General features: G+C 37.7%; 3 protein-coding genes and 1 pseudogene across 3 annotated transcripts; 2 read left to right on the forward strand and 2 right to left on the reverse strand.

Moving 5' to 3' along the window:
• Positions 1 to 16,527: 16,527 nt before the first annotated feature.
• On the forward strand, positions 16,528 to 406,409 carry LOC150080774 (beta-galactosidase-like). The gene is made up of 16 exons (XM_090380816.1): positions 16,528 to 16,559; positions 17,925 to 18,037; positions 42,097 to 42,266; positions 98,368 to 98,518; positions 121,800 to 121,863; positions 153,347 to 153,441; positions 171,980 to 172,160; positions 195,923 to 196,103; positions 236,153 to 236,193; positions 277,293 to 277,411; positions 303,561 to 303,635; positions 320,844 to 320,924; positions 330,211 to 330,318; positions 358,281 to 358,415; positions 381,705 to 381,926; positions 406,140 to 406,409. The coding sequence occupies exons 2-16, from the start codon at positions 17,972 to 17,974 to the stop codon at positions 406,407 to 406,409; spliced, it is 1,959 nt and encodes a 652-aa protein (XP_090236942.1). The 5' UTR covers positions 16,528 to 16,559; positions 17,925 to 17,971.
• A 28,915-nt stretch (positions 406,410 to 435,324) lies between these two features.
• Positions 435,325 to 942,723, forward strand: Nup160 (nuclear pore complex protein Nup160). Its single transcript, XM_090382015.1, has 33 exons — positions 435,325 to 435,465; positions 448,410 to 448,521; positions 476,363 to 476,570; positions 484,689 to 484,920; positions 503,123 to 503,201; positions 517,236 to 517,350; positions 529,153 to 529,219; positions 530,699 to 530,862; positions 556,058 to 556,155; positions 564,308 to 564,476; positions 576,781 to 576,876; positions 599,286 to 599,390; positions 620,124 to 620,189; positions 635,078 to 635,186; positions 640,752 to 640,917; positions 655,478 to 655,605; positions 669,936 to 670,096; positions 674,015 to 674,148; positions 705,780 to 705,838; positions 741,374 to 741,530; positions 751,667 to 751,736; positions 768,192 to 768,419; positions 774,484 to 774,579; positions 806,158 to 806,252; positions 839,725 to 839,927; positions 852,184 to 852,350; positions 855,792 to 855,870; positions 859,710 to 859,950; positions 876,688 to 876,801; positions 883,438 to 883,576; positions 913,797 to 913,922; positions 923,872 to 923,976; positions 942,531 to 942,723. Exons 1-33 carry the CDS (start codon positions 435,387 to 435,389, stop codon positions 942,627 to 942,629), a joined length of 4,266 nt encoding a protein of 1,421 aa, XP_090238141.1. The 5' UTR covers positions 435,325 to 435,386; the 3' UTR covers positions 942,630 to 942,723.
• A 32,182-nt stretch (positions 942,724 to 974,905) lies between these two features.
• Positions 974,906 to 991,503, reverse strand: LOC150080776 (uncharacterized). The gene is made up of 4 exons (XM_090380817.1): positions 991,495 to 991,503; positions 983,756 to 983,815; positions 981,410 to 981,493; positions 974,906 to 975,266 (listed from the first exon to the last, which is right to left on the reverse strand). Exons 1-4 carry the CDS (start codon positions 991,501 to 991,503, stop codon positions 974,970 to 974,972), a joined length of 450 nt encoding a protein of 149 aa, XP_090236943.1. The 3' UTR covers positions 974,906 to 974,969.
• Positions 991,504 to 1,000,166: 8,663 nt separating this feature from the next.
• On the reverse strand, positions 1,000,167 to 1,076,700 carry LOC150080777 (myophilin-like; annotated as a pseudogene).
• Positions 1,076,701 to 1,153,433: the final 76,733 nt, after the last annotated feature.

A 1,153,433-nucleotide genomic window follows, 5' to 3' on the forward strand; every position in this document is an offset into this window, starting at 1 on the left:
CTTAAGTTTTGCAAATTACAGTGTCTGGAGACTAGGCACCAGCGAGGTGATCTGATAGAGGTGTATAAAGCCTTGAATGGTTTAAGCATGCTCAATGCTGATGGGATTCTTCCTCTAGCTCAGAAAAATCACCTGAGAGGGCATAAATTCAAATTGAGGAAAGACAGATGTAGGATAGACGTGCGGAAATTTGCCTTTACCCAGCGGGTGGTTGGTTGGTGGAACAGACTTCCATCCCTTGTGGTGGAGGTTGATAGCCTAAATAAGTTTAAGGCTCAGCTGGACAGGTATTTTGAACGAACAGAGGGGTGAAGTGGAAGTGGGTTTTTTTTTTTTTGGCTGATGCTGCATAAGCTTGCTTTCTTGCATCAAATGCCTCTACTAATGCTAATACTAATGCTAACACCACAACCCTTTGATATACACTGCTCGACAAAATTAACAGAACACATAGAAATTGTGATGCTCTTGAAGCTTGCGATGAAGAGGGACAAAATTTGGTGTGTTGGTGTACCATAGAATGATGATGAAATGAGAAGACAGTGAGAAACTTCGGACAGGTATTTATAAGGGTTATATAAGAATTACAAAAAAGGTCACATTACAGAAGTCGATACAAGATGCTCGAAAAATATGGTCACATGACATCAGTACGATGATCCCCTCTGACTGCTAAACAGGTCTGACAGTGGTAAACCATGCTTGATATAAGGATGCTTATAAGATTCTAAGGCAGCAAATCCCATTCTTTCACCAGCGCAGACCTTAGCTCACCAAGTGACTGAGGAGCTGGCTGTTGGCGTACAATGGGACGCCCTTGGGCATTGCATGCCACATCCCACGCATGTTCGGCCTGATTTAAGTCTAGTGATCTTGCTGACCAAGGCAGTCGTTGTATATCATCAATTTCAAGGTAATCCTCCACCACTTGAGTTCTACGTGCAGTGGCATTGTGGTGCATGAAAAGAAAATCTGCACCAACCATTCCCCTAAAAAGTTGCACATAGGATCAAATGTCCACTGTAAGTGTCCCTTTGTCTAATATTGAAGGTATGGGGCTGCATTCCTCGTTGTCTCCAGATGAAATAACGTCTAGATCGCTTTGTAGGTTAAAACGGGTTCGTCAGAGAACAGAACTGTACCCGCCCCCCCCCCCCCGATTTGTCAGCACTCCAAGTCACATGTTTATTCACCAGTTTCAATGAGCTCTGCATTGGTTTGGGGTTAATGGGATAAAAACTACTGGCTTCCTTGTGTAGAGTCAACTTGAATTGAGCCTTCTTAATGCAGTCCAGTTGGAAATATTCACCAGTGGCCACGGCAACCCTCAAGAGACAGTTGATGACAGGACATTATTATTATTATTAGCCACATTGTGCAAGGAAGCCTGAGGCTTATGCTGCACCAGCTAAAAAAATTTCCAAGTTACCCTGAGAGAGAGAGAGAGAGAGAGAGAGTCGGAAGTAGAAGGGAATCACCAAGAAAGAGAAGAATTATGATATCCAGCTCAGGACCCTGGGTGTGCCAAGCCCATACTTACCAGATGTGAGCCCCTTGGGTTATCATAGGGTTCTGATTTGCTGTTAGACCAGATAGCGGTCTGTTCTGGTTAACATGGACCCTGGGCAACTTTGGCTAGTTCTCCTAGTAATTACTACCACCTAGTAATGGTTCTTGTCTCCTGAAGCTGTTTCCTTACCAAACTGTTATTTTTAGGCCACCCGAATAATTAAATTCATCTGCATTGCTGTGTGTCTTATGTCTAATTGCATGTGTTTTTTGGTCGATTTGTGTGTTTTACTGGATGAAAAACCTCAGTTTCTGGGGGGGGGGCCTTACTATCTATGTATGAGACCGGCTAACTCAGCCACGGAGTAAAAAAAGCCCATCAAAGTTCCTCGTGTCATCGATGGGATTTGAACCCGCGCCTTTTCTACCCGGTGTGGGGAGGATAGTGATGATACCACTGTGCTACCCGCGCAGACAAACTGTTTCCATTGTGCCGCGACGACACAGCATAACACATTGAGCCAATGTGCCACCTCTGCGACTGCTCGGCTTCAAGTCATCCAAATCATCATTCTTCGCTTTCTTGGTGATTCCCTTCTACTTCTCTCTCTCTCTCTCTCTCTCTCTCTCTTCAGGGTAATTCAGAAATTTTTTTTTTTTGGCTGGTGAAGCATAAGCCTCAGGCTTCCTTGCACCATATGGCTAATAATAATAATAATAATAACTACCCATCATCTCAAAGAATCATCTAAACCAATGTCTCCCAAATTACTGAGATCTACGGACCCCTTCAAAAAAGAAAATAAAAAGTTTGCGAACACCAATATATATATATATATTACTTTATGTTTTTCTGAACGTTTTGTGGATCCTCTGGAATTGGTCTACGGACCCCAATTTGAGAAATGCTGATGACTTGCCATCCTGAGTACTGGAGATGTGGCTATCCCACAGAGCAACCGAAAAAAAAAAAAAAAAAAACGTGAATGAAGTGATGTGGTCGAACCCATGTTTTTATAGGTGATTAATTCGCATATGTGCAGCTTTATAAGGTGGTAGATAAATTTCTATTGGATACTCGCCAGGATGCCTATTACATAAAATATTTGCCTTTGGCTACACTGTTCCCAATAAAATATTGATGAAAAACATTTTGTTCTGTTAATTTTGCCGAGCAGTGTATCTCGGCAATAAGCGTTGGTACTTAAAAATAAAAAAGGCTAGTTACTATATAAAAAAACTATTTATGAATTACTGAAAATACAGCAAATCCCTGAATAGGTTTTTTGTTATAGTAAATAAATAACTGAACCTCTATTGCCAGAGTCAGTGATATGTCCGAGCTGATACGCTAGGAATAAAGAGATGCCATATAAAGATTACCGAAACATTTTTGAAATTATTATTACTGTACTTTCCTTATCGAACTGTTACCCAGACAACTAGGCACAGAGTAGTAAGATGTTACTACTCTGTGCAACTAGGAATCTTCAAATATTAAGTTTTTCTAATAGAGAAAATGGGTCGGAGCAGTTGCGCTAATAATTTCTAGAATATGTCCCCTCTGGGAAAATGCCAATATGTCCCCAATGGGAAAAGCCAGTGAACTGTTGTGGAATATCCAGGGGCTCTCATCTGGTGAGTATGGGCTTGGCACACCCAGGGTGCTGAGCTGGATATCATCATTCTTCTCTTTCTTGGTGATTCCCTTCTACTTTTAACTTTCTCTCTCTCTCTCAGGGTAACTTGGGAATTTTTTTTGGCTGATGCAGCATAAGCCTTAGGTTTCCTTGCACCATGTAGCTAATAATAATAATAATAATAATCTAATATCTTTATTGCAATCAGCAAAAATAAGTAAATTTTACATGTATGCTTAGTGCAATAGCCTTTAACAGCAAAAATTCTAGGGGTTTAACATAGAAACGAACTAAAACTCTAATAACAAAAAAATAAGTTGTAAACACATGAAAACAGATTTTTTTTTTTTACAATATCAACAAACCAATCAAGGAGAAATAGAGACAGTCACTCGGTTGAAGATGAGAGGTGCGCCCTGATGATATGTCTTCTGTAGGCTTTGTCCTCAATGTATTTCTTGTCGTCAGCATCCATATCTTGGACGTTTTGGAGCATCTCCATTGGTAGGAATCTGCCGTTCTTCCTGAGCCTCCCCGCCACTGACTGTAAAGAAGGGCGGGCCCTTAAGGGTCTCGGGGGAATTTTCCAACTACAAATCTCCCAAAAAATTGGCGTGTTGATTTCACCCGCCATCATTTTAATGGTGAAGTGTAAGCGGAGGGTGAAGATCTGTTCTGAGACTTTTCTGTAGTTTAGAAGTTTGGTCATTTCTGAAGTATGTGTGGGGGTGGAAGCTTGTGCTTGAAGAGCACCCACCGAAGAAGCCAGTACTCATCAGATGAGGTGGTTTTTGCTGCCGACGCCCAGATTTCAGATCTGTAGGTTGAAGAAACCAGTAAATATATTGAATGGTGTACTGGGACTCTGTGACATGAAGGAGGTATTCTTTGGCAAGCAATCTGGATCGGCAGACCTTGTTGTGAATATCTGCCACACGGTGTTTAAAGCTGAGCTTAGGGTCAAAGATGACCCAAGATCTCTGTGCTTGGTTACTGGAGGGATGGAGGTTCCATGGATAATAATAATAATTATTATAGTGAAATTTATGATTTAAATATAATATATTATTTTAAATTGAATGAATTGTTAATGTGGAATGGTTTATTATTGTTACCCTTTTCAGATTGTTACTGAACAACTTTATGGGGATACATGGACTTGTTTAAAAATCGGAAAAATGAATGAATCATTAATCTTCAAGATTTTTGAAATTATCATTATTTCCCTTTTCAGAAACCAAAAACAACATTATATAAATGTACTGATAATGAAATTCGTACTGATAATGAAATTTTTACAAATCTAATATCGTTGTACTTATATTTTAATGATAACCTTATATTTTACCATATGAAATATTAAACTGATAAATAGAGAAAATAAAGCTATCATAATTAATAGATAATTTTAAATTCAGTTAAAAAAAAAAAAGGTAAAAATTGAGTTTTCATAAGAGAAAAGAAAAATTTATTACTCATGGATGTCACCAAAAGAGCGTCATTGATAATTAAACCCTTTAGTATTGCTTTAACTGAATTTACTTTTGATCTGTTTAAACCATACCCCAATAAACTGTTGCAACATCGAATCGGGTAAAGCTTTCATTGTATGTTAATTGCATATGATACCTATGAATTTTATATGTATGTCTTTATATTTTTCAGGTTTCTTTCTCTCCTTTTATTAATTCAAATGGTTTATGTATTGCTGTACTATTTTTAATTTAAATGTTTTTCTTATATATAATTTATATATATGACATATATTTATAATATATGTATATATAATATATAAAATTTATAATAATTTCTATATATTATGTATATGACATTAAGAATAGGAAATCTATAGACTTACTTAACTGAAGTTTAACATAGACAATCTGATTGAGGTGTATAAGGCCTTGAATGGGTTGAGCAGGCTCATTTCTGATGGGATTCTTCCTTTTGCTCAGATTATGAATCTGAGGGAACATAAATTCAAATTGAGGAAAGACAGTTGTAGAATAGATGTGCAGAAATTTGCCTTTAGCCAGCGGGTGGTTAATTGCTGGAACAAACTTCAATCTGTCGTTGTGAAAGTCAAGATATAGAAATTCGTTGTGGAAGTCAATTCAAGAATGAACTGGGCAAACTTTTAGATGGAATGGATGTGTGAATTTTTTTTTTTTTTTGGGCGATGCTACATAAGCTTGCTTTCTTTCATCACATGCCTCTACTACTACTGCTACAAGTTACAAGTATGGGCACTGTTGAAAAATAATTGAGTTAGGGTTATATTTGAAAGTGTCTGCAATTTTGTCCAGACACAAGAGAAGGGGAATATATGATGAAAGCCTTATCAATCAGTTCAGACCTGGAGAGTTTGTGCAAGGCTCAGGGGGTAGAAGTTTTCTCAGTGTGGTCTGTGCTTGTTAACAGGAGACACTGCTTCTACAGGGATGGGATACATTATAGAAAGGGTGCAAGAATATTTGCTGATGCTGTTGAGGCGGTGTTAGGTCTCTCGGCAGAAAACTGATAGCTTGGAGTGTACAGAGACTAATAGATTAAAAATAGCCACAGGAAGAGGTGAAAGTGATTCTTGCACTGCTTCTATTGGAATGAGCAGAAGACAGGAAAGCAAGGTGCTGGGCAGGGTCGTCTTTAGGGTAAGGTTGAGTAGGCACTAGCCTAAGGGTGCCAAGGTTTAGGGGGCGGCACTGTTGCCCCCTTCTCTGAAGAACAAAGTCCACAAGAAAAATTTTATGTATTTTATGTGTTAACATATTAAAAGCAAACAATATTAAATTCAAAATCAAAACTTTTAGGAATTAGCTTTACATACTTTTAAACAATATTTCAAAACAACCTTCTACAATCTAATTTGTAACTCCTATTTTTATTTATGAGACTGAATAGGTTCAAAGAAATTTATTTGTGAATCTGTGTTTTCTTTACTTACTCATGTGTTTATTGTTACACTCATATTCTAAAAAATGAAAATCTTCACATCGGCGGGAGGGGAGTGCCATCAGTCAATGTGGCCTAGGGACACAATATACCCTTGAGCTGGCCCTGGTGCTGGGGATTTCAAGGATAGGTGAGAGTCATCATGGAACAAGTAACTGCATGGGCTGTGTTAAGGATAACTAACAGTAAGAACAGGTGCACATTTACTTGCATGTACACCAGTGCTAAGAGCATAATAAATAAATTTGATGAATTTGAAGTGTTGGTCAAGACATCAGATGTGGACATTGTTGGGATACCATTGAGGTGGTGTCACACAGGGCCAGCTCAAGGGTATATGGGGTAATTGACTAATGGCATCTCCCTCCCTCCTGCCAGTGCAAATATTTTCATTTTTTAGAATGATTAATTTTACATTTTATTTACTTACAAAAATTAGATAGTATGAATCAGAGCTGTAATATTCAATACGTTCTACATTGATATTAATATTTGAAAAATATTAATATCACCGGAAGTGTTCTACGTACTATATTGAGGTAAACTCCTCTTATTATTTTACAAATATTACTTACAAAAAACTTTGCAGGCCTTGTTTTTGGGAAGGGGGGGCAGTGTTGGTGCCCCTAGGCCAATGCTACTTGGCCTTAACTTAAAGGTCGCCCTGGTGTCACACAGATATAAGGAATGCAGAATTTGAATACAGGTAGTATAATTTGTAGAGAAAGGATGCTTATGCTCTTAGTTAGCAAGCACATTGGAACTAATGATATTAAAAGTAAGAGATCTGAAAACTTACTTAACAAGTACAGGGCAAATAGGGCAGATAAAAGTCTTGAGTTAGAGTTGAATTTGGAAGTGTCTGCAATTCTGCCCAGACACGATAGGAGGGAGTATATATGTTGAGAGCATTGTCAATCAGTTTGGCCCCAGAGAGAATGTGCAAGGCTTGTGGGGTAGAATTTTTTGCAGCATGGTCTGTGCTTGTTAACAGGAGGGATTAATTTTACAGGGATGGGACCCACTTGAATAGTAGTAGAAGTAGTAGTAGTGGCATGTGACACAAGAAAGCAAATGTATGAGCTTATGCAGCATCAGCCAAAAAAAAAAAAAAAAAATTTACAAACAATTCCCCCTAAATGTGATCTTGACTTTCCTCTTCATCCGAATTTGCTTCACTTGCACTTAGTGTTTCTTGCTTGGAATATCAACATTTTGGACAGGTGTTGACATTCACGTGTTTCAATTTCTTCATCAATAGTAGTAAAGCCAGAGGAAATCAAAGTCGATGGACCTGGCTGTGGCTGGATGTCCAGAACATTGGTAATCGAACTTGTTGCTTTTTTTATTTGGTCGCTTTTAATTTTTTTCCCTTTTTCTGTATTCATAACCAGAGAGTCATTTCCTTCCATCAGACATGGTGTACTGACGTGGGATTTACTTAAAGATTTAACTACTATCAGGGGTAAAGGAAAGGGTTTTTGCTTCCGTAAAGGCGAGTACAGTGGTCTCCGACAGTTTTTAGTTTCTGTATAGTGGGATCAACTGACGATGTTACCAACAGTAAATTCTAAGTGGGAAGCATTCAAGGAATTAATCGTGGAAGCTACTAAAAGGTTCATACCTATTAAGAAATATTGTTCAAGGTTAAGGCCTAAATGGTTGTCAAATGAACTAATGAGACTCGTAACAGAGAAGAAAAATGCATGGGATGCATATAAATTATCAAGCGACTCAGAAGCATATGGCAGATATAAGTTAATCTGTAATTAGGTCACAAAGGAGGTTCGGCAGGCGAAGGCAGATTACGAGAAATCCTTGGCAAAAGATGCTAAGAAAAACAGCAAGGATTTCTTTACTTATATAAACTTTAAAAGGAAGGGGATGAATCTGATCGGTCCACTTGACATCGATGGTTCGACTGTTGATGATCCTGCTCAGATAGCAAACAAACTGAATGAGTATTTTGCATCTACATTCACATGTGAGGAATTATTAAGGTTTGAAAATGGCAGCAGGTTATCAAATTGTAGCAAGATACTTAATGATTTTGTAATAACCGAGAGCAAAGTGGAAGAGAAATTGTTGAAGTTAAACGTAAGAAAAGCACCTGGGGTGGATGGGATCTATCCAGTTATATTAAAGGAGACGGCAAAGCAACTAAGCAAACCCTTAGCCATAATTATGAGAGCATCCTTGGACTCAGGGGAGGTTCCCACGGACTGGAGATGTGCAAATGTATCCCAAATTCACAAAGGGGGATCGAAGGGTGACACGAGTAACTACAGACCAGTTAGTTTAACTTCTGTTCCGGGTAAAATAATGAAGTCGCTGGTTAAGGATGCATTGCAGGATCATCTAGACAAGACTGCAGCAATAATTCAGACACAGCATGGGTTTGTTAAGGGAAAGTCTTGTCTGACAAATTTGATAGAATATTATGATGTGGTTACAAAGGAACTGGATGCGAAAAATAATTTTGATATCATATACTTGGATTTCAGGAAAGCTTTTGACACTGTTGCGCATGGAAGACTACTGTACAACTTGGAGCAGAATGGTATTAAGGGGAAGTTGCTACAATGGATAAAAGGATGGTTAAGTGGGAGAAGACAGAGGGTGGTAATCAATGGGTGCTGCTCTTCTTGGACTAATGTTATTAGTGGAGTCCCACAGGGTTCGGTGTTAGGTCCACTGTTGTTTTGTATATTTATCAATGATATTGATGAAGGTATATCAGGCTTAATGTCGAAGTTTGCAGATGATACAAAGGTTGGCAGGGTTGTTAATGACAGTAATGGCAGTGTGCTACTGCAACAGGATCTAGAAAATTTGGGCAGATGGGCTAAGAAGTGGCAACTGAAGTTTAACCTTGACAAATGCAAAGTACTATATATGGGTAGAAGTAACCCCAGAGAAACGTACCAACTGTGTGGTACTACACTTAAGGTGGTAGAAAATGAAAAAGACCTGGGAGTAATTGTGCAGGCAGATATGAAGTTTTCTGAGCAATGCAGACAGGCTGCCAGGGCAGGTCATGGGGTTTTGTCAATGATATATAGGAATTTTGCTAGCAGGGAAAAGGAGGTGATTATCCCTCTGTATAAGGCAATGGTCAGGCCACGGCTTGAGTACTGCGTACAGATCTGGAGGCCTCATTTTAGGAAGGATGTAGATTTACTTGAGCGTGTACAGAGAAGGGCAACAAGATTGGTGAGGGGAATGAAGGGATCCTCTTACCAAGAGAGGCTTAAGTTCTGCAAATTGCAGTGGCTGGAGACTAGGCACCTGCGCGGTGATCTGATTGAGGTATATAAGGCCTTGAATGGGTTGAGCACGCTGAATTCTGATGGGATCCTTCCACTTGTTCAGATTACGAATCTAAGGGGGCATAAATTCAAATTAAGAAAAGACAGATGTAGAATAGATGTGCGGAAATTTTCCTTTAGCCAGCGGGTGTTTAATTGCTGGAACAAACTTCCATCTGTCGTTGTGGAAGTTGATAGGTTGAATAAATTTAAGGAGGAACTGGACAGGCATTTGGAGGGAATGGTGTGATTTTTTTTTTTTTTTTTTTTGCTGATGCTGCATAAGCTCATACATTTGCTTTCTTGCATCACATGCCACTACTACTACTACTACTACTACTACATCTGAGACATATTGGGAAAAAAAAAAAAAAAAAAAAAGTTTTAAATTTGACATTAATTTTTTGTTAATTATATAATATCGGTGTAAATATACCATAATTAACCCATATATTTGAGCTACGATTGTAGCGTAGAAGGCATCGTTTTAATTGTATCTCATAATGTGGTTGCCTTCACAACAAGATAGCTACTATTGAATTACTTCAAATAAATAACGCTTCTCTAGTAGAGAAGACTACTGTTATTTATTTTCAGCGTACCACCACCCAGACGATCGTTTCGAAGCTTTTTGGCTTCGTCATCAGTGGGCGGGTAGGTAATACAATATGCCATCTCAGTTGCGAAGTTATATCCACATTATGAGAGATGCCAGAAGGGTGTGGTGGTAATGTATTTGGAAAATTAATTTTCCAAATTTTTTGTTAATATGAAATACAACAAAATACATTCTTCGATACATTGAACTTTATCTCCTTAGCCTTTGCTGTTTCTTTTAGTGTTTACAGAACATTGGTCTTTACCACCTCTTAGTCTCTGCCGCCCTGGTGCGGTACACCACTTGCACCACTGGGGTGGCATCGCTCTGATTGCATTCATGGGCTGAGAGATGGCAATTGAAGTTTAACATTGCCAAATGCAAGGTACTGCACTTGGATAGCAGTAACCCCAAAGTAATGTACCAGCTGTGTGGTACTACACTCAGGGTAGTGGATAATGAAAGACCTGGGGTAAATTGTTCAGTCAAACATGAAATTATCTGAGCAAGGCAGACATGGGCAATCATAAAAACCAGGTCAGCTCATGGGGTTTTGTCAATAATATACAGCAACTTTGCTAGCTGGATTAAGGAGATAATTATCCCTTTGTATAAGGCCATCTTTATGCAGTGTCTTGAGTACTGTATTCAGGCCGTACTTTAGGAAGGATGTGGATCTGCTGGATTGGGTGCAGAGAAGAGCAACTAGATTAGTGATGTGTGCTCTTAGAAAGGCTTCAGTTCTGAAAATTGCAGTATCTTATGACCAGGCACCTGCAGGGAGATCTGATTGAGGCTTGACTCTATTGAGTAAGCTGAATGTTAATGGTATTCTTCTACTTGCTGAGACCACTCATGTGAGGAGGCATAAATTCAAGCTGACAAAGAATGGATGCAGGATAGATGTGTGGAAGGTTGTCTTCAGCCAGATGGTCATTGATTGTTGGAACAGGCTTCTGTCTGTTGTTGTGGAGGTGGATGGGTTGAATAAATTCAAGGGAGAACTAGGCAAATTCTAGGCAAAAAAAACAATTTGCCCAAATTCTTGGGCGAATTGTTTTTTTTTTTTTTTTGTGGCAAAATCTATATAAATTAGCTTTCTTGTATAATTTGCCATTACTACTACTATTACTACATGAAATCTTAGGCAGTGCATCCAGTTGACATGGGTGGCTAGTGTAATGTTGAGTCAGTTTTGTGTGACAAGCACTGAGAGAGCAAAAATGAGAGTAGGATTGTGTTATAGGCCTAATGACTGTGATGAGTATACCAAACAGAGAGGTGCCTCTGTAGCCAGGTGGGAAAGAGCAGCAGTGCATAGCACACACTTCTTGATTAGACCGGGGTTCGAGCCCATCACCACCAAATACGGAGGATGCGGAAAGGTCAGGGAATGACCACCGCATATCCCGGAGCAGGCCTTAGTTGCTAATGCTCCTAAAAACCAAATTACAACAACAATTTCGTTGTCTCATAATGGGGGGATGTTAACTAACCAGATATTGAGTAGAACTTGTGGGTTGGACACTCATGTACTGGATGGACTTTTGTAGATTTCTTGGATGACTGATTTTCTACAGCAGCATGTTAGAGAGGCAACAAGATGAAACAGTACTACTACAACCACTGCTCTGACTTACATAAGGGCTGCGTTCCACAGAATTCTACCTGTCAGAATTTCCCTAAATGCTTATGCAGCACTCACAAATTTGATTGAAGCAAAAAAGAAATTTCCAAGAACATGTAAATAGAATTATTTATTCAATTTTTTTATCTCGTGCACAGGAAAAATTACCAAAAGGTAGAGACAGGCATAGTGTCAGCAAGTTTTACCTTTCGATCATCATTGCCAGAATTAACTCTCCAGCTGATAAGCATGCCACTGCCTAAGTTAAGGGCTGTGGAGATTTAGAAGGGATTTTTTCAAACACATCACAAATTTTTTTGCAGCTGCAGAATCGGAACTGGCGACTTCACCTCATACTTTAATGTTTTGGAAATCAGTGTGATGCTTGAACCTATTAAACGACTCGTTGCTTGCTAGGAACTTGGCTTGGGGTTCACCGTACATATCCTTAATATCTTCATAAATATTTCTTGCTTTTGCTTGAATGGCCATTGGATTCATTGCACTTACTTCTGAATCTTATTTTCCATCCATTTTATTAATAACTTTTCTATCTTCGATATAGCACCTGAACGCTGTTTTGTGATCTCTGTTGATTTTAAATGCATTGATCCTTTAACATGTTCTTTTATATGCACACTACCCCTTAAAATAGTATTCACTGTTGAAGCAGTGAGAACTAATTGCATGCAACTTTGTCCTGCTTCGTACTTCTTAATTAATCATCTTCATTTCTAAATCAGTTTTGTTTCGTTTCCTAGCACTGCCATCACTTGAACTATCCATTGGCCCCTTTCCCTTCACCATTGTAATAAGTAAATAGGAACGAAGAGAAGATTCTGAAAATTTATTTTTGTTTTTTATATGATTGAAGATTTCACTAAAGGGGAACTGAACTCATTTAACCATAATACTGTAATGTAAAAACCTACAAAATTCCCATTATCGGTATTATTTCAAATGCAATAAGATCAAGTCAATAAACCAGAAAGTGTAAATTTTTTTTATTGTTTTATGGTAGTGACCTCCAGAAATGTGTTTTAGAAAAATATCACAAAGGCATTCAAAATTGATTCTTATAACGGAACATATGAAAGCGTAGTGCAATTTCCATTATTAAAATTACCTTATAGAGAGATAAATAGCATAGTTATATAGCGAAAATTTCAACTTTTGAGGTCTTGGAACGAATGCCAAAAAAAAAAAAAAACAATGTGCTATTGGGTTCACATTATGATATTTTCATGATACGTCCATTTATTCCTACGGGATGCAAAATACGTTTCCACAATTTTTTAAAGTTTGCACTGGCCAGCAAAAACTACTTAAGTCGGATTTCCATAAGTCAAGTATTACGTAAGCTGGGGCTTGCCTGTAATCTGGTTACAGCAATGATTCTTCTTGCATTAAGAATCTGTAGGTAAAAGACCCATGGGTAGCAACAATCATAGTGTACTAATGTGGAATTTAATTGAAGAAATAACTACTGTCAACTGCATTCAAGGGAGAACTAGGCATTCAAGGGAGAATGCAATAAGGCTCAGGACCTTGCATCCAGCTCAGGACCTTGGGGATGTATATTGTATAGGTGAGTACAGTGTTCTCAGACAGTTTTTAAATTTTGTGTGTTTGGACCAACTGATGACGTTACCAACAGCAAATTCTAAATGAGAAGCATTCAGAGAAGTAATTGTAGAAGCTACTAGGCTTGTCATACCAATGAAGAAATACTGTTTAAGGTTTAGACCTTAATGGATGTCAGATGAACTATTGAGATATTATTATTAGCTATAGGGTGCAAGGAAGCCTGAGGCTTATGCTGCACCAACCAAAAAAAAAAAAAAAAAAAAATCATCCCCAAGAGAGAGAGAGAGTCAAAAGTCGAAGGGAATCACCAAGAAAGAGAAGAATGATGATATCCAGCTCAGGACCTTGGGTATGCCAAGCCCATGCTCACCAGATGCGAGCCCCTGGGGTTAAATATATGGCAGAGAAGAAAAGTGCATGAAATGCATATAAATTATAAGATGATATAGAATCTTATGATATATATAAATTACTCTGTAATCAAGTCACAAAGGAGGTTAGACAAGCTAAGGCAGATAATGAGAAGTCTCTGGTAAAGAATGTAGTGATAAGCAGCAAAGACTTCTATGTTTATATTAACAGTGGAAGGAAGCAGTTGAATCATATTGGGCCACTTGATGACAGTTGGTTAACTGTTAATGACTGTGCTGAGGTTTCTGACATGATTAGGCATTTTGCATCTACATTCTCACACCACATGAGGAATTCTTTAGTGGAGGGAATGCCAGAAGTTTATCAGACTCTAAGGAATATTAAATTACTTTGTGATTGAAATGAAAGTGGAAGAGAAATTGTTGAAGCTGAACATAAAATAGGTGCCTTGGGATGTATATTAAGGGAGGCAGCAAAGGAGGTAAGGAAACCCTTTGCTATAATTATGACAGAATCCTTGGATTGACAGGAGGTCCCATTGTTCTGGTGATGTGCAAATATATCCCTGGTTCATAAAAGGGGGAGGGGGGGTCAAAGGATGACATGCATAATTATAGTCCTGATAGCTTAATGTGTACTTCAGGAAAAATACTCCATGCTGTGGAGTATAATTTCACATCATGGAGTATATTCAGGATGAACTACTGCATATAATCAGGATGAACTACTGCATCAAATTGGACTGAGAAATGGTAGTTATAGTTTACCATTTCCAAATGCAAGGTATTGCATGTGGGTAAAAGTAATCCCAGAATAATTTATTAACTATGTGGTACCACGCTCATAAAGTCGAAAATGAAAGAAGACCTGGAGGTAATTGTGCAGTCAGATATGAAATTCTCTGAGCAGTGCAGACATGCTGTGAGGACAGCTCATGGGTTTTTTTCTATGATATACAGGAATTTTGCTAGCATTGATTTTGCTAGCATTCCTTTGATTATTCCAAGTCCACGGTTAGACTGCATTTTGAGTACTGTGTACAGGAAGGACGTGCTAGAATGGGTGTAGGAAAGGGCAATGAAAAATTGTGAAGGAAACAAAAGGGGTGCTCTTATCTAGAAAGACTTCAGTTCTACAAATTGTATTGTCTCTAGACATGGTACCTGCATGGAGATCTGATTGAGGTGTATAAAGCCTTGAATGGATTGAGTAAGCTAAATGTTAATGGCATTCTTCTTCTTATTCAGACTACACATATGAAGGGGTATAAATTCAAGTAGACAAAGGGTGGTTGCAGGTTAGATGTGTGGAAGTTTTCCATTGGCCAGTGGGTGGTTGATTGTTGGAACAGGCTTCCATTTGTTGTTGTGGAAGTGGATGGTTTGAATAAATTTTAGGAAGATCTAGACCAGGGATTCTCAGCGGGGGCAAAAATTGGGTTTGGAAAATTGGAAAAAATCATGGGTATTACAATGGTTTGTGGCCCTCCAAAGTTCAACTTTACCCAACGACATTTTTATTCCTTCATATATAATTTCTCTCATTGGGTTTGCTTTTCCCCTGAGACAACTGATTTTTAACATATAGGTATATTATATTAGGAGGGAGTGATAAATTTGGTAAAAGGAAATTTCACGCCCACTATTACCAAATTTGGATAAATTTGGTAATAGTGGGCGTGATTTAATTCAACCACCTTTGCTTTTCTTAGGCATTAAACGTCTGAGCTTTCAGAGGTAATGTCTCTGCAGTCCTTGGCATTTGCACCTTTCCGACAGCTGCGACCTTGGCGGCAGCGTGGTGTGGTTTATTTATTTGTTCTTTTGTTTCATTGGTTATTATATGGATGGGATGAGGAAATATTTCAGTGTACTGTTTCTACTAAGTCTGTGTGCGTAGCATAGCAATATCATCACCGTCCTCCCCACACTGGATGGAAAAAGCCTGGGTTCAAATCCTGTCACTGACAAGAGGAACTTTAATGGGCGTTTTTCACTCCATGGCTGAGTTAGTCGGTCTCAGGAGTAGATAGCAAGGTCCCCCCCCCCCGGCAATTGACCATAGAACACATGCAATTTGTAGACATAATACGCAATGCACGGCAGATGAATTTAATTATTCAGGTGGCCCAAAAATAATAGTTTTTTTTTTGTTTTTTTTTTACTGTTTCTACTTTCTAAGCAACAATTAGTATTGATTTATTGTTTCCTTGTGGAAGCTGTTTATTTTTGATCCACAGTGCTTTTGTGAGTGACATGGACCATGAGAGTTAAATAAAAATTGTTTATAATTTATTATTTAATTTTTTGTAGTTATTCAATCCATCACCAATCATGGCAACTGCCGAAAAGAAAAAGTGTCGAGAGTATCTGGATGAATATTTAGCTTATGGTTTTATTGAAAGCCCATTCGACTCAAGACAGTCTGTGTCTTATGTGCAATAGTTCTTTTTCAAATGACGATATGAAACCAACAACACCTTTAGATCACTTAAAATGGAAACATCCTGATAAAGTTGGTAAACATATCGAATATTTTAAAAATTTAAAACAGAATTTTGAGCAACGTAACACTGTTACTTCCTTATTTAAGAAGAACACACAAACAAATGATGATGGAAATTCAGGAAGAACTCATTGAATTAAAATTTAATGAAGAATGCAAATATAAATTCGAAAAAGGTGTAATGGTTGAGTTGTGGGGATAAAAAACAATTAAACTTCTTCATCCAACAATATGGTCTGAAATGGTCAAAGTACTTTGTTTTCCAATGTCTTATATGGTTGAAATTGGTTTTAGTTCAGTAAATAAAATATTAACAAATTTTTAAGTTTGTTTATTTGGAAAGAAAGAGAAGTGATATATATTCAAGAGGAGACATTAGAATTAAACTTACTAACATCATACCAAACATTGAACTTTTAGCTAAGAAGCATCAGGTTCAGGGATTCTGTTGAATAAAAAGAGTAAGTATAAAGTATTTTCTTGTTTAAAATTTCATGGGGAGTGATTAGGAAAAAAAAAAAAATGTCTAAAAAAGCTCTTTGGGGGGAGGGGCGATAATTAAAAAAAGGTTGAGAAACACTGATCTAGGCAAACTCTTGGAAGGTATGGATGGCTGAAGTGTGTTTTTTGTCATGTCTGAATGTTAATTAGATTGACTGAATTACAAGAATATTAATTAGAATGATCGCATGATTTTTGTTTCTCTTTTCCTTGGATTACTGTTTTTAATTCCTAATATTTGCTCAGACCATGTCACTGAAATTATTCTTGTAGGGATGAAATCTTTTATGCCTCACTTCACTCTATGCCTTTCTTCTTTATCTAAAGTATGGTTCCACCAAAAAATGTGTGAAAGACATTCAGGAAAAGAATATATTGTAGTATAATCTAGTTGGCTTGTATCTGAATGTGCAGTTTATTTTCTTCTTACACTCTAAAGCTCACAGCAGTTGTATACAACTTATTTATAAATCCAGACCGAAAATTTGCATTTTGTTCAAATGGTAGTTGAGTCATTTGGTCTCTCTCTCACTCACTACAGCGACTTTGACTTCTGTCATTCACTTTAGTTGCACTGCATCATCTTTGATGGTTTTATTGCAACTTCATCTTTTATTGCAATTTTATGAAAAATAAGGATTACTTATTTAGTATCTTATTTTTTCTTTAACTCTTGTATTCATGATCTTGGTCAATCTCTTCCTACTATTATGAAACAAATTCCCTTCAGTACTTCATATGGTTTTCCAGCAGGGAAAAAAAAAAAAAAAAAAATTAGAAGTTCAGATAAGCTTGAAGCTAAGAAATTTTCCATTTCTCCACTTAACTTTAAAAACTTGTGATCCAGAGTTAACTCTTGTTTTGTGTCATATATTTATATTAAAAAAAAACCCTTTTTATTCTATTCATGTTTCCTGTTTTGCATGAAATTTTCTCATGTCTTGCCTAAAAACGTTCATAAATATCTCCCTTCTGTTATTGTGTGATTGTGAATGGTTTTTGAGTAAGAAATAACAGAAAATAACATGAAAGTCAAAATTAGTTCATAAATATGAACTAATTTTGACTTTCAATATATCCCATGTTATATTAACATTTAAGAATATAAGAAGGAATTTACCTTTATTCTGTTTCATAGCTATTATAGGAGAGTAGGATAAGAAGAATTCCTATGAGACAGAATAAGTGTAAATTCCTTTATATATTCTTAAATATAAATTTATCCCATAAATTAAATATCTGAGGTTGTATTTCAAATAGAAATGTTTTTTTTTTATTGTTTTAATTTAGTCAGTTTTAATAAAATGCAATTATTTTTATTACAGGTGGAACTGGAATGTGTTATAGCTGTTTAGAAATTCTTAAGTAGGACATGTTGGCTAAGAATTTAAAAGTTATTCTAATTCAGGCATTTCTGACTTTATACCTTTTTTCAGTGGTATGATATGTTATATTAATAAAGATTTTCTCATTTTTAAATAAATATTATGAAAGTTAGTGATATAACTTTTTTTTAATTACAGGCAATTATAGCTAATAATTATTTTGTGGACATTCACAAAATAAGGTTTTCCAGTTCTTGTTATTATATGAAATTACAGCTTATATCACAGCTTATAAAAAAGTTATTGTTTATACTCAAGTGTTACCACTGTCAGAAGAGTTGAAAATGAATTATTTTGACAACGAATGCAGTGATCAAGTGCTACAATTAGTGACTGTGGGACACCTCTCAGGTGACCAACTTGACAGGAGTCTAATTTTCTTTTAAAATTCTGGAATAAATTTTGGGTTTTTTGAATTCTGGAAAATGTTTTGGGTCTTCTTCAGCAAAACCAGTATTTCATCCTTTCTCAATGTATTGAAATATTTATTGTATGTAAATTTAAATTTTTAATAAAAAATTAAATATTTAAAAATTGATTTTCATAGCTTTTATTTTCGTGTAAAAACACATAAAAAAAATATATATTAATTGTGATCAAAATTTAAAATAAAAAATATATATATATTCGATACTATTATTCAGTTCCATTTTAAATTTTTTTTCAAAATTTATTTCAGATTTGCATACTTTGCTAACTGACATCTTGAGAGAATGTCGGATTTAGTGTTTCTGCCATTACTAGGTGCAAACAATGGTAAATCTTTCATTACAAAACCAGGGGAAAGGCTAGCTTTTTGCACTACTGTGAACCTCTAGTAACACGAAACTAGTCTGTAACCAAGTCACAAAGGAGGTTAGGCAGGCAAAGGCAGATTATGAGAAACCTTTGGCAAATGATGCAAACAAAAACAGCAAAGAGTTGTTTATTTATGAAAACTCTAGAAGGAAGGGGATGAATCAGATAGGTCCACTTGATATCGATAGTTCAACTATTGATGATCCTGCTCAGGTAGCTAACAAACTAAATGAATATTTTGCATTGACATTCACACATGAGGAGTTATTCAGCGAGGGGAATGCCAGAGGTGTATTCAACTCTGGCAGTAAACTAGAGAATCTTGTAATAACTGAGAGTAAAGTGGAGGAGAAATTGTTGAAGATAAACACAAGAAAGTCACCCGGGGTGGATGGGATCTATCCAGTTATATTAAAGGAGGCAGCAAAGGAAGTAAGCAAACCCTTCGCCATAATTATGAGAGCTTCCTTGGACTCGGGGGGAGGTACCCATAGACTGGAGATGTGCAAATGTGACCCCAATTCACAAAGGAGGATCAAAGGCTGACACAAATAATTATAGACCTGTGAGTTTAACTTCTGTTCCAGGAAAATTAATGGAGGCACTAGTTAAAGAAGGACTGCAGGATCATCTAGACAAGACTTCAGTTACAGCTCGGACACAGCATGGTTTTGCTAAGGGGAAGTCTTGGCTGACCAATTTGATTGGATACTATGATGGAATCATAAAAGAGCTGGATGCAGGGAATAACTTTGATATTATATACTTGGATCTTAGAAAGGCTTTTGATACTGTTGCACATGGAAGACTGCTGCACAAATTGGAGCAGTGTGGCATTGGAGGCAAATTGCTGTTATGGATAAAGGGATGGTTGAGGGGGAGAAGGCAGAGAGTGGTAATCAATGGACACTGCTCATTGTGGACTAATGTTATTAGCAGAGTTCCTCAGGGTTCAGTGTTGGGTCCATTATTGTTTTCTGTATTTATAAATAATATTGATGATGGTATATCAAGCTTAATGTCCAAGTTTGCAGACGATACAAAGGTTGGCAGGGTGGTTAAGGACACTACTGACGCTGTGCTGCTGCAACAGGATCTGGAAAGGTTGAGCAGATGGGCTGAGAGGTGGCAAATGAAGTTTAACATTGACAAATGTAAAGTACTACATATGGGAAACAGCAACCCCAGAGCAACGTATCAACTCTGTGGTACTACACTGACAGTGGTAGAGAATGAAAAGAACCTGGGGGTAATTGTGCAGGCAGATATGAAGTTCTCTGAGCAGTGCAGACAGGCTGCAAGTGTAGTTCCTGGTGTCTTGTGAATGATATACAGGAATTTTTCTAGCAGGGATAAGGAGGTGATTATTCCCTTGTATAAGGCAATGGTCAGGCCACACTTTGAGTACTGTATACAGGTCTGGAGGCCTTATTTCAAGAAGGATGTAGAGCTGATGGAACGAGTACAGAGAAGGGCAACAAGATTAGTGAATGGAACAAAGGGGTGCTCTTATGAAGAAAGGCTTAAGTATTGCAAATTGCAGTGTGAGGAGACTAGGCACCGGTGAGGTGATCTGATAGAGGTATATAAAGCGTTGAATGGTTTGAGCATGCTCAATGCTGATGGGATTCTTCCTCTTGCTCAGAATAATCACCTGAGAGGGCATAAATTCAAATTGAGGAAAGACAGATGTAGGATAGATGTGCGGAAATTTGCCTTTAGCCAGCGGGTAGTTGGTTGGTGGAACAGACTTCCATCCCTTGTTGTGGAAGTTGATAGCCTAAATAAATTTAAGGCTTAGCTGGACAGGTATTTCGAACAAACGGAGGGGTGAAGTAGAAGTTTTTTTGTTTTTTTTTTTTGGCTGATGCTGCATAAGCTTGCTTTCTTGCATCATTTTCCTCTACAAATGCTAATGCTAATTTTCTGGAACAGAAGTTAAAACTCACAGGTCTATAATTACTTGTGTCAGTCTTTGATCCTCCTTTGTGAATTGGGGTCACATTTGCACATCTCCAGTCTATGCTTACCTCCCTTGAGCCCAAGGAAGCTCTCATAATTATGGCTAAGGGTTTGCTTACTTCTTTTGCTGCCACCTTTAATATAACTGGATAGATTCCATCCACCCCAGGTGCCTTTCTTGTGTTTATCTTCAACAATTTCTCTTCCACTTTACTCTCAGTTATTACAAGATTATCTAGCTTACTGCCAGAGTTGAATACACCTCTGGCATTCCCCTCGCTGAATAACTCCTCATGTGTGAATGTCGATGCAAAATATTCATTTAGTTTGTTAGCTACCTGAGCAGAATCATCAACAGTTGACCCATCGATATCAAGTGGACCAATCTGATTCATGCCGTTCCTTCTAGAGTTTCCGTAAGTGAAGAACTCTTTGCTGTTTTTCTTTGCATCCCTTGCCAAAGATTTCTCGTAATCTGCCTTCGCCTGCCTAACCTCCTTTGTAACTTGGTTATAGATCAACTTGTATCTATCATAGGCTTCTGTGTCACGTGTTAATTTGTATGTATCCTATGCATTTTTCTTCTCTGCCATATGTCTCATTAGTTCATCTGACATCCATTTAGGTTTAAACCTTGAACAATATTTCTTAGTTGGTATGTAAAGCCTAGTAGCTTCCAAGATAAGTTCTTTGAATGCTTCCCATTTTGAATTTGCTGTTGGTAACATCATCAGTTGGTCCCACTGTATAGAATTTAAATACTGTCTCAGTCCATCGTAGTCGCCTTTACGAAAGCAATAACCCTTCCCTTTACCCTTAATGGTAGTTACCTCTTTGAGTAAATCCCACTGTGATCACTGCCACCTAGTGGTTCATTTACCTGCAGATTCTTAATGCATGAAGAATCACTACTGTTAATTAAATCAAGAGTATTACTCCCTCTAGTTGCCTCCCGAACATGCTGATGTAGAAAACAATCATCTAATAAATCCACAAAAGCCATTGCTAGTGTGTGAGTGACCAGCTCCCAAATTCCAGTCAATATCTGGGAAATTAAAATCACCCATTATAAGACTCTCTGATTTACTGGCCCACTCTATTTCCCTGTACAATTTCTTATTATACTCATCAGAGTCATTAGGCCTATAGCACACTCCTACTCTCAGTTGTGATCTCCCAATGCTTATGTAACACCAAACTGACTCGACACTGCACTGTCCAACGACGTTGACTGGCTTCACTTCCTTGGATTTTATGAGTTTCTTAACTAATAGCATAACCCCTCCTCCCTTCCTATCCTGTCTATCCCTTCTGTAGACATTGTACTCCCCAAATTCCAGTTCTGCATTCCTTATATCTGTGTGACACCACGTCTGTGATATCCCAACAATATCTGCCTTTGATGTTTTGAGCAATACCTCAAATTCATTAAATTTATTTACTAAACTCCTAGCATTGGTGTACAAGCAAGTATACATGCACCTGTTTCTAATCTTAGCTACCCTAACACAACCCCGATGTTTACTTGTACCGCAATGACTCCCAGCAGTCTCTGAAATATCCTGCATCTTGTTTTTCAGGCTTCTGCTCATTCGAATAGAAGCGGTGCAAGAATCTCTTTCACCTCTGCCAGTGGCTACTGTTAATCTATTAGTCTTTGTCTCCCCCCAATTAGCAGTTTTCCGACCCACCTAACACTGCCTCGACAGCATCAGCAAATATTCTTGCACCCTTTCTCTTTAAGTGTATCCCATCCCTGTAGAAGCAGTCTCTCCTGTTAACAAGTACAGTCCAGGCTGAAAAAAATTCTACCCCTTGAGCCTTGCAAAATCCTTCCAGGGCCGAATTGATCGACAGGGCTCTCATCACATACTCCCTCCTATCGTGTCTGGGCAGAATTGCAGACACTTTCAAATTCAACCCTAATTCACGGCTTTTTTTCAACAGTGACCTGTACTTGTTAAGTAATTCTGCTGGTCTCCTACTCTTGATATCATTAGTGCCAACGTGTACAACTATATCACCTTTGATGCCCTTAAAAGGTAATATCCTCTCTACAACCTCATCAACCTTTGCCCCTGGCAGACATACCCTGGTCCTGTTCCACCTATCCTTTTTACAAAGCATGTTCCCCATTTCCCTGACAATAGAGTCACCAACAACTACTAGTTCCTGTGTGACAAGTGCATTCTGCCTTCGGGGTTGCCGCTGTGTTGCACGATGACCAAGTGCAAGCTCTGGCGTTGATGTGGGCAGCTGAGAGTTTGATGGGCCCCTCAGTTTAGTTCCTTCGAGGGCATCCACCCTGTCCTTCAAGCTCTCACATAGGCCCATAACAACACTGAGTTATTGCCTGATTTCGATACACTCCTTGCATCGCGCACACACAAAGACATCTTCCACAGCAATATCATGTTCCGTATCTGAATGCTCCACAAACATCATGCAAGCAGTGCATTTTAAAAGGCTGTGATTCAGAAGGCAACTGCCCCCCCCAGTTCTCCTCTGAGCCACAGTATTTCCATTAGTTCGAGCCTTTTGCTTTGCTGCTCTGGTCTGAGTCATGATTTCTATTAATTTCAATAAAATTTCAATTTCAGTTCAAAATTGTAACCCTAAACTTGTATCCCAACACAGTTATAACAGTATATATATTTTTCAATGTCAAGTATTAATTATCTACGAGTTCCCTTTATAAAACTTCCATATCAGTTATTTATTAATTAATTTTGTTACATTTGTAATCTAAGTCGTTATATGTATTTAGTTAAAAGTATAATTTAATTGACTACGAAGTTCAACAAGTTTAATTGATTTTACCGATCAACTGACAATATTATAACCTATACTATACTAACGCTATTTAGTTCGGTATATAACGTATCGTATGACAAAGGCGGAAAGTTACGAATGGTAAATCTACGGACACTTAAGTGTTAATTAACTTTCAAATCTCGGTGTCTCAATTCAGAATAAACTAACGATTCTGAATTTTAATGATCCGACCACATGGAACTTTATTACCGACAAAAACAGATCTCTTATGGTACAACATGGTCCCGAACATGTAATCTTAAATACGTATCCTGTCACTAATCGAAAATGTTTCAATAATTCATGGAAATACAAAAATGAAGGTATTGAAAAAAAGAGAGAAGAAATTAGCATTAACATTAGCATTAGTAGAGGCATTTGATGCAAGAAAGCAAGCTTATGCAGCATCAGCCAAAAAAATAAAATAATAAAATAAAATAAATAAATAAAAAATAACCACTTCCACTTCACCCCTCTGTTCGTTCGAAATACCTGTCCAGCTGAGCCTTAAACTTATTTAGGCTATCAACTTCCACGACAAGGGATGGAAGTCTATTCCACCAACCAACCACCACCTGGCTAAAGGCAAATTTCCTCACGTCTATCCTACATCTGTCTTTTCTCAATTTGAATTTATGCCCTCTCAGGTGATTATTCTAAAGCAAGAGGAAGAATCCCATCAGCATTGAACATGCTCAAACCATTCAAGGCTTTATACACCTCTATCAGATCACCTCGCCAGTGCCTAGTCTCCAGACACTGTAATTTGCAAAACTTAAGCCTTTCTTCGTAAGAGCACCCCTTTGTTCCATTCACAAATCTTGTTGCCCTTCTCTGTACTCGTTCTAGCATCTCTACATCCTTCTTGAAATGAGGCCTCCAGACCTGTATACAGTACTCAAGGTGTGGCCTGACCATTGCCTTATACAAGGGAATAATCACCTCCTTATCCCTGCTAGAAAAATTCCTATATATCATCGACAATACAACATGAGCTACTCTTGCAGCCCGTCTGCACTGCTCAGAAAACTTCATATCTGCCTGCACAACCACCCCCAGGTCCCTTTCATTCTCTACCACTGTCAGTGTAGTACCACAGAGTTGATACGTTGCTCTGGGGTTGCTGTTTCCCATATGTAGTACTTTACATTTGTCAATGTTAAACATCATTTGCCACCTCTCAGCCCATCTGCTCAACCTTTCCAGATCCTGTTGCAGTAGCATAGTGTCAGTAGTGTCCTTGACAACCCTGCCAACCTTCGTATCGTCTGCAGACTTGGACATTAAGCTTGATATACCATCATCAATATCATTTATAAATACAGAAAACAATAATGGACCCAATACTGAACCCTGAGGGACTCCACTAATAACATTAGTCCACATTGAGCAGTGTCCATTGATTACCACTCTCTGTCTTCTCCCCCTCAACCACTCCTTTAGCCATAGCAGCAATTTGCCTCCAATGCCACACTGCTCCAATTTGTGCAGCAGTCTTCCATGTGCAACAGTATCAAAAGCCTTTCTAAGATCCAAGTATATAATATCAAAGTTATTCCCTGCATCCAGTTCTTTTGTGACTGCATCATAGTATCCAATCAAATTGGTCAGGCAAGACTTCCCCTTAACAAAACCATGCTGTGTCTGAGCTATGACTGAAGTCTTGTCTAGATGATCCTGCAGTGCTTCTTTAATCAGTGCCTCCATTAATTTTCCAGGAACAGAAGTTAAACTAACAGGTCTATAATTATTTGGGTACTTCCAAATAATTACTCAGGGGAAGTACTTCCATGGGTACTTCCCCTGAGTCCAAGGAAGCTCTCATAATTATGGCTAAGGGTTTGCTTACTTCCTTTGCTGCCTCATTTAATATAACTGGATAGATCCCATCCACCCCAGGTGCCTTTCTTGTATTTATCTTCAACAATTTCTCCTCCACCTTCCTCTCAGTTATTACAAGATTCTTTAGCTTACTGCCAGAGTTGACTACACCTCTGGCATTCCCCTCTCTGAATAACTCCTCATGTCGCTGAATGTCGATGCAAAATATTCATTCAGTTTGTTAGCTACCTGAGCAGGATCATCAACAGTTGACCCATCGATATCAAGTGGACCAATCTGATTCATGCCCTTCCTTCTAGAGTTTACGTAAGTAAAGAACTCTTTGCTGTTTTTCTTTGCATCCCTTGCCAAAGATTTCTTGTAATCTGCCTTCGCCTGCCTAACCTCCTTTGTAACTTGGTTACAGATCAACTTGTATCTATCATAGGCTTCTGTGTCACGTGTTAATTTGTATGTATCCCATGCATTTTTCTTCTCTGCCATATGTCTCATTAGTTCATCTGACATCCACTTAGGCCTAAACCTTGAACAATATTTCTTAGTTGGTATGTAAAGCCTAGTAGCTTCCAAGATAAGTTCTTTGAATGCTTCCCATTTTGAATTTGCTGTTGGTAACATCATCAGTTGGTCCCACTGTATAGAATTTAAATACTGTCTCAGTCCATCGTAGTCGCCTTTACGAAAGCAATAACCCTTCCCTTTACCCCTAATGGTAGATACCTCTTTGAGTAAATCCCACTTCAGCACACTGCGATCACTGCCACCTAGTGGTTCCTTTACCTGCAGATTCTTAATGCATGAAGAATCACTACTGATAATCAAATTAGGAGTATTACTCCCTCTAGTTGCCTCCCGAACATGCTGATGTAGAAAACAATTATCCAAAAAATCCATAAAAGCCTTGCTAGTGTGTGAGTGACCAGCCCTCAAATTCCAGTCACTATCTGGGAAATTAAAATCCCCCATTATAAGACTCTGATTTACTGGCCCACTCTATTTCCCTGTACAATTTCTTTTTATACTCATCAGAGTCATTAGGCCTATAGCACACTCCTACTCTCAATTTTGATCTCCCAATGCTTATGTCACACCAAACTGACTCGACACTGCACTGTCCAGCAATGTCGACTGGCTTCACTTCCTTGGATTTTATGTATTTCTTAACTAATAGCATAACCCCTCCTCCCTTCCTACCCTGTCTATCCTTTCTGTAGACATTGTACTTCCCAAATTCCAGTTCTGTATTCCTTATATCTGTGTGATACCACGTCTCTGAAATCCCCACAATATCTGCCTTTGATGTTGTGAGCAATACCTCAAATTCATTAAATTTATTTACTAAACTCCTAGCATTGGTGTACACACAAGTATATATGCACCTGTTTCTATTCTTAGCTACCCTAACACAACCCATGTGTTTACTTGTACCGTAATGACCCCCAGCAGTCTCTGAAATATCCTGCATCTTATTTTCCAGGCTGCGGCTCATTCCAATAGAAGCATTGCAAGAATCACTTTCACCTCTGCCAGTGGCTACTGATAATCTATTAGTCCTTGTATCCCCCCAATCTAGCAGTTTTCCGACCCACCTAACACTGCCTCGATAGCATCAGCAAACATTCTTGCACCCTTTCTATTTAAGTGTATCCCATCTCTGTAGAAGCAGTCTCTCCTGTTAACAAGTACAGTCCAGGCTGAAAAAAATTGTACCGCTTGAGCCTTGCACAATCCTTCCAGGGCCGAATTGATCGACAGGGCTCTCATCATATACTCCCTCCTATCGTGTCTGGGCAGAATTGCAGACACTTTCAAATTCAACCCTAATTCACGGCTTTTTTTCAACAGTGACCTGTACTTGTTAAGTAATTCCGCCGGTCTCCTACTCTTAATATCCTTAGTGCCAACGTGTACAACTATATCACCTTTTGTGCCCTTAAAAGATGATATCCGCTCTACAACGTTATCAACCTTCCCCTGGCAGACATACCCTGGTCCTGTTCCACCTATCCCTTTTACAAAGCATGTTTCCCGTTTCCCTGACAATAGAGTCACCAACAACTACTAGTTCCTTTGGGACCAGCGCATTCTTCCTTGGGGGCTGCCGCTGTGTTGCGTGATGACCAAGTGCAAGCTTTGGCATTGGTGTGGGCAGCTGAGAGCTTGATGGGCCCCTTCTCTTTTAATCCTTCGAGAACATCTACCCTGTCCTTCAATCTCTCATATAGGCCCATTACAATGCTGAGGTTTCGCCTGATTTCCTTACACTCCTTGCATCGCGCACACACAAAGACTTCCCCCATGGCAGTATCATGTCCCGTACCTGACTGCTCCACAAACATCAAGCAATTAGTGCATTTTAATAGGCTGTGATTCAGTGGGAAACTGCCCCCCTCAGTTCCCCCATGAGCCATAGCACTCCCATTAGCTTGAGCCTTTTGCTTTGCTGCTCTGGTCAGAGTCATGATTTCGATTTAATTTCAATAAAATTTCAATTTCAGTACAAAATTAAAACCCTAAGCTTATATCTCAACACAGTTATAACTCTATATTTATGTTTTAGTATCGAGTGTTATCTACGAAATCCCTTTATATAACTTCCGTATCAAGTTAAGTATTAATTATTTATTTTTTACTAATTATTTATGTTATGTAACCCAAGTCGTTATATGTATAGTTAAAAGTACAATTTAATTGACAATGAAGTTCAACAAGATTAATTATCTGATTAATTGACAATATTATGTACTATACTATACTATATTAAGCTTATGCTATATATTTCGAGATATTTTGTATCGCGTAACAATGGCAGCTATTTACGAACGGTAAACACGTGGATTTGATACCCTTTCCGATACTAAGTAATACCTACAAAATCTCAGTCTAAGTTACTTTAATCTAAGTATCGTAAATAAGAATATAAAACTACTCAAGAAAATAAGTTAATATGCCAATTTAAGCTAATAAAACAGAAAATAAATCAGAAAAAACTTCTCTGTTCCAGGAGCGGCAAAAATGTACGTCTCGCACAGGCTACTCTCAAATAAATGGTTATTTTATTGCAAAAACAAAGATGCAGTATATTGTTTTCCGTGCCTCTTATTTGTATCTGGCACAAATAATGTTCCATTTTGCAGCTCAGATGGATTTAAGGATTGGAAACATCTAAACCCAAACATTCTTTTTCATGCGAATTCATTACAACACATAAACAATTTCACAAAATGGAAATTATTAGAAAAGGTTCTTCAAAAAGGTGGACTAATTGATGACGCTGCACACGCAGCACTAAGAAGCAAAATTTCAAAATGGCATCATACATTGAAAATAATATTGAAATGTATATTGTTCTGTGCTGAAAATAATTTGGCATTTTGTGGACATGCTGGTAATATCAATATCGAAGAAAAAAAATGTGGCGTATTTTTAAACTTGATAAAATTTGTTAGCGAATTTGACCATTGTATGAAAAATGCTCTGGAATTGCATATTAAACACCACACTAATTATTTATCTCCAGAAATTCAGAATGAATTTATTAATTTGTTAGCAACAACAGTACAAAGTGAAATAATTTAAAATAACTAAATGCAACAAGGCATAATATGTTAAGAGGAAGAGTTTTATATTTATATAATATTGGTGTGGATACACCATAGATAACTCTTAAGGAAAAACTACGATAGTAGTGTGGGAGGCATCATTTCATCTCATATTATGCTCGATGGTAAGCCAATAGCTTTGAAACGGTGCTGTTTCACTTCCACGAAACAACAGATGACCACTTGTCAAGATAAAGGGAAACTACTCTGTTCTAACAGGGTGCTTACAATAGAAGATTGACCAGAGCCTTGGTCTGCCCACTGGCTATGGATACACAGAAAGTAGTTGACCAGCTCGACTTCTCTGTATGTGGGACAGGTAGTCAGATAGGTTTTATGGGTCCCACTAAGTTGCAGATGGTAATCTCTTTATCTTTTAATTCGGGCATAACAACAGCACTATGCTTGCTTGAAGGCCGTGGATGCGAACGATGTGTACCCAGTTAAATCTTGTAATGCAGTTGTTATATGAAAATTTTCGTTTCCATAAAACGAAGAAATAAAAAAATTCGGTAAAGAATAAAATTCTATTTAGCAAATTCTAAAAAAATTCGGTAAAAAGAAAACATTTATCTTTAAACAGAAAAATTCACTATAAAGAAGTTTGTTAAACAGAGGTCCGACTGTTCTTATTATTTATTATGATTTTACCATTTATTGAAAAAAGGTGCATAGCCACGAATTTGCCAAGGGTGCTGAAAACCTAACTATGCCTCTGCTCTTGGGTTACTGCTACCCACATGCAGTACTTTACATTTGTCAAAGTTAAACTTTAGTTAAACTTCTCAGGCCATCTGCCTAAATTTTCTAGATCCTGTTGCAGTAGCATACTGTCCTTACTTTCATTAACAAACCTGCCAACCTTTGTATCATCTGCAAACTTGGACATTAAGCCTAATATACCTTCATCGATATCATTGATAAATACACAAAACAACATTGGGGCCAGCACGGAACCTGGGGGACTCCACTAATAACATTAGTCCACATAGAGCAGTGTCCATCTAATACCATTCTCTGCCAATAATGCTCTAATTTGTAAAGCAGTCTTCCACGTGCAACAGTATTAAAAGCTTTCGTGAAATCCAAGTATATGGCATCAAAATTATTTTTGCATCCAGATAGATCGTTTACGTCCACATTATAATACCCAATCAAATTGGTCAGACAAAACTTCCTCTTAACAAACCCATGCTGTGTCTGAACTATAATTGGTCTTCCCCAGATGATTCTGCAATGCTTCTTTAACCAGTGACTTTATTATTTTCCCTTGAATAGAAGTTAAACTAACAGGTCTATAATTATTTGTGTCACCCTTTGAATCCCCTTTGTGAATTGGGGATACATTTGCACATCTCCAGTCCATGGCAACCGCCCCTGAATCTAAGAATGCTCTCATAATTATGGCTAAGTGTTTGCTAACTTCCCTTGCTGCCTCTTTCAATATAACTGGATAGATTCCATCCATTCCAGGTGCCTTTTTAATGTTTAATTTCAACAATTTTCCCTCCACTTTGCTCTCCGCTATTACAAAATCATTTAGTAATTCACGAAGAGTTTAGTAAACTTCTGTCCTTCCCTTCCTTACAGAATTCCTCATGTGTGAATGTAGATGCAAAATATTCATTCAGTTTGTGAGCTATCTGAGCTGGATCATCAACAGTTGAACCACCAACATCAAGTGGACCAATCTGATTCATCCTCTTCCTTCTAGAGTTTACGTACGTAAAGAAGTCTTTGTTGTTTTTTTTGCATCCTTTGCATAGGATTTCTTGTAATCAGCCTTCGCTTGCCTAACCTCCTTTGTGATTTGATTACAGATTATATTTACCATAGGCTTCTGTGTCACCTGATACTTTATATCAGTGTTTTTCAACCTTTTTTTAATAACAGCACCCTTAAGTAATTTATTTTGTGGCATCCCTACTCAATTTTCTTCTTGTTAGATCTGATTCCCTCTCTGTATGTGTATATATACAGCCACTCCCTGGCTTATGTAATACTCGACTTGTGGAAATTCAACTTTACGTAGGTTTTTGCGTCCGGTGCAAACTTAAAAAAATCATGGAAACGTATTTTGCATCCTGTAGGAATAAATGGAGGTATCGTAAAAACATTCCAATGTGAACCCAATAACAGATTGTTTTTTTTGGTAATTCGTTCCAAGACCTTGGAAGTTGAAATTTTCTCTATTAACTAAGCTATTTATCTCTCTATAAGTTCATTTAATAATGGAAATTGCACTACAATTTCATATGTTCCGTTATAAGAATCAATTTTGAACGCCTTTGCGATATTTTTCTAAAACACATTTCTGGAGGTCACTACCATAAAAGAATAAAAACAATTTGCACTTTCCAGTTTATTGGGCTTTTTTGTTAGTGCAATCTATTATAAACGGGTAGTAAACTTGATCTTATTGCATATGTATTCTGTGGGTTTTTACGTTATAGTATGTGGTGAAATGAGTTCCCCTTCGCTGAAATCTTCAATCATATAAAACACAAATAAATTTTCAGAATATTCTCTTCATTCCTATTTACTTATTACAGTGGTGAAGGGAAAGTGACCAACGGAAAGTATAAGTGGTGGCAGTGCTAGCAAACGAAACAGAATTGATTTAGAAATGAAGATCATTAAGAATTACGACGCAGGACAAAGTTTGTCATCTTATTGCATGGGAATTATGTCTCGCTGCTTCATTATTGAATACATTTGAAAGGATATGTGCGTATAAAAGAACATATTAAAGGATCAACGCATTTAAGATCAACAGTGATCACAAAACAGCATTCAGGTGCTATATCGAAGATGGAAAAGCTGTTAATAAAATTAATGGAAAATCAGATTCAGAAACAAGTACCCCTGAGTCCAATGGCCATTCAAGCAAAAGCAAGAAGTATTTATGAAGATATTAAGGATAAGTATGGCGAACCCCAAGCCAAGTTTCTGGCAATCAACGGGTGGTTTAATAGGTTCAAGCATCACGCTGGTTTCCAAAACATTAAAGTATGCGGTGAAGTCTTCAATTCCGATTCTGCAGCTGCAGAGAAATTTTGTGATGTGTTAGAAAAAACCCCCTATAAATCTCCACAGCCCTCAACTTCTGCAGCGGCGTGGTTATCACCTGGGGAGTTAATTCTGACAATGATGCTCAAAAGTTAAAACTTGCTGACATTATGCCTGCCTCTCCTCTCTTTTTGTAATGTTATAATTTTTGTAATTTTGTATACTTTTGTAATTTTTCCTGCACATGAGATAAAAAAGCTGAGTAAATAATTTTATTTAAATATTTATCAAGCATTTCGTTTTTGTTCCAATCAAATTTAGCATGCATAGTTGCGAGTGCTGCATAAATAAACATTTAGGGAAATTTCAACTTACGTTAAATTTGACCTACATAGAGGTCTGCGGAACGCAACCCTTACGTAAAGCGGGGAGCGGCTATATATCTAATATTAAAAAAATATGTTATATGATAGTTATTACAGTAATACAACTATAAACAAAATTACAATTCATTATACAGCTTATATATAATAATTTTATTCTTTATATAAAGGTACTAAATAAACATCAATGCGGCACTCCGGTTGAAAACCACTGCTTTAGATGCATCCCACACATTTCTCTTCTTTGCCACGAGCCTTATTAGTTCATCTCACATCCATTTAGGTCTAAATCTTGAACAGTATTTCTAAGTTGGTATGAAAAGCCTAGTAGCTTCCAAGATTAATTCCTTGAAGGCTTCCCATTTAAAATTCGCTGTTTTAAACATCATCAGTTGATCCCACTGTACAGAATTTAAAAACTGTCTGAGACCACTGTAGTCACCTTTATGAAAACAAAAACCCATTACCCTTGATGGTAGTTACATCTTTAAGTAAATTCCACATCAGTACGCTGTGATCACTGTCATCTAGTGGTTACAGCGTACTGATGTGGAAATAGAGGGGCCAATCCACAAGTTCAGTCAATATCTGGAAAGTTAAAATTCCCCATTACAAGACATTTTGATTTACTGGCCCCTCTATTTCTCTGCCCAACTGTTTATTGTACTCATCAGAGTCATTATGCCTATAACACACTCCTACTGTCAATTTCCCTTTCCCAGTGCTTATATCACACCAAACTGACTCAACTTGTACTGTCCACCCATATCAACTGGATGCACTTCCTTAGATTTTATGTGTTTCTTAACGAACAGCACAACGCCTCCTCCCTTCCTACCCAGTCTATCCTTTCTGTACACATTGAAACCCCCAAATTCCAATTCTGCACTGCCTATATCTGTGTGACACCATGTCTCTGATATCCCAACAATATCTGCGTTTAATGTCTTGATCAGCAGTTAAAATTCATCAAATTTATTTACTATACTTCTAGCATTGGTGTACATGCAAGTATACATGCACCTGTTCTTACTTTTACTTACTCTAACACAGCACATATATTTACTTCTTCCATAATGACTCCCAGCAGCTCTTGAAATCCCCAGCAACCTGCTCTCTAGGCTTCTGCTCATTACAATAGAAGGAGTGCAAGAATCATTTTTGTCTCTGCCTGTAGCTGCTGTTTATCTTTGATTCTGTGAATTTCCCCAAGCTAGCAGTTTTCCAACCCATCTAACACTGCCTTGATAGCATCAGCAAATATTCTTGCACTTTCTATTTAAGTGTATCCCATCCCTGTAGAAATAGTCTCTCCTGTTAGAAAGCACAGACCACACTGAAAAATTCTACCCCACGAGCCTTGCACAATCTCTGCAGGGCCGAATTGATTGAGAATACCCTCATCATATACTTCCTCCTATCATGTCTGGGCAGAATTGCAAACACTTTCAAATTTAACCCTAACTTGCGACTTTTTTTTCAACATTTACCTGTACTAAAGCTGCAGATTTCTTACTCTTAAGGTAATTCATGCTAACATGTTCAAGAATATCACCTTTAGTGCCCTTAAAAGGTGATATCTTCTCTATAATGTCATCAACTTGGCAGATGAAATTGTACAGAAGGCAGACAAACCCTAGTCCTGTTCCATCTAACCTTTTTGCATAATATATTCCCAGTCTCCCTGACAATAGAGTCACTGACAATAACTATCTCCTGTGGGACCAGTGCATTCTGCCTTAGAGATTGCTACTGTATTGCCTGATGCACAGTAGTGAGCTCTGGCATTGAGTTGGGCAGTTGAGAGCCTGATGGGCCCCCCCCTCATATTAATTTCTTCGAAGGGCATTCACCCTACAAATGCCAAATGAAATTGCCGAATCAAACTGAATTTATCTGCTGTCAAAACTTATTCTTCCATTGCATCTGCTAGGGCTCATTGTACAAATTTATGTTGAGTTGATTCTCCTTTCACCCATGTTACAGCTGTGTTTCGTGGTATATTTTTGCAGCCCACATCGGCAATTACAAGGTGATGTATGAATTTTTACCAATGGCATAAGAGGCTATCGATTGTTTAATATTTGTTTCTGTATGTAAGATTGTTGTTAAAAAAATTCTAAACGGTATTTACTTCTTTATTTTTAATTGGTGCTGTTTTATGTGTGAAAGTTGGGTACTTCTTTCTTGTTATCAGAGCTGTTTTTCTCTCCATGAATGTTACTGCTTTGCTTCACACATTTTGTTGGCAACCCATATTGTCAATGGCCAAGTAATGTGTCTAATTTTTACCAATGGCATAAGAGCTAGCTTTTAACATTTGTTTCTGTATGTGGTGTTGTAAAAAAAATTTCCAAGTAGTATGTAAGAGAAGAGAAGGACTTTTTATTTTCAGTTGGACCTGTGTTGCTTATGAGAGTCAGACACACCTCTTTCTTGCTATTGGAACTGGCTTTTGCTCTGCATATATTATGGCCATTTTTGCCACTCACTGTACTTGATGTAACATTAAAGTGTTGTGCCAAAATTTAACAATGACATAAGAGGATAACTCATCTCTTTTGTTCATCCATTCTGGATATCCTCCTGGCCCATTATAAAAAAAGACTCAGTATCCTCTTATGCTGTAGGTATAAATTTTACACATCAGTTTGCCATTACTGCTGAGCACAGTAGACCAAAAAATTTGCTGTCAAACATGGCTGAAACACATACAGAGGGAAAGCCAGTTTCAAATAGCAAGACCAAGGCATGCCCAACTTTCACACATAAAATGTAAAAATAAGAAGTCGAATACTTTATGGAAAATTTTTTAACATTGACTCCACATACAGAAATAAATGTTAGAAGCTGGGTGTTCTCTTATGCCATTGGTAAAGTGAAGAGAAAAAACAAGGGGAGTGAGAGACAAAACAAGGTATATTGCAAAAGCCTATCATGGCCACAAGGCCAGGGATTTACAGGTTCAATCAAGAAACTAATAGGGGGTTAGTGTATGAATAAAATTTTTCAAATATTTTATTTTATAATATTGATAAAATAAATAATATTGATAATTGATAAAATTAGATTGTCTAATTGGAAATATACATAAATTAGAGAAAAAGTACATATGCTGTGATAATACAATAATAATATTTGCCATTTCACTTAGTATTACCATCAAGCTAATATACAGTAATCAGCACATTAATTAGATTGGTGTGAACAAGAAAATCTATCTATATTTATATATTTAGGAAATTTACATAGATACTAAATACGAGGTCATTTATTATTTACATTACTCTGTAAACAGAGGGCTTTCGTTTAACAAGCAGCAACTGTTGTGAGCCTGTCTGCAGACAAAATGGCAACAGTGGGCAGTCATCCAGGTAGTAGTAGAGATAGGTTCTAACACACTGTTGGTGATCCATAAGGGGATCTCTCTGCCTCTATCTCTTTTATGTTGAATTTCAGCGCCACTGTAGATAGGTACCCTCCAGGTCATTCATGCAGTGTTCCTCTAGGAGTCAGCTGCAAATTTGTTATGATTTTTGTCAAGATCTTGCACCAATGCTAAAGCATTCCAAATGCTTTAGCACTGGTGCAAGACCTAAATAAAAATCTATTTAGAAATTTTAGGAGTTAACCCTAGGTGGGAGTATCAAGGAGCTAACATTGAGATATTCCAACAGCAGGGAGAAGTCTCCTGAAATAGATTTCTTGCACTGGTGGAGCAGACTAACTTCAGTAAGTTCACTTGAACAGCCAAAACTCCACGTCAAGGAGAGGGCTTTGTAGATGGGGATGTAGGCACCCAGCTTTCTACTGCTTAGAGAAGAAGTGAGTAGATTATGGTCTGATGTATCTTCTGACAATTATAGGGGCTTTTGATATATAAGTGATGCTGCTTGGCCATCCACTGAAGTGCCGTGATGTAAGGTTTTTAAGATGTTGATGAAACTGAAGCTCTGAATCAAATGTTATGCCAAGATCTGTAAGGGTCTGAGGAGATCTTGGCTGTTCAGAATCAGTGGTGCGATAAATAATAATCCACAAAAATACTCCTCCTTGAGGGATCCCAGTATCAATCATCCTAGTAAACACTTCTGTTCACATTAAGCTGGATAATTCTTTTGTGAAGGAGAGAAGAGAAGGACTCAAGAAGACTCACGAGTGCAGACACTTGCACAGCATTAAATGCTACCTCGATATGTAAATAGGTGATTGCGAGCTCCTTTCTATATTCCAAGGCACACCAGAAACTACTTGTTGTTTCAAGCAGGTTGGTTGGTGGGGAGTGGTTGTTAGTTCATAATGGATTTGTGATGGTTTATATGGTACAGCAGAGAGAGAGAATTTCTATAGGAAGATCAGGGTCATTCACTAGCTATTCCATGACACATTATTGCTACAATTTCACCCCTTCTTGTCAACAGACTGTTAGTCTGAGAAACATAGTGCTAATTTAAGTGGTCAGTACTACAAATTATATGGGTGAAAGATGTAAGGAGTGAGAGAGGCGAGGGAAACTGATGAATGATCTTCAGCTGCCTATAGAATTTCTCTCCACTATAGCAGGTGGTTAGTATGATATGTTGGATTTTCTTGAAAAGTTTAAGTAGGCTTGATGCATTACAGATTGGTTAAAAATGTTTAGTCACTGTTAGATTCAGCAGTTTTGCATGAAAACCCATTAATTTTATATAGCTGTTCCATTCATGTATGGAAGACTCATTTTGTCAAGATGGCATTATAAATCACCAAGAAAGGTTGTTGTGTATAAGAGCTTGAACAATTAAGCATAAATTGTGGAATGTTATCTGGGCATACTGTTACAGAGGTTGATTGCTATTACGAGCTCTTGTCTTGAGATGAAAATTGAGTGGAGAGTGGGCACCTCCGTAGCCCGGTGGGAAGGAGCAGCAGTGCGTAGCACACGCTTCTTGATTAGACCGGGGTTCGAGCCCGTCACCACCAAATATGGAGGATGCGGAAAGGTCAGCGAATGACCACCGCATATCCCGGAGCAATATGGCCTTAGTTGCTAATGCTCCTAAAAAACCAAATAACAAACAACAAACAAACGAATGGAGAGTATCATATTGCAGCTGGTTATGGGGTAGGAATAGCAGTAGGTCATGGTGTTCATTGAGAACTTCAAATCTAGAAACATGATCTAGCTACTTTTTCATGTCCAAATAGCCTGGAAATTTAGAAATATTCTGGCTATAAGGGATGTTTACTACATATGGGTTGACAAAATCATTGATTGCATTGGATCTTTGACAGTTAAACTGAGCATGAGCTCTAGAGTAGGTTATACAGTCATTAACATTTTTGTTCTGTTTCCAGATTTTGTGCAGCCTTTCAGTAGAAATGCATTGTATGAGATTTCTTTTCCACCAGACTTTGAAATGAGCAGTGATTATTATCTTTTGGTGATGCACTTTCTGTACTGGTGTAGATCCACTTCAAGATTAGAGTAATTGAGAGAGTGGGTTTGCAGGATTCTTGGAAATACTATGGAATGCTTTAGGTGATCTCCAGAGATTTTTGAATATTCAGACATTTAGGGTTAGTTATTTTACCTGATTTAGTGGAATCATCACACCATTGTTGTACTGTGCTGTGCTGCAGTTTGGTTAATTGTGACCTATGTATTGTACTGCATGATTGTTTTCACTTTCTGGCAGTCTGTCACATCACTGAGTTGTCTCTGGCCACAGGACTGCCATTGGCTGTTTGATTTTTAGTTGTTGGACCATTATGTACTACCCTCTAGGTATTATTTTATATTGGTGCCTCTGTAGCCATGTGGGCAGGAGCAGCAGTGCATAGCACACGCTTCTTGATTAGACCGGGGTTCAAACCTGTGACCATTAAATGCGGAGGATGCGGAAAGATCAGGGAATGACCACCATGTATCCCCCTGAGCAATATGGCCTTAGTTGCTAATGCTCCTAAAGAAAAAACCAAATAACCTCTAGATGTTGTAGTGCAGGACAGAGCAACTATATCCACGATACTTGCACTGACATGTTTGATGACAGTTATCAAATTGCATTCAAAGGCATTTGTGTCATTATGAGTGCCCATTATCTCACTGAATTGCACACACAATCTCACAATCTGTTCTTGAATATTTGACTATTTGCATTGTGTAGCTTGATCATCATCATCATCATCATCAGCCATTTTCAATCCACTGCAGGATGAAGGTCTCTCCAGCAACTTTCCAGTTCCTTCTGTTTTGAGCACTGGACATCCATTTACTACCCACAAACTCATGAATTTCATCTATCCATCTCCGCCTTTGTCTTCCAGGTTTTCTTCTAGCTCCTCTTGGATACCATTCTGTTATTTTCTTAGTCCATCTGTCATCATGTCTTCGAGCTATGTGTCCTGCCCAAGACCATTTTAGTTCTTTAGTTTTGATAAGAATGTCCTTTACTTGAGTTTGTTGCCTAATCCATGTGTTTCTCTTCTTATCTAACAGTCTTATTCCCAATATGATTCGTTCCATTCTTCGCTGTGTAGTTCTCAGCTTCTCTTCCATTCTTTTGGTGAGTGCCCAAGTTTCACTTCCATAAGTCATGATGGGGAGTATACATTGGTCCATTATTTTACGTTTCAGACAAACTGGGATATTGCTCTTCAGTATGTGACTATATTTCCTGAATGCTATCCATCCAAAATTTATTCTTCTCTTGACTTCCAGCCATTTATCATTATTACAGCTAATAACTTGTCCCAGATAAGTATATGACTCCACCTTTTCAATTACTGCTCCTTCAATCATTATTTCCCTTTCTGTGGCATACTTGTTCATCATTACTTTTGTTTGAGCCATATTCATCTTTAGTCCAAAATCCTTACTAGCTGTGCATAACTGATTAAGATTTTCCTCTAATTCTTTGGGATCATGGCTTATGACCACAATGTCATCTGCAAATCGTAAATGGTTTAGGTACTCTCCATTCACATTGACTCCTTTCTGCGACCAGTCTAATCTTCTGAAAGCTTCCTGAAGGGCAGCAGTAAACAGCTTCGGAGATATTGTGTCTCCTTGTCGAACTCCTTTCTCAATTTTAAATTTCCTACTGTCTTTGTCTAGTCTAATAAAGGAGGTAGCACTCTCGTATATTTTCTTCAAAATCATAATATATGGGGTATCAATGCCTTGTCTTTCCAGTGCCCGAAACATTGCCTTATGCTGTATGGAGTCAAATGCCTTTTCATAATCCACAAATGCCAGGCATAATGGTGTTTTATATTCATTTGCTTTCTCCATTAGCTGTGATATTACATGAAGGTGATCCATAGTTGAGAATCCTGTCCTAAAGCCAGCTTGCTCTTTCGGTTGATTCTCATCCAGTATTCTTTCTAATCTGTTAGTAATGACCCTTGTGAACAACTTGTAGATGTGGGATAACAAGCTAATTGGTCTATAATTTCCAATTTCTGATTTATCTCATTTCTTATGCAGCAAAACTATGATTGCATTATTCCACTGCTTAGGCGTCACACCTTTTCTAATGCACTTTGTGAAGAGCCTTGCCAGTTTTTGTGTTATGTCTCTTCCTCCCAATTTTAACAACTCTACTGTAACTTCATCTTCCCCCGGTGCTTTCTGATTCTTCATTTTCTTCAATGCATGCTCTACCTCATCAGGAAGAATATTGGGTATGTCGTATGTGTTGCTACTTTGCAATCCATCTTCCCCACTGCTGGCATCATTCCCCTGCTCCTTGTATAATTCTCTATAGTAGTCTTCTGCTATTTGAATTATGCCTTCTCTGCTGCTTAGTAATTCCAATAAGTACACCATCGCTATTCTTCAGTTTCAGTATCATTTGTCTTTCTGTATTACTGCTCATGGCTGCTGATTTAAATCCTTTGTTTTCCCTTAATGCTTGTTCTACTTTTCTTGTGTTAAATCTTCTTATGTCCTCTCTGAGTCTCTTTCTAATGGCTTTGCATAACTCAGTATACTCAATTTTCTCCCTGTCAGTGTTTTTCTTGCTTTTCATTTGTCGTCTTCGGTTCATCATGACAAGTGTTTCTTGACTAATTTTTTCTTCTTTGGATTTCTTTTTCCCTATAGGTTTCTTGGGCTTTATAACTTTCAAAAAGTTGTAATATTCCTCGTCGATATCTTGGTCCTCAGCAGTCTGCAGAAGCTCAAACTTGTTCTTAAGTTCCAGTACATACTGCTTTTTCTCCTCTGTTATTTCAAAGACCTTTGTATTATTTACTCGGGTCAGTTTTTCCTTTCCTTTCCTACATCTATATCAAGTGTACATCTTACCATTCTGTGATCACTTCCAACATTTACCTTATTCAGGACGGTAACATCATTCACAATATATCTTCTGTTAGTGAGGATGAAGTCGATTTCATTAGTAGTTAATCCATTTGGACTCTTCCATGTCCACTTTCTGTTCACCCTTTTCTTGAAAAAAGTGTTCATTACTGACGGTCCTTGAGATTCTGCAAATTCCACAAGTCTTTCACCTCTTTCATTTCTTTCACCAATTCCAAAATTTCCTATAGTTCCCCTTTCTGTGCTGTTTTGTCTTTTTCCAACCTTAGCATTGAAGTCTCCCATAATAATAGTGTAGTGGGTTTTCTGCTCATCTAGAAGACTCTCAATTTCAGTGTACATTTCTTCAACCTCTTCATCATCATGGCTCGATGTTGGTGCATAAATCATTATAATCTTTAGCTTTTATCTCTTAGAAATCTTGAGTATTAGTCTTGACACTCTTGGTGATGTACTTTTGAATTCCAAAATGTTGTTTTTAAAATCTTTATGGACCAGAAACCCAATTCCACCTTCACTCCTTTCACTGTTTCCATTGGTGTACAGCAGATTTCCACTTGATAAACTTATAAGTGATTCATTTCTTCTTCTTGTTTCAGCCAAACCGATGATATTCCAATTCACATTTTCTAATTCCTTTTCCAGCTCTAATATCCTGTCTTCACCGATGAGTGTTCTTACGTTATAACAGGCCAAGTTCAGTTTCCGTGCATGGCAGCCTGGTCGTACCCAGAGATTCTTAGCACCCTCTGCTTCCACTCTAATCCTCTCGCTGCCGTAAGAGGGAGAGTGAAAGCTGCTGGGGACTGAGGGCCATTTGTTTCGTCATGCTTTCATATTGCTGGAGGGGTTGGTCTTTTCCTCTTCATGCTGACCAGGCATCTTGAAGAGAACCACTCTACACGTTCGTTGCCACCTAAGTGATGTAACAGGGCTTACCATCGAGAAGGTGTGCATGAGTGGATTTTAGGGAGGCAGGCCAACCGGACTTCTCCTAAATCTTCTGTAATAGAGAGATATTGGATCCATCAGTGTTTTAGGCTGAGTGTTTGATAACACACAGGATACCTGTTCCCCTCTAAGGCCCGTGTAGCTTGATATGGGCACGTAATGCAGTGGTCTATTTTATGGATGGTTGGATTATATTTAATATGGCCACTCAGTGCATACATACATATATCTATATTTACTCCTTCAGTTAAGGATATATAATGGTTGATGGTAAAATAAATAATTTTAACTCTAATAATTTTTGAAGCTTTTAACACCTAACTATATTTAAAAATGTTAATTTAAGGTAATACAAATGAAAAAGAATGTGCATGAAATCCATGTTTTAAAATGTTGCAGAACTAATATTTTTAATAAGACAATTTTTTTTTTTTATTCCATAGGTGTTTTCTGAGAGAACTTTTGTTGTTGATCATGAAAACAACCGTTTCTTGAAAGATGGCAGACCATTTCGATATATTTCAGGGTCTATGCACTATTTTCGAGTACCATTTATTTATTGGAAGGATCGGATGATTAAGATGAAGGCAGCTGGATTAAATGCTATTCAGACGTAATTTATAATATTTGTTAATTTATAATATTTGTCTTTCATACTCATAATGTTTTATAGATAACAATTTATTGTTCAATGATGCATTAAATATATGGGTGTGTTTTTTGGATAGTTAGAAATTCTTTGATGCATTGATCGTTTTGATCATAGTACACTAGCTCATGTGGTTTAGCATTAGCATTAGTAGATGCATATGATGCAAGAAAGCAAACTTATATAGCATCAAAAAAAAAAAAAAAACTTACCGTGTCACCCATCCATTCACTCCAAAAGTTTGTCTAGTTCAGCCTTGAATTTATTTATGCTGTCAACTTCCACAACGACAGATGGAAGTTTCTTCCAGCAATCAACTGGTTCCAGCAATTGACTGGCTGAAGGCAAATTTCTGCATATCTGTTTTACAACTGTCTTTCCTCAAATTTGAATTTGTACCCCCTCAGGTGTGTAATCTGAGCAAGAGGAAGAATCACATCAGCATTGAGCTTTCTCAAACCATTCAAGACCTTATACACCTCAATCAGATCACCTCTCAGGTGCCTAGTCTCCAGACTCTGCAATTTGCAGAACTTAGCCTTTCTTGGTATCAGCAACTTTTGTTCCACTCACTAATCTCGTTGCCCTTCTCTGTACTCTTTCCAGCACCTCTACATCTTTTCTAAAATGAGGCCTGCAGACCTATATGTAGTTCTAAAGGTGTGGCTGACCATTGCCTTATACAAGGGGATAATCACCTCCTTATCCCTGCTAGAAAAATTCCTATATATCATTGACAAGACTCCATGAGCTACTCTTGCAGCCTGTTTGCACTGCTCAGAAAACTTCATATCTGACTGCACAATAACCCCCAGGTGTTTTTCATTCTCCACTACCCTGATTGTAATTCCTCACAGTTGGTATGCTACTCTAGGGTTAAGGTTACCCATATACATAAAGTGACCAGATCCTTAGTATTCCAATACATGACATCTTGGGGGGGGGATTTTACAACCCTCTAAAAACAATATACACATTTTAAAAAAAAATTATTTATAAAAAAACATTTACATACAAAATATAAATTAAATACATACAATTCTTTGAACCAAATTTATAAAAAAATATATAACACTTCTTAATAAACAAAAAAACAAACAAATATAGTGTATATATATATATATTGAAGTTGTGTCTGATGACTTTTAATTATTAAGGGGTGTTAATGGAGTTATTATGTGCCACGTTAATGCTGTTGTATAGGGACAATTAGCCATTATACGTGCATAGTTTTTATTTGTACTAAACTTATATTTCTTATTATTAAATTTGGTTCTACATGGGAGCATCAGGTTTGTGGTGATCCCAACCAACCCACTAGTAATATATAAACTAGCCCTGGAATGGATAGCCTAATGTACTATAGATACATATAAATATATTAATATATAACACATCGAAATTAATGTAAAATTTTAAGAAAATTAGAGAAATTTAAAGAAATTAAAGAAAATTAATGAAAATTAACATTCTCCCTCTTGGCCATACATACATCTGCTACTTCCTCAGGGGCTTTGAGCAGACACAAAGCCAAACTAGAAGACTGTTTCAAACATACCCATTTCTGTAATCTCTATACCAGTTTTGCTAGGATAACTTTAGGTCATAACTTGGTGGAAATATTTTTTAGAATAAGGTAGGTAAATTATATGTACTTCAATTATGTACTTAAATATTTTTAATTAAACAGGGTAGTTTATGTAAAAGACAGTAAACTGTGATAGGAGATTCAAAGCCCTACAGGTATGTATCAGATTAAAATACCATTGTACCTCACCTCCATATCCTGTGGTAGTCAGACTGATAATGTTCATTTTTTTCACCTTCTTTTGGTTTTATGTGTGTGGTTCTATTTGTTACGCAGTCGTACCAGGTTTTTTTTTTTTGTCCCATGGCATGGTAGTTAACTTGCCATAGGCAAATACTAATCTTTGTTTTCATGTGAATGGTCTGGATGTTACTTATATTTTATAGTTTGGAAAAGGCATATTATATTTACTTGTTTTTATGTAGGATGAAGATACAATATGATCAATATGTTTATAATAAAATTTTAATAATAAAAAATAAAAGGTATTAATATTTAGGAATTAAAATTAAAATTAAAGTAAATCATGCTATCCATAAGACGTGGACCGGCAACACTTTTATAAGACATGAAAGCCCAGTATGTGCCCTTGGGATAACTATATACGTATTAGCATTAGCATTAGTAGAGGCATACGATGCAAGAAAGCAAGCTTATGCAGCATCAGCCATAAAAAAAAAAAAAACACTCCAATTTCACCCCTCCGTTGAGGCCTCCAGACCTGTATACAGTACTCAAGGTGTGGCCTGACCATTGCCTTATACAAGGGGATAATCACCTCCTTATCCCTGCTAGAAAAATTCCTGTATATCATTGAAAAGACACCATGAGCTACTCTTGCAGAGCGTCTCCACTGCTCAGAAAACTTCATATCTGCCTGCACAATTACCCCAGGTCCTTTTCATTCTCTACCACTGTCAGTGTAGTACCACAGAGTTGATATATTACTCTAAGGTTACTGTTTCCCATATGTAGTACTTTACATTTGTCAATGTTAAACTTCATTTTCCACCTCTCAGCCCATCTGCTCAACCTTTCCAGATGCTGTTGCAGCAGCATAGCGTCAGTAGTGTCCTTAACCACCCTGTCAACCTTTGTATCGTCTGCAAACTTGGACATTAAGCTTGATATACCATCATCAATATTATTTATAAATACAGAAAACAATAATGGACCAAACACTGAACCCTGAGGGACTCCACTAATAATAACATTAGTCCATGAAGAGCAGTGTCCATTGATTACCACACTCTGTCTTCTCCCACACTCAACCATCCCTTTATCCATAGCAGCAAATTGCCTCCAATGCTGCACTGCTCCAATTTGTGCAGCCATCTTCAATGTGCAACAGTATCAAAAGCCTTTTTAAGATCCAAATATATGATATCATAGTTATTCCCTGCATCCAGTTGCTTTGTGCCCACATCATAGTATCCAATCAAATTGGTCAGACAAGACTTCCCCTTAACAAACCTATGCTGTGTCCGAGCTATAACTGAAGTCTTGTTTAGATGATCTTGCAGTGCTTCTTTAACAAGTGAGTCCATTAATTTCCCTGGAACAGAAGTTAAACTAACAGGTCTATAATTACTTGTGTCGCCCTTTGATCCTCCTTTGCGAATTGGGGTCACATTTGCACATCTCCAGTCCATGGGTACCTCCCCTGAGTCCAAGGAAGCTTTTTACAGTACAATAACATGCGTTTATTCTTCCTAATCAAGAAGCAGTGCGTAGCACATGCTTCTTGATTAGACCGGGGTTCAAGCCCATTACCACCAAATAAGAAAGGTCAGGGAATGACCACCGCATATCCTCAGAGCAATATGGCCTTAGTTACTAATGCTCCTAAAAACCAATTAACAACAACAACAACAACTCTTCCTTTTATGTTTTCTTTTCTTGTGACTCCAGCTACTTCACTGCTGTCCCAAGGTAAAGTTTAAATGTTATGGTATATAACAATTTTTTTTCATTCTTCTGGGATATTATGTGGTTTTTGTAATTTTGGCATTTCAGGGATATAGTAGCAATATTTTATTAGTCATTCCAGAGTTACGTAAAAATCAACTTATGTAAGAAATCCTGGAATGTATCTCTTACATATGTCAGAGACAGACTATATAAATATATATATATATATATTTTTTTTTTTTTTTTACATCCAACAAATTTAATTAAAATTTTATGTTGAAGATGACAAGAGCAAAAAAAACAAAAAAAAACACATTTTTGAATTCTTCATTAAAAAACGTTTAAAAAATATTGCAATTCAATAGCAAAAGGACAAGAATTAGTATACTGCGAACAGAATTAAAAATATCTGAAAACATTTTGGACACAGAAAAGAAACTGATGGGGGCCTGGGAGGTCCCATGCTGTGCCTTGTATGTTACAATTAGGATAGATACCACTGCTGGGTTAACTTATCAAACAATGTAAACTAATTAGTCTTACAGGAAAGATAAGGTTAGAATAAACAGCTTATTTTTAAGCAATATCTAAAATTAAGAATAACCCTAAATCAAAAAATAAAGTGAATTAAAATTTAACAGCCTCTCTTAAATCTCATAGCGTTACTTAAAAAAATGACAATATCATAAGCAATAACACAAGACTGTTATCCATATGGAAAAATTATGGATGACAGTCTACCTTGAATGAATATATTCTTAATTTACAGTGATTATGAGAGATCATTCCTCATAAGGAATCTACATTTGTTATAAAAAGCAAATATCACTTATGCGTCTTCAATAAATTATTATAGCTTACTTATTTTCTGGATGGCAGCATTGATGTATTATGCCATTCATATCAAGATAACGATTATCAAATTCAACTCTGTTAGGATTTGGCTTTGATGAATCCACTGGAATGGTTTTGCCATCAATAATTGCACCCTTTACAGCCTCCCTCATGTGAATTTGTGAAACTTAACCCTGTGGATTCTCGTTATATTCCGTGTTTGCCATGATGCTGTAATAATTAATTAATTCTATTTGTTAAATTTTGTGGAAAGTAATATTCTCGCATAGTGATAATGTTCTGTGTCTACTTTTTATGGTTTATAGTCCTGAAAGTAGGGATTAGAATTTGGACATCCAGGAGCTTGTGGATAGGTTACTAGCCTTGCCTATGTCCAATTAACCTGCAGTTCAAATGGGGGCTAATTTTTAGCTCTAATAGGAGCATTTATATTCCATGGAAAAGATTTTTTCTATGACACTATTAGGATTAATGTTCATTGGTTGCTGTTTGAGTTTTGCTTGTGTGGCAGTGTTTATATGGTGTCTGATGTAATTTTCAGGAATATTGTTATCATTGAGGGTATTTTTCAGTGTTTTTAAAGCTTCTATCATATTATCTGGGTTATTGCATATATGTATAATTCTGATCACGTTTCTGTGTATATGCCTGGCTAAATTAGTTTCCCAGTTTGTTATTTTAATAGCTGGGAAGCTGAATTAGTCTCTTTTGTTGTAGTGGTTGGTGTATACTATGTCGTTTGCTGTATCGATTTGACTATTGAGGTAGGTGGCTTGTAGGTTGCTTTCTGTGTTGGTTCTTTCTATGGTCAGATCTACGGAGTAAATCTTTTTAGCCCATAGATCTGATTTTTTGTTGTCGAAATCTTACAGGATTATAAACACCATAAAAAGTAGACACCGAACATTATCACTATGCAAGAATATTACTTTCCATAAAATTTAACAACTAGAATTAATTAATTATTATAGCATCATAGCAAACACGGAATATAATGAGAATCCACAGGGTTAAGTTCACAGATTCACATGAAGGAGGCTGTATATATGTATATAGTTATCCCCAAGGGCACATACTGGGCTTTCATGCCTTAGAAAAGTGTTGCCGGTCCATGCTTTACAGATAGCACGATTTACTTTAATTTTAATTTTAATTCCTAAATATTAATATCTTTTATTTCTCATTATTAAAATCATATTGTATCTTCATCCTACATAAAAACAAGTAAATATAATATACCTTTTCCAAACTATAAAATATAAGTAACATCCAGACCATTCACATGAAAGCAGAAGATTAATATTTGCCTACGGCAAGTTAACTGCCCCGCCACGGGGAAAAAAAAAAAAAAAACCTAGTACAACTGCACAACAAATAGAACCACACACACACATAAAACCAAAAGGAGGGAAAAGTGAACATTTTCAGTCTGACCACCACAGTGGATATGGAGGTGAGGTGCAATGGTATTTTAATCTGATACATACCTGTAGGGCTTTGAATCTCCTATCATAGTTTACTGTCTTTTACGTAAACCACCCTCTTTAATTAAAAATATTTAAGTACATAATTTAAATACATATAATTTACTTACCTTATTCCAAAAAATATTCTGTGAGATTATAGAAATGGGTACGTAGTAAACATTCTTCTTGTTTGGCTATGTGTCTGCTCAAAGCCCCTGAGGAAGTAGCAGATATATGGCCAAGAGGGAGAATGTTAATTTTCTTTAATTTCTCTAAATTTCTCTAATTTTCTTTAAATTTTACATTAATTTCAATGTGTTATATATTAATATATTTATATGTATCTGTGGTACCTTAGGCTATCCATTCTAGGGCTAGTTTATATATAACTAGTGGGTTGGTTGGGGTCACCACAAATCTGATGCTCCCATGTAGAACCAAATTTAATAATAAGAAATAAAAGTTTAGTATATATATATATATATTTTTTTTTTTTTTTTTTACAGAAAGGCTGAAATTCAGTATACGGTACCCCTCGTGTTACCCCTGCATGACGAACAGAAGGTTGCGTGAGGGACATGTACTGAGCAAAATAGTTATAATTAGAAGGAGAAAAAAAACATTTATTAGAGGGGTCATGTTTTTAATCAACTTTCATTTTTGTTTAGGTTTATTCTGTGAAATAATACTAATAATAACAATACATACTTCTTTTAACAATAAAAACAAGAGAAATTAAATATTTTTCCGCTGAGTGAATTTTTCTTCATAATTTTTCATTATTTGCTATTTCTTCATAAAATTCTTAACAAGAATTAGAAAAATTGCATTTAACTTGTAGTATTGCTTTCAGCATTTCTTTGGTCAGTTGTGTTTTTGTTGACGTCCACAACTTATTTACTACCAAAAAAACTCTTTCCGCTCTACCACTTGTTCCCAGCAAACATAATGCAAATGATATGCATTATGTTTGCCATTAATTATGGAGACAACATGTCCAATCTGGGACAGTTTTTAATGCAGAATAAACAAATTAAAATCTGGGACTGTCCTGCATAATCCGGGACGTCTGGTCACTTTACATATACAGCCCTTTGCATTATCAATGTTAGGCTTCAGTTGTCACCTCTCAGTCCATCTGCTCAAATTTTCCATATCCTGGTCCAGTAGCATACTGTCCTTACTGTCATTAACAACCCTACCAACCTTTGTATTGTCTACAATCTTGGACATTAAGTCTGATATACCTTCGTAAATATCATTGATAAATACAGAAAAATGGGCCCAACCCAGACCCCTGGGGAATGCCAACAATAACATTAGTCCATGAAGAGCATGTCCATTGATTACCACTCCTGTCTTCTCCCACTCAGCCAGCCCTTAATGCCATACTGCTCCAACTTGTACAGTAGTTTTACATGTGGAACAGTATCAAAAGCTTTCTGAAATCCAAGTATATGATATCAAAATTATTTTTTACATCCAGTTCCTTTGTAACCATGTCGTAGTATCCAACCAGATTTGTCAAACAAGACTTTCCCTTAACAAACTCATGCTGTCTGAATTGTTACTGCAGTCTTGTCTAGATGATCCTGTAGTGCTTCTTTAACGAGTAACTCCATTATTTCCCTGGAACAGAAGTTAAACTAACAGGTGTGTAATTACTAGTGTCACCTTTTGATCCCCCCCTTTGTAAATTGGGGATACATTTGCACATCTCCAGTCCTTGGGGACCTCCTCTGAGTTCAAGAATGCCCTCATAATCATGGCTAAGGGCCCTGCTTACTTCCTTTACTATCTCCTTTAATATAACTGGATAGATCCAGTTCACCCCAGGCGTCTCTCTTATGTTTAACTTCAACAATTTCTCCTCCACTTTGTTCTCAGTTATTACAAAATCCTTTAGCTCCCCGTTACAGTTTGGTAAGCTTTCAGCATTCTTCTCCCTTAATAACTCCTCATGTGTGAATGTAGATGCAAAATAATCATTCAGTTTGTAAGCTACCCCAGAAGGATCATCAACAGTTGAACCATTGACGTCAAGTGGACCAATCTGATTTACCCCCTTCCTTCTAGAGTTTACATAAGTAAAGAAGTCTTTACTGTTTTTCTTTGCATCTTTTCGAAAAGATTTCTCGTAATCTGCCTTTGCTTGCCTAAACTCCTTTGTGATTTGATTACTGACAAGCTTATATCTACCATAGGCATTTGTGTCTCCTGATAATTTATATGGATCCCATTCATTTTTGTTCTCTGCTATGAGTCTCATTAGTTCATCTGATATTCATTTAGCTCTAAACCCTTCAACAGTATTTCTTATTTGGTATGAAAAGACTATTAGCTTCCAAGATTAATTCCTTGAATGCATCCCATTTAGAATTTACTGTTGGTAACATCATTATTATTTGTTCCCAATGTACAGAATTAAAAAATGTCTGAGACCACTGTAGTCACCTTTACAAAAGCAAAAAGCCTTCCCTTTACCCCTGAGTAGTTACATCTTTGAGTAAATCTCACATTAGTACACTATGATCACTGCCACCTACTGGCTCCTTTATCTGCATATTCTTAATGCATTAATAATCACTGCTGATAATCAGATTATACTCCCTCTGGTTGCTTCTTGAACATGCTGCTGCAGAAAACAATCATCCAATAAATCCACAAAAGTCTTGCTAATGTGCAACTGACCAACCCACAAGCTCCAGTCTATATCTGGGAAGTTAAAATCCCGCATTATAAGACAATCTGATTTACTGGCCAACTTTTCTGTACAGTTGTTCATTATGCTCATCAGAGTCATTAAGCCTATAACACACTCCTACTCTCAATTTTGCTTTTGCAGTGCTTATGTTATGCCAAAGTGACTCAGCACTGTTTTACGGGAGTTCAGCTGTAGCGGAACATGCCTGGGAAACTGGGCATGGCATTACTACTAAATAAGCTGTGATTGTGGATAAGGCACATGGCTTTTGGAACCGGAAATGGCTGGAGAGTTTAAGAATATGTTCGTCCGAGTGCTACAGTCTTAATACGGATAAGGGCTGTCGCATTCATCCACTCTTTGAAGTGCTTATCCTACGAAGAGACGAACGGTTTAGAGTGGCCTGTCCATTTTCTGGTTCCAATGCACGAGAAGTGAACTGTGCGCAGACCTGCTGAGATGTGTGGTACCTATAGATTGTCGGTCATCCTGCAACCACTATAGTTGATGAAGGCAGCCGCTGCTGCCGGAAGCCCCTGTATTAGTGGTTTTAAACAACTTTTATCGCTTTTAATTTTATATATTTTATTGAATTTTATTCTTGTTATACAACATTTATTTTATTTTGTTTTAATATTTTAACATATAGTTATACAATCAGTATGCATGTATTTTATTTTATTTTATCATAATAAAGACGTTTTACAGATTCGAATCAGTGTTATTTAGTAGCATTACAGATGAATGACTGAATACTGCATTGTCTATCCATGTCAACTGGATGCACTTCCTTAGATTTTATGTGTTTCTTAACTAACAGCTTGACCCCTTGTCCCTTTTTTATTCTTTCTATACACATTGTACTCCCCAAATTCCAGTTCTGCATTTCTTATATCTGTGTGACACCACTTCTTTGACATCCCAACATCTGCCTTTGATGTCTTGACCAGCACCTCAAATTCATCAAATTTATTTACTATTCTCCTAGTACTGGTGTACATGCAAACATACATGCACCTATTCTTACTCTTAGTTACCTTAACACAACCCATGTATTTACTTGTTTAATGATGACTCCCAGCAGTCCTTGAAATCCCCAGCATCTCGCTTTCCAGGCTGCTGCTCATTCCAATAGAAGCAGTGCAAGAATTACTTTCACCTCTTGCGCTACTGCTAATCTATTAGTCTGTGAATCTCCCCAAGCTAGCAGTTTTCTGACACAGCTAATACTGCCTCGATAGCATCAGCAAATAATCTTGCATCCTTTTGCTTTGAGTTAATCCCATCTCTATAGAAATAACTCTCCTGTTAACAAGCACAGACCCCGTGAGCATTGCACAATCTCTCTAGGGCTGATTTGACTGACAAGTATATGATTGATCATATATACCCTCCTATCATGTCTGGCCAGAATTGCAGACACTTTCAAATTTAACCCTAACTTGTGACTTTTTTTTCAACATTGACCTGTACTTATTAAGTAAGTCTGCAGATCCCCTACTCTTAATGCCATTAGTGCCAATGTGTACAACAATATTACCCTTTGCACCATTGAAAGATGATATCTGCTGTACAACGTCATCAGCTTTTGCCCCTGGCAGACATATCTTGGTTCTATTACACCTATCCTTTTTTGCACAATATACACTGGTGTGCAAAATTTAAGGACCAGTCAGGTTTTCACCTGTAGCTTCTCATAGGAGTGGCCTGGATATGGGAAAAGCAACCTCATGAGGTACAGAAATGATGAAGGAAACAACACCGACACAACAATGGAAACAAAACGGTACAGAGGGACTTTATTCAAAAATGGCAACATAGCACTGGCTGCCACGATACAGATGCATCACTGCCAAATATGGAACAAAGGAAGAAGTGGTCCTCAGTAGGAGATATGGCCACCACTAATGTCAATGCAGGCTTTGCACTGCCTATCCATACTTAGAACAACGTTGTTGATAAGTTCTTGTGGTAACATCGTCCATTCCTCTGTCAGCACCATCTTCAACTGGTGAACATTTTCTGGTGGTTGTGGACGTGCTGCTAGGTGTCTCCCCAGAGTGTTCCATATGTGTTTGATGGGATTTAGATCTGGAGGAATGGGCAGGCCAATCCATATGAACAATGTCCTCACTTTCCAAAAGCATATCAACAGCTGCAGTGCGATGGGGTGTGGTGTTATCATCCATAAACATGAACTCGGGGCCAGTAGCACCTGGGAACAGACACACACACACGGGGAAGGATTACCTCAGCACAGTAGCGTGCACCGGTTACAGTACCACCTTCCAGTATCTGGAGTTGTGTACGCCCATCCAAGATAACGCCTCCCAAGATGAGAACACCTCAACTGCCGTATCGATTCCTTTCAGTGATGTTTGTGGGGTGATACCATGTGCCAACCTCTCGCCAGATTAGCTGACATTCAGAATCACTGCTGAGACTGAATCTACTCTCATCAGTAAAGAGTACTTTAAGTAAAGATTTTGTGGTTGCAACCTTTAGAAATAGTGTTGGTCCTTAAGTTTTGCACACCAGTGTAGTATAAGTATAGGCTTATACTAGTTTATTTAAAGAACAGGAGTAAGTTCAGGAGCACAGGTTTTGAGAACAAGTGGAGAAATACCATCAGGACCTGGAGCTTTCTGAGCATCAAGTTTCGTTAAAATCCTTCTGCCATCCTTTTGACGGAAAACCACAGGAGGCATTGAATGGAGCATGCTGGGAATGGTGAGAAGTGTTTTACCAAGATCATTAATAAATTAGTTGGAAGAAAAATGGAATGCTTGCAGGTCAGCATTTTCTGGAACCAATTATCCGTGGATAATTGGTTCCAGAAAAGCATTGTCCATGAAAAGCATTGTCCATTTATCCATGAAAAGCATTGTCCATTGATAACCACTCAAACATCCCTTTATCCATAGCAGTAGCTTTCCCTTAATGCAACAGTGCTCCAAGTTGTACAGTAGTCTTCCATGCGCAACAGTGTCAAAAGCTTTCCTGAAATCCAAGTATATGATATCAAAATTATTTTTCGCATCCAGTTCCTTTGTAACCACATCATAATATTCTATCAAATTTGTCAGACAAGACTTTCCCTTAACAAACCCATGCTGTGTCTGAATTATTGCTGCAGTCTTGTCTAGATGATCCTGCAATGCATCCTTAACCAGCGACTTCATTATTTTACCCGGAACAGAAGTTAAACTAACTGGTCTGTAGTTACTCGTGTCACCCTTCGATCCCCCTTTGTGAATTTGGGATACATTTGCACATCTCCAGTCTATAGGTACCTCCCCTGAGTCCAAAGAAGCTCTCATAATTATGGCCAGGGGTTTGCTTACTTCCTTTGCTGCCCCCTTTAATATAACTGGATAGATCCCATCCACCCTGGGTGCCTTTTTTATGTTTATCCTCAACAATTTCTCCTCCACTTTCCTCTCAGTTATTAGAAAATCATCTAGCTCACTGCCAATGTTTACTTCACCTACGACATCCTCCTTCCTGAATAACTCCTCATGTGTGAATGTAGATGCAAAATACTCGTTTAGATTGTTAGCCACCTGAGCAGGATCCTCAACTGTTGAACCATCAACATCCAGTGGACCAATCTGATTCATCCCTTTCCTTCTTGAGTTTAAATAGGTAAAGAACTCTTTTCTGTTTTTCTTTGCATCCTTCGCCAAGGATTTCTCATAATCTGCCTTTGCCTGCCTAATCTCCTTTGTGACTTGGTTACAGACCAACTTATATCTATCATAGGCTTCCATGTCACCCATTAATTTGTATGTATCCCATGCATTTTTCTTCTCTGCCATATGTCTCATTAGTTCATCTGACAACCATTTAGGCCTGAACCTTGAACAATATTTCTTGGTTGGTATGTAAAGCCTTGTAGCTTCCAAGATTAGTTCCTTGATTGCTTCCCATTTTGAATTTGCTGTTGGTAACATTATCAGTTGGTCCCACTGTATAGAATTTAAATACTGTCTCAGCCCATCATAGTCGCCTTTAAGAAAGCAAAAACCCTTCCCTTTACCTCTGATGGTAGTTACCTCCTTGAGTAAATCCCACTTCAGCACACTGTGATCACTGCCACCTAGTGGTTCCTTTATCTGCAGATTCTTAATGCATGAAGAATCACTACTGATAATCAGATCAAGAGTATTACTCCCTCTAGTTGCCTCCCGAACATGCTGGTGTAGAAAACAATCATCCAATAAATCCACAAAAGCCTTGCTAGTGTGTGAGTGACCAGCCCCCAAATTCCAGTCAATATCTGGGAAATTAAAATCACCCATTATAAGACTCTCTGATTTACTGGCCCACTCTATTTCCCTGTACAATTTCTTATTATACTCATCAGAGTCATTAGGCCTATAGCACACTCCTACTCTCAGTTGTGATCTCCCAATGCTTATGTAACACCAAACTGACTCGACACTGCACTGTCCAACGATGTTGACTGGCTTCACTTCCTTGGATTTTATGTGTTTTTTAACTAATAGCATAACCCCTCCTCCCTTCCTATCCTGTCTATCCTTTCTGTAGACGTACTCCCCAAATTCCAGTTCTGCATTCCTTATATCTGTGTGACACCACGTCTCTGATATCCCAACAATATCTGCCTTTGATGTTTTGAGCAAAACCTCAAATTCATCAAATTTATTTACTAAACTCCTAGCATTGGTGTACACGCAAGTATACATGCACCTGTTTCTATTCTTAGCTACCCTAACACAACCCATGTGTTTACTTGTACTGCAATGACTTCCAGCAGTCTCTGAAATATCCTGCATATTGTTTTTCAGGCTTCTGCTCATTCCAGTAGAAGCAGTGCAAGAATCTCTTTCACCTCTGCCAGTGGCTACTGTTAATCTATTAGTCTTTGTCTCCCCCCAAGCTAGCAGTTTTCCGACCCACCTAACACTGCCTCGATAGCATCAGCAAATATTCTTGCACTCTTTCTATTTAAGTGTATCCCATCCCTGTAGAAGCAATCTCTCCTGTTAACAAGTACAGTCCAGGCTGAAAAAAATTCTACCCCTTGAGCCTTGCACAATCTTTCCAGGGCCGAATTGATCGACAAGGCTCTCATCATATACTCCCTCCTATCGTGTCTGGGCAGAATTGCAGACACTTTCAAATTCAACCCTACTTCACGGCTTTTTTTCAACAGTGACCTGTACTTGTTAAGTAATTCCGCTGGTCTCCTACTCTTAATATCATTAGTGCCAACGTGTACAACTATATCACCTTTTGTGCCCTTAAAAGATGATATCCGCTCTACAACGTCATCAACCTTTGCCCCTGGCAGACATACCCTGGTCCTGTTCCACCTATCCTTTTTACAAAGCATGTGGCGTCTCCGTAGCCAGGTGGGAAGGAGCAGCAGTGCGTAGCACATGCTTCTTGATTAGACCGGGGTTCGAGCCCGTGACCACCAAATACGGAGGATGCGGAAAGGTCAGGGAATGACCACCGCATAACCCCGGAGCAATATGGCCTTAGTTGCTAATGCTCCTAAAAACCAAATAACAAACAAACAAACAAACAAACAAAGCATGTTCCCCGTTTCCCTGACAATAGAGTCACCAACAACTACTAGTTCCTGTGGGACCAGTGCATTCTGCCTTGGGGGCTGCCTCTGTGTTGCAAGATGACCAAGTGCAAGCTCTGGCGTTGATGTGGGCAGCTGAGAGCTTGATGGGCCCCTCAATTTATTTCCTTCGAGGGCATCCACCCTGTCCTTCAAGGTCTCATATAGGCCCATAACAACGCTGAGTTGTCGCCTAATTTCCTTGCACTCCTTGCATCGTGCACACACAAAGACATCCCCCATGGCAGTATCATGTCCCGTACCCGATTGCTCCGCAAACATCAAGCAAACAGTGCAACTTAAAAGGCTGTGATTCAGAGGGCAACTGCCCCCTCAGTTCTCCCCTGAGCCACAGCACTTCCATTAGCTTGAGCCTTTTGCTTTGCTGCTCTGGTTTGAGTCATGATTTCGATTTAATGTCAATAAAATTACAATTTTAGAACAAAATTAAAACCTTAAACTTGTATCCTAACACAGTTATAACGCTATATTTATTTTTCAGTATCAAGTGTTATCTACGAGTTCCCTTTATATAACTTCCGTATCAAGTAATGTATTAATTATTTGTTACGTTTGTACTCTAAGTCGTTATATATATATAGTTAAAAGTACAATTTAATTGACAATGAAGTTTAACAAGATTAATAGATTTACTGATTAATTGACAATATTATGTTATGCACTATACTATACAAAGCTAATGCTATCGAATTCCTGATATGCTGTATCGTGTTACAATTACGAACGGTACTTCTACGGACTCTTAAGTATTGATTAATGAGTTGCCCATGTATTGCACTACCTCGAATAAGTAATGCTTCACTAATAGAGAAGACTATTGTTACTTATTCTCGGTGAGCACACCAACCAGATGGCACTGTTTAAAAGCTAGTTGGCTTTACATCGGAGGGTGGGCAGGTACCCTGATATTGCAAGTGAAGCGTTACTTATTCGAGGTAGTGCAATACATGGGCAACTTGTTATGAAAGATGAGTAGATATGGTGTGTCTACACCGATATTATATAGTAATGTTTATTATGTACTTGTACATAGTAAAAAATGGATGAAGGAACTGAAAAATGGGAAAATTATTTTTTTAGACATTTTTTATTATAATATGTTACACAATGTAAGGTTAAGTAAAGTTTTTGAAGTTACACTATTTTTCAGTTGTACGAATAAAGAATGAATCCAGAGTTGTTGGTGTTTTCTTTTTTTTGTTGTATTTTTTCAGATAAAATTGTGTTATAGCATATAGTTATGTTTTTAACTTCGCGCTTAACATTTGTTGCATGATCATGAAGAAGATCATTCTTACAAAAAAATATTCAAGTGCTTGGTCAATTTTGTCAAGGGAAAAAGCTTTAATTCTTTCATTTTCAAATCCTCATAACTGCAGGGACTCGGATAACGGGGACTCCTTGTACATTGCTGTGTTAGGGTTATTAAGAGCAAAACCAGGTGCATGTATATCTGATTGCTTGTATACATATACCAATGCTAGGAGTATAGGAAATAAATTTTATGAATTATTAATGTTGGTTATGTCATCAAATAGGAACATTCAGGGATATTTGAAACATGGTGCCACTCAGGTATAAGGAATGCGAAATTTGAATATGGTGAGTACAATGTGTACAGAAAGGATATATCTGTGTGTATATATATAGCTTTGTTATAGTGGTTCTCAAAGATTACCTCAAATCACCTTTGCGTTTCTGTGTTGAGCATCTCTGCAAGCTAGTTATCTATGTTTTGTTGGTTTGTGATGTGTTGTATGACTGGCCTCTTAGCAAACAGCCAGCAAAATTCACCTGAAAATCTGCTGTCTGGCTCCTGTCCTTGTTATGAGGATGGGGAAGGAGTTATTCATGCTCTTAATTAAGAAGTACATAGAATCTACTCACTTAATTAATCTACATTATGTGTCCAGTACAATCTTGAGTCAGTTTTGTATGACATGAGCACTGGGAAAACCAAAATGAGAATAGAAGTATAATGCACAACTAAACAGACAAATAGAATGGACCAACAAATCAGAATGTCTTATCATGGGAAGTTTTAACTTTCCAGATATTGACTGGAATTTGTGGTTTGGTCACTTATACAGTAGTAAACTGTGTCTGTATTTATATATATATATATATATATATATATATATAAATTCTTTATTATTGCTGATAAGTACAGAACATGTACTAGAGACAGTAATACTCATCACGGCGACATGGCCAGGAGTTTTACATTATAAATGAGATTAATTGGCAAAAAAGTTTTTACCGTTACATGGAAATTATTAGTTACACAAAATTAAACATGTAAAAATGAAATTATAATAATGAAAATATGAGGACTTGAACGTCATATGGAGGAAATTATCCCAGTTCCACAGATGTAATCCACTCGAGGAGCATGTGACGGTATTTGTAGTCGGTAGCCATTTTTTGTAGGTCGCCTCCAAGATGGAGCAGTGCCTGAATTTTGGGGAGTGCCTGGGCAGGTAGGAACCGACTACACAGTTTCAGCCGGTTGTATTTGAGGGTTAGTATGGGCTCTGACCTCAAGGATGGCGGAGGATTGTGCCACTGACAGAAATCCCAGGTAATTTGGGGTGTTTATCACTCCTGTGTACATTTTTACTGAGGTCATTAAATGCCTGTTGTCAGTTAACCTCGGGAGCCTGGGTACATTTAGCTGCTCAGCCATGTCAGTTGTTCTCAACTGAGGGGGTCGCGATGGTTATTTGTGGCTCATTTCAGGGTCCAGTATTCACACGAGAACACCGGTTTTTGAAGTGAGGATGACACAGATGCCCAAATCTCAGCAGCATATAAAATAGCCGGATAAACAGTGGTTTGAAGATATCTGGTAGTGGTTGGGGCATCGTTGGAATGAAGTAAGTGTTGCTTCGCTCTCCAGCGTAGGGTGTTAAATCGCTTCCGGAGGTATTCTGTGTGAACATTAAATTTCAGCTTCGGATCAAAATAGACCCCGAGGTCTTTATGGCAGGTAACTACTGGGATGGGAGTGCCTAAAACTGAAGGTTGAATTATTTATTATTTTATGACAGTTTTTCACAGCAGCTCATTAGAGAGGCAACAAGAGAAATCAATACTCTTGATCTGATTATCAGCAGTGACTCTTTTGATGCTATATGAAACTGTCTCTCTCTCTCTCTCTCTCTCTCTCTCTCTCTCTCTCTCTCTCTCTCTCTCTCTCTCTCTCTCTCACCACAAAAAGAAATATGTAAAAAATATGTTGCATAGAGTAGTGGAAATTGACTTAAAAGAAATTGACAATTTTTTTATAGGACATGTACTACTCTCTTGAAATGCTTGAATTAACATTATTAATCACATAATCAAGAAAATCAAAAATAACTTTGTCCAGAAAAATAATCAAGAAAATCAAAAATAACTTTGTCCAGAAATATAATAAATTACAAGTACAAAATTTCATTAATAATTAATGAAGCAGTAGTACTTGGGTAAAAGTCTGTGTTAATTCTGTACATTTATATATTGATTTCAGATTGTGTGAAGACTAAAACAGTAAATTTATTTATGCTGAAACAAATCTCAAATCGTAAAAGTATAAAATGAAACTTTATTAAAAGTGCAGTAAAAATAAAAGTAAAATACAATATACAGAAGATTATTAAAAATAGAAATAAAAAATATATATACTGATAAATAATAATAAAAGTACTAAAAGTGATAAGAACAAAATATACATTAAGAAGCTTTCAGAGTGATGTGCCCCTTTATCAACTTAGAAGACAAGTAGTATGACATACATCAATATATTTCCCAGAGACTCAACATATATACAAGCACTAACAAACTAACGGAGATCATGAATGGTGAAATAAAAAAAAAAGGGAGGAGAGAACAAAACATCATTTGCAAATATAATAATAATCTTAATGGAAAACATCACTCATCAGATTCTGCAGAAGTAGGCCAATGTACATTTGCCATGTTATAGGCCCAAGTGTTGGATTAGCTTAACTTCTGTTTCAGTGAAAATAATGGAGTCACTGAAGTTATACTTCAGTCACAGCATGGGTTTGTCAAGGGGTGATCTTGTCCGACTAATTTGATTGGATACTATGATGCAGTATCAAAAGAACTAGATGCAAAAAACAATTTTGATATCATAAAAACTTGTATTTCAGGAAAGCTTTTGAAAACTGTGGCATTAAGGGCAAGTTACTCCTATGGATAAAGGGATGATTGAGTGAGAAAAGACAGCGCAGTTATCAGTAGACACTGCTTTTTTGTGAACTAATGTTATCATTGGAGTTCCCCAGGGTTTGTTACTGGGCCCATCGTTGTTTTCTGTATTTATTAAATGATATTGATGAGGGTACAGGTAACCCTCAGTTTACAAGAAGGTTCCGTTTCCATTGCAAAAAAAAAAAAAATCTGTGCAAAATGAACCTAATTATATCATGTAAGTCTATGAGAAGTCTGAGTTATGTCCAGCACCTCTCAAAATTGGCATAACTAATATAATATTATTATATTTAAAACTCTGAAATGAATGCTATCAATGTAAAAACAGTATTTTTATGAATATAAATCAATTAAATGAAATACAATATAAAATAACCAAATAAATTTAATCAAATAAAAAAATTAAATTTTCTACATTTATTTTGATATGTTTTAAGCCCAGGCTGAAAGTTTTTATAAGTGCCAGTGTAAGGTCCCTGCATTGATCTTTTTTGATAGTGGCATAATGCAGAGATTTTACTTCTCTGATGAAGTCTCTAGTTAAGGATCTTCCCTTTTTTTTGAAGAAAGCATGCAGTGTTGACTGTCAAAATTTCCTCTTTATTTCTTTGAGGAATCTGAATAAGGGCTAATGGATACAATTATGCTCCTTTTCCCTTTTGCACTTCACTTCTAGTCGTGGTCAGTCTCACAGAGCTCATCAGTGAGGGTCTCCGTGGCATGGCTGAAAGGACGTGCTGTAGATCATTTGTTTTCATAGATTTCAGAGGAGGCTCTTCATTTTTTTCTTTCTCCTCCTCCTTCTGTTGGCTTAGTAGTTTAGCCAATTCTTCCAAGTCTTCATTTTAAAGCTACTGTCCTGGCTATCCAACAGCTCTGTAACATCTTCAGCTGTAACCTCATTCAATCCCGCCTCTTCAGCCAGTCTGCTAACGTCTTCAACAGTGTTCTCTGCTGGCTCTGTGAAGTCATGCATAAATTGTGGGAGACATTTATGCTACACTCCATTCAAACAGTTCACTGACACTTCCTCCCAAGCTGCATTGATGTTATTAATGTCCTTCAAAATGTTGAATGAGCACCAATAATCCCTGATAGTTGTCTGTGACCTGTGCAAAACTCTCACCATTAGCATTAGTAGAGGCATATGATGCAAGAAAGTGAGCCTATGCAGCATCAGCCAAAAAAAAAAAAAAAAAAAACTTCCACTTCACCCCTCCGTTCGTTCAAAATACCTGTCCAGCTGAGCCTTAAATTTATTTAGGCTATCAACTTCCACAACAAGGGATGGAAGTCTGTTCCACCAACCAACTACCCGCTGGCTAAAGGCAAATTTCTGCACATCTATCCTACATCTGTCTTTCCTCAATTTGAATTTATGCCCTCTTAGGTGATTATTCTGAGCAAGAGGAAGAATCCCATCAGCATTGAGCATGCTCAAACCATTCAACGCTTTATACACCTCTATCAGATCACTTCGCCGGTGCCTAGTCTCCAGACACTGCAATTTGCAATACTTAAGTCTTTCTTCATAAGAGCAACCCTTTGTTCCATTCACTAACCTTGTTGCCCTTATCTGTACTTGTTCCAGCAGCTCTACATCCTTCTTGAAATGAGGCCTCCAGACCTGTATACAGTACTCAAGGTGTGGCCTGACCATTGCCTTATACAAGGGAATAATCACCTCCTTATCCCTGCTAGAAAAATTCCTGTTTATCATTGACAAGACACCAGGAACTACACTTGCAGCCTGTCTGCACTGCTCAGAGAACTTCATATCTGCCTGCACAATTACCCCCAGGTCCTTTTCATTCTCTACCACTGTCAGTGTAGTACCACAGAGTTGATACGTTGCTCTGGGGTTGCTGTTTCCCATATGTAGTACTTTACATTTGTCAATGTTAAACTTCATTTGCCACCTCTCAGCCCATTTGCTCAAGCTTTCCAGATCCTGTTGCAGCAGCATAGCGTCAGTAGTGTCCTTAACTACCCTGCCAACCTTTGTATTGTCTGCAAACTTGGACATTAAGCTTGATATACCATCATCAATACTATATATAAATACAGAAAACAATAATGGACCCAACACTGAACCCCGAGGGACTCCACTAATAACATTAGTCCACGATGAGCAGTGTCCATTGATTACCACTCTCTGCCTTCTCCCCCTCAACCATCCCTTTATCCATAGCAGCAATTTGCCTCCAATGCCACACTGCTCCAATTTGTGTAGCAGTCTTCCATGTGCAACAGTATCAAAAGCCTTTCTAAGATCCAAGTATATAATATCAAAGTTATTCCCTGCATCTAGCTGTTTTGTGACACCATCATAGTATCCAATCAAATTGGTCAGCCAAGACTTCCCCTTAGCAAAACCATGTTGTGTCCGAGCTGTAACTGAAGTCTTGTCTAGATGATCCTGCAGTGCTTCTTTAACCAGTGCTTCCATTAATTTTCCTGGAACAGAAGTTAAACTCACAGGTCTATAATTACTTGTGTCAGCCTTTGATCCTCCTTTGTGAATTGGGGTCACATTTGCACATCTCTAGTCTATGGGTACCTCCCCTGAGTCCAAGGAAGCTCTCATAATTATGGCTAAGGGTTTGCTTACTTCCTTTTGCCTCCTTTAATATAACTGGATAGATCCCATCCAACTACCCGCTGGCTAAAGGCAAATTTCCGCACATCTATCCTACATCTGTCTTTCCTCAATCTGAATTTATGCACTCTCAGGTGATTATTCTAAGCAAGAGGAAGAATCCCATTGGCATTGAACCATTTCCATGGAGGTTTTGGTAGAGGTAATAGGTTTTAAAAGTTGCTATTACCCCCTGGTCATTTGGTTTCAAAACTGAAGTAGTATTTGGTGGCATGTAAACAACATTGACATCCAGAGATGTTCCGACTTTAGCAGGGTTTGCAGGATGGCCAGGGGCATTGTCCAAGAGAAGAAGAGCCTTGGCTCGTAACTCATTCTCTTGATAAAAACAGAGCACAATAGGGCAAAAATAGTTTGTATACCAATCCAAGAAGATTTCTTGTATCACCCAAGCCCTCCTGTTCCATTTCCAGTAGGCTGGCAACATGCCTTTGTTTAGGCCCTTTAGAGTACATGGTGTCTGTGAATGGTACATGAACATTGGTTTTAATTTTAAAGTGCCAGAGACATTTGTGCCCAGCAGAAGCATTAGCCTGTCTTTTGCAGCCTTGAAATCTGGTGCAGACTGCTCTTAATGGGCAATGAAGTTTTGTGATGGCAATTTCTTCCAATAAAGCCCAGTCTCATCAACATTAAAAATGAGATTAGGTGATTAATTATTTTCCTCTACAGTGAAACTCTGCAAGAAATTCTACAGTTACCTCAGCATATGCATTTGCTGCCTTACCACTTAATTTTACACAGTGGCACTTCAAGATTTAAATCACATGAACTATCCCTTGCTACCTAAAAATGTCTCATCACCCCCCCCCTCTTTTTTCTTAAGATCTTCAAAAATGGATTTTTCATGATCAGTAATAATAGCTTGAGTCAGTGGAATATTTTTTTGATTTAAGTCATCCACCCACAATGACAATTTCTTCATTTTTTATAAAAGTTTTCTTCTGCTATAACTCATTTGCGTCGCACTTACTGTCATAGCATGTTGCTTTGACTGTTTTATTTCATCTGCACTTTTAATTATGGTACTCTCAGTTGATGGAGGTACTTTCATACTTCTACACACATTGAGACTTGTCTGACCTTGTAAGACTTGTTCTCTTTGAATGATTTGAGCAACCTCAATTCGTTCAAAGAGTCAGATATGAAGTTTTTTGAGCAGTGCAAACAGGCTGCAAGAGTAGGTAATGGGGTCTTGTCAATGATATATAGGAATTTTGCTAGCAGGGATAAGGATGTGATTATCCCCTTGTATAAGGCAATGGTCAGGCCATACCTTGAATACTGCATACAGGTCTGGAGGCCTCAGTTTTGGAAAGATATAGAGCTGCTGGAACGAGTACAGAGAAGGGCAATAAGATTAATGAGTGGAACAAAGGGTTGCTGTTACCAAGAAAGGCTTAGTTCCGTAAATTGCAGAGTCTGGAGACTAGGCACCTGCAAGAAGATCTGATTGAGGTGTATAAGGCCTTGAATGGTTTGACCAAGCTCAGTGCTGATGGGATCCTTCCTCTTGCTCAGATTAAGCACCTGAGGGGGCATTAATTGAAATTGTGGAAAGATAGTTATAGAATAGAAGTGCGGAAATTTGCCTTTAGCCAGTGGGTGGTTGATTGCTGGAAGAAACTTTCTTCTGTTGTGGAGGCTGACAGCTTAAATAAATTCAAGGCTGAACTAGACAAACTTTTGGAGTGAATGGATGGGTGAAATGGGAAGTTTTTTGTTTTTTTTTTAATTTATTGGCTGATGCTATATAAGCTTTCTTTCTTGCATCATATGCCTCTACTAATGCTAATGGTAATTTGCATTAGCATTATTAGAGGAAGTTGATATCTTGAATAAATCCAAGGAACAATTAGACATACTCTTGAAGAGGATTGATAGGTGAAATTGGAGGAGTTTTTTTTTTTTTTTTTTTGGTTGATGCAGTATAAGCTTGCTTTCTTGCATAATTTGCCACTACTAATACTAATTTCAGAAAAATTTATTATTTTGAAACTGTTGTCATCATTCCAATTCCTTCATATGAGTGTGAAATAGGATTTGAAATAGGAGATGAATCGTAACTCCATTAAACTCATCATTTCATTAAAATAATCAATCAAACAAAGTTCACTGGATCTTGGTTACTTTGTGATCATTGTGCAGTAGATTCCAAAAGAAACAATAGAATTGAGAAATTGAACAACCTGAAGTGATGAATTAAATTTGGAGCAAACTGTGAAACTTGCCTGAAAGTGAATTGGCGAACTTTATGTTACATATAATTTTGTTATTCAGCTTCCTATCATAACTTATCTAATACCAAAACCACTGTTATATAACAGGAAAAAATGTATAATGCCATCATAAACTCAATAAATGTTTTACTTCCACTTTCTATAGTATACCATATATAAAACGTCAGTCATTATTGAAATACCTATTTTAAATTTTAATAAATAAAATTTTATTAAAAGATACGTTTACATTTTTAAAGAATTGCATGCATATCCAGGGTTATGCATGCAATTCCATGGCACCTCCAGAATGCAGGGTTTCTTTTACAGAATTAAGCCTGATCCTGTCTACAGCATCAAAAAAAAAAAAAAAAAAAATTCAGAGATTTTACATGAAGTTTTGAGGATTATCTTATATTTTCAAGTATTTTTCCAGCCAGCAGGATTTAAACATGTTTCATATATATAATGCGATGGTTATCTTTAAACAACTTACAGGTATTTCCTGAGTATTGTCACCAGATAATATCAGATGAAAGGCCATTAAGGCCTGAAACAGACTGTCATCTAAGTATCTCACATTAAAATATGCAAATTTTGGCATGTCATTTGTTTGAAAGTAATGTAATTCCAGAGAAGATAAAGGGAAGGTAAAGTTTGTTCTGCTGTGAGCAATAGCCCCATTGCATTAACCAAGCATTTTAAATTGTGCTGGCTGTAAAAAAAAAATTAAGAGCCAAATAGCATTAGGTGCACCGATGAGCTAAAACGTTATGACCACCTACCTAATATGATGTTGGTCCTCCATGTGCAGCCAAAATAGCTCGTACTCGGTGAGACATGGATGCTACAAGATTTCTAAATGTGGCTTGTGGTATCTGGTACCAACACGTAACCAGCAGATCCTTTAACTCCTGTAAGGTCCACAGTTGAAACGTGCAGATCAGGCAGATCAGAGTTGCTGTTCCAACACAAACCACAGATGCTCGATGGGATTGATGTCTCAGGAATTTGGAGGCCAGGGCAATACCTAGAAATCTTCCTTATGTTCCGCGAACCAGTCTCGAACAATCCGGGTGGCATGGCACATTATCCTGCTGAAAGATGGCACCACCACCACCACCACCAGAGGGGAAGACCGCTTCCATGAAAGGGTGTACTTGGTCAGTAATGATGTTTAGGTAGGAGGTGTTAGACATCAGAGTGCCCAGCACATTGGATGAGGCGCCTCCGTAGCCAGGTGGGAAGGAGCACCAGTGTGTAGCACACGCTTCTTGATTAGACCGGGGTTCGAGCCCGTCACCACCAAATACGGAGGATGCAGAAAGGTCAGGGAATGACCACCGCACATCCCCGGAGCAATATGGCCTTAGTTGCTAATGCTCCTAAAAACCAAATAACATAACAACAACATTGGATGTCTGGACCCAGGGTATCCCAGCAGAGCATCACCCAAAGCATGACACTGCTGCCACCTGCTTGTTTTCATCCCACAGTGCATCCAGGTGCCATCACTTCTCCAGGTAAATGATGCACACGTACCTGGTCATCCACATGGTGCAACAGGAAACATGATTCATTGTACCAGACGACCTTCTTCCAATCACTCAAGGTCCAGTTTCGATGCTTGCATGCCCATTGTAGGCGCTGTTGCTGGTTTAACCATGGTTAGCATGGGCACTTGGAGCTGCCTGCAGCTACGCAGTCCCATTTTCAGCAGGGTTCGATGTACTGTGTATTGTGACACATTACTCCCATCACCAGCATTCCAATTACCAGTGAGTTGTGCCACAGTCGCCCTTTTATTGCCACATACCATCTGGGAGAGTCTTTGCTCACTTCGGGCATCAATGAGCCATGGTCGTCCAACACCTCGCCGGCAGTTCGTGGGTTCCCCCTCCTCGGACCACTTTCAATAGGTACTAACCACGGCTGACCATGAGCACCTCACCAGCCGTGCTGTTTTGGATATGCTCTGACCAAGTCATCTGGCCATTATAATTTGGCCTTTGTCAAACTCACTTAAGTTCGCTGCCTTTCCCATCTGAAGAACAAGAGTAACACTGATTAACAGAGCTCAGTATCAGGTGTTTTTTTATACCGTGTCCTGACCTGTGCACGTGCCATAGTTCACCTGCAGTTGCTGCAATTTGCATAATGACTTGCTGGTCATAATGTTTTGGCGCATTGTTGTATTTTATAGTTTTGAAGTTCAGAGACTTTCTGGGCAACAGGCAGCCCATGTAGATCCACAATCCAATGGTTGATATTTTATTTTATCGACTAGGTTGATATTTTGTTTTATTGGTATCAGCATTAAACTTGCAAGCCAATTGTGATATATACATTTCTTATCTTGAACTAGTCATAGCACATTTATCAGAAAACCAAAGTTTACCTAAAGGACAAGCTTTTAAGGTAGAGTGTCAAATAAAAGATTTCATCCCTAAAAGAATAATTTCACTGACAGAATATCAGAAAAAAGTTTGGATCAGAATATTTAAAATACTAATCCAGCTAAGGAAAAGAAGAATAAAAATCTCATTGCATATTGCAGTTGGCTTGCTAGCTTTTTCCTTTGTGATTTTAACATTTAAAACTATAGCTGGCTTCACTTTTCTACTTACACAGATCCAGCTGGTCGAAATGCAGAGGCTTTTGTAATTATTAATGATTCCACTCAATTTGTTAATTTTCATACCAGAATATTAGACACTCTGAAATACACGATCCAATGTCTTTGATCTTTATTTCACAAACAATCCTTCAAACTACACAGCCAAAGTTAGTGGTCATCTAGGAAAATCAAATCACAACTTGGTGAAGGTTTCCATTGAATACTTTAGTTGCTGTGTTCGGCCATTTATCCCAAACCCCCTAAGATGTTATAAATACCAGAAATTTGGCCACTTCCAGACAGCATGCTGTGTGTAGATGCAAAATGTCCAAACCGTGGGTGCAAAACTCACACACAAACAGAATGCAAGTCATCGAACCACAATGTCTTAATTTCAGGGGCAACCATTCAGCTTACTCCAAAGATTGTGAAATCTGGCAGTTAGGGAAAAAAATACAAAAATATAAAATTGAAAATAAAGTCTCTTATTTAGAATCAAGAAAAGAGGTTAAGTATGCCAAAATGCACTTATACTTCTGCTACCCACAGTCACCAATCAAAGGCATGTCAGACAGAAGTGTCCATCTGTCCAGACATATCGACTGGGCTCAATCAGTCCTCTCAGTCCAGCATTCATCTAAACTGAACTTAGTAGACCAAATTTACCACTCACAATTCCATCCCAGAATCCTCCACTGTCAAGTAGCAGAAAAATTGCAAAAATCATATCCTGTTTGGGTGAAGCAATCATACCTAACAAACATGGATACAGATGATACTAAAGTCAAGAAGAACTGCTTGAAATAAATGCAGCTGATGATATGGATGATAGCAATTACTGAGGACATTCCACATTTCACAGAAAAGAAAAATCAATCAAACCTTGACTATTACAAGCAATCTGCTCATAGAAAGCAGACCGATTCATTTTTTACATACAAAACTAAATAATGGAACACATTATCCAATGGAATTACAGAGGTCTTCTCAGCAACATCAGTTTTATCCATGAACTAATTCACTGCTTCAATCCTGTTGCCCTGTGTTTACAAGAAACTAATTTGACACTTCAAGACTCCCCCTCAGTCAAAAATTATACTATCTACAGGCAAGATCAGACACTAATAGTTCTCATGGAGGAGTAGTCATACTGTTGTACTCAAGTGTCCACTGCAAACCTCTTTAGAAGCCATTGCAGCATGTATAGTAATTGGTATTGCTGTTACCTTGGTCTCGATTTTTCTTCCACCTAATCATCCCTATACTATTCAGGAAATCTAAGATCTTGTTTTTTCAGTTACCACCTCCATTCTGTTTACTAGGTGACGTTAATGCACATCACCCTTTATGGGGTTATTCAGCCTCAGAGCATGGAAAGCTTATTAAAATGCTGATTGACAGACAGAATTTAATGTTATTGAACACTGACTCACCTACCTATATCCATTTCCCTACTAGATCATTCTGCAATAGACTTTTCCATTTGTCCTCCAGTCCTCTATCCAAGTATTGATTAGGTAACTCTTAATGATCCTGACAGCAGCAACCATTACCCAATAATATGTAAAATTCAAACATCCTATTCCTTACCAACAGATAATCCAGTAAAATGGAAATTTTCAAAGTCTGACTGGATAAAATATAGCAGGCATGTCTTGTTTGACAACCATACCATTAAGTCCTCCTCCATCAACTGGGTTACTGAACACATAACAAATCAAATACTATCAGCTGTGATTGTTGCCATTCCACAATATCATGTCAGAAATCATCAAAAATTAAATTACTGGTGGAATAAGGATTGCAACAATGTGGATAAAAGAGAAAAACAAAGCATAGAACCTATTCTGCAACCATCCAACCACTTCCAGTCTTATTAATTATAAGCAACTTAGAGCCTATTATATCAGACAGAAAGCGAAGAAAGAATCTTGGATTAAATTTGCTTCTTCAATTAATAAAAATACAGATATCAGACCGATCTGGAGAAAAATAAAACAGTTAAATGGAATTTTCCTCCGTTATCCACTCTACTGCTTAACCGGAATGGACAAGAGTGCTCTACTCCTACAGAAATCTCAAATGCGCTAGGAACCATATTTGTTCAGTTGTCCTCCTCAACCACTTATGACCAATTATTTCAAAAAAATTAAAGATTAAAAAATTAAAAAAAAATTAAATTAAAAAATTAAAGTAGCTGAGAAATTAAAACTGAATCTCACTGACACCTGTGTTTTGCATTATAATAAAGCATTTGGCATGTCTGAACTGCAGCAATCTGTTACCCAAGGCTCAAGGGTATATGGTGCCCCCCACCAATGCAAAGATTTTAATTTTTTAGAATGATTAATTTTACATATTATTTACTTACATAAAGCAAATTATACACAATACATTATGTAAATTAATAATTATAAATTATAATTATGTAAATTAGTAAATTATGAATTTAATATTGTTTGTTTTTAAAATGCTAACACATGAAATACACAAAATTTTTCTTGCAGGCTTTGTTTTCGGGTGCAAGAATTCTTTTCTTCTTTCCTTGCTTGGATTGCTGTTTCAAATCTTCTGATGTCAATGTTTGCTCGGATCATGTCATTAAAATTATTCTTGTAGGAGTGAATTCTTTATTCCACCTTAACACCTTGTTCATTGATATAAAGCTTGGTTTTCCAATAAATGTGCTAAGGCTGTTCAAGATAAGAATATTGCATATGGCAGTTGGCTGGCAAACAAATCTCCGCTGCATTTTCTTACTTCAAGTCCTTTCGATGACAGAAGGAAATTTTATGGGCCTTTGTCACAATGTGGCTGAGTTAGTTGGTCTCAGGTGAAGGTAGCATGTTTTTTTTTTTCCTGGAAACTTGGGCTTTTTGTCCAGCAGACAGAAAATTGACCTCAGAACACACAATTTACAGAAAATAAACAGAACAATATGGCCTTAGTTGCTGATGCTCCTAAAACTCCTTAAATAGAAACGGTGCAAGAATATTTGCTGATGCTATCGAGGCAGTGTTAGGTGGGTCGGAAAACTGCTAGCTTGGGGGTAGACAAAGACTAATAGATTAACAGTAGCCACTGGCAGAGGTGAAAGAGATTCTTGCACTGCATCTATTGGAATGAACAGAAGCCTGAAAAACAAGTTGCAGGATATTTCAGAGACTGCTGGGAATCATTGGGGTACAACTAAACACATGGGTTGTGTTAGGGTAGCTAAGAAAAAGAACAGGTGCATGTATACTTGCGTGTACACCAATGCTAGGAGTTTAGTAAATAAATTTGATGAATTTGAGGTATTGCTCAAAACATCAAAGGCAGATATTGTGGGGATTTCAGAGACGTGGTGTCACACAGATATAAAGAATGCAGAACTGGAATTTGGGAAGTACAATGTCTACAGAAGGATAGACAGGATAGGAAGGGAGGAGGGGTTATGCTATTAGTTAAAAAACACATAAAATCCAAGGAAGTGAAGCCAGTCGACACTGCTGGACAGTGCAGTGTCGAGTCAGTTTGGTGTGACATAAGCATTGGGAGATCAAAATTGAGAGTAGGAGTGTGCTATAGACCTAATGACTCTGAGGAGTATAATAAGAAATTGTACAGGGAAATAGAGTGGGCCAGTAAATCAGAGAGTCATTTAATGGGGAATTTTAATTTCCCAGATATTGACTGGAATTTGGGGCTGGTCACTCACACACTAGCAAGGCTTTTGTGGATTTATTGGATGATTGTTTACTACATCAGGATGTTCGGGAGGCAACTAGAGGGAGTGATACTCTTGATTTGATTATCAGTAGTGATTCTTCATGCATTAAGAATCTGCAGGTAAATGAACCACTAGGTGGCAGTGATCACAGTGTGCTGAAGTGGGATTTACTCAAAGAGGTAACTACCATTAGGGGTAAAGGGAAGGGTTATTGCTTTCGTAAAGGCGACTACGATGGACTGAGACAGTATTTAAATTCTATACAGTGGGACCAACTGATGATGTTACCAACAGCAAATTCAAAATGGGAAGCATTCAAAGAACTTATCTTGGAAGCTACTAGGCTTTACATACCAACTAAGAAATATTGTTCAAGGTTTAGGCCTAAGTGGATGTCAGATGAACTAATGAGACATATGGCAGAGAAGAAAAATGCATGGGATACATACAAATTAACACGTGACACAGAAGCCTATGATAGATACAAGTTGATCTGTAACCAAGTTACAAAGGAGGTTAGGCAGGCGAAGGCAGATTACAAGAAATCTTTGGCAAGGGATGCAAAGAAAAACAGCAAAGAGTTCTTTACTTATGTAAACTCTAGAAGGAAGGAGATGAATCAGATTGGTCCCCTTGATATCGATGGGTCAACTGTTGATGATCCTGCTCAGGTAGCTAACAAACTAAATGAATATTTTGCATCGACATTCACACATGAGGAGTTATTAAGTGAGGGGAATGCCAGAGGTGTATTCAACTCTGGCAGTAAGCTAGAGAATCTTGTAATAACTGAGAGTAAAGTGGAGGAGAAATTGTTGAAGATAAATACAAGAAAGGCACCTGGGGTGGATGGGATCTATACAGTTATATTAAAGGAGGCAGCAAAGGAAGTAAGCAAACCCTTAGCCATAATTATGAGAGCTTCCTTGGACTCAGGGGAAGTACCCATGGACTGGAGATGTGCAAATGTGACCCCAATTCACAAAGGAGGATCAAAGGGTGACACAAGTAATTATAGACCTGTTAGTTTAACTTCTGTTCCCGGAAAATTAATGGAGGCACTGGTTAAAGAAGCACTGCAGGATCATCTAGACAAGACTTCAGTTATAGCTCAGACACAGCATGGTTTTGCTAAGGGGAAGTCTTGTCTGACCAATTTGATTGGATTCTATGATGCAGTCACAAAAGAACTGGATGCAGGGAATAACTTTGATATTATATACTTGGATCTTAGAAAGGCTTTTGATACTGTTGCACATGGAAGACTGCTGCACAAATTGGAGCAGTGTGGTATTGGAGGCAAATTGCTGCTATGGATAAAGGGATGGTTGTGGGGGAGAAGACAGAGAGTGGTAATCAATGCACACTGCTCATCGTGGACTAATGTTATTAGTAGAGGTATATGTTATTAGTAATGTTATTTCAATACTGAACCGTCAGGGTTCAGTATTGGGTCCATTATTGTTTTCTGTATTTATAAATGATATTGATGATGGTATATCAAGCTTAATGTCCAAGTTTGCAGACGATACGAAGGTTGGCAGGGTTGTCAAGGACACTACTGACACTATGCTACTGCAACAGGATCTGGAAAGGTTGAGCAGATGGGCTGAGAGGTGGCAAATGAAGTTTAACATTGACAAATGTAAAGTACTACATATGGGAAACAGCAACCCCAGAGCAACGTATCAACTCTGTGGTACTACACTGACAGTGGTAGAGAATGAAAGGGACCTGGGGGTGGTTGTGCAGGCAGATATGAAGTTTTCTGACAGTGTATACAGGCTGCAAGAGTAGCTCATGGTGTATTGTCGATGAAATATAGGAATTTTTCTAGCAGGGATAAGGAGGTGATTATTCCCTTGTATAAGGCAATGGTCAGGCCACACCTAGAGTACTGTATACAGGTCTGGAGGCCTCATTTCAAGAAGGATGTAGAGATGCTGGAACGAGTACAGAGAAGGGCAACAAGATTGGTGAATGGAACAAAGAAAGGATTATATGGAACAAAGAAAGGCTCTTACGAAGAAAGGCTTAAGTTTTGCAAATTACAGTGTCTGGAGACTAGGCACCAGCGAGGTGATTTGATAGAGGTGTATAAAGCCTTGAATGGTTTGAGCATGCTCAATGCTGATGGGATTCTTCCTCTTGCTAAGAATAATCACCTGAGAGGGCATTAATTCAAATTGAGGAAAGACAGATGTAGGATAGACGTGAGGAAATTTGCCTTCAGCCAGCGGGTGGTTGGTTGGTGGAACAGACTTCCATCCCTTGTCGTGGAAGTTGACAGCCTAAATAAGTTTAAGGCTCAGCTGGACAGGTATTTCGAACGAACAGAGGGGTGAAGTGGAAGTGATTCTTTTTTATTTATTTATTTATTTATTATTTTTTTTTGGCTGATGCTGCATAAGCTTGCTTTCTTGCATCAAATGCCTCTGCTAATGCTAATGCTAAAACCCTACTACAACAACAACAAGAACTTTTTTTTCCTAGATTAAAGCTCACAACAATTGTTAAACATTGCAAAACTAAGAGTATAGTGGGAAATTACCGAGCAGTCAGTCTAACTTCAGAAGTAGGGAAAATCATAGAGGCAATCATCAAGGGTAGAATTCAGGTTCATTAGATAGAAATAAAATTCTGAAGCGATATATAACATGGTTTTGTAAAGGGAAAATCATGTTTAACAAATCTTCTTAGCTATTTTGGCCCAGTCCCATGTGGGTGGTTACTTTATTATTATTATTATTAGCCATATGGTGCAAGGAAGCCTGAGGCTTATGCTGCACCAGCCAAAAAAATTTTTTTCTGAATTACCCCGAGAGAAAGAGAGAAAGTAAGTAGAAGGGAATCACTAAGAAAAAAAAAAAATGTTATCCAGCTCAGGACCCTGGGTGTGCCAAGCCATACTCACCAGATGTGAGTCCCTGAGGTTAAATATAGTATCACTTATAAAAAACAAACACAAATCAGTAATTAAATAATAAATATAAATCAGTAATAAATGCCAAAATACAAAAAGGATATTCTTTTTTATTTTTCAGTATTATTGTGGCAGTGCCATTGTATCAGAGTAGGGGTATTGTTTGTGCACTTTGGAAAGCCAATACAGTCAGTCCTCGTATAATACGTGTTTACACTACACGAATTCGATCATACATGATTTATAAATAGGGGACCGATATCTTATATAACACGAACCGAATTCGCTTATGCATGATTCGCCTTTGTGTTTACAAGAAATGGCAGTCGAATGCGGAATCACCCCAACTGAACGCAACATGATAGGAATGAAGAGAAGATCCTAAAAATGTATTTATGTTTTTTATATCAGTGAAGAGGAAACGCATTTCACCATAATAACGTAAAAACCAACACAATTCCAGCTATCGGTATAATCGCAAATGCAATTAGATCGAGTTTACTACCAGTTTATAATAGATTCCACTAGCAGAAACACAACTGGAAATTGTTTTTATTGTTTTATGGTAGTAACCCCTAGAAATGTGCTTTAGTAAAATGTGAGGTGTTAATAGTGTATTTCTGCCTTTACGGTGTTGTTTATTCAGTTGCTACACGCGCCCAGTTTTGTTTATGTGTATCAAGCGTGCCTCCTCATTTTGTAATTGTGCTTTATTCCCTAAAAATGAGTAAAATACTTAAAAGGTGTGAAAAGGAAGCGTCCTGGTGAAGACACTGCAGATTCAGAGAGAAAAAGAAAAGCAATATTGATAAACAGAGGTGGACTGGGTCAAAAATTCTTACCCGGGAAAATTTATAGTGGCCTCATACTATGGTTTATGGCCAAATTCACACCGGCCCACTGGGATTTCCCCGGTAAAGCTTATGGCCAGTCGGCCTCTGTCGATAGAGAAAAAATATGAAATTGTGAAACGCTTTGAGCGAAATGATTGACCATGTGATATTGCACGTGCTACAGACCTAAATGAGGCAACGCCGAGAATTACAAAGAATGCAGAGAAAATAAAAACAATTTTTATAGCAGGAACAACCTTATACACCTCAATTAGATCACATTGGAGGTGCCTAGTCTCTAGAAGCTGCAATTTACAGAACTTAAGCCTTTCTTGGTAACACCAACCCTTGGTTCCACTCACTAATCTTGTTGCCCTTCTCTGTACTCATTCCAGCAGCTCTACATCTTTCCTAAAATGAGGCCTCCAGACCTGTACAGTACTCAAGGTGTGGCCTGCCCATTGCCCTATGCAAGGGGACAAGCACCCCCTTATCCCTACTACCAGAATTCCTGTATATCATTGACAAGACACCATGAGCTACTCTTGCAGCCTTTTTTGCACCGCTCAGAAAACTTCATATCTGATTGCACAATTATCCCCAGGTCCTTTTCTTTCTCCACTACCCTGATACATTATTCAGGGGTTTATCTCTACCCATATGCAGTACTTTACATTTGTGAATGTTAAACTTCAGTTGCCATCTGCTCAACTTTTCCAGATCCTGTTGCAGTAGCGTACTATCATTACTGTCATTACCAACCCTGCCAACCTTCATATCGTCTGTAAACTTAGACATTAACCCTGATATACCTTCATCAATATCATTAATAAATACTGAAAACAACAATGGGCCCAACATCGAACTATGGGGGACTGCGCTAATTACATTAGTCCATGAAGAGCAGTGTCCATTGATAACCGCTCTGTCTTCTCCCATTTATCTAGTTGCTACAATGGATAAAAGGATGGTGATATTGCACGTGCAATATCACCATCCTTTTATCCATTGTAGCGACTTGCCCTTAAAGCCATACTGCTCCAATTTGTACACTAGTCTTCCTTATGCCACAGTATGAAAGCTTTCCTAAAATCCAAGTATATGATATCAAAATTATTCTTTGCATCCAGTTCCTTTCTGACCACATCGTAGTATCCAATCAAATTTGTCAGACAAGACTTCCCCTTAACAAACTGAACTATAACCACAGTGTTGTTTAGATGATCCTGCATCACTTCCTTAATCATTGACTCCATTATTTTCCCTGGAACAGAAGTTAGATTAACGGGTCTGTAATTACATGTGTCACTCTTTGATCCCCCCACCCCCACCCCTTGATTATCTAATAAGTAATAAATAATGTATTTCAGTATTCTTTAAAATATTGTTTATTGCATTGTACACTTAAACATGATTATGTTACACTTTTTTTTAATAACTTAAATAGCTCACATCTAATATTCCATAATACAAGAATGATAGGCATATCTTTCGTACACATTATTATGGTTTGCTTACTCATACATCTCTTCTTTATATTTTTATTTCAAACGTTCATATTTTAATTTTTTTTAATGAAGCAATATTCTTTTTTCTATTGTAATAAACATGTAAAAATGTTTTTTTTTATATTGTTAAGTGATTCACAGTGGTTCAATGCATTGCCACTTCTTATGGAGAAAGGTACAAAAATACATACTCCTTAAATCAGAACTTTGTATAGGGAACCGGTTGTTAAGATTTTGGCAACTCATCACTGGTTCAAGGCCTTACACACCTCAATCACATCTCCTTGCACTTGTCTAGTCTTCACATGCTGCCATTTACAGAACTGAAGCCTTTCTTGGTAAGGGCATCCTTTTGTTCTCTTCATCAATCTCATTGCCCTTCTCTGCACCCGTTCCAGCAGATCTACTTTCTACCTAAAATGAGGCCTCCAGACCTGTATACAGTATTCAAGATACAGCCTAACCTACAAAGGGATAATCACCTCCTTATTCAGCTAACAAAAATCCTATATATCATTGACAAAACCCCATGAGCTGGCAGCCTGTCTGCACTGCTCGTAGAACTTCATATCTGACTGCACAATTACCCCATAGGTCTCTTTCATTTTCCATTAAGCTGAATGTAGTATCACACAGTTAGTATGTTAATCTGAGATTACTGCTACCCATATGCAGTATCTTGTATTTGTCAATGTTAAACTTCGACTGCTGTTTCTGAGCCCATTAAGCCTAATTTTTTACATTACATCTTTTTGCTGTAGTTTACCTTGGTTACTGTGATTAATCACACTCACTGCCAACATTTGTATCATCTGCAAACTTAGCCTGATATACCTGATATACCAAATATGATTGGTTATTATGATGTGGTTACAAAGGAACTGGATGCAAAAAATAATTTTGATATCATATACTTGGAATTCAGGAAAGCTTTGACATTGTTGCGCATCGAAGACTACTGTACAAATTGGAACAGAATGGTATTAAGGGTAAGTTGCTACAATGGATAAAAGGATGGTTGAGTGGGAGAAGACAGAGGGTGATAATCAATGGGTGCTGCTCTTCATGGACTAATGTTATTAGTGGAGTCCCACAGGGTTCGGTGTTGGGTCCACTGTTGTTTTGTGTATTTATCAATGATATTGATGAAGGTATATCAGGCTTAGTGTCGAAGTTTGCAGATGATACAAAGGTTGGCAGGGTTGTTAATGGCAGTGTGCTACTGCAACAGGATCTAGAAAATTTGAGCAGATGAGCTGAGAAGTGGCAACTGAGGTTTAACCTTGACAAATGCAAAGTACTGCATGTGGGTAGAAGTAACCCCAGAGAAACGTACCAACTGTGTAGTACTACACTTAAGGTGGTAGAAAATGAAAAAGACCTGGGAGTAATTGTGCAGTCAGATATGAAGTTTTCTGAGCAATGCAGACAGGCTGCCAGGGCAGGTCATGGGGTTTTGTCAATGATATATAGGATGTTTGCTAGCAGGGAAAAGGAAGTGATTGTCCTTTTGTATAAGGCAATGGTCAGACCATGCCTTGAATACTGCGTACAGGTCTGGAGGCCTCATTTTAGGAAGGATGTAGATTTGCTTGAGCGTGTACAGAGAAGGGCAACAAGATTGATGAGGGGAATGAAGGGATCCTCTTATCAAGAGAGGCTTGAGTTCTGCAAATTGTAGTGGCTGGAGACTAGTCACCTGTGAGGTGATCTGATTGAGGTGTATAAGGCCTTGAATGGGTTGAGCATGCTGAATTCTGATGGGATTCTTCTACTTGTTCAGATTAAGAACCTAAGGGGGCATAAATTCAAAGGAAAGACAGATGTAGAATAGATGTGTGGAAATTTTCCTTTAGCCTTAATGTGGTGGTTAATTGTTGGAACAAATTTCCATCTGTAATTGTGGAAGCTGACAGGTTAAATAAATTTAAGGAGGAATTAGACAAACATTTAGTGGGATTTGTTTTGTAAACTTTTTTTTTTTTTTTTTTGGCTGATGCTGCATAAGCTCATACACTTGCTTTCTTGCATCACATGCCACTACTACTACTACTATTAGTACAATTGTACTAATAGTAGTAGTACCTAGGTGGTAGATGACTCTCATCAACCGGTGAAATACCACCACTTTGCTTATTGGAGACTTGAAGTGGTGGAACCCATGTTCAGTCTCTAGAGCTAAGTTCCGGTCAACCCTTCCCTATCTCTTCCATCATGCAGTATGATTGATGACTTTTGAGGTTATGATGAACGTCGTGGCGAGATCCAATATTCCTTACATTTTGAGGGTACAGCTCTAAAATGGTGTTCGCAGGCCGGCCGCTAGTTAGTACACCGGACCGAACCTATTGGTAACTCTCTAGGAGGCTTCCGGATCAGCTAGTGTATAATCTTGCTACCTCTACTCTGCCAGATAGTGACTGGAGGGAGTCCGAGTAGTGTGTATGCGGGGAGCATTGTCGAGGCCACGTTATGTCAAGGATCTGGGTATATTCTTACCATATGTACGCCATATCCAAAAATATCATTACTTTACAGCATGTCCCACCCACCTTTTCTTACTATTGAATACACCATGAATTGTCAAACTAATAAAGCAAGCTTATCTGCGAAAAGATCTAAACCTCCCAAGGAATTCCTAATTCATTTCACAAATATACGTGGTCTCAATTGTAATCTCAACGATGTACATTTCGACTTGCAGTCTGCCAAACCCCATGTACTTTTTCTGACAGAATCTCAGTTATCGGTTGATTCAACTACTGCTCATCTCAGATGCCCAAATTATTCGCTTTATGATTCTTTTCGCCTCAAAGGTGGTACTTGTGCATATGTCCGTTCTGATATTCCCTGTCAGAGACTTGGCAATTTGGAATCTCCTCTCTTTGATCTTCTCTGGCTTAAAATCTCTCTACCTCATTATGTCAAATTCATCTGTTGTCTCTACCGTTCTCCCAACTCCACTAATCACTTGGAGCTCTTTGACTTCCTCTCTTTGCAACTTGACTTTCTCCAGTCCAACTTTCCTAACAGTGAGGTAATTTTACTTGGTGATTTTAATGTTCACAACTCCAGCTGGCTTCCGTTTTCTAGTCACACCGACCAAGCAGGTCGAGATGCTGAGGCTTTTGCAATTACTAATGACCTAGCACAGATTGTTCATTTACCTACAAGAATACCGGACAATCCTAATCATACAGCCAATATGCTTGATCTTTTTCTCACAAACAACCCTTCTAAGTACATGGTCTTTAGGCACTTCAGATCACAACTTGGTGATTGTCTCTTCTCCAATGGAACCTTTATCTCATGGCTATTCCCAACCTCGTGTTGTTTGGCATTACAAGAATGCAAAACGGGATGACCTGTGAGACTTATTTTCTTCTTTTCCTTGGTCGGATTACTGTTTCAAAACTTCTGATATCAACGTTTGCTCACATCGTGTCAGTGAAATTATTCTTGCAAGAATGGAATCCTTTATCCCACACTCCACTCTAAAATCTCGTCCTTTATCTAAACCTTGGTTTTCCAATAAATGTGCTAAGGCTGTCCAAGAGAAGAATGTTGCATATCGTAATTGGCTTGTTTCTAATTCTTCAGTTTCATTTTCTGCCTACACCAAAGCTTGCAACAATTGTAAAGCAGTTATTAATCAGTCCAAACAAGAGTTTGAACAGGTTAAGAGTAGAAAACTTGCTTCTTGCCCTAATGGTAGCTGAGCATTCTGGTCTCTTGCCAAAGCTATTGGCCGCAACTTTTTCCCATCTCTTCTCCCACCTCTGTCCAAACCAGATGGTTCTGTTGTCACTTCAGCCAAGGATAAAGCTGACCTGCTAGCATCCCATTTTTCTTCCAGCTCATGCATTAATGATCTTGGTAAAACACCTCGAACCATTCCCAACACGCTCCATTCAATGCCTCCTGTGGTCTTCCATCAAAAGGATATCAGAAGGATTTTGATGAATCTTGATGTTAAGAAAGCTCCAGGTCCTGATGGTATTTCTCCACTTTTTCTCAAAACCTGTGCTCCTGAACTTACTCCTATTCTTTGCCGCCTTTTTTCACTTTCTTATTCCAAAGATGTTTTTCCTTCTGCTTGGAAATTTGCTCATATCCACCCAGTTTCTAAAAAGGGTGACAAATCCCTCCCATCCAATCATCGTCCCATTGCAATTACTTCTACTCTTTCTAAAGTAATGGAGAAATCAATTAACCGCCAACTCTTAAACTACCTAGAAACCTTCCGTCTGATCAACGATCGCCAGTATGGATTCCGTCAGTGTCGATCCACTGGTGATATTCTGGCTTATGTTACCCATTTATGGACTAATTCAATGGAAAGGTTCAGTGAAACACAAGTAGTTGCTCTTGACATCTCAAAGGCTTTTGATCGTTTTTGGCATAAAGGTGTTCTAAACAAGCTTCTATCTTATGGTTTGCCAACTGTTTTTAGTAGTTGGTTTTCCAGTTTTCTCTGTGTTCGCTCACTGAGGGTGATGGTAGATGGCTTTCTGTCTTCTAACTTCTCCACTAATGCCGGTTTTTCCCCCAAGGTTCAGTTCTTTCCCCCACTCTTTTCCTCTTGTATATCAATGACCTTCTTCCATTGACTGGAAATCCTATCCATAGTTTTGCTGATGATAGCACATTGCATTCAACTTTCCATTTTGAGAAACCTTGTCCTGCTCAATCAGCTTCAACTTCTCGAAAATCTGCTACCAATTCCTTAAATGCTGATCTTCAGGTAATTCTCCAGTGGGGCAAAGACAACTTAGTTGATTTCAACCCTTCTAAAACTCAGTCTTGTCTTATATCTCGCAAAAAGGATTCTTCTGCTCCTATGCTTATCTTTAGTAACACTCCGATTTCTAGGCAAAATGATATCTCTCTTTTGGGGGTTACCCTGACTTCTAATCTCTCTTGGCACAAGCACATTGCAAATATTGCTTCCTCTGCATCTAAAAAACTCGGTTTTCTCTTTCGCTCTCGGCGTTACTTTTCTTCCAAACAGCTGCTCACTCTGTATAAATCGCAAATCCGCCCTGCCATGGAATATTGTTCCCACAACTGGGGTGTGCTGCCCCCAAAACCTCTCTCAGGCTTCTTGATTCCATTCAGAAGAGGGCAGTTAGGTTAATTAATGATTCATCTCTAACAGAGTCTCTCCACTCGCTTTCTCATAGATGCACTGTTTCTGCTGCATGCCTATTCTACAGATACTTCCATGCACTGTTCTTCTGAATTGGCTTCTATAATTCCCGCTCTCTCTTTGAAAACAGTCCGAACACGTGCCACCACCAGCCAACATCCATTTACTGTCCAACTTCAAACCCACAGAACCAACTTTTCATCTTCCTCATTTATTTATTCAACTGCCGTTTTCTGGAACAACCTTCCTTCATACATATTTCCTGAAAATTACAATCTACAGAAGTTCAAGTCCAATGTCAACAAATATCTTCTTTCGTCTTCTCAACCTCCAACCCAAGCACGGTACTAAGTACTATAGGTTCTAATACCTCTCGTGTTTGGGGTTCATATAAAAAAAAAAAAAAAAAAAAATTAATAAATATTGAAAACAATAGTGGGCTAAGCACTGAACCTTGGGGGACTCTACTAGTAACATTAGTCCATGAAAATCTATGTCCATTGATAACCACTTTCTGTCTTCTCCCACTCAACCATCCCTTTATTCATAGCAGTTACTTGCCCTTAATGCCACATTGCTTCAGTTTGTACAGCAGTTTTTTATGTGCAACAGTAGTCAAAAAATTCCTTCCTGAAATTCAAGTATATGATATCAAAATTATTTTTTGCATTCAGCTCTTTTGTGACTGCATCAATGTATCCAATCAGATTGGCCAGTCATGACTACCCCTTAAAAAATCCATGCTGTGACTGCAGTGTAATAGCATTCCTCTGTAGATGGTCCTGCATTGCTTCTTTAACCACTAACTCCTTTATTTTTCCTGGAAGATATGTTAAGCTAACAGGTGTGTGATTACTCATGTTACCTTTTGATCTCTTTTTGTGAATTAGGGATACATTTGTACATCCCTAGTCCATAGGGACCTCCCCCTGAATCCAAAGATTCTCTCCTAATTATGGATAAAAGGTGTGCTTACCTTCTTTGCTGCCTTCCTTAATATAATTGGATAGATCCTATCCACCACAGATTCCTTTTTTTTTTATCTTTAGCTTTTCACTTCCACTTTTCAGTTTCTCTTCCACTTTCTAGTCTAACAATTTCTTTTCCACTTTCCTTTCAGTTATTAAAAAATCATTTGCTCCCAATTAGAGTTTGATAAACTTCTGGTACAACCTTCATGAAAGAATTCCTCATGAGTGAATGTAGATGCAAAATGTCTATTCAGTTTGTCAGCAACCTGAGCAGGGTCATCAACATTTAAACCACTGACATCAAGTGGCCCAATGTGATTCAACCTTCCTTCTGCTGTTAATATAAGTGCAGAAGTCTTTACTGCTGTTCTTTACATTCTTTGCCAGAGACTTCTAATAATCTACCTTAGCTTGCCTGTTCAGTTTCTGCTGCATGTCTTTTCTATAAATGCTTCCATGGGCAACGTTCTTCTGAAATGGCATCTGTAATTCCCCCAACCTGTTCCAAACTAGTCCAAACGTGGACTACAACCAGTCAGCATCCATTCACTGTCCAACTTCTCGGCTTTCAACTCAAGCCTAATACTAAGTGCCATAGGTTTGAGTTCCTTTTGTGTTTGGAGTTTTCATTATAAAAAAAATCACAGGTAATAATTAGACTGAGTATATTATGCAATTCTGCTGTGTTAGTCTGCTTGAAGAGTAGTTTGACTACTCTTCAAGCAGACTAACATAGGAGAATTGTATTGTATATATTCTAAGTCTAGTTTAATTGTTTTAAACTAGACTTATAATGTATAAAAATTGTTTCTTATCCATGTTAAGATGCTGAAATTTAGTACAGGCACTGAGAGGTCAGTTTTGTTAGGTATTAGCAATAGCAAATTAGCAAATAATGTAAGGAAGCAACCTTATATATAGGCAAAAAAAAACCAAAAAACTCACCTGTCAATTGAAATAAGACTTCCTGACCTGTATTCAGTACTCAAGATGTGGTCTAACCATTGCTTATACAATGGGACTATCAGCCTCCTTGTTCCTGCTGGCAAAATTTTTGTATATCATTGACAGAACACCATGAGTGTGCCAGTAGCTTGTCTGTAATGCACAGAAAACTTCATGTTGGTTTCTGCAGTTATTCCTAGATCTCTTTTATTTTCCACCATACAATGAGACTATCAGCTCCTTGTTCCTGATGGCACAAATTTCTATATATCATTGACAGAATCTCATGAGTATGCCAGTAGCTTGTTTGTTTGTTATTTGGTTTTTAGGAGCATTAGCAACTAAGGCCATATTGCTCTGGGGATATGTGGTGGTCATTCCCTGACCTTTCTGCATCCTCTGTATTTGGTGGTCACGGGCTCAAACTCCGGTCTAATCAAGAAGCATGTGCTATGCACTGCTGCTCCTGCCCACCTGGCTATGGAGGTGCCAGTAGCTTGTTTGTAATGCTCAGAAAACTTCATGTTGGTCTCAACAATTATTCCTAGATCTCTTTTATTTTCCACCACCTTGAGCTAGGTAACACCCAAATGGGATTTTATTCTGGGATACCTGCTGCCCATATGCTACTGTGCATTTATCATGTTAAACCTCAATTGTCACTTTTCAGCTCATCTGTCTAATTTTTTGGGTCTAGTTGCAGTAGTTTGCCTTGTATAACCATGCTTTGTATAATTCAACCTTTGTATCATGTAAGCTTGCAGATGATACAAGTCATCAGTGTTATAATAAATATTGAAAAAGAAAAAAAAAAATAGTAGGAACAAAGAGAGACTCCACTAATAATGTTAGTCCAAGAAGGGCAATTCCCATTTATAAACACTGTTTTCTGCCACCTCACCATCCCTTTATCTACAGCAGTAACTTTCTCCAAATACCACACTGCCCAAATTTTTTAGAATTCTTTCATGTGGAAATCTATGATGTCAAAATTATATTTTGCATTTAGTTCCTTTGTTATTGCCTCATAATAACTATTCAGTTCATTCTGACAAGCTCTCCCCTTAAAATATATATGTTATATCATACGCACCTTGTCAAGATGGTTCTCCATTACTTCATTATTAATTTACTCCTTTAGTATAAGTGTCAGTAAATGCATATGATGCAAGAAAGCAAGGTTATACAGCAACAGCCAAAAAAAAAAAAAAAAAACCCTTACGATTTCACCTATCCAGTCGCTTTAAAAGTTTGTCCAGTTCTTCCTTGAATTTATTTAAGCTATCAACTCCCACAATGACAGATGGAAATTTGTTCCAGCAATCAACAACCCTCTGGCTAAAGGCAAATTTCTGCACATCTATTCTAAAACTGCCCTTCCTCAATTTGAATTTATGTCCCCTCAGGTGCATAATCTGAGCAAGATGAAGAATTCCATCAGCATTGAGTTTCTTAGACCATTCAAGGCTTTACACCTCAATCAGAAAAACTCGCAGGTGCCTAGTCTTCAGACACTGCAATTTGCAGAACTTAAGCCTTCCTTGGAAAGAGCAAAACATTGTTCCCCTCACCAATCTCGTTGCCCTTCTCTGTACTCATTCTAGCCCAAATTGAGGCCTCCAAACCTGTATGCAGTGCTCAAGGTGTGGCCAGACCATTGCCTTATAGAAGGGGATAATCACCTCCTTATCCCTACTAGAAAAATTCCTGTATATCATTGACAGTGACCTGCTCTGGCAGCCTGTCTGTGCACTGCTCAGAAACTTTTATATTTGACTGCACAATTACCTCCAGATCTTTTTCATTCTCCACTATCCTGAGTGTAGTACCCCACAGTTGGTTCATTACTCTGGGGTTAATGGTAACAGTATGCAGTACTTTGCATTTTTCAATGTTAAACTTCAGTTGCCACCTCTCAGCTCATCTGCACAGCTTTTATAGATCCTATTTCAGTAGCGTACTGTCATTAACAACCCTGCCAACCTTCTTATCGGTCTGCAAACTTAGACCTTAAGCTGGACAGCTGCCTTTGTTGCTGAGTGGTCAGTAGCAGGAGTGCAGTAGTACATGCTCTTTGAGTAGACCAGGGTTCAAGTCACTGCTAAATATGGTCACTGCTAAATATGGTCGATCTGCCAATCTGCACACTGGATCAGCATGACAGATTATGGTCCATTTCCCTCAACATGAATCATTGAGAGAGAAATGGATCATAAGTTTAAGGAGGCTTCTATCCTGTAGTGGATTGATAATGGCTACAGTTTGCCTTTTACCTTTACGTACCTTAATCAATATCATTGATAAATACAGAAAACAACAATGGGACCAACACCGAACCCTGGAGGACTCCACTAATAATATTAGTCCACGAAGAGCAGTGTCCATTGATTACCATTCTGTCTTCTCCCAGTCACCCATCCATTTATCCATACAGAATTTACCCTACACTTAATGCCATACTGCTTAAATTTGTACAGTAGTCTTCCATGTGGGACTGTATCAAAAACTTTCCTAAAATCCAAGTATATGATATCAAAATTATTTTTTGCACCCAGATAGATCCTTTGTGGCGACATCATAATACTCAATCAAATTGGTCATACAAGACTTCCTCTTAACAAACCCATGATGTGTTTGAATATAATTGGTCTTCCCCAGATGATTCTGCAATGTTTCTTTAACCAGACACTACATTATTTTCCTCCGAACAGAAGTTAAACTAACAGGTCTGTAATTACTCATATCACCCTTTGTAAGTTGGGGATACATTTGCACATCTCTAGACCGTGGGGACCTTCCCTGAATCCAGGGATGCTCTCATAATTACAGCTAAGGGCTTGCTTACTTCCTTTGCATTAATATAACTAGATAGATCCCATCCACCCCAGTTTCCTTTTTTATGTTTAACTTCAACAATTTCTGTTTTACTTTCTCTTCAGTTATTACAAAATCATTTGGCTCACTGTTAGAGTTTGATAAGCTTCAAGCCTCCACTTCCCTACAGAATTCCTCATGTGTGAATGCAGATGCAAAATACTCATTTAGTTTGTCAGCTACCTGAGCAGAATTATTAACAGTCAAACCATTAATATCAAGTGGACCAATTTGATTCATACCCTTCCTTCTAGAGTTTACATAAGTAAAGAAGTCTTTGATGTTTTTCTTTCATCCTTTGCCGAAGATTTCTCGTAATCTGCCTAACCTCTTTTGTGAATTGATTACAGACTTGCTTATATCTACCATGGGCCTCTGCTCTCCTGATAATTTATATGCATCCCATGCATTTTTATTCTCTGCTATGAGTCTCATTAGTTTCTCTAACATTGATTTAGGCCTAAACCTTGAACAGTATTTCTTAATTGGTATGAAAAGCTTAGTACCTTCCAAGATTAATTCCTAGAATGCTTCCCATTTAGAATTTGCTGTTGGTAATATCATAAGTTGGTTCCACTGTATGGGATTTAAAAACTGTCTGAGATCACTGTAGTCGCCTCTACTAAAGCAAGAACTCTTGCTTTTACCCCCGATGGTAGTTACATCTTTGAATAAATCCCACATCAATACACTGTGATCACTGCCACCTAGTGGTTCCTTTTTCTGTAGATTCTTAATGCATGAATAATCACTGCTTATAATCATATCAAGAGTATTACTCCCTCTAGTTTCCTCTTGAAGATGCTGCTATAGAAAATAATCATCCAATAAATTCACATAAGTTTTGTTAGTGTGAAAGTGACCAATCCACAACTTCTAGTCAATATCTGGGAAGTTAATATCCCCCATTATAAGACAATATGATTTACTGGCCAACTCGGTTTTTCTGTACAGTTGTACATTGTACTCATCAGAGTTATTAGGCCTATAACACTCCTACTTTCAGTTTTGCTTTCCAAGTGCTTACGTCACACCAGACTGACTCAACATTGCACTGTCCACCCATATCAACTGATTGTCCTTCCTTAGATTTTGTGTTTCTTTACTAACAGCATAATCCCTCCTCCCTTCCTAACTTGTCTATCCTTTCTGTATACATTGTACTCCCCCAATTTCCAATTCTGCATTCCTTATATCTGTGTGACACCATGTCTCTGATATCTCAACGGTTTGATGGCTTTACGAGCACCTGAAATTCATCAAATTTATTTACTGTATTCCTAGCATTGGTGTACATGTAAGTATACATGCACCTATCCTTACTCTTAGTTACCTTAACACAACCCATCTATTTACTTGTTCAATGATGACTCCCAGCATCATGCTTTCCAGGCAGCTGCTCATTCCAATAGAAGCAGTGCAAGAATCACTTTCACCTCTGCCTGCGGCTACTGTTAATCTATTAGTCTGCAAATCCCCCAAGCTAGCAGTTTTTCCACCCATCCAACACTGCTTTGATACCATCTGCAAATATTCTTGCACTCTCTCTTATTTTCTCTGACTTGGAAATTAAGCTCACACGTCTGTAATTAATTATTTTGCCCTTTGAACTTCCTTTGTGAAAAGGAGTTATATTTGGACATTTCAATATATAGGGCCTCTCCTCTTTAATCCATGGATACCCCTATAATTAGGGCCAAAAGTTTGCTTATTTCTCTTTGCTGTTTCTTGTAACATTATTGGGTAGATTCAGTCAGCCCCATATGCCTTATTTACTTTTAATTTTAACAGTTTCTCTCAGTTATAACTTGCTTTACTTCTGTTATCCCCATCTTTATAAATTGATATGCAGGTGAATGTCAATACAAAATATTAATTTAGTTTGTCAGCAACATGAACAGGATCTTAAATACTTATACCATTCCTATCTAGTGGTTAATGTAGTTTATCCCCTTCCTTCTAGAGTTATAAAAAGCAAAGAATAGTTTGATGCTTTTGTTTGATAATGAGAAGCCAAAGACGTTTCGTTATCTGCTTATCTTTTCATAGCTCCCCCCCCTCACTTTAGTGACTTGAATTCAGTCAATTTTTTACTTACTGTAGGTTTCTATGTCCTCTGATAATTTATAATCATCCCATGTGTTTTTCATCTCTGCTACTAGTCTCATCAGTTCATCTGACATCTATTTAGGTCAAAACTTGAACAATATTATTTCTTGGTTTGTATAAAAACTTTAGTAGTTTCTATAATTACTTCCCTGAATGCTTTCCATTTAGAATTTGCAGTTGATAATATCATCGGTTAGTCCCACTGAAAATTATTTAAAAACTATCTAAAACCATAGTCAACTTTACACCACTGTTAGCTTTTGACACTGTTGCACGTGGAAGACTACTGTACAAATTGGAGCAGTATGGTATTAAGGATAAGTTGCTACAATGGATAAAAGGGTGGTTGAGTGGCAGAAGACAGAGAGTGGTAATCAGTGGATGCTGCTCTATATGGACTGTTATTAGTGGAGTTCCCCCAGGGTTTAGCATTGGGTCCAATGTTATCAGGGTTACTGTCGAAGTTTGCAGATGATACAAAGGTTGGCAGGATTGTTAATGACAGTAATGGCAGTGTGCTACTGAAACAGGATTTGGAAAATTTGGGCAGATGGGCTGAGAAATAGCAACTGAAGTTTAGCATTGACAAATGCAAAGTATTGCATATGGGTAGAAATAACTGCAGAGAAATGTACCAACTGTGTCGTACTCCACTTAGGGTGGTAGAAAATGAAAAGTATCTGGGAGTAATTGTGCAGTCAGTTATGAAGTTTTCTGAGCAATGCAGACAGGCTGCCAGAGCAGGTCATAGTGTCTTGTCAATGATATACAAGAATGTTTCTAGAAGGGGAAAAGGAGGTGATTATCCCTTTGTATAAGGCAATGGTCAGACCACGCCTTGAGTACTGTGTACAGGTCTAGAGGCCTCATTATAGGAAGGATGTAGAATTTCTTGAGTGTGAACAGAGAAAGGCAACAAGATTGGTGAGGGGAATGAAGGGGTCCTCTTACCAAGAAAGGCTTAAGTTCTGCAAATTGCAGTGGCTGGAGACTAGGCACCTGCGAGGTGATCTGTTTGAGGTATATAAGGCCTTGAATGAGTTGAGTATACTGAATTCTGATGGGATTCTTCTGCTTGCTCAGATTATGAACCTGAAGGGGCATAAATTCAAATTGAGGAAAGACAGTTGTAAAATAGATGTGTGGAAATTTTCCTTTAGCCGGCTGGAACAAACTTCCATCTGTTGTTGTGGAAATTGATAGCTTAAATAAATTCAAGGGGGAACTGGACAACCTTTTAAAGGAATGGATGTGTGAAATTGTTTTTTTTTTTTTTTTTTGCCTGATGCTACATAAGCTTGTTTTCTTGCATCACATGCCTCCATTACTACTACTACAATATCCTTGAGAAAATCCCACATTATTATTATCATTGTTGTTGCTCTTATATTATTTCTCCCTGATTGGGGGATTCCACTTTGTGACGGGTACTGCTACCAAGTACACAAGGTGGTTGTAATGTCTGGTGTTACTGTTGGTCGAGGAAATCTCTGACTATCCTACAAGTGTTCAGGATTGCAACTTTCTGGAGTTCCTTGTAGGTGTTCTCTGGGAGACCTATTGCTGCTCGGCTGCTATATAGAGTCTTTGGCACCATACCTGTGGTTGACACGATGATTGGGATGGTCGATACGCCTTGCATATGCCACAACTCCTTGACTTCATGTCTCAGGTTTGTGTACTTCCTAATTTTTTCCTCATATGTTTTCTGGACATTGCAATGTTGGGCACCGCTATGTCAATCAGGTAGGTTGTGTCTATGAGTGTATTCAGTCTGAGTGATCACCTTGCAACCTGCGGTGATGTGTTGAATCGTTTCTGAGGCCAGGTGGTATCGTTGAAATGTGTCATCTGACATTCCGGGCTCCTTTGTGATGTATTTTCTATAGTTTCTGGTGTTGATTATCTGGTCTTGGATGGCCAGCATGAATCCTTCAGTCTCGGGGGAAGAGCATCCCGCATGTGAGCCATGCGTTTGAAGCAATGTTATCGATATGATCTTGATGGAAGTCATTGTAGTGTCTGCCATGGAGTGTCTTCTTTGCCCATCTTTCTAACTTCATTTCTTGTGCCGTCTGGGTGGGTGGGGGTCTCATCGCTTAGGTTGAGTGGGGTATACCACTTATCTATCTTCCTTATGGCCTGGTGGAGTGGTGCTGTGTTGTTCTTGAAGTAATCCTTCAGGTTAACTATTGCTGTTTTCTGTTGCTCTATCAGGTCTATCAGGCCCCTTCCTCCTTCTTTCCGAGCTATTGTTAGTCTCTCCACTGCTGACTTCGGGTGGTGTTTGCTGCTCTTGGTCATCATTGTCCTTGTCTTTCGCATGATATCTTCTAGCTTGGTGTTAGTCCGATATATGACCCCGAAGGTGTATGTTAGTACTGGAGCTGCATAGGTGTTTATGGCTTTAACTGTGTTCCATCCATTCAGTTTTGCTTTCAACAGTATACAGCTCTGTGGATAGCCTCCAGCGTTGCACCATTGTTGTCAAGGTAATGTGGCATTATTTGTCGATTGAGATGGTCTGTTACTCTCCCCAGGATTTTATTTGGCCTCTGCTTAGGTATCACATGGGTTTTTGTGGGGTCTATTCCTTCGAATTCTGTTAAGGCCTTCTTCCACTCGTCTTTTATTCTGAATATTATGACTTCGTCTCTTTCCACTTCATCTACTCTGGGTTGTATTTCTTCTTGCTGTTCCTCCTCTTGTTCCATGGTATGATGTTCCTCCTCTGGTTCCATATTGACCATATTCTTTGTGCTTTGTAGTTGATCGCTGACAGCCTGCTTGATTTTTTCCAAGATGGCAGGAGCTATTAGGTTCTTTGTGATGATGGTCCTTCTTTGGCCTGCTAATCGCTGTTCCATGACCTGAATATCCAGGTATCGTTCCAACCACTTGGTATGTAGTCGCGACCTGTACATTGTCATATCAGTCTCTATCCTGGTTATTTCATAGTATGCTCGCATGATGTATATATTCATTTCAATGCTCCACTTCATGCATTTACGTTTTCTTCCTTCCTGGGTGGTCACTAGCGCAGTTGCACAGGAAGCACTTCCAATTGGTGGGGCTGGATGGTTTTTGCCCTTCTCTTGTGGTAGCCTTATGGAGGACAGCGCCACTTGCTCCACTGTCTTGCTCAGGAGACTGTCTCCAACTTTTCGAACCGACTCCTCTGCCTTATTATTATTATTTCACATCTATTTTCGTTCATTCTCTAGTACATCTAGTTTTTATGATGGGACCGATTAGTATTAGATTAGCCATATAATGCAATGATACTGCAGGCTTTTGGGGCACTGGCCAAAAAAAGAAAAAGGATTAGAAAAGTGCCAATATGCAAAGGTGGTTTTAGGAGTGAATTGAGCCATATGGCACAAGAAAGCCTGAAGCTTATGCTACACCAGCCAAAAAAATTCCCGAGTTACCCTGAGAGAGAGAGAGAGAGAGAGAGAGAGAGAGAATTAGAAAGGAATCACCAAGAAAGAGAAGAATGATGATATCCAGCTTAGGACCCTGGGTTTTCCAAACCCATACTCACCAGATGCACTCACTGTTACCTAGTGGTTTGCCTACCTGGATATTAATGAACAAAGAGTCACTGTCAGTAATAACATAGTCAAATATGCATTTTCATCAGAAAGAGAAATATATGTAGTAGATCGATCTTATGCTAATTTCACATCTATTTTCATTCATTCTCTAGTACGTTTAGTTTTTATGATGAGACCGATTAGTATTAGATTAGCCATATAATGCAATGACACTGCAGGCTTTTGGGGCACTGGCCAGAAAAAGGATTAGAAAAGTGCCAATATGCAAAGGTGGTTTTAGGAGTGAATTGGGTAACTACAAACTGATCATGGAAGTAAATGATCAAAACTTCAATGCATGGTCATTGAGTTGGAATTTCAAAGGAAACACAACATGGTTTTATAAAGAGAATATCATGTTTAACCAACCTGATTAGTTATTTTGACACTCACTCATGAGATGGACACAGGAAATAATTTTGACATTGTTTATTTGAATTTTAGCAGTGCAGTTGCATGCAGCAGGTTAGTATTGGGATCACTGGGAAGATTCTTAGGTAGATCATAGGATGGCTGCAGGGCAGTGGGCAGAAGTTTGTGATTAATGGTTACTCTTGAGATTGGTCTGACATTAGAAATGGGGGTTCTCCAAAGGATTGATATTGGGACAGCTATTGTTCTTATTTTCATAAATTAGATCAGTGAAGGGAGATAGAAGGCATCATATCAAAATTTGCAGTGATGTGAAGATTAAGTGGGTAGTTAATGATCAGTGTTAAGGGGACTCCTTCAGGATGGCTTGGAATGGCTTTAAGGATAGTCAGAAAAGTAGCAGCCAAATGAAAGGCCTTGCACTTGGGAAATAGCAACTCCAAAATAAAATATACATTTGGTAATGTTGAATTAAAAAAGTGGAGGGAGGCATTGATTTGAAGGTTAAGATATGAGCATATTTCTCTATACAGCATAGACAAGCAGCAGAGAAGGGCCGTGGTGTCTTACTGTTGATTTTTGAACATTTTCTCATAGAGATGGTAAAGATAGAGCAGTAATAATCCCGCTATATAAGGCAATTCTAAGGCCACACTTGAAATACTGTGTCCAAGTATGGAGACTGTTCTCCCCCCCCCCCCAAAAAAAATCAAGCTTCTCGAAAGATTCCAAAGACACTTAACCCACTGGATGAGATTTGCAGAAATGTGCCCACATGAGGAAAAACTGAGTATGCCGGCTATAGAGCTTGGTAATCAAACACTTTAGAAGGGACCTAATTAAGGCTCTGAGAGGAGAAAGTAAAATGAATCAGATTGAAAATTTCACTGTTATAAATGATTCCAAAACTAGGAGCCATAAATTCAAATTATGGGGAAGAGTTTTAGTCAGCAACTGTTAATTACTGAAATAAATTGCTTCCATGGTTGGTTTTGCTGTTAACTTGGGGGAAATTCAGAGGTCAGTTGGATACCTTCACGAAGAGAAAATCATACAGATAGTTTATTTTTTTTTTGACTGCTGCAGAAAACTCATGACTTCCTTGCGTTGCTGGCTAATACTAATATTAATTCATTTTCACATTTAATTAAGCATCTTAAAATTAAAAAAAAATATATTGATAAGAATATTGCAACTACTGACCTGAAAACATTAAACAATTTATTTAAAAATAAAATACATAGGCATTAAAATAACCATGAAATAAAATCATTATAAGCATAAAAGATATAAAAAGAAATAAAAATGCAAGGTATAGCAGTTAAGAGTAATAAGAATATAATATATGTGAAACAGCACATGAATGATAAAATAAACATACAAGAAGCTTTCAAGGCATAGGGACCTCTTTTTCTATTTAGACTGAAGGAACGATAACAGCCTTTCTTATACCCCAGGAGCTACACCAGTTATACAACACAATGCACATCAAGCCTGGCAGACAAAAGAAAAGAAAAGAAAAAGAGAAGGAAAAAAGAAAAGAAATGGGGTAATGTAATTTAATCGGCTAATCATTCATCAAACACAGTACACGATGACTACCTGCTCCATTATTTACCTGCCATCTCTGTAAAATATTTACCTGCCATTTCTGCTATGTAAAATAATGGCCTCCATAATAGGATGTATTTGTGCCTCAGAATTATGATTAGTAATAGGACCCACAACAGCTATATGGAGGGCCTCTAACCATGAGAGTTAGTGTGCATTACGAGCTACATCCAATATTTCAATTCATCTGAGGGTTAAGATTACAATGCTGCCCAACACAATGCCCCATGACAACAGAGCTGCTAAAATCAGCCTGACAAATAGCCCCCTTCATGCTCAGAAACATGATCACAAAGCCTGTGCTCAGATTCGGCAATGTAACCTACCCCACAATCTGGGCAAGCAATATGGTATACCACCATTGAACAATGCAACAATGGAAGGGTCAGTTTTGTCCTAGGCATAACCAATTGCAATACTCTACTGGGAAATTGTACAGAGCCAATATGGTAATATAAAATCTTGGCAAGATGAGTGGAGACACTTGGATAGTAGGGGATGTACACAGTGGCAACACGAGTTGTCGTGGGATGGATAGTTGCATTTGGACAAATTGACCTGAATTCTAGCGAAGTCAGCCTCTCTGTCAGTGATTTTGTCAGTATGTGTCCAAGCTCAGCAGAACAGTGCTTGTGCTGTACTATACAAGTGTCCTGGCGTGGGCTGATTTATAATTAGTAAACTGACCCCGACACATGGACTTCCGATACATCGAGGTAACCAATTGGCCATTGTTTAATACAGTGTGAGGCTGTCCTGCCGAGCTTAAATACATACTTACAACATCAACAACGGAGAGGCTGAGTTTGCTAGAATTCAGGCTGATTTGTGACTACTCCTCTCCAATTCTGGATGTAATACAAATTCAGTTAATGAAATTGGTTTCCATTCTAGGCACAACTATTCACGTGTTTCCACTGCATACATTCCCTACTATCCAGCTGTCTTCACTTGTCTTGCAAAGATTTACAGTATTACCATATTGATTGTGTACAGCTTCCTGGTAGAAGATTGTGGGGTAGGTTACATTGGCGAATCTGAGCACAGGCTGTGTGATTGTGTTTCTGAGCATGGAGGCACCATTCACCGGGCCGATTTTAGCAGCACTGCTGTCGCAGAGCATTGTAATCTTAACCCCCAGATGAACATCGAAGTATTGGATGTGGTTCATAATGCACGTCACCTCTCATGGTTAGAGCCCCTCCATAGATCCTCTGTTGCTGATCCCATTATTAATCGTGATTCTGAGGCCCGCTTATATCCTATCATGGGGACTGTTGTTTTACATAGTGATGAGAGATAGCAGGTAAATAATCAAGAAGGTGGTCGTTATGTGCTTCATTCAGAGTTGGATGAATGATTGTCTGAAGATTAATAAGATGTGATTTATTGTGCAGTCAGATATGAAATTTTCTGAGCAGTGCAGACAGGCTCCAGAGCAGCTCATGGGGTCTTGTCAATGATAATATACAGGATTTTTCTAGCAGGAATAAGGAGGTGATTATCTCCTTGTATAAGATGATGGTCAGGCCTTACCTGGAGTGCTGCATACAGGTTTTAAGACCTCAATTTAGGAAGGATGTAGAGCTGCCAGAACAAGTAAGAGATTGTTGAGGGGAGCAAAGGGTTGCTCTTACCAAGAAAGGCTCAAGTTCTACAAATTGCAGTGTCTGGAGACTAGGCACCTGCAAGGCGATCTGGCTGTGGTGTATAAGGCCTTCAGTGGTTTAAGCAGGCTGAATGCTGACGGGATTCTTCCTCTTGCTCAGATTACGAACCCTGAGGGGACATAAATTTAAATTGAGGAAAGACAGTTATAGAGTAGATGTGGAGAAATTTGCCTATAGCCAGCTGGTAGTTGATTGCTGGAACAAACTTCCATCTGTCATTGTGGAAGTTGATAGCTTAAATAAATGCTAGGAAGAACTGGACAAACCTTTGGAGCAAATGGATAGGTTAAATGGGAAGTGGTTTTTTTTTTTTTTTTGGCTGATGCCATATAAGCTTGCTTCCTTGCATCATATTTCTACTAATGCGAATTTGTGTCCCCTCATGTGTGCAGTCTGAGCAAGAGGAAGGATTCCATCAGTGCTGATGGAATCCTTCAATCCATTCAAGGCCTCAAAGACCTTAATCAGATCTCCCAAATGGCTGGTTTCCAGATGCTGTAATTTGCAGAATTCTAGTCCCAGCATCAATCAGCATCTTTTCCAGTGAATCCACATCCTTTTTAAAATGAGATTTACAGAATTATACACCAAGATGTGGCCTAAACCATTGCCTTATACAACACAATGATCCCCTCCTAACCCTGCTGGCAAAATTCATCTTTATCATTGACTGAATCCCATGAAATATAATAGCATCTTGTTTACATTGCTCACAGAACTTCTCTAACTATGCAGTTATTCATGGGTCTTTTTCATTCTCTGCTACCCTGAGTGTGTTGCAACCAAGTTGGTATGTTATTCTGAAATTACTTTCACCTATGTGCAGTACTTTGCATTTTTCAATTTTAAACCTCAGTTCGTATTTCTCATCTCATCTGCCTAAATTTGTCTAGATTTGCCCTGATTACTGTCATTAACTACCCAACCAACCTTTGTATCATCTGCCAATTTAGACATTAAGCCTAATATGCCTTCATCAATATCATTAATAAATAAAGAGAACAAAAATGGACCCAGCACTCATGGGGCTCTGCCAGTATGAGTACCATTAGGCCAAGAAGAGTGGCAGTGTCCATTGATAACTACTCTCTGTCTTTTCTCATGCAGCTATTCCTTTATTCATAGTGTCAACTTTTCCCCGTGATGCCACACTGCTTCAATTTGTATAGCAGTCTTTTATGTGCAACAATATCAAAATTTTCCGAAATCTAAGTATATGATGTCAGAATTATTTTTTTCTGACATCATATACTTAGATACATCATATTATTTTAGTTTCTTTGTTACTGTGTCATAGTATCCAATAAGATTGGTTAGACAAGATTTCCACAGTCACAACATGGATAAATCCATGTTGTGACTGCATTCCTGGTCATATAATTTTGCCTTACTTCTTTATTGAGCAACAATGTTGAAGATTTCGAATTTTGTGTAGAATTGCAACAAATTTATCAAGATTTATTTATTTATTTATTATTTTATTTAATTAAATTATTTTAATTATTTAAAATAATTAAATAATTTAAAATAGTTTCAATTTAAAAATTTAAATTCAATAATTTAAATTGAAAAGAATTCTATTTAAATTAATTAATTATTTTATTCAATAATTTAAATTTAAAAGAATTCTATTTAAATTAATTAATTATTTTATTAAATAATTTATTATTTATTAATAAATATATTAAAGATTTATTATTATTTTTATCTGAAATTAAATGATACATGATTTTTTTTTTTTTACTAGATGAAATTGAGTAATATGGCAAATATTCCTAATTTATAATTGCTATTAAACTAAGATTAATATTATAATGCCTGTTGAGGAAAGGCTGTTTTATTCAGTTATTAATTATACATCAAGTATTTAAAAAAAAAAACTTGAAAACTTTCATTTAAAAAAATAAATAACTGTTTCCTTTTCATTTTATTTAGTTATGTGGAATGGAGTCAGCATGAGCCTGAACCTGGAATATATAACTTTAATGGGAATAATGATTTGGTGTCATTTCTTAAAACTGCTGCTGACCAACAGCTTTTGGTGATTCTGAGACCAGGCCCATATATTGATGCTGAAAGAGATATGGTGAGAATATTCATTTAAATATGATGATATTACTGTTTACATGCAAATATTTGACATGCACAGGCTAGTAATGCATCGCAAGAGGAGGAGAGTGATTTAATAAAGCATACATTTTTCGAGCCATACTTGCAATGGTATAGCTCAAAAAATGTATGCTTTATTAAATCTGTTTTTAGCTTTTTCCTCCATTATAACTGGTCATACAACTTGTTAGCTGCACAACAAGTTATAATGCACTAGAATTAACTTTTCAGTCTTTATAAATGTTTACAGGTGTAAATAAATTCAGTTGTTAGTGCTTAGTAATGTGCTTCTCCAAAACTGCTCGACCTCTCATGAAATCCAGAAAATTCAAATCCAGAGCCTCTCCTGATCCCCAAGACATTTGTTGTATTTTCAAACCAGATTTAAAGAGTTCATGTTTCTTTTCATTGTTAGTCCTAAATTTTTTTATCTGTGAAAAACAACTTTTCAAAATATCTATTTTAACCAAGTTAATTACAAATTCCACTATTATTTCAAGTTTTAGTAACAGAGGGAAGTACTTTTTCATATCTTAAAATTGTAAAAAGAATTATATTCAACAGTTAAAAAAATTAACCAAGTAGAAGAAAGACTAAGCTTCATAATGATTGCAATAATTTATTATTATTATTATTAGTAGTAGTAGTAGTAATAGTGACAAATGATGCAGCCAAAAAAAAAAAAAAACTAACACTTCCCATTTTGCCTGTCCACCTTCTCTAACAGTTTATCCACACACACACACACACACACTGTGTGTGTGTGTGTGTCTGAGCAAGAGGAAGGATTCCATCAGAAATGACCTTATCCATTCAAGGCTTTAAACACCTCAGTTAGATCTCCTCATAGGTACCTAGTCCAGATACTGCTGTTTTCAAAACTGAGGACTTTCATGGTAAGTGCATCCTTTTGCTCCCTTCACCAATCTTTGCTCCTCACTGCACCCATTCCAGCAGATCCACATCCTTCCTAAAATGAGGGTTCTAGACCTGTGTGCAATATTCAAGATGTAGCCTAACCCATTGCCTTGTACATTGGGATAATCACTTCCTTATCCCTGCTGGTAAAATTCTATATCATTGATGAAACCCGATGAACTGTCTTGGCAACTTGTCTGCAATGCTTAGAGAACTTCCTATCTAACTGCACAGTTACCCTCAAGTCTTTTTTCATTCTTTGCCACTCTGAGTGTGGTACCACAAAAGCTTTATGGTACTTTAATCTGGTATTACTGCTCCTCATGTGAAATACCTTGCATTTGTCAATATTAAACTTCAATTACCACTTCTCAGCCCATCTGCCTAATTTCTCTAGATCTTAATGCAGTAGCATACCCTGATTACTGTGATTAACTGCCCTTGCCAATCTTTTTCGAAAAAAGTCCAAAGTGAAATTTCCCTTTACAGACTGAAGGTGTTTTCCATTTTACACTTAGGACTGTAATAGTGTCAATGCCTTGTGGCCTTATTTATCTTAGCACTTACCTTAAGCAATCCAAATTACAAATAATCAGGAATAAAAATTAAATATTATAAAAAATCTTCTGTAATACAATATAGGGAAATTTTTGATTTTTAAAAATCATATTCATATCCATATTTCGAATCTTGTTAACAATAAAATATCACTTTTAACTTATTTCACAATAAACATATACATATATACATACATATACATATAAGTATATGTATATAAGTATATATATATATGCCTATATATATATATATGCATATATATATATGCATATATATATATACACATATATGTGTATATATATATATATATATATATATGTATGCATATATATATATACACATATGTGTATATATATATATATATATGTATGCATATATATATATACACATATGTGTGTATATATATATATATATATGTATGCATATATATATATACACATATGTGTATATATATATATATATATATGTATGCATACATATGTACATATATATGCATGTATATAAATATATATGTATATATATATATATATAAGTATATGTATATTTCAGTAAAAAATATTTGCATTTTTTTTTTGGCAGATATTACTGTTTTGGCATCTAACTCTCTTGCCTTCTTTAACTTATAGCATGTATAAATACAGAATTACAAATCAAATGCCTTATTTGAAATTATATCCAGTTTCAAACATTAATGCTTTTCATATTTCATAAATTTTCCTCACTTAGTGATCACTCTCTTTTCTATTTTAGTTACCAGCTATTCATTTAAAAAAGTATTCTCTCTCTCATAGCTACTTTTTATCTTTGGCACTATTGTACATTGTGATGTGTATTTGTATTTAAGCTGAACTGGCAATGACTTTTTATTGCAATAACTTAACAGCTTAACAATACCCAAATATTGCACAATTATAATAAGGATATATTACTATAGTGAAATTATAGTAACCTTTGTTGGATATATTACTTTAATTATGCTCATAAATATGATAAGATAATACCTCACTTTTTAATTAACAGATGAAGTTGATTAGCCTCAAAATTTATTAGCAACCTTAGCTTTCAGTTTCACATTGTTATGTCTACTTACAACGTTATGATATTGTTCTTTGCTTTGGTAATATATACACCTTTCTATAATAGCATCCAATATAATGGATGTTATTCTATGCAATGTATCTAAGATGAATTTACTATAAGTGCTGCTTTAGTTATAAATATTTTGAATGGAATCACTTTGAATAAAAAGGCAATTTCAGTGTAATTATTAATTAAGAAGAACATTGATCATTGATAAAAGCATTCAGAGCAGCACTTTTAATTAGTAAAAAACTATTTAATATTTTATGAAGTATTAGTAATTTAGTTCATATTTGTATTATATTATTATTTTCAAATTTTATTAATCAACTTTCTTTGCAGTTGTGATATAAGTCCCTCATATATATCAGTAAAATGACTGATTATTTATCTTAAATATAAAATGTCTGAAAGCTTATTTTTTTTTTCCATTATATTGGTATTAAAGACAATTTAGCATGGCGCCTCCATAGCCAGGTGGGCAGGAGTAGCAGCAGTGCATAGCACACGCTTCTTGATTAGACCGGGGTTTGAGCCCGTGACCACCAAATACAGAGGATGCGGAAAGGTCAGGGAATGACCACCGCATATCCCCGGAGCAATATGGTCTTAGTTGCTAATGCTCCTAAAAGCCAAAAAAAAAAAATTTAGCATATCAGAAATAATGTCTTTATTTCTTGTGGTAAAATTATTGTTTTGTTGCATTATTTCATTTAATTTGCTTTTGTGTTACATAAACATATTCCTGAAAATGTATATTTAAAAACTGGTTTCACAAATTTAAAGTAATTTTTTTTAACATCATGAGATTATGTACTATTAGTAGTAGTAGTGTTAAAATAATGCAACAAAGCAAACTTATCCAACATAAACAAAAAAAACAAAAAACTACCCAATTCATTTGGCCATCCCTTCTAATAATTTTTAATCCTTTAAAATTATTTCAAACTATCCCCACTCTACTCCCATCAACCAGATGAAAGAATTTCTGGCTGAAAGCAAATATTTACACATCTACACCAGCCATTCTTTTCCAATTTAAATTTATGTGCCCTCAATTCAAGAACTCAGTTCAATTCAAGAATTCAAGTCCTTCTTGCTAAAGGTACCCTTTTGTGCCCCAGACTAACCATGTCTCTCTTCTCTGAAATCTTTCCAACAGATCTGTGTTCTTCCTGAAATGAGGTTTCCAAACCTGTATTTGGTATTCCAGATGTGGTCTAACCATTGACTTATGCAATGATATGATTATCTCTTTGTTCCTGTCAAAGTTCCTGCATGTCATTAACCAAATTCAGTGAGCTGGCCTTACAGCCTAATTGCACTGCTCAGAGAACTTCATGTTAGACTGTACAATTACTCCGTCTTTTTCATTCTTCACTAACTTGAATACAGTACCACCTAATTTTTCAATGATCATGCCAGCTTTTGCATCACCAGCAAATGTGACATTAAACTTGTATGCCTTCAAAATCTTTGAACCTTGAGGGACTTCACTAATAACATTAGTTCAAGAAGAGCAGCACCATTTGTGACTACCTGTCTTCTGCCACTCAATGACCATCCCTTTATCCTTAGCAGTAACTTGACAATTTAAAAATTGATGTTCACAAATTTAAAGTGCTGCAATTTGTTCAGCATTCTTTCATATGGAACAGTATCAAAAGGTTTACTGAAATAAAAGTATATGATGTCAAAATCATTTTTTGCTTCCAGTTCCTTTGTGACTTCCTCATGATGACAAATCATATTGGTCATGCAAGATCTTCCCTTAACAAATCTGTGTTGTAATTGCCATATGATTGCATTCCTGTCAAAATGATCCTGAAATACTTCTTTAACCACTGACTCCATTATTTTCCCTGGAACAGAATTGAAGCTTACAGGTCTTTAGTTAATCACTTCACCCTTTTCTCATTCTTTTTTGAATAGGAATGACATTTGCACATCTGCAATCTATAGGGACTTTCCTGAATCCAGGGACACTCTCATGTTTTGCCTCATACTTTTATCCTCACAATTTCTCTTCAAAGTGAACATAGATGCAAAATATACAAGCATGAATGTAGGTATAAAATATTTATTCAGTTTGTTAGCAAACTGAATAGAATCGTAAAAAGTTATACCCTCCATATCTAGTGGACTGATGGTTTATCCTTCTGTTTTTAGTGTTAACATAAGCAAGAATTCTTTGCTATTATTCTTTATATTTTTAGCAAAGGCTTCTCATAATTTTCTTTATCTTGCCTAACCTTCCTAGTGACTTGATTGCAAACTAGTTTATACTTACTGTAGATTTTTGTGTACCCTGATAGTTTATAATATTCTTAATAAAGAATATTATAAAAACTATTAAACTTTTGCTGCCACCATTTAGCATCTGTGGTTATTAACATCAGTTGGTCCCAATGAAAAACTCTCTGTGACCATTGCAGTCATTTTTGTTCCATTATATTATTATTAAACACAATTTATCACGTAAAAATCTTGAGGTATTTTGACAAACTCAAATTCAACAATCCATATAAAAACTGCATGTCATAAATACAGTAACTCCCCAACTTATGTAATACTCGACTTACGCAAATTTAACTTTACGTAAGTTTTTGCCAGCTGGTGCAAACTGAAAAAAATATGGAAACATATTTTGCATCTTTAGGGATAAGTGGAGGTATTGTGAAAATATCGTAATGTGAACCCATTTGTGTTTTTTTTTTTTTTTGTAATTCGTTCCAAGTCCTTGGAAATTGAAAATTTATCTCTCTAAAGGATCATATTTATAATGGAAATTGCAATACACTTTCATCATCGTATGTTCCCGTTATAAGAATCAATTTTGAACGCCTTTGTGATATTTTTCTAAAGCACGTTTCTGAAGGTCACTACCGTAAACCAATAAAAACAATTTCCGGTTAGCACAATCTATTATAAATGAGTAGTAAACTCAATCTTATTGAATTTACAATAATACCGATAACTGGAATTCTGGGGCTTTTTACATTATCGTATTATGGTGACATGTCTTCCCCTTCACTGAAATCTTCAATCATATAAAAAACAAATTTTCAGAAACTTCTCTTCATTCCTATTTATACATTACAATGATGAAGAGAAGGGGACCAATGGAAAGTGCAAGCACTGGCAGTGCCAGGAAACAAAACAAAATTGATTTAGAAATGAAGATGAAAATGATTAAGAAGTACGAAGCAGGACAAAATTTGTCATCTATTGCAAGGGAATTAGGTCTCACTACTTCAAAAGTGAATACTATTTTAAAGGACAGTGCACACATAAAAGAACATGTCAAAGGATGAATGCACTTAAGATCAACAGTGATCACAAAACAGTAAAACAGTGTTATGGTGCTATATTGAAGATGGAACAGCTTCATTAATATGGATGAAAAATCAGATTCAGAAGCAAGTGCCCCTGAGTCCAATGGCCATTCAAGCAAAATCAAGAAGTATTTCTGAAGATATTAAGGATAAGTACGGCAAATCCCAAGCCAAGTTTATCACGTAAACTTGGCTTGGGGTTTGGCGTACCTATTAAGCAACGGGTTGGTTAATAGGTTCAAGCATTGCGCTGGTTTTCAAAACATTAAAGTGTGGTGAAGTCGCCAGTGCCGATTCTGCAGCAGCAGAGAAATTTTGTGATGTGTTGGAAAAATTATTGATGAAGGCGGCTATTCAATGCGGCAAATTTTTAACATTGACAAGACTGCTCCATATTGGAAAAAAATGCCAAATCGAACATACATTTCCAAAGAGGAAAAGACAATGCCAGGTGGCTTCAAAAGATAGGACCACACTCTTGCTTGGGGCTAATGCAGGGGGGGGGATTACAGATTAATACCACTGCTTGTGTACCATTCTGGAAATCCTTGTGCATTTAAGCAATAAAGCCACCCTACCTGTGCATTTCTGATCAAACCAGAGAGCACGGATAACAATATCTCTCTTTGAGAATTGGTTTAAATGCTGCTTCATTCCTGAGGTTGAAAAATATTGTAAAAACAACAATGTTCCTTTCAAGATTTTGCTTCTATTAGATAATGCTCCTGGACATCCTTTGCATCTAGATGATTTCAATTCAAACGTGAGAGTCATATTTCTACTGCCAAATACGACTTCACTCAGCCAACCTATGGATCAGTGTGTTATTTTGAATTTAAAAGCATACTATTTATGCACAACAATTGCTCAGGCATTTTCTGCAGTAGATGGGGAGAAAAATTTTACATTAAGATACTTATGGAAATCTTACATTATTTACCACGCCATCTTAAACATTAATAAGGCCTGGGCGGAAATTATTAAAAGTTGTTTAATTGGCGCATGGAAGAAAATATGCCCATGGCACGTAAAATTCTTCGAAGAGTTTGAAAAAGGCGAATCATATGAAGAGGTTACAGAGAAGATTGTAAAGGTTGCAGAGCTACTTCAGTTGGAGGTTGTTGCCAAAGATGTGGAGGAATTAATAGAGGAAGAAGAGAAGGAATTATGTCACGAAGAACTTATTGACTTGCAGGCATTGATAATGAAAGAAGAAAATGCTGATGAAGCTCAAGATGAACCAAATGAGGAGTTGAGATGCTTCATCACCACAGAGATGGCAATGGCATTTTGTGAAATTGCATCAGCAATGGCGAGGTTTGAGAGGATGGATCCTGACAGCGATCGATTCTTAAAAGTTAACAGGGGTTATTGATATGCTTGTTTGCTACAAAGAAATCTATGATGAAAAGAAAAAAGCCACCGTCCAGTCATCCATTAATATGTTCTTTTGTAAGGTTGAGCGGCTGACCCCTTCTAAATCTCCACAGTCCTCAATCGCCGCAGCGGTGTATTTATCAACTTGAAGACGTTGATTCTGTCAACGATGCTCGAGAGGTAAAACTTACTGACGTTATGCCTGTTTCCTCTCTTTTTTTTTGTAAGTTTCTAATTTTTAAATTTTTTAAATTGCACGCTTTTGTAATTTTTCCTGCACATTAGATAAAAAATTGAATAGATACAATAAATAATTCTATTCACAGGTTCGTCAAACATTTCATTTTCGATTCAATCAATCCAGCGAGCACAGTTGCAAATGCTGCACAAGCATGGGGGAAATTCCGACTTACTTAGAGCCATGGAATGCAATCCTTATGTTAATCAGGGAGTGGCTATAGTCAATTAGGAAAATTGTCTCCATTTCATTAGGCTAAATTATTGTTTTGGTTTGTTTGCTTTCATGCTGCACGCACATTTTCCTAAATATGCGGCACCAAAACTGGTTGTTCACATATTTAAAATAATATTTCAACTAAATGAATCCTCAGTATTTTTGAACTCTTCTTTGTTTATGGGTAGTCATTGTTGAATGTTTCCCCAAAATATCTGAATTACTTTTATGCACTGAATTATAGAAGTTGTATAAATTTTAAGTAAATGATTTTTAGTTAATTGACAATAAATTAAGCAGTATCATAGGAAAGGTCAAGTTAAAGTTAAATGAAGAATGTCATGATATGATATCTGTATCATAGGAAAGGTCAAGTTAAAGTTAAATGAAGAATGTCATGATATGATATCTAAATGAACTTAAGCGATTTTTTTTTTTTTAAATATATGAAAGTGATTCAAATGAAAACCGAAAAAGTAATAAAAATAAAAAAAAAACTTTAAATAATGCAATGAGTAGAATATATATTTTCTTCAGAGTAGTCTCATTGATTCTGTGCACTTTTTCCAGTATTGAACAAAGTTCTTATGGGCCTATATGAGAGCTTGAGGGACAGGGTGGATGCCCTCGAAGAAACTAAATTGAGGGGCCCATCAAGCTCTCAGCTGCCCACATCAACGCCAGAGCTTGCACTTGGGCATCGCGTGACACAGAGACAACCCCCAAGGCAGAATGCGCTGGTCCCGAAGGAACTAGTAGTTGTTGGTGACTCTATTGTCAGGGAAACGGGGAACATGCTTTGTAAAAAAGATAGGTGGAACAGGACCAGGGTATGTCTGCCAGGGGCAAAGGTTGATGACGTTGTAGAGCGAATATCATCTTTTAAGGGCACAAAAGGTGATATAGTTGTACACGTTGGCACTAATAATATTAAGAGTAGGAGACCGGCAGAATTACTTAACAAGTACAGGTCACTGTTGAACAAAAGCCGAGAATTAGGGTTGAATTTGAAAGTGTCAGCAATTCTGCCCAGACACGATAGGAGGGAGTATATGATGAGAGCCTTGTCGATCAATTCGGCCCTGGAAAGATTGTGCAAGGCTCAAGGGGTAGAATTTTTTTCAGCCTGGACTGTACTTGTTAACGGGAGAGATTGCTTCTACAGGGATGGGATACACTTAAATAGAAAGGGTGCAAGAATATTTGCTGATGCTATCGAGGCAGTGTTAGGTGGGTCGGAAACCTGCTAGCTTGGGGGGAGACAAAGACCAATAGATTGACAGTAGCCACTGGCAGAGGTGAAAGAGATCCTTGCACTGCTTCTATTAGAATGAGCAGAAGCCTGAAAAACAAGATGCATGGTATTTCAGAGACTGCTGGGAGCCATTGCGGTACAAGTAAACACATGGGTTGTGTTAGGGTAGCTAAGAATAGAAACAGGTGCAGATATACTTGCGTGTACACCAATGCTAGGAGTTTAGTAAATAAATTTGATGAATTTGAGGTATTGCTCAAAACATCGAAGGCAGATATTGTTGGGATATCAGAGACGTGGTGTCACACAGATATAAGGGATGCGGAACTGCAATTTGGGGAGTACAACGTCTACAGAAAGGATAGACAGGATAGGAATGGGGGAGGTGTTATGCTATTAGTTAAGAAACACATAAAAACCAAGGAAGTGAAGCCAGTCGACATCACTGGACAGTGCAGTGTGGAGTCAGTTTGGTGTGACATAAACATTGGGAGATCAAAATTGAGAGTAGGAGTGTGCTATAGGCCTAATGACTCTGATGAGTATACTAAGGAACTGTACAGGGAAATAGAGTGGGCCAGTAAATCAGGGTGTCTTATAATGGGAGATTTTAATTTCCCAGATATTGACTGGAATTTGGGGGCTGGTTACTCACACACTAGCAGGGCTTTTGTGGATTTATTGGATGATTGTTTTCTACATCAGGATGTTCGGGAGGCAACTAGAGGGAGTAATACTCTTGATTTGATTATCAGCAGTGATTCTTCATGCATTAAGAATCTGCAGATAAATGAACCACTAGGTGGCAGTGATCACAGTGTGCTGAAGTGGGATTTACTCAAAGAGGTAACTACCATTAGGGGTAAAGAGAAGGGTTATTGCTTCCGTAAAGGCGACTACAATGGACTGAGACAGTATTTAAATTCTATACAGTGGGACCAACTGATGATGTTACCAACAGCAAATTCAAAATGGGAAGCATTCAAAGAACTTATCTTGGAAGCTACTAGGCTTTACATACCAACTAAGAAATATTGTTCAAGGTTTAGGCCAAAATGGATGTCAGATGAACTAATGAGGCATATGGCAGAGAAGAAAAATGCATGGGATACATACATGACACAGAAGCCTATGAAAGATACAAGTTGATATGCAACCAAGTTACAAAGGAGGTTAGGCGGGCGAAGGCAGATTACGAGAAATCCTTGGCAAGGGATGCAAAGAAAAACAGCAAAGAGTTCTTTACTTATGTAAACTCTAGAAGGAAGGGGATGAATCAGATTGGTCCACTTGATATTGATGGGTCAAGTGTTGATGATCCTGCTCAGGTAGCTAACAAACTAAATGAATATTTTGCATCGACATTCACACATGAGGAGTTATTCAGCGAGGGGAATGCCAGAGGTGTATTCAACTCTAGCAGTAAGCTACAGAATCTTGAAATAACTGGGAGTAAAGTGGAGGAGAAACTGTTGAAGATAAACACAAGAAAGGCACCCGGGGTGGATGGGATCTATCCAGTTATATTAAAGGAGGCAGCAAAGGAAGTAAGCAAACCCTTAGCCATAATTATGAGAGCTTCCTTGGACTCAGGGGAGGTACCCATAGACTGGAAATGTGCAAATGTGACCCCAATTCACAAAGGACGATCAAAGGCTGACACAAGTAATTATAGACCTGTGAGCTTAACTTCTGTTCCAGGAAAATTAATGGAGGCACTGGTTAAAGAAGCACTGCAGGATCATTTAGACAAGACTTCAGTTATAGCTCAGACACAGCATGGTTTTGTTAAGGGGAAGTCTTGCCTGACCAACTTGATTGGATACTATGATGCAGTCACAAAAGAACTGGATGCAGGGAATAACTTTGATATTATATACTTGGATCTTAGAAAGGCTTTTGATACTGTTGCACATGGAAGACTGCTACACAAATTGGAGCAGTGTGACATTGGAGGCAAATTGCTGCTATGGATAAAGAGGTGGTTGAGGGGGAGAAGACAGAGAGTGGTAATCAATGGACACTGCTCATCGTGGACTGATGTTATTAGTGGAGTCCCTCAGGGCTCAGTGTTGGGTCCATTATTGTTTTCTGTATTTATAAATGATATTGATGATGGTATATCGGGCTTAATGTCCAAGTTTGCAGACGATACAAAGGTTGGCAGGGTTGTCAAGGACACTACTGACACTATGCTGCTGCAACAGGATCTGGAAAGGTTGAGCAGATGGGCTGAGAGGTGGCAAATGAAGTTTAACATTGACAAATGTAAAGTACTACACATGGGAAACAGCAACCCCAGAGCAACGTATCAACTCTGTGGTACAACACTGACAGTGGTAGAGAATGAAATGGACTTGGGGGTGGTTGTGCAGGCAGATATGAAGTTTTCTGAGCAGTGCAGACGGGCTGCAAGAGTAGCTCATGGAGTATTGTCAATGATATACAGGAATTTTTCCAGCAGGGATAAGGAGGTGATTATTCCATTGTATAAGGCGATGGTCAGGCCACACCTAGAGTACTGTATACAGGTCTGGAGGCCTCATTTCAAGAAGGATGTAGAGCTGCTGGAACGAGTACAGAGAAGGGCAACAAGATTAGTGAATGGAACAAAGGGGTGCTCTTACGAAGAAAGGCTTAAGTTTTGCAAATTACAGTGTCTGGAGACTAGGCACCAGCGAGGTGATCTGATAGAGGTGTATAAAGCCTTGAATGGTTTAAGCATGCTCAATGCTGATGGGATTCTTCCTCTAGCTCAGAAAAATCACCTGAGAGGGCATAAATTCAAATTGAGGAAAGACAGATGTAGGATAGACGTGCGGAAATTTGCCTTTAGCCAGAGGGTGGTTGGTTGGTGGAACAGACTTCCATCCCTTGTGGTGGAGGTTGATAGCCTAAATAAGTTTAAAGCTCAGCTGGACAGGTATTTTGAACGAACAGAGGGGTGAAGTGGAAGTGGTTTTTTTTTTTTTTTTTTTTTTGGCTGATGCTGCATAAGCTTGCTTTCTTGCATCAAATGCCTCTACTAATGCTAATGCTATGGAATGTATTAATTGAAGGAAGAATTTTTAGGCTTGAGTTGAAGCCATTTGTGCATTGTCATCTTGGCCCCTTTATTTGACAAGAAATGATGTCCTTGAAGTGTATTTTTTTTCAATGGCTGTAAAAGGTTAAAAACAATATGGACTGTTAGTGCTTGATCCAGCTGCTGGAGTAACCTTTTTAAAGGTTACCAGAATTCATTTTTAGTGTTATTTTAATCGTTTTCTGGCGCAGTATAGCCTTAGTTGTTTTTGCGCCAATAAACACCAAATCAAATCAAATCAAATCCAGCTGCTGGATGAAAGAAAAGCTTCAAATTATCAGCCTGCAATATCATGTTTTGAAACTTTGCAAGAAGTTCCAGGTTTCGAAAAGTTACAAGTCTTGTGTACCATGATGTTTTCATGGGAAAACACATGGTAGACAAGACTCCACCTGTGGAACTCCTCTTGAGACAAAAAAGATCACAATAATATGTTGTGAGTTATGAAGAGATGTCACTGCTGTAAAGTAATTTTACTTCTGTTAAAGAAGTAATTTTCCATGTTGTTGAGTAAAACTCTGAAATACTGTCACTTGCATATTTAAATCGGAAGAAATTATGTTCAGTTGTGCTTTCTAATTCAATGTTTCTATATGTGAAAGAACATTTGAAGCAGGTTGATGGTGATGGTAGATCTATCAGAAATAACAGTGAAGTAGCAAGGTATACGACAAAAGTAATTTTAAATAAATAAATTAGATGGCTTTTTCAGATACCTTAAGGAAGATGCAGCCCACCGGGATCAGGTGAAAATCCTTTATTGTTTTAGTTTTGGATCCTTTGGAATTGATTTCATGTAGTAATGTATTCAAATTTGAGGAACAGAAGCCATTCTTAAAAATTTCATTTCATTTTTTGGTGTGTAAAAGTTCATTTCAAGGTGTGTAAAAGAATATCCACAATGAAGACACAATGGATATTGCTTTTCATATCAAAAATGGTGATGATCATATAATGCTTGCCAGCAGACTTAATAGACTGTCCCTAAGAAGAGGTGGAAGTGTACTGTTCTTCCATTGTAAACTTTGTTATTTTGATTAAGAGTTATTCCCAAGTACTTTCAAAATGTGGCTAAGGTAAAGAAAGCCTGCACGAGAACGACGAGAAACGTCGGATAACTTACATGGAAAATCAGTTTCCCGACACTGGACTCTAGTGCTGCTCGCTTGGTAAACAGATGGTAGATGTTATTGGTCTGGAGCAGAAATCGAGAAGGATATATTGATTGACAGGTAGGCTTGGCAAACGATGAAATGATTGATGGTGGGTGCGACAGACGGCAAGCTACTGTATAGTCATTGGTTGGCATTATGATGTGTATTTAATGCCATTAAATTTACCAGTAAAGAACGGTGCATAATTGTTTTGTAATAAACGGTGAACAGGTAATAGTAGTGATGAATCTTTTAAGGTACTGATTGACGTTATGATATGGGTGTATCCGCACGAGTGTCTTTAAAAATAAAAGTACAGTAATAAAAAATTAATATTTTGTTAATAAACAATTTATGTGCTAGCCCACCCATGATTCTAAAGAAAAAAGGTTAGGTTACCCCTCCATTTCGGGAGGGGTTCAAGCTCCCATGGGATTCAAGTGGAGGTAACCTGACCTTTTTTCACCATTAGGGCATATTATTGAACAAGAAAATAAAAATACAGTCATAAAAAAAATTTATTTTTTTATGAATGTATTTCTAAATATGACTGATTCTAAAGAAAAAAAGGTTAGGTTACCGCCTACACTTCGGGAGGGGTTCAAGCTCCCATGGGATTCAAGTCGAAGTAACCTGACCTTTTTCACCATTAGGGCATATTATTGAACAAGAAAATAAAAATACAGTCATAAAAAAAATTTATTTTTTTATGAATGTATTTCTAAATATGACTGATTCTAAAGAAAAAAAGGTTAGGTTACCGCCTACACTTCGGGAGGGGTTCAAGCTCCCATGGGATTCAAGTCGAAGTAACCTGACCTTTTTCACCATTACGAAATACTGTAATTGTGGAAAAAGGTTAGAGCATGTGCGATTAGGACAAGTTACCATTAGTGCTGCTAAAGTGATACTAAACCGATGTTATCGTGTGTTGTGTTCGTGCACCAATCAGCACATCATTTGCCATGCCTACCTGTCAATCAATATATCGTTCTCGACTTTGCTCCAGACCGATAACATCTACCATCTGTTTACCGGGTGAGCAGCGCTAGAGTGCCGTATCAGGAAACTAATTTTCCGCGTAAGTTATCTGACGTTTCTCGTCGTTCTCATGCAGGCTTTCTTTAGCTTTGCCCAAAATGCTTCATGCATTCTCATAACTAATACCCAAGACTTTGGCAAGTTTTCTGATTGTAATTCATCTGTCTTCAAGGATGTAGTAGATGCTGTAGTCACAGTAGTCCATTAGTCATATCAGTTATAAATTTTCATGGATGGCCTGGTGTAAGATCATTTCTGTGGATATTATGTAGGAGGATCATGTTCTGTTCTGGTTCTATTTTTGAACAACTTATGCCATCTAAATACAGCAAATCTGAGTTCACCAGATACCCCATAGCTTTTTTTTTTTATTTTATAGAAGTTCTAATGTTTCTGTTGGTGTTCTGTCAGTAGAATTTCATATTGACTTGCTCTTTGTTTATTATTTTTCTTGTGCGTATATTATTTTTGTTTGAATTTATTGCTGATTTTCAGAAATTATTGTGGACCAGCAGAGACAAAAACAAAATACATTAGAGATGAATATCAGTTAGGTTTGTATATACTTTTTCTTAATAATCATTCTAATGTATTTCATTCATGTGTGAATATACATTTTGTATAGTGAAAATAGCCTCAATCCTTTTTTTAACATTCTACCTTATGAGAATGAGCCAAAAAGTAATGCCTGTTACTTCATAACCTCAGTTCTGGCTGTTGCAGAGGTTCCAACTAAGTTTTCCATGTAACTAGTATTTTCTAGTTAGTGCATGCAGAGTGCATTTTTCTGTGATTGTTCATTCACAAGGTACGCCATTTTAAATATTTGAACTGCAATTGAGAAAAAAAAAGAAAAGAAAATGAGTGGAAGTTTAACAACTTTTGTCCCATTGTTTTTGCAGAAAGGATGCATTTTTAGGCACATTAGCAGACATATATACATATTGCCTATTGTGTTCACCATGTCCATCCATCCTTCTGCATGTTAAAACTCAATTCCCAATGGATGGATTTTCATGAAATTTTATATTGGAGCCTTTTAGAAAGATTTGTTGAGCAGCCTAAATTTCATTTAAATTGGACCAATACAAATTTGACAGTATTCCTTTGACCTTTCATTCATGTGTGATAACTTGACTCCCAGTGGATTGATTTTTATAAAAATTTTATAATTTGTTTTCATATATATCACATAGGCCATCCACATACTGTATATTGCAGCTGAAGCAGTGGATATATGTTGTTGCTGTGTTGCTGGCTGGAGCAATGAATGGGCAATGTGGCAGATATATAGGAACAAAGTTTTCTCAGTTCATGCATAAACCTTGTTGCTTGCTTTTTTCTCACTTTTTTTTTTTTATTATAGATCATGAATTATTCATGATCATGAATAGACCATGAATTCAAATTGAGGAAAGACAGTTGTAGAATAGATGTGTGGAAATTTGCTTTTAGCTAGCTGGTGGTTGATTGCTGGAATAAACTTCCATCTGTCATAGAAGTTGATACGGCACAATATGGCCCAGGAGGCTCTTGTGCCAAAAAACCCAACAACAACAACAACAACAAGAAGTTGATAGGTTAAATGAATTCAAGGCAGAACTAGACAAACATTTGGAGTTAATGGATGGGTGAAATGGGAAGGTTTTTTTTTTTTTTTTTGCTGATGTTATATGAGCTTGCTTTCTTGCATGTTGCAACAGATTTGACTCTGAGGAAGAAGTTTGAGCAGCCATGAACAGATGGCTTCTCAGCTGAAAAAAATTTACCTGAACAGCATACAGAAACTTTATAAGTGCTAAACAGAACATACTGAATTAGGTGGCACATGTGTAGAAAAAATTATACATCAAATTAAAGATAACTTTTTTTATCTACAAATATATATTTTTTTCTTTTTCAATTATGGAATGTATTTCTTCAAAATTTATACAGTAAGAGGCATTACTTTTAAGTCCACCCACACAAAAAATTAGCCTGTAATATTTTAGGTTATTAAAAATTAACTTTATATGCCAGAGATGAGTATTATTTATAGCTTGTGCGCACGCACACACACACACACACACACACACACACACACACACACACACACACACACACACACACACACACACACACACACACACACACACACACACTTAATTTAATTTAATACAGGCATATTTGAAAAGAGAGACTTGTAAGTGAAACATGTTTGAATTTAACAATTCTCTTTCTTGTTTGACTTCATGGTGAGGGGCCACTTACCAAACTCAAAGTTGTCTTACCATCTCTTATTCCTTGGCTTTCTGCTTGACCTGAATTTTTTGGATTCATAATGCATTCTATTTAAGCCATTTGTTGTTTTCCAGCTGATACCTTCTATATGTGACAATTTCTTCTATTATATATACCATTTTTTAATTTACTGCAAATGGCGATGTTCTCAATTTCATCTAGCCTTGAGTTTACAACAGTAGGTTTTGGAACTTTCAGTTTCTACTATCACTGTCTTTTTCTTATCACTTTCCCCATGTCCATGTTTCACTTCCATATCTGCCAAATACGGAGGATGTGGAAAGGTCAGGGAATGACCACCGCATATCCCCGGAGCAATATGGTCTTAGCTGCTAATGCTCCTAAAAACCAAATAACAACAACAACTTCCATATCCAGTGATAAGTTTTAAGAGTACTTTATACATTTTCATAATATGTGCATGTGATCATTTTCTTGCACAGGTTTTTTGCAATATTCCATTGTGCGAAATAATTTTAAAGTCTTTTTTAAGTCTTTCTCACTATCCAGGATAATTATATTTCCCAAGTTATTTGAATAAGAAATTGGAGAAGTTTGACTTCTGGGAGGGCTTACTGGTGGAACGTCACTGACAATGCTAAGACCCACCCTGGGTTATAACGCCAGAAGAAGAAGTTATTTGAATTCCTTTACTTGTTCAATTGATTTATTGTTCAGGACCAGTAAGCATCTTACCATTTCTTTTCCCATAAAGGTTGTTGATTTAAGTGAAGAATAATACAGCAGGACCAGTGGAGGCAGTAACTAAGATAATTTAATAAGTTAAAATTAATACAAGAAGTTTTAAGGTGACGAACACCTTCCTCAGCAAGGAAAAGTAAAAATATACTTACATACAGAATTGCAAACATAATATAAATGTTAAGAATAGAATAAATACTAAATAGGCTGTGTGTGCTCGGATGACTTGGAGAGCATGCACGTGAACGCGAGATTGTACAGACATTCATTCACTAGATAGGGTGCTTATTGTTGGTGAACACGGCGTATATGGGATTGCTGTCAGCGTTTGTCGTACTTCAAAACTATTGACTAAAATAGGGTGTGGCCTTGTACCTAGCAATTTAAGACTTTTGGACAGCTGGATATATTTAATGATTCTAACCATAGGTGGTGACGGTAGTGCCGAGATTGGTCGATTACCTCACAATCGCATCTGGGGTTGAGGTCATGATGAGTTGACCAAAAATGTTCTGCGATTGTGGAGTGCTCAGTATCACCCAGGCAGATAGACCTATCATGTTCCGTGAGGCAGTCCTGAAGACGTCTGGAGCTCTCCTCTATATAGCAATTGTCACAAATTACGTGGTATACAATTCCGCTGCGTAAGAGAGGGGGCGATGGGTGTTTTTATGCTCAAGACCAGAGATCGTAAGCTCCTACTAGGGAGTTGTATGCATGAAACTCACTCAGGATCTTAGAAATCTGGTCTGAGGCGCCCGAATAATAAGGAATATAGGCAGTAGGTACACTGTCACCGGGGGGGGGGGGTATGAGGGCGCTGGGTGAGTTGCAAACTCTTGTGCTTGTAGCAGGCACCTGTCTAACACACAGGCTGGGTATCCACAGTTGGCACAGTTGGTTAGATCAGCTTTTACTCTAGAAACCTTGGTGTGCCTGGCTTCCTCTGAGCTGGAATGGCTCCAAGCTCGAGAGAGCAGAGTGCGTGCGGTACTGTTTAGATGACAAGGGACATGGACTTACCTGTAGTTAGTGAATTGCCCACAGCACATTGACTTTAGCAATATTAGCAGCAAGTGATTAACCTCTGAACAGATCAATGTTCTCGCCTCTGGTAAGAAGTTTGCCATTCTACCGTCAACACTGCCAATCACACAAATTGCCATGGGAGTAGAGGCATCCTTAGCCAACCTCCCTGAAGAGACTGCTAATGACATCCACTTCAGAATGGCCTCTGTTCTTCATGCACAGTCTGCAAACTCTAACCTCAACTGCTAGCAACACGCTGCTCTTAATTCCATCCAGAAAGACAACACCATCATTGTGCTTCCCACCAACAAGGGACATCGCACGGTTATACTGGATCGTTTGGAGTATTTGAACAAGATCCCAATGTTTACGAGCCTGTAAGTGACCCACCCATCAAAGTCTTAGGGCGACTAGAATCAAACATTATCAAGTTGATCTGTGAGTGGTTCAAATCGGACAAGATCTCAGTGTCGACAAGATGGTAGTTGCATGCCACGGGCTGCCAGTTTCCGCAATTCTATGGCCCGCCAAATATTCATAAGCCGGGAATTCCTCTCTGACCCATCATGTCCTGTTGCAATTTGCCGACATACGAACTATCAAAACATGTCGCCTGTCTCCTAACACCCATAGTGGGAAATAATGCCCATATGGTCTCCAACAGTGAGGAGTTCCTTTGCCTCATCAAACAGGTTACAGTTCCTGATGATGAGATCATGGCATCCTTCGATGTTGTCTCTCTATTTACATCCATTCCAGTCCAACAGGCCGTCCTTTGTACCAGATGGCTTCTAGAGAATGATCCCAGCCTATCGGATAGAACATCACTATCTACAGAAGACTTCTGTGCAGCCCTTAACCTATATTTGTCAGGTGGTGTCATCGCATTTGGCGATTTTCTGTACAAACAGATACATGATACGGCTATGGGCGCCCCTGTCAGCTCCGTCGTCGCTAACATCACAATGAAGGAGTTAGAGGAACACATATTCCTGAACCCGCCTGTACCAATTACTATGTGGTGCAAATATGTTGATGATATTTTCACCATCATCCCCCCGTGGTTCAGGTGCGGCACTGTTGGAGTACCTTAACTCCTTATCCCCCTTCATCCAGTTCACTGTAGAGTTGGAAGCAAACAGGTTCCCTTCATTTCCTGGATAATTTGGTGAAACAAGCAGGCCAACACCTGGAAACCTCAGTATACCGAAAGCCAATATGGTGCGGGCAATTCACTAACTACAGGTCAGCCCATGCCCCTTGTCAGCTAATCAGCACCGCACTCACTCTGCTCTCTCGAGCTTGGAGCCATTCATTCCAGCTCAGAGGAAGCCAGGCACACCAAGATTTCCAGAGTAAAAGCTGATCTAACCAACTGTGAATACCCAGCCTGTGTGTTAGACAGGTGACTGCTACAAGCACAAGAGCTTGCAACTCACCCAGGGCCCTCGTACCCCCATGACAGTGTACCTACTGCCTATATTCCTTATTATTTGGGCACCTCAGACCAGATTTCTAAGATCCTGAGTGAGTTTCATGTGTACAACTCCCTGGTGGGAGCTTACAGTCTCTGGTCTCGAGTGTAAAAACACCCATCACCCCTCTCTTATGCAGCGGAATTGTATACCACGTAACTTGCCATGATTGTGGCAGTTGCTATATAGGGAGAATTCCAGACGTCTTCAGGACTGCCTCACAGAACACGATAGGTCGATCTGCCTGGGTCGATCTGCTCTCACTGAGCACTCCGCAATCGCAGAATATTTTTGGTCAACTCATTATGACCTCAACCCCAGACACGATTGTGAGGTAATTGACCAATCTCGGCACTGTCACCACCTATGGTTAGAATCGTTAAATAGATCCAGCTGTCCAAAAGTCTAAAAACGCTGCAGAGGTACAAGGCCACACACAGTATTTTAGAGTCAATAGTTTTGAAGCACAACAAATGCTGGCAGCAATCCCATATACCAACAATAAGCTCTAGTGAATCAGTAACAATAAATGAATCAGTAATAATCAGTGAATCAGTAACAATAAGTGAATCAGTAATAATCAGTGAATCAGTAACAACAATAAGATCTAGTGAATGAATGTCTGTACAATCTTGCATTCATGTGCACGCTCTCCAAGTCATCTGAGCACGCACAGCCTATTTAGTATTTATTCTATTCTTAACGTTTATATTTTGTTTGCATTTCTGTATGTATGTATATTTTTACTTTTACTTGCTAAGGAAGGGGTTCGTCACCCTGAAAGCTTCTTGTATTAATTTTATCTTATTAAATTATCTTAGTTACTGCTCCTCTGGCCCTGCTGTATTATTCTTTACTGGCCCTGGTGTATTATCCTGCTGTATTATTATTCTTCACTTAAACTATGGAAACCATTGCCACAGGCCCATTCTCTTTCGGTTATTGATTTAGTTTTATATATTACAATTTTCATATGTTTTCCTCTTATATTAGTACTAGCAGTAGTATTGACAGCTTTATGCAAGGAAGGAAAGTTTATACAGCACTAACCAAAAAAAAAATATATATATATATATTAACTCACTTTTTTCCCCATTCCTGTCAGTAGTTTGTTCAAACCTTCTTTAAATTTATTCAAACTACCCACTTCCACAACACTGTGGAAAGTTTATTCAAACAATCAGTTAATCTTTGACTGGATGCAGATTTCTGTACATCTGTTTTCAACTATCCTTTTCATTTTAAATATTTATCCCCTTATGTGGGTTATCTCAGAAAGAGTAAAGATGTCATCAGCATTAAGTTTACTTAACCTTTTTAAAACCTTATGCACTTCAATTTGATTGCCATGCCGATGCTTTGTTTCCAGAGATTGCAATTTACAGAACCCTGTTCATTCTTGGTAAGAATATCAGTATCCTTTTGCACCAACTAATCTTGTTGCTCTTCTCTGTGCTCTTTCCAACAGATTTATGCCCTTCCTAAAATGATGTTTTCAAACTTTTATGCAGTATTCCAGATGTGGTCTTATCATTGCCTTATACAATGGGATAATCACTTCTTTGTATATTATTTTAGTTGATAAAGTTTCTTTGAAATTCATTGCTATTTTTTAACAGAAATTGCCATCTTACAGTAAGTTTGCCTGTTATCTTCTTTTTAGTCCTTTTATATTTCCTTCACCCCACTCTATTCATTTCCTCCATTTAAATATTAGAGTACCAGTGAGCATCCACTTTCCTGTATCAGTCCCTTTCCTCTTCTAATTTCCTTTGAGTAATTATTATTTTTTTGCTTAATTTTTATTCCTTTGAGTAATTATTATTTTTTTGCTTAATTTTTATTCTAGTGGCCTGTAGCATTATCTTAATTACTTGAATTACATGTGAGGAATATTTGAGTTCAATCAAATCATTTATCGATTTCTATCTATTAATTCTATTATTTTTTCTCATGTGAATAAAGACCGTTTGTGTTTACAAATCGTACTCAGTGGATTTTTCCATAATTTTTTTTTTAATGTAAAGGTTGGGTTTATGCATAATCATCCTTTCTTGAATCTGTGTTTTTCCTTGTCCTAATATATTTTCTATTTGAAGAGTTATTTTATTTAATTTTTTTTAATGTTAAGATAAATTTAATAGCATGCATTAAGAATAAAAATGCCTCTTATAGTTATCACAGTCATATTCTTTTCTCTTCTTGAAAATTTTTAATACTTATTGAGGTCCTCCATTTGTTTGGTATATTTTTCTTTTTCCATACGCAATTTAAAAAGTCCATTCCTCTTGATTTAAATTCTTTAGAGCTATATTTATATAATTCTGCACTGATATTATCCTCTCCTACTGCCTTTGTATTTTTTTATTTTATCACTGTTTACCATTTCAACCATACTAATTGTTTCTTGGCTTTTATCATTGTTTAGGTTTAAATTTTTTTTGTCTTCCAAGTAGTGTCCTATAATGCTCTACCCATATTTATTTCTTGGGTTCCATAGACTTATAATTTTCTTTTGTATCTTATTGATTTCATTTGTTTATGACTTTGTATTCCTTTCAACTGTAGGCCATTTATATTATTTTCTAGTTTACTGGAAAATTTTTGACAATCATTCCTTACCCTTCTAGTCACTCTTCTTACTATTGCTCTAATACATTTATATTCTGTTTCATTATACTATAGTAGTTTCCATCAGTATTCTTCCAGTTCCTGTTGTTTTGATTTGTAATTTTGTAATGGAGATTGAGGTGTCGTTTCAGGTAGACCACTTTACATTCTACCCATTTTTGTACAGTGACTCACTCAGCACCAGCATATTTTCTCCAATATATATTGTAGAGATGACATCAGAAGTTTTGGCTCAATCAGTAACCATGAGTACATCATCCATCATCACCACTCTTTGATGCTCACACTGTTGTCTATGTGGTAAATTGTCTTGACAATTTCATTAAGCCTTGTTAAAAAATGTATACATGTAATGTATATATTTTTTATTGTATATATTTTGTATATATATATACAAAATATACATTGCACATATATTTTATATATATATATATATATATATATATATATATATATATATATATACAAAAAAATACATGTAATGATCTCAAGGAACACTAAAAGAGTATAGTTTAAAGTGAATAACCTGCAATGGGCAGTGTTGAATTATGTTTAAAATTTCTCAGAAACACTTTACAGCTGGTTAAGATATTTGACATGCTGAGTACGAGTGATTTTACAGAGACCAAATATGTAATTTTTACACATGCATGAAAAAATAGTGGCTACATATGACCATGCACCAATGCAGCTTACGTGGAACATTACTGTCAATACTGTATCAGTGCAGGAGGTGAACTACTATGAAGGAAACTTTGAATATTAGTACATTTTTTATGTAGAAATTTTTGTGGCATTGACCAAAACATCCATCTTATACGTTTTGATATATATTTTGGAATATAATTTTTCTATAAATTTATTAACATCAGTTATATACACAGGGAGGCCTACCTTATTGGTTATTAAGAAAAAATTCCAATATGCAACTACGAAGAAGTGACCCAGGTAAATTGAACTGTTCATTTTATAATATTTTAGGATATAATTTGCAGCTTACTTTTATTTGCATATTGAGAATTTCATTTAATGGTTTTAATACAAATATAAGTTAATATTGTAGGACATTTAAAAAAATATAAAAACCATAGGTGACTATGGTTTCTATAGCTAATATGGAATATAAAAAGAGTAAGCTTTTCTTTAAATTAATATATATTTTAACTTAAGAATTGTCACATCATGTCAGAAGTTAGTATTAATAGTATTAGTAGTGGCAATGATGCAAGAAAGCAAGCTTATTATACAGAATCGGCAAAAAAACAAACAAACTCCCATTTCATCTATCCATCATCTCCAGTAATCTGTCTAGTTCTGCCTTGAATTTATTCAGACTATCCATTTCCACAACAACGGATGGAAGCTTGTTCTAGCAATCAACCACCTGTTGGCTGAAGGCACACTTCCGCACATCTGTTCTCAACCATCCTTCCTCAGTTTGAATTTATGTTCCCTCATTTGCATAGTCTGAGCAAGAGGAAGAATCCCATCAGCACTGTAGTAGTAGTAGTAGTAGTAGTAGTAGTAGTAGTGGCACTTGATGCAAGAAAGCAAGTGTAGGAGCTTATGCAGCATCAGTCAAAAAAAAAAAAAAAAAAAAAATCACACCATACCCTCCAAATGCCTGTCCAGTTCCTCCTTAAATTTATTTAACCTATCAACTTCCACAACGACAGATGGAAGTTTGTTCCAGCAATTAACCACCCGCTGGCTAAAGGCAAATTTCCGCACATCTATTCTACATCTATCCTTTCTTAATTTGAACTTATGTCCCCGTAGGTTCGTATTCTGAACAAGTGGGAGGATCCCATCAGAATTCAGCGTGCTCAACCCATTCAAGGCCTTATAGACCTCAATCAGATCACCGCGCAGGTGCCGAGTCTCCAGCCACTGCAATTTGCAGAACTTAAGCCTCTCTTGGTAAGAGGATCCCTTCATTCCCCTCACCAATCGTGTTGCTCTTCTCTGTACACGCTCAAGCAAATCTACATCCTTCCTAAAATGAGGCCTCCAGACCTGTACGCAGTACTCAAGGCGTGGCCTGACCATTGCCTTATACAGAGGGACAATCACCTCCTTTTCCCTGCTAGCAAAATTCCTATATATCATTGACAAAACCCCATGACCTGCCCTAGCAGCCTGTCTACATTGCTCAGAAAACTTCATATCTGACTGCACAATTACTCCCAGGTCTTTTTCATTTTCTACCACCTTAAGTGTAGTACCACACAGTTGGTACGCTTCTCTGGGGTTACTTCTACCCATATGCAGTACTTTGCATTTGTCAAGGTTAAACTTCAGTTGCCACTTCTTAGCCCATCTGCCCAAATTATCTAGATCCTGTTGCAGTAGCACACTGCCATTACTGTCATTAACAACCCTGCCAACCTTCGTGTCATCTGCAAACTTCGACATTAAGCCTGATATACCTTCATCAATATCATTGATAAATATACAAAACAACAGTGGACCCAACACCGAACCCTGTGGGACTCCACTAATAACATTAGTCCACGAAGAGCAGCACCCATTGATTACCACCCTCTGTCTTCTCCCACTTAACCATCCTTTTATCCATTGTAGCAACTTACCCTTAATACCATTCTGCTCCAATTTGTACAGTAGTCTTCCATGCGCAACAGTGTCAAAAGCTTTCCTGAAATCCAAGTATATGATATCAAAATTATTTTTTGCATCCAGTTCCTTTGTGACCACATCATAATAACCAATCAAATTTGTCAGACAAGACTTTCCCTTAACAAACCCATGCTGTGTCTGAATTATTGCTGCAGTCTTGTCTAGATGATCCTGCAATGCATCTTTAACCAGTGACTCCATTATTTTACCCGGAACAGAAGTTAAACTAACTGGTCTGTAATTACTCGTGTCACCCTTCGAACCTCCTTTGTGAATTGGGGATACATTTGCACATCTCCAGTCCGTGGGAACCTCCCCTGAATCCAAGGATGCTCTCATAATTATGGCTAAGGGTTTGCTGTTGAGCTTGCTCAAACCATTCAAAGCCTTAAGCACCTCAATCAGATCACCTTACACATGCCTAGTCTCCAGACACTGCAATTTGCAGAACTGAAGCCTTTCTTGGTAAAAGCACTTCTTTGTTCCCCTCACCAGTCTCACTACCTTTACCCCTGTTAGCAGAATGCCTGTATATCATTAATAAAAAAATCCATGAGCTGTTTTGACAGCTTGTCTGCACTGCTCAGAGAACTTCATATCAGACCTGCACAATTATCCCCAAATCCTTTTCATTTTCCATCACCCTGATTATAGTACCACCCCATTGATATGTTAATCTGGGATTACTGTTACCCATATGCAATATTTTGCATTTGTCAGTGTTAAACTTCAATTACCATTTCTCAGCCCATCTACCTAATTTTTCTAGATCTTGTTGAGTAGTGTACCTCATTACTGTCATTAACCACCCTACCAACCTTTGACATTAATCCTCATATACCTTTAACAATATCATTAATAAATACAGTAAACAACAATTGATCCAGCACCGAATTCTGTGGAACTCCACTAATAACATTAGTCCATGAAGAGCAGTGTCCATTGATAACCATTCTCTGTCTTCTCTCACTCAATTATCCCTTTATCCATAACAGTTACTTGCCCTTAATGTCACACTACTCCAATTTGTGGAGCAGTCTTTTGGGTGGAACAGTATCAAAAGTTTCTCTGAAATCCAAGTATATGATGTACACGTATACTTAAAGGTGTAACTACCATCAAGGGTAAAGGGAAGAGTTTTTGCATTCATAAAGGTGACTGCAGTGGTCTCAGATAGTTTTTAAATTCAATACCATGGGCCATATGATGATGTTACTGACAGAAAGTTTTAAATGGGAAGTATTCCGGAAAGTAACCATAGAAACTACTAGGCTTTTCATACCAATAAAGAAATACCGTTACAGGCTTACACCTAAATGGATGTCAGATTAACTGATGAGACTTGTGGCAGAGGAGAAAACAGCATGAGATGCATATAAATTATCAGGTAAAACAGAAGCCTATGGTGGATATAAACTAGTCTGAAATCAAATGACAAAGGAGGTTAGGTAAGCTAAGGCAGATTACAAGATGTCCCTGGCAAAGAATGCAAAGGAAAGTAGCAAAGACTCTTTACTAAAGTAGCAAACCACTTTACTTTACTTTCTGTCAAGCTACTTTAGTAATGTAGCTTGACAGAAAGTAAAGATTCTATAATAACAGTAGAATAAAAGGGTTGAATCACATTGGCCCACTTGATGTTGATGGTTGAACTGTTGATGATCCAGCTCAGGTTTCTGGCAAATTGAATAGGTAGTTTGCATCTAGATTGATATGCAAGGAGTTCTTTAGTAAGAGGAATGCCAGAATTTCATCAGAATCTAATGGAAAGCTAAGTGATTTTGTGATAACTGAGTGGAAAGTGAAGAAAAATTGTTGAAGCATAAAAAGATGCCTGGTGTGGATGGGATGTCCCATTATATTATATTATGGGAAGCAGCAATGGAGATAAGCAAGCCATTAGCCATAATTATGAGAGCATCTTTGGATTCAAGGAAGGTCCCAATAGTTGATTCAATTTTGGGTTTACTGGAACAACAGCAACCTAGGCTATAATGTGCCAACCATGAGTCCCATTAGTCTGGAGTTGACCAAATGTATCCGCCAGTTCAGAAAAGTTGATTAAACAGTGACAAGAATAATCACAAACCTGTTAGTTAACTTTGGTTCTAGGGAAAATAATGGAGTCACTAGTTAAAGAAGTGATGCAGGACCATTTAGATAGAAGTGCAATTATAGTTCAATCAGAGCATATGTTTGTTAAGGGGAGATCTTGTCTGACCAATTTGAATAAACAAAGGAATTGGATGCAAAAAATAATTTTAATTTAATTTACGTGGATTTTAGGAAAGCTCTTGATACTGTTGCACATAAAAGACTGCTCTACAAATTGGAGCAGTATGGCATTAAGGGCAGGTTACTGCTCTGGATAAAGGGAAGCTGGAGTGGGAGAAGATAAGAGAGTGGTTATTAATGGACACTGCTCTTCATGGATTAATGTTTTTGTCAGTGCTAAGCACTGATTCCTGTGGAGTCTTCCAGGTTCAGTGTTTGGCCCTTTTTTTTTTTTTTTTCTTTTTCTATATTTATTAATGTTATTGTTGAAGATATATCAAGCCAAATATCTAAGTTTGCAGATGATACAAATGTTGGCATGTTGGTTAATGACAGTAATCAAGTAATCTACTTAAGATCTAGAAAAATTAGTTAGATAGGCTAAGAAATGGCAGTTGAAGTTTAACATTGACAAATGCAACATACTGCACATGGGTAACAGTAATCTCAGAATAACTTAGTAACAATGTGGTACAACACTCAGGCAGTAGAAAATAAAAAATACCCGGTAGTAATTGTGCAGTCAGATAAGAAGTTCTTGAGCAGTGCAGACAGGCTTCCAGAATGGCTCATGAGGTTTTGTAGTAGATCTGCTGAAATGCAGAGAATGGCAACCAGATTAGTGAATGGAACAAAATGGTGGTCTTTAGTGTTAGTATTAGTATTGGTAATATGGTGCAAGGAAGCCTAAGGCTTATGCTGCACCAGCCAAAAAAAAGAAGAAGAAAGAATAAAATAATATTAATAAAAAATTAAATAAAATAAATAATTAATAAATAATAAATTAAAAGGAAATTGACAAATTATGTGTTTCCCTCCTCCTTAGGTAACTATCCAGCTGACCTTTGAATTTCCCCCAACTGTTGGCCTCTATCACCCATGTAGGTAACTCACTGGTTAAAATAAAACTTCCTGCAATCCAGTCTAAACATCTTCTGCCCATAACTTTAATTTATGGCCCCTAGTTCTAGAATTATTTATAGCTGTGAAAATTTTGCCCTCATTCATTTTACTTATGCCACTCAGAGCCTTAAACACCTCAATCAAGTCTCCTCTAAGGTGCCTAGTTTCCAAGCTGTGCAACCCACATATTCAAAGTCTTTTCTTATATGGACTCCCATTTGCTGATCTCACCAGGCCAAGTTATCTGCATTTGGACCCTAGTCTTATCAAGGAAGACTCAGTTCTGAAAATTGCAGATTCTGCATATGCACCCCCAAGGTAGTCTAATTCAGTTGCTTAAGGCTTTGAATGGATTGAGCAGTCTTAATGCTGATGGCTTTCTTTCTCTTTCTCAGACTACACATGCAACTGGATATAAATTCAAATTGAGGCAGGATGGTTGCAGAATAGTTGCAGAATGTGGATGGTTGGAGAATTTTTCCAACTATAACAATAAGGTAATTATCCCATTGTGTAAGGCAATGGTTAGGCAGCATCTTGAGTACTGGCATACAGATTTGGAGGCTACATTGTAGGAAGGGGTTGTAGATTTTTTTGGAATGGGTGTGGAGGAGGAACAAGGTTAATCAGATGCATAAATAAGCATCTGAATGCTGAGCATCTGTGAGGAGACCTCTGATTAAAGTGTTTAAGGCCTTTTAATGAGTCAAATAAACTAAATGCTAATGTCATCCTTACTCCTTGGACAATACACACAAAAGGACATAAATTTAAACTAGAATATATGATTGCAGGGTTAAATGTCTAGAAATTTTCTTTCAGCTAGAGAGTAACTGATTGTTTGAATAAACTTCCATTTGTTTGGTGGAAATGTGACAATTTGAATAACTTTAAAGGAGGACCAGACAAATTATTATTGGAATGAATTGACTGAAAGAATAAAGAAGTAAATTTTTTTTAAACACCTGGTGCTCTGTAAGCTTGCTATCTTGCATAATTTTGTCACTCCTCATACTAATATTTCTGTGGTTTGTTTAAGCAATTTTTTTTCTTTTCAATACAGCTTCATATGATAATACAATTTCATACTATAAGTGTAAGAGAATGATGAATCCACCAAGGAAAGAAAAAAAGTGACTTGCCAAGAACAAAGACAATGTTTATTGCAGAATGAAAGCTGACAGTGCTAAACAAAAATTTCATTGAAAGCTTTATAAATTACAATAGCACTATATCACTTGCTATTGCAATATTCATTATTTTTGTTATAGATGTGGAAGTTATGTTGTCCTCAAGTAAAGACAAGATATGATAAAATTTGTAAAAATGTGTATTATTCTTATTTTGGAGGAAACTCAGTGACCAAAATAAACAACAGGCTAAACATAAAGTTTGCCAGACCTGTGTTGAAACATTGAGATTTGGGAAAAATGGTAAAAAGAAGGCTATGAAATTTGAAATTTCCATGATTTTGGCAGGAGCTACAAACCACTGTGATGACTGTTACTTTTGCTTAGTTAATGTAGAGGAATACAATGCAAAAAAAAGTAAGAAGGGCATTGTGTATCCTAATATTCCATCTAACATTAGACCAATCCCATATGGAGATATTTTGCTGATTCCATGCCCTCCACTTATATTGGAGAATCTAGCAGCAGAGAATACTGAAAGTGAAGCTTCTGAAGATAAAACTGAAGTATACACTGGGAGACATTGGGTCCAACCTTCAAATGTTTTCACAGCATGAGCCCAATGATCTGGTAAGAGATTTAAAGTTACCAAAGGAATCTACAGAATTCCTCGATTTGACTTTAGTCAGAAAATTTTCTACCACATGGGATGTTTTTCTCATAGTACAGAGAATGATAACTAATCCCCCCCACTTTCCTAATGACAATTTTTCCCCCCAGTAATATAAATGCCTTAATAAACTATTTAGGAATTAGTTACAATTCTACACAGTGGATAAATTTTATTGATTCAGCAAAGAGGAATCTCAAAGGTGTGTTTCTCCAAAATGGAAATAAAGATGTGTCAATTCCAGTAGCTCATTGTCTGCATTTGAAAGAAACATATGAGAACTTGAAGAAGTTGTTGACAAATATTAAGTATGAAGAACTTGGTTGGTTTGTGCTGACTTTAAAGTAACAGGCATGATACTTGGACAGCAACCTGGCTACAAAAAATGCCTTGCATTTTTGTGTGAGTGAGACTGGGATGTCAGGGTCTGGCTAAAGAGGGGCAGTTTATTGCCAAGATTAAAGAACACAGTCCATAAATGTTCTTTAATCTGGTAGACCCCAAAACTGTCCTCCTTCCACCCTTTCACATCAAATTGGTTTGATGAAGCGGTTTGCGAAAGCTTTAACTCAGTCAGGAGGTAAATTGATAAATTCTCATCAATCACCCAAGAGAAGCTAAAACAAGGTATTTTTGTTGGATCTCAACTTCCAAACTGATGAGAGACTGAAATTTTCAGGAAGGTATGAATAAAAGAGAAAAGCAGACATGGATTAGCTTCAGGTCCATCGTTGAGAAGTTCAGAAGAAAAACAAGAATCCATACTACAAGAATATAGTTGAAAATATGTTGGCAAACTTCAAGAAGCTTGGCTGAAACATGAGTGTCAAGGTAAATTTTTTACATACTCACATAGACAAGGGGTAGAATTTTTTTCAGCCTAGTCTGTACTTGTTAACAGGAGAGACTGTTCTACAGGGATGGGATACACTTAAATAGAAAGGGTGCAAGAATATTTGTTGATGCTATCGAGACAATGTTAGGTGGGTCGGAAAACTGCTAGCTTGGGGCGATACAAGGACTTAGATTAACAGTAGCCACTGGCAGAGGTGAAAGTGATTCTTGAACTGCTTCTATTGGAATGAGCAGCAGCCTGGAACACAAAGATGCAGGGTATTTCAGAGACTGCCTGGACTCAGTGCGGTACAAGTAAACATATGGGTTGTGTTAGGGTAGCTAAGAATAGGAACAGGTGAATGTATACTTGCGTATACACCAATGCTAGGAGTTTGGTAAATAAATTTGATGAATTTGAGGTATTGCTCAAAACATCAAAAGCTGATATTGTTGGGATATCAGGAACGTGGTGTCACACAGATATAAGGAATGTAGAATTTGGGGAGTAAAATGTGTACAGAAAGGATAGTCAGGATAGGAAGGGAGGAGGGGTTATGCTTTAGTTAAGAAACACATAAAATCCAAGGAAGTGAAGCCAGTCGACATCGCTGACCAGTGCATTGTCGAGTCAGTTTGGTGTGACATAAGCATTGGGAGATCAAAATTGAGAGTAGGAGCGAGTTATTGGTCTAATTACTCTGATGAGTATATTAAGAAACTGTACAGGGAAATAGAGTGGCCAGTAAATCAGAGAAAGTCTTATAATGGGGGATTTTAATTTCCTAGATATTGACTGAAATTTGTGGATTGGTCACTCACACACTAGCAAGGCTTTTGTGGATTTATTGGTTGATTGTTTTCTACATCAGCATGTTCGGGAGGCTACTAGAGGGAGTAATACTGTTGATCTGATTATCCGTAGTGATTCTTCATGCATTAAGAATCTGCAGATAAAGGAACCACTAGGTGGCAGTGATCACAGTGTGCTGAAGTGGGATTTACTCAAAGAGGTAACTACCATCAAGGGTAAAGGGAAGGGTTTTTGCTTTCATAACAGCTACTACAGTGGTCTGAGACAGTATTTAAATTCTATACGGTGGGACCAACTGATGATGTTACCAACAGCAAATTCAAAATGGGAAGCATTCAAAAAATTTATCTTGGAAGCTACTAGGCTTTACATACCAACTAAGAAATATTGTTCAAGGTTTAGGCCTAAATGGATGTCAGATGAACTAATGAAACATACGGCAGAGAAGAAAAATGCATGGGATACATATAAATTAATGGGTGACATGGAAGCCTATGATAGATATAAGCTGGTCTGTAACCAAGTCACAAAGGAGATTAGGCAAGCAAAGGCAAATTATGAGAAATCCTTGGCATAGGATGCAAAGAAAAACAGAAAAGAGTTCTTTACCTATGTAAACTCTAGAAAGAAAGGGATGAATCAGATTGGTCCACTGGATATTGATGGTTCATCTGTTGATGATCCTACTCAGGTGGCTAACAAACTAAATGAGTATTTTGCATCTACATTCACACATGAGGAGTTATTCAGGGAGGGGAATGCCAGAGGTGAATTAAACTCTGGCAGTGAGCTGGATGATTTTGTAATAACTGAGAGGAAAGTGGAGGAAAAATTGTTGAAGATAAACATAAAAAAGGCACCCGGAGTGGATGGGATCTATCCAGTTATATTAAGGAGGCAGCAAAGGAAGTAAGCAAACCCTTAGCCATAATTATGAGAGCTTTTTTTGGACTCAGGGGAGGTACCCATAGACTGGAAATGTGCAAATGTTACCCCAATTCACAAAGGAGGATCAAAGGGCGGCACAAGTAATTATAGACCTGTTAGTTTAACTTTTGTTCCAGGGAAATTAATGGAGGCACTGGTTAAAGAAGCACTGCAGGATCATCTAGACAAGACTTCAGTTATAGCTCGGATACAGCATGGTTTTGTTAAGGGAAAGTCTTGCCTGACCAATCTGATTGGATACTATAATGTGGTCACAAAGGAACTGGATGCAGATTATAACTTTGATATCATAAATTTGGATCTTAGAAAGGCTTTTGATACTGTTGCACATGGAAGACTGCTACACAAATTGGAGCAGTGTGACATTGTAGGCAAATTGCTGCTATGGATAAAGGGATGGTTGAGTGGGAGAAGACAGCGAGTGGTAATCAGTGGACACTGCTCATCATGGACTAATGTTATAGTGGAGTTCCCCAGGGTTAAATTTTGGGTCCATTGTTGTTTTCTGTATTTATAAATGATATTGATAATGGTATATCAAGATTAATGTCCAAGTTTACAGACGATACGAAGGTAGGCAGGGTTGTTAAGGACATTAATGACAGTACGCTGCTGCAACAGGATCTAGAAAAATTGAGCAGATGGGCTGAGAGGTGGGAAATGAAGTTTAACATTGACAATGTAAAGTACTACATATGGGAAGGAGTAATCCCAGAGAAATATATCAACTCTGTGGTACTACACTGACAGTGGTAGAGAACGAAAAGGACCTGTTGGTAGTTGTTCAGGCAGATATGAAGTTTTCTGAGCAGGGCAGATGGTCTGCAAGAGTAGCTCATTGTGTCTTTTCAATGATATACAGGAATTTTTCTAGCAGGGATAAGGATGTGATTATCTCCTTGTATAAGGCAATGGTCAGGCCACACCTTGAGTACTGTATACAGGTCTGGAAGCCTCATTTTAAGAAGGATATAGTGCTGTTGGAACAAGTACAGAGAAGGGCAACAAGATTAGTGAATGAAACAAAGGGTTGCTCTTGCAAAGAATGATTAAGTATTGCAAATTACAGTGTCTGGAGACTAGGCACCTGCGAGGTGATCAGAGTAAGGTGTATAAAGCCATGAATGGTTTGAGCATCCTCAATGCTGATGGGATTCTTCCTATTGCTCAGAATAATCACCTGAGAGGGCATAAATGCAAATTGAGGAAAGACAGATGTAGGACAGATGTGCAGAAGTTTGCTCTTTAGCCAGGTGGTGGTTGTTTGGTGGAACAGACTTCCATCCTTTGTTGTGGAAGTTGATAGCCTAAATAAATTTAAGGCTCAGCTGGACAGGTATTTGGAACTAACAGAGGGATGAAATGGGAGTGTTTTTTTTTTTTTTTTGGCTGATGCTGCACAAGCTTGCTTTCTAGCATCATATGCCTCTACTAATGCTAATGCTAAATGCTAACTTCTTAAAAAATTTAGGAAGTCTTAGTAAAGAGCAAGGTGAGAGGTCTCAGGACATTAAAGACATGGAATTAAGCTGTCAATATAGGTGGAATATCAATGTGATGGCTGACTGTTGCTGGATGCCGAAAAGGAACTATAAAATAGAAGGATCTGCAAGAAAATCAATCAAAGAATGAAAATTTGACCCATCATAGGTCAGTTTTTAAAATGAGATGTGTGTGTTTAGTGGACTTTTCACCATACTACCCTTTTTAATATTGGTTTTAATGTGTTTTAAACATAAAAGTGTGGTTAAATTGCATTTTGTTATAATTTCACTGTACAAATTCTGCCAAAATTAATAAAAATTTGTGAACAATCAAATTTTCTTTCATGATTTTTGAAGACATTTGAGTTGATGGAAAAAAATGAAGTCATTTTTGAAATCAGCATTAGAAAATGATTCCGAAACACCATTTTCTGACAAAACATCAGTGAATTTTTCCAAGTGCAGCATCAACCCCCCAAAAAAAAGGCTCTTTCACCTATTCATCCCCTCCAATTGTTTTTCTAGTTCTTCATTGAATTTATTCAAACTATCCACTTCAACAACAGTGGATTGAAGCTCGTTCCAGGAGTCAGCTATCTGTTGGCAGAACGAAAACTTCCACACGTCGACTCTGCAACCATCCTTCCACAGTTTCAATTTATACCCTGCCAGGTGCAAAGTCTGACCAAGAGGAAGAACTCCATCAGCATTAAGTTAGCTGGGCTATTCAAAGCCATAAACACCTTAATCAGACTTGCAGGTGTCTAGTCTCCAGATGCTGTAATTTGCAAAACCAAAGCCTTTCTTGGTAAGAGCACACCTTTGTTCCCCCCCTCACTCTTCTTTGTCCCTGTTCCAGCAGCTCTACATCATTTCTGAAATGAGACTTTCTGACCTGTATTCAGTACTCAATGGCCTGATCATTGCCTTATACAATAGAATTATCACCTCCTTATCCCCTCTATCAAAATTCCTGTATATCATTAACAAAACCCCATGAGCTATTCTGGTTGCCTGTCTGCAGAGAACTTCAGACAGGCAACCAGAGAACTTCATATATGACTGTACAATTATCCCAAGTCCATTTCATTTTCCACTTACCTGAGCATAGTATTGCACAGTTGGTATGTTACTGGGGAGTTACTGCTATCTATGCAGTACTTCGTATTTGTTAATGTCAAACTTCAATTGCCATTTCTCAGGACCATCTGTCTAATTTCTCTAGATCTTGATGCAGCAGTATACCTTCATTACTGTCCTTAACCTCCTGCTAACCTTTGTATTATTTTCAAACTTAGACATCAAGCATTATATACCTTCAGCAATGTCATTAACAAATGCAGAAAACAAAATGGGCCCTACACCAAATCCTGTGTTACTCGCTTATAAGATTTATCCATGAAAAGCATTGTCCATTGATAACCACTCAAACATCCCTTTATCCATAGCAGTAGCTTTCCCTTAATGCAACAATGCTCCAATTTGTACAGCAGTCTTTTATGTGCAGTGGTATCAAAAGCTTTCCTGAAATCCAAGTATGTGATATCAAAATTATTTTTTGCATCCAGTTCCTTTGAGATTTTGTCTGAACTAATCTGGCACCTCCGTAGCCAGGTGGGAATGAGCAGCAGTGCGTAGCACACGCTTCTTGATTAAATCGGGGTTCGAGCCCGTTACCACCAAATACGGAGGATGCGGAAAGGTCAGGGAATGACCACCGCATATCCCTGGAGCAATATGGCCTTAGTTGCTAATGCTCCTAAAAACCAAACAACAGCAACAACTGAACTAATCTCTTCTTAATGAACCCATACTCTGACTAAAGTATAATTGCACACTTCTGTCTAAATGGTACTGCATTATCCAGTGACTCCAATATTTTTCCAGGAACAGAAATTAAGCTAACAGTTTGTAATGAATTACTCATGTCATCCTTATCTCCTCTCCTTTTGTGAATTGGGGATACATTGGCACATTTTCAATCCACAGGAAACTCCTAAATCCAGGGATACTCTCATAATAATGGCTAAGGCTCTGCTTACTTCCTTTTGTGCTTCCCTTAATATAGTTTGATAGATCCCATCCATCCCAGGTGTCTTTCTTATGTTTAATTTCAACAGCTTCTCTTCCACTTTCCTCTTTGATATTACAATAAATTTGCTCCCTGTTAGAGTTTTATAAACTTCTTGGATCCACTTCCCTAAAGAATTCCTGATGTGTTAATGTAGATGCAAAATACAATTTCTCAGCAATCTAAGCAGCATCATCAATAGTTAAACCAATATGATTCATCCCCTTTCTTCTAGTGTTTATATAAGTGAAAGAAATGTTTACATCCTTTACCAAAGATTTCTTATAATCTCTCTTGGCTTGATTAACTTCCTTTGCAACTTGATTCCAGACTATTTATATCTACCATAGGCTTATGTATCAACTGATAACACTACTCTGCATTTTGAAAAAAAATTCACTGATATTTTCTCAGAAAACACCAGTGAATTTTTTCTGAATAATTTTCTAATACTGATTTCAAAAATCACTCCTGTTGTTTCCATCATGTCAAGCGTCTTCAAAAATCACAAAAGAAATTTTGATTTTTCACAAATTTTTATTAATTTTGGCAAAATTGTTCAGTGAAATTATAACAAAATTTCACTGCACAAATTTTATTAATTATAACAAAAGCCAAAAAAAACAAAAAAAACTACCCATTATACCCATCCATTCACTCGAAAAGTTTGTCCAGTTCTTCCTTGAATTTATTTAAGCTATCAACTTCCTAATGCATTAAGGGCCTATGCCTCAAGCTGCGAAAAAGTTAGACTATGTATATCTTAGTGCACTTGCATCATTAATACACAGCCAATTATAGATTAGCAAATATTTGCAATAGCGGCATTGTTTAAGTTACATCTCATATTGTGAATACCTTCACGACGAGTTGCCATGACATTGCATGGGTAAACCCACCGAAGAAGGGCCAGATAGCCCTGAAACGGTGCCGTCTGGGTGGTGGTATCCACTGAGAATAAGTAACAACAGTCTTCTTCTTCTTTGGGTGGAACGTTACTTATTCGAAGTAGTGCAATGTCATGGCAACTCGTCGTGAAGGTATTCACAATATGAGATGTAAATTGAACGATGTCGGCATTTCAAATATTTGCTAATCTATAATTGGCTGTGTATTAATGATGCAAGTGCACTAAGATATACATAGTCTAACTCTTTCGCAGCTTGAGGCATAAGCCCTTAATGCATTAGAGTCCTAACTTATATTGTACACCATCAGGCATCTCTCATATTGTGGAGATATACTTCACAACTGTTTTGTCATCAGTACATCACTTGGGTACCTACCCGCCCACCGAAGAAGAGCCAAATAGCCCTGAAACGGAACTAGGATAGATCGCATTTATGCAACAAGTCAGTTGAAGGATAAGATAACAATGATACGGCATGTGAAATTTGCGGGAGGTCGACAAGTTTCAGATCACATGGCAGTAATGTGGAAGGGAGATTTATTTACGAATGTTAGTCTGGGTAAAGGCTATTGGAAGCTCAACCCAGCAGTTCTGGAGAGAGAGGACTGGGACTTTACAACAGTTATTAAAAAGATAGTTATTTATTTTATTTTTGGTTTTTAGGAGCATTAGCAACTAAGGCCATATTGCTCCGGGATATGCGGTGGTCATTTCGTGACCTTTCCGCATCCTCCGTATTTGGTGGTGACGGGCTCGAACCCCGGTCTAATCAAGAAGCGTGTGCTACGCACTGCTGCTCCTTCCCACCTGGCTACGGAGGCGCCTAAAAAGATAGTAGAGCAAGGTGGAAATGAGTGGGAAATGTTGGCGAAAATTAAAGAAAGTGCTAAATCATTTTATTACTCCAAAATTAAGGAAAGAAACGAACAACGCAGAAATAGACTGAAAGATCTCTTACAAGAAAAAAGAATTTACCAACGGTGTGGGGATGAAAGGGCAACAGCACAAGTACGAGTGATTATTGACGGTATAATATTGGAAGAAGAGAAAGAAAAGGCGCGAAAAATACAGCTGAAATTTAGGGAGGCTGATAGTCCTTCAGCTGCATTTTACCAAAGAAGACTAAGGCTAAATAATTTAGCCAAAACGGTTCAGGAAATTAAAGATGATGACAACACACATTCAACAACGCTAACTATTATGAAAAAGAGCTTGCTTTGCAGAAAAAAGAGAGAGACAACTCCATTTGGACGATTGGACAATTCACTCCCGAGCAAAAAGCATTACAGGACAGGGAAATAATTATGGGAGATCTAACTGTGGCTCTAAAATCATGTAAATTACGACGCGTGCCGGGACCGGATGGTTTGGGGGTTGAATTTTATAAGAAAATTTGGAACTTGTTAGTGCTTATTCTTCTGGCCGTCTTTAACAAATTTTTTCAGGAAGGGGTTGTACCCGAAAGCCTTTTAAATGCCTCTACTACTTTCATTCCGAAGCATGGACAGGATTTAACGAAAATTGCTAACTGGAGACCTATAACGTTGGCTAATTGTGACTACAAAATATTCGCAAAGATTTTGACAACTAAGTTAAAACGCAACATAACCCAGGTAGTTAGAAGCACACAGGTTATATTCTATCAGCCTAGAATCCGATAGAATATAACCTTTGGCTATTAAAAGATATATTAGAATATCGGAAAAGAAAGAGTTACAATTTAGCGTTAGTGGCAATCGACCTAGAAAAGCTTTCGATAGAATCAACCACGACTACCTTTTCTCTATAATTAAAGATACGAACATAGGATCTTAGTTGTTTACAGTCCTGAGAAATCTATATACACGTAGTAGCACACGACTTTTGATAAATGGAGAAATTTCGAAAAACATTAAAATTGATAGGGGAGTAAAACAAGGATGTCCACTTAGTCCTTTGTTATTTACGTTAGCACTGGAACCACTATTGGGAAGAATAGACAGAACTGAGGCCATTCAGGGGATACCGTTGCCAAAAGGCGCTTCCGTAGCCAGGTGAGAAAGAGCAGCAGTGCGTAGCACACGCTTCTTGATTAGACCGGGGTTCGAGCCTGTCACCACCAAATACGGAGGATGCGGAAAGGTCAGGGAATGACCACTGCATATCCCGGAGCAATATGGCCTTAGTTGCTAATGCTCCTAAAAATCAAAATCAAATAACTAACCGTTGCCAAAGCCGGCAGAGCAGTGTAAATGTATAGTGTATGCGGATGATGTTACCGCCACTCTCACTACGAGTTATGCTGTGGAAGAATTTATGTCACTCATTACTTCTTTTGGTAAGAAGTAGTGTTAAACATAAATGAAGACAAGACTAGGATCAAATTGCTAGGGGAATGGGTACATCGGCCTTTACCACAACAAGAAGTGGAGTCGGATAAATCGATCCAAATATTGGGAGTTCCATTTAGAGAGAGAGTCCCATGCTACCCATAGGAGGGCTCACCACTAAAATACGGTAAAGTTTAAAAGAGTGGGAAGTGGGACAATTTTCTTTTGAGAACAAATCCATTATTGTTAAAACCGTAATTCTTCCTATAATCTTATACACGGTGTTTATAACAGGAATCACAGCTAGGACAATGAGACGATTTTACATTCCAACATTTCAGTTTCTACGGGGAGGAAAACGGCAAGAGATAGCGCAGAAATTTTTATTTTTACCGTGGGAAGATGGGGAAATAAGTATTCCAAAAATTAATATGAGGTGTAGCTGTAAGAGACTGCTGGATGTGGCTAATATGGTGCAATCTAACCATTTAGTAGCGGTACTGATAAAATATTTTATGGGATTTAATACAGCCTTAATTAAAGGTGGCAATTATCTAGGGCCAAAAGCAGAGACAATTCCTATATATTACAAAAAAATTCGGGATATGTGCACGCAGTTAAGGGAGAAAGATATAGATCCTTTTAAGGGTGGTTTAAAACGACTCTACTGGGCACTGTTTAACTCAGAAAATCTAGAAAAGCCAAATTTAGGAAACCATAATGCGCAATTGTTTTTTAAAAATCTAAAAATTGGCGGAAACTACCCATCGCGTATTGATTTTTCGTGGAGGGTTGGTTACGGAAATATACCAGTGAACGATATTACGTATAGATTTAGTCAGACAGGCAACAGATTATGCAAATTTTGTACCAAAATTGAAACAGTGTACCATTTATTTTATTACTGTCGATTCGCGCAGGAAGTTTGGAAAAGAATTTGTAGATTTTTGAGGATAAGACAATTCGCAGTAGAGGAGGTAATTTACTTGCAATTCGATCATCCCTTGGGCAAGAAAAAATGTTCACGATATTTTTAATTACAGAGGCAAAATATCATGTGTGGAAGCTTCGAAAACGGAAAAGGTTTGGGACCTTTAGGGGATATCTTTGGGACTTGAAACAAACAATGTCTGCTTCCATGCAAAGGTTTTTACAGTTGGAAAAATGGCGTTTAGGGTCTGATAAGTTTCTGAAAATGTGGGGGAGAGCCACCTCTTCTGTGCAGTTTGGTTGGAGATGAGGTTCATCTCAAGTACTGGTTTTAGTTATTTGGAGGGGAAAAAAAAAAAAAAAAAAAACACACCTGTGTTTTTTTTTGTTTATTACAAAATTCAGTTTTCTTGATAAAAATGTAGATCTCTTAGGCTCTCATCAAAACAGTTCCATGATATAGGTTTAAATTTTAGACCTGGTCCAATGGGTTATTTTTCACATTAAATTCACAAATAGCTTTGAAATGATCGTCTGAATTAAGATTTTTCATGATTTAGGTTTGGATTTTATAATTCATTTGTTTGATTTAATAGATCTGGTCCAATGGGTTTTTTTTCACATTAAATTCAAAATAGCCCTGAAACGGCATCACTCAGGTACCTAGCTACCCACCGAAGAAGGGCCAGATAGCCCTGAAACGACACCAGGGGGAGCCTGGTGATGTCTGGAGTTTCCAAGAATAGGTAACATCAGCCTTCTCCACTGGGGAAGCATTGCCTATTCGAGGAGTTTGAGTTTTTGAGTGGTGTGAGTTGGAGTTACTGTCCCTTTCATTCTTCTACACCGTTTCTTTTCCTCTTCCACTCCTACTATTACTTTCCCTCTACCTTTTTGCTTTTCTAAGTCTAATAGGGACAAGTGGATAGTCGAGTTATTATCCCATGCAAATACAAATAGCCCTGAAACGGCACCAGGGAGAGCCTGATGATGTCCGGAGTTTCCAAGAATAGGTAACAACAGTCCTTCTCCACTGGGGAAGCGTTGCCTATTCGAAGATTTTGAGTTTTTGAGTGGTGTTGAGTTAAAGGAGTTACTGTCCCTTTCATTCTTCTACACCATTTCTTTTTCTCTTCCACTCCTGCTATTACTTTCCCTCTACCTTTTTGCTTTTCTAAGTCTAATAGGGACAAGTGGATACTCAAGTTATTATCCCACACATAAACAAAATAGCCCTGAAACGGTGCCATCTGGGTGGTGGTATCCACTGAGAATAAATAACAAGTCTTCTCCTTCGAGTGAAGCATTACTTATTCAAAATAGTTCAAAACCTCAGGGGCTCACATCTGGTGAGTATAGGCTTGGCACACCCAGGGTCCTGAGCTGGATATCATCATTCTTCTTTTTCTTGGTGATTCCCTTCTCTCTCTCTCTCTCTCTCTCTCTCTCTCTCTCTCTCTCTCTCTCTCTCTCTCTCTCTCTCTCTCTCTCTGGGTAATTCAAAAAAAAATTTTTTTTGGCTGGTGCAGCATAAGCCTCAGTCTTCCTTGTACCATATGGCTAATAATAATAATGTCTTGGCAACTTGTCGTGAAGGTATTCACAATATGAGATGTAACTTAAACGATGCCGCTATTGCAAATATTTGCTAATCTATAATTGGCTGTGTATTAATGATGCAAGTGCACTAAGATATGTTATCAACTTCCACAATGACAGATAGAAGTTTATTCCAACAATCAACCATCCGCTGGCTAAAGCCAAATTTCCCCACATCTATTCTACAACTGTTTTTCCTCAATGTGAATTTATGCCCCCTCAGGTGCATTATCTGAGCAATGCTACTTTTACCATTTATTAAAAAGGATAGTGTGGTAAAAAGTCCAATAAACATTCACATCTCATTTTAAAAACTGATCTATGATGGGTCAAATTTTCATTCTTTGATTTTCTTGCAGATCCTTCTATTTTATAGTCTCTTTTCAGCCTTCTATTTTATACTCCTTTTCAGACTAATAACATTAGTCCACGAATAACGTTCATGGACTAATGTTATTAGTCCAGCAATAGTCAGCCACGACGTTGACATTCCACCTCAGTTGATAGCTCAACTCCATGTCTTTAATGTCCCGAGACCTCTCACCCTGCTCTTTACTAACACTTCCTAAATTTTTTGAGAATGTAAAAAAATGTGGGAATGTAAAAAATTTACTTTGACACTCATGTTTCAGTCAAGCTTCTTGAAGTTTGCCAACATATTTTCAACTATATTCTTGTTTTTCTTCAGAACTTCCCAACAATGGACCTGAAGCTAATCCATGTCTGCTTTTCTCTTTTATTCATACCTTCCTGAAAATTTCAGTCCCTCATCAGTTTGGAAGTTTGAGATCCAACAAAAATACCTTGTTTTAGCTTCTCTTGGGTGATTGACGGGAATTTAGTACAAAGGTGGAAGCTTTAACTCCTGACTGAGTTAAAGCTTTCACAAACCGTTTCATCAAACCAATTTGATGTGCAAGGGTGGAAGGAGGACAGTTTTGGGGTCTACCAGATTAAAGAACATTTATGGACTGTGTTCTTTAATCCTGGCAATAAACTGCCCCTCTTTAGCCAGACCCTGACATCCCAGTCTCACTCACACAAAAAAGCAAGGCATTTTCTTGTAGCCAGGTTGCTGTCCAAGTATCATGCCTGTTACTTTAAAGTCAGCACAAACCAACCAAGTTCTTCATACTTAATATTTGTCAACAACTTCTTCAAGTTCTCATATGTTTCTTTCAAATGCAGACAATGAGCTACTGGAATTGACACATCTTTATTTCCATTTTGGAGAAACACACCTTTGAGATTCCTCTTTGCTGAATCAATAAAATTTATCCACTGTGTAGAATTGTAACTAATTCCTAAATAGTTTATTAAGGCATTTATATTACTGGGGGAAAAAATTGTCATTAGAAAAGTGGGGGGATTAGTTCTCTGTACTATGTACATTCTCACAGTACATTCTCTGTACTATGAGAAAAACATCCCATGTGCTAGAAAATTTTCTGTAAAAGTAAAGTAAGTAAAGTGCAGCCATTATCAACCCACTGCAGGATGGAAGCCTCCTCAACAATTCATGCTGAGGGAAATGGACCATAATCTGCCACACTGGTCCAGTGCGGGTTGGCAGATCGACCGTATTCAGCAGTCAGGGGCTTGAACCCCTGTCTACTCAAAGAACGTGTGCTACTGCACTCCCGCTCCTGACCACTTGGCTACGGATTTTCTGACTAAAGTCAAATCAAGGAATTCTGTAGATTCCTTTGGTAACTTTAAATCTCTTACCAGATCATTTGGCTCATGCTGCGAAAACATTGAAGGTTGGACCCAATGTCTCCCAGTGTATACTTCAGTTTTATCTTCAGAAGCTTCACTTTCAGTATTCTCTGCTGCTAGATTCTCCAATATAAGTGGAGGGCATGGAATCAGCAAAATATCTCCATGTGGGATTGGTCTAATGAGCTCAGTATATTTTTGAAGTTATCATATCAAACTTGTGCTGAAAAGTGAGTAAAATGTCTTCACATACATGTGTTTGAACAATTTGAACCAATTTTGTTATATTTGGAGAATTTATTTTGTCCACAATCAAAAACAAGATATGACAAAATTTGTAGAAATTGTGTATTATGCTTTTGTGTATTATTGAAATTGTGTATTATTTTTGGAGTGAATTGTGTATTATGCTTTTGTGTATTATAGAAATTGTGTATTATTTTTGGAGTCAAACTCAGTGACCAAGATGAATGGCAGGCTCCACATAAAATTTGCCCAACCTGTGTTGAAGCATTGAGATTGTGAAAAGCTGGTAAAAAGAAGGCTATGCAAATTTAAATTCCCATGATTTTAGCAGGCTCTTACAAACTGGCCTCATACTGATAAACACTGCTGCATGGAGCTCTCAAGTTCAAGAAACAAATGACTGAAGGCATTGTTCCAACATGTGAATATTTATTTTATAAATTCCCAGCATTTACTCCTAATTTAATACATTCAATAATACAACTCATGACATCAACTTAAGTGATATGTGAAAAACAATACATGATAGAAAAAGAGGAGAACATTTCTGAAATAAGTGTAAGAAACTGAGTTAATATCAGCTATTACATTACAAACATTGAAAACCATGTAGAGTGGTGTAATTTATATGTATCTCATGCACTTTTCTTCCACACGGATTACTGGTAGCTTCTAAGATGGTTTGCTGGGTGGCTGCAAGGCAGAGAGGGTTGTGATTAATGGATATTCTTCAGATTGGTGTAATGTCAGGAGTGAGATCTATAAGGTTCAGGTCTTGGACCACTGTTGTTTTTAATTTCTATAAAAGACATCAACGAAGGGATAGAAGGCGTGATGTCAAAATTTGCAGATGATGTAAAGATTGCAGAGTAATTAATGATCTATGCCAAGTAGTGCTCCTTCAGTATGACTTGAACAGATTACAAGAATGGTCAGAGATCATTAGTTCATCTGATATTCATTTAGGTCTAAGCCTTGAACAGTATTTCTTCACTCACCCCCACATCTTCACTTGCCTTAGTTCCTTATATGGACTGCAAACCTATTATAAAACTTTAATGTATTGATCAATGGGCATAAGTATGGCAGCAACAAAACCATAATAAGCTCTTCCAAATGAAGAAAATGCCACAATACTGGAAATCTAGTTCACGGTTAAACAGATGAGAATAGTTTGTCCTTGGAAGGACTCACATTAGGCATACTCATCTCACCACCCTTCAATTGTTTACAGGTGATGATCCTCCTCACTGTCCTCGTTGTTCTGCCCTACTAACAGTGAAACATATCCTCCTTGACTGTCCCCGCCATTTAAGAAATAATTTTGACATATTTTATTTGGATTTTAGCAAAGCATTTGACTCAGTCCCTCATGAGAGGTTATTGCAGTGGTTTTCAACATTTTTTTTAATAATGGCACCCTTATGTAATTTATTTTATTTTGTGGCACCCCTACTCAATTTTCTGCTTGTTAAATCCAATTCTCTCTCTATCTCTGTATATATATATATATATATCTAATTTCAAAAAAATGTTATATTAATAAGGATGTATCTTTTTATAATGAAATAAATACTTAAATTTAAAAAAATAATAAGTTTAAGTAACTTAAACCCAAATTACATGGCACCCCTGGAATGTTTTTGCAGCACCCTAAGGTGCTGTGGCACCCCAGTTGAAAACTACTGGGCTATTGTATAAGCTTGAACAAGTTGGGATTACTGCTAAGCTTCTAAGATGGGTGGCTGCAAGGCAGAAGGCAGGGAGGGTTGTGATTAATGGATATTCTTCAGATTGGTGTAATGTCGGGAGTGGGATCTCTAAGATTCAGTTCTTGGACCACTGCTGTTTCTCATTTTCATAAATGGCATCAACGAAGGGATAGAAGGCATGATGTCAAAATTTGCAGATGACGTAAAGATTGGCAGAGTCATTAATGATCAGTGCCAAGTAGCACTCCTTCAGTATGACTTGAAGAGATTGCAAGAATGGTCAGAGATCAGAGAAGTGGCAGCTATGTTTTAATGCTGCTAAATGCAAGGTCTTACACTTGCGGAATAGCAACCCACAAATAAATTATACACTTAGTGGGACTGAATTAAAAACAATGAAGGAGGAAAGAGATCTGGGGGGGGGTTACAATACCAGCAAATATGAAGTTTCCTGAAGAGTGTAAACAGGCAGCCAGGAAAACCTATGGTGTCCTGTCGATGATTTATTGAATGCTATCATGTAGAGATAAGGATGTCATAATCCTACTGTGTAAGACAATTGTAAAACCACATTTGGAATACTGTGTTGAAGTATGGAGACCTCATCTGAAAAAAGACATCGAGCTTCTTGAAAGGGTCTAAAGATGTACAACTCAAATGGTGAGATCGGCAGGATGACCATATGAGGAAAGACTCTGATCATGTGATCTACAGAGCTTGGCAACCAGACACCTCAGAGGTGACCTGAGGTTTATAAGGCTCTGAGAGGGTTTAGTAAAATTAATAAAGGTGGAATTCTCACTGTTCTAAACAATAAGAATTCATGTGCGGACACAGTAGCGAGTGGATGTGTGAAGGTGCGCTCTGCTTGACTGGCAAACGGAGGATTCCGCTCCATTGTGACTGTAAGGATTTTGGATTTCTCTACTTTTTCAGTTATGGATTATGGGCATTTCAGGTTGTTTCCAGATGAATGTATCTAGCAATATACAGGTAAAATTATTTGTACTTACTTTTAGCTGTTTTTGGACTTTTGAACTTGTTTTTGTGCAGCATGATCACTACAGTGCTAGTGGTTGCGATCCCACTGTTACAACCTACTATCTTTCAGCAGCTCCAAAGTCAAATAAATTTGATTATTTAAGTATAAAAAAAAAGCTGGATATATGTTATTTTGGACAGGAAACCTGTGTTTGACCTCCAATTAAACATATTCTTAGAATTAAGACTACTTTTCTTTGTTTACGAATTTTTTCCCGCCAAAACAGAAATCTCCCCAAACTTGGGTCTTAATAAGTTAATGCAACAAAAAATATATCACTAGAGTGCTCTGATCATCTATAAGTAAGATATTTAGCACATCTATTCTACAGCTGTGGAATAGACGTGCTTTAGATGTGCTGAATAGAATAGATGACATTTGCCTTTAGCCAGCGGGTAGTTGATTGGTGGAACAGACTTCTACCTTTGGTTGTGGAAGTTGATAGCCTAAATAAATTTAAGGCTGAGCTGGACAGGCATTTGGAATGAATGGAGGGGTGAAATGGGAAGGGTTTTTTTGGCTGATGCTGCATAAGCTTGCTTTCTTGCATTGTATGCCTCTACTAATGCTAATACTAAGTCTAAATGGGAAGCATTCAAGGAAGTAATTTTGGAAGCTACTATGCTTTTTGTTCCAACTAAGAAATACTATTCTAGAATTAGGCCCAAATGGATGATGAACTAATGAGACTCGTGGCAGAGAAAAAAATATGCATTGGATGCACATAAATTGTCAGGCTACACAAAAGCCTGTTGTAGATACAAGCTAGTCTGTAATCAAGTCACAAAGGAGGTTAGACAAGCGAAGGAAGATTATGAGAAATCTTTGGCAAAGTATGCAAAGAAAAACAGCAAAGACTTCTTTACTTATATAAACTCTAAAAGGAAGGGGATGAATCAGAGTGGTCCACTTGATATCAATGATTTGATGGTAGATGATCGTTCTCAGATAGCTGCCAAACTAAATGAGTATTTTGCAACTACATTCACACATGAGGAGATATTCAAGGAGGAGAGGGCCAGATGTTTATCAAACTTTAACAGGGAGTTAAATGATTTTGTAATAACATAGAGGAAAGTGAAGGAGAAATTGTTGAAGTTAAACATAAGAAAGGCACCTGGTGTAGATGGGATCTATCCAGTTATATTAAAAGAGGTGGCAAAGGAAGTAATCAACCCTTTAGGCTGAGAAATGGTAAGTAATTCCAGGGTGTCGTTCCAACTGTGTTGAACTACACTCAGGATAGTAGAGAATGAAAAAGACCTGGAGGTAATTGTGCAGTCAGACATGAAGTTTTCTGAGCAGTGCAGACAGGCGGCCAGAGAGTAGATTACGGGGTCTTGTCAATGATATACAAGAATTTTGGGGGTAGGGATAAGGAGGTGATTATCCCCTTGTATAAGGCTATGGTCAGGCCACACCTGGAGTACTGTGTGCCCTTAATGTCTGCAAATTGCAGCTTCTGGAGACTAGGCACCTGCGAGGTGATCTGATTGAGATGTTATAAGGCCTTGAATGGATTCAGCAGGCTCAATGCTGATGGGATTCTTCCTCTTGCTCAGATTACAAACCTGAGGGGGCATAGATTCAAACTGAAGAAAGACAGTTGTAGAATAGATGCGCGGAAATTTGCCTTTAGTCAGCGGGTATTGTTGTGGAACTTGATAGCTTAAATAAATTCAAGGCAGAACTAGACAAACATTTCGAACGAATGGATGGGTGAAATGGGAAGGTTTTTTTTTTTTTGGCTGATGCTGTATGAGCTTGTTTTCTTGCATTATATACCTCTTCTAATGCTATTGCTAAACGTTTAAAAAATTCTAAAATAATGGCAGAAAAATCTTAAAGGATACTAATACTGGAATTACTTGGATGATCTCCCTGACTCCAAAGTCATGATACTTACGGAGAGAACCCATAACAAGTAACAAAGAAGTAAACGATGACCTTAGACAATGCCTCGCAGGCCTCCCTTAGCACTAGTAAAGCAAAGAATGGGAAGAACCAAGGGGAAAGTAAAAAAGAAAATGAACCACAAAAAACTGAAGAAAAGTTTCAAAACATAACAAATGACAGATCCCATAAAGCAGGCTAAGGAAGCAAGAATCTTCCTAGAGCAATTGATGCATAAGCAAACAATCAAATTACCTCATCAATAAGGCTCCAAATTGTGAACTGATGGGCATTTCACAATTTGGAGCCGAGATTAATAGAAGTAAATACAGAGATGGGAGATCTAAAATAGAAGAAACTTCATAACAGAAGAAAAAAACAATTATAAGACAGTGAACACACTGACCTATGCTCAGGCACCAAAGGTGCAAAAAATGTACTAACAAAACCCAAATAAGTAATCAATATACAAAGTACAAAGAAGGATACTAATGTGATTATTCTAAAGGATAAGGGCGACTCTGCCCTGAAATCAAGTGACGAAGTGATGGAGATAGTTGTTAACAAGCTGAAACCTCACCTAAAAGAGATGTGAGTAAACAGCATGTGTAAAATTGGGAATAATGGGGTGCTGATAGAAGTTGATAGCAAGGAAGACTTACAAAAGATAGAAAATCATCTAGAAGTGACAAAACTGGGATTACAGTCAGAAAAACCAAAGGGGAGAAACCCCAATATTATTATATTTGATAAACCTGAAAGAGATTGAAAGAGATCTTATGACAGATATCGATTACAAAAAGTTTAATCAAATCATGACTATTGATGAGTTTTGATAGTGAATTTCAGCTGAAAAGAAACACCAAGATTCGAAGAAATGGACAACTAATTTTTTTTTCATCTACACATGAGGGGTTATTAAGGGAGGAAAATACCAGAAGTTTATCAAACTGTAATAGGGTGCTTAATGATTTTGTAATAACTGAGAGCAAAGTGGAGGAGAAATTGTTGCAGTTAAACATAAGAAATCCTGGGTGGATGTGATCTATCCAGTTATATTAAAGGAGGCGGCAAAGCAACTAAGCAAACCCTTAGCCATAATTATGAGAGCATCCTTGGACTCAGGGGAAGTTCCCACGGACTGGAGATGTGCAAATGTATCCCCAATTCACAAAGGGAAATAGAAGGGTGACACGAGTAATTACAGACCAGTTAGTTTAACTTCTGTTCTGGGTAAAATAATGGACTCACTGGTTAATGATGCATTGCAGAATCATCTAGACAAGACTGCAGCAATAATTCAGACACAGCAGGGATTTGTTAAGGGAAAGTTTTGTCTGACAAATTTGATTGGATACTATGATGTGGTTACAATGGAACTGGATGCAAAAAATAATTTTGATATCATATATTTGGATTTCAGGAAAGCATTTGACACTGTTGCGCATGGAAGACTATTGTACAAATTGGAGCAGAATTGTATTAAGGGTAAGTTGCTACAATGGATAAAAGGATGGTTGAGTGGGAGAAGACAGAGGGTCGTAATTAATGAGTTCTGTTCTTCGTGGACTAATGTTCTTAGTGGAGTCCCACAGGTTTTGGTTTTGGGTCCTCTGTTGTTTTGTATATTTATCAATGATGTTGATGAAGGTATATCAGGCTTAGCATCGAAGTTTGCAGATGATACAAAGGTTGGCAGAGTTATTAATGACAGCAATGGCAGTGTGCTACTGCAACAGGATCTAGAAAAGTTGGGCAGATGGGCTGAGAAGTGGCAATTGAAGTTTAACATCGACAAATGCAAAGTACTGTATATGGGTAGAAGTAACCCCAGAGGAACGTACCAACTGTGTGATACTACACTTAGGGTGGTAGAAAATGAAAAAGACTTGGAGTAATTGTGCAGTCAGATATCAAGTTTTCTGAGCAATGCCATCAGGCTGCCAGAGCAGGTCATGGGGTTTTGTGAATAATATATACAGGAAGTTTGCTAGCAGGGAAATGGAAGTGACTATCTTTTGTATAAAGCAATGGTTCAGGCCATGCTTTGAATACTGTGTACAGGTCGGTGGCCTCAGTTTAGGAAGGATGTAGATTTGCTTGAGCATGTACAGAGAAGGGCAACATGATTGGTGAGGAGAACAAAGGGGTCCTCTTACCAAGAGAGGCTTAAGTTCTCCAAATTGCAGTGGCTGGAGACTAGGCACCGGCAAGGTGATCTGAGGCCTTGATCTGAGGTGTATAAGGCCTTGAATGGGTTGAGGATGCTGAATGCTTACGAACCTAAGGGGGCATAAATTCAAATTAAGAAAAGACAGATGTAGAATAGATGTGTGGAAATTTGTCTTTAGCCAGTGGGTGGTTAATTGCTGGAACAAACTTCCATCTGTTGTGGAAGTTGATAACTTAATAAATTCAAGGAGGAACTGGATAAACTTTTAGAGGGAATGGTTGTGTGAATTTTTTTTTTGGCTGATGCTATATAAGCTCATATGCTTGCTTTCTTGCATCACGTGTCTCTATTACTATTTAATTCTGCTGTAGAGAACAATCATTCAGTAAATCCACGAAAATCTTCCTATCTGAAAAGTTAAAAATCCCCCGTTATAAGACATTTTGATTTACTGGCCTACTCTGTTACTCTGTACGGTGTTTGTTGTACTCATCACAGGCATTAGTTCTATAACACACTCCTTCTCTCATTTTTGTTTTCCCTATGCTTACGTCACACAAAATTGACTCAACAATGCACTGGTTACCAATGTCAACTGGTTGCACTGCCGTAGCTTTTATGAGCTTCTTCACTCTGAGCATAACTCATCCCCCTCTTCCTCTCCCATCTGTCCCCTGTACACCTTGCATTTTCTGTGTTTGAATCCTGCATCTTGTATATCATAGTGATATCACGTGTCTGATATCCCACAATCTGTGTATATAATGACTTGACCAGCACTTCAAATTAGTAAATAATAGTAATCTTATTAAATATTAGTAAATAATATTTATTTACTAATATTTGAAGTACTAATGTGTATATGCAAGTATACATGCACCTGTTCTTACTCTTAATTACCTAACACAGCTCATGTATTTTCTTGTTCCACGATCATCCAAAGCAGGCCCTGAACTCCCTAGTACCTTGCTTTCCAGGCTGCTGCATGTTCCAATAGAAGCATGGTTCACTTTCACCTCTGCCTGTGGCTACTGTTAATCCATTAGTTTGTGTATCTTTCCCATGCTGGCAGTTTTCCAGCATACCTAGCAGTGCTTAAGTAGTATCAGCAATAATTCTTGCACCCTTTTTTCCTAAGTGTATCCCATCCCTGTAGAAGCAGTCTCCTTTTAACATACATAGACCAAGCTGAGATAAATTCTTCTCCACAAGCCTTGCACAATCTCTCTGCAGTTGATTGACAAGGCTCTCATTATGTACTCTCTCTACTGTTATATCTGGGCAAATTTGCAGACACATTCAAACTTAACCCTAATTCGTGACTTTTTCTCATCATTACTCTGTACTTGTTAAGGAAGTCATCATATCTCCTACTCTTAATGCCATTAGTGCCAATGTGTACAACAGTATTATTTGTTAGGTCTTTAAAAGATGCTATTTGCTCCACACTATCATCAACTTTTGCCTCTGGCAGACATCCTTCTCCTATACTTTTTTTTTACAATATATTTTCCATTTCCCCAACAATAGAATCACCGGTGATAACTACCGCCTGTGGGACCAGTGCATTCTGCCTTGGGGGTTGCATGGTGTTGCTTGATGCACAAGCGCAAACTCTGGAATTGAGGTGGGCAACTGAGAACTTGATGGGCACCAGTTTAATTCCTTCAAAGGCATTCACCCTGTTCTTCAAGCTCTCACAAATCCCTATCAGAACTCTGAGTTGATGCTTAATATCCTCACACTTTTTACATCGAACTCATACAAAGACATCCCCATGGCTGTATCATGTTTCATTCCAGATATATCCATAAATATCAAACAAGCAATCTATTTCATTAGGCCATGATTTGGAGGACAACTGCCCTTTCCCCAGTTCATCCCTGAGCAACAGCACTCCTACTACTTTGTTCCCTTTGCTTTGCTGCTGTGGTCTGAGGCATGATTTCCATTTAAATTCAATTTAACTGAGAATACTACACCAAACTACTATATTAAATGCAATAATAACACTGTGCGCTGGTTATGCAGCAATAATATGTATTGTCTTCAAATTTTCGTTATCGAGTTTACGCTATATTAGCATTAGCATACGTTGCAAGAAAGCAAGCTTATGCAGCATCAGCCAAACCCCTCCATTCGTTCCAAATACCTGTTCAGCTCAGCCTTAAATTTATTTAGGCTATCAACTTCCACAACAAAAGATGGAAGTCTGTTCCACCAATCAAATACATGCTGGCTAAAAGCAAATTTCTGCACATCTATTCTACAACTATCTTGTAAAACAGAACACATTTTGAATCCCATGGGAGATTGAAACCCTCCCGAAGTGGAATGGATAACCTGACCTTTTTTCTTTAGAATCACTGGTGGGCTAGTGTATAAAATGTTTATTAAGAAAAAAAAAAAAAAAGACAAAGGAAGCCCACACAAGAAGCATGGCAAACTTCGAAAACGTTTACTGGTGAAACTACGTTACGAACATTTTTTACAATGCCAGAACTTCCAATATGACTCTGTTCGTGATTCAATTAGTTAATTCAATTAGTGATTCTAAAGAAAAAAGGTCAGGTTAGCCCCCTCCACTTCGGGAGGGTTTCAAGCTCCCGTGGGATTCAACTTCTACTCCACACCCACTGTCTATTTACCGAGCGAGCAACAATACAAATGCCGTTACGGCAAAGTACTTTTACCGGTAAATTTCATCAAACTTTTGCATGCTTCTCGTGCAGGCTTTCTTTACCTTAGCCAAAAATTCCTAAAAATCCATCATTACTTTGATGCAATAATATTCTCTACATCTGTTTATGTATCACTTGATTCAGTATTATTAAACTCTTGGTCCGAATTCCAGAATTTCATCAATTTCAACTTTTTTTGTGCAGTTCAGTAAACCTAAACTGGATAAATGAGGTCAGAAGGTGTGATCTTAAATTTTCAAAGCTATTTTTGTTGGAATAGTTGGAAACATAGATAAGCGATGGCAACATGTACTTACCATTTACCTAAGATGGTAAATGCAAGACAGTAAAGAAAGTTATTACTTTGTTTCTTCAAATACTGGTTAACAGAACATAACTATAAATGCTCTCTCTCAATTCAGAAATTGAAACTAGATCAATAATTTCCACTTTCAGCTACAATTTTAAGAATTACATTAAAAAAAAAAAAAAAACACCTTTTCTGTGTTCTTAGTTCTTTTAGTACTAAGGAATTGATAAGCCAATAAGTTGCATAAAAATGATGTTACCTTGGATAGCATCTAAATTATCCACCTTTCTTCTCCAGTTGGCAAAGTAAATTTCATTTCTCTTTTTACTGGAGGGGATTCATCTGGAGTACTAGCACTCAAATCATATGACTCAATCATATAAACAAATCAAATCATATAAACCAGCAGTCACATTTAAAGATGTGACTGCTGGTTTATAATCAGGAATGAGAATGCTATACCTTTATGCTTGTGAAGTTGAAAGTTTATTATAATAGTTTATAAAATTATCTATCAAACTTTCAAGATACCTATTTACCTTATTAAAACACTAGAATTCCCCTACCATGCATATAGTGAAAGTTACGAGATATGATATTCTCCAAATCACCAATACAGGGGTTCTAGGTATATTAAGTCGTAACTTACAAAATCTCTAGCAAAATTTAAAAATAGAGTAACAAAGTGAGTAGAACTATAAATCTGTTTAATATGCTAATTAAGTCAATAAAACAGCAAAACTTTTCAAAAACTTATCTGTTCCCAGAGCTCAAAATTCTTTGAATTCACAGTTCTTAATCTCAAATGCACAATGAAGATTATCCATAAGGAAATTCTGTCGGAAGTAATTTGAATCCCTCCCTCAGTACAGCCATATAAGGGAGGTGGAAATTTCACAATATAAAGCTACATAAAGAAAAAGACTAATTTAAAAAAAAAACAACTCTGTTTTATGACAGATTTACACAAAAGTTTTCCTCTCATTGTAGGATGGGTTATATATTAGTGTAAAATGAAATGTGCATTATTTCCTTATTTTGTTGTTTTTGTTAAAATTTGTAATATTTTTTGATACACACTCTATTTTATTTTTATATGTAAATGGCAGCTTGTTGAAAATAATTTTTTTAATTTGCACTAGATTATTTGAAATATGTTAATCGCTGGTTTAAAGTTCTTCTTCCAATGATTAAACCACTGTTGTATGTTAATGGAGGACCAATTATTACTATTCAGGTAAAATAATTTTTTCTAATGCATGCACACATTTTTAGTCATATATATGTGTATATACACACATGGTAGGGTCTCAGAGTATGTTACATTGGTCATACACAACTGGCCACCTGATAAATACTTATATTGACAACTCATAGTTATAGCTTGTCTGTTTTAAGATGACAGTTTGTGATGTGTGAGAGGGGAAGCAAAGGAATGGAAAGGCTAAAAAAATCCTAAAGAAGGCCTCTCCTAAAAGTTCACCCTCTATGAGAATAGACTGATCCTGACTGTACTTTAAGATTTAGGTACATTCAATTTACACATGTTTATGGTTATAGTACAGTAGTTTTCTATACAGAAACCTAACCTTTGTGTACTTTGAGACCTTACTGTATTACACTATTTTTGTTAAAATAGTGTAAAAAAAAAAGAAGTTTGTATTACTTGAAAACTGTTAATACTTATTACTGTTGTTATTATACTAGCATATCACATAATGTTACTGTACTAATAGTAATATAGTATTCAGGTATATTACTATATCTGAATACTATATACTATGCCATAGGGTTAATTTAAAGTTATGGAATACTATGCCATAGGATTAATTTAAACTTTTTAAATGAAATTATGAATTAGACTACAGAAAAAAGCATATGCCACAAACCAGTGAGGATGCCTTGGCTCTGAGGGGGCTTCTGTGAATGTTTGTCGCATGTAATTTGATATTATGCCAGAGGAGATACCTTTGCCTTAGTGTATGCACTGGATGCAGAGAAAGAGAGAGACAGAGAGGAAATTAAATGGAAATTTGCCTTTTTTGTCTAGTGAATTTGAGTGCTTGAAGAAAAGGATCATTGCCTTTGAAAGAATAAATCAACTGCTCACCTTGAAATTACAGCTTACCCTCATGCATCTGGCTGCATGGCAGGATGCACTGGTCCCACAGGAGGTAGTTATTCATAAAGGTGCTACTATTGTTAGGGAAATGGAGAAGGTTTTAGGCAATAAGGATATGTGGAATAAGACCAGGGTTTGTCTGCCAGGGGACAAAAGTTAATGATATTATAGAATGCTTATCAACTTTTAAGGGCACGAAAGGTGATATTGTTGCATGATAGTACTAAACTAATGATATTAATAATAGGTGATCAGAGGATTTATTTAACAGGTATAGGGCAATGTTGAGAAAAAGCCATGATAAATTTTAAAGTGTCTGGAATTTTGTCCAGTAATTATAGGAGGGAGTACATGATGAGAACTTTATCATTCAATCTGATTCTGGAAAGATTGTGCATGGCCCAATGGCAGAATTTTTATGTATCTCAGAAACATGCTTGTTAACAGGAGAAGCTGTTTTTACAGAGATGACATACACTTAAATAGAAGTGGTACAAGAATTGCTGATTCTATTGAGGCAATATTAGGGTTATCGGAAAACTGCTAATTTGAGGGGATATACAAACTAATTGTTTAATAGTATTCTCAAGCAAAGGTGAAATTGATTCTTGCAATACTCTTATTGGGCTACTTCAGCCTGGAAAGCAAGATGTGTGGGAGATAATAAGGCATACTTGGGTTTCACATGGGATTAGCAATTATATGAGCTGTGTGAAAGTTACTAAAATGCTAACATTGTAAGTATAACAGAAACATGATATCACTGTGATGTTGAGAATTTGAATGTGCCAGTTATAATGTACACAGAAAAGATAGCCATGACAGTGCGAGGGGAGGAAGTTAGGAGTTTAATAGCTAGCTGATTTTTTAACTGAATTCATCAATTTGTGGACTTCATACCATTCCTTCAATTGTCCCATAAGTGCTGCTGAGAGTTCTTCAATTTCCCTTCTCATGTTAGAGAGACCACTAAGTGGTTTATACAAACTAAGAGATATATATTCAATGTTTAGACCAAAATGGGCATCAGATGAACTGATGAACTTAGTGATACAGAAGAAATGTTATATTTATGACTGTGTGTACAGAGTTATATTTATGACTGTGTATATCCTGACAATTTATAATCAACCCATGTTTTTTTCTTCTCTGCCACTAAACTAATCAATTCATCTGACATCCATTTCGATCTAAACTTTGAACAATATCTCTTGGTATGTATGAATCAATTAGTAGTCTCTCCAGCTTTGGTTGATTATAAATTTCCAGGAGGTACAGTCATACAGTAAGTATAGACTAATTTGCAATCAAGTCATGAGGGGGTGTAAGACAAACTAAGGCAGATTATGGAAATTCCTTGCATATGTTAACATAGAAAGAAAGGGTTGAATCACTGGATATAAATGGCATAACTGTGATAAATTGCTGATAAACTGAATAAATATTATGTATCTATTTCACACAAGTATTTAAAGACAGAGTTAGCAGAAATTTGTCTAATATGGACTGAGAATTAAGTGATTTTGTAATAAGCAGAAAGGAAGATGAAGCAAAACTGTTTCTAATAAAATAGGACAGTTCTATCAGTTCAAGGTACTCTGGGGTTGATGGATCTGTCCAATTTTATTAAAAGAAGCTATAAAAGAGACAGTTAAGTCTCTTTTACAGCTTATGTTCTTATCATTTTCAGAGACAATGTCACAGACATTCTCTCAGATATGCCAGACAAGCTGTACTTGCTACCTGGGAGTCTAAAACATTGACGGAACTGATATTCAGATGACGCTTAAGTCAAGACACACAAGGATGCAATTTGGGCGAGGTCCGGATGGTCTGTGACAGCCAGATCCTCTGCTTGCATCTTCACGATGGTAGGACTGTCAGTAATCCTGGGTATAACCCCCATGCAGAAGCACACTATGGACAACCATGCGGGTGTGAACGTAAGCAGGGGTCGAGGTGCGCCACACGACATGGAGGAATGCCACCCATCTGTGTTACCAAGCAATATTAGGTGGTAGATGACTCTCATCAACTGGTGCAATACCACCACTTTGCTTAGTGGAGGCTTGAAGTGGTGGAACCCATGTTTAGTCTCCAGAGTTTAGTCTCTTTAGAACCCATGTTAAGTTCCGGTCAACACTTCCCCATCTCTTCCATCATGCAGTATGACTGATGACTTTTGAGGTTATGATGGACATCGTGGCGAGATCCAATCTTCCTTACATTTCGAGGGTACAGCTCTAAAACGGTGTTTGCAGGCCGGCCACTAGTTAGCACACTGGATCGAACCTATTGGTAACTCTTTAGGAGGTTCCGAATCAGCTAGTGAATAATCTTGCTACCTCTACTCTGCCAGATAGTGACTGGAGGGAGTCCGAGTAGTGTGTATGCAGGGGGGCATTGTTGAGGCCACATTATGTCAAGGATCTGGGTATATTCTTACCATGTGTATGCCATATCCAAAAATTTCATTACTTCATACAGCATGTCCCCCACACTTTTTCTTACTATTCAATACACCATGAATTGTCAAACTAATAGAGCAAGCTTATCTGCGAAAAGATCTAAACCTCCCAAGCACTTCCTAATTCATTTCACAAATATACGTGGTTTCAATTCTAACCTCAATGATGTCCATTTCCACTAGCAGTCTGCCAAACCCCTGTACTTTTTCTGACAGAATCCCAGTTATCGGTTGATTCAACTACTGCTCATCTCAGTTGCCCAAATTATTCGCTGTATGATTCCTTTCGCCTCAAAGGTAGTACTTGTGCATATGTCTGTTCTGATATTCCCTGTCAGAGACTTGGCAATTTGGAATCTCCTCTCTTTGATCTTCTCTGGCTTAAAATCTCTCTACCTCATTGTGTCAGATTCATCTGTTGTCTCTACCGTTCTCCCAACTCCACTAATCACTTGGAACTCTTTAACTTCCTCTCTTTGCAACTTGACGTTCTCCAGTCCAACTTTCCTAACAGTGAGGTAATTTTCCTTGGTGATTTTAATGTTCACAACTCCAGCTGGCTTCCGTTTTCTAGCCACACCAACCCAGCTGGTCAAGATGCTGAGGCTTTTGCAATTTCTAATGACCTTGCACAGATTGTTCATTTACACACAAGAATACTGGACAATCATAACCATACAGCTAACACGCTTGATCTTTTTCTCACAAGCAACCCTTCTTTTATTGTTCATTTATACACAAGAATACTGGACAATCCTAACCATACAGCCAACACGCGTGATCTTTTTCTCACAAACAACCCTTCTAAGTGCACGGACGAAGTGAGAGGTCCTTTAGGCACTTCAGATCACAACTTGGTGATTGTCTCTTCTCCAATGGAGCCTTTATCTCATGGCTATTCCCAACCTCTTGTTGTTTGGCATTAAAAGAATGCAAAATGGGATGACCTACAAGATTTCTTTTCCTTGGTCGGATTACTGTTTCAAAATTTCTGATGTCAACATTTTCTCAGATCGTGTCAGTGAAATTATTCTTGTAGGAATGGAATCCTTTATCCCAAACTCCACTTTAAAATCTCATCCTTTATCTAAACCTTAGTTTTCCAATAAATGTGCCAAGGCTGTTCAGAGAAGAATGTTGCATATCGTAATTGGCTTGTTTCATTTTTCGCCTGCACCAAAGCTCGCAATAGTTGTAAAGCAGTTAATAATCAGTCCAAACTAGATTTTCAATAGGCTAAGAGTAGAAATCTTGCTTCTTGCCCTAATGGTAGCCAAGCATTTTGGTCTCTTGCCAAAGCTATTGGCCGCAACTTTTGTCCATCTCTGCTCCCACCTCTGTCAAAACCAGAAGAAAACCATTTTTCTTCCAACTCATTTATTACTGATCTTGGTAAAACACCTGCCACCATTTCCAGCATGGTCCATTCAATGCTGGCTGTGGTCTACCATCAAAAGGATGTCAGAAGGATTTTGAGGAATCTTGATGCTAAGTAAGCTCCAGGTCCTGATGGCATTTCTCCACTTGTTCTCCAAACCTGTGCTCCTGAACTTACTCCTGTTCTTTGCCACCTTTGTTCACTTTCTTATTCCAAAGGTGTTTTTCCTTCTGCTTGGAAATTTGCTCACATCCAGCCAGTTCTTAAAAAGGGTGACAAATTGATTGGGAGGTGTACATTCCTCCCAATCAATTATCGTCCCATTGCAGTTACTTCTACTCTTTCTAAAATAATGGAGAAATCAATTAACTGCCAACTCTTAAACTACCAAGATTCCGTGAGTGTCGATCCACTGGTGATATTCTGGCTTATGTTACCCATTTATGGACAAATTCAGTGGAAAAGTATGGTGAAACACACGCTATTGCTCTTGACATCTCAAAGGCTTTTGATCGTGTTTGACATAATAGTCTTCTAAACAAGCTTCCATCTTATGGTTTGCCAACTGTTTTTTGTAATTGGTTATCCAGTTCTCTCTCTGATTGCTCACTGAGGGTGATAGTAGATGGCTCTCTGTCTTCTAACTTCTCCACTAATGCTGGTGTCCCCCAAGGTTCAGTTCTTTCCCCCACTCTTTTCCTCTTCCATATGACCTTCCATTGACTGGAAATCCTATCCATAGTTTTGCCGATGATAGTACATTCCATTCCACTTTCCATTTTGAGAAACCTTGCCTTGCTCAATCAGCTTCAACTTCTCGAATATCCTCTACCAATTCCTTAAATGCCGATCTGCAGGTAATTCTCCAGCAGGGCAAAGACAACTTAGTTGATTTCAATCCTTCTAAAACTCAGTCTTGTCTTATATCTCACAAAAAGGATTCTTATGCTTATCTTTGGTGACACTCCGATTTCTAGGCAAAATGATATATCTCTTTTGAGGATTACCCTGACTTCTAATCTCTCTTGGCACAAGCAGATTACAAATATTGCTTCTTCTACATCTAAAAAACTTGGTTTTCTCTTTCGCTCTCGGCGTTACTTTTCTTCCAAACAGCTGCTCACTCTGTATAAATCGCAAATCCGCCCTGCCATGGAATATCGTTCCCACATCTGGGGTGGTGCCCCCAAAACCTCTCTCAGGCTTCTAGATTCCATTCAGAAGAGGGCAGTTTGGTTAATTAATGACTCATCTCTAACTGAGTCTCTCCACTCGCTGTCTCATAGACGTACTGTTTCTGCTGCATGCCTTTTCTACAGATACTTCCATGGGCACTGTTCTTCTGAATTGGCTTCTATAATTCCCACTCTCTCTCTCTCTCTCTCTCTCTCTCTCTTTCAAAACAGTCCGAACACATGCTGCCCCCATCCATCATCCATTTACTGTCCAACTTCAAACTCACAGAACCAACTTTTCATCTTCCTCGTTTATTCATTCAACGGCTGTTTTCTGGAACAACCTTCCTTCATACCTATTTCCTGAAAATTACAGTCTACAGAAGTTCAAGTCTAATGTCAACAAATATCTTCTCTCGTCTTCTCAACCTCCAACCCAAGCATGGTACTAAGTACTATAAGGTTCTAATACCTCTCATTTTTGGGGTTTTCATAAAAAAAAAATTATTTTTTACGGCCATTATTATGGCTAAGGATAAACCTTTAGCCATAACAATGAGAGCATTCTTAAATTCAGGAGAGGAACTATTCATGAGGAAATTCAAAGGATAATTTGGGTAACTGCAGACCTGTAAGTTTTATTTCTGTGCCTGGGAATATAAAGTTAATAGTCAAAGAAGCAAGTCAAGGTCATCTTATTAGGAGTGGCAACCTAAGGCAATCACAGCATGTATTTGTTAAAGATGGATTATGCATGACCATTTGGATTAGCTACTGTGAAGTCATCACATAGGAACTAGAATATGTATGAAGGGATGGTTAAGAAGTAGGAGACAAAGAGTGGTTATAAATGGCCACTGCCCTTCATGGATTAATATAATGAGTGAAGTACTACAGGGTTGACGTTGGGTCCCTCAATGTTTTTAATATTTATTAATAGTGTCACTATAGTTATATCAATTTATCTAGCTCTTCATGAAGTAGATGTAATCAGGGTACTTCATGAAGTACTCTGATTACATTTACTTCATGAAGAGCTAGATAAACTAAGTAGATGGGCCAAAAAGTGCCAACTAAGTTTTAATATTAATAAATGCAGGGTACCGATTTAGGTAGTGTAATCCTAGAATAACACATCATGTGGGTAGCACCAAATTCAAGGTAGTTGTTAAGGAAAAAGATTTGGGATGAATGTACATTGACATGAAATTTTCTGAACAGTGCTAACAAGTGCTAGAACAGCTGATGGGGTTCTGTCAGTAATATATAAGAACTTTGCCTGAAAATATGGTTAGGCCATATTTTCAGGCAAAATTATAAAGCAATTGTTAGGTCATATCTGAAATACTGTATACAGGTTTGGAAACATCATTTTAGGAAAGACATAAACTGTTGGAAAGTGGACAGAGAAGAGCAACAGGATTAGTTGAGGGCATAAAAGACTAAAGATAAAGTTCTGTAAATTATAATCTCTGGAAACTAGGCATCTGCATGGTGAGCTAATTGAAATGTTAAAGGCTTTAAAAGGATTAACTAAGCTGACTGCTGATGGCAATTTGCATCTTTCTCAGATGACACACAAGGGGGTATAAATTTAAATCGAAAAAATTCAAATTGAGAAATATGGTTCCAAATTAGATGTACTTAAATTTGCATTCTGCCAAAGAGTAATTGATTTTTTGAATAGACTTGTACCTAACATGTTATGTAAATGGTGTGTTTGAATAAGTTTAAAGAACGTTTGGTCAAATTATTGACGGGTATGATCAAATGAAGTGGTTAATTTTTTTTTTGTTGGTGCTAGCTAAGCTTTTTTTTTTTTTTTGTTGGCTGAGCTTTGCTTCTCTGTATCATGTTGCCAATACTAATGCTAATACTAAAATATATTCTACATAACCTCTAGTCTTGGACACATACGACCAGAAGAAGGAAGGATTGATTTTTGCACTGCACTCAACAGTTCAAAATTTTTGATAATTTTATTTCATAATTGAGTAAAGTAAAATGGTTGGCCATGTCTCTGCCATAATTGTTCCCTCTATATATAAAATTGAATGTAAGGTGGTCGATATTCTTTGATTAACACTAGGGATATCACATGCTCGGATCCTATCAGTGACCACAGAGTGGTGTGTGAAGTCTACAAAGTATTTTTAATAAAAGTATAGATGCGCAAGACAGCTTTTGAAGAAAGGTAAATTTTGAACTGTTTTACTCAAGTTATATTTATTAATATTAATAATTTTTTAATCAACTTATTTCTACTGTCATCATCATCATCAGCCATTTTCAATCCTCTGCAGGATGAAGGCCTCTCCAGCAATTTTCCAGTTCTTTCTGATTTGTGCAATGGCCATCCATTTACTACCCACAAACTTGTGAATTTCATCTGTCCATCTCCATCATTGTCTTCCAGGTTTTATTCTAGCTCCTCTTGGGTACCATTCTGTTATTTTCTTAGTCCACCTGTCATCATGTCTTTGAGCTATGTGTCCTGCCCAAGACCATTTTAATTCTTTAGTTTTGATAAGAATGCCCTTTACTTGAGTTTGCTGCCTAATCCATGTGTTTCTCTTCTTATCTAACAGTCTGATCACCAAGATAATTCATTCCATTCTTTGCTGTGTCGTTCTCAGCTTCTCTTCCATTCTTTTGGTGAGTGCCCAAGTTTCACTTCCATAAGTCACGGTGGGTAGTATACATTGGTTCATTATTTTACATTTCAGACAAATTGGGATATTGCTCCTCAGTATGTGACTATATTTCCTGAATGCTATCCATCCAAAATTTATTCTTCTCTTGACTTCCAGCCATTTTTCATTATTACAGCTAATGACTTGTCCCAGATAAGTATATGAATCTACCTTTTCAATTGCTGCTCCTTCAATGATTATATTCTTTTCTGTGGAATACTTGTTCATCATTACTTTTGTTTTAGCCATATTCATCTTTAGTCCGAAATCCTTACTCTGCATAATTTATTAAGATTTTCCTCTGATTCTTTGGGATCACGGCTTATGATCACAATGTCATCTGCAAATCGTAAATGGTTTAGGTACTCTCCATTCACATTGACTCTTTTCTGTGACCAGTCTAATCTTCTGAAAGCTTCCTCAAGGGCAGCAGTAAACAACTTCGGAGATATTGTGTCTCCTTGTCGAACTCCTTTCTCAATTTTAAATTTGCTAATGTCTTTGTCTAGTATAATAAAGGAGGTAGCGTTCTCATATATTTTCTTCCAAATCATAATATATGGGGTATCTATGCCTTGTCTTTCCAGTGCCAAAAACATTGCCTTATGCTGTATGGAGTCAAATGCCTTTTCATAATCCACAAATGCCAGGCATAATGGTGTTTTATATTCATTTGCTTTATGTGTTTTAAATGAATATAATAGTGTTTTATATTCATTTCTACTATATCGAGAATAAAAATTAACTTGCTTGTTTTGAGGTACTAACTTATGCATTTCCATCTCTCTGTTATAATCCTTCCCCCTCTGTTATGATTCTATGTAATAAAAGTGTGCAAAAATTTACCTTGCCATGTATCCATGTTGTGCCTGGCTACTGCTAGTTTATTTATAAATATATAGGCTTTGTAAGACCTAATTAATTAAGAAGAAACTTCTTACTAGAAATTCATAGAAATCTGAAAAAAATCTCATTGCATCTGAGATTGACCATATTGGGTTGGAGGGGATAATATGATTATTGCTTGTGCAAAGTTGTGGGCGTGTGCTAAGGCTAACCATTTGAGCCTGTTGAAGCCATTAGCGACTGAGAAAATTGAAATAGATATGGCAACTCCAGAAGAGGGGATTGCAGCATTACTCAAGATTATACTGTCAAACATGATATTAGAGTATCAGATGTTATCACGACTATCCATAAGTGCAGGTACCATCTGTAGTGAATTTCAGATAGTGCCTGCAGTTATGGATAGTCATGTTGGACCTTCTTATTCTGCTTTTCATGGAAGAGCTTCAGCTTGTAAAACATCATTTCAAATGCCAAATGTTTTGAGTGGTGTGTTTGCCCATTGTCTGTAGATGGAAACAATGGAGAAAGAGGTCCCATGGAACAACAAATTTTTTCAGTTGAGAGAAGGTCTGTAGAATACTATCATTCCAGCAGCAAAGTTCAGAGGAGGAAACATGATGGCACAGGACTGTTTGTGGTTTGAACTGGTATCGTCACTCATAATGCTAGAAACCTTTAGTGCTGCATTATTGATATTTTGTGTGTGTTGGTGTGAGTGTTGACATTGTAAATGTCTCTCTCTCTAGGTATCTGTCTGTCTGTTAATTTTTGGTTGGGCTTTTCATGCTTCAGCATGGCAATGCCTTTTGCATGAAGCAAAGTTTCATGCAAAAATTTGCTTCCCTTCATAAACCAGTGGTAATTTTCCATTGTGGTAGTCTCCAAGTGACATTGATACCACTTTTCTATCATGGATAGATCCTGATGAAAGCATTACCATTGATTAATCACTTAAATTTCATAAATTTAGAGTAAAATAAAACTGAGATGGCAATAAGGAAAAGGAATTTTCAAAGACATTCGGCAGAGCACATCTTTATAACATTGCACTAAAGTTGACACTAAAGATTCATAATTATCTTCCTTCCTTCTTTCAAGAAATCTGAAAGACCTGTTGAGACAAGTGGCAGAGAAGAAAAATGCATAGGATGCTTATAAATTCAGGAGATAAAGACACCTACAGTAGGTATAAACTAGTCTGCCATTAAGTCACAAAATGGGTTAGGCAAGCTAAAGCAGATTATAAGAAGCACCTGGCAAAGAATGCAAAGAAATAGCAGACCTCTTTACCTGTATAAACACAAGAAGGAAGGAGATGAGACATTGGTCTGCTAGATATGAATGGTATAACAGTTGATGATCATGCTCATGTTGCTGACAAACTGAATAGATGTTTTGTATCTATGTTTACACATGAAGTAGTTTTTAGGGATGGGGTTGCCAGAAGTTTTTCAAGTTATGGGGAGCTAAATGATTTTGTGATAACTGAGAGGAAAGTTGAAGAGAAATTTTAGAAGATAAAAAGTAAATAAGGCACATTAACAGATGAGATCTATCTAATTATTTTGAGAGAGGCAGAAAAAGAGTTCAGCAAACATTTAGCCATAATTATGAGTGCATCCTTGAATTCAGGGGAGGTCCTTATGGACTGCATTTGTGTAAATGCATCCCCAATTCACAAAGGGAGATCAAAGGGTGACATGAGTAATTACAAACCTGATAGCGATATAGTTTAGGGCTAAAGCCTCAGGTTACGTAAAGAGTTTAACTAATGTACAAGTTAGTGCAATTGCATCATTCTACTTTGCAACTGGGTTGTTATCATTGCATCACAAGGTACTTGCTTCCCCACTGATGAGGAGCCAATAAGCTCCAAAACGGTGCCATATGGGTGATGGTATCTGCTGAGAATAAGTAACAATAGTCTTCTCCTGTGGTGAAGCGTTACTTATTCGAGGTAGTGCAATATAATGGCAGCTCGTTGTGAAGGTATTCACAATATGAGATATACTTAAGGATGCCAATTTATAACTACTTAAGTAGTTGGCCATGTACTGGAATGATGCAATTGCACTAACTTGTACATTAGTTAATCCTGATAGCTTAACTTCTCTTTCAGGGAAAATAATGAAGTCACTGGTTAAAGAAGTGATGCAGGATTGAGTCATACAGTTATGGCATGGATTTGATAAGGGGTTGATTTTGTTTAGCCAGTATGATTGGATACTGTGATGCACTAACAGAAAAAATGAATGCAAAAAATAATTCGACATCTTATACTTAGATTTCAGAACAGCTTTTGATGATGTTCCTCGTAAAAGACTGCTCCAACGTACTGCTCCAAGACTGCTCCATGCTGCTCCAACGTGTACGTTGGAGCAGCATGGTATTGGGGTAATGTTACTGCTATAGATAAGGGGACAGTTGAATGGGAGAAGACAGAGTGGTTATCATTGGGCACTTCTCTTCTTGGACTATTGCTATTATAGTGGAATTCCCCAGGTTTAGATGCTGAGGCCCATTGTTTTTGTTCTCATATTCATTAATGATATGAAGGCATATCAGGTTTAATGACTAAGTTTGCAGTTGATACAAAAGTTGGCAGAGTGATTAATGACAGTAATAAAAGTATGCTACAGGGTATATACGTTTTTTTGCAACAAGGTCTAGAAAAGTAGGCATATAGGCTGAGAAGTTGTAGGTGCTACATGCAGGTAGCAATAATCCAAGAATAACATGCCAACTTATTGTCTCATACTGAGGGTAGTGGAGAACAAAAAAGACTTCAGTGAATTGTGCAATCAGACATGAAGTTCTCTGAGCAGTAATAGTGGCTGCCTGGACAGCTGATGGAGTCTTGTCAATGATATACAGGAATTTTTTCCCTCACTGAAAAATTCCTCTATATCATTGAATTAGGTAGGTGATTATCCTGTTGTTTAATGCAGTGGTTAGGCCACGTCTTGAGTGCTGCACACCCATCTCGATATTTCATTTTAGGAAGGTATGATTTGTTGAAATGGGCAAATTTAAAGAGGGGATGCAAAAATGTACTCTTACCAAGAAATGCTTCAGTTTTGTAAATTGCAGCATCTGGAAACTAGGCAACTGCCATGCAATCTGATTGGTGTAATTAAGGATGTGAATGAATTGGGTAATTTAAATGCTGATGGCATCTTTCTTCTTACTCTGACAACACACACACACTCACATGTGGGGTCATAAATTGAAAATGGATGGATGTAGGACAAATGTGTGAAATATTGCTTTCAGCCAGAGAGTGATTACTTGCCAGAACAAACTTCTATCTGGTGTTATGGAAGTGGGTAGTTTAAATAAAATTAAGGAAGAACTAGACAAATTATTAGAGTTGTAGGAAGAGTTTTTTTTTTTTTAATGCTGTATTATGAGGACTGTTCAATAAAGAATGATCATAAATTTGTTTTTTCACAATGTACCTCTATTAATCATACATATTTTGATGGTCTTTTTCAAATCAGACCCAATTTGATAAAATACATTTACTCCAACACATGGTGGAAGCCATTTTTTGATATGCATTTTAGAATCACCTCTGATGTCTTTACAACTTCTGCTAATGATTGGAAACGTTTTCCTTGCAGATCCTTTAGCATTAGCAGCATATAATGCAAGACAGCAAGCTTGTACAGCATCAGTCAAAAAACCCTTCTCATTTCACCTATCTATTTGCTCCAAAAGTTAGTCCAGTTGTTCCTTGGATTTGTTTAAGCTATCAACTTCCACAATAACAGATGGAAGTTTGTTCCAGCAATCAACTAGTCACTGGCTAAAGACAAATTTCCACACATCTATTCTGCAACTGTCTTTCCTCAGTTTGAATTTATGCTCCCTCATGTGCATGATCTGAGCTAGAGGAAGAATCTCATAAGCATTGAGCTTGCTCAAACCATTCAAAGCCTTATACACCTCAATCAGATCAGATCACCCTGCGGGTGCCTAGTCTTCACATGCTGCAATTTGCAGAACTTAAGCCTTTCTTGTAAAAGCACCCCTTTGCTGCCCTCACTAATCTCACTGCCCTTCTCTATACTCATTCCAGCAGCCCTGTATGCAGTACTCAACGTGTGTCCTTATACAAAAGGATAATCACCTCCTTATCTGTGCTAGCAAAGTTCCTGTATATCATTGACAAGACCCCATTTGCTGCTCTAGCAGTCTTTCTGCACGGCTCAGAGAATTTCATATCTGACTGCAAAATTAAACCCAGGTCTTTTTCATTCTCTTACTATGCTGAGTGTAGTACCACACAGTTGGTACATCACCCTGGGTTTACTGCTACACATATGCAGTACTTTGCATTTGTCAATGTTAAACTTCAGTTGACACTTCTCAGCCTATCTGCCTAACTTTTCTAGATTCTGTTGCAGTACTGTCTTTACTGTCGTGACGGGTGCTTGCCCTCGAGAATAATGCATCTGGGAGCTCATCAGGGACTCAAGACTCCAGCAATCTACTGAGTGATGCACACACGATTTGAGCCTCAAAACAGAAAAACCAAGTGCAAACTACTCTGGTTAAAAAGGACATTGTTTTATTAGGAGACTCCATTGTCAGGGAAACGGGGAATATTTTTTGTAATAAGGATAGGTGGAGTAGAACCAGGGTATGTCTGCCGGGAGCAACTATTGATGATGTCACCAACAGATTGTCAGATTTTAAAGGGGGTAAAGAGAATATTATTATTCATGTGGAGACTAATGATATTAAACGTACACGATCTGATGATTTGTTGGAAAAATACAGGACCATGCTGAGGAAATGTCGCGAGCTAGGCTATGTGTCTGCAATTCTGCCCAGACACGAAAGGGGGCAGATGCCCTCTGAATCACAGTCTAATCAAGAAGTAATCAAGAATCCCAGTTCCTGTCTAATCAAGAAGCACAAGCTTCTTGATTAGACCGGGGTTCGAGCCCATGACCACCAAATATGGAGAATGCGGAAAGGTCAGGGAATGACCACCGCATATCCTTGGAGCAATATGGCCTTAGTTGTTAATGCTCCTAAAAACCAAATAACAAACAAACAAACAAGCTTCCTTTATCCCATGATTTTAGTGGATCAGGTATTGGCAGATCTTCATTATGTGGAACTGGTCTTATTGCAGATGACATTAGAATATTTGATGCTGAGCTTACTTTTTCTGTACCCCTGATATTTTTGTCATGCAGAAATAGTAATCATCAGTGTTGTAGTATGTTCTCATCACACCATAAGAACAGCAAAAGGCATATTTTTAATTTGCCAGTTAGTCACATCCTCAGATTTGTGGGGCACATAATATAACATATGTGTGGACCCAAAGTTTTGTCCTGATTCTCAACCTTGTAACCAAAGTACAAAGAATATACACATTTAGTGATGCTGTAGATTTTCTTCTTCTGATTTTTCATAATAAACCTTCCACATATGACAGAGAAATTTTCAGGGTGATACAGGCACTTCCTTTGATTCTGCTTAGACATTTTAACAATACAGTGCTAAGCAAAAGACTGTATTGTTAAAATAAAGGAAAGGAAAAACACATGCAGATATTGTGCATCTATGCAATAGATATGCAGGTGAAATGTACACATATATGTATTCACACTTACTGTCTTTCCATTACTGAATGAGAAAGGTGAGAGACAGACAAGGCTGAACGTGTTAATCTTTCCCAGCATTACTGCCATCTATGAGCACATGCAAACATTATTATTTGAAGGTAATGCAACATATTTTCTTCCCTAAATTGTAGGAATATATATATATTATTGGTAAACATAAAAAAACCTGTATATATGTACAGATGAACTAATGAGACATGTGGCAGAGAAGAAAAATGCATGGGATACATACAAATTAATGGGTGACATGGAAGCCTATGATAGATATAAGTTGGTCTGTAACCAAGTCACAAAGGAGATTAGGCAGGCAAAGGCAGACTATGAAAAATCCTTGGCAAAGGATGCAAAAAAAAACAGAAAAGAGTTTTTTACATACTTGAACTCGAAAAGGAAAGGGATGAATCAGATTGGTCCACTGGATATTGATGGTTCAACAGTTGAGGATCCTGCTCAGGTGGCTAACAATCTAAACGAGTATTTTGCATCTACATTCACGCATGAGGAGTTATTCAGGAAGGAGAATGATGTAGGTAAAGTAAACATTGGCAGTGAGCTGGATGATTTTGTAATAACTGAGAGGAAAGTGGAGGAGAGATTGTTGAGGATAAACATAAAAAAGGCACCTGGGGTGGATGGGATCTATCCAGTTATATTAAAGGAGGCAGCAAAGGAAGTATGCAAACCCCTAGCCATAATTATGAGAGCTTCTTTGGACTCAGGGGAGGTGCCCATAGACTGGAGATGTGCAAATGTAACCCCAATTCACAAAGGAGGATCAAAGGCTGACACAAGTAATTATAGACCTGTTAGTTTAACTTCTGTTCCAGGTAAATTAATGGAGGCACTGGTTAAAGAAGCACTGCAGGATCATCTAGACAAGAATTCAGTTATAGCTCAGACGCAGCATGGTTTTGTTAAGGGCAGGTCTTGCCTGACCAATTTGATTGGATACTATGATGTAGTCACAAAAGAACTGGATGCAGGGAATAACTTTGATATTATATATTTGGATCTTAGAAAGGCTTTTGATACTGTTGCACATGGAAGACTGCTGCACAAATTGGAGCAGTGTGGCATTGGAGGCAAATTGCTGCTATGGATAAGGGGATGGTTGAGTGGCAGAAGACAGAGAGTGGTAATCAATGGACACTGCTCAACGTGGACTAATGTTATTAGTGGAGTTCCTCAAGGTTCAGTGTTGGGTCCGTTGTTGTTTTCGGTGTTTATGAATGATATTGATGATGGGATATCAAGTTTAATGTCCAAGTTTGCAGATGATACAAAGGTTGGCAGGGTCGTTAAGGACAATACTGACGCTATGCTGCTGCAACAGGATCTGGAAAGGTTGAACAGATGGGCTGAGAGGTGGCAAATGAGGTTTAACATCGACAAATGTAAAGTGCTGCATATGGGAAACAGTAACCCCAGAGCAACGTATCAACTCTGCGGTACTACACTGACAGTGGTGGAGAATGAAAAGGACCTGGGGGTAATTGTGCAGGCAGATATGAAGTTCTCTGAGCAGTGCAGACGAGCTGCAAGAGTAGCGCATGGTGTCTTGTCAATGATATACAGGAATTTTTCTAGCAGGGATAAGGAGGTGATTATTCCCTTGTATAAGGCAATGGTAAGGCCACATCTTGAGTACTGTATACAGGTCTGGAGGCCTCATTTCAAGAAGGATGTAGAGCTGCTGGAACGGGTACAGAGAAGGGCAACAAGATTAGTAAATGGAACAAAGGGTTGCTCTTACGAAGAAAGGCTTAAGTTTTGCAAATTACAGAGTCTGGAGACTAGGCACCGGCGAGGTGATCTGATAGAGGTGTATAAGGCTTTGAATGGTTTGAGCATGCTCAATGCCAATGGGATTCTTCATCTTTCTCAGAATAATCACCTCAGAGGGCATAAATTCAAATTGAGGAAGGACGGATGTCGGATAGATGTGCGGAAATTTGCCTTTGGCCAGCGGGTGGTTGGTTGGTGGAACCGACTTCCATCACTTGTTGTTGAAGTTGATAGCCTAAACAAATTTAAAGCTCAACTGGACAGGTATTTCGAACGAACGGAGGGGTGAAATGGGAGTGGTGTGTTTTTTTTTTTTTTTTTTTTTTTTTTTGGCTGATGCTGAATAAGCTTGCTTTCTTGCATCATATGCCTCTGCTAATGCTAATGCTAATGCTAATATGAAAATTGTTATGATGTGAAACTTTAAGAATTATTTTCAAATTCTCTGCATAAAAACTGACTGTAAACAGCTGGTATATTAGGGGGGGGGGAGATGAAAATCATGTTGGCCAGTGTAGTGGAGTCAGTGATTATTGTTGTATTAAGGATGATCTTGACAGGAATATTATTCCACATGAAAGAATGTTATGCAAATTAGTAGCATGTTACTGCTATGGATAAAGGGATGGTTGAGTGGCAAAACACGGAAGGTGATTATTAATGGGCACTTCTCTTAGACCAATGTCATTAATGGAAATCCCTTAGGGCTAAGTGCTGGGTCCCTTACCGCAGATATTGTATTTATTGCAGTATACATTGTATTTATTACTGATGTTGATGAAAGCATATCAGGATTGATGTCTAAGTTTGCAGATGACACAATGGTTAATGACAAGAATCAAGACATACTGCTATACAACAAGACCTAGAAAAATTAGGCAGATAGACCAAGAAGTAAATGTAAATGCAAATGTAAATGCAAAGTGCTGAATACGGACAGCATTAATCTAGAATAGCATATCAGTTGGGTAGTATAGTATTCTAGGGTTGGATGGTATCATACATTTGATTCTATAGGTAGATACATGATGTGGATATGAGCTGTTATGCTGTTAAATAATAATTTAAATTTGATTTTGCCATCATGTTTCACATTAGCTTTCATTTGTTGGTGAATGGTGATAGGCAAAATGTCTTATGCAGTTGAAAACTTAATAAATATATCACCCTTATTTGTTTATAATATTACTGCCATAGAGCATCTCAACTAGCATAGTTGAAGACTTGTGGCAGCAAAATCACAATCCTGGCTCAAAGAATAGAGGTATTGATTGCACTTTTGTTCATACCCCTGTTTTTCAAATAATTTTCGAGAAATAAGAAATAGCAAACATTACTTTTCAGCATGCTACCATATCATTCTGTGTTAAGTAATATTTAGTATACCTTATTATGAGCTTTTAGATAGTACATTCATTCATTCATAAGTTACACAGGATTAATACAGTAGTCACATTATATGAAATCACTCTTTTATATTAAATGAATATGTAACCATCAACTACTATTTGTGAGTATATGTTTTCAAATAACAATGTTACTTATATCATATTTCAAATACTATAATTTATATTATTAATATTTTAAAGTTTGAAGTTACATATTGTATAATATCTTATTTCTTTCTGAATTAATTTGATAAGATTATTTATATGTTAAAGGTAGAAAATGAGTACGGTAGCTATGAAGCCTGTGATTTTGCCTATACTGCTCATCTACGTGACCTCTTTTGGCAATATTTAGGTAAAAATATAGTATTGTTTACAACTGATGGTTCCAGTGATTCATTCCTAAAATGCGGAAAAATAAGTGGTGTATATTCAACAGTTGATTTTGGATCAGGTGTGTATACATTTCATCTAATATGCTGTTATTTAATAAAATTTTATAAATTGTGTAATATTATTAACTTTTGAAACAGTATAACATTTATTTTAAAAAAATTTTATGCCTTTAAAACTTGATTACACATTGTCAAATTCCGGAACACTAGCCCCGATACTCTTCTGTGTACATGTGCAGGGTAAATCTTCTGAGCTTATATTACACATTTTTTAGTATTAAATCAGATCACACACCAACCATAAGAGTAAGTATTTACTGTAACTAAAATATTTACATATTAAAATAAATAAATATTTACAAAAACTGCTATTATATTAAATTAAATTATATACATATAAAACATTAAAACTGTGATGAAATCCTTGAGATAAAATACACTAAAATAAACCGGATTAAAAGCGATAAAAACGATAAAAATCTCTGGAGCTTTCGGAGGCATCCGCCTCCTTCTTCAGCAGTAACAAAACTTCCTGCAGCACGTCCATATATAACAGGCTCACGGTACCTATACACGTGGTGCAGTCGGCGCATGGTCTGAACTGGAAGCGGAAATAGCTCGGGAACGTGTTAAGCAAAACCGTTCATCCTTACTTAGGATGATAGTTTCAAACAGAGGATGCATACGCATACCTCTGTCCCTATTCATAATATTGTGGTCGGATGAACAGATTCGTAGGCTCTCGAGCCATTTACGGTTCCAGAACCCATGCGCTCGATCCACGATAACCGCATCCTGTGGGGAAATTTGATGCTGCTTCTCCCAAAAATGCTCGGCCACAGCAGACTTATTGTAATCAGCGGTTTTTATAGCATTTGCATGCTCCCCCAGACGATCCTTGAGCCGTCGTTTTGTCTCACCCACATAACATTCCCCACAATCCGGGCATTTTATCCTGTATACTACCCCACTACTCAGGTCCTTTGCTATTGGGTCTTTTACCTGAGACAACACTGTGTGCAACCTCCGCCCTGGAAGCTGCACACAGCGTGTTTTATAACCCCGCAAAACTCTAGCGAGATGCTCAGTAACGCCCGGATAGTAAGGAATGTATGCGGTAGCCACAGGAACAAACGGTTCCTGACGGTTAGACTCTATTCCTTTACTAAATCTGTCTATGATCCTCTGGGGGTATCCGCATTTTCTAAGGTCTGCTGTGACCCGTCTAATTTCACATTCTTTGTCCTCAGAGGTGGTGCAGTGTGACCCTGCTCTATCTAGTAGAGCTTTCACTACACTAATTTTATGCTGCCCAGCTTGTGCTGAACTATAATGGGTGTACTGGCCTCTGCACATAGGTTTAGCGCCATCGTGGCCAATCTGGCTAGGGAGGAGTTAGAGGACAGGGTTTTTAGTGGATGTCAGTTTCCCATAAAGAAATGGAAAAGGTATGTTGATGATACCTTTACCGTGGTCCAGAAGGGGAGAGAGGATGATGCACTCCATTGGCTTAATAGCTTCTCCCAATTTATACAATTTACCTCAGAGGTGGAAACTGGAGGTACCCTTCCTTTCTTGGATGTACTGGTCTCTAGGATAGGCCCTAGGCTAAAACCTTCTGTGTTTAAAAAACCTATGTGCAGAGGCCAGTACACCCATTATAGTTCAGCACAAGCTGGGCAGCATAAGATTAGTGTAGTGAAAGCTCTACTAGATAGAGCAGGGTCACACTGCACCACCTCTGAGGACAAAGAATGTGAAATTAGACGGGTCACAGCAGACCTTAGAAAATGCGGATACCCCCAGAGGATCATAGACAGATTTAGTAAAGGAATAGAGTCTAACCGTCAGGAACCGTTTGTTCCTGTGGCTACCGCATACATTCCTTACTATCCGGGCGTTACTGAGCATCTCGCTAGAGTTTTGCGGGGTTATAAAACACGCTGTGTGCAGCTTCCAGGGTGGAGGTTGCACACAGTGTTGTCTCAGGTAAAAGACCCAATAGCAAAGGACCTGAGTAGTGGAGTAGTATACAGGATAAAATGCCCGGATTGTGGGGAATGTTATGTGGGTGAGACAAAACGACGGCTCAAGGATCGTCTGGGGGAGCATGCAAATGCTATAAAAACCGCTGATTACAATAAGTCTGCTGTGGCCGAGCATTTTTGGGAGAAGCAGCATCAAATTTCCCCACAGGATGCGGTTATCGTGGATCGAGCGCATGGGTTCTGGAACCGTAAATGGCTCGAGAGCCTACGAATCTGTTCATCCGACCACAATATTATGAATAGGGACAGAGGTATGCGTATGCATCCTCTGTTTGAAACTATCATCCTAAGTAAGGATGAACGGTTTTGCTTAACACGTTCCCGAGCTATTTCCGCTTCCAGTTCAGACCATGCGCCGACTGCACCACGTGTATAGGTACCGTGAGCCTGTTATATATGGACGTGCTGCAGGAAGTTTTGTTACTGCTGAAGAAGGAGGCGGATGCCTCCGAAAGCTCCAGAGATTTTTATCGTTTTTATCGCTTTTAATCCGGTTTATTTTAGTGTATTTTATCTCAAGGATTTCATCACAGTTTTAATGTTTTATATGTATATAATTTAATTTAATATAATAGCAGTTTTTGTAAATATTTATTTATTTTATTTTATTTTAATATGTAAATATTTTAGTTACAGTAAATACTTACTCTTATGGTTGGTATGTGATCTGATTTAATGCTAAAATATGAATTTTCCCAACCTCAGAGGCCTTTTTCAGGATACTTATATTACACACATTGTGCACAGATTACACCAGCTACTGTTATGGTTCTGCCTTGTTCTACAAACCATATGCAAACAGATCTAGCATAATGATTAGATATATAGTAGGCTCTCAAGACTTTGATTTTACTGCTTTCCTGCTTAAAATAAATTAATGTATAAAACTAAACTACAAAAACTACCATTTTTGTTTGGTTTATTGGTATATTGTTTTACCATTTGTATTTTAACTAAAATAATAATAAAAAAAAAAGATACTTTTATAACTACAGAATTGGATTATACTGTCTTAAACAAATGTTGACAAACTTTAGTACAGCCTAACCTCCAAATCCACCAGTTGATTACCCAGCACCACCCATTTTCTAGCTATATTTAGAATGTGCAAAACCAGCAAACCACCCAAGTTAATTAACCCACTCCTTTAGTCATTCACTATATAGCCAAATCAATGCATTACAGCAGATCATGCAGGGTAGCAATTCCGCCTCAGTGCCGTAAGTTTTTATGGCACTCCAACATTGAAAAATTAGTTAAGTTGAGGAATTTTCTAATTGTCATTCATGAACAAGATTAGTAGCCACTTTTAAGTGACATTTTACTCACTTTTATGAGTTATATGATTCATACACGAAGCATTAGATTGAGGTAACAGTTCACTGAACACATATTTAGTAAATGTTTTTCAAACTTTTAGATTGTCATTTTTAAATACATCAACACAACAACTTTCATCCATTTTTATTTTTCCACATGTTGCCTAAAATAAAATTTAAAAAATGTTCTTGTTTATACTCTGGCATGACCACCAGGTCAGAGGAGTTTACAATAAATCAGGAATACAATTGTTAATCATATTTAGCAGCCACAGGCTTGAACTATGGTCCACTCAAAGAGTGTGTACTACTACACTCTCACACATGACCACTTGGCTACACCAGGCCTAAAGTAGCCCAGAGGATTATAGCCTTTCAAAATGCAATCATATTTATTTATGATTTATTTATTATGCTAAAAGTTATATTGTCAGATGCTCAACATTAGTTGTTTTTGTTAGGGTGAGAGAGTTTAATGGTGCAAGAGCTGCTATGGACAGTTTGCATCTGCTTGATGTTAGTATTTTGGTGAAGCAGTTTTGGTATTGTAAGATTTTCTATATTGCTGTTAACATTTAAGGCTTCTTCCCTATCCAAAAGTATACTGGACACAAAAACACAGTATATTTTGCAAAAAAAGTAACACAGTATCACTGTATATTTACTGTACTTTTTCATGTACTGTATTTATATTTACCTTTCTCTAAAAGAGGCTATATGTACAATGCGTTGCAGTACAAGGAGAGATCTTGTCCGACTAATCTGATTGGATACTATAATACAGTGACAAAGGAACTGGATGCAAGAAATAATTTTGCTATCATATACCTGGATTTCAGGAAAGCTTTTGATACTGTTACACCTAAAAGACTGCTGTACAAATCGGAGCAGTGTGGCATTAAGGGCAAGTAACTGCTATGGATAAAAGGATGCTTGAGTGAGAGAAGACAAAAAGCAGTTAACAGTGGACACTGCCCTTCGTGGACTAATATTATTAGTGAAGTTCCAAAGAGTTTGGTGCTTAGCCCATTATTGTTTTCTGTATTTATTAATTATATTGATGAGGGTATATCAGGCTTAATGTCAAAGTTTTCAGATGATACAAAGGTAGCCAGGATGATTAATGAGAGTAATGAAGGATACTGCTGCAACAAGATCTAGAAAAATTAGGCAGATGAGCTGAGAAATAGAATTTGAAGTTTAACGTTGGGAAATGCAAGGTACTGCATATGGGAGCAGTATTATATCAACTGTGGAAAATGAAAAGGACCTGGGGTAATTTTGCAGTCTGATATGAAGTTCTCTGAGCAGTGCAGACAGGTTGTCATGGCAGCTATTGGGGTTTTGTCAGTGATATGCAGGAATTTTGCTAGCAGAGATAACCATTGCCATATATAATGGGCAATGGTTGTAAAATTGGGAGAAAGAGAAATGGCACAAAAACTGGAAAGACTTTTCACAAAATGCATTAGAAAAGGTGTGACGCCTAAGCAGTGGAATAATGCAATCATAGTTTTGCTGCATAAGAAAGGAGATAAATCTGAAATTGGAAATTATAGACCAGTTAGCTTGTTATCCCACATCTACAAGTTATTCATAAGGGTCATTACTAACAGATTAGAAAGAATACTTGATGAGAATCAACCGAAAAGCAAGCTGGCTTTAGGACAGGATTCTCAACCATGCATCACCTTCACTTAATGTCACAGCTGATGGAGAAAGCAAATGAATATAAAACACCATTATGCCTGGCATTTGTGGATTATGAAAAGGCATTTGACGCCATACAGCATAAGGCAATGTTTCGGGCACTGGAAAGACAAGGCATAGATACCCCATATATTATGATTTTGAAGAAAATTGAGAACGCTACCTCCTTTATTAGACTAGACAAAGAGAGTAGCAAATTTAAAACTGAGAAAGGAGTTCAACTAGGAGACACAATATCTCCGAAGTTGTTTACTGCTGCCCTTGAGGAAGCTTTCAGAAGATTACACTGGTCGCAGAAAGGAGTCAATTTGAATGGAGAGTACCTAAACCATTTACGATTTGAGGATGACATTGTGGTCATAAGCCACGATCTCAAAGAATCAGAGGAAAATCTTAATCCGTTATGTAGAGTTATTAAGGATTTTGGACTAAAGATGAATATGGCTAAAACAAAAGTAATGATGAATAAGTATGCCACAGAAAGGAACATAATGATTGAAGGAGCAGTAAATTGAAAAGGTGGAGTCATATACTTATCTGGGACAAGTTATTAGCTGTAATAATGAAAAATGGCTGGAAGTCAAGAGAAGGATAAATTTTGAATGGATAGCATTCAGGAAATATAGTCACATACTGAGGAGCAATATCCCAGTTTGTCTGAAACATAAAAAAATGAACCAATGTATACTCCCCACTATGACTTATGGAAGTGAAACTTGGGCACTCACCAAAAAAATGGAAGAGAAGCTGAGAACTACACAGTGAAGAATGGAATGAATTATATTGGAAATCAGACTGTTAGATAAGAAGAGAAACACATGGATTAGGCAACAAACTCAAGTAAAGGGCATTCTTATCAAAACTAAAGAACTAAAATGGTCTTGGGCAGGACACATAGCTCGAAGACATGATGACAGATGGACTAAGAAAATAACAGAATGGTACCCAAGAGGAGCTAGAAGAAAACCTGGAAGACAACGGCAGAGATGGATAGATGAAATTCCTGAGTTTGTGGGTAGTAAATCGATGGCCATTGTACAAAACAGAAGGAACTGGAAAGTTGCTGGAGAGGTCTTCATCCTGCAGTGGATTGAAAATGTCTGATGAGGATTTGGCAATGGTCAGGCCACATCTTGAGTACTGCATACAGGTGTGGAGGCCTCATTTCACGAAGGATGTAGAACTGCTGGAACAGGTACAGAGAAGATATTGATGAAATATCTTTATCACAAAGGGATGCTCTTACCAAGAAAGGCTTCATTTCAGCAAATTGCAGTGTCTGGAGACTAGGCACTTGTGAGGTGATCAGATTAAGGTGTTTAAGGTTTGGAATGGCTTGAGAAAACTCAGTGATGGGATGGATAGGTGAAATGGGAATTTTTTTTTTAATGCTATATAAGCTTGGTTTCTCAAATCATTTGCCACTATATAATATTATGTCCACCTGGAATACGTAAAATTCCAAGTTCTGGTAAAATTCTGAGATTTGGCAGTTTGACTGATTGTCTACATTTCATTTAAAGATCCAGTATTAGTACTGGTATTGGCAAACTGATGCACAGTAGCAAAGCTTATATAGCTCCAACCAAAAAAAAATATATATATATTTACCAGGTTGTTATAAAATAAGTTTCCCTATTCAGGAGACCCTAGTGTCAAAACGGTTAGAGTTAGTGCTGTGAAAATCGGTGGGTATGTCATGGGGAAGCGATTTGGAGAACAAAAAAAAATAGTTCAAATTTCTGCCACCAGAGGGAAAATGGCGCTGAACATATGTAAAAGTTGTCATTTACTTCAAGTCTCTACTTACGCAAATGACATCCTGTTAGATAAAAGCAGAAAGTCCACCGTCAATAACCATTATGGCTCTTTCAAAAAAGGAAAGTGCTATTTTAGTAAAACTGTTCTACCAGAATAATAGTAACGCTAATGCAGCACTATGTGAATATTGGAAACTTAGAGGTTTGCATAAAGGACCTTTGACATCAGTGGAGCTTCGAAAACTAATAAAGAAATTTGAAGCAACCGAGGAGTTAGGTGAATTCCAGGCAGGGGACAACCACATATCAGAACGGAGGTAGTGGATGAAGCGGCAGTTGCAATGGTCAGAATGCGAAACACTACCAGTTAATAGTGCCAAAGGTGTGTCAAGAGACTTGAACCTTCCTTGGTCTACTGTACATAAAGTGCTTCGAATAATTTTACGCTGGTTCCCCTACAAGATTCACTAATCTTGTTGCCAGTCTCTGTACTCATTCCAACAGCTCACATCCTTCTTAAAACGAAGCCTCCAGACACAGTTGTATACAGTACTCAAGGTGTGACCTGACCATCGCCTTATATAAGGGGATAATCACCTCCTTATCCCTGACAGAAAAATTCCTGTATATCATTGACAAGACACCATGAGCTACTCTTGCAGACTGTCTGCACTACTCAGAAAACCTCATATCTGCCTGCACAACCACCCCCAGGTTTTCATTCTCTACCACTGTCAGTGTAGTACCACACAGTTGATACATTACACTGGGGGTTACTGCTTCCCATATACAGTACAGTAAACCCCCCTATTTGCGGGGGTTACGTTCCTGAGAAATGCCGCAAATACCGAAAACACGAATACTGAGTTATGGCTCCCATAGTAATAAAGGGGTTCCATTCCAAAGTATGAAATACAGTATATAAGAAAAACTAGTCTAAAATTGTGTTTATGTATGTATTATATGTACCTTCATAATATGACTATGTACATAGACAGTACATAGTGAAATGCACGCATATGGCATCGAAATGAAAATAAGAAACAATTTAATATTAAATGTAATATTTATTAGAAATTTCAAACAAATCTTTCAAACCAGCGCCTTTGCTAGCTAAAAAAACTTATCCCGCCAGAGCTATCACCAGTTTTGCTAAAGTGTTGATAAAGGAGTTTTGCCTTTTCACGAATGATGAGTGAACTTAACGGAATTTTATTTTGAGTTCGGTCTTCTATCCACAGATTTAAAGCTTTTTCTGTTTTTTCTAATTTAACATCACAAGTTATAGAGCAAATTTTTGAAGCAATTAGCACGTTTTCACGGACACTACGGCGGATTTTTTCTTCTGATTTTTTGATTGATCGTACGGTTGACTCATTGATTTTATAATGTTTTGCTACTGAGGAGACACTTTCACCATTAGAAATTTTGTCTAATAACTCAATTTTATTCGCTAATGTCATCACCTTCTTTGATCTTTTCACATTTCCCTTGTTATTAGCAGCCATATGGGTTAGAAAGAACTTGTCCACAATAAAGTCACTTTCTTCCGTTAACACACACTCGAAAAAGTCTGTTTTACACTGCAAAACGGTAGATTTATCACTTTTGTAAGCATATCAATTTATAAATTGATAAATTTATTCAATTTATAAGCATATAAATTAAAAGCAAATGACGAAACCTTCCATGACAAGCACATAACACACACTGAACAAGGATTAGCAAGAAACATCCACGCCGGGATTTTGTCACCCCTCTCCCCCCACCCACTGAGCGCTGTTTTGACCGGGAAAGATAATTTTAGCCACGCCCATCTTTTTTATGGCAGAAAATGTTCACGGCGCTTTAAAATTCACATTTTTTTAGGTTTCATTTTATATTAAATCAGCGACCGCAAATACACGAAACCGCGAATACAGATACTGCAAATAGCGGGGGTTTACTGTACTTTACATTTGTCAATGTTAAATTTCAGTTGCCACCTCTCAGCCCATCTGCTCGACTTTTCTAGATCTGTTGCAGCAAATACTGTCATTAGTGATACTAATTAATAACCCTGTCAGCCGTTGTATCGTGCATGAAAACTACGGTCTCCAAGCATTACCTTTCTTGCAGCGTGGAATAATGTGATCTCTTAGAAGAGTGCAGTACCATGCACTAGTTACCATACACCTTAAAGGCCATGAGGTGTAGCCTCTTCAAAGAAAAATGGTCCGATTATAAACTCTGCTATGAATTGACACCATACTGTAATGTATGGACTTTGTAGTGATCTTTCATGCACAGCAGATGGATAAGAAGTTCCCCATATTTGGCATTTACAGCCCCATGAAGAGTGAAATTGCCTCATCAGACCACAAAATCGTTCGAGCCCATATATTGTCAAGTTCCATATGAGCCAGAAATCATAGAGCAGTCTATTCGTTGTTGCTGATCACAAGACTTTAGTTCTTGCACTACTTGTATAAAGCCTTGAATGGTTTAAGCAAGCTGAGTGCTGATGGGATTCTTCCTCTTGCTCAGAATAATCACCTGAGATGGCATAAATTCAAATTGAGGGAAGACAGTTGTAGGATAGATGCGTGGAAGTTTGCCTTTAGCCAGCGTGTGGTTGATTGCTGGAACAAATTTCTATCTATCATTGTGGAAGTTGATAGCTTAAATAGATTGAAGGCAGAACTAGACAAACATTTGGAGCCAGTGGATGCATGAAATTAGATTTTCTTTTGGCTGATGCTATATAAGCTTGCTTTCTTGCATCATGTGCCTTTACTAATGCTAAAAATGGTGCCCCTCCCCATGTTGATCGACAAGTGAGGGAACTGCTCCATTCAACATTCGGAAATGATTGCATCATTTCTAGAGACTTTCCGCAGTTCAGGCCAGCCTGATTGGCAGATCTCAATCCCTGTCATTTCTGGCTATGGGGATACCTGAAAGACAGAGTTTACTGTGGCAGCATACAGATTCTTGTCGATTTGAAAGCAAGCATTAAACAGCATGTGGTCAACATCCCCATTGAGATGCTACATGAAACTGTGTCGCATGCAGTCCTCCGTTTTCAGAATGTCATCTCAAGTGAAGGAAAGCACATAGAATAGTATCTGTAGATTTCTAAGTTCTGATATTAAAATCTAATCCTAAGTTAAGTATTTCATCTCATGTTTACAGTGCTAATTTCTCCCCTGGTGGCAAAAAAATTAGTTTAAAAATTTTTAACTAATTTTTTTTCTTCTACAAATTTCTTTCCCATACCCTAAATAACATACTCACCGATTTTCACAGCATTATCTCTGGCCGTTTTGACACTAGGGTATCCTGAATAATGAAACTTATTTTATAACCAACTGGTATATTCATTTTCTCATTTTGTCTAATTGTTTATCCATTTCTTTAAACTTAATGAAACTACTCACTTTCACAGCACTGAATGGGAATTTATGCTGACAATTAATCTCTGTTCTGGTTGAATGCAAATTTCTGTATATCTGTTCCAGCCATCCTTTTTCAGTTTGAATTTGTGTCTCTTTATTTATTTTATAGCTGTATTTATTTTATTTAACCCTTTTAAAGCCTTTGCACTTCATTTAGGTCACATGCAGATGCCTAGTTTCCATGACTGCAATTTACAGAACCCTCCAGTCTTTCTTTGGTAAGATTATCCTTTTGTGTCCTCATCTAATCTTGTTGCCCTTCTGCACATCATTTCCAAGATCTATCTCCTTCTTAAAATGAGGTTTTCAAACATATATGCATTATTTCAGATGTGGCTTAACCATTGTTTATACAATGGAATAGTCACTTCTTTCTCCTCACAGGCGCCTCCGTAGCCAGGTGGGCAGGAGCAGCAGTGCGTAGCATATGCTTCTTGATGAGACTGGGGTTCGAGCCCGTGACCACCAAATACGGAGGATGCGGAAAGGTCAGGGAATGACCACCGCATATCCCTGGAGCAATATGGTGTTAGTTGCTAATGCTCCTAAAAACCAAAAATAACAATAACAATTCTCCTCACTAACAAAGTTTCTGTTTTATATTGACAGAACTCCCATGACCTGTTCTAGCACCTGTCTGCACTGCTCAGGGAACTCCCCAAGATTTTTTTCATTGTTGATCTATTTTGAGTGTGGCATTACCAAAATGGTATGTTATCCTGGGATTATTGTTGCCAAAATTCAGTACCTTCCATTTGAGCAGGTAATTGAGAAGTTCCATCTCTTGATGTTTATACCTCACTTACTATTTATGAGCCCATCTGCTTAGTTTTTCTAGATACTCTTGAGATAGCATACCCTGATTACTGTAATTAACCATTCTACTTACCTTTTCATTGGCAAAAATAGACATAAAACTTGAAATTCTTACCCCAGTATCATTAATGACTATTAAAAATAGTAAAGGGTGTCCAACAACAACCCCTCTCAATAATTTGTGAGTAACAGTAGCTATATTAGATCTACTCTTTAACTCTTATCACTTAATTATTCATTTATCTAATATTTATCTTTAATAATGCATCATTGCACCAGTTTATAAAATAATCATTCATGTGGTGCATTTGAAAGGCTTTATTGAAATCTAAGTATGTGATGTCAAAATTATTCTTTGCACCCAGTTTCTTTGTGACGACTTCATGTTAACTGATCACATTAGTCAGCCATGATTGTCCCTTAATGTTGTGACTGCTTTATAGTTCCATTCCTATAGACATGACCTTGCACTACTCTTTAACTCTCTGTTCCATAATTTTACCTGGCACAAGTAAAATTTTCAAGTCTGTTACAACCTTTGAACTACCTTTGTGAATACGAGATGAATACATTTTCACATCTTCAATCTGTAAGGATTTGTTCTGAATCCATGAATATTCTCTCATTGTTATAATTGAATATTTGATTACCTCTTTTGCTGCTTCTTTTAACATTATGTTGAATCTGGCTACCAAAAAAGTTTGTGGGCAGACCAAGCTAAAATTTACTTAGACAGCCTTTGTCATCATGGAAAAGTGTAGTATAAAATCAAAACCATTAGAAATATCAGCATAGCTGTTCTTGAATTTCTCCGCACTTTTCCATAGAATTCGTTGTAACATAATTCTAATTTTCATTAATAATATTGATGATGGTATTACAGGTTTATAAGAAAATTTGATGCCAATAAGGTGAACAAAGCTGCTAACAATATTAAACAGGCAGATTATTAGTTATTTTTTCAGAAATTAGTTGTTCCTTCATTATTCATCAAAATTCAATCTCATTTTTAAATAAAAATAGATTCCAAGAATAGAACTACATCCATAGCATATCTGGAAAGAGTGGGTTTTAAAAATCTGAAAGTTATGTATAAAGTTATGTATAAGAAGGGCAGTGCCACGTAGTAAGGTTGTATCTCTGTATTATTATTTTTTATAGATATTTGCCTTTCAGTAAAATGAATATTAGGTATACATTACTGAACTTTCTAAACTGTATTTAGTTAGGATTTCAGCCCCTTTATGTTACGGTTTTCTTGCAGATTTCTCCAATGTATAATTATTTGCTCCTCGTTGCTCCTTAAAGCTCTTCAAACAGAGAAGTTTTTCCTGATTTATTTTCTGCTTTATTAGTTTAAATTGTCATATTAACTTATTTTCTAGAGTAGCTTTATATTCCTAGTTACATACTTAGTTTAAAGTTTAACTTAGACAGAGATTTTGTAGATATTACTTAGTATCGGTAACAGTATCAAATCCACGTGTCACAAACCAAATTTTTTTTTAACCAAATTTAGTCGATTTATTAACCAACTGTTATATCAAATTATCTTCTATAAGTAGATTATAGAGCTAGTCAGGATCCTTAGTTTATTCTAAATTGAGATAGCGAGATTTGGAAGCTAATCAATACTTACGAGTCCGTAGAAATACCGTTCGTGAATTCCCGCCATTTTTACACGATAGCATAAGCTTAGTGTCGTATAGTGCATAATATAATATTGTCAATTAATCAGTAAATCTATTAATCTTGATAAACTTTATTGTCAATTAAATTGTACTTTTAACTCTATATATATATATATATATATATATATATAACGACTTAATCTAACAAATAATTAATACATAACTATAGTGGTACACGTGATACGGAAGTTGTATAAAGGGAACTCGTAGAAAACACTAGATACCGAAAAAAATATATATATAACATAACTGTTTTGGGATATAACTTAAGGATTTAATTTTTGTTTTGAATTTTATTGAATTAAATCGGAATCATGACTCTGACCAGAGCAGCAAAGCAAAAGGCTCAAGCTAATGGGAGTGCTGTGGTTCAGGGGAGAACTGAGGGGGGCAGTTGCCCTCTGAATCACAGTCTATTAAAATGCACTGTTTGCTTGATGTTTGCGGAGCAGTCGGGTACGGGATATGATACTGCCAAGGGGGTTGTCTTTGTGTGTGCACGATGTAAGGAGTGCAAGGAAATCAGGCGACAACTCAGCGTTGTTATGGGCCTTTATGAGAGCTTGAAGGACAGGGTGGATGCCCTCGAAGGAAATAAATTGAGGGGCCCATCAAGCTCTCAGCTGCCCACATCAACGCCAGAGCTTGCACTTGGTCATCAGGCAACACAGAAGCAGCCCCCTAGGCAGAATGCGCTGGTCCCACAGGAACTAGTAGTTGTTGGTGACTCTATTGTCAGGGAAACGGGGAACATCCTTTGTAAAAATGATAGGTGGAATAGGACCAGGGTATGTCTGCCAGGGGCAAAGGTTGATGACGTTGTAGAGCGGATGTCATCTTTTAAGGGCACAAAAGGTGATATAGTTGTACACGTTGGCACTAATGATATTAAGAGTAGGAGACCGGCGGAATTACTTAGCAAGTACAGGTCACTGTTGAAAAAAAGCTGTGAATTAGGGTTGAACTTGAAAGTGTCTGCAATTCTGCCCAGACACGATAGGAGGGAGTATATGATGAGAGCCTTGTCGATCAATTCGGCCCTGGAGGGATTGTGCAAGGCTCAAGGGGTAGAATTTTTTTCAGCCTTGACTGTACTTGTTAACAGGAGAGATTGCTTCTACAGGGATGGGATACACTTAAATAGAAAGGGTGCAAGAATTTTTGCTGATGCTGTCGAGGCAGTGTTAGGTGGGTCGGAAAACTGCTAGTTGGGGGGGATACAAGGACTAATAGATTAACAGTAGCCAGTGGCAGAGGTGGAAGTGATTCTTGCACTGCTTCTATTGAAATGAGCAGAAGTCTGAAAAACAAAATGCAGGATATTTCAGAGACTGCTGGTAGTCATTGCGGTACAGGTAAACACATGGGTTGTGTTAGGGTAGCTAAGAATAGAAACAGGTGCATGTATACCTGCGTGTACACCAATGCTAGGAGTTTGGTAAATAAATTTGATGAATTTGAGGTATTGCTCAAAACATCAAAGGCAGATATTGTTGGGATATCAGAGACGTGGTGTCACACAGATATAAGTAATGCGGAACTGGAATTTGGGGAATACAATGTGTATAGAAAGGATAGACAGGACAGGAGGGGAGGAGGGGTTATGCTATTAATTAAGAAACACATAAAGTCCAAGGAAGTGAAGCCAGTCGACATCGATGGACAGGGCAGCGTCGAGTCAGTTTGGTGTGACATAAGCATAGGGAAATCAAAATTGAGAGTAGGAGTGTGCTATAGGCCTAATGACTCTGATGAGTATAATAAGATTTTGTACAGGGAAATAGTGGGCCAGTAAATCAGAGAGTCTTATAATGGGGGACTTTAATTTCCCAGATATTGACTGGAATTTGTGGGTTGGTCACTCGCACACTAGCAAGGCTTTTGTGGATTTATTGGATGATTGTTTTCTACATCAGCATGTTCGTGAGGCAACAAGAGGGAGCAATACTCTTGATCTGATTATCAGTAGTGATTCTTCATGCATTAAGAACCTGCAGATAAATGAACCACTAGGTGGCAGTGATCACAGTGTGTTGAAGTGGGATTTACTCAAGGAGGTAACTACCATCAGAGGTAAAGGGAAGGGTTTTTGTTTTCGTAAAGGCGACTATGATGGTCTGAGACAGTATTTAAATTCTATACAGTGGGACCAACTGATGATGTTACCAACAGCAAACTCAAAATGGGAAGCATTCAAGGAACTAATCTTCGAGGCTACCAGGCTTTACATACCAACTAAGAAATATTGTTCAAGGTTTAGGCCTAAATGGTTGTCAGATGAACTAATGAGACATGTGGCAGAGAAGAAAAATGCATGGGATACATACAAATTAATGGGTGACATGGAAGCCTATGATAGATATAAGTTGGTCTGTAACCAAGTCACAAAGGAGATTAGGCAGGCAAAGGCAGACTATGAAAAATCCTTGGCAAAGGATGCAAAGAAAAACAGAAAAGAGTTCTTTACATACTTGAACTCGAAAAGGAAAGGGATGAATCAGATTGGTCCACTGGATATTGATGGTTCAACAGTTGAGGATCCTGCTCAGGTGGCTAACAATCTAAACGAATATTTTGCATCTACATTCACGCATGAGGAGTTATTCAGGAAGGAGAATGATGTAGGTAAAGTAAACATTGTCAGTGAGCTGGATGATTTTGTAATAACTGAGAGGAAAGTGGAGGAGAGATTGTTGAGGATAAACATAAAAAAGGCACCTGGGGTGGATGGGATCTATCCAGTTATATTAAAGGAGGCAGCAAAGGAAGTATGCAAACCCCTAGCCATAATTATGAGAGCTTCTTTGGACTCAGGGGAGGTACCCATAGACTGGAGATGTGCAAATGTAACCCCAATTCACAAAGGAGGATCAAAGGCTGACACAAGTAATTATAGACCTGTTAGTTTAACTTCTGTTCCAGGTAAATTAATGGAGGCACTGGTTAAAGAAGCACTGCAGGATCATCTAGACAAGAATTCAGTTATAGCTCAGACGCAGCATGGTTTTGTTAAGGGCAGGTCTTGCCTGACCAATTTGATTGGATACTATGATGTAGTCACAAAAGAACTGGATGCAGGGAATAACTTTGATATTATATATTTGGATCTTAGAAAGGCTTTTGATACTGTTGCACATGGAAGACTGCTGCACAAATTGGAGCAGTGTGGCATTGGAGGCAAATTGCTGCTATGGATAAGGGGATGGTTGAGTGGCAGAAGACAGAGAGTGGTAATCAATGGACACTGCTCAACGTGGACTAATGTTATTAGTGGAGTTCCTCAAGGTTCAGTGTTGGGTCCGTTGTTGTTTTCGGTATTTATGAATGATATTGATGATGGGATATCAAGTTTAATGTCCAAGTTTGCAGATGATACAAAGGTTGGCAGGGTCGTTAAGGACAATACTGACGCTATGCTGCTGCAACAGGATCTGGAAAGGTTGAACAGATGGGCTGAGAGGTGGCAAATGAGGTTTAACATCGACAAATGTAAAGTGCTGCATATGGGAAACAGTAACCCCAGAGCAACGTATCAACTCTGCGGTACTACACTGACAGTGGTGGAGAATGAAAAGGACCTGGGGGTAATTGTGCAGGCAGATATGAAGTTCTCTGAGCAGTGCAGACGAGCTGCAAGAGTAGCGCATGGTGTCTTGTCAATGATATACAGGAATTTTTCTAGCAGGGATAAGGAGGTGATTATTCCCTTGTATAAGGCAATGGTAAGGCCACATCTTGAGTACTGTATACAGGTCTGGAGGCCTCATTTCAAGAAGGATGTAGAGCTGCTTGAACGGGTACAGAGAAGGGCAACAAGATTAGCAAATGGAACAAAGGGTTGCTCTTACGAAGAAAGGCTTAAGTTTTGCAAATTACAGAGTCTGGAGACTAGGCACCGGCGAGGTGATCTGATAGAGGTGTATAAGGCTTTGAATGGTTTGAGCATGCTCAATGCCAATGGGATTCTTCATCTTTCTCAGAATAATCACCTCAGAGGGCATAAATTCAAATTGAGGAAGGACGGATGTCGGATAGATGTGCGGAAATTTGCCTTTGGCCAGCGGGTGGTTGGTTGGTGGAACCGACTTCCATCACTTGTTGTTGAAGTTGATAGCCTAAACAAATTTAAAGCTCAACTGGACAGGTATTTCGAACTAACGGAGGGGTGAAATGGGAGCGGTTTTTTTTTTTTTTTTTGGCTGATGCTGAATAAGCTTGCTTTCTTGCATCATATGCCTCTGCTAATGCTAATGCTAATGCTAATGCTATTTATTCTTAAAATATGAACTCAACACTATATATGGTATTATTGCCAAACAAATATTAATGCAGCTATTCTGTTTTAAAAACAAACTTCCATCTGGTGTTATGAATCTGGGTGGTATGAATAAATTCAAGAAAGGATTAGACAAATTGGTAGAGGAGTTGTGCAGATGAGGTGGTTAGTTTTTTGTGGCTGACACTGTATAAGCTTTCTTCCTTGCATCATTTATTCTACTAATACTAATAGCAGTTGCTCTCTTTGCATAGAAAGCACTGAGCAAGTGAGTTGTAAAACAAAAAATTGACTTTATAATGCTATACAAGTAATGTGTTTTAATTGAAAACATATATATTTTTAAATTTAAATACATTTTAAAATGAAACTATGCACTAGCATATCTCATATTTCACGTATCAGCATGCCTACTTAAGATAAACTCCTCTAGTAACATGCAGCAGAAAATTGTTATGCAAGCAACATGTATGCGTCACGTATGGCTTGCACTATTTCCTAAAATTGGTAGAGATCAGTTTCAATCACAGAGACTATACTTGATTTTTTATGGGAATACTTTACCAGTTCTGTCACAGTTAAAAAAGAAGGTTTCAACCTGCTTTTTTAACTGTGAATCATTTTTAAGTTTAATTAAAATTGTTTTTTAGCAATCTGCATGTTATGGTCATATTTTTTGCAATTATTTAATTCTTCATTTACACATATATAAAAAGTTCAGTTTATTTCAGTTGGAAAAAACCTATGATACCAAAACTTACCTACTAATTGTTTTGATATGATTGGATATTAAGAAATTGAAAAGAATTAAAACTTAAGTACTTTAATTTCTTTCATCCTTGGTTCATCATTAAATCATTTAAAAACAACTAGGCAGATAAATAGTGGAAAGGACTCAAGACAACAAACTTTCTTGATAAACATATCAGTTCATATATGAAAAGAGAAGAGTGATACTGCATTAAATGGAGATCAGTATTAGTTCCCACATTGCACTGTTGCCCCAAGATTTGGAAACTCTTTGTGTTTGAGTTGCCATTTCAAAAAAAAAGTTCATTAGTAATTTGATATTAAGAACACAAAAACATAAGTTTTTGGTAGTACAGTGGTACTACCATTATAACAGGAATTATAGTTTAGCTGGAATTGTATCATATAAACTATATTATTAATATCTTGGATGGTATATCTGAAGCTGTCCTTACAGCTGTTGAAGAAGGTGCCAAGTTTATTTTAAGAGAGAAAAGATTAGAACTATACCTGTGTTTTTAAAAATATTTTTTAACTTTCTAGTAAACAGTTATTTCCATGTCCTGTCCATGTGTGCCATGGGTAATGGCCAACCATAGTCTAACTTCAACAGTGAAATGTGCAGGAGTGCCATCATGTTGGAACCAATTGTCCTCCTTGTTGTCAGTATGATGTCTTCCAATAGTACAGTGCATTCAGTGGTGGCAGTGCATTCTCCTAGAAATTTAAGTAGGTTGGACCTAAGAGTCCATTTTATGAAAAATGGACTCTTAGGCAGTCTGGAAAATGAAATGGACCAATTACATATTCTCCAAGAATGAAAGCTGAAATATTCACAGAAAATTGTTCCTATATATGCTGAAGATAAACTTCATGAGGATTTTCAATGACCTGCCTATTTCTATTCTGGTAATTAAAGATTCTGTTGTGAGTGAATGTGCACTCATCTGTGAATAATCAAAAACATAAGATCATCGTTACATTTCTTTAGAAGCCAAGTACAGAATTCCAACTAGGAGGCTGGATCACGAGCAATTAATTCTTGAATGTGTTGGAAATGGAATGGGTACGGCTCAGCTTCATGTAACGTCCCATGTGGAACATTCTTTGATACTCTCCAGTCTTGCGAACAAATATCTTGCTCTTATTTCAGGCTATTCCACAGTATTTTTTTTTCTATTTCAAGAGTATATACATGACATCGCTGTGTAGAACCCTTGGTAGAACTTTGCATTGATTGTCTGGCCAGGAGGGACAAATTCCTTATGGATAGTCCTGTCAATGTCCAAAAAACAAATCAGCATGGACTTCACATTGCTCCTCACGTGTCGGGCTTTCTTCAGTCGGGATGAAGATGGGCTCTTCCACTGGGATGATTGCTTGGTTTCTGGGTTATACCCATATACCCAATTCTCGTCACCAGTGATGACCATAGAAAGGAAGTTTTGATCACTCCTGGCCTGTTCTTGAAGATCTCTGCTAACTTCCATGTGATGCTGCTTTTGGTCTTCACTCAGTAACCGTGGCACAAACTTGACCGCAATCCTTTTCATGTTCAACTCGTCTGACGAAATCTGCTGACACGTGCTGTACAATAATCCTACAATGCCACAAATGTCATTAATGCTCTGCCGGTGGTCTTCACGGATTGCCGCCTGAACTTTTGTGATATTTTCCGGGGTGGTGCTCGATTATGAACACCCAGAATGATCGTTATCATCAACTGACATTCAACCTTTTTTAAAATGGTTAAACCAGTAGTAGGTCTGCATCTGGCCTAAAGCATTGTCACCAAAAGCTTGTTTCAGCTTCTTATGGGTTTCTGCTGCTGTATTGTTAAGAAGGAAACAAAACTTGATGCAGACACTTTGCTCTCTCACATCAGCCATCGCAACAATCACAAACTACGCAAAATACCACAAAAGAACGGCGCATAAAAATTCAGTGACTCTATCCAGCCCGACGCCACATTGCACACTGATTCACAAAGGATGCATGCAGTGTTACCTAGCACCACAAGTCCATACTAGACATAGTTCCCGCGCAACATTCAAATTTCAGGAACATTTGGGTAGCACCTCTTATCTATTCTGCAACCATCCTTCCTCAATTTATATTCAGAATTGGCCAAAAAAATAAATAAATAAAACAAAATACTTTCCACATCACCTGTCCATCACTCCTAATAATTTGTCTAATTTTTCCTTAAATTTATTCAAACTACTCGTTTCCACAACAACAGCAGATGGAAGTTTGTTCCTACAATTAGTTACCTTCTGTAGTGTTCTCCCCAGAAAATTTTGCCATCTGGGTGGCATTATGAAGTAGCCGAGTGGGGAAGTGTAATTCTTCGGAGTATTATAAAATTTTCTTTTATTTATAAATGTGACTTAAGCGATCCAGAGCAAAAATTAATTGCATTATTTAACATTATATGCTCCTGTCACATTGACCTTGATTGCATAGTATGTTCAAATCAATATTGATAGAGATCAGTGAGTAGTACCATACGGTATTGCGAGAATTGCATAAATTTTAGCCGGGCGGTCAGTTAAATTCACTGGGCGGTGGGTCCATTCAATGGGTCCTGGGGAGAACACTGCTCCAGCTGAATGCAAATTTCTGCTTATCTATCCTGCAACCATCCATCCTCAATTTAAATTTATGCTTCCTTATGCATGCTATCTGAGAAAGTGTAAGGATGACATCAACATTTAGCTTATTAAATACATCCAAAGCCTACGGCACCAAAAAATCAATCTCCTTGCAGGTGCTTAGTTTCCAGACTTTGAAATTTTCAGAACTAAAATCTTTCTTGGCAAGAGTACCCTTTTGTTTCCCGTCACTAATTTGTTGCTCCTTTTTTGTGCCTGTCTACAAGATTCACACCCTTGTTGCACATAGGATTCGAGAATCTGTTCTAACTACTTCTGCACAGTTTGGTACCACTATCAAAAATAGGAAGAGGGATGCGACTGTTGATCATTATTCCGCCCCACACGAGAATGCTGCCACCATTGTAAATGTCCCTTTCTCTGATGTTGGAGGGATGGTACTGCATTCCTCATTGTCTCCAGATGAAATAACGTCTAGAATATGTTTGTAGGCTAAAATGGGATTCATCAGAGAACAGAACTGTACCCCACTTGTCGGGGCTCCAAGTCACATGTTCATAGCACAGTTTCAATAAACTCTGCAGTGGTTTGGGGTTAATAGGAAACAAACCACTAGCTTCCTTGCATAGAGTCCACTTGAGCCTTGCCGACCGGGCTGGCTGGGTGTGTAAAGTGCCTGCCTGCCTGGCAACCTAAAGGTCGCGGGTTCGAATCCCACCTCGGGCTTGGATCAAAGTACTGCAAAATGCAGTACGGCCATAATGCACCTTGGCAAGTGCATTATGGCCACAGAAACCGATGTGCCAACAACTAACTGAAAAAAAACTTGAGCCTTCTTAACACAGTTCGGTTGGAAATTTTTCCACCTGTGGCCACAGCACCCTCAAGAAACAGTTGATGTACAGGGATGTAGGGACTTGCTGTTAGACCACATAGTGGTCTATTCTGGATGATGTAGTCCTCGGGCTTCCTTAGTCAGCTCTTCTTATAATGGTTCTGTCTCCTGAAACTGTTTCCATAGTGCTGAGATGACACTGCATAACACATTAAGCCAGTGTCGCCTTCATAGCTAGGTGGGCAGGAGCAGCAGTGCGTAGCACACGCTTCTTGATTAGACCAAGATTCGAGCCTGTGAGCCACCAAATACGGAAGATGTGGAAAGGTCAGGGAATGACCACCGCATATCTCCGGAGCAATATGGCCTTAGTTGCTAATGCGCCTAAAAACCAAATAACAAACAAACAAACAATTAAGCCAGTATGCCATCTCTGCCTGTGACTACCCAGCTTCGAGTTATCCAATGGCTGGCCATTTCAAAAAATCATCTAAATGACGATGACTTGCAATCCTGAGTACTGGAAATGGAGAAAAGCCATGAATGAAGTGATGTGGTCAAACCCATATTTTTATAGGCATGAATAATTTGCATAATGTGCAGCTCTATAAGGTGGTAGATTATTTTCTATTGAATACTCGCAATTTGCATACCAGGATGTCTATTATATCAAATATTTGCTTTCGGCAACAGTTCACAATGAAATTCATGAAAAACATTTTGTTCTGTTGATTTTGTTGAGCAGTGTATGTTAATTAAGAAAATACAACAGAATTTTCCCAAAAAACATCTGTTTTAAAGAGCTCTAAATTTTCCAACTTCACTGTTGTTACTCAAACCCAATTTTGTTTACAATACCATTTGACAGTATTCCACTTCTCCACCTGTTGAAAATGTCCACCTGTTCTCAGTACTATTGTGAATAAGTGAAGATTGTTGCAGCATGCCAGCACATTTAAAAATGGTAAAGCCTGGTCTCATTCTACCTTGAGGTGTGAATTTCATAAAGGGAGAAAGACTACTTAAATGACTTAAACTTCCATCTCTCATTGAGGAAGTCGATAGCTTAAATAAATTCAAGGAAGAACTGGACAAACCTTTGGAGCAAAAGAATGGGTGAAATGGTAAGGGTTTTTTTTTTTTTTTTTTTGTCTGATGCTGTATAAGCTGGCTTTTTTCCATCATATGTCTCTGCTAATGCTGATCTACTTTAACTTGCTTAACCTTGTTTAGGACATGATTACAGACTAGTTTATATCTATCAAAGGCTTCTCTATCACACTGTTAATTTATATGGATGCCAAGCATTTTTCTTCTCTTTCACAAATAGTCGCCTCAGTAACAGCAGTGTGTAGCACATGCTGTTCTCTAGCTACTGTTTTCTAGCTATCCTAGCTGGTAACTTCGCCAATTGTAGGGGTATACTTTTTCTCTTTACTATATATATAAGGTGCCTCCGTAGCCAGGTGGGCAGGAGCAGCAGTATATAGCACATGCTTCTTGATTAGAGACCGGGGTTCAAGCCCATGACCACCAAATACAGAGGATGCGGAATGGTCAGGGAATGACCACCACATATCCCCGGAGCAATATGGCCTTAGTTGCTAATGCTCCTAAAAACCAAATAATAACAACAACTTCCACAAATCTCATCACTTCATCTCACATTCTTTTTTTTTTAGGCCTTGAACAGTCTTAGTTGGTACAAAAAGCTAGCAGCTTATATGATTATTTCCCTAAATGTTTCCCATTTAGAATTTGCTGTTAGTAACATCATCATCAGTTGGTCCCACTGCAGAGAATATAAAAACTGTCTGAGACCACTGTAGGTATCCCTATGAAAGCAAAAGCCTTTCACTTTACCCTTGACCATAGTTATGTGCTTAAGTAAATTGAAATAAGTAATACTTGCAAAAGGCAGTTAACCCTTATGTGTTACGTAACTGATGCATTTGGTAAACCAGAATGTCATTGTGGTTCTTTTGGAGAGTATTGCTTGTGTCAATGAAGAATTTTTTTCTACTGACCTTCATTGATACAATGCAATGAAATTTAAACTTATTTCATATGAAAAGTAATGATGCCTGCAGGAATCTACAGCTGCCAACTTCTGAATCTTAAGTTTTAAATTATATCAATTTGATTGAAGGTGATTTACCCTTCAAGGAGTAAATTTTACTGATTTAAACATGTATGTTTAAATCAGTAAAGTTATGATTGAACTAATTTTTATTTGGTGTTTATTTATCTATTAAACAGATAAATAAGCATCAATAAAAGCAATTTGTTGCTCAAGGTCGTGACTTCCCTTGAACCAAATAACATTAACGCACATGAGTCCTTTGCTTTTTATCTGTTACTTTTAAGGAACCAGTTAACAATCAATATTGAGGACCCACTATATTGTACTTCACATCTGTCTTGTTGCTCTACTTTTATAATGAATTTATGGATATAACAAAGTTTCCATCGACCCCTGCGAGTTCATCATAAGCAGGTTTGACTGTATTATCAAAGTGCACCTCAATAAATCCTCTTTCTCATGCAACTTACTTTCTTGCTAGGTTCCAATGTTGCTAGTGCCTTTCATATTCAGCGAATTCATCAGTCTAGCGGACCACTTGTAAACTCAGAATTTTATGCTGGTTGGCTTGATCACTGGGGAGAGCCTCATGCTAATGTTAGCACTGATAGTGTTTGCAAAACTTTAAATCAGATCCTGGTTTTTAATGCATCAGTGAATATGTGAGTCTCATTTATACTGATTTATGTATGTAAATAAATATTGTAGTAATGTATATAAAGTGATCATCAAAACAGAACTTTTAATTGTAATTTATAAATTTCAATTGTAATTTCTATTTTGAATACCTTAAGAGAGTTTTATAGTTTTTTTATAGATTTATAAAATTTATTATACCAAAATTGTACAAGTTTTTCATTGCATACTTGACCAAATGGCTAGTGATATAGCCTATAACTCTATAAAAAAAAAAAAAGATATATATATATATATATATATATATATATTACTGAAATTACGTATATATCATTACTCATTCATTATTCATAAAAAAATAAAGTGCAGCCATTATCAACCCACTGCAGGATGGAAGCCTCCTCAACAATTCATGCTGAGGGAAATGGACTATAATCTGCCACGCTGGTCCAGTGCGGGTTGGCAGATCGACCGTATTCAGCAGTCAGGGGCTTGAACCCCGGTCTACTCAAAGAGCGTGTGCTACTGCACTCCCGCTCTTGCCCACTCGGCTACGGAGGCCGTTTCATTATTCATATATATATATATATATATATATATATATACGTTCCTCAGAATTATTAGCATACTATGTAATTAGCCATTTGAGCACCAATACTACTGCTAACCTATGCTCATTTAGCTCAAAGCATTACAGTAAAATTTCAGTATAATGAACTCTAGAGTAATTGAAGTATTCAGTACAATAAAATCGCTTCCGTTCTTTTGCCAATTTACTGTATGTCTTTGTGTAAAAAATATATGTTTAATGAAAATATCAGTTTAATGCAATAAAAATTCATACTGCTACAAAAAATAACCATTATAATGATATATTTTAAAAAAGAAAATTCTGAAACAATATGATATACATTCTTTTATCTTTGAACTTTAGCACTTGGCAATGCTGTAATAATTTATTAATTGAGCACTTAATTGCTATTCAAGATTAGTGGTTTGTAGACTACAGTCCTAAAATCATACTTGAGTAATTTTAGAAGTGACGGGTTTATATAGAATTGCATATTTAGGGAAACGTGCTGGTAGATGAAGTGCCAGCATTGAAATTATGTTTCAGTAGTTTTATGGAAAGAATTACAATTATTAATATCATTCATTTGGTGATTGTGCTTATGGTTTTATAAATTTCAAAATGGTAAAGACCGTAGTTACGTGTTTATAATGGTTTTTCTTTTTTCCCAGTTGAATTAAAAAATGTTTTTTTTTTTTTTGGTTTAAAATAACAGGCATAATAAACAACATTTTTAAATTTTGAATTTTCATTAAAAATATAATGTTGAATTTTATAAGTAAGTTCCATTATAATTATTTTGTAATATGTAAATTATTGCTCTGCATATTTTTTTACTGCATTTGAGTGTAATGAAATTTTATTATAACAAATATATTTTGTTTCCCTTCACAAATTCCTTATACTGACATTTCACTGAATATATTTACACAACAAGAAATATCACTTATGTTTTACTCCAATATTCCTTACATTTCGAGGGTATAGCTCTAAAACAGTGTTCGCAGGCCGGCCGCCAGTTAGTACACCGGACCGAACCTATTGGTAACTCTCTAGGAGGCTTCCGGATCAGCTATTGTATAATCTTGCTACCTCTACTCTGCCAGATAGTGACTGGAGGGAGTCCGAGTAGTGTGTATGTGGGGAGCATTGTCGAGGCCATGTTATGTCAAGGAACTGGGTATATTCTTACCATGTGTACACCATATCCAAAAATTTCATTACTTCATACAGTATGTCCCACGCACTTTTTCTTACTATTGAATACACCATGAATTATCAAACTAATAGAGCAAGATTATCTGCAAAAAGATCTAAACCTCCCAAGCACTTCCTAATTCATTTCACAAATATACGTGGTCTCAATTCTAACCTCAACGATGTCCATTTCCACTAGCAGTCTGCCAAACCCCATGTACTTTTTCTGACAGAATCTCAGTTATCGGTTGATTCAACTACTGCTCATCTCAGATGCCCAAATTATTCATTGTATGATTCCTTTCGCCTCAAAGGTGGTACTTGTGCACATGTCCGTTCTGATATTTCCTGTCAGAGACTTGGCAATTTGGAATCTCCTCTCTTTGATCTTCTCTGGCTTAAAATCTTTCTACCTCATTGTGTCAAATTCATCTGTTGTCTCTACCATTTTCCGAACTCCACTAATCACTTGTAGCTCTTTGACTTCCTCTCTTTGCAACTTGACTTTCTCCAGTCCAACGTTCCTAACAGTGAGGTAATTTTCCTTGGTGATTTTAATGTTCACAACTCCAGCTGGCTTCGGTTGTGTAGTCAAACCGACCCAGCTGGTCAAGATGCTGAGGCTTTTGCAATTACTAATGACCTTCCACAGATTATTCATTTATCTACAAGAATACCGGAAAATCCTAATCATACAGCCAATACGCTTGATATTTTTCTCACAAACAACCCTTCTAAGTACACGGTCGAAGTGAGAGGTCCTTTAGGCACTTCAGATCCCAACTTGGTGATTTTCTCTTCTCCAATGAAACCTTTTTCTCATGGCTATTCCCAACCTCGTGTTGTTTGGCATTACAAGAATGCAAAATGGGATGACCTGTGAGACTTCTTTTCCTTGGTCGGATTACTGTTTCAAAACTTCTGATGTCAGATCATGTCAGTGAAATTATTCTTGCAGAAATGGAATCTTTTATGCCACACTCCACTTTAAAATCTCGTCCTTTATCTAAACCTTGGTTTTCCAATAAATGTGCTAAGGCTGTTCAAGAGAAGAATGTTGCATATCATAATTGGCTTGTTTCTAATTCTTCAGTTTCATTTTATGCCTACACCAAAGCTCGCAACAATTGTAAAGCAGTTATTAACCAGTCCAAACTAGAGTTTGAACAGGCTAAGAGTAGAAAACTTGCTTCTTGCCCTAATGGTAGCCGAGCATTATGGTCTCTTGCCAAAGCTATTGGCCACAACTTTTGCCCATCTCTGGTCCCACCTCTGTCCAAACCAGATGGTTCTGTTGTCACTTCAGCCAAGGATAAAGCTGACATTCTAGCATCCCATTTTTCTTCCAACTCAAGTATTAATGATCTTGGTAAAACACCTCCCACCATTCCCAACACACTCCATTCAATGTCTCCTGTGGTCTTCCGTCAAAAGGATGTCAGAAGGATTTTGATGAATCTTGATGCTAAGAAAGCTCCAGATCCCGATGGTATTTCTCCACTTGTTCTCAAAAACTGTGCTCCTGAACTTACTCCTATTCTATGCCGCCTTTTTTCACTTTCTTATTCCAAAGGTGTTTTTCCTTCTGCTTGGGAATTTGCTCATATCCAGCCAGTTCCTAAAAAGGGTAACAAATCCCTCCCATCCAATTATCGTCCCATTGCAATTACTTCTACTCTTTTTAAAGTAATGGAGAAATCAATTAACCGCCAACTCTTAAACTACCTAGAAACCTTCCGTCTGATCAACGATCGCCAGTATGGATTCCGTCATCTGATCAACGATTGCCAGTATGGATTCCGTCAGTGTCGATTCACTGGTGATATTCTGGCTTATATTACCCATTTATGGACTAATTCAATGGAAAGGTTTGGTGAAACATGAGTGCACAACTTTTGCCTATCTGTGGTCCAAAATCACAACTTTATGCCAAACATCGTGTTTGGCATAAAGGTCTTCTAGAAAAGCTTCCATCTGATGGTTTGCCAACTGTTTTTAGTAATTGGTTATCCAGTTTTCTCTCTGATCGCTCACTGAGGGTGATGGTAGATGGCTCTCTGTCTTCTAACTTCTCCACTAATGCCGGTGTCCCCCAAGGTTGAGTTCTTTCCCCCACTCTTTTCCTCTTGTATATTAATGACTTTCTTCCATTGACTGGAAATACTATCCATAGTTTTGCCGATGAAAGCACATTGCATTCTACTTTCCATTTTGAGAAACCTTGTCCTGCTCAATCAGCTTCAACTTCTCGAAAATCTGCTACCAATTCCTTAAATGCCGATCTTCAGGTAATTCTCCAGTGGGGCAAAGACAACTTAGTTGATTTCAATCCTTCTAAAACTCAGTCTTGTCTCATATATTTGCAAAAGGGATTCTTCTGCTCCTATGCTTATCTTTAGTTACACTTCGATTTCTAGGCAAAATGATATATCTCTTTTGGGGATTACCCTGATTTCTAATGTCTCTTGGCACAAGCACATTACAAATATTGCTTCCTCTGCATCTAAAAAACTTGGTTTTCTCTTTCGCTCTCGGCATTACTTTTCTTCCAAGCAGCTGCTCACTCTGTATAAATCGCAAATCCGCCCTGCCATGGAATATTGTTCCCACATTTGGGGTGGTGCTCCCAAAACATCTCTCAGGCTTCTTGATTCCATTCAGAAGAGGGCAGTTAGGTTAATTAGCATTAGCATTAGCATTAGTAGAGGCATTTGATGCAAGAAAGCAAGCTTATGCAGCATCAGCCAAAAAAAAAAAAAAAAAACCCACTTCCACTTCACCCCTCTGTTCGTTCAAAATACCTGTCCAGCTGAGCCTTAAACTTGTTTAGGCTATCAACCTCCACCACAAGGGATGGAAGTCTGTTCCACCAACCAACCACCCGCTGGCTAAAGGCAAATTTCCGCACGTCTATCCTACATCTGTCTTCCTCAATTTGAATTTATGCCCTCTCAGGTGATTTTTCTGAGCTAGAGGAAGAATCCCATCAGCATTGAGCATGCTTAAACCATTCAAGGCTTTATACACCTCTATCAGATCACCTCGCTGGTGCCTAGTCTCCAGACACTGTAATTTGCAAAACTTAAGCCTTTCTTCGTAAGAGCACCCCTTTGTTCCATTCACTAATCTTGTTGCCCTTCTCTGTACTCGTTCCAGCAGCTCTACATCCTTCTTGAAATGAGGTCTCCAGACCTGTATACAGTACTCTAGGTGTGGCCTGACCATCGCCTTATACAATGGAATAATCACCTCCTTATCCCTGCTGGAAAAATTCCTGTATATCATTGACAATACTCCATGAGCTACTCTTGCAGCCCGTCTGCACTGCTCAGAGAACTTCATATCTGCCTGCACAACCACCCCCAAGTCCCTTTCATTCTTTACCACTGTCAGTGTAGTACCACAGAGTTGATACGTTGCTCTGGGGTTGCTGTTTCCCATGTGTAGTACTTTACATTTATCAATGTTAAACTTCATTTGCCACCTCTCAGCCCATCTGCTCAACCTTTCCAGATCCTGTTGCAGCAGCATAGTGTCAGTAGTGTCCTTGACAACCCTGCCAACCTTTGTATCGTCTGCAAACTTGGACATTAAGCCCGATATACCATCATCAATATCATTTATAAATACAGAAAACAATAATGGACCCAACACTGAGCCCTGAGGGACTCCACTAATAACATCAGTCCACGATGAGCAGTGTCCATTGATTACCACTCTCTGTCTTCTCCCCCTCAACCACCCCTTTATCCATAGCAGCAGTTTGCCTCCAATGTCACACTGCTCCAATTTGTGTAGCAGTCTTCCATGTGCAACAGTATCAAAAGCCTTTCTAAGATCCAAGTATATAATATCAAAATTAATGATTCATCTCTAACAGAGTCTCTCCACTCGCTGTCTCATAGACGTACTGTTTTTGCTGCATGCCTCTTCTACAGATACTTCCCTGGTCACTGTTCTACTGAATTGGCTTCTATAATTCCCGCTCTCTCTTTCAAAACAGTCCGAACACGTGCCGACACCAGCCAACATCCATTTACGGTCCAACTTCAAACTCACAGAACTAACTTTTCATCTTCCTCGTTTATTCATTCAACTGCCGTTTTCTGGAACAACCTTCCTTCATACCTATTTCCTGAAAATTACAGTCTACAGAAGTTCAAGTCCAATGTCAACAAATATCTTCTTTCATCTTCTCAACCTCCAACCCAAGCACGGTACTAAGTACTATAGGTTCTAATACCTCTCGTTTTTGGGGTTTACATAAAAAAAAATATAATAATAAAAAAAATAAATAAATACATACTGTCAGGTAAAGTTCTTGTTGGGCACTTGCCAAATTACCACTACTGTTATTATTTTGCAACCGACCAGTGAAAGCTTTACTCGATAATATTATTTGTTTGTGTCATGATTAAATAAAGTTAAGTAGGCTCACATCTGGTGAGGATGGGCTTGGCACACCCAGGGTCCTGAGCTGGATATCATCATTCTCTTTCTTGGTGATTCCTTTCTACTTCTGACTCTTGCTCTCTCTCTCTCTCTCTCTCTCGTCTCTCTCTCTCTCTCTCTCTCTCTCTCTCTGTCTCTCTCGCTCTCGCTCTCAAGGGTAACTCGGGAATTTTTTTTTGTCCAGTGTAGCATAAGCCTCAGGCTTCCTTGCACCATATGGCTAATAATAATAATAATAATAATAATAATAAGGCTTAATGGAAGAAAAGTGAGAGACCAGCAGCAGAAGAACTGAAAACAGAAGGAACTTCCAGGTTGGGAAAGAAGACTTCAGCAGAAGATAAAAGAATTAAGAGTCAAGATAGGCCAATTGACCCAGTACCAATAGGGAAATAGGAGTAAGAAATTAATTGGAAAAGTGAAGAGCATCCTCAAGAGAGACTGCATCCACAGCAAACATGAGACAAAAAATCAGAGAATAGGAAAGTACTTGGACACATTGAAGCAGAACCGCCTTGTACTCAACAAGAGACTATGCTGATAAAAAGAGAGCTCCCAGAGGAAAATAAACAACCGAATCTTTGATGAGGACCAAAGAGGCTTCTACAGGAATCTTGGAGAAGATGGGAAAGAAGGGAACAGACCATCTGAGAAGAAGATGATTGAGGAGTTCTGAGGAAACATATGGAGCAGGGAAGTAAGACATAACAGCCGAGTGCCATGGATAGAACTAGAATGCAAGAAAACCAAGGATGTACAAGAAATGAGAGGGCGGGAGATTTGCGAAGAAGAAGTAAAAGAGACGATCAAGAACTCTCACAACTGGCGAACTCCAGGAATAGATAATGTCCACAACTACTGGTACAAAAAAGCTCACTTGCACACACAAGCACCTGGCAGAGCAGTTCACCCAAATGATAAGGCACCCAGAGACAATCCCGAATTTTCTCACTTAAGGAATCACATATCTGAAGCCTAAAGATGAAGATACAAGAAACCTAGCAAAATATAGCCAATCACCTCCTCCCAACAATGTACAAGATCCTGACCAGCTGCATAACCAGGAAGATATCAGACCACTTGGAGAGCCAGAACATAATGGCCGAACAACAGAAAGGATGCAAGGAGCAATTAACCATAGATGCCGCGGTTATGGAGCGAGCCAACAAGAAGCGTCACAACATTTATACAACCTACATCGATTACCATGAGACCTTTGACTTCGTGCCTCATAGCTGGCTAATAGAGGCGCTGACCATCCACAAAGTCAATCCGATAGTGACAAACTTCCTAGGAGAAACGATGGCAAAATGGAGTACCACCATTAAGGTCGGAAACATCACAACCAGGCCAATCGCCATCAGGAGAAGAATCTTTCAGGGAGATGCCCTGAGCCCATTGTGGTTCGGTCTAGCACTTAACCCGCTATCTACCATGCTCAACAGTAGCAAGTACAGATATAACCTCAAAGAAGGAAGGAGGAACCTGTACACCCTCAGCCACCTGATGTACATAGATGACATCAAGCTCTACGCAGGAATCGAGAAGCACCTTTAGCAACTAGTCCAGATCACCAAAGAATTATGCAATGATATTAGGATGGAATTTGGTCTAGACAAATGCAAGACCCACGGATTGCATCAGGGAACATTAGTCAACCAAAACTACCAGCTGCAGAGTGGTAAAGAGATCGAAGCCATATCAGAGGGAGAGGCCTACAAATACTTAAGGATGATGCAGGCTCAGCAGTTACAGCACAAGGAAATTAAGGCCTGCCTGACCAAAAAATACCATCAGAGACTCAGAAGCCTGCTGAAAGCAAAGCTAAATGGAGGGAACACAGTTAAAGCCATAAACACCTATGCAGTCCCAGTGCTAACGTACTCCTTCAGGGTCATAGATTGGACTAACACTGAGCTGGAGGCTATCATGAGAAAGACAAGGACAATGATGACCAAGAGCTGCCAACACCACCCGAAATCTGTCATGGCATGACTGACAATTTCCTGGGAAGGAGAAGGAAGGGGCCTGATAGAACTCATTGAGCAACAGAAGGCAGCTATTGTTAACCTGAAGGATTAATTCCAGAAACACACAGCAGCACTCCACCAGGCCATAAGGAAGATAGACAAGCGGTATACCCCACCAACCTAAGTGAGGAGTCCTCCCCCAAATGGCGCCTCCGTAGCCAGGTGGGCAGGAGCAGCTTTGTGTAGCACACACTTCTTGATTAGACTGGGGTTCGAGTCCGTGACCACCAAAAATGGAGGATGCGGAAAGGTCAGGGAATGACCACCGCGTATCCCCGGAGCAATATGGCCTTAGTTGCTAATGCTCCTAAAAACCAACACATAACAACAACATCCTCCCCCAACCAGGAGGGCCAAACAAAGCTAGACAGATGGGCAGAGAAGACACTCCATGGTAGACACTACAATGATCTCTATCTAGATCACGTAGATAAAATTGCTTCCAGTGCATGGCTCACGAGCGGGACACTCTTCCCCAAGACTGAACGATTCATGCTCGCCATTCAAGACCATTTAATCAACGCCAGGACTATAGAAAATATATCACCAAGGAGCCCGGAGTGTTCGATGACACAAGTCGACGATGCCACCTGGCCTCAGAAACGATCCAGCACATCACTGCGAGATGCAAGGTGATCACTCAGACTGAGTACACTCATAGACACGACCAGGTAACCAGGATAATACATCACGATCTAGCAAGAAAATACTAGTTGGTCAAAGGAAGTGTACCGTACTACAAGTACGAACCCCAGGCAGTACTAGAGACCCCAGCCCGCAAGCTATACTGGGACCATGCCGTAATAACTGATAGGACAACCCTGCACAACAGACCGGACATAACCCTTGTGGACACGAAGGAAAAGGCTACCTATCTGATTGACATAGCTGTACCCAACACTGGCAACCTGCAGAAAACCCATGGGGAGAAAATCATGAAGTACACAAACCTAAGACAGGAGATCAAAGAGATGTGGCATATGCAACAAGTAACGACCATCCCAATCATCTTGTCAACTACAGGTATGGTGCCAAAGACCCTACATAATTGCCTAGAAGCAATGTCTCCCAGCGACACCTACAAGGAACTCCAGAAAGTTGCAATCCTGAACACGTGTAGGATAGTCAGAGTTTCTTGACCAGTAATAACACCAGACATAACAACAACCACCCTGTGTACTTCGTAGCAATACCATCACGAGGTGGAACCCCAATCAGGGAGAAATAATATAAGAGCAACAACAACAATAATAATAATAATAATAATATCTGTTTATTTGCTACTAGTCAGAAATACAAAGCAGTAAGTCATGTCAATACAAAGTGGACTAGAAATTGCGTTTGGCCAAGACAGACTGGAGGATTTCTGGGAATTTTCCATATCATTGGTCAAAATGCACTTGAGCAGAGGCCAAGCATAGATGCGACATATTGCAGATAATGACAAGCAAAGCATGCCCAGAGATAGCCATGGAACAGCTATGAGTACTTACATAGACAAGTAAAAAGATAAGTGTAGGGGAAAAAAGCATTAAAAAATAAAACATAAGTTACCATTTAATACAGTAGGTATGTCATGCAATATTATTATTGCTTAGTAAAAAGAAAAGATTATAATATGAAATCTGGGTGTGGAGGGAGAGAAAGGATGCATTGAGTGTGCTTTTAGCCTGATTGAGATTCATTTGACTTAGTTTTGCTATATGCAAAAGAAAAGTTTTATTGCAAATTAATTAGATAGGGTCTAAATTCAATGAGTTAACAAAGAAGATATTGCAATATTGAATGGAAAGTGTTTTTCAGCCAATTGCAGTTAAATGAAGAGGTAAGAATTTCTTTAACTGGAGGATTTCTGGGAATTTTCCATATCATGAATTCCCAAATTGGCAATTGGCAATTCATTGCCTTGACATTCAAGGCAATGAATGTCAGAATTATATAATTTGCAGAAAAGTGAGGGATTGTTGTACCAAATAGAATAAGCAATTTTATAATAATTGAGGCAGTTGACAATGAAAGATTACAGACTTATAGCTGGAGTTGAAAAAAAAAAAAAAAAAAAAAAAGCCCAACTGAGAAACTAGTATTCAATAGATGTGATTTTTATGAAGTTTGAGTTAGAAACACCTGTCCAGACTGATGAAGCATAAATCTTTTACTCTACTCATTGTTTACTCTACTCATTTCACTCTACTCATTTTTACTCTACTCATTGTTGAAAAATATTTGATAATAATATGGGTTGAGTGAATATATTGCATTTTTTGCTTAGCATACCAAACTGAATTTGTGAGTGTTTTTGAAAGATAGTGTACATGACTAGAGAAATTGAATTTGGAGTTGAAAAAAATTCTGAGATCTTTATGTTTATGGACAAGAGGAATAATTTGAGAATCGAGAAAGGCAATGATTAGAAGGATGTTCTTCTTAAGAGAGGCTTGAAAATGACTAGATTTTGATAGGTTAAGGGATAAATTGAAAGAATGAAGGTATGAAGAAAAATCTTTTAGAGTTTTACATATGAGGTCTTGTATAATGTTGGAAGATTGAATTGCATGTGAGGTAACAAAGATTTTGATATCATCTGCATAAGAAATCACAAGTTCCCATGATAATAAGAAAGGTTAAAGGAGAGCAGAGAATAGTGTCGTAAAAAGGGTGTCTCATTGAGGAATATCAGCAGATCTGTAGTATGATAGGATATAGCAGAATCTGTAAATACAAACTTGGTTTTTGCAAAATTCTCACTTGTAAGTACATATCATTCCCTAGTGAAAGGATAGTCTTTGGTTGCAAACATATTTGTTTATTACAAAATTAAGTTAATGTGTATTACAAAGTCCATTTTTATGCGGTGAGAAATTAATAACATTCTATTTATGAGTAATACAAAGCTCAGTAAAGTTGTCCTATTATTGCCTAACCACCAGCATATGTGTGACCACCTGGTTCTGTATTTCCTGAAAGATAGCACTGACTTGTTAAATTACTTTTTCATAAATGTAGCCAGTTTATGGTAGCTACAACATAATTATGCTAGTCTTGGCGCATTATAGCCTTAGTTGCTAATGCGCCAAAAAAACCCAAACAAACAAACAAACGTAATTACACTTATTTACAACATATTTTAGGGTTAACCACTTCAATGCAATTATGAGGCCAATTGTGAAGTGCTTGGCTTTTGGTCAAAATTTTCAGTCTTGGTTACGGAGAGTGTACAAAATAATGGCTTCAGAAAATGGAATATTTTGATGATTCTAGATTGTTGCACAGCACATTCTGCTGAGGTACTTAAGTTAACAAATATATGCTGTCATTTTTACCTCCCAATAATTTTTATTTCATCACCAGATTTATGCAGCCACTGGATCAAGGCATTATTTATAATCTTCAGAGAGCATATAGAGCCCATCTGATAAGGAACATGATCTGCAACATGGAAAGAGGGAACAAATTGCAGCCAAAGTGGAATATCTTGGATGCTTATTATTATTGCTTGAGACAGTATTGCATTGGGTGTAATAATCTCTCTGAGATTATTACACAATTACTACTCAACTGCATAATTAGCATTAGCATTAGTAGAGGCATATGATGCAAGAAAACAAGCTTATGCAGCATCAGCCAAAAAAAAAAAACCCCTCCCATTTCACCCCTCCATTTGTTCCAAATGCCTGTCCAGCTAAGCCTTAAATTTATTTAGGCTATCAACTTCCACAACAAAAGATGGAAGTCTGTTATGCCAACCAACCAACCAACCAACCACCCACTGGCTAAAGGCAAATTTCTGCACATCAATTCTACAACTGTCTTTCCTCAATTTGAACTATGCCCTCTCAGGTTCTTAATCTGAGCAAGAGAAAGAAACCCATCAGCATTCAGCTTGCTCAACCTTCAAGGCCTTATACAGCTCAATCAGATCACCTCACAGGTTATTTATTTATTTATTAATTTTTATTTCCCTGTACTTTAGTGTCGCTATCGGTGGCCATTGTTATGGTTTTCATACAGCATATCCCCCCAAGGATTAAGCGGCAGAAATGCCGCTTAATGCTTGGGGGGGGATATGCTTCCTGATGATGCTACCTGACTGCGTTAAAAAATTAATATTTCTAGGAGTCGAGGGATATTCCCCCGACACACACACGAGTATATATATATATTATATATTGTATATATATATATTATATGTGAGCTGTCAGTTTCTCAAGAGCAATGACTCAAATATAAAACAAAAGTCATTTATCATACAGTTCTACTTACAATTCATAACTGGTTTTAATTTACATCTAATCTATTCATTTTTCTCATTTAATCTGTTAATACATGCTATCATTTCCATAAAATTTCTCTCAATTAACAATCTCAACTTTCTCTACAGCTTTTTAGCTGTAGAGCTTCAAACACTAAACTAATTCAATCTTAATCACTTCCTCATATTTCTCTTAATCACCAATATCAGTTCTCTTCACAACAGCAATCCATAAGTCAATAACTTAATGCTAACAATTCATGTAATCTCTCTTAATTTAGCATTATCAATTTTCTTTACAACTTCAACCAGTAAACCAACCCAATACTGAACATTTCCTTATTTCTCATGTTTCTTCAACTTCAACCTTACCTAAAAATAATCTCCCACTTTATCTAAGTACCATTTCCAAAACAACACAGTTCAGAGGACTTACCTTCCTTCTCTTTCATGGTGGGATCCTTTGTGCGGCTTCTTCCATAGAAGTGCGGTGATGACTCTCTCTCTCTCTCTCTCCTCCCTCCCTCCCTCCCCCGGATTAACTTCTAGCACAGAAACATTCTGTGTGGAACCCTTCACTATATAGCTGGACACTCCCAAAACAGAACCCAGAACTACCACTGGAATTCTTCAACACCTCCAAACAACAACCACAAAACCCTCTTTTGTGTGAGCACCTTATTTATTTCCTTCTCATTATTTATTTATTAAATTGATTACAAGTTACAATAGCCCCTGCAAATCTATGTGCAAACCCCCAGAGGTTTGCACGCAGAATATTTTTCCCACACAATGAAATGCTTTCATCTTTACTTCAAGATCACCTGTTCACAATACCTTTGAACTGCTCCGTACAGATACTTTTTCCAAAAATGCACTGTGTCGCATCCTCAAGTAGCGGTGTAATAGAGGGATTAAATGATTGTTCAGAAGCTTTTAATTTTAACCATTCCGCACCTGTCAATTACCTATTGCTTCACGACCATATTCCTGAATGCACTACAGGAACCTACTTCACGTAATCGAAATATTTACGTAATGATGTTTACGTTCCACACTCACTAATAGCTTTACTTCCACACACACTATACTTACTAAGAGAAATTATGTAAGATTTTATGTCTTACAGTTTCATGACGTTTTCAAGTTTCTGTTGCATTTGTACTGTGTATAATAATCTCTCATTTGCAAATTGAGCAGTATTAATCATTCATTGTTGTTGATTTTATAACCTTTATGTGAATAAATTAGGATAATTATTTTTTAAATTAGTACCAAAAAACTGGTATTTTTGTATCAATACTGGGATTGAATACCAGGAAAAAAATGACCGGATCCCAGAATCTCGGTATTGTAAGCCCTAAGCCTGTCTGCACTACTCAGCAAACTTCATATTTGACTGCACAATTACCCCCAGTTCTTTTTCATTTTTCACTTCTCTGAGTGTAGTACCACACAGTTGGTACGTTTCTCTTGGTTTATTGCTACCCATATGTAGTACTTTGCATTTGTGAATGTTAAACTTCAGTTGCCACTTTTCAGCCCATTTGTCCAACTTGTCTAGATCCAGATCCGTTGGAGTAGCATACTGTTTTTAGTATCATTAACAACCCTGCCAACCTTTGTATCATCTGCAAACTTGGACAATCCTGATATACCTTCATCAATATCATTGATGAATATACAAAACAACAATGGGGCCCAACACTTGTCTGCCCTCCCTTTGTTAAACAAAAGCCGAGAATTAGGGTTGAATTTGAAATTGTTTGCAATTGTGCCCAGACACGATAGAAGGGAGTATATGATGAGAGCCTTTCGATCAATTTGGCCCTGAAAAGAATGTGCAAGGCTCAAGGGGTAGAATTTTTTTCAGCCCTGGATTGTATTTGTTAACAGGAGAGACTGCTTCTATAGGGATGGGATACACTTAAATAGAAAGGGTGCAAGAATATTTGCTGATGCTATCGAGGCAGTGTTAGGTGGGTCGGAAAACTGATTGCTTGGGGGATACAAGGACTAATAGTTTAACAGTAGCCGTAGGCAGAGGTGAAGGTGATTCTTGCACAACGTCAATTAGAATAAGTAGCGACCAGGAGCATAGGGTTGGGGATTTCAGAGACGGATGGCAGTCATCCTGAAATAGGTGGGTATATGGGATGTGTTAGGGTAACTAGGAATAGGAGTAGGAGCATGTATACCAATGCTAGAAGTATAGTAAATAAATTTGATGAATTTGAAGTGTTGGTCAAGACATCAAAGGCGGATATTGTTGGGATTGCAGAGACGTTGTGTCACACAGATATAAGGAATGCTGAACTGGAATTTGGGGAGTACAAGTGTACAGAAAGGATAGACAGGATAGAAAGAGAGGAGGTGTTATGCTGTTAATTAAGAAAAACATAAAATCAAAAGAAGTGCATCCAGTTGATATAGATGAACGGTGCACTGTTGAGTCAGTTTGGTGTGACATAAGCACTGCGAAAGCAAAAATAAGAGTAGGAGTGTGTTATAGGCCTAATGACTCAAATGAGTACAATGAACAGTTGTACAGAGAAATAGAGTGGGCTAGTAAATCGGAATGTCTTATAATGGGGGATTTTAACTTCCCAGATATTGACTGGAACTTATGGGTTGGTCACTCATACACTAGTCAGACTTTTGTGGATTTATTGGATGATTGTTTTCTGCAGCAGCATGTTCAAGAGGCAACCAGAGAAAGTAATACTCTTGATCTGGTTATCAGCAGTGATCATTCGTATATTAAGAATTTACAGATAAAGGAACCACTAGGTGGCAGTGATCACAGTGTACTGATGTGGGATTTACTTAAAGATTTAATTACCATCAGGGGTAAAGGAAAGGGTTTTTGCTTCCGTAAAGGTGAGTACAGTGGTCTCCGACAGTTTTTAAATTCTGTACAGTGGGATCAACTGACGATGTTACCAACAGTAAATTCTAAGTGGGAAGCATTCAAGGAATTAATCGTGGATGCTACTAAAAGTTTCATACCTATTAAGAAATATTGTTCAAGGTTTAGGCCTAAATGGTTATCTAATGAACTAATGAGACTCGTAACAGAGAAAAAAAATGCAGAAAAAAAATGCATGGGATGCATATAAATTATCAAGCGACTCAGAAGCCTATGGCAGATATCAGCTAGTCTGTAATCAGGTCACAAAGGAGGTTAGGCAGGCGAAGGCAGATTACGAGAAATCCTTGGAAAAAGATGCTAAGAAAAACAGCAAGGATTTCTTTACTTATATAAACTCTAAAAGGAAGGGGATGAATCTGATTGTTCTACTTGACATCGATGGTTCGACTGTTGATGATCCTGCTCAGATAGCAAACAAACTGAATGAGTATTTTGCATCTACATTCACACATGAGGAATTATTAAGGTTTGAAAATGGCAGAAGGTTATCAAATTGTAGCAGGATACTTAATGATTTTCTAATAACTGAAAGCAAAGTGGAGGAGAAATTGTTGAAGTTAAACATAAGAAAAGCACCTGGGGTGGATGGGATCTATCCAGTTATATTAAAGGAGGCAGCAAAGCAACTAAGCAAACCCTTAGCCATAATTATGAGAGCATCCTTGGATTCACGGACTGCAGATGTGCAAATGTATCCCCAATTCACAAAAGGGGATCGAAGGGTGACACGAGTAATTACAGACCAGTTAGTTTAACTTCTGTTCCGGGTAAAATAATGGAGTCACTGGTTAAAGATGCATTGCAGGATCATCTAGACAAGACTGCAGCAATAATTCAGACACAGCATGGGTTTGTTAAGGGAAAGTCTTGTCTGACAAATTTGATAGGATATTATAATGTGGTTACAAAGGAACTGGATGCAAAAAATAATTTTGATATCATATATTTGGATTTCAGGAAAGCTTTTGACACTGTTGTGCATGGAAGACTACTGTACAAATTGGAGCAGAATGGTATTAAGGGTAAATTGCTACAATGGATAAAAGGATGGTTGAGTGGGAGAAGACAGAGGGTGGTAATCAGTGGGTACTGCTCTTCGTGGACTAATGTTATTAGTGGAGTCCCACAGGGTTCGGTGTTAGGTCCACTGTTGTTTTGTATATTTATCAATGATATTGATGAAGGTATATCAGGCTTAATGTCGAAGTTTGCAGATGATACAAAGGTTGGCAGGGTTGTTAATGACAGCAATGGCAGTGCGCTACTGCAACAGGATCTAGATAATTTGGGCAGATGGGCTAAGAAGTGGCAACTGAAGTTTAACCTTGACAAATGCAAAGTACTGCATATGGGTAGAAGTAATCCCAGAGAAACGTACCAACTGTGTGGTACTACACTTAAGGTGGTAGAAAATGAAAAAGACCTGGGAGTAATTGTGCAGTTAGATATGAAGTTTTCTGAGCAATGCAGACAGGCTGCCGGGGCAGGTCATGGGGTTTTGTCAATGATATATAGGAATTTTGCTAGCAGGGAGAAGGAGGTGATTGTCCCTCTGTATAAGGCAATGGTCAGGCCACGCCTTCAGTACTGCGTACAGGTCTGGAGGCTTCATTTTAGGAAGGATGTAGATTTACTTGAGTGTGTACAGAGAAGGGCAACAAGATTGGTGAAGGGAATGAAGGGATCCTCTTACCAAGAGAGGCTTAAGTTCTGCAAATTGCAGTGGCTGGAGACTAGGCACTTGTGCGGTGATCTGATTGAGGTATATAAGGCCTTGAATGGGTTGAGCACGCTGAATTCTGATGGGATCCTTCCACTTGTTCACATTACGAACATAAGGGGGCATAAATTCAAATTAAGAAAAGACAGATGTAGAATAGATGTGCGGAAATTTGCCTTTAGCCAGTCGGTGGTTAATTGCTGGAACAAACTTCCATCTGTCGTTGTCGAAGTTGACAGGTTAAATAAATTTAAGGAGGAACTGAACAGGCATTTGGAGGGAATGGTGTGATTTTTTTTTTTTTTTTGGCTGATGCTGCATAAGCTCATACACTTGCTTTCTTGCATCACATGCCACTACTACTACTACTACTACAAGTTAATGTGTATTACAAAGACAAGACTTTGTAATACACATTAACTTAATTTTGTAATAAACAAATATGTTTGCAACCAAATTTTCTAGATCCTGTTGCAGTAGATGTCTTCTTCATCGAAATCTTTCCTGATTTTTGCCCAAACACGGTCAATCCATTCATTTGCCATTATTAGATTTGCAGATCAAGATTCTCCCCTAATTTTTGCATAAATGATGTTATGTCGGTTTTTAAATGAATCCAGCCAAATTGTTTAGCAAATTTTTCTGCTTGAGCTTTCAAGATTGGACCGTCTATTGAAAATCTAATGCTTCTTTGTGTGGTGAACCATTGAAGCAATGCTTCCTCAACATTTGCGACCTCGCAGTTTCTAAATTTTTTTTTTTGGTTATGTACTTTTCCAATGCCGATATATAAACATTTTGTTCTTCCACAATGTCAATACACTTGAAGAGGACAAAGAAAACATTTTACACACTTCAACATTTTTTGCATCACCTTTTAACTCATGAATATTTTCAACTTTTTTGCAAATCGAGAGATGCAACTTCTTTTGTTAGTAGACATGTTTCCGAAGGAAGGGTTCATTTTTAACTTATTTTACTTTAAAATGATAAAGTGATCTACATACAAAGTTCTTAGAAGCCTGAAATGCATACAAAGTTCCTAGAAGTCCCGAAATGCATACAATGTTTCTAGAACTCCCGAAATGCATACAATGTTCTTAGAAGTCCTGTTTCCAAAATTCTTAGAAGTCCTGAATAGGCGCCTCCATAGCCAGGTGGGCAGGAGCTGCAGTGCGTAGCACATGCTTCTTGATTAGACCGCGGTTCGAGCCCGTGAGCCACCAAATACGGAGGGTGCGGAAAGGTCAGGGAATGACCACCGCATATCCCCAGGGCAGTATGGCCTTAGTTGCTAATGCTCCTAAAAACCAAATAACAACAACAAGTCCCGAATTAAATTTATGGTTCAGTGAATACGAGACAATCTGTAAATAAGGTAATGCAACAAGCAGAATGCCAATATGCTATTGTGTAAGTCGCCCTATTCATTTTAATCTATTCGAAGAATTGGGTTTTTTCGACTACCCGAGCAATTAAGAATGTTTGCATAGTTACCAAAATTTGTTTGGTATATCCGTTTGTACACTCGTTATAATATGAGTGGTTGTATGAGAATACATGTAAATTAAAATCATTATGGCTTTTTCCTCGTTACAGCCATGATCTCGTTATTTTCGTGCTCATTATAACCAAGTTTGACTATATTTGAATATATATACTTTTCTTTGAATATATATGCCACAGCTGTACAAATGATGACACATGTGACAAAATACTGAAGTTTGCATATCAATTCCAAGTTTTGCTCAAAGGTCAGTTCACTTTCTTATTCATTCTTTTAACAATAAAAAATAATATTCACTGGATTTTTGGATACTTTGAAACTTTGAAAAAAATCAGCTTCATCAAACTGGCCAATACATTTGACATTTTAAAGCTAATATAAATATAATTTAATTATGATATAATCTTAAAAGCCTTGCATCTTTAGTTCTTTCTATATGTTCTTTTATCGTCTTATGGAAAAAAATAGTATCTATAACACCATTCAAACATGGAATAATGTAGTCAATAATTTGAAATTTTTAGGCTTTACGCTGCTGCCCTCCCCTGCCACCTGACTCAGTCAGAAACTTGACAGGAGTTTTTCAAACAGTTCCCAAGGTGACATTGGTGAAGCAGATACTAATTATTTTAACTTTGACCACTTTCCTTTACTCTTCTCCTTCAAACTTGTTTTCCTGGGGCCAAACTAATGTAGTGCCTGCCCATAAAGACTGTCCCATGATAGCCAAAAAGATTTTAAACACCAAATTCATCAATTTTTCAATGGCTAGATTTCTGTTTGGAGCTCTCATGAATTTTCTCCTTCTCCAAACTGCCATAAGTTGGCTTTTGAAATGGATTAGTATAAGTATTTAAGCTGTGTTTTTTGTATGGAGAAAGCAAACAGTAATGTTTACAAAAAGTTATTGCCCATTTTCTTTTCTTTATATGTCAGTGAAATAATCATTACCTGATCTGAGTAGCAAATAAGATATTCCAAAATGGATAAACACTTATTCTGGCTTTATTTCGTATGATTTTGTTATTTTGAAACTAATAAGGAATACTACCATGGTTTGGATTTTCAAAATTTCTGAAGACCTCTTAAACAAGAGTTATAAATAACTGATCTCAGGTGGTGGGAGTAGGTTTTTCCCAAGAGTTATTTTAGGTTTTTCAGCCTGTACAACATGCAAATCAACCCATGAGCACATGTTTGTTCAGACATAATACACAGTAGTGGACTATGGTGTAAGTTGCTCATGTACCTAAATTTTTTTCTCAGTGTGGTGTGTGCTTGTTAACAGGAGAGACTGTTTTTATAGGGATGGGATACACTTGAATAGAAGGAATGCAAGAATATTTGCTGATGCTATGGTGGCAGTGATAGGTGGTTGGAAAATGGCTAGCTTTGGGGGGGGGGAAGCACAGACTAATAGTTTAACTAGAGCTGCAGGAAGAATTGAAAGTCATTCTTGCATTGCTTACTATTGGTGCATGCAGCAGCCTAGAAAGTGTCTGGGATTTCTGGTTTTTTTTTGTTTTTTTTTTGTTAGTTGTTGGCACATCAGCTTCTGTGGCTGATGCTTCCCAAGTTTTTGCAATTTACTCTGATCCAAGCCCGAGGCGGGATTCAAACCCGCGACCTTTGGGTTGCCAGTTAGGCACTTTACCCACTTGGCTAACCCGGTTGGCCTGGGATTTCAGGCTCTACTGTGGGTCACCATAGACAAATGAATACTTGGGCTGTGTTAGTGTAACTAAGAGGGAACACGTGCATGTATGCTTGCATGTACACTAATGCTAGGAGCATTGTAAATAAATTTGAGGAACTTGAAGTACTGATTTTGTCCAATGCAGACAATGTAGGAATAGCAGAGTTGTGATGTCACTCAGACATAAGTGATGCTGAATTTGAATATGGGAAATACAATATAGACAGGAAGGACAGACAGGAGAGGTGGAGGGGTTATACTCTTAGTTAAGAAGAATATTAAATCTAAAGCAGTGCATCCAGTTAACTTTGGTGACAAGTGCAATGTTGAGTCAGTTTATGTGATATAGCACTGGGAAAGAAAATTGAGAGTAGGAATGTATTATAGGCCTAATAACTGTGGTGAGTATACCAAAAAGCTATACAGGGAAATAGGGTGGGCCAGCAAAGCAGAATGTCTCATAATCAGGGATTTTAACTTTCCAGATATTGACTGGAATCGTGTGCATTGGGACCAACTGATGATGTTACCAACAGCAAATTCTAAATGGAAAATATTCAAGGAAAGTTAAAGAAGCTACTAAGCTTTTCATACCAACAGAGAAATACTGTTCGAGGCCTAGACCAAAATGGATGTAGTAGTAGTAGTAGTAGTAGTAGTGGCATGTGATGCAAGAAAGCAAATGTATGAGCTTATGCAGCATCAGCCAAAAAAAAAAAAAAAATCACACCATTCCCTCCAAATGCCTGTCCAGTTCCTCCTTAAATTCATTCAACCTATCAACTTCCACAACGACAGATGGAAGTTTGTTCCAGCAATTAACCACCCGCTGGCTAAAGGCAAATTTCCTCACATCTATTCTACATCTGTCTTTTCTTAATTTGAATTTATGCCCCCTTAGGTTCGTAATCTGAACAAGTGGAAGGATCCCATCAGAATTCAGCGTGCTCAACCCATTCAAGGCCTTATATACCTCAATCAGATCACCGCACAGGTGCCTAGTCTCCAGCCACTGCAATTTGCAGAATTTAAGCCTCATTTGGTAAGAGGATCCCTTCATTCCCCTCACCAATCTTGTTGCCTTCTCTGTACACGCTCAAGTAAATCTACATCCTTCCTGAAATGAGGCCTCCAGACCTGTACACAGTACTCAAGGCGTGGCCTGACCATTGCCTTATACAGAGGGATAATCACCTCCTTTTCCCTGTTAGCAAAATTCCTATATATCATTGACAAAACCCCATGACCTGCCCTGCCAGCCTGTCTACATTGCTCAGACAACTTCATATCTGACTGCACAATTACTCCCAGGTCTTTTTCATTTTCTACCACCTTAAGTGTAGTACCACACAGTTGGTACGTTTCTCTGGGGTTACTTCTACGCATATGCAGTACTTTGCATTTGTCAAGGTTAAACTTCAGTTGCCACTTCTTAGCTCATCTGCCCAAATTATCTAGATCCTGTTGCAGTAGCACACTGCCATTACTGTCATTAACAACCCTGCCAACCTTTGTATCATCTGCAAACTTCGACATTAAGCCTGATATACCTTCATCAATATCATTGATAAATATACAAAACAACAGTGGACCTAACACCGAACCCTGTGGGACTCCACTAATAACATTAGTCCAAGAAGAGCAGCACCCATTGATTACCACCCTCTGTCTTCTCCCACTTAACCATCCTTTTATCCATTGTAGCAACTTACCCTTAATACCATTCTGCTCCAATTTGTACAATAGTCTTCCATGCGCAACAGTGTCAAAAGCTTTCCTGAAATCCAAATATATGATATCAAAATTATTTTTTTCATCCAGTTCCTTTGTAACCACATCATAATATCCTATCAAATTTGTCAGACAAGACTTTCCCTTAACAAACCCATGCTGTGTCTGAATTATTGCTGCAGTCTTGTCTAGATGATCCTGCAATGCATCTTTAACCAGTGACTCCATTATTTTACCCGGAACAGAAGTTAAACTAACTGGTCTGTAATTACTCGTGTCACCCTTCGATCCCCCTTTGTGAATTGGGGATACATTTGCACATCTCCAGTCCGTGGGAACCTCCCCTGAGTCCAAGGATGCTCTCATAAATATGGCTAAGGGTTTGCTTAGTTGCTTTGCCGCCTCCTTTAATATAACTGGATAGATCCCATCCACCCCAGGTGCTTTTCTTACGTTTAACTTCAACAATTTCTCTTCCACTTTGCTCTCAGTTATTACAAGATCATTAAGCACCCTGCTACAATTTGATAACCTTCTGCCATTTTCAAACCTTAATAACTCCTCATGTGTGAATGTAGATGCAAAATACTCATTCAGTTTGTTTGCTATCTGAGCAGGATCATCAACAGTCGAACCATCGATGTCAATTGGACCAATCAGATTCATCCCCTTCCTTTTAGAGTTTATATAAGTAAAGAAATCCTTGCTGTTTTTCTTAGCATCTGTGGCCAAGGATTTCTCGTAATCTGCCTTCACCTGCCGAACCCCCTTTGTGACCTGATTACAGATTAACTTATATCTGCCATAGGCTTCTGAGTCGCTTGATAATTTATATGCATCCCATGCATTTTTCTTCTCTGTTACGAGTCTCATTAGTTCATTTGACAACCATTTAGGCCTAAACCTTGAACAATATTTCTTAATAGGTATGAAACTTTTAGTAGCCTCCACTATTAATTCCTTGAATGCTTCCCACTTAGAATTTACTGTTGGTAACATCATCAGTTGATCCCACTGTACAGAATTTAAAAACTGTCGGAGACCACTGTACTCGCCTTTATGGAAGCAAAAACCCTTTCCTTTACCCTTGATGGTAATTAAATCTTTAGGTAAATCCCACGTCAGTACACTGTGATCACTGCCACCTAGTGGTTCTTTTATCTGCAAATTCCTAATACATGAATGATCACTGCTGATAACCAGATCAAGAGTATTACTTTCTCTGGTTGCCTCTCGAACATGCTGCTGCAGAAAACAATCATCCAATAAATCCACAAAAGTCTGACTAGTGTGTGAGTGCCCAACCCACAAGTTCCAATCAATATCTGGGAAGTTAAAATCCCCCATTATAAGACATTCCGATTTACTAGCCCACTCTATTTCTCTGTACAATTGTTCATTGTACTCATTCGAGTCATTAGGCCTATAACACACTCCTACTCTAATTTTTGCTTTCGCAGTGCTTATGTCACACCAAACTGACTCAACAGTGCACTGTTCATCTATATCAACTGGATGCACTTCTTTTGATTTTATGTTTTTCTTTATTAACAGCATAACACCTCCTCCCTTCCTATCCTGTCTATCCTTTCTGTACACATTGTACTCCCCAAATTCCAGTTCGGCATTCCTTATATCTGTGTGACACCACGTCTCTGACTCTGATATCCCAACAATATCCGCCTTTGATGTCTTGACCAACACTTCAAATTCATCAAATTTATTTACTATACTTCTAGCATTGGTATACATGCAAGTATACATGCACCTATTCCTATTCCCAGCCACTCTAACACATCCCATATACCCACCTGTTTCACGATGACTGACATCCGTCCCTGAAACCCCCAACACCCCTCGCTCCAGGTCGCTACTTATTCTAATAGAAGTTGTGCAAGAATCACCTTCACCTCTGCCTACGGCTACTGTTAAACTATTAGTCCTTGTATCCCCCCAAGCTATCAGTTTTCCGACCCACCTAACATTGCCTCGATAGCATCAGCAAATATCCTTGCACCCTTTCTATTTAAGTGTATCCCATCCCTGTAGAAGCAATCTCTCCTGTTAACAAGTCCAGTCCAGGCTGAAAAAAATTCTACCCCTTGAGCCTTGCACAATCTTTCCAGGGCCGAATTGATCGACAAGGCTCTCATCATATACTCCCTCCTATCGTGTCTGGGCTGAATTGCAGACACTTTCAAATTCAACCCTAATTCACAGCTTTTTTTCATCAGTGACCTGTACTTGTTAAGTAATTCTGCCGGTCTCATACTCTTAATATCATTAGTGCCAACGTGTACAACTATATCACCTTTTGTGCCCTTAAAAGATGATATCTGCTCTACAACGTCATCAACCTTTGCCCCTGGCAGACATACCCTGGTCCTGTTCCATCTATCCTTTCTACAAAGGATGTTTCCCGTTTCCCTGACAATAGAGTCACCAACAACTACTAGTTCCTTTGGGACCAGCGAAATCTGCCTTGGGGGTTGCCGCTGTGTTGCGTGATGACCAAGTGCAAGCTCTGGCGTTGATGTGGGCAGCTGAGAGCCTGATGGGCCCCTCAATTTAGATGTCGGATGAATTGAGATATGTGGCAGAGAAGAAAAGTGCATGGAATGCATATAAATTATCAGGTGATGTAGAGGCCTATGGTAGATATATTAATTAGTGTGTAATCAACACAAAGAAAGTTAGGCAAGCTAAGGCAGATTATGAGAGGTCTCTGGCAAAGAATGCAAAGAAAAACTGATGCTTATATTAACTGTAGGAGGAAGGGGTTGAATCACATTGGGCCACTTGATATCTGCGAGTTAACTGTTGATGACGTTTCTCAGGTTGCTGACAAATTGAATAGGTATTTTGCATCTACATTCACACATGAGGAATTCTTTAGGGAAGGGGATGCCAGAAGTTTATCAAACTTTAACAAGGAACTAAATGACTTTGTGATAACTGAAAGGAAAGTGGAGGGGAAATTGTTGAGGATGGACATTAAGAAAAAGGCACCTTGGGCAGATGTAATCTATCCAATTATATTAAAGCGGGCAGAAAAGGAGGTAAGCAAACCCTTAGCCATGATTATGAGAGCATCCTTGGATTCATGGGAGGTCCATGTGGACTGGAGAAGTGTGAATATATCTACAGTTCATTAAGTGGGGGATCAAAAGACAACATACTTAATCTGATAGTTTACTATGGTGCAGTGACCAAGGAACTGGATGCAAAATATAATTTTGATATCATATACTTGGATTTCAGGAAGGCTTTTGATACTGTTGCACATAAAAGACTGCTATATAATATCAATGTAGATACACCATAGTTTACCCAAAAATTTAAACTACATATGTAGTGTAAGAGGCATCATTTTAATTGTATCTCATGTAGCCGGGGTGGTCAGGAGTGGAAGTGCAGTAGCATACGCTCTTTGAGTAGACTGGGGTTCAAGTCCCTGACTGCTAAATATGGTCGATCTGCCAACCCACACTGGACCAGCATGGCAGATTATGGTCCATTTCCCTCAGCATGAATTGTTGAGGAGGCTTTCATCCTGCAGTGGGTTGATAATGGCTGCAGTTTACCTTTTTTTTTTTTTTTTTTTTTTTTTTTATTGTGGCTGCCTTCACAACGAGATACCTTGAATAAGTAATGCTTCTCTAGTAGAGAAGACTACTGTTATTTATTCCCAATGGATACCACCATCCAGACGGCACCTTTACAAAGCTGTTGGCTTATCATCGGTGGGTGGGCAGGAACCCTGGTAATGCAAACATGCCATCACATTTGCGAAGTGATTCCACAATGTGAGAGATGTCAAATGGGGAACAAATAATGTATTTAAATACGAAATGCACAAGGCATAATTGTATATGGGTTTCAGTAATTAACTATATAATATCGTTGCAGATACACCATAGTTTACCCATAAATTTAAACTACGTATGTAGTGTAAGAGGCATCATTTTAATTGTATCTCATATTTTTGGCTGCCTTCACAATGAGATACCAGATATTGCACTACTTTGAATAAGTAATGCTTCTCTAGTAGGGAAGACTACTGTTATTTTCATCTTCATCTTTAAATACATTATTTGTTCACCATTTGGCATCTCTCATATTGTGGAATCACTTCGCAAATGTGATGGCATGTTTGCATTATCAGGGTTCCTGCCCACCCACCGATGATATGTCAACAGCTTTGAAACAGTGCTGTCTGGGTGGTGGTATCCACTGAGAATAAATAACAGTAGTCTTCTCTACTAGAGAAGCGTTACTTATTCAAAGTAGTGCAATACCTGGTATCTCGTTGTGAAGGCAACCACAATATGAGATACGATTAAAATGGTGCCACTTAAACTACATACATAGTTTAAATTTATGGGTAAACTGTTGTGTATCTACACCGATATTATATAATAAAAGACTGCTGTACAAACTTGAGCAATGTGGCATTAAGGGTAAGTTACTGCTATGGATAAAGAGATGGTTAAGTGGAAGAAGGCAAAGAGTGGTTATTAATGGGCACTACTCTTCATGGAATAATGTTATTTAGTGGAGTTCCCCAGGTTTTGGTGCTGGGCCCATTGTTGTTTTCAATCTATATCAGTGATATTGATGTAGGTATATAAGGCTTAATGTCTAAGATTCAGATGAAAGAAAGGTTGGCAGGGTGGTTAATGACAGTCATCAGGGCGAGCTACTGCAAGAAGATCTAGGAAAATTGGATCAATGGGCTGAGAAATGGCAACTGAAGTTTATCATTGTGAAATGAAGGTACTGCACATGGATAGCAGTAACCCTAGAGTAACTTATCAACTGTATGATACTACACTCGGGGTAGTGAAGAATGAAAAAGACCTGTGGGTAATTGTGCAGTCAGACATGAAATTCTCTGTACAGTGCAGACATGCTGCCAGGACAGCTCATTGGGTTTTGTCAATGATATACAGGAATTTTCCTAACAGGGATAATGAGGTGATTAATCCCTTTGTATTAGACCATGATCAGGCTGTATCTTGAGTATTATACAGCTCTGGAGGCTTCATTTTAGGAAGGATGTAGATCTGCTGGAACGGGTGCAGAGAAGGGCAACCAGATTGGTGAAGGGTAAAAAAGGGTGCTCTTACCTAGAAAGGCTTCAATTATAAATTGAAGCATGTCGAGACCAGACATTTGTGGGGAGAAGACTGAGGTGTTTAAAACCTTGAATGTATTGAGTAAGCTGAATGCGGAAGTTTGCCTTCAGCTAGTAGGTTGATTGTTGGAACAGGCTTCCATCTGTTGGTGTGGAAGTTGATGGGTTGAATATATTCAAGGGAGAACTGGACAAATTCTTGGAGGGTATAGATGGGTGGACTGTGTTTTTTGGCTGATGCTTTATAAGTTTGTTTTCTCGCATCATTTTCTGTTACTACTACTACTAATACTACTACTGCTATACTACTATTATTCCATCCTATTCAATATATATTATATCTTGAATAGGATGGAATACCCAAGCTTTGACTCTGCCACCCCTTTATTTTATTTACTTATATCCTGTATCCCTTCTTCATTGGGAAATCGAACCCATTTAAGACTTCACTACAGGCATGAAGAAAGACTGTTTTAATAGAAGGAAACAACCAGTGCACTACCAGGTACATAGAATGTTTTCAAGTCGATATAGCCATTTGAAACAGACACTAGAAATATTTTATGCTAAATTCAATTATTTCCTGCATAATGGACATTAACTTATGCTTTCTTTAAATAGATGTTAAATTTTTTGGTGTTAAATTATATTATATATTATGTTAACTTTTATTAAAATTGACCAAATTATTTCCTTGTAATACTTGCGCTATATGCTTGTGTGTCCTTGCAATACTTGTATTATACTTGTGTGTCCTTGTAATACTTGCGTTATACCAGCGTTTCATTGTAATACTTGCATTATGCCTTTTTAGGTACACTCTTCTGGCCAGACAGTTGTATATGGCTGAAATCAAGATTAAAACAGATTAATAATAATAACTTGTTCATGCAGCCAATAAGGGCTAACTTAATAAAGGGAAAAGGCAAAACTGTTTCAATTTTATCCATTGTATGAAATGATACCAGTATCATAAGATACTTTTTTATTATATATGAGAAGGAACGGAAAGACTCCAAACCATTTCTCTTGGATGACCAGAATTCTGACTGTGGCCCTCTATATTGGCTGTAAAAATACTATATGTTTTAAGTCAGTGGTTCTCAACCTTTTCGTTGTTGTGACACACTTTTAAAGATGCTAAAATTTTATGGCACATTACAATCACTATTATACTCATACATGTATATATAATATATATTTATAATATTATATATATTATAAATATATATAAATAAAAATTATAAATAATATATATTTATAAATATTTGTTAATATTTATAAATATCAAAATATGCTAATATTAGTGCTATTAAAGTGAATTTCCATTGACTGGTCACTACGGATCTCAACCAATTCTTCTTCCTCTTGCAGATTAAGTTCTAACATGGGAAGGTTTCTTGTTACAAATGGGTCTCTTATCCACAAATATTTTTTGTTATCAAGGGATGGAAAGTAATACTCAATTTTTGTCTTTAACAGCTCTGTTTCACTTATTACATTAATTATTTTAGTATAATTCATTTAAATTGTAATATATCTAAATTACCACTTTTATGCTATGTGGAGTTTTTAATATATTTTTATTTAGGTGTTACCTAAACTAATATACATTGAGTAATGCTTCAGGTATCTTTCCGATACCCATCATCAGACCTTGCTTGTTGGGAGACAAAAATAACTTATATATATATATTTTTTACATTGAACAGATCTAAATAACAATCGACTAAGATGTATTTTCATATGATCAATTCTAATTTACAGAAGCTAGATGAAACGTTCTAGGTTATAATAACAAATTAGCAAATTAGATAGAAATCACATTAACGTCCTTCCCTAACCATATTAGTATAATTCGTTTTGGCAGTCAAGGGAAACAAATTTTTTCATTGACATATTTTTTCCATACACTCAACATTTCTTTAAAGGTGAAAACTTGTCAGGAGAAGTGAGTAAATTTTCCTCTGGACCTTGCATACTGATATTTAATTTATTAAGCTGCACAAATAAATCTGCCACAAAAGCTAATTTGCAGCACCAATACACATTTCCTTTTAATAGCCATTGAACTTCAGTATGCAGCATTAAAGAAACTGATGCAGACTTCAGTTCCTTGCATAATTTTCAAAAATACGTATATTTTTGTGGTCTATTTTTGATATAATTGACCATTTTAACCGCTTGAGCAAGTACAAGTTTTAAATCGGGTAAGACTGTCTCCACTACTAGAACTTCTCTCTGTCTAAAACAGTATGTCGGAATAATTTTTGAATTGTGTAGTTTTACTAAGTTTACCAATCCTTTTAGTACTCCTGTCATTGCAGGAGCACCGTCAGTAAAAATGCCAACACACGACTTCCATAATATACCGCACTTTTGTAAATAATTATTCATTTCTTTGAAAATATCTTGGCTGGTTGTTCTTTCAGTGAGTTCGTCACAACAACAAAAACATAATAATAATAATTGTGTCATTTTCGATAAACCTGACAAATGCTATTAATTGGGCTTTCCTGCTAATATCTGTAGAATTATCTACTTGCAATGCAAACAGTTGCCCAAAATTATTAATATTTCGAACAACTTGTTCTTCAATATCATCGGACATTTCTTTTATTATTATTAGTATTTCTCCCCGATTGGGGTTCCACCTCGTGACGGGTATTGCTACCAAGTACAGGGTGGTTGTTGTTATGTCTGGTGTTACTGTTGGTCGAGGAACTCTCTGACTATCCTACAGGTGTTCAGGATTATGACTTTCTAGAATTCCTTGTAGGTGTTCGCTGGGAAACCTTTTGCTGCTAGGCTGTTATGTAGGGTCTTTGGCACCATACCTGTGGTTGACACGATGATCGGGATGGTCATTACTTGTTGCATCTTCCACATCTCTCTGATCTCCTGTCTTAGGTTCGTGTACTTCCTGATTTTTTCCCCATGGGTTTTCTGCAGGTTGCCAGTGTTGGGTACAGCTATGTCAATCAGATAGGTAGCCTTTTCCTTCTTGTCCACAATGGTAATGTCCGGTCTGTTGTGTGGGATTGTCCTATCCATTATTATGGCATGGTCACAGTACAGCTTGTGGGCTGGGGTCTCTAGTACTGCCTGGGGTTCGTACTTGTATTACGGTACACTTCCTTTGATCAACTAGTATTTCCTTGCTACCTTCTGATGTACCAGGATATCTTCTGATATCCTGGCTACTTGGTCGTGTCTATGAGTGTACTCAGTCTGGGTGATCACCTTGCATCCCGCAGTGATGTGCTGGATCGTTTCTGAGGCCAGGTGGCATCGTCAACATGTGTCATCGAACATTCCGGGCTCCTTGGTGATATATTTTCTATAGTTCCTGGTGTTGATTACCTGGTCTTGGATGACAGGCATGAATCCTCCAGTCTCGGGGAAGAGCATCTCGCTTGTGAGCCATGCATTGGAAGCAATTTTATCTGTGTGATCTTGATCTAGTGTCTACCATGGAATGTCTTCTCTGCTCATCTTTCTAGCTTCGTTTGGCCCTTCTGGTTGGGGGGGGGAGGACTCCTCGTTTAGGTTGAGTGGGGTATACCGCTTGTCTACCTTCCTTATGGCCTGGTGGAGTGCTGCTGTCTGTTTCTGAAAGTAATTTTTCAAGTTAACTATCGCTGTCTTCTGTTGTTCAATGAGGTCTATCAGGCCTCTTCCTCCTTCTTCCCGGGCAATTGTCAGTCTCTCCACAGCAGATTTCGGGTGGTGTTGGCAGCTCTTGGTCATGTCTTTCTCATGATATTCTCCAGCTCAGCGTTAGTCCAATCTGTGATCCCGAAGGAGTACGTTAGCACTGGGACTGCATAGGTGTTTATAGCTTTAACTGTGTTCCGTCTGTTCAACTTTACTTTCAGCAGGCTCTCAGTCTCTGATGGTATTTTTCGCTCAGACAGGCCTTAATTTCCTTGTGCTGTTAACTGCTGAGCCTGCATCATTCCCAAGTATTTGTAGGCCTCTCCCTCTGCCATGGCTTCGGTCTCTTTACCACTCTGCAGCTGGTAGTTTCGGTTGACTAATTTTCCGTGATTCAATCCGTGGGTCTTGCATTTGTCTAGACCAAATTCCATCCTAATATCATTGCTGAATTCTTTGGTAATTTGAAGTAGTTGCTGGAGGTGCTTCTCAGTTCCCGCGTAGAGCTTGATGTCATACATGTACATCAGGTGGGTGAGGGTGTACAGGTTCTTCCTTCCTTCTTTGAGGTTATATCCATACTTGCTTAAGTGCTAGACAGAACCACAATGGGCTTAGGGCATCTCCCTGAAAGATTCCTCTCCTGATGGGGATTGGCCTGATTGTGATGTTTCCGACCTTAATGGTGGCACTCCATTTCGCCATCATTTCTCCTAGGAAGTTTGTCACTATCAGATTGACTTTGTAGATCTTCAGCACCTCTATTAGCCAGCTATGGGGCACCGAGTCAAAGCCCTTGCGGTAACTGATGTAGGCTCTGTACATGTTGCGGTACATCTTGTAGGCTTGCTCCATAACTGCAGCATCTATGGTTAATTGCTCCTTGCATCCTTTGCTCAGCCACTTGCATTCTTTCTGCTGTTCGGCCATTATGTTCTTGCTCTCCAAGTGGTCTGATATCTTCCTGGTTATGCAGCTGGTGAGGACCTTGTACATTGTTGGGAGGCAGGTGATTGGCCTATATTTCGCTGGGTTTCGTGTATCTTCGTCTTTAGGTTTCAGATATGTGATTCCTTGAGTGAGAGACTTCAGGATTGTCTCTGGGTGCCTTATCATTCGGGTGAACTGCTCTGCCAGGTGCTTGTGTGTGTGCAGGTGAGCTTCTTGTACCATTTACTTCTTGTACTTATATTCTTATTATTAGCCATATGGTGCAAGGAAGCCTGAGGCTTATGCTTCACCAGGCAAAAAAAAATTCCCAAGTTAGATAGATATTTTTTTTTTATTTTTTTTTTTTTATTAAAACGTGAACAGTAGATACATTTTCAACAACAACAACAACAACTACTGTATTTACATTCTATGTACAAAGCAAAAAGGAAAGATAAAGGAAAACTTTTTAGAAAGAAATACAAAGGTTTCAATATTTTAATTTCAGGAAATAAGAAAAAAACAGTTTCTTGGGGTTGGGTCGTTCTCCTGTTAAGTGTCACACGTTGAAGGTGATGGACTGTTCAGTGATGGTGAAGAGGTGACCGCCACTGTTCCATTCGCTGTTAAGATGATCCACAGTTTCTGGTCTTTTGCAGTGGAATTCGAGTAGGAGTCTGCTCTGCAACTTCCTCCGTAGGCTCCACTTCAGATGTTGCGCCGATGTGTCGACAGGTGGCACGTCATCACTGCTTCTTGTGTGCTTCACGTAGAAGCTGTAAATGACGGCCTTGGCCGCAATGAATAGGAAGTTGCAGGTGGTGTGTGCTGTCTGCTCAGAGTGAAGTAGGTACCAGTAGTCCTCCGGAGTGTGGGCGTGGTTGCAGGCAAGCTTTGCTGCATCCAAAGCGTATTTGACGAGTTCCTTGTTCACAGGGCATGCCAGGTATATGTGTTCCAGGGTACCTGGGGTGGCGCAGAAGAGGCAGTAGTTTGAGGAGCGTAACCCGAAGATTTGTAGCTTGACTGGGGTGGGAAGGATGTTGTGCCACAGTCTCCACTGGATGTCTGCGTCCGATTTGGAACATTTCGTCCTGTACGGAAGGTTCCACTGAAAGTTTGATGGTGGCTTGTGTTGAGTGGAGAGGGGTGCAGGGATAGCTTGGCAGGTGGATGACTGGAAAATCGTGGTTGCATGGCGAGACATGATTAGCTGATAGACTTTTTTGGAGGGTGCAGGAGACAGAGGTACCGTGTCTTCTGGTGATGTGATGACGAAGGTTGGTGTAAGCGAGGATCCAGTGACATTTCCAATCCCTTTAGTTGTAGTGATGTCTGGAAGAGCTTGTGTGATCGCTGATTTTAGATGTATGTGTTGCTGCTTTGCATTAATGGTTTTAATGGGCAAATCTTCTGATCCTTTCCATTCAAGGCTTGGTGTCAGGAGGTCGCCTATGGTTCTTATTCCTGCCCAGTTCCACGTAGGGAAGAAGAGAATATCATCATTTGCAGGGTCTATTATTCTTTTATTGTAGAAGAGCGGTTCTGAAAGTATTCCGGGAAGGGATGTTCTCTCAAGATTATGATGAAGGTTTAGCTTTTTCCAGCGGTATAGTGCGTCTTTATAAAACGGCGGTAGTTTGAGTGGTACTGGTGCCATGTCCATTCTCAATATTGTTGAAAGGGATAGTCCTCTAGTGGCTGTGGCTAGTAGTTTATCCGTAGTGTTGGATTGTGCGTATTTTGTTTGCAGCGTCTTAAGAAGAAAGGTGATCCGGAATGCTGTGATTTTGTCGTCTAAAGAGACCAACCCTTGACCCCCGTGAGTAAGTGGTTGGCTAAGTTTGGAGCAGGACATCCAGTTGGTTTTGTTCCAAAGGAAGTTTCGGATAGATGCCTGGATTTGGTGGAGGAAGTCAGCAGGTGGAGTGAGAATTTTGAAGGTGTGCCAGAGAACGCTTGCCGCCATATGATTGACCACAAGCACTCTCCCTCTCAGCGAAGATGTGGCGCACACGCTTCTCCATCTTCCGAGTACTTTGTTGAAACGACTCAGCAATTCGGGCCAGTTCTTCTGGGAGAAAAGGAGGGTATTGCCGAGGTACACACCTAGGTATTTCTGTCCCTCGCTGGACCATGTGCCTTGGATGGGGGAGTCGGTTCTAGTTTTCCAGTTGCCAGCCCACAGGCCGCTGGTCTTACAGTGGTTGAGTTTTGCGCCTGATGCTTGAGCATAAAGATCATGAGCCTTTTGAATGACTTCAAATTCACTCTCGTGTCGTATTGCAATTGTGACGTCATCTGCGTATGCTGAGTAGGTTATATTTAGGTGGGGTTCTGGTAGCAGCGTTCGTCGGGATTGTATACTGGTGGCAATTTTATTAAGGAATGGTTCTATGGCAATTGCATAGAGTTGTCCAGAGAGTGGGCAGCCTTGTTTTATCCCTCTGGAATACGGAAAGTGGCAGGTGAGCTGGTTGTTGAGTTTCAGGCAGAATTTGGCTTCCTTATATAGCAGATGGATTGTTCCGATGATGTAAGGTCCATATCCAAAGGCTTTCAAGGTTTGAAATAGGTAGCTGTGTTCAACGCTGTCGAATGCCTTTTCCTGGTCAAGGCTAATTAGTGCTAGGAATTCTCTTTGGCTGTTTGCAGTGGAGAGGAGGTCTCGGATCAGATGTAGATTGTCGTGAATCGATCTTCCAGGTACAGAATATGTTTGTTGGTGATCGATGATATCAGGGAGAGTGGCTTTTAATCTATTGGCGATGGCTTTGGAAATGATTTTACAGTCCATGTTCATTAAGGAAATCGGGCGCCAGTTTTGTAGATTGGCGCGATTTCCTTTCTTGGGAATCAGTCGAGCGACAGAGGTGGTGACCGAAGCTGGTAGTCCATGGAACTGAGCTTCTTCAAGCATTTCAAAGAGTAGCATTCCGAGTTGATCCCAAAACGTTTGGAAGAATTCAGAAGTCAGTCCGTCCAGACCTGGTGATTTATTTTTGGAAAGGGCTTTGCATGCTGCTGTTAGTTCTTGTAGGGTGATTTGTTTCTCCATGCTGCAATGGGCCGTATGGGAGATTTTTTTAAGTCCTGAAAGGATTTCCTCCGTTGCCTTTGTAGAGGTTTCTTGAGAACTGTAAATTTCTCTATAAAATCTTGTTACTTCAGAGAAGATTTCCTCTGGGTCTTCAGTGATGTTTCCGTTTTGCAGCTGAATGGCAGCGATGGTGGTTGATTTCTGATGTCTGCTTTCTAATGAGAAAAAGTATTTGGTCGGGGCATCAGATAGATTTATGTGGGTGTATCTTGATCGGAGCAGGGCGCCTTTTGCAGAGTGTTCTAAGTGGGTTTGTATGGCTTGTAGTGTTGACTGGTAGGTCTGACTTTCAGATGGGAGATTTTTCAGCCTTTGCTCAAGTTGATAGAGGTTATTATGCTTTTGTTGACTTTTCTGATGGCTGTAGGTTTGCGAGAATGATTTCAGTTTACTTTTAAATCTAGGCCACCATGTGTTCATGGGCTCCAATCTGTCTTTGGATTGGGCAAGGTTGGATATCAGGTCTTGCAGCTTAGAGATGTATTCCTTGTCTTGAAGAAGGCTATTGTTGAACATCCAATAAGCACCTCTACTTTTGTAGTGATTGGGTGAGAAAGAGAGCTGTAATTTGATAAAGGAGTGATCTGAGATATAAGATGGCAAATGTGTGATGCTTCTGACCAGGGGGATGGTGTGTTTTGGGATGTAGTATCTGTCCAGTTGGGCTTGGTAAGGTAGTCTTGTTGATGCTGTATTTGCTGATCTCCAGGTGTAGGACTTTTCTTCTGGGTGCTGGTGTCTAAATACGTCGACCAATTCATTGTTGTTTATCAAGGCTTGCAGGTTATTGATTAATGTTGTGCGGTGCTCAGTGCATCGTGCTCTGTCCATTTTTGGGTCAAGAGTGCAGTTGAAGTCGCCAGCAAGAATGATATGTTCTTGATCTATGGTAGAGAGGTGGCTTTGTATGAAGTTGGTTATTTGGATAGCGAGTCTGTCCTGCTGTGGCATGTAGATGTTAAAAAGGTGCAGGGTTTCCTTCTGGGGTGTATCCAGGAGGGCGTAAATTGCGTAGCCAGCGATCTCTGCTATCACATTGAGCTTGCAGGCTGACCTTTGATGAAGGCCGATACTCACTCCTGCCCCATGATGTTGTTGTGTTGGAGAATGATGAAATACATATGGCCAATCTGCCCATTTCAAGGATGGCCTTGTGTCTGTTTTAATATTTGTTTCTTGTAGGAAGAGTAGGTCGGCATGATGTCGTTGGACCTGGTGAAGGATCAGCTTATTGCGCGATGCAGAGGAGCATCCTCTTGCATTAAGTGATAGCATGCTAAGAGTCAGCATTATCTGCAGGGATAAAGATAAGGGTTTTGCAAGTTTTGGGGCGGTTAACATCCTGATTGATGATATTGCTGTTCAAGCCCGTTAATCAAGTAGTACAGGCGTTTGGATCTATTCACATCTGCTCTGTCTTTCTTTCCTTTTAGTTTGGAACGCAGACCCGTAAGTTGTGAGATCAGCTCGGGTATGTTAGAGGTGAACTTCAGAGCTGTCACCAGCTTCTGTGGCGAGCCGCGTACTTCCCGTAGAAAGGATCGTAGTTTCTCCACAGTTAAAGGACCTTTAATGTAGGGAAAATCGGTTTCCTCGTCCTCTGAAGCACTTGAATAGTGAGAATCACAGTTGGTCTCTTCTTCAGTGCCCAGAAATTCGGGTTCTTCTTCATTTGGATCGTCAGTAGTTTGTAGCTGTTTATTTATTTCCATACTCGGTGGTATGATGGACTTACTTGAGATCTGGCCGTTTATCTTCTGTGGTGTTCTGTATTTATTTTCGTCGCCCCTGTTGTTTTTGTTTGCGGTTTGCTCTTTTCCTGCCGCCGTGTGCGTTGTCTTCTTCTGTTTTGTGGCTTTGGACGTGGTCTGCCTTGGGGGTTGCTTTTGAGATAAAACTCTTCGGTCTCCTGAAGAGATTGCGTCCTGGTCTTCTGTGGTTTTTGAATTTTCTTTTTCTAAAGAGTTTGTTGTGGGGAGCATCTCAGACTGTTGGACAGTTTCTTCAGCATCCCCATTTTCTCCAACAGTCAGCTCGCTTTGTGCATCTGGCCTGACCCAGGTTGGTGCCGCCTGAATTTCGGTATTACTTTCAGAAGAGTTAGAGATATGCGGGCAGTTTTTCCTGATGTGACCCTCTTCGTGGCAGAAGAAACATTGTGAGGAAATGGAGGTATAGAAGGTGTAAGTTATTCCGTTTAGATCGGTGTTGATGAGTTTTGGGATGTTTGCTGCGTCATTGTTGGCGAAGTGCATAAGTGCTTGCCTGCTGAAGCTTTTTATATGCGAAAATTCCGGTTTCGTGGTTGCTGCAGAGAGTGTGCGTATTTTTCCGGTAACTGATCCGTATTTGGATAAAATCCCTCTCAGAAAGTGATGAGGGATTTCAGGTGGGACGTTTGAAATTGTGACTTTCGTTGGTGCTAAGGCAATTGGCGCCGCTTCTAGGTGATGAAGACCGATGTCTACTCCATTTTGCAGGATAGTTTGCGCCCATGAGGGGTGGCTGAAATACACCTGCACAGTTCCCGCCACACGGGATGCGTGGGTAATATTTTTCGGTGGTACTTTCTCCGCGATCGCTGTAAGGTACTGTTCTAAGGGAGTGTTTTCCTTGGTAGCGAAAATTACTATTCCATTTTCCCGGGAAGTAATAGCGGTTGCTTCATTTGTAAGAGCGTTGTTCGACCGCGTATGTACTATTGTTGGTCGCGAGAGAGAGGTTTTTGCTGGCGTCAAGCATAATCCATTAGATACGGTATTAGCATAAGTATTAACAGTTACTGACCTTTTGGACCTTGAAGTATTCACCTGTTGTCGCAGGGTGTGGTTTCCAGTATCTTGGTCACCGCTGGCAGTAGCTGTAGGTTCCGTTGCTGTGGTTGTTTGACCTTCGCTGGCCATAGCTGGAGGCAATAGATGGGGTGGACGGGGAGTGGAATAAGCCGCTATTGGAATGTCCAGCTTTCCATGGCTGAAGTTAATAAATTATTTTCTAACCTAACTGAAACTCCGCTAAATCTACACACACAAAATTATTATTACTCGAAAGCTCTTCCGAAGAGGAATCGAAATATATATATCTTGACTGAGGGTTCTCGCAGACAAACGTTGAAAGGGGCAAAAAGGCGGGAGCTCAAAAGCACGTGTCCGATCGGCGTGGACACCTAGATAGATAGATAGATAGATAGATAGATAGATAGATAGATAGATAAAGAGAGAGAGAGAGAGAGAGAGAGAGAGATAGAGAGAGAGAGACAAAAGTAGAAGGGAATCACCAAGAAAGAGAAGAATGATGATATCCGTCTCAGGACCCTGGGTGTTTCCAGCTGATACTCACCAGATGCGATTCCCTGGGGTTAATATATGCCTGCTAATTGTGCTGTTCGAAAGTGGTACATTCATTCTTTTTTCAGCTTCCTCTCCCAGAATACTTTTCACGATTACCTGACGTACTCGTAAAATCAGACTTTCTGCAATCAGGTGAGATTTCTTTCTTTCTTTCTTTTTTTTTTTTTTGCCACCATTTTGGCTACTAAATAGCTGGCTTCTTGCACTTTATCAGATATTTTAACTATATTATAAAATTCTGTACCTTGTTTTCTAGTAGAGGCCAGCAGTCTTAAAATATTCCACAGGTTTCACAGAAAAATGACACTGCAATTTACTCAGCACCATTTATTCATTCGACAATTTTAAACCACATGCCACAAAAAGGTTGAAGACAATCTTGGGTACCAGTATATGAAAATCCCATTCCCAAATAATCATCATCATATTTATGATAATGTTTTTTCTTCTTTTTTTTTATGTTGATGATTGCTCGTTTTTGTTTTTGTCATTTTCTCCAAGCTTGTTATCAATTTGCCTCTTCTGATTTCCTTTCAATAAGAATTTATCCATCGCTAATAATTTCTAAAAAAAGTTAAAATTACTTCTAGAATGTATACTATTACAGTTAATTTAAAATATGTTAGTTAGTTAGTTATTTGGTTTTTAGGAGCATTAGCAACAAAGGCCATATTGCTCCGGGATATGCGGTAGTCAATCCCTGACCTTTCCGCATCCTCCGTATTTGGTGGTGACGGGCTCGAACCCCGGTCTAATCAAGAAGCGTGTGCTACGCACTGCTGCTCCTTCCCACCTGGCTACGGATGCGCCTTAAAATATGTCATATCCTGTTAATTCTATACGAATTAACAGGATATGACGTTTTAGAGATATAAAAGCACAAAAAGTACTTTAAAAACACAAAGGAAATTTCTTATTATGCTGCTTACACGTTGCGCTTATACAACTGCAGGGTACCTGGGAGAGACCCTCAAGTGATAAGAATATCCAAATAAAGATGAACAGATCTACTTCTAGAAATCAAAAGGTGAATAAAGCTTTAAAGGTGAACTGATCAAGTACTAGGAATCAAAATATGACGTCACATTGACTGCTGGAAGGGGCTGGGATCAGTGCAGCGTAAATAAACAATTTTTTTATTTGAATTCATTTTTATTATGAAACTTTGATTTATTCATTTTTTTTATTTTTTTTATTTTGAATTTTCTGCGGCACACCTGAAGCATACTCGCAACACACAGGTTGAGAAACACTGCTTTAAGCTATTGTTGTGGGCTGGTGTATGTTGTCCCTAGTAATAGTTAAGAAGTACTGAATGAATGAAACTACTGTTTAAATAATAATGTCAACTTCATTGCTATTTAACTTTATGTAAGTGGTGTACATTATTAATTAATATTGATATGTCACAATTTTGTTTCATTTCTATTTTTGTTCTACTCGTATAACCACTTCATTGATAACTTTAAAAATATGTAAAGGGGATAAAACCTAAAACATTTAAGTGAACTTGTTAAAAAAAAGCTTAAAAATTCTTATATTAGGGGATAAGGACCTATTCATTTTCATGTAGCATAAACAAAAGAAACAGTAATATAATTAAATAGTAGTATACCTTCAGCAATGTAAATTTCACTTATGGAGCTTATTTATGAAATTATTCCATACAGAAGGAGTTAAAAAAAATTGGATTAGTTGACAGTTGTAGTCCATCCTCATGACATAAATAAAACAAATTTTCAAAATTTTGTCTTCAAATAATGTATAGTTCATAATTCCTGAAGGTTAGCTATAATACTCTTATTATTTTTAGCTACATGTTTCATGGAGGAACATCTTTTGGATTTACCAGTGGTAAGTTTTAATTACTGAAATAAATCAAGATACATAATTTCAAGGTTTCTATCATTTCCTATCAATAGTAATACTGAAATTAAGAATACCTATAATAAAATTTTGAAATAACTATCCAAATTCTGTTTGCAACATACCAATGCTTGACCTTTTAATGAATTGAAATACTTATTAAATGAAATTTAATAAAAAAAATTAATTGAATGGAATACTAATTAAATGAAATTATTTTTAACGAAAAATTTAAATTTAAAAATGTGATTTTACACTAGTTATTTTCAAAAAAATCCATAATTTTGATCAATTGTGTTGGAAAAACTATAAACAGGAAACCTAAATATGAAACTATTATTCATGCCTATCTTCAAGTCCACAGAAACATTAAAGGCACAAAGATTCAAATGAACATATGCATATGCATTATTATATTTTGCCAATTTCACTTAATAATCATTTATAAGCAGTACTGTCACTTCCAAGGCTACCCAAGTAAAACTTGGTATACACATTTAGAAAGCTAGATAGAAGAACCATCACTAATCTTGAACTGGCAATTAACACACAACAGATATTATTCAGATGGGCCAATAAAGTTTAGGGTATACTTTTTCTCTGTACTATATATATATATATTTATTTAATTAATTTATATATATATATATATATATATTTACCACCCACTGTTATTTTATTTAGGTAACTATATGTTATCCTTGGGCCTCTGACTGCCTATACAATTGCTGAGATTTTGGGTTAGCTAGAATAGAGTGAGACAAACTGACAAATACACATAGATAATTGCAACATTTGGGGAGTACAACGTCTACAGAAAGGATAGACAGGATAGGAAGGGGGGAGGGGTTATGCTATTAGTTAAGAAACACATAAAAACCAAGGAAGTGAAGCCAGTCGACATCGCTGGACAGTGCAGTGTTGAGTCAGTTTGGTGTGACATAAGCATTGGGAGATCAAAATTGAGAGTGGGAGTGTGCTATAGGCCTAATGACTCTGATGAGTATAATAAGGAACTGTACAGGGAAATAGAGTGGGCTAGTAAATCAGAGAGTCTTATAATGGGAGATTTTAATTTCCCAGATATTGACTGGAATTTCGGGGCTGGTTACTCACACACTAGCAGGGCTTTTGTGGATTTATTGGATGATTGTTTTCTACATCAGCATGTTCAGGAGGCAACTAGAGGGAGTAATACTCTTGATTTGATTATCAGCAGTGATTCTTGATTAGACCGGGGTTCGAGCCCGTCACCACCAAATACGGAGGATGCGGAAAGGTCATTCAGGGAATGACCACCGCATATCCCGGAGCAATATGGCCTTAGTTGCTAATGCTCCAAAAACCAAATAACAACAATAACAACAGCATTAAGAATCTGCAGATAAATGAACCACTAGGTGGCAGTGATCACAGTGTGCTGAAGTGGGATTTACTGAAAGAGGTAACTACCATTAGGGGTAAAGGGAAGGGTTATTGCTTCCGTAAAGGCGACTACGATGGACTGAGACAGTATTTAAATTCTATACAGTGGGACCAACTGATGATGTTACCAACAGCAAATTCAAAATGGGAAGCATTCAAAGAACGTATCTTGGAAGCTACTAGGCTTTACATACCAACTAAGAAATATTGTTCAAGGTTTAGGCCAAAATGGATGTCAGATGAACTAATGAGGCATATGGCAGAGAAGAAAAATGCATGGGATACTTACAAATTAACACATGACACAGAAGCCTATGATAGATACAAGTTGATATGCAACCAAGTTACAAAGGAGGTTAGGCAGGCGAAGGCAGATTACGAGAAATCCTTGGCAAGGGATGCAAAGAAAAACAGCAAAGAGTTCTTTACTTATGTAAACTCTAGAAGGAAGGGGATGAATCAGATTGGTCCACTTGATATTGATGGGTCAACTGTTGATGATCCTGCTCAGGTAGCTAACAAACTAAATGAATATTTCGCATCGACATTCACACATGAGGAGTTATTCAGCAAGGGGAATGCCAGAGGTGTATTCAACTCTAGCAGTAAGCTACAGAATCTTGAAATAACTGGGAGTAAAGTGGAGGAGAAACTGTTGAAGATAAACACAAGAAAGGCACCCGGTGTGGATGGGATCTATCCAGTTATATTAAAGGAGGCAGCAAAGGAAGTAAGCAAACCCTTAGCCATAATTATGAGAGCTTCCTTGGACTCAGGGGAGGTACCCATAGACTGGAAATGTGCAAATGTGACCCCAATTCACAAAGGAGGATCAAAGGCTGACACAAGTAACTATAGACCTGTGAGCTTAACTTCTGTTCCAGGAAAATTAATGGAGGCACTGGTTAAAGAAGCACTGCAGGATCATTTAGACAAGACTTCAGTTATAGCTCAGACACAGCATGGTTTTGTTAAGGGGAAGTCTTGCCTGACCAACTTGATTGGATACTATGATGCAGTCACAAAAGAACTGGATGCAGGGAATAACTTTGATATTATATACTTGGATCTTAGAAAGGCTTTTGATACTGTTGCACATGGAAGACTGCTACACAAATTGGAGCAGTGTGACATTGGAGGCAAATTGTTGCTATGGATAAAGGGGTGGTTGAGTGGGAGAAGACAGAGAGTGGTAATCAATGGACACTGCTCATCGTGGACTAATGTTATTAGTGGAGTCCCTCAGGGCTCAGTGTTGGGTCCATTATTGTTTTCTGTATTTATAAATGATATTGATGATGGTATATCAAGCTTAATGTCCAAGTTTGCAGATGATACAAAGGTTGGCAGGGTTGTCAAGGACACTACTGACACTACACTGCTGCAACAGGATCTGGAAAGGTTGAGCAGATGGGCTGAGAGGTGGCAAATGAAGTTTAACATTGACAAATGTAAAGTACTACACATGGGAAACAGCAACCCCAGAGCAACGTATCAACTCTGTGGTACTACACTGACAGTGGTAGAGAATGAAAGGGACTTGGGGGTGATTGTGCAGGCAGATATGAAGTTCTCTGAGCAGTGCAGACGGGCTGCAAGAGTAGCTCATGGAGTATTGTCAATGATATACAGGAATTTTTCCAGCAGGGATAAGGAGGTGATTATTCCATTGTACAAGGCAATGGTCAGGCTACACCTAGAGTACTGTATACAGGTCTGGAGGCCTCATTTCAAGAAGGATGTAGAGCTGCTGGAACGAGTACAGAGAAGGGCAACAAGATTAGTGAATGGAACAAAGGGGTGCTCTTACGAAGAAAGGCTTAAGTTTTGCAAATTACAGTGTCTGGAGACTAGGCACCAGCGAGGTGATCTGATAGAGGTGTATAAAGCCTTGAATGGTTTAAGCATGCTCAATGCTGATGGGATTCTTCCTCTAGCTCAGAAAAATCACCTGAGAGGGCATAAATTCAAATTGAGGAAAGACAGATGTAGGATAGACGTGCGGAAATTTGCCTTTAGTCAGTGGTTGGTGGAACAGACTGCCATCCCTTGTGGTGGAGGTTGATAGCCTAAATAAGTTTAAGGCTCAGCTGGACAGGTATTTTGAACGAACAGAGGGGTGAAGTGGAAGTGGGTTTTTTTTTTTTTTTTTTTTTGGCTGATGCTTCATAAGCTTGCTTTCTTGCATCAAATGCCTCTACTAATGCTAATGCTAACATTGTTTAATACAAGGATTCAAACTCATGTACATACATTGTTGTAATTAATAATAAGGGTTTAATTTTTCCACTAATTGTCCAATACAAGCAAACTCCACAGGGATTCACCGTTACCAAAGTTTTTACTAAATCTGATTACTATGAAGAATAATTACAGTTCTCAGTATTTTTAAAGACATCAGTTGGGTTTTATCCTTCCGTTGTACAGGTTAATCATATTATTCACAGATAGGAACACAGAGTGCCTTATTTTTTCATTCTCTTTAGTTCCAACATTCCGTTACTTCTCTCCCTAACTGTATCTTGCACTAGGTATAATAAGGATAAAGGGTACTCACTGTTAATTGTCCGCTTCTCCAGGTTGGGCCAGCTCCTTGGTTTTAAGGCGACTTTCCATTATGGTTTTGATTTTCAGGATTCCTTTGTTCTGTACTTCCTCAAAAAAACTCACCACCCAACTCACTCACTAAAACGACCAACTTACTCCTTAAACGACCTACTTGCCCACTCTTTCCCACCGACCAAATCCTTATATACCCCATTTACTTCTAATTTCTCCCCCTCTTTATTTTAATATAATCCCCGATAAATTCCTTTGTCCTTGACCTTCTCTGTTTCTCCCTATACTTCTCCTGGCTCGGTCCTTTTCGAGGAATTCTGACCTGACCTGTAAGTTGAAGTTCACCATCCTTCTGAGAAATTTGCCTCGCTCTTAAGTACATTCCTAAATCGTTGGCGTGTTTAATTAAATGTTTACTGAACCAATCTAATTTTTAAGAATATTTCCAATGTTAAATGTATATATTATTATTATTAAATTTTGTTACTAGTAAGCCAAAGCTTACAATCTTTCCTTCTCAGCTGTAGAAAATTCCTTCTAAGGAATTTTCTAAGATGTCGTTTTACTTTTCAGCTTCCCTATCAAAAATTCCACCCCCTTATCTTTGTTTTAAATTTGGACACAGAAATCACCCCCTGTTCAATCTAAAATAGTTGGTCCCTCTGACCGCTCGGCACTTACCAAGGGGGTTTTTTTTTTTTTTTGCCCTCTTTCCTTCTGGTGCGTTCCTTGACTCTTAAGTTCTCCTGGGTTTCTCCTCTTATCTATGAAATCCCTGAAGTATCCTCCTCCCCTGCAAAGATAGCTCTTTAACCTGTCCTCGTGTTCCACTCTAGTTTCTCTACTTCGCCTGAGTTCCCTTACTTTAAACGTAATGCCCGATAGCCTTTCCATTATTCTATACGGGCCCCTAGCCCCCCCCTGTTTCTAACCTCCCTTCTTCCGGTTGCTCTCTTTAATTAATAACCAATCCCCTGAGAATCCCTTATGTTTCTGCCCTATGTTTAACCTATCCCTTTGTTTTTGACTACATGCCTCTCTTTGTTCCCTTTCCAAATCTCTGGCCTTCTCATACCTAACTTCATGCTTTTCATTCCTTTCTGCTCCCCTATGAATGCCCACCTGATGACCTTTCTTTCTTTCCTCCAGTTGTTTTCCCACTTTTTCATCTCTTAATTCCTTTCACAATTTCCTTTTCTCTGCATATCTTTTCTGGCACATCCCACAAGATTTATCGTCTCCCTCGGCACTTACTATGCATGTGGAGTCACCCACAGTTACTAGTAGGGTTGCCACCTCCTCTTTTCTTTCAGGTATCTCAATGCTTCTCTCTAGATATTGCTTTGGGTCAGTCTGGTCTCTGCTTACCGGTGGTAGGGTATCCCTTGGTCTGTGTTGGGGAGCCCCCTGTCTCCATGATCCTTTATTTCCTCTTTCCCTTCTGTCCTCCATTTATTTCTGGGGCAGAACCTGGCTGGATGGCTTAAGCTATTGCATATATAGCAGCCACCCTCTCTTCTCCACTTTTTCCTTTGCTGCCAGTGAGGTGCTGCCATCTTGTTTTCCCTTCTCTCCCCCCCTTGGACTTGCCCCCTTGTGGTTGGAGCCATCTATGTTCTAATTCCATAAATTTATTAATTATTGCCTCTAATTTTTGTTCTAGCTTGGCTACTCGGGTTTCCCATTCCGCGTATTTATCTTCAATATTCTGTGGTTCCTCCCCCTTCTTTCATCCCCCTTGCTCACATTTATAGTGTTTGTTTCCCATCTGGTTTCATTCTTACATGCTATCTCCAAATTCTACTGTTCTTCAGCATACAAAAAGGCCTGGTTCAGGTTTTCTGGTTTCCTGCACATAACTTCTTTTCTAAATTTATCGTTTAAACCTTTTATAAACTGCCCCGTCAATAACTTTTCAAATGCTGCTTGTTCCGTGGCATCAATCTTCGTGTTCATTTTTACCACTTTTAGCCTCTGTAGGAATTTCGCTACCGATTCCCCCTTTGCCTGCGTATACCCCCTAGTTTACTTACTGCTGTGAGAAATGATTCTCTCTTTCCAAATAATTTTCTCACGACTCTGCTAAATTCTCCCAGTGAATTTACCCTTTCGTACAAAGTTTCCTGTTGATATTTATTTAACACTGTGCCTTCCAATTTAAATTCTGCGAAAATCAATATCTCTTCTTCATTTAAATTGTCTACCCTCTTTATCTTCTCTAATATATTTAAGAATATTTCAAGGTTTTCCTGTTTTTCCCCCGTATGCTCTTAAATAATCATTCCCTCTAAAGTTATAATTTCTTCCCTCCCCATGGTATAGTGCCTGAGGCCCTTCTACCATTTCACCTCCAACACTTGTGGACAGTTGGTCTAGGTGCGCTGGCCCTTCCTGGCTCCCGTTTCGGTTACTTCTATTAACCCCAGACATTCTGTCTTCCTTTACAATTCTTTCACAATTTAATTATTGTACAATATATTACACAAATATTTTTCTGGCTCACCAGCTGGTTTATAAGTCCAGCAACTATGGTAAAATTTCAATTTACAATTCCTACGTTTACTATTAACAACTCTTTTTCTAACTGTTTTACTTTACACTTCTTTACCGACCATCATAATATCTAATTCTTATTTTAACCACATAAATTCATAAATCATTACTAACAATTAACCACATCAATTCATAAATCATTACTAACCATATAACCTTTCAAAATTTACTAATCAATTTCTTTATATATAAGGTGCCTCCGTAGCCAAGTGGGCAGGAGCAGCAGTACATAGCACATGCTTCTTGATTAGAGACCGGGGTTCAAGCCCATGACCACCAAATACGGAGGATGCTTAAAGGTCAGGGAATGACCACCACATATGCCCGGAGCAATATGGCCTTAGTTGCTAATGCTCCTAAAAACCAAATAACAACAACATATATATATATATATACATATTTCCCACCTACTGTTATTTTATTTAGGTAACTATATGTTATCCTTGGGCCTCTGACTGCCTATACAATTGCTGAGATTTTGGGTTAGCTAGAATAGAGTGAGACAAACTGACAAATACACATAGATAATTGCAACATTGTTTAATACAAGGGTTCAAACTCATGTACATACATTGTTGTAATTAATAATAAGGGTTTAATTTTTCCACTAATTGTCCAATACAAGCAAACTCCACAGGAATGCACCATTACCAAAGTTTTTAGTAAATCTCATTACTATGAAGAATAATTACAGTTCTCGGTATTTTTAAAGACATCAGTTGGGTTTTATTCTTCCGTCATACAGGTTAATCATATCATTCACAGATAGGAATACAGAGTGCCTTATTTTTTCATTCTCTTTAGTTCCAAACTTCTGTTACTTCTCTCCCTAACTAGTCCTCATTCCATTAGCCCATAGTCCTCATTCCATTAGCATATTAGAAATCCCTGAACACCCCCCCTTTGTGATGAGGATACTGACGGCCTGTGGGAGGGGGCTCTAATGGTTACCCATAGTGTGGACAGGATAATTCCGCTACACCCTACTTCATTTAAATAGAGCATATCCCACACTGTGGGTGCACATCCGCATTTAACTTTATGTTTTCTTCCCCAATCTCTTCATCCTCTTTAGTATTGTATCTCTTCCCTCTTTTATGGATTCTCAGAAGACCTAGGGAGAGAAATTACCCAGCATATTAACCAATGAAATTTATCTGTATCAGTATGAAACAATCAGTAGTAGTAGCAGTAGTAGTAACAGGATAATTCCACTACACCCTACTTCATTTAAATAGAGCATATCTCACACTGTGGGTGCACATCCACATTTAGCTTTATGTTTTCTTCCCCAAACTTTTTTTTTTAGTTGTTGGCGCATTGGCTTCTATGGCCATAATGCACCTCCCAAGGTTTTTGCAGTACTTTGATCCAAGCCCGAGGTGGGATTCGAACTGCGACCTTTGGCTTGCCAAACGGGCACTTTACCTGCCCGGTTGGCCTTCCTCAATCTCTTAATCCTCTTTAGTACTGTATCTCTTCCCTGTTTTATGGATTCTCAGAATACCTAGGGAGAGAAATTACCAGCAAATTAACCAATGAAATTTATCTGTATCAGTATGAAACAATCAGTAGTAGTAGTATGCAAGAAAGCAGTGTATGAGCTTATGCAGCTTCAGCCAAAAAAAATTTTTTTTTTACACAACCATTCCCTCTAAATGTTTGTCCAGTTCCTCCTTCAATTTATTTAACCTATCAACTTCCACAACAACAGATGGAAGTTTGTTCCAGCAAATAACCACCCACTGGCTAAAGGCAAATTTCTGCACATCTATTCTACATCTGTCTTTCCTTAATTTGAATTTATGCCCCTTAGGTTCGTAATTTGAACAAGTGGAACAATCCCATCAGAATTCAGCGTGCTCAACCCATTCAAGGCCTTGTACACCCCAATAAAATCACACACAGGTGCCTAGTCTCCAGCCATTGCAATTTGCAGAACTTAAGCCTCTCATGGTAAGAGGATCCCTTCATTCCCCTCACCAATCTTGTTGCCCTTCTCTGTACACACTCAAGCAAATCTACATCCTTACTGAAACGAGGCCTCCAGACCTGTAAGCAGTACTCAAGGCATGGCTTGACCATTGCCTTATACAGAGGGACAATCACCTCCTTTTCCCTGCTAGAAAAATTCCTATATATCATTGACAAAATCCCATGACCTGCCCTGGCAGCATGTCTGCATTGCTCAGAAAACTTCATATCTGACTGCACAATTATTCCCAGATATTTTTCATTTTCTACCACCTTAAGCATAGTACCACACTGTTGGTACGTTCCTCTGGGGTTACTTCTACCCATACGCAGTACTTTGCATTTTCCAAGGTTAAACTTCACTTGCCACTTCTCGGCCCATCTGTCCAAATTTTCTAGATCCTGTTGCAGTAGCTCACTGCCATTACTGTCATTAACAAACCTGCCAACCTTTGTATCATCTACAAACTGCGACACTAAGTCTGATATACCTTCATCAATATCATTGATAAATATATAAAACAACAGTGGACCCAACACCGAACCCTGTGGGACTCCACTAATAACATTAGTCCACGAAGAGCAGCACCCATTGATTACCACCCTCTGTCTTCTCCCACTCAACCATCGTTTTATCCATTGTAGCAATTTACCCTTAATACCATTCTGCTCCAATTTGTACAGTAGTCTTCCATGCACAACAGTGTCAAAAGCTTTCCTGAAATCCAAATATATGATATCAAAATTATTTTTTGCATCCAGTTCCTTTGTAACCACATTATAATATCCTATCAGATTTGTCAGACAAGACTTTCCCTTAACAAACCCATGCTGTGTCTGAATTATTGCTGCAGTCTTGTCTAGATGATCCTGCAATGCATCTTTAACCAGTGACTCCATTATTTTACCTGGAACAGAAGTTAAACTAACTGGTCTGTAATTACTCGTGTCACCCTTCGATCCCCCCCTTTGTGAATTGGGGATATATTTGCACATCTCCAGTCAGTGGGGATCTCCCCTGAGTCCAAGGATGCTCTCATAATTATGGCTAAGGGTTTGATTACTTCCTTTTCTACCTCCTTTAATATAACTGGATAGATCCCATCCACCCCAGGTGCCTTTCAGATTCAGCTGAAATGAAAAATTCAGTGCAATTTCAAATCTTTGAATGTGTGAATGTGCCTTTTTAAACTTGGGATAAATAATAGGAACTTTTAAAAACAATTTTGCTTCTGTAGTTTTGGGGTTTGTTGTGCTGCATTAAATTCAGTTCCTCTTTTACCTCGAAATGGCAGGGGACAAAAGAAAAATTTTGATAGCCATTGAGAAAGTTAAAATTATTCATGACTTAGGGAATGGAACAAGCATTGTGTCTGTTTGCAAAAAGTTAAGACTGAACTTATCAACTATGTCAACAATTTGGAAAAATTGGGAAAGAATTACTAGTGCTTTGGAAAAAACATCATTGTGAAAAAGTTGCATAAGTGTGATAAAAAATGATCTGAATAAAGCTCTTTTGAGTTGGTTTACATTGAAAAGAAATTGTGTTCCTATTAGTAGCCTTCTATTGAAATTTCAAGCTGAATAATTGGTTCATCAACTTGGATAGGCAGATTTCATTTTCAATAAAAGGTGGCTTGATAGATTTAAAAAAAGAACTAGTATTATTTATGGTAAGATAAGTGGCAAATCTTGTGGTGTGAATGAAGTGATTGATGACTGGATTGAAAATGTGTGGGAAGGTAAAAGAAAAAGGTTTCTAGTAAATGTAGTGTCAAGTGCAGAGGCACAAACTGCTTTAAAAACTCTTTCTTTGTTTTGTGAAACCAATGACATTGATCCTAAATTTCGATTTTATCTAGTAAAATGAAAAACATTATGCATAAATTTCACCTTAAAAGAAATTTTAAACAAATGACATTGGAAGACCTTTTTAGAAAAGTAAAAACAATGCATTATATGAAGACTTTTAATAATGAAATTATTTATATAGTTCATAAATATATTGAATGAATTATTAATTGTGTAAACATGAATTGTTGTTATTCATTGTTGTTTTTATCCCTTTTTCATAGGTACTGTGTGTGTGTGTGTGTGTGTGTGTGTGTGTGTGTGTGTGTGTGTGTGTGTGTGTGTGTGTGTGTGTGTGTGTGTGTGTGATAAATGTAGAGAGTAACAGCAAAAGTAACATATAGCATACATATATTACAATAATGGATATAATAAGTAACGGTAATTATGAGCCGTGTTCTTCAGAGTCTTGGATCTTATTATAACTGAGTTTGACTATACAGACAAATTTTTATGAAATGATTCCCTTTAAACTAGATTTTTCTCAACGAAATGAAGGGGCTCACATCTGGTGAGTATGAGCTTGCCACACCCAGGGTCCTGAGCTGGATATCATCATTCTTCTCTTTTTTGGTGATTCCCTTCTATTTCTCTCCCCCCCCCTCTCTCTCTCTCTCTCTCTCAGGGTAACTCGGGATTTTTCTTTTTTTTTTTTTTGGCTGGTGCAGCATAAGCCTTAGGCTTCCTTGCACCATATATCTAATAATAATAAATGTCCCAATGTTTTTGCTACGTCTAAAAACGTTGCTCGTAGGGCCTACAAAACCGAGATCCTGAATACCGGGATCCCGGTAATTTTTTTCCAGTATTGATACAAAAATATCAGTTTATCGGTAATAATTTAAAAAATAATTGTTTATGATTTAATCATATAAAGGTGATTTTATAACCACCAACCAAAAATGATAAATATTTACAAAAGTATACTGCAGCATAATTTGGCAAATACATTTTCATGCAATTAGATTCCAAAGCTCATTGGAACAGTTTATTGTCCATGCTTGAAAGATTTTGAGTTAAGATATTGTGTGCAGAAAGCTTTAATTGATTTAGATTCAAGCATTTATTTTTGTGAAGGTGAATTTAATTTATTATCTACAGCTCTATCAACATTAATTCCTGTAAAGTTAGCGGTAGATGTGCTATGCTGCAAAGAAGCAAATCTTTTAACTGCAGATGCTAACATAAAATTTATGATGAAACTCTTAGCAATCAAAATTCTGAAATAGCTACAGAATTGGATACAGCATTGAAACTCCGTGCTTCACAGAGGCATACACATTTATCACAGGTTCTTCAGTATTTGCAAAGTGGGACACAATGCAATTATTATTATTATTATTATCCATATGATGCAAGGAAGCCTGAGGCTTATGCTGCACCAGGAAAAAAAAAAAAGTTCCCGAGTAGCCCTGAGAGAGAGAGAGAGAGAGAGAGAGAGAGAGAGAGAGAGAGAGTCAAAAGTAGAAGGGAATCACCAAGAAAGGGAAGAATGATGATATCCAGCTCAGGACCCTGGGTGTGCCAAGCCCATACTCACCAGATGTGAGCCCCCAGGGTTAATTGGAAATCATTTAGTATTAGTAATGGCCATATATGGTGCAAGAAGGCCTAAGACTTATGCTGCACCAGCAAAAAAAAGAAAAAAAAAGTAAAATAATAATAATAATAAAATAAAATTAAATAAATAATTAATGAAAAAAGAAAGAAAATCGAACAGACAACCTATGCATTTCCCTCCTCCCATAGGTAACTATCCAGCTGACCTTTGAATTTTCCCAAACTGTCACCCTCAACCACTGATGTAGGTAACTATCCAGCTGACCTTTGAATTTTCCCAAACTGTCACCCTCAACCACTGATGTAGGTAACTTATTCCAGTAATTTATAACTCGCAGGTTAAAATAAAACTGGTTAAAATAAAACAGGAGAGATTGCTTCTACAGGGATGGAATACACTTAAATAAAAAGGGTGCAAGAATATTTGCTGATGCTATCGAGGCAGTGTTAGGTGGGTCGGAAAACTGCTAGATTGGGGGAGACAAAGACCAATAGATTGACAGTAGCCACTGGCGGAGGTGAAAGAGATTCTTGCACTGCTTCTATTAGAATGAGCAGAAGCCTGAAAAACAAGATGCATGATACTTCAGAGACTGCTGGGAGCCATTGCGGTACAAGTAAACACATGGGTTGTGTTAGGTAGCTAAGAATAGAAACAGGTGCAGGTATACTTGCGTGTACACCAATGCTAGGAGTTTAGTAAATAAATTTGATGAATTTGAGGTATTGCTCAAAACATCGAAGGCAGATATTGTTGGGATATCAGAGACGTGGTGTCACACAGATATAAGGGATGCAGAACTGGAATTTGGGGAGTACAATGTCTACAGAAAGGATAGACAGGATAGGAAGGGGGAGGGGTTATGCTATTAGTTAAAAAACACGTAAAAACCAAGGAAGTGAAGCCAGTCGACATTGCTGGACAGTGCAGTGTTGAGTCAGTTTGGAGTAACATAAGCATTGGGAGATCAAATTTGAGAGTAGGAGTGTGCTATAGGCCTAATGACTCTGATGAGTATAATAAGAAACTGTACAGGGAAATAGAGTGGGCCAGTAAATCAGAGAGTCTTATAATGGGAGATTTTAATTTCCCAGATATTGACTGGAATTTGGGGGCTGGTCACTCACACACTAGCAGGGCTTTTGTGGATTTATTGGATGATTGTTTTCTACATCAGCATGTTCGGGAGGCAACTAGAGGGAGTAATACTCTTGATTTGATTATCAGCAGTGATTCTTCATGCATTAAGAATCTGCAGATAAATGAACCACTAGGTGGCAGTGATCACAGTATGCTGAAGTGGGATTTACTCTAAGAGGTAACTACCATTAGGGGTAAAGGGAAGGGTTATTGCTTCCGTAAAGGTGACTACGATGGACTGAGACAGTATTTAAATTCTATACAGTGGGACCAACTGATGATGTTACCAACAGCAAATTCAAAATGGGAAGCATTCAAAGAACTAATCTTGGAAGCTACTAGGCTTTACATACCAACTAAGAAATATTGTTCAAGGTTTAGGCCAAAATGGATGTCAGATGAATTAATGAGGCATATGGCAGAGAAGAAAAATGCATGGGATACTTACAAATTAACACACGACACAGAAGCCTATGATAGATACAAGTTGATATGCAACCAAGTTACAAAGGAGGTTAGGCAGGCGAAGGCAGATTACGAGAAATCCTTATCAAGGGATGCAAAGAAAAACAGTAAAGAGTTCTTTACTTATGTAAACTCTAGAAGGAAGGGGATGAATCAGATTGGTCCACTTGATATCGATGGGTCAACTGTTGATGATCCTGCTCAGGTAGCTAACAAACTAAATGAATATTTTGCATCGACATTCACACATGAGGAGTTATTCAGCGAGGGGAATGCCAGAGGTGTATTCAACTCTAGCAGTAAGCTACAGAATCTTGAAATAACTGGGAGTAAAGTGGAGGAGAAATTGTTGAAGATAAACACAAGAAAGTCACCCGGGGTGGATGGGATCTATCCAGTTATATTAAAGGAGGCAGCAAAGGAAGTAAGCAAACCATTAGCCATAATTATGAGAGCTTCCTGGGACTCAGGGGAGGTACCCATAGACTGGAAATGTGCAAATGCGACCCCAATTCACAAAGGAGGATCAAAGGCTGACACAAGTAATTATAACAAGTAATTATGACACAAGTAATAACCTGTGAGCTTAACTTCAGTTCCAGGAAAATTAATGGAGGCACTGGTTAAAGAAGCACTGCAGGATCATTTAGACAAGACTTCAGTTATAGCTCGGACACAGCATGGTTTTGTTAAGTGGAAGTCTTGCCTGACCAATTTGATTGGATACTATGATGCAGTCACAAAAGAACTGGATGCAGGGAATAGCTTTGATATTATATACTTGGATCTTAGAAAGGCTTTTGATACTGTTGCACATGGAAGACTGCTACACAAATTGGAGCAGTGTGACATTGGAGGCAAATTGCTGCTATGGATAAAAGGGTGGTTGAGAGGGAGAAGACAGAGAGTGGTAATCAATGGACACTGCTCATTGTGGACTAATGTTATTAGTGGAGTCCCTCAGGGCTCAGTGTTGGGTCCATTATTGTTTTCTGGATTTATAAATGATATTGATGATGGTATATCAAGCTTAATGTCCAAGTTTGCAGACGGTACAAAGGTTGGCAGGGTTGTCAAGGACACTACTGACACTATGCTGCTGCAACAGGATCTGGAAAGGTTGAGCAGATGGGCTGAGAGGTGGCAAATGAAATTTAACATTGACAAATGTAAAGTACTACACATGGGAAACAGCAACCCCAGAGCAATGTATCAACTCTGTGGTACTACACTGACAGTGGTAGAGAATGAAAGGGACTTGGGGGTGGTTGTGCAGGCAGATATGAAGTTCTCTGAGCAGTGCAGACGGGCTGCAAGAGTAGCTCATGGAGTATTGTCAATGATATACAGGAATTTTTCCAGCAGGGATAAGGAGGTGATTATTCCCTTGTATAAGGCAATGGTCAGGCCACACCTAGAGTACTGTATACAGGTCTGGAGGCCTCATTTCAAGAAGGATGTAGAGCTGCTGGAACGAGTACAGAGAAGGGCAACAAGGTTAGTGAATGGAACAAAGGGGTGCTCTTACGAAGAAAGGCTTAAGTTTTGCAAATTACAGTGTCTGGAGACTAGGCACCAGCGAGGTGATCTGATAGAGGTGTATAAAGCCTTGAATGGTTTGAGCATGCTCAATGCTGATGGGATTCTTTCTCTAGCTCAGAATAATCACCTGAGAGGGCATAAATTCAAATTGAGGAAAGACAGATGTAGGATAGACGTGCGGAAATTTGCCTTTAGCCAGCGGGTGGTTGGTTGGTGGAACAGACTTCCATCCCTTCTCATGGAGGTTGATAGCCTAAATAAGTTTAAGGCTCAGCTGGACAGGTATTTTGAACGAACAGAAGGGTGAAGTGGAAGTGGGTTTTTTTTTTTTTTTTTTGGCTGATGCTGCATAAGCTTGCTTTCTTGCATCAAATGCCTCTACTAATGCTAATGCTAACTTCCTGCAATCCAGTCTAAACTTCTCCCCCCCCCCGTAACTTTAATGTATGGTTCCTAGTTCTAGAATCATTTATAACTGTGAAAATTTCATGCTCATACACTTTACTTTTTCCGGTCAGAGACTTAATACCTCAATCAAGTATCCTCTAAGATGCCTAGTTTCCAAGCTGTGAAACCCACATATTCGAAGTCTTTCCTCACACGTTTGCACTTTTTCCGATCTCATCAGGCGAGTTACCAGCCTTTGGACCCTTTCAAGAAGCTTGATGTCTTTTTTTAGGTTATTTGTTTTTTTAGGAGCATTAACAACTAAGGCCATATTGCTACGGATATGTCCCTGACCTTTCCGCATCCTCGGTATTTGGTGGTGATGGGCTTGAACCCCCTTCTAATCGAGAAGCGTGTGCTACGCACTGCTGCACCTGACTACGAAGGCGCCCTTTTTTTTTTTTTTTTATGTGCGGTCTCTATACTTGAACACAGTATTCTAAGTGTGGTGTGGTGTAACAATAGCCTTATATAATGGGATTATGACATCTTTATCTCTACTAGCAAATGTTCGATAAATCATCGATATGACACCATGGACCTTCCTTGCAACCCACAATGCTCAGAGAACTGTGTCTGATCTTATTGTAACTCCCACGTCTCTTTCTTCCACTACTCACTTTAGTTCGACTCCACAAATGTAAAAGTTATTTTGGGGTTGCTCTTCCCCAGGTGTAAGACCTTGCATTTTGCTGAATTAAATCATAGCTGCCACTTTTATGACCATTCCTGAAGTCTATCTAGGTCACTGAAGAAGCTCTGGTGGTCATTAACTACCCTACCGATCTTTACATCATCTGCATATTTAGCATCATGCCCTCTATCCCTTCATCGATGTCATTTGAGTAAATCTAAAACAACACTGGTCCCAATACTGAGGGGACCATATTCCTCAGATTGATTTAATGTAAGAAGTGAGGTTCCTTGGAGAACCCAACATTAATGGGGGAAACCCACATTAACCCCACTTCTTACATGGGGAACCTCACTTCTTACATTAACCCAATCTGAGAAATAACCATTTATCTCAACCCTCTGCCTGATGCCATCCTGCTATCCATCTAAGGATTTTCCCTGTGATTCCAACCTGTTCCAGCTTATAAATTAACCGCTCGTGTGGGTCTGAGTCAAATGCTTTGCTGAAATCTAAATATGCAATATCGAAATTATTCCCTAACTCCAGCTCACAAGTGAGCCTGTAAAAATAGCTAACCAGATTTGTTAAACATGTTTAATTTCTTGCATCATATGCCTCTACTAATGCTAATGATTTTCCCCTTACAAAACCATGCTGTGTGTCCTTCAGAATTCTATTTCTGTCTAAATGATCCTGAATTCCACCCTTGATCATTGCCTCCACGATTTTCCCCTACTACTGAAGTTAGACTGGCTGGTCAGTAATTTCTCACTTCACTCTTAGAACTGCCTTTAATTGATTTAGATTCAAGCATTTATTTTTGTGAAGGTGAATTTAATTTATTATCTGCGGCTCTATCTACATTAATTCCTATAAAGTTAGCAGTAGATGTGCTATGCTGCAAAGAAGCAAATCTTTTAACTGCAGATGCTAACATAAAAGGCACCACACTCTGTGCATGCTGTTTAACAGTGTTACATGAGCGGTTTAATAATCACTTCTGTGCAGGTATAAAATTTTCTGTTTATACTCCAGCACAACAACCAAGTCAGTAGAGTTTACAATAAATCGTGCCTTTATGTATTGGCGATACATGGCAGTTTTCCAATCCAATGGAATCTCTCCGAGCCTAGTGATGCTCTCATTATTAGCCTTAATGGTTCAATACCCACTTGCCGCTCCCTTAAGATTATAGGGTATATGCCATCAACCCCAGAAGCCTTACTCGCCTGTAGGCAAGAAAGTTTTTTCATTAAATAATCATAGAAAATTTCAATTTAATATCATTAATTACATATTTTTTCACTTTATTCCCATATTTGATCATTGACATAAAGGGTTTTTCTTCTGTAATATTGATGCAAAGTAACTGTTGAGTTCATCTGTAACATAAGTTGTGGTAATACTATCCTATGATATGGGGCCGATCTGATTTGTCCTCTTCTTTACATTTATATATGTGAAGAATTCCTTATCTGCACTCTTTGCTCTCTTCTTTATTTCTTATCCCCATTCTTTGCTTTCTTCTTTATTCCTTACCCCTACTCTTTGCTCTCTCCCAGACTCAGTAAAGATACTATAGTGAAAATTATACTTTGCTTAATAAAATGTATTTCTCCTTCAGAAAATGACAAACAGAAGTTCCATGTTCAACTTCAGCCTTGGAAGTTGAACATGGAACAGAATATCAGCATTCCGCAAATTCTGTCCAATATAAAGAAATTTCTTGACTCTAATGAGATTTTAAAAGATAAAACTTGCAATTAGCAAAAATACTTTTAATTATTCCTGCTAAAAAAAAGTTCAAAGCCTAGAAAATATGAACTGAGATCATCTACAACTATCTCAATACATCATCCAGCATAGAACCTGAAAGGGCATTTTCTGCCACTAATCAAATATGTACCAAAATTAGATCCAGTTTAAATGATAACTCTATTGATTGCTTATGTTTCTTAAGAGCTCACTTTATTCGGACTGATATATGAATGCTTAAACATTACTAAACTTTGTAGTATCAAAATGTATTTTTGATGTGTAAACATATTTGGTGGCATCTACTAAATTTCGGACAGTAGTAAAATCAATTTGTCACGATTTTGCAATGCGGAAATGATAACATTTGACGTCATTCTCGTTTCAAGACAAAGAAAAACAGAATCAGGAGAAGCAATTGTGCAAAGGATCGTGGATCATTTGCGTGATGGATGTGCTCAGAGCTGGCATAAACCAGTGGGTGACAGAAAACATTTATGATTCAGGGCATACCACTTAGGTGGCTTTGGGCTAACCATTGCTACCCATAGCAGAAACCTTTTGGTAACCAGAAAAATGGATATCTTGAGGGCAGTGATCTTGGATGTGCTCAGAGCTAGTTTATGCCAGCTCTGAGCATGTCCAAGATCATTACATTACATGCGCTTCACCCTTACCAGTTGAAGTTCATGTAATGTGTAGGTGTTGCAGTACCTGTCTGTATTCCCTCAAGAGGCGAATCATGAACGTTTTTCTGCAACCAACTGGGCGGTCAAGAATATTTGAATTGGTTCTCATTGGGAGATAAGAGACTCCCAATTACATGTATGAGTAGAATCTTTTGTTCATCATTGACTATTCTCCTTAAGTTGCAGAAGTCCTCTTTGGTCATCAAGTTTCGCCTTTCTTTGCAATTGATGATTTGAGTCGGTTGAGCATGGCGAGCTTTAGATCCTCATTCATCTCACTGTTTGGGTGATTGTACAAGTTTTGAAAGGGTTTTTCTTCTCCCAGTCACTTTACAAGGTTATGCAGGTCATTACTACATGCTCCGTCAGGGTCACCATCGTCGTTGCCTTAACACATCATCTTACATATTTCAATTGTTTTGCAAATGTCCAAGTCTGATTCATACAATTTACCATCTAGTATGAGCTCTTCATTGTCGTCATAGATCTTGACATATTTCATGTCTGACAGTACCTCTGTTTCCTCATTACAAAATGGAATGTGCGGCGTTACCATATCGTGCTTGTACTCGTTGAGATCCTGAGACAAGTCATAGTTTCGATAGCGTATTATGCGTGGATACTATCATTTCTTGCACATCTCATAGCCCTGCATGTGTAATTTCAACAAAGCCTGACAGAATAACATGATAGTATGAGTAACAATACAAATACTTGTATTGTTGCAATCATACTATTCAACAAATGGCTACAATCAAATGGGTAATTAGGCTATTGGGCTAACCTCTTCCAAACGTTGAATCGGTAGAATAAGCAGTAGGCACGTGTTTATGATTTTGGTTCTAGCTGTTCGAAATGTAGAGGTGTCACCAAAGATGTTTTACAAATAAAACACCTTTTGTGCATACAGGGTACATGCGATTTTTTTTTGTTTTTAGATTAACTGTGTTTTTAATAATTTTTTTCAGAATTATTGTAATAAAAGTTTTAAATAAACATGAATTCAAGTAATTACAATACTTGTTTTTTTCATACTTTTTTGCACCTAATTGTCATCGAAATTTATGGAGAAAAATGTTTGTCTTTGGAATACTGGTATTAATACCAGTATCCTGGTTTCATAAATTAAAAATACGAAAATACCGGTATTAAGATTTTTACCTCAGTGTTTTCAATTGAAAACTGGTTGTTTTACTGTTGCATTCTTTCGGTTAGCATTAGTACTAGCTATATAGTGCTAGGAAGCCACAGGTTTTTGCTGCACTAGCCAAACTGCACTATTTTTTGCTGCACTATTCATTATAAAAAAATGAATAATAAAAATAAATAACAAAAAAAAATTTTTAAATAAAAAAGAAAATAAATGGCATGCGAGTTTCCCTTCTCATATACATAACTACAAGGAGCTGTAAAAAGTAATACCTCCTATTATTTCTCAGAAAATTTGATTCCTACATCTCTGCCTTTTACATCAATTAAGCCTTAATCATTAATAAACACTTATTTTTCCACAAAGTCACCATTATTTTCTATGCACTTCTACCATCTCTGAGTCAGATGCTGTATTCCAATCCTGTAAATGTCCTTACTCTTGCTCTAGAGGGCTTTGCAAACACTGTGCTTGAAGTGGTCATCATCCGCAAAATGGGTTCCACGGAGTGCATTCTACAGTGGGCCAAAGAGGTGATAGTTGGAAGGTGCAAGATCTAAGCTATAAGAGGGGTGAGGAAGACAATGCACCCTAGTTTTGCAATGGCCTCCATCATGCATGGACTGGTGTGTTGTCATGGAGAAGAACCTCATTAAAGTTTTTTTGAACTCTACAGTTGTGGGCTGTCAACATTTTTAACATTTTCACATACCAATCTCAGTTGGTTGTGGTGCCATGCTCCAAGAAGTCCACAAGCAAGAGATGGGATTAAATTTGTATGGAACTTTGAACAGACATGATAGGAGGGAGTACATGATGAGAGTCTTGTCTACCAGTTTGACCTTGGAGGAATTGTGCAAGGCCCATGGTGTAGAATTTTTCCTTAGCACGGTTTGTGCTTGTTAACAGAAGAGACTGTTTTTGCAGGAATGGGATATATTTAAATAGACAGGTGCAGGATTATTTGCTAATGCTATCAAAGCAGCATTAGGTGAGTCAGAAAATTTTTGGAGGATATACAGAATGATAGTTTAATGGTAGCCTAAAGAAGAACTGACCTATGCTGCTTCTATTGGGACATGCAGCAGCCTGAAAACCAAGGTTTTCTAGGGGTCCTCATGAAAGAAGCACTTATATGGGCTGTGTAATGTTTCTAAGAGAAAAAACAGGTACACGTATACTTGTTTGTACACTGATGCTAGGAGCATAGTAAATAAATTTGAAGTACATGAATTTAGTTGAATCATCAAATGTACACATTATGGAGTATCAGAAACATGGTTCCACTCAAACAAGAGATGCAGAAATTTAATATTATTAGTACAATATGTATAAAAAGGATGTGTATTTGTAGCTTTGTTAATGCAGTTCCAAAGGTTTGCCTCAAACTCACCTCATGCCCTTGTGTTAAGAATTTCTGCAAAGTCAGTCATGTATGTTGTGTTGCTTTGTGTGCTTAGTGGTGTGTTTTGCTGGCTAGCTCCTGGCCTTATCATGAGAAGACAAACAGTCTTCTGCACATTAAATCATAGTATTTGAGCCTATTGCCCCAACCCCAAGGTTGCATTGAGAGGGTCCAGTGAAGGAAAAGGCCCCGGGTGCCAAGCGATAGTGTCCAAGCGATTTTCCTAAGTGATATATAGTGCTCTTTCTAAGTGATTTCGTTATATTTTCTTTCCAGTGCTTTTCTCATCCTTATTTCTTTATAAGTGGTTCTGTACTTAACAGGTTCTAAGTAAGAACCCAGAAAGGAAAATTACCTTTCTTTTCCTAGTATATTTATTAATTTTCGCACTAACAAACTAACCTCTCCAACCGCTTGGCCACTAAGTGGCACTGCTCCTGCCTCCACGTGGCAGGGCTGGAAGTCTGGGAGAAGAAATCCACTCTCCCAGGACTAAAAGGAGCAACGATGGACAAAAATAAACAGTCCTCGTGTGGATCTTATGATTCAGAACTAGACAAACATAATCCAGATCATGACGACACAAATGTATCCCATGCCAAGAGACAAAAAAAAGAAGGAATGGATAAGATCACACCACTCTTTCTAATACTACACTCCTCCACAGACCAACCACTGAGTAAGCTGTCCCCATTTTTGATACAGAAATGTCTCGAAAATGTGGCTGGCCCTCCAAAAATGGTTCGGCGATTAAGATCCGGAGATTTATTGATTGAAATGACCGAACATCGACATGCTGAGAGGCTATTGAAAATTTCTACTTTCGGTGGAATTCCCACGAAGGTTACCCCACATGCCACCTTAAACTCCTCTAAAGGGGTAATATCAGAGTGGGATTTATTAAACGTATCAGAGGATGAACTTGTGCATGAACTAAGAGATCAAAACGTAGTACAAGCCAAAAGAATTGTGATTAAAAGAGATGGAGAACCTACTCCCACACGCACAGTGATCCTAACATTCAAAACACCAAATCTGCCTACTTCTATTAAAGCTGGTTATCTTAGATGCCAAGTAAGACCATACATCCCAAATCCAGTCCGGTGCTTTAAGTGCCAAAAATTTGGTCATTCCCAAGCTGTCTGCAGAAGTGTAGCCACTTGTGCTAACTGCGGATCAAAAGAGCATACACACACAAACTGTAACACTGAAGTGCAAATTTGTCCTAACTGCCATGGTAACCACTCTGCCTTCTCTAAGGAATGCCCTCAATGGAAAAGAGAAAAGATTATTCAAAAATATAAGATAGAGCAGAAAGTATCCTATCAAGAAGCTAAAAAACATTTCGCAGCACCTGCTAAGTCACCTACATATGCTTCAGTTACCCAACGGCTACGCTCAGTAGAAACTCAGACAGACTGCTCAGTCCCTCCAAATATCTCAATATCTGGTTGGGCTAAATCGCTCCTCTCCTCATCAAAGGAAAAACCTACTCCTAAATATGCTACTCGAGAAGCAAATACTCCTGTAACAATACCTCCAGATAAGAAGCCTAATGAGCAACCAAATGAACGAGCCAAGACTCCTGAAAGAAGCAACACTACTAAATTTATACCCGATACCATGGATATTGATGAAAAGATAGATGAAGATGATTCAATTCTTGAGATTCATCCAGAGGATGACATTGACACGGGTAGGCCAGTCTTCCCAAAAAAAGAAAAAGCAAAAGTAGACAAGCGCAAACAAAAAAATCCGCCCTAAGAAACCAAACCCTCCTTTTAAAACCAAACAATGCACACAGTAATTCAATGGAATTGTCGCGGATTTCGTGCTAATATCGATGACCTCTACGATCTCCTAAGTGAATATAAGCCCGTCGCAGCATGCATACAAGAAACAAACCTGACGAATGCAGTATCTATAACAGTTAAACACTTCACCATGTACAGAAAAGATAGAAACTGCTCTAATACAGCACACGGAGGAGTGGCGCTGTTAGTAAACTCTTCAATTCCCTCCAGACCTGTTCCCTTGCAAACACCGTTGGAGGCAATTGCAGCCCGTATCACAATAGGCATAACAATAACCTTAGTCTCATTGTATCTGTCACCAAACCACGCTTACACCCTTGCTGATTTAGATGACCTAGTAGGACAAATACCCGCTCCTTTCTGTATTCTGGGTGACTGGAATGGCCATAACCCTCTATGGGGTTCTCAACAACTTGACTGCAGAGGGAAAATAATTGAGAAATTCCTGGATAAACACAATCTAACTATTTTAAACACAGGTGATCACACATATATTCATGTACCATCTGGCTCAAGCTCTGCCATTGACCTAACAGTATGTTCTCCAACAATATTTCCTCTCATTGACTGGACAGTTACTGACAATCCTCTTGGTAGTGATCACTTTCCAATCATCTGTAATTTCTGTACAAGTTCTCCTCCGATCAACAGAATTAGAACAATTTGGAAATTTGACAAGGCCAACTGGGCTAAATATCAAGAAATAGCTCATTTAGATTCCACTATCATTGCTACTGACAAGATAGATTCTGCAGTAAGCTATATCACAGAACGAATAATGACAGCCGCTGAATCCGCTATCCCAAAATCATCATTTAAAATCCTACTCCATCCAAAAATGTGGTGGAACGAAGCATGTAGCATTGCTAAAAGAGAAAGAAATAAGTCCTGGAATCAGTTTAGAAAACATCCAACCACAGCTAACCTCCTACAGTTTAAAAGAGCAAGGGCTAAGGCTCGTTATATAAGACGAACGAGTAAAAAAGAAGCATGGTCACGCTATGCTGCCACAATAAACAGATTCACAGATACTGCTACAGTCTGGAAAAAAATCAAACGTATCAATGGCAAATACCCACTTGTTACTTCCCCAATTCTATTTCTGAGAGGAAACGAAATTTCTGAACCCGAAGAACTTGCTAATGCATTTGGCTCGTCTTTTGAATCACTCTCAGCTGTCTCCGCCTATGAACCAGCCTTTCAGATGCTAAAACGCAATACAGAAAAGTATAAACTGAATTTTAATTCCGCTCTCCAACATTCATACAATCTGCCGTTGACCATGACTGAATTGCTTAATGCGCTCACAAAAGTGAAACACAGTGCTCCAGGTCCTGATGGAATTTATTACTCAATGATTTCCCATTTAAGTGAAAGATCATTAAGTGCTCTCTTACTACTCTATAATAGAATTTTCTTAGAGGAATATTACCCCACCAGCTGGTGCCATTCTTATGTGCTAGCCTTCCCGAAACCAGGAAAAGACCACACAGACCCAGCAAACTATCGACCTATCTCCTTAACAAGTAGCTTGGGAAAAACAATGGAAAAAATGCTTAACACCCGACTAACGGGGTATTTGGAGACTCAAAACATTCTGAGTCCAAGCCAATATGGTTTTCGGAGAAGTAGATCGACGCTCGATCTCATTATCAAAGCAGAAGCAAATATTCGGAACGCCTTTCTAAGAAATGAGCACTTTGTTATGATATGCATTGACATCGAGAAAGCATTTGATACAACTTGGCGTTATGGGATTCTTCGGGACTTACATAAATCTGGTCTTCGGGGTCATCTCCCGAAATTCATTCAGAACTTCCTATCTAACAGATCCTTCCAAGTCCTCTACCACTCGTCACTTTCTGGCACATATGTTCAAGAAGAGGGAATTCCCCAGGGCTCAGTGCTGAGTGCAACACTTTTTGCCATCAGGATCGATTCTATAACTAATAGTATACCTAACACAGTTGATGCATACCTGTATGCTGATGACCTTGCCATCTCATGTCATTCTCAAAATATGCGACTTATTGAGAGACAACTACAAGTCACCATTAATAGAATAGTCTCTTGGGCCAAAAACAATGGCTACAGAATTTCTAAACCGAAAACAACTGCAGTACACTTCTGTCGTAAACGTACATTACATCCTGATCCAAACCTCCAGTTAGACTCCCATTGTATTACATTTCAACCAAGCACTCGTTTTCTTGGTATAATACTTGATAAAAAATTAAACTTCCTTGAACATATAAAATATATTCGTACCAGCTGTCTTAAGAAACTAAATATTCTCAGAGTAATCTCCTCTATGTCATGGGGTGCAGATCGGTACATGTTGCTACATTTATACCGCTCATTAATTAGATCCCGCTTAGACTATGCATCTCCTGCATACGCCTCAGCCAGGCCAAGTGTACTGAAATGGCTTGATCCCATTCATCATAGCGCACTTCGAATAGCACTGGGTGCCTTTCGTACATCTCCCATTTTAAGTCTATATACGGAAGCCAATGAACCGCCGCTAGACCTTCGGCGACAAATTCTTCTCCTAAACTATGCCGCAAAAATCAGCAGCCTTCCACATCACCCTATATGGCAATATCTCTTCAGACCAAAATGGGAAAACCTCTATCGTACTAAATCACGTCTCAACAAACCATCTGGCATTAGGCTTCAAGTTCTAAACACTAGCTGGGGAATCAGCATGAATAACATAATGCAGGATACTAGCATGCAAATCCAGCCATGGCAAATACCCACAATATACGTTGACAGATATTTCCAGAAATGGGGGAAGAATAATCTTCCAGATATTAACATCAGATAATTACATCTGGCACACTCAATTCAGTTTAGGAGTTATATGCAGATATATACAGATGGATCCAAGACTGCCAGTAAGGTTGGTACAGCTGTAGTCCTGCCGGATGCTATCATTGCTGAACAGCTTCCCTCAGAATGTAGTAATTATACTGCTGAGTTGTATGGTATTTTACTAGCCCTGGAGAAAATAAAAGAAGCCTCATATACTCAATCCATAATATATACCGATTCATTAAGTGCCGTCAATTGTATGCAAAGTAAACGCCCCAACAGTCATCCTCTGGTACAACAAATCTGGACTCAGTTAATGGCAATTCATGCACGTGGTCACCGCATTATTTTTTGTTGGATTCCTGGTCACTCTGGAATCCCAGGAAATGAACAGGCAGATTTAGCTGCCAAAAATGCTTCAAACCCTATTTCTTACAATTTCAAGACACCTTATGTTGACTATAAATCCATTATACAGCAGACCTCTAAAGAACAGTGGAAACATATATGGGAAAAAGAATTACATAACAAACTTTTTGAAATAAAGAAAGAACCCAAACAGTGGCGCTCCAGTCTGAGAGGAAATAGAAAAGAAGAAACTGTACTAGCACGACTGCGCATAGGTCACACATACCTCACTCACAGTTATCTATTAAGAAAGGAAGATGCCCCACAATGCAGTAACTGTTCATGTCCACTCACTGTAAAGCATATCGTTATCGAATGCCCGCTATATCTAAGAGAACGAAAAACTGCTTTCTCCTTACTTTCCAAAAATTGCAATCAATTAACACTACGTAATATTCTGGAAGATCGTCAAGATATGGATGACGTTTTTGTTTTCCTAAAATCAATTGATAAATATCACCTTGTTTAAATTTTTATCAGAATCAGCATCAACAGCAAAGATATACTAGTCAGAAATCAGTGCATTATAGCCACAGTTGCTGATGCACCAACAAACCTAACAACAACAACAACAGTGAAGGAAAAGAGAAGAGGTAGTAGGAGCTTAGGGTAGTTGGAAACACACTAAAAAAAGAAAAATAATAATAATGAAATGAAATAAATAAAATAAAAATTGATTTATAAATATAATAAATATAAAACACAAAAATTGCATAATATGCAATATGAAAGGAAGCACTTGGACAGGAAAGGTATCTTTGCATTTAATATTATTGGGAGAGTACAGTATTAGGGGATGATAGAAGAGGCATTTCTTATGCATTTCTTATTGGAGAAGATTTGCAAGGTAAGTGTTAGAGCATGGTACCACACTCTGTGCATACTGTTTAACAGTGTTACACGAGCGATTTAATAATCACTGCTGTGCAGGTATAAAATTTTCTGTTTATACTCCAGCACAACAACCAAGTCAGTAGAGTTTACATAAATTTGCCTTTACAAATATTTATCATATTTAGTGGTCACGGGCTTGAACCCTGGTCCACTCAAGGAACACATGCCAATCACTCTCGCTCCTGACCACTCGGCTACATCAGGCCTAAAGCAGTGTAATGCAGTGCTGCTTGCTGTATGCTGTATTCAAGTGTATACAGAGAAGAAGACGTGACAGGATTGGGGCACAGAGCAGTTATGCTTTTTGTTAAGAAGCATATAGAATCAAAGACTGTATACTTGGTTGACATGAATGGTCAGCACAATATTGAATCAGTTTGGCATCACATAAATTCTTGGAAAACCAAAATGAGAGTGGTATTATGTCATAGGCCAAGTGACTGTGACTTTTCAACTTTTCAGATATTGATGGGAACTTGTGTTTGTTCACTTGAACAGTAGCAGCAGAATTTTTCTGAATTTATTGGGTGACTGCTTTCTACACCAGCATGTGAGCAAGGCAGCAAGAGAAAGTAATACTCTTAGTCTTATTATCAGCAGTGACTCTTCATGCATTAACCAGTAACTGGTTGCACCAATGTATTTTTGTTCTTCGCTTGTCCACTGAGTTAAATGTGCTAGAATGTAATCCCATTTATAACCTTAAAGACTGGTATGAATATGTAGGTTAGTGCAAATGCATCATTTTAACATAGCTACCAAATTAGTTAACATTATCAACATTATCTACCAAAGTAGTTAAATTAATTAATTAAATTGGCATCGTTTTGGTTATATCTCATATTGTGACTGCCTTCACAACGAGTTGCCATGGTATTGTACTACCTCAAATAAATAACCACCAGTGGAGAAGACTATTGTTATTTATTCTCAGTGGATACTACCACCCAGATGGCACTGTTTCAAAGCTTGTTAGCTTCTCTTTGGTGGGTGGGCAGGTACCCTGGTGTTGCAATAGCGACAACCCAGTTATGAAGTATAACTTCACAATATGAGAGATGCCTGATGGTGCGTAGTGATATAGGCAGGTACCCTGGTGTTGCAATAGCGACAACCCAGTTATGAAGTATAACTTCACAATATGAGATATGCCTGATGGTGCGTAGTGATATAGGCAGGTACCCTGGTGTTGCAATAGCGACAACCCAGTTATGAAGTATAACTTCACAATATGAGAGATGCCTGATGGTGCGTAGTGATATAGACTATAAAGTATTTAAGGGCAAAGGCTTCAATTAATTAATTTAACTACTTTGGTAGATAGCTATGTTAAAATGATGCACTTGCACTAACCTACATATTAGTCATTCTACCTTGTAGCATGAGGCCTTTCCTCTTAAAATACTTTATAGACTGGTAAGAAATAATTCAAAATTGTTTACTTTTTGATGCCACCTTTTTTCAATCTGTTATGAACAGAACTATGAACAAGTTAGTTAATGTATGCAGTTCATTACATTTCAAATGCATTAGCAAATAGTAATAATTCGTGATTTATAAAAAAAAAATAGCAAAAAGCAGCACCTTTTTTTTTTTTTTGTGAAACTGAGAATATTTCATTCTGTGCATATGCTATATTGTCCATTCATTCCTCCAATCAGCACATAGCAACAAACATAATAACTAGTTCAGCAACAGTATATGGTAAATGAATAGTTTATGTGATGTGTATGAAAAAAAAATTATATTTTCCAGATTTCTATTGGTTCAATTTTTGGGAAAGCTCAACAAATTATTCTAAAAGAGCTAAATATGAAAATCTTTTCAACAGGTGTTGAGTTATTACATCTGGGAAGATGGACAAAAAAAATTGCTGGATTTCTATTGATCTGATTTTAATGAAATTTGGGATGACTCAAGAAATCTTGCTAAAAAAGCCAAATATAAATTAAAGTTTATTATTATTTTATTACTAGAAGTTGAGTTTTTACATGCTGACAGGCAGACAGATGGGTGGATGTGATGACAATATTAGGCTCTTTAACCATCTTGCCTAAAAATTCATTTTTTATATTAAAAACACAATTATTTTTTGAAAATCAAATATACCCTCCTTCAGGCATGAGCTTTAGACACTTTTTACCTTATCCAAATAACTTTGAATATTATCTCATCTTATTATCTTGGCTGACAATGAGTAAAATGCCAGTTGAAAAACTTGTGCACTTCAACAATTGTGTGCCAACCAGCTTCTTCCAAGATCTGAAGACAGAGAGCGTAATTACTGGATGTCCTTCTATAAAGTGTGAAGAGCAAATGCTTCAATAATTGGATTTGAGAGATGCCTCAGTTTAAATTCATGTTTTTCAGCACATGCATATAATTCTCAAGAATAGTTGTAACTTTATCCTTAATTTTTCCTGTTTACATGATAATTAACAGAGATTTCTGGAATTTTTAGTGGAAAAAATCAAAGAAGACATTTGCTAAAAAGTATTTGGAGGTTCAGCTATGTGGGCCGAGTAGATGAAGAGCACTAAATTGCTGAAATCATGCAGGCTTATAAAGATCCTGCATGTTTGGCTCCAGGTTAAGGATCTCCAAATAAAGGAACCACTTGGTTGTAGTCATTATTGTGTATTAATGTGGGATTTACTTAAAAGTATAACTACCATCAGGAGTACGTGAAAGGGATTTTTTTTTTCCATACATGTGACTACAGGTGACTCAGTGGGAACACTTGCTGATGTTGCCTGGCGCCTCCGTAGCCAGATGGGCAGGAGCAGCAGTGCATAGCACACGCTTCTTGATTAGACCGGGGTTCGAGCCCGTGACCACCAAATACGGAGGATGTGGGAAAGGTCAGGGAATGACCGCCGCATATCCCCGGAGCAATATGGCCTTAGTTGCCAATGCTCCTAATAACAAACAAACAAGCTGATGTTGCCAACTGCAAATTCTAAGTGGGAAGCATTCAGAGAATTAATTGTAGAAGTTACTTAGGCTTTTTTTTACTGTTTTTTCTTTTTTGTTCTTTTAAAAATGCATGTGATTGATTATAAATTAACAGGGGACAGAAATTTTTCATTAAGCACACACTGTTTGGCAATCAATTTGTGAATATCTTAAGCAAGCTGAGGCTGATTATGAGAAATCTTTTACTAAGAATCAAAAAAAATTAGCAAAGAATTCTTTGCTTATGTTAATACTAGAAGGAAAGGGATGAACTACATTGGTTCACTAGATATGAATGGCATAATTATTGATGATTCTCCTCAGGTAGCTGAAAAACCAAATAACATATATAAATGCAAACTGAATAATCATATTTGTATATAAAAAAGCTATTAGGTATTCCAGAAAAGTTTTAACTGGGAGTTAAATGATTTTGTGATAACAGAGAGAGAAAATAGAAGAGAAATTGTTGAAGCCAAAAGTGATTAAGGCACCTAAGACTACAGAATCAATACAGTTTATTAAATGAAGCTGAAAAAGAGTTAAAAAGACCATTAGCCATCATTACGAGAGTACATTTGGATTTAGGGGAGGGGGGGGGGGATTCCTTAAAGATTGGAGATGTGCTAATGTCTCCTCTATTTACAAAAGGGAAGCAAAGTGAGTTATTATTGGCTTAAGCTTAACTTCTGTTCCAAGAAAAAATAATGGAAAAAATAATTGTTAAACAAGTAATTTCAGGATCATCTTGACAGGAATACAGTTATACAGCAATCACAATGTGGATTTGTTAAGGGAAGATTATCAAAGGAACTAGATCAAAAAATAATTTCAATTTCATACACTTAGATTTCAGCAAAGCTTTTGATACTTCCACATGAAGGACTGCTATACAAATTGGAGCACTGTGGCATTAGAGGCAAGTTACTGTTGTGGATAAAGATAAAGGTTAATGGTCACGACTCTTCACAAACTTTTGTTATGAGTGGAGCTCCACAGGTTCGGTGTTTGGCCTCTTCCTGTCTTTAATATTTATTAAGAGTATTCATGCATGTATTCAAAGTTTATTGATGATACACAAAGCATGGATAGGTTGATTAATGACAGTATTCAGAGTATGCTGTTTCAAAAAGATTTGGATGAATAGGTAGTATGGGCTGAGAAGTGGTAGTTGTTAGGTTTAATATTCATAAATGCAAGGTACTGCATTTTGGTAGCATTTGTTCCAGAATAAAATAAAAATTTACTCATACTACACGTATGGTAGTGAAGAACAAAAGAGGCCTAGGATTAATTATACAGTCTCACATGGATGTTTCTGAGCAGTGCAGACAGACTGCTAGGACAGCTCATAGGGTTTTGTTAGTTATATATAGGAATTTTTCTAGTGCAGACAAGGAGATGATCTAATTGTTGCATGAGGCAATGGTTAGACTGCACCTTGAGTACTGCATACAGGTCTGGAGCCCTGCTGCTGCTGCTGGTCTCATGGAATAACTAAATACACAGGATGTGTTAGTATTAGCATTAGGAAAATGATGCAAGAAAGCAAGCTAATACGATATCATTCAAAAAAAAAAATTTCACCTATCCATCCCCTCCTGTAGTTGGTCTAGTTCTTCCTTGAATTTATTCAACCTATCAACTTCCACAACAATGGATAGGTTGTTCCAACAATCAACCACCCAATGGCTGAAGGCAAATTTCTGCACGTCTCTTCTGCAACCACCCTTTCTCAATTTAAATTTATATCTCATCATGAATAGGCTGAGCAAGAAGAAGAATCCCATCAAAATTGAGCTTACTCAACCATTCAAAGCCTTAAACACCTCAATCGGATCACCTTACAGGTGCCTAGTTTCAGATGCTGTAATTTGCAGAACTGAAGCCTTTCTTGTTAAGAGCATCCCTTTGTTCCCCTCACCAGTCTCATTGCCATTCTCTCTGTCCATTACAGCAGCTCTACAGCCTTCCTAAAGTGAGGCTTCCATACCTGTATTCAGTATTCAACGTATGGCCTGACCATTTTCTTATACAATGAGATAATCACCTCCTTATCCCTGCTAGCAAAATTCCTGTATATGATTGACAAAAACCAATGTGCTGTCCTGGCAGCTAGTCTGCACTATCCAGAGAATTTCATATCTGACTGCACAATTATCTCCAAGTCTTTTTTATTTTCCATTACCCTGAGTGTAAGTAACACCACATGCCTTTCAGATTGCTGCTACCCATATGCAGTACCTTGCATTTGCCAATGTTAAACTTCAGCTGCCATTTCTCAGTCGATCTGCCTAATTTTTCTAGATTTTGTCGTAGCGGCAACATACCTTCATTACTGTCATTAACCACTCTGCCAATCTTTGTATCATCTGCAAAGACATTAAACATGATATACCTTCACCAATGCAGCATAAACCATAGGCTTCCTTGAACCATGTGGCCATTACTAATACTAATGCCATTAATTAATTCAGAAAACAATAATTGGCCGAGCACCAGACTTTGTGGAACTCCACTAATAACATTAGTCTATAAAGAGCAGTGCCACTGGTAACCACCACTCTCTGTCTTCTCCCACCAAACCATTCCTTTATCCATAGCAGTAATTTCCCTTAATGCCACACTGCTCCAATTTATGTAGCAGTCTTTTTTGATCCTGAAAGGTAAGCACAGGTGTGTATATATATATATATATATATATATATATATATATATATATATATACACACCTAATGATGGGGTCATAGTAAATAAATTCAAATTCTAACAAGAAGCTTAAAGGTATGTAAACTTTATTTCTTTAAGTCTTGCTGATCTACAGTAGAATTTATTGAAAAGCAAGTAGGTGTCTCCGATGATGTTTCACATTTAAAAAAAAAAAAAAGTCTGTCTGATAGTTGTTCATATTTAGGTGCGTCTATGTCCTGTCTGTGTGAATGACAATGAATGCAGGAAAAATGAATGTGTGGCAAATATGTGTGAGAATGCAGTCCCATGTGTATGTGCTGATAATAATCTGTGCCTAGATATGTCTGAAAAAAAAAACTTATACTTGTGTGTGTAGTATATCAGGTGCGTAAATAGACCAAGTACATGTAAAGTGAGTGTTGTTCTGATTAGACTGCAATGGGAAACCTATTAGGAAATCTCCCCTCCCCACCTTGCTGTTGTCATGCTTCCTAGTTCATGGGCATCGCTTGAGATCTGTTGACAATGGCTTCAGCTGACACCTGGTCAGTGTGGGATTTGTAACAGAGAAATACTCTGTGCCCGCAGTGTGAACTTGTTTCACATAGGGAATTCTGACCTTATGACTGATGGATTGGATACAGATTTTCATTTATCTATCCGTTCAGCTAATGATAACGACTTCACCAATGAAAACTCAGAGCTATTCAGTATTGATGAGATCAACTCATTATTTAAAAAAATAAAATTTTCTAAATGTCCTGGTTTGGATCTTTAAGAAAATATCTTTATATTAAGATTTTACAAAGAAGAGACCAAGGATTTTGCTTGTACTATACAATAATTGTTTGTGTGAGGATTTATTTCCTACTAGTTGGAAAACAGCATTATTAAAACTTATTCCTAAGCCTGGAAAACCAAGAAATGATGCTAATCCTTATAGGCCAATTGCTCTCTGTTGGCTAATATGGGGAATATTCTTGAACACCTTATGACTTCCAGAATAACTTTCCTCCTTCATGAGGCTAATTTAATTTCCCCTCAGCAATATGGATTTTGTCCTGGAAGATCTAGTGAGGAAGCGCTAGTGGACTATTAGTCACAGAAAAAATTCTTCTTATAAATATGTACTTGCTATTTTTGTGGATTTTGAGGGGGCTTTTGACTCCCTTTGGTTGGAGAGCTCCCTCGCAAGGCTACGTCAAGCTGATTGCCCTCAGCAGTTATATAATTTAGTATGAAGTTATTTTTCAATGGTTATTATCTTAATTACTAATCTTAATAACTAAAGATTAGTTATTTATCTTTTGTTCTATACAAAAAATTTTTGTGTGTAGAGCAAAAGGTTACTCGAGGGTGTCTTCAAGGCTCAATTTGGGACCGTTAATGTGGAATATGGTATTACAGTTTAGCACGAACTTTTGACAGGACTAGACTTATTGCATATGCCAATGATTTAACTATTTTAAATGAAGGTAATTCCCAAAGGGCTTTAGAGTCTTCTGCCAACCATGTATTAAAGGATCTATATACATGGACACTCCAGAACAAGCTTATCATTAGTTCTTCTAAAACTAAGATGATTAGATCTAAACAGACCTCCCCAAATTAAAATTAATGAGACTCAACTTCCTCTTGTAACTGAAGTGAAATTTTTAGGAGTGACAATTGATTCCAAGCTAAATTTTTCTGCACATCTTTCTTATTTATTTGGTAAAGTTAAGAAGTTCACTGCAGCTATTTTTTAGGACATCGAGAACAGAGTGGGGATTGTCGAGGAAAACTTTGAAGTTGTACTTTTCTGCAGTCTTCCTCCCTATGGTGCTGGTGCATGGTACCATAGGGCAGTATTGTTCGATTTTGACTAAAACTCATGTTATTGCAAAGGATAATGCTGTTAGCCATTCTACATGTTTGTTTAATAGTATCGACGGCTGCTTTGCAAGTATTAGCTGCGGTGTTACCATTGCACTTTTACTTAGTATTTCGAGGGCTATACTTTCATATCCGTAAACAGATTCCAACTGCATTTATGGGGATTGAGATTGACACACAACAAGATGCTAAGAGAGCGAAACAAAGATGTTGAAATGAGTTAGTGAACAAATGGCAGGACAGATGGGATACTTCTGAAGCTGGATTAGTGACTTAGAAATTTATTCCTTGGGTTTCTTATTTAATGGAAAAATAAGTGGTTCTCTATGAGCATGTTCAACTCTTATATTCTTACAGAACATTGTTCGTTAAATGATAAACTGTCTAAATTCGGCTTGAGCAATACACCTGTTTCTGTGGAGAGGCCGAGAATTGGAGCCATGTTTTTTTATGACTGTCCACAATATTTGGACATCAGGACAGAATTTTAAGCTACTGTGGGAACAATTTCTCCTGGTCAAGAGACTAAACTTATTGAAAGTCCCTTTAATCTGAATGGGCTTCGTATGTTTGCCAATCAGGTGTTTAAAAGGCGAAAGTTTCTGCTGATTCGAATGGCTTTGGACAGGTCTAGAGTTTATGAAGACAGTGTATAAGAGTTCAGTGAAGGAAAGTGACAATTTCTCCTCTTTTTTATATTTTATTTTATTATTATTATTTTTTTAACTCCTGTTTTTTCTTTTTTTTTTTTTTTTTCTTTCCTTTTCTTGATTTCTCTTTATTCTTTTTCTTTCACCTCTGGAGTGGGCTCCCAGATGTGTATTTTTTTTTTTTTTTTTTTTTTTTTGTTGTCTCATAAACTGAAACCCTAAGTGTCCTATCTATTGGAACTGGTCCACCTTCCCATGGTGTGGACATGTACTCAGAAGCACCTTTCCAGGTGATTGCTGCTTCTGGGTAGCCAAGTGGCCAGCACAAGCAACACAACATGCACTAACTACACAAACTTTACACTACAATTGTCTGGCCTAATTTTGCAGAGTCTGTAAAATTACAGTGATACTAGATGGATTTGAACTAACGTGCTAGAAGCCGCCCTTAACAATAACACATGTCCATGTGACCCTATGACTTTACTACCCCCTTATGTGTATGGGCTGAAAATTTATCTGTGCCTAGATATGTGTCTAGGAAAAAAAACTTATACTTGTGTATGTGTAGAATGTCAGGTGCGTAAGTAGACCGAGTACATGTAGTGTGTGTGTGTTGTTCTGACAGGCTCCCACCCCCAATTAGACTGCAATGGGAAAACTTATCAGGAAATGCCCCCCCAACCTTGCTGTTAGGGGAGCATTTCCTGATAGGTTTCTCAAGCCATGCCTATGAACTAGGCATGGCTTGAGATCTGCTGACACTGGCTTCAGCTGACACCTGGTCAGTGTAGGATTTGTAACAGAGAAATACTCTGTGCCCACAGTGTGATCTTGTTCCGCATAGGGCATTCTGACCTTATGACTTTACTCCCCGCTTAATACCAGTATTCTTTCCTCACCTCCCACCCAAATTTTTCCCTTGGTGAGCTCTACCACTCCAAACCCTTTTTTCTGCTCTTAACAGTTTCCCCCTCTCTGCGGAGGATGGTCTCCCTCCCACAGGTGTCCCATCTATCCTTTTAACTTCCAATTTTCAGATGGAAAGTCTTCCTGTCATACCCCTTTTTCCCAAAACTCAACTATCATTCCTATGCCCCTTTCCAATAAAAACATGCAGTTCCCCCTCCCCCTTTAGGACCCTCCCTGGCAAGCTCAGGCAACGTCCAAGGTTTGCCCCTGACAGAGTGTTTACCTATACCCTACATCAGGCATACCCTACATCATAGTGGAGGATGGGCAACAGGGGTCTCACTAGGAGCCCCACTGCTGAACAGCCAGAGGAACAACATACAACCCAACACTCATGCTATCTCTTGCCTTTACAGAGTTTTTATTGCAACACAGAGTATACTACATGGAGTTGGAGGGGGGGGGGGTGCATGCTGCTTGATGAAACACTATACACTGCACTACACTGTCCTTTCTGCATCCCTTATATCTGAGTGACACCATGTCTCTGATATCCTCACAATATCTGCATTTGATGGCTTGACTGGCACTTCAAATTCATCAAATTTATATACTATGCTCCTAGTATTGGGCTATATGTAAGTATACATGAAATGCAGCCCTAATGCAGCCCATGTATTTCCTTGATACATGATAACCTGTAGCAGTCCTTGAAATCCCCATTACCTTACTTTCTACGCTGCTCCATGCTCCAATAGAAGCTGTGCAACAATCACTTTCACTTCTGCCTGTGGCTATTGTTAATCTATTAGATCTATTAGTCTGTATATCTGCCCAAGTTAACAGTTTTCCGACCCCCATAACACTGCCTCATTAGTATCAGCAAATATTCTTGTACACTTTCTATTTTAGCATATCCCATCCCTGTAGAAGCAGTCTCTCCTGTTAAGAAGCACACACGATGCTAAGAAAAATTCTGCTAATATTCTGAAATAAATTGCACAATCTCTCCTGGCTGAATTGATTGACAAGGCTCTCATCATATACTTCCTCGTTAAATTGCTTACGATCAAACCACTCCATAACTGAACTTAGCCAACATGCACAATCTTTCAGTCACACGCCATTAATAGATTTGGCAATAACCCCTAATCAGATTAAATTCTAATTACAAATTTCTTCAATATGAAGCTTTAGCCATAGAATAGTTTTGACAGAATACATCATATAAAATTTTAAATGCTAAACTACCAGAAAACCTCTCGCCAATATAGTGCTTAACATGGGTTAAGTTTCCCACATGTGATACAGTAGTGCATCCTGGGAGATTCAAAAAAATCACTATAAAGTCAACTACATTCTTCTATAACCATGATAACCAACTGGTGATGATAATTTTGAAAGTCTTATGTCAGGACACTTGGTTTTTAATTTGGTTTTAAATACACAATTCCAAATTCTCCTTTTACAGACAACTTGGGAAAAAGTAATGCACTTCTTTCTCCTTAGGACATGTTTTTAAATAGTTTAATCTTAATTCATTTTACTTTTCACCTTCTATGAATTCAAATTTTTAATTATGGATTTTGAGGTGAATACTACAACAATAAGCCAATGCTAAGCAATTTAATGAGAAATTAACTGTACTTTAAGCCCTGGTTAATTAACGCAATTGTCATATACTCACTCCTATTGTGTCTGGGTACTTTCAAAATTAACCCTAACTCACAAGTTTTTCTCAACATTGTTCTGCACTTGTTAAGTAAGTCCTCAGACCTCTTACTCTTAATGTCATTAGTGCCAACATGTACAACAATATCATCCTTTGTGCCCTTAAAGGATGATATCCGCTGTACAATATCATCAACTTTTGACCCCTGGTAGACATACTCTGGTCCTATTCTACCTATCCTGTTTTGCACGATTTATTTCCAGTTTCCCTGACAGTCACCGACAATTGCTAACACTTGTGAGACTAGCACATTCTGCCTTGGGGTTGCCCCTGTGTTGGTTGATGTGGAAGCTCTGGTATTGAGGTGAGCACTAATATCCTCACACTCTCTACATTGAACACACCCAAAGTGTCCTGTTCCTGATCGATCCACAAATCAAATAAACAGTACTTTTGTGAGGCCATGATTCAGAGAACAACTGCTCCCCTCCCTCAGTTCTCTCCTGAGCCACAGCACTCCTACTGCTTTGAGCCCTTTGCTTTGCTGCTCTTGTCTGAGGCACGATTTCCATTCAAATACAGTTTAATTGAGAATACTACATTAAATTAATATATTTAAATGCAGTAATAACACTATGCACTGGTTATGCAGCAGGAGTTATGAGCGGGAGTGCAGTAGCACACACTCTTTGAGAAGACTGGGATTCAAGCCCCTGACTGCTGAATACGGCAATCTGCCATCCCGCACTGGACCAACGTGGCAAATTATGGTCCATTTCCCTCAGCATGAATTGTTGAGGAGGCTTCCATCCTGCAGTGGGTTGATAATGGCTGCACTTTACCTTTTTTTAATACATATTATGCTAACAAGTTTACGGCCGACCGGGCTAGCCGGGTGGGTAAAGTGCCTGCCTGGCAACCCAAAGGTCGCGGGTTCGAATCCCACCTCGGGCTTGGATCAGAGTAGAAAATGCAAAAAAAACCCTTGGGAGGTGCAATATAGCCACAGAAGTCGATGCGCCAACACCTAACAAAAAAAAAAAAAAAAAAAAAACAAGTTTATGTTATTAAATTTTTATTATGATATTGAGTTTACTTTATATGTATTACTTTATCGAGTTTATGTTATACATATTACATTATCGAATTTACACTATACTTTTACATTTGTGAAGTTATAAGTTAATTATAATAGTTAATAAAATTATCTATTAATCTATGTGATTTGAACTTTAGAGATACCTGTGTACAAGAATTCAGACACTATAATTCTCCTATCACACACTGCAGCACAAAGTTATGAGATACAATATTCGTGCCAAATTACTGATACAAAGATTCTACATATACTAATTAGTAACTTACAGATCTCTAGCTAAATGTGACTTGGAATATAAAGCTATTTATAGAATATGATTTAATATGCTAAGTAGGTCAATAAAATGGCAAAATTTTTCAAAAACTTATCTGTTCCCAGCAACTCAAAATTCTCCAACTAGTACTGACAAGTGTAGAGAAAACTTGAAATATAATAAATTATCCCAAGTCACACTTGGCATTTTAACAATTTCTCATAGCAGTGCCAAATTGGAATGGTCATTCAGCCAGGTGAAAATAACAAGAATTCAGATCAGATCTTCTCATTTTGTTGAAACTTTGGAAATTCTCTTGGTAGGCAATTCTAAATAGTAGGCCATTGTTATAAACAAATCTTTAAGTTAACATTTCTGAAGAGGCCAAAGTGTGCAACAATATTTTCCCTGAAGCAATCATGATCAGGTGGTAGTGTTTAAGAGCCAACCTAAACAGAAATCCACAGATTGAAAAATCCCAGGTGTGTTAATATTTGAAAACATGCTGTGTAGTGGTGAACAATTGTAGGACTGTGTATTAATATAAACTATGTATGTTGTGAGTTAAATTTAATTTCAAGTTCAAAGTCTGAATTTAAAAAAAAAAAAAAAAAAAAATTTGCTTTCCTCCTGCCTTTTCCAATAATCTTGTGCTTTCCTTCTGTTTTCTTCTGATAAAAATTATCTCCTATTCAAAAGTTGAAGGTTGGCAGCTATGGAGACGGCTGTAAATTGGAAATAATTGTTAGTGGAAAGGGTTTAAAAAGAAATTATTTTTCCTCCACCCTTAAAAATATAAACTATGTTAACAATAAAGAAAGTGGGGCAAGCAGTTGTCCCTGAAGTTTTCCCGAAGTCTTCTTACACTTTTAATAAGGTTTATGCTTAAGATTTTGTAGCAGTAAAAAAAATTTGAAGTAATTGTAATTGCTAAATTTATAATGCAAAAATTAAGATTTTTGAACTAAATTTTCAAAGTGTAGAAAAGAAAAGTAAAATAACTGAACCAAAGGAAGGGATTATGTCAGAAAAAAGTGGAGAATTATTGAAAGAAAATTTCAAGTCCTAGATTTGAAGCACATTTAGAAAGTATAATTTACAATGAATTTATCAATGGTATTAATTAATTCATTTAAAAATTTCACTTATGTTTTGTGTAAATGGTCATTTAAAATATTAATTAATTCTCTTCAGTACAAATGAAGAGAGTTTTCAAATGTTTTTAACGGCTTTCAAGAGTTTTTTAAAAAAGATGGTGAATATAATCACATTTTACAAGGTGGAACCCAGTCTCATTAGGTGCCTAAAACTGTTATATCTACTACTGCTGGACAGAGTAATTTCCAACTGCTCAATTTGAAATCTTATGAAATACAAAGATATTAAATAAAGGAATGAGATTATATTTCAATGCAAGTGTTGAAGTAAGATTATAATTAAAGCCTTTCTGCATTTTATTTTCTGTCTTATTGTCTTAAGGCCACTTTTGTCCAACCTCTAGTGACGTCAATATGCTTATACTGACTTTAGAAATGACATCATTATCCACAAGTCAGCCTAAAGTTACAAATATCTTTTTTTTTTTCTTGAAATTTTGAATAACAGCAAAGAATAATGAATTCAGTATTTGTTAATGAATTCATTAATGATTAAAGAATCGGTTATTCATTTTATCATTAATGAATTCATTATCTGTTAAAATTTTAGTTTGAGCCTATTGGTTACTCATCAGACAGCAGTTAGCCTCAAGTAGCAACTTTGTGTTGTTATTTTTATTATTATTTTATGACTACTTTTATTAAAATCCAAAATTATAATTTTCATTCATTAATTTATTTGATTTATGGCATATTTTTAACATATAATGTATAGTTTTTTTGGTTTCTTGATTTAGGATCAAATTTAGGCAATGAATTTCAGCCATGTCCAACAAGTTATGATTATGATGGTCCTTTAACTGAAGCAGGAGATCCTACCCCAAAGTATTTTGCAATTCGTGATGTTATTAGCAAGGTGAGGTAGTTTTGCTCTCTCTTTTTACTGCCCTCCCTCTCTTATTTGTTCATAAGAGAAGGAAGTATACTGACCTGCTCTAAATATTAATATATAATTATTTATTAATTTTTAGAGCAGAAAGCTCTAGGTAACCTAGCTATGATCATCAGTCACAAACAAGATACAAACTACTTTATACATTACTTTGTATTAGAAGGAATCCTTTCATCTAATGGTATATCTTTCTATTCCCCCCCCCATTTCCTTCTCATGGACTCGCTATGGTAATATGTCTGTGTATCCTTCATTTAAGAAAGATAAAAAAGAGGTCAAGAAAAAATTATGACATTAACAATTAAATAAAGAAAAGTCAATGAATTCTGAATAATAAAGAAGAAATATTATATAATTAAAACATTTTTTTTTTTTTTATGAAAACCCCAAGCACAAAAGATATCAAAACCTATAGTACTTAGTACTGTGCATGGGTTGAAGGAGAAGTATTGTGTGTGTGTGGGGGGGGGATGCCGGAAACTTTGCTCTAGAGACTAAACATGGGTTTCACCACTTCAAGCCTCCAATAAGCAAAGTGGTGGTATTGTACCAGTTGATGAGAGTCATCTACCACCTATAAATATGACGTATCTTAATGACTATCAAAAAGCTTATTGAATTTTCCTATCTGATGACTCAATTGCTCAATAATTAACCTTTTCACAAGGGAGTTTCTGGATAGTATTAGGCCAGATAGAGGAGTGAGTTTTTTTGAGAAATTTGGAAATTTTCTAAAATTTAAAGAACTACATGCATAAATACTTTTAAATATTAATTATTTCCTATTTTGGCTTGAGAGCTGAACATTACCCATAATCTCATTCTAGGTAACCTAGGTTACCTAGAATGAGATTATTGTCAAAATTAGACTTATTGTCAGCATTAGAGTAAAACTAAGTACAGTACATGAACTTTAACTTGGATATTCCAGAAGATCTGCTGCTGTGTATTCGTGATAAAGACTTCTTAGTTATGCTTCTTTGAAATTTCTCAGAATTTTTCTAGATCCAAAGCTTGCCTTTATGAGTCATTTTAATGCCATGAGAATAAAGATTTTCAAAGTCTTCCATAATTTTAAGCTTTACATGGCCAAAGTTATAGAACAGCTTTCATCTTTTAAGGTGATATTGTACACATTTGTACTAATAATATTAGGAGTAGAAGACCTGAAGATTTAATTAACAAGTACAGGGTATTGTTAAAAAAAGTCTTGAGTTAGGATTGAAATTAAAAGTCTGCAATTCTCCCTAGATTCAATAGGAGGGAGTATATGATGAGAACCTTGTCAGTTAATTTGGCTGTGGAGAGACTGTGTGTGACTCATGGGGTAGAATTTTTCTTAGCATGATCTGTGCTTGTTAACAGGAGAGACTGCTTCTACAGGAATGGGATACACTTAAATAGATAGGGTGCTGATGCTTTCAAGGCAGTGTTAGGTGCTTTGGAAAACATCTAGCTTGGGGAAGGGGATGTACAGACTAATAGATCGACAGCAACCACAGGCAGAGGTGTAAGTGAGTCTTGCACTGCTTCTATTGGAACGTGCAGTAGCATGGAAAGCAAAGTGTTAAGTATTTCAAGGCCTATGGATCGAGGGGGGGGATGTCTCCAAATGTGGATAGACAATCCACTAAACAGCTGTTCTGGTGGATTGCCTAACCACATGTACAGGAATCTCTGTGTTAGTTGGGAGAGAGGACAGTGATAAATTCTATGGAATATCATTTCACTGCTCCCCATGTTTTGCTAACAGGGCATCTCTGTTATACTCTCGTTCTGATACTCACTTTATTGAAATACTGTCTAAATTTTTCCACTGAAAATCAACCTGGTGTGCTGTGTTTCTGTAATCCAGGCATGGAAACCAAAAGAACTTCTGAGAGTTTCTTTTAACAGTTGAATTGATGTGCAGGGGAGAATAGTCCTCCAGCATGTTTAAAACTAACCCACAATAGGTATTTGCACCTAAAGGGCTGGAGCTCTTAGTGCTTTCCCTAACTCATATTTTCTGTTTGATTTGAGTTCTTCTGTGGGTCAGTAGTCTAAATAAAATGTGCCCAAATTGATGAGGAAGACAATAGTCCTCCATTCATCCGCTCAGCATGGTCTGTGCTTATTAACAGGAGAGACTGTTTTAGAGGGATGGGATACACTTAAATAGAAAGGATACAAAATATTTGCTGCTGTCATGACAATGTTAAGTGGATTGAGAAACTGCTATATTGTGGGAGGATATACACTGGTGTGCAAAACTTAAGCACAAACACTATTTCTAAAGGTTGCAACCACAAAATCTTTACTTAAGGTACTTTTACTGATGAGAGTAGATTTAGCCTTGGCAGCGATTCTGGACGTCAGCTAATCTGGTGAGAGGTTGGCACATGGTATCACCCTGCAAACGTCACTGAAAGGCATCAATATGGTGGTCGAGGTGTTCTCATCTGGGGAGGCATTATCTTGCATGAATGCACACAACTCCAGATACTGGAAGGTGGTACTGTAACCGATGCATGCTACTGTACTGAATTAATCCTTCCCCATGTGTGTCTGTTCCGAGGTGCCATTGGCCCCTAGTTCGTGTTTATGGATGATAACGCCACACCCCATCACACTGCAGCTGTTGATATGCTTTTGGAAAGTGAGAACATTTTTCGTATGGATTGGCCTGCCTGTTCTGCCGTCAATGTCAAGCTGTAAATCCCCTCGAACACATATGGGACACTCTGTGGAGACGCCTAGCGGCACATCCACACCCAACAGAAAATGTTCACCAGCTGAAGATGCCACTGGCAGAGGAATGAACAATGTTACCGCAAGAACTTATCAACAACGTTGTTCTAAGTATGGACAGGCAGTGCAAAGTCTGCATCGACATTAGGGGTGGCCATATCTCCTAGTGAGGACCACCTCTTCCCTTTGTTCCATCTTTGGCAGTGATGCATCTGTATCATGGCAGCCAGTGCCATATTGCCATTTTTGAATAAAGTTCCTCTGTACCGTTTTGTTTCCGTTGTGTCGGTATTGTTTCCTTCATCATTTCTCTGCCTCACAAGGTTCCTTTGATATGCTTTTCCCATATCCAGGCCACTCCTATGAGAAGCTACAGGTGAAAACCTGATTGGTCCTTAAATTTTGAGTAGTAGTAGTTGTAGTGGCATGTGATGCAAGAAAGCATGTGTATGAGCTTATGCAGCATCAGCCAAAAAAAAAATCACACCATTCCCTCCAAATGCCTGTCCAGTTCCTCCTTAAATTTATTTAACCTATCAACTTCCACAACGACAGATGGAAGTTTGTTCCAGCAATTAACCACCCACTGGCTAAAGGCAAATTTCCGCACATCTATTCTATATCTGTCTTTTCTTAATTTGAATTTATGCCCCCTTATGTTCGTAATCTGAACAAGTGGAAGGATCCCATCAGAATTCAGTGTGCTCAACCCATTCAAGGCCTTATACACCTCAATCAGATCACCACACAGGTGCCAAGTCTCCAGCCACTGCAATTTGCAGAACTTAAGCCTCTCTTGGTAAGAGGATCCCTTCATTCCCCTCACCAATCTTGTTGCCCTTCTCTGTAAACGCTCAAGTAAATCTACATCCTTCCTAAAATGAAGCCTCCAGACCTGTACGCAGTATTCAAGGCGTGGCCTGATCATTGACTTATACAGAGAGATAATCACCTCCTTTTCCCTGCTAGCAAAATTCCTATATATCATTGACAAAACCCCATGACCTGCCCTGGCAGCCTGTCTTCATTGCTCAGAAAACTTCATATCTGCCTGCACAATTACTCCCAGGTCTTTTTCATTTTCTACCACCTTAAGTGTAGTACCACACAGTTGGTACATTTCTCTGGGTTTACTTCTATCCATATGCAGTACTTTGCATTTGTCAAGGTTAAACTTCAGTTGCCACTTCTTAGCCCATTTGCCCAAATTATCTAGATTCTGTTGCAGTAGCACACTGCCATTACTGTCATTAACAACCCTGCCAACCTTTGTATCATCTGCAAACTTCGACATTAAGCCTGATGTACCTTCATCAATATCATTGATAAATATACAAAACAACAGTGGACCCAACACCAAACCCTGTGGGACTCCACTAATAACATTAGTCCACGAAGAGCAGCACCCATTGATTACCATGAGTACAAACTAATAGGTTAACTACAGCTGCAGGCAGAAGTGAAAGTGATTCCTGCACACCTTCTGTTGGAACATGCAGCAGCCTGAAAAATAAGGTGTCAAGGATTTCCAGCTCTGTTGTTGCTGGTCTCGTGGAATAACTAAATACACAGGATGTGTTAGTATTAGCATTAGGGTGGAAAATGGTACAAGAAAGCAAGCTAATACGACATCATTCAAAAAAAAAATTTCACCTATCCATCCCTTCCTGTAGTTGGTCTAGTTCTTCCTTGAATTTATTCAACCTATCAACTTCCACAACAATGGATAGGTTGTTCCAACAATCAACCACCCAATGGCTGAAGGCAAATTTCTGCACGTCTCTTTTGCAACCACCCTTTCTCAATTTAAATTTATATCTCATCATGAATAGGCTGAGCAAGAAGAAGAAGAATCCCATCAACATTGAGCTTACTCAACCATTCAAAGCCTTAAACACCTCAATCGGATCACCTTACAGGTGCCTAGTCTCAGATGCTGAAATTTGCAGAACTGAAGCCTTTCTTGTTAAGAGCATCCCTTTGTTCCCCTCACCAGTCTCATTTCCATTCTCTCTGTCCATTACAGCAGCTCTACAGCCTTCGTAAAGTGAGGCTTCCATACCTGTATTCAGTATTCAACATGTGGCCTGACCATTTCCTTATACAATGAGATAATCACCTCCTTATCCCTGCTAGCAAAATTCCTGTATATGATTGACAAAAACCAATGTGCTGTCCTGGCAGCTAGTCTGCACTATCCAGAGAATTTCATATCTGACTGCACAATTATCTCCAAGTCTTTTTTATTTTCCATTACCGTGAGTGTAATACCACATGCTAGCTGGTACATTCCTTTCAGATTGCTGCTACCCATATGCAGTACCTTGCATTTGTCAATGTTAAACTTCAGCTGCCATTTCTCAGCCGATCTGCCTAATTTTTCTAGATTTGTCGTAGCAGCAGCTTACCTTCATTACTGTCATTAACCACTCTGCCAACCTTTGTATCATCTGCAAAGACATTAAACATGATATACCTTCACCAATGCAGCATAAGCCGTAGGCTTCCTTGCACCATGTGGCCATTGCTAATACTAATGCCATTAATTAATTCAGAAAACAATAATTGGCCCAGCACCAGACTTTGTGGAACTCCACTAATAACATTAGTCTATAAAGAGCAGTGCCACCACTGGTAACCACCACTCTCTGTCTTCTCCCACCAGACCATTCCTTTATCCATCCCCTCGACGTGGGCACCTGTACGTGGTGAGGGGACCTCCCAGTGACGCTGCTGGACTTCCAGACTAGCATCACTGGGATCCAACGCCCACAGCCCAGGTTCCAGGCTTACATCAATGGAATCCGGCGTGTTTGCCATGCGCTGCGACCCGTGGAAATTCGGAAAGGGGAATCCTGGTGGTTGAGGGGCCCAGCTTCAATACACCACTTTGGCCCCTGCTTCGACAAGACGGGTGGTCCTGGAAGGCCCGGCTAGGATCAATCGGCTAGTAGGCTCGCCTGCGAGGGTCAACCGTGTCAATGGCCAGCCCCTACCCTCATGGTCCGAGGGACAGGATTCAGGCTGGCGGCGGTGCGGGTATAGTGTCTGGGTAGCCGTGGCGTTCCACTCCCGAGCGCATTTATTGCATGCCGGGTAGTGGGCGTCCCTTTGGGCTCCGTGGTGGGTGGGGAGCCTGGGCACTGAACAATTTAAAAACCATATGAATCCTGATAAACATATTTCTTCAGGGGCCCCAACCCGGTCCCTATCTGCAAACATGGACGAACACACAGATAGCATTATTAGTACAAAGAGGCAGCGAACCGAAGTACCATCAGGGCCTGTTCCAAGGTTCCTAATTATACACTCCACCGGTGAAAAACCGATTGGTAAAATGTCGCCCTTTTTTATTCAAAAAGGGTTAGATGGGTTAGCAGGTTCTCCCAAATCAGTTAAGAGGCTCCGTTCTGGAGACCTCTTAATTGAAACTAAAAATGACAGGCAATCTGAACATCTAGTATACTTGCAGGTATACTTGCGTGTACACCAATGCTAGGAGTTTAGTAAATAAATTTGATGAATTTGAGGTATTGCTCAAAACATCAAAGGCAGATATTGTTGGGATATCAGAGACGTGGTGTCACACAGATATAAGGGATGCAGAAATGCAATTTGGGGAGTACAACGTCTACAGAAAGGATAGACAGGATAGGAAGGGGGGAGGGGTTATGCTATTAGTTAAGAAACACATAAAAACCAAGGAAGTGAAGCCAGTCGACATCGCTGGACAGTGCAGTGTTGAGTCAGTTTGGTGTGACATAAGCATTGGGAGATCAAAATTGAGAGTAGGAGTGTGATATAGGCCTAATGACTCTGATGAGTATAATAAGGAACTGTACAGGGAAATAGAGTGGGCCAGTAAATCAGAGAGTCTTATAATGGGAGATTTTAATTTCCCAGATATTGACTGGAATTTGGGGGCTGGTTACTCACACACTAGCAGGGCTTTTGTGGATTTATTGGATGATTGTTTTCTACATCAGCATGTTCGGGAGGCAACTAGAGGGAGTAATACTCTTGATTTGATTATCAGCAGTGATTCTTCATGCATTAAGAATCTGCAGATAAATGAACCACTAGGTGGCAGTGATCACAGTGTGCTGAAGTGGGATTTACTGAAAGAGGTAACTACCATTAGGGATAAAGGGAAGGGTTATTGCTTCCGTAAAGGCGACTACGATGTACTGAGACAGTATTTAAATTCTATACAGTGGGACCAACTGATGATGTTACCAACAGCAAATTCAAAATGGGAAGCATTCAAAGAACTTATCTTGGAAGCTACTAGGCTTTACATACCAACTAAGAAATATTATTCAAGGTTTAGGCCAAAATGGATGTCAGATGAACTAATGAGGCATATGGCAGAGAAGAAAAATGCATGGGATACTTACAAATTAACACATGACACAGAAGCCTATGATAGATACAAGTTGATATGCAACCAAGTTACAAAGGAGGTTAGGCAGGCGAAGGCAGATTACGAGAAATCCTTGGCAAGGGATGCAAAGAAAAACAGCAAAGAGTTCTTTACTTATGTAAACTCTAGAAGGAAGGGGATGAATCAGATTGGTCCACTTGATATTGATGGGTCAACTGTTGATGATCCTGCTCAGGTAGCTAACAAACTAAATGAATATTTTGCATCGACATTCACACATGAGGAGTTATTCAGCAAGGGGAATGCCAGAGGTGTATTCAACTCTAGCAGTAAGCTACAGAATCTTGAAATAACTGGGAGTAAAGTGGAGGAGAAACTGTTGAAGATAAACACAAGAAAGGCACCCGGGGTGGATGGGATCTATCCAGTTATATTAAAGGAGGCAGCAAAGGAAGTAAGCAAACCCTTAGCCATAATTATGAGAGCTTCCTTGGACTCAGGGGAGGTACCCATAGACTGGAAATGTGCAAATGTGACCCCAATTCACAAAGGAGGATCAAAGGCTGACACAAGTAATTATAGACCTGTGAGCTTAACTTCTGTTCCAGGAAAATTAATGGAGGCACTGGTTAAAGAAGCACTGCAGGATCATTTAGACAAGACTTCAGTTATAGCTCAGACACAGCATGGTTTTGTTAAGGGGAAGTCTTGCCTGACCAACTTGATTGGATACTATGATGCAGTCACAAAAGAACTGGATGCAGGGAATAACTTTGATATTATATACTTGGATCTTAGAAAGGCTTTTGATACTGTTGCACATGGAAGACTGCTACACAAATTGGAGCAGTGTGACATTGGAGGCAAATTGCTGCTATGGATAAAGGGGTGGTTGAGGGGGAGAAGACAGAGAGTGGTAATCAATGGACACTGCTCATCGTGGACTAATGTTATTAGTGGAGTCCCTCAGGGCTCAGTGTTGGGTCCATTATTGTTTTCTGTATTTATAAATGATATTGATGATGGTATATCAAGCTTAATGTCCAAGTTTGCAGATGATACAAAGGTTGGCAGGGTTGTCAAGGACACTACTGACACTATGCTGCTGCAACAGGATCTGGAAAGGTTGAGCAGATGGGCTGAGAGGTGGCAAATGAAGTTTAACATTGACAAATGTAAAGTACTACACATGGGAAAAAGCAACCCCAGAGCAACGTATCAACTCTGTGGTACTACACTGACAGTGGTAGAGAATGAAAGGGACTTGGGGGTGATTGTGCAGGCAGATATGAAGTTCTCTGAGCAGTGCAGACGGGCTGCAAGAGTAGCTCATGGAGTATTGTCAATGATATACAGGAATTTTTCCAGCAGGGATAAGGAGGTGATTATTCCATTGTATAAGGCAATGGTCAGGCCACACCTAGAGTACTGTATACAGGTCTGGAGGCCTCATTTCAAGAAGGATGTAGAGCTGCTGGAACGAGTACAGAGAAGGGCAACAAGATTAGTGAATGGAACAAAGGGGTGCTCTTACGAAGAAAGGCTTAAGTTTTGCAAATTACAGTGTCTGGAGACTAGGCACCAGCGAGGTGATCTGATAGAGGTGTATAAAGCCTTGAATGGTTTAAGCATGCTCAATGCTGATGGGATTCTTCCTCTAGCTCAGAAAAATCACCAGAGAGGGCATAAATTCAAATTGAGGAAAGACAGATGTAGGATAGACGTGCGGAAATTTGCCTTTAGCCAGCGGGTGGTTGGTTGGTGGAACAGACTGCCATCCCTTGTGGTGGAGGTTGATAGCCTAAATAAGTTTAAGGCTCAGCTGGACAGGTATTTTGAACAAACAGAGGGGTGAAGTGGAAGTGGGTTTTTTTTTTTTTTTTTTTTGGCTGATGCTGCATAAGCTTGCTTTCTTGCATCAAATGCCTCTACTAATGCTAATCTACTCCGAACAACATCAATCGGAGGAATACCTATAACAGTGACATCACACAGAACACTCAATTCATCGAGAGGTGTCATTTCGGAGTGGGACCTTCTCGACGTAACCGAGGAGGAAATCTGCTCCGAATTAAAACCCCAGGGAGTTATTGCCGTCAAGAGAATTACTGCGCGAAGGGATGGAAAAATTGTTAAAACCAGGAGCGTTATCCTGACTTTTAACTCTCCTAAACCTCCTGATGAGATTAAAGCTGGATACATCAACTGTTCAGTGCGTCCATACGTTCCGAACCCTTTACGGTGTTTTAAATGCCAGAAGTATGGACATTATCAAATGGCCTGCCGTGGAGTCCTTGCATGCGCTCGATGCGGTGCAAAGGACCACGAAACAACAGCATGTTCAGCCGCAAAACCCACCTGTGAAGGCGAACACCCGGCCTACTCACGAGCATGCCAGAGGTGGAAAGAAGAAAAAGAAATTCAACGGCTGAAGGCAGAGCTGAATATATCATACCAGGAGGCAAGGAAATCGGTCAAACCCCTCAATATCAACAAACCTACCTACGCCCAGAAGGTAGCAGGGAGATGTTCCGTCGGAACTCAGACGGACATGACCATTCCTCCAAAGGAGTCTTTCACTCCCATCGCGCGGTATCTCTTAAGTTCTCAAAAACCTGCACAAAAGGACCAATCAGCTGCCACTCCTATATCGGTACCTCCTAATGCTCCACAAGTAACAAAGGTAGTTATGAAAGAAAAGAATAAGAAAGGGAAAGTCCCCCCAGTACCCAAGAAAAGATGGATGTCGAGCAGAAGGAGGTACCTGAAGATTCAGTCTTGGAACTCTTTGCGGAAGAGGAAATGGACACGGGACAGCGTCCATTCTTCCCCAAAAAAGATAAATCCAAGACTGATAAAAGTAAGCCCTCAGCACCTCGGAAGCCACCTGATGGACCCACCAAGCCAAAATAATGGCTAAATTCCTACAATGGAATTGTCGTGGATTCCGGCGAAATATTGATGACATCAAGGCCCTCCTGCAAAAGCACGAGCCAGTTTGCTTTTGCTTGCAGGAGACATATCTAAAGGCAAATGATGATCCCACCATGCACAACATCACAGTTTTTCGAAAGGATAGAATTGCAGATGGCTCTGTACATGGGGGAGTGGCTATCCTTGTGGGTAACCAGACCCCAGTGCAGCCCTTGCTAATTACAACCAGCATAGAGGCTGTTGCAATTCGCCTTTCAGTGGGATTTTTATTAACTGTGTGCTCCATTTATTTGCCACCTGGGAAATAACCAAACCAACCCAGGCAGACCTTGATGATCTTCTAACGCAGCTGCCTCCCCCTTTCCTTCTTCTTGGGAATTTTAACGGACATAACACCCTGTGGGGTAGTGGTAACATCAACGGAAGGGGACGAGTCATAGAGCGTATGCTCAATGACAATGACCTTTCCCTTCTAAATACTGGAACAAACACCTTCTTCTACATGCCTACCCGTACTTTTTCTGCCATTGATCTCTCTATCTGCTCCCCTTCTCTACTCCCTTCACTCACTTGGGAAGTGGAGGAGAATCCATATGGAAGTGATCACTTCCCCGTGATAACCTTGTTATACAGTGGGAGACCATGTCTTCCCTTCAGGTTACCACGGTGGAAGATTGATCAGGCTGACTGGACTGCCTTCCAACATCAGGCAAATTTTGATCTTAGCACGGTCAGTCAAGGGCCTATCAATGATGCAGTTAAGTACATCACAGAAAATATTGTCCAAGCAGCTGCGAATGCTGTTCCAAAAACATCTGCCCGGTTTCCACCATTTCCCAAACCTTGGTGGAATTCACAATGCACAGCGGCAAAAAAGGCTCAAAACAAAGCGTGGGGGATATTCCGCCGATATCCTACCACGACCAACTTTATAGCCTTTAAACGTGCACGAGCCAAAGCACGATATATCCGTCGTCAGAGTCAAAAGGAATCATGGATCCGTTTTACCTCATCTATTAACCAGGCTACCAATTCTAAGATAGTCTGGGATAAAATCCGTAAAATGAAGGGAAAATATACATCCCACCCTTCTGCAATCCTAGATTATAATGGATGCGCTATTGCAGATCCAACTGCAATAGCCAATTCTCTTGGGGAAACATTCTCTAGCATCTCTGCAACATCTTCGTATTCCCCAGAGTTCCTGGTCCTGAAATATAAAATCGAAAAACAGGCACTTAACTTTAAATCTAAGAGCATTTATCCCTACAATGGGGATTTCACTATTCTGGAACTGAAAAGAGCCCTCGCTCTTTCCAAAGCAAGTGCCGTTGGACCAGATGGCATCCATTATGAAATGATTAAACATCTTTCATCAAAATCTATGGATTGTCTGCTCCTTCTGTATAACAGAATCTTTACTGAAGGGCAGTTTCCGGACTCCTGGCTAAAGGCAATCGTTCTTGCCTTTCCTAAGCCAGGAAAGGATCCAAAAGTCACCACCAATTATCGTCCTATTGCTCTGACTAGCTGTCTGTGCAAAATCCTGGAGAGAATGGTTAATTCCCGTTTAATATGGTACTTAGAATCAAACGACCTTCTCTCCAAAATCCAGTGCGGCTTCCGAAGGAACCGGTCCACTTTGGACCATCTTATTAGACTGGAAACATCCATCCGGGATGCTTTCCTAAAATGCGAACACTTGGTGTCGGTGTTCTTTGACATGGAGAAAGCGTATGACACAACTTGGAGATTTGGCATCTTAAAAGATCTGAATAGCCTTGGCCTTAGGGGGTAACTCCCCATTTTTATTAAAAACCTTTTAGCCAATCGAACTTTCCAAGTTCGTGTGGGATCCTCACTCTCTCGTTCCTTCAGTCAAGAGAAGGGAGTACCACAAGGATCAGTATTAAGTGTCACACTTTTTGCCATCAAAGTAAATTCCATCACAGAACAACTTCCTCCAACTGTAAACAGTGCCCTCTATGTTGATGACTTTAGCATATTTTGTCAGTCATGCAACATGAGGGTTATTGAAAGACAACTGCAGAAAGCTATTGATCGCCTCAACTCCTGGGCTCTTGCTAATGGCTTCAGGTTCTCGCCGGAGAAGACCGTTTGCGTACACTTTTGTCGTAAGCGTAATCTTCATCCTGAACCTGAATTAAAGCTCGGACAAAATGCAATTCCAGTAGCAGCGGACACAAAATTCTTGGGACTCGTATTCGATAAAAAGCTGACCTTTCTGGATCACATCCGTCAACTCCGCACAAAGTGCACAAGAGGGCTGAATATTCTGCGCTCTCTTTCTTCAACATCTTGGGGTGCGGATCGATGCACCCTACTACGCATCTATCGTGCACTTGTACGATCCAGACTAGATTACGAGTCCCTGGTATACAATTCGGCCAGAGACAGTGTACTTCGATGGCTGGATCCCGTCCATCATCAGGCTCTCCGTATCGCTATTGGAGCATTTTGAACATCTCCTGTCCAGAGCTTATACGTCGAAGCAAACAAACCACCGTTATCCCTTCGACGTAAGCAGTTGTCTCTAAAGTACGCCTTAAAACTGAAATCCCTGCCAGACCATCCTACGTGGCCATTCGTTTTTGAGCCACGATGGGAAAATTTGTACAACACCAATAAGACTGCCAATCGTCCTTTTGGTATTCGTCTCCAAGAGCTACTCAAAGAACTTAATATTAAGGTAGACAAGGTTGCCCAAACACCAAAGCAACCCCTTCCACCCTGGCATGCTCATGTTCCAACATGTGACTTGTCCCTTAGAAATTGGGGAAAGTCGGACACTCCATCGTCTGTCTACCTGCAGCTTTATTCAGCACACCGAGCTGAACATTCTGACTTCGCGCCAGTTTACACAGACGGTTCGAAGTCGGAATCATATGTGGGATCTGCTGCTGTCTTTACAGACACTACTACATCGGAGCAGATTCCCCCTGAATGCAGTATATTTACTGCAGAGCTGCATGCTATAGAGTTAGCCTTGGATCACATTAGTCAATGCCAATACCAACGGTTCATTTTATATTCTGATTCTCTCAGCATGTTACAGGCTTTAATATCTGTGAGATATAATCCTCATCCAGTTCTGTCTAGTATTCAGCAGAAGATTCACTTCCTCCTCGGACGTGAATATGATATCCGCTTCTGCTTGATTTCCAGCCACGTTGGGATTAGGGGAAATGATTTGGCTGACGCCGCAGCCAAATCAGCAATTCCTAATAATAACTGCTGCCTGTCAGTCCCCTATACAGACTACAGGCAAATAATACACCAAAAGATATATTCCCAATGGCAGGATTCGTGGAATAGACAGACTGCAAATAAATTATATCGTATAAAGCCTGTTATTGAACCGTGGCAGTCTAGTCTGCGCAGGAATCGTAAGGAGGAAGTTGTTCTTGCCCGGACCCGCATAGGATATAGTCATTTAACTCATTCGTTTTTGCTGAGGGCTGATGACCCTCCTATGTGTGTGTGTCCTGTGGCACAATTTTAACGATTAGACACCTTTTAATTGACTGTCCAGATTTTAGCAATATCCGTCTTACCGCTTTTAACCATCTGACTGAGCCGTATACACTCAGTCAGATTTTATCTGACAATGACAATGTGTCTGCTGTTTTTAGCTTTTTTAAATCAATAAAGGTTTTTACTCGTATTTAAAATTTTTACGTTATTGTTATGTCCTTTATTATATATCTGGACATAGTGGCCTAACTACTTAGGTCACTGAGAGAATAAATTTTTATATATTATCTTGTTTTGGTGCATTATAGCCTTAGATGCTAATGCGCCAATAAAATCTAAATCAAATCAAATCACCTTTATCCATAGCAGTAATTTTCCCTTAATGCCACACTGCTCCAATTTATGCAGTCTTTTTTGTTCCTGAAAGGTAAGCACAGGTGTATATACAGTGTATATATATACACTGTATATATATACACTTTCAGATTGCCGCTGACAATCTGAAAGTTCTGAATTTAGCAAATTTTTGCTCTAAGAACTAATAGTTTGTGAGCCTATATTCTTTTTTGCTTGATCCCTTCCCTCCCCATCTCCTTCAACCCATGCATGGTACTACTAGTACTAATACTAACATAAAATAACACTAATCATATAATACTGAATGGGTTAAGCACGCTGAATTCTGATGGGATCCTTCCACTTGTTCAGATTACGAACCTAAGAGGGCATAAATTCAAATTAAGAAAAGACAGATGTAGAATAGATGTGCAGAAATTTGCCTTTAGCCAGCAGGTGGTTAATTGCTAGAACAATTGCTATTTTTATTTGCATTTTTAGTTAATTGCTATTTTTAGAATTACAGAACTAGCAAACCTTTGAAAAGCAACAAAGTTATTATAATCTGACAAGTAATTATTTTCATTTCCATACCTCAAATCACTAATTACATTCTTTAATTCAGCTCTGTAATTCTCATACAACAAACAATCATATAATACATGGCACCAAGTTTCTTCAATACCACATACACAGTAAGGGTTTGACTTTAAACAAAAATAATATAATTTACTATTCAAAGAACTATGCTCTATTAACAAAAAAGAAGTCTCCATACTAGGAATACTAGGAAAAAACCACTTATTCAGTTTAAAACATGCAAAAGAAACATTTGGAAAAAAAAGTCTGGTGACCGCACCAGTAATACTGTCCATCCATCTGGCTTGCCAGATTTCCATTAACTTAGCATATATTCTTTTCTTTTGAACCTTTGCATCAATGTTAAGGTCACATACAATGTTTAAACATTTGGAATTATTATGTTTCCTAATATGGTAACAAATGTGTCCCACTAATACTTGCAGGGCATTTGTTGACACAGGTCTGCAAACCCTCTGAATTGCAAACAGATTTGCTCTTTGCACAGAATTTAACTTGGCTTTAAACTTAATCTTATTCACCTAAGTTACCAACACTGATGATACATAAGTCACTATTGGCAGAAAAACTGCCATATAATAAAGATTTAAAACTGATCTACATAACCCCCATTCTGATCTAGAAATCCATATTACTGCTGCACTAAAACGCTTAATTTTATTCATCAAATAATGCAAATGTGGAACAAAAGTTAACCTAGCATCTAATAAAACACCTAGATACTTAGTTTGAGTAACAAATTTAATTTGCTTACAATTTAACAAAATTTTTGGTGGTCGATTGATATCAAGGTGACCTTTAACTAACATCATAACTGTTTTTTCTTCTGAAACTGTTAATTTATTTACAATAGCCCATGATGTTAGACTCTGAAGAACCATTTCAGCCTTCTCTTCGATATCCCTTCTTGAGTTACCAGGCACACAGATAAGCAGATGATTTGCTTATCTGTGTGCCTGGTAACTCAAGAATCCTATTTTATGGCAAACTGTTTGTCTCAATTTAAGCCATATATATAGGGGACCCAACACAGATCCCTGTGGGCATCTCCCAGACACTAATTTCCTGTAAGTTAAATGCTGTGCCCTTACAATTATCTGCCTTGAAGTTAAATAGCTTATTACAACCCAGTATATTTTCCCTGGGCAATGGAGCTGTTTTAACGAGTAAAGAATACTTTCGTGCCAGACTGAATCAAAAGCTCCTGCAAAGTCAATGAACAGAGCAAGAACATATTTACTATCGGCATTTTTAACATAAAGCACCAAATCATTAATCGCATCCTCAGTAGATTTGGATTTTCTAAAACAATACTGAAATGGCAACTTAATGTGATGTAAATTCATAAAGTCACTTAATTGCTGGAAAATCAATCTCTCAAACAACTTGCCTAGGTTAGGTAACAGCGATATTGGTCGAAAGCTCTTGGGGCTTGTTTTTTCTTTACCTGGTTTTTGCAACAATTTCAGAAGGGCACATTTCCAGAAAACAGGAAATGTCTTCCAATAAACATTTGTTATACATATTAACCAGAACTGGAGGATATATCTATAATAACTTACTGATACTGTTGTTCTCAATTAAATCAGTCCCCAGAGTTTTATCAACATTTATCTCTTTACTTCTCTGCTGTAAAAAGAGAGATATCCCCATCGTTGCCATAATCTCTATTATCTGCTCTCATCTCACATTGTTCAAGAGTATCATTACGTACACAATCCTCAGGAAACAGTTTGTCTATGACAACTTTAATAGTTGTCCCCAACTAACTGTTTTCCTACCATCTACAATTACTGTGTGAAATACATCCTGCTCTATATTTTTATTAATAGTCAATTTATACAGTAGTCCCCAAGGGTTACTCTTTCCTGCAGTTCTTACCAAATTCTGCCATGATCTTAACTTATGCTGATAAATAACCCTATGATATTCCCTCCTTTTACACCTATATATTTCTTTATAATAATTAGCCTCTTCTCTATCATGAGACCTATATCTTTGAAATTGCTTCCCGGCCGAAAAAACATCTCACCTTAAAATTTTCAGTTATTCAGACCACCATGGTACCTGCTTATCTATGGCTTTCCTATGCCTAGCTGCATACTTCAAAGCTTCAACAAGTACATTTTGAATATAAAATGCATATTATTATTATTATTATTAGCCATATGGTGCAAGAAAGCCTGAAGCTTATGCTGCACCAACCAAAAAAAATAAAAATTTTCTGAATTACTGAGAGAGAGAGAGAGAGAGAGAGAGAGAGAGAGAGAGAGAGAGAAGTAGAAGGGAATCGCCAAGAAAAAGAAGAATGATGATATCCAGCTCAGGACCCTGGGTGTGCCAAGCCCATACTCATCAGATGTGAGCCCCTGAGGTTGTTTTATACTGGACACTAAGAAATCACAGTGAAATGTTGATTTGAGGGAGTGTTCTGTGGTATTCATAGTGTTCAGAGCCAGATACTTATCATTACCAAAAACCAATTGCAAGGAATTGTTAAATTTTTCTCAATTTATCTTTTTGTATGCAAACCTCATCTGCTCATTGATTTTAATTGTTATTGTTATTTGGTTTTTAGGAGCATTAGCAACTAAGGCCATATTGCTCCGGGAATATGCGGTGGTCATTCCCTGACCTTTCCGCATCCTCCGTATTTGGTGGTGACGGGCTCGAACTCCGGTCTAATCAAGAAGCATGTGCTACGCACTGCTGTTCCTTCCCACCTGGCTACGGAGGCGCCATTGATTTTAATATAATAAGTCTTACTATATATTCTCAATTTACATGAAACAATATAGCCCGATGGTCACTGATTGTTGCATTCTCATCAACAACCCAGTGACACACTCTTTACAAAATCTGGTGAAACCAGTGTCAAATCAATGTTCGATTGTCCATGTACATTGCTAAAAGTATACGGTTGTGATTCATTTTGTACAACTAAATTATTTGATATTATAAAGTCCTCCATACACATTCCCCTGTTATCAGTCATACCACTGAATCACATATTGGATTTAGCATTTATGTCAAAAGCCAATAATACATTGCCATAACCTATTTGTGGCAATGCACCTTCCATACATGAAATGAAATATTCATTATTATCTGTTGGAGAACAATACAATGACAATAAATAAAATGAAATGTCAGGCATAACAACATGAATGCAAACAATATCTTGATTGCACAACCCTGATACTACAGTTATATTTAAATTCTTATTAAAAATAACTATTGCTACTCTTGGCCTCACTCTAGTAACCTAAACTGACTTAGCAGTTACAGGAAAACCTACCAATCTATAACTCTGCTCATGCTGTAATGCCTATGGCTCCTGCAAACAAAGTATGTCACACTGGTTTTCCATTGCATATAGTCATTACCATGTGAGACCTTTGTTCATTCAACTGAACTATGTTTAATTATTTTTTTTTTTTTTTTTTTGTTAGTTGTTGGTGCATCGGCTTCTGTGGCCATAATGCACCTCCCAAAGTTTTTGCATTTTTACTGTAATCCAAGCCTGAGGCAGGATTCGAACCTGTGACCTTTGGGTTGCCAGGCAGGCACTTTACCCACCTGGCTAGCCCGGTCGGCACTATGTTTAATATCTGGTTATTATCACTATTATGTGCCAACCACAACTGTTTAATACAATTGCTATCATCATTATCGACAATTTGTGCACATACTTGCTAAATCAAGGGCTTTAACATATTCTGGACAATTTACATCTTTTACAGAGTTTATAGTCACGACCTCTACACTTACAGTTAACACAATTTGGATGTTGGTCCCTGTGCTGACGGTCAGCATAAAAATGTCCCCCCCCCAATGATATACAGAAAAATTCCTGTATATATCATTGACAAGACACCATGAGCTACTCTTGCAGCCTGTCTACACTGCTCAGAGAACTTCATATCTGCCTGCACAATTACCCCCAAGTCCTTTTCATTCTCTACCACTGACAGTGGTACCACAGAGTTGATACGTTGCTCTTGTTATATGTTACTTGTTAATATCACCAACACAGAACAAATAATTTGATATTTAAATTAGTTAGGAATAAAGCAGGACTGAAACACAGAAAACTGTCCAAAAGTATAGATGTTGACAGACAACTTCGACTGCATGAACAATGAAATCAACCGAATATACAACGGTGGCCCAAAGCACAAGTCCGAACTGGTGGCTGAGACTGAATAGTGCAGATGACCCACCTCTTCATAGAAATGGACAGGAACTAGCCAGTGAATTTCCAGGCGATATTTTGCTTGCTGGTTGTTAAATGACTAGCCATACAACACAACACAATGCTGAAGGCACAAACCTACACAGCATACCTGCAGAGATGTAACAATGCCCAAGATAACAGCAGATTTTAGAGTGATCCTGGAGAACTGCCCGAACAGAAACACATACATACATGCATACATATTTGTATGTGTGTACATATGTGCTACACACATATTATAATCGCCACAATGAAATTTATCATTCTCAATATCATAATGATACCATGTTTCTGTTTTGTCTATAATGTCAGCATTGTCATATACAAAGATGAGCCAAAACATTATAACCAGCAAGTCGTTATGTAAATCTAATCAACTGAAGGTGAACTACAGAGCATGCGCAGGTCGGGACATGGTATAAAAAACACCTGATACTGAGCTCCATTAATCAGTGTTACTCTTGTTCTTCAGATGGGAAAGGCAGCGGACTTAAGCGAGTTTGACAAAGGCCAAATTATAATGGCCAGATGACTGGGTCAGAGCATATCCGAAATGGCACGGCTGGTGGGATGCTCACGGTAAGCCGTGGTTAGTGCCTACTTGGAAAGTGGTCCGAGGAGGGGGACCCTACAAAACGAGATGTTGGACGACCACAGCTCATCGAGGCTTGAGGTGAGCGAAGGCTCTCCCGGATGGTATGTGGCAACAGAAGGGCGACTGTGGTGCAACTAGCCAGTAATTGGAATGCTGGTGATGGGAGTAACGTACACAGTACATAGAACCCTGCTGAAACTGGGGCTGTGTAGCCGCAGGCCACTCCGAGTGTCCATGCTAACCACGGTTTACTGGCACCAGTGCCTACAGTGGGCATGCGAGCATTGAAACTGGACCTTGAATGATTGAAAGATGGTCATCTGGTTGGATGAATCACATTTCCTGTTACACCATGTGGACGGCCGGGTACGTGTGCATGTTTACCTGGGCAAGTGATGGCACCTGGATGCACTATGGGACAAAAACAAGCCAGTGGCGGCGGTGTTATGCTTTGGGCGATGTTCTGCTGGGATACCCTGGGTCCAGTCATCCATGATGTCTATCACCTACCTAAACATCATTGCTGACCAGGTATACCCTTTCATGGCAATGGTGGTGCCATGAAAGGTGCACCAGAGGGGTAGTGCCGTCTTTCAGCAGGATAATGCACCATGCCACACCACCTGGATTGTTCGAGACTGAGGAAGTGAGGAAACATGAGGAAAACTCCCAGGTATTGCCCTGGCCTCCAAATTCCCCAGACATCAATCCCATCGAGCATCTGTGGTTTGTGTTGGAACAGCAACTCTGATCTGTGGCATCTCAACCATGGACCTTACAGGAGTTAAAGGATCTGCTGGTTATGTGTTGGTACCAGATACCACAAGACACATTTAGAAATCTTGTAGCATCCATGCCTTGCCAGGTATGAGTTTTGGCTGCACGTGGAGGACTAACGTCATATTAGGTAGGTGGTCGTAATGTTTTGGCTCATCGGTGTATATAATGTCAGACGATTTGACCAAAACTTGGTACAAGTATATATAAGCAAGTAAATGTATGCCTGTTTGCATTTTTAGTAACTCTTAGACAGCTCCTGTAATTGCTAGTCTCCTGTAGGCCCTTGTCAGGCTGGTAATTCTCCCACCCCATCCTTCTTTTTAGGGTACTAAAAGAAACTCTTCCACCTCTGCTTTTGACTATCATTAAATTATTATTTCGCATCTCTCCACAAACTAAGAGTTTTTAAACCCATCTAACACTGCTTCAATAGCATTAACAAATATATCCCCTCTCTATAAAAGTCCCATCTGTTAACAAGCAATGACCATACCAAAAAAAATATTCTAACCTATGAACCTTGTACAGTTTCCCCAGGGCAAAAGTGATTGACAGTGCTGTCACTATAAACTCTCTCCTATCATTTCTTGGTAAAGTTCCATTTATGTTTGAATTAAGTTCTAATTCTCTGCTTTTTCTCATCATTCTCGTGTTTGTTTGTTATGTAATGGCTAGTGCTGAATGTTTATGTTTATCATAATTAGTACCAACTTGAATAACAAATCACCTTTTGTATCCTTAAAAGATGATTATTTTTCTACAATATTACCAACTTTTTCCCTGGCAGACATAATATGGGTCTATTCCACTTATCCTTATTACATAACATATATGCATGCCAATTTCCTAACTATGAGGTCAACTAACTCCTGCATCCTAGTACATCCTATGTGTGGTAATCCTGCTATGTAGCACAATGCAATAGGGTAGGTTCTAATGTTAAGGTGGGCAGTTGAGTGCTTGATGAGCCCCCCCCCATTTTAATTCCTTCAAGAGCAATAACCCTTTTCTTCAACCCCCAATTTTTTGTCTAACAAAACATTAAATAAATTTTTGTTTAATTTTCTCACTTGTTTAGTTTTTGCACTCTGCACCAAGTACACACAAAGTTTTCTCCCGTAGCACTGTGCCTAGCTACAGTGAAGTCTGCATGCATCCCACACGCACAGAGTGCATGTAATCAGGCTTTTATTCTTATGTGAACTGCTTTTGGCGATTTCTCTCTCGCCTCCAAGCCAATCCATCTCTTTCTGATCTGGGTCATATGCTTTGCTACTGTAGTCCAAGTACTCAGGGTACTTCAAAAAGATATAGATAAATTAGGCAGATGAATACTGCATACAAGTTGGTTTGGATAATCTAGGAAGGATTAGATATGTTGAAAAGGGTGCAGAGAAGATCAATAGGATTAGTTGGTGGCACAAAAGTGTATTCATGTCAAGAATGACCAAGATTCTATAAGTTGCAGAATCTGAAAATTTGGCTCCTGTGTAAACTAATTGCTGATGGCATCTCTACTCTTTCTCAGATGTCAGGGGCTCACATCTGGTCAGTATGGGCTTGGCACACCCAGGGTCCTGCACTGGATATCATCATTCTTCTCTGTCTTGGTGATTCCCTTCTCTCTCTCTCTCTCTCTCTCTCTCTCTCTCTCTCTCTCAGGGTAACTCAGAATTTTTTTTTTTTTTGCCAGGTGCAACAAAAGCCTCAGGCTTGCTGGCACCTTATGGCTAATGATGATAATGATAATGTCACGTGTATACATGCACACATTGCTATACAATTGGAATGAGTAAAAAGTTTTTGTTTATTTGTTTTTTGGCCTATGCTTGCTTCATTGCATTATTTTGCCAATACTAGTGCTAAGAGATGTATAAAAGAAACTGAAGAAAATCCTTGGTAGGATTTTGGGAATGTTGTGTGTGGAAAACAACTATCAGAAAATTATTAAGTTGTTTTGACATTCAGTTGTAATCTGTGATGGTATTGTGGTTTGAAAACACCCACCCACACACTCTCCTCATTTGAAGAAGACTCTATTTGATTCCTGACAGAAACTTGAAGAATTTCTAAAGATCATTTTGTTCAGGGCTGCAGTTAGGCAATTACAGGGGTGTGTGTGTGTGTGTTAGAATTACCCCTCTGAAGTATTCTATGTTTTCCAGTCCACATAAAATTGGCCCGTAAATAGACTTGATATGCATCATATGCAGTATTGCTTAGATGCTACTGCATTTTTGGGGGCACCTGAACCGAGTAAATCTGTTTGGTCAAGAAAAATGTAATGGACAAGTGATGTTATCTACAACTTCCACCAGAGGCGAATTATTGTAACTTGTATTGTTGCAACAATACAATTTGATTTGTAATCAAACACTGCAACAGTACAAGTGTTTGCAATCAAATACTTGTATTGTTGCAATCATACTTCCTGCAGTTGCCATTTGATTTTAGATGCCACTATTTGATTTGTAGCCATTGAAATGGCTACAATCAAATTTTTGATTGTAACCATTTGATACAACCATTTTATTTGATACTACAATTAAATTGGTAATTACACTATTGGCTTGAATTTCGCTAACTTCTTCCAAGTCAAGGAGGTTCACATAAAAAACCAGCTACCATGCATGCTCAGCACACATGTCATTTTATTAAAATAATAATACCAATAACTAACAACATTTCATTTAAAAATCTCAAAGCAGGTAGTAAAACAATAACTGAGTTAATGATGAAGTTAAAACAAAAGGAAAGGATATTTTAGAAGAATATAGTGTAAATACTTAAAGAAATTGCTAAACAAAGGAGCAGAAGACATTGCTGGAAAAAGAGAAAAAGATTAAAATGGAGGATATTTTGGATTCTACTATTGAAGAAGAAGAAGAAAAGGTCATGGAATATATTGTGTAGAAATGTCACATGTATATGATATTAAATTTGAAATATGGAAAGCTGGAAGAAAATAGAAAAGAATGTGATGTGACCACTAGAGGAATTTAAGAAAAGATTGGAGGAATTGCATCTATCTCATACTGTGGAGGCAGTCTACCACGTGTTGCCATGGTATTGCACTACTCAAAATAAAATGCACTGCTTGGAGAAGCATATTGCATTATCTATAAACCCTTTTCAAGAGGAAAATAAAGCATAGTAAAATTTAGGTACAGGTTGAAATACCTGTTCCAAAAAAATTTAGGAACAGGTATTTCAACCTGTCCTTTTCATAGGAATAAATACTGCAACCCCAAACTTCCTGAACTGATCTATTTTGCTAATTATTTCCTTAACTTTTTATTATTTTTTTTTGTGTTCTTTTTATTTCTTGTGAGCCTTTAGTTTTACAAACATATAACAAGAAGCTGTATTCTTCCTATATTAACTTTCTCTCCTTCACAAAGGTTTGCATCCTTTATTTTGCTACTTTGTTCATTCTTAATTTCCTTTTCTATGCTGGGCAGACAAAAATTTATGACAAAATACCTTTTGTTATGAATTCAATTAAACAATAACAGCACAAACTTATTTCCATTTTCCTTCTATAATTTACTGGTTCTTCCTATTTTCTCCACCTGAGGTTGTTATAGTCTCTTAGTTTAGGCACTAATAATTTCTCATGTTTTTAGATGTATGTTTGACATTGAAAATAGTAAGTTCTTTTTTATTATTTTTGTTCATATTTAATTATCCTCTGTTGGATCAACTGGTAATCATCTGAATCACAGAAGCCTATGGCAGATATAAGCTTGTCTGTAATGAAGTCACAAAGGAGGTTAGGTAGGTGAAGGCAGAGAAAGAAATCTTTGGCAAAGGATGCAAAGAAAAACAGCAAAGAGTTCTTTACTTATGTAAACTCCAGAAGGAAAGGGATTAAACAGATTGGACCACTTAACATAGATGGGTTGACTGTTGATGATTATGCTCAAGTAGCTGATAAACTGAATGAGTATTTTGCATCTACATTCATACATGAGGAGTTATTCAATGAGGGCAATGCCAGAGGTTTATCAAACTCTAACAGGGAGCTAAGTGATTTTGTAATAATTGAGAGCAAAGTGGAGGAGAAATTGTTGAAGTTAAAAGTAAGGAAGGTACTTGGGGTGGACAGGATCTATCCAGTTATATTAAAGGAGGCAGCAAAGGAAGTAAGTAAACTCTTAGCCATAATTATGAGAGCTTCCTTGGACTCAGGAGAGGTCCCCATGGACTGGAGATGTGCAAATGTATCACCAATTCATAAAGGAGGTTCAAAAGGTGACACAAGTAACTATAGACCTGTTAGTTTAACTTGTGTTCCAGGGAAAATAATGGAGACACTGGTTAAAGCAGAATTTCAGGATCATCTAGACAAGACTGCAGTAATAGTTGAGCCATGGTATGGGTTTGTTAAAGGGAGGTCTTGTCTGACCAATTTGATTGGATACTATGATGTGATCACAAAGGAACTGAATGTCAAAAATAATTTTGATATCATATACTTGGATTTCAGGAAAGCTTTTGATACTGTTGCACATGGAAGACTGCTGTACAAATTGGAGAGGTATGGCATTAAGGATAAGTTGCTACAATGGATAAAGGGATGGTTGAGTGGGACACTACAATGGATAAAGGGATGGTTGGTGGGACACTACAGTGGATAAAAGGATGGTTGAGTGGGACACTACAGTGGATAAAGGGATGGTTGAGTGGGAGATGACAAAGAGTGGTAATCAATGAACACTGTTCTTCGTGGACAAATGTTATTTGTAGAGTTCCCCAGGGTTCGGAGCTGGGCCCATTGTTGTTTTGTGTATTCATCAATGATATTGATGAAGGTATATCATGATTAATGTCCAAGTTTGCAGATGATTCAAACATTGTCAGGGTTGTTAACGACAGTAAGCTGCTCCAACTGGATCTAGATAAGTTGGGCAAATGGGCTGAGAGGTGGCAACTGAAGTTTAACAAAGTTCTGCATATGGGTAGCAATAACCCAAGAGAAACTTACCAACTGTGTGGTACTATACTCAGGGAAGTGGAAAGTGAAAAATACCTGGGGATAATTATGCAGTCAAATATGAAGTTTGCTGAGCAGTTCAAATGGGCTGCCAGGGCAGGTCATGGAGTATTTTCAATGATATATAGGAATTTTGATAGCAGGGACAAGGAGGTGATTATCCCATTGTACAAGGCAGTGGTCAGGCCACACCTAGAGTACTGTGTATAAGTTGGAGGCCTCATTTTAGGAAGGATGTAGAGTTGCTAGAACGAGTACAAAGAAGGGCAACAAGATTGGTGAGGGGAACAAAGGGGTGCTCCTACTAAGAAAGGCTTTAAGTTCTGCAAATTGCAGCACCTGGAGAGTTGGCACCTGCGAGGTGATATGATTGAGGTGTATAAGGCCTTGAATGGGTTGAGCAAGCTGAATGCTGATGGGATTCTTCCTCTTGCTCAGATTAAGAACCTGAGTGGGCATAGATTCAAATTGAGAAAGATAGTTGTAGAATAGATGTGCGGAAATTTGCCTTTGGCCAGCTGGTGGTTGATTGGTGAAATAGACTTCCACCTTTTGTAGTGGAAGTTGATAGCCTAAATAGATTTAAGGCTGAGCTGGACAGGCATTTGGAACGAATTGAGGGGTGAAATGGGAGGGTTTTTTTTTTTTTGGCTTATGCTGCATAAGCTTGATTTCTTGCATCGTATGCCTCTACTAATGCTATTGCTAACTTTAAACTGCCTGCCTGTTACCAGTTGTATTTTTTTTCATGTTTTTGGAATTAAATTTCCTTATTTGCTAAATTCAAAATTCAAATTCTAATAACATAACATCTGTGTAAGAAACAGAGGTGTACGTGATGTGTTTTCTCCCAATTTTGTTAGTTGACTCTTGATAACGACATTGAGATTATGCATCATACAACTTTTTTTTTCTGTGTGTGTATGTATTGTTCCTTACCACTTTTATACAGCCTTCTTTTACAGCTTGTGTGTATATATATATATATATATTTTTTTTTTTTTTTTTTCCCTATGTTTTTTTTAGTACTTGCCTTTACCACCTGTGCCACCTCCTATACCAGTTCCCAAAATGGAAATTGGTCCTATTTCAATGAAAAAAGTAAGTATTTGTTTTGTTTTTTCAATACAACAATCTGTTTCCTATTCTGGATAATCAAAACACAGAAAAATAAAAGATACAGGAAAAAAAAAACAGAAAAATGAAAGATATCCATATGCTGATACTTTATTATTCAAAATATTAATAATAGTATTAAAACGGCAAAACAATACAAAGATGCAAAGCTTATGTGAAATTTGCTATTCAATAAAATAGAATAATAAATGAAAAGGAGACAAAATGTCTCTCTAGTTTTATATTTTATCTACTTCCAAATATATATCTAATTTCTCTTTAAAACTACATAAGTTCTCTGGCTCTGCAAGGCTTGGTAGTATCTTGTTCCGTTAGTAGAGTACTGTTTGACTAAAAGCAAATTTTATTGAATTTATTCTACTACAGTTATTGTTCCTTAATTTGAATATATGTCCCTTGTTTGTATCCCGAGAGAGAGAGAATATACCCCAGCTTTATTTGCTCAACTTCTAAGATCTTAAACAACTCAATCAGATTCCCCCCCCCCCCAACCCCATGCAGATGCCTAGTTTCCAAGCTTTGCAGCATACAGAACTGGAGTTTCTTCCTAAAAGAAGATCTCTTTGAATCCACAACTGGTCTTGTTTTACCTTTCTTAGAAGGGGAAACAAGACCGAACATAACCTTAGTACTCTTACGAGTCAATATCTTTCCACAAGAAATGAGGTCTCCTCAACTGTGTACAGTATTCAAGATCTGGTCTGACCATTGATTTATGTGATAGGATAATTACTCCCTCTATATCTATTGGCAGACTTTCCATATACTATCCTTGCAGCCATACTACACAGTCACAGTTGAGAGAGTTTGTATCAGACTGTAATACATTCCCAAGTCCTTTCCTTTTTTACAGTGTTGAATGTCTTTTTCAAATGAATTCCATCTTTACAGAATAAATTTCTTATATTAATTAGGGCAGTACAGGTTGATAAAAACTTACCCTCATAAACTTTGCAAAGTCCCTCCTGTCTAGGGTTAATTCACAAGTCTCATCATAAAATCCCTTCTGTTATGTCTGTTGTTATATGATGGTATATTATAACATCATATTTCCTGATAAAGGAAATATGATGTTATATTTCCTGACCAAGTCATAAGTTCACTTATACTTCATCATTAATTTCCAACAAATAATCATATGCCCTTTAGTCCGCTTACAAACAGATAGCTGGTTTATTACATCATCAAGTTTTGCATCCAGCAGACATAATTTGCTTCTGTTTCCTATATCCTTGCTGCAAAATATATTTGCAATTAACCCTATGGTTCAATTCCCCAGTAAGACTACCTCCTGTGGAACCATTTGTATTGCCTAATCCTTACCTCGGGTTGGACTCAAGAGAGCATTGCTCAGTATAGAAATAGATTATTGAAATGAAAAAATTATAATTCCTCAGAGCAGTTTAATACAAGAACATACATACAAAGAACGGTTAATATACAAAAGAGCTTTCGGCTGAGTAGACAGCCTTCTTCAGTCAAACAGAAAAATATATTAAATGACAGTTAGAATGGAGATATGCACTGCCAAGTTGGTGCGTGAGGCGCGTGGCTAATTGTTTGAGATTGAAGTTTGTGGCTGTGACGTATGGTGGTGACGCGGCCAGCGTTTGTCTATGGACAGAATTATTGCTTCTGTGATGGGGTTAACTTAACAACCACTGTTCCTGTTCAAAGAGGTATCCGAGCATTTTATGTTTAACGATTCCAACCAGGTGTGCCATAGGTAATGGTGGGACCTGTCCACAACCACGACATTGCGGTGTGGGTCAATGTCGTGGTGGGTTGTCCAGACATGCTCGGCAATAGCTGAGTGTTCCACATCTGCCAAACGGATCGCCCTTTTATGTTCTGAGAGATGTTTCTCGAGCCGACGCCGTCTCTCCAAAGTAGCAGCTAGTGCAGTCACGGCAAGAGATGCGATAGACCAAACCGCTCTGCAGAAGGGTGGGGACAGGTGTTTTCATGTTGGAAAGGAGAGAACGCAGTTTCTTGCCTGGGAGTTGGATGCACTTTATCCCATGTGATTTTAGGATTCTACCAATCTGTTGTGACAGGTTGGGGTAGTATGGGATAAATGCCCTCGTGGATGACTCACCACTGTTGACGTTACTGTTGGTCGCTACGTTGTCGCATGCCTATAGGTCACACCTGTCAAGGATGTCGATGGGATAGCCACACCTCGCAAGGCCCACTTTGACCCTGGTGATCTCTGTGCGTCTTTCACCTGCAGAGCTAGAGTGTGTCCAGGCGCGAGTTAGCAAGGTTCGGGCAGTGGTGAGGAGGTGACCCTGTGCATGTGCTGACCGGAAGTTGGTAAATTGGCCAGCACACATAGGTTTACGATAAACTGTCGTCTTCAAGCATGTGTCTTCGCGCCGGACGAGGGTATCTAGGTATGGTATGGTGTTGTTCGACTCCAGCTCAATCGTGAATTTTATGAAGGACGATAGTGAGTTGAGGTGGGTTACGATTCGCTGACCTGAGTCTCTAGGGATAACTACGAACACATCGTCTACATAGCGACACCAAAAGGCAATGTGATCTGGTGCATGTGTAAACGCACGTCCCTCTAACTCCTCCATCACGATGTTTGCCGTGACCGAACTGACAGGGGAACCCATGGCTGTGCCATGCACCTGCTGGTAAATTGAGTTCCTAAACATGATTGCACCCCCTGTTAAGCACAGTCTGAGGGCGGTGGAAATGTCATCAGGTGTCAGTCTGGTTCTGTTGCTAAGGGTTTCATCATTGTCCAAGAGTTGTTTTCCACAAGAGATGGCAAGTTCCACTGGGATGGAGGTAAAGAGTGATATTACATCGAACGATGCCATGACTTGATCTTGTGAGATGGATATAGTGCGGATCCTTTCTATGAACTCAATACTGTTGGAGACGGTGTAGGTGGTCTTGCCAACTAGAGGAGAAAGAAGCCTCGAGACAAACTTAGACAACTCGTAAGTCGGTGATCCACAGCAGGATACAATTGGTCTTAGTGGTGTGTCTTCTTTGTGTACCTTCGGCAGGCTGTAAAACTGTGGGATCTGACACCCGGAGGCACGGAGGTGATTACGGGTTGACTGTGTTATCTTCCCCTGTTTGAGCCAACTATTGATGAGGATATTCATCTCTGACTCCCATCGTTCCAATGCTCTGCTGGGGGTAACAGTTAAGGGTTTGTAGACGCAAGTGTCTCGCAAAAGCAGTAAGGCTTTCGCCACGTAATCAGCGTGGTTCATTACAACCATACGACGGCCTTTGTCCGCCGGTAGAATGACGATGGACGAATCCCGTTTTAGTGCCTTGAGGGTAGAAATCTGCATACGGCTGAGGTTTGAAGAGACGGGGCGAGCATGGTGTAGAACTGCTGCAGTCTTTAAGCGGATTGCGTTGGCCACATCTTCTGGGAGGCGTGATAAACATGTTTCCACGCCTAAGGCAATGTCGGTGATCGGGTACTTTGGAAGAACAGCAAATGCCATGCCAAGAGTCAATAGGTCTATTTGTTCTGCAGATAACTGCTTGTTGCTCCAACAAGCAGTTATCTCTTGGCATGGCATTTGCTGTTCTTCCAAAGTACCCACTGATCACTGACATCGCCTTAGGCATGGAAACATGTTTATCACGCCTCCCAGAAGATGTGGCCAACGCAATGCACTTAAAGACTGCAGCAATCCACTTAAAGACTGCAGCATACTACCCCAACCTGTCACAACAGATCGGTAGAATCCTAAAATCACATGGGATAAAGTGCATCCAACTCCCAGGCAAGAAACTGCGTTCTCTCCTTTCCAACGTGAAAACACCTGTCCCCACCCTTCTGCAGAACGGTTTGGTCTATCGCATCTCTTGCCGTGACTGCACTAGCTACTACTTTGGAGAGACTGGACGTCGGCTCGAGAAACGTCTCTCAGAACATAAAAGGGCGATCCGTTTGGCAGATGCGGAACACTCAGCTATTGCCGAGCATGTCTGGACAACCCACCACGACATTGACCCACACCGCGATGTCGTGGTTGTGGACAGGTCCCACCATTACCTACGGCGCACCTGGTTGGAATCGTTAAACATAAAATGCTCGGATACCTCTTTGAACAGGAACAGTGGTTGTCAAGTTAACCCCATCACAGAAGCAATAATTCTGTCCATAGACAAACGTTGGCCACGTCACCACCACAAACTTCAACCTCAAACAATTAGCCACGCGCCTCACGCACCAACTTGGCAGTGCACATCTCCATTCTAAATGTCATTTAATATATTTTTCTGTTTAACTGAAGAAGGCTGTCTACTCAGCCGAAAGCTCTTTTGTATATTAACCGTTCTTTGTATGTATGTTCTAGTATTAAACCGCTCTGAGGAATTATAATTTTTTCATTTCAATAATATGAATCCGGAGTGCATAGGCCTCTTTCACCATAGAAATAGATATTTGACTCTCTGTCAAGTCTCCTTTTGGTACAACTTGCACACAGATACAAAACATTTGAATTACTTGCATGCAATAAAAGTGGGGGTTTTGATAGATAGAGGTATAAGATTTTGGTGTCACATTCTCTATACTTTCAGCATTACTGAATGATCATGCTCAAATCCCTTCCTTTTATTTTTCTGCAGTACTCAATGATGTCTAACATCTTTCACATATTTTTTTCTTTTTTGCACAGACATCATCTTACTGATTTATTCTGTGAGAAAAAAAAATACTGCTACACAAATTAACCACCTTATGGATTCCATTATCAAGTCAAAGGAAACACAAAAGAGCATATATGAGACCATAATGAAAGAAGGCTTGTGTTTTCATAATTTCTTATCTTTTGAAGGCACTAAATCATGATAGGTGCCAAACAGAGTTAAAGAAAAAATTATGACCATGATTGTTATTATATAAATTAGTTATTATAAAAGCCTGTGATGGACATGTTATGGCTGCAATTTTTATTTTTTCTTTCAGGCACCAGCACCTATGGGCATACTGCACATCATATGTAACATATAACACTAAGACAAAGAAATTTATAGGTAAAGGCCATTATCTTTTGTGTTATACAGAAAAATGTTTCTTCTCCCCACCCCCACCTTACCCATAAACATCAAAAAGTATACTGCTGTTTTGATAGTTATTGCTATTTCCTCAGCCAATAGCCAGATATCATTACTAGATTGTCATGCAGCACATGAGTCTAGCAATGATAGAAATCTCAAGTGATGTGTGCCAGGTGGTTACAGAAAATTCCAGTTTAGAAAAAACAGAGCCAAGTTTTACATAGAACTATGTTAATACAGGACAATTCAGAACTGATATACACTCTAAATTGTAAGTAATTTATCTTCGACAATTTGATAGAATTAGATTCTGAATGTAGCAGTGGTGCCATTCCAGATGTCTAGCGACTTACTTTTGTAGTAGTCGCTCAATCACTCACTAGTAATGTTTTGTTTACAAGAGCAGCACATTGTTTTCTTGGGTATTTACATGTTAATAATTGAATATTTTTTTATATATTGGTCATTTTCAAAGCACCCAAGTGGATTTTCAGATGACATCTCTCAACTGAATAAAGGAGTTGAACTAAAGCCCAATAGTGGAGGAAAGTGACTTGGGTATTACAATACAATCGGACATGAAGTTCTCCAAGCATTATAGACTGGTTACAAGGAAGGCCTGTGGTGTCCTATTGATGATTTATCGAACAGTTGCGAATAGAGATAAGGATATCATAATCCCATTATATAAGGCTATTGTTAGCCCACACTTGAAATACTGTGTTCAAGTATGGAGACCGCACCTAAAGAAAGATATTGTGCTTCTTGAAAGGTCCAAAGACGGGTAACTCGCCTGGTGAGATTGGCAAAAGGGCATCTATATGAGGAAAGAGACTTGATTGAGGTGTTTAAGGCTCTGAGAGGCATTTGCAAAATGAATAGGGATGAAACTTTTACAGGTATATATGATTCTAGAGCAAGGGGCCATAATTTCAAGTTACGGAGATAGATGTTTAGACTGGATTTCAGGAAGTTTTATTTTAGCCAGTGGGTTATAAATTACTGGAATAAGTTACCTACATGGGTGGTAGAGGCTGACAGTTTGGGGAAATTCAAAGGTCAGGTGGATAATTACCTATGAGAAGAGGGAAATGCATAGGTTGCCTTTTCTCTTATTATTTTTTTTATTATTATTATTATTTTATTTTTATTCTTATTATTTTATTTTAATTATTTTTTGTTATTTTATTTTATTTTATTTATTTTTGTTATTTTATTTTATTTTATTTTTTGGCTGGTGCAGCATAAGCCAATAGCTTCCTTGCACCATGTGGCCATTGCTAATACTAATGCTAATTCTTCTATTCCATGTTGAAAGAATTAAAAGCCAGTATCAAATTGGAAATTTCAAAGATGACTATTCAAACACTACATGAAGTCTCATCAAACATTCTGTATCCCCTACATCAGAGATATGGGGGAAATGCAGTATTTGATTACAGTGAGATATAAATTCTGATATTGTCTCTATTATGACTGACTCAGGTTCTGTTATTATCACTGTTTTTTTTTAGATGTCATTCACTGCAAAGACAATACACAACACATGCATGTATGCATGTATATTTAATTAAATATATATTTAATTTAGTATATAATATCAGTGTAAATACACCATAGTTTATCCATAAATTTAACTACATAAGTAGTGTAATGGCATCATTTGATTTTATCTCATATTATGGCTACCATCACAACGAGATACCAGGTATTGCACTACTTCAAATAAATAACGCTTCTCTAGTAGGAGGAGACTACTGTTATTTATTATCAGTGGGCACCACCCAGACACGTTTCGGGGCTTGTTGGCTCATCGGTGGTATCTCGTTGTGAAGGTAGCCACAATATGAGATAAAATCAAACTACACTACTTATGTAGTGTAGTTTGATTTTACACTACACTATCTATGTAGTTAAATTTATGGGTAAACTATGGTCTATTTTCACCGATATTATATAGTTAATTTCACCCATAACATATTATGCCTTGTGCATTTAGTCTTCAAAATATTATCATTATCTTCACCATTTGGCATCTCTCATATTGTAGAATTAACTTTGCAACCGTGATGGCATGTCTGCATTATCAGGGTACCTGCCCACCTACTGATGAGTGACCCAACAAGCTCCAAAATGCATCTGGGTGGTGGTGCCCACTGAGAATAAATAGTAGTATCCTCTACTAGAGAAGCATTATTTATTCGAAATAGTGCAATACCTGGTATCTCATTGTGAAGGTAGCCACAATATGAGATAAAATCAAATAATGCTGTTACACTACTTATATAGTTAAATTTATGGGTAAACTATGGTGTATTTACGCTGATATTATATAGTTAATTTCACCCATAACATATTATGCCTTGTGCATTTAGTCTTCAACCTATTTAACTTAGATACATGTGTACGCTTAAACACACACATTCATATTTTAATAAGCCTTGAGCAGCCAAACATGTACATTGTTTGAAGAATTTTTTTAAATGCATTTCGATTTACTATCACTAACTTTATTGTTACATTTTGTTTAATGGTCTCTTCACCATTAAATCATCATCCTTTCACCATAGATTTTATTTTGGGGAACAAGTAGCAGTAAAGTCCAGGGAAAATAAATCAGAGTTTGGCTCTATAGTCTTGTAGTTTGCCAAAAACGCTTGTGTTTGAGGGTTTCATTAAAAAAAAAAAAACTCTTAACCTGCAGTACTGTTTATAAACAATATTGAGAATCGCTATCGTAAAAAAAAGAAAATAAGAAAAATGGTTTACAAGGTATCCCTTGTCTATAAAAATTTACAGATGCTTTTTCTGAAAATTCCTCAACAGAGAGAACACTTACTATTCATCTTTTAACAATTTCTTTTTACTCTTCTTGAGTTTTCAATTTGTATTTCTGTTTTCTCATGGCATTTCTTTCAGTTTCTTGATTTTCTAGTGTATGTGTCAAATTGTTTTACCATATCTTATACCTCTCCCAGCTGTTTTCCTGGATACCTTTGGATACAGTCTTACTAATTCAAAATAATGTAATCCTTTTTCCTCTGATTATTAACCTAAATCTTTAAGCTAAACCCAGAAAAATAATGGAAGATTTTCATCTGAAAAACACCTTTTCAACAACTGAGCTGTAAACACAGATTACACTTCCAGGCAACAGTGAAATGAATGTCTCATACAGCCCTTCTGGTGATAGATATTCGGAACTGAAATATTACTAGTAAGAAATAAATGCACAAGCCATAATATACTACAAACTTGCAATTTACTATAGAACTATCAGTGTAAATACACAATTCTTCCTTTGTAATAGCAAACTACAGTAGTAGTGTGAACGGCATCGATTTAATTGTATCTCATATTGTGACTACCTTCAAAGCGAGTTACCGTGTATTGCACTACCTCGAATAAGTAAAGCTTCACCAATGGAGAAGACTATTGTTACTTATTCTCAATGGATACCACCACACAGATGGCACTGTTTCAAGGCTTGTCGGCCTATCATCGGTGGGCTGGCAGGTACCCTGGTGTTGCAGTTATGCCAACCCAGTTATGAAGTTGTTGTTGTTATTTGGTTTTTAGGAGCATTAGCAACTAAGGCCATATTGCTCCGGAGATTAGTATTAGTATTAGTAGAGGCATTTGATGCAAGAAAGCAAGCTTATGCAGCATCAGCCAAAAAAAAAAAAAAAACCCACTTCCACTTCACCCCTCTGTTCGTTCAAAATACCTGTCCAGCTGAGCCTTAAACTTATTTAGGCTATCAACCTCCACCACAAGGGATGGCAGTCTGTTCCACCAACCAACCACCCGCTGGCTAAAGGCAAATTTCCGCACGTCTATCCTACATCTGTCTTTCCTCAATTTGAATTTATGCCCTCTCAGGTGATTTTTCTGAGCTAGAGGAAGAATCCCATCAGCATTGAGCATGCTTAAACCATTCAAGGCTTTATACACCTCTATCAGATCACCTCGCTGGTGCCTAGTCTCCAGACACTGTAATTTGCAAAACTTAAGCCTTTCTTCGTAAGAGCACCCCTTTGTTCCATTCACTAATCTTGTTGCCCTTCTCTGTACTCGTTCCAGCAGCTCTACATCCTTCTTGAAATGAGGCCTCCAGACCTGTATACAGTACTCTAGGTGTGGCCTGACCATTGCCTTATACAATGGAATAATCACCTCCTTATCCCTGCTGGAAAAATTCCTGTATATCATTGACAATACTCCATGAGCTCCTCTTGCAGCCCGTCTGCACTGCTCAGAGAACTTCATATCTGCCGGCACAATCACCCCCAAGTCCCTTTCATTCTCTACCACTGTCAGTGTAGTACCACAGAGTTGATACGTTGCTCTGGGGTTGCTGTTTCCCATGTGTAGTACTTTACATTTGTCAATGTTAAACTTCATTTGCCACCTCTCAGCCCATCTGCTCAACCTTTCCAGATCCTGTTGCAGCAGCATAGTGTCAGTAGTGTCCTTGACAACCCTGCCAACCTTTGTATCATCTGCAGACTTGGAGATTAAGCTTGATATACCATCATCAATATCATTTATAAATACAGAAAACAATAATGGACCCAACACTGAGCCCTGAGGGACTCCACTAATAACATTAGTCCACGATGAGCAGTGTCCATTGATTACCACTCTCTGTCTTCTCCCCCTCAACCACCCCTTTATCCATATGCGGTGGTCATTCCCTGACCTTTCTGCATCCCCTGTATTTGGTGGCTCACGGGCTCGACAGTTATGAAGTATAACTCCACAATATGAGAGATGCCAAAAGGTGTACATTAGCATTAGTAGAGGCACATAATGCAAGAAAGCAAGCTTATACAGCATCAGCCACAAAAAAAAAAAAAAAAAAACCCTTTCCATTTCACTGATCCATTTGTTTCAAATGTTTGTCTAGTTCTGCCTTGAATTTATTTAAGCTATCAACTTCCACAACAACAGATGGAAGTTTGTTCCAGCAATCAACTACCTGCTATCTAAAGGCAAACTTCCGCACATCTATTCTACAACTGTCTTTCCTCAATTTGAATCTATACCCTCTCAGGTTCTTAATCTGAGTAAGAGGAAGAATCCTATCAGCATTGAGCCTGCTCAATCCATTCAAGGCCTTATACACCTCAATCAGATTGCCTTGCAGGTGCCCAGTCTTCAGAAGCTGCAATTTGCAGAACTTAAGCCTTTCTACATAAGAGCACCCCTTTATTCTCTTCACCAGTCTTGTTGCCCTTCTCTGTACTCGTTCTAGCAACTCTACATACTTCCTAAAATGAGGCTTCCAGGCCTGTGTGCAGTACTCAAGGTGTGGCCTGACCCTTGTCTTATACAAGGGGATAATCACCTCCTTATCCCTGCTCACAAAATTCCTGTATATCATTGACAAGATCCCATGACCTACTCTGGCAGCCTGTCTGCACTGCTCAGAACACTTCATATCAGGCTGCACAATTACCCTCAGGTCTCTTTTACTCCCCAATACCAATATTACTAGTAAGAAATAAGTGTACAAGGCATAATATACTACGAACTTGCAATTTACTGTAGAGCTATCAATGTAAATACACCATTCTTCATTCATAATAACTAACTACAGTAGTATTGTGATAGGCCAACAAACCTTGAAATGATGCTGTCTGGGTGGTGGTATCCACTGAGAATAAGTAACAATAGTCTTCTCCATTGGTGAAGTGTTACTTATTCAAAGTAGTGTAATACATGGTAATTCTTTGTGAAGATAGTCACAATATGAGATACAATTAAATTGATGCTGTTCACGCCACCACTGTAGTTTGCTATTACGAACAAAGAATTGTGTATTTACATGTTTTATAGTAAATTGCATGTTTGTAGTATATTATGCCTTACATAGTAATATTATTATGTACACTTTTTGGCATCTCTCATATTGTGGAGTTATACTTCATAACTGGGTTGGCATGATTGCAACACCAGGGTACCTACCCCCCCCCCACCGATGATAGGCCAACAAGCCTTGAAGCAGTGCCATTTGGGGGGCCCCCTTGTTACTGCAAATAGGTAACAACAGTCTTCCCTAATGGGGAAGCATTGTCTATTCAGGAGATTTATGAGTGGTTTAGTTCAGTGAGCGATTGTGAGGAGTAACTGTCCCTTTCCTCTTTCGATGGCATTTCTTCTTCCTCTCCTGCTATCACTTTCCTACACCTTTTTGCTTTCCTGAATCCAATAGTGACAGTTTGTGGATAATACAGTGTTTAATCTCATACCATTTTTCAAACAGTGCTGTCTGGCTGGTAGTATCCACTGTGAATAAGTAACAATAGTCTTTTCCACTGGTGAAGCATTACTTATTGGAGGTAGAGCAATACATGGTAACTTGTTGTGAAGGTAGTCACAATATGAGATACAATTAAATTGATGCCATTCACAATACTACTATAGTTTTCTATTACGAACAAAGAATTGTGTATTTACACTGATAGTTCTATAGGAACTGAAAAATATATAACACAGTTCAAATTATTAGGTATGCCCAAATCCATCTGTGGTCCATTCCTGTCGTTATTTGGTTTTTAGGAGCATTAGCAACTAAGGCCATATTGCTCCAGGGATATGTGGTGGTCATTCTCCTGACCTTTCCGCATCCTCCGTATTTGGTGGTCCATTCCTGCACTTTCTTCCATATTAGCATTAGTAAAGACATACAATGCAAGAAAGCAAGCATATACAGCATCAGCCAAAATAAAAACTTCCCGTTTCACCCATTCATTCGTTCCAAAAGTTTGTCCACTTTTTCCTTGAATTAATTTAAGCTATCAACTTCCACAACGACAGATGGAAGTTTGTTCCAGCAATCAACCACACGCTGGCTAAAGGCAAATTTCCGCACATATATTGGACAACTGTCTTTCCTCAGTTTCAGTTTATGCCTCCTCAGGTTTGTAATCTGAGCAAGTGGAAGAATCCCATTAGCTTAATCCATTCAAGGTCTTATACACCTCAATCATATCACCTTGCAGGTGCCTAGTCTCCAGATGCTGCAATTTGCAGAATTAAGCCTTTCTTTGTAAGAGCACCCCCCTTTGTTCCTCTCACCAATCTTGTTGCCCTTCTTATTGCATGAATAATCACTGCTGATAATCAGATCAAGAGTGTTACTCCCTCTGGTTGCCTTTCTAACATGCTGCTGTAGAAAACAATAATCCAATAAATCCACAAAAGCCTTGCTAGTGTGCGAGTAACCAACCCACAAGTTGCAATCAATATCTGGGAAGTTAAAATCTCCCATTATAAGACACTCTAGTTTACTGGCCACTCTATTTCTTTGTATAATTGTTCATTGTACTCATCAGAGTCATTAGGCCTATAATAAACTTCTACCCTCATTTTGGCATACCCAGTGCTTATGTCACACCAAACTGACTCAACATAGCACTGTCCATCTATGTCAACTGGATGCACTTCCTTAGATTTTATATGTTCTTTAACTAACAGCATAACCCCTCCTCCCTTCCTATCCTGTCTGTCCTTTCTGTATACATTGTACTCCGCAAATTCCCATTCTGCATTCCTTATATCTGTGTGTTTTTTTTTTTTTTTTCTTTTATGTGAACCCCAAACATGAGAGGTATTAGAACCTATAGTACTTAGTACCGTGCTTGGGTTGGAGGTTGAAAAGACGAAAGAAGATATTTGTTGACATTGGACTTGAACTTTTGTAGATTGTAATTTTCAGGAAATACGTATGAAGGAAGGTTGTTCCAGAAAACGGCAGTTGAATGAATAAACGAGAAAGATGAAAAGTTAGTTCTGTGAGTTTGAAGTTGGACCGTAAATGGATGTTGGCTGGTGTCGGCACGTGTTCGGACTGTTTTGAAAGAGAGAGCGGGAATTATAGAAGCCAATTCAGTAGAACAGTGACCAGGGAAGTATCTGTAGAAGAGGCATGCAGCAGAAACAGTGCGTCTATGAGAAAGCGAGTGGAGAGACTCTGTTAGAGATGAATCATTAATTAACCTAACTGCCCTCTTCTGAATGGAATCAAGAAGCCTGAGAGAGGTTTTGGGGGCACCACCCCAGATGTGGGAACAATATTCCATGGCAGGGCGGATTTGCAATTTATACAGAGTGAGCAGCTGTTTGGAAGAAAAGTAATGCCGAGAGCGAAAGAGAAAACCAAGTTTTTTAGATGTAGAGGAAGCAATATTTGTAATGTGCTTGTGCCAAGAGAGATTAGAAGTAAGGGTAATCCCCAAAAGAGCTATATCATTTTGCCTAGAAATCGGAGTGTCACTAAAGATAAGCATAGGAGCAGAAGAATCCTTTTTGCGAGATATAAGACAAGACTGAGTTTTAGAAGGGTTGAAATCAACTAAGTTGTCTTTGCCCCACTGGAGAATTACCTGAAGATCGGCATTTGAGGAATTGGTATCAGATTTTCTAGAAGTTGAAGCTAATTGAGCAGGACAAGGTTTCTCAAAATGGAAAGTTGAATGCAATGTGCTATCATCGGCAAAACTATGGATAGGATTTCCAGTCACTGGAAGAAGGTCATTGATATACAAGAGGAAAAGAGTGGAGGAAAGAACTGAACCTTGGGGGACGCTGACATTAGCGGAGAAGTTAGAAGACAGAGAGCCATCTAACATCACCCTCAGTGAGCGATCAGAGAGAAAACTGGATAACCAATTACTAAAAACAGTTGGCAAACCATAAGATGGAAGCTTGTTTAGAAGACCTTTATGCCAAACACGATCAAAAGCCTTTGAGATGTCAAGAGCAACTACTTGTGTTTCACAGAACCTTTCCATTGAATTAGTCCATAAATGGGTAACATAAGCTAGAATATCACCAGTGAATCGACACTGACGGAATCCATACTGGCGATCGTTGATCAGACAGAATGTTTCTAGGTAGTTTAAGAGTTGGCGGTTAATTGATTTCTCCATTACTTTAGAAAGAGTAGAAGTAATTGCAATGGGACGATAATTGGATGGGAGGGATTTGTCACCCTTTTTAGGAACTGGCTGTGGATATGAGCAAATTTCCAAGCAGAAGGAAAAACACCTTTGGAATAAGAAAGTGAGAAAAGGCGGCAAAGAGTAGTTGTAAGTTCAGGAGCACAGGTTTTGAGAACAAGTGGAGAAATACCATCAGGACCTAGAGCTTTCTTAGCATCAAGATTAATCAAAATCCTTCTGATATCCTTTTGACGGAAGACTACAGGAGGCATTGAATGGAGCGTGTTGGGAATGGTGGGAGGTGTTTTACCAAGATCATTAATACATGAGCTGGAAGAAAAATGGGATGCTAGCAGGTCAGCTTTATCCTTGGCTGAAGTGACAACAGAACCATCTGGTTTGGACAGAGATGGGAGCAGAGATGGGCAGAAGTTGCTGCCAATAGCTTTGGCAAGAGACCAGAATGCTCGGCTACCATTAGGGCAAGAAGCAAGTTTTCTACTCTTAGCCTGTTCAAACTCTAGTTTGGACTGTTTAATAACTGCTTTACAATTATTACGAGCTTTGGTAAAGGCAGAAAATGAAACTGAAGAATTAGAAACATGCCAATTACGATATGCAACATACTTCTCTTGGACAGCCTTAGCACATTTATTGGAAAACCAAGGTTTAGATAAAAGAAGGAGATTTTAAAGTGGAGTGTGGGATAAAGGATTCCATTCCTGCAAGAATAATTTCACTGACACGATCTGAGCAAACGGTGACATCAGAAGTTTTGAAACAGTAATCCGACCAAGGAAAAGAAGGAAAGAAGTCTCGCAGGTCATCTCATTTTGCATTCTTGTAATGCCAAACAACACGAGTTTGGGAATAGCCATGAGATAAAGGTTCCATTGGAGAAGAGACAATCACCAAGTTGTGATCTGAAGTGCCTAAAGGACCTCTCACTTCGACCGTGTACTTAGAAGGGTTGTTTGTGAGAAAAAGATCAAGCATATTGGCTGTATGATTAGGATTGTCCGGTATTCTTGTAGGTAAATGAACAATCTGTGCTAGGTCATTAGTAATTGCAAAAGCCTCAGCATCTCGACCTGCTGGGTCGGTGTGACTAGAAAACGGAAGCCAGCTGGAGTTGTGAACATTAAAATCACCAAGAAAAATTACCTCACTGTTAGGAAAGTTGGACTGGAGAAAGTCAAGTTGCAAAGAGAGGAAGTCAAAGAGCTCCAAGTTATTAGTGGAGTTGGGAGAATGGTAGAGACAACAGATGAATTTGACACATTGAGGTAGAGAGATTTTAAGCCAGAGAAGATCAAAGAGAGGAGATTCCAAATTGCCAAGTCTCTGACAGGGAATATCAGAATGGACATATGCACAAGTACCACCCACCTTTGAGGCGAAAGGAATCATACAGCGAATAATTTGGGCATCTGAGATGAGCAGTAGTTGAATCAACCGATAACTGAGATTCTGTCAGAAAAAGTACATGGGGTTTGGCAGACTGCAAGTGGAAATGGACATCGTTGAGATTAGAATGGAGACCACGTATATTTGTAAAATGAATTAGGAAGTGTTCGGGAGGTTTAGATCTTTTCGCTGATAAGCTTGCTCTATTAGTTTGACAATTCATGGTGTATTCAATAGTAAGAAAAAGTGAGTGGGACATGCTGTATGAAGTAATGAAATTTTTGGATATGGCGTACATGTGGTAAGAATATACCCAGATCCTTGACATGACGTGGCCTCGACAATGCTCCCCACATACACACTACTCGGACTCCTTCCAGTCACTATCTGGCAGAGTAGAGGTAGCAAGATTATACACTAGCTGATCCGGAAGCCTCCTAGAGAGTTACCAATAGGTTCGGTCCGGTGTACTAACTAGCGGCCGGCCTGCGAACACTGTTTTAGAGCTGTACCCTCGAAATGTAAGGAATATTGGATCTCGCCACGATGTTCATCATAACCTCAAAAGTCATCAATCATACTGCATGATGGAAGAGATAGGGAAGGGTTGAACGGAACTTAGCTCTAGAGACTAAACATGGGTTCCACCACTTCAAGCCTCCAATAAGCAAAGTGGTGGCATTTCACCGGTTGTGTGACACCACATCTCTGATATCCTAACAATATCCGCCTTAGATGTCTTGACCAGCACTTCAGATTCATCAAATTTATTTACTATACTCCTAGCATTGGTGTACATGCACCTGTTCTTACTCTGAGTTACTCTAACACAGCCCATGTATTTACTTGTTTTATGACTCCCAGAAGTTCCTGAAATCTCCAGCAATCAACCGGTGAATACCACCACTTTGCTTATTGGAGGCTTGAAGTGGTGAAACCCATGTTTAATCTCTAGGGCAAAGTTTCTGGCATCCCCCCCATCCCACACTTCTTCTTCAGCCCATGCAAAAGTACTAAGTACTATAGGTTTTGATACCTTTCGTGTTTGGGGTTTTCATGAAAAAAAAAAAAAAAAATTTGTTTTCCGGGCTGCTGCTCATTCCAATCGAAGTAGTGCAAGAATCACTTCCACCTCTGCCTGCAGCTACTGTTAATCTGTTATTCTCTGAATTCACCGAAGTTAGCAGTTTTCTGACTCACCTAACATTGCCTTGAGAGCATCAGTAAATATTCTTGCACCCGTTCTACTTAAGTGTATCCCATCTCCATAGAAGCAACCTCTCCTGTTAACAAGCACAGACTACGCTGAGAAAAATTCTATCCCATGAGCCTTTCACAATCTCTTTAGGGCCAAACTGATTGACAAGGCTCTCATCATATACTTCCTCCATATATCGTGTTTGGGCAGGATTGCAGACACTTTCAAATTTAACCCTAACTTGCAACTTTTTTTTAACGTTGACCTGTACTTTTTAAGTAAATCCTACACTTAATGTCATTCGTTTAATGCATATTTCATGCCCTTCAAAAGCACTAGTCGGCAGAGTAAGGAAAATAATCTTAGTAAGCTTTCTGTACTTTCTTTACTACTGTACAATAATTTTATTCAGATTCAATGTAGTGTGGTATATAATATGTACAAATTCAGAAACTTTATTTTACTGAAAATAAAAAAAAAAACATTTTTTTTAATTTACATTCTGCTTGTATGTTGTAATTTTTTTACATGCAAATAATATAAAATGCTAGATCTTTTCCTTTTTAATAGGTTGCTAGCATATGGCACATAATGACCAGATCTGAGGCAGTAACGTCTTTGTATCCATTGTCTTTTGAGGACATTGGTCATGTAAGTTGAAGTAAAATTAAAATGTCATTCATGATTTCTCACTTTTTGTTGTTTTTTAAACATGTAGGAATTCTTCTGGAATAATTTTTTAAGAATTTATTTTATGAGAGATATGATTATCATAGATCCATTATGTTGTTAGAGAACCAGCTGATTAATTATTGCCAATATGGTTTGTGTATGTTTTGATCAATCAATTAGTAATACCTTTATTTATTAGATTCATTATTAAAATGGTCAAACGATGCAAAGGAGCAAGCTTTTTTTCTGACTCTACCAAAAATAAATATAGATTCCCACTCATCCATATTTTTCCTATTGTAGAAAAACAAACTTTTCACTTCAGCTACCTTAGGCAATAATTTATTAGCGAGGTGTGTTTTTATTAAATTTCTAAATCAGATTTTCTTCTTAAAGTGAGTCTGGTTGCCAATCACTTCTTCCTCTAGTCTGCCTTCTGATTTTTCAATTTATTATACAGTTTGCATACTTAACTGTCCAATGCATATTGATGGCTCTCTTTTAATCGTAATCTCTGAACTATTGGTGTAGTTCTTCAAGATGTGATTGGCCCCAGATGCCAAGTGTTTTTCGAGGCCAAGCGATATTACTGAAACTTAGAGTGCTTTTGATAAGTGAATAACATTATTTTTAAGTTCCCGTCTTTCTCTCAACAGTTCCATACTTGAAAACTACAAGTCAGAATGCAGAAAGGAAATTCACCTTTCTTTTCCTTTTTCATATATTTTTACTAACCAACTAACACTTCAACCACTTGGCCTCCTAGCGACACTGCTCCTGCCTCCCCATGGCGGGGCCGGAAATCTTGGCGGAAAAGTCCTCCAGCCAAGAGCCAAAAGGAGCAAACATGGCAAGCACAGACCATATTTCTGCTACTCAAACTAGCAGAAAATTAGACGAAATGGGTTCAGGTACAGCTAAGCAACAAAAGACAGAGACTCTCCCTCTAGTTGCATCACTGTTCTTAATTATTCATTCCATGAACGAACAATCCATAGGAAGTTTGTCACTATTTCGAATCCAAAAAACTCTCGAAAGCATAGCTAGTTCCCCTAAAATAATCAGAAAACTAAAATCAGGGGATCTGCTGGTAGAGATGACAAAACAAAAACAAGCTGAGCATCTAATGAAAGCAAAAACTTTTGGAGATATTCCAATAACAGTTACTCCCCATTCCACTCTGAATACCTCGAGAGGAGTAATTACTGAATGGGACCTCCTTAACATTCCCAAAGATGAAATCAAAGAAGAGCTGAAAGATCAAGGGGGTTATTCAAGTCAAAAAGAATAATAATTAAAAGAGACGGAGAAATTATCCCAACGAGGAATATAATTCTGACCTTCAACACTCTAAAGCCACCAAAAACTGTAAAAGCTGGATATCTAAACTGCCCACTCAGTCCATACATTCCAAATCCTGTCCGATGTTTTAAGTGTCAGAAGTACGGACACTCTCAAGCAGTATGCAGAAGTTTCGCTATCTGTGCAAAATGTGGCTCACAAGAACATACCCAACAAGACTCAAGATTCAAGATATCCCAACTGCAGCGGAGAACATAATGCCTGCTCGAAAGAATGTGAAGAGTGGAAGAGAGAAAAGAGAATACAGAAATATAAAGTGGAAAACAATGTAACATATCAAAAAGCTAAAAGAACAATACAACCACAAAGAACAAATAGAATATCTTATGCACAAGTAACACAAATTTATAAAACAATAGAAACACAGACAGAAGTAACGATTCCACCAAAAAAGTCCATGCCAGATTGGGCACGCTCACTGCTCATTGACCCAAAACCAAAACAAAAAGCAGAACAGGCAATAAACACACCCATTATGATACCACCAACTAGAGAAACCAGCAAATCCACAAAACAAGATAGAACCACTGAAGTAAATAGGAATAAAATGGACAACAAGGAAGTATAAGAAAAGAATTAGACAGAAGCAACAATACTAGAAATTTTTGCAGAGGAAGAAGAGATGGATACCAGAAAGCCATACTTCCCTAAAAAAGGAAGACAAAAAAACAGAGAACCCTAGGCCAACCACCTCAAGAAAACAAGCTGAAAATACTAACAAAATCAAATAATGAATACATTTTTTACATTGGAACTGTAGAGGATTCCGCAGCAATTTTGAAGATATCCAAGATCTCCTATCGCAGTACAATCCGATTAGTCTATGTTTGCAAGAAACATATCTTAAACCTCAGAATAAAATAACACTAAAACATTATAATATATACAGAAATGACAGGATTACCAACAGTGCAGCACATGGTGGAGTAGCAATCTTAGTAAATTCCCGTATACCTACCCAACAAGTTCCCTTGCAGACTAATCTAGAGGTCATAGCAGTACGCATTGCAGTAAGCTTTCATGTAACAGTCTCCTCCATGTACTTGCCATGCCACCAAACCAAGATATAAGTTATACAGAACTAGAAAACCTGATAGTCCAACTACCCCCTCCTTTATGTATCATGGGAGATATGAATGGCCATCATCCTCTATGGGGAAATGTAAACATAGATAAAAGAGGGTCAAATTCTAGAAAAATTACTAGATAAACTAACCTAACACTCTTAAATGACAGGACACCCACATATATATGTCTATCCACAGGAACTAGCACAGCAATAGACCTTTCTATATGCACTCTATCATTATACCCTCTACTGGAGTGGGCAGCTCACAGTAATCCACTAGGAAGTGATCATTTTCCGGTAAAGATTACTTTAAACGAGTCCACCCCTTGTCGACCGGAAAGAATTCCAAAGTGGAGATTAAATAAGGCAAACTGGGTAAGATATAAGCAGCTGGCCATATTAGAAGAACAGCAAATCCAACAGGTTTCAATTGACATTGCTGTGAAATATGTGACTGATAAACTCTTTCATATTGCAAAACTAACAATACCAAAAACCTCTTCACAGTTTCCCATACATCCAAAGCCGTGGTGGAACGATGAATGTGCTCTAGAAAAACGAGAGAAAATCAAAGCATGGAATAATTTTCGAAGATACCCTACCACAACTAACCTGATTCAATTCAAAAAAAGCAAGGGCAAATGTCAAATGCATTTGACAAAAACTGCAAGCTCATAAATTACCATTGAAGGTCCCGATGTGACTTGTCAAAGTCAGAATGGCATCCTCTGCTGATTTGCTACGCTTGAATCCATACTGGTCAGGGGAACATAGATTATGCTCTTTAAGTAGCTCCTAGATGTGAGGAGTGAAAAGTCAGTCAAAGACCTCCCCCAAGTTGGCAGCAGGGAGATGGGTCAATATATATCTGTGGGTCCATGGGGGTTTTCCTGGCTTTTGAAGTATTTTCAGAAGGGCTATCTTCCAGGATCCTGGGAAAGTGCCCTCAATGAAACATTTGTTGAAAACTGTAAGCAAAACATCAGGAAATTTTTCTGAAACTTTTATAATAATTGTGTTTTCAATCAAATCAAGGCCAGCACATTTTTTGACATTCATCTGCTAATTGCTTTTCTTAAGTCAATTGGTGTGAAGAGATTAGTATTGTGAGTGCCCTCATATCCTACATTAACACAACGAATGCAAGCTTGAGTTGGAGTATCCAGCAAGGAATCATCTTCTGGAAACAAATGCCTAGTTATCATTGTAATGGTTGAAAACCAATTGGTTGACTCTTGTTCATTAACCATAACCATGCAGTATATATATCCGCTATGAATTTTGTCCCTTACAATCTTAATAAATAATGCCCCAAGGATCAGAGTTGCCAACCTGAGAGACAAAACTTTTCCTGCGATATGTTTTATGTTTAGCAATAGCTTTGGCGTACCTTTTACAAGCCTCAATATATAAAATTATGATATTTAGAAAGAATATCTTGTTCAGGAAGATATTTGCGATGCTGAAAGGATCTTCTTGCAATATGTACCTGGTTTCTGAGACTAGCAAGCTCCTACGACCACCAGGGAAATAAATTCAGTTTGCTGTACTTTTTCTTGATGGACCAACTTGTAGCAAGGTGCAATTGAGTTTGGACATAATTAGTATATTCTTCTGCTGAAAGACTATTTAGATTTGCTTGAACATTTGGACCAAGTTGAGGCTGAAAAACCCCAAAAACACATTCCAGTTAACTTTCTTCATGGAATACGTTATCAAATCCTGTAGTTTGATAGTTGGGTTATCACATTGTCTTGTGAAACCAGGAACTTGATGGCTCTGCTATCACTGTTTGTTAAGTTGGTCTGTACCTGCCAGAGATGTAATTAGAAAGCCTAAATGAAGTCAATGTTACTTCTGTGTTAGATTCTCCATTTACAGTAGAAAAAGTATATGATTGATTTAATTTATTATGGCCACTCAAGTTGTGGGACATGATGAATCCCTCTAATAAAAACCCTGAAGATTAGTGAAACCACTATTCCAGAAGTGAGATTTTGCATTAAAGTCAGCTGTTATGATAAGATTTTAGTGCCAAATCTAACACATATTTCCTCCAAATTGTGCAAGGAATCTGTCAAATCAAAGTTTGGTGGACAGTAAAGGGATACAATACAAAAGGAAAGCATAGGGTAGAGATCAATACACAGGTTGCTGTCTGTGTACATAATCCCAAAATCTTAGTAACAACTAAGTTGTTGTTGCAAATAATGATGGCTATTTTAGGAGGTGCCAATCCAAAATAGATTACTGTGTGGTCATTGAAAACTCCACAACTTTGTGCACCAAATCTCCAACCTGAGAGGAATAATAGGGCTTCTATAGACAGATCGCACCAAAACTGTTTTCATAGGCTGCTATACATACTTCATCCATTACAGATCGAAAGCGTTGTCAAATAAGTAAAATACTTATTTTTTTTTATCTGAATCCATAAGTGCACTGGTAGTTAAATTAGAAGACCAACTATTCATGATTAGTATGCAGTTTTGCTAGGTCCACTGCTTTCTTATATTCCGGGCATTGTACATCCCTAACCAAATGGTGGAAATTTCAATTTCTACATTTGCAATTTACTCATTGCAACGGATCATCTTTATTCCGGGCATTGTACATTCCTAACTGAATGGTGGAAATCTCAATTTCTACATTTGCAATTTGCTCATTGCAACAGATCATCTTTATGCATACAGTCAGCATAAACTTGGCCACCATTGGCCACAAGATACCATTTTATGAGCGCACCTTTGAGCAGTGTGGCGATATGCCAAGCATCTTTAACACTTGGTGACGACTGTGAATCTTCGAAACTTATGAGACAAAAATCATAGGAATATCTGGTCATTTTGAGATAAATACCTAAGAATACGAGGGCTAAAGCCGGTTATCCAGTTGATCAATTTGTTATTGGTTCCTGAGTTGAACCTGAAGGCAGTCTCTTCTGGAACTTCCTCATAGTCTTTACTTGAAGCCATAATCTTTTAAGTTTTCGTGGTAGAGGTCATCAATAATATCCTCTTAAGAACACTCCTTTTGGAACCCTATATATCAGTATTGTTGGGTCAGTGAGTTTAGGACGTTCATGGGCCAATCCTGCAGAAGACGGAAGCCGAATTTGCAATTTTATTTAAGTCATCCGGTAAAACTATCTCCACATGCAAGCCCTTGTTTCTTATCATACGTATATTCTTGATTTTTATGTCCCAATCTTCTTTTCGGATCATATCTGTAACTGTGTTTTTAACATCCTGACTAGATGTAAGATTGGAGTCAATTTGGGGTCTAAATATGATTACATTGTTTGGTTCACTAAATCCAAATCTTGTAGCAGTCGCCAAGAAAGGCATCTTGTCAATTGGCCTGTCAGGAGCAGAAACTTGCTTTTTTGTCCTTCCTCTGAGGTTGCAATTTTGTGGCCGCAGCATATGACAATGGAGCTTCGTGTTGGCCTTTCATAAGTAGGTAAAATGATGGTTTTTTATTGGCACATTAGCTGCTATGACTATAGAGCTAGGTAAAATAATTGGCCGTTATCTGAATTTCAGGTGTTTGGACTTCTAGTTGCTGATTGTCAATAATTAACACTGTAGTGATGGCTTCTAAATCAGCCCATAAGCCCTGAATAACATTTGAGGCTATTTTTGTAATCTTACTGGTGTCTGCCACTAAGAATTCACTAAAAGCTGCTGGTAGTTAGGAAACACATAAAATCTTAGGAAGTACAGACTTTGCTCTTCTTGGACTAACGTTATTAGTAGAGTCTTCCAGGGTTCGGTGTTTGGCCCATTGTTGATTTCTATATTTGTCAATCATATAAATGAAGGTATATCAGGATTAATGGCCAAGTTTACAGATGATACAAAGGTTGGCAGGTTTGTTAATGACAGTATGCTGCTGCAACAGGATATAGAAAAGTTGGGCAGATGGGCTGAGAAGTAGCAACTGAAGTTTAACATTGACAAATGCAAAGTACTGTATAAGGGTAGCAGTAACCTCAAAGTAATGGACCAACTGTGTGGTGCACTCAAGATAGTGGAGAATGAAAAAGGCTTTGGGAGTAATTGTGCAGTCAGATATGAAGTTTTCAGAGCAGTGCAGACAGGCTGCCAGAGTAGTTCATGGGGTCTTATCATTGATATTTGAAATGAATGGATAGGTGAAATGGAATTGTTTTTTTTTTTTTTTTTTTTTTGTCTAATGCAATATAAGCTTGAGCAGCCAACCACTGCTCAAACTTATATAGCATCTTATATATTTGAAAAACTGAGATGAACAGTCAACCACTGCTAACTGAGTTTTTCTAATTATTTGCTGTATGATTCCTTTCACTTCAAAGGTGGTACTTGTGCATATGTCCACTCTGATATTTCCTGTCAGAAAGAGAGATTCAGTAATTTGGAATCTACTCTTTTCGACCTTCTCTGGCTTAAAATCTCTCTACCCTATTTTGTTAAATTCATTTGTTGCCTCTATAGTTCTCCCAACTCCACTAATAATTGGAACTCTTTGACTTCCTCTCTCTTGAAACTTTACTTTCTCCATCCAATTTTCCTAAAATTGAGGTAATTTTCCTAGGTGATTTTAATGTTCATAACTCCAGCTGGCTTATGCTACCCATCTATGGGCAAATTCAGTTGAAAAAGGTTGATGAAACTCAGGCAATTGTTCTAGATATTTTAAAGGCTTTTGACCATGTTTGGCATAAAGGTCTTCTAAATAAGCTTGCATTTTTTGTAATTGGGTATCCAGTTTTCTCTCTGACTGCTCACTGCAGGTGATGGTAAACAGCTCTCTGCCTTCTAACTTCTTCACTAATGCAGGTGTACCCATGGTTCAGTTCTTTCTCCCACTATTTTCCTTTTTTTATATTAATCACCTTCTTCAATTGACTGGAAATTGTATCCATAGTTTTGCTGATGATAGCACATGCATTCCACTTTCCAGTCCAAGAAACCCTTCCTGGCACAAACAGCTTCAACTTCTCAAACATCCACTACGAATTCCCTAAATGCTGATTTCCAGGTAATTATACAGTGTGGCAGAGATAACTTAATTGATTTCATTTCCTCTATACTCAGTCCTGTCTTATATCTCACTGGGATCTCTAGACAAGATCACATATCTCTATTAGGGATTACCCTGACTTCTAATCTCTCAGTTGTTTGACATAAGTACATCACAAATGTTGCTTTCTCTGCTTCTAAAAAGCTGAGTTTTCTCTTTTGCTCTCTGTGTTACTTTTCTTCTAAACACTTGCTCATTGTTTAGGTGGATTTGTGATTTGTACAGTTGTACAAATTACAAATCCATCCTACCATGGAATATTGTTCTCACATCTGTGGCAGTGCCTCCAAAACCTCGTGAGACTTCTAGATTCCATTCAATAGAGAGCAGTTAGGTTAATTAATGACCCATCTCTAACAAAGTCTCTCCACTCTCTGTTTCTGCTGCATGCCATTTCTTCCATGGCACTCCTCTTCTGAATTGACTTTTATAATTCCCACTCTCTCTCTCTTGCAAACCAGTCTGACCACATGCTGCATCCAGTCAGTGTCCTAATATTGTCAAACTTCAAAGTCACAGAACCAACCTTTTTTCTTCCTCATTTATTCCTTCCACTTCCGTTTTAGATTCCCTCGATTCGTATTTCCTGAAAATTACCATCTGCAGAAATTCAAGTCTAATGTCAACAAGTATCTTTTCTCATATTCTCAACCTTCAACCCATGCTCGGTTCTAATGCCTCTCATTCTTGGGATTTTCATAAAAAAATAAAATAAAACTATTACTAGAATGTTTAATGTATTAAATATTATATTAATTTAATTTTGGTATATTAATATATGAAAAGTTGTATGGCCTAGTTAATACATGGAATAACACTTATCTGAATTTGATTAATTGAACTTTTTCCACCAGAATTAAACTGTGGTTAATATTGCAGTGGCCTTAGTATTCGCTATAAAGACCCTACTCCTATTAACTTGCCATACAGGAGGTTGCTCTATTGTGAATGCTATGCCCATTGCAATTTTAATTGCAGTGTAAAACCTGTTGTCTGGAAAAACACATACGTGGACAGAATAATCTAAGTGCTTTTCCAAAGATTACATTACTGGAATAACCTTGGCACATTAGTGTTACAAATATTACTTCCTCTGCTTTCTCTTTCATTTTTAACATTACTTTTGTTAGTTGTTCGGTTTTTGCTGCATGCCTTTTATACAAATATTTCCATGGGCACAGTTCTGAATTAGCATCTCTAATTTATTTTGGATTTGTAATTTACTTTATTTACATATATTTACCTATATATAACATATGTTGTTTATCTTAATCGATGGAAACCATGTATCATCATTTACTTACTATGTTACATCTGTAATTCCATTTCATTGTTTTATAAATTCTAACCTTCTGTATTATTTAGTAACTATCCATTAATTGTTCTGCTCCAAACTTTTTGTTTTTTTTTTGGTCCTTTCTGCCTCTCTTCTTTAAATTAACCTTCCTTTTCATATATGTCATGAAAATTACAATATGGACATTCAAGTAAATAACCAAAAAGTATCTTCTGTCTTCCCAACCCATATGTGTTACTGTTGCACTATACATTCCAACTTTTCTTGTTTGGAATCACCACAAAGAAAACATGTTAATTAATTCTTGGCATTTGGGATATGCATCTTATACCATATCAATTATTATGTAAAATATTGTTTGGAACATGTTCACTCTTCACTGCTGTGTTACCAAGTGTAGAAGAATATCTTTATCTATAAAATTTATTTTTTAATATAGATACCAAATAATAATAACTTATTATTACTTTCAGCCCTATGGATTTGTTATGTATGAGACAAAAATTCCCTTCATACCTTCAGATCCAGCAGTATTAGATATTCCCGGACTCAGGGATAGAGGTTATGTTTTTGTTGATAAGGTAAGTGTGTCTATCTGTTTATAGCTACTTAAATATTGTACAGTGACAGTTCAAGAAACACTCAGAATGAATTTTTGTTGTGAAAATGTTTATTCTTCAGTTGTTTTACTGTCATTAGTGTGCATTGTTAGTCATGATTAACTGAACCAAGTGACAATCTCTTCTTGCTATTTGGGAGCACTACTTCAGAGTGGTTTGGAGGGGTGGGGCAAGACAATAACAGCCACAACACTATCCGACTGGTAACTATTCTTTTCCCTCAGCTCTCAGAAGATTCAAGTATTTTAACTAAATGAAGTGATAGAGAGAGTGCATACACATAAAATTTAACACCAGAACAATTTACACATAAGATTTGATGCCAACCAAATTAGTCATTACTCCAATTCTTTCAGCTAAACTCAGTGTGAAAATGTTTCACATTATGAATTTGTTCACTCTCTTTAGTTATACATCATGCATCTCTTTCACAGGTAAACCCTCTAGCTTGAATGCCAAATTCAGCAGGCACTGGTGAATTTTATATACCAATCATTTGGGGGGGGGATGACAAGAAATAGTTTAGAATGGAAAACTTACATTGTATAATAACATAGTCAAGTCTTGTGGTAGTGAAGCAGGGGTAAAAAAAAAGGAAAACAAAACTATTTTTGGAAAATTAATTAACATAGGAATGGGTGTTTTTTGATGAACTTGGTGTTGTAAAGAATTCTTTTTATGGCCACACTTTTCCAGTTAAAAAATAATTAATGTTGCCAATTACTATAGTAAATTAGTATTTAATTTTATCTGTTTTTTGATAAAAATTACATTAGAGTAACAGCTAATGGGTTAATTATCAATATATTCTATATTCTGTTGAACTTAAACAGATTATAGAATATATGCAACATTTTCAGCTTATACAAATGACATACATAAGAATTAGATGTGTATATTCTACTCTTATTTTTTTATTCTTTGTACTGTACTAAATATATTTTAACTCATATACTCTATCAGTGTTATCTAAATACAGTTAAACCTCCCAAAACTGGCAACCTACCTGATCTTTGCCATATCTTGGAATTTTTGGATTTCAGGTTGTCATATTATAGTTGTAAAAAAAAAGCTATGAAAAATGTTACATTTCTATACAGCAACTTTTGTACATAGTGCTGTAGGGATGTTGCCCTTTTTTTGAGAGAAAGTAACATACAGTATTACAGTACATAAAATGTACAGTAAATATATGGTACATATTGTACAGTATGTAAAAATAAATTAATTATTTCTCCTTCTGAAACAATTCAAAATGAAAAATAACTGGTTTTTAATCGGGAAAAATAAAATAATTTAAAAAATAATTAAAAGTAAAATAAATAAATTTTATTTTCTCCTTCCAAAATGCTGCCAATCAGACAGCACATCATATGCATTTTATTTGTTTGCTAGGATATTGGGAGTATCCAATTGCACTTTGCTGTTAAATACAATATTGAGAGTATCCTCTTTAACTGTACAATCATTTTCACATAGTGACATAGGAACATAAGTATGCATTTTGAAAGGGCTACTTAACTTAATTTTCTTTACTCAATACAAACAGATGGAGGTTGCTGTAAATGTTGTTCACAAGGAGAAGAGGATATGTATTCAAACAAATATGCTCTTCTTATAAAAATTAATTTTTTAATTTTTAATTTTAATTTTTTAAACAGTGGCAACATATGGTGATATTTAAAATTTTTATATTTTAACAAAAAACTTTACTCATGTTCCAGCTTTATTATTAGTATTAGAGGACAAATAATGGAAGGAAATGGACTTTTTCTGCATCTTCAAAAAAAAAAAAAAAAATATATATATATATAAAATACAATTGAATTGCCAATTAATAAAGCATACCAAATCAGCATAAATTTCTAAAACTGCCAAATTAATAAAGTCAAAGTGGGGTGCCATTCAATTTCTATTAATTGGCATTTTTACATATTTATACTGATAGACATCTTTTATCAATTGTCAATTCTAAATTATCTTTGGAATACTTTCCTTCTACAACACCTTATCTCAGTTTCTTCCCCCACTTTCTTCTTTTGTTACTATGGTTATTTATTGGTTTATTTTTTTGCTGGGCTTTCCTTGACATAGTCTTACTTTATGTATATTAGTTATATTTTCACAACATGTGGTAGGTAATGCTTTGCAGCCACTGATGTTTGCTTTACTATTTTTCATTCTTCTTTTTCTTACTTATTTATTTTCTTTATTTGTATGTTACAAGATTAGTATGGAGTTGAAATGCTAATAACTCATACTGCCATCCGCAGTTCAATTTCTTTTCATGTATTCTTATTTAACCTCTGTTCTTTGTAGGTGGTTTGGTGTTGCTTTGTATGTGCTCTTAGCTGTTATTGTATAATGTTTAAAACTGCATAAGGGCCGCCATTATTCAGATCTGGATTTGAATGTTTGGATTCATTTGGAACATGGATTTGTTTAATATTTGAAATGTAATGATTCCATGGCCACTGTTAGCCTTGTGGCCCTCTTAAGAGATGGGGACACAATAATTGATCTTGTTTGTTTTTATTTTGCTAATGGTCACATTATTATGGTAGGTTTTCATTTCCATTTATAGTGATTTTTCCCGCAATTTGGACCTGGTGCCATCAAGAGAGAGTGCCACGAAATTTTTGTCAATTGGCATTTTTTTTAAAATTTTTACTGATTGGTATGTTTTACTAATTGACAGTTCTAAATTATTTTTGGAACTCATTCCTTCTGCAACGCTCTTATCTCGATTTATTTCCTCCCCCACCTTCTTTTGTTGCTATAGTTATGTATTGATTTATTTTTTTCTACTTACTGGGCTTGCCATATGACGCATATTCTTACTTTATGTATATTAGTTATGTTTCCACATGTTGTGGAAACATAACTAAATAATGGTTTACAGTCATTGATTTTTCCTTTACTATTTTCCATGTTTCTTTTCCTTACTTATTTTCTTTTTTTACTCATTTAATTAAAAAAAAATTTTGTGTGTGTATATATATATATATATATATATATGTGTGTGTGTGTATTTGTGTATGTGTTCTATATACTCTTCAGTGTCCTGTTGCAAGCCCTTTATTTAAAAAATTAGTTTGATAAAATTGAACAGACTATTTTTAACTGGGATGAGTATAAGCAGAAATTCTTTTTGAGTGAGTCCCTTGTTAACAAATATGCAGCGCAATCCTAACTGTGTATCATCAGTGCCCAGTGAAGCATATATACCAAATCCTTTAAGGTACTTTAAGTGCCAAAAATATGGACATGCACAAATGACCTATTCTGATGCCATTGCATTTGCATCATACTGAGTGCATTGCATGCACTCAGTATGGTGCAAATAATGACCATGAAATTACAAAGTATGTTCAGATCCAAAACCCACATAAATTAAATTTCCAAGGACAGCATCATTCATACTCTTGGACTTGCCAGAAGGGGAAAGGAAAAAAATAAATACAGAAACTTAAGGTACAGCTGAACATCTTATAGTAGAAATCAAGAAAACCAGTAAACAGTGATTCAAGTGAACCTTGAATGTTTGGATTCTGAAAAGTATGCTGAAAAGGTTGCTGGGAAATATTCCAGTGGGACACAAACAGAAATGGCTATCCCACTGAAAGAATTATTTTCTCCAATTGCCTGTTATTTACTCAATTCTCAAAAATCTATACAGAAAACTTAGTCAACTGCTATTCCAATATCAGTAGCTCCTAATGCTCATCCCTTGCTAAAATATAGTACTAAAGAAAAAACACAAAAAGCCCAGGTACCAATGGTAGTACAAGAAAAAAATGGATGTTGAAGCTAAGGAAATACCTGAAATATTAGTCTTGGAACTCTTTGCAGAGGAAGAAATGGACACAGGATAGCATCCACACGCTCCCAAAAATGAAATATCCAAGATGAGGAAAATAAGCTCTCAGCACTATTGAAGCTAACTGATGGATCCACCAGGCCAAATAATGGGAATTGTTGTAGATTCTGGCAAAATAGTGATGACATTGAGGTCCTTCTGTAAAAGAATACTGAATCAATTTTCTTTTGCTTGCATGAGACAAAATCAAAGACAAATGAAGAGCCCTTCCTTGCATAATGGTACTACCATACTTAAAGATAGAACTGGATGAACCTGCTCATGAAGGAGTTGCCATGCTTGTGAGTAAGCATGGCAGTAGTAATTAGTAGTAAGTAGCAATTAGACTTACAGTTAGGTTTCTACGAATGGTGTGTGCTACATCTATTTGCCATGGGACAGACAAATACCCTTCTTCTAGACAGATCTTGATAATCTTATTATGCAATTGCCTTCCCTTCCCTTACTTCTCGGGGATTGCAATGGACATAGCACTCTGTGGGATAGTGCCGAAATTAATGGAAAGAGCTATATTATAGATTGTATGCTCACTGACAATAACCTCTTTCTTCTAAACATGAGAGCTAACATGCTTATCCATACGTTTTCTGCCATGATCTTTCTATCTACTCCCCCTTCACTTTTTTAGGAGGCAGAACTGAACCCCAATGGAAGCAATCACTTTCCTGTGATAATCACCCTACTTAGTAGGAAACTGTCTCTCTCTTTTAGGTTATCGTGTTGAAGATTGATCAGGCTGACTGGGATGTCTTCCAACATCTGGCAGAGTTGACATCACAACAGTCACTCAGGAGCCTATCGATGATGTATTGACGTACATCACAGAAAGTATTTTCCATGCAATTGTAATTGCAATCCCAAAACATCTACCTGGTTTTTAGCATTTCCATAACCGTGGTAGAATATATAGAAGGTATAGCAGGCAAAAAAGCACAAAACAAAGCTTGGGGGGATATTCCTATAATAGCCTACCATAGCCAATCTTCTAGTTTTTAAACGTGCATGTGCCAAAGCATGCCATGTTCAACATCAGAGCCAGAAGGAATTGTAGATCATTTTTACATTTCTGTTACCCAGTCTACTAAATCTAAGGGTGTCCAGAAAAATGAAGAGAAAATATATATTGCACTTTTATCCTTTAACAAGCCTGTTATATAATCAGTGCTATTGCAGATTCAATTGTAATAGCCGGTGCTCTTGGGGAAACTTTTTCTGGCATCTTTGGTGTAACATCACCTTGCTCCCCAGAGTTCCTGGTCCTGAAACGGAAATATGGAAACAAGAACTTAACTTCAGATCAAAGGGTTTTCAGTCTTACAGTGAGCTATTTACTATACTAGAGTTAGTACCATTTTAATTCTTACTAAGGCAAATGTTGTTAGATCAGATTACATTAGCATTAGTTGAGGCATATGATGCAAGAAAGCAAGCTTATACAGCATCAGCCAGTCACTCCAAATGTTTGTCCAGTTCAGCTTTGGATATTACGATATGGTCAGATATGAAGTTCTCCGAGCATAGTAGACTGGTTGAAAGGAGGGCCCATGGTGTCCTATCGATGATTTATCGACCAATCACTAGTAGAAATAAGTACGTCATAATCCCATTATATAAAGCTATTGTTAGACCACACTTGGAATACTGTGTTCAATATGGAGACTGTACCTAAAGAAAGACATTGTTCTTCTTGAAAGGGTCCAAAGATGGGTAACTCACCTAGTGAGATCGGCAAAAGGGCATCCATATGAGGAAGACTTTAAATATGTAGGTTGCAGAGCTTGGAAATTGGGCACCTTAGAGGAGACTTGATTGGGGTGTTTAAGGCTCCAAGAGGCATAAGCAAAATGAATAAGGACAAAATTTTCACGGTTATAAATGATTCTAGAACTAGGGGCCATAATTTCAAGTTACGGGGGGAGTTATTTAGACTGGATTGCAGGAAGTTTTATTTTTAGCCAGCGAGTTATAAATTACTAGAATAAGTTACCTACATGAGTGGTAGAGGCTGACAGTTTGGGAAATTCAAAAGTCAGCTGGATAATTACCTAAGGGAGGAGAGAAATGCATAGGTTGTCCATTTCCTTTTCTCTTATTAATTTTTATTATTATTAATTTGTTCTTATTCTTATAATTTTATTTTATCTATTTTTTTTGTTTTTTTATTTTATTATTATTATTATTGTTATTTATATATTTTATTATTTATTTATTTTTATTTTTTGGCTGGTGCAGCATAAGCCATAGGCTTCCTTGCACCATGTGGCCATTACTAATACTAATACTAAATTTATTTAAGCTATCAACTTCCACAACTACAACAACAGATGGAAGTCTGTTCCAGCAATCAACTCCTAAGGTAGCTGATTGCTGTTTTGTTGAATTGTTGATTCCTAAGTTGATTGCTGACTAAAGGCAAATATCCACACATCTATTCTACAACTCTCTTTCCTCAATTTAAATCTATGCTCCCTCAGGTTCTTAATCTGAGCAAGCGGAAGTATACTGTCAGCATTGAGCCTGCTCAAACCAATCAAGGCCTTATAAACCTCAATGGCGCCTCCGAAGCCAGGTGGGAAGGAGCAGCAGTGCGTAGCACACGCTTCTTGATTAGACCGGGGTTCGAGCCCGTCACCACCAAATACGGAGGATGCGGAAAGGTCAAGGAATGACCACCACATATCCCGGAGCAATATGGCCTTAGTTGCTAATGCTCCTAAAAACCAAAAATAACAATAACAATAAACCTCAATCAGATCAGCTTGCAGGTGCCTAGTCTGCAGATGCTGTAACTTGCAGAACTTAAGCCTTTCTTTGTAAGTGCATCCCTTTGTTCCTCTCACCAACCTTGTTGCCATTTCTGTACTCATTATAATAACTCTCCATCCTTCCTAAAATGAGGGCTCCAGACTTCTACGCAGTACTCAAGGTGTGACCTAACCATTGCCTTATACAAAGGGATAATCACCTCCTTGTCTATGCTAGCAAAATTCCTATATATTATTGACAAAATTCCATAACCTTCTCTGGGAGCCCAGCTGCACTGCTCAGAGAACTTCATATCTGACTGCACAATTACCTCCAGATCTTTTTCATTCTCCACCTCCCTGAGTGTAGTACCACACAGTTGGTACGTTTCTCTTGGGTTACTGCTACCCATATGCAGTACTTTGAATTTGTCAATGTTAAACTTCAATTGCCACTTCACAGACCATCTGCCTAACTTTTCTAGATCCTGTTGCAGTAGCATACTGTCTTTACTGTCATTAACATCCCTGCCAACCTTTGTATCATCTGCAAACTTGGACATTAAGCCTGATATACCTTCATTGATATCAGTGATAAATACACAAAACAAAAATTGGCCCAGCACTGAACCCTGGGGGACTCCACTAATAACATTAATACATATTGGGCAGTGTCCATTTATTACCACTCTCAGCCATCTCCCACTCTCGGCCCTGGGTGCCAAGCGATTATTAGTGTAGCCAAGTGATTTCCAAGTGATCTATATATTGTGTGTGCAAAGCAAATAGTTTTCTTTAGGTTTTAAACACAATTTTCTTTCTTTATTTGTATTGAGAAACTTTTGCACTACTAAAAGCAGGCAGAGTTCCAGGAAGGAAATTCACCTTTCTGTTTCTTGTTAATCTTACTAACCAAGCTAACTCAGCCGCTTGGTTACCCTTGTGGCACTGCTCCTGCTTCCCCGTGGCGGGGCTGGTAATCTGGAAAGAAAAGCTTTCTTTCTGGGGCTAAAAGGAGCAAAATGATTTCCCCTACAGGACATAGGGATCCTAATATGGCTGCTCATGAGATAGAAGACTCTAACTCATGCATTGCTAAACGTCAAACAAAAAACTGACAGTGTACAAAGAAGGCATCAATGCACCTTGTATTGCATTCGACTCAAGAACAGTCTCTTGGTAGTCTCTCGCCTTTTAAAATTCAGAAATACCTAGAAAATCTAATAGGATCTCCGAAAACAACTAAGCGTCTGAGATCGGGTGACTTGCTCGTTGAGGTCTCAGATGAACGGCAATCACAACAGCTCCAAAAACGAACATCCTTTGGAGGATTATCGATTACTGTCTCCCCTCATGCTACTCTAAACACCTCCAGGGGTGTGATAGCTGAGTGGGATCTCATAAATCTCTCAGAAGAAGAGTTGAAAAATGAATTGCAAGACCAGGGAATTGTGCATGTAAAGCGCATATACACAAAACAAGACAATGCTCTAGTTCCAACTCGGAATATAATACTAACATTTGATAGTCCCAACCCTCCAGTGTCCATCAAAGCAGGTTATCTGAATTGTCAAATAAAATTGTACATTCCTAACCCTACATGCTGTTTTAAATGCCAAAAATTTGGGCATTCTCAAAACGTGTGTAGAGGTTCAACCACTTGTGCCAATTGCGGTTCACGCGAGCACAATCACTCCAACTGCAAAGCAGAGCAGCACAAATGCTCAAATTGTAATGGTCCACATACTACCTACTCCAGAGATTGTCCCTTTTGGAAAAAAGGAAAAAAACATTCAACGGGTCAAAGCCAAAAAAAAACATCTCGTACCAAGAAGCTAAAAAATCTGTACAGGCTCAATTTAACACTCGACCCAGCTTCGCTGAAGTAGTACAAAAGCCATATGCGGTAACCAGTACTGTGCAAAGAACAATAACGACTGGTACTCAAACTGAGGTAACGTTTCCTCCAGACAGATCAATGTCAGATTGGGCTCGGTCAATTTTGAGAGCTGTGCCCCTTTCTGGTAAACCATATAAATCAAACAAGGCTGTTAACACACCAATCACTGTTCCGCATTCTACCAATAACCCAATGTACTCAAAAAGTGGTGATACTACTAAAACTGATTCGACAGAAATGGAAGGAAACACTGACCGTGAAGACTCTGTTCTCGATCTCTTCCCCGAAGAAGAGATGGAAATAGGAAGACCATACTTCCCGAAAAGAAAATCTGGTCACCATAAGCCAACAGTACCTCGGATAGAAACTGAGGACCACACTTCACCCAAATAATGCCCAGTTTTCTTCAATGGAATTGTAGATGGTATCGCACCAACCTTGATGACATTCGGGATCTCCTTCTCTGGTATAATCCAGTTACCTTCTGCCTCCAAGAAACTAACTTAACAGCTTCCGTTGCTACCTCACTTAAACATCATGTTATCTACAGAAAAGATTGAGTTTCTCATGTAAGCAATTCGGCTCATGGAGGGGTTGCACTTGTAGTCAGCTCCAATATCCATTCCCGACCATTAATGTTACAAACAAATCTAGAAGCAGTAGCTGCTCGAATATCCTTTCGTTTTTCTTTTACCATTGTCTCCTTATATCTTTCCCCTAACCAAGACATTTCTTACACTGATCTTGAAACTGTTGTATCTCAGCTCCCTCCTCCCTTTTGCATCATGGGAGATTTTAACGCACATAATCCTCTATGGGGTGATAGAATACACAATAAACGAGGAAAAATACTAGAAAAGCTTTTAGATAAATTTAATCTGACACTACTGAATACTGGTTTACCCACTTATTTTCATCCACCTTCTGGGTCAAGCTCAGCAATTGATCTCTCCATATGCTCACCAGTCCTTTTTCAGCTGTTTGATTGGTCTGTTCATGACAGTTTACTGGGTAGTGACCATTATCCAATAGTCTGTCATGTAGAATCAAATTCACCACCTTGTCATAATGAAACTGCCAAATGGAACTTTGCCAAAGCTGATTGGGTGAAATATAGGCAACTAGCCATCCTGGAAAAAACAGCTGTTTCAAATGTGTCAATAAATAATGCGGTTGATTATGTAACAAATCAAATATTGCTGGCCACCGAAGCAGCAATACCAAGAGTGTCCACAAGTCATAGAAGATCAAAACCCTGGTGAAACAATGAATGCAATCAAGCTAAATGAGAGAAAAATAAAGCCTGGTATAAATTTCGCAAAATCCCTACTGCTGCTAATCTAGTACACTTTAAGAAAGCCAGAGCCAATGCTAGATGCATTCAGCGTGCAAGTAAAAGAGAGTCATGGAAACGCTTTGCTTCAACTATTACACGGTCCACTAAAACACAAACCATCTGGAAAAATATTAGAAAAATGTATAATAAATATCCTCCTTTGCATCTATCAATACTGAATATAAACGGCAATGATGTTTCACTACCTCAAGACATAGCTAACACTCTCGGAGAATCCTTTGCTGAAACCTCTGCCGTATCCTCGTACTCGCCAAACTTTCAGAAATTAAAGTCCCTTGCTGAAAAGCAGACCCTAAATTTTAACACAGACCACCATCAAATGTACAACTGCCCCTTTACCATAATTGAACTACGGCTTGCTCTTAACAGCTCGAAACACAGTGCTGCTAGACCTGACAGAATTCACTATGTCATGTTGAAAGAGCTGAGCGAAAAGTCGCTTCATGTCTTACCCCAGCTATATAACCGGGTTTTCACAGAAAATACTTTCCCTGATAACTGGCGACACTCGTATGTCATAGCATTATTAAAATCTGGAAAGGATCCAATCAACCCGCATCACTATCGACCTATTGCCCTCACCAGCTGTATGGGAAAAATAATGGAAAAAATGGTAAACTCTCGTCTCACCTGGGTGCTGAGCAAATACAACCTCATCAATTCACCGCAGTGTGGATTTCATACAGGTAGATCAACTTTAGACCTCTTGATACAAATGGAAAACCAGATTCGCAATGCCTTCTTAAGGAAGGAACATTTGACTACAGTTTATTTAGATATTGAGAAAGCTTTTGACACATCTTGGCGATACGGAATTCTCCGTGATCTATATGCATTAGGCTTCAGGGGTAATATGCCAAGATTCATACAGAACTTTTTGAAGCAGCGATCCTTCCAGGTCCGTATTCAATCCACTTTTTTCCCGAAAATTCATCCAAGAAGAAGGTGTTCCACAGAGCTCAGTTTTAAGTGCCACTCTATTCATTATAAAAATCAACTCAATTACCAAGGTCATTACGGCCACTGTATTTACTACCTTATATGCAGATGATGTTAGTATATCTTGTCACTCACAGAACATGAGAATGATTGAGAGACAACTGCAAGGAGCTGTTAATAAGATTACAACGTGGGCTACAGATAATGGGTTTTGCATATCACCTGAAAAAACTGTTGCAGTTCATTTCTGTAGAAGATGTAATCTCCACCCTGACCCACTACTAAAGCTGGGGAACCATGATATACCTGTTGTGCCTACCATTCGATTCCTTGGGTTAACTTTAGATAAAAAATTGACCTTTCTTGACCATATTAAACAACTTAGAACCACCTGTTTCAAGAAATTAAACATTTTGAGAATATTATCAGCTACAACATGGGGTGCTGACCATCAAACGCTCCTTCATTTATATCATGCTATTGTAAGATCAAGGTTAGACTATGCATCACCAGTTTACAACTCTGCTAGACCTAGCATTTTGAGGGCTTTGGACCCTATTCACCATAGTGGCCTTCGCATTGCTCTTGGAGCCTACCGCACATCTCCTGTGCAGAGTCTGTACGCTGAAGCTCACGATCCCCCACTCTCTCTCTCTCTCTACGAAGACAAATTTTACTGCTAAATTATGCTATTAAAATAAAAAGCCAATCCATCGTGGAAACATCTATTTACACCAGATTGGGAGAACTTGTATGCCGTTTATCCATCAATAAATTGACCGGCTGGCATACGTCTTTGCTCACTACTTGATAATTGGCAGCTTGACCTTTCTAAAATAGCTACCACTAATTTCACAACTCCTCCATGGGTTTTTTGCCCTGTCACCTGTGATCTGTCCCTTCAAGAATGGGGGAAAAGTACTCTTTCTTCACAGAATGTAAACCAGCTTCATAAATCTCTACTTAAGAAATATGAATCTTATACCAGGATATACACAGACGATTCCAAAACTGATCACCACGTTGGTGCTGCTGTTGTTCTTCCATCATCTATAATCTCTAATCAGTTACCTTTAGAATACAGTATCTTTACTGCTGAACTTCATGCCATTCAAATGGTGCTAGAAACTATAAAGTTGCAACAGTTTACCCATAGTATTATTTTTACTGACTCTCTGAGTGCCCTTCTCACTTTACAGCAACCAAGAAAGCATCATAACTACCTACTTGGTAATATTCAAAACTTGCTGGCTCATCTAGCTAAGAACACGAAAGTAATAAAATTTTGTTGGGTCGCTAGCCATGTTGGCATACCTGGCAGTGAGAGTGCTGACCATGCAGCCAAATCTACTGTGCAACCAATTGATGACTCTTTCAAAATTTCTTTCACCGATTTCAAAAGTCTTATAACAAAGCGAAGTATGATTTACTGGCAAACCACTTGGCAAAACCAAGAAGGCAACAAACTCCTTCGGATTAAACTGAAACTCCAGTCTTGGCCATCTAGTTTTCGCTCAAACCGAAAGGAAGAAGTCACACTTGCAAGATTACGAATAGGACATACACACCTTACTCACCTTTATCTTCTCTCTTCCTCAGACCTGCCTTCTTGTCCGAACTGCCATGCTCAAATCACAGTCTAGCACATCATTGTTGACTGCCCTCTCTATAGTGGAGTATGGCAAACCACCTTCTTATCAAACTATGCAGCCCAAATCACACCTACTTTGCAACAAATATTAGATGACAGATCTGACAGTTATGCAGTTTTCACTTTCATAAAAAGGATAAAATGCTATGACAGAATATAATGCTTAAATCTCACATAATGCACATATCTCACTTTTAATAAAGCCTGTTACCTCCTACCATTGTTTGGTGCATAATGACATATAGCTGCCGTAGTGCCGTAAAACATACAACAACAACAACAACAACATATTTTCCCCCAGGGGCTCACATCTGGTGAGTATGGGCTTGGCACACCCAGGGTCCTGAGCTGGATATCATCATTCTTCTCTTTCCTGGTGATTCCCTTCTACTTTTGTCTCTCTCTTTCTCTCAGGGTAACTAGGGATTTTTTTTTTTTTTTTTTTTTGGCTGGTGCAGCATAAGCCTCAGGCTTCCTTGCACCACATAGCTAATAATAATAATAATCTCCCATTCAACCATCGCTTTACCTATTGCAGCAACTTCCACTTAATGCCATACTGCTCCAATTTTTACAGCAGTCTTCCATGTGCAACAGTATCAAAAGCTTTCTTGAAATCCAAGTATACTGATATCAAAATTATTTTTTTCATCCAGTTCTTTGCATACACATCATAGTATCCAATCAAATTGGTCAGAGAAGACTTCAACTTAACAAAATCATGCTGTGTCTGAACTATTACTGCAGTCTTGTCTAGGTGACCCTGTATCACCTTTTTAACCAGAGACTGAATTATTTTTCCCCGAACATTAGCATTACCATTAGTAAAGGCACATGATGCAAGAAAGCAAGCTTATATAGTATCAGCCAAAAAACAAAAAAAAATCTAATTTCACCCATCCACTCGCTCCAAATGTTTATCTAGTTCTGCCTTGGATCTATTTAAGCTATCAATTTCTACAACAACAACAGATGGAAGTTTGTTCCAGCAATCAACCACACGCTGGCTAAAGGCAAACTTCCACACATCTATCCTACAACTGCCTTTCCTCAATTTGAATTTATCCCCTCTCATGCAATTATTCTGCACAAGAGGAAGAATCCCATTAGCATTGAGCATTCTCAAACCATTCAAGGCTTTATACACCTCAATCAGATCACCTCGCAGTTGTCTAGTCTCCAGACACTGTAATTTGCAACGCTTAAGCCTTTCTTCATAAGACCAACTCTTTGTTCCATTCATTAATCTTGTTACCCTTCTCTGCACTCGCTCCACCAGCTCGACATCCTTCCTAAAATGAGGCCTCCAGACCTGTATACAGTACTCAAGGTGTGGCCTGACCATTGCCTTGTATAAGAGGATAATTACCTCCATATCCCTGCTAGAAAAATTCCTATATATCATGGACAAGACACCATTAGCTACTCTTGCAGACCGTCTGCACTGCTCAGAAAACTTCAAATCTGCCTGCACAAATACCCCCAGGTCCTTTTCATTCTCTTCCACTGTCAGTGTTGTATCACACAGTTGATACATTACACTGGGGTTACTGCTTCCCATAAGCAGTACTTTAAATTTGTCAATGTTAAACTTCATTTGCCACCTCTCAGCCCATCTGCTCAACTTTTCTACATCCTGCTGCAGCATCATACTGTCATTAGTGTCATTAACAATCCTGCCAACCTTATGGTTGGCAAACTTGGACATTAAGCCTGATATACCACATTCAATATCATTTATAAATACAGAAAACAATAATGGACCCAACACGGAAGCCTGGGGGACTCCACTAATAACATTAGTTTATGAAGAGTGGTGTCCATTGATTACCACTCTCTGTCTTCTCTCAATCAATCATCCCTTTATCGATAGCAGCAATTTGCCTCCAATGCCACACTGCTGCATGTACAACAGTATCAAAAGCCTTTCTAAGGTCCAAATATATGATATCAAAGTTGTTTCCGGCATCTAGTTCCTTTGTGACCACATCATAGTATTCAATCAAATTGGTCAGACAAGACTTCCCCTTAACAAAACCATGCTGTGTCCAAGCTATAACTGGTCTTGTCCAGTCCATGGGTACCTCCCCTGAGTCCAAGGAAGCCTTCATAATTAATGGTAAGGCTTTGCTTACTGACTTTGCTGCCTCTTTTAATATAAATGGATAGATCCCATCCACCTAAGGTCCCTTTCTTATGTTTATCTTCGACAATTTCTCATCCACTTTGCTCTCAGTTATTACATTTTCATCTAGCTGATGATATTGTAATATCATCATGTTACCAACAGCAAACTCAAAATGGGAAGCATTCAAAGAACTTATCTTCGAAGCTACTAGGCTTTACATACCAACTAAGAAATATTGTTCAAGGTTCAGGCCTCAGTGGTTGTCAGATGAACTAATGAGACATATGGCAGAGAAGAAAAATGCATGGGATACATATAAATTAACATGTGACACAGAAGCCTATGATAGATATAAGTTGATCTGTAACCAAGTTACAAAGGAGGTTAGGCAGGCGAAGATAGATTACGAGAAATCTTTGGCAAGGGATGCAAAGAAAAACAGCAAGGAGTTCTTTACTTATGTAAACTCTAGAAGGAAGGAGATGAATCAGATTGGTCCACTTGATATCGATGGTTCAACTGTTCATGTCCTGCTCAGGTAGCTAACAAACTAAATCAATATTTTGCATCTACATTCACACATGAGGAGTTAGTCAGGAAGGGGAATGCCATAGATGAAGTAAACACTGGCAGTGAGCTAGATGATCTTGTAATAATTGAGAGTAAAGTGGAGGAGAAATTGTTGAAGATAAATACAAGAAAGGCACCTGGGGTGGATGTGATCTATCCAGTTATATTAAAGGAGGCAGCAAAGGAAGTAAGCAATCTGTTAGCCATAATTATGAGAGCTTCCTTGGACTCAGGGGAGGTACCCACAGACTGGAGATGTGCAAATGTAACCCCAATTCACAAAGGAGGATCAAAGGCTGACACAAGTAATTATAGACCTGTGATTTAACTTCCGTTCCAGGAAAATTAATGGAAGCACTGGTTAAAGAAGCACTGCAGGATAATCTTGACAAGAATTCAGTTATAAGCTCAGACAGAGCATGGTTGGTTTTGTTAAGTTAATGTCTTGCCTGACCAATTTGATTGGATACTATGATGTAATCACAAAAGAATTGGATGCAGGGAATAACTTTGATATTATATATTTGGATCTTAGAAAGGCTTTTGATACTGTTGCACATGGAAGACTGCTGCACAAATTGGAGCAGTGTGGCATTTGAGGCAAACTATTGCTATGGGTAAAGGGATGGTGAGTGGCAGAAGACAGAGAGTGGTGATTAATGGACACTGCTCATCGTGGACTAATGTTATTAGTGGATTCCCTCAGGGTTCAGTGTTGGTTCAATTGTTGTTTTTTGTATTTATATATAATATTGATGATGGTATATCAAGCTTAATGTCCAAGTTTGCAGATGATACAAAGGTTGGCATAGTTGTTAAGGACACTACTAACACTATGCTGCTGCAAGAGCATCTGGAAAGGTTGAGCAGATGGGCTGAGAGGTGGCAAATGAAGTTTAACATTGAGAAATGTAAATTACTACATATGGGAAACAGCAACCCCAGAGCAACGTATCAACTCTGTGGTACTACACTGACAGTGGTAGAGAATGAAAAGGACCTGGGGGTAATTGTGCAGGCAGATATTAAGTTCTCTGAGCAGTGCAGACGGACTGCAAGAGTAGCTCATGGTGTCTTATCAATGATATACAGGAATTTCTCTAGCAGGGATAGGGAGGTGATTATTCCCTTGTATAAGGCAATGGTCAGGCCGCACCTTGAGTACTGTATACAGGTCTGGAGACCTAATTTCAAGAAGGATGTAGAGCTGCTGGAACGAGTACAGAGAAGGACAACAAGATTAGTGAACGGAACGAAGGGTTGCTCTTACGAAGAAAGGCTTAAGTTTTGCAAATTACAGTGTCTGGAGACTAGGCACCTGCGAGGTGATCTGATAGAGGTGTATAAAGCCTTGAATGGTTTGAGCATGCTCAATGCTGATGGGATACTGCCTCTTGCTCAGAATAATCACCTGAGTGAGCATAAATTCAAATTGAGGAAAGACAGATGTAGGATAGATGTGCGGAAATTTGCCTTTAGCCAGTGGGTGTTGGTTGGTGGAACAGACTTCCATCCCTTGTTGTGGAAGTTGATAGCCAAAATAAATTTAAGGCTCAGCTGGACAGGTATTTCGAACGAATGAAGGGGTGAAGTGGAAGGGGTTTTTTTTTTTGTCTGATGCTGCATAAGCTTGCTTTCTTGCATCATATGCCTCTACTAATGCTAATGCTAAGCTCCCTGCCAGAGTTTAGTTCACCTCTGGCATTCCCCTCCCTGAATAACTCCTCATGTGTGAATGTAGAGGCAAAATACTCATTTAGTTTAGTTTGTTAGCTACCTGATCAGGATCATCAACAGATCAACCATCCAGTGAAACCATCGATATCCAGTGGACCAATCTGATTCATCCCCTTCCTTCTAATGTTTACATAAGTAAAGAACTCTCTGCTGTTTTACTTTGCACCCTTTGCCAAAGATTTCTCGTAATATGCCTTTACCTGCCTAACTTCCTTTGTGACTTGGTTACAGAACAGCTTCATACAATGTATCTACCATAGGCTTCCATGTCACCCATTAATTTATATGTATCCGACACATTTTTCTTCCCTGCCACATGTGTCATTTGTTCATCTGACCTTCATTTAGGCCTAAACCTTGAACAATATTTCTTAGTTGGTATGAAAAGCCTAGTAGCTTGAAATATTAATTCTTTGAATGATTCCCATTTTGAATTTGCTGTTGGTAGCATCATCAGTTGGTCCCACCGTATAGAATTTAAATACCGTATCAGACCTCTGTAGTCACCTTTACGAAAGCAAAAACCCTTTCCTCTACCCCTAATGGTAGTTACCTCTCTGAGTAAATCCCATTTCAGAAGTTAAACTAACAAGTCTATAATTATTTGTGTCACTCTTTGCACCCCCTTTATGAATTGGAGATACATTTGCACATCTCTAGTCCATGGGGACCTCCCCTGAATTTACGGATGCTCTCATAATTATGGCTAAGGATTTCCTTACTTCCCTTGCTACTTCCTTCACAAAACTTGATAGTTTCCATCTGCCCCAGTTGCCTTTTGTTATGTTTAACTTCAGCAATTTCTCCTCCACTTTGCTCTCAGTTATTACAAAATCACTTAGCTCCCTGTTAGAGTTTGATAAACTTCTGGCATTCCCCTCCTTGAATAACTCCTCATGTGTTAAGGTAGATGCAAAATACTCATTCAGGTTATCAGCTGCTTAAACAGTATCATCAGTAGTCGACCAGTCTATGTTAAGTGGACTAATCTGATTCATCCCCTTCCTTCTAAAGTTTACTTAATTAAATAAAGAACTCTTTGCTGTTTTTCTTTGCATCTTTTGCCAAAGATTTCTTGTGATCTGCCTACACTTGCCTAACCTCTTTTTTATGACTTGATTGCAGACTAGCTTATATCTGCCATAGGCTTCTGTGTTGCGTGATAATTTATATGCATCCCATGCATTTTTCTTCTCTGCCACAAGCCTCATTAATCCATCTGACATCAATTTAGGCCTGAATCTTGAACAATATTTCTTAGTTGGTATGAAAAGTCTAGTAGCCTCCAAGATTAATTCCCTGAAGGCTTCCCATTTAGAATTCACCTTTGGTAACATCATCAGTTGAACCCACTGATATTTAAAAACTGTCTGAGACAACTGTAGTCACCTTTATGAAAACAAAAACCCTTCCCTTTACCCCTGATGGTAGTTACATCTTTGAGTAAATCCCACATCAGTACACTGTAATCAATGTCACTTAGTGGTTCCTTTATCTGCAAATTCTTAATACATGAATAATCACTGCTGATAATCAGATCAAGAGTATTACTCCCTCTGGTTGCCCCCTCGAACATGTTGCTGTAGAAAACAATCCACCAATGAATCCACAAAAGTCTTCTTCGTGTGCAAGTGATCAACCCACAAGTTCCAATCAATATCTGGAAAGTTAAAATCTCCCTTTACAAGACATTCTGATTTACTGGCTCACTCTGTTTCTCTGCACAACTGTTCATTGCACTCATCATAGTTATTAGGCCTATAACACACTCCTACTCTCATTTTCCCCTTCCCAGTGTTTATGTCACACCTAATAGATTCAACATTGCACTGTCCACCCATGTCATCTGGATGAACTTGCTTAGTTTTTATGTTTCTTAACTAACAGCATAACCCCTCCTCCCTTCCTACCCTGTCTATCCTTTCTGTACACATTGTACTCCCAAATTCCCATTCTGCACTGCTTATATCTGTGTGACACATGTCTCTGATATCCCAACAATATCTGCCTTTGATTTCTTGATCAGCACTTCAAATTCATCAAATTTATTTACTATACTTCTAGCATTGGTATACAGGCAAGTATATATATGCACCTGTTATTACTCTTAGTTTTCCTAACACAGCCCATGTATTAGCATTAGCATTAGCATTAGTAGAGGCATTTGATGCAAGAAAGCAAGCTTATGCAGCATCAGCCAAAAAAAAAAAAAAAAAAAACCCACTTCCACTTCACCCCTCTGTTCGTTCAAAATACCTGTCCAGCTGAGCCTTAAACTTATTTAGGCCATCAACATCCACGACAAGGGATGGAAGTCTGTTCCACCAACCAACCACCCGCTGGCTAAAGGCAAATTTCCGCACATCTATCCTACATCTGTCTTTCCTCAATTTGAATTTATGCCCTCTCAGGTGATTATTCTGAGCTGGAGGAAGAATCCCATCAGCACTGAGCATGCTCAAACCATTCAAGGCTTTATACACCTCTATCAGATCACCTCGCTGGTGCCTAGTCTCCAGACACTGTAATTTGCAAAACTTAAGCCTTTCTTCGTAAGAGCACCCCTTTGTTCCATTCACTAATCTTGTTGCCCTTCTCTGTACTCGTTCCAGCAGCTCTGTATTTACTTGTTCCATGATGACTCCCAGCAGCTCTTGAAATCCCCAGCAATTTGCTGTCTAGGCTGTTGCTCATTACAATAGAAGCAGTGCAAGAATCACTTGCGCCTCTGCCTATGACTACTGTTAATATTTTAGTCAGTGAATCCTTCCCGAGCTAATAGTTTTCCAACCCACCTATCACTGTCTTGATAGTATCAGCAAATATTCTTGCAACCTTTCTATTTAAGTGTATCCCATCCCTGTAGAAGCAGTCTCTCTCTCTCTCTCTCCTGTTAGCAAGAACAGAATTTGCTTAAAAAAATTCTACCAGTTGAGCCTTGCACAATCTCTCCAGGGTCGAATTGATTGACAAGACAAGGCTCTCATCATATACTCCCTCCTTTCATGTCTGGGTAGAATAGCAGACACTTTCAAATTTAACCCTAACCCTCGACCTTTTTTCAGCATTGACCTGTACTTGTTAAGTAAATCTGCAGATCTCATACTCTTAAAGTCATTAGTGCCAACACGTATAACAATATCACCTTTTGTGCCCTTAAAAGATGATATCTGCCCTACAATGTCATCAACTTTTGGCACTGGCAGACATACCCTGGTCCTGTTCCATCTATCCTTTTTGCATAATACAGGGTGTTTCAAAAATGATGGTCAGTAATTTAAAGGTGAAAAGTACAAACTAAAATAAGCAAAAAAAAAAAAAGTCCCAGTGAACATCAGGCCACAAATGAACCGTTTTCGAGATAATGCATATTTTCTGGATCCACCACTGATTATGGGAGCACTAGTTTAGCAAAAAAGCTGTGAATCCTTTGCTAAGGTGGTTTTATTAAACATGAGATAATACATTTTTAATTTTTGGTTTCAACACCACGGGATTTTACAGATGTTGCATGTTACAGGATGTTACAAAAGGTGTTCAAAATGCCGTCCAGTGATGTCGACTGGCTTCACTTCCTTGGATTTTATGTTTCTTAACTAATAGCATAACCCCTCCTCCCTTCGTATCCTGTCTGTCCTTTCTGCACACACTGTACTCCCCAAATTCCAGTTCTGCATTCCTTATATCTGTGTGACACCACGTCTCTGATATCCCAACAATATCTGCCTTTGATTTTTTGAGCAATACCTCAAATTCATCAAATTTATTTACCAAACTCCTAGCATTGGTGTACACGCAAGTATACATGCACCTGTTCCTATTCTTAGCTACCCTAACACAACCCATGTGTTTACTTGTACCACAATGACTCCCAGCAGTCTCTGAAATATCCTGCATCTTGTTTTCCAGGCTGCTGCTCATTACAATAGAAGCAGTGTAAGAATCACTTTCACCTCTGCCAATAGCTACTGTTAATCTATTAGTCCTTGTATCCCCCCCCAAGCTAGCAGTTTTCTGACCTACCTAACACTGCCTCGATAGCATCAGCAAATATTCTTGCACCCTTTCTGTTTAAGTGTATCCCATCCCTGTAGAAGCAGTCTCTCCTGTTAACAAGTACAGAACAGGCTGAAAAAAATTCTACCCTTTGAGCCTTGCACAATCTTTCCAGGGCTGAATTGATTGACAAGGCTCTCATCATATACTTCCTCCTATTGTGTCTGGGCAGAATTGCAGACTTTCAAATTCAACCCTAATTCACGGCTTTTTTTCAACAGTGACCTGTACTTGTTAAGTAATTCTGCCGGTCTCCTACTCTTAATATCATTAGTGCCAACGTTTACAACTACATCACCTTTTGTGCCCTTAATATTCCTGAATAGATCACAGCTTTGTAGAGATCTTGTTTGACCAATCTGATAAATTAATATGATAAGATTATACAAGAAAAGATAAGATCAAAAGGCGCCTCCGTAGCCAGGTGGGGAGGAGCAGTAGTGCGTATCACATGCTTCTTGATCAGACCGGGGCTCGACCCCATCACCACCAAATACGGAAGATGCAGAAAGGTCAGGGAATGACCACCGCATATCCCGGAGCAATATGGCCTTAGTTGCTAATGCTCCTAAAAACCAAAAAAACAACAACAACAACAATAAGATCAAACAAGAAACAATTTAGATATTATGTACTTGTACTTGAAAAACAAAGCATTTGATGTAGAAAACTTGACAAATATGCAAAGCATTTGATGGTGGGTAAACTTGATGAATACAGAATGCATTTGATGTTACAAACTTGACAAAAATGCAAAACACATAATGTAGTAGTGTAGTAGAGAGAGGCATGTGATGCAAAAAAACCAGCTTATGTAGCATCAGCCAAAAAAAAAAAAAATTTCACTCATCCATTCTCTCTAAAAGTTTGTCCAGTTCCTCCTTGATTTATTTAAGCTATCAGGCTTCCACAACGACAGATAGAAGTTTGTTCCAGCAATCAACTGCACAATTGCTCCCAGGTCTTTTTCATTCTCTACAACCCTAAGTGTAGTACCACACAGTTGGTATGTTTCTCTGGGGTTAGCTCTACCCATATGCAGTACTTTGCATTTGTCAATGTTAAACTTCAGTTGTCACTTCTTAGCCCATCTGGCTGCACCTCCTGGCAGGGCCTCCCTAGAAGAATCACTACTCTGCATAATTGTACCAATGAGGCATTAGAATGGCTTGATTCACTTTAAATTTTTGGACTTGGTCAGTTCCTATTTTTTGTATTAGTATCTGTTAATTCTTATTATTTAGTTGTCCTGTAGTATTTACTATTTATCCTGGATATTATTAATTATTGACTTTGATTAATTACAACCTATAAATGTTATTTCATTTTTATAAACTTTGTGCACACATCTTTGTACTCAATATCATTGATATTGATGAAGGTATATTCCATTGATTACCACTCTCTGTCTTCTCCCACTCAACCACCCTTTTATCTATTGTAGCAATTTCCCTTAATGCCATACTGCTTCAATTTGTACAGTAGTCTTCCATGTGCAATAGTTTCAAAAGCTTTCCTGAAACCCAATATATGATATCAGAATTAATTTGTGCATCCAGTTCCTTTGTAACCACATCATAGTATCCAATCAAATTTGTCAGACAAGACTTTCCCTTAACAAACCCATGCTGTGTCTGAATTATTACTACAGTCTTGTCTAGATGATCCTGTACTTCTTCTTTAACCACTGACTCCATTATTTTCCCCGGAACAGAAGTTAAACTAACTGGTTTGTAATTACTCCTGTCACCCTTAGATTCCCCTTTGTGAATTTGGGATACATTTTCATATCTCCAGTCCATGGGGACTTCCTCCTGAGTCCAAGGATGCTCTCATAATTATGGCTAAGGGTTTGCTTACTTCCTTTGCCACCTCCTTTAATATAACTGTATAGATCTCATCCACCCCAGGTGTTTATGTTTCTTATGTTTAACTTCAACGATTTCTCTTCCACTTTGCTCTCAGTTATTACAAAATCATTAAGCTCCCTGTTAGAATTTAATAAGCTTCTGTCCTCCACCTCCCTACAGAATTCCTCATCTGTGAATGTAGATGCAAAATACTCATTAAGGTTCTACATTTGTTTTATGAAGGCTGTCGTGCAGTGTCAGCAGGTTGTCAAGATGGCCACAGTATTTTTTAGTATTACTCTACTTTTGCAGCTAGGGAGAAGAAGGTTATAGTTCTATAACTTTCTTCTATACTACTGTGGTTCTCTACCACTAAATTGTATTCCTCATTTTGAATTCTTTGTTCATGTTTGGAGGCTGCAGTTGAGGAACACATTGAGTTTCTTGAAGGGTCCAAAAATAGAGGACTCACCTGCTGAGAATAATATTAAAGGGGATAATCATATGATGAAAGACTTCACTTGCTGAGAATATTAAAGGCGATAATCATGTGAGGAAAGACTATGAAGATGTGAGTTTCATAAATCTTGGCAACTAGCTACCTCATGAAGGATAGAAAATATAGGATCATGCTGAAAAAATACCACAAGTTGGGTCAAAATGTATGTGTCTGCAGTTGTTCCCAGGTCCGGTAGGAAGAACTATATACTGAAAGCCTTATGGATGAACTTAAGACTTGAAGGGCTCTGCAAAGCTTTTGGGGAGAGGGGATTTTATCAATGTGGCCTGCACTTGTAGGTAGAAGGAATCTAGTTTTTAGAGACAGGGATATTTTTTAGCAAAAATACTGCAAGGGTTTTTGCCAAGGTCATTGAGGATATCTTAAGGGTTTAGAGAAACATCTAGTTTTGGGGAGAACACATATAGTTATTAACTGTGTGTCCTTTATGTGTGTGAAGCTTTGGCCAGTGGTTGTCACCAAAGCAGTTATTTGTTCCTTCCATTGAAGACAAAATTTGAGACATATTCTAGTTGACACATCAAGTTGGAAGAGAAGGTGCTGTACATATACAGCCACAAGAAGTTGAGGAGTTGTTTGTGTCTCACAGTTAGGAATTGTCTTAAGATGATCTTGTTGAACTCATCAGTGAGGACAATCAGGATGAAGTAAAAGAAATCAGTTCAAAATCTACTCTCAGTCTGAAATCTCTGGAAGAAATAATGAAATTGCAGAGAACGTTGATACAGAAACTAATGGAATATGATTCTGTAATGGAGAGGAGCCTCAAATTCAAAAGAGAGAGAGATTGAGCCTGCATGTATTTATTACATGGAGATACAAAATGAATTGCAAAACTTAAAAAGGAAAACCAATCACAGACTTTATCCAGCCCAGTAAGTGTTTTGTCTTTTATTTAATCTAGTGTTTTAATATAAGAATGTTTTTGTTTTGCTTTTTGTTTATAATAAAAATTTATTTATTGCTTGTTGTTGATTTTTGACAAATTCTTTAAAATTTACATCTAATTTTCTTGTTTTTTTTTTTTTTTTTTTTTAATTATGTCCCTAACACTACTTTTTCCCATTGAAATGTAGGTTCTAGATTTGCGAATTCCACATTTGAGAACATAGAACATAACCCTCGTGAATGTGGGGGATTACTGTAATTGTATACTTCATAATTTGTTTAACTTTGGCCATATGTTTTATACACCGTATACAATCTAACTACCTTTCTTCCTACTTGTATGCTTATGTATCAATGCCAGGGCCTCCAATTGGAGGGTAGGCTTTATGACATCAACTTACCCAACTATTACAATCTTTCAGCAGTTTACTGCTTTTTAATTTGCTATTTTAAGCAATATTGCCTCCTCTATTCTTTGCCTTCTTTATCATTAACTGGTTATCACTTTTTTCTCCTCAACACATTATACGTATAAACTAGTCCTTCACACTATTATTAGCATTAGCATTAGTAGAGGCAATTGATGCAAGAAAGCAAGCTTATGCAGCATCAGCCAAAAAAAAAAAAAAAAAAATAAATAAATAAAAAATAACCACTTCCACTTCACCCCTCTGTTCGTTCGAAATACCTGTACAGCTGAGCCTTATGTCATATATCTGGATATGTAATTTTTTTGTATATGCCATTTTGCATGAAATTTAATTTAATTAGTAATCTGTAATTTAATTTAATTAGTAATCTGTAATTTAATTTCTTTTATTTTAATATTTTATCTGTTAATATATCAACATTCAGTCCCATTAACATCCAAGCCTTGATAATAATAATAATAATAAGCTGATAAGAAGAATTAAGAGTCAAGATAGCCAATTAATCCAGTATAAACAGGATAATAGGAGTAAGAAATTGATTAGAAGAGCATCCTCAAGAAAGAGTGTCCACAGCAAACATGAAACTAAAAATCAGAGAATAGGAGAATACTTTGACACACTGAAGCAGAACCTCCTTACACTCAACAAGAGACTACACCAATACAAAGAGAGTTCCCAGGGGAAAATAAACAATTGAATTGTCGATGAGGACCAAAGAGCTTTCTACAGGAGTCTCTAAAGACAGAAATGGACCACCAAAGCAGAAGACAATCGAGGAGTTCTGGGGCAACATATGGAGCAGGGAAGTAAGACATAAGAGCCAAGCTCCCTGGATTGAATTAAAAAAGATGAAAACCATGGTCGTACAAGAGATGAGAGACTGGGAGATTCAAGAGGAAGAAGTAAAACAGATCGGGAACTCCCACAACTGGCAAACACCCAGGAATAGATAACGTCCACAACTACTGGTACAAGAAGCTAACTTGCACACACAAGCATCTGGCAGAACAGTTCACCCAAATGATAAGGCACCCAGAACAATCCCGAAGTTTCTCACTCAAGGAATCACATTCTGAAGCCTAAAGACGAAAATACAAGAAACCAAACCGGCGAAATACAGGCCAATCACCTGCCTCCCAACAATGCACAAGATCTGACCAGCTGCATAACCAAGAAGATATCAGACCACTTGGAAAGCCAGAACATAATGGCCAAACAGCAGAAAGGATACAAGGGGATGAGCAAAGGATGCAAGGAGAAATTAACCATAGATGCTGCGGTAATAGAGCAAGAAGTGCCACAACCTGTAAATGGCCTACGTTGATTACCACAAGGCCTTCGATTATGCCTCTTAGATAGCTAATAGAGACGCTGAAGATCTACGAAGTCAGTATGATAGTGACAAACTTCCTAGGAGTAGCGATGGTGAAATGGAGTACCACCATTAAGATTGAGAACATCGTGGCCAGACCAATCCCCATCAGGAGAGTAGCCTTTCAGGGAGATGCCCTGAGCCCACTGTGGCACTTAACCCAGTATCCACCATGCTCAACAGCAGAAAGTACAGATACAACCTCAAAGAAGGAAGGAAGAACCTGTACAGCCTCACCCACCTGATATACATGAATGACATCAAGCTCTATGCGGAAACCGAGAAACAACTCCAGCAACTACTCCGGATCACCGAAGAATTCAGCAATGATATTAGGATGGAATTTGGTCTAGACAAATGCATTGCACGGATTGCACCAGGGAAAATTAGTCAACTGAAACTACCAGCTGCAAACTGGTAAAGAGATGGAAGCCATGACAGAGGGAGAGACCCACAAATACCTTGGGGTGATGCAGGCTCAGCAGTTAGAGCACAAGGAAATCAAAGCCTGCCTGAGCAAAAAATAAATAAATTTAAATAAATTTTCTGTTTATACTCCGGGATGACCAAACAGTCAGAGGAGTTCACAAGATAGACATAATACAAGAAACAGCACTGTATTCAGTAGACAGGGGCTTGAACCCCGGTCACTCAAGGCATGTGTACTTATACACCCGCACTTCTGACCACTAGGCTACGGTGGCCAAGTACTATCAGATACTCAGAAGAGACTCGAGGCATGTGTACTTATACACCCGCACTTCTGACCACTAGGCTACGGTGGCCAAGTACTATCAGAGACTCAGAAGACTGCTGAACGCAGAACTGAATGGAGAGAACACAGTTAAAGCCATAAATGCCTATGCAGTCCCAGTGCTAACATACTCCTTCAGGGTCATAGATTGGACTAACACTGATCCAGAGGATATCATGAGAAAGATAAGGACAATGATGACCAAGAGCTGGTAACACCAGCTCTTGGTCATCAGCCTGATAGGGGCCTGATAGGCCTCATTGAGCAAAAGAAAACAGCAATAATTAACTTGAAGGATTACTTCCAGAAACACACAGCAGCACACTACCAGGCTATGAGGAAGATAGACAAGCGGTATACCCCCACCCAGGGGCTCACATCTGGTGAGTATGGGCTTGGCACACCCAGGGTCCTCGGCTGGATATCATCATCTTTTCTGATAATTAATCTTAACTCTTCCTGCTTAAATTTATTCAAACTACCCTACCTCCACAACTCCAGATGACAGTTTCTTCCAATCACTCTCTGGCTGAAAGCAAATTTTCACACACCTATCCTACCACTATCCTTTCTTAGTTTTAAGTTTTTTCTCCCTTATGTGTGTTATCTGAGACTTAGGATGCCATCCATATTTAATTGAAAACTGTCTTCAATTTCACAGAAATATCAGAAAGATGACCAAGACTAGTGATAATTCTTAGCATTCCTTTGTGAGCCATGTGAAATATTATATATCAGACCTGGATCACTGACCATAGTTAAGCATTTTTGATATAATCTATTCATTATTCATTGTTATTCAGAGCCATTATGATAAAAAAAAAAAAATTTGTTGTGCTTCAGCGTATTTTATGTTTGATAAATTATAGTAAAATTTTATTTAATCAACTGTTGTTATATCATATGCAAAATAAAATGAATTCAGAAGTTTGTATATATTAGGGAATTAAAGTTTTATATATTATAACAAAAAAAATTAAGGCTCTTACAAGCTTTAAATGAAATATAAAACTATTAATTGAAATAGTATATAATGAATTTGAAAGCAGGATTACTGCATTTCTAAAAATTTTTAATTTTGATAATTTCTTATCTTATTTATTTGTTTTATCTCTAAAACATTTTTACTTGTTGTTTTATGCACAGATGATTCAAGGTGTACTAAGCAGAGAACAGAAAAGTTATACTATATCAATTCAAATCCAGAAAGGACATGAACTTGCAATTCTAGTGGAAAATCAGGGTAGAGTGTGCTATGGTTCAGGCTTGAATGACCGCAAGGTCAGAATGACATTAGTTAAAAAATCACATATGTATTCTAAATGTTATTCAGAGTCATTAATCTTATTGAAATATCCATAATTTATTTCTAGTGTTAAGTGTTATTTTTAATACAAACATACACATATATTTATAGGATGGTTCAAAAGTGAAAATTCTAAGATGCACTGTAGGATACAAAATAAGAATTAAAAGTCATAAACATCTGTCTAAAAACACTTCATTTTAGAATTATTACACATGAAAAGGAAAAATCATTTCTCTCTATTTCTGTGTAATGCAATGTTATGTGAATAGACAGTAGATTTTCAACTGTTTAAGTTATAGCCTTAACCCAGGATGAAGGAATATGCAAACACAGTAAATAAAACATTACTATGTTCAAAAGAAAGCAATCTACAATTAAGGGGGAAGCCTTTGCTTGCATTTTTCCCTTTGATCTCCTCACTAAGAGCTAACATATTAATCATTCACTGGGGCTCGCTTAGTGACAACATTGTTAGGATTCACAGCAGTGGATTCATTTTCTGATTTTGTAGATATGCATCTTGTACAATAGCATAAGCATTAGTGGAGGCATATTGGTCCTTGAGGTTGTCACAGACATTCTCTCAGATATGCCAGACTAGCTGAACTTGCTACCTGGGAGTCTAAAACGCTGATGGAACTGATATTCTGGTGACACTCAAATTAAGTCGACCCAATTTCGGCAAAGTCCGGACGGTCTGTGACAGCCAAATATCCTGCTTGCACCGTCACGAAGGTAGGACTGTTAGTAATCCTGGGTATAACCTCCATGCACAAGTACATGGTGGGGACCACCCAGGTGTGAACCAATGTAAGCAGGGGTCGAGGTGTGGCGCCCACACCACATGGAGGAATGCCGCCCCTCCATGTTACCAGGCAGTACTAGGTGGTAGATGACTCTCATCAACCAGTGCAATACCACCACTTTGCTTATTGGAAGCTTGAAGTGGTGGAACCCATGTTTAGTCTCTAGAGCTAAGTTCCGGTCAACCCTTCCCTATCTCTTCCATCATGCAGTATGATTGATGACTTTTGAGGTTATGATGAATGTCGTGGCAAGATCCAATATTCCTTACATTTCGAGGGTACAGCTCTAAAACAGTGTTCGCAGGCCGGCCGCTAGTTAGTACACCGGACCGAACCTATTGGTAACTCTCTAGGAGGCTTCTGGATCAGCTAGTGTATAATCTTGCTACCTCTACTCTGCCAGATAGTGACTGGAAGGAGTCCGAGTAGTGTGTATGTGGGGGCATTGTCGAGGCCACGTTATGTCAAGGATCTGGGTATATTCTTACCATGTGTATGCCCTATCCAAAAAAAAAATTTCATTACTTCATTCAGCATGTCCCACTCACTTTTCTTACTATTCAATACACCATGAATTGTCAAACTAATAGAGCAAGCTTATCAGCGAAAAGATCTAAACCTCCCGAACACTTCCTAATTCATTTCACAAATGTACGTGGTCTCAATTCTAATCTCAGTGATGTCCATTTCCACTTGCAGTCTGCCACTTTTTCTGACAAAATCTCAGTTATCGGTTGATTCAACTACTGCTCATCTCAGATGCCCAAATTATTCTCTGTATGATTCCTTACGCCTCAAAGATGGTACTTGTGCATATGTCCATTCTGATATTCCCTGTCAGAGACTTGACAATTTGGAATCTTCTCTCTTTGATCTTTTCTGGCTTAAAATCTCTCTACCTCATTGTGTCAAATTCATCTGTTGTCTCTACCGTTCTCCCAACTCCAATAATCACTTGGAGCTCTTTGACTTCCTCTCTTTGCAACTTGACTTTCTCCAGTCCAACTTTCCTAACAGTGAGATAATTTTCCTTGGTGATTTTAATGTTCACAACTCCAGCTGGCTTCAGTTCCAACCCAGCTGGTCGAGATGCTGAAGCTTTTGCAATTACTAATAACCTTGCACAGATTGTTCATATACCTACAAGAACACGGGACAATCCTAATCATACAGCCAACACGCTTGATCTTTTTCTCACAAACAACCTTCGCCGACCAGGCTAGCCAGGTCGGTAAAGCGCCTGCCTGGCAACCCAAAGGTCGCAGGTTCGAATCCCGCCTCAGGCTTGGATCAAAGTACTGCAAAAAAACTTTGGGAGGTGCATTATGGCCACAGAAGCCGATGCGCCAATAACTACCAAAGGAAGGAAAAAAAAAAAAAAAAACAACCGTTCTAAGTACACTGTCGAAGTGAGAGGTCCTTTAGGCACATCAGATCACAACTTGGTGATTGTCTCTTCTCCAATGGAGCCTTTATCTCATGGCTGTTCCCAACCTTGTGTTTTTTGCATTACAAGAATGCAAAATGGGATGACCTGCGAGATTTCTTTTCTTCTTTTCCTTGGTCGGATTACTGTTTCAAAACTTCTGATGTTAACGTTTGCTCGGATCGTGTCAGTGAAATTATTCTTGCAGGAATGGAATCCTTTATCCCAAACTCCACTTTAAAATCTCATCCTTTATCTAAACCTTGGTTTTCCAATAAATGTGCTAAGGCTGTTCAAGAGAAGCACGTTGCATATTGTAATTGGCTTGTTTGTAATTCTTCAGTTTCATTTTCTACCTACACCAAAGCTCGCAACAATTGTAAAGCAGTTATTAATCAGTCCAAACTAGAGTTTGAACAGGCTAAGAGTAGAAAACTTGCTTCTTACCCTAATGGTAGCCGAGCATTCTGGTCCATTGCCAAAGCTATTGGCCGCAGCTTTTGCCCAACTCTGCTCCCACCTCTGTCCAAACCAGATGGTTCTGTTGTCACTTCAGCCAAGGATAAAGCTGACCCGCTAGCATCCCATTTTTCTTCCAACTCATGTATTAATGATCTTGGTAAAACACCTCCCACCATTCCCAATACACTCCATTCAATGCCTCCTGTGGTCTTCTGTCAAAAAGATGTCAGAAGGGTTTTGATGAATGTTGATGCTAACAATGCTCCAGGTCCCGATGGTATTTCTCCACTTGTTCTCAAAACCTGTGCTCCTGAACTTACTCCTATTCTTTGCCGCCTTTTTTCACTTTCTTATTCCAAAGGTGTTTTTCCTTCTGCTTGGAAATTTGCTCATATCCAGCCAGTTCCTAAAAAGGGTGACAAATCCCTCCCATCCAATTATCGTCCCATTGCAATTACTTCTACTCTTTCTAAAGTAATGGAGAAATCAATTAACCGCCAACTCTTAAAAACTACCTAGAAACCTTCCGTCTGATCAACAATCACCAGTATGGATTCCGTCAGTGTCGATCTACTGGTGATATTCTGGCTTATATTACCCATTTATGGACTAATTCAATGGAAAGGTTCGGTGAAACACAAGTAGTTGCTCTTGACATCTCAAAAGCTTTCAATTGTGTGTGGCATAAAGGTCTTCTAAACAAGCTTCCATCTTATGGTTTGCCAACTGTTTTTAGTTGGTTATGCAGTTTTCTCTCTGATCTCTCACTGTGATGGTAGATGGCTCTCTGTCTTCTAACTTCTCCACTAATGCTGGTGTCCCCCAGGGTTCAGTTCCTTCCCCCGCTCTTTTCCTCTTGTATATTAATGACTTTCTTCCATTGTCTGTAAATCCTATCCATAGTTTTGCCAATGATAGCACATTGCATTCCACTTTCCATTTTGAGAAACCTTTCCCTGCTCAATCAGCTTCAACTTCTCAAAAATCTGCTACCAATTCCTTAAATGCCGATCTTCAGGTAATTCTCCAGTGGGGCAAAGACAACTTAGTTGATTTCAACCCTTCTAAAACTCAGTCTTGTCTTATATCTCGCAAAAAGGATTCTTCTGCTCCTATGCTTATCTTTAGCGACACTCTGATTTCTAGGCAAAATGATATATCTCTTTTGGGGATTACCCTGATTTCTAATGTCTCTTGGCACAAGCACATTACAAATATTGCTTCCTCTGCATCTAAAAAACTTGGTTTTCTCTTACGCTCTCGGCATTACTTTTCTTCCAAACTGCTGTTCACTCTGTATAAATCCCAAATCCGCCCTGCCATGGAATATTGTTCCCACATCTGGGGTGGTGCCCCCAAAACCTCTCTCAGGCTTCTGGATTCCATTCAGAAGAGGGCAGTTAGGTTAATTAATGATTCATCTCTAACAGAGTGTCTCCACTCGCTGTCTCAGAGACGTACTGTTTCTGCTACATGCCTCTTCTACAGATACTTCCATGGGCACTCTTCTTTTGAATTGGCTTCTATAATTCCCACTCTCTCTTTCAAAACAGTCCAAACACGTGCCGCCACCAGCCAACATCCATTTACTGGCCAACTTCAAACTCACAGAACCAACTTTTCATCTTCCTTGTTTATTCATTCAACTGCCGTTTTCTGGAACACCCGTCCTTCATACGTATTTCCTGAAAATTATAGTCTACTGAAGTTCAAGTCCAATGTCAACAAATATCTTCTTTCGTCTTCTCAACCTCCAACCCAAGCACGGTACTAAGTACTGAAGGTTCCAATACCTCTCGTGTTTGGGGTTTACATAAAAAAAAAAAAAAAAAAGTTTTTTAGAAGCAACCAAGGTGAAATGGAGTGCCACCATCAAGATTAAGAATGTCATAGCTAGACCAATCTCCATCAGGAGAGGAATCTACCAGGGAGATGAATTGAGAGTACTGTTGTTCTGTCTAGCACTCAACCCACTACCCACCATGCTCAAAAACAACATGTATGGATATACCCTCAAAGAAGGAAGGAAAAACCTGTACACCCTCTTCTACCTGAAGTATGTGGATGACGTCAAGCTCTATATGGGATCTGAGAAGCAACTTAAGCAGCTACTACAGATCACTGAAGAATTCCATAATGACATCAGGATGGAATTTGGACTAGACAAATGCAAGTTCCACAGATTGCAACAGGGGAAATTAGTCAGCCAAAACTATCAGCTGCAGACGTAAAGAGATCAAAGCCATGACAGAGGGAGAGAACTACAAACACCTGGGAATAATGCAGGCTCAGTAGTTAGAACTCAAGGAGATCAAGGTTTGCCCGACTGAAAAATACCATTAGAGATTCAGAAGCAAAGCAAAGGTGAATGGAGGGAACAGAGTCAAAGATATAAAAACCTATGCAGTCCCAGTGCTAAAATACTCCTTTGAGATCACAGAATGGGCTATCTCCAAGTTGGAGGAGATCATGAGAAAGACAGGAAAACGATGGCCAAGAGCTGCCAACAACACCCAAAGTCGACTGTGGAGAGACTGACCATAGCTCAGAAAGGAAGATAATGGGGCTTGATTAACCTAATCAAGCCCCTTTCTCTTCCTTTTTGAGTTAATCCTTTCTTGATTAACCTAATCAAGCCACAGAAGAAAGCAAAAGAGAACCTGCAGGAATACTTCGAGAAAAACACAGCACCACTGTACCAGGCTTAAGGAAGATAGATGAAGCAGCATAACCCCAGTTATAACTAAGTGAGAATACTCCTCCAGCCCAGATGGAACAAACAAAGATAGAAAGATGCAAAGAAGATACTCCATGGCAGACACTACAATGACCTCACGAAGAGCACATAGATAAAATGGTTTCCGATGCATTGCTCAAGAGTGGATGCTTTTCCTGAGACTGAAGGAATCATTGCCAGAAACTATAAAAAATACATTGCATGCCTCTTCTACAGATACTTCCATGGGCACTGTTCTTCTGAATTGGCTTGTATAATTCCCACTCTCTCTTTCAAAACAGTCCGAACACATGCAGCCAACATCTATTTACTGTCCAACTTCAAACTCACAGAATGAACTTTTCATCTTCCTTGTTTATTCATTCAACTGCCGTTTTCTGGAACAACCTTCCTTCATACGTATTTCCTAAAAATTACAGTCTACAGAAGTTCAAGTCCAATGTCAACAAATATCTTCTTTCGTCTTTTCAACCTCCAACCCAAGCACGGTACTAAGTACTATAGCTTCTACTACCTCTCTTGTTTGGGGTTTACATAAAAAAAATATGATGCAAGAAAGCAAGTTTATGCAGCATCAACCAAAAAAAAAAAAAAAACGCTTCCTATTTCACCCATCTATTCACTCCAAAAGTTTGTCTGCTTCTTCCTTGAATTTATTTAAGCTATCAACTTCCACAATGTCATATGGAAGTTTGTTCCAGCAGTCAACCATCCACTGACTAAAGGACATCTATTCTACAACTGTCTTTCCTCAATTTGAGTTTATGCCCCCCTCAGGTTTGTAATCTTAGCAAGAGGAAGAATCCCATCAGCATTGGGCCTGCTCAAACCATTCAATGGCTTATTCACCTCAATCAGATCACCTCGCAGGTGCCTAGTCTCAAGAGGCTGCAATTTGCAGAACGTAAGTCACTCTTCATAAAAGCACCCCTTTATTCCCCTCACCAGTCTTGTTGCCATTCTCCGTACTCATTCTGGCAACTCTATCCTTCCTAAAATGAGGTCTCCAGACCTGTACGCAGTACTCAAGGTGTGGCCTGACCATTGCCTTATACAATGGGATAATCACCTCCTTATCCCTCTAGCAAAATTCTTATATATCATTGACAAGACCTCATGAGCTGCTCTAGCAAACTATCTGCACTGCTCAGAAAACTTCATATCTGACTGCACAATTACCCCCAGGTCTTTTTCATTCTCCACTAACCTGAGTGTAGTACTACACAGTTGGTACATTTCTCTGGGGTTACTGCAACCCCTTTTCAACAAATGCAACCCTTTGCATTTGTCAATGTTAAACTTCAGTTGCCACTTCTTAATCCATCTTCCCGACATTTCTAGATCCTGTTGTTGTAGCATACTGTCATTACCAATCCTACCAATCCATGTATTGTCTGCAAACTTGGACATTAAGCCTGATATACCTTTATCAATATCATTGATAAATACAGAAAATAGCAATGGGCCCAACATGGACCCCTGGGGGACACCACTAATAACATTAGTCCATGAAGAGCAATGTCCACTGATTACCATTGGCTTCTTCCACTCAACCATCCTTTTATCCATTTTCCAATATCGTCATATTGGAGGAATTTCACTTGAAGCAAGATGATTATTGAAGATTGTCAAATCATTGAATATTTGGACCAAACAGTTGCCCCACCAATGGTATCTCTGCCTTGACTTGGTGGGTGGGGCTTGTGTGCTCTAGTGATCCTGAGATCTGTCAGTGTTAGCTTAGCTACTGGTAGAGCCACCCAAGCTGGACAGGTCGAAGGTGAAGAGACGAAAGGAGATACCCTGGTCCACCAGGTTGGGCGCAGGGCTGACAACCCTGCCATGTAAAAAAATTTAACTGTTATGTATAACTTGTCGAATGAAACTGGACAGACCTTATGGAAACAGACCAGTCCTGGAAATAAGGACATGACTTTGGTATTGAGATTTGGAACTTGGAATGTGCTTACCCTGTTGCAAGCTGGAGCTATGAACAGCATAGCAGAGGAAGTTGAAAAGTTTAAGATGGATATTGTTGCTCTCCAAGGAGTTACATGGAAGGTAAAGGTGTGTTGCTCTCCAAGGAGTTACATGGAAAGGTAAAAGTCGAAGTTTACAATGTATTACTCTGGAATTGAAGACAGGACAGGGAGAATGGGGTGTAGGATTTCTGATTTCTAAGAGAATATGCAATCAGTGCTTGCCTTTACACTAGTATCTGGAAGAATTTACAGCCTTTGAATTAAAGGAAAATTATAATCTGACCTTTATTAATGTGTATGTTGCAATGAAGGTGCTGATGATGATGTTGCAGGTGGATTTTATGATTAACTCCAGGCTTTGTGTGAAGAATTCAAAGACATGATGCTTATATAACTCTTGGTGACTTCAATGCTAAACTAGGCAGGAAGAAGTTTTTATGGGTCTATTTGGGAGACACAGCCTCCATGAAGAAACATACAGTAATGGTCTTAAGAGTAGTACAATTTGCTGCTGCCAACAACTTTAAGGTCACAAGTACTGGTTTCCAAGAATAATATTCATAAAGGTACAAATCATGCTAATCAGATTGATCATGTACTGGTCTCTAAGAGGTGGGCTATGCAATTGAAAATGTCCTTTTGTGGGGGGGGGGGCACCAGCTCTTATTCTGATCATTTTCTAGTGGGAGCCAGACTGAAGTATAAATAGCCCTAATAGCAAGAGGAAAGGCTGAGAAAACTAAGCAGTGGAATGTAGAGAAATTGAAAGATAGACTTGTCGAAACAAAATATCAGTTTGAGTTGGCCTGAAGACTGCAGAACAAGAAACAGACAAGATTGAAGATGGATGGACTTGCTAGAGGAAGCAATTCTGGGTGCAGCACACCTAATCTTGGGTGAGATCTCAAGACCGAGAAATGAGGAATTGTACAATAACGATGCCAAGAAGCAGTAGAATTGAAGAGACAAGCCAGGGTTAAATGTTTACAGCAGAATAGCAGAGCAAATAATGAACACCACATGTAAAAAACGGATTGCCACAGCTAGGATATGTAGAAAGAAAAGAGAGAAGCTTTGAGGAGGAAGGTCGACAAAATGGTGTAACTTACAACGAGAAGGAAAGTAGAAAGTTTCATAAGAAGATTAAAGAAAGTACACACGAATTTGTCAACAAGTTACTGCATGTAGCAGATAGTGAAGGAAACCTGTGACAGGAGTAAGGAGTTCTGCACTGGTGGATGGAAGAGATTTTGAGAGCATCTTGACAGAAAGTAGACTGAAACAGAACAGCCATTGTACTACACAGTAGAACAGTTGCATTGAAGACCCTAGCTTCAAAGAATTCGAAAAGTTAAGTGCTTAAAGAACTTTAAACCACCAGGAGTTGATGAATAACTGCAGAGTTTCTCAGAATGATGGAGGTAACTCTATGGAGAAGATACATAATCTGATACTATTAATGTGGTCTGAGGAAAAATTCCCGGATGAATGGACACTTGGAATCATACAGCCATTCATAAGAAGGGTGATAAACTGCAAGAAGGGTGATAAACTGCTTTGTTCTAACTACAGGAGTATTACATTACTGAACATTACTTACAAGGTTTTGTCAGGAGTTATTTATAACAGAATGGCAGCACATTCAGAGAAAATCATTGGAGAATATCATTGTGGTTTCAGACCTAATCGCTCAACAACTGACCAGAATTTCATCTTGAGGCAGATACAGGAAAACACATTTGAGTACAATATACGCTTATTTAACCTATATGTAGATTTCAAACAAGCTTTTGATTGCCTCATCAGAGAGCAAATGATAAATGATCTTCTTCTCTTGGGCATGCCTGCAAACATTCATAAAAGCAATCCTGGCAATTTCTAAAGCAGTGGTGAGAATTTACAACGAGTTGAAAACTCCCTTTGGCATTAACGCTGGTGTTTAGACAAGGCATGCACTCTCTATGGTTTAGAAGGTGGCTGTCAGAAAATTAGAAGTGACTGGGCACAAAGGCAGTACAGGTCTGTGCATATTCTGATGATGTCACTATTATCAGTAAGACTAAAGGAGTCCTACTGATAATAGTGACAGGAAATAGTGGAGGAAACAGTGGCCAGGCTGGATAGTGAAACACAAAGGAGAGAACTTAGGATAAATGGAGCGAAAACAAAATATACGGAAGTCCGGAGAATGGCAGATAACATGGAAAATTTAAGAATCAGTGGCCGCTCATTTGAGCATGTTCAGAATTTTACCTACCTAGGTTCACAGATAAACCAGTCCAACTCTGTTACTAATGAAATTAAGTCCCATATCCTGAATGGAAACAATGTTTCTATGAAAAATAATGAAGTCTAGAGTATTGAATAGACATTTAAAATTAAGGATATACAAAAGCCTCCTTAGACCAGTTGTGAAGCTTGGACATTAACGAGTAAAGATGAGGAGTCATTGAGAGTGTTCGAGCATAGAATTTTATGGGCCCGAGTTTTTGGGCCCATACAAGATGTTGATGGATCCTGGAGGATCAGAATGAACCATGACCTTGACCATTTTATTCAGAGTGTGGACATCATCAGATTTGTGAAGAGCGAGAGACTTGCTTGGTTGGGACATGTTATGAGAATCGATGACAGAAGAACAACTGAGAGTATAATGAAATGGAAACGTACTGGGAAGAGGGTGAGAGGATGACTTCTGGAGGGCTTATTGGCAGAATATTGTCAAGAAAGCTAAGACCCACCCTGGCTTATAATGCTAGAAGAAGAAGAAACAATTGAGGAGAAAGCAGCACATTTCATGCTCCTATTGTGCCATGGCAATTTCATGTTTACCATCTGTGCTCCGCTGTTCTGGTCTTCATCAAATCTGGGAAAATCCCTGGTAGAGCCCTCAGAAACCCTCCAGTGCTCTGTTGTAACGTGCAGAAGCTCTTGACCTTCAAGCAGCACTTTCCGAAAGGCATCATCGGTGCGCTGAATTCCCACATCATTGATTTGGATCTGTGGTCCAGAGATTCGGCCTACAGAGGAGAAAAGCGCAAATCCATATTCAAATGCCATCAACATTCCAGCAATTGTCAGTGGAACTAGTCATAACTTCCAGTGAAAGATTTTCAGATTGTCCCAATGTTTTGTATCATGTTATATAATAACTATATAATATAATATAAGCCTCTATAATTTCAGGACTAGCTCAAATTGTAATTAGCTTAAATTCAAATCTGATTATATTAGCTTTTTCTATGTATTTGCTATGTACCTATGTAGTTTTGTATGTACTCATGTAATGTGTCATTAATTGTTAGATTCCTCTAGTTGCCTGTAGCGGGAATTGTGTCCCTGTACATTTCTATTAATAAAGAATTTTATTATTATTATCAAGACATTGAAGATAAAATTCTTCACATGATATAACTGTGCCCATTAAAACACTGTTACTTCTTAGTGGCCTGGGGCTGAGTAGATTTTGTGGCCCTAGCTTTCCTGAATATATAAAAAATATATTTTGTGGCCATGGCTGTAAAACAGGGACCCCCCCCTCCCTCTTACAGCCATGGCCTTGGGCCTTTCCCCAAATGGGCCCTGTAGTAGAAGATCCATGGACAAGCACCTGAAAAATCTCCACAAGTCTTTTTTGTACATTCTTCATTGACAGCAGTTGTATCCCTTTTATCTGGAAATTACAATCACTGACTCCAGCAGACTACTCCAAGTATTCTGTTCTGTTCTGTCTGTGGCTCTTCTGTTATCATGCCCAGGTTCCTGGTTTTGAGGGTAAGATACTATTTACTGATGAAGTTAGCTTTGTGCAGGATAGAATTATCAGGTTGCACAATTTGCATAGGTGAGCAAAATAAAATCTTCATGTGTAATGGTAAGGGCCTGTAAAGAGCAATTCTCAATTAAAATCTGGAAAGTGCAGTCATTAAAATTGCAGTCCCCTATTATCTGAAAGTTCCAGATAATAGAGGACTGTAGTGACTAATAGAATATGACTGAGAAACAATTGACACCACTGAGATTTGTGAAGAGCGTATATGATTTGTTCAAGCATATATTACAAGAATGTGTTTGGGAGTGACTAATCCTCAAGAATTGTGTGAATAGTACATGGATAAATGAATTCTTATACAGAGTGTCTCATAAATATTGGTACAAACGTTTAGGGGAGGTAACATCTAAAGGAATGTGAATCGCATAGGAACCCATAACCGGAAACATCACCGTAAGTCCATAGACGGTGCTGTTCATCAGTTCGCGAGAGGGAAAATTTCTGGTTTACTCATTCAAGCAGTAGTCGCCGCACGAAGAGCATTCATCGATATACGAATTGTGAACTGGCAGACATGCACCTAGTGAGCAATGGACGAGCCACTCAACGAATTTATGGAGAACGCTTCCCAGACAGACATGTACCAGACCACCATTTGTTTGTGCGTGTGCATCAAAATTTGTGCGATTATGGGTCATTTAGAGGTAACAGGAGTAGTGTGGGCAGACCACGTTCGACGCGAACTCCCGCCATGGAAGAAAGTGTGTTGAATGCCGTCCAGAATAATCCTACTGCCAGCACACATGCCATTGCCTCTGCCTTAGGAGTGTCTCATTGCAGTGTACAGCGTGTCTGGCACAACGATTCCTTACACCCCTTTCATCTCCAAAGGCTTCAGTTACTGCTCCCCCAAGATCATCCTGCACGTGTGGCTTTTGTGCAGTGGTTTCTCCAAGAAAGTGTTCGAGACCTAAATTTTACAGCCTATGTTTTGTTCATGGATAAGGCTTATTTCATTCAGGTAGGCTTCTTCAATCGGCACAATGCTCGTGTGGGCTCACGACAACCCACACGGTGTGCGCCCCATGTGGCACAACATCGCTTTACAGTAAATGTGTGGGCAGGTATGGTCGGTGACTGCTTAGTCGGCTCATACCTGTTACCATCCCATATGAACTCCGCTAAATATTGGCTCTTTCTTGAACAAGTTCTACCAGGATTACTTTACGATGTTCCAGCAAATGTGAGACGCAACATTTGGTTTCAACAACATGACGGGGTGCCTGCCCATTATGGAAGGTGTGTTCGTGACCATTTGAACAAGCGTTTTGGGCTTCGATGGATTGGCCGTAGTGGACCCGTTGCCTGGCCCCCACGTTCACCTGATTTATCGAGCCTTGATTTCTTTCTGTGGGGGGCCCTCAAATCTATCGTGTATGAATCGCCTGTGGAGACGGAAATGTGGTGAGACTCGTCTGCACTGCTACTACTGTCAAAGACACTCCAGGTGTATTCAACCATGTCTGCCAATCCATGCTGCGTCGGTGTCACGCATGCATTGCATCTCGTGGAACCTTCAAGCATCTGTTGTAACATCATGAAATGCATCCATCTCATACTCCATTGTTAATATTATGTCAAATGAATGTTTGCTACTAATTACTGCCATGTCATTTCTGCTTCTTGTGCCTCTGCTACTACTACTTTCCCGTGACGTTTCCGGTTATGGGTTCCTGTGTGATTCACATTCCTTTAGATATTACCTACCTCCCCTTAACGTTTGTACCAATATTTTTGAGACACCCTGTATAATTAAATAGATTAAAGACACTAAAATCCATCTGAAATGGTAAATAATATTGTGAATTTTATTGAGGTTCAAGCATATATTACAAAATTACATTTAATACAACACAATTAAATAATGTAGGTTTCTGACAAGATACCCAACCACTCAACAATACTGCCCAACTTTGGCAATATTTCAGTTCTGCTTTCGGAATTATTATCAAGTCTAAAGAAAAATAGAAAACTAATTATTATTTGATGTATGTTATGAAACACAAAATTGGTATCATGTTAATTACCTCTGAGTAATATAATAGCTGCTTTTAGTTATTGTAGAATTTACCAATAAATTAAGAGAATTAGAACATGTGTTAAATATAGATTGAATTTCTAAAGGATACCAAAAGAATTATTAATCTTTGCTTAAATTTCTTCAAAGAGCTGAGAAACAAAAATTTTAAAACCTGAGACAGGTAAAAAAATGAAAACCTCTGCAGCGATTAGAAGATATTTTAGAATTTCTAATATTTTGGGGAGGCCTATGACTAACATTATCATTACTGGTATTGGCATATTTTTTTTTTTCATGCCAATCATGTGTTTAGCTGTTTACCTTCATTATGTCCTGTTTGAATAAGCTGTTTTTAAATTACATCTACTGAACTTCATTAATAAATTTCCTTTGTCAAATAGAGATGAAAAAAAAAAATAAATAAACGATTAGTCAACTGTACATAGAAAATAGTAATCCTTCAATTTATTATTGCAAATTACAGGAAAGTAAACTCAGCATGATGCAACTATTTGTGAGAGTGTGAGGGTGTTGTGATGTTCAAAATAGCAATATGGTTTAGTTGTCTCTGTTTTGCATTTAGCATTAGCATTAGCATTAGTAGAGGCATTTGATGCAAGAAAGCAAGCTTATGCAGCATCAGCCAAAAAAAAAAAAAAATAAATAAATAAAATAAATAAATAAAAAATAAATAAATAAATAAAAAAAAATAACCACTTCCACTTCACCCTTCTATTCGTTGGAAATACCTGTCCAGCTGAGCCTTAAACTTATTTAGGCTATCAACTTCCACGACAAGGGATGGAAGTCTATTCCACCAACCAACCACCCGCTGGCTAAAGGCAAATTTCCTCACGTCCATCCTACATCTGTCCTTTCCCAATTTGAATTTATGCCCTCTCAGGTGATTATTCTGAGCAAGAGGAAGAATCCCATCAGCATTGAGCATGCTCAAACCATTCAAAGCTTTATACACCTCTATCAGATCACCTCGCCGGTGCCTAGTCTCAAGACACTGTAATTTGCAAAACTTAAGCCTTTCTTCGTAAGAGCACCCCTTTGTTCCATTCACTAATCTTGTTGCCCTTCTCTGTACTCGTTCCAGCATCTCTACATCCTTCTTGAAATGAGGCCTCCAGACCTGTATACAGTACTCTAGGTGTGGTCTGACCATTGCCTTATACAAGGGAATAATCACCTCCTTATCCCTGCTAGAAAAATTCCTATATATCATCAACAATACACCATGAGCTACTCTTGCAGCCCGTCTGCACTGCTCAAAAAACTTCATATCTGCCTGCACAACCACCCCCAGGTCCCTTTCATTCTCTACCACTGTCAGTGTAGAACCACAGAGTTGATACATTGCTCTGGGGTTGCTGTTTCCCATATGTAGTACTTTACATTTGTCAATGTTAAACTTCATTTGCCACCTCTCAGCCCATCTGCTCAACCTTTCCAGATCCTGTTGCAGTAGCATAGTGTCAGTAGTGTTCTTGACAACCCTGCCAACCTTCGTATCGTCTGCAAACTTGGACATTAAGCTTGATATACCATCATCAATATCATTTATAAATACAGAAAACAATAATGGACCCAATACTGAACCTGAGGGACTCCACTAATAATATTAGTCCACGATGAGCAGTGTCCATTTATTACCACTCTCTGTCTTTTCCCCCTCAACCACCCCTTTATCCATAGCAGCAATTTGCCTCCAATGCCACACTGCTCCAATTTGTGCAGCAGTCTTCCATGTGCAACAGTATCAAAAGCCTTTCTAAGATCCAAGTATATGAAATCAAAGTTATTCCCTGCATCCAGTTCTTTTGTGACTGCATCATAGTATCCAATCAAATTGGTCAGGCAAAACTTCCCCTTAACAAAACCATGCTGTGTCTGAGCTATGACTGAAGTCTTGTCTAGATGATCCTGCAGTGCTTCTTTAACCAGTGCCTCCATTAATTTTCCAGGAACAGAAGTTAAACTAACAGGTCTATAATTATTTGTGTCGCCCTTTGATCCTCCTTTGTGAATTGGGGTCACATTTGCACATCTCCAGTCCATGGGTACTTCCCCTGAGTCCAAAGAAGCTCTCATAACTATGGCTAAGGGTTTGCTTACTTCCTTTGCTGCCTCCTTTAATATAACTGGATAGATCCCATCCACCACCCCAGGTGCCTTTCTTGTATTTATCTTCAACAATTTCTCCTCCACTTTACTCTCAGTTATTACAAGATTCTCTAGCTTACTGCCAGAGTTAAATACACCTCTGGCATTCCCCTTGCTGAATAACTCCTCATGTGTGAATGTCGATGCAAAATATTCATTCAGTTTGTTAGCTACCTAAGCAAGATCATCAACAGTTGACCCATCGATATCAAGTGGACCGATCTGATTCATCCCCTTCCTTCTAGAGTTTACATAAGTAAAGAACTCTTTGCTGTTTTTATTTGCATCCCTTGCCAAAGATTTCTCGTAATCTGCCTTCGCCTGCCTAACCTCCTTTGTAACTTGGTTACAGATCAACTTGTATCTATCATAGGCTTCTGTGTCAAGTGTTAATTTGTATGTATCCCATGCATTTTTCTTCTCTGCCATATGTCTCATTAGTTCATCTGACATCCACTTAGGCCTAAACCTTGAACAATATTTCTTAGTTGGTATGTAAAGCCTAGTAGCTTCCAAGATAAGTTCTTTGAATGCTTCCCATTTTGAATTTGCTGTTGGTAACATCATCAGTTGGTCCCACTGTATAGAATTTAAATACTGTCTCAGTCCATCGTAGTCGCCTTTACGAAAGCAATAACCCTTCCCTTTACCCCTAATGGTAGTTACCTCTTTCAGTAAATCCCACTTCAGCACACTGTGATCACTGCCACCTAGTGGTTTATTTATCTGCAGATTCTTAATGCATGAAGAATCACTACTGATAATCAAATCAAGAGTATTACTCCCTCTAGTTGCCTCCTGAACATGGTGATGTAGAAAACAATCATCCAATAAATCCCCAAAAGCCTTGCTAGTGTGAGTGACCAGCCCCCAAATTCCAGTCAATATCTGGGAAATTAAAATCCCCCATTATGAGACTCTCTGATTTACTGGCCCACTCTATTTCCCCGTACAGTTTCTTATTATACTCATCAGAGTCATTAGGCCTATAGCACACTCCTACTCTCAATTTTGATCTCCCAATGCTTATGTCACACCAAACTGACTCGACACTGCACTGTCCAGCAATGTCGACTGGCTTCACTTCCTTGGATTTTATGTATTTCTTAACTAATAGCATAACCTCTCCTCCCTTCCTACCCTGTCTATCCTTCTGTAGACATTGTACTCCCCAAATTCCAGTTCTGCATTCCTTATATCTGTGTGGCACCACGTCTCTGAAATCCCCACAATATCTGCCTTTGATGTTGTGAGCAATACCTCAAATTCATCAAATTTATTTACTAAACTCCTAGCATTGGTGTACACGCAAGTATACATGCACTTGTTCTTTTTCTTAGCTACCCTAACACAACCTATGTGTTTATTTGTACCCCAATGATTCCCAGCAGTCTCTGAACTATCCTGCATCTTATTTTCCAGGCTGCGGCTCATTCCAATAGAAGCAGTGCAAGAATCACTTTCACCTCTGCCAGTGGCTACTGATAATCTATTAGTCCTTGTATCCCCCCAATCTAGCAGTTTTCCGACCCACCTAACACTGCCTCGATAGCATCAGCAAACATTCTTGCACCCTTTCTATTTAAGTGTATCCCATCCCTGTAGAAGCAGTCTCTCCTGTTAACAAGTACAGACGAGGCTGAAAAAAATTCTACCGCTTGAGCCTTGCACAATCCTTCCAGGGCCAAATTGATTGACAGGGCTCTCATCATATACTCCCTCCTATCGTGTCTGGGCAGAATTGCAGACACTTTCAAATTCAACCCTAATTCACGTCTTTTTTTCAACAGTGACCTGTACTTGTTAAGTAATTCGCTGGTCTCCTACTCTTTGCTGTGGATTGTAAATAGGTCTTTAGACTGCTTAACATTTGGAAAGTTTATTTTGCCAAAGAAGTAACTGGTACAACTTAAACAGCCTCAAAACATAATCCCAAAAGAGCATATTTTTGAGATTACTGATGTTGGTGACTTTCTTTTTCCAAGTTTGAGGATGATGATCTCCAATGGTTCTTCATAGCAAATATCAATAAGCATCATTGGATGTAACTTCAATCTTTCAATGTCTATGTCATCCCTAAAATATTTGTTCAATTAGAGACCCTAGATTAACCATATGTATTTGTCTCTTATTTCCCATACCAAATTACATCTTTAATTATTTCTTGTTTTCATGAGTATAAGAATGCTGGTGAAATTTTGTAGTACTCTTCTGAGGTGTGCATAATTGTAATCACAATTTCAAGGTAAACCATTCTGTAATAGTGTGTTGTTCAGACCTAAAGTATTTAATTTTCTCCTCAGTGTCACACCAAAATGATTAAAAAAATTTGTTCTTCCAGAGAGAGACTGATCATTCAGCAGCTATTCTCTTTTCTAAGTGAAAAATTGGGAGATTGAATTTTTTTATTGACTTGTTTTGTATGGCCTATGCTTTTGATAATAGCTTTCAGGGGAAATGAAACTCAGATTTCAATCAAAAAAGCCATTGCAGTTTGTAGCAGAGTCCCATTTGTTTATACTGTTTTCTACTTCTTTAAAAAAAATAACCAATCCATTTCAGTTTTTAAAATTGCTTTTAATATTGCTCACATGCATTAACAACCATCAGGTGGGACATAAAGGTAGTAATTCCTTACCTTCTTGAAATTTCAAACTGTGAAATGTAAATAGTTGTGTTGGTGACTCTTTCACAAAATTGACTGTCTTTGATTGTGTTCGTTATATTTCTAACAAGAACAACAATTTGGATGGAATACCGAACCGAGAGACTTAAATGATATGCAGAACAACAAACAAAAGATTTTATACAGCTGTTGTTTTTTAACTCAAAGTTGAACACCAGCAACATTATTGTCTCCAACATAACATTGACCATGGCAGTTTTTAAAGCAAGTCAAACCTTTTCAGTGCATCTTCTAAAGATCAAAACTGATCTACTGAAGAATGGTACCCTCCTTTACATTTAGTCACACCTAGCAGTGTTGAAGCAGAAAGCTTATTCACTAACTGATCAGGGTATTTGCTGAAATATTACAATTAAATTCAGTTCCAGTGGTTTTGCAATTTGACCTTCTAGTGGTCAAATTGAAAAACCTGTTTTAAAACAATACTCCTAAATGTAAGGAATGTTGAATCTCATCTCAATATATGTCATAATCTCAAAAAAACATAACTGCATGATAGAAGAGGTTAAGAAAACCTGGAGATCTGTTCCCAAATCCAAGCACAGTTTTGGAAACTTTGGGCATCCATTAATTAAGTGTTAATATATTTCAGGGCAAACAGTTCAATTGTCTGTGGCAGTTTGTTCTATGGTAATTTGATGAAAGAACATGGAGTAAGCAACAATTTGTTGTGTGATGATGCTTGACCATGATTTTAAATTACCTTCCATTTAGCCATTATCAATCCACTGCAGGATGGAAGCCTTCTCAACAATTCATGTTGAAGGAAATGGACCATAATCTGCTATGCTGGTCCAGTGCATGTTGGCAGATCAACTGTATTTGGCAGTCAGCCACTCCATCTTTCATCTCTTCTAAAAGCAAATTTTCACACATCCATCCCGCAGCCATCCTTTTTCAATTAATTTTATGTTACGTTGTGTATGTGTGTCTGAGAAAGAATAAGAATACCATTAGAATTTAATTTACTCAATCCATTTAATGCCTTAAATGTTTCAATCAGGTGTCCTTGCAGGTGCTTAGTTTCCAAGCAGTACAATTTGTAGAACCAATGTCTTTTGTGGTAAGAGTACTCCTTTATGTGCTTGACTAATCTGGTTGCTTTTCATTGTACCCATTTAAAGAGTTCTGTACCCTTCTTAAAAATGAGACTTCCAGTCATGCATGCAGTGTCCATGATGCAGTCTAACTATTGCCTTATACGATGGAATAACCACTGCTTGTCCCTCTGGCAAAATTCTTGTATATCATCAACAGAACACCATGAGCTGCCCTAGCCTGGCTGCTCAGTGAACTTCATACGGATTGTACAATTATCCCTAGATCTCTTTCATTCCCCACCACCTTAAGTGTTGTCTCACTTAAATGATATGTTATTCTGGGATTACTGCTGCCTGCATGCAGTACCTTCCATTTATCAATGTTGAACCTCAGTTTTCACTTCTCAGCCCATCTGTCTAATTTTTCTAGGTCATGCTGCGGTCAAATAGCTTTATTTCTGTCATTATCCACCCTCCCAATCTTTGTACCATCTACAAACTTAGACAGCAAGCTTTATATGCCTTCATCAATATCATTAATAAATGATATTGTTGAAGGCATATCAAGAAAATGGTAAGTGACCCAGCACTGAAGAACCCTGAGATTGGAGGGAGCATCACTAATAACATTAGTCCAAGAGCAGTGCCCATTTATAACCACTCTCTGTTTTCTGTGACTCAACCATCCCTTTCTTTGTACCAGTAACTTGCCACACTGCTCCAATTTGCACATCAGTCTTTCAAGTGAAACAGTGATAAAATCTTTATTGAAATCTAAGTATATGACGTTGTAGAAGGAATCCTCCTCTACATTTAAAAATTGTCAATATTGATGTAAGTTTGTTATATATATATTGATTGCTTTATTATTATATGTTACAAGACTGTGGTTACATGATATAGATTAATTTCAGTAAATTGTATCTTAAATTCATCATTATAGTTTGTCAGATAATAGATTTTTTTTTTATTATAGATAAATCTTTTTATTGTTAGGTGAAGCACAAATCTTACTTTGTAAAGACTTTCTCAATAACAATTACTTTTGGTTTCTCAAGTATGAGCAGTTGTAGCTCATCATGTGTAGTGCTGCCTGAGTGCATGGATAGAGATTCCTTGGCAAGGCTTGAAGGCCTGTGGTGATTTTGGGGAAACTCAATCCTGTTAAAGTTATGCTGTGGATAGTTTAGTTGAAATAACTTAGGATGTACACTTAAGGAGACGAAATAAATAAGAAACTATACTCCATATACAAAGTCAAAATTATTTTTTTGCATCCAGTTATTTTGTTACTGTCATAGAAGCTAATCAGATTGGTCAGACAGGATCCCCCCCCCCCCTTAACAATCCCATGCTATGGGTTCCATATAATTCCATTCCTATCAAAATGATCCTGCAATATTTCTTCACTCTCTGACTCATTATTTTCCTGAGAACAGAAGTCAAGCTTACAGCTCTATAATTGCTCACTTTGCCCTTCGATTTCCCCTCCACCTGCACTTTATGAATAGGAGAGACTTTTGCACATCTCTAATCAATGCAAACCTTCCCTGAATCCAAGGAGGCTCCCTAATTATGGCCAAAGGCTAGCTTACCTTTTTTGCTGCTTCTTTTATTATTCTTATATAGATCTCATCACCCCCAGGAACCATATTTACTTCATCAATTTCTCTTCCAATTTCTTCTTGGTTATCACAAAATCATTTAGCTCTCAGTTTTAACTTGGTGTAGTGCACTTCTAGTGTTACCATTCCTAAAAACTTCTTCCTGCATGAATGTAAACAAAATATTTAATATGTGAAGCAATCTGAACTGGATCATCAATAGTTATGCTATTCATATCTGGTGGATCCATAATGACCCACCAGATTCTGTTTCTGCGTTAACTTAAAAAAAAAAATTCTTTAATACTTTCCTTTCCATTTTTAGCCAAGGGCTTCTCATAATCTGCCTTAGCTTGCCTTAATACCCTTAGTGACTTGATTGAAGACTAGTTTGTACTTACTGTAGGTTTCCATGTCCATCTCCTGCATTTTTCTTCTCTGCCTCTAGTCTTCTCAAATCATCTGACATCACCCATTTAAGTCTAATCCTCACACAGTATCTCTTAGTTGATATAAAAAGCTTACTAGCTTCCATGATTACTTCCCTAAATACATCTCATCCCAGTGCTTATGTTACGCCAAACTGATTCAGTATTGCACTGGACACCCACATCATCTGGATGCACCGCCTGAGATTTTGTGTACTTCTTTACCAAGATCATTACCCCCCCACCATCCTGCATCTTCCTGTACACATTGTACTCACCATATTTCTGATATCCCTACAATGTCTGTTTTAGATGATTTTACCAGTAATTCAAATTCATTAAAGTTGTTTACTGTACTCTTAGTATTAGGGTATAAGAAGTATATGTGCACCTGTTTTTGTTCTTGTCTCATAAAGATCCTCAGTAGGCCTTGTAATTTCCAACATCTTGCTTTCCAAGGTGCTGTATGAACTAGTAGAAGCAGTGCAAGAATCATTTTCACCTCTGGTTTTGGCTGCTGTTAGTCTATTAGTCTGTATATCCCTGCAAGGTAGCAGTTTTTTTGACCCATCTAACACTACCTTGATAATGTCAGCAAACAATCTTGGAATCCTTCTATTTAAGTTTATCCCATTCTTATAAAAAGAATCTTTCCTCTTAACAAACTCAGACCATGCATTAGCATTAGCATTAGCATTAGTAGAGGCATTTAATGCAAGAAAGCAAGCTTATGCAGCATCAGCCAAAAAAATAAATAAATAAAAAATAACCACTTCCACTTCACCCCTCTGTTCGTTCGAAATACCTGTCCAGCTGAGCCTTAAACTTATTCAGGCTATCAACCTCCACGACAAGGAATGGAAGTCTGTTCCACCAACCAACCACCCGCTGGCTAAAGGCAAATTTCCTCACGTCTATCCTACATCTGTCTTTCCTCAATTTGAATTTATGCCCTCTCAGGTGATTATTCTGAGCAAGAGGAAGAATCCCATCAGCATTGAGCATACTCAAACCATTCAAGGCTTTATACACCTCTAGGAAAAAAAAATATGCTAGGAAAAATTTTTCCCCATGCTCCTTGCACAGTCTCTCCATGGTTGAATTGACTAATGAGGATCTCATCATGTATAGTCCCTCCTGTTATGTCTGGGTAGAATTCTAGATACTTTCAAATTATGTCCTACTCACAGCTTTTTCTCAATGATGCCATATACCTGTTAAGTAAATCCTTAGATCTCCTGTTCCTCCTAGTATCAATGTGTATCTCCATTAGTACCAGTGTGTACAACAGTATCATATTTTGTACCCTTAAAAGATGATAACTGTAGAGCAGTTATATTTTAAGAGTTGTCATCTACAGACATACCCTGTTCATGTTCCATCTATCCTTTTTTTACACAACATATTTCCTGTTTCCCTGACAGTAGCCACTTTGTGCGGGACAAAGAGTTGTGCTAGTGGGGATGTTGTGTTGTTTGATGTTCAAGTGTATGCTGTGGCATTGAGTTGGGAAGCTGGGTGCTTTGTTCTTTGTGTCCTCATATAAACCTCTCAAAATGCTGAATTTGCTTTTAATATTCTCATACTGCTGTAGTCAGAAGCATGATTCAAAGTCTAAATTTAATTTAAGGATATAATAATGTTACCTTTATCTAGATTATGTGGTAGTTGTATGTACTACAATATTTTCAGTTATGTTATGTATTATTTTATTTTATATTGCTTTGTATTATTTTTGCTGTCAAGGCTAATTCATTAATTCTATCAATAAATTAATTAGGGAATCCATCTTAATTAAATATTAAAAACTTTAGACTTAACTCAAGGGGTATTTAAAATTTTGAGGCAGTTTTTAAAAAAAATTATCTAGAAGTGTACAGAGAGCAAAAAGTAATTCACATCTATGATAAATCAACATTTATAGCTTCAGACTATCACATTACTACAGCCTTGGTCTTGCATATTAAAAGGAATTGTATGTTAGTTTTTCATTAGTCATACATTTTATGTAATTGCAATTTTTATATATATATATATATATTTATTTATTTATTTTATTTTTTCAGGGAATAATACAGAATGTTACCATGGGACCAAAGACTTTAACTAATTGGACTATAACACCAATACGCTTAGATCGGCCAACTTTAGACTATATTGGTAAATTAGAGAATTTTCATTCTGAAAGTGGGATAAATGATGATGTGCCTGCATTTTATGTTGGCAAATTTGTGGTTCCTTCTGCTCCACTTCTTGACACTTTCTTGAGGCTAAATGGATGGCATAAGGTATGATTGTATTAATATTAGTATTAGTATTAATAAAAGAAAAATGATGTAAGGAATCAGGTTTATTCTAGGTGTCTGTCAGATGCTTCCATAAATTTACACAAGTTCTTTACTTTTTACAAGATTACTTAGATCACAAGGTGTTTTGATAGTTAATTACCTTTGGTTTAAAGAAAATTTTCTTGCATTCAGTGTACAATTTTTCTTCCTAAATTTAAATACATGATTCTTAGTTTATGCTACCTATGAAAAAAAAAATCATTTATTTAACCTATTTAAGCCCTTTTAGGCCTTAAATAACTCAGTAAAGTCCCTATGCATGTGTATTGGGCTCAAGACAAAACAAATGAGAGAAAATTTTTACAGCAGTTATTTTATAAAGTAACTTTTAGCAAGCATCTGAGCCAATTTACAGACGGAATCATTCTATTTCCTGTGCATCCACATGTTAACAATCAGTTCAGGTCAAAAGATGCAGTGAAAGACATTCAGACAATGTATATACAGTCTATTGAAAAAAAAAAAAAAAAAAGCTTTAAAAGGCAATTATTTCTCTTATTGCCTCTAGTTCCTTTACGGTTGAGTGTGAGAACACAATAAATGGGTATTCATTACCAATCAAGCACAAACAGTGAAAATTGAGTTATTATTGAGGGGGGGGGGGTTCCACCCCATTATGGGGTACTGATACCAAGTGCATCAGTCCATCTGTTGTATGGGATTGTATTGTCCTTTATTATGGCATGGTCCTAGTACAGCTTGTGGGCTCAGGTCTATAGTATGGCCTAAAGTTCGCACTGGTAATATGGTACACTTTCTCTGATCAACTGATATTTCCTCACTAGCTTCTGATGTGTTGTTCTGGCTATCTGGTCATGTCTGTACTCTGTCTGGGTGAACACCCTTCATACTGCAGTGATGTGTCGGATAATTTCTGTGGCCAGGCCGCATCATCGACATGTGCAATCACTTTGTGTTCCTTGGCAATGTATTTTTTATAGTTTCTGGCATTGAATCCTTCAATCTCAGGGAAAAGCATCCCACTCTTGAGCAATGCATCAGAAACCATTTTATCTATGTGCTCTTCGTGAGGTCATTGTAGTGTCTGCCATGGAGTATCTTCTTTGCATCTTTCTATCTTTGTTTGTTCCATCTGGGCTGGAGGAGTATTCTCACTTAGTTATAACTGGGGTTGTAAGGGTTATAACTGGGGTTATGCTGCTTCATCTATCTTCCTTAAAGCCTGGTACAGTGGTGCTGTGTTTTTCTCGAAGTATTCCTGCAGGTTCTCTTTTGCTTTCTTCTGTGGCGCCTCCGTAGCCAGGTGGGAAGGAGCAGCAGTGCGTAGCACACGCTTCTTGATTAGACCGGGGTTCGAGCCCGTCACCACCAAATACGGAGGATGCGGAAAGGTTAAGGAATGACCACCGCATATCCTGGAGCAATATGGCCTTAGTTGCTAATGCTCCTAAAAACCAAACAACAACAACAGCTTTCTTCTGTGGCTTGATTAGGTTAATCAAGAAAGGATTAACTCAGAAAGGAAGAGAAAGGGGCTTGATTAGGTTAATCAAGCCCCATTCCCTTCCTTTCTGAGCTATGGTCAGTCTCTCCACAGTCGACTTTGGGTGTTGTTGGCAGCTCTTGGCCATCGTTGTCCTGTCTGTACTACAGGATTTGGCCATCGTTGTCCGTCTGTACTAAGTTGTCCTGTCTCTCTCATGATCTCCTCCAACTTGGTGATAGTCCATTCTGTGATCTCAAAGGAGTATTTTAGCACTGGGACTGCATAGGTTTTTATATCTTTGACTCTGTTCCCTCCATTCACCTTTGCTTTGCTTCTGAATCTCTAATGGTATTTTTCAGTCGGGCAAACCTTGATCTCCTTGAGCTCTAACTACTGAGCCTGCATTATTCCCAGGTGTTTGTAGTTCTCTCCCTCTGTCATGGCTTTGATCTCTTTACGTCTGCAGCTGATAGTTTTGGCTGAATAATTTCCCCTATTGCAATCTGTGGAACTTGCATTTGTCTAGTCCAAATTCCAACCTGATGTCATTACTGAATTCTTCAGTGATCTGTAGTAGCTGCTTAAGTTGCTTCTCAGATCCCATATAGAGCTTGATGTCATCCATATACTTCAGGTAGAAGAGGGTGTACAGGTTTTTCCTTCCTTCTTTGAGGGTATACCCATACTTGTTGATTTTGAGCATGGTGGGTAGTGGGTTCAGTGCTAGACAGAACAACAGTACTCTCAAGTCATCTCCCTGGTAGTAGTAGTAGTAGTAGTGGCATTTGATGCAAGAAAGCAAGTGTATAAGCTTATGCAGCATCAGCCAAAAAAAAAAAAAAAAAAAATCACACCATTCCCTCCAAATGCCTGTCCAGTTCCTCCTTAAATTTATTCAACCTATCAACTTCCACAACTACAGATGGAAGTTTGTTCCAGCAATTAACCACCCGCTGGCTAAAGGCAAGTTTCCGCACATCTAATCTACATCTGTCTTTTCTTAATTTGAATTTATGCCCCCTTAGGTTCGTAATCTGAACAAGTGGAAGGATCCCATCAGAATTCAGCGTGCTCAACCCATTCAAGGCCTTATATACCTCGATCAGATCACCGCGCAGGTGCCTAGTCTCCAGCCACTGCAATTTGCAGAACTTAAGCCTCTCTTGGTAAGAGGATCCCTTCATTCCCCTCACCAATCTTGTTGCCCTTCTCTGTACACGCCAAGTAAATCTACATCCTTCCTAAAATGAGGCCTCCAGACCTGTACGCAGTACTCAAGGCGTGGCCTGACCATTGCCTTATACAGAGGGATAATCCCCTCCTTTTCCCTGCTAGCAAAATTCCTATATATCATTGACAAAACCCCATGACCTGCCCTGGCAGCCTGTCTGCATTGCTGAGAAAACTTCATATCTGACTGCACAATTACTCCCAGGTCTTTTTCATTTTCTACCACCTTAAGCGTAGTACCACACAGTTGGTACGTTTCTCTGGGGTTACTTCTACCCATATGCAGTACTTTGCATTTGTCAAGGTTAAACTTCAGTTGCCACTTCTTAGCCCATCTGCCCAAATTATCTAGATCCTGTTGCAGTAGCACACTGCCATCACTGTCATTAACAACCCTGCCAACCTTTGTATCATCTGCAAACTTCGACATTAAGCCTGATATACCTTCATCAATATCATTGATAAATATACAAAACAACAGTGGACCTAACACCGAACCCTGTGCGACTACGCTAATAACATTAGTCCAAGAAGAGCAGCACCCATTGATTACCACCCTCTGCCTTCTCCCACTTAACCATCCTTTTATCCATTGTAGCAACTTACCCTTAATACCATTCTGCTCCAATTTGTACAATAGTCTTCCATGCACAACAGTGTCAAAAGCTTTCCTGAAATCCAAATATATGATATCAAAATTATTTTTTGCATCCAGTTCCTTTGTAACCACATCATAATATCCTATCAAATTTGTCAGACAAGACTTTCCCTTAACAAACCCATGCTGTGTCTGAATTATTGCTGCAGTCTTGTCTAGATGATCCTGCAATGCATCTTTAACCATTGACTCCATTATTTTACCCGGAACAGAAGTTAAACTAACTGGTCTGTAATTACTCGTGTCACCCTTCAATCCCCCTTTGTGAATTGGGGATACATTTGCACATCTCCAGTCCGTGGGAACCTCCCCTGAGTCCAAGGACTCTTTCATAATTATGGCTAAGGGTTTGCTTAGTTGCTTTGCTGCCTCCTTTATTATAACTGGATAGATCCCATCCACCCCAGGTGCTTTTCTTATGTTTAACTTCAACAATTTCTCCTCCACTTTGCTTTCAGTTATTACAAAATCATTAAGTATCCTGCTACAATTTGATAACCTTCTGCCATTTTCAAACATTAATAATTCCTCATGTGTGAATGTAGATGCAAAATACTCATTCAGTTTGTTTGCTATCTGAGCAGGATCATGAACAGTCGAACCATCGATGTCAAGTGGACCAATCAGATTCATCCCCTTCCTTTTAGAGTTTATATAAGTAAAGAAATCCTTGCTGTTTTTCTTAGCATCTTTTGCCAGGGATTTCTCGTAATCTGCCTTCGCCTGCCTAACCTCCTTTGTCACCTGATTACAGACTAGCTTCTGAGTCGCTTGATAATTTATATGCATCCCATGCATTTTTCTTCTCTAATACGAGTCTCATTAGTTCATTAGATAACCATTTAGATTCTTCTAAATGGTAGATTCCTCTCCTGATGGAGATTAGTCTGGCTATGACATTCTTAACCTTGATGGTGGCACTCCTTGGTTGCTTCTAAAAAATTTTTTTTTTTTTTTTTTTTGTTATGTAAACCCCAAACACAAGAGGTATTGGAACCTACAGTACTTAGTACCGTGCTTGGGTTGGAGGTTAAGAAGACGAAAGAAGATATTTGTTGACATTGGACTTGAACTTCAGTAGACTGTAATTTTCAGGAAATACGTATGAAGGAAGGGTGTGCCAGAAAACGGCAGTCGAATGAATAAACAAGGAAGATGAAAAGTTGGTTCTGTGAGTTTGAAGTTGGACAGTAAATGGATGTTGGCTGGTGGCGGCACGTGTTTGGACTGTTTTGAAAGAGAGACTGGGAATTATAGAAGCCAATTCAGAAGAAGAGTGCCCATGGAAGTATCTGTAGAAGAGGCATGTAGCAGAAACAGTACGTCTCTGAGACAGCGAGTGGAGACACTCTGTTAGAGATGAATCATTAATTAACCTAACTGCCCTCTTCTGAATGGAATCCAGAAGTCTGAGAGAGGTTTTGGGGTCACCACCCCAGATGTGGGAACAATATTCCATGGCACGGCAGATTTGCGATTTATACAGAGTGAACAGCTGTTTGGAAGAAAAGTAATGCCGAGAGCGTAAGAGAAAACCAAGTTTTTTAGATGCAGAGGAAGCAATATTTGTAATGTGCTTAGAAATCAGGGTAATCCCCAAAAGAGATATTTCATTTTGCCTAGAAATCGGAGAATCCTTTTTGCGAGATATAAGACAAGACTGAGTTTTAGAAGGGTTGAAATCAACTAAGTTGTCTTTGCCCCACTGGAGAATTACCTGAAGATCGGCATTTAAGGAATTGATAGCAGATTTTTGAGAAGTTGAAGCTAATTGAGCAGGGAAAGGTTTCTCAAAATTTAAAGTTGAATGCAATGTGCTATCATTGGCAAAACTATGGATAGGATTTACAGACAATGGAAGAAAGTCATTAATATACAAGAGGAAAAGAGCGGGGGAAGGAACTGAACCCTGGGGGACACCAGCATTAGTGGAGAAGTTAGAAGACAGAGAGCCATCTACCATCACAATCAGTGAGAGATCAGAGAGAAAACTGCATAACCAACTAAAAACAGTTGGCAAACCATAAGATGGAAGCTTGTTTAGAAGACCTTTATGCCACACACAATTGAAAGCTTTTGAGATGTCAAGAGCAACTACTTGTGTTTCACCGAACCTTTCCATTGAATTAGTCCATAAATGGGTAATATAAGCCAGAATATCACCAGTAGATCGACACTGACGGAATCCATACTGGCGATCGTTGATCAGACGGAAGGTTTCTAGGTAGTTTAAGAGTTGGCGGTCAATTGATTTCTCCATTACTTTAGAAAGAGTAGAAGTAATTGCAATGGGACGATAATTGGATGAGAGGGATTTGTCACCCTTTTTATGACTGGCTGGATATGAGCAAATTTCCAAGCAGAAGGAAAAACACCTTTGGAATAAGAAAGTGAAAAAAGGCGGGAAAGAATAGGAGTAAGTTCAGGAGCACAGGTTTTGAGAACAAGTGGAGAAATACCATCGAGACCTGGAGCTTTCCTCGCATCAAGATTCGTCAAAATCTTTCTGACATCCTTTTCATCCTGACGGAAGACCACAGGAGGCATTGAATGGAGCGTATTGGGAATGGTGGGAGGTGTTTTACCAAGATCATTAATATATGAGTTTGAAGGAAAATGGGATGCTAGCAGGTCAGCTTTATCCTTGGCTGAAATGACAACAGAACTATCTGGTTTGGACAGAGGTGGGAGCTTAGATGGGCTTTGCCAAAGCTATTGGCTGCAACTTCCATTATGGCTAACTTCACTGCTCCACAGGTTTCCCCAGAATTCTTTGAGTACCTTCTGTTTGGGTTGGAGGGGGGTGTTTATTACTTTCCTTCTCCTCTCGTCCGATGTTCTTGTAGAAGGCTCTCTGGTTTTCATCAAATACCCTGTTGTCTGTTTTCTTCTGGGCATTCTTCATGTAACAGCAAAGTCTCTTCTGAGTGCCAGGAGTTTCTGCTTGAGAGTGCCAAGGTATTCTTCTATCCTCTGATTATAGGTCTTGTATTTGCTGTGGATGTGGATTAATCACACCCTTATTATTATTATTGGCATATGATGCAAGGAAACTAGCATATGAAACAGCACCCAAAAAAACCTCCTGCATCACTTGTCCACCCCTCCAATAATTTGTCTAGTTCTTCCTTGAATTTATACGAACTGCACACTTCCACAATACCAGATGGAAGTTTGTTCCAACAGGCTGAACTCTTCCCGCTAGCTGAATGTAAACCTCACATCTATCCTGCAACCATCCTTCTTCTATTTGAATTTATGCTCCCTCATATGCGTAGTCTGAGCAAGAGGAAGAATGCCATCAGCATTGAGGTTGTTCAATTCATTGGAAGCCCTAAAAAACTCAATAAGGTCACATTGTAGTGCCTGATCTCAACATCTGTGATTTGCACAACTTAAACCTGTTTTGTAAGCCCACCCTTTCATTCTCTTCACCAATCTTGTTGCCCTTCTCTGCACCCATTACAAAAGCTTCACATTCTTCCTAAAATGAGGCCTCCAGTCCTATATGCAGTACTCAAGATGCAGCCTAACCATTGCCTTATGCAACAGGATAATCACTTTCTTGTTCCTGCATATTGTAGACAAAACACCTTGAGCTGTTCTGGCAGCTTGTCTACACTGCTCAGAGAACTTCATATCTGACTGTACAATTCATGAAATCCCAGGTCTTTTTCATTTTCAACTGCCCTGAGTGTAGTACCACATAGTTGGTATGGGTTTGTTAATCTGGGATTACTGCTACCCATATGCAGTACCTTGCCTTTATCAATGTTAAACTTCAACTGCCATTTCTCAGCTCATCAGCCTAATTTGTGTAGGTCTCGTTGGAGCAGATTTTCCTGATTACTGTAACTAACCTTCCTACCAGCCTTTATCATCTGCAAACTTAGACTTTTAAGGTTGATATACCTTCATCAATATCATAAATAAACGTGTAAAACAACAATGGGCCCAGCACTTTAACTCGGAGGGGATTCTGCTAATAACCTTAGTCCATGAAGAGCAGTGTTCATTAATAACCACTCCTTCTTCCGTGAAACCCTCCCTTATCCAGAAAAGTAACTTACCCTTAATGCCACATTGTTCCAATTTGTACAGAAGTTTTTTTATGTACAATAGTATGAAAAGCTTTCCTGAACTCCAAGTATATGGTATCAAAATTATTTTTTGCATTTCAGTTCCTTTTTTACTGTATTATAATGTCTGCTCAGATTGGTCAGAAAAGATTGCCCCTTAATAAATCAATCCAGTGACTGCAGTATAAGTTCATTCCTGTCTAAATAATCCTGCATACTTCTTTAACCAGAGATTTTTTTAAATTTATTATTTTAAATAAAATAATATCCATTATTTTCCCTGAAACAGAAGTTAAACTAACAGGTCTATAATTACCTATATCGCCTTTTGATCTCCCTTTGTGAATTGGAGATACTTTTCCACATCGCCAGTCTATAGGGACCTCCCCTCAATCCAAGCATTCTTTCATAATTTTTTTTTTTTTTTTTATGAAAACCCCAAACACGAAAGGTATCAAAACCTATAGTACTTAGTACCGTGCATGGGTTGAAGGAGAAGTATAGGGGGGGGGGGGATGCCGGAAACTTTGCTCTAGAGACTAAACATGGGTTTCACCACTTCAAGCCTCCAATAAGCAAAGTGGTGGTATTTCACCAGTTGATGAAAGTCATCTACCACCTGTGACTAAGGGTTCCTAAGATGGGTTGAAAAATTCCTCCCATAATTGTTCTCATGGTCTTGAAATGGGACCTCAATTAAGGCCTCATTTGTCTTAATTTTGTATATAATCTATAACTGAACAAAAAAAAATAAATAAATAAACTTTGTTTTTCTCCCCCTCTGGAGTGGGCTCCTGGAGGGATCTGGCCCACCTTTTGGCTACATCAGATGGGTCAGTGTCTCGAAATGGGACAGTACAAGCACTATTGGAACTGGTCCGCCTTCCCGTGGTGTGAACAAGTACCCAGAATCATCTCTCCTGGCGATTGATGCTTCTGGGTATCCATGAGGCCAGAACACACACACACACACACACACACACACACACACACACACACACACACACACACACACACACATGCAACCACACGCACACACACACACACACACACACAACCCTACATTCCCACATATCTGGCCCTTTTCCAGTGGTAGTGTTCTTCACAGAGATACGAGGCAGAGTTGAACTGACATTCTAGGAGCTGCCCTTTACATATACACATGTCCACACATGGTATTCCTGTAGGTAAATGTTCAATCTGTGTGCAATCATTAGTAATTGCAAAAGCCTCAGAATCTCAACCAGCTGGATCTGTGATTATAAAATGGAAGTCAGCTGGAGTTGTGAACATTAAAATCACCAGGGAAAATTACCTCACTGCTAGAAAAGCTGGACTGGAGAAATGGAGAAAGCTGAGTTCCAAAGAAAGGAAATCAAAGAGTTCCAGTAATTAGTGAAACTGGGGGAATGATAGAGGCAGCAAATGAATTTGACAGAATAGAGTAGAGAGGTTTTAAACCAGAGAAGATCAAAAATTGGAGATTCTAAATTACTGTCTCTAACAGAGAATATCAGAGCAGATTTAAGCAAAAGTACCACCTATGAACCAAAAGGAATCATAGAGACACTTAAATAGAAAGGATGCAAGAATATTTGCTGCTTCTGTCAAGACAATTTTACGTGGGTCGGTAAACTGCTAGTTTTGGGGGATTCACAGACTAAAAGATTAACAGTAGCTGCAGGCAGAAGTGAAAGTGATTCTTGCACTGCTTCTATTGTAATGAGCAGCAGCCTAGAGAACAAGTTGCTAGGGATCTCAAGAGCTGCTGGGAGTCATGTAACAAGTAAATACATTGACTGTGTTCGGGTAACTAAGAGTAAGAACAAGTGCATGTACACTTCTACTACACTAATTCTAGAAGTATAGTAAATAAAATTTATGAATTTGAATTGCTGATCAAGACATCAAAGGCAGATATTGTTGGGATATCAGAGACATCATATCACACAGATATAAGAAGTGCAGAATTGGAATTTGGGGAGTACAACGTGTACAGAAAGGACAGACAGGGTAGGAAGGGAGGAGGGGTTATGCTGTTACTTAAGAAACACATAAAATCTAAGGAAGTACATCCAGTTGACACGGGTAGACAGTGCAATGTTGAGTCTGATTGGTGTGACATAAACACTGAGAAAGGGAAAACGAGAGTAGAAGTATGTTATAGGCCTAATGACGCTGATGAGTACAATGAACAGTTGTGGAGACAAATAGAATGGGCCAATAAATCAGAATGTCTTGTAATGGGGGATTTTAAATTTCCAGATATTGACTGAAACTTGTGGGTTGGTCAATCACACGCTAACAAGACTTTTGTGGATTTATTGGGGGATTTTTTTCTACAGCAACATGTTCGAGGGGCAACCAGAAAGAGTAATACCCTTGATCTGATTATCAGCAGTGATGACGCATGCATTAGGAATTTGCAGATAAAGGAACCACTAGGTGACAGTGATCACAGTGTACTGATGTGGGATTTCTTAAAGATGTAACTACAATCAAGGGGAAAGAGAAGGGTTTTTGTTTTCGTAAAGGCGACTACAGAGGTCTCAGACAGTTTTTAAATTCTGTAGAGTGGGATAAAACTGATGATGTTAAAAATGGTGAATTCTAAATAGGAAGCCTTCAGCGACTTAATCTTGGAGGCTACTAGGCTTTGCATACCAACTATGAAATACTCTTCAAGATTCAGCCTAAATGGATGTCGGATGAATTAATGAGGCCCATGGCAGAGAAGAAAAAACATGGGATGCATATAAATTATCAGGAGACGCAGAAGCCTACTACAGATAAAAGCTTGTCTATAATCAAGTCACAAACAAGGTTGGGTAGGCGAAGGCAGATTACGAGAAATCTTTGGCGAAGGATACAAAGAAAAATAGCAAAGAGTTCTTTAGTTATGTAAACTCTAGAAGGAAGGGAATGAATCAGATTGGTCCACTTAACATCGATGGTTCAACTATTGATGATCCTGCTCAAGTAGCTGATAAACTGAATGAGTATTTCGCATCTACATTCACAGATGAGGAGTTATTTAAGGAGAGGAATACCAGACATTTATCAAACTCTAACAGGGAGCTAAGTGATTTTGTGATAACTGAGAGCAATGTAAAGGAGACATTGATGAAGTTAAACATAAAAAAGGCATCTTGGGCAGATAGAATATCCAGTTATAATGAAGGAGGCAGCAAGGGAAGTAAGCAAACCCTTAGCCATAATTATGAGAGCACCCTTAGAATCTGGGGAGGTCCCCATGAACTTGAGATATTCAAATGTATCACCAATTCACAAAGGGGATTCAAATGGTGACACAAATAATTATAGTCCTGTTAGTTTAACTTGTATTCCGGGGAAAATAATGGAGTCACTAGTTAAAGAGTAGACAAGAGAGCAGCAATAGTTCAGACACACTATGGGTTTGTTAAGGGGAAGTCTTGTATGATCAATTTGATTGGATACTATGACGTGGTCACAAAGGAACTGGATGCTAAAAATAATTTTGATATCATATACTTGCATTTCAGGAAAAGCTTTTGATACTGTTGCACATGGAAGACTGTTGTACAAATTGGAGGGGTATGGCATTAAGGGCAAGTTACTGCAATAGATAAAGCAATGCTTGAGTGGGAGATGGCAGAGAGTGGTAATAAATGGACACTGCTCTATGTGGACTAATGTTATTAGTGGAGTCCCCAGGGTTTGGTGCTGGGCCCATTGTTGTTTTGTGTATTTATCAATGATATCGATGAAGACATATCAGGCTTAATGTCCAAGTTTGCAGATGATTCAAAGGTTGGCAGGATTGTTATTGACACTAAAGACAGTATACTACTGCAACAGGATCTAGAAAAGTTAGGCAGATGGGCTGAGAAGTGGGAACTGAAGTTTAATATTGACAAATGCAAAGTACTGCATATGGGTAGCAGTAACCCAAGAGAAATGTATCACCTCTGTGGTACTACACTCAGAGAGGTTGAGAATGAAAAAGACCTAGGGGTAATTATGAAGTCAGATATGAAGTTCTCTGAGCAGTGCAAACAGGCTGCCAGAGCAGGTCATGGAGTTTTGTCAATGATATATAGGAATTTTTCTAGCAGAGACAAGGAGGTAAATTATCCCTCTGTATAGGGCAATGGTCAGGCCACACCTTGACTACTGTATACAGGTCTGGAGGCCTCATTTTAGGAAGGATGTAGAGTTGCTAGAATGAGTACAGAGAAGGGCAACAAGATAGATTAGTGAGAGGAACTGAATGGGTGCCCTTATGAAGAAAGGCTTAAATTCTGCAAGTTGCAGCATCTGGAGACTAGGCACCTGTGAGGTGATCTGATTGGGGTATATAAGGCCTTGAATGGTTTGAACAGGCTCAATGCTGATGGGATACTTTTGCTTGCTCAGACTAAGTACTCAAGGGGGCATAGATTCAAATTGAGGAAAGACAGTTGTAGAAAGATGTGCTGAAGTTTGCCTTTAGCCAATGAGTAGATGATTGCTGGAACAGTCTTCCATCTGTTGTTATGGAAGTTGATAGCTTAAATAAATTTAAATTAATTTAATTAATTTAAATTTAAATTAAATTATTTAAACTTAATTTAATTAAATTATTTTACTTAATGTAAACTTAATTTAATTTAATTATTTTAACTAAATTTAAATTTAGTTAAAATTTAGCACAATGCTGATGGGATTCTTCCTCTTGCTCAGACTACAAACACGAGGGGACATTCCTTGAAATCAAGAAAGGATGGCTAAAGGAGTGATTGATTGCTGGAACAAACTTCCCTGTATTGTTGTGTAAGTGGATAGCTTGATTAAATTCTAGGAAAAACTATAAAAATTATAGGAGGGTTGGACAGGTGAATGGAACAGGTGTTTTTTTTTTTTTTTTTTTTTCTCTAATGCTATATAAGCTTGCTTTCATGCATAAATCCCCTATTAATACTAATATTTCCTTTTTAACATATTTGCTGCTGCATGATGCACATATGCAGATCAAATGATATCTAAATTAATGTGTCAGTGATGCATATATGCATCCTTCTTAAGCAGTTAATTAACAAGTGTAAAAGCAAGTGCACATGAAATTAACAACTGTTCAATGTCTGCACACTGATTGAAGTCTGTGTTGTTTGCAGCAGTGTGTGGGTTTTGTTTATTATTAACTGCACAGTCTAGTGGCACTGTAAAGTCATATTCTTGGTAGTACACAATTTGATTTTTCTTTGCTTGTGTCAAGTTTAGCTTATGTACATGGGATGAAAAACTTTTTAGGCTTGTTCTGATTTACACCTTAGCTCAAAAGTTCCTGCCTGCTTTTAGCCATGAATTCCAAAGTTACTTTCAACCATTATTTATTTTTAGACAGATATCAACTGTCTAAAAATACTTCTCAGGTATCAACTTATTAAAGTTGATACCTGAGAAGTTGCTCCTCAAGTATCAACTTATTAAAGTTGATACTTGAGGAGCAACTCATTTGTATTGTGTTGCCCCTCAGTATTTCAAAAATTATGGCATATTATTATTGGCCATATGGTGCAAGGAAGCCTGAGGGTACCCTGAGAGAGAGAGAGAGAGAGAGAGAGAGAGAAAAGTAGGAAGTAGAAAGCAATCACCAAGAAAGAGAAGAATGATGATATCCAGCTCAGGACCTCTTGGGTGTGCCAAGCCCATGCTCACCAGATGTGAGCCCCTGGGGTTGAATATGGACTGCATTCGCTCAAATATAGGTGGCAGTGAATGTGACTTCCCCATTAGACTCAGAATTATGAATTTTAGGAATATGAAGAGAGAATATTCAGAGAATGGCATGGCTTGCTAGTCCTTAACCCTATAGAACGTAACTGGGATGCTTTGTATAGGTGAATTGCAAGTCTTCCCCTCCTCAAGAACCTACACAATCTAACACCTACCCACTAAGAGGAAAAGGATTTATTGCTTACTGATCTTCTAAGGAACCTTGGTAACATAAGGGTTGTGTAACCCTCATGTTTGTATAGCAGAGTTATATTTAGCAGTGAAGAGTGCTCACATCCTTTATTATTAATTCTTGTATAATCCTATGTTTAAGTATGAACATAGGATTACATAGGTTTGGTTGATGATTATTCTTTTGTAATATTCACATTTACTGTGTTTTTGAATGGTTTTATAAATTATTTGTTTATATATATCTACTCAGTTTTGTTGAAATCCCAACAGGTGGCAATTACATATTTCTAAAAATGCAACTTCCTTAATTTTTGAACACAAATATATTTTGTATGTATAATACAACTTAGTACATATATGTGACTAGTTTATGAAGACAGTGCCATTTTTAATTACGTAACCCATTCGTGATACATATTTTAACTCATTACTGATGCTAAAACAGCAGTAACCATGCATAAACGATTTACATTAACTAACTTAAGTAGAAAATTAATTGTATAATAAATCAATATCTCCCTGTAATTTTTTTTAAAAATGTAAATGATTATACTCTAATTATGTTCCAGTCTATATGTTTGCAGGTTTTCTTCTGCTGTATTAGAAATTTGGGGAATCAAAGGTATCACTTGATATCGATGGTTTAGGATTATCTTATGGTATTAAATTATTGTATTTATTGACCATAATGAAAATAACTTGCTTGACATTTGGTTTTACAGTTCTTACTAAAATAAAATAAGTAATAAAAAAATAATGGTTCCCATGGTGAATGACTGCTCTGGTTATCCACTGTAAGAACTGTAACTTTGCTAAGAGATTGATAAGCCACTTGCTTTGAAATTACCATTATGAAGAAAAAAATTTCAAGGCCAGACAGATATAACTCTGGCAAGAGCAAAAAGAATTGCTTGCTGCCTTCAAAGTATCATTTGAACATTAGTGAGGTGCAGCTTCAGCAGAGGTGACACAGAGTGTCAGCCAAAAGATAACACTTTCCTTATTTAAGTTAAAATTGATAGATTTGGACAAAGTGAAAAGGAACTAAGAAATACTGTTCAAGGTTTAGGCCTAAATGGATGTCAGATGAACTAATGAGACTTGTGGCAGAGAAGAAAAGTGCATGGGTTGTATATAAATTATCAGGCGACACAAGCCTATGGCAGATATAAGCTAGTCTGTAAGTCACAAAGGAGGTTAGGCAAGCAAAGGCAGATTATGAGAAATCTTTGGCAAATGATGCAAAGAAAAGCAGCAAAGACTTCTTTACTTATGTAAACTCTAGAAGGAATGGGACGAATCAGTTTGGCTCACTTGATATCGATGGTTTGACTGTCGATGATTCTGCTCAGGTACCTGAAAAACTTAATGAGTATTGTGCATCTATATTCACACATGAGGAATTCTCTAGTGAAGTGGAGGCCAGAAGTTTATCAAACTCTAACAGGACCTAAATGATTTTGTAATAACTGAGAGCAAAGTGGAGGAAAAATTGTTGAAGTTAAACATAAGGAAAGGCACCTGGGGCGAATGGGATCAATCCAATTATATTAAGGGAGGCAGCAAAGGAAGCAAGCAAACACATAGCCATAATTATGAGAGCATCCTTGGATTCAGGGGAGGTCCCCACAGACTGGAGATGTGCAAATGTATCCCCAATTCACAAAGGGGAATCAAAGGGTGACATGAGTAATCTCAGACCTATTAGTTTAATTTCTGTTCTGGGGAAAATAAAATGGAGACACTAGTTAAAGAATCAATGCTGGATCACGTAGACAAGGCTGCAGTTCAGACAGACACATGGGTTTGTTAAGGAGAAATCTTGTCTGACCAGTTTGATTGGATACTATGATGTGGAAAAAAATCTGGATGAAAAAATAATATCGATATTATATACTTGGATTTCAGGAAAATTTTTAATACTGTTGCACATGAAAGGCTGCTGTACAAATTGGAGCAGTATGGCATTAAGGGCAAGATGCTGCAAGATAAAGGTAGGGATGTCAAACCGGTTATAACCGAAAATGATTAACCAGTTATTTGAGCAGATTTATAACTATTCGATAAACCAGTTATTAATGTCTGGTAACCGGTTGTTTCCCTTTTTTGGTGTGTTATAAAATTTGAATGGTACTCTACTACATAATTGACAAGATTGTAGTTTTTGATAACATAATTTTCTGAAAGAGCACATATTTTATGTTATACTGTTGTTCAATGCTACAAACGTCACTGTCGTGTTTCAATATCTTTTAAGAGATAACAAATAAAAAATAAGTAATTGAATGACAGCGAATATTTATACACAAAAATATATCTAAAATCATTTCTTTGTTTTATGTTTTATTATCAAGTACATAATAAATTCATTAGATATTTTGACTGCAGTGAATTTATTTGCATATCGCAACAAGATCATTTATTAGTCCTTGATTATTTTCCATTTAATTTTTTTGGAACAGAGTTTCAATTTATATCAGTTTTATATTTTATTATATTAATTTATTTAAAATTATTTTAGGGGTTTTTCAAGATGAATTCAAAGAAATCAGAAGTATGGAATTATTTTTAGATAGTATGAATCCGAGCTGTAATACTCAATATGTTCTACGTTGATAATAATATTAGTAAATTAATAAGAGGAGTTTATCTCAATATAGTACGTAGAACACTTCCGTATGATACCCTCCAGAAATTAAAACGGAAAAAACGAAAAAATCGACAACTTACCGGTACATTAAAGTAAAATATAAATAATTAAATAATCAATTTAACACAATGGGAGATTTTTTGAATGGCTTGGTACAAAATTACATTAAATCTACACTAAGGTACTCGGCCCAAAGTTACCATATTTCTTTCCTAAAATATTGCCTTCAAAACAACATCGTTCCGAAGTTTGCCAGGGTGAATTTAAATCAAAAAATTTCAGGCATAAAACAACTAACACTGGCGACATCGCATAATATTGTTAAGCTTGCCTTAAAATCTCGATATTCGATGAAACAAAAATACCTTTCCCAGGTTAGGAAGCTTCGCGATAAATTAAAAAATTATCTACATCCGAACGATTGGTCTGTATTGAAGACCTCCATAGATTTGCGACGGGAAGCACTGGCCTCAGAAATAAAAAACAGACACGTTAATAAGTTGCAAACATTATCGAATAGTTCAAGACACGTTCATGCGAATTCTAACACATTGTCGCGGGCTTGCGACCAAGTTCACACGAGTTGGGTGACATCCCCCCCACAGACACATAACGTACTACCACAGAATATGTCGGCTAGTTCACAAACACCCCCTCACCAGTATCCAACGAATAAATTATAATTTAAACCTTTTATCCAAAGGTTTAAATTATAATTTACCACCTCAAAAACTGCCAAAAAAACAATGCATAATTGATATTGAATTTGGACTTCATAATGTTCCACAAAAAGATGTATTTATTCAACAAGTTAACCAAGTAGTGAATAACATAAAAGAAACGCGACTTCCTAAATTGAATACACATGACAGTTCAGCTTTACGAGAACTTCGGGAAAATAAGGACATTATTATACAGAGGGCAGATAAAGGAGATACAGTGGTAATACTAGATAAACATGATTATATTAATAAGTTAGATTCAGTTGTGTCTGATACCTCCACTTATCGTGAAGTAGACCTGGCACTGTTTTCCAATTTGGTAAATCAATACAATAAAACGTTAACCACATATCGTAAAAACGACTACATCACTATGGTTCAGTTGAAGGAATTGAAGTCCAGAACATACAATATTCCTGCACTTTTCGATCAGGTAAAATTACACAAGACTGGATTTCCTATTCGACCTATTGTTTCCTACAGGAACTCGGCATTTTCAGCCTTAGCCACACATGTATATAACATTTATAAAACCTTTTAGACAGGTTATACAATTTGGGATTAAGAACTACGATACATTATTTAATAATCTTAAAGACTGTAGACTCGGCGACAATGACAATTTATTCTCACTAGATGTTACCTCATTATATACAAATGTAAACGTTGAATACACATTAGATATTATTTGGGATATGTTAAATAAAAACTCGACACCGATTAATTATACGAAGCTGCCTATTAAGGAAATTTTTCACTTAATTAAACTGTTAGTTGAGGCTAACTACATCACCTTTCGAGACAAGGTGTACAAACAAATTTTTGGATTACCAATGGGTTTGAGCCTGAGTGGCTTAATGTCAGAGATCTATCTCTCAACGATTGAGCAGATACATTTGACACCTTTTCGTCCCCGTATCACATACTATGGGAGGTATTTAGACGATGTTCTAGTTATTACCGATAGTAGTACTATCGAAGACATTTTACATTTGTTTAATAATATGCATTCTAGACTCAAATTTACATTGGAAAGGGAAGATACGGATACAAAGTCATTAAACTTTCTAAATTTCACGCTTACCCGGGACTCGAACAAAATACAATTTAGCATCTATCGAAAACCCACAAACGCCGGTATTCTTCTACATTATAATAGCTATCACCCGTTCACCTACAAAAGATCGATTATCTTTAATCAATTTCTAAATGCCTATAAATATTCAACGACAGATTCTGCTTTGGACTCAGAAATACAAATATTAACTAGCAGATTTTTAAACAGGGGTTATCCCATTAACACAATAAATCGAATTAGGGTACAAGCTAAGGATAGGATACAAAATACTACACCAAGCAACAATAGTAATATCAAAAAATACTTTATTTCTGTCCCATATGTTGAACAGTGGCACAAACAGCTTAACAGATTCCTTAAAGATACCGAATTTAAAATTATAACTAGGCCTATACGGAAGTTACACACTATATTGAACAATCACCCGGTTCTTTCCGCGTTCGCAACACAAATTAATGATCTGGTATACAACATTTCTTGCGGTGATTGCGACTCGTCTTACCAAGGTTCAACACGGTTTTCTCTTAATATTCGTGTAAATCAACACGAAGCCTCAGTTCGTGCTTCTCGTTCAGCAGCGTCAGAATTAGCCTTTCATGCCATTAACGAAAAACATACTTTTTTATTTAACGAGGCCAAAATACTTAACGTTCAATGTAATTATACGCGACTATTAATTGCAGAAACCGTTGAAATTAAATTACACGAGAATTCTGTTAATGTTTGGCGGCCATATTTGATCTCTGATGCGTGGACCTTTATGCGCATGCGCGAAGACATATAATCACTATTTAAGTTGCAGGTTTAGCCTGATTTGGTAATTTTCATTCCTGTGATCACGACAGTCGGTCGAAAAGCATTGTCAGCTTCAGGAAGGAAAATCGTTTTGAATATTTTTGTTAGATTCGTTTAATTGCGTTAATTTGAATTTTAATTGTTTTAAATTGTGTTAAATTGATTACTTAATTATTTATATTTTACTTTAATGTACCGATAAGTTGTCGATTTTTTCGTTTTTTCCGTTTTAATTTCTGGAGGGTATCATACAGAAGTGTTCTACGTACTATATTGAGGTAAACTCCTCTTATTAATTTACTAATGGAATTATTTTTAAAAAAACCGATCAGCATTCTGCTCGCTGTTCTCAATGTTCTGTCACTATACAGTGCAAAGGAGGTTCCACAACAAGACTGTGAAATCATCTTCGCAAACACAACATTACATTTGAAGACAACAATGCTACTCCTGACTCTGCAAAGAAACAAAAAATTTAAAGCGGTTCTATATTGACATATAAAATGCAAAAGTTTAGGCGAACTATTTTCTGAATGTGCGGCGAAAGATAACTTTTCAATTAGTGCAATATCTATTTCTAGAGCTGTTTGCAAATTTATCATGAAAAGGGGCTATGAAATGCCAGAGTCAAGCAACAGTAAGAAAGTTAATCGTTTCATTTTGTAAGGAGGTAAAATTGAAACAGAAAGATGAATTCATAAAGTTAATTAACGATAATGTCAAGCTTTCCCATAATGGTTGATCAATGGACTAGCGTTACTATGAAGCATTATCTTAATGTGTCTTTACACCTAGAAAAAAAGTAATTATAATTTGGGACTGATTTTTATAAAAGGTAGTTGCAACGCCCTTCACACTAAAGAAATTGTCAAGAATAAACTACAAGAATTCGGCATTGAATTTGAAAATGACATTGTTGCATCTACACATGACGGCGCAAATGTGATGCAAAAGTATGGTTTGCTAACTGGAGTTGAGAACTATTTATGTTATAGTTACGCTACTCACTTAGCTGTTCTTGATGTTTTTTATCAAAAGAAACAGGAATCACTTCATGAAGAGGTTAATGAAGATGAAACTGATGACGTATCCAATTCCGATGATGACTTACAATTAGAAAATAGTTTAGATATTTCGTATCAGAATAATAATAACTGGAGTTAACAGAAAATTTAAATACAGTTGTAACGTGTTCCTGAGCACTTATAAAAGTTTTTAAAAATTCAATTGTGAAAAATTCAATTCTTCAAAAATATATAGTTGAAGAAAAGGGGAAAGAATTGTCATTACTTCTAGATGTGAAAACTAGATGAGATTCATTAATTCCAATGTTTTAAAGATTAGTTCTTGTTAAAAATTGTATTAAAAAAAGCTCTACATGATATGGGACAAAATCATGTATATTACGAGAGTGATTTCAAATCTATGGAATTATTAATAAAAATTTTAAAACCGATAGAATTAGGTGTAGTGGAACTTAGCAAATAAATGACGACATTGATGACTACAGAAGGTATTTTAAAATTTATGTTTGAAAAACTTGAAGAAATAGACAATGATTTAAGTATCAAAATGGTAGAAGCATTAAAAAATAAAGTTTTTAAATGCAGGAATAAAAAATTAATATCTCTAATGAAATTTTTACAAACAGGAAACCTGCCTAAAAATTATCAAGATCAAGATGATCTAAGCTTTGTTCAAAAGTCAGTCCATTTGCAAAAACATTAATTATGAGACTATTTCCTAATAAAGATACAAGTCTTTCTGAAAATAATGTTACTATTATGGATAGAACCAAAACAAATAGTAACACTGACATAAATATGTCGCTTGTCGATGAATATTGACAGCTGTTTTAAGTCCACTAATTGTTCGAAAACTGATGACATTCAGAAAGAAATGAAATTCTTTGAAAGTATAGGACAACACACGAAAACTTTGGAAAATCTTCATAATGCTCTATTAACAGTAAAGCCAACTTCCACTGCCACAGAACAAATTTTTTCTACATGCTCCGCTATACAAACTAAGATTAGAAATGTAATTAATCCTGAACTTTTAGATGCACTTGTTTACTTAAAGTACTACTTTTTGAAAAAATAAAATTTCAAACTTTATATTGTTTGTTTTAATTGTAATAATTATTTAATAAGCAACAAATGTGATTAAAAAAGAAATATTTTTACTTACTTTTTTTTTATATTATAAATTTTTTTCTGTAATTCATATTATTAATAAAAAAAATATGTTGGTTAACCAGTTATCTAGCGCAAAAACAATCGGATAACCGGTTATTAAAAACTCTGGTTATTTGACATCCCTTGATAAAGGGATGGTTGAGTGGGAGAAGACAGAGTGGTAATCAATGGACCTTGCTCATTGTGGACTAATGTTATTAGTAGAGTCCCCCAAGGCTCAGTGTTGGGCCCATTGTTGTTTTCTAAATTTATGTAACGATGATATACCTGATGAAGGTATATATCAGGCTTAATGTCCAATTTTGCAGACAATACGAAGATTGGCTGGGTTATTAATGATAGTAATCACAGTATGCTACTGCAACAGGATCTAGAAAAGTTGGGCAGATGGACTGTGAGGTGGAAACTGATGTTTCACATTGACAAATGCAAAGTACTGCATATGTGTAGCAGTAACGCCAGAGTAATATACCAACTGTGCAGTACTGTGCTCAGGGTGGTGGAGAAGGAAAAAGACCTGGGGTTAATTGTGCAATCAGATATGAAGTTTTCTGAGTAGTGCAGACAGGCTGCCAGAGTAGCTCATGGGGTCTTGTCAATAATATACAGGAATTTTGCTAGCAAAGATAAGCAAATGATTATCCCATTGTATAAGACAATAAATAGTCTGGCCACATCTTGAGTACTGCAGCCTCAATTTAGGAAAGATGTAGAGTTGCTGGAACAAGTACAAGCTCAACAAGAATGCTGAGGGGTAAAAAAAGGGTGCTCTTTCCAAGAAAGGCTTATAAAAGTTCTGTAAATTCCAGCATTTAGAGACTAGGCACACGTGAGGAGATCTGATTGAGGTGTATAAGGCCTTGAATTGGTTGAGCATGCTGAATTCTGATGGGTTCTTCCGCTTGCTCAGGTTACAAACCTGAGGGGGCATAAATTCAAATCGAGGAAAGACAGTTGCAGAATATTTGTGCAGAAATTTGCTCTTAGCCAGTGAGTGGTTGATCGTTGGAACAAACTTCCATCTGTTGTTGCGGAAGTTGGTAGCTTAAATAAATTCAGTTAAGAACTAGACAACAAACTTTTGGAGTAAATGTATACGTGAAATAGAAAGTTTTTTTTTTTTTTTGCTAATGCTCTATAAGCTTGGTTTCTTGCATTATATGCCATTAATAATACTAATGCTAACTGAGACCAGTGCTGAGTTATTATTATTATTAACCATATGGTGCAAGGAAGCCTGAGACTTATGCTGCACCAGACAAAAAAAAAAAAAAAAATTCTGAATTACCTTGAGAGAGAGAACAAGGGTCAGAAGTAGAAAAGAATCACCAAGAAAGAGAAGAATGATGATATCCAGCTCAGGACCCTGGGTGTGCCAAGCCCATACTCATAAGATATGAGCCGCCGTGGTTATGAATAGTTATTGAAAGCTGTTGTCTTATGTGATTCTGTATCTGTAGTCATCAGATAGAAATGGAAACATCCATTTATGACTATAAAATGTGATTTTTGGGTCTATAAGGAATTAATGTGAAATAGGTATGATACTAATTAAATCATGAGAATTAAACTTGTGGATATTATTCTGGCTTGTTTGGACTTGGTGACAGGATTCAGTAGTAAATCCAGAAATGGTATATCAACTGTTACATGTTCCATTGTATTTCAGTTTTGGCTTACTAATTGTAAACTGTAACCCTTTCTCCATACTAAAATTCACTTTAACTAGTGCCATAAAATCATTCTCAATATATTTTTAGTCTGTGTTTGGATGATGGGGTCATAGCTATTTACTTCAGGATCTTTTGTCTTCTCAGTCAGTTAAACACAACCATTCAGTGTTTTCAAGAAAACGGTTAGTCAATCAAAACTGCCTTTATAGCAGTTTTTATTAACTAATTTTAAGTCATATTTTAGTTAGCTCCTCCCTCTCTCTCTCTCTCTCTCTCTCTCTCTCTCTCTATATATATATATATATATATATATATATATATATATATATATATATATATATATATATATATATATATATACAGTAATACCCCGACTTACGCTACCCCGACTTACGCGAACTCGGAGTTACGCGGTTCTTGATTTTTTCGTTTGGCAACGCTGCCGCCCACTATCTTCAAGGTCGTTTTTCATATGTTATCGATATACGGTGCGACGGCGGAGAATGAGAGCGAAAGATGAACAAAATTCAACTTTGCTGCTTTTATGTTTTTTATATCAGTGAAGGGGAAACACATTTCACCATAATAACGTAAAAACCAACACAATTCCAGCTATCGGTATAATCGCAAATGCAATTAGATCGAGTTTACTACCAGTTTATAACAGATTTCACTAGCAGAAACGCAACTGGATTTTTATTGTTTTATGGTAGTAACTCCTAGAAATGTGAGGTGTTAATAGCGTATCTCTGCCTTTATGGTGTTGTTTATTCAGTTGCTACATGCGCGCAGCTTTGTTTATGCGTATCCAGCGTGCCTCCTCGTTTTGTAATTGTGCTTTATTCCCTAAAAATGAGTAAAATCCTTAATTAAAAGGTGTGAAAAGGAAGCGGCCTGGTGAAGACTGCAGATTCAGAGAGAAAAAGAAAAGCAATTATCGATAAACAGAGGCGGACTGGGTCAAAAATTCTTACCCGGGGAAAATTTATAGTGGCCTCATACTATGGTTTATGGCCAAAATCACACTGGCCCACCGGGGTTTCCCCGGTAATCGTGATATTGCACGTGCTACAGGCCTAAATGAAACAACGGCGAAAAGCACATGACAATTGCAAACTTGACAGGGTGAAAATTGCAAAGGGCTCAATTGTAAAGGGCTTAAAAGTTTTAGAAAACAGACTCCAACGAAGAACGCGTTATAGCTACAAAGCAAGGAATAAAAAAATTATTAGCTTGCTACGAAGAAATTCTGCGTGAAAAAAAAAGAACGCGCTGTGTCGTCAGACGAATTTGTTAGATTTTATGAAGCCATCGACATCGAAATAACTTTTTAACGTAAGTCATTTGTTTTTTTAATACATATTTTGTATTAATATGTATAAAGAACTGCAATTTTATTAATATTTTTCTTCTAAACTAGTGTTTTTGTTAGTCCTTGGTCCCAATTAAGCAAAATTTATATGTATTTATATGCAAAGTTGTACCCCGACTTACGCGAATTCGACTTACGCGATTTTCGTCGGACCCGCCTATCGCGTAACTTCGGGGTATTACTGTATATATATATTTTTGAATTAAATTTTTGAATCTATATTTTTGAATTAAAAATAATATGTATTTTTGATTTAAATAAACACTTATAGTCCATTTTGCAAAATTCATGAATTTTATTATTGATTGTATTGCTTTCAGGGTGTTGCATTTTTGAACGGACTCAATCTGGGACGTTATTGGCCTATAGTTGGTCCTCAGCAAACTCTGTATGCTCCAGCATCAACTTTTTATCCTCCTCCATCGGCTATGAACACTCTTGTTTTGTTGGAATTGGAGAATGCACCATGTGATTTGTCATCACTTTGCATTACAGATTTTGTCAAGAAGCCTGTTGTTAATGGACCAACACCATATCATAACAATTGTAACATGTTTTGGAAAAGCCAGAAAAGATTATTTTATCACTGAAGAACAAATTATTTTACACTGAAAAAATTTATTTTTTTGTTGTAATTATATTTACTTTTGCAGTGTAATTATTTTTATACTGAAACTTTGTTAATTTAAATTTAAGAGTAAAATAGATGTGATTAATTAGTCATTAACTGCTATATGCATGTACATTAAAGAACATCTATGTATATGTTCAGAATTTTATGTCAGTAAATTGCCACAGTATTTCATTTTTCAGAAAATAGCCTTTTTACTTAGCTGTGAGCACACTATAGTCTATTTCAGATTGAGTTGATGCCACTAAGAAAGCTACATAGTCTCATCACACAGAAACCTGCATAATGTATTAATCAGCTCACCTCCAACAATCTACTTTTTTTTTTTTTTTTCAGTTTTTTTGTCCACTTCTGCAATAGCTATATTTATTTTTTTTATAAAAAACTATTGTACAAGTAGTGCAATAGCTGCAATTTGCAAATAACTATGAGAATTTTTTTTTTTTTTTTTTGCTCACAGCTTTTTTTTTTTTTTTTTTTCTATTTGTACAATATGTATATTTTTTTTATAGAAAATGTCTATTGTTACAAGTAGGGTAATAACTTTAATTTGTAAATACCTATGAGCAAGTCAGGTTTGCTATGAAATGAATCAATCTCATATCGCATCTATGAATCAATCTCATAGACACATAACGAATTATCTCATTATTGCACTATACACTTTAAATAAAAAGCACCCACTTCGCAGGAAGAGGTATATTGCTAAAGCAATATTATTTGAAGTGAGTAGTCTTTTTAATTTGAAGTGTGTAATTGATATAGTGTAATTGTTAATTGTAGTGCAATACCGAGGCAGCTCATAGCAAAGTGTCTCTGTAATTGATGCCTTTTCTAATAAATAGTTTGCTAATAGCTGTAGCTCTCGGCAAGTCCCTTGACAGAGATGTGGCAAAGGAAATATGACTTTTAGGCTTCCAGTTGTTATTTAAAGGGGGGGGGGGACATTAATTCTCATTTCCAGTTGTTCTTGCAAATTTTCTTATTTTTTAAGGGTAGCATATACAATGATTTCATCTTCCCACTAGAAAATAAAATTTTTCTAAATTTAATGCCTTTATTGAAATTTTCGTTATTTAAATAATTCAGTGAAATAAGTAAATATCTTAAAAATCCAAATAATAATTCAGAGGAAAAGTTTCATGCTATGAGTGAGTTTAATGAAATTATTGTACTTTATATATATGTTAATGCCTTTTGATCTTCTTATGGGTGTGGGTTTTTTTTTCCAGGCAGCTGATTTTAAAGTGCGATGAATATTGTGATGGTCTTAGTGCTCACGATAGAGCAGCCCACTGCAGAGCCTCAGTACCTAGAGTGACCTAGGTATTGCACTACTAACAGAGTTCAGGGATTGAGCATGGTTAATCTGCCAAATCTTTCAAAGATGAGACGTAATGAGGCCAATAAAAAGAAAGATGAGAGAAATAAATAGTAGATTAGCTTTTTTGTGATGTTATTTGTTTGAAAGTTGCAATACCTAAGCAGCTCTTTTTATATTTGTGCTGCTGTTGTGAGCTAAGATATTGCACTATTTACAGGTTTCATGACACCTCCACCTTTTATTTCTTATTTGATGCGTATTTTGTATAGACAACCAGCCATTGTCATTACAGAAATCCTTTTGAAAGGATTTCTGTAATGACAATGGCTGGTTGAAAAGGAGAATTGTAGTCTTTTCATTTCAGCTTCCTTTTCACAAAATTTTATTACACAAGAATCGGATTCTCTTCTTTGATTAAGTTAAACTTTATTTTTAATCACATAATCACTTTTTTACATATTTTAATTCCAAAACAAATCATTGCACTTTCAGCTAACAAAGAATTCCAATATACAAATATTTCAGTATTTACCCCTTTAAGTATGAATTATTATCCCTTTCAATATGAACGACCCAAACTATAAGCTCAAATCTGATTGGATAAACTTCTGCACACTTTTGTTTTGCCAAAAGAGAGTTGGCGCTATCCATACTATGTACAAACTGAAGCTTTTGCCCTACTGAGTAATGGCATACTTTTCAAATAAATAGCAATATACCTCTTTGTATGGAGTGATGCTTTTTATTTGCAGTGTGTAGCAATTCCTAAATAACCCATTGTGCAGTATGAGATCAGTACATTTCCTAGAAAACTAGATTTCCTCAAAGCCACAAACTGAGATTGTTGTGTTATTTATACAATAGGGTTACCAGACATCACTGGAATTAATTATCCCAGAATGTCCCCAGTTTTTAGAATATGTTCATGAAAAGTTGACTCATAAGAATTGCAAACAATCATGTACTTCAGACTACTCACTTTCCAGGTCATTATTCAGCTCATTACATCATGAGCTCTCACCAGATATTCAACAGTAAGATTTTCACTTTACAGCTAGTTGGATTTATATTACTTTGTTAATGTTAATCTCAGTGTTCACAGCAGAACAAAGTTGTGTTCATAGGGAATTGCTCTGCTATTGCACTACTACCAAACACATTTTTTGTAATAGACAGATTAATAGAAAAGTGTAATAGACAGATTAACCTTTTAGATGTTATTGGATCATCAAAAGTTTAATCTGCCATGTAGCCACTGTCTCCCCTTTTAAATAAATGGCAGAAGTCATTTGTTTTAAAGTAGTTTAATACAGGGCAGCTCATTAGAAAGGCAGAATTTATTCTACTATTAGTATTAAAACCATTACATTAGGTGGTATAAGCAGTTTAAATGCATTTGGTCCTGAAAAGAAATGAGGATAGGATAGTCCTCCTAATATAACCTAATATAACTTAATAACTAAATACCATTAAAATAAAATTTAATTATAAAATAGTTACTTTTCATCAGCAGGTAAAAATAGGTCACATCTATTAAAAATTAAAACAGCATAAGAAAGAAACCCTAAAATCAGAACACCAAATTACAGTACCACCACGCTCTCTGAAATTCTCAGAAATCTACACAGTTGTGGTTTGCTGGGCACTCACTCATTTTCAGTGAGAACTTTCTAAGACATACTACTTTCCAGGTCTGTGTTTAAACTTCATTATTAAAAACTTCTACCAAGAAGAGAGTCCCTCGGGGGTTGGTACTCAGTGCCACCCTTTTCACAGTCAGAATAAACAAATAGCAGGTGAACTCCCCATCACAGTCAGTTCATCTTGTATGCAGATTTGTATGTTATCTTTCATTGCTAGATTTGTATGTCGTCATTGTATGTATGAACAAATTCAATGTAAAAGTTTGGTGAACTCAAGCTGTTGCTCTTGATCAAATGATCAAATACTATTGATCATGTTTGGTATAAAGGTCTTCTAAATGAGCTTCCATCTTATGGTTTGCCAACTACGTTTTGTAATTTGGTATCCAGTTTTCGCTCTAACTGCTAACTGCACATGATGATACACGGCTCTCTGTCTTCTAACTTCAGTAATACGGGTATTCTCCAAGGTTCAGTTCTTTCTCCCACTCTTTTTCCTCTTGTATATTAATGACCTTCTTCTATTGACCAGAAATCCTATCCATAGTTTTGCTGATGACAGCACATTGCATTCTACATTCAAGCCTGAAAAACCTTGTCCCGCACAAACAACATCAACTTCTCAAATATCCACTACCAATTCCCTAAATGCTGATCTCTAGGTAATATTTCAGTTTTATTCCTCCTAAAACTCAGTCCTGTAGTCCTGCCTGTCTTATATCTTGCAAAAAGGATTTGTCTGCTCCTATTCTTATCTTTGACGACACTCAAATTTCTAGACAAGGTTACATATCTCTATTAGGGATTACATTTGCTTCTACTCTCTCTCTCTTGACATAAGCACGTCACAAATATTGCTTCTTCCTCTGCATCTAAAAAATTGGGTTTTCTCTTTCACTTTCAGCATTCCTTTTCCTCTAAATAGCTAATCACTCTGTACAAATCGAAAATCTACCCTACCATGGAATATTGTTCCCACATCTGAGGCAGTGCCCCCCCCAAACCTCTCTTAGGCTTATAGATTCCATTCAAAAGAGGGCTGTTAGGTTAATTAATGACCCATCTCTAACAAAGTCTCTCCACTCTCTCTCATAAATGTTCTGTTTCTGCTGCATGCCTTTTCTGTAGCTACTTCAATGGGCACTGTTCTACCGAATTGGCTTCTATAATTCCCGCTCTTTCTCTCTCTCTCTCTCTCTCTCTCTCATCCCAACCAGTCAGGATCCTTTTACTGTACAACTTCAAACTCACAGAACTAACTTTCCTTCTTCCTCATTTATTCTTTCAACTTCCTGGTTTCTGGAACACCCTCCCTTCATATTAGGGTTTACAATGCCGAGATCCCGAATACCAGGACCACAGTAATTTTTTTCCGGTATTCAAATACCAGTATTGATACAAAAATACTGGTTTTTCGGTACTAATTTTAAAAAAATAGTTGTTTATAATTTAATCACATAAAGATTATAAAATCACCTTTATGTGATTATGACATTCTTATCTCTACTAGCAAATGTTCGATAAATCATCGATAGGATACCATGCAACATTGCAACCTGTCCACAATTCTCTATAATGTCTGACTGTATGTAACTCCCAAGTCCCGTTCCTCCACTACTGACTTTAGTTCAACTCCAGCAAGTCTGTAAGTTATTTTGGGGTTGCTGTTCCCCAGGTGTAAGACCTTGCATTTTTCTGAATTAAGGCATAAGGCTGCCACTTTTCTTACCATCCCAGAAGTCTATCTAGGTCACTCTGAAGAAGTTCTGCTTAGCGGCGATCATTAACTACTCTAATGATCTTTACATTATCTGCAAGTTTAGACATCATGCCCTCTATCCCTTCATAGATGTCATTTAAGATAATCAAAACCAACAGTGGTCCCAATACTGATCCTTGGGGAACCCCACTTCTTACATTAACCCAATCTGAGGAATAACCATTTATCACAACCCTCTGCCTGGTGTCCTCAAGCCATCGTGCTCGTGCTATCCAGCTAAGGATTTTCCCCACGATTCCAACTTAAGTAACCACACATGTGGGACTGAGTCAAATGCTTTGCTGAAATCTAAATAATATTGAAATTATTCCCTAAATCCAGTTCACAAGTGATCTGCCAAAACGGCTAACTAGATTTGTTAAACATGATTTTCCCTTTGCAAAACCATGCTGTGTATCCTACAGGATACCATTTCCATCTAAATGATCCGGAATTCCACCCTTGATCTTTGCCTCCATGATTTTCCTTACTACTGAAGTTAGATTGACCCGTCGGTAATTTCCTGTTACACTCCTAGAACCGCCTTTATGTTCCAATTTACACCAATCCAACGGAATCTCTCCTGAGTCCAGTGATACTCTCATAACTAGCCTTAATGGTTCAATGCACTCACTTGCCGCCTCACCACCAAATACGGAGGATGCGGAAAGGTCAGGGAATGACCACCGCATATCCCGGAGCAATATGGCCTTAGTTGCTAATGCTCCTAAAAACCAAAAATAACATAACATAACTTGCCGACTCCTTTAAGATTATAGGGTATATGCCATCAACCACAGGAGCCTTACTTGCCTGTAGGTGCAAAAGTTTTCTCATTAAATGATCATTTGAAATTTCAGCATCATTAATTATATTTTTTTTCAACTTCACTCCCATGATATCTCATTGACACAAAGAGTTTTTTTCTGTAAATATCGATGCAAATTAACTGTTGAGTTCATCTGCAACATCAGTTTGGTTATTTAATACTATCCCACGCAATTACATATGAGTCCAATGTGATTTGTCCTCTTCTTTGCATTTATATATGTGAAGAATTCCTTAACTGCACTCTTTTCTCTCTTCTTTATTCCTTATCCCCACTCTTTGCTCTCTCCTAGACTCAGTAAAGATACTATAGTGAAAATTATACTTCGCTTAATAAAACATCTTTCTACGTCAGAAAATGATGAACATAATTCAACCATGGAAGACCAACATGGAACAGACCATCAGTGAGCAAATTCTTTCCAAAATAATAAATTGCCTGACTCCAATGAGATTTTAAAAGATAAACTTGAGTCGGAAATTAATGAAATACTTTTTAAACTATTTTTACTAAAAAAGTTCAAAGTCTAGAAAATATGGACTGAGATCGTCTATGATTATCTCAGTACAATAGTACCAGAATAGAATCCGAAAGGATTTTCTGCCGCCAATCAAATACTGTATGTACCAAAATTAGATCCATTTTAAACGATCATATTATTGATTGCTTATGTTTCTTAAGAGCTCACTTTATTCGGATAGGTAGTGTGGATGCTTAAACATAACTAAACTTTGCTGTAACAATATGTATTTCTTTGTTTTTAGAATAACTGTATTTTTAATTTTTTTTTTTTTTCAGAATATTTATTATTGCAATAAAAGTTTATTTAAAACATGAATTCAAGTAATTACAGCACTTGTTTTTTCCTTACTTTATTGCACCTAATTGTCATCAAAATTTATTGAGAAAAACTTTTGTTTTTGGAATACCGGTATCACGGTTTCATAAATTAAAAATACCGGTATTAAGATTTTGACCGGTATTGCAAACCCTACTTCATATGTATTTCCTGTAAATTACAATCTACAAAAATTCAAGTCTAATGTCAACAAACATCTTCTTTCATCTTCTCAACCTTCAACCCATGAATGGTATTAAGTACTGTAGGTTCTAATATCTTTCGTGTTTGGAGTTTTCAAAAAAAGAAGCCTTTAACACATGGTGGCACAGTGATCCTCCAGTAGGCTGACAAGTTGCAAGTAACAACTAGTTTCGTTGGTAATGTTAATGTTACATGTCACAATTTTGCAATGGAGCAACGAACAATTAAAAAATTTTGTTTAAACTGGGAAAATCTGCAACAGAAACAGTTGAAGTGTTGAAAACTGTTTATGGTGATGAAACTTTTAAATCACACCAGTGTGCTTGAATGTTAATAGCAGTTCACAGACGGACATGAGGATGTTTGTGATATTCAAGAAGTGGGTGTCCGTCAAACTCTTAAAATGTGGACAGAGTTATAAAAGTGGCAATTTTGTGGCAAGAGATCGTTGTTTAACCTGAAAAATGATGGCCGATGATTTTGACATGACTAAGATAATTTGTGAAATTCTGCCTAAAGATTTGGGGAAAGGAAGGTCTGTGAAAAACTTGTGCTGCACACAGCCTCAAGGAATGAGCAGGGGCAATGAAGAATGTCATCATGCAAAGACTGCATCCGGACTTGTCAAGACAATCCTAATTTCAGTATTGCCAAATTTATTGCCACTGTTGTTGAGTATTGGGCGTTTCAGTATAACCCAGAGACAAAGCATCAGAGCATGCATTGGACTTCAAAATCATCTCCCAGGCCAAAAACGTTTTGTTTAAAGAAGTTCAAGGTCAAGACGATGCTGATCATGATTTTGACAAATGGTGTGATTCACAAGAAATTTGTATTTGTAGGGTGAGAGTCAATGCTGCGTCCTACATACAGGTTCTTCCCGAGGCCACAATTTCTAGGGAATGGCAGCTGGTTCTTGTTGCATGACACTGTTCCTGCCCACTCCACTCTTGTGAAGACATTTCTGACAAAATATAGAAGTGTACAGATCAACCATTCACCCTACTCTACTAATCTAATACCAGTGTCTTTTTAATGCAAAATAAAAATGCATAACCGAATAACTTTTGATCTGAAATCACAGTTATATATATGATGCCCTTATATAAAAAATGTGACATTATGTGGGGAGAAATACCATTGTGAAATCAACTCCTTATGCCAAGGAATTTTTTCCATTCTAAAGGATAATAATGCCAACTCAGCAAGATGAAGACTGGAGTTTTGTTTGGCAAATATTTATGACTATACAGAAGTCCCACACTTACGTAAGCCCGAGTTACATAACTTCTTAAATTTTTTTCACTCAAATATTTTTTTTTTTTTTTTTAGAATTGTAAAATCTAAAACAGTAAAAAAAAATAATAATAAAATAATAATAATAATAATACAAAATAAGCAATCAGTGGCAACGAACACAGCACACACAAATTGCATAAGTGAGATATGGAGCAACAAGTTTACAAAGCTTAAAAAATAGGAATGAAGAGAAGATTCTGAAAATTTGTTTTTTACATGGCTGAAGATTTCAGTGAAGTGGACACACATTTCGCCATAATAATGTAAAAACCCACACAGAATTCCAGTTATCGGTATTATTGCAAATGCAATAAGATCAAAGTTACTGCCCTTTTATAATAGATTTCATTAACAGAAAAGCCCAATAAACCAGAAACTACAAATTTTTTTTATTGTTTTATGGTAGTAACTTCCAGAAATGTGCTTTCTGGAAGTTACTACCATATGATCTTATTTTATGAGAATAAGTGACAGCAGTATTAGTAAATCTACCAAGAAAAAAGAGATCAATCTGAATCAGAAAATTAAAATAATAAGAATATAAGGAAATGGTCAAACATTAACAAGTATCGTGCAGAATTTAGATTTGTCAGTGTTAACAGTGAACACAATAAAGAACAAAGACAATACGAGAAACATTGAAGGGATCGGCACCAATGAAGTCAACTATAATAACCAAGGCTACAAAATACATAGTTTTTACAGTGCAGTAACATTTTTTCTTCCATTTATGTTCTTTCCTTATGTGCCACTCTAGCTACTTCACTGCTGTCCCCAGATAAAGTTTTTACTTGAATTAATTAAAAATATATAACTTTTTCTATGCATATAACTACTTAATTGAAAATATATATATAACTCTTTTTCTTCATTCTTCTGAGGATATGTGGTTTTTGTAATTTTAACATAGCAATATTTAATTAGTCATTCCCAAGTTATGTAAAACTCGACTTACATAAGAAGTCCTGGAATATATCTCTTACGTATGTCGGGGACTTGTACTTTCCATCTGATGGTATTGGTTCATGGGTGAATAAATGGATCAAGGACATCAAATCAATATTATTATTATTGTTGCTGTTATATTATTTCTCCCCGATTGGGGGATTCCACTTCGTGACGGGTACTGCTACCAAGTACACAAGGTGGTTGTAATGTCTGGTGTTTACTGTTGGTTGAGGAACTCTCTGAGTATCCTACAGGTGTTCACGATTGCGACTTTTTGGAGTTCCTTGTAGGTGTTCTTTGGGAGACTTATTGATGCTAGGCTGCTATATAGGGTCTTTGGCACAATACCGGTGGTTGACATGATCAGGATGGTCGTTACTTCTTGCATATGCCACATCTCCTTAATCTCAGGTTTATGTACTTCCTAATTATTTCCTCTTGGGTTTTCTGGATATTATTAGTGTTGGGGACTGCTATGTCATTCAGGTAGGTAGCCTTTTACATCATCTTGTCCACAAGGGTTATGTCTGGTATGTTGTGCAGGATGGTCTTATCCATTATTATGGCACGGTCCCAATAGAGCTTGTGGGTTGGGGTCTCTAGTACTGCCTGGGGTTCGTACTTGTAGTATGGTACACTAACCACTGGGGTTTGTGTACCATATTACAAGTGCCAAGCCCATGTTCACCATCTGGTGAGCATGGGCTTGGCACACCCAGGGTCCAGAGCTGGATATCATTATTCCTCTCTCTCTCAGGGTAATTGAGAATTTTTTTTTTTTTTTTGTCTGGTGCAGTGTAAGCCCAGGCTTCCTTACACCATATAGCTAATAATATTAATAATAATAACTGGTATTTTCTCGATAGCTTCTGATATATTATCATGGCTACATAGTCGAGTCGTGTCTACGAGTATACTCAGTCTAGGTTATCACCTTGCATCCCCGTGTAATGTGTTGGTTTGTTTCTGAGGCCAGACAAGACCAGGTGGCATCGTCGACATGTGTCATCTGAAATTCCTGGCTCCGCAATGTATTTTCTATAGTGCTGGCGTTGATTACCTGGTTTTGGATGGCCAGCATGAATCCTTCAGTCTCGGGGGAGAGCATCCCTCTTGTGAGCCATGCATTGGAAGTGATGACGTGGTCTTGATGGAGGTCAATGTAGTGTCTGCCATGGGGTGTCTTCTTTGCCCATCTTTCTAGCTTCATTTCTTGTACCGTCTGGGTGGGAGGGGCCTCTCACTTAGGTTGAGTAGGGTATACCACTTATCTATCTTCCTTATTATGGCCTGGTGGAGTGGTGCTGTGTTGTTCCCTCCATTCAATTATGCTTTCAGCAGGCTTCTGAGTCTCTGATTATGTTTTTTCGGTCAGGCACTTCTCTATTTCCTTGTGCTCTAATGCTTCAATTTCTTTACAAGTCTGCAGCTGGTAGTTTCAGCCAACTAATTTTCCCTGGTACAGTGTGTGGGTCTTGCATTCTTTCTTTCTTTTGTCTAGACCAAATTCCATCCTGATGTCCTTTCTGAATTCTTTGGTGATCCAGAGTAGTTGCTGGAGTTGCTTCTCTGTTGCTGCATAGAGCTTGATGTCATCCATGTACATCAGGCATGTGAGGGTGTACAGGTTCTTTCTTCCTTTTCTGAGGTTATATCCATACTACTGTTAATCATGATGGACAGCTGGTTGAATGCTAGACAGAACCAGAGTGGGCTCAGAGCATCTCCCTGAAAGATTCCTCTTCTGATAGGGATTGGCCTGGTTGTGATGTTCTCGACCTTAATGGTGATACTCCATTTCGCAATTGTTTCTCCTAGGAAGTTTGTCACTATCGGATTGACCTTATAGATCTTCAGCGCCTCTATTAGCCAGCTATGAGGTATGGAGTCGAAGGCCTTGCGGTAGTCGATATAGGCTGTGTACATGTTGCAGTGCTTCTTGTAGGCTTGCTCCATAACTGCGGCATCTATGGTTAATTGCTCCTTGCATCCTTTGCTCCTCTGCTTCCATCCTTTCTGCTGTTTGGCCATTAAGTTCTGACAATAAGTAGTTTGATATCTTCTTGGTTATGCAGCTGGTCAGGATCTTGTACATTGCTGGGAAGCAGGTGATTGGCCTGTATTTTGCCGGATTTTTTGTATCTTCGTCTTTAGGCTTTAGATATGTGATTACTTCAGTGAGAAACTTCAGCATTGTCTCCGGGCGCCTTATCATTCGAGTGAACTGCTCTGCTAGGTGTGCGCAAGTGTGCTTTTTGTACCAGTAGTTGTGGATGTTATCAATTCCTGGGGTTCACCAGTTGTGGGTGTACCTAATCGATGCTTTACTTCTCGAATCTCCCACCCTCTCATCTCTTGTACGTCCTTGGTTTACTTCCGTTCTACTTCTGTCCAGGGGCTCGACTGTTATGTCTTACTTCACTGTTCTTATTATTATTAGTCGTGTTGTGCAGGGAAGCCTGAGGCTTGTGCTGCACCAGCCAAAAAAAATTTCTGAATTATCCTGAATTATACTTCCTTTCTACTTCTATCCAGGAGGCTCGACTGTTATGTCTTACTTCACTATTATTATTATTATTATTAGTTGTGTGGTGCAAGGAAGCCTGAGGCTTATGCTGCACCAGCCAAAAAAAATTTCTGAATTATCCTGAGAAAGAGAGAGAGAAAACAAGAGTCAAAAGTAAAAGGGAATCACCAAGAAAGAGAGGAATGATGATATCCAGATCAGGTCCCTGGGTGTGCTAAGCCCATACTCACCAGATGTGAGTCCCCTATATAGCTTAAGGAGTTGAAATTTCTCTCTGGATCATTTGGAAATCTACAAGAGAATTGACAATTAAATCACCACTTGACATCACTCTATCTATAATGCTAGTGAGCAGAAACTGGTGCCTTTTCCATCTAGATTAAAGTGTGAAAATTTAATGGAAAGCTATTCCTCTGATCTTCACTGAAAGTAACCATGACTCATATCTCCTGAGCCTGCTGACCAGACCTAGGAGAATTGATTCATGGTCTCTGGTCATTAGACTCCTGTTCCATCATGATCTAGAGATGATATACAGAATAGCACTTCCTCAATGGATTAAAAAGAATCTTTTTTTATAGAGTTTTAGAAGAATCATCAGCTTAGACCATACTTTGCCTTAGATAATATGTCTATAAATTACAGATGTTCTCTGATCGAATTTTTCTTTCTCATTTCTATTTTCTTTTCAGTGTCCTTTCCACAGTTGTGAAAAATAATACAAAAACTATTTCTACCTTAATAGTAATAACCTTAATAGTAACAGTATTAGTACACTGGTTAGCAAAATTAACAGAACATAATGTTTTTCAATAATATTTTATTGTGAACAGTATTGCAGAATAATAGGTATATCCTGGCATGCAAATTCCGAGTATCCAATAGAATTCGATCTATGGCCTTAGAGAGCTGCACATTATGTAAATTATTCATGCCTATAACATCCCAGGTTATGACTGCATCACTTTATTCCCGTTTTTTGGCTTGCTCAGTGGGGTAGCCACATCTCACAATGGGAAGTATCATTGTTTAGATAAGTCTTTGAGATGGCGGATCTGGGCCTTTGGATGACTTGAAGTCAGCAGTCACAAGCAAAGGCGACATGTTGGCTTGTGTCACATTGTTTTCTCGCCACTATGGAAGCAGTTTCAGGAGACAGGCACCATTAGAGATGGCCTGAGGGCTATGTCAACCAGAACAGCAATACAGAACCCTACAATGAAATTTCATCAACTACCCTGAGGTTGTGTGACCGCAGGTGAAAACATTTCCAACCAGACTGTGTTAAGAAGGCTCAGTTTAAGTGGACTCTACAAAAGGAAGCAGTGGTTTGTATCCCATTAACCCGAAACCACTGAAAAACGTGAAACCGGTGCCATGACTTGGAACATTCAAAAACGGAGTAGAGTTCTATTCTCTGAATTAGTCCGTTTTAGCCTACAGAGTCCAGATGTTATTTCATCAAGGAACAACAAGAAATGTACCATCCCTGCAACATCCAAGAAAGGAACACTTGCAGGGGAGACAGTGTTCTCGTGTGTGACGAAATAATGATCAACGGCCACACACCTCGTCATGTTTTTTATAAGACTATCATAACTGCGCAGAGGCACTGAATACAGAACCTCGCGCCCTATGTTTGACTTTTTGGAGGTGCAATTGTCTCAGACTTTTTTTCATTCATGACGCCACTGCACATAAATCTGAAATGGTGAACAAATATATTTAAACTGCAGATATCCATTGACTGCATTGGCCATTACGATCACCAGACTATTAAACTCAATATCTTTCTTTAGCTGAGGTTTCCATATTTGAACACAGTATTCTTTCCAAATGTGGTCTTACAATTGCTTTGTAAAGTGGGTTGAAGCCCCCTATCTACACAGGATAATTTTCGATAAATTAGCGATACGACCCCATTGGCGTTCCTGGCTGCCTGTTTACATTGCTTAGAACACTTCACATTTGCCCGTATCATAACTCCAAGATCACTTTCTTCACTTTCCCTCAAATTTCAGCTTTCACTCAATCTGCTGCGAGACACTGCAGTGTGAGGTTGCAGGCATTTATTTATAATCACTGAAGTTCGAGTTTTTGTTTGTGGCTATTTCAAAGTGAAATATTATGTCGTTTTGCTTTTTAATTTTAATTGCTGCCCTTTGTGTTAATAACAGGCAAAAAAAAAAAACCGCAGTGTATTGTCAATAGAAGACAAGATAACAATTATTAATAGACTGGAAAAGGGCGAAACCGTGTATCCCTTGCTACGATTTTTAACGTTAGTAAAACAATCATATCTTACCTAAAGTGCAAATCAAATTATTATATTAGGGCCAGCCATAATTTCTTACATATACCCGTATATATATATATTATGTCTGTAAATTGCGTGTGTTCTCTGTCGATTTAGCTGTTTTCCCCAGAACTGGAGGTTTAGCTGTTTTCTAGGAGAGGGGTCCCCCGAAAACCCCCCAGTTTCGGGGCGCCACCTTGCTATCTACGCGTGAGACCTAACTAAGCCACGGAGTGAAAAAAGCCCATTAAAGTTCCTCATGTCATCGACCAGATTCGAACCCGGACCGTTTTCGCCTCGTGTAGGGAGGATAGTGACGATCCCATGTGCTACCGCGCAGACATTGAAATAAAGAGCAGAAAAAAAAAAAGAAATTTTTAAGTTTACTTCAAAGTTAGACAATGAACATGGCGCTGTTTATTTATTGTTTCTACAAAAGAGAAGTCAACGCGAACCTATTTCTGGACCTCTGTTAAGTGAAAACGCGCTACAATTGAATCAAAATTTTAAAAGCCATCTGAATTTAAAGCCAGATCAGGATGGCTGAAAATTTTCAAATCTCGCCACAGTATAAGGGGGCTTGAAATTGAAGGAGGAGCTTTATCTGGTGATGTCCCAGAAGCAGAAGTTTTTAAAGAGTCTTTTCGGAAAATGGTGGAGGACGAAAGTTTTCCAAGGATGACGTTTACAATGCAGATGAAACTGGTCTTAATTGGAAGTCGCTCCCTCTTAAATCACTTGCAGTACGACACAAAATGGCTGCTTCTCGTTTCAAAGCTAACAAACAGTGTGTGTTACAGTTATGATGTGTGTAAATGCAAGTGGACTTCATGTTTTGCCATTGTTGGTGATTGGGATATCCACTAATTCAAGATGCTTTAAAGGTGCAAAGTGCCTACCAGTACGATACAAAGGACAGAAAAATGCTTGGATGAATTCCAACGTTTTTTTTGGATTGGTTTAGCCAAGATTTTATTCCAAGTGTGAAGAAGCATTGGGAATATTAGGGTAAAGCTGATCAAGTTTTCTTTATTATCGATAATGCGCCATCCAACCCTCCTCTTGAAAAAATGAATTCAATTGACAAGAACTTCATTGTTAGGTTTTTACCGCCAAATGTTACAGCCCTGCTGCAGCCCAGGTCAAGGTTAAACTTATAGAAAAACTAAAAAGGATGTACAAAAAACAAGTCTTACATCGCTTTCTGCTACCAGATGGAGATGAAGAAAGCGTGGTTGAGTTTTCGAAGAAGCTCAACATTAGGGATAGTGCTACATGTTAGCAAATGCCTGGAACATGTTGTGGGAGGGAAATCTGAAAAAGACATGTCATAAACATGAAAAAGACATGTTGCCAGGGCCGCATTTACCATAAGGCGCATTAGGCGCAAGCTGGGGGCCCCACTCTAAAACCTAACTCCTCACAAACAACTATATAAAAAAAATGTAGTTATAGTTGCAAAAAAAATACTTATTTTTAAATATATAATTCATAATATAAAAACTAGAGTCGCTGAAAAATTTGTGAGCCCTCCCGCCTCCATTTGAAATTTGTTTTATCGCATGGTCGTAACCGATCGAAGTTAACCGTCGTTCTAACTAAACTAATGTAACTAAACTCTCTGTCGTCACGCGTGCGTACGACTGAAAGTTTAGTTACCATTGGTATTTGGTTAGTATTTGCATAGCAGTAGACGAGTACATATACCTAATTATATGGTTAAAGTAGCTGTCGGAGTCGGTAAGAATATATATTTTTAAATAAATTTATTATTGTTATTTTAACAAAACTAAGATTTTTTTTTTTTTTTGGACAGAAAAATACTATTCTTTCTCTTTTTATATTTTTTAGCTTTTAACGTAATTATTTTTAATTTGAATTGGTTTCTTGATCTTTCCGTGTAATTTTTATAGTGAGTACTAAATTCTTGAGTTTTTAGATCTATACTTATTTCTTTATAATTGTATGTAACTGTAATACATGTATAGTATGTAAAAGTAACATAGTATATAAAAGTAATTATATGTAACATATAAAGAAATAAATATAGATCTAAAACTGAAGAATTTAGTACTCATTATAAAAATTATTTTTAATATTTTGGATTTTATAAATATTTATTTCGCTTTTAATAGTATAACACACGTAACGATGCCAAGAAAGTTTGAATCTGGAGCTAATAAAAGAAAACGACTCAGAGAAAAGGCAAAACAGCTAAATAGTCAAAAGGGGCCAATTTTGTCTTTCTTACGTCCTTCTGAAAAGGAAGAAAATGAAGAATTTCATAGAACTGAAGATGTACTTCAAATTACTCGAAATGAAAGTGAAACATTGTTATCAGTATCAGGAGACGAAAATGAAAACGAAGAACAACAAAATAATGTGCACAATGTAGAAGAAGTAAATGAAAAAAAAATCAACAGAATTTTGAAGAAAATTTTCAGTCGGAGTCTGTATTTACCAGAAAGCAAGTTATCTCTTATCCTACTGATCGTGCGGCCAGTTAGTATTGATGAAAAATTTATCGAACATATTTTAATAAATACGCCTCAGAATGTTGGTAAAATCGAAAATTTTAAAAATGAATACACAGAACGCAATAGAGTATATGTCAGAAATGTAAATGAATCAAATTTTTACTGTAAAAAGACGAATGGTACAAAAGAGAAACGAGAGTGGCTAATTTTTTCAGAAACGAGCAAATCAATTTACTGCTTTGTTTTCAAATTGTTTTCTAAGTCAAATAATAATAGGACCAGGGTATGTCTGCCAGGGGCAAAGGTTGATGACGTTGTAGAGCGGATATCATCTTTTAAGGGCACAAAAGGTGATATAGTTGTACACGTTGGCACTAATGATATTAAGAGTAGGAGACCGGCGGAATTACTTAGCAAGTACAGGTCACTGTTGAAAAAAAGCCGTGAATTAGGGTTGAACTTGAAAGTGTCTGCAATTCTGCCCAGACACGATAGGAGGGAGTATATGATGAGAGCCTTGTCGATCAATTCGGCCCTGGAGGGATTGTGCAAGGCTCAAGGGGTAGAATTTTTTTCAGCCTGGACTGTACTTGTTAACAGGAGAGATTGCTTCTACAGGGATGGGATACACTTAAATAGAAAGGGTGCAAGAATTTTTGCTGATGCTGTCGAGGCAGTGTTAGGTGGGTCGGAAAACTGCTAGTTGGGGGGGATACAAGGACTAATAGATTAACAGTAGCCAGTGGCAGAGGTGGAAGTGATTCTTGCACTGCTTCTATTGAAATGAGCAGAAGTCTGAAAAACAGGATGCAGGATATTTCAGAGACTGCTGGTAGTCATTGCGGTACAAGTAAACACATGGGTTGTGTTAGGGTAGCTAAGAATAGAAACAGGTGCATGTATACCTGCGTGTACACCAATGCTAGGAGTTTGGTAAATAAATTTGATGAATTTGAGGTATTGCTCAAAACATCAAAGGCAGATATTGTTGGGATATCAGAGACGTGGTGTCACACAGATATAAGTAATGCGGAACTGGAATTTGGGGAATACAATGTGTATAGAAAGGATAGACGGGACAGGAGGGGAGGAGGGGTCATGCTATTAATTAAGAAACACATAAAGTCCAAGGAAGTGAAGCCAGTCGACATCGATGGACAGGGCAGCGTCGAGTCAGTTTGGTGTGACATAAGCATAGGGAAATCAAAATTGAGAGTAGGAGTGTGCTATAGGCCTAATGACTCTGATGAGTATAATAAGATATTGTACAGGGAAATAGAGTGGGCCAGTAAATCAGAGAGTCTTATAATGGGGGACTTTAATTTCCCAGATATTGACTGGAATTTGTGGGTTGGTCACTCGCACACTAGCAAGGCTTTTGTGGATTTATTGGATGATTGTTTTCTACATCAGCATGTTCGTGAGGCAACAAGAGGGAGCAATACTCTTGATCTGATTATCAGTAGTGATTCTTCATGCATTAAGAACCTGCAGATAAATGAACCACTAGGTGGCAGTGATCACAGTGTGTTGAAGTGGGATTTACTCAAGGAGGTAACTACCATCAGAGGTAAAGGGAAGGGTTTTTGTTTTCGTAAAGGCGACTATGATGGTCTGAGACAGTATTTAAATTCTATACAGTGGGACCAACTGATGATGTTACCAACAGCAAACTCAAAATGGGAAGCATTCAAGGAACTAATCTTGGAGGCTACCAGGCTTTACATACCAACTAAGAAATATTGTTCAAGGTTTAGGCCTAAATGGTTGTCAGATGAACTAATGAGACATGTGGCAGAGAAGAAAAATGCATGGGATACATACAAATTAATGGGTGACATGGAAGCCTATGATAGATATAAGTTGGTCTGTAACCAAGTCACAAAGGAGATTAGGCAGGCAAAGGCAGACTATGAAAAATCCTTGGCAAAGGATGCAAAGAAAAACAGAAAAGAGTTCTTTACATACTTGAACTCGAAAAGGAAAGGGATGAATCAGATTGGTCCACTGGATATTGATGGTTCAACAGTTGAGGATCCTGCTCAGGTGGCTAACAATCTAAACGAGTATTTTGCATCTACATTCACGCATGAGGAGTTATTCAGGAAGGAGAATGATGTAGGTAAAGTAAACATTGGCAGTGAGCTGGATGATTTTGTAATAACTGAGAGGAAAGTGGAGGAGAGATTGTTGAGGATAAACATAAAAAAGGCACCTGGGGTGGATGGGATCTATCCAGTTATATTAAAGGAGGCAGCAAAGGAAGTAAGCAAACCCTTAGCCATAATTATGAGAGCTTCCTTGGACTCAGGGGAGGTACCTATGGACTGGAGATGTGCAAATGTGACCCCAATTCACAAAGGAGGTTCAAAGGCTGACACAAGTAATTATAGACCTGTTAGTTTAACTTCTGTTCCAGGTAAATTAATGGAGGCACTGGTTAAAGAAGCACTGCAGGATCATCTAGACAAGAATTCAGTTATAGCTCAGACGCAGCATGGTTTTGTTAAGGGCAGGTCTTGTCTGACCAATTTGATTGGATACTATGATGTAGTCACAAAAGAACTGGATGCAGGGAATAACTTTGATATTATATATTTGGATCTTAGAAAGGCTTTTGATACTGTTGCACATGGAAGACTGCTGCACAAATTGGAGCAGTGTGGCATTGGAGGCAAATTGCTGCTATGGATAAGGGGATGGTTGAGTGGCAGAAGACAGAGAGTGGTAATCAATGGACACTGCTCAACGTGGACTAATGTTATTAGTGGAGTTCCTCAAGGTTCAGTGTTGCGTCCGTTGTTGTTTTCGGTGTTTATGAATGATATTGATGATGGGATATCAAGTTTAATGTCCAAGTTTGCAGATGATACAAAGGTTGGCAGGGTCGTTAAGGACAATACTGACGCTATGCTGCTGCAACAGGATCTGGACAGGTTGAACAGATGGGCTGAGAGGTGGCAAATGAGGCTTAACATCGACAAATGTAAAGTGCTGCATATGGGAAACAGTAACCCCAGAGCAACGTATCAACTCTGCGGTACTACACTGACAGTGGTGGAGAATGAAAAGGACCTGGGGGTAATTGTGCAGGCAGATATGAAGTTCTCTGAGCAGTGCAGACGAGCTGCAAGAGTAGCTCATGGTGTCTTGTCAATGATATACAGGAATTTTTCTAGCAGGGATAAGGAGGTGATTATTCCCTTGTATAAGGCAATGGTAAGGCCACATCTTGAGTACTGTATACAGGTCTGGAGGCCTCATTTCAAGAAGGATGTAGAGCTGCTGGAACGGGTACAGAGAAGGGCAACAAGATTAGTAAATGGAACAAAGGGTTGCTCTTAAGAAGAAAGGCTTAAGTTTTGCAAATTACAGAGTCTGGAGACTAGGTACCGGCGAGGTGATCTGATAGAGGTGTATAAGGCTTTGAATGGTTTGAGCATGCTCAATGCCAATGGGATTCTTCATCTTTCTCAGAATAATCACCTCAGAGGGCATAAATTCAAATTGAGGAAGGACGGATGTCGGATAGATGTGCGGAAATTTGCCTTTGGCCAGCGGGTGGTTGGTTGGTGGAACCGACTTCCATCACTGGTTGTTGAAGTTGATAGCCTAAACAAATTTAAAGCTCAACTGGACAGGTATTTCGAACGAACGGAGGGGTGAAATGGGAGTGGGTTTTTTTTTTTTTTTTTTTTTGTTTTTTTTGGCTGATGCTGAATAAGCTTGCTTTCTTGCATCATATGCCTCTGCTAATGCTAATGCTAATGCTAATGCTAATGCTAATGCTAATAACTTAATGAAGAGTTTTAATGACTGGAGAAATATAACGCAAACCTTATGTGATCACGAGAGTTCTACTGAGAACTTATGAGCGATGTCCACATATCGCAAAAGAAAGTCAAGTTCTTCAAATAGTCGTATTAATTCTGAATTGATGAAACAAATACAATCTGAAGAAAATTATTGGAGAGAAGTTTTAAAAAGAATAATAGCTACCGTTAAGTTTCTGAGTAAATTGGGACTATCGTTTAGAGGCAATACAAATGATATTTTTTTCTGATTCTTGCCGAAATTATTTATCGTGTCTATCATTATTTAAGTCAATTTGATGATTTTTAAAAACATCACATTAAAATGTACGCCAACTTGGTTCTGGCACATCAAATTATATTTCTTACCACACTTGTGATGAATTTATAGAGTCAATAGCTAACACATCTGGTGAGTATGGGCTTGGTACACCCAGGGTCCTGATCTGAATATCATCATTCTTCTCCTTTTTGGTGATTTCCTTCAACTTCTCTCTCTCTCAGGGTAACTCAGAAATTTTTTTTTTTGGCTGGTGCAGCATAAGCCTTAGGCTTTCTTGCACCATATGGCTAATAATAATAATAATAATAATAATAACAAGAGAAATATTAATATCAGAAATTAAGGAAGCTGCTTATTTTGCAATAATCTCGACTCAACACCAGACGTTGCCCATATTGATTAACTTTACAGCAAATTCTGACATTAGAGAAACATTTATTGGGTTCATCAGTATTACACAACATAATTCATTATATTTAGAAGAGGTAGTATTAAAAAAATTAGAAGAATTATTAGCATTAGCATTAGTAGAGGCACTTGATGCAAGAAAGAAAGCTTGTGCAGCATCAGGCAAAAAAAAAAAAAAATAAATAAATAAATAAATAAATAAAGTAAAATAAATAAATAAAAAATAACCACTTCCACTTCACCCCTCTGTTCGTTCGAAATACCTGTCCAGCTGAGCCTTAAACTTATTTAGGCTATCAACTTCCACGACAAGGGATGGAAATCTGTTCCACCTACCAACCACCCGCTGGCTAAAGGCAAATTTCCGCACATCTATCCTACATCTGTCTTTCCTCAATTTGAACTTATGCCCTCTCAGGTGATTATTCTGAGCAAGAGGAAGAATCCCATCAGCATTGAGCATGCTCAAACCATTCAAGGCTTTGTACACCTCTATCAGATCACCTCGCTGGTGCCTAGTCTCCAGACACTGTAATTCGCAAAACTTAAGCCTTTCTTCGTAAGAGCACCCCTTTATTCCATTCACTAATCTCGTTGCTCTTCTCTGTACTCGTTCCAGGAGCTCTACATCCTTCTTGAAATGAGGCCTCCAGGCCTGTATACAGTACTCTAGGTGTGGTCTGACCATTGCCTTATACAAGGGAATAATCACCTCCTTATCCCTGCTAGAAAAGTTCCTATATATCATTGACAATACACCATGAGCTACTCTTGCAGCCCGTCTGCATTGCTCAGAGAACTTCATATCTGCCTGCACAACCACCGCCAGGTCGCTTTCATTCTCTACCACTGTCAGTGTAGTACCACAGAGTTGATACGTTGCTCTGGGGTTGCTGTTTCCCATATATAGTACTTTACATTTGTCAATGTTAAACTTCATTTGCCACCTCTCAGCCCATCTGCTCAACCTTTCCAGATCCTGTTGCAGCAGCATAGTGCCAGTAGTGTCCTTGACAACCATGCCAACCTTCGTATCGTCTGCAAACTTGGACATTAAGCTTGATATACCATCATCAATATCATTTATAAATACAGAGAACAATAAAGGACCCAATACTGAACCCTGAGGGACTCCACTAATAACATTAGTCCACGATGAGCAGTGTCCATTGATTACCACTCTCTGTCTTCTGCCACTCAACCACCCCTTTATCCATAGCAGCAATTTGCCTCCAATGCCACACTGCTCCAATTTGTGCAGCAGTCTTCCATGTGCAAAAGTATCAAAAGCCTTTCTAAGATCCCATTATATAATATCAAAGTTATTCCCTGCATCCAGTTCTTTTGTGACTGCATCATAGTATCCAATCAAACTGGTCAGGCAAGACTTCCCCTTAACAAAACCATGCTGTGTCCGAGCTATAACTGAAGTCTTGTCTAGATGATCCTCCAGTGCTTCTTTAACCAGTGCCTCCATTCATTTTCTGAGAACAGAAGTTAAACTCACAGGTCTATAATTACTTGTGTCAGCCTTTGATCCTCCCTTGTGAATTGGGGTCACATTTGCACATCTCCAGTCCATGGGTACCTCCCCTGAGTCCAAGGAAGATCACATAATTATGGCTAAGGGTTTGCTTACTTCCTTTGCTTCCTCCTTTAATATAACTGGATAGATCCCGTCCACCCCAGGTGCCTTTCTTGTGTTTATCTTCAACAATTTCACCTCCATTTTACTCTCAGTTATTACAAGATTCTCTAGCTTACTGCCAGAGTTGAATACACCTCTGGCATTCCCCTTGCTGAATAACTCCTCATGTGTGAATATCGATGCAAAATATTCATTTAGTTTGTTAGCTACTTGAGCAGGGTCATCAACAGTTGACCCATCGATATCAAGTGGACCAATCTGATTCATCCCCTTCCTTCTAGAGTTTACATAAGTAAAGAACTCTTTGCTGTTTTTCTTCGCATCCCTTGCCAAGGATCTCTCGTAATCTGCCTTCGCCTGCCTAACCTCCTTTGTAACTTGGTTACAGATCAACTTGTATCTATCATAGGCTTCTGTGTCACGTGTTAATTTGTATGTATCCCGTGCATTTTTCTTCTCTGCCATATGCCTCATTAGTTCATCTGACATCCATTTAGGCCTAAACCTTGAACAATATTTCTTAGTTGGTATGTAAAACCTAGTAGCTTCCAAGATAAGTTCTTTGAATGCTTCCCATTTTGAATTTTCTGTTGGTAACCTCATCAGTTGATCCCACTGTATAGAATTTAAATACTGTCTCAGTCCATCGTAGTCGCCTTTACGAAAGCAATAACCCTTCTCTTCCCTTTACCCCTAATGGTAGTTACCTCTTTGAGTAACTCCCACTTCAGAACACTGTGATCACTGCCACCTAGTGGTTCATTTATCTGCAGTTTCTTAATGCATGAAAAATCACTACTGATAATCAAATCAAGAGTATTACTCCCTCTAGTTGCCTCCCAAACATGCTGATGTAGAAAACAATCATCCAATAAATCCACAAAAGCCTTGCTAGTGAGTGACTGACCAGCCCCCAAGTTCCAGTCAATATATGGGAAATTAAAATTCCCCATTATAAGACTCTCTGATTTACTGGCCCACTCTATTTCCCTGTACAGTTTCTTATTATACTCATCAGAGTCATTAGGCCTATAGCACACTCCTACTCTCAATTTTGATCTGCCAATGCTTAAGTCACACCAAACTGACTCGACACTGCACTGTCCAGCGATGTCGACTGGCTTCACTTCCTTGGATTTTATGTGTTTCTTAACTAATAGCATAACCCCTCCCCCCCTTCCTATCCTGTCTATCCTTTCTGTAGACATTGTACTCCCCAAATTCGAGTTCTGCATTCCTTATATCTGTGTGACACCACGTCTCTGAAATCTCCACAATATCTGCCTTTGATGTTTTGAGCAATAACTCAAATTTATCAAATTTATTTACTAAATTCCTAGCATTGGTGTATACGCAAGTATACATGCACCTGCTCTTCTTCTTAGCCACCCTAACACAACCCATGTGTTTACTTGTACCCCCATTATTCCCAGCAGTCTCTGTAATATCCTGCATCTTATTTTCCAGGCTGCTGCTCATTCCAATAGTAGCAGTGCAAGAATCACTTTCTCCTCTGCCAGTGGCTACTGTTAATCTATTAGTCCTTGTATCCTCCCAATCTAGCAGTTTTCCGACCCACCTAACACTGCCTCGATAGCATCAGCAAACATTCTTGCACCCTTTCTATTTAAGTGTATCCCATCCCTGTAGAAGCAGTCTCTCCTGTTAACAAGTACAGACCAGGCTGAAAAAAATTCTACCCCTTGAGCCCTGCACAATCTTTCCAGGGCCGAATTGATGATAACGCTGCCAATATGAAATGTGTCTATGCAGGTTTACAAGCTAGGCTGAAAAAACATAGCCCCTCTGCACATTACACACCATGCTCTAGTCATTCCTTAAATTTAATTGGCAACTATGCCGTGGAATCTTGTCCGGAAACAGTGCAATATTTTTGTTTTGTTCAAAATGTATATAATTACTTTTCATCTTCAACAAGAAGATGGGACACACTCCTTAAACATTTAGAAAAAAAATCTTCGACAGTTAAATGAAGAAGCGAATTTACTATCAGATGAAACACAATTTAAAGATGGGAAGAAAAGAATGAAAAAACCGAAAACAAATGTGTGATGAAGTTTCACAATCCGACGAAGACATTATTTTACACGGAAAAGAAAATTTCATTGTTAATACTTTTAATGTCATTTGCGATAAGCTAATTTTGGAAATTAACGAATGGACGAAAAGCTATTTAGACATATTAGATATGTTTGACATATTTTTAAAGAAAGATATAGATCAAGACAACTACATGACTAGTATTAGCAAAATTTTACGAACTTATAGGACTGATATTGACTTGGAAAAATTTATTGACGAAGTTAAGAAATTTTTAATAACGATGAGAGAAGAAAATTTTCAATTAAAAATATGCTCCAATTTATAAACGACGGGTTAAGGTCTACCTTCCCGAACCTAGAAACTATTTTAAAAATATTTTTGACTATACCTATTTCAATCGCACGTGCTGAACGCTCATTTTCAGTGTTGAAACGAGTAAAAATTATTTAAGAAGCAACTTGCAACAAAATAAAACAAGTGCCCTATCGTTATTATTCGTTGAATCAGATGCAATGGACTCAATTACTTTTGATGATAGCATAGATATATTTGCTAAGACCAAAGCCAGAAAAAAAATTTTTTTCGTTATTTTTTTTAAAATTTAATACATATATACTTATGTATGTATACTGTAATACTTTTAATACTTTATTTTTAATACATACGGTATATACTTATGTTTGTATACTGTAATACTTTATTTTTAATACATATATACTTATGTATGTATACTGTAATACTTTATTTTTAATACATATATACTTTTACATGTATACTGTAATACTTTATTTTTAATACTTATATACTTATATATGTATACTGTAATACTTTATTTTTAATACATATATACCAGTGCTATATTATTTTTATTTTATTAAAATGAGTTTTTATAGAAATGTCGACTTTTATTTTCTATAAATTAAAAAAATATATATGAATGATTAACTGAAATAAACGTATGAAGCAATATTTTTACTTTGTACTGATTTGAACTGACATTTTGGGGCCTCGTAATTGTGTTGCGCTTAGGGCCTCCGAATGTGTAAATGCGGCCCTGGGTGCTGCCAAAGAGATGGTCACACATGTGCAAGATTTGAATGAAGACGTGGGTGAGATTGTAACTTTAATTCAAAGGATTACTTGAATTAACCCCTTGAGTACTGCGTACAGGCCAAGAGACGCTTAAGTTCTACAAAATGCAGTGGCTGGAGACTAGGCACCTGCGCGGTGATCTGATTGAGGTGTATAAGGCCTTGAATGGGTTGAGCACGCTGAATTCTGATGGGATCCTTCCACTTGTTCAGATTACGAACCTAAGGGGGCATATATTCAAATTAAGAAAAGACAAATGTAGAATAGATGTGCAGAAATTTGCCTTTAGCCAGTGGGTGGTTAATTGCTGGAACAAACTTCCATCTGTCGTTGTGGAAGTTGATAGGTTAAATAAATTTAAGGAGGAACTGGACAGACATTTGGAGGGAATGGTGTGATTTTTTTTTTTTTTTTTTTGGCTGATGCTGCATAAGCTCATACACTTGCTTGCTTGCATCACACGCCACTACTACTGTCCCCTGCATCATCTTGACCAGACGGGTTTTGTGTAGGCAAGATGATGCAAATGGTTAAACAACGATTCTGATAATCCTGGTTATCCATATTTTAACTAAAGAAGAAATTGTTGCATTAGTTCAGGATGAAGAACGTGCTGACTTAAGCAAGGTGATTCTATTGACGAATAAGAAGAGGGAGTCGGCCTGCTCACGCAGAGGCCTTCACTGGCTAGAAACTGCAATGGCATGGTGTGAGCAACTGTCTGAATGCAGTTCTACGGAGTTGCTATTAAAGAGGATGAGAGACCTCGAGACGAAAAAAAGACAATCTCGCATGGTTCAAAGAAAAATTCAAGATTACATATTTTAAAAAAATACCTCCCCAAGATTCATCCTAAATCAATTTTGGATTTTTTATAATACTTCATATTATTATTATTTATTTATTTTTTTTTACAATACAATACAATTTTACTATTATCATTTACTATTATTATTATTTATTATTATTTTTTTTACAATACAATACAATTTTACTATTATTATTATTATTATCTCTGTGTACAGTGTGGAATGTACTATGAATAGTGACTTCATTGTCTTTTCTGGTAGTAAAAGAATTTGTATACAAAACTGTTTTAAATGAAGAATTTCAATTTATTGTCAAGAAATTCACTTTTCTTAACAAATTAATTTATTGTAAACATATTCTCTTGAAAATAAATTGTATTGTATTGTATTGTATTATTATTATTATTATTATTAAATTGTATTGTATTGTATTGTATTATTATTATTATTATTAAATTGTATTGTATTGTATTGTATTATTTTTGCTGCTCTTATATTATTTCTCCCTGATTGGGGGTTCCACCTCGTGACGGGTATTGCTACCAAGTACACAGGGTGGTTGTTGTTATGTTTGATGTTACTGTTGGTCGAGGAACTCTCTGACAATCCTACAAGTGTTCAGGATTGCAACTTTCTGGAGTTCCTTGTAGGTGTTCGCTGGGAGATCTATTGCTGCTAGGCTGTTATGTAGGGTCTTTTGCACCATACCTGCGGTTGACACGACGATCGGGCTGGTCGTTACTTGTTCCATATGCCACATCTCTTCGATCTCCTGTTTTAGGTACGTGTGCTTCCTGATATTTTCCCCATGGGTTTTTGTGCAGGTTGCCACTGTTGGGTACCGCTATGTCAATCAGATAGGTAGCCTTTTCCTTCTTGTCCACTAGGGTTATGTCTGGTCTGTTGTGCGGGATTGTCCTATCAGTTATTATGGCGTGGTCCCAGTACAGCTTGTGGGTTGGGGTCTCTAGTACTGCCTGGGCTTCGTAATTTTAGTACGGTTCACTTTCTTCGACCAACTGGTATTTCCTTGATAGCTTCTGATGTATTATCCTGGCTACCTGGTCGTGTCTATCAGTGTATTCAGTCTTTGTGATCACCTTGCATTCCGCGGTGATGTGTGGATCGTTTCTGGGGCCAGGTGGCATCGTCGAGATGTGTCATCTAACACTCCGGGCTCCTTGTCAATGTATTTTCTATAGTTCTTGGTGTTGATTACCTGGTCTTGGATGACAAGCATGAATCATTCAGTCTCGGGGAAGAGCGTCCCGCTCGTGAGCCATGTACTGGAAGCAATTTTATCTTTGTGACCCTGATGGAGATCATTATAGTGCATGCCATGGAGTGTCTTCTTTTTTTCCCATCTTTCTAACTTCGTTTCTTGAACGGTCTGGGTAGGACGGGGTTCCTCGCTAAGGTTGAGTGGGGTATACCACTTATCTATCTTACTTATGGCCTGGTGGAGTGGTGCTGTGTCGTTCTCGAAGTAATCCTTCATTATCATTATTATTGTTGTTGCTCTTATATTATTTTTTCCTGATTTGAGGGGTTCCACTCCGTGACGGGTACTGCTACCAAGTACTCAGGGTGGTTGTAATGTCTGGTGTTACTGTCGGTCGAGGAAATCTCTGACTATCCTACAGGTGTTCAGGATTGCGACTTTCTGGAGTTCCTTGTAGGTGTTTTCTGGGAGACATATTACTGCTAGGCTGCTATGTAGAGTCTTTGGCACCATATTATTATTATTGTTATTATTATTATTATTACTGTGCAAGGGAGCCTGAGGCTTATGTTGCACCAGTGAAAAAAAAAAAAAAAAATTCTGAATTACCCCGAGAGAGAGAGAGAGAGAGAGAGAGAGAGAAGAAGAAGAAGAAGAAGTGAATCATTATTATTAGTGATTCACTTATTATTATTGTTAGCCGTGTGGTGCAAGAAGCCTGAGGTTTATGCTGCACCAGCCAAAAAAAAAAAAAAAAAAAAAAATTCTGTATTACCTTGAGAAAGAGAGAGAGTGGTAGAGAGAAAACAAGATTCAGAAGTAAAAGGGAATTACCAAGAAAGAGAAGAGTGATGATATCCAGCTCAGGATCCTGGGTGTGCCAAGTCCATTCTCACCAGATGTGAGCCCCTTGGGTATTATGCTTGACTTTTAGTTCGGGGATTTGGGCAAGAGCATCAATCGGCTATGTTTTATATACATTTAAAGGCTGGATTTACGTAGATGCAGTACCAGAATTGTTTCAGGGCTGTAATGTAGCGGGATACCTCTGGACAATGAAAAGATTGTTGATCTGAGGACTTTTCCGACGTTTTTGTTTTAGTCCCTCTAAACTTATTATGCGTGGGTCACAGAAATTTCTCTATCCGGCTCTAAAAAATGTATTAGCCTCTTTAGCTTAATTTTCTGTCTTTAATTAATGGAACGAATTTGAATAATTGGGGTGCGATTAAACCTCTGAATACGAAGAGAAATAGTTTAAATTATATACTGATCTAGAATTGTGGAGATTCCGTATTTACGTGATGGCGGTAGTGTTCATCCTTTCTTGGCGCTAAAATAAGTATTTCATATTTGAAAACGTGGTGTTTATGAGCATTATGGTATGAATTATTGAATGAGTATTATTATAGTTCATATTATCATCAGACGTGATTTTCTTAAGATCTCCCAGAATGGGAGAAGTTTTATACGTCGAAGTAACACCTTATCCTGATCCAGCTTCAAGATGGAAAGATATTACTATAAATGCCGGTGAGTAGTCTACAAGTTAAAAATAATGATGTGTGTAAGGAAAGTAAATTATAACTAAAATAAAAAAAAAAAAAAATAATAAAAAAAGGCATACTTGCATTATACGGGGTATATCAATGCGCCTGACGTCATTTTTTCAAATCTAAGTTTAGTGTAGTGTCACTTATACATAGATTGAGAAAACACTTCCGCAGTGAATAAACGTTTGAATTTAATATAACGGCATATGAGGGAAAACCATTGTATTATGCTTGTTAACGTAAAGTTATAAAAAAAAAAAAAAACCGTTGTATTATGTTAATAAAAGTAAAATAACGGACAAAAAAAAAAAAAGTTAGTCTTTACAATCTAGTGAGTATAGGCATGACACACCCAGGGTCATGAGCTGGATATCATCATTCTTCTCTTTCTTGGTGTACCCTTCTACTTCTCGGCGCCTCCGTAGCCAGGTGGGAAGGAGCAGCAGTGCGTATCACACGCATCTTGATTAGACCGGGGTTCGAGCCCGTCACCACCAAATACGGAGGATGCGGAAAGGTCAGGGAATGACCACCGCACCGGAGCAATATGGCCTTAGTTGCTAATGCTCCTAAAAACCAAATAACAACAACAACAACAGCCCTTCTACTTCTCTCTATTACTCTCCCGGAGTAATTTAGAATTTTTTTTTTTTCTTTTGCCTTGTGCAGCATAAGCTTCAGGCTTCCTTGCACCATAAGGCTAATAATAATAATTAACCCCAGGGGCTCACACCCAGGGTCCTGAGCTAGATATCATCATTCTTCTCTTTCTTGGTGATTCCCTCTCTATCTCTCTGTTTGTCTAACTGAAATTTTTTTTGGCTGGTGCAGAATAAGCCTCAAGCTTTCTTGCACCATATGGCTAATAATAATAATCTGATACCTCTTCCGATTGGTTGTTGCGAGTGATTGACATGCCTAGGTTGCTATAGTTAATCTTAGTTTTGGTGTTTATCCCCCACTAGCCACTGTTTTAAACAGCGCCAAAGGGGGGGGGGTTAAAAAACCCCACGACTAATGGATTCATGTGTAAAATGGTTTTCGTAATCTATTGTAGAGAAGATTATGGACCAGGGTTGGGCCACCCTGAGAATCCCCAGGGTGCACTGCACCCAGCCGCCAACATTCCTAGGGTATGTGGCGCCTGAAAAAAACTTACATACCCATGAAGAAAATTTTAAAGGGGGATCCCAAATTTCAATTGGCATCCAGGCGCCACATATCCTACAACGCCCCTGTTATGGAGACACCGTTTTTTTTTTTCGCTTGAATTGGTGACTTAAACTAATGTGTGGGCTTGGCACACTCAGGGTCCTGAGCTGGATGTCATTCTTCTCTTTCTTGGTGATTTCCTTCTACTTCTGATTCTCTCTCACTCAGGGTAATTCAGGAATTTTTTTTTTTTTTTTTTTTTGCTGGTGCAGCATAAGCCTCAGGCTTCCTTACACCATATGGCTAATAATAATAATAATAATATTCTTCTTTAAGTAGTTCAAAATGAAAATCTATTAAAAAAACTATTTCTTTTGCTTGAGTAATCCAACACTAGGAGGCAGAAAAAAAATTGTTTTCCCGATCTATGTATAAGTGAGCTAAACTTAGATTTGCAAGAATGACATCAGGCGCATTGATATACCCTGTATAATGCAAGTAATGAACCAGTGGAGTTGTATAATGTTACCTGCATATTGTGTAGTTTTTAATTTTTTTATTGTGTTAAGTTTATTTTGCATTGCCTTCTGATGGAGCTTACTTTCTATATTCAGAAAGAAAACAGTTTTGATGAAAATATTGTTTTTTAGTAAATAAAATTTTTGTTAGTCTTTAGTACAAAGTTCTTACACATAGATCTTTGTGATAAGTGATGGACAGGTCTAACTCCACCTACTGCTTTGCAGTAATTGGAAGATCTTGGGAGGAAAAACAGCTTCACAAATTTAAACCAGCACCTAAGGGGGATAATGGGAATCGACTTTCCTCCTTTGCCATTGATTTTAAATCAGAAAATGAAATTACTCACAGAAATAGATAGCAAAACGGTATTCACTCTGAGCAAAACAGGTGATTCTTCATATGGGCACCCAGATCACAGGAGTTCATAACGTTTCTGTATTTTTTTTAAAACCAGTACAGAAACATTTGTTAAACTTTAGAATAAGGCTCTTATTCATGGGTTTTTGCAACAAGTAATGGGCAGGTCTAGCTCTGCCTACTGCTTTGCAGTGATTGATTGCTTATTCCCCAGGGGCTTACATCTGGTGAGTATGGGTTTGGCATACCCAGGGTCCTGAGCTGGATATCATCATTCTTCTCTTTCTTGGTGATTCCTCTCTCTCTCTCTCAGGGTAACTTGGAAATTTTTTTTTTTTTTGGCTGGTGCAGCATAAGCCTCAGGCTTCATTGCACTATATAGCTAATAATAATAATAATCACCACAATCGTTATTGTAAATGCTGTTTTGCAAGCGAGTACAGCCAGCAAGAATTACGATGTACAGCAGGGAAACCTAACATTTGTTTGTACTAGACTTACAGTCTCGATACTCTTCTCTCCTGGTGTGGGATTATTCTAGTGGAAGGAGTGTTTTAATAGGCTTTCATAGGCTTTCATTTTGACTAGCAAAAAAAAAAAGGTCAGGTTTGTTTGTACAACCAAATTGGGACTGATTCAAGCTTTTTCCTCCTGTAGCATTGGATTGTTCAAGAGTGAAAGAGTAGTTTTTTCAATAGATTTTCATTTAGACCAGTGAAAAAAGGTCAGGCTAATTTATGCTACCAATTCAAGATGGATTTAAGTGAAAAACAATGTCCCTAATCTTCTGAAGATTACAGGCACTTTTTTGTTTGAATTCATTCTAATTTGATGGCATAAGCTAACCTAAATTTTTATAACCATTAGCACTTATCTCAACATAAAATAAGTGGTAAATTATGGAAAATTAAATCCAAAGCAATTGATTGGTAAAATGATAACCTATGAAATGAATTCTAATACAGTATACTCACAAAACTAGACCTACCAATCACTGCTAAGCAGTGAGCAGAGCTAGACCTGTCAATCACTTGCCACAAAGATCCTTGTGTAGGCTCCTACACAAAGATCCTTGTGTAGGAGCCTTGTTCTAAAGATATAATCGAAACCTGTAACAAATTGACTGTGCATTTCTTGTGACAATGTATATGGGCTTGATCTCCCATGCGCGCGCGTGTATGTGTACTGGAGAATAAGAAATGACCACCGCATATCCTCGGATGTGTGCCTGTATTCGGGTATGTATTCCAGCTCTGTGTAATAGTAATTAGGAGCACTGGCGCATTGCATTTTTCAGAGGGTGGGGTAGTGGTGAATAAAAATCAAAAAATAAACTAGTCAAACATAAACAACATAAAAAAAAAGTCCAACAAAGATGCAAGATAAGAATTTAAAAAAATAAGATTCATAAATGCTGGTTAAAAGGGGAGAGGCATTTGTGTGATCAAGGGATTGTTATAGGCCCTGGAACTTGATGTCCTTCATACAACTAAATGCTACGGAGTAACAATGATTTCTAATTGAAGTCATGTCCAGAAAAGGCATTTATGACTTTTAAACTGATTTAATGGGTGCAAGTCTAATTAGTAGAGAATTACTGTCATTCGTTACACGTAAGAATTTTCTTAAAAATTTCAAAATTAAAACTTGTGTTTAATGAGGGAACATATATTATGAGCGAAAATGTTGCTTCAATTTCAGCTGATGTGACTGGAGAATACAAAAACTTTTGACCTTCACACTGGGATCTGACAGATACCACTTAAAATTTTCAGGGATTTTTTTAAAATTTTAGAAATAAAATCAAATCTTCCCATATGTATTTCCCCATAACCATTTTCTAGATTATGATTTAATATTTTAAGTTTTTGGTTTTTGTTTTGATTTACAGGTTGAGAGGTTATCTGTTTGGCCTCTGACACGTGCCAGCTGCAGAATGTGAATTTTTTTTTTTTTTTTAAGAATTAGGTATAGTGTACAAACTTAGTTCATTTAACAAACATTTTGTACCCCTACCCAGCCTTCAGGATGGGTGATGTATAAGTTATGGGTAATATATCTGCATCAATGGAATATTATAATTTTTTTTTTTTGCTCATTGTATATATTTTTCTGAAAATCGCTTTTTTTTTTTTTTTTTTTTGAAGGGGAGAGGAGGAGGTATAATAGAAGATGGTTTAAAAAATGAATACAGCACAAGATCAAACAAAAATAATTTATGTTACTCTTAATTAATAAAACACCATTTTCAATTCAACAAAAAAAACTACATCTACCAGGTGCCACGTGATAGGATGTTTTTCTTTTTAGGGATGGCTAAAACTTGATATATTTACTTAATAGATAATCACTAATTAAATTGTTAAATAAGGTTAGATTATCAATTTTAGGTAAGCTAACCTTATTTAACTAAATAAATAATTTTATTTTTATACTTGGTATAGTGGCGCCTCTGTAGCCAGGTGGGCAGGAGCAGCAGTGCGTAGCACACGCTTCTTGATTAGCTTGGGGTTCGAGCCCGTGACCACCAAATATGGAGAATGCGGAAAGGTCAGGAAATGACCACCGCATATCCCTGGAGCAATATGGCCTTAGTTGCTAATGCTCCTAAAAACCAAATAACAACAACAACTTGGTATAGTTGTTTGTGGGCAGCAGAGTTTACAGCCTCATGGCATCCAGTGTACCAGTGCAACTGTTAATAGCGTGCCATGCATTTTTTGTAGGTGTGGTGTACAGATTTGAGTTCTTATTGTGCATACCTCAGGTCGTGTGTTACTCTGGGATGATGGCTAGCAGCCTCCTTGTCAGGTTTGCTAGGTTAGCCACTAAAATCAGTGTCTAACTTAGCATTATAGTAAACTTAACCGTAATTAATGAGGTAAAAAGAAATCTGCAGTTAAAATTTGTTTTGACCGATGTATTGCAATCCACATTTTGACTACTGGTCAAATTATGGGTTGTAGTGCGTTGGAAATGAATTGAGAAATGAGGTATAATTGTCAAGTATAAATTTTCCGTATATTCTTGAATACTCACACCTTTGAATAACTGCACACTCTGATTTTTTAAGACACAAAAAAAGAAGAAAAAGAATTTGAATTTTTTCCTACTAGTAGCAAGATTTCTAATTTTTTTGCCTTGAATTATTTTCAGTTTTTCGCTAACAGTGAAAGATTGTAATTCATGTTTAGCAGAACGTATACAAAATAACTTACAGATTACATTCACTAATCAAAGGTGCTGAACTTAAATTTCATGGTGAGGGCAAATACTTATTGACTGCCCCTCACATTGTATAATGTAAAGTGAACTACGTTAAAGAACTACTACATTGTTTCATTGAAATATTATTTGTCTGCTAAAGCAGTAGATATTAGCATTAGTAAAGGCATATGATGCAAGAAAGCAAGCTTATACAGCATCAGCCAAAAAAAAAAAAGACTGATTTCACCCCACTTTCGTTCCAAATACCTGTACAGCTCAGCCTTAAATTTATTTAGGCTATCAACTTCCACGAAAAAGATGGAAGTCTGTTCAACCAATCAACTACCCGCTGGCTAAAGGCAAACTTCCGCACATCTATCCTGCAACTGTCTTTCCCCAATTTGAATTTATGCTCTCTCAGGTTCGTAACCTGAGCAAGCGAAAGTATCCAATTAGCATTTAGCCCGCTCAAACCATTCAAGGCCTTATACACCTCAATCAGATCACCTTGCAGGTGCCTAGTCTCAAGATGCTGCAACTTGCAGAACTTAATAAGCCTTTCTTCGTAAGTGCACCCCTTTGTTCCTCTCACCAATCTTGTTATAGCAACTCTACATCCTTCCTAAAACGAGGCATCCAGACCTGTATACAGTACTCAAGGTGTGGCCTGACCATTGCCTTATACAAAGGGATAATTACCTCCTTGTCTCTGCTAGCAAAATTCCTATATATCATTGAAAAAACTCCATGACCTGCTCTGGCAGCCCATCTGCACTGCTCAGAGAACTTCATATCTGACTGCACAATTACCCTCAGGTCTTTTTCATTCTCCACCTCTCTGATTGTAGCATCAAACAGTTGGTACATTTCTCTTGGGTTACTGCTATCCATATGTAGTACTTTGCATTTGTCAATGTTAAACTTCAGTTGCCACTTCTCAGCCTATCTTCCTAACTTTTCTAGATCCTGTTGCAGTAGCATACTGTCTTTACTGTCATTAACAACCCTGCCAACCTTTGTATCATCTGCAAACTTGAACATTAAGCCTGATATACCTTCATCGATATCATTGAAAAATACAAAATGCAACATTTGCCCAGCACCGAACCCTGGGGGACTCCACTAATAATATTCACATATAGCAGTGTCCATTTATTACCACTCTATGCCGTCTCCCACTCAACCATCCCTTTATCCATTGCAGTAACTTGCCCTTAATGCCATACTGCTCCAATTTGTATAGCAGTCTTCCATGTGCCACAGTATCAAAAGTTTTTCTGAAATCCAAGTATATGACATCAAAATTATTTTTTGCATCCAGTTCCTTTGTGAACACAATGTAGTATCCAATCAAACTGGTCAGACAAACCCACGCTGTGTGTGTGTGTGTGTGAGCTGTTACTGCTGTCCTGTCTAGGTGATCCTGCATCACCTCTTTAACCAATGACTCCATTATTTTCCCCGGAACAGAAGTTAAACTAACAGGTCTATAATTATTTGTGTCACTTTTGGAATTCCCTTTGTGAATTCGGGATACATTTGCGCACCTCCAGTCCACGGGGGCCTTCCCGGATTCTAAGGGTCTGCTTACTTCCCTTGCTGCCTCCATTATAACTGGATAGATTCCATCTGCTCCAGGTGCCTTTTTTAAGTTTAACTTCAACAATTTCTCCTCCACTTTGGTCTCGGTTATTACAAAATCACTTAGCTCCCTGTTAGAGTTTGATAAACTTCCACAACAACAGATGGAAGTTTGTTCCAGCAATCAACTACCCGCTCGCTAAAAGCAAACTTTCACACATCTATTCTACAACTGTCTTCCCTCAGTTTGAATCTATGCCCCCTCAGGTTTCTAATCTGAGCAAGAGGAAGAATCCCATCAGCATTGAACCTGCTCAATCCATTCAAGGACTTATACACCTCAATCAGATCGCCTTGCAGGTACCTAGTCTCTAGAAGCTGCAATTTGCAGAATTGAAGCCTTTCTTCATAAGAGCACCCCTTTGTTTCCCTTCACCAGTCTTGTTGCCCTTCTCTATACTTATTCTAGCAACTCTACATCATTCCTAAAATGAGGCTTCCAGACCTGTACGCAGCACTTAAGGTGTGACCTGACCATTGTCTTATACAAGGGGATAATCACCTCCTTATCCCTGCTAGCAAAATGTATGTATATCTCTGATAAGACCTCATGACCTACTCTGGCATCCTGTCTGCATTGCTCAGAAAACTTAATATCTGACTGCACAATTACTGCCAGGTCTCTTTCATTCTCCACCAACTCGAGTGTAACACCACATAGTTGCAGTACTTTGCATTTGTCAATGTTAAACTTCAGTTGGCACTTCTCAGCCCATCTGCCTAACTTTTCCAGATCCTGTTGCCGCAGCATGCTGTCATTAACAACCCTGCCAACCTTTGTATCATGTGCAAACTTGCACATTAAGCTTGATATACCTTCATCAATATCATTATAAATATACAAAACAACAATGCTCCCAACACCAAAATCTGGGGGACACTACGAATAACATTAGTCCACGAAGAGCAGTGTGCATTGATTACCACCCTCTGTCTTCTCCCGCTCAACAATACTTTTATCGATTGTAGAAACTTCCCCTTAATGCCATACTGCTCCAATTTGTACGGGACTGCCACGTTCAACAGTATCAAAAGCTTTCCTGAAATCCAAGTACAGTCACTTCCCGGCATACGTAATACTCAACTTAAGGAAATTCGATTTTATGTAACTTTTTGCCAGCCGGTACAAAAAATAGTGGAAACGTATTTTGCATCCTGTAGGAATAAATGGAGGTATCGTGAAAAAATTGTAACTTGAACCCAATAATGCATTTTTTTTTTTTTTTTTTTTTTCTTTTGGTAATTCGTTCCAAGACCTCGGAAATTGAAATTTTCGTTATATAACTAAGCCTGTTTATATCTTTAAATCTTTAAAGTTTATATCTTTAAATATCTCTAAAAGGTCATTTTTATAATAGAAATTGCACTACACTTTCATCAGTATCATATGTTCTGTTATAAGAAACAATTTTGAACGCCTTTGTGATATTTTTCTAAAACACATTTCTGGAGGTCACTACCATAAAATAAAAACAATTTTCACTTTCCAGTTTATTAGGCATTTCTGTTAGCACAATATTTTATAAACGGGTAGTAAACTCCATCTTATTGCATTTGCATTAATACCGATAACTGGAATTCTGTGGGTTTTCATTACAGTATGATGGTTAAATGAGTGAAATCTTCAATCATATAAAAAACACAAATAAATTTTCAGAATCCTCTCTTCATTCCTATTTCCTTATTACAATGCTGAAGGGAAAGGGACCAACAGAAAGTGCAAATGCTGGCAGTGCTAAGAAACGAAACAAAATTGATTTAGAAATGAAGATGATTAATTACGAAGTACGAAGCAGGACAAAGTTTGTCATCTATTGTACGGAATTAGGCCTCACTGCTTCAACAGTGAATACTATTTTAAGGGACAGTGTGCGTATAAAAGAACATGTTAAAGGATCAACGCATTGAAGATCAGCAGTGATCACAAAATGGTGTTCAGGTGCTGTATCAAAAATGGAAAAGCTGTTAATAATTTGGATGGAAAATCAGATTCAGAAACAAGAGCCCAATGGCCATTCAAGCAAAAGCAAGAAGTATTTATGAAGTTATTAAGGATAAGTATGGCGAACCCTAAGCCAAGTTCATGGCAAGCAGTGGGTAGCTTAATAGGTTCAAGCATCGCACTGGTTTCCAAAACATTATGCGGTGAAGTCGCCAGTGCCAATTCTGCATCTTCAGAGAAATTTTGTTCCAAAATTTCCTATAGTTCCCCTTTCTTTGCTATTTTGTCTTTTATCAACTTTAGCATTGAAGTCTCCCATTTTCATAGTGTAGTGGGTTTTCTGCTCGTCTAGAAGACTCTCGTGTACACCAATGCTAGGAGTTTAGTAAATAAATTTGATGAATTTGAGGTATTGCTCAAAACATCAAAGGCAGATATTGTTGGGATTTCAGAGACGTGGTGTCACACAGATATAAGGAATGCAGAACTGGAATTTGGGGAGTACAATGTCTACAGAAAGGATAGATAGGATAGGAAGGGAGGAGGGGTTATGCTATTATTTAAGAAACACATAAAATCCAAGGAAGTGAAGCCAGTCGACATCGCTGGACAGTGCAGTGTCGAGTCAGTTTGGTGTGACTTAAGCATTGGCAGATCAAAATTGAGAGTAGGAGTGTGCTATAGGCCTAATGACTCTGATGAGTATAATAAGAAACTGTACAGGGAAATAGAGTGGGCCAGTAAATCAGAGAGTCTTATAATGGGGGTTTTTTTAATTTCCCAGATATGGACTGGAATTTGGGGGCAGGTCACTCACACACTAGCAAGGCTTTTGTGGATTTATTGGATGATTGTTTTCTACATCAGCATGTTTGGGAGGCAACTAGAGGGAGTAATACTCTTGATTTGATTATCAGTAGTGATTATTCATGCATTAAGAATCTGCAGATAAATGAACCACTAGGTGGCAGTGATCACAGTGTGCTGAAGTGGGATTTACTCAAAGAGGTAACTACCGTTAGGGGTAAAGGGAAAGGTTATTGCTTTCGTAAAGGCAACTACGATTGACTGAGACAGTATTTAAATTCTATACAGTGGGACCAACTGATGATGTTACCAACAGCAAATTCAAAATGGGAAGCATTCAAAGAACTTATCTTGGAAGCTACTAGGCTTTACATACTAACTAAGAAATATTGTTCAAGGTTTAGGCCTATATGGATGTCAGATGAACTAATGAGACATATGGCAGAGAAGAAAAATGCATGGGATACATACAAATTAACACGTGACACAGAAGCCTATGATAGATACAAGTTGATCTGTAACCAAGTTACAAAGGAAGTTAGGCAGGCGAAGGCAGATTACGAGATATCTTTGGCAAGGGATGCAAAGAAAAACAGCAAAGAGTTATTTACTTATGTAAACTCTAGAAGGAAGGGGATGAATCAGATTGGTCCACTTGATATCGATGGGTCAACTGTTGATGATCCTGCTCAGGTAGCTAACAAACTAAATGAATATTTTGCATCGACATTCACACATGAGGAGATATTTAACTCTGGAAGTAAGCTAGAGAATCTTGTAATAACTGAGAGTAAAGTGGAGTAGAAATTGTTGAAGAAAGGCACCTGGGGTGGATGGGATCTATCCAGTTATATTAAAGGAGGCAGCAAAGGAAGTAAGCAAACCCTTAGCCATCATTATGAGAGCTTCCTTGGACTCAGGGGAGGTACCCATGGACTGGAGATGTGCAAATGTGACCCCAATTCACAAAGGAGGATCAAAGGCTGACACAAGTAATTATAGACCTGTGAGTTTAACTTCTGTTCCCGGAAAATTAATGGGGGCACTGGTTAAAGAAGCACTGCAGGATCATCTAGACAAGACTTCAGTTATAGCTCGGACACAGCATGGTTTTGTTAAGGGGAAGTCTTGCCTGACCAATTTGATTGAATACTATGATGCAGTCACAAAAGAACTGGATGCAGGGAATAACTTTGATATTATATACTTGGATCTTAGAAAAGCTTTTGATACTGTTGCACATGGAAGACTGCTGCACAAATTGGAGCAGTGTGGCATTGGAGGCAAATTGCTGCTATGGATAAAGGGGTGGTTGAGGGGGAGAAGACAGAGAGTGGTAATCAATGGACACTGCTCATCGTGGACTAATGTTATTAGTGGAGTCCCTCAGGGTTCAGTTTTGTTTTCCATTGTTGGGTCCATTATTGTTTTCTGTATTTATAAATGATATTGATGATGGTATATCAAGCTTAATGTCCAAGTTTGCAGACGATACGAAGGTTGGCAGGGTTGTCAAGGACACTACTGACACTATGCTGCTGCAACAGGATCTGGAAAGGTTGAGCAGATGGGCTGAGTGGTGGCAAATGAAGTTTAACATTGACAAATGTAAAGTACTACATATGGGAAACAGCAACCTCAGAGCAACGTATCAACTCTGGTACTACACTGACAGTGGTAGAGAATGAAAGGGACCTGGGGTGGTTGTGTAGGCTGATATGAAGTTCTCTGAGCAGTGCAGACGGGCTGCAAGAGTAGCTCATGGTGTGTTGTCAATGATATATAGGAATTTTTCTAGCAGGGATAAGGAGGTGATTATTCCCTTGTATAAGGCAATGGTCAGACCACACCTAGAGTACTCTATACAGGCCTGGAGGCCTCGTTTCAAGAAGGATGTAGAGCTGCCGGAATGAGTACAGAGAAGGGCAACAAGATTAGTGAATGGAACAAAGGGGGTGCTCTTACGAAGAAAGGCTTAAATTTTGCAAATTACAGTGTCTGAAGACTAGACACCAGCGAGGTGATCTGATAGAGGTGTATAAAGCCTTGAATGGTTTGAGCATGCTCAATGCTGATGGGATTTTTCCTCTTGCTCAGAATAATCACCTGAGAGGGCATAAATTCAAATTGAGGAATGACAAATGTAGGATAGACATGAGGAAATTTGCCTTTAGCCAGTGGGTGGTTGGTTGGTGGAACAGACTTCCATCCCTTGTCGTGGAAGTTGATAGCCTAAATAAGTTTAAGGCTCAGCTGGACAGGTATTTCGAACGAACAGAGGGGTGAAGTGGAAGTGGTTATTTGTTATTTATTTATTTATTTTTTTATTTTATTTTATTTTATTTTATTATTTTTTTTTGTTTTGGCTGATGCTGCATAAGCTTGCTTTCTTGCATCAAATGCCTCTACTAATGCTCATGCTAATTTCGGTGTACATTTCTTCAACCTCTTCATCATCATGGCTCGATGTTGGTGCATAAATCATTATAACCTTTAGCTTTTACCTCTTAGAAATCTTGAGTATTAGTCTTGACACCCTTGGTGATGTACTTTTGAATTCCAAAATGTTATTTTTTAAATCTTTATGGACCTTAAATATGGACTATCTAAGTTACTGCTACTATAAAAGTAGCTGAGTGGTCAGGAGCGGGAGTGCAGTGGCACACGCTCTTTAAGTAGACCAGGTTCAAGTCCCTGACTGCTAAATATGGTCGATCTGTCAACCCGCACTGGACCAGCATGGTAGTTATGGTTCATCCATTTCCCTCAACATGAATTGTTGAGGAGGCTTCCATCCTGCAGTGGGTTGATAATGGCTGCAGTTTATATTTTTACCTTTTACTATAAAAATATTAAGTTATTATTACTATAAAAATTAAGTTTCCGATAGTTATTAAAAAAATGGCGTATTTTTGTTAAATTTTGGAATGTAACCCCCCCCTTTTTGTACTGCTTCTTAGTCCCGTATAACACGGTTTTGCCGACCGGGCTAGCCGAGTGAGTAAAGTACCTGCCCGGCAACCCAAAGGTCGCGGGTTCGATTCCTGCCTCGGGCTTGGATCAAAGTACTGCAAAAACCTTGGGAGGTGCAATATGGCCACAGAAGCCGATGCGCCAACAACTACCAAATCAAAAAAAAATAATAATAAAATAACACGGTTTCGCATTACACTAGATTTTGTAGGAATCAAACTACTGTGTTATACGAGGTTGGGTATAACACGTATAATATAAGTATTACCTGTACTTATGTTTAATAATTGACTAATTATGTGATAATTAAATTTGTTTTAAAGGAGCTTCTCAGAGTACCCTCCAGGATATTAAATTACCTGAAACAGCAGGTGGTTATTCATATCAGGATAGTTGCTCTCTCTCTTCAGTTTCAAGTAATCGTTTTATTTATTGGTAAGTAACTATATATATATATATATATATATATGTCTTGTATAGTGAAAAAAAAAGTAACTTTCTTTTCTTTTTAATTTTCTGTTATGCCTTTTATAAATAACAGAACCCATTTTACTATATATAAATTTTACTGCACGTAAATGATTTTAAAAACCTTGCTTGTCTAATTTTTACCCTTGTTTTATTTCTTACTGGTTCCGTGAAACTTGAGACACTTTGATTTTAGTGAGTGAAGCAACTGGAGGTAGATATAATAAAAAAAAAAAATAAATAAGAAATATAAAAAAAAATAAGCTGCCAGAATTTCAGCTCTCACGTTTCAGGTCCATTATTATAGAAGGTTAAATTTTGGAAATGAGATTTTTTTTCACTATATCTAGTACTCTTTGAATGGCAGTATCTTTATTTGTAATTAAGATTAGCAATAAACTGTTATTATGTGTGAAAACTCTATTGTTTTAAAAAATATATTATGAGGAGTTTTAGGCGTCGATGTAGAAGTTGTACTTTTCAGAAACATTGTAATGGGAAGCTGCTTCTTCTTTTATTTGAACTCGTTGAACATGGCTGTGTATGGTGTTAAAATATCTTCGAGGCTTTTCTTGAACTTCATTCCACAAATCATGTTGTTGCCGTATGCATAGAAGAAGTCCGCAAGACATTTGTGTCACGCATTGCCAGCGCTAGGTTTTCCATTCTTCTCTTTGGGGCATTCTTCTCTTTGATGGCTATATAGGTGCACTGAGGCATCTTCTTCCAGAATAATGCTGTCTCATCAGCAATGAAAACCTGTTCAGGTTTATATTCCTTCTCCTCAGTGAGTTGCGCAGAGTAGGCCTTAGCAGCCTTGTGATCAGCTGAAGCAGGCTCGCCCGTAATCTTTATATTATGGAGTGAATAATGCCTCTTAAATTTCTGGAACCAGCCTTTGCTGGCAATGAAAGTGGTTTCCATGGTGCTGCTGGTACAGGGGATCTGCTGCTTAAATCTTTTGTAAAGAACGAGGGCCTTAGCGGAAATCATACCAATGTTCACAGGCAAGTTTTTTTTTATGCTGGTCTTCAATCCAAATGAAGAGTGCATTCTCCATTTTTAATATCACTTTATCACATACATAAGCTGCATATTTAGCAGTAAGAATTCCACAAGTTTGCACTGCCTCTCTCATCTCAGTTTCTTGTTTCCTTATGTATCGTAATGGTACTTTTGTTGATACCAAACATGCTGCCTATGGTCATGTATGTGAGCCTTTCTCGACATTTATCTAGAATATAGGATGCAAATTATCGAAAGCCCATTTATTGATAAATGATTGAAAAAAATTCAGATTATCGATAAATTTTCTAATTAAATTAGCTGTCTCATTAATAGAAGAAAAACATAAAATTATAAGAACAGATTCAGATTTTAATGAGCTCACTCCACATTGTGACAGCCATAGTTATTTAAACATTAAACACATTTTAGTTTTTTATCCTTATTAAGGAAGTAACATTTCAAAAAGCATAAGGCATTAATAGTGGCTGGAGAGAGACTGCACTGAGTCTTCGTTATGAAAATTCCCGCTGAAGAAAGTGTACGCTCTGCTTCACAGCTTGTAGGCTTGATGGTCCTTAATGCATCATACAATTGATATAGATTTTTGCTTCTCTTTTTCTTTACTTCGTGCATTGCGAATTCACTGCCTGCATTGAACATAGAGGACTTACTTAAGGACTTGGAAGTTTTTGATTCCAATTTGCTCATCTCATGATAGAGGCATTTTTTGAAATCCTCCTCTTTGTCGTCTTCATTTACATTGCCCTCATCTGGAGTTTCTTCTGCACTACTTATATCCGTAAGAAGTTCAGGAAACAATCGTAAATATATGGAAGTGGCATATTTCTTTAAGGAAACTGGAGAAGACACCTTGAAAGTGTCGGAAATTTGTTCATTTATAGCTTTAGGATCATGAAGATATATAGCAAAAGAGAAACAGTATTTTGAACTCTTCTTGATTCATACCATTGCTTGAGAGAAAGATGCATTTGACGAGCTATTCCACTATTTTTTTTCTTGGTGCCTCCGTAGCCAGGTGGGCAGGAGCAGCAGTGCGTAGCATATGTTTCTTGATTAGACCGGTGTTCGAGCCCATGACCACCAAATACGGAGGATGCGGAAAGGTCAGGGAATGACCACTGCATATCCCCGGAGCAATATGGCCTTAGTTGCTAATGCTCCTAAAAACCAAAATAACAAATAACAAACAACTATTTTTCTTTTCCAACTTTTTAAGAAGAAGCATCATAAATGTGTCTGCTTTCAATAAGTTTGCATCTTCAGAGCACAAAGAAGTTAATACTATTTCAACTGGCCTTAAATGTTACATAGACTCTTGACTGCGGTCCAATCTTTTTCAGAAAATTCTTTAAAGCAGCAGATTTCTAAAGCTTGTGTGATGCAGGATTTCAGTTTATAAAACCTTTCACACATTTCAAGTAAACTGTTCCAGCAAGTTCTGATATCAAGGATTAATCGTAGCTCATTTCCATGTTCTGATTTCACAAATCCTTGGAGAATTTCATTCTTTACAGGGGAATTTCTGAACGTTTTGCAAACTTTCTGCAATTTCCTGATCAAACCAAAATAATCTTTAAGTGCCAATGACTGAATATTGTCTTTGCTGTCTTCAGGAACATCACATTCGTAAGTCTCTTGATCTACTTCATCTTCCTCTTCTTCATCAATGACATTTTCCTTATAAAGAATGTCTAATACAGCAAGATGAATGCCGTGTGGCAAATACTCTTTGTGTTCTGGGAGTATTTCTTGGCCAAATTTGACCATGACAGATGCACCGTCAGTTGTAGAAGCTGTGATGTGCTTATTCATGTAGAGTCTGAATTCTTTTAATAGGATATTGAGCAACTCCTTACATTTAGCACTATTTATTGACACTGATTAATATCATTCGCAAGGACCAGTGCTCATTTTCATCATGGACATTTATGTTCATAAATCTTTTATTTTGAAGAGACATATATTCATCTAGAGCAGTGGTTCCCAACCTTTTTTGACTCACGAACCCCTTTTAACATAATATTTTTATCGCGACCCCCTAAGCCTATATTCTTTGAAATTGTATAATAGTACTGATTTTTTATGGTAAAATATTTCCAGTACTACGTTTTTATAAGTGACATTGCATAATAATAAGAATTATTATTAAGTATTATTTATACTTTGTAAAGCAGTTATTAATCAGTCCCAACTAGGTTTGAACAGGCTAAGAGTAGAAAACTTGCTTCTTGTCCAAATAGTAGCCAATGGTCTCTTTCCAAAGCTATTGGAGGCAATTTTTGCCCATCTCTGTTCCCACCTCTGTCAAAACCATCTGGTTTTGACAGAGGTGGGAATATTAGCCAAAGATAAAGCTGACCTGCTAGCATCCTATTTTTCTTCCAACTCATGTATTGATAATCTTGGTAAATCACCTCAAATCGTTCCCAGTACACTCCATTCAATGAATCCTGTGGTTTTCCCGTCAGGAGGATTTTGGTGAATCTTGATTTGATGCTAAGAAAGCTCCAGCTCCTGATGGCATTTCTCCACTTGTTCTCAAAACTTGTGCTTCTGAACCTACTCCTGTTATGAGTTGCCTTTTCTCACTTTCTTATTCCAAAGGTGTTTTTCCTTCTGCTTGGAAATTTGCTCATATCCAGCCAGTTCTTAAAAAAGGGTGACAAATCCCTTCCATCCAATTATTGTCCCATTGCGATTACTTCTACTCTTTCCAAAGTAATGGAGAAATCAATTAAGTGCCAACTCTCAAAAGTATCTAGAAATCTTTCATCTGATCAATGATCAACAGTATGGATTCCATCAGTGTCGTTCTGGCTAATGTTACCCATCTGTGGACAAATTCAATGGAAAAGTTTGGTGAAACTCAAGCCTTGACATTTCAGGGGCTTTTGATTGTGTTTGGCATAAAGGTCTTCTAAATAAGCTTCCATCCTATGGTTTGCCAGCTGTTCTTTGTAATTGAGTATCCAGTTTTCTCTCTGACTGCTCACTGCGAGTGATGCTAGACGGCTGTCTTCTGACTTCCCCACTGATGGTGGTGTTCCCCAAGGTTCAGTTCTTCCCCCCACTCTTTTCCTCTTGTATATTAACAGCATTCTTCCACTGACAGGAAATCCTATCCATAGTTTTGCTGATGAAAGCACATTGCTTTCAACCTTCCAGTTTGAGAAAGCCTGCCCTGCTCAAAATTTTAACTTCTCGAATATCCACTACCAATTCCTTAAATGCAGGTCTTCAGGTAATTCTTCAGTGGGGCAAAGAAAACTTAACTTCAATCCTTCTAAAAGTCAGCACTATCTTATATCTTGCAAAAAGGATTCTTCTGCTCCTATGATTATCTTCGATGACACTCTGATTTCTAGGCAAGATCTTGCGGATTACTCCAACTTCTAACTCCTCTTGGCATAAAGCACATTATAAATATTGCTTCCTCTGTATCTAAAAAACTGAGTTTTCTCTTTCGCTCTCGCATTTACTTTTCATCCAAACAGTTGTTTACTCAATTGAAATTGCAAATTTAGCCTACCATGGAATATTGTTCCTACATCTGGGATGGTGTCCCCAAAACCACTTGCAGGCCTCTAGATTCCATTCAGAAGAGGGCAGTTAGGTTAATTAATGTCTCATCTGTAACAGAGTCTCTCCCCTCTCTGTCTCATAGACGTTCTGTTTCTGTTGCATGCCTTTTCTATAGTTACTTGCATGGACACTGATCTTCTGAATTGGCTTCTATAATTCCCGCTCTTTCTTTCAAAGCAGTCCGAACACGTGCCGCAACCAGTCAACATCCTTTTACTATCCAAGTTCAATTTCACAGAACCAACTTTTCTTCTTCCTCATTTATTTATTCAACTTCTGTTTTCTGGAACAACCTTCCTTCATACATATTTCCTGAAAATTGCAATCTGCAGAGAATTAAAGTCTAATGTCAACAAGTATCTTCTTTCATCTTTTCAACCTATGCATGGTATTAAGTACTATAGGTTCTAAAAAAAAAAAAAAAAGTACCTATACATAACAATGATCCTTAAGAATGAAAAAAAAAAAAAAAAAAAAATAGCATGGAAAACATATTTATTTAAAAAAGGTTGTTTAGGCATGGGTAATGCAATTCCATTGTTTCTACTACCCAGGTAGTATGCGTACAAATTTTTGGTTATATCTCATATTGTGAATACCTTCACAATGAGTTGCTGAGGTATTGCACTACTTTGAATAAGTAACTTCACCAGTGGACAAGAGTAATGTTACTTATTCCTCGGTGGATACCTCCACCCAGATGGCACCGTTTCGAAGCTTGTTGGCTTACTCATCGGTGGGTGGGCAGGTACCCTGTTGTTACAGTAGTCACAACCCGGTTATGAAGTATAACTCCACAATATGAGAGATGCTTAATGGTTTGCATGGTTTAATCTAAATATATTTCTTGACTAAATGTCTAAGAGTATGAAAAAGGTTGTTTATGCATGGATAATGAACTTCCATCATTTCTACTACCCAGGTAGTATGCATGCATCGTTTGATTATATCTTGCATTACCCATGCACAAACAACCTTTTTCATACTCTTAGGCATTTAGACAAGAAATAATTTTAGATATTTATTTAACATGATATACTGTAAGATAGTAAAGTGATTATAAGGAATTGTTGGAGATGTGGTTTCTTTCTTTGGCAATTCTTTACTTTTTATTTAATTTTATTTTACTTTTATTGTTTATTATTAGTTATATTTTGTAGTTTACAATAATATACCTATGTAAATCTAAGCATAGTAGTCATAGTCATAATATATTAATATATGTAAGGTGGCACCTAGACTTAAAGTCCATCTCCGCCGTATAATCAGTATCAAGCAGAACATCTACCAATAGCAAAAAAATAAAAAAAATAAAGTCACTCTGCCACCCGGGAGCAAACACCAAATTGGCGATTGCCTCCCGGTGCCCATCCCTAGAGCTGGGTCTGGGTCAACTATTCCTGTCAGTGCACAATGCATGAACTCCACACCCATCGGATGAAGTGCAATAATGATAGGTGTCTCCTTCTCCGCATCCTGGCTGCCCACACCAGGAATACAAAAAAAAAAAAAAAAAACCCATATGCAAGCAGTCAGGAGTAAATCCCACATCATCAGTTTATGATGATAGCAAAAAAAAAAAAATAAAAAAAATAAAAAAAATAAAATTAAAAAAATCCCCTTCTAACTGCCTGCAAAAAAACCCCACTTATCTAGGCTGATTCAGCAATAATTCCACATCTTAAGATGCCAGCAAAAAAAAAAAAAAAAAAAAAAAAAAAGGCTGAGACGGCACAGATAAAAAAAAAAAAAAACCAAAAAACAAAAACTTAATCACTGTCATTCAGAACATTAAGCTGCCTCCTGTTCTGAAAAGCTCTTCTGGAAAACTCCTGAAATGTCTGAAAATACTCAAACCTAGATAACAATTTGTGTTCATTACCTCTGCACAAATCAACCACCACATTTACAAGATTAATTCTCATTTGATCTTAAACCGAACAATCAAATAACACATGGTCCCAAGTCTCTAAAGCCTGACAAACACAATACGGGTCAGACTCTATCCCTATCTCGCACAACTTGTCCTTCAAGGATCCTTGACCAGTTAATAAGTAAGAAGTCTCCATTCTCAAATTAAACCACTTGTTCTTCCTATAATCTACATTAAAAGTTACATCAGGAATAAACCTCCTGATCACAGCTCCAGTCACACTGTAATTCCATCTTTCCTGCCAAATTTCTATTAGTTTTAACATAATATTCCTATTAGATATCTTTCGATCAACCTGAATATCATTACTTAATACCAATAATAGTAACTGGCCTACACTTCCTGGTGTAAATCTAAGCAGATGCCATTACAAAATTTTTGTGCGAACCCCTGTAAATCTAAGCAGACGCCATTACAGAATTTTAAGTGCAATCCCCCTGGAACACTTTTGGGAACCCCTGGGGGTTCGCAAAAGATTACTTAGATTTACATAGGTATATTATTGTAAACCACAAAATATAACTAATAATAAAGTGAAATAAAATAAAAAGTAAAGAATTTCCAGAGAAAGAAACCACATCTCTCACAATTCCTTATAATTAGTTTACTATCTTTATTATTAGTTATATCATGTTAAATAAATGTTTTCCATACTAAATTTTTTTTCATTCTCAAGGATCATTGTTATGTATAGGTACTTTTTTTTAGAACCTATAGTACATGCAGTCCTTGTATAACACATGTTTACACTACACGAATTCGATCATACACGATTTATAAATAGGGGAATGATATCTTATATAACATGAACCGAATTCGTTTATACATGATTCGCCTTTGTGTTTACAAGAAATGGCAGTCGAAAGCAGAATCACCCCAACCGAACACAACACGATAGGAATGAAGAGAAGATTCTGAAAATGTATTTATGTTTTTTATATCACTGAAGGGGAAACACATTTCGCCATAATAATGTAAAAATCAACACAATTCCAACTATCGGTATAATCGCAAATGCAATTAGATCGAGTTTACCAGTTTATAACAGATTCCACTAGCAGAAACGCAACTGGAAATTGTTTTTATTGTTTTATGGTAGTAACCCCTAGAAATGTGCTTTAGTAAAATGTGAGGTGTTAATAGTGTATCTCTGCCTTTACGGTGTTGTTTATTCAGTTGCTTCACGTGAGCAGCTTTGTTTATGTGTATCAAGCGTGCCTCCTCGTTTTGTAATTGTGCTTTATTCCCTAAAAGCAATTTAGGGAATAAAGCACAATTACAAGAAAAGCAATTTGGTGCCTGGAACCTAACCCTATGATTTCCGATTGACTCCATTATATAAAGGGTTCCATTTGCGCCAGTCACTCCAGAAACCTAATCCTGATGTAAATTGAGGGCTACCTGTATATATTAACCCCAGGGGCTCACATCTGGTGAGTATGGGCTTGGCACACCCAGGGTCCTAAGCTGGATATCATCATTCTTCTCTGCTCTCTCTCTTTCTCTCTCTGGGTAAATTGGGTTTTTTTTTTTTTTTTTTTGCTTGTGCAACAAAAACTTCGGCTTCCTTGCACCATATAGCTAATAATAATAATAATATATTGTTGGAAAGGAGCACTGGGAAGGAAGACAGTTTGAGTAGGGGAATACAACTGAAGGCAAAGAAGGTGGATGGTAGGCAGACCTCCATCTGGAAACACAAGTTAAAGAGAGAGGGGTGGCATCCATGTGGTGGTAGCCTATTCCTGAAAAGGGGGAGGAGACTTAAAAACAAAAAAGAATTTGGGGTAGTAGGGTTCACCAGACGAAATGATTGGTTAGCAGGTAGGGGGAGTGGTTTGGAAGGGGAGTAGGGGCGGCACCCATGTGGTGGAGCCTATTCCTGAAAAGAGGGAGGAAACTTAAAAACAATAAAGGATTTAGGGTGGTAGATTTCACCAGGTGAAATGGTTGGTTAGCAGGTAGGGATTTGGAAGTGGAGTAGAGTCATAGGGTCATCATATTTACACTCATTGGAGCGTTTCCCGAGCAAAGGCTCAACAATGCAATTTAACTATTTACATCGACCTATTTGGCCTTCCAAGCCGCAAGGACTCGCCCTACTGCTTGGAAGTTTACCATCCCTAGCCCTGTGGAGGCAGATCGCTACTACCCTTATAATTTGCACCATATTTAAATCTCACTAAGTGCATAGAATTCAGATTGCTTTGATCTAAACCACAATCTGGAAAACTATGTCAGTTTAGAAGTCAAAAGAATATTTTTATACATCAATTTAGAGGTCAAAAGTACCATGTACATAATATACAAAATAAGCAACGCAGTTACAATATAAAACTAACATCCGCAAGCATGCGGGAATAAAATGAACCCATTGGTTCAAGTAGTGCCCTGGGCACTACGAATAGTATTTACATTTTTAAGATACACTATGAAAACTTTATATATACTTTCATTCTCAAAGAGCTTCTGCATCTCATGGGGAGAGGATACCCCTAACTGGCTAAGTAGCCTTTGCCTTGGTATGTCATATAGTTGACATTGACAAATTACATGCTGGCTATCCTCAATCTGCCCGCAACGACAGCGATCACTGTCCGCAAGGCCTAGTTGATTTAGCCGCAACCGAAGTCCGTGTTCTGTGACAACCATAGCCTGAAAAACTCCAAGCTTAGGCCACCTACGTATCTGTTTTAACCTCGAGATGTCAGGCATCATCTCGTACGTCACTCTGCCCTTTGAGGACGTCGTCCAACGCTCTTGCCAAAGTCGATGGACTTCCAGCGAAATTCGCTTGCTCTCAACCTTCAAGTCGGGTTTGCCGTAAGTTCTTCCCACATCAGGGCAACAACGGACACCCATCAATTCCATAGGTAAGTTATCCTTGGTTCGATATCTTAGGAGTCTCTCCAGGATCAGCAGATCGACTGGTTCTGCACCAGCTATAATCTGTAGGGCTTCTGTGGAGACATTGCGGCAAGCTCTGGTCACACCTAACAATGCGAACCGTTGAGCAGCCATCAAGTGGCACCTCACTAAGCATCTGTCTATTGCCTGACCCCAGGCTCCACAGGCATAGGTAATAATAGGGACAAAGAGGCACTTGTAAAGTATATCCAAGTTCCTTCCTTTGATACCCCAGTCTGCTTGGGTGATTCTCCTGAGCTTCCCATACAGCTTCTTGATTTTGTCTCTCAAGTATTTCACATGAGGGATAAAGCTCAGTCTCTGATCCAGATTAACTCCCAGATACTTTATCACTGGTGCAAAACCCAAGGAAAGCCTACCATGGCCTACTGTGGGATGTCCGTTTGGACTGAAAAGTCCCTTTAGCATCATGCACTGCGATTTCGTCGGCGATATCATTATCTTATGAACCGAGGCCCAAGTCTGTATACTGTTCAGTGCCCACCTGGCTTTTTGCTCCAGTTCTAATCGGCATCACTGTACACAAGTACGGCAACATCATCTGTGTAAGCTACAATCTCCACACCATTCCAATCTTGGTTTAATAACTCATCCAAGACGAATTTCCACATAAAAGGGCCTATAATGGAGCCCTGTGGAATTTCCCCCCCCCCCCGGAGACTGTGTGATATACTTTCTTGAAGCAGTTATAGACCACCACCACTCTTCGATCCTGAAAGTAGCTATGCAACAGACGGTAGATATCACTTGGACAGTCCACAAGTCTCAATCGGCATAAGATGCTTTCCCACCAGAGGCGGTCAAAAGCTCCCTTAAAATCAAGGAAAATGCCCAGGATGTATTTGCTCTCAGAGCTACGAACCAGCGAGAGCAGTCTCACCACGGTGTCTTCAGCTGAACGGCCCAATCTGAGGCCGAACTGCCGGTCTGACTCCTGGTGCTTATCTCTGTACACTGTGTTCAAGCGACTCATGATGAGTCTCTCAAACGTCTTTCCCAGAACAGATAGCAAGGCAATTGGCCTATAAGAAGACGGGTCCGTCCTCTCACGATCGTCTCCCTTCAGGAGTACGACGAGTCTGGCTTCTTTCCAACTCTGTGGAAACGTGCACTCTTTGAGGCACTGGTTGTACATCGACAACAATAAGTCAGGATATTGTTTGAAAAATTCTTTCAGGATCTCGGCAGAAACATTGTCAGTGCCAGGAGCCCTACGGTTTCGCATACTTCTCACGGCCTGCTCAAGTTCAGCCATAGTAAACACCCCAGTGGATGTACCAGAACTACAGTAGTTCTGGTTAGCTAAGTGCAGAGCAATCTGGTCTGCCGTCTCCCCATCGACATCGTCATTGGGAAAAAGCGTACAAAGAACCGTAAGCATCGTCTCGTTCCAGGTCTGAGTCTCGCTCAGTCCCCTGAGAACAGTGTGCTGGACCTGTTCCAAAGTCGAACCTTCTCCATCACTAACCGGTACGGCAGTCCCCAAGGGTTCGAGTTGCCTTTCTCAGAGACAAAATCCTGCCAAGCCTTGTGCTTGCAGTCTCGAATCGCCTTGATATAGTTCCTTTTTGCCGTAGCATAACACTCCCGGTAGCTGGCATGGTTTAAGTAGACCGAACGTCTGGCTCTCTGAAACTTTCTGCGAGTCTGATTGACAAGGCGTCTAAGTCTGCTGAACTCCCTGCACCACCAGGGGACAGACGTCGTTCTATTCCTTCCCCTCCTCATAGATGCATTTCAAGCCCTTTGAAGCAAATCATTAACTAAAGAAACTCTTTGGGCCGCCAGGCTACGACTCCATTGCCGTCTCCAGGCTTCATCAGCAGTTACGTTGTTTAAGACTGACTTAAACTTTCTCCAGTTAGTGGTACTCGCCACAAACCTATCCACGTTACAATTTTCAGTTCTGCGTTCAAAAGGACGGATCTCGCATCGTAAGGCCCTGTGATCATTAGTCGACTAATTGGTCTCCACAGACCACTTAGTGATTTCATTGACTAAAATAGTCAATGAAACAGTGCAAAGTGTTATATCGATGTTTGACTCACCTTGCAGTGTAGAAAAGGTACAAGGTTGGTTAGGGACATTTAGGATTTCGAGCCTGTTAGCCAAGATACAGTCTTCAAAAAGTACTCTATAGTCCGAGGTTGTACTACCCCAACTCACTGACTTGGCATTGGCATCGATACCTATGAGTACTTTCTTACCCATTAACTCAGTACATAGTTCATCGACATATCGAAGATAGACCTGTGGTTCTTCCCGATACTGGGTGTAAATACTAACCAAGTACACTCTGCCAAATGCGCCTATGACCTCTGCACAAACAGTGCGTGGAGCACAGCTTCTGCGACTGGGTAACCACCAAATCTCTGTTACAGACAATTATCGCAGCCTGACAACCCTGACCATACTGAACAACCCTATATTCTAGGGGATAACCGCAAACTTTATCGTTCGCTATGTACGGCTCTTGTAAAAGGATACAGTCACATCACACTTTTCTTTCCTGGAGCGCTCAGCCAGCTGTAGAGCGACTGGATACGATCTCTGACCGTTGATCTGTATTACTCGGAACACTTCGTTGTAAGTCGTAATGGACGTACTATCCATAAACGACCTTACTCTCGATCAGTTCTAAGTAACCTTTATAGATTGGGCAGTCTCTACTTCGTACAGAATGGTCGGAAAGCTTTCCTCGCTTAGCACAGTTCACACAAGTCGGCTTCTCGGCCTTCTTGGGGCACTCCTTGAAAAAGTGGCCTTCTCCGGCACAATGACCACACACAGCCTTGAACTTACAGTTCTTTGCTAGATGCCTGAAGGCAAGACATTTGAAACACTTCACTGTGAAGTAAATGTCATGGACTTTGTAAGATGACCAGTGCAGGAATACTCTGCCTTTCTCGATCAAGATATTCTGCAAGTCGGCGGGAACCTCGATGATCCAATTCTTGGTATCCTTGTTCGCGACCTTCGCCACGGACTGAATCAAAGTACTCTTTTGGAAGTGAACTCTGGTCACACCGCATGAACTGAAGTTGCGCTCATATAGTTCTGACAGGAAATCTTCTTTTTCGACATCTGTGTCTACGTCGTAGATGCTGAGACGTTTCCCAGGCTTTTTGGGGACCTCCCTCCTCATGCCCTTTGCTTTTATCGTCTCACATGCAAGAATGCGTTGCGCATCTTCCTTGCTGGCCACCTCCAGCACGACTCCTGTATCCTTTATAGTTCTCATTCTTCGAACATTGACACTCTTCAAGGCAGGCTTTACAGACTGGAGAACAACTTGTTTCACAGCCTCACTGGTCTTTAGGGTTTCTGAGTCAGATTTAATTAGAACAGCATGTACTTCTGGCTTCTTAGGAGCTAAGCGGTTCTGGCTTTGCACGATGTCTGTGTACAACGTGGGCGCAACGCTGACAGAGGACTGACTCTTCTCCAACATTGCCTTTAGTGACTGGTTTTCAGCATACACCTTGATAGCCTTAGTTTCCAGTTGGTCCCACATTCCTGGGATGGTATACATAGCTGATCTATTAACTTTGTTCAAGTCATTGAACATATAGTCGTGGAGTCTTTGACGCACAACTTTCACGTCTTTAAAGTTTTCCATTGGATCATCCTCATCATCGGAGGAATCCGGTCTGAGTCGCTTTACCGCAGTTTGCTGGGCTGATTCGACAACTGCTGAATCGTTATATGAGTCCTCATCCATATATACCTCAAGGAGGTCTCCAGGCAAACGATTGAGCACTACTTGTGTCGTAACTGGACCTGAGCCCCCAACGCTGCCATCCGCAGGGATAGAAGCACCAGGATCAATGACTGCAGTCGTCTCGTAGTCCGATATCTTCAGGCCTAGCTTGGCTCTAGATTGAACAGACATGATCAATAAAATACAGACACTTTTGCAACAGTACTTAATACAAGTATATATAGTTATATGGTTTTATAGCCTTGGAACACAAAGTTCGATTACAAAAAGAGTCCCGCACTACACTGATCACTTTTGACTGACAAGTCCGCCGATCAAGGCCTACTTAGCCAACCAGGACTCGCCTGGCCGCCCACCCCGGACTGCGTGGAAGTAAGACCTACCAGTTATCAGTAGTCACTGCACAGTAAAACGCTAGATCAAAGCAATAAGAACACTGTGCACCCAGACCGCCAAAATGGTACTGGGGCAGTCATAGGGTCAGTGTGTTGTATGCGCGAGGGGGGGGGCGAGATTGTGCTGTAGGCACACATGCAATTTGGGAAGGAATCCCAGTCAAGCCAGCTGTAGCCAGTGTCAGCAGATCCCACACTATGCTTCTAAAGAGGGGAGGCACATGACATCAGAACACAGGGGAGGGGTTTACAGAAAGGACAATGTCATATGTACTTGAATGCAGTCGCCAGGGTTCCTCCCATTATCTGCTGAATCATCTGTACTTGGCAAAAGCCACCACTGGCCTTGTAGATGAAGTGTGGTTTCGTGAAAGGTGTGGTGAAGTGTTGTGGGATGGCAAACACCTGGTTGGTTGCTCCCCTGCCTCCCACTTTTTACCACAATGAGGTGCATCAGGTTCTGTGCAAAACAGCTTTTTCTAGGCTTCCCAGAGAATTCTGGAAAAGCCTGGGTGAAACATTAAAATGGGTGGGGGAGGAAAGTAGAAGATTGGGGTAAAGGGTAGGGAGGGAAAAGGACAGAAAGAAAGGGATGGATAAATGAGGCATCCCTGGGAACTTGGAAGATATGAGACAGTAAAGTTGAAGGAACAGGAAAGACAATGATGTCCATTCACCCCCAGGAGTTTAGCATATCCAAGCTGTTTTGGAGCCAGCAGAAGTTCTATATCACCTAGAAGCAGACTCCACGCAGAATACTAGGCAGCAGTAAATCAGGTTAGTTAGTCTGGTAGTCATGACCTGGTCAGTGGAAAGTCAGGGCTGGATGATGAGGAGTCAGTGCAGGTCAGTAGTTGAATGCTGATTCTTCTGTAAAAAGCCTTATTGGTGAAATCAGAGAAGTTACAGAAAGGACAAGATGGGACATGTATGTATGATCTCCACCTAGTGTCACTGTGATGAAATACAGAAACCCTGTAAAACAAGCCCAACGGCAGTTAATGAATGTATATATAGTGTTAGTCAATGTTCTATAGTATGTGTTGTGCGAGGTCACTTTGCCACCAGGGAGCAACCATCACCTGAACAACTGTTGCCCAGTGCCTGTCCTTGGCACACGGAGCCGGACCTGTTTCCAGTCCTTTATTGCATCCACTGGAATTGGTGCAAAACCAGTGGATACATTAACCCCATGTGCAGGTTGCTCAGTCCTGAATACCACACGGTCCTTTTTCTGTCCGAGCGCAATGCACAAAATTCTGCACCCACAGGAGGTAGTGCTATACCTGTGGATGCCAGCAAAATCCTGTACTCAAGCCTGCCCAAACTTGGGAGATACAGGAAGGAAAAAAACAGTGTTATACACCTGATGGAAGTTGAAAGCACCATATAGTAAGAAATTCTGTAGCAAGGCAGTAAACTGCCAAAGAAGCACTTAGTGCTAAGTACATTATCAAAACAAAATCATCTTAATTACATGATTTAAGACAATTAGTCCAAGCAAAAATTAAAATTATCATTATAAATTTAATTTAAATTTAAATTTAAATTTAATTAATACAATTTAAGTGAGCAATTTAGCTTTTAAATTGACAATACAAAATATTGTCAATTTAAACACTAAATTGACAGAACTATCCAGAAGGTTATATCAAATACAAGTTTATACCATTACAGTTTCAATAACCCTATAAGTCCTTATAGGGTTATTGAAACCACCATATAGATGGTTACAAGTCCACTGTCTTAAGAACTCTTTTATTTAACCAAAGCCCTGAACAGAATAACAGGAACATCTATGTATCAATGTCATACGAGCCCTAAGAACTGTTCTTCTAGTGAAATCATTCGAAGAAAATCTTTGGATGGCTCCAGAGTGGTTAGGATTTTCATTTAACCCCTTTACATTTTCCTGATTGAGATTTGGAAAGACATCAAAAATTATGTTAAGAGTGCATTTGAGAAGAATACTAGTCCAACTTTTTGAATACTAGTCCAACTAGTCCAACCTCACATCCACAGACACAGAAAGGGTCTGGTTCCAGACCTCGCCAAATGAGTTTAGCCCTTATCGAGCCCTAACCTGTCAGAAGGAATGAGGGTTGCATTGTACCGGTGAATCACTTAAATGTCAACTTACTGGTTGCAAAAACAATATTTGGTATAAACTATTTAGTAACCTGTCGAAACTCACTAGCTGCCCAGCGTTGTTGCCATATGTTCAACAACTTTTCCCAAAGACTTGTTTCTCCTGCTTTAATGTATTTTCAGGATTGTTAGTTACTCCAAAAACACAAAATGGGTTCCTCTTCTCATACATATAAATAATACCCTTAAATGCAATATAAAGCACAAGAGGTATTGTCCCTGCCAGTGCATTTGTAGAAGCCATTCTTGGTGCTTTCAGAATTGCTAGCAACATTGATCTCTGTAGTGATCAGAGTTTCACTTGTATTTTATATTTTGATACCCTATGGTACCAAACTCCAGCCGCATAAGATACTATTGGAAGAAATATTGCTCTATAATATAGAGATAGTATCTTTTTGTTAAGGCCCCACTCTGCCCATGAGATCCTAACTATTGAAGCTGTGAAGTTCTTGGTCTTACCAGATAAGTTGTTCACGTGTGAATGAAAAGGTGAGCTGATTGTCAAGCAGAATTCCTAAATATTTTATTTCTGATTCATATGGAATTTTGAATAGTTTAGGAGGTCTGTTGTAATCTAAATGCTTTCTGAATATCATAAATTTAATGTTAGTAACTGATACTTTAAGTTTGTTGACTGTAGCCCAATCCATCAGATCATCCAGAGTAAATTGGGTTTGCTGTTCTAAATTCCTACGAGATTGGCCAGAAATACAGATCACCAGATCATGGGCATATGCAATTTTAATAGCATGGTCAAAATTCCTGGAACCACTGGTCCAATACAGCATTCCAAAGGAGATGCCCAAGCACAGATCCCTGAGGGCATCCTCTGGAAACTGTAGCAGGGTAAGCTAGGTGTTGTGCTGTCACTCTGATATATCTGTCTCTAAAATAGGACCTCAAAACATGAAAGAGATCCCTGTCACAATCTGAAGTTTTAAGGAACTCAATTGTACTTTCCCATTAAATGGAATCAAAGCCCCCTCAAAGTCCACAAAAACTGCAAGCTCATAAATTTCAGTTGAGTTCCTGAAGTGACTTGTCAAAGCCAGGATGGCATCCTCTGCAGATTTGCCATATTAAATCCATACTGGTCAGGAGAATATAGATTGTGCTCTTTTAAGTAGTTCCTGGACGCTAGGAGCCAAAAGGTGTTCAAAGACCTTCCCCAAGTTGGCAAGCAGGGAGATGGGTCAATATGCTCCGTGGGGATTTTTCCGTCTTCTGAAGTATTTTCAGAAGGGCTATCTTCCAGGGTCTTGGGAAAGTGTCTTCAACAAAACATTTGTTGAAAAGTGTAAGCAAAACATCAGGAAATTTTCCTGACTTATAATAATTGTGTTTTCAATCAAATCAAGGCCAGGACATTTTTTGACGTTTAATCTGCTAATTGCAATTCTCAACTCAATGGGTGTGAAGAGATTAGTATTGTGAGAGTCCTCATATCCTGCGTTAACATACGAATGCAAGCTTGAGTTGGAGTATCCAGTAAGGGGTCATCTTCTGGAAACAAATGCCTAGTTATCATCGTAACGATTGAAAACCAATTGGTTGACTCTTGTTCATTAGCTGTAACTGTGCAGTATATATCTCCGCTATGGATTTTGTCCCTTGCAATCTTATAAATAATGCCCCAAGGGTCAGAGTTGCCAACCTGAGAAACAAAACTTTTCCAGCGATATGTTTTATGTTTAGCAATAGCTTTGCCGTACCTTTTACGAGCCCCAATATATAAAGTTATGATATGTAGAAAGAATATCTTGTTCAGAAAGATATCTGCAATGCTAAAAGGATCTTCTTGCGATATGTACCTGCTTTCTGAGACTAGCAAGCTCTGATGACCACCAGGGGACTAAATTCAGTTTGCTGTACTTTTTCTTGGTGGAACAACTTGTAGCAAGGAGCAGTTGAGTTTGGACATAATTAGTACACGAACTCCCCTACTTACGTAATACTTGACTTATGGAAATTCGACTTTCCATAAGGTTTTGCTGGCCGGTGCAAACTTAAAAAAATCATGGAAACGTATTCTGCATCCCGTAGGAATAAATGGAGTTATCGTGAAAATATCATAATGTGAACCCAATAACAATGTTGTTATTATTATTTTTTTTTTTTTGTAATTTGTTCCAAGTCCTTGGAAGTTGAAAATTTTGCTATATTACTAAGTTATTTATCTCTCTAAAAGGTCATATTTATAATGGAAATTGCACTACCCTTTCATCGTTATCATATGTTCCGTTATAAGAATCAATTTTGAACGCCTTTATGATATTTTTCTAAAGCACGTTTCTGGAGATCATGACTGAAAAACAATAAAAACAATTTGCACTTTCCCATTTATTGGGCTTTTCTGTTAGTGCATCTTATTATAAATGGGTAGTAAACTCGATCTTATTGCATTTGTGATGATACCGATAACTGCAATTGTGTGGATTTTTACACTATTGTGGTGAAATGTGTTCCCCTTCACTGAAATCTTCAATCATATAAAAAACAAATTTCAGAAACTTCTCTTCGTTCCTGTTTACATATTACAATGATGAAGGGAAAGGGATCAACAGAAAGTGCAAGTGGTGGTAGTGCCAGGAAACGAAACAAAATTGATTTAGAAATGAAGATGAAAATGATTAAGAAGTATGAAGCAGGACAAAGAGTTTGTCATCTATTGCAAGGGAATTAGATCTCGCTGGTTCAACAGTGAATACTATTTTATAGGACTGTGTGCGTATAAAAGAGCATGTCAGAGGATCAACGCACTTAAGATCAATAGTGATCACAAAACAGTGTTCAGGTGCTATATCGAAGATGGAACAGCTGTTAATAATATGGATGGAAAATCAGATTCAGAAGCAAGTGCCCCTGAGTCTAATGACCATCCAAGCAAAAGCAACAAGTATTTATAAAAATATTAAAGATAAGTACGGTGAATCCCAACCCAAGTTTGTGGCAAGCAACTTTGATTTGATTTGGATTTTATTGGTGCATTAGCAACTAAGGCTATAATGTGCCACTGTGGCAAGCAACGAGTGGTTTAATAGGTTCAAGCATCATGCTGGTTTCCACAACATTAAAGTATGCAGTGAAGTTGCCAGTGTCGATTCTGCAGCTGCAGGAAAATTTTGTGATTGTTAGAAAAAATGATTGATGAAGGTGGCTATTCAACGCAGAAAATTTTTAACGTTGATGAGACTGCTCTGTATTGGAAAAAAATACTGGATCGAACATACATTGCCAAAGAGGAAAATACAATGCCAGATTTCAAGGCATCAAAATATAGGGTCACGCTCTTGCTTGGGGCTAATGCAGCGTGAGATTACAGATTAAAACCACTGCTTATGTACCATTCTGGAAATCCTCTTGCATTTAAGGGCATCAATAAAGCCACCCTACCTGTGCATTTCCGATCGAATCAGAGAGGATGAATAAAAATATCTCTCTTTGAAGATTGATTTAAATCCTGCTTCATTACCGAGGTTGAAAAATATTGTAAAGACAACGACGTTCCTTTCATGATTTTTCTTCTATTAGGTAATGTTCCTGGACGTCCTACACATCTAGATGATTTCAATTTGAACGTGAGAGTCATATTTCTACTGCCAAACGTGACTTCACTCATCCAATCTATGGATCAGGGTGTTATTTTGAATTTAAACGCATACTATTCACGCCTAACATTTGCTCAGGCATTGTCTGCATTAGACGAGAAAAATTTTACCTTGAGAGATTTTTGGAAACCTTACAATATTTACCACTCTATTATTAATAAGGCCTGGGTGGAAATTACTAAAAGTTGTTTAAATGGCAAATGGAAGAAAATATGCCCACGGCATGTAAAAGACTACAAAGGATTTGAAAAAGACGAATCATATGAAGAGGTTACAGATAAGATTGCAAAGGTTGCAGAGCTACTTCAGTTGGAGGTTGATGCCAAAGACGTGGTGGAGTTAATAGAGGAAGAAGAGAAGGGATTATATACTGTAAACCAGGAAAACTTTGTGACACTTTTTGCTGTTTTCTAAAAATAAATACATGCAAGTATAAACGAAATGATATTCTGATTATGGGTATAATTACCTCTCATCTTCTGAATACCATTACATTTATTTACAAATTTGCATTAGAACAATTAGAATTTGAGAAATTAGGTGTCACAATGTTACACTCCTTTGTAGGACAACTTTGTGACAACCAACATTCTGCTATCACTCCTTTGTAGGACAACTTTGTGACAACCAACATTCTGCTATCACTCCTTTGTATTTTAACATCTGTCATAGTGTTGTACCTATAAATGACTAATTTAGGACAATTAAAGGGCAAATAATGTCATAATGCCATGGAATAATGTCATGAATGCATTTTATTAATATGTTAGCTTACAGTACTTCAGCACAAACATTTTTTATAGAACATAGGGTAGAAACTTTACTAAAAACAACAAAAAGAAACCCTTCAAAGCAGTTGGTACACATTTCATTACTCATTACGTTGAAAACAACTGGGTTATTTCTGGAACATCAAAAATTGCTCACTTCCCTCTCTGCTTAGAAGCATTTATTTTACATACAATCTCCTTGTCTTCGTACCAAATTTCGTCTTTTTCCGCAGGCCATCTCCAGTATTTACCTGCTGGTTCCATTGCATTGATTAGTGTCCCTTGGTGGAGAAGTCCTTGAACGTATTGTAGTCAAACCATCCAGAAGGAGTGCAGTTATATTTTGCACCTGCAGGACCAGCTTCAGTCCATGTATTCCACAAATACTTTGACTGGTAGTTCACATAAAGTGGAGCAAGCCGGCCATCTGCATTCCCACAAAACATTATGGAAATGCAAGCTTTTGTGGAGTTCCTAATTTTTTCAGGGTATTTTGTACCTCTTTTTGTGATTACTTTGCAAGAGCCTGGGTCGTCTTCAAAGTTCGTCTCGTCGTAGTTCCAAATATTTGCACCTGGAACTCCAAGTTCTGCTTGCAAGTGGTCAAAAAAATTAATAACAACATCCTCATCAACTGCTGCTCTTGCAATTGATATATTTTGAGCAAATCTTTGTGTAAGAATTTTATGGCGACCCATGAAGGAGTTTTGCCAGTCAACTCGTGAAAAATTATTTCTAAAAATAAGCACTGTACGGCCCCCGCGGTCCAGATAGGATTTCACTATGCACCTCAGGTTGAATCTTGTCAGAGGAAAACCATAATTTGATATCACAATACAATCAGAAACGAAAGCCTGTTCCTCAGTTTCAATAAAAACAGTTGGATGTCCTGGGGTGGCATCATGTTTCCCTTTCACCTTTAACCATAGGGTGTTTCTATGTATCCCATACCTAAAAAATAAAATTATTTATTAGTATAAAATTATTAATTAGCATAAAATTATTAATTACATAGTGTAAAATTGTTAATAATGGTAGTATTAAATTATTTTCTTAATTTTAAAACAGAATACTGATACAAACTACTTAACTTACTTTTCAGCTGCTTTCCGTAAGGATATTTTATTTGATTTAATTTCATTAAGGGCCTCTGTCAGCGTAACATCAGTATAATTTCGATATTGACACGACCCAACTTTCCTTCTACATTTTCCGGGCATTTTATACTCTAAAACATATAAATTATTATAAATATAGTAAAATAAAATAAAAGAAAAAGTGTTGAAATATCATGGTGCAACTTTGTGACACCGGCATTAACTGTCACAATGTTGTACTCCATACGTTTACGTTCTACTTATTTTCACAAAAAATAAAGTAAATAAACACTTATTTAAAATTTACTTTTTACAAAATTATCACAAAACATAATATATTAAAATAAACTTACTTTCAAATCCACTGCATTTGAAGTTTCTGTATCAAAACAAAGTTTCAACAGCTTCCTGAAAATGATATTCACAAGCGATACACACAATGGCTGCACTAGGCCGCTTGAAGGTTGTGCTAGTAGTTTTAACAGTTTCAACAGATGGAAGCAATAACTGTAAAAATGCTGGGGTTAATTTTGCCCTCTGATGGATTGCAGAATGCCCGGTAAAATCAAAAATAAGTCACGCAGCGTAGGTGTCACAAAGTAATACCCGCTGTCGCAAAGTTGTCCTGGTTTACGGTAACGAAATTGACTTTCAGGCAGCGACAGTGAAAGAAGAAAATGCTGATGAAGTTCAAGATGAACCAAATGAGGAGCCGAGACGCTTCATCACCAGAGAGATGGCAATGGCGAGGTTTGAGAAGATGGATCCTGACAACAAACGATTCTTAAACGTTAACAGAGGGGTGAATGATATGCTTGCTTGCTACAAAGAAATCTACGATGAAAAGAAAAAAGCCGCCATACAGTCATCTGTTAATATGTTCTTTCGTAAGGTTGAGCGGCTGACCCCTTCTAAATCTGCACAGCCCTCAACCTCCGCAGCGGCGTACTTATCAGCTGAAGAAGTCGATTTTGGCAATGATGCTCGAGAGGTAAAACACTGATGTTATGCCTGTGTCCTCTCTTTTTTTATAATTTTGAAATTTTTTTAAATTGCACGCTTTTGTAATTTTTCCTGCACATGAGATAAAAAATTTAATAAATACAATAATTCTATTTACATATTCGTCGAACATTTCTTTTTTGATTCAATCAATTCAGCGAGCATAGTTGCGAGTGCTGCACAAGCATGGGGGAAATTCCCCGACTTACGTAGCGTTCCATGGAACACAACCCTTACGTAAGTTGGGGAGTTCCTGTATATTCTTCTGCTGAAAGGCTATTTAGATTTGCTTGAACATCTTGAACAAGTCAAGGCTGCAAAACCCCAAAAAACACATTCTAATTAACTTTCTTCATGGAATACCTATCAAATCCTGTAGTTTTGATAGCTGGGTTATCACATTGTCTGATGAAACCAGGAACTTGATGGCTCTGTGATCACTGTTTGTTAAGTTGGTCTGTACCTGCCAATCAGAGATGTAATTAGAAAGCCTAAATGAAGTCAATGTTACATCTATGTTAGATTCTCCATGTACAGTAGAAAAAGTATATGGTTGATTTAATTTATTATGGACACTCAAGTTGTGGGACAAGATGAATTTCTGTAATAAAGATCCCCCCCCATCCCGGAGAATCAGTGAAACCACTATGAAAGAAGTGAGAATTTTCATTAAAATTAGCTGTAATGATAAGATTTTTAAAGCCAAATCTATCACATTTCCTCCAAATAATGCAATGAATCTGTCAAATCAACTTTAGATGGACAGTAAAGGGATACAATACAAAAGGAAAGCATAGGCGTAGAGATAATATACAGGTTACTGTCTGTGTACATAACCCCGAAATCTTAATGACAACTAAGTGTTGAAAATAATGATGGCTGTTTTAGGAGGTGCCAACCCAAAATAGATTACTCTTGTAGTCATGGAGGACAGATGGGACAGGTGGGGGGGGGGTGTTGCTCTTAGTTAAGCAGAATATTAAATGTTACAGTGCATCCAGCTGACATGGGTGGCCGCTGCAATATTCAGTCAGTTTGGTGTGACCTAAGCACTGGGAAAACAAAAATAAGATCTGTTATAGGTCTAATTATTGTGATGAGTAAAACAAACAGCTATACAGAACTAGATGGAAGTGGCAAGTCAATCAGAATATAAATCTTATAATGGGAATTTTAGCTTTCCAGATCACACACTAGCAAAAATTTTGTGATTTAGTGGACGATTGTTTTCTATGGCAGCATATTAGAGAAGCAACGGGAGGAAGCAAAACTTTTGATATAATTATCAGCAGTGATGCTTCATTCATTAAGAACCTGCAGGTAAATGACACTCAGGGTGGCAGTGATCACAGTGTGCTGATGTGGGATTTTTTTAAAGACAACTGTTAAGGGTGAAGGGAAGGCTTTTGATTTCGTAAAGATGACTACAATGGTCTCACACAGTTTTTAAATTCTGTACAGTGCAACCATCTGATGTTACCAACAGCAAACTCTAAATGGGAGGTATTTAGGGAAGTAATTCAAGAAGATACTAGGCTTTTCGTACAAACTGGGAAATACCATTCCAGGTTTAGACTTAAATGGATGTCAAATGAACTGATGAGACTTGTAGCAGAGAAGAAAGGTACATTAGCATTAGTAGAGGCATTTGATGCAAGAAAGCAAGCTTATGCAGCATCAGCCAAAAAAAAAAAAAATAAAATAATAATAAATAAATAAATAAAAATAACCACTTCCACTTCACTCCTCTGTTCGTTCGAAATACCTGTCCTGCTGAGCTTTAAACTTATTTAGGCTATCAACTTCCACGACAAGGGATGGAAGTCTGTTTCACCAACCAACCACCCGCTGGCTAAAGGCAAATTTCCTCACGTCTATCCTACATTTGTCTTTCCTCAATTTGAATTTATGCCCTCTCAGGTGATTATTCTGAGCAAGAGGAAGAATCCCATCAGCATTGAGCATGCTCAAACCATTCAAGGCTTTATACACCTCTATCAGATCACCTCGCTGGTGCCTAGTCTCCAGACACTGTAATTTGCAAAACTTAAGCCTTTCTTCGTAAGAGCACCCCTTTGTTCCATTCACTAATCTTGTTGCCCTTCTCTGTACTCGTTCCAGCAGCTCTACATCCTTCTTGAAATGAGGCCTCCAGACCTGTATACAGTACTCTAGGTGCGGCCTGACCATTGCCTTATATAAGGGAATAATCACCTCCTTATCCCTGCTAGAAAAATTCCTATATATCATTGACAATACACCATGAGCTACTCTTGCAGCCCGTCTGCACTGCTCAGAAAACTTCATACAGCCTGCACAACCACCCCCAGGTCCCTTTCATTCTCTACCACTGTCAGTGTAGTACCACAGAGTTGATACGTTGCTCTGGGGTTGCTGTTTCCCCTATGTAGTACTTTACATTTGTCAATGTTAAACTTCATTTGCCACCTCTCAGCCCATCTGCTCAACCTTTCCAGATCCTGTTGCAGTAGCATAGTGTCAGTAGTGTCCTTGATAACCCTGCCAACCTTCATATCGTCTGCAAACTTGGACATTAAGCTTGATATACCATCATCAATATCATTTATAAATACAGAAAACAATACTGAACCCTGAGGGACTCCACTAATAACGCTAGTCCACGATGAGCAGTGTCCATTGATTACCACTGTCTGTCTTCTCCCCCTCAACCACCCCTTTATCCATAGCAGCAATTTGCCTCCAATGCCACAATGCTCCAATTTGTGCAGCAGTCTTCCATGTGCAACAGTATCAAAAGCCTTTCTAAGATCCAAGTATATAATATCAAAGTTATTCCCTGCATCCAGTTCTTTTGTGACTGCATCATAGTATCCAATCAAATTGGTCAGGTAAGACTTCCCCCTAACAAAACCATGCTGTGTCCAAGCTATAACTGAAGTCTTGTCTAGATGATCCTGCAGTGCTTCTTTAACCAGTGCCTCCATTAATTTTCCGGGTACAGAAGTTAAACTCACAGGTCTATAATTACTTGTGTCCCCCTTTGATCCTCCTTTGTGAATTGGGGTCACATTTGCACATCTCCAGTCCATGGGTACTTCCCCTGAGTCCAAGGAAGTTCTCATAATTATGGCTAAGGGTTTGCTTCCTCCTTTAATATAACTGGATAGATCCCATCCACCCCAGGTGCCTTTCTTGTGTTTATCTTCAACAATTTCTCCTCCACTTTACTCTCAGTTATTACAAGATTCTCTAGCTTACTGCCAGAGTTGTGGTGGACCAATCTGATTCATCCCCTTCCTTCTAGAGTTTACATAAGTAAAGAATTCTTTGCTGTTTTTCTTTGCATCCCTTGCCAAAGATTTCTCGTAATCTGCCTTCGCCTGCCTAACCTCCTTTGTAACTTGGTTACAAATCAACTTGTAGGCTTGTACAAATCAACTTGTACAAATCAACTTGAAGGCCGCCGTAGCCTAGTGGTCAGGCGCGCGGGTGCATAAGTACACGTGCCTTGAGTGACCGGGGTTCAAGCCTGTGACTGCTGAATACAGTGCTGTTTCTTGTATTCTGTCTATCTTGTGAACTCCTCTGATCATTTGATCAGAGGAGTTCACAAGAATCGACAACCATCTTCCCTCTGATCACAAGATCAGAGGGAAGATGGTTGTCGGGTAGATGTGTGGAAGTTTGCCTTTAGCCAGCAGGTAGTTGATTGGTGGAAGAAACTTCCATCTATCGTTGTAGAAGTTGATAGCTTAAATAGATTCAAGGCAGAACTTGACAAACATTTGGAGCGAGTGGATGGGTGAAATAAGTGGGGTTTTTTTTGGTTGATGCTATATAAGCTTGCCTTCTTGCATCATGTGTCTCTGCTAATGTATTAATAATTATATTAATGTATTTTCATTTTTACAAATGAAATAACTGTTTACCTCTGTGAAATAATTTAGGGTAAAATGAAACTGTGCTGTCACATATCTTTCTTAATTTAAGTAGATTCTTCAAATTAGAAATGGTAGCAAAGCATAGTATGCTTCAGTGTCATTCACCTGTAACATATTCTCAGCTTGATAGGGTATAATTATCAAGTGATTTGTGGTGTTTGACATCAGAAAAACACTTCAGCAATGATGGTTTTTTCTTAGATAAAATTTTTTCTTATGAATTAAATGTCTTGGGTAACGTTTGAATGATAAGCTGGAACCCAGCTTATTTCATTTCTACTGTTTGATGATCTTTGATATATCTGCATTGGTGCTTTTCATTTAACACCATCAGATATAATTTGGCAACTCAGGTTATTATCATTATTGAAGTTAAATCTGATTTAAAAATAAATGTATCAGTTGTATCAACATATTTTTTTTGTGCATTTTCCAAAAAATACACTGCCACGTATGTTCATCCCGAGTTTCATATAAATGTTATATCAAGGATGAGACATTATTCACCTGATTCACCTTAAGGGAGGTTTTTTTGATAACCATGTAGAAATCCTCCCTCCCAAATCCCTTCAATCCCCTCTCTAATTAATCTACTCTGTCTTATCTCTGCATTTTTCTCTCCTAGGTGGTAAGTGCATTATACCTGTTCTCTGCAGTGTCTCTTCCCTTCTGACAAGGAAAAAGAATTAAAGAATGTGCAAGTGAATCTACTGAATCCACAAATAATTCCGTAATTATTTGGGCCTCTTCTGCTCGGGGGGGGGGGGGGCATCATGACATGATTTAGCATGTTTGTAATTTTGCCTCTATTAACTCTCTTAGAATGCTACATGTAAGTAAATGAGCGTATAATTTTTCCCAGAAATTTTTCTGAATGATAATTAGCAAAAGAACTTCATGAGAAAAAGGTGCTTAGTTCATTCTGAAATAATTCTTTTGTAAAGATTTCAACTGGTTCTACCTTAAAGTTTGCCCAAAAGGAACTAGTTCAGTGTCATGTGAACTTCGCTTTTCTTGCAAGCACTGATAAAAATAAACAAATTTTTTGTTTGTTTTTAAATCTTAATTCTTCTTAAGGAGGAGAGTTGCAAATCTCTCCATATGTAGATCTAGTGTTATTTGGGTACAGCTTTGCTTCAGTGTTGACTGTATTTTAACTTAAATATGCTTAATATATATATATATATAATGTAATTAAAAATGACATTGTGTTGATGAAAATTAAATTTTTCTCCCTAAATAACCACTTTTATACCATGTTGGTTTTTAAAAGTCAGTTTATTTGCAAATTTCGGGAACCTTGCCGAAACCTACCATCAGACCATACTTGGCTCTACTTAACAGCCTCCTCTTTTGCTAAATAACAAAATCTCCATTCAGTGTATGAATCAGATTTTTTTAGTCATTCAGCAAGACAGGAAGCTGTTACTAGTAACCAAGTATGGTGTAATAATGGGTTCTGGCAAGGTTTCCGAAATGTTACATAAATGTATAATACATTTAGTCAGTAAGGCCAAATAAATTCATTGTAAAACCTCATGTGGTATGAGTGTTATTTTAACAAGAATAAATCGTAAAATTATAAACCTACAAAAGTGTAAATTGTGATGTTTTCATGTTCAGTATATCAATGCAGTTTTTTTAATAAAATGTTTTTTTTTTTTTTTAGGAGAACTAACAATGACATTTTAGAATTGGTTGAGGTGTCTCTAGACACCAGCCTTATGGGTAACCATGTTAGGATAAGATTTCAGAATACGCCTATATTGGAAGGTGTGAGCATTCATGAAACTCATGATCAAGTAGTTATTTTGGTGGCTACCGTATCTTCTGTTCACAGGCTGATGTTTCCACATCCGCGTAAACTGAGGGGTTTGGTAAGTTCTGTCTTTCTCTTTACATTAAGTTAGTTCTACTCTCTGTATCTGTATTTTTGACTTATTTTGACCCTTTCTCCATCTCACTGTAATAATATAGTTTTTGATATTTTCACAAAAGAAGAGTGAATCTACCAGGTGGTTATAAAATAAGTTTCCCTATTCAGGAGAACCTAGTGTCAAAATGGTTAGGGTTAGCGCTTTAAAAATTGGTGGGTATGTCATTTAGGGTATGGGGAAGCGATTTGTAAAAGAAAAAAAAAAAATAGTTCGAATTTCCCGTACCAGGGGAAAAACGGCACTGCACATATATAAAAATTGTCATTTACTTCAAGACATGCTGCTTATGCAAATGACATCCTGTTAGATAAAAGCAGAAAGGCCAACACCACCATCAATAACGATTATGACTGTTACAAAAAAGGAACTTGCTCTTTTAGGAAAACTGTTCTACCATAATACAGGAACACCCCGACTTAAGTAATACTAGACTTACAGAAATTTGACTGTACGTAAGTTTTTTTTCTGGCCGTTGAAAACTTATTTTGCATAACGTAGGAATAAATGGAGGTATCGGGAAAACATAATGTGAACCCAATAACACTTTGTTTTTTGGTAATTCTTTGGTAATTTTCTCTATACAGTATAACTAAGCTATTAATCTTTCCAAAAGGTCATTTTTATAATGGAAGTTGCACTATACTTTCATTGTTATCATATGTTCCGTTATAAGAATTGATTTTGAATGCCTTTGTCATATTTTTTCTAACACACATTTCTTGAGGTCACGACCATAAAACAATAAAAACAATTTGCACTTTCTGGTTTATTGGGCTTTTCTGTTAGTGCATCTAATTATAAATGGGTAGTAAACTAGATCTTCTTGCATTTGCGATAATCCCGATAACTGGAATTGTGTAGGTTTTTACGTTATGGTGAAATGTGTTCCCCTTCACTGAAATCTTCAATCATATAAAAAACAAATTTTCAGAAACTTCTCTTCATTCCTATTTACGTATTACAATGATGAAGGGAAAGAGACCAACAGAAAGTGCAAGTGGTGATAGTGGCAGGAAACAAAACAAAATTAATTTAGAAATGAAGATGAAAATGATGAAGTATGAAGCAGGACAAAGAGTTTGTCATCTATTGCAAGGGAATTAGGTCTCGCTGCTTCAACATTGAATACCATTTTAAAGGACAGTGTGCGTATAAAAGAACATGTCAGAGGGTCAACGCACTTAAGATCAGCAGTGATCACAAAACAGTGTTCAGGTGCTATATCGAAGATGGAACAGCTGTTAATAATATGGATGGAAAATCCGATTCAGAAGCGAGTGCCCCTGAGTTTAATGACCATTCAAGCAAAAGCAACAAGTATTTACAAGATATTAAGGATAAGTACGGCGATGTGTTGGAATTTTACATTAAGTAAAAGAAAAATTTTACATTAAGAGACGTTTGGAAATCTTACAATATTTACCACATCATCTTAAACGTTAATAAGACCTGGGCGGAAATTACTAAAAGTTGTTTAAGTGGCACCTGGAAGAAAATATGCCCACAGCAGGTAAAAGGCTTCGAAGGATTTGAAAAGGATGGATCATATGAAGAGGTTACAGATAAGATTGTAAAGGTTGCAGAGCTACTTCAATTGGAGGTTGATGCCAAAGTGTAGAGGAAGAAGAGAAGGAATTATCTAGCGAAGAACTGACTTGCCGGCAGTGATAGTGAAAGAAGAAAATGCTGACCAAGCTCAAGGTGAACGAAAGAGACGCTTCATCATCAGAGAGACGGCAATGGCATTTCGTGAAATTGTATCGGCAATGGTGAGGTTTGAGAAGATGGATCCTGACAGCGAACGATTCTTAAAAGTTAACAGAGGGGTGAACTTGCTTGCTACAAATAAATCTATGATGAAAAGAAAAAAAGCCACTGTCCAGTCATCCATTAATATGTTCTTTTGTAAGGTTGAGCGGCCAGCCCCTTCTAAATCTTCACAGCCCTCAATCTCCGCAGTGGCGTACTTATCAGCTGAAGACTCCGATTCTGGCAATGATGCCCGAGAGGTAAAACTTGCTGACGTTATGCCGGTCTCCTGTCTTTTTTTGTAATTTTATAATTTTGAAATTTTTTTAAATTGCATGCTTTTGTAATTTTTCCTGCACACGAGATAAAAAATTGAATAAATATAATAAATAATTCTATTTCCCTGTTCTTTGAACATTTCTTTTTTGATTCAATCAATTCAGCAAGCACAGTTGTGAGCGCTCCACAACATGGGGGGATATTCAAACTTACGTAGTGTTTCACGGAATGCAACCTTTACGTAAGTCATGGAGTTCCTGTAATAGTAACACTAATGCAGCACTATATGAATATCGGTAACTTAAAGGTTTGGGTAAAGGACCTTTGACGTCAGTGGAGCTTCGAAAATTAATAAAGAAATTTGAAGCGACTGGGGAGTTAAGTGTAATTCCAGGCAGGGGACGACCACTTATTGGAACGGTGGTAGTGGATGAAGTGGTGGTTGCAATGTCCTCCAAGTCAGAATGTGAAACACTACCAGTTAGTAGTGCCAGAGGTGTGTCAAGAGACTTGAACCTTCCTTGGTCTACTGTACGTAAAGTGCTTTGAATAATTTTATGCTGGTTCCCATACAAGATTCACGTAGTGGAAGAACTAGAGTCTTGTGATCAGTCACTCTCACCATGTGACTGCCCTTATCCAGGGAAAGGTGGGCCTACCCGTTACTAGGTAAGTATCCCATGATTTCTGTCCACTCAGTGTACATGCGGCAATTGGAAAACAAGACTGATTCTAGAAAAAAATAATGATCCCATGTATGAGTAAACTAACCTTGGTTTATTCAAAGTATTCAAATTCTTGTGTCTACACACTGCATGCAATGATCAAGAAGTGACTGGAACAACTGGTGGAAGGCCATGACTGGTGTACTATTCAATGTTCTCATTACAGTTCTTTGAATGGCGTTGACATCATGAAAATAACAGCCTTTCAGTCAGTGGTGCCTTGAGTTTTGGGAACAAAAAGTCACATGGGGCTAAGTCTGTTGAATATGACGAGTGTGACAGTATACAGACTTTTTTTGTTAACCCAAAACTTCTGAACAATGAGAGCCTTGTTGTTTGGTGCATTGTCATTCAAGAGGAACTAACTGCTATCTTCTCTATAATGAGGCTGCACATTATGGGTTCTCTGAAATAAATATTTCAAAACATCCGGACAGTAGACAGAAGTAACACTTTGTCTATTGGGCATGAACTCTTTATGCACGATTCCCTTGCTTATTTAGAAAGTGATGAGCATGGTTTTGATTTTTGACCTTTTTTGATGAATTTTTTTGACTTTGGGTGAGTTTGTTGACTTCCACTCTGCGCTTTGTCTCTTTGTTGAGTGGCTTACTGAAAACATCACAGCTTGTCAGCTCTAATGATCGAATTTGGGAAGTTGGGTTTGCTTTCAGTGGCTAAAGTGAGTTCTCTGCAGTGTTCAACTCACACCTGTTATTGACTGTCTGTTAACAACAGTGCTGCAAACCATGCACAGACCTTTGTTTTCTTCAAATCCTGGGTTATTTTTTGTCGAATGGTTTTCTTATTAATGCACAGAACTTCTGAAATCACATTGGTCATTGCTAATGATTTTCTGCACCTTTTCGATCAAATCAGACATTCAAACTGTTTTTGTGGGCCTGGATGTTCGTTGTCTTCCAGTGATACTCTTCCATGGGTTAAATATTTATACCACTTGAACACACATGCACGAGACACAATTCTCTTCATACACTTGCTTCATAATATGAAACTTTTCCCTGACGCTTTTCCCCAGTTGAACACAAAACTGGATGTTTGCTCTTTGTTCCACCATCCCTCCACAACACAGACGTAGAAGAGACAAGCATTCTGAAATGGCAGCAATTTCCAGTAACCTTTACTGCTGTGCTCAAGGAACAATCACTCTTTCAGTTCATTTTTGCTGTCTAGTAGATAGCAGCACCAGCACTCTTCTCATAGCATCAATCTCATTTTCCAATTTTCGCACAGTGTATATATACACAAGATAATACATGTGACCCCCGCTTAACGCTGATAATTCGTTCCGTAAAAACAGAGTGCTAAGTGAATCCGCACTAAGTGAGCGCTGCATTCCCATAAGGTAACATATGTATTTGTGAGTTGCGGTCGGTGCCATAGGATATTTCCTAATCAGTAATAAATGGTAGTGAAAAGATGCACAAATGTCGGTCAAAATATTTAATATTCAAATATTTGTACATATAAAATATTCTGCATTACATACGTATATAATTATGTGGTAACTACTTACGTATCAAAATTAAACTTAAAATTCCAAATAAAATCATGAATTTAATTGATCTAAATTGATTTAATTTAATTGATGATTAATCATGAAAAATGTGTCGATTTTGGGGTGAACTTTGGCCCTCTTCCAAATAAAATAAAAGGGGTATTAATTTTAAATCCGCTGCAGCGTTACCACCCAGCAATAAAGTCAACCGATCCTTTGCTGCTTTGAAACCTGCCATGTTTTTTCTTCTTTCAATATGAAACTTCTTTTAGGCATTTTTAGGTGGTTAGCTGTTTACCCAACAGCTAACCACCTCCTCCTACCTTTAACACATTGACTGCCAAGCCAGTTTAAGAAAAAAATTCCCCAGGAACCAAAAAATATTTAGCGAATAATTTGTTTAGTAATTCTAAAATAAATATTGTAATGTCAATGTTGTTGCTTTTTTGCTTAAAATATAAGAAAAAAAAAGAGGCTTTTTTAATGTCGCATATAACCTACTGGGCTGACATGGCCCAGTAGGTTACTTTATTTCTTGAGAAGCTGTGTCGGCCACATATGTGTGATGCTATTACAGCATACATACGAAGGTCGTTTGTGATTAGTTTATTGCAAGCGCTGCAATAAAACTAATTGCAGTAAATTAAACTCAAAAGTCGCAATACCTTTGTCAGTATTGTTAGAGATTTTGTGAAAACAAGTTTGTTAGTGCGCTGTATTAGCCATCATATTGTGTTGTGTTTTTCCGCAAGTTTGTACGAGTGTGTTGTAAAAAAAAAAAAAAAATCTAAAAAGGAATGGCTAAAAGAAAATTACTAAAATAAGGGGCCTGAGAGAAATTGCTAGAATTTACAATTAAGCAGAGTTAAACTTCTCACAGGACACACCACTGTCAAGTTTTTTCAGAAGTTCAACTTTATCTGTTATGGACAATGTACGGTGTTTGCACTTTACACCATGAGAGGCACTTCCTATGCATTGGAACCATGGCTGTAACCATGGTTATAATAATAATAAATGCAGAAAAACAAGTGGGAATGGCTTTCCAGTGTTTACGAGTTCGTGCCAACAGCTGATACTGCAACCAACACCACCAAAACAATAGCGGCAGGTCCGTGTGCCGACCCGGGAAATTTGAAATTACGTTCACGGAAATTATGTCTGAATTAGTGGTGGAACTGGATTACTGGTGGCTGGATTAGTGATGGTTGAACTGTACTTGTAAACTGCCGTTTTATTCAAAGAATCATTTCCATAAACTTTCTGTAATGCTTGCACTGTAGTACTTTCCCAAGTTTAAAGAACTTGATGCTAGCATGCGGTTCAAACTGCAACATTCTTCAATCAGTCAGCCATGACACATGAGTGAAGCAGTCGAGCCAGTGTTCCCACTTAGCATGCGTGTGCACTAAGGGCAATGCCAACCTCCTACGGAGCCTTACAACCATATTGCAAACCATTTAAATACCAGTGTGTGATTTTGGGGACTTTTTGGATGTACTACATATATTATAAAATGTACGCATAGTGTTCATTGTTTATTATTAACCCCATGGAAAATGAATGAGATAAAATCCAAAGTTAAAAATCAATAGCTGTAGGTTGACTTGCCATGTCCAAGCCAAAAAAAAAAAAAAAAAAAAAAAACCATGTGTGGATCTCACTGTAGAATGAGAGGGAAATTCAAGAGTGGATCCAGTGTAGGCCCTCTTTAGGGAAGCCTGAAAGCTTGGAAAGTGGCGATCTCTCTCTCTCTCTCTCTCTCTCTCTCTCTGTTGGTCATGGTAAAATGCTATTATTGTGTGTGAATGTAGCCCAATATGTAAAATATTAAGTTCAGGCATAATGAAACTTAGTGATTGCATAGTAGTAGGAAAGAAATGGAGTAGGAAAGAAAGAAAGAAAGAAAGAATCTGAGCTCCATAAAGGCAAAGATATAACAGAATGTTTAGAAATAGTTTTTTCTCCATCCTTAATAAATGTAATAATTTTGCTTTGAAGAGTATAGAATAGTTAAAATTGATTGCTAAGATATAAGATTTTTTTAAATTAAACCCCAAATGTGAAAGTGGTTAGAACCCATAACACCATGTGTGGGTTGAAGGTCAACAAGATGAAAGAAGATAGCTGTTGATATTAGACACAGAATTTCTGTAGATTGTAATTTTCAGGAAATATGGTTGTTCCAGAAAACTGAAGTTGAAAGGATAAATGAGGAGGAGAAAAGTTGGTTCTGTGAATTTGGAGTTAGACAGTAAATGGATGTTGACTGGTTGAGGTAGTACATGTTTGGAAAGAGGTGTGGGAAGGAATTATAGAAGCCAATTCAGAAGAACAGTGACTATGGAAGTATCTATAGAAAAGGCAGTCAGCAGGAACTGAATGTCTAGGAGACAAAGTAGAGAGACACTGTAAGAGTTGTGTCTTTAATTAACATAACTGCCCTATTTTGAATGGAGTCTGGAAGACTGGGAAAGGTTATGGGGCACTGCCTCAGATGTGGGAACAATATTCCATGGTGGGGTCGATTTGATATTGTTCCCACATCTGAGGCAGTGCCCCATAACCTTTCCCAGTCTTCCAGACTCCATTCAAAATAGGGCAGTTATGTTAATTAAAGAAAAATAATGGTAAGAGCAAAAAAAAAAAAAAAAAAAATCCAGTTTTTCGATGCAGAGAAAGCAATATTAGTGGTGTGCTCATAATGAAATGAATGTGATCTTGTCTAGAAATCTGAAATTAAGTATAGTGAAAATTAACTAAGTTATCTTTGCCCCATTGGAGAATTACCTGGAGATCTGCATTTAAGAAATTGGTAGTGAATAAGCAAGAGGTTTAAGCTGTTTATTCAGGGAAAGTTTCCCAAACTGGAAGGTGGAATGCAGTATGCTATTGTCATCAAAACAAAAGATATTTCCAGTCAGTGGAAGAAGTTCATTAATATATAAAAGGAAAACAGTGAGAGGACTAAACATTGGGGAAAATCAGCATTAGAGAAGTTAGAAGACAGAGAGCTATATACCATTACCTGCAGTAAGTGGTCAGAGAGAAAACTGGATCTTGTTGCAGTAGCTTACCTTGATTACTGTCATTAACCACCTTGACAGCTGGCGCCTCCGTAGCCAGGTGGGCAGGAGCAGCAGTGCGTAGCACATGCTTCTTGATTAGACCGGGATTCGAGCCCGTGACCACCAAATACGGAGGATGCGGAAAGGTCAGGGAATGACCACCGCACATCCCCGGAGCAATATGGCCTTAGTTGCTAATGCTCCTAAAAAAAAAAAAAAAAAAAAAAAACCTTGACAGCTTTTGTAACATCTGCAAACAACTTAGATATTAAGTCTGATTTCCTTCATCAATAAATATGATTGTGAAGGAAACAGGAAACTTCTTAACATAGATCCAGAATTTAACAGTGGTTCTAAATTTTTGGATCAGAAATTTAGCAACTGTTTTTGATCCAACAAAGTTAATGCTAGCATAGTAAAAAGCAATGACCCTGAGGGTTTTGTAAAAAAAGAAAAAAAAAAAAACAGACTTTATTTTCTGTGAGACATACGAACATAGCATTTTACCCTGCACTTTAAACTGTGTTGAAGAAACTGAAAAGGACAAGGTAATTCTGTGCATTTTTTTCTTTACAAACTAGTTCTTATTAAACACAAAATAACAAATATCTTAAATTAACTGATTTGATTTGACTTTTATCTGTGTAAAGTACTACCAAATTTTAATAGGCTTTTTATACTCTATTTTTCATTTTGAATCTTTAACTTTCCTTTGAAGGAGTTCCTGTCTCTCAATCCATCTGATGTCACACTGCCATCAGTATTCTATGATGCTTCTGTTGCTCACTTGAGAGATCCAGCCAATTATTATGTTCTTAATCATTCTACAACAGGTATTCCCTTACCACATGTGTCTTGTTCTTGGCTAACTGCTGAGAAAGATGCCATCTTTATTTTAGCTAACAATGCTGGATCATTGCTAATGGTACATATGATGGCAACAGAGGGAGGTAAGGTTTCTCAAAACATTTTTAAGAAAAATTTAAAAGATAGTATCTTTTAAACATTTGGTTTAAACATTGTATTGATGAAAATTGTGCTGTATCTGTTTTAGATAATTTATACATCATTTAGATTAAGTAGATTATCTTTGATAGAAAAAAAATTCTGATTTTGATTTTGGAACTGTTCTGCTGCTTGTGTCATTTGGATTAATTGGGATGAACAGTTAAAACCTTTCCATTACACAACTATAATTGATATACTTGTCCCTAAAATTTGGTTTGTTTATTTTATTTTTTTCATTTAAAATAATGTACTATGAAATTTCAGTAAAGGTAATTAATTACATTAATATAATAGGTAGTATACAAGTAGAATTCAGGTTGTCGGAAACAAATTGCATTGATCATATTTTGGATAGTTGACTTTTTATTTTTAGGTAATTGATTTTAAATACCATCTATAGAGAATAGAAGATAAGAAGGAAAGAGATTGATGAGAGAAAATTATAGTAATTTGCATATTATGTTCTATATATATTATGTGCACATTATGTGCACATTATCTATTATATATGCTTAAACAACTTCAAAATAATTGTCAATGTTTTGCTGCTTGAATGACTGTTTTCTTCAGCCCTCCAGTAGTGAACAGATTTAGATGCAGTTGATAGCAACACGAACAAAATTGCAGCACACGCTTCTTGATTAGACCGGGGTTCGAGCCCGTCACCACCAAATACGGAGGATGCGGAAAGGTCAGGGAATGACCACCGCATATCCCGGAGCAATATGGCCTTAGTTGCTAATGTTCCTAAAAACCAAATAACAAAAAATAACGAACAAAATTGCATGCTAGTGAGTAAAATACCTGCCAGTTTTATTTGCAAGTTCATGCTTTGTCTCTAGTTTGTGCATTGCTGTTAAAATGTCCACTGAATGTGGACATTTTGCTGTACAGTTCATTAAACTCTACAGTGAAAATTTATTGAAAATCTTTATTGACAAATTGAGAGAGTTTACAAATAAAAATTTATAAAATTTGGTGTCTGTGAAAAAAATCCAACCAGGTTGAGTAGATTATCCATGCAACTTCTGTATAACACCAACTGTGCTGATGTAATACATAACTTTGCCAGAAAAAAAAAATCCCTCTGCAAATGATTATTATCCAGCTAAATTTAGAGTAAGAGCCATGTACTTTGAGAGGCATAGAGCATTATTACATATCAGACAGCACAACTGCTATTCAGTTTTGTATGCAGCTATGAACAAACTAATGCATGAAATGTATTGATCTTATATTATGAACACTTTGTGAGTTGCTTCAGTATTGCCCTCACACTAAAGCACTTCACTCAGGAGAGCAGGATAATGGATAATGCAGAATATGGATAATGGCATGCATTTCAAATAAATGGCAAGGAATTGCTTATATCCAGACTAGCTTATATTTACCATAGTCTTCTGTGTCGCCTGATAATTTATATTTTATCCCATGCATTTTCCTTCTCTGCCACGAGTCTGATTAGTTCATCTGCCTTCCATTTAGGCCTAAAGCAGTATTTCTTAGCAGTATTTCTTAGTTGGACAAAAAGCTTAGCAGCTTCCAAGATTACATCCTTGAATGCTTCTCATTTAGAATTTGCTGTTGGTAACATCATCAGATGGTCCCATTGTATAGAATTTAAAAACTGTCTGAGACCACTGTAGTTACTTTTACAAAAGCAAAAACCCTTCCCTTTAGTTCTGATGGTAGTTAAATCTTTAAGTAAATCCCACATCAGCACACTGTGATCACTGCCACCTAGTGGTTCCTTTATCTGCAGATTCTTAATGCATGAAGAATCACTGCTGATAATCTGATCAAGAGTATTATGCCCTCTAGTTGCCTCTCAAACATGCTGCTGTAGAAAACAATCATCCAATAAATCCACAAAAGCCTTGCTAGTGTGCGAGTGAGCAACCCACAAGTTCTAGTCAATATCTGGGAAGTTAAAATCTCCCATTATAAGACAATCTGATTTACTGGCCCACACTGTTTCTCTGTATAGTTGTTTATTGTACTCAGAGTCATTAGGCCTACAACACACTCCTACCCTCATTTTTGCTTTCCCAGCCCATGTATTTACTTATGTCACACCAAACTGATTCAACATTGCATTGTCCATCTATGTCAACTGGATGCACTTCCTTAGATTTTGCATTTTTTAGCTGACAGCATAACACTTCCTAACCTGTCTATCCTTTCTGTACACAGTGTACTCCCCAAATTCTGATTCTGCATTCCTTATATTTGTGTGATATCCCAACAATATCTGTCTTTGATGTTTTGACCAACACCTCAAATTTATTTACTAAACTCTTAACATTGGTTTACATGCACCTGTTCTTCCCCTTGGTTATCCTAACACAGCCCATATATTTACTTGTTCCATGATGACTCCCAGCAGTCCCGGAAATCCTCAGCACCTTGCATTCCAGGCTGGACCCACTCTAGTTCTGTAGATGAGAGGTGCACTGAGATTGCTAAAGTCAAGGCGGGTCTTGCGAAGTGTGACTATCCCACCAGTACCCTTGACAGATGTGACCTATAGACCCATGACCACATAGTGACCAACTGGAACATCCAAGGTAATGATCAACCATGAGCGCCTTTATCCCATTCTACCCAAATCTATCACAACAGGTTTCTATGTTCCTAAAATCACATGGGATAAAGTGCGTACAGCTCCCAGGCAGAAAGTTGCAATCCCTCATCTCCATAGTGAAAACATCGGTTCCCATCTTACTATAAAGTGGTTTGGTCTACCGCTTCTCTTGCCATGACTGCACTAGCTGCTACATTGGGGAGATGGCTCGGCAAATGTCTTTCAGAACATGAAAGAGCTATCTGCTTAGTGGACATAGAACACTCGGCCATTGCTGAACACTTCTGGTCAACCCGCCACGACATTGACCCGCACTGCGATGTCGTGATTGTAGATAGGTCTCACCACTACCGGCGGCGTGCGTGGTTGGAGTCATTGAACATCACATGCTTTAATACCTCAGTCAACAGAAGCAGTGGATGTCGTGTCCATCCTATTATCGAAGCAACCATTTTGATGAATAACAAATGTTGGCAATGTTCACATACGTCACAGCCATAGGCTTCAGCATCAAACATTGAACCATGCAGTTTCATATACATGACTGGCAGTACACACCCTCATGTTCCACACTCTTAACTGTCAGTTTGACCGATGAAGGTTACCATAATAACTGAAAGATGTATGTACTGTATGTATTTAATATATATGTGTGTTTTACAGTTAGTATTAAACCTGTCATTATTTATTCTATCTTCCGTTTTGCTCTGTGTCACACAATAATCCACAATAATAATGAATCCAGAGCACACAGGCCTTTTTAATCATAATCACAGGCTGCTGCTCATTCCAATAGAAGCAGTGCAGCAATCACTTTCACCTCTGCCTGTGGCTACTGTTAATCTATTTGTCTGTGAATTCCCCCAAAAGCAGTATTCCGACCGACCTAACACTGCCTTGATAACATCAGCAAATATTCTTGCACCCCTTCTATTTAAGTGCATCCCATTCCTGTAGAAGCAGTATCTCCTGTTGACAAGCACAGACCATGCTGTGAAAAATTTTACCCCATGAGCCTTGCACAATCTCTCCAGGGCCTAGTTATTTGGCAAGGCGCTCAACATATACTCCATCTGGTTCTGTTTGGCAGAATTGCAGACACACCTTCAAATTTGATCATAACTTGCTACTTTTTTTTTTGCCAATAATGCTCTGTGCTTGTTATGTAAGTCAGCAGATCTCCTACTCTTTAATGTCATTAATGGCAACGTGTACAACATTATCACCCTTTGTGCCCTGAAAAGATAATATCTGTCTTACAACATCATCAACTTTTGCCCCTGGCAGACATACCCTGGTCCTATTTCACCTGTATTTCCCATTTCCCTGACAATAGAGTCGCCAACAATAATTAGCTCCTGTGGGACCAGTGCAGCTCTGAAGATTGCCGCTATGTTTCTTGATGCACAAGAGTGAGCTCTCGCTTGAGTTGGGCAGCTGAGAGCTTTATTGGCCCCTATTTTAATTCTTTTGAGGGCATCTATCCTTCTCTTCAAGCTCTCATAGACTCCCATCAGAGCGCTGAGTTGCCGAGTAATTTCTTGACACTCTCTGCACCTAGCACACACACACACAAAGACATCCTTATTGGCTAGATCATGTTCTCTTCCAGAAAGGTCTGGAAACATTTCACAAGTTGCACAATTTTTTTAGGATGTGATGCATTGGAGAATTGCCTCCTTCAGTTCTCCCACAGCACTCCCTCTACTTTGTGCTTGTTGGTTTGCTGCTCTAGTCTGGGGCATGATTTCCGTTTAATTGACTACGCTAAGCTAATGCAGTAATATGTATTATGCTATCTAGTTCTTACGTTATACCTTACGCTATCAAGTTCAAGATTATACGCTATCAAGTTACGCTATACCGTAACGATCACAATGTTAAATTAGTCATATCCCTAGTTAAATACAAACGATATATACTTATCAAGTAATTAAAACCTTCAAACTACTAATTTATCACGATTAAAACCCTACTATTCCTTTGCACTACTGGTTACGTCCTATGATATTCATGCCAAAAACACTGGTAGCGGTACTATTTAAGTGTATCCTATTCCTGTAGAAGCAGTTTCGCCTGTTAACTAGCACAGACCATGCTGAAAAAGCTCCTACCCATGAATTTTGCACATTCTCTCTCTCTCTCTCTCTCTCTCTCTCTCGTCACCATGATAACAGCACCATGATAACAGCCAAAATTAAATTTTCTGAAAAGAACTTCACAGGTTAAGGCAAAAACTCGCTATTGAGATAGTACGTGTTCTCCTGGGACTGGCCCACCTTCCCATGGTTTGGATGAGTACCCAGAATCATCTCTCTAGGTGACTGACGCTTCTCAGTAGCCAAGTGGCCAGAACATAACAATAGAAAATACTCATTACTCACACAAACTTACACCACTCACATTTCTGTCCCCTTTACAGTTGATTCACTTCACAGAGACACTAGGCAGAGTTGAACAGATTTTCCGGGTGCTGCCGTATACATATACACATGTACACATGTCTTCTGTATGATTGGTAATAGTTGCCTTGGTCTTAACAATTTCTGTGACACTGTGAGAAGTTGCATCTGTGCAGTCTGCATTGACAGAATCATTGAATGTGAACATTGTATTATGCTTCTGCCCCTCCCACTGCTCTTTTTGTAAACAAATCCAGCTTTAGCAGAGTGCTTTTTAATTATGTTAGTCTCCACAGAATTCCATGTCATAATTATGTATTTCGTTGGTATCTGGGAAATTCCAGTTCTTGATTTTTTACACAGGAATATTGCATTTGATCTCTTGAAGGTAATATCACACCTATCATTTCTGGTATGAAGCTTTGAGGGAGCTGATTGATATTACAGGTCTAGGAGTTGCAGATTGTGCTGTTGTGTTACCTGTGAAGGGTAGAACATGCACATGTTTAAAATTTATGCTTGCCTGATTGTGAATAACATGCAATTCTTCTGGCCATATGCCTCTCCAACAATATGAGCCATAAGTGGTTTATCAGTCATCCTACCATTTTTGTTGGGTTTGTAATCAGAAGGGTGATGTGTTACTTCTTCAAAGCTTCAAGGATTTTCATATTTTCTAATGAAAAGTGGGGTTATGTTTTTATTTCCATTTCAAGCCAGAACCCTGGTCAATTATTCTTTTGATTTCTTCCTGCCATTTCACCTTTGAAGGCCAGTGTTCACTCTGTATATAAATTTTATAAGATATTAGTTTTGCCATAGTTAAATGTTCTCCTCTGTATAGGTCTGTATCATTTGTTTCACACTCTTCTGCTAATTGTTAGCTGTTATTGTATTGGCAGATGACACTTCATTGCTGATGCACAGTGATACTATATATATCCACTTTTTTTTTTTTTGGGAAAAACTGTAGCCAATCATTTGAGCACTTTAAGTCAAGTGCTCAAATGGTTAGAAATTGATGGGCTTGGACTTGATCTCAACTTGCATGACACTTCATCAGTTTTTTTTTTCTTTCAGTGGACCAGAAATTGGTACATCGTTTGCCCTTGCTTCAAAAACCAATTTTAAATTTCATCTTTGAGGTCTATATGCTTTGCTCTTTGCCTTCATTTTTGTTTGTGACAGTCACTTCCTTTTACTGTATGGCTGTCTAATTCCTCACATATATGCAGGGTGTTTCAAAAGTATGTATACACATTTTAAAAATTTATATTTAGTGAACAATATGCACCAATTTAATTTTCTTAAATTCATTTTGTAGCTTGAAAATAGACAATTTTTTTTACAATAATGTAATTTTTGTTTATTTTATAGATACCTCTAAAATGATGAAGAGGACCCAATTAAGTTTTGAGAAAGAAAGGCAATTATAAAATGGTATTGGAAATATGAAAATGTCAATGAACTTCAGCATGCTTTAAAATCACGATATGGAACAAAAGCATCCACACGTTTAACAACAATTACTTGTTTGTGGGATAAATTTGAGGAGCATGGAACCATTTAGAATATCAATAACTTAGCATGTGGCAGGAAAAGGACATCAACAAGATGGTGATCACAAGAGCTAGGTTTAAACCGTACAAGCGTTTTTAGAATATGAAGGAATTAATCTTTAAGTCATTTATACTTTGATTAGTGCATGCAGTCCAGGAAGATGATCCAGATCGACAATTGCAATTTTGCGAGCAGTACATTAAAAAAAAATGGCAAAAATGATGCTCTTCAGGATACAATTGTGTGGTCAGATGAGACCAAATTTAAAATGAATGGCCATATAAATCATCACAGTTGTTTACTGGGCTACCGAAAATTCACACATCAATCTACAGAAAGATGTCAATCTACCAGGCATTGTGTGGATGAGGCTTTCTTCATATGGAATAATTGGTCCCTATTTGAGGGATTGTGCTGTACCAAAAATCAGAGACATGTTTGCAGATACATTGGTATATTTTCAACAAGATGGTGCACCTCTACATTATCATACAGCTGTGCCCAATTATCTTGACAATGAATTTAATGATCACTGGATAGGTTGTCGAGGCAGTGGTTTTGAATATCCTCCAAGCTCGCCAGATTTCACCTCTTTAGATTTTTTTGCTTGGGGATACTTTAAAAATCGGGTTTACTGTCACAAACTGCAAACATTGGAGGAATTGTGGATGAAAATTCAACAAGAAGCAAATATATTTCACCTGATTTGTGCATTTCAGTATGTAGATGTGTTGAAGATAGATGCTGCTTGTGCATTAATGCTGATGGAGAGCATTTTGAAAAATTAAAGCAGTTTTATTGTTGTAAAAAAAAATTAATGTTTTTTGTCTTCAAAGTATCAAAAAAAAAAATTAAATTTGTATATATTGTTCATTAAATATAAATTCGTAAAGTGTGTATACATAATTTTGAAACACCCTGTGGCTAGGGTAGATGGTGGAATGCTGAAGTCCCTCACCAAAACAAAAACATGGTAACGCATCAATATCAAAGAAGCTGAAGGTAATGTCTGCTGCTCATACACAAAATCTTCAGCTTCTTTGATATTAATGCTTCATCATGTCTTTGTTTTGTTGCCATTGCATCATGAACAGAGAAAAGCCAATGACTATACATCTACTTTATGAACAAAGTCTTACTATTTTACTTTGTCCTGTCATGTGCATGAGGAAGAGAGGAGAAGGGTAATTGTTTATGGGAGAGAGTTTGCCAGTTAGTTTGCCACATCTTCATTGAAAAAAGTATAGGAAAAGATTTAAGAGTTGCTTTCCTCCTTTGAAAATATGTCTAAAGTATGTTTAGTCTCAGTCAGTAATCAATTAATCATCAGTTTATATTTGAGTTAAAAATTAACTGTATTTGAAATCAATTTACTGATGAAACATACAAACCCATCTCACATGGCGGGGGAATTGAAGCGATGCCACCATTAAAGCCTGATCATTATATAATCAGTGGGCTAATCTGTTGTGCTAAGTGGGCTGAGGGGTAAAGGTCAGTAGATAGAGCTTAAGCCTTTCGTTGCCTTTGTTCATTAGTAGTATTGCTGTTATTAGTGCTGCTGTGTTTGTATGTTTCTTGTGCTATTTCATCTCATAAAAGTGCTTTGAAATTTTTAATAATGCCTGGAAAATGTTGTGTTCCTGGACGGTGTGGAAATTATAAAGGTGGTCTGAAAGTACACATCTTTGGCTTTCCGTTGACGGATACTATTTTAACTAATAAATGGTTTAAAACTATACTAAAAAAAGACTGTGCCATTTGAACATTCAAAGGTAAGTTTGCTAAAATAACTTTGTGGTACGTTAATAACAGTTATCTTAAATAGGAATATTTTAACAGTAATGGAACGATAATATATAAGGAAATGAAACAGATATATTCTTGTCAGAATGTAGAAGTTAAATTTTGCCAGGATTTCAGCTTTTGTGGTTTCATTTATATATAAAATATTCATTTCATGTATTGGATACACTGAAGAAAAGTGTATGCTTGTTTAAGAAATCAAAAAATCTCAATATTTGTACAATATGTAATTTTATTTATTGAAACCTTTAGTGTTGATAAATACAGGAAGTGTAATTATATGCAGCTTTTGATAAACTACAAGCCTGTGAATGGAGATTGAGGTATCCTTAGTTGTAAAAGCTAATAACAATGGTCTATGAGGTGCTAATAATATTAAGTGCAACTCAAAAGTTCCTGAAATGTATTTATAAAATAAATTACTCACCCTGGGTCTTATTCGCTACCGTCACCTTCGAAGTAGCCCCTTGAGAGTGTAAACACCGATCCCAGTTCTTCTTCCATGATTTGAATATGTCCTGAAAGTCCTTCTTTGTCATAGTGTTCACCGCCTGCAATTCGGTTTGGATATCCTGTAGCTGTCAAATCTTCAACCCTTCAGCTTGAGGGTGCCTCCATAGCCAGGTGGGAAGGAGTAGCAGTGCATAGCACACGCTTCTTGATTAGACCGGGGTTCGAGCCCGTCACCACCAAATACGGAGGGTGCGGAAAGGTCAGGGAATGACCACCGCATATCCCGGAGCAATATGGCCTTAGTTGCTAATGCTCCTAAAAAACCAAATAACAAACAAACCTTCAGCTTGATTTTCATCCTTAGGATGAGGAAGAAGTTGCAGGGGGCTAAGTCTGGGAAATAAGGGGGGTTGAAGGACGATTGTCATGTTGTTGGATTGCAAAAACTGCACCACAGCTAGAGATGTGTGGGCTGGTGCATTGTCATGATGAAGGAACCCATTCTTTGTGTGCCACTTCTGGAAATTTTCTCCTGACAGCTTCCCTTAACCACCTCAGGACGTTGCAGTAGAATTGACGGTCAGGGCCAGGAGGGATGAATTCCTTATGGATAATCCCATCAATGTCCAAAAAACAGATGATTGCTTGGTTTCTCGGTCATACCCAACTCGCGTCACCAGTGACAACTGTAGAAAGGAAGTTTTGATCACTCCTGGCCCGTTCTTGAAGATCTCTGCTAACTTCCATGCGATGTTGCTTTTGGTCTTCACTCAGTAACTGTGATACGAACTTGGCCGCAATCCTTCTCATGTTCAACTCATCCGACAAAATCCGCGGACATGCGCCATTGTATGATAGTCCTACAATGTCACAAATGTCGTGGATGGTCTGCCTGCGGTCTTCACGGATCACTGCCAGAACTTTTGCAACATTTACCGGGGTGGTGCTCAATGATGGATGCCCAGAGCGATTGTCATCATCAACTGACATTCATCTGTTTTTAAAATGGTTAAACCAGTAGTAGGTCTGCATCTGGCCTAAAGCATTGTCACCAAAAGCTTGTTTCAACTTCTTATGGGTTACTGCTGCTGTATCATTAAGAAGGAAACAAAACTTGATGCAAGCACTTTGCTCTCTCACGTCAGCCCTCGCAACAATCGCGAACGATGCGAAACACACTGCCAAAGAACTGCGCTTAAATATTCAGTGACTATCCAGCCTGATACCACGTGGCACACTGTTTCACAAAGGATGCATGCAGTGTTACCTAGTGCTACAAGTCTGTACTAGACATAGTTCCCGCGCAACATTCAATTTTTGGGAACATTTAGGTAGCATCTCTTAAGTAAAGTGAAAGTCGGAAGAGAGCATAACATTTTATTTACAGGTAACCCTCGTATAACACGGTACTTAGGTTTTTATAAAATCTCGTGTAGTGCGGAACAGTGTTATACAGGACTAAGAACCAGATAAAGCGGGGTTACGTTCCAAAACCTAACAAAAATACACAATTTTTTAAAAATAACTATCGAAAGCTTAATTTTTATTAAAAATAGTAATAACTGAACATGTCTTACAAACTGTGATATATAGATGTCAGATAATGTACATTCATTTAATTTTCTTCCTCTTCATTGTTGCCAAGCACAATCAAACCAGAACGTTTTCTCTGTTGCAGAATATCTTCACCTTCTGAACTTTCATCTGCATCATCTAGATTTCTTGTATCTTTTTCTGTCTTTAAAAAATCAATAATCTGGGTTTGTTTGCTTTTGCTTGATAGATCTTTCTAAATTTTGTGGTATGGAGTTAAGCATTTTTGAAGCTCCCTTTTGAACCTTTGTGCTCCTTTCAGGCGAAAGATCTGCATTCAAAAAATAAGATTCTAATTGCTTGGCTAAGTTTATGCCTTCCTGCATGCTTTTCAGTGTAAAATTTAGAACTTTAGAATTTTCATCTGCAGTATCTGAATTGATTTGGTTTACTTCTGATGTCATTTCCACCAAATCCACTTTGCCAGACAATTTTTTCTACTGATAATTCTTGAACTTCTTCAGTAGTAATATCATCAAAACCTTCCCCTCCTACTGACTTGGAGCTGGAATTTAATTCACAACAAAGAAATTATTCTACTATTATTGTTAAGAACAAAGTTTAGTAATTCATACCCGGAAAAATTTATAAATGATCAAACAAAAACCAAAATAACCTTACAGAAACCTTAACTGTCACGAACTGCACACTTCGAAGTCATGGTTTTTTATGATATTATGTATTTATGATTTAAAGCTTATTGTCAAATTACAAAGATGTCATTTATATGCCAAACAAGCACAAGTTCAATAGCACAGAACCTAACACTGGGTTTTCCCAACATATAAAATTTTTTTTTTTTTACATAGCGGGATTCACAAAAAAGAATGGAAATGTTGAAAAATTACATCCAATGTAATAGCAGGGTTTCCCCGCACAAAAGCTCAAAAATACCATGTTACGTGAGGTTTGCTGAAATTCTCTGTGTTAGAACGAAACTGTGTTATATAAGTACTGTATTGTGCGAGGATTGCCGCAGTTTATCAATCATGCTATTATCCGGGAGTTGCCTGTATATATTTCATATTGTTACAGGTATGTGAGATTCATTTCGAGCCATCCCAGATAGATGGACATCTAAATTTGATGGGGGGTGGGGAGAAGAAAGAGAATCACCATAGATTTCAAACATCCAAAATTGATTCGCAGAGCTGTTCCATCATAATTTCCAAGCTGTCCAAGCTATTTGCCATTACCGGAATTTACAAGAGTCAATCCCGAAAAGAAGAAGCGAAGGTTAGAAGGAAAAAACTCTGATAAGGCCCTGGAAAATAGTATTAAGAGGTAAATATGATTATGAAAAAGCTTGAGAATTTCATATGTTCCCACAACTAGCAGAGTGCCTGAATAGGCATTACGGTACCTGAATTCTGGCAAGTTATTTCAAAAAATAACTGTATTGTGTTTTTTATATTTAATATTTCAGCCAGCACTTTGCTTTGCCTATTCAGTCATGATTAGTGAAGATTTAATGTTGTTGGTATTTGTACAGAGTGCTGAAATTAATAATTTAGGCAAGTCAAAGCCACTGGAGCTTCTTATGAAGATGAATAGTTTCAATCAGATTACTGACATCCTAGAACAGATACTTGTAATTGCCAACAGAAGTGATGTTAATAATATTTCATTCTTTTTAATGCTGCTTGTGGTTTACTGAATTCAACTGCGGGAGACATTAATAGCGAGAGAGTAGTGTTTAAATTCATATGTGAACAATTACATTTGCTGCAATGTGAAAAGAATGCATTCATATATTCCACCGAAGTATTAATACAGTCGATTCCTGTTAATTGGGACACATCGGGACAGATCACTTTGGCCCAATTAAGCAGCTGCCCCAATTAAGCGAAATTGTAATGAGCCGAAAAGCACATTCTAAATGGAGGCAAAAAGGTATGAATAAAATAAAGGGAATGTGGTATTTAAAGAAAGCATACTGTATTTAAGTTTAATTGGTGCAAACAAAATGTACGTATGTACATATAATGTACATATGTAAAATGAAGATACAGTACAGAATAATGTCCGTGTCAAGCAAAGGTTACACATTACTTAAGGGTTCTTACTTTGAAAAAAATTATGAAGTGTACCCTGACGTGTTCTCTTTATGGACTGCAATTGAACAAAGTCGGTGCAGGTATCTAATGCTGATAAAGGACTGCCTTCATTGCCTTCCTGCATGAGATAACATCTCAATTCAGTGATACATTTCCTGGCATCCTGGTTAGTCACTTGCTTAGGTATATCATCGTGATCATTTTCTTGGTCTTTTGGTGTCTCTGAGTGTTTTGCCGGAATTTGTTCAATAATCGTTTCCTCATAATCTTCATCGTGGCATTGAAGGTTATCGTCAATTGTTAAAAATTCTTCACAGTTTTGGACCTGTTGCAGTTCCAAAGCCATTTCATTTTCTGTACAGCTTATTGCATCTGAATCGCAATTAGTCGTGAAACCACATTTAGCAAAACAATTCCGAATTGTTTTGCTGCTTATTCCTTGCCAGCTATTGGCGATAAGTTGTACAGCTTTTAACATTGAAACTTTTGCACTAATCTCTATTGATTTGGAAGATGATGTCAGCAGATTTTCATCAGTTGCTTCAAGGATGTGATTAACCAGCTTTCCGCGATAATAGGTCTTCAAATTTTTTATAATTCCCACGTCCATATGCTGTATCAGGGATGTGGTGTTAGGGGTTAAAAATTCCAGTTCAATATTTTTTAAATCGGCTACATTAGTGTGCGGTGCAGTTGTTCAGTGTCAACAGAATTTTTCTGGACTTCCATTGCAGTTCCGTGTCCCAGTTCATTAGCCATTGCGTAAAAATATGTGGTCATCCCCGCCTTCTTATTGGCATAATACGAAACTGGCAAACTTCCTATTGTAAGCCCCTTGAAACAAGGAGGTTTGGCACTTTTACCAATAACCAAAAGTTTGAGTTTATCATTTTCTTACATCTTTGAGCAGCACAACACTGTTACACGATCCATTGCTTTCTTTGAACCGGACAGTGTTATGTATTGATAGCTGAGGGAACCATCCGGTGTAGCACGATAATACAGACCTGTTTCATCGGCGTTGTAAATGTCATCCCCACTAAATTTTTTAAGCAACTCTGGCAGTTTTTCAGATTTCCATTGCTCAGCACTGTCCTTCTTGGCATGTGCTTTTTTGTAACTAATATAATGTCTATACTTCTATCGAGACAACCAACCATCCGTCGTGTTGAAATTTACGTGACTTAGCTTTTTGGCCAACTCTTCTGACTTGGTTTTTAGCACGGGGCTGCTTACACACACTCCTCGTTTAGATACAGTGGAAAACCATTGATTCAAAGCATCTTCGACGTCTGGATCTTTGCCTTCCCTCTTTCGCTTATGAGATGTTTTCTTTAAATCCACGCGCAATGTCCACTCTTCTCTAAGTTTTTCTTGTTGCTGTAGCAGTCGTGAAATTATAGATTTTGGCACCTTTATCTCCGCTAGCTGACGATGACCGATGTTAGGAGGTTGACTTTATCTTGTCAAGAATAGCGATTTTTTTTCTGAAAGCGACAAATCTTTACGTGGCATCTTGACAGGGGTCTTAAATGTACTGAAAAAAAGGGGAGGGGGGAAACCAAAATCAATGCACTGTTTGGTACAGTTTTTAATCTATTCTAACCCACAAGATGTATACATATGTACCTAGTGTGATCGTAAACAACTGCAAGCAAAATTTCTTCAGAATCCGATTACCACGACACAGAACAAACGTAAAACAACCACTGTACAGCACGACTTCGCAATAACTAATTTGGCTGCTGCCCGCATGGTCTTTGTTACGAACCATCTAAATTAGTTTATTGCTCAATAAAGTATATTTAGATGTTTGTGCGTGCCATCTAAATATAGTTTATTGTTCAATCAAGACCTTCATTGCCCCAAATAAGCGGCGAGTTGGCCCAAATAAGCGGAACAAATTCAGGCTAAATATTTGTTTTGTTTCTGTTCTTCATAATTTGCCCCAAATAATCAGCTGCCCCGATTAACCGGTGCCCCAATTAACCGGAATGCACGGTATTTTCATCTTTGGTGTTTTCGCTATCTCCACACGGCTACTACAAATTTCTATAGCATTCTGCATTCCTACTTCTTCCTCATCTAAGTACTATTCATAGGCTCTGCGCTTCTCTAAATGCAAAAATTCCAGATGACTAGCAAGAGAATCATTTTCTGATGTATGCTAAACAGAAATTGGATTTTTTAAATTCTTCAGAATGCAAAATTAGTTTAATGATTAGTGAAATTCATCTGAAACTTTATATTAATTACAAAGGTGGAATCGTACTGGGAAATTCTTTTGATAGTACTAACGCATCTACAAGTGCTTATGTATTTATGATTTAAAGCTTATTGTAAAATTACAAAGATGTCATTTATATTTTGTCTGTGAAAAAAAATTACTGCAGAACAATTACATTGTTTTGAAAAAAATTATTGTGGGTTTGGATAAAATTGGTTATAATTTTGTAGTAATTGTAAGTGATAAAATTCAATTAATAGAAAAAGTATTTCACTATTTACAAATCCTGCACAGCTGAGTATTGTTTATCCTAATCAAACGTAATTACTGTTGTTGTATATTGATATATATTATTTCAAAAATTATATCATTACAAGCCCTAGAGAAAGAATTCATAAAATTACATAATCAGAGAGATTTATTATCATTACTTATATCAAATTTCTTCTAAACCGTTGAATTTTCTTTGAATAATATTTGCAAAAATGGTCATTTTGGAGAAATAATTTTAAATTTTCTAATTAATACCATTATCAGTATTTTGCTCAACAATTAATTTAAAAAAAAAAAATGATGTATTAAAAGTAACACATAACCATAAACTTCAAACATTGAAAAAGAGCTAAATTTAAAATAAAATAATTTCTGTTCAACTATAGTAACCAAATTATTAGATTTAATGAATAAATGTATACATTAGTTGGATTACAAATTACGTGTAAAACATTCAAAATGTAATAAAATAGTTAAATATAAAAAGAGTAAAACATTCAAAATGTAATAAAATAGTTAAATATAAAAAGAGTTGGCTTCATTTTTTCAGAATGTTAGATTAAAAAAAATTATCACACTTTAGTATCAAAACTGAAATTTTGTATGTACGGTAAACCCCCGCTATTCGCGGTATCTGTATTCGCGTATTCGCGATCGCCGATTTAATATAAAATGAAACCTAAAAATATGTGAATTTTAAAGCGCAGTGAATATTTTCCGCCATAAAAAACATGGGCGTGGCTAAAATTATCTTTCCCGGTCAAAACAGTGCTCAGTGGGTGGAGGGAGAGGGGTGACAAAATCGCGAGCGTGAATGTTTCTCGCTAATCCTTGTTCGGTATGTGTTATGCGCTTGCCATGGAAGGTTTCGTCGTTTACTTTTAATTTATATGTTTATAAATTGAATAAATTTATCAATTTATAAATTGATATACTTACAAAAATGATAAATCTACCATTTTGCAGTGTAAAATAGACTTTTTTCGAGTGTGTTAACGGAAGAAAGTGACTTTATTGTGGACAAGTTCTTTCTAACCCGTACAAAAATATGGCTACGAATAAAAAGAGAAATGTGAAAATATCAAAGAAGGTGATGACATTAGCGAATAAAATTGAGTTATTAGACAAAATTTCTAATGGTGAACGTGTCTCCTCAGTGGCAAAACGGTACGATCAATCAAAAAATCGGAAGAAAAAATCCACAGTAGTGTCCGTGAAAACGCGCTAATTGCTTCAAAAATTTGCTGTGTAACTCGTGATGTTAAATTAGAAAAAATGGAAAAGCTTTAAATCTGTGGATAGAAGACCAAACTCAAAATAAAATTCCGTTAAGTTCGCGAAAAGGCAAACTCCTTTATCAACACTTTAGCGAAACATCCCACCAGTGTTATCACACTAGCGGGATGTTTTTTTTCTAGCAAGCAAAGGCGCTTGTTTGAAAGATTTGTTTGAAATTTCTAATAAATATTACATTTAATATTAAATTGTTTCTTATTTTCATTTCGATGCCATATGCTTGCATTTCACTATGTACTGTCTATGTACATAGTCATATTATGAAGGTTCATATAATACATACATAGACAAAATTTTAGACTAGTTTTTCTTATATATTTCATACTTTGGAACGGAACCCCTTTATTACTATGGGAGCCATAACTCAGTATTCGCGTTTTCGGTATTCGAGATATTTCTCAGGAACGTAATCCCCGCGAATAGCGGGGGTTTACTGTATTTATTTCATTTATTATTTATTTTTTTTCATATTGACCTTGCAACATACATTAGCTTTCCATTATGCACAGAAAATGAATTAGATTTACATTCATCTCTTGCTTTCACTTTTCTCAATTCTGTGCAGCAATTTAGCTTTGTGTACTTCTTATGGCCCACTTATGATGTCAAACATGCAGTGATCAGGCTTTATCTGATGGTTCCGTCAATTGACTTCCGTCAATTAATCCAAACTACTTTGGATTATCAGATGGATCGAATTTCCAACACTGAATTAACAAGATCTTCTCGTTCTGTAGTTAAATATAGCATACTTTTTAAATTTGATTATTTGGAAATAATAAAATAAATTTCTGTGTATTCTCAAGATGTTCTTCTGGTATCTCCTGTTAAATAAAAGTTATTTCACTTTTATAATGCCGACTGGGCTAGCTAGGTGGGTAAAGTGCCTGCCTGGCAACCCAAAGGTCGTGGGTTCGAATCCCGCCTCGGGCTTCGATCAGAGTAAAATGCAAAAACTTTGGGAGGTGCATTATGGCCACAGAAGCCGATGCGCTAACAAAAAAAAAACAAAAAAAAAAACAAAAAAAAAAAACACCTTTTATAATAGTTTAATTAATTTCCATGGGAAACTGTTTGCATTCTTACCAAAGTCATTTTATGCTTCCAGTGATAAATACACATCTTCTTGATAATTTTATTGTTACTGTATAAGGTGCAAAGAGTTTTCATTAGTCTTCATTTCATACTGTAATTTGACTTGTCGAAGAGAGCTGGGGTTAACTAGTTGTTAGCACAAGCTAGAAAAGTGTTGCTTCTGCAGTATATTTCCGTTTAAATTATACAAGAATAACCATTTTCTATATACAGTTCTAAAGTACTTGTATGCTTCAGAAACAGGTTCCTAAAATGCAATCCATCATTACTGTATATTGAAATAAAAATATTAGTTTGGAAATCAGTTAGATTTAAAAAAAATAAAAATAAAATATTGTTTTAAAAGTTTTAAATATTGTTATAAATATTTATTTATTTTATTTTTTTTTTGGAATTTTTATAGAAACATCCTCTTGTTAAAAATTACTCCAATAAAAATACTTATGTATTTTTATTGCAGTTATGGATATGTAATAATAAATACCACACACTAATAATTGATTCCCAAACCCTGTTAAAAGGTGTGATTCTGCTATCTATGATTTCTGTTATGTGAGACAATCTCAGTCCCATTCACATTGGATAATAGTGGTCCTTGTAATTCCGTTTCAATTTTATAGCTATTTTTTTAAAAGTAATTATGACATTTGTTAGAAGTGATCATAATGCTAAAAATTATATAGTTAATGGATTTCACTTTATTTCAAATTTTAAAATTCTGATAAATAACTTTTATAGTAATTAACAAATTAAAAAGCATATATATATGTGTGTTATGTTTTCTTTTTATTGTTCAAGGTAAAGTGACAACTTCTGAACTTCGGAGATTGTCTGTCATGTCTCGTCTGTGGACTGGACTGGTTCCTTCTGTTATTAGGTATATTTGTAATTACTAATTTGTAAAGAACTTTTAACAGCACAGTAATTATTTATTGATAAATATAAGAAATTTAATTATTGTATATGTGATGTCAAACATGATTCAAGAGTTTCTGTGTCCCATTTTTGTTTAATTCTAAATTAATCATTTAAAAGCACACTAAATTTACTTAGTTTTTCACCATCAAATCTCATTATAAAAATGTGAAGAAAATTGGAAATCACATCAGTATGGGGTGATTTTAGAAACTCTCCATCTAGAATGTGATTTTTATTGCATGAACATTATACTCAGGTACTTGATAACGTGTAAGTAATATTGACTGAGATCAACGTATACTCTGAACCCCCTCGATGTTAGCACCTGTATGTAGTGAGGGGACCTCCCAGTGATGCTACTGGGCTTCCAGATTAGCATTACTGGGATCCAGTGCCCATACTGTTCCAGGGTTACGTCATTGGGATCTGGCATGTGCCCCTGTGCATCGTAACCTGTAGAAATTTGGAAAAGGGGGATCCTGGTAAGTGAGAGGGCCCAGCTCTATTATACCACTTTGGCCTTTATTGATGCATTGAAATGAAAGTTCAACAGCAATACTGGAAACAGACAAAATGGGTGGTCGGGACCAGCCCGACTAGGGTCAAGTGGCAGGTGGTTCTTATTGCTAGGGGCCAGCTACATTCCAGTTTCTCCTTTTCTTTGGACCTGGAACAGGTTGAAGACTTATTGGAAATGTGGGTATGATGCTCTAAGCGACTTGGTGTCCTATTTGCATATGCATTACTTGCTAGTTTGCAAGTGGGCATCCCCTTGTAGGACTTTGTGACGTATTTAGGACATCAGAAATTTTTATTTTACTCTTATGAGTAATTTAAATTTATCTTCGTCTGAGTCCCCCAACAAGGCCCCCACTTAATTGATCACACCACATGGGCAATACCTCTGTGAAAATACCCAGAACTGAGGATAAACCACCATCAATGAAACACTACTTTTCCTCATTCTCCATTCAGTTGGAGAGCAGGCAATTGGAAAAATGTAGCCCTTTTTCATTCCGAAAGGATTAGCAGGGTTGGCTGGATCTCTAGAATTTGTAAAAAGACTATTCTGGAGACCTTCTAGTCAAAGCTTTATGTCCAGAACGTGACCAAAAAATCTTGAGAGCCACATTGATAGGGGGAATACTTCATTGTAACCCCACTTAAAACTCTGAGCTCTTCATGTGGTGTCATCAGTGTGATCTTTTTCATATCTCTGAAGGAGAGATCTGCTCTGAATTGAAAGATCAGGGAGTGAGAGCTGTCAAAAGAATGTCAATGTGAAAGGATGAGAATCTCATACCTACTCAAGTTCTCATCCTTATGGTGCCTCCGTAGCCAGGTGGGCAGGAGCAGCAGTGCATCGTAGCACATGCTTCTTGATTAGACCGGGGTTCGAGCCCGTGACCACCAAATATGGAGGATGCGGAAAGGTCAGGGAATGACAACCGCATATCCCTGGAGCAGTATGGCCTTAGTTGCTAATGCTCCTAAAAACCAACCAACCAAACAACAAACAAACATCTCATCCTTACATTCAACATTCCGCAGCCTCCAAGTTCCATCAAGGCAGGCCACTTAAACTGCCCAATAAAGATTTAAATTCTAAATCCACTGAGGTGTTTTAAGTGCCAGAAACATGACTATATGCAAACAGCCTGTTGTGACTCCTATGCCTTTGCTCGATGTGGTGCCAAAGAGACGACGAGAAGAAGGAATGTTCAACTTATACAAATTGCCAAGGAGAGAATCCTGCATACTCAGTGGAAGGAGGAGAAAAAAATTCGAAAACTGTAAACAGAACCAAACATTTCCTATCAAGAGGCCAGGAAATGCACCCAGCCAGTAAATAGCAGCGGGCCCCCCAGAAGGTTTTTGGGAAGTGTACCGTGGGGATATAAAGGGAGATGATCATACCATACCACCATCAGACTTGCTAACTTCAATTACACGTTACTTACTGACCTTGAAAACCCTCCCACAAGGATAAATCACCTGCCACTTATATCTGTGTCTCGTAATGTTCTACCTGTAATAAAAAGTGATAGAAATAAGATAAAAAACCTCCTTTGCCTTGATATCCATCTTTTCCTGTGTTACACCAGGAAAACATGGATATTGTAGTGAAGGAGGTACCAGATGATTCAGTTTTGGAACTCTTTGTGGAGGAAGAAATGGATACAGGACAGTACAGCATCCGTACTCTCCCCCCCCAAAAAAAAAGATAAACCCAAGAGTTACAAAACTAAGCTTTCAGCACTTTGGAAGCTGTCCAATGGATCCACAAAGCCCAAGTAATGGCCAAATTCATACAATGGAATCACTTTGAATTCTGAAGGAACATTAATGACATTGAGGTCCTCCCCATAGGTACAAGCCAGTGTGCCTTTGTTTGCAGGAAACATATCTTAAGGCAAATGAAGACCCTACCTCACATAATGTCAGCATAACATGCAAAGACAGAATAGGGGATGAATTGCTTGTGATGGCATCGCCATCCTAGTGGGCAACCACATATCTTTCCAAGTGATCCTTCTTACAACGACCGTAAAGTTGGTTGCCATTCACCTCTTTGTAGGGGTTCTTCTCATAAATGTTCATGTACTTGCCACATGGGATCAACATTTCCCAGACAGACCTTGATGATCTCATTGTGCAACTGCCTGCTCCCATTGTTTTATTAGGAGCTGTTAATGGACATAATACTCTCTGGGATAATGCAGACACTAATGTTGTGGTCCCTAAAATAGAATGCATTCATTGAAAATAATGAGCTCTCTCTCTCTCCTAAATGTGGGAAAAAACACCTTTCTGCACAACGACTATGCTTATGTTTACTGCCACTGATCTATCTGTCTGCGCTCCTTCTCTTCTGTCTTTGTTCACATGAGAAGTTGAATAAAATCCCTGTAATGAGAGTGATCCTTCCACGTGATATCTCCTTTGATTGAAAAAAGTCATTAACCATCAACGATATCTCAGTGGAAGTTTGATAAGGCTGACTGGAACACCTTTGAACAGCTGGTATATAGAGACCCTCAGTGTCACTTGACAGCTTTACATCATGGCACTAATCACAATACAAAATGTGTATTGTGACATGCTGAAAGGCCAAATGGTGTGGGTTAGTGCATGTTCATGTTAGGTTAGTGTTGGTCTGTTGTTCAACCGGTTACTTAGCCAGGGACCTTTTGAACACTACCGATCCCCGGTTACCTACAAACCAAAGGCTGGATACAGTAGGGTGGAGCTCTGGTTGGGCGAAACCTGGCATTGCCTGAGCTTATCAGAGATGCATCCCCCCCCCCCCAAGGAAAAAAAAAGTTTTTATTAGAAAGGAGCATGGGGTGATAGAGGGACACCACAGAGGAAGTGGACTGATAAGAACAGTGTGAAATCTTTAGGATGATAGAGTGCACCAGGTGAAAGGTTTGGTAGGGAGGTGGAAGAGAATGGCCAGGGCACCCTGTGTGTGTGTGGGGAGGGGTTGTCATCATACTTGTGAAGTCAGATGGATCTGACATTCTGATACTGGTCAGACCAGCTGCAACCAGTGTTAGGATCCCATGCCGTGCTGGCCAAAGTGAAATCAGTGATGGGGCTGTGCTGACACCATATACGAAGTCTAAGATGTCAGCACAGCTTATCAAAACTTCTGATGTCAACGTTTGCTCAGATCGTGTCAGTGAAATTATTCTTGCAGGAGTGGAATCCTTTATTCCACACTCCACTTTAAAATCTCGTTCTTTATCTAAACTTTGGTTTTCCAACAAATGTACTAAGGCTGTTCAAGAGAAGAATGTTGCATATCGTAATTGTCTTGTTTCTAATTCTTCAGTTTCATTTTCTGCCTACACCAAAGCTCGCAACAATTATAAAGCAGTTATTAATCAGTCCAAACTAGAGTTTGAACAGGCTAAGAGTAGAAAACTTGCTTCTTGTCCTAATGGTAGCCGAGCATTCTGGTCTCTTGCCAAAGCTATTGGCCGCAACTTTTGCCCATCTCTGCTCCCACCTCTTTCCAAACCAAATGGTTCTGTTGTCACTTCAGCCAAGGATAAAGCTGACCTGCTAGCATTCTATTTTCTTGTCGATCAATTCGGCCCTGGAAAGATTGAGCAAGGCTCAACGGGTAGAATTTTTTTCAGCCTGGACTGTACTTGTTAACAGGAGAGATTGCTTCTACAGGGATGGGATACACTTAAATAGAAAGGGTGCAAGAATATTTGCTGATGCTACCGAGGCAGTGTTAGGTGGGTCGGAAAACTGCTAGCTTGGGGGGAGACAAAGACTAATAGATTGACAGTAGCCACTGGCAGAGGTGAAAGAGATTCTTGCACTGCTTCTATTAGAATGAGCAGAAGCCTGAAAAACAAGATGCATGATATTTCAGAGACTGCTGGGAGCCATTGCGGTACAAGTAAACACATGGATTGTGGTAGGGTGCAGGTATACTTGTGTGTACACCAATGCTAGGAGTTTAGTAAATAAATTTGATGAATTTGAGGTATTGCTCAAAACATCAAAGGCAGATATTGTTGGGTTATCAGAGACGTGGTGTCACACAGATATAAGGGATGCAGAACTGGCATTTGGGGAGTACAACGTCTACAGAAAGGATAGACAGGATAGGAAGGGGGGGAGGGGTTATGCTATTAGTTAAGAAACACATAAAAACCAAGGAAGTGAAGCCAGTCGACATCGCTTGACAGTGCAGTGTTGAGTCAGTTTGGTGTGACATAAGCATTGGGAGATCAAAATTGAGAGTAGGAGTGTGCTATAGGCCTAATGACTCTGATGAGTATAATAAGAAACTGTACAGGGAAATAGAGTGGGGCCAGTAAATCAGAGAGTCTTATAATGGGAGATTTTAATTTCCCAGATATTGACTGGAATTTGGGGGCTGGTCACTCACACACTAGCAGGGCTTTTGTGGATTTATTGGATGATTGTTTTCTACATCAGCATGTTCGGGAGGCAACTAGAGGGAGTAATACTCTTGATTTGATTATCAGCAGTGATTCTTCATGCATTAAGAATCTGCAGGTAAATTAACCACTAAGTGGCAGTGATCACAGTGTGCTGAAGTGGGATTTACTCAAAGAGGTAACTACCATTAGGGGTAAAGGGAAGGGTTATTGCTTCCGTAAAGGTGACTACGATGGACTGAGACAGTATTTAAATTCTATACAGTGGGACCAACTGATGATGTTACCAACAGCAAATTCAAAATGGGAAGCATTCAAAGAACTTATCTTGGAAGCTACTAGGCTTTACATACCAACTAAGAAATATTGTTCAAGGTTTAGGCCAAAATGGATGTCAGATGAACTAATGAGGCATATGGCAGAGAAGAAAAATGCATGGGATACTTACAAATTAACACATGACACAGAAGCCTATGATAGATACAAGTTGATATGCAACCAAGTTACAAAGGAGGTTAGGCAGGCGAAGGCAGATTACGAGAAATCCTTGGCAAGGGATGCAAAGAAAAACAGCAAAGAGTTCTTTACTTATGTAAACTCTAGAAGGAAGGGGATAAATCAGATTGGTCCACTTGATATTGATGGGTCAACTGTTGATGATCCTGCTCAGGTAGCTAACAAACTAAATGAATATTTTGCATCGACATTCACACATGAGGAGTTATTCAGCGAGGGGAATGCCAGAGGTGTATTCAACTCTAGCAGTAAGCTACAGAATCTTGAAATAACTGGGAGTAAAGTGGAGGAGAAACTGTTGAAGATAAACACAAGAAAGGCACCCGGGGTGGATGGGATCTATCCAGTTATATTAAAGGAGGCAGCAAAGGAAGTAAGCAAACCCTTAGCCATAATTATGAGAGCTTCCTTGGACTCAGGGGAGGTATCCATAGACTGGAGATGTGCAAATGTGACCCCAATTCACAAAGGAGGATCAAAGGGTGACACAAGTAATTATAGACCTGTGAGCTTAACTTCTGTTCCAGGAAAATTAATGGAGGCACTGTTTAAAGAAGCACTGCAGGATCATTTAGACAAGACTTCAGTTATAGCTCGGACACAGCATGGTTTTGTTAAGGGGAAGTCTTGCCTGACCAATTTGATTGGGTACTATGATGCAGTCACAAAAGAACTGGATGCAGGGAATAGCTTTGATATTATATACTTGGATCTTAGAAAGGCTTTTGATACTGTTGCACATGGAAGACTGCTACACAAATTGGAGCAGTGTGACAGTGGAGGCAAGTTGCTGCTATGGATAAAGGGGTGGTTGAGGGGGAGAAGACAGAGAGTGGTAATCAATGGACACTGCTCATCGTGGACTAATGTTATTAGTGGAGTCCCTCAGAGCTCAGTGTTGGGTCCATTATTGTTTTCTGTATTTATAAATGATATTGATGATGGTATATCAAGCTTAATGTCCAAGTTTGCAGATGATACAAAGGTTGGCAGGGTTGTCAAGGACACTACTGACACTATGGTGCTGCAACAGGATCTGGAAAGGTTGAGCAGATGGGCTGAGAGGTGGCAAATGAAGTTTAACATTGACAAATGTAAAGTACTACACATGGGAAACAGCAACCCCAGAGCAACGTATCAACTCTGTGGTACTACACTGACAGTGGTAGAGAATGAAAGGGACTTGGGGGTGGTTGTGCAGGCAGATATGAGGTTCTCTGACAGTGCAGACGGGCTGCAAGAGTAGCTCATGGTGTATTGTTGATGATATATAGGAATTTTTCTAGCAGGGATAAGGAGGTGATTATTCCCTTGTATAAGGTAATGGTCAGGCCACACCTAGAGTACTGTATACAGGTCTGGAGGCCTCATTTCAAGAAGGATGTAGAGCTGCTGGAACGAATACAAGCCGAAGGTGGAGAGTTATGTTTCTGGTCCATAAAGATATAAAAAACAACATTTTAGAATTCAAAAGTACATCACCAAGGGTGTCACTAATACTCAAGGTTTCTAAGACGTAGTAGTAGTAGTAGCATTTGATGCAAGAAAGCAAGTGTATGAGCTTGTGCAGCATCAGCCAAAAAAAAAAAAAAAAAAATCACACCATTCCCTCGAAATGCCTGTCCAGTTCCTCCTTAAATTTATTTAACCTATCAATTTCCACAACGACAGATGGAAGTTTGTTCCAGCAATTAACCACCCGCTGGGTAAAGGCAAATTTCCGCACATCTAATCTACATCTGTCTTTTCTTAATTTGAATTTATGCCCCCTTAGGTTCATAATCTGAACAAGTGGAAGGATTCCATCAGAATTCAGTGTGCTCAACCCATTCAAGGCATTATATACCTCAGTCAGATCGCCGCGCAGGTGCCTAGTCTCAGCCACTGCAATTTGCAGAACTTAAGCCTCTCTTGGTAAGAGGATCCCTTCATTCCCCTCACCAATCTTGTTGCCCTTCTCTGTACACGCTCAAGTAAATCTACATCCTTCCTAAAATGAGGCCGCCAGACCTGTACGCAGTACTCAAGGCATGGGCTAACCATTGCCTTATACAGAGGGATAATCACCTCCTTTTCCCTGCTAGCAAAATTCCTATATATCATTGACAAAACCCCATGACCTGCCCTGGCAGCCTGTCTGCATTGCTGAGAAAACTTCATATCTGACTGCACAATTACTCCCAGGTCTTTTTCATTTTCTACCACCTTAAGTGTAGTACCACACAATTGGTACGTTTCTCTGGGGTTACTTCTACCCATATGCAGTACTTTGCATTGGTCAAAGTTAAACTTCAGTTGCCACTTCTTAGCCCATCTGCCCAAATTATCTACATCCTGTTGCAGTAGCACACTGCCATTACTGTCATTAACAACCCTGCCAACCTTTGTATCATCTGCAAACTTTGACATTAAGCCTGATATACCTTCATCAATATCATTGATAAATATACAAAAAAACAGTGGACCTAACACCGAACCCTGTGGGACTCCACTAATAACATTAGTCCAAGAAGAGCAGCACCCATTGATTACCACCCTCAGTCTTAGCATTAGCATTAGTAGAGGCATATGATGCAAGAAAGCAAGCTTATTCAGCATCAGCCAAAAAAAAAAAAAAAAAAAAACCCCCACTCCCATTTCACCCATCTGTTCGTTCGAAATACCTGTCCAGTTGAGCTTTAAATTTGTTTAGGCTATCAACTTCTACAACAAGTGATGTAAGTCGGTTCCACCAACCAACCACCCGCTGGCCAAAGGCAAATTTCCGCACATCTATCCGACATCCGTCCTTCCTCAATTTGAATTTATGCCCTCTGAGGTGATTATTCTGAGCAAGATGAAGAATCCCATTGGCATTGAGCATGCTCAAACCATTCAAAGCCTTATACACCTCTATCAGATCACCTCGCCGGTGCCTAGTCTCCAGACTCTGTAATTTGCAAAACTTAAGCCTTTCTTCGTAAGAGCAACCCTTTGTTCCATTCACTAATCTTGTTGCCCTTTTCTGTACCCGTTCCAGCAGTTCTACATCCTTCTTGAAATGAGGCCTCCAGACCTGTATACAGTACTCAAGATGTGGCCTAACCATTGCCTTATACAAGGAAATAATCACCTCCTTATCCCTGCTAGAAAAATTCCTGTATATCATTGACAAGACACCATGAGCTACTCTTGCAGCTCGTCTGCACTGCTCAGAGAACTTCATATCTGCCTGCACAATTACCCCCAGGTCCTTTTCATTCTCCACCACTGTCAGTGTAGTACCGCAGAGTTGATACGTTGCTCTGGGGTTACTGTTTCCCATATGTAGTACTTTACATTTGTCAATGTTAAACTTCATTTGCCACCTCTCAGCCCATCTGTTCAACCTTTCCAGATCCTGTTGCAGCAGCATAGCGTCAGTAGTGTCCTTAACGACCCTGCCAACCTTTGTATCATCTGCAAACTTGGACATTAAACTTGATATCCCATCATCAATATCATTCATAAACACCGAAAACAACAACGGACCCAACACTGAACCTTGAGGAACTCCACTAATAACATTAGTCCACGTTGAGCAGTGTCCATTGATTACCACTCTCTGTCTTCTGCCACTCAACCAACCCCTTATCCATAGCAGCAATTTGCCTCCAATGCCACACTGCTCCAATTTGTGCAGCAGTCTTCCATGTGCAACAGTATCAAAAGCCTTTCTAAGATCCAAATATATAATATCAAAGTTATTCCCTGCATCCAGTTCTTTTGTGACTACATCATAGTATTCAATCAAATTGGTCAGGCAAGACCTGCCCTTAACAAAACCATGCTGCGTCTGAGCTATAACTGAATTCTTGTCTAGATGATCCTGCAGTGCTTCTTTAACCAGTGCCTCCATTAATTTACCTGGAACAGAAGTTAAACTAACAGGTCTATAATTACTTGTGTCAGCCTTTGATCCTCCTTTGTGAATTGGGGTTACATTTGCACATCTCCAGTCTATGGGTACCTCCCCTGAGTCCAAAGAAGCTCTCATAATTATGGCTAGGTGTTTGCATACTTCCTTTGCTGCCTCCTTTAATATAACTGGATAGATCCCATCCACCCCAGGTGCCTTTTTTATGTTTATCCTCAACAATCTCTCCTCCACTTTCCTCTCAGTTATTACAAAATCATCCAGCTCACTGCCAATGTTTACTTTACCTACATCATTCTCCTTCCTGAATAACTCCTCATGCGTGAATGTAGATGCAAAATACTCGTTTAGATTGTTAGCCACCTGAGCAGGATCCTCAACTGTTGAACCATCAATATCCAGTGGACCAATCTGATTCATCCCTTTCCTTCTCGAGTTCAAATATGTAAAGAACTCTTTTCTGTTTTTCTTTGCATCCTTTGCCAAGGATTTTTCGTAGTCTGCCTTTACATGCCTAATCTCCTTTGTGACTGGTTACAGACCAACTTATATCTATCATAGGCTTCCATGTCACCCATTAATTTGTATGTATCCCATGCATTTTTCTTCTCTGCCACATGTCTCATTAATTCATCTGACAACCATTTAGGCCTAAACCTTGAACAATATTTCTTAGTTGGTATGTAAAGCCTGGTAGCCTCCAAGATTAGTTCCTTGAATGCTTCCCATTTTGAGTTTGCTGTTGGTAACATCATCAGTTGGTCCCACTGTATAGAATTTAAATACTGTCTCAGACCATCATAGTCGCCTTTACGAAAACAAAAACCCTTCCGTAGGACAACTGGCATTTGTTTTTGAGGTCATGACTGTACACCCATATTTTATTGCATGTAACATTGCAGATGGTAGTTACCTCCTTGAGTAAATCCCACTTTAACACACTGTGATCACTGCCACCTAGTGGTTCATTTATCTGAAGATTCTTAATGCACGAAGAATCACTACTGATAATCAGATCAAGAGTATTGATCCCTCTTGTTGCCTCACGAACATGCTTATGTAGAAAACAATCATCCAATAAATCCACAAAAGCCTTGCTAGTGTGCGAGTGACCAATCCACAAATTCCAGTCAATATCTGGGAAATTAAAATCCCCCATTATAAGACTCTCTGATTTACTGGCCCACTCTATTTCCCTGTACAATATCTTATTATACTCATCAGAGTCATTAGGCCTATAGCACACTCCTACTCTCAATTTTGATTTCCCTATGCTTATGTCACACCAGACTGACTTGACACTGCCCTGTCCATCGATGTCGATTGGCTTCACTTCCTTGGACTTTATGTGTTTCTTAATTAATAGCATAACCCCTCCTCCCCTCCTGTCCTGTCTATCCTTTCTATACACATTGTATTCCCCAAATTCCAGTTCCGCATTACTTATATCTGTGTGACACCACGTCTCTGATATCCCAACAATATCTGCCTTTGATGTTTTGTCTCCTCCCACTTAACCATCCTTTTATCCATTGTAGCAACTTACCCTTAATACCATTCTGCTCCAATTTGTACAATAGTCTTCCATGCGCAACAGTGTCAAAAGCTTTCCTGAAATCCAAATATATGATATCAAAATTATTTTTTGCATCCAGTTCCTTTGTAACCACATCATAACATCCGATCAGATTTGTCAGACAAGACTTTCCCTTAACAAACCCATGCCATGTCTGAATTATTGCTGCAGTCTTGTCTAGATGATCCTGCAAGGTTACAAGCTAAAGGTTATAATGATTTATGCACCAACATCGAGCCATGATGATGAAGAGGTTGAAGAAATGTACACCGAAATTGAGAGTATTCTAGATGAGTAGAAACCCAGTAAACTATTATTATGGGAGACTTGAATGCTAAGGTTGGAAAAAGACAAAACAGCGCAGAAAGGGGAACTAAAGGAAATTTTGGAATTGGTGAAAGAAATGAAAGAGGTGAAAGACTTGTGGAATTTGCAGAATCTCAAGGATTGTCAGTAATGAACACTTTTTCCAAGAAAAGGGTGAACAGAAAGTAGACATGGAAGAGTCATGTTATGTCATTTGGTTTTTAGGAGCATTAGCAACTAAGGCCATATTACTCTGGGGATATGCGGTGGTCATTCCTTGACCTTTCCGCATCCTCCGTATTTGGTGTGGAAGAGTCCAAATGAATTAACAACTAATGAAATTGACTTCATCCTCACTAACAGAAGATATACAGTGAATGATGTTACCGTCCTGAATAAGGTAAATGTTGGAAGTGATCACAGAATGGTAAGATGCACACTTGATATAGATGTAGGAAAGGAAAAAACTGACTTGAGTAAATAATACAAAGGTTTTTGAGATAAGAGAAGACGAGAAAGAGCAGTGTGTACTGGAACTTAAGAACAAGTTTGAGTTTCTGCAGACTGCTCAGGACCAAGATATCGATGAGGAATATTATAACTTTCTGAAAGTGATAAAGCCCAAGAAACCTATAGGGAAACAGAAATCCAAAGAAGAAAAAATTAGTCAAGAAACACTTGTCATGATGAACCAAAGACGACAAATGAAGAGCAAGAAAAACACTGACAAGGAGAAAATTGAGTATACTGAGTTATGCAAAGCCATTAGAAAAAGGCTCAGAGAGGACATAAGAATATTTAATACAAGAAAAGTAGAACAAGCATTAAGGGAAAACAAAGGATTTAAATCAGCAGCCATGAGCAGTAATACAGAAAGACAAATGATACTGAAACTGAAGAATTGTGATGGTGTACTTATAAATAGCAGAGAAGGCATAATTCAAATAGCAGAAGACTACTATAGAGAATTATACAAGGAGCGAGGGAATGATGCCAGCAGTGGGGAAGATGGATTGCAAATTAGTAACACATACGACATACCCGATATTCTTCCTGATGAGGTAGAACAAGCGTTGAAGAAAATGAAGAATCAGAAAGCCCCGGGGGAAGATGAAGTTACTGTAGAGTTGTTAAAATTGGGAGGAAGAGACATAACACAAAAACTGGCAAGGCTTTTCACAAAATGCATTAGAAAAGGTGTGACGCCTAAGCAGTGGAATAATGCAATCATAGTTTTTCTGCATAAGAAAGGAGATAAATCAAAAATTGGAAATTATAGATCAATTAGCTTGTTATCCCACATCTACAAGTTGTTCACAAGGGTCATTACTAATAGATTAGAAAGAATACTTGATGAGAATCAACCGAAAGAGCAAGCTGGCTTTAGGACAGGATTCTATGGATCACCTTCACGTAATATCACAGCTAATGGAGAAAGCAAATGAATAGAAAACACCATTATGTCTGCCATTTGTGGATTATGAAAAGGCATTTGACTCCATACAGCATAAGCAATGTTTCGGGCACTGGAAAGACAAGGCATAGATACCCCATATATTATGATTGTGAAGAAAATATATGAGAACGCTACCGCCTTTATTAGACTAGACAAAGGCAGTAGCAAATTTAAAATCGAGAAAGGAGTTCGACAAGGAGACAATATCTCTGAAGCTGTTTACTGCTGCCCTTGAGGAAGCTTTCAGAAGATTAGACTGGTTGCAGAAAGGAGTCAATGGAATGGAGAGTACCTAAACCATTTACGATTTGCAGATGACATTGTAGTCATAAGCCATGATCCCAAAGAATTAGAGGAAAATCTTAATCAGTTATGCACAGATAGTAAGGATTTTGGACTAAAGATGAATATGGCTAAAACAAAAATAATGATGAACAAGTATGCCACAGAAAGGGACATAATGATTGAAGGAGCAGTAATTGAAAAGGTGGAGTCATATACTTCTCTGGGACAAGTTATTAGCTGTAATAATGATAAATGGCTGGAAGTCAAAAGAAGAATAAATTTTGGATGGATAGCATTCAGGAAATATAGTCACATACTGAAGAGCAATATCCCAGTTTGTCTGAAACGTAAAATAATGAACCAATGTATACTCCCCACCATGACTTATGGAAGTGAAACTTGGGCACTCACCAAAAGAATGGAAAAGAAGCTGAGAAGTACACAGCGAAGAATGGAACGAATTATATTGGGAAACAGACTGTTAGATAAGAGGAGAAACACATGGATTAGGCAGCAGACTCAAGTAAAGGACATTCTTATCAAAACTAAAGACGTAAAATGGTCTTGGGCAGGACACATAGCTCGAAGACATGATGACAGATGGACTAGGAAAATAGCAGAATGGTGCCCAGGAGGAGCTGAAAGAGGACCTGGAGGACAGCGGCGGAGATGGATAGATGAAATTCATGAGTTTGTGGGTAGTAATTGGATGGCCATTGCACAAAACAGAAGGAACTGGAAAGTTTCTGGAGAGGCCTTCATCCTGCAGTGGATTGAAAATGGCTGATGATGACCATATAAATTAACATGTCCGGATTGGATTTTGAATAAATTTGTCTGTTTTTATGAACACTTCTGCTACTTGGAAATATTTTCATATTTTGTAGTTTGAACTTTTGCAATATTCTGACTTCCTCTTACACTCTACTCCCGATTACTAAGGTTTTATTGTATTTGCATTTTTCATTACTGATAGGATATGTTACAATAAGTTTGTGTAATTTACTTTGCAAATCTTTTTCTTTTTGAAGAGGTAGCCAGTCAAGTGAAGAAGCTGCTGTTAGTCTTGTTTGCCATCCTTTGGGATCAGATTACTTTATTTTTGCCTTGTGCAAGGATCTTCGTATAAGGTTATGGTCATATCAGGTAAGATGATGACACTGATAAGAAATTTGTTTTATTTTTCTCTTGCTGGTGTAACTTATTTCTTAAAGGTGCAATTAGACACTTAGATAACCTTGATTTAAAAAAAAAATAAAATAAAATAAAGGGTGCTGTTAGTCTTGTTGGAACAAAATATTTGAATCGAACATTTCTCTAACATCCTTTGAAAATATACATATGTCAATTTGCAGGATATTCAAATTGGGCACTTCAAACATCCCACAAGTCATACAGGCGCCTCCGTAGCCAGGTGGACAGGAGCAGCAGTGGGTAGCACACGCTTCTTGATTAGACTGGCGTTCGAGCCTGTGACCACCAAATACGGAGGATGCGGAAAGGTCAGGGAATGACCACCGCATATCCCCGGAGGAATATGGCCTTAGTTGCTAATGCTCCTAAAAACCAAATAACAAACAAACAAATCATACATGTATATGTAGGGTGTTTCCAAATTATGTATACACACTTTAAAAATTTATAGTCAATGAACAATATATACAAATGTAAATTTTTTTCGATACTTTGAAGACAAAAAAACAATTTTTTTTAACAACAATAAAACTTTAATGGTTCAAAATGTCCTCCATCAGCATTAATGCATGAGCAGCATCTATCTTCAACATTTTCATTACTTCTTGATGTCCTTTTCTTGCCCATGCTAAGTTATTGATATTCTGAATGATTCTGTGGGGGGTGGGGTATTTATGATAATGTTTTTTTTTATATATTTGGTTATATTTATTATTTCCCCTATTAACAACTCCCCTTTATAATAACTCCCCACTTGCGCATCTGACAATTTCTTTACAGAAAATTCCAAGTTCTAGGGGAAAATCTCCTTGATGTGTTTAATTCCCTTTGGATAGGCTTTTTCTCAGAATAACAAAGAGACACACAAATGTTGTATAATAAAATACAGTTTATTGGACACTTTTACATAGATACATCAAACAAAAGAAATTTATTAAACTCATGACCAAATAGATTTAATTTCATCTTCTTATAACAGAATGTAAATGAGCAAAGTAATTTGCCTATTGAGCAAACTCAAGGAGGGCTATTTCCTTTACATAAATCATAAACAACTATCTCCTCTTTTAAACTAACAAAATGTTTCTACTTCCTTACTCCTGAGTTCAATTGACTTTCAAAAGAATCTATTAACATTCTTCTTTCATTACAAAACAATTCCTACTCCAAATTGATAAAGCTCCGATACTCTTAATTTCAGTATAAATCATTACTCTGTTTTCTAACAGATTATAGCCTACAACCTTCTCTAATCTAGGTAATTATTATTACTATCAAATTTCTACAATTAACTACTTGCACATTTGGGGGTTACTGACATCCGTCTATCCCCTTCCAAAATTCATACTTAGTCATTCACTTATTTAACCAAATATTAACAAGTATCAATCACATCAAAAATTTTATATCTATTCCCTTCCAAAATTTATCTATATGTATATTGACTTGCCCTGGGTAATGTCCTTCAGTCCATAACATTCACTAACTTATTCATTACAATAAAGTACTACTTATACATATGTGTTCAATCAAAAGTTCTGATAAATTGGTTATCAAGTGTCTATAATCGATGTGATGGTGAGAGTACTTAAACAAACTAATCACTTACTGACATAACTTGGCAGACTTCACGGTACATCCTTCTCTAAGCGAGTAGGGGATTCTTTCTATCTGGGTCGCATCTCACAATCACTGGGGGAGTTCGATATAAGATACTGGATTCCTTCCTGGGTACCTTTTTATTTCTTTATGGACGCATTAATTTCATCTGATCAGAATGGCTGTACTCTTTTTTGTCTGGCTTCGGATTTCATCAGCTCCAGCGTACTTGCTCTCAGAATATCAGGCAATATCGTTCCTTCATAATGGAGTTGACTCCTTCTCATCTACTTTAAGGATCTTGAAAACTTTTCCCTCTTTTCTATGGCACGTGTTCATCTCTCACTTCGAAACTCAATCTACTTTTGACTGACTGTCTGACCGACTTCTGCACCTCAACTTCATCTTTCCACTTACTCGACTGCCTCTCTCACTAACTTATTAGATTAACGACTTAACTGTTCACTTAAAGCTTATCTCCCCCTCATACTGACTACACATTAAAACTTAGCCACTTTTCTCCACCGGCTACTCTATCTAAAAGAACTCATTCCTTTCTTTTCTTCTCCAACTCTCATCTTACTGCCCCACTCACTGACACTGACCCACTCTCATCTTACTGCCCAACTCACTGACACTGACCCACTCTCATCTTACTGCCCAACTCACTGACACTCCCTCACTCTCATCTTGCTGCCCAACTCACTGACCCTGACTCACTCTCTTTTCTGTCCGTCCCCATCCACAATTTTTCTTCCGAGTTTGTCACGCCTTCCTACAGTGGTTCTACCAATCTCCTCCTTCCTATATTCATTTTTATCCTTTCATTTGTTGGCAGGTCAGCCAGCCCTGTGGCACGTGATTCACAATACCCCTCTCCTTTTTTATTTCCTACCTGTTAACATTCGTTGAGCTCTTTCATGTAGGCCGAATGCATCAAAACAACTCCTTCTGGGTCATCACAGCTTGTCTCCATAGCACTACAGACAAACCACAAATGTGTCACTGGAGACCATAGCGTCTATTTTTAGAGGCTTGTGTGTGTGCGTTTAGCCATATGCGTTTCCGGTGCGTGACCCCTCATAAACTTGTTGCGCCGTACCACCTGCTGGGCTTGCTATAGTATTTTCCGTCAGTTTTCTGTTTTGACGGATGTGAAGCTAATTTTTCTGTTTTTCGTTCTTCTTACCTTTTAAGTTTTACAATCCTTACTGGATAATTCTTGTTTATTGAACTGACGCTATTAACATTTCTCCCAACGGCAAGAATCCAAAAAGGAAAACTAACTTCAGAAGTCAAAAAAAATATTTTATTTTTGTAAGATTTTCAGATCTTACAATTCCATGCTCCTTATATTTATCCCGCAAATGAGTAATTGTTAAATGTGTCGGCACTTTTCTTCCATATTGTGATTTCCAAGAATGCTGAACTTCATTGACATTTTCATATTTCCAATACCATTTTATAATTGCCTTTCTTTCTTCAAAACTTAATTGGGTGTTTTACATTGTTTTAGAGGTATCTGTAAAATAAAACAAAAATTAAATTATTATAAAAAATTGTCTATTTTAAAGCTACAGAATGAGTTTAAGAAAATTAAATTGGTCATATTGTTCATTAAATATAAATTTTTAAAGTGTGTATACATTATTTTGAAACATCCTGTATATATATATATATATATATGTTCAAAGAAAGTGCATCATCTAAGAATTTCACATTTCTAACCCTTTTTTGCAATGGTATTAATGGCTAGCATCACAAATAGAATTATAAACAAAATATAATTATTAATAGTTAAAGCAAAACTAAGTAATATTTGATAGGTGCTCTCAAAATATTCCAAAATGAGCATTTGCAACCTTTATACAGCAGTTTTTGTTTTCAGAAAGCCCTCAATTTGCTTCAGTTTATTGCTTTAAATAGAAAACAAAATGAAAAATTTGCCAGGTGCAAACTAAAATTTAGTTGAACTGCCTATGGCTCTGATGAGAGCAGCACACTGTCAAGGCATTGACAAGATCAATTTCTGAAGATAATCAACTAATAGTCCGTGGTTCCAAACGAATTATGGCTTTCTGAAGTTCACGAAGGGTCTTTGGTTTCTTTCTGGCAACTGCAGATTCCACACGATGCCAATAGTTATCTATAGGATTCAGGTCTGGGCTGTTTCCTGGCCAGCTAAGAGTTGTAATGGACTGTTCTTCCAACCATTTTTTCATCTGTAACAAATGTAAACACGTTACTGTTGAATCTCTAAGGCAGAAATGAAGCTAAAGTAACTACAGAGTGCCTACTTCCACTTTTTTCCGATGACAGGGAGCAGAGTTGTCCTGAAAGATGCAGTTACTTGGCAGGTTGAAATGGTCTCTAATGGTTGGCAGCAATTTGAGTTCCAATATATCCAGGTATCCATGGGCATTTACGGAACCTTTATTAACTGCAGGTGACCTACTCTGCAATATGAAATGCACCCCCATATTATTTGGCTGGTAGGGAACTTCATTAGACAATACAGTCTGGATGGTATTCTTCACCATGTCTATGGCAAATCGTTTGACTCCCATCAGAGCCATGCATTTTGAATTTCTTGTCATCCGAGAAAATAAACGACTTCCACTGCTCAGGGGTCCATTTGACATGCTGCTTACACCAAATTAATTGGGCCTTTTTAATTTTTTGTGTGAGGAGGGGCTTCTTCTTAGGTTGATGGGCTACAGGTCCATTTTTGAAGAGGCCTCTTCTGACTGTTACTGTACTTGCTACCACTCTTGTATGTTATTCCCCCCCTTCCCCCTCCCCCTCCCCTAGCCGACCGGGCTAGCTGGGTGGGTAAAGTGCCTGCCTGGCAACCCAAAGGTCGCGGGTTCGATTCCCGCCTCGGGCTTGGATCAAAGTACTGCAAAAACCTGGGGAGGTGCATTATGGCCACAGAAGCCTATGCGCCAACAACTACCAAAAAAAAAAAAAAAAAAAATGTTATTCCCAATCTCTTTTCAGCTCAGACGAAGAAGCTTTACAGTTTTTAAGGCATAAGCACGTCAAAATGTGATCCTGTTTTTGTCTAGAGACTCGTTTGCATCTGGTTCCTTTTTTCCTATCAGCAGTATTCTTGAGTTTGGAAAGAAATCTACTCACTCTCGACTGATTACAAGCAATATGACGGGAAGAACATCCTTCCTCACATAAAACAACAATAGCATTCTTTCTTCATGGCGTCAACTACCCGTAACTCAGCATCCTGACACAAGCAAGGAATGACTGCATCTCTTGCAATATGACGGGAAGAACATCCTTCCTCACATAAAGTAACAATAGCTCTCTTTCTTCATGGCATCAACTACACGTAACTCGGCATCCTGACACAAGCAAGGAATGACTGCATCTCTTGCATAGCATGCTTATATAGCTGAAAGTAACAGGTGATTCAATATTGCACCATCACCTACGCGTGTCCATCTTATCTGATGCAATCTGTAAGAAATATTGCCATTATTTGAATGACAATTACAATTTTAAGGGGTCATGCACTTTCTTTGAACACCAGTGTATATGGGATGTTTGAAGTGCCCAACTTGAATATCCTGCAAATTGACATATGTTTATTTTTCAAAGGATATTACAGAAATGTTCAATTCAAATTTATTTTAGGGTATAGTATTGACTGTATTTTTCCTTTCAAGCAACTTCCATGGTTAATCTATTCGATAAATAGCAAATTATTTGGGCACACAAAAAATATATTTAATTCAACACAACCAAGATAAAATTTCACAACAGTTATTAAATGTACATTTCTCCAGCTGGGGGTCTTGGTTATTATATGTGAGAAATTGATATTGAACTTCTCCACAGTAACAATGTTATCTTTCTCATATTCTCTGAATTAACATGTTAATCGTCTATGCATGAATAAATACATCTAGAAAATCATAAATATCTAGAAAATGAAAATAAATTTGGCCATAGGAGTATAAATAATATTAGAAGTGTTTTTATTAACTTTATAAACTAAAAATTTATAACAATACAAACATGATTTTATAACATAACTGTACACATAATGTAACTTAAACTAGTGCAAAATACTCTTTTGCTCAAACTGGAAGTAGCCTAGAGTTATTGTACTTGTACTTTTTGATTTCCCAGTAGTATTTTTAAATTAAATTTAGAATAAAATCATGCCTCAGACTAGAGCAGCAAAGGAAAATGCTCAAAGTAACAGGAATGCTCTGGCTCAGGAGATTACTGCTGATGGCGAGTCTCTTGTGAATTGGAACTGTATAATTCGCAGTACTTGCTGCCTGTTTGCAAAGCTACTTGTACCAGGACATGATACAGCTAAAGAGATGCCTTTGTTTGAGGGATCAAGAGCAAATTCTTTATTCTGATAGGCAAATATGAGAGCTTGAAGGACAGGGTTGATGCAATTTGAAGGTATTAAAATGAAGCATCCTTCAAGCACTCAACTGCCCAGCTTAATGCTGGAGCCTACACTTGAGCATAAGAAAATACACTGACATTTTTACCAGTAGAGAGCTGGTGCAACAAGAGATAGCTATTATTGGTGGTTGTTATTGTCAGAGAAATGAGAAATATATTGTGAAAAGAGGAGTATTATTCGGGTATGTCTGCTATGGACCAAAGTTAATGATGTTGTAGAGTAGCAGTCATGTTTTCAGGACACAAAAAAGGTAATACTGTTATACATATTGATACTAATGAAATTAAGAATAGGAGATCTGAGGATTTACTTAACAGGTATAGGACATTGCTAAGAAAAGTTGAGTTAGGATTAAATTTGAAAATTACTGCAATTGTGCCCAGACACAATAGGAGTATATGACGAGAGCCTTGTCAGTCAGTGGGGTAGAATGGTTCCAGGCTAGATGTGTGTAAATTTGCTTTCACCTGCAGATAGTTGATCTTTGGGACAAATTTTTGTCTGGTGCCGTGGAAGTGGGTAGTTTGAATAAGCTTAAGGAGGAACTAGTCAAATTATTAGGTGGTTGGATAGGTGATGCGGGAAGTTTTTGTTTTTTAAATTTTATTTTGGCTGATGCTGTATAAGCTTACTTTCTTGCATCAGTTGCCACTACTAATACTAATTGGGGGTAGAATTATTCTTGGCATGGTCTGTGCCTGTTAGATGTTCTTGGTGAGACTTTTTTTTAGAGGAATGGAATATACTTAAATAGAAGGGGTTCAAAAATATTTGCTCTTGCTATCCAGGCAGTGTTAGGTGGTTGAAAAACTGCTAGCTTGGGATGTACAAACTAATAGGTTAATAACAGCCAAAAGGAAAGGCGAAAGGGATTCTTGCAATGCTTCTATTTAAACATTTGATGATTAGCTTGGAAAGCAAGGTGTCAGGGATTAAAAGGCATGCTGGAAGTCTTATGGGAAATGCAAATACATTGGTTGTGTACAGTTACTAAGAGCAGAAACTGGTGCAAGGATATTTGCTTGTATGCTATCAATGCCACAGCCCCCACATCATCATCAGGCAACACAGCTGCAATCCCTAAGACAGAATGTACTTGTCCCACTGGAGCTGGTTGTTGGTGACTGTTGTCAGGGAAATGGGAAATATATTGTGCAAAAAGGATAGGTGGAATATGACCAGGGTATATCTGCCAGGGGAAAAAGTTGATGATGCTGTAGAAGCAGATGGCATCTTTTAAGGGCACAAAAGATGATATTGTTGTACATGTTAGTACTAATGACATTAAGAGTAGGAGATGTTCAGACTTACATAACAAGTACATGGCAATGTGGAAAATAAGTTGTGAAATAGGGTTAAATTTGTAAGTGTCAGGAATTCTGCCCAGACATGATAGGAGAGAGTATATATATGATGAGAGCCTTGTCAATCAATTTGGCCCTGAACAGATTGTGCAAGGCTAATGGGGTAGAATTTTTCTTAGCACGGTCTGTGCTTGTTAATAGGAGAGACTGCTTCTTTCGGGGATGGGATACACTTAAATAGAAACGGTGCACGAATGTTTGCTGATGCTTTTGAGGCAGTGATAGGTGGGTTGGAACAATGCTAGCTTGGGTGGGGGGGGAAAGTAACAATAGTTGCAGGCAAAGATGAAAGTGATTCTTGAACTGCTCCTACTAGAACAAGCAGCAACCTTTAAAGTAAGTTGCTCTGCGTTTCAACTGCTGCTGTGAGCCGTCACAAAACAGTTAAAAACATGAGCTGTATTAGGGCAACTAAGAATAGATACATGTACACCAATGTAGTAAAAAGCATAGTAAAAAATTTTGGTGAATTTGATGCTGATCAAGACATCAAATACAGACGTTGTTTGTCTGTATTTATATAGACATCAAGCACAGAAAGGACATAGTGTGAATAGTCTCAGGGTCAGGTGCCATATGTGGTTTCCCACATCTGCGCCATATGTAAGCTGTGAAGAAATACCGAACTACTGTAAATGCCAGAAAAAATTGTTCTATGTTGAATGTGTAGTGTTGTGTTGGGTTCTGTTGTTGTTGTTGTTGTTGTTGTTGTGTTTGACATTTGGCCACAGGGCCCCCTGGTGGGATCCCACATTGCCAGCACACACCATAGGAGGTAGCCAGGCAGCCCATTATTCTTTGGCTTGTCTCTGCCAGGGTTGCCTCAGCTTCCTGGATGGAGACAAAAAAAAAAAAAAAAAAAAAAAAGAGTAAAGTTAGAGTGTGGGAGAGGAAAACAGTCTAGAATGGAAGGGAAAGTAAGAAGTATTGGTGATGTAAAGGACGGCATCCCCAAAGAAGATGGAGAAGACTCCATCAGGTGAGTTGTGTATAGGGATAGGGAAGCAGAGTGGACCAGGCAATTTTTTTTTTTTTTTTTTTTTATGAAAACCCTAAATACGAAAGGTATCAAAACCTATAGTACTTAGTACCGTGCATGGGTTGAAGGAGAAGTATTGGGGGGGGGTGATTCCGGAAACTTTGCTCTAGAGACTAAACATGGGTTTCACCACTTCAAGCCTCCAATAAGCAAAGTGGTGGTATTTCACCAGTTGATGAAAGTCATCTACCACCTGCTAGTTGATTTCAATCCTTCTAAAACTCAGTCTTGTCATATCTCACAAAAAGGATTCTTCTACTCCTATGCTTATCTTTAGTGACACTCCAATTTCTAGGCAGGTTGATATATGTCTCTTTTGGGGATTACCCTGACTTCTAATCTCTCTTGGCAAAAGCACATTACAAATATTGCTTCCTCTGCATCTAAAAAAACTTGGTTTTCTCTTTCGCTCTCGGCGTCTCCGTAGCCAGGTGGGAAGGAGCAGCAGTGCGTAGCACACGCTCCTTGATTAGACCGGGGTTCGAGCCCGTCACCACCAAATACGGAGTATGCGGAAAGGTCAAGGAATGACCACCGCATATCCCGGAGCAATATGGCCTTAGTTGCTAATGCTCCTAAAAACCAAATAACGAACACTCTTTTGCTCTCGGCGTTACTTTTCTTCCAATCAGCTGTTCACTCTGTACAAATCGCAAATTCGCCCTACCATGGAATATTGTTCCTACATCTGGGGTGATGCCTCCAAAACCTCTCTCTCCTAGGCTTCTAGATTCCATGCAAAAGAAGGCAGTTAGGTTAATTAATGACTCATCTCTAACAAAGTCTCTCCATTCTCTGTCTCATAGATGTACTGTTTCTGCTGCATGCCTTTTCTACAGATACTTCCATGGGCACTGTTCTTCTGAATTGGCTTCTATAATTCCCGTTCTCTCTCTCTCTTTCAAAACAGTGCGAACACGTGCTGCCACAAGCCAACATCCATTTACTGTCCAACTTCAAACTCGCAGAACCAACTTTTCATCTTACTTGTTTATTCATTCAACTGCCGTTTTCTGGAACAACCTTCCTTCATACGTATTTCCTGAAAATTAGTCTAAGTTGTTGCTTGTTGCTTGATTGTTGTTGCTTGTTGCTTGATATTGTTGTAGGACGATGTTTTTGCAAGTCATCCGATGAGTGGGCTGATTCCTACGTCAGCCGGGGTGGGGCTGAGTCCGGGGTTTTTTTTTATTTCCGGTTTTTAATTGACTCTGTGGTGAAAATTAAATTCTTACATGTTTTGGTTGTTTGTTATTTACAAGCGTTGTTTTTTGTTATTTACATGAGTTGGTTTGTTATTTACATTAAGTGTTATTTACATGAGTTGGTATTGCTATCCCTTTGGACTGGGCCGGTATAGCTTTTCTAAGGCATAACAGCCCGTATTGTCTTAGGAGATAGCTATTTACATATTTACAGCCTCCTGTAAAGTGAATGTTCCCAGTCCAAAGGGATAGCAATACCAACTCATGATATGAGGGTCATATGAGGGATATCTATGAGGGTCATAAAAACCTTCAATGCCTGTAATACTTGTCACAATTTTTTAAAGAAGGAATGCATGCATGCCTATTATGTCAACATTGAATGGTTTTGTATATCCTGGGTATCCTATTCATTTACTTCAATTGGATTTGGGGACAGAGCATTTGATTTCACCATAACTACCATTTATGCAGATTCTTCATTTGCTGTATGAACACAGACAATGTCGCATTGTCGGACAAGTTATAAATGTACCAGTTGATGTAGATTCAATGGTTCATCAATTACCTGGAGAATTAGATAACGATTATGCCATTAATGTACACATAAAAAAAAAAACTTCACATAAATCTTGGTGTCTAGAAAGGTGTGTCCAAAAAAAAAAAAACCTTTTTAAGACATGGTTGCGATATGTGATAAATTCACTTTTATATGAATTTTATGGTATTAAAGTGACAAATGAATTTCTCAGTGATAAAAATGAATAAAGAAATTTCACAGAACCATGGGATGAGATATCGGAACAGCTGAACATGACGATGGATCATTGTTAATACGCAACAAACATTGGTCGGAGGAAAAATATTTGGGTATCGCACCTTATCAAAGATCTTCCCTGATGAGTTTACTATTTGATGAATACGTTGAGGAAATTTCATTTCTGGGTGAGATTGTGACACCATGATTATTGAAATAAAACAGTGTATTTTTCTTTATTACAATAATCGTGGTTTCACGATCTAAAGGCATTTTCAGTGCCTGCCTGATTACACTTGGTACATAATTTTATTTTTCAAACTGTATAATAAAATTAATACCTGTGTTTTCCAATTCATTCTTTGTATTACTTATTTTTTATCCTCTCCATTGTTTCTTGAAAAATGAATTAATTCATGATTAATCAGTGTTCTGAAGGTTTTTACTTAATACCAATTTACAATTAATAAGGGGCAGCTTAAAGCAAAATCATCGTAACAAAAATATCTTACATTTATCTGTTGCTTTACTCCTGCCTTAATCTTCTGTTTACAGTAATCAGTGAAATACTATGATATATGTTAAACTAAAATAAAAATTTTTGAAGGTATATGACCCTCAATACTTGTCCCACTTTGTCCAGCATTTTTCCTTCAGTGCCTTCCTTTTTAATCTTAAGTGTCTGGTCACCCTAGTCTGGAAGCCTTATTTTAGGAAGCATGTAGTGCTGCTAGAACAGGTGCAGAGAAGGGCAATGAGATTGGTGAGGGATACAAAAGCGTGGTCTTACCAAAAAAGCTTCACTTCTGCGAATTGCAGCATCTGAAGACTAGGCACCTGTGAGGTGACCTGATCAAAGTGGTTAAGGCTTTGAATGGATCAAGCAATCTCAGTGTTGATAGCATTCTTCCTCTTGATCGGACTACACAAATGGGGGGGGGTGCTTAAATTCAATTGAAGAAGGATGGTTGCAGGATAGGTGTGCAGATGTTTGCCTTCAGCTAGCAGGTGATTGAGTGTTGGAACAAACTTCCATCTGTTGTTGGGGAAGGGTAGTTTGAATACATTCAAGGAAGAACTAGACAAAATGTTGGAGGGATGAACAAGGAAGGTTTTTTTTTTTCTTTCTGTTTCTTTATAAACTTGTTTTCTTGAATCAAATGGCACTACTAAGATCATCCTAAGTTTAGCAGAAGACAGTTGGATATTAATTATATGGCATTATCATTGCTGCTCTCATGAAAAATATAATGATTTCCACAATTATATGTACCTTTGAGTTTATTTGTATTTTTAGAAATCAAATTCAAGTTAAATTTTCATTATTAATATTGATTTTTGTTTAGAAACAAGAATGCTTGATGGCTGCTTCAGTATTGGAACACTGTGGAGAAACAGGATGGAATGTATTAGGTATAACTTTTTAATAATTACTTTATTATTCTGCTGTCTGTTGTGCAGTTATAATTCTTAATAATTTGATAATACCACTGTTCTTTAGAGATATAGTAGGTGGCAAAAATAAAAACCCTCAACACCTTAACTAAACTGTGAAAGCATTTTTAAAATTAATGCAGATCCTAGGGGATAAAATTTAAATACATGGTCTTGTTTAACTCTCCATGGATTTCTTACAAAATTTTGCATGCATAGGCAGATCCACATTTTGTATACCATTTACTGTGTTTAAAATAGGCAAGAGGTGCTGTATTTGACGGCATATAAGACACACTTTTTTTTTCGAAAAAATGCATTGAAAAATCACCCTGCGTCCTATATGTGGAAGTGGGCCCTCCCTCATTGGTGTTGGGGCGAGCAGCAGGTTGTATTTTGCTATTCAGTTAGAATATTTTTGTTTCTGAAGGATAATGGGACACGCTAGGGTACTTTTGGACTTGCAGAGTTGTTTTGAATCAGTTCCAAGAAGTTTTGAAAGCCATTGAACACAGGAAAAGCCTTAGAAGATGATGGAAGCTTCAAGATTCTTCTTCAGGTTTCTCAATAGTTCGTCGATCCTTTAAAAAGGTGGCACGACTGGCAGGCCAGTTAGTTTTGTTGTTGTTGTTATTTGGTTTTTTAGGAGCATTAGCAACTAAGGCCATATTGCTCCTGGAATATGTGGTGGTCATTCCCTGACCTTTCCGTATTTGGTGGTCACGTGCTTGAACCCTAGTCTAATCAAGAAGTGTGTGCTACGCACTGCTGCTCCTGCCTACCTGGCTACGGAGACGCCTCCAGTTAGTTTTATGCAGGCTTTCGTGATGTTGAGTGTGTCTCCATGTATGGTAGTGTACTTTAATTGTACACTACCATACAATAATCACGACAACGAATTGCAATCATTGTAGATGACTGAAGTAAAATAAAGAACAGTGTTGATTGTATACCAGTTGTTTTTAATCAGAACCCCATTTCCTAACAATATTGTTTAATCTTGGCATTTGGCATTATTTTAAAGTATTTTACTCTCAGAAAATGGCTGCGGGAGAAAAGAGGTTGAGTTAAACTATCGGATATAAACTGAACATAATAGATTAGTTATTATTAATGAATTTTATAAACCCTCTTCTCAGAACCTCTTGATCATCCCTCGTTGGCCATGAAAATTATTGCTGACCCATAACTTACACTGTCCACGAGTAACCATTGTGGTTATGTGTTATTATCGTAGATTAATACCTTTTATTTTGCCTATCATTCATGTTGTTTCCAAAACATATTCAAAGTTTAATTTGGGTGGACACTGTTTCTGCATAGGAAAATTTCTATTAACGTTAAGGATTTCAGCCCTCTCCTTATGCCTTCTGAAGGAGTAATTCTTTTTCATTTTGCCTTCTTTTGAGAACTGTATTTTCATATATTTTATGTTTATGAATTTTCTTTTTTTTTTAGCACAGCAGTTCAGTCTACGGAAAGCTGTTGGTAGCATAGCGTCTGATGTGTATCTCGGAGTTTTTATGGCCACAGCTGAGCAGAACCAATTTTGTATCTTTCAGCCATTGTTACTTTCGGGACAGTATCACTTATCTCATGTGTCAACACTTTTTGGTTCAGAGGTAAGTGGTATTTATTTTACAAAAGATAATTTTTTAAAAAATGAAAGATGACACTGATAAACAAAAGAATACTTTTCTGTAACACATATCAAAGTAAGTGAATTTTAAAGTATGTTTTGTGCTGATTTCAATTATTAAATCAGTTTTTGTTCATCATCCTCATGTGATTTCAGTTTTATTCAAACATTAAAATAGATGTTCAACATTCACTTGTTGAACATCTCTCCTCAGCATCCAACAGTAATCAGACAGATGCCTGGTACCTCTTTTCCATTATAGAAATAGTTCGATGGAAATGCTCCCTATCGTATTACTGATGACTCCTAGGTTTTCTGGGAAGAAGTCCAAACATGAAATCAAAAAATGGATCTTTAGGGACACATTACATCCCATAACTTCATAGGCCTTGAGAAGTTCATTGGCTATTTTTTGGTAATTTTCAGCCTTGAAATAATTTCCCAAAAAATTTCCAGTAACTTTTTAAAGTGAGTTCCGTGCAGTTCATTCAACTTCAAATAACTGTTTTCCAAAACGTTCATCTTTCATCAGTTTTCTTATTTGTGGTCCCACAAATATGCTCTCTGTGATTTTGTTTTCACTGACTCCATTAAATTTCTCTTTCAGGTAAAGAAAATCTGCCCCATTTCATCCATTGCTTTTTGAAAAATTTTTCATTAAATCCCTTTTAATATGCAATGGTGGTAATAAAACTTTATCAGTAGTAAGCAGTGGTGTTTTTGCAACATTTTTCTTTCCTGAATGGAATCAGTTCTTTTCTTTGAGGCCATTGTTTTTTAACATAATGGTTTTTCTTATCTCTACTGTCTGATTCACAAATAAAGCAGCAATATTTGGTATAGCTAAGTAATAGGCCCAGTAAAAGGGCAATCACTTTAAAGGTTACCACAGATATGCCAAGAAAACTGCTTATATTTGATGCTTGTCAAGAGAAGTTTCATGTTATCATAGGTTTCTTTCATTTGTGCAGCGTATGCTAAGGGTATTGATGGTATTATATTTCTGTTCTGGTGCAACACAGCTTTCAAACTCACTTTTGAGGAATCGATGAATAACTGCAATTCAGCTGGACTGTGCAAGTATCCTAGAGTTTCCATTGAAGAATTAACATCACCAAATTTATCACATTTACAAAAATAGCATAATTTGATGTTCTCTTGCAGGAGATTCCATCCTTTCAGCCTAAAAACAAAAGCTCAGCTTGATTTTTATATAAGTTCAGATCATGAACACAACCATTTAGTTCCTCTTGAGATGTTAAGTGTGGTTCAGAAGATGAACATATTACTTCATATGTAGGTTCACTAATTTGCTAGTCTTCTCCGTAATCATTCTGAGTCTTACCATCAAACTCAAAATCATCTGGTTATCTTCATCCAAATTGTAAGTTTCTAGTGGTTTTGGTCCAAGTTGTTTTCTTCACTGTGTAAAATAGGTCATTCAGCTGATTGTATACACGCCGAGTGGTCATGAGCAGGAGTGCAGTAGCACACGCTCTTTGAGTAGATCAGGGTTCAAGCCCCGACTGCTGAATATGGTCGATCTGCCAACCCACACTGGAGCAGCATGGCAGATTATGGTCCATTTCCCTCAGCATGAATTGTTGAGGAGGCTTCCATCCTTCAGTGGGTTGATAATGGCTGCACTTTACCTTTTTTTTTTTATACACGATGATTCAAAAAGAATTGAACACTTTCAAAAATTTATTACTTTATTACATTATTATTACATATGTTATAAAAAACTGGTTACATAATGTAATTGGCATGCAAAACTGGTCAAGGACAGGGTGTTTACATCTTTGATGAAAAATAAAGTTTCATTTTGCCAGTCAGTGCTATCAGATGATTTGTAACTAAATCACAGATGGGGTTAGTTGGAATCTAATTATGAAAAGTCAATAGATGAGACTTTTGAGGAGATTTTATGAAGACTATTCAAAAATGACTAGGTGAGAGAGCAAATTATGAGGGCAAGGACTTCTATTCAAAGACTATTATGTAAGTATGAGGAACGGAGTAAACTGAATTGGACTGTGCAATAGAAATGGTACAATCATAGATAATAAAGCCTTGTTGCTTGTGAGCATTGTAGATTGATATATGTTGTATTAATATACAAAGTAGAAAAACTACTTTTTGGGCTGGGGGACGTTCTGGTGGTGGTTTACCCAAGCATTTTAGTGTATGTGACATTGATATTACAGAAGAAATCTGAACAGAAAAATTTCTGAGCTTGATCCATGAGATTTCTTTCAAAAATTGTAATTGTTGTAATGAAATGTGATTCATGGCTGAGATTTGGAGACAAAAGAAGAGCCCATTGGATGGAAACACCATGAGTCACCACCCAGTAAACACCTAATAAATTCATTATTCAACCCTCTGCCAGGAAGATCATCACCACCACCATGTTTCGGTACACTACATCCTACATAACAAAAGAGTTACTGCAGAGATGTCTATTCAACTGTTCTCAAAAACCGAAGAGGATCAATTTTCTCTTCTGTTCCTCTATGGAATACAAGAGGAAATTGACATGAGGCTTTGCTCGAGCTGCTTTATAAGTTCCATAAAACAGTTGTGAGAGATTGTAGATTGTTTCTGTGAGGGATTGTAGATTGTGGAAGTTAAACCACTCACCCCACAGCTCAGATCTAGCCCCACCCCAACAGTTATATCCTCTGAAGAAATCCTGAGCAGGCATTGATTTACAAGTGCAATAACAATCTCAGGAAGCTGTAAGTCACTGACTTTTTTTATATATATATATATTTTTTTTTCTTCAGATATTTCCTTTTTTGCAGTCAAAATTAAGTATATTTATTAAACTAAAAAAATGTTGTGTTGCTCATTACTGAAGTAGATAATTTTGAAACAGAATTGAAGATGGCATTATGAAGAAAACTATAAGAAGAATTTGAAAGATGCTTGCTTGTGTTTGTATTTATCACACAGCACCTTTTCTTGATTTTGCTTTTGTCCCTTTTTTCCAATGTTTTAATTTGAGCTTTTACAATTCTTAATTTATTTTTGATATTTTCAAAAATGAACCCCATCATGCTGCCATTTACAAAAGATCAGTGGTTCAATTTCAGTTGAAGAATACTGTTTACATTTTAGTAATACTCGAATTAAATGTTTTTAGGGTTAGAATGCCTTGAATTAATATAAATATTTTTTTTATCACATACATATTTTTACACAAATATGCATTGTTTTTTATTTTTAAAATCCTAGAACCTATTAATCTTTTTAATTAGATGAGAATAATTCATGCAATTTGGAGCTATGTTTTTTGCTTTACTCCTGAGTTCTCAAGAAGAAAATTTTTTTGGATAGTGAGTTTCTTACAGTAAAGACACTTACGTATTGGGGCATTGTTTACAGATTAATTAATTTGAGTACGGTACTAAATAGACAAAAAAGGAATTGATTGGTTACATAAAGCCTCTCATGTACATATATAGCATCAGTAAGAGTGATGTCATCTTTGCCAAAAAATTTTTAGTTTTTGTGACTTTACATAAGGGAATTCTATACACTTCATGCTTTCATTAAAGTGTACTATGCAGTGTAAACCTGTAAAACAGGGGTGTCAAACTGGCGGCCTGCGACGGGTTCTTTTGCAGCCTTCACCACCTCCATGGAAAATAATGACATTTCTAAAATGTGTTTCTACTGCTTTCCACTGCTGTCTATTGCTGGAAATGTGCATGTGCAGTGAGTTTTTTTTTTTTTTATGAGAACCCCAAACACGAGAGGTATTGGAACCTATAGTACTTAGTATCGTGCTTGAGTGTGTCAGCCTAATGATTTTGTGCTCTTATATTTACTTTAATTTCAAGTGCGATTATGCAACCGAGTGTAGATTATTTTGGATATCCTGAAAGCTAAAGATGTCATCTATACAAAAGCTCCAGCTATTGGCCCTGAATTTTTGAGTACATAATTATATGCTTTAGCAGTAGTGATTGGAAGCACACGTGTATCATACCACTTAGAACGAATGCCACCCTGCTGCAGGTACTTGCAATTAGGCTAATCCCTGCCCTGAGCAACAAGGCTCCAACCCTCCGCCTTTTGTTTCTCAGGGAAGAGAAAGTAGTTAATAGTGCACCGTGTTTACTGTGTACTTGTTTGAACCTAAGAAGGGCAAGCTGAGTGGGATTGCCCCACGTATACAATAAGGTAATCTATTTCCAGAGCTTACAAATTGACCTCATTTGATCATATATTTTCAGTGTATGTAAATATACTTTTATAAAACATTGAAGTCAGCCTGCAAAAAATCGCCAATTTTATGGCAATTTACTACGAGTAGATAATCAATTATCTGTATTCCTCTCGTTAATCCAGATACCCACTAAAACAAGGTGAGTGACACTGAAGTTGAACTGATAGTTAAGGGACGGGCTGATTACCCAATCCGCTCAAGGAGTGAGGACCCGGCAACTGGGGAAGGTATGAATAAACCTACCAAGGCCAAGAAGAAAGAGAGGGGTAGAAGAAGAAGGTCTGCTACTGGCCTTCCAACAACCAAGGAAGTCCCTGAAGAGGCTTTCAATGAATCGTTCAGCAACTCTGACCACGAAGAACAAAAGAGTCAGGAAACTGAGCATGAAGAACAAGAGTCGGGAACCCCCTTATTACCTAGGTTCCCCCATTGACTGGGACTCCAGTGGAACAGCTTATTGCCATTAGAGGAACCCTAGAAAAATACATGGCTAAGCAATCAAGTTGAATTACTGCTGCCATTAGAAGTGATGGGATAGAGATTTTCAGTAAAATGGAGACAATGGTCCAAAAATTACACTTTGACCACGAGAGGCTTAAAGTAAAAATTGAAGTTCTCACATAGGAGGGGAAAAAACAAATGCAACAACACCCCCGCTCCTTTGCAGAGGCAATGAGGAATGGTGCTCAATACATGCCCAATCAACCAGGAAAAGTACAAACCCAAAAGGTATGAGAAAGCCTGAATCACATGTTATTTTGGCTAAACCAGTGGAAGATGTACATTTAGATACTAGTGAAGCGGTCAAGGAAGCACTCACAAAAACTTAAAGGAGCAGATGAAACTGTAAAAATAAAGAGTATTAGAAAGACCAGGCATCCAGGAGTCTTAATAGAAACAGACACCAGGGAGGAGATACAAACCATCCTGAATAATGCCGACATAATGAATTTCGGGCTTGGGGCAGAAGTCCCAAAGAAAAAAGGGCCTTCAGTTGTGATCTTTGATGTGGACCAGTGCTTAACACCAGAGGAGCTCAAAGCCGAGATCTTTAATAAAAATCTAAGTATATACCTGCAAAATGAGGCTAATGTGGATGATATTAGTCCCAAATACAAAAAGAAGACCAAGTCACGTACAAATATAAACTGAGTAATCGAACTATCAACCAGAGCATGGCAAATTCTGGGAGCTCAAAACAGAATATTCATTGGCTGGGGCAGCCATAGATTCAAAGGATATATTTCTCTCCCCATGTTACAGGTGTCTCCGCTTTGGCCATACCTCACATACTTGCAATCAGCGTGAATCCACATGTGGCCACTGTGCCCAAAAGGGGCACGACAATAGGAATTGCCCTGTCAGAGATAAGCTGCCAAGCTGCACAAATTGCAAGGCTGCAAAGGCTCCACACCAACATTCTATCCGAGATAACTGCCCTGTCTATCTAAAAGTAAAGAGTCTCTACCAAATGTGGATAAATTATGGATAGAAGTCCTTCTCCCAATTACCAACTAGAGATAAGAATTGTACAACTAAATGCACAGAGAGTAACAGTGGTTGCAGACCAGCTGAAGATAAAGTCAGGCGCCTCCGTAGCCAGGTGGGAAGGAGCAGCAGTGCGTAGCACATGCTTCTCCTGGGGTTCGAGCCCGTCATCACCAAATACGGAGGATGCGGAAAGGTTGGGAAATGACCACCACATATTCCCGGAGCAATATGGCCTTAGTTGCTAATGCTCCTAAAAAAAAAAAAAAACCCAACCAACCAAGATAAAGGCTGAGGAAAAACAAATAGATCTAATCCTGCTCCAGGAGCCCTATGTTTGCTTGGGGGTGGTTATGGGCTACCCCTCATTGCATAAAATTGTCCAGTGTACAAATGACCAACCATGGGTTGCGTTTGTCATCAGAAACCCTGACATCGCAGCAACCAAGATCATCCCACTATGCACTTCCATCAGTGCCTGCGCCGAATCATGACATCTCTTGGATCGCTGTTTGTCCTCTCACTCTATAGCCATCCAGGTGAAGACATCACTGCTGGGATCTCTCTGATTGAAATGGCACTCCAGCTCCTCCCTAGAAAATGGCCCAAGACTTGAGGACCTTATCCTCACATCAGGCTTGTAAATCTTAAACTGCCCCAGGACATCTACCCACCTACAGTGGTCCACTCTAGCAGAGCGAAATTGATATCACAATGGCTACGCTTGAATTAGCCAACAAACTTTGTGGCTGGACGGTCCAGCAGTCCTGGACCACTTCGGACCATAGAATGATCACATTCTCCCTTGTTCGCTCTGTGGAACATGCCACATAGATTCCAAGGGACATTGTGCGTTATAACACCAAAAAAGTGGATTGGTAACACTTCTTGTGGAACTATCCAGAAGGCTACCGGATGGTGTTCCTCTACCGGCTTCACTTTCACTGTGTACATAATATTACTGCAATTATCAAAAGTGTCCGTGATCTGTCCATTCCGTGTAGGAGGCCATACCGCTGTGCTGTCCCCTGGTGGAATACAGACCTTTGGGACTTAAGAGAGCACAACAAGCCAGGAAAACTTGCCAACATGCATGTGCCCGTCGCCAACATGCATGTGCCCGTCTTCCCCCGCATGAGGTTGAAGCTGCCTGGGAGGCATATCGAGTGGTTAGAAACATGTACACCAAGGAAATTCGTAAGTGTAAGAAGGGGTCATGGCACACCCTGGTCTCCACAATTGGCAATGAAGACCTATGGGGCATTGTGTTCTGCATCGTCACTAATAGGTTGCCTAGAGGTGAGGTTCTTAGTACAACTCTCAAACCTGATGGCTCTTCAACCTTTACTTGGTCTGACTCAATAAACAATATCCTTGATTCCATTTATGCCCTTATCAACAGTAATGAAGCTTATCAGCCAGAGACTACGCAATCGCCCTTCTCAATACAGAGATTCATGCCGTTGTGTATCTGCAGGGCATGCTGCACTGTCAGCACCCTTGCCCTACAGGTTATCACTGGATGCTTGTCACTCTATCTTGAGGTGATTAAAGGGGCCTTTACCATCAATTAAAGAAGGGACGATGCAGTCGTTAAATCTTTAACTGGAGCTTACCAATGACCTGAAACAAGAAAGAAAACGTATTTTCAAATACCTTCAGGGACTTTGGCAGTATTCATGGGAAACCATGCCAAAAGAAGAAATTACCAAAAGATTCCTCCCATCCATTGACATGACTTTCCCAAAGTCCCCTTCCTAGTTTTCACCTGGTCTGCACGTTACATTCCTGATCACAGGACATGGACCCTTTCAACAGAAATTGACAGCAAAGGGAATTGAAAGAAATTCATTCTGCCACTGTGGCAAAGAGGAGTCATGGGGGCATCTCATGTATTACGATGATTGTATGCTCAAATTTTTTACTGAAATCCAGGGGAACCCTCGTAACCATGAAACATACCTGCTTCAGGATGAAACAACATACAAAGCCCTAATGAGTTAAGTGCAAGCTGTCTTTACCATCAGACGGGCAAAGCTTGCTGAACTTAGAGCTGCTCAGAACAACGACCTTCAAGTGCAAACACAAACTGAGGTCGGATAGCATTTTCCCAACTGATAAAAGATTAAGACAAAAGTTGTACTGAAGATTAAAATACTATGCTGGCATCATCATGGTTGGCACTCCTTGGAATGCCGACTCCCAGAGAGTGCTTGGCCTTTGGCACTCACACAGTGGCATCTGCCACTGTGTGAGTGCCAAAGGCCAAGAAAGATGGGAATTGAGTTACTTTTGCAGAGGTAAGAGGTAAAATTGTGTGTATTATTTGCAGTGAATTGATTAATGTCATTAAAGAGTACAATATTTAAGGACACTATGATACAATTCACAAAGAAAAATTTTCCCACGTTGAGGGTACATTGAGAGAAGAAAAACTAAAGGATATGAAGAACTCACTTCAAAGGCAGCAAAATGTAATTACAAAAATGAATGAAAGAAGTGAATCGGTATTGAAAGCTAGTTACGAAATCAGCTATTTACTGGAAAAACATTCCAAACCTTTCAGCGAAGGCACTCCGGTTAAGGAATGCATGATAAAAGTGGCTGAAGATATCTGTCCTGGAAATGTGAACATGTTTTAAGAAATTTCGTCATCAAGAAACACTGTGGCTGAAAGGATAACCGAGATAGCAGACAACTTGCTTGAACAACTGCAGGAAGCATCCACAACGTTTCAATGTTTTTCAATTGCACTTGACAAAAGTAACGATATTCAAGACGTTGCGCAAGTCGCACTGTTTCTTTGAGCCTGCGATGACAATTTGAAAGTAACTGAAGTGTTTTTGGAAATAATTCCCATCCATGGAACTACTAGTGATGAAGACATTTGTGATGCTGTATGGAGCATCCTAGAGAAATGCAAGCTTCCTCTCAAGGGACTCGTGGCTGTGACTACTGATGGCAATCCAGTGATGACAGGCAAAGTCAAAGGATTTGTATCAACACTAGAAGCAAAACTGAAGTAAGAGTATTAGCATTAGTAGAAGCATACAATGCAAGAAAGCAAGCTTATGCAGCATCAGCCAAAAAAAAAACAAAAAAAAAAAAAAAACCCTCCCATTTTCACCCCTGTATTCGTTCCAAATGCCTGTCCAGCTTAGCCTTAAATTTATTTAGGCTATCAACTTCCACAACAAAAGATGGAAGTCTGTTCCACCAATCAACCACCCGCTGGCTAAATTGAAACCTCCACATATCCACTCTACAAATGTCCTTCCTCAATTTGAATCTATGTACCCTCAGGTTCTAAATCTGAACAAGAGGGTAGTTGATTGGTGGACTAGACTTCTATCTTTTGTTGTGGAGGTTGATAGCCTAAATAAATTTAAGGCTGAGCTGGACAGGTATTTGAAATGAATGGAGGGGTGAAATCGGAGCCTTTTTTTTTTTTTTTTTTGCTGAAGCTGCATAAGATTGCTTTCTTGCATTGTGTGCTTCTACTAATGCTAATGCTAAGAGGAAGAATTCCCATCAGCTTGCTCAACCCATTCAAGGCCTTATACACCTGAGTCAGATCACCTCACAGGTGCCTACTCTGCAGGTGCTGGAATTTGCAGAACTTAAGCCTTTCTTGGTAAGAGCACCCCCTTTATTCCTGTCACCAATCTTGTTGCCTTCCTTTGTACTCGTTCTAGCAACTCTACATTCTTCCTGAAATGAGGCCTCCAGACCTGTACACAGTACTCTAGGTGTGACCTGACCATTTCCCTGTATAACCCTGCTAGCAAAATTCCTATATGTCATTGACAAGACTCCATGACCTACCTTGGCAACCCATTTGTACTGCTCAGCAAACTTCATATTTGACTGCACAATTACCCCCAGGTCTTCTTCACTTTCCATTTCCCTGAGTGTAGTACCACACAGTTGGTACGTTTTTCTTGGGTTATTGCTACCCATATGTAGTACTTTATGTTTGTCAATGTTAAATTTCAGTTGACACTTCTCAGCCCATTTTCCCAACTTGTCTAGATCCAGTTGGCCCCGAGTGCCTATAGCGATTTCTGAGTGATTTCCAAGCGATTTTTGTAAAGAACGGCTGAAACTTATAGTATTATTCTTCATTTTTGACAGTTATTTAATTTTGCTCTTCACTTTTGGTCACTGGTGGTACCGCTCCTGCCTCCAGGCGCCTCCGTAGCCAGGTGGGAAGGAGCAGCAGTGCATAGCACATGCTTCTTGATTAGACCGGGGTTCGAGCCCGTTACCACCAAATACGGAGGATGTGGAAAGGTCAGGGAATGACCACCACATATTCCTGGAGCAATATGGCTTTAGTTGCTAATGCTCCTAAAAACCAAATAATATAAACAAACAAACATCCTGCCTCCACGTGGCGGGGCTGGAAACCTGGGTGAAGAAAGCCACCCTCCCAGGGCAAAAAGGATCAACGGTGGACAAAAATAAACAGTCCTCATGTGGATCTTATGAAATATATACCATGCTAAGAGACAAAAAAAAGAAGGAACGGATAATACCATGCCTCTCTTTTTAATACTACACTCCTCCACAGACCAACCATTGAGTAAGTTGTCCCCATTTTTGATACAGAAACTCTACTACGAAAATCTGGCTGGTCCTCCAAAAATGGTTCGGCGATTAAGATCTGGAGATTTATTAGTTGAAATGACCGAATATAGACATGCTGAGAGATTATTGAAAGTATCTACTTTTGGTGGAATTCCCACAAAGGTTATCCCACATGCCACCTTAAACTCCTCTAAAGGGGTAATATCAGAGTGGGATCTATTAAACGTATCAGAGGATGAACTTGTGCATGAAGTAAGAGATCAAAATGTGGTACAAGCCAAAAGAATTGTTATTAAAAGAGATGGAGAGCCTGTTCCTACACGGATGGTGATACTAACATTTAAAACACCAAATCTACCTATTTCCATTAAAGCTGGTTATCTTAGATGCCAAGGAAGACCATACATTCCAAATCCAGTCTGGTGCAAAAATTTGGTCATTCCCAAGCTGTCTACAGAGGCGTAGCCACTTGTGTGGCTACACCTCTGTAGACAGCTGGATCAAAAAGCATACACACACAAACTGTAAAACTGAAATCACTCCTCTCCTCATCAAAGGAAAAACTTACTCCCAAATATGCTACTCGAGAAGCAAATACTCCTGTAACAATACTTCCGGATAAGAAACCTAACGAACAACCAAAAGAACAAGCCAAGGGCCCTGAAAGAAGCAACGCTACTAAATTTATATCCGATACCATGGATATTGATGAAAAGATAGATGAAGATGATTCAATTCTTGAGATTCATCCAGAGGATGACATTGACACGGGTAGGCCAACCTTCCCCAAAAAAGAAAAAGCAAAAGTAGACAAGCGCAAACAAAAAAAAACCTGCTGTAAGTATCCAAACCCATCAATTAAAACCAAACAATGCACACAGTGATTCAATGGAATTGTTGCAGACTTCGTGCTAATTTAGATGAACCTCTCCGATCTTCTAAGTGAATATAAAGCTTGTTGCAGCATGCATACAAGAAACAAACCTGATGAATGCAATATCTATAACAATCAAACACTTCACAATTTAAAGAAAAGATAGAAACTGCTGTAATGCAGCACACGGAGGAGTAGCGCTGTTAGTAAACTTTTCAGTTCCCTCCAGACCTGTTCTCTTGCAAACACCATTGGAGGCAATTGCAGCCCGTATCACCATTGACACAATGGTAACATTAGTCTCATTGTATCTATCACCAAACCACGCTTACACCCTTGCTGATTTAGATGAACTAGTAAGATAAATACCCGCTCCTTTCTGGGTGACTGGAACGGCCATAACCCCTTATGGGGTTCTCATCAACTTGACTGCAGAGGACAAATAATTGAGAAATTCTTGGATAAACACAATATAAATATTTTAAACACTGGTGATCACACATATGTTCATGTACCATCTGGTTCAAGCTCTGCCATTGATCTAACAGTATGTTCTCCAACAATATTTCCTCTCATAGACTGGAAAATTACTGACAACCCTCTTAGTAGTGATCACTTTCCGATCATCTGCAATTTCTGTACAAGTTCTCCTCCGCTGAATAGCATTAGAACAATTTGGAAATGTGACAAGGCCAACTGGGCTAAACATCAAGAAATAGCTCATTTAGATTCTACTATCATTGCAACTGACAAGATTGATTCTGCAGTAAGCTATATTACACAACAAATAATGACAGCAGCTGAATCTGCTATCCCGAAATCTTCATTTAAAATCCGACTCCATCCAAAAATGTGGTGGAGTGAAGCATGTATCATTGCTAAAAGAGAAAGGAATAAATACTGGAATCAGTTTAAAAAACATCCAACCACAGCCAACCTCCTAAAGTTTAAAAGAGCAAGGGCTAAGGCTCGTCATGTAAGACGAATGAGTAAAAAAAGAAGCTTCAGCACGCTGTGCTGCCACCATAAACAGATTCACAGATACTGCTACAGTCTGGAAAAAAATCAAACATATCAGTGGCAAATACCACTTGCTACTTCTCCGATTCTATTTCTGCAAGGAAAGGAAATTTCTGAACCCGTGGAACTTGCTAATGAATTCAGCTTGTCTTTTGAATCACTCTCAGCTGTTTCTGCCTATGACCCAGCCTTTCAGTTGCTAAAATGCAGTACAGAAAAGTATAAACTGAATTTTAATACCGCTCTCCAACATTCATATGATCTGCCACTGACCATGACTGAATTGCTTAATGCGCTCACAAAAGTGAAAAACAGTGCTCCAGGTCCTGATGGATTTATTATGCAATGATTTCCCATTTACGTGAAAGATCATTAAGTGCTCTCTTACTACTCTATAATAGAATTTTCTTGGAGGAATATTACCCCACCAGCTGGTGCCATTCCGTTGTGCTAGCCTTCTCGAAACCAGGAAAAGACCACACAGATCCAACAAACTATTGACCTATCTCCCTAACAAGTTGCTTGGGAAAAACAGTGGAAAAAATACTTAACGCCCGACTAACATGATATTTGGAGACTCAAAACATTCAGAGTCCAAGCCAGTATGGTTTTTGGAGAAGTAGATCGACGCCTGATCTCATTATCAAAGCGGAAGCAAATATTTGGAACGCCTTTCTAAGAAATGAACACTTTCTTATGATATGCGTTGACATCGAAAAAGCATTTGATACAATTTGGCATTATGGGATTCTTCGTGACTTACATAAATCTGGTCTTCGGTGTCATCTCCCCAAATTTATTCAGAACTTCCTATCTAACAGATCCTTCCAAGTCCTCTTCCCTCATCACTTTCTGGAACATATGTACAAGAAGAGGGAGTTCCCCAGGGCTCAGTGCTGAGCGCAACACTTTTTTCCATCAGGATCGATTCTATAACCAAGTGTATACCTAACACAGTTGATGCATACCTGTATGCTGACGACCTTGCCATCTCATGTCATTCTCAAAATATGCAACTTATTGAGAGACAACTACAAGGCACCATTAATAGAATAGTCTCTTGGGCCAAAAACAATGGCTACAGAATTTCTAAATCGAAAACAACTGCAGTACACTTCTGTCGTAAACATATATTGCATCCTGATCCAAACCTTCAGTTAGACTCTCATTGTATTACACTTCAGCCAAGTACTCGTTTTCTTGGTATAATACTTGATAAAAAACTAAACTTCTTCAAATATATAAAATATATTTGTACCAGCTGTCTTAAGAAACTAAATATTCTCAGAGTAACCTCCTCTATGTCAAGGCGTCTCCGTAGCCAGGTGGGCAGGAGCAGCAGTGCGTAGCACACGCTTCTTTATTAAACCGGGGTTCGAGCCCGTGATCACCAAATACGGAGGATGCAGAAAGGTCAGGGAATGACCACCGCATATCACTGGAGCAATATGGCCTTAGTTGCTAATGATCTAAAAACCAAATAACAACAACAATCTCTATGTCATGGGTGCAGATCATTACATGTTGCTACATTTATACTGCTCATTAATTAGATCCTGCTTAGACTCTGCATCTCCTGCATACGCCTCAACCAGGCCAAGTGTACTGAAATGGCTTGATCCCATTCATCATAGTGCACTTCGAGTAGCACTGGGGGGCCTTTCGTACATCTTCCATTTTAAGTCTATATACGGAAGTCAATGAATCGCGGCTAGACCTTCGATGACAAATTCTTCTCCTAAATTATGCTGCTAAAATCAGCAGCCTTCCATATCACCCGATATGGCAATATCTCTTCAGACCAAAATGGGAAACCTCTATTGAACTAAATCACGCCTCAACAAACAAGCTGGCATTAGGCTTCAAGCTCTAAACACTAGCTGGGGACTCAACATGAATAACATTATGCAGGATACTAGCATGGAAACCCAGCCATGGCAAATACCCATGATACATATTGACAAATACTATCAGAAATGGGGAAAGAATAATATTCCAGATATTAACATCAGACAATTACATCTAGTCTACTCCACTCAGTTTAGAAGTTATGTGCAGCTATATACAGATGGATCCAAGACTGCCAGTAAAGTTGGTACAGCTGTAGTTCTGCCAGATGCTATCACCAAACAGCTCCCCTCAGAACGTAGTAATTATACTGCTGAGTTGTATGATTTTCTATTAGCCCTGGAGAAAATAAAAGAAACCTCATATACTCAGTCCATAATATATACCGATTCATTAAGTGTCGTGAATTGTATGCAGTGTACACGCCCCAACAGTCACCCTCTGGTACAGCAAATCTGGACTCAGTTAATGGCAATTCATACACGTGGTCACTGCATAATTTTTTGTTGGATTCCTGGACACTCTGGAATCCCAGGAAATGAACAGGCAGATTTAGCTGCCAAAAATGCTTCAAATCCTATCTCATCCAATTTCAGGACACCTTATGTTGACTATAAATGCATTATACAGCAGACCTCTAAAGAACAGTGGAAACATATATGGGAAAAAGAAACAAATAATAAACTTTTTGAAGTAAAGAGAGAACCCAAACAGTGGTGATCCAGTCTGAGAGGAAATAGAAAAGAAGAAACTGTACTAGCGCGACTGGTCACACATACCTCACTCACTTATTTATTAAGAAAGGAAGATGCCCCACAATGCAGTAACTGTTCATGTCCACTCACTGTAAAGCATATCGTTATAGAATGCCCACTATATCTAAGAGAACGAAAAACTGCTTTCTCCTTACTTTTCAAAAATTTCAATCAATTAACACTACATAATGTTCTAGGAGATTGTCAGGATATAGATGACGTTTTTGTTTTCCTAAAATCGATTGATAAATATCACCTTGTCTGAATTTTTATCAGAATCAACACCAACAACAAAGATATACTAGTCAGAAATCAGTGCATTATAGCCACAGTTGCTGATGCACCAACAAATCTAACAACAACAACAACAACAATAGATTCAGTTGGAGTAGCATACTGTCATTAACTACCGTGCCAGCTTTCGTTATCGTCTTCAGACTTAGACATTAAGCCTGATATGTCTTCATCAATATCATTGATGAATACACAAAACAACAATGGACTCAGCACCGAACCCTGGGAACTGCACTAATAACATTTGTCCACGAAGAGCAGTGTCCATTTATTACCACTCTCTGTCGTCTCCCACTCAACCATCCCTTTATCCATTGTAGCAACTCTCCAATTTGTACAACAATCTTCCATGTGCAACAGTATCAAATCATCATCACCTTCATCAATATCATTGATGAATACACAAAACAACAATGGGCCCAGCACTGAACCCTGGGAACTCCACTAATAATATTTGTCAATGCAGAGCAGTGTCCATTTATTACCACTCTGTCGTCTCACACCCAACCATCCCTTTATCCATTGTAGCAACTCTCCAATTTGTACAGCAATCTTCCATGTGCAACAGTATCAAAAGCTTTCCTGAAATCCAAGTATATGATATCAAAATTATTTTTGACATTCAGTTCCTTTGTGGTCCTTTGTGACTATGATGTGGTCCTTTGTGACCACATCATAGTATCCAATCAAATTGGTCAGACAAGACCCCCCTTTAACCAACCCATGCTGTGTATTAACTATTACTGCAGCCTTGTCTAGATGATCCTGCAATGCTTCTTTAACCAGTGACTCCATTATTTTCCCCAGAACACAAGTTTAATTAAGAGATCTATAGTCACTTTTTGAATTCCCTTTGTGAATTAGTGATAAATTTGCACACATCCATTCCATGGGGACCTCCCCTGAGTCCAAGGAAGCTCTCATAATTATGGCTAAGGGTTTGCTTACTTATTTTGCTGCCTCCTTTAATATAACTGGATAGATCTTGTCTACTCTAGGTGCCTTCCTTATGTTTAACTTCAACAGTTTCTCCTCCACTTTGCTCTCAGTTATTACAAAATCACTTAGCTCCCTGTTAGAGTTTGATAAACTTCTGGCATTCCCCTCATGTGTGAATGTAGATGCAAAATACCCATTCAGTTTGTCAGCTACCTGAGCATGATCATCAATAGTCAACCTGTCTATGTTAAGTGGTCCAATCTGATTCATCCCCTTCCTTCTAGAGTTAAGTAAAGAACTCTTTGCTGTTTTTCTTTGCATCCTTTGAGATTTCTCGTAATCAGCCTTTGCCTGCCTAACCTCCATTGTGACTTGATTACAGACAAGCTTATATCTGCCATAGGCTTCTGTGTCACCTGATAATTTATATGCATCCTATACATTTTTCTTCTCTGCCACGAGCCTTGTTAATTCATCTGACATCCATTTAGGCCTGAACCTTGAATAGTATTTCCTAGTTGGAATGAAAAGCCTAGTAGCCTCAAAAATTAAGTCCCTGAAGACTTCCCATTTAGAATTCAACGTTGGTAACATCATCAGTTGATCCCACTATACAGAATTTAACTGTCTGAGACCCCTGTAGTCACCTTTACGAAAGCAAAAGCCCTTCCCTTTAGCCTTGATGGTAGTTACATTTTTTAGTAATTCCCATATCAGTACATTGTGATCACTGTAACCCAGTGGTTCCTTTATCTACAAATTCTTAATGCATGAATAATCACTGCTGATAATCAGATCAAGAGTATTACTCCACCTAGTTGCCTCTCAAACATGGTGCTGTAGAAAACAGTCATCCAATAAATCCAAAAAAAAGTCTTGCTTTTGTGTGAGTGACCAATTCACAAGTTCCAGTCAATATCTGGAAAGTTAAAATCTCCCATTATAAGACATTCTAATTTACTGGCCCACTGTATTTCTCTGCACAGTTGCTAATTATACTCATCAGATTCATTAGGCCTATAACATACACCTACTCTCATTTTTCCTCTCCCAGTGCTTATGTCACACCAAACAGACTCAACATTGGATTGTCCACTGACATCAATTGGATTCACTTCATTAGATTTTGTGTTTCTTAACTAACAGCATAACCTCTCCTCCCTTCCTATCCTGTCTATCCTTTCTGTACGCATTGTACTCCCCAAATTCCAATTCTGTGTGACACCACTTCTCTGATATCCCAACCATATCTGCCTTTGATGTCTTGACTAGACTTCAAGCCCATAAAATTTATTAACTATACTCCTAGCGTTGGTGTATATGCACTTGTTTCTACTCTGAGTTACCCTAACATAGCCCATGTATTTATTTGTTCCACTATGACTCCTGGAAATCTCCGTTGCCTTGCTTTTCATAGTGCTGCTGCTCATTTCAATAGAAGCAGTGCAAGAATCACTTTTGTCTCTGCCTTTGGCCACCATTAACCTTTTAGTCTGTGTATCCTCCCCATGCTAGCAGTTTTCCGACCCACCTAACACTGCCTCAATAGCATCAGCAAATATTCTTGCACTCTTTCTATTTAAGTGTACCCCATCCCTGTAGAAGCAGTCTCTCCTGTCAACAAGCACAGACCAGGCTAAAAAAAATTCTATCCCTTGAGCCTTGCACAGTCTCTCCAAGGCCGAATTGATCGGCGAGGCTCTCATCCTATACTCCCTCCTATCGTGTCTGGGGAGAATTTCAGACACTTTCACATTCAACTCTAACTCATGACTTTTTTTCAACATTGACCTGTACTTGTTGAGTAAACCTTCAGATCTCTTATCCTTAATGCCATTAGTTCCAACGTGTACAACAACATCACCTTTTGTGCTTTTAAAAGATGATATTTGCTCTACAACGCCATCAACCTTTGCCCTTGACAGACATATCGTGGTCCTGTTCCTCGTATCCTTCTTGCATAGTATATTCCCCGTCTCCCTGACAATAGAGTCACCAACAATAACTAGTTCCTTTGGGACCAGCGCATTCTGCCTTGGAGATTGCCTCTGCGTTGCCTGATGCACAGGAGTCAGCTCTGCTGTTGAGTTGGGCAGCTGAGAGCTTGATGGGCCCCTCATATTGATTTCTTCGAGGGCATTTACCCTACACCTCAAGCTCTCATAGACGCCCATCAGAATGCTAAGTATCTGGTCAAACAAAAATTGCAGTCTTTCCACTGCATTATTCATCAGCAGGTTCTGTGTGTGAAAATGGACTGTGTACTCAAGATTGGCCAAAACTGTGAACTTCATCTGGTCCAGAGGACTGAATCACCGCCAGTTTGCTCTCCTTTTTAATGTCTTGGAAAGTGAATTTGAAGGGCCTGCCGTACCACGCAGAGGTTCGTTGGTTGTCATGCCAAAACATGCTAACAGATTTTTTTTTACTTTTGGAAGAAATAATACTGTTCCTAGAAATGTAAGGTCGGGATGTATCGCTTCTGAAGCATCAGTCTTGGGTACACGATCTGGCCTTCCTAGTAGATATTACAGGTCGCCTAAATGATCTAAACATCAAAATACAAGGGAAAGATCAGTTGATAACAGACATGCATGATGTACTGGCTAGTTTTCAAAAAAAGTTGATTGTGTGGCAAAATCAATTAAAAGAGGGTACTCTGACTTACTTTTCTATGCGTGAATAGTTTAAAAATCAGAGTCAGAATAGAAAAGATTAAAGATGAATTTGATAGAACGATTTCAAGGAGCATCAAGAAGATTTTTCTCTTTTCACAGGTCCTTTTTCTTTTAATGTCGAGAGAGCTCCCATTTCCATACAAATGGAACTAATTGATCTGCAGAATGATTCACTTTTAAAAGAGGAATACCGAGAAGTTGGGATCCCAAAAATCTACTCATATTTAGGCCAAAAATGCCCATGGATAAGGCAGTTTGCCACACAAATTTTATGTTACTTTGGGAGCACGTATTTATGTGAACAACTGTTTTCTCATATGAAAGCTAACAAAACAGCCCACAGATCAAGGCTAACTGACACCAATCTTTCTTCCATAATGAATGTTGTGTCTTCTCAATCTTTTTTAACTCCAAATCTCGTGAAGCTAATTGCAAGCAAACGGATTTAAGTGTCTGGCAAAAAAGCCTAGATTACCTAATTTCGTGTACAGTCAGTCCTCGTATAACACGTGTTTACACTACACGAATTCGATCATATACGATTTATAAATAGGGGAACGATATCTTATATAACATGAACCGAATTTGCTTATGCACGATTCGCCTTTGTGTTTACAAGAAATGGCAGTCAAACGCAGAATCACCCCAACCGAACGCAACACGATAGGAATGAAGAGAAGATTCTGAAAATGTATTTATGTTTTTTATATCAGTGAAGGGGAAACACATTTCACCATAATAACATAAAAACCAACACAATTCCAGCTATCGGTATAATCGCAAATGCAATTAGATCGAGTTTACTACCAGTTTATAACAGATTCCACTAGCAGAAACGAAACTGGAAATTGTTTTTATTGTTTTATGGTAGTAACCCCCAGAAATGTGCTTTAGTAAAATGCGAGGTGTTAATAGTGTATCTCTGCCTTTACAGTGTTGTTTATTCAGTTGCTACACGCACGCAGCTTTGTTTGTGTATCAAGTGTGCCTCCTCGTTTTGTAATTGTGCTTTGTTCCCTAAAAATGAGTAAAATACTTAAAAGGTGTGAAAAGGAAGCGTCCTGGTGAAGATACTGCAGATTCAGAGAGAAAAAGAAAAGCAATATCGATAAACAGAGGCGGACTGGGTCAAAAATTCTTACCCGGGAAAATTTGTAGTGGCCTCATACTAGCGTTTATGGCCAAAATCACACCGGCCTCCGGCCCACCTGAGTTTCCCCGGTAAGGTTTATGGCCAGTCCGCCTCTGTCGATGAGAGAAAAAAATATGAAATTATGAAACGCTTTGAGTGAAATGAAAGACCATGTGATATTGCACATGCTATAGACCTAAATGAGGCGACGCCGAGAATCACAAAGAATGCGGAGAAAATAAAAACAAATTTCATAGCAGGACCAACTCAAAGTGTAATTAAAATCCATTAGATTAAGACACAAAGAATTAGAGATGGAACGGCTGTCATCTGTTTGGGTAGAAAATCAAACAAAAAACAAGTTTGCTTACAATAGAAGTAAAAGCATTAGCAATATTTTATTACGTAATAGTCGTAATAAAATGCGTAAGTATTTTATTACGATTATTTATTGTGTTTGGTAATGTTTTGGTTACAAATGTGTGTTCAATCTTGGGTGGTCAGCACCTAACCCCATTTTTCCCCTAGGGCCTGTTGTTTATATTGCACGATTTTGCATTGCACGAGGGTTTCTAGGAACGCAACTATCGTGCTATACGAGGACTGACTGTATATTCCCTCATTGAAATATTGTATTATCTGGAATAAACTTGCTTTTCATTATTCATTCTGTTGTTTGTTCAGACTTTTATTTCCTTTCAATTAGTTATTTGTGCATTCTCAGCTGTGAATATCAATCAGCAACAAGCAATAACTGAGCAATTAAAAAGCATCTTTAGGCTTAGAAATGGCAAGGTTTGTAGGTCGTGTGCGACCCATGTGAGGTACACTAATACGGAAAATGGCCCATGGCCCAAATGAGTTTGACACCCCTGTTTTAAAAGAAAGAGCAAAAATAATGAATTACGAGGTAGATTAGTTTTTAATGAAAATTTCACTGTGCCATACCACTAAGTGAGATGCAAAAGATAATGGTATAAAAAAAAGGGACTAAATGCATGGAAAATATATGATTTGAGCACAAATTTTTCAAGCAGAACATATGTATATTTATACAGAATGCGTAGTGAGAGTAGTTGATAAATATGCTTCTTTGAGTTTAGAATTCAGTCTATGTATAGGTGGGAAATGAGTTGGGAAGTTTCTTTGTTTTAATTTTCAGGGATAGTCTCGTTCTAATAGTTTGACTGTCCATGGTTAACTGAGATTAGAAATGACTGTCCATGATTAACTGAGATTAGAAATAAAAGTTGGGGTGAGGAGGAGTAAGAGTTTTCTTACGGTAATGGTCTTCGTATTTATTTTAGTTTTTTATCACTTGAGTTTCTTTTTCTCACATACCCTAGTTTTTGGTGTCAGCAATTTGCACCATTAATATATATAAGATGAAGAAGAGTGAAAACAATGATGATAATAATAATCTTGGCATAAAAGAAATTGTAAGGATGAGATGGTATAGAAAAATAGGTAAATTATAAGGTGTAATATGTGAGAAGCAAAACCAGTTGCAGCAGAGTTGAGAGTATTGGAGATGAATGGTACCAGAAGTAACTTTGATATAATTGAATACGCTGTTGATATGGAAAATTTTGTTTTTTCTTTCTGTTTGTTAAAATAGAGAAAGCCAGTGAATAGGAATACAAACAACCTGCAAATAATATATAGTAAATAAATGAGATCAGTATATATATATATATATATATATATATATATCAAGATATATATTATATATACTAACAAATTTATATTTGTTAAAATATATAATATGAGTATTAATATATAAATAAATAAATATGAGTATTAATATATAAATAAATAAATATGAGTATTAATATATAAATTTATACAAGGTGAGTACCGTTTTCTAAGCATTTGCTATTCATTTTTTAGTTATATAAATAAATGAAATGAGATGCAAAATCAAAATTACATCTACATGAATAATTCAGGCACCTCCGTAGCCAGGTGGGCAGGAGCAGCAGTGCATAGCACAAGAATTGATTAGTTCGGACCCCAAACTAATCAATTCTTGTGCTATGCACTGCTGCTCCTGCCCACCTGGCTACGGAGGTGCCTGAATTATTCATGTAGATGTAATTTTGATTTTGCATCTCATTTCATTTATTTATATAACCAAATACAGAGGTGCGGAAAGATCAGGGAATGACCACTGCATATCCCCGGAGCGATATGGCCTTAGTTGCTAATGCTGCTAAGAACCAAATAACAACATGAATAATTCTTGCCCACACCAGTCAAACTTTAACATGTATTTATTGCAAATATACAGTTAAGATCATGATTTTATTTTACATTTCAAATCATGTGCGTGTGTGGTAATATGTTTATACTAGGTTGAAAGTTTTAAAAATAAAAATAGTAAAATTTAAAACAGGAGCTTTTGGCATCTATATGGTGCTCTTATGGATTGTAAAAGTTTCAGTAAGGCAGTGAGTCTAAATACTTGAAGATGATGGAATGTGTATGTCGGGAAATAGGCAAAAGGGAGGGAAGGTAGTAAGTAAGTTAGTTTTAGGGATAAGGAATAACAGATGTGAAACAGAGGGGAAATGGAAGGAAAGAAAGTAATTCCCAAAATCTGAGGTCACAAAAACTTCCCTGTCATTTGTAAATTACCAAAATGCCCAACTCACGACAAGGATTCGAAGATGGGATCTATACAAATGTGATCATTTCTGTTAAGCACATGTCTAGTACTGCCTATGTGTCTGGATTCTGACCAGCCACAGGTCTTGAAATCGAATCTTGTGTGTGTCAATAATTTGAAGATCATTTTACAAGAAGTTATCCCTCCTACAAGTAGTGTGTTGCCTTCTTTGAAGTGGCATTGTTTAACAATGCTGGATAGTCTATTTTCAGCTCCTTGTCAAATTTACATGATGCAAATGAGTGACAATGGTATTGTCACTCATTCGCATCATAGGTAACAATGCAAATCTTTCCAAATTCCTTGTACCTAAAACAAATTCAAATATATAATCGATTTTAACTCCTCCCAGAGGCAGTTATCACATATAACTTCACTACCTTTGGTAGACGCAATATGGCCTAAGTAGCCCTTGCGCCAGAAACTCCCAACAACAACAACAACAACAACAACCACCTCTGATTTAAAAAAATCAGCCATTTCAGTGGATGTAGGATAATTTAATTGGCCCGCCAAAATACTTGAAAGATATTGATGAGGCAAGACAATGGCTGACCTTGTCAATACAGGCTCACATTAGTCTGCATGTGGTATGTAATACATCACCTTACATTTTAGCACTAATGGTATAATGGTTTTTAAAGAGGCAATCAGTATTTATAGTTTTATATTAGGAATGTGCACCATGTTAATATTATAACTGTGCAACATAAATTCGATTATATATTCTGTTAAAATAAATTTTAAAAAACTAGAACATCTCAGTGAATGTTCTAGTTTTCTAAAATTTATATCAGCAGTTGAGAATGACCATGTCCCCTACTTTTCCTTCATCTAATGGTGAAAAGGATAGAGCTGGGCTTAACTTCGTTGCATCACAAACCCATGTATATGCACCAATATATGATTTACAAATCATCTCACACTTCCTTACCATTATGATATGCTTCTTGCACTATTAGGCAGGATATAGCCATGTTGTTAATCAGAAACAAAGATACCAGGAAATGAAAGTTGTTCTTAACCCAAAAAGCACACGAATACTGGTATATTGCTGTGTTCAACTTCCTTGGATTGGACTCAGAATATCTGGTATGGCTCGCATTCCTTTCTACCCATGAGGTATCCTTGGTAGAGAGGAATGTGAGCAGAAAATCCTGACAACAGGGTATTGTTGCCAGGATTTTTTTCAGTTATGGTATTAACATGGTGCAAATTCCTGGCAGAAAACTACGAACTCTTCTGTAAAAAGACCATTTGTGGGAGAAAAAAAGGGGGGGGGGGTGAGTGATTTATTAACATATTATGTAGGAACTGTAATGTGAGCTAGATTAGTGAGGCCATTTGTTGTCTAGAGCACACCTCCACCGAGGATGCTGATTTTGCCCAATCATTGATAGCTGTGCACTACTGGCAGGAGAGACAAAAACCTCTTGTCAAATAGTGTTCAAATTATCAATGCTGCATAGTATTTGGTTGGAATCTGATCATTTGAATAACACTAAACATGATCTTATCAGAAAGGATGGTGTACACATCCCATCTTTGAATCACTGGTGCTGTATGAGTTAGGCAAATGTAGTCTTCTAGTCTTCTTTTCCACCCCACACTCCTCACCTTTCCATAATTTGTGAATGATCGAGAGGTCACTGGAACCCTGTGATATTTGGGAATTAATTTCTCTTCCCTGCTTTGTTATCCTCCCTTCATCTTGAATATTATGCTTATATTCCTTCTCCTCTGTATTTCTTTTCTTCTTTCCTTCCTTCCTTCCTTCCCCACCTTTTTTTTTTTTCAGTTTTTTGACCTAATTACTGACTTTTGATCAAAATACTCATGTTTTTAGATTTTATTTTTCATTTTATTATCATTGTTTTTCTAAGTTTATTTAATCTAGTATATTTTAAAAATTTTATTGTAATGTTTCATTCTACATTTTTAACTGATTATCTTGATTTTTGCTGTATATTTTTATAATTAATACATTCTAAAGTTTGGTCAGTGAAAGCAAGAATTATATATCCAAAAGTTTCTTACTCAGTTAAATTTTTTGAATGGATAGCTAAAAATTTTTTTTTTTTTACCTTAATTGAAAGTATAAGTTGAATGTATGTATAATGTTGAATAAGTATTGAATGTGGGCCCCATGGGTAACTGTGAACACACCAAAATGATATGTGAATGACTTACTCAAATGATATGAATGACTCATCTTATACTTTGTGTAAAGTGTCTGCTTCATTGGATTTTATAGTAAGAGAAGTTGATAAATATGCTTCTTTGAGTTTAGCATTCAGTCTGTGTATCGGTGCGAAATGAGTTAGGAAGTGAATCCTTGATGAATCCTTTTTAGTTCCTACAGAGTGCTTGGCAGAGTAAACTTGATCTTTGACACAGCCCCATGCAGTTTAATAGTTTATTCTTAATTAATTTATTAAGTTTAATTTAATATTTTTTTCATTAACCTTGTATTCTTGGATAAGTGAGATAGATAATCTAAAGTATAATTGCCAAATATTCATGTAGAAAATATATAAATTATATAATTGTTTTTAGGTAATTATATGTATTTTAGGAAAATTATATTTAAAAAAAAATCATTTCTGATAATGGTTGACATTTTTAAATTTTCTGTTTTTTTTTTTATCATTACAGTATGACTTGGTTGATTTTAGGCTCACTACATCTCACCTCTGGGTTCTTTGGTTGAATTCTAATAGTGAACCTGTTGTGAAGTTCACTGGCATTGATAGGTAATATATTTGTGAGATTATAAAATTCTATCAACAGCACATATACCTAAGGGGGGGGAACAATTTAATTACACACAAATCAAGAATTCTATGATTGTTTTTAATTTTGTCTAAAATAATTCCTGCCTGCTTTGACATTCATTACTACTTGTTGGGTAACTGCTGAAACCCTACACCCCCTGTTTGAGATTGGGTAACTACAGGTCTGTGTGAAAAGGCCTTTAATCCTATTTATATGCATTTTGACTTTAATTTTTTTTAAAAGTTCCTTGTTCTCTAAAATTACTCACTTTAACCATCTTGAACTCGCCTTTTAAGGGAAGTTTTTATTTGGTTTCTCTGTTAAAAATTTGAGATCTCCATTGAATAAAGCAGAAATTGCTTTGCATTAAAAGCACTGTATAATTGTGACTTTTGTATGACATTTGCCACTACCATGTAGTGCACTGTCTCTATATAAGGGAAGAGCCTGGCACTACATTATTCACTAAACCAATGTTTCCACAAAGATTGGGCTGGAGACATGACCAGGATTAGCATGGAGGATTTGGGGCTAGATTAGTGAATTTAGGTATCTCAGATTTAGCTGCCTTCATCTAGTGTTCCCATACTGACATATTTCTTATATGTATCATGATCGGTCTACTTGTGGAAGAACAGCTAGCTGGAAGGCACCCATGCACGCCAGCCATGTGTTATTGAGCAGTTGTGTGAGAGGACAATTCATTGCTATTCAGCAGAATGAATGTGCCACAGTGGAGATGATCATCCAGTAAAACACAGTGGTAGCATGACCTATTTCGTCATGGACCTGTATCAGACACACACACACCAGAATGATTATTAGCTGTTGCAGCCTGACACACCAGTATACTGCTGCTCAAGGCCCATCACAAGCAAAGGCATATACAATAGGCATGGGTGTGGAGCCATTGGTTATTAGATGACTGGAAACAGGTTTAGAGGTCTGATAAATCATTTTCAATTGTACCATGTGGATACCGAATGTGAGGCTCTTGGAACCCACTGCATGATGGGAGTAGTATAGGCTGGTAAGGGCAGCATAATAGTTTGGAGCATGTTTAGATGGGAAACTCTGGACCTGCCTGGTACTTCTCGATCGGTTACTTGGTGCATTTGTGTACAGGTCCATTGCTTCTGTTTGATATACCCATTTCTGGTGACTATCTGTTGTATTGAACTGGTCGGATGAACTGGTCGGATGAGTATTGAACTGGTCGGATGAGTCTTCTAGCAGGTTCACCCTCTTCCCATGACAGCCCAACTCACCAAGTCTTTGCCCATCTAAAACTCCTTTCAGTTGGAGCCGTACTTAGCCAATCCAAGTAGAGAGAATAGCGTTCCCTCCATGAGTTATTTCACAAAATGAAAAATAATTCACGAACAAACTTCTAAAGCTCAATAAACGATATGGATATAAGCAACAAGCTTCAATGTTGTTATATAATAAATTGGAATTTTGTCACCAAGATCACTTATCTAACCAAGATGGTTAGGTAGGTGTTCAACTCGGACCGTGGTATTCATTTTCTAATCCATGAAAGTGATATCCATTAAAAATTTCCTTGTAATTCTTGCTTGAACGTTTCCTGCCATCTTATCTGCTACATTTCTAGCAGTATATTTCAGATTCTTAATTTCTCAGCTTTTAAGTTATTGGTTGGATCAATTATGAGACCTAGTATATTTGCTTATCAGTTTTGCTTTAAAATTGTAAGGTCTTTGTGCAAGACAAGAAGGTCTAGCTGTAGATAAAATATAAAATTAGGGAGATATTTTATTCTTATTCCAAGATATAAAAGTGTGTTTGCACAAGGGTGGGTTTAACAGTAATCTTTTAGTTCTTAACTTCAGTGCGAGGTGTTACAGGAAGTTTCAGCTAGGTCCCCCATGTAGTTGATGGTTTGTATTTAGGTTTCTAGTTAGCATATGCACATTAGCATTTTTGTGGACTTCTTCCTTCACAAGTCATACTGTTTTAAATGGAGCATTTTTTGAATATGCAGTTCAAACATCGTGCATTTACTGAAGTTTGTCAACTTTTGTATTGCTTGAGATTTAAACAGATGCATTTCTTAATGTTATTGTGACTGGAGATGAAGTTTGGATTCACAACCAAGACCCAGAAAACAAGAGATACAGGAATTTTGCTGAATTTATCTGCAAATTCAAAGTTCATGTACCACCTGATAAGTGAGGCTAACTGTTTTTTAATATTAGTATTAGCGAAATATGCAAGGAATCAAGCTTATGTAGCACCAGCCAAAAAATATAAATAAATCAAATTTGAATTAAATTAAAATCTGAGTGATTACTTCCACAGTGATACAAGGAAGCAATCTTAAATAGCATCTGCCAGAAAAGAACGTGGATGAATCCATCCCTTCTAATAATTTTCTTAATCCTTTAAATAAACTGTTCACTACCACAATACACAACAGATACAACTGTGGGTGTGGTGGAGTAAGTATCGTGAGAGAGAGAGAGAGAGAGAGAGAGAGACAGACAGACAGACAGACAGACAGACAGACAGACAGACAGACAGACAGACAGACACCGACCCTGGCTATCGATGATGCCACCCGACACCAGAAACTTTGTTTTTGAGTCTCACATTCTTCTTCTTTGTTCTCTTGTTTAACTTTTAAGACCTCATTTTCAGCAATTCTGTTTCAACAATCAGTGTTTCTCTGGCTAAAAGCAGATTTTTTCTCATCTATTATCCTCCAGCCATTCTCTTCCAATTTAAATTTATTCCCTCATATGTGTGTGTTGTGTGAGAGTAACTAAGGATGCCATCACATTTAAAGTAGTGATAGGCATAATTGGGGGCCATAATTAAAATAATTGATTATAGATATTTGATAATCAAATTTAAATTAATAATTAAATATGGCAGCTACATCTGGGGGTGTGGTGGAGTAAGTATTGAGAGAAAGAGAGGGAGGGATGGAGAGAAAGATCCTGGATATCGATGATGCCACCTGACACCAGAAACTTTGTATTTGGGTTTCACATTCTTCTTCCTTGTTCTCTCGTTTAACTTTTAAGACCTCGTTTTCAATGTGTAGGTCAGCGATCGCTCTCTCCAGTTTTATGCACATTTCTATTATCTTTCTTCTCACTGGGGCAGTGATTTTTTGTGTGTTTTCTGCCATTAGTTTCTCCAGTTGTAGCCTCATTAAAATAATTTGGTCCAGGGCAGCTTGGAGGGTCTCTTTGCTTTGAATGTCATTCTCAGTATCAGGTATATCATATTGTGAGGTTAGACTAGGTTGGGGGAGGGTCGACTTTTTTTTAACTCTGCTTTTTTTTTACTAGAATCTAGTTCAGGCTTGTTATCCTCATCTTCAGAAGTTTCCTCAGTGTTGTCAATATTTGTTTGTGTGGGATGATCTGTAGGTTGTAAATTCTGAATTTCGGGCTCAAAATCTGTGATCACTTTCCAGTATCATTGCTTTTGCTTTATTTATTTACCTTTTTGATGCTTTGATTTTGTAGACATCTTGGGGTGCAAATTGATAGTTAATTTATTTGTTCCTATAAAGAGTTCATGCACAATATACTGTTTCTCTGTTTGTGCTCCTGAATCATGTATATTAACTTCACACGTGAAGAGAGGGAGGAAATTTCTTCCGGTTTTGTATCGTAAATAACTCAAATATTACAAAATGTGAATCAAATCTATACTCACTACACTTATTACAATGTTTTGCTCTTCACTCTCTCTCAATTTCAATGCTAAAATCAGCACCTTGGGACATATGGACATGACACTCATGTCCTGCTAAAAACAGATAGTCTGTGTAACAGTAAAAATGGCAGCACAATTGTAGCTACGAAGCGGGTTTGAAAGCCCAGATCTCAATAGAAGCTGAATAAAGAAATAAATAACCACACTTACCTCTTTGAATTTATCTTAGTGCATATCCTGGATTCATATTTGAAAAGTAATGAGCTGCTAGAATATGAGTAGAACTTTTAAAACAATGATGATCCTCGAGCCTCCATGTACAGCAAGTTCTGTTACTTAAACAAAGACTCCGACTGTAGTCCTGTTTCTGTCTACAATCAAGTTCTGCGATCAGTCATGTGTCTGCACACGATTGCATCCACTGGTGAACTCCCAGTGCTATTGGAACTGAGGACTTCCACTATGAAATGATAAAACCACCTTTTCCCACAAACTAAGGATCATCTAGTTTTATTTAATAGAATCTTTCTTGGCAAAAGATTTATGGATTCCTGGATGAAGGCAATCATTCATACCTTCCCAAAATCCAGGAAAGGATCTTAGAAATCCAAGTAACTATTGTCCCATCACTCTGACTAGCTATTTGTGCAAGGTTCTGGAAAGAATGCCTAATGCTTGCTTTAGTAGTAGTAATGGAGACGTGATGCAAGAAAGCAAGTGTATCAGCCTATGTAGTGTATCAGCGCAAAAAAAAAAAAAAAAAAAATCACACATCCATTCCCTCTAAACGTTTATTAACTACCCACTGGCTAAAGGCAAATTTACGCACATCTATTCTAAAACTGTCTTTCTTCAATTTACATTTATGCCTCCTCAGGTTCATAATCTGAGCAAGTGGAAGAATCCCATCAGAATTCAGCATGCAGAACCCATTCAAAGCCTTATACACCTCAGTCAGATCACCTTGCTGCAGGTGCTTAGTCTCCAGCCACTGCAATTTTCAGAATTTAAGCCTTTATTGGTAAGAGGACCCCTTCGTTCCCCCCACCAATCTTGTTGTCCTTCTCTGTACATGCTCAAGCAATTCTACATCCTTCCTAAAATGAGGTCTGCAGACCTATACGCAGTACTCAAGTTGTGGCTTGACTGCCTTGTACAAAGGGATAACAGCTCCTTTTCCCTACTAGCAAAATTCCTGTATATCATTGACTATATCCCATGATTTGCTCTGGCAGCCTGTCTGTATTGCTCAGAAAACTTCATAGATGACTGCACAATTACTCCCAGAATGTTTTCATTTTCTACCACCCTAAGTGCAGTGCTACTGCAACAGGATCTAGAAAATTTGGGCAGATGGGCTGAGAAGTTGCAACCCCAGAGAAACACACCAACACATGGTATGTTTCTCTGGGGTTATTTCTACCCATATGCAGTACTTTGCATTTGTCAATGTTAAACTTCAGTTGCCACTTCTCGGCCCATCTGCCCAAATTTTCTAGATCCTGTTGCAGTAGCACACTGCTATTACTGTCATTAACAACCTTGTTTTGTATATTTATCAATATCATTGATAAATATACAAAACAACAGTGGGCCTAACACGGAACCCTGGGGGACTCCACTAATAACATTAGTCCATGAAGAGCAGCGTCCATTGATTACCACTCTGTCTTCTCCACTCAGCCACCCTTTTATCCATTGTAGCAAGGCCCCAGGCGCCAAGCGATTTTGTGATAAAGTGTTTTTGCCAGTGAATTTGCACTCTCTTGAATAAATAAAATCATCTTCTTTATTTACAGCATTACACTAACAATCAATTAAATAAGCTTCAGTAAAGAAATCACATTACTTGAACAGGAGCAAAAGTAACCTTCTTTCTTTTTTCTTTTTACTTTGCATATTTCCATTAACCCACTACTGCTTGGTCACAAAGGTGGCATTGCTCCTGCCTCCACATGGCGGGGCCGGTAACCTAGAGGGGAGAAGGTCTCCCTTCCAGGGTGAAATGGAGCAAGAAGTTCATAAAACCCAGAAAAACACTGGATGCACAGAAGAAACCTTGACAAGGCAAGAACAAGAGGAGTCTGGTTCTGTCGCAGCAAAACGTCAAAAGACTGATGTAGCCAGAATCCGAACTCCAATTTTCTTGATTATTCATTCAACTCAAGAACAACCAGTTGGAAAACTCTCTACATTTCTAGTGCAGAAATGCCTAGAAAGCACAATAGGTTCTCCCAAGACAGTTTGTCGTCTAAGATCAGGAGATCTTAGGAGATAAGCAAAGTGGGTTAATGGAAATATATGAAGTTGCCACTGCTCGACAGGCTGAGCAACTACAAAAACTGAAAACTTTTGGTGGAACTTCTGTCACCGTTTCACCCCACGTTTCCCTGAACACGTCAAGATGTGTCATCACCAAATGGGACCTCATGAACGTGTCAGACGAAGAACTAAAACAAGAATTACACAATTAAGGAATCATTAATGTCAGAAGAATTATGACAAAGAAAGACGGCATACTAGTTCCTACACGGAACATAATACTTACTTTTGTCAACCCCAAGCCACCAACAGCGATAAAAGCAGGCTATCTTAACTGCCGCGTTAAACCGTACATCCCAAACTCATTACGCTGCTATAAGTGCCAGAAGTTTGGGCACTCACAGACAGTCTGCAGAGGTGTAGCTGCCTGTGCCACATGTTGATCCACTGCACACATTAGTACTGACTGCACAGCCACCACAAAACCAATCTGTCTTAACTGTAAAGAGGCACATCCAGTATATTCAAAGGAGTGTTCCCTTTGGAAATGTGAAAAAAAAGATACAGTGGTACAAAACTGAACATAATGTAATCTACCAAGAGGCTAAAAAATGCCTACCGGTTCCAAATACTAATAAGCCCACTTATGCACAAATAACCACAAAACATATATCCATTTCTACCCAAACGGAGGTAACTATACCACCAAGTAGTGGCGCCTCCGTAGCCAGGTGGGCAGAAGCAGCAGTGCATAGCACACGCTTCTTGATTAGACCTGGGTTCGAGCCCGTGACCACCAAATACGGAGGATGCGGAAAGGTCAGAGAATGACCACCGCATATCCCTGGAGCAATATGGCCTTAGTTGCTAATGCTCCTAAAAACCAAATAACAACAACAACAAATAGCAGCAACCACCAAGTAAATCACTAGCTGAATGGGCAAGGTCACTGTTGTCCCCAGTACCAACGCACCAAACAAAAACAAAGCCATAAATATGCCAGCAGAATACCACAGTATCTACTACTACTGACTCAAACCAAACAGACTGCAGGCATCAGACAAAGCAATTCCAAAACAATCCACAAAAATATCAGCAGACAATTTAAATCATGATGAACAGGTTCTAGAACTGTTCACCAATGAAGATATGGATACAGGGAAACCTTATTTCCCAAAGAAGGGGAAAGATAAACTTGAGCAATGCAAACCTTCTGTCCCTCGAAAAGAAGTCGAGGATTTCACTAACCCCAAATGATGCTTACCTTCTTACAGTGGAATTGCAGAGGCTATCGTAGTAATTTGTCTGACATCTGAGATCTTCTTTCACAATATGATCCTATTGCCTTTTGCTTACAGGAAACCAATCTGACACCAAATATAAATGTTTCCGTTCGGAAATAAATAATACATCGTCAAGATCATGTTGCTCAAAATCCGAACAGTCTTGCCCATGGAGGAGTAGCACTGATCATCAACTCCCAGATACCCTCAAAGCCACTCCCGCTAAAAACAAACCTTGAGGCAGTTGCTGCATGAGTCAATATTAACTTTGATTTAATCGTAGTCTCATTATACTTGCCACCAACCAAAATATAAGCTATGCTGACTTAGAAGAATTAGTGTTACAACTTCCCAAACCCTACTGCATCTTAGGAGACCTCAACAGTCACCATCTGCTCTGGGGAAACCATAATCTGGACAAACCATTGAAAAACTACTTGATGTAATTTGTGGTGATATTGTTTATATTATTGCAGTAAAACTGAAGCAAGCCTTCCCCATTCCAAATCCTGTATGTGGAATGATTGACTTCATCAGTAACCATAATAGCTTCCATGTTTATACCATACTATATTCTCATATTTTATTCATTTCTGAATAATATGCTATACAGAAATGTATTGTAATATACTGTGCACTCCATGAAAACCCAAAACTGCATAATCCTGTTACAGAAAAACCACTCATTGACACTGCCCATCATTTAGTCTTTTTCTCTTTCATTTATTTAAAAATACAGATGGGAGTGTGTTAAGAAAATAAGCTGGTAGATGTTTGTAATAATTTGTTTGACATAATTTTCTCTTGTATTTAAAATTTATTTCTTATAAGTCATGTATTTCAAATTTACTCCTTGAATATGATGATTTTGTTTCTTTTATTTCAAATTTAGTGAAAGCAGCCCTTCTGCCACTGCTGGTTGGATATCTGTTGCACTTCAGCCTTCTGTATCCAGGGATATTTATATACCATATCATCAGATGGATGCACATGAAGTATACTGCAAGGAAATTTTTCGACAGGGTAGATTCTCATATTCTACAATTTTCAAGGCACTCAGTGTAAGTCTTATGGAATTTATATTAAGTAAATATGTCTCTCTCTATGCACACAACACAACCTGGCCTGAAGTATTAAGCCTAGACTGCAGTCTTATGTACTGATTCAAATCTCTGCATGTTATCTGGTGTAATTTCAATGTTCTGAGTGTGATCTTAAGTAGATCATCATTGTAACCTGAACAAAAACTACTATTAATTCTCTCACTATGTTGGAAACTATGTCAAGGGTCAATAAGAATAATTAAAATTATAGGAAAGGAAATTTCCTTATGGAAGGGGTACTAAGGCAGAGAATCATTGTATTAGAAGAAGGAATGCAGTTGTTAAATGATAATAATATCAACTTGGATTGAGACTAACCCATATCTACCTGATCTACATATAAGGAATTCAAATTCAAAGGCTTGAGTCAATCATCCATCCACAAACTATAAATTTTTAAAATGACAACAGATTACAAAATTACAAAAAAATTGTAATTGGTTGTCATTAACATGACCTAAACTGAGTGTTCACTCTATTAAGTACACCTGCCCTTTTCATGAAATAGGGTGCTCCTTCAGCAACAGCATCACATTAGTACCATGCAATGTAAAACAAATGGGCAGGTATAGGGATGGTGCATGAGTGTAATTCAGCATAACAGTTGGTACAATGAAAGATTTAAGTGATTGAATGTGTCACAATAGTTGGCAACAGGCGTGCTGGTATACAAGTGTACCTGGAAACTGCAACTGTGCTGGGGTTATCACTCAGGTATATTGAGATTGATCCAATAAACAAATACCATTCAGCCAACTCATCTGACAATTTGGTGATGTGGTTCATTATGACCAGAGTTGTTTTTGTGCCATAAAAATACAAACAAACAAACGATCTGACAATTTGTAAAGGGTTAACAGAAAGGCTATAGTCAGTGAAATAACAACCTAGTATAATAGTGTTAACCAAAGAAGCTTATCAGAAGTTTGTGTGTTATGGACAGGATATTACTGATTACTGAGCTGGGTTCCACTTCTGTTAGCAAGAAATAAAAAGATACAGTTATAGTTTGCTCAGGAACATCAACACTGGACAGTGAAGGATTGGAAACATGTTGCCTAATCTGATGAATCCCAGGGCCTGCTGATCCATGCTAATGGGAGGACTAGAATATGTCAAAAGCAGCATGAATCCATGTGCTCATTCTGCCAGATGTTTGCAATCTAGGCTGGTGGTAGAGGTGGCGGCGGCTGTGTAATGTGTATAGGGAGTGTTTTTGTGGTGCACATTGTACCCCTTGATACCAGTGGAGCAATGCTTGGATTCCACAGATTACCTGGAAATTATTCTTGGCTTGCAGCTATTCATGGTTATGGAATATCTATCTGCAAATGGGTTTTTTCAGCAAGAAAATGGGCCTTGTCACAAACCCAGATTCCCATAACCCTAAAATCTGAGACACCCAAGTCCTGCTGTAGTTGAAGAGAGTAGACATTTAAGTTGGCTTCGGCAGCTTAATTGAAAGGGAGTAAAACCAAGTGTCTAGTAGACAATTTTGTTTAAATTTAACATCTGTAATTTAGACTAAAGATGCTAAGCACTTTATATACATACATCTGTAATTTTTAAATCTTATTTCAGTAATTTTGTGAAATTAATTGCTGTAATTTTGTAAAATAATTTCTACAATATTTTGTAAATTTAATTCTTAGCTTTTCTAGAGTACTTCTGCCAAGTTAAATTTCATACTTCAGTAACTTAATTTTAACTTCACTAGGGATAAACTTTTGGTAACAGCTTAATTTAAATTCTGTAATACATTGTGAATTTAACATTTGCAATCTTTCTTAAGCCCAAATTTTACCTAATTCATGGCTGTTACAAGGTCCAATTTCAATATGTCATCGAAGGACACTGTAAATCAGACGGAAATGCTTGAGGGAATTTCTGGTGCAAGTCATGAGTTCATTGTGGCATGTATTTTATGGTGTGTCCAGTTGACAAACCAAGTTCAACTGATGATTCTTTTTTTGCACCTGCTGCAAAGAGTGTACTGATATTAGATTGAATCTTAGTGCATTATCAGTAGAAGTTGAGTCACTGAAGAAATGGGTGCTTACCGTAGAAACGGATGTAACTGCAAGCCTGTCAGGGACTTATGTATTTCATGCCTCCAAGTCATGCACCCCTGATTCAGTGGCTGGAACAGAATAGTCAAGTGTATACTTCTCTGGTCGAAGGAGATTTAGTTTTATTGGAATATTCTATTGTCGTTTTTTGAGGGCCAGAACCATGGTGTGCTTGCCTGGAGTAGCAGTTGATGATGTTACCAACAGATGGTCAGATTTTAAGAGGGGTAAAGAGAGCATTATTATTCACATGGGGACTAATGATATTAAATGAACATGTCTGATGATTAGTTGATTAAATATAGGGCCATGCAGAAAAGTGCCACAAGAAGCCTTAATTGAAAATTTTTATCAGCATGACCCACACTTGTAGGTAGGAGGAATCTATTTTGTAGAGATGGTATTTATTTGAACAAACATAATGCAAGGGTTTTTGTGCCGGTATGATTGAGGATATCCTAAGGATTCTTCTCCACCCTCTAACTGCTAGTTAGTGGGGGGGACGGGTAATGCAGTCATGAGTTTATCTGATGATTATTTTGGTCAAAATAATGCTTGCACACATTTCAATTCTTGTTGCTGCAACAGCCAATGTTGGCAAAATGTTGTGAGAGTGGCAGTTTCAAATGAGTGGAAAGATGAAGCTAGTGAAACAAGCCTAAATACTTCAAGGGGTTGTGTCAGGGTGGTAAACATATGTAGAGTAATGTCAGGAGTGGCATCCTTTGGAAAGAATACCACGTGGTTTCTATCCATATGGTAAAAATCATACTATATATATTAATATATATATATATATATATATATATACAATAATAATAAAATAACACTTTATACCCTGTGAAAATTCTTAACAAATAGGTTTTGTTAAGAATTTTTGTTAAGAATACTACACTAATTTGTTAGAAGGTGATTTTTGCCAAACTCCATTTTCAGGCCATAAATGCCATGAGGAGATATAAGAACACCTTCACAACTTCACACTTTCATGTTGTGAAGATATAACATCTTCACAACATGAAAATTAATATGAAATTAATTAAGAAATTACAAATAAGATTAAGTTAAGGAATGTATAGACTTGCATTTATATAATGATAAGAATACAGAAGATTTAGAATTCTATAGTCAAATTAAACTACAAGATAAATATTAAATAGAAATACAGTCAGTCCTTGCATAACATGGTAGTTGTGTTCCCATTTAGAATTCTATAGTCAAGTTAAACCACAAGATAAATATTAAATAGAAATACAGTCAGTCCTTGCATAACATGGTAGTTGTTCCCAGAAACCCTTGTGCAATGCAAAATCATGCAGTATAAATAACAGGCCTTATGGGAAAAATAGGGTTATTTTGCCAACCATCCAAGATTGAACACACATTTGTAACCAAAACATTACCAAACACAATAAATAATTGTAATAAAATATGGTGTTCCCCCCCCCCCCCCATTTCACAATTTTGAAAATTTTCCTCTATCAATATTGCTTTTCTTTTTCTCTCTGAACCTGTCACCAGGACGCTTTCTTTTCACACTTTTTTTTAAGTGTTTTACTCATTTTTAGGGAATAAAGCACAATTACAGTATAAAAAGAACAAAAATGAGGAGGCACGCTGGATACATAAACAAAGCGGCACATCTGTAGCAACAGAATAAACAACGAAGTAAAGGCAGAAACACACTATTATCACCTCATGCTAGCTCACATTTTACTAAAGCACATTTCTGGAGGTCACTACATAAAATAATAAAAAAAATTTGCAGTTTCCAGTTTATTGGGAATCCCTGCTAGTGGAATTTGTTATAAACGCGTAGTAAACACGACCTAATTGCATTTGCAATAATACAGTCCATTTCAATTATTTGGGTCACATCGGGACTAGTGCATTTTGGCCCGATTAAGCTGCTGCCCCAATTATCCGAAGTTTCACGTAAATAGTTAAAAATACAATGTACCCCCCCCCCACCTTACAATAGGTTTACTTAACTTTGCTGATTAAATTAAACACTGTGGGGTTGAATTCAAAAGAGTAGAGGAAGAAAGAGATTTGGTAATTACAATATGGTCAGATGTGAAGACCTCTGAGCAGTGTACACGATTTATCAAACATTAGACCGTGGACAGAGGGAGGCCATAGTACCACTGGATAAGGCAACGTGAGACTGCACTTTGAATACTCCTCCATGTAAGGAGACTGCATTTAAAAAAAAAAAAAAAAAATTGCAAACACCTTGAAAGGGTCCAAGGATGGCAAATGCACCCTGTAAGATCAGCAAAGGGGCAACCATAAGAGAAATAACTTCAAATAAGTGAGCTGCAGAGCTTGAAAACTAGACACCTCAGAAATTTGATTGTGGTGTAAAAGGCTCTGAGAGGAAAGTAAAATGAATAAGAATGAAATTTTCACTTTTATGATTCCAGAACTAGGGGCCATAAATTCCAATTATGGCGACAGAGGTTTAGACTTGATTGTAGGAAGTTTTCTTTTAGCCAGTGAGCTGTTAATTACTGGAATAAGTTGCTTTCGTGGGTGGTTGGGGTTGACAACTTGGGAAAATTCCCAAGAACGGAAACAAAGTTTTTGTTCTCGTTCTTTTCTCTCTTAACTAACCAGTAATTTCTTGTAATCTGTTTCCTCATAATTTCTGTTTCCTGAAATCCTTGTAATTTATTTGTTTATTTGTTAAATCCCCAGTTGCTACTTCTTAGCCATCTGCTCAATCTATCCAGGTCTTGCTGAAGTATTATACCTTGATTCCTGTCAATAACCACCCTGCCTACCTTTGTATCATCTTCAGTCTTAGACAATAAACTTGATATGTCTTCATTAATGTTGGTAATAAATGTTGTAAATAATATGGGGCCTCTTACTGAACCATGAGGGACTCCACTAATGATATTAGACAAGGAAAGGCAATGGCCATTTATAGTCATCCTCAGCCTTTTACCACTCAGCTGTCCCTTTAGCAATAGTAACTTGACCATAATACTACACTGCTCCAATTTGTGTAGCAGTCTTTTGTGTGGAACATTGTCAAAAATTTTCCTAAATCTAAATACTGCATATCAGGGGTGGCCAATAAGTCGATTGCGACTTTAATTTTGGTCGATCATGATGAATTTTAAATATATATAAAAAATAAATTAGTCAAAATCTAAATGTTATTATGCACTCCACTGCATACACTTATTACAAATCAAGTGAACCATGTGACTACTCTTGTTGCCACACAGCTGTTAGGCTTGTTGAGCGAGAATTCAACCAGTTACGTTGTGGAGAGCAATGTATGTGTCGAATTCTTATTTAGCTTACTTAATACTAATAACTGGACAGTACTTATTTGTTGATTTAGCACCCTTTGATTTAAAATATATACTACAAAAAAGAGTAAAACGTATCATTTTCATCAAGAGTGGGAACTAGAATATTTTTTTGTAATGATAAAAGAAAAATGTTGTTTGATTTGCAATACTTCCGTGGCTATACCCAAAAAAGGAAATTTAGAAAGGCACTTCAACACACTCCATGATAATTACCAATTAGATTTTCCGCCTAATAGTGACCTTAGAAAAAATAAATTAAAAGAACTCAAATCCAGATTATTCACACAACAAAATTTCTTCATGACAGCTAATTTACAATCTAAAGCAGTAACTGTAGCATCATTTAAAGTGAGTAATTTCTTGCAAAAAAATGCAAACCATTTTCTCATGGTCAATTCATTCAAGACATTTTTAGAAATAATAGATTCTCTTTTTGAAAATTTTAAGAACAAAAATGAAATTAAAAGTACTCTTCAAGATCTCCAATTATCTCGAAATGCTGTGATGTGATGCATCAAAAAAAATGAATTAAAAAAAAAAAAAAAAAGTGAGCGAACAATTGCTTGCTCATATTGCTAATTGTGTGTCCTTTTCTTTACAACTGGATGAATCTATGAATCTACTGACATCAGTGATACAGCTCAGTTGCTCATTTTTGTTCATATGGTTTTTGATGATTCTGTCACTAGAGAAGAACTGCGGCTATGGTTTCGTTAAAAGAAAGAACTAGAGGCCTTGATATATTTAATGCATTCAAAAATTTTACTGAAAAAAAAAAAATAAATTACCACTATTTAAGCTCGTATCAGTAACAACAGATGGAGCTAAAGCAATGACAGGGCATCTTAATGGATTCATCGCATTGTGCCAAAAGGATGATGAATTCCCACATGTGGATATATATATATATGTGAACATTTTCAGTTACCACTATATCATCCACCAGCAAGTGCCAGCCAGCAAAAGATTAAATACTAAAAGTATTATGGATATAGCTTTCAAAATCGTGAATTCCATCAGAGGCCAATCTCTTCAAAGGAGACTTTTCAAAATGCAACTCGATGAAAATGAACCAGATCTGATATTACATGCAGATGTCAGGTGGCTGAGTCAGAGTAAGTTTCCACAGAGATTTCAAGATTTGCTGAATGACATTAAAAAATTTGTTGATCAAAGGGGAGATGATTATCAGGACTACAAGATACAGAGTGGTTGTGTGATCTGGCTTTTTTGGCAGATTTTACCAGTAAATTATGTGATCTAAATTTGGAATCATAAGAAAAAAATAAAAATGTGGGTGACATGATTAGTAGTATTTCTGCATATAAATATCAATTTTTGGCAATGGCTAAGGATCTCAAAGAAAAAAAAAATTTGATCATTTTGAAAATATGCAAGATCATTTGCAAAAATATCCTGTTTTTGAATTTAATAATGAGAAATATGTTTCTGAAATTGAGAAAGTTGTCGATGATTTTAAAACAATTGAAGACATTGTTCAATATATTTCTTATCCATTTAATGTCGACTTAGATAGGAAACAAATTGCAGAACAAATCGCTGAGATTTTTGACATGGAGAAAATATTATTTGAAAATGAGATTATTACATGGCAAAATCTTCCTAAAAGCCAGATCATCAGAAAAAGACTCTTGGAAATATGTTGGCCAAAAAAAGTACCTAAATATAAAAAAATGCAGTGAACTTTTTAATTCCTGTTTTGGTTCCACATATCTATGCGAATCAAGTCTTTTCGTTTTTGAATTTGAACAAGCAAAGACGAAGAATTGCTCTACTCTTACGGACTTGCATGCAGAATATTCTTTACGGGTGGCCTTATCACAGAATATCCCAGATTTTGAAAGCTTGGCATATTACATGAACACATAAATTGAAAATTTAAATACATATGAATTTAAAATAAGAATTCTGAATTGTATTTAATTTTAAAATTTATAAACAACATTTTTCAATATGTGTTGATTAACTTTTTTAACCATGTGCAATGAAATTCTTGAGAAGGTAGATCGTGGCACATTTTGAAGAAAAAAAGTCGATCGCATTACAAATTAAGTTGGTCACCTCCTGTTGTATACGATGCCAGAATTATTATTTTCATCCAGTTCCTTTGTTAGTGTGTCACAGTAACTAATCAGATTGGTCAGAATGTATCCCTCTTAACAAACCCATTCTGAAATTTTTCTAGAATTGCATCCATGTTAAGATGATCCTGCTATACAGCAGACTCACAATTTACTGGGATCGGATTAACCGGGACACTTCAAGACTCCAATTTAAAAAAAAAAAAAAAAAAAATCAACCAGAAATCATAAAATTCAAGTAATAACTAGAATAGGTATAAACAGATGTTTTGCAAATCATAAATAAGCGAAAAGAAGTGGCGTTCTATGTCGTCATTGGGAGATTAATTTGCCTATTGTTTTGTTTCGTTATTTATGTCAGGGATGTCAAAATTTTTTTATAGTATATATGTATATATATATATTTTGTTTAAAAATAGCGAAAATGATGGCTAAACACAAGAGTTCCACTTTCAGTTAAAGAAAGACTTGAAATTATTCAGAATTTCAAGGAATTCTGAATAATTTCAAGTCTTAATTTCAATTGTAATTTCAGAAATTCAGAATTCAAAGTTTGAAAACTGTGTATCTGTTAATTCTTTAATGAACCCTTATAACGCTGGTGACCAAACCATACGCAACATTGTAAAAAATAAAGGGAAGCATCGTATTTGACACAAGAGTAGTATGTGGTAAGTTTTATTTTCTATCGCCATACCATATTTTTTACCTAGGTTGTTGAACATATTTCCATACAATAAGTCCCCGACTTACACAACTATGGATTTACGTAAATTTGTTTTCACTCAATTTTTATTTTATTATTATTATTTTTTTTTTTAGGATTGTAAAATTTAAAACAACAACAACAACAAAAAAAAAAATAAAATAAAATAATAATAAGCAATCAATAATGACGATCACAGCATGCACAAATTGCACAAGTGAGATTGGAGTAACAAGCAAAAAAATAGGAAAAAAAGAGAAGATTCTTACAATTATTTATGGTTTTTTTTATATATGACTGAAGATTTCAGTGAAGGGGACACATTTCACCATAATAACATAAAAATCCACAGAATTCCAGCTATTGGTACTATCGCAAATGCAATAAGATCGAGTTTACTATCATTTATAATGAATTGCACTAACAGAAAAGCCCAATAAAACAGAAAGTGCAAATTGTTTTTATTGTTTCTTGTTGACCTCCAGAAATGTGCTTTAGTAAAATGTGAGCTCGTGCGGGTTAATAATAGTGAGTTTTCGCCTTAAACCTGTGAAATTCTTTACAGAAAATTTCATTATGACTGTTATCATGGTGCCGACTAAGAGAATAAGTGACAGCGGTACTAGTAAATCTATGAAGAAAAGGAAAGCGATCGAGTTGGATCAGAAAATCAAAATAATAATAATGTATGAAAATGGTCAAACATTAACAAGTATCGCACTGAATTCAGATCTGTCAATTATAATATAGTAGCAATATATTTCTAGTCATTTCTGAGTTACGTAAAACTTGACAAGTAAGATGTCCTGGAACTTCTCTGTATTTTTGGATTAACTGGGAAATCGATTATCCGGGGTTTGTTTTTTACCATCTATCCTGGAAAATCGAGAGTCTACTGTGCTTCATTAACTAGTGAATCGATTATTTTCCCAGGAACACAAATCAAGCTTGCAGTTCTATAATTGCACATGTTGCCCTTTAATCCCCATCCCACTTGTGAATAGGAAACACATACGATCCATAAGAACATCCCCTGAATTAAAGTATTCTATCATAATTATGGCTAATGGGTTTCCTTAATCTTTGCTGCTTCTCTTAAAGATAGATCCCATTAGTTCCAGGTGCCTTTTTTTTAATAGCTTAAGCAATTTCTGATCCATTTTCTTCTCAGTTATAACAAAATTATTTATTTCTAATGATTTTAATTCAGTTATAACTTATTGTACTACTGGTGTCCCCTAAAAACTTCATGTGTGTGTGTATGAAGATGCAAAATATTTAGGTTTAGTAATCTAAACAAGAATCATCAGTAGTTATGCTATTCATATCTAGTGGGCCAATGTTGTTAACATAAGAAAAGAATTCTTTGGTACTTTTCTTTGCATTCTTAGCCAAGGAATTCTCATATATCTTAGTTTGCCTAACCTCTTTAGTGACCTGATTGCAGATTAGCTTGTACTTGCTGTGAGTTTCTGTCCCTTGCTAATTTATAATCATCCCATGCATTTTTATTTTCTGATCTTATCAATTCCTTTGAGATTCATTTAGGCTACCTAAACCTTGAACCGTATCTCTTGATTGCTATAAAAAGCTTAGTAGCTTCTGTGATTACTTCTCTGAATACCTCCCATTTAGAATATGCAATTGATAGCGTCATCAGTTAGACCCACTGAAAGGAATTTAAACACTATCTAAAACCACTGTAATAACTTTTGCAAAAGCAAAATCCTTTCCCCTTACACTTGACAGTAATTATATCTTTAACTATATATGTTTGTTCATGTATCAACTTATCCTTCAATGAAGCATCCTGTAGGAAGGATGTCGGATTAATTTTCTTAAAAAATAAAATGGGATTATTTCAGAAAAAAAAAACACACCCAAGTATTATAACTAAACTTAATTTTGTATTTTCAGGGAGAACAGTATTGTTGAGAGTGTTTGTAAAAATGAATAATGAATCTTTATGTGCTGCTGTGTCCATAATCATTTTCAGAATTGCATATTTAAAAATTTCATTAAAATTGATATTCTAGATATGATTCTGATACATTAGACATTCTAAAAGGCTATACTGTTCTTTATGAAGGGATAAATTTGATGATAAATTATTATTTATTTTCATGCTTTTGCTTTTGAAGTCGGGGCCAGAAATTTGCTTACTCTTACTAAATGGTTTTTCAAAATATAATTATAGAAATTTGAAAATAATATTTTTTGTTTAGAGTCCATATAGTTTTGGTAATAAATAGGGGGGTAAGAATGAGAAATATTGAAAAATGGCCGCACTATAAGAGTTTAAAATTGGGTAATGAGATGCATTGAGGTTCTTATAAAAAAAAAAAAAAAACTTAGCCCTGTGAGGTTTTATAAATACTTATGTTCCAGCAGGTTCATCTTATCTAGTGGTATGCTGGGTTAGGGTCAACTTGCATTCAACAGGTTAGTTTATTCCTGCTAACAGTTTCAAGTATTTAGCTGGAGGTGACATTTAGTTAATTTCCAACTCCTACCTTTCAATTACCCATACCTGCAATGAAGTAAAATTTTTTAATGAAATCCTCTCATCATGTTGGTATTTTTTTCTCCCATGCCACACTCTTGAGTGAACAAATATAAAAATACAGGACAGAGTACCTAAAAAAAAAAAAAAAAAAGTTTACAATATGATGTTTCAAAACTCTTTAGGATGAGATTCTGGTCTGAAGTCAAAAAACAGGGAAACTAAGGATGGCCAATCCTGGTTGCTGTTTTTCATTTTGGGAACAGAATCTCCAAGTGGGTCCAGAAATGCTGCCATTTAAAATAGTTAAGTGATTTCAATTTTTCAAGTGTAGGAAATAATACAGTGGATTCCGGTTATTTGGGCCATCGGTTAATCGGGCAGCCGTTTATTTGGGGCAAATCTTAAAAAACAGAAACCAATTGAGAAAATAGCCAGGGTTTACTTTGCTTAATTGGGACAGCATGCCGTTTAATCAGGGCAGGAGACCGCAGCACTGGAGATTACCCCACAATTGTCTCCGACGGTACCATGTGGTTCAGTCGAAATTCTGGAGGTCACAACCATAAAACAATAAAAACAATTAAGTCACCTGTTTATTGGGCTTTTCTGTTAGTGAAATCTATCATAAATGGACAGTAAATTCGATATTACTGAATTTGTGATAATACTGACAGCTGGAATTCTGTGGGTTATTATGGTAAAATGTGTTTACACTTCTATGGAATCTTCAATCATATAAAAAAAAATAATTTTCAGAATCTTCTCTTCATTCCTATTTTTAAAGCTTTGTAACTCGTTACTCCGTTCTCACCTGCACGTGTTGTCTTACTTGCAATTTGTGTGTGCTGTGTTCTTTGTTATTGATTGCTTATCTTTTTACTGTTTTAAATTTTAACACGCCCCCCCCCCTGCCCACAAATGTCAGTGAACAGAAATGTCAACTAGTTCATATGTACATATTGCAGTACGTATTAATTATTCCGATTATCATGTATATTCTTCCGATTTTCACGTATCATTTAATTTTTTAATTGGTAAGGTAATAAAGGGTAAATTTCTGCTTAATATATCTTTGCTTTTATAGCCTGTGGATAATATTCCTCCTATTTTCGCTAATTAGAATCGCTGTTTAATAGAATTAAAATTCAATTCACAAACGTGATCACAATGACCAGCGCTTACTGCACATCATAAAGTGAACGGTACTTTACTACGTTGAGTTTGTTGTAACGTGATTTGATTGTACAGTGAACTAATTGTAACGGGGTGGGGTGGGGTGGGGTGGGGTGGGGTGGGGGGGTACATTGTATTTTTAACTATTTACATGAAACTTTGCTTCGAATAATTGGGGCAGCCGCTTAATCGGGCGAAAATGCACCTGTCCCGATGTGTCCCAAATAACCGGAATGGACTATTTGTTATTTACAGCTGTACAAAGTAATATCTATTCTTTTTTTTTTTTTTTTTATCTCTAAGATTATAGGAACATACATACATAATGTCATTTGCTTTACATACTGTGATTACAGTTAAGTTTATTTTATTATTAGATATACAAACGTGCATCAGACATGGCTGTTAGAAATGAAACTACAACATCTTTGGATTTCCTGAAGAAAGAAGTAGTTGATACAATTTTGACAGAGGTAATTTTAAATTCCATTTCACACTAATTTTTAAAGAAACTTAAACAATTCAGAGATTATGTAAGGTCAAGAAAATATGTAATAATTTCGAATGCTTATAATTTTTGATGTATTGCACTGTCAGTGGTGAATTTCTGTCATTGGCAAAGAATACATGGGAATATTTTATTTTTTTGAGTCACTGTTATATTTAAAATTCTGAAGGCAAGATATAGAAACAGGTGATGTGTGTGTGTGTGTTTTATGCAAAAAAAGGTTTTTGTCAAACTGGTAGTTTTGTTACAGTGTAGTGTGAGTTTATAGTAAGATTTGGTTGTAGAAAAACAGAAAGATAACCAACTTTGAGACTGCCTGAAAATATTCTTTTTATGCAAGAAATCTTTATTTGTGGTCTAAGGAAATCTAAAAAACAATGGTTTCAACAGGTAGGTTTGAAAGAAACACAAACAGTAAGCATTGAAAAGACTAAACAAAATTCTGTTTACAAATGCAGATGCATCAATTTTGGACTGACTTTAATAAAAAAAAAAAAACATGACTCATTTTTTCATTCATTTCATCAATATTTGGCAAACAATGTGGCAGTTATTCCATGTGGTTCACTGATGAAGTCCACTTCCACCTTGCTGGCAATGAGAGCATATACACACTCATGGAGATGCTTCTGCATCCTGAAAAATGCAGTGTGGCGCTTAACTTCATCATTTGGAATTGACAGACCAGTCTTACTGCACAACAGTTATTGCACCTGAGTGTATTTAAAAACCATATAATTACTTCCCTTCAGGGTATGGGGGGAGTGAACACGGAAGAAACATTTTTCCAACATGATGGTACAAAGCCACATACAGCGAATGTAGTTCTTCATTTCATGGAGGAACGATTTAATGATAGTATCATTTCTAGTTGAAATCCTAGACAAAATTGGATTGGATGGGCTTGACCACACTGTACTTGCCTGATCTGAATTACACTGATTATTTCCTGTAGGACAGTATCTATAGAAATAATCCACATACTTTGAAGAATCAAAGGATGAAATCACAGATGCTGTGAGGGCTATTATTGTTATTTATTTTTTTATTTTTTATTTTTTTTTTTTTTAGGAGCATTAGCAACTAAGGCCATATTGCTCCGGGATATGTAGTGGTCATTCCCTGACCTTTCCGTATTTGGTGGTGACGGGCTCGAACCCCGGTCTAATCAAGAAGCGTGTGCTACGCACTACTGCTCCTTCCCACCTGGCTACGGAGGCGCCTGCTGTGAGGGCATCTCTGAAGAAATATTGGCTACAGTAGTGGAAAACATTCAATCAATGTTTGCAAATAGTCTTGGACAGAAAGGGATCAGATATTTTATGTTTTTTTGCTTGAATAACAAATTCTCAAATCATACATGTTTAATGATGCCAAATTCACCAATGCTAGCATAATATGTTATAAGCATTCAAATCTGTTACATCATTTTTTGATGACCTTGTATATAATGTATGCCTAGTTTCCTAAAGAGGTATAGATCTTGTGAGTTACAGAAATTGTATGGGTACATAGGTAAGCAAAAAGATTATTAAAAGAAATCTTTTAATTCCAAAGGATGATTTTATTTTTTCATAAAATGTTCTTATTATTTAAGTAAAAAAGTTATTACCTTTGATTATTTTCTATATGGAAATATTCTTGAAGATTGTCTTATGCACTTTTCCTTTACTTCAAGTGGAAGAGATTTTGGAATGGATTTTGGAATGTGTTTCAATATAACTTTTTTTTTATGAAAACCCCAAACATGAGAAGTAATAGGTACCCAAACATGGTACTAAGTACCATGCATAGTACCTAGTACGATTCATGGGTTGAAGGTTCAGAAGATAAAAGAAAATATTTGTTGATATTAGACTTGAACTTCTGTAGGATGCTCGGCTACCATTAGGGCAAGAAGTGAGTTTTCTACTCTTAGTCTGTTCAAAATCTAGTTTGGACTGATTAATAACTCCTTTACAATTGTTGCAAGCTTTAGTGTAGGCAGAAAATGAAACTGAAGAATTGGAAACAAGCCAATTACGATATGCAGCATTCTTCTCTTGAACAGTCTTAGCACATTTATTGGAAAACCAAGGTTTAGATAAAGGATGAGATTTTAAAGTGGGGTGTGGATTGTGGGATAAAGGATTCCATTCCTACAAGAATAATTTCACTGACACAATCTGAGTAAATGTTGACATCAGAAGTTTTGGAACAGTAATCCAATCAAGGAAAAGAAGAAAAGGAATCTTGCAGGTCATCCCCTTTTGTATTCTTGTAATGCCAAACAACATGCACTTGGGAATAGCCACGAGATAAAGGCTCCATTGGAGAAGAGACAATCACCAAGTTGTGACTGAGGTGCCTACAGGACCATTCACTTGGACCGAGTACTTAGAGGGGTTGTTTGTGAGAAAAAGAACACTACTTCATTGTGTCAAATTCATCTGTTGTCTCTATCTATATTATATGTTTTATATTATATGTATGTATAATATAAAAAAGTTATATTCTCCCAACTCCATTATTCACTTGTAACTCTTTGACTTCCTCTCTTTGCAAATCACCAAAGAAAATTACCTCACTGTTAGGAATTTTGGACTGGAGAAAGTCAATTTGCAAAGAGAGGAAGTCGAAGAGTTACAAGTGATTAATGGAGCTGGGAGAATATAACTTTTTTATATTATACATACATATAATATAAAACATATAATATAGATAGAGACAACAGATGAATTTGGCACAATGAAGTAGTGAGATTTTAAGCCAGAGAAGATTGAAAAGGGGAGATTCCAAATTTTCAAGTCTCTGATAGGGAATATCGAAATGGACATATGCACATGGTACCACCTTTGAGTCAAAAGGAATCATACGACGAATAATTTGAGTAATTTGAGCAACTGAGATGAGCAGTGTTTGAATCAACCGATACCCAAGGTTCTGTCACAAAAAAGCACATGGGGTTTGGCAGACTGTAAGTGGAAATGGACATCATTGAGATTAGAACTGAGACTATGTATATTTGTGAAATGAACTAGGAAGTGGAATAAGAATGTCCCCCTCCCCCCAACTTATATTTTTTTGCTTTTTATCTGGTTAATTTTTATTTCCTTCCTGTGTCGGTTGGTGATCTTCTGGACCTGTTAATAACAACATATTTAATGTTGCAGTTAATCAGACCAGCAGAACTAGTGAAGTGCTTAGTTATGTGGACGAAGAACACAGTGGTATACCTCTAGCCATCATAAAAGTGGATTTTCCCAATTACCTATTTGGAAAATGTCTAAATTCATCAAGAGGTGTCATTTCAGAGTGGGACCTCCTTAAGGCTTTTGAGGAGGAAATTTGCTCTTAACTCAAGCCACAGGGGATGACAGCAGCAAAAAGAATTTTTGTTTGGGGGGGGGGGGGAGTTGGATTTTAGTACCTGCTAGAAACTTTATACTTACTTTTAATTTTTCACCATATCCTAACTTGATAATAGCCCGGTATATACAGGGTGATTCTAAATTATTGTTGGGGTTTCCGTGGGCTATAATTTTCTAACCAGAAACAACAAAATAAAACTGCTTACTGAATATGAAAGTGTAACTCAAAAAAGTTTTATTACCTATAGAATCAATACTGCAGAATGCTAAACAACTTCGACATGCGCACCTTTCGTGGCACGTAAGATGTCCATCCGATATTCAATTTCCCTCCAAGTGTTCTCCAGCATATGTGGTGTAACTGTTTTGATTGCAGCAACAATTCTGAGCTTCAATTCATCAAGGGAGGTCAACCCAGCGCCCAGGAAAATGCATGTCAAGAAATTCTCGGACAGTAAGAGCCCAATGTCACTGTTTTTTTCCCGCAAAGAAAAAGGGCCCCAAAATTTCCGAACATGACAAAGCACACCAGACATTGACCTTTGGACTATCTCTTTCAAATTCTCGAATGGCGTGAGGGTTTTCTGATCCTCATATTCTGCAGTTATAATGATTTACCCTCCCTGTTATGTAAAACATTGCTTCATCACTAAATCTCCATCTCCAAAGGTAATTTTCATCAGCTTTGACGTTTGACAAAATGTCTTGGGCAAATTGGAAACGTCAGTTTTTATCATTCAGCTTTAAAGCCTGCACAATCTACAGTTTGTAGGTATGGAGGTGAAGGCGGTTATGAACAACCCTCCAAACAGTCATTTGTGTTATATCTAACTGCAAAGAAGCTCGTCTAGATGATTTTTGTGGGCTTCGAGAAAGCGCTTTGTGGATTCGATCAACATCTTCCTGCAAAGTGCTTAGTCTTCCCACTCCTTTTCGGTGCAGAACACTACCAGTCTCTTGAAATTGCTTTAACCAACATTGGATAGCATTATCTGAAGGTGGATCTTTTCCATACTGAGTTCTGTAACAACATTGCGTTGTGATAATGGACTTTTTTTTGTTTCGAAAAACCAAAGTACGTACGTTGCCTTCTTTTGAACAGTTGCCATTTTCAAGTAATGCCATCAATATCTTCCAGACAATTAGATATGTTATAGTATCTTAAAATACCGTTATGATTGGACTAAGTTCAATAGCAAAGCTTAATTAGACGGTACTCACCTTGTATAATCTGCAGTTGTTATTTGAAATAGGATGGATAGATAATTTTGGGGGTTGAAAAGTTTAAATAATTTAGAGTTTAAATGAGTTAATTAGTAAGGATACTGGATTAAAATTATCTTCCAGACATCAATGTGGTGAGTACAGCATTGCCAAATAAAACTTTTTGAGTTGCACTTTCATATTCCATAAATAGTTTTATTTTTTTGTTTCCGGTTTGAAAATTATAGGCCACGGAAACCCGACAATTTAGAATCACCCTGTACATTGCACAGCAAGGCCATACATCCATTCCCAAATCCAGTGCAATGTTTTAAATGCCAAAAATATGAACATTCAGAGATGGCTGGTTTCGATGGCCTGCCTATGCTCACTGTGGTTCAAAATACCATGAAAGAAATGCATGTTCAGCTACCAAATTCATTGTGTCAGCTGTGACGGTGAGCACCCTGCATACTCATGAGCATGCCAGCGATGGAAATATGACAGAAAACAGAGCTGAATATTCCATATTGAGAGGTAATAAAACTGGTGATGCCAATAAGTAGCCCACATGCTCTCAGGGCTGAACACGAGAACCTTTTTCTCCCATTGCATATTACTTATTGAACTCCAGCAAGCCAGTACAAAATACTCAATTGCTGCTACTCCCTTATAGATATCACTACTGCTCCACCTTTAACTAAACAAAATAATATGGAGAAGGCTAAAAAACCTGACTGACTGCTCACAAAAAATGGAAAAAGAAGTGAAGGAATCAAACAAAGATGTCTTGAAACTGTTTACGGAAAAAGATGTGGACACTGGATAGTGTCCATACTTCCCAAAAATGGATAAATCAAGACTGAGAAAGAAGCCCAGGGTGCCAAGAGAATTGTGATCAGGTGATTTTTCCGTGCTTTCACTGAGTAATCTTTCTAGAGTGATTAGTAGTTCTTTTTAAGTTTCTATGTTTACCAAGACTTTATTTGATAGCTTTTCAACCAAAAAGTGTTTGTAGAGAGCAAGAAAGAAGACCTACCTTTCTTTATATATTTCTTTGTTGACTACTAATCCTTACTAATCTTTGTTTAGTCACACCAGGCACTGTTCCTGCCTGCTTGTGGCAAGAGCGGAAAGGTTAGCAGAAAAGTTGATTACAATGTGTTTCTTCCCTTAGAGCCAACAAGCTCTCGGCCACAGACAGAAATTCGTCATGAGGTTTAAAACAAATTCCTCAACAACAGATTTTCCTGCATTATTAGTATTGCACTCACTCTTAGATCAAATTCTCAGTAAATTATCTCTCTCCCTTATCTGGAAAAACCTGGAAAATATTGCAGAATCTCCTAAGACAGTTAACAGACTGCAGTCAGGAGATGTACTAGTATAAACTGTAAACTGCAGGCATTCAGAGAAAGTTAAAACTTACAAATTTTCCTGGAATTCCAGTGAAAGTATCTCCCCATGCAACTCTAAATGCGTGTAAGTATGTTATGTCTAGCTGATATCTGTTCAATGTCACAGAGGAAGAAATGACTCGACAGCTTCAGGAACAAAATGTTATTGAATCAAAAGAATTATGATTAAGAAAGACAATAAACTTACACCTACCAGGAATATTATTCTTACCTTTAATATCCCAAAATCTACCCTCGTCATTAAAAGCAGGTTATTACTTTGCCATGTTTATAACATCTTGAGATGTTATATGTACTAAAAGTATGGCCACTCACAAATGGCATGTGGAGGAAACTCAGTTTGTCCCAACCGTGGGTCCTCCAATCACATTCAAAGTTATTGACCTGCACAAAAATGACCTGCCCCTAATACAAAGGCAACCATCATGTGTGCTCTAAGACGTGTGACAGATGGAAAACTGAGAAAAAAAAAATTGTGAAATATATGGTTACAAAGTATGCTATCAAGAAGCAAGGAAATAAATTGCACCTAGTATGCCCAAATGTACTTATGACAATATTGTACAAAAATATTGAACAGTGGCTACTCAAACTGCTGTTACAGTCCCTTCACACATATCAATCTTTCACTGGGCTTGGGCTGTCCTCTCTCTCGGCAACAATCTAATGTCCCTAAGTACTTGGACCAGGCAAGTAATACTCCTTTTAAAATACCGTTGACATCTCCTCCTCCTCCAGTGATTACTACTACATCAAATAACCAAAGTTCAGATTCAACTAAGAATATTCGAGACACATCCATGGATATATAGATGACTCATCCATACCCAAAGATCTGATTCTAAAAACATATGTTGAAGAGACGCGGACACCACCGTTGGCCTTTCTTCTCAAAAAAAAAAAAAAAAAAAAAGCAAATGTAGCCTGAACACATAAGCCAGCTATGTGAAAATGCAGTCGTACAGTTTGTTCTTCTAAATTCAAGTAATGTGTTATATTTACATGGGAATTGCAAAGTGGAATCTGCAATTCCACTGTAAATTGATATCAGTGGTTTGACTATAGATGATCATTCTCAGATAACTGCCAAACTAAATGAGTATTTTGCATCTACATTCACACATGAGGAATTGTGTAAGGAAGAGAAGGACAGAAGTTTACTAAACTCTAACAGGGAGCTAAATGATTTTGTAATAACGGAGAGCAAAGTGGAGGAGAAATTGTTGCAGTTAAACATAAGAGAGGCACCTGAAATGGATGAGATCTATCCAGTTATATTAAAGGCAGCGTCAAAGGAAGTAGGCAAACCCTTAGCCATAATTATGAGAATATCCTTGGACTCAGGGAAAGTCCCAATGGACTGGAGATGTGCAAATGTATCCCCAATTCACAAATGGGGATCTAAGATTGACAAGTAATTACAGAACAGTTAGTTTAACTTCCGTTTTAGGGAAAATAATGGAGTCACTGGTTAAAGAAGCATTGCAGGATCATCTAGACAAGAGTGCACTAATAATTCAGACCTTAAGGTTTTGTTAAGGGGAAGTCTTGTCTGACCAATTTGATTGGGTGCTAAGATGTGGTCACAAAGGAACTGGATGCAAAAAATAATTTTGATATCATATACTTGGATTTCAAGAAAGCTTTTGATACTGTTGCACATGTGAGATTACTGTACAAATTTGAGCAGTATGGCATTAAGGGTAAGTTGCTACAATGGATAAACGGATGGTTGAGTGGGAGAAGACAGAGGGTGGTAATTAATGGGTGCTACTCTTCGTGGACTAATGTTATTAGTGGAGTCCCACAGGGTTCGGTGTTGGGTCCTCTGTTGTTTTGTATATTTATCAGTGATATTGATGAAGGTATATCAGGCTTAATGTCGAAGTTTGCAGATGATACAAAGGTTGGCAGGGTTGTTAATGACAGTAATGGCAGTGTGCTACTGCAACAGGATGTAGATAATTTGGGCAGATGGGCTAAGAAGTGGCAACTGAAGTTTAACCTTGACAAATGCAAAGTACTGCATATGGGTAGAAGTAACCCCAGAGAAATGTACCAAGTGGGTGACGTTACACTCAGGATAGTGGAGAATGAAAGAGATCTGGGGGGTAAATGGGATGTGGGATTTACTTAAAGATATAACTACCATCAAGGGTAAATGGAAGGGTTTTTGTTTTCGTAAAGGTGACTACACCAGTCACAGACAGTTTTTAAATTCTATACGGTGGGATCAACGGATGATGTCTAAAATAGCGATTTCTAAATGGGAAGGCTTCAAGGAATTAATCTTGGAAGCTACTAGGCTTTTCATACCAACTAAGAAATACTGTTCAAGATTTAGACATAAATGGATGTCAGATGAACTAATGAGGCTCGTGGCAGAGAAAAAAAATGTGTGGGATGCATATAAATCATCAGGTGACACAGCAGCCTGTGGCAGATATAAACTAGTTTGTAATGAAGTCACAAAGGAGGTTAGGCAAGCTGATTATGAGAAATCTTTGGCAAAGGATGCAAAGAAAAACAAACACTTCTTTCCTTATGTTAACTCTAGAAGGAAGGGGATGAATCAGATTGGCCCACTTGATGTTGGTGGTTTGACTGTTGATGATCCTGCACAGAGAGCTGACAAACTGAATGAGTATTTTGCATCTACATTCACACATGAGGAATTCTATAAGGAAGAGGAGGACAGAAGTTTACTGAACTGATTTTTTAATAATGGAGAGCAAAGTGGAGGAGAAATTGTTGAAGTTAGACATAAAAAAGGCACCTGGGGTGGATGGAATCTATCCAGTTATAATGAAGGAGGCAGCAAAGGATGTTAGCAAACCCTTAGCCATAATTATGAGAGCATCCTTAGATTCTGGGGAGGTACCCATGGACTGGAGATGTGTAAATGTATCCCCAATTCACAAAGGGGATAGGAAGGGTGACACAAATAATTATAGACCTGTTAGTTTAACTTCTGTTCCGGGAAAAATAATGGAGTTAAAGAAGTGATATAGGACTACCTAGACAAGAATGCTGTAACAAACAAGCTTAACAAACCTATGCAGACACAGCATGGGTATGTTAAGGGGAAGTCTTTTCTGACCAGTTTGATTGGATACTACTATGTGGTCACAAAGGAACTGGATGCAAAAAATAATTTTGATATCATGTACTTGGATTTCAGAAAGTTTTTGATACTGTTGCACATGGAAGATTGCTTTTCAAGTTGGAGCAGTATGGCATTAAGGGCAAGTTGCTGCAATGGATAAAGGGATGATTTAGTGTGAGACAGCAGGGAGTGGAAATAAATGGAAACTGCTCTACATGGACTAATGTTATGAGTGGAGTCCCCCAGGGTTTGGTGCTGGGCACATTGTTGGTTCGTGTATTTATCAATGATATCGATGACGGTATATCAGGCTTAATGTCCAAATTTGCAGATGATACAAATGTTGGCAGGGTTGTTAATGACAGTAAAGACAGTATGCTACTGCAACAGGATCTAGAAAAGTTGGACAGATGGGCTGAGAAATGGCAACTAAAGTTTAACGTTGAAAATGTTAAACCCAAGAGAAACGTACCAACTGTATGTTACCTACAATCAGGGAGGTGGAGAATGAAAAAGACCTGGGGGTAATTGTGCAGTCAGATATGAAGTTTTCTGAGCAGTGCAGATGGGCTGCCAGAGCAGCCATGGGATCTTGACAATGATATATAGGAATTTTGCTAGCAGAGACAAGATTGGTGAGTGGAACAAAGGGATGTTCTTACCAAGAGAGACTTTAGTTCTGCAAGTTGCAGCATCTGGAGACTAGATACCTGCGAGGTGATCTTGAGGTGTATAAGGGCTTGAATGGTTTGAGCAGGTTCAATGCTGATGGGATACTTCTGCTTGCTCAGATTAAGAACCAGAGGGAGCATAGATTCAAATTGAAGAAAGACAGTTGTAGAATAGATGTGTGAAAGTTTGGCTTTAGCCAGCGGTTAGTTGATTGCTGGAACAGACTTCCATCTGTTGTTATTGTTGTGGAAGTTGATAGCTTAAATAAATTTAAGGCTGAACTAGACAAACATTTGGAGTGACTGGAATGGTGAATTGGGAAAGTTTTTTTTGGCTGATGTTATATAAGCTTGCTTTCTTGCATCATATTCCTCAACTAATGCTGATGCTAATGCTAATTGTGCTGGGGCGCCTCATTAGCCAGGCGGGCAGCAGCAGCAGTGCACAGCACACACTTCTTGATTAGACTTAGGTTCGAGCCCGTGCCCACCAAATGTGGAGGATGCGGAAAGATCAGGGAATGACCACCGCATATCCCTGCAGCAATATGGCCTTAGTTGCTAATGCTCCTAAAAACCAAAAAATAACAATAACAGTAAGCTAATTGTGCAGTCAGATATGAAGTCTTCTGAGACGTGCAGACAGGCTGCTAGAGTAGGTCATGTGGTTGTAAATGATAAGTCAATGCTCAGGCCACACTTTGAGTATTGCATACAGGTCTGGAAGCCTCATTTTAGGATGTAGAGTTGCTAGAACGAGTGTAGAGAAGGGAAGAAGACTGGTGAGGGGAACAAAGGGATGCTCTTATGAAGAAAGTTCTGCAAATTGTAACGTCTGGAGACTAGGCACCTGCGAGGTGATCTAATTGGTGTATAAGGCCTTGAATAAATTGAGCAGTTTCAATTGCTGATAGGATTCTTCCTTTTGCTCAGATTACAAGCCTGATGGGGTATAAACTGAAATTGAGTAAAGACAGTTTTCAAATAGATGTGTGGAAACTTGTCCTTAGCCAGTGGGTCGTTGATTGCTGGAACAAACTTCCATCTGTGGTTGTGGAAGTTGATAGCTTAAATAAATTCAAGGAAGAAGTTGACACTCTTTTGGAATGAATGGAAGAGTGAAGTGGGATTTTTTTTTTTTTTTTTGGCTGCTGCTGTTTAAGCTTGCTTTCTTGCATCATATGCTAATGCTAAATTCTATTTCCAGTTCCATTAAAAAAAAAAAAAAAAAAAAGAAGACAAAACTACTGTATCCATCAACAAGCTTTCAGTACATCTTGGTCAACTCTCAAATCCCAACCAAGCAAATCGCTCTTGAAACCCAAGTTGAAGCCATTTCTGTGCATCTTATTACTCAGATTGCATTAATGCCTGTCTCAGTCTGTCCCCCACCAAATCATACCTACTCTTTCAAAGATCTCGAAAAGCTTCTAATACAGCTACCTTCTATTGTCTGTCTGCTAGTAGATTTCAGTGGCCACCACCATTTATGGGGATTCCCTGACCCTAAATTAGATAGACGTGGCCAACAGGTTGAAACCTTTCTGGATAAGCAAAACCTTGCTATTCTTAATGCTGGACTGCACACTCATATACAATTGCCAGCTGGACAGACTTCTGCAATTGATCACCTGGTTTGCTCCCCCGTACATGTTTCCGGCCGTGCAGTAGTCCGTTATGGATGATCCCATGGGTGGTGACCATTTTTTTAATTGTTTGTAATTTGTTCACTACACATTAACAACCATTAGCCCAGCCCTACAGGAAATGGAAATTCTCTTGAGTGAATTCGGTTAAATTTTAGTCAGCTATCAAACTGGACAGGAAAATCTATGACTACAGCTCATGGATGAATTCATAGATTATATTATATCACACCTCTTATCTGCAGCTATATATGCTAAATGCCATTTGAATTTCCTGCCCCTGCAACATTATAATTATTGGTGGAATGAATGAAAGCAAAGAAGGGGGGGAAAGTAATAAATGAAATGTGGAATTTATTTCGTCGGAACCCAACTATAGTTAATTTTATTAACTACAAGAAGCAAAAGGCAAAAGCACACTTCATTTGACGACAAGCTAAGAAGGAGTTTTGGACTTGGTTTTCATCTGCTATTGATTGAAACACTGACTCCTGATTAATATGGAAGAAAATTTGGCAGCTTTCTGGCAAGTTTCCAATGATCCTTTCCCCAATTCATTCCTGGAATGGGCACGAACTCTCTGCTTCTTAATATAGCAAATGCTTCGGACAGAACTTTTGCCAAGTCTCAGTGGCATCAATTTAACCCTCCAGCATCCAGAAAATTAAGACCACCATCCGACAGCGATCTATTGACTATCAAATCTCTCTATTCCTTTCACATAACAAGCCTCTTCTATATTCTGGACTTCTAAAGCTATTAGAATAGCATGCAACACTGCTGCTGAGCCAGATATAATATATTATGTCATGTTACACCTTAATGGCAGAAAACTTTACAACCGCCTGGTCTTTTATAATCAAATCTGGAAAATATTTATCCCACTTCTTAGTATCATGCCATACTCCTTACCTTTTTGAAGCATGGAAAAGAACCCACCAATTCTTATAGGATAGGCAGATCTCTTTCTTTCCAGGTGCCTCCATAGCCAGGTGGGCAGGAGCGGCAGTGCGTAGCACACGCTTCTTGATTAGACCGGGGTTCGAGCCCGTGACTACCAAATACGGAGGATGCGGAAAGGTCAGGAATGACCACCGCATATCCCCGGAGCAATATGGCTTTAGTTGCTAATGCTCCTAAAAACCAAAACAACAACAACTTTCTTTCCAGTCGCCTGGATAAAATCTCTGAAAAAAAATTATCTATAGTGAACTTGTTTGGATCACTAAAATGCAATATCTATTGAGTAATAGTCAGCAGTGACGTTGCCAAAACAGGTCCTCCTTAGATTTCATGATCATGGCTGAGATTGCAATTTGCATTGTTTTTGCAAAAAATAAACATCGTGGCATGGATTCTGTAGATATAGAGAAGGCATTTGATATTGACTGCCATCATGGCATTCTCAGTGACCTTCATAACCTTGGTCTATTACCATTAGCATTAGTAGAGGCATATGATGCAAGAAAGCAAGCTTATTCAGCATCAGCCAAAAAAAAACAAAAAACACACCACTCCCATTTCACCCCTCCGTTCGTTCGAAATACCTGTCCAGTTGAGCCTTAAATTTGTTTAGGCTATCAACTTCAACAACAAGTGATGGAAGTCGGTTCCACCAACCAACCACCCGCTGGCCAAAGGCAAATTTCCGCACATCTATCCGACATCCGTCCTTCCTCAATTTGAATTTATGCCCTCTGAGGTGATTATTCTGAGCAAGATGAAGAATCCCATTGGCATTGAGCATGCTGAAACCATTCAAAGCCTTATACACCTCTATCAGATCACCTCGCCGGTGCCTAGTCTCCAGACTCTGTAATTTGCAAAACTTAAGCCTTTCTTAGTAAGAGCAACCCTTTGTTCCATTCACTAATCTTGTTGCCCTTCTCTGTACCTGTTCCAGCAGCTCTACATCCTTCTTGAAATGAGGCCTCCAGACCTGTATACAGTACTCAAGATGTGGCCTAACCATTGCCTTATACAAGGGAATAATCACCTCCTTATCCCTGCTAGAAAAATTCCTGTATATCATTGACAAGACACCATGAGCTACTCTTGCAGCTCGTCTGCACTGCTCAGAGAACTTCATATCTGCCTGCACAATTACCCCCAGGTCCTTTTCATTCTCCACCCCTGTCAGAGTAGTACCGCAGAGTTGATACGTTGCTCTCTGGTTACTGTTTCCCATATGTAGTACTTTACATTTGTCAATGTTAAACTTCATTTGCCACCTCTCAGCCCATCTGTTCAACCTTTCCAGATCCTGTTGCAGCAGCATAGCGTCAGTAGTGTCCTTAACAACACTGCCAACCTTTGTATCATCTGCAAACTTGGACATTAAACTTGATATACCATCATCAATATCATTCATAAACACCGAAAACAACAACGGACCTAACACTGAACCCTGAGGAACTCCACTAATAACATTAGTCCACGTTGAGCAGTGTCCATTGATTACCACTCTCTGTCTTCTGCCACTCAGCCATCCCCTTATCCATAGCAGCAATTTGCCTCCAATGCCACACTGCTCCAATTTGTGCAGCAGTCTTCCATGTGCAACAGTATCAAAAGCCTTTCTAAGATCCAAATATATAATATCAAAGTTATTCCCTGCATCCAGTTCTTTTGTGACTACATCATAGTATCCAATCAAATTGGTCAGGCAAGACCTGCCCTTAACAAAACCATGCTGCGTCTGAGCTATAACTGAATTCTTGTCTAGATGACCTGCAGTGCTTCTTTAACCAGTGCCTCCATTAATTTACCTGGAACAGAAGTTAAACTAACAGGTCTATAATTACTTGTGTCAACCTTTGATCCTCCTTTGTGAATTGGGGTTACATTTGCACATCTCCAGTCTATGGGTACCTCCCCTGAGTCCAAAGAAGCTCTCATAATTATGGCTAGAGGTTTGCTTACTTCTTTTGCTGCCTTCTTTAATATAACTGGATAGATCCCATCCACCCCAGGTGCCTTTTTTATGTTTATCCTCAACAATCTCTCCTCCACTTTCCTCTCAGTTATTACAAAATCATCTAGCTCACTGCCAATGTTTACTTTACCTATGTCATTCTCCTTCCTGAATAACTCCTCATGCGTGAATGTAGATGCAAAATACTCGTTTAGATTGTTAGCCACCTGAGCAGGATCCTCAACTGTTGAACCATCAATATCCAGTGGACCAATCTGATTCAGATTGGTCCACTGGATATGAGGCAGTCTGCCCATGTTCATTAAGAACTTCCTCCAGAGTCATTCTTTTCAAGTGGGATATTGAAACTCCCTTTCTATGATGTTCCTTCAGGAAGGAGTATTACAGTGGTCTGTATTGACTTGCAGCTCATTTTGCCCTTTGAATTGATTCCATAACAAAAGACCCCAAATACTGTCAAGGATTACCTTTATGCCAACAATCTCTCCATTTCTTGCTATTCTCAGAACAAGATCTATTGATTCACAATTGCAGATATTCCTGATTAAAATGCAAAAGTGGACAGTACCCAATGGTTATTGTCTTTCACAACAGAAAATTGTTGCGATCCACATTTGCAGGTAGCATAAATTGCATACAGATGCTAAACCTTACCATACTGATTACTGACAACTTCAGATTTCTGGGGTTATCCTTGACAATAAGTTAAATTTGTACATACTGCCTGTCCTAAAAAAGCTGAATATACTAGGAGAATCTGCTCTGTCTTGGGGAGCAGATTGTACCCCTTTGTACCTGTTCTTCTATAGTGCATTGATTAGATCCCATTTGTATTCTGGTGCTCCAGTCTGTCCTTCTGCACGAAGGAGTGTACTTCGCCTGGCCTGATTCTATACAATACAATGCATATTGGATTGCACTTCTTGCTGTTAGAACTTCTCTGACTCATAGTCTATATATATTGAACTCATGAGCTTCCCCCTCTGTACCTCCATAGAAAAATGTTACTACTTAAGTATGCAGCCAGAGTTGTTGTCTCCATCCTATTCAGCCATAGCTCTTAAATCTGTCACTACAAAACCTCTATAGAAATAAACCTAGTAAAATAAGATCAGCAGGCCGAACGCTTTTTGAAATATCACAGAGTTGAATGCTCCTCTTCAGAGTAGGCAACAGGTAATGAATTAGTAGTAATAGTAGTAGCAGCAGCATGCGATGCAAGAAAGCAAGTGTATGAGCATATGCAGCATCAGCCAAAAAAAAAAAAATTCACACAACCATTCCCTCTAAATGTTTGTCCAGTTCCTCCTTAAATTTATTTAGACTATCAACTTCCACAACGACAGATGGAAGTCTGTTCCAGCAATTAACCACCTGCTGGCTAAAGCACATTTATGCACATCTATTCTACATCTGTCATTCCTTAATTTGAATTTATGCCCCCCTTAGGTTCGTAATCTGAACAAGTGGAAGTATTCCTTCAGAATTCAGCGTGCTCAACCCATTTCAAAGACTTATACACCTCAATCAGATCACTGCGCAGGTGCCTAGTCTCCAGCCACTGCAATTTGCAGAACTTAAGCCTCTCTTGGTAAGAGGATCTCTTCATTCCCCTCACCAATCTTGTTGCCCTTCTCTGTACACGCTCAAACAAATCTACATCCTTCCTAAAATGAAGCCTGCAGTCTTGTCTAGATGATCCTGCAGTGTATCTTTAACCAGTGACTCCATTATTTTACCCGGAACAGAAGTTGAACTAACTGGTCTGTAATTACTTGTCACCCTTTGATCCCCCTTTGAATTGCTCTTACCCACCTTGAACTCTCCCTTTAACTGATCTGTCCTACGTAATTTTGTCAATGGCGTAAGGATCTTCTACCGACACTCAACGTGAAACAACTATATGCAAGCCATATTCAGAACTATGTACTGATGTCTCTGAATCTCATTCAGATGTGGGAGAAGTGGCAGCAGTGTTTCCCTCTACTAGCATTTCAGATTCCCTTCCACCTGAGTATAGCAGTCAGCAGTATTACATACAATAAAATTAGCTCTAGAAAACACAACTCTTTTTCCCCCTTCTTTAAAATATACAGGGTGTCTCAAAAATATTGGTACAAACGTTTAGGGGAGGTAGGTAACAAATACCTCAAGGAATGTGAATCGCATAGGAATCCATAACCGGAAACATCACGGGAAAGTAGTAGCAGAGGCACAAGAAGCAGAAATGACACAAGATAGTAAGCCGACCGGGCTAGCCGAGTGGGTAAAGTACCTGCTCGGCAACCCAAAGGTCGCGGGTTCGATTCCCGCCTCGGGCTTGGATCAAAGTACTGAAAAAACCTTGGGAGGTGCAATATGGCCACAGAAGCCGATGCGCCAACAACTACCAAATAAAAAAAAAAAAAAAAAAAAAAAACAAGATAGTAATTAGTGGCAAACATTTATTTGACATAATATTAACAATGGAGTACAAGATGGATGCATTTCATGATGTTACCACAGATGCTTGAAGGTTCCACCATGAGATGCGATGCATGCGTGACACCGACGCAGCATAGATTGGCGGACATGGTCGAACACACCTGGAGTTTCTTTGACAGTAGCAGCAGCAGCGCAGACGAGTCTCGCCACAAGATCCATTTCCGTCTCCACATAAACAATAGATTTGAGGGGCCCCCACAAAAAGAAATCAAGACTTGATAAATCAGGTGAGCGTGGGAGCCAGGCAACGGATCCACCACGGCCAATCCATCGACGCCCAAAACGCCTGCTCAAATGGTCACAAACACACCTTCCATAATGGGCAAGCGCCCCGTCATGTTGAAACCAAATGTGCATCTCACATTTGCTGGAACATTGTCAAGTAACCCTGGTAGAACTTGTTCAAGAAAGATCCTATATTTAGCGGGTTCATGCAGGATGGTAACAGGTATGGGCCGACTAAGCAGTCACTGACCATACCTGCCCACACATTTGTTGCGAAGCGATGTTGTGCCGCATGGGGGCTTACACCGTGTGGGTTGTCGTGAGCCCACACGTGAGCATTGTGCTGATTGACTAAGCCTTTCTGAGTGAAATAAGCCTCATCCGTGAACAAAACATAGGCTGGAAAATTCGTCTTGAACACTTTCTTGGAGAAATCACTGCGCAAAAGCCACACGTGCAGGATGATCTTGGGGGAGCAGTAACTGGACCCTTTGGAGATGAAAGGGGTGTAAGGAATCGTCGTGCCAAACACACTGTACACTGCAACGAGACACTCCTAAGGCAGAGGCAATGGCACGTGTGCTAGTAGTAGGATTATTTTGGACGGCATTCAACACAGTTTCTTTCATGGCTGGAGTTTGCGTTGAACGTGGTCTGCCTGCACTACTCCTGTTACCTCTAAATGACCCATAATCGCACAAATTTCGATGCACACGCGCAAACAAACGGTGGTCCGGTACATGTCTGTCTGGGAAGCGTTCTCCATAAATTTGTTGAGCGGCTCGTCCATTGCCCTCTGCTAATCCATACACTAGGTGCATGTCTGCCAGCTCACAGTTTGTATATTGATGCATGCTCTTCGTGCAGCGACCACTGCTTGAATGAGGAAACCATAAATTTTCCCTCTTGCGAACTGATGAACAGCGCCGTGTACCAACTTAGGCGATGTTTCCGGGTTCCTATGCGATTCACATTCCTTTAGATGTTACCTGCCTCCCCTAAACGTTTCTACCAATTTTTTTGAGACACCCTGTATAGTTTAGGCTGACTCTCTCAGCTCAATTACAGCAGTGTAGAATCTCTCCTGTCAAGATTACTCTGTTTTAAATGAAATCAGGAGCCTGCTGTTGAAAATTGAAGAATGTCATCAGTTAGTGACCTTTTGTTGAATTCTGCATAGTCAGGGATAAAGGGGAATGAACTGGCCTATAAATCTGCTATAAATCTATCAACTTTAGATTTATCCGTTATCCCAGCCTCTGACTATAATCTCATAATACAAGCAGCATGCTTTGCACTATGGAAAGAGCTGTGACGTACCCAAACCAATAATAAACGTTGAGTTGAAACAGCACCCAAAATTTTGGCACTCTAGCATTCAGACAGTGCAATGAAAAGAAATAGTACTTGCATGGGCAAGAATAGGAAATACTTATCTGACTCACCTCCATCTACTTGAAAGCAATGATCTACCTCAGTGTCCACAATGTTTACCACATGCAACAGTCAAACATTCTGATTGACTGGCCACACTATCAACAAGACCGAACCCCAGTCCTTTGTTCTCTGGCTAATTTCTAAGAACCAATGCATAATTATTGTTGATGAGGCAAACATTAATGAATTTTTCTGTTTTCTGAAACAAATTGGAGTATATCATTGATTTTGAACAGGTTTATTTCATAAACCTGTTCAAAATCAATTATTTTCTAATACATTCCCATGAATAGGTGCACTACAGCACCTATTCATGGGAATAGGTGCTGTAGTGCTAAATACCCATAGTGCTAAATAGCTAAATACCCATAGCACACCCAAGATTGAGAAATCCAAGCCCTCAGCACTTTGGAAGCCAACAGATAAACCCAGCAAAGCTAAGTAATATCCACATTCAAATTCTGCATTGGAATTCCCAATGCAGAAATTTGAATTAGTAAAGTTTGAGCCAATGTGCTGCTGATCACAGGAGGCACATTTAACGGCAAATATGGATCCTTTCCTGCATAGTTGTGCAATTGTTTGGAAGGGTAGAGCTAGGGATTGACCTGCACATGGAAGTATTGCCATCCCTGCGGGTAATCATATCCCCCTTTCATTCTCTATTGCTGACCACTGACTTGAGGCTGTAGCAGTTCATCTCAGAGTAGGGCTCCTGACTTTCTGTCACTCTGCTATTTGGAAGTACATTCTCTAGGCAGACCTTAATGATCTTGTTAATCATTTGCTTTTCCATTTTCTATTACTAGGGGATTTCAATGGACATAGTACTCTGTGGGGTAGTACTGACATCAATGGAAGGGATTGGATTATAGAGCATACGCTTGAAAACAACAACCTTACCCTTCTAAATGCAGACATGTAATACTATTTTCCACAAGCCTTCCCCGTACATTTATTTGCATTGATTTTTTTCATCTGCTCTACTTCTCTCCTCCCTGTGTGTACATGGCATGTTGAAGAAAACCTTTTATGATAGTGATCACTTCTCAGTGATGTCCATCCTTTGCATTGGCAGACTATGCCACCCTTTGAGCATATCATGGAGGAAAATCAGTCTTGTTGACTGGAATGCCTTCACGTATCTGGCAACATTTAATACTGTCACAGTCAGCCATTAGCCAATTAATGATGCAGTTAAGTACATCACAGAAAGTATATTCCAAGCAGCAGCAGCAAATGCAACTCTGAAGGCATCAACTTAGTTTCCACTATTTCCGAAACTATCAAAGTTAATTCTGTTATGGAACAACTTCCTCCAACCATAAACAGTGTCCCCATTGTTGTGACTTTAGCATATTTTCACAGTTATGCAACATGAGGGTCATCAAAAGGCAATTGCTGCATGCCATTGACCATCTGAACTCTTGTGCAATTGTTAATGGTTCGGTTTTAATCCCAGAAGTGGAGCCAGAACTAAAGTTTGGACTAAACACAATCCCAGTAGCACCTGAAACTTCCAAGGTCTTATATTCAGTGAAAATTTCGCATTTCTACGTCACATATGTCACATTTGAACAAAATGTATGAAGGGTTTACATAAGTTATGGCTGTATCCTCTAACAAGTGTGGTGGAGATCATTGCATGTTACTTCAACTCACTTGTGCATTCTGAATTAGATTATGGATCTCAGGTGTGCCCATTGACTATAAACAGCATACTGTGGTAGTTTGACCCAATTCTCTGATGGTGGATTGGGTCAAGACCATTTGTACTGCTATTGGAGCCTTTAAACACATGGGCATCTGTTTTTGAGCCACCTTGCGAAAACATTAGTAACAGTTGTGAGGCTGCCACCCATCCATTTGGGGGTGCCTCCGTAGCCAGGTGGGAAGGAGCAGCAGTGCGTAGCACATGCTTCTTGATTAGACTGGGGTTCGAGTCCATCACCACCAAATGCGGAAAGATCAGGGAATGACCACCGCATATCCCGGAGCAATATGGCCTTAGTTGCAAATGCTCCTAAAAACCAAATAACAAACAAACAAACAAGCTTTAAGAATTAGATGTCGGCCAGATGCTGGTAACATGCAAATCTAGAGCACATAAACATTTGGAGAACACTGCTCTAAAATATGAATCCAGTGTGCTTCAATAATTGGATGTGAGAAATGCTGCTAATTTTAAATTCTTGCTTTATGATAATTGAATTAATAATGCTTGAGGCCATGTTTTTAAATTTCTTTATGGCTAAACTTCAATAACAAAATAATAATGTAGATTGTAAGTCAAGCCAATAAAAAAGAAAAATTAAAATTCACATTAATGTTACTTTACATCAACATGGTGGACATTGAAAATCACCAAACCAAGTAAATGGCTAAATAAATATATTTTTAATTTAAAATAATATCTTAAAATTTTTAAATAAAATAATAAAATTTTAATGTCATATTTAAATGTTAATCCAATTCTGCACCATTTTAAAATGCATTTTCTCTTTAAGCTTCCACTCCCATGTTAATGACACAAACCTGAACATAAGTTTTTGTCTGGAATTTGAAAATAATAATATTTATCATTTTCTTTGATGTTCTTATACAAGAAACAAGTTCATATCAAAAACAGGTTCAGTGCACAGGAAATCCATGGACTGAGTCAGTGCCGCATTACAACTCCAACTGTCTAGTTAGTGTTAAAGCTTTCCAAGGTATGTAAGTTCCTATGTACTTCTTCCCAATTCAGTTCTCTTCCCATATCCAGTTCCTAAGTACCTCTTCCCAATTTCCCCTTGGTGCCTCTGTAGCCAGGTGGGTAGCAGCAGCAGCAGTGCGTAGCACACGCTTCTTGATTAGACCGGGATTCAAGCCCGTGACCACCAAATACGGAGGATGCAGAAAGGTCAGGGAGTGACCTTTCCGCATCCTCCACCGCATATCCCTGGAGCAATATGGCCTTAGTTGCTAATGCTCCTAAAAACAAAATAACAACAATTTCCCCTTCTTAATGGGTACCCAAAGCCAAGTTCTATATAGGATTATTTCTAGTAACATTACCAAGTTTATTGCTAAACTCCTCCTTCCACACCTGCAGTATGGTATGGACCTCATGAAGCCAAGTTTATTCCACTGGTAAAAGGAAACTCATGTAGGTACTTAAAGATATTTCAGGATTCAGTCCACCGGTTTGACTGTTAGTAGGAAAATACTACATTTGACAGACACTCATACCAGAGGCTGAAAACTAGGATGAACACCGAAAACAATCAGGTCAGCATTCTTAACCATAGCTAATGTGACCAGAGTAGACCATTCATCATCCCTTGAGGCATATCAGAAGGAACAGTGATATGATACTCCTATTCCCCAGAATAATCCCATTTGACATTTCTGTGTGGCACTTCATTAAAGATAAAGTATGCATGCCCAATTGCAGCTTACTGCAGGAACTAAAAAACCAGATCACAGTAAATCTGTAATTTCTAGAGTGCAAATTGCTCCATAACAATTTGGGGTGGGGGGGGGAGTGATTATCAGTTGACCATGCGTCATATTACACTGGGTTCCTGCGTTAATTGAATAGCTGTTATGCTTTTTATTTTGTCTTCATCATCATGAAAGATTCTCTACCGTATTCACTAATTGAATATAACATTTTCTCCTAGATACTATTTCTAATCACTCATAAATGAGCAGGTCCACTATTTTTAGGAGTGCATATTTCATTCTGATATGCACTATGCATTCAGATTAATAGTTAGCATAGGTACCTATGCTGACTATTAATTTGAATGCTGCTATTTGCTTTAAGGTATTTGTGTTTTACAATATTTTACCTTAGTTCTAATGCAGATTCATTTGCATATATAAGTTATTTTTATTTACATTTCCTTTTTTAGGTGTCTGCCAAAGCTCAAGATGGAAAACTTTCGAATGAACAGTATCTGGCACTCCAATTAGAATGCTGGGATAAATTCTTCTCATATTGCCTTCAGTACCATGAGGTAAATACTTATTAAGTTTTAATTATTATGGTTATTCTTATAACCATGGCTTGAAAAAGTCACGTGGCTGCTTGTCTGTGCGAGTGAGAATCTTTAGTTGATGAGTAAAATCAGAAGAGGATCTGATATTCAGTTATTGGCTTTTTTTATGTCATAAATAAATATTTGTATTTTTACTTTACTTATTGCGCCTATTGGGAAATTTTGGTTATTACAAATGCTGATTATCTTATTTTGTCCTAATGGAATACGATCAATAAGAGGATATCATACACCTGCATCATTTTACATTTAGTTCTTAGGTGTACCACGAAGTAGCCAGCAATCATGACTTGGTAACCTAAAATAAATGTGTAGTAGACAACATTAATTGCCTTATTTTGTAACCAGTGGTGAAATATGCAGAACTAAAAAAACCATTAATACTGGATATTTAAACGTGGAATGTTGAGAAAGATGTATTACGTATTTTTTTAATTTTCTGAAAATATATAATTTCCTTATGTTTGTTCTATAAAGGCAACCCAATGTTTTTTGAGTGTTTCCCCAACTGCTGCATCATATTACATCACTAACCCTTTTCCTCAATTTGAATTTATGCCCTCTCAGGCGATTATTCTGAGCAAGAGGAAGAATCCCATCCGCATTGAGCATGTTCAAACTATTCAAGGCTTTATATACCTCAATCAGATCACCTCGCAGGTGCCTAGTCTCCAGACACTGTAATTTGCAAAACTTAAGCCTTTCTTCGTAAGAGCAACCTTTTGTTCCATTCACTAATCTAGTAGTTCCCTTCTCTGTACTTGTTCCAACAGCTCTACATCCTTCTTAAAATGAGGTCTCCAGACCTGTATGCAGTACTCCAGATGTGGCCTGACCATTGACAAGACACCATGAGCTACACTTGCAGACCATCTGCACTGCTCAGAAAACTTCATATCTGCCTGCACAATTACCCCCAGGTCCTTTTCACTCTCTACCACTGTCAGTGTGGTACCACAGAGTTGATACTTTACTCTGGGATTACTGCTTCCCATATGTAGTACTTTACATTTGTCAATGTTAAACTTCAGTTGCCATCGCAGCCCATCTGTTCAACTTTTCTAGATCCTGTTGTAGCAGCGTACTGTCATTAACAACTCTGCCGATCTTCGTATCGTCTGCAAACCTAGACATTAAGCCTGATATACCATCATCAATATCATTTATAAATACAGAAAACAATGGACCCAACACTGAACCCTGAGGGACTCCACTAATAACATTAGTCCACAAAGAGCAGTTTCCATTGATTACCACTCTCTGTCTTCTCCCACTCAACCATCCCTTTATCCATAGCAGCGATTTGCCTTCAATGCCACACTGCTCCAATTTGTACAGCAGTCTTCCATGTGCAACAGTATCAAAGGCTTTTCTAAGATCCAAATATATGATATCAAATTTATTCTTTGCATCCAGTTCCTTTGTGACTACATCATAGTATCCAATCAAATTAGTCAGACAAGACTTCTCCTTAACAAACCCATGCTGTGTCCAAGCTATAACTGAAGTCTTATCTAGATGATCCTGCAATGCTTCTTTAAGCAGTGCCTCGTTAATTTCCCTGGAACAGAAGTTAAACTAACAGATCTGTAATTACCTGTGTCTCCCTTTGATCCTGCTTTGTGGATTGGGGTCACATTTGCACATCTCCAGTCCATGGGTACCGCCCTCTGAGTCCAGGGAAGCTCTCATAATTATGGCTAAGAGTTTGCTTACTTCCTTTGCCGCCACTTTTAATATAACTGGATAGATTCCGTCCACCACAGGTGCCTTTCTTGTGTTTATCTTCAACAATTTCTCCTCCAATTTACTCTCAGTTATTACAAGATTATCTAGCTAACTGCCAGAGTTGAATACGCCCCTGGCATTCCCCTCCCTTAATAACTCTTCATGTGTGAATGTCGATGCAAAATATTCATTTAGTTTGTTAGCCACCTGAGCAGCATCATCAACAGTTGAACCATTGATATCAAGTGGACCAATCTGATTCATTCCCTTCCTTCTCGAGTTTAAGTAAAAACCTCTTTGCTGTTTTTCTTTGCATCCTTTGCCAAAGATTTCTCATAATCTGTCTTTGCCTGCCTAACCTCCTTTGTAACTTGGTTACAGACGAGCTTATATCTATCATAGGCTTCTGTGTCACATGTTAATTTATATGTATCCCATGCATTTTTCTTCTCTGTCACATGTCTAATTATTCATCTGACATCCATTTAGGCCTAAATCTTGAACAATATTTCTTTGTTGGTATGGAAAGCCTAGTAGCTTCCAAGATTAATTCTTTGAATATGCTTCCCATTTTGAATTTGCTGTTGATAACATCATCAGTTGGTTCCACCGTATAGAATTTAAATAGTCTGAGACCACCGTAGTCACCTTTACGAAAGGAAAAACCCTTCCCTTTTCCCTTGATGGTAGTTACCTCTTTGAGTAAATCCCACTTCAGCACACTGTGATCACTGCCACCTAGTTGTTCCTTTATCTGCAGATTCTTGATGCATGAAGAATCACTAGTGATAATCAGAACAAGAGTATTACTCCCTCTAGTTGCCTCCTGAACATGCTGTGCCGACCGGGCTAGCCGAGTGGGTAAAGTACGTTTCGGCAACCCAAAGGTCGCGGGTTCGATTCCCGCCTCGGGCTTGGATCAAAGTACTGCAAAAACCTTGGGAGGTGCAATATGGCCACAGAAGCTGATGCTCCAACAACTACCAAATCAAAAAAAAAAAAAAAAAAAAAAATGAACATGCTGTAGAAAACAATCATCCAATAAATCCCCAAAAGCCCTGCTAGTGTGCGCGTGACCAACCCACAAATTCCAGTCAATATCCGGGAAATTAAAATCCCCTATTATGAGACACCAATTTACTGGCCCACTCTATTTCTCTGCACAATTGATCATTAACTCATCAGATTCATTAGGCCTATAACACACACACACCCACTCATTTTTACTTTCCAGTGCTTATGTCACGCCAAACAGACTCAACATTGCATTGTTCACCCACATCAGTTGGATGCACTTCTTTAGATTTTATGTGTTTCTTAACTAACAGCATAACCCCTCCTCCCTTCCTGTCCTGTCTGTCCTTTCTGTAAACATTGTACTCCCCAAATTCCAGTTCTGCACTGCTTATGTCTGTGTGACACCATGTTTCTGATATCCCAACAATATGTCCCTTTGATGTCTTGACTAGACTTCAAGCTCATCGAATTTATTAACTATACTCCTAGCATTGGTGTACATGCAAGTATACATGCACCTGTTTCTACTCTTAGTTACACTAACACACCTCATGTATTTACTTGTTCCACTATGACTCCCAGAAGTCTTGGAAATTCTTACTGCTTTGCTTTCCAGGCTGCTACTCAATTGCATTTCAATAGAAGTAGTGTAAGAATTACTTTTACCTCTGCCAGCGGCTGCTGTTAATCTATTAGTCTGTGAACTCTCCCAAGCTAACAGTGTTCTGACCCACATAACCCTGCCTCGATAGCATCAGCAAATATATTTGCACCCTTTCTATTTAAGTGTATCCCATCTTTGTAGAAACAGTCTCTCCTGTTAACAAGCACAGACCAGGCTGAGAAAAATCCTACTCCTTGAGCCTTGCACAATCTCTCCAGGGCTGAATTGATCGACAAGACTTTCATCATATATTCCCCCCTATCGTGTTTGGGCAGAATTGCAGACACTTTCAAATTCAACCCTAACTTGCCTTTTTTTCAGCATTGTCTTGTACTCGTTAAGTAATTCTGCCGGTCTCCTACTCTTAATATCATTAGTGCCAACGTGTACAACAATATCACCCTTTTTGCCCTTAAAGGATGATATCTGCCCTACAACGTCATCAACCTTTTCCCTTGGCAGACATACCCTGGTTCTGTTCCATCTTTCCTTTTTGCACAATATGTTCCCCGTTTCCCTGACAATAAAGTCACCTACAACAACTAGTTTCTTTGCGACCAGCGCATTCTGCCTTGGGGGTTGCCACTGTGTTGCGTGAAGTTCAAGTGCAAGCTCGGGCATTGATGTGGGCAGCTGAGAGCTTGATGGGTCGCTCAATTTAAATCCTTCGAGGTTATCCACCCTGTCCTTCAAGCTCTCATATAAGCCCATAACAATGCAGAGTTGGTGCCTCATTTCCTCGCACTCCTTACATCGCGCACGCACAAAGATTGCCCACCTCAGTTCTTCCCTGAGCCACATCACTTCCACTAGTTTGAGCCTTTTGCTTTGCTGCTCTGCTCTGTCTCATGATTTCTATTCAAATGCAATAAAATACCCATACAAAATATAACCCTAAACCTATATACCAATGCAGTTATAACATTATATATATGTATTTCGATATTGAATATTATCTCTGAGTTACGCTATATGACTTTCTTATCCCCTGTCAACTTATATGTATTAATTTATGATGTTACGTTTCTAATAACTAGGTCACTATATTTATTTAGTTAAAAAAGTACAATTCAATTGACAATGAAATTTAATAAGATTAATAAATTTTACTGATTAATTGATACTATTATACTCGCTATCTAGTTTTCCGTTAAAGCTTACGCTAGCACATGTTGTATCTTATAACAATGACGACAAGTTACGAATGTTAATCTCTGGACACGAGGTATTATTTACTTTCCAAATCGCGCTATATAAATTCAAAATAAACCATGGAGCTTGACCAGATGTATAAGCTACTCATAGAAAATAATTTAATTATTTCAATTAAGTCAATAAAGCGGCTAAGTATAATGAAAAACTTTTCATTCGCGGGAGCTGAAAAATCTGTCCACACGTTGATTTGATACCCTTACTGATACTAAGTAACAACCTACAAAATCTCTATCTAAATTCAATTTAAACTAAAGTATTGTTACTAAGAATATAAAGCAACTCTAAAAAATAAATTAATATGCCAATTTAAGTCAATAAAAAAGCAAAAACTTCTCTATTTGCTGGAGCCATAAAAACTTCGCCTGTTTACATGTACTCTTGCACCCACTTTCGTTGTACTAATGTATTTTAATATAATTAATAGTTATATTAATATACATTAATATAATTATTATTTATTTTTTATTATCAACAATTCATCCATATTTATATAATTGTCTGAATGTATATATTTCCTTGGTATGAATTATTTGTTTCATGACAATTTATAAGATCTCTAATTTCCTAAATAGAGTTCTTTCAACCTATCTTTGATAAACAGTTGCAGTTTGGATGTCTCCTCATCAGCTATGTATGAATGCTGAAGATGAGCTGAAGCTATTAGTAGTGGAATATTGTTGAGGTTTTGGATGAATACACACACAACAATCAGTGTAAAGAATTCATACACTACATAGCTTATTATGTAAAGGAAAATATTGTTGCCGATATCAGAGCATCAGAATTCATTTCTGTTTTGTTAGATGGCTCAACTGACCGGTCAGAAACAGAAGAATGTATAATTTGTATAGGATATAAATGATGGCATTATTATCAAAGATTCATTCTTGCCTGTTGCTTTCTTGGAAAATAGTACTGCTTCAGTCTATCTAGACAGCATTGACGAAGAACTGAAGAAGGTACACTTGGATTGGAGAAAAGAAAATGTGGGAAAGAGGAAAAATGTCACGAGGAGCAAAGTCAGGTGAATATGGGTGCCTCCGTAGCCAGGTGGGCAGGAGCAGCAGTGCATAGCACACGCTTCTTGATTAGACCGGGGTTTGAGCACGTGACCACCAAATACGGAGGATGCTGAAAGGTCAGGGGATGACCACCACATATCCCTGGAGCAATATGGCCTTAGTTGCTAATGCTCCTAAAAACCAAATAACAAACAGGTGAATATGTAGTAGGGTTGGGTACTATTTTGTAGGGATGGAATGCATTTGAATAAAGGTAATGCAAGGGTTTTTTTGCCAGTATCATTGAGGAGGATTTAAGGGTTATGGGAAACTGCTAGTTAGAAAGGGGGGAGGCAGGGGTAATACAGACATGCCTTTACTTATGCTATAATATGAGTCAAAATAGTTCTTGGCCACATCTCAAGAATTCTTGTGACTGTAAGAGCTAATATTGACAAGATGTGATAGGGATAGAGATATTTCAAACATGGGAAGCTAATGTTAGGAGGAAACATGCTTAAATAATTTCACAGCTACACAGAACCCTTAGTGTTCTACTGTGTATATAATAATATGATTAGTGTTTTTAATAAAATGAATGAATATAACTTCATTAGGACACTAATGTCGATATAATAGGGCAGATAGAAATTTGGAGCCACCCAGAAATAGAGGATTATCAGTTTCACTATGGAATTTGTAATGCCATACTAATTTTTAGGAAAGTGTAAGTGGTTCGTGCACCTTATCAAAAGCATCCCAAATGCAACTAAGGCGTTTTCATATTCTGAACTTAAGCGTGCAGGCATAGAACTTGTGTGGTGTGAGGTAATTGGATCCAAAGGTAAAATGAGAGAGTGGGACTATGCTACAGACAACAAGAATGAGAAAAGTATCATGAGAACCTCTGCATACAGATGGGATGGGTGAGCAAGTGTATATGTCTTGTTGTTGGTTTTACAGCACAATGACAGATAAAGGCCATTATGCACCAGTATATGTCTTATCATGGGCGATGGGCATTTCTTAAAGGCAAAAGATATGGGTTTGACTTTAGAAGGGGGAAGACAGAGTTTAAGAGCTATGTGACCTCTGTCAACTAGGCAGATAGCCGAAGAGTTGAATACATTACAACAGTGGTGGCCAACAGGTCGATCGCAATCTACCAGTCGATTGCAGCTTTAATTTTGTTCAATCACGACGAATTTTAAATATACAGGTTGTCTCAAAAATATTGGTACAAACGTTTAGGGGAGGTAGGTAACATCTAAAGGAATGTGAATGGCATAGGAACCCGTAACCGGAAATGTCACGGGAAAGTAGTAGCGGAGGCACAAGAAGCAGAAATGACACAAGACAGTAATTAGTGGCAAACATTTATTGGACATAATATTAACAATGGAGTATGAGATGGATGCATTTCATGATGTTACCGATGCATGCGTGACACCGACGCAGCATGGATTGGCGGACACGGTCGAACACACCTGGAGTTTCTTTGACAGTAGCAGCAGCAGTGCAGATGAGTCTCGCCACGAGATCCATTTCCGCCTCCACAGGCGATTCATACACAGTAGATTTGAGGGCTCCCCCACAGAAAGAAATCAAGGCTCGATAAATTAGGTGAGCGTGGGGGCCAGGCAACGGGTCCACCACGGCCAGTCCATCGATGCCCAAAACGCCCGTTCAAATGGTCACGAGCACACCTTCCATAATGGACAGGCGCCCCATGATGTTGAAACCAAATGTTGCATCTCACATTTGCTGGAACATCTTCAAGTAACCCTGGTAGAACCTGTTCAAGAAAGATCCAATATTTAGCGGAGTTCATGTGGGATGGTAACAGGTATGGGCCGACTAAGCAGTCACCGACCATACCTGTCCACACATTTATTGCGAAGTGATGTTGTGCCGCATTGGTGCGCACACCGCGTGGGTTGTTGTGAGCCCATACACGAGCATTGTGCTGATTGACTAAGTCTTCCCGAGTGAAATAAGTCTCATCCGTGAATATAGGCTGGAAAATTCAAATCTTGAACACTTTCTTGGAGAAACCACTGCGCAAAAGCCACACGTGCAGGATGATCTTGGGGGAGCAGTAACTGAATCCTTTGGAGATTGAAAGGGGTGTAAGGAATCGTCGTGCCAGACACGCTGTACACTGCAACGAGACACTCCTAAGGCAGAGGCAATGGCACGTGTGCTGGTAGTAGGATTATTCTGGACGGCATTCAACACACTTTGTTCCATGGCCGGAGTTCGCGTTGAACGTGGTCTGCCTGCACTACTCCTGTTACCTCTAAATGACCCATAATCGCACAAATTTTGATGCACGCGCACAAACAAACGCTGGTCCGGTGCATGTCTGTCTGGGAAGCGTTCTCCATAAATTTGTTGAGCAGCTCGTCCATTGCCCTCTGCTAATCCATACACTAGGTGCATGTCTGCCAGCTCACAGTTCATACATCGATGCATGCTCTTCGTGCGGTGACTACTGCTTGAATGAGTAAACCAGAAATTTTCCCTCTCGCGAACTGATGAAAAGCGCCGTCTACTGACTTAGGCGATGTTTCCGGATTCCTATGCGATTCACATTCCTTTAGATGTTACCTGCCTCCCCTAAACGTTTGTACTAATATTTTTGAGACACCCTGTATAGTTTATGCTGACTCTCTCAGCTCAATTACAGCAGTGCAGAATCTCTCCTGTCAAGATTACTCTGTTTTAAATGAAATCAGGAGCCTGCTGTTGAAAATTGAAGAATGTCATCAGTTAGTGACCTTTTGTTGAATTCTGCGTAGTCAGGGATAAAGGGGAATGAACTGGCCTATAAATCTGCTATAAATCTATCAAATTTAGATTTATCCCTTATCCCAGCCTCTGACTATAATCTCATAATGCAAGCAGCATGCTTTGCACAATGGAAAGAGCTATGACGTTCCCAAACCAATAATAAACTTTGAGTTGAAACAGCACCCAAAATTTTGGCACTCTAGCATTCAGACAGTGCAATGAAAAGAAATAGTACTTGCATGGGCAAGAATAGGTGTTACCTACCTCCCCTAAACGTTTGTACCAATATTTTTGAGACACCCTGTATATAAAAAATAGATTAGTCAATATCTAAATATTATTATTATGCGGAGCTATTGCATATGCTTATTACAAATCCGTTGAATCATGTGACTATTCTTGTCGCTGCGCAGCCGCTAGGATTGTGTAGTAAAAATTCACGCAGTGTTACATTGTGGAGAGCATAGTGTATGTGTCGAATTCTTATTTAGCTTACTTAATATTAATAACTGGACAGTACTTATACGTTAATTTAATACCCTTTGATTTAAAATGAATACTATGAAAAAGAGTAAAACGTATTATTTTCATCATGAGTGGGAACTAGAATATTTTTTTGTAATGATAAAAGAAAAATGTTGTTGCTTGATTTGCAATACTTCCGTGGCTATACCCAAAAAAGGAAATTTAAAGAGGCATTTCAGCGCACTCCATGGTAAATACCAATCTGATTTTCCACCTAATAGTGATCTTAGAAAAAATAAAATTACCACTATTTAAGTTCGTACCAATAGCAATAGATGGAGCTAAAGCAAAGACGAGGCATCTTAACGGATTCATCGCATTGTGCCAAAAAAATGGTGAATTCCCAGATTTTTTGAGTTACCACTGTATCATCCACCAACAAGCGCTTTAGCCAGCAAAAGATTAAATTCTAAGTGTTTGGATGTAGCTTTCAAAATGTGAATTCCATCAGAGGACAATCTCTTCCAAGGAGAATTTTCAAAATGCAACTCGAAGAAAATGAACCAGATCTGATATCACACAGATGTGAGGTGGATGAGTCGGATTAAGTTTCACAGAGATTTTGAAATTTGCTGAATGAAATTAAAAAAAATTGTTTATCAACGGGTGATGATTATGAGCAACTACAAGATACAGAGTAGTTGTGTGATCTGGCTTTTTTGGCAGATTTTACCAGTAAATTGAGAGATCTGAATTTGTAATTACAATTTAAAAATAAAAATGTGGGTGACATGATTAGTAATATTTCTACATATAAATATCAATTTTTGGCAATGGCTAAGGATCTCAAAGAAAAAAAAAATTAGACCATTTGCAAAAATATCCTGTTTTTGAATTTAATAGAAATATGTTTCTGAAATTGAGAAAGTTGCAGATGATTTTGAAACCAGATTCAGTGATTTTAAAACAATTAAAGACGTTCAATATATTTAATGTCGACTTAGATAAAAAAATTGCAGAAAATATTACTTGAAAATGAAATTATTGCACTGTGAAACGATATCTTCCTAAAAGCCAGATAGATCATCATAAAAAGACTTTTGGAAATATGTTTGCCTAGAAAAGTACCCAAATGTAAAAAAATGCAGTGAACTTTTAAATTCCTGTTTTGGTTCCACCTATCTATGTGGATCGGCCTTTTGTATTTGAGACAAAGACGAAGAATCGCTCTACTCTTACAGACGAAATACAGAAGATTCTTTACGGTTGGTCTTATCACAGTACATCCACAATTTTGAATGTTGGAAGATGACATGAAGTCACAAACTGCACATAAATTAAAATAAAAAATTTAAATACATATGAATTTAAAATAAGAATTCTGAATTGTATTTAATTTTAAAATTTATAAGCAACATATTTCAATATGTGTTCATTAACTTTTTTAACCATGTGCAATGAAATAATTCTTGAGATGGTAGATCGCGGCACATTTTGAAGAAAAAAGTAGATCGCATTACAATTATGGAATTTCTTTAAAGCAATAATCAGAGAATATATACAAAGGGTACTAGGAAAGTTTTGCAATATGACACAACAATGAATCACAGGAAGCTGCTTGCTGCTGCATGTTGAGACATGTTCATACGTGCATAGTAGCCGCCGCGCCAAGTCGATGGGCTCAGTTATTCATTAGTAGTGAGAGTGTAAAGTGCTTGCGATGGCATCGTGGTCACGAAATGAGATAAGGACAGTTTTGCGGTATAATTTCGTGTGTGGTTTAACCATAGACCAGTGCTTAGAAGAAATGACTCTTGCACTAGATGATGATTGTCCACATCGTACAACGATATTCAGGTGGTATAGAGAATTCCAAAGGGGAAATTTCACTTTGGAGGATTCTGAGAGGCCGGGAAGGCCACGAACGTCAGTTACGGAGGAAAACGTTACTGCTGTGAGGAAAATGCTTGACGAAAACAGGCGAGTGACCTACCAACAGATAGAGGATACTTTGGGCCTAAATGCACCAGCAATTCGTTCGATTCTGCAAGATCATTTGCACGTGAAGAAACTTTGTTCTCTCTGGGTGCCGCATCAACTGACTGAAGAGCAGATGACACGATGTGTGACTTGGTGCCCGGAGATGTTAAAAAAGTTTGATAAGGGACAATCTCAGTATGTGAACAACATCGTGACAGGTGACGAGACTTGGATGTACTATTACGATCTGCCGACCAAGGCTCAAAACAAAGTTTGGGTCTTTGATGATGACGACACACCCGTAATTGTCAGAAAATCCCGATCTGTAAAGAAGAAAATGATAGCTGTATTTTTCAAATCGAGTGGAATTGTGGAACGTGTCGTTTTGGACACGCAGAAGACAGTCACAGCTAAGTGGTATACTGAACAATGCCTGCCTAAAGTCATTGGATCTATGAAGAACCTGCGGCCAAAGTCAAGAATGGACACCTGGTACCTCCATCACGATAATGCTCCAGCTCACCGCGCCAAAGCCTGCACCGAATATTTGACCACGACAGGACTGAAACTTCTCGAGCACCCTCCCTACAGTCCAGACCTTGCTCCCTGCGACTTTGCACTGTTCCCGCATGTGAAAATGAAGCTAAAAGGGAGGCGGTTTTCCAGTGATGAGGACCTTCTACGGGCTTGGGACAACGAGTGTGCTTTACTCCCTAGTGAAACTTGGCAGAACTGGTTTAAAGATTGGTTTCGGAGGATGGAGAGGTGTATTGAATGTAGAGGAAATTACTTTGAAAAAATTAAATAAACAAAGCTGTATTGCAAAACTTTCCTAGTACCCTTTGTATATATATATATATATATATATAATAATAATAATAATAATAAAGTAATAGAAAAGATGTAGGAAAGCAGAAAGAGATAAGACAGAGTTTTAATAGAATAAGTTATGGCTCAGGGACATTGCTATTGCAAAAAGTACCCTACAGCCATAATGTCTATAAGATAAATGAACCAATTTATTTAGTGCAGAATATAATATATGATAAAAGGCAGGAGCAAAGAAAGTACAGTGCACCCCGGTAGCGAAAGGCTGTGTGAACGAAGTAGGGGGGGGTAAAGAATTCAGCAAGGGTAATAATTGAAAGAATATGTACCAAGTGAAAATTTGAACAAACGACCAAGGAGGAAATACATTGCCAAGTCTTTCATAATTTTTGTGTCTTCGTCAGAGGTCATCCACCAAAATTATGAAAAAATATAGCAATGCTCTTACTTCTGTTTCCGACATGTTCTGTATGCCAAAGCACGTGTAAGGGAACACGTGGTAAAATAATTTTGATAGGTAAAAAGTTAAAATTAATTATGGTAGGTAAAAAGTTAAAATTAATTATGATAGGTAAAAAGTAATTATGATAGGTAAAAAGTTAAAATTAAGGAAATGCATACAGAACATGGATGACCTTACAGAAGTAAGTACAACCATATGAAAGTTGAGAACAAAGGGAAAGCACGACGACAGTTAAGTAGTATACGAAAGACTGACTTACCGCTGTTGGCAGGACTGACCGAAAAGTGTGTGTCGGTGTGATACGCTAGTATTTATGTGCGGGTACGCTAGCGGTGCCTAGCGTATACGAATTTTGGTGTACGTAAATAAGTGGGCGGAGGGTTACGGTAGGTTAAATACATGATGTCCAAACTGCCCAGGATAGGTAAGAAATATGATAACTGACAAAGTAGCTGTTGAGGGAAGCTAAACTTTGTTTAAGGCGAAAAAAGTATGGGTAAAGATAGAAAAATAGAGCCCTGGTGTTGCGGTCGATAAACTAATGGCGCACAGGGCATAAAAAGGTAGAAGCTAGTAAAGTGGAAAGATGATTGAGGTAGAGATTTGTAGTGGTGCTCGGGTAGTTCGGGGTTGCTAGCCCGTTCCTTTAGATAGGACCCTGAACGAATGTCTGGGAGTGTGTGCATCATGTATTTAAAGTCAGTTGTGTTAAATAAATACATAAAGATATGTTAGAACATAATAATAATAAGATGAATATTAAATTATTAAATTATATTTACAAGATAAATACACGGAAGTAGGCCAATTGGTGGGTACAAGTTTTTCAGACTGTAAGACACCACAGAGGCCTCGTGTATTGTATATACACTATATACATACTTGATGTTAATTAGGGATAATTATATGTCAATAACACTGGTGATATCGATATCCTTTATTTTATTATACCTCAATATGTTGAGGGCTTTGCGGATGTGATGGCGTAAATAAGCTTTTGGAAAGAGGTTGTTCAAAAGTTTATTACATAATATCCTTATGTTATGGATTGTGGTTTCTGTATTGCTGCAAATAGTAGCTATACGAATGCATTGAGCTAGAATAACGTTGGCATGAATTCTTTTGGATATGTTAGAATTCCATTGTGTAAGGCTGACTATGTTGAAATTGAAAGCTTCACGTTTGTTGTACAAGTTTATAGTGGCTATATCATTCGTTACATTGATATCCAGATCCAAGAAATGGGCTGCTGTATCCGAGACGTTTGTTTTTTCCAATATAAGTTCTGCTGGGTATAAGTGTCCATACTCCATGATGAAGTTCGGGCAGTTGATCACAATGAGATCATCGATGTATCTGTATAGTATTAGGTCCTGTGGAAAAGCGGTTTCTGACCAAAATAGATATAAGTTGGCTATTACACATGAGGCTGGGCTGCCCATAGGTGTTCCTATAATTTGCTGATATATAGTATTACCATCGTATATAAAATTATTAGAAATACACAGGTTTAGTAAGTTGTTCCAGTGATGAACATTGCAGGTTATACTATCTTTGTATTTTGTATAAATGTCTTTTAGTACTGATTTTAGATTTGTTTGATCAATACTTGTAAATAGGCTTTGGAAGTCAAAAGTTTGAATGTTATTAACTTTATTATTCTGTAAAAATTTTAATACGGGTAGGTTATTGCCTATGATTTTGCTGTTCTGTAAATTATTTAGCAGTGGTTGCAGTAGATGTTCAAGCATTTTACCCGGTTTGTGCACATAGCTATTTTTGCAGGAGGTTATGAATCTGAAACTTATGGGTTGTTTGTGAAATTTAGGAATGAAGTATATGTAAGGTAAGCTGTAGTTGTTCATGTTTAGCTTTAGTTTTTTATTGAAGGCTATGAGTTTTTTGGTTATAGTATTGCAGGTACTGGAAATAGGCTTGTAAGTATTACTTGAGTTCAGTTCAGTGGCTAAGGTTTGTGCATAGAAGGATTTGCAAATAAATGCATAATTGTTAGCTGCTTTATCTATAGGTGTGATGATGAAGTTTCTGTGTATTTCCTGTAGTTTTTGCTTTAGATTAGCCAGGTTGTAATATTTATTCTGACTATACATATTTGAACTGGATAAAGTAAATTTATGCTTTAATAGGGTGAAAGTATGGCTGATCCACATTTGGTATGCCTCTATGGGTGTGTTATATTTGTAAGCTTGTTGAAAGCAGTAGTTTAACAGGTCATGATAAAGCTGTTTATTGAAAGTGGTAATATTTATTCGTGTGCAAGGCCTGAATTTGAAACCTTGTGATAGAATGTGTCTGAGTATAGGGTCTGCAACTATATTTAAATTACCAGTAATGATGTGTCCATAGTCGGGATTGATATATTGTTGCATGCCATTGAGCTTGCATATGCAGTTGTTGGTGTCTGTATACTGGGATATTAAATTGGTAGCTACCGATTTGTAGTTACATGCTAGTAATCCAAATGGTTTCATATATTTGTATCTGACTTTTATATAACTATGGCTGTTATTAGGAAGCAGATGATTGTGCTGATTTATGAGTTTATTGATATTTACATTGTCCATAAATTGCCTGTTGAAATTTACGATTATGATAGAATCATTATTGGCTGTAGTGGAGCTCAGGTTTTTCAGATTGAATTTCAAAATATCGTTCAATAGGTGAAACAAATGTTTGGACTTAAAGTTGAAAGTACCTATAAACTTGTGCAGTGCTTTCAGTACACTGTGCTTAGTGCTGAAGAGTAAGTTGTGTATGTATTGCACATCTATGATGTTTTTATCCCAGTCTATAAGGGTGGCCTCAAAATTGCCTAAAGTAGGCTTATGTATGATGCTATTTTTGGATTTTTTGGAACGCTTGCGTAGGTTATTATGGTATTTATGGTATTTAATAATACTGAATTTGTCATATATGCAGCAGTCTGTCAGGTTGTTGGTAATAATTTTATGGTTGAATTTGTTGTTTAGACCATATGGGTATAAGGTTTTTAATTTTAACATAAATAGCTCTTCTTGTATGGTTCTAATATTGGCATTATCAATATGTGCTAGTATGGAAATATAAATATTACTGAAGCAGTGAGACTGAAAGTGCATATATTCTATTTCATGTTCTATATTATTAGATTTCCTGTGCTGGTAGTTGTTGATGTCTGATCTGTGTTGATTTAATCTCAAATGTAGTTTATTGCTGGTTTGTCCAACGTATTTTATGTTGCAGGTATTGCAAGTTATAAGGTAAATGACGTTAATAGTTTTACAAAAAGTGGGTTTAGTATTATCTTGTGTCTTGTGCAGTGGGTGCATATAAGGACAGGTTAAACATAGTTTATTATTACAAGTGTTAAATTTAAGGTTATGGATCCCAAATTTATCAAAGTAGGAAGCATTATATGCTGTTGCGCCCTGTGTTGTGTGTGTTATATGTGCATGTATAGAATTATTGCTATGTTGCGGGGTACAGTACAGAGCATGTGTCCCCGGGGTCAAATTTATCCTACTCTGCCCATGTAGTATGTTATCTTTATCATCTGTCTCCATACATAAGATAATCAGAATTTAACATTAAAATAATATATATATATACTCAAAGAAAGAAGTGTGGACGCGACTGGGGGTAAACTGTACGATCTAAAATAGGGATGTTATATAATAAGCAGTTATGTATAAGCCGTTCAAAGTGGCGTAAGCTCAACCTGGACAAGGCTTAGATTAATAATAATAATAATAATAAAGTAATAGAAAAGATGTAGGAAAGCAGAAAGAGATAAGACAGAGTTTTAATAGAATAAGTTATGGCTCAGGGACATTGCTATCGCAAAAAGTACCCTACAGCCATAATGTCTATAAGATAAATGAACCAATTTATTTAGTGCAGAATATAATATATGATAAAAGGCAGAAGCAAAGAAAGTACAGTGCACCCCGGTAGCGAAAGGCTGTGTGAACAAAGTAGGGGGGGGGGGTAAAGAATTCAGCAAGTTTTTGCTTTAGAGTAAAGGGTAAAGAATTCTTTAGGGTAAAGAATTCCTGTAGTTTTTGCTTTAGATTAGCCAGGTTGTAATATTTATTCTGACTATACATATTTGAACTGGATAAAGTAAATTTATGCTTTAATAGGGTGAAAGTATGGCTGATCCACATTTGGTATGCCTCTATGGGTGTGTTATATTTGTAAGCTTGTTGAAAGCAGTAGTTTAACAAGTCATGATAAAGCTGTTTATTGAAAGTGGTAATATTTATTCGTGTGCAAGGCCTGAATTTGAAACCTTGTGATAGAATGTGTCTGAGTATAGGGTCTGCAACTATATTTAAATTACCAGTAATGATGTGTCCATAGTCGGGATTGATATATTGTTGCAGGAAATACACAGAAACTTCATCATCACACCTATAGATAAAGCAGCTAACAATTATGCATTTATTTGCAAATCCTTCTATGCACAAACCTTAGCCACTGAACTGAACTCAAGTAATACTTACAAGCCTATTTCCAGTACCTGCAATACTATAACCAAAAAACTCATAGCCTTCAATAAAAAACTAAAGCTAAACATGAACAACTACAGCTTACCTTACATATACTTCATTCCTAAATTTCACAAACAACCCATAAGTTTCAGATTCATAACCTCCTGCAAAAATAGCTATGTGCACAAACCGGGTAAAATGCTTGAACATCTACTGCAACCACTGCTAAATAATTTACAGAACAGCAAAATCATAGGCAATAACCTACCCGTATTAAAATTTTTACAGAATAATAAAGTTAATAACATTCAAACTTTTGACTTCCAAAGCCTATTTACAAGTATTGATCAAACAAATCTAAAATCAGTACTAAAAGACATTTATACAAAATACAAAGATAGTATAACCTGCAATGTTCATCACTGGAACAACTTACTAAACCTGTGTATTTCTAATAATTTTATATACGATGGTAATACTATATATCAGCAAATTATAGGAACACCTATGGGCAGCCCAGCCTCATGTGTAATAGCCAACTTATATCTATTTTGGTCAGAAACCGCTTTTCCACAGGACCTAATACTATACAGATACATCGATGATCTCATTGTGATCAACTGCCCGAACTTCATCATGGAGTATGGACACTTATACCCAGCAGAACTTATATTGGAAAAAACAAACGTCTCGGATACAGCAGCCCATTTCTTGGATCTGGATATCAATGTAACGAATGATATAGCCACTATAAACTTGTACAACAAACGTGAAGCTTTCAATTTCAACATAGTCAGCCTTACACAATGGAATTCTAACATATCCAAAAGAATTCATGCCAATTATTCTAGCTCAATGCATTCGTATAGCTACTATTTGCAGCAATACAGAAACCACAATCCATAACATAAGGATATTATGTAATAAACTTTTGAACAACCTCTTTCCAAAAGCTTATTTACGCCATCACATCCGCAAAGCCCTCAACATATTGAGGTATAATAAAATAAAGGATATCGATATCACCAGTGTTATTGACATATAATTATCCCTAATTAACATCAAGTATGTATATAGTGTATATACAATACACGAGGCCTCTGTGGTGTCTTACAGTCTGAAAAACTTGTACCCACCAATTGGCCTACTTCCGTGTATTTATCTTGTAAATATAATTTAATAATTTAATATTCATCTTATTATTATTATGTTCTAACATATCTTTATGTATTTATTTAACACAACTGACTTTAAATACATGATGCACACACTCCCAGACATTCGTTCAGGGTCCTATCTAAAGGAACGGGCTAGCAACCCCGAACTACCCGAGCACCACTACAAATCTCTACCTCAATCATCTTTCCACTTTACTAGCTTCTACCTTTTTATGCCCTGTGCGCCATTAGTTTATCGACCGCAACACCAGGGCTCTATTTTTCTATCTTTACCCATACTTTTTTCGCCTTAAACAAAGTTTAGCTTCCCTCAACAGCTACTTTGTCAGTTATCATATTTCTTACCTATCCTGGGCAGTTTGGACATCATGTATTTAACCTACCGTAACCCTCCGCCCACTTATTTACGTACACCAAAATTCGTATACGCTAGGCGCCGCTAGCGTACCCGCACATAAATACTAGCGTATCACACCGACACACACTTTTCGGTCAGTCCTGCCAACAGCGGTAAGTCAGTCTTTTGTATACTACTTAACTGTCGTCGTGCTTTCCCTTTGTTCTCAACTTTCATATGGTTGTACTTACTTCTGTAAGGTCATCCATGTTCTGTATGCATTTCCTTAATTTTAACTTTTTACCTATCATAATTACTTTTTACCTATCATAATTAATTTTAACTTTTTACCTACCATAATTAATTTAACTTTTTACCTATCAAAATTATTTTACCACGTGTTCCCTTACACGTGCTTTGGCATACAGAACATGTCGGAAACAGAAGTAAGAGCATTGCTATATTTTTTCATAATTTTGGTGGATGACCTCTGACGAAGACACAAAAATTATGAAAGACTTGGCAATGTATTTCCTCCTTGGTCGTTTGTTCAAATTTTCACTTGGTACATATTCTTTCAATTATTACCCTTGCTGAATTCTTTACCCCCCCCTACTTCGTTCACACAGCCTTTCGCTACCGGGGTGCACTGTACTTTCTTTGCTTCTGCCTTTTATCATATATTATATTCTGCACTAAATAAATTGGTTCATTTATCTTATATATATATATATATATATATATATATATATTAATGTGTTCTGACTAGTAATTTTGTCTGTTTTAAATAAATATATTTTTAAATTAATATTATATATATGTATAATAGTAATAATATTACTATTATATATATAATATATATACATTACTAATAGTAGTAATAATATTACTATTATATATATAATATAGTAATAATGAAATTACTAATCAGAACACATTAATGTCATCAGAAATGATTTAAGATTACATTTGCCAGAGAATATACAAGTTCAATAGACAGCATAAAATGGTATCTATCACAACAAATTAAAATTCCAAAAACAAAATTGGCAGTGAATATCTGCAACATACAAAGGATCCCATCAGCCTCTATATAAAGCAAAGCTAATAATAATCATAATAATTCCATATTTACAAAATTAAAATACCAAAGAATACCAAATTTTACCAGTTATTATTGAATAAGGCTTATATTGAAAGGTACGTCATCATGGGGCTAGCACCACTCAATATATGCCATCAATAACAACCAAAACTACTGTTTTGGTTGTTATTGATGCCAGCTTAACTATATTTATGTAATACTAAATATAGTATAAATCACAGGATTAAGCTAAGTTGAAATTAGATTAAATTAAGTTGAAATTTGAGTTGATATAAGTTCATTTAATAATAAGTTATCTGAAATTATGTTATATGAAATTAACGGCAGACTGGCAAAAATAACCGCTAGCCCTACAAATAGCAAAAACTAAAATAATTAATTTTAAACATTATTAAAACATTATTAAAAATATACAAGTGTTCCATAACCTATGAAAAAATTATAACCAAGTGTTTCTGTTACTTAAGAAAACTATACAAGTGTATCTGTTACTTGTGAAAAGCAAAGCAAAGGTATAAATCTATATTGAGATGAAAGGAATAGGCTGCAAGGATAGAAATAGTACCTCAATCTCCCTCGAATACTCTAATAGATTTTGAGGCATAAGATATTAGAGATAGATAGTATACAGATAAGAGCAAAGGCAAAGAAAATGAATGTAAACTACTTCTGAAAATTACCGGGTGTGTAAAGCCCCATCCCTTAGCAGTGTTCCTGGTAATTCATTGTTTAAAGAAGTTTGTACTTATAATAATTATTAAACATGCATTGATGTATCTGGAGTGAAATTAAAATCAGAATAATTAAAATAGCCTGTATCAAGTACCGATTGACAGTCTTAAAGAATAGTGGTGATGCATCTGATCTAGTGGTGATGCATACACCTCAGCATGATCACTTCTGATCTAGTGGTCATGCTGGAGTGTAAGCAGGAACGTAATGTGGGATATACTAAATTGTTTTAGAAATGAAAACCACTCCTTTTTTTGGATAAAAATTAATTAGTTTATTGAAGTCTAGATGCTGGAGAATTTAAACCTTAATAGCCAACATTCATTTGCTTAAAATAACAAATTTGGCAGCAGGGTTTCCGATTTCACTTTGGGAAAATTATTATCAGGCTGCTGACTGATCTTCCATTTAACTTTCCTGACAAGCCTCAGTTTTTGGCTTTAAATTTAAAATTTTTAGCATCAAGAGTTAGTAAACTAATTATTATTATTTTTTTTAGAAACATAGTATTACAGTGTTTTCATTTCATGTATAATTCAGTTTATTCTAGCCAAACCCATTACACTGATCTTCAACTGCTCTTAAATTTTTTTTATTTATTTTGTATGTGTGTTGGAGATTTGGGCAGTTTTTTTACTTTTTTGTTTTTGTTATTGTTATTGTTATTATATAGGTATGATTTTTCTTTTCAGGTGGGCTTGAAACCTTTAAGTTTGTTTTTAGATCCATCCACAGGGAGTGTTGCAGTGATTAAAAAGGTGGGTATAAATTATTATACACACACACACACATACACACACGAAAAAGTCCACATTGATATTAAAACCTATTAAAAAACATTAAAACTTATGTTCGAGGAAAAAAAAACAGATGAAATATAAAAATAACTTCCATAATAAAACACTTCCTGAAAATAAAATGAAAAATATTCCACAAGAAAGAGCAAGCTTTTTCAGCCTACCTGTTTGTCAGCCCATTGGAGGATAAAACATTATAGGTGGTAAGTGGTATTTATCTGTTGATAACATGGAAATGGAAAATATGTGCATAATCATAGGACAATAAAATGTTAGCCAAAGGTGGTAAGGAAATTTCTGTTAATTGCACCAGAGATTTAATATATATACATAAAAAAAAAAAAAAAGACAGAAACCAAGTCAGAATATTTTTTCCTTTTTTAAATCTTTTTTATTTCTTGCCCTTATTATTTATATATGTATTATTTCATTTTATAGGGGTCTGAATAATTTCATCTATCCTCCTCCAAATTATGGGTAACATGTCTTCTGATAATCTGTATTTTTTCATTTTAAAAATGTTTCAGTTAGACTCCAGTGCAGAGGCAAAACTGTGAATTCTGGACTTCTCTATCAGAGTACCAAATGGTCTCCACTTGATCTTTAACAATAATACCAAATGTATTGCCCCATCCCCACTCGGCGCCTCCATAGCCAGGTGGGCAGGAGCAGCAGCACGCTTCTTGATTAGACCGGGGTTCGAGCCCGTGCCTATCAAATATGGAGGATGCGGAAAGGTCAGGGAATGACCACTGCATATCTCCCGAGCAATATGGCCTTAGTTGCTAATGCTCTTAAAAAAAACCCAAAACCTCCCCACCTCCCAATGTTGGTGGACTCGTGCAGTATGGTAGTTTTGCCATTGCTCCAGTGTCTCACTGAAACTGAAAAGGAAAAAAAAAAGAACTTCTTTCTTTAGGATATGCCTTTTCCCCTTTATTTTTGTACGTATTTTATTTTGAATTTTTTGTCCTTTTTTAGGTTTTTTTTTCTTTTCATATTAGTAAATTTGTATATTTTATTTTTCTCTCCATTAGGGAATTTTGCAAATTCAGATTTCTTCAAATAAAATCCATATGATTTATTGTTTTGATTTTTTATCCCTGGGATCTTTGTGTTCTAATTGAATACCATTGGCTGAGTACTCCACTGTATCTTCAGTGGGTATTTTCTAACAAAGGTAAAGGTATTTTCTAACAAATGAGCATCAATAGAATTTTCAGTGTCTCAAAGGAAATGCTAAAATGCATGTAGCATTTTAGAGTGAAGATAACACTGTAACAGGTATTCAAAAAAAAGGTTTATTTGTTTATTTGCATTACTTAGCATTTCTTTATGAATTCAGCTTTTTGCTGATTCCATATGACCTTAATTTTTGACTAGAGCAATGATTTGCTCAAAAATTAAAGGAAAATAAATTGCAGTAATACTACATAGATTTATTACTTTTAGCTTGTACAAAACAGCATATTAAATTTTGCTATTAGTGAACGCCAGCTTAAAAAGTAAAACATCTCCCTGGTTTAATCAGAAAAAATGCTTTAAAATGTACATTTCAACACCTTTGTCTCTTTTTGTTAATGTGATATCTGAACCAAGAACAAGATACGTATCATAGCTTCATCCCACTTTCCTTGTACTTCTTCTGCATCGACTGTGTTTCCTAGTGGAATCTCTCCATGTTCTTCACTAACGTTGCCCATATTTGGTTTGAAGAAATCCAGGTGAGAGTGGAAATAATGGAGAGGATGACATTCTGCATCCCAGTTTCCATAGTTTCAAATTAATCTGTCAACTAATTCTTTGTAACTTTCATTTTTAATAATACCAAGAAAGGCAAACTGACTGCTGGTCATTTTGTTCATCATCAGCCTTTTTTCTTCCAGTTTGTGTGAAGCTAACAACATCTGCTGCACTTGTGTATTGGTAATATATTACCTTTCACTTTTGCATCAGATAACATTGAAAACATAGATTGTATATGCTGAAGATGTAATGATGAGAGTTCAGTGCTTTAACAAATTGTTCGACAAGTCACAGCCTGATATGGAGTGGTGGAAGCAAGACTGTTTTTTGGAACTAAGGGATTGTTTACTACATTCTGTAACTCAATTCTAGCAGACCGTTCTGTTCTGTAGTGCTGAAATACTGTCCTGCATTTTCAGAGGCAGAAAAAATAATGGAGCTTAGTAAGACCATCTGACAAATCAATTAGAAACCACAGCATCTTGAAGTTCCCATGGCTATCCCATTTATACTGGTCATACTTGATCACTCTAGCATTAATGTTACTGTAGTAGGGGAACTGAAAGAAGCAAGCATATACAGTATCAGCAAAAACCTCTACCTATTTCACTGTACATCCTCTATAATAAGACCAGACTTCATTTTAAGAATAAAATTCTCTGCTGCTTTACTGTTGATACACTTTTACTACATTTTTAATGAAAATTTTGAAAGATACAGGCAACCCAGCGTATAACACGGAACTTCTACAACACGGTTTTGCTTTAACATGATTGATAAATTGTGGCAATCCTCGCACAACGTGGTACTTCTACCACAAGGTTTCCCTCTAACACGTTTGGAGGAAAATCTAACACATTTTGAGAATGGCGGAAAATCTCGCATAACATAGAATTTTTTAGCTTTTGTTCTGGGAAAACCCTGCTATTACATTAGATGTAATTTTCAACATTTCCATTCCTTTTTGTGAATCTCTGCTGTTGACCCGCTAGTTATCACCTTCATAGTATTTTTCTAAAGCACGTTTCTGGAGGTCACTATTATAAAGCAATTAAAACGATTTGCAGTTTCCTGTTTATTGGTCTTTTCTGTTAGTGTAATCAATTATAAATGGGTAGTAAACTCGAACCTATTGCATTTGCAATAGCTCGAATTATTATGGTGAAATGTGTTTCCCCTTCCATGAAATATTCAGTAATATAAAAAACATAAATCAATTTTCAGAAACTCATTACTCCGTATCTCACTTGTGCGTATCGTGTTTGTTGCAACTTATGCGTGTCATGTTCTTTAGGTGCCTCCGTAGCCAGGTGGGTAGGAGCAGCAGCAGTGCATAGCACAAGCTTCTTGATTAGACCGGGGTTCGAGCCTGTGAGCCACCAAATATGAAGAATGTGGAAAAGTCAGGGAATGACCACCGCATATCCCTGGAGCAATATGGCCTTAGTTACTAATGCTCCTAAAAACCAAATAACAACAACAACATGTTCTTTAATTAAATGAATATACATTATCTGACATATAAGTATCACAATTTTAAGGTAAGACGTTACTTCAGTTATTACTATTTAAGTTACTACTATTATAAAATAAACTTAAAATATTAAGTTATTACTACTATAAAAATGAAGTTTCCGATAGAAAATATTTTCATATAAAATATTTAAGGGCAAAGGCGTCATGCTACGAGATAGAATGACTAACATGTAGGTTAGTGCAAAAACATCATTTTAACGTAGTCATCTACCAAAGTAGTTAAATTAATTAATTAATTTGCCATCATTTTGGTTAGTAGTAGTAGTAGTGGCATGCGATGCAAGTGAAAGCAAGCAAAAAATAAAAAAATAAAAAAAATTGCACAACCATTCCTGCTAAACGTTTGTCCAGTTCCTCCTTAAATTTATTTAACCTATCAACTTCCACAACGACAGATGGAAGTTTGTTCCAGCAATTACCCACCAGCTGGCTAAAGGCAAATTTCTGCACATCTATTCTACATCTGTCTTTCCTTAATTTGAATTTATGTCCCCTTAGGTTTGTAATCTGAACAAGTGAAAGAATCCCATCAGGATTCAGCGTGCTCAACCCATTCAAGACCTTATACACCTCAATCAGATCACAGCGCAGGTGCCTAGTCTCCAGCCACTGCAATTTGCAGAAGTTAAGCCTCTCTTAGTAAGACGATCCCTTCATTCCCCTCACCAATCTTGTTGCCCTTCTCTGTACATGCTCAAGGAAATCTAAATCCTTCCTAAAATGAGGCTTCCAGACCTGTACGCAGTACTCAAGGCGTGGCCTGACCATTGCCTTATACAGAGGGACAATCACCTCATTTTCCCTGTTACCAAAATTCCTATATATCATTGACAAAACCCCATGATCTGCCCTGGCAGCCTGTCTGCATTGCTCAGAAACTTCATATCTGACTGCACAATTACTCCCAGGTCTTTTTCATTTTCTACCACCTTAAGTGTAGTACCACACAGTTGGTACGTTTCTCTGGGGTTACTTCTACCCATATGCAGTACTTTGCATTTGTCAAGGTTAAACTTCAGTTGCCACTTCTTAGCCCATCTGCCCAAATTATCCAGATCCTGTTGCAGTAGCACACTGCCATTACTATCATTAACAACCCTGCCAACCTTCGTGTCATCTGCAAACTTCGACATTAAGCCTGATATACCTTCATCAATATCATTGATAAATATATGAAACAACAGTGGAGCTAACACCGAACCCTGTGGGACTCAACTAATAACATTTGTCCACGAAGAGCGGCACCCATTGATTACCACCCTCTGTCTTCTCCCACTCAACCATCCTTTTATCCATTGTAGCAGCTTACCCCTAATACCATTCTGCTCCAATTTGTACAGTAGTCTTCCATGCAGAACAGTGTCAAAAGCTTTCCTGAAATCCAAGTATATGATAACAAAATTATTTTTCGCATCCAGTTCCTTTGTAAACACATCATAATATCCTATCAGATTTGTCAGACAAGACTTTCCCTTAACAAACCCATGCTGTCTGAATTATTGCGGCAGTCTTCTCTAGATGATCCTGCAATGCATCTTTAACCAGTGACTCCATGATTTTACCCAGAACAGAAGTTAAACTATCTGCTCTGTAATTGCTCGTGTCACCCTTCAATCCCCCTTGGCACCTCTTTAGCCAGGCGGGCAGGAGCAGCAGTACGTAGCAAACGCTTCTTGGTTAGACCGGGGTTCGAGCCTGTGACCACCAAATACAGGGAATGACCACCACATATACCTGGAGCAATATGGCGCTAATGCTCCTAATAACAAACAAATAAACAAACAAACTTGATCCCCCTTTGTGAATTGGGGATGCATTTGCACATCTCCAGTCTGTGGGGACCTCCCCTGAGTCCAAGGATGCTCTCATAATTATGGCTAAGGGTTTGCTTACTTTCTTTGCCGCCTCCTTTAATATAACTGGATGGATCCCATTCACCCCAGGTGCCTTTCTTATTGTTAACTTCAATAATTTCTCCTCCACTTTGCTCTCAGTTATTACAAAAATCGTTAAGCACCCTGCTACAATTTGATAACCTTATGGCATTTTCAAACCATAATAACTCCTCATGTGTGAATGTAGATGGAAAATACTCATTCAGTTTGTTTGCTATCTGAGCAGGATCATCAACAGTCGAACCATCGATATCAAGTGGACCAATCAGATTCATCCCCTTCCTTTTAGAGTTTATATAAGTAAAGAAATCCTTGCTGTTTTTCTTAGCATCCTTTGCCAAAGATTTCTCGTAATCTGCCTTCGCCTGTCTAACCTCCTTTGTGACTTTATGACAGACTAGCTTATATCTGCCATAGGCTTCTGTGTCACCTGATGATTTATATGCATCTCATGTTTTTTCTTCCCTGTCACGAGTCTCATTATTTCATTTGATAACCATTTAGGCCTAAACCTTGAACAATATTTCTTAATATGTATGAAACTTTTAGTAGCTTCTATGATTAATTCCTTGAATGCTTCCCACTTTGAATTTGCTGTTGGTAACATCATCAATTGATCCCACTGTACAGAATTTAAAAACTGGCTGAGACCACTGTACTCACCTTTACGGAAGCAAAAACCCTTTCCTTTACCCCTGGTGGGAATAACTTAAAGATATAATTACCATATCAGTACACTGTGATCACTGCCACTCAGTGGCAGTGATCCTTTACCTGGAAATTCTTAATACAAGAATGATCACTGCTGATAACCAGATCAAGATTATTACCCTCTCTGGTTGCCTCTCGAACATGCTGCTGCAGAAAACAATCATCCAATAAATCCACAAAAAAGTCTTACTAGTGTGCGAGTGACCAATCCACAAGTTCCAGTCAATATCTGGAAAGTTAAAATCCCCCATTATAAGACATTCTGATTTACTAGCCCACTCTTATTTCTCTGTACAATTGTTCATTGTACTCATTTGAGTCATTAGGCCTATAAAACACTCTTACTCTTATTTTTGCTTTCACAGTTCTTATGTCACACCAGACTGACTCAACAGTGCACTGTTCATCTTTATTCACTGGATGCACTTCTTTTGATTTTATGTTTTTCTTAATTAATAGCATAACACCTCCTCCCTTCCTATCCTATCTATCCTTTCTGTACACATTGTACTCCCCAAATTACAATTCAGTATTCCTAATATCTGTGTGACACCATGTCTCTGATATCCCAACAATATCCGCCTTTGATATCTCGACCAACACTTCAAATTCATCAAATTTATTTACTATACTTCTAGCATTGGTATACATGCACGTATTCTTATTCTTAGTTACCCTAACACATTCCATATACCAACCTGTTTCATGATTACTGCCATCAGTCCCTGAAACCCTCAGCACCCCTCGCTCCAGGCCCCTGCTTATTCTAATAGAAGTAGTGCAAGAATCATCTTCACCTCTGCCTGCAGCTACTTTTAACCTTTTCGTCTATGAATCTCCCCAAGCTAGCAGTTTTCTGACCCACCTAACACTGCCTCGATAGCATCAGGAAATATTCTTGTACCCTTTCTGTTTAAGTGTATCCCATCCCTGTAGAAGCAGTCTCTCCTGTTAACAAGCACAGACCACACCGAAAAAAATTCTACCCCTTGAGCCTTGCACATTCTCTACAGGGCCAAATTGATTGACAAGGCTCTCATCATATACTACCTCCTATCGTGTCTGGGCAGAATTGCAGTAACTTTCAAATTTAACCCTAACTTGCGACTTTTTTGTAACATTGACCTGTACTTGTTAAGTTTGTTTGTTATTTGGTTTTAGGAGCATTAGCAACTAAGGCTATATTGCTCCAGGATATGCGGTGGTCATTCCCTGACCTTTCCACATCCTCCGCATTTGGGTACTCCGTATTAGCAACTAAGGCTATGTTGCTCCAGGATATGTGGTGGTCATTCCCTGACCTTTCCGCCTCCTCCGTATTTAGTGGTGACGGGCTCGAACTCCGGTCTCATCAAGAAGCGTGTGCTACGCACTGCTGCTCCTTCCCACCTGGCTACGGAGGCGCACTTGTTAAGTAAATCTGCCGATCTTCTACTCTTAATGTCATTGGTGCCAACATGTACAACAATATCACCTTTTGTGCCCTTGATATAGGCTTTACAACATCATCAACTTTTGCTCCTGGCAAACTGATATTATATCTAATATTGTGAATGCCTTCACAACGAGTAGTTTTAATTAATTAATTAATTAACTTAACTGCTTTGGTAGATGACTACATTAAAATGATGCTTTTGCACTAATCTGATGTTTCCGATAGTTATAAAAAAAAAAAAAAAGATGTATTTTTGTTAGCTTTTGGAATGTACCCCCCTTTTTGTACTGGTTCTTAGTCCTGTAAAACACGGTTTCACATTACACGAGATTTTGTAGGAACTAAACTACCGTGTTATACAAGGTATTATACATGTACTTGAAATCTGCTTGAGAGCATTAGAATTTTTACAGATAAAAAATATGAAAATATTGGTGCAGGTGCGCTGGTTTAATTTTTGTTTTCACAGATTTTATAGATAAGTTATTTTATGTAAAAACAGAAGTATCAAAGACTATGCCCTCTTGTCAAGTACAGATGGCTACAAACTGGATTCTTCTACACTACGCTACACTATACTATGCTACATGGTGTTTAACTTGCACCTTTTTACTTCTTCAGGCAGCTAGTTCCAATAGCTGTTCCTTTTTTTTTAGCATCTAGCAGTCATCTTATTTTAGGCAGTCTTTTTGTTCTAGGAACTTGGTCATCATATTTAAAACAGTCTTTTTATTCTAGGAGCTTTAATTTAAGAAAATTAGAAATTTTGACTTTTTTTCACTTACAAAACTTCTCGTGTTGTGATGAGTGGTGAATCTGAAGTTTTTGTTTTTTTCTACAGCACCTTTGCTTTCCTTGAAATGCATTGTCAACTTCAGAATGCTATGGTGGTTCTAAGATCAAAGAGATGACAGAAAATTTAGAAGTATTTATTTTGTAATAAAAGAAACCATTTTTTATATTGATACAGAGCCATTTTTATATGACTGATAGTTGCTAGTTTAGCAGGAGCAGAAAATAGCAGATCCCAGTGGAATAGTCTGAATGAGTGTACAGTAATGAGTGAGATATAATATGAGTGTAGATTAATATCTGCAATATTTGGTAATATCATTGACAAAATGGTTAAATGTTCTTATATTAGAATAGAAAATCTTGAGTTTGATTATCTTTAGTAGAAAAGCTAATAATTTGAAACAGGTTTAGAGCAATGAATTGACTATCAGCTAAATACTGTGGTTCATTCATAAGAGGTAGTAGGTGCCTCCGTAGCCAGGTGGGAAGGAGCAGCAGCGTGTAGCACACACTTCTTGATTAGACCGGGGTTCGAGCCCGTCACCACCAAATACGGAGGATGCGGAAAGGTCAGGGAACGACCACCGCATATTCCCAGAGCAATATGGCTTTAGTTGCTAATGCTCCTAAAAACCACATAACAAACAATAACAAATCATAAGAGGTAGAGGAAGGTTAAAAGTCTCTAGAAAGTGTGGGAAGTTTTTAATTACAGGAAAGATATTCCACATTATAAATCTATTTACTAGACAAACAAGTTAGTAGTAGTAGTAGTAGTGGTATGTGATGCAAGAAAGCAAGTGTACAAGCTTATGCAGCATCAACCGGGAAAAAAAAAAAAAAAAAAAAAATCACACCATTCCCTCCAAATGCCTGGAGGGAATGGTGTGAAGACGGGGAGAAGGAATTTGAAAGACATATGACATGGAAGTGAAGATTAGAGGAAAAGTCCATTCAACTCGTGCAACACTACAGATTCAACCAAGATGGCATGTATTTGCATACCATCATTTCTGTTTAGAGCAAATTGAGTGTTTTGTATGTGTCCAGGTTTCAATGAGAATCAGATTTTGTATATCTTTCACTACAGTAATTTGGAAATCATTTGGCCAGAGGTCAGGCCCCTCCTGCCAGGTTACTGATTAGGCAAATCAGCATTCTCAGTGCATGGGATGCATATAAATTATTGAACAACACAGAAGCCTATGGTAGATATAAATTAATCTGTAATCGAGTCATAGAGGAGGTTACACTAAATTATGAGAAAGAATATGAGATTATGATTATGATTACAGATTATGAGAAATATTTGGCAAAGGATGCAAAGAAAAACAGCAAAGACTTTTTTACTTATGTAAACTCTAGAAGCAAGGGGGTTGAATGAAATTGGTCCACCTGATATTGATGGTTCGACTGCTCATAATCTGGCTCAGTTTGCTGACAAACTGAATGAGTACAGTGGATTCCGGTTATTTGGGCCACCGTTAATTTGGGCAGCCGTTTGTTTGGGGTAATTCTTAAAACAACAGAAACCAATCGAGAAAATAGCCAGGGTTTATTTCGCTTAATTGGGACAGCATGCCGTTTAATCGGGGCAGGAGACCGCAGCACTGGAGATTACCCTATGATTGTCTCCGATGGTACCATGTGGTTCGGTCGAAATTCTGGAGGTCACAACCATAAAACAATAAAAACAATTATCAGTCACATGTTTATTGGGCTTTTCTGTTAGTGAAATCTATCATAAACGGACAGTAAACTCGATCTTACTAAATTTGCGATAATACCGACAGCTGGAATTCTGTGGGTTATTATGGTGAAATGTGTTTACACTTCCATGAAATCTTCAATCATATAAAAAAATTAATTTTCAGATCTTCTCTTCATTCGTATTTTTAAAGCTTTGTAACTCGTTCCTCGGTTCACACTTGCGCATATTGTGTTACTTGCAATTTGTGTGTGCCGTGTTCTTTGTTATTGATTGCTTATCTTTTTATTGTTTTAAATTTTAACCCCTACCCACAAATGTCAGTGAACAGAAATGTCAACTAGTTCGTATGGACATATTACAGTACGTATTAATTATTCCGATTATCACGTATATTCTTCCGATTTTCACGTATTTTTTAATTGGTAAGGTAATAAAGGGTAAATTTGTGTTTAATATATCTTTGCTTTTATAGCCTGTGGATAATATTCCTCCTATTTTCGCTAATTAGAATTGCTGTTTAATAGAATTAAAATTCAATTCACAAACGTGATCACAATGATCGGCGCTTACTGCACATCGTATAGTGAACGGTACTTTACTATGTTGAGTTTGTCGTAACGTGATTTGATTGTACAGTGAACCAATTGTAAAAAAAAAGAGGGGAGTACATTGTATTTTAACTATTTACGTGAAACTTCGGATAATTGGGGCAGCCGCTTAATCAGGCCAAAATTCACTAGTTCCAATGTGTCCCAAATAACCGGAATGGACTGTATTTTGCATCTAACTTCACACATGAGGAACTCTTTAGGGACGATGACACCAGAAGTTTATCAAACTCTAACAGGGAGCTAAATTATTTTGTAATAACTGAGAGGAAAGTGGAGAGAAATTGTTGAAGTTAAACATAAGAAATGCACCTGGGTTGGATGGGATCTATCCAGTTATATTAAGGTAAGCAGCGAAGGAAGTAAGCAAAAAGCAAACCCTTAGCCATAATTATGATAGCATCAATGGATTGAGGGGAGGTCTCCGTGGATTGGAGATGTGTGAATGTATCCCCAATTCACGAAGGAGATCAAAGGGTGGCACGAGGAATTACAGACCTGTTAGTTTAACGTCTCTTTCAGGAAAAATGATGGAGACGCTGGTAACAGAAGTAATTCAGGATTATGTATACAAGGCTGCAGTTATACTTCAAACATTGCATGGGTTTGTTAAAGAGAAATCTTGTTTGACTAATTTGATTAGTTACTGCGATGTTGTTCACAAAGTGACTGGATGCAAAAAAATTATTTTGTTATCATATACTTGGATTTAAGGAAAGCTTTTGATACTGTTGCTCATAAAAGACTGTTGTACAAATTGGAGCAGTATGGCATTAAGAGTAAGTTGCTGCTATGGATAAAGGGATGTTTGAGTGGGAGATTTTTTTTTTTTTAGGAGCATGAGCAACTAAGGCCATATTGCTCCGGGGATATGCGGTGGTCATTCCCTGACCTTTCCATATTTGGTGATCACAGGCTCGAACCCTAGTCTAATCAAGAAGCTTGTGCTACGCACTGCTGCTCCTGCCTACCTGGCTATGGAGGCGCCTGAGTGGGAGAACACACACACACGAGCGCACACGCACGCACGCACGCACGCACGCGCGCGCACACACACACACACACACACACACACACACACACACACGGGGGGGGGGGTTAGTCAATGGAAATTGCTGTGCATGGACAAATGTTATTAGTGGAGCCCCCCAGGGTTTAGTGTTGGGCCCATTGTTGTTTTCTGTATTTATCAGTGATATTGATAAAGGCATATCAGGCTTAATGATCAAGTTTACAGTGATAGTGATACAAAGGTTGGCATGGTTGTTAATGAAGTAATGATATGCTACTGCAACAGGATCTAAAAAAAGTTAGCAGATGGGCTGAGAAATGGCAATTGAAGTTTAATATTGATAAATGCAAAATACTGCATATGGGTGGCATTAATCCCAGAGTAACATACTAGTCATGTGGCATTACACTCAGGGTAGTGGAAAAGGAAAAACACCTGTGGAAAATTCTCTGAGCAGTGCAGACATGCTGCCTGTACAGCAAAGTCAGTGATATACAGAAACTTTTCTAGCACTGCTAAGGAGGTGTTATGCCTTTGATTGGCCATCGTTAGGCTGCATCTTGAATACTGCATATAGTTCTGCAAGTCTGACTTTAGGTAGGATATAGATCTACTGGAACAGATGCAGAAAAGGACAACTAGATTGGTGAAAGGAACAAAAGGGTGCTCTTATGTAGACAGGTTTCAGTTCTGCAAATTGCATTCTTGAGACTAGGCACCTGAGGGGAGATCTGATTGAGGTGTTTAAATCCTTGAATGGATTTAGTAGGCTGAATGTTAACAGTACATTCCACTTACCAAGACTGCGCACACAACGGGGCATAAATTCAAGTTGAGGACGGATGGTGGCAGGCGGAAGTTTGCCTTCGGTCGATTGCTGGAACAGGAAATTCTTTGAGGGTATGGATGGATGAAAGTTTTTTGTTTTTTTTTATTGGGCTGGTACTATACATGCTTGATTTCTTGAATCATTTGCCATTGCTACTACTGCTACTGCTACTGCTACAGGAGAATGTGATCATTGGATGGGCAGATTCCTGAGATAAATTATTATGATGATATCAAGTTTAGATTTATCCAAAACATGAGATCACTGTAAAAATTAAAAGAGTTTGGCATTGATTAATATATGACAAGATCCATTGGGATTAGTAAATTTAATGAGATCTGAAAAATTCCCGAATGTGCCAGGTATAAGTTTGTTGAAAATTTATACAAGAAATTCGTGGAAGATTATGCAGTTTTCTAGTGGAGTGGCAGAGTCACATTGTCACTATGACAACTGTAGTGTGTTATACTGAACCTTCTGCATTTTCATGGGCAACGAATAAATTTGTTAAAGATATCAATAAGGAATGTTGAACTGAATTTCTCAGTAGTATTCTGGAATTCCAGATTCTTACATCTGCTACAGGCTGCCTTGCTAGTGTTTGATATCGTAAAGAACTACTGAGTGACTAGTAAAGTGCCCAGTTGTCAAAGATTATATAATGTTCTGATGGAACAGCAATTCAGGTTGCGCTGAATTACATTGAGTCCTCCGATATTAAAAACAGCATAATTTTCTCAGATTCTTTAAGTGCACTTCAAGCACTGAAACCATGAACTCCACTCACCCAGTTGTAAAAGAAATAATCACCTCCTTGCATACATTATCAAAACTTGCGAGAAACATAAACGCTTCTGCTGGATCATAGGACATATGGCAATTCCTGGGAATGATCTAGCGGACAATGCTGCCAAATCAGTTAACCTACCACCTGACAGCAAGTGAAATGTCCCTCATGAAGACTATACACAAATAATCCAGGAAAAATGCATGTACCAGTGGCAGTTATCATGGCAGCAACAGCTTAAGAATAAACTTCAAAGTATTAAACCAAATCTTGAACGATGACCTTCAAGCTTCAGTTCAATTTGACAGCAGGAGGTAATTAGCTCGCTTGAGAATTGGCCATACTAACATTACTAATGGTTATCTCTTAAGAGGGGAGACTCCCCCTTAGTGTCATCACTGTAACACTACACTTTCTGTGAAACATATCGTTATTGAATGCACAAAGCATGCAAGAGAACGCCAGAACCTTCTCACTACTGACATAATGAAAGACCCTCTTACACTTGCTCCAATCTTGGGTAATAAAAGAAATGTCTCAAACATTATTACTTTTCTCAAAAGAATTAATATATATTACCTCCTTTAGCTAATGAAAAAAAAATAATAATAATAATTTTGTAGCCATAGTTAGGAAGTTATCCCTACCTGCAAGAAATAACATCCGTACTTACCATATGTATGGTGCACTATGGCCATAGATGCTGATGTGCCAAATAAATCCCCAATCAACCAACCAACCACTACGACAACTATAGCTTTTCACTCAAGTTTCACAAGCAGTGAATAAATATATTAAAAATATCAATTAATAATGATGAACTCTGCACAGTGGTATTCTGGAATTTGCAACCCTCATGACCACTTCAGAGAGCCCCAATAGTTGAATAAATAAATAAAGAAAAAAAAAAAAAATTTGTCTTTTTCAGTGACAAGTTGACTTTCACATATCTGGTACAGTAAATAAGCACAGCTGCAGAAAAATTTCCTCCTCAACATTGGAAATAGAAAAGATTTATGGATACCTATTGGAAACCTTAATGGCTGTATTAAGACTAAATTTTTTTGTTTAAATAAAATAAACCATTTCTATTTTTTACATGGTATACTTTTCTTCTTGTAGAAGTTCATAACACAGTGAATAATAATCAGTGTGTGTGGGGGGTGTTGTTAGGGTCTAGAGTACTAGCATTTTGTCAAAAGAACTTCTTATAGTAGCAATCATAAATTATATTATGATCACAGGAAACTTTGCTGTAGTATGTCAGTATGCTATGATATGATTGAATTTGTTGAAAATTCAACTTCTGATATATGTATATATCTCTATTTATTGTTTTCTAATTAGGTCTGGCAGTTATTGTCAAATCTAACCCACCTATGCCTTGATAATACAAAGGTGGCTTGGAATTTGATGCTTGGGAAACCTCGTGGTTGCTTCAGCAAGCATATGAAGATTTTTCTGAAGTGAGTGATACATTATAATTGTGAAGCTCACAGTCAAGAAATATACACTCCACTAACTTGCCAAAACAATTTCAGGTAGTACATTCTACACAGATACTGATTAACTTCATGAAGCTGTGGTGAAATCCAAGGTTGCTTATAATTCATATAAGCTTGTACAATGGTGAATTTTCTATGTAAATATTTTTAAAAAAGTGTTAAATTTTGAGAATTTGAAGTTTACAAAGTTTTATTGTACTTTCTTCTTAATTTTGAATATTTTTCCGTTTATAAAAACAAGTGCCTTTTTTTTTTTTTTTTTTTTTTAATTATTTTCAGAACTCATTGTCTTTCCTCCGTCCCTGTGATGATATAGAGCACCTTATTCTCTCTGAGGCAAAAAAATGTACTCCAGCAAGCTTTTCTGAAAATCTTTTAATCTCAGAAGGTGATTCCATTTAGAAATATGTAACATGTAGTTTTTTTTTTTTTATATTGGCTTATTTCTAAAATTATTATTCAAAATAAGAAACAACAAATTTTGAAAAATACAACTTACTCTCCTCAGTGATGACTCTGCATTATTAGAATGCAGCCACGGGAATTAACTTATTTTAATTATTGATTAACACTATATTATTAAAAAATAAGTACTACAAATATATAAATAAAACTGAATTTAAATTGCTGAGACAGTTAAATATTGACACCACAGGAACCCTCTCTTCCAAAAAAAAAAAAAAAAAAAAAATGACTATATAAATAAATAAAGCTTATGTCAACAGTTGTAAATTTGAATAAATAAATTCCAATTGCCATCATAACCTAATTATTAATCTGAATTTCTGCTGCTATCAGGACACTAATACATTATCTCATTGTGATAATTTTTATGATCAAATACAGAGAATTGTAACTACTCAAATATAGGAGATTGGTTGGTACCTTCAGGATATAAATGCTGCTAAGATACCAATTTAATACTGCATGGCATTCCATGCAGACAGTTCTGCTGTTATGGTTAGGCCACATGGATGGCATGGCAGTATTAAAATAACAGAACAAGGACATTATTGGCTTTTTTAAAATTTTAGAAAAATATGGCATTAGGATAATCTTTTAGGGAAATACATTATATCAATATACAGTTATTTGAAACGTGATGTCTCTCTACTGAAGGCTCTACTATGCCCTGAAACCAATATATTGTTTTATATGTATTTTAGTATGAATAATCTGAAATGGATGTACAGTGAAATTCAAAATCTGAATTTGCTTCCATGACTTGTAAATATATTGTATAATTTGAAAAGACTTTGGAAATCAGTAAAGTCAGACAGTCATTATGATGAAATTGAATGGAGGCATAACAAAAATTTTGCTACTTTGCAGTATATGGTTCCCAAAAAAAAAAAAAAAAAAAAAACCAAACTTCTTCATGTAAATGCTAGAAGGAAGGAGATGAATCACATTGGCCCACTCAATATCAGTGGTTTTACTGTTTATGATCCTGCCCGGGTTTCTGGCAATTCAATAGGTATTTTGCATCTACATTCACATGAGATTTGCATCTACATTCACATGTTATCAACATGTGAATCAACAGGGAGCTAAATAATTTTGAAAACAGACTGCAAGGAAAGTGTAAGAGAAACTGCATTGTTGAAGTTAAATGTGAATATGGCAGAATGGGCAGATGAGATCTATCCAGTTATATTAAGGGAGGCAGCAAACAAGGTAGGCAAACCCTTTGCCATAATTTTTAGGGCATCTCTGTATTCAGGGAAGTTCCTGTGGACTGGAGATGTGCAAATGCATTTCCAATTCATAAAGGGAATTAAAGGTGAGATGAATAATTAGACCTGTTAGCTTAACTTTTGTTGCAGGGAAAATAATGTAATCTGGTTAAAGAAGCAATACAGGAACATCTAGATAGGAATGCAGTTATACTTCAGTTACATCATGGATTTGACAAGTATAAAGTTATAGAATTCTTTAAGCATTTCGCTATTTTTATATTAATCATGGATTTGTTAAGGGGGTGATCTTGTGTGACCAATTTGATTATTGTTGTTGCAGTAACGAAGGAACTGGATTAAAAAAATAATTTTGATAATCATATAATTCAATTTAAGGAAAGCCTTCGATCCTTCTGCACATAAAAGACTGCCATACAGATCGGAATAGCTTGGCACCAAGGGCAAGTTATTGCTTTGGAAAAAGGGATTGGTGTGTGGGAGAAGACATATTGGTTATCATTGGAAACTGCTATTCATGGACTAATGTGGAGTCCTTCATGGTTCAGTGCGGCCCATTGTTGATTTTTATATTTATTAATGATATTGATGAAGGCATATCAGGCTTAATGTCCAAGTTTGCATATGATACAAAGGTTGGCAGGTGGTTAATGACAGTAATGATGTTATGCTACTGCAACAGAATGTAGAAAAATTAGTCAAGTGCAATGGGAAGTGGCAATTAAAGTTTAATATTGATAGATGCAACATACTGCATATGGCTAGCAGTAATCCCAGATAAATGTAACAACTGTGTGGAACTTCATTTGGGGTTATAGAAAATAAAAAGATCTGGGGGTAATTGTGCTCTTAGATATGAAGAGTAGTGCAGACAGGCTGCCGGGACAGCTCATGGGTTTTTTTTTCAATGACATATAGCAATTTTGTTAGCAGGGATAAGGAGGAGATTATCCCATTGTATAATGCAATGGTTGAGCCATATCTTGAGTACTGTATACAGGTCTGGAGATCTCATATTAGGAAGGACGTAAGCTACTGGAATGGGTACAGAAAAGGGCAATGAGATTGGTGAGGGGGAACAAAAAGGTGCTCTTACCATGAAAGGCTTTATTTCTGCAATTTACAGCGTCTTTAGACTAGGCACCTGCAAGGTGATCTGATTCTTTGATCTGGCCTGGTACATGTGTGGGTATAAATTCAAATTGAGGAAGGATGGTTGCAGATTAGATGTGTGGAGGTTTTCCTTTAGCCAGCGGCTGGTTGATTGCTATCACAAACTTCCATCTGTTGTGGAAGTGGATAGTTTAAATAAATTCAAGGAAGAACTAGATAACCTATTGGAGTAAATGTGTAAGTGAAACAGGAATTTATATTTTTTTCGGCTGATGCTGTATAAGCTTGCTTTCTTGAATCATTTGCCATTACTAATACTAACTTCACAATATGTTGGCAACTCATAGATTTTCTTTTGGTGCAACCCAGTTTAACAAAACTGGGATGAGCAAAATCATCAATTAATCCTGGCTTGTGCCCATCCTTAGGAGATATGGGACTGTGGGAATGCCTTCTCACCATCTAATAACCAACTCCATTCCATGTCCTATGAGTGGTAACTTGAATTAAAAAAAAAACGTAACAACCTTACTTACTATACCCTCTTCACAAAATAAAATAAAAAAATAATAACAGCATAACTCCAACTGTTACCACCTGGAACCACACCAGCTGTGGTTCCAGGTGGTAACAGTAATATCATACAACCTTTCAAATTATGATATAAGCATGTTAAACTTTAGTTAAAACTATTAATTATGCTTTTGAAATGACTTAATCTGAAAAGTGGATTTTTATTGTGCACTTTGAAGCTGTGCAGCTCTCAATCTTGTGAGGTTTTCAAGGTTGGCTGGTTTGTGTTGGTTTATATGTAATGAAGGTATGTTTCTGATGTTTGCAAATTACTAAGAGAAAATAAAAATTGATTGAAACAATTTCATTATGTTTGAATTCATTGGTCCCTTGAAAGGTTCTACATTAAATTATAATTTCATAGGCTCCTCCCACAGAAATGTTTATTTCTTGAAAGCATGCAATAGGATGTTTGGAAATTACTCAAAAAGGAAAGATTGGACCAATGCGAAATTTTGAACTTGTTTTGTTTACCTAGGGAGGTTTTACGCCCAGTTTCAATCGCTGGCTTTCCTTCTAAATTACTTGAAAAACAAAGATCGGATCAACACAAGATTTTAACATATTTTGCTTGTAGGAAGGTTTTAGGTCCAGTTCCTGTTATGGAAGTATAGATTTGGAAGGTCAGTTCTAATCCTTTAACAGAATTTCAGCAAGTTATTTAGAATATTCTTTAGGATCTTTGTATCAACTTTCATGTGAATTTTTAACATATTTCCCATGTGCATTCCTTTAAGAACTGGTGCTTCTTAAGGAGTAACAACTGCACAGCTGCAAATAAAATTTTTTAAAATTTTATTTTGTACCCAAGTGTTAAAGTTTTAGATCTAAAAATTTAATAAATACCCAGTGATTCTCATGCATTGATGTGTTTTCTTTCTCTCTGCATTCAGGATATGTGCATGATTGATGTAATGCCCTTCAATTCTCACATTAGAAGTACCCATTGCACAAATTTCGCTTGGTGTTGGTAAATGCATCTTGAGAACAGAAGTTTTTAACATCTGAAGTGTATTAGTTAATAATGGAACTGGTCTGAAATATAAAGCAATGCATTCTCATTACTTTTAACTTTTATACTTGAATCTTTTATTCTCATATGTCATCATTTAGTGGCTGTTAATTAGATTAATGCAGTTTAATGGCAGTTTATGGTAGTTTTTTAAGCATTTAGGTTAGAAAAGATTTAGAGTTTTTGATGGCTAGTAGGATGAGGGATTTGTATATTTAGCTTCCAGTTTTTAGGAGATTGACTGGCTCTTTCAATTTTCTGATGGGGGTATAACTTAGAATCTAGATCTAGTGGATGCAGGACAGGTTTCGAGTAACTTATATTATGATATAGTGTATGGATGAACATATCTTTGTTTAGGTGCTAATCTGCAAACTATATTGAATATTTGATGTATATAGTGTTACTGAAGCATACGTTTATGCATGTAGTTAATAACACATTGTCAACATGATTTTTAACTCTGCTAATATATCAGCTGTTTGCAGTCAATTTTTATGCATAGATTTTTAAAATAATTCTTAAAATTTAACATCCCAATTTCTACATACACATGTCTTAATATGTATATATTACTATAGTTTACGGAAGTAGTTATGACACTGTTCTGTTGTATTACTGCAAATAATCGTGTTTGCATGTGCTCTTAGATGGCAGTAATGTTGAGGAGGGTTAACATATTTACTCTTGTCTGTCTTCTTCCTGCCTCTCTTAGTAATGAAAAGACAGTTGAGTGTGCACAGTTTATCTACAGATCTCTTGCTTATTGTTAGTTTTTTTAGTGCTGATGGAATTCTTCCTCTTGTTCAGAATAATCACCCGAGAGGGCATAAATTCAAATTGAGGAAAGACAGATGTAGGATAGATGTGCGGAAATTTACCTTTAGCCAACGAGTAGTTAGTTGGTTGGTGGAACAGACTTCCATCCCTTGTTGTGGAAGTTGATAGCCTAAACAAATTTAAGGCTCAGCTGGACAAGTATTTTGAACGAACGGAGGGGTGAAATGGGAGTGGTTTTTTTTTTTTTTTTTTGCTGATGCACCATAAGCTTGCTTTCTTGCCTCATATGCTTCTGCTAATCAGGTATTTTCGGGCAGCACCAGGTTTCTGTTAGCCGTATTCTATCAGCATTAGTTATCCTGACACTGATACAATGTTGTTCTCTACCCTGATACGTCTTCTGAAGATGTGAAAGTTTGGCCTAGCATTAGCTTCTTCTATTGAGATCGCATTATAGTAAACTTGCGTTCCTTTTTAGCTGGAATGATGTGCAACACATTGACTTTATTAGTGTCTTTCTTTGTTTCTTTCCTTCCATTAATTTTGACGTACAGTAGGTGGTGTGCATTTCATGTCAGAGGCCATTTCACTGGGCATTTCTATGAGAAGGATGCAATGATGTATTTTTTTTATTAATGTAGAATTAATGTATTATTCTTCTTAATGAAATATGTTATGTTATATTTAAATTGTCTGTACGTCAAAGTAGTATTAGTAGTATATGCTCTGTTTCTTGTATATATGTATATATATATATAAAAAATTTAAATATGTTTAGATCCATCATTGACTACAAGTGTTCTGATCCTCTTGAAGGCTGTCGATTTTCTTCGAAGGTATTTGAGCCAGAACATGACGATGACATTTGAGCATGAGCTGCTCCATCAGTCTTCTCCTCAGACAGTGGCATTAGAACTAGTGAAACAGCTGTCAGGATTAACAGAGTATGTATTATTTTTATATGGTTTATCTTAAGGTTTGCATTGTTCACTGTTGTTTGTTAAGAAATTTGTTATAATAATTGAAATAGCAGAACTTGAGCTTAGAAATGACACCTTTGAGCATCAGAAAACATGTCGTGAAGGATTTCTCGTATTGGAAAGATTTGGTTCGACAAGTCCCCCCCCCCCCCAATCTTTCTTTATTTCTTTGAGATTTTTATTTTGATAATAAAAAGTGATGGCTTGTACATGTACATTGTTAATTGTACAGTTATATTTGATTGATGATGTAGAGTGGTATAGGGGGCCATGCCAACCCAGGTGTCCACTGTCTGACTGTACTGGCGCTATTTCAGTCTTCAATTTCTGTCATGAGCAATTCTGTGGAAAGATGATGTATCCACAGAAAGGATACACATAGAGGAGAGGGAAATATTTAGGTTGCTCGGGTATTCCAGGATTCCTTCATACATTTTTGCACACTGATGCTAAAATCTTTGAAAGGGATTTGCATTGGATGTTGTGATTTATGCATTTCCATAAGTTTTCATAACTTACAGAAAGAAACAGCAACAGAATAAAATAAAATTACATATTGTTCTCTTTGAATTTCCCCAAGCTGTTGGACTCAACCACCTCAGAGTTAACTTATTCCAGTAATTAATAACCTGCTGCCAAAACAAAACTTCTCACATTCCAGTCTGTAATTTGAATTTATGACCCATAGTTCTGGAATCATTTATAATGGGCTTTATAGATCTTAGTCAGGTCCCCTCTAAGCTGTCTGGTTGCTAAGGCTCTCAACCCACATATTCAAAACCTTTCTTCATATATGCATCATTTTTCATATCTCATACTTTTTTTAATGTGTGGTATTCATATTTGGAAATCTCTCTCTCTCTCCCCCCCCCCAAACAAATGTTCAATGTAACATTATTAGGGGCACCTTGGGCTTGCATTGCACACTGCAGGGAATTTTGTGTTGGTCCATATCACAGATCCCTTTCTTCCCTTTCTGTTTTTAATTCACCCCCACCAAATGTATGTTATTTTATGGTTGCTATTTCCCAGGTGTAAGGTATTGAATTTTTTTGCATTAAATTATGGCTGCCACTCTTCTGATCATTTTCGAAGCCTATTTAAGTTGTCATGAAGGAGTGCTGTGTGGCACATTGGTTGTTGACTGCTCTCCCAATCTTGATGTCATCTGCAAATTCCCTTTGTCAATATCAGTTAAGAAAACCAGAAACAACAGTCCCAGGACCCCCCCCCCCCCAGTCTTACTGTTGTAAGTTTTCCCATCTCTTTGAAGCAACATTGTTCTCTCTCTCTCTCTCTCTCTCTCTCTCTCTCTCTCTCTCTCTCTCTCTCTGTGTGTGTGTGTGTGTGTGTGTGTGTGTGTGTGTGTGTGTGTGTGTGTGTTTAATGAAAATTTTAAGCGTGAGAAGTATTAGTATGTATAGTACTTAGTACTGTGCATAGCTTGAGAAGATACTTGTTGACATTAGACCACCTGAATTTCTTTAGGTTGTAATTTTCAGGAAATACATATGGAAGGGAGGTTTTTCCAGAAAATGGAAGTTGAAGGTATAAATGAGGAAGAAGAAAAGTTGGTTCTATGAGTTTAAAGTTGGACAGTAAAAGGATGCTGATTGACTAGTTGTGGCATGTTTTTGGACTGCTTTGAAGATGAGAGCAGGAATTATAGAAGCCAATTCAGAAGAACAGTGCCCATGGAAGTATCTGTAGAAAAGGCATGCAGCAGAAATAGAATGTCTGTGAGACAGAGAGTGGAGAGACTGTTAGAGATGAGTCATTAATTAGTCTAACTGTGTTCTTTTGAATGGAATCTAGATGCCTGAGAGAGATTTTGGGGCACTGCCCCAGATGTGGAGCCCTGAGTGCCAAGCGATAGTTTCCAAGTGATCTTTCTAGTGCGATCTTTTAGCATTTTTCCTAGGGTGAGTACTAGTTCTTTAATAAACCCTCCACTGCTTGCAACATTACTGCTTTCCTTGCTGAGCAACATCACTGTTTCACCGCTAGCAACGTTACTGCTCTCATTAGCAACATACTGCTCTCCTCTTCTGTCGATCGCTTGGTCACTGTTTGGCACCATTCCTGCCTCCACATGGTTGGGCAAGTAACTTGGGAGAAGGAATTCCCTCTTCCAGGGCTAAAAGGAGCAGTGATGGATTGCGATGCATATCCACCGCTAGAGCCCACAGGCTCTAGACTTGTTAATTCTGTCTCAGAACAACTTGAATCATGCAAAGAGACAACAGACAGAAAAACAGAATATAGCAAATCCTGTATAATACGGTACTGCTACAACATGTTTTGCTCTAACACAATTAATAAATTGCGCCAATCCTCGCACAATACAGTACTTTTACAACAAAGTTTCGCTCTAACACAGTTTGAGAATTTCTGGAAATCTCGCATAACGTGGTATTTTTGATCTTTTGTGCTAGAAAAATCCTGCTAATAAGTTAGATGTAATTTTCAACGTTTCCATTCCTTTTTGTGAATCCCTGCTGTTTACTCGCTAGTTGTTATTGCCTTTGTGATATTTTTCTAAAGCACATTTCTGGAGGTTATGACCATAAAACAATAAAAACAATTTGCAGTTGCTGGTTTATTGGGCTTTTCTGTTAGTGTAATCAGTTATAAATGGGTAGTAAACTCTATTTTCTTGCATTTGCTATAGTACTGATATCTGGAATTCTGTGGGTTTTCACGTTATTATGGCGAAATTTGTTTCCCCTTCCATGAAATATTCAATCATATAAAAAACAAATAAATTTTCAGAAATCAGTACTCCATATCATGTTTGCTGCAACTTGTGTATGCCATGTTCTTTGTTATTAATTGCTTATAATTTTTGCTGTTTAAGTTTTACAACAAAAAAAAAAAAAAAGCCAGTGAACAGAAATATCAGTTAGTATGTACATATTACAGTACATATTAATTTAGCTATGTATGTAAGCGTAAACTTATTTTTATTTTGCTAACTGGAAAATATTCTTCCAATTTTTACGTATCATTTAAAGCGAAGGTCCATTATATTTTGTTGGGAGATCCCTGGGTTAGGTTCTGTGCTATTGAACTTGTGCCTGTTTGAGATCATAAAAAATAATTGTGACTTTGAAGAGTGCAGTTCGTGACTTTTAAAGAGAGCAGAAGGTACACGAAATCTAGATGCTGCAGAGGAGATTGTGCTTAGCAGTGATGAAGAGGAAGAAAATTAAATGAATGTATATTATCTTACATATAAGTATCACATTTTGTAAGGTAAGATGTTTGTTCAGTTATTTCTATTTAAGTTGCTACTTTTATAAAAAATAAAGTTATTACTACTATAAAATTCAAGTTTCCGATATTTATAAAAAAAATGGCATATTTTTGTTAGCTTTTGGAATGTAACTCCCATTTTTGTACCTGTTCTTAGTCCCGTATAACATGGTTTCACGTTACACGGGATTTTATAGGAACCAAACTACCATATTATAAGAGAGTTTCTTGTACAGATATACCAGCATTTCTCATAATGCAATCACTATCCACGCAACTCGGTGGCAAGCTATCGCCTTTTCTAATACAGAAATCTTTAGAATCGGTTGTTGGATTCCCTAAAATGGTGAAGTGTCTTCAATCTGGAGACCTTCAAATTAAGGCTTCCAAGCCAAGCCGTTCAGAAAAACTGTTAAAATTTACAACACTTAACACTCTGAACACCTCTAAAGGTGTTATCAGTGAATGGGACTTACTCTGTCTGAACAAGAAATAATATAAGAGCTTAGCAAACAAAAAGTGACTTATGCATGGAGAATCATGACCAAAAAAGGTGGAAGCCTACTACCAGGTCCATCATTTTGACATTTAGTACTCCCACTCTTCCATTTTCTGTTAAAGCAGGTTTCTTAAACTGCAAGATTTGGCCTTACATCCCGAATCCCATTCGCTGCTTTAAGTGTCAGAAGTATGACCATTCTCAGACAGCATGCCGGGGAGATGCTGTGTGTCCTCTTTGTGGCTCCAAGGAGCATTCTCAAGAAGACTGTACAGCTTCCACTCCTCTTTGCCCAAACTGTAACGGAAACCATCCAGAATTTTCTAAAGTGCATGACCTTTGGAAAACAGGCAAAAAAATCCAGAAATATAAAGTGGAACATAAAGTCACATACCCTGAAGCAAGAACAAGTGCTACCAACCATGCCTAGCCGATCATATGTATCGGTCACCAGAAGCAGCCACTCAGCTGCAACTCAAATAGATGTTTCCATAGAACCGAGCATTTCCTTTGCCACCTAGGCAAAAACTGTGTTAACATGCAATAAAAAACCTACAGTCAACGAAACCAGCAATACGCTGATCGGTATCCCAACTGATGCTATCTCAACCTTGCCCGAAACAACCAAATTAACTATTGTTGAAAATCAGACAAAAGCGAAACCATGAAATAGCAACATAGAAACTGATGTTCAGTCAGAGGATGACGACACAGTACTAGAGTTATATGCTAATGATATCATGGATACAGGACTTCTAATCATTTCCAAGAAATGAAAAACCAAAACTAAGCGACAGAAACCTTCTCAGAAATAATAGTCAGATCAATCTTTCTCAATCAAACCCAACCAATGAATAAATTCCTACAATGGAACTGTAGAGGATTACACAGTATTATAGATGACCTGAGTGATTTACTAATTCAAACTAATGCAGTAGGTGTGTGCTTACAGGAAACATTTCTATCACCACACGTTTCTATTAAGTTCATAAATTATACTATTTTTAGGCGAGACAGGGTTTCAGACTCTTCTGCTTGTGGTGGGATAGCTATACTTGTGAAAACTACAATACCCTCAAGATATCCCCAACTACAAACCTCCTTAGAAGTTGTAGCAGATCGGATATCCACTATTGGAAATACTGCAATATGTACAGCAACACAATCTTGATGATGTAACTGACCACATTACCAGCCATATATTATCTGCAGCAGAAATTTCCATTCCAAAATCTAACTAGCACAAGCACGTACACCAAAGCCCGTGGTGGAATGAAGAATGCTCCAAAGCGAAATGTGATAAAAACTGAGCTTGGAGCCACTTTCATAAAAACTGAACTACTGCCAACCTAATTGTTTACAAAAAGCTCAGAGCTAAAGCAAGACAGATCACAAAAAAAGCAAAACATGAATCCTGGATTAGCTTTGCTTCATCTATTATTAAATATACTGACACTCGTATTATCTGGAAAAAAATGCAAGCTCTCAATGGGAAATTTCTACTGCTGCAATCTTCAATAATACAATGGAATGGGCAGGACCTGTCCTCCCCTACTGATACAGCAAATGCATTAGCAAAGTCTTTTTATAATATTTCTGCCTCATCCTCTTATGAGCCCTCCTTTCAACACATTAAAAATAATCAAGAACGTCAAAAATTGAATTTTTCAAATATTGACCAACCAACCATTTACTCTAGCTGAGCTCAAAGAGTCTTTGAGCAAATCATCAAATAGTGCAGCAGGACCAGACTGCATTCACTACAGTATGCTGAAGCATCTATGGGAAGCTGATCGTGGCATATTATTACTATTCTATAACTGTATCTTTTCAGAAAATACATATCCTCTGTCATGGCAGCATTCTGTAGATTTACTTGTAAAAATTGAATCCAACTTACAAAATGCTTTCATCATGAAACAGCATCTAGTAATGGTGAACCTAGGTATTCACAAAGCATTCAATACCACTCGACACCATAGTATTATCATAATCCTCAAATAATTCAGAACTTTTTAAAATTATGCATCTTTCAAGTCTGATATCGAAACATGCTGTCAGCATCTCGCATTCAAGAAGAAGGTGTTCCACAGGGTTCAATACTGAGTGCTACCCTATTTGTGATTCGGGTCAACAAAATATTGGAAGATCTTCCAAAAAACATTCAAATATACGCGTATGCAGATGACCTAACTATATCCTGCCAGTCACAAAGTATGAATACTATTGAAAGACATTTGGAAATTGTTCTAGCCAGAATAGAAGCCTGGACCTTACACAAACACAATGGATATCGTCTTGCTGAGCAGAAATCCACCACTACTCACTTCTGCAAATTACGGTCGCTTCATCCTGATCTTGAGCTAAAGACTAATAACATACCAATAATACCCCTTGCTCACAGTGTCCATTTTCTTGGCCTGGTACTAGATAGGAAACTGAACTTTCAAGCACATGTGACCTACCTTTGGGCCATCTGCTTGAAGAAATTGAATATTGTCCAGTGTGCATCATCTATATCATGGAGCGCTGATCAACATACCCTGATCCATGTTTATTGATCTCTCATCAGGTCCTGCTTAGACTATGGCTCTCCAGTATATGACTCTGTGAGAAAAACTATTTTAGAGTGATTGAATATGATCCAGCACAGTGCTCTGAGAGTTACTCTAGGGGCCTTTAGAACCTCCCCAGTTCAGAGCCTTTACATCGAAGCTCATGAACCTCCCCCTAACATCTTCAGAGGAAAATATTACTTTTGATATATGCTGCAAAAATTCACAGTCTTCCCTCTCACACAGTTGGAGATGTGTGTACAATACCGAATGGGAGTCATTTTACAACAGTAAACCAAATGAAAACTGACCTGCTCCACTTAGACTTAAAGAAGTGACTCAAACATGGAATATAGAAATCAGCAATATATTTCAGGACGTGGCACCTCCTGATCCACCTTGGACAAATATTCTTACAAATTCCGACGACTATTTTCAACAGTGGGGGAAGAACACCTTATCCCCCTCCAGTATTGCACAATTACATGAAACTCACTCTTCTAACTTAGAGGCCTATAAAATCTATACAGATGGATCAAAAACTGAGACCGAAGTAGGTGCTGAGGCAATATTCCCTTCATTCACCATATTTGTTTCATTACCATTAGAATGCAGTATCTTTACTGCTGAGCTTTACGCTATAAACTGATCAGATTATTGAACTTTTAATTATGCCGGCTTTAATATACACTGACTCACTCAGTTCTGTCACTGCTATAATTAGTAATAACAACTCCTCTCACCCTCTAATAAAACAAATATATTCCAGTTTACTTGATTGTAATGAGTTGAACCAAACTGTGACATTCTACTGGATCCCAGGACATTCTGGAATAGCCGGCAGTGAAAGAGCAGATCTTGCAGCCAAACAACCAGAAACTACTATTTCACAGACTTTTCAAGTTCCATATACCGATTACAAACACATTATCCATAAAGCATGTTATAATAGCCGGTCAGAAAGGTTATCCAGGAAACAAACTCTACCACATAAAACCAGAACCAAAGCTGTGGCTCTCCAGCTTCTGAAAAATCAGGCGAGATGAAATCATTTTAGGAAGGCTAAGAATTGGGCATACTCACCTGTATCATATCTATTAATGAATGACAGCACTCTCCAATGCCCATCATGTCATGTACAATTAACCGTTCGTCATTTCTTCATTTATTAGTAGACCATCCCCAGTTTCTAAATATCCGTTCAAACACCTTTAAATCATTTGCTAATTCACATCATTATCATTAATGGAGATTCTCAGAGATGATCCTAATAAAACAGAGCTGTTTATTTTCCTAACTTGTATAGGTATATATCTTCAAATATGACACCTATCACAATACAGTTAGTATTTCGTACTAACCATTTGAAAGATACAATATGGCCCTGGCAGCCTATGTGTCGTAAAACTCCATCACAACAACAACAACAACAACAACCCAGATGTGGGAACAATATTCCATTCAAGGGTAGATTTACGAATCGTACAGTGAACAGCTGTTCGGAAGAAAAGTAGCGCCAAGAGTGAAAGAGAAAACCAAGTTTTTTAGATGCAGAGGTGATCCCTAATTATATTTGTCAGGGTGATCCTTAATAGAAATATATGATCTTGCCTAGAAATTGGAGCATCATCGAAGATAAGCATAGGAGCAGAAGAATCCTTTTTTTTGCGAGATATAAGACAAGACCGAGTTTTAGAAGGATTGAAATCATTTATGTTATCTTTGACTCACTGAAGATTTATCTGGAGATCAGCATTTAAGGAATTGGTAGTGGATATTTGAGAAATTGAAGCTGTTTGAGCAGGGAAAATATTTCTCAAACTGGAGGGTGGAATGCAATGTGCTATCATGAGCAAAACTGTGGATAGGATTTCCGGCCAATGGAATCAGGTTATTAATATACAAGAGGAAAAGGAGGCGAGAAACAACTGAAACTTAGGAAACACCAGCATTAGTGGAGAAGTTAGACGGTTATAGAGAACCATCTACCATCACCGACACTGAGCAGTCAGAGAGAAAACTGGATACTGAATTACAAAAAAATAGTTAGCAAACCATAAGATGGAAGCTTATTTAGAAGACCTTTATGCCAAACACCTTTCAAAAGCCCTTGAAATATCAAAAGCAACTGCTTGAGTTTCACCAAACTTTGCCATTGAATTTTTTCATGGATAGGTAACATAAGCCAGAAGCTAGTTTTTTCCAGAGGCCCAACAGAACCTTTATTGGCTCACCTTCAGTTCCAGTTCCAGATGGCATCTTGTATAATTCCTGCACTTGAACTTTTATTAAAGGGTTGGGACTTGGCACCAAGAGATTCAATACTAGCCAATAGCAGCATTTGTAAATGTGTTGGCTGCGCTTTTTGTTTTTGCATCCTTTAGTAGAAGTGATTTTTTGTGTCGTGCTTATTTGACATAAATTTACTGTATTGAATTCGTGTGCATATAACATTAAGTAAACTGATAATATGGCTCCTAAAGAGTGCAGTAAGAAGAAAATTTCAACTTCTGAGGTCTTGGAACGAATTACCAAAAAACAATGTGTTATTCGGTTCACATTATGATATTTTCATGATACGACTGTGTCTTTGGAAAGAATTAATATCTTATAATAACATTAGAAGTAGTAGTAGTAGTAGTAGTGGCACTTGATGCAAGAAAGCAAGTGTAGGAGCTTATGCAGCATCAGCCAAAAAAAAAAAAAAAATCACACCATACCCTCCAATTGCCTGTCCAGTTCCTCCTTAAATTTATTTAACCTATCAACTTCCACAACGACAGATGGAAGTTTGTTCCAGCAATTAACCACCCGCTGGCTAAAGGCAAATTTCCGCACATCTATTCTACATCTATCCTTTCTTAATTTGAACTTATGTTCCCGTAGGTTCGTATTCTGAACAAGTGGGAGGATCCCATCAGAATTCAGCGTGCTCAACCCATTCAAGGCCTTATAGACCTCAGTCAGATCACCGCGCAGGTGCCTAGTCTCCAGCCACTGCAATTTGCAGAACTTAAGCCTCTCTTGGTAAGAGGATCCCTTCATTCCCCTCACCAATCGTGTTGCTCTTCTCTGTACACGCTCAAGCAAATCTACATCCTTCCTAAAATGAGGCCTCCAGACCTGTACGCAGTACTCAAGGCGTGGCCTGACCATTGCCTTATACAGAGGGACAATCACCTCCTTTTCCCTGCTAGCAAAATTCCTATATATCATTGACAAAACCCCATGACCTGCCCTAGCAGCCTGTCTACATTGCTCAGAAAACTTCATATCTGACTGCACAATTACTCCCAGGTCTTTTTCATTTTCTACCACCTTAAGTGTAGTACCACACAGTTTGGTACGTTTCTCTGGGGTTACTTCTACCCATATGCAGTACTATGCATTTGTCAAGGTTAAACTTCAGTTGCCACTTCTTAGCCCATCTGCCCAAATTATCTAGATCCTGTTGCAGTAGCACACTGCCATTACTGTCATTAACAACCCTGCCAACCTTCGTGTCATCTGCAAACTTCGACATTAAGCCTGATATACCTTCATCAATATCATTGATAAATATACAAAACAACAGTGGACCCAACACCGAACCCTGTGGGACTCCACTAATAACATTAGTCCACGAAGAGCAGCACCCATTGATTACCACCCTCTGTCTTCTCCCACTTAACCATCCTTTTATCCATTGTAGCAACTTACCCTTAATACATTCTGCTCCAATTTGTACAGTAGTCTTCCATGCGCAACAGTGTCAAAAGCTTTCCTGAAATCCAAGTATATGATATCAAAATTATTTTTTGCATCCAGTTCCTTTGTGACCACATCATAATAACCAATCAAATTTGTCAGACAAGACTTTCCCTTAACAAACCCATGCTGTGTCTGAATTATTGCTGCAGTCTTGTCTAGATGATCCTGCAATGCATCTTTAACCAGTGACTCCATTATTTTACCCGGAACAGAAGTTAAACTAACTGGTCTGTAATTATTCGTGTCACCCTTCGAACCTCCTTTGTGAATTGGGGATACATTTGCACATCTCCAGTCCGTGGGAACCTCCCCTGAATCCAAGGATGCTCTCATAATTATGGCTAAGGGTTTGCTTAGTTGCTTTGCCGCCTCCTTTAATATAACTGGATAGATCCCATCCGCCCCAGGTGCCTTTCTTATGTTTAACTTCAACAATTTCTCCTCCACTTTGCTCTCAGTTATTACAAAATCATTAAGCACACTGCTACAATTTGATACCTTCTTCCATTTTCAAACTGTAATGATTCCTCACGTGTGAATGTAGATGCAAAATACTCATTCAGTTTGTTTGCTATCTGAGCAGGATCATCAACATTCGAACCATCGATGTCAAGTGGGCCAATCATATTCAGCCCCTTCCTTTTAGAGTTTATATAAGTAAAGAAATCCTTGCTCTTTTTCTTAGCAACTTTTGCCAAAGATTTCTCGTAATCCGCCTTTGCCTGCCGAACCTCCTTTGTGACCTGATTACAGACTAGCTTATATCTGCTACAGGCTTCTGCGTCGCCTGATAATTTATATGCATCCCATGCATTTTTCTTCTCTGTCACGAGTCTCATTAGTTCATTTGATAACCATTTAGGCCTAAACCTTGAACAATATTTCTTCATCGGTATGAAAAGTCTAGTAGCTTCCACGATTAATTCCTTGAATGCTTCCCACTTAGAATTTACTGTTTGTAACATCGTCAGTCGATCCCACTGTACAGAATTTAAAAACTGTCTGAGACCACTGTACTCCCCTTTACGGAAGCAAAAACCCTTTCCTTTACCCCTGACGGTAGTTACCTCTTTGAGTAAATCCCACTTCAGCACACTGTGATCACTGCCACCTAGTGGTTCCTTTATCTGCAAATTCTTAATACACGAATGATCACTGCTGATAACCAGATCAAGAGTATTACTTTCTCTGGTTGCCTCTCGAACATGCTGCTGCAGAAAACAATCATCCAATAAATCCACAAAAGTCTGACTAGTGTGTGAGTGACCAACCCACAAGTTCCAGTCAATATCTGGGAAGTTAAAATACCCCATTATAAGACATTCTGATTTACTGGCCCACTCTATTTCTCTGTACAATTGTTCATTGTACTCATTCGAGTCATTAGGCCTATAACACACTCCTACTCTTATCTTTGCTTTTGCAGTGCTTATGTCACACCAAACTGACTCAACAGTGCACTGTCCATCTATATCAACTGGATGCACTTCTTTTGATTTTATGTTTTTCTTAATTAACAGCATAACACCTCCTCCCTTTCTGTCCTGTCTATCCTTTCTGTACACATTGTACTCCCCAAATTCCAGTTCTGCATTCCTTATATCTTTGTGACACCACGTCTCTGCTATCCCAACAATATCCGCCTTTGATGTCTTGACCAACACTTCAAATTCATCAAATTTATTTACTATACTTCTAGCATTGGTATACATGCAAGCATACATGCTCCTATGCCTATTCCTTGTTACCCTAACACATCCCATATACCCAACTATTCCAAGATGACTGCCATCCGTCCCTGAAACCCCCAACACCCCTCGCTCCAGGTCGCTTCTTATTCTAATAGAAGTTGTGCAAGAATCACCTTCACCTCTGCCTGCGGTTACTGTTAAACTATTAGTCTTTGTATCCCCCCAAGCTAGCAGTTTTCCGACCCACCTAACACTGCCTCGATAGCATCAGCAAATATTCTTGCACCCTTTCTATTTAAGTGTATCCCATCCCTGTAGAAGCAATCTCTCCTGTTAACAAGTACAGTCCAGGCTGAAAAAAATTCTACCCCTTGAGCCTTGCACAATCTTTCCAGGGCCGAATTGATCGACAAGGCTCTCATCATATACTCCCTCCTATCGTGTCTGGGCAGAATTGCAGACACTTTCAAATTCAACCCTAATTCTCGGCTTTTTTTTCAACAGTGACCTGTACTTGTTGAGTAATTCTGCCGGTCTCCTACTCTTAATATCATTAGTGCCAACGTGTACAACTATATCACCTTTTGTGCCCTTGAAAGATGATATCCGCTCTACAACGTCATCAACCTTTGCCCCTGGCAGACATACCCTGGTCCTGTTCCACCTATCCTTTTTACATAGCATGTTCCCCGTTTCCCTGACAATAGAGTCACCAACAACTAATAGTTCCTGTGGGACCAGCGCATTCTGCCTTGGGGGTTGCCGCTGTGTTGCGTGATGACCAAGTGCAAGCTCTGGCGTTGATGTGGGCAGCTGAGAGCTTGATGGGCCCCTCAATTTATTTCCTTCGAGGGCATCCACCCTGTCCTTCAAACTCTGAAACAGTAATCTGAAGTTTTGAAACAGTAATCTGATCAAGGAAAAGAAGAAAAGAAATCTTGCAGAGCATCCCATTTTGCATTCATGTAATGCCAAATGACATGAGGTTGGGAATGGCCATGAGAGAAAGGCTCCATTATGGAAGAGACCATCACCAAGTTGTGATCTGATGTGCCTAGAGGACCACTTGCCTCAATCATGTACTTTGAATTGTTGTTTGTGAGAAAAAGATCAAGCATGTTGGCAGTGTGGTTAGGATTGTCTGATATTCTGGTAGGTAAATGAACAATTTGTTGAGGTCATTAATAATTACAAAAGGCTCGGCATCTTGACCAGCTAGGTCCATTAGACTAGAAAACGGAAGCCAGCTGGTGTTGTGAACGTTAAAACACCAAGGAAAATTACCTCACTGTTGGAAGAGTTGGACTGGAGAAAGTCTAGTTTCAAAGAGAGGAAGTCAGAGTTTCAAGTGATTAGTGGAGTTGGGAGAATGATAGAGGCAACTGATGAATTTGACAGAATGCGGTAGAGAGATTTTAAGTCAGAGAAGATCAAAAAGAGGAGATTCCAAATTACTAAGCCTCTGACAGGGGATATCAGAATGGACATATGCACAAATACCAGCTTTCAAGCGAAAGGAATGATACAGTGAATAATCCAGACAAAAAAAATATATATAGGCTTTGGTAGACTGTAAGTGGAAATGGACATCATTGAGATTAGAACTGAGACTACGGATATATGTGAAAGGAATGAGGAAGTGTTTGGGAGGTTTAGATCTTTTCACAGATAAGTTTGCTTTATTAATTTGACAATTCATGATGTATTCAGTAGTAAGAGAAGGTGGAGGTGACATGTTGTATGAAGTAATGAAATTTTTGGATGTGGCTTACACATGATAAGAATATACCCAGCTCCTTGACACAACATGGCTTCGACAATGCCCCTGTATACACACTACACGGATTCCCTCCAGTTGCTATCTGGCAGAGTATAGGCAGCGAGGTTACATACTATCTGATCCTGAAGCCTCCTAGAGCGTTATCATTAGGTACGCTCCGGTGTACTAACTAGCGGCCAGCCTGCAAACACCATTTAGAGCTGTACCTTTGAAATGTAAGGAAGATTTGGATCTTGCCATGGCATCCATCATAACCTCAAAAGAGATCAGTAATATTGCATAATGGAAGAGATGGGGGAGGGTTTACTGGAGCTTTGCTGCTCTGGAGACTAAACATGAGTTCCACCGCTTCAAACCTCCAGTAAGCATACTATTGGTATTGCACCAGTTGATGAGGGTCATCTACTACCTAGTATTGCCTGGTATCACAGTGGGGCAGCATTCCTCCTTGTGGTGTGAGAGTAACACCTTGACCCCTACTTATGTTGGTTCTCTCTCTCTCTCTCTCTCTCTCTCTCTCTCTCTCTCTCTCTCTCTCTCTCTCTCTCTCTCTTGGGTGGTCACCTTTAGTGTGCTAGGTGCCATATTTCAGGACTTGCACATGGGGGTTGTACCCAGGGTTACTAACAGTCTCACCATTGGAAAAGTGCAAGCAGATGATTTGACTGACTGACTGGGCTTCACAGAAATTAGGTCCACTTGACTTGAGTGTCGCCCGATTATACCAGTTCCATCAGTGTTTTGGACTCCCAGGTAGCAAGCACAGCTTGTTATATCTGAGAGAATGTCTGCGACACCCTGAAGGACTAACCTTTTCTATAGTGTTCCCTTTCTTTTGTCTTCTTTTTTTTAACATAGCTTTATTTTGTTACTCTTTCTTTCTTTTTTTTTTTTTATTTTATTTTATTTTATTTTCATTGAACATTGAGAGGAAAGATAAAATATCTCTGTATATTTAATGTGGTGAAATAATCCATTTGTTTGTTTTTTCCAGAGGCCCAACAGAACCTTTATTGCCTCACCTTCAGTTCCAGTTCCAGATGGCATCTTGTATAATTCCTGCACTTGAACTTTTATTAAAGGGTTTGGACTTGGCACCAAGAGAATGGGAAATTGATGAACGTAAGATTGTTAATTAGAAATGTAATTAATATAATTGGAAATATAATTAATTGCTAAAAAAATTAATGATGTTTGGTGAAATCCTCATTGTTAAGATTTCCTTAGCTATTCTGCTGACATGTAATAATAATGTATCATAGTGGTTCTGTAAACTTTTCCTACAAAAATATGCTGTCTCAGCTCACTGAGATTCTGTTTGCCTTTCAGGAACAGTATTTTTTAAAAAATACAGCTAACCTTGTAATCTATTACCAAGTATGATTTAAAGTACTGTATTTCATGTTTTTTTTTTTTTAAAGAATACTAAATTTATAACTTTAGCAATAGCTCTTGACATTTACTAGTAGTTTCCATTCGATTTTTCTAGTGCATTTTACTCTTCTTGCAGCATTACTAATCCCTGTAGCAGTGTGCTCTTTTACCCTTCTTATCAGGTGGTCACTGGTTGGCATCACTCCTGTCTCCACAGATGTGTTGGAAATCTGGGTGGAAAGAGCTGCTTTTTCTCCAGAACTAAAATGGAGAGTGCATGGCATATGATAACAGAGCCTCCAATTGAGCCTCAACACTAAACTCTTCTAAATTAAATGAAACAGACCATGTCATATTACAGTTGAAAGGACTGTGTATAGACAGAGCAACAGGCTGCTCATCATTCCTTATCTTTTACTCTTTGTCAGATAAATCTATGGGTGTACTGTCTCTGTTTCTCTTAGAGAAATATTTAGAACATGCAGCAGGTTCACCAGAAACGGTTAATTGAAACTGAGTCATAAGCATTATGAGACTGCTAAAACTCTCAACCTTTGGCAGTATACCCACATGTTTCTCCACATGTAACACTTAATATCTCCAAAGGGGTAATTGCAGAGTGTGACTTGATTTATGTTACAGAGGTTTAACTTGTCCAGTAGTTAAAACATCAAAATTTCACACAAGTTAAGCAAGTTATGATAAAAAAAGATAAGTTTCTTCGCATATGGAATATCATCCTAACAAAAGTTACCCTCTAGCGTTAAACCTGGCTATCTCAATTGCCATTGAAAACCCTATGTTCCTAATGCTATCAGCTGTTATAAATGCTAAAAATTTGGTCACTCTCAAATGGTCTACCAAGGGATTTAGTGTGCCCATACTGTGGTTTAAATTCCAATCACAAATGGATTGTGATACTGAAACCACATTGTCAGAACTGCGAAGCCAACATCTACTATGTGCTTCTTGTGCTTCTTATGAACTATTGCAAATAAGAAAAAAAAGTATTCAAAAATATAAAGCAGAGTAGAAAGTCATGTATCATGAGGCAGGGAAGCAGATAATGCTCAGTACACTTAAAACATACCTATGCCACAGCAAGAAAGAACACCAGCCAGCAATGGTGTAAACTGACATTTCTGTTCAACCAACCATATCTATTGCAGATTGGGCTCAAACAGTACTCTCATCCTCACAGCAGTCTCCTAAGGAATGATGTTCAATAGATTGTGCTAACAACATGCCAATTATGGTTCGAACAACTGCATCACCTATTGTAAAAATTAAAACATCAGCTCCAATGAAGGAGACTCAGCCAAATTTAATGGATATGGATATAGACAGTAGCACCAACTAGAATGAACATCTTAGATCTGCATGCAGCAGGTGATATGGACACTGGATATCCTACCTTCCCGAAGAAGAAAAAATTAAATTGGAGCAGTGTAAACAGGCTGAATCAAATGCAAGTACTAAAAACAAATAATGGAGCATATCATACAGTCTGCATTGCAATATTGATGATATATGATCTAATTAAGCAGTATAGGCTGGCAAGCATATGTTCACAAGAAACCAACCTATTCCTACAGATGACTTCAACAGTCAAGAACTACACTGTCTACCAACAAAACAAATAACATGACTTCTGTGCATGGAGATGTAGCCATTCTTGTGAACTCCAGATTTCCCAACAAATGCATTCTGCTTTGGATTCTCATTAGAACCCATTGCAATATTTCTCTTTGGGATTTATGGTAACAATAGTTTTGTTGTATCTATTACCAAACAAAGAATATACTTCTAATGACCTGTATGAATTATTATACAGATTCCACCTCCTTTTTTGTCTACTGGAGGAGTTTAATGCCATCTGTGCCGGAGCTCCCAATGCACGCAGATAGACAAGGAAATGTTATTGAATCTTTTGGACAAACATAATCTAATGTTGCTAAATACTGGTGCTTATAACTTATATTCATTTCTCCCCTCGAACAATTGCAACTATAGATCTATAATTTGCTCTCCAACACTGTTTCCGAACATCCAGGTAAAGTTTGGACAGTAGTACACAACTAGTAACCCACAGACAGGGATCCATTTAAGATATAAATTTTCCAAGACTAATTGAATAATCATCAAATGCCGATCCATCAAGTGTTGCCGAGATTTTAACTGCTGCAACTAATGCCATATCCATTAGTAGATTAGTAGATGCTGGCTCTTGTGGACATGCTAATCAGCGGTGGAATGATGCATGCCAACTATTAAACAAAAATAAAAACAGGACATGGATCTGTTTTGTAAGAATTCAACAACCGAGAACCTTATAAATAAATAATAAATAAATTAAAAAAAAAAAAAAAGGGCAGGTTTCTGCCAGCATCCTGCTTAACTTTGAGATAGAATGAGTAAGGTTTATCATCTGTATTGGAAATAGGCAATGCCCTTGCAGAAATTTTCATGCAAATCTCAGCTAAATCTGCCTATGAACCACGTTTTCAACATGATAAAATAAAGGCTGAGCAATACAAATTAAATTTTGGGACAAGATTCTATTTCTTTGATATAATCAATTTTTTACAACATTGGAGTTAAAGGAAGCTCTATACAAATCAGCAAATGGCACATTACCGTGATGGGATTTACTGTCGTGCTGCAGTACCTAGACAATAAGGCCCTAAACCTTCTATTACTTTTTCTGAATTGGATCTTCTCAGATGGCTACTATCCCTACTCATGGAGTCATTTAAATGGTCTTATCTTTTCCTAAACCTGGAAAATATCAGATAATCCACACAGCTATAGACCGATATTTTTTTCAGTTGCTTGGGCAAGGTTATAGAAAAGATGATCCACGATAGACTGTTATGATACCTTCAATCCCATGCAATTGTCAGACATGATCAGTGTGGTTTCTACAAAAGGTGATCCATGTTAGACCTTATGGTAGAGGCTGACTGTAAAATGTGGAATGCTTTTATTGAAAAAGGACTTGTTATGGTATGCCTGGAAATTCAGAAAGCCTTTGATAGCACCTGGAACTATGGCATTTATATGCTATAGGACTTTGAGGTTGGCTGTTGATTATCATACAGAGCAGGGGTTGGCAACCTGTGGCTCTTTAACTTTTATCCCACGTGTACAAGAGCAGCGACGTGAATAAAGCATTAGTTTCAGCGCAAGCATTTTCGAACATGAACTGTATTAAAAATAAATCAAGAAGTCGTGTGAACAATGCGAATCTCTCAGCATGCTTAAAGATGAAAATTATGGCATAGTCACCTGATGTTGAGAGACTCTCAAGAAGTTCAGCAGCAAAAGTCACATTAATTCGTATCTAATTGGATGTTTGTTGCATTTTTTTCAGTATTAATAAATAATATTTCAAAAAAAGTATATTTTTTAATAAAATACCTTCCCACTCTATTCCATTTCTTAAAAAAACTCCTCTCCACCTATCTTGAGCTTAGGTATGGCCCTTCAATTTCCCCACCCCTCCCTTTTTATTAGATTAAAAATGGCTCTTCACTCAAAAAAAAAAAAAAAGGTTGCCAGCCCTTGATACAGAGTTTTCTTAAAAATAGGATTTTTCAAGTGCATTATTGCAATGCTGTCTCACAATCTGTTCTCCCTAGAGAAGTACCACATGGATTGGTGCTTATTGCTACATTGCTGTTAGAATAAACAATATAACACAGAATATTTTGGCTACTATTGATATCTGCCTTTATGCCATTGAGCTCGCAATATCTTGCCATTCACAGAATATATGTTTCATTGAATGATAATTGCAGCTCACAGTAAAAGATGTCTTGGACGAAGTTGACACCTTTTGCAAAAGGTGTCAATTACGTCCAGGAGAAGAGGCAAGATTGATAAGTGGTATTGACTAGGAATTCACTACTCGCTCACCAATACCACATACCAAGATCTAAAGTTAGATTTTGGTAAGTGATATTGCTCAAATGTTAGATCTTCTTAGATCTAATGTTTGATACTAAACTCATATTTCAGGAATATATACTGAACTCTCCTTGTGAGAAAGCTGAACATGCTTAAAGTTATCTCATCTATGACATTGGGATACTGTTCAATATACTCAATACAGGTGTCCCCACTACCTGTATCAAGCTTTGATCAGATGTTAATTAGATTATGGACGCCCAGTTTATTACTCTACACCAAAGATTCAATTATCATGTTCTAGTCCAACACAGTGCTCTCAGTATTACTCTTCGGAATGTTTAGAACATTGCTAGTTCAGAGCCAACATATAGATGCCAATGCCAAATATAATTAAGGAACAGCATCTTTCAGAGAAAGATGCTGTTCCTTAATTATATAGTTAAAATGAGTAGTCTTCCTTCTCATCCAATCTGAACATACTTTTTTGATTCACAATGTGTAAACCTTTTCAGAAGTAAACTTGGCTAAGGTAAAGAAAGCCTGCACGAGAACGACGAGAAATGTCGGATAATTTACGCGGAAAATTAGTTTCCTGACACCAGACTCTAGCGCTGCTCGCTCGGTAAACAGACGGTAGGTGTTATCGGTCTGGAGCAGAAATCGAGAAGGATATATTGATTGACAGGTAGGCGTGGCAAATGATGAAATGATTGGTGGTGGGCATGACAGACGACAAGCTACTGTGTAGTCATTGGTTGGCATTATGATGTGTATTTACCAGTAAATGAACGGTGAACAGGTAATAGTGTGATGAATCTTTTAAAGGTGGGAGAAATTTGTAAGGAAAATAAAACGTTGCTTGGTTTTTTTTTTTTTTTTTGATGAAAACTAAATTTTAAGACCAAAATTGTACTGTTTTAAGTGCAATGATTATTTTCAACTAATTGAATCACGAACAGTCATGTGGAAAGTTGTGGTATTGTAAAAAATGTTCTTTGCGAGTTTCTTTATTGAAACATAGTTTTATGGAAAATACAAAACTTTCATTGAAAAAGATAATGTGCATTATATACTTTTGATCAACGTGCACGTCAGTAACTATGACAGCATTCCATCTGGAGATTTCGAAAGTGACAGCAATTAAATTTTATAAGAAACTAAGAGATATTTGCGAATTGCAGTTGATTAAAAAACCCATTAAGTTGGGTTTTTTCGAAGATCCACCCTGATCCACCCAACTTAAACCCATTAAGTTGGGTGGATCGGGGAAAATTGTAGAAGCAGACGAAACTGTATTGGTAAAACCAAAACATCACAGAGAACGAAATTTAACTGCTAAGAAGAAATGGGTGTTTGGTGTGTTCGAAATAGAATCTAAATTCGTCTTCATGAAATTGATAAAATATCTAAATCTTGAAGCACACCCTAATTCTTGTCATTAACTTTGCCCACTTTGTATGGCCAGCAAACTTAGACATCAGACTTGAAATACAGTCTAACTTGGTTATAACGAACATCAAGGGACCAACAAAATTTCCTTGTTATAACCGTTATTTGCTATATCAGTGATAGCGGAGATGGGGAACCTCTGGGACCATTAGACAATGAACACTTTATATCAGTGATGAGTTAATTCTACCCCCTATTTTTTTAAACTCTCAATAACTTGATAAAAAGATAGCTTCAAAAAACAAAAGAAATATTAGAGAGAAAAAAATAATATAAGTATATATGTACATATTATTTGTATTAATATGCTTGCATAAACTACAATACACTTAATATTAAACAATTTATTTGTCTGTAATTTTAAAAACCATACACTCAATACTAAACACCATTTGTTTCTCCGTAATTAAAAACAATACTATTTAATAATAAACATGATTTCAATTAGTCTTTATTTATGAATCTTAAAATTAATATTTCTTTTAAAGATTTCACTTTGATATTTCTTAATTTTCCCCTTAAAACACTCAACACGTTAAAAGTCTTATAAACTTGCCTCAGTTCCTTCAAAAAAATTGACTAATGTGTCCATTGCACCTTGAGCTTGTGAGATTTTCAACACTGATTTTGATTCACTTTCAGTTGTCATCATATCATCATCACAGTTATCATCTTTATAGAACCCAGCATCTTCAATGTCACTCTCTGGAGGAAGACCACTAGTTGTCATTGACTCGTACAAATTCATCGATGTTATCTGTATTAAAACCTACAACGTTGTTAAGTAGCAACCATTCGGATAATGGAAAGTTTATTTTCTTCCTTTCCATCATCTTCATCTGCAATTGAAATTTCATTTGAATTTAATTTCGATTTCTCGAAGCAATTCAATATGGTTGTCGAAGTAACGTTGTTAGTCAATAAATTTATAGCATCCAATATTGATATAAACTCGGTAAGATTCTGTTTCTGTTCCCTTTGACTGATCAGCTGTAGAACTAAAAATCTTTTATAAAATCCTTTCAAACTTTTGATTACACCTATGTCCATTGGTTGTAAAATTGGTGTCGCATTGGAAGGCAGAAACACTAGTTTAATGTTGGACAAATTTTGAATCTGGGGATGTGCCGGACGGTTATCAACTAACAATAAAATATTTTTCTTCTTTTGGAACAGCTCCTTATTCTATTCCAATCATTTATGTATTGCTGAAAAATATCTGAAGTTATCCAAGCTTTCTTGTTTGCAGTGTAATCCATAGGAAGTTTCCTTACATTTTTGAAACAGAGTTTTTAACAATTTTCAGATTACAAATAGTTTTTTTTTTTATCACTTCCTGTCATATTTGCACATACGAGCACTGTTGAGCAAGCCTTTGATTTTTTGTCAGGTGTCAAATTATAAAAAAGTCCTGTTTGAATTAATAAAACCTATATAATTAGATATAAGATCTATCAAGATGGTCTTATATTACTTCTGTAACCTTTTAAAGAGTGAGTTTCTTGAATATGTCTAGGCCTGAGCAGTTTTTGTTTTGCTAGGTGTGGGCTTTGTGGAAATAAAAAATCATAAATGAGCTGATAAGTGCAATCTAATAACATCTTAATCCGGATTTGAATGAAATAGAAGGAAGTGTATTAGTATGAGTGGACACCGAGAAGCCAAAACATTATGACCATCTACCTAGTATGATGTTGGTCTTCCACATGCAGCCAAAACAGTTCGTACCCAGTGAGGCATGGACCCTACAAGATTTCTAAATGTGTCTTGTGGTATCTGGTACCAAAACGTAACCAGCAGATCCTTTAACTCCTCTAAGGTCCATGGCTGAGATGCCGCAAATATGAGTTGCTGTTCCAATGCAAACCACAGATGCTTGATAGGATTGATGTCTGGGGAATTTGAAGTCCAGGGCAATACCTGGAAGTCTTCCCTGTGTTCCACAAACCAGTCTCAAACAATTCAGGCAGTGTGGCATGGCGCATTATCCTGCTGAAAGACAGCACTGCCAGAGGGGAAAACATTGCTATGAAAGGGTATACCTGGTCAGCAATGATGTTTAGGTAGGTGGTAGACGTCAGATTGCCCTGCACATGGATGATTGGACCCGCTGCCGTCACTGGCTTGGTTTCATCCCACGGTGCATCCAGGTGCCATCACTTCCCCAGGTAAACAACACACACACCCTGCTGTCCAGATGATGCAACAGGATACGTGATTCATCAGACCAGATGACCTTCTTCCAATCACTCAAAGTCCAGTTTCGTGTGCCCATTGTAGGCGCTGTCGCCTGTGAACCAAGGTTAGCATGGACACTTGGAGCAGCCTGCAGCTATGCAGACCCATTTTCAGCAGAGTTCGATGTACTGTGTGTTGTGACACATCACCCCCTGTCACCAGCATTCCAATTACTGGCTATCCTATCTATCCTCCCTGTACACATTGTACTCCCCAAATTCCAGTTCTGCATTCCTTATATCTGTGTGACACCATGTCTCCGATATCCCAACAATATCTGCCTTTGATGTTTTGAGCAACACTTCAAATTCATCAAATGTATTTACCAAACTTCTAGCATTGGTGTATATGCAAGTATACATGCACTTGTTCCTATTCTTAGCTACACTAACACAACCCATGTGTTTACTTGTACTGCAATGACTCTCAGCAGTCTCTGAAATACCCTGCATCTTGTTTTCCAGGCTACTGCTCATTCCAATAGAAGCAGTGCAAGAATCACTTTCATCTCTGCCAGTGGCTACTGTTAATCTATTAGTCCTTGTATCCCCCCCCCAAGCTAGCAGTTTTCCGACCCACCTAACACTGCCTCGATAGCATCAGCAAATATTCTTGCACCCTTTCTATTTAAGTATATCCCATCCCTGTAGAAGCAGTCTCTCCTGTTAACAAGTACAGACCAGGCTGAAAAAAATGCTACCCCTTGAGCCTTGCACAGTCTTTCCTGGGCCTAATTGATCAAGGCTCTCATCATATACTACCTCCTGTCGTGTCTGGGCAGAATTGCAGACACTTTCAAATTCAACCCTAATTCACATCTTTTTTTCAGCAGTGACCTGTACTTTTTAAGTAATTCTGCCGGTCTCCTACTCTTAATATCATTAGTGCTAATGTGTACAATGATATAACCTTTTGTGCCCTTAAAAGATGATATCCGCTCTACAACGTCATCAATCTTTGCCCCTGGTGGACATACTCTGGTCCTGTTCCACCTATCTTCCTGTGGGACCAGTGCATCCTGCTTTGGGGGGTTGCCGCTGTGTTGTGTGTGATGATCAAGTGCAAGCTCTGGCATTGATGTGGGCAGCTGAGAGTTTGATGGGCCCTCAATTTAGATCCTTTGAGGGCATCCACCATGTCCTTCAAGCTCTCATATAGGCCCACAACAATGCTGAGTTGTCGCCTGATTTCCTCACACTCCTTACATTGTGCACACACAAAGACTTAAATATCATGTGCCATACCTGATTGCTCCAAGCAAGCAGTACATTTTAAAAGCCTGTGATTCAGAGGGCAACTGCCCTCTGAATCACAGGCTTTTATATGAAATTTATTTGAATTTCAGCTTTACATGTGTTGGAAATAAAGTACTCCTGATGCACAGTGCATTGCATGTAATAAAATATTAGCAAATAGTTCTTTGGCTCCTGCTAAACTTGTGGTTTGTAAGTGTTCCGTAAATATATTGTGAGATGAAAAGTGTTCAGTTACTAAAAAAGTTTGAGAAATGCTGTCATAGGGGACTCCACGAATAAAATTAGTCCACGAAGAGCAGTGTCCATTGATTACCACTCTCTGTCTTCTCCCACTCAACCATTCTTTTATTCATTGTAGCAGCTTGGCCTTGAAGCCATACTGCTCTAATTTGTACAGTCATCTTCCATGTGCATCAGTATCAAAGGCTTTCCTGAAATCCAACTATGAGATATCAAAATTATTTTTTGCCTCCAGTTCCTTTGTGACCACATCATAGTATCCAATCAAATTGGTCAGACAGGACTTCCCCTTAACAAAACCATGCTGTGTCTGAAGTATTACTGCAGTTTTATGTAGATGATCCTACAGTGCTTCTGTAATCAGTGACTCCATTATTTTTTCCAAGTCTGTAATTAACAAGTCTGTAATTTCTCGTGTCACTTTTTGATTGTCCTTTGTGAATTGGGGTTAATGTGTGTTCAACTCCAGTCTGTGGGGACGTCCCCTCGAGTCTAAGGATGCTCTTGTAATCATGGCTAAGGGGTTGCTTACTTCCTTTGCCACCTCCTCTAATATAACTGGTGGATATTGTTGTTGGATAGATCCCATCCACTCCAGGTGCTGTTCTTATGTTTAACTTTAACCAGTTCTACACTTTGCTTTGAGTTATTACAAAATCATTTATCTCCCTGTTAGAGTTTAATAGGATTCTGTCCTCCACGTCTCTGCAGAATTTCTCATGAGTATTTTGCATTTACGTGATACACACAAAATACTCATGTTTGTCAGCTATCTGAGCAAGATTATCAGAAAAACTGAACGTAGTCAAACCATCAATATCAGTTGGACTAACCTGATTCAGAGTTTATAGAGTTTATTAGCTGATAATGTATTACACAAAGATAAATAAACATATTATGCATAAAACTATTAAAACACTAATTTTTGCAGAATAAAAATATTATACATAAATTTGTGTATTTCATTTACATAAGAGAAAATTAACTTATTTATCTTCTCTTATATAAAATAAAATAGCACAATGTTTTATAAATCTTCAAAAAAAAAAAAAAAAAAAAAAAAACATGCAGATCAGTTCATCAGAGTTTAGAGTTAATTTATTATTTTCTTTATAAATTAAGGATTATAATTTTATAAATTTAACATTATGTGATTTAACCCAGAAATTTTTTTTTTTTTTTTTTACAGAATAGCACTAACACTTAGTAATGAGCATACTAGTAATAGTCAGTGAAAAACAGATAAGAGATGGCAGCACTTATATTCGAAGATTTGCAAATACTTTGATGGGTTACTTGAAATAACTTTAAAAAATATAATATATGTACATGCTTCTCAGGCACACACACACCCTTCAAAAAGGTTAGCCACTGACTCTTTTATTTTTCCTGAAAAAGGCCTCTGAGGTTGGGAAAATTCATATTTTAGTATTAAATCAGCTCACACCAACCATAAGAATAAGTATTTACTGTAACTAAAATATTTATTTACATATTAAAATAAAATAAATATTTACAAAAACTGCTATTATATTAAATATACATGTAAAAACATTAAAACTGTGATAAAATCCTTGAGATAAAATACACTAAAATAAACCGGATTAAAAGCGATAAAAACGATAAGAATCTCTGGAGCTTTCGGAAGCTTGCGCTCCCTTCCTCAGCAGTAACAAAACTTCCTGCAGCACGTCCATATATATAACAGGCTCACGGTACCTATACACGTGGTGCAGTCGGCGCATGGTCTGAACTGGAAGCGGAAATAGCTCGGGAACGTGTTAAGCAAAACCGTTCATCCGTACTTAGGATAATAGTTTCAAACAGAGGATGCATACGCATACCTCTGTCCCTATTCATAATATTGTGGTCGGATGAACAGATTCGTAGGCTCTCGAGCCATTTACGGTTCCAGAACCCATGCGCTCGATCCATGATAACCGCATCCTCTGGGGAAAATGGGGTTCTGGAACCGTAAATGGCTCGAGAGCCTACGAATCTGTTCATCCGACCACAATATTATGAATAGGGACAGAGGTATGCGTATGCATCCTCTGTTTGAAACTATTATCCTAAGTACGGATGAATGGTTTTGCTTAACACATTCCCGAGCTATTTCTGCTTCCAGTTCAGACCATGCGCCGACTGCACCACGTGTATAGGTACCGTGAGCCTGTTATATATATGGACGTGCTGCAGGAAGTTTTGTTACTGCTGAGGAAGGGAGCGCAAGCTTCCGAAAGCTCCAGAGATTCTTATTGTTTTTATCGCTTTTAATCCGGTTTATTTTAGTGTATTTTATCTCAAGGATTTTATCACAGTTTTAATGTTTTTACATGTATATTTAATATAATAGCAGTTTTTGTAAATATTTATTTTATTTTAATATGTAAATAAATATTTTAGTTACAGTAAATACTTATTCTTATGGTTGGTGTGAGCTGATTTAATACTAAAATATCTTTTATTTTTCTTGGAACAGAGATCAAACTTACAGTTTACAGTTGCCTACTTCATCCTCTGAACCATTCTTTTGAGTTGGAGATACATTTTCACATCTCCGGTCTGTAGTGCAGTGGTTCCTAATGCAGTGTCCTCACAGGCACCATGATGCCCGAAGGCTTTTTTCAGTGTCCCCAGGAAGAAGTCAGTGAATAATGAATAATATGAGTAGGGATTTTACATAAGTTTATAAATGTGTAAGGTACGTCAGCATTATCCATGTGCTAAACCTTTGCCAGTAGCACAGTGGTTATAATCACTGTTCTTCCCACACTGGGTGGAATCCTGTCAGTGATTTGAGAAACTTTTATGGGCGTTTTTTTTTTTTTTTTTTTACTTTCTCTTCTGAGTTAGTTGGCAAGGATAGCAAGTTCCTCCTCCCAGAAACTCAGCTCGTTAGTCTAGCAAAAGATATAAACTGACCAGAGAACACAGGCATTTATGGATGTAATGCACATTGGTGGATGAGATAATTCTCTGTTAGCCTTAACATGACAGAGTTTTTTTTTTCATATATCTGTCTGCTAAAGCATATTCAGAGTATTTCTAAGTAGTATTTCCTGGTGGAATGCTAGTGTCATGTAACGTGCACTGTATTGCTGGTGAGGGAATAGAGTTTATCTGGTGTTACTAGCAGGCTTTTGAGAACACAGCATGACTGTGCATGGAATGTGGCCTGCACCTGTATCGTGATGTTGTTTTCTCTTGCACTTTGTGGTTTATTATGCTTGGAATTTTCTGTATTAATTGCACTACTTTTTTGTCCTGGATTGAGTGGCTGATGCTTGCCACGCTCTCATAAACTGTCAAATATCCCCGAAAGTGTAAAAAGGTTCGGGACCACTACTGTAGGGACTTCCCCTAAGTTATTTTCATTGTTATGCCCTAATCATTTAACTACCTCTTTTGAAGCTATTTATAATGTAATTGGTATATTATATGTATATACTATTGTTGTAGGAACTTTGTTCACTTTTAGCTGCAGAAATTTCTCTTCAACCTTCCTTCCAGTTATTATAATATCATTTTATTTAAAGTCAGTATGATAAGCCAGTTTTGTTTGGATTGAAAATGTCTTCTCAAAAACAAGCTTCATACTCTTTCTCCAGTTTTCTTTAGTTACAGTATCAAATGGCAGAGGTGTGCACGTGCGTGTGTGTGCGCACATTGTGACACAATATTATGTGGCTTCATATTGAAGCCACTCACTGGTAATGAATGCTTAGCTTCAGAGCAGTTTGATCAGCTCTCTCTCTCTCTCTCTCTCTCTCTCTCTCTCTCTCTCTCTCTCTCTCCCTCCCTCCCTCCCTCCCTCCCTCCCCCCTCCCTCCCTCCCAGATTGGGGCTTGATAGTAAACAGATTCACAGCAACAGGAAGGGTATAAGCTAGTAAAATTTAGTGGTGACACACTGTATAATGATTACATTAGAAGTTTCGTTATAATAGAATATAATGAATTTCCTTGTAATGATGAGTGACTCTAGTTGGCTTTTGTAGTCCTTTAAAAATAGACAAACTATTCATAGGACATGAGATGAATTTCATTGTTCATTACTTCAGTTATCTGTAGTGTGAAAGGCATACAAAGCTATATTGTTAGTTGAGGAATTGAAGTGATAATAAAATGTATCACATATCAAATAATTTGATATTGAGTTGAAAAAAAAAAAAAAAGGAAAAAAAAAAAAAAAAGGGGGTTTTAATGTATAAATCTAAGCAAACATCAGTAAGGCAAGAGCACACATTCAACTTTACATATTCCCTGTCACAAACAGGCTTTTTTTAGTTTATGGCATAGTGAATCTCTCCTGTCTTGATGCTGTGTGTTGCATCCTAAAGTACAGTGAGATTATTCATAATTTAGGACTGTCTAAAGTTTCTTGTCTTACTACCTAATTTGCATTGTGAGAGGTAAAAGACATCCATGCCCGCAACAACATTAAGATCTCTGCAAAGTTTTCAGCTTTGCATAGAGGTGCTGTCATGAACCTTTGGATTGAAGATGTAAAAACTGTCTGTTTACTATTTGAAGGTTTGTCATGAATGATGATGATAATGAGTATTCTGGCCATTGGCAGGTCCATAATTCTGATAATAACGTCTTGCTTTCCCTTTCTTTGTGCACAGATCTGTAGCCATGTGTGTGTGTGTTGACAACTAGTCAAACCAGCCATGCTCTCCAAGCTAAATCAGTCAGTTCTACAGAATTGCTTATGGGGAAAAATCCTGCTTGAGACTAGACTCAATTCCCAATTAAAAGGCCATCAGAAATTCTCCTAGTCTGGGATAGGAATTCAACCCAAAATTTTACAAAGGATGTGAAGTGGCTAAGCCAACTTATTGACACGAAGGCTTGTTGTGTGTGTGTGTGTGTGTGTGTGTGTGTTGCCATCCATCCATTCATTTTATTTAATTTAATTTTTTTTTTTAATTTACAAAACTTGTCCTGAAATAACCATCTGTTGTGCTGTTTTTTCCAGCTTTTCCACTTGCAAGTGGTATATTCTATAACAGGCTATTTAACAGTCCAACAGGTATGAGCATTCTTTGTGAATCATTTTCTCAGATGGTCCGCCACCGATTTGCATTTTGTCGTGACTTATTGTTGTTGGAGCTGCTTCTTGTTCAGATTGGGGAATCGGTATGTATATTAACTTTTGATTTCTCTCAAACATTTCATGAAATTATAATATGATTGGTTTTTCTGCAAATTTATGTTGTTGTTATTATTTTTTATTTACGTACTTATTTTTTTAATATTTAGACGAATTTTTCATTTGATAGTGGTAGTCATTGCATTCATTTTAGGAAATTACACTAGAATTACAATAAAGCTGACAAAATGAAGAATGTAGTGAATTCCACATTAAAGTATAAAGCATGTTTACTGCAGCCAAATGATAGCTAAATAGATACTCTTATAACTTGGAGAAGTTCTCTCTGTGGTTGGGAATTAATATTAATAAAGGCAAATGGATGAATCAGCCTTATTCAAATAAGGGGTGGGGAACAAAAACATTCCAGTATACTGGAAATGAATTCCTAGCTTCAGAGCAACTTATAAAATATCTCTTAGAATTACATTGAATTCCAATAACTTACAATTTCAGTATGATGTTGAGTTTTGTTCTGTGTTGTTAATTATTTTTTAATTGGAGAAATGTTGTAAAAAATATTTTTGCAATTTTATATTTGTATACAAAATTGGCTGTGTACTCAATCGTGTGTTGATTTTATTTTCTTTAGAGATTTGGTTTTGGCTTCAGTTTCTCTTGTTTTGCATTGCTGTGCACTGGAAGTGAGATGCTATGGTTGGGAAATAACTCTAACAAAAATAAGTTATTTAAAAAGAACTTATTTTTGAATAACACAACTGCTGTGTTATTACTAGGATGTGTTTATTCTTGTCTGTTATTGTGTTCGAATACAGAATAGAATTATAATTTTAAACTTTAAAAAATTTTTTTTTTTTTTAAAAGACGGAGTACTATGAAGGACTTTTAAAAGAAGACCGAAGAGTTCAAGACAATGGAGGATTTTGGTGTAGAAGACTCGGGCTTAAAAGTTTCTGTTAGGGAAGTGGAACTCCTGCTAAAGGAAGGAAGGAATGGCAAATCACCTGGACCTGGAGGAGTTTACATGGAACTTCTGAAATATGGAGGAAGAGGAGTGGCTGTTCTGATACAAAAACTGTTGAATAGTAAACTGAGAGGAGAAGAAATACCGAAAGAAATGATAACAGGATATATTACATCAATTTATAAGAAGGGCGATCGGAAAAGCTGTTCAAGTTACAGAGGAATATGCGTCCTGAACCCGCTGTTAAAGATCCTTGGAAAATGGATCAGGAACCATTTAGAAGCCTGAATCGAGGTATCAGAAGAACAAATTGGTTTTTCAGCTGGGAGGTCATGTATAGATCATATCTGAACAGTACGACAGATCCTTGAAAAATGCCAATCAAAAGGAAAAAAAATCTTTATGATTTTCATTGACCTTGAAAAGGCATATGACAGTGTTCCAAGAAAACTCTTATGGGAAGCACTGAAAGAGGCAAATATTGATGGACAACTGATTAACATTATTAAGGCAATTTACAGGAATAATAGATGCAGAATTAAAGTGGGATCAGCTTTGTCACCTGAATTCCACACTTCAAAAGGCTTATTGCAAGGTTGTTGCATGTTACCAACACTTTTCAAAATTTATATCGACAGCTGCCTAAGATCCTGGTAAAAAAAAAATGTAATAAAATGGGATTGCCAATTAATAAGAACACCTATATTCACAATTTACTTTTTGCAGATGATCAGGTGTTGATAGCACAAGACTTAGAAGATGCAAAGTATGCATGTCGTCAATTGTTTGAGGAATATAAACAATGGGGTCTAAAAATCAATTTTAGCAAAACTGAAATGTTGTCTTCAGGGCCAGGACACATTCTAAATATTGCAGGTTTTAAAATCACACAAGTCGATAAATTCAAATATTTAGGATCAATCTTACAAAGTGATGGATCATCCCAAGCAGAGATCAATAAGAGAATTACAGACGGCAGAAAGGCTATCGGCATGTTAAACTCTGTTCTGTGCAGCAAAAATATCCTAAATAAAACAAAGAAACTTATATTTCAAATTCTTCTATTGTATGGAGCGGAAACCTGGACATTGAATAGGCGAGCGGAAAACCAATTGCTCTCCACAGAAATGGATTTTTGGAGACGCTCAGCAGGAACTTCTAGAAGAGACAGAAAACGGAATGAAGACATAAGAGAAAAAATGGAAGTGAAAAAGACTATTATTGACACCATCAAAGAAAAGTGTTTAACATGGTATGGACATGTAAAACGGATGCAAGAAAACAGATATCCAAAGGCTATCTGGAATGGATACCTCCTGGAAGAAGGAGAAGAGGAAGACCTAGGAGGACATGGATGGATGGAGTACGGAGTGCATGACAGCCCGAGGCTTAATCGACCAAGATACCTTGAACCGCACTTTATGGCGGGAAAAAATTCCTAACAAGAAATAACTTGTAGGCTGAGGAAACCCATTGTAAATAAAAACACTCCTCTTGAAGAAGAAGAAAAAATTTTTTTTTACAAAAACGTAATGTTGTAATAACATACGTCATGTATGAGCATGTAACATGCATGCTCTTGTATTTTTAATTAAATTTTTTTTTTATTAAAATTGATTGCTAAAACTCATTGTTGCTGCCCTTATGAACTAGACATCTAGTTAACAAGCTCTACAACTAGTAAAAAATATTAAAAAAAAATGTAAAAAAAATCTTTAAATGAAAAAAAAAAATTCTTTTCTAAATGTTACTTAGGATTATTAAATTTACTTGGGATTTTTACTAAATATTATCTGAGGTTCTGTGCTGAGGAATGAATTTTTGCATAATTTATTACAAGTGTTATCTGTATAATCTAAATAAGATCTCATACATATATGAGAGTTATTATTTAGTTGATTTCTGGGTCAATTTTTGCTAATGTTGTATTTATATTGCCAGTGCATGCATGCACATGCATACACCTGTACGTGTACAAATGTGTTTGCACGTGCATACACACATACTTGTGTTGGTGCTCCTAAATTAGCAAATAGTTTTTATGCTTCAAGGTTTAGATTGAGCATGTCTATGTAGAACCTTTTCCAGTGATATTAAACTTGTTGGGCATTTGCCTGTTGTAGTTGCTCTGAAATCTTCATGTAAGATTTTTTTTTATCTTTTTATCAAAATCATGTTAAAAAATATTTAGTTTGTATTGTTTACAAGTATTTTCAGTACTAATCCTGGTGTTATTGTTCTATCTAGAAGTGTATGTGATGCTCATTTATGTGACTTGTAGGCCAGGCTGCTTTTGTGGATTTAATGCCTGTATAAACTGTTTAAAGGTTTCTGAAACAGATGGTCTTATACCTAATTGCATATTGTTATGTTGCCGTTAGATTCCACTGAATATTCTAATATTAAGAATTGGCAAATTGTTAAATGATGTGCTAGTGGTATTATGGCTTCAGATACAATAAAATATATTGTATGTTATATATTTTAAATATGAATTATGTAAGGTAATAATTGTAATTGTTTACCCTTTGTGTTTGCCGAACGCATCTGAGAGCAAATCTTTGTGCAGGAATATTTTATATTATATGCGTAGCTCAGTACAAGTAAATATTCTTGAATGTCATATTATTTTACTTTGTGTGTGTGTGTGTGTGTGTGTGTGTGTGTGTGTGTGTGTGTGTGTGTGTGTGTGTGTGTGTGTGTGTGTGTGTGTGTGTGTGTGTAAGTAAATGGTACTAAACTCTTGAGAGTGGACTATTAGTTTTTACTGGAAATTTTAGGGATGGCTATCTCCAAGTGTCTGCTGATTACGTAAGTGAATATACTATTATATGATCAGATTTTATTATTTTCTCTCTCTCTTTTTTTTTTTTTTTTTTTTTTTTTTTTTTTTTGTATATTTATCATGAAATTATTTTTTTTGTAATGATGATATTTGCCCATATTGTGTGTATTAACAAATGACTAAATTCTGATTTAGTGTGGTTTGTCTACTGAGAAAGCAGAGAAGGTAAAAACAGATATCATTCCATTGACCAGTTTGTTCAACCAAGCTTATTATGTACTATTGTGGGCTACAGAATGCAGTAGTACTCCGCTGAATACTGGATTTTTGTGAGTGAACTAAAATTTTATCCACTTTTATTTGTTATTTAGGAAAAATTTATTCTTGCTTATATGAGGTGTGATCAAAACTTTTTGGGACTGGACTAATATTTAGGAAATGGTGAAGCTATTGGCTGTTCAGACGGATCTTCTTTGAGGTAGCCCATTTAACACTGTACACCAATTCCATTACTTCTGTAACCTCTGAGAGAATTGTTCCTGTGTTGCTTTGCTGAATGATTTTCTTAAATATTTACACAGTGGTATGGCTTATGTTGTGTGTCTTATGTAAAGGACCTAAATGTTAGTTCAACTCTGTTATGGTTCTCTGTGATGATATACAAAACTCAGTAGAATGGCTAGAAATAAGGTAGTGCAGTATGTGTTTGTGTGCAGTGTATGCATTGTTTAGTTGTTTCTGGCCACTTGGCTACCTGGAAGCAGCGATCACCAGGAAGGCTGCTTTCCAGTAGCCTTCCATACCACGAGGGGACAGACCACTACTATACATGTACTATATTAAATTTATTATATCCAGCAGCCATTGGAAGAAGTGAAAGTTTTATTGTTACCTGTCTCCTCCATTTCAAGACCACGAAGAATCCCACATCCACTGGAAATAGTATAATACCAATGAATGCCAGCAGTTCCTGTACCCAGGAAGCCCAAATAAGGGTATGAGCAGGTGAAAATCCTGGCTCTAATGAACTGGAGACCAGCAAACCCTGCCCCCGAAGGGACTAGCATAAAAAAAAAAAAAAAAAAAAAAAAAAAGTGGAAAATAAAAAAAATAAGAAATAATAATAAAAAAAATAAGTCCTATCACCAAAGGATCTGTGTAATTAATAATTAATTTTAAATAAAAAATAATTAAATAAAATAATGCTAATTAAATTTCAAAAAAATAAAAATAATTAATAGATTTAAATAATTATTATTAAAGAAAAAAAAGTAATTGGAGGGGGAGTAATTAAGGGGGGAAGGAAAGAGAGATATAACAATAAAAGTAAACACTACCCTAAGAAAATAATGAAGCCAAAGTAAATAAAGCTGAACTTCAAAACAGGAGGGTTTTCAAGTCAGATCGTAAAAGTAGTCTTGTTCAGTATAGAAGTCAATTCTGTTCTATCTGGTCTGTTAAAAACCTATGCAGCAAATTCCTGGAGAAGGCATTTTGATTTTCAATAAGATTTCTAATTTCCATTAGAAAAATCATGTACTGCACTAGATAATATTTGCCTTAAATATTGGTAAACTGGGCACTAAAATGTATCCATTTTTCAGAAGCACTGAAGAAACAGGTATCTGATGTAGCTAGATTGGATTTAATAAGATGAATCTTGAAAGGACTGTGGCCAGTTAAGGTGTATGGTGCAAGAAGGCTTGGATAGAACCAAAGCTGATTACTTTTTGAGGCAGTGAATTTAATATCAGGTATAAAACATTTGGTCACTGCTTCTTTGATTGAGGAATTCCATCTCACTTGCCATCTTTTATGTAGCTAAGTCCAAAATTTCACATTTTCATTTTTTTGGATCGGAAGTTGAATATCATAGGTTAGAATCTTTGTACTTGAGGTTTAGATCCAGAGCTTTTAATCCTGCAGTAGCTTGTAAAGTTGCAATCGAAACTGTTCTGCAAGTTCTTAGAAGAGCTAGCAAAAAGCTCTGTTGGACACTGTCTAGTTTGGTTTGAACTGTAATAAGTTGTTTTGTGAGATCATATGCTAGCTGCTTTGTGACAATTGGAATAAAAACTTTGTAATATAGAATTCTGAGCATTCTCCTTTTTAAACCCGAATCCTGCCAAGAGATTTTGAACAAATGGCTGAAAAGTTTAACATTTATTGGAAATGTTTTGGATGGGTGATGAGAATGAGAGTTTTTCATCTAAAATAATCCCAAGATGCTTATGAGTAGTAACAGGTGGCAAAGATACTCCCCTTAACTTGACATGAAAGTCTACTATGATCTGGTTTTCCATGAAATATCATCATCTTAGTCTTATAGTGGCACCCTTAATCCAGCAAATTATCAAGTACAGAGTTAGCCCATTGTTCTTGGGACCTGGACTTACCATTTAAATTTTATTGGCAAAGGCAATCATTTTCACATTGACTGTGTCAGATGTAGAAGTCTGCCGATCATCATGGACAAGGCTATACTTAAAGGGGCCAAGAATTGAACTTGGGAACAACCTCAAGAAACAGCTTTAGATACTGACTGATGTTTGGTTTAGATGAAGACAGTATTCGAAAACAGGCTTTGAACGTCACCCTGTATATCACTATATAATTTCTAGTAAGGACTGACCGACTGGTCGGTCTGTTCGTCATTAATAAATAAATACATTAATAAAATAGTAAAACAGATATAAAATAAAAGTGTTAAAATACATAAAAGCATTAAAATATATAAAAGTAAAAAGCAATAAAATACTTATGGGGTTACTGCATATGAGAAGCAGTAACCCCAGAGTAACGTATCAACCATGTGGTACTACACTGACAGTGGTAGAGAGTGAAAAGTACCTGGGGATAATTGTGTAGGCAGATATGAAGTTTTCTGAGCAGTGCAGACTGCCTGCAAGAGTAGCTCATGGTATTTTGTCAATGATATACAGAAATTTTTCTATAATGGATAAGGAGGTGATTATCCCCTTATATAAGGCAATGGAGGCCACACCTTGAGTAAAATGAGGCCTCCAGAGCTATACAGCTCTGGAGGCCTCATTTTAAGAAGGATGTAGACTGTAGCAACGAGTACAGAGAAGGGCAACGAGATTAGTAATGGAGCAAAGGGTTGCTCTTACGAAGAAAGGCTTAAGTTTTGCAAATTACAGTGTCTGGAGACTAGGCACCAGCGAGGTGATCTGATTGAGGTGTATAAAGCCTTGAATGGTTTGAGCATGCTCAATGCTGATGGGATTCTTCCTCTTGCTCAGAATAATCACCTGAGAGGGCATAAATTCAAATTGAGGAAAAACAGTTGTAGGATAGATGTGCGGAAGTTTGCCTTTATCCAGTGGGTGGTTGATTGCCGGAACAAACTTCCATCTGTTGTAGAAGTTGATAGCTTAAACAGATTCAAGGCAGAACTAGGCGAATATTTGGAGCGAGTGGATGGGTGAAATGAGAAGTGTGTGTGTGTGTGTGTGTGTGTGTGTGTGTGTGTGTGTGTGTGTGTGTGTGTGTGTGTGTGTGTGTGTGCTGATCCGATTATAAGATTGTTTTCTTGCACCATATGCCCATGCTAATACTAAAATAGAAGCCCTCGGGGTGAGGTGTCCCTTCATCAGCTAGTCAGTGTTTGGGGTATTGAGTACATATATTCATTGGGTAAAATAAAAGATGACTGCTTATGATTGTAAATCACAATTCCAGTGCTGATAACGCAGTATTACTCATGCGTAAGGAACACCAGCACTCATCGCACTGCAGTATGGCAGACTCCATAATGGTGCGTATGTGAACTTCCCTATTACAATTCATAGTATTGTTACAGCTGACTATATGGAGTGCCTCAAGCCATGAGTGAACACTGTCTAGCTGCTGAAGGGATGCCTTGTCTTGAAAGCTTTTATTTTATTGCTTTTTACTTATACAGCCACTTCCCGATTTACGCAATACTTGACTTATTGAAATTTGACTTTACGTAAGTTTTTACCGGTGCAAACTTAAAAATTCATGGAAACGTATTTTGCATCCTGTAGGAATAAATGGAGGTATGAAAATATCGTAATGTGAACCCAGTAACACATTGTTATTTTTTGGTAATTCATTCCAAGACCTTGGAAGTTGAAATTTGTGCTATATAACTATTTATCTCTCTAAAAGGTCATTTTTATAATGGAAATTACACTACACTTTCATCTTTGTCATATGTTCCATTATAAGAATCAATTTTGAATCCCTTTGTGATACTTTTCTAAAACACATTTCTGGAGGTCACTTCCATAAAACAATATAAACAATTTGCACTTTCTGGTTTATTGAGCTTTTCTGTTAGCTCAATCTAATATAAACGAGTAGTAAACTTGATCTTATTGCATTTACAATAATACTGATAACTGCAATTCTGTGGGTTTTTAAGGTGAATTGAGTTCGCCTCCACTGAAATCTTCAATCATATAAATAAATTTTCAGAATCTTCTCTTCATTCCTATTTACTTATTACAATGGTGAAGGGAAAGGGACCAACGGAAAGTGCAAGTGCTAGGAAACAAAACAAAATTGATTTAGAAATGAAGATGATTAATTAAGAATTACGAAGCAAGACAAAGTTTGTCATCTGTTGCACGGAATTACGTCTTACTGCTTCAACAGCGAATACTATTTTAAGGGACAGTGCACGTATAAAAAAGCATGTTAAAGGATCAATGCATTCAAACAGTGATCACAAAACAGCATTCAGGTGCTATATCGAAGATGGAAAAGCTATTAATAATATGGATGAAAAATCAGATTCAGAAGCAAGTGCCCCGAGTCCAATGGCCATTCAAGCAAAAGCAACAAGCATTTGTGAAGATATTAAGGATAAGTACAGAGAACGCCAAGCCAAGTTTGTGGCAAGCGATGGGTGGTTTAATAGGTTCAAGCATTGTGCTGGTTTCCAAAATATTAAACTATGTGGTGAAGTCACTAGTGCCGATTCTGAAGCTGCAGAGAAATTTTGTGATGTGTTGGAAAAAGCCCCTTCTACATCTCCACAGCCCTCAACTCCTGCAGCAGTGTGTTGGAAAATTAATTCTGGCAACGATGCTTGAAAGGTAAAACTTGCTTAAATTATGCCTGTCTCCTTTTTCTTTTTGTAATTTTATAATTTGGAAATTTTTGTAATTTTGTACACTTTTGTAATTTTTCCTGCACATGAGATAACAAAAATTGAATAAATAATTCTATTTACATGTTTGTTCATCATTTCTTTTTTGCTTCAATCAAATTTGTAAGTGCTGCATAAGCATTTAGGGAAATTCCAACTTACGTATAGTTCTGCGAAATTATTATTATTATTATTATTATTATTATTATCCATATGATGCAAGGAAGCCTGAGGCTTATGCTGCACCAGGAAAAAAAAAAAGTTCCCGAGTAGCCCTGAGAGAGAGAGAGAGAGAGAGAGAGAGAGAGAGAGAGAGAGAGAGAGAGAGAGAGAGAGAGAGAGAGAGAGAGAGAGAGAGAGTCAAAAGTAGAAGGGAATCACCAAGAAAGGGAAGAATGATGATATCCAGCTCAGGACCCTGGGTGTGCCAAGCCCATACTCACCAGATGTGAGCCCCCGGGGTTAATGCAACCCTTACGTAAGTCGGGGAGTGGCTGTATATGTTTTAACAATTTTACATATTCTAACTCTTATTTTTTATTTTTATTTTTGGTTTTTAGGAGCATTAGCAACTAAGGCCATATTGCTCCGGGATATGTGGTGGTCATTCCCTGACCTTTCCGCATCCTCCGTATTTAGTGGTGACGGGCTTGAACCCCGGTCTAATCAAGAAGTGTGTGCTACGCACTGCTGCTCCTTCCCACCTGGCTACGGAAGCATCCTCTCTCTCTAACGCTTATATTTTAATCTGTTCTGTTACTTTATTTATGTATGTATCTATTTATTTATTTTAATAATGTTTGACTTAAATCAGTCTATCGGTCATTTCTAGAAATTATATAGTGAATCATACAGTATGTTCAGCAAAAAAAAAGATATGTTCAGCAAAGTAACTCTTAAGCAGTAAGAAATGTCTAGCAACAACAAGCAATTCAAAGGCACCACAGGACACTCTCCCACAAAACATTGTTGAAGCTGCCTTCGTAATCAGTAAAAATTGCCAGTGTATATTTGTGAGTAGAGCTATCAGTTAGCTTTTTCAAATCATAAAGCACATCTTCACAACTACAGCTGGGCTTAACGCTGTATTGGAGAGAAGAGGAGGATGAGATATTATTTTCCAAGTAGTTGATTACATCTGTATGCCATGAGTTTTTCTAATAACTTGCCCAAATGGGATAATAAGGCGATAGGCTTGTATGATTTAGGATCACTTGGTGGTTTACTTGATTTTGGGATTATGTTAATGAGATCAGACTGCCAAATAGCAAGGAAATTCCCAGCCTCAAGACACTCATTGAACAGTTTTAAAAGATGGCTTGGCCTAATAGAGAAGAATCTTTTTATGAAAATGCTTTTCAGATCAGTACCTGAGAATTTGTTATTACTCATAGAAGAAATAGCATTTTTAAGCTCTTCCTTAGAAAACAAAGGAGTAGAATTGGGCAAATCGTATTACTCATTATCTTTCCTCACTCTAGAATAGTAGGCAGAATCAAGAGATATCATCATTATCATTGGGAAAATTTCTCTCATGTATTTGAATGGCAGTTTGTGTTCTATTCAGAGTTTCAGTATTATTTGAGGTTACTGTATTAAATATACTACCAGGAGTTAATTTGTTTCTACTGATTTTATTTATAAGACCGCAAGGACCTTTATTTCCAATCGTGTGTACAAAATTCTGTCAAGATTTGGCCTAGTATATTACCTTAGTATATTTCCTCTTCTCATTTTTATAATATAAATGTAACCTGTTGACCACAAGTAAAGGCTGTCTATTACGTTTTGATTTTGATAAAGATGCCTAGCGTGATGAACCTTAGACATTGAATCTTTAGCTCGTTTATCTACCACGGGGTACATTTTGTACGGAAAATTTTATTTTTGGTAGATTTTGTGATAGCTGTAAAGATAGTGTTTTTAACCAGGTTTGTCAATTGTTTAAGATGGTCCACAGATCTGTAGAATCAGGTGGAATATCTTTAAAGATTTATTTAGCAAAGTTTTCTCAAATTATATTATATAGGGAAAATCTGATGAATTAATTGGGTGAGCTGTAATAGTTTTAGAAGAACATTGGTCAAAAGTTGGTAATCGGAAACTGTCCAATCTGTATGTACATCCCACTCAAAAATTAGAGAAGAGATAATGCCTGTTGCCAGAGTGACATCGAAGTTAGACTGCCCAGGCTGCTACAAAAGCTAGAAGACTTATTTGGGAGATTAAGGACATCTGATTGATGGTCAAAAATTAAATCTTCTAATAACTGACCTATGTTGTGAGTTGTTGTGCTATGCCACAATGTGGATTTGGAATTTGCATCCATTAGGAAAATAACAGGTTCTGGTAAATGTTTTTGAAGAGCAGTTTCTAGGTATGCCAAGAATTAATTAATATCTGATGATGGTGGACAGTATAAAGTAATCAAGTAAAAGGATATAGTTTCATTAGTAGGTTGTATACAGGTAGCATATTGTGAGCATAGAGAAGCGATGATGAGAATATCTAGATATTCTATTGAATATAAATAATAATAATTGTTTTTGGATCTTCATGAGGGGATTTTATTTTTCTCGTGAAAAACCTGTGATTTTACCATGATAGTGATATTGTTCCTGTAAACAAACAATGCTTGGAGAAAAGGATATCTGCAAGCCTTTGAATTTCATCATACTAAAATGCCTCGGCACAGTCCCGTTCAGATCACTTTTATGTTTTTGATAACATGTTTTCCAACTTCCTGGCTAGTAGTGAGTTTCAAACCCTCGGTAGCCTTTACATTAATGAGATTCTGAGGCCTCTTAGTAAGCTGCATTTTAAAGAGCTTGCCGAACCTGGAAAAAGGAGCACCTAAGTCTCCGTCAGTTATTGTTTCTTTTGTCAGAATAGAAGTAATTGCATTCTCAGATAAGGAATCCTTTAGACCACTGACAGAAGATCCTTTTCCTGCAATATTTTGTGTTTTTAGTTCTTTAATGCACTTGTTGGAGCCAGTAATTTGAGGTTTAATGTTCTTTGATATTTTTATTTTGTAAATCTATATGTCCCTTCAGTCTTTAAATTTTTAAAATTAGTGTTCCAAGATTTTATGATGATCTTGGTCTGTATTTTGATTATCTTAGCATTCTCATTGAGCAGGTATCCTTTTAATCCTTTACATAGTAAAATAACAGCGTTTTAGGCGGAAGTTCTTTCAGCATTACAGTGCCCTTATTGGGTTTCCTTATCTTTATGTCTGGAGATATAGTCACAGGAGGTCTAATGTTTTTTTTGTATGAGGAATTTATAGAGCACCTGGGATCTTCTAAAGTAGAACATTGTGAATTAGGAGCATTACAGTGTTCATTATCAAGTTCTAAATGCCCCAGCTCTACTCTTGGAGCTATCCCAGCTGATAAAGATTGACCCTGTCTTACTGAAAGGCGGCAAGTCCATTTTATTGGATGGAACGGTTTCCCAAGCATTTGTCAGTCTCCATAATATCAGTTATTTTAAATGAAATAAACTAGCAGTTATTGGAAAATTTTCAAAACAATTCTTCTGCACCATTGGATCACCATAAGAAAATAAGGAGATAATCTAATAAAAATCTAGGTCTTTTGCAGTAGACTTCAAAACAAGATCATTAAAATTTCAAACTTTCAGATTGTTAGTTCAATTTTTAGGTAAATAGCAAAATTAGATAAATAATAATTTTTGATAATTAACTTAGACAATTTTTAGAAGATGATGATAATATGTCAGCAAGCAAAGAGGTATATACATTTGTAAAATCCAAATAGTTCCTTAATCACTCATAGCAAAATTAGATAAATAATAATTTTTGATAATTAACTTAGACAATTTTTAGAAGATGATGATAATATGTCAGCAAGCAAAGAGGTATATACATTTGTAAAATCCAAATAGTTCCTTAATCACTCATAAATGCAAGTTCGAAAGTGGGACAGGTGTTTACACTAATTGAAGATATTTATAGTCCCACTAGACAATAACGATCATTGGAACAATGCTCTCACATAGCTGAAGGCAACGAGTTATTATTATTATTAGCCATATCGTGCAAGGAAGCCTGAGCCTTTTGCTGCACCAGCCAAAAATAAAATAAAATAAAATAATCTGAATTACTCTGTGAGTGAGAGAGAGAGAGAGAGAGAGAGAGAGAGAGAGAGAGAGAGAGAGAGAGAGAGAGAGAGAGAGAGAAAAAGAAGTAGAAGGGTATCACCAAGAAAGAGAAAAATGATGATATTCAGCTGAGGACCCTAGGTGTGCCAAGCCCATACTCACCAGATGTGAGTGCTCAGCCCAGTATACTAACACAAAGTGATGAATTTATCTAATTAGTGGTGAAAAGCAGCAGTCATTTTGATCACTTAACAGACATGTGTTGGCCACAACATTCATAGTTTAAAAAAAAAAAAAAAAAAAACTTATCTGTGCTGACGAATCCATACAGCAGGTAAAATACATCACTTTTTGGTTGCCTGGTAACAAATAAAGATGATACTTATAGATTTAATAATCCAGAAAGGCTGTGTGCTCCTCCACACAGGAGCACGCAATAGACACCAGCATACAGCCTATGCCACCTAGCTAAATTCCAGTGTATGGCTTATGGGAAAACTGCGATGATGGAGAACTTTACACGAAATTCTTTTGCAAAATTCTGGAATCGAAAGTGACAAGTGTATAGAGGCATTGTTATGATGCAAGCGCCAATTTTCCGAAGTCCACTTTTCTAGCCATTTTCTCTGAACAGCACTGCTCAGTCGCCGTAGAACTGTTATGTAGTATTTTTGGTGCCCTGTAAATCAAAACATACCTATAACCATAGTCTTCACATTTAATCTAGATTGCCTTTATTATCTTTTTTGGGCCTTGGAGAAAATGGCTGAGAGAACAAGCTATATTTCCTGGTAATAGCCATACACCCATGATTTGTTACCAATTATGAAGAAAGATAGATAGTCAGCACATAGATGAAGATCCTGACATGCAAGAATTCATCAGCGAGGATGCAAGGCACAAACTGACTGAAGTTCATTGCATTCTCAGAGCTTGTATTGAAATTGATTGGCAATGTTCCATAAGAAATGCTAATTTCACTAGCAACTTTACAAATAAGTAAACTTTGATCACTCCCAATCAGATCATGAATACATGCAATTGAGCCATTGGTTTTTGAAATTGAGGGGTGGTCAGAGTGAAGGTCATTGTCAGTGGATGACAACCAGCCCTCTTTAAACTTTGAGCATCATTTAGTCTTTTCATATGACACTCAGCATTTTGGAAAGTGTTTAGCGTTTTGTGCATTGATGTTACAGTTTTCTCTGATTTGAAACAAATCGGGAAATTTGATATGATTTTCGATTTGATTTGAATGAAAATTCATTTCAAATTCACTGCCCTATAAATCATGCATTTTAGAATACAACAAAACATAAAAAGCACTTGTTGAATATTCGATAATTACAGATAAACAAGTGATTCAAGCTGTACTTTGTGTAAATGAGTTACTAAACATGTTTCTCTAGTTGGGACTTGCTACAAAGCCACTATTTCAAGATAGAGTCAATCACTAAACTTTTTGATCACACCTTATATATATATATATATCAGAAATGAATGAATATTTCATTCTTTATATTGTTATGAAACATGAATATTTCATTTATGTAAAACACGAATATTTCATTCTTTATATTGTTATAAAATATATGTATTCTGGTAATGGATGGAGTCCCATTGACCTAGTGCATTTGTCACTTTTGACCAGTTCAGAAAAGTCTGGATTCATTGCCTGTCAGTGTATTGAGGAACTTTATAAAAGCTTTTTACTAAAGTTTGTATTTAGTTGATTGTAGTAGAGGCATAGGTTTTTCCTGGTCTGTAACCACATTATGTATTTTCGTAGACAAGAAAAACTTAGTATAGGATAAATATCCATGCTAAATTTACTTACATGCCATTGCCGTAGCTAATCCAAATCACAAGATGCACCTTAACTTGTTGAGACAGAGTACTGACATAGTACACAAAGTTCACATTTAGTCTTATATGAACCAGCACACAGTGATCAAAATGGTCACTACATCGTGGAATCCTAAACAAACAACCAACCAAACAGAAATTTGATGCTGTTTTGCCTTAATATAGGTATAAATATTCTGAGCATCAGCCAAAAAAGAAAACCATTTCGCCTATCCATTCCCTCCAATAGATTGTATAGTTCTTCCTTGAATTTCTTCAAACTGCCAACTTCCACAACAACAACAGATGGGAGATGCTTCCAGCAGTTAACCAACCACCCATTGGCTCAAGGCAAAATTTACACATTTATTCTGCAACCATTCTTCCACAATTTGAATTTATGTCCTCTCATGTGCACAGGTTGAGCAAGAGGAAGAATCCCATCAGTATTTAGTTTGCTGCTTATGCCATTCAAAGCCTTACCTCAGTCACATCATATTTCAGGTTCCTAGTCTCCAGACACTGCAGTTTGCAGAACTGAAGTCATTTTTGGTAAGACACTCCTTTGTTCTCCTCACCAGTCTTGTTTTCCTTCTCTCTCTCTCTGTGTTGCAGCAGCTCAACATGCTTCCTAAAATGGGAGTCTCTAGACCTGTATGCAGTATTTGGCCTGATGTGGGCCTTATACAATGGGAAAATCGCCACCCTATCCCTGCTAGTAATAAAACCCGATGAGCCGTCCTCCTGGCAGCCTGTCTGCTCTGCTCAGAGAGTTTCATATTTGACTGCACAATTATCCACAGATCCTTTCTTCATTTCCCACTTCCCTGAGTGTGTACATTACTCTGGAATTACTGCCCCATATGCAGTATACCTTTCATTTGTCAATGTTAAATTTCATTTGCTATTTCTCAGCCCATCTGCCTTATTTTTATAGATCTTATTGCGGCAGCATACCATACCTTCATTACTTTCGTTAGCCATCTTACCAACCATTGTAGCATTTGCAAACTTAGAGATTAATCCTGATATACCTTCATTAATGTCATTAAGAAATGCAGAAAATAACAATGGGCCCATCAATGAATCCTGTGGATCTCCGCTAATACCATTAGTCCACATTCCATCCACCCCCTTTTGCTAGTCCGCAAAGAGCAGCGTCCATTGATAACCACTCTCTGTCATCTCCCACTCAACCATCCCTTTATCCATAGAAGGGTGCCTCTGTAGCCAGGTGGGCAGGAGTAGCAGTGCGTAGCACACGCTTCTTGATTAGACCGGGGTTCGAGCCTGTGACCACCAAATACGGAGGATGTGGAAAGGTCAGGGAATGACCACCGCATATCCCCAGAGCAAGATGGCCTTAGTTGCTAATGCTCCTAATAACCAAATAACAAACAAACAAACATCCATAGTAGTAACTTTCCCTTAATGCTACACTGCCTCAATTTGAACAGCAGTATTTTATGTGCAACAGTATCAAAAGCCTTCCTAAAATCCAAGTATATTATATCAAAATTGTTTTTTGCATCCAATTCCTTTATCACGGCATCACAGTATCCAATTAAAATTGGTCATACAAATCCATGCTGTGACTGAAATATAACTGCACTCCTCTCTAGATCAGGGGTTCTCTATGGGGGACCATATCATTCCCAAGGGGGCAAAAATTGTTTTTTGTGGGGTGAAAATCATGAGTATTACAATGGTTTGTGGCCCTCCAAAGTTCAACCCTACCCGACAACATCTTATTCCTTAACATTTAATGTCTCTTACTGGGTTTTCCTTTCTCCTGAGACAACTGATTTTTAACATATAGGTACTGTATATATTATATTAGGAGTGAATGAGAAATTTTTATAAAATGAAGAGAGCGAGTGTGATTTAATTCAACCACCTTCTCTTTTCATAGGGAATTAATGCCTAAGTGCTTTCAGAGGTAATGTCTTCGCAATCCTTGGCATTTGTGCCTTTCCAACAGCTGCGACCTTTAGCATTAGCATTAGTAGAGGCATTTGATGCAAGAAAGCAAGCTTATGCAGCATCAGCCAAAAAAAAAAAAAAAAAAACCCACTTCCACTTCACCCCTCTGTTCGTTAAAAATACCTGTCCAGCTGAGCCTTAAACTTATTTAGGCTATCAACCTCCAGGACAAGGGATGGAAGTCTGTTCCACCAACCAACCACCCGCTGGCTAAAGGCAAATTTCCGCACGTCTATCCTACATCTGTCTTTCCTCAATTTGAATTTATGCCCTCTCAGGTGATTATTCTGAGCTAGAGGAAGAATCCCATCAGCATTGAGCATGCTCAAACCATTCAAGGCTTTATACACCTCCATCAGATCACCTCGCCGGTGCCTAGTCTCCAGACACTGCAATTTGCAAAACTTAAGCCTTTCTTTGTAAGAGCACCCCTTTGTTCCATTCACTAATCTTGTTGCCCTTCTCTGTACTCGTTCCAGCAGCTCTACATCCTTCTTGAAATGAGGCCTCCAGACCTGTATACAGTACTCTAGGTGTGGCCTGACCATTGCCTTATACAAGCGAATAATCACCTCCTTATCCCTGCTGGAAAAATTCCTGTATATCATTGACAATACTCCATGAGCTACTCTTGCAGCCCGTCTGCACTGCTCAGAGAACTTCATATCTGCCTGCACAACCACCCCCAAGTCCCTTTCATTCTCTACCACTGTCAGTGTGTGACTTGGTGCAATTATAGCCTTAGATGCTAATGCGCCATAAAACCCCAAAACAAACTGTCAGTGTAGTACCACAGAGTTTATACGTTGCTCTGGGGTTGCTGTTTCCCATGTGTAGTACTTTACATTTGTCAATGTTAAACTTCATTTGCCACCTCTCAGCCCATCTGCTCAACCTTTCCAGATCCTGTTGCAGCAGCATAGTGTCAGTAGTGTCCTTGACAACCCTGCCAACCTTTGTATCGTCTGCAAACGTGGACATTAAGCTTGATATACCATCATCAATATCATTTATAAATACAGAAAACAATAATGGACCCAACACTGAGCCCTGAGGGACTCCACTAATAACATTAGTCCACGATGTGCAGTGTCCATTGATTACCACTCTCTGTCTTCTCCCCCTCAACCACCCCTTTATCCATAGCAGCAATTTGCCTCCAATGTCACACTGTTCCAATTTGTGTAGCAGTCTTCCATGTGCAACAGTATCAAAAGCCTTTCTAAGATCCAAGTATACAGGGTGTTTCAGTTAAACGTTTCAGAACTTCTAAGAGGGGTAGGGTACATCCTGACAACTCGAAATCATATAGCAATGTGGGGTCGGAAATGCTTTCCTGTAGCGGTGTTGTACACAGAAGCACCATAAAGAAAAGAGACCGTAAGTGAGAAATCGTTTTAATAATACATGAAAAGAAGCAAAAGGTACATGGATTAAAGTAAGTGTTCGAAGTTTCTTCCACGGGCTACAATGCACGGCTCACATCTCCGACGCATGGACATCCGAACATTCTGGAATACTCCAGGCGAATTTCGAATTTCTTCGGCAGCTACTGCGATTCTTCCAACCAGCTCCTCAGCATTGTCAACAGGGGTGTCATAAACTAGCGATTTCATATGACCCCAGAAATAAAAATCAAGACATGATAGGTCGGGTGACCGAGCAGGCCAACGCACGGGACCACCACGTCCGATCCACTGTTGACCAAATGTGACATCCAGGTAGTTACGAACATCTCCGCTATAATGGGCAGGGGCTCCATCGTGTTGGAACCACATTGTCTGTTGCGTCGATGCAGAAATCTGTTCATCTCTCAAAAGTTGTGGCAATACTTGCTGCAGAAAGATCAAGTAGATAGGTCCGGTTAGACGACACGGTAACAGGTAGGGTCCGATGAGGTGATCTCCCATAATACCGGCCCATACATTGACCGAAAATCGAATCTGTGCTGCACGACGTCGTATTGCATGCGGATTCTTGACCGCCCAGATATGGTCGTTATGTGTGTTGAAAATTCCTTCCCTTGTGAAGGATGCCTCATCGGAAAACAACACTTCAGCAGGAAAAAGGGGATTTGTAGCACATTTTCCAAGGTACCACTGTGCGAAAGCAATACGAGGTGCATAATCCTCCGGTTGCTGTGTCTGGACACGCTGCACGTGAAACGGATGCATGTCTTGTTCTCGGAGAAACCTCCAGACGCTGCAATGGGAAACCCCAACTGCCTTTGCTAGACTTCGTGTACTCGTTCTTGGATTCCCCTGTACATGCTGCAGCACATTCTGTTCGACGGCTGGAGTCCGTGCTGTTCTTACCCTGTCCCTGTCAGCTCTTTCAAATGAACCCCTCTCAGCTAACCTCTGGTGCAGTCTTGCAAAGAAATTATGACTGGGAATACGCCTCGTTGGATATCGTTCCGCGTACAAACGCTGTGCGGCTGACCCACTACAATTTGCAGCCCCGTACGCCAAATGCATATCGGCTAACTCTGCGTTCGTGTAATCATCCATCCTACTAACTTGGCGTTCTTGTTCAAGAAATTCGAAATTCGCCTGGAGTATTCCAGAATGTTCGGATGTCCATGCGTCGGAGATGTGAGGCGTGCATTGTAGCCCGTGGAAGAAACTTCGAACACTTACTTTAATCCATGTTCCCTTTGCTTCTTTTCATGTATTATTAAAACGATTTCTCACTTACGGTCTCTTTTCTTTATGGTGCTTCTGTGTACAACACCGCTTCAGGAAAGCATTTCCGACCCCACATTGCTATATGATTTCGAGTTGTCAGGATGTACCCTACCCCTCTTAGAAGTTCTGAAACGTTTAACTGAAACATCCTTTATAATATCAAAGCTGTTCCCTGCATCCAGTTGTTTTGTGACTGCATCATAGTATCCAATCAAATTGGTCAGGCAAGACTTCCCCTTAACAAAACCATGCTGTGTCCGAGCTATAACTGAAGTCTTGTCTAAATGATCCTGCAGTGCTTCTTTAACCAGTGCCTCCATTAATTTTCCTGGAACAGAAGTTAAGCTCACAGGTCTATAATTACTTGTGTCAGCCTTTGATCCTCCTTTGTGAATTGGGGTCACATTTGCACATTTCCAGTCTATGGGTACCTCCCCAGAGTCCAAGGAAGCTCTCATAATTATGGCTAAGGGTTTGCTTACTTCCTTTGCTGCCTCCTTTAATATAACTGGATAGATCCGATCCACCCCGAGTACCTTTCTTGTGTTTATCTTCAACAATTTCTCCTCCACTTTACTCCCAGTTATTTCAAGATTCTGTAGCTTACTGCTAGAGTTGAATACACCTCTGGCATTCCCCTCGCTCAATAACTCCTCATGTGTGAATGTCGATGCAAATTATTCATTTAGTTTGTTAGCTACCTGAGCAGGATCATCAACAGTTGACCCATCAATATCAAGTGGACCAATCTGATTCATCCCCTTCCTTCTAGAATTTACATAAGTAAAGAACTCTTTGCTGTTTTTCTATGCATCCCTTGCCAAGGATTTCTCGTAATCTGCCTTCGCCTGCCTAACCTCCTTTGTAACTTGGTTGCATATAAACTTGTATCTATCATAGGCTTCTGTGTCATGTGTTAATTTGTAAGTATCCCATGCATTTTTCTTCTCTGCCATATGCCTCATTAGTTCATCTGACATCCATTTTGGCCTAAACCTTGAACAATATTTCTTAGTTGGTATGTAAAGCCTAGTAGCTTCCAAGATAAGTTCTTTGAATGCTTCCCATTTTGAATTTGCTGTTGGTAACATCATCAGTTGGTCCCACTGTATAGAATTTAAATACTGTCTCAGTCCATCGTAGTCGCCTTTACGGAAGCAATAACCCTTCCCTTTACCCCTAATGGTAGTTACCTCTCTGAGTAAATCCCACTTCAGCACACTGTGATCACTGCCACCTAGGTTTTCATTTATCTGCAGATTCTTAATGCATGAAGAATCACTGCTGATAATCAAATCAAGAGTATTACTCCCTCTAGTTGCCTCCCGAACATGCTGATGTAGAAAACAATCATCCAATAAATCCACAAAAGCCCTGCTAGTGTGAGTGACCAGCCCCCAAATTCCAGTCAATATCTGAGAAATTAAAATCTCCCATTATAAGACTCTCTGATTTACTGGCCCACTCTATTTCCCTGTACAGTTTCTTATTATACTCATCAGAGTCATTAGGCCTATAGCACACTCCTACTCTTAATTTTGATCTCCCAATGCTTATGTCACACCAAACTGACTCAACACTGCACTGTCCAGTGATGTCGACTGGCTTCACTTCCTTGGTTTTTATGTGTTTCTTAACTAATAGCATAACCCCCTCCCTCCTTCCTATCCTGTCTATCCTTTCTGTAGACGTTGTACTCCCCAAATTCCAGTTCTGCATCCCTTATATCTGTGTGACACCACGTCTCTGATATCCCAACAATATCTGCCTTTGATGTTTTGAGCAATACCTCAAATTCATCAAATTTGTTTACTAAACTCCTAGCATTGGTGTACACGCAAGTATACCTGCACCTGTTTCTATTCTTAGCTATCTTAACACAACCCATGTGTTTACTTGTACCGCAGTGGCTCTCAGCAGTCTCTGAAATATCATGCATCTTGTTTTTCAGGCTTCTGCTCATTCTAATAGAAGCAGTGCAAGAATCTCTTTCACCCCTGCCAGTGGCTGCTGTCAGTCTATTGGTCTTTGTCTCCCCCCAAGCTAGCAGTTTTCCGACCCACCTAACACTGCCTCGATAGCATCAGCAAATATCCTTGCACCCTCTCTATTTAAGTGTATCCCATCCCTGTAGAAGCAATTTCTCCTGTTAACAAGTACAGTCCAGGCTGAAAAAAATTCTACCCCTTGAGCCTTGCACAATCTTTCCAGGGCCGAATTGATCGACAAGGCTCTCATCATATACTCCCTCCTATCGTGTCTGGGCAGAATTGCAGACACTTTCAAATTCAACCCTAATTCTCGGCTTTTGTTCAACAGTGACCTGTACTTGTTAAGTAATTCTGCCGGTCTCCTACTCTTAATATCATTAGTGCCAACGTGTACAACTATATCACCTTTTGTGCCCTTAAAAGATGATATTCGCTCTACAACGTCATCAACCTTTGCCCCTGGCAGACATACCCCGGTCCTGTTCCACCTATCCTTTTTACAAAGCATGTTCCCCGTTTCCCTGACAATAGAGTCACCAACAACTACTAGTTCCTTCGGGACCAGCGCATTCTGCCTTGGGGGTTGCCTCTGTGTGTCACGTGATGCCCAAGTGCAAGCTCTGGCGTTGATGTGGGCAGCTGAGAGCTTGATGGGCACCTCAATTTAGTTTCTTCGAGGGCATCCACCCTGTTCTTCAAGCTCTCATATAGGCCCACAAGAACACTGAGTTGTTGCCTGATTTCGATACACTCCTTGCATCGCGCACACACAAAGACATCTCCCATGGCAGTATCATGTCCCGTACCCGATTGCTCTGCAAATATCAAGCAAACAGTGCATTTTATAAGGCTGTGAGTCAGAGGACAACTGCCCCCCCTCAGTTCTGCTCTGAGCCACAGCACTTCCATTAGCTTGAGCCTTTTGCTTTGCTGCTCTGGTCTGAGTCATGATTCTATTAATTTATTAATTAATTATAATTAATTATGTTATGTTATTATGTTAAATATAATTAATTATGTTACGTTTGTAATCTAAGTCGTTATATGTTTTTATTTAAAAGTACAATTTAACTGCTAACGAAGTTCAACTTACGCTATCTAGTACGGTATATAACTATCGTATCACAAAGGTGGGAACTTACGAACTTTATATCTACGGACACTTAAGTATTAATTAACTTTCAAATCTCGCTGTCTCAATTCAGAATAAACTAACGAACCTTACTAGGTCTGTAACCTAGTAAACTAGGACCTTGGCAGCGGCATTGTGAGCATGGTTTATTTATTTATTCTTTTGTTTCATATAGTCAATATATGAGGCATAGATGGGATGAGGAAATTTTTCAGTCTATGTTTCTACTTTCTAAGCGACAATTAGTATTGATTTAATGGTTCCTTGTGGAAGTTGCACACTTGATCCGTTGCACATGGAAGACTACTGTACAAATTGGAACAGTATGGCAGTTAAGGGCAAGTTGGTACAATGGATAAAAGGATGGTTGAGTGGGAGAAGACAGAGAATGATAATCATTAGATACTGCTCTTCATGGACTAATGTTATTAGTGGAGTCCCCAGGGTTCGGCATTGGGCCCATTGTTGTTTTCTGTATTATTATTATTATTATCACTAGCCATATAGTGCAAGGAAGTCTGAGGCTTATGCTGCACCAGCCAAAAAAAAAAAAAAAAAAAAAATATTTCTGAGTTACCCAGAGAGAGAGAGAGAGAGAGAGAAGTAGAAGGGAATCACCAAGAAACAGAAGAATGGTGATATCCAGCTCAGGACCCTGGGTGTGCCAAGCCCATACTCACCAGATGTGAGACCCTGGGGTTTTTTATTAATGGTATTGATGAAGGTATATCAGAGTTAGTCTAATTTGCAGATAATACTAAGGTTGACAAGGTTGTTAATGACAGTAATGATAGTACACTACTGCATCAGGATCTAGAAAAGTTGAGCAGATGGGCTGAGAGGTGGCAACTAAAGTTTAACATTGACAAACGTATGGGTAGCAGTAACCCCAGAGTAACGTACCAACTGGATGATACTACACTCAGGGTAGTGGAGAATGAAAAGTACCTGGGGATAATTGTGCAGTCAGATATGAAGTTTTCTGAGCAGTGCAGACAAGTTGCAAGAGTGGCTCATGGTGTCTTGTCAATGATATATAGGAATTTTGCTAGCAGGGATAAGGAGGTGATTGTTCCCTTGTATAAGGCAATGGGTAGACCCCACCTTGAGTACTGCATACAGGTCTGGAGGCCTCATTTTAGGAAGGATGTAGAACTGCTGGAACAAATAAAGAGAAGAGCAATGATATTGGTGAGTGGAATAAAGAGTTGCTGTTACCATGCTGTTAGTGGAAAGTGCATGAAAGGCTTATGATCTGCAAATTGCAGCATCTGGAGAATAGACACCTGCAAGGTGATCTAATTGAGGTGGAAAAGGCCTTGAATGGTTTGAGAAATCTTAATGCTGATGGGATTCTTCATCTTGCTCAGCTTACTCACATGAGGCGACAAATTAAAATTGAGGAAAGACAATTGTGGAATAGATGTGCGGAAATTTGCCTTTAGCCAGGGTGTGGTTGATAGTTGGAACACACTTCCATCTGTCGTAGAGGAGGTCGATAACTTAAATAAGTTCAAGGCAGAACTAGACAAACATTTGGAGTGGATGGATGGGTGAAATTAGAAGGGTTTTTTTTTTTTTTTTAATTTTTATGGCTGATGCTCTATAAGCTTGTTTTCTTGCATCATATGCCTATGCTAAAGCTAAAGTTATTTTTGATCTGCAGTGCTTTTGTGAGTGACATGAGCTATGAGAGTTAAATAAAAATAGTTTATATTTTATTATTTAATTCTTTGTAGCTATTCAACCCATCATCAATCATGTCAAATGCTGAAAAGAAAAAGAATTGGCAGTATCTGGATGAATATCTAGCTTATGGTTTTATTTAAAGCCCATTCGACTAAAGACAGCCAGTGTTTCTTATGTGTAATAGTTCTTTTTCAAGGTATAAAAACCATCTAAGACTTTTAGATCACTTAAAAAACGAAACATCCTGATAAAGTTGGTAAACATATCGAATATTTTAAAAATTTAAAACAGATTTTTTAGCAAGATAACACTGTTGCTTCCTTATTTAAGAAGAACATGCAAACAAATGATGATGGAATGATTGCATCTGATAAAATTTCAGAAATCATTGCAAAAACTGGTAGTGCTAATACAGTTGCTGGACTGTTATTCAACTCACATTAGAGATTGCAATTTCAACATTGATGCATCAAAATTCTACCAGTATTTTCATAGCATTGCCGCTGAGCAACCATTAAATTTGAAGGTGAATCGATGAGATGTCAGTTAACATTGAAGAACAGCTAATCGAAACTAAAAACGAGAAAAATTTTCTAATCAGATTGATGAATCCACAGTTGCTGAAATAAGGCCCTTCTAATGGCATACGTTTGTTATTTCGAGGATGATTTTAAATTGCAAGAAGAGATCTTTGTAAAATCTATAGAAACTGGAGTATCCATTTTTGATACTGTAAAAACATGGTTTGAGGAAAAACAAGTACCATTGGAAAATTTGGTTTCTGTGCCACTAATGGTGCTACCTCCATGGTTGGAAGACATAAAGGTTTTATAGCCTACTTAAAGGAAATATGTCCTGATGTTCTTGCAATACACTGCATTGAGCACAAATATCATCTGGTTGCAAAAAATATGAGTCCAGTTCTTTATCAATCTCTCGGCATAGTTATTAAAACCACCAATAAAATAGTCACATAGGAAATATGATATGCCATGCAACCTTTTCAGAAAATTGTGTTGATAATGAAGAACTGTAAGTGAGTCTTCTTTTACATACAGAAATCAGACGGCTTTCTAAAGGAAACTGTCTAACAAGATTTGTAAATCCTTTTTGATACTATAATTAGTTTTTTAGAAAGCGAAGGGGGAAACAGATTTAGCAAAGGTGTTAGCAAAAACAACATATACTATATGGCTTGGATTTTTCAAAAACTTAATGAAGTATCACTTCAACTTCAAGGGAAGTTAATTGCGGTGAAAGACTGCAAACACTTATTAAAAGCCTTCACTGAAAAACTGGAAATATTTGAAAGCAATTTAATGAGAAAATAATTTCGTGGTATGCAAGAGTTAGCTGAAATCAACGAATCTCTTACTAAGAAAGACATTGAGAATAATTCAGATCATGTGTTAGTTAAAAGGTGAAATGAAAAATAAATTTTCAGATTTATTTTCTTTGAACTGAAGCCATGGATGTTAGATGCAGTTGGAGGCAATGCCAGGTATGCTACTGAAGAAATTCAAGAAGAACTCATTTAATTAAAATATAACAAAGAATGCAAATATAAATTCTAAAAAGGTGGTGATCCACCTAAAAAGGTGGTTGTGGGGATCAAAAAAAACTAAACTTCTTTATCCAACAATGTGGTCTGAAATGCCCAAAGTACTTCTTTGTGTTCCAATGTCTTATATGGTTGAAAGTGGTTTTAGTTTAGTAAATAAAATATTAACAAAGAAAAGAAGCAGAATTGATATATATTCAAGAGGAGACATTAGAATTAAATTTACTAACATCATACTGAACATTGAACTTTTAACTAAGAATTAACAGGCTCAAGGATGCCATTGAATAAAAAGCCCTTTAGGGGATGATAATTAAAAAAAGGTTGTGAAACACTGCTCTAGATGGTCCTGTATTACTTCTTTAATTAGTGACATACCAGTATTTTCCCTGTAACAGAAATTAAGCTAATAGGTCAATAATTACTCATGTCACTCTTTAATCCTCCTTTGTGAATTGGGTATATATTTGTACATCTGAACCTCCACTAACCTCCCCAAATCTAATATGCTTTCATAATTATGATTAAGGCTATAGTTGTTTGCTTACCTCATTTGTTGCCTTCCTTAATATAATTGGATAGATTCCATCTACCTCCATGTGCTTTTTTATGTTTAACTTTGACAATTGTTCTTCCACCTTCCTCTTAGTTATTACGAAATCATTTGGCTCCCTGTTAGAGTTTTATAAATTTCTGGCATCTACTTATATCATAGGCTTCTGTATCACCTGATAATTTATATGCATTCTATGCATTTTTCTTCTTTTGCTGGTGTGTCATTAGATTATCTGACATCCATTTAGGTCTAAGCCTTGAACAATATTTCTTAGTTAGTATGAAATGCCTAGTAACTTCTATGATTATTTCCCTGCATCCTTTTGGAATTTGTTGTTGGTAACATCATTAGTTGTTTCCATTATTTCCAGTAGCATAGATTCAATTCTCTGCTGCACCGTGCTGATTGATATCCATCCTAAATGGATATCAATCAATCCATCTTAAATGGATGTTGGAAAAAATACAGGGCGATTATTCCATAGTTGTGCACCATTATAAATACTACTAATTAATATTTCTTTTTTGTTTCAGAGCTGAAAAATGGCTGACAGATTATCAAAGAATGAGAGTGAGCTTAGTCTGTTTGTATGGGGTACCAGATGCTGCCCTCTATTCATTTGTTGAAGAATTTAAGAGGCAGAATCCACACTGTCCTCCTATTGATCAGTCAGCTGTTGGATGACTAATAAACCATTTTAAAGAAATCGGAAGTGTTGCTGATTGTCCACGAAGTGGGAAACTAAAAAAAAAAGGTAACTGATGAAGAAGAATCATTGGTGATTGTATTGGCATTGATTGCACAGAGCCCAATACAATCAACATGGGTTAGCCAAAGTTCAGTAGTGAACATTATTCGAAAAAATCATTTTCATTGGTATAAAGTGAACTCAGGATTTGCATAGTTATGGAGAAGGTGTTTTGATCTTATTCAGTAACAAGGCAGTCTTTTACTAAGTGATAAGGTCAATAGACACAATTTTTGTTACTGGTCAGATAGTAATACTAATTGGATGGAAGTAACTAATGTAATATGATTCCCCCCCCCCCCCTTCAGGTTATGGTGTGGGCTGGAATATGGGATGGTCAAATATTTGTTCCTTACATTTTCACTAACAACATTACTGGTGAAATGTACTTACATATGCTACAGGATTACTTGATGGGTTTTCTGGAATGTTACTTTGTAATGAAGGATCAGCATGTTCTTCCAACAAGATGGATCACCACCACATTATTCATTGCTTTTGTGAAACTACCTCAATGAACAGTTCCCCAACAGGTGGATAGGAAGATGAAGCCAGTTGAATGGCCACATGAATCACCAGACCTCACACCCCTCAATTTTTTTCTTTGGGGTCATTTGAAATCATCTGCTTTTTACCAGAATCGCCCAAGAAACATAGACGAACTTAAGGAAACAAAGTCATTGGAATGCCATCAAGTTACAACAGAGACATTGATATGTGTCAAGGTATTGAAAAAATTTACTCCATGGTGTGCAACTTTTGGCCCACCCTGTTTATAAAGTATATATACTTTAGGATTTCTTCCTGAAAATTCTGAGAGAAAAATTGTAACGTTAAAATTCCCAGTTCTCAGGAAAAGCAAAAACATTTCCTGAGAAATCAAGATATTGTTGTTTTTGTTATATCCAGAATTTTTATTTAAATATAGTTGCAAATAACCATTTCAAAATCATTTAATTTTCTTCATCTAATTTTATGATCTATATTCTCATCCAATCGGAAAAATACTGCACTTTGCCACAAGAACAGCAATTGTTTCCAGTTAAAATAAATGTGTATTCCCTGAGTCCATCTTAATTAGTTGTTTCTATGTAGATCAGTACATGCGCAGCGTAAAGTTACAGTTAAGTGCTAACAAGATTGAGTTGTGACTGTGAATGATGTAATGAGACTTGAATTATTTAAGCAATGTTTGAATATTAAAAAGTATAAATGTGATGAATTTGGACTTTGCTTTAATATTAATACTTTGCAAATTTTAATATTTGCTTTAATATTATTAGCAAAATAATTATAAATATTTATAATTAGTATTAGCATTATTAGACGCAGATGATGCAAGAAAGCAACCTTATGCAGCATCAGCCAAAAAGTAAAAGAAAACCCTCCCATTTCACCCCTCCATTCATTCCAAATGCCTGTCCAGCTCAGCCTTAAATTTATTCAGGCTATTAGCTTCCACAACAAAAGACGGAAGCCTGTTCCACCAATCAACTACCCGCTGGCTAAAGGCAAATTTCTGCACATCTATTCTACAACTATCTTTCCTCAGTTTGAAACTGTGCCCTCTCAGGTTCTTAGTCTGAGCAAGAGGAAGAATCCCATTCGGCATTTAGCTTGCTCAACCTATTCAAGGCCTTATACACCTCAATCAGATCACCTCACAGTGCTGCAATTTGCAGAACTTAAGCCTTTCTTGGTAAGAGCACCCCATTGTTCCCCTCACCAATCTTGCTGCCCTTCTTTGTAATCATTCTAGCAACTCTACATCCTTCCTAAAATTAGGCCTCCAGACCTGTACACAGTACTCTAGGTATGACCCGACCATTGCCTTGTATAACAGGATAATCACCTCCCTGTCCCTGCTAGCAAAATTCCTATATATCAGGGGTGGCCAACTTAATTTGTGATGCGATCTACTTTTTTCTTCAAAATGTGCCACGATCTACCATCTCAAGAATTTCATTGCACATGGTTAAAATAGTTAATCAACACATATTAAAAAATTTTCATAAATTTTAAAATTCAATACAATTCAGAATTCTTATTTTAAATTCATACATATTTAAATTTTTAATTTATGTGAAGTTTGTTTTCATGTCATCTTCCAAGCTTTCAAAATGGGGATATACTGTGATAAGGGCAACCATAAGGAGTCTTCTGTATTCAAGTCAGTAAGAGTAGAGAGATTCTTCATCTTTGTTTGTTTCAAATACGAAAAGGCCGATTCACATAGATATGTGAAACCAAAACAGGAATTTAAAAGTTCACTGCATTTTTTTACATTTGGTTACTTTTCTTGGCAAACATATTTCCAAAAGTCTTTTTCTGATGATCTGTCTTTTAGAAAAATATCGTTTTGTAATGTAATAATTTCATTTTCAAGTAATATTTTCTTCATGTGAAAATTCTCAGCGTGGGGTTTTTTTTTTTTTTCTTCTGTAATTTGTTTCGTATCTAAATCGACATTAAATGGATAAGAAATATATTGAAAAATATCTTCAATTGTTTTTAAAATCACTGAATCTGGTTTCAAAATTGTCCACAGCTTTCTCAATTTCAGAAACATATTTCTCACTATTAAATTCAATAACAGGATATTTTTGCAGATCTTGCATATTTGCAAAATGATAAAAACTTTTTTTCTTTGAAATCCTTAGCCATTAGCAAAAATTGATATTTATGTGCAGAAATACTGCTAATCGTGGCACCCACATTTTTATTTTTTTCCTTGTAAATCCATATTCAGATCACTTAATTTACTGGTAAAATCCGCCAAAAAAAAGCCAGATCACACAACCACTCTGTATCTTGTAGCTGCTGATAATCATCTGCCCTTTGATTAACAAATTTTTTAATTTCATTCAGCAAATTTAGAAATCTCTGTAGAAACTTACCCCGACTCAGCCACCTGACATCTGTGTGTAATATCAGATCTGGTTCATTTTCATCGAGTTGCATTTTGAAAAGTCTTCTTTGAAGAGATTGTCCTCTGATGGAATTCACAATTTTGAAAGCTATGTCCATAATACTTTTAGTATTTAATCTTTTGCTGGCTGGCACTTGCTGGTGGATGATACAGTGGTAACTCAAAAAAACTGGGAATTCATCATCCTTTTGGCACAATGCGATGAATACATTAAGATTCTTGGTCATTGCTTTAGCTCCATCTGTTGTTATTGATATGACCTTAAATAGTGGTAATTTATTTTTTTAATAAAATTTTTGAATGCTTTAAATATATCAAGACCTCTAGTTCTTTCTTTTAACGAAACCATACCCAGCAGTTCTTCTCTAGTGGCAGAATAATCAAAAACCATACAAATAAAAATGAGCAGTTGAGCTGTATCATTGACGTCTGTAGATTCATCCAGTTGTAAAGAAAAGGACACACAATTAGTAATATCAGCTAGCAATTGTTCACTCACATTTTTACTCATCACAGTATTTCGAGATAATTGCAGATCTTGAAGAGCACTTTTAATTTCATTTTTGTTCTTAAAATTTTCAAAAATTGAATCTGTTATTTCAAAAAATGGGTCTTTGATGAATTGACCATTAGAAAATGGTTTTCATTTTTTTGCAAGATGACTCACTTTAAATGATGCTACAGTTACTGCTTTAGATTACAAATTAGGTGTCATGAAGAAATTTTGTTGCACGAATAATCTGGATTTAAGTTCGTTTAATTTATTTTTTCTAAGGACATTAGGCGGAAAATCCGATTGCTTTTTATCATGGAGTGCCTTTTTAAATTTCCTTTTTTGAGTATAGCCATGGAAGCATTGCAAATCAAACAGCAACATTTTCCTTTTATCATTACAAAAAAGTATTCCAGTTCCCACTCTTGATGAAAATGTAAATCAAAGAGTATTAAATTAATGTTTAAGTACTGTCCAGTTATTAATATTAAGTAAGCTAAATAAGAATTTGACACATACACTATGCTCTCCACAACGTAACACTGCATGAATTTTTACTAGACAATCCTATCCTCTCTCTCCACAACTTAACTGTGAAATTTTCAATCAACAACAGGGGCTCAACAGGGGAGTATGGGCTTAGCACACCCAGGGTCCTGAGCTGGATATCATCATTCTTCTCTTTCGTGATGATTCCTTTCTACTTCTGACCCTTCTCTCTCTCAGGGTAGCTCGGGAATATTTTTTGGTCGGTGCAGCATAAGCCTTGGCTTCCTTGCACCGTATGGCTAATAATAATAATAACAAGCTTACTTAAAGTAGTCACGTGCAACAGATTTGTAATAAGCGTATGCAGTGGGGTGCATAATAATAATAACATTTAGATTTTGACTAATCCATTTTTTATATACATACAGGATATTTAAAATTAGTTGTGATCGACCGAAATTAAAGCCACGATTGACTCGTTGGCCACCCCTGCTATATATCATTGACAAGACTACATGACCTGACCTGGCAGCCCATCTGCACTGCTCAGCAAACTTCATATTTGACTGCACAATTACCCCCAGGTCTTTTTCACTTCCACTTCCCTGAGTGTAGTACCACACAGTTGGTACATTTCTCTTTGGTTATTTCTACCCATACATAGTACTTTGCATTTGTCAATGTTAAACTTCAGTTGCCACTTTTCAGCCCATTTTCCCAACTCAGCTAGATCCAGTTGGAGTAGCATACTATCTTTACAGTTGTTAACAACCCTGCCAACCTTTGTATCATCTGCAAACTTAGACATTAAACCTGATATACCTTCATCAATATCATTGATAAATATACAAAAAAAACAATGGGCCCAACACCGAATCCTGGGGAACTCCACTAATAACAGTTGTCCACGAAGAGCAGTGTCCATTATTACACTAACCAACACGATTTTTACCTCCAAAAAATTTAAATGCTGTTTTTCCCAATTTTTATTCTTAGATTTCGAAAATCGCCATGATAGTTTCATATGACGTTAAACTTCATCATCCTTTTGGATGATTACTGGCTAAAATATGTCAATTTAGCCAGTAATATATGACATACTGATATATTTTAACAGATATAAGCTAATTCTCTTAATTTTAGTAATTGATTCTGGCCTCTGTTTTCTTCTGATAAACATAATCAGATTTATACCTATGGTTCTTAGGTTCAAATTCCAATGCAACAATTTACAGTTTAAAGAGAGCACACAGTGTTTTTGGTGAGGAATTTTGAAGGCTGTGCCAAGGTTTTCCAAGTATTAACTGATCGTGATGTGTTCTCAGGGTTGTACATCTATCCTCCAAACATAAACAGCCCCTCAGAGCTAGAAGGGAGCTGCCTGCAACCATTGCGGTAGGAAAAGTTTTCGAAATATTTTGTTACGAAGAACAGTATGTGTTTTTGCAAAGACATTATTGGACTTCTGAAAGAACTAGGTGTCGTGTATAAGTAGATGAATGGTGTTTATTCGTAGATGTCTCAAAATTAATTTTAAATGCAGTTTTGCTTCATAATGGCATTGGATTTCTATAAGTTCCTGTGATTCATTAAGTTGGACTTAATGAAAGCATGCCTAAGGTTCTACATGCTAAAAAATACCAGGATTAGGGTTGGCAGTGATCTTAAGATTATTGTTTGCAAGGTGGTTTCACAAAATATTTTTATTTTGTGTTTGTGGGACAGCCATGCGACAGAACAAAATTATGTTGTGCAGCAATGGGACAAGTGGGAAGAGTTCATAACAGGAAAATGTAATGTAAATATATTCCTTTAGTGTGATCACACAAGGTTCTTCTTCCACCTCCTGCACATCAAACTTGGATTGATGAAAAATTTTATGAAGGGGCTAGATAAAGAAGGTAATGGATTTGCATACTTGAAGTATGTTTCCTAATTTAACATATGCCAAACTTAAGGAAGGAATTTTCGTAGGACCCCAAATTAGGAAACTCCTGAAAGATGATGTGTTTGGAACCCATTTAAAAGTGTTGAATTGTCAGCTTGGCAATTATTTAGGTGGTAGTACATGGTTTTTTGGGTAAGAAGAAAACTATGAAGTGTTGGTCTCTAATTTACTCGAGTGCTACAAAAAAGTGCTGAAACGACATACAACAGCCCACTCGAGTGGGCTGTTGAATGTCATTGAAAATTAATTTTCTCCATTCCCATCTTGAATTTCCCCCCAAAAATCTGGGAGATGTGAGCGATGAACAAGGGGAGCGGTTTCATCAAGATATTTCCATGACGGAAAAGCCTTACCATGGTCACTGGAATCGTGTAATGATGGGGGATTACTGCTGGTTCCTTGGCAGGAATACAAGAGAAAATCCCTTAGTCACAGATGTTTTTAAGGACAATTACAGGTATGCTGATTATATATTATTGAAATATAACTATTTTGCAATGATTTATGATATTTTTTCCAAAGTTAAGTGGCCTGTAGAGAACATATAATATCATTTTACACTTGTATTTTTATAAAAACTTGAATTATATGTATATATCCCTTCATTTTAAGGGAATTAAGACATCTAATTGACCTAATAGTATACTGGTACTGTGTGATACTGTACTGACAACCCATGAAAAGTTCCAATCTACTTCCTGAAAATTAAAGTTCCTCATGATAATATATTCATATCTGCTTGCTCACTCCATTTTAATGCATAAATTGATGTTAAATTCATCACCTAGAAGCCAAATATGAAATTCATATTTGGTTTTTAGCACATCCTAATCTCTGTTTTGCTTTCCTATGATTTATGTCACAACATACTGACCCAAAGGTTGCAGGTTCGAATCCCACCTCAAGCTTGGATCAGAGTAAAAATGTAAAAAGTTTGGGAGGTGCATTATGGCCACAAAAGCCAATGCGGCAACAACTAACCAAAAAAAAAAAAACAAAAAAAAAACATACTGACTCTGAATCTTGATAATATACTCTCCACAGAATCTGTGTTTAGTATTAGTTGGTTGGATCAATAGTTTAGATTTTTAACTCTAAATCCCCATACAATAATTTAATTTTTTTTTTTATATTCTTTGTATAATTATATTCATCTTTCTTGTACAGTCAGTCCTCGTATAGCACAATAGTTGTGTTCCTAGAAACCCTCGTGCAATGCAAAATTGTGCAATATGAACAACAGGCCCTATGGGAAAAATTGGGTTAGGTGCCGACCACCCAAGACTGAACACACATTTGTAACCAAAACATTACCAAACACAATAAATAATCGTAATAAAATACGTATTTTATTATGACTATTATTACGTAATAAAATATTGCTAATGCTTTTGCTTCTATCGTCAGCAAACTTGTTTTTTGTTTGATTTTCTATCCAAACAGATGACAGCCGTTTCATCTCTTCCAGTTCTTTGTGTCTTAATCTAATGGATTTTAATTACACTTTGAGTTGTTCCTGCTATGAAAGTTGTTTTTATTTTCTCTGCAGTCTTTGTAATTCTCGGCGTTGCCTCATTTAGGTCTGTAGCACGTGCAATATCACATGGTCTTTCATTTCGCTCAAAGCGTTTCACAATTTCATATTTTTTCTCTATCGACAGTGGCGGACTGGCCATAAGCCTTACTGGGGAAACCCCGGTGGGCCGGAGTGATTTTGGTCATAAACCATAGTATGAGGCCACTACAAATTTTCCCGGGTAAGAATTTTTGATCCAGTCCGCCTCTGTTTATTGATATTGCTTTTCTTTTTCTCTCTGAATCTGTAGTGTCTTCACCAGGATGCTTCCTTTTCACACCTTTTAAGTATTTTACTCATTTTTGGGGAAGAAAGCAAAATTACAAAAGGAGGAGGCACGCTTGATACACATAAACAAAGCTGCGGGCGTGTAGCAACTGAATAAACAACACCGTAATGGCAGAGATACACTATTAACACCTCACATTTTACTAAAGCACATTTCTGGGGGTTACTACCATAAAACAATAAAAACAATTTCCAGTTTTGTTTCTGCTAGTGGAATCTGTTATAAACTGGTAGTAAACTCCATCTAATTGCATTTGCCATTATACCGATAGCTGGAATTGTGTGGGTTTTTACGTTATTATGGTAAAATGTGTTTCCCCTTCACTGATATAAAAAACAAATACATTTTCAGAATCTTCTCTTCATTCCTATTGTGTTGCGTTTGGTTGGGGTGATTCCGTGTTCGACTGCCATTTCTTGTAAACACAAAGGCGAATCGTGCATAAGCAAATTCGGTTCGTGTTATATAAGATATCATTCCCCTATTTATAAATCGTGTATGATCAATTCATGTAATGTAAACATGTGTTATACGAGGACTGACTGTATTGTACACTTGAAGAAAGTACAAAATATCTGAGAATAATATGTAATTTTTATAGAAATTAAAGCAGATTACACTTGATTAAGGTTTATCAAGTGTAATCTGGTAAACCACTTTTATTATTTAACCACTTTCCAGTTTTTGATATACCTGTACACCATGCTGTTAAAGAATATTTAAGATCAATAGTAATTTTTTTTAGTTTGGTGTTTTCATTCTGCTATTTCTTTTAGGGAATCAAGTTTGAAGCATCTATCATTGCTGGAATATTCCCCATCAAAAGATAAATCAAGTAAGTATTGCACTTCAAATTATAGTTCCACTTTGAATTTGGAGAAGTTGAAAATTATCTTAAATTGTTTATTTAAGACTGCAAAGAACTAGCAGGTCGTGCAGAGGTAAAGCTAGATTGCACTGACTCCTTTGGTGTCCAAATGCATAAAAGGATTGGAGGGAGGGAGGGAGGGAGGGGAGAGAGAGAGAGAGAGAGAGAGAGAGAGAGAGAGAGAGAGAGAGAGAGAGAGAGCTGAAACAGCCCTTGTTAATGGGTGATGGGTCTAAAATTTGGTACTGGAGTCTTGAAGATTGTCCTAAATAAGACTGGAACTTCTATTGATATGCAGTGTATGCTTCTATTTATAATCACAAAAAATGCTATCTTTCTTGTAATGTTGTCACTTTTATGAAGTTCTGAGCAGGCTATACTAATACATAGAAAAAATGTTTATATTGTCATCAATGCTTTGGTGGTTTATGTTATTACTGTTTTGCCATATCATGGTTTCCGCTTGTACAAGTGATGTAACATCCAGATTTCTTCTTGAACTCTGATACATTATATGTAACCAGATATAATTACTCTCTTGCTTTATATGTTTCATATGGATTTTGGCGGTTTTACTCTGCAAAAGAAAGTACTATGTCTGTACTCCTACCAGCCTGACTGTTTTACATAAATTGCATAAATTTATTTATAATCTATTGTAATTCTTGATTTTAATATTTTCTTTATTTGTTTTTAATGTTTTGTCATTACGGTCATCATTTTTAAAGATCATCATGATCAATTTTTACTGTCATTTTTAACGATGTCATTGCAGTCGTCATTTTTAATGATGACCTTTCTCAAAGAAATAGTGGAGACTCAAAGTATTTTACATTGCTTCATTTTAAAGTTTTTCTATCTGCCTTTTTGTATACATATTTTCACCCAGTATCAAAACCAATGCTGTACAGCCGCATTTTTGTTTCTTTGGTTATTGTTATCAGTTAAGCTGGAAGTGAAAGTGGGAGTACAGATACAGTACTTTCTTCCCTGTGAAAGAAAGTACTGTATCTGCGCTTCTACCAGTCTGACAATTTTACATAAATTGTATAACTTTATTTTTAATATATTCTAATTCTAGATTTTAATATTTTAATTAAAAAATATTTAAATAAAAAAATAAAGAAAATATTTTAGTATTTTCTTTATTTTTTTTTTATTGGATTTTATGTATTTATGGAGACATTATGCAGTCATAATTTTTAATGATGACTTTCTCTCAAAATCTGAATCACATTTGTTCCCTTGATAGCGATGGTTTAACTGTTGATGAGCTTGCTCAGCAGTCAACAGTTGATGATACCAAGGTTGGCAGGGTTGCTGACAGGCAGAATAGGTGTTTTACATCTACATTCAAACATTAGGAATTTTTAGGAAGCCGGATGGCAGCAATTTATGAAACTCTGACTGGGAGCTAAACGATTTTGTGATAACTGAGAGGAAAGTGGAAGAGAAATTGTTGAAGTTAAACATATAAAAGGCATCTGGGGTGGATGGGAACCATCCAGTTATATTTAAGGAGGCAGCAAAGGAGGTAAGGAAATCGTTAGCAATATTTGGATTGAAGGAAGGACACCTATGGACTAGAGATGTGAGAATGTATCCCCAATTCACAAAGGGGGAATCAAAGGGCCATATGAGAAATTACAGACCTGTTAGCTGAACTTCTGTTACAGGAAAAATAATGGTGCTTAAAGAAGTAATACAGAACCATCTAGCGAGGTGTGCAGTTATACTTCAGTCACAACATTGTTAACGGGTGATCTTGTTCGACCAATGTGATTGGATACTGTTATGCAGTATTAAAGGAACTAGATGCATGAAATAATTTTGATATCATATACTTGGATTTTAGGAAGGCTTTTGATACTGTTGCACATAAAAGACTGCTGTCCAAATTGGAGTAGTGTGACATTAAGAGAAAGTTGCTACTATGGATAAAGGAATGGCTGAGGGAGAGAATACTCATGGTTATCAATGGACACTGCTCTTTGTGGACTAATGTTATTCACGGAGCCGCACAGGGTTCAGTGGTAGGCCCACTGTTGTTTTCTGTATTTATTAATGATATTGATGAGGGTATATTAGGCTTGATGTCTGAGTTTGTAGGTGATACAGAGGTTGGCAGAGTAGTTAATGAAAGTAATGAGGATATGCTTAGGCCAGCTGAGAAATAAAAATTAAAGTTTAATATTGATAAATGCAAGGTATACTGCATATGAGTAGCAGTAATCCCAGAGTAATGCACAAACCGTGCGGTAGTACACTCTGAGTAGTGAAAAATGAAAAGGACCTAAGGGTAATTGTGCAGTTAGATATGAAGTTCTCCAAGCAGTGTAGGCAGGCTGCCAGGACCGCTCATTAGGTTTTTTCAATGAAATACAGGAATTTTGCTAGCATGGATAAGGAGGTGATTATTCCATTGTATAAGGCAGAGGTCGGGACACATCTCGAGTACTGCATACAGGTCTAGAGACCTCATTTTAGGATGGATGTGGAGTGGCTGGAATGGATACGGAGAAGGACAGTGAGATTGGTAAGAGGAACAAAAGGGTACTTTTCCCGAGAAAGGCTTCAGTTCTGCAAATTGCAGTGTCTAGTGACTAGGCACCTGCTATGTGATTTGATTGAGCTGTTTGTGGCTTGAGCAAACTTAATGTTGATTTGATCCTTCTTGCTCAAACTAAGAGCATAAATTCAAATTGAAGAAAAATGGTTGCAGAATAGATATGCGGTGTGCCTTTAGTGAACAGGTGGTCAATTGCTGGAACAAGATTTCATCTGTTGTGGTGGAAATGGATGGTTTGAGTAAATTCAAGGAAAAACTAGCCAAGCTATTAGAGGGAAGGATAAGTTAATTTTTTTTTTTTTTTTTTTTTTTGTTAATACTGTATAAGCTTGCTTTCTTGCATAATTTGCCATTATTCATACTAATTAATAGTCAAAAATGGACAGTCAAAGTAAAGTATTTTATATTGCTTGATTTTAATGTTTTCTTTCTTTTTATGTACACATTTCTACTCTGCATTAAAAATCAGTGCTCTACAGCTGCATCCTTGATTATTTGGTTATTCTTATCTATCACTTATTGTTATCAATTAAGCTGGAAAAGTTAATAAATGTACAATAATGTAAAAGAAATTATAGTGCTGAATATTTATTGTGTGGGATGCCAACCTAGAAGAATAAGGACAAGGAAAGTGGAGCTAGTAAGAGCATTCACTGTATAGTTCAAGGAAGCCACAGGCTGTTGCTGCACTGGAAAAAAAAAAATAAAACATAACAAGTAGATAAGAAAATACAAATTATGTGCTTCCCTCCTCACACACGTAACTATCCAGCTGAACTTTGAATTTATTCAGACTGTCAGCCTCAGCTACCTGTGAGGGCAACTTGTTCCAACAATCAACGACTTACTGGTTAAAAGAAAACTTCTTATACTAATCTAAACCTCAGCCCCTCTAATTTGAATTTATGATCTTTACTGTAATTCTTTATAACAGTGGAAAATCCACCATCATTCATTTTACTAATCCTTTTCAGAGCCTTATAAACCTCAGTCAGGTCACCTCTGAGGTGCCTGTTTTTACCAAGCTCTGTAGCCCATATAATCAGTGTCTTCCATCATACGGTTGTCATTCTGCTGACCTCACCATTCAAGGTGCCCATCTTTGATCCCTTTCTAAAAGCTCAGTGTCTTTTTTCAGATGAGGTCTCTATACCCGAACACAGTATTCCAAACGTGGTCTTACAATTGCCTTATACAGTGGGATCATGACCTCAATTGTCTCTACAGGATAACGTTTGATAAATCATCGATCGGACACCATGTACTTTCCTGGCTGCCTGTTTACTCTACCCAGAGAACTTCATATCTGCCTGTATCATAACTCCCAGTACCCTCCCTTCCTCTACTGTCTCTAATTCAACCCCATCAAGTGTATAACTTGTTTTGAGGTTACTCTTCCCCAATTGTAATAACTGTCATTTTGATTCATTAAAACATAGCTGCTACTGTTCTGACCATTCTTGAAGCCTCTTTAAGTCATCTTGAAGGAGTGCTGCTTGGCACTGATCATTAACAATTCTCCCAATCTTTATGTCATCTGGAAATTTTTACACCGGAAACTACAGTGGTCCAAGAACCGATCCTTGGGGATCTCATTTCTGATCTTACACCAATCTAAAGAACTATGTTGAAATAACTAAGTATGTCGACGTAGCTTACCAGGTTAGAATCTTACCATTTGGATTCTAAGATGGATTAAAGTAAAATACAGTAAACTCTCATGACACACCCAATGAAATGTTTTGCTAAAATCGAAATAAACTATGTCCAAATTGTTCCCTACATCAGCTCATAAGTATCTATGTTGAAATAGTCTACCAAGTTAGTTGAGTATGATTTTCCCTTAAAAAGCCATGTTGCGTATCCTTCAGAGTGCCATATCTATCTGAATGTCCTTGGATTGCATTCTTAATTATTGCCTTTAAGATTTTTCCCACAACTCAAGGCCGACTAACTGGTTTGTAGTTACCCACTTCACTCTTAGATCTGCTTTTATGTATTGGCGATACATTGGCACTTCTCCAATACAAAGGACTCTCCCAAATCAAAAGATGCCCTCATAATTAACCTCTTCTCCAATCCAAATGGCTCAACCTCACTCGCATAGCCAAGTTTATGCAGATGTTTTTAAAAAACATATACAGAAATATATAGAGAAAACCTGGAAGACAACAACGGAAATGGGCAGATGAAATTCACGAGTTCGTTGGTAGTAAATGGATGGCTATTGCACAAAACAGACGAAACTGGGAAGTTTGCTGGAGAGGCCTTCATCCTGCAGTAGATTGAAAATGGCTGATGATGAAGAAGTTGGTGGACATGAGAAGCTGAAAATTTGCATCAAATTTTTTCATAAACTTGAGAATTTCAAGTTGTTGAGAAATATTTCATGTGTAATAAACAATCTACCATTTATTATACATATTTTTGAATTAATGGAATTTCTGACATAAATTTAAAAAATACTCTACACAATTCTGGGACAAACATCAATCCAGATATAGATTCACTAATAAAAATAAACAGTATCAAATCTCATTAAATATTATAAAAATAAAATATTGCAAATTTTTGTTACTGGAATTGTATTTTGTTACTATAATTGTATTTTTGTAATTTTATTTTAAATTTGTATTTCTTTTTTCTTATTAATAAAATTAATTATGTGTATGTGTATGTATAAATATTACAATAAATAACATAAAACTTTTTATGACAGTTTCTTAATTATACACCATTTTTAAAAATTTTAAAAGTAATCCTAGACATTGTGGAAAGCTATAAAAATTTTGGCCCGTACGAACCTCACAGACATTTTATTTGGCCTCGCATTTATAAGGGTTGCCCACCCCTGGACTAAGATATTATAGCTGCAATTCAACCTCTAGCTAGCGCATCCCTAAAAGTTGCACCATCTGGTGCGTGCATCCTCAGTGATGCGATGTAAATGTTTGGAATAACAGCAGTGATTTAAAATTGGGCATGTCTTGATATTCATCATCATGACAGTATAGTAGATATAAGAAAAAAAAAAAAACATGCAGTATTTTTATTATTAATTTAATTTATGTTTTTATAAATTAACATTAAACCAGGATTGAAATCATCACAACAGATAGTAGTTATTTTTGTAAACATAAAGTGCATACAGATATATCCTGTGGAATATTTTTTAAGCATATATGGCAAAAATATTTTTTTAAAGTTTTAAAGTAAGTTTTAAAATAAAAGTTTAAGAATAAAAACTTTAAAATAAAAAGCTTAAGTTTTTCAGTTTATGCTCATTTTAAAATGTCTTTTAATATTTAAAAAATTAAAAAACATCTGCAATCAAGCACATAATACATGTGAATCAGAATGCAAATAAAATTCAACAATAAATCCCTAAATGAAATTGATTATATTGTATATTCGTGTAATAATAAAGATTTACTGTTTTATTTTTAGCATTGTGAACAATAATGACATCACATGCAGAATTGAATTGCCATTGCATTTGGAAATTTTCTCCCGTATCAGCAGTCATTATTGACTGCTGTTTGGCATGCCGAATCCTAGCTGAACGGTAGCACTAAAAAGTAGTGGAAAAAATTAAAATATGATTTCCACTTACACAATTAGCTGCATATAATGTAAAGTCCACTAACAACTCTGAAAAAAAAAAAAACACCATCAAGAAAAAACTTTTAATCCTAATTACATTATCCATGAGAAAATTATAATTCAATTAAAACACTTCAAACTGAAATATTGGGGTTGCAGGAATATATACAGTTGCACCTCTGTATAATGAAATTGATCGTTCGCTTGAAAAAATTCGTTATACAGAAATTTCACTATAAAGAAATATGACCTTTACAACAATGAAAAATACTGTAATTCAACATTCAGATGTGTGTAGTAAAGGATGGGAAATAAATCAGAAATAAGTGGGAATGAATAAATTTTCTAACATTTTAGCATATTAAGCTATTTGTAACTTTAACTTGTCTTAAATCATATCTTAACTTAGCTTAAAAAATTAAATAATTTTTTTAAGCTATTTTATGTACTTAATATACTTAAAATAATAATTTTAAGCTCTTTTATATACTATATTTGGTATATATTAATAAGGTGTGATTGGCATGTAACTCGCAGAAGCAGAAAAACAGATGGCTCCTGTTGTTACTGATAGCATATATTGAGAGGCGCTAGCCCCAAGTTGACATGCCTTTAAATGTAAGCTTTATGCAGTAACGGCATCATGATACTCTTGATTTGTTATGTTAATTTTAGATTAAGTATGACTTTGCTAGTTATGGTGGATTTTTGGTTCCCTTTTTAGGCCAAGGTCGTGCACTAATATTGGGCTATATAGTTTAAAAATATAAATATAGAAATATAGAAACATGGTACTTATATGTGTATATACATGCATACATAAATAAAATATGCATAATAAGAAATAAATAATTAAAAAAATTGAAAAAATAATAATAAAATTGACAAAATAAGGTTGCTGCCATGCAACTTACAAAAAGCCCTCTCGTGTCAACAGCCAAGTGTGTCTTCACCTGGCCGTTGACGACACGTGTCTTCATTACTACTACTACTTCTTCCCCCTTTTTGTATTCTTTGTATTTCCATATTTCTACCTTCTTATTTCCACTTTCTTTTATTCTATTCAAGCTGATATACAGCCCTACAGCTGAAACCCTTCAGCATTGTGTTCTAATGAATCACATTAAAATGTGATTCATTAGAACACAATTCTGCTTATAATGCAGTGCAAGCATGGCTCCCATTTTTCATCAGTTGAAATGTGTTTTTAGTCACTGAAAATCAGCATTTTGGTTTTTGTATGAACAATAATAGACTTGCAACTTTATTGCAAAGTGTTTGAACATATACAGTGGATTCTTGTTATTTGGGCCACTGGTTAATCAGGGCAGCCTTTTCTTTGGGACACATCTTAAAGAACAGAACCCAATCGAGAAAATAGCCAGTGTTTACTTCGCTTTATTGGGACAACATGCCGTTTACTCGGGGCAGGAGACTGCACCACTCGAGATTACCCTACGATTGTCTCCGACCATACCACGTGGTTCGGTCAGATTTCTGGAGGTCACAACCATAAAACAATTAGCAGTCTCCTGTTTATTGGGCTTTACTGTTAGTGCTTCAATCATATAAAAAAAATTAATTTTCAGAATCTGCTCTTCATTCCTATTTTTTAAGCTTCGTAACTTGTTACTCCATTCTCACTTGCACATATCGTGTTACTTGAAATTTGTGTGTGCCGTGTTCTTTGTTATTGATTGATTATCTTTTTTACTGATTTAAATTTTAACCCCCACCCACAAACGTCAGTGAACAGAAATGTCAACTAATTAGTATGTACATATTACAGTACATATTAATTAAGCCATGCACGTAAGTGTAAATTTAATTTTACTTTGCTAACCTGTGGAAAATATTCTTTGGATTTTCACGTATCATTTAATTTTTTTAATTGGTAACATAATAAAGTGTAAATTTGTACTTAATACAGTATATCTTTACTTTTATAGCCTGTGTATAATATTCCTCCTATTTTCGCTAATTAGAAACGCTGTTTAATAGAATTAAATTTTTCACAAATGTGATCACAATCACCGCTGCTTATTATATATTGTATAGTGAACAGTAGTTTATATATTATATATTTATATATTATATATTGTATAGTGAACAGTAGTTTACTATGGTGAGTCCATCATAACGTGTGATTTGATCATACAGAAAATCAATCGTAAAGCTGTATTTTTAACTATTTACGTGAAATTTCGCATAATTGGAGCAGCTGCTTAATTGGGCCAAAATGCACTAGTCCTGATGTGTCCAAAATAACCGGAATTGACTGTACTGTATATTTTTAAAAAGTTCCCTGTATTCAAATAAAATTGCGGAAGTCATTTTCATACAGTTCGTCAGTTTGGTGTTTCAAGTCGTTAAAAATCTGTTTGATTTGTATTTCAATGAATAAATTGAGAAACTGTCTTAATACGCTCATACACAGTAGGAAAATGCTTGAATTGTTGCATCACTTAAGCAGCAATTCAATCATTTTAGTTTCAGAAATGTCTGAAACTTCAATAAACCGGAAGCTTACCGTATAAAACAAATTGTCACCCTTCATAGACTCAAGTCAGGAGTCCAGCAAACTCAAGTGGCTAGAGACCTTGGTGTGAATGAATGTACAGTGCGTGCATGGAAGAAAGAAGAGGAGAAACTTCTTGATGCAACCATGTGGTGTATGGAAACAAGCGATGGACTGCAGCGAAAATTCTTGTAGCAACCTCATTACGAACAATTGGATAAAGCTGTGTTTCAGTGGTTTGTTCAAGAACTGTCTGAAGGCACATCACTATCCGGACCTCCATCTACAAACCCAATCTAAAAAATTTCACAACAATCTACATGGAAATGCGTCCAAAGCATTAACTGCAAGTAATGAATGGCTAACATGTTTTTAAAAAGTGGCATGGAATACCCAAAATGTCTATATCAGGTGAGATGTGTCCAGCTGATGATGAAGCTGCATACTCTTACCTTGCCCACCCAGCTTCAGAAAATAATTGAAGATGGTGGCTATACTGTAGAACAGGTATATAACTGTGATGAGACTGGACTTTGTTATAAGTTAAAAATGTTACCGAATTACACTCTGGCTTGTAAGAACAACGTTCAAAGAACACAAGGTTTCAAGCAAATGAAAGAAAGAGTGACTATCTTTTCTGTGTAAACCAAACAGGAAATAACAAACTGAAGTCACTTTGTGTAGGAAAGTTTGAATCACCATGTTGCTTCCATCATGTGAACATGGCCTATATGTGGAGGAGAAATTGTAGAAGATAAACATAAAAAAGGCACTCAGGGTGGATGGGATCTATCCAGTTATATTAAAGGAGGCAGCAAAGGAAGTAAGCACACCCTTAGCCATAATTATGAGAGCTTCTTCGGACTCAGGGGAGGTACCCATGGACTGGAGATGTGCAAATGTGACCCCAATTCACAAAGGAGGATCAAAGGGCAACACAAGTAATTATAGACCTGTTAGTTTAACTTCTGTTCCAGGAAAATTAATGGAGGCACTCATTAAAGAAGCACTGCAGGATCATCTAGACAAGACTTCAGTTATAGCTCGGACACAGCTTGGTTTTGTTAAGGGAAAGTCTTGCCTGACCAATTTCATGGATACTATGATGTGGTCACAAAGGAACTGGATGCAGGGAATAACTTTGATATTATATACTTGGATCTTAGAAAGGCTTTTGATACTGTTGCACATGGTAGACTGCCGTACAGATTGGAGCAGTGCGGCATTGGAGGCAAATTGCTGCTATGGATAAAGGGGTGGTTGAGGGGGAGAAGACAGAGAGTGGTAATCAATGGACACTGCTCATCGCGGCGGTGCATTATAGCCTGAGATGCTAATGCGCCAATAAAATACAAACCAACAACAACTGCTCATCGTGGACTAATGTTATTAGTGGAGTCCCTCAGGGTTCAGTATTGGGTCCATTGTTTTTTTTTTTTTTTTTTTGTATTTATAAATGATATTGATGATGATATATGTCAAGCTTAATGTCCAAGTTTTCAGATGATACGAAGGTTGGCAGTGTTGTTAAGGACAATAATGACAGTTCGCTGCTGCAACAGGATCTAGAAAAGTTGAGCAGATGGGCTAAGAGGTGGCAAATGAAGTCTAACATTGACAAATGTAAAGTACTACATATGGGAAGCAGCAAGCCCAGAGTTACGTATCAACTCTGTGGTACTACACTGACAGTGGTAGAGAATGAAAAGGACCTGTAATTGTGCAGGCAGATATGAAGTTTTCCGAGTGGTGCAGACGGTCTGCAAGAGTAGCTCATAGTGTCTTGTCAGTGCTATACAGGAATTTTTCTCGCAGGGATAAGGAGGTGATTATCCCCTTATATAAGGCAATGGTCAGGCCACACCTTGAGTACTGTATACAGGTCTGGAGGCCTCATTTTAAGAAGGATGTAGAGCTGTTGGAATGAGTACAGAGAAGGGCAACAAGATTAGTGAATGGAACAAAGGGTTGCTCTTATGAAGAAAGGCTTAAATTTTGCAAATTACAGTGTCTGGAAACTAGGCATTTGCGAGATGATCTGATTGAGGTGTATAAAGCCTTGAATGGTTTGCACATGCTCAATGCTGATGGAATTCTTCCTCTTGCTCAGAATAATCACCTGAGAGGGCATAAATTCAAATTGAGGAAAGAGATGTAAAGATAGATGTGCGGAAGTTTGCCTTTAGCCAGCGGGTGGTTGGTTGGTGGAACAGACTTCCATCCTTTGTTGTGGAATTTAATAGCCTAAATAAATTTAAGGTACTTGGAACGAATGGAGAGGTGAAATGGGAGCATGTTTTTTTTTTTTTTTTTTTTTTTTTTTTGGCTGATGCTAGCTTGCTTTCTTGCATCATATGCCTCTACTAATGCTAATATTCCATTTTCCTACGACTTGAGCAAAAATGCATGGATGACTTTCAGCATTTTTGAAAACTGGTTTCATAAGCAATTTGTACCTGATGTATGTAAACACTTATGGCAACAGGGGCTGGATAACAGCTCTCATGCTGCTGGATAACTGCCCTACCCATCCTACTGCCGATAACCTAATAAGCAGAGATGGTAAAATCTGAGTGAGCTACTTACCGAAAAATACTATATCCAAGATACAGCCTCTGGATCAAGGGATTATATCAACATAATTTAAAATGAACTTCCATAAGACTCTGATACAGCGAATAATCACTAGTGAGGATTCTATTACCTCATTTTTTAAAGATGCTGAAATTAAAGGAAGTTTTTTTACATTGGTTGTGAAGCCCGAGAAACCATGAGAAAAGGTGTATTTCAAAATGATGGAGAAACATATTGGGTGCAAGTCTGATTCCAGATAACTCCCAAGTAGAGTGACATTGATGAAGAGATGAATGACTTTGAGGGCTTTATAGAGGAAGATGTTGCTGCTGCTGACCATTTCTTGGAAAGGTACATTAATGAAGACTTTACGGAAGATGACGTGGCCAATGCCGAGTGAGTACTGACAGAGTTCGTTGATAGAAAAAGAGGGGCCACAATGGAATGTTGGTTAGATGGGTCAACAACTGTCCTACATATGAGCACATGACTGACTATGAAAAAAATCAAATGTTATTGGTGAAAGTCATGATCCAGATGCAACCAAAGACAAGGGCCAGAGCCACCACCTAAGACTGCGTAGGCACCTGCTGATTTGCAAACTGGACTTAAATTTCTTGAAACAGAAAAGGTAGATTCCCTTTCAATTTTACACTTAAAATGTCTGATTGAAATTGTTAAAAAGAAATAAAGAGATGCAATGAAAGGGCAACCATTGATACAGTCATTTTTTTTAAAAAAATGAAAGACTCAAGCGTTTAGGGCATAAGCCTCAAGCTATGAAGGAGTCTAGACTATGTATAAATATAGTGCAAATGCATCAGAAATACATAGCTATATCTGAATAAATCAGAATATTGGTAAAACGGCATCGTTTTAAGTTATATCTCATATTGTGAATACCTTCACAACGAGTTGCCATGATATTGCACTACTTCGAATAAGTAACGCTTCACCTAAGGAGAAGACTAATGTTACATTATTCTCAGATGGATACCACCACCCAGACGGCACCGTTTCAGAGCTATTTGGCCCTTCTTCGGTGGGTGGGTAGGTACCCGAGTGATGCAACGATGGCAAAACAGTTATGAAATATAACTCCACAATATGAGAGATGCCTGATGGTGTATCATGTATTTAGACTCAAGCGTTTAGGGCATAAGCCTCAAGCTATGAAGGAGTCTAGACTATGTATAAATATAGTGCAAATGCATCAGAAATACATAGCTATATCTGAATAAATCAGAATATTGGTAAAACGGCATCGTTTTAAGTTATATCTCATATTGTGAATACCTTCACAACGAGTTGCCATGATATTGCACTACTTCGAATAAGTAACGCTTCACCTAAGGAGAAGACTAATGTTACATTATTCTCAGATGGATACCACCACCCAGACGGCACCGTTTCAGAGCTATTTGGCCCTTCTTCGGTGGGTGGGTAGGTACCCGAGTGATGCAACGATGGCAAAACAGTTATGAAATATAACTCCACAATATGAGAGATGCCTGATGGTGTATCATGTATTTAGACTCAAGCGTTTAGGGCATAAGCCTCAAGCTATGAAGGAGTCTAGACTATGTATAAATATAGTGCAAATGCATCAGAAATACATAGCTATATCTGAATAAATCAGAATATTGGTAAAACGGCATCGTTTTAAGTTATATCTCATATTGTGAATACCTTCACAACGAGTTGCCATGATATTGCACTACTTCGAATAAGTAACGCTTCACCTAAGGAGAAGACTAATGTTACATTATTCTCAGATGGATACCACCACCCAGACGGCACCGTTTCAGAGCTATTTGGCCCTTCTTCGGTGGGTGGGTAGGTACCCGAGTGATGCAACGATGGCAAAACAGTTATGAAATATAACTCCACAATATGAGAGATGCCTGATGGTGTATCATGTATTTAGACTCAAGCGTTTAGGGCATAAGCCTCAAGCTATGAAGGAGTCTAGACTATGTATAAATATAGTGCAAATGCATCAGAAATACATAGCTATATCTGAATAAATCAGAATATTGGTAAAACGGCATCGTTTTAAGTTATATCTCATATTGTGAATACCTTCACAACGAGTTGCCATGATATTGCACTACTTCGAATAAGTAACGCTTCACCTAAGGAGAAGACTAATGTTACATTATTCTCAGATGGATACCACCACCCAGACGGCACCGTTTCAGAGCTATTTGGCCCTTCTTCGGTGGGTGGGTAGGTACCCGAGTGATGCAACGATGGCAAAACAGTTATGAAATATAACTCCACAATATGAGAGATGCCTGATGGTGTATCATGTATTTAGACTCAAGCGTTTAGGGCAAATAGCTCTGAAACGGTGCCGTCTGGGTGGTGGTATCCATCTGAGAATAATGTAACATTAGTCTTCTCCTTAGGTGAAGCGTTACTTATTCGAAGTAGTGCAATATCATGGCAACTCGTTGTGAAGGTATTCACAATATGAGATATAACTTAAAACGATGCCGTTTTACCAATATTCTGATTTATTCAGATATAGCTATGTATTTCTGATGCATTTGCACTATATTTATACATAGTCTAGACTCCTTCATAGCTTGAGGCTTATGCCCTAAACGCTTGAGTCTAAATACATGATACACCATCAGGCATCTCTCATATTGTGGAGTTATATTTCATAACTGTTTTGCCATCGTTGCATCACTCGGGTACCTACCCACCCACCGAAGAAGGGCCAAATAGCTCTGAAACGGTGCCGTCTGGGTGGTGGTATCCATCTGAGAATAATGTAACATTAGTCTTCTCCTTAGGTGAAGCGTTACTTATTTGAAGTAGTGCAATATCATGGGAACTCGTTGTGAAGGTATTCACAATATGAGATATAACTTAAAACAATGCCGTTTTACCAATATTCTGATTTATTCAGATATAGCTATGTATTTCTGATGCATTTGCACTATATTTATACATAAAAATGAAAGACTTGAAAATAACGACTAAAATTTGCAAAGGTTTGTTCGCTGATGTCTACTTAGTACAGTAAACACAGAATGCTTTGTTTTCCTTTTTCTTCCGAAATTTCGACTGTTCATTAATTTAAAAACATAAACATAACAGTCAATATAACCATGTGGAAAACCATTTTTTTTTTTTTTTTTTTTAGTATTGATTTGTTTTTGTGACAACAGGTGTGTTTATCGTGTTTATATATATTTAACAACATGAATATTGGTTTTTTAAATACTTTATTGTACAATGCACCAATAAAAGATTGAAATAACATAATTGCATATTATTTCCATTATTATTCTTTGTGTGATTTTTTCCCAGACGTTGTATTGCAATTATCGCACAAAAAAGAGACAAGCAAATACATATGAAGTTTGAATGCCAAAAATGGCTAGAAATTTCTAATGCAATCCTGCTTATATTACAGTGTGATTCTTTTCTACCTTGAACATCACATTATAACTGGTTTCACCTGTATATATTTATTTATTAATATATTTTTTTTAAATCAAAACTCTAAACACAAAAGGTATTAGAACCTGTAGCACTTAGTACCACATGAATGGGTTGAAAGATGATGGTAGATACTTGCTGACATTAGACTCAATTTCTGTAGATTGTAATTTTTAGAAGATGTATGTGAAGGGAGGGTGTTTTCCAGAAAATGAAAGTTTAAGGGATAAATGATGAAGGAGAAAAGTTGGTTCCGTGAATTCAAAGTGCACAATAAATAAATTTTGACTGGCTGTGGTGCATGTTTGGTTTGGAAAAGGGAGGGGAATTATAGAAACCAATTCAGAAGAACAGTGCCCATGGAAGTATCTATAAAAAAGAATGCAGCAGTAACAATGTGTTAGATAGAGAATGGAGAGACTTTGTTAGAAATGGATCATTAATTAATCTAACTGCTATTCTTTTGAATGGAGTGTAGAAACCTGAGAGTGGTTTCGGGGGCACCATCCCAAATGTGGAACAATTTTCTATGATAGGACAGATTTATAATTTGTACAGAGTGTAAAGACTGTTTAGAAGAAAAGTAATGGCAAGAGTGAAAGAAAAAACTCAGTTTTTTAGATGCAGAGGAAGCAATATTTTTGAAGTGATTATGGAAGAGGGATTAGAAATCAGGGTAATATATAATAGAGATGTGTGATCTTGTCTAAAATCTGAGTTTCACCAAAGATAAGTATAGGAGCATTAGAATACTTTTGTGAGATATAAGACAACTGCGTTTTAGAAGGACTGAAATCAACTAAGTTATCTTGACCCCACTGGAGATCAGCGTTTAAGGAATTGCTAGTGGATATTCAAGAAGTTGAATCTGTTTGTGCAGGGCAAGGTTTCTCAAACTGGAAGGCATGCAATATGCTATCATCAGTAAAACTATGGATATGATTTCTGGTCAGTACAAGAAGGTCATTAATCTACAAGAGGAAAAGAGTGGAAGAAAGAACTGAACCTTGGTGAACACCAGCATTAGTGGAGAGGTTAGAAGACATAGATCTGTCTACTGTTACCCACAATGAGTGGTCAGAGAGAAAACTGGATACTCAATTACAAGAAAGAGTCAGCAATCCATAAGATGGAAACTTATTTAGAAGACCTATATGCCAAACACAATCAAAAGCCTTTTAAATATAAAGAGCAACTGCTTGAGTTTCTCCAAAAATTTTTATTGAATTTGTACCTAGGTGGGTAACATAATCCCGTATATCACTAGTGGATTGATGGTGATGGAATCCATACTAGTGATCTTTGATCAGATGGAAGGTTTCTAGATAGTTTAGGAGTTGGTAGTTAATAGATTTTTCCTTTACTTTAGAAAGACTAGAAGAAAGTGCAGTGGAGGGATTTTTTGCTCCTTTTAGGAACTGGCTAGATATGAGCAAATTTCCAATCAGCAGGGAAAACGTTGGAGGAATAATAAAGTGTGAAAAGGTGACACAGAAGGAACAGGAGAACTCAGGAGCACAAGTTTCAAGAACAAGTGGAGAAATATTTTCGGGATCTGGCACTTTCTTGGCATCAAGAGTGTTCAGAATTCTTCTGGCATTCTTTTAAAGGAAGACCACAGGGCCATTGAATGTAGTGTACTGAGAATGGTAGGCAGGATGTACCAAGACCATCATTACATGAGTTAGAAGAAAAGTAGAATGCTAGCAAGTTGGCTTGATCTTTAGCTGAGGTGGAAAAAGAGATGGGCAAATTTTGTGATCACTAGTGTTGGCAAAAGTCCAGAATGCACAAGTGCCATTTGGACAAGAAGCATGTTTTCTACTCTTAGCCTGTTCAAAATATAACCAGGACTGATTAATAACTGCTTTAAAATTGTTGTGAGCCTGTTTGATGTAGGCAGAAAATGAACCTGGATATTTGGATGTAAGCCAATTGTGATATGCAATATTCTTATTTTGATCAGCCCTTGCACATTTATCAGAAAACTGTTGTTTACATAAAGGACGAGATTTTCAGGTGGAGTGTGGAATAAAGGATTTCATCCCTACTAGAATAATTTCACTGACACAATCTGAGCAAATATTGACATCAGAAGATTTAAAACAGTTATCCAAACCAAGGAAAAGAACGGAAATCCTTCAGATCATCCCAATTTGTGTTATTGTAATGCCAAACAATACAAGGTTGAGAATGGCCGTGAGAGAAGGGCTCCATTGGGGAAGAGACCATCACCAAGTTATGATCTGAGGTGCGTAGAGGACCACTCATCTCGAATGTGTACTTTATTACTATGTGTTTGTCAGAAAAAGATCAAAAGTGTTGGCTGTGTGATTAGGATTGCTTGATATTCTAGTAGGTAAATGAAAAATGTATTCATGTTCATTAATAATTAGAAAAGCCTCAGAATCTTGACCAGCTGGGTCCTTGTGGCTAGAAAATGGAAACCAACTGGAGTTGTCAACATTAAAATCATCAAGGAAAATTACCTCATGGTTAGGAATAGTTTGACTGGAGAAAGTCAAGTTTCAAAGAGAGGAAGTCAGAGTTCTAAGTGATTAGTGGAGTTGGGAAAATGGTAGAGGAAACAGATGAATTTGATAGAATGCGGTAGAGAGATTTTAAGCCAGAATAGAACAAAAAGAGATTCTAAATTACTGTCTCTGACAGGGAATATCAGAATGGACATATACACAAGTACCACCTTGAAAGCAAAAGGAGTTATACAGTAAATCATTTCGACAAATGAGATGAGCAGTGGTTGAATCAATCAATAACTGCGATTCTGTCAGGAAAAAGTGCATGAGCTTTGGCAGAAGGTAAATCAAAATGGACATCATTAAGATTGGAACTGAGACCACGTGTATTTGTGAAATGAACAAGGATGTGTTTGGGAGAGTTAGATCTTTCGCAGATAAGATTTTTCTATTAGTTTCACTATTAATAATGTATTGAGTAATAAGAAAAGATGGGGATTTTGGATTTCATGTTGTATCAAGTAATGAAATTTTTTGATATGGCGTGTACATGTGGCAAGAATATACCCAGCTCCTTGACATAACGTGGCCTCAATGTCCCCCCCCACTTGGTTTCACTCTTTGGCAGAATTTTAATCTAGAGGCAGTGAGGCCATAAACTAGTTGATTGAGAAACCTCCTAAAGAGTTATAAATATGTTCAATATGGCAGACTATCTACCAGCTGGCCTGTGAACACAGTTTTAGAGTTGTTCCCTTGACATATAAGAAAGATTGGATCTTGCCAAATGCCTATCATAACCTTAAAAGACATCAATCGTACTGCACAATGGAAGGGATGGGGGTGTTGTTAGAGCTTTGCTTGCTCTGGAGGGTAAACATGGGTTCCACCACTTTAAGCAAAGTGGTGGTATTGCATCGGTTGATGAGAGTCATGTTCCATTGTATTGCCTAAGAACCCATAGGCACAGCATTCCATTCCTCCAAGTGGTTTGTTGATGCCACACCTTGACCCCTGCTTACATTGATTCGCAACTGGGTGGTCACCTCAAGTATACTAGACGGCATGTTTCAGGACTTGCATGTGGGGGTTATACCCAGAGTTATTTACACTCCAACCATCGTGAAGGTTCCATCCGCATTTTAGACTCCCAGGTAGCAAGCCCAGCTGGTCATACCCGTGAGAATTTCTTTGACAGCCTCAAGAAGTTCTGATTTTGTTTCAGTAGTAAGTAGTTGGGAACCTTAGTTAGGTGCTGGGTTATATGTGTCATGGGCTGAAGGAATATTAAAATTCATATTTTCCTCTCTCAGCTATTTTAATTGCCAAGTTTTTTTTTATTTGCTGTTTGCCACGTAACATTGTAGTTATTGCTAGATTAAGGCCTGCTATTTACAATGATCTTTTATCCAATTATTCAAGCTGACGACAATCAACTATTGGTTAAAGAAATTTGTAGAATTATAATGTAATGAAAGCAATAAGAAATATTGTTGATGCTTGGAAAGAATTAACACGCCATTATCTCAATGCTGTTTGGAAAAGGTATGATCGAAAGTAGCACAATAATATGATATGATGTGTCTCTCATTAAAGGGGACATTGTGTAAATGGCACAGGAAGTTAACTTCCAAAAATTCAATGTAGATGGCATTCGAGTTGTTGGATAACAATGTTCAGCTTTTAACAAATGAAAAAATACAACAGTTGACTCACATGTAATAGAAGAAACCGTTAATGCTACAGAATGTTGATTAAGTAACATTAAATGCAACTGGGCATAATATTTTTAAGAGTTATAATTATCTATATAATATAGTTGTAAAAACACCACAGACAACTCTTAAAGGAAAAACTATGATAGTGTCTGGGTGGTGGTACCCACTGAGAATAAATAACAATAGTCTTCTCTGTTAGTGAAGCCTTAGCTATTTGAGGTAGTGCAATATATGGCAACTCGTGAAGGGTGAGCACAATTTGAGATACAGTTGAAATGATGCCTTTTACACTACTATTGTAGTTTTTTCCTTTAAGAGTTGCCTGTGATGTTTTTACACTTATATTATATAGAATGTTAATTAGAAATTAAGTTTTTTTGATGTAATTTAATTTGCACAAAAATTGTTAGGTTATCATCGTGATTACAACATGACTGATCCTGACAAAAGTATGCAAATAATATGTGTGTCTGTTAGTCAGTTTGTAAACATGATTCATAAAATTCACAATTTCTCTAAATATTTGCATAAGTTATATTAAAGATTTTTATGGCACTTTATAACATTGAAAGTGCCTACAAAGGCATGTGATTTAAATGATGGTTTTGAGGTATGATATTCCACCATGAATACAGTATATGCCCCTTTATGTTGAATATATTGTTTATTTATTGCTTGCACTGCACATTTCTAGTTTTACATTGTTGTTAACACACGGTGGCACCATGTGCTGAATAAAGAATACTTTTTCTAAATTTTGTTCTCTATTACTAAGAGTTTATCACATTTCAATGGGTTCCCCTTTGATGTATCACCCTGTATAAAGCAGTTTGTAATCATGTTATTCAGAATCTAATAGTAAGGGAGGCATATGTTGCAAAAAAGAAAGCATATGAGCTTATGTAGCATCAGCTTTAAAAAAAAAAAAAAAAAAATTCAGATATCCATTTCCTCTAAAGGTTTGTCCAGTTCCTCCTTGAATTTATTTAAGCTATCAATTTCGACAATGACAGATGAAAGTTTATTCCAGTAATCAACTACCCACTGGCTAAAGGCAAATTTCCACACATCTATTCTACAACTGTCTTCCCTCAGTTTGAATTTGTCCCCTCAGGTTCATAATCTGAGCAAGAGGAAGAATCCCATCAACATTGAGTTTGCTCAAAACCATTCAAACCTTATACACCTCAATCAGATCACCTCGCAGGTGCATAGTCTCCAGTTGCTGCAATTTGCAGCAACTTAAGCCTTTCTTGGTAAGACCATCCCCTCGTCCCCCCTCACCAAACTTGTTGCCCTTCTCTGTACTTGATCAAACAACTCTTCATCCTTCCTAAAATGAGGCCTCCAAACCTGTGCGCAGTACTCAAGGCGTGGCTTGACCATTGCCTTATACAAAGCGACAATCTCCTTTTCCCTACTAGCAAAATTCCTGTATATCATTGACAAAACCCCGTGACCTGTTCTTGCAGCCTGATGGCATTGCTTAGAAAACTTTATATTTGACTGCACAATTACGCTCAGTCTTTTTCATTTTCTACCACTCTGAGTTTAGTAACACACAGTTGGTACATTTCTTGTATCGGAAGATGAACTTGTCCAGGAATTAAACAACCAAAATGTAATCCACGCCAAAAGAATTTTGATCAAAAAAGATGGAGGGCTTGTCCCTACTCGGACAGTTATACTGACTTTTAAAACACCAATTCTCCCCACAACTATAAAGGCTGGATACCTCAGATGTCATGTTCGACCATACATTCCCAATCCGGTACGGTGCTTCAAGTGCCAAAAATTTGGTCATTCGCACACTGTATGCAGAGGTGTAGTCACTTGTGCTGCTTGTGGTTCTAAAGAACACACACATACTGATTGTAACAAGGAATCTCAAAACTGTCCTAATTGCCATGGAAATCATTCTGCCTTCTCTAAGGACTGCGATCAATGGAAACGAGAGAAGAATATTCAGAAATATAAAATAGAGCATAAGGTGTCATATCAAGAGGCAAAAAAACAATTTACAACTCCTGTTAAATCATCTACGTATGCGTCAATTACTCAACAACTACGCTCAGTATCAACTCAAACTGACTGCTTAGTCCTTCCAAATATCTCTATATCTGGTTGGGCTAAATCAGTACTTTCTTCATCAAAGGAACACTCTCCCTCCAAATATGTAACTCAAGAAGTAAATACACCAGTAACAGTACCTCCGGATAAGAATCCCAAACAGAAACAGAAAGAACAAATCAAGAGCTCTGAAAGAAGTGATAAATACAAACTCAGATCTGATAATACCATGGACATCGATGAAAAAACAGGCGAAGATGATACAATCCTTGAAATTCATCCAGAAGATGACATCGACACAGGCAGACCAGTTTTCTCAAAGAAGGAAAAGGGGAAAATAGACAGGCGTAAGCAGACTACTTCATGGATGTTAGCAGACACCAGTTAAAACCAAACAATGAGTACAGTTATTCAGTGGAATTGCCGTGGGCTCCGTGCTAACGTAGATGACTTTTACGATCTATTAAGTAAATATAAGCCTGTTGCAGTATGCATTCAAGAAACCAATCTCATGAATACAGTATCTATGACAATTAAACATTATACTATATATAGAAAAGATAGAAGTTCCTCTAATTCAGCTCATGGAGGAGTAGCAGTCATAGTGAACTCTGTAGTTCCCTGTAGACCTATCCCCATGCAAACATCTTTATAGGCGGTTGCAGTTCGTGTCACCATTGGTATAACAGTAACATTAGTTTCGCTGTATCTATCGCCAAACCATGCATATAGCCTTGATGATTTAGATGATATAGTTAAGCAAATACCTGTTCCCTTTTGTATTATGGGTGACTGGAATGGCCATCACCCCCTATGGGGTTCCCAACATCTTGACTCTAGAGGACAGATAATAGAAAAATTTTTAGATAAACATAATCTAACTATTCTAAACACTGGTGAACACACACATACATACACTCTCCATCTGGTTTAAGTTCAGCTATTGATCTTTCAATATGCTCCCCAGCAATATTTCCTATCATAGACTGGACTGTTACTGATAACCCTTGTGGTAGCGATCACTTTCCTATCATCTGTACTTTCAGCTCAAGTTCTCCTCCCCAAAGAGAAATTAAGACAACCTGGAAATTTGAAAAGGCTAACTGGACAAAATACCAGGAAATAGCTCGAATAGATACTGCCGTCATAACAACCCTCACAATTGATTCTGCAGTCAGGTATACTACACGAAAAATAATGAAAGCATCGGAGGCTGCTATTCCAAAAGCTTTATCCAAAATCCGGCTTCATCCAAAAATGTGGTGGATTGAAGCATGTAACAATGCTAAAAAAGAAAGGAATAAGTACTGGAATCTGTTTCGAAAATATCCAACCACAGCCAACCTCCTACAGTTTAAGAGAGCCAGAACTAAAGCTCGTCATATAAAACGAGAGAGTAAAAAAGAAGCATGGGCACGTTTCGCTTCCACCATAAACAGATCCAAAGATACTTCTAAAATATGGAAAAAAATCAAATGAATTAATGGCAAATACTCACAAACAACTTCTCCTATTCTACTTCTAAGAGGGAAGGAAATTTCTGAACCTCTAGAGATTGCCAATATCTTAGGTACTTCATTTGAAACACTTTCAGCTGTTGCCACATATGAACCAGCATTTCAAATTGCTAAAATCCCAGACAGAAAAATACAAACTAAAATTTAATACTGCCTTCCCATATTCGTATAACCTACCTCTGACCATGATTGAATTGCGCAGTGCACTTTCCCGATTAAAAAATAGTGCTCCAGGCCCCGATGGAATTTTTTACACCATGATCTGTCATTTAAGTGAGGATTCATTAACTGCCCTATTACAACTGTATAACAGAATTTTTCTAGGGGAGTATTACCCTGCTAGCTGGTGCCATTCTTATGTGCTAGCTTTCCCGAAACCAGGAAAAGACCACACAGATCCCAGAAACTACTGCCCTATTTCTCTAACCAGTTGTCTGGGAGAAACATTAGAAAAAATAGTTAACGCTAGATTGACATGGTTTCTAGAAACGGAAAACATTCTAAGTCCAAACCAGCATGGCTTCCGGAGAAGAAGATCTACACTTGATCTCATTATCAAAGCGGAAACAAATATCCGGAACGCTTTCCTCAGAAACGAGCACCTAGTCATGATATGCGTTGACATAGAGAGAGCCTTCGATACAACTTGGCGATATGGGATTCTTCAGGACTTACATAAATGTGGACTTTTTTTTTTTTTTTTTTTTTATGTGAACCCCAAACACGAGAGGTATTAGAACCTATAGTACTTAGTACCATGCTTGGGTTGGAGGTTGAGAAGACGAAAGAAGATATTTGTTGATATTGGACTTGAACTTCTGTAGATTGTAATTTTCAGGAAATACGTATGAAGGAAGGTTGTTCCAGAAAACGGCAGTTGAATGAATAAATGAGGAAGATGAAAAGTTGGTTCTGTGGGTTTGAAGTTGGACAGTAAATGGATGTTGGCTGGTGGCGGCACGTGTTCGGACTGTTTTGAAAGAGAGAGAGCGGGAATTAGAGAAGCCAATTCAGAAGAACAGTGCCCATGGAAGTATCTGTAAAAGAGGCAAGCAGCAGAAACAGTGCGTCTATGAGAAAGCGAGTGGAGAGACTCTGTTAGAGATGAGTCATTAATTAACCTAACTGCCCTCTTCTGAATGGAATCAAGAAGCCTGAGAGAGGTTTTGGGGGCACCACCCCAGATGTGGGAACAATATTCCATGGCAGGGCGGATTTGCGATTTATACAGAGTGAGCAGCTGTTTGGAAGAAAAGTAACGCCGAGAGCGAAAGAGAAAACGAAGTTTTTTAGATGCAGAGGAAGCAATATTTGTAATGTGCTTGTGCCAAGAGAGATTAGAAGTCAGGGTAATCCCCAAAAGAGATATATCCTTTTGCCTAGAAATTGGAGTGTCACTAAAGATAAGCATAGGAGCAGAAGAATCCTTTTTGCGAGATATAAGACAAGACTTTGGGGTCATCTGCTGATATTCATTAAAAACTTTCTAGGCAATAGATCATTTCAAGTCCAATTCCATTCATCACTGTCTCGAGCATATGTACAAGAAGAGGGAGTTCCCCAAGGTTCAGTGTTGAGCGCCACACTCTTTGCCATTAGGATTGATGCCATAACCAAGTGTATACCTAATGCAGTTTACGCATACCTATATGCTGACGATCTTGCCATCTCATGTCACTCTCAAAATATGCGACTAATTGAAAGACAACTACAAGGTACCATTAACAAAATAGTCTCTTGGGCCAAAAACAACGGATATCGACTTTCTAAACCAAAAACAACTGCCGTACACTTCTGTCGCAAACGTTCTTTACATCGTGATCCAGACCTACAGTTAGATTATCATCGTATTACTTTCCAGCCTAGTATTAGATTTCTTGGTGTAATTTTTGATAAAAAATTAAATTTCCTGGAGCATATAAAACATATATGTCCCGTACCCGATTGCAGAGCAATCGGGTACGGGACATGATACTGCTAAGGGGGATGTCTTTGTGTGCGCGCGCGCGATGCAAGTAGTGTATCGATATCAGGCAACAACTCGGCGTTCTTGTGGGCCTATATGAGAGCTTGAAGGACAGGGTGGATGCCCTCGAAGAAACTAAATTGAGGGGTCCATCAAGCTCTCAGCTGCCCACATCAACGCCAGAGCTTGCATTTGGGCATCGCGTGACACGGAGACAACCCCCAAGGCAGAATGCGCTGGTCCCGAAGGAACTAGTAGTTGTTGGTGACTCTATTGTCAGGGAAACAGGGAACATGCTTTGTAAAAAAAATAGGTGGAACAGGACCAGAGTATGCCTGCCAGGGACAAAGGTTGATGACGTTGTAGAGCGAATATCATCTTTTAAGGGCACAAAAGGTGATATAGTTGTACACGTTGGCACTAATAATATTAAGAGTAGGAGACCGGCAGAATTACTTAACAAGTACAGGTCACTGTTGAACAAAAGCCGAGAATTAGGGTTGAATTTGAAAGTGTCTGCAATTCTGCCCAGACACGATAGGAGGGAGTATATGATGAGAGCCTTGTCGATCAATTCGGCCCTGGAAAGATTGTGCAAGGCTCAAGAGGTAGAATTTTTTCAGTGGACTGTACTTGTTAACAGGAGAAATTGCTTCTACAGGGATGGGATACACTTAAATAGAAAGGATGCAAGAATATTTGCTGATGCTATCGAGGCAGTGTTAGGTGGGTCGGAAAACTGCTAGCTTGGGGGGAGACAAAGACCAGTAGATTGACAGTAGCCACTGGCAGAGGTGAAAGAGATTCTTGCACTGCTTCTATTAGAATGAGCAGAAGCCTGAAAAACAAGATGCATGGTATTTCAGAGACTGCTGGGAGCCATTGCGGTACAAGTAAACACATGGGTTGTGTTAGGGTAGCTAAGAATAGAAACAGGTGCAGGTATACTTGCGTGTACACCAATGCTAGGAGTTTAGTAAATAAAATTGATGAATTTGGGGTATTGCTCAAAACATCGAAGGCAGATATTGTTGGGATATCAGAGACGTGGTGTCACACAGATATAAGGGATGCAGAACTGCAATTTGGGGAGTACAACGTCTACAGAAAGGATAGACAGGATAGGAAGGGGGAGGGGTTATGCTATTAGTTAAGAAACACATAAAAACCAAGGAAGTGAAGCCAGTCGACATCGCTGGACAGTGCAGTGTTGAGTCAGTTTGGTGTGACATAAACATTGGGAGATCAAAATTGAGAGTAGGAGTGTGCTATAGGCCTAATGACTCTGATGAGTATAATAAGGAACTGTACAGGGAAATAGAGTGGGCCAGTAAATCAGAGAGTCTTATAATGGGAGATTTTAATTTCCCAGATATTGACTGGAATTTGGGGGCTGGTTACTCACACACTAGCAGGGCTTTTGTGGATTTATTGGATGATTGTTTTCTACATCACCATGTTCAGGAGGCAACTAGAGGGAGTAATACTCTTGATTTGATTAACAGCAGTGATTCTTCATGCATTAAGAATCTGCAGATAAATGAACCACTAGGTGGCAGTGATCACAGTGTGCTGAAGTGGGATTTACTTAAAGAGGTAACTACCATTAGGGGTAAAGGGAAGGGTTATTGCTTCCGTAAAGGCGACTACGATGGACTGAGACAGTATTTAAATTCTATACAGTGGGACCAACTGATGATGTTACCAACAGCAAATTCAAAATGGGAAGCATTCAAAGAACTTATCTTGGAAGCTACTAGGCTTTACATACCAACTAAGAAATATTGTTCAAGGTTTAGGCCAAAATGGATGTCAGATGAACTAATGAGGCATATGGCAGAGAAGAAAAATGCATGGGATACATACAAATTAACACATGACACAGAAGCCTATGATAGATACAAGTTGATATGCAACCAAGTTACAAAGGAGGTTAGGCAGGCGAAGGCAGATTACGAGAAATCCTTGGCAAGGGATGCAAAGAAAAACAGCAAAGAGTTCTTTACTTATGTAAACTCTAGAAGGAAGGGGATGAATCAGATTGGTCCACTTGTTATTGATGGGTCAACTGTTGATGATCCTGCTCAGGTAGCTAACAAACTAAATGAATATTTTGCATCGACATTCACACATGAGGAGTTATTCAGCGAGGGGAATGCCAGTGGTGTATTCAACTCTAGCAGTAAGCTACAGAATCTTGAAATAACTGGGAGTAAAGTGGAGGAGAAACTGTTGAAGATAAACACAAGAAAGGCACCCGGGGTGGATGGGATCTATCCAGTTATATTAAAGGAGGCAGCAAAGGAAGTAAGCAAACCCTTAGCCATAATTATGAGAGCTTCCTTGGACTCAGGGGAGGTACCCATAGACTGGAAATGTGCAAATGTGACCCCAATTCACAAAGGAGGATCAAAGGCTGACACAAGTAATTATAGACCTGTGAGCTTAACTTCTGTTCCAGGGAAATTAATGGAGGCACTGGTTAAAGAAGCACTGCAGGATCATTTAGACAAGACTTCAGTTATAGCTCAGACACGGCATGGTTTTGTTAAGGGGAAGTCTTGCCTGACCAACTTGATTGGATACTATGATGCAGTCACAAAAGAACTGGATGCAGGGAATAACTTTGATATTATATACTTGGATCTTAGAAAGGCTTTTGATACTGTTGCACATGGAAGACTGCTACACAAATTGGAGCAGTGTGACATTGGAGGCAAATTGCTGCTATGGATAAAGGGGTGGTTGAGGGGGAGAAGACAGAGAGTGGTAATCAATGGACACTGCTCATCGTGGACTGATGTTATTAGTGGAGTCCCTCAGGGCTCAGTGTTGGGTCCATTATTGTTTTCTGTGTTTATAAATGATATTGATGATGGTATATCGGGCTTAATGTCCAAGTTTGCAGATGATACAAAGGTTGGCAGGGTTGTCAAGGACACTACTGACACTATGCTGCTGCAACAGGATCTGGAAAGGTTGAGCAGATGGGCTGAGAGGTGGCAAATGAAGTTTAACATTGACAAATGTAAAGTACTACACATGGGAAACAGCAATCCCAGAGCAACGTATCAACTCTGTGGTACTACGCTGACAGTGGTAGAGAATGAAAGGGACTTGGGGGTGGTTGTGCAGGCAGATATGAAGTTCTCTGAGCAGTGCAGATGGGCTGCAAGAGTAGCTCATGGAGTATTGTCAATGATATACAGGAATTTTTCCAGCAGGGATAAGGAGGTGATTATTCCATTGTATGAGGTGATGGTCAGGCCACACCTAGAGTGCTGTATACAGGTCTGGAGGCCTCATTTCAAGAAGGATGTAGAGCTGCTGGAACGAGTACAGAGAAGGGCAACAAGATTAGTGAATGGAACAAAGCGGTGCTCTTACGAAGAAAGGCTTAAGTTTTGCAAATTACAGTGTCTGGAGACTAGGCACCAGCGAGGTGATCTGATAGAGGTGTATAAAGCCTTGAATGGTTTAAGCATGCTCAATGCTGATGGGATTCTTCCTCTAGCTAAGAAAAATCACCTGAGAGGGCATAAATTCAAATTGAGGAAAGACAGATGTAGGATAGACGTGCGGAAATTTGCCTTTAGCCAGCGGGTGGTTGGTTGGTGGAACAGACTTCCATCCCTTGTGGTGGAGGTTGATAGCCTAAATAAGTTTAAGGCTCAGCTGGACAGGTATTTTGAACGAACAGAGGGGTGAAGCGGAAGTGGGTTTTTTTTTTTGGCTGATGCTGCATAAGCTTGCTTTCTTGCATCAAATGCCTCTACTAATGCTAATGCTAATATCCGTACAAGTTGTCTTAGAAAACTAAATCTTCTGAGAGTAATTTCTGCCATGTCATGGGGCACAGATCGCTACGTGTTGCTACAGCTATATCTATCGCTGATTAGATCCAGGTTAGACTATGGATCTCCTGCATATGACTCGGCCAGACCGAGTGCACTGAAATAGCTCGATCCTGTACATCATAGTGCCCTACGAATTGCACTGCGGGCTTTTCGTATTTCACCAATCTTAAGTCTATATACCGAAGCCTATTAGCCACCGCTACATCTTCGACGACAAGTTCTGTTACTAAATTACGCAGCCAAAATCAGCAGTCTTCCACATCATCCCATGTGGCAATATCTCTTTATGCCCAAATGGAGTAAACTTTATGAAAGTAAACCCCGGCTCAATAAACCATCTGGAATTAGGCTTCAGACTCTTATCACAAGCTGGGATCTGAATTTCACTAATATACTTCAGGATACTAACATGGAAACCCAGCCATGGCAAATGCCCCCGATACATATTGATAGACACTTTCAACAATGGGGAAAGAATAACCTTCCAGATTCCAACATTAGGCAAATTCATATGACCCACTCCTCTGAGTTTAGCACTTCCATTCAAATATATACAGATGGATCCAAAATTGGTAGTAAAGTTGGTACCGCTGTAGTATTACCAAATGTCACCATCTCCAGACAGCTTCCGTCTGAATGCAGTACTTATACCTCAGAATTATACGGTATTGTTCTAGCCCTAGAGAATATCAAAGAAGACTCGTATACCAAATCCATCATATATACGGACTCGTTAAGTGCTGTTAATGCTCTACAGTGTAAATTCTTCCCTAGTCATCCGCTGGTACAAGAAATTTGGGCACAGCTATTAGAACTTCACGGACATGGACAGCAAGTAATATTTTGTTGGATCCCTGGACATGTTGGAATACCAGGAAACGAGCAGGCAGATTTAGCTGCTAAATGTGCTACAAATGTGATACCCTCTAATTTCAGGACTCCTTATATTGATGTATAAACAAGAGTGGACACACATGTGGCAAGATCAAGCAAATAAAAAACTTCTTGAAATCAAAAGAGAACCCAAGCAATGGCAATCCAGTCTGAGACGAAAGAGAAAGGAAGAAACCATCCTGGCCAGATTATGCATTGGTCATACATTCCTCACTCATAGCTACCTACTAACAAACGATGATCCTCCACAATGCAGTAACTGCTTATGCTCATTAACAGTAAAACATATTATCCTGGAATGCCCGTTATATCTGAAAGAACGGAAAACTGCTTTCTTCTCTCATTTTCGTAATTTCAGCCAGTTATCATTACAGTGTGTTCTAGGAGATCGTGAGGATATGGATGACATTTTTCTCTTTCTAAAATTGATAAATAAATATCACAATATATGAGTGATATCACTCGTAAGACAAACGAAGAAGATATTAGGAAGTAATCAGTACATTATAGCCTAAGCTGCTGATGCACCAACAAATTTAATAACAACAGTTGGTACATTTCTCTGGAGTTACTTCTACCTATATACAGTAGTTTGCATTTGTCAATGTTAAACTTCAGTTGCCACTTCTCAGCCCACCTGCCCAAATTTTCTAGATCCTGTTGCAGTAGCACACTATCACTAACAACCCTGCCAACCTTTGTATCATCTGAAACTTCAACATTAAGCTTGATACACCTTTATCAATATCATTGGTAAATATACAAAACAACAGTGGGTCCAACACAGAACCCTGGAGGATCCCACTAATAACATTAGTCCGTGAAGAGCAGCGTCCATTGATTACCACTCTGTGTTTTCCCACTCAGCCACCCTTTTATCCATTGTAGCAATTTACCCTTAATACCATACTGCTCCAATTTGTACAATAGTCTTCAATGCTCAACAATGTCAAAAGCTTTCCTGAAATCCAAGTATATGATATGAAAATTATTTTTTGCATCTTATTCCTTTGTAACCACATCATAGTATCCATTCTAATTTTTCAGACAAGACTTTCCATTAACAAATCGATGTTGCGTCTGAATTATTACTGCAGTTTGTCTATATGATCTTGCAATACATCTTTCTCCAGTAAATCCATTATTTTCTTCGGAACAGATGTTAAACTAAGTGGTCTGTAATTACTGAAGTCATCCTTTGATCCTCCTTTGTGAATTGTGGATACCTTTGCAAATCTCCAGTCCACGGGGACTTCCCCTGAGTCCAAGGGTGCTATCATAATTATGGCTAAGGGTTTGCTTATTTCTTTTGCTGCTTCCTTTAATATAACTGGATAGAACCCATCCATTACGAACCTACGGGGACATAAGTTCAAATTAAGAAAGGACAGATGTAGAATAGATGTGCGGAAATTTGCCTTTAGCCAGCGGGTGGTTAATTGCTGGAACAAACTTCCATCTGTCGTTGTGGAAGTTGATAGGTTAAATAAATTTAAGGAGGAACTGGACAGGCATTTGGAGGGAATGGCGTGATGATTTTTTTTTTTTTTTTTTTTTTTTTTTTTTGGCTGATGCTGCATAAGCTCCTACATTTGCTTTCTTGCATCATGTGCCACTACTACTACTACTACTTCTGGTGCCTATCTTGTGTTTAACTTCAACAATTTCTCTTCCACTTTGCTCTCAGTTATCACAAAACCATTACGCACCCTGTTACAGTTTGATAAACTTCCTGCATTTTCCTCCCTTAATAACTCCTCGTGTGAATATAGATGCAAAATACTCATTCAGATTATCTGAGCAGGATCATCAACAGTCAAACCATCGATATCAGTTGGACCAATCTGATTTATCCCCTTCCCTCTAGAGTTTATAAGTAAAGAGGTTCTTGCTGTTTTTCTTAGCATCATTTGCCAAAGATTTCTTGTAATCTGCCTTTGCTTGCCTAATCTCATTTGTGACTTGATTACAGACTAGTTTATATCTGCCATAGGCTTCTGTGTCACCTGATAATTTATATGCATTCCGTGCATTTTTCTACTCTGCCACAAGTCTCATTAGTTTATCTGACATCCATTTAGGCCTAAACATATCTCTCAATCAGTATGAAAAATCCAGTAGCTAGCATGATTAGTTCCTTGAATGCTTCCCACTTAGAATTTGCTATTGGTAACATCATTAGTTCGTCCCACTGTATAGAATTTAAAAACTGTCTGAGACCACTGTAGTCACCTTTATGGAAGCAAAATCCGTTCTCTTTACCCCTGATGGTACATATATCTTTAAATAAATCCCACATCAGTATCAGTTGCAGATAAAGGAACCACCCAGTGGTTCCTTTATCTGCAAATTCTTAATGCACGAATGATCACTGATGATCACCAGATCAAGAGTATTACACTCGCTGGTTGTCTCTTGAACATGCTTCTGAAGAAAATAATCATCTAATAAATCCAAAAAAGTCTTGCTGGTGTGCGAGTGACCAACCCACGAGTTCCAGTCAGTATCTGGAAAGTTAAAATCTCCCATTATAACACAATCTGATTTACTGGCCTATTCTATTTCTCTGTACAATCAGTCCTCGTATAACACATATTTACACTACATGAATTCGATCATACACGATTTATAAATAGGGGAACGATATCTTATATAACACGAACCGAATTCGCTTATGCACGATTCGCCTTTGTGTTTACAAGAAATGACAGTCGAACGCGGAATCACCCCAACGGAACGCAACACAATAGGAACGAAGAGAAGATTCTGAAAATGTATTTATGTGTTTTATATAAGTGAAGGGGAAACACATTTCACCATAATAACGTAAAAACCCACACAATTCCAGCTATCGGTATAATCGCGAATGCAATTAGATCGAGTTTACTACCAGTTTATAAGATTCCACTAGCAGAAACGCAACAGGAAATTGTTTTTATTGTTTTATGGTAGTAACCCCTAAAAATGTGCTTTAGTAAAATGTGAGGTGTTAATAGTGTATCTCTGTGTATCAAGCGTGCCTCCTCGTTTTGTAATTGTGCTTTATTCCCTGAAAATGAGTAAAATACTTAAAAGGTGTGAAAAGAAAGCGTCCTGGTGAAGACACTCCATATTCAGAGAGAGAGAAAAAGATAAGCAATATCAATAAACAGAGGTGGACTGGGTCAAAAATTCTCACCCGGGAAAATTTGTAGTGGCCTCATACTATCTTTTATGGCCAAAATCACAGTGGCCTTTGGCCCACTGGGGTTTCCCAGGTAAGGCTTATGACCAATCTGCCTCTGTCGATAGAGAAAAAATATGAAATTGTGAAACGCTTTGAGCGAAATAAAAGACCATGTGATGTTGCACGTGCTACAGACCTAAATGAGGCAACGCTGAGAATTAGAAAGAATGCAGAGAAAATAAAAACAACTTTCATAGCAGGAACAACTCAAAGTGTAATTAAAATCCATTAGATTAAGACACAAAGAATTGGAAAAGATGGAACAGTTGTCATCTGTTTGGATAGAAAATCAAACAAAGTACAAGTTTGCTTACGATAGAAGCAAAAGCTTTAGCAATATTTTATTACATAATAGTCGTAATAAAATATTTACGTATTTTATTACGATTATTTATTGTGTTTGGTTATGTTTTGGTTTCAAATGTGTGTTCAATTTTGGGTGGCCGGCACATAACCCTATTTTTCCCATAGGGCCTGTTGTTTATATTGCACGATTTTGCATTGCACGAGGGTTTCTAGGAACACAACTATTGTGCTATACGAGGACTGACTGTACAATTATTGGCTGTACTCATTAGCGTCATTAGCTGTTTAATACACTCATTTTTGCTTTCCCAGTGCTTATGTCACACCAAACTAACTCAATATTGCACTGTATCTATGCAACTGGATGCACTTTTTTAAATTTGTTTTTCTTAATTAACAGTATAATCAAAGAGGGCTTTTCTTATCCCGTCTATCCTTTCTGTACACATTTTACTCCCCAAATTCCAATTCTGCATTCCTTGTATATGTGTGATACCACCTGTCTGAAATCTCAACAATATCTGCCTTTGATGTCTTGACCAGCACTTCAACTTCATCAAATTTATTTACTTTACTTCTGGCATTGTTGTACATGCAAGTATACATGCACTTATTCTTCTTAGTTACCCTAACACAGCCCATGTATTTATTTGTTTCATGATGACTCCCACCAGTCCCTGAAACCCACAGCTCCCTGCCCTCCAGGCTGCTGCTCATTCTAATAGTAGCAGTGCAAGAATTACTTTCACCTCTGCCTGTGGCTACTTTTAAACTTTTATTCTGTGAATCCTCCCAAGCTAGCAGATTTCAGACCCACCTAATGCTGCCTCGATATCATCGGCAAACACTCTTGCACTCTCCTCCTATTTAAGTGTATCCCATCACTGTAGAAGCAGTCCCTCCTGTTAACAAGCAGAGACCACACTGAGAAACATTCTACCCCACAAGCCTTGCACAATCCCTCCAGGGGCTGAATTCATCGACAAGGCACTCATCATATACTCTATCTCTCCTATCGCATCTGGTAAGAATTGCAGACACTTTCAAATTTAACCCTAACTCACTTTTTTGTCATTAGTGCTAATATGTACAACAATATCACCCTTTGTGCCCTTAAAAGATGATATCTGTTCTACAACATCATATAAACTTTTGGATCTGGCAGACATATCTTGGTCCTATTCAACCTATCCTTTTTACACTATATTATCTGTCTCCCTGACATTAGAGCCACTGAAAATAACTAATTCTTGTGGGACTAGTGCATTCTACCTTGGAGATTGCCGCTGTGTTACCTGATGCACAAGAGTGAGCTCTGTTGTTGAGTTGGGAAGCTGAGAACTTGATACATCCCACATTTTAATACTTTCAGGGGCATCTACCTGACTCCTCAGTCTCTCATAAGTGCCCATTAGAATGCTGATTTGGTGCCTTGACATTCTCTGCACTTAGCGCGCACACACACAAAGACATCCTCTTTGACTAGATCATGTCCTGTTCCAGAGAGTCCACAGATATTTCACAAGGCACATATTTTTAGGCTGCGATGTATTGGAGAATCGCTTCCCTTGGTCTGAGTCACAGCGCTCCTGCTACTTTGTGCCCATTGTTTTGCCGCTCTAGTCTGGGGCATGATATTGAAATTAACAGTGAAAATTAATAAGATTAATATATTTATTTAATTAATTATCAATACTACACTATCTAATAATGCAGTGATATGTATTATGCTATCTAGTTTTATATTAGAGGTACCTATTTACCACAATTAACAATTGAACTCCCTAACACTCACTCTGTATGTAAACAATGGCTGCAAGATTTAAACGAAACAATGGTTTTATGTATATTATGTAGTAACGTACAAAACTGTATCTAAATTAAAAATAAAAATAGCTAGTGTAACTAGAATTATAAAGCAAAATTTAATATGACAATTAAGTAAATAAAATAGCAAAACACTTATGCTTTTTTGGAGCTTGTAGTTCATAGCTGTAACTTGTAAAGATGTGAGTGAGCACCATCAGATTATGAAAGCATGTGGTGAAGAGGTCAAGAAAGACAGTAAAGAATTCTTCCATTATATTAATGCTAAATGGAAAGGAACATTGGTTGGGTCCTTGGAATCTTTTCAACCCAATTTTGCTTCCATAGCTCTAGCTTTATAGACACTTTATTATAAATTTTAAACAGCAACTCTGGCCCTTTTCAAAATCTCAAGACTTATTTGGAGTTATTAGGGACCATTTGGTAATATCACCTCACATAGAGTTGATATTAGGATAATAAAACATGTTCTCTATGTGCCTTTCTCTTTTTCCATATAGGAAGTACTGCTATGCAGATCCACTCTCACTGCTTATCATGTGAACATCATATATGAAGCTTTGGTAAACATTTCTTCATTACAATTCAGAAGTTTTCCTTTCAAGAGGTACTTTACTTGAAACACACCTCAGTAGGCATGTTTCAAATAAATAAATTTCCTCCCTGATCAGGCATATTTGAAACATGAAACTGCCTGATCTGTAGAGCTTTCAATATAGTTAATGAAAAGGTTTTCTTCTTTGGATAACAAAATCTCACAAAAAAACTGTGAGATTTTGTTTAGAACATGTAGTGTATTTGTCTTTCTATACCGAAGAGGCGCACATGTTGCATTAAAATTTCTTGAATATATTGTTGACCTTAAATTTGGAAAAATAGTTTTTCTTTAATATAAGTGAATAATTGTGTTTATCTGCCCTTTAGGTTTTCATCAAGGAACTGTAACATATTTGTTTCTGAATGAACAAGGTGGCACTCAGGCTCGTTACATATTGGGCCAGCATCAGTCTACAGATGATAGACCTGTTACTCTGTGGACATCTCTTTTACCTTCTCTCCTTGCAATTATTGGTGAACTCATGTATCCTTTTCACTTGAATTATTTCATAATTTAAACTGATTTTTCAGGTCATGATAAAAACTCGGGTGTTTCCTCACGTGCATGTGCAATCCATTTTGGGAACGTAAACTATAGACAATATGCAATGTTTCACGGTTTAATAGCCTTCGCACTTTCCTTGAAAGAGCTCTAAACATAGTACCAACCCGATTTATACTTTGAAGTACTGGATAAAAGATTAATATTTGTTGGCTTAATAGATATAATTTTTTTTAGAAGATTTCTTGAACTATTTGATGACATTAAAAAATTTCTTGATGAAAGGGGTGAATTTTATCCACAAATAAATAACAAAAAGTGGTTAATTAGGTTGTTTCATAGGGAACTTTACTACAAAACTTTGACTTAAATCTTGAGTTGCAAGATAAAGATAAAAATTTAGTAGAGATAAGTTCAGTATGAACTTTTCAAGAGTACTTAAGAATGATAAAGTCAAATTTAGAAGATCACAAATACACATTTTCCTGGTGTGCTAAAATATTTTGATAACAATCCTGAAATGGCTAATTAAAATCAAAAGGAATTTATTGCTGAAATTGAAATGGTTGAATGTGAAATTAATTCAAGATTTAAAGATTTTAATAAAATTGAAAATATTGTTTCCTTTTTAAAAATCCATATCAAAATTAAATGTAACAAATATTTGAACTCTAGATGGCGCCTCCATAGCCAGCTGGGAAGGAGCAGCAGTGCGTAGCACACGCTTCTTGATTAGACCGGGGTTCGAGCCCGTCACCACCAAATACGGAGGATGCGGAAAGGTCAGGGAATGACCACCGCATATTTCCGGAGCAATATGGCCTTAGTTGCTAATGCTCCTAAAAAAAAAAAAAAAAAAAAACCAAATAACCAAAATGAACTCTTGATTTCACATTTATTTTATGTGATTCAGACAGAACTTCATGTGGAAATAATTAAAATACAAAATGACTTATTTGAAATCCGATGAAAACATTTGGAAATACACAAAGGAGACTGCCTGATTTTAACAAATACAGCTCAAGAAATGGATTCTTGTTTTGGTTCAACATATTTAGCAGAATCTGCATTCTCAGATATGAATATTATCAAATCAAAAACTAGAACAAATTAACTAACGAATACATGGAACAACATCTGAGGATATTGGTGTCATTTTTTGAACAAATTGTCACTTCCATGGGGCGCCTCCGTAGCCAGGTGGACAGGAGCAGCAGTGTGTAGCACACACTTCTTGATTAGACCGGGGTTCGAGCCCATGACCACCAAATTTGGAGGATGCGGAAAGGTCAGGGAATGATCACCGCATATCCCTGGAGCAATATGGCCTTAGTTGCTAATGCTCCTAAAAACCAAAAATAAAAAAATAACCACTTCCATGCAGTGTCAAGTTTTGCATTAATTTTGCTAAATGTTAAGTGTATGTTTTTATATTTTCTGCAATTTTTTTTTGTAAATAAATTTTATAATCTGATTTGATATTTGAATATTTTAATTACAGTCAAACTTTGTTTTAATGATACTGCAATAATTAAAGACAAACACCAGCCAAGGAATCAAAAATTTTTACTATAAAAATAATGTGATACACTATCGGAAATATTACAATAAAGGCATTTCACCTTATTGTAATATTTCCGATAGTGTATCACATTAGTTTTATAGTAAAAATTTTTTATTCCTTGGCTGGTGTTTGTCTTTAATTATTGCAGTATGGAATTTCCCAGCCCCATAGGCCTGTTTGAAGATTGGTTTTAATGAGCATCAAGGGACCGACAAAATTTCCTCATTATAACCATTATTCGCTATATCGGTGATAGCAGAGATGGAGAAACCCCTGGGGCCTTTAAACAATGAACACTTTATATCAGTGATGAGTTAAAGCTACCTCCTATTTTTTTAAAATCTCAATAACTTGATAAAAAGACAGATTAAAAAAACTAAACAAATATCAGAGAGAAAAAATAATACAAGTATATACCTACATATTATTTGTATTAAATGCTTGTATAAACTACAATACACTTAACATTAAGCACAATTTATTTTTCTGTAATTTTAAAACCATACACTCAATACTAAACACAATTTATTTCTCTGTAATTAAAAACAATAATATTTAATAATAAACATGATTTCAATTAGTCTTTATTTATGAATCTTAAAATTGATGTTTGTTTTAGAGATTTCATTTTGATATTTTTTAAGTTTCTCCTGAAAACACTCAACACATTAAAAGTCTCATTACTTGCCAGAGTTCCTTCAAAAAAATTGACTAATGTGCCCATTTCACCTTGAGCTTGTGTGATTGTCGGCACTGATTTTGATTCGCTTTCAGTTGTCATCATATCATCATCACAGTTATCGTCTGTGTAGAGCCCAGCATCTTCAATGTCACTCTCTGGAGGAAGACCACTAGTTGTCCTTGACTCGTACAAATTCATTGATGTTATCTGTATTAAAACCTACAATGTTAATTAGCAACCATTCGGATAATGGCAATTGTTTTTTTCGTTTCCATCTTCATCTACAATTGAAATTTCATTCAAATTTAATTTCGATTTCTTGAAGCAATTCAATATGTTCGTCGAAGTAACGTTGTCCACATATCATTCAGTAAATTTATAGCATCCAATATTGATATAGACACGGTAAGTTTCTGTTTTCTTTAACTGATCACATATAGAACTAGGAATCTTTTATACAATCCTTTCAAACGCTTGATTACACCTATGTCCATTGGTTGTAAAATTGATGTCGCATTGGGAGGCAGAAACACTAGCTTAATGTTGGACAAATTTTGAATCTGGGGATGTACAGGACAGTTAATAACTAATGATAAAATGTTTTTCTTTTTTTTGAACAGCTCCTTATTCTATTCTAATCATTTATGTATTGCTGAAAAATATCTGAAGTCATCCAAGTTTTCTTGTTTGCAGTGTAATCTACAGGAAGTTTCCTTAAGTTTTTGAAACACCGAGGTTTTAATGATTTTCAAATAACAAATAGTTTTTTTTTTATCAGTTCCTGTCATATTTATGCATATGAGCACCATCGAGCGAGCCTTTGATTTTTTTGCACCAACACCTTTTCCCCCTTTGAATTTAAATGTATTGTGAGGTGTGAAATTATAAAAAAAGTCCTGTGTCTTCGGCTTTGCCCAACAAATACGGAGGATGCAGAAAGGTCAGGGAATGACCACCGCATATCTCTGGAGCAATATGGCTTTAGTTGAAATCTTTCCTGATCTCTGCCCAAACACTGTCAATCCATTCATTTGCCATTGTTAGATCTGCAGATTGAGATTCTCCACTAATTTTTGCATAAACTAATTTATGTCAGTTTTTAAATCGATCTAGCCAACTGTTGTTACATACAATCGTCTCGTCCAAATTGTTTAGTAAATTTTTACCCTTGAGCCTTCAAGATTGGACTGTCTATTGAAAATCTAGCACTTCTTTGTTTGGTAAATCATTGAAGCAATGTTTGTAACCGCACACTTTCTAAAAAAAAAAAATTTTTTTTTTTCCTTTTTCAGTTATGTTCTTTTCCAGTGCCGATATGTAAACATCTTTATTCATCCACAATGTCGATACACTTGAAGAGAACAAATAAAACTTTTTGCACACTTCAACATTTATTGCACCACGTTCTAACTCACGAATAATTTCAACTTTTTTTGTGAATTGAGAGACACTTTCTTTTGTTTGTACACATGTTTCTAAAGGAATGGTTTGTTTCTAACTGATTTTAAATTAAAATGATAAAGTGGTCTGCATACACAGTCCTGTTTCTAAAATTCTGAGAAGTCCCGAACTAAATTTATGGTTCAATGAATACAAGACAATCTGTAAATAGGATAATGTGACAAGCGAAATGCCAGTGCACTATTTTATAGCCCCCATCCCCGGAAGGATAAGGTTATAAACTGGCTGCTAATCCGATGTCCTTTTCATTTTCAAAATGTCTATTCCAAGAATTGGGTTTTTTCGACTACCCGAGCAATTAAGAATGTTTGCATAGTTATCAAAATTTGTTTGGTATATCCGTATACTATGCTTCTTACAACAGCGGGCGATTGTATGGGAATATGCATAAATTGAAACCATTACGGCTTTTTGCTCATTACAGCTGTCATCTCGTTATAACCAAGTTTGATGACTGTATTTACAAAAAAAAAAAAAAAAAAAAATCCTGTTTATAACTAGAGTGCAAAGTCATTAAATTAGAAAAAAAAAAATCACCAGAATTTGAAACACTTTGGTATTTCAAATTCTGGTAGAACAGTTTTACTAAAGTACCTCGTATATCACAAAAAGGTTCAACACCCCTTATATATACAGGCAGTTCTCGCTTTACGAGTTCCGGGGTTTATGAGGGTTTTTTTGTTTTTTTTTTAATATCAAGTATCAACAAAATCGAAAATATGAACATTAATTGCAAAAAAATGAATGTTAAACATTCATAAATACCGCATTTCAAACTATGCTCGTAGTTATACAATATAGTGTACCCTGCTTTACGATATTAATCCGTTACCATCGTATTGAGAAAATATCGTAATGTGAACCCAGTAACACATTGTTTTTTTTTTGGTAATTTATTCCACAACCTCGGAAGTTCAAACTCCCTGAAAGGTCATTTTTATAGTGTAAATTGTATTAGTTACCAATTCAAATCATTAAATGCACTACACTTTCATCGTTATCATATGTTATAAGAACCAATTTTGAATGGCTTTGTGATATTTTTATAAAGCACATTTCTGGAAGTTACGACCATAGAACAGTAAAAGCAATTTGCACTTTGCAGTTCATTGGGCTTTTCTGTTACTGCAAGCAATTATAAACGGGTAGTAAACTCAATGTTATTGCATATGTGAAAATAACGATTGCTGGAATTGTGTGGGATTTTATGTTATTATGGTGAAATGTGTTTGCCCTTTACTGAAATCTTCAATCGTATAAAAAACAAATAAATTTTCAGAATCTTCTCTTCATTCCTTTTTTTTTTTAAAGTTTCATAAACTTGTTTGTTACTCTGTGCAAATCGTGTTAGCTGCAATTTGTGCATTCCCTTAAAAAATGCTTATGCATGCTATTAAAATTTATAAAGAAAAGAGAAGATTATCTTGGAAATAAACACCTTGAAGCATTTCTGAAGAAGACAACTCCTTGTGCAACAAACCAACGAGTGCTGAGCCAATAATGAGCGATCAACGAGTGTGCATTTAGTTGATGATGAAGAATAAAAATTCTTTAACATTTGTAAGTCATAAATAATTTCTATATTATTATAACTTGCTTGATTTTACAGGCTGCGTTTTAATTTCTTTGGATAAATGAATCATTGTTTAAACATAAACTAATTAGCTAACTAATTTCATTGTTGGTAACGTAACACCTATTTTCACCATTATGTCTATGGGAAATAAATTCTCGCTTTATGAGCATGCATTAGGAACGAATTAACTCGTAAAGTTGAGAACTACCCGTATATATATCTACTGGGTGGTTATAAAATGTTTCCCTGTTCAGGAGACCCTAGTGCTAAAACGGTTAGAGATAGCGCTGTGAAAATCGGTGGGTATGTCATTTAGGGTATGGGGATGCTATTTGTAGAAAAAAAAAAATTAGTTGAAATTTCTTCTACCAGGGAAGAAATTGGCACTGTAAACATGAGATGGAATTCTTAATTTAGGATTAGATTTTAATACCAGAACTTAGAAATCTACAAATATTGTTCTATGTGCTTTCCTTCACTTGAAATGACATTCTGAAAACTAAGGACTGCTTTCAATACAGTTTCGCATAGCATCTCATTGGGGACGTTGGCTACATGCTGTTTAATACTTGCTTTCAAATTGATGAGCGTCTGTACTGCCATAGCCAGAAATCACATGGATCGAGATCTTATGATCTTGCTGGCCAGAACTGCCGAAAGCTCTAGAAATGATGCGATCTTTTCCGAATGTTGAACGGAGCAGTTCCTTCACTTGTCAACCAATGGAGAGAGGCACCATCTTGCATGAACACTATGGTCTCCAATCATTGCCTTTCTTGCAGAGTGTGAATAATGTGATCCCTTAGGAGAGCACAGTACCATGCACTACTTACCATACACCTTACTGGGCCATGAGGTGTAAAATCTTCAAAGAAAAATGGTCCAATTGTAAACTCTGCTGTGAATCTACATCATACTGTACTTATGGACTTTGTAGTTGTCTTTCATGCACAGCAGATGGGTAAAAGTTCCCCATATTTGGCAGTTTTGTGCATTTACAGCCCTGTGAAGAGTGAAATGTGCCTCATCAAATGACAAGATCATTTGAGCCCATGTATCGTCAAGTTCCATACGAGCCAGAAATCATAGAGCAAAGTCTGTCCGTGATCACGAGACTTTAGTTCTTGCACTGTGTGAATTTTGTACGGGAACCAGCGAAAAATTATTCAAAGCAGTTTACGTACAGTAGACCAAGGAAGGTTTGAGTCTCTTGAAACACCTCTGGCACTACTGACTGGTAGTGTTTCGCATTCTGACTATTGCAACTGCAGTAGTCAGAATCCACTACCTCGATTTCGATACGTGGTTGTCCCTGCCTGGAATTACACCTAAGTCCCCGGTTGCTTCAAATTTCTTTATTAGTTTTCAAAGCCCTACTGACGTCAAAGGCCCTTTACACAAACCTTTTAAATTTTTGATATTCATGTAGTGCTGCATTAATGTTACTATTATTCTGGTAGAATTTTTACTAAAAGAGCACGTTCCTTTTTTGTAAGAGCCATAATGGATATTGACGATGATATTGGCCTTTCTGCTTTTATCTGAGGATGTCATTTGCATAAGCAGCTTGAAGTAAATGACAACTTTTATATAAATGCAGCACCGTTTTCCCCCTGATGGGGGGGGGTATTTGAACTAATTTTCTTTCTTCTACAAATCACTACATACCCACCGATTTTCACAGTGCTAACTCTGTTTTGATACTAGGGTCTCCTGAATAGGGAAACTTATTTTATAACCACCTGGTGTGTGTATATATATATATCAACCTTATATGAATCCACTTATATTTATTAATGAATAATTTATTCTCTTTTAGCAAAAATAGAAGCAGTTCATACCTGAAACCAAGTGTACACCCTTTTTTTGGAAAACAATTGCTTCTTGGTATCAGTCATCTTTTTATGTTCTCTACAAAACTATGTTTAAAGAATGCAGTTTCTTTTTCATTTGTGATCCTTCCATCATGTTATCAATATGGACATAGTATGCATAGTGTTAGGGTCAGGTGCCACCTGTGGTTTCTCACCTCTGCGCCGTATGTATGCTATGAAAAAATACAGTACTACTGTAAATGCCAGGAAAGTGTTGTGTGTTGAATGTGTAGTATTATGTTGGGTTCTGTTGTTATGTCCTGGCATTTGGCCAGGACATAACAACAGAACCCAACATAATACTGGCATTTGGCCGTAGGGCCCATGGTGGGACTCCATGTTGCACGCACACACTGCTAGGAAGTAGCCAGGTAGCCCATTATTCTCTAGCTTGTCCCTGCCAGGGTCACCTGAGCTTCCTGGTTGGAGACAAATAAAATAAATAAAAGAAAATAAAATAAAGTAAAATAAAAATTAAATTTAAAAAAAATAATAATAAAAAATGAAAAAAAAAATGATTATTAATAAAAATAAGGATGAACTGAATGATGGTTAAGGCTCAACCATGAATATAAAACGTTTTGGGGATGTAGATAGAGGCATCCTTAAAGAAACAATGGAAATAAATCCATCATGTGCTCCAGAGATTAGAGGTAAAAGTACACTGGGTAAGAGAACCCAGTGTAGATCAGGAGGCCAATGGTCTCTGTTATGGTGAGTTCAGGATTTCCCTTGAAGGGATTGCCCAGGTCTTGGTGTTTCCAAAGTCCAATCAATTGACGTCATAATCCAAATTGATGCTGCTCAACCCAGATACTGGTTTTAGGTGTGTCAGTTCATGTCTTGTTTTCCCTGATAGCTAGGTCCTGTGATATCAAAGTTAAAATCAGGTAATGTCACAGTCTGATTTGATTGATCTTACCTGCAGATTTAGTTGTAGATATCAGCCTGATGGAACTTGGATGCAAGAAGTGAATCTCAGTTCAGTTGAGCTTCAGTGTGGTTGATGTTATTGGGGAGGTGGTTTAATAGGTAGGCTCCTTGATGTCCTGTTTAAAAGTGGTGAAGTATTTGTAGTTGTCATGGGTATGAATTAGTATATATTCTTGGTCCTTTGGCAAATTAGTAATCTTTCTGATCAAAATAGAGCAGGCTCTGGTGATGGTAAGTAGTATTGCTCTTTGAATGGTGGCTAATTTCTTCTGATTTGTGAAAATAGTTACCCAGTGATACCTGGCCCCTGCAGCATATGAGATGGCTGGAATAAATACTGCTTTGTAAAACAGGGCTAGGGTATGTCGGTTTAAACCTCAGTCCTTGTGGGTGACCCTTGCCACCAATGCTGTGTAATTGCTTATCTTCTTTTGGATATACTGTAGGTGTGGGTGGAAGGACAGTTTTGAGTCCAGGATTACACCAAGGTGCTTAAGCTGGGTGCAATGCTCAATAGTTCTGGCATGGATCTTAATCTGCGGTGGTCTGGCTGGGCTTAAGTGCCCTTTCAGGAGGATGCTGAAGGTTTTATCAGCCTTAATTGTCAGATTGTGCTGGGTGGCCCACTCCTGATGGAGTCGGAGCGATTGGTTAGCAGAAATATCAAGCTGGACCCTTGAGCTGCCAGCCATGGAAAGGAACAAAATGTCTGCATAGGCTTGGGACTTAACATGCCCAAAATCTTGGTTTAAGAACTCATCGAGGACCATGTTCCAGAAAGTTGGTCCTAGGACTGAGCCTTGAGGGCATCTCCTGTGGATCTTTCTGATCACCCTGGAGTAGAGAGTCTACACTGATGGATCTGTCACATAGATAGCTTTTAGTGCAGGAGGAGAAATTTTGAGGAATCTGTGCTTGCCTGAGCCTGCCAAGGACCTCAACCACCAAAGTGAGTTAAATGTCCCAGCGAAGTCTACTGTGATTACAAGGGAGTATTTCTCAGGTGTGGATTGAGCAGACGTTATCAGGTTATTTAGTGCGTCTACTGTCGAGTGCCCCGGAAGGAATCCATACTGGTTGTTGGCCTGTAGGTTTACATTTGTATAATACTTGTGAATTCTGAAGATGAGTCTCTCGAAGAGTTTGCTGAGAACAGTTGGACAATGACATCTCTACTTGCAAAATGTTCTATAAACAAGCCGTCATGTACTTTCATAGCTGTCTTTTTTTTTAAACTGCTTGGTAAATTTTATAGTTTCGTTCCAAGTTTATAAGTAAATTCTAGATTTCTCTTCCCCAGTTATAATTGTTTAATGCTTCTAAATGTGAATTTAGAAGCATTAACCTGTGTGTAATCCAGCAATGGATTCTTATCTGTAATCCCAGGTTTCTTCAATTTATATTGAACTATTGAAGAAAAAGAAAGCCTTCCAAAAGAAATGTAGTTAAGGAAAATGATATTGAAGTTGTTTTTGTTGTATCTGACTGTTTTATGACTTCATCTGGTTAATAATTAACCAGATGAAGTCATCTGGTTAATTATTAACCAGACAAATTTTTCTTGACAAACTTTTCTTGAACCTTTCCTGACAAATCTGGTTAATTATTAACCAGATTTGTCAGGAAAGGTTCTTTTCATGTACCCATGTTGTGATACTTTTATTCCTGTTGGTAATTATTCCTGTGATGTATTATTCAAGATGATCTTGTATTCTTAATCACAGACTGATGGATATGGCTTTAAGATTAGTGATATGAGTGTATCACTAATTTAGAACTTCTCATTTATCAATATTTATGTATCCAAACCTAAAATATTACAAATTTTTGATTAATATAATTTGCAAAAAATATTTAAAGTAATCATGGTAAGGGCTTTTGGGTTTTGGATGCTTTTTAAATAATATAATTATGAATTAGCCCATTGAAAAAAGAAAAAGTGCTTATAATAAGTAAGCTCGATATTTCAAGTCTGTGTTGGAAAATATTAAAATCCTAAAGCAGCAGGAAGTCCTTCACAATTTTAAGATGGCCTATCAGTACCAATTTCTTGTTTCCAGAATTCTTGTTGGCTAATTGTCAGCATCTGCAGCTACAGGTTAGTATATTTTTTGAATGTATTCAAGTTATTTATAAGAAGCAGTTAATGCAATGAATATTTAAATGTTCTTTGCATTAAACTGATGTTGTTTGAAAATTTAAATTGATCATTAACAGTAAAAGCATATGTTTCGGTACTGATAAGTGATCAGCAATTAATATTTAAATTATATAACAAATAGAGATAGTAGTAGTAGAGGCATATGATGCAAGAAAGCAAGCTAGTAGCATCAGAAAAAAAAAAAAAAAAAACTCTCACACATCCATTCCCTCTAAAAATTTGCCCAGTTCCTCCTTAAATTTATTTAAGCTATCAACTTCCACAGCGACAGATGGAAGTTTGTTTCAGTAATCAACTAGCCACTTGCTAAAGGCAAATTTCTGCACATCAATTCTAATACTGTCTTTCCTCAATTTGAATTTATGCCCCCTCAGGTTTGTAATCTGAGCAAGAGGAAGAATTTCATCAACATTGAGCTTGCTCAAACCATTCAAGACCTTATGCACCTCAATCTGATCACCTTGCAGTTGATCTCATTGACGTGTATAGTCTGCAGACTAGGAGACTATACACCTCTTAGCTGTTTAATTTAAGTATCGTCTATAAGATGTATAGTCGCTGTATAGTCTCCCAGTCTCCATATGCTACAGTTTGCAGAACTTAAGCCTTTCTTGGTTTCTTGGTAAGAGAACCCTTTCATTCCCCTCACCAGTCTTTTTGTCCTTCTCTGTACTTGCTCCAGCAACTCTACATCCTTCCTAATGAGGCTTCCAGATCTGTATTTTTTTTTTTTTTTTTTTTTTATGAAAACCCCAAACACGAAAGGTATCAAAACCTATAGTACTTAGTACCGTGCATGGGTTGAAGGAGAAGTATTGGGGGGGGGGGATGCCGGAAACTTTGCTCTAGAGACTAAACAGGGTTTCACCACTTCAAGCCTGCAGTATTCAAGGCATGGCATGACCATTGCCTTATACAAAGGGATAACCACCTCCTTTTCCCTACTAGCAAAATTCCTGGATATCATTCACAATACTCCCATGACCTTCTCTAGTAGCCTGTCTGTACTGCTCAGAAAACTTCACATCTTACTGCACAATTACTTCCAGGTCTTCTTCATTCTCTCCCACCTGAAGAGTACTACACAGTTGGTATGTTTCTCTGGGGTTACCTCTACCCATATGCAGTACTTTGCATTTGTCAATGTTAAGAAAAGTTGGGCTGAGAAGTGGCAAAGCCCACCTGCCCAACTTTTCTAGATCCTGTTGCAGTAGCACATTGCCATTGCTGTCATTAACAACCCATCCAACCTTTGTTTGTATCATCTGCAAACTTTGACATTAAGCCTGATATACCTTCATCAATATCATTGATAAATATACAAAAGATTGGGCCCAACACAACACAACACCCTGGGGGACTCCACTAATAACATTATTCCATGAAGAGCAGCATCTATTGATTACCACTTGCTGTCTTCTCCCCTTCAACCACCCTTTTATCAATTGTAGCAATTTGCTCTTAATATCATCCTGCTTCAATTTGTATAGTAGTCTTCCATGCACAACAGTATCAAAAGCATTTCCTCAAATGCAAGTACAGTTGATTCCGGTTATTTGGGACAAATCGGGACTAGTGCATTTTGGCCCGATTAAGTGACTGCTCCAATTATCCGAAGTTTCACGTAAATAGTTAAAAATACAATGGATCCCCGCTTTACAATTGGTTCGCTGTACAATGAAATTATGTTACGATGGACTCACCATTGTAAAGTACCATTCACTATACAATGTGTAGTAAGTGCCGGTCATTGTGATCACGTTTGTGAATTGAATTTTAATTCTATTAAACAGTGATTCTAATTAGCGAAAATAGGAGTAATATTATCCACAGGCTATAAAAGTAAAAATTTTTAAGCACAAATTTATCCTTTATTACCTTACCAATTAAAAAATTAAATGATACGTGAAAATCGGAAAATCAGAATTATTAATATGTACATACTAACTAGTTGACATTTCTGTTCACTGACATTTGTGGGGGGGGGGTTAAATTTAAAACAGTAAAAAGATAAGCAAAGAACACGGCACACACAAATTGCAAGTAACACGATACGAACAAATGAGAATGGAGTACCAAGTTTCGAAGATTTAAAAATAGGAATGAAGAGAAGATTCTGAAAATAAATTTTTTTATATGATTGCAGATTCCATGGAAGTATAAACACATTTCACCATAATAACCCACAGAATTTCAGCTGTAGGTATTATCGCAAATTCAATAAGATCGAGTTTACTATCCATTTATGATAGATTGCGCTAACAGAAAAAAAAAGGCCTCCGTAGCCTAGTGGGCAGGAGCGGGAGTGCAGTAGCACACGCTCTTTGAGTAGACTGGGGTTCAAGCCCCTGACTGCTGAATACGGTCGATCTGCCAACCCGCACTTGACCAGTGTGGCAGATTATGGTCTATTTCCCTCAGCATGAATTGTTGAGGAGGCTTCCATCCTGCAGTGGGTTGATAATGGCTGCACTTTACTTTTACTTTAACAGAAAAGCCCAATAAACAGGTGACTGCTAATTGTTTTTATTGTTTTATGGTTGTGACTTCCAGAAATCAAACTGAGACCCATGGTACGGTCACAGACAATTGTAGGATAATCTCCAGTGCTGCCGTCTCCTGCCCCGATTAAACGGCATGTTGTCGCTATTAAGCGAACTAAACCCTGGCTCTTTTCTCGATTGGATTCTGTTTTTTAAGATTTTTTTTTGCCCCAAATAAATGGCTGCGCCGATTAACCGGTGGCCCAAATAACCGGAATCCACTGTATATGATATCAAAATTATTTTTTGCCTCCAGTTCCTTTGTAACCACATCATAGTATCCAATGAAATATGTCAGACAAGACTTTCCCTTAACAAGCCCATGCTGTGTCTGAACTATAACTGCAGTCTTGTCTAGATAATCCTGCAGTGCTTATTTAACCAGTAACTTCATTATTTTCCCTGAAATATAAGTTAACCTAACAGGTCTGTAATTACTAGCATCACTCTTTGATTCCCCTTTGTGAATTGGGGATACATTTGCACATCTGCAGTCCGTGGGGGATTTCCGATGAGTCCAAGGATGCTCTCAAAATTATGGCTGAGGGTTTGCTTACTTCCTTTGCTGCCTCCTTTATATAACTGGGTAGATCCCATCCATCCCAGGTACCTTTTTTATGTTTAACTTCAACAATTTCTCCTCCACTTCACTCTCAGTTATTACAAAATCATTAAGCTTCCTGTTAGAGATAAGTTTCTCTCCTCCATTTCCCTGCACAATTCCTCATGTGTGAATGTGAATGCAAAATACTGATTCAGTTTGTCAGCTATCTGAGCAGGATCATCAACATTCAAACCATCGTTATCAAGTTGACCAATCTGATTCATCCCTTCCTTCTAGAGTTTATGTAAATAAGAGTTTATATGAGTAGGATAGCAATATAGATGTTTGTATTGCTCTCCTACTTATGCTTAGAACATTAACACTAACAAAAAACTGCATAAACTAGAAAGTTCTTAATTCACCTCGCCTGATGACTGGTGACAAGAATGTTGTGCCTTCAGACTGGAACAAACAATGTGGGAACCTCCATTTCATTGTAGGTTATTGGTTGAGGTGCTAGAATGGCTTGATTGTGTGTGGTGAAGTGGGGGGGGGGGTTATTAGACAGTTATTTGGCCAATATTTGAGTCAGTTCCTAGTTTGTAAACCATTTCACCTGGGATGTTCCTGTTCTGGTTACTTGGATTGCCATTTGGAGAAAATTGGTAGTTTGTATGTAATATCCTTTGTTTGGAGTTGGTTATCATCTAATGATAATCATGTAATGATTATTATTTACAATACACTTAATTCACAGAAATAATTTCCAAGTGACTATTTCCCTTAAATCAGACTGTATTCTGATTATACCATTATACTCTAAAGATTTGATTATATAATTTTTTTTATTTAAAAAATATAATGTGCATTATTAAAATAATCCAAGTGTCACTTCAAATATATATGCTTTGGCCGCTTAGTCCTGGGTGGATGAAGAATAAAAACATAAAACTATTTAAAATTTAAATCAGCACTTCAGCCATCTGGTTTCCATTAAGCTGCTAGACCTACTGTCTACTTTTACTTTGCAGGATTTATCTACAGTAATTCCTCCACAATGTAGGTGTACCAGATGTAAATTTGGATAACATGACTTTATATTTGTATACCAAAACTCCTCTCATTTTACAGTCATCTTTTGCATATCATACTGTTATATATTACGTTAAACTTTACATTGTGTAATTTTATTATAATGCAACATAAACTATGAATAAAGTGATAACTCCTTTATGTAGAAGGTTAAAAACCAATGCAAGCAGGTATATATGGTGATGAGACAGTGGTTTTCTTAATGCTATCAATATTAGTGGGTGAGTTGATTATGCAATGGGGCTATTGCATGTTTAGCACTGCATTGCAATTGGTTTTGCTGTAAACAATGTATCGTTATGGAAACATGTTTATTCTAAGAAATTGAAAATGTCTTCTTGGGGACATTTCTTTTATTTTGAATTCTGGTCAGTTTGCATCAAGATGTAGTTTTTATGCTGAACAGATGCTGTTCCCAACCAGTGGTTTCTGAACCCCGAAGGGTTTGCACTAAAAATTCTGTAATGGCACCGGCTTAGATTTTTATAAATTAGAAAATAGTTTATTATTAATTTATGCAGTTCAGTTCAAAATTTATATTTAGCTGTAGTTTGGGACACGTGCCCTTACATGCACGAGCGGTGTTAGTGGGAGGATTGGATGTGAACATGCCAATATGTATTGCACCCTTCAGTCACATGTCAGACAAACTGTGGTAAACATTGCTAGTCGATACACGCGCCATATTGTGATGGATTTCAATGTTGTGCAGTATTAAATTGTTTATTCATAGTATTTTTAAACTTTAAAAATTATTATAGACTGTTGGTTGAAGACTGGATGCATAAAGAACAATGATATTGTAATGCAAATTAATGAGAAACATGAAAATGAAAATCGTCCCTCAAATTTGTCCCAAGATGACCTTCAAAAACACTCCATTCATTCCAAATGCCTGTCCAGCTCATCCTTAAATTTATTTAGGCTATCAACTTCCACAACAAAAGATGGAAGTCTTCCACCAATCAACCACCCGCTAGCTAAAGGCAAATTTCTGCACATCTATTCTACAACTGTCTTTCCTCAATTTGAATCTGTGTCCCCTCAGGTTCTTAATCTGAGCAAGAGGAAGAATCCCATCAGCATTCAGCTTGCTCAACCCATTCAAGGCCTTATACGCCTCAATCAGATCACCTTGCAGGTGCCTACTCTCCAGGTGCTGCAATTTGCAGAAATTAAGCTTTTGTTGGTAAGAGAACCCCTTTGTTCCCCTCACCAATTATGTTGTCCTTTGTACTCGTTCTAGCAACTCTACATCCTTCCTAAAATGATGCCTCAAGACCAGTACACAGTACTCTAGGTGTGGCCTGACCATTGCCTTGTACATTGGGATAATCACCTATCTGTCCCTGTTAGCAAAATTCCTATATATCATTGACAAGACTCTGTGACCTGCTCTGGCAGCCCATGTGCACTGCTCAGCAAACTTCATATTTGACTGCACAATTACCCCCCCCCCCAGGTCTTTTTCACTTTCCACTTCCGAGTGTAGCACCACACAGTTGATACATTTCTCTGGGGTTATTGTTACCCATATGCAGTACTTTGCATTTGTCAATGTTAAACTTCAGTTGCCACTTCTCAGCCAATTTTCCCAACTTGTCTAGATCCAGTTGGGGTAGCATACTGTCTTTACTGTCTTTAATAATCCTGATATACCTTCATCAATATCATTGATGAATACACAAAACAACAATGGGGCACAGCACCGAAACCTGGGGAACTCCACTAATAACATTTGTCCATGAAGAGCAGTGTCCATTGATTACCACTCTCTGTCGTCTCCCACTCAACCATCCCTTTATCCAATGTAGCAACTTATCCTTAATGCCATACTTCTCCAATTTGTACAGCAGTCTTCAGTGTGCAACAGTATCAAAAGCTTTCCTGAAATCCAAGTATATGATATCAAAATTATTTTTAGTATCAAGTTCTTTTGTGACCACATCATAGTATCCAATCAAATCGGTCAGACAAGACCTCCCTTTAACAAACCTATGCTGTGTCTTAACTATTACTGCAGTCTTGTCTAGACGATCCTGGAATGCTTCTTTAACCAGTGACTCCATTATTTTCCCCGGAACACAAGTTAAACCAACAGGTTTATAGTTACTTGTGTCACCTTTTGAACCCCTTTTGTGAACTGGTGATAAATTTCACACCTCCAGTCCATGGGGACCACCCCTGAGTCCAAGGAAGCTCTCATAATTATGGCTAATGGTTTGCTTACTTCCTTTTCTGGCTCCTTTAATATAACTAGATAGATCCCGTTCACCCCAGGTGCTTTCCTTGTGTTTATCTGCAACAATTTCCCCTCCACTTTGCTCCCAGTTATTACAAAATCACTTAGCTCCCTGTTAGTGTTTGATAAACTTCTGGAATTCCCTTCATTGAACAACTCATCATGTGTGAATTCACATGCAACATACTCGTTCTGTTTATCAGCTACCTGAGCATGATCATCAATAGTCAACCCATCTATGTGTTAAGTGATCCAATCTGATTCACCCCTTTCCTTCTAGAGTTTACATAAATAAAGAACTCTTTAAATCCTCTGCCAAAGATTTCTTGTAATCTGCCTTCGCCTACCTAACCTCCTTTGTGACTTGATTACAGACAAGCTTATATCTGCCATAGGTTTCTGTGTCACCTGATAATTTACATGCATCCCATACATTTTTCTCCTCTGCCATGAGTCTCATTAATTCATCTGACATCCATTTAGGCCTGAACCTTGAACAGTATTTCTTAGTTGGAATGGAAAGCCTAGTAGCCACCAAGATTAAATCGATTGAAGGCTTACCAGTTAGAATTCAACGTTGATAACATCATCAGTTGATCCCACTCTACAGAATTTAAAAACTGTCTGAGACCCCCTGTAGTCACCTTTACGAAAGTAAAAGCCCTTCCTAAGGCCGTATTGCTACAGGGATATGCGGTGGTCATTCCCTGACCTTTCCGCATCCTCCGTATTTGGTGGTCACGGGCTCGAACCCCAGTCTAATCAAGAAGCATGTGCTACGCACTACTGCTCCTGCCCACCTGGCTACAGAGGCACCTGCCTTGATGGTAGTTACATCTTTAAGTAATTCTCATATCAGTACATTGTAATCACTGTAACTCAGTGGTTCCTTTATCTGCAAATTATTAATGCACAAATAATCACTGCTGATAATCATCAAGAGTATTACTCCCTCTGGTTGCCTCTCGAACATGCTGCTGTAGAAAACAGTCATCCAATAAATTCAAAAAAGTCTTGCTAGTGTGCGAGTGACCAATTCACAAGTTCCAGTCAATACCTGGAAAGTTGAAATTCCCCATTATAAGACATTCTGATTTACTGGCCCATTTTATTTCTCTGCACAATTGCTCATTATACTCATCAGATTCATTAGGCCTGTAACATACTCCTACTCTGAATTTCCCCTTTCCCAGTGCTTATGTCACACCAAACAGACTCAACATTGCATTGTCCACCAACATCAATTGGATGCACTTACTTAGATTTTATATGTTTCTTAACTAACAGCATAATCCCTCCTCCCTTCCTGTCCTGTCTATTCTTTCTGTACACATTGTACTCCCCAAATTCCAATTCTGCACTGCTTATGTCTGTGTGACACCATGTCTCTGATATCCCAACAATATCTGCCTTTGATGTCTTGATTGGCACTTCAAGCTCATCAAATTTATTAACTATACTCCTATCATTGGTGTACATGCAAGTATACATGCACCTGTTTCTACACTTAGTTTCCCTAACACAGCGCATGTATTTATTTGTTCCGCTAAGACTCCCAACACTCCTGGAAATCTCCATTGCCTTGCTTTCCATGCTGCTGCTCATTCTAATAGAAGCAGTGCAAGGATTGCTTTTGCCTCTGCCTGCGGCCACTAATAACCTTTTAGTCTGTGTATCTCCCCCAAGCTAGCAGTTTTCCCACCCACCTAACACTGCCTACCAGCAAATATTTTTTGTTTTCTATTTAAGTGTATTCTATTTATTCACCCTTTCTATTTAAGTGTACCCCATCCCTGTAGTTTTTCCACCCATCTAACACTGCCTCGATAGCACCAGCAAATATTTTTGCACCCTTTCTATTTAAGTGTACCCCATCCCTGTAGAAGGAGTCTCTCCTGTCAACAAGCACAGACCAGGCTGAAAAAAATTCTACCCCTTGAGTCTTGCACAATCTCTTCAAGGGCCGACTTGATTGACAAGGCTCTCATCATATACTCCCTCCTATCGTGTCTGGGCAGAATTGCAGACACTTTCACATTCAACCCTAACTTGTGATTTTTTTTTTTTGAACATTGACCTGTACTTGTTAAGTAAATCTGCAGATCTCCTATTTTTAATGTCATTAGCTCCAACGTGTACATCACCTTTTGTGCCCTTAAAAGATGATATCTGCTCCACAGCGTCATGAACTTTTGCTCCTGGCAGACATACCCTGGTCCTGTTCCACCTATCCTTCTTGCATAGTATATTCCCCATCTCCCTGACAATAGAGTCACCAACAATAACTAGTTCCTGTGGGACCAGCGCATTCTGCCTTGGAGATTGCCTCTGATGTTGTGTGATGCACAGGAGTTAGCTCTGCCGTTGATCTGGGCAGCTGAGAGCTTGATGGGCTCCTCATTAATTTTCTTCAAGGGCATTTACCCTACACCTAGCTCTGATAGATCAGGACTCTAAATAAACCAAATCTTCTATAATTCCTTATAATTAGTTCACTATCTTACAGTATATGGTGTTAAATAAATGTTTTCCCTACTAAATTGCTTTTTATTCTCAATTATTATTATGTACAGGTACTTAATAATAATTTTACATTATTACACATTACAGCTTATAAAAACATAGTATTGGAAATATTTTCTTCAAAAGTTCAGAACTATTATAGGATTTCAGAGAATATAGGCTTAGGGGTTTGCGATAAAAATATTACGTTGATAGTGGCTTGTGAGTCAAAAAGGTTTGGAAACCTTGCTCTACAGTATAATACTTTTACAGTGGAGGGGAAGTGAAGAGTTTGCAGAGTTGAGGATAAAATGATAATTATTAGAAAAATTGAGAAGTCGAAGGAATTTGTTATGGCTTGCGAATTATGTTATTGAGCTCAGGGGTGCATACAATGTGGTATCCAAAACAACAAATTATATTAATTTGAAAAGAGATGTAACAAAATGAAACGCATGTACATTTCTGATGTACATGCATTGACTTGAAGTGACTTAAACAGCAAATATGTAAATAGCATTAATGAAAATAACCTTTTTAAGTGGTCCACATTTAATAATTAAAGTTTAATATTTTCCCAAATTACTTGAAACAGAACTTTGTTTGTTTTACTGGTTGAATAGATCGATTTAAGTTGCATCACAACATATGCTTTGGAAAAGTTGTATGTGAAGCAAACGACTTGAATAATATAACTGTTCTGGATTGGGTAATTTAGTATGGCCCACAGTGCACAAAGGATTCATACACTAAGAAAAATTTTAAATTTATCTTTGTTGGCATAGATAAATTTTAAACTGACTTCTGACCAAACATAAATTCAAGGGTTAAAAGTGCAAAGTTGGTAAACTATCAAAAGATTGAATAGCATAGAAAAGAAAGAAATATTTATTGTAGGAAAATCTAAAAATCTGCAGGAATGTTAAAATCTATTTGATATAGCATAAATAAAAATGCTAGGACATCAGCCTTGTTTGAATTTGAGTTGCATCATTGGGATTATCAGTTATGAAGAAATTAATGAAAAATTCTACTTCTTTTGGACGTTTGCCAGCACATTTAGTACACCCCCAAATACAACTATTCTGGACTAGAGAAAGCAAGTTAAAAAACATTAAATGTACATATCTTAAAGAAACACAACAAGCATCTGGCAACCAATAGATCAATGGATTATATGGTTTCAAATCTAATTTTTTGAAAATTGATTTTGCTTAAAATGATTGCTTGTTTTGAAAGAGAAACTCCGCACAGTAACATTACCGGATGCAAAATGTAAAAATGTGCTACTTTTGCAGGATTTATTGCAGAAACTCCTATGACTGATACTAATAAATAAGACTTGCTTTTGTCAAAAATAGATTTTCAAAACAAATCATAATGTGATTTGTTTTGAAAATGAATTAAAAAAACGGATTAAAATCACTATGGTTCATATCAACATAATTGTATTGAAAATTGTAAATGATGATGGTACCATTTACAAAGTGAAGTATGAAATGGGTGAGCAAGATGAAAAAAAAAGTTCAAGATGTAGAACTGAAAGTTAAAGATGTTAGTGAAGCATTTCAAGCAGCTAAGCTTTTAGATTGTTTAGATTTTTATAAAAGCACAAAGGCCAATTACCTTTTCACAATTTGCAAAATTGAATGTGATTTTGAAAAATGCTTTTAGTTGGGAAACAAATAAAAAAAATTGTTAAAATTAAAATATTAAAAAATTGGATAAAATATTTGTAATGATAAATAAATAACTCCTTTCCCAATTTTAAATGGCTTATGATCACAATGTCATTTGCAAATCGTAAATGGTTTGGCCCCGAATGCCAAGTGATAGTGACAAGCGATTTTTCTCTGCGATTCATAGTGCTCTTTGAAAGTGATATAGTTTTATTTTTGTTGAGCGATTTTCTTCTGTTTTATTCACTTACAGTGGTTCTTTTCCTAAAAAGTCTGATGCAAGAACCCAGAAAGTGAATCTACCATTCTTTTTTTAGTATTTATATTAAATACTAACTTATTCTACTAACCTTAACCACTTGGTCACTGGAGGCACCACTCCTGCCTCTATGTGGTGGGGCTGGTAACCTGGGAGAAGAAAGTCCCTCTCTCAGGGCTAAAAAGAGTAAACATGGACACTAATGACTTTCCACGATTAGAGCCAAAGTACTCTCAATATGACAACCATGAAACTGATCATGACTTTTCGCTGTTGAAAAGACTAAAAAAGGATGCAAACAAGCAGGAACCTCCAGCTTTCTTGATCATCCATTCTCTGTCTTCACAACCTGCCGGCAAGCTCTCCCCTTTTATCATACAACAATGCCTTGAAAATGCAGCAGCATCTCCAAAAATGGTGAAACGTCTTCAATCTGGTGACTTGCTAATAGAGACCTCTCACCCAAGACACTCTGCCCTACTGTTAAGACTTACATCTTTAAGTGGAATTCCAATTCAATTCACTCCACATAATACCCTGAATTCTTCCAAGGGAGTGATCATGAATGGGACCTATTAAACATTTCCGAGGAAGCAATAATCTGCGAACTAAAGGATCAAAATGTAACTCAGCCAAGAGAATCATGATACGAAAAGACGGCACCTTAGTCCCAACACGTAGCATAATTTTAACCTTCAATTCACGGAATCTACCATCCTCAGTCAAAGCAGGTTATTTAAATTGTCATGTTCGGCCCTTTATCCCGAACCCTCCAAGATGCTACAAAAGTCAGAAATTTGGTCACTCCCAGACAGCATGCTGTGGAGATGCAACCTGTCCAAACTGCGGTTGCAAAACTCGTGCGCCTCCGTAGCCAGGTGGGAAGGAGCAGCAGTGCGTAGCACGTGCTTCTTGATTAGACTGGGGTTCGAGCCCATCACCACCAAACTTGGAGGATGCGGAAAGGTCAGGGAATGACCACCGCATATCCCGGAGCAATATGGCCTTAGTTGCTAATGCTCCTAAAAACCAAATAACTAACTAACTAGCAAAACTCGTACTCAATCAGAATGCAAGGTGCAAACTCCGCAGTGTCCTAATTGCAGGGGTAGTCATCCAGCATACTCCAAAGATTGTGATCCCTGGAAGTTAGGGAAAAAAAAAATACAGAAATACAAGACTGAAAATAAAGTATCTTTTCAAGAAGCTAGAAGACAAGTAAAATCAAGTATGCCAAAAACCACTTACGCTTTGGCTACCCATAGTTACAAATCAGTAGCACGTCAGACAGTAGTGTCAGTCTCTCCCGACAAATCGATCGCCGACTGGGCTCGATCAGTACTATCGACTCAGCCTACATCTGAATCAGTTAGTGGACCAAAGTAATAATACGCCACTTACAATTCCAACTCAAAACCTAACCCACATTAAAGTGGCAGAAAAATTGCACAAATCAGATCCTATGGAGGTGAGACAACCACAACCAACATGCATGGATACTGATGATATGCCCAACCAAGAAGATTTCCTTGAATTACATGCAAATGGTGATATGGAAGATAAAAATGATTCAGGATGCCCCAAAAAAAAAAAAAAAAAAAATCTAAACCTGACATAAACAACCCACGCATAAAAAGCAGACAGATTCATCTTCCTCTAACAAAACCAAATAATGGAACATATTATCCAATGGAACTGTAGAGGTCTTCGCAGTAACATAGATGATATACATGAATTAATTCACCACTACAAACCTCTTGCAAGAAACTAATTTGACATCTCTGGTCTCAGTTTCAATCAAAAATTTACACTGTATTCTGGCAAGACAGGGCTGACTCCAATAGCGCTCATGGAGGAGTAGCGATACTCGTGGATTCAAGCATCCCCTCCAGACGCGTTCCATTACAAACATCCTTAGAAACTGTTGCCACGCGTGTTGTTAATGGTATTACTCTGACATTGGTTTCAATTTATCTTCCTCCTAATCATCAATATACTATTCAGGAACTCAAAGATCTTGTTATGCAGTTACTATTTCCATTTTGTTTATTAGCTGACTTGAATGCACATCATCCGTTATGGGGGGACCCCCACCTTGGACAGACGAGGTAAGCTTATCGAAATTCTGATTGATAGACAGAATTTAACATTACTAAATACTGGGTATTTATTAATGTTAAACTTACCATCTCCCTACAGGTTCAACATCTGCAATAGACCTTTCCATTTGTTCCCGAATCCTCTTTCCTAGTATAGATTGGGTATCTCTGAGTGATCCTTATATCGGGGACCATTATCTGTTAATCTACAAAATTCAAACATCCTATTCCTTTCCAACAGAAAATTCAATTAAATGGAAATTTTCAAGGGCTGACTGGACAAAATACAGAATGCACATCTCATTTGACAACAATATCATGCAGTCCAGTTCCATCAACAGTGTTACCAAGCACATCACGAATCAAATGCTGACAGTCGCATCCACTGCCATTCCTCAATATCAAGTAAGAAATAGATGAAAAATAAATTAATGGTGGAATGAAGATTGCAACAATGCAAAAAAAGAGAAAAACAAAACATGGAATCTTTTCCGCAAACATCCTATCACCTCCAATCTTATTAACTATAAATGGCTTAGAACTAAAGCTCGTTATATCAGATGCAAAGCAAGAAAAGAAATTTGGATTAAATTCGCCTCATCAGTTAATAAAAATACCGATATCAGATTAATCTGGAGAAAAATAAAATGTTTGAATAGTAAATTTCCATCTTTATCCACCCCACTACTGAACTAGAATGGACAAGAGTGCTCTAATCCTACAGATATATCAAATGCACTGGGAATTGTATTTTCTCCGTTGTCTTCTTGCAATGCTTATGATCAATCATTTCAAAAACGTAAAACTGTTGCAGAGAAATCCAGACTGAATTTCGCTGACAATTCTGCTTTATCTTATAATCAACCATTACCATGCTTGACCTACAGCAATCTCTTATCAACTCAAGAAACAGTGCTGCTGGCCCTGATGGGATATATTATGTAATGCTCTGAAATCTGGATCAAAGATCGCTCTCTTTGCTGCTCATATATTACAATCAAATTTTTTTTGAACATACCTTTCCAAGTTCCTGGCGTCATTCTTATGTACTACTGATTGCAAAGTCCAGTAAAGATAATTCTGTTCCTCAAAATTACAGGCCAATACCCTTTACCAGCTGTCTCAGCAAAACTCTCGAGAAAATGATACATCGCCATCTCACTTGGTTCCTTGAGTCTCAAAACTTGATAAATAACAACCAATTTGAATTCCGGAAAAACCGATCTTCAGCCAGTGGATCTCATGATCAAAGTTGAGACAAATATCAAAAATGCTTTCATCAAAAAGGACCATCTCGTCATGGTCTGTCTTGACTTTGAGAAAGCCTTTGACACTATGTGGCATTTTGGCATCTTAAAGGATCTACATTCCCTTGGCCTGAGAGGTAATTTACCATATTTTTATCCAAAATTTCCTCCAACAGAGATCTTTTCAAGTTCGTTATTGGGGAACTCTCTCTAAAAACTTTATCTAAGAAGAAGGAATTCCACAAGGGTCTGTTCTCAGCGCCACTTTGTTTGCAATGAGAATTAATCATATAATTGAACTCATTCCAAAAACTGTGGATTCATACCTTTTCGCAGACAATCTCACAATTTCTCGTCATTCTCAAAACATGCATTACATTGAACGCCAACTACAAATATCAATCAATTGCATCCTGACATGGATGACACAAAATGGTTATAGACTATCCAGCCAGAAATCTACTGCCATTCACTTGTGTACCAGATGCAATATGCATCCTGAACCAGAGCTCCACTTGAATAACCATCCTCTTTCCATAGCTAATAGTATTCATCTACTAGGATTGTTCTTTGACAATAAGTTAAATTTCCAAAAGCACATTGAACATCTCTGGACTACTAGTAAAAAAAAAACTGAACATACTCAGAATCTTATCAGCCACATGGGGAGCAGATTGTTACAGGCTGCTTCATTTATATAGAACCATAATCAGATCACGACTGGACTACGGCGCGCCTGTCTTCGACTCTGTTAGGGAGAATGCTTTATCTCGCCTCAACCCTATTCAACATTCAGCTCTCAGAACAGCACTAGGTGTGTTCTGAGAGCTGAATAGCTTTTCCATCTTCGATATAGCACCCGAACACTGTTTTGTGATTACCATTGATCTTAAATGCATTGATCCTTTAACGTTTTTTTATATGTGCACTGTCCCTTAAAATAGTATTCACTGTTGAAGCAGCGAGACTTAATTCCGTGCAACAGATGACAAACTTTGTCCTGCTTTGTAATTCTTAATTAATCATTTTCATTTCTAAATCAATTTTGTTTCGTCTCCTAGCACTGCCAACACTTGCACTTTCTGTTGGTCCCATTCCCTTCACCATTGTGATAAGTAAATAGGAATGAATAGAAACTTCTGAAAATTTGATTTTTATATTATTATCAGCAAGGAAGTGTGGTGCAAAGAAGCCTGCACCAGTCAAAAAAAAAAAAAAACCATTCTGAGTTACCCTGAGAGAGAGAGAGAGAGAGAGAGAGAGAGAGAGAGAGAGAGAGAGAGAGAGAGAGAGAGAGAGAAGAATGATGATATCTGACTCAGGACTCTGGGTGTGCCAAGCCTATACTCACCAAATGTTAGCCCCTTGGGTCAAATATGATTGAATATTTCAGTGAAGGGGAACTCATTTCACCTTAATACCGTAACTTTTGCTTGAATGGCCATTGGACTCAGGGCACTTGCTTCCGAATCTGATTTTCCATCCATTTTACCAACCCACAAAATTCCAGTTACTGGTATCATTGCAATTTATAGAGCAATTTATAATAGATTGCGCTAACAAAAAAGCCCAATAAATGGGAAAGTGCAAATTATTTTTATTGTTTTATGGTAGTGACCTCCAGAAATGTGTTTTAGAAAAATATCACAAAGGTGTTCAAAATTGATTTTTATAACGGAACATATGATAATTTCTATGATAAAAATGACCTTTTAGAGAGATAACAAGCTTAGTTATATAGCGAAACTTTCAGTCTCCCAAATATTTGAACGAATTACCAAAAAAAAAAAAAAAAAAAACAAACCCAATGTGTTATTGGGTTCACATTACGATATTTTCACGATACTTCCATTTATTCCTACTGGATGGAAAATACACTTCCCCGATTTTTTTAAGTTTGCACTGGCCGGCAAAAACTTAACGTAAGGTTGAATTTTCATAAGTCGAGTATTACTTAAACCGGGGAGTGGCTGTATAAGCAAACTTTCCCTATTATGACACATAACTCCAACAAAGTGACATCAAGTAATCAAAAACAGTTATACATTTATAAGATGATTTTACATTGCATTATTGTATTTTTGTTTCTAACTATGAAGTCAAATAGTCTTTTCTCAATATAGAGCATTTATTATCCAACATATAATTGAATTTTTTGTTGATTAAATAATTTTTACATCTTTAGTGCTATGTACGGCTGTTGCAGAATTGGTGTGAGTGGAATATTTGTTCACGCCAGTTTCTTTTGGCTAGCTGCCACTTAACTCTTGGTGAGCATTATAAAGCTGTTGACATCTTTTCTCAAGCTGCAGAGGGTGTGAATGTACCTAGAGAAAATTTTCTGAGGAATAAAATAGTGCAAACTACAGAGGAATTTTCAGCTCATTCGATGATGGCACAATATTATCTGAAGGTATGATCCATTTGAATTTGCTGTACAGCATTGTGTTGTTAACTTAAAAGGTGTACGTTGAATGACTTTAAAACAATTCAGTTTATTTATCAAATACAAAAAAATAGAAAAAATATGTTATAATAAAAATGAGATGTGTATTGTATTTCCATGTGTATATGCACAGGTTGTAAAGGTATATTTCCCATTGTCATTTGGATTAAAAATAAAAACTAATTGTCATTTGGATTAAAAATAAAAACTAATTAATGAAAATCTAATATTAATATAAATCTGCAATAAATATTAATACATATATTAGTTAACTTTTAACTTGCTTCTTTTAGCATATATGCACAATTAAAATAAGTGATTTTAATTAACTCGATGGGCAAGGAAGACACTGACTTTTGTGTAGTATTTAAAAAATAATAATATAGCACACTATAATAATAAATTAATTGTGAACTGAAATTGGGAAGAGAAAAAAAGCAAAAGGACATTTATACTAGCCAACCACCAGGTTGGCTAGTATAAATGTCCTTTTGCTTTTTTAAAGCTAACTACTGAAACTAGAAAATGTTTCTCATTATCCTTTCTCCACAGTAATTAATTATCAAGATGAATTATCAATCTAGAAGTGCAGGAAAAGTGGTGACCGAACACTCATAAACATCGTACACTCAGTGTCAGAAAAAGTGCCTTGCCCTAAAACAGTTAACCCATTCAGCACTGTCAGATTACACTTAAGATAATGCCATGACTATGGTTTTTATGCCAAATTATACTTGTTTTGACAGTAGTACATTTTTTAATCTAGGAATAGTGAAACCTGTTCTAATTTCTGAGCAAAACGTACAATAACTTTTATAAGGAGAAAAATTTCTTCTTAAGAATGGCTTCAGAAAGCACGATGCACCTGTTTTTCTTAAAATTCAATAACAAGTTAGGTCAAAGTGCTACATTTCATAATTGCGAATATACTGAAGAGGCATTGCAATTGCATATTTATTGTTTATTCTGATTTTTTATTAGCATTGTATTGTTAAAATGTTTAAGCAGAATCAAAGGAAGTGTTTGACTCACCCTTACTATTTCTGCTACATGTGTAGATGGTTTACAAGAAAAACTCAGAGGAAGAAAATCCACATTATTACTAAATGTGATATTTATTTGTATTTTGGTTGCAAGATTGGTGATCATGACAAAACTTGGTTCCACATATATGCTGTATTACCTGCACCATAAATCTAAGGATGTGGCTAACTGGCAAAATTAAAAGTATGCCTTTTGCTGTTCTTATGGTGTAGCAAGAACTGTGCAACAGTATTGATGATTGCTATTTCAGCATGACAAAAATATCAGGGATATCCAGAAAAAAGCAAGCACAGCATTAGATATCTAAAATTTCATCTGTAATAAGGCTTGTTCCATAATGAAGACCTGCTGGTGTAGATCACTTCAAAATCATGGGATAATGATAGCAGTGCTGGATGTAGTCATGATTCTTGAATTGGGCCATTCTTTTCTGAACATTTCACCTCAGCAGATATGGACTACCAATGAGAAAATTGTATCATTCTTCACTTAATTAAGTAAGGCAAGTTGAATGACTTAGTTCATGGTTTAAACTTAAGTAAAGAGCCAGCAGAACATTTTGGTTCTAGATTACAATGGTGGAAGTTACTTAAAGCCAGAACTAAAATTACAGTTTATTGAATACATCACAAAGTGTTTTCAAACTATTTTGTTATGGAAGATAGTATGTGTTTCTGCAAAGATATTAATGGTCTTTTGAATGAACTGGGCATTAAACAATCATAATGAATGGTGTGTATTTATTGATGCCTGAAAATTAGTCTAAAAGCAGTTTTTGCCGCACAATAGAAATGCATCCTCATCAGTTCTATTATTTCATGTTCTTAACTTGAAAGAAACATGAAAGTATGTTGAAGATTTTGAGTGCAAATGCAGTATGGCCTAAGTAGCACTTGCACCAAAATATCTTCCCCCAGTGCAATAAAGTACCATGACTTTTTTGGAATGTCAGTGGTTATCTTAAGGTAATTGGATTACTCAGTTTTATAGGAAGGTTTTATAAATTACCGTTGTTTTCTGTTTGTGGGAGAAGAGAAAAATTTATTATGCAGCAGTGGAAAAAGAGGAAAGAATTTTACCACGGAGAAATAATATAAAATATGTTCTACTGGTTGAACCAAAGAAGCTTCTTATTCCACCTTTGCATATATAGCTTGAATTAATGAAGAATTTTGTTTACGCCCTGAATAAAGAAGGGAGTGAATTCTGCTACCTAAGGGAAATGTTTTCCAATTTAACAGATTTAAAACTGAAAGAAGGAATATTCATCAGGCCCCAAATAAAGAAACTTCTCAAAGATGATGTACAGTGGTACCTTGGTTTGCGAGCATAATTCGTTCTGGAAATGTGCTCGTAATCCAAAGCACTCGTATATCAAAGCGAATTTTCCCATAAGAAATCATGGAAACCCAGATGATTTGTTCCAAAACTCAAAAATATTCATATACTGTAAAAATGATTAATACAAAATACATACATACCTTTTCATATTTTTAATATTTAAATTTAATATACATAAAGCAATCGGATTTGTGGTAGGACGACTTTCACTGTCACTAATGGAATCACTGCCATCTGTTGACTCTTTCTTTTTGTGTGACTTAAACAAGGAACCTCTCCAATGACACTTGCCTCCTCTTGAGGATTTCACGGAAATATGACAATTGCATTGTCGTTAAACAGATTCATCGCTCGCACTATTACAAAATGTGGAGGCACGCTTGATACACATAAGCAAGCTGCGCGTGTGTAGCAATTGAATAAACAACACCGTAAAGGCGGAGATACACTAGTAACATCTCACATTTTACTAAAGTGCATTTCTAGGGGTTACTACCATAAAACAATAAAAACAATTTCCAGTTACGTTCCTGCTAGTGGAATCTGTTATAAACTGGTAGTAAACTCGATCTAATTGCATTTGTGATTATACTGATAGGTGAAATTGTGTTGGTTTTTAGGTTATTATGGTGAAATGTCTCCCCCCTTCAATGATATATATATATAAAAAAAAAAAAAAAAAAAAAAAAATGCATTTTCAGAATCTTCTCTTCATTCCTATCGTGTTGCATTCGGTTGGGGTGATTCTACGTTCGACTGCCATTTCTTGTAAACACAAAGGCGAATCGTGCATAAGCGAATTCGGTTCCTGTTATATATGCTATCGTTCGCGTATTTATAAATTGTGTACGATCGAATTTGTGTAGTGTAAACACGTGTTATACGAGGACTGACTGTACTCGTATTGTAAGACATCACTCGTTTATCAAGTTAAAATTTATTAAAAATTTTTGCTCGTCTTGCAAAACACTCGTAGACCAAGTTACTCGCAATCCAAGGTACCACTGTATTTGAAATAAAGCTACAGAATACCGAACTAGTAGTTTGGTGATTGTTTAAAGCTGTTGTGTATGGATTTCTTAGAGGGAAAGAAGATAATTATGAATCTCTGGTGTCAACTTCACTGTAATGTTATAAAGATATGTTTTGCTGAATGTCTTTGAAAATTTGTTGCCTTTCCACCTCATTTTCCCCCCTCTAAGTAAGTTTTCCCCGTCCTCTAAGGAAGGTTTTATAAATTACCGTTGTTTTCTGTTTGTGGGAGAAGAGAAAAATTTATTATGCAGCAGTGGAAAAAGAGGAAAGAATTTTATCACGGAGAAGTAATATAAAATATGTTCTACTGGTTGAACCAAAGAAGCTTCTTATTCCACCTTTGCATATATAGCTTGAATTAATGAAGAATTTTGTTTACGCCCTGAATAAAGAAGGGAGTGAATTCTGCTACCTAAGGGAAATGTTTTCCAATTTAACAGATTTAAAACTGAAAGAAGGAATTTTCAACAGGCCCCAAATAAAGAAACTTTTCAAAGATGATGTATGTGAAATAAAGCTACAGAATACTGAACTAGTAGCTTGGTGATTGTTTAAAGCTGTTGTGTATGGATTTCTTAGAAGGAAAGAAGATAATTATGAACCTCTGGTGTGAACTTCACTGTAATGTTATAAAGATATGTTTTGCTGAATGTCTTTGAAAATTTGTCGCCTTCCCATCTCAGTTCCCCCCCCCTCTAATTTGGGAAATATATGTTATTCAGCGATAAGAGATGCCTTCATCAGGACATATCCACAATGGAAAAGCAGTACCAAGGTTGCTGGGATACTCTCATGATAGAAGGTTACTACTAGTTTTTTAAGAGGGAAAGCAAAATGGACTATGAGGAAAACTTTTAATGGCAATGACTGGTTTTTATGATAGCATATGCATTATTAAATATTTGAAATTACGAAATTTAGTAACTAAATTTAGTAATTTTAACAGGTCAGTTTCCTTTTGGAATCGGCAACTTTTGCTTCAGAGGTATAGAATTTTTTTTTTTTTTGGCAGCATTATTGGAGGGTATTAACAAATGATGTGGATTTTTTTTTCATTTTTTGCTGCTGTATATACGTGTGCAGATATTAATACTAAATCTTTCTAAGAGATTCGCATTTAATGGAATGTGGGGGGTGCGCATGCACACACGTTTCAAATCTCATTGATGGAAGAATTTCTAAAGGCTGAAGTTAGCTGTTCTCAGGCTGAGGAATACATTTTCCCTGTGAGTTATTCCTGAATATTCAGCCTGCACAACATACTTGCAAATCAGCCCATGAACATGCATTTTTTATGTAGACATAATACAAATTAGCAAAATATGATATGACTTTCTGTGTCTCTAAAACAACACAACAATAAGAAGTATTACAATGTCTGACTTGTTAAACTTTCAGTAAATTTGAAAGCTAATAAAATTTTTTTAAAAATTTATTTTATTTTAAACAGGTACATCATTGATGAAATATTGTTTAAAATTTCAAGAATTCGGGGTATTTGAAAATAGAATATTTGTGTTTTGAAATACTTTGAAATCTTGAATATAGTACAGAACTGTAACACTACTGGGAACTGTTTTAAACTTTAAAAAATTCCTGCTACTTATTAATGCATCTGTTGAACTATTATTTATGATTTAAAAATAAATGAACAAATAAGCTGCAACATAAAGCTAGCTATAGAATAAATTGCACTACTGTTTATAATTAATAAATTGCACTGCTCTTTTATAATTACAGAATTGACAAAGAAATTCTCATCTTGAGACCTTAAGGAAATTCTACCAAAAATTTCATACTGATGGCAGATCTATATATAATTTACTGATCTAATGTAACTTTTGAATCATTCTTCCATTTAGAAAAATAATATGCCTACATGATCAGGACATTAAAAACTATAAATTTACCAAAATATATAAACAGTATCCAGTATAGAAATAGTAATCATAATCATTGGGTATTACTTATAAATGCTGACCTGTAACTGATTTTTAGAATTTGAGAGAGAGATGTACTGTATATCATATTTAGCCTTTAATTTGGGTGACAATACAAATTTCCCCCGACTCAATCCTACACATGTAAACATAGGCGGATTCAGGGTAGGGGCATGTGTCCCCCCATCGTTTTTTGGAGCATATACACCAATCGTTAAATTCCCTTTAGCTACAAAAAATAAATAATTTTTTTTCCCCAATGTTAACATGGGATTTTATCTATTTTTGCATTGTGGCTCAGCTATTTTCAACTGACTACAGTTGGCCAACACTGATGCTGATGTGATCGCCATTCTAGTTCAAGGCATTGTGCAGTTTGGTCGTGCGTAATGTTTACTTCAAAGTAATTCAAACTTTAGCTGTGTGCCTATGTCCGCCAGTCATATTATTGTCAGGTGTCATATTTGTTTGGTTCTGTGCATTATTTTGTGCACAAAATGGTGCCCCTTCTGTCACTTTTTTCTGGATCTCCCACTGCATGTATCATTTGAACACATCTGCGTGCTAAATGATACACACACACTGATTTTAATGCTCAAGTTTTTTTTTTAATGTTCTTTTTAGTTTATGTGGATTTTTCACTAATATATATAATATTTGATCTTTGGCAGGTGATTCAGTTATTTGAATATTATGGTCTTGCATCTTGCATTATATCACTAGCATCAACAGCTCTCAACAGTCTTGAGAAAGAGGACCCAAGTATTGTAAGTGTTCAAAATTATTATTTTCTTTTAATAAAGAATTGTTTTTCAGTTCAGTTTCCAGTAGCAGTCAACCAGTAGTATTTTTAACCCCGGGAATAAGCAAGTTGAATATATATGTGTGGATATATGGAAGTATTAATCCTAAGTTGATTAGACTCCATGTATTTTTATCCCTTTTGCACTTGCCAACTACTCTATCCACTGAGTTGAAACTTAGCTTATCTCCAGAGAAAGGTATTTTCTTTAATTCTTGTATTGAAATGTAAGTACTCTCCTTTAATTGTCAAGAAAACTAGGTAAACAGGTTTGAGTATGAAATACTGCTGAACCTATCTATTAGTGTGATAGTGATTTGTGCTCTGCCCTGAAAAAATGAGGCAGAAAAGGTATTGCACAATAGTTTCATTTAGCTTTGTCCAAAATCACCACTACCAAAAGATAAAAATTAAGCATAGTATGATTATGATTAGCTAATGATGTTTCAAATTAAATACTGTTATCATGTACAAAAAGAGATACTTAAGAAGTACTTCCCTCAAGCAAGAAATTAAAATAAACTGATAAGATAAAAACACGAAACTACAAAATAAAATGAAAAATCAAAAACAACATTAATAAACAAGAGCCAGTATAACAGTATGGGATCCTACAAGAAATTGCACCCCTGCATGAACACTGATACCCACCAAGAAACTCTCTCTCTCTCTCTCTCTCTCTCTCTCTCTCTCTCTCTCTCTCTCTCTCTCTCTCTCTCTCTCTCTCTTTCTGCTTTCCTGGGTGAGTACCTGGCTCTTGCTCATTTGTTTAATTTATTTATTTTAATTACATGAATGCAGTTAGCAGTTAGCACCCCAAGTATCTTGTATCTTTTGCAGCAGTTTTCATATATGGTATAATAGTATTTAATTTGAATTTTTTTTAAAACTAAAAATGCACTGGAATGTTTAGTTTACTGTGCATTGCAAGGCCTTCGTAGTTCCTTCATCATTTGTTTGGTACAGTTATTTTTGTATGTGTGTGATGATAATTTCCATTTTAGTATAGAATTTATGTATTCAAAGGTGATGAATATGATTTCTGTGAGGAGCTAATCCATCACAGTTGATACAGAAATGGAACATAAACTTTGGATTCATTTTACGTTTATACAAAATATAAGCTTTATAATCATAATGATATAAGCTTTATAATCATACCAATAAAATTTTTTAAAAAATGTCTCCATTCTACATTTCATACAGAATTTTGAAAATATAAGCTATTCACTGTGGATTGTTTTTTTTCATAACAAGATTTCAAGGAATACTTTACTGGAAGCTATATTAAAAATAAAAATGAGTGAACTCATAAACAGATTTATTCTTGGGGGGAAAAACTTATTATATACACCATTTTAATCTTTGTTTACTTTATAGAGTATTAAAGCATTAAAATACCTGTTGGCAGCTGCATCGTAGACTGACAAAAACTGGTCCCAAACATAAAAATTTGTCATCCGACTTACAATATGTGTTCAAAAGAATAAAGTGTGTGCATTAGCAAAATGTTTTTTTTTTTGCAAACCATATTGTTATAGCATCCTTCTTGAATGTCTCTTTGATCTGGTAGTACATATTAAAGGAGATATATCCATTGGTGGCTATATTGCAAATGAAAAAAAAAAAAAAAGTGAATGTGCAAAGTTCCTTCTTGAATGTCTCTTTGATCTGGTAGTACATATTAAAGGAGATATATCCATTGGTGGCTATATTGCAAATGAAAAAAAAAAAAAAAAAAGTGAATGTGTAAAGTTCCTTCTTGGCTGCAGAAGTGTAAAAACAGCTGTTTCTTTCTTCCTTCTATTTTCATATAAACTTTTATTATACAGGGTGTCCCAAAAAGGTGTAACCAATTTTAAATGTTTGTAACAAATGTAATTTTAATAATAGAAACATAAAACCTGCGCTAAATGTGAGAAAAACAGTTGAAGTTTTTACTGGCATTCAGCATGTGCCCCACTTGTCACGCAAACAATATCTAATCAGTAATAAAGTTCATCCCATGTTTTTTCAAGGATGTCACGCTTAATCATGGTAATTGCATTTGTAATCCTGCACTTTAAGTCTGCAATGTTTGCAATAGGGGTCTTGTAGACTGTGTCTTTGATGAATCCCCATAAGAAGAAATCACAAGGGGATAAATCTGATGAATGTGGTAGCCACGCAATGGGACCATCACACCCAATCCAACGGCCAGGAAACTTGTCATCAAGAGATCTCCTCACCCTCAAAGCCCAATGTGGCAGTGCTCCATCCTGTTGGAAAATAACCCCATTTGGCAGTTCATCCAATTGAGGATACACATAAAGCTCAAGCATATCCTGGTAATTATCCGCTCTCACAGTCGCTTCTTGAAAGAAAAAAGGGTCCAATAACATAATCAACCATGATGCCACACCACACATTCACATTTGGGCTATCTCGCTGATACTCCTGCACATAGTGTGGGTTTTCAGTACCCCAAATTCTGTAAATGTCAATAAAAACTTCAACTGTTTTTCTCACATTTAGCACAGGTTTTGTGTTTCTATCATTAAAATTACATTTGTTACAAACATTTAAAATTGGTTACACCCTTTTGGGACACCCTGTATTTTATTATGTTAATTATATTCCCATTTCATTTTTTAAATTTGATTTTGTAATTTTGTTTCTGTAATCAGAAACTATTACAGCAGGAATTTGTTTATCATTACAGTTTTGTGGTAGTGGTGATGAATTACAGAGATGGTGCTGCTGTTGCCAGTCTCATTCAACTGAATTGCATACTCATGTGCATTTTCCAACAGGATCCACCTCAGCTGTTGACCTCTTTTTTTTTTTTCTATGCCATCCAACTCTATTCCCAAGCATAGTGGACAGTACTAACTGGTTCTCTTGGTGGTAGCAGCCATTTTCTTTTCTATAAATTATAAACATCAGTATCATTGCACAGAGAAAATTAAACAACCTAGAAATTCCCCAAAGCAGATTGTAAAAAAATTTCTGCAAACATCTCTGCTGAGACTGAGATTTACATATGGAATCAGTCCATAGATAATGTGACCAGATACATAAGTAAGAAAATAGTAGAAGCAGCATTCTCCTCTGCCTCAAGTTATGTAATTAAAAATGCAACCAGTGAAATAATTCATGCAATAAAGCAGGGAAGTGATTTTGTATTTATTTCAATATAGCAAACCTCATTAATTACAATTACAAAAGATTAAAAGCAAAATCTAAGAAATATGATTAACTTGAATAAAAGGTGCTTCAATAAATTTTCTTCCTCTAGTTCCAGAGATATAGAAAAAAAAAATTCAAACAATTAAATGTAAATACCTGTTAAATGTAAATGTTAAAATTATCCTCAAGTTTAAGTTAAGAATGGGCAAGACTTATCACCCCCTCTGATGACAGCTAATGCTCTTGCAGAAACATTCTATAATATATCAGTAGTAATAGCATATGATCAGACTTTGCAACATTTCAATTAGACCGGGGTTCGAGCCCGTCACTACCAAATACGGAGGATGCGGAAAGGTTAAGGAATGACCACCGCATATCCTGGAGCAATATGGCCTTAGTTGCTAATGCTCCTAAAAACCAAAAAACAACAACAGCAACATTTCAAAATAATAGTTGAGTAATAAAATTGACTATAATACCAACTTATCTCTTGATTATACCAGCCTGTTACAATATCAGTCTTTATCCATGATATCCAATGGTACTGAAGTCCAGATGGAATATAGAACATTATGGTAAAACATTTAAATGTAATAGCCTTGAGTATTTCATTTAAACTTTGGGAAAGCTAAGACAAAGTGTCTTAGTTTTCCCATAGCCTTAAGAAAAGCTTTTTTTCAGCATCCTGTAAGTGCCCCGACCCCCCACCCCCACCAATTCCCATTTTTGCTACTTGGAACCTTTCAGGCATGATATGGACTGTTCTAGTAAGATTATATTTTAAAGAAGAACATCTCATCAAGATTGCATGATCTCAAGAATCAATACTTACTGCTGCTTGGCTATACAAATAAACAGATTTAAATACATATATTTTAATGATATTAACAATTGAAAACTTGAATCTCTGGGGAATGTTAAGGATTCAGATTGTTGCAAAAGAAGTGATAATCTTGGAGAAGTAGTTATTTCAGTGATATATATCTATATATATATATATATATATATATATATATCATCGTCCAGTGTAGGATGGTATATACTCAGTTATAGTTAAAACAAAACAACTCCCATTTCTACAAGGTAACTACAAACTACTCCCATTTCTACAAGGTAACCACCCAAACCTGCTTTAAAATTAGCCAGACTTGGTTGCTTCTACCATGCTTGAAGGCAATTTATTCCAATGTCCAAGATCCTGCTGCCCACCAGGAATTAGAGGGATGGGGACAGGTGGGCTCATGCAGAGGCTACCCACCCTCTGGGGGGGGACGTCAAGAGAAATTGAAAGTATTTGGGGTGGTAGAGCCATCCCAAATAGCATTAGTAGAGGCATATGATGCAAGAAAGCAAGCTTATGCAGGATCAGCCAAAAAAAAAAAACCCTTCCACTTCACCCCCTCATTCGTTCGAAATACCTGTCCAGCTGAGCCTTAAATTTATTTAGGCTATCAACTTCCACAACAAGGGATGGAAGTCTGTTCCACCAACCAATTACCCGCTGGCTAAAGGCAAATTTCTGCACATCTATCCTACATCTGTTTTTCCTAAATTTGAATTGAATTTATGCCCACTCAGGTGACTATTCTGAACAAGAGGCTGTATCCCAACATCATTGAGCATGCTCACACCATTCAAGGCTTTGTACACCTCTATCAGATCACCTCGCCGGTGCCTAGTCTCCAGACACTGTAATTTGCAAAATTTAAGCCTTTCTTCGTAAGAGCAACCCTTTGTTCTGTTCAATAACCTTGTTGCCCTTCTCTGTACTCGTTCCAGCAGCTCTGCATCATTCTTGAAATGAGGCCTCCAGACCTGTATACAGTACTCAAGGTGTGGCCTGACCATTGCCTTATACAAGGGAATAATCACCTCCTATCCCTGCTAGAAAAATTCCTGTATATCATTGATAAGACACCATGAGCTACTCTTGCAGCCAGTCTGCACTGCTCAGTGAACTTCATATCTGCCTGCGCAATTACCCCCAAGTCCTTTTCATTCTCTACCACTATCAGGTACCACAGAGTTGATACGTTACTCTGGGGTTGCTGTTTCCCATATGTAGTACTTTACATTTATCAATGTTAAACTTCATTTGTCACCTCTCAGCCCATCTGCTCAACCTTTCCAGATCCTGTTGCAGCAGTATAGCGTCAGAAGCATCCTTGACAACATTTTCAACCTTTGTATCGTCTGCAAACTTGGACATTAAGCTTGATATATCATCATCAATATTATTTATAAATACAGAAAACAACAATGGACCCAACACTGAACCCTGAGGGACTCCACTAATAACATTAAGGCGCCTCCGTAGCCGGGTGGGAAGGAGCAGCAGTGCGTAGCACATGCTTCTTGATTAGACCGGGGTTCGAGCCCGTCACCACCAAATATGGAAAGGTCAGGGAATGACCACCGCACCCGGAGCAATATGGCCTTAGTTGCTAATGCTCCTAAAAACCAAATAACAAACAAACAACAACAACAAACAAACTAATAACATTAGTCCCTGATGAGCAGTGCCCATTAATTACCACTCTCTGTCTTCTGCCACTCAACCATCCCTTTATCCCTAGCAACAATTTGCTATCAATGCCACACTGCTCCAATTTGTGCGCCGACCGGGCTAGCCGGGTGGGTAAAGTGCCTGCCTGGCAACCCAAAGGTCGTGGGTTCGAATCCCGCCTCGGGCTTGGATCAAAGTACTGCAAAACCTTGGGAGGTGCATTATGGCCACAGAAGCCGATGCGCCAACAACTACCAAAAAAAATAAAAATAAATAAATAAAATCCAATTTGTGCAGCAGTCTTCCATGTGCAAGAGTATCAAAAGCCTTTCTAAGATCCAAATATATAATATCAAAGTTATTCCCTGCATCCAATTCTTTTGTGACTACATCATAGTATCCAATCAAATTGGTCAGGCAAGACCTTCCCTTAACAAAACCATGCTGTGTCTGAGCTTTAACTGAATTTTTGTCAAGATGATCCTGCAGTGCTTCCATTAATTTTCCTGGAACAGAAGTTAAACTCACAGGTCTATAATTACCTGTGTCAGCCTTTGATCCTCCTTTGTGAATTGGGGTTACATTTGCACATCTCCAGTCTGTGGGTACTTTCCTGAGTCCAAGGAAGCTCTTATAATTATGGCTAACGGATTGCTTACTTCCTTTGCTGCCTCCTTTAATATAACTGGATAGATCCCATCCACCCCAGGTGCCTTTCTTGTATTTATCTTCAACAATTTCTCCTCCACTTTACTCACAATTATTACAAGATCATCTAGCTCATTGCCAGTGTTTACTTCATCTATGGCATTCCCCTTCCTCATGTGTGAATGTAGAAGCAAAATATTGATTTAGTTTGTTAGCTACCTGAGCAGGATCATGAACAGTTGAACCATCGATATCAAGTGGACCAATCTGATTCATCCCCTTCCTTCTAGAGTTTACATAAGTAAAGAACTCCTTGCTGTTTTTCTTTGCATCCCTTGCCAAAGATTTCTTGTAATCTGCCTTTGCCTGCCTAACCTCCTTTGTAACTTGGTTACAGATCAACTTATATCTATCATAGGCTTCTGTGTCACATGTTAATTTATATGTATCCCATGTATTTTTCTTTTCTGCCATATGTCTCATTAGTTCATCTGACATCCATTTAGGCCTGAACCTTGAACAATATTTCTTAGTTGGTATGTAAAGCCTAGTAGCTTCCAAGATAAGTTCTTTGAATGCTTCCCATTTTGAGTTTGCTGTTGGTAACATCATCAGTTGGTCCCACTGTATAGAATTTAAATACTGTCTCAGACCATCGTAGTCGCCTTTACGAAAGCAATAACCCTTCCCTTTACCCCTGATGGTAGTTACCTCCTTGGGTAAATCCCACTTCAGCACACTGTGATCACTGCCACCTAGTGTATCTGCAGATTCTTAATGCATGAAGAATCACTACTGATAATCAAATCAAGAGTATTGCTCCCTCTAGTTGCCTCCCGAACATGCTGATTTAGAAAACAATCATCCAGTAAATCCACAAAAGCCTTGCTAGTGTGTGAGTGACCAACCTACAAATTCCAGTCAATATCTGGGAAATTAAAATCCCCCATTATAAGACTCTGATTTACTGGCCCACTCTATTTCCCTGTACAATATCTTATTATACTCATCAGAGTCATTAGGCCTATAGCACACTCCTACTCTCAATTTTGATCTCCGAATGCTTATGTCACACCAAACTGACTTGACACTGCACTGTCCAGCGATGTCGACTGGCTTCACTTCTTTGGATTTTATGTGTTTCTTAGCTAATAGCATAACCCCTCTTCCCTTCCTATCCTGTCTATCCTTTCTATAGACATTGTACTCCCCAAATTCCAGTTCTGCATTACTTATATCTGTGTGACACCACGTCTCTGATATCCCAACAATATCCGCTTTTGATGCTTTGAGCAATACCTCAAATTCATCAAATTTATTTACCAAACTCCTAGCATTGGTGTACATGCAAGTATACATGCACCTGTTCTTTTTCTTAGCTACTCTAACACAACCCATGTGTTTACTTGTACTCCAATGACTCCCAGCAGTCTCTGAAATATCCTGCATCTTATTTTCCAGGCTGCTGCTCATTCCAATAGAAGCAGTGCAAGAATCACTTTCACCTCTGCCAGTGGCTACTGTTAATCTATTAGCCCTTGTATCCCCCAATCTAGCAGTTTTCCGACCCACCTAACACTGCCTCGATAGCATCAGCAAATATTCTTGCACCCTTTCTATTTAAGTGTATCCCATCCCTGTGGAAGCAGTCTCTCATGTTAACTACAGACCAGGCTGAAAAAAACTTTACCCATTGAGCCTTGCACAATCTTTCTAGGGCCGAATTGATTGACAGGGCTCTCATCATATACTCCCTCCTATCGTGAAGAGCAGTTCCTCCTATGCGCATCCTCTAATGAAACAAATTCAAGCCTATTTAAAACATTAAAAGGGGTGGGGGGAGAAGAAGAAGACGACAGTAATGGTATGTTAAATTCCAGAGTATTTTTATAACCCAGGGAATGAAGTAGCAGACAAAGCTGCTGATTCTTTCCCTGACTACCTCAAAGATGTCTCAAGTACTTAACTACTGGTACTGTACATCAATTACAAAATAATAATATAGACTTGTTAAGATAAAAAGCTTCAAATCTATCACACTTTATCAGATCAAGCAGAAACCATGACTATGGCACTCTAATTATAGAACAAATTGGTAGGAAGAGGTGGTTCTAGCATGGGCACTCATTAACCACATACATCTGATTCATATATATCTGTTAATGAAAAGAATCTTCCCAAGTGTATGTTGTAATATGTAGCTTTCAACTGAATGCATTCTTTCTGACTGCAATTAGAATTGCAATACATGGACTGCAACTCTGCAATTCAAATGAACATTTAAAGAAGCAGTTGACAGTAAAATATTTAATAGGAAAAGATACTAACTTGACTGACTTTTTTAAAACAGATCCAGTTATGTCGTAAATTCTGATTTAATATAATCACGTCTCATCTTTGAATTGGCACAATTTAGCCTCTGTAGCCATTATGCTATTAAACAGTCATATCAACGACTACAGATGGAAAATGGTTGGGTGGGGGGTACCAGGCAGGACCTGCTTGATTTTGATGACTTATCAGAAATGACAAATAAAGGAAGTATGGTAAGTTTACTACATAAGAATTAGAAAATCATGTAAATTTTGAAAGAGAATAAATTTCAAGAAAAAAACGTGTTATTTATCATTGTCATATGAGATGAAACCATAGCATCATTTTAAATATCTTTGTAATTCTTTTGCACTTTCCTTGCAAGACTGAACATGTTTTTGCAACATTTAAATTGTAGCATAAAATATTTTATGTCCTTCATCATTAAGACTTGTTTCATTCTCCTGCCCTGAAAGAACATGTTTATAACCTGTTGGCTGAAACAATTTGCAGACACAGCACTTGTTACTTGATTTGAACTTTAGTGGTGATTAACATTAAGCAGAGTTTATCTGAAGTTATTTGAGTTTTAGATCTACCATTAATCACTTGTAATAGAAACATCTAAAGTTTGTATGACTCCTTGGTGTCATGTTCTCTGGAAAGTTTTTTTCTTTTACTCTAAGAAAACAGCTTTTTACTTTAAAATCATAAGTGGATGTACAGAATGGAAACTCACATTTTTTTCCTCTCTCTCTCTCTTAATTAAAGCTACTAACCTGTTTAACCCAGTATTCACTTCATCGTGAAGCAATGCCACTTGCCGCCCTGCAGTGAGCCTGGAAACATGGAAGAAAATGAAAGTACCATTCCTGTGCCAGAAGAGCAAACATGAGCAGTAAAGCCAATACTCCTACAGGGCCTCAAGACAAAGTCCCAACTATCCAATATAAAAATCATTTAGGAAACACCTAAGAAAAATGACAGAAAATAGATGTGAACCCACCAAAATTCCTGACATACCTTATCATGTGACTTTAGATCAGACAATAGGGCAAATGTCTCCATTTATGATCCAAAAAAATTTAGAAGTCCAAATAAGATCCTAAGTCAGTTTGATGGCTTAGGTCAGACCATACTACTGGAAACAGATAAACCCAGACACTCAGGAAAGTTAGTATTAGTAGTTGCAAATAATACAAGAAAGCAAGTTATACAGCAGGCAGAAATAAAAAAAAAAAAAAAAAAAAAAACCTTTCCATTCCCTTTATTAGTTTGTCTAGTTCTTGCTTGAATCTATCCAACCTATCCATTTTCACAACAACAGATGGAAGTTTTTTCTAGCGATCAACCATCTGTTGTCTGAAGGCAAACCTCTGCACATCTATCCTGCAGGCATCCCTTGTAAAGTTGAATTTATGTCCCCATCATGTGTGGAGTCTAAGCAGGAGAAAGAATCCCATCAGCACTGAGCTTGTTCAATCCATTCAAAGCCTTAAATACCTGAATCAGATCACCTCGCTCATAGATGTCTAGTCTCTAGATGTTGCAATTGGCTTTTTTTTTTTTTTTAAATAATATCACCCACTTTATTCACCTCACCAATCACACTGCCCTTCTCTGTACCCATTCCAGCAGCTCTACATCCTTCCTAAAATGAGGCCTCCAGACCTGCATGCAGTGGTCAAGATGTGGCCTGACCATTGCCTTATACACTGGGATAATCACTTCCTTATCACTGGTAGCAAAATTCTTGTATATCATTTATGAAAGCCCATAAGCTGCTCTGGCAGCCTGTCTGCACTGCTCAGAGAATTTCATATCTGACTACACAATTACCAAGAGCTTTTTCATTTTTCCTAAGTGCTCCACCACATTGTTGGTATGTTACTCTGGGATTACTGCTACTCATGTACAGCCACTCCCCAATTAGCATAAGGGTTGTGTTCCGCAGAATGCTGTGTAAGTTGGAATTTCCCTAAATAAGCATTTAGGGAAATTCCGTACTCGCAGCTATGCATGCTGAATTTGGTAGAAGTAAAAAAGAAATGTTTGATGAACATGTAAATAGAATTATTCAATTTTTTTTATCTCATGCACATCATCATATGTCAAGCTATTCCTAACTGGCCCCCTGGGCAAGTAGCCCATATGCCAATATTTCAAAACTGTTTTATTTGTTACAAATCTTTGGTCAATCACCTGAACAAAACAACAATTACAAAAGTCTAACTTGACTTATGACTAAAATTAAAAGAAAGCACAACCTTTAGCCTCGCGGCGGAGACGGCGTCTCTGCCCACACCACGAGTTTCTGTCCCCACCACGAGGAGGTAGGTTGCCCTATCTAGTAAAACATTGTCTGACACCTGTCAGACTAAATAATAATACAATTGATCTTTCATAATACACAAAATTGATCATACATTCAATACATACTCACACCGGTCCGGTCCCTGCGAACCCCAACACTGACATTACTGTGACCGACGACCCCCAGTCACCACCAGGAGAAGTCTTTTTTACAATCACTGGAAGAGGGGATACCCTCACATGATACCAACTAATCCTGTTCCGTTCGTCTCTTTAAGGTATCGACCGCCTTTAGATATTCAGGACAAATTCGATTATTAGCATCATGGTCGGAAGGCACCTTCCTCCTCCAGCAATTTACACATTTTGGAACCTCTGCTCTTTGTGTACAAGACTTGAATGTATGTCCACTCCCAGCACAGTGACTGCAGAACTCGCCCGTGTCACAGTACCGGGCCACATGGCCATACGCCATACATTTATAACATCGTGTCGGGGTCCACAACTCCCGAACACGGTGCGAGCTCCAATTCAAAAATACTCTAGAATATTTCAACAAGTATCTTCGTATGCGTGGGGAAACCTCCACCACTACATTATATCCTGAGGAATTCCTTGCTTTATTCTTTGCTAGTATTTTTATTTCGGAAAGAACTTGGTCTTTATTGACGAATCCGTCCACCAAGTTCCTTTCCCACAATTCATTATTAAAGGACTCACGATCTATGTCTGGACTAACGTCGAAAATGACTAATCTTGGTAGTCGATGAAGGGGCCTCTCTACCTCCCTCCCAAGCTTTTGCACCTCCGTGCACTCTTCAATTTTCTTTACATCAAGTTCAGAAGCAGTTTCGATCATAACCCTTTTATTTCGTATAGGGCGAACTGATACTACCTTGACATTGGTTAAAACCGGTGCAACTCGTGCCATTAACTCGGTCTTTACTTAGTCACTAGTACTATATTTGTCCGCTTTAGCCTTCACTATAACCATTTTATTCTTGGATTTAATCTCACTCGAACTAACCGCCTCTGCATATGATCTTCGAACAGGGTCTTGTTCTGCTTTTTCTTTCTGTTCCATCAAAGTACTCAACTTAGTCTTAAGGAGCACAACTTTTGGACAGTCAAAGACTGCACACACTTAGCCATCTTGTCCCAATATCCCATTACAATATTCAAATTGTGTCCACTTGGCTTATTTAAAGCCGATACAAAAAGCCTTAGCTTGGTTCTATAAAAATCCAATTCCTTTAAGGTAGTAGGTTCTAAGTCACACTGTATCTGTTTCGAAGACTTCTTCTTCGTAACTGTATGTGTCTTCTCCTTTGAACTCTTCCCGTCTGGAATTCTTTCCTTTACAGGTGGTCTACTTGAGACCTCTCCTGATTCTTCTTCATTCAAAGACTCAGAGTTTCCCTCTGAAGACTCTGCTGAAGATTCTTCTCCTGACTCCTCCACCGGAGGGACGGGGATCTTCCTTCTAGTTTTTGGCATATCTCACAGAATTTTGATCACACGAAATTACAAAAAGAACCAGTCCTAAACAAGCTCTATCTGCCAGCTGAGGGAACAATCACCTCAGCTGCCCAGCCCAGACCACTAGGAGGAAGAGCCTCTTCAAAATAATTTATTGCACAGGGATCAAACAAAACAGCTGCACTATCAAAAGACAAATCAAGTCGCAATGATAAAGTTGTGACCAACTATTCAATAAATCATTTGGCACCTGGGCCATTATCTCATGCACAGGAAAAATTACAAAAAGGGAGAAGAGATAGGCATAATGTCAGCAAGTTTTACTTTTTGAGCATCATCGTCAGAATTAACTCTCCAGCTGATAAGCACACTGCTATGGATGTTGAGGGCTGTGCAGATTTAGAAGGGGTTTTTTCCAGCACATCACAAAATTTTTCTGCAGCTGCAGAATCGGTACTATGTGTTGATCCTTCAACAGTGAATACTATTCACTATTGAAGCAGCAAGACCTAATTCCGTGCAGTAGATGACAAACTTTGTCCTGCTTCGTACTTCTTAATTAATTGTGTTCATTTGTAAATCAATTTTGTTTTGTTTCCTATCACTGTCAGCACTTGCACTTTCCATTGGTTGCTTTCCCTTCATCATTGTAATAAGTATAGGAATGAAGAGAAGATTTTGAAAAGTTATTTATGTTTTTTATATGATTGAAGATTTCAGTGAAGGGGAACTCATTTCACCATAATACCGTAATGTTAAAACCCACAGAATTCCAGTTATCGGTATTATCGGAAATGCAATAAGATCGAGTTTACTACTCGTTTATAATAATAGATTGCACTAACAGAAAAGCCCAATAAATCAGAAAGTGCAAATTGTTTTATGTAGTGACCCCCCAGAAATGTGTTTTAGAAAAATATGAGAAAGGCGTTCAAAATTGATTTTTGTAACCGAAGATATGATAATGATGAAAGTGCAATTTCCATTATAAAAATGATCTTTTAGAGAGATAGTTATAAAATAGCTTAGTTATATAGCAAAAATTTCAACTTCGAGGTCTTGGAACGAATTACCAAAAAAAAAAAAAAAAACGTGTTGAGTACAAATTATGATATTTTCACGATACCTCCATTTATTCCTATGGGATGCAAAATACGTTTCCATGATTTTTTAAAGTTTGCACCAGCCGGCAAAAACTTAAAGTCAAATTTCCATAAGTCGAGTATTATGTAAGTTGGGCAGTGGCTGTACTTTCCATTTGTTGATGTCAAACTTCATTTGCCATCTCTCATCCTATCTGCCTAATTTTTCTAGATCTTGTTGCAATAGCATACTGTCATTGCTGTCATTAACTACCCTCTTAATCTTTGTATCATCTGCATATTTAGACATTAAGCCTGATATACCTTCATCAATATTATTAATAAATATAGAAAATAACAATGGGCCCAACAGTGAATCTTTGGAACTCCACTAATAACATTAGTCCACGGAGAGCAAGTATCCATTGATACACACTCTGTCATCTCTCGCTGAACCATCCTTTTATCCATAGCAGTAAGTTGCCCTTAATGACACACTGCACCAATTTGTACAGCAGTCTTTTATGTGAAACAGTATCAAAAGCTTTCCTGAAATCCAAGTACAGCAGACTATCGATTTATCGGAATTGGTTTAACCAGAAAGCAGATTAACTGGGACACTTCAAGAATCCAAAAAAAAAAAAAAAAAAAAAAAAAAAAAAAAAAACACAACCATAAATCATAAAATTCAAGTAATTACTAGAATAGGTGTGAACAGATGTTTTGCAAGTTGTAAATAAGTTACAAGCAGGGCATTATAAAGTCGTCATTGGGAGATTATTATCTTGCAACCCGCACTGTCTTCACATTCAAAAGAAAAAAAGAGATGAAATGTGTAGTTTGGGGAGTTTGTTTTAGTGCATCGCTTCGACTGTTTTGTTTCGTCGCACCGCAAAGAGAAAAATTTTGTTTCGTTATTTATGTCAGCTATAGCTCTGTATCCCACATATTCAAACTCATTTCTCGTATTGGTGCCCTCCTACCAAGTGGGTTGCCTGTTTTTGGACCCTCTCACAAAGCTTGATGTGGTTCCCCCCCCCCCTTTTAAAGGTGTGTTTCTCCTTATCTGGAAATGGTTTTCAAAATGTGCTCACATTTGCCTTATATATTGGGATCACGACTTCCCTACCTCTACAAGCAAATGTTTAATAATGCATTGATAGGCTGATTGTCTACATTGCTTTGAAAACTTCATATCTGCCCAATTATAACTCAAATCCCTTTCCCTCCTTTCTATTTTTAATTCAACCCCACCAACTAAGTTATTTTGAAGTTGCTATTCTCCAAGTGTGAGACCATGCATTTTGCTTCATTAAAACTTAGCTGCCGCTTTTATAATCATCCTTGAAGCTTGTCCAAATCTCCCAATCTTCACATCATCTGCAAATTTTGACATGGTTTTTGGCAGTACAGTGTATATCAAAAGGAGATGAAAACAGTAGTCATACATTGTTGCTTCATCACTGGATAAATTGAGGGGTACTTTTCTTTGAAATACTACTGCAAAAATTTGTGCTCTTGTTCTAAGACTGTCACATCACACTGTCTTGGAGCAAGAGCACCATATTTTTTGCAGCAATCAGAATATATGACTGCCATGTCACACATAGCATTAGTCCAAGAAACAGTAAGTGGAAGGGTTTTATGTTCACTGCATAGAAATAAAAACCACATAGAACAGCCTGTGCCCCCTTCGTACATATTACCCTTTGGGACAGCATTTGCATTAGCAGCATTTTATATAACAGTATACAGGCAGTGATATGGTGTACACATACCATTGTATACTAGTGTAATCAATACATGCGCTGCCACCTAAATGTGAGAGAGCCAGTTCAATGTGTCGTAATTTTCAGAACGTTGAAAAAATCAACATTCTGATATCCCAGCATTCTGAAAATGAGTAATAATGGTCGAAAATTAAAAAATTTGAAACTATTGCTAAAAGCGAATAGTTACCTTTGTACCAAGCTGTAAATTAGAACAGATCTTTAAATTTTATAAAACGTTTATTCATGTACATAAAGTACCATCAACACAAGCAAAGAACAAATAAAATTGTATGCCAAGTCTGTAAACAAAAGCAAAGCATTACTATAAATTGTTCAATTAATGTGCCAATATCCAATTAAAAATCTGCAGGTAAAAGATCCACTGGGTAGTAATGATCACAGTGTACTAATGTAAAATTTAATTAAAGACATAACTACTGTCAAGGGGATAAAGGAAAAGGCTTTTGCTTTCATAATCATGACTAGAAAGGTCTCAGAGAGTTTTTAAATTGCTTGCAGTAGGACCAACTGATGATTTTACCAACAGCAAATTCTAAATGGGAAGTATTCAGGGAAGTAATCAAAGAGGCTGCTAGGCTTGTCATGCCAACAAAGAAATACCGTTCAAGGCCTATGCCTAAATGGATGTCAGATGAACTATTGAGACACATGGTAGAGAAGAAAAGTGCATGAGATGCCTATAAGCTATCATGTGATACAGAAGCTAATGGTAGATATAAATTAATCTGAATCAAGTCACAAAGGATGTTAGCAAGCTAAGGGAGATTATGAGAAGTCTCTGGCAAAGAAGGGAAAGAAAAATAGCAGAGACTTCTATACTTATGTTAACAGTAGACGGATGGGGTTGAATCACATTGGGCCACATGATGCCTATGGATTAACTTTCAATGATCCTGCTCAGGATACAGACAAATTGAATAGGTATTTTGCATCTACATTCACACATGAGGAATTCTTTCAGGAAGGGGATCACAGAAGTTTATCAAACTGTAATGGGGAGCTAAATGACATTGTTACAACTGAGAGGAAAGTGGAGGAGAAATTGAGAATGCATATTTAAGAAAGACACCTGGGGTGGATGGAATCTATCCAATTATATTAAGGGAAAACAGCAAATGAGGTAAGCAAACCCTTAGTCATAATTATGAGAGCCTCCTTTCAGGGGAGGTCCCTATAGACTGGAGAATGGCAAATATATTCCTAATTCATAAAGGGGGATCAAAAGGTGACATGAGTAATTACAGACATGTTAAACGTCTGTTCCAGGGAAAATAATGAAATCACTGGTTAAAGAAGTAATGCAGAACCATTTGGACAGGCATGCAATTATACTGCAATCACATCATGGATTTTTCAAGGGTTGGTCTTGTCTAATCAATCTGATAGGTTACTATGATGTGGTGACCAAGGAACTGGATGCAAAACATAATTTTGACATCATATACTTGGATTTCAGGAGGGCTTTTGATACTGTAGTACATAAAAGATTGCTGTATAAACTTGAGCAATGTGGCATTAAGGGCAAGTTACTGCTATGGATAAAGAAATGGTTAAGTGGGAGAAGACAGAGTGTGTTTATTAGGCACTGCTCTTCATGTACTAATGTTATTAGTGGAGTTCCCCAGGGAATTCAGTGCTGGGTCCATTGTGTTTACAGTATTTATCAATGATATTGATGAAGGTATATCAGGCTAAATTAATTTCTAAGTTTTCAGATGATACAAAGTTTGGCAGGTTGTTAAGAACAGTCATGAGGGTGGGCTACTGCAACAAGATCTTGGAAAACTGGGTTTATGTGCTGAGAAGTGAAAGTTGAAGTTTAACATTGACAAATGCAAGGTACTGCATACCAGTAGCATTAACCCCAAAGGGGTTACTCTGGGGTTACTATGTAACTTATCAGCTGTGTAGTACTACACTCAGGGTAGTGGAGAATGAGAAATACCTACGGGTATTTGTGCAGTCAGACATGAAATTCTCTGAGCAGTGCAGACATGTGCCAGAATAGCTCATGGGGTTTTGTCACTGATATACAAAAACTTTGCTAGCAGGGATAAGGAGGTGATTATCCCTCTGTATAAGGTCATGGTTAAGCTGCATCTTGAATGCTGTATATGGATGCCTCACTTTAGAACGGATGTTGATCTACCGGGACGGGCTCAGAGAAGAGTAACCAGATTGGTGAAAGGAACTGAAGGGTGCTCTTACCTAGAAAGGCATCAGTTCTGCAAATTGCAGCCCTTCGAGACCAGGCACCTGTGTGGAGATTTGACTGAGGTGTTTAAAGCCTGGAATGGATTGAGAAAGCTAAATGTTAATGGTCTTCTTCCACTTGCTGAGACTGCGCATATGAGGTGGGCATAAATTCAAGTTGAGGAAGGATGGTGGGAGGATAAATGTGTGGAAATTTGCCTTCAGGCAGCTGCGGGGAGGACGGAAGTGGATGGGTTAAATATATTTAAGGGAGAACTAGACAAATTCTTGGAGGGTACGGATGGGTGCACTGATTTTTTTTTCCTCTCTTGGCTGATGATTACTACTACTAGTAAGTACAGTCAAAACTACTTACACAAATCCCCCTTTTAACATCCCAAAACATTAAAACATCCTGTGGTTGGTCCCAACCAATTTCTCAATTAACCTAATCCTATTTTATATTTCGCTTCAAATATATAGAAGTAATTGACAAGCTTGCAACCTGACCATGAGAAATCATTTGTTGAGATTTAACAAATTAGTTAGTGTTTGTTTTTGTATGGCTCTCCAAGAAAATGCATAGCTTTGCCAACTGCAAATAAAATTAGGATTTTGCAAGCTGTACATAATGGTGTGCATTCTAACACTGATATTGTCAACCAGTTTGGCATTCCTAAGAGTACTCTCTTCACTATTCTGGAAAATTGGGAAAATATTGAAAGTTTAGAGAAATCTGCTGCACCAGGTGGGATTCGAGCATGAAAGGTGCTGTATCTGGATCTCGAGAAGGTAGTTTTGGAACGGCCAATTATGATGCTTGCAAAAAAACGTTCCCGTAGATGGTAGTCTTTTAAAAGTTAATAGTCAGTTATTTGCACATCAAATGGATATTGAAGAATTTAAAAGTTCAGATGAATAGTTCCAGAAATTTAAGATTTGTCAAAGGGTGTGGCAAAAGTGCAACTGTGAACATTCATGCTACAACGGAACAGAAGGAAAATCGTTTAAAAAATGTTTTGCTGTTACCGTTCTCCTTAGAGCAAACATGTCTGGCACAGAGAAACTTTTTCTTTTAATCATTGGGGAAGCCAAAAGCCTCAATGCTTGGTGATGACTTTAATCCTTTAAGGTTTGAAGACATTACCGACTATGTATTGAGCAAACCAAAAGGTATGGATGACATCACAAATATACGAAGAAAAGATCAGAAACATTAGATGGCAGGATGAATGAGAAGAATAGAAAAATTTTGCTTTTAGTGGATAACTTCACCACTCATTGTCAAGTAAATGACTTACAAGTAGTCATGTAGGTTACTTACTGAATGTGTGGTCAAGTAAATGACCTACAAGTAGTCATGTAGGTCACTTACTTGACCTACCACCAAATATGCTTCAGCCGCTTGATAAAGGTGTAATCCAGTGTTTTAAGAAATATTACCGAAGAATGTTATGTCTTGAAAGCAAAATTTGATGAAAAAGTTATTGCCAACAGCTTCAAACATGCTGAATTTATCGCCTTGAATGATGCAATGTATGAGGTGTCAAAGAACAGTGATAATAGAGAAGAAATATTTGAGCATAAGCATCATCACCACCTAAACTACAGGAAAACTTAAACTTCAAAGATTACTCAGAAGTGGATGTGGACATTGAATGTTTCAGGATAACGAAGAAGAACGCTTCGTTATCGTTATTGTGATCATTACGGCATAGCTTAACTTGTATTCCAAACTTATTTGCATGAAGTATAATGTAAAATGTACAGTTAGCTGCACCATGAACTATCCAGAAGGTTATATCAAATACAAGTTTATACCATTACAGTTTCAATAACCCTATAAGTCCTTATAGTACACCATGATAAGATGGCTACAAGTCCACTGTATTAACGAACTCTCTAATTTAACCAAAGCCCTGGAAGGAACAAATTCATTCAAGGGGCTACATCTATGTATCCAATGTCATATGAGCCTTATGAACTGTTCTTCTAGCGAAAACAGTCGAAGAAATCTTTGGAAGGCTCCAAAGTGGTTAGGATTTTCAAGTAACATCTTTACATTCTCCTGATCGAGATCTGGAAAGACATCAAAAAGTTCCAGTCTTGGTTGATGGTAAAGAGGGCATTCGAGAAGAATAAGAGTCCATGTTTCTTCACATCCACATACACAGAAATGGTGTGGTTCCAGGCCATGTCGAAAGAGTTTTTCCCTTATCGAGCCATGACCTGTCAGAAGGAATGAGGTCTGCATTGTAGGGGTGAACCACTTAAGTGTCAACTTACTGGTTGCAAAAACAACATCTGGAATAAACCCTTTCCCAACCTGTACAAACTCTAGCTGACCAATGTTGTTGCCATACGTTCAGCAACTTTCCCCAAAGACTTGTTTTCTCCTGCTTTAATGTATTTTCAGTATTGTTAGTTACTCCAAAAATACAAAATGGGATCCCTTCTTAGGCATATAAATAATACCCTTAAATGCAATATAAAGGTCGAGAGGTGTTGTCACTGCCATGACTTGCAGTGCATTTGAAGAAGCTGTTCTTTGTGCTTTCAAAATTGTTAGCAACATTGATCTCTGTAGTGACTGGAGTTTCACTTGTATTTTGTATTTTGATGCCCTATAACACCAAATTCCAGATGCTAAGATACGATCAGAAGAAATATTGATCTATAATATAGAGATAGTATCTTTTTGTTAAGGCCCCGATTTGCCTGACTACTGAAATCCTAACTATTGCACCTCTGAGGGTCTTGATCTTACAAGATAAGTTGTTCATATGTGGCTGAAAGGTGAGACGATCGTCAAACAGAATTACATACAGAAAGGACAGACAGGATAGGAAAGGAGGAAGAGTTATGCTGTTAGTTAGGAAACACTTAAAACCTAAGGTGGTGCATCAGGTTGACATCAGTGGCCAGTGCAATGTTGAGTCAGTTTGATGTGACATAAGCACTGGGAAAGCAAAAATAAGAGTGAGTTTTCTGCCTAATGATTCTGATGAGTACAGGGAAATAGAGTTGGCCATTAAATCAGATTGTCTTATAGTGGGGGATTTTAACTTCCAGAATATTGACTGGAATGTATGGATTGGTCACTCACACAATAGCAAGACTTTTGTGGGTTTACAGGATGATTGTTTTCTACAGCAGCATATTTGAGAGGCATCTAGAGATAATACTCTTTATATGATTATCAACATTGATTGTCCTTGTATTAAGAATTTACAGATAAAGGAACTCCAACAGGTGGTAGCAGTAATCATAGTGTACTGATGTGGAATTTACTTAAAAATGTGACACTTCCTAGTTCATTTTACAAATATACGTGGTCTCAGTTCTAATCTCAATGATGTCCATTTCCACTTGGTCTGCCAAACCCCATGTAATTTTCTGACAGAAAAAGTTAGAACTGATAACAGAATCTGTTATCAGTTCATTCAACCACTGCTCATCTCAATTGCCCAAATTATTCACTGTATGATTCCTTTTGCCTCACAGGTGGTACTTGTGCATATGTACATTCCGATATTCCCTGTCAGAGACTTGGTAATTTGTAATCTCCTCTTTTCGACCTTCTCTGGCATAAAATCTCTCTACCTCATTCTTTCAAATTCATCTGTTGTCTCGACCATTCTGCCAACTCTGCTAATCACTTGGAACTCTTTGACTTCCTCTCTTTGCAACTTTCCTAAGAGTGAGGTAATTTTCCTTGACAATTTTAATATTCACAACTCCAGCTGTCTTCCATATTCTAGTCATACAGACCCAGCTGGTTGACATGCTGAGGCTTTTGCAATTACTAATGACCTCGCACAGATTGTTCATTTATCTACCAGACAATCCGAATCATAGCCAACACACTTGATCTTTTTCTCATAAACCCTTCTAAGTACACAGTTGAAGTGAGTGGTCCTGTAGGCACCTCGAATCACAAATTGGTGATTGCCTCTTCTCAAATGGAGCCTTTATCTCATGGCTATTCCCAACCTCGTGTTGTTTGGCATTAGAAGAATGCAAAATGGTATCACCTGCGAGATTTATTTTCCTTGCTCAGATTACGGGTTCAAAACGTCTGATGTCAATGTTTGCTCAGGTCATATAAGTGAAATTATTCTTGTAGGAATGGAATCCTTTATTCCACGCTCCACTTTAAAATCTCGTCTTTTATCTAAACCTTGGTTTTCCAATAAATGTGCTAATGCTGTTCAAGAGAAGTATGTTACATATCGTAATTGGCTTGTTTTCAATTCTTCAGTTTCACTTTCTGCCTACACCAAAGCTCGCAACAATTTTAAAGCAGTTATTAATCAGTAGTAGAAAACTTGCTTCTTGCCCTAATGGTAGCCAGCATTCTGGTCTCTTACCAAAGCTATTGGCCACAACTTTTGCCCATCTTTTCTCCCACCTCTGTCAAAACCAGATGGTTCTATTCTCACTTCAGCCAAGGATAAAACTGACCTGCTAGCATCCCATTTTTCTTCCAACTCATGTATTAATGATCTTGATAAAACACTTCCCAACGTGCTCCATTCACTGCCTCCTGTGGTCTTCCTTAAAAAAGGATATCAGAAGTATTTTTACGAATCTTGATGCTAAGAAAGCTCCAAGTCCTGATGATATTCCTCCACTTGTTTTCAAAACCTGTGCTCCTGAACTTATTCCTGTTCTTTGCTGCCTTTTTTCACTTTCTTATTCCAAAGGTGTTTTTCCTTCTGCTTGGAAATTTGCTCATATCCAGCCAGTTCCTAAAAAGGGTGACAAATCCTTCCCATCCAGTTATCATTCCATTGCAATTACTTCTATTCTTTCTAAAGTAATGGAGAAATAAATTAATCGCCAACTCTTAAACTAACTAGAAACCTTCTGTCTGATGAACTATCGCCAGTATTGATTCTGTCAGTGTTGAACCGTTGGTGATATTCTGGCTTATGTTACCCATTTATGGACAAATTCAATGGAAAAGTTCAGTGAAACACAAGCAGTTGCTCTTGACATTTCAAAGGCTTTCGATCATGTTTGGCATAAAGGTCTTCTAAACAAGCTTCCATCTTATGGTTTTCCAACTGTTTTTTTGTCATTGGTTATCCAGTTTTCTCTCTGACCACTCACTGAAGGTGATGGTAGATGGCTCTCTGACTTATCACTTCTCCACTAATGCTGATATCCCACAGGGTTCAGTTCTTTCCTCCAGTCTTTTCCTCTTGTATATTAATGACCGGCCCAGGGTGCCAAGCGTTTCTGTGGCCAAGCAATTCTTGCGTGTTTATGTGGGCCGGTTACCTGGGTGGTAAAGGCAAACCCCCAGGGCCAAAAAGGAGCTATCATGGTTAAAAATCATTATCCAAACTCAGAGCCTTTGTTCTCAAGAGCAGAAGCTTCTACCACTGACCATAACTCAAGTCAACCTAAAAGACTGCGAAGAGAAGCAGAATGTCATGACGATTTTTCAAACTTCCTGGAGATTCATTCCCTATCCACCCTACCTGTGGGTAAGTTATCACTATTCTTAATTCAGAAAATCTTGGAGTCTATTGCTGGATCACCAAAAATGGTTAAAAGACTGCTGGAGACCTTTTGATAGAAACAGCCACCTCAAAACATTGAGTGGCTGTTAAAAACAACAACATTTGGTGGGTTGACAGTAGAAATTACTCCCCACAAAACACTAAATTCATCAAAAGGTGTCATCAGCAATTGGGACCTAATTACAGTCTCCGAAGGAGAACTACTCCAAGAACTCAGCAGTCAGAAAGTAATAAATGTAAAACGGATCATGACAAAAAAAGATGGAAATCTTACTCCAACCAGATCCATCATTCTGATTTTAACACCCCAGACATGCCATCCTCTATTAAAGCTGGTTATTTAAACTGTCAGATTTGACCTTACTTCCTGAATCCTGTTCGTTGCTTTAAATGTCAGAAATATGGTCATTCCCAGCAGGCTTGTCGAGGGGAAGCCATATGTCCCATTTGTGGCTCTAAAGATCACACCCAAGTGGATTGTTCAGTGAAAACACCTGTTTGTCCAAACTGCAAAGGAAGCCATCCAGCCTTTTCCAAAACTTGTGAGCTATGGATAACAGAAAAGAAAATTCAAAAATGCCAAGTTATGTCAACCATACCTAGTGGTCGTTTTTATGCAGCTCACACTTAAAACTTTGTTTCTACTGCAGCTCAAACGGATGTATCAGTTCCGCTTAACACCTCTCTAGCGAATTGGCTTAAATCTACCCTTTTAACCTCTAAAAAAGATAATCCTCCAAAAAAAACTAGCGAAGCAGCAAATACTCCAGTCGGCATTCCTACTCATATCTCATCGGTCCCAGTTGAAAAAGAACAATTAAAATCTGAATCAGTCTCAACAAAAATGGAATTTCCCACCAACAGTATGGATGTAGATGAGCTGCTAGATAATGAGGAGCCCATGCAGATGACACCATGGATATTGGACGCCCCACATTCTCAAAAATGGACCGTAAAAAAAAATGTCCCATGTACAAAAACAGTCAGATGAATCAACCTCAGGTAAACTTAAATAATGCATAATCATACAATGGAATTACAGAGGACTAAGCAGTCATTCTGATGACTTAAGAGATTTAATAGCTCAATTCAATCCCATAGGTGTATGCTTATAGGAAACATTCTTGTCACCCTAAGTTATGCCAAAATTTTAAAGTTATACCATTTACAGACGAGATAGGAACTCAGAATTGCCAGCATGTGGAGGAGTTGCTATTCTTGTTAATGCTAACATACCATCCAGGCCGATCCAGTTGAGAACTACCCTAGAAGCTGTGGCAACTTGCATTGCAGTTGGTACATCATTTACCATTGTTTCCATTTATATTCTGCCATCTGCACCACTTTTGTTTTCAGAACTTGACAACCTCATTGCACAACTTCCATCTCCAATTTGTCTTTTTGGTGACTTTAATGGACACCATCCATTGTGGGGGATCTGCCACAATGGATAGAAGAGGCAGATTGATGGAGGAATTCATGCATAATAATGATCTTAATTTATTAAATTCTGGATCTCCTACCTACATCCACTTAGCAACTGGATGTGCTTCCGCAATAGACTAGTCAATTTGTTCAACATCCATATTTCCAATCATGACATGGTCGGTATTAACCGATCCCTTTAACAGTGATTACTTTCCAATTATTTGCTCGCTACAAACAGGGATAACTCCAAATCCCGATCAATGATCCAGTTGGCAGTTTAAAAAGGCAAACTGGGATGACTATTCTGCCCAAATTCTCTTAGACAGATTTTATGTTCAAACACAACGTATTGATGATGTAAACACTTACATAACCAATCAGATTCTGACTGCAGCTAAGGCCTCCATTCCAAAATCCATGCCATATCGAAAACACAGAAATCCAGATTATTTAATTGCTAAACAGGAAAAAAGGCGCCTCCGTAGCCAGGTGGGAAGGAGCAGCAGTGCGTAGCACACACTTCTTGATTAGACTGGGGTTCGAGCCCGTGCCCACCAAATATGGAGGATGCGGAGAGGTCAGGGAATGACCACTGCATATCTCCGGAGCAATATGGCCTTAGTTGCTAATGCTCCTAAAAACCAAATAACAAACAAACAAATCATATTGGCTTGTACAGAAGCATATAATTTAACCCCCTCTAACAATATGCTTTTTGTGAATTAACGATGAACAGACATAATTTGTCCTTAGTAGCCCTTGTGTCGTTAAACTGAATAATATCAACAACATATTAATGACCTTCTTGCATTGTCCAGAAATCCTATCCATAGTTTTGCTGATGATGGTACACTGCATTCTCAAATAGGGCGAGGGATCTCAAACTTTCCAGTTTGAGAAACTTTGCCCTGCTCAATCAGTGACAACTCGAATATCCGCTTCCAATTCCTTACAAGCTCCAGTGGGGCAAAGACAGCTTAGTTGATTTCAATCCTTCTAAAACTCAGTCGTCTTATATCTTGCAAAAAGGATTTTCTGCTCCTATGCTTATCTTTGGTGACACTCCGATTTCTAAGCAAGATGATATATCTCTTTTGGGGATTACCTTGACTTCTAATCTCTCTTGGCACATTGCAAATATTGCTTCCTCTGCATCTAAATAACTTGGTTTTCTCTTTTGCTCTCGGCTTTACTTTTCTTCCAAACAGCTGTTCACTCTGTACAAATTGCAAATCTGCCCTACCATGGAATATTGTTCCAACATTTGGGTAGTTGCCCCCAAAACCTCTCTCAGGCTTCTAAATTCCATTCAGAAGAGGGCAATAAGGTTAATTAATGATTCATCTCTAACAGAGTTTCTCCACTCTCAACGGGCGCTGCTCTTCGTGGACTAATGTTATTAGTGGAGTCCCACAGGGTTCGGTGTTGGGTCCACTTGTTTTGTATATTTATCAATGATATTGATGAAGATATATCAGGCTTAGTGTCGAAGTTTGCAGTTGATACAAAGGATGGCAGGGTTGTTAGTGACAGTAATGGCAGTGTGCTACTGCAACAGGATCTAGAAAATTTGGGAAGATGGGCTGAGAAGTGGCAACTGAAGTTTAACATTGACAAATGCCAAGTGCTGCATATGGGTAGAAGTAACCCCAGAGGAATGTACCAACTGTGTGGTACTTCACTTACGGTGGTAGAAGATGAAAAAGACCTGGGACTAATTGTGCAGTCAGATATGAAGTTTTCTTAGCAATGCAGACATGCTGCCAGAGCAGGTCATGGGGTTTCGTCAATAATATACAGGAATTTTGCTAGCAGGGAAAAGTAGGTGATTGTTCCTCTGTATAAGGCAATGGTCAGGCCATGCCTTGAGTACTGCATACAGGTCTGGAGGCCCCATTTTAGGAAGGATGTAGATTTGCTTGAGCGTGTACAGAGAAAAGGAACCAGATTGGTGAGAGGAATGGAGGGATCCTCTTACCAAATAGAGGCTTAAGTTCTGCAAATTGCAGCGGCTGGAGACTAGGCACCTGCAAGATGATCTGATTGAGGTGTATAAGGCCTTGAATGGGTTGAGCACGCTGAATTCTGATTGGATTCTTCCACTTTTTCAGATTATGAACCTAAGGGGACATAAATTCAAATGGAGGAAAGACAGCTGTAGAATAGATATGCAGAAATTTGCTTTTACCCAGTGGTTGGTTAATTGCTGGAACAAACTTCCATCTGTCATTGTGAAAGTTGATAGGTTAAATAAATTTAAGTAGGAATTCGACAAAATTTAGAGCGATGGTTGTGTGAATTTTTTTGTGCGTGATGGTGATGTTACGTAAGCTCATACGGCGCCTCTGTTGCCATGTGGGCAGGAGCAGCAGTGCGTAGCACATGCTTCTTGATTAGACTGGAGTTCGAGCCCGTGTCCACCAAATACGGAGGATGCGGGAAGGTCAGGGAATGACCACCACATATCCCCGGAGCAATATGGTCTTAGTTGCTAATGCTCCTATAAACCAAATAGCAATAAGCTCATACATCTGCTTTCTTGCATCACATGCCATGATTACTAATACTACTGTCTCATTGACATTCTGTTTCTGCTGCATACCTTTTCTACACATACTTCCACGGGCACTGTTCTTCTGAATTGGCTTCTGTAATTCTGCTCTTTCTTTCAAAACCATCCAAACATGTGCCGCCACCAGCCAACATCCATCTACTGTCCAACTTCAAACTCACAGAACCAGCTTTTCATCTTCTCATTTATTCATTCAACTGTCATTTTCTGGAGCAACTTTCCTTCATACATATTTTCTGAAAATTACATTCTACAGAAGTTCAAGTCTAATGTCAACAAATATCTTCTTTCGTCTTCTCAACCTCCAACCCATGCACGGTACTAAGCACTATAGGTTCTAATACCTCTCGTGTTTCATAAAAAGAAAAAAAAAAAAAAACTACCATCGGGGGTAAAGGAAAGGGTTTTTGGTTTTCTAATGGTGACTACGGTGGTCTCAGACAGATTTTATATTATTCTATACAGTGGGACCAACTGATGATGTTTAGGAAATTCTAAACAGGAAGCATTTACGGAATGCATCTCGGAAGGGTAGGCTTTTCATACTAACTAAGAAATACTCTTCAAGGTTTATTCCTAAATAGATGTCAGATGAACTAATGAGAACCTTGTCAGAGGAATAATATGCATCGGGTGCATACAAATTAACAGGCGACACAGAAGCCTATGGTAGACATATGCCAGTCTGTAATCAAGTCACAACGGAGGTTAGGCAAGTGAAGGCAGGTTACGAGAAATGTTTTGCAAGGGATGCAAAGTAAAACATCAAAGACTTCTTTACTTATATAAACTATAGAATGAAGGGGATTAATCAGATTGGTCTACTTGAAATTGATGGTTTGAGTGTTGATGATCCTACTCAGATAGCTGGATATGGAATGAGTATTTTGCATCTACATTCAGACATGAGAAATTCTGTGGGAAAGTGGAAACCATAGCTTATTAAACTGTAACAGGGAGCTAAATACTTTTGTAATAACTGAGAGCAAATTGGAGGAAAAATTGTTGAAGTTAAACCTAAGAAAATCAACTTTGGTGAATGGGATCTATGCAGTTATATTAAAGGAGGTAGCAAAGGAAGTAAGCAAACCCTTGGCTGTAATTAGTAGAGCATCCTTGGACTTAGGAGGTCCCCATGGAATGGCGATGTGCAAATGTATCCCCCAATTCACAAAGAGGGATCATGGTGACACCAGTAATTACAGGCCTGTTGGTTTATCCTCTGTTCTGGGCAAAATAATGGAGGCACTGGTTAAAGAAGCATTGCAGTCTTGTCTATATCATCCTGCAATGCTTCTTTAACCAGTGACTCCATTATTTTGCCCAGAACAACTTGTCTAACTAATTTGATTGGATACTGTGACATGGTCACAAAGGAACTGAATGCAAAGAATAATTTTGATAATATATACATGGATTTAACGAAGCTTTTGATACTGTGGAACATGGAAGACTGCTGTACAAGTTGGAGCAGTATGGCGTTAAGGGCAGGTTGCTACATTGAATAAAAGAATGGTTGAGTGGGAGAAGACAGAGAGTGGTAATCAATGTACACTGCTCTTCGTGGATTAATGTTATTAGTGGAGTCCCTCGGGATTCGGTTTTGGGCCCATTGTTGTTTTCTGTATTTATTAATTATTAATGATATTGATGAAGATATATTAGGCTTAATGTCCCAGTTTGTAGATAATACAAAGGTTGGCAGAGTTGTTAATGACAGTATGCTACTGCAACAGGATCTACAAAAGTTGGGCACATGTGCTTAGAAGTAGCAACTGAATTGTAACATTGACATATGCAGAGTACTAGATATGGGTAGAAGTAACCCCAGAGAAACAAATCAACTGTGTGGTATTACACTCAGGATAGTAGAGAATGAGAAAGATCCGGGGGTAATTGTGCAGTGAGATATGAAGTTCTGAAAGCATTGCAGACTGGTTGGTTGGGCAGATCACGGGATCTTGTCAATGATATACGGGAATCTTGCTAGCAGTGATAAGAAGGTGATTATCCCCTTGTATAAGGGAATGATCAGGCCACACCTTGAGTACTGCATAGAGGTCTGGAGGTCTCATTTTAGGAAGGATGTAGAGTTGCTAGAGTGAGCACAGAGAAGGGCAACAAGATTGGTGAGAGGAACAACGGCATGCTCTTACCAGGTTGAGTTCTGCAAATTGCAGAGTTTGGTGACTAGACACCTGCAAGGTGGTCTGATTGTGTTGGATAAGGTTTTGAATGGTTTGAGCAGGCTCAGTGCTGATGGGATTCTTCCTGTTGCTCAAAGGAAAGATAGTTATAGAATAGATGTGCATAAATTTGCCTTTAGGCAGTGGGTAGTTGATTGTTGGAACAAACTTCCATCTGTTGTTGTGGAAGTTGATAGTTTTAATAAATTGAAGGAAGAATTGGACAAAATTTTGATGTGAATTGATATGTGAAGTGGGAATTTTTCTTTTTTTCTTTTTTTTTTTTTTTTTGGCTGATGTTCTCAGGGGCTCACATCTGGTGAGTACAGGCTTGGCACACCCAGGTGCAACATAAGCCTCAGGCTTTCTTGCACCATATGGTTAATAATAATAATAATAATAACCTTGCTTCCTTGGTCTCTACTTTTGTTATTTGTTTGTTTTTTTTTTTTTTTTTAGGAGCATTAGCAACTAAGGCCATATTACGGTGGTCATTCCGTGACTTTTCCGCGTCCTCCGTATCTGGTGGTCACGGACTCGAACTGTGGTCTAATCAATAAGCGTGTGCTACGCACTGCTGCTCCTGCCCACCTAGCTTCGGAGGCAGCATGTCTCTACTGATGCTATTGCTAATTCAGTGCAGATGTAATGGAATCTTCTGAAATTTGTAGTGATGAAGAATGGGAACCTACTTGGTTGAACAAGAAGTTTCAGTGAAAGATGCTCATCAAGGATTAGAACTTGTACCTTGATTTTTTTCAAGCGCAGCCTAACTGCGAAAGTAAAATGACAGATATCTTGTACCTTCATAATTCTCTTTTAAAACATGCCCTACCATTGAAATAATTCTCCTGTTTGTAAATTTCATTACAAAGGTATGTAACCTATGTAATGAAATTTGCAATTTAATTGTAACCTTACTTCACTCTACAGTCAGTGCAAAATTTACAATCATAATTTTATTGTGTAATATTGTAGTACAAATTATTAATACAGCTATACTATATTTTATTAGTAGAATTTCATTAAATGTTCAAACTTTTACTTTTTTTGTTCCTGATTTTATGAACGATCGATATGACATCCTTAAGATACGATGACTATTTTTCTTTTTGTTTTGTGGGGTTGCTATATAGAGCTTTGACTGTATTTGTTAATTTCATATGCCTTTTTGTTGGCAATGCTCATTATTGTGGTACATAATTTTTTTAAAATAATGTATAGGGAAAAATAATAATAATAATTATTGTGAGATTTCTGTTGTTATATAAATATAAAATATCATGATAATCCCTACATTAGGAGTAGAGTTGTTGCAGAGCAATTCACAGATAAAGAAATAATAATTACCTGATTTTTATTAACCCAATTTTAATGAAATCTGAGGTGGTTTGCCAATATTTTGTAACAAAGCTAAGTATAAAATTTTGTGGAAATCCATCCATTATGAGTTGAGTTATTACTCGTAGACAGATGGGCAGATATGGTGAAGACAGTAGGTGTATTATGTGCATATGCTGACATACATAATGTACTGACACAGTAGCTATTTTATAGACATCCATCAGTTATTTTCTCAGTGTTTATTTTTTATTCAGTATTTTTTTTGTATGGAAACTTCATAGATATATGTTAAAACAAATTAATTATGGTTAACCGCTGTAGCATTACTCATCAGAATTATCTCTTAATGGGGAACTGAACATCCTCCAAGACATTTTAATTCTGAGACCACATGCACAAAGTTAAAAATAATTGTGTGAAATAGACAAATACATAATTTTGATATTCTGTTCCATCGACTTTATTTTTTTTATTTATTCAAATGTATTGTGCACACCACAATTTCTTTTAATGGAATGGGATAATTTTTTTAAAATAAAATTCAAATTGAAAATCCCCTTCAGAAATGTTTTTAAAAGGAACAAACAGGCTAGGGATGGGGAAAAACAGTTTGTTCTTCAAAGATAGTAACATCTTGAATGGGATCCTTTCAAATAGTTTAGGCTATATTTTAATTCTTTCCTATATATATATATATATATATATATATATATAAAAACAAAAACTTGTTTTACTGTGGTAGAACAAGCTTCTGTTTAAGCGTGGTCACGGGCTATCTAACGTTACCACGCAGTTCCATGCTTATGCTTGATTTCTATATGTAACATATTTATGTATTCATAGCAAAGAGACATGTGCAGTGTCGAAAGCTTCTGTAAGCATTGTATTTTACTTTATCAAAAGAAGCAAGCGCAGCGAGCAGGGGGCCCATGCCCCCTAGTTGTTATTATTATTGTTTTTATTAATTCCTGATATTATTTTTAGCCTATATTTTGGTCATTGGTATTCAAGTATCGCTTGGAGCTAGATCAAAATGAGGAAGCTTATGCGGCCATGATTAGAAATCCTGATTCTTCTGGGTATGAGATTATTTATTTATCGTTTAGTATTTTTCAAAATGTTTTCTTTATTCGTTTAAATACTGTACAGCAGAGGTCGGCAACCTGTGTGCCGGATCCAACCTGCCACCCTAAATCACCTGGCCTGTAGTCCCAAAAAAGAAATATCATATCCACCTGTCCCATGGTGGTCCTAAAAAGAATTACAGTTTGTAATTCTATTTCAGGCCTGATGTAATACCGCAATATTTTAATAAATTGTAATGATTTGAACTATGTTACGGGCCTGTACATAAATATACATATTTTTTTATAAGTCAAAAAAAAAAAAAAAAAAAATATCTAAAATAGAAATTATTATTTATTATTATTAGCCATACAGTGCAAGGAAGCCTGAGGCTTTTGCTGCACCAGCAAGGCACCTCCGTAGCCAGATGGGCAGGAGCAGCAGTGCGTAGCACACGCTTCTTGATTAGACCGGGGTTCGAGCCCTTGAGCACCAAATACGGAGGACGTGGAAAGGTCAGGAAATGACCATCGCATATCCCTGGAGAAATATAGCCTCAGTTGCTAATGCTCCTAGAAACCAAAAAAATAACAATCAACTGCACCAGCAAAAAAAAAAAAAAAAAGTTCTGAAGTAGAAGGGAATCATCAAGAAAGAGAAGAATGATGATATCCAGCTCAGGACCCTAGGTGTGCCAAGCCCATACTCACCAGATGTGAGCCCTTGGGTTTCAAATAAAGAAGCATTTAGATTTTTGATTTTAGGAGATTCTTGGAACAGTGTTGCTTTCATACATTTTTTTTTTATGATTGGCTTTGATCTTCTGTAGCTACCATTTTCTGTCTGTGCTGCAGTGGCTGACGCTACCGTGGTTTGTGTTGCATCTGTCACTTTTTAACTTGCCATCTCCTTTTCACCTGTGTTTTGGCCTTCTCTTTAATTTCGTCTGTCGCTCTGCTCATCTACTGCTGATCTTGCTACTTTGCACCTTAAATTTCTGAAAATATTTTTGAAGAAAATTTCTTTAAAAAATTTGATTCCTCGGAATTTGGTGAGTTTTGTCTGTCATACAGTGCATGTGTTTCTTGTATATAAATTTTGCCATTATTTTGTAACTAAACTGTGAGATGTTATCTTGTTCACTTTCAATTATAATAATTGTAGTGATAGTAAAGTTGGAATTTCTTTTTTTTTTCTTCAGCTAACCCGAATAGCAATAAAATGCAAGAAGGTGGATACTGAGTGCCGAGTATTCCAAGACACTTTGACAGAAAAACACTTTTTTACACAACACTTCTGCATGCCCATGTGCTAATTTGCTGTGAAAGTGTTACTGTGAACAAGGAGTTCAACATCAAGCGGCACTATGAGACAAAACATCTGAAATTCAGTGAATTTAATGGGCAAGCAGTGATGAATTTCATAAAGTTAAATTGAGCCTTGAAAAACAAAGGTTGGTATTCAAGAAACAAAGTGCAAAATCAGAAAGAAATACTCGTGCCAGCTACACAGTGTTGAAGTTGATAGCAGAAAATTTGAAGCCTTTCGCTGGCTGGGATTTTGTGAAAGAGAGTTTGATGACAGTTGTAGCCATTCTATGTCCTGAGAAAAGGACTATTTTCAAATGTCAGTTTCTCTGCAAGAACTGTTACAAGACGAATAGAAAAAATGTCAGGAGATATGAAAAATTGTTTAACAGACTACTGAAAAAATTTCCAATTCTTCTCAATAACCCTCAATGAGAGTAGAGATACCAAAGACACCACTCAGCTTGCAGTATTTGTATGTAGAGTAAATTCAATTTTTGACATTCTTGAAGTTTGTTCAATTGGTATCTATCAAGGGCAATACCACATGAGCAGACATCCTTGAAGCATTGCTGAAGTGTACTGCAAGCATGAAGCTGGATCTATCAGTATGTGTAACAACTGATGGAGCGCCTGCAACAGTTGGAGAAAAGAAAGGTGTTGTGGCTCTGCTTCAAAGACACATGGAAGGCCTTGGAATTAAACAACAAAGTCTGAAAAATGCAATGTCAGGAAGAGTATACTTTCTCTGGGGAGAATTAGTCTGAAAAATGCAATGTCAGGAAGAGTATACTTTCTCTGGGGAGAATCCTTGAAAGTAAAAAATGTAAATGCCTCAGAATTTCGTGATCCCAAATGTTGTTCACGTCTGGAATTTCTGGTGGATTTAACATTCCATTTAAACAACCCAAACTTGCAGCTTCAGGGAAGAAATCTGCTACATGAGATGTGTGGATACATCGTCATTGTCAAAACAAAATTATGACTGGGATGCCAGCTTGAAAAATAAACTGTGCTCATTTCCTTAAACTCCAGGAGACCAATCCAACAGATGCCAACATATTTGTGACTGTGATGCATGACTTGAGAACTGAGTTTTCTTCCTCGTTTTGCCGACATTCCTTCACACACACACACACACAGGCGATTTCAGGCTGTTTGCTACTCCGTTTTGATGTGGAAGTGGATACTGTAGAAAATGTTCAAATGGAACTTATTCAGATGCAGTGCAGTGATCTATTAAGATACAAATTTCATGCAGAGGGCGTATCTCCACTAGAGTTCTACAGGAAATATCTTTTTGAATCTGGGATATACACCAACTTGTTAGATCACCGGAAAAAATGGGATCGATGTTCGGTAGTACTTATGTGCGAGCAACTCTTCTCAAAAATGAAATACACGAAGAGCAAGTTAAGAACCCAATTGACTGATGTCCATTTAGATGACGTCCTGCATCTGGCCTCATCCAGCCTGTCGCCTAATATTGAGAGACTTTCGAGCATCAAACAGCATCAACTCTGACACTAATTGTTTGTCCTTAAGACATAATATTACTTAAATAAAATAAACATTATTCATAGTTTATGTTTTCTCATTATTGACTTCATTTATTAGCTGTGGACAGTGGCATATCCAGGTTTCATCGTTGGGGTGGTGACATGGCAACCAGGCTTTTCATTTGTTTTTTTTTTTTTTTTTTTTTAGAATGTCTCCTGCATTCTTTTTCTTTAATTTCAAATTTTTGGTTGGGGGCATATGCCCCTCTGCCCACCCCTGAATTCACTCCCGGTCCCTATGCAGAAGAAGATTGCCAACCCCTGCTGTACAGAATGGCCATTAATATGTGAGAAACATTTATTTTTAATAAATAACTTTAACTTACAATTAAATTACAATTTAATTGTAAGTTAAAGTGAGATGTCATAACATTTAACCTGTAGAAAAACTAGAGTTGGGCAAGTCATTCACTGTGCACCTACAAATATGATAAACTGTCACTCTACAGTAATTATACTTCTTAAAAATCACATTCTTCAAATACTCTTCTTTACAATTGAACTCTTTTCGCTGAACTACTACTATATTGTTCATTACTCTAGTTAATATGTTTACCACTATCAGAAATGGTTTCATTTTATTTTGGCTTTAAGAAAATCTTGTTAATTCTTGGCATTTCAGTAATCCCTAAAAAATCTAGTGCTGTCTAATCTGGAGATTGAGTTGAGCATGTAATGCTGAGTAGAGAAAATAACCTCTGTGTATACTGTGCTTTAAAAATTCCCTAACTTCCATTATACTTCTTAAAAGTCACATTCTTTAAATACAGTGAACCCTGCTTTATGATTGGTTAACTGTACGATCAAATCACTTTACAATGGACTATCCATAATGAAACACTGTTCACTACACGATATGTAGTAAGTGCTGGTCATTGTGATCACGTTTGTCAATTGAATTTCAATTCTATTAAACAGCAATTATAATATGCAAAAATAGGAGGAATGTTATCCACAAGCACAAATTTAACCTTTATTACCTTACCAATTAACAAAATTAAATGATACTTGAAAATTGGAAGAATATTTTCAGGTTAGCAAAATAAAAAACAAATTTTACACTTCCGTACATAGCTTAATTAATACTGTAATATATATATACTAAGTAAGTGATATTTCTGTTCACTGACTTTTTTTTTTTTTTTTTTTGGTTGTCAAATTTAAAACAACAAAAAGAGATAAGCAATCTCTAACAAAGAAGACAGTAGGCACAAATTGCAACTAACACGATATGTGCTAGTTGAGATGCAGAGTAACAAGTGTATGAAGCAAAAATAGGAATGAAGAGAAGATTCTGAAAATTTATTTGTTTTGTTTTATATCATTGAAGATTTCGTGGAAGGGGAAACATATTTCACCAAAATAACGTAAAAACCAACAGAATTCCAGCTATCGGTATTATCACAAATGCAATAAGATCGAGTTTACTACCCGTCTGAAAAAATATAATAGAATGCACTAACAGAAAAGCCTAATAAACCCGAAACTGCAAATTATTTTTATTGTTTTATGGTAGTGACCTCCAGAAATGTGCTTTAGAAAAGTATCGCACAGGCATTGAAATTTGATCCTTATAACCGAACATATTATAACTAGGAACTTGTACCGTATTTTAATGATTTGAATTAGCATTAGCATTAGTAGAGGCATATGATGCAAGAAAGCAAGCTTATGCAGCATCAGCCAAAAAAAAAAAAAAAAAAAAAAAAAAACACCACCTTCCACTTCACCCCTCCGATCGTTCAAAATACCTGTCCAGCTGTGCCTTAAATTTATTTAGGCTATCAACCTCCACAACAAGGGATGGAAGTCTGTTCCACCAACCAACTACCCGCTGGCTAAAGGCAAATTTCTGCACATCTATCCTACATCTGTCTTTCCTCAATTTGAATTTATACCCTCTCAGGTGATTATTCTGAGCAAGAGGCAGTATCCCATCAGCATTGAGCATGCTCAAACCATTCAAGGCTTTGTACACCTCTTTCAGATCACCTTGCCGGTGCCTAGTCTCCAGACACTGTAATTTGCAAAACTTAAGCCTTTCTTTGTAAGAGCAACCCTTTGTTCTGTTCAATAACCTTGTTGCCCTTCTCTGTACTCGTTCCAGCAGCTCTACATCCTTCTTGAAATGAGGCCTCCAGACCTGTATACAGTACTCAAGGTGTGGCCTGACCATTGCCTTATACAAGGGAATAATCACCTCCTATTCCTGCTAGAAAAATTCCTGTATATCATTGATAAGACACTATGAGCTACTCTTGCAGCCAGTCTGCACTGCTCAGTGAACTTCATATCTGCCTGCGCAATTACCCCCAAGTCCTTTTCATTCTCTACCACTATCAGGTACCACAGAGTTGATACGTTACTCTGCGGTTGCTGTTTCCTATATGTAGTACTTTACATTTATCAATGTTAAACTTCATTTGTCACCTCTCAGCCCATCTGCTCAACCTTTCCAGATCCTGTTGCAGCAGCATAGCGTCAGAAGCGTCCTTAACAACATTGCCAACCTTTGTATCGTCTGCAAACTTGGACATTAAGCTTGATATACCATCATCAATATTATTTATAAATACAGAAAACAACAATGGACCCAACACTGAAACCTGAGGGACTCCGCTAATAACATTAGTCCGTGATGAGCAGTGCCCATTAATTACCACTCTCTGTCTTCTGCCACTCAACCATCCCTTTATCCATAGCAACAATTTGCTATCAATGCCACACTGCTCCAATTTGTGCAGCAGTCTTCCGTGTGCAACAGTATCAAAAGCCTTTCTAAGATCCAAATATATAATATCAAAGTCATTCCCTGCATCCAATTCTTTTGTGACTACATCATAGTATCCAATCAAATTGGTCAGGCAAGACCTTCCCTTAACAAAACCATGCTGTGTCTGAGCTTTAACTGAATTCTTGTCAAGATGATCCTGCAGTGCTTCCATTAATTTTCCTGGAACAGAAGTTAAACTCACAGGTCTATAATTACTTGTGTCAGCCTTTGATCCTCCTTTGTGAATTGGGGTTACATTTGCACATCTCCAGTCTGTGGGTACCTCCTCTGCTCTTATAATTATGGCTAATGGATTGCTTACTTCCTTTGCTGCCTCCTTTAATATAACTGGATAGATCCCATCCACCCCAGGTGCCTTTCTTGTATTTATCTTCGACAATGTCTCCTCCACTTTACTCTCAATTATTACAAGATCATCTAGCTCACTGCCAGTGTTTACTTCATCTATGGCATTCCCCTTCCTGAATAACTCCTCATGTGTGAATGTAGATGCAAAATATTGATTTAGTTTGTTAGCTACCTGAGCAGGATCATGAACAGTTGAACCATCGATATCAAGTGGACCAATCTGATTCATCCCCTTCCTTGTAGAGTTTACATAAGTAAAGAACTCCTTGCTGTTTTTCTTTGCATCCCTTGCCAAAGATTTCTCATAATCTGCCTTTGCCTGCCTGACCTCCTTTATAACTTGGTTAAAGATCAACTTATATCTATCATAGGCTTCTGTGTCACATGTTAATTTATATGTATCCCACGCATTTTTCTTTTCTGCCATGTGTCTCATTAGTTCATCTGACATCCATTTAGGCCTGAACCTTGAACAATATTTTTTAGTTGGTATGTAAAGCCTAGTAGCTTCCAAGATAAGTTCTTTGAATGCTTCCCATTTTGAGTTTGCTGTTGGTAACATCATCAGTTGGTCCCACTGTATAGAATTTAAATACTGTCTCAGACCATCGTAGTCGCCTTTACGAAAGCAATAAATCTTCCCTTTACCCCTAATGGTAGTTACCTCTTTGAGTAAATCCCACTTCAGCACACTGTGATCACTGCCACCTAGTGTATCTGCAGATTCTTAATGCATGAAGAATCACTACTGATAATCAGATCAAGAGTATTACTCCCTCTAGTTGCCTCCCGAATATGCTGGTGTAGAAAACAATCATCCAATAAATCCACAAAAGCCTTGCTAGTGTGTGAGTGACCAACCCACAAATTCCAGTCAATATCTGGGAAATTAAAATCCCCCATTATAAGACTCTCTGATTTACTGGCCCATTCTATTTCCCTGTACATTATCTTATTATACTCATCAGAGTCATTAGGCCTATAGCACACTCCTACTCTCAATTTTGATCTCCAATGCTTATGTCACACCAAACTGACTCGACACTGCACTGTCCAGCGATGTCGACTGGCTTCACTTCCTTGGATTTTATGTGTTTCTTAACTAATAGCATAACCCCTCCTCCCTTCCTAACCTGTCTATCCTTTCTATGGACACTGTACTCCCCAAATTCCAGTTCTGCATTACTTATATCTGTGTGACACCACATCTCTGATATCCCAACAATATCCACTTTTGATGCTTTGAGCAATACCTCAAATTCATCAAATTTATTTACCAAACTCCTAGCATTGGTGTACATGCAAGTATACATGCACCTGTTCTTTTTCTTAGCTACTCTAACACAACCCATGTGTTTACTTGTACCCGAATGACTCCCAGCAGTCTCTGAAATATCCTGCATCTTATTTTCCAGGCTGCTGCTCATTCCAATAGAAGCAGTGCAAGAATCACTTTCACCTCTGCCAGTGGCTACTGTTAATCTATTAGTCCTTGTATCCCCTGCCTCGATAGCACTGCCTCGATAGCATCAGCACTAACACTGCCTAGATAGCATCACCAAACATTCTTGCACCCTTTCTATTTAAGTGTATCCCATCCCTGTAGAAGCACTCTCTCCTGTTAACAAGTACAGACCAGGCTGAAAAAAATTCTACCCCTTGAGCCTTGCCCAATCTTTCCAGTGCCGAATTGATCGACAGGGCTCTCATCATATACTCCCTCCTATCGTGTCTGGGCAGAATTACACACACTTTCAAATTCAACCCTAATTCACGGCTTTTTTTCAACAGTGACCTGTACTCGTTAAGTAATTCCGCCGGTCTCCTACTCTTAATATCATTAGTGCCAACGTGTACAACTATATCACCTTTTGTGCCCGTAAAAGATGATATCCGCTCTACAACGTGATAAACCTTTGCCCCTGACAGTCATACCCTGGTCCTGTTCCACCTATCCTTTTTCAAAGCATGTTTCCCGTTTCCCTGACAATAGAGTCACCAACAACTACTAGTTCCTTTGGGACCAGCACATTCTGCCTTGGGGGTTGCCACTGTGTTGCGTGATGCCCAAGTGCAAGCTCTGACGTTGGTGTGGGCAGCTGAGAGCTTGATGGGCCCCTCACTTTTAATCCTTTGAGGGCATCTACCCTGTCCTTCAAGCTCTCATATAGGCCCATAACAACGCTGAGTTGTCGCCCGATTTCCTTACACTCCTTGCATCGTGCACATACAAAGACAACCCCCATGGCAGTAACATGTCCCGTACCTGACTGCTCCACAAACATCAAGCAAATAGTGCATTTTAAAAGGCTGTGATTCAGAGGGCAACTGCCCCCCTCAGTTCTCCCCTGAGCCACAGCACTCCCATTAGCTTGAGCCTTTTGCTTTGCTGCTCTGGTCTGAGTCATGATTTCGATTTAATTTCAATAAAATTTAAATTTCAGTACAAAATTAAAACCATAAACTTGTATCCCAACACAGTTATAATGCTATATTTATGTTTCAGTATCGAGTGTTATCTGTGAAATCCCTTTATGTAACTTCCATATAAAGTTAAGTATTAATTATTTATTTTTGCTAATTATTTATGTTACGTAATTAAGTCATTATATGTATATAGTTAAAAGTACAATTTAATTGACAATAAAGTTCAACAAGATTCATAGATTTGCTGATTAATTGACAATATTATATTATGTACTATACTATACCAAGCTTATGCTATCTAGTTCGAGATATTTTGTATCGTGTAACAATGGCGGCAATTTATGAACGGTAAATCTACGGTATAAATATCGATTAACTTCCAAATCTCGCTGTCTCAATTCAGAATAAATTAAGGATCCTGACTAGCTACTTACAGAAAATAATTTGATATAACAATTGGTTAATAAATCGGCTATATATGGTGAAAAAAAAAAAAAAAAAAAAAAAATCCCTCTCGTTCAACGGAGCTGCAACTTGTAACACGTGGATTTGATACCCTTACCGATACTAAGTAATACCTACAAAATCTCTATCTAAGTTAAACTTTAAACTAAGTATCATAACTAGGAATATAAAGCTATTCTAGAAAATAAGTTAATATGCCAATTTGAGCTAATAAAACAGAAAATAAATCAGAAAAAACTTCTCTGTTCCTGGAGCGGCAATAAGCAACGTCCGCACAGGCTACTCTCGTTCTCAAACTCTCAAACAGACATAACTATGTCTGTCTATAACCGAACATATTATAACTATGAACGTGTAGTGCATTTTAATGATTTGAATTGGTTTGTTGCAATTTTATTCTATAAAGTGTCTGATTCTACTAACCAGTGATCATGTTAACGTGCGCCTACTTATTTCACTTTATGATAGTGGCTTACGGTTGTCTCCAACCAGACCATGTTGTCCTTCCTTCCAGCATTTTTAAATGTGTTGGCCGCGTGTTTTCTTTTTGCATCCTTTAGTTGAAGTGATTTTTTGCATTGTGCTTATTTTACATAAATTTACTAAATACTGTATTCAATATTCTATATAAAACTAATACAATTTCCATTATGAAAATCACTTTTTAAAGAGATAAATAGTTTAGTTATATATCGAAAATTTCAACTTCCGAATTACCAAAAAAACATGTTATTGGGTTCACATTATGATATTTTCACAATACAACGGTGTCTCTGGAATGGATTAGTATCGTAAAATGGAGGTCCATTGTTTCTTTTCTTTACAGTTGAACTCCTTGACTTGTGGGCGTATTGCACCATTTTGTTTACACTACATTCTGGCTATGTTTCCATTAATTCAGAAATTAAAGTATATATTATCTATAGTATATGCCGATAATATTCAGAATTTACTATCACATTCACATTATTCTCATAAAAAAAAATACTGCTCCATGGTGCAGTCAGCAGAACTGGCAGACCATAATTTTCTTAGAATGCAAGCTCAGTATATTTTCTTTATAATTTCATTTACCCAAGAGTTAAGTTATTTTTGTTTACACCACCAATAGCATCAAAATGATCTTTATTTTTAGCACACAGTTAATGAAATTGTCCTCTTTTTGTTATTTGTTATGAAAGCAGAAGCAAAGATTATAATGTGTTTTTAAATCAAATTGTTCAACTTTCTGAAAAAGTTAAATTTTGTATGGCTGTAGACAAAGTTCTACATAGCACTTGTTTTTCTTTGCAAATTTCAGTTGAAGAGCAACAGGTAATTAGAATCTTAGAATTTTTATCCAATTGGTGCAGCTATAGCATTATTCCTTGTGTACTTATTAGAACTTTTTAAAATAGCAAGAACTTCTCAAAAATGAGAGAATAGTGTTACAAGTTTATGTTACCGTTCATAAACAGCCGCCATTGTTACGTGAAAATTAATCAGTAAAATCTATTAATCTTGTCGAACTTCATTGGCAATTAAATTGTACTTTTAACTATACATATAACCACTTAGGTTACGGAACATAAATAATTAGTAAAAATAAATAATTAATACATAACTTGATACGGAAGTTATATAAAGGGATTTCGTAGATAACACTCGTTACTGAAACGCGATACAGCATATCCGGAATTCGATAGCATTAGCTTTGTATAGTATAGTGCATAATATAATATTGTCAATTAATCAGTAGATCTATTAATCTTGTTAAACTTCATTGTCAATTAAATTGTACTTTTAACTATATATATATAACGACTTAGAGTACAAACGTAACAAATAATTAATACATACTTGATACGGAAGTTATATAAAGGAAACTCGTAGATAACACTCGATACTGAAAAATAAATATAGCGTTATAACTGTGTTAAGATACAAGTTTAAGGTTTTAATTTTGTTCTGAAATTGTAATTTTATTGACATTTAAATCGAAATCATGACTCTGACCAGAGCAGCAAAGCAAAAGGCTCAAGCTAATGGGAGTGCTGTGACTCAGGGGAGTACTGAGGGGGGCAGTTGCCCTCTGAATCACAGCCTTTTAAGATGCACTGTTTGCTTGATGTTTGCGGAGCAATCGGGTATGGGACATGATACTGCCGTGGGGGATGTCTTTGTGTGTGTGCACGATGCAAGGAGTGCAAGGAAATTAGGCGACAACTCGGCGTTGTTATGGGCCTATATGAGACCTTGAAGGACAGGGTGGATGCCCTCGAAGGAAATAAATTGAGGGGCCCATCAAGCTCTCAGCTGCCCACATCAACGCCAGAGCTTGCACTTGGTCATCTTGCAACACAGAGGCAGCCCCCAAGGCAGAATGCGCTGGTCCCACAGGAACTAGTAGTTGTTGGTGACTCTATTGTCAGGGAAACGGGGAACATGCTTTGTAAAAAGGATAGGTGGAACAGGACCAGGGTATGTCTGCCAGGGGCAAAGGTTGATGACGTTGTAGAGCAGATACCATCTTTTAAGGGCACAAAAGGTGATATAGTTGTACACGTTGGCACTAATGATATTAAGAGTAGGAGACCAGCGGAATTACTTAACAAGTACAGGTCACTGTTGAAAAAAAGCCGTGAAGTAGGGTTGAATTTGAAAGTGTCTGCAATTCTGCCCAGACACGATAGGAGGGAGTATATGATGAGAGCCTTGTCGATCAATTCGGCCCTGGAAAGATTGTGCAAGGCTCAAGGGGTAGAATTTTTTTCAGCCTGGAATGTACTTGTTAACAGGAGAGATTGCTTCTACAGGGATGGGATACACTTAAATAGAAAGGGTGCAAGAATATTTGCTGATGCTATCGAGGCAGTGTTAGGTGGGTCGGAAAACTGCTCACTTGGGGGGAGACAAAGACTAATAGATTAACAGTAGCCACTGGCAGAGGTGAAAGAGATTCTTGCACTGCTTCTATTGGAATGAGCAGAAGCCTGGAAAACAAGATGCAGGATATTTCAGTGACTTATGGAAGTCATTGCGGTACAAGTAAACACATGGGTTGTGTTAGGGTAGCTAAGAATAGAAACAGGTGCATGTATACTTGCGTGTACACCAATGCTAGGAGTTTAGTAAATAAATTTGATGAATTTGAGGTATTGCTCAAAACATCAAAGGCAGATATTGTTGGGATATCAGAGACGTGGTGTCACACAGATATAAGGAATACAGAACTGGAATTTGGGGAGTACAATGTGTATAGAAAGGATAGACAGGACAGGAGGGGAGGAGGGGTTATGCTATTAGTTAAAAAACACATAAAAACCAAGGAAGTGAAGCCAGTCGACATCGCTGGACAGTGCAGTGTTGAGTCAGTTTGGTGTGACATAAGCTTAGGTAAATCAAAATTGAGAGTAGGAGTGTGCTATAGGCCTAATGACTCTGATGAGTATAATAAGATAATGTACAGGGAAATAGAATGGGCCAGTAAATCAGAGAGTCTTATAATGGGGGATTTTAATTTCCCAGATATTGACTGGAATTTGTGGGTTGGTCACTCACACACTAGCAAGGCTTTTGTGGATTTATTGGATGATTGTTTTCTACACCAGCATATTCAGGAGGCAACTAGAGGGAGTAATACTCTTGATCTGATTATTAGTAGTGATTCTTCATGCATTAGGAATCTGCAGATAAAGGAACCACTGGGTGGCAGTGATCACAGTGTGCTGAAGTGGGATTTACTCAAGGAGGTAACTACCATCAGAGGTAAAGGGAAGGGTTTTTGCTTTCGTAAAGGCGACTATGATGGTCTGAGACAGTATTTAAATTCTATACAGTGGGACCAACTGATGATGTTGCCAACAGCAAATTCAAAATGGGAAGCATTCAAGGAACTAATCTTGGAAGCTACCAGGCTTTACATACCAACCAAGAAATATTGTTCAAGGTTCAGGCCTAAATGGTTGTCAGATGAACTAATGAGACATATGGCAGAGAAGAAAAATGCATGGGATACATACAAATTAATGGGTGACATGGAAGCCTATGATAGATATAAGTTGGTCTGTAACCAAGTCACAAAGGAGATTAGGCAGGCAAAGGCAGATTATGAGAAATCCTTGGCAAAGGATGCAAAGAAAAACAGAAAAGAGTTCTTTACCCATTTAAACTCAAGAAGGAAAGGGATGAATCAGATTGGTCCACTGGATGTTGATGGTTCAACAGTTGAGGATCCAGCTCAGGTGGCTAACAAACTAAACGAGTATTTTGCATCTACATTCACACATGAGGAGTTATTCAGGAAGGGGAATGTCGTAGGTGAAGTAAACATTGGCAGTGAGCTAGATTATTTTCTAATAACTGAGAGGAAAGTGGAGGAGAAATTGTTGAGGATAAACATAAAAAAGGCACCCGGGGTGGATGGGACCTATCCAGTTATATTAAAGGAGGCAGCAAAGGAAGTAAGCAAACCCCTAGCCATAATTATGAGAGCTTCTTTGGACTCAGGGGAGGTACCCATGGACTGGAGATGTGCAAATGTAACCCCAATTCACAAAGGAGGATCAAAGGTTGACACAAGTAATTATAGACCTGTTAGTTTAACTTCGGTTCCAGGAAAATTAATGGAGGCAATGGTTAAAGAAGCACTGCAGGATCATTTGGACAAGAATTCAGTTATAGCTCAGACACAGCATGGTTTTGTTAAGGGCAGGTCTTGTCTGACCAATTTGATTGGATACTATGATGTAGTCACAAAAGAACTGGATGCAGGGAATAACTTTGATATTATATATTTGGATCTTAGAAAGGCTTTTGATACTGTTGCGCATGGAAGACTGCTGCACAAATTGGAGAAGTGTGGCATTGGAGGCAAATTGCTGCTATGGATAAAGGGATGGTTGAGTGGCAGAAGACAGAGAGTGGTAATCAATGGACACTGCTCAACGTGGACTAATGTTATTAGTGGAGTTCCTCAGGGTTCAGTGTTGGGTCCATTGTTGTTTTCTGTATTTTTAAATGATATTGATGATGGTGTATCAGGCTTAATGTCCAAGTTTGCAGACGATACCAAGGTTGGCAGGGTTGTTAAGGACACTACTGATGCTATGCTGCTGCAACAGGATCTGGAAAGGTTGAGCAGATGGGCTGAGAGGTGGCAAATGAAGTTTAACATTGACAAATGTAAAGTACTACATATGGGAAACAGTAACCCCAGATCAACGTATCAACTCTGTGGTACTACGCTGACAGTGGTAGAGAATGAAAAGGACCTGGGGGTAATTGTGCAGGCAGATATGAAGTTCTCTGAGCAGTGCAGACGAGCTGCAAGAGTAGCTCATGGTGTCTTGTCAATGATATACAGGAATTTTTCTAGCAGGGACAGGGATGTTATTATTCCCTTGTATAAGGCATTGGTCAGGCCACACCTTGAGTACTGTATACAGGTCTGGAGGCCTCATTTCAAGAAGGATGTAGAGCTGCTGGAACGAGTACAGAGAAGGGCAACAAGACTAGTGAATGGAACAAAGGGTTGCTCTTACGAAGAAAGGCTTAAGTTTTGCAAATTACAGAGCCTGGAGACTAGGCATCGGCGAGGTGATCTGATAGAGGTGTATAAGGCTTTGAATGGCTTGAGCATGCTCAATGCCGATGGGATTCTTCCTCTTGCTCAGAATAATCACCTGAGAGGGCATAAATTCAAATTGAGGAAGGACGGATGTCGGATAGATGTGCGGAAATTTGCCTTTAGCCAGTGGGCAGTTGGTTTGTGGAATAGACTCCCATCGCTTGTTGTTGAAGTTGATAGCCTAAACAAATTTAAGGCTCAGCTGGACAGGTATTTCGAACGAACGGAGGGGTGAAATGGGAGTAGTGGTTGTTTTTTTTTGGCTGATGCTGAATAAGCTTGCTTTCTTGCATCATATGCCTCTACAAATGCTAAAGTCAGAAAATCTACACTGGTGTCCTTTTAAATGTATTCTGAATTTCAACAGTAGAACCATATTCACATACAATTCATATTTTAATTTTGTATTAGCATGTTGCTAATACAAATTTATTCAATTTTCGAAGTCCTAATCTTTAACAGTAGGAAAATTAAAATTATAGTTGATACTAATAAATTTAGGGTGTACCTTTAATGCTGCATAATTGTCACTGGAATGATTCCTCGGCTTAAATAAGCCGAAGTGGATTTTAAATCTTTTGTTCGATTAGAATTCAAGATTGATAATCTCACTTCCCGGTTAAGCAGTTTGCATTGAAACTAAATCAGTGCTGCAGTGTTATTAGCCATTGAGAATTTAAAAGGAAGCGATTCAAGATTGTTAAGAAAACAGATATGTGAAGAATGAAATAAATGGCTAATAAGTATGCCGGGAAGTTTCAAGGAAGTGCATATGTGCCAAAGCACTTGGGCTCATGGCATTCCAGTGCAATTCCCATCAGGCAACCTGATAATTGCTTAAGAAATAATTGAATGTGATGCCTTTGGCTGGTAAACTGGTTGGTCACGCTCAGCATGAATAACTGACATGGAAGATGCACTGGCATCTAATCAGACAACTAGCATTTGTGTACTAGCTCCATAGTTAGGAGTGAACTATATCACCAACATGGTGAGAGGAAATGGTTTGCACCTTGTCACTCTTGCCTGTAGATGTACAAGTGGTGTATATCCTATAACACAGGCCACCAACGAGGGTTTTATGAGCATATCTTGTGGATTGATATAGTGTGCTTCACATCGTAGCATATTTGGAACTTCTGCGATATGTATTATCGAGTAATTGTGAATCTGTATGTTGCCATGCGGCAACTGTTTAAGCTTTTCAGTAGAGCATCAGTGTATAGCCCAGTATCCTTGAGCAGACAAAATCACAAGCCCCTATCTTTTCACACTCTCCCCACAGTGTTGATAAATAGAAAAAATACTGTTTTTTATGATATTAAGTTGTAATAGTAATAGACATATAGTGCAAGGAAACTAAGCTCATTCCACTTACCAGAAAAAAAAAAAAAAAAAGTAGATAAGAAAATATAAATTATATGCTTCCCTTCTCACATACATAACTATCCAGTTCACCCTAGAATTTTTCAAACTGTCAGCCTCAATTACCAGTGAAAGTAACATGATTCCAGCAATCAACGCTCACTAGATAAAAGAAAATTTCCTACAATCTAGTCTAAACCTCCTCCCTTGTAATTTGAATTTATGCCCCCATTGCATGGTAACTATTGCTGCACGGTAACTACTCATGTTGTATGTATATTATTCCCTTGTTCAGTCATGTTGGATTTTTAATTGACTCGTGATTAATGAAGGGTTAAAGAATTATTGAGTAAGTTGTTATTAGGTACGGCAAAAGGAATTAATAAAATAAATAAATTTTATCCACTGTTAACATTCCTTCTGTTAATTTTTCCGGTTTAAACTCATGGTCTTTTAGGTCCTGCATATACATGATTGATAACACAGTACAGGGTGATTTGTAATCAAACATGTTTGGCTATACATATTTAAAATATATATTAATTTTTTTTTTTTTCTTTTTTTTTTTTTTATGATTTTAAGTCTAAAGCAATAGAAAGGGTGTATATAAATTTAAAAGAATGAAAAAAAAAATTACATATGGCTTCCAACGCCAGTTCAGCGTGGCAGCTATGTTGAAGAGATGTTGTAAAAATTTATTTTGTATTTAAAAAAATTGTAGTCTTTTGGGCACAGAGTGACACACAGCAAAGCACAATTCTTTAACATAAAAATAAACAAATAAAAATTAAATATCATGTCAGGGTTACTAGAGAGAACAGTCTTATTCACCCTTGTGTATTATGGCCGTAATAGATTGTATGTGTTCTCTGGTCAGTTTTCCAAATGAAAAAACCTTGCTGCCCTCACCTCAGGCCAACTAACTAAGACATAGTGTGAGAAAGGTCCATAAAAGTTCCTCACATCATTATATGCTTTTGGCTGAGAGTATTCGGACCCAAACCTTTTCCATGTGGTGTGTGGGGGGGGATAAACACTGGTTACAACCAACATGCTACCCACAAGTGCTGTAGTGTACATTGTTTGTAAATTGTGTATTCTCCCCAGCAAGTTCGCCTGTTTGTGTGCTGGATGGAAAACCCTGTAATCCAGGATAAAAGGGGGGGAAAAAACCCATGCTGCCTACACTGAGACCAACTAGCAGTGTGGGAAAAGACCCATAAAACTTTCTCATGTCATTAGCAGAATTTGAACTGGCAATTTCACGTGGAGTGGAAAGCCAGTGATTATGACCATTGTGCTTCCATTGCGCGTGACTGTTGGTATATGTTCCAGACTTTGCTTTCTTTGAGATTTTTTCAGGCTTCTTTTAATATCCTCTCTTACAAGTTCCAAATTGTCAGATGCCTTTGGAATGCAAGGTCTTCCAATTTTGGTAGCTTGCGCACCGTTCCCACTTCATAGAACTTTTTCACAATTTGCTCTATGATATTTACACCGATGAGCCAAAACATTATAACCACCTGCCTAATATGATCTTGGTCCTCCACTGCAGCCAAAACAGCTCGTTCCCAGCGAGGCATGGACGCTACAAGATTTCTAAATGTCTTGTGGTATCTGGTACCGACATGTAACCAGCAGATCCTTTAACTTCTGTAAGGTCTGTGGTTGAGATGCCACCGGTGCTTGATGGATTGATGTCTGAGGAATTTGGAGGCCAGGGCAATACCTGGAAGTCTTCCTCATGTTCCGTGAACCAGTCTCGAACAATCCGGGCGGTGTGGCATGGTGCATTATCCTGCCGAAAGACGTCACCACCAGAGGGGAAGATGGTTGCCATGAAAGGGTGTACCTGGTCGGTAATGATGTTTAGGTAGGTGGTAGATGTCAGAGTGCCCCACACATGGATGACTGGACCCAGGGTATCCCAGCATAACATCGCCCAAGGCATGACACCACTACCACCAGCTTGTTTTCATCCCATGGTGCATCCAGGTGCCATCACTTTCCCAGGTAAATGATGCACACGTACCCGGCCATCCACATGGTGCAACAGAAAACGTGAATCATCAGACCAGACAACTTGCGTCCAATCACTCAAGGTTCCAGTTTCGATGCCCGTGTGCCCATTGTAGGTGCTGTCGCCAGTGAACCATGGTTAGCATGAGCACTCAGAGTGGCCTGCAGCTATGCAGCCCCATTTTCAGCAGGTGTCAATGTACTGTGTGTTGTGACACATTACTCCAGTCACCAGCATTCCAATTACCAGCAAGTTGCACCACATTCGCCCTTCTGTTGCCACATACCATCCAGAAGAGCCTTCGCTCACCTCAAACATCGATGAGCCGTGGTCGTTCAGCATCTCGCTGGAAGTTCTTGGGTTTTCACTCTTCAGACCATTTTCGGTAGGTACTAACCATGACTGACTGTGAGCACCCCACCAGCCATGCAGTTTCGGATATGTTCTGACCCAGTCGTCTGTCCTTTACAATTTGGCCTTGTCAAACTCGCTTAAGTCTGCTGCCTTTCCCGTCCGAAGAACAAGAGTACACTGATTAATGGGGCTCAGTATTAGGTGTTTCTTATGCCGTGTCCCAACCCACGCATGTGCCATAGTTCACCTGCAGTTGATTCGATTTGCATAATGACTTGCTGGTCATGATGTTTTGACTCATCGGTGTATTGTGGGTTGTTTGACCATAAAACTTCTGCAACATTTTCATATTTGTAATGCCACTTTACAATTCGAATCCCATTGTAAACTATTTTTCAAATTACTTATACATAGTTACATCAGAAATTATTCAGAATTGTTTCCTTAGTTATGGGTTACAATGGATAAATTTTAGCTTAATTTTCAGTTACTGTCAATTCCGAGAAACTTTATTTATTTATATTTATTTATATACATAATTGTCACAAAATCATTTGCCATGCCAATTATATAGCATTAACAGTATGCCCTATATAAAATAAAAATCAGATGTATATCTCACCCACGTATGATTCAATTTCTGAACTTGATTTTATTTGCCCCACACATATCACAGAAGCCAGGATCACCCAGACTATAAGGTTAAAATTTCATATCTATAAGTTGTGTGTTTTGTAAGGCCAATTTTTGCAAAATTAGAGAAAATACTTTGAAGAAGAGTATATCTCCAGCTGGCAATCGCTAATTCAGCCTGGCTTCAGAAGGCCTCACTGTTTCCCTTATCGTTGATAGGACAAAAATCTAGGGATGTGAAATGTGAGTGCCTGCCCAAAAGTTCCAAGAATGACATTTATTTATGCTTTGTAATGAAGTGTGAGCTATAAAACATTGAATTTGGTTTTCATCGCTGGCATGAAGTTTTTGTAAAATTCTGGTACACACGTTAAGGAAAGGAAATTGAAACTTTACCTGTATGTGAATCTTGATTTTCAAAAGCCGAAATGTTTATCTGATAAAGTGCTGGTATACCTTTCTTCAGGTAGTTTCTGTGAACCCGTGAAACATCACTGATCCTAATAATGATATCACTGGTCAACACCAAAAATGTTTCTGGCTTGGAAATAGTCAATTCTTCTTAATTTCAACATGAGAAAAACAAATATAACATTTAAAACTCTTAGTTAGCTCTCGGTTCCACGATATAGACCCTTTTATGATTTAGGGGAATATTGGTGAATACTAAGGAATTTTGGAGTCAAGAGAAGAGACAGGTTGGCAACACTGAAACAGGAACCGATATGCCAGTGGTTTTCAACCTTTTTTTAATAACGGCTCCCCTAAGTAATTTACTTTATTTTGCGGCATCCCTACTCAATTTTCTGCCTGTTAGATCTGATTTTCTCTCTCTCTCTCTCTCTCTCTCTCTCTCTCTCTCTCTCTCTCTCTCTCTGTATATATATATATATATATATATAAAATATTAAAAAATATATATGTTATATGATATTTATTACAATAATATAATTATAAAAATTACATTTCATAATACAAATTATATATATCCAGTATATATATAATTATATATAATATATATAATTTTAGGTCCTTGAGGTTGTCACAGACATTCTCTCAGATATGCCAGACAAGCTGTACTTGCTACCTGGGAGTCTAAAAACGCTGATGGAACTGATATTCGGGTGACACTCAAGTCAAGTGGACCCAATTTCGGCAAAAAAAGTCCGGACGGTCTGTGACAGCCAAATCCTCTGCTTGCACCTTCACGATGGTGGGACTGTTAGTAATCCTGGGTATAACCTCCATGCACAAGTACATGGTGGGTGACCACCCAGGTGTGAACCAACGTAAGCAGGGGTCGAGGTGTGGTGCCCACACCACATGGAGGAACGCCGCCCCTCTATGCTACCAGGCAGTACTAGGTGGTAGATGACTCTCATCAACCGGTGAAATACCACCACTTTGCTTATTGGAAGCTTGAAGTGGTGGAACCCATGTTTAGTCTCTAGAGCTAAGTTCCGGTCAACCCTTCCCTATCTCTTCCATCATGCAGTATGATTGATGACGTTTGAGGTTATGGTGAACGTCGTGGCGAGATCCAACTATTCCTTACATTTAGAGGGTACAGCTCTAAAATGGTGTTCGCAGGCCGGCCGCTAGTTAGTACACCGGACTGAACCTATTGGTAACTCTCTAGGAAGCTTCCGGATCAGCTAGTGTATAATCTTGCTACCTCTACTCTACCAGATAGTGACTGGAGGGAGTCCGAGTAGTGTGTATGCGGGGATATTGTCGAGGCCACGTTATGTCAAGGATCTGGGTATATTCTTACCACATGTACGCCATATCCAAAAATTTCATTACTTCATACAGCATGTCCCACCTACTTTTTCTTACTATTGAATACACCATGAATTGTCAAACTAATAGAGCAAGCTTATCTGCGAAAAGATCTAAACCTCCCAAGGACTTCCTAATTCATTTCACAAATGTACGTGGTCTCAATTCTAATCTCAACGATGTCCATTTCCACTTGCAGTCTGCCAAACCCCATGTACTTTTTCTGACAGAATCTCAGTTATCGGTTGATTCATCTAGTGCTCATCTCAGATGCCCAAATTATTCACTGTATGATTCCTTTCGCCTCAAAGGTAGAGAGATTGGTGGTACTTGTGCATATGTCCATTCTGATATTCCCTGTCAGAGACTTGGCAATTTGGAATCTCCTCTCTTTGATCTTCTCTGGCTTAAAATCTCTCTACCTCATTGTGTCAAATTCATCTGTTGTCTCTACCGTTCTCCCAACTCCACTAATCACTTGGAGCTCTTTGACTTCCTCTCTTTGCAACTTGACTTTCTCCAGTCCAACTTTCCTAACAGTGAAGTAATTTTCCTTGGCTATTTTAATGTTCACAACTCCAGCTGGCTTCCGTTTTCTAGTCACACCGACCCAGCAGGTCGAGATGCTGAAGCTTTTGCAATTACTAATGACCTAGCACAGATTGTTCATTTACCTACAAGAATACCGGACAAACCTAATCATACAGCCAATACGCTTGATCTTTTTCTCACAAACAACCCTTCTTAGTACACGGTCGAAGTGAGAGGTCCTTTAGGCACTTCAGATCACAACTTGGTGATTGTCTCTTCTCCAATGGAACCTTTATCTCATGGCTATTCCCAACCACGTGTTTTTTTTTTTTTTTTTTTTTTTGATTTGGTAGTTGTTGGCGCATCGGCTTCTGTGGCCATATTGCACCTCCCAAGGTTTTTGCAGTACTTTGATCCAAGCCCGAGGCGGGAATCGAACCCGCGACCTTTGGGTTGCCGGGCAGGTACTTTACCCACTCGGCTAGCCCGGTCGGCCCACGTGTTGTTTAGCATTATCAAGAATACAAAATGGGATGACCTGCGAGACTTCTTTTCCTTGGTCGGATTACTGTTTCAAAACTTCTGATGTCAATGTTTGCTCAGATCGTGTCAGTGAAATTATTCTTGCAGGAATGGAATCCCTTATCCCACACTCCACTTTAAAATCTTGTCCTTTATCTAAACCTTGGTTTTCCAATAAATGTGCTAAGGCTGTCCAAGACAAGAATGTTGCATATCATAATTGGCTTGTTTCTAATTCTTCAGTTTCATTTTCTGCCTACACCAAAGCTCACAACAGTTGTAAAGCAGTTATTAATCAGTCCAAACTAGAGTTTGAACAGGCTAAGAGTAGAAAACTTGCTTCTTGCCCTAATGGTTGCCGAGCATTCTGGTCTCTTGCCAAAGCTATTGGCTGCAACTTTTGCCCATCTTTGCTCCCACCTCTGTCCACACCAGATGGTTCTGTTGCCACTTCAGCCAAGGATAAAGTTGACCTGCTAGCATCCCATTTTTCTTCCAGCTCATGTATTAATGATCTTGGTAAAACACCTCCCACCATTCCCAACACGCTCCATTCAATGCCTCCTGTGGTCTTCCGTCAAAAGGATATCAGAAGGATTTTGATGAATTTTGATGCTAAGAAAGCTCCAGGCCCTGATGGTATTTCTCCACTTGTTCTCAAAACCTGTGCTCCTGAACTTACTCCTATTCTTTGCTGCCTTTTTTTACTTTCTTATTCCAAAGGTATTTTTCTTTCTGCTTGGAAATTTGCTCATATCCAGCCAGTTCCTAAAAAGGGTGACAAATCCCTCCCATCCAATTATCGTCCCATTGCAATTACTTCTACCCTTTCTGAAGTAATGGAGAAATCAATTAACCGCCAACTCTTAAACTACCTAGAAACCTTCCGTCTGATCAACGATCACCAGTATGGATTCCGTCAATGTCGATCCGCTGGAGATATTCTGGCTTATGTTACCCATTTATGGACTAATTCAATGGAAAGGTTCGGTGAAACACAAGTAGTTGCTCTTGACATCTCAAAGGCTTTTGATCGTGTTTGGCATAAAGGTCTTCTAAACAAGCTTCCATCTTATGATTTGCCAACTGTTTTTAGTAATTGGTTATCCAGTTTTCTCTCTGATCGCTCACTGATGGTGATGGTAGATGGCTCTCTGTCTTCTAACTTATCCACTAATGCCGGTGTCCCCCAAGGTTCAGTTCTTTCCCCCACCCTTTTCCTCTTGTATATCAATGACCTTCTTCCATTGACTGGAAATCCTATCCATAGTTTTGCCGATGATAGCACATTGCATTCCACTTTCCATTTTGAAAAACCTTGTCCTGCTCAATCAGCTTTAACTTCTCGAAAATCTGCTACCAATTCCTTAAATGCCGATCTTCAGGTAATTCTCCAGTGGGGCAAAGACAACTTAGTTGATTTCAACCCTTCTAAAACTCAGTCTTGTCTTATATCTCGCAAAAAGGATTCTTTTGCTCCTATGCTTATCTTTAGTGACACTCAGATTTCTAGGCAAAATGATATATCTCTTTTGGGGATTACCCTGACTTCTAATCTCTCTTGGCACAAGCACATTACAAATATTGCTTCCTCTGCATCTAAAAAACTTGGTTTTCTCTTTCGCTCTCGGCGTTACTTTTCTTCCAAACAGCTGCTCACTCTGTATAAATCGCAAATCCGCCCTGCCATGGAATATTGTTCCCACATCTGGGGTGGTGCCCCCAAAACCTCTCTCAGGCTTCTTGATTCCATTCAGAAGAGGGCAGTTAGGTTAATTAATGATTCATCTCTAACAGAGTCTCTCCACTCGCTTTCTCATAGATGCACTGTTTCTGCTGCATGCCTCTTCTACAGATACTTCCATGGGCACTGTTCTTCTGAATTGGCTTCTATAATTCCTGCTCTCTCTTTCAAAACAGTCCGAACACGTGCTGCCACTAGCCAACATCCATTTACTGTCCAACTTCAAACCCACAGAACCAACTTTTCATCTTCCTCATTTATTCATTCAACTGCCGTTTTCTTGGACAACCTTCCTTCATACGTATTTCCTGAAAATTACAATCTACAGAAGTTTAAGTCCAATGTCAACAAATATCTTCTTTCGTCTTCTTAACCCCAAACCCAAGCACGGTACTAAGTACTATAGGTTCTAATACCTCTCGTGTTTGGGGTTCACATAAAAAAATATATATATACATAATTTTATTCTTTATATAGAGGTACTAAGTAAACATCAATTATAGATCACCACAACATTAAAAATATACTGTACACCTTTTTACAGTATATTTTTATACTGTAAAAATATACTTTATACTTTTTATATAAATAAAAAAATTATATTAAGTTTAAGTAACTTAAACCCAAACTACGTGACACCCCTGGAATGTTGTTCGGCACTCTGGTTGAAAACCACTGCGATATGCCATATTTTCTTTTTTTTTTTTTTTTCCCTTCAGGTTTATGAATGAAGACCAACCCTGAGCACCCCATATTTGCTGCAACACATGTGATGTAAATCTCCATGGATGGTTGAAAAATAAATGAACCTCAATGCCTTTTGCCATCCCAGTGATTTGAAGGAAGCCTTCAAATCTTGTAAATAACTGTTATTTCTGCAAGGTGCCTCCTCTTCAGCATGGTATGTCAAAAAAAAAAAAAAAAAAAAAAAAGGAAGTGGACTGTGTAATATCCCAACATCCTGTCAGCTATCCAATGGGACCAGTGGCACAAATGGATGGTCTGCCTGTACCTCACTCTCCAGAAGAGTACACTTTGGAGTCTGATGAAGATGGGGACATAAGGTATGTTCGTGTCAGGCAGTACCTGGGATTTCTCCCATCTCCGCGTGTGTTTCGCTGTATCGAGGACAGTACACTCTCAAGCCAGAGACTTGAAAGTGTGTGGGTCATGTCTGTGCAGTGTGATATGTTGTGCCCATTGTTTATCCAGCTTATTGGCTGCCAGGCCCCTAGTGGGGCCCAACGTTGCCCATACTCTGCCACGTGGAGGCTAGCCGGGTGTATCCAGTATCACAACAAATTGCTCTGGCAGGTCCTGCCACCTAGTTTCCTGGGATTTCAGTGGCTAGAACCTATTAAAAAAAAAAAAAAAAAAAGTTGCGTTTGACATTAATGCTTAATGGGATTGCTGTTAGGAAATCGCTGGTTGGGGTTGAACGCTAAAGAGATGTGTTAAAGGCCAAATAGGTCGGGCAAAATTTTGATGTTATTAAATTTAGACATGTGAGGCTATACGCTAGATAAAAGCTAATAGTGTTAGTTGTCTTAGAGATTTACACAAAACCGGTAGAATTTAGACGTTGATTATAATTTGGCGGCATTGTTAAGGGTGTACTTGGTCGATTTAGTGAGAGGGGGGGAGACTGTGAAGACTGGGGGGAAACAAATAGAAGAATAGGGATTTAGTGAGAGGGGCAGGGAGACTGAAGACTGGGGGGGACAGATAGAAGAATAGGGACGATAGAGTAGGCATCCCCAAAGAGATCAGTGGAGACGAGACCCACCAGGCAAAGTATGGGGGGTAGGCAGGGAGGAGAGGAGACAGAGATCCGTCTCTTCCCTCTCCTGTCTGGGGATGGGGTTTTAAAGGGAACCAGGTTATACTACCCAGTTCAGATCGCCAATGCCTTGTTGGCAGCAAAGCCAAAGAATGTCTTCGTCGGTGTCATGTCCAAGCAGTGTTGAATCCGGTATGAAGGTCAAGCTGCCCATTTTATATATATATATATATATTTTTTTTTTTTCACTCAACTCATTCATCTTTTTCTCACACACCAGGAGGGGGTGCAATGATGTGTAATGTAAATTTAAATACTACTTAAAACTAGGGTTAGTGTGTACTTAACTGTAGCATTTATGGTTTGTGTTCTTTTTCTCACACGCTTGCGCTTTTATTCATTCTTCTAGCTCTCATCTCATTTATTCGACTCTTACTTTCTGCACTGCACTCTGGGCACCGCAATTTACTGTTATTCTTCAGTTGTGGTGCAGGCCTAGCCGCAAGGTTTTTTTTTTTTTTTTTTTTGCAGGCCAGGGGAGAATGCAGTGATAGTGTTTATGTGGTTAGTAAATGTTTGTTGGTACAGTATATATAAAGTAATGTAAGTTATTTTTAACTTTGTATTCTTTCGGCCAATTACATTTGCTCTTCCACTCATTCCCATTCACTCTGTCTTTCCCTCATACTAGGTCACTCTTTCTTTCACCAAAATGAAGATAAGATGGGGACAGTGTGAGAAATGATGGTCAATCTGGGCCTTCAACATCACAGAATTCTGATTTTGTGCCAGCCTGAATTGCTGAGCGAGTTGCACAGAATCACTCAAAGTGAACTAAGTGATCTAATTCGAGACCTGGCCCTGAGTGCCAAGCAATAGTAACAAGTGATTTTCTCTGAGATATATAGTGTGCTCTTTCTAAGCGAGAAAGTTTAATTTTATTTCCAGTGTCGTTTTCTCTTTTGTTTATCTAAAGTGGTTCTGTGCTTCAAGTGTTAAAGTAAGAACCAAGAAAGGAAAACTACCTTTCTTTTTTCAGAGTATATATATTAATTACTAACAAGCCACTAATCTTTACAACTGCTTGGTCACTGGTGGCACCGCTTCGGCCTCCACGTGGCGGGGCCGGTAACCTGGGAGAAGAAAGCCACTCTGCCAGGGCTAAAAGGAGCAAACATGGAATTTGACAATTTCCCTCCAATTGAGCCTCGACACTCATCATGTCCTAAATCAAATGATAATGACCATGACACATCACAGTCGAAAAGACTGTGGACTGACATAGAGCAAAAGGAATGTCCATCTTTCCTTATCTTCTACTCCTTGTCAAACAAATACATGAGTACACCCTTCCCATTTTTGATACAGAAATGTTTGGTAAGCTCAGCAGGTTCACCTAAAATGGTAAAAAGACTTAGATCAGGTGATTTACTAATTGAAAGTGTGAGTCGTAAGCAATCAGAGACTCTGCTGAATCTCTCAACTTTTGGTGGTATTCCCGTGCAAGTTACCCCACATGCAACACTAAATGCCTCCAAAGGGGTTATCACTGAGTGGGATTTTATCAATGTCACAGAAGATGAATTAGTTCAAAAATTAAAAGAACGAAAAGTCACACATGCTAAGCGGATTATGATCAGAAAAAATGGTCAGCTTGTTCCCACGCAGAACATCATCCTTATGTTTGGCACACCACATTTACCATTGAGTGTTAAAGCCGGCTATCTCAATTGCCGTATAAGACCCTACATTCCTAATCCCATCAGGTGTTATAAGTGTCAAAAGTTTGGGCACTCTCAGACCATCTGTCAAGGGGATGCAGTGTGTCCAAACTGTGGTTCAAAATCCCACGCACAAACAGAATGTGATGCTGAAACACCACATTGTCCAAACTGTCAAGGCTTATTCAAAGTCCTGTGAACTGTGGAAAACAGGAAAAAAGATCCAAAAATACAAAGTAGAGCAGAAAGTGACTTACCAAGAAGCAAATTATGCTTACTACAACTAAACACACCTTAATATCAGTCAGCAGCTACTCAAACTGATGTGTCAGTTACCCCATCCATGTCTATTGCAGGCTGGGCCAGAGAAATTCGCTCAATCTCACAGCAATCTACTAAGGAACAGCATGCGATAGGTAGTGCTAACAACACACCAATTACCTGCCAACTGTTTTACAGTCTTCCTCAGAAACCATAAAAACTAAAACAGCAAACAGCAGTCCCAATGCAGAAAAGTCGGCAAAATGTTACAAATATGGATACAGATGAAAACATCAACCCAGATGAGCCAATCTTAGATCTGTATGCAGAAGACGACATGGACACAGTGCATCCTATTTTCTCGAAAAAAGAAAGAATAAAATTGGAGAGACAAAAACAGACTGGACCTAAAAAGCAGACTGAATCAAACCCAACTGCTAAAAAAAATAATGGATCACATCATACAGTGGAACTGTAGAGGTCTACATAGCTACATCGATGATATCTATGATCTAATAGATATCATCGATGTTGCTATGTAGACCGATGATATCTATGATCTAATCCAACAGTATAGTCCAGTAAGCATATATTTACAAGAAACTAATCTACCACCACAAATAATTTCAAAAACCAAGAACTGTACTGTATATCAGCACAATAGAAATAACAATACCACTGTGCGTGGAGGTGTGGCCATTCTAGTAAACTCAAATCCCTGCTAAACACATTCCACTGCAAACTTCCTTAGAAGCAGTAACAGTACGTGTCTCCTTAGGAATCATGTTAACAGTAGTTTCAATCTACTTATCACCAAACAAAGAATATACTTATGACCTAGAAAAACTTCTGCTACAGATCCCTCCTCCATTTTGTTTATTTGGAGATTTTAATGCACCTCACCCAATCTGGAGCTCCCCACATACAGACAGACGAGGAAAGGTTCTGGAATCACTGCTTGACAAACATAATCTAACACTGTTGAATACTGGTGCTGATATTTACATTCATTTCTCCATTAGAACAACTACAGTTATAGACTTAACAATCTGCTCTCCAACATTGTATCTATTCATCCGCTGGACAATTTGGACAATCTGCTAAACATTGACCATTATCCAATAATTTGTGAAATTCAAACAACTAGAATCCCTCAGGCAAATAATTCCTGCTTAAAATGGAAATTTTCCTAGGCTGATTGGAAGTTATTTGCTTCAAGTATCTTATTCAATGATGAAATTATCAAATTCCAATCCATTGATGATGCCACACAGCACATCACATCTCAGATTCTAAATGCTGCAACCAAGGCTATATCAAAAATCCGTAGTTTGTGTAAACATGCCAATCATTGGTGGAGTGATGTGTGCCAACTTGCCAAAAAAGAGAAAAACAGGGCATGGAACCTGTTTCGTAAACACCCAACTAGTGAGAACCTTATAAATTTCAAAACACTGAAAGCAAAAGCGCGATTCGTAAGGAAAAAGGCAAAAAAAAAGAGATCTTGGATCCAGTTTGCCTCTACTATAACGAAGAACACAAACAGCAGAATAATCTGGAATAAAATAAAAAAAAACTGAATGGTATATTTCTCCCAGCATCCTCTCCAATACTGAGATGGAATGGACAAGACTTATCATCTTCAATTGAAAAAGCTAATGCTCTGGCAGAAAACTTTGCCAAAACCTCAGATACAGCTGCATATGAACCATCTTTTCAGCAACATAAAAGAAGGACTGAGCAAAGCAAATTAAATTTCAGCACAAGACCAGCACTCCCATATAATCAACCCTTTACAATGTTGGAGCTACAGGATGCTCTAAACAAATCAACAAATGGGGTATCAGAACCTGATGGTCTTTATTACCTCATGTTGCAACACCTAGACAAAAAGGCATTAAATTCCCTATTGCTTTTTCTGAATCGGATTTTCTCCGAAAGCTATTATCCTCGCTCATGGTGTCATTGAACAGTGCTAGCTTTTCCAAAACCAGGAAAAGATCAGATGAATCCATGCAACTATAGCCCGATATACCTTACCAGCTGCTTGGGCAAGACATTGGAAAAGGAGGTACACAATAGACTTATATGGTACATAGAATCCCACTCAGTCATCAGTTGTAATCAATACGGTTTCCACAAAAACTGATCCATGTTAGACCTTATGGTGAAAGCTGAGTGTAACATAAGGAACACCTTTGTTCGAAAAGAACATCTTGTCTTGGTGTGCCTGAATATTGAAAAAGCCTTTGATACCACCTGGCGCCATGGTATTCTGCAAGACTGGTATGCCATAGGACTCAGAGGTCGACTCCCAATGATCATAGAGAGTTACCTTAAAAATAGAACTTTTCAAGTGAGTTTTCATTATGCTGTTTTGCTAGCTCTTATCCAAAGAGGTGTACCACAGGGATCGGTACTCACCGCTACACTCTTTGCTCTTAGGATAAACAATTTAGCACAGAACATTTTGGGTAAAGCAAAAATCTATCTTTATGCTGATGATCTTGCAATATCTTGCCATTCATAGAATATGCATTCCATTTGAACAAAATCTGCAGCTTGCAATAAACAAAATAGTGTCATGGACTTCATCTAATGATTATTGTCTGTCAACAACCAAAACTGCAGCCATTCACTTGTAAAAAACACCAACTACATCCAGAACCTGAATTATCACTGGGAAATCAACCGATACCAGTTACTAGCAATATCCGATTCTTGGGCATGACCCTTGACACTAAACTGACATTCCAGAACACATACTACAAACACGAACTGTCGGTATGAAAAAGCTGAATATACTTAAAGTCATCTCATCTATGACATGAGGAGCTGATCGCTATACCATACTCCACCTATACTGGACCTTAATCAGATCTTGATTAGATTATGGTGCCCCTGTTTATGATTCTGCCCAAAAGATTCTGTTACACTGTCTCAACCCAATACAACATAGTGCGCTCAGGATTGCTCTTGGGGCATTCAGGACTTTGCCGGTCCAAAGCCAATGCACCCCCACTCCACCTTCGGAGAAAGATGCTGCTCCTCAGTTATGCAGTTAAAATACATAGCCTTCCATCTCATCCTATCTGGTCATACCTCTATGATCCTCAATGGGCAATCCTTTTTAGAAATAAGTCTCTTGAAAACAAACCTACAAGAATCCGTCTACGAGAACTGATTCAGCGGTGGAATATGCAGTTGACTAGTTCACATCAAGACAGAGAAATTGTACGACCTTCATGTGATGACTACTTCCGACGTTGGGGGAAACACTCCCTGAACAATCAAACTATTCAGAAACTACACGCAGCTCACTCTTTGGCAAATGCAGACACCCTGCAAATTTATACTGATGGCTCCAAAAGTGATACGACTATGGGAGCTACTGTGGTGCTACCAACATCAACAGTCTGTTTCATTACCACAAGAATGCAGTGTTTTCATTGCCGAACTCTATGCCATTAAGATGGGTTTGATTAAGATACTTGCTCATGATTTCACTCCGAAGACTATAATCTATACAGACTCTTTGAGCGCAGTGACTAGCCCTCCAAGGCAATTCTCACTCTCCACATCCATTTATAAATTAAATAAAAACTCAGATATCTGAATTTCATAACAATGGGCATACTGTCACATTTTGTTGGATTCCAGGGCACACTGGAATACCAGGAAATGAGAGTGCAGATAAAGCAGCAAGAAATCCCACTTATAATAACCACATCCAGATTCCTTTCACAGACTCTAAATCAAACATACGCTGAATTTGTAATGAAAAATGGAGAGGAATTTGGCATAATCAGGTAAATAACAAGTTCCGAAATATAAAACAGAATCCACAGCTATGGAAATCTAGTTTCTGCTCAAACAGACACGAAGAAGTTGTGTTTGCCAGAGCACATTTAGGTCATACTCATCTTACACATCAATATTTATTGCGAGGAAATAATCCGCCACTGTGCTTCCACTGTGATTCACCACTAACTGTAGGCGCCTCCGTAGCCAGGTGGGAAGGAGCAGCAGTGCATAGCACACGCTTCTTGATTAGACCGGGGTTCGAGCCCGTCACCACCAAATACAGAGGATGCGGAAAGGTCAAGGAATGACCACCGCATATCCGGGAGCAATATGGCCTTAGTCGCTAATGCTCCTAAAAACCAAAAAAAAAAAAAAAAAAAACCCACTAACTGTAAAGCATATTCTTATACAGTGCACTCACTATCAGTATGCCAGAATCACATCATTCTGATCCCTATCTAATTTAAACGAACCTCTTCAAATTAGACATTATTGGGGACAACTCCAATTTACCTGAGTTTTTCCACTATCTAAAACAGATTAATATATTGATACTCATATAAACTCTTTTTTTTTAATCGGTACAGTGTCTCTCCACAGGAACAGGTGCAATATGGCCAAAGTAGCTCTTGCACCAAAAAAACCTAACAACAACAATTCGAGACCTAGATCTATCGAAAGATAAAGCAGAGCTTCCGGGATCAAGGCTCCAACAGTGGAATCTTCTGCAACCAAATGTGTCCATGTACAGAATCAGGCAGAATCCTTTGACTCCATATTTTTAAAGTGAAAACAACCTTGTTGCCTGCTATGATGTCAATTGTTTGATGACAGCTTTGAATGTGGAGCACAACCCACAGGACTGGAGGCTATTCATAGCCTCATCAAAGCTAAGTTTAAAAGCTATTTTGCTCCACAGTGCCAATGCTCTTCCTTCAATTCTTCTAGGCCATGCTGTCCAAATGAAGGAGACATATGAGAATGAAATTAATTCTGGAAGCAATGAAGTACAAAGACCATCAGTGGCAGATCTGTGGAGACCTGAAGGTGATTGCAATACTGCTGGGCATGCAGTTGGGATACACAAAGTACTGCTGGTTCCGATGTGAGTGGGACAATCGGGCTAGGTCCTCACACTACAAGAGAAAAGTCTGGCCTCTAAGGGAAAATCTATGCCCCAGGGAAAAAAATGTCCAGCACAATCCTCTGGTTGATCGAAGCAAAATTCTTCTGCCCCTTTATACATCAAATTGGGACTCATGAAGAACTTTGTTAAGGGGATGAACCGAGATGGAGAAGCTTTCAAGTATCTGAGAGGACAATTTCCACTGTTGAGTGATGCTAAGGTAAAGGAAGGAATCTTTCTTGGTCCACAAATTTGTGAACTTTTAAAGAATGAAAACTTTGAGTGAGTCCTCCAGGTTAATGAGAATGCAGCTTGGGAAGTCTTTAAAAGTGTTGTACGTGACTTCCTGGAAAACCAAAGAGCTGGAAACTACGTTGAGACTGTGAACAACCTAGAAAAGTATCATTAATTAGGCTGCAACATGTCACTGAAAATCCACTTTCTTGACTCTCATCTGGACTTTTTCCCTGACAACTGTGGTGCAGTGAGTGACGAGCATGGCGAGTGATTCAACCAAGACATTTCAGTAATGGAAAGAAGATATCAGGATAGGTGGAATGCTTCTATGCTTGCTGACTACTGTTGGACAGTAACAAGAGATGCACCTTCTAGAAAAGTATCATTAATTAGGCTACAACATGTCACTGAAAATCCACTTTCTCGACTCTCATCTGGACTTTTTCCCTGACAGCTGTGGTGCAGTGAGTGACGAGCATGGTGAATGATTCAACCAAGACATTTCAGTAATGGAAAGAAGATATCAGGATAGGTGGAACACTTCTATGCTTGCTGACTGCTGTTGGACAGTAACAAGAGATGCCCCAGAAGTGGAATACAAGCGAAAAGAAGGCGCTATCATGAATAGGCCACATTTTGAGAAAGTACTTTCAGTTCCTGTGCAGTTTTCTTGTGTTCTTGTTTTTTTACATTTTAATTAAAAACAACTGTGATTTATGTTGTATCAAGAAAATATGAGATTGTTTTTAATATTACTTTTCACTCCAGCTACTACTGAAATGACTATATTCTTAGACAATAGTGAAAGTACTGTATCTCAAAAACTAGAGCTAATAAAAAATTTCTGAAGCCATATTCGTTTTTCTCGATCCAAAATTAGTAAAGTTTGCCTATTTTAAGAAAGGAAACGAATTCAAAGAATTTTTTTGTTGAACAGTGTATTTTGATATTTTAAGTAATTATGTATTTACGTGTATTATATTTCTTTAGTTCAAACCCTTCAAGAACATGATTTTTAAATTATAATTGTAATATAAAAAATAGAAATTATAATTTTTTAAATCATTTATTTTTATTATTTATTAATTTTTTATATAGACGTAAAGATTGTCTTCGTCAGTTAATAGTAGTACTCTGTGAGAGAAAACAGTTGCGCACTTTAGTGGAATTTCCTTTCATAGACATGCAACAAGATGTAATCAGTATTCTGGAATCTAGAGCCAGGTCTTGTGATCTGCTGAAACAAAACTACTATGATCTCCTTTATTCTTTCCATATTCATCATAGTAATTTTAGGAGAGGTAAGAACTAAAATTTAACACCTTTTATGGGGTTATGTGGTAATAAATTGCATCAGCTACTTGTTGCTTTAAACTTATTAGGTCAAAGTTTTATCTGTTTTATTTATTTATTTTTAAAAAAAATTCATTTATGACAGAGAAATTTCTTCTTGGATTTTACTTGTTTGGAGAAATTGAATATTCAAGTATAAAGACCTTAATGCAATGATAAAAGAATTTTATTGTTTTAAATAGGCTACACTCACATATGATTAAATGCTAATGATTTTGTGAATTTATTGTGATGCTTCCAGGCCCTGAATGATAAATGTTTTTGTGGCCAAACAACTCTCAGCACAGTTATCAAAGTGCTTTTTTTAAGGCAATAATTCTTGATTAGTTTTTGCAGTTTTTTCTTCATTTTCATTAAAAACTACTTTCTTTTACAAACTATTTTTTAATAGGGTGGGGGCAAACTTCCCATTTCACCCATTCATTTCCTCCAACAGTTTGTCCACTTCTTCCTTGAATTCATTTAAGCTATCAACTTCCAAATGAAAGATGGAAGTTCCAGCAATCAACCGACCCCCTGGCTAAAGGCAATTTCTGCACATCTGTTCTACATCTGCCCTTCCTCAATTTGAATTTATCCCCCTCAGGTTCATAATCTGAGCAAGAGGAAAAATCCCATCAGCATTGAGCCTGCTCAGACCATTCAAGGCCTTATATGCCTAAATCAGATCACCTCCCAGGTACGTAGACTCCAGACGCTGCAATTTGCAGAACTTAAACTTTTCTTGGTAAGAGCACCCCTTTGTCTGCTTACCAATCTTGTTGCTCTTCTCTGTACTCATTCTAGCAACCTCCACATCCTTCCTAAAATGGCCTCCAGACCTATATGCAGTACTCAAGGTGTGGGCTGACACCTTGAGTACTGCATATTGCGTTATACAAGGGGATAATCACCTCCTTATCCCTGTTAGCAAAATTCCTTTATATCATTGACAAGATCCCATGACCTGCTCTGGCAGCCTGTCTGCAATGCTTTGAGAACTTCATATCTGACTGCACATTACTGCCAGGTCTTTCTCATTCTCCCCTACCCTGAGTGTAGTATCGCACAGTTAATACATTACTCATATGTAGTATTTTGCATTTGTCAATGTTAAACTTCAGTTGCCACTTCTCAGCCCATCTGCCAACATTTGTATCATCTGCAAACTTGGACATTAAGCCTGATATATCTTCATCAATATCATTGATAAATATAGAAAACAACAATGTGCCCAACAACGAACTCTGGAGGAAATTCCACTAATAACATTAGTGGAATTCCCAATAGACACTGCTCTTCCACGAAGAGCAGGGTCTATTGATTACCAATCTCTGTCTTCTCCCACTCAACCATCCTTTTATCTATTGTAGCAACTTGCCCTGAATGCTATACTGCTCCAATTTATACAGCAACCTTCCAGGTGCAATAGTATCAAAAGCTTTCCTGAAATCCAAGTATATGATATCAAAATTATTTTCTTGCATCCAATTCCTTTGTAACCACATCATTGTAGCCAATCAAATTGATCAGACAGGACTTCTCCTTAACAAACCCATGCTGTGTCTGAATTTTTACTGCAGTCTTGTCTTAATGATCCTGCAATGCTTCTTTAACCAGTGACTATTATTTCCCCCCAGAACAGAAATTAAACTCAAAGGTCTGTAATTACTGGTGTCACCCTTTGTGAATTGGGGGACACATTTGCACATCTCCATTCCTTGAGGATCTTCCCTCAGTGTCACTAAAGATAAGCATAGAAGCAGAAGAATCCTTTTTGCAAGATATAAGACAAGACTGAGTTTTAGAAGGATTGAAATCAACTAAGTTGTCTTTGCCCCAATGGAGAATTACCTGGAGATCTGCATTTAAGGAATTGGTAGCAGATTTTCAAGAAGTTGAAGCTGATTGAGCAAGGCAAGGTTTCTCAAAATGAAAAGTGGAATGCATTGTGCTATCATCGGCAAAACTATGGATAGGATTTCCAGTCAATGGAAGAAGGTCATTAATATACAAGAGGAAAAGAGTGGGGGAAAGAACTCAACCTTGGGGGGCACCAGCATTAGTGGAGAAGTCAGAAGACAGAGAGCCATCTACCATTACCCTCAGTGAGCAATCAGAGAGAAAACTGGATAACCAATTACTAAAAACAGTTGGCAAATCATAAGATGGAAGCTTGTTTAGAAGACCTTTATGCCAAACACGATCAAAAGCCTTTGAGATGTCAAGAGCAACTACTTGTGTTTCACCGAACCTTTCCATTGAATTAGTCCATAAATGGGTAACATAAGCCAGAATATCTCCAGCGGATCGACATTGACGGAATCCATACTGGTGATCGTTGATCAGATGGAAGGTTTCTAGGTAGTTTGAGTTGGCGGTTAATTGATTTCTCCATTACTTCAGAAAGAGTAGAAGTAATTGCAATGGGACGGTAATTGGATGGGAGGGATTTGTCACCCTTTTTAGGAACTGGCTGGATATGAGCAAATTTCCAAGCAGAAGGAAAAACACCTTTGGAATAAGAAAGTGAAAAAAGGTAGCAAAGAGGAGTAAGTTCAGGAGCAGAGGTTTTGAGAACCAGTGGAGAAATACTATCGGGACCTGGAGCTTTCTTAGCATCAAGATTCATCAAAATCCTTCTGACATCCTTTTGATGGAAGACCACAGCAGGCATTGAATGGAGCGTGTTGGGAATGGTGGGAGGTGTTTTAACAAGATCATTAATACATGAGTTGGAAGAAAAATGGGATGCTAGCAGGTCAGCTTTATTCTTGGCTGACGTGACAACAGAACCATCTAGTTTGGACAGAGGTGGGAGCAGAGATGGGCAAAAGTTGCGGCCAATAGCTTTGGCAAGAGACCAGAATGCTCAGCTACCTTTTGGGCAAGAAGCAAGTTTTCTACTCTTAGCCTGTTCAAACTCTAGTTTGGACTGGTTAATAACTGCTTTACAATTGTTGCGAGCTTTGGTGTAGGCAGAAAATGAAACTGAAGAATTAGAAACAAGCCAATTACAACATGCAACATTCTTCTCTTGAACAGCCTTAGTACATTTGTTGGAAAACAAAGGTTTAGATAAAGGACGAGATTTTAAAGTGGGATAAAGGATTCCATTCCTGCAAGAATAATTTCACTGACACGATCTGAGCAAACGTTGACATCAGAAGTTTTGAAACAGTAATCCGACCAAGGAAAAGAAATCTCGCAGGTCATCCCATTTTGCATTCTTGTAATGCCAAACAACACGAGGTTGGGAATAGCCATGAGATAAAGGCTCCATTGGAGAAGACACAATCACCAAGTTGTGATCTGAAGTGCCTAAATGACCTCTCGTTTCGACTATATGCTTAGAAGGGTTGTTTGTGAGAAAAAAGATCAAGTGTGTTGGCTGTATGATTAGGATTGTCTGGTTTTCTTGTAGGTAAATGAGCAATCTGTGTAAGGTCATTAGTAATTGCAAAAGCCTCACCATGTCGACCAGCTGGGTCAGTGTGACTAGAAAACGGAAGCCAGCTGGAATTGTGAACATTAAAATCACCAAGAAAATTACTTCGCTGTTAGGAAAGTTGGACTAGAGAAAGTCAGTTGCAAAGAGAGAAAGTCAAAGAGCTCCAAGTGATTAGTGGAGTTGGGAGAATGGTAGAGACAACAGATGAATTTGACACAATGAGGTAGAGAGATTTTAAGCCAGAGAAGATCAAAGAGATGCGATTCCAAATTGCCAAGTCTCTGACAGGGAATATCAGAACGGACATATGCACAAGTACCACCTTTGAGGTGGTTATTCCCAGGATTACTAACAGTCCCACCATCGTGAAGGTGCAGGCAGAGGATTTGGCTGTCACAGACCGTCCGGACTTCGCCGAAATTGGGTCCACTTGTCTTGAGTGTCACCTGAATATCAGTTCCATCAGCATTTTAGACTCCCTGGTAGCAAGTACAGCTTGTCTGGCCTATCTGGAGAATGTCTGTGACAACCTCAGGGACCAAATACACCTAATTCTGTTTTTGCACGAACTTTTTTTACACGAATTTGGTTTAACACGAATTCAAAATAAATATTTCGTTCTCTTTTTACACGAGTCATTTTGATTTAACACGATTTCTATGAATTTTTTTTTTGCCTAAATTCTAAGAAAATTTTTTTTATTTGTGGCATATTAGTATCATTTCTATATTACACGCACCAATAGATTGGATAACAGCTAGTGTATGCGTTTTGAAACGCGTGCTTTTGCTTACCAATGTGTACGTCTAGGTATCTATGAATCATCAACGTTTTTATTGAATTTGGTGCACATCTACGGTATTCGTGCATTGTACCTTCTGAAGACATGTAGTAATAAGCTCTATTTCAAAGTGAAAGAATCTTTAGTGAAATTTGTGCACATATAAATTTATTAATTTTGCCGATAGTCAATAAATTGTAAGTTTACAAAATTTTCATACCTTTTTTTATTAATTATAACTGAGATATTTTTCGGTAGCCCTTATATAATGTCGAATAATTCGCCTATTACCAAAATGAAAAGGAAAGCGATTTCTTTGGAACTTAAAATTCAAATTTTAGATCGTCTTGCAACTGGACAAGTGGCTACGTCTGTAGGAAAGCATTTTGGTGTACATGAAGCTACCGTAAGAACTATTAAGAAAAATGAAGCTGCAATTAGGAAGTCGATATGTTCTGGAACAAAAGTAAGTGTTAATTCATCATCATATACAAGAGATATTGTCAAGGAAAGAATGGAAAAGGCCCTGGTAATATGGATAGAAGATCAGTCACAAAAAAGAGTACCAGTAGATGGAAATGCCATCAAGCAAACAGCACTAAGAATTTACAGAAAGATTAAAGAAAAGGAGCCAAGCACTTCATCTCAGTTAAACAAAGTATGAATTTTCTGCGAGTACAGGTTGGATTACAGGGTTTCTTAAAAGGAATGCTCTTCATAATATAAAAATTAAAGGTGAAACTGCATCTGCAGATGAATCGGCTGCTAAAGTATTCCCGCAGGAACTTTCAAAAATTATTGAAGATGGAGGATACACTCCTGATCAAGTGTGGAATGCAGATGAAACTGGTTTCTTCTGGAAACGAAGGCCGAACAGAACGTATGTAGCCAAATCGCAGAAAACTGCTGGTGGTTTTAAGGTAGCTAAGGATCGTGTGACCTTATTATTTTCCTCCAACGCTTCAGGAGATCGTATGTTGAAACCACTGCTGGTAAATCGAGCCCTAAACCCACGTTCAATGAAAGGTGTAGATATCAATAAACTGCCTGTTCACTGGATGGCAAACAAGAAGGCCTGGGTGACCACTACTATTTTTACAGAATGGTTCAACAATGAATGGTTCAAATGTTTCGTCCCAGAAGTCAGACGTTATATGAATTTGAAAGGTCTCGAATTTAAAGTTCTTCTGATTCTTGACAATGCACCCGGCCATCCTGTCTTGGAACACCCAAACGTACAAATTTTATTTCTGCCACCTAATACTACATCTTTGATACAACCGCTAGACCAAGGTATAATTGCGACAATTAAAACATACTACGTAAAACGAACATTCCAACACGTTTTGGACAAACTGAATGATGAAACACTAACAATCATTGATGTGTGGAAGAAATTCTCAAGTATGGATTGTATCAATCAAGTTGGATTAGCGTTAACTGAATTAAAACCAGCAACTTTAAATGCGTGTTGGAAAGCGGTTTGGCCACAATGTGTAAAAAGCAAAGATCCCATCATCCCTAATACGACCGAATTTCCCAACATCATTACAATGGCACACAAAATTGGTGGAGAAGGATTCGATGATCTATCGTTTGAAGATATTGATGAATTGTTAACCGACAAAGCCCTAAGCGAAGATGAAATATTAGAGGTTGTCCTTGGGACTCCTTATCTCACAGAACGTAGTGATAATGAAGAAAATGATCCTGTTCTAAATGCAGATTTAATAAAAGAAGGTCTGGAACTGGCCAGAAAATTAGGTAATCATTTTGTCAAACATGACCCTAATGAGGAACGCGCTGGGAAGTTTCAACGTGAACTGAAGTTGTTGACAGCCTCTTACAGAGAATTATATAACGGCCTAACCAAAACACGAACACAACGATTAATAACTGAATTCGTTCGTAAAACCGATGAAACATCAGCACCAGAGGAGACTCGTGCTGATTTTGCTGAAGAGATCACAGAAAGAATTTCATTAATAGAGGAAGAAGACGATGTCCACAACATTTCTAGTGATGGCAGTGATATTCCAGTCATACGCAAACGTATGCGCCGTTTATTATCAGAAAGTGAAAATGAATAAAATCTTGTTATGTGTAAAACAGATTTTTTTTGTTCATGAAGAATTTTTTTTCATTCCATATGCATACAAATTTATTTTAGTACATTTTAATTACATATTATTACATGTGTATTTTGTTGAAATATAATAATAAGCTTAAAACGAATATTTTATGTGTTTTTTTTAAATTATTTTTACTGATTTTTTTAGATCCGGAACCAATCTTCTTTTCTTCCATAAATACAATGTCTTTTTTTACACGAATTTTTTTTACACGTATTTTTCAGGAACGTATCTATTGTGTAAAAACAGAATTAGGTGTAATATAATATAACTTGATAGATTCCATCCACCCTTTCTTATGGTTAACTTCAACAATTTTTCCTCCACTTTGCTCTCAGTTATTACAAAATCATTTAGCTCCCTGTTAGAGTTTAATAATCTTCTGTTCTCCACTTCTCTACAGAATTCGTCATGTTCCAATGTAGATGCAAAATACTCATTCAGTTTGTTAGCTATATGAGCAGGATCATCACCAGTCAAATTATCGATATCAAGTGGACCAATCTGATTCGTCCCCTTCTTTCTAAGGTTTATATAAGTAAAGAAGTCTTTGCTGTTTTTCTTTCCATCTTTTGCCAAAGTTTTCTTGTAATCTGCCTTCACTAGCTTATGTCTACAATAGGCTTCTGTCGCCTCGTAATTTTTTATGTACCACAAGTCTCATTAGTTCATCTGACATCTATTTAGGAATAAACCTTGAAGAGTATTTCCTAGTTAGTATGAAAACCTTAGTAGCTTCCAAGATGCATTCCGTGAATGCTTCCTGTTTAGAATTTGCTACCCTTCTCTGGGCCGACCGGGCTAGCCGGGTGGGTAAAGTGCCTGCCTGGCAACCCAAAGGTCGCGGGTTCGATTCCCACCTCGGGATTGGATCAAAGTACTGCAAAAACCTTGGGAGGTGCATTATGGCCACAGAAGCCTATGTGCCAACAACTACCAAAAAAAAAAAAAAAAAAAAAAAAAAAAGCTACCCTTCTCTGTACTTTTCATCATCAGTTGGTCCCACTGTATTGAATATAAAAACTGTCTGAGACCACCTTTAGAAAACCAACAACCCTTCCCTTTACCCCCCGATGGTAGTGACATCTTTAATTAAATCCGACATCAGTGCACTGTGATCCCTGTCACCTAGTATTCCTTTATCTGTAAATTCTTTGTCTGGATAATCACTCCGATAATCAGATCAAGAATTTACTCCTTCTGGTTGCCTCTCAAATGTGCAGATGTAAAAAACAATCATCCGGTAAATCCACAAAAATCTTGCTACTGTGCAAGTGACCAATTCACAAGTTCCAGTCAATCTGGGTAATTAAAATCCCCCATTATAAGACATTCTGATCTACTTGCCCACTCTATTTCTCTTTATAATTTTTAATTGTATTCATCATAGTCATTTTTCCTATGAAACGCTCCTACCCTCATTTTTGCTTTCCCACAGCTTATTTCACAACAAAATGATTGAAGATTGCACTGTCCACCAATGTCAGTTGGATGCACTGCCTTAGATTTTATGTGGTTCTTAACTAATAGCATAACCCCTCCCGCATTCCTATACTTTCTGTCCTTTCAGTACACATTATACTTCTCAAATTCCAATTCTGAATTCCTTATATCTGTGACACCACGTCTCTGATATCCACCATTGATTGATCAGTACATCAAAGTACATGCAAGTATACATGCACCTGTTCTTATATTGAAAGGATTACATTGAAAACGTTGCTTCTGGCCATCTAGCTACCAAGAAAGAGCAATCACACATAAAGCTGCTTCCTGATACTCATGCCTGCCACGATGAGAGGCAGGCCACTGTATAATTATATACACCTAAAAAAATGCGGCATAATTGGACACTCACTAGAGGTAGTACAGTAGCAGTGGGTGCCAGCAAATCCCTTGTTATTGGTGACCCAAACCAGTGTCACCAGCAAAAAAAAAAAAAAAGTAAATAATAATAATAAAAAAAGAAAACGGAAAAGAGAGAAGAGACAGAATGAAAAACATTAAAAACAACCCCAGTGTAAAAACAAAAGCATAAAAATATAAATACAAGTAATGTTTGAAATGTTCTTATCCTGAGTATGTGAGGATAAAGGTATAGTGTTAAAAGTTTTTGTACTTAATCTATAACGCTTCTAATAGTACCACCAAGTTTCATGCAGTTTCAGTAGCATATTCTTTAATTACAAAGTTAGTGACTATGGATGGGACATGGGTCCATTACTTTCAGATAGAGATACAGGAGTAGTCCAAACAGTGGAAACACAGCTCCCCCCCCCCCCGAAAGCCAAGTCAATTCCTTCTGCTGGTAAATGGGGGCTTTGGGTTTTTTTTTTTTTTTTTTGGAATGCTGATGGAGTACCTTTAGAAAGGCCAGACAGTCATAGGGGCATATTATGCAGACCTTGTGAGCTGTTGGCATGAAAACATCAAAGACTAATGCAGAGGAAACTCAGTAAGGCAGTCTTGTTACACCAGCACAATGCATATGCTTAGAAGTCTGTTATTGCCATGGCTGCACCGCATGAGTGAAGCTTTGAAATCTAGGACCATCCTCCATATTTTTCAGATCCATCACCATTGCACTTTCACCTATTTCCTTATTTGTAAAAATACCTGGCTGGCATACAGTGTCTCACCGACAGTGATGGCATAGCTGCAATGGATGCATCCCTAGAAGCCCAAGAGGAAACTTTCTTTGCAGCTGGATTCAACGCATTGCAGCATTGGTGTCAAAAGTGTATTGACTGTAAAGAGGACTGTGTTGCAAAAGTAACCTGTTACTGGACTCCTCAAATAAACCCTACAGAGAGTTTGTTTTTGATGGTGATATTGTCAAGCTGTGTGTTTTTGCCCAATCCTGTAGAATTTGGAGCACGTGGTTTGTCAAGGTCTCTAGCTTGGCCCGGAACCTGAAGCCACCGCTAGGATAAGGTCATTAATGTAATTGTACTTCCCCGAGGTCAAGGTGTAGAAATTTGTCCATCACCAAGTTCCGTAAGGTCGGCTGCAGGACTGAGCCCTGGGGGCAGCCACAGTGTATCCGTCTTGTGAGTTTCTGATAAGGAATGCTTACTGTGATCATCCTATTTGAGAGGTAGTTTTTCATGATGTTGAACAGATTATCTGGTACGTTTGTTTGTCTGAGCCTGCGGAGGACGCTTGGCAACCATAGGGTGTTGAACAACCCTGCAAAATCTATAGCAGTCATCAGGAAGTATTTCCTGTCTGTTTGGCAGGCTTGAGTGAGCAGTGCCTGTAATGCATCGACTGTGGAGTGCCCCAGCGGGTTCGAATCTCACCTCGGACTTGGATCAGAGTAGCAAATGCAAAAACCTTGGGAGGTGCAATATGGCCACAGAAGCCGATGCAAAAAAAGGAGGTATAGATATACATTCTGCCAGCAGAGAGAGAGAGAAGGAAATTATTGTGTTATATAATGCGGTGATTGGACCACATCTCACGTGCAGTTTTGTAAGCCTCATTTAAAAGGATTTGGATTTATTGGAATAAGTGCTGAGAAGACCAAAAAAGTTTAGTCAGAAAGGTTTTCTTTTACCAAGAAAGACTTGAATTCTGAAATTTCTACATCTGGAAGCCAGCCATCTGCTAGGAGATCTGATTGAGGTTTTTGAAGCTTTGAATGGATTTTCTAAACTAAATGTTGATGGAATCTTTGTTTAACAACACACATAAGGGGTTATAAACACTGGTCTGCATTTTAAGAAACATTTTCTGTTTTATTGCCGATAAGTAATTTGAACTATATTTCTTATGGAAATTTCGAAATTTGTTGTATCACATCAAAACCTCTTACAGTTAAAAAAATATATATATTGCTAGAGCTGATCCTGATGGAATCTCTCCCCCCTGCTGTTCACTTAAACTACCAAAATTTTCTACGGTATAGTTGAGATGAGAGTGCAAGAAGTGTGCCCTAACATTCATGTTGCAGCCTAATTTTCTGATCTCCATCATGTCACTCACAATCAGCTCATGTGGGTGTTTATTGTTTCCCAACAAACTGCACATTAAATTTTAAAGCCAGTGCAAGTTTCTCTTTCAGTTTGGCTCATCGATCCTTCAAATATAATCTAGCAGCAGCTTGCAGATTTGAGATGTAACAAAAATTCCTGTTTTGATTTTTTTCATATGACAGCAGTGGGAATTCAGTTCAAACATGTTTTAAAATTTTTTTATTTATTAAGGGCATGGATGAACTGTTTTATTAAACCTAGCTCTATATGTAGAGGAGGTAACAGTGGTTTGTTTCGATTTACTAGTGGCTTGTCTTTAATGTTCTTTGAACCTTGTGTCAGAGACTATTTTGCTTGCCACAATCTCCTTTCCCATTGTTCACTTCTTGCTAATCTATCCAATTTGCAGAAAGCAAGAAATTTTTGTGTAATCGAATTGTTGGCTGAGTAGCAGAACAAAATAAAATTTACATGCACTAACCAACCTTGATCCTTCTACTGAAAATTTTTATCAAAAGAAGCTTAAGATTTTTGTAGTTTTCTTTTAGGTATGCAAAATGGACTACAGAAATGGATGCACACTTGTTTCCATTATGAAGAATTCCTTTGAGGCCTTGCTTTGATGCATCACTAAATAGCTTCCACTGCTGGTTGGTAAAAAAAATCCAAAAAAAAAGTTCATAACTGCTGGAATGTTGTTGCAATATATCATTGATTCATGTGTGGAAAAATGCGGAACCAATTCTTTTTTATGATTTTTCTACCGTGAAAAGACTGTTTCTTTGGCCATCAGATTTTGGAAGGTGCCTCCGTAGCCAGGTGGGCAGGAGCAGCAGCATTGTGTAGCACACGCTTCTTGATTAGACTGGGGTTCGAGCCCATGACCACCAAATACGGAGGATGCAGAAAGGTCAGGGATTGACCACCGCATATCCCCAGAGCAATATGGCCTTAGCTGCTAATGCTCCTAAAAACCAAATAACAAACAGATTCTGGAATTTCAGTGTTGACTCTAAAATCTCTGTCGACCTTTAGGTAGATTTAAATCCCTCACAAAATCATTGAGTTCACTTTGTGTATATGGCTGTGCTTCAGAGTCATGAATTTCTTTGTCATAATAGTTTATATTGCATTTTTCTTCCTTTCTTTTTTCTTTTTTTTTCTCTCGCTCTTTTTTTTTTTTTTTTTAAATGGTCAGCGAACACCTGATAATTGGTCACTTCAAGGTGTTTGGAACAATAGAACTCCTGAGGAAACAGAATACAACTCTGGGGGCAGGTATTTAAAAAAAAATTTCTCTGTATGTGTGTGTGAAAAATATATATAAATTAAGAAACAATAGTCAGCAGAAAGGCAAGCCAAGTAAGGAGAGGGGAAAAAAAAAATAATAAAATAAAATCAGCATTAATAATAGAACAGAAGGGGGTAGGTAACTAAATGAAGCAATGCTCCCTGGTGGATAAATTAAATAATGTGAATATCTTTTCCTTCACAGTAGGCACAAGGTAGAGGACATATATTAAGGAAAGATAGTTGTGCACTTGTTAAAAGATAATTCCCCTTTTCTCAAAGGGTTATTAATTATTGGAATAAATTATCTCAAGATTAGGTTGTAATAGGTTACCATCTAATCATGTAAAACTAGAGTACTTGTATATGTGGAGATGTCAGAAATTTTTAAAATTGTTTGAGAACATGTGTACATTTTTCAAAATATTTTTTAAAATAAATTGTGAAAGAGAGGGTTAACTTCTGTCTAAATGCCCTGTTACGTAATTTTATCAAGTTCTTGTGAACCAGATATTTCAATCCCCAACACACAAAATTCAAATGCCTGTACATTATGTTTCTAAAAACAAACTTTTTTTTTTTTTTTTTTTATAGCTGCCACTGTGATGTATGAGTATGGCATGAGACTTGGGAGAGAAGTGTGTGGCCTTGCCGGTATACAGAAACAGGCTTCCTGCTATTTAGCTTCAATAAATGTGCTTCATCTTGTTAATCCCAATTATGCTTGGATTGTAAAACCCATCCCACGAAAATCAAGCTTGGTAAGTAAAACTGTTCAGAAGTCTTTATTATCACAAATAAATAGTTTCAGGTATATAATTAATCCTTGAGCAACAAAGATGAATTATATATATATATTGAGAAATAATTAACCTAACTAGCATACAGAAACAAAGAGAAATAATTAACCTATCTAGTATACAGAAACTTCTAACTGTTTTGTCTTTATTCCAATAAAGACAAAACAGTATGAAGCTGCCATCACCTTGTCAGTCATTTTATAATAGATTTTGAAACTTGTGTCCTAAAAGTCTAAGTTTGGTGAATTTATTATTCTTTGTTAGTTTAATGTAGGTGTCACCATGTGGTGGTGGACCATTTTTTACATCTGGACTGCCAACTATTTTTCATAGACTGTGCGTGATTGAGCTTACGTTCAAATAATTAGTCATAGCAAATGCAGTAATTATTTTAATTTTGGTTTTTTGTAAGTGCCCTTAAACTTTTTTGTAAGTTTTACATGTACAATAGACCGTCAATAATCCAAACTAATTGGGACTGGGAGTAGTTCGGACTTCCGATTTGTTGGAATTTTCGAACTTATGAAAAATACTGCTGTGAAGGCAAAAAAAAAAAAAAAAAAAAAAAAAAAAAAAAGGTTTAGAAATAAAAACCCTGAGTTGTACTTACATATTTTTATTCGTAGGTAACAAAACAAATGGAATTTTCAGCCACAATAACACGTGTATGGGCCTTTAAAACAAAATAATTACTTACTTTTTGCTGCACCATTTTCGAGCTTTGTTTCTTTGCTGCTGGATATCTCATTCTTTTCAGCAAAGTAGTTGAGTTGGTCAACATTCAGATCGTTGCTTGTACCTAGTCCTCGTTTGTAGCACATTTGGTAGAATCACTGTCCTCCTCACCCTGGGTGTAAAAGACCTGAGTTCGAGTCCTGTCAATGATGGGAGGGATTTTAATGGGCCTTTTTCACAACATGGCTAGTTAGTTGATCTCAGGTGAAGGTAGCACATGGTTTTTTTCCTGAAACTTGGGTTTTTGGTCCAGCAAACAGAAAATTTACCACAAAACACATGCAATTTACAAACTGTATGCACAGAGCAATATGGCTTTAGTTGCTGATGCTTACAAAACCCAACTACAACAAACAGCATCTTGAGGATGGGTTATTAGCTGTTCTCATATTTTGTCTTTTCTTTTCATAAAATTTTGCTAACGAAGACCCACTTTCTCCCTTTGAACATGTGTTTAAAATCTCAATCTTTGATTTAATTGCTAAAAATTTCTGCTTCCTTTTAAAAGACAAAAAAGAAGACCATAACTATAGTACGGTAAAATAAAACTTTGTAAATGTTCAGAATCTCTTCATTCCTATTTCTAAAACTTCAAAATTTTTTTTACTCCATATCACACTTGTATGTATCGTATTGGTTGCAATTTCTGCATGCCGTGTTCCTTATTATTGATTGACGCTTATCTTTTTTTACTGTTTTAGATTTTACTACCCACTTTTTACTTTTTTTATCCAGAAAAAAAAAAAAAAAAATAATAAATAAATAAAATAAAAGTCGGTGAACAAAAATATCAGATTATAAAGTGTTGTGAATAACAAATTACAAAGTGTTATGCTTAGTTAGTACCATATGTATTTTAGTTGGGCTATATACGTAAGCATAAATTTATTTTTTCTTTTGCTAACCTGTGGATAATATTCTTCCGATTTTCACGTACCAGTTAATTTTGTTAATTGGTAAAGTAAAATAAAAGTATAAATTTGTGCTTTATATCTTAATTTTTATAGCCTGTGGATAACATTTCTCCAATTTTCACTTATTACAATTGCCATTTAATAGAATCAAAATTTTATTCCAAAATGTGATCACAATTACAGGTGCTTATTGTAATTATTTTCTGTCACCAGCATAAAATAAAATAAATGTTGGCTCATTCAGATTATTGACGTTCGGATTTTCAATGCTCTATTGTTTATATATATTTTCAAGGTTCTGTAAACAAAATATCAGCAAATTTATCTGTATATATACAGATTCTTTTGAAACTCTTCAGAGCAATACTGCCATCTATATACTGTGTTTAAAAATAATTGCAGCTGTTTTTGTATTATGAAACTTAGCATTCCCTCCAACAAGGTTCAAAACTGTGTGGGCTTAGCTTGAAAACCATCTTCTTTTTAATTTTGCAGTTGCCAAAGAAGTGGAGGAGAAAATATCTGAAAAATGTACAATTGCTTGAAGGGGGGATCTATGCTATTGTTCATTATTATGCTAATGAATTGATAGACACTACACTATGATATTGTGTGATAAATTAAGTAATTTATTATCAAAGTGATGCAATTTTAAAAGAACTGAGCCACCTCAATGCAAAACACTTAAACTGTTTATGGCTATATTTTGGGAACTGACTGTTTCCTGTCTTCATCTTATGTGGATAGAACATTGTTTTGAAGAGTGGTTCTACAAGTTATGAATATAATAATACAGTCAAACTTAGTTATAACACGCATCAAGGGACTGACAGAATTTCCTCATTATAACCATTACTCATTAAATCTGTGATGAGTTAAATCTACTTCCTATTTTCTTTAATTCTCAATAACTTGATAAAAAGATAGATTCAAAAAACAAAAGAGATATTAGAGAGAAAAAATAATATTATTTATATTAATGTGCTTGTATTCAGGTTATTCGGTCCAGCCAACCGTTGTTACATACAAAATCGTCGCGCCCAAATTGTTTAGCAAATTTTTCTGCTTGAGCCTTAAAGATATTGAAACTCCGGCACTTCTTTGTGTAGTAACCCATTGAAGCAATGCATCAACATTTGTAATCTATTTTTTTTTTTTTTTTCCAGTTATGTTCTTTTCCAGTGCCAATATGTAAACATGTTTATTCTTCCACAATGTCAATACTGTTAGAGAGGACAAAGAAAACTTTTTACACATTTTAACATTTTTTGCACCACGTTCTAACTCATGAATAATTTCAACTTTTTCGTGAATTGAGAGACTTTCTTTAGTAGATATGTTTCCAAAAGAAGGGTTTTTTCCTAACTGATCATAATTAGAATGCATTGTATTGTAAATAGTCAGATATCATTATCAAATTGAAAACTTGTAGAAACACTTCTGAAACAATGTTCTATCCCCCCTTAGGCCTAATGCCTATGGGGGATAGAACATTGATGGGAAACAGTGAGTTCCTGAAACATAACCACAAATAGTTTTAAGTGTTTGGCATTGCGGGGGTAATTCTTTTCAAATTGTATCATTTTGATAAAAAATTACTTAATCTACCACATGATATAATAGTCTAGTGTCTATCAATTCATTAACATGAAATGTATATGATTTTTAGTAACAAATAGATTCTAAACTTTAAACCAGGTGAAGTGCTTTCATTTTGATTTCAAGTCACTTGTTTCTTTCCCCTCCCAAATAGGAAGATGAAGATAATGATGTATCCTCCAATAACAAATCACCCAAACGAAATTCAGATGGTGAAGAGTTATTTAATAAAGGTACAGAAAATTTCTGTAATAATTTTTATATCTTTAAAATTTGATATGCATGTACCATACTTTGACTGCATACATTCTCAGATATATTTTTTGATATATATTTTTGATATTTTTAATATTTTTGCTATTTTTGATATATGGAAACACTATATCCCTTTAATAAGATATTTATTTTAATTAATTAGTTTTAGATCTTTACAGTGGTAATTTGGCCATAATTTACCTAAAAATAAGATTATTACATATGAGATATAAACAGAAAGTTTCAGGACTGCGTTTTTCTTTGTGCTTACCATTAAGCACAAAGAAAATATCTTCTATGCCATCATCTTTAAAGCGGTTCCATTGTAACCTGATACTGTGAGTCCAGCGATTCTGCTGTTGTTGGCAGCATTTGCACCTTTTGCTTTTAGTTCCACAAATACAGTCTGCAATTTCTGTATTGATAGTTGTCATCAAATCTAACTTTTAGTACAAACTTCAGCTCTGGAAGAAGGAAAAAAGTTACATTTTGCTTGAGATGTAGAGTATTGAAGGGGAACAACACTCTTGCAGCTAGAAATTTCTTCATGGCCAGTAGGAACAAAAATGTTATCATGATGGAGACCCCCAAACTTCATTACATTGGATCGTCCCCATTAGACAAATTCCTGTTGCACATTTCCATCCAGTGATTGAAAATTATGGTCATTCCACTCTGTACATTGTTCAGACTTGTTTGGTGTTTTTTAAGAATGGTGATTTTCGACATTTGTTTTGAAGATTGTTGTGTTATTTTTAAGTCATAGTTAAACATAATGCAACAGTGTTACCTTTTCATCTCTGATGACCATAGAAAGGAAACATTTCTTCTGAAAGACCTGCCTCACTTTAACCCAATTCTTTTTCTTTTATTCTTATATCAGCGGACAAGGCAATAAACTCTCAAACGTCCCAATAAGTTTGTCGGTATTGTTAGAGATTTTGTGAAAACAAGTTCGTTAGTGCACCGTATTATCCCCATTATTATTGTGTTGTGTTTCTCTGCAAGTTTGTACAAGTGTGTTGTAAAAAAAAAAAAATATATATATATATATATATATATATATATAAGCAATGGCTAAAAAGTTAATAGATTAATCAGAGGCATAGGTGAAGGTAGGTGATTCTTGCGCTACTGCTTCTATTGGAAAATGCAGCAGCCTGGAAAGCAAGGGTGTTGGAGGATTTCAGGCCTGCTGTGGTTCATTATGGAACAAGTGAATATATAGGCTGTGTAAGGGAAACTGAAAGTAAGAATAATAGTCTGTGTCCCCCTAATATAAGAATATTAGGGGGACGCAGACTAATCGATTAACCAGAGCCACAGGCAGTGGTGAGCTATAGTGGGCTCACGAGAGCCCATTGTTATTTTATTTTATTTTTTTGAAAATTTGCAAACCCATTGTTGAGATGATCATTTATTTTACAAATGAAATCCTGAATGCAATTATTGAGTATCCAGAGCTGAAATTACATTGGGGCGAGCAGGCCCCCATTCCCAGCATTTTAATGGCGCAATCGTTCGTTATGTATTTTAAAATTGCTTCATTTTTGATTTAATTACAATCGGACCTCTGTTTAACGAACTTCTTTATAGCAAAATTTTTTGATTCCCCTTGGTAATTAAATTTAAATAGTTTCCGTTGAACGAAGAAAATTTCCATGTAACGAACGGATCAGGAGAGACAACTGTGTATGCATTGTCATCACCTCTGGCCTTTAGGCAATTTAGGTAATTAGAAAGTGCGGATTAAGGATGAAAGGGATTACCATTTCACAGTGTTAGCGGCGTCCATAAAACTTCTGCTGTCATATACCAAGAAATCGTGCTAGTCAATATGCTTTCCATAGGCAGTCAGAGGATTAAGAAGATTCTCGACACGGATTATAGCCTCTGGTCAACCTGTGTTGTGGTTCCCCTTTACTCCAACAAACGGGCATATGTTTTTCAGAGAAGTGAGTGATCCTTGCATTCCAGTAAATTTCTCGTCTATGTTTACATGGTCATAGTCTGAATATCCGTGTGATTTTGATATTTTGAACTGTATTCAAAGAACTAGTGAGAGTAGCAATGTAGAGGGGGGATTGAGGCAACTGAGATATTATATATAAACTTTACGAAGGTGAAATGCTGGCAGATTTTGAAACTTTGTCGAGCCTTTCGCTGTGTAGAAAATGTTCTAAAATATAATGGCATACAGGCAATAATTAGCATTATATCACCAATCTCCAAAAAACTAGTGCGAATTAAGGATGATTGCTGAAGAACTTGATATGGAGACTATAAAGATATCGGTCGTGTGTTCGAGCCACGATGAGCAGCTTGTAGCTTGCAGACGGCAGTTGTGGGTTGGAGGAATTATCCCGCTTTGTTCAAACATTTTGAATCAGAAGTTAAATATTCCAGATTATTAAATCGAGTTTTAAATTTGGAATTTCTTAACCATTTAGCACTATGATCGACATCCTGCAGGAGCTCTCTTAACTTTCAGAAACTTACAGAATCACAATGGTAAAAGCATATAAATTAATTTATTCGAACTATCAATGCTATTGCTAATTTTAAAAATTCTGAAGGAAATTATGAAGCTAAAATTGAGCCACTAAAGCTTCACTTCACAAAGTGGATGAAAAGGTGACATGATTTATTACTTGCCCGTTATGTTAAATTATGTTCCAGGTCAATTAATGGAATCATTGTTTAAAGAAATAATGCAGGATCATCTAGACAGAAATTTAATTATACTGCAGTTACAGTATGAAATTCTTAAGGGTCAAACTTGTCTGACCAATCTGATTGGATACTATGATGCAGCAACAAAGGAACTGAAATAAAATAATAATTTTGATATCATATACTAGGATTTTAGAAAAGCTTTTGATCCTGTTGCACATAAAGACTGCCATGTAAATTGGTGCAGCATGGCATTAAGAGCAACATGCTTCTATGGATAAAGTTTAACATTGACAAATGCAAGCTATGGCATATAGGTACCAACGATCCCACATTAATCATATCTTACTGCACAATTGAGAGAAAGTGCAGTAAGATATATGAAGTTCTCTGAGCAATGCAGACAGATTGCTTGGGGTTTTGTCAATGATGTACAGAAAGTTTTCTAGCTGGATTAAGGAGGTTGTTTTTTCATTGTTCAAGCAATAGTTAAGCAGCTGCATCTTGAGTACTGCACGCAGGTCTGGAGGCCTCATTTTTGGAAGGCTGTATATCTGCTGGAATGGGAGCAGAGAAGGACAGTGAGGTTGAAGAAGGGAATGAAAGGGATAGTCTTCCCAAGAGAAACTTCAGTTCTACAAATTACAGTGTCTGGAGACTAGTTATCTGTGAGGTGATCTGATTGACGTGTTTAAGGCTTTGAATTGATTGAGCAAGCTCAATGTTGATGGCATTCTTCCTCTTGCTCAGACTACACAAGTGGGGGGGGGGATATAAACTAAAATTGAGGAAAGATGGTTGCAGGATAGATGTGTGTGGAGGTTTGCCTTCATCCAGCAGGTGTTTGATTGTTAGAACACAGTTCCATCTGTTGTTGTGGAAGTGGGTAGTTTGAATAAATTCAAGGAAGAACTACTCAAGTTATTGGAGGCGATAGACAAGTGATATGGGAAGGCGGTTTATTTTATTATTTTTTTTTTTTTTTTTTTGTGCAATGCTATATAAGCTTGCTTTCTTATCTGGCTGTACTACTACTAATAATAATAACACTTTTCTTTTTCTATTCTGATTTTTTAATTTCTTTGTTATGGCAGATGTGTTTTGTCTTGTCTAGTTTTTAATATGAAAATTTGATTTTGTTCAGATGTACATCAAAAAGTGGAAGTACTTGAGCTCAGTGACATTAGACGGGAATATGATTTGGTTCATGCCAGATTACTTCTCCTTCAGAAAGATCCATCCCCAGCAAATATTGCTTCATCTTTCATTTCTGCAGCCGACACAGTTACCTTGTTAGTCAGTAATGGCCTCTATGACACTGCAGTCCATATTTGTCAGATCTTCAAGTTACCTCTTATTCCTGTATTTGAAGGTATCGTAAACAGGTATGTAATTGTGATTAGTTGGTTTTTAAAGTTAATTTCATTTTCACAATACATCATTTTTTTTATTTTTTTAAGTTAGTTGTTGGCGCATAGGCTTCTGTGGCCATAATGCACCTCCCAAGGTTTTTTCAGTACTTTGATCCAAGCCCGAGACGGGATTCGAACCCGCGACCTTTGGGTTGCTAGGCAGGCACTCTACCCACCCGGCTAGCCCGGTCGGCACAATACATCGTGAGAATAATACATTTCAATAAATAAGTATTATACATAATATATCTCAAATGATTAAATTTTTCTTTTGTAAAGGATATTATTTATCAAGATTCTTACCATGGGTAAAGTTTGTGTACATGCTTATTTGCATGCAAATATATTTTCCACAGAACACATAGTTTCAGTTTTATTGACTTTACAGAGCATAATGTGTACATTAACATGAAAATAAGTATTTTTAACATTTATATAAGAACCAGTAACACTGGCAAATAAATTTAAACTTTTTTAGATGTGTTGGCATGTACGTAAAGCATCCAATATCCTTTCCACTTGTTTCTCTCTGTTCATATAATACCCCTTTCTGCCTTGTAATAACTTGATTCCTAGTGGATGGCTATCAGATTTAAAAATTTCTACTGGAATTTTTAATGAAATTTTGGAATCCAGCCATTATTATTTATTTGCTCATGTGTTCACATGTGATAACTTGACTTTCAGTGAATGAATTTTCATGAAGTTTTATATGTTCAGCTCTTTTAGCAAGTGAAATTTTGAGAAAGGTCAACAAACTGAAATTTGGGAAGGTGAACACATAAATCTAAGGAAGTGCATCCAATTGATGTTGCTGGACAATGCAATGTTCAGTCTGTTTGGTGTGACATAAGCACTGGGAAAGAAAAAATGAGAGTAGGTGTGTGTGTGTGTGTGTGTGTGTGTGTGTGTGTGTGTGTGTGTGTGTGTGTGTGTGTGTGTGTGTGTGTGTGTGTTATAGGCCTAATGAATCTGATGAGTGTAATGAGCAATTCTGCAGGGAAATAGAGTGGGACACTAAATCGGAGTGTCTTATAATGGAGGATTTTAATTTCCCAGAGATTGACTGGAATTTGTAGATTGGTCACTCACACTAGTAAAGCTTTTGTGGATTTATTGGATGATTGTTTTCTACAGCAGCATGTTCAGGAGGCAACTAGAGGGGGTAATACTCTTGATCTGATTATCAGTAGTGATTATTCATGCATTAAGAATCTGCAGATAAAGGAACCACTAGGTGACAGTGATCACAGTGTACTGAAGTGGGATTTACTGAAAGAGGTAACTACCATCAGGGGAAGATTTTTGCTTTCATAAAGATGACTACGGTGGTCTGAGACAGTATTTAAATTCTATACGGTGGGACCAGCTGATGATGTTACCAACAGCAAATTCAAAATGGGAAGCATTCAAAGAATTAACCTTGGAAGCTACAAGGCTTTTCATACCAACTAAGAATTATTGTTTAAGATTTAGGCCTAAATGGATGTCAGAGGAACTAATTAGACACTTGGCAGAGAAGAAAAATGCATGGGATACATATAAATTAACAGGTGACACAGAAGCCTATGATAGATATAAGCTGGTCTGTAACCAAATCACAAAGGAGGTTAGGCAGGCAAAGGCAGATTACGAGAAATCTTTGGCAAAGAATGCAAAGAAAAATAGCAAAGAGTTCTTTACTTATGGAAACTCTAGAAGGAAAGGGACGAATCAGATTGGTCCACTGGATATTGATGGTTCAACTGTTGATGATCCTGCTCAGGTAGCTAACAAACTAAATGAATATTTTGCATTTACATTCACACACATGAGGAGTTATTCAGGGAGGGGAATATGTATTAAAGGTGTATTAAATTCTGGCAGTAAGCTAGATAATCTTGTAATAACTGAGAGTAAAGTGGAGGAGAAATTGTTGAAGATAAACATAAGAAAGGCACCTGGGGTGGATGGAATCCATCCAGTTATATTGAAGGAGGCAGCAAAGGAAGTAAGCAAACTCTTAGCCATAATTATGAGAGCTTCCTTGCACTGGAGGTGTGCAGTTGTGACCCTAATTCACAAAGGAGGATCAAAGGGAGACCCAGGTAATTACAGACCTGTTAGTTTAACTTCTATTCCGGGGAAATTAATGGAGGCACTGGTTAAAGAACCATTGCAGGATCATCTAGACAAGACTTCTTGGGTTTGTTAAGCGAAAGTCTTGTTTGACCAATTTGATTGGATACTATGATATAGTCACAAAGGAACTGGATGCAAAAAATAATTTTGATATCATATATTTGAATCTTAGAAAGGCTTTTGATTCTATTGCACATAGAAGACTGCTGCACAAATTGGAGCAGTGTAACATTGGAGGCAAATTGCTGCTATGGATAAAGGGATGGTTGAGTGGGAGAAGACAGAGAGTGGTAATCAATGGACACTGCTCATCGTGAACTAATGTTATTAGTGGAGTCCCTCAGGGTTCAGTATTGGGTCCATTGTTGTTTTCTGTATTTATAAATGATATTGATGATGGTATATCGGGCTTAATGTCCAAGTTTGCAGACGATACGAAGGTTGGCAGGTTGTTCAGGACACTAATGACAGTACGCTGCTGCAACAGGATCTAGAAAAGTTGAGCAGATGGGCTGAGAGGTGGCAAATGAAGTTTAACATTGACAAATGTAAAGTACTACATATGGCAAGCAGCAACTCAAGAGTGACATATCAACTCTGTGGTACTAAACTGACAGTGGTAGAGAACGAAAAGGACCTGGGGGTTATTGTGCAGGCAGATATGAAGTTTTCTGAGCAGTGCAGACGGTCTGCAAGAGTAGCTCATGGTGTCTTGTCAATGATATACAGGAATTTTTTTAGCAGGGATAAGGAGGTGATTATCCCCTTATATAAGGCAGTGGTCAGGCCACACCTTGAGTACTGTATACAAGTCTGGAGGCCTCATTTTAAGAAGGATGTAGAGCTGTTGGAATGAGTACAGAGAAGGGCAACAAGATTAGTGAATGGGACAAAGGGTTGCTCTTACAAAGAAAGGCTTAAATTTTTGAAATTTCAGTGTCTGGAGACTAGACACCATCAAGGTAAGGTGATCTGATTGAGGTTTATAAAGCCTTGAATGGTTTGAGCATGCTCATTGCTGATGGGATTCCTCCTCTTGCTCAGAATAATCGCCTGAGAGGGCATAAATTCAAATTGAGGAAAGACAGTTGTAGGATTGATTCACAGAAGTTTGCCTTTAGCCAGTGGGTAGTTTGCTGGAACAAACTTCCTTCTGTTGTTGTAGAAGTTGATAGCGTAAACAGATTCAAGGCAGAACTAGACAAACATTTGGAGTGAGTTGATAGATGAAATGAGAAGGGTGTGTTTGTGTGTGTGTGTGTGGTTTTTTTTTTTTTTTGGCTGATGCTATATAAGCTTGGTTTCTTGCATCATGTTTCCTTGCTAATGCTAACTGAGCCTTCTCAAATTTCTTAAATTTTTTTTTTATTTGACTTTCCCATCATAATATAGTTATATAAAGCTACATCATAATAAAGTGACATAGATTCTTCTCTTTTTGCAAATCTCAGTTTTTCTCCATTCTTTTTCTTTTCACGAAAAAAAATGATTATAGTAATAAAACTATATTAAAATTTGAATTTTTTTTTATAATTTTGCAAATTGTTTCTTATTTTTTGCTGATGAATTGGCCATAAGATGTGCTGTGGTAGTCAACATTGAAAATAGAAATGTGGGATATAATAACATTGTTTTCTATTATGTGCTGTCATTTCATAGTACTTGTGTGGTGTGAACCTAATTAACAGTGTCTTTCCATAAGATTCCAAAGAAATATGATGTAAAATTTCAAAACACATATATGTAAGATTTTCCATGTATTGTAAAATCTGGAAAAAAAAAAAAAGTAACATATTTGCTTTGTGTATGTAGTTGTGATTTTTCAATTTCAAGTGGTCAGAAATGTGATGTAATCAGACTTTTTGCAAACATATGATTACATCACATGGAAAAAACTGATGACAGCATTCAGTCCTTATAAAAAAAAATGCAGAAAAATAGATGTTGATGTAGCAATTTGTTGTGGTGATGTTATATGTGCTGAATGCTTATTTGCATATTTTATCATGGAAAATAATCTTCCTCCAAGTTATGTTGATCATGCAAGTGTGTTGTTCAGAACTAGGTTTCCTGATCATGAAATAGCAAAAATATGTGGTTGTAGAAGAACAAAAGCAACAGGCATTGTTAGTGAAATTTCATGGGTAGGGAAACAAGAGTTAGTTATGGCTGTGAAAAATGGGCCATTTTTGATTTCTACAAATGGCAGTAATCAAAATGATTCCAAGCTATATTGCATTGTGGTGACTTTTTGTTATGAAAAAAAATTCACTGAATTAAAAGTAGCTTTCTCTTATTGCCTACATTGGAAGGTAATAGAGTTACCTACAGGGGACAATATTTCATGTCTTTTGAACAGCCTGAAAGCATGTGGGATTATGGTAGGCCTAGCAACTGGAGTAGTGTGTTAAAAGAGGAGATTGAGCACTTGGTGATAATAGGCTGTTCTTTTCTTATTAATTTGTTTGCTGAAAAAAAGATCTGCATGCCTTTCTTTCCCTGAAAGTGAATGAATTTATGGTTTTCACAGAGTAATTGCGTGAAAGAACTAGGCAGATGCAGCGCAACCCCTTTTTCCAACATTCAGTTTTTCTCAAGCATGGGGAAAGCTGAAATTGAAATTCAGTGCATCAAAACATCAGTTCATTACCTCACAGATGATGAACTGATGTTTTGATGCATTGAATAATTACTGTTCTAGTTTGTACATTTCCCAGAAGTAATAAGAAATAAAAACCCTATGAATTAAAAAAAAAAAAGAGAGAGAGAAAAAAAAATGGTGTCTGTGCCATCCTGCTTCAAGGAAATACAACAGATAGTTCTGTAACTTTCTAAATAAGGCATAATCTCAGTATTGGGGGGAATGTTTTTGGGCTATTATTTCCCTGCAACCCTTCTTGTGATCTTTTTCATGAAGTGCTTCAGATCTGAATAAATAATAAGTTCTTCAATTTGTCTGTGTTTTTTCTTTTTATATATATATATATAAATAAGAAAAAAATTATATATACAGCAGGCCCTCGTTATAATGTGGTTCACTCTACGCTGATTCACTATAATGCTAGTGATATATTATAAACCATATCTCACTATAACGCTCTTTTACCAGCATACAGATTAAATTTTTGGCATGCTTAATAAAAACGCTTCATCTGATGGCGCTCCCTGTAGCCAGGTGGGCAGGAGCAGCAGTGCGTAGCACACACTTCTTGATTAGAGTGGGGGTTCACGCCCTCACTACCAAATACGGAGGATGCGGAAAGGTCAAGGAATGACCCCCGCATATTCCTGGAGCAATATGGGCTTAGTTGCTAATGCTCCTAAATACCAAATAACAACAACAGCTTCATCTGATGTAGTTGATAGCTTCAAAATGAATAGCAAAACAGCATTAAAAAGTTTCCCACACTGAGTGAAATTTTCTTCCACGCTAATTTAATTGCAGTATGGTGGCTTGTTACGTAGTTCTGAGATCAACATTTTAAAAAAAAATGATCAAAGTACATTGCTTGTAATATTTGCATTATATGCATTTATCCGAAGTCTAGTCATCACTCAGTACAGTGTTAGATAATGGACAGTTTTCTCGAACATTGTATAATAATTAATGCAATGCAGTTACATTTTTGAAGATTAATAATGGCGGATAAGAATTAAAAAGCAATGATGTCCGTACGTGGTACGAAGCATACTAAGGTAAGAAAAAGACTGAATTTGAAAAATTCAGTCTTATAAAGCAACTAGCCATTAACATGGACAAATTTAATCTCGATCTAGCCTCCAATGTTTGTATTTCTCAACAGGCTAATTTCCAACCTTTTATTGACAACACCATGGCCATATTATATCAGGCAATTTAGAAATCATCCATAATAAAGAACTCAGAAACATCATGTCTTGTGGCTTCAAATACAGGACATCAAAAGATAAACTTCAAAAAACAGTTATACCAAGATATGCTTAACTCTCAAGCTCTCCTGCCTTCTCACCATTCCTATTGAAGCCTTTCAATTATGGATTAATTCTGTATTAAAGGCTATGCTACAACATTGCAAATCATCTTTTTCACAGGTACAAACCACCTTCAGGAATTAAATTAAAATTCTTCCATTTTAAAACAGCAATTGGCTGACCTACAGAAACACTTCATTATCACCCCTTTTGATAAAGCTGCATGCAATTATGCTATTATCTGCAAAACCTTTTATTTTAATACATTAAATGCAGAATTAAATTCCAGTACCATCTACAAGTTCATCACCAACAATAGCAGCATCATTACAAAAAAGTTGATTGCTTTTAGCAAGAAACTCAATATCAGCTTTAACAATTACAAATTTCCCTATACTTTCTTGGTGATTCCCTTCTACTTTTGACTCTCTCTAAGGGTTACTCAGGAACTTTTTTTTTCCCCCTGGTGCAGCATAAGCCTCGGGCTTTCTTGCATCATATGGATATTAATAATAATATTTATTTCATTCCCAAGTTCCATAAAAACCCCATAGGCTTCAGGTTCATAACTTCCTGTAAATACAGTTATGCCCATAAACCCAGAAAAACATTGGAATGGTTACTTAAACCTATCATGGATATCCTTCCCGTGAGCAGAATTATTAATAACAATCTTCCGGTTATAAATGCTCTAAAAACAAATAACATCTCTGATGTGCAAACCTTTGACTTCAATAGTCTATTCACCAGCATAAACCAAGCTAACTTAAAATCTGTGCTAAATATAATTTACAACAACATAGATATTATTGGTTGTAAGTCTGTCTTTTGGACAACCTCATTAAACTTTGTGTTTCCAACAATTGCATTTTTGATGGTAAATCTTTCTACTTCCAAACCATAGGTACCCCCATGGGTAACCCTGCTAGCTGCGTCTTAGCTAACCTATACCTATATCCGAGACAGCTCTACCCTCAGACATACAGCATTGGCATTCTAACATTTCTAAAAAAGTTCATGCAAACATAATTCTTTCCCAACGTATAAGAATTGCAACAATATGAAATAGCATCAGTCTGTTTTCAGATAACATTGGTGCCTCCGTAGCCAGGTGGGAAGGAGTAGCAGTGCGTAGCACATGCTTCTTGATTAGACCGGGGTTCGAACCCATAACCACCAAATACGGAGGATGCGGAAAGGTCCTGGAATGACCACAGCATATTCCCAGAGCAATATGGCCTTAGTTGCTAATGCTCCTGAAAACCAAATAACAACAACATTAAAATACTCTACAAGAAATTACTACAAAATAAATTCCTGACTGAAGCATTTAATAATGTTAAATGCTTTTTTAAAGCATTTAACATTATTAAATTTAAAAACATTACAAACTACGACTTAGTTCTAAACATCATGTTAGTAGACTAACTTCCTTTACATTCAAGCCTGTACATATTGTATAGTTTTATACCCCCAAGACTGTTGTGTCTCACAGTGTGGAAAGCTTGTACCCACGGATTGTCTATATAAGGGGGTATTATGTTATTTGTCTTGTCCTTTCTTCATTATTGTTTATTTTATTTTATTTTTTTATCTTAAAAATATTATTTTGATTTTAATTTCATTAACATTGCAATTATTGACTTAAACACATGAGGCAATTGTCCAGTCATCCATCCAGGGACCAACTGTGGTACGGGTTTGCAACCCCGGACAGCCCGAGAACTACTTTATTCACTTTAATTCCAATTACTTTCTGCTGTTCTTTTATACTACATTTTATTTCTCGTGAGCAATTAGGCTGGCCGAAAGCAATATCAGGATGCTATTCCTCTACTATCGCTACTTGTTTCTTCTATTACAAAGTTTAGTGTCTTTTCCACACTACTTTGTTAGTTTTTGTTTCACCCTCTGCTGGCTTTTTGCTTCATCTGTTTAATTGCTCACTTCCCCGTCACACGGGTACAGTTCCTGTTTATGAATTCACACCTTCCCCCCACACACACATACACCCAGGGCCACTTCAACTGACATATATACACCACGTGTGTATATATGTCAGATGAAAAGATGAAATGGTCTAGTAAGAATCCAATGTTGAAAGAACAGTAAGTAGGTCCAAGGATATAAATAACTGGGTGACTTTAGACCCAATTGTGGTGTAATTAAGAATCCAATGATGAAAGAACAGGAGATAAGTCCAAGGATACAAAACTAGTTTAAATCCGAAGATGGAAGAAAATGGAATAATTCCAAGGAAATAGATAACTGGGTGCCTCTAGACCCAATAGGGGTGTGGTTAAGAGACTGTAGAAAGTAATTTATGCTAACCACCAATCCCAAGTTACATCTCAAAAGGACAGGTGATATGAAGAACAATCTATAGTCCAAAATATCTGGATATTTCCAGATGCATTACAGCAACATCTCTCATCCCATGGTATGTCTTTGAATCCTGCGATACCCTATTAGCAGTCAACCTCTTAACTCAATGGATTAATATGGTAGCTCGATACACTGCCTCAATGACAGTCACTGTCACTCCCCACGCTAAAGCATGGTGGTCCCCCACATCTAAACTCCAGCTTTCAACTAAAGCAGCAACTGCATAAGCAATGGAAGGAGTCTGGTGACATTGACAGAATAGCCTTTTCAACAGCAAGAACAATTTTCAACTGCCAAAAATACCAGGCCATCAAGAACTATTTTGATCATTTGCTAGCAAGAGATAAGATACCATACACTGAACAAACCACCAGTTTCCCAGAGCAACTTGATCCCCAGAAGTGGATTGACTTCATAACCAGATTTGAAAACATTGCGGGATCCAGCAGTAACCTTGACTACATGACAAAAAGAACTCTCTGACAACTATCACCATATCAAAGAACCAAATCGTGACAGCCTTGAATTCAACCCCGTCCTCTACAGCTGTGGGTGCTGATGGAATACTGCAGTTCATGTTGAGATGCCTGGGACCATATATCATCCAACCCCTTGTTAGCATCTTCAATGCAGTGCTGATCAACCCCATCAATGGAATGTATATCTGGTAAGGCCACACCCAAAAATAAGAATGCCGTCATTGGAAAAGGCACTTCAGACTTGTCTCCAATACCTCATGTCTCCTGAAACTACTAGAAAGAGCCCTCTTCCAACTCTAATAACTCACATACTTCCAGATGCTCCACCACAAATTCATTCTTCATTACGAAATAGGTCCACCATTACCAATCTCCTTGCCACCAAACACAGCATCCTTATTCTGAGAAAAAAGAACTCCTCCTCATAACATATCTCGACATCGAAGCAGCTTTTGATGCCGTTCAGGTACCTACAACTGCTTGAAGACCACTACTCTATAGGCGGGAACGTATTGCACTTCCTCTCATCACTCCTCAGCCATATCATATTCCATCATTCAAAAAAACCTATATCAAGCAAATATCTACAGGAGTACCACAAGGGGGAGAGCCCTCTCTGGTCTCCTCTTTACTGCCATTATCTCCCCTTTCATAAGCCAGAGACCAGATGTATTGTCTTATGCAGATGATTTAAAAATATTGACCACCATCCAAGCAAACACAGACCCTTCTAGGATCACAGAGAAAATTAAGTGTCCTCCTCACACTAGTGGACTCCCTTAAACAATTTGGCCATAACATTAACCCAGCAAAGTCTAAGTGCATGCTCTACTCCCCGAAATGGAAACAACAATCATCTAGCCCAACATCGTGGAGTTTCCATCCCGACTGTTCCATATCATCTAGATTTGGGGGTTGGCTTTGACACAAAACTCAGATTCAACAAGCACATTGACAAACTCATTAGTCGTGCGGCGCACCTGAAATGCAGAGCGAAACAACACCTGCATTATGTCTCAGACAGAGTTACAGCAACAAAATATGTCAGGACCATTATATACTCCCCACTACTTTATGCAGCTGAAATCTGGGTATCAACAGCACCTACGATCAGAAAAGCCATCTGGGCAGCAGAATATTGGCTCCTCAAAAAGGTAACCTAGAAGCACAGGTTACCACCCCATGTTCATATAACTGAAATTGCCCAGGCCCTGGGAATTCCCAGGCTGCCCTCTCTCACAATCACAGTAAAGATGTTGACCAGTCTGATCACATCTCCTTCATTCTGGGATCTCTGGGGCTGGAGGATTCTACCTGCCTAGCTCAGAGCCACTCCAACTATTTGCCCTCTTCATTCATGCCTCCACCTATCAGATCATTTCCTACCATACCAGATGCTCAGCCGAATCCAGGACATCGACGCCGACCTTAACAAATTTGCTGTCAACCCACGATATAGACGTGGGATACTCAACCCAACACCCTCCATGGATCGCAAACTGTAAGCTGCATCTGACAATCGCCAAACCGCTCACCTAATACAGGGAATGGCGACCACAGCAGGCGCAGCGTCACCATCTCTTGCCGAAGTATTGTAACCCATCGCAACCGTCTAGATGGAAGCGAAACTGCCCCGGTTGGAGATCCCTTTGAATTAATTAGTGAGCATAATGGGAAACAAGCCTGACAATGCTTTTGTTACTCTCTCTCATGAACAGTGAGGACAACAGTCACTACTGTAAATTGTATATGTATTTGTCATTTTGTTTTATCCCTATGTCATTTAATGTCATCTTGTTTTTGTTCTTGAATGTCTTATGGTAGTTAATGTTTTTGTAACACCTTTTATCTGTAAATCCCTGGCCTTTTGGCTGTGAAGGGAAAGTTGCAATACTTAACCTTGTAACTAGTTACAACAATCAAATGTTACAATAAAGTTTCTCTCTCTATCTCTTCCCCCCCCCCTCTAATTTAAGTAGAAAACAAATCCAGGGGTGGATATTCAATGGTAGAGTAGTAAGTTTCCACATCTTATGTATACATTAAAGTAACTTTAATACTTGAAAGGTCCAAGACCCAAAGGAATTTTTTGCGTTTATCTACATCTGAAAACAAAATAGGAAATGTTAACAAAGACTCAACATGGGAAGTGAATTATAAGTAATTTCACAAAGGATTGTAAAAACATATCAAGTGAAAACTTAACAGTAGAAACTTAGTGAGTAAAAAAACAAAGTAATCATTCTGAAGAAAGTAATTACATCCGAAATCAAGTATAGTTATTACTTACCAAGTAGTGGAATTCCATCAAATTATATTACAACTTTACTAATACGATTAGAACTGACCAGTTCATAGTAAATTATAACTGAATTTATTTATGATCAAATGGGAAACTATATTGAAACAGTATTTTATAAAATAGATTAGGGATGTTATTGTTAATAAGCTTATTGTAAAGTAGTTGTAGAGCTTTGGTGAAAAATAATTAGTTACTACATGTTAACCAATCTGATAGTTTGAGTACAAATTATATTTTTATGTATTTTGTTGGAAATATTGGAATGCCAGTTGGTAAGGTAAATGACATCAAAGTTAAATTTATTTCTTTTATCATATATGTTAATATTATATGGCAGTGAAGCATTGCTAAGAGTAAAATTGAGGTCAAGGAAGTTGGCTGTTCTATTAGAGGAGTTTTATTTATTTATTTCAATGGGGTAAATTGCTTTGGCTATAGGTTTGAAGTTTGTATTTAAAACTAGGATGTCATCTACATATCTGAAAGCCAAAAAGTTATGATTAGGTTTGTTTATGGTGTATAGTTCTTCATAATAGTGTAAAAATAGGTTGGATACTAAGCTAGAAATTTGGGAACCCATGGGAACACTGATGGTTTGTTTATAAGTAAGTTTGCCATTGAAGATATAGTTATTAAGCAAACAGAGGTTTACATATTCGTTCCATGTATTATCACTTATATTTAATTTATCCTTGTATCTGTGATAAAGTTGTTTTAGCACAAAAATAAGTAGGTTATGTGGGATTGAAGTGAAAAGGTTGGTGAAATCAAAAGTTTCTATGCTGGTTATGGTAATATTAGATTTGAAGGTGTCGATGACAGCTAGGTTATTGTTTATTATCCAAATACATGTAAGATTGTTAAAAATAGTTTTTAGTAGTATGAAAAATTGTTTGGCTGGGAAGTAGCAGCCACTATTTTTGGAACTGGTAATGAGTCTGAAGCATATAGGTTGTTTATGAAATTTGGCAATTATATAGAGGAAGGGTAGGGTTGAGTTCTGTAATTTAGTATGTAGTTTTTTATGTAAAGCTATTAGTTTTTTTAACTGCGGCAGTAGGATTAAGATAGTAGGGAGTGAAAGTGGAACTATTTTCTATTTCATTTCATTTTTGAGTTGATTATAGTGAAATTGCTTGCAAAAAAAATGGCAAAGTTGTTGGAAGCTTTATCTACTGGGGCGATGATAAAATTGTCTTGTAATTCTTTTATATGTTTTTTTAAGATTACAGTATGGTGTGTAGAAGTTATTGTACAGTTTGTAGGCATTTGAGATAGCTTTTACTATGTCATGATAGATGATGCTGGACCAGTTTTCCCTGCCTTTTCCTTTCAGCTACATATTATTTTCCAGCTAGCTTACTTCTATTACGCATTGCTTGAACTCCAGGTATCATTCACTTTCTTATTATACTTTCGTTTTCAGTTTGTTTCTTTGCATGTTTCAACTTACATATATTTTTTGCACCTGCCTTTTCTTCGCAATACAAGCATTTGGTATTAGTTCCCTTTTATACTAACGCTTACAAAGCCAGAGCCCTTACTATAAGGTTGGGCTTTACAACCCCAGCTAGCTCAGTGTGATTTAACATCTTTTTCTTATCTTTTTATCTTTCTACTATCTATTTCTACCTTTCTTCCCATTCGTAAAACTATTAGTATATACGAGGGCGATACAAACATTCCTTCTATCTTCTTTCTATCGCTATTCTCGTCTTTATTTACTTAACCACTCCTTTTTCCCTATCCTCAATTTAATACCTCACCTTATACCGTGTGCTTGTTCCAAATTATCTAATTTTCACAAAATTACTACATTTCAATCCTACACTAAATTCTACATATTTTTATTAAGAACACCTTTTACCATCCTGAAAACATTTATGTTTTATTCTAACTTGATCCTTATTTTTACCTTAATAATTGACACTGTGTTGGGACTACCTTGTCCATACTGTATAAGAATGTGCTAATTTCATTTTTTTTTTTTTTTTTTTTTTTACCTTTCTCCTTTCTTCTACTGCTATGGCCAAGTATAGAAATGCAGTTCCTGATACATGGTCAGGTGAAGTCCCCTGATGAAATACCTAACCATGTATCAATATTTACTTTAGCTGACATCAGATTCTGCATATTTGCCTTACCTGTATACGACTTTTATCTAAATATGTCCCCCCATATCTGATGACAGCTCTACCAATTTTTGTTTTATTTTATTTGTATTATATTTTACCTTATTATTAATAATTTTACTTTACAGTTCACTCACCTCCTATTGGCTTTGTAATTCAGCCCATAATATTCTTAATCCATCGTAACTTTTAGGATATTAACATTCTTTCACCTTTTACTTGTAAAAGAATAAGAGAAGTTTACCTCAATATGATACGTATTCACTTCAAAGGAAGTGAATGAGATTAAAATGGAAGTGTTCTACCTATCATATTAAGGTAAACTTCTCTTATTCTTTTACAAATATTGATATCAACATAGAACATTGAGCACTATAGCTCTGGTTCATACTATCAATTTCACCTGTTACATATTTACTATACTTCTTTTTCTACTATCCTTACCCTTCTAGTCTCTGGAAGGGTAAGGATAGTAGAAATTCTACATATTTTTATTAAGAACACCTTTTACCATCCTGAAAACATTTATGTTTTATTCTAACTTGATCCTTATTTTTACCTTAATAATTGACACTGTGTTGGGACTACCTTGTCCATACTGTATAAGAATGTGCTAATTTCTTTTTTTTTTTTTTTTTTACCTTTCTCCTCATTGCACATTGCTATTGGCACATATGCATGTGTAAATTTCACCTCCATCTATGTATACTTTATCAAATATATATATATATACATACATATATACAGCAATACCCCGCATAGCACTGATAATTGGTACTGAAACTGTTCTGTGTTATGTGAAACCGTGCTGATTGAGGTATAATTATAATGGGTTTTAAATGAATGCGTACCAGAGAAACAGGCTGTAAACAAATTATAATAAATCTATAAACAATTTGCACTTGATAGCCAATTAAAAGGATTTGAAATAAAAAATATTGCAAAAATTTTATTAATGAAAAGGTAACATCACGAGAGATGAGAAAACAGCTTTATTGTTTATTTAGGTATTTCATGAAGTCATCTCTTCTTTTTCTAGGAGTAAAAGTCTTTGTAGCATTGAATCCCATCTTGTAAAATTGCCATTTCTTGATGCTACATTCAACATACAGATCTCCATTCATAATCGCTTTGCAGGCTATGTCAACCCCCCAAAAAACTTTATCCAATTCTTCTGTTAAATTTTTTGGTGCTACGTCAGTGTTATCCACACTTCAGAATTGTTTTCTTTTTCTTCATATGCAGTTTGCTCATCAATTTAAAGTTGAGTTGCATCATCTAAGTCATTTGCATGTGAGTCAATGCAGTCACATACATTGGCAGTGTCCAAAGTTTCGAATCCCAAGTCTTTTCCGATCTTCACAATGTCTTCGGTAATTGTCTGAATTTGGGAATCAAAACCAGTAAAATCATTTGCCAAATGGGGCAAAACATGCTGCCAAACAGAATGCATGTTAGCGATTTCTAGCCAAGATGCAAATATATTTGAAATCGTATTTAAAGGAGTAAAAAAATAAATTGTGAAATGAAAAGTTTGAAAAGCTATCATGTCATCTCGCCAGGATGGAATTAAGAATACTGAACACTATTGCACATTGCTATTGGCACATATGCATGTGAGATAATAGAGTTTGCACCGCAGCATATATGTATGTATAACTAGGCTACGACAAAGCAGCATACATGTATGCATACCTAGGCTACGAAAACACAGCATATATGTAAAGTACGTGTCTAGGCTATTGAATGAGTTTTAATATACAGCAAATTTTCAACTTAAACTTAATTGAAAACTGTGTTATAGTGAAACCAGTGCTGTTTGAAGCCGTGCTAAGCGAGGTATTGCTATATATATATAGTAAACCCTCGTTATTCGCGGGGTTATGTTCCTGAGAAATGCCGCGAATACTGAGTTATGGCTCCCATAGTAATAAAGGGGTTCCGCTCCAAAGTATGAAATAAATAAGAAAAACTAGTCTAAAATTTTGTCTATGTATGTATTTTATGTACCTTCATAATATGACTATGTACATAGTGAAATGCAAGCATAAGGCATCAAAATAAAAATAAGAAACAATTTAATATTAAATGTAATAATATTAAAAATTAGAAATTTTTATTAGAAATTTCAAACAAATCTTTCAATCCAGCACCTTTGCTATAGCTAAAAAACTTATCCCGCCAGTGCTATCACCAGTTTCGCTAAAGTGTTGATAAAGGTGTTTTGCCTTTTCATGAACGTTGAGTGAGCGTAAGGGAATTTTATTTTGAGTTCAGTCTTTTTATCCACAGATTTAAAGCCTTTTCCATTTTTTCTAATTTAACATCACGAGTTACAGAGCAAATTTTTGAAGCAATTAGCACGTTTTTACGGACGCTACGGCGGATTTTTTCTTCTGATTTCTTGATTGATCGTACCGTTGACTTATTGATTTTATAATGTTTTGCCACTGATGAGACACTTTCACCATTAGGAATTTTGTCTAATAACCGAATTTTTCTCGCTAATGTCATCACCTTTGATCTTTTCACAATTCCCTTGTTATTCATAGCCATATTTTTTGTAGGGGTTAGAAAAGAATTTGTCCACAATAAAGTCACTTTCTTCCGTTAACACACTCGAAAAAGTCTGTTTACATTAAGACACTGCAAAACAGTAGATTTTTCACATTTTTAAGCATATCAATTTATAAATTGATAAATTTATTCAATTTATAAGCATATAAATTAAAAGCAAATGATGAAACCTTCCATGACAAGCACATACTGAACAAGGATTAGCGAGAAACATCCACACTCGTGATTTTGTTCCCCCCCCCCACCCACTGAGCACTGTTTTGACAGGGAAAGATGATTTTAGCCACGCCCATGTTTTTTTTATTGGGGGAAAATGTTCACGGCGATTTAAAATTCACATTTTTTTTAGGTTTCATTTTATATTAAATCAGCGACCGCTGGGGTTTACTGTATATATATATATATATATATATATATATATTTTTTTTTTTTTATTATTATTATTATTTTTTTAATTTTGAATTTTATTTTAAAATCTGTATAACCAACTTTTGCTCAACGGCTGGTCCCCCCCCCCATATTTTTTTAAATTTGATGATAATAGTGGATAATCAGTTTATGTGAAACATTTATTGCTCTAGATATAATTTATGTACCTTTAATATGTTTTTTTTTTATTTTTTAAATGGCATAGTTATTTTATCTGTATGCGTACATGCTTATTTTCAATCTGACCTAGCAATCCATATAGTAAGGTGATTTTACTTTTTAAAAATTGAAATAGAAATTGTCCATAAACTGAATATTGTGTTTAAAATTGTAGGTGTATTAGTGCTACCCAAGTTCCGCAGTCGCAGTGTATAAAAGAAATTGAAAGCAGTTCTGGTTGGCTAATGCAGAATGAACTGAATCAGTCCTACAGTAGTGGGACTGTTAGGTAAGGGAATCAAGAAATTTTAAATAGATGTATCCTTAATATCAGTTAAATATGCAACTGGTTTTCATATGTCATCTTTTAGATATCTTTTTTGAATAAGCTGTCAATGTGAAGAGACTGCTGCTGCACTATTTATAGATCTGTTAATTGTAAACGTGTTTTGAATATATATGTATATTCAAAACACATTTACAATTTAAAATGATCACGTTTAATTTATTTATTATATGTTTATTTATTTAATTTAATGGGTTATAGTAAAACTTCATGTATGATTTTTAAATTGTATTCATGCTTTTTTTGTAAACTTTAAGGCATTAAGTATAACCTGTACATTGCTCTACCATTAATCTCCAAACACCCTTCTGTTGACAGTTGATCATAGCCTACCCAAGCACCATTGGGTGTAAAACTATAAATATGCTTATAGCCTTCAAGGAGACAGTAGCAAGATTATGAATGCAAGATGCCATGATTGATGAAGTTATTCTATTATCATTCTGGCATGGAATGATAATAGGGTGCCAAATAAGCAGTCAGTCTGTTCTGCTATTTTAGTGGAATGGAGGATCCTTAGGTCAGCAGTTGGTGATGTTATCTGCAAATGGAAGTAGACTGGTGGTGAAACTCACAAAATGACCTTGAAAATCTCCAAAGCTGCAATGCAACAGAAGAGCCCTACAAAGGATTGTCTGCTCAGAACACAAGTCAGTGTCTTTGCAGTGCACAGGCCCTCAATGAACTGATAGGGTAGGATGCTTCATGGGATTGGTTACCATGGTCATACAGCTGCCAACAAGCCACTAATCACCCTGACTAATGACAGATGCCATCTAGCTTGGTTGTTAAGGCCCTATTTTTGGACCATAGACCAATGGAAAGATGTTCTTTGGAGTGAGTCATAGTACATTGTCTTTTGTTCTCGTGGCTGTGCCTGGGTATTGTGCATGCCTGGAGAAAACTACCTGACTGACTTTATAGTCCCAACAATGAAGGTTGGCAGAGGCAGTGTGTTGGTCTAGACCTCTTTTTCATGGTTTGGCCTGGAGCATTTGGTTGTTTTGGACAAAACCATGAATGCTGAGGTTGTATAAGATGTCCTGTACAATAATTTGTTACCTACATTGCAGCAGCATATCAGGGAAAGGCTGTACCTATATCAGCAGGACAGCACTCTGTGTCATACTGCTTGTGTTGTGTTGGATTGGCCAGGCTAGAGTGCTGACCTCAATCCTGTAGAGAATCTCTGGGATGAATATGATCCTGATAGGAGGGGGAATTATGAGTCAGTAAGAGCATGGATTTGTTAAACAGAGATCATAGCTGACCAATCTGATTAGCTGCTATAACAAGGGAGCTGGTTGCAAAGCATAACTCTGACATCATGTACATAGATTTTAGTAAAGCCTCTGGTACTACACTACATGTATGATGGTTGTATGAATTGGAGGAGTGGAGCATTGGAGCCAAGTTACTGTTAAGGATAAAGGGATGGTTGAATGGTAGAAGATAAAGAATGGTTATAAATGTCCATTTCTAGTACGTGTTTGTACGTCTTTGGTCCCCTTATTATTTTTAAATATTAATGATGTAGGTATTTTAAATATATTGATGTAGGTATTTCAAGTTTGATGTCTATTTGCTGATGATATGAAGGGCTGCATGTCTTCCTCCAAAAGAAGCACAGTGAATAATTACAGTAAAGTTACTTCAAGAAGATCTAGATAAAATGGAGAGATGGGCTGAGAAATATCAGCTGGCTTTTATAATCGATATGCTACACACTTTGTTTGGGTTGCAGTAATCCCAGAATAATCTATCATTTGAGTAACATCAAAAGATAGTTGTTAAGTAAAAAGCCCTATTGATAATTGAACAGTCTGGCACGAAGTGTCCTCTTAATAGTGCAAACAGGTTGCTAGAACAACCTATGGAATAAATTTTAAACAGGTTATTGTCTTCCTGTATAAACATAGCTGCCAGCTCTCCAGATTTACTACACAAATTGTCTTTTTTAGTCAGTTTGACCTGTTCTTTGTCTTACTGTCATAATATATTTGGTTACAAAGAGTTTCTATGTTTCTTTTTTTTCCCCCTTCTTCACCGTTATGCAAATATAGTAATAGTTTAATTAGAATGTTTTAAATACTGTTTGCATTCCATCTTAATTTTGTTAATGAATTTGCTGTTAGGTGTGTGCTAGTCTAAATTTCAAAATAAAATGCAAGATAATGGCTTTGTTCCCTATAATGTGTGACCACCTCATTGTATTTGTATAGAATGAAGTTAATTAACGATGTTTTACATTAAGATGACAAAGAAATATGATGAAATTTCAGAAGACAAATATGCAAGATTTTCCATGTATTGTAAAAAAAAAAAAAAGTAACCTGTTTTCTTCTTATACTGAATGTAGATGTGATTTTTCAGTTTCAAGCAGTAGGAACTGCAATGTAATCAGTAGACTTCGGATTATATGCAATTTCATATGTGCAAATACATATTGTGGCCATTGTAGTGATTAGTGCATATAAATGCATATAACACAAATATTGCTTAACTAATATTCCTTAACTTGATAATTTTTTCAAATGTTGATCTCACACTATGTAACAAGTCGCTGTATTGCAATTAAATTAGCTTGGGATAATATTTCACTGAGAGTGGAAAATATTTCTCAAATTGGTGTGGTATACGTTTTGATGATATTTTGCTATTTGTTCTTATGCTATTGACTACATCAGATGAAATTTTTCATTATAATCATGCCAAAAATTAAATCTGTTAAAAAACTTCATATGGAATTGTGGATTGGCAATTATGGAAACGATTTTACTACAGATGGCATTATCGTGTTCTGTGTTGTTTGCAAAAAGAACATTACATGCAAGAAAAAAACTCTAGATTGACCAATGTGTGAAAACAGCATTGCACATTATGGCCAAGTAAAGGAAAAATTTACAGAGCAGTCACTTTTAACCATTCAAAAGAAGAGAAAAGCGATTTTTTAAAAGGATTTGTGTCTTTCCCTGATAAGTGGCAATATCCTTTTCAATAAGTTAAACATTCAAGACTTGAAGCAATTTTTGAAAAAATATCATATAAATCAAAATATTCCAGACAAATCTACCTTGAGAAAGAATTACTTAATGGTATTTTTATGATGACGTTATTTCAAAAAATTCGTCAAGATATTAGAGAAAACTACATTTGGACGTCCGTGTTTACTTGCTTTCAGAAAGAAGAATTACTGTATAATAGCAAGATTTTGTAATGATTCTTTTTAGTTACTATGGCCAGAATTGACCCATAGGTAAAGAGTGCATTTTTGTTAGCGATGCTGCTTTGCATATGGTAAAAGCTGCTTCTGCAATACATTTTCTGTCCAAATCCAATCCATGTTACTTAGCCCATGGTAGGTTGGCAGAGTAATTTGGGACCATTTTGCAAAAATATTTCTAGTATAAAAAAGATTGTCAAAATACCTTAAAGATTAGCAGATTACAGACATATTCTAGTTACTCTTTCTCTCCCACTTGATCCTCTTCTCACAAGATGGGGAACATGGTTACAGGTTGGACTTAGGGGAGGTCCCTATGGACTGGAGATGTGCAAATGTGACCCCAATTCACAAAAGAGAATCAAAGGGTGACACAAGTAATTACAGACCTTTGGTTTAACTTCTGTTCTGGGGAAATTAATGGAGGCACTGGTTAAAGAAGCACCGCAGAATTATCTGAACAAGACTCTAGTTATAGTTTAGGCACAGCATGGCTTTGTTAAGGGTAAGTTTTGTCTGACCAATTTGATTGGATACTGTGGTGTGGTCACAAAGGAATTGGATGCAAAAAAAATTATTTTGATATCATATACTTGGATTTTAGGAAAGCTTTTTACACTGTTGTGCATGGAAGACTACTTATTTTTTAATAGAGTTTAATAGAGTAAGAGAATCCTTCAATCTTTTGCGTAGAATGCTTCCAGTCAGTGCTCTCCAAATGTAAACGAATAAAATTATTTTAATGAGTTCTTTCACTCAGAGACATGAGTGATCCAATGCACAATGGAATCGAAAGCCAAGAGCCCCAACTCGACCCTAAAACACATCAAGCCAACTCAGGAAAACCATGAGTGCGAGAAGACATTGTGTCAGAATAATTAAAATAATTAAAGACGGAAAACCGTGTACGGGAATAAATAATTAAAATCAATGAACACTGTGGTAATCAATGAATATTGCTCTTCTTAGACTAATGTTATTAGTGGAGTCCCCCGGGGTTTGGTGTTTGGTCCATTGTTGTTTTCTCTATTTATTAATGATATTGATGAAAGTATATCAGGCTTAATGTTCAAGTTTGCAGACGATATGAAGGTTGGCAGGGTTGTTAATGACAGTACACTACTGCTAGAAAAGTTGAGCAGATGGACTGAGAGGTGGCAACTGAAATTTAAGACAAATGTAAAGTACTGCATATGGGAAGCACTAACCCCAGAGTAACGTATCAACTGTGTAGTACTAAAGTGACAGTGGTAGAGAGTGAAAAGGACCTGGGGGTAATTGTGCAGGCAGATATGAATTTTTCTGAGCAGTGCAGATGGTCTGCAAGAGTAGCTCATGGTTTCTTGTCAATGATATACAGGAATGTTTCTAGCAGGGATAAGGAGGTGATTATCCCCTTGTATAAGGCAATGGTCGGGCCACACCTTGAGTTCTGTATACAGGTATGGAGGCCTCATTTTAGGAAGGGTGTAGAGCTCCTGGAACGAGTGAGAAGGGCAATGAGATTGGTGAGTGGAATAGAAGGTTGCTCTTACAAAGAAAAGCTTAAGTTCTGCAAATTACAGTGTTTGGAGACCAGCTACCTGCAAGGTGATCTGATTGAGGTGGCCTTGAATGGTTTCAGCAAGCTCAATGCTGATGGGATTCTTCCTCTTGCCCAGATTAATCGCCTGAGGGGATATAAGTGCATATTGAGGAAAGACAGTTGTAGAATAGATGTGTAGAAATTTTTATTTAGCCAGCAAGTGGTTGATTGCTGGAACAAACTGCCATCTGTCATAGATATTGACAGTTTAAATAAATTCAAGGCAGAACTAGGCAAACATTTGGAGTGAATGGATGGGTGAAATGGGAAGGGTTTTTTTTGGCTGATGCTGCATAAGCTTGTTTTCTTGCATCATATGCCTCTATTAATGCTAAAGGTGGTATCGTTTTATGTTTAAAATTTTGATTTTATGAAAGAATTTATTGACTCCTTGCATGGTATGCATTGACTCTGCTCTTAGTATTGATGTTTATACAAATATACATGCACCTGTTCTTACTCTTAGTTACCCTAACATAGCCCATGTATTTACTCATTTGACTATGACTTGCATCAGACCTTTTATTCCCCGACACCTTCTTTTCAGGCTGCTGCACGTTTCAATAGAATAGAAGCATAGACTGCTCTGGAGAAAAATTTCCTTTAGGCAACTAGCTGTTAATCATTGACATAAGTTGGTAATAGTAAGTTGTTTAGCAACTAATCATTGGTATAGGCTGCAGGTAGTTGGGCGTACAGCATTTTGATAAATGCAAATGCCTAATACAGACCTTGTGAAAAGGGAATTTTTTTTTTTTTTTTTTTGACTTGTCCAGAAAATTCCTGTTTTACTATATGGTCAGAACAAATAATTGTTTATTCATTGTGTGTTTTTCAAATAACTGTGTCGGTTTTCTTTTTCTTTTTTTTCTCTCTTAGTGTAGTGTTATTTGAAAATATTCAGTCTTTGTTATCTCCCCATGTAAGCTTAATTTGGTTTGGATCTGAATAGTTAGACAAAACTTTATAAACAGCATACTGATGGGTAAAAATTTCATCAAATTTATATGATGGTGTTTTTTACTTCATTTTGACCAATTCCAGCATTTTTTTTCCCAATCTTCCAGATTATGTTATATGGGACACCATTCAAGTGCAGTCATTCCTATATATGTCTTTTCATAGAATAAAACCCATAAATGATCAAGATAGACAATTTTATTAAGTGTGTTATTTATTTTAAAATATATGAAATTAAAGTATGAAAAAATCTTTTCCTAACTTTCACCAAGCTGTGCAGTAGCAAAGGATAATGCTATTTACTGTTGAATACTAGCATTATCCATCATAGTTGCACAGTCAGGTGAAAGAGCCGGTGTGAGTTTTCTTCTATCCACTTGTTTTGTTTATTTTAAAATAAATAACCTCTTCATAAAATTTTCTACTGTGATCATTTTTGGCCTTTATTTTTCTTATCTTTAGCAGCCTTTCCTGTATAAAATTTTAACATTTTAACAGGATAAGAAATACTATATATTTGAAGTCTTGTTGTAATATGCTATTTCACAAGCAGCATGTTAGAATCGGGGTGACAAGCAAAATGGCATAATTCCATTCTGTTTTGTCTCCTCCTGCGGCTTACTTAATCTTTGACACCCTAAAAATAAACTACTGATATAGTCCATGTGAATCTTTGTCATCCACCATTTATATTGTTTAATTATACAATGCATAATCAGCAGAAGTTGAAATTTATTTGAAAACACTCATGATGTTATACATCAAGAAATAGTGAAACTACTAAATGTTTTTTTTTTTTTTTTTTTTTAAGCGATCAGATGTTTTATCTCCTGAAAACATATTTAAAAAAGTATGAATCTCCCAGGCAGACAACTTTCCATCGATGTGTCACAGTTAAACTTTTGCTTGCTGGAATTCACCTGCCAGCCTGGTTAAAACAGTCCTATCAGGTAAATTCATTGTACTTTTGCATCCTAGGATTTTATCTTTAAATAGTATAACTGAGAGCGTTTATATTTAAATAAATTTGTTAGAAAAATTTTTTTGTGTTTACTTTGTGTTTAGAATGTGCAATGTAACATTTCTTCTGTTTTTGCCTGGTGGTGGAGTAGGGGGATTTAAGATTCAGAACATTATTTTATAGTGGTAATTCCATGTGCTCCTGTCTTTTGCTTTTGAAGTATATTACTTTTTTTTCTCTTAGTGTAGTGTTATTTGAAAAAAATTCAGCCTTTAATATCTCCCCAGATAAGCTTAATTGGATTTGGATCTGAATAGTTAAAAAAGTTTATGAACAGCATACCCATGGGTAAAAATTTCATCAAATTTATATGATTGTGTTTTTTTATTTCATTTTGACCAGTTCCAGCATTTTTCCCTCATCTTCCCATATTTCATCTTCCCCATTTTACCGATGTTTCTCTGTCTATTAAGATATTTTCTATATAAAACTTTATAACCATTTTTAGAATTCTAAATTACTCACACTTGGAACTCTGTTTAATGACTCTTTTTATAGCAAATTTTTTTGAATTCCCCTTGGAAATTACATTTAAAATAGTTTCTGTTGAGCTAAGAAATTCTTCATATAATGAATGGATTAGGTGAGACTTAACTGGGTATGCACTTTCGCACTTCTGGCCTTCAGGCAATTTAGGAAATTAGTGCTGCTGCCAAGCAAGGATTTTTTTTATTTTTTTTTAAATAATATGATGTGAACAATACACAAAGGAACCAGTTTTTTTCCTGCTTTCTTCGTGTATCGTGGCCGTGAGGTCCAACCGGAGAGTACGGCACCATCGTAATATCCAAGCCTGAGGCAGGATTCGAACCCAGAGAGTATGGCACCATATTATGATGGTGTCGTAATCTCCGGTTGGACCTCACGGCCACGATACACGAAGGAAGCAGGAAAAAACTGGTTCCTTTGTGTATTTGCTCACATCATATGATTAAAAAAAAAAAAAAAAAAAAGCAAGAATTAAAAGAGCTAAATGGATTAAAAGAGCTAAGTGGTACTTGTAAAACCTATTCGAACACCTGTCCCACATACCGGTAATTTGCGCTGGTCAACAGTGAGCAGATCAAGGGGTTTCCTGATGCTGACAATGAGCCGTGGTCCACATTCTACTGCCAGTGGTGTCCAACTTTTTCCCGTATAGGGGCCATATTCAAAGATTTGTTTCGCGGGCTGCACTGAGTGATTCAAGAAAAATTAGTGTTACATTTTCCATATCTTCTTATATGTAAAAGGAAGTTTCTGTTTTCAAGTTACCATTTTTTATTTTCAGGCTTGTATAAATTCCCAACACTTATGTGTAACAAATCTGTGTCACTAATTTATTTTTTAAATTTTATCAAAATTATGAAAATATGACTTTCTTTTGTTCTTCAAAAAAAAAGAAAAAAAGAAACCAACCTTAGTTTTGCTTTTAAATGCTCACTTAAGAAAATTTACAACCTGAAAAGGATCACTGCTTTTCGATATTAACGTGATGAATAAATAAATATAAGATACACCTAAAATTGAAAATATTCGAAAGTTAAGCAGATGGACTGAGAGGTGTACAATGCAAGAAAGCATGCTTATGCAGCATCAGCCAAACCCCCCCCCCCCCCATTTCACTCTTCCATTCATTCATTCATTCCAAATGCCTGTCCAGCTCAGCCTTAAATTTATTTAGGCTATCAACTTCCACAACAAAAGATAGAAGTCTGTTCCACCAATCAACTGCCCACTGGCTAAAGGTAAATTTCTGCACATCTATTCTACAACTGTCTTTCCTCAATTTGAATCTGTGCCTCCTCATGTTCTTAATCTGAGCAAGAGGAAGAATCCCATCAGCATTCAGCTTGCTCAAGCCATTTAAGGCCTTATACACCTCAATCAAATCACCTCACAGGTGCCTACTCTCAGGCACTGCAGTTTGCAGAACTTAAGCCTTTCTTGGTAAGAGCATCACTTTGTTCCTCTCACCAATCTGTTGCCCTTCTTTGTACTCGTTCTAGCAACTCTACATCTTTCCTAAAACGAGGAAGACCTGTACACAGTACTCTAGGTGTGGCCTGACCATTGCCTTGTATAACAGGATAATCACCTCCCTTTCCCAGCTAGCAAAATTCCTATATATATCACTGACAAGACTCCATGACCTGCCTTGGCAGCCTGTCTGCACTGCTCAGCGAACTTCATATTTGACTGCAAAATTACCCCCAAGGTCTTTTTCACTTTCCACTTCCCTGAGTGTAGTACCACACACTTGGTGTGTTTCTCTTTGGTTATTGCTACCCATATGCAGTACTTTGCATTTTTCAATGTTAAACTTCAGTTGCCACAGCTTGTAATTCCCAAAAAAAAAAAAAAATAATAATAATAAATAAATAAATAAAAAAGCTTGCTTTGTCAGCTTGTAACCAACTGACAGTTTGTAAGGGCAAGATTTCCAAGTAAAGAGGTCCTATAAGGCAAGATTGAAGTTAAGAAAAGTTAAAAAAAAAAAAAAATAATAAATAATAATAAATAAATAAATTTGAAATAAAAACAAAATTTGTATAGATTCACATGTATTCAGTAATATATACTTATCCAAAATAATGACTTCTGGGTTCCAGCAATATTCCTCTAATTATTACACATGAATTGGAAATAAACAATATAATACCTATGACTATGTCTTTATGAAACCATCCTTGACAGTTTTAACAAATTTTTAGTATTAATAGTAGCAAACGATTCAAGAAAGCAAGCTTATACATTGTAAGCAAAAAAAAAAAAAAAAAAAAAAAAAAGACACCAACACTTCCCACATCATCTGTTCAATCACTCTAATAATTTATCTAGTTCCTATTTAAATCTATTCAAGCTACCTACTTCTACCGCAGCAGATGGAAGCTTATAGCAACGGACAACTACTTGCTGGTTGAAAGCAAGTAGTTGTTTGCCCTCTATCCTGTAATCATTCTTCCTCAATTTAATTTGTACCCTCATGTGTTGTTTGAGCTATTCCATCAGCATTTAGCTTACTCGGTCCATTTAAAGCCTTAAACATCTCGATCAGATCTTGCAGGTTCCTAGTGTACTTGGTTTCTCGACACTGCAATTTGCAGAACTGAACTCTTTCTTGGTTAGAGTACCCTTTCATTGATCTTGCTATTCTTAGTACCCATTCCAACAGATCCACATACTTCTTAAAATGAGGATCCTAGTCTTGTGTTCAATATCAAGATGACTGAACTGACAATTGCCTTATACAATTTGATATTTATTTCCTTATTCCTGTATATCATTCACAAAACCCCATGAGCTGCCCTGGTAGCCTGTCTGCTCTGTTCAGATAACTTCGTGTCTGACTAATGCAGTTAGCTCCAGTGTTTTTTCATTTTCCAGTACCCTTAATAAAAGTGTAAAGTGTTAATTGTCTGATGGCCCCAGGGGTTCCTTCCCATCTCTGCATTGTGTACTTTGTTTATGTAACACAGTACTCTGTGAAGGCCAGAGATTTTCAAAAAGTGTAAAGTGTGTTTATGTTGTTTAGTGTCATGTTGTGGTGCTCCTCTGACCTTTTAGCTGTTGGGGCCCCTAGTGGGGATCCCCCTTTGTCCCAAGGAGGCAGGTCAGACAGTAGAGAGATCTCTAAGTACTCTGGCAGGCCCTGCCATCTAGTTTCTGAAGATTTTAGTGGCAAGTGCCTATTGCAGTGGCTCCCCATATTGTTTGCCAGGGTGCTGCAGCAAACTCACGGGGGCACTGCGGGATATTTAAAATTGAGGGAAATTTTTTACAGTGATACTTGACATCTTTTGGACAATCCATGAACTGCTAGCTCAAGGTAGTTCACAGTTTCAACATTACTTATTAAATTGTTTGGACCTAACTACTCAATAAATGGAACTGTTAGGTGTTTCTTTTGGCCTAGGGGTGCTGTGAAAAAATTACTGAGGCACTAAGGATGCCATGAACTGAAAAAGTTTGAGAACCTCTGGCCTATTGTATGAAAAAAAATAATAAGAAAATAATAAAAGGCACACGCAATAAGATGGAGTAGGGGTGGAGACTGCAGAGGTGGGGGGAAACAAGTATGGGGATGATAGGAAATATCTCTAAATAGGCCTACAAGGCTGGGACAAACCATGTTGATGATTAAGCTTCACACCAGCCAGAAGATAAATAAATTCAATACTGTAACTAAAAACTTTATTTACAATAAAATAAGTATAAAATATACATTTACATTAAAAATAAAATATATAAATAACACTGATAAATTTACTAAAAACCTAGAAATTAAAAGCGATAAAATTTGCTGTAGCTTTCGGAGGCAGCATATGTCTACTGTGCAGCACATCCTTAAATAGCAGATCCATGGTACACATCACATGGTTCCACGGTTGGAATTTTCCATTTGTGCACCGGGACCAGAAATGGCTCGGGAGCGCGCTAGCTGAAACTGTTCATCACGTCCAAGAACGACGGTTTCCAGGAGTGGGTGTAGACGTACACCCCTATCCCTATTAATAGTGTTGCTAGCTGCCCCAATACATAAACTCTCAAACCATTTACGGTCCCAGATCTCCTGTGCATGATCTGTGATGACAGCATCCTCCGGGGAAATTTGATGTTGTTTCTCCCAGAAATGTTCAGCCACAGCAGACTTTCCATAATTTGCGGACTTTATTGCATTTGCATGCTCCCCCAGCTGGTCTTTCAATCGCCGCCCCGTCTCACCCACATAACACACCTCCACAGAGGGTGTTGGACAGAGCCATTAGAGCCGACCGGGCTAGCTAGGTGGGTAAAGTGCTTGCCTGGCAACCCAAAGGTCGCAGGTTCGAATCCCGCCTTGGGCTTGGATCAAAGTACTGCAAAAACTTTGGGAGGTGCACTTTGGCCACAGAAGCCGATGCGCCAACAACTAACTAAAAAAAAAAAAAAAAAAAAAAAAAAAAAAAAAAAAAAGCCATTAGAGGAGTAGAGTCCACCCGTAATGAGCAGTTTGCCCCTGTGAGCACCGCATACATTCCCTACTATCCGGGCCTGTCAGACCACATTGCACGTATAATTCAGGGGTGTCAGATATGCTGGGTGCAACTCCCAGGTTGGAGGTTGCACACAGCGATATCTCAAGTAAAAGACCCCATATCCAAAGAATCCAGCAGTGGGGTGGTGTACGAAATCAAATGCCCGGATTGTGGGGTGTGTTATGTGGGTGAGACAGGGTGGCGATTGAAAGACCGGCTGGGGGAGCATGCAAACGCAGTAAAGTCTGCAAATTATGGGAAGTCTGCTGTGGCTGAACATTTCTGGGAGAAACAACATCAAATTTCCCCGGAGGATGCTGTCATCACTGTTCATGCACAGGGGTTCTGGGACTGTAAATGGCTTGAGAGTTTATGTACTGGGGCAGCTAGCAATACTATTAATAGGGATAGGGGTGTACGTCTACACCCCCTCCTGGAAACAGTCGTTGTTGGACGTGATGAACGGTTTCAGCTAGCGCACTCCTAAGCCATTTCTGGTCCCGGTGCGCAAATGGAAAATTCCAACCGTGGAACTATGTGATGTGTGCCATGGATCTGCTATTTAAGGATGTGCTGCACAGTAGACATATGCTGCTGAGGAAGGAGACTGCTGCCTCCGAAAGCTACAGCAAATTTTATCAGTGTTATTTATATATTTTTATTTTTATTGTAAATATATATTTTATACTTATTTTATTGTAAATAAAGTTTTAATTACAGTATTGAATTTATTTATCTTCTGGCTGGTGTGAAGCTTCATCATCAACAAGATGATAGGGAAGACAACCCAGGAGGTCAGTGGGGGAAGGCCCCACCAGAAGCTTGGTGGGGCCTGTTCCACCTGGGCAAAAGCAGAAAGGAGATGGGATAAAAGATACCACTCAAGTTGGCATGGTATAGATCGCCAAATGGTGTGGTGGCAGCACTTATGGATCCTTGCAGGTTGAGAGAAGCAAAGCAAGAAAGTAATGCTGAAGATCACTTTGTGCACAGTCCTGTCCAGTGATAGGCCCTTTCAGGTGTTAGGTCATATCCAGGTAGTTGGTTTTTGGAGTCGGGCAGAATTGTCTTTGTTTTTTGGATCATGTCTGTTTGGCAGGGTAGGCATCTTTGCCCTGTTAGTGTCAAGTCCTAGGTAGAGTTTTCTGTCTCAAGAAGAGATCCTTAGCAAAGGTGGCATATACTTCCACACTGTCCAGTAAGTGGTGTTCCGCATTCCTAGGGAGAAAGTGAGTTTTTGTAAGAAGGATGCAGGCGCCTCCGTAGCCAGGTGGGAAGGAGCAGCAGTGCGTAGCACACGCTTCTTGATTAGACCGGGGTTCGAGCCCGTCACCACCAAATATGGAGGATGCGGAAAGGTCAGGGAATGACCACCGCATATCCCGGAGCAATATGGCCTTAGTTGCTAATGCTCCTAAAAACCAAATAACAAACAACACAAGAAGGATGCACCTAAGGTCCTCATAGTAGTCACAATGGTATGTCAGGTGCTCCCAGGTCTCTGGGGTGTCACAGTGACAGTTTGGGTTCTCCATGATCCGGAACCCAGCTAGTTTTGCCTTGAAAGACCCATGTCCAGTGAATAGGATGGGGGCTGGGGGAGAACCACTCTGGAGGTTTTGGATAGATCTTCAATTTTTCTGCTTTAGGATTGCTGGCAGGGTCAGTTGTGAAATCTATGCAACTGCTACATTCAGTGGGAGAGCTCCGGCCAGAACCTGGAGAGCATGAGTACTGACCGTGCAGACGGCTCTTGTGATGGTCAGTATGGCATGCCAGGTGGTTTCCAGTTTTCTTTTATTAACTGCAGTGTTAGCTGTGGGGAACCAGACACCTGTTGCATAAGAAATTATCGGTAGAGAGATAATGTTTGTCTTTTTAACCCCATTCCCATTGGGAGATTTTGTTCACAAGGGCACTGTAATTCCTTTTTTTCTGATGGAGATCGATTAGATGCGGGGTGAAAGAGAGGTTCTTGTCTAGGATAACTCCCAAGGTATTTCAACTCCATAGAGAGTTTTATTGTTCTTTGTTGTATTTTGATTTGAGGAGTTCCTGGTTACTTGCAGTGTCCCTTTTAGTAGGATGGAGTTTGTCTTCTCCGGTGAAATCTGTGGGTGGTGTTGTCCAGCCCAGAGTTGGGGATACCCTCCGAACACTTGTCTGGTGAGCTGACAGTATAGGGGTTTGACAGTTATCCTCCTCTGCGAGTTTGTAGGGGAGGTTGGCCACTCTGTCTGCCAAAGATGCTTGACCTCTAACACTAAGTGAGTCAAACACCCCAGAAAAGTTGGTGGAGATCACCAGGAAGTATATCCTGTTGGTATTCTTCGCAGCTGTGATGATACCCTCCAGGGCAGTGCTTCTCAAACTTTTTTGGATCCCCCCCCCCTAAAAAAAAAAGCCCTCGCCAGGGCTTTTTTTTTAGCCCACCAATATAAAGTGAAGCTAAATAACTGAAATGAATATTTGTCTGTTTGCCTCCAAAAACGTAAATGCAGCCCTGCATGTATGTGTGTGAATTATAAAAAAAAACTATTCACTGCACTTTATTCTTTGCCGACCTGGCTAGCCAGGTGGGTAAAGTGCCTGCCTGGCAACCCAAAGGTCACGGGTTTGAATCCTGCCTTGGGCTTTGATCAAAGTACTGCAAAAACCTTGGGAGGTGCACTATGGCCACAGAAGCGGATGCGCCAACAACTACCAAAAAAAAAAAAAAAAAACTTTATTCCTTCTTCGTAAAAAATTACAACTACATAAATAAAGTCAGTTGTAGTCACTTAAATTAAGTCATAAAAATTAAAGTTAATTACATAAATAAGTCATGATATTGATGGAAATAGTTAATTATATTTTAATATTTAATGCGATGGATGAGCTTGATGGAGATTTATTAGCTTATCAATATTAGGTTTAATCAATATCAATATACCCTCCGAACACTTGTCTGGTGAGCTGACAGTATAGGGGTTTGACAGTTATCCTCCTCTGCGAGTTTGTAGAGGAGGTTGGCCACTCTGTCTGCCAAAGATGCTTGACCTCTAACACTAAGTGAGTCAAACACCCCAGAAAAGTTGGTGGAGATCACCAGGAAGTATATCCTGTTGGTATTCTTCGCAGCTGTGATGATACCCTCCAGGGCAGTGCTTCTCAAACTTTTTTGGATCCCCCCCCTTAAAAAAAAAAAAGCCCTCGCCAGGGCTTTTTTTTTAGCCCACCAATATAAAGTGAAGCTAAATAACTGAAATGAATATTTGTCTGTTTGCCTCCAAAAACGTAAATGCAGCCCTGCATGTATGTGTGTGAATTATAAAAAAAAACTATTCACTGCACTTTATTCTTTGCCGACCTGGCTAGCCAGGTGGGTAAAGTGCCTCCCTGGCAACCCAAAGGTCACGGGTTTGAATCCTGCCTTGGGCTTTGATCAAAGTACTGCAAAAACCTTGGGAGGTGCACTATGGCCACAGAAGCGGATGCGCCAACAACTACCAAAAAAAAAAAAAAAAAAAAACTTTATTCCTTCTTCGTAAAAAATTACAACTACATAAATAAAGTCAGTTGTAGTCACTTAAATTAAGTCATAAAAATTAAAGTTAATTACATAAATAAGTCATGATATTGATGGAAATAGTTAATTATATTTTAATATTTAATGCGATGGATGAGCTTGATGGAGATTTATTAGCTTATCAATATTAGGTTTAATATCTGTAAGTAGAAGTCGTAAATCGCCACGTTTAACAACATCCAGACAATTTATTTGTTTTGTCAGCAATTGAGATACAGCACTGAAACCGGTTTCAACTAGATATGACATTGTAAAAGAAATAAGTAATCTTTTTACAATTCCCCACAATGCAGGATAATGGTCAGGGATTTTCTTTTGTAACCAAAATTCCTGATATGAATTTTGAAATTTTGGCTTCCGTTCAACTTCATTTTGTAACTCAATCAATTCTTCTACAAAACGTTCACCATCGTCATTATTTAAAAAAGGATTTATAACCCAATCTGGAATTTTCAAATTAAGGAGATCTTCGAACCTTTCCTGCATATCTCTGTGCAACATTTCTAGATGATTACAAAAAGTTAGAGTTTCATCAGCTATTTTTCTTTTTTCTCTATTTCCAACAGATTTGGAATTGATACAATTCATGTTGTCCTATGTTGCGCATAAAAAGCTTTAATTTTGGATAAATAAAATCTGCAAGATAAGCAATATCAGTTTTCATTTTCTTGAGGTCATTACTAAGGTCGTTGTTCCTATCTTCAAAAAACTCGACAACAGTATCAAAGAGTTCATAAAATCTGTTGAGACAGTTGCCTTTTAACAGCCACCGAACCTCGAAGTGAAATAGCAATCGTTCAAAATCTTCACTGTTTTGATCACAAAGCTTTCGAAATATACGATCATTCAAAGAATATGCTTTAATTTTGTTTATAGCAGTAATAACAGTTTGTATAGAATTGTGCAGTTGATCACCAAGTTTTTTTGCAACTAAATGCTGACAGTGAATGACACAATGAACAGTAATAATATTTGGCACAGCATTTTTTTAAATAAGTCATAAAACCCTTGTAACGGCCAATCATTGATGGTGCTCCATCTGCCCCCTGTCACCCCCTTTCATGCCTATCGCCCACTTTGAGAAGCGCTGCTCCAGGGCATCAATAGCGCAGCTTTTTTTTCCCCCCCAATCCATACTTATTTGGTGACTGTAGGCTTGCATTGCTGTAGTGCTGATTTATTCTGTGATGTTGAAGATGTTCAAAGAGTTTGCTAATAACGGAGAGTAGGACTATAGGTCAGTATGAGTTTGGTTGTTCTTGTGGTTTGCTTGTATTTTTTAAGACGAGGCGGATATTTGCTGTCTTCCAGGCTGAAGGAAATCATCCAGCTTTGAGGCAGTGGTTAAAGAGGTTCAGAATGGTGGTCGGGATAAATTCCAGTTTTATTTACAATCTCTGGTTCCAACCTGTTGGTTCCATGCGACTTCCGGTTTCTAAGTTTGTTAGCTGCTAGATAGAGTTCTTCCAGCAAAAACAGTTGTTTTGTTGTCAGTGTATAGTAACTCTCATTGTCTTAGCAGAGCTTTATCTGTTGTTCAGTAATTGGGGTAACTGGTTTCTTAAATATAGTGTCCAGAATGTTGTTGATACTGGCTTGCTATGTTGAGGTCATAGCACAATTTGGTGTTATAGTAGAAGGAATTACCTCGCCCCAGGGGTCATCATTACATGCTGTTGTTACCAAGTCCTCCCAAGACTTCTGCTTCCATTGTCTTATGAGCACTGTATACCGGTTTCTAGCTTGCCTGTACAGTTGTCTTATAACTTCGATCTCTGGCTCCAGCCAGGTCCTATGGGCCTGTAGGAAGTCTCTTCTTCTTCGCTGAGTATGGTACCTCATGGTTGTTATGTTGTTATTCTGGAATTACTGCTACCAATATGCGTTACCTTGCATTTGTCGATGTGAAAATTCAGTTTGCCAATCTGCCTATTTTTCTCAGCACTGCTATGTTGTTTTTGTGAAATTCTCCATATAGTTGCATATTCTATCCCAAGTGTTGCTATCCTTTTGGTGCTATAACCAGGATTTTGATGTTTACAGTTATCTGCTCCTTCAGCGTGATAGTTCTGGTGTTGAGTGGTCCTCTACAGTGATTCACTTGTTGAATGGTCAAGGTGCTCATCTATTTTCTGAGAGGCCATTTTATCTGGCAATGGTTATTTGGAAACCTCTCAGTAGTGCTGAACTTTTTTACCTACCTTCCTGTGCTGTTGCAGTGTAATTTTGCCTATCCAGAGGCATTTTTTTTCTGGATTCATGATCACAATAGGGCTTAAACAAAGTGATTTTTTGTGCATATTTTTAAGTTTGTATGTGTGTGTGTGGGGGGGGTACTATTGGTCACTTCTGTTTTCAATTTTATTTTAAATTTACAATCTAAATGGCACATATAATTTCAGAAGTATGCATTTGCACTTATTTCTTCCTATTATAAACTGAAAGACCATATATTATATAATATCGGTGTAGATACACCATAGTTTACCCATAAATTTAATTATATGTGTAATGTTCATATGTTTAATTCATATGTGTAATATGAATAATAATAATGCTTTATTAAATATTCCTTATTTGTTCTGTTCCCTTATAACTATATAGACCTCTATTCCTTACACCCCCACGTGCACATCTGACTTTGCTTCACAGGAGAATTCCAGATTCATGGGAACTTCTCAATTATGTATAATTCCCTTCGGAAAGGCTGAGTGTTCAGGAATAATAAACTCACAAATTAATAAACAACAAAGTTTATTTACATATTTATATACAACATAATATACAATTGAATAAAAAAACATGTAATATGCATACAAAGTTAAATCAAGGATACCTTGCATAAATTATTCTTATTCCTGTTTCCCTTCACTAGCTAATCTGAGTTGACCATTATATGAAAACACTGATTCATTCTTCTTGCCCTAACTAACTAACTCCTAAGACTTATACACCTTCACATACCTACTTCACTTACTTCTGGATACAATTGTGTTCCTTATATTAACAATCAATATGCTACTTTCATCATTATACTCTGTGTTCTCACCATTCTGTTACAATACACTGAAGACCAATCTTAACTTTCCTAAAGTCTCTATTTGTTATTAGTCTTTCAGATGAACCAACAATTCTTCATCAATACAAACACTATATTCAATTATCTATCCTTAAAACATTCAAAGATTCTCATATAATTCAATTATCTATCCTTAAAACATAATCAAAACTTCTCATATAAACCTTACTACCCTTCTAACACATTATAATCATTTGAACAACAATTTAATCTATTACTCATCCTTCGTTTCTCTTGCATTTTACAATAACCTTTTTTAATTAATTAAACTCTGTTAGTATATATATAATTTACTTCAGAGATAATTTATCTATCAATTTACTTCTAGTGCTACCCCTTTTTTTTAATTAATCACTCTACTGTTTCACTAACAGTCCTTGTTAACTTACAGTACTTAATAATATCTCACCTACTTCTATCTTTTTCCTTTCTTTCCCAGGGGAGGTTTCAACCTTCCATTTTTGGCTCTCTGAGGATCTCCTTCATCTCCTTCATCTGCTACACCTGAATTTGCTACAGATAATTTTTAGGAACTCTTGGCTGCATGAGACTGGCATTCTTTCTCCACCTTATTCGGGCTACCATCCATTCCCTGCTTCCTTCCTTCTCATCGAGCTACTAATTCCGCATTTTCGCTCCTTCTCTCAAGCTACTAATTCTGCGGATTTCGCTCCCTTTCTCTCCACCTTATTAAAACCTATCACAAGGAAAAACTCATAGGGTGCTACCCTCGTTTTTCCACTCCACCTATTAAGAACTCTTTCAAGAAGAAATCTTCCCAGGGCGCTACCCTTCTCTTTTCCCACCACGACCAAACACTCAACTGTTAACTGACACACATTTCCTACCACAACAGAACCCTCAACTGTCCATATTACTAACTAATTTTTAATTATATCGACAAAAATCTCGACTGCTGTGTCCGCTGACTATTTCATTTTCCCTAGCACCAACAAAAACTCAACTTAGAATCCCACTAACCCATTTTCATAAACACCCACAAGATCTCAACTGTCCGTTCTCTGTACTATCTCATTTTTCCAAGCACTGACAAGAATCTCAACTTTGTCCCCCTCCTAACTCATTTCCATAAACTCCCACACAACTCAACTCAGGGATCTGGCTCTGTCTCTCCCTGTTCATTCGCTTTTTTTCATCTCAACTACGTACCGCCTCTTTGTGTCAGGTCCGCCCTTGTTCCGAGTCTTAGCCAATCTTTCTCATTTTATCAACTTTCACTCTGTCCTAATTCGCCCATGTTATCTTTTCCCAAGCTTTCTGTTTATTGCTCGATCTAACTTATTTTAAGAAATTTGTAAAATTTCTCAGGCTGTCTGTACCTTTGAAGTTCGCCGCCTATAGTTATACTTTAGCAGATTTATTTCCCAAGATCTACCAAACCTGCCATCGCCGACAGCCAGACGCCAGTCTTAAATCTAATTCCCAGCATTTGTTCCGTATTTACTACCTGTCTCTTCTCCAGATGTCACCGATCAAAGAAATGTCCCGACAGTACCATGGCCCACCGCGCCATTGTTTTCCAGAGTTAACACCTATTACTAACAGCAGTTGCTACTCGTTTCTATTGTTTTGGTTTGTCTGTGTGAGCTGGGAGTCGAAGTGTACCTAGGTTGCTAATAGCCTTTCAGCCTACCGCTCCCCTTGTATAGACGTTGTCTAATTTAATCCCTTGCGAGTGACCTTAGTAATATTCTTGACTTGTAAGGTTTCGCTCCCCCGTATTGCCATATTATAAGTTTTACTTTAAATTAATCTCACTTTTCTATAAAATAATATATTGGTAAGATTTTACATCTTACAAAGCGTTGCTTTCGGGTGGCAGTTCAAGAGGACGGCTAAATTTTTTTCAATATTGTTTCCTGATTGTTTAACACTTATCGGTATTCAACATTTAGGGCGGCAAAATTTATTTTGCTTACTGGCGGCACATAAGAACACAGTGCTACTGATTAGAATAATGGGTAAACATCCATTATTCTAATATTTGAGAAATGGAATTCATGATCCAAAGTGAGTGCATAATGGAGTAATAAGGCTTTCAGCCAATTTAGGGTAACAAAATTTACATGTAACTTTATTCTTTGTCTAAGGTACATCTGGTGGATCCTTATTATGATGCATTTGGGTGCAAGAAATACTATGAACTAAATTGAGTCTCTGCAGTGCGTTTTCCACTCGTTAAAGGATTGCAATATAAATAAGAAGTTTTAACTGTGGTTTGGCAATATTCACCATACAGCCACTTCTCTGCTTATGTAACACTTGACTTACGGAAATTAGACTTTACGTAAGTTTTTCCGACAAGTGCAAACTTGGAAAAACCATGGAAATGTATTTTGTATCCCATAGGAATAAATTGAGGTATCGTAAATGAAAATATCGTAATGAGAACCCAATCACGTTGTATTTTTTTTGTGGTAATTCGTTCCAAAATCTCGGAAGTTGAAATTTTCGCTATATAACTGAGCTATTTATCTCTCTAAAAGGTAATTTTTATAATGGAAATTGCACTACACTTTCATCGCTATCATATGTTCGGTTATAATAATCAATTCTGTACGCCTTTGTGATATTGTTCTTAAGTGCATTTCTGGAGGTCACTACCATAAAACAATAAAACAGTTTTCACTGTCCAGTTTATTGGGCTTTTCTGTTAGTGCAATCACTTATAAACTGGGTAGTAAACTCAATATTGTTGCATTTGCGATGATACCACTAACTGTAATTCTGTGGTTTTTTATGTTACAGTATTATGGAGAAAAGAAATGAGTTCCCCTTCACTGAAATATTCAATCATATAAATTTTCAGAATCTTCTCTTCATTCCTATTTACTTATTACAGTGGTGAAGGGAAAGGGACCAACAGAAAGTGCAAGTGCTGGCAGTGCTAGGAAATGAAACAAAATTGATTCAGAAGGTGTTTTTTAAAGAAGTACGAAACAGGACAAAGTTTGTCATGTATTGCATGGAATTAGGTCTCACTGCTTCAATAGTGAATACTATTTTAAGAGACATGCGCGTATAAAAGAACATGTTAAAGGATCAACGCATTTAAAATCATCAGTGATTACAAAATAGCATTCGGGTGCTATATCGAAGGTGGAAACGCTATTGATAATATAAATGGAAAATCATATTCAGAAGCAAGTGCCCCTGAGTCCAATGCAAAAGCAAGAAGTATTTATGAAACAAAAGCAAGAAGTATTTATGAAGATATCAAGTATAAGTACAGCAAACCCCAAGCCAATTTCATCGCAAGCAACGTGTGGTTTAATAGGTTCATGCATCGCACTGGTTTCCAAAACATTACAGTTTTTTTTTTTTTTTTTTGTGTTGTTGTTGTTGGCACATCAGCTTCTATAGCCATAATGCACTTCCCAAAGTTTTTGCATTTTACTGTGATCCAAGTCCGAGGCAGGATTCGAACCCGCGACCTTTGGGTTGCCAGGCAGGCACTTTACTCACCTGGCTAGCCTGGTCGGCACATTAAAGTATGTGGTGAAGTCAGTGAGAGTGATCGTCAATGGGTACTGCTCTACATGGACTAATGTTATTAGTGGTATCCTTCAGGGTTCGGTGTTAGGCCCATTGTTGTTTTGTATATTTATCAATGACATTAATGAAGGTATATCAAGTTTAATGTCAAACTTTGCAGATGATACTAAGGTTGGCAGGGTTGTTAATGACAGTATGCTGCTGCAACAGGATCTGGAAAAGTTGGGTAGATGGGCAGAGAAGTGGCAACTGAAGTTTAACATTCAGAAATGAAAAGTACTGTATATGGGTAGCAGTAACCCCAGAGAAATGTATCAACTATGTGGTGTTACACTCAGGGTAGTGGAGAATGAAAGAGACCTTGAGGTAATTATGCAGTCCGATATGAAGTTTTCTGAGCAGTGCAGACAGGCTGCTAGACTAGGTCATGGGGTTTTGTCAATGATATACAGGAATTTTGCGAGCTGGGATAAGGAGGTGATTATCCCCTTGTAGAAGGCAATGGTCAGGCCACACCTTCAGTACTGCATACAGGTCTGGAAGCCTCATTTTAGGAAGGATGTAGAATTAATAGAATGAGTACAGAGAAGGGCAACAAGACTGGTGAAGGAAACAAAGGGGTGCTCTTGTGAAGAAAGGCTGAAGTTCTGCAAATTGCAGCTTCTGGAGACTAGGCACCTGTGAGGCGATATGATTGAGGTGTATAAGGCCTTGAATGGATTGAGCAGGCTTAATGTTGAGGGGATTCTTCCTCTTGCCTGAGGGGACATAGATTCAAACTGAGGAAAGATAGTTGTCAAATAGATGTGCGGAAGTTTGCCTTTAGCGAGTGAGTAGTTGATTGCTGGAACAAACTTCCATCTGTTGTTGTGGAAATTGATAGCTTAAATAAATTCAAGGCAGAACTAGACAAACATTTGGACTGAATGGATCAGTGAAATGAGAAGAGGTTTTTTTTTTTTTTTTTTTGGTTGATTATGTATAAGCTTGCTTTCTTGCATCATTTGCCTCTACTAATGCTGCCAGTGCTGATTCCACAGCTGCAGAGAAATTTTGCGATGTCTTGGGAAAAAAAACCACTTCTAAATCTCCACAGTCCTCAACTTCCACAGTGGCATGCTTATCAGCTGGAGAGTTAATTCTGGCAACAATGCTTGAAAGGTAAAACTTACTGACGTTATGCCTGTCTCCTCTTTCTTTTTGTAATTTTGTACACTTTTTGCAATTTTTGCTGCGCATCAGATGAAGAATTGAAAGAAACAATTAATGAGAAAAAAAGACCTATAAACTGTTCCTACAAACTAAAGATCTACATCTACACATAAAATATAAAAAGCTTAGAGCAGAAGTCAGAAAACTAACCAGAAGAATCTGACAAGATGACTGGGATAAATTTGTTAAATCTTTAGAACGTGATATCACTGGCCCGCAGAGAAGAGGTTTTAAAATTTTTAAGAAATTACTGTTGGGGGGGGGGGGGGATTTCTCTATTTTATTTTTTATTTTTTTATTTATTTTTTTTTTTTTTTGAGTAATTTTATCTTATATTCTTTGGTGATTGATCAATTAATAAATCACTTTAGCTTTCAGACCCACCTCTCTTAACTTTGTGTTACTCAATTATCTCCCCCAATTCACCCCCTTCCACATTAGCACCTGACTGGTGTACCGCACAGAAGATTACAGATTCTGGCGGAATAGTAGTTTGTGTATGTCTCCTGGACTGGCTGAGTATTCAGAATGACTCATACTACACTTGGTAAACATGTACAATATTGTTTATTCACAGTATATACATTAGAAGAATATAGCATAGATCATGAATTGGGTATAATGTTAACTACTAGCATTATATGTGTGCTAAGATGTAAAAACAATCACAACTCATATTTCATCTTGTCTCTTCGTGTCCTTCCACCTTTTCTCCTTCTGGTTCAGGTTTACATCTCACAACATTCTCTTGCCTTCTAACAATTAAACTTCCCCAACTGGGATTACAGCAGTGAGCATAACACCTATAGGTGTATTTTCCTAAGTTTATAAGCCCCCGCTAAATTCTTTCTTTAATTATCCCTTCCAAAAATTACGTGCGTAGAACACTCTTTAGTCTCAACATAAAACATACCATTCACCAGTACATATATCTTTATCTACCTTGCTTATTAAACTTATCTTTATGATGAGTTCAATTTATTTTTACGGACTTTCTCATTCCCTTTATGCTAAAACAATATCAAATCATCTATCAATTAATTAAAACATTCCCTAGAGTCCTTTCCTTCAAATCTAGCTTAAAGCTATTATCTAGTACAGTCAGTCCTCGTATAGCACGATAGTTGTGTTCCTAGAAACTCGTGCAGTGCAAAATCGTCCAATATAAACAATAGGCCCTTGGGAAAAATAGGGTTAGGTGCCGACCACCCAAGATTGAACACACATTTGTAACCAAAACGTTACCAAACACAATAAATAATCATAATAAAATACTTACGTATTTTATGACGACTATTACGCAATAAAATATTGCTAATGCTTTTGCTTCTATCGTAAGCAAACTTGTTTTTTGTTTGATTTTCTATCCAAACAGATGACAGCCGTTCCATCTCTTCCAATTCTTTGTGTCTTTTAATCCAATGGATTTTAATTACACTTTGAGTTGTTCCTGCTATGAAAGTTTTTATTTTCTCTGCATTCTTTGTAATTCTCGGCGTTGCCTCATTTAGGTCTGTAGCACGTGCAATATCACATGGTCTTTCATTTCACTCAAAGCGTTTCACAATTTCATATTTTTTTTTCTCTATCAACAGAGGCGGACTGGCCATAATCATAATAAAGGGAAACCCTGGTGGGCCGGGGACCGGTGTGATTTTGGCCATAAACGCTAGTGTGAGGCCACTACAAATTTTCCCGGGTAAGAATTTTTGACCCAGTCCACCTCTGTTTATCGATATTACTTTTCTTTTTCTCTCTGAATCTGCAGTGTCTTCACCAGAACACTTCCTTTTCACACCTTTTAAGTATTTTACTCATTTTTAGGAGTAAAATACTTATAATGAGGAGGCACGCTTGATTCACATAAACAAAGCTGTGTGCGTATAGCAGCTGAATAACAACACCGTAAAGGCAGAGACAACTCTATTAAAACCTCACTAGCTCACATTTTACAAAAGCACATTTCTGGGGGTTACTACCATAAAACAATAAAAACAATTTCCAGTTGCATTCCTGCTAGTGGAATCTGTTATAAACTGGTAGTAAACTCGATCTAATTGCATTTGCGATAATACCGATAGGTGGAATTTTACGTTATTATGGTGAAATGCATTTCCTCTTCACTGATATAAAAAAACATAAATACATTTTCAGAATCTTCTCTTCATTCCTATCGTGTTGCATTCGGTTGGGGTGATTCCGCGTCCGACTGCCATTTCTTGTAAATACAATTGTGCATAAGTGAATTCGGTTTGTGTAATGTAAACACGTGTTATATGAGGACTGACTGTTCTTACATAACAGCTTAAGGGGTCACTCCTCACACAACCTTTTTCTCAGCTCAGGGGTGGCCATCATCATCAGCATAGGGCATCGTCAGGCTCCTACTGGAATTAGTCATCGGCTAAGGAACTGCTGCTCATCTACAGGAATTCGCCTTCCTTCAGGTACTCACTCATCTCTCCATACGGCACTGCGATTTCTAGTCGGGGTATTAATGAGTTGCTCCGGTCCGCTTTGGGTGTCTGATCAGCTCGACGATACTGGGGGTGCATAATAGAATTATCAAGTCTCTCCTTACTGCTTTATCAAGAAGCCAGACTATACAGGGTCCTCATCGGTGTCTTTCTCTCCCTACCTCTATTTTTCCAGGGGTATCTCTTCCTTATCTCTCTATACCGAGACTTTTCGATCCATTTCACTCAGCTCCAGCGTATATGTTTCCATCTTTCATTGGGTATCTCCTTCCCACTTCCACGTTGCGGCTGACCTCTCCCAGGACTTGCCTAATGAATTGTCTTTGCGACAAACTGCTTCAATTCCGCTACCACATTCCCATGATTTGCCCAACTCCTCTCGTATTCAAGAACTCCCACCTTCTTCAAAACTTTCACACAACTCTCCCAAAAAACTCCAAAACTCTCTCTTCCTCCTGTTGCATCTCCTTTTTGTTCTCCGCCACCCCTTCTATTCTGGTCCAATCATAGTTCGTTCTTCGTCATCCGATTCATCCTCGTTCACTCTCACCCACTTCTTCCGTTTTCGTGGCCCTTCCTTTCCTGAGGGAACTTCCGGCTTCTCGAAATTTCTAGATATCTCTATGTGATCATTCCGATGCACTTACCCCTTTTAGTCCACTCTGTTTTTTCTCTACCGCTCCTTGAAATTATTAAATGCTCAAGGAGTCGGTCTGTTTCATCCAGCGGCTAGCCATTTCCACACGGTGTATGCTACATCAAGGGTCCCTTCTCCCGCTTAGTCTTTAAAATTCTTGCTCTCCTCAAGGGGGAGTCGGTCCCCTTGTTCTTTTCTTCCAAAGGGTTGCCCACGTTCCGTTTATCTTGACTTGAGCTGCCCTTTACAGTGCTCCCATTGTACTTTAGTGCTCCGTCTAGCTCCCCCCCCCCCTCCCCGTTGTTACCATAATCCTCCCCCTACTTAACTGTATGGTACAGAGCGTGTGCAATCTAAGCTGAAAATCGTCCTATGTAAATAATATTATTTAATATATATGTTTTTTTTTCTTGTTACTTTATAAAATTTATTTCCCAAGGATGAGTGTAAGAAATGGGTTCTTACAATACAACTAGACACAACTCCATCTCCCAAGCAGAATGGAAGCAACACTATTCCAAACTATGGTATAACCCTGGCACTAGGGAATTGGAAGATGAATCTGTGGTAACCAAAGATGAAGAAAATATAACAATGGAAGAACTAGAGTTAATATTACAAAATCAAAAAACCGAAAAGGCCCAGGCATAGACAATTTGAATGTAGAACTATTTAAATATGGAGGCACCTTACTAAAAACGCACTACTAAAATTATTTAACATCATATGGCATAAGCAACAGATACCCAAAGATTGGGAAACAGGAATAGTAATCAAATATACACAAAAAAGGCTCCAGAAATAACCTAACAACTACAGAAGGATAACACTGCTGTCAACTGCTGCAAAGCTGTACTCCAATATACTAAAGAATAAACTTAATACATACAGTGAACAATTCTGAAGAAGAACAATGTGGATTCAGAAGGGGGAGAAGCATAATAGATGCCATTTTCTCATTACAACAAATTTTGGAGAAAAGATGAGAATTCAATCTACCAATATTTCTGCTGTTTATTGATTATTAAAAAGCATATGACAATGTAAACCGAGAAAAACTGTGGCAGATTCTACGTGAAGAAAATATCCCAACCCAACCCAACTCCGGAAAGCGATCCAAAGCCTATATAAAAACTCAAAAGTCTCTGTATAAAATATTCTAATGGCCAACTATCAGACCCAATTAACACCAATAAAGGAGTGAAACAAGGATGTGGACTATCACCAAATTTATTTAATATATCTACATCAATAAAATTCTTAAAGAATGGAAACAAACAATTAACAATGGAATACAGTTGAACAACAGGAATAAAATCCAAACTATATTATATGCTGATGATCAAGCTATATTTGCAAAATCCGAAGATGAACTACAGATAGCAGCAAATGAACTTAATAAAATAGGTAAAAAGTACGGGATGAAAATCTCCACCTCAAAAACAAAATCAATGGGATTATGTGGAAAACACATACAAAAGTCAAAATTGTTATTGATGATAAAATAATAGAACAAATATCTGACTTCACGTATTTGGGAAATTTAATATCAAATGAAGGGAAAGACATTCTACACTGTACTACAAAAATATAATAAAACGAATGGAACGATTAAACGCCACTTTGGAAAACAAATGTCAACTGAAACAAAATTACGACTGCACAACATCACTTCAAAACCTCTACTACAGCTGTGAGACTTGGGTCATAAATAAGAAAGATGAACACAAACTAGAAGCAGCACAAATGAGATTTTTAAGACCATTATTAGGCTTTACAAGACTAGACCACCAAAGAAATTAGATATCTGCGAGAAATTAAAAGTATATAACATAGTAAATGACATAAAACGGTATCAGGAAAAATGGATCATCCACATAGAAAGAATGAACCCAGACTGGATCCCAAAATTAGCCTTTAACTACAAACCTACAGGCAAGAGAGATGTTGGTTGACCAAGACAACGATGCCGAGATCAAGACCACCTCCAAGAGCTGCAGCGGAACAGGTCTTAAAAGCCGGATCAAGTTCATGATGATGAGATTAAAAAATTGAATAAATAATTCTATTTACATGTTCGTTGAACATTTCTTTTTTGCTTCAATCAAATTTGCAAGTGCTGCATAAGCATTTAGGGAAATTCCAACTTACGTACGTAGAGTTCCATGGAATGTAACTCTTACGTAAGTCAGGGAGTGGCTGTATTTAGTATTCTTAAACAAGTGAATGAGGGGTCTACACCATTGCTCTTCATGTGGAATGCACATAGACCATCGATGACTAATGAAAGAAGATAAGCAGGACTTTTCTGTGATTAGCAGAGATTAGGTTGAAGAACATCTATTTTTGAACCTAAATGTCAGGATGTCAGTTTCTTCATTTAATGCAGTGTGGATTGTGCAGTATTTATATATTGAGAAAACTGTTTAAATAAAATGATTTTTTTATATGCGAATAACGATAACTATTATATTGCAAGAACATACCAGTATTTGTAAGCTGTTGTTCCACCTACTAGGGCAAAGTAGATGAGTATGAAGGATTTATTTGAAGAGTGGTAACGTGTTACTTTTAAACATAGTCTCCTTTGGAGTCAATACACTTCTGCCACTGATGCTGCAATGCATTGATTCCAGCTGCAAAGGAAGTTTTCTCTTGGGCCTCCCTACACAACCTGTATTACATACACGTGATTTGCTGATACTTGACCTCTGCCCAATGGCATTCAAGCACGTGTGCAAAAATATTCCCCTACCTGCTGTAATGCAGACTGGTTAAATTTCTTGCATGTTATTTGATGATAACCAGTCCTCGAAAATGATCCTTTTTGAATAATTTATGTCCAGCTTTGGGTTTTGCAATGATTTTATTTTATTGGATAATTTTTTTTGCTGGCTCATTATAGGAAATTTATGTATTTCATTCTCTATACCTTTGATGTTTGCCCTATCATTTTTGTGATGCAAAAAAGGGGGAGAGAGGGGCATGTTTTAAAGCATTGGATTTGGTTAAGAGGATATAGCTCCAAAATTCATTAAATTCTGAATGACATAAAATATGTTTCATTTAGATAAATAAATAAATAAGTGAGGTGAGCTTTAAGTTTTATTTCTGCTTATATATTATGTATATAAATGTTCACGCACACATGCACACACGCCGACCGGGCTAGCCGGGTGGGTAAAGTACCTGCCTAGCAACCCAAAGGTTGCGGGTTCGAATCCCGCCTCGGGCTTGGATCAAAGTACTGCAAAAACCTTGGGAGGTGCATTATGGCCACAGATGCCGATGCACCAACTACCACCAAAAACACACACACGCACACACAGGGTAACCTACATTTTTTTTTTTCCTTTTTCTTTTTTTTGTAGCATAAGCTGCAGGCTTCCTTGCAGCATATGGCTAATAATAATAACTTGATTTTCCATTTATTTGTGTATTACATCAAAGATATGTTGTTCCATCAATGAATTTAATTTCTCAGTAGTTTGTTTTGGATAAACTATTTCAGTATTTCACAATTTTAGCTTTGTAATCTTGTACACATAAAATTGTTTTCCATGTATATGTACCTGTCTAGAGCAGTATGTCTCATGAGATCTACGTGGGTGGTTCAATAAAGAATCGCCCTCGCCCACTTCCACATATCACAGAGTCATGATATTTTGTGTGTAGCATCATACATATCTCTGTATTAAAGGTGTAAAAGAGCTGAATGTGACGAAGTAGCATCATGGACAAAGTTGAAGCCAGAGCTGTAATCCAGTATCTGTTCTTTAAGGGGAACTCTCCTAAAGAAATCCACGAGGAGATGACTGCTGAATATAAGGATGAAGCCCCATCCTATGGCATTGTGAAGCACTGGCATAGACAGTTTAGGTGAGGTCGGACATCAGTAAAATCTAAGCCCATTCAGCTATTGATGACAGCACAATCAGAAAAGTGAAGCCGGATATCTGTGCGTGAATTGTCCCAAGATGTGAAGATTAGTGTGGGCTCTGTTGAAACAGTCCTTCATGACCAACTCCATTTATGGAAATTGAGTGCAAGATGGATTCCCTGATTATTGGCTGGATTCCAGAAGGCTAGTCGACAACAGAAATCACAAGAGTTGTTAGCACTGTGCCAAAAAAAATGAGGAAAACTTTTTCTCTCATCTAATCACTCAGGATGAAAGTTGGATACGCCATTTCGATCCTGAAAGTAAAAAGCAGTCCATGGAATGGTGACATCATGGTTCCCCACCTCCCAAGAAGGCAAGGGTCCAAGCATCAGCAGGAAAGGGCTTGCGACATGTTTTGGGATGAGAAAGGTGTAATAATGACTGATTACCTTCCGAAAGGTAGAACAATTACAGATGCCTATTATGCCAACTTACTCACAAAATTACAGGAGAAAATCAAAACATGTAGGTGTGGCATGCTGTCCAAAGGTGTGAGAATCCTTTAAGACAATGCCCCAGTTCACACTTCTGAAAGGGGCGCCTCTGTAGCCAGGTGGGAAGGAGCAGCAGTGTGCAGCACACGCTTCTTGATTAGACCTGGGTTCGAGCCTGTCACCACCAAATACGGAGGATGCGGAAAGGTCAGAGAATGACCACCGCATATTCGTGGAGCAATATGGCCTTAGTTGCTAATGCTCCTAAAAACCAAATAATAAACAAACAAACACTTCTGAAATTGCAACAGCACAAGTGGCGGCTTGTGGATATGAAATACTGCACCATCGGACTTGTTCTTGTTTCCTTCCCTCAAATCATTTCTTTGGGGTCCCACTTCCCTGATGATGAGCCACTCATTTCTGCAACAGAGTCATGGTTCAAAGACCAACCTCACCACTTCTAACAAAAACAGTATCCCTAGCCTCATCCATCAATGGGAAAAATGTGTAAATCTGCACGGTGGCTATGTAGAGAAGGACTAAAACCTGTGCCAAGAATCAATAGGCTAGCACCTCTGCAGCTAGGTCAGGGTGATTCTTTATTGAACCACCCTCATAAATCTGATTTAGAATTAACGCTAGTCTGGCCATTTCGAAATATGTACTTTCTTATGTGCTGGTCCCATAGGAGCTAGTTGTTGTCAGTGGCTGCATTGTTAGGGAAATGGGAAATATATTGTGCAAAAAAGATACATGGAACAGGACCAGGGTATGTCTGCCAGGAGCAAAAGGTGATATTGTTATACATGTTGGCACTAATGACATTAATTACATTAAACTTACTTAACGAGTATAGATCAATGTTGAAAAATTTTGAAGTGCCTGCAATTCTGCGCAGACACAATAGTAGGAAGTATACGGTGAGAGCTTTATCAATCAATTCAGCCCTGGAGAGATTGTGCAAGACTCGTGGGGTAAAATTTTTCTCAGCAGGTTGGGGGGGGGGGTACGCAGACTAATAGATTAACAATAGCCTCAAGCAAAGATGAAAGTGATTATTGCACTGCTTCTATTGGAATGAGAAGCAGCCTCAAAAGCAAGGTGCTGGAGAAACCCTCGGTGCTGCTTGATATTGTGTATACTGTCAAGCGGCACCCAGGGTTTCCCCGACAAACAGTGTATTGTACATTGCGATGCTACAAAGTCTGTGAATGCCAGAGATGGTGTAAGTTTTAGTGTTAGTTTGTATAGTGTAGTGTTGGTTTGTGTTGGCCTGCTGTTTCTCTGGCATTTAGCTGGGGAGGGTGGCCTATTAGGTCCCCATGTTGCCTGTCTTTGCATCGGGTAGGCAGCCAGGTATAGTACAAATATAAAGTTCTCTGGCAGGGGTGAACCCTGGACTGTGCCTGACCTTGCCAGGGAGGGCCATAGGGGGAAAACACACATGCTAGAAGAGGAAAGTGTGAAATGGGAGGACAATGAAGAAGGAGGGAACAGATGAAGAAGATTAAAGTGGACATTAGGAAGGGAAATAGAAAGTTAAAGGGATAGAGGGGGCGCCCCTATTGGAGAAGTCCACACACACGGTGAGGAGGACTGTTAAAGAAAAGTGAAAGGTTTGCTGTGGTAGGATCCACCAAGCGAATTGTTGGGTTGGGAGGTGGCAGAAGGGGGGGGAGAGTAAATTAACGGGTCAGATTGCCCTATGTGTGGGGGGGGAGTCCACTCTGTGCATACACAGTGTGGCTTTGCAAAAAATCCTACGCTGGCCAGACTAGTTGTAACCAGTGTCAGCAGTTCCCACGCCACACATCTCAAAAGCTTATTGAGCAAATTCAGAGAAGGCCATGTAATGCATGTTATTAGCAATGAGAAGTTGTTCATCTCTGTGGCTTATTGGTCCTATATTTCTCACGAGTATACATGTGTAGGGATGATAATTGGGGCAGTTATATAAGACATAGGCTCAATCCTCATCAGCACCACAGGTACATTTTGAGTCATGCATGAGGCCAAGTTGATATAGTTTTGCATTCAGGGAGTCATGCCCTGTTAGAAAAAATGTAGTGAATAAGCCTGGTGCAAATTGGGATCAAGGTTTGGGGAGACTAGGGTTGCCTGTGGCAGGAACCTCCTAGTGACGTCCCCTTTATCTGACTGGTTACATCTATCTTGCCATTGCTGGTATAGACATCAGAAAGGGCAGATAGGAAGGGAGGAGGGGTTATGCTGTTAGTTAGGAAACACATAAAATCTAAGCCAGTGCATTCAGTTGATATGGGTAGGCAGTGCAATGAATTCAGTTTGGAGTGGCATAAGCACTGTGAAAGCAAAAATGAGAATTGGAGTATGTTATGCACCTAATGACTCTGATGAGTACGATGACAAACTGTATAGAGAAATTGAATTGGCCAGTAAATCAGAATGTCTTATAATAGGGGATTTTAACTTTTCAGATATTGACTAGAAGTTGTGGGGTGAACACTTGTCCACTTGTGGATTTATTGGATGATTGTTTTCTACAGCAACATATTCGAGAGGCAACCAGAGGGACTAATACTCGATCTGATTGTCAGCAGTGACTATTTATGCATTAAAAATCCTGGAAATCACTGCCTTATTGATTCTTTTATCTACAGATAAAAGAACCACTAGGTGGCAGTGATCACAGTGTACTGATGTGGGATTTACTTAGAGATGTAACTACTATAAGGGGTAAATTGAAGGGTTTTTGCTTTTGTAAAGGTGACTATAGTTTCAGACAATTTTAAATTCTGTGCAATGGAACCCAACTGATGATATTACCAACAGCAATTTCTAAATAGGAAGTATTCAAATAATTAATCTTGGAAGCTACTAGGTTTTTCATATCAACTTAGAAATACTGTTGAACTAATGAGACTTGGCACAGAAGCCTATGGTAGATATAAGCTAATCTGTAATACAGCCCCAAAAGAGGTTAGGCAAGTGAAGGCAGATTACGAGAAATCTTTGGTAAAGGATGCAAAGAAAAACAGCAGACTTTTTACTTATGTTAACTCTAGAAGAAAGGGGATGAATCGGGTTGGCCCACTTGATATTGATTGTTCGACTGCTGATGATCCTGCTGAGGTTGCTGACACGCTGAATGAATATTTGCATTTTTTATTTAGGAAAGTGGATGTCTGAAGTTTATCAAAATATAACAGGGAGCTGAATGATATTGTAATAACTGAGAGGAAAGTGGAGGAGAAATTGAAGATAAACATAAGGAAGGCACTTGGGGTGGATGGAATCTATCCAATTATATTAAGGAAACCCTTAACCATAATTATGAGAGCACCCTTGGATTCAGGGGAGATCCCCCATGGACTGGACATGTGCAGATGTATCTCCAATTTACAAAGAGTGGCACGAGGAATTAGTTTAACTTCTGTTTCGGGGAAAATAATGGAGTTACTGGCTAAAGACGTGCAGCATCATCTAGACAAGATTGAAGTTATAGTTCAGACACAGCATGGGTTCATTAAGGGGAAGTCTTGTCTGACCAATGTGATCGAATATTATGATGTTGTCACAAAGGAACTGGATGCAAAGGCGCCTCTGCAGCCGGGTGGGCAGGAGCAACAGTGCGTGGCACACGCATCTTGATTAGACCAAGGTTCGAGCCCATGATCACCAAATACGGAGGATGCGGAAAGGTCAGGGAATGATCACCGCATATCCCCGGAGCAATATGGCCTTAGTTGCTAATGCTCCTAAAAATCAAATAACAAACAAACAAACAAACAACTGGATGCAAAAAAGAATTTTAATCATATACTTGGATTTTACGAATGCTTTTGATACTGTTGCACATGGACGACTACTGTACAAATTGGAGCAGTATGGTATTAAGGGCAAGTTGCTGCTATGGATAAAGGGAAGGTTGAGTGAGAGAAGACAGAGAGTGGTAATCAATGGACACTCCTCTGTGGACTAATGTCATTAGTGGAGTCACCCATGATTTGGTATTGGGACCATCGTTGTTTTTTTATATTTATCAATGATATCGATGAAGGATATCAGTCTTAATGTCCAAGTTTGCAGATGATACAAAGGTTGGCAAGATCGTTAATGACAGTACACTGCTGCAACAGGATCTAGAAAATTTGGGCAGCTGGGCTGAGAGGTGGCAACCAAAGTTTAACAGTGACAAGTACTGCATTTAACATGTTTAACGTTGACAAGTACTGCATATGGGTAGCAGTATCCCCAGAGTATCATACAATCTGTCCGGTACTACACTCAGGTTAGTGGAGAATGAAAAAGACCTGGAGGTGATTCTGCAGTCAGATTATGAAGTTTCAGAGCAGTGCAGACAGGTACCAGAGCAGCTCATGTGTTCTTGTCAGTGATATACAGGAATTTTGCTAGCACGGATAAGGAGGGGATTATCATTTTGTATAAGGCACTGTACCTTGTGTTCTGCATACAAGTCTGGAAGCCTAATTTTAGAATGGATGTAGAGCTGATGGAATGAGTACAAAGAAGGGAAATGAGATTGGTGATGGGAACAAAGGGCTGCTCTTATGAAGAAAGACTTAAGTTCTGCAAATTGCAGTGTCTGGAGACTAGACACCTGCAAGGTGATCTGATTAAGAAATATTAGGCATTGAATGGTTTTAGCAAGCTCAGTGCTGATGGTCTTTTTTTTTTTTTTTCTTGCTCAGGTTATGCATTTGAAGGGGCATAAATTCAAATTGAGGAAAGACCATTGCAGAATAGATGTGCAGCAATTTGCCTTTAGCTGGTGAGTGGTTGGTTGCCGGAACGTTGTTTCGTCTGTTGTTGTTGTGAAAGTTGATAGCTTAAATAGATGGCGCCTCCGTAGCCAGGTGGGCAGTAGCGGCAGTTCGTAGCACACGCTAATCTTGATTAGACCGGGGTTCGAGCCCGTGACTACCAAATACGGAGGATGCGGAAAGGTTAGGGAATGACCACCACATATTCTCGGAGCAATATGGCCTTAGTTGCTAATGCTCCTAAAAACCAAATAATAACAACTTAAATAGATTCATAGAAGCACTGGACAAACTTTTGGAATGGATGGATGTGTGAAATGGGATTTTTTTTTTTTTTTTTTTTTGCTGATGCTGCATAAGCTTGCTTTCTTGTATCATATACCACCACTAATGCTAATGAATGGATACATTCTCCTGCTGGGAGATCTACTTTTCTTCAACCAGTTTTTATTCCATGAGTGAGTAGAAATTCTTGTACTGTTTTTTGGTAATCTTCTGACAACTACTGAATGCTATTAATTTGCCATTGAAGCCAAAAGCTATCCAAACCATGACAAATTCACTCCTTGTTGCCTACTAAAGAAATTTCTTGATTCTACTGTCATGCCTGTAATAAGTCCAGCCACCAGGTTCATCTAAATTCCATTTGTTTTCATCACTAAACAGAACATTTTTTCACTCGTCCACATGTTCTCTAGCCCGTCTAATTAGTCAGGCATTTTTAATATTTTTCTGTAAACTAGTCAGTTGAAGCTGCTCTGAAACAATTGTGGATAGGACTTTTACACTCTAACTTCCTATACGTCAGATTCCCTCTGCAGAGAGGAATAACTGTTGGTTATTATGCAAATAATTTGACTTTTGTCTGTCAAAGATTACGCTTGGCTTACCTGTATATTGTTGTGCTTGCTATTTTTCACCTTTCTGAAGTATTCTGTATATCATAATTTTCTATACTTGCATGTTGATTTTGCAGACTTTATGGACACTTGTTTTTTTTTAATTCATTTTGCTTATTTCAATAAAGTTTATTTTAAACAATCTGAAAATATCATCACATGATATCTGCATCACATCATCTGTAGCAGAAAAATGAAACACGAACATTTTGGCTAAAATGTTTCTATAAGTTATTTACATTTTTCTATAGATTAAATACGAGGGCATTTCATGATTTTATTGCAAGTCGTAGCTAATAAACAAAAAGAACCCTAGTTTCTCTCTACAACAAAATATGTATTTTTCCACTCTGAGCCACTATAAGTTACATGCTTCTCAATCAAGTATTCAAAAGGTAAGTTGTAACAATTTTTAAACTGTGTTAATTAAAGAAATAAAGTATGAAAATCTTGTATTATCTATCCTATTCAGATGCCTTTTTTCTAATATTAAGTTCATTTTTAAGGGCAGGTGTGTTACTCTGGTTTTATATTACAGTTAGATCAACCAAGAATTAAGTGCTCCACTTTTCGTTAAAAAAAAAAGAAGAAAAAAAAATTTTTTTTTTCCCTCACATACAGATTTCTAATTCTGCAGAACTATTACGTTTATTCCTGACTTATGGAATGTTGGAAGATGCAGCAGAGTTGTCATTACAGTATATTGATGCTGCTCTTGGAATTGGCAAAGAGGACTTTGGAATGAAGGTATACACTCTCTTTTTATTATCTTAAAACTTTAGTATGGTAAATGTTTCTTAGGTGGGAATTTCTTGATATGAAATCGGATTGTTGTTAGTTATGGTAAAATTCTCTCCTTATTACTGCTTTGCCTTAAATTTATCTGACAATTTCTGCTACATATGTGGATGGTTAACCTGAAATGTTTTGATATTTATTAAAGAACCAACAAGATTTTCATGTGCTGAAGCAGCTTTGGCATTTGATAAATTCTGCTTTTTAAACTTACTTTAAAAAGCTGTAATTTTTACACATTTGCAAGTGATTGGTGCAATAAAAAGAACACAAAGTGAAGGAGCTCAAAAATGGTTTAATTTTTATTCAAAGTAATCACCACCTAATTGAATAAACTTATTACACCATTTAAAAGTTTCTGAAGAGTCAGCAAGGTGTCCAAAGAGATGGTGCTCAGTTCGTCGATTATGTTTTTCTCTGTGTCTTCCACATCCTGAAATCTCTTTCCTTTGAAGGCAGTTTTCACTTTGGGAAAGAGGAAGAAGTCTGATGCTAGATTGGGAGAGTGAAATGGATAGTTGATACGTTCAGTGCTATATTTGTCAAATTCATAAAATCTTCATGCAGAATTTGACAAATCATCTCCTCATCATCCATCATTCTAAGGATTAAACAACAATCTCTTGCCACAATTTACTAGACTTTTGCAACTCTGTCCTCATTTCAAGAGATTGATGGACGCCCACTTCTTGGGTCATCAAGAACATCATCACATCCATCTTTTAACTGCATATATCATTCGACTGGTATGACTTAACATTTCATTAGACCGGGGTTCGAGCCCATGACCACCAAATACGAAGGATGTGGAAAGGTCAGGGAAAGACCACCGCATATCCCCGGAGCAATATGGCCTTAGTTGCTAGTGCTCCTAAAAACCAAATAACAAACATTTCATATGTTTCTGTTGCACATTTTTCCACTTTAATGCAAAATTTGATATTCATTGCTCATTGAAAAATAGTAACATGGTCGGATATGCTCCGACCCAGGCATCTTGCCATTACAATTTGGCCTTTGTCAAACTCGCTTAAGTCCGCTGCCTTTCCCATCTGAAGAACAAGAGTAACACTGATTAATAGAGCATAGTATCAGGTGTGTTTTATACCGTGTCCCAACCCACACACACGTGTAGTTTACCTGCAGTTGCTTCAATTTGCATAACGACTCGCTGGTCATAATGTTTTGTCTCATCGGTGTATTAATAGTACAAGGAAGAGGTTGAATCATATTGGTCCACTTGATGTCGATGGTTTAATTGCTGATGATCCTGTTCAGGTTGCTGACAGGCTGAATAGGAATTTTGCTTCTATTGATGCATGAGGAGTTCTTTAGAGAAGGGGATGCCAGAAGCTTATCAGACTCTCAACAGGGAGCTAAATGATTTTGAGATAATTAAGAGGAAAGTGGAAGAGAAGTTGTTGCAGTTAAACATTAAAAAAAAAAAAAAAAGGTGCTTGGGGTGGATGGGATCTATCTAATTATATTAAGGGAAGCAGCAAAGGAGGTAAGCAAACCCTTTGCCATAATTATGAGAGCACTTTTCGATTCAGGGAGAAGTCCCTGTGGATTAGAGATGTGCGAATGTATCCCCCATTCACAAGGGTGGGGGTGTAAAAGGGTGACACAAGTAATTATAATTACAGACCTGTTAGCTTAACTTCTGTTCCAGGGAAAGTGATGGGGTCACTGGTTAAAGAAGTAATGCAGAACCATCCAGACAGGAGTGCAGTTATACTTCAGCACAACATGGGTTTATTAAGTGGAGATCTTGTCACCAATTTGATTGGATACTACGATGCATTGACAGAAGAACTGGATGCAAAAAAAAAATAATTTTGATATATATACATGGATTTCAGGAAAGCTTTTGATACTGTGGCATTAAGGGTAAATTACTGCTACAGTTAGAGGGATGGTTGAGTGGAAGAAGATAGTGAGTGGCTATCAGTGTACACCGCTTTTCGTGGACTAATGTTAGTATAGTTCCATAGGGTTCGTGCTGGGCCCATTATTGTTTTCTGTATTTATTAATGATATTGATGAGGGTACAGGTTTAATGTCCAAGTTTTCAGATGATACAGAGGTTGCAGAGTTCTAATGACAGTAATGGTTATGCTGCTGAAACAAGAGCTAGAAAAACTAGGAAGATGTGCTGATAAATGAAAATTGAAGTTTAACATTGACCAAATGCAAGGCACTACATATGAGTAGCATATCAACTGTGTAGTACTATGCTCAGGGTAGTGGAAAATGAAAAGGACCTAGGGGTAATCATGCAGTCTGATACGAAGTTCTGAGCAGTGCAGACAGGATGTCATGAAGTTTTGTTAGTGATATACAGGAAGGTTACTAGCAGGGATAAGGAGGTGATTATCCTATTGTATAAGGCAGTGGTTGGGCCACATCTTGAATACTGCATACAGGTCTGGAGGCATCATCCTTCTCTGTTTGTACATCCTTTAGGAAGGATATAGAAACAAAGGAAGGGTTCAGTTCTTCAAATTCCAGTGTGTGGAGACTAGACACATGGTGATCCGATCTGATCTGTATTGTGATTTAATTGGGGAGTTCCAGGTTTTGAATAGCTTGAGAAAACTGAATACTGATTGGATTTATGCTCCCCCCAATGTGCATAGCTCAGACTGCATATGATGGGACATAAATTTAAATTGAGGAAGGATGATTATAGAATAGATGTGAAGATTCAGTGAACAGGTGATTGATTGCTGGACCAAGCTTCTATCCCTTGTTGCAGAAGTGAATAGTTTAAATAAATTCAAGGAAAAACTAGACAAACTGTTGGAGGGGTCAGATAGACAAAACAAGAATTATTTGTTATTATTAATTTTATTTTTCATATATATATATATATATACACACACACACACAGCAGGCCCCCGTTATAACGCGGTTCGCTTTACACTGATTCGCTATAACGCTGTTCTTATATTATAACCCGTATCTAACTATAACGCTGTCACTCACTGTAAAATAGCGTTACTCACTGTAACGCTATTTTACTAGCATACAGATGGAATTTTTGGCAAATCCGTCTTCAGTCCAGTCTGTTTTGAGCTTTTTTTTTTTTTTTTTTTTTTTTTTTTTGGCAAAAGGAGAAAATAGCCACCATGAAATTAACTACAGTAATTATTTTTATAATTTCTACTCTATGTACAAAATTGAAACTTTCAATATGCTCTATTTTCTTGGTGTGGATAGTTTCAAGGGAGAAATTCTTTTTTAGTACACAAGCTGAAAAAATTTACCATCCAGTGTCATATGTTGTTACGAAGTCTGCATTTTCTGTTCTGACCTGTAATAGAAAGATACTAAAAATAGATTTACTCCCTATCTCTTCTTTTGTTTTACTGTGGGAACTATAACTTGCGAAATGTTTTTCACACAATCAATCCCATGAGTGCTAAATGCTGTGCTGTTTCTTGTACAGTATTCTCTTGTCTTCTGAACTCCTCTGACCTTGTGGTCACCCGAAGTACATAAAATTTGTTTGTTTTACTGTTTTGGAAATTCCATAAACATTCTCCATGACTCACACCATAATTGATTACAGTACTTTTCGTGCAGTAAACAACCATTTGATTTTACTGAACGGTAAAATCGAACTTTTCAGATAAATAAAACATTTGTCACCGTCTTCAGCTCACTTGCCAGAGGAATTCTAGATATCATTCAGTGCATACAGTGTTAGACATACAGACAGTTTACTGTACTCGAACATCGTATCACAATCAGTGCAATGCAGTTACATTTGCAGAGAGTTATGGCGGATAAGAATGAAAAAGCAACAATATCTGGACGCGGTGCAAAGATTGGAAAGGTAAGAAAAACATTGAGTTTGAAAATTAAATTAGACGTTTTGAAGAGAATTGATTCCGGTCAAAGACAAGTGGATGTGTGCAATAATTTAGGACTGGTAGGTTCAACTGTAAGAACAATCATAAAAAATAAAGAATCAATTTTAGCAGCTGGAAAAACAGCTGTTCCCCTGCAGGCAACTAAATTGACCAGGGTTAGGCCGGCTATTATGATTGAAATGGAGAAACTTCTACATAATTTTATTGAAGAATAATTTTATTCTACGTTGAATTCTACATTCAACGTAGAATTCCGTTAAGTTCAATTATTATTAAAGAAAAAGCGAAGAGCCTATATGAAGATTTAAAGGAAGCTCACCCCGAAAAAAAATGTGGAACCATTTAATGCTAGTAAGGGCTGGTTTGATAGATTTAGAAAGCGCTATAACCTGCACAACGTAGCAATACAGGGAGAAACTGCAAGTGCAGATCAACAAGGAGCCGAAACTTTCAAAAAAGAATTTGTTAATTAAAATTATTGAAGAGGGATATTATACTGCTCAACAAGTTTTTAACACAGATGAAACAGGTCTTTTTTGGAAACGAATGCCTAAAAGAAGTTTCATATCGAAAGAAGAAAAAAACATGCCAGGCTTCAAAGCGGCGAAGGATCGGTTAACTTTGTTGTTGGGGATTAACGCTGCGGGGGATTTTAAATTAAAACCCCTTTTAGTTTACCATTCTGAAAATCCAAGGGCTCTTAAAGGTTTAGCTAAATCAAACCTACCTGTAATCTGGAAGGCTAATAAAAAAGCTTGGGTAACCAGGCCGCTTTTCATTGATTGGTATGCTGAGTTCTTCTGTCCTGCAGTGGAAAAATATTGTGCAAAAAATAACATTGGTTATAAAGCAATTCTAATCATGGACAATGTGCCAGGACACCCAAGCAAAGAGAGCTTAGAAGACTTGAACAATCACATAAAAGTTTTTTACATTCCTCCAAACACTACGTCTCTGATCCAACCAATGGACCAAGGAGTAATTGCCACATTTAAAGCGTACTACATAAGGAACACCTTTTCCCAAGCTATTAAAGCCATCAACACTGAAAACGTATCGAGCTTAAAGGAGTTTTGGAAATCCTATAACATTAAAACCGCCATCTACAACATTTCAAGTGCCTGGGATGAAGTGACTCAGAAAACCATGAATGGAGTGTGGAGGGACGTTTGGAAAAATTGCATAAAGCATTCCCAGGAACCTGATGATTCCGTTGAAAATGTTAAAACACAAATTGTTGAGCTCGGAAAAGAAGCAGGATTACACGAAATTAACGAAGACAACGTACAAGAGATGATCGACAATGACAGGAATGGCCTCTCTAATGAAGAACTAATGGAAATTATAAAAGAACAAGAGCTTGCTATTGAGGGAGATGATGATCAAGATACTATAGATGAAGAACCGATGAAGTCGCTGACTGCAAAAGGACTTAGTGAAGCTTTTGAACACTTCGAAAAAATGTGTGATTATTTCCGGGAGAACGACCCTGACATGGAACGAAGTGCCAAGGTAATAAGAAATTTGAAGAAAGAAATGAATCCCTACATGATGTTGTACAATGAGAGGAAGAATGCCAAAGCACAACCCAAAATCGACAAATTTTTCAGTCCAAAGATATGAAAACTCGACAGCACACGGCCATCGAATTAATAAATTCATGATTTTCGTTAGTTAATTACCTCATAATTATATGTGTATATAATGTAGAATATTTTATATGTACAAAATTTTGAATATTAAATATTTTTAATCGACATTGGTGCATATTTTCACTACCATTTATTACTGATTAGAAAATATCCTATGGAATAGACCGCAACTCACAAATACGTATGTTACCTTATGGGAATACGGCGCTCACTTAGCACTCTGTTTTTCCGGAACGAACTATCAGCGTTAAGCGGGGGTCACCTGTATATTTTTTTTTTTTTTTTTTTTTTTATTATTTATTTATTATTTTTTTTTTTTTTGGTTGATGCTCTATCAGCTTGCTTTCTTGCAACATTTATATATTAATACTAATAATTCATGCACAAGAAAGAACCATCTCCAGTGCTATAAATGAAGCACACATTTGCACATAAAATAGCTCTCATTGAAATTAAAGTTACCACTCAGGGCTCTGCATAGATTGCAGATGTTTACAGATTGCAATAACACCTGCATAAAATAAAAAAGCATCATTTATTGAATTAACACACCAGCCTATATAAAATTACACACACACACACTCACACACACGCTCACTTTGACAGACCATCAAGTCAGTCAGCTGAGATTTTACTGTGCTAGTGACTATCTCTGATATACATAATGGGAAACTAACTTTCTGTCAGTCACATTCGTCTGCTCTCAGGTTCAGTACGTAAGGTCAACTGGTTTCCCAGTTGATCTTATGTACTCACCTTGGATTATTAAAGATTGCACTGAACAAAAAATTTTGGGTCTTATCTATATTTTTTGTTAAGGGCACAAAAGTAAGTTTCCTTAATAGATTTTGGGGTGCTTAAATAGTGCTTAAAGTGGCAGATTGGTTCTTGTTTCAAGAACTGCCATATAAATATACAAGATATTTATATGGCAGTAAGAAGTAGCTATGACACTCAACAATATGGGTTATGGTTAGTAGCTGCAACAACAATATGATGCAGGTACAGTAAGATGTACCTGTATCAAACACAGGACCTTTTTGCCTTTTAATTATATTCAATTTTGGGGCATCCCTTTAAACCATCCAACAATAATCGGCTAACATGGCAGCACTCCATTTGCTTTTGTATTCTTTGTTCCATGGCTGCCTTGATGGAAGCATTCACCATTTTTGTCGCTGACGGCACTGCAGTTTGGTGGAAAGAAATCAGGTGTGAGTGCAAGAAATGCATCTTCAGTGACATGTTGCACCCCAGTTTTTCGTAAGAAGTAATGAGATCATCCACAAGCTGCCTGTAGTTGCCGGCTTTAACATTTCCTAGAAAATCAGTCAACGTTTTGAAAGGCTTTCCACCTTGATTTTTGGCTGTCACTAAAGACACATTTGAACTGTTCATCTTTGAAAAGTTAGCACACGCTTCTTGATTAGACCGGGGTTTGAGCCCGTCACCACCAAAAACGGAGGATGCGGAAAGGTCAAGGGAATGACCACCGCATATTCCCAGAGCAATATGGCCTTAGTTGCTAATGCTCCTAAAAACCAAACAACAACATCTTTGAAAAGTTGCATTATTTATGGACCATTGAAAATGCCTGCCTTTGTATTCTCTATACTAAGTCTTGGGAATTTCTCTTGCAATGTGTAATTGTATCTCATATTGTGGGTGCCTTCACAATGAGATAGCTGGTATTGCACTACTTCAAATAAATAACACTTCTCTAGTAGAGAAAGCTACTGTTGTTTATTTTCAGTGGGCATGCCTCATACACTATATTCGTAGTTCAAATTTGTGGGTAAACTATGGTGTATCTACCAATATTATATAGTTAATTACCTAAACCCATAAGGAATTATGCCTTGTGCATTTCATCTTCTGAGTAATAAACAACACAGCATCTTGTTTTAATGTACAACTCATACACTTCGAGCTGCATAACTATTGTAAAACAAAACTTAGAAATTTTTATTATTACATACGAGAAGCTAAAAAAAAAGATTTCACATTCCTCATTATGAATCCTCTGAGAAGAATAGACAATTCTTTAAAAATCCTTCAGTATGAAAGTATTTCTTTCTTTGTAGCACATTCATTTTCATTCTCTCTCAAATTCATCGGCTATCAATACAAAATGCAATTTCCCGATGGAGCAAATTGCGTTTTGTATCATTAGTGAGAGTGCTCCCCCAGTATGTATAAATAAAATTGATTACATGCATCCCCATAATGCAGATTACAGTTATATGAATTCTCCATGACTCTGCATGCGATTCTTGGGAAGGAAACATAAAATCGAAAAATGCCATATACTGTGTAATGATACTATATGCAAATTTTTATTTTAACAATGTTTGTAGTTGGTTTTGGCAGTATTTTCAAATTAGACAAGCTATTCACAAGGTGTGGGACTCATTCAGATTGTGAATTTCATTGTAGATACATTTTGAATAATCCATACTAAAATGCATTTCAAACCCTATATTGTTCATTAGGGAATGGTAGTGACTTCAAAATACATAGCATTTTGAATAAGGTGATATCAAATTAATGAGGATATACTGTATTATGTTCAATATACACACAAGTACTTTGTGCACGAGTCAGTTTTACAGAAGTAACTTGAATATGTGCAGCAAATGTACTTGAATATGTGCAGCAACTGTATATACATTTAAGTTCTTAGTAAGCAATGATACTGTCAGGTTTATCATGGACCGGTAGTTGCCGGCTTCTAAAGCCACATTACCTCAAATAAGTAAGACAAAGATATAGAATATAGGACAGCAAAAAAAAAATAAATAAATAAAATAAAATAAAATAAAAAATTGCATGGAATGAATTCTGCAAGTAATCTATTACAACTGGATTGATTTGTTTATAAAAAAAGCTTAGGCTGAAGTGAGTCAGATTCAGAGAGAGGTAAAGAAAAATTCTTGGAATGTGTTTGCACTCACTAGGAAAACAAATCCTATTTGTATAAAATGACAGATAATCTATTGCATGATCTCCAAGGATATTTACTTGACCGATAAGATCTCAGTAGTTTTGGCTGATTCCTTTGCTACATCATCACCAGTCACAACTTATAGTACAGATTTCATGCTGAGTAGGAAATGTGAATAATCTACTGATTAGATTAAGCCTGCTGCAGTTCAGATAGTATACTAGCATCCAGAAAGTATCTGGGCGCACACATTGATTTTGCATTACCACTGCTGTCACTCATTCAGTAATGTGTTGCCCCCCCTTCCCAAGCCACTAAGACACATTCCACCCTCCTAGATAGTCTTTCCACAATTTGACAAAGTTACTTAAAAAATTTTTTTGCACTTTGATTGGCCCCAGGGAATAGCAATTAGAAAGAAATAAAATCATGTGAAAGCACAGATAACCTACAAGAATTGCAAGCCTTAGTAATGCATTCTAAGTATGTCTGTTTTAGAAATTGACTTAAACTCATAACAAACATGTCAATAATGCTAGTTTTTTTTTTTTTTTTTCTTTCTTTCTTTTTTTTATCATTTAAAAGCTGGACCAAATCTCAAAGGTTCAGGTCCCAGGAATTCTGGATATTGTCAGTATTTTCCAGTTAAACTATAATTTGAAATTAAGCCTCATATATAACACCTTATATTTTGTTTGTTTTTGAATGTCTGTTGATATATTCATTCTGTTAAAATGTAATTACATAAGAAATATATATCTAACAATTTTTTATCTAACAATTTCAATATCTAACAAACTCTTTATCTAACAGTTTTTTTTTTTAATTATCATTCTTTCATCCCTTTGTGCTTCCATGATATTAATTAAGCCGCTTTTTTTTTTCCCCGTCTACTGCTTACATTGGTCAGGGCAGCACCACCCTTTAGAGTTAAGACTAAAAAGTTACTTATTATTAGGAATTATTTGATCTGATTTTAAATGAAGTTAGATTGAAGAAAGATATTGAAAATGTGTTTTGTTTCTGTCAGTAGAGGGGGAAATAAAAAAAAAAAAAAAAATTAAGTGTAATGGATGGAAAGGGAATTAAGTTCAAATGCCCAGGATTGTGAATATTTTAATGTAGAAAATTGGGCGAAGGGGGGGGTATCTTCTCCCCCTCTTTCTTTCAGATTCCTCTTTTATCTTAATAAATAATATTAAGCCATTTTATTGAGTTCATGTACCATGGATCCACAAGAAAAACTTTTGTATGATAAAGATAACTGAAGCCATCTTTATCGTACAAAAGTTCTTTTTCTCGTGGTATATAAATGTAATGTTAGCTTTGAACTATCTTACATTTAATCCACATCATACTTTCAGGTATCCTTTTTATGGTGCCAAGCTAATATGTGTAAAATAAACATTTTTATTTTTCATATCTAGGAAGGCCTCCATGCAACTTCACCATCATTGTGGTTGCCATATACTTATATTGAAGCTCTTTTAAATGCATTAGAAAACTGTCATACTGAAGTTGGATGCATAGAGGTAGGCTATCTCATAATTATTTCTGTAAAGGTTTTCCTAATTGCTTCTTATAGAGATTGTCTTGATCCCTATAATCCCTTGCTCTCTTAATTCATTATATATTTGTTTCAGAGTCTAGACTTGAACCAGTGAATTCCACTGGATCATGTCTAGAGACTCATATGAGTTAGTTTTTGTGCTGCTACTTTTAGGCGTAGAAGATTGCTTTTCTTACCAAGTTATCAGCCTCTCGGTATGAAGGGAAAAGTTTGCCACCAAGTGATCAGTGTGGAAAATAAAGTAAAAAGGGGGGGAAAAAAAATCTTTTCAAAATTATTTTATTTGCAATGCAAAATTAAGCCTGGTCTTTTAAGAAATGATATGCACATTGCAACATTTCTTTCAGAGGTATATTTACATAATTGAGATCTAAATATGAAGAAAATGGAGAATTGGTGACTGCAAGGTTTTCAAGTGTACAGCTTGAAATATATTTAGAAAATGTAAGTTACAACTTATTAATCAACAGTTTGAAAGCAAACTTTAAAAAATAATTACTTCATTATAAACTCCAGTTATGTGTTGTGTGCAAGTGGGTGTATAAAATATAAATTGTGTTAATAAATGAATATAGATACTACTGTAGTTTAAATTCTTGCAGACAGGTCCATTCGTGGGCCTATACATGACTGGTCTTTGTAGGCATAAACTAATGCTGTAGTAATCTTTTTCTTTATTCATTGAATTTGTGAAGAAACACCTTTTTGAACATTTATAACATGGCCCCCACACTGAGTATTATTTGTCCTTTTTTTTTTTTATTGTTATTTATTTATTTAGAAAATGTCAGCAGTATATCAATATTGCAAATATAGAATTTCAACTCCATTACTGCTATAGTTAATGTTATTATTTAAAATTATCTTGCACTCTCCCAGTGGAATTCTTTCCAAAGAAAGACTGTAACAGATAAATGAATATAATAGAATTTCTCTAACTTGTTTACTTTGAGCATGTGCTATCCATAGGAACAAAAGAGCAAATATTTCAGGTCTCTGTAAAAATTGGCCAGTGTACATCTTTCTAAAGATTAATGTCTGTGAGTATAGTGTACACAAATAGCAGGATTGATTTTTGATCTATGGCTTCTTCAGTTTCTGTTTTCTGTAAAATTATGAGAATTATGAAATAATTGTACATTTTAAACTTAGGATCCTTTTTTTTTTTTAACATAGCTTTCAATTTTGTGATACAGATTGGAATGAGAGAGAGAGAGAGAGAGAGTTAAGTATATGAGATCTGCATGGGTTAGGTATATGTTTATTTCTATACAAAAAATGTCATTAAATAAAATAAATAATAGAATTAAAACATGTCTACCTCCCATGCATCGAATGGTTAAATGACATTTCTAAGATTTACATTTAATTTGTAATTATAATTAATTATTTACTTATTTTCTTTGCACTATGATGTTATTTGTTAGTCCAATATCTTTTATCTAATAATGCATTAATATCATTTAGTGGCTTCTTGATTAATTCACTGTGCATAATAGGATCAGTTGATTTAAAGGGCAATTTAAGGGATAAATTATTTATTTCATTAACTGTTGAATGTATGTTATGTTAAGTATATTCTTACTGTTTCAGTTATGACTTTCTAAAGCATTTAAATGTATTTATGCAGTGAGTGAAAATGTATACATTATTCCTGTATTATTTTGAAATAAGACATCAGTTATTTTCTGTTAACATTACCCCTATCATATACTCCCAGTTATTTGGGATCGTGAACTCCTTTGCTTGTGGACCCTCATGTTTAGCACAGTTCGTATAACCACTATCTTCCTGTCAGTGAGGTGACGATTTTTTATGGGTCTTTTTCACAACATTGCTGAGTCAGTCAGTTTCAGGCGAGGATAGCATTCCTGCCCCCTTTTTTTTCCCCTGGAAATTCAGTTTTTCATCCAGCAAACTGCAAATCAACTATAGAACACATGCAATTTACACACATATTATATATGGCACACTATAGCCTAAGTTGCTGATGCTCTTAAAACCTGTATGGTTTTAAGCCCATCAGCAACCTTTGGGTTTTTTATTATTATTATTATTATTATTATTATGGTGTATGTTTGCTTGCTCAATTCTGTGGAAATCATCCAAAACACTGCAAAACTTCAAAACTAATGAAATTAATATTCATGATATATTTTAATTTATTCATTTGGAACTACTGCAAAGTATGATTGAAATAGTGCACATCAATGATGTTCCCAAGTACGAGATTTTCCTTACAAAAATCATTCTTTTAATCATTGAAAAGGCTGGAACAAAATGTTAATTATTCTGAAGAAAACATGCAAATTGCCATGAATGGGTTTAGTGAAGTCTTGTAAATTAGCATGAGAATTAGTTGAGACAATATGAGGCAAGAAAGCAAGCTTATGCAGCATCAGCCAAAAAAAAAAAAAAAAACCTTCCCATTTCACCCATCCAGTCACTCCAAATGTTTGTCTAGTTCCTCCTTAAATTTATTTAAGCTATCAACTTCCACAACAACAGATAGAAGTGTGTTCCAGCAATCAACTACCCGCTGGCTAAAGACAAACTTCCACACATCTATTCTACGACTGTCTTTCCTCAATTTGAATCTATGCCCCCTCAGGTTCTTAATCTGAGCAGGCATAGGTATCCTATCAGCATCGAGCCTGCTTGAACCATTCAAGGCGGCGCCTCAGTAGCCAAGTGGGCAAGAGCAGCCGTTCGTAGCACACACTTCTTGATTAGACCAGGGTTCGAGCCCGTGACCACCAAATTCAGAAGATGCAGGAAGGTCAGGGAATGACTACCGCATATCCCCGGAGCAATATGGCCTTAGTTGCTAATGCTCCTAAAAACCAAATAACAACAAGTCCATTCAAGGCCTTATACACCTCGATTAGATCAGTTGGAAGGTGCCTGGTCTCCAGATGTTGCAACTTGCAGAATTTAAGCCTTTCTTCTTAAGCACACCCCTTTATTCCTCTCACTAATCTTGTTGCCCTTCTCTGTACTTGTTCCAGCAACTCTACATCCTTCCTAAAATGAGTCCTCCAGACCTGTATACAGTACTCAATGTGTGGCCTGACCATTGCCTTATACAAAGCGATAATCACCTAGAGATAATCTACTAGCAAAATTCCTATATATTATTGACAAAACTCCATGACCTTATCTGACAGCCGGTCTGCAATGCTCAGAAACTTCATATCTCACTGCACAATTACCCTCAGGTCTTTTTCATTCTCCGCCTCCCTGAGTGTAGTATCACACAGTTGGTACTTTTTTCTTAGATTACTGCTATCCATATGGAGTACTTTGCATTTGTCAATGTCAAACTTCAGTTACCACTTCTCAGCTCATCTGCCTAACTTTTCTAGATCCTGTTGCAGTAGCATACTGTCTTTACTAATCCTGCCAACCTTTGTATTATCTGCAAAAAACACAAAACCGCAATGGGCCCAGCACCGAACCCTGCAGGACTCTTCTGAGTCCACGTAGAGCAGTGTCCATTTATTAGCACTCTCTGCCATCTCCCACTCAACCATCCCTTTATCCATTGCAGTAACTTGCCCTTAATGGCATACTGCTCCAATTTGTACAGCAGTCTTCCATGCACAGCAGTATCAAAAGCTTTCCTGAAATCCAAGTATGTAATATCAAAATTATTTTTTGCATCCAGTTCCTCTGTGACCACATCGTAGTATCCTTCGATGTAATATCAAATTGGTCAGACAAGAGTTCCCCTTAACAAACCCATGAGCTATTACTGCTGTCTAGTCTAGTCTAGGTGATCCTGTATCACCTCTTTAACCAGTGACTCCATTATTTTCTCCAGAACAGAAGTTAAACTAACAGGTCTATAATTATTTGTGTCACCCTTTTAACCCCCTTTGTGAATTGGGGATACATTTGCACATCTCTAGTCCATGGGGACCTCCTCTGACTCTAAGGACGCTCTCATAATTATGGCTAAGGTTTGCTGCCTTACCTTGCTGCCTCCTTCATTATAACTGGATAGATTCCATCTGCCTTAGGTGCCTTTTTTATATTTAACTTCAAGACTCACATCTGTTGAGTATGAGCTTGGCACACCCAGGGTCCGGAACTGGATATCATCATTCTTCTCTTTCTTGGTGATTCCCTTCTACTTTTGTCTCTCTCTCTCTCTCTCTCTCTCTCTCTCTCTCTCTCTCTCTCTCTCTCTCTCTCTCTCTCACACTCACTCACTCACTCACTCAGGGTAACTCGGGAATTTTTTTTTTTGGCTGGTGCAGCATAAGCCTCAGGCTTTCTTGCACCCTATAGCTAATAATAATAATAATAATAATAATTTCTCCTCCACTTTGCGGCGCCTCCATGGGCAGGAGCAGCAGTACATAGCACACGCTTCTTGATTAGACCGGGGTTCGAGCCCGTGACCACCAAATACGGAGAGGTCAGGAAATGACCACCGCATATTTCCGGAGCAATATGGTTGTTGCTAATGCTCCTAAAAACCAAATAACAACAACATCATCCTCCACTTTGCTCCTAGTTAGGTTGCCCCTCGAACATGTTGCTGTAGAAAACAATCCTCGAATAAATCAACAAAAGTCTTGCTAACATGCAAGTGACCAACCCACAAGTTTCAGTCAATATCTGGAAAGTTAAAATCCCCCATTAAAAGACATTCTGATTTACTGGCCCATTCTATTTCTCTGCTCAACTGTTCATTGTACTCATCAGAGTCATTAGGCCTATAACATACTCCTACTCTTATTTTCCCTTTCCCAGTGTTTATTTCACACCAAACAGACAACATTACACTGTCCACCCATGTCAACTGGATGCACTTCTTTAGATTTTATGTTTCTTAACTAACAGTATAACCCCTCCTCCCTTCCTACCCCGTCTGTCCTTTGTGTACACATTGTACTCCCAACTTGCACTTTCCATGCAGTGTTTCTATTTGCATTGGCTAGATTAAATATGATTTTGAAAAATGCAGTGAGCTGCCATAATTGTAGGTTACTCGGTATGATTAATAAAAGATGTACCTCAGTGGTTTAAGTTTTATATGAAAATAAATTAACTACACGCTATTCATTGCAAATCTTTTCACTTTAATTCTCTGCATTGCTTCCCATTTCTTTTCTTCTGCAGCACATACTCTTTCAAGGCCTTTATTAATTGTTCGTATTGCAGAATGATAACAGGGTAGTTGACTGAAATACAGTTGCTTTATTCTTCCGGCAGGAGTATAAAAACTCATATGGGTATGGGATTATTTTGATCCTATCCAGTGGAGATTCCTTTCATTTTTAATATAGAAACCAAGTGAAAACAAAAATCTAGAAATTTAGCTAGAGTTACTGCCAAGTGTGATACAGAATGGCTTGAGAGTGGAAGAGAGTTCGGGGCGATTCAAATTTACCTGTATGCCTGCGAAACCCTTAAGACACAATTGTTATAAACTTCTTATTAAGAAGTTTAGAAGTATTGGTAGTAGTAGTGGTGGCATGTGATGCAAGAAAGCAAGTGTATGAGCTTATGCAGCATCAGCCAAAAAAAAAAAAATAAATAAAAATATAAAACAATTCTCTCTAAATGTTTGTCCAGTTCCTCCTTACATTTATTTAGCCTATCAACTTCCACAACGACAGATGGAAGTTTGTTCCAGCAATTAACCACCCTCTGGCTAAAGCCAAATTTCTGCACATCTGTCTTTCCTTAATTTGAATTTATGCCCCCTTAGGTTCGTAATCTGAACAAGTGGAAGAATCCCCATATGAATTCAGTGTGCTCAACCCATTCAAGGCCTTATACACCTCAATGAAATCACCTCGCAAGTGCCTAGTCTCCAGCCACTGCAATTTGCACAACTTTAGCCTCTCTTGGTAAGAGAATCTCTTCATTCCCCTCACCAATCTTGTTGCCCTTCTCTGTACACACTCAAGCAAATCTACATCCTTCCTAAAATGAGGCCTCCAGACCTGTACGCTGTACTCAAGGCGTGGCCTGACCATTGCCTTATACAGAGAGACAATCACCTCCTTTTCTCTGCTAACAAAATTCCTATATATCATTGACAAAACCCCATGACCTGCCCTGGCAGCCTGTCTGCATTGCTCAGAAAACTTTATATCTGACTGCACAATTACTTCCAGTTCTTTTTCATTTTCTACTACCTTAAGTGTAGTACCACACAGTTGGTACATTTCTCTGGGGATACTTCTACCCACATGCAGTACTTTGCATTTGTTAAGGTTAAACTTCAGTTGCCACTTCTCAGCCCGCCTGCCCAAATTTTCTAGATCCTGTTGCAGTAGCACACTGCCATTACTGTCATTAACAACCCTGCCAACCTTTGTATCATCTGCAAACTTCGACTAAGCCTGGTTTACCTTCATCAATATCATTGGCAAATATACAAAACAACAGTGGACCCCACACCGAACCTTGTGAGACTTCACTAATAACATTAGTTCATGAAGAGCAGCACCCATTGATTACCACCCTCTGTCTTCTTCCACTCAACCATCCTTTTATCCATTGTAGCAATTTACCCTTAATACCATTCTGCTCCAATTTGTACAGTAGTCTTCCATGCGCAACAGTGTCAAAAGCTTTCCTGAAATCAAAGTATATGATATCAAAATTATTTTTTTGCATCCAGTTCCTTTGTAACTACATCATAATAACCAATCAAATTTGTCAGACAAGATTTGTCATAATTGTAGGTTACTCAGTATGATTAATAAAAGATGTACCTCAGTGGCTTAAGTTATATTTGAAAATAAATTAACTACACGCTATTCATTGCAAATCTTTTCACTTTAATTCTCTGCATTGCTTCCCATTTCTTTTCTTCTGCAGCACGTACCTTTATTAATTGTTCGTATTGCAAAATGATAACAGGGTAGTTGACTGAAATACAGTTGCTTTATTCTTCTGGCAGGAGTATAAAAACTCGTATGGGTATGGGATTATTTTGATCCTATCCAGTGGAGATTCCTTTCATTTTTAATATAGAAACCAAGTGAAAACAAAAATCTAGAAATTTAGCTAGAGTTACTTCCAAGTGTGATACAGAGTGGCTTGAGAGTGGAAGAGAGTTCAGGGTGATTCAAATTTACCTGTATGCCTGCAAAACCATTAAGACACAATTGTTATAAACTTCTTATTAATAAGTTTATTAATAGAAGTATGCAATACTCTATAGTGAATCAGTCTTATTTTAACTTCAAATAAGACATGACAAAAGATTGGGAAATGTTCTAGATCACTGGAATGAACTGTTTGTGCAGTGTCTGAGATGGAGGGTTTGGTAAAGTTGAAAAGGAATTGGATAGCTACTCGTTTGGATATGGGGAAGGTATGAGTGACAGATTTTTTATTTTTTTGGGAGAAACAGAAAAGTATATTATAACGGCTAAATGTTCCACCCTTGGAACATTTAGCCATTATAATACTAAATTTAAAAAAGTAGGCATGGTGCGAAGCAGCTAAAAATCTGGACAGAACTCAAAGTGGGAGAATATATATTAGTTGGTAATGAGGCGAGGTCTTCATATTTTATAAACTATATTTTGTTTATATTTTATTCTGTCGCAGACATTGTTCTAGAACAAAATGATTTTCCAGTTCTTAAAGGTAAGATCATCAGCATTCATTTCATGAAATGAATGAAAATATTTGTCAAGACCAACTTAACTAATGTTCATTGAGGCAGACTTAACAAACTCTGCATACCTAATGAAGAGGAGTGTATAGTCAATTTGTTCATCACTACATGGAAAATGGAAGGGATCAGAATTGTGCATTGGCATTTCATGCTTAGGAATAAATCTTGTTGGTTTTTTTTTTTTTTTTCAGGATCCCAACCAAGCATTTGTCAAAATGCATTGTACAGTATATCATAGCATCAGAATATCTTGGATCGATCCGGAAACAGAAATAGATAAACTGATGTTGTAACAACTAGAACTTAAAAATGTTTCTCTTAAGTTTTTGAATATCTCTTTTGTCTTGGTTTATATATATAATTACTTATAATCAAATGTATAATGTAAGAATTACATTACCGTGGTTTTAGTGAGATTTCAATTAATAGCATAAGAAGACTTGCATGGATATAATCTATCCCTGATGTCAGAAGTTGCTGCTCTTTTTTTTTTTTTTTTTTTTTTCTTATAATGGATATTAATGGCACTCCTCCAACAGAAGCAGATCCTTCTGCTATGAATTTTCTGAATATCCACACAAATGTGGCATCCCAATAGTGAAGACAGACTTATGTCAGTCTGTCTCCATTCTGTTCAGTCTGTCTCCATTACTGTTCAGTGATGAACAGTCCCAGAAGAGAGAAGTATCCCAAATATCTGTGCAAAGTTGACCAAGGGTCACAAAACATGGCTGATATCCATCCGTGACTACTATGACATAAGGAGATAACAGTAAAGCAGAGCTATCTTGAGTTTGCATCTACCTCAGGATAGAATACATTCCACCAACTAACATCTGGAATGATGATAGTAGATGGCCCTCCTCTATGGGGCAAGTATACAAACTAGCAAGTTGCATATTCTGCATCTCACTGGGCTCAGGCTGACCACTCCCCACAACAAACATAAACCCTATAACACACTGTGTGAACACACATCCCACAGCACATATCAGCTTTGCTGGCGGGTACAGTATCTTCACATGCACGTGGCTGGGTTGCTATAGTCTGGCATGGGACCACCTCTAGATAAGAAATTTTTTTAAAAAAGCCCATCAGAAGCAGAATGTTGCATATATAGTATGTCATTTTTCTTTTGAATTGTATAAACCAATCTCAAAAACGTTTGCCCATCCTCTCTACATTTTTTTGTTGTTTTTGTACTGGCATGGCAAGTGCTTCATTCCTGTGAAACAGTGAAGTTGTATTCCCTTGTTGTAGAGATTGACTGAGAAAAGGTAATATTCTCCATACTTTTCTTTTCATCTACACAGGTTTCACCTTTTAGAGCTAGCATTCGATAAAACAAAACATTGTAAAATAAGCCAGTTTGATCAGCTTCACACTTTCTCTCCAATTTCCTCTAGCCACTATGTCAATTGAAGAGGCTTCACTATAAGCACAGAAACATGTTGTTGTGTCTCTTAAAACATTAAAGCTTTCCATTACAGTGCTGAAAATCAATGCCTAGCTTCAAAGTATTTTGGCCAAACTTTTTTTTTTTTTTTTTGAGAATGGTGTCTGGAAATGGAGTATTGTTTGTTCTCTGCGTTGGCTAAACCACTCAAACTCTGCCATTTGCTCCTTTTATCCTCTTTCTTTGTTCTTTGTTTCTTTGCCATTTGCTTTTCAGTATTTTCACATTTTTTGCAATTTTTTAAATCTGTGGAAAGATTTGACAGTGGAATCTTGTATCTCTTAGTAATTTCAGTTTGTCTTCGTGTTTCACTGTTTGAGTTATTGAGCGATTGTTAGTCCGCTATTAATCTGCAGCACTACAGATTCAAAGATGGGTTATAGTCACATGCCATAATTTCTGTTCAAATTGTGTCTAGCCCTGTGTATGTGAGCAGATTCTAACAGCAACAAGATTTGAAATCTTGTGTATATCAATAATTTGCACATAATTTTGCTGGAGGTCATTACTTGGGAATTACTTTTCCCTTCCCTTATATTTTTAATAACAAATAAATATATTCTGAAAATCTGATCAGAGCAGTCAAGAATTATTCATGTATTCTTTGTTACTGCTTCATAGTATCCAGTCAGAATGGTCCGACAAGATCTCCCCTTAACGAATCCATTCTGTGGCTGCAGTTTGCATTTCTCTCTGGATAGGCCTGCATTATTATTATTATTAGACATATAGTGAATGTAAGCCTGAGGCTTTTGCTGCACCAGCCAAAAAATAATAATTTCTATGTTACCCTGAGAGGGGTAACATAGATCATCAAGAAAGAGAAGAATGGTGATATCCTGATATCCAGCTCAAGACTCTGGGGTTACTTCTTTAATCTGTGACTTCAATATTGTCAATATTTTTCTTAGAACAAAAGTCAAGCTGACAGGTTTGTATAATTACCCTTTGATCCCTTTCATTGAATCGGATACACATTTTCACATCTGCAGCTCATAGGAACCTTTCTTGAATCTAATACTGCTCTCATGATCATAGCTAAAGGTTGCTGATCTCTGTTACTCTCTCTCGTAATATAATTGGATACATCCCATCTGCACAGGATGTCTAAATTACATTTAGCTTCAACAGTTTCTCTAGCACTTTCTTCTCAGTTATCACAAAATAATTTAACTTCCTGTAATTTGATATGCTTTTGGCATTCCCATCCCTAAAATATTCCCTATGTATAAACTGTTCATTTTGTCAGTGACTTGTCATCAACAGTTATTCAAGGGAAGGGGGTTGTCTTTGTGTGCTTTCATTGTAAAGAGTATGAGAATCTTATGCTAAATCCAAGTCAGCATTCCGATGGGCTTATGTGAGGACGTGAGGAACATGATTGATGCCCTCAAAGAACTTAAAAAGTTAGGATTAAATTTGAAAGTGTCTTCAATTCTGCCCAGACACATGATGATAGTTTTAATACTTTGATACCTTGCAGTCTCTCCAGTCTCCTTGGAAAGACTGTGCAAGTCTCGTGGGTTAGAATATTTTTCAGTATAGTCTGTCTTTGTTAACAGGAGAAAATGTTTTTACAGGAATGGGATGCACTTAAATAGAAGAGGTGCAAGAATATTTGCTGATGTTAAGGGGGCAACGATAGGTGGTTTGGGAAAACTACTAGCTTGGGATAACATACACACACTAATAGATTAACAGCAACCACAGATAGAAGTGTAAGTGATTCTTGCACTGCTTCTATTGGAACATGCAGTGGCCGGAAAACAAGGTCTTGGGGATTTCAAGACCTGCGAGACTCCTCATGATAAGCAGATACATGGGCTGTTAGAAGAGCAAAAAACAGATGCATGTATACTTGCTGGTACACTAATGCTAGTAAACAAATAAATAAATAGTAAATAAATTTTATGAATTTGAATTACTGGTGAAGTCATCAAGACAATGTGTCGCTCAGACATAAGGGCTGCAGAATTTGACTATGAGGAATATAGTGTGTATGGAAAAGATTGATTAGAGGGGGGGATTATGCCCCAGATTAAAAAGCACATACAGAGCATTCAATTAATATTGGTGGCCAGTTCGACAATGAATCAGTTTGGTGTGACCTAAAAAAAATAGTGAGAATAGGAGTGTGTTATAGGCCTAATGATTCTGGTAAGTATAACAAGTGTACTGATAAATAGAGTGGGCCACTAAATAAGAGTGTCCTGTATTGGGGATTTTAACTTTCTAGATGTTGACTGGAATTTGTGGGTTGGTTGCTCACATACTAGCAAGGCTTTTGTAGATTTATTGGATGACTATTTCCTACACTAGCTTGTTAGAGAGGCAGTGAGAGAAAGCAATACGCTTTATGTGATTATCAGCAACGACTCTTCATGTGTTGATGTGGGATTTACTTAAGATGTGAATACTACTGTTGAGGGCAAAGATATGACTTTTGCTTTCATTCATCCCATGTATTTTTCTTCCCTGACATTAGTCTTATCATTTCATTTGAGATCCATTTTGGTGTAAGCTTTGAACAGTACATATTAGTTGGTATAAAAGTAGTAGCGTCTACAATTGCTACAGTCACCCACAATGATCCTAGATAGTTTTTAAATTCTGTGCAGTGGGATCAACTGATGATGTGGCCAGAAGCAAATTCTAAATGGGTAGCATTCAAGGTATTAAATAATCATAGGATTTTAATCCCAACTAAGAGATACTGCTCAACATTTAGACCTAAATGGATGTCAAATGAACTGATTAGATGTGTTGCGGAGAATTAATATACATTGAATGCATATCAAATGGTACATACGACTGTTGAAAAAAAGCCGTGAATTAGGGTTGAATTTGAAAGTGTCTGCAATTCTGCCCAGACGCGATAGGAGGGAGTATATGATGAGAGCCCTTTCGATCATTTCAGCCCTGGAAGGACTGTGCAAGGCTCAAGGGGTAGAATTTTTTTCAGCCTGGTCTGTACTTGTTAACAGGAGAGACTGCTTCTACAGGGATGGGATACACTTAAATAGAAAGGCTGCAAGAATGTTTGCTGATGCTATTGAGGCAGTGTTAGGTGGGTCGGAAAACTGCTAGATTGGGGGGATACAAGGACTAATAGATTAACATTAGCCACTGGCAGAGGTGAAAGTGATTCTTGCACTGCTTCTATTGGAATGAGCCGCAGCCTGGAAAATAAGATGCAGGATATATCAGAGACTGCTGGGAATCATTGGGGTACAAATAAACACATAGGTTGTGTTAGGGTAGCTAAGAAAAAGAACAGGTGCATGTATACTTGCGTGTACACCAATGCTAGGAGTTTAGTAAATAAATTTGATGAATTTGAGGTATTGCTCAAAACATCAAAGGCAGATATTGTGGGGATTTCAGAGACGTGGTGTCACACAGATATAAGGAATGCAGAACTGGAATTTGGGGAGTACAGTGTCTATAGAAAGGATAGACAGGGTAGGAAGGGAGGAGGGGTTATGCTATTAGTTAAGAAATACATAAAATCCAAGGAAGTGAAGCCAGTCGACATTGCTGGACAGTGCAGTGTCGAGTCAGTTTGGTGTGACATAAGCATTGGGAGATCAAAATTGAGAGTAGGAGTGTGCTGTAGGCCTAATGACTCTGATGAGTATAATAAGAAACTGTACGGGGAAATAGAGTGGGCAAGAAAATCAGAGAGTCTTATAATGGGGGATTTTAATTTCCCAGATATTGACTGGAATTTGGGCGCTTGTCACTCACACACTAGCAAGGCTTTTGTGGATTTATTGGATGATTGTTTTCTACATCAGCATGTTCGGGAGGCAACTAGAGGGAGTAATACCCTTGATTTGATTATCAGTAGTGATTCTTCATGCATTAAGAATCTGCAGGTAAATTAACCACTAAGTGGCAGTGATCACAGTGTGCTGAAGTGGGATTTACTCAAAGAGGTAACTACCATTAGGAGTAAAGGGAAGGGTTATTGCTTTCGTAAAGGCGACTACGATGGACTGAGACAGTATTTAAATTCTATACAGTGGGACCAACTGATGATGTTACCAACAGCAAATTCAAGATGGGAAGCATTCGAAGAACTTATCTTGGAAGCTACTAGGTTTTACATACCAACTAAGAAATATTATTCAAGGTTTAGGCCTAAATGGATGTCAGATGAACTAATGAGACATATGGCAGAGAAGAAAAATGCATGGGATACTTACAAATTAACACGTGACACAGAAGCCTATGATAGATACAAGTTGATCTTTAACCAAGTTACAAAAGAGGTTAGGCAGGCGAAGGCAGATTACGAGAAATCTTTGGCAAGGGATGCAAAGAAAACAGCAAAGAGTTCTTTACTTATGTAAACTCTAGAAGGAAGGGGATGAATCAGATTGGTCCACTTGATGTCAATGGGTCAACTGTTGATGATCCTGCTCAGGTAGCTAACAAACTGAATGAATATTTTCATCGACATTCACACATGAGGAGTTATTCAGTGAGGGGAATGCCAGAGGTGTATTCAACTCTGGCAGTAAGCTAGAGAATCTTGTAATAACTGAGAGTAAAGTGGAGGAGAAATTGTTGAAGATAAATACAAGAAAGGCACCCGGAGTGGATGGGATCTATCCAGTTATATTAAAGGAGGCAGCAAAGGAAGTAAGCAAACTCTTAGCCATAATTATGAGAGCATCCTTGGACTCAGGGGAGGTACCCATAGACTGGAGATGTGCAAATGTGACCCCAATTCACAAAGGAGGATCAAAGGCTGACACAGGTAATTATAGATCTGTTAGTTTAACTTCTGTTCCTGGAAATTAATGGAGGCACTGGTTAAAGAAGCACTGCAGGATCATCTAGACAAGACTTCAGTTATAGCTCAGACAGCATGGTTTTGTTAAGGGGACGTCTTGCCTGACCAATTTGATTGGATACTATGATGCAGTCACAAAAGAACTGGATGCAGGGAATAACTTTGATATTATATACTTGGATCTTAGAAAGGCTTTTGATACTGTTGCACATGGAAGACTGCTGCACAAATTGGAGCAGTGTGGCATTGGAGGCAAATTGCTGCTATGGATAAAGGGGTGGTTGAGGGGGGAGAAGACAGACAGTGGTAATCAATGGACACTGCTCATCGTGGACTAATGTTATTAGTGGAGTCCCTCAGGGTTCAGTATTGGGTCCATTATTGTTTTCTGTATTTATAAATGATATTGATGATGGTATATCAAGCGTAATGTCCAAGTTTGCAGACGATATGAAGGTTGGCAGGGTCGTCAATGACACTACTGACACTATGCTACTGCACAGGATCTGGAAAGGTTGAGCAGATGGGCTGAGAGGTGGCAAATGAAGTTTAACATTGACAAATATAAAGTACTACATATGGGAAACAGCAACCCCAGAGCAACGTATCAACTCTGTGGTACTACACTGACAGTGGTAGAGAATGAAAGGGACCTGGGGGTGGTTGTGCAGGCAGATATGAAGTTTTCTGAGCAGTGCAGACGGGTGCAAGAGTAGCTCATGGTGTATTGTCAATGATATATAGGAATTTTGCTAGCAGGGATAAAGAGGTGATTATTCCCTTGTATAAGGCAATGGTCAGACCACACCTAGAGTACTGTATACAGGTCTGGAGGCCTCATTTCAAGAAGGATGTAGAGATGTTGGAACGAGTACAGAGAAGGGCAACAAGATTAGTGAATGGAACAAAGGGGTGCTCTTACGAAGAAAGGCTTAAGTTTTGCAAATTGCAGTGTCTGGAGACTAGGCACTGGCGAGGTGATCTGATGGAGGTGTATAAAGCCTTGAATGGTTTGAGCATGCTCAATGCTGATGGGATTCTTCCTCTAGCTCAGAATAATCACCTGAGAGGGCATAAATTTAAATTGAGGAAAGACAGATGTAGGATAGACGTGCGGAAATTTGCCTTTAGCCAGCGGGTGGTTGGTTGGTGGAACAGACTTCCATCCCTTGTCGTGGAGGTTGATAGCCTAAATAAGTTTAAGGCTCAGCTGGACAGGTATTTTGAACGAACAGAGGGTGAAGTGGAAGTGGGTTTTTTTTTTTTTTTTTGGCTGATGCTGCATAAGCTTGCTTTCTTGCATCAAATGCCTCTACTAATGCTAATGCTAATATAATTTATTTTTTAATTTTAAAAAAATTAAAAAATAAATTATATGGGATTAAGGAAATTGTTTAAGGAATTAAATAATTTTAACAACATTAAAAATTTTGAAATCATTTTTGGTGTTGTTTGTCTACTTTAAAGTATATTTAAAATTATCTAGTGATAGCGCTGAAGGGGAAATAACGCCTACAAAGAAGGTTTGCATAAAAGATGACTTATGTCATAATTGACATTTGCAATTTCAGGAATTTTCATATTATTATTATTATTTTTTCTTTGTATTAGAATTCTGTCTTATATGTTTACCAAATTTTTTATTGTTAATCAAAGAAATATTTATTGTTTTTGACTTCCTTTAGAGCACTTTTCTTGTAGGTATTTTTTTTTTTTTTTGTCCTTCCCTCCTTAAGTAGTTAAGGGGGGAGGTACTTTTTTAAATACTGAAATACAGTTTTCCTTCCTTCTTTTTTTTTTTTTTTTTTGATAACTGTGACACACGCTGAATCATTTCATGAGCATATTTTTGTTCTGTAGTAAAAAAAAAAAAAAAAAAAAAAATTGGTAGGTCTCTCTCAGACAGCATGTTAACATTTGGTAAAACTCCATTTTATGGTGCACCCTCCAAAATGGCGGCAAGGAGAAGAGGGGGAAAGCAGCGATTGACGGGTTGATTCTGCCCATTCACTGCGTTCCCCCTCTTCTTCTCAACAGCACATTAGAGGCAGATGCCACATGATTTGTCATGGTGTTAGCTTCATATTCATTTAAGCAGAGGTGGATTGGGTAAAAAATTCTTACTGGGGAAAACTTTCTCATACTAGTGAGGAAGTGTGTGTTGGGAAGGGAGAGATTACAAATAACTAGAGTATTTATCTACTCTTACTATGATTTTATTAATAATTTACTTTCTTATTATGATTTTTGTGCATTTAGTCTATATATTAGTGAGCAAATAGACTGTATCCGAGGGCAGAGTGTAATATTGAAAATCACATCGGCCTGTGGCCTACCGAGGTTCACCCGATAAGGCTTATGGCCAGTGTGCCTCTGCATTTAAGACATCACTATATATTACTGTCAGAAGAATGTGCAGAAGAATTTTGCTTTTGTGGCCTTATACAAAAACCTTTGATTTGTGTTAAAACTATATCTCCTCCATGATTAACAGTTTTCCTGAACTCTTAAGGCCTCCTTGGTGATATCAGGAAATCTCTTTGCACCACATTCATTGTGATCTATACCATTTCTACAAAATATTCCCTTTACCCAGAGTGGAGATCATGCTAATAACCTCTCCCCCACAAGGAAAAAAAAAAAAAAAAAAAAGCTTTGCAGAATTCCTTAGGTCTTACATGGCTTTTAGCATATAATCATTATTATTGTGCCTAGGCAGAATTGCAGGCACGTAATATTCGATCTAGCTTTTGATATTTTTGCAGCATACTCTTGTTTACTACCGGGCTTCAGAGTGTTAAAATTTTTCATGTAGCACCTCATATGATCCTTCAATGTGTTCCAAAGGTCTCATAAGTTTCAGGATTGGATTGTGATGAAATTAAAGTCTCACGTCAATTTTTATACATTATTGTATGGAAATTAGTGGTTCACAGCATTTGTCATGTGGCATTACAGGTGCAAAGCCTTTTCTGCAATCACTAAGGCAAGCTTTCCTTTGCAGTGTAACATCCATCCACAAGTTTAACATTGTTTATCTATTTTGATAAGATGAGATTGTGGTGACTGGTACTTTAGCACTTTTTTGGAGCACTAATCTTTATGCCATTTTCAGTTGTCACTTATGGAACTCAATTCAGACTTGAATTTCATTTTACATCCATTTTGAATTATGCACACTAAAAGGCATATAAAAAAATCCTATATCATTAGTTGGGGAATGGTACTGACTTGATTTTTCTTAATAAAGTTTATATATATACAAGCAACCCCCCCCCCCCCCCGTATAACATGGTACTTCTACAACATGGTTTTGCTCTAATGTGATTGATAAATTGCACAATCCTAGCACAACACAGTTTCACTCTGCACGGTTAGAGAATTGCAGCAAACATTGCATAACACGTTATTTTTGAGTTATTGTGTGAGGAAAACCCTGCTATTATGTTGGATGTAATTTTTCAACACTTCCATTCTTCTTTTGGCTTGCTAGTCATTATGCGAAAAAAAAAAAAAAAATTACTAGGAAATCCCTGTATTTTATTTTGTTTGATATTTTTTCAGCCATAAAATAAAAAGTAAAACTATAAAAAATTGTGACTTTGAAGCATGCAGTTTGTCACCTTTAAGGTTATTTTGGTTTTTATTTGATCATTTATAAATTTTTCCAGGTATGTATTTCTAAACTTTGCTCTTGAGAACTGTATTGGAATAATTTATTTGTTGTGAATTAAATTCCAGTTATTACTATTTTTAATAAAAATTAAGTTTCCGATAGTTATAAAAAAAATGGTGTAATTTTGTTAGCTTTTGGAATGTAACCCCTCCCCCCTTTTTGTACTGGTTCTTAATCCCATATAACACGTTTTCTCACTACATAAGATTTTATAGGAACCTAACTACCTTGTTATACAAGGGTTACCTGTACTTGACTAGACTAGACTTGCCTCGATTGAGTTATAGTCCTATTGTTATGAGAATGAACCCAAGATCATCTCACCATACACAGCTTGTTTAAGAAGTAGAGGGATGAGTAAGGAAAAGGAGGGTAAATTCAGATATTTATATGTACTTTTGTTTGAAATTATAATGAATAAAAATTAGAGAACCGTAATAAACTAATAAAATAAACTGCATCTAATAGTCACTTTCAATTCATTCTTGTGATGGTATGACTATAAGTATAGTTTAATTAAGTATATCTATGAACTTCATTAAGTGATTTTATACTTGTGGCATTACTGTAAATGCTACATAATTATGCCATATGCTTGATTCATTTAATGCCAAAATGCAGTCTCTCCTTTCTCTAGGCTGTGATCATAAACTTAAGGATAGAAACAATGCAAAAAAAAAAAACAAAGAAAATATTATTATCTCACAGAAGTTATACCCACTATAGCTGAAAATGTTTGCTTTCAGTTTTAAAGCTGAAGTATGAGTTACTATAAGATGACATTTTTATCATGCTTTATTGTTATCATAAGTGTCATATTGTTATTTGAATCAGTTTGTTAATTTAAAATTTATGCTAAATATGTATCCTTTCTATTTCAAGTTAAAAAAAAAAAAATTCAACTGTTTTACAATATATATTTGTTTAATCAGTATCACAGGAAGCTCACAAGCAAGCTTAGTCACTACATTCAAGAAGTAGAAAGGGCAAGTGAAATGATGATAGCTTTAGGGGTAAGGAGCCAATGCTGACAATGTGGAAAATTTTTGTGGAACACTTTTTGTAATTATGTTTTTATACCGTTTGTATATGTGATTGAAATGATTAAAATCTGTACATTCAGTATGTCAAGGTTTTTTTCTCTTATTCTTTAATGTAGAATTTTATATATTTTTGTTACAAACACTATATATATACACATATAAATATATTTTTGTTACAAACACACTATATATATATATATATATATATATATATATATATACACACACATATACACAGCAATACCTCACTTAGCACATCTTCAAACAGAATGAATTTCACTATAACACAGTTTTTAATCAAGTTTAAGTCAAAAATTTACTGTACATATTAAAACTCATTCAATAGCCTAGACACATACTATATATATAATATTATTAGAAAAAGTAAATCAATCCAATAATAATAGCATCAGGGACCTAAGAAAACGCAAAAAAAAAATTATTATTATCGCTTTTTACCGACAATCTAGATGACTTCAACCGGGGCCAACCACCCAGAATGAATGCAAAAAACGACAAGAAGTTCTCTGTTTCTGTGATGATCAATATATGCTAAGTAATTTAAATCTAAATCAAATATAAACCAGTATAGGTCAAATATAAATCGAATATAAATAAATCGAATGATGATAAAAGTTAAGAAAAATTTTGGAATATTAGAATCAAGGGTAAGAAATATAAGTAAAATATAAATGTAAGCATATATTAATCATCGTTGACCCGACAGAGAACGTAATTTAATGATTAAAATAAGATTAAATATATAATACATAGTACATTTGACCGTATCTAGGACATAATAGTCCACAAAATAATATGTGGTGCCCCCTATGTGATGGATATGGTAAAAATAAATAAATAATTAAATTAACGCAAAGAGAAACATGCAGATAGTAAGAAGAAAAACTAAAGGAGTAGGAAAAAAGTCCATAAAAGTCGGTAAAAGGCGATGATAATATTTTTTTTTTTTTTTTTTTTTTTGCGTTTTCTTAGGTCCCTGATGGTATTATTATTGGATTGATTTACTTTTTCTAATAATATTCTATAGACATTATGGATGTATTGCATGATTGCTTGGAACTGCATTAACCCATAAATATTAGTTATTGTCTTTTTAACTTTCTTTCTTTCCTTTTTTATCACTAATATAATTATAAATATATTATAAATTATAAATAATGCTGCATTGTTGTAGCCTAGGTACGGTACATTATGCTGTGGTGTCAACTCTATTGTCTCACATGCACATGTGACAGTAGCTCCCCTCAGGCAGTCAGCTGCAACGTGCAACAGTGTTCAGTATTCTTAATTTCATCTTGTTTTTGAGAAGACGTGACAGTTTTTTAAACTTTATTTCACATTTTTTTGCCCCTTTAAATACGATCGAAAATATATCTGCATCTTGGCTATAAATCACTGCCAACAACATGCATTCTTTTGGCAGCATGTTTTACCCCATTTGGTATTGAATCACAAGTTCAGACAATTGCTGAAGAAATTTTGAAGATCAGAAAAGACTCGGGATTTGAAACTTTAGACAGAGTCAATGTATGTGACTGTTGACTCGCATGCAAGTTACTTAGATGGTGCAATTCCTCTTGAAATTGATGAGCAAACTGCATATGAAGAAGAGGAAAATAATTCTGGAGTTGCACCAAAAGTATTTTCAACAGAAGATTGGAGAAAGTTTTTCGGTTGGTTGACATGGCCTGTGAGGTGATTATGAATGGAGATCCGAATGTTGAACATAGCATCAAGATGTAGCAAATTTTACAAGATGGGATTCGATGCTACAAAGACTTGAACACCAAGTAAAAGAAAGGACGACTTCACCAGACTTCATTATTGAAATAACTAAATAAACAACTGCCTCTTTTAAAGCTTTTTTCTCGTCTCTCATGATGTTACCTTTTCATTAAAAAAAAATTTGCAATATTTTTTTTATTTCAAATCCTTTTAATTGGCTATCAAGTGCAAATTGTTTATAGACTGTTTCTCTGGTACACATTCCATGTCATGTGAAACTGTACAGCACGGTTTCACATGACACGGAATAGTTTTGGTACCAATTATCAGTGCTATGTGGGGTATTGCTGTGTGTGTATATATATATATATAGACAAATGTTTATATTCAGTGTATAGGGAAGGAATGCTGACCTATCAATTGTAATTACCATGGAAAAATTGAGAAGGCCTGTAAGGTGAAGGAGATAATCCATGACAGTTTAATAATTTTGTTTTAATACTTTGCTTGCTTACTTTGTCATTCAGTAACCTGATTATTTTTATCAATATTATATATATATACAGGGTGATTCACTACCAGTGTGACAAACTTGCAGGAGGTGTAGGGGGCACAGAGACGAATCGGAATCACATAGCATTGCAGGGTCCGAAATGCCTTCGTCATGCGGTAGAGGGTATTGAACGGGAGGTCGCGTGAACAGCGAACCTGCTGGAAGTCAGCATTTGCGAACCGTTTCTGTTGAAGAAACCAAGTAGCAAAAGTCCTCCGGAGTGGATAATCCACAGGCTCCAATGATTGGATGCATTGCAGATGGTATGAACTCATTTGGTTTGTTGACAGTATCCTCCATACAGTGGATTGGGATATACCCAAACCTTGGCCTATCGCTCGAGTACTCGTACTCGGATTGCCTTCTGCAAGACGTAGGACATTCTCCTCATTGTCTGGCTTCCTCGTCGTTCGCTCTCGATTCATGGTACCTCTCGTGAAACAACCAGTCTCACGTAACCTTCTCATCATACGATTAAAATCATATGATGAGGAGCATGCTGTGCGGGAAATGTTCCTGGTACAAGCGCAGAGCATCGCATCCGTTACAGTCTGCAGCTCCATACGCGAGGCCAGTTCAACATTTGAATACTTGTCATTCCTACTGCCTCGGGAACCGGTTTGCAAATGCTGACTTCCAGCTGGATCGCTGTTCATGCGACCTCCCGTTCAACGTCTTCTACCGCATGACAAAGGCATTTCGTACCCTGCAATACTATGTGATTCCGATTCGTCTTTGTGGCCCGTACACCTGCAAGTTTGTTGCACTGGTTTTGAAAACTCACCCTGTGTATATATATATATTATTATTATTATTTATTTATTTATTTTATTTTATTTTTTTTTTTTGTGTGTACTCATACTAATATAACATTTGGTAGAGATTTAAAAAAGGGGGGATTGAAGTGGTTTTATAGTATATTAAGCATAAATGAAAATCCCATATAAAATTTTCTCACATATTAGGGCCATTTTAAAAGTGAATTAAAAGGTGTTTTAGTGAAAATGCATTTGATCTCAGAACAATTAAATGAAACATTAATGCACTACTTTTTTGACATAGTCACTTATTACATTCAAGTATTTGTTCTGTCGTATCATGAGTATAGGTGTATCTGTTGTTAAATTTAGGTTATTTCCATTCAATTAACTGTCTGTGGACTATTAACTACTTCATCATCACTGAATTGGTTTCCTTACAGATAATTTTTCAAAGGATGTGATTTAAGAAGTAGAAAGGAAAGTTTCAAACAAACAAAGGTAGTCAAGAGGCAAACTGTATGGTAGATGGACAAGCAGCAGTGTGGCCTTTTGTTTGGTTCCTCTTTGAACTGATTACACCACAATCGGGCTTTTTTCTTTAAATGACTTTTAGATCATGCACAGACAGTTTCTGGTGAAAATATTTGGGCTTTAATCTCTCCATTTCTCACCTTTCAAGGAGAGTAGCCATTTTGGTTAATTTACGTAATGCAATTAAAGATGTATAGGTTCCTGTAGCAAGAAAAGAAATGTTGCCTATTTGCTATTTGTTCACACAACATTTTCTTGTTGGAAAGTGCATAGTGTCCCTCCAAAACATCTTACTGAAAAGTAAAATAGCAAATGAGGTAACAGATAAACAATATATAAGAGCCCTTTGAATAAAACAGTTCTTCTGTATTGTTTATCTTATTAATTTAAGCAGCTTTTCCAATTTCCTATGCAATCTACATCTAAACCAGTTAAGATGTTTTAATGAATGTATTTATGAATTCAGCAATCTGGAAACTGTCCCCATTGCCAGACTGATTTCTGAAAACACAGAACATCAAACACTGGTTATGCAAATTTAGATATGGATGCATTCTAGTGGCACTTTATGAGAGCTTAAATTAAAACACATCCAATGCATGGCAGTTCTCAGTAGGATGGGGAGAATGTGCATATGCATCGTCATACTTGCTACCTGTGAGTCTAAAACGCTGATGGAACTGATATTCGGGTGACACTCAAGTCAAGTGGACCCAATTTCGGCAAAGTCCGGACGGTCTGTGACAGCCAAATCCTCTGCTTGCACCTTCACGATGGTGGGACTGTTAGTAATCCTGGGTATAACCTCCATGCACAAGTACATGGTGGGTAACCATCCAGGTGTGAACCAACTAAGCAGGGGTCGAGGTGTGGCACCCACACCACATGGAGGAACGCCGCCCCTCTATGTTACCAGGCAGTACTAGGTGGTAGATGACTCTCATCAACTGGTGCAATACCACCACTTTGCTTATTGGAAGCTTGAAGTGGTGGAACCCATGTTTAGTCTCTAGAGCTAAGTTCCGGTCAATCCTTCCCCATCTTTTCCATCATGCAGTGTGATTGATGACTTTTGAGGTTATGATGAACATTGTGGTGAGATCCAATATTCCTTACATTTCGAGGGTACAGCTCTAAAACGGTGTTCGCAGGCCGGCCGCTAATCAATACACCGGACCGAACCTATTGGTAACTCTCTAGGAGGCTTCCGGATCAGCTAGTGTATAATCTTGCTACCTCTATTCTGCCAGATAGTGACTGGAGGGAGTCCATGTAGTGTGTATGCGGGGAGCATTGTCGAGGCCATGTTATGTCAAGGATCTGGGTATATTCTTACCATGTGTATGCCATATCCAAAAATTTCTTTCTTCATACAGCATGTCCCCTCCCCCACTTTTTCTTACTATTCAATACACAATGAATTGTCAAACTAATAGAGCAAGCTTATCTGTGAAAAAATCTAAACCTCCCAAGGACTTCCTAATTCATTTCACAAATATACATGGTCTCAATTCTAATCTCAACGATGTCCATTTCCACTAGCAGTCTGCCAAACCCCATGTACGTTTTCTGATAGAATCTCAGTTATCGGTTGATTCAACTACTGCTCATCTCAGATGCTCAAATCATTCGCTGTATGATTCTTTTCGCCTCAAAGGTGGTACTTGTGCATATGTCCGTTCTGATATTTCCTGTAAGAGACTTGGCAATTTGGAATCTCCTCTCTTTGAACTTCTCTGGCTTAAAATCTCTCTACCTCATTGTGTCAAATTCATCTGTTGTATCTGCCGTTCTCCCAACTCAACTAATCACTTGGAGCTCTTTGACTTTCTCTATTTGCAACTTGACTTTCTCCAGTCCAACTTTCCTAACAGTGAGGTAATTTTCCTTGGTGATTTTAATGTTCATAACTCCAGCTGGCTTTGGTTCTGTAGTCACACCGACCCAGCTGGTCGAGATGCTGAGGCCTTTGCAATTTCTAATGACCTTGCACAATTGTTCAATTACCTACGAGAATACCGGACAATCCTAACCATACAGCCAATACGCTTGATCTTTTTCTCACGAACAACCCTTCTAAGTACACGGTCGAAGTGACAGGTCCTTTAGGCAATTCATATCACAACTTGGTGATTGTCTCTTCTCCAGTGGAACCTTTATCTCATGGCTATTCCCAACCTCGTGTTGTTGGGCATTACAAGAATGCAAAATGGGATGACCTGCGAGACTTCTTTTCCTTGGTTGGATTACTGTTTCAAAAGTTCTGATGTCAACGTTTGCTCAGATTGTGTCAGTGAAATTATTCTTGCAGGAATGGAATCATTTATTCCGCACTGCACTTTAAAATCTCGTCCTTTATCTAAACCTTGGTTTTCCAATAAATTTGCTAAGGCTGTTCAAGAGAAGAATGTTGCATATCATAATTGGCATGTTTCTAATTCTTCAGTTTCATTTTCTGCCTACACCAAAGTTCGCAACAATTGTAAAGCAGTTATTAACCAGTCCAAACTAGAGTTTGAACAGGCTAAGAGTAGAAAACTTGCTTCTTTCCCTAATGGTAGCCGAGCATTCTAGTCTCTTGCCAAAGCTATTGGCCGCAACTTTTGCCCATCTCTGCTCCCACCTCTGTCCAAACCAGATGGTTCTGTTGTCACTTCAGCCAAGGATAAAGCTGACCTGCTAGCATCCCATTTTTCTTCCAGCTCATGTATTAATGATCTTGGTAAAACACTTCCCACCATTCCCAACACGCTCCATTCAATGTCTCCTTCGGTCTTCCTTCAAAAGGAAAGTAATGGACAAATCAATTAACCGCCAAATTTTAAACTACAGTCTGTCCTCGTATAGCACGATAGTTGTGTTCCTAGAAACTCTCGTGCAATATAAACAACAGGCCCTATGGGAAAAGTGGGGTTAGGTGCCGACCACCCAAGATTGAACACACATTTGGAACCAAAACATTACCAAACACAATAAATAATCGGGTAATTTTAATCGTTATAAAATACTTAGGTATTTTATAACGATTACAATACGTAATAAAAAATATAATATATTATTTTATTATAATATAATAAATAATAAAAAATAAATATTTTTTATTATATTATAATAAAGTATTTTTAGTATTTTTTAATACTAAAAAAGTAGTTTTTACGAATAAAATACGTATTTTATTCGTAAAAAAATTATTATTTTAAATAAAATAGTCGTAATAAAATACTTACGTATTTTATAATACGTAAGTATAAATTATAATACGTAAGTCGTAATAAAATGCTTACGTATTTTATTACGACTATTACGTAATAAAATATTGCTAATGCTTTTGCTTCTATCGTAAGCAAACTTGTTTTTTGTTTGATTTTCTATCCAAACAGATGACAACCGTTCCATCCCTTCCAATTCTTGTGTCTTAATCTAATGGATTTTAATTACACTTTGAGTTGTTCCCGCTATGAAAGTTGTTTTTATTTTCTCCGCATTCTTTGTAATTCTCGGCGTTGCCTCATTTAGGTCTACAGCACGTGCAATATCACACGGTCTTTCATTTCGCTCAAAGCGTTTCACAATTTCATATTTTTGTCTCTATCGACAGAGGCGGTCTGGCCATAAGCCTTACCCGGGAAATCCCGGTGGGCCGGAGGCCGGTGTGATTTTGGCCATAAACCGTAGTATGAGGCCACTATAAATTTTCCTGGGTAAGAATTTTTGACCCAGTCCGCCTTTGTTTATCGATTTGCTTTTTTTTTTTTTTTTTTCTCTGAATCTGCAGTGTCTTCACCAGGACGTTTCCTTTTCACACCTTTTAAGTATTTTACTAATTTTTAGGGAATAAAGCACGATTACAAAATGAGGAGGCACGCTTGGTACACATAAACAAAGCTGCGCGCGGGTAGCAACTGAATAAACAACGCCGTAAAGGCCAAGATACACTATTAACACCCCACATTTTACTAAAGCACATTTCTGGGGGTTACTACCATAAAACAATAAAAACAATTTCCAGTTTTGTTTCTGCTAGTGGAATCTGTTATAAACTGGTAGTAAACTCCATCTAATTGCATTTGCGATTATACCGATAGCTGGAATTGTGTTGGTTTTTACGTTATTATGGTGAAATGTGTTTCCCCTTCACTGATATAAAACACATAAATACATTTTCAGAATCTTCTTCATTCCTATCGTGTTGCGTTCTGTTGGGGTGATTCCGCGTTCGACTGCCATTTCTTGTAAACACAAAGGCGAATCGTGCATAAGCGAATTCGGTTCGTGTTATATAAGATAACGTTCCCCTATTTATAAATCGTGTATGATCGAATTCATGTAATGTAAACACGTGTTATACGAGGACTGACTGTACCTGGAAACCTTCCATCTGATCAACGATCGCCAATATGGATTCCGTCAGTGTCGATCCACTGGTGATATTCTGGCTTATTTTACCCATTTATGGACTAATTCAGTGGAAAGGTTCGGTGAAACAGAAGTAATTGCTCTTGACATCTCAAAAGCTTTCGATCGTATTTGGCATAAATGTCTTCTAAACAAGCTTCTATTTTATGGTTTGCGAACTGTTTTTAGTAATTGGTTATCCAGTTTTCTCTCCGATCGCTCACTGAGGGTGATGGTAGATGACTCTCTGTCTTCTAACTTCTCCACTAATGCCGGTGTCTCCCAAGGTTCGTTCTTTCCCCCACTCTTTTCCTCTTGTATATTAATGACCTTCTTCCACTGACTGGAAATCCTATCCATAGTTTTGCCGATGATAGCACATTGCATTCCACTTTCCATTTTGAGAAAACTTGTCCTGCTCAGTCAGCTTCAACTTCTCGAAAATCTGCTACCAATTCCTTAAATGCCGATCTTCAGGTAATTCTCCAGTGGGGTAAAGACAACTTAGTTGATTTCAACCCTTCTGAAACTCAGTCTTGTCTTATATCTCGCAAAAAGGATTCTTTTGCTCCTATGCTTATCTTTAGGGACACTCCGATTTCTAGGCAAAATGATATATTTCTTTTGAGGATTACCCTGACTTCTAATCTCTCTTGGCACAAGCACATTACAAATATTGCTTTTTCTGAATTTTAAAAACTTGGTTTTCTCTTTCGCTCTCGGCGTTACTTTTCTTCCAAACAGCTGCTCACTCTGTATAAATCGCAAATCCGCCCTGCCATGGAATATTGTTCCCACATCTGGGGTGGTGCCCCCAAAACCTCTCTCAGGCTTCTTGATTCCATTCAGAAGAGGGCAGTTAGATTAATTAATGACTCATCTCTAACAGAGTCTCTGCACTCGCTGTCTCATAGACGTACTGTTTCTGCTGTATGCCTCTTCTACAGATACTTCCATGGGCACTGTTCTTCTGAATTAGCTTTTATAATTCCTGCTCTCTCTTTCAAAACAGTCCAAACACATGCCGCTACCATCCAACATCCATTTACTGTCCAACTTCAAACTCACAGAACCAACTTTTCATCTTCTCGTTTATTCATTCAACTGCCATTTTCTGGAGCAACCTTCCTTCATACGTATTTCCTGAAAATTATAGTCTACAGAAGTTCAAGTCCAACCCAAGCACGGTACTAAGTACTATAGGTTCTAACACCTCTCGTGTTTGGGGTTTACATAAAAAAAAAAAAAAAAAAAATGGAGATGTTCTAGATCAACTGCTCCCAAACCGGCGCCTCCGTAGCCAGGTGGGCAGGAGCAGCAGTGCATAGCACACGCTTCTTGATCAGACTGGAGTTCGAGCCCGTGACCACCAAATACGGAGGATGCGGAAAGGAAATGACCACCGCATATCCCCGGAGCAATATGGCCTTAGTTGCTAATGCTCCTAAAAACCAAATAACAACACAACAACAACAGCCCCCAAACTACTGAGATCTATGGACTCCTACACACACACACACACACTACTTGATACCCCTTATGGACATTTCCAGGACCCCAGTTTGGAAAATGCTGTTCTAGATCATAACAAGACCTGCTTGATTTGGTGTGCTCTTTGTTATGATTGGGTATGTAATTTTTAATATGGCATTTCATATAGATGCATCCAAAATCAGTTATTTGGCAATTAAAAATGAAATCACTGTATTTGCATGCATTGATTTGATTTTTTAAAGGACAAGAACCATAAATTCTTAATAGAGTTTTGGGTGTATTTTGGGTTTGCTGTTCAAAAATGTGTCGTAGATTTGTCAAGAAAGATTTAACATGCAATTTGTTGCATTCTGGATAGCCCCACTACCCAAATTACACTGTCGATGGATTTAAGTTCTGATAATTGCAAAACAGGAAATAAAAGGTGTTGGACTGTATGCATTATGTCCTTGTTTCCCGCGCCTCCGTAGCCAGGTGGGAAGGAGCAGCAGTGCGTATCACATGCTTCTTGATTAGACCGGGGTTCGAGCCCGTCACCACCAAATACGGAAGATGCGGAAAGGTCAGGGAATGACCACCGCATATCCCGGAGCAATATGCCCTTAGTTGCTAATGCTCCTAAAAAAAAAAAAAAAAAAACCAATCCTTGTTTCCCTTGCACCATTAAGCACATAAACAAACAAGCATTACAGCCTCAACAAAAATCAATCATAACATTGATTTTGAATGAAAGATCTTATCTGACCAGTCTGTTTAAATTATCTAATGGGATCATGAAAGAATTCAATGTGAAATCATCCTTATCATCCTTAGCCATGTGGAGGCAGGTCAGGCAATAGAGGGATCACAATGGTAATCTGGCAGGTCCTGCCACCTAATTTTTAAAGATTTCAGTGGCAGGGACCTAAGTAAAGGGGGGAAAAAAAACACAAGTTAGAGTGTGGGGTTAGAGACTGAAGAAGTAGGGAGTTAGAAATATGGGAATTGGTAGAGAAGATATCCCCCGAGTCAGTGGCATTTTTGGACTCCACCAGGTGAAATAAGGGGCTAGTGGTATGGGAGCAAAGATACCACGCAATGAAGCATGGTGCTGATCACCAATCTGGCAAGTTGGCAGCAAGTTGTTTCAAGTCATTTCCATGAGTTGGGATCGAGAAGAGGACTGATTCCAATGCTGGTGTCATTCTTGGGACATAAGTCCCATCCAGGGGGGGGGGAGTTGATCATATTTAGATTATTTTGGTTGTACAATCCAGTCTAGTGAGGTCTACAATATTGAAGTCCAATCCATATAGAACTGCTGGTCGCATTCTGGGACCAGGTCCATTTCAGACTGTTTAGCGTTTTCTGCCATTCAAAGAGGTCCTTGGCAAGGCAGGTGTACTCTTTATAGTCTTCAGGTCAGTCCCAGATGTGGTGTTCCCAGTTCAAGATGTGTTCCTTGGTAAGCAGTACGCAACTGAGGTCCTCGTAGTACTCTCACTAGGCGCCTCCATAGCCAGGTGGGAAGGAGCAGCAGTGCGTAGCACACGCTTCTTGATTAGACCGGGGTTCGAGCCCGTCGCCACCAAATACGGAGGATGCGGAAAGGTCAGGGAATGACCACCGCATATCCCGGAGCAATATGGCCTTAGTTGCTAATGCTCCTAAAAACCAAATAAACAAACAAACAGTACTCTCACTTGCACATAAGATGCTTCCATATTTCTGGGGAACCACATTGAAGGGGGGGGGGTCCTCCACGATTCTGAATATCACCTGTTTTGGCTTTATGGATCCATGGCCGGTGAGGAGGAGAAAGGTAGTGTGGATGGTAAGCGAAGAACCAAGTCAGTGATTTAGGATATATTCTAGAGATTTTTGGAATGAATTTGTTATCTCTCTTTGTAGGGAGATCCCATCTTTGCTTCCACCTTTGGATATGAGTGATAAGGTGGGTCTTTTCCCCTCTGATAGTGTTACTCGGATCGGTGATAAATTCACTGCAAGTGATTGATCTGCCCTTAGAAAAGCTGTAGAGAAGGCCACGTCTGACAACCTCGAGATCCAGGGGTAATGCCCCAACCAGCACCTGCAGGACATGGGTGCTGATCATGCAGAAGGCTCTAGTGACAGAGAGGAGGATGGATTGAATAAGCTGGATCGAATTGAGTTTGTTTCTCCTATTTATGACTGTAACACTTCAGGCCACCAATGCCCAACTCCAACAAACTAATAAAACTCTATCTAAAGTAACTAAAAATCCAACTATAGCAGCTCTGAATACTGGGCTACCTTCCAACAAGCTTCTGATGAAGATACTTGGCACCAGTTGTCTTATGCTGCCACGCTCAAACTACCTCAGATCCCCACCACACAGAACAAGCATATGCTGATTATAAAAGCTAGAGAAGGGTGCGACATCCCAGATAGCGATGGAGTGAAGGACACCGTCCTAAAGAAGATAAAACCAAAATTAGACAATCTCCAAATCAAAAACATTCGCAAAATTCGCGACAAAGGGATAATATTGGAAGCAGCCACTAAGTCAGATCTAGAACAGATCAAGTCTTGTGGCACAGCTGAAGATCTAACTCTTACCTTTGAAACCCCTAAACTCAGGGGACCAAGTTTAATTGTGTTTGATGTAGATGGCTCAATCCAGAAAATTGACCTACTGGAGGAAGTATATAACAGAAATCTCTTTGAATCCATGAGCAAAGAAGAAGCCATTAAGGAGATGAAAATTCAATTTTCCACCAATGCACGGACTCGCGGTCGACTTAATTGGGTTATAGAAGTGTCCCCCAGGATAAGGAGATTCCTACACAGCCAGGATAGAATTTTTCTGGGCTGGTCATCCCACAGATTCAGAGATTTTGTACCAGTCCTGAAATGCTACAAATGTCTTGGTTATGGGCACACCTCTGCTAAGTGTCTTAAAAAACCAACCAATATGTGGGCATTGTGCTGAGGCAGGGCATCTCTACAAGGACTGTCCCAACAAAGCCTCACCTCCTAAATGCTCAAATTGCAAAGCAATTAACAAACCCTACGATCACTCTATGCGGGATGGAGCGTGCCTTGTATATAGAAGAGCAGCAGATATAGTACGCAATAAGACTAACTATGGAAAATAGGATGCTCAATCCCCCCTCTCCCAGACTTCGTATAGCTCAAATCAATGGCCAAAAATCCATCTCAGTGGCAACACAGCTTCATCCCCTAATGGAAGAGTTGAATCTAGACATTCTTCTCCTTCAGGAACCATACTGCGTCCGTGGAAGGGTCTCTGGTTACCCCCTGGCTTTCAGGAAAATCCAGACGACAAACCAATTGTGCCTCGCTGCTATCATCGTCCGCAATCCAGACTTAGTAGTAACACAGATAGAATCACTCTGCACTCCCCACCTAGCGGGGGCTACAATAGAAGGCAGCTTCGGCCGTATTGCGGTCCTAACAGCATACTTCCAATTTGGTACAGATATTCTCCCGCACATAGCTCGACTAGAACAAGCTCTTGACCTCCTGGAGAACACTGATGTCATCATAGCCGCAGATTCGAATGCTCGGTCAACACAATGGTTCAACACCTCTACCGTTGCAAGAGGAGATATGTTAGATGAATTCATTGCCTCACGCAGCCTTGAAATCATCAACAGACCAGGACAACCAACCACCTACTCTTCGGGAACTGGAGAGTCTAACCTGGACATCACACTAACTACTTCTTCTCATCGCAATAGACTCCTCCATTGGCAGGTGCATGACACAGCCACTACTAGCGACCATCGCCTCATCACTTACAGTGTCACCGATTCTGCCCTCCCTCGTCAAGTGCCTATCCAGGATATTGTAAGATTCTCTACTAAAACAGCGAACTGGGACCAGTTTGACAATGTAATTCAAGATGCTCTTCATGACCCAGCTAGCAACTTCTACCAATCAGTGAACAATGCGCAGAAAACAGACTTTGTGCAGAGTCTGCTCCTCAAAGCTTCAGAGGCTTCCATGAAAAAATGTTCCAGGAAACCAAGATCTGTTCCATGGTGGTCGTAGGAACTCACTAACCTGCGCAATTCTCTGAAGCGCGCTCGGAAAGAATACCAACGCAAGAGAAGGACTGAACCTGCTCACATTGTAGAACAGTATAGAGACCGATTCAAAGCAGTCCGCCGTGAATATACTAACAAAATTTACCATGCCAAGCAAAGCTCCTGGCGTTCCCTTGTCGAGACTGAGGGGAACCGGAATCCGCGGGGTTTAGTCCACAAACTCGTGAGGAATAAGCTTAAGCTGGGATCCACGGATGTCATACACTCTGTCCGCTCTGATGACTCGTCTGAGACTACACACTGGGAAGATACAATCAACCGGATTCTGGATGAACTAATATATCAGGACAACACCAACTCTGACACTGACATCCACAGGAAGATAGCAGTACAAAATTCCAGCTTCCAGCCAGACAATATGGAGGAACCATTCACAGAGGAAGAAGTCGATGCAGTAATTAAAAAAATCAGAAAAGGTAAAGCTCCTGGTCTGGATTTTATTGAAGGCGAGACTGTGCAGCGTCTCTGGGCCATAGCTCCAATGATACTTCTTCAGCTCTTCAACACCTGTCTGAATGAGGGTAACTTTCCATCACGTTGGAAGCATGCTAACCTGAGGCTCTTACCTAAGGATCCCACAGGTACCTCCAAGGCATATCGCCCGATTGCGCTGCTTCCCATTCTCGGCAAGGTTTTTGAGAGACGGCTGCTCTCCCGCTTCCAACCCCGATATGAAGTCAGTGGTTTGGCATCCTCGCTTCAATTTGGATTCAAACAAGGGTGCTCCACAATTGATGCTCTATCTAAAACCCTCAAAGTTGCAGAACAGTCGGATGCAACTTATGTACTGGCAATCTTCATTGACTTCAAAGGAGCTTTTGACCCAGTGTGGTGGCCGGGCGTTCTTCAGAGGGCCAGAGTCTCTAACTGTACTTGGAATTTCTACCACTGCCTCAAAAACTACTTCTCTAACCACAAGGTCAGCATCAAAACAAAATATCACTGCATCACCCGACATCTAACCCGAGGCTGTCACCAGGGCTCCATCCTGGGGCCAGCTGTCTGGAATATGATACTCGACGACTGGCTCCTGAGGGACTACCCACACACTACTCAGCTTTCTTATGCCGACGACATGGTTATTATCATTGAGGGCCCCACCCGCGCCACCATAGAAACCCAGGCTACGGTTGTTCTCGCTGCTCTGTCCGTATGGGCCACGGAAAATAAACTCTCAGTCTCCACTGAGAAGAGCAAAACCCTCCTATTAAAAGGCAAACTGGACTTCTCCAGACCTCCTACCATACATTTTAATGGCCGCCCACTGAAAAACCACCGATCGGTGAAGTACCTAGGAGTAATTTTGGACGACAGGAGAACTTTCATTCCTCATATCCAAACTATCAAAGAAAAGATAAAAAATTACATCACTATGTTAGCACGCTTTACCCGCAAAGACTGGGGTCTTAAAGGACCAACTCAAAGCCTTTTATACTCAGCAGTATTTATACCAATTGTCACATATGGAGCTGCAGTATGGTACCACCGAATGACTTTAGTGCATGCTCAACGTAAAATTCAGCAAATTCAACGACATGCTACTACAAATGACCCGCGTATGTAGAACGACATCAACTGCCGCCCTACAGCTACTAACAGGCCGCCTCCCTTTGGACCTCCACGTCGCTTTTATCGGACTTTCTCATTCCATCAAGAAGAATAAGGAAGCTGAATTCCTCACTATTCAAACCCGTACCGATACCGACATCAAACAGGAACACAAACGTGTGTGGCTACAATTCATAAACTTATGGCAAACCCGCTGGAATAACTCCACAACTGGTGCACCTACTAAACTTTTCCTTCCTGTGGTAACCTACATCAACAAGCAACGTTCCACTTGGTTCTTCCCTAACGTCTATGCTTCCTTCCTATTAACTGGCCACGTGTTCTTCAAGAGATGCCTTCTAGAGTTCGGCCTAGTCGAGGATGCCCTCTTTACCTGCGGAGAACCTGAAGACTGGGATCACGTGATGCACTCATGCAACGTATACTTAGATCTAAGAAACCAACTACTCCTAGACCTCCACACTACATCACTTCGGCCAGAAACCAAGTTATTGGAATCTAATGATGCCTTCCGTGCACTGACCAGTTATGCCAACGAGGTCTTTCGTCGTCGCTGGCATCACCTGCAACTCCTGAACACTACTCCTGGATAACCTCCTCTAGACAGCAACTGATACCCAGCACCGGAAACTTCCAGACATGAAACTGCAAATGGCGGACAGTCCTGTCGACGCCGCTCCGTGATTGTCCATTGTGACGATCCTGGACTCTTTAATTTGAACTTTACCTATTCTCTTCTTCCTACCCACAGTCTTTCTCCAGGACTCCCACAACTGCACCTAGCACTCTTCCTGCTCCGTTTCGCCTGGGAGGATGCCTACACTCTGTCATCCTCGCTATCTTGTCTGTATTCCACTTTCCTATGTCCACTATGTAATACTTCCTAGTTCATTTCACAAATATACGTGGTCTCAATTCTAATTTCAACGATGTCCATTTCCACTTGCAGTCTGCCAAACCCAATGTACTTTTTCTGATAGAACCTCCGTTATCGGTTGATTCAAGTACTGCTCATCTCAGTTGCCCAAATTATTCGCTGTATGATTCCTTTCGCCTCAAAGGTGGTACTTGTGCATATGTCCATTCCAATATTCCCTGTCAGAGAATTGGTAATTTAGAATTTCCTCTCTTTGAACTTCTCTGGCTTAAAATCTCCCTACCTCGTTGTGTCAAATTCATCTGTTGTCTCTACCGTTCTCCCAACTCCACTAATCACTTGGAGCTCTTTGACTTCCTCTCTTTGCAACTTGACTTTCTCCAGTCACTTTCCTAACAGTGAGGTAATTTTCCTTGGTGATTTTAATGTTCATAACTCCAGCTGGCTTCGGTTCTGTAGTCACACCGACCCAGCTGGTCGAGATACTGAGGCTTTTGCAATTTCTAATGACCTTGCACAGATTGTTCAATTACCTACAAGAATACAAGTAATTCTCCAGTGGGGAAAAGACAACTTAGTTGATTTCAATCCTTCTAAAACTCATTTTGTCTTATATCTCACAAAAAGGATTCTTCTACTCCTATGCTTATCTTTGATGACACTCCAATTTCTAGGCAAAATGATATATCTCCTTTGGGGATTACCCTGACTTCTAATCTCTCTTGGCACAAGCACATTACAAATATTGCTTCCTCTGCATCTAAAAAACTTGGTTTTCTCTTTCTCTCTCGGTGTTAATATTCTTCCAAACAGCTGTTCACTCTGTACAAATCGCAAATCCGCCCTATCATAGAATATTGTTCCCACATCTGGGGTGGTGCCTGAATCTAGAAGCCTGAGAGAAAACCTCTCTCAGGCTTCTAGATTCCATTCAGAAGAGGGCAGTTAGGTTAATTAATGACTCCTCTCTAATACAGTCTCTCCACTTTTTATCTCATAGACGTAGTGTTTCTGCTACATGCCTTTTCTCCAGATACTTGCATGGGCACTGTTCTTCTTTTTGGTTGGTTTTTGGTTTTTTTTTTTTTTTTTTTTTTTAGGTGCATTTAGCAACTAAGGCCATATTGCTCCGGGATATGCGGTGGTCATTCCCTGACCTTTCCGCATCCTCCGTATTTGGTGGTGACGGGCTCGAACCCCGGTCTAATCAAGAAGCGTGTGCTACGCACTGCTGCTCCTTCCCACCTGGCTACAGAGGCGCCCCCACTGTTCTTCTGAATTGAATTCTATAATTCCAGCTCTCTGCCAACATCCATCTACTGTCCAACTTCAAACTCACAAAACCAACTTTTCATCTTCCTCGTTTATTCATTTAGTTGCTGTTTTCTGGAACAACCTTCCTTCATACGTATTTCCTGAAAATTACAGTATACATAATTTCAATTCTAATGTCAACAAATATCTTCTTTCGTCTTTTCAACCTCCAACCCAAGCACGGTACTAAGTACTATAGGTTCTAATATCTCTCGTGTTTGGGGTTTTCATAAAAAAAAAAAAAACACCCTTGGAAAACCAAACTCCTGCTGCATAAGTAATAATAGGCATGAAGACCACCTTGAAATAGAGGGTTAAGGTCCTATTTTTAAGGCCTGAGTTTCTCCTTGAAACCTTGTTGATAAGTGCACTAATCTTTTGATGGAGATGTTTAAGATGGGGTTAAAGGTCAGTTTCTTATCCAGAACCACTCCTAAATACCCGAGCTCCATTAGTGGCTTGATAGCGGTTTGTTGTATTTTAATCTTTGGGGGGGGGATCTTGTGAACTCCAGTGTCCCTTTGAGCAGGATGGAGTGTTTTGTCCGGAGAAATCTGCAGCTGGTGAAGGTCTTTCCATTGTTGAAGGGTGGACAGTGTGCTGTTAGCTAAATCATCCAATTGTCGACAGGAATCCGCCACCAGGGTGAGGACTAGGTTTTCTGCATATGTCTGAACAGCAACATCCCGAAGTTCCATTGCAGGAACTCATCCAAAATAGGGGTCCCACAACAGATCCCTAGGGACATATCTGTCTGGAAAACATGCTGTATGGGGGTCTTGACTGCAATTTTCCTCTGTGTTAAATAATCCTGAATACAGTTGTGAAGGTTTTGAGGAAGTTTGGTTGCTCTAAGCCTGCCCAGGAGCTTGACCACCAGTGTGAGTCAAGTGCCCTGGCAAAGTTAACTGAAATCATGAGAAAGTACTTTATGTTGAAATGATTCCCTCCAAGGTGTCCACAGTGGAGCTGCCATTTTTAAACCCGAACTGGTTTGATGACTGCATGTTTGCCTCATAGTGTCGGGTAATCCTGGAATGCAGGAGGCACTCAGGGTTTACTCAGAACGGAAAGAACTGCAGTGGCCTGAATTCAGTTGGTCATGTGGTTTGCTGGGTTTTTTTTAGAATCAGACAGATATTAGCAGTTTTCCAGGAAGTTGGGAAACATCCCATGCTGAGCCAGTTGTTAAAAAAGGTCTAGAACTAGGTTAAGATGAATCCCACCACTTTCTTAACAATATCTTTCTAATAGGTCAGCTTCAGGAGACTTACGATTTCTGAGTTTATTGGCCGCTTGGTGTAGTTCCTCCAGTGAGAAAGGAGGCTCAGAGACAGACATTTGGTATATCTGCACGTTGTCAGTCTTTGGATAGGGGTGCGTGTCAGACTGCACTTAATCTTGAAGATAATCACCCTGTGGTCGGAGGTTGCCGACATGTCCTGCACCTGCCAATTCTGGAGGTGCTGGCTAGAGAGGTGGAGGCCAGGGTCATATCTCTCATTGTCTCCCACAGGGTGCTTGAGAAGGTTGGAAGATTATGCTGTTTATTGATGACAGTGAAGTAGGAGTTTGCAAGGAATTGTTCCAGGCGTTGGCCATTCGTTGTGCCCCGGCGATCTTTAGTGATGGCATGCCATAGTTGGGAACCACAATTTACATCTACGATTACAATTATTTTAGTGTGTTTAAGTTCTGTGGTTAGTGCTTGAATATACCTGAGCATTGGCAAAATATCTTTCCCCAGCCTGCTATAAAGGGAACAGTGTAGAAGTCTCCGAGAGAGAGAGATAGAGGGGTGAGAATGTTGGCGCAGGCCTTGCCCATTTGCAGTGCAGGTTTTCGCAACTTTCATGGCTGTAACGTCTGGTTTGCATACAAGAATTGCAGCCCATGGAGTGTCCCCTTCATGCCGAATCAGTTTGTGTATAAGGAGATATCCCCTCACTCTTTTGCTGTGCGTTAAAGTTCTTGGACTAGGATGATAGTTTAATCTCATCCACCACTGTACAAGCCTGCTGTGCATTGATTTGGTAGAACGTAACCTCTGCGGTATTAAAATATTTAGGCCTTGTCCCCATAATCTTGCTCAGCACAGTGGCCACAGGTTGAAGCTGCTTGGGCACAAGTGTGAGTGGTATGCTCAAAGCGACAGCACTTGAAGCACTTCGGGACAGCCACGTGTTCTTTAAAGCAGTGGCTGCTCCTTTAGATGAAAACTCTGTCCTTGTTGCGAATGGCTGGCTGCACAGATGGGGCAAGTTCAACGACCCAGTTTGTGGAATTTCCATTTCTTGATTTTGTCATATATTTGGGTGGAATCAAGGTTTCAGGCTCCACATCAGGGAAGTGAGGCTGCAGATTCCTGCAGTACAACTCCCTCAGAATCTCTGGTTTCAGTTCTCTAACATTGAAGATGAAGATCAATGGCTCACATTTCTTTGGAAGCTCTGCTTGTAGACCAAGGGTTGTAATCTTGGAATTGTTCAGGATGTTGGAGGCATCCTCTTTCGTCTCTGTCTCTATGCTAATTCTGATGTTTCATGTTTTCTGTATTGCTTTGATTTCAGTATACTTGAAATCACTGTTCAGTTTGGTTATTGCTGTAGTTTTAATCTCCTTGATGGTTTTTGGGGCATCAGCAGAGGCAGGTTTTAGGACTACTATATTTGGTTTAGGAAGTAAAGTTTTCCTCTGTCACTTGTTTATTTGTGGTAGTTACTGGATTCCCTGTTGTGGTCCTCAGCGTTTTGACATAGGTGGGGACCCACTGTAGCCTTTGGTTTGCCCCACCATTCACCTGGTCCAAAGGCCAATGATGTCTCCTCTGAGAAGTTGTGACTCAGCTTGAGAATTCTTTCATTAGGTTCTCTAGTTTGGTGCACAAGAAAATAAAGGCGCCTCCGTAGCCAGGTGGGAAGGAGCAGCAGTGCGTAGCACACGCTTCTTGATTAGACCGGGGTTCGAGCCCGTCACCACCAAATACGGAGGATGCGGAAAGGTCAGGGACTGACCACCGCATATTCCCGGAGCAATATGGCCTTAGTTGCTAATGCTCCTAAAAACCAAATAACAAAACAAACAAACAAGAAAATAACTTGTTCAAGAACTGTTCCCTCCGGTAATTTAGGATCAATGGGTTGTGACTGTTCAGATTGCTTGGTTTGTTCCACAGTATTCCCTGGTTGTGAGTTGGAATTGACCTGGCAGTCTTTCGGCTCTCTTTGTGGTTGAGTCTCCCTTTCGGACTTAGGTACAACTACCACCACTTTTTTTTTCTTCTTATAGGGTGGTCGTGGCCTAAGCATCATCTGGTTTGTCATTGAATCTCAATGACAAGCTGGGTCCTCTTGGGAATTGGTCTGTTGTGGGGGCACCTTAGTGTGCTCCTCTTCGTGTTCCTGAGTGTTATTTGGGTGTTTTCCACTCATCTTGTTCAAATCCAGTAGAAATAGGCAAAGTTTGCAAAATAAGGTACTTCAGGAAAGGCATACAGTCTTAATATGGCATGTCATAATGAAGATGTATGATACCTAGTCTGTAGGTTAATATGGGGCCAAAAAAGTTTTGGGCTACCCCCCCTCAGGTCATGTGAGGGGAGAGAGCCCTGTGAAGAAAATATCCCTTGGAACGGTCAAATTGGTTTCTTCCAGGGTTTTCTGCACTAGGAACACGCTGGTAACATTCATAATAGTTTTGTGGAAATTCAAAAATTTCCACAAAAATATTCACTGCTGTTGCTAGCAGGTAGCCTGCCTAAGGTCACACAGGGGGAACCCTCCCACGTCAATAGGGAGCTGATGCGTGGCAGAAGCAAGTAAATATCCACACACACTCTTCAAAATGACCTGTCTATAGCGGCATCATGACCCGATCTGCAGACAAAGCTGTTGAATGAAAAACGTATGGGATCTCTGTAAATATACCCTAGAAATCAAAAAATTTCTCACCACTAGTAAAGTTTGATCCATTGGTCCTAGTAAAGCTTGTTCCATTGATATTAAATCCATGAAAACGAAGGCAATTTATCCACATAAACAAAAAATTTGACAAGCTGAAAAACATACATCCAACAATGATAAAAGCCAAAATGGTGACAAGAAGATCCATTGTTAGTGGAATTTAACAGACTAACAGTCAAAGTTTTATTTTACAGTATGTCCCCGACTTACATAAGCCCAAGTTACATAAATGTTTTTCACTCAAAAAAATTTTTTTTCTTATCTTTTTTTTTTTTTTTTTTTTTCAGAATTGTTAAATTTAAAACAGTAAAAAAAAATATAATAAGCAATCAATAATGACGAATGCAGCATGCACAAATTGCACAAGTGAGATAAGGAGTAACAAGTTTAAAAAATAGGAATGAAGAGAAGAGAAGATTCTGAAAATTTATTTATGTTTTTTTATATGACTGGAGATTTCAGTGAAGGGGACACAATTTCACCATAATAATGTAAAAATCCACACAATTCCAGTTATCGGTATTATTGCAGAATTCAATAAGATCAAGTTTACAACCCGTTTATAATGAATTGCACTAACAGAAAAGCCCAATAAACCAGAAACTGCAAATTGTCTTTATTGTTATGGTAGGACCTCCAGAAATGTGAATTTGTGTGAGGTGATAAGTGTTTCCACCTTAACCCTCTGAAGTTCTTTACAGAAAATGTCATTTTGACCGTTATCATTGTGCTCACTAAGAGAATAAGTGACAGTGGCACTGGTAAATCTACCAAGAACATGAAAGCAATTGATTTGGATCAGAAAATGAAAATAATAAGGATGTATGAAAATGGTCAAATATTAACAAGTATCGTGCAGAATTTAGATTTGTCAGTGTCAACATGAACGCAATAATAAAGGGCAAAGACAGAATACGAGAAGGGGGGTGAAGGGATCGGCACCAATGAAGTCAACTATAATAACTAAGGCTACAGTACAATAATGCGGTTTTTTTTTTTTTTTTTTTTCCCTTCTTATGTGCCATTCCGGCTACTTCACTGCTGTCCTAGATAAAGGTTTTAATTGAACTAATTAAAAAGATATAAGTAATATATAAAAATATATATAACTAATTAATTGAAAAATATTTAACTATTTTTCTTCATTCTTCTGAGAATATTATGTGGTTTTTGTAATTTTGGTGTATTACGGATATTGTCATAGCAGTATTTTATTAGTCATTCCTGAGTTATGTAAAACTCTACTTATGTAAGAAGTCCTGGAACATATCGCTTACATATGTCGGGGAATTATTGTATTATAATTTGCAGGTTAGGAGGGCAGTTAATGACCAGAACCTGGCTAACTGCTTCAAAATGATTGAAAGTTTGGTGTGGTTCGATATTGGATGGTCAGTTGTATGACAATAGAAAAGTATCAGTATCTATTTTTTTTAATTTATTTATTATTATTTTTTTTGAATTGGCAGGGGCAGAGGTCTGCTTACTTGCATCATTTGACCTTACTAACACTAACTTTTGGAAATTATACTGCGCAATAAAGGATGCATAATAAATAAGTAATTTTCACAACTATTGAACATCATCACAAGAAGTGTCCACAAGTGTCTTGGTTTCTGAAAGAATTTGTGGATGGGATTATTGTTTGAACATTTGATGTGCTATTGCAGAGAGAGCTGTGAATTTTTGAATATGATAAGTCAGGAAATGAGTCTTGGTGTTGTCATATTGCACCACAGCCTAAGCATTCAAAAATGCATTGGAAGCATTAGGCAATTCTTCCAATGCATAGTAGAATGTTTAGACTGCCAGAAAAGTTATCGTTGGTATTTTCTTTGACTAATGTGGTCAATATTACACCTAAACAAACTTATTCCAACATTAACCTGAAAACAATATACCAAAATTGATTCTCCTATGCCTCCTCTTCAAAAACATAACTTTGTAACTTTCTTACACTGCTCATTTTAATTGTCAACATGTTCTGATGATCCTTAGTGTTGATCCAACAGCTTTGAATGAATAATCACATTAATTTCCATTGGCTTATATTGTTTTCTCCAGTTAATTTTGGAACAGAATGGAGCGAGGAAAGGAACCTGTCATTGCATGTGATGATGCCTTTTCCATCCTAGTTTTAACTGATACTGTCTTGCCTATCTTGTGACCTGGAATTAACTGTTACTTCCCAGGGTGAGAAGACCTAGTAAATATTGGATAGCATACATATGAGGTACACTACTTCGGTATTTACTAGGTATAGCAATAAATTTCCTGGACTGGTGCTGTTGGGATTGTGTTCAATGAGTTAAAAATAAACTGAAGTGATATGTTGTATTACAAACCTCCTCCAACAGATGGTGGTACAGAAATTGTCCAGTAGGCTCACAGAATAGAATGCAAGTAACAACCAGTTTTGTTAGTAGCATTAACATTCTGTGTCATACCAGTGTGTTTGAATGGTATAAGCAGTTCAAAGACAGATGTGAGGATATTTTTGCAATGACCCAAGAAATGGGCATCAATCAGTCTCTCAAAATGAGCACAGAGTTGCAAAAGTCGAATAAATTGTGGCATGAGATTGTTGTTTGACCCTCAGAATGACGGATGCTGGGTTGGATAAAATTATGCGAAGATTTAGGGAAAAGAAAGGTAGGTCTCTGCAGCCTCACAGCTGATCAGAAGCAACAAGCAACGAAGAGTGTCATTGTGTGAAGACTTCATCCACACTTGCTGAGACAATCCTAATTTCCTTGACTGTATTGTCACTGGAGATGAGCGTGTGTGTTTCAGCATAACCCAGAAACAGCATTAGCATGTAGTGGACTTCAAAATCATCACCAAGGCCAAAAAGTTTTGTTTACAAAAGTTCAGGATGAGGATGATGCTGATCATGTTTTTCAACAAACTGTGATTCACAAAGAATTTGTACCTGACGGGGGGAGAGAGTCAATGCTGCATTTTATATACAGATTCTTCAATTCACCAGCTGAGGTTGCAGTTTCGAGAGAAAGGTGGCTGGGTCTTGTTGCACAGCAGTGCCCTGCCCATTCCATACTTGTGAAGACATTTCTGATGAAACATGGCATTGTGCAGATTAACTATCCACCAACTGTGCTACCCACGAGAACACCCCTCTAGTAAACTATCCTCCCTGTTCACACCGAGAGACCATGCATATCAAAGTGACATCTCTGTCATCCACTTTTGTTCTCCCATGCCAAAATGCCTCTCAGTATTAATTTGTAGCAAATGACCATGATGCTACAATGCAGTTGCCTCTGAAGTATAGTTGGTTGGACAACTACCTATATTCACAAATATCTAAATTCTCATGTTGAGGGGGAGTCATCCCTTACTGCTCTGCACCCAAGTCTTCCAACTAGTTTATCCATGCTAAGGCATGTTTTGCTCATAAATCAAGGCAGTTATTGACATCCGGTTACCAAGATGTAGTTATTACCAGAAATTTGGGCTGTTCTTTGGACCGAAGATGTCAGTCCTGAGGATGATTTATGGCACTATATAGAGCCACCCTAATATAAGGGAGGGGTTGAACATCCATTGATCAGCTAGAAGATCCACATCTCTGAGACCACTGCCTGCTTCAAGACAGCATCCCGCCTGCCAGACTGCTGCCTTGGACAGTAAGCATTACTCGTCTCATGTTTATCATTTTGCCTTAAGCATTTTAACTTTTTTGTTAAAACGCTACACTATCAGCCAAAAATGAAGTGGGGAAAAACATTTCCTGTATCACTTGTCCATTCCCTCTTATAGTTTGTCTAATTCTTGAATTTATTCAACCAACCCACTTCCGCAACACAAGATGGAAGTTTGTTTTAACAGTCAACTATGAGACTTCATTCTGAATACATCTTACTGAGTGTCTGGTGATTTTTATGGATTTGTCTTAAACATCTATCATGTTTTCTAAGGTTAAAACTTTAAGTATTCTGGAGTCGCACTGTGTCTTCTATTCTGCAAATAGACTAGTATGTATTTGTTGTTTGATATTTAACAAGATTAAGGTAATGTTTAATCATAAGTTTATAAGTTAAATGATGTTTGCAATTGTTTAATCTTATAACTGTATTATAACTTTTATAACTTGATAGATGGCTTTCTGTTTTAACAAAAATAACTAAGGCTATAAATCGCCAGGACAATTATAATTTGATAGAAGAGTTACATACTGGAATTATGTATATTAACTTGTATATTAAACTGTCTTGTGTTTTATGAATGGCTCATAGGCAGTAATTTCTCTCTATCATATACATTAGGCTAAATTACCCAACCCAGTATTTCTCTAGTTTACATGAAGATATCTGAAGAGGATAGATCTTGAGATTGGATTTTGTGGGGTTGGGAAGAATATGGACAATGTACCTTTAGGAAACAGATTTGTAATATGTCTTAATTGGTTCATAATATGTCTTAATACTTAATGTTAGATAGAGAGTCTTGCTGCTGCTACATCGATCACAAAATTCCATATTAAGGACTGTAAAATCATCCTGTATCCCTATATAGAATAATATGGCCATAATATTTACCGTCCCCCGACTGTTCATCATGCACACACAGCCAGAAGTGTAAAGAAAAGATTATTTTTCCAAAATTAATAGAAAATTAATTTATATTAATTAATAGAAATGTTAGTGTAGACAATTTGTTCACATCAACTGAGCTAGCCTGAAGCTCAAAGAAGAAAAACATTCCTGGTTGCCACCAGGAATCAACAGATCCCCCAGAATTCAAGCTTCATTGAAATGAGTAGCCATTTCAACTATTTCATTTTGTTTCTCTTAATTTTTTTCATCCAAACATTGTGAATAATCAAGTCTTTGTTGCGATCAAATAAAATTCATATAGAAGTTACAAATACAATTCATATAAAATTATATTTTTCCTAATGTTAACTTTGGACTTTTATCATAAAAATATCTTCCCAAGAGATGGTTTATATAACTTTGGCATAATACTGCCCTCTGCCCTACCTTTAGTTTATATGAACATTTATAAAGTAAAAAAAAAAGGGGGGGGGGGAAACAGAGGAATGAGTTGCGTGATAGATGTGCAGAAATTTGCTTTCGGTCAGTGGGTATCTGATTGTGGAAGAAACTTCCACCCAGTGTAACAGAAGTGGTAGATAGCCGCATAATGTTATGAAGTAACTAGACAAGTGTGTATGCCTTCTTCTTTTGGTAGATGCCGTATAAGCTTGCTTGCGTAATTTCCACTACCAATACTAATAATAATACTAAAATACTGTTTTAAGGAAGGGGTGTTTCTCATGTCAGGTAACTCCATTATTATTAGTACTTTGTAGTCCATCTGCACCTTCTCACAAAAAAAAAAAAAAAAAAGAGCCTAACAATGGGAATAATCTAGGGGTCATAATTGAATAACTTATGGATTTTTGGTATTTAAATGTAGGTATAATCATGGTATAAGGCAATGCAGAAGTTAAACTTTAGTTTTGAGAACATTCGATTCCATTCATTGGCTTTTTTTTTGTTGTTGTTTTAGCTTTTTGTTTCATAATCAACTTTTTTAATAATTGATTATGGAAATCATTCGCTTATGCCTATCAGAAAAAAAAAAAAAAAAAAGGTGACTCCGTAGCCAGGTGGGAAGGAGCAGCAGTGCATAGCACACGCTTCTTGATTAGACCGGGGTTCGAGCCCGTCATCACCAAATATGGAGGATGCGGAAAGGTCAGGGAATGACCAACGCATATCCCGGAGCAATATGGCCTTAGTTGCTAATGCTCCTAAAAACCAAAAAAACAACAAACAAACAAACAACAACAGAAAAAAAAAACAGGTGGATCTGTAAAATGAGGAATTTGTATTCATGGTTTATTTTCTCTTTTTTTTTTTTTTTTTTTAATATATTTTTTCTTCCTTAAGAAAATCTTAAATCACAGTAAACAAAAAAGCAGAAATATGGAAACCTCGTGCTTTCATTTCAGCCTTTCACTGTAGAAACATTTTCGTAAGTGATTCACTTAAGATAAGTTTGTTAAAAGGGGAAGGGAACTTAGAGTGAAATCTTAACTCACAGGTTTTTGATTATGAAAATTCAAATTAATTGAATTTTCATGATCAAACATTGGTGTATTAATATGTGAAAAGTAACAAGTTACATCAGTTAGAGAATGCAGCACAGGGTAGTAACTTTGACTGACCTAATTGGGAACCTTGCAATTTGGCCTGTTGGTACAAGGGTCCAGCAGCATTATTGGAAAATTCCCACCTGTGAAACACTGCAGTTGTAGTACATCAACACCGGAGATAATAGATGACACTCAAGATGTGTGTAAGTTCCAGTGTTGTTCATTGCTATTGTTGATGTATACATTAAGAACCAAAGTGACTTAGCCAGGGAAAGTGCGTTGTCAATATATTGTGTCTGTGAATTGCATTTATTCTGTGGTCGATTTGCCTGTTTGCTTGTTGACAAACCCAAGTTTCTGGGAGATAAAACATGTATACTTGCATGTGACTGACTAATTCAGGCACGTTGTGAAAAAAAACCCCATGAAAATTCTTTACATTATTGATGGGATTCAGTGGAAACATCAGGTGTTTCCTCCAGATATAAGGACAGTGAATTTATCCACTTGTCACTTGCAAGCACTTACTGTTAGTGACTTTCAATGAGTTTGTGTTCTCATTAAGGCTTGCATAAGTTTTAATAAATATCAGTTTATTGATCAGTATTCATGATACAGTGTATTAACAACCAACCCTGGGTGGCACACAGGCCAGAGGGATTACATGATAGTTTTAAAAAATTACATATATAGAGAAAAAAAAAAAAAAAAAGTAAGTAAAATACAGAAGAAACAAGCATTACATAACATTCATAGCTTTCAATAGTAAAGTACATATGAACATTTTACAGGCAACATGCAGAAATACAAACAAAAGAATTAATAAATATACATTTAAAAGGAATGCACAGGATATGATAATGCAACTGTAAGATTGTAAACAATTCAAGAGAAGCTTAATATTATTCATTCTGTACTTTCTCATGAAAATTTCATTTTATAGCTTATTTATGCGATTCTGAAACAATAAGAAAGAATCCAAGGAATGAATTCTGTTACATAATGGAAATAATTTTGGTTTTGTTTTTGTATTACATGATATGGGAGTTGAATGTGGCAGGCAATTTTGTTGCAGAGGTATCCCAGGTTCAATTATAATTTAATAAAATATTTCATCATGAATGAATTTGTCGATGGGGAAGGGAGGAAAGTCAAGGTTTCTGTAAATTGCCATTCTGGAGCTGGTGTATTGAAATTCAGATTTTACATTTAGCCAGTTGATCTTCTGTTCTACTGAACAGATGGTATCAAGATTAGAATTAGCAGTAGCAGCAGTCAGAATCTCAGCACCATATGAGAGAAAGAATATGGGATATCACATATTTCATTAAGATGTATGAAGTTGAGACGTGGTCAAGATTTTAAGAACTTGTACTCTATGCAGTGCATTAATCTTAACATTCTTAATATGGGATTTAAATAGGAACTTTTCGTCAAAGTATACTCCAAGATCTTTATGAACAGAAGCTTTATAAATTGAATGTATATACAGCTGGTGATAAATTAATGCAGCAGATATGAGTTCAGTAATACATAAAATTGATGGAGCAGATTTAATTGAAGTTCTGTGGCTTGAATTAGATAGTTCTGATCTTGAAAACATTGTATAACCAATTATCGGGATATTGAATAAAGAAGAGCAGATTGAAATAATGATTCACCATTAATATAGAATTTGGACAGAAGTTTGATAAGAATACTTAGATGAACAGGATCAAAGGGAATTCAAATCAAGATAACGTCCAATTGAGCATTTGGGTTTATTGCATCGGTAGCATGAAATTTAGTCTCAAACAGATTTGTAAGCTTGAGACTTTTTTCCTTCCTATCGTGAATGTGGAAAACTGGGGGAAGAATCACTGGTGTGAAAGTAAAAGTAACTCTAAAAGCATAGAAAGTAAAAGAAATGTAATAGGTTTTTAATCCTACATTTCAAACTTTGGAAAATATTTTTCTTTTAGGTAGTGATTAAAAATATGAGTTTCAAGACTTGATTTATAGTTAAGAGGGCTGTCTCTGAACATTCTGAGAGAATTTTTGTTTAATTTTTCAGAATCTGGATTTTCTGGTCGTTTTTTGTTAGAAATTTGAATATTAGCATTAGTAGTGGTATATGATGCAAGAATTTGGCTGATGCTTATATAGCATCAGCCAAAAAAAAAGGAAAAAACCTAGAGCAGCATAAAAGGATTTTGAGTAAGTTGACTGAGTAAATTTATTTAATTTGGTTGTCCACAATTAAAAGTAACTTATTGAATTTCATTGCTAATCATTTGGTGTTTGACAGAAAAGATGCCATGATTAATGATGAGTTACTTGTAGGTCGCATCCTGGGAACCAATAATTCACGTCGACGAACTGAAAGCATTACATTCGTGAAGTTCTGCTTTACATAGGATGGATGAGATTATTCTCAGGTAACCCTAATATGGCAATTTATTTTACAGCTTGATAATGGCTAGACCCTGTAGGACAGATATCGTCCAGATTGACAAATGCTATATTTGCAGCCCCACGCTTAACATTGACGAATATAACTATTCTCGTATGATGCGCTGGCAACGAAGTCAAATCCTCGACAGAATTGCATAGTGGTATAGTATAGTATCTTATGTAGGGTGGCTCCTGAGCTTTAGTTAATCTCCACCATCGTACACTTTGATGATAGCGAATTGTAAAATGCCAAAACCGCAGGAAGACTAGTCAGTCCTTAGCACAATCAAGCAGTGCAATGGAGCACCGAAAGAAACTCCAATGTTCCCATTTCGCCACAACACGACTATTCGTTGTTGGATCTGCAGATCCAACAACATGCAACCTCTTGGAACATAAATTTTGGCCCGACAAGTGCTTAACTTACATAGCCATTACTGAATATAGGCAGTACAGTCACTGCAAATCTCAGTTTCGAAAAGAACAAAACAAAACAATACTCCGACGCAACTACATAGACCAGAGGCGAGTACAACTAATCGTTTTTTAAAAGAATACAATGATTAATAGCATTTAGTAGTCACATGAGATCGAACCGCGATCTACGCAAACTTGCTACTACACTCTGACCTGACCACTCAGTAATGCTATGCAACTGAGGAACAGCAAAATTAAAACTTCTGAAAACGCAGCATTATCCACCAAACATCGCTTGCGGTTAGCTTATCTAGTTCAGTGGTCTCCAAAGTTGGGTGCGCGATAATCCGCAATAAATAAATATTTATTAATTATGAAAAAAAAAGCTTTAGTTTTTCGAAACGTAATTGAAAATAAAAAATTAAAAATAAATATGTTTAATACTTCAGCATGTGGCTTTTCATAATTTCAAGTACATGTATTTTGTACTTACACTTCATTTTAATTTTATTTAAATTTTTTTATTTGTGATCTTTTAAAATTGGATGATTTTATAAATGTGATTTTAGATATGCCTTCCATGTAAATGATTTATAAATTAAAACATATATATTAAATATATTTATTTTTTTATTCAGGGGTGCGCGATCAAAAAAGTTTGGAGATCACTGATCTAGTTAATAGTGTCAATTCACAGTTGTTTATCTTGGGATTTTTTAAAGATCAGAAAGCAATATTCTTCGTGATTCACGAAGTAAACTGCAATCCTTTAAAGTGGGCTGGTGATTTTGTGTTTATCCAACAATTAGTGATAACAGGATGTGTAAACCGTTGGCTATTTTCATTTTAAGGTGTAAAAAATTCATATATTTGAAATTTCCACCGAGAGCAGTTATTCCGTTATCGGAATTACTTCAACAATGACTGATGAGGCATTTATTAATCATGTTATCTATTTCAAAATGAAATAACGACCCGTAATAATTAACAACTCTTGTTAATTAATAATAATATCAATGTTAACATAATAACTTAAGACCAAAGCCTTAACGTGAACTGTTGGCACATCACCACCAGCTGGAGCCCTGGCGCAACATTTCTTTGTTGATCCTCAAGAAAATTTTTCTTTTGTCTCTTCCTCCTTCCAGATTATGGGCCTTGATACAGTTGCACCATCGTGCATCACAGAATTATGCTCCACGACCATAGACTTTTAGGAACACACGTCTCGAGTTAATTCCTGACTGTCGTTGTCGTTCTAGTATTTGCAGTGTCAACGTGCTGTACCGTACCATGTTTCTGAATGTATTTTATTGAAATATCCGATTCTATACATCTCTTAAATAAAGGAGACTTTCAAAGTGACAATCTTTGAACAGTATTGTTACTTTTTTTTGCTGCGTGTTTTGCCATTTTACTTATTGATTTTAAAACCGATATTTAAATAAAATGAAACAAATTACCACTTCTCAGGGGCTATCCCAGGATTTTCTAAAGGGGCGGGCTTAAGTAGGTAAAGAGAAGGACTAAAGCAGTGGTCAGGGAAATCATTAAGCTTTAATCATCGTGTAGCAGTAAATAAACCCACTTATGTGGGTTTATTTACTGCTACACGATGATTAAAGTAAATAAACCCACTTATGTGGGTTTATTTACTGCTACACGATGTCACAGTTTATTTACTGCTACCTCTGACCACCCCTATTACTTCTATTAAAAAAAATTGCAGCAGAATTTAATTGAACAAATAATGAATATTTTGAAAGAATATTTAACGATATTCAGTAGAAAACCAAGTTTCAGTACAACGAAATGATTCGTGCACCCCCTCCAAAGTTCGTTGTGGTTGGATTTTACTGTATAAGCAAATGCCAAATAAATAATGCGGTGATTATATTTAAACACAAATTTTTGTTCTTTTAAAAATTTCAACGTACTGTACAAATTTCCTTTTGGTGTGAAATGTTATCATTAAGCTTATACTGGTGGCTCAAACATAGTCTATTTTCCTTTCTCTACGTCATGGTAAGAGACTGCATTAGTGCAGGATAAGTTCTTTTATGACACTAAATTAGTTTCTGTGTCGTTTAATTCCTTCGTCATCTCTTTTTCGTTGCGTGTACATTCCCAGGATTCTAGACTTTGTAACATATCCTGGGTGCTCAGTTCTTCGGAAATAAAGCTTACTTCTGTTGATGGATGCGACCTCAGAGGAGATTCAAATGTTCCGCTAGGACTCGGTGCTAATAAATGACATCCTGATGTTGGGCTGTTGAGTGTAACATCAATACAAAGTTTTGGTGGCCTGCCGTTTGCTATAGGGCAAGGAGGTGCTTGAAATCTGACGTGAGGAGCCTGAGAAAATTAATTGGAAAATTTAAATATATATATTTTAATACATCTAAATTCTAAACAGTACACACAATTTTAAAGTAATAAGTTATGGCAGCATAAAACCTACTTGCACATGTGAGGACGAGTCACAGACCGAACCTGAATGGGTTCTCTAAAAATATTTCTATATAGGGCTCTAAAAGCGCTAAATCCGCCACTGTATCATTTGTATTTTGTGGCTGGTTTGCCTGTTTCTGGGAAAAAACCCTTTCTACCAATACCGACTAACCCAATATAAAAGTTTCTCCCAATCTGACAGGAAAGTCCCTCATCTTCGGGCCGTCTGCAGGAATCGAATCCAGTCATATTCGCTTGGTGTGTGTGAAAGAGAGCGCAACGATGCTGTGTACAGTTTTTTCAAAACAATTGTGTTATTCAAGACTTTTATTCACAATCGTGAATTTCTTTATTAGCTCACTGTACCCTCGTGGGTAGCGTGAAAAGTGATTAGTTTCACAGGTTTACTTGACCGCTTCTTCCACAGTATGCTACCATTTTCCACACGTTTCGTGCGCCATTAATGATTCAGGTTTTTGATGGGGATATGGATTTATACAGGGTGTTTCAGTTAAACGTTTCAGAACTTCTAAGAGGGGTAGGGTACATCCTGACAACTCGAAATCATATAGCAATGTGGGGTCGGAAATGCTTTCCTGAAGCGGTGTTGTACACAGAAGCACCATAAAGAAAAGAGACCGTAAGTGAGAAATCGTTTTAATAATACATGAAAAGAAGCAAAAGGTACATGGATTAAAGTAAGTGTTCGAAGTTTCTTCCACGGGCTACAATGCACGCCTCACATCTCCGACGCATGGACATCCGAACATTCTGGAATACTCCAGGCGAATTTCGAATTTCTTCGGCAGCTACTGCGATTCTTGCAACCAGGTCCTCAGCATTGTCAACAAGGTACAAGGTATTCGTGTAATGATTTCGGCCTCCAGGGTTTCCCCTATATACCGCTGTATCTTCTGTAGTTTATTTATAGCCGGCAAGTGTGTGTAAATGTATGTGTGTATGTTTTAGTGTAGGTTCTGATGGGTGTTGTTTGCCGGCCCTGGAGACTTTGCAGCCTGGAGGCAGGGGGGGGAAGCCACCTGCGTCCAGACTCCCGTACCTTGCCACGAGGAGGCGCTCCAGGGGTTAGTAACCGCAAAGAGGGTTTCCAACCAGTGGTAAACCCGTGAAAGTTATGGGAAGGAGGAGTAGGACAAAGAAAGAAGAGAGATATTCTCTTAAGAAAGGAGCAGAAAACGGTAGGATGAATTAACAACTAAGAACAGAGAGGAAAGTTAGGTTTTCTCCGACTGGAAGAGGAGCCCAACCTCAGCCAGCCAGAGAAAGGAAAACTCAAGAAACAAATTTAATTGTGTCTGAGACACCAAGAAAATAACTTAACTTAACTTAGCATCTAATTACAAAATTTTCCAAAAATTTACAGTGAGAAGACAAGACTTCTGAGAAGCCCAGAAGAACTTGTCTGAACAATAGTTGGTAAGAGTTTTAAACAGTTACACTAAATAACAAGCAATCTAATAACCTTCAGTGATTTTGTTAGAACTGCATTTCTAGTATCTTAACACACAATGAGGAAAACTTGAGATTTAACAAGGCTATTAACTCCGAGAGTCATAATAAAATTAAGATCACAATTACATAAAAAGAGGAAGTTGTAATTCTAAACAATAATTTTTTATTTTTTTTTTTTATTTTTTTTTTTATTTTTTTTTAATCCAAAATTTTGAGTTAAACAGGATGAGCTGTGTTTAGCATCTTTCGTCTTCTAAACACGGAGTTAGCATAGTTACAAGAAGCTGAGAAGGATTCTGATGTTTCCAAAAATTTTGGGAAATCATCTAGGGTGTAAACATTAGTGTCTAACATGAGCTGGTTACGTAAATCTAAATATATGTTGCAATTTAGGACTAAATGTTCCACCGTCTCCTCAGCTCCACAATGACAAAGAGGAGAGGGGACCAGTCCAAACCTAAAAAGGCGGGAGTTAAGGCCGTGACCCGTAAGAAGAAAAGAGGAAAAAAGTCCAGGTTGAAGCCAGGAAAGATTCTTAGATTTTACAAAGACTTTAGGAAGGAAGGAGAAAGTAATTCTGCCAAGGGAAGAGTCATCCCAAGCGAGCTGCCACTCAAGGGCTAAACTGAGCAGTCGAGAAACTTCAAGGTCGGTAGAGTTATTATAATTATTTTCAAAAACACCAATGGAAGCAGGGGTAAGACGCCTTCTGTGAAATTTAAGAAATGCAAGGATAATTTCTAAATGAATGGGAAGGCGCCCATTCAGAACTAGCAGGGCATCAGTAGAAACAGTTCTACATGCCCTGCTCGTGGCCAAAAGGAAGGATCTTTGCGTCTGTAGAAGAATTTTAATGATGAGAGAGTTTTGAACACGGGAACCCCACGCACCCGCGCCATATGTAACAATTGGGAGGAATATAGATTTGTAGTATAAACCCAATGTTCTAGATTTGAGGTTCCAAAGAGATCTGGCAATGTGAATTAACCAGCCAGTAGTTGATTTAATTTTTACCTTTAGGAATTTGCAGTGTGGAATGAAAGAAAGACGATCATCAATCATCACCCCAAGGTATTTAAATTCACGTACAAGCTTGATTGTCTGGTTGAGAAGCCTCACCAAGGCTTCACGTACAAGCTTGATTGTCTGGTTGAGAAGCCTCACGATTACGATTTAACAGACCTTTTAAGAGAAGCTGCTTTGTCTTAGATACAGAAATCGAAAGTTTATGAAGTGAGCACCATATGTGTAGATCATCCAAGATGTGGTTAGCCTTTGTTTCAAGCTCAAGGCGAGAATTCCCAGGGATCAGCAGGGCAAGATCATCAGCATAGGCAATATTAACAATATCGCCATGAGGGGCATTTAGCCATCCATCAAGGACCACGTTCCAGCAGACTGGGCCAAGAATGGATCCCTGAGGACAACCCCTAGAAACCGGTCTCGAAACCGAGCAGAAGCCCGATGAGACCACAAGGTTCCTATCTTGAAAGTAACTGGAAATAAGGCTATAGATAGGACAGGAAACCTTGGCCCTTCGGAACCTCTCCAGGACGCTCTGCCACCACAAGGTGTCAAAGGCCCCTTTGAAGTCCACGAAGAGACCAAGAACGTATTTTGCAGGAGATGTTCTAACAGTATTTAAAAGAAGATTTATAGCATCTGTAGTTGATCTGCCCTTCGTGAAACCAAACTGGGAAGAAGAGGAGAGATTCCTAGAAACATAGTAGTCTTTAAATCTTGCAACAAGAAGTTTTTCCAGAATTTTCCCAAGAAAAGGAAGAAGAGAGATTGGCCTATAGGAGGAAGGTGAGTCAACGGGTTTAGCCGGACTCTTAATTAGCAGTTTAAGATTGGCAGTCTTCCAACGATCTGGGAAGACACCATAAAGCAAACAAGTATTCATTAAGGTAGCAGTGAGACAGGGTTTAGTTTTCCAAGTGCGCTTTACGATAGAGACCTCAAGATTGTCAAGCCCAGGACTTTTGCCACAAGAGAAAGAGTTGACCACTGTATCGATTTCCTCAACGGTAAAAGGAGGTTCATTTGAGGGGCCTTCAAAGGAAAGATGTTGAAGACGAAACAGAGTCTGGTCATTACTTTCAGGAACCGAAGTATCCTGTGGAAGAAGTTCATCTAAAATCGCTTCAATAGATGCAGACCAAGTGAGAGTTTCAGAGGAATTGGGAAGTGAGATTGAATTCTGTGGGGTATGCAGATGTAATTTTGACGCAAGAACTTTGTGAGGTAGGCCCCAGGGATCGTTTTTAATGGTTTTTTCAACTAATCTATCCCATGCAAGAGATTTCTCCTTCCGGATAGTGTTAAAGTAGTTGCTTCTAGCAGCTCTGTAAATTTCAAAGAGCCTATTCAGTTCTGCAGGAGGCCTATCAGACCTTTTGGCCCTATTTAGATCACGTCGAGCAGCCCTGAGAAGACGCCGAAGAGCAGTAAGACTGGCAGTCCACCACGGAACAGAGTTTATGATTCTTTTCCTCTTTACAAAGCTAAGATCAGAGGCCTTGGAAATAAGTTCAGTAATTTTCATTTCCAGAGAATTAGGATCTAAGGTAGTAGTATTTGAAATGAATTCCTCTGTAGCCAGACTGAGGAGATTAGCATCAAAAAGAGACCAATCCGCGTCCTTTGTCCTATAACGAGGGGTATCATGATTAAAACGGGAAGGAGAAGGTCTGAGTGTGGTGACCAGATCAAACGTAATGGGGTGGTGATCGCTACCAGACCAGGAAGGACGAACCAACCAGTTATTAATACCTAAATTAAATGGACGATTAGATATGGTTATGTCAATAAACGATTGTCCCAAGGCATTTGAGAAGGTGGGGGGTTGACCTCTGGTGTTATGGACTATAAGGTTTTTAGAGATGATAAAATCTTCGAGTAACTCACCTTTGGGACAGGATGTGTTGTCAACAGGGGTGTCATAAACTAGCGATTTCATATGACCCCAGAAATAAAAATCAAGACATGATAGGTCGGTTGACCGAGCAGGCCAACGCGCGGGACCACCACGTCCGATCCACTGTTGACCAAATGTGACATCCAGGTAGTTACGAACATCTCCGCTATAATGGGCAGGGGCTCCATCGTGTTGGAACCACATTGTCTGTTGCGTCGATGCAGAAATCTGTTCATCTCTCAAAAGTTGTGGCAATACTTGCTGCAGAAAGATCAAGTAGATAGGTCCGGTTAGACGACACGGTAACAGGTAAGGTCCGATGAGGTGATCTCCCATAATACCGGCCCATACATTGACCGAAAATCGAATCTGTGCTGCACGACGTCGTATTGCACGCGGGTTCTCGACCGCCCAGATATGGTCGTTATGCGTGTTGAAAATTCCTTCCCTTGTGAAGGATGCCTCATCGGAAAACAACACTTCAGCAGGAAAAAGGGGATTTGTAGCAAATTTTCCAAGGTACCACTGTGCGAAAGCAATACGAGGTGCATAATCCTCCGGTTGCTGTGTCTGGACACGCTGCACGTGAAACGGATGCATGTCTTGTTCTCGGAGAATCCTCCAGACGCTGCAATGGGAAACCCCGACTGCGTTTGCTAGACTTCGTGTACTCGTTCTTGGATTCCCCTGTACATGCTGCAGCACATTCTGTTCGACGGCTGGAGTCCGTGCTGTTCTAACACTGTCCCTGTCAGCTCTTTCAAATGAACCTCTCTCTGGTGACTGGGAATACGCCTCGTCGGATATCGTTCGCTTACAAACGCTGTGCGGCTGGCCCACTACAATTTGCAGCCCCGTACGCCAAATGCATATCGGCTAACTCTGCGTTCGTGTAATCATCCATCCTACTAACTTGGCGTTCTTGTTCAAGAAATTCGAAATTCGCCTGGAGTATTCCAGAATGTTCGGATGTCCATGCGTCGGAGATGTGAGGCGTGCATTGTAGCCCGTGGAAGAAACTTCGAACACTTACTTTAATCCATGTACCTTTTGCTTCTTTTCATGTATTATTAAAACGATTTCTCACTTACGGTCTCTTTTCTTTATGGTGCTTCTGTGTACAACACCGCTTCAGGAAAGCATTTCCGACCCCACATTGCTATATGATTTCGAGTTGTCAGGATGTACCCTACCCCTCTTAGAAGTTCTGAAACGTTTATCTGAAACACCCTGTATATTTGATATTGTTTCAGAGAGCTGACAACCAAGTTTGAGGAGGTATAGTTTCACATCTACAAGGAGAAAACGTCAACGAAAAAGAAAAGAAACTGAAATAAACAAAATGCAAGAGGTAAAATATTTATGATGCCATAAACTATTATTTGTTAAATGTAGCCTTGCATTTATACAGAAACTTCACGGTCATCTTTTACAGAAACGTATTCTCGCCACATATTTTTTCACCTAGCCACATTTAAATTGTAATCACCTCACGAACATAATAATCGTGAGGTGACGCTTCATTACAAATCACTTGAAGGAAGGAAAATTAGTGAGGAAGGAAAAATTTGTACAAATGGCAATCGCACTTATTAAGTTATTTTGTAGCAAGATAAGTGATGAGTGTACAGTAAGAGAAGAACCAAAAGCTTACCTGTTGTCTACTGCTCTGTCCTGGCCAGCCTCTACCTGCAGCATATTCCTGGTACTGAGATACAACACAGAGAAGACAGTATACCTGCAAACAGATTGCAAATTTCATTTCATGTTAAATGAACCAGATGAGTTATAAAATATATTCTGTAAGCATTCGTGAAAGGGGATTCGAGTGCAGAGTATAAACGGACATTTATTTACTTGAATTGAACGTGAAGAAACACGTCTAAAGTGTGGAAAGAAAACATATAAGTGCCTATAATGGTAAAGATGGTCCTATAGTGGTTCATATTTATTAGATTTAAATTCGTCGGAATGGATTTTATTGTGTAGGCTCCATTGTAATGAAAACTATTTCTCTGCAAGGATCGGTTGGATATTCCCACTAATTGTTCATTTATTAATGGGCTTAGACAGTTTAAAATAAATTGTGGTATTCATCAACTTCAGTTGCTCCTGTGGATGACATGCTTTTCATTGTGTTTATGATTTTTTTTTTTTTTTTTTATGAAAACCCAAAACACTACAGGTATTGGAACCTATAGTACTTAGTACCGTAAAAACTATGAATAGAATTTCCAGTCAATGGAAGGTCATTAATACACAAGGAGAAAAGATTGTGAGAAAAAAACAACCTATGGGAACACCAGCATCAGTGGAGACGTTAGAAGACAGAGCCATCTACAGTAACCCGCAGTGAGTGGTCAGAGAGGAATCTGGATACCCAATTACAACAGTTGGCAAACCATAGCCTTTATGCTAAACATGATCAACAAGATTGCCATGAACAAACATGATTGCCAAACATGAAATGTGAAAAGCAACTTCTTGGGTTTCGCCATTGAATTTGTCCATAAATGGATAACATAAGCCAGAATATCACCAGTGGATCGATATTGGTTGCCTCGTTAGCTGTATTACTGTGAGGCTGGCTGCCAGCATCTCATTTTCTGGTATTTCTATGTTGATGTCCGAATCGAAGTTGTTAAACCTTGTGATAAATTCCATCCATGCCATTCCATCCATGCCATTCCATCCTTCCATTTGAATACTGGCGAGTAACACTTGACACCTTGAGAAACCATTTTAAACCTTTAGTGTTGTCTCAAGTTGAGCTTTTATTGCCGTCGATTTTTGAATTGAAATTTGCGCAAACTCTGCATTGTTTGATCTGATCCTCAACGAACCCAGATTTTTCTGTTGTTTTGTTTAGTTGTTTCTTATTAAAGCTTTGAGCAATGAAGGTCACTCCTTGCTCGAGCGGATAGAATCACTTTATTCTGAAAACTGCATGAGAAGCTATGTATTTTAACCACCGGGTCATTAGATCGACCACAAGTGCAACGTCACTTTGCCGTAAGGCCACCAAAGGGATTGCTGTAGCTGCATTTGTGCATTCTGTTTTGTCTGAGTGGTTCAAAGAAGTAAGTTTTTGTTTCAGTGCACGATTAGTCGAACCTCTAGAGATGTACTGTAATAAAATATGACCTGTGTTGCAGATAAAAAGGATCTTTAATCTAAGTGCGTAACTTTTTTTTATGTAGCATCCTTATCTAGATGCTGTGTAAGCTTCAGATTCTTGCATAGACATTAAAATTTTCTGAAATTAGGATCGAGCAGGCATTACTAAATTGCATAATTTCTATATGTGGGAGTTGGAAAACCCTCATTACAGAAGCAATATTAGAGATACATCTTTCCGACCGATATGAGTTCACCAATGTTCGTCCAGAGATTTCGGGATATAAACTACTGTGTTCACATATTCTTCAAAATCATTTAAATGCACATTCCTGCACCGTCTTTAGAAAAACACCTCCAATCTCCTACGTAATACTATGGCGCACCTAGTCCTTGTAGATTTGATTTGAAAGATTTCAAATCTACAAATCCTTGTAGATTTGAAAGCATGGCTGAACGTATTTGGCTACAACTATTGTCAGCAGATATCAGCAGAATCAATTTTTTTGTGTATGGTGCTGCATGAAGGAAAAAGTTAACACTGAAGAAATAACAATGAGAGACCAATTAATACAAAATGCTGTGGGACTCAAGGTAACTAACCACTGTGAACATTTGCTATAAACCTACAAAATATACTTTATCAATTGCGTTGTTACATTATGCAATAGGATGTTACTATTTTGAATATTATATGCTTGGAAAGTAACAAAACATTAAGTGAAATATAATAATGTGCTGTTACTTCTCTATATTGGCTGTGTTAAAATAATTAAAAGAAATTTATAAATTCCTTTGGTTCCAGCCCTGCAGAGTATAAATGGAAATTTATTTATTAATTTTATTGTATTTTTAAATTAGAAAAAAATTTAAACCAACTTACATTGAGAGCACAAATGAGGAAGTCGATGACGAACAAAACACCCATAAATGGATCAGAAATCTGAAAGACGAGTTGTTTTAAATAATATAGAAAAATACAGTAACTGGAACTTAAATTCCAATTTTCATCATTAAAATTCAGTAATTTTTATTTATCAGGGACATATCCGAAATTACTGTTTGAATTATAATGAAATTATTTCTTTTTACATTTTTTAACCTAACCTTCAGTTATGTTGTAATGTATAATTTCACTAAAAAAACTGCAGAAATTCGTTACATGTATAAAGAAGGTAAAACTGAAGTCCTTCCCTCACTATATTAAACATATTTGTTTTCACCACCATGTTCAGGGTGGATAAGACTATATATATATATTTTTTTCATTTAAAAGGCTGCACCTACAAATTTAAGCTTCTTGAAAAGGTGGGCAATGCACCTGCAAAGATTCGCAAAAAGGGCGCTCATAGGAGAAGATATTACAAATACATCATATGGTCTACAGAGCTTGGTAAATAGGTCCAAGAGATACGATTGAGATTTATAAGGCTAAAGGGGGGGGGATTAGTAAAATGAATGAAGGTTAAATTTTAAAGGATGAAATTATGCTAGAACTAGAGGGGGATAGAAATGCACTTTAGGGAGGAAAGTTATGTTGCTATCTCTCTCTTTCTCTCTGAAGAATAAAGCTCTCCTTATGAGAGAAAGCCTTGTTGGATTTCTTCTTAAAGGGACAGTCCGCGATCATTGTAACCCTCATAATCATAATGTACAAACGTCCTCGGCGTTTGCATTTGATTATTATCGTTATCCACTTACACCATGTAGAAAAGGACTGCATGGTGTAAGCGATGCAGTCCTTTTTTTTCCTCATCTTATCTTGATGGGAGAAAATTTTATGAGCTTTTTTTCACACAGTGGGCGAGTTAGTTGATCTCGGGAGAGAATTTTGTTTTTAATATCAAGAACCCTGGGATTTTTCGGTCCTCAAAAACTGACAATATAATATATGTCATTACGGCCCTTGTGGGTAGCACAGTTTGGCACAACCGCTGTCCTCCCCACACCCGGTGGTAAAAAAACTGAATTCGAGTTCGTCGATGAGCTGAGGAATTTTTATTAGCTTTTTTCACAATGTGGCTGAGTCAGTCGGTCTCAGGCGAGGGTAGCATGGTTTTTCTCCCGGAAACTCTGGTTTTTATTCAGCAAACAAAAATTCGATCAGAGACACGCAATTTACAGTTTGTTTGTTTATTTATTTATAGGCTTTACGGCGCAAGGACATCATGGAGAATTTACAGACAGTATATACAGAGCAATGTGACCTTAGTCACTGATGCACTGAAACCCTACTACACTGCTCAAAAAAATTAACAACATGTAGAAAACGTGATGTAACTTGTACAGCTTGAGAGATGAAGTGGAAGAAAATTTGGTATGGTAGCATACCATATAATAACGATGAAATGAGGAGACAGCGAGAAACTTCGGACAGGTATAAGGGACATTTATAGGGGTTGTATAAGAATTACCAAAAAGGTCGCATTACAGAAGTCGATGCGAGATGCTCGAAAATATGGTCACATGATATCAGTACAGCCTATGAACCCCCCCCCCCCCCTCCAATGGCTAATCAGGGTTGACAGCAGGATAGATATAGGCGAGTGTGAAATTTGCTTCTCTGCATAGAATTAAAGTTATGCAGAGAATGTAGTTGTCAGTAATTAGTAATTTCTCCGGCCCGTCAAATATTCCAAAGATTCATATGTAGTCCGCTTCTCTAAAAGTTTGGGGACCCCCTGATCTAAACGATTATGAGTCTGCGCAGATAGTCAAAATGGTATCATCACGGTCTTCCCCACATGGTGTGGAAAAGCCCCCGGAATCGAATCCCGTCGGTGACGCAAGGAACTTTAATGGACTTTTATTTCACTACACGGCTCAGTCTCAGGCGTAGATAGCAAAACTTTTTCCCCCCAGAAACTGGGTGTTTTCATTCAGTAAAACAGGCAAATCGACCAGAGAACACGTAATTTACAGACACAAATATGGGTATATATGTAAGAAATTATCGAGTGATCCTAATATAATAATAATAAACGAAGATGGTAGATTGTAGTGGTATCGGGCGACATCTACAGCCCTCTTCCCCCTCGGACGCTAACTTTAATATACAGGTATTTATGACACGGATATGCAATCGGTCAAAATGTGGGTCACAGCATTTAGACAATCAAATTAGAGGAGGTGGGGGTTATGTATACCACAGCACATATTTGTCTTTCTTCATCAGATATGAGGGATCAGACCATCTGCGTCATTATTTCGTGTTCATGGTATGGATATTATGCAATTGAGCAAGATGTGGGTCACAGCATCAACAATTAAATGATCTAATCTGATGGTGCTGAATGTTTCCTTGTGGAATTATTTTAATTTGACCGCTCTAGTCCCCTTAGACTATGTGTATAAGCACACCTGTTTTTCTTCTGTAGGTATTTGCATTTTTCTCAATTAAGGGCCATTAAGGTGATGTTTGTACCTGACAGACTTAGGAAAGATGTTTTTTAAATGCATATCTGTTTATTCCTTGGTGAGGATGATTTTTGTCTTGTATCTGTCCCCAGACTTACGAAGGCTAAATAAATAGATACGTGTTTTAAAAACACGTATCTATTTATTTGTTGTTGGCATTATTTGCAGTGAACTGAAATAACAGACCAGGATGTGGGTCAAAGACAAGGAGGGGGATGGCACAAGTCGTGGCACAACTTGTTCATGAATTAAAGAATGTTTTTATCTGAAGTTACAAAGTGGTCTCTTGCGGAGTTATTTTAATTAAACGGTTGTAGTTTGTATATAGCAGGTTAAAAATACATTTTATACGCTAGCATAGTGTTATTTTGGTTACCTTATGTCACAAAAATGCATTATTTCTGTCATGTCCTAATGTCAGCTTGTTTCTATGTGCTTTTGCCTAATCAAAGACCAGCTAAAATCTCATTCCCAGGCTTAAAGTTATCTCATAGTGGTGGCTGTTACCTGGTTCGTTCTAGACTTAAACCCAATGGAATGATATTAAAAACCTGCGTTTTCCTCGAATATTAATGAACTGGGGGACCACTAAGTTTGTTTTTCAGTGTGAGGCAATGAAACTGTTTCAAAGTATCTGGTGTGCACTTTACCTGTGTTTTTCCTACAGGTCAGTTTTAGAAGAAGAATATTGTACTGACTTTCGTTCAAGTTTGCGCACCAGTTGTTTGGCAAAGGTACAGTTTCCCACTAACTCAGGGATTTCCCGAAGACGTAAAGACGATTCGAAAAGCAAGAGTATCTCGACGATTTTTATCAAACAAATTTAGTTCCAAAGTTCTTAAATAGAGGCAGTGAAGAAAATTAATGAATTTGATCGCTGGTTTTCCAGTGAGAAAGTCTATATAATTTTTATGCCTGCTTCTCATTTCTTTGCAGTTATGGAAATAATTATCTGCATACAGTAAAGAAAAGCATTTTGATGATATTTATCATACGATAATTCTGTGGGGGTGTTCCTAGTAACAGGTTTTTAAAAACTAATAGAGTAGAGTATGTGCTATTTTCGGAGACTCTTCACCATTAACTGCATATTGTGGTGAAATGCGAGGTGGGGGTCGGACCTATATGGTGTGAGAATTTATATATTTTTTTGAAAAGTAAGGACACTATTTGATGAGAATAGTATTTTCTTCTACACGCCACGTTATTCAGTTCAATGAGAGCTCTCAGTAATGTATCATTGTTCTCTTTGCATCATTTTAAAAATTTCGGAGTTTTCGAATAGAAACGTTTATTTCTGTTTTTATTAAATTCAAGATGTAGTTAATGGTGAAGAGTCTCCGAAAATAGAACACACTTTACTGTATTAGTTTTCAAAAACCTGTTACTAGGAACACCCCACAGAATTATTGTATGATAAATATATCATCAAAAATGCTTTTCTTGGCTGAATTCAGATAATTATTTCCATAACTGCAAAGAAATGAGAAGCAGGCATAAATATTATATACACTTTCTCACTGGAAAACCAGTGATCAAATTCATTAATTTTTTTCACTGCCCCTATTTAAGAACTTTGGAACTATATTTGTTTGATAAAAATCCTCGAGATATTCTTGCTTTTCGAATCATCCTTACGTCTTCCGGAAATCCCTGGGTTAGTGGAAAACTGTACCTTTGCCAAACAAATGTTGAACGAAAGTCGGTCCAAACTTGAACGAAAGTCGGTCCAATATTTTTCTTCTAAAACTGAACTGTGAGAAAAACACAGGTAAGGTGCACATCAGATACTCTGAAACAGTTTCATTGCTTCACACTGAAAAACAAACTAAGTGCCCCCAGTTCATTAATATTCGAAGAAAATGCGGTTTTTAAAACCTGTCTCATGTGTTTAAATCTAGTAGGGACCAGGCAACTGCCACCACTGAATACCACTGATAACTTTTGTTTAAGCCTGGGAGTAAGATTTTAGTTTGTTGTTTGTTTTTTTTTTTTTTTTAGGAGCATTAGCAACTATGGCCATATTGCTCCGGGTATATGCAGTGGCCATTCCCTGACCTTTCCGCATCCTCCGTATTTGGTGGCTCACGGGCTCGAACCCTGGTCTAATCAAGAAGCATGTGCTACGCACTGCTGCTCCTGCCCACTTGGCTACGGAGGCGCCGTAAGATTTTAGCTGGTCTTTGATTGGGCAAAAGCGCGTAGAAACAAGAAAAACAAGCTGACATTAGGACATGACAGAAATAATGCGTTTTTGTGACATAAGGTAATGCTGTACTAGCTTAGAAAATCTAGTTTCAACCTGCTATATAAAAACTACAACCGTTTAATTAAAATAACTGCGCACTTTGTAATTTCAGATAAGAACATTCTTTAATTCATGAACAAGTTGTGCTACGACTTGTGCCATCCCCCCTCTGTCTTTGGCCCACATCCTGGTCTGTTATTTCAGTTCACTGCAAATAATGCCAACAAATACATAGATATGTGTTTTTAAAACTGCCTTCCTAAGTCTAGGGACAGATACAAGACAAGCATTATCCTCACCAAGGAATAAACAGATATGTATTTAAAAAACATAATTTATAAGTCTGTCAGGTATATACCTCACCCTAATGGCTCTTAATTGAGAAAAATACAAATACCTTCAGAAGAAAACCAGGTGTGCTTATACACAGTCCAAGGGGACTAAAGCGGTCAAATTAAAATAACTCAACAAAGAAACACTCAGTACCATCAGATAACATAATTTAATTCTTGGTGCTTTGACCCACATCTTACTCAACTGCATAATATCCATACTATGATCACCAAATAAGGGTGCAGGTGGTCTGAACCCCTCATATCTGATGCAGAAAGACAGAAATATGAGCTGTGATATACATAATCCCATCCTGTATGATTAAAGAGGCTTGTGCGCTCTGGATTCATTATTATCAAAACTAAAATTACTCTAACACAGAGCGAAAACGGATACAAAAATAGATTGTGACAAGTTTAATAATAGGAAATATACATATATTAGATTAGATACATACAAACAAAACAAAAAGACTGGCCAATTTACCAACTTCCGGTTAGCACACGCGCGTAGCCACCTTCTTGCCACTGCATGAACCTTGCTAACTCGTGCCTGGACACACACTCTAGCTCTGTAAATGAGAGGGGCGCACCGAAATTGCTAAAGTCAAGGTGGATCTTACGAGGTGTGATTATCCCATCAATACCCTTGACAGGTGTGACCTACAGACACATGGCCACGTAGCGACCAACAGAAACATCCAAGATAATGACTCAGCGGCGAGCGCCTTTATCTCATACTACCCAAACCTATCACAACAGGTTTGTAGTCTTAAAATCACATGGGATAAAATTTGTACAACTCCCAGGCAGAAAATTACAATCCCTCATCCTCTAAAGTAAAAACACCGGTCCCCACCTTACTACAAAGCGAATTGGTCTACCGCATTTCTTGCCGTGACTGCACTAGCTGCTACATCGGGGAAACTGGGAGAAAAGCCTTTCTGAACACAAAAGAGCAATCCGCTTAGCGGATGTGGAGCACTCAGCTATTCCCAAACACGTTTGGGCAACCCACCACGACATTGACCCACACCGCGATGTCGTGATTGTGGATAAATCCCGCCACTATCGACGACGCGCCTGGTTGGAGTCGCTGAATATCAAATGCTCCAATACCTCAATCAACAGGAACAGTGGATGTCAAGTCCATCTATCATCGAAACAGCAATCCTGACTATTGACAAACGCTAGCAACGTCCGCATGCATCACAGCCACAGGCTTCAACATCCAACAATTAATCACGCACTTCACGTACAAGATTGGCAGTACACGCCCTCATGCTCCATTCTTAAATGTCTTTAACTGAGGAAGGTTGACAAAACAACCGAAAGCTTTTTTGTTTTGTTTGTATGTATAATCTAATATAATATTATAATTTAATCTAATCTAATCTAATATATGTATATTTCCTATTATTAAACTTGTCACAATCTATTTTTGTATCCGTTTTCGCTTTGTGTTACAGTAATTTTAGTTTTGATAATAACCCCCTCCTCTAATTTGATTGTCTAAATGCTGGGACTCACATTCTGACCGATTGCATAATATCCGTGTCATGAATACCTGTGTATTTAGGTCAGCATCCAAGTGGGGGGGGGGGGGCTGTAGATGTCGCCCGATACCACTACAATCTACTGACGATGACTTGTCATCCTGAGTAGTGGAGATGTGGCTATCACACTGAGCAAGGCAATAAAAGAGAATCAATTGATGTGGTCGCAACTCGTGTTTCTATAGACACGAATAATTTGCACAATGTGCGGTTCTGTATGGTGATAGATAGATTTCTATTTGATACACGTAATTTGCATGCCAGAATGCCTATTATATCAAACATTCGCCTTCGGCGAAACTGTTTACAGTAAAATATTCTTGAAAAACATTTTTACACACAAAATCTGTCATTTACACATTTTGTGTGTCTCACAATATTTCGATGTTTCATGGCCTTAGTTGCTTTGGCTCTTAACATATACGATCAAAATATCACACCTAAAAGAGTTTTGCTGTTCTGCCTTTAGGGGCAATCAGCCCAACTGGGACTGCTAGGTGAAGATAACTTCTCCCCCCGTACGTTTTTTTTTTTTCTTTTTCGTCACATCGACATCCATACGTATTCGGATACCGAAGAACTCCATTTCCCTGTTAATCCTCACTCATGTGGATGTACCACATTTTGTGAGGAAGGTGATAATCTGCCAGTGAGCCAAAGGAACATAGTGATAATCTGCCAGTGAGCGTCCGTGGTGCATCCTTTGAGGTATTCCTACATGTTGCTCTTAACTGGATCAGGATTAATCTTTGAACTTGATTGATTGCATATCACCATTTTGTCTGTATGCCAAAATTATATCGCCGCACCATATAGGTACAGAGACTGTGGAGTACATTAGGAACAGAGACAGTCAGACCCCAGCCCCCTCCTACTGAACTGGGCAAACATATCTCTGTAATTTTTAGCCTCTTTCTTAATCATTTTTAGACGTGGGATGCAGTATCTTCTGTCATCAAGCATCACATGAGTTATATCACTCTTCCTGATTTGGAGAGCGAGACACCATTGAACCGGATGGTGGACGGTCGATTAACATTTCGGTTGCCTTTGAGCATGATAATCTTACTTTTGACATTCTCATAATACTTTATCTGGTTAATTAAAAGAGGTTTTCCCTTCATAAAATCGATGGTGCTGGATAAAATGCAGGTGAATATACGAGGGGTTATAATTTAATTCGCGGATTGGTGCAAGATTTTGTGTTTACCGAGCAAACTTTCCATAACTGCGACTAGAGGCGCTATCCCTGATCGCTACTGAACAGACTCTGTGTGCGCATACAAGTCCTTGTCGAGCTAGTGTTACGCAAAGAGGGTGTTTTTTAGCCGCATGTCACTGACGATCGTTTTGAAGCAAGTATCATGTCGGAACAGCGATTAGTGATTCATTATTGTGTCAGACGGGGCTTAAATGTATCGGAAACAGTTAAAGAGATGAATGAAGCGTATGGTAATGAGTGTCTTGGTAGGACGGCCATATTTCCGTGTGACCGAACTTTCCGGTGTGAAGTGGTTTCTCCATCAAGACAATCCAGGCTCCATACGGCTAATATTGTGCGGGCAGTGATCGCTGGCATTAGTGCCGAGGTTCTGCCACATCTCCCTTATTCACTGGACTTAGTCCCGTGTGATTTCTTTCTGTTTCCACGTCTGAAGAAAGCTTTGAAAGGCAAGCTTTTCGCGTCCGACACAACGATGCTCGCAGAGCCACAACGGAAGTACGTCGCAGTCTTTCGAAAAATGGCTTGCAAGAAGCATTTAATGCGTGAGTACGACGTCTATGAAAGTTCAAGGGAGAGTATTCCGGGAAGGAGAAATCCACAGATTCAGATGATGACAACTAAGATAAGATTGCACCAGTCCACAAATCACCCCTCGCATTTCTATTCACCCGAGAATATATTTCTGTCTGGATGACCGCGATTATTTCAGCTAGACAGAAATGTTCAAGACAGTCACCAGAAGGTTTCACAAGTAAATTAAGAAATAGGGAGGACACATAAGGATATTCCTCAAGGGCTGTAAAAAATGCTATATACAGTGCCTAGACAAAAATGTAAAATAGTAGCTAAAAATACTTCTGACCTCTCTGAGTTTTGATAACTGCTGCTATACGGCGTGAGTTTGAACCTTGTCCAAGGCTGCGACTATTCCTCTGGCAATACATTATGCAAATGAAAGAGCGGAGTATGGGCGTTTTCCAACCACTTGATTCTTCTGTACAGGATGTCCCATTATGTTCAACAGGATTAAGATAAAGAGATCCTGAGGACTAGGAAGTGCGTTGGAGTTTATTCTCATGTTCTTCAAACAATTCAAGGACTTTTTTGATTGATGGATAGTAGCATTATCGTTCTGTAAGATTCCATTACTGGTGGGAGAGGGATATCATCATTCGGTGTACATGGACGTATACTTCTTCGTCATGACGAAATATTGCTGTGATGAAGGGTTATACTGCAGAGTGTTAGACTTGCTAACAAATGAAATTCCAAATTGTTATATAGCAACTATCTGTTTGAACTGTAAAGATTACACATTCTAGATGCGCACTTGCATGTAGTTTATTCCCAATTTTGAACCTATAATCAGGTGGCTTAGTTACTTTTGATTCTTCCAAACGGGCAGCTTTCTGCCATTTGTCAGCAGTACAAAATCTGTATTGCAGACGCCACTCCAGACGGGGCTTCCTATTTATTCACGAGATGAGAGGTTTCTGATAGCAGATATACTGCTGTGAATTCTTGTTTATGCAGTTCTCAGCGCAATATTTTAGTCGAAATAGTCACTTCGGACCCTCTGTTGAAATCAGAAATGTGCCGTAGTTTGCTTTCTTGCTTGTTTTATTATACTGCATAAGCAGTATAGTCCTACAGCCACAGTTTACACATAGTTTAAAACCAAATTATTGGTTGTAAAACGTGATACCAATAATTTGATATCTTATGTCATGTGCAGACGATAAACACTGCATATCCTGGCATACGTGAAAAAAAGTTCGAAATCTTCACAAGGGGGAGTAGAAGATTGTTCGGAACGTAGGTTTGACATTGCTACATGCGTGAATTTTAAAATATTTAGACTTGTACTTCCAAGACGCATGGGAATGCTGTTGCGAGACAAGAAAAATGTATAAATAAGAAAAACGGCAAGTTAGTCTCAGCTATGAGAGTTTATTAGAAAGAACTGGTCTTCACTTAGGAAGAAAGCTGGGTGAGCCTCACATTTTATTCTTAATAGATAAACATATTAGCATCTTTTTTTTTTTAACTTCTTGTAGATTTGGACGAAAAAGCTAGCTAGTTTTTGTCCTAACGTCATGTTGCAGCATCTACCCAAAACAAGCGGTATAAATAATGTTCTAACATTGTTTTATTTAACATGATATTCTAATATCATAAGATAGGAAGGTAATCTATGTAAACATCTATAATTTATGGGTGTTAAAAAAGTGATATCGAAATATGGACTTGAAGGGTAATTAACGCAGGAAGTGGGAAAAAAAAGTTTTAACATTGCACTGCATTCTTCGAATTGTTAAAGGATTTTCTGTAGTACTAACGAATTAGTAAAACGCGGTGTAATTTAGTGTTAAAAGGACAAAAAAGTGATAAAGCCATACTTACTGCGTCGTTGAGTAGGTAAAAAGAGAGAATGATATCCAGGAGCGTTGCCAGGGAAATGGATATTATCCACGGGAGGAGTAATAGTCGGCTATCCTAAATAATAAGCAGAATATGAAGTTTAAAAGTTCTAAAAACCAAACCACAGCCGATAACAAAAGGAACACGTATTAAGTCTATATCGCGCAATAGTTTTTAAGATCTCTTAAATGGGGAACTGGTTATTTGAATTTCTGAGTTCACAGAAACAACCCCATAGCAAACCAACCTATTTTGTAAATCTTGCATACCCAAAGTCGGGCTGCACTAGTTTCATCGGATTGGATCGTTTTGTAAAATTACAAAAAAATATTCATATCAAGAAGCCAGACATAAAGAAGTGAATTACGTAATCAAGGGTAGCTTGGAATCACTTCAATTACTTGCACTTGTAGCAAATAAGAGGGCCCATTTTTCTTAGAGCCATCACAACCTCTTCTTTCCCAATTGGTGTAATTTCACGTAATATGCATTTTGTTCTTCCACAACTTTATTTTGTGCTATTTCATCATTGGGAAAAAACATTTCTGAAGAACGCGTGGTTAGTACGATCAGCACAATCCGGAGGAAGCTTATATTCTATGAAAAAATATCCAAATAAGCAAATTGTACGTAATGACATTATCATCAGTATGAAATGCTACGTCTATTTTTGCATTTTTTCCCCTGCATCTGCGTACAATACAAAATGATTTTACAACACATGGAATATGTCTACTGAAATTTTATCATTTTTTTAATTTTATTTATTTATTTTTTTGACATTTTACAAAATGACCTCATTAATCAGCATCGCAACAAATACGAAGAAAATATTGCATATTAAAGAGAATAACGCTATAGCCACATAAACTAGTACACATGACAGCCAATTCGCAAATGCAGAAATTTGCAATTTAAAAAAAAAATTCCAATTTTAAGTATAATTTTGCTATTTTTTTTCGAAAGAAAAGAAAACTAAGTCTCTATAACCAATTAGGTTACAAAGCTGAATCAGAGAAGGGGAGAAATCGAGTAAAAAAAGACGGATTCTCTAACATAAATCCGGAGAGTTGGTGGCTATGTCAAGAGCACAATTCCCTCCTGACAGAAACTGAATTTAAGTTTCTTCCAGAATAATGAAGATACTAACAACTGAGGGTAGGATCTTTGTCAGTTGGACCTGGTACAGATGTAGAGAATTTGTTTGTGACAAAATGTTACAACTGTTTTGGATATGGTCATACTGTACCAAACTGGTCCAAAATAGGGAAAAAAAGTTTGTGGAAACTGCACACATACACACACAGACTGGTCACCACTGCAAAAACAAGGGCTAACCACCGCAATGTGCTAACTAGGTTTAAAAAGAAGAATGACGAACTCTATCTGAAATAGGAGCTGCCTAGTGTATACAGCATGCCCTAGAGCAAGTAATATCTAGCAAGCCCGTGACTACTAAATACGATAAATATTTGTATTGACGATTTATTGTAAACTCTACTGACTTGGTTGTCGTGCCGGAGTATAAACAGAAAATTTATTTATTTAAAATTTAATTTGTCATGAATACTAAGAAAAACAAAAAGCACATTAAGTTTCACATGTTGCAAATCAGTGCACAGCGCTCTAAATCTGTAGCAGGTGAACTACTGAAAATCCCGTCTGAAAAAAGAAGACACTGATCTCAACCCAGGAACCATACTGTTACAAAAGTAAGGCTACTGGCACTCCTCTCCTCTAGAAATTCAAACAGTAAGCAGTGACACAAGGAGTGCTGTTGTTGTTAACAATTTTGACTTGGTTATAACTAAAATTAATTCTTTGTGTGACCCCAAGGCCACCTGCATCATGGGATATCTCTCTATCTCTAAAATGGTACAGTAAGCCCTCGCTAATCAGGATTAATCGGGGTGAGGTCATCTGAATTAAGCGATAATCCGGATTAGTGAAGCAAAAGATAGCCTTAAAAGAGCAAAAACTTAGAATACAAATAAATGGAAAATTTAATATATAAAATATAGGTAGTGTTGATGAAACTAAATAAAAAAATATCGCTGTAGAGCCTTTATTTAAAAACTATAAAAAGACAATACATTTATCAGGTGGCGCTGGCGTCGTCCGCAAAACACCACTTGATCATTGTTGTGAATACCACTAATTTCTATTTGATACACTGCTTTTATTACTTCCCACATCGAATTTTAAAGAAAACATCTTTATACGTTATTTTTTTTTTTTTATCTGACATTGTCTATTGGCCAATACCGAATTCTTCAGCAATTTTTTTTTTCCAGGAACACCATTTTCAAGTTGTTCTATCAATTTGAGCTTGTTAATGATAGTTAAAGTAACATGTTTTCTTTTTATTCCACTTTTCAATTCTTTGGAACCCATAAATATATAAAATATGTTAACTTATGTACATATAAAGAAATACGCAAATGAAGCGATATACGCAATAACCCAAGGTCCTGAGCTGGATATCATTATTCTTCTCTTACTTGGTGATTCCCTTCTACTTTTGTCTCTCTCTCAGGGTAACTCTGGGAATTTTTTATTTTATTTTTTGGCTGGTGCAGCGTAAGCCTCAGGCTTCCTTGCACTATGTGGCTGGTAATAATAATAACATCCGTCCGACTCAGAGTCAACAACGATACTGAACAACACGCAAGGCAATGTAATGTATGGTCCATCTCTCTCTGCGCAGTCAGAGTGACCCATCTGTCTTCCTAAATGCTGTCTTTCAAAGTACTCAACTGTGAACAGAATATTTTATATTTCAATCCGGATTAACTGTAACCGGTTTAGCGAGGGTTTACTGTACATAGAAAGATGGAATGTATACGGGGCTGGATAGCCGGTGACGACTGGGCCGTTTTCTCAGACTGAGCACTGACTTCCAACCCCCATCCTCCAAACTGTTGATATTCTCACTGAAAATCATCAATTGGGATAAATTTGAATAAAGAATAAAACAGGACTTCTCACAAGAAAATCTTATACAATTACAGCAGAAATCAGTTTCTGATATACAGATTTCTTGTGTCTAGAAGAAATTCAAACCCAGGCGTTTTCCGTAAAGTGTGGCATAATGAAGCCACATAAGAAACCCCTTGAATGAAACCTACAACTAAGCTATGAAGACAAAAGGTAAATGTATATAAGCCATTTCCATGGTGGAGATAAATGAAATAATTAATCTCAGAAGATAGGTGCCCAAATCCCATTGGGAATAACAAAGAAAAAGATAAGGCCTGCTTGCTAAAGAAATTGAACAAATAAGGAAATTTATTCAGAAACCAAGTTATTATTATTCAGTTTATTAAGCTTGATTTCACCCCCTGTACAACTTGTTGGCTAGAAGGGTTTACATAGAATTATAATTGAAAAATACATACATACATTAAAAGGACAATAGATAACATTTGACAATGCGCTTGCCTGGAGTTGGAATAGCATACGTATACATATTTACAAGAAGGAGAAAACTTACATTTACATATATACAAAGAATTAATTAAGTTTACATAAATTCAATCTATTAAATGACAGCCAAAGCTTTGAACTTCAGAGAGTTAAAAGATATCAAAGCAATAGAGCTAGGGAAATAAAAATCCTGGAAAGAACTACTTCATGAGGAGAAAAAAAAAAAAGATGAATCACGGGGTATTTTATCCATAGAGCTTCCCGCCATTTGGGAGGCTTTATGGACAAAATATTAAATAGGTTCATAGCCGAGGTTGATAAATGAAACTGTCATAAATTTATTCGTCAGCGAATTAGAATTATGATACCTCCCAAACAGAACCCAAAAGTACATGCCACGGCCAGGAAAATCCAAAAGAATTCCAAATGAAGAACTGATTGATGGCGAAGTGGTTAAAACGTTACAAAAAGTGTAACATTTTAACGGCTTCGTAACATTAATCACAATTTAACCATGAGATACCCGAGTTTCGTGCTTCTCCTTTATCTAAATTTAGTATAGGGTGCTTTTGGGCGTGGCCGACGAACAGTCGAAGTGAAGAACGTGATTGTTCCTCCCTCCTTGTGTCACGTAACGTGTTACAGGGAAAGGCTACGTGATGAGCAGGTCACGTGAAGGACGTGAACTGAGAAGAATAGTTGCAATTTTTAATCGACTTTCATTTTTGTTTAGTGAAAAAAAGGTTAGATTAGATACGCCACTAATTCGGGACGGGTTCAAGCAAAAGAAGTGTAGGTTTTTTAATAGACTTTATTTTAATTTATCAGTTCGTCCCTCCCTCTCCACCCTTACTACCTCGTTTTTGGCAATGAGTCGAAAGTACGTTACAGAGGAATGTTACTTGATGAGCAAAAGGTCATGTGATGTGGCTGCTCTGTCTTGCATCTCAGGAATTCTGTGATTGGCTGATTATTTAGAACGCGGAATTTCTTTTATTTGCATTTTGATTGTTTACTAATATGCTTGTGAGTTTAGCGAGAAGTTCGTTGGTTTTTGTTTGCCGTGGTTCGGTGTTGATGTCCTTACGCGGCTGTCGTGATTTCTTTGCTTCCTTGTGTTTGTTCTCTGTTCAACCGAAATGGGGTGAGTGACTGAGAAAACTTGTATCTTTTGCAAAATAACGGTTGTTTTGTGTATTACGTCACGTGACCTTTCGTTTGCCACGAGGCTTTTCTCAGTGACTGCCCACGTGACAGGAGGAGGAGAGGAGCAACATGTCATTCACTTCGATCGCTCGTTGGCCACGCCCAGAGGCACCCTGTTCTAAAGTTTTACCGATTTTAGTTTTAGAGGTAAGACTTGGAGTATTTTATGTGTTCGTTTTAATACAATTATCATATTTGACTTTTCCACATTATTATAACATTTCGTTTCCGGAAATGGTTATTTTAATAATTGAATAGATTTCGGGCAAGAATTAGAAGTGTGTTTGGCAATAAGGCTAATTGACCAAATTTGCTAAACATTGATGATGTTCGCTTTGAATGCCATTAAGGGAAACATAACAGTTAACTGATGTGGCCGATGAGTGAATGCAAGTAAATTTTCACTTATGTTTAGAAGCTTATATTTGACTTGTAACCTTGGGATCAAAGGAGAACATAATTTTAAATAATAGCGATGTAAATTGAACGGTAGCAATTAAACCAAACTCAGAGATTGAAAAAGGATAAAAATTTATGTAGAAAGGTTGACGTCGTAGGATCAAATGATTGGAGAAATATTTTTTGGGAGAGAGCTGAAATTACTGTTTTGAGCACATCATAACTTGTTGCATGCACGTGATCTGACGGGAAGGAGGGGAGAGTAGCTGTTACATAAGAAGTGTAAAGTGGATATTTTCGAAAGTATACAGCTAATTGCATTGGCCAGTTTATGGTCGAAGGTTTGCCTGAAGATTACCGGTCCTCTCTTGGTTTTGCACCAAAAGAGTTAAGGCTATGAGACATCAATATATTGTGTTTGTAAGCTGCGCTTGTTCTGCTGTCGGAACACCTGTTTTTTCTGGACAAAAAATAAGACTACACTTTCTGAGGTGAAACCTCGCTCAAGATGACTAACTTAGCCACAAATTTCTTGTGTCTAGAAGAAATTCAAACCCAGGCCTTTTCCGTAAAGTGTGGAAGACAGGGATCGTGGTTACTATGGTGCCTGCGAGGCACCATAGTAACCACGCCTTCAAAGAGCAAATTCTAAGTAGAGCTGTGAAGGATTATTTTGTTATATCAGATATCTTCGATTTCGGTTTTTTTTTTTAATTAAATCATCTCTCGTTAATTTTTGGCTGATTATTGAAGACAAACTAATTTGTAAGAACAAATGCCATGCGCTAGACACACTGATTAATTAGAAGAGAACAGTACTTACCACACACAGCCCAACCAACAGCAGAACGGACGATATGACACAGAGCCCAGAACATATCAACACAAGGAGGCTAAGAGTCAGAAGCACTGTGAAAGAGAAAATGAAAGCAAAATTAGTTCTGTTTAACATGGGAGAGGAATATTAAATGACACAATAGAGTAAATATATAAGGATAATCATACGTAGAATAGCTATCGTTACTCCAAATATGTTTTTAAGGGACTTAGCCAGTTTTGACTACTCAATGTTCTAAACAAGTAAGGAACAAATAAAATTTTCGAAAATTTAAGTGTGTTATTGGGATGCAATTACTTTTGCAACTAGAAATACCAAGCGAAGGGAGTTCCTTGAACTCCCTTCGCTTGGTGTTTTTGTTTGTTTATGCAGATTTGCGTATTCCAAAACAAAAACATTTTGCGAGTGTCAACTAATCACTTTCATAATATACAATTATTTGCAGGGAAAAGCAGAAATTGGTTTTTGGCTAGGAAGGCTGTTTGGTTTTTGCGTATGTTTCAAATTATTAGCTATTGGTTCGCGGAAACCCTGCTGATTATTTTCATAACTTCCCCTTTTATTACTATTTCATTGTTTCTACACAATGCTTGTAGTATTGCTTTTCTGTGGTTCATAGTTCATCTTCCTCGTAATATGGAGAGATTTTTCTTTTAAAGTTAATAATTCCAAAAAAAAAATTCTCAACCCAACAAATTGCTTAATGTGGCGTTGAAAGTGAGTTGCAATGAAACAATAATTGTATTTCGACTCGAGAAACATTTTAGCGAAAAGTGGAATGGATTATATTTTCATACTAGTAGAAAGAAAGTGGAAGAGACCAGAAGTGCGAGCTGTCGGTAAAATTATTAATGTAAGATTTAAAAAAGTTTTAAACTTAAAAATGACGTCTTGCATGCCATTGAAGATGCTTAAAGAAAAATATATGTAAGACTGCTTTTTGACAGTACTCTGAATTCAGGATAAAAATAAAAGCCAGTTTTTTTCAAGTTTACTGATTTGTGGTGTAAGGTCTAGATAAGCTCTAAAGTATTTATATGAGCTATAATTGTTTTATTTGGTGGAAGGTATCATTAAATTTGATAAAGATACACGAACTACCAGAAAAAAAAGGCACGTTTACTTTTCAGAGGGGAAATTCTCTAACGCAAAAAGACATTTTCCAAATCCCGTGGTCACATATTCAATTGATGAAATGATATCCTTGTTCATAACATTTAAACAATTTACAGCAACAAGAAAACACATCATTCCGATCTGTGATTGCGTACCTCGTCTGATCAGAATGTAATCTGACTTGGAAATTTTGTATATCCTCAATATGGAAGGAATCTAGAAAAATAAATATCCCAAAGAAGACATAAATAACGTTTCTGTAATGAAACATTTGTCGCAACCAGCAACTCTACTATCGACATTCTTTTCTTTCCACAGAAAAGTTTATATATATCAGTAACATATTTACTGAGCTTCAAGCCAAATTTTACAGATAAATTGAATAATACAAATATAAGATTTAAATAAGATGCATTTGAGACGCAAAAAACAGAAAAAAAAGAACATTACAATGTTGTCACTGTTAAAAAAAAATGTGACACAGAGCCCAGAACAGAAATTGTGATTTAACGTCAAGTTCATCAGAAACCTAGCTGCAGAAAGGCTATTTGGACAAACATTCGCATTCACAAACTGGATGCACACGTGGTTGTTTGCTGTCTGGAAAGTATCTCTATTTACTACTAATAGAAAAATGAAAGTAAACAAAGAAGTTCTAAGCCCTTGGCTCTTAACCTGCGTTGTTAGTTTCGTACTAATCAGTTTTGACATTTAAATGCGTCAGGTACGTCAAAGCGAGATATCAGAATAACTAATAGCATCTGTTGACACGTTTGCGCATTTAGCAAAGATCAAATCAGTCGTTATCACATTCGCAACGAAAACTGGAATGCCAGTAGATCATGTGATTGTGTACCTCGTTTCCCTAACACCATCGTTCACTGTCCCTAACGCCACTGTCTTCCGCTTGCCAGTAAAATGTTTTTGCCACTTTTCACTCGTTTGGAGAGATCTGGATTCGATTTCTCGTCGACGATTGGAGAAATTTCTAAAGTCCTCAATAGGAGCTGTAGTTAGCCAATCTCAGGCGAAGAGGGGTAGGGGTTTTCACCGAGAATTACTGCAGGTTTATCAGCCCGCACAGCATGCAAATCTGGTCTTGAACATATATGAATATAAGTTACCCTTGGGAGCTGATAATATAATAATAATAATTAAACACTCCCAATCCATCTTCTACTTTGTTAGTTAACTCTGCGTGAATTATCAATGATAACAGTTGGCACCTTCAGCACTTTGAAATGTAAGAAAATATTAATAACTTTTATTTATTTCTGGCGCACTGACGATGTAAAAGTTTTGATTGAAACTGTATCCAATTTCAAGTTTTCTGTTGACGTTTTCAACAGAAGAAAGCGGTTACTGACAACTTCCACGACGAGTTTCAACGACGCATCATTGTGTATGGATGCGTCCTTCTTGCATCCTGCTTGCCTTTCAGGATTAACCTTGGTAATACTGAAATTCACGAAGCCTTTAGTGACTTATTTCTTTCTTTCTTTCTTTCTTTTTTTCTCTAGTATGGACAACTAGAGAAATCTGCTGGCACTGATTTAGCATTCCCTTCGGTGGGTGCGGAATCTGCTCTTTTTTGGGCAATTTAGTTAATACAGCCCACCTCCTCGTGCTGAGGATGAGTACCGCTTTGCTGTTGCCTGGTTAAGGTGACACATACAAACCAATGTGATCTACATTTGGCCAAACTACAGCATTTTGTAAACAATACGATGTTAACTGGCGGAGTTGAACTCTGTTCAGGGGCCGCCGCCACACTGAACGATTGCATGTATATATATATATATGTAAATATTGAAATTGAATTATAGCCATAGATGCCGATGCGCCTAATAAATCCCCCAAACAAACAAACTTCCCCCCCCCCAAAAAAAAAACAGTTGCCTGTTCAGCCTGGTACGCGTTGTATTTAAGGATCCTTTTGCATGTTGGCTATTTTATTCATAGTGCTCCAGTTCCTGTGATATGCTAATACTTATGGTTCTTATCGTGTATTCTGTCTGTCTGGTTATGTCCCTATTTTCACGTTGTTCAAGCTACAAAACTCGCAATAACTGAAAGGTGTGGGGGGGGAATAATCTCTCCACACTCATCAGTTAACTAAAGCTTCGATTTCTTAGGTGTTTGAGAATTCCTCTGGTCTCAGACGGGATTCGAACTGACCCCTCTGTAAATAAGTAGGAGGTGGTAGATTCACTATACTGTCACGGAGATGATCTAAGGAAGACTTGATGAACCAACCAGCTCTGAATTGTACAAATAGTTTATTCACAGTGGTAGGAACTAAATTCGATAATTTACTAACTTTCTTTCTTTTAATAATAATTCAAATTTTCTCTAATTCACTTAACGAACCTCTTATGGGAACTGTCAAACTAATATCAATATTTTGCAACATCGAAATTTTGCCTACACCAAGAACCAGACGGCTGTTGGTTTTGTGACTGAGTTCGGAGACTGAAATCTAAAGGCCCATTTACGCCATTTTTTTCTTAATTTCAAGCTTCATGCCAACTGAGCTTTTAAGCATTTAGACGACCAGTTATTGTATAATTTTTAAACATGAAATTTAGATTCCATGAAATAACATGATTAATTTTTGAGTGAGTTTGAAGCGATTTCTGTAGCACTTGCTATCATATTAAATAAGAAAAATAAAAGAAAGTAAAGATCCAAGTGGTATTTGGTTCCACCGTTTTAAGCTTCTTTAACAAAAGAGGATATATATATATTGGTGTATATATACTGAATTTTTCTTATCAAACTTATAAATGCCTATAAAATCTTCCAGAAATTCCCTCTCATTACTCATTTTAATGTTTGCACAACAGCTGATGAATTATTAACTGGAGAATCACAGAGAAAATGTGACATGAATTGACATTTTTGTTTACACGCAGCATGACACCTGAAGTGGAGCGATCATTTTGCATGAAGCTTGAAATGAAGGGAAAATGGTCGTGTAAAATGGCCTTAACAGCAAAAACTGAATGTAATTTGGCTTAACTTTTCATATTAAAAGAAGCAGCAAAAGAGTCAAATAGGCCTTTGCATATAATTATAAAAGCATCCTTGGATTCACAGGAGGTTCCTATAGAGATTGGAGATGTGCAAATGTCTGTCCTATTCACGGGGGGGGGTATCAAAGGGTGATGTGAGTAATTACGGACCTGTAAGCTTGACTTCTGCTCTAGGGAAAATAATGGAGTAACTGGTTAAAAAAGTATCGCAGGATCATCTTGACAGTAATACGTAAATCACAGGATGGAATTTTAAGGGAGTATCTTGTCTGACCAATATGATTAGCTACTATGTGTAGTAACAAAATTACTGGGATGCAAAAAATAATTTGACGTAGTATATTTAGATTTCAGTAAAGCTTTAGAAATTGTTGCGTATGAAAGACTGCTGTATAAATTCTAGTAGTGTGTGGCATTAGGGGCAAGTTACTAATAAATGAAAGGCATATAGGCAGCAGTAATCCAAGATTAGCGTACCAACTGTGTGATACTACATATCACACAATTTTGGAGAAAAATGGATTTAGAGGCAGTTGTACAGTCCGACAATTTTTAAGCAGTGTTGACAGTTTGTTAGGACAGCTCATGGGGGTGCTTTCAGTGACATACAGGAATTTTGCCAGCCGGACAATGAGATTATTACCCCCTTTTATAAGGCAATGGTTAGACACATCTTGAGTAATCGTATATCAAGGTCTGAAGCCTCATTTTAAGAAGGATATGGGTTTCTTGGAACGGGTGCAGAGAGGAGCAACAAGATTAATGAGGAACACAAAAGGGTACTTTTATGATGAAAGATTTCATTTATGCAAATTGCAGCATTTGAAACTTGAATGGAGGTCTGATTGAAGTGTTTAAGGCCTTAAACACTTCAATGGCATCCTTATGTCTAATGGCATCATTACTTTTTCTCCAAGAACACACGTGAGAAGACATATTGAATCAGGATAGATTTGTGGGGGGGGGTTTAAAGTGTTGTATATATATATATTATTTAGATTTAATTTATTCCCCTATTTAAACAACTCCCCTTTATAATATCTCCCCACTTGCACATCTGACTATTCAACTTCACAGAAGACTTCAGGTTTTGGGGGGAAACTTCTAGATGTATATTATTCCCTTCGGATGGGCTTGTGTCCAGTACAACAAATAATTACACAAATGTTATACAAAAAACAAGTTTATTATGCATATTTACAGTTAAATCATAACAAATCTCATTAAGAATAGAATTTCACTGTTCACAACACCAAGGTACTTACAACATATTCAGTCTCTTCCTATCTAACAGGCTCCTTTACAGACTTTTTTTTTATCTCACCTTTCTCATTACGCATACACAGGTTAAATAGTTACACTCTTCATATGCTCACCTTATTTCTGCTCCTATTACAACACAATCAAATCATACCTCATAGGTGTCAATAACATTTTTTTTATCATTAAAGTTAAATATATCATTGATCATATTACTTTTATGTATCATCATAACTACCAATTTATTCTTTAATTCCCTATTCCTCTTTCTTATATATTTCTTTAACCATAGTCAGTTACAGAACTTGATCACCAAAATACAATATTACATTCAAACACACCTTTAAGGGTTGGCAATATACATAAATTTTATCTCCACACATTTAATATTTCTATTTTTACTACAATTCCTTCCGTTCACTTTCTCATCTACATTACTATCCTCCTTATTCCAAATTACTGCCTAAACCAATCATAATTGCCTTAGAGTAGATTTTACTCCTATTTGGTTCACCCATCTAATCTTATCTTTATCATTAAATTCCCCAATTATCGCACTACAGTCCTTTCTCTAGCAGTTAACTTACAGTATTCTCAAATTAACTTTCACTTACTTAATTTCTGTGATCAGGTGTCTTCATAAGGGCCTTCTATCCTATCCTTATCCAGAGCTGCTATCTTCTGCTATCCAGGGCTATATCTTACAGCTTCCAGGGCATTATCATACGGCATTCGCAACTGCTACTCCGCTTTCAGGATCTGCTACTTTTCCTGTCAGGACAGCTACCTTCTGTTCCAGGGTTGTTACTTTGCCTTTCAAGACTATATCAGGATATTATCGCCTTCCTCGGTGGACTGGGTCTTCTAAGGGAATCTTCCTTTCTCATTCTCACTGTTTGCAGAACTCCCTTTAACTACCCCCTTCACGTTCATCTCCTAATTTCTCACTCACTTACATTACTGATAACTTCACTTCGATTTTTTCTTCGGCTATTTCTTCATCATCTTTCAAGCAACTCTTCCCGACTCACCTTTTCACTAGCACCGCTTAAAAAGTTCTCCCCTCCCCTTCTCTTCCTTTTTCACTCTCTCTCCTCTTGTGTCCGTATCCATCCACAAATTTTCTCCCCGGAGTTTTCCACGCCTCCCCACAGTGTTTTCTTCCAATCACACTTTCTTTTTCTCATTTTTCTCCTTTCATTAGTTGGAAGGCTAGATCAGCCTGCCCCGTAGCACGTGATTCCCAATATCCCTCTCTTTTATTATTTTCAACTTGTTGACATCCGTTGTCTTTTGATGTCGGCCGAATATTCCAAAACAATTCTACCAGTCTCATGACAGCTTGTCTCTATAGCACTTCAGAAAAAACCACAAAACGTGACACTGGCTACCATAGCGTCTATTTTTAGAAACTAGTGTGTGTTGTTCAGAATACGTTTCCGGTGTGTGTGACCCTCATAAACCTTAAGTTGTTTGTTTGCTATAGACCCCATGCTGGGTTTGTCATAGTATTCTCCGTCAGTTCCCAGTTTTAACGGATGTAAAGCTAATGGCACTGTTTTCGATCCTACTACCCTTTTAATTTTTATACCTCTTACCAGAATAATTCTTATTTCTGAAACTGCATATATTACCCATTTATCCTATTAACGGCAAGAATCAAAGGAAAACTAACTTCCAAAGTTTAAAAAAATATATATTTTATTTTTGTAAGATTTTCAGATCTTACAGATTTGTGAAAGTTTGCTTTCAGCCAGAGTTTTTTTTTTTTTTTTTTTTGGTGATACTGTTTGAGCTTACTTTCTTGCATTGTTCGCCGAGAAAAATATATTTCCATTAGTATTATTATAATGGAAATATATTTTCCATTATAATAATATTAATATTAGTAGATATATAGCAATATTAGTATAATAATAACATTTATAGTGCTTGGTATATCGTTTCATGTGCTGACCAATATTATTTTAAGATATTTGCTTCTGGCAGGGCGTATTCAGGGGTGGGCAGAGAGGGCATATGCCTCCCCTTAACCAAAAATTTGAAATCAAAGAAGCAGGAGGAGTTCTAAAAAAAAAAAAAAAAAACAACTCAAAAGCCTGGTCGCCGTGAACTCCCCTTACGATGTTACCTGCACCTGGTTGCCATGCACCCCCCCCCCCTTATGGGAAGCATTGTTTTTTGGATTTTCTTACAATATCAAAATGGCTCCACCCTTAAGAGTTTTCTTGCGCAATTCGACCAGTTTGAGTAGCTGAACTTCCTATCTGGGCGCCCAGTGCTTTTTATCCATTGTAAGACGTTACTTGTTTGTACCAGGATTTACAGTTAGTGATGGCCTCCCGCCGTGCCCCCCCTCTCTCTCTCTCTCTGTAATAGGAAAAGGATCACGCCCATCAACTAATATTTGGGTGACGCAGCAGTTGGGGAAGGTGGAGGCAGAAAATTAAAATAAAACAGGGAAAAATAATTTATTTGTTATATTCAAAACAGTTGTTTAAAAATCTGTAAATAAAATAACCTTTGCTGTAAAAAATTAATTAATTTAATTTTTTGAATATTTGCAGCAATCTCTTCACGGAATATGGTTAGGGGACAAATAATATATTACATCTTTTTATGAATTTTAATTAAAAACCGGGTTTGTTATTCAAGAAATGTCGAAGTAATTTTTATTTTATTTACTTTAAAAAATAAAGTCATGGTTAAAAGGTTTCTTATATTATATGCATCTGGATATGCTGCACGCAAACATGATTCATTATTTGTGCTGCACAACAGAAACAGTAGAGCAGAGTTTCTCAAAACTGTGGTTCACCGACCGACCCCTAGAGACCGTAGAGATGCTCAGGGGGGTTGCGAATAACGTCCCGAATTTGTTATCATTATTCAAAAACTGGAAAAAATTTAGAACACAGAAAGAATATTGTTAGGCGTCGGGGTCCACAAAAAAAATTTTCAAGCTTAAAGCGGTCACTAAAGTTTGAGAACCACTGCAGTAGAGTACTGTCTAAGCAATAGACGAGGCTAATAGCGCCATCTTCTGATAGAAAGTTATTTAACTTTAAGAGAAAGCCGCATTTCTTTTTGATTTCTAACTCACTTATGATATATCGATTCTATGATTTTATGGATTCACTTTGTGATGATGATGCTAAAAACCTTTAAGAAGCCAAAAGCTTTTTATTATCTCGAAAGTCAAAAGCGAATCTATAGAGTCGATATATTTCCAATCGTATTTTTTAATAATGATACTGTTTTTATAAATTATGTTCATAAAATCATTTTAACATGGATAAAAATATGCATATTGTTTGGTTTTGCTTACCTGGAGCTCCTATCACGGTATTAACATGAAAAGCACCCCCAGTAACGATAATCGTGTAGAATATCTGGAAGGAAATGTAAAACAAAAAGTTAATCTCTCAATGCCGACCAGTGTAAAGAAGTCCAAGTGCTACTTACGAGGATAGTTCAAATATGTATGAGAATTTTTTTCATAAAATTTTATTACATCAATAATACAAAGAACATATACTTTTTCAAGTTAATTCCCCTTTTGATCTAAGCATTTATGCCATTTTCTGCCAACTTCCGGGTGCTTTTTTCAAAGTCTTGTGGTTGCTGTCAGAAACAGAATTGTATGGCTTCGATCACTTTCCAGAAAATATGGAGTTTATTTGCCTCATTTTCACCCTACTAAACCACATTGGATAATGAGATGGGCTAATGTAAAATGGGTTAACCTTTATCATCTCGATAATCTTATTTTAAGATACTAGACCATATGGTCTTCAACGAAGCAGTGAACTTTTTTTTCATGTTTTTTTCGTGGGCGTTAAAGCTTTTTCTGCTTCATATCTAGTCAATCGAGAAGGGATTCAGTGCAGACAACAATATCCTGTCCAAAAAACAAGAGAAAGAAATCGCTTGTAAGTAACAGAAAGAGGATACCTTCGAATGAAAACTTGAAATCTGACATTGATTCTCTAATTAATAATTACAAAGTGTCTGTAACATGCTTATTTTAATATTTGTTTTGAGATTAATAAAACATGGTTAAATTTGTTTTTAACATTTATTTTATAAAAAAAAAGTCATTGTTAAGCTGATACGACGAGTGAGCAGTTGAATGTATTTGAAAAAGCAAAATATAGTAAAAGCGGGCAGTGAAACAAAAAAAATGTTGAAGATTGCTGAACTAGTCTATCCACAAGTCTGTAATTAAATATTCTTAAAGTTTGGGCTCTGTGCAAAATGCCTGCCATCAGGTTAAATTACGCATTTTATATACTTACTTTCTAGCGTGGAAGCTTTCACCGGCATCGATATTTAATGAGCATCTTCTAATGTTCTTCTTTGGTCTCTTTTTTTTTCTGGTAACTCTTCTTTTATTTAGCTCAATATCGACCCAAGTCTCTGTAAATAGACTCCTTAAAATCATGGTTGGAAGATCGCTGTAGAAAACTTCCTAAACTTTTTTGGCCTTGTATACTAAGTAAGCTATAATCACTACTGCAAGGTATCTATTGTAATGCAGTGTTGATTACAATAGGAAGTAAGAGTATCAGGGAACGGGCGAATAATGATCAAACTGTGAAATTTATATAAACATTGATTTGTGCGACACATTTTACGAAATGCTATGTTCGTAATAGAATGCAAAAATTTTAAAAGAACTTTGATTTGAGAAGATAAAAATCTACAGATTATTAGGAAAGGGTTAAAATGATGTCTACGAAGTTAGCGATTTACCGAAATTAAAATAGGAATATATGAAATAACTTTACAGAAATTCAGAAGCATTTTTACTGTTAAATTGATCATTAGTAGCCAAATGCTAGTGTAGGAGGAAGGTAATGGATAATCTGTGTCCATTAAAACAAGAAATCGCTCTTCCAGGCAAGACCATAAAAAGTTAGAAAAAAATCACAAAATTATGGATTTCGGAGAAATACGAGAAAGTTAGAAATCCTTAGGCTGACACAAATGGTTTTTTAAGTACTGTGTGCCGATTAGGTAATTTTAACAAGTTACCACACAACAAGTTATTTAATTTCTTAATATTCCCGCTCATCTTTGCATCTTTGGTTATCCTGGTAGAAGAAATTTTAGGGGCCGATTCGTAAACATTTAGCTCCATCCTGACTGAGTAGTTGTGAACAAAGAAATTCCACCGTATTAATATCGATCTTACTCAGCGTAGGATAATCTGGATGGATAATTACGACTGAATGGTCGATAATTCACGCTCAAATTTTCTTCCATTTTTCACCTACTTTTACCAGCGAAAACGGTAACTCAGGTCACTCTGTGGCTCCCTTGGAAATCGTAAGCAGATGTGAGAGTTCGAAACCTAGTAACTATGACATCACTGTACACGATGGCAAGACTCCCCTCACACCCATCCCCCATTTCCTTGCACGTGTTGCCACTGTGGGATTCTTTGGTCACAAGAATAACGAGGCTCGAACAATAGAGACCTTTGAAACGAAGCTAGTGCTCCGTGTAATTTCGGAGTACAATTTCATATCCGTTTTCTGCTTCCCAGGAGAGTATTTCATCAATGGAAGTGTCTGGATGGGCATTTACTTATATTTTTCTTCCCGCAGCACACAGAACAAAGGAAAGGTTTCACCACGCCACTCTTCGCTGTTATTGATTATTACCACAATAATCTTCCACAGATCGAGCAAAATTTTTCTGTCATTTCGTTTTGTCGGGAAAAAAAGTTCCAAAAAAAAAACACGAGATTTCTTGCATGATAGCAACACTGAATGCTTTCGAGGAGAAATTTGCTACCTCCTACCCCCTTCCCCCCCAACGTTTCCGCTTTCAAGAGGAAACGTTTGTTGAAAGCCCGTATCATTAACAGTTGAACTAACCCGCAACGCGCTTCTGGTTTTAACAGACAACCATCAGCACTGGAAAGAGTTTTATTGTTTCTGGTGCTGGCTAACTGGAATCATTTTTGTTAATATCACGTCATATAAGAAGAAGAACAGAAAAAAAAAAAACACAAAATTTTTCTACTAGAGAAACGAAATGCAGTAGGTCGTTTCTTTAACGAAATTTGTAACACATAAACGAATCTTCCAAAGTTTCGAATTCCTTCCTATCTTCAGTCATTTAAAATAAATTCGTAAATAATGGAAACTATAACCAACGTGGTTTTCATAACTCAAGATAAACATTTTCTGATTGGGGGAAAAGCAAATTAAACTCGATTGAAGACTACAGTAATCTACAAAATATAAATACTATAAATATAAATACTATTTTCTCTTAGGTATCGAAATTGTGCCTTAGATATAATTAAGAAATAATGTTTCTTTATTTATATCCATAAAATGGAATTAAAAAAGAAATTCTTTTTTTAAAAATATTACTCGACATGTCTTACATTTTGAAAAATGTTTTCGCTGCTGCTAGAGACAGATTGCTTCCGGCAAAGTACCGCCTATGTGAGATGACAACAAAACAACAGTTTTTTTTTTTTTTTTAATATTAGGTCGATAGATGGAGATCACGCTACGGACATTGATCTGCTATACTGGTGAGGATGTTGTAATAATAATTTCAGTCATACAGCACACCAGTCATATTTCGTAAATAATATTCATAAAAGTGAGAAACAGAGAATGTCTTTATAGAGACATCCTCTACTTCTAGATCAGACTATATGAGTACTCTATTATTCTGTAAATAAAATAACAATGGATTGGATATTCGGAAGAAAGATATCAGAAATTGGGTGACAATGAACTTTAATTTCTGTAGATTGTAATTTTCAAGGAATATGTTCGAAAGAAAATTGTTCGGGGAGCAGAAATAGAAGAAATAAAGTTTTCCTTTTCATTTGGTGAGTTCGAAGATGAATTATGAGTGGATGGTAGACAGTTGGTGCACGTGTTCAGATTGGTTTGAAGGGAGTGGGGTGGAGTTAGTTTGTGGAAATGGAGTGGAGTAGAGTAGAATGGAGTTAGTTTGTGGGAATGGAGCCCATTCTACTATACAGCATAAATTCAATTCTTTACATCCATTTTAAAACTGACGAAAGAGATTCAGAGACCAGCTGGTCTAGATAGGAGCTGGTCTCTGGAGCCTCCATCAAGGAGGCATCCAGCCAGTTGCTGCATAAATCGGCCTCTACATTCGCCTCAATCAATCAAGAACATCAAACTAATGGAACAAAGTTTTCTGCGAGAAAATAAACTTCGTCAAAATTCTTAATTTAAATGGTCTGTATTCTAATCACAATGAAGTCCATTTCCATTTTTAATTCTCTAAAGCTGCTAGTTGTTCACTTATTTTGCTAATAGAATCTGAACAATTGATTTCCCCAACCACATAAAATTTATCTACGTGGTTGGGTGAAAATAACATAAAATAATATTAAATTCATTTTATAGCATAAAATATCCTTATCCCATTCTTCCAAAGTCATTTACTTTTGTTATCGCTCCACAAACTTTACTGGAACGTTATCTCGACTTCATTCTATAAAACTTTTTAAAGAACGATAGCCCCGTTCAAGCCATTATCAAATATTAGGTAGCAATGCTTGAAGTTTTGTAAATTGGATTTGTCATTCTTCAAAGTATATTGATTGAACCAAACTAACAAATAGTGCGATATACTTGATACTCAACAGAAAAGTCTTTTGTGATTTTCTTTTGGCGACTTCAACGTTCATAATTTCAAGTGGTTTTTCTTTCGAATTGTACTGACTTAACCATAGCGATGCTGACTGAGATGACTACTATAACATACCACCAAATGAAGTGGAAGAAATTCAAAGTTCATGAAAGGCTGTGAGTGGTTAATTGTTAGTATGCACTTATTTGGCGCAATGATTTCGCAGATTACAGTAGTTTGGGATAAGAAACTTGGACTTTACTGGAGTACCCAAGTCTCTATCATCTCAAATCTTTTATTTTTTATATCTCTTACTGTCAAATTGCACAATAAAATAGAAATTCCATATTAATTAATCAGAGGTGTTCTAGGAATATAAAAGTCGTGAAAAGAATACACTCGCCGAATCTCAACCCAATATTGCATTTGTGGGATAAAGCCAAAGAGCTGTGAGGATTCATTTCTGCCCACTGCTCAGGAACTGAGGAACGATATTCCAATTTGCGTGATTGGGGAGGGTAACGTTTCCTTCCAATGTAGTAAGTCCATTCTAAAATAAATCTGTACTGCTGAGAAGTCTCATAACGGGATAAAATGGGTTGGCACTGTAATAAAACGTATCTGATTGTAGAAATAGGCTCAAAAACGTTAATTTGATGTCTATTGACGATACTTATTGAAAATAACATTATGTTAATTTTATCAGTACATTGAGTATTGTAATCTGCTGCGCAACATCACGAAGCTATGGTGCTACTGTATGAAGCTAACGATCCTCCACGTGATCCAAACTGACTCAGTGTAAAAAAAAAGAAAAACATTTTAGATTCAAAGGTTAGACCAAGTATAATAAATTGAACTCAATGACTGATAGGTACTACAACAGACATAGCTTGCATTCCCCTCTTCAGACCCCCCCTCCGAGTTTGCCTAAAAGTCGTAAACATCTCAGTATGTTCCCCCCCTCCCCCACTTTTCCATCACTCTCCTTATGTGTGAATAAGTTTGTTTTGTTAATTTGAATAGTTATCAAAAGAAAATTTGTAGAGTACATTTTATTTATTTTCAGATGACTCTTCCATCTAATTAGCAGCTGCTGTATTGCTAGAGATTATAATTTGAATCGTTTGAAGTAGTTTTGTTGTAATAAATTTTTTTATTTTTAAATACAAAGTTTTTATGCGAAGTAACATTAACATTTAATTACAGTTTTTGTGATTCAATTTTTTTTTTTATCAATGAGTCTTCGTTTAATTCGTTTATTCGTTAAAAAAAGTTAAAGTTTGAAAAGTTAATTCGTTTATTTTTTAATAACTATCTCAGCATTACTTATTTCCTTCTAATAATTTAAGCAGTTGCATCTAATTTCGGCACATGATTAAAGCTGTATGCATAAAGGAATGATTGTTTTATACATCGATTTGTTTCAATTCTCATGAAAGAAAAAAAAAAAACGATTTTCGTATATTTTATTAGCATAAAGGAAATCCATGAAGTCGTAATGAAGTAATATTAATTGAAAGAAAAATCTATCTTTACATAGAAAAAAAAAAGTTTACTTTGTTTCGTACGCAATATGAAGATACTGTCCCTAAACACCAGTATAAACCTTTATTAAACTGCACTAGCACAGTAGTATATGCACTAACGACCTTTGTGGACCTCCTGTGCGACAATAAAGGGAGAATAAATTGAATTATTTCCCTTATTAACCTGAACCAATGCATATAGATAAGTACGTGTTTGTACTGTGTGTTGGGACCGTATCTTTATATTGGTTCTTTCACACGTTGTATTATCACTGTCAACCCCTGGCCTGTGGCCGTGAAGAGCAACATTTCAATGTTTTGTATCTTATTAATATAGCCCTAAAAATGGATTTACGCGATCCGACGGATGTTAACCTCTGATTTTCCTCCCCGGTTATTGGCCTCGGTGTCCGGAGAGACAGATGGAATGGAAGTCTACCACAGTACAAAGATTTTTTTCTAAGTAACATTTGATCTTTACTATGAACAAAAAAAAGGAAGAAAGTTAGGTGCGGCACGCCGGACTATTTTGCCATTCTCGTACATTAGAGAAATCACTTAAGTGGAAAGACTGTACTCTGAGCACTTTCTCACCTCGGAAGATACAGTTCCATTGGAGTGTGTATGAGGAGATCGTATTTCTGAGTGCTTCAACATCTTTTAAGAACAGGAAGTAAGTTCTGGAACGAGTAATTACGATTTCTGTCTTTGAAGAATGACAGAGGAAGGAAACGCAAGCACAGAGAGATGTATACAAGGAAATAACAGCGATGATGAATCAAAGAAGCGAAACGAAGACAAGACAAACAGAATTCGAAAGTTAAACAAAAGAAGGAAGGATTAAAGTTCGAAAAAATACGAAATGAAGAGAAAAAATGAAGTTGTTAACAGTTCAGAGAGAGAGAGAGAAATATCTCTGGAGATAGGAGAAGAGGACACAATAAAACCGAATAAGGACAAATCAACGCTAAGAAACACTAACTACAAAAGGTCCTGCATAAATCGTAATACCATCTTATTTCCAAATTCACACCGTAAAATTATATCCAATAAATCGTTTGCAACCATGGCGTTTCTTGCAGAGTGTGTGACCCTTTGTCACGGATGTCTTAATCAGTACAAGAATCAACGAAGAAGGACGACAGTCGTCAATAATATCTTAGTAGGAAATCTTTCTTTGGATAGGATGGAAACGCAATGCCTGCCCTATCAAAAGGTCTCTCACCGCAAATGGCAGAAAAACATCTTAGGATGGTGACACCTGCTGTGATTGATGACTGGGTGATAGCAGAGGAAAAAAATTGTCCAAATATTTTTTTTGTTTTGTTTTCCAGAAGAATCCCCTTATTACATCTGTAAAAATAACTCGCACCGAGCCATCACGAATATGATACTTAATGCTTATAAGAGATACCACTGCAATGGAGAACTTTTAATTTAGAGTAAAACATGATGTTTTCATAATAAGATGTACTTTTTTTAAATACAGATGGCCTCTAATTATCCACGATAAAAGTGGTGACACTTTTGTCGAATATCAATAGTAGAAAGGACTAGAGCATTTAAAAATAATATATATAAATTCAAAGCTGCCGTCTTCATAATATCTGTTGGCTACAAATGTTAGAAAAAAGTGAATCAAAAAGTGATCCTAGAGAAGTTACGTTATCAGCTTGCTCTTCTAGCCGAAGAATTGCAGAATTCTCTTGAGAGCATTGTATTTTTTATGTGGTCAATTTCGTGGATTTTAGATTACGGCACTTCGGGAAACATTTGCTACAACCGTTGTGTGCCACAATGTGTGGACATGAACTAGGTTTGATGCCACAATATTCACTTTTTTTCTCTCCTTCCAATGAGAACCGTGTTATGTGATTTCGTGCGAGGGTTGAAAGGTTTAGTCGCCTGTAAAGTCGGGATTTTCATCCCGATAAACACAAAACTAACTATGACATACATGCATTTTGTACACATAGAAAGATTTTCTGTGGAGTGATAGAAATGTATAATAGCTATACATGTACCTTATAACATCCTCATAGCATAGATTTTTGCAAGCCGCACGTCAGGAATTAGCGTTACATATAATATTAAAATCGACTAATAACTAAATCTATTGCGACAAACATCCCAAAATGGTAAAAAAAATAAATCTTTATTGAATATACTATAGCTAATAAACAAACTAAATAAAAGGTATATAATGTCCGCCACGGTAGGAAGCCAGGGACTCCAGTGTTACCAAAGTTTACCCCACTTTCTGTAGCACCTTTATTTGAACCATTTTGCAGGCTGATGACACTCTGCCGTGCTTTCAGCTGTTCTTCAGTAAATTGGCGAAGGTTCCGCTTATTTTGGTCCGAGGCTCTTGTGGCCAAATTTGTAATCCTTTCTTGCTAAAGGATCCAAACAGATTAAAACTCATGGAAGATTTTGTTTCTCCCAGCGATTTTTTGAAACATTTCTTCTGCAGGAACACCAAGCTGTTTAGCACCCTCTAAAAACAAATTATCGTTTTTCTTACATTTAAAAGCCATCTTAGTATTATATATTTATTTCTCTGGAAAGACGCCTGGCTTCAAGTAGTTTATTAATCTGCACAGAAGTTGACCATCTTTAATTGAAGTGGTCACTGTCATCATCGGTGATAATATCAACATTTACAACATGCTTCATCTACGTTAGTAATCAGGTTGCTAGTTCATCATCATATTTAGCCAGGATCTTATTCTGAGCTCCAGCAGCCAAGCCAGACTCATAGCTCGAAGTTCTGCATTTTTGAATAAGCAAACTGCATTACGCCAAAAAATATAATCAACAGCGCTCAATCAATTAGTAATTAATTGTAACCAAAATAATTATTTATTTTTTGCCCACTGTTAATCACAGAAAAAGAAACACAATGTAACTGTTTGAATTAAAAATGACTGCATTGCTTCAATTCTAATAGTTTCCACCACCTATTTTTGCCACTCGTCTTCTCTGATGAGCTCTCTCTCTCGTTGTAATGGCAACTCGTATATGAAAAAATATAACTTACAAGTTATTATTCTGACGTTTAATTGTTTACAACGTACTGGCAAATGTCAGCTATTTTGCCAAATTTGCTCGTTCCAATGTTTATATCTTGATTAACTTATGGAACAATTACTATCTCTCGAAACTGTTTCCAAAGCATAAATACCAAATAGAACCTTCTAAACAAAAAATCGCTTACCATTTGTAGGTGAAAACATGGAACCGGATTATAAAACTTGCAAAATTACTAAAATTTTCACTTTCATAATTTATTTATGATCATAATGCAGACGAAAAACGACATTACCTTAATTTTGTGAGGTAACGTCATTTTTAGTTTCTATTTTCAGTTTACTTACTAAGTTACATTTAACTACGCGGACTTTTTTCTCTAACGCGATTCAAATAATTTAATATTCTCTCACATCTTGAGACGAAGAAATATCCCGATGATTCCAATACGTAGTTTCCTCAAGAACTACGGGTGATTTCTTAATGCTGCACGTGTACTTCGTGGACGTTATTTGCCGACGGATCTGCATTGGAAATGAGCCGGAGATAAGAATGTACTGATCAGATGTAACTGGGAAACATTCTTGACGACCTCCCAGTCAAACCAAAAAGGATAAGAGGATTTTCTAAAGCAATAATGTATCCGCGAGGGGTCCCGGCTACTTTATGGAAAGGCTGTTCTTTGTAAAGGTTAAATGTCAGGCGAATATTAAAAGATTTTTTTCCCATCGTCCTCCAGGATTGTAAGAAATGTGCTCAGCATTTGTTTTTATTTTATTTTCTTTGTTTTTTTAACCCTAATCATTGAGCAGAAATAAGGTTCAAACGCTGCATTTTTTTATATTTTAAACATCATCCATAAGGCACAAATCTGTATAGGAAATCAAGGTATTGAGAGGCTTTGCTACGAATATTGGTGTAATGGAACTTACTCATATCAACAAACATTACACTATAATTTCATAGTACAATGTTTGTTTATACGAATAAGTTCCTTGGAACATTCAATTCAGTAGCATACTCATTAAAGGCAGGCAACTGACAATTAACTAATGCACGATTAGTAAATTAAATCAATGTGATCAACACTAGTCATTTTATACCCTAATTTTAAAGTTAGCTTAAGGTAACTGACTTCCTCCCAAAGTCAAAAGTTAGCGTTCCAAAGTAAATATCTTAGGGCGGCATAATTTAGTGGTATCTATCTTAAGGTGGCGTGGCATACCATAGTGGTATCTATCTTAGGGTGGCATACCATAGTGGTATCTATCTTAGGGTGGCATAACTTAGTGGTATCTTAGGGTGGCACAGTCGACAACGATTGCTGCTTTACCATACCGTGGGGATAAAGCTCAGATTCGTTTCCTATTCGGTCTACAGTGTTGGTTTTTTCCAACACTGTAGACCGAATTAATCTGTCTTTCGAGACTGTTACATGTTTTATCTTCCGTGTTATCAAGTTATCCTCCTGTTCTCTATTTTTTTCCATAAATAGGCAAGCCGGCCTTAGTTTCCTTGAGTCAAATTTAAACAATCCACGCCGTCTGTTATGAATATTCAGTTTGTCATTGTTTGGTTAATTCTTTAAGACAGCAACTCGTTAACATAAGCACAGAAGAGTTTAGAAGTATTCACCTTTTCATAAAAATCTTAAGTTACAGAAAATCTTTGACTTTTAATTTTCCTTTTAACATTAATTTTTAACTCTTTAAATTTCTGTCATATCTTCTTTTTGTAACTTATTTAAGTCTATTCTTAGAAACTTAATGTTTAATTTCGAATTTCAATTTCGGCTGAAGCCATTTAAGAAACTTTCCATTCAGATTACGTGTACTTTACATATGGAATTATGAAATTTCCCGCATAACGGAAGTAAATTTATTAGTTATTTCATCGAAATCAAACCTATCTTGCTTTCATTATCTCTGTATTTCTTCTGTCATTTTTAACTCTATTTCATTTTAACAAAACGAAAATTCAATCAAGATTATTACAAGAATGATTTCTCTAAGGATTCATATTAATCTAGAACCTTTGGTGACAAAAGATCGAAACCAGGCCATTCAGATTACGAGTATAGGCACATTTATTATACCTTTTCTACACTGCCACCACCCAAGTAGAAATATTTCTGCCTCCACTGTTTAGATTTATTGGATTCATGGTTATAATGGCGAACAAAGTCTCATACACAGTCGCCGCTAGGAAAAAGAAATCATTCTGGTCACTGCTGCACCCGGTCAAAAGTAGTTTTGCATGATGATTTCTACAAAGCCAATAGTCAGACAAACCTCATGGTCCAATTCGCGAATTCTTATTTTTTCATAGCAGGGGTCTGTCATGAAAAAGTCCACCAGTAGTTCTTAGTATGCCTGGAATATCTGCATTATGTACATTAATGCATCTTCCACTTTTGTTTTTGCCTCACTGTTCTCGCGGGTAGCACGTAGTTAAAATCACCTCCATCGCCATACTGGGTGGAAAATACTCGAGTTATAATTTCTGTCAATGACACGACGCACTTTTATGGGGTTTTTTGTCACTCCATGGCTGATTTAGTACATCTCTGGATAACAAGGTTATTCCCCCACCGGAAACTGGAATTTTTTGCCCTGTAAAACAGGCAAACTGGCGAGAGAAGACACAATTTATGGACATAATACACATGAGTAGATGAGGTTATTCTGCATGAGATTCCTCCCTGTCCTAGATTATTTCATATTTATTTCCTTGGAAAAGCAGGTAAAGAGTGATGGATGGATGTACACCATTTTGTTCTTGGTGACGCATCTCTCTGGTTCTGTAACGAAACGACAAAACAATTGTAGCTATAAAAATACCATATCTACTATTTACAAGAATAATTCATCGAAGAAAGCAATAGAAAAAAATGCTTTCTTATTAAGAAACATTGGGATGCGAAATAGCTATTGTGATATCATGGAATGGAAGCCATTAGCTGTATATATCAGCACAGCAATAGTTTTTTATTAATAATCAGCGCATTGTCAGACAGAAAGGACAGTGCCAAGTTCGGTTGAGCAGCGAATTTCATTCTAAATTTTTTGTAGAATGAAAACACGAAACTGGGCTTAATTTAACCAAACTTAAAAGCTCAGTATGGCGATGAAGATTTATCCCAAGTGGTACAAATTCTCAGATGCAAATGGTATTATCCACATCGATGTTCTTATGAATTGGAAGATTATTAATGTGATTACCATTGCAAGTTATTGAAGAAAACGGAAGACGGCAATATTATCAAAGCGTAGAAGTCAACACTCCAAAGGCTTCTTTCAACCAGCAACTAGGATTTGTAAGATGTTCCTCAACTCTTCCCTCCATAATTCAGACTTATCACCTTCTGATTATCATTCATTCAGACAATTAAAAGAGTTTTTAAGTTCGTGCTTCAAAGAGGAGCTTCAAAATAAGCAGAAAATGATCAAACCGTGCAACTCTGGTTGCGATAACAACCACCATTTTTTTTTCTTACAATGCAATCTTAGAGAAGCAGAAAGAGGACAGAAGCGCTTCGATAAAGAGGAAGACTGCCTCGAGAAGTAACCGTTGCTAATAAAAGAGAAGTAAAAAGTGAAATAACCTAGCGCTAATAAAAATTTATAAAAAAAAATTCACATTTGCGATAATGGATAAACAAATGGATAAAAATGGATAAACAAATGGATAAAAATGGATAAACAAATGGATAAAAAGCCTAATGGATAAACAGAAGCATATTAAATCTAAGCAATTCGCGGTGTAATTATTTACATTTGGTTTAAGTGAAAATTAAGCGTGACTATTTGATGTAATCATCTAATGGATATTTGAATGAATGTGTTCGTGGGATGTGGAAACCTCACTAGTAATCTACAGTAGGAACAATATTTTTCGTCGAACCATTTATATAACGCGGCTTTTAATTTTTCGAGTTACAGCTGCTGTTTCCACGTTCCCCGGAGACGCATAATTGATCCAGAGACAGACTCACTCGGAGAATTAGAATCGTGCCGAAAACACTAGTATTAGCAATATGAAAGAGAATAAATTAATTGCTGCGCTTTTCGGCACAAAATTGACGCCATTATTCATTTACCAGAAACTGTGAAGGGAAAGTAATAATATTCCAGGAAGATTATTAAAGAACCGGAATGAATTCTTTGTTGGAAAAGGAATATTCATCTAGAATTTCGGACTCCACAACCTTTGGAAATGAATAAAAAAAAAAGATTGGAAGTAAACTTACTTTCATAGGAAAGAAGAGACAGATGAAGCAGATGTGCTTGAACGTAACGAAGCAAAGGATGAAAAATAGCTAAAAATTAACTGAAAGCGGTTGGGAAACTGAACTGCTAATCGAAAATTCAATGTATTCCAAATGAGACTGCCCATGTTTCAGACAGACTGTGAGAGTTATGATTAAAAGGAAGACAGCGAGTTAAGTATTTATAAGAATATTATTCTACACTAATATTTCAAATAATAATTTATAATAATTGTAAATTTTGCTAATCTATCTGGTAATTAGATGAGCAAAATTAATGAATGTTATGAATGGATCGTGTTATGCATGCTCATCGAGAATAATTGATCTGTTTAGTGAGATTACTCTTTATTTGAATTTTGATTATCTTTTTATCTGGAATCCTGCTCATTTTGAAAGATATTAATTTATAGTTCATACGAACCTTTACATGTAATTGTGACCAGTGCTACTGGCGAGTGGATGAGTCAAATGACAAAAAAAATCAAAATCAAATTATCATTTTCCAGGCTGAAAACCTGGAGTAAATCACAAGGAACACTATTCCCTCCAACTGAGATTCAATCCTCGATTGAAAAGACTTTAGAAATTCCCCCATTCAGCGATTGAAGCCAGATCTCGATTTCTGTCCGTTAGTGAGATAATGGTGATTATTGCAGTAAGGTAGCATTTAAGATAAACTAAAATCAGGGAATATTATACATGATTTAGAACGATGGTTTGTTCATCAATACTTCAAGAAAATTCTATGAAAAGCATGTTCTGAAGAGACTCTGCATTCTAGGAAAAATTTCAAATTACAGAGGAGCCAGTTTTGTTTTGTAACACAGAGCAAAATTCGTTTTTGAAATTCGTCTACATGGTAAAAGGAAACAGTATGCTAAATTTTACTCTTTCTTAAGAAACTAATGAAAAAAAAAAAGAAATGTGAAAGGTCGGAAGTTAAAGGAAAACAAAATATTCAAGAAAGCTAATTAAATAACATAAGGGCAAGCATCCCTGATATCCAAGCCTCGGCTTTATATCCTCAAGGTCCTCTCTACAGGAGTGGGGTCTAAGACGATACATCAGCATCTGCGACTGCAGTCAGCAAGCAGATAAGTTGGAGTCGTGTCCTTAGCACTTGACCACATTGATCGCTGGGTCTCAAGCAGGCATACTAACCATTGTATAAGGCAATAGTTAGGCCTCAACTTGAGTACTGTATACAGGTCTGGAATCCTCATTTTAAGAAGGATGTGGATATGTTGTAACGGATGTAGAGAAGAGCGACAAGATTAGTCAAGGACACAAAAGGGCACCCTTACCAAGAAAGACTTCAGTTCTACAAGTTGCAGCGTCTGGAAACTAGGTACCTGAGAGGAGACCAACGTTAAATGGATTTCAGTAAATTAAATGCTGATGGCATCCTAACTCTTGCTGACGAAACGCATAAGGGGGACATAAACTTAAATTGAAAAGCGATGGCTGCAGGACAGATGAACGAAAATTAGACAAATTATTAATAGAAAGATCAAGTGCGTAGTGTGTGTGTGTTTTTTTTTTTGCTGGTTCTATCTAAACTTGTTTCTTTTTATCATTTTCCACTGCCAATACGCATACTAACTATAACTTTTCCGTTACAACAAACGCGAATACGCTTCCCACAATTTAAAAGATAGCTGAACACATTCCAGTCAAAAATTGAGTGTTAATCAATTTATTTTCATTAACTTTCCTTGTGAAAAGAATGAACTGTTACGATAATGAATGAGTTACTTTTTAATTCAGAAGGATCTTTCTTGCTTGAATAAAAGAGCGAAATTAAGTTATTCTGATTTAAAGTTATGATATCTTTTTTAAAGTCAATTTCAATTTGAAATTTCAGTAAAAACTAAATTTATTGAAGGGGAAAACTAATTTAAAGTGTGCTTACTAAGTATAAAATTCAAATCTACCTTATCCTAAAGTTTCTTTAAATGTTTTCTTAAAGGAAATGATTCTGTTTCAAAATTGTTTCATATTTAAATTCAAACGATTCCATAAAATATAAACATATCGGTTCTTAAGCTAAACAACGAATAATGGCATAAAAAAATTATTTACTACAAAATATCGAAACGATTCATCGGAAAGGTCTCGGATTACTGGAAAAAAGTTTAATAACAACCTTAAAAAAAGGAGCAACCTAGGCAATACGAGCTTATCTGAAGGCGAAAAATAAATGAAGATACTCAAACTTCCTTCAGCTTTGTAAAGGTTCTTGAAACTTGCTGAACGGAAGATGACGCTGAAGAAACACTACACGAACTTAGTTTAAGTATTCTATCTAAGGAGAAGGAGGAGGGAGGATTTTCTTTCACCGGAGAACTGGAGTTGAAGTTAAGAACACTTTGTTGTCTTTTGCACTTTATAAACACCAGAGAAGATTGTTTTCTCTCGCCAAGGGAAACTTCCGCAATTCTTGGAGTTGAGTAGATAGACCTGAAGCATTTGTACAAAATTAATTTTTTTTGTATTCCCAGTCTTTAAATGAAGGCAATCACGCATAAGAGAAAACCGTACGTTATGAATCTTCTTAAATTAAAATGATAATGTAGATAGTTCTGCTTCCTGTTGTCCTAAGCATAATGTTCAAAAACCTGTTGGTGTAGGGTTCAAAGTGATTCAGTTGGCCGCAGTGCCAAAAACCCTCACTGCTAATTCCTGTCTCGACATTTTGGAAAATTCAGATATGTTAGAGTTATTTATTCAATCACGATAATGCTGTTCCATAAAGCCATACCGGTGGGCATCTGATTTGACGAAAATGAAGTGGCAATTAGCTTGATTATTTCAGAAACTTGATCTGAATCATATTGGATATATTTGGGACAAGCTCCGGATCAGGCGAGGTCAGTATTGCGTTATACTGAAGGAAAATAGTGGAAAGTCCCTCTGAAAGTCCCAATAACAGATGGAGGGAACGTCATTCATTCCCTTCGTCTGTTATTTTGAGCTGACAGTGCTGTCATTCAAATCAAATGTGATTTTAATGGTGTTAAAGTACTTTTGAAAACATAACGTAAATACTGCGAGGTTTGATCATCCACACTCTTTAGTATCTTTCATATGTGGATGCTTATTATCGTTGGGTCGTTAAGTCCTGTACTGATGACGCCTGGTTAAACAGCATGAGGGGAAAACAACCCCCTAACCGTTGTCTGGCTGGGTTGTTTTGAATTTTCGTAGAGAAGGAAGAGGCACAGTCTTCTTCCTTGGCCGCCTCGGATCGAACCCAGATGTGTTCCCCACATAATGTGGAAGAGCAGCGATCGAAACCATTAATTTAGCTACGAGGATGGCCAGCTGGATAATGACACATCACAAATAACAGCAAAATACTAGTATTCTGTGTAAGTAAAAGTGCTGTTTGTTTGTAGTGTAAAATGGAGGCAACTATTGGTGATCTGCTTCGCAATACGAGATGGTTGACTCTTTTTGTGAAAAACCCACTTTGTACCTTTTCTATCATGCAGAGACGATGCTTTAGCGATTAATAAGTACAGCATTAATCAGTTTCTTTAATAAAAGTTCATTTATTCAATCTTGATGGTGTTAAAATACTTTTGAGAACATAACGTAATTACTGCAATCCCTCTCTCTCTGTTGTAAACATCATTCAGTATTTAATTTACCTTTACTTTTCGAATGTACTTATTGCATTAGCAGAGATTATTAAGGAAGAATGCCTCTAGGCTTTACTCCATCTTACCTTTCCAAGTATCGCATATCATACTTAGGTGGCCCCTTATTCCCAAACACTCTGTATTTGTAAAAAACATCTCGAAATCGATTACAATAGCATGGTCTCTTCATTAATTACTTCTGTTGAGTCCACGGCTACCATTAGTCGATCCTTGGCATTCTTCCTTAGAAGTGCTCGCAGTGAAAGTTCATCTATTGAATTGCAAAGATTCTTTTTCCAAGTGATAATCATCTTCCTATGATCTATAGATCCCTTCATCATGAGAAGATTCTGTCACTGCTTCCAATAATAAAACGCTTCCTTGCAATACCGAAGCTCTTGAGAGTAGGCCGATGCATCATCAATTAGCTGGAAATCCAACTCTGACTTAAGTTCTTTCAAAATGAATTCAAGAAATTTTGTTTATTATTGTCAACAGAAAATTAAAGAATTTTAGGCTATCCAGTGCACGAACATTATAGTAGTTTATCTTTTGAAGAATTATGAGTAATAATTTCTGAAGACCGGATTAGTAAATAGAAAGGTGCCGAAATCCGTGCTGTTAATATAAAAGAGTTATTATTGGCTTAGGAGAAACAACGAAAGTTGCCATGATTATGTGGCACTTTAGGGAGATTCTTTTCTATTTATCTTAATGAATCATCATCCCCTGCTAGTACTACACGTGCTTGTTTGCTATTACAGAAAATGTCGCGATTTTTCAAATTTCGCCGACGAAGTAAAATGTGAAGTGAAATGCCCTAATTCCTTATTGGATTACTAAACGTGGCATTACAGAACAAAGTAAAAGGATGGGACTGTAGAGACTATTCACAGCTTCAAAAGATGAGAATAAAATGCTTAAAATTTAATGCAAATATTCAGCGAAGACTGCTAACTGAGAAACTTGACATTGTCCTCAGGGCTGCACTGTTTGAAATCTCCAGACGGAAAAGATCTTGTAAAAACCTCATTTCTACGGTGTCTGAATTTCGCGTTCCACCAAGTCGATGCATTATTTGTAGATTCCATTATCTACCATTTCTTTTCTTTATTTAAAAAAAATTTCCACTTCCAGTTATTTACTTTGGAATGCTGTTAAGTTAACAGTTATACGAAGCACGCACTAAAGGAGCCTCCCAGTTGGCGGTTTGTTATTCGAGTCACTCTTTGAAGCAGGCACTCGATGAACTACTTCATTTAGTTGATTTTGTTTTTCTCTTTTTTAGCTTTCTTCGTTTTGGCCCGATTTTTAATTTTCTCCTTTTGATAATTTATTGTTATTAATGAATTTCATCCTTGAATAATATTTAATTATGATTGAAAATCGAATCTCCTTTCCCACCATAATTTTATTCTTTTACTTTCATTAAAGAAAATGGATTCATCAGCTTTAAATGTATGCAAGATATACTCCGAAAAGAGTAGATGATATATATGATGTCAGGGTTATTGTCAACTCTTCAATTCCCTAGCTTGGGAGATGGAAGCTGGGGGGAAGGCACATCGTAGGAGAAAGGGAAATCAAAGAATAAATAGATCAAATGTAAATAAGAACGTGAATTACGAAAAGAAAGATTTGTTTACATAAGACCTGTCAAACTTTGTGTTATATGGTGCAGATACTGACGGGGAAGGTCGTATATTTCGCGTTATTGCCTCATAATTTCCTGTGGGGCTTTATTTATCAAAGCTAGACGTGCCTCAATGTATTTAGATTGCTACAAGCATTGGAAATGAGTCACAAGATCACAAAATGGAGTGCCTTCTTCTTATGACAGACGACCATTTGTTCAGGGCAAGCTTTGATCGCTGCAAAATATTGGCATATCCAACTGGAATCGTAATATCGGCATTGAAATATTGCTCGTGTTGTTTGGTCGATATAAATGCACTTCTCACTAAAGAGGACTTGCGAAATTTAATAATTTAATTGCTTTGATATATGGAGACAAATTGGGCTTTCCGGCAGAAGGATCCTCATTTCAACTTCCTTTAATGAACCACTTGGACACATTTCAGAATCCAATTAGGGTAATAGATTACTGAACATTAACATACGCTGGGTGGAATCACGAAGTTTAGTACGGTCGCTAGTTCCTACAGCATAACCAATTAGAGTTCTGCCTTAGAGCTATGCTTATCTTTCTGCAACGAAGGCGTGTTTGGTATTAACCCTACATGAATATTTTCTCTTTTCTTTTTCAGCGATTTAACATCTCGTATTTCTTTTCTGTTATTTGTTTCCTATGCTGCTCTTGTCTCAGAACTTCTATCAGTCTCCTTTAGAAGAAATTATTTCCATACGTTTTATACCACATTATGGTCACTTTTTCCAAATAGAAAAATGTCTCCTTTGTCTCTATTTTTGGTTAATTTCTTCTGAAGTTAATTTTCTCCATGAACATTGGGGTGGGAACAATTACTAATTACACTTCCTTCAAGCAGGAAGTCATAACAACGAATTCATTTCATTTAATACGTGAGCATTTTCGACATTCCATCTGAAGTTGCATCACGGAGAGTTCATGTAATAGTAGAGGCATGTGATGCAAGAAAGCAAGCTTATGTAGCATCAGGCAAAAAAAAATTCATACATCCATTCCCTCTAAAAGTTTGTCCAGTCCCTTCTTGAATTTATTTAAGCTATCAACTTCCATCAATCAATTACAATCAAAATTTGGGAAACGGAACGGTGGCCATCAAATTGAATGAAATCAATTTTCATTCCCTTACCAAAAAAGGAGATCTGAAAATTCTCTCAGATTACAGGACTATTAGCCTAATTTCCTAATTTCTCACACTAGCAAGATTCTTCTTAAAATCATATTGAACAGAATCTCAAGAAAACTTGAAGAAGAAATGCCAGAAGAGCAAGTAGGTTTCAAAAGAGGCAGAGGAATTAGAATCAGGTCTTAAGTCTACGACTGATTATTGAAAAATGCAAAGGATTCAATATTCCAGTCGTTTTGTGTTTTATAAATTATGCAAAAGCATTTGGTTGTGTTCAACATGAAAAACTATGGGAAACGATGACTATTATGGGTTTCCCAATCCATATAATTCAGCTGATTAAGCTACTGTACCAGAAACAGGAAGGAACTTTGAGAACCAACATGGGAAACACGGACTTTTTCACAAATAGATAATGGTGTCAGGCAGAGCTGCATTTTGCCACCTCACCTTTTTAATCTTTATGCCGAAGATATCATGGGTGAAGATTCGGAGAATCTTCACGCATGATATCTTCCAAAGCGTGAAGATTCTCCGAATCTTCACGCTTTGGAAGATTCGGAGACTGGCATCAAAATTGGAGGACTGAAGATAAACAATCTTCGTTGTGCAGATGATACTGTGCTAATTTTCAATTCTAAGGATCATCTTAAAGAAACTCTGAGGAGAGAATGTGAAGCAAGTAAGAAAAAAGGATTGTTTCTTGAATGTGTGTAAAACTGAAATTATGGTGATTGGAGATAATCTCGGTTCCTGTAAAGTGAAGGTTAATGGGCAAGACATCGAAGAAGTTGATGAATTTGATTACTTAGGGTCAAGAATAAATAAAAATAGTGACTGCTCAAATGATGTAAAGAGACGACAGGCAATTGCTAAAACGTTGGTCGCTGATCTGACAAAATAATGGAGAGATCAAGATTTGCCCCTAAAGACAAAACTGAGAATCATGATTCGTTAATTTTTCCAGTTGCCACTTATGGTTGTGACGGATGGAATCTGAAAAGAATTGACAAGGAGAAAAATGAGGCATTTAAAATGTGGTGTTACAGGAGAAGAGAATACTGCGTGTTTCTTCCTTGGTTCGAAAAACAAATGAGTGGGTATTGAATAAAATTGGCAGGCCAAAAATTCTTCTTCATAGCATCATCAGTTTTTTGGTCATATAGTTAGAAGGGAAAACTTTCTGTTGAAGAATATAATGGAAGGAAAAATCGAGAGGAAGAAATGCAGAGGAAGACCTGCAACTAGGTGGAAGAATGGGATCAGTGAACTTCTGGGCATGACACTTTGCGATGCAGTTGGAGGAATTTAGTGGTGACCACAACAGCTCCTCAGGGAGCTATGTGACTGGAAGAAGAAGATCAACTTCCACGACGACATATGGAAGTTTGTTCTAGCAATCAACTACCTGCTGACTAAAGGCAAATTTCCGCACATTTATTCTATAACTGTCTTTCCTCAATTTGAATCTATGCCCCCTCAGGGTCGTAATCTGAGCAAGAGGAAGAATCCCATCAGAATTGAGCCTGCTCAACCCACTCAATGCCTCAGATCACCTCGCAGGTGCCTAGTTGCTGCGAGGTGATCGCTGCAAATTGCAGCGCCCAGACGCTGCAATTTGCAGAACTTAAGCTTTTCTTGGTAAGACCACCCTTTCGTTCCCCTCACCAATTCCCCTCATGTTGTTGTTATTATTGTGTTAATGCTCGTAAGCGTAACTTTTATCCGTATAAGTCTGTCTGTAGAAGTGTGTGTTCACAGGCAGATTTTTGTGTGCTGAAAAACCTAGAATAACTCATAGAAAAAAATCCTACTCCCTCCGCTTGAGATTGGCCAATTATATTCTGGATTGAAGAGGACTTTAGAAATTCCTTCAGTTGTTGACGGGAATCGAACCTAGACTTCTCCAAACAAGTGACAAGTAGCAAAATCACTGTACTGTCACAGAGGATCATATCATGGACGTGATAAAAATAAATAAATAATAATTCATATTAGGGTTACCCGAGAGAACAAACTCATACGCCCATGTGTATTATGTCCGTAAATTGCGTGTGTCTGTTTAACTAGAAAAATAGTCAGCTTGCCTGTTTTGTTTAACATAAAAACTAGAGATTTCTGGAGGTGAAAAACCTTGCTATCCTCATTTGAGACCTACTAACTCAGCTACTAGTCTACAAAAGGCATAAAAGTATAAAAATAAAACTTCCTCGAGCCTATTGACGGGATTTGAACCCTAAGTTTTACCATACGATGTGGGGAGTACAGTGATTATAACCACAGTGTTACCCGCTAGGACTCATAAGCTTGGTAACGTTCAAACTCCGAAAGTGTTTATTTTAATTTTTGTGATGGTGGATTTTTTTTTTATATATAAGTTCATTAGAAGTAGCGGTTAGTTTTTTAAACGTAACTTCATATTTCTCATAAAAAATAAATTTATGTGTCACAAATTCCGTCGACAAACACTCACCGACCTAAGATTCATTCATGCACTATTGAACAGCTGGTTTGTGTCCGTTGAAATTTCAACGGGAAGATTGAGTTCCAACTTTCTGTGTTGAATTATCCAGCATAGAAAGTTGCTTTATTCCTAAACCAGTCCGAAAAAAGAAGTGCGAGTAAACGAATTTTTAAGATCAGTCTTACAAAGTTTCGATGGGATAGAACTGGATTATTAAGCTCTCTCACTCATAATCCGACTGATCCCTCTTGATTTATGTTAGTTGAAAAAATACCCTCTCTTGAAGAGAGACATCCTTATAAAATGTTTGAAATACCGAGTATCATTTATCTCTGGATTATCCTTCTGCACACAGAAATTAATTACATTCACTGCTCTGTCTTCCGGAATCTACCGATGTGGATAACAAAATTCCGCTTACAGTTTGTGGGTACACAAAGAAATGATTGATGAGAGTTACAGCTACGAAAACCTACAGTAAAAGAACTATAAGTGAAAAATATAAACAATCATAGGATACTTATGCATTATGCGATATTTAATAATTCCATCCAGAGAGAGAGAGAGAGAGAGAGACTTCTCTTTTTCCTTAATAAATACAGATACAGACCTATCTATTTGAAGAATCTGCAACCATTACAAATTGATAAACAAACAATGAATCTCATTTCAAGAAAATATCCAATTATGTAGAAGTAGCGCACCTTGCAGTTACTTCTACAGAGGAATTTTCGTTAATAGATAGGTCTAGATCAAGTTCTGTATATTTTCATGTTCCTTTACCTAAGAAAGGAAGCACCCAGAAACGATGTGCACCAATTGATCGCAGTTAGCTTGTCTTATTTTGTTCATCAAGCAGCTGGTGAACAAAAGAAGTCATGTTAAATGCAATCAGTTGATTTTGTTTGCTTCAGGTAAATGAGGTAACGCAAGAATGTAATTAATAGGAGCATGGGACGTACTTGGATTTTTGAAACTATCGCATTAGAAACAAAAGAATTTGCAACTTATTGTTCAAATCGCATGACATTGAAGAAGGTTACCGTCAGGAAGAACTAGAGAGAGAGAGAACTGTGTACTTTTTCTTTTAACGTTACTAGTACAGTCCATGATGCAGAAAGAGATAAGAGAATAAAGACTTGGCAGTCTAGTGACTGGTAATCGCGTTAACGAAACTGAACCGGTGGGAATGTGACCTTTAACACATGGAGCATTTATAATTTCTCAGGAGGAAAACTGCCAACAAGAATAAATTCGAGTAAAGGAATGAGGCTTTGTCCTACAGTTATAAAGCTAATTCTCCAAAAATTATCGTTTGTTATTTCAAGGTACCAGTGATCCCACGACTAGAAATGGCATATTATATTCCAACTGCAAAATAAACTCAAGTTTATTTTGCCGTTGGAATCTTAAGAAACGTGTTGTTTTGTTTCTTAATATATCTTGCCAACTTTTTTTCATTAGAAAGCCAAACGTTAGTTTGTTTCGGGAGTCAACTTTTGTAGAAAATTCTCATTTTCGTACAACGCTAGACCCGTGATCTGTACAGTTCTTCCCTGCATTTCTTATCAGCGTCACATTACTCACGATCCACTTGGATCCTAAATGGAAAAAAAAAAAAAAAAACATTTTGGACATGCACCCTTCTTTAAAGTAAAATTCTTGAATTTTCAGTTCTTTCAGAACACGGCGCTAACTTTTCTTTGAAAACGGCAGAATTTTGTCAAAGACTACTCCTGCATACATTTTCTAACGAACAGTTGGTCTTCTTCCTGAGCGACTGAGCGCTAATTCAACACACTGCAGTTTGACGGAACTTTGTCAGTAGCATCTGTGCTGTACACTTTGGTGAGGGCTGTTTCCGAAGTTCATTTTCGTAACGCCACCCCACGCCAGATTTAATGCTTAGTCCACCAGCACTTCCACTTCCGTGTGAAATGAGCGGGGGGGGGGGGAATGGTCCACCATAACACCTTCACACAGATATTCTTTGCGCTCTCCTGCATTTTAACACAAAAATATTATATGTTACAGGCAATGTGCAGAATCCAGGCATTGTACAAATTGCCTAGGCAATGTTGCTTTTTGCAAAAAGTAGCGATAACCACCCATCATGGCTGAATCCCATCTTGTTTGATATAGTGTTCCGCTATACCTATATCCTGGTGGAACTTTTGTTCGTGTTCATCACTAACAGCACCCATGTAATCGGGTAAAAACTAGAGATAAGAATGTAAAAAACGTATTTTAAGAGGGCATCTGGAATTTTAATATTATACAGTCAAGTAACAGTTCTTCCATCAGTTGTTTACAGTTTCCTTTACTTTTCCTACCAAAAACCCATGAAGGATTTAAAAGCTACCCATGCAATTAATTGAATGTCTATATGTAGTTTAGTTTATTTATTTTTTTTCAAAACTGCTATCATATAGTTGTTTTCTAATTTGCTATCCAACAAAGATTCTTTTGATTTTCGCATTACTTAATTTTGAAAAAACTTCTTTTAAATACTCCTATTTAAAACCATCGCTTTCTTTATTCAACGTTTGCAGAAAATGTTTCATTAATCTCACATGCAAATTATTTCATTAATCTCACATGCTTTATATGCAAACGTAACACTCCAAAAAGTACCAACAAAGGATCCATCTACGAACGGCGCGCATGAGACATTACTTTTCTCAGAAACGGACTCTTCAGCGCTGGTTTGTTCTGTAGGTCCCTATGTAGTTCGACACAAGCAGAAAAAACATCTTGGTAAATCCGACCTGCAATCCAATTAAAAGCGTGATGACCTTAAAATTCCACATAACTGTCATCGATGATTCTTATATACGATGGCATTCAGTATTTGGGCCATTCTCTTAAGTTCCTTTCATTCCAACATAGTCGGCTACAGGTTTTGAAGGATTTATCTTTCCATTATGTAGAAAAAACTACTGCTTTAAATTTACTTCAGCTAATCAGTGAACAGCACTATTTGTCAGCTTTGCTATTTAAATTCTAATCTTCTTCAATCAAGTTGTTTATATCAAAACACTGCATACCATAAAATGTCGATAAATTTTATCTCTCTTAAAGGGTATTGCAATTGTACTATTAGCTGTTAAATTTCATTCCTGTAGTATCCCAAAAGTAATTCTTGTAATCCATAAAGTTCTGTCTGTTGCTTTGCTAGATTTAAATCGCGAACTACCTCAATAAGTTCACTGTGTGGAACGTAACTTGTCTCCCTCATTGAACATCTTCTTCATGGGGAATGGGAAGTCATTTCCATTAGTTGGTCGTATAGGAATAGGAAGATCTTCCCCATGTGTAATTGATTTCATTGCAGAAAGCAACGTACTGATTTCCATTTCATTTAACTTTTGCTGTTCGAGAAACCTGCAATTTTTGAAATAAAGAAATATCAGTCTTCATTAAATCTGGTTAATTCACTCAATAGTATGGCCGTAGCAATGAATGCATATTCTTCTTTCCTTTCATCCGTTTAATGGAATTTATATCGCACGATATGCAGCATACAAGGCGAACAAACTTCTGCTTTATATCCCAATTGGCATCCAAAATAGAGATAATAAGTTTATTTGACCATTTTTGTTGTAAGCTGACGTTGCGTCTTTTTTTTTTTGTTTTTGTTCTTATGAAAACTCTAAAAGTATTAGAACTTACAGTACTTAGTACGTCCTTGGATTAAAGGTTGAGAAGACAGAAGTAGACACTTGTTGAGATGTATTTTGCATCTACATCCACACATGAGAAGTTATTAAGGGAGGAGAATGCCAAAAGTTTATCAAACGGTAGCAGGATGCTTAATGATTTTGTAATAACTGAGAGCAAAGTGGAGGAGAAATTGTTGAAGTTAAACATAAGAAAGGCGGATGGGATCTATCTAGTTATACGGAAGGAGGCGGCAAACGAAGTAAGAAAACCTTTAGCCATAATTATGAGAGCATCGTTGGACTCAGGAGAAGTCCCCAGAGACTGGAGATGTGCAAATGCATCCCCAATTCGTAATTACAGACGAGTAATAACAGCAGTTAGCTTAACTTCTGTTCCGGGGAAAATAATGGAGTCACTGGTTAAAGATGCATTGCAGGATCATCTAGACAAGACTGCAGCAATAATTCAGACAAAGCATGGGTTTGTTAAGGGAAAGTCTTGTCTGAAAAATTTGATTGGATATTATGATGTGGTTACAAAGGAACTGGATGCAAAAAATAATTTTAATATCATATATTTGGATCTTAGAAAGGCCTTTGATACTGTTGCGCATGGAAGACTATTGTACAAATAGGAGCAGAATGGTATTAAGGGTAAGTTGCTACAATGGATAAAGGGTGGTTGAGTGGGGGAAGACAGAGGGTGGTAATCAATGGATGCTGCTCTTCTTGAACTAACGTTATTAGTGGAGTCCCCCCAGGGTTCGGTGTTGGGCCCATTGTTGTTTTGTATATTTATCAATGACATTGATGAAGGTATATCAGGCTTAATGTCGAAGTTTGCAGATGATACAAAGGTTGGAAGGGTTGTTAATGACAGTAATGGCAATGTGCTACTGATGTTAATGATAATGTTAATGCCAGACAGGCTGGCAAAGTAAGTCATGGGGTTTTGTCAATGATATACAGGAATTTTGCTAGCAGGAAAAAGGAGGTAATTATCCTCTTGTATAAGGCAATGGTCAGTCCACGCCTTCAGTACTGCCTACAGATCTGGAGGTGTCATTTTAGGAAGGATGTCGAATTGCTCGAGCGAGTACAGATAAGGGCAACAAGATTAGTGAAGGGAACGAAAGGGTGGTCTTACGAAGAAAGGCTTAAGTTCTGCAAATTGCAGCTTCTGGAGACTAAGCACCTGCGAGGTGATCTGATCGAGGCGTATAAGGCCTTGAATGGGTTGAGCAGGCTCAATGCTGATGGGATTCTACCTCTTGCTCAGATTACGAACCTGGCGGGGCATAAATTCAAATTGAGGAAAGACAGTTATAGAATAGATGTGCAAAAATTTTCCTTTAGCCAGCGGATAGCTGTTTGCTGGAAGAAACTTCAATCTGTCGTTGTGGAAGTTGGTAGCTTAAGTAAATTCAAGGAGTGACTGGACAAACGTTTTCGAGGGAATGGATGTGTGAAATGTTTTTTATTTATTTTTTATTTTTTTTATTTTTGGCTGACGCTACGTAAGCTTGCTTTATTGCATCACATGCCTCTTTAGTACTACTACTACATTAGACTAGAAATTCTGTAGATTATAGTTTCCAGGAAATACGTGTAAAGGGTGGTTGTTCCTGAAAACGGAAGTTGGAGGAATAAATGAGGAAGAAGAAAAGTTGGTTCTGTGAGTTTGAAGTTGGATAACAAATGGATGCTGAGTGGATGCGGCACATGTTTGAACTAGTTTGGAAGAGAGATAGAGAGAGGGGGAGGAATTATAAAAGCTAATTCAGATAGCAGTGCCCATTGAAGATTGTGTAGAAAACGCAGGCAGCAGAAATAGAAGGTCTATGAGAGAGTTAAGAGACGGATCACTAATTAATCTAACTGTCCTCTTTTGAATCGAGTCTAGAAGCCTGAGAGAGGTTATAGGGGCATTATCTCAGATGCGGGAATAATATTCCGTGGCAGAGAAGATTTGAGATTTGTCGAGTGAGTAGTTGTTTAGAAGACAAGCAAACGTCTAGAGCGAAATAGAAACCCCAGTTTTTTTAGATGCGGAGGAAATAATATTGGTGATTTGCTTGTGCCAACGAGATTAGAAGTCAAGATAATCCCTAATAGAGATAGTGATCTTGTCTAAAAACCTGAGTGTCGTTGAGGATGGAACATAGGAACAGAAGAATCCTCTTTTGAGAGATACAAGACCGGACTGAGTTCAGAAGAATTGAAATCAACTACGTTATCTACTAGAGAATTACCTGGAAATCAGCATTTAAGGAATTGGTAGAAGATTGTGTAAGTTGCTACAATGGATAAATTTATGCGGGCAAGGTTTCTCAAACTGGAAGGTGAAACGCAATGTGCTATCATCAATAAAACTATGGATAGGAAATTATAAGTTGCTGATACACATCAGAAATGTCCGTTAAGTTCACGCAGCTATGGTGGTGTCCGTATATTACAAAAATAGTTAAACAAGCTTATTACATAAATTACTCATAATTATGATTAATCGTCATCTACATCTCATCCACTACTTTGTTTTTTGTCTAGATACAGCGATAGTTATTTAAAAGTAGTTGGACGAAAATTGGTTATTACGGGTTTTTCCTTTCAAAACTTACAGCAAAATTTGTGATCTGCTGTCAAAACTGTTCTTCCAACTGTTCTTCAAATTACCAAAGCAGAATTAATTTTAAAAGTTAGTTTCTCTTTATACTACCAAAACCTTGTTGACGAGTGTTATTATGCAAAGTTTATACCGAGTTGCACACTTATGGCGATAACTAACCAGAAAAAAAAAAAAAGGAATGGACAGGCTGATAAAGAGATTTGGCGAGAATGAAAATCTCTTTTGTGTACGGTTTGAAGTGGAACATTCATATAAAAACAAAACGCACCGCTAGTAACCTGATGCGTAGTTAGTTTCTATCAGCACATCTCTCGGGGTAATTAATTTCCCTTTCCCGATATCGCCGTGACAGGTCATATTTGAACGGAATGTTAGCAAGAGGGAGCAAATGTTCGTAACCTGGCTACACGACGAAACTCGGGGAACGTAATTTCTAATAACTGAATAATCAGATGATCCGATTACGAGCTGCATTCTGTTTCATGTTCTTGAAGCTGCAGTTTCATCTTCTTAGCTCTCAACGAATGTGTTTTTTTTATCAGAGATGATCATTATTGCTCATTTAAAATTTACTTTTGCATGGAGTATGTTTCATCATACTCCATATTCCCCTATATATGCTTCAACAAATACTTGTTATTTTAGCACTGCATTTGATTAAACTCTTCACTGGCATGCTGGTGAAGAGGGACGCTGTGTTTCACTTATGATTCATAGCAGCTGAACAGCTTACTACTAGACAGTAGTAAGCTGTTCACTTATTTTAAGCTAATTAGTTTTTTTGTTTCTAACTGAGGGAAAGGGAAGCGCATGTGAGATCCTCGCGAACGAAATTTGTTATTGAGAAAGGTCAGTTCCATTTTACAAAGTTTGGAAAGAATTTGTTCACGGGCATTTTTTCTCCTTCTGTTTTCTTTATCTGCAAAAAGTCCTTGTGAATATTAATAAAAAGGATGCGCAGCAAACTACAGAAACGTTTGTTCCAACTTTTCGCTAGCACACGCAATCTGGAGATGAAAAAGAAAATGAAAAGTCCGTTTCTTTGGCGCCAAATGAATGGTGCCATTGGGCTCTTATTTCGCAGTTTCCGCCTTCTCTATTTCGAAATTAACTATTAATAGAAGTGGGGCGTTGCATGTGAGTTCTTTTTATTTAATTAAAACTAAAACTTTTCCAGTTTACAATGGCCGAACACGTCCACGGTCACTAGTCGACCTTGCAAATAATTTCCATATTTAAGTTTTTCGCTTTGTATAAAATTAAAAATAAAATTAATGCAAATAATGAAAAAAGTATAGACAAATTAAGTTAAATTAATCTGTTTTAAAATTAATTGATTAAATTATTTACTTTTACAAGAATTTAATTTATTTATACTTTAAAAACTTAAAAACAAATTAAATGAAATAAGATGAGCTGACAAAGCGTTGAATTATGCTATCAACATTCATGAGTAGAATGACAAGTTCTTCCATACTGCAGAGACCTCTAATTAATGGTTTGTTGGGATGACTCCTGATACCAGGAAAATGTTACCACAACGTTCAGTGTCATTCAAAGTCCAAAACAAACAAGCAAAACAACAGGAGTTGCTTACCTGCGAACAAGGTTTATAAACTGGCCTACCATAGCATTTAGCTTTTCAAGATGAATTTTATTCTGTTATTATCTACTAAAGCAGAGAGAAAAACAAGACACTGCTCAATTAGGTCTTCCTTCGTACTTTTTTGGGCACATTCTAAAATTATCTCAGAAAGATGATGTTAATTGAATTTGAGACAATTTCAGAATGTACCCTCAATAGAATTCTCAATTTTAGAATGTGTTATTGTTCAGTAGAATTCTGAAGAAGAAGAATGCTATTCTTCGTTCCCCATTAGAATTTTTCAGTATGTGGCTCTTTTTAAATATAAAGTCTATTCTGTATTTAATAAGAAAAACTCTGTCAAGACAAAGTTTTTCTCTATTAAAGGAAATTTGGCTACTATGTTTAACCTCATTAAGAATTAATTCCTAAATGTAAATAAAGTGCATATCAGCTTCTGAATGTATCTTCATTAGAAGCATTTGTTGTAATTATTATTATTCACTTGAGAGAGCCTTTGATCAGAGGGGGTGTGATTAGATTTCAGACCGAGTAGACGCATTAACATGGAGGCCACAATGCTAAATGTGTGTTCAGCTCTGGCATAATTACTTACAGTTGTTTGTGGACTTATACATTTTCGACTTAACAGTTAAAATTCTCAAAGTTATTATCAGCACTATGTTTCAGGTAAAGTGCGTTGTTGAATGGAGTTTCGGGATAAATGTTTAACTCACTGAAAAGTTTCAGTGCGCTTTCAGGGGAGAATCTCTGAAACCAGTCCTTGTCAGCATGCAACTCAGATGTCCTACAAGCCTTCTGGGTCTGGTGTGAGGAGGGGGCTGATCCAGTGGTCGATATTAGGAGCATCTTGTCTTGTTATCAGTTCCACGAGCGTTAGTTTTTACTTTAATCACTTATCTCTAAGGCCTGATTTCTAATTTGACGTGCAGCCTTTGAGATGGTAAAAGACTTGACAGATTCTGTTTAGCATCTCAAGAATCAGTATTCAAGAATCAAGGCCAGGCAAGGTAATAATTTAATACATTCAGAAATGCTTAATTCCTGTTTCTTATCCCTATTTGGTCCTCAGCTTGAATGTATTCAATCATTACCACCTTTCCTGCTGACTCAAATCACTGAGTACGTTTTCTTCCTCACGTATTCAAAGTGTGAAGTAAACGTAAGCGCATCATTTTAGCTGAGTTGTTTTGCATTTAATTTCTTACCAATAGTATGAAGGTAGTGTCCAAATTCCTGTCTTTTCTTGTTTGCATTCCCTGATCGCTAGACGTCAGTAAAATTTTTTTATATCATCCGCACAGGAGACAAAAAAATTAGAGCTATCGGCAACCAGGAAGAGTTCAAGCGCAGCTGTAAAGAGAGTGGCAGAAAAAACGCCTCCCTTGGATACGCTGCGAGCGATGTCAAAGGATCAGCTCTTAGCTCTATTCAACACCATGATGTGTCTCTTCTAATTTTAGCGCACTTCGTTTCTTTCGTTCTATAAAGGAAATTTTTCAGAATTTCACTAAGTGCAGAATACAGATGTTATCGAAGGCACTTGAAATGTGTAAGATAACGTTCATTTAAATTTTCATCGTTCAAGGTTTGATGAATGCGTAGCAGGCTTTCCACAAGATTTGTTGTCAGCATTGTCAGAGGAATTGCAGATTGAATTACAGAGTGCCCGAAGCAATATTAATTTTAAAAAAAATTGACAAGCAATTCCAAATTTCATTAAAATCGGACCAACGGAAATCTGCAAATTTTTACACATGTTTCGGATTGTTTATTTATTATCTGTTCGTTTTTTTTTTTAATATCTCTGATTATATTCAACTGATTTTTATTAAATTTAATAAAACATCTGTTTAGAATGCTAAATAAAAGTAATTACAAAAAAAAATGAACCCTCCTGAAGTGCAATGCAATGGGTACATTATTTAATTTGTATTACACCATGTTGCATCAAAGAATCTACTTACAAAAAAGATTACGGTGGAGAACCAAGAACACACAAATGCATAAATTCGGTAGTTTTCTGGGAATTATTTTCAGAAATGTCTTCTACCGGGGTTCGAGCCCGTCACCACCGGATGCGGAAAGGTCAAGGAATGACCACCGCATATTCCCGGAGCAATATGGCCTTAGTTGCTAATGCTCCTAAAAACCAAATAACAACAACAAATGTCTTCTGGTGATCCTGCTGAAGCTCAAATGAATGAAATAAATTCAATTCTCAGGCCCTTCTCGTTCGTCTTCAACTACATAAAACACGTAACTACCAGTTGAACCTCTCATCACTTTTCGCTCTCTGCGTTCTACCAAACCACAGGTAAAAGAAATGATGGACATTACTCAATTCTCAATCTACTAGAACTGTCAAGCCAGGAAGAGAAAGAGAAGAATAAAGTATTTATGGATGTGTGTAGCGCTGTTTCCTGTTCCTATCCAGGTATTAAATCTAAGCTTTTATTCATAGTGACGTGCCATTTATTCTCGGGAGCGTAATCTGTCACGTTCAGGAGGTAGTAGCAGACAGTGACAGTAAGATGCAGTGTTATGTACTACACCTGACACGGGTGTAGTGATGTATTAGCAAAAGGCACACACAACCAACACGAGATGTTCCTTCTTTTTTGTCCGGTCCCTAATTGAATTACCTGGGAAGGGATGTTTTTTTTTTACACTCCAATTATCTCAGTCAAGTTTCTGAGTCGCGAAAAAGGGCGCGCGGAAGGTGAATTTTACAGAAGCATCAACCAACGCAAATTAAGTCCCACGAAGTTCTTTGCGTTATTTGGTAAAAATGAAGATCGCGTTTAACGAATAGGTCCCGATTTCCTTATTTTTTGTTTATTTACTTTGCCAGTTATATTGGCAATGCAAAATTGCGAGAAAGGGAAATGAAAAGGAAAAAAACAACAACTGAATTTCATTTTGTTCTTTTAAAATTGGCTTGTTAAATTGCTTTTTGAACATAACTCTTCAAGAGGGTATCTGATAATCCAATTTTCTGCCATTAAGAATCTTAAATATGATTGGTTCTGTGTGTGATTGGCACTTGTCATTGCGTTTATTTTCGACTTCTGAAGGTAATGAAATTTAATCTTACCATTAATTGGCAGTGTTGGATTATTGTGTTACCATTGAGATCATAAAAAATTAAGATTTCCTGTCCATCACAACTGACTGTAGTCTATTGATCTTTCCTCCATTCTGCAGAAACTCACTCCTCACTGGATGCCAAATGTCATGTTGCACAGATTGAAAAGTCCGAATAATATAAGGGGAGATCGGTTAACTGCCCTTCCCGATTGATGATTTCTTTAAGAATTTCTACATTCTCTAACGGAATTTGAACCGAGACCTCTCCTAAAAGGTGATGGAACTACTGTACCCCCTGCTGAAAACATACGTATGTGGCTTAATAATTGTTATTTTATACGTACATTGCATTAAAAGAGAAGTGATAGTAATAGGACGAATCTTATTTACGATGGTGAGAGGGGAAGCATAAGCCTTTTACCGTATTTATGCCACCATGTGTAACGTAATTAGTGAAATAGAATTTATGGGAGAATCAGTGTGCCATGTGTCCCCTCGCACAAGCAGCGAATTACTGAAATCAGTTGCTGTTTGTTTTAAGGATCGAACTAGCAAGGACCTGACGTAACTGTTGGGTCCTTCAGGTTTAGCATTAGCATTAGCATTAGCAGAGGCATATGATGCAAGAAAGCAAGCTTATTCAGCATCAGCCAAAAAAAAACAAAAAAAAAAAAAAAAAAACCCACTCCCATTTCACCCCTCCGTTCGTTCGAAATACCTGTCCAGTTGAGCTTTAAATTTGTTTAGGCTATCAACTTCAACAACCAGTGATGGAAGTCGGTTCCACCAACCAACCACCCGCTGGCCAAAGGCAAATTTCCGCACATCTATCCGACATCCGTCCTTCCTCAATTTGAATTTATGCCCTCTGAGGTGATTATTCTGAGAAAGATGAAGAATCCCATTGGCATTGAGCATGCTCAAACCATTCAAAGCCTTATACACCTCTATCAGATCACCTCGCCGGTGCCTAGTCTCCAGACTCTGTAATTTGCAAAACTTAAGCCTTTCTTCGTAAGAGCAACCCTTTGTTCCATTTACTAATCTTGTTGCCCTTCTCTGTACTCGTTCCAGCAGCTCTACATCCTTCTTGAAATGAGGCCTCCAGACCTGCATACAGTACTCAAGGTGTGGCCTGACCATTGCCTTATACAAGGGAATAATCACCTCCTTATCCCTAGAAAAATATATCATTGACAAGACACCATGAGCTACTCTTGCAGCTCGTCTGCACTGCTCAGAGAACTTCATATTTGCCTGCACAATTACCCCCAGGTCCTTTTCATTCTCCACCACTGTCAGTGTAGTACCGCAGAGTTGATACGTTGCTCTGGGGTTACTGTTTCCCATATGCAGCACTTTACATTTGTCGATGTTAAACCTCATTTGCCACCTCTCAGCCCATCTGTTCAACCTGTCCAGATCCTGTTGCAGCAGCATAGCGTCAGTATTGCCCTTAACGACCCTGCCAACCTTTGTATCATCTGCAAACTTGGACATTAAACTTGATATCCCATCATCAATATCATTCATAAACACCGAAAACAACAACGGACCCAACACTGAACCTTGAGGAACTCCACTAATAACATTAGTCCACGTTGAGCAGTGTCCATTGATTACCACTCTCTGTCTTCTGCCACTCAACCATCCCCTTATCCATAGCAGCAATTTGCCTCCAATGCCACACTGCTCCAATTTGTGCAGCAGTCTTCCATGTGCAACAGTATCAAAAGCCTTTCTAAGATCCAAATATATAATATCAAAGTTATTCCCCCTGCATCCAGTTCTTTTGTGACTACATCATAGTATCCAATCAAATTGGTCAGGCAAGACCTGCCCTTAACAAAACCATGCTGCGTCTGAGCTATAACTGAATTCTTGTCTAGATGATCCTGCAGTGCTTCTTTAACCAGTGCCTCCATTAATTTACCTGGAACAGAAGTTAAACTAACAGGTCTATAATTACTTGTGTCAGCCTTTGAACCTCCTTTGTGAATTGGGGTCACATTTGCACATCTCCAGTCCATAGGTACCTCCCCTGAGTCCAAGGAAGCTCTCATAATTATGGCTAAGGGTTTGCTTACTTCCTTTGCTGCCTCCTTTAATATAACTGGATAGATCCCATCCACCCCAGGTGCCTTTTTTATGTTTATCCCCAACAATCTCTCCTCCACTTTCCTCTCAGTTATTACAAAATCATCCAGCTCACTGCCAATGTTTACTTTACCTACATCATTCTCCTTCCTGAATAACTCCTCATGCGTGAATGTAGATGCAAAATACTCGTTTAGATTGTTAGCCACCTGAGCAGGATCCTCAACTGTTGAACCATCAATATCCAGTGGACCAATCTGATTCATCCCTTTCCTTTTCGAGTTCAAGTATGTAAAGAACTCTTTTCTGTTTTTCTTTGCATCCTTTGCCAAGGATTTTTCATAGTCTGCCTTTGCCTGCCTAATCTCCTTTGTGACTTGGTTACAGACCAACTTATATCTATCATAGGCTTCCATGTCACCCATTAATTTGTATGTATCCCATGCATTTTTCTTCTCTGCCACATGTCTCATTAGTTCATCTGACAACCATTTAGGCCTAAACCTTGAACAATATTTCTTAGTTGGTATGTAAAGCCTGGTAGCCTCCAAGATTAGTTCCTTGAATGCTTCCCATTTTGAGTTTGCTGTTGGTAACATCATCAGTTGGTCCCACTGTATAGAATTTAAATACTGTCTCAGACCATCATAGTCGCCTTTACGAAAACAAAAACCCTTCCCTTTACCTCTGATGGTAGTTACCTCCTTGAGTAAATCCCACTTCAACACACTGTGATCACTGCCACCTAGTGGTTCATTTATCTGCAGGTTCTTAATGCATGAGGAATCACTACTGATAATCAGATCAAGAGTATTGCTCCCTCTCGTTGCCTCACGAACATGCTGATGTAGAAAACAATCATCCAATAAATCCACAAAAGCCTTGCTAGTGTGCGAGTGACCAACCCACAAATTCCAGTCAATATCTGGGAAATTAAAGTCCCCCATTATAAGACTCTCTGATTTACTGGCACACTCTATTTCCCTGTACAATATCTTATTATACTCATCAGAGTCATTAGGCCTATAGCACACTCCTACTCTCAATTTTGATTTCCCTATGCTTATGTCACACCAAACTGACTCGACGCTGCCCTGTCCATCGATGTCGACTGGCTTCACTTCCTTCGACTTTATGTGTTTCTTAATTAATAGCATAACCCCTCCTCCCCTCCTGTCCTGTCTATCCTTTCTATACACATTGTATTCCCCAAATTCCAGTTCCGCATTACTTATATCTGTGTGACACCACGTCTCTGATATCCCAACAATATCTGCCTTTGATGTTTTGAGCAATACCTCAAATTCATCAAATTTATTTACCAAACTCCTAGCATTGGTGTACACGCAGGTATACATGCACCTGTTTCTATTCTTAGCTACCCTAACACAACCCATGTGTTTACTTGTACCGCAATGACTACCAGCAGTCTCTGAAATATCCTGCATCCTGTTTTTCAGACTTCTGCTCATTTCAATAGAAGCAGTGCAAGAATCACTTCCACCTCTGCCACTGGCTACTGTTAATCTATTAGTCCTTGTATCCCCCCCAACTAGCAGTTTTCCGACCCACCTAACACTGCCTCGACAGCATCAGCAAAAATTCTTGCACCCTTTCTATTTAAGTGTATCCCATCCCTGTAGAAGCAATCTCTCCTGTTAACAAGTACAGTCCAGGCTGAAAAAAATTCTACCCCTTGAGCCTTGCACAATCCCTCCAGGGCCGAATTGATCGACAAGGCTCTCATCATATACTCCCTCCTATCGTGTCTGGGCAGAATTGCAGACACTTTCAAGTTCAACCCTAATTCACGGCTTTTTTTCAACAGTGACCTGTACTTGCTAAGTAATTCCGCCGGTCTCCTACTCTTAATATCATTAGTGCCAACGTGTACAACTATATCACCTTTTGTGCCCTTAAAAGATGATATCCGCTCTACAACGTCATCAACCTTTGCCCCTGGCAGACATACCCTGGTCCTATTCCACCTATCCTTTTTACAAAGCATGTTCCCCGTTTCCCTGACAATAGAGTCACCAACAACTACTAGTTCCTGTGGGACCAGCGCATTCTGCCTAGGGGGCTGCTTCTGTGTTGCCTGATGACCAAGTGCAAGCTCTGGCGTTGATGTGGGCAGCTGAGAGCTTGATGGGCCCTCAATTTATTTCCTTCGAGGGCATCCACCCTGTCCTTCAAGCTCTCATAAAGGCCCATAACAACGCTGAGTTGTCGCCTGATTTCCTTGCACTCCTTACATCGTGCACACACAAAGACATCCCCCTTGGCAGTATCATGTCCCGTACCCGACTGCTCCGCAAACATCAAGCAAACAGTGCATTTTAATAGACTGTGATTCAGAGGGCAACTGCCCCCCTCAGTTCTCCCCTGAACCACAGCACTCCCATTAGCTTGAGCCTTTTGCTTTGCTGCTCTGGTCAGAGTCATGATTCCGATTTAATTCAATAAAATTCAAAACAAAAATTAAATCCTTAAGTTATATCCCAAAACAGTTATGTTATATATATATTTTTTTCGGTATCTAGTGTTTTCTACGAGTTCCCTTTATACAACTTCCGTATCACGTGTACCACTATAGTTATGTATTAATTATTTGTTAGATTAAGTCGTTACATATATATATATATATATATATATAGAGTTAAAAGTACAATTTAATTGACAATAAAGTTTATCAAGATTAATAGATTTACTGATTAATTGACAATATTATATTATGCACTATACGACACTAAGCTTATGCTATCGTGTAAAAATGGCGGGAATTCACGAACGGTATTTCTACGGACTCGTAAGTATTGATTAGCTTCGAAATCTCGCTATCTCAATTTAGAATAAACTAAGGCTCCTGACTAGGTCTATAATCTACTTATAGAAGATAATTTGATATAACAGTTGGTTAATAAATCAACTAAATTTGGTTAAAAAAAAAAAAAAAATTTGATTTGTGACACGTCGATTTGATACCGTTACCGATACTAAGTAATATCTACAAAATCTCTGTCTAAGTTAAACTTTAAACTAAGTATCGTAACTAGGAATATAAAGCTACTCTAGAAAATAAGGTAATATGACATTACCTTATTTTGATTGTATTAAGTAGTGTATTAATTGTATTAAGTCGTGTTTGATTGTATTAAGTCGTGTTTATGTCGGTTAAGTTATATTCATAGATGTAAGTAATCAGATCATAAACAGCAACAGTGCAACTTGTTATTCGTGTCATTTTTAAAATAGATCGATTGATTGTACTTGTCGCATGATTCTCCTTTCAAATTTCACTTTTTTGGGCTGCAATCCATAGAATATTTTCAGTTTTATTTCAGTTATTAATATAAATACAAACTATAACAGAATTTACAATAAGTTATTATTATAAACATAATTATAATATAAATTTCAATAAATTTTGCAAGTATTCTCCATCCCAAATGTAAGTAAACTCTTTGCCACTTTATCGCCCGTTTCTTTGAACTATAAACGATATCGAACTAGAAATAGAACCTAACATAAAGCTGTTGAATGGCCATCATTCAAATTTCTAGTTCGATATTGAATTTTAATTTTTCCAATATGTGAAGATTATTAGTGTACATAGCACCATTCCTTTTAGGTAATCCAAAAGATAAAAGTCCGGGGATCGCAGATATTCATTTGGAAGGTTCAAAATTTGGATAAATTTTGAACCTTCCAAATGAATTTGGATCAATTTTGGATCAAAATTTGGATAAATTTTGAACCTTTTAAAAATAGTGCCATAACAATTTGCAATGATCGCAACTAATCATCGCGTTATTCAGCCCTCACACTGGAGTTACCAATCGATACATTTAAACTCCGAATGCGTTCAATTTACCGGATAGGGGAAGGCGTAAATTCTGCATTAACAACATTTTAAAGTACACACTGTAGTAATTTAGAATTTGTTAGAGTCCATGAACATAAGCGACCTGAAGAGATGTCTCGGTTGGTGTGATACCTGCACGTGTATACTAGGCAATATTGATGTATTACTTCGTGAACGGATATTGGCAAAAGCTTTGAATAAATCATTCCTAAACCGTGCTTATATTTGGTAGGAATATCTTATTTCAATGTTAGGCGCTCCTAAGAAAAATGGGTGTTCCAATCAAATGCTAAGAATTATTTTAAGAGAGTCTAATGATACTGCTGCGTCATTTAACTTATTAACTCTCAAAGTAAATTTAAGGTAAACACCCGATAGCAGAATTCGTGCGTGATGTTTTAATAGTCGTGCTGTATAATTAAGAATGAAATAATGAATAACTGTAATTAAGCAATTGAAAAGTTAAACTCCTGTGAATTCTAACAGAAGGCGGATATTTCATGTTCTCGATTTTTTTTTTTTTTTTTTTTGATTTGGTAGTTGTTGGCGCATCGGCTTCTGTGGCCATATTGCACCTCCCAAGGTTTTTGCAGTACTTTGATCCAAGCCCGAGGCGAGAATCGAACCCGCGACCTTTGGGTTGCCGGGCAGGTACTTTACCCACTCGGCTAGCCCGGTCGGCCATGTTCTCGAATATGCGTCATAAGAAGGGACTGTATGTACTTACAATTGGGACTGAATATGTATAATTAGCGGGATACGCTAATTATACATATTCAGTCGTGTGTCAGACCGGTTTCTAGGGGTTGTCCTCAGGGATCCGTTCTTGGCCCTGTCTGCTGGAACGTGGTCCTTGATGGATGGCTAAATGCCCCTCATGGCGATATTGTTAATATTGCCTATGCTGATGATCTTGCCCTGCTGATCCCTGGGAATTCTCGCCTTGAGCTTGAAACAAAGGCTAACCACATCTTGGGTGATCTACACATATGGTGCTCACTTCATAAACTTTCGATTTCTGTATCTAAGACGAAGCAGCTTCTCTTAAAAGGTCTGTTAAATCGTAATCGTCCTCCTGTGGTGAGGCTTCTCAACCAGACAATCAAGCTTGTATGTGAATTTAAATACCTTGGGGTGGTGATTGATGATCGCCTTTCTTTCATTCCACACTGCAAATTCCTAAAGGAAAAAATTAAATCAACTACTGGCTGGTTAATTCACATTGCCAGATCTCTTTGGAACCTCAAATCTAGAACATTGGGTTTATACTACAAATCTATATTCCTCCCAATTGTTACATATGGCGCGGGTGCGTGGGGTTCCCGTGTCCAAAACTCTCTCATCCTTAAAATTCTTCTACAGACGCAAAGATCCTTCCTTTTGGCCACGAGCAGGGCATGTAGAACTGTTTCTACTGATGCCCTGCTAGTTCTGAATGGGCGCCTTCCCATTCATTTAGAAATTATCCTTGAATTTCTTAAATTTCACAGGAGGCGTCTTACCCCTGCTTCCATTGGTGTTTTTGAAAATAATTATAATAACTCTACCGACCTTGAAGTTTCTCGACTGCTCAGTTTAGCCCTTGATGAGTGGCAGCTCTCTTGGGATGACTCTTCCTTTGGCAAAATTACTTTATCCTTCCTTCCTAAAGTCTTTGTAAAATCTAAGAATCTTTCCTGGCTTCAACCTGGACTTTTTTCCTCTTTTCTTCTTACGGGTCACGGCCTTAACTCCCGCCTTTTTAGGTTTGGACTGGTCCCCTCTCCTCTTTGTCATTGTGGAGCTGAGGAGACGGTGGAACATTTAGTCCTAAATTGCAACATATATTTAGATTTACGTTACCAGCTCATGTTAGACACTAATGTTTACACCCTAGATGATTTCCCAAAATTTTTGGAAACATCAGAATCCTTCTCAGCTTTTTGTAACTATGCTAACTCCGTGTTTAGAAGACGAAAGATGCTAAACACAGCTCATCCTGTTTAACTCAAAATTTTGGATTAAAAAAAAAAATTATTGTTTAGAATTACAACTTCCTCTTTTTATGTAATTGTGATCTTAATTTTATTATGACTCTCGGAGTTAATAGCCTTGTTAAATCTCAAGTTTTCCTCATTGTTTGTTAAGATACTAGAGATGCAGTTCTAACAAAATCACTGAAGGTTATTAGATTGCTTGTTATTTAGTGTAACTGTTTAAAACTCTTAACAACTATTGTTCAGACAAGTTCTTCTGGGCTTCTCAGAAGTCTTGTCTTCTCACTGTAAATTTTTGGAAAATTTTGTAATTAGATGCTAAGTTAAGTTCAGTTATTTTCTTGGTGTCTCAGACACAATTAAATTTGTTTCTTGAGTTTTCCTTTCTCTGGCTGGCTGAGGTTGGGCTCCTCTTCCAGTCAGAGAAAACCTAACTTTCCTCTCTGTTCTTAGTTGTTAATTCATCCTACCGTTTTCTGCTCCTTTCTTAAGAGAATATCTCTCTTCTTTCTTTGTCCTACTTCTCCTTCCCATAACTTTCACGGGTTTACCACTGGTTGGAAACCCTCTTTGCGGTTACTAACCCCTGGAGCGCCTCCTCGTGGCAAGGTACGGGAGTCTGGACGCAGGTGGCTTCCCCCCCCCTGCCTCCAGGCTGCAAAGTCTCCAGGGCCGGCAAACAACACCCATCAGAACCTGCACTAAAACATACACACATACATTTATACACACTTGCCGGCTATAAATAAACTACAGAAGATACAGCGGTATATAGGGGAAACCCTGGAGGCCGCAATCATTACACGAATACCTTGTACCTTGTCATGCCATATACACCCAGTGGACTCTTATTAGGAACACCATTTCTCCGCAAGGAAATCGAAAGGATCTCCATGTGTGTGGCGATAAAATGGGAAATCAACCCGGCGTATTCGATTTTGAAAGTGGAATCATATTTGAAGTTCGGATGAGGGTGCCACTATCAAAAGGGACCACATAGATACAACGGTATCAGGAGTCTACCGGGAATGATTGAAGAACTTGTGGTTGGAAATGAGTTGTCAACGATCTCTGGAACTGAACATGAAAGGATTGTGAGAGGGTCGTCTTATCCGACTAATCTCAGTTTCAGTGACATCGTACAGCTTGTAGAACTCAGAAAAAAACTGATTCAATCCAAGGTACACATCACGCCTGATGGAGATTCGGAATATGAGCATTCATTAATGGTTCTCTCTTTCTAATCCTCCTGCTCCATTGAGGACTACGTAATCGCCAGATTTCAGCCAAAGCAGCGTATTGAGCGTTTAAGTCCAATAGAGAAAGGGAATCCGACGCAAGTATTAGCTTCCATTTCAAATCTAGGAATTAATGAATGTAGTCCATTCTATCTGAATACATTGTCTTAATCTCATTGGTTCATTCCAAGGAGAAATAGAAGTCCTATTTTCCTCCAGATAACAGTTCCAGAATAGGGTTCTTAACAAATGGTCCATAAAGTGCAACGCGCAGCATAACATTTCTACAGCTAATTAATATTTCTTAATTTGGGTTTTCGTTATATTTGAAAAACATTTTGAAGTGGGACAGTGCCATTAAATGATGGATAATATAAAGGACAGAATAGAAAAGTTTCTTTTTCATTCCGAAATAGCGTGTTTCCCGATTTTCGTCAATACCTCATTTCGGTTACCAGACATTGAAAACAACAGTTATGGTATGTAAATAAGCGACGTTACAAAACTCAAAACTGAAATTGATCTAATGCTATAAAAATCATCACATCAGGTTACGTTTTGCTTAGTGGACAGGGTTATCGTTTCGAATATTCCACGATGTGAAGCAATTTAACGTAATCTGACCTTATAAGTCAATAAAAGATTACGTGATATTATTAAAAATGGAACTAAGATTTTTTTATATTTAAATATTGTTAGCAATCTTTTTCTTCAGAGATGCATTTGATTGATAGCTTTATAAACACGTTTGTCAATCAAGCTGTCTCTCCAGTTTGATTGATTTACGAAGGGATGCATTGCTGAATATTGGGGAAAAAAATTAAGCATCCCAGTACCCCGTTCTGAACTTTTACCCAAAATGATTTACACGGTCAAAATTCATCGTTTAAATTAAATCTATTTAATGTTGCTGCTGCTGTTATACTATTAATTTCGATTTTGTTGTCTTAGGTAAAAAATCCCTTTCTCGAAATAGCCTTGTTGGACTCCTAATTATACGACTTCATGCACTGCTTCTTCCTGGGGCAAGGATAGTGGAGGTTGTTGATAGAGCGTTAAATAACCAGAGAGAGAGCGAGAGCGAGCGAGCTGGTGAATGCTGGAATTAAAAGGAAAGGCGTGGAAAGTTCCATCTGCTTTTGGCATGAAGGAAGGAGATTAACCCATCACTATGTCAGTGCTTAGCTAATACGGGCTGACAGGCTGGCGTCGCTGAGCAGGGAATGGCGTGTTGGTGAATGTATCTTGCCTTCCTTGTTAACAGCCCTTTCTAAAAGCCGATTGCAATATTGAGTTTGCAGCATTGTGCTGATTACAGGTATCCTAACTGCGTGCAGCGGACTGGCTTCCTCCACCTTAGCGCTTCGATCTTACTAAGTCGATTGAAAGTCGTTCACACCGCGTAATACGAGTAACGGTAGTTGTTTCTCGCCAATTTCGAGATGTGCAAACCTCATTCATATTTCCATGACATTCGCGCGAACAACATTAACGTGAGAGGTCCTGCAATTGTGGACACGAACGAGAAAATATGAACAAAGTTAGTGGAGAAAGACTGGACAAATCCCCTTCGCTCAGCTAGTCATTTCTCTTTATTTTCTTGTCGTGTTTACCCTAAAAATACTGAGGCGAGATTCTCGTTGCATGGCACAACAAAATAGTTGGAACTCTGCGAGAAGAAATACTCAGTTATTCATAAGAAGAGAAGCAAATATCCAGAGAAAGCGTATTTCCCTTGCGTACTTTAATTTTGTATGATATTTGCTCTTTAATTTTATATGGTATTCTATATTTTTTAAACAAGAAACAAAGTATTATTCATTTCTCACCCATGTTTTGTAGTTGTCGCGGTGACATTTAGTTTCCAATGCCGCGAGAGATAAATAGTCTTTCTACCCGCCCCCTCCCAATCTCCCTGAATATTTATTAGTAGATTATTTGTACGTTTTCAGGACTGTGAAAATGCTGCTTCTTGAAGATCGATTACCACATATTTCATTCAATCAACCTATGAAAAATTGTAAATGTGATCCATTAGTTTTACTTTAAAGTATTCTGCCTTACCAAAATATTAAAAAATTGAGCATCGCGATATGAGGCATGATTTCTGTGCCTGTGCAGTGGAAATATCTCCAGGGCAACAGAGGAAGTTCCATATGCATCAGGTATCTCCATAGCAAAAGAGGAAGTTTCATATTATAAGATGTAAAATCTTACAAATTAAAAGAAAAATATTTGTTTTCTAGATTTAGTAATGGGTAGTTTTAAGCTTGAGAATTAAGAATAGTAGCAAAGGGGTAAACAATTAATTCAAATTGAGAACGGGCGTGAAGGGGGGTTGCTTAAAGGAGAACAATAGCACGTGAAACGGGATTATACGAAGCGCCTCCTTTGATCTATGACACAGTTAGAACCAAAACAGGAAGTGAGTGGACGTCCAGTGTTCGCTTCAAAATAAAACCGGCGTCAGGCTGACTGATATTTGAGTTTCTGATACTTTTAGAGAGTATCAGGTGTGAAACGAAAATAAGGGTTGTGGGAGGTGCCGGTGAACATGAAAGGGTCATACTGCCTATGAGAAAAAAATAAGAAAGTTCGAGAAAAGGGTTGGTTTGAGCGCTGGGGAGACAGCTTGGGAGAATTGTGTTGGCAAATGGAAAAGAATAAATTTAAACAGAGGGGGAGGATTGGTTGGAGTCCTTGAGGGAGGCGTGCCAAACTTGAAGGGAAGTGTAAAGTTCGGGAACAAAAAGGAGAGAGCGGGCGAAAAAGCGGGGGAGAAAGTTGAGAGGAAATGTAAGGGGAGAAAGAGTTCAGTAAAAATGTAAGGAGAAGAAAGAGTTGAGTGGAAATATAGTGAGGAGATAGAGTCGAAGAAGAGAATCGAAGTCAGTTTATCGAAAATGTAAGGGTGTGAGAAAAAGGGATGAACGTGTAAGGGGTAGTTAAAAGGGGTTCGTTAAACAGTAAGAATGAAAGAAGAAGATTTATATAGATGACTAAGTTCACCGAGGAAGGCGATAATATCCTAGAAATAGCCCTGGAAGCAGAAAGTAGCAGACTTGAAAAGCAGAGTAGCAGCCCTGGATGCAGTAAGAAATAACTCTGTGTGGCGGAAGATAGCAGCCCTGAATGAGGAAGAAGTAGAAGGCCCTTATGAAGACGTCTCACCAGAATATAGAAGTAAGTGTCAAGTTAGAATAAGCACACTATAGATTATTAGAAGGACTATAGGGAGATAATAAGAAAATTAAAGAGGAAGGTCATATGATTAATATACCCTAAGATATATATGTAGATGAGCTGAGTATTGTTATTAGAACGTAGTAATGAACAGAGAAATAGACGGAGATAGTCAAATTAAATATGAATGAACGGATGTAAAGTAGCTATATTAGACGGGTTAAATCAAAGAGATAATTAAGGTGAATACTAGCATATAAGATGATCCAAATCTATTATGGCGACTAAGAAAGAAAAGGTTTTGTGTTTAGTGCAGGTATAAAACAGATAATTAGGATAAATACTAGCACATAAGGTGGTTTCAATTGTATTATGGTAACTAAGCCAGAGAAAAAGTTTTGTGTTTAGTGCAGCTATAAATTAAATTGTATAAGAATGTCGAATAAGGAATTGAGTGTGATCCCTAAATGGTTATACATTAGAGAAGCTATAATAATGGAGATTCATGGAAAGTGTTAAGTATCCTTGTTCTAACTAAATGATGTATATGAATATCTGTTAATGTACCATATATGTTGTGTTATCCTACCATATAATGTGCATAATTATCTTTAATTTCATTTCATGTATATGTATGTAATAACGAATTGTATATAGCCTTTAATGAAGTTGTAACTAGTCAATTTGAATACACAAGACTAGTCTGAAGGGGGAATTTTACTTAATGCAACAATTCTCAAGAATCTGACAGAAAAGGATAAATATGCATACGTGCATATTTATAAAGGATAAATATGCACCCGATTCTTCTGCGAAGTACATGAGTCAGAATGCGGAATGTGGAGTAAGGAAACGAGAATAGGTTTAAACAGAATATAGGCATTCTTACAGGTTAAACAAATCCCCCCCCCCACAATATACATCGATGTAGACTGTGTCAAGGGTCTAAGCTTATTTAATTTTACTCAGCACTGCGTTAACAGTACCGCGTGAAATCACGGACGCCTTTAATACTGGAGGAGGAGAGGCACCATAGCAACCAGCACCGCATCGCGAAAGCTAAGTGCGATGGGGCTACGCAGCTGTATAGAAGTCTGTATGTGTCTCATATCTTTGTGAACAGATCTATTTGTATTTGGTGTTTCAAACGGTGCCAGTGACCGTTGAAGTTTGACTAACTGTTTCACACTGTTTTCCCTGGATGTAAACCAGGGATAAACCCACAGGAAGAGTGGATCTACACTGTGCATCATGCCCTACATGTTTTTAAACACCATATATATGCAGCATCTTCCTTGGCTCCCAATATTTTCACTTGGTTTGAATCCATTTAACTGTGAGCTTAATTTTAGAAAGGGGCATCACAGAGCAATGACAGCTGCCCAGGAATGTGGGGAAATCGAAAAGGAGTACACGGTATCGCTCCTACTGTTATCTAGAGTATCGTTTCTCAACCTGTATGGCTTAACATACAGGTTGTTAGATCTTAGACAGGAGTCGCAGCTGGATACTGTTGAACGTATAACGTATAAAAATAGTTTTCATTCATGGCAAAAATGAGGGTTATACGTTTTTAACGCTCTCTTCATTAAGCAAATCACAAGACACAAGTCCTCTTTGAAAGGGGGCTTGTCTATTTTTATCATAGTGTTGGCGGGTGCAGTCGTGGTAATTAAAATTAATAAGTCTTATTTGATATCTTTCTTAACCGTATTTATATTTCTTACCACACGATTCCAAATTTGATATATTTTTTTTCATTTCCAACAAAATATTAGCTATTAAAGTGATTGGGATATTTATTTATTGCTCAATTTTAACCTCAATGTAATCATTAGTTTCACTCATGGAGGAAGGGGTGGGGATTGCATAAATTCATTTAGCATTTTAGGGGGGTCGCGGTATCACAAGTTTGAGAACCCCTGATTAGTTCTATTCAGCCTCTTTATTTGACGTAACCTTTACAATTTTCTCGAAGAATATTGAATATTGTATTCCTTTTATACATTTTCTACTAAATCCTTGATGATATTTAATGTTTTCCCCGAACATGCGAATAACAAAAACTCCATATATAATAAATGTATATTTTTTTCTTTTTCAACAAAGGCTATTTCGTATTCTAGCATGGGTCCTGAAAGATCCTCACAGGATGCCTATCATCAGTTGAATACAGATGATCTAGAGAAGAACAAATTCGCTGTTAATATTCTCTAGTATTTTGTTAGGGTACTGTAGTCAAGCCTCAGAAAAACCCTCTTCACATTTCGGAGTCAGTTCAAAATTACTTCATTTTTTGATGAAATAATTTTAAGCTATATCCGGAATGTGAAGAATTACAATAATAATTCAGACCTTAAATTTTAAGATATTTTCATGAGGCCATTTCAACTGGAACTTTGTCTCAAAGCAGTTGACAATTTATCAAAAAAGCAAGCGGCTTCTCTCTTGCACGAACTTTGGAACTTAAAAATTCGAAGATTTCAGTTCACGTTTAAGACTTTAACATTTTAAATTTCGATGCTCAGAATTAAAAATCAAAAGAACTGACATAAATTAAGACGAAGAAATAAAGGGAAAATAAAAATAACTTGGGAAAATTTTATTATCTCTGTCTTCATTTCTTTACTGGTTTCTGTTGCCAATGCAAAAGAACCAAGGAGGTGATGAAATCGATTCTCCATTCTTCGTGTAATTTTTTTTTTTGCAATTTGTTTTCTGCTTGTAAAGAAAGTTGCCTTACTCGATTCAATTTTCCCCTTCTTTATGTCGTTCGAGCAGAATAATGACTGAAATAGCTGAACGAAAACTTTTTTTTTTCTAAACTCAAACTCTTAAAGAATTTATATCGCTGAAATAACAGACTGAGCGTGAATTTGTGGATAAAATTGAATAGCGCGGAAATATTGGATTGGCTATCTATAGTTTGCTGGAAATGGAGTGAAGTGAGGAACAATGTTAGTTCGATCTCACACTCTACAACAAAATACTGATGTTCGAGCTGTAAAAGAGTGGTTATTCTGAGCACAATTTTGTAAAATTTAAATTAAGTACACTGTAATTCTTACCAATTGTCGTGTCTGTAAACTATAATAAAAGTGATTCTTTTTTTTGTGGCAGAAATGTCTTAAAATGAGAAAATGAAGGAAAAACCCTCGCGCCATGGTATGAGACAGACTAACTTATTTCTGCTTAAAATTGCTTTAAGTACGGGAGCTGGCAATAAAGTTTCAAGAGAGATATTTTCTCTCTGGATGGCGGCATTATCCAGCGAGAAAATTTGAAAGAAAAATATATTGAGCTGAGAAGCATCACAATATTTCATGCATGCATGAACATTTGTGACCAATTAAACGGGTTTATGGGAATGGTTCAATGCCAAGATCACGCGTTTAGAGTGTACCAAGATATTTTCAGAAAGAGTAAAAGTAAGGTGTTATATTAGAACTACCGAGAACCAACAAAATATGCCCATAAACTGCGTGGATGATTCTCTGATCGATTTGCTTGTTTTGCTGGACGAAAACTAGAGTTTTCGGGGGGGGGGGGAAGCTTATATCACTGACGGAATTCGAAGTCGGTCCTTTTTCACCGGATGTGGGAAGGACGGTGATCAAAACCATTGTGTTACCCTCGTGGTTTCAGAAAGGACAGTGTTTAGGGTAACAAAAAAAAAAAAGATTTTGTTGGAAGGAGCGTGGAGTAACAGTTTCAGTTTTGGATAATAGGTGAAGGCAAAACATGTGGATGATAGGAAGACTTCCACCAGGATTTGGAAGAATGGGGATACAAGGGGCACTCCATACAGAGGCATCCACGGTGGGAGACTGTTAAGAACAGCGAAAAGTATTTAAGGTTAGGTCCACCAGGAACGTTTTAAACTCTCACACTGGCGAGACCAGATAAAACCACTGTCAGCATCCTACGCCATGCAGCCTAAGAAGAGAAATCAACATGGCTTGAGCAAAGCCAGTGTCGGCTTTCAAAATTGGTTGGCCTCCAACTGAAGACGTGATCAGGGGTAGCTCCTCTCATTCACGGAGAACACAACATGCACTCCAATAATCATACTCCTATCGTATTTACAGGCATACAAGAAGTTTTAGGATATTTTATAACATATAATGACAGGACTGTTGACAACACGCTAAGTATTCACTAAGTTAATACTTAGCATTCGTTCATTGTTGCACAATGAGTGAAAGAGGGCAAATGGAAAGAGGGCAAACGAAGTACATCACGGCACCCTAAATATGAATGTCTCGCACAACTTTATTATTTTTTAAGCCGAGTCACATAGCACTCACTTTATCATCGCAGAGTTTGCATACATGACCAGATCATTCATATTATAAATACACACCTTAGCCTGCAGTGGGACTACCATATAAGTTTTTCTTTTATATATATTGAAGAGTGCACATTTATAATATTTAACATAAATTTAGACATCCTCATTCGCTCAAACATTGTTTTATCTCGTCACAGCAGTCTGAGTATAGATGACACACACACACACACACACACACACACACACACACACACACACACACACACACACACACACACACACACACACACACACACACATTTATATATTTTTATTTTATTTTTTTGCAGGCTAAGGCCACCCAAACTCAACATTCATTCATAAGGATTTTCATAGGGTGAGGCAGTTGTCCCAACTCAAGCAAATCCATCCTCTCACACACAAAACCCACACTTGCCCTTTCTCTGCAATATCCCTTCTTTTTTGCCATGGGAACAGAGATTTAAGTCGGCCGTCGCATACCAGAAGCAGGAAAGAGGAAGGTTGAATCTTAATTTTGAACATAGTCGGAAGTAAGAGTTCCCCCCTTTTGTATAATTTTCACCCTATTTTCAGGTTCCTCTCATCTCAAACCGAGATAGGGCATCCTTCCAGTATAATCATAGGTTGGTATGGAACCGGAAGTGAAAGAGAGGAAGATGGGGGGCATTAAGTTCGAATATGTCATCTTATGGCTGATTTTCCACTCTCCTGAAATTTTTGCCCTGTTGTAATGTTTTTTCTCTTAACAAACTTGGCCAGTGGCTACTTTCACAAGTTCCCATTTGTTAATATGGAACCGGAAGTAGCCACCAGAAGTAGAAGAGAGAGAAAAATTATAATGGAACTATTCACGTTAATGTCAAACTTGTACTGTTTGACATTTATGTGGATAGTTTCATTATAATCAAGAAGTAAAATTACCCTTCTGGAGAAATTTTTGACCGGTTCCCATCGTTCTCCCTTCGTGTTTTGGTCAAAAGATTCTGTCCCCAACCCCTAAAGTTTATAGGGGGAAATGGCGAGTTAGTTTTAAGCGTAACTTTGTGTGAGATCACTGTACAGGCATTTGAGGGAGAACATTAGATTCCTTATCGCCTGTTACTGCTAGTAGTATCAATTTTGTTTAATATTTTTTGTAATTTTCCTATTCCCCTCCCCTCAGCCAGGATCAAAGCCAGCAGGGAAAGGTATTTAGTGTCCTAACCTTTCACAGCCCCCCCACGGTGGATATAAAGCACCTTTCCAGGGTCAGCACGATCTGTGTTTGGAATTTAAATCATTTCCGCCCATCGCAAAGACTAAACTTCATGTTAGGAATTTTTTATACTTTGTTTGGTTGACTCATTGGCTGCCCAGGCAGGATTTGAAGCAAACATTGCATCCATCCCCTTATTTCCCCGGGTACACAGTCATTCACATACATTCTCTCTCTCTCTCTCTCTCTCTCTCTCTCTCTCTCTCTCTCTCTCTCTCTCTCTCTCTCTCTCTCTCTCTCTCTCTCTCTCTCTCTCTCTCTCTCTCTCACACACACACACAACAAAACCTACATTTATCTCTTTTTATATGTGCCCTCACATAATCACTTTACTCCCACGCAAATACATTTTCAGTCATTTCCAGTTCACTTGGGGCAAGCACACATCATTCACACAAACAGGGTCCTATAAGTCAAATTTGGTATTGTGAAGTCCGGTTAGTTCTGTCATTTCGATTACTTTGTTTTTATGGGTGGTCTTGATTATCTTTCTATCCCCAAAAGGTGGGTATAATTTATTTATGTGTCCATAATGGGCAATTTGTTTTCCTTTTTTTGAGGTTATTTTGGATTATCAGTCATCCACCAGTGGCCAGTAGGAGCCTTATTCGTTTGAATTGTTATTCTGGTTTACTTGTAAGGTTGTGTTATTCAGCTGTTTGTTATTTTCCCTTCTGATATTAAAGACGGTTTGAGCTTAATCTCTTATGTCTTTATAGTAGATTTCTTCAGTAATGAAGATGTGTTCATGTTCTGCAGGCAGATGACCAATTTTGCTGATTAATATACTTCTTTCACGATGATATTGAGGACAAGTTGTACAGCACATGAGCCCAATCCTCACTGGCATCCCAGGAACAGAGTGGGTCCTCGACCAGACTATGTAGTTTAGCGTTTAAGGAACTGTGCTCTCTCAGAATAAATATAGTGTAGAGTCCAGGGGCAAACTAAGGTTTTGGGGTGACCAGAGACATCTAGGGTAGGAATCTCTCATTTCTGCGTAAATACTAACTTTGCAAGATAATTTACACGTGGGAAGAAGGGTAATTTGGTTTCAAACACTACTCCCAAGTATTTTAGGTCTTGTACTGTTTTGATTTAGATGTCATTATTTTTGATAACCTTATCTAGGACTAGGTCTAGGACTCCCTTTAGAAGGACAGCTTTAGTTTTTTCAAGAGAAATGTATAGTCTATATGTCCGCGTCCATTGTTGTAAATCTCTGAGAACAAAGTTGGCTTGTTCCTCTAGTGTTGCTCTGGTTTTGCCCCTAACAAGAAGGACGAGGTTATCTGCAAATGCAGCTTTACCAGTGGGACACCTAAATCAGTGTTAAGAAATTAATCTGGAATTGAAGTTCAGAAGTATGGACCCAGAACATAACCTTGGGGTTAGCTTTTTGTCATTGTGCGCTTGATTTCATAGAATCTAGTTCAGAAATCCTTCTATTTTCAAGATAGTTCTTTAGGTATTGGTAGAGGTTAAAAAGTATGTTGCTGTGACTAAGTCTCCTAAGGATACTTAGCCATAAATTTGCTTAGCCACCACATGGTGTCAAAAGCTCTTGCAAAATCCATGGAAATGGCCAGCACATTTTCCCCAGTTGTACCTGTAACTGTGATTATGTGATGCATTGCATCGTCTGTATATTTGCCTTGTTTGAAACCATCTGCAGTTCAGAGTGAAGATTTACCTCTTAGTAGTAGCCTGTTAGTCTGTATAACATCAGCCTTTCTAGTATATTTTTCTTAAAACTAGAGGTAAGGGATTGGCCTGCTAGGTGTTGGGTCGGTGGCGGTTTTTAAAAATTAATCTTAAGTTAGCTAATTTTCATGCCATTGGAAATGTACCTTCAGTAAAGCAATTATGGAATAGTTGCAGGAGGTGATCTGTGAGTTTTTTCCAACAAATGTTTTAATAGTTTCTACTTCTAAAAAGTCATGGCCTGAACTTTTGTTTGTTTATTTCTATCAAGAGCTGCTTTCATTTCTTCAGTTGTGAAGGAGGGTTCCTGAGTATCATTGCTATAATTATCATCGTTTGTACATATTCTTATCTATTCCGGGATAAGTGCTGGGTCATCAAGTGGCAACAGGACATCGAGAGTATTGTTTATGATGTCCTCCCAAGTAAGGATATGGGACCCGTCTGATGTTGCTGTCGTGTTGACTATTTTCCCTCTTGGCAGCTTAGTAGTGACAATTCGGTAGACCACGCCCCATGGGTAAGCTTCCCCGGATGTTCCCAACCCGAACTTGCCAAGATTCCTTTTTCTTTCTAATCAAATCCATTTCAGAGAGGGCGTGGAAATCAGAAAAATGAGGAAATGACAGCAGCCAAGTTGAACACAAACAGAGCGACTCTTAAGTTGATTGTAACGTAGTCTCAACAAAAGTGTGGTATGCGCGAAGACTGTCCAAAATAATATAATTAAACCCTCAAGTTTGTACTCCCTCGATGTAGCTGTTGCGATTTTTTTTCTAGTTCAAGAAACGAAAAGCTTCTTCATTCTGCATCAAGGGTAGAAATCCAGAAAGACTTAACTAAGAAGCTAACTGGCTTTTCAGAAACTTACAAGAGCGCTTTTAAGCATGATAGCCACGCATAGAAGCGTAATGCATTCATATGGATGCGACCACAAAACATAATTGGAAAATTTACAATGAAATTTTAAGTTGATTTAATAATGGAACTTTTTCAGATCTCGTATATCCGGCGTTCGATGGGATTTGAACCTGTCCACTATAGGAAATATACTTAGTTTGGCCACAGAAGTCCAACCACGATTAAGCCCATTTTAACCTTTTTTTTTTTTAATTCGTTAATTAAAAAAAAAAATTTATATTTGTAAGTTTTTCATCCATTTTTTTATTCCTTGGGATGTTGAATGTGCCGCAATTAGCTTGCTCGTTTTTATTAAATTACTGCATTCAAAGTAATTTACTTAATTCTTGCATAAGTAGTTTCCAGCGCTTAGAGAATACATCTGCAGTGTTTGTAATCCTTGGAAGGGCTTGGATTCAAAACTCCTTGACAGGACAGCGTATTATGTAAGCCTCAAAAATCTGTTTTAAGAAGGTAATTAGTAGAACAACATCTGATGTAGATGGGATTATCGGTGTGCATCATAGAACCAGTGTCAGTACTGCGCTCTGGGGAGTATAAAATTAATTAAGAGATTAATTTCTGTAAAATTAGAGATTCACGTGGGAATCAGAGGGATAAAATAATGAAAACACTGAAGAACGAAAAGAACCGCTCAAAAGCTGCTGCTTTATAAAACTTAAATAAGCTATTTTCTGCATTTCTGGTTAAATTTCCTAACACTGTTTGGGGAATTAGGTTTGATTTCTTTGTCTACTACAAATATCGCTCACTCTTCATTTAACGTTCAGTTACTGTTCTTCCTCAAGAATTCTGCTATCCATTTCTTCCTCTCCTTTATCTGTTTATTTCTCCTTTCTTTAAGAAATTGTGATCTCATTATAAACGCAAAACTCTTTCCGATATTTGAGATCATTTTTTCTTCAAAATCAACAAAAAAAAAAACAAAAGAAAACGAAAGGCAACCTGAAATAAGATTTTTGTTTACAGCTTGAGATCTGTACGTTAGGCGTCGCTTGTATATCGAAGAGTGTTCCCACATCTTGCCGACTTGTTTGACGTTTCGTTAATCTTGTTGCTGTCACTGGATGTGTTATCTAAAGAGGGGTTGATAAGAAGTGGGACAAATCTCACTGCTGGGATTGCAGCTTAATGCCAGGAAATGTTGGAATAAGATAAGCTCAACGTTTTCTTAACTAGCTCAGGGAGGTTAGCTTTTAGACAATAGAACTGGAAGTCCAAGATATAAGACGAAAACTGAAGTATTGTAGTTGAGGAACTAATAAGATTCTTACTTAAGATAGGCAAGATAAAACGTAAAAGATTGTGAAGTGACAACTTGCAGATAATTTGAATGGCACGAATAGATTCCTATTTGAGAGTTATGTAAATATCCAAGCAGCGTAGAAATTCTTTCACTAAAAATATTAGGACTAGTTAAGTACATCTGAGATAGTCACATTGAACGACATCTATATAAAACAGATGAATGTTTTTATACTGTCGCTTTGAATTCTTATTTCTAAATAGTAAAATTATTTGTATTCAACCCTAGTTTTCTTCTGCTTACAAGAAGTGCAACTTATTGTTTGGTATTTACAGTAGCTGTGCTGTTGCTGCCATATCCTCCAGGAATACATTCATGTTAAAACGCACTTTAGATGACACGCACATCACAAATATAAGAACTGCTCCATATATCAAATGAGTTCTCTCTTTTATGATTTTTCGTAGGTGTTTTTTGTGCTTTGTTAGAAGAACAGGGAATAGAATTCATAAGCAATTGAAATGATGCTATAGAAAGAAATCAGCACTTTCGATTTAAACATTTCTTGAAGTTTTGAATTGATCGAAAAATAGATCATTCAGTTCAAATAATAGACAAACTTTAATGCGTTCTTCCATTGTCTCTTTGATTATATCAGGTTCTCTTTATGAGTAGTTTTTGATTTTTTAAATATTTTTGTGGAAGCTTTATTCCAGGAAGTGGAATTCACCTCAACGTTGAAGCTTTCTTAAATATTAACTTTTGAGTATTTGGAACTATCTGAAAAATAAAAAAAAAATTGTTAAAAAATACCCGTTTCTTAAAGGATATCTGTTTCGATTTTTTAAACGAAGAAAGAAGTGAGTTGGATAAACTACTCTTACGTTTAGTTTGCTGTCTTTAAAAGAAGTCATCCTTCACGTTTTCCCTGCATCACATTCAATTTCTTAGTACTCGGTCTCCGGATTCTCAACAAATAGAGATGGGATTGTTTCAAATCCCCTTTCCTATCAGAATTACTAAGCACGAAGTCTGATTTCAAAAAACAAGATTAATAGAACTCTCGCACGATTCTGCAAAAAAAAAACTTCTCGAACTTCAAAACTAGAGTGGAGACACCTATCATCTATTGTGAAGTATCCGAAAAATATTGCAGAAAAGAATGTCCATTCGAGACCAGATAAACAACAAAGAAATTTAATTTCTTTTTTTTAAGTCTGACTACGTTTTCTAAAGATTGCCTGAACGATTTTTTTTAATTCGATGGTGGTGGTTGGAGGTAAGCAATTATTTAACCTTCGAACGGCCCCTTTTTGATTGAGACTTTTTTAATATTTCAAATACCCACTATGAAGAAATAAATAAAAACATTCTGTTGTGATTTAGCTTAGAATTAAAATATAGAAACGTCGATAGCGTGTAGTAAAATAACACACGGAACTATTAATCGACTATTAAACCAATATTAATAATCATGAGAGAGAGAGAGAAAGAGAACATTGAGTCACATTTGTTTAGTATAATTTGGCTAGAGAATGTTTATAAATTTGCCAGAACTAATTTCCACTAAGTCGATTACGCTGTCTAATTTGAAAATGTGGACAAAACCCAGTGAATTCATTAGTTTCGCCTCTTGAAAAAGGGTTCCTATAAACTTTAAACAAATCTTTGCTAACTAGCACATGAAGTAATATGATTGCATTCAGTAAAATGTTTGAAATTTCGATTTCAAACATTGTTTTGAATTTGTTCATAAATAGCACCTACCGTTACTTCATAATTATTTTAAGTGAACGCTAATAGCTTAAGTGACGGTAGATGCTATTTATGAACTGTGAATAATACTGTGGTACTGTAATGGTGGTAGATGACTTTCATCAACCAGTGAAATACCACCACTTTGCTTATTGGAGGCTTGAAGTGGTGAAACCCATGTTTAGTCTCTAGAGCAAAGTTTCCGGCATCCCCCTCTCCCCATACTTCTCCTTCAACCCCTGCACGGTACTAAGTACTATAGGTTTTGATACCTTTCGTGTTTGGGATTCTCATAAAAAAAAAAAAAAATGGAAAAATTCAAAAATGGTGTGGATACAACCACGCATCACTGATGTGCAATGCGTGAATGCTACCTCTACAGGAATTCGCAATTTAAGAATTAAAATGTTTTGCATTCAAAATTTGTGATGACTGAGTACAAATTTGGAATTCAGTACAATGTTTGAAATCGAAGTTTCAAACATTGTACTGAATTATTATTATTATTAATAAAGACTACTGCTTTAAGTGATGGTAGGTACAATTCATGAATTCTGAATAATACTGTTGTGCTATATGCAGAAATTCTGTATAGATGCAACCTGGCATCACAACTGTCCTATGCGTGAATGCTACCTTTACAGGAATTCCGAATATAAAAAAAAAATGCATTTGTATACTGTATTCAAAATTTGTGATGATTGAACATAAATTTTGCATTCAGTACAATGTTTGAACCAAAGTTTTAAAAATTTAACTGAATTATCATTATTTTAAGTCAGCGGTTCTCAAACGTTTTGGTCTCAGAACCCCTTTACACTCTTAAAAATTATTGAGGACCCCAAAGTCTTAGTATTATAATGAAAATAGTTTTGACCACGCAGACCCCCCTGACAGCTCGGGGACCACCGGGGTCTACGGACCACACTTTGAAAACCGCTGCTTTAGTAGTGATCACTATTATTTTAAGTGATAGTAGATGTTATTCATGAACTCTGAATAATAATTATGTAGTGCAGAAATTCGGTATAGATGCAACCTAGCATCACAAATATCCTATGCGTGAATACTACCTTTACAGGAATTCTGAATATAAAAAAATAATAATAATAAATAATAATAATAATAATAAATAAATAAATCAAAGCAAGAAATAAATTCCAATTTCAGTGTTGCTTCCAAGCAATTTACTAATAAAAATAATAAGGAAAATTAACAAAAACAAGCCATACTAAGAAGAGAATTGTCTTAAATAACTGAATTAGCTTTGCTTTTGTAGCAATCAACTATACATGCGATATTTGGGAACTTTCAATGGTAGATACTTCCCGATGAAGTTGTCACTGCTGGTTATTATCTGTCTGTTTTTTTTTTTTTTTTTTTTTGCGATGGGTGTCAGTATTTATCTTTGAGTTTGTATATAGTTCTTTGTGTTAAAACAGGTCACAAGTGAGTATTTCCTAGTAAGAATTTATTCTTTTGCGCTTTCCAAGAATGTTTGTACTCATTATTAGTCGACATATTTATAAAATTTTAATTTTTAAAAATTTTAAATTGATTAGTAATTTACAAGCATAATCTAGTTGCTGGCGCATCATTTATACACACGGTATACAAGTATTTAATATTTTATAACTTAGTACAGGATGATAAACCACATATTGCCAAATGTTTTATTAATTAAGCTTGTGGTACTGATGTGTACGAGGGGGGTATCAAAAAGTTCGTACCCTGACCTAGATAAAACATCAGTAGAAAGATGCTGTTTTTAGTTGTCTCCATATTAAATAACAACATTTGAAATTTCATTCCTGTAGGTGATCGTACACCAGAGGTGGAGCCCGGAATCTGAGGAAGGGCGCTATGGTTGACAATGTGGAGTATGGAGTATTAATCAAGTTCCTGCATTTGAAGGGCAAGGATGCTCAGGAAATTGACGAAGAAACGAAAGCTGTTATGGGCAGAACTGTCCATCCTATGACACGGTAAAAAAGTGGAAATGGGAGTTCCAGTTCGGTTGGTACAAATGTCTTTGATGAGCCAAGAGAAGGAAGGCCATCAACATCCACAGAGAGTGAGATGGTTGAGAAGCTGGTGCTGAGTAATAGAAGTGCGACAATTTATTTCGTCGCAAATGCAGCGGGAAAATCTGCCCACAGCGTTTAACATGACCATCTGCACATGTCTGAGGTCTCCGAATGATGGGTTCCGAGATTGCTGACGCCTTTGCAGAAGCAGTGTCGAATGCAATGTTCTCACCAACTGTTGGAGTTGTGTAATGCGAATGTTGAGAACTTTTTTGATCGATTGGTGTATCAGTATGATCCGGAGACTAAAGACATGTCAAACCATTGCATGGATGCTGCTTTGATTCATCAATGAAGTGGAATCGTGGTTTCAGGCAAAAAGTGCGTACTTCTATGATCAAGGCATTAAACTGATCCATAGATGGGAGAAATGTGTTACTATACATGGAGAGTAGATAGAAAAGAGTATAAAGTTTCATATTTCTAGGACTATTATTTCTAGGTAAGGGTGCAAACTTTTTGATACACCCTCGTATATCTATAGGCAACAATAGTAAAAGATAATGTCTGTAGTAGAAAATTTACAGGTTATTTAAGCAGTTTGAAAATGAAAACATCTTCAACAGAAGGCAAAGTGTTCTGCTGAAATTCACATGACTCTGGAATATCTGATTCACAATGAATAGCTTATTTATTATAAATAACTTATTAAGAAACTAATAACTTATTATTATCCATTTCTTAAAGAAAAGAGGGGAACATTCTTACTCATTAGAATGGATCTGCATTGGTGATTAGGTTCAGGGGTATATTAGAGGAACTTTTGGATACCCACAAAAATCACACAGGGGAGGGATAATTATCGTAATCGAAATCTATTAAGCTATTACTCTGTCCTCTGCGAACATCATTCAGAAATCCCTTAATAGACATACACTGTGCTGCCACTTTATTAGGTACACCTACTTAGTAGCGTGTATAACATATTGTCATGTTCCTGGAACCATTCCATAGTGATTCGGGCTTTGTGCACCGGCGCATTATCCTGCTGGAAGTAACCATCTGACTGAGGATAAACTGTCAACATGAACGGATGCACTTGATCAGCAACGATGTTTAGGTACGATGTGGCATCTATTTCGCTGCATGAAATCTTACCTGGAAAACTGAAGAATCACTGTCAGCACTCCCTTTACCTCTGTATCCAGACCGGTTTACAGGGGCTGCCCCCAGGGATCCGTCCTATGGCCGCTCCTGTGGAACCTGGTGCTTGATGAGTTTTTAAATCTGAATGTTCCAAATATCATTACACAGGCATACGCTGATGATCTAATTATGATGCTTCAAGCAGACAGCAGGGCTCAACTGGAGGCCATAGGCAATCATACCACACACATGCTACAGGATTGGGCCAAGAGGAATCTTCTAACGATCTCAACCGAAAAAACAAACTCAATATTCCTCAGAGGTGCTCTTGACCCTGGTAACCTCCACTAATCAAAATAAATGGAGCGACCATCAAACTCAAACAGTAACTAAAATACTTAGGAATAATACTAGACCGAAACTTGAACTTGACATCTCATCTCTGTTATCTCAGAACGAAAACAAGGAGGCTCTCGGCCCTGATAACCAAAATCACCAGGAGGGACTGGGGGCTAAAGAAGAGGGCCCTCTCCCTTCTATACAAAGCTCTCTTCATCCCTATCTTTGCATATGGTGCAGGCGCCTGGTATCAGAAAGCAAACACAGCAGTCAACAAGAAAAAGCTGGAATCTCTCCATCGATCCATAATATTGACAACAACTAGAGCCTGCTGCACGGTGAGCACCCATGCGCTCCAGGTCCTGGCGGGTTTCCTTCCCCTGGACCTGGAGATTGTGCGCTGCTACACCAACATTCGAAAGAAAGAACCACAACTTATCTAGACTACACAACAGATCCACAGAAAAGCAAATCTTCAGAAAATAAGAGGTTAACGGAACACCTGCAATCTATCTGGCAAAATAGATGGAATCTTACCACAAAAGGGCAAGTCACCAAAAAATTTATACCCGATGTCAGTAGGGTATATTCTATTTTCCCGTCCTGGTTTTCCCCCTGGCTTGCACACCATCTAGTTCTTATGGGACACGGCTCTTTCAGAGGGAAACCCCACGAGCTGGGAATCTCCGACAGCCCGAGCTGTAACTGCGGTCTGGAGGAAACCTGGGAACATCTTATCCATGACTGTGACAACTATGAGGACCTCAGATGTCAGCTATATACACGCATCAACTCCTTGCTAAGAAACCGAGAAGAAATAATATTGCAAGAAGAACATAATTACCGGGCTTTCACCGTCTTTGCCCGCGAACTCTTTGAAAGACAAAGATCCCTGCCATATCATCACTAACCTATGAAAATACAGACTTAACTACCTGAGATGACTGCGAAACTCTGAACTAGTGACCACCTGAAGCAGATACAACACATGAATGTAACAAACTGGACCTGATTTCTGGACTTGGACCTCCACCGGACTAATGCAAAGACTAAGATTGCATTAGACCTCGAAGATTGCATCTTATGATGCTATACAGCCATATAGCGCCCCGGCTCTCTCTCTCTAGCCTGCTTTTTACTCCTCTTTCCCTAGCAGGGGGGAGGGTAAGGCCTGCTGTCTCCTCCCCCTCCTGCCACTCCTCTTTCTTCTCTGGTGGGGAATGGGCTTGCCCCGCTATTTCAACAGGGGTCATCTTCCCTATAGACCCCTTACTTCCAATTTCCAACCCCCAGTCTTCCACCTCCCCTCCCATATCTTTCCCCTTACAACAGCGCCTGCCCCACACGTACAAATTTAAAACACCAAAATTCATGCCCGACCTATTAGGAAATCTTATCACCTCCAGCGCTTATCCCTTATAGCCCCTCTAAGCAGCGTATAATGTACCATCTGTGCCCAAAAGAAAAGAAGAATTTTTATTTTAATTATTTTTTATTTTATTTTTTATTTATTTATTTATTTTTTTAGGTCCTAGCCACTGAAATCTCAGGAAAATAGGTGGTAGGACCTGCCAAAGCAAACTTTAAGGGAACACGTGGCGGAGTACGTAAACGACAAGTCCCATCTGTGGCCTGGCGGCTAACAAGCCAGAGGAACAAGGGGCATAACATATTACACAACACATGACCCACACACTTTTAAACCTCTGGCCTTGACAGCATACTGTCCTCGATACAAAGAACATACGCGGAGATGGGGGTAAATCCCTGGTGCCGTTAGACACAAAAATACTCTGTACGATGTGGCATTCAGACGTGAATCTATGGGTATCAATGGACCCAACGTGTGCCAAGAAAACATTCAGCACACCATAACGCTGCGCCTACCACCTTGCACAGTAGTCGTCAGACATGACGGGGCCATGGATTCATGTTGTTTTCACCAAATTCTGAGCCTTCCATCAACATGATGGAAAGCTCAGAATCATCACCAGGAACTTCGACTCGTCAGACCAAGCAACTGTTTTCCAATCCTCGATAGTCAAGTGCTGGTGTTGCTGTGCCCACAGGAGGCGTGCTCTCTTGTTCTTCATTGATAACAAAGGTATGCGATGAGGCCGTCGGCGCCCATTCGCGACAAACTGCGACTAGTGGTCCGTGGCGATATTTTGTTCTTCGCACCAAGGTTGTATTCTGACGTGATGTGCGACATTTTGACCCGTCTGTTTTCTTGCACAATTTTAGCCATCCTTCTCTGACCTCTCTCATCAACAAGAGATTTTCGTCCACAGGAGTGCCGTTGAGAGGATGTTTTCTGTTCATTGCACCATTCTCGATACACCCTTGAAACTGTGGTGCGTGAAATGTTCAGGAGAGCTGCCGTTTCAGAGATGCTTTGTCCACCACGTCTTGCACCTACTATCATGCCACGTTTGAAGTCCGTTAGATCACTCCTTTTCCCCATTCTTGCTACGGTTTGTACGCTTAACTGATACTAGAAAGGTTGTTCTGCTGCATTTATATCCACTGTTGTGGTCATGTGACTTGCAACGTTGTGGAACAAACCATTTGTGTGCACAGCAGGCGTGTACCTAATAAAGTGGCAGCACAGTGTATATCATAGTGGCGGTAGTCCATTTTGCATCAAATTATGCGTTCCAAACTGTATAATATGAAGGATGTTCGGCAGCTTCATCTTTTGAATTCATTCGTTGGTTCACCAGGGGAGAGGCGCGTTTAGAGAGGTACAATTTTTTATTTTTTTTATGAGGCTTTGTCTTAAACATTCAGGTGTGAGACCACCTCATCACAATGTTGCATAGTCAGTTAACGCCAATACCAGCTGATCAATAAATGCAGTTATTTCTTCTAAACTCTGTAACTTGTGGGATAATATTTTAACATCCAATAGTGAATGTTGCGCAGTTTATTTAGGCAAACCTAACTGCCGGATAATAGTCAAATCGTTAAAATTGTAACAGAGACGCTGCGTTCTAGACATTTACGGTATGTGGACCTTAATAATAACAACGAGATTTTTATCCGATTTCTTACGTCCACGTCCTTCTCTTCGAATAGTTTCGTCTTATTCAACGCTGTGGTAGTTATGGTCCTATTCTTAGGGACCTGATTCCTCGATAGTCTCCTAACGAGGTAAATGCATCACCCGTGTGCAACTACTAACAGTTTAACTAATAACGCTCGCTACCTTAAGTCAATGAGGACTTTATCCACTTACTTCATTACGCAAGTGCTCGGCTTTAATAAGAGAATTACCATAATAGGATAGCTTTAACGATGAAAAATTTACGAGAAAAGATTTGTCGGCATCTGGTGGTGAAATATTGAGCTTAAACTTTTCTTATTTTCTCTTTGTTACCTGTAATGAAGAAAGTCAACTTTAATTGGTCAGCCTAAGATTTTACGTCGATATTCAAGTATCACGGTATCGTTTCTTAGTTTTTAGAATTAAAAGGAAGAGTGGATTTCCATATCATCTAAGATCTCTGCTAATCGAGAAAGGTATACGCAACTTCACCAGGTATTTACAACTTTGCTTCCTGAAGTCGGGTGTCTGCAAGAATATAAGAAAGCGAGTGCATCAAGCAGGTACAGCGAAGAGTTTTTAATAAAAAAAATAGCTCATAGGGGTTGTTACCCTGTTGTACACGAATATTACGTGAAGAGACTTCGCAATTTTAAAATTATAATAAAACGAAAATAGTAACAGAAATTGCAGTGAGTGCAGAAAGTAAATGAGAAAGTTATTTCACTCCAGCTCCAGTTTTGTTAAGAAATAATAACAATTTCATATAGTAGGGACGAGGAAAGCATTGAAATAACCCTGTATAGAACGTGCTTGTTTGCTTGATGGGAGGACGAATTGGTGTTCATTTTCTGCTGTTGATTTGGTGGCATTTATTCCACGAATTCCTACGTTCAGTACCTTTTATGCGACGGGGAAGGATAGAAAAGTTCTGGCAGTAATTTACTTTCTCAATTTATTTCCAATGTGGAAAAATATTTACGTTATTCATAAGGACAAAAATGAGAAATGCGTAGAATTTGAAGAATGTCATAATCCGAATCTTCTCCGTTTTAGTTGACGATAGAAAAGTTGGGACAGAATTAAGAAACGTTTTCGCAGCTTAAATAAATATTTCTTTTAAGATATTTTAGATGTTCAAATTCAATTTGTACAAATCTTTATATGCAGAAGAAGAAAAAAATTATTTAAATTCGAGAGAGAGACGTCATCCATGACTAAATGAGTAAAATCCCATTTTCAGAAGATTAATATCCGCAGTTAATTAACTGAGCACTGCTCGCAAAACACCAGTCCCGAAATAAAATCTCTTACACTTTGTGACTTCGAGAACATCTATCGCAGTAGTTTAGACTGAATGCCAACCTTTCATTGATTCCTTCTTCCTGCAAGATAATGTTGTTACTTATTCGGTCGACTGCGGCGATATTTCTTATTTAGTGTGTGGAAGGGGGGGGCGCCCGCGCTCCCACTAAGTATTCGTCCCTAGGTAATTATAAAATCGAAAAAGGTTGCAGTTAGTTTTCTGTTACAAGGGATCAGAGACCAAATGGAGCATTCTTTGGAGGTTGACTGATTTCGTTCCTGAAGGAGAGGGAAGGAGGGATGTAGCGTCTGTTTGATTTTTAATTGATGCTTATTCTTAAGATTATTTTAAATTATTTAAGCTACACTTTAAACTTTTAGGTCATTAAGCTGAGATCTACAGTAAAGGCTTTTCTACTCTTTCCCAATTTTAACTTTGATTCTGAGTGGAATAAACATTTGTTTCTTATTGACGTTCCCGTTTAAGATGATTTAAATTCTTATCTTAAATGAAGTAATCGATCAGAGAAAAACCTTGATTACCCATCTCGAGGAATTCAGAGAATTCGCTAAGATAATCCCAATCTTGGAAGAAAACGTACGCATAAATGATCGAGAAACGATAATGATCCTCTTCGTCAGAATGCCGATGTTTTATCATCCAATTATGATAAACGATAGTATCTGCTGTTTGCTAGATTGGATTTTCTAAGTTATTTTCAAAAACATTAAGAAAAGTTCTGTTAAGTTACACAAAACGATTTTTGTTTGTTTTAATTATGGGCAATTATGAGTTGTGATTTAGGTATGTAACATGGTTAAAGAGTTTTGTTGCGTGCTCCTCATAGTTCAGACTTTATTCTTCTCAGACTATTTCCTCCTTAGGCCACTGAAGACTTAGGCCACACTAGAGCCACTGACATCTGTCGAGGATGAAATTTGCAACTTATAAAGATGCAGAAGGTTATTGCTTGGTTACAATTTCAGTGGGACAAGTGCGTTTATATTTCTGCATGAATAAATGGCGTCATTACCATCATTATGTTCTTGAGAAGGATTTTTTAGTACCTACTTTTCTTAATGAGTTAGTTGAGAATGCAGTTCCAAAGTTTCGAATTATTCCTGCTAACTAGAATAATTCGGTGTTTTTTTCAGGTCACGTGTGAAGCTGCACTAGAGCTGTATAAATAACTATAATGAATACCAACAAAGTTAGATGTAATCCAGTTATGTTTTTAGTGGTACCGGATTAAGTACGCATATTAGTAAAAACAAAACAAAAAAGCCACACCCATGCCCTTCTGATGACATTTCTGAAAGCAGCATTTTCCTTGCAATCTTACTTAGTGCCTCTGTCTCAGCATTCCTCCTCCTTCGCAGAAATGCGTCTACGTCCCTCCAATTTAAAAGAAACAGGGATTAAAAAGTCTGGAAATATTTTCGTAAATGTCTTAATATTTGTTCATTGTTCCCGTTACAACATCCTGGCACCTTCACTACAAAAATCAACTGATTCCGATGAAGTACTCGCAAGCCTCTACCTTTCCTGACCTACACAAACTGACTGAGCACGCATTCCTAAACCAATCATTGACTACACATCTATACATGTCCCCACATGCATAAACTCAAAGATTCTCAAATGATTAATGTTTTATTAGTTACAAAATGTATTGATTGTACTAAAAAATTTAATTCACTAGACAACTATTTTAATAAAATGGTCTTAGTTGGTCATAAAACCTTTTTTTTTATCTCACAATTCTTATTTCTCAAGCCTTCAGATCTGTGGATTCGGATGTAAACATTCATTTAAATTTTCCATGACCGTGTAGGATCTAAAGAATCGTTCCTCGTTTTTGTATTCAGCAACGTAAACATAAATAACTTTTCCTCTATTACCACTAAATTTATTCCTCATCGGAACTTTCACTCTTCATTTTAAACGATTTAATGTCTGCAATGAGTCTTAGTGGGCTTCTTATCTTTGTCGACCCCGGAGATGAGGGTAAAGACCTTCGTCTCTTCATTTGATTTACACCGTACAGTGCCCACTAAACGTTCTACATGGCTATTGTGCCATTCCTTCTTACCGCGTGTGGCTTCCTGAAGGGAATCGTTGCCATGGATACGACCATACCTTTGCTAAAGTGCTCTGTCGTGAAGTCGCCCGAAAGAAATTACTGTCAAGAGGCGCATCTCTTTGACAGTTACTTGGCCATAAGGTGGGGGGGATCGATGGCACGCGCACAATGGTTATCTGATTGCGCGATTTGAAGATTTTCCAGTGTAAGTTGAGAGAGAGAGAGGTGGGGGTGGGATCGTGTGGGTATTTTTTACCCGATAAGGAAATTGGGTCTGTCATTTACTACCTCAGTCCTGACAGTTGCATTTTCCCATTTCTGTAACTGATCTTATATGTCGTGTTTTATTTTTGTAATCGCGAAAAAAACAAAAGCACGTTTGCATAAATCTGAGAACACTGGAGAACTACGCGAAAAAGGCGGTGATAATTTCAGTACGATGATATTTAAAACGGGTTTAAACTGAATCTTTCATTCCATAGCAGCAACAAGGAAAAAAAATAACCAATTTTATTTTCTGTTGTTCCTTCGTTCACATCGCTATGGATGATCGAGTCTTTTACAAAGTTTAATTTCACGCGTTTATTATCATTATGTAAACCCTGTACGTCATTAGCGTATCCTTATTGGAGCGTGTTTGTTTTTGTATGCTATTATAACGATAATAACAGTAGTATTTCAGTTTATTACACGTTACAAGATATGAATAGAGACATCTACAATTAACACACTCGATGCTTGTCAGGTTTGGTGTAAGTGGTAAGAAGCACATGGTCACGTTCCAAAATATCCCACAGGTGTTCAATTGGATTGATGCGCCATGTCATCGGGCACAGTGTGGGCCCGATGACATGGCGCATTATCGTCTTGGAAGATCCCGTTTCTGTCCGGGAAAAAAATGCAACATGGCAAGGTGAACATGGTCTCCTAATTGCTCTCGGTAGAACTCGCCAGTGAAATGTTTGTCCTAGTTGTTACCAGCAAAACATGCCCCATATTAAGCAACCACCGCCATCTGTCTGGGTAATGGACACCTTGCACGAAGGGTCCATGAACACGTCCTGTCGGCATGTTTCCAGTCTTCCAGTGTCCAATCGGCGTCCTGTTGCCACCACAGTATTCATCATTGACGATGATAAGCTCTGAGGAGAGGGTGTCTCTTGGTTATTGTCTGCTGTAGAACCTCGGACGTCTGAGTGTGCGACGCATCGTCATTTTGGATATTTTTCTTGCATTCCCCATATTATATTGCGATGTCAGCTGTCGCACAGTGACTTGCCGTTGAGCCCGTACAACACTGCACCGTTCACTCGTCACGAACATCCATCTTACGTACTCCATTACAATTCTGTCGGCGGGAGGTGGCTTGACCCGTTCGACACCATTCTCCTGTAAACTTTAACCACAGTGGGCTGTGAGCAACTAACAAGACGTGCCATTTCTGGTGCACGAGCACCCATAATCATGCCCCTTTGAAACTGCGTGATATCTTTATCCATAACTGCTACTTTATCACTTTGACAATCACGATCAGATGCAAATAACCATTGCTCTAGCGTAGGAAGCTGTTCGGCTTTTTATACTGCGAGCTGTTCCTCCTCATCTCAAAACTTCTCTTAAAGAACAGCTCGCCAAAATTATTTCAGTTGACAGGATAATTAGCGAAGAATCGTATTCCGTCTGACACCACATAAGCGTCGCCTAGTGACAAAAATAATTATCAGATGTGTGTGTATATATATATATATATATCTGATAATTAAAATAAATATGATATTTAAAATAAAAACATCAGCCAGTAGTACGGCAATAATGCAGAGCGAAACAAAACGCAAAATAATATAAAATAAACAAACAGGGAAGGGAAAGTAGAAATAATAGGACAAAAAGGTAGTCGATAATCCCCGGTATAATTTAGTCAATTAAATCATTAAACCCAATTAATAAAAAGATATAAAATTAAAATAATGCCAATTATAAATAATTTAGCGGTACCCCCCTCGAAGGTACCAGTTCCAAAAGACGTGAAATATCACCAAAAAGGGTTAAAGAAACTACCAAAAACTAAAATATCAAAATAATAGACTGACCATCATGCTATCAAAATAATAGACTGACCAGAATGACCATCATAGACTGACCATAGATTATTTTTCGCTGCATAAGGACCACCGCCATGCAAATCCTCTGCATTGGTTGATCTATCGGAGAATGGAGGGTTGGTTTGGTTCTTCGATATTTCTGCCTTTGCGATGATTTGTATGACGATTGAAATGCAGCGATTCCATGACCATTATTGGCCTCGTGGTCCTCTGTCGATATGGGGCATGATGGTCAGTCTATTATTTTGATATTTTAGTTTTTGGTAGTTTCTTTAACCCTTTTTGGTGATATTTCACGTCTTTTGGAACTGGTACCTTCGAGGGGGGTACCGCTAAATTATTTATAATTGGCATTATTTTAATTTTATATTTATATCTTTTTATTAATTGGGTTTAATGATTTAATTGACTAAATTATACCGGGGATTATCGACTACCTTTTTGTCCTATTATTTCTACTTTCCCTTCCCTGTTTGTTTATTTTATATTATTTTGCGTTTTGTTTCGCTCTGCATTATTGCCGTACTACTGGCTGATGTTTTTATTTTAAATATCATATTTATTTTAATTATCAGATATAATTAGGCATCATGTGGAGGATGTGCATTTGCTGCCTCTGATGATAGCTACATAGCCATATCTATTTATTTTTATTACTTTTGCCTAATTTTTACCTCACATAATATATATATATATATATATATATATTGTACACATGCACCTCAATAAGCTCATGTGTAGAAGCAATTTGAAGCTAAAATAAATTAAAATAATACGGTAAAGAATTAACTGTTTTTTCATTAACAATTGCTCTGTTCCTGTTAGCAGGAAAGGGAAGTTTCAAATGAGGTTTCTCTGCTACTTAAAGGAGGAGCATCGCTAATAAGTGGGGATGCTAGCACTACGCCATCGAAACTAAAACGTATCAGCTGACATTTTAATTATAGTGTGTTTGCGAAATGGCTCTGCTTCAGCCGTGTTTCAATTAAAGAGAGCTACGTCGAGTTCTTTTTAAGGTAATAACGGATCGTATGAGAGAGCGAGTGAAAGCTAACAGGTGGCCTGCTATTGCATCCGATAATGGGTTCTTAAGTAGCTCGCGTGACAACCCCTTGCGTGATGCAAGAGCGTAGCATTTAAACGTTTTCACGCGCTGATTATTTTTGCTTCTGATGCCGAGAAAATGAGAGTGTTAATTAGGCCAACCTGTCCGAAACATTCTAATTATTTGATAATATTGGAAACGTTGCTGCTCAGAAGCTAGGAAATCATATAGAATGAAAAAAGTAAACTTAAAGACATAAATTTGAGTGCGCATCCGAACGATATAAAAGTCAAATAACAGTATTATTTCATATCTTGTCGTTATATCGTGAGAAGAAACTGTGCGAGTGAAGCTGGGAAGCGTGAAATGGAGATATTCAAATTTCAGAAGATTAATTATTGGAAAAACTTTCTAGCCTGAAGGCGAGTAAGACTGCTGGAGTTGATGGAATATACCCAGTAATTTTGAGGAACGCTGGAAGACGGAGGATGGAACCATTAGAGTTAATTATGAGGGCGTCATTGGACTCTGGAGAGATTCTCTTGGATTGGAAAGTGCCAGTGTTTCGTCAATACATAAAGCCATTTCTTAGAGGGAAGTAGGTAACTTCCAGCCAATCAGTCTGACTTCAGTGGAAGGGAAAATCATGGAAGCAATGATTATGAGTGCAATATAGGATCATTTAGATATAAATAGAATTCTGAAAGAAATAAAACCTTTTTGTAAAGAAAAAAATCATGTTTAACCAACCTGATTAGCTATTTTGACGAGTCGCATATGAGCCGGATGCAGGAAATAATTTCGACACTGTTTACTTGAATTTTAGTAAAGCATTTGACTAAGTCCTGCATGAGAGGTTACTGCATAAGTTGGAACATATTGGACTCGCAGGGTGGACAGGTGACAAGGAAGGCCAATAGTGTTTTGTCGATGATTTATCGAACATATGGTTGTAGAAATAGAGAGGACATAATCCTACTGTATAAGGTAGCCACCGAACTTTCTGAAAGGGATAATGAAATATGACAACTCGCTTGGTGAGATCAGAAAAAAGGGCGTCTATGAGGAAAGACTTCCAATATGTAGGTTATGGAGCTTGGAAAGAGATCTCTTTTAACTTTACCTTAGAGGAGATTGAGGTGTACAAGGCTCCAAGAGGAGCAAGTAAAATGAACGAAACTGGAATGTTCACTGTTATGATTGTTATAGAATTAGAGGCCCTAAACTGAAATTATGGGGGAAGAGGCTAAAACTAAATTTGAGGAAATTTTCTTTTAGCCAACTAGTTGCTAATTACCGGAATAAGATGCACCGTCCGTGGGTTTGAGTCTGATAGCTTGGAGCGATTAAAAGTGATTTGGACACACATTTACATGAAGAGTTAAAGCAAAATTAAGTAATAAAACCTGCTTATTATTGAGTAATAAGATAAAGTTCTTTCTTTTATGGAAATTCTTCTAGACAAGAAAAGTCAGAAGCTAATGAATTACGATAAAACAGTATAACACTAATTTCTTAATAACTTATATTTATAATACACTCGTACGAACACAATTATTTGTGGTGTAAGAGTCCCATCGCACTATTAAATATCTTTTAATAAATTCAGATATTTAATAGAAAATATATATATACCCGTATATAAAATTAACAATTTATCATAATTAATAATCAGTCCATCATTCGCTGCGAGATCACAGTGCTACGTAGTTTTTAAAACGATTCATTCGTCAGGAATATTTTCAGCAGTTGAATTTATCTTATCATTAAGAACCCCCATTGGTCAAAAATAAATAAACAAAATTAATAACACCGCATCCTGCTGATATCTATAAATCCCAACATGTACCGTCGGGATGTGTTGTTGTTGTTGTTGTTGTAGTAGGGTTTTAGGAGCATCAGCGACTAAAGCCATATTGCTCTCTGTAAATTGTGTGTTCTCTGGTCGATTTTCTATCTGCTAGACGGAAAACCTGTTTACGGGAGAAAAAAAACCATGCCCTTTTCACACCGTGGCGGTGTGAAAAGGGCATAAAAATTCCTCCCGTCATCGACGAAACTCGAACTCAAGTCCTTTTCACGCGGTATGGGAAGGACGGCGATCCTAACGAATTGTGTTACCGAAGAGAGCGTCGGGATGTGCCAATAATAATAAAAGGAAGTTGATTTATTTGTTTTTGCCAGAGAGTTGTTAATTACTGTAAAAAACTACCTCCTCGAGCAGAAAATAAGCAGTCGATATTCCGGAAAATTTGGGGAGTTTTTAGGCAAGGTACAGCCCAGGACTAGACGTATAGAATTTTTGATTTATATTGATTGTGCAAATAATGACGTCTAATGACAGCTCCTCTTCATCCGGTGAAGATGAATCTGAAAATTTTCCCCCTCTTCCGCCTAAGACGCCACGGAGGACTTCCCATCCTTCACATAAAAAGAATAAGAGCAAGAAGAAACTTAAACTCCTTTTGTCCCGGTGTGAGACTGCTGCTTCTGCAGATGAACAAGTTAGGCTACAGTTTTAGAGGCAGTGGAAAGACCTTCTTGATGTCCTGATGCTGACCCTTCTGGTATGAACCTTATTGCTTCCAAGGATCCCCCCCCCCTCCAGCTAGTGCCGTTGCGGCATCTGTTTTGGATCGTGCATTTGCTTCTGGCCTCAGTTCTTCTTCCAGGCTGGGGATTCCTTCCCATTCTGGAAATGCAGAAAATACGAGTCTTGAGGATGCTCCCCAGCATCACCAGATCATCTCTAAGCTGCATAAAGAACTGATTTCTTTTATTAATTGCAAAGCAAACGGACTCACAGAAACAGCAGCGAACTACATCCATGAATTGTGGTCAAACCTGGAGATAATTGCCATGGAGCTGCTAGTCGACAACGAGAAGCTACGCGCCGTCAACGATGAGCTACGATCCAGAGCAATCATCCTCGAAAAAGTCTTAGACACTTTCACTATAAACCTACCTACATCTTCATATATCCCAGATCCCACTCCATCATTTGCAGAAGCTCTGAGGAAGGGCATCTCCCCACCTTCTTCTGGTTCCAACAAACCTTCAACAGCCTCGGCTTTAAACAGCCTTCAACTTGGGCCCAAAACCCAACCATCACAGAATGTCCTTCTCCTGAGAGCCAATGACACCAGCGAACTGAAAACTAGCCATGAGGTGAAGGAGTTTGTATCCAAAACGCTCAAAAGCGACTTCAAGATGGTTAAAGTAAAATCGCGGAGTCATCGGGGGAAACCCCGTCCAAGCAAGATCTCAATACTATCTCCTCCTCTGAGTCACTCTCTGCTGCTGGCGTCGCTACTTCTGCTCCAAAAAAAAAAAGATCATATCCTGCAATTATATTCTATGGCGTTCCCAAAAACTACACAAATGAGGACTTCTTAGAGGATCTTTATTTTAAGAACCTCATTTATTTAGGATTCTCATACGAGGAAATAAAGGAGGGCACTACGTTCCGGTTCAACACCAAGTCAAATTCTTCCTCGAATAATCATATGCTGATCAGCTTTACACCAAAGATCTATAAAGAAGTACTGTCCCGTGAACGGGTGTTCCTTGGCTGGGGCTCCCACAAGTTTAGAGCATTTACAATTGCCAAGCTACGGGCACACCACATAACATTGCACTCACAGCTTTCCAACCTGTAGTCACTGTGCCCGTAGTGGGCATGTCATTGCATAATGCCCACACAAAGAGTAACAGCCTGTCTGCATTAACTGTAAGAGGCACAAGAGGGCTTCACAGCACTGTGTGAGAGATACAACGTGCTCTGAATACCAGCGTGCCCAGGAAATGATATGGCTCGGAACTGCTGATGGAGAGTAACCCGAACAACTCTGCATTTCAGGTTGAATCAGAATAAAACGTCTTCTGATGATATTTACTCTCATTCTTTCTCCTGCACTCCACAAAACCTTAAACTTAAAGTTCTTCAAATCAATGGACATAGGTCGCGAATCGTCGCGGATGAGATTCGGCTGGATGCAGAGCAAAACGCTGTGGACGTGATCTCTATCCAGCAGTCCTACTTCTCGAAGAGTCAGTTTAGGCATATCTCCAAGATTATGGGCTATTCCATTTATGCTCGAGTGGTACAACCTGTGCCCCAAGACCCTAAAACATGCATCATCATTTTAAACAGAGATTTAGATGTTGTTGTTGTTGTTCATGGTCTCTGCAACAAACTGGCAACTTGTGTGCAAATCACCTTCTCATCTCTCTCTCTCTCTCCTTCTATCTTCTGTAAATCTACTGTTCCCCTTCTGCAGACTTCAACGACTCATTAAACTTTTTGGATTTCGCGCTTAACTTCCTTCGCTCTAGGAATATCCTGATTACCTCGGATGTCAATGCAAAGTCCCATTTCTGGTTCAGTGCTGTTTCTGATGCCCGAGGACTTTATTTTATTTTAAGTCACAATTTGCGTCACGATTTAAGTCACAATTTTTAAGGACTTTATTTTAAGTCACAATTTGCAGTCCATAATTGACCAGACCAGCTCTCCACCTATTGGTGGAGAGCTGGTTTGGTCGATTATGGACGTTACACTCACCACCAGTGACTTAAATTCACGCATCACTGACTGGGTTACAGTCCTAGATTGGACACTCAGCGATCACAGAGCCATTGTGTTCCATATCTCTGTCGATGCACCTAACAACTGCAACTCACCTAGAACACCAGACTTCGTCCGGCTCTGCACAAAAACTGGTGAGTGGTAGTCTTTTGACGCCTCCATCACTAATGGCTTTCCATCAAACCCTCCAGACAGCTTCAGCTTAACTTCTGCAGAAAATCTAGCCGAACTTATTCAACAATCTCTTATAAAAGCCTCCTATAAATCAGCAAAGAAGAAGACCATCCGCTCTAAAGTCAGCTCCTGGTGGTCCCGGGACCTTACTACTCTTCTTAAATCAGTTCACCGCGCTCGACGGTTATATCAGCGACACCGCAACTGGCCTGCTGACGACATTCATTATGCTATTATATAATGACTACATTGCCAAAAAGAATGCCTTCAATACAGCAATTGCAACGAGAAAAAGAGAAACCTGGACCATCTTTGTAAAAGGATCCAACAGCAAAAACCCATTGGGCCTCATGTACAGGATAGCTCGGGAGAGAACATTTACCTCTAATGTCCTCGGCACAGTTACTAGTGAGACTCATGAAACCTCTGGCTGGACAGACAATCAACCAAATTCTTGACAACTTATTTCCTATGGATAATCCTTCTGAATATTCTTCAGAGCATATTGGCAATTCGGGAGGCAAACAACAAGTACACCACTGAGGAATGTACTGAGCCATTTACTTTAGAGGAACTTACCTCGGTGGTCAAGAAGATCAACGTGAAGAAGTGTCCAGGAATGGATATGATTGAATATGTGTTCATTCTCCGGCTGTTAAAATTAAGACCTCTCTACTTGCTCTTGCTCTTCAATAAATGCCTCATGGACGGCATTTTTCCCTCTGTTTGGAAGGTTTCCTTGCGCAGTCTTATCAAAAAGCCAGATAATCCTGCCTCAAATCCAGGTGCCTACAGACCAATTGCAGTGCTTGCTAATCTTGGGAAGATCTTGGAGCGGCTTATGGCTCCTTGACTAACAGCTCTGTTTCAACAACAAAATCTCTTTTCTGCCTGTCAATATGGCTTCAACCCAGGTCATTCTTGCGAGGAGGCCTTGTTTGACTTTGTCTGGCACATTATAAATTCACAGAAAACAGTTCACGGTGAATGTCACTTGGTGAAGATATTTGCTTGCAAATGTCAAAAAGCGAATAACTTCACGAACACCGGTGTTGGATCATACTCGCACAGTAGCCGCCATTTTGCAAATGGAATCTGCTGTGAGGCGACAGTGCCGAAATTCTGCACTGGGGGCCTTTTTGAACGTTATTAACGGGTATATCTGCCCACTGCGTTTCATCTCATTCCCTTTCACCATTATTAAGAAAAAAAATGTGTTGCTTACTTTTTGGAACCCTTCCCTTCGTAATTGTGGTTGGAAACAAAATTATTAGTTGTGCTATTCCCACCACAGGCGCTGTCCATGGGTATCTATATTCGCATTCGCGCATTTCTAGTTAATTTTTACAGGTTTTTCCGGTCGGGAGGGGTATTCGGTTGTCGTAGAGTAGTGGATCTACGACAACCGCTCCCCTCAGATGTTTCTGGGTTGAGGGGACATCGAAAAACAACGTTCTTCCTTCGCTCCTCCCGGGGTGCCTTGTAACTTGTCCTGAAGAGATATTCAGCTGCAGTTCTCAGTGTATTCTTCTCCAAAATATGGAGCCCCTGGTCCTATACTTTACTCCCCTCACCAATCTTATTGAACACCTCCCCCCACTTTCGCCTGGTGGTTATATCACTACAAAACTTTCTACTCCTCTTGATAGTCCCCCTCTGTGAAGGATGGACTCACCCACAGCGGTACCTCCTATCCCCTTGACTTCCTATTTCTGGTTGGACTGCCTTCCTATTGCCCACGCTCACCTTCTTGCTCTGTTCCCTCCCTCTTCACTGTCATTACCGTTTCACGTATTCCATTTCCAGCGTTTTTTGGGGGTGGCCTCCCTGGAAAGCTCAGGCGCAGACCAGGGTGTGCCTCCGCCAGAGCCTTTCCTATTGAACTCAGCTGCCTCCCCGAGGCGGTGAACCACTAGGGACCCAGAAGGCTAAATGCCGGATGAACAACAGCCCAACATAACCCAACACTACACAATGCAAACTTACACTGAAATTCACACTATCTCTGGCACTTACAGAGTTTGTATTGCGACACAGAGTATACCTCACGGTTTATAGGGGAAACCCCCGGTGCCGCTGGACAATAAACACTGTACACTACATGCATGCGTGTTTTGTGCTTTTCTGAACGTGTGATATTCGCATGCAGATTGATTGAAAAGATACTCAGCGTATAGTGCATTTTCACTTTTATCTAGTTCATCCTTACATAAATTTACACTTTAAGACAACGTCATTACAAAATAAACAGCGGAACATAAATAATCAATACTGACATGCGATCAACTCTGGGTTCACCCTGGTCCCTGAATAACTAAGAAACCTTTCCAGATCTGAAAATCGAACAAATCCTTTTCGATTTTTGCCCTCAAGAAGTTTTGAACTTCTCTTTCTTGTTAAAATATGCCTTGGTTCCACTATTTTATATTTTTGGTGCTGCTTTCCAAGTCCATGTATAACATGAAGAAATATCATTTCTAAAGTATCATCCTTCGGCATCTAACTTCGTTCTTAGATCACGCACGGAATATCTTATTGAACATCTGCAGTCTTACAGAATATTTCACAAGCACGTGAGAGTTCCCGTTTTGATGCTTGTAATGAAGATGAGAGAGAGAGAGAGAGAGAGAGAGAGAGAGAGAGAGAGAGAGAGAGAGAGAGAGAGAGAGAGAATGTAAATATATATGAGAGGGGACTGGAAGCACGTTTCTAGCAGAGGCAGATTCTGAGAGAGAGAAATTTATAGCGATGAAGCGATATAGAATTCAAAAAGACTTTAAAGTAGTATAAAAGGTTAAAGTAGTGGAACGAATAAATGTATATCCGTTGAAGATGTTATGAAATTTGAGTGGATGCAGCATGAGAAGGAAAATATTGAGTTCAGATAGCGGATTTGTTTGTGTATTAAAAAGACTATTTGCACTGATCACTGAGTCATTATAAAATAGTATAAGGAAACGTGAAGTTGAGAATAGCAGCCAAGTAAAGTATAGATCTCACTTCTGCTGCATTCATGCTGGATGAAAATAAATTTATTTGCCCTTATGATTTGCTCTTCCAAGATACTTTTTAAGGGTATTCCACCCTTTCCTTTTGATCAAATGTGCGCAACGTATATTTGATTAATTTCTTTTTTGAATTTCGATTAGATTCCTCATAAATTTTATCGTGAGGCATCGTTATATCAGCTGTTTAAACTGTGAGGATTCTATGGTCGGTTTACTGTTTTGCGGGATGAAAAACCAGATTTTTGGGAAAGAAAACCTGTGGCCGGCTAATTCAGTTACAGTCTCAAACAAACTGCAACTTATTTTCGTTAAATCTTATCAGATGTCTTTTTTTTTCTCCCAAAAAGTCGAGTTTTTAAACGGAAAAACAAGCAAATCGATCCAGAATTCACGAAACTTACAAATAGTATAGGTCATGACCTTAGTTTGAATTTTTCGAATTCCATCGTTTACTGGAGGAATTTTTAAGAGCCTCTTCGATCGGAGTTGTAGTAGCTGATCTCAGGTGGAAGAAGTAGGATGATAACCCTCAGTGAGTTTTTCCAGGTTTTTCAGCCCGCACAACATCTGTTCTTGTACACACAGCGCGATATAGACGTAGATGCCAATGAACTATTTAGATTAACAGTAACAAAAATAATATTTACAGGAAAAATACTTTTTTATAACTAAAATTTTAGTTTCTGGCCATCATTTCTTCGACGAGTTTCTTTGGTATGGTGCGGTACAATCTGGAAAGAAAACCACCCTTATAAACCATCTTCGAAATAGTTATAAGGTTTAATTCTCTTTGCATATCTCTACGTGAATAAATTATTATATCTGGGGAAATTAATGAGTGCCCTCTGGTAACATTACCCTCAAAGAAAGCGCACAAATCAACGTTTAACATTTTATCATTCGTGGTATTTCATAATGTCGCCTAGTTATAATTTTGTAATAACTCACGAATGAGCTTGGAAAATTTCGAAAGATTAATAGCGAATTAACGTATTTATGAAATACGGCTATTAATCGTATACGTTCTTAATAAAATGCCAGTTTTATCAGGAGCCCGGATGGCCGAGGAAGGACAGCATATTAATGTGTTCTGTATTAATCTATAAGCCTCAAAACAAACACCGTTCTCTGGAGGTGCATTTGCAAATAATTTAAAAGAGTAGTAAAATTAAAAATCTAATTATCTGATTTTGTAGCGTCTCTACTCGAAGCAACATCATTAATCTATACTTAGAATTCGAGAGTTTTCTTTTTTGTGGCTAACTACGTATTCGACGATGGATGCACGTTTGTGCTTGGTCACGTGTGGTCCTACCCACTGGTATCGTTGAAATATGACAACGAGGAAATGCATTATTCAAAACGAACTGACAGGTGACAATATTTTCTGAAGTGCTCGGAAGATAAATTATGCTAGCAGAATACTAAAGAGACGTGGAAATGGTATAAATCATGTGAACTGAAAAGTTAATCTGACTATGAATGATAGTTCGACAAGGGACGTCAGAATCAGCTAATTACTCATCATATGGTTAAATGAAACGGTAAAAGCAAATCACTCCCGTTTCTTACTGAGAATTAGTTTTGCTGTAAAAATACTTCTTAAGTTCCGCTGAGGCAAATTTCTTTCAGATTAAGAGAGAATTGGTAATATGATTGATAGGCCTGTTTAAATTAAATAAATGAATATCCTTGGTATTAATACTGGCATCGGTATAGGCAAAATGATGCAAGGAAGCTACATAAGCCAAATGATAAAAAATGAAATAAACGTATCCCATCTCACCTTCCCTTACTTCATTTACATATTTCTTCTAAGTATTTATCCAACTCCTATTTCAATTTAAATAACTTCACGTCTTCACAAGACTAGGTAGGAGTTTATTCAATGGTCAATTACTCCACGATTGAAGGAAAATTTTTGTATATCTATTCTGAAATTGCCCATTCACTTAAAATCGATGTAAGCAAAGAATCCAGACACACGAGTACACTCACATCCCATAGTAGCTTTGAGCTTAACAAGCGCCTAACTTAGCATGAAATCGATGTCTGCGTATAAAGACATATTTAATCTGTTATAACTTACAAATAAAAGGAAAATAAAACACTAACGGACTGATTATCTGAAGCCAAATATACTAACAGGTAAAAAAATGAGAAACTTTATTCAATAGGACCACCTTTTCGACTGAACACACAGCTGGAACAAGTCGTGGCATGGATTCCACTAGATGACTGAAGGAGTTTAGTTTTTCTAGCTCAGATTTGATCATTACAAGAATGGCACGACCTGCGAAATTTCTATTCTTCTTTTCCTTGGTTTCAAATCTTTTGATGTCAACGTTTGCTCAGATCGTGGCCATGAAATTATTCTTCTAGAGATTAAATCCTTTATTTCACACTCCACCTTAAAACGTCGTCTAAACGTTGGTTTTCCAATAAATGTGCTAAGGCTGTTCAAGATAAGAACGTTGAATGTCTCGACTGGATTATATCCAAATCTTCAGGTTCATTTTCTGCCTACAGTAAAGCTCACAACAATTGTAAAGCAATAATTAATCACTCAAAGCTAGATTTCGAATAGGCTAAGAGTAGAAATCTTGCTTCTTGTTTAAACGGTAATCGAGCATTCTGGTCCCTTCTATTTTGCAATAAAACCATGAGGTTAAAACTCGATGGTTCTATTGCCATCTCAGCTAAAGGTAAAGCCGACTTACTAACATTCTACTTTTCTTCTAACTCTCTTGTATTGACGATCTTCGTAAATGACCTCCTGCCATTCCCAATACTACCAATCCACTCAGTGCCTCCCTTAGTCTTCCGTCAGAAGAATTCTAAACAATATTGATACCATGAAAGCTCCAGTGCCTGATGGTATTTCCCCACTTGCTTCAAAATCTATGCTCCTGAGTTTATTCCTCACTTTTTTACACTTTCTTATTCCACTAGTGTTTTTCCTTCTGCTTGGAAATTTGCTCATATCCAGCCAGTTCCTAAAATGGGGTGAAAAATCCCTCCCATCCACTTATCATCGCATTGTACTCATTTCTACTCTTTCTAAAGTAATTAAGAAATCCATTAACCGCAACTCCTAAACTTTCTAGAAACCTTCCATCTGATTAATGGTTGCCAATATGGATTCCTTTAGTATCGATCCACTGGTGATGTACTAACTTATGTTATCCATCTATGGACAAATTCAATGAAAATGTTTGCTAAAATTCAAGAAGTTGCGCTTGACTTTTCAAAAAAGGTTTTTGATCGTGTTTGGCAAAAAATTGTTCGAAATAAAGCTTCCATCTTAGATTTCTGACTGTTTTTTGCAATTGGATGTCCAGTTTTCTTTCTGACCGCTCACTGCGGGTAATAGTAGATGTCTCTTTGCCTTCTAACTTCTCCATTAATGCTGATGTTTTCCAAGGTTCAGTTCTTTCTCTCACTCTTTTCCTGTTGTATATTAATAACTTCCTCCATTGACTTGAAATCCTATCCGTAGTTTTACTGATGACAGCACATTGCATTCCACCTTCCAGTTTGAGATACCTTGCCCTGCACAAAGAGCTTCAACTTCTCGAATATACACAACGAATTCCTAATAAGCTGATGTCTAGGCAATTCCACAATGGGGCAAAGATAACTTAGTTTATTTCAATTTCTAAAACTTCATCCTGTCTTATATCTCCCAAAAAAGGGTTCTTCTACTCCTATGATTACCTTCTATTACACTCTATGATTTCTATATTTCTTCTATGATGATCTAGGCAAGATCACATATCTACGTTAGAGATCTCCTGACTTCTAATCTCTCTTAGCATTAGCTCACACAAATATTGCTTCCTCTGCATTCAAAAAACTGGGTTTTTCTTTCACTCTCGGCGTTGCTTTTGAGCTATTCATTCTGTACAAATCTGAAATCCGCCCTACTATGAAATATTGTTCCCACATTTGAGTGGCGCTCGTATTACCTCTCTCGGGCTTCTAGACTCCATTTAAAAGAGGGCAGTTAAGTTAATTACTGACCCATCTCTTACAAAGTTCTACATATGGGAAGCAGTAACCCCAGAGTAACGTAACAACTCTGTGGTACTACACAGACAGTGGTAGAGAATGAAAACGACCTGGGGGTAATTGTGCAGGCAGATATGAAGTTTTCTGAGCAGTGCAGACGGTCTGCAAGAGTAGCTCATAGTGTCTTGTCAATGATATACAGGAATTTTTCTAGCACGGATAAGGAGGTGATTATTCCCTTGTATAAGGCAATGGTCAGGCCACACCTTGAGTACTGTATACAGGTCTGTAGGCCTCATTTTAGGAAAGATGTAGAGCTTCTGGATCGTGAGTGGAACAAAAGGGTGCTCTTACCAAGAGAGGCTTAAGTTCTGCAAATTGTATCTTCTGGAGACTAGGCACTTGCGAGGTGATCTAATTGAGGTGTATATGGCCTTGAATGGTATGCTCAGTGCTGATGGGATTCTTTCTCTTGCTCAGAATAATCACCTGAGAGGGCATAAATTCAAATTGAGGAAAGACAGATGTAGGATAGATGTGTGGAAGTTTGCCTTTAGCCAGCGGGTAGTTGGTTGGTAGAACAGACTTCCATCCTTTGTTGTGGAAGTTGATAGCCTAAATAAATTTAAGGCTGAGATGGACAGGTATTTGGAACAAACGAACGAAGGGGTGAAATGGGAGCGGATTTTTTACCTAAGCTTGCTTTCATGCATCATATGCCTCTACTAATGCTAAAGTTTCTCCACTCCCTGTCTCATAGATGTTCTGTTTCTGCTGCATGCCTTATCTACAGATACTTCAATGGAACCTATTCTTCTGAATTGGCTTCCATAATTCCACCTTTCTTTGAAACTAGTCCGAACACGTGAAACCAGCCAGAATCCGTTTATTGTTCAATTTCGAATTCACAGAACCAACTTTTCTTCTTCCTCATTTATCTACTTAACTTCCGTTTTCTGGAATAATCTCCTCTCACATGCATTTCCTGAAAATTACAATTTACAGAAATTCAAGTCTAATATCAACAACTGTCTTCTGAACCTTCAAATAATACACGGTACTAAGTGCTGTAGATTCTAGAACTTTTCGTGTTCGAGGTTTTCATAATAAAAAAAAAAAAAAAAAAAAAAAAAAAAAACCTTCCATCATCTAATATTTGTTACCTGCTGTCGGTAAAGAATTGCGAAGCCGAACTGCTCTTTCGAACATATTCCCAAAAAAGCTGGAATTTTCCTACAACCACTTAGATGCAGTTTTTCACGATGGACAGTTTCATTATCGTCTTAAGAGAATACATAGAAATTCGGGTACATATGATGCATTGCAGAAAGTTGGTTCGATGCAACAGAAGGATAATCATTGGAGATAACACGACTTTCTAAACGGTATGAGTGGATCCAGTCCATACTATGATAGTCATCCAGCCGCTTAAGTGGTTCACACAAGACAGTCTGGATGCATGGCTTTATGAGGCTCATGTCACACTGTCGCCCTACATTGGTGCAAAACAGTGTAACTCAAGACTCGTCAGATCACACGGTTTATTTTCACCGTTACCCTTCTACAGTCCAGTTTGGGCGTTGGTGCCACCGCTACCTTAGTCGAATCTTTCGATTTTTTACAGAAAGAAGCGGCTTCCGTATTGGCATACGACTATCAAATCCCACATTATTTGATTCCGCCACATAATCTGGATTGAAATGGGTATTTCTTTACCAAATGTACGTTGCATCACCAGTGATTTCCTATTTTCTCAATTGTGGCTCCTGCTAAATGTACTCCAACAATAACACCTTTCTGAAAATCGCAAAAATCAGTTGTCTTTCCCATGGCAAAATCAACTAAGAAGTACAGGGAAGTGTACATCTGATGATAAAGCGTGTTTATCTGATACCAAGGAACTTCTAATCATACCATACTAGTTGTATCCGGCATAACATACGCCATCGTAAATGTTTATCTAGATCCTTCAATCTTCACCATTCTTGTTTAGCGGTGATATAATTCTACAGCAGTCACCTTTGAGATATATGCATATGTCTTTATTTGTAGGTGGTTTCCCGTCTTCTCCAACAACTACTGCAACAACCTCCGTTGTGGATGTAGGTGCATTATATCGATTCTTATCTAAGTCCGGGTCTTTAATAAATTCCATGCGCACATTCATTGTTAGATTGGCCTGGATTATTTGACGCATTTGTTTATATGACTCAGCAAATGAGTTAACTTTCCACAGCATCTCGTCCAATTGTTTCATTACTTCGGCCATATACCCTTGGTTTGATTGTTTTTCAAGCCGTTTTGTTGTTGCTTCAGCAGAATCGAAAATATAAAGTTGTCCATATCTTGGCTTATTTGCCTCGTTTGGATATAGGGGTGAGACCAAATGGGAAATCTGGCCGTCTAAAACGGTATGGACCATTTCCAGGCAATGATTTAATCTCTGCTCCCATTGATGCGAATGCCATTGCTGAGTTGTACTCTCGTATACGTTCTCTGTAGTTATTTGCTTCACGTGTATCTCCTGTAAGCATCTCTCGTAATAGAGTAGGTGTCTCAGACAGTGGGTTGAGTGAAACCTTCCCATCATGACAGCATTTAATGTATTTATTCGATGTGTTTAACTCATGTCCCCAATATCTTGCATTGCAATACTCACAGTTGTAACACATATTTCCTATGTCATTCTCTTCCACATTAATTACAGCTTGTTCATTATTCGCATCCGGTATTTCTATTTGATTAGTCCTACGGCGTCTTCTCATTTCCAATCTTGCTTCTCTTTCTTCAATGTTTCCTGTCCGTCTTCGTAGTCGTAGAGTCTCTCGTTTCGGTCTCTTAATCTCTCCTCTAATGTTTAATTAGCACTTTTTCAAAGTCCTTACACACTGTTCAGCCATTTTTACACTTCTTAAAACTTAGAACGGTTTATTAAAATTGAAGACAGATAAAATAAACAGTTAAAATAAGCGTACATCGATAGCTTTCAGGCATAGGTTGCCTTTCTTCAGTCGAAAAAGTTAGTACAAAAATTAATAAAGAAACCCCCGGTATGGTGATCATGCAAGTTGAACCGTATGAACGGATATGCTGGCAACAATTAGCAGCTGGAAAATTTGGGCCATACTAAGCGTTTTATATATATATATATATATAGATGACAATTTAAATTTGCATACTGTGCATTTAATTATCTGTTAACACCAATTGCAAAAGGTTTCTAATTTATTGGCCAATGAGTGTAATTACTATCTTCGAGATTAAGTGCTTAATTTTTGTTCCTTTCGTTTCTATTTTTAGGTGAGTTAGCATATATGCATAAGCACCTATTGTCTTCAACATATCCTGTCTATTTGTCTGTCCGTCCGCATGTAACAACTCGATTCGCAGTGGACGGATTTTCATTTATTTGGTTCATAGAGAAAGATTTGTGGAGCCATCCAAAATTTTATTAAAATCGGACGAAGAGATATCCGGAAATTATTATTTCCTTTCTTTTTTCTTACAATTTGTATGAAAAAAAAAAAGAAATTCATAGATTAAATGTATTTTTAATGAGTTCTTGTTAGCTTTATACAGTCTTTGCACACTTTTCGTGTATTGTTATGTATGTTATCGTTTGTGAAGAGATACATTCTGTATATTTTGAAAGAAAGGAGACTTAATAGTGTACAGGAAAGAGCAATAAATATTATACAGTTGTAATTAAACTGAATAGCTAAGTTTCGAGAACGTAAAACTATAGAGTTTTATTACATTTTTTATAAAGATATAATCTTAGCAATTAATTGATAAGAAGATAACTATATTTACTTTTCACTTCAGTTAATCATGGATAAAGAAAAATCCAATTAATTTTAAAGGAAAAAAAAGAAGGAAAAAAATAGAATGTGCCTTTAATGTAACTCGCTCTGTATATTCACTAAGTCGTAACTAAAGTATGCTATCGAATGTTCAGCTATTACTTAATAAGAAAAAGTTCAATCGATATCACATTTTCAGTGTATGTTTCGTTGGTCCCCGGAAAGCTTTTAAGATCAATCATAGCTGCCCTTGTCCCCCCTTCTTTCCACCATGGAAAGCTCTTTATGTAAATGAAGGTGTATATCGCGTGTTACTCTATGACGAAAAGTCAGATCAAGGCCAAATTTTCAGCCTGTGTTCTTCTGTTGATCCTTGGGAAAATTTCAGGTCCAGTTACAATTTCACAGCCCCTCGTTCTCTCCCCTCTACGAAAATCGGCATAAATTAAAGTATGTTTTCGGATTAATCGTTAAGAAAAATTCGGATTGGTGCCAAATCTTCTACATATATTTTATTGGTCCTAGGATGGTTCTAAGTTCAATTCTATGACGAAACTTTACCATACGAAATATTACCATAAATTTGGAGCAGGAGCTTTTATCCATTTCAAAAAATAAGTGCTTATAATATTTTAGGAATCTTTAACAAATTTTCATGTGTTGGTTCGATAGAGGCATGACTTAGCCGAGTGATCAGGAGCGCGAGCGCACATGCTCTTTGAGTGGACCGGGGTTCGAGCCCGTGATTGCTAATACGATTAGCAATTTGTATTGATTGATTTATTGTAAACTCTGGTGGTCGTGCCGGAGTATAAAGAAAGACATTTTTTTTATTATGTTTGCTAACGTCCCTGAAATGTAATGCACTGCGCATGCATTAAGTAACTTGTTTTTCCTTCGGTTCTTTTTTTCTCATCATTTCATTTCTCTTCTTGTTCTTCCCTTTTCTTCCTTTAAGCAAACTGTCCACTTATCTGCTATTTTAAACAAAATGTCTCCTTTAATGTTACTCAAGAAAGAGTAAAGAACTCATCCCTCGGCATTTCATTTACTCAATCATTTTAAAGCCTAAAACATCTCAATCAAGTGACCGCGAAGATGCTTCGTATTAAAACTTAGAGAACTCTTAAATATCTCGCTGTAAAAATATCCCTTAACTAATCTTATTGCTCTTATCTGCGCCCTTTCCAACAGGTCTAGGTTCTCCCAAAAACGAATTTTATATGGATCGAACTTTATGTGGGCTAATTAACCCCCATTGTCTCTGCTGGCCAAAGTTCCTGAACGTTATTGAGAGAACCCCCCCCCCTCCCCCATGAGTTGTCTTGTCTGCACTGCTTAGAGAACTTCGTATGATTACTCGTAAATCTTTTTAATTGTCAACTACCTCGAGTCTGTTACCACTCAAATGGTACATTCATCTAAGATTAATTCTAACCAAATACAACACTTCTCATTTACCAACGTTATACTTCAACTAACATTTTCAGCCCATCCGAATAATTTATCTAGATCTTCTCGAAGTACCATGCCCTAATTATAACTGCCCTGCCCACCTTTGCAAACTTAGATATTAACTTGAAACACCAGATCAATATCATCAATAAATGCCAGTTTCTATTGATGCTGTAGCTCTTTAGTATTCTCAAGTAGCGCAGTGAATAACGTCGCTTCTCTCTCTCTCTCGCACTATCCGGAAAAGGCCTGGGGTTTCCATCACTGGTTAAAGTTGCGAAATGCATTCTATCGGGGAGGGAGAGGGGGGGATCTTTTTTAGACTTCTTTTAACACCTAATATCGATTGAGAAGAGCACATTTTTTTAACTCTCCGAAAAACAAATGACCATAGAATCTCAGTTTAAAGGCACGATATGCCAATGCCTCGTGTTCTTAGTGCCTTGACACTTATTATAAAACAAATAAAAGCGCGATTACACATTTTTTGAATTAATATTGATCTCATTGATGTGAAACCTAATAGAAGCGTTGATAAAATTTAAATGTGTTGTGATATCAAACTATTCTTTCCTTTTAGTTTTTTGCGACAACTTCACCATAAATAATGCAATTCCTTTCCATCATTTCCAAAGATAAATCAGTATTCTTCAGTAGGTTTGACGTAGTGAAAAAGTAAGTGAAGCAGCTTATGGTATTTTGTCCTTTTCGAGCCTCAAAGACATCGTGTACAAAAATCTCCAGTCCGAACTTTTATTTACGCTTTCTTTGTGTTCTTTAAGCCTTGGTCGACTTTCACGTAATGGAGTGTATTGATTTGACCAATACGTAAATCCGATTGGACTGATGTTAACTAGTGGGAAAAAAAATAGTGTTTATAAACTACCGATAAAAGCTAGTTTGAAAGAGAACCACTTATTATGGCCAGCGCGAATCAAAAATGCTATAAAAAGAGGAAAAAGAACTGTAAAGTTCCCGTGTACGGACTCAACGATGTCCTCTGCAATGAAAGCATCGCTAAGGGAAATCTGAGCAGACATCTTCAATAGATTTGAGCTTTGCCCCTGAGACCTTTGTAGCAATTCTGGCAATAAAGCAACACTCTCAGGCTTACTTAACTGGGATTCTATAAGAGAGAGAAAGAGAGAGAGAGAGAGAGGTGTTTGCACGCTAGCTAAAAAAGGACAGTTGTGATGGCCAGTAAGAAATATGCACAGTTTCGATGGTGTTTCCGTTTCTGAAACGAAGTCTGCGTTTCCAGCGTCGTTTACTTCATTAAAATTAAGTAATTTATAACTGCTGGATGTAGTCAACTAACGAGGGTAGACAGTGAAACGAGCTAATTATCATCATTTGTTGTATTTTTTTTTAAATATACGATGTTTGGAGTTAGTTGTGCAATTGAGCGAAGTCCTCATTACGGTTGACCACAATTAGTTTAGGGTTTCCTTGTTTGCGTGAATCGTATCTTAATGAGTCTTAATTATCTGCCTAATTATGGTATACTGCATACTTTACGCTCTCATTAATTTTATGTTCGTCTTCTAATTACTCCTAGCACATTTTATTTACTTCGGTAAGTTTATTTTAATAAACCTACCGAAGTAGTTAATTACTTAATAATGATATGCCCATATTTCTGTAAAAACTTCAAAACTTTCTGTAAAAAAAATTACTTTTAAAACTTTTCAGAACTTTTGCAAGATTACAAACTATAAGATGTATAAGAGATATGTCCTCTGAAAATGAAGTATTTTGGACATTTATCCCAAGGGATCCATTTTTCTAATCAAAGGAACAAGATTTATAACCAGCAGTGATAATTTCAATTTGTACCTACAAGATGCCGAGGCAATAGCAAAGAAAACTTTGCAAAGAAAACTGCATAATAAGAGTTACTACATCATATAAGGTTTTGATAGGCAAATTTTTATGATGGTCAAACGTATTCATGAAATCGTTTCGATTATCTTCTTCTTTCAAAACTGCACCGATTATCATCTTCCTTGGGTTTGGAGTACTTTTATTAGTCACATGGCCTTTAAAGGTATAGCGCTCTATTTTTTTGTTTCTGCTTGTAAATATCTCTGATACGTGTCCAAAATGCCTAAATGTAATTATATAAATACCATTATTAATAAAATTAATAATATTAATTGCATGTGCTGAATTCAGTGAAGAGATCGCTCTAATTTATGGGGGGTTATTCAAATGAAACTTAGAAATATCGAATGGAGGGAATGGACTACACAGAACCCCTATTTGTGTGTGTGTGTGTGTGTGTCACAATTAATTCATAGAAAAGAGCGTGCTGTAATTGCTATTTCTAACACCAGGAGAATACCACAGGGAAATATTTTTCGTTATGCGAATTGCTCATGAAAAGCACTTTCTGGGACAAACAACAACAGTTTACAAGTAGTGCAAATAATTGCACCACTTGTGAAATATTGGGGGATGCGATGAAGTGATCTGTCTAGTATGGACTTTCCACATCCTGGACAAACACGTCAAGAAGCTGTTATGAAGATGAATCACCACGTAACGCTTCGTGATATAGTAAAAGTGTTGATCCCTTGAAAAATGTTCTGAGAGGCAAATAGCAGTTTAAATAGCAGTCGCCTTTCTATTCGAGCGCAGTGGATTTCTGTGTACAATGTCGGTAAAAATATCTACTGTAGTTTTATGCAACCTTTTGTGTATAACCTTCGTTGTGTGAAAAAAATATTTACGGTGCTTCCATAATTTTTCCACAAAAAGTTTAAAGCTGAAAATACAGCTAATTTTCCACACGTTGTCTGGGCATCCAGTCAGCGTTCACCTTCTTTTACTGAAAGAGTCCGTTCTTCTATCAAAAGTCTCGCACTCGCAGGATGAGCGAAAGAGACCAAAGAAAAAGAAACATTCTTCATCATTAATAACGTTTTCAACTGCACTTCTTCGAGTTACGAAGAGATCTCTGTTTATCCATTCCTGTAATGTGCTGACATCAACTGGGCCGAACAAAAGCCTTTGTTGCAGAGTTCTACTTTCGTCTCCGAAGCAAATTCACCGTTACAGCGAGCAGTCATTTTTACACCTTTTCCCACATAACAGAAATCAGAAATAAGACTGATGAATTGGAGACTTTCCTTGTCTCTAACGTCTGAGAGAAAACATAGCTTTAGGCGCACGAAGATTCTTTCCTTGTACACTGCCAATGATAGGCAGGTTCTTAGCTCTCTTTAAAAAAGAAAAAGCCAGTTTTGCAACATTTTGAAATCCAATTTATTTCTAAGGGCTTCTCGTATAACACTGTAACAGTAAAATAAAAATGAATTCAAAATCAAAACGGTTATTTTAATAAGTTTGATGAATGCCATGACAAATTAAAGTTCTCTTCTGAAATTTTTATGATAGTTAATATTTATCTTCCTTCCGGTATAGAAATAAGAGTACATAAATAATTTCTGAAGTTGTAAAGCGGATTGTTTGCACTGCTGACTTTTTCTACTTTTATATCAAGAAATTTTTATTTGCTTTGCACTCTCCACCCTTCCCGACTGTTGCATATGTTACTACAGAAAACATGTTCGAATTTCGTCATCTAGTAGCAATTTTAATTGTCTACTTCTGCTTGATGTAGTTGATAAGTTATATAAGAAAAAAAAATCCTCTTAAAGACCAAATCACAAGCTTAAGCATTTCTCATTTTCACTGTGAGGGAAACTCTCTTCAATTAGTGATAAAAAATATTGCAAAAACTTTTCATAGCTAAGTCAACAAACTTCAAAGTAGTCGGCGATCGGAAATGCTTTACTCTATGAAATTGAAATAACAGACGTTTCATTTATTAGCTCAAGCTTAATGGCATGTTGTCTTGGATGCTAACTACATTTATGCATGAAATATTCGGTTTAAAATATTTCTTCAGTTCAATTACATCAGTCCAAAAGAAAATATTGAAAGCTAGAAGAGTTATTTTGTTATCTACAAATATCGCATAATTAGTAATTGGTTTATTATTTACCTATTTTTTTAAAATAATATATATATGAATATAAACATAATACACGAATGACAACCATAGGACTATCATACAATGTCATACCATACTATAATTTTTAGTGTTTTCCACCAACCATGGAATAAAACGAAAGACGAAAAACCCAAATTTTTAAAATATTTAATATTTACAATAAATGATTTACAAACAAAATATTACTGATAGTAATTTTAAAATAAAATAAAACAACTGTGATATACAGGATAATAATAAAATGCCGAATTTAAAATGCAATAAAATATACTGGGTTAAAAGCGCTAAAATACTAACTGAGGCTTTCAAAGGCTTCTGCCTTCTTTCTCAACAGTGTAATTTCTGTTCTGCGGTGCATCATTAAATACCAGCAGGTTCACGGTGCATCTCACGTGAACGTGTACTGTTCCCGTCAGAACCGGAAGTGGCTCGGGAGCGTTTCAGGCAAAAACGTTCATCCCCTCCAAGGATTACCGCCTCAAAGAGGGGATAAATGCGTGTGCCCCTATCTCTATTTATATTTTTCTCAGTAGAACTAATTCGCAAGCTCTCGAGCCACTTGCGGTCCCAAAATCTATGCGCCCGATCAGTGATGACCGCTTCATCTGGGGAGATTTGATGTTGCTTCTCCCAGAAATGTTCAGCTACGGCGGATTTGCCATAGTCTGCATTTCTTATCGCATTTGTATGCTCCCCCAGACGATCTTTGAGACGCCGTTTTGTTTCTCCCACATAACACTCCCCACATTCCGGGCATTTAATACTGTATACGACCCCACTTATATTTTCATTTAAGACAGGGTCCTTCACCTGTGACACGATTGTGTGCAGCTTCCTGCCTGGGAGCTGCACACAACGTGTCTGGTAATTCCTTAATACGCGAGCTAAACGTATTTTTGGCAAACCGTAAAATCTCGGTATCTGGCTTCCTGTGGCATGTAATGCCCAATACCGCTCCTTTGAAATCTTATTGGATTTCATCCAACATTGCACCATCTTATTAACTTGTCGTTCCAGATTCGAGAGGGGATTCTTATGAATAATCATATAGGAGCGGTATTGGGCATTACATGCCACAGGAAGCCAGATACCGAGATTTTACGGTTTGCCAAAAATACATAAAGTGGGTGTGCCACTCAGACCGATAGTCTCGTTTATTGGCAGCCCCACGTATGCATTATCTGGTTTCCTAGCCAAACTACTGTCACCATTAGTTGGACTCTCTGAACATAGTATCAGAGACAGTAAAGAATTTGTACAATTCATAAGAGGACAACGTATAGAAGAAAACGAGGTTATGATATCCTTTGATGTAACATCGTTGTTTACCTGCATCCCAATTGACCATGGGATACATTGTGCGTACATGGCTTTAGAAAGAGACACCACCTTGAATAATAGGACGCAACTAAACTTAGAGGACATATGTAAAGGAATAGAGTTATGTCTTTCGAGTACTACCATGGTGTTTAATAACACCATGTACAAGCAGGTTAACGGTGCAGCTATGGGCTCCCCCATCAGTGCCATCATAGCTAATTTAGCGATGGAGGAGCTCGAGTCCAGACTGTTTAACACTACAGTTCTCCCTATGCGTCCGTGGAAAAGGTATGTTGATGATACGTTTTCAGTTATTCGGGAAGGGAGTGAGTATGATACGTTGAATTTTCTTAATAGCTTCTCCCCGTTCATACAATTCACCTCTGAGGTAGAGGAAGGAGGGGTTTTGCCGTTCCTGGATGTGCTGATTTGTAGAGAAGGCCAGCATTTGAAAACAAAAGTATTTAGAAAATCTATGTGCAGGGGCCAATATTCACACTACAACTCAGCGCAGACTAATTATCACAGGAACAGTGTAGTAAGAGCATTAGTGGATAGGGCAAAATCCCATTGTAGTACCTCAGAGGATAGAAACTTGGAGTATGAACGTGTTACGGCGGATCTTTTGAAGTGTGGCTACCCCCGGAGGATCATAGAGAAATACATTAGTGAAGGGCAGAGTAGAAGTGAGTCCTTCACGCCAATAGCCACCGCATACATTCCCTACTATCCGGGTTTATCCGAGCGTTTAGCTCGCGTATTAAGGAATTACCAGACAAGTTGTGTGCAGCTCCCAGGCAGGAAGCTGCACACAATCGTGTCACAGGTGAAGGACCCTGTCTTAAATGAAAATATAAGTGGGGTCGTATACAGTATTAAATGCCCGGAATGTGGGGAGTGTTATGTGGGAGAAACAAAACGGCGTCTCAAAGATCGTCTGGGGGAGCATACAAATGCGATAAGAAATGCAGACTATGGCAAATCCGCCGTAGCTGAACATTTCTGGGAGAAGCAACATCAAATCTCCCCAGATGAAGCGGTCATCACTGATCGGGCGCATAGATTTTGGGACCGCAAGTGGCTCGAGAGCTTGCGAATTAGTTCTACTGAGAAAAATATAAATAGAGATAGGGGCACACGCATTCATCCCCTCTTTGAGGCGGTAATCCTTGGAGGGGATGAACGTTTTTGCCTGAAACGCTCCCGAGCCACTTCCGGTTCTGACGGGAACAGTACACGTTCACGTGAGATGCACCGTGAACCTGCTGGTATTTAATGATGCACCGCAGAACAGAAATTACACTGTTGAGAAAGAAGGCAGAAGCCTTTGAAAGCCTCAGTTAGTATTTTAGCGCTTTTAACCCAGTATATTTTATTGCATTTTAAATTCGGCATTTTATTATTATCCTGTATATCACAGTTGTTTTATTTTATTTTAAAGTTACTATCAGTAATATTTTGTTTGTAAATCATTTATTGTAAATATTAAATATTTTAAAAATTTGGGTTTTTCGTCTTTCGTTTTATTCCATGGTTGGTGGAAAACACTGAAAATTATAGTATGAGTATACCCAACCCCAGAGGCCTATTTGAAGAAATGTCATACCATATGAAATGACCACCTGAGATGTTAACAAGACTTAAAAAATGCCAATAAACCAAAGACAGAAACATTAGCATTACTATTAAAATGGCATAATTCTACTTCCTCCTTGAATTTTCCCAGGTTCCCCTCTCGGCCGCCCTCACTGGCAACTTATTACAAAGTTCAGAACTCGATCTTAAGTTTTGCCCGAAGGTAACTTCAAAAGATATTTTTGATCTTTAAGATTTTATACTTGTGCCCCGTGGATATCTTGCCTTACTCACCGGTGGTAATACACTTCCCTCGTTCATTTTAATAATCCCACCCCATCAGAGCTTTACAACCTAAATAAAATCCCTTTCGAAGGTAAGCCTAATTGCTAAGCTCTGCAAACCACACCTTAATCATTCTTTATAGGTATTTTGCTTAGCGGTATTCACCAATTCAGATCACCATCCTCCTCACACCGAATAAAAAAGACGAGTTTGAATCTCGTCAATGACGCGAGCAATTCTTGTGTGCCTTTTTAACAACGTGGCTGAATTAATTGGTCTTAGGTGAGAGCAGCATGATTTTTTCTTCAGAAAACTTGGGTTTTTGTCCAGCAAACAGCAAATCGACCACAGAACACACGCAATTTACAGACCTATTATATTATATAAGTGGCTGGTGCGCCTAAAATCCTAAAACAACAACCTATCACCAATTTAATCGCTCTTCTTTGCACCTTCTCCAGTAGGTCACAGGCGTAGATAGCAAGGTTTTCCCCACATAAACTGGAGTTTTTCTTCCAGAAAAACAGGCAAACGGACCAGAGAACGCATGCAATTTACAGACACAATACACATGGGTATATGATCTAACTTTCCGGGTGACCCTAATGTAATAGTTTAGTTTTTAGTTAGTAGGTCTGTGTCTTTCGTTTTATGTCTCTTCCATACTGGATTCAATACTCAGAGTGTGGTTGTACCTTCTTATAAAGAAGAATAATGACCTCTTCTTTACTTGCACAATTCCTGTAAATCATAGATGGAATACCATGTACTTTTTTCACTTCCTGTTTTCCTTATATGTTAAACACCGTGCCTCTCAGTATTATAATTAAAAGTGTTTCTCATCTGGTACATCCTTTAATTCCTCTTTACCTAGTGTATAAACTGGATGAAGAGACGAGGTATTGTACTTAGAAAAACTGTTCTCCAAGTGCCCTGCTTTTGGTAGCTTTAAACTTTATTTGGTACAGTCACCGTCCTACGCACACACACGGGGTAGAAAAGGCCTGAGATCGAATCCCATCAATGACATCAATTTTTATGGGCCTTTTTCACAACATGGCTGAGTTAGTATTAATATTAGTATTGGCCACATGGTGAAAGGAAGCCTATGGCTTATGCTGCACCAGCCAAAAAAAAAAAAAAAAAAAAGAGTTAGTTGGTCTCAGGCGAGGGTAGTGTGGTTTTTCTCTCGGAAACTCAGGTTTTTCGTCCAACAAACAGCAATTTTACCATAGAACGCAATTTGCGAAACACAGTATATATATATATATATATATATATATATATATATATATACCTCTCAATATGGCCTAAGTTCTGATGCATCCGAAACCCTACAAAAAAGAAACGAACTTCATCTGTGGTTTTTCAGCCCATACTTGCACTCTGTCCAACTCCTTTGGATACAGCATAACCTCGTTCTGATCGTTGATCGCGCTTCCAACTGTCAGCAAAATTTGACAACTTCCTCTCATCATTATCATTTAAGATGTTAAGAAACAAGAAAGGTCCAAGCATTCATACCTAAGAGACTCACTGCTACTCCATCCATTCTGTAGAATCGCGTACTCTCCACATCGGGTGGAAAATAACTGGGTTCGTCAAGGTTTTCCCCCCGATGAAGATAGGAAATTTTATGGGGCTTTTTTACAACGTAGCTGAGTTAGTCAGTCCCCGGCTAGGTGGCATTGTTTTTCTCCCGGAAACTCGGGTTTTTCGTCCAGCAAAACATAAAATTAACCACAGAACATATGCAATTTACAGACAGTATATACAGAGCAATATAGCCTTAGTCGCTAATGCTCCTAAAACCCAATAACAACAACAATTATCCACTCTGAGGACTACCCATTTATCACCGTCCTGTCTCCTATATCTTTCAACCAATCTGTAAGTCTCCGATGGATCTTCACTGTTATCTCGACCTGCCCTAATTTATACAATAAACTCTCATGCAGAACCCTTTAGCCTTACTAAAATCCAGATATATAATATTAAAGTGTTTCTTGCATCCAAACTGATTTATAATTTTATCATTGTAATTGACTATATTTGTCAGCCATGATTTCCCCTTCACGAAAACACGTTGAGTCCAGTTCACGGTGCTATTCTTGTCTAGGTAATCCTGTATCTTTAACCAATACTATACTGTATCTTTGTGTGCGCGAGTAGCATAGTGGTATCATCACGGTCCTCTCCACACATGGTGGAAAAGGCCCGGGTTCGAATCCCGTCGATGACGCGAAGAACTTTAATGGGCTTTTCCACTCCGTGGCTGAGTTAGTCGGTCTCAGGCGTAGATAGCAAGGTTTTCCCCCCAGAAACTAGGGTTTTTCGTCCAGCAAAACAGGCAAATCGATCAGAGAACACACGCAATTTACAGACAAAATAAATATATGGATAAATGTAATAATTTACGGGTGACCCTAATATCATAATTTGGTTTTTGTATTGTATCTTTTTACCAGTACTGTACTGTAACTATTACTGTACGCATCGGAAGTCTGGGCCTCAGCCCCAAACGACTAAAAAAGCCTCTCATTGCATCTGAATATTGGCTACTGAAATGGGCCAATTGGAAATTCAATCTGCCACCACAAGCTAGAACAGTATTAGCAAATGCAATGAGGGTTCCCCCCCCCGTCTCTCCGAGCCAATTGATTCCCGGAGGTTGGTTGTCACAGTGAAAATGGTTGCAGAACATACCTCCGAGCCATCCATATGGGATACATGCTGCTGGAATCCCTATGTCTGCCTTGCGGAGTACTCCTAGACTGGCCGCCCGGAATTCGAGACTTCAGATCGATTCCTCCCTTTTCAGATGCTCTTCAAGGTCTACAAACTTGATGCTGATCTTAACAAATTCGCATGTGATAAAAGATGTAGAAAGAAGGTACGTTTCATGCAATGACATCAGTTGGATGAGCTTTTTTTTTTTTTTTTTACTTCACTTTGTATGTCTTGGCATTGTTAAACCGTGGCCTGGGTGCCGTGACCGGTCGGTTGCAACATTACGTTCTCTGTAACCGTCTTTTTCTTTTCTTAGGCCGCAATAAAGATTTTCTCTCTCAATACATAGCCATAATCTTATCAAGCGCAGAAGTCAAACACTCACTGGCTATAATTACCCATCGCTTCTTTAGCTCCTCCCTTATGAATTGGGAAGACTTCAGCACTTTTCCAATTTAGAGAAGGAATCTCTGAACTAATGATGATTCCATTAACATTACTAATGTTTCGGTGCACTCGCCTTTTTCAGTATAAATGGATGTACACCATTCGCCCATGGGCTTTACTCTTTTTGTAACTCTTTAGAAAGGCGCTTCTCTAATATCATTGAGCATTTTTGTAGAAGGATTATTGGAAAAGTAGTTGCAACTCTGCTATTAAAAAAAAAAAGTTACAAGTTTTCTGTAAGTTTTTTTTCCTAAAATATTGCTGATCAATAGGATGTTTCCATCCTATTGATCTAAGGATGGAACTTATACAGTAGAAATGACAATAGTGTATTACAAGCAAAAAACATTCGAGTAGGTCGCAGAAATTGGTGAAAAAGAGACTGAGGAGCACTCCGAACAGTGGTAGCTCTTCGAATTCCCTCCCAGAAGTTCATGGAGAATATAGGAAACTGAAATTAATACAGGAACGATATGTAGGCAGCTGCTTTGCATCCGATTTTATGGAAGAGCTGCAGCACACAAAGCAAACATCAAAGCACTCAGTGCCCAATGTTTGACTTTGCTTAGTACAGACCATTGCAAGTGGTCCCTGGAACGCTGGAAATTAACGTAATCGAGTGACAAATGAGTACACGGTTTTCGGATGTTATCGCCTTGTTTGGATCTGGCGAATTACTGAAGAACATTATTTGCGTGTGTGTGTCGTCTCAACCAGGAAGAGCTTAGCGGAGGCGCTATTACCATCTGAGGTTGTTTCTTGAATAATGAATGTCGTTCGTTACATTGGCATTCTGGATAGTTCTACACTTCTTTCTGCATGACCGTGCACGATGTCATACTTCTAAACCTATAATGATTTGGTTTGGAGACTAAAGTACAAAAAGCTTCATTGCCCTTCATTTTTGGTATGGATTGGAGCGTCAGTGTCAGGTTAGGAAAACATACGCGCAATTAGTAGCTGAACTAACCGCTTAAAGGAGCAAAGAATTTAAATACCATCTTCCTGTTATAAAAAATTGATCAAGGAGCGTATAGACAAGGAAACAGTGTGCACTTTGAGCCTGACAGATTATTAAATATCGTATTAATAAAAGGTTCTTTGAAACATGCAGATGTAAATTCACTCGCGGAAATATAGTGTATTTGACCGGTATATTCCTTAAAAGCAAACTATGACCTTTTGTCACATTTGTAACTCTGTACAACTAAGTCCCATACATGCGAGAAGCGTCATCAGCAGCCCGATTTTCTTGAAGAACAACAGGTAGCGATTTATCACTAGTGGTAGTATGTCTGATGATGATCTCTGAGAAACTTCACCTTATGGAACAAATTGGTCGTAAGGTCTGAAGAATAGCTGAGGAGAGGATGCTGTAAGACTTTCCATTGCCATGGCTGCAGTGACGCTTCACAGGAAACGATGGCTCCTTTATCACATTGTTGGACGCAAATGCTTCTTCAGGAAGGAGTGGCAAAACATGGAAGCGGTCGTTTGCCTTTCACCAGAATGCGACTTCAGTCTTTATTGAAAAGCACTGATCTTGATTCATAAGCACTTCTCGAATGCTTTCTCAGTCTGCAAAACAACTTTTACATACATGTCATTTACGAACTACCCTGTCTCCTCTTATAAACTTACGTCACATGATTTGTGCTTATAAGCTTTTCGTTGTCAATATTTCTCTGGAGAAGTAGATGAAGCAACGTTAAATTTACTTTACAAATTTGCCAAAGTCAATGGATCACCTCTAAACGTGTTCTTTGCAAAGAGAACTTCACTGCAGAAATGTATTTGCCACCTTTCGGTGGCGAAATTGTTCCTCATGAGCATCAGGTCCGAAATACGTGGTTCGAATTATCTTCGACAACTCCCAATTTAGTTCGGAATCGACCCTCCTTAATACAAATCAGTTCTCTCTTTTCCTAATTAGCCAACATAAGTTTCTATGGTTCTAATTACGTTTGTTAACCTCATTAAAAGTAAAGGCCTTGGATGGGTTACTTAATATATAGCGTTTTATTAAAAAATTCTAAATGTAATTAAGTTAATTGCCCCTAGAATATAATATAGTCACCAGTCGAAGAATTCCATTGCAATTCAGAGAGACCTCTGGACACGTTACAGCATCTTGCTAATTCAGTTGGTCAAGTTTTTGTACAGGCAACAAGTTGGTTATTCGTTCTTCTTTCCTCTTCCATGAATGCATGCGTACGCAGATGTTTTGGAAATCTGCTATTCTCATATACCGTTCATGAGATATTGCTTTTTAAACTCAGGAAATAAGTAAAATATGATAAGAGGTCCAATACCAACGTCCATCTTATTTATCGAGCTAATTAGTCCGATTGTCGCTTTCCAAATCTTCTGCCTTTGAAGTTAAAATTAAATACATTACTGAAAACTCGGGCCGGAATGCCATAATCTTCATCTTCCTACTGCATAATAGAGACGGAGAAGAATTATTTATAAAAGCTCAAATTTTATGTTTTACAACGAAGGTGGAGGGTATTTTTCTAAATATTAGATTTGTTTTAGAGTTCTTTCGTTAATAACTTAATAAAAGCAACCATTTAATAAATTATTTTTAATAGTAACTGTTAAAACGAGACGCTGATAGACTATTACCGGTGCTACTTGAACAGCCCCAATCTTAGCAAGACCATCTAACTTTTAATCATCCTCGGAAGTAGATGATGGTGTGAAAATACCCCAACAGTTCCATATTTTTCTTTAAAGAGAGAATAATGGATTGCGAATGTTTAACATACTGTTTTCTAGATTACAATAATGTTTTTCAACTTGTACCTATGGCGTTAAGAATGGCACTGTGGACTTGTAAACAAAAATAAATAAATAAACGTATGTACTTTCCAACAAATCAAATTTCTCGCTAGGAGTGTTTCTAGAAAAGTCTATAAAATAAAAATTGGAAATTTAGTAATTATTCATATCTGAGTTGACACGAGTGATAATTTTCCAGGTGGTGTATTGGAGTAATCTTTTCGGTTGGTCCTCTGATGACGTCCATAGGACCTAAACAATGAAAGGTGAGGGGTCTGCATGTAAATATGAAAGATGTCAATAAATCTATCAGTTAACACGATGAAAACTTAATGGTAGGATGACAACCGGTTAAAAATCAATTACGATGCCAAACTGTCTGTCATCTGAGTTTGGCATTATAAATTAAGGCTTTTTTTTAAAAAATAAAGTTGGCATATCAGACGGATCAGCCCATACATCGAACTATTTACCACCATCATATATAAGGCAAATCACTTACAAGAGTATAAATTCCACTGGCAAAACTTCCGCTTCTTATAGATCTCCAGCAACACGAGGAAAGGATGGCCATGATGCACGTGATTAGTGAGGTGGCTAATCCAGAGGAACCGATATACTTGTAGAGGGTAGCACAGCCTCCTCGTGGAACGGAACTGAACGTGCCTCCGTTCTAATTCGTCCGAGGGAACGTGCTGTGGCAAGAGCATATTTCAAAAGGATTGCATTGCCCTCTAGCGGTATCCTCAAACTATCGCGCAGATCGATAAAGGAGAACGACACGTCTTACAGCAGGCTGAAGATTTAAATGGAGTATATTTTAGACATGTTTGAGACAGGACAAAATCTGCATTTGTTTAACTACATTTGTAAAAAAAATACGCCAACGAGATTTTGATATATAACGACAAAGAAAGTTTGTAAACTACGCCTGACCTGCTTGATTTATGCTCTATATTAAAGTTTTGGCGTTAGATGAGAAGTCCGAACTATTTACTTCCGGGTAGCAAAGCAATAGAAAATGCAATGGCTTTACTAACTCTTTTCAGGGTTTTGTGAATGTGCTGAAAGCTCTTTCTTCAAATCGTTTTTTTTTATGCTCTGTGCATAAAGCGTTTGATCTTTCATATTAGTTAATTAATTAAGAAAAGTGGAATTCGAATCTTATCGTAATGAGGTTTTGCACTATAAATCATCAGTCATTTTGATCTATTAAATCGACACATTAATTACTAACGCTTTAATTAAAATTTCCTCGGGGCATTATCGCGTGCTATAAAACGGTTCGATATATCGGAATCTATTATAGTTTCCTCCTCATTCTATTCATTCAGCGTTAATTAAAAGATTTCCTCGTTTGAAGTCCATTAATTAGAGCTTTAATTAAGCTGACTTTGATTAAACTGTTTAATCGAAGTCGATACTGTTAATTCACTGATTATATCCAGGTGATGTCGCTAATTTACTTAGAAATGTGCTTTCTTTGCTACACCTTAAGTAAAGAAATAACGACATTAGCTAGAGAACTTCCTTTGATCAAAACAACTTGCTTTAGATGAGATTTCTTTATTGTCTTAACACTAACGAACTACCCTCATACTCGCATCCACTATGAATAATTCGTACTTTAATTTACGCGAGTTCGCTGAATCCATTTCTAAAAGATTTACGCCTTTGTTGTCCACTACTGTACACATTTTACTGAACTACTTTCTTTTGGAAAATTTACATTTAACTTAATTGTCAGAAGGCGGGGAATTCATATCGTGCGACATACACAGAGCGGATTGGATTTTTAAGAATTAATTTATTTCGTTATTCGTTTAATCCATCTTCATCAGTGTTACAGCTTCATCGTAGTCTCCAGTTCTGTTTAAATAGCTTTCAAGTGTTCCAACCTACTATTTCCTGTTTCTCCCTCCCTCTCTGTCTCTCTGACTATCCTTTGTTTTCTTGTGGTACAGGGGATTCCAACCGGAAAATCGTTAAAACGTTTGAAACCGCTACACCGAAAGGAGGGCAATACATAACACAGCATCAAATCCTTTAACGACAGAAACTTTTATTCGGTTCCTTTTCGAGTGGCACATGATGTCGAGAGACCTCAAATCTAACATGTTCTGCGCGTTTGGTTGCAAGTCATGTGGAAAATTATAGCACGAACTATTCAGCAACACTGTTCCCTAGAAGCGCTATTATTCACTGAGAAAAAACCATAAAGAGAATATTTATTTTTCCCTGCTTTTATTTGTGCACAAAATAAAAGAGAAACTGAAAACCTTTTAAGTTGGTTGGGATTGAAGTTTGCAAAAGCATTTCTCGATCCTTGGGTAAATTATCCAAACGTCTTCTACCCTTATCGCGTATTGCTTGAAGTTGAGTAAAGTGGAAAGCATGCATGACTTTAAAGTCAACAGTTAAGTGTATCGAAGAGTATTTCCTCAAGGCACTAACAGCAGGAAACCGAACCCTTTGACAATCCTGACTACCAGAGTACTTAGAAATATCATAATTAGAATAATTTAAAAGTACCACTTTTGCTATGAGTTGATGTAGTTAATTAAGCTTTTTTATTAAGGTTACATCTTTACTTAAAGGGCATCGTGTTATTTTTAACAGAAAAAAAAATGAAGATGTTTGAAGAAGAATGGAAAATTCATGGTCGCACATGTTGCCAGGAGGTTGTTATTGATGTGTGAGTGGCAAGACTGCAACATTCCTACAGTCAAGTTATAGTCTACTAGTAGGAAAAGCTCTGCGTTGTGCGGCAGTAACCTTTTGTGTTCCTGGGTGACGTATGGTGTCGTATCTTATTTTTCTTAGAATGTATTGGTTTGGTGGCCATCTAAATTGCCATTCCATCAGTCACTCTAACAGAAGCCGTATTTTTTCTCTCAAATATAACTTTATCTTGGAGAGAAACTACAGATTGCTTCCAGTTACCTTTCTAAATAAACTAAAAGGCAAATAAAACTTAAGCAATTTCAAAACAATTGAATTATTAACCTCAAAGATGAAGAAATTAATAAGAAAAGGGATCATTATATTAGTACCGTTATGTATGCATATTTTATATCGCCGGTAGCATCTGTTACTAGTCTTCTGCAACTCTTAAAGTCAGTCTAGCAGCTGATGATGGATTTGCAATGAAAACATGACCTGATTATAGGTTTCGGACAGTGGTGAATCGAGTATTATTTTTTTCATTGAAAATGATACTAAATCGAAAAAAAACGAGAAAAATAGTTATTATCCAGGACCGGGACAGCTACGTAGGGTGACAGGAGTTTACAGCCACAGTACAATACTTTACATTACATTCGATCATGCGACGTGCAAAATTCTTTTCATTTAATTTTTTTTTTTTCATCATCTGTTATCGTTCCGCTATTCCAAGCGTCGACATATGAAGCCTCGCCACTATGCTCTGTCCGTGTACTTCTCTCCGTCGTTGATTTTACTCCGGTTTCCTCCTCTCTTAATGGCATTGGTCTTTATCATGTCTTGCTATCTCATTCTTGGTCTCCCCCTTGGTCTTTTGTCTCTTAATTGTAAATCAAACATTCTTCTTGGCAAACGCCTCTCGTTCATCCTCTTGACATGTCCAAACCATTTCAAACGGGACCTTTCAATCCTATCCTGGAGTTTTTCAACCTGAATTCTCTCCCTAATCACATCATTCCTGATTTTGATGCGTCTTGTCTTTCCGGCTATTTTCCTTACAAATCTCATTTCTGTCCCCTGAATTCTGCTTTCATCCTTTTTCCTCATAGTCCAAGTTTCAGATGCATACATCAGAATATATAGCCTTCTTACACTTCAGTCTTTGTAATGGTGCTTCCCAGATACTTGAAGTTGTTAACTATTTTTAGCTCTTTCCCTTCCATTGTAATGTATCCGTCAAGCTCGTCACTCCTCTTTAGAACCATCACTTCACTCTTTCTTGACTGAAAACCAGTCCAAATTCATTGACCATACTAGCGCATATATCAACCTGCCGTTACACGTGTTCCCTGGTCTCTCCCCATATGCAGAGGTCATCTGCGAAGAGCATGACTTTCATCTGGTCCCGTCCAAGGTGTTCCACTACCCTACATTACACATCATTCATGACAGCTACGAATAGTGGTGACAGGACGCCTCCTTGCCTTAAACCTGATGTTAAAAAAAAAACCTGATGTTTTTTTTTATCTTCTTGATTTATTATATGTTAGAATTAACTTGTTACTTTTTAACCCTCACAAATATATGTGGACACACAAACACAAGGGAAGCCCATCATGCAGTTTCACCGGGATCTGTGTTAGACGTACAAATACAAGGGGTGGTCCGTCATGCATATAAAATATCCAGTACTAGTACTGAACACACATAAGGCGACTTTTCAAGATTCTGCTCAATCGTAGCATCATAAAGCACTCTTGAAAGGGTCTAAAGACGGGCAACCCACACACTGAGATCTGCAAAAGGACGTCTATATGAGGAAAGAATGTGTGCTCGGCACCTTAGAGGGGATTTGATTGAAATCTAAAAGGCTGAGAAGGGACAGTAAAATAAACGAAGGAGAAATTTTCACTGTTATAGAGGATCCCAGAACTACGAGCCATGATTCAACAAGAATAAAAAAACAACTTTTTTTTTATGCCCAAAAAGAGTAGTATGGTCTTTCCTAGAAAGAAGAACCAACATTTGGGGCAAATACATGTTGAATTATGGGTAGGAGGGAAGTCTAGTGATTGGTTTTGGCTACCAGTTAATCACTTATCGTTTGTCTGAAACCCTCTGTTAACGCCAATTCACTTCTGAAATTCACAAGACATTTTTCTCGTCCGATGCTTGCGAAAGAAATGAAAACGTCTTCATCGTATCGTCCGGCGTATTCCTACGATAATACCTCATATGACAAGTACGATAACATGTCGTTACGATAAGAAGTCTTTCTTGTGCAACGGGCCTCTAAAACCTTCAAATCGACAATAATTAAAATCTACAGCATAACAGGCAGGGAGCTCATCATGATGGTGTCTATGCAGCTGTAGGAAAATCCGCAAGCTTATTGTGTATCAGCGAAACAGACTTGAGCATTCTTGTGGATCAGGTTCATCCCATAATGCTAGCATTGCACCAGGACGACAATGAGTTGTTTCAAGACGATAGTGCTATAGCTTATATGATGCGAATTATTGTAACTTAAATTTGTGCGATCATCTGGAATAATCTATCAGAAATAAGCCTTAGAAACCAACTAATCTAACTGTTCTAAAAGTCATTCTTTTATATTTGCATGGAATGCCTACAAACAAACATTACAGTGTAAGTAGAGGCTGCGACTAATGTATTTGCCTCTTTAAGCAGGTTTAGAAATCATGTTATCCAAAATAAAGAATATCTATCAATAGACAAGTGGGTATGAAGGCGGTTCCGGCCAGACTATGTCTAGCCCGGGACCGCCACACTTTATTGCGTGCAGCTACTTTAGTGATGCAGAGGCAGAGCCAGCCAAGATGAAGAATAGTGACTGATTGTCTGTGGTGATTATTTAAGGTTTTGTTTGTGGAGCGATAACAGAAGAATCCACGTATGGTAATTCACTAAAATGACCTTGTCTGCTTTTTGCAGAAGCATACAAATCGAATTCTAGGATTCATTACATGGAATGCCATCTCTTATGATCGCTGCGCACTGCTGGTCTTTTTTCATGGTAATCTCACATGTCAAGTGATTTTTAAAGTGTATTTACTGATAAAGCTGTCTATTTGCCATTTCTCTAAGAGTTACACTTACCTAACCCTTAATTCCACTGACACTTTTCGGTTCCTTTCCGCTAATATTGTCATGCAGTTTCGCTGTTGCTGACATGTTTCTCTTACCTGCTATGTCACCTGATTTGTTCCTTATTGAATATGTCTGGGAGATGGCAATTTTAAGCCATGCTTCGAATAGTCCAAACCATGGCAATTTTAAGAAAACGGTTAGTAGCATGAAGAGAGATACTTCAAGAGGACACCTGTATGACTCAATGCCACTAACGATTTACATCGATGTCATGGAAGGGGAGGTCATTCTTCGTATGTATTCTGCTAGCTTTTCTCATTAAATATATATATATATTTGTACTGCTATTTTAATTATTTCTTGTTTTTACCTTACCTATTTGCACACCAAAGCTCATATAAATCAATTTACACTTTTATAGTGTAATATTTTATACTCTAAATCTGCAATTATTTGATTTGATTATTAGTCAGTTTAGTTTTTAGACGCGTTAGCATAAATGTATAATTTGCCTTTTGTCTTCTTTATGTTCGTCCGCATGTAAAACTATTCCAGTAAACAGAATTTCTTGAAATTTTATATTTATCTCTGAAAGAACGCTTCGTTTACCGTTCCCAAACTTCATTAAAATTAATTAGAATAGAAATACAGCAATTATTTTTTTTCTTTCATAAATATCAACATAGTTTGATATATCCAACGATATTCTTTATAACCCCAGGGGGGCTAACATCTGGTGAGTATGGGCTTGGCACACTCAGGGTCTTGAGCTGGATATCATCATTGTTCTTTCTCTCTCTCTCTCTCTTACAAGGGCAATTCATAAATTTTTCTTAAGCACTGAACATTGTTTATTTGTTGCCAAAGCACTGATTGGAGGAATGAACGAGCAATGTGATGAAAGCGAAATTTTCTCCGTTAGCACATAAAATTCTTTTTTACTTTTATTTTTCTTGTTATACACGCATTTTTAATATTTGTTAACGCGCCTGAAATGTAACGCACTTCGTACATTAAACTGTTAAATTTATAATTTTTTTTTATTTCAAATTAAAATATCACGTAGAATTTTTTTTTTTTTTTTTTTTTTTGCCATTTTGAACAACGGAAATGCACTTTAGTACAGTGGTCATGCTTATTTGATCACGTACAAAATATTCATTTGAATACACACAAAAAGTAATCTCTTCTGATGATCAGATCCTTTGACACTATCCAGAACCTCGAATTACTCTGATTTTGGTCGCTCTCTCACAGAAATATCATCTTTCAGAAAATTTCCCCCAAAAAACGGGCTTCTGCGACAGTTGGTCGCTGTGGTTTGCTATATTGATCAAAAAAAAAAAAAAAATCTGTGGAATATAATCTGTGTGGATTGTATTTCTTGTAGGTATTGTAAGAGTCGAAGGTTTCAAGTAGTCAGTTTTCTGCGTCTAAATGGTCTAATCATTTTCATCCAACCACACATGACATCACTCCGATTATCAGTTACTACGTCGTATGTGAAGTTGTGCTCACAGGGCTTTCTGTAAACAGAGATACAGAAGAAATAATTAGTTTCCTTAAATACCACATCGAACGCAATAATGTTCTTACGCCAAGGAAGCACTGTGCTGCTCGACTGGGACATTTACTGAATTCGAGAACATCTGCGTGAAAAAAGACTGTTACTAATAGCTTCTTGAAGAGTTTGCTGTAACTATGTGAATTACAAAACTTTTCTCATTACCTCGCTGCATTTCTTTGATATTAAACGGCCATATGCATACACCAGCATCCAAGAGTACCATGTATTTTGCCATGCCTAAGACTGGTAAGAATATTTTAGAAAAAAATAATAATAAATTAATTAAATTTTAAAAAAAATTATCGCCAAAGATATCAGGCAGCAAACATTTTATAAGAGCAAAAATTGAAGGTAACTAGCTCGTTATTCTGTGGTTTGTGCATCAAAGTGACTGATATACTCATATTCTGTACTGCCCACTGACAGAAAAGCAAAAGTTTTTCACTTTATGCGTTTTATTACTCGTGTGCGTGTGTGATTACTAAGTTCATACACAGTGCATTACAATCAAGCGAGTTCGATTTTTTCTTAAATTAAATTATTTTTTCTTTTTCTGTGATTAATAGAAGTGAATTTCAATTTTAATTTCAAGTGCATAATATTTATTACTCTCTCCCATATACGGGGTTGTTAAAATTTGGACAACAGGTACAATTAAGAATGCACTCCATTTATTGGAGTGCATTTTATTTTACATTTATTGGAAAAAAAAAATTAGTTACAAAATTTGTCACTGTATGGCGCGTAACTATCTTAGTTACGATTATGTGAATAACTTACGTTATTTGCATAATCGTAAATTATTGCCACAGCGCCACTACTCAGCTCTACTGTACTGTATAAAAGCAAAGCAGTCTCTTCAAAATCATACAGTAGATGTTTGCCTGCACCATAGCAGCAATGTGTAAGATACAAAATCTTACAAACTAAGTTGAATAAAGACTTTGAAGTTTTTTGATATTATTTAAGGAAGTTTTTTGTTACAAGTTCAAATGAAGTAACAATGATGGAGATTTCACTAGTAAGATTAATTCAGAGGTAAGATAAATTTAATGAAGGGAAAGTAATATTAATAATAGCAGGGACTAAGCTATCAACTACCAACATACTCGATGACAAACAAGGGCTGCGGGCAAAGTGGCAGGGGTCATTTATGAATAGGCGAAAAAGGGTTGTTCGGAGACTTACACTGGAAAGGGAGTGGGGATTAGTATAGTCAAGGCGTTTACTTTAATCGGAACACCGTCAGAACAAACAGGATGTGGGTACTTGTCCAGCAATCGGTGCCTAATTAGACGCGGTGGTTACCAGATTGGGATGCGTGTTTTCCGACGCTATTGAAGGCAAGGCGTTATATGAGATTTGAGTGTTTTAGGAGGATGGTCGGTTAACTTCAAAGAGTGTACGGTCTGGGAACGGAACAGGAGGAATATTCAAAAAGAAGATTGAGACACGTGCTATGGGGCAGTCTGAGAGAAAAAATACTAGCAAATGAAACGGAACAAAGTTTGATAGTAATGATAGGACTGGATGGAGCCTCAAAAATAGGCGTGGCAGCCTGGGAGTACGACGTAGAGAGGAGGAGAACAAAAAGGGGAGGAGGAATGAAAAATTGCACAGGAGCAGAAAAGCTAAAAAAAAAAACGGATTGTGGAGTGGAAAATAATATAGAGAAGTTTATGGGGAGAGTAAAAGAGTATGCAGGAGTGTAGAAGAGCATATAGTAATGTAGTGGAGTGGAAAAGAATATAGAGAAGTTTAAGGGGGAGTGCAGAGGAGAGTAAAAGAGATGCAGGAGTGTAGAAGAGCACAGAGTAATGTAGTGTAGTGGGAAATCGAGCAGTAAGAGAGAGAGAAAAAAAAGAAGTGTTGTTAGTAAGTGCCTATGACAACGAAGTGGACGAGGAGGAAAAACATAGTCAATGTTAGCTCGTTGAAATGTCTAGGAGTTGATTGAAAAGAATTAGTGATCTCACACCAAAAAGAAAGGTAAAATCAAGCGCGCTGTTAAGAACCAAGATACCTAAAAATTTTGGAACGCAACGTGCAGAACCGGATGGAATCTGAAGCCCGACCGACATGAGAGTAGCCATACTGGAACAGAAGAAATACATCAAGCAGGCAGAATGAATGAAGCCGAGACCTACATAGCAGCCCTACAACCCATGCCAAACTCTCCGGAAATTGTAAGATGCCGCTCCAGACGGAGAAGATACGAGGTACCTGACGGGAAAGACATACAGCAATGTCCCGCCGAGTTCAATAAGTAAGTGGCTAGATTATATTAGTACTCTCATACATATATAAAGGACTGTAAGGACACTGATAATGAATTAAAGGAAATTTAAGAAAGATAATGTGGGAAATATACAAAGAAATACATAATGTAAGGATAGGTTAGTGAAGAATTAGTGTTGAAAGACGTTAAACAAAAGGGAATAGATAGATATATGATAATCGTATTGTTTTAGGAGATGTATAATTAAAGAAATTTTGGAAGGGAAGGATAGGAGAGACATTAGGAATAATTATATTACTGTATGTAGGCCCTGTTGTAATGTAAGGGTCCAGTAAGAGTCTAATAACCTAACGTTGTTGTAGTCATAACCAAATGGACAAACACTAGTCCGAAAGATAATGTCAATTGTATAAGTTAACTTTGATTAGAGAAAGTCTGTCAATTATATCTCTAGGCAAGAAGAAGGTATTGAATAAATCAGAGGATATGAGTATAGATTCTTTAGCATTAGCATTAGTAGAGGCATTTGATGCAAGAAAGCAAGCTTATGCAGCATCAGCCAAAAAAAAAAAAAAAAACCCACTTCCACTTCACCCCTCTGTTCGTTCAAAATACCTGTCCAGCTGAGCCTTAAACTTATTTAGGCTATCAACCTCCACCACAAGGGATGGCAGTCTGTTCCACCAACCAACCACCCGCTGGCTAAAGGCAAATTTCCGCACGTCTATCCTACATCTGTCTTTCCTCAATTTGAATTTATGCCCTCTCAGGTGATTTTTCTGAGCTAGAGGAAGAATCCCATCAGCATTGAGCATGCTTAAACCATTCAAGGTTTTATACACCTCTATCAGATCACCTCGCTGGTGCCTAGTCTCCAGACACTGTAATTTGCAAAAATTAAGCCTTTCTTCGTAAGAGCACCCCTTTGTTCCATTCACTAATCTTGTTGCCCTTCTCTGTACTCGTTCCAGCAGCTCTACATCCTTCTTGAAATGAGGCCTCCAGACCTGTATACAGTACTCTAGGTGTGGCCTGACCATTGCCTTATACAATGGAATAATCACCTCCTTATCCCTGCTGGAAAAATTCCTGTATATCATTGACAATACTCCATGAGCTACTCTTGCAGCCCGTCTGCACTGCTCAGAGAACTTCATATCTGCCTGCACAATCACCCCCAAGTCCCTTTCATTCTCTACCACTGTCAGTGTAGTACCACAGAGTTGATACGTTGCTCTGGGGTTGCTGTTTCCCATGTGTAGTATTTTACATTTGTCAATGTTAAACTTCATTTGCCACCTCTCAGCCCATCTGCTCAACCTTTCCAGATCCTGTTGCAGCAGCATAGTGTCAGTAGTGTCCTTGACAACCCTGCCAACCTTTGTATCATCTGCAAACTTGGACATTAAGCTTGATATACCATCATCAATATCATTTATAAATACAGAAAACAATAATGGACCCAACACTGAGCCCTGAGGGACTCCACTAATAACATTAGTCCACGATGAGCAGTGTCCATTGATTACCACTCTCTGTCTTCTCCCCCTCAACCACCCCTTTATCCATAGCAACAATTTGCCTCCAATGTCACACTGCTCCAATTTGTGTAGCAGTCTTCCATGTGCAACAGTATCAAAAGCCTTTCTAAGATCCAAGTATATAATATCAAAGTTATTCCCTGCATCCAGTTCTTTTGTGACTGGATCATAGTATCCAATCAAGTTGGTCAGGCAAGACTTCCCCTTAACAAAACCATGCTGTGTCTGAGCTATAACTGAAGTCTTGTCTAAATGATCCTGCAGTGCTTCTTTAACCAGTGCCTCCATTAATTTTCCTGGAACAGAAGTTAAGCTCACAGGTCTATAATTACTTGTGTCAGCCTTTGCTCCTCCTTTGTGAATTGGGGTCATATTTGCACATTTCCAGTCTATGGGTACCTCCCCTGAGTCCAAGGAAGCTCTCATAATTATGGCTAAGGGTTTGCTTACTTCCTTTGCTGCCTCCTTTAATATAACTGGATAGATCCCATCCACCCCGGGTGCCTTTCTTGTGTTTATCTTCAACAGTTTCTCCTCCACTTTACTCCCAGTTATTTCAAGATTCTGTAGCTGACTGCTAGAGTTCAATACACCTCTGGCATTCCCCTTGCTGAATAACTCCTCATGTGTGAATGTCGATGCAAAATATTCATTTAGTTTGTTAGCTACCTGAGCAGGATCATCAACAGTTGACCCATCAATATCAAGTGGACCAATCTGATTCATCCCCTTCCTTCTAGAGTTTACATAAGTAAAGAACTCTTTGCTGTTTTTCTTTGCATCCCTTGCCAAGGATTTCTCGTAATCTGCCTTCGCCTGCCTAACCTCCTTTGTAACTTGGTTGCATATCAACTTGTATCTATCATAGGCTTCTGTGTCATGTGTTAATTTGTAAGTATCCCATGCATTTTTCTTCTCTGCCATATGCCTCATTAGTTCATCTGACATCCATTTTGGCCTAAACCTTGAACAATATTTCTTAGTTGGTATGTAAAGCCTAGTAGCTTCCAAGATAAGTTCTTTGAATGCTTCCCATTTTGAATTTGCTGTTGGTAACATCATCAGTTGGTCCCACTGTATAGAATTTAAATACTGTCTCAGTCCATCGTAGTCGCCTTTACGGAAGCAATAACCCTTCCCTTTACCCTTAATGGTAGTTACCTCTTTCAGTAACTCCCACTTCAGCACACTGTGATCACTGCCACCTAGTGGTTCATTTATCTGCAGATTCTTAATGCATGAAGAATCACTGCTGATAATCAAATCAAGAGTATTACTCCCTCTAGTAGCCTCCTGAACATGCTGATGTAGAAACAATCATCCAATAAATCCACAAAAGCCCTGCTAGTGTGTGAGTAACCAGCCCCCAAATTCCAGTCAATATCTGGGAAATTAAAATCTCCCATTATAAGACTCTCTGATTTACTGGCCCACTCTATTTCCCTGTACAGTTCCTTATTATACTCATCAGAGTCATTAGGCCTATAGCACACTCCTACTCTCAATTTTGATCTCCCAATGCTTATGTCACACCAAACTGACTCCACACTGCACTGTCCAGCGATGTCGACTGGCTTCACTTCCTTGGTTTTTATGTGTTTCTTAACTAATAGCATAACCCCTCCCCCCTTCCTATCCTGTCTATCCTTTCTGTAGACGTTGTACTCCCCAAATTGCAGTTCTGCATCCCCTATATCTGTGTGACACCACGTCTCTGATATCCCAACAATATCTGCCTTTGATGTTTTGAGCAATACCTCAAATTCATCAAATTTATTTACTAAACTCCTAGCATTGGTGTACACGCAAGTATACCTGCACCTGTTTCTATTCTTAGCTACCCTAACACAACCCATGTGTTTACTTGTACCGCAATGGCTCCCAGCAGTCTCTGAAATACCATGCATCTTGTTTTTCAGGCTTCTGCTCATTCTAATAGAAGCAGTGCAAGAATCTCTTCTCACCTCTGCCAGTGGCTACTGTCAATCTATTGGTCTTTGTCTCCCCCCAAGCTAGCAGTTTTCCGACCCACCTAACACTGCCTCGATAGCATCAGCAAATATTCTTGCACCCTTTCTATTTAAGTGTATCCCATCCCTGTAGAAGCAATCTCTCCTGTTAAGCAATCTTAAATCTTAAACAATCTAGAGTAAGAGGAGAGAAGCAATCTCTCCTCTTACTCTAAAGACATTGATCTTTAGCGTAAGAATCTGATTTGTATTGGAGGAGTAACATTAACGAAATTTCTTAAAAGAATTATTAATCATATGTAAGGAAAGGAGTAATATTAACAATTTCTCTAAAGTGTTATTAATCATAGGGTATATAGAGAGAAGTAACCCTACCAATGTAAATTGATATGCCTAATAACTTATAACAGGTATTAAGTAAACGATAAGTCAAATATTATGTGTTTAAAAATTGATCATTTATTCTGTTGTAAATATGTACAATAAACAATATTTTATAATATTTGGTGTGTATTGTTATTCTTAACACTCAGCCAACCTGAAGGGAATTATACATAATTAAAGAGATTCCCCTGAACATGAATTCTTTTGAGAAGTCATAAGTCAAATGTGTAAATGGGGGATATAATAAAAAGGGGAATAATATATATAGGGGAAATAAAGGAAAAGGAAAACATAATATTAAAGAAAATAAATTAAACCCCACCAAAAATGTTGCAGGAAAAGGCGCTATTAGTGAAGCTGTACTATCAGAACAGCAACGTTGCAGCTGCGGCTATCAGAGAATTCCGGCATCAGAAGGCGTAGACTATGCCTTCTGATGTAATGTCCGCAAAATGATTGCGAAATTTGAAGCGACAGGACATCTTGGTGTTCAACCAGGTAGAGGTCGAAAACGAGTGGACTCCTCTCGGGTTGAAGATGTGGCTATGGCTGTCGTGGATTTAAGTCAATCTCCATGTGGTAGCGCAAGTGTGCCAGCTGTTTATCGTGAAGTGGACATGCTGTGTTCCACTGTGAGGCTAGTAATGCGTCAGGTGTTGTGGTACTATCCTTACAAGATGCACATGCTACAGTAGCTACAGCATGGTGATGCAGATATTCGTTTCATGTACGCACTTCAGTTTCTGGCGCGAATAGCAGTGGATATCACTTGGCCATGGAATATCCTTTGGAGTGATGAAGCCCACTTCTGCTTAAATGGACAAGTGAATACGCACAACTGTTGCATTTGGGCAACAGAAAACCCTCGAGTTATCCAAGAGGTCCCGTTGCATTCTCCAAAAGTGACACTGTGGTGTGGATTTACGGCCATATTCATGATTGGGCCATATCTTTTTGAACAGCTAACATTGACTGCACCTCGCACCTGTTCCGTCACTGGACAGCGATATTATGAAATGTTGGCAAATTTCGCAATACCAGAGCTGCAACAACGTGGGTGCCTTCGGGATACCATATTCATGCAAGATGGTGCGCAACCCCACATCCACCGTTGTGTCCAAAGATTGCTAAGGCAACACTTTACAGACGAACGGGTCATCAGCCGTTGTTTCCAGACATCTTGGCCACCCCGATCACTGGACCTCACCTCATGCGACTTCTGGTTGTGGGGTTTTTTGAAGAACCAGGTGTATCGGGAAGGATGTTAAACTCTGGCAGATCTGAAGGACAGCATTAGACGTCATGTGCTAACTATTCCAGTTGACGTGTTACGTTCTGCTGTAGAAAATGCTGTTCTTCGAATGGAAACTGTTGTTGACCAAAATGGAGGACACATTGAACAATTGTAGTGCTGTTCAAGTGATTTGTATTGCCACAGTGCCAAATTTTGTAACTAATTTTTTTTCCCAATAAATGGTGAGCGCATTCTTTATTGTACCTGTTGTCCAAATTTCTCCTTAGGAGCCTTAGAACTCGCTCCAGAGCCCTCTACATAGGGATACTTTAATTTTAACAACCCTGTACCTTTAAGTAATTATTTTCTTTGTATCTGTGCACAAGCGACACTTCACGAGTGTTACCTAACGATCACGCGAATCATGTACAGACTGTATAAATCTATCAATACTGAATTGAAACTACATATTTTATGAATTTATTATTTTTTCCATACAATTTGTAATGTAAAAAAGAAATATTAATTATCGGATTTTTAATCTACCTATTTTAATGAAATTTGGAATGGCTCTACAAATATTGTTAAAAGGCTGAAATAATAAATTTAATGAAAATCCGTCCACTGGGAGACGAATTATTTACAGAAGAACATGATGAAGACAATAGGCGCATATGTATGTGTATATATGTGCAAACATGACTTTAAAAGTTTACATAAATCAAATAAAAAAAAGCATATGCAGTTTTTAGATTCCTATTTGTAGGTAGATATTTCGAAAATATTTTATTAAAATATTTTGATAAGACTCTCGCTCTTTCTTTCCTACGCACATACTCACATCCCTCTTTAAACACGCCAAAGAGCCCATTGTGAGGTTGTTAACGACGTAATGAGGTCTCTTGCAGTATATATAATCAGCGAAAGACAGGTAATTTTGCGGGCGACGACACTCTAATGCCGCATTTTTATTGCTGTTCATAAATAACAAGACGCAGTATTCTGTTGTGTTAACGATATTCCTTTACCACCGGAACGCCAAAGTAATTTGAAAAGACAGGAAAAAAGTAAGCGGTAAAGCTCTAAAATAATTGCTTGATTCTGAATTGCCCATTAACTGGAACCTCAAAACAGTTTTCTTTCTTCTTAGGAAAACGGCCAGTTTGGCAAAGTATACCTTGACGTTTCAAAATGTTTTATCAGGCTGTTAGTTTTAGTGTGCCAACTGAGATGGTGTCTACGCAAACTCGGACCCCATCCGTATGCTTGCTATTTCTTTGTATCAATGTGCGTTTTAGGATATAAAAATCTTTTCTCCTTGGTACATCATTATCTTGAGTGATGGTTCGTTGCGTTGTCTGTACTTTCTGTGTATTGCATTCTCCGTCAGCGTGGTCTATATCCAATAATAATAAAATTTCTTTCTCCGAAGGGAATTGTTTATCAGAAATGTCATTTGCGCAGCATCTGATGAATGCGTCAAATGAATGCTAAAATAATTTTCGTTTTGCACTATTATTTACACAAATCCAATTTTGGAGATGTTCTTTTCATTTTTGTTCAAAGGAGCCCTTTAATGGATATCAATTTGATAAATTGTGTCCCCCCCAAAAAAAAACTATTTTATTTAGGCCACCCGAATAATTAAATTCATCTTTATTACAAATTGTGTGTCTTATGTCTGTTAATTACGTGTGTTCTATGGTTGATTTGTCTGTTTTGCTTGATAAATTTAAAAAAACCCAGTTTGGAGGGGGTGGGGGAACCTTGCTATCTAATTCATCTATATTACAAATTGTGTCTTATGGCTGTTAATTGCGTGTGTTCTATGGTCGATTTGTCTGTTTTGCTGGACGAAAAACTCCAGTTTTTTTTGGGGGGGGGACCTTACTATCTATGTCTGAGACTGACGTAGATAGCAAGGTTCACTCAGCCACGGAGTGAAAAAAGCCCATTAAAGTTCCTCGCCTCATCGACAGGATTCGACCCCGGGCCTTTTTCACCAGGTGTTGGGAGGACGGTGACGATACCACTCTTCTACCCACTCAGACAACTGCCAGTAGGAGCAGAAGCATCATGGAGCATAGTAATTAGGGTAAGGTGCCAGCGGTGGTCTCCCAGAACTGCGCCATCAGTACTCTTGCTAAGTATACAGAACTCTGTAAATGCTAGAAGCGTGTGTGGCACGTTGTATGTGTATATTATTGTGTTGGGCTCTGTTGTTTCTCGGGCTAGTTGGACCTTACGTTGCTCCCCGCCAGCACTAGAAGATGAGCCAGGCTTCCCATTATTTTCTGGCTGGTCTTCGCCCTGGTTGTCTGAGCTTCCTGGACAAAGTTCAAGTTAAAAAAAAAAAAAAAAAAGTGTGAGCAAAGGCGATAGTCCAAGAATGGGAGTAAAAGAGGGTAGGAAGCTGAAAGGATGTGAAAAGAAGGCGTCCTCCAGATGAGGGAAGCAAGGAAAGAATGAAGGGTTAGACACTCCTGAGCCGGCAAACCCACCCGAGCCCAGAGACAGTGAAGTTTGAAAGGCCAGAGAACCCAGTAAAGAGGAATACCATTTGGCCTCACGCCTACCTGCTGGTAGGTAGGAGGCCCAACCCTACAGTCCAACTGTACTAGACTCATCAGGGTAGAATTCTACGAGGTATGGAGCAATAATTCCATAGGAAGGAGTCAGCAAGTTGTGGTAGGTCACTGAAAGAATGAGTTGTCCTGATTGACATCTGTCTGTTATGGGTTTGTTTTTACGGTTGGTTCGTTTAATTTCAAAGACTGATTTCGCAAACTCAGTAAAGGCAAGATAACAATGCTCATCCTGCAGGAAGAGGTCCTCATTATGCTGTGGGTTTCCTGTATTTCGGTGATTAACTTGAGTCGGGGGTTTATATTTAGGACAATTGTACATAATGTGGTCTCAACTTTCTACATCTCGACGTGTATATAAAGTGTCATTTTCAATCTCCAGCATTGTCAGTTTGAGACCCATGTCCCGTGCGGAAGAAGGTAGTTTTGTAGGCATGGTGAATACCAGGGAGGAGGCTTCGGGCTAGTGAATACAATTGATGGGATAAATTTCCTGGTAATTATACCCTTGCCAGAGTTTTCCCAATTCTCTGCCAGATTCTGTAAGTTTTTCGGTGATTTTCTTCTTTTCAATATCATAAGCCCCTTGGGATTCACCAGGTTGTAAATGCTGTCTCCATAAGTAGAAAAGTAAGGAGGAAAACTAGCTCTCCCAAATATTCTTAACACAACGCCGCAAGCAATAATGGTTAAACGATGCACCACTTCACAGGTGGCACAATAATCCTTTAATCACTGAGAACATTGTAAGTACTAGAAAGTTTAAGAGTACACTAAACATAGCAGAGGAATTTATTCTGAATTATATACTAACTACATATTATGGATCAACAAGAAATTATTCCTGATCAGTTAAAATGTAAAATTTGTGGCGATAATAAAAAACGATTATTAAGTGCATCAAATGCCTGGGGCTGATCTGCAATTCTTGTACCAAAATAAACCTTACTAAATTATCTAAAGCAAAAAAGTTTTTAATTAGTGAACGGTGCAAAGAAAAAAACCAAACTAACAACTTTCTGTAAAGTGCCAGATGAAGCTCGCATTCAAGAACCACAAAATAAACACCCTGAAACTAACGGATATCGATTCTGATACTCCAGAGAGTGACCACACAATAAAAATAGATGAATTGCTGGATGATGATAAAAATAAGTTTATGCAATTGCCTCTGAGCATTCAAGATTACTTAAACCTACAGTCCTATCAGGCCTCTGATTATCAGAACACATTTTCTGAATAATATCGGTGTAGATACACCATAGTTTACCCATAACTTAAACTACGTACGTAGTGTGAAGGCATCGTTTTTTAATTGTATCTCATATTGTGGCTACCTTTATAACGAGATACCAGGTATTGCACTACTTCGAATAAGTAACGCTGCTCTGGTAGAGCAGACCACTGTTATTTATTCTTAGTGGCTATAATTAAAAATCCAGATTTGTCTCTAATTCTATCCCTGATAAGGTTTTGGTTACTTTTGACCGCAAAATTAAAGCCAAGTTAACTTGAAGCATTCTAGGAAATGGGACACGCTTGCACAAACCCACCATAAACTATGCCCACCTTCTGTTAACATTTCAACCCAGAAGTTTTTCCCCCAATAAACTTTCGGGCCTGGAATGTGGCTTTAATTTTGCGGTCAAAAGTAACCAGTACCCTATCAGGGACAGCATTATAGAATTACAGACAAAACTTGGGAACCACACAGATAAAAATCGGTTTTTTCACGAATTACCATAAACTCCCGCCTCACATCACCCGTCCAATGTAACTAAACAACAACAAATTAATTTACGTAAGTTAAAAAATAACCCTAACATATCATTATTCAAAAAAAGCTGATAAAGGCGACAATCGCTATTATAGATAAACAGGTGTATGTAAATAAAATACAACAAATTCTCTCCGACACCCAAACCTATAAAATTGACAATAATTATACTAGTTCAAAGTTAAAAAATAAATTAGACATCTTACTCAGGAAGCTAAGAGCTAACCATGAAATAAATTTACATAACCTTACAACAAATTGGCATCTGTAATAACATTTTGCGCCATATTATTATTATTAGCTATATGGTGCAAGGAAGCCTGAGGCTTATGCTGCACCAGCCAAAAAAAAAAAAAAAAAATTCCTAGTTACCCTGAGAGAGAGAGAGAGAGAGAGAGAGAGAGAGAGAGAGAGAGAGAGTGAGGAATCACCAAAAAAGAGAAGAATGAGATATCCAGCTCAGGATCCTGGGTGTGCCAAGCCCATACTCACCAGATGTGAGCCCCTGGGGTTAAATATGTTTGGCATCATCAAACTCCATAAACCTGATCACCCCTTACGCCCGATTATTTCTTACAGCAAATCCTCCTTTGCCAATTTATATTCCTTCGTGGTAAAGATTATCTCCCCTCTCATGAATTTTTCTAAATTTCGAGTTTATAATACACATCAAGCTTTTGAGCGCATAAACCCCATTACGATCTCTGCTAATGATTTGTTAGCTTCCTTTGATGTAGTGTCCATATATACTAATGTTGACCTAAATTACACCTTACAAGCCTTACGCGATCTTTCAAAATCAGATAATACTTTAACCAGCTGCGCGTCACTTAATATCGAAAGCATTTTAGATCTTGTTACTGTGTTAATCAAAGCTAGGCATTTCCATGAGCAGGTGTATGAACAAATATTCGAACTCCCTATGGGCCTAGGAATATCAGCCCCCCCCCTATCTGAAATATATCTCGCCACTGTAGAACAACAAACTCTCCAACCATTTCCAGCAAGTATTAAACTTTAATGTCTACCTTTTCTGATGACGTTCTATTAATTGGAGACAAAATTACCGTCGACAGTCTCTTTATTAAGTTTAATTCAATAGATCCCAGATTAAAATATACCCTGGAATTAGAAACGAACAATTAATTTCCTCAACTTAACCATATATAAAATGGGCAATAGACTAGATACAAAAATCTACAGAAAAAAAAATAAAAAACAAACAGGCAAATACCTACATTTTCATTCGCATCACCCCTTTGTATAAAAAAATCCGTTCTTTATAATCAAGTCTTTAATGCCTTAAAATATTGCCATTCACAAGATTATTTGGCTTTTGAGTTAAAATACCTTACGGAAAAGTTTACAGCTAGGAAATATCCAGTCAAATTAATTCAACAAACTATTCTAGCAGTTCAGGATAAAATTCATAATCCTAACAGTCCTGTATAAAAAAAAAACTAACATTTCAAATACTCTTGTTGTCCTCCCTTACCGTTGTCAAATCGTCAGACGTTGACGTCCAGTCTTCGCTAACACAGATATTTCCTTAATTTTCTCCACTTAAAACAAATCAGGAACTTCCTTTAAAAAATACAAAGGAACCCACGTATACGACACGGGAGACATTAATAATATAGTTTATCTAGTCAATTGGCAAGATTGCAACGCGTATTACATCGGGAGTACTACCAACAAATTTGGATCATCCACTACCGCAAATACACGCGCATACTACCACGTCAGTAGTTTCCGAACACATCAAGGAAACACCGCGCTCGCTCAACACGTGCATACTCACAACCATAACCCCTCAGTTGATGCTGCAATTACCATTATTAAATTAAATTCAAGCGCCTTCAATACGAAACTCTCATAATAGAATGGTGCCGGCTTAACACCAACCTTGACGTCCTGAACACCAAACTTCCGGCTTCCCTTTCCCTAATTTGGAATGTCGCGCGCATTAAAATACCACATTTCGGGTACTTAAAGTTCACGCCGATTCTTTGTCCTTCATTTCCTTAGGGCCAACTGAAGATTAAAAATTAACGAAAGTCCATCGTTTACGATTATTGACCATATTCTCATTTAATCATAATTTTACAGTTTTACATTTTAAAATTGACAACTAGAGGATGACGTGGTGCACCTCTTCCTCCTCTGAGCTTAATTTTAACCCAAGATTTTAGTTTTTAATCTGAGGCCTTCCCCTTTTTTATATAATTCATGCAACTAAACGTATCATGAGGTGAGTGCCGATCTTATTTAAGCCCTGACTAAAGTGCATATTTTCCGTCTAAATTTTCGGAATTTTAAGTTCTTGCTACTTTTTAATTATAGCTACTGAGAAAAAATAACAGTAGTCTTCTCTACCAGAGAAGCATTACTTATTTGAAGTAGTGCAATACCTGGTATCTCGTTGTGAAGATAGCCGCAATATGAGATACAATTAAAAACGATGCCTTCACACTACATACATAGTTTAATTATGGGTAAACTATGCCATATTTACACCGATATTACATAGTTAATTAAAAACCCATATCATATAATGACTCTCGCATTGAATCTTCAAATATTGTATCGTTCTGTACCATTTGGCATCTCTCATATTGTGGAACCACTTTGCAACTGTTATGGCATGTTTACATTATCTGGGTACCTGCCCACCCACCGATTAAAGGCCAACAAGCCTTGAAACAGTGCCGTCAGAGGGAGCCTGATATTCACGGAGTTTCCGAGAATAGGTAACAACAATCTTCTCTAATGGGGAAGCGTTGCCTATTCTAGGAATTTATGAGCTTTAGAGTAGTGCGAATTGAAGGAGTAACTATCCCTTTCTTCCTTCTAGGGCATTTCCTTCCTCTACCTCTCCTACTATCACTTTCATCTTTTTTGCTTTTCTAAGTCTAATAGGGTAAGTATGAGGATAACAGAGATCTTTATCCCATACCATATTACAAACGGTCACCGTCTGGGTGGTGGTATCCACTGAGAATAAATAACAGTAGTCTTCTCCACCAGAGAAGCGTTACTTATTCGAAGAAGTGCAATACGAAGGTCGAGAACTTCCAGTTATGAAGGTAGCCACAATATGAGATACAATTAAAAACGATGCCTTCACATTACGTACTTAGTTTAATTTATGGGTAAACTATGGTGTATCTACACCGATATATAGTTAATTTAAACCCATATCATATTATGCCTCGCGCATTGAATCTTCAAACATTTTCTGAACAAAAGCATGCAAACTGAAAGTTTATGCAACGCCGAAAGTAGTCTTGCTATTAGTAATACTAATAGCAAGACTGGAGTTTGCAAATGGCCGTCATTCAGTGTAGCCACGTGTTCTGGAGCTCCTGAATGTTGAGTTATTTTAATGTGTTTAAAGTGTTTTCTTCCACTGGAAAAATGTACCAGCTAAAAGAACTTCGCAATTGGATTAAGTGAGTGAAAAATTTTTGTTATTACGAGGGTTATCTGGACTGTACTCTCTCGTCATAGACCTAATCCCTTTAGGCTTAGCATTCTGCTAACGCTTTGCTGTAGTCAAACACGTATTGTTGACAGTTAGGCCTAGTGGATATTGCTGAGAATACGATATGTATATAGTTTTGATTTGGAGCAAATTCGTGCGCGTATAGTGTGTGGCAGCCTACGAATGAGCTCCGATTAAAATTAATAATTTGTGCGGTTATACTGTTTTGATTTTCGAGAAAGATGTTCTAAAGATGATCTGTCCGGTAATAATGCCAAATCGCCTGCATCTTCCTCAGGTAATGTTTTATTTATTTCTTGGCTGATTTTATCAATACAGTACTTCCAATTCCCGACTATAGAACAAAAGCAGTTGGCTACGCCGTCGGTTCCTCTCTCTAGGGCCACGCTCACCGCTGGCTACTTCTTCCCCCCACTTGTGTTCTGGGGATAACTCGGGGATTTTCGAGGCGTTGATGTGCGGCTTCAGATCATCACACGGGCCTGACGCTTTCGTTCGGCAGCTTTTTCAGTCCTCTTGAGGCGTAAAAAATTTCAACCCCGTTAAACCTCCGGTAGACCTTTCAGAAGAAATCAAATTACTCAGGAGCAACCCCTTACAATTGCTTTATTATAGCTTTATTGGTCTTTGACCCAAACCATACAACCCTTAGACATGAGCTCAAGAGAAACATCCTCATCGTCGGCTGACGAGAATGCTGTAGCAGACGATTCAGACCAAGTTGGCCTCCAGCCTCCCAAAGTGAACAAGTCCAAGAAAAAGAAACAGAAAAGTAAGAGGAGAGCAAAAACCAGAACACCCCGGTCTCCTCAAACCATACTAGAATTTCTCAACAAAGTGCCTCTTGATGAATCTGACCCTGTGATCTCATCTAAGTTTCAATTTAACACTTCAACGCCAGTAGTAGTTCGCCTAGCCCCTGTCCCTCCTACTCTGCAACCTTCACAGGCAAGCTCTCCCTACACTGGGAAATTACAGACCACTCTCTCTCCAACAGCTATAAGTGCTCCTGCCTCCCAGGCAGCTCTAGGGCCCTCCCCTAATCTAGCAGAGAGTCCTGGAACATTATCTGCAGCCAAACTATCAACCAATATTCCTACCCCATCAGGGACTCCTAAGACCTCCTCTGCCAAACAACCAGAGAGACCACGCAGAGCATTGGATCAGACTGAGACAGAAGGCCTCCCCCAATCTAGAAAACTAACCGTCACAGTAACTACACCTTCTGCATACCCTACAACTCACAAACCTATAGATGAAGACTCTCCAACCCATCAAATAATATCTGCTTTACATAGGAATCTTGTGACCTTTCTTAATCAAGATAATAGTCGATTCAACAGACAAGCGGCAAGTTATGTTCAAGAACTCTGGGCCACCCTTGAATCTATTACCACTGCCCTCCTTATCGACAGCGAGAAACTAAAAACCACTAACGAGGAACTTAAGACAAGAACCTCCATCCTTGAGAAGGTGCTGGACACTCTACCGAATCTTCCTACACCACGGCTACAAGCATATAAAGAATGCGGGGAAAAACAAACGCCACAGCGCGTCCCGACATACTCGGAAGCGCTGAGGATCCCAATAGCAACGGAAACCCAACCAACCGCAGAGACGCACCAGAAGAGGAAAACACTGTTGCCAACACCAAACCTGGTGATACTCCGACCAAAGGAGACTGGCAAGATCCCCTCTAGTGAGGAATTAAAAACAAAAGTAATTAGTAATATGAGGGAGGACCTTAAAAATACAAGAATAAAAGGAATACGGAAAATGAGAGACGTAGGACTAGTAATTGAAACCGAAACTAGACAAGAAATACAAAGTATCATAGAAAACCCCAAAATAGACGCTCTCGGATTAACGGCCCAGCCGCCCAAAAGGAAGGGACCGTCAATAATAATCTATGACGTCAATCCAGAAGTCACAGCAGCCCAGCTGGCCGAAGAGCTCTACCTCAGGAATCTGCAAAAGGAAATACCAGACAAAGAAACACACGAAGTAATAACCACAAAGTTTCATATAAAGGCGAGAGGAGGAATAAACAACAACTGGAGTGTGGAGCTTATACCGGAAGCATGGCAAGTCTTAAAGGACAGAAAAAGGGTATATATTGAGTGGGGCAGCTACCGATTCCGGGAGCGAGTGGTGGTTCCGAAATGCTTTAGATGCTGCAAGTTCGGACACACTACGCATGTCTGCACCCAGACAGTTCCAACTTGTGGACACTGCACAGAGAAGGGACACGCCTTTAAAGACTGTCCACACAAAGACAAGGAAGCCACCTGCGCAAACTGTAAGGCAATGAAAATAGAACACGCGCATTCAATCAAGGACCCGAAGTGCCCAGTCTACCTTAAAGCCAAAAGCATATACCAAAATAGAATCGATTATGGGGACAAGAAATAAAAAGTATAATATAGCAATGATTAAGATAATCCAGACTAACGCGCAACGAGCCAAAACAGTGGCAGACCAAATCCGGGTCAGGGCCGATGAGGAAGACACCGACATAATCATATTGCAGGAGCCATACGTTCACGCAAAGCGGGTGGTGGGGTATCCACTGCAATATAAGGCCGTCCACACGGAGGAGGACACCCCATGGGCAGCGGTCCTAGTCAGGAACACCAAAATCACTGCAACAAAAGTAACTCAACTGTGCACGACCTGGGCTGCCTGTGCCCAGCTCATTACAGCACTAGGCTCCCTATATGTAGTGGCCCTTTACAGCAGGCCAGGACAGGAAATTGAGACCACAATCAACTACCTGCGCCGTCTCCAAAACACTCTGCCGAATGAAAAAATAATTATAGGAGCGGATGTAAACTGTCGCTCTCCACTATGGCACAGCGTTACTGCCGACAGAAGAGGAACAACAAATGGGCAGCAACTCGAAAACTATCTGATAGGATCACAATTTGTTGTACTGAACCAACCGCACCATCTGCCAACATTCTGCAACACCCTCTGGGAGGCCACCATCGATATCACTCTAGCAACTAGGAACCTGGCGAACCACGTGACCGACTGGAGGGTGGAAGACGCTTGGACCACCTCGGACCATCGAGTCATCACCTGCAAAGTAACAAGAACGCTGCCAAGAACAACAGCAAATATACAAACACCCCACAGATACGCAGTTGCCAAGGCAGATTGGCCCCAATACAAAGAGCTACTAACTACAGCGGTTAACAACAAACCTCCGTCCCTAGATCCACAGAATAATCCGAACGAACTGCAGAAGGCAATTACTAAATTGATGATAGATATCAGCAACCAAACTATCAGGAAGAAACAACCCCGACTGGGCTCAGTCCCCTGGTGGACCCGGGACATTGCCATGCTCCGGCGACAAATGAACAAGAGTAGGAAGGACTTCCAGAGGGCCCGAAGAACATGGCCAGCAAATGAGGTTGAAGCCCTGAGGCAAATATATAGACAAATAAGAAACCGGTACACTGACGCCATAAAGACAAGTAAAAGACGCTCTTGGGAGTCCTTGGTCTCCACAGCAGGGAACAATGACCCCTGGGGCATTGTCTACAAAGTAACAACCAATAGACTGCCTAGGGGGGAGGTGATTTCTACCACTAGGACTCGGCAGGGAGATCTCACCACAACCTGGGAGCAGTCGATGAATAACATACTCGACAGAATATATCAAAAACCAAATATGTTAACTATGCCAGGTCAGAAACAGACATGCTACAGAAACGATAACTACAGAAACCAGGCGATTGAGCCTCCCTTCACCTTGGATGAACTCAGCGTGGCCGCTAGTAGGGTCAGAAATAGAAAATGCCCGGGCCTCGATCTTATTGAGCCTGAAATACTGAAGAAAACCGTGGAATACAATCCGCACCTACTCCTAACACTATACAATAGATGCTTGGAAACAGGACATTTCCCAACTGCATGGAAAACAGCAAATTTAAAACTAATACTGAAAAATCCTACCAAAAATCCAGAATTTCCGGATTCATATCGACCCATCGCACTGCTCCCAGTGGCAAGCAAATTGTTTGAAAGATTACTCCATGTGAGAGTTATAAAACACTATGAAGCGGCAGGCCTACATGCCAGAAATCAGTATGGCTTCAGACCAGGATCCTCAACCGTGGACGCACTGGGAAACTTGCTAAGGATTTTCCAGGATTGTAGACGAAAGTATCTGCTGCTCATCTCTGTTGACTTTGCTGGGGCGTTTGATTCACTTTGGTGGCCAAGCGTCCTGGCAAGGTTGAGGGAGGCTGAGGTGCCTCTTAACCTCTACAAAGTAATCGAAAGCTATTTAACACAAAGAAGAGTGGAAATCAATGTACACTATCAAAAAATAACAAGAGAGGTGCACAGAGGATGTCCGCAGGGATCGGTGCTTGGGCCGCTTCTGTGGACAATGGTCCTCGATGAATTCCTGACTACGGACCTGGGTTCTGTGGCAGTACACGCCTTCGCGGACGACTTGACATTGACGGTAGAGGCGGACTCCAGGGCCCAATTGGAGACGCTGGCAAATCAGGCACTGCAGCGGCTGCAGCAATGGGCATCAAAGAACCAGCTGAAAATATCGTCAGACAAGACCTCATCGATCCTGCTAAAGGGGATTCTGCAACTACGACGACCCCCGCAAATTAAAATCAACAATGTAACAATCAAATTTGTGAGCCAACTGAAGTATCTGGGCGTTATCCTAGATAAAAACATGACGTTCCAGCCGCATCTGAAATACATCAGAAGAAAAATCAGAGGATACTCTGGACTGGTAACCAGAATCACAAGGAAAGATTGGGGACTCAAGAAAAAAGCACTGATGCTTTACTATAAAACAACCTTCCTGCCTGCAATCACCTATGCAGCAGCGGTTTGGTATCCAAAAACGACACTGGTAGTCAACAAAAGAACACTAGAAATGACCCAAAGGACCATACTGCTATCAACAACGCGCGCCTGCAGCACGGTAAGTACCCCAGCATTGCAGGTACTTGCTGGAGCGCTCCCTCTGGACCTGGAGGCAGTTCAGGCCGGGCTACTGTTTTTGCTGGCCAGGGGAGTGGCCGCTACCCACCAAGGATACACGACTGACCCGGCGGGCAACCTAAAACACGAAAAAAATAGGCTACAGACCCACCTCCTAGATCTTTGGCAGAGAAGATGGACAGAGACTACAAAAGGCGAAGTAACAAAAAGATTTCTACCAGACCTCCAGAAAATATACCCAAAGCAGCCACCGTGGTACTTCCCAGGGTACCATATGACAACACTATTAACCGGACACGGACCCTACAAGGAGAAGCTGTTTGGCTTCCGACTTGTTGAGGACCCCAACTGCATATGTGGAGAAAGTGAAAGCTGGAGCCACATAGTCTATGATTGTCAACACTATGAAGACCTCAGAGGGCTACTAATAACAAGGTTAAGATACTTCCCAAAAGGACTGGAGCACCACTTCCTGGACACTGAGGATGAATATAGGGCACTCTCCCAGTATGCGCAAGACTTATTCACCAGGAGAAAAACACTAATAGCTATCTACAGCAACGTACACAGAGATTGACAAAAATCGGCGCCAAATGTGACAAAAAAACTGAAACCTTGCAGAGGACCAGTACTTGGAAAAGAAGAGTGCTGATCACACGGAAGAGAAAAGCAAGGACGGGGGAATGCAGCACAGACAGTAGAGAACAGACTAAACGCAGCACAGTTGCAAACAGCTTGATGGCGATCTGAAGAGGACACCCTCGCCCTCTTCACCTATTATTCCCACTTCCTTGGGGGGAGGGGACATTTTTTGTTCCTTCTCCTCCACCCCCAAACTTCTACTCTGGTGGGGCATGGGCATGCCCCACTGAAAACTGGGGCTATCTACTCTATTGGCCCCATATTTCTGTCTTTTCCCCCCAATCTTCGGTCTCCCTCCCCTCTCTACCTTCATCATAGCGAAAGCCCCACACGTCAAAAACTAAATATGATAAAATTACCTTACGCCCAAAACTCGGCCTAGCAAACCAAAGCGACATTACCCCAGCGCAGATTTTTTATTTACTTATATATTTATTTTTATTATTTTTTTTTTTATTTATTTATTTTTATTTATTTTTTTTTTATTTTATTTATTTATTTTTTTTTTTTAAGGTCCTAGCCGCCGAAATCCCAGGAAATTAAGCGGCAGGACCTGCCAGAGTGAATCTACAGCTACTGGGTTCCTGGTCTGCCTCCACGGGGCGTAAGTGGGACAACGTTGGGCCTCAATAGGGGTCCAACGGCTAAATGACCAGATGAACAACGGTACAGAACACAACACATGAACAATTCCCACACACTTTTAAATCTCTGGCATTTCCCAGTGAACTGGTTCACCACAATGAAAGCAACGCGGAGATGGGGGAAACCCCTGGTGCCGTAAGACAACAACACACACTTACACTTACACTTACTAATAGCAAGACTACTTTCGTACTTGCTATTAGTTCTGTACTTGCTATTAGTAATACGAATAGCAAGTACAGAATTCCAGAACACAAGAAAATCCCCTGAACAACTTAGCGGTAATAGGAAGTACTGCTTTTTTTTTTTTTAGGAGCATTAGCAACTAAGGCCATATTGCTCCGTGATATGCGGTGGTAATTCCCTGACTTTTCCGCATCCTCCGTATTTGGCGGTGACGGGCTCGAACCCCGGTCTAATCAAGAAGCGTGTGCTACGCACTGCTTCTTTCCACCTGGCTACGGAGGCGCGTGTATTGCTTTGAATCTGAAGAACGTCCAAGAAAATCTAGCGGTTTTGATCGTGAAAACCAAATACTTAGAGCGCAAAATACAGAAATATCTCAAGAGTTATTCACACTCAAGTAATTAATCATGAATTTCCATTTATCAGAATATGCACTGAGACCTAAAAGAACAACATATGGCAAATAAAAGCAACTGGATAAACATTACGATTCAAAGCAATTTCAACAGAAACCCAACAACTGGTCACTGATAGTATTGCCATACTCGAGTCAGAGATAATCCTCGTATCTACGTGTAGCAAACAGTTCTCAGAGAAGATCTCATCAATCAACAAGTGAATACATACCAAACACAAGAACGTTTTGTCACCTTCGAACAAGAAAAATTGCTAAGCATTCACATAACATTAGCATAGGCATATGATGCATGAAAGCAAGCTTATGCAGCATCAGCCAAAAAAAAAAAAAAAACACTTCCATTTCACCCCTCCGTTCGTTCGAAATACCTGTCCAGCTGAGCCTTAAATTTATTTAAGCTATCAACTTCCACAACAAGGGATGGAAGTCTGTTCCACCTACCCGCTGGCTAAAGGCAAGTTTCCGCACATCTATCCTACATCTGTCTTTCCTAAACTTGAATTTATACCCTCTCAGGTGATTATTCTGAGCAAGAGGAAGAATCCCATCAGCATTGAGCATGCTCAAACCATTCAAGGCTTTATACACCTATCAGATCACCTCGCTGGTGCCTAGTCTCCAGACACTGTAATTTGCAAAACTTAAGCCTTTCTTCGTAAGAGCAACCCTTTGTTCCATTCACTAATCTTGTTGCCCTTCTCTGTACTCGTTCCACACCTCTACATCCTTCTTGAAATGAGGATGTCCTTTTCATTTTCTACCACTGTCAGTGTAGTACCACAGAGTTGATACGTTGCTCTGGGGTTGCTGTATCCCATATGTAGTACTTTACATTTGTCAATGTTAAACTTCGTTTGCCACCTCTCAGCCCATCTGCTCAACCTTTCCAGATCCTGTTGCAGCAGCATAGCGTCAGTAGTGTACATAACCCTGCCAACCTTTGTATCGTCTGCAAACTTGGACATAACACTACAACTCTTTCTTCCCAGAGCTGTGTTGCTAAGCATAATAACCCCTCATCTGAAATTAATACAGTAAAAAAATGACAGAGGATACTCAGAAGAAAAAATGCGTTACACACGCTGGTACTAATTCTGGAGATACCCTCGAATAGGTTATCGACTACAACCTAAACATTCCACAACAAAAAAACGATCGTTTTGGCGGTCTTATGCCGACGTTACCGCTGTCAGTCCCATTGGCGTCCGACCCAAGGGTATAGACAACCAAAACAGTACCTGTGAAGAAAACCAACCTCTTCATACCAGCCCTGCATCTCCAACAAATATCAATGAAAAGGCGAACATAAGAAATTATCCAAAATCCAGTCAACGAATGGCTTGCCCAGCATATAACTACAATATAACGGCTGTACAGACTCGGCACCAAATCTTTGTTGATTATCTGGGTATCTGCCCACCCACCGATGATAGGCCAACAACTTAAAAAAAAAAAAAATTCTCTATATGTACGAGGCTCGCATCATATGCCTCTTTCATTGTCTCAAAGCCAGCTGATCCCAATCAACCGCCCATCAGCTTGGACCCGTGGCCTCCAAATACCCTAATCAAACCTTTTGAAGATAGAAAAGCTCGCATGCTCCAGAGAGGACATAATAATACTCAAACATAGCAACCACAGAGTGCCCCACCCACACCTGCAACTATCAGATGCTACATTCATAACATAAGAGACATAGTTGCAAACTACATGCACTGCAGTCTATTCTCCTTGCTGCAGAATATGATATTTTGTTTAATGTAGACTTGGCTGAACCACAATAGAAAAGATCTATTGACAACCTTTGCCTCCCATTAAACTATGCTGCTCAATGTAATGGACGGGCCATTCGCTGCAGTGGTGGAGTGGCAATCATATATAAAAATTCTTTTGCTCTACACAGGACCAACTCAAGTAGCTCTGAAAATTTTGAAGCCATTTCTGTAATCCTTGACCTCGATGAAATTAGAATACAGGCCTGCACTGTTTACCTCCCTCCAGAACATACCCTAGAATTAAAACGGAAGTAGGAGCCTGGATTACTGCTAACCTCCAACCCAACATCCCTACTATTCTCGTAGGGACTTCAACACGCCCCTGCAAAAATATTCAACAGCTCGGTCTTCTCTGGTAAACATGCTATATATGCTCGACCTTCACTCCCTTCAAACTCCCTCAACGCGAGGAAATCAGCAACTCGACCTCATTTTTCACAACCTAGTGCAGAACTTATCATCCCTACCGTCTCCTTCAATTCAGACCACCAATCATTGCACTGTGAATTTTATATCATTATAACCACTCTAGTCCCTCCGTAGAAGGATGTGGCCCGCAGTTTAAAAGAAAAGTCTTTTCAGCTAAGTTCATAAAACAAGAAATAATCCTCCAACGCCTCACTAGGTAAAAATGGAACTGTCTGTTAGAAAGATCAGAGCCCGAAGCTGCTTCCATCCTGGCTGAAGAATTATTTCAAATAGCTTGTGTCTAAGGAGATTCGGATCACACATCTGTCTAACTGGTGGTTTAACAAAAATATCAAGTTGATGATTAAGCTTCACACCAGCCAGAAGATAAATAAATTCAATACTGTAACTAAAAACACTTTATTTAAAATAAGTATAAAATAAATATATATTTACAATAAAAATATAACACTGATAAAATTTACTAAAAATAGAAATTAAAAGCGACAAAATTTGCTGTAGCTTTTGGAGGCAGCAGTCTCCTTCCTCAGCAGCATATGTCTACTGTGCGGCACATCCTTAAATAGCAGATTCACGTTACATGGTTCCACAGTTGGAATTTTCCATTTGCGCACCGGTACCGGAAATGGCTCGGGAGCGCGCTAGCTGAAACCGTTCATCACGTCCAAGAACGACGGTTTCCAGGGGGGGGGGGTGTAGACGTACACCCCTATCCCTATTAATAGTGTTGCTAGCTGTCCCAATACGTAAGCTCTCAAGCCATTTACGGTCCCAGAACCCTTGTGCATGATCTGTGATGACAGATCATGCACAAGGGTTCTGCTGAGGAAGGAGACTGCTGCTTCCGAAAGCTACAGCAAATTTTATCGCTTTTAATTTCTATTTTTAGTATATTTTATCAGTGTTATATTTTAATTGTAAATATATATTTATTTTATACTTATTTTAAATAAAGTGTTTTTAGTTACAGTATTTAATTTATTTATCTTCTGGCTAGTGTGAAGCTTAATCATCAACATAAATTGTCCCAGCCTTGTAGGCCTATTTAGATATAAAAATATCAAGGTAGTGTTTATAAGAAAACAAAAGGCTTACAGAAAATGGCCGAAAACCAGAACCCCAGAAGGCTACATCGTTTACAAAAAAGAACGAGCCTGTTTCTTAAAGCACAAACGCCAAGAATACAACTTCGCTATTTCTAAAAGCTTAATTAGTCTAAAAGAATTAATAGCCACAAAAATTCCAACTTCACCATGGATGAAACCTTATTTATGGAATGGATGGGCAGTACCTTCGGAACCTTTAGAGATCCTAAACTAAAGTTTAACTCTCCTAGAGCAGACAATACAAGTTGGCTGGTAAATTACATCAACAGCATGACTGCATTCGGATCCAATCTTGATAAACAGACCTCTCCTTACAGAAATCACCATATCCAAAGAAAGTGTAATTCATGCATTAAATAGTTTCCCAAATAAATCTAGTTCTGGCCCTGATATGTTTCCGCTCTCCATCATGAAAGTAGGCAGTCCATTTATGATTGAGGTCTCGCTACACATATTTAGAGAAACCCTTCGCACTGCAGTTATCTCTGAAATATGGAAACATTATATTGTAAAACTCGTGCCTAAAGTCAAACATCCAAAAGACAAGAACTTTCGTCCCATCTCTATAAGTTGCAATTTATTAAAATTGTTCCAGAAGACTCTCCTGCCAATTCTTGTCATGCATTTTTTTCCAGAAAAGACTTCCATATTTACACGCTGTGATTCTAAAGATATCGACTGTGATGAATTTAATAGACACCCTATTTCGTATAAAAATGACTCTGAACGCCGAAGAACAGATTGATGTAATCTTTTCAGATATTAAATCTACTTTCGACAATGTCTCAATCAATGTCTTGATGACAATACTTGAAAGGCATTTCAGAATACAGGGAGGATTATTAAAAGTCATCGTTTCCATTCTCAAACAAAGGCACTTGAGTTTGAACACAAGAAATTTCAATCGAACCACGTCATCTACAGAGGCGTTCCCCATGTTGTTGTTGTTGTTTGGTTTTAAGGAGCATTAGCAACTAAGGCGATATTGCTCCGGGAATATGCGGTGGCCATTCCCTTGACCTTTCCGCATCCTCCGTATTTGGTGGTGACGGGCTCGAACCCCGGTCTAATCAAGAAGCGTGTGCTACGCACTGCTGCTCCTTCCCACCTGGCTACGGAGACGCCAGGAGTTCCCCAAGGTGTCGTTCTTTCTGCTCTATTTATTTATTTATTATTATTATTTTTTTTTGCTGCCACTTTGGACCCCTTTCTCTCTACGCATCCTGACTGCAGCTCTTACGCAGATGATATAAAACTCTTCGTCTCGTCGAAACACGAAGACAAATCTGACGCAATCAACGCACATCCCACTGCCCTAATAGGAGAACTTGACCATTATCTTGACAATATTGGCCTATCCATAAACCCGACCAAGTTAGTACAAGTGTCTTTCACCAACCTGAAGAAGAAGAAGATGAACACAGACAGCTCCATCGATGGTCCAAAATTAGGGTCTTATCTGGGATGAAGACCTGACCTTCCAACAGCACTTCGCCAAGACTAAGGCAAAAACTCTGTCAACAATGTTGACAATAAGATAGGAACTTACTGGAGTAAACAACCACAAACTTGCCACTCACTACATACAAACATGCCTTGTTCCGATTCTCAGGTATGCCTCGATCTGGTCTTCTGCTTCCCTCACTAACATCAAAATTTTCATTGGTATCGAGTAATGGATTTTAAGGTAGTAGAACCGTATTAATGGACACCCTTTCACCATCTCGAGATCAGCGATATATGCGAACCTTAGCTGTTAACATAGTAGTGGTGGTTATAATCACTACTGTCCCACGTGGGGTGAGGAATTTTAATAGGCCTTTTTGCACAATGTAGCTGAGTTATGCGGGCTCAGGCAAGAATCGCATAGATTTTCTACCTGAAACTCGAGTTTTTGTCCAACAAGCCGACTGAAGAATATACGCAATTATAGATGCAATATACCTAACGGTTCATAGCGTTAGTTGCTTTACTGCTTAACACACAAACCTTGACCCATATACACAAAATAACATAATAAAGAATAATGAAGAACACAAAATAATAAAGAACAATGTCAATAGCATATCGTTGGACCTAGGAGCAATGGGCCGTGATCTTGATGAGTCTACATATTCTTCAGTCGGATGCTTCTACGCGTTTTCAGCTAAAGACTAACAGAGAACCAATATCTTTCCCACTAATATTGAGGAAGGTGACATGTTTAGAAGTGGCGATTTAATGTTGTGGGCTTGAATCACTATTAATGACCATACTTTCTTCTGTATGTTCCTCTAAGTAACTCGTATTGTTGTCAGTAATCGAGATGAGATCATTAATCCAATATTTTCCGTGTTTTGCTAGCCGATCTTGTGACTTGCGAATTTGGAGGATTATTTCTCCAGAGGATTATTACTTGTTAAGTTAGTTTAGGAAAAGATAACTTAAAAAAGATATATATACACACTGACTGATCTCTGAATTATGACCACCTACCTAATACCCAGAGGTGTATTGCTATAAAAAATAGTACCGGAACGCTCGTTCTCCAGAAGACCATATGATAACGCCACATCAACTGTACTGTAACTGAATCAGACTTCAGACTCACGGTTCATAGAACAACCAGTTCTAGCGTTCAGCCCATGGAGAACCAAAATGCAGCGTTCCCACGCATCACAGTATATCTCATTTGTTGGATCTCTTTATCTAACACATTGTACTTTAATAAGAAACGTTCAAGTTTCATTGCGAAAAAATTTAATATTTTTGTTTTTTAAATACATTTTAAAGAAATATATTAATTTTAAAGATTACTATTAATATATATTTTTAGTAGCAATGGGTAAAATAGATATTTCTCCCTCCCCTTTGATTATGCCATTGTTTCATAATATTTGGTGTATAAATTTAATGATTATCTATTATGACATTTAGAAAAAAGTACCGGAACGTCGATCTGGCCCGAATACACCACTGCTAAAACCGTATTGGGTCACCGTTCGCACGGATGTCTGAAGACGTCCATAGGGATCTGCAGCCATTGCTGCCTGCAAGGCTTTCCACATTGTCGGAATAGATGAAAGTTGCGTGTCCATACATCTCGTTCTGGTTCCAAAACATCCCACATGTGTTCAATTGGATTGAGGTCTGGCGAATTTGGAGGCCAGTCAAGATGGGCGATATCTTCACTGAGTTCCTCAAACCACTTGTTCACGTTCAGGACTCGAGACGCTCATTATCGTCTTGGAAGTTCTCGTTTCTTTAGGGGAAAAATGCAACCTGGCAGGGTGCACATGGTCTCCTATTAATAATTAATTACTGGCCATGGTCTCCATGGCCAGTAATTAATTATTATTTTAGAGTCACTCGTAATTTCTTACATATACCCGTTTATATATATTATGCCTGTAAATTGCGTCTGTTCTGGTCGATTTGCCTGTTTTTCTGGGCGAAAAAACATCAGTTTCTGAGGAAAACACCTTGCTATCTACACCTGAGACCGACTAACTCAGCAGCGGAGTGAAAAAGATCCCATTAAAGTTCCTCATCGACCGGATTGGAACCCTGGCCTTTTCATCCTGGTGTGCGGAGGACGGTGACGATATCACTATGCTACCCCCGCAGTCAAGAGCTGCCAGTGGACCTCAAAAGGAAAAAATTTTTAGTCCATACACACCAAGGGCCTAGTTCTTGCCAACAAAACATGCCCCATATTAAGCAACCACTGCCATCTGCCTGGATTCATGAACTTGTGTTGCTTGCGCTACACATGAAGATGTCTGTGGACGTTCTGCACCAGATATTTGGACTCATCAAACCAGCACACTCATTTCCAGACCTTCGGTGTGTTGTTGACACTACCACATTCACTTTCGACGATGATCTGCAGAGAGGAGACGGTATCTTTTGTGATGTGTCGTGCAACCCGTTACGTCTGAGTGCTGCGCATCGTTATTTGGGATATTGTTCTTGCATTCCCCATATTGTATTGTGACGTCAACTGTCGCAATGACCTACTGTTGAACACATAGAACGTGTTGCACCCTTCACGCACCACAAACGTAATTCTTTATGGTTTTATCGACGGGAGATGATTTGAGATTCGACATCATTCTTTGTATGGAAGAATCCGACGCACGTGCTGCGGAATCATGCCCTTTTCAAACTCGGCGATATTTGAACTACGTCCCATAACTGCTACTTTATTATCTTAACTTGCACGACCAGATGCAAATTGCCACTGCTCTAGCGTAGGAAACTTTTGGCTTTTTGTACTGTGACCTATGTGGCATAGTCCATTACGGAAGGATTGATAATAAAAAATAAGTTATCATTGAGCGTATACAAAATCATAAGTGCATGCAACAATTGTATGAGGTGTTACGCTTAGACACAACAGCTGACTGGAGTCCGTACTTTGATAAGACTCATAACAATACCTCTACCAGGTTTTACATCAATAAGATGATTTATTTTTTAAAATAAAATCAAATGCTTGATCAAACTTTTGTTTTTAGTTTGATAAAACATATTGCCGTACACATTGATCTCGTTTTCAAAATTTTACGGTTCTGCCCATCCGACAGTTTTTGCTAAGAATCAGTTGCTTTTGGTTTCTCCCGCCCACTTCTTTGATCTTGTTCCTGCAACTTTTCTTATTTTTAAAGATGAAGCTGAAGCTGGGAAAGCATTGTCTTGGAAATACAGCGAAATTCGCAGGAGAGAGTTGATTGCAGTAATAAAAATATGAATTTGACATGCTTCGAATGGTGGCTAAATGTTTGGCTGAATGACACATGTGGGAAATTAGATATGCTAAACGCACTTTTTTTTTTAAATAAATACATTCTCATAATTTTAGACATGAAGAATTTTTATGTTTTTTTTTATTTTTATTATTATTTTTTTTATTTTCACTGTTGCTAATACTTCCGTCTCGATGAATCGGTACCCTGTGTTTCTTCTGAAAGCTCATGTTTTGTATTCATCAAAACTGGCAAAGTTACATGATGCGGCACTATATTTTGTCTATAAAATGCAAGCATTTTATAGACGAAATGTAGTGCCGCATCATGACTTTAGTAGCAAAAGCAGCAATAATAAAAACTTTCAATAGCACATGAATTATGATTTAATTTTATTAACATCAAATAAAAATAGGGGGCGCGCTGTCGTGATACGCGGGAGTTTTGTGTTTGTAGTTCTATCCCATAGGTATGTAATATTGTTCCCCAATCCCATAGGTATGTAATATTGTTTGTTCATTTTGTTTTATCATTTTTATTAAACGTAAATGATCGATTTTATCTATGTAGTGGCTATTTTTAATACTATTTCAGGTTGAAACAAGTGGCAGGTATGGGATTCTTTCTTAGTTGTAAATAAAGTGAAGAAGCAAACGATTTATTATAAGGTAATGGCAGGAATTCATGTTCAGTGAAGAAATGTTCCACATTGGTAGAGTTTACAAACGTTAACACCTGATAGTGGCAGTATAATTATACAAACAAAATGTTCTTGGGACGATGTTATCACCTCTTCCCACATGGGTACGCTTATTGCCTGTGCACTAGTTAGTGTGAATCCTGGCTTGTTAGAATTCTTTACACATGTTTATTCAGCAATAATGTGTCTGTTTGCAGCAAAGCTTAATATTTATCCTAAACATATTTGCACTAATGTGTAAAGGCATCTAGGAATAGATATTCTGGACTTAAGCTGATTGTAGTATTAGTAGTGGCAAATGATGCAAGAAGCAAGCTTATACAGCATCAGCCAAAATAAAAAAAAAAATTCTTTCCATTTCACCTATTTCACCTAACCATTCTTCCTCAATTTTTATTTATGCTTTCCTCGTGTAGTGTAGCAAGAGGAAGAATCCCATCAGCATTGAGCTTACTCAATCCATTCAAAGCCTTAAACAGTATTACAAAAGCATTAGAAAGATTATGGTATTGAAAAAGTAATAGTTTCAAAGGAATTGCTTTGTCAAATCGGGGCACCTCCGTAGCCAGGTGGGAAGGAGCAGGAGTTCGTAGCACACGCTTCTTGATTAGACCGGGGTTCGAGCCCGTCACCACCAAATACGGAAGATGCGGAAAGGTCAGGGAATGACCGCATATCCCAGAGCAATATGGCCTTAGTTGCTAATGCTCCTAAAAACCAAATAACAAACTTTGTCAAATCATGAAATACATTAGAAAATGCAAGGCATTTTTTCATATGTGCATCTTTAATGGGATAGTGGTAGTTAGGGGTTCACCCTGTTTTCTCTAGATCAATGCAGTTATTCTGATCCTCAGGCTGGGCACTTTTGAGAAGCCCAGGCTGCTCCGAGCTATTGAGGTCCCTCGCTATAATGGAAAAAAAAAAAGAGACATAACTTGAATGTACTGTATTTATTTAACAAATGCATTCTCAAAGAAAAATTTATTTGTGGCTCAGACCATATAGGCCTTATTCACCCTTGTTCGTTGAAAATATGATGTAGCCAAGTGATCATGTATGAGGGTGCATTACTGTTTTCTTCAGCAACATGTTCGAGACACAACCAGAGGGAGTAATACTCTTGATTTGATTATGAGCACTGATTCTTCATTCATTAAGAATCTGCAGATAAAGGAACCACTAGGTGGCAGTGATCACAGTGTACTGATGTGGGATTTACTTAAAGATGTAACTACCATTAGGGGTAAGGGGAAGGGTTTTTATTTTTGCAAATGTGACTACAGTGGTCTCAGAGAGTTTTTAAGTTCTATATAGTGGGATCAACCAATGTTGTTACCAACAGTGAATTGACTTAATATGATAGCATAGCTTAATTTATTATGGTACTCACCTTTTTTTATAATCTGCAATTGATGTTTGAATAGGGTGGATGATAATTTTAATTTAAATTAGGAGTAAGTAAGTTGGGATTTAAAAACAGAAGTTAAAATATGAGCAAGGAAGTAGAAGTGTACGTCTTCGTCCTTGGTTGTCAATATTAAAGTTGAAAATAAATGGTTAATACTGGAGGCCAATAGCCATAACAAATGGCTTTCATTATCCACGTCTTCAGTTGGCAATGATGGGTTGAGAGTGAACGTGTGTATTTAAGAAAGGTAAATTCCCATGATGCTCCTGGTTACATGTGGAAATCTCAGGTGCATGAGATTCCAAGCTGGTGCAATGTCGTAAGGTAGTTTGGTATTTAATACTTGGAGAGTGGAATGGCGGCAGAACCATTCTATGACTAGGGCTTCATATTGGAAGATTTTAAAACTGGATTTTAATTTGATAATGGGAATGGCTGAGTCTACTTAGGGGGTGTGATTGTGAGATTGAACATGTGATGCTAGTTCTGTGTTGGTGTGGCCTGTCTTAAAACTATTGTAGTGGTAGTACATGTGTGTTTGATGTTTTAATAGAACCATATTTTGAAGTTGTGCTACCAATGTAACATGCATTGCTGTTATTTTGTTGTTATTTGGTTTTTTTTAGGAGCATTAGCAACTAAGGCCATATTGCTCCAGGGATATGCAGTGGTCATTCCCTGACCTTTCCACATTCTCCGTATTTGGTGTTCACAGGCTCGAACCCCAGTCTAATCAAGAAGCGTGTGCTACGCACTGCTGCTCCTGCCCACCTGGCTACGGAGGCGCCACATGCATTGCAGTTAGGTTGGCATTTTATTAGGTAAATGATATTGTTCATATCGCTGATATGATATTGTTGTGTGTCTTTGTATGAATTAAATAATGAGTCAAGTTTATTATAAGTTGAGAATGTGAGGGTGATGTCGGTACCTTTGAATATGTGGCGGAACTGATTGTAAAAATTACTATGGTAAGGTAGAATAATATGTAGATTATTATTAGAGGTGTGTTTGGGTGGATTGTTAATATTATTTTGGACGGTGAAAATGGTTTGTTGAATTAATTGAGTAGAGTACCTTCTAGATATGAATTTTGTTGTAAGATATTGAAGTTCATAATTGAGATCATTTTGGGTAGAATTGTATTTTATAGCATTGTAAATCTGATTATAAAGAACAGTTTTTTTTTTATGTTAAGGGGGTGGTGCGAATCAAAATGTAGGTACTTGCCAGTATGGGTATTTTTTCTAAAAATTCTTGTTCCTAGTTTGGTGTCATTCCTATATATGTTGAGGTTCAGAAAATTAATTTGTCCATTTTCTTAAAGTTCTAAGGTGTATTTTAATCTATTGTGTACTGAATTAAATTTAATGAAAAGATTGTCTATTGTGGATTTCGGTCCTATTAAAAGAATGTCATCTGCATATCTTATAAATAATTTGCTATCTGGGGGGTATGGTTGTAGTAAATAGTTTTCTATTGAAGCTAGGTAAATTTCAGAAAGGGGGGGGCTGAGATCCCCAATCCCATAGGTAATCTGTATATTTGCTGATATATGTGATTGAGAAATCGAAAATATCTAGCATCTAATAAAAGGGTAGCATCTAATAAAAGCATCTAATAAGTTCTAGAATACTATTAATTGTAAGGTAACTATTAATTACTAATTAATTCATACAAAGACACACAAAAATATCATATCAGCGATATGAACAATATTATTTACCTAATAATATGTCAATCTAACTGCAATGCATGTTACATTGATAGCACAACTTCAAAATATAGTTCTATTAAGACATCAAACACACGTGCGTACTACCACTACAATAGTTTTAAGACAGGCCAAACCAACACAGAACTAGTATCACATGTTCAATCTCACGATCAACACCCCCTTAGTAGACTCAGCCATTCCCATTATCAAATTAAAATCCAGTTTTAAAATCTTCCAATATGAAGCCCTAGTCATAGAATGGTTCCACAGCCATTCCAATCTCCAAGTATTAAATACCAAACTACCTTACAACATTGCACCGGCTTGGAATCTCATGCACCTGAGATTTCCACATGTAACCAGGAGCATCATGGGAACTTAGCTTTCTTAAATACACACGTTCACTCTCAACCCATCATTGCCAACTGAAGACGTGGATAATGAAAGCCACTTGTTATGGCGGTGCCTCCGTAGCCAGGTGGGAAGGAGCAGCAGTGTGTAGCACACGCTTCTTGATTAGACCGGGGTTCGAGCCCGTCACCACCAAATACGGAGGATGCGGAAAGGTCAGGGAATGACCACTGCATATCCGGGAGCAATATGGCCTTAGTTGCTAATGCTCCTAAAAACAAATAACAAACTTGTTATGGCTATTGGCCTCCAGTATTAACCATTTATTTTCAACTTTAATATTGACAACCAAGGACGAAGACGTGCACTTCTACTTCCTTGCGCATATTTTAACTTCTATTTTTAAACCCCAACTTACTTACTCCTAATTAAAATGATCATCCACCCTATTCAAACATCAACTGCAAATTATAAAAAAAGGTGAGTACCATAATAAATTAAGCCATGCTATCATATTAAGTCAATTATAAATGGTATTTTAAGTAATCTACAATTATCGAATTGTCAACAGTGAATTCTAAATGGGAAGCCTTCAGGGACTTAATCTTGGAGGGTACTAGGCTTTTCATGCCAACTAAGAAATACTGTTCAAGGTTTAGGCCTAAATGGATGGCAGATGAACTAATGAGACTCTTGCCAGAGAAGAGATGCATATAAATTAACAGGTGACATGGAAGCCTCTGATGGATATAAGCTGGTCTGTAACCAAGTCACAAAGGAGGTTAGGCAGGCAAAGGCAGATTATGAGAAATCCTTAGCAAAGGATGCAAAGAAAAACAGCAAAGAGTTCTTTATTTATGTAAGCTCTAGAAAGAAAGGGATGAATCTGATTGGTCCGCTTAACATACAGTTTGACTATTGATGACCATGCTCAGGTAGCAGATAAACTGAATGAGTATTTTGCATCTACATTCATACATGAGGAGTTATTCAAGGAGGGGAATGCCAGAAGTTTATCAAACTCTTAATGGGAGCTAAGTGATTTTTAAATAACTGAGAGCAAAGTGGAGGAGAAATCGTTGAAGTTAAACATAAGGAATGTACCTGGGGTGGATGGGATCTATCCACTTATGTTGAAGGATGCAGCAAAGGAAGTAAGCAATCCCTTAGCTATAATTATGAAAGCTTCCTCTGACTCAGGGGAGATCCCCATGGACTGGAGATGTACAAATGTGTCCCCAATTCACAAAGGGGATCAAAGGGTGATGGGTAATTACAGACCTGTTAGCCTAACTTCTGTTCCAGGGAAAATAATGGAGTCACTGTTTAAGGAAGTGAATCAGAATCATCCTGAGGATACTACAGTTATAGTTCAGACACAGCATGTGTTTGTTAAGGGGAAGTCTTGTTTGACAAATTTGATTAGATACTATGATATGGTCACAAAGGAATTGGATGCAAAGAATAATTTTGATATCATATACTTGGATTTTAAGAAAACTTTTGATACTGTCTCACATGAAGACTACTGTACAAATTGGAGCAGTATGGCATTAAGGACAAGTTTGCTACAATGGATAAAAGGATGGTTGAGTGAGAGAAGACAGTGGTTATCAATGGACACTGCTCTTAATGGAGTAATGTTATTAGTGGAGTTCCCTAGGGGTTGGCGTTGGGCCCATTGTTGTTTTCAGTATTTATCAATGATATATAAAGGCCGCCGTAGCCTAGTGGTCAAGCGTGTGGGTGCATAAGTACCCGTGCCTTGATTGACTTGGGTTCAAGCCTGTGACTGCTGAATATGGTGCTGTTTCTTGTATTCTCTCTACCTTGTGAACTCCTCTGACCATGTGGTTGTCCTGGAGTATAAACAGAAAATTTATTTATTTATATTGATGAAGGTATATCAGGGTTAATGTCTAAGGTTGCAGGCGATAAGAAGGTTGGCAGGGTTGTTAATGCCAGTAATGATGGTACGCTACTGAAACAGGATCTGGAAAAGTTGACCAGATGGGCTGAGAGGTGGCAACTGAAGTTTAACATTGACAAATGTAAAATACTGTATATGGGTAGCAATAACCCTAGAGTAACGTATCAACTCAGTGGTACTACACTCTGGGTAGTGTAGAATGAAAAGGACCTTGAGATAATTGTGCAGTTAGATATGAAGTTTTCTGAGCAGTCCAAAAAGGCTGCAAGAGTAGCTCATGGTGTTTTGTCAATGATATATAGGAATTTTGCTAGCAGGGATAAGGGCATGATTGTCCCCTTGTATAAGGAAATGGTTAGGCCACACCTTGAGTACTGTATACAGGTCTGGTGGCATCATTTTAGGAAAGATGTAGAGCTGCTGGATCGAGTACAGAGAAGGAAAACGAGATTGGCGAGTGGAACAAAAGGATGCTCTTACCAAGAGAGGCTTAAGTTCTGCAAATTGTATCTTCTGGAGACTAGGCACCTGTGAGGTGATCAAATTGAAGTGTATAAGGCCTTGAATGGATTGAGCAAGCTCAATGCTAATGGGATTCTTCCTCTTGCTCAGATTACCCACCTGAGAGGGCATAAATTCAAATTGAGGAAAGACAATTGTCCAATAGATGTGGAAATTCGCTTTTAGCCAGTTGGTGGTTGATAGTTTGAACAAACTTCCATCTGTTGTAGTGGTAGTCAGCAACTTAAGTTCAACAGGAGAGAAGGGTGTTTTTTTTTTTTTTTTTTTTTTTGGCTAATGCTATATTTAACTTTGCTTTTTTGCATTATATGCCCTACTGATGCTAAATTACCATGTGATAGAGTGTGGTTCAAACCTGTGTGTTTTACTTTACTTTGTCCACACTATTTGCCCTTTTTCGGGGTCAGCAACATGGATGGAATGCTTCCACCTAGTACAGTTGGCACAGTGTTCTGGAGCGAGTCCTAATTCCTGCATATCTTACTGCACTCTGCTCTCGAATGTCACCTTTGGCCTGTGACTTGGCAGCTTAGCACCTGCCTGGTAATGTGGGTATATTTGCGATGCTAGACATGCCCCACCATCTGTCTGTTCTCCCTAATCCTCAGGTCAACAGGTGCAGTTTTCCTCTCCTGTCACATCCTCATTTGCGCCTCCGCAGCCAGATGGGAAGGAGCAGCAGTGCGTAGCACAAGCTTCTTGATTAGACCAGGGTTCGAGCCTGTCACCACCAAATACGGAGGATGTGGAAAGGTCAGGGAATAATCA

Source organism: Mastigoproctus giganteus, chromosome 9, assembly GCF_048544385.1.
Source record: "Mastigoproctus giganteus isolate SK-2022 chromosome 9, ASM4854438v1, whole genome shotgun sequence".
NCBI classification, from domain to species: domain Eukaryota; kingdom Metazoa; phylum Arthropoda; class Arachnida; order Uropygi; family Thelyphonidae; genus Mastigoproctus; species Mastigoproctus giganteus.

Excerpts from the sequence above, each read along its gene's own strand:
- LOC150080774 (XM_090380816.1), top strand. The coding sequence starts at position 17,972 with ATGTTGGCTAAGAATTTAAAAGTTATTCTAATTCAGGCATTTCTGACT. Across the intron at positions 303,636-320,843 it reads GTCCTATTTCAATGAAAAAA|GTTGCTAGCATATGGCACAT; the intron begins GTAAGTATTTGT and ends CCTTTTTAATAG. Across the intron at positions 381,927-406,139 it reads GGCTAAATGGATGGCATAAG|GGTGTTGCATTTTTGAACGG; the intron begins GTATGATTGTAT and ends TATTGCTTTCAG.
- Nup160 (XM_090382015.1), top strand. The coding sequence starts at position 435,387 with ATGGGAGAAGTTTTATACGTCGAAGTAACACCTTATCCTGATCCAGCT. Across the intron at positions 620,190-635,077 it reads GTGTTGCAGTGATTAAAAAG|AACTCATTGTCTTTCCTCCG; the intron begins GTGGGTATAAAT and ends AATTATTTTCAG. Across the intron at positions 640,918-655,477 it reads CAGCTGTCAGGATTAACAGA|AGGCCCAACAGAACCTTTAT; the intron begins GTATGTATTATT and ends TGTTTTTTCCAG.
- LOC150080776 (XM_090380817.1), bottom strand. Across the intron at positions 981,494-983,755 it reads TCCTCATTTGTGCTCTCAAT|GTATACTGTCTTCTCTGTGT; the intron begins GTAAGTTGGTTT and ends ATCTGTTTGCAG. Across the intron at positions 975,267-981,409 it reads GACAGAGCAGTAGACAACAG|GCTCCTCACGTCAGATTTCA; the intron begins GTAAGCTTTTGG and ends TAATTTTCTCAG.